This window comes from Schistocerca cancellata, chromosome 11 (assembly GCF_023864275.1).
Source record: "Schistocerca cancellata isolate TAMUIC-IGC-003103 chromosome 11, iqSchCanc2.1, whole genome shotgun sequence".
Lineage (NCBI taxonomy): Eukaryota > Metazoa > Arthropoda > Insecta > Orthoptera > Acrididae > Schistocerca > Schistocerca cancellata.
In genome coordinates this window covers 10582434-11735866 of record NC_064636.1, presented here as the reverse complement: position 1 = coordinate 11735866, position 1153433 = coordinate 10582434, and the positions used below count along the sequence as shown (strand labels likewise).

Below are 1153433 nucleotides of genomic sequence, written 5' to 3'. Positions count from 1 at the left end.
AAAATCTGTGTTAACATTTTCTCTTCAAATGGCCTCATTTTTGTTGTACTTACAGTGATTTTTATAATACTTTTGTTCAATGTTTCTTTTTCCAAGTGTGGAGTGTTTTTATTATCTAATGTAATATTTGTTACATTTTGCAAGTAGATTATGTCCCTGTCAAGGGTTCAGAATGATGAACATATAAATAAAAAGTTCTCCTTCAGCCTGTATCCATATTTGATTTTTGTGATTTGCCATCACCTTGTTTCTTTCTTGTGCTTCATTTGCTTTCTTTAATTTCTTTCTCAGGGTTATAATATTTTTTATACGCATAGTGTATCTACATTTGATTTAATATTGCAGAGAGGGATAAAGTATTTATTCTTCCAGGAAGAACATTAGCTTGTACTCTATACTCTTTCCTAGTTCAGGCTGAAATAGCTCATATACAAAATCTGGTGGTGCTTGACAGGTAGGCCAATGCTTTTTGAGGAATACTTCTGTTCAGACATGGTTAGATGTGAAAGTTGATGTTGTTATTGTTGTTGTTGTGGTCTTCAGTCCTGAGTCTGGTTTGATGCAGCTCTCCATGCTACTCTATCCTGTGCAAGCTTCATCATCTCCCAGCACTTACTGCAACCTACATCCTTCTGAATCTGCTTAGTGTATTCATCTCTTGGTCTCCCTCTACGATTTTTACCCTCCACCCTGCCCTCCAGTGCTAAATTTGTGATCCCCTGATGTCTCAGAACATGACCTACCAACCGGTCCCTTCTTCTAGTCAAGTTGTGCCACAAACTCCTCTTCTCCAAATACTGTTCAATACCTCCTCATCAGTTATGTGATCAACCCACCTAATCTTCAGCATTCTTCTGTAGCATCACATTTCGAAAGCTTCTATTCTCTTCCTGTCCAGACTATTTATCGTCCACATTTCACTTCCATACATGGCTACACTCCATACAAATACTTTCAGAAACGACTTCCTGACACTTAAATCTATACTCAATGTTAACAAATTTCTCTTCTTTAGAAACGCTTTCCTTGCCATTGCCAGTCTACATTTTATATCCTCTCTACTTCGACCATCATCAGTTATTTTGCTCCTCAAATAGCAAAACTCCTTTATTACTTTAAGTGTCTTATTTCCTAATCTAATTCTCTCAGCATCACCTGATTTAATTCAACTACATTCCATTATCCTCGTTTTGCTTCTGTTGATGTTCATCTTATATCCTCTTTTCAAGATACTGTTCATTCCGTTCACCTGCTCTTCCAAGTCATTTGCTGTCTCTGACAGAATTACAGTGTCATAGGTGTGTGAAGGTAATTTCATGGAAATGTCATGCACATTTTGTACTGTAACTGCTATTTGTAATTCTCTTCATACTCTAACAATTTATGTTGAAAACCATGAATATGTGAATGGAAATGCAGTCAGCTGGGGTACATATTGTAGTTACAGTTACTCAGTGCTTTTGATAGTAAAAATATGTACAAATTGACCTTTTGCTGTAATATTTTAATATTTAAACTGATAAAGGTACACTGCCATCCTCTCTAACGTAATTTTAGTTCAGTCTTAGACAACACATGGTGTTACCTACATAGAATGCTCTTGGTAACTTTAAGCCATTCGAAAAGTAAATCAGTGGTTCATAAGAACCCTAAAAAATTGATCCAGTTCAGTAACGCAGGTTTACTTTGAAATTCAAAGATATTTATATAGACGTGTTATTAACAGTTTTTAAGCTAAGGGGGTATAAATGTAAAAATAATAGATTCCTTCATGATATTTTTAAAAACACATTTCAAATATGCTAAGATGTCCTTTCCCACTAAGTTGCTAAATAATAAAAAGGCACTTAGAGTAAATAAGGTCAAGGATGAAAAGGTGTTGAAGATCAAGAGGGAGTGTGATCAATATTATGACTGGTATAGAAGTACAGGTTCTCAAGTATTTAAAGACATGCTCACAGTGAAAAAGAAAAGATTAAGACAGGCCTTAAAGGAAGCTAGGTGTAAAAAAATGAAGATATAATACTAACATCTGAAAATAAGACACATGCAATGTGGAATATCATTAACAGTCAGTGCAACAGGAAAATGACTTCACAGGCTGAAAGCAGTAATCTGAATGCTGCACAGTTAAATACATTCTTCACTGAGAAGGTGCAAGAAGTAATAAAGGTGACTGGCACTTCAAATATAGCCACTGACCATAAATACTACCTGAGAAAGACCACAAAGCCTGACCAAAGCTTTAAACTGGTCAAGGTACAGGATGTTACTAATATACTGAGGAAAATGAAGAACAGTTTTAGTAATGACGTTTATGGTTTAAGTCCAGCCATGTTGAAGTGTGATTCAGTTCAACTGCCAGGATTGATAACACATGTAGTAAATACATGTATTTTGGAGGCTCAGTTCCCAAAGTCACTAAAGTTTGTTAAAGTCACTCCAATACACAAAAAAGGCAGCCTCTCAAGTTGTGATAATTTTAGGCCTGTTTCAATTATACCAATCTTGTCTAAAGTGATAGAAACTATATTAAATAATCAAATAGTAAAATACTTTGAGGAAAGAAAAATCTTCACTGATAGTCAATTTGGATTTAGATCAGGGTTAGGAACTGTTAAATCTGCCATATCACTTTTAACACAGTGTGTGAAGCATCTAGAAAGCAAGCTAGTGGTTCAGAATAAACTCTTTGATTTATCAAAAGCTTTCGACACTGTGTCTCGTGAAATCTTGTTGAACAAACTGCAAGTCTATGGCTTTACAGGAAGTGCTCTGGAATTGATAAAATCTTATCTAAGTAATAGACTGCAGAAGGTGGTTTTTAATGGTGCAGAATCAGATTACTTACCTGTGGGCATGGGTGTCCCACAAGGTTCTGTACTTGACCCAATTCTATTTATTATTTATATAAATTACTTACCGTGTAACATAGTCGGGCCGTCAACTAGGACTTACTTATTTGCAGATGATCTTGCAGTCTGTATAACTGCAGAAACAGCACAGAAGGTGGAATATGAAGCAGACCAGTGCACTGTCAAAGTTGAAAATTGGTGTAAAGCTAATTCCCTTTGTATCAACCGAAAAAAATACAAGACCTGTATGTATCGTGGAATAATAACACTGAACTTGACCAGAGCTCAAATGCTGTTAATTTCCTTGGAATCTCAATTGATTCAAAATTATCCTGGGGTAGCGATATAGAAACAGTGGGAAGCAGCATTAGCAAAGGAATATTTGCTCTAAGGAAGCTGCGTCTTTGTCTGAACGTGCCCATACTTAAAGTGGTTTATTTTGCTTTAATACACAGTCACATTTCCTATGTTACAATACTGTGGGGACATCAAAGCAAGGCAGCTAACGTCTTCAAACTACAAAAGAAGGCAATAAGACTGATATGTAGCTTGGCACCCAGAGCTCACTGTAGGCGAAGCTTTAAAAAATTACAGATGATTACCCTGCTGTCAACATTTATACTACAGTGTGTAATGCATATTAACGAAAACTATCCGAGTTATCAACAGTATGACATGCGACATAATTATAACACAAGAAACAAGCAGGACCTACTTTCTTTCCGATGTAACTATAAAAAAAAACACAAAAGTGCTTCTTATACAAGCCCATAAAATTATTTAATGCCATACCCCAACATATCAAGGATCTTCCAATTCAACAATACAAAAAAAAGTAAAAGAATTTCTTCTTCAGCTCAGCATTTATGAAACTGATGAATTTTTAAGGGAGGCAAAGAATATGGTATGACTACACTTTGTGATCAGTTTTTATATGCTTCTGTATATGAGTAAGTCTGTAATTGACTAAATTCACTATGCAATATCAATTTGTACCAGAAGTTTCTCTGTTTTGTATTTGTGTGAAGGTACCATAATTATTTGTGTAATATTTATGTTGTGTAATATTTATATTGTGTAATATTTTTCTCGTTTTTGTAATTATTTGTGTAACATTTATACTGTGTAATATTGACTTACGTAAAGCCTCAGATGATCTCCAAGGTGTCTAGAACAATAAATAATCAATCAACCAATCAATCAATTAATAGTGCACACATTGTCTTCAAAGTATAACAACACTTTCAGTAGTACCATATAGTAAATACATTCCCTCGAACATTTTCAAATCTTGAGCGTAGATGTTCACTGCTGTTATGGACCGTGCCTCTTTCTGTTAACAAGTAATGGGGAAGATTCATCTTTTGTATTAATACACTGTCTTCACAGTAGAAAACTCCGTGTTACCTTTCAAGCCAAAACCTATTTCTTTTTTCCTTTCTTGGTCCTGCAAATGCAATTTATTTTAAACGAGATGTACTTGCCTTATATACCTCCTGCAGTGACTTCTCTAGCATATGATTTACCTTCATACAGTTTAATGACATATTTATTTGAAAGCCATATTCAAAAATTAATGTAAATTTGGTGACAAATCCATTAGCAAACCTAGAACCATGTTCCCTTATTGGTAGTGACAGAAATGATGTTTATAATTCCTTGTTTTTGGATTTATCTTGATCGCAATGGAAAGGTTGCAGGAACTCGACTTAACCATTCAGTTAATTTTATTCATTTCTGACCCTTTGTCTTTTTTTTTTTTACAGTTCTGTTACTTAGTTTCCAATCCATTTAAATGGCAAAAAAAAGTCAGAAGAGCTAAGAGGATGAGAAATCTTAGAGATAAAACTGCCACTGTTACCACATAAAACGAAAAATAGTGAGTGGTACAGTACAAAATTATCATGACTGTTAAGAACTTTGACCTGATTGACTGTGCAGAGAAGTTTAGATTTATACTTAGGATGCTCACAATAATAAATTCTGCTTTGTTCCACACAATATTTTATTTTAACACATTTTAAACATATTGTGTAGTCTTGTACTTCCGCAATCATTCTCCTAATGCCATAGCAGAATTTGCAGAAAAAGTTTTATGGGATAGACTTGACAAAAAATATAAAGCATGCGTAATCGTATAGGCAAGTTTATCAGTTCTGTTTACTAAGATACCGCGCATATATATTTACAGCAATACTTTATTTCGTATAACAAAGGAGGCATTGGGCGAATTTTCGTAGTACCGAGAAGCAGGAACAAGAAGTAAGCCGATATAGAGATTTAAATTAGTGACTGATTTTTCTACTCACTTGCGAACTAATATTGGTTCCCTCTTGTCCTGTTGACTATTGGATAGGACCAATTTAATGCCAATTACGAAAAAAGGTGTCCAAACTCTATACTGCTTCAAGAACTGCGAAATCTCCTTTCGCTATTAATAAAGGAGAACACGTGAAAAATTATGTTTCATGCTAGCCGCAACAAATGCTGTTTGACTCATTTACTCTAATTTGTTCAGATTCTTTGTTGCAAAACATCCGACTTGTTCCGTATGAAGCAACTTATCAGTTTCAGCAGCGCATTAGACGGTTGAGTGTACTTCTTTAATAGACACGGTAAATGTACAGCGGAAGTCAATGCATTATCAGCTCGCAGTGGACCGAAATTGCGAACTTTGGCTGTACTCTACCTATACAGAGATTTATTCTCTGCAGCTCTCGCCTGCCATCTGTCGGTGGCAATCCATTCTACTCGAGTCCGGCTAGTCTCCATTGCGGGCAACTGCTGCTCTCTCGCGTCACTCCACTACACTACGTGCAGCTGGCCGAGTTAGAATCACACTCTTCTGCCGGGCTTGATTTACAAAGCTGAGCGCAACGAACAAACTGAGGTCGTAGGCGAAAGAAAGGGTACGAAAGCTGATATTCTTGGCATTTCAGCGGAATTTTGCGTCATAATTCGATAGTTCCACTGGATGAGACGCAACGCGGGAAGAATTTTTGCGTGAAGGCCCCTGCTTTGGCTGACGGCATCGTGCTGTTCACATCTAGTCCACCTAAACCTGGAGGATAGTCGAGGTAAGGATCTAAAATAGCAAGATTGAAAGTATGCTTGAAATTCGATACAAAAATCTAAACAAGATGCAACAAGGCGATAGACGCAATTCGCGGCTGTGATGGAGATGTGTTGCAACAAGGATATGTACAGCATCTCTCCACAATTCACACTGTGCACATAACCCACTGTAGGTATCAAATATATTTTAATGAGCATTTCCTAGGCTCGGATTAACATATTTAAACCCTTCCAAAAAAAATTACTTGCTCATTATAATTGAAATCTAAACAAGATGCAACAAGGCGATAGACGCAATTCGCGGCTGTGATGGAGATGTGTTGCAACAAGGATATGTACAGCATCTCTCCACAATTCACACTGTGCACATAACCCACTGTAGGTATCAAATATATTTTAATGAGCATTTCCTAGGCTCGGATTAACATATTTAAACCCTTCCAAAAAAAATTACTTGCTCATTATAATTGAGCGCCACACGTGCAACATTGGAACGTTACCATATGTAAGGAGCACCTTCCCACAAAACTTTACGGGTATGAAGTAGATCCTTTACAGATAATTAAAAGATGTGGGCATTTATTGCTATTCCGTTCCAAAATTAGAAATAACTAAATGATATACCTGCGATAATGTATGTTACTTCCACTATTTTCCTGCTAAACTTGTCAATGTGAAGTAAAATAAGCAGCGTTTGAACACTGCGGTGTTGCTCGGTGTCGCCAATAGATGTCAGTTCAAGACGCTGCAACAGAATTTTTTTTTTCTTTATTGTTATTTTGAAACCTGTATTTCAGGCAGGCCTGCAGCAGCATACAACGCCGCTCTTTGGCCGCAGGGAAACACAAATATACAAATGAAGACTTGTAGAGAAAAAACATGGTGGACACATAAACGGAGACAAACACTTTTTAAAATACAAGGTGCCGTTCACGGGCGTAGAGTCCAAGATAAAATTGTTCAGACACTTGGACACAGGCAGAGACGAAAATTGTCACACGTGAACGTAGGTGCACAAAACGAATAACACTGAACCACTTAAGCACAAAACGACGGCACGCACAGAACACGAGGCGTTGATCTCCGGCGCGCGAATGTTCACTAACCGTGTTCGAGTCCGGGGACCTGCCAAGAGTGGAAGAAGAGGGGGGGGGGGGTTATGAGAGGGAGAGGGGAGAGCAGATACCATGGGCAGGGGAGATAGGGGGAAGGGAGGAAGGGGGAGGGGAAGCCCGTGGGAAGAAGGGTGGAGGGAGGGGACGGGGGAAAAGGAAAGAGAAGGGAGGGTGCCTAAAGGAAAGGACACAGGAAGAGGGGGGGAGGATCAAAATTGATAGGAAGGGTAGATGGAGGGGAGGAGGACATCATCAGGGAGGGGGAGCTGGCGGAAGCCACCTTGGGAGAGGGTGAGAAGGGTGGAGAGATGCAGACCGGGTGGGACGTGGGAATACAGGCACGGCAGCAAGCGAGACAAGCGGGTTTATGAACAAATTGTAAATAGCCTTTCGCTCAATGTATTTTACCCCTGAACCTTTAGAATTTGAAAGAGAGTATTCCAGTCAACATTGTCAAAAGCTTTCTCTAAATCTACAAATGCTAGAAACGTAGGTTTGCCTTTCCTTAATCTTTCTTCTAAGATAAGTTGTAGGATCAGTATTGCCTCACGTGTTCCAACATTTCTACTGAATCCGAACTGATCTTCCCCGAGGTCAGCTTCTACCAGTTTTTCCATTCGTCTGTAAAGAATTCGCGTTATTTTTTTGCAGCTGTGACTTATTAAACTGTTAGTTCGGTAATTTTCACATCTGTCAACACCTGCTTTCTTTGGGATTGGAAATATTATATACTTCTTGAAGTCTGAGGGTATTTTGCCTGTCTCATACATCTTGCTCACCAGATGGTAGAGTTTTGTCAGGACTGGTTCTCCCAAGGCCATCAGTAGTTCCAATGGAATGTTGTCTACTCCCGGGCCCTTGTTTCGACTCAGTTCCTTCAGTGCTCTGTCAAACTCTTCACGCCGTATCGTATCTCCCATTTCATCTTCATCTACATCCTCTTCCATTTCCATAATACTGTCCTCAAGAACATCACCCCTGTATAGACCCTCTATATACTCCTTCCACCTTTCTGCTTTCCCTTCTTTGCTTAGAACTGAGTTTCCATCTGAGCTCCTGATATTCATGCAAGTGCCTCTCTTTTCTCCAAAGGTCTCTTTAATTGTCCTGTAGGCAGTATCTATCTTACCCCTAGTGAGATAAGCCTCTACATCCTTACATTTGTCCTCTAGCCATCCCTGCTTAGCCATTTTGCACTTCCTGTCGATCTCATTTTTGAGACATTTGTATTCCTTTTTGCCTGCTTCATTTAGTGCGTTTTTATATTTTCTCCTTTCATCAATTAAATTCAATATTTCTTCTGTTACCCAAGGAATTCTACTAGCCCTCGTCTTTTTACCTACTTGATCCTCTGCTGCCTTCACTATTTCATCCCTCAAAGCTACCCATTCTTCTTCTACTGTATTTCTTTCCCCCATTCCTGTCAATTGTTTCCTTATGCTCTCCCTGAAACTCTGTACAACCTCTGGTTCTTTCAGTTTATGCAGGTCCCATGTCCTTAAATTTCCACCTTTTTGAAGTTTCTTCAGTTTTAATCTATTGTTCATAACCAATAGATTGTGGTCAGAGTCCAGAGTAGCTTACCCACACTCTTTTTTTTTTATTCATTATTAAACCTACTCCTGCATAACCCCTATTTGATTTTGTATTTATAACCCTGTATTCACCTGACCAAAAGTCTTGTTCCTCCTGCCACTGAACTTCACTAATTCCCACTGTCTAACTTTAACCTATCCATTTCCCTTTTTAAATTTACTACCTACCTGCCCGATTAAGGGATCTGACATTCCACGCTCCGATCCGTAGAACGCCAGTTTTCTTTCTCCTGATAACGATGTCCTACTGAGCAGTCCCCGCCCGGAGACCCGAATGGGGGACTATTTTACCTCCGGAATATTTTACCCAAGAGGACGCCATCATCATTTCACCATACAGTAAAGCTGCATGCCCTCGGGAAAAATTACGGCTGTAGTTTCCCCTTGCTTTCACAGTACCAGCACAGCAAGGCCGTTTTGGTTAGTGTTACAAGGCCAGGTCAGTCAATCATCCAGACTGTTGCCCCTGTAACTACTGAAAAGGAACCACACATTTGTCTGGCCTCTCAACAGATACCCCTCCATTGTGGTTCCACCTACGGTAGGGCTATCTGTATCGTTGAGGCAAACCAGAAGACGGACATAGGATACTTTTTATCCCGTTCGACTGCTATAAAACGTGGTATAATAAAAACCGGACCTGGCATGGAATAACAAAACGCAAGTGACAGCTAAACGTCTATGGTTAAGTATCAGTATATATCATTAATTAAAAATTTAAAGAAATAATTTGTATTTTCTTTGAATTATCATTAACAATGCCGCGACCGAGACGATCGAGTATTTCTCGACAAAGCCGTAATGCAGGAAGGATACAAAACATTGCGAATGAAAGGACTGAAGAGGAACAACAAATTGCCCGTGAAGAGTGTCGCGTTAGTACGGCTCGACTTCGTGCTTCCTCAATCACGAGAGCAAAGTGAGGCAGCCCGTGAAGTGGCTCGGTTGGCAATGCGCAAAATCGTCGAGCGAACAACAGAGATCAACATGCAGATAATTTTCGACCCACAAGAAGAGATTTATCACGTGATGATTTGAATCGAGCAGCATTTAGGTACGATTGCAGCACTGATTACTGCTTGTATCCTTGCATTTGCATTGGGCCGACGGACGATGTGGTTTAAACCTGGAATATCCACGTTTTTCACACAGTCAGTTATATGTGGCACGTTAACGGGTCGGAAGACCATCTGCGTTGTATGTTTTTGCGCCAGATAATAAAACAAAAAATGTCGCGTGTCACAAGGTACCTAATTGAAGAGTGGAAGCTATGCACCAAAAAACAAAGAATAAAGAATCATTAAAATACTTAATTTTTTATATGTATTTCCTAATAAAAAATTGAACTTAACATCCAAAATCCGATTATTTATTGGCTTTAAGGCGGAACAGAGTTTGCTGAGTCAGCTAGTTGTGGTATATTTGGAGACATGTATAGTTGGCCTAATAGATCACAACGGAATGAATATTTATCTATAAATCGCGTATTGAGGTATAACTTGAGCACGATTTGCTCAGATGTCTCGAGGGAAAAATGATAACTTTGTCACATCTCTTCAATAGAACTTGACAGTACCTCCCCACAGGTGTATTTTCACTATTATTTAAGATTAATCATCATCTGTCATAGCAACGAGTTTTGGGGGGAGGGTTGCACGAAGGACAAGACTGACAAGGAGTACGATGACACACTGCCGTAATTGGTAGTGTTACTGTGACTTTTAGATGGCTGGCTTTCTAGTACGCTACCCGACAGGCTGGTCAAAATTAGAGAGCACTTTGTACCAGAGGAGTGGTTGCCAAATCTGTATATATGTGCGGTTCATCCTTCCTGTGCCAGGTCTAATGTGGTACACCACCCTCTGGCGTTTCTTAGAGTTCTAAAAGTGTCAAGTAATTCTGTGTAACCTCACAATCTCCTTCCCTGTCCTGGAGCAAACTTTCAAACCTTAATACACATTTCTCACTGATCGTGTGGGTTTATTGCATTCAATTGGTGTAGCTGACGTTTTTGCCATTATCTACTGTGATGATAAATTTATGTGGAAAATAACTAATCTCTATGACGTTTCTAGCATAGAGAAAGCTTTTGACAATGTTGACTGGAATACTCTCTTTCAAATTCTAAAGGTGGCAGGGGTAAAATACAGGGAGCGAAAGGCTGTTTACAATTTGCACAGAAACCAGATGGCAGTTATAAGAGTCGAGGGGCATGAAAGGGAAGCAACCGTTGGGAAGGGAGTGAGACAGGGTTGTAGCCTGACCCCGATGTTATTTAATCTGTATACTGAGCAAGCAGTAAAGGAAACAAAAGAAAAATTGGTGTAGGTATTAAAGTCCATGGAGAAGAAATAAAAATGTTGAGGTTCGCCGATGACATTGTAATTCTGTCAGAGACAGCAAAGGACTTGGAAGAGCAGTTGAACGGAATGGACAGTGTCTTGAAAGAAGGATATAAGATGAACATCAACAAAAGCAAAACGAGGATAATGGAATGTAGTCGAATTAAGTCGGGTGATGCTGAGGGAATTAGATTGGGAAATGAGACACTTAAAGTAGTAAAGGAGGTTTGCTATTTGGGGAGCAAAATAACTGATGATGGTCGAAGTAGAGAGGATATACAATGTAGAATGGCAATGGCAAGGAAAGCGTTTCCGAAGAAGAGAAAGCGTTTCTGAAGGAGAGAAATTTGTTAACATCGAGTATACATTTAAATGTCAGGAATCTTTTCTGAAAGTATTTGTATGGAGTGTAGCCATCTATGGAAGTGAAACGTGGACGATAAATAGCTTGGACAAGAAGAGAATAGAAGCTTTCGAAGTGTGGTGCTACAGAAGAATGCTGAAGATTAGATGGGTAGATCACATAACTAATGAGGAGGTATTGGATAGAATTGGGGAGAAGAGGAGTTTGTGGCACAACATGACTAGAAGAAGGGATCGGTTGGTAGGACATGTTCTAAGACATGGAGGGATCACCAATTTAGTACTGGAGGGCAGTGTGGAGGGTAAAAATCATAGAGGGAGACCAAGAGATGAATACACTAAGCAGATTCAGAAGGATGTAGGCCGCAGTAAGTACTGGGAGATGAAAAAGCTTGCACAGGATAGAGTAGCATGGAGAGCTGCATCAAACCAGTGTCAGGACTGAAGACCGCAAAAACAACAACATGTTTGCCAGTGCCGCAAAGGAGTGTGCCACGAGGAAGCAGATGCACGAAGCTGCCGAGTATGGAAATGTGGACGATCTGGTTGAGAATGGACATCAACAGCCAGTGTGAAAACGGCAACACCGCACTTCACTGGACGGCAAAGGGTGGCGACGTCTGGACCGTAACTTCCTCCTGGAGTGAGGTGGCGACGTCAGTGCGCGGAACAACTGGCAACGTAGCGGCAGGGTACGGCAGACAGGAGTCCTGCTGTTTTATGGTGTGGACGAGGACGCGTGGGACGGCAGCGGGCAAACGGCCCTGCAGATTGCTGCCACGTGTGGTGAAGTGGCCGTCGTGAACCTGCTGTGGCAGGTGGGGGTGGAACGGTGTGCTGGTGGCTGTGTCAGGACGCTTCTCAAACTTGCCCTGGCATATAATAGGAGGGCAGTCGTAGACATACTGAGCAGGATTAGTCCCATGTAACACGGGCCTGTCCTAACAATTGGAGACTGAAGCAAGTAAAATCTTGGTTTACTGTCGTAATGTAACGGACTACTGAAACTACCGATACCACCGGCTGGCGAGGTGTGCGGTGCCGTCAATCGACTTGAAGGAGCAAGTGAACTTTAACCATGTAAACATAAAGTGAAATATTATTATTTTGTTATGAAACTGTTAAAATACTTTGCATTTTTCATACTAAGTTTTTCATATATGTATACGTGTGATGTGTAAAATATCGATATGCAACCGAGGTTGGCAGTACTGCACAGTTTGTAAGTTCTATGAACAGGAGCTGGTGGTTGGCGGGTGTAGAGACAATGGGCAGTTGGTGCGGAGACATCTTGTAATACTTGTGGTTTGAGAAGGTCAATGATAGAGGGAACGAAATGACGTATTGGAAAAGCTGTAACATTGAAAATTATTGAATATCGTCGTGATCAGCATTTAGAAAATAAAAGTTGGAAGTTTAACTATGTGTCAGTTCTTACATAGCAGAATACACACCCTGGACCTCAAATTGATTTAACAAACAGCGGATGGCGAGACTCGTCACTGGACGACAAGTGTGCAACAGCGACCAACAAAGGTAACAAAATTATATTACTCTAAATTCAAATTGTGATGATACCTATCTTTCTCCATGTCTTCAACCCTGTATGTACACTGTTGTTAGAGTCAACAGCGTGACGGGGACTTGTGGTCGACTAGGCATGCCAGGGAGACCACACAGGTTTAAAATGGTAATTTGTAGCTTAATATACTACTACTGATAATAACTGATATTTGTCCCCCAGAGAAAGAGGTGCATTACACTGTGAAACATGCGTCATTGGATTATTCAAATATTTACCTGCTCTTCCTCCCCCCTTCTTTCTTCTCTTCAAACTCGTCTTCCTTCCGCAGGCAGTAGATCAAATGTTTGACTGGTGCAGGAGTGCAGAGCGTTGTTGAAACTGCTCCAGAGTAGCAGTCATTAACATTCCATCTTCACTATGTTCCAAATACACATCATTTTCAATAAACTTCCAGTGTGGTATACTTTGAAGCCAGTTTCAAGACTCTTTATCCACATACTCTTCCCACAAGTGTCCAGCACTTGTTTTAACATAGCCCGATATTTGTGTGTGCATTTTCATCTCAGCACACACATCCCTATTGTTAGGTGGTGAATTACTGTTGCCCATCAGCTTATACCGGTGCGAGAGACAGCTGGTGAGTACGTGGTCAGGTTACCACCAGTGACGCAGCGTGCACCAGAGTGCGTACTCCACTTACCAGTTAGCGATGTTAACTGATTTCCTGTAAGGAGAAATCTTGTTTGGTAAATCTGTGAGAAGGTATTAACGAGTCTGGGTCTTGCAGATCAAGCAGTGACAGATATTCCTGGTGAAAACAAAAGCTTCCTTTCCAACTGTTCAAAAAATTTTAGCAATGGTAAATAAAGTTTATGCTGTGCGGCATGGAACAAAACAGATGAAAAAATTATTGGTCTTACATTTGTCACAAAAAGGAAAGTGACTTGCCTCGCATATAGTTTGTTGTGAAGGGAAACTAACTATATATCACACACTAAGTTTCAATTTACAATTTCATTTTATCGAGTTCCAAATTGATCAGAAACAATTTGCCCGATTGTCTGATTTACAGGTGGCCTAAAGGAAAACATATTTTACAATCTGTGTAAGGTTCAAATGGCTCTGAGCACTATGGGACTTAACATCTGTGGTCGTCAGTCCCCTAGAACTACTTAAACCTAAGGACATCACACACACATCCATGCCCGAGGCAGGATTCGAACCTGTCACGCGGTTCCAGACTGAAGTGCCTAGAACCGCACGGCCGTACTGGCCGGCTCTGTGTAAGGTTCACAACTAGTTGTTGAGATTGAATGTGAAGTCACTTGGCAACGTTGCGTGTAGCTGTTTGTATTTGTGAACACCGTGGCTATTAATCCGACGGTTAGTTATGAGGATATAGGTACCCACACTTTTGCCAACACTTTCTTACGAGATATGGAGTTGCTGCAAACTTCAGCATATACGACACTAATCTACTGAAATTACGCCAGGTTACTGACAATGTCCCAGGCTGCCTGGTTTGTTGATCTAATTTTGTAACAGTAAATGTAAATACGGCTGACAAAGCATACTGTCGTGGGATATTGTGACTGTCGCTGGAACGTTAATCGACAGATCGGACATAACACATTCTTCAATTGATCTTTATATTCGATATCGAGAGATTAGTAATGGCCAACCACAAACAGTTCAGTTACTGGAAGTTACAGACGTCATGAAAATTATTCTCAAACACCGGACAGAAATAATTGTGAAATGTGAATCAGTTTGCCATCTTGCTTAACATACTAAATACATTTTTACAACTAACATAGAGAAGGTAACATGCAAAATTCCAGAGCTGTTGTAACGATACGATTGTAAGACTGCAAATCGTAGTGCAGAAATCAATGTCCGATTGCTCGTAAGGTTGTGACACGAGCAGGACCTGGCGCTCTAGCAAATCTTCGAAGTGAGTGAATATGAATGTTTGAATTTTTCTGCGAACTGCAGACACTGCAGCATCACATTACGCACTCGAAGACATCCTTAATATCACTGAATCTGACAGGTCTATCGAAGTAAGGACCATATGAATTGAATGCAGTTTTAACACTCATGCAAAACATCTCTTAAATGTGTGTAAGTAGAAAGATGAGTCATCTCACAATCCTCATAATACCGGGTGATCAAAAAGTCAGTATAAAGTAGAAAACTTAATAAATGTGTCAGGGGGAACAGACCTCTCGCCCCTGTCTCAGTAGATGAATGGTTTGTTTAGTGGGATGGGATGCCTCTTCCGTACCCCCTCACTCTTACTGCTTCTCCCCTTCCTCCCCCCTCCTACCACTTCCCTCAGGAGGCAGTCAGTGCTGCCAACCTAGCAGCTGCTAACGAGAGGCAGGCAGGCGTGAGCAGTGGTTCGTTCGGATCCGATTCTCGGGGACTGTCGACACGGTGGCCGGAGGTGGTGGTCACATGTGCGCGCGAGTTCTCCGAGTGATTGTGTATGCGCTCTCGTTTTCCGACGAGGAATACGGCCGGAAATTTAGTTGAGAGTGTGCGGTTGTCCTTACTGCGTGCCTGCCTGCACCTCGGTGATTATCTCCGCAGTGAGTTGCTACCTGTCCCCACCAGTACCGACTCTCAGAGTCTTTGGGCACGCTATCTGTTGCACGGACTGGTCACTGCGGTCTCATTTCGTCGACACGGTGTCGGAGTGAACGGCTGGCCCGACCAGTGGACTTCCGGGACGGGCCAAAACTGCGGGCCATTTCTGTCGGTCATCTCTCACGGATCGGGCCTGCCGATACGAAGCGCGTCATTTCCCACTGACGTGTGAGCCTTGGCCGTCGGATCTAGTCTCGCTGACGTAGTCACGGGTCCGGGTGTGGCGTAGTGGGGCAGATTTTTGTGCTTTACCCGTGGACCTAGGACTGGGGCTCCTCGGTGGGTGAGAGGCCCCACACGATGGATTTCGACTGTCTCACCGCAAGTACATTGTACGGTGCAGTGTTTTATAGCCTTTTTTTAAATTGTAGTATATTTTGCCACCACGAAAGTAGTTTAATATATTAGAAAGTATGAACGATGAGAAAATTGTGGCAGTCGCTGGTGGTTTGTATGCTATGTAGTCAGGTATCTCGAAGAAAGATTACACGAGACCTATAAAGTAAGACATGACACTGTGGTGATAACTGATAATAACAAATATAGTACAACCGACATCTTTTCGGCGAGCACCCTGTACTGTTGATTTACACACCTCTTCCCCACTTCACCCTTCTTTCTAAAGGCCTACATTTTTCTCAGATTATTTTTGAAATCAGTGAAGGCATTTTAAATCTTGTCACGCGACTCCAAGAAAATGCGTATTTTTGTTGCCAAATGTTTTATTGAAATAAAATAAATGGTCTTAATGAAACACACATACCATTTGGGTTGCTTTCTCCATCTAAAAACAGTTCATTACAAAAGATGTTGATATTAGTACTTCAGATTTTTGCTCATACAGGAGAGAAATACAGAACTGCTTACTTTTTTCTCAACTTATGTCTTTAGTTACTCTTGAGATCTTAGAATATGTCAGGGAAAAACACAACAACTTCTCTAGAAATCAGGAAATTTCACTTCGGGAAAGTTGTGGCAACCCTGTATAAATATTTCATTGTTCACATTAATCGACATGTATATGAATCACTGTGAGTGTCGTCACTTAGTACTAGTCTTGAAATGACTTAATATACTGCAATCCACTATGTATCACTCACACATGGATCATGACGATAAGATCAGAAAAATTACTGCGTACACAAAGGCATTGAATCATTCTTCCTGCACTCCATGCATCAATAGAGTGAAGAAACCCAGTAACTGGTACACTGGGGTGTACCCTCTGCAATGCACCTCATGGTGGTTTGCCAAGTATATATGTAGGTGTAGAATTAAATCAAAGAATGCAGAAAGTGTAAATGTAAGTAAAATCAAATTATCTGAAAGTTTTAATTGGCACAACTTTTGCACAGTGGACACCCATCTTTTCACTACATTCCAGACAAATTTTCTGACCTCGGTTGGTGCATTTATATGCCGATTTCCTTTCCTATTACGCACAGTACCTCATACACTTACTCTTTTCCATTCTGTCAGTTGGTATACATACATGTCTTTGGATGATTCCTCTATATTTGAGATTTGGATGGCATCTGTGCCAAAATTCAACTTTTCCTTGTAGTCCAAGCATTCCTCCTTTGAAAATGTTGTGTTGTGTTTTTTCTTGCTCTTACAAAACAGTTCTGAATGTTTTCACTTCAAATTATTTTTGCTATGAAAGGCTGTCCCTGCTAAGAGTAATTTTCTGTGGAACTGGTCCTATCAGAATGAAATTATCACTCTCTGCAGTGGAGAAACTTCGTGTCAGATTAAGTGTGTGCCAGACCGAGACTCGAACTAGAGACCTTTGCCTTTACGTCTGCCAGTACCTCGTCTCCTGCCTTCCAAACTTCACAGAAGCTCTCTCGAGACAAATGCAAGAGTAGTACTCCTGAATCCAGCCAACTGACAAACTGGCTCTGCCGGAAGTTGGGAAGGTAGGAGACGAGCTGCTGGCGGAAGTAAATCTGTGAGGAGCACAGGCCACGAGTTGTCAATTGGCTCAGTCAGTACAGCCCTTTACCACAGAAGGCAAAGGTCGATCGATTGATTTCAATCGATCAATCAATCGACCTTAATTACCTCCGACTTGAGATGCATTAACTCATTTGATACAACTATATTGTCAATACAGGTACCAGTACCCTTACAATGTGGCCTTGTTATTTCAGTGGTTGTAATATAAAGACCAAAAGAATTTAATAAATTATTTACATATGAGTTATAGATAGTGGACAACTGAAACTTCAAATTGAAATCTCCACAGATTAGTATCCTACACTTATATTTACAGACTGTCTCACAAAAAGACACTAACTTGTTAACAAAATCATCTGTTGAATTGCCTCCAGTCTTAGTTCAGTTCCAAGCTACAACTATTAAATTTAAATCTGTTAGCCTAACAGCTGCAATTTCACATAACATTTCTAGAGAGAATGCTTTAACTTTTGCTATTGGTTCATAATCCCTTTTTTTAGAAATATAACACACCCACCATGATTTTTATTAGCTCTACAATATTTGTCAGCTAGGGTGTAGCCCTCAGGGCAGTATAGATCTATTTCATCACGCTTTAGCCAGTGTTCTACGAGGCAGACTACATCTAAGTGATAAGTCTCTATTACATCTTCCACTACTTCCAACGTGTTAGATAAACACTGTACATTCCAGTGAAGGACATTAAAATTGTCTGATCTCTGCCCGAGTCTGTTTACCTTGAGATCTTCCTCCCCTTTCGGCCTACCACTAAAAAATCATTTAGATGGGAGGGAAGCACTGTTTTCCGTTTACTCGCCCTGTTAGTATTTGGTCTCGTTACTGGGATGCTGATTCATCTGCTGGTGGTGGTGGTGGTGGTGGCAGTGGTTCTGCCCTGACTGATGGTGGATTGTCAGCTAATGTTGTGACTATGCCTACTGTTGCTGTTGATGAGGACTGTCTTGCTTCAGTCGACGCTGGTTTTTCTGCCACTGGTGATGGCTGTGCTGAATCAGCTGATGGTGGTGGTTTTGTTTCTGATATTGATAGTGGTCCCGAGTTAGCCCTGGACCGACACCCTGTGTTAATCTGCCAGGAAGTTTCAGGTCACAACAGCCCCTTTTACCAATAAACCGTTTTCTCTGCTAGTATCCCTGTGTTTCGTGGTGACCATCAGCCGCCACAAAATCGGAATTGTCAAAAATGTCATCATTCCAGTGTTCCATTTCACCTACATCGTAACTGATTTGCACCTGAGCTTCAAAATTTGGATAAACTGAAGAAGTCTTATTTGTCTTAAAAAGTCACTCCGTGCTATAGCAAAAAATAAGTTTCTTGCACACAATACAATGCTATAAAATAAGAAAATCCAAAAGAAAACAGCTGAAAGCAAAACGTTAATAGGCACAATATTTCACACTGCCTCCCGAGCAATATACTTTATCACTAAAATTACAAAGTCGAGCTAATTGTTGAATGTTGCTTTACATATGGCACACATTAAAATGAAGACACTGAAAGATTTTCGCTCCTCGCGGTGCAAAGACAGTCGATGTTCGCAACGAGTGACGGGTACGAGAGACCGATGTATCGGTTTGAGGGTTAAGCCAGCTTCGTGTGTAAGAGGAGGAGGCTGATCCTGAGAGCGCGGTGTACAGGTTAGGAAAGGAACTGCAGTGTCATATTTGTAGCCAGTGCTGGCAGTTGTCAAAGCAGAGATACAGCGGGCACGACGTGCCGTCGAGATGTGAAATACGGTGGCACCGGGTAGCAGTTTCTTCACTTGCCAGACTGGCAGGGCAGGTGTGTCCATTTCCTAATGGGAGAATCTGTGCAATCGAGTCTTTTGGGGGGAAACAATTTTTTCCTTCAAGGACTTTACAGACGAATGCAAAAGCTGTTGGAAGCCAACCTCGGGGAAGATCAGTTTGGATTCCGTAGATATGTTGGAACACGTGAGGCAATACTGACCTTACGACTTATCTTAGAAGAAAGATTAAGGAAAGGCAAACCTACGTTTCTAGCATTTGTAAACTTAAAAAAAGCTTTCGATAATGTTGATTGGAATACTCTCTTTCAAATTCTAAAGGTGGCAGGGGCAAACTACAGGGAGCAAAAGGCTATTTACAATTTGTACAGAAAGCAGATAGCAGTCATAAGAGTCTAGGGGTATGAAAGGGAAGCAGTGGTTGGGGAAGGGAGTGACATAGGGTTGTAGCCTCTCCCTGATGTTGTTCAATCTGTATATTGAGCAAGCAGTAAAAGAAACAAAAGAAAAATTCGGAGTATGTATTGAAATCCACGGAGAAGAAATGAAAACTCTGAGGTTCGCCGATGACATTGTAATTCCGTCAGAGACAGCAAAGAACTTGGAAGAGCAGTTGAACGGAGTGGACAGTGTCTTGAAAGGAGGGTATAAGATGATCATCATCAAAAGCAAAACGAGGATAATGAAATTTAGTGGAATTAAATCTGGTGATGCTGAGGGAATTAAGATTAAGAAATTAGTCACTTAAGGTAATAATTGAGTTTTGGTATTTGGGGAGCAAAATAACTGATGATGGTCAAAGTAAAGACGATACAAAATGTAGACTGGCTATCATAAAGAAAACGTTTCTGAAGAAGAGAAATTTGTTAACGTTGAGTATTGATTTAAGTGTCAGGATGTCGTTTCTGAAAGTATTTGTATGAATTGTAGACATGTATGGAAGTGAAACATGGACGATAAATAATTTGGACAAGAAGAGAATAGAAGCTTTTGAAATGTGGTGCTGCAGAAGAATGCTGAAGATTAGATGGGTAGATCACATAACTAATGAGGAGGTATTGAATAGAATTGGGGAGAAGAGGAGTTTGTGGCACAACTTGACAAGGAGAAGGAACCGGTTGGTAGGACATGTTTTGAAGCATCAAGGGCTCACCAATTTAGTACTGGAGGGCAGCGTGGAGGGTAAAAATCGTAGAGGGAGACCAAGAGATGAATATACTAAGCAGATCCAGAAGGATGTAGGTTGCAGTAAGTACTGGGAGATGAAGAAGCTTGCACAGGATTGAGTAGCATGGAGAGCTGCATCAAACCAGTCTCAGGACTGAAGACAACAATAACAACAACAACAACAACAACAACAAGGACTTGAGTATTTATTGGGACAGATACATTTGTGGAAGCTCCACTTGCTTACTAACTGCACACAACATGAATATTATTGAAACGGTGTGTTGTCTGACTCGGGTCATTATGTCTATTGTTTCGAGATTGTTGTCACTTAAGGCTTCATGGGAATGAACGGTTTAAACAGCCGGACAGTATTGACAATTCTACTTCTGTAAGCCACATCGACAGAAGACCGACGACAAACTGCTGATGTTTAAACCTTGTGGATTTATCACAGAGCAGTAACAATGTAGCGGGACTTTGAATTTCGCCGCGCTACACTCGTTCCCTCAGATAAAACATATCCCATCGCAGCGGTACGAGCGTTCGACGGCAGAGAAAATACTAAAATTTTAACTATTTTTTTAATTTTCTACCCGTTTCTCTATTGTATCTTGATAGCCGAAGCTTAAGGCAGACGTGATCTGATGAAGACGTAAAAAAACTTATTATCTAGTCTTGATTTGATTTTAATGTGTAGATATATTGTGGAAGTTATTAAGAAATTTGGAGGATGGAAGTTCAAAGTAAATTAAATTGCATACAGTATCAAGATGGTTTTAATTGGTATAAATTAGTGATTCCTGGACGATTGCAAGCTTTCAGAGCAGACTTTTCACGCAGAAATGAAGGAGATTTTTGAAGACCTGGAGACTGCACGAAAGAAGACAAGTTAACCTGGTAAAGGATGAACTCTTATCTACGGCACTTCCCTCTGTCAGTTACATTTTGTTACTCTCTGTTTCTTTTCATTAATTTTTGTAGTGGAAATTGGTTTAACTTTTGCTCAAAAACGCCACAAGGACCACCCCAACAATAGCTTTTCCGAATCACGAAGTCCGATAGCTTTCCTGTAATACGAAGTCCGATCTGTATTTCTTTCTTTCTTTCCCTTTTTTCACGGTCATTAACGATTTTAAAAAACCCATTTTCACTTACGATTTCTTCCCACATTTTCAACCTTTTTCTTTTCTCTCTCTTCTTAACCACTACAACACACATGAAACAAAGCAGTAGAAATAAAAAATGTTCAAGGTAAGAATAGTCACCACTCATTTAGATATGGCAAAAGAATGTAATTGTTTGATACCTCTACAGCCATGAATTTCTGAATTTAGTAATTTGGCAGGAATTCAGAAAGAGACATGAATGTGGAACAAGTGCCACACATGCATAGCAATAGGTCTTACAAATGGGAGTGACCTTCAGATTAAGCACGAGAAGCACTGCGCCAAATCTCTTTACTATTGTTCGATTGGAGCAATTAGTGACGTTTTTTCATATCTTCAGTTTTGGAAAAGAAGCATTTATTTGGATGTTAAATATGAGTATTTAAACTACATAAATAATGCAATGCTTGTATCTTATAAATCTGTACCTACGTGGATGCTCTGCAAATGACACTTAACTACCTGGCAGTTCTCTGTTACTCCGCTCTCCAACAGTGCACAGAAAAAATTAACGCCTATCTTTCTATGCGAGTTCCGAGTTCACTCATTTTAGTGTGACAGTTTCTTCCTGTGTAGGTTTGCGACAAAATATTTTCGCTTTCGTACAAGAAGAAAGTTGGTGCTTGAAATTTTGTGAGAAGATGCTGCTGCAACAAAGAATGCCTTGTTTTTTCAGAGTCCACCCCAAATCCTGTGTAACGTCTGTGACACACTCCCCTATTTCGTGATAATACAAAACGTGCTGTTCTTCTGTGAACTCTCTCAGTGTACCGCATTAACACTATCAGTACTTTTAGTACCCAATGTAGAAAAGGAAACCAGTTACAGACCAGCATAGAAATAGTCAGAGGATTGTCCATTTTAGTCTTGGCTGCTTTCAGATTATCTCTATGGAGTGTCATTCCCACAAATTAGTGGGTATGCTTTGAATTAGAAGGTATACTACGGTAACTTGTAAATAGTTCTCTCCGTAACCACTCTCCACTGAACTTTTATTTCCATTTCCCTGTCCCACACCATTACTATGCCCTGAGTAATTACCTGTAGGATTCTATCAGATTGCAGAAAAATCTTAAACATCTACATCAGGGTACGGTACACATTTTCTCGCCTGGACTATTAACTGGGTTAATAAAATATATTGGCAGTGTGCAACTGGTTGCCAACAATTGACTCATAACTCTAATAGACACTGTGTGCTGGTCATTCTTTGGTATTACGTACTGGGAGACATCCGTGTATGGAACTGGGAGTTTTCATGTTTTCTATCATCTCAAGAGAGATAGGTCACGAAGAGTTATTAACTGGGCAATAGTCTTTCTGTTGTGTTGATTGAATGGAAATGGATTGTTAAGAGGAAGGGGTCTAGTAAATCCTGAAGTGGCTGGTGAGAGACAAATTGTATCAACTACTTATTTTATTAATGAATAAAGGTTTCAGTTGAAACATTATGGGCTTAGAAGGAATGCTGAATGCTGCAGATGGGCTCGCTACACAGTCAGCACTGTTACTCACCTCTCCTGGAAGAGCTTCCAGCTACAGTGTGAAGGCCCACCATGTAGACTGCAGAGTCTCTCCGTTCGTCGACTAATCTTTGTTCACAAGAGCTCCTACCTCATCTCTCACCTGGACCTTCTGTACAGACTTGAGGAATAAATCGTAAACTATTTCTGAAAATTTAACATCTAAAGTCATTAATAATCAGAGTAACAAGTTTGCACACTTACATCAGTACAAAAAAAAAAAAATACTAAATTCCCATCCTAGTCATTTGTATGATGACAGTGACTTACAACTGCAACACCATTACTGTGTGTCAGTTTTCACGTGAGACATGAAATGACAGTCCTGTATCAGTGATTTCCATTCATGGCTAATAGACATTTTCAGTTTCTTACCTGTTTGTGATACTTTGCTCATAATATTCATTTAAAGGTGGTTGATCAACAAAATGAACGAGTACGTAGTTTCAGCACTTGGCCAACATTGGTCACAAATAGAAGTTATTCGACAACAGTTCTATTATGAAAAATTTAACTTACAAAAGATAGTATAACTGTTACATAAAATGTTGTTAAAACAATATATACTGCTGCAAAAAGGTTTAGATTTGTTCACAATTGCCAAACAGCAAAGTAACAAAGTTGGTAACTACAGAAATGTGCAGTAATTCATACCTTAAACTGCAACTTGACCATTGTCGAATAGAACTTTCTCTACATCTCTCATTATTTAACAGAGGTACTATTGGGGCTCAAGTACATCAATATTACTGGAGACAGAAATGCACTAAAAGCTTTAAAAATCATAAGATTGTGGAAAGCTGCATCAGACATTTTATTATATTTACGAATATTTCAATAATGTACAGTTATTCCTTGTGTCAAGAACTGCATGTGTAATTGTAATGGTTTTAAAGGTATCATAAAACTCCTTGCAAGTTATTATTGGCTTAAATTCGAAATTGTGGAAGGATGGACACTGGACGAGACTTGTCTCACAATTTCTTTAAACGGTCTGACAAAATCTTTAGGAATTGAAAAGTAAATTATAGTTAATGGAAAGGTGTCACTATTTGCTGCTCTGCACACAGGCCAAAACCAACATGCAAGTTAAAATTGGAATATAAAAAATATCACATCTACCCCACAATGCAGATTAGTCTATTGTCTCACATCGAGTTCGGATCATAGGAGCCATACTTACTAGACTCACGTACGGGGTATTTTCCTGTACGACAAGTGCTGACGTTCGGACTGCGGGGAGCCACCGATGCCGCAGGTCGGCTGTGGCCGCTGCGTGGTGCTCGGGCGGCAGTGGCAGGTGACGTATCGGTGGTGGTGGTGGTTGCTCTAGTTTGTTTCATGTATTAGGCAAATTGTCTTCTACTGCACTCAGGGTGGTATGGCTGTCCAACACTTCTTCCAGGGCATTTATAATTTTGAGCGTTTGCTGGGACCTCTGTCTACCCAAGGCAACGGCCTTGCCACAGTGGATACACCGGTTCCTGGGAGATCACCGAAGTTAAGCGCTGTCGGGCGTGGCCGGCACTCGGACGGGTGACCATCCAGCTGCCACGCGCTGTTGCCATTTTTCGGGGTGCACTCAGCTTCGTGATGCCAATTGAGGAGCTACTCGACCGAATAGTAGCGGCTCCAGTCAAAGAAAACCATCGTAACGACCGGGAGAGCGGCGTGCTGACCAGCTGACCACATGCCCCTCCTATCTGCATCTTCGTCTGAGGATGACACAGCGGTCGGGTGGTCCCGATGGGCCACTTGTGGCCTGAAGACGGAGTGCTTTTTTTTTTTTTTTTTGTCTACCCACACGGTGTACGTGTTCCTTCATTTGGGTTGTTTATTCCTGGACAGCCATACGGGTGGGCCGGCACTGCCCGGCGTGTGTCGTCACCACTCGTGCCTCGCTTCTGTAGCCGAGGCTCGGTACTGCTGCAGTGCTGTTAGTGCATTTTCCATCTCCAGTAATATTTAGGGTAATCAGTTTTCTAAGAGAAATCCGGGACACTTGGGTTTATACGTAACTTCAGTACTACAGTTATGTTTACCTTATGTACTTCTTACAAAAATTTAACGTATCGTTTGACTGCGGACAGTCGAGGCGAGCGTGCGGACGTGCTAAATGATATTCGAAAAGCACTGCTAACAAACACTGCATCACTCAATATTAACTTCCCTATGGCTGCAGTTCAATTAGAAGAAATGGTTTAAGTGATCTCCTTTGGTTTTGCTTTTACTTGTTTTGAAGGTCATAAAATGGACGATCAGTAAGTTAGAGATGAGGGTACATAGAACCCACTTTTGTTTTGAGCATCTCTTACTCTATCTTCAGGCATAAGACTAGTTGAATGTGGTAGGCCTATATATTGTGAAAATATACATTTCTATAATGTTCTACTACTAGGAAACTCGTTTTCACAAATGCTCGAGTGAGAAATAATTTATTGCACTCATTTTGTTTCTCTGTTAAAAACCAGGACAATTTTATCCCAAATGATTTTCGTGGGGCAGCAGGATCTGTGGTCAGCCTAATAATATTGGTGTAGTTGGATCTGATTAGCACCTCTGTTAAATAATGAAAAATAGTGCTCAACACTGCTGAAGTTTCAATTAAGTTATGAATTACAGTGTTTTGGCAGTTTCCAATTTTGTGTCATTCCGACTGTTCACAAAACTATATATATATGAAGACAGTAACTGTTCTTGAAAGAACAGATACTGTAGATGACCGTGCAGCTTTTCCCTGGAATAAATGATAACTAACTGAAACCCTCAGCTGCCGACAGGTGTTGTTGATATACCTCGATGTGGACAGCTGAAAATGTGCGCCCCGACCGGGACTCGAACCCGGGATCTCCTGCTTTCTTTCTGTAAATCTGCTGCTGCATCTGTTTCCCAGCTTTCTTCTGCAGTCACGCTATTCATCTGTGTCCTCGGTGGCACAGATAGATAGGAGTGTCTGCCACGTAAGCAGGAGATCCCGGATTTGCGTCCCGGTCGGGGCACACATTTTCAGCTGTCCACATCGAGGTACATCGAAGCCACCTGTCGGCAGCTGAGGGTTTCAGTCATCATTTGTTCACAAAACGATTCAGTGTTTGTCAATTATCTCTTCTTGGTTGTGAACAAGTCTAACCATTTTTGCAACAGTAAACTGTATTAACAGCATTTTATGTAACCATTATACTATGTTTTGTAACTTAATTTTGACACTGCAAATAAAAATTACTTTGTAGAACTGTTGCTAATACAGGCTAGGTGATATTACACACTCATACATTTCATTGGCCAATTAAGTTTAAATCAATACCATGAGAAGAGTTTCACCAACAACAGGGATAAAACAGAAGTGTCAGTTACGAGTAGAAATCATTGAAATCAACACAGTTTTCTAGTGGGACAAGTGACTGACAAAATGTAACAGCGTTACTGTGTATGTCACTGCCAGCACACAGATGACGATGATGGGAATTTTGGATTTGTACGCACTGATGTAAATGCCTACACTGATGTGAATATGTAAGATTATAGGAACCAGTCAAGCAGAATCATACAGGTAACTACTGCCAGCATAATAATGTGTTGAACAGGAACGGAAACGAAAGTTTATTTAACAGGAGTTAGGGAGAGAACTATTTACAAGTGAACTGGTGTCCACCTTGGATGTCATTCAAATCACACACAAAGATCACTTGTATGTGGGAACGGGGCTCCACAGTTGAGGTCTAGAACAGGAAGGACAATCTACTGACCTTTTCTATACTTTACTATATTCAGTGGTTTCTTTCTGTAAATCTGCAGCTGCATCTGTTTCCCAGCTTTCTTCCAAAATTTTTTTAACAGTTGTTCCACATATGGAAATTAATTTAATATTTCATTAACATTGTGGATGTATTCCTATGTGATGTTTAAAATGATTAATTTGCTCCAACATTTTACACTCCTGGAAATGGAAAAAAGAACACATTGACACCGGTGTGTCAGACCCACCATACTTGCTCCGGACACTGCGAGAGGGCTGTACAAGCAATGATCACACGCACGGCACAGCGGACACACCAGGAACCGCGGTGTTGGCCGTCGAATGGCGCTAGCTGCGCAGCATTTGTGCACCGCCGCCGACAGTGTCAGCCAGTTTGCCGTGGCATACGGAGCTCCATCGCAGTCTTTAACACTGGTAGCATGCCGCGACAGCGTGGACGTGAACCGTATGTGCAGTTGACGGACTTTGAGCGAGGGCGTATAGTGGGCATGCGGGAGGCCGGGTGGACGTACCGCCGAATTGCTCAACACGTGGGGCGTGAGGTCTCCACAGTACATCGATGTTGTCGCCAGTGGTCGGCGGAAGGTGCACGTGCCCGTCGACCTGGGACCGGACCGCAGCGATGCACGGATGCACGCCAAGACCGTAGGATCCTACGCAGTGCCGTAGGGGACCGCACCGCCACTTCCCAGCAAATTAGGGACACTGTTGCTCCTGGGGTATCGGCGAGGACCATTCGCAACCGTCTCCATGAAGCTGGGCTACGGTCCCGCACACCGTTAGGCCGTCTTCCGCTCACGCCCCAACATCGTGCAGCCCGCCTCCAGTGGTGTCGCGACAGGCGTGAACGGAGGGACGAATGGAGACGTGTCGTCTTCAGCGATGAGCGTCGCTTCTGCCTCGGTGCCAATGATGGTCGTATGCGTGTTTGGCGTCGTGCAGGTGAGCGCCACAATCAGGACTGCATACGACCGAGGCACACAGGGCCAACACCCGGCATCATGGTGTGGGGAGCGATCTCCTACACTGGCCGTACACCACTGGTGATCGTCGAGGGGACACTGAATAGTGCACGGTACATCCAAACCGTCATCGAACCCATCGTTCTACCATTCCTAGACCGGCAAGGGAACTTGCTGTTCCAACAGGACAATGCACGTCCGCATGTATCCCGTGCCACCCAACGTGCTCTAGAAGGTGTAAGTCAACTACCCTGGCCAGCAAGATCTCCGGATCTGTCCCCCATTGAGCATGTTTGGGACTGGATGAAGCGTCGTCTCACGCAGTCTGCACGTCCAGCACGAACGCTGGTCCAACTGAGGCGCCAGGTGGAAATGGCATGGCAAGCCGTTCCACAGGACTACATCCAGCATCTCTACGATCGTCTCCATGGGAGAATAGCAGCCTGCATTGCTGCGAAAGGTGGATATACACTGTACTAGTGCCGACATTGTGCATGCTCTGTTGCCTGTGTCTATGTGCCTGTGGTTCTGTCAGTGTGATTATGTGATGTATCTGACCCCAGGAACGTGTCAATAAAGTTTCCCCTTCCTGGGACAATGAATTCATGGTGTTCTTATTTCAATTTCCAGGAGTGTATTTTTTGAAGACCAATTACAATCTTACTGGTCGTATGCCGTGGAATGTGTACCAGTTCTAACCGACAAACTAGGTGAGTAGGGAGTGACTTCAAAGAGAAGTCACAGCGTCATTTGTTCCGGGCTTTGGGTCGGCAGTACTAGCTCACACTCAAACCTTATAGAGCATAACAGAGCGACCGGCCATTCACACACTGTTGTTCAGTGTCAGTTATGTGACTGGCTACTGCAGCTTGTTAATGCTGGAACTGCGGTCCACACACGCTCATTCCTTTTCTACATTGAGGCACAGCTGCATTTATTAGCTTATGTGAACACTCAGAACAGTCGACTGGAGTTCTCAATATTCTCGTCAGCTCCACTAAGAGACTCTACGAGATGTGGAAACACGAATGTGACATGCCATTAGTGTGACAGGAGATATTGTTCCAAACACTCTCCACCAAACTTACTTCTGACATATATGACACAGGACAGAAAGGTGGTTGTGGAAAATTATAACTAAAAACAAAGATGATGTAACTTACCAAACGAAAGCGCTGGAATGTTGATAGACACACAAACACAAACATACACACAAAATTCAAGCTTTCGCAACCAACGGTTGCTTCATCAGGAAAGAGGGAAGCAGAGGGAAAGACAAAAGGATGTGGGTTTTAAAGGAGAGGGTAAGGAGTCATTCCAATCCCGGGAGCAGAAAGACTTACCTTTGCTGTGGGGATGTTGTGAAGGTGACATGGTATTTAGAAGGTGGAAAGTGTAACATGAGGCTGAAATGAAAAAAATATATGGGGAGAGATGAAGGTGAACTAGAAAGCAACTGGGCGTTCTGGTGTGAAAAAAAGTCTAAAAAGTGTTGGTTAAAGCTGATCCTGTGGTGAACTTAGGTTGGTAAACAATGATGTGCAGAAAGGTTAGGTGGTTGTGTTGCCTCCAAAACACGTTCCAGGGTGGAGAAATTTGGGAATATTTCGAAAAAAACTGCGTGTAAATGTATTAAAAGGAGTGGTTATGTCGTGGCAGATTATGAAAATGAGGTTAACAATTGTCTGACGAAGAAATAATAACGTTAACAACATTAAAATCTGTGGGAAGCTGCTAAAAAATGGTTGGTGATGTTGGAAAAATGGGAATGGAAATAAAGCGGAAGTTGTTAGAACTAGCCGAAATGGTTGTACAATATCAATGCTTTATATATACTAATGATACAAGAATCAAACAGTACACTGAACTAAAGCCATCTCACAATTTACTTAATTCCAATTCCACTGTTACAGGTGGTCATGTAGAGTCAATGTAATTAAATCCCACATTCCAATATAACTACCAAATGTACGAGCACCAGTCCAACTGCCACTGCTGCTGTTGGTACACCCACACAGCTAACCTGTTTGTCACACTGGACAGCCAACAGCTATTTTATTACCCATCATAAATCATGGGGTTAAAATTTTAGATAGAAATACAGTGAATTCAGAAAACAATTACAATAAAATACCATTTTGTTTATAGGCACATAAATTCGAGAATTCTTACAAGTGTTACAGTGCATGGAATCACTTATTCCCATGAAATCCAACATGAGACATGTTAAGAATACACTGCAAAATTTATTCAGACAACCAACCAAAAAAGTGATTTTTTTTTGTACAGAAATGCAAGTTCACACATCACTGACATGTAGGGCAGCACTAAAAGCTGTTATCCACACATCCAGTTTTCCTAAAAGTTTTGGTGTGATTTAGAGAACACAAAAAAACTAACTTATTCGTTCATTACGTCCTGCAGGTCTCATCAATGAGGATGTATGCATTAACGAAAGATAAGCAACCCTGTCAGATTAGCCTGCACATTGCATTAGCAGTTACGGTGGGAAAAAGGGGTGGTTTGTCGTATGTCTTAAATCCAAATAGTGGTGTACTTCAGCTGCTGTTTGTGCTTGCTACGTATTGTTCTGTCAGCTCTGCCATTCACCTTTACATTTTTCTAAAAATTATGTTTGCCTTTATGATTTGTTCCAGTGGTTCCACTGCCAAATATGAACGTTATAGAGAAAATTAAAGTAGCTTTCTTCACTAACAGACATTAGTTTGCATCTTAAACAATAAAAGTCATAAATTCTGGACTCAGGAATATAAAAAAGCACATGTAAAACCTACAACTGGCAGGAATTTTTGAATTAGATACATTGAACACAACTGTTAACAGACATAACGAATCAGCAACAAAACACAGGACACCCATTTGAAAACTAGGATCTGATGATATTACACAACTTTCAAAAAAACACAATGGATTTAATGAGCAGCTTAAAATTTTTGTGCACCACAGAAAGCAATGAGGAAAATTCTCAATGAGAAACTGAAAAGTCACTCTTTCTTGTTCGTATGATAACTATTTTTTATAAATATATATTTCCACATACATATAGAATAATTTAATGGTTAATTCTGTAGTCATTAGAGCTAAAATACGTTTTTTAACTGACAACTCTGTATAGGCTATGTAATGTAATCAAAAAACACTAACAACTCTGTGGAACCATAGTATCTCTGTAGATTGTTTTGTTCCTAAAACAGTGAAAGTGATAATTTGCACATGAGTGACATTCTGTGTAATGGAGGCAGCACAATACCTCTAGGTAGACAAAAAAATGCGATTTCTAACATTAGCATCCAAAAATACTCAGTCATTATGTAAAAAAAAAAAGCTGTGGACTAACTGTCTCTGGACCAAAAATTGGGCCTTAATATATCCTCACAATAATAGGAGCTGCAACTACACATTGTTTGATGTTTAGGTTACAGAAATTACAATGAAAACATAACTCATTCAATTAACTGAATATATCAAAATTCTTTCTTTTTGACAGTTTCTTCTACTACTTCATTGTTTAAATAATGAAATTAACAGATATAGTTATACAAACAATACTTTTGACAAACCTGGTAATTATTTTGGAAATAAATAAGGGCTGGCTTTGGTAGCATGTTTTCAAATGGAGTCAAATAAATACTTTAGGAATGCCAGTGATTTGTCTTCCAAATGTTTATAACTAGTATAGAATTTATATTTGTTTATAAGTCAACAACATAATCTAAGACAAGGAACAATTACTGATTTCACCCTACAGCAAAAGATATTAAGTAAGACTGGTAGAAATAAATTAGGGAATTGATAACATGTGCAAAACTAAGCACAAAATTAGATCTGGTGCTCTATTTCTTCAGACCGAAGGCCAACCTTTCTCTTTTCCGAAAATGCAGATTCTTCTGATATACTCCTTGATGCAATAATTACCGACAGCTGTATGTATTGTAGAAACTTATTTTATTTTATGAACTTCTATGTGCTACCAGATTCGGCATTATATTGATGCAGTCTTCAGGCCCCACTCGTCGTAGTCGTAAAATCGCTATACACGGAAGGAGCTGTATAACTGGATCTGTGAATCGATTTGTCCTGCAACAGCTCTTGGTGGCCAGGTGACACAGACTGCGTTGCATGGCCACCAAGGTCTGTTGCAGGACAAATCGATTCACAGATCCAATTATACAGCTCCTTCCGTGTATAGCGATTTTACGACTACGACGAGTGGGGCCTGAAGACGGCATCAATATAATGCCGAAACTGGTAGCACATAGAAGTTCATAAAATAAAATAAGTTTCTACAATACACACTGCTGTTGGTAAATTATTTTATCAACAAGTTCACGCCAGCTGTTGTCACACGATCCATAATGGATCAACGAAGATTATTCTGATATATATATCAATAGTAATTAGTCAAAAATGAATTTAAGGAGGCAGATGGGAAAACAAGAGAGGAAGTAACGAGATCCCAGATTGCTTTGTCACATGACCATTGGACACTGAACTGGCACTGTTTGATCATACTTGTAATGTCGGTCATTCCAGTATTACGTAAAAATCATTCTTGGAGTTTGGTGTTTTAATATTGTCCTCTTACAGCATTTGTCACTGCTATTTCAGTACATATCTGTCCTGCTTGGACAGTGCCAATGTTAAATAAATGTTTGATGAATAACAATGTAACAAATCATTGTATACGTGGTGTCCATGATTTAGGCTTATTTATTTTCTTTGGCTCTTAAATAACAAAGTGAAAATCCTTCACACTACCATTGCACAAGGTGTATTGCACATGCTGATTTATTACAACAATAAAAATTTAAATTGTTCATCTTCTAGAATTGAATGGAGTTTTCTATGAAGGTGCATATGGGGAAACTAACACTAACTGCGCAGTTTATTAGCAGTATGAGAAGAAGCTCACAAGTAGAGTGTACTAAAGTGTTGTTTTTGACAGAAAACTCAAATAAAAGTTAAACCATGTTCATTCCAGAAGTGTCAACAAACTTCTAGTCATAAAACAAATAAAGCACTTTCTGCTTTTAGGAGTACAGATAAATCTAAATGAAATTACATTTTTATGATTACAAACTTTTGGAACATAATATAAACAAAAGATGCTTACACAGTTAGGAAAATTTAATAATTTCCAAACATGCCACGAGTAAATGACAATGTGTACTTAGTTGTTACAAAATAAATACATCATTTAATGACAGTGTACACTTAGTTTTTACAAACTGTAGATATCTTTATGAAAAAGCTAAACACATTTTTGAGACATAACAATATTATTCTGATTATTTCATGAAAAATTATATTTGGAAAAATTTTTGTGAAGTAGAATCTTTAGGATAACTAATTTTTATGGCCTAAAATGCTTTAATATATTACTGATACTGTGGAGAAGCGCTGTATTTTCATAACTACTTTAGTATCTTGTATTAATCCATTACACACACCTGTATTTTATACAAGGGGCATTTAGTAAGTAATGCAACACATTTTTTTCCCGGCCAATTGCAGTTGAAAAAGTGCTGACTCTGTTACGGGAAACTGTGGAATATTCCCACTTCAGTCCTCGTAGTTGCACGAAGATCCAATAGGTGGTGGCACTAAACACAGCCTTCAAAATGGCGTCCGTAATGGAGGCGTGCTCCGAGCAGAGTCACTTCTGGTGAAAACCAGAGGATCGCAGCTATTCACGGGCACTCGGGGGAACGTCTACGCACACCCGGCAACGAACAGAGGCACGCGGCGTGTCGCCGGGCGAGGCGCCTGTCGTCATCGTGACGAGGCCGCGGAAACGCCCCGCCTCCCGTGTGCCGGCCAGCCACACGCATCAGTGACTCCTGCAGTGTCGGGACGTGCGGACGTTCATTCGAGGAGATGGACAGACCACTGTCGAACACCTCGGTGCACAACTGGACGTCTTCACTGGCAGTGCCGACACACTCGTCCACCTGTCGGGCTACTCTGAGGAGTGTGCCCAGTGGGTTACTAGCCGTCTAACAGAAGACTGTAAAGAGGAAAGAAGGGCCCTTTGTACAGGACTACAAAGGACCTCCTGTACGGAACTGCTCGTACGTTACAAGGCCAACTGTGACTTTTTTGTCTACTGTCATCACAGGCAGTGAAACACGAGTTCACCACTTTCGACCAGACACGAAACGGCAATTTAGTGGTGCCACACGACCTGTCCTCCAAAGAAAAAGTTCGGAGCAACACCCACAGCCAGTAAAGTTATGGTGACGGCCTTCTAGGAAACTGAAGGCGTTATTCTGTTTGATATCTTCCCTCGTGGCACTACAACCGACTAAGTAGTATATTGCGCTCCTCTCAGGAAATTGAAGGAACAACTTCAGTGTGTCTATTGCCATAAAAAATGCGAACGAACCTCTCTTTCTCAGTAACGATGCGAGGATCCTGCACACCCGAGAGCAACTCTTGAAACTTCAGTGGGCTTCCTCCATCCACCCTACTGCCCGGATCTCTCATCTTTTCACTTCTGTCTTTCTGGCCCGAGGATGCCCTCCACGTGTAACGAAGCAGAGTTGCCCACTGCTATCCTGTTCTGCTTTTACACTCCTTCAGTAACTTAGTTAAGCAATGAACTTTTATTTTTTTCCATTCTGACTACAGATTCTGTGGCCTTCAGCCTTCAGGCACAGAATTCAGAAATAGTTTAAATAAAATTCCCCTAGTAAAATCTATTTTCTCAGTACATTATAATGACTATTCTGAAAGTAATGAGCTATCAGTTTTATTGGAAATGCATCCTATTAAAAGTTATGAACAATGACGTATATTGTGCAATAGATATTATGTAAAATTCGAGTGAGCTAATAGATCGAATTCAGCTATAAGACTGCATCCGAAAGAAAGCCTAAGTTTTACTGATTCCAGCAAAGTGTTTAAATTAACCTAAAGTCTATTAGTTAGTTAGATATTAAGAGTTTCTAGACATAACTGAAAATGGCAAAGTTTCTGACAGTTTGAGGGATGATGATGTATCAGTTATTAAAAGCAATGTCCCACAAAAAGCAAAATAGTGAACAGCGTGAAAAAGTTCAGAATACAAAATTGTGCTTTTGTTTCAGAAATAAAGGGTTAATGGGACCTCCAGACCAGATGAGAGGAAAAACAAATCTCAGCAAACTAAGTAATTACTTGTTTGCATAAAAAAGGCAATATAATACTTTGATAATCTAAAAATAATGAAACTGTACGGTTATGGATCTCCCTGAAGATGCCTTACAGCAAGAAAATGGCGAACCATGTCTGGGAAAAATAATTTGCAGCAAGAAAAGGCAGTTTTATTTACAAAACAAGTAAAAGCAAAATGTTTTGGAGTAGACAAAGTTGATAAGAATGAGATTCTATATATATATATATATATATATATATATATATATATATACACACACACCACATCTGAAGATGACAAACATGTGGTGAGTACAGACATGAACATTTTATGCAATGGAAACAACCCAGAGTTAGATCATCTGAGAGACAACGTAATGGTGACAGCTAAAGACTATACAAAATGGAAACACAAGCCTCCAAGTATTTTTGCAGAAACTTACAAAGCTCCAAATTTTGAAGAATCTGATGTGTGTTCACCAATACAGTACTTCAAAAGATGTGCACCCAGTGATCTGTTCAGTAGCATGGCAGTGTATACCAATACATATGCATTACAACAAGGCAAATCCTCTTTAAAGCAGACTGGAGAAGCCACCTGAAAATAGACAAATTTTACAAAGTCAGGCCAATCTGTACAGCCAATCCAAAAACACTGCAATGAACTTAATAAAGAAGAAAAACTTTCTGTGGATGAAGGAATTATTCATTTTACTGGGAAGTTTTCTGCAAAGCAGTGTCAAGGGCCAACTGAACCCATAGGGAATCTAAAGTCTTCATGCTGTATAGAAACAGTGGAATAGTGCACAATTTTCTTTTGTATCAAAGTGATAGAACTGTACTAAATACTACATGCTATAGAGAATTTGGATTAGCTCATGCTGTTTTAGGACTTTCTGCTCCACTTTTCAAAGGTAAAGGCCATAAATTATACTTTGACAATTCCTTTTCTTCTAATCATCTATTTCAAGTTCTGAATCTCAAGATACCAATCTCAAGGTATCTAGGCACCTAGCACAACAGGCCTGGAAAGAAACTGGCATTTTCAGATGATAAAGAAATAATGAAACGAAATAATGAAACAAACCAGAGGTTTCTATAAAGGAATCACTAGTCCCGATGCCATTACTACTGTAACGGTACTTTGACTACCGCACCTCCGCCAGAGCAAAGATGTGATTTACGATCGCGCATGCGGAAGAGTGCTGCACCAGCGACAGATTTTCATAAGTAATTTTGATCTTTTTCTTTACTTTTGCGTAGGTGCTTGTTTTAACAACTAGTTCATTACTCTCTTGTTATCTTGTCTTCATATGTTTAAGACGTGTATTTTTTGGCACTGATGTTAAAGAATGATTTTAAGTGGAAATTAAAACTGCATTACGAAACGAACACACGGTGTCTTCAAGTTAATTCAGTAGTGATTCGCAATGGTTATCGCCAAATTTATAAATTAATCCAGACAGTGAGAACTACAAGAAATTTTCATCAGATGGAGAACAAGAGGACCGGCGAACAATGAATAAAGGACATCCTACAAGACAATCAAGAAGTATTCCAGATGCAGCCACAAAGACTATATTATAATAGATACTACGTTTCTGATAGAATTATAAGGTAAATTTCAACTTATTTCTGATGCTATTTCCTTACAGTCTCTTTTAGTAGTGCTGCCGACCCGGTCTGCCATTCACGGTAAAATTACAGCACTATCTCAATCAGTAATACGAAGTCCGCCTTATCCGTAACTTATTCCATCAAAATTCAACACCCAATCGGATTTTCTATTTTGTATTTTCACGGCAGAACCCCGAGGAAAGGAAACAACACTATATGTAAGTGGGTAGACAATATGCCAGTTGTACTGTGTTCAAACTTTGTTGGCAGAGGCAGTCTGGCATAACCGCAAATGCCGGAACGAAGATGCAAAACGAAAGACCAGAGAAGGCAGTGAAGAAACGGCAGCCGACAACGCACAGAATCGGACCACACCGTACCAGGCGCACCCCCTACAGCAGCTGCACATAAACGCAGCTCGTGCTAGTGTCACATACGATCGGCCCAAATCTGCAACGTGATTAGTGCTACGCCGTCAGTATCTAGTGTTTCCTCGGACTCTGTGTATACCGAGAACTGTACAGTTTTCACGCCGCCTCTTGCTAGCAACATTTGCTGTAAAGAAAATTAAGTTTTGTCAGTTTGCTTTCTGGAAATAAAACTACTAATGTTATTTGTTAGAAATTGTCATACAGCATTCCGAGGAACGTCGCAGCCCGTAGGCATCCTATTAGCGACGAGTGGGCGAGACCCCACAGGCAGAGTAACTGAAGTTGAGCAATGGGATAAAGGCCGGGCCATAAATATGAGAAAGTCACAAGACCAGAAACAGTGGAAATATATAATCATGTAGGGGGTGGTGTAGATCTGGTTTTTCAAAAGATAATTTATTATAGAGCCTTATCACATCCTGAAAATGCCTTTGAAGATGATTTTTCATGCTGTTAACTTTTCACCATTGTACAAATTTGTTTGGAATGTACAAGATGCAGAAAACTTGCTCATCCCTTAGAAAAAGGAATTGGACTCCTCCTCTTTCGTACCAGGGTAGCAGATGGACTGACACTGTGCCAGGAAAAATGTTTCTGGAAGGACGGGGCTCTGGAAGGGGCAGGGGGGGGGGGGGGTGCCCTGCTGATGAACGATCTGCTTTAGACTTTAGAGACATGCGGAGAAAAAGAGAAGAAATATACCTAGCTGAAGCAATACAGTTTTATTCCACTGACCATTTACCCTTCATTCGATAATTCAATGCAGAAAATATGAAGCACGTTTCTTTCACCAAAATGACAAAGTGCTTTTTGTAGTTTCATAGTAAACCTGTAATTGAAGGGGCTATCTTATTTAATAACTGTAATTTGCAATGATTTTTATTATTTCTTCTGTTTAAAGTGAAATGAAGACTAGCTAATTTGATCCTTAGTGTTAACCTCATTAAGGTGTGACGCAATATACACAACAGTGTTTATTAAATATCTGGAAAAGTAGGCGTCACTTATTTCTTATGGGTAAATCAAAACAGAGGTTTGATATGTTAAGGAATGCCAGAGCAACAGGTTTCTCTCTTGTTGCAGGATGTAATTTTGAGACTATCTGTTGGTAGTGTATGCCTTGGGCCAAAAGTAAAATTCACACATCAACACATCTACGTTTGGCAGTTTATTATCGGGTCCAATGCTTGCCACCGTGTTGAAGCAATAGTGTTCGGTGGCAGGGGTAAAATACAGGGAGAAAAAGGCTATTTACAATTTGTACAGAAAGCAGATGGCAGTTGCAAGAGTCGAGGGACACGAAAGGGAAGCAGTGGTTGGGAAGGGAGTGAGAAAGGGTTGTAGTCTCTCCGCGATGCTATTCAATCTGTATATTAAGCAAGCAGTAAAGGAAACAAAAGAAAAGTTCGGAGTAGGCATTAAAATCCATGGAGAAGAAATAAAAACTTTGAGGTTCAGCGATGCCATTGTAATTCTGTCAGAGACAGGAAAGGACTTGGAAGAGCAGTTGAACAGAATGGACAGTGTCTTGAATGTATAAGATGAACATCAACAAAAGCAAAACGAGGATAATGGAATGTAGTGGAATTAAATCAGGTGATGCTGAGGGAATTGGATTAGGAAATGAGACACTTAAAGTAGTAAAGGAGTTTTGCTATTTGGGGAGCAAAATAACTGATGATGGTGAAGTAGAGATGATATAAAATGTAGACAGGAAATGACAAGGAAAGAGTTTCTGAAGAAGAGAAATTTACTAACAGAGTACCGATTTAAGTATCAGGAAGACATTTCTGAAAGTATTTGTATGGAGTGTAGCCATGTATTGAAGCGAAACGTGGACGATAAATAGCTTGGACAAGAAGAGAATAGAAGCTTTCTAAATGTGGTGCTACAGAAGAATGCTGCAGATTAGATGGGTAGATCACATAACTAATGAGGAGGTACTGAATAGAATTGGGGAGAAGAGGAGTTTGTGTCACAACTTGACAAGAAGAAGGGACTGATTGGTAGGATGTGTTCTGAGGCATCAAGGGATCACCAATTTAGTGCTGGAGGGCAGCGTGGAGGGTAAAAATCGTAGATGGAGACCGAGAGATGAATACACTAAGGAGATTCAGAAGGATGTAGGTTGCAGTAGGTACTGGGAGATGAAGTTTGCACAGGATAGAGTAGCATGGAGAGCTGCATCAAACCAGTCTCAGGACTGAAAAGAACAACAACAACATTGTGGTACGGAAAAGCCCTTCATAGATCCCAATGGAGTTTTTTGTTACAGGTAAGTCTTTTTTCATTCCTTTCCATAATTATGTAGAGTCCATCCAGGATATATTGTCATTTTTATGCATTGTGTATTTTTCTTCGTTTGAAGCCATCCTCTAAGTAGTATGCAAATGTATGAAAAAGTAATAAATGGTAATTTTCATTTCCTTACTGCATATTTGATTTAATTTAATCGATTTCTACCGGAAATTATGTAGTTTTGTGCTCTGAGCCTCAAACAGTTGCCGGAGATGGCAAGATGAGGGCACTCTGTGTAATACCGGCAGCCGGGAGCCCCGTCTTCGGACTCCTGCTGCTGCAGCACAACACAGCAGAATCTGCCAGTGACTGCGACCACATACTGGACACTGAGGTTGCCGTCAGGCACCACCTTCTCCGTCGCGTGTACACGGCCGAGGTCCCGGAGGGCACAGGAAATGGGCAAAAGTACTGGCAGCTGCAGACAAGTGCGAGCTCCCTCTCTTTAAGGAGGCTCGTGAAGGAAAGTCTGTCTCGGGTTTGACCCCGGAGGACGCGGCAGAGTGTGCGGTGCCGTCATCACGGCACTGCTCCTCGCACCTGCCGGTCGCCGCCGTCGAACCGAACTCCCGGAAGCCCGGAGAACGGAAGGCTTGCGACACAGGGTGGCCAACGGCCCACAGCCGGTGGCAGTAATTTCACAGTTGGTTGAAGCAAAAATCACATCAGCATAAAATTCTACTTCCCTATCTCCTTTCAAGTAGCACATCTCTCAAACACTTCTCAAAGTAACGGTTTGTGACAATTTTTGAGTTTTCTTCCATCCATATTTCACTAACGTAAATCTCATATCTGACATGATCCACAATCAGCACTGTCAACATGCATGGATATTGTCTAAGGAAACACTCCATGAGCAATTTTTCTGTTTTGATGATATAGTGAAACTTTAAAAAAGATGTGACTTACCAAACGGGGAAGCGCTGGTAGATAGACAATAAAAAACAAACACACACACACACACACACACACACACACACACACACACACACACACACACACACAAATATCAAGATTCGCAAACTACGGTTTCTTTATCAGGAAAGAGGGAAGGAGAGGGAAAGACTAAAGGATGTGGCTTTTAAGGGAGAGGCTAAGGAGTCATTTCAATCCCAGGAGTGGAAAGACTTACCTTAGGGGGGAAAAAAGGAGAGGTGTGTGTGCGTGAGTGTAGACCTGTCCTTTTTCCCCCTACGGTAAGTCTTTCCGCTCCCGGGATTGGAATGACTCCTTACCCTCTCCCTTAAAACCCACATCCTTTTGTCTTTCCCTCTCCTTCCCTCTTCCCCGATGAAGCAACCAAGGGTTGCGAAAGCTTGAATTGCGCGTGCGCGCGCGTGTGTGTGTGCGCGTGCGCGCGCGCGTGCGCGCGCGCGTGCGCGCGCGCGTATTTATGTGCACGTATCGGCATGCAGTTTTCGGCGAATCATAGCGGACTATGGGGCACATACGTTGGTACATGCACAACAATCAACATTTATATTGACTGAGATAATGAGGCAAGTACATGTTTTTTAAATGGGGCGCTACACATTTTTTGCAATCATTTGAACGCTCTGGAAAAGACACTTAGTGACGTAACGCACGTTACTATTGTCATTCAAAGATGCTGGGAAATATTGTACGATTGAAGGTCGAGGCGGTCGGAAGCGGCTGCAGACTGTAAACACGCCTCGCGCGACCCAGAAAGCGGGCCGCGTCGTACAACTAGTAGGTCGTGCGATGCTGAAGCAGTAGGACGTGCGTCTCCTACCCAGACGCAGTTGCTGCTGGAACATTACGTCCAGATATGTACACAAATCAGGAGAAGTTAGACACGTTACATCTGTATGGCGAATGTCTTACAAATGCTTTCGAAACTGTGCAACAGTACAGGGATACGTATCCCGATAGCCGGTGTCCTACTCGCCAGGCCTCTGCAAGAATGATTAGTACACTAGTGCGAACAGGCAGCTCTAACAGCAAACAAAGGAGTAGGGAGAAGGCGAACCGACAGAGCACGAAGAGGCTGTTCTGGCCACGACGTTTATCGATCCTCATTGCGGCACGAGACGTACTGCCGTGGAATGTGGGGTCAGCCAGGCGAGTGTCATGCGCATTCTGCACTGGCGTAACTTCCACCCGTTAATCACCTTTGACTCCATCGGGCACTCTAAGGACGCGATTTCGAACGTATTATGGAATTTTGTCGGTTCGCTCTGCGACACCTGCGAGATGATAATACGTTCTTCAAACGTGTGCTCTTCACCGACAAAGCGACATTCGCTAATCACGGGAATGTAAATTTACGTAACGTGCACCTACTGGGCAGCTGAGAACCCACATTGGCTGCGTCAGCTACAGCACCAAAGGCCATGGCGCGTCAATGTGTGGTGCAGCATATTAGGAAATTACATCGTAGGACCTTATTTCATTACAGGAGTAAGGAACTGAAATAAGTATGGAGACTTTCTTAGGAACATTCTACCCGTTCTGCTAGAGGAGATGCCACTCGACAAGCGCGCGTGTATGTGGTTCCATTGCGACGGCTGCCCAGCTCACTCCTCACTTGTTGCAAGTCTAATATTAAACGAGACATTACCTGACCGCTGGATTGGACGGAATGCTGAGTACAATGGCCTGCCATGGCCCCCTTTATTTCTTTTTGTGTGGAACACTGAAAGATGTGGTCTACCACGAAGCCCCAACAACGCCAGATGACGTGCGCCGCCGTATCGTCCACTGACCTTTCATCTGTTACCCATTCTCTTGAACATCGATTACAGATGTCTTGCAGTCGAGGGTAAACCATCCGAGTACATGCTTACGGGACACAGTCGCGAACAGGCAAAAAATCGAATCTATGCTCCAATTATTTGGCTACAAAATGCCGTTTGTTTCATACAAATCTGATTATTAGATTCGGAGTTATTAATTTGTTCGTGAAGCACGGTACCTTGCACCAGGTCCATTTTTGCTGCGTCTTGTGCAGTAGTCAGCATTGACTATAGTACAACAATTCATTTATTTTCCACAGATATAAATACTCTTTATTTGGGTTGCAAGAGAGAATTGTTATTCTGATGTTTGCCAGCCTGTCTGCATTGTCGACTATCGTTTGTCAGTTTCTTCATCCCAGTTGTTTACGTTTTGGTGATACAAATGTAATGATTTTGTGAAACGTTCTAACACAATGGATAGAATGAGGAGGTTTGGATATAAGCCTAAGTTTTGTGGAAATAAATATGTAAAAATAAACCGCCAAACTACTAGTTTTGAACAGAGGGCAGAAAATAATATTGAAAGTGAAGTCAATGCGAGAGTCAGTGCTTCAAGCAAGAAGCTTCTAGGTGCTGCCGGTTTTCCAAGTGTGTGACAATGCAATATGTGGTGTGAACAGTGTTTCTGTTGTTACTGAGGCAAACATTCTGATCTCCATGAGGATATTACGTGAACTTATCGAAGAACACACAAATTGTAAAAACTGTGGTGGAAACGTTACTTTGCGCGAAGATGTGGTGAAAACCAAGGGAATTGTTTGTAATTTAGTTTTGACATGTTTGGAATGTAGCTGTACTGCCAATACAATGTCATCCCACGTAACAAGAAGCAGATTGTATGAAAACAATATAACATTAGTGTATGCACTTAGATCTATTGGAAAAGGGCAAAGTGCAGGTGCTGTTCTTTGTGCAGTGATGAACATTCCTGCACCTCCAACAAAGTTTGATGTTTACAACAAGACTATTGGTGCAGTTGTAGCTGAGGTCAGTGAATCTACAATGCTGAAAGCAGCCAAAGAAGCAGTTCAGTTGAATGATACGAAATATGACCTGAGGCAAATTTCTGCTGGTTTTGATGGCAGTTGGCAGAAACGTGGGCATACATCCCTAAATGGCATTGTGTCAGCAACTTCTTTTGATACTGGGAAGGTTCTGGATATTGAAATTATTACTAAGTTCTGTGACATCTGTAGCAAAAATCCCACTATACAACATGTGTGCAGAAAGGTCTATGATAGTTCTAGTGGAGGCACAGAAGTGGCTGGTGTTGCTAACATTTTCAAAAGGTCTGTGCAGTCAAGAGGTATCCTCTATACAGACTATCTTGGGGACAGGGACAGTAAGGCTTATCAGAAAGTGATAGAAGATAAACCTTATGGGCCTAGAGTCAAAATTAATAAACTGGAATGTATATGACATGTACAGAAAAGAATGGGATCACGACTTCTAAAGATATGTAAGGGAAAGAAGTTAGGTGGTAAAGGGGGCCTGACAAAGGCTGAAATAGACAGGATCCAGACTTATTATGGTATGGCCACTAGAAGTAACTGCAACAATGTAGAAGCAATGAGGAGAGCCATATGGGCTGTATTATTTCATAAAATTTCAACAGATGAGGAACCACAACATAACCTGTGCCCACGGGGACCTGACAGCTGGTGCAAATTCGACAACCCAGCTACATCTTCCAGCTGTAAGCACATTCCAGAAAAAATCCTGCTAGATGTGTAACCCATTTTCAGAGACCTTAGCCAACAAGAGCTCTTGAAAAAGAGTCTCCATGGAAAAACTCAAAACCCAAATGAAAGTTTGAATTCTGTCATTTGGACAAGGCTACCAAAAACTGTTTTCGCTAGAAAAGAAACACTAAAATTTGGTGTTCATGATGCAGTGATGTGCTTCAATGCTGGTGTGTCAAAGAAGACTGACGTATTAAGACTCTTGGGAACAAAGGATGGTATCAATACTGAAAGGGGACTGAAAAAGATTGACATGGACCGTATCCGTTATGCTGATATTTCTGCAGGAAGTGCTACCAAGGAGGACAGGATAGCCAGAAGATCAAAGAAAAGAAGATAAAGTTCAAGAGGCTGAGCCACAGTATAGCCCTGGAATGTTTTAAAAGTGTGTGTGTATGACATTGTGCATTACTTTCTTGTATGTAAAACTTTAATACAATTTTTCTCAAAACTACATTTTTTGACCTTCTGGTACACTTTTCTCAAAAACTATGACTGCTACAGACATCAGACTTACAGTATCTCTTGTTAATACAACAATGATTAATTAGATAAAAAAATAGACCAGTAGTGATGAAAAGAACAGGTTTACAAGCTCCAAGGTGTTTAGAAAAGTTAATTTTTTGTCTTATAGAACAAAAAAATGATTACTCATGAAATATATAAAATACATTAACCACGTTTTATGTGATTTGAGAATGATGTTTCAGCTGTACACTGTAAAAGTTTCAAGTCTTTATCTCCATTAGTTACTTCAGAAAGTGTACCTGACGTTTGCTCGTTTTAGCAATGATTCCTTATGGGAGTTCCCTCGCGACTGTGTCCCCTTAAGTAAAGTACAACGCCACGTTTTGTTAAGAACACTACGAACTGTTAAGATTATCAGTACTTACCAATGTATTACTGAACAATATACGTCAATGACCAGTAACATCCTTGAAGTATAAATGTAACGTGTGGACAACGTTTATACCACATAGGTAGTCCTTCTGCCATATTGTTTGGTGGCAGGTGGTCAGCATATGAATGTGAATAAAATGATTCTCTCTAATTATAGTGTCCAATACTATCTGTGGAAACAGTAATTTCACAGCAGACGCTTTGTTACCCCACACTGAGGCATCACCCGGTGAAGAGTTTCCCGTGACGCATCCATCAATAACACGATCAGCGGCGTACTGTGTGTCAGGTGTGACATGTAAGCAGGAGGGGGCGAAGCTTAGATGAAAAACTGCATGACAAAGCGGTTGCTATGTTCACACAATAACTATTCATTTCAGCCAGGGAATGTCCATGCATTTGGCATAGTTCTCATAATCCCTTTTGATATGCAATTAGCTAGCACGTGCCACAGTTAATACAAAACGCGACTTGCCACCCTTGTACCTATGGTGTATCGTGAAGAGGGCAGATGAGGCTTTACCTACGTAGCGTAGGCCGTGCATGCTGCATAGAGCACGGCAACTCGGCCCGCGTGATGCGTGTTTACAGTCTGCGGCCGCTTCTGACCACCTCGATCTTCGATCGTACAATATTTCCCACCGTCTTGTAAGCAACGTTTGAATCACAATAGCAACATGCGTTACATCACTATAAGCGTCTTTTCCAGAGCGTTCGAATGATTGAAAAGAAAATGTATAGCGTCCCATTTAAAAAACCATGTACTTGCCTCATTATCTCTGTCAATATCAACGTTGTGATTATTGTGCACGTACCAACGTATGTGCCCCATAGTCGGCTACGATTCACCGAACACCGCTTGTTGATATGGGCAAACAATCTGCATTAAATGACCACCACAGTGGATTGTAAATCACAAGACTGCCCTAAACACTATGAAATTTGGCACACCCCCAAGAAATAGAAAACACACATGATGGAACAGTGCATGGGATCGAGCAATAGAAGAAAGAATACAAGCTTGGAAAACTTTCAGTAGCAACAAGACTACAGAAAAATGACAGGAATTTGAGAATGCAGAAGAGTTCATCCGAGGCAATACGAAGAGAAAAATGTAGATATGATATAAGCCAGCTTAAAGAAATTAAACACGAATTTATCAAGAAGACCACCAGAAATTTTTACAAAATTTTCAAAGGAAACCTAACAGGGTATCAACCACCCAATCTGCTTTTGCCGGCCCAATGGATCACTGGAAACCATCCCTAAAAAGAACTGTCAAATTTTAGCTAAATATTTTCACTCACTTCTCAACTGCGAGCATCCGACAGAACCACTTGAAGAGGTAAAGGAAATAATCAATTCTTTTAAGAACGACAAGTCTCCAGGGGAAGAAGGAATCGTAGCAGAAGTATGGCAATTAAATGACAATCTCACACAAGCAACCCACAGAATTATATCAAATATTTGGGAAACTGAACACATACCCGCAGAGTGGAAATGTGCATTAATTCACCCTCTCCACAAAGTGCAAAAACCGATCCAAATAATTACAGGGGAATTTCACTGCTCCCTGTAATGTACAAAATTCTTTCAAAGGCCCTGTCAGACTGGAAGAACAAGCGGACCAGTTAATAGGGGAGTATCGGGCAGAGTTTCTCAAAGGTCGATCTCGCATCTAACAGATACGGAACTTAAAAACAATTTTGCAAATGAGAAGACGTAGAGATACTGTGGTAACTTTTGCCGATTTTAAGAAGGCTTACGATTCAATAGACGGACAAACATTATTCTACACTTAAGAGGAGTTCAGGATTGACAGGAAAACAGGGTCAATTATTCAACAGGCATTAACTGATACAACCTCCGAAGTTAAATTCATGGGAGAAACATCAGAAGCATTTCATATCCACACTGGTGTTTACCAAGGAGATGGAATGTCCCCCTTCTATTTAACACAGTTCTGGAAAAAATTGCGAGGACACGGGAAAAAGGATATAAAAGGAAGTCAGCTCGGGATTACGTAAGAGCAGAGAATCGGGGCAAAGTGTCTGGCTTTTGCAGACGATCTTGCCATTCTAATGAATAGACAGGAAGCCAAACTTGCATTGAAAAACTACAAGAAATCTCTCAGAAAACTGAGCTACAAATCTCCTATGAGAAATCACAATATATGGAAAACTAACCTGTAGATAATCTCCCCGTTACTACGCAATACAGGAAAGATGCACAAGTTGCCCACTTGAGATATCTGGGAGAGAGAATCCAACCGTCAGGACTGAACTCAATAGCCAATAAAGATAGAATCTCCAAACTTGAAAAAGCGTATAAGCTCACTCGGAATCACTATAATAAGAAACCTATTCCTGTCAATGCGAAACTAAGGCATTACAACAGAGAAGTCCAACCAGAAGCACCTTATGCTGCAGAAACTACAGTGATTTGTGATCGTACGAAGATCAGAGAGATTGAAAAGCAGGAAAGAAAAATTCTGAGGAAAATATACGGACCATTGTTTTGTGAGGGAATTTGGACAAAGTCACAGAAACAACAACGGTGCGTGGACCCTCACTATTGGGACGCTGTGTTTTCTAATTTGGCAACTGGTGACCACCACTGTCTGGCAAGAAGGGGATGTCTCATTACGACTGAGGACACCGAACAGCAAGGTCACCAGCACCCTCGTTTTAATGATACACTGACGAGCACGGTGAAAATCTACGTAAGAAATGGCAAGTCGCATTCCACTACGAGTACCGATAGGCAATGACGATACGGTGAGATTCGGAAAACCTCGTAATAAAATCGCGGCAAGTGACAGCGGGCAACTAGTTGACACGGAGGATAAGATATCAGTAAAGACACTGTTAAAAAGGAGGCAGATGGTTGTGGCTGGGTGACTACTTATAAATAGTGAGTGACAAGCCCCTCTGCGACACACAAAAATCTCAAATATCTGGGGATGAATTCTGGACACCAGGCGAAAATCTTAAGACACAAACAACTCTCACCTCATCATCAGTTTTAATAGAGGGCACGTCCTGTGGGGGACCCCGATCGACCCTCAGGTCATCGTGTGAAACACAATTAAAATATGTCTTACTGATAGCTGTGACCCCCATCTGTGGTAGACTGAGGGCTCCCTCACATCGTAAGAGGAAGCCACGTGTCAGTGGACAATGTCCCACTATCAGCCGCGTCACAGGTGGAAGGACGTAAACCACGGTGACACTGAAGATTTCACAGAATGTAGTTCACTATTCCTCACTTTCGGCAACCGAGCAGGTCACCAACATGTGGCCTTACCAATCACAAACGAGAGGACAGCCCACAGGCGGAGGGAAGGGGGTGGGGGTTTACACTGGAAGGGAGCAAGCTGCCTCAGCAGCTGCAGCGGCGTGTCCATTTCCCCAAATCGCTACGTCCCGAAAACGGTGTAGCGGGACTTTGATTTTCACCGCGCTACACTCGTTCCCTCAGATATAAATTATACCGTTGCAGCTGTACGAGTGCTCGACGGCACAGAAAATATATAAGAAAATGAAGGTACTAAAATTGTAACCGCTTTCTACCAGCTTTTGTCTCTCGAGAGCAGAAGCTTTACTCACTAATTAGCTAGTCTCGGTCGGATTAAGACGAAAAAACTTATTGATGTGCGGCAAATATTCATATTCCGATTTAATAGATGGTTTTAGTGAATAAACTTAAGTATTTAAATGAAACTGTTTTACTCACATACCTTCACTCACATTAAGTCGTATGCAAATCCCCACTTAAGAATCTATGCCAGATGCCATAGTTCAACTAGAAATTCTGCGCATTAAAGTTAAAGAAGGGGTTCTAAAGACTTTGCTTGCCAAAAATTAGTTTTATGGGTAAGGCAAAGTAACCCCGAACGAGATTTTGAAGGGCGTGTGCTTCCCAGGTCAGATCTAATGTGCAACACTATCCTCTGACATTACTTTCAGTCCTGAAGACATTGTCAAGTAATTCTGTGTAACCTCAACCTCCTTGCTCTCGCTAGAACAAGTTGTCGAGCCTTACACACTGCTCACTGATCAACTGGGTTTATAGTACTCAATTAGTGTAGTTAATGATTTCTGCCACTTTTCACTGTGGAAACAGCTTTCTGTGGAAAGTAATAAATCTCCACACTTGCCACAGTGCCGCAAAGGAGCACACAACCGAGAAGTGGATGCACGAAGCTGCAGAATACGGAAACGTGGCCGAACTGCTCAGACATCCTGGCACAGGGAACGGACGCTAACAGCCAGTGTGGAAACAGCTACACCGCATTTCACAGGACGGCGACGTCATCGTCGTAAACTGCCTGCCGGAGTCGGGTGACGAAGCCAGTGTACGGAACAACCGGTAAGAGACGCCCCTCCTGACAGCGGCAGGATACAGCAGACAGGACGCCGCGACTGTCCCGCCGTTCTACGGTGCAGACGAGGACGCACGGGATGGCAGCGGGCAGACAGCTCTGCCGAGTCGCCGCACGTGGCGGAACGGCCGTCGCGAACCTGCCGTTGCGGGGGGGTGGGGGCAGTCGTAGATATACCGAGTGGGATTCGTCCGGTGTAACACGGACCTGTCCTACCGTTTGGAGACGAAGCAAGTGGAATTCCGAGACACTGTGAAATACGTGTCGTCGAATTATTCAAATCTTCCTCCCTCCTTCTTTCTTCTCCTCATACTGATCTTCCTTCCACAGGTGAGACTTTCTGAACTACTACCGTCAACTGCCTCGAGCTTTCGAAACGGTAGTTTCTTACACTTGGTCTGCCGGTAGTAGATCAAATGTCTGACTGGCACAGGAGTGCCGAGCTCTGTCTAAACTGCTCCGGAGTAGCAATCGTTAACGTTTAAACTTCACTACGTTCCAAATAGACACGATCATTTTCAATAAACTTCCAGTGTGGTATACTTTAAAGCAATTTTCAAGACTCCTACACCACATTCTCTTCCCAGCACTTTGAAATTGGTGTGTGCATTTTCATATCGGCACAGACGTCCCTATTCTGAGGTGTCTTGTTACTGTTGCCCATCAGCGTACACCACAGTGAGAGGCAACTTGTGCAATGTTAACTGATTTCTTGTAAGGAGAAATCTAATTCGGTAAATCTGTGAGAAGGTACTGACAAGTCTGGGTCTCGCAGAGAAAGCAGTGACAGGTGTTCTTGGTGAAAGCAAAAGCTTCCTTTTCAGCTTTCTAAGTAGTTTAGCAGTCTCAAATTTTCGCATTGTGCACCACGGAACAAAACAATTGGAAAAATTATTGGTTTTAGATTTCTCACGAAGAGAAAAGCAACTGTTGCCATACATATAGTGTATGATGTGAAGGGTGACTACTGGAAATAGTAATAAAAGTTCCTCGGGCTTCCAGCTGCGACAAAGCCACGAGCTTTCGGCCGAATACTCCTCTGCCATTGTCAAGTGGTGGATGTCTCAGACTCTGAAAATCTTGCTGCAGGAACCGAACCACTCACGAGTAGTATTCGAGAAAAACAGCTGCAACAACCGCCAGATTGCGCAAGCTACCTTTCTGAAAATGTGTATGCAGAAAGACTACTCTGAGGAGAACTGAGAAGGTCGCGTTCTTGCCGTTCTGTGACTCAATAACAGGAAAGACGAGCCAACTCCTAAAGAGGCATAAAATAGATTCTGTCTTCAGGGCTGCAGCAAAAATCAGACAAATCTTGAGGCCCGTGAAAGATGACGTAGGCCTGAGAATGGCAGGAGCGTATAAAATACCACGTGGGTGTGGACAGTTCTATAACGGACAGACTGTGCGTACCATTGAACGGCACTGTGTAGAACACTTAAGTTGTTTACGTCGACGGTACCCAGACAAATCAGCGGTAGCAGAGCACGCACTATAAAATGGTCATCGTATTGCATTCGACAAGGCACCAATTATCACACGGACTAGAAGTACAGTTCCAGTGAAATTTTCAGCACTTGACGTTGACTACGATGATAAAACCGGTGTAGAAAATCAGGAAAAAGCTAAAATACTCCAAAAAAAAAAAAAAAAAAAAAAAAAAAAAAAAAAAAAAAAAAAAAATTCAAAAATGAACTTCTCGATGCAAAAATGCGCAAAAGGTCTCGTAATGTACACTAATAGTCGCACAGAAGACCTCTCCACATGCTTATGCGTGAGTAACACATTCAAAACATTCAGTGACAGTAAAGCCTGGTGCCAAGTTAAATGTAATGGTCAAAAATATTGGAACAGATGCAAGCCAACAAAAAAAACGTTATCACTTCTTAATTATTGGTGGCGGAAACGATGTATATACAAACGAAAGCAAGACTGCCCTGCAATCTTTCCGTAACATATTGCCGAAATTGTTTAATACAAATGCCGTCATCACAACTGTTCCAGTGCGACATGATCTGCCAATATGGTCCTGTGTAAATGAAGTGAAATTGTACAATCGTGAGCTAAAAAATTGTGCGACAAATTTAACTACGTACAATCGGTAGACTTTAGGGAAATGAACCGTGGTAATTACACAAGCCGTGCCCTGCACCTAAACAGAAAAGGAAGGTTAAGCTACTTTCGCAGTCAAGTGAACTGTTCTACAAACGTAGCAAAGAAAAGGATGCTGTCGCCCTAGAAGCAAGATTTGTCAGAACATCTGCAGCTGATGTTTGCACTGCTTTTGCTGTTGATGTTGGAAATACTACTTCCCTGGACACTGGTGTGATGAACCTATATATATATATATATATATCTCACACACAAAGATGATGTGACTTACCGAACGAAAATGCTGGCAGGTCGATACACACACACAAACAAACACAAACACACACACGAAATTCAAGCTTTTGCAACAAACTGTTGCTTCATCAGGAAAGAGGGAAGGAGAGGGAAAGACGAAAGGATGTGGGTTTTAAGGGAGAGGGTAAGGAGTCATTCCAATCCCGGGAGCTGAAAGACTTACCTTAGGGAGAAAAAAGGACATGTATACACTCGCGCGCACACACACACACATATCGATCCGCACATACACAGACACAAGCAGACTGACATCTCTGCCCAACCTCTTTGCATTTACACACATTATATATTACACGGCAATCACACCAGTGTCCAGGGAAGTAGTATTTCCAACATCAACAGCAAAAGCAGTGCAAACATCAGCTGCAAATCTTCTGACAGCAGAAGTAGCACCTGGATCAATGTTGAGAACCACAGGGAACAGGAAGCCCTCACAAAAGGCCCAAAACTTTTTATTCCCAAAGGTAGGGAAAAACCAGTATAACAAGTAGAACAATAGATTCAAAGAAATTCAATTTAAAAATACTGCATCCAAATGTTTAATGTGCATCCAACAAATCAGAAAATTGGAAGTGTTTTTACCTGCTGAAGTGCCCAACATTTTCATAATGACTGCGCACGGTTTGAAGGAGAATGAACTAAATGTCCTCAGTCTAATGGGATATAAAAATGTAGCATATTACTGCAGAACTGCACACAGAAGTGTGGGAGTAGCAATATATGTAGACAGCAAAGTAGAGGAATTGCGCTCCCTGGAGGATAAACTATACAGAATTTTGCTTTGAGTAAAAATCTCGAGGAAAGGTGCCTTGTAATAGGAATATATCCACCACCTACTTCATGCACTGAAAGATTTTCACTGGAAATTGATATGCTATTGCTTAAAGTCACGAATCAATACACTTATGTAATACTAGCTGGTGACAAATACACAGGGTGAGTCACTAAGTACTGCCACCTAGGATAGCTCCTGAAAGATGATAGCCGAAAAGTTGGTGTGACAAATGTTGCACGGGTCAACGGGGGCAATTATATGATGTCGGTTTTTTGTTGCTAGGTGGGATCACGTCAGATATGAAGGTACACTGTTTTTTTCACCTCTTCAGGGATATTTGCACAAATGTGGCCATTAACCTTATGCTGAATATATTGAAGGAAATGGAGGCCTGTAATGGCCAGTGGTTACATTTGTGGCCATTGTGTTCCCATAAGTTGGTTACCCTGTCTCTAGTTCATTATCTCTGACTGTTACGGAGAGAGACGTGTGGTGACTATCGACTGAGTCACGTGTAATATCTGTTTCGCCAAGCTCTTTGCGGCATTCTGTAGCCGGGCGCGAAAGTTTACACACGTGGACAGAGAATCACGAATGTATCTACTGTATGTGTGTGCCTCTGATAAATAAAATAGTGTTTATTACATGTGGTATAGTGTGCACCATTGAATTCACAGTCTTACAACAGTAAAACCCATACTGGTGACCCCGAATTTTGTGCGCGAGTGCTACAACAAACTTTTGTACCGTCGAGCAGTACACAGTGGATCGCTTGCCGCCCACTACACCACACACGTGCCAACTAAGTTGACCAACGGATGCGTCGGCACAGTTTTCCAACTATCCACGTTGTGTTCGCAATAGTTCGACGCAGTTCCCGCACACACCTACCAGCAGTACTCAACAGGAGAGTGCTCCTGCATTCCCACAGCCACAAATGCCGGTATCAGGTACGAACAATAACTTACCGTTATCTTACGTGATTCGGCAGTCTTGTGCCAGTGTTCCGTAACAACACAACGTTTTTCGCGCACAAAACTGAATTCGAACATTTTACGTCGAGTACGAACTTTCCACGTGTTCCGAGTGCTCGACAGCGGCCGACAATGTGCTCGAACCCCTGTGACTGTGTGATAAGGAATACCACTCAGTCCACGATATGAAGATTGTAGCACTGCATTGATACCGACGGTCATCGCTTTGAACACCTTCTGTAAATGGACGTTCGTACCAACTTTGTGACCTTCATTGATCTCCAAAGACCTTACTGTTCCACACCATTGAATTTGTCTCGAAAGCCACTATCAGAAAATAAGTACCAAACTATAGCATTCCATTTAAAATGGCAAAGTTGACCTTCATATCTATGACAACTCCACCTAGCAACAAAAAACCAACATCATATTATGGCCCCCATTGCCCCAGGCAACTCTTGTCCCACAAACTTTTCAGCTCCTATCATACTTTGAGTTGTTATTGTGGCAACAGTTAGTGACTCACCCTGTAGATATCCTTAAAGTCAGTGGCTACACAAGGAGTTTTCAAGGCATCGTAAGGACAGACACCCTCCAGTTTCATGTGACAAATCCATCAAGGCTTACAGACACATCTGGCACATTAATAGACCATGATCTGTCAAATATACCTACAGACAGGTTATTACTACTGTTGTTGCAGACCATTTTGGACAAACAATTTAACTGCGAGATCACATAAAAACAGAGGAAAAAGGAAGTGGCTGAATTTAGACAAACTAACCTTAGAAATCTGAGCAGGCTAGAATTTTTGCTAGAAGAATAGCGTGGTACGATGTGTACATAGAACAGAGTGCAAAAAAGAGCTGGGAATCTTGAATTACGACACTACATAGGGACAGATTGTCCTAAAATGTACAGAACTACTAGGGTTACACCACACAAAAAAAAATGTTTACTACAAAAATTAAAAAGCAAGAGATGAACTGATTTAACTCTTTGAAACATATCAGAAAGGAAAATGTCAGGTCAGTCTTGAGGCTTACAAGTATAAGAAGGAAGCATACACTGGGATGATAAGAGAAGCAAAGGCAAGCCACAAAAAATCTAAAATACAATCTAACATCTCTAAAACAGTCTGCAAGTACATAAATGGAAACAGAAAAGAATCGGATGCCTTGAAAAATACAAATATAGTTGACAAGAGAAGGGAAATAAGTGACCTATCCACAAATAGTGTGCAATATTTTCAACCAGCACTATATAGCTATACTGGAAAAACTTCTAAAACAAAACATATCAGCATCAAAAAGATTGGGAAGTCCTAAAAATGTGGCTGAGAGTTGATATGTCCTTCCTACAGATGAACCTTGAAAAAATTGTAGCACTAAAAAATAAAAATACAGGACTTGTGGATGGCATTTCAGAAAAAACAGTCACACACTGCTAGATATGTTGCTAAACCTATAGCATTCCTGATACATTTAGTAATGAAGCAACAAGTATTCCCAAAGTGTTTGAAGTAAAGATGTGCCAGTTTTCAAAGGAGGGGATATAAGAGACCGTGGAAACGGTCGGCCAATAACCGTCACACCTGTTTTGTCTAAATGGTAAAAGCAGTGATTACAGATGACAAACTTTGTAACACACATCAGTGAGGCAATGGATCATCAAAAGAAAGTATCTAGTGTCTATTTAGACCGTTCAAAAGCCTTTGATTGTGTCTGCCATTAAACTCCTACAGAATCTGGACTGCTATGGCACAAGAGAGAAAGCTGCTGGAAACAGACAACAGTGTACTGAAATAAAATAAAAATCTGGAAATACAGAGAGAAATGTTTACTCTGATTTTTTGCAGGTAAATTGTGCAGTAGGTCAGGATTCAGTACTACAATCTCTGCTCTATCTTTATATCAATGATATGCCCACTGCTGTAAATAAAGTGATCATGCATGCCAATGACAACTTCACTAGTACGTAGTGACTCCGTGAAGGAGTTGGAAAAAAGAGCCAGTAAAAACTTACAAATGGCAGAAAGGTATTATACAGATACTGACTTATTGGTCAACAGGAAGACGACTATGTTTACAAATTTTGAAACAAACAAAACCAACAGATCAGAGGAATTTACAGAGTGTATTGGGGTGTACACTTAGAATCAGTGGACTGTAACAGTTTTCTGGGTGTAGATGTGGACAAATGTCTCATGTGGAAACCACACTGACAGGATCTGTTCCAAAATAAGTACAAATATATTTGTAATGAAAAAAAAAATTGCTGTACAGTGGACACAGAAACCTTGCTTAATATGTACTATGGACTTTCCTTCCCACACGTATTTTACTGTACCCCAACACGAGGTGATGCAGCAGATGTCCATGAATAAAAAAATCCTAAAGCTTCAAAAGAAAGCCATTACATGCACAGCTAAACTAATGCCTCGAGAATCCTGCAAAAACAAATTTGAGGAATTTAAAATATTAACTGTACCAAGTCTGTACATATATGAGAGAATACTTCTAATGGTAAAGTATACAGCACCTCTAAACAGAGAGACTACCACCTAGTATCAAGAGCATCAAGCAACTAAGCATGTTCAAAAGAAAACTCAAGGGACACCTCATCTCTGGATGCTGGTATAAGGTGAAACAGTACTTGCTGACAAATCAATAGGACAAATGTTATTTGGAATTAATCTCATGTAGTTCGTGAACGAACTAGTTCGAGAGAGCATTCCCACAGGCGAAGTACAAGAAACAGTTCACGGATAACCTAGCTCCTTAGTTCGTTTGCTCTTTTCCGAAGACCGACGGACAACAGCGAGACGGAGAGAAAGCCCGCAGTTGGCTTTAAAAAAAAAATCACGTGCTTAGAAATCAAGAATAAAGTTGGTAGAGTGCAGTTACCTCAGAGGGAGAATCGAGATATTTTAGTGGCTGATCCTACTGCTAGTGACCCTTTGGCGTCTTATTCTAGTAGCAGCAGTAATGAAAATAAAAAAAGACTATATGGGACGAGTATGACCAAGAAATAAGAAAAATCACTAGACCAGATAACCAACTTGCTGCCGGTATTCGCGAACTCTATAAATACCTCAACGAAGAGTATTTAGATCGAAAAGAAGATCCGCTTGAGTGGTGGCACGAGCGTCTTCAGTTACATCCTCATGTACATGCATGTGTGTTAAAGACATTTTGCATAGTAGAGACATTAGTGCCCTGTGAACGCGTTTTTTCTGTTACGGAAAAAATCCTTAATGAACGAATAACATTATCAATGAACAAAGTTTCCAAATTAATGTTTTTACATAATAATATGTACATTTTTGTAATATTTCACTTGAAAATTAGAAGACTGATTATTTAAAGAATGATAATGCAAAGCACAAAATGTATGCTTTAGAATACAATCTCACTCAGTCGGTCATAGTTATTTTTTCTATGTCTAATTGTTCGGTAGCAAATTACAAGTGTTAGTGTTTCTTCTGTTAATGATGAAAGTATTATTGCTTGTGCCATATAGTACTTAACCTGTAGCTAAAGCAGAAATATTTTTGTTGGTTATTTCCAAAACTTTAAAAAAGTCTATTATTTATGAAAGTGTATTTTTATTTTAAAAAAAGCACAGAATTTGAAATAGACACAGGAGTACGACATAGAACTAGACTGTTTAGCATTTGCTGATGACGTGGCACTGATTGCACAAGACATTACCGATGCACAGAAACGGCTAGAATTATTACAAGAAAAGGCAGCTAAAATAGGATTACAAATTTCATTTGAAAAAACAAAATTTCAGACTGACATCAAAGATGCGCCCTCTGATCTCAAAATTGGTAATAACTACATCTCTCGAGTAAAAGAATTTAAATATTTAGGTGAATGGATTGCAGAAAATTGTAATGAAAAGAAATCTGTCAGATCAAGAGTCCAGAAAATGGAGACGGCGTTTCAGTTAACAAAAAACACCTACAACAAAAAGTCTCATGGAACTGCAAAATACGACACTATACAACAGTAATTAGACCCGAAGCTCTCTACGCATTTGAGACACTAAACTTTCAACACAGAATACTAAAAGAGGAATTAGAAGTGAAAGAACGTGCGATAATGAGGAAAATCCTAGGACCAAGAACTAAAGATGGGGTACATTATCCAAAACCCAATGCAGAAATATATAAAAATATCTCCAAAATAACAGACACAAAGCACATGAGAAGAATCCAATTCATGGGGCACTTAGAAAGAATGGACTCAAACAGGTTAATGCACAAAATCCATACATTTTTAAAGAACAAAACTACAAGACCGAACTGGTACAAACAGACGGAAAAAGACCTCAGATATTTAGGGTCTCCAAATCTACATGATAGAAATGAAATCAGAAAAATCACAAACACACAGGGTTTTGAGGAAGAAGAGAGAAAAACCTAACTGACATACATGGTCTACACAACGAAAGCTAGCCCATTCGTTGTTTATGAAGGAATACTGGGCTAAAAGAAAGGCCAACAAATGTTGATTACGCGTGGTCCTAAGTGATCCATCCGCGAAGAAGAAGAAGATTAAAAAAAAAAGCATTTAGCATATTCTGTAAGTAATATTCCTACACTGAACTAATAAATAAATAAATATTTTTTTAAAATTAAAATACTACAAGTGCATTGTACATAAAGTAAAGTGGTTTACTACCCCATTTTACCCATTTGTATAAATAACTAGTTTATTTGCCCTTCCTAAGTCTAATTACTCGACATAAAACTGTGATAATACAGGCATTGGTACCACTGGTCATTATTTAAAAGACCAGCATAACAAATAAAAGAGCGTGTGCAGCAGCGGTACCAAAGCAAGTGAACTGTCTTTCCGGAAATCGAGATGGGAGCTAACGAACTAAAAGAGCGACCTAGTTCGCAACAGAACCGTGAGCTAAACTGAACATTCCCAGTCGCGAACTGTTATGCGCAAGACTAGTTGGAATGTCTAATTTTCCTGAAAGAAGGAAAAAGAAAACTAAGTGTAGTGCTGAAAATACAGAAGAAAACGTGCAGACTAAGACTCAGAATTGCAATAATGTATAAATGTCCTAATTTTTCTATGCAGTGTGTTTAACATAGATGAAGTAAAAGAGTCTTCAGTTCTTCTACACATATTATTATTCGGGACCTGAGGACTGACCTTGTGGCCATAAGACCCATCGAAGGGCAACCTAAGTGTCGGAACCAGGTCAGAGCGCTGGCCACGCTACGCGGATAGGGGAACGCCTCCCGTAATAGGAGGTAGCTGCCGAATGTATGTCAATAGGTAGCTCCAGACCGAGGCCCCGTGGGCTTCTCTGGGGGCCCTCTGTAGTGGAGGGTTGCTGCTGAATATACTGAACAGGCAGTGCCACGCAGGATCTACAGGCCGACCTCGTAGTAAGTCCCCTTTTCTGCCGTCGGGGGGCAAACAAGAGTTGGAACCAGGTCCGGTCTCATATGGTGGGAGACCGTCACGAATATGTTGAATAAGTGACTGTTATGGGGCCCTCTGTAGTGGAGGGTTGCTACCGAATATGCCGAACAGGTGATGCCAGACCAGTCCACGGTTGAAGGGTTGTTGGCCAGGGCCATCGTTAGAGGAGTCGGGCCACGTTCTTTAACGTGGGAATCACTAGTAACAGAGAGCCATTTGGCCACGATGTTACCCTGTCAACTGCATGGCAACGACCCTTAGAACTGTCACGTTTCTACCCGATCCCTAGCTCACACGAGTTAGGTCGTAAAGAGCGAGACTGGCAGATCGTCAATGCAGTAGAGGATCGCATCGGCGACCTCGGCGGAAACCCGTCACGCGCTGCAAGAGGAGTCTCGCTAACACGAGTAGCGTGGTGGTAAAAGACCGTGCGAACAAGCGGTAAACGCTGGGATAGCCGTCTGAGGTGTCGGTTCACGTGGTGGCGTGAACTAGTATCCGAACTCTGTTTGGTAACGGCGATGTCCCTTGGCAGACCACACGGCGTTTACTCACAAAACTGCCGGAAGCTACCCAATCCCGCGCCTCAATAGGTAGAACCCACAGGCAACGGGCACTTTCTGGTGTGCAGGAGATGTGTGGTAGAGGATTGCGCAAGTGACCTCTGACAGTAACTCGTCAATGTGACAAGAGAAATCTTGTTAAAACGAGTACCCCCTTTAAAGGGAGCCATGGGGTAGCTGCTGGGGTAGTCGTCAGAGGTGTCGGTTCACGCGTGAACTAGTATCCAAGTTCTCCTGCGGGAGATACGATGAGCCCCTTGGCAGACCGCACAGCAGTTACCCATAAAACTGCCCGTTTTCTACCTCATCCCTGGTTATCGCCTTTTTCCAGGGCAACGGGCGACTCAGGCAGTATAAGATGTGCGGTAGAGGACCCGAATTTAAATGTCCTCGGCAGTTACTCGTCTAACGTGGCGGGACTAAATGCCAACACGAGTAGTAATTATTATTATTATTATTATTATTATTATTATTATTATTATTATTATTATTAGCAGTATGTCAGAAAACAACAACAATTAGGTTGTAGACTTTCCCTATGTGTGCTAGACTGCTGTGTAAATGAACACAGGCTATCATATATCACTAAACAAAAATATCAGTAAACGTTACTACAGAATTATTTCATGGAACAAATGACAAATTTGCAAGAAATTTGTTTCTTTCTGTATAAATTTGCAACATAACACACCTAAAATCATTGTAAAACTGATCATCAGAAAAAATATAAAAAATGGGAGACCTAATCATTTCTGAGAGTGAAGTGATTATGATCATCATAGTTTTAGCAGTGGTGATGGCTTGCCTTTGTCTTCACTTGCCACTAATACATGGAGTAAAATTTATTGTGGTAGTACAAAGTGTCCCAACTTCAATGTTTATGTTGGTGTAATGGGCAAATTGGAAGATGAAGGTAGCAACATGGCACAGCATAATTTGCTTTCTGTTTTTCGGTTATGATTTGATTGAACATTTAACACTTCAAACTAACTTGCATGCCACCTAAAAAGCCACACGTGTAACCAAAAACAAAGTGTTTTTCTAGCAAATAATATTGTTGTGGGAATAAAATGCCCCCTTAGTTACTGTGACACTTGGTCTTGCTGTAAAGAGTTGAGGGACAACTGTACAAGTTCACTCATGCCCCTAAAAAGTTTTGGAGGGCTACTAACAAACATCCATTTCAACAACGACAACATGACGCCACGAAGAGAGTCTCCAAATTATGGTATACTTTTATAAAGTAAGAGCTACGTTTGACCACATCAAGCAGTTGACGAATGCAAGGCGACATTCAAAGGTAGTATTATTTACAAATAATACGTGCCCGAAAAACCCACCAGAAGCGCATTTACAGTAAGGCTTCAGGCCGATGAATAGTTTGTGATTTTTAAGTGTACACTGCAAAAATAGATAGAGCTGAGGATAATTTAGGGCAAAGAGCTGTACCTGACTTGTGCTAGGGTCTGGAAACGGAAGGTTACCACACGATTTCTGACAACTGCCTTACAAGTTTGCCACTAGCAGAAAGCTAAAACAACATGGGATACACAGTTGTGGTACCTTCATGTGTGACCACAAAGGTTTGGCACAAATGAAGCACGAAGAACTAAGTAGAACGGAATCTAATTGGCCAGTAAGGAATGATGGAATATCCTGTATAACAATGGACGGACAATTTTTTAACTACGATCAATTCTCCAGATGACGTTTCTGTCGTGAACAGAAACGAGACTGACGGCAGCATGAAGCAAATTTCTTATCCTGACACAGCTAACACACATTGTGCAAATACAGGATGCACTGAAAGCTGACACCGTTCTACACAATTGACAGAAAATCGTGAAGGCCGCGATTAATATTTGTTTCTGTATTTTGTCCATTTATCAGTTGCGATGTATACCGGTATGAGATTATGACTAGGAATTTAGAGTTAATGTTTTAACTGGTTAAATAAGTACTAGAAATGTGACAGGTTTACCACGTAATACACCACACCCCGACAGATTCAAACGACAGGTGCCGACAGAAAAGAAAAAGTCAGAAGCGACACACACACACACACACACACACACACACACACACACACACACACACTCTGCAGCAGGGGCCTCTAAAATGTCGTGCAAACTGTGGTATGAAAAAACACTTATGCTTGTCACCTGACAAGACCGCTTTCATTCCTTTCCATAATTAGTTATTTTGAGTCTATCCAGGCTGTGACGTACGTTTTCTACTCACCGTGTATATCTCTAAGATTTGCCACAGTGGTTTCACACGAAGCCAACCTCCAACATTCATTCGAACGTGTAAGAATGTAATAAATTCAAATGTTTATTTCCTTACTCTGTATCTGATTTAATTTAATAAAATTCCACCTGAAATTCAGCAGTTTGATGTTACGTTCCATAAAATGATTTCCAGATACGGCAAGATAAGAGCACCACTTGTCATTAACAGCCCCGTCTTCGCACTCGTGCGGCTGCAGACCGGTGCATCACAATTTGCCAGAGACTGTGACCACATACTGGACACTGAGGTTGTCGTCAGGCACCATCTCCTCCGTGAAGTGTACACGGGCGAGCCGCCGCAGGGGAAGGGGAGTGGGAGTGGGCAAAACTACTGCCAGCTGCAGACAATTGTGAGCTCCCTCTCCACAAGGAGGCTCGTCAAGACTAATCGGTCCTGGGTTCGACACCGGAGGACGTGGCAGACCGTGCAGTGCCGGCCTCACGGCAGGCGTACTCTCGCCTGACGGACACCGCCGTCGAGCCGATCTCCCGGGGCCTCCCCGGACGTCTGGAGAACGGAAGACTGACGAGACGGGGCGGCTAGCTGCCCACAGCCGACGGCACTAGTTTCGCAGTCGGTCGAAGAAAAAGAATCGAGTTTGCATAAAATTCACACTTTCGAAGTAACGGTTTGAGACGACCCTCAAGTTTCCTTCCATCCGTAATGCAGTAATGTAAATCTCACACGGTCCACAATCGGCACCGTCAATACACGTGTATTTTGTCGACAGACACACTCCGTAAATGATTTCTTCTTTGAAGGTATTTTGAAATTTTCATATCCTCGTGCAATATTTTTGAAGTCAGTCTCGTGATTTACAATCTATAGTGCTGATGACTTAATGCAGATATGGGATAGACATGTAGAGAGAGGGACTATCAGTTCCACCGATAAAATCCGAACGTGAAGCATTGTGCTTCCTTCTAGAGACACTAATATTCCTAAACTGGCTGACGTCGCCACTAGGTATATCTCGCGCATGCACTGTTTTTATGTTTGTACAGGGTGGCGCAGGGGAACGGGAAATTTTGAACGTTACAGTTGTCAGCACTGTAGCACCGGCAGATGTTCGAAACTTTGCACAACTGATGTGAACACATTGCCATTTAGTAATCGTGGAGAACTGGACTGGTGCGGAACGTGCAGTAGCTGTGAGGGCGTTTTACAAAAATGGTGATAGTGCGACTGCCGCACAGAGAACATTCTGACAGCATTGCCAGCTCGGACGTCACGGACGCGTCCCATCTGCGCATGCGATTACAACGTGGGTGTGTAATTTTGAAGAAACAGGATCTGCCTTGAAAAGAAACCTCCAGGTGGCATTCCGACGGTACGTACCCCAGAGAACATTGCAGCTGCTAGGGCTGCAATCGAGAGAAGTCCTCGCCGCTCCGTTCGACAGCACGCATCTTCGCTAGGGATTAAGCGATGAAGCTTACGGAGAATACTGCACGAATTAGACTTCCATCCCTATAAGTTTCAGATTGCGCAACATTACACGAACACATGTGGAGTTTAGTAGCCAGATATTGGCTAAAATCAACGAGGACGCGAATTTCCTTGGTAACTTATGGATATCAGACAAAACACATTTCCACCTGAACGGATTCGTGAACAAACAGAATTTTCGTTATCGGGCACAGGACAATCTTTGAGAGTTTCAACAGCGACCACTACATAGCGCCAAGGTCACAATACGGTGTGCTGAATCATGTCATGGTGTTATCGGCCCTTATTTTTTTGAACGTGAGGATGGTAGTGCAGTGACAGTAACATCCGCTCGATATGTTGAAATGCTTCAAACATTCATTACACCGAGACTGTACGAGCTTAATCTTAACGTCGAAAACGTGTGGTTTCAGCAGGACAGAGCCACGTCACCCACTGCTCGACAATCGATGGCAGCAGTTCGTCAATTGTTTGGAAGACGCACTATTTCACGTAACGGTGACATTGCACGGCCTGCGAGATCCCTTCTTCCTGTGGGGATATCTTAAAGGCGAGGTGTACCGTACACGTCCTGCAACAATCCATGAACTGAAGGAGAACATTGAAAATGAAATCACTGCCACTCCCCGAGATTTCCTACACCGCGCATTGCAGAGTTTTCTTAACAGGCTGTTAGAGTGTGAACACCGAATGGGAGCACATCTTTCCGATGTCACCTTTAAAAAGTAAAGAGACACTTTTGGACATTTTGATTGTTAAGACATACTGAATAATGGCATACTGAATACGTTCACTTTCGTTAATAAACTACTAGTTTTATGAATTTATTCATGGAAATGACGTAATTTCCCCCCCCTCCCCCCTGGGGGGGGGGGGGGGGGTGCACCAAAGTGTTATCCACCTTTGCGATTGTGGCCAGTACAATGAACAGCTTTCCCTGGTCTGCAACCAGACAGTGGAACCCGGTACAGTGATGGTGACTTGTCCCGTGTAACACAGTTCTGTCATACGATGCTGCAGATAAAACCCTGGTGCTAGGCCAGCAACATAGATCAGAAAACGCGTGATTGGCATATCAGAGAGTGAACGTCAGACACAAAGCTGAGGAGAGTGTTTTTAGTAGTAGGGGCGAGTTATTTTGCGACTGACCTCAGACGTGATGCGCTATTTTTGACGAGATTCTCCAGTTGGGGGCGGCAGGGGGGGGGGGGGGGGGGGGGGGGGAGCAGTTGCTGTTGGGCCGCAGTGTTCTTTAATTTGGTAACTGCACTGTCAGGTGGGAATGAGATGACTATTTACGACTAAAGGCACCGAACAGCCAGGCCGTCAGTGCTCTCGTGTTAATGATGTACCGACGAGCACAGAGAACAATCTTATTTCAAAAAACAGCAATAAAATGGAAAACCGAGTTGCATTCCCCTTCGAGAACTGTAAGGCAACCACAATAATGTGAGCTGCAGGAAAGCCCGTAATAAAATCCCGACGAGATGCTGCACGACAACTAGATGAAATAGTGGATGAAGTACCAGTAAAGACATCATTAACAAGGAGTCAGGTTTGTGTCGCTAGGTGACTACTTATAAATAATCAGTGACCGAGCCACTCTGAGACACGTTAAAATCTGACATTCTATATTTGGGAAAAATTTCCGGAAATCAGACAAAATCTTGAAACACGAACACTACTCGCCTCATTATCAGTTACAATAGAGGGCAAGTCCTACGGGAGAGCCAGATCGACACTCGTATCGACATATAACACACACTCAAAATACCTCATGCTGATGTCTGTGTCCCACATCTGTGACAAGCTGGGGGCAGTCTTGCATCTTCAAAAGAAGCCACGTGTCAATGTAGAATGTTCCACTACGAGCTGTATAACTGTTACTCCTTCAGACCCTCCCAGGTGGAAGGAAGTAACCCAAGGACACACTGAACGTTTTACAGAACGTAGTTCATTACTCCTCACTTTCAACAACTGAAAGTCCTGCCGACACATGGCCTTCCCGGTCAGAAATGGGGGGACAGCGTACACGGAGGGGGGTTGTTCGACAGTGAGCGAGAGTCTGAATGGAGCGAGCCTCCTCGGCAGCTGCAGCGGCGAGTTCGTTTCCTCGAATCCCTATGTCCGGGAAACTGGCAGGAAATGGTCCCCTCGTCTCGCCTTTAAGGTGAAGGGGAGCATCCAGCACTTCTCGCAGGGTATAACACACTACCAAAATTTCGAAGACTAGCCATTCCGTACCGGCGGTGGCCACGTCGGGGACTAGGCATCGAGTCGTGGCAGAGCACGCAATGCCTCCGAATTGGGTCACGGTCAATTCCACGTGGGACCTGTCAGTTCGAGTCGGGACGTAAACTGCGGCACCTCAGAGTTTTGACCGAGTGCCGTCCACAGAGGGACCGCACCTCAGCAGAGGACAGCACGGAACACCACAGTTGCAAATGTGGCGAGCATTTTAAGCGGCACTGTGGAATTACACGCTACTGCCCGTCTCGAGATCGACAGTCATGTGTCGAATGCAAATTTCTGAGGTTACACACCGAGCTTTCGATCACTACTTTGTCTGTAATTGCGAGTTTACTAGGGGGCACAGTAACTGGAATTTTTATTTTGCATTTTATTGAACCCTACATTTACAGTATTTTAGTCCCCTTCAAAGTATCATCCGTGTGCAACGGTACACTTAGCCCGATGCTTTCGCCACTGCCGGAAACAGTTCTGGAACTCTCGTGGCAGGATACTGTTCGAAGCCGTCAGTGCGTTTTCTTTGACGTCATATACATCACCAATTCAGTTTCCTTTTGGACTTCGCTTCGTCCGTGAAAATAAAAAAAAAGTCAGACAGAGTGAGATTGGGTGAGAGGGTGGACGAGGGACAAGCACCGTGTCACGTTTTGCCACAGACTGTCGGCCTGTCAGAGCTGTGACGGCTGGAGCATTGTCTCGCTGGAGCAACCAGTTCCCATTTTTCCCCAGTTCTGACCATATTCACTGCACACACCTTCGAATCTTCCTAACACATCCTCATAAAAATATCGGCTCACAAACTGTCTGGAACAACACACTCCCTGTAAACAATTCCATTCATATCAAAAACATAGATAAACACTGTTTTCATGTCAGACGGCACTCGACGTGCTTTCTTGGGCCGTGGCAATGTTCGAGTTTTCCACTGGCTCCACACTCGCTTTTACTCCTCGACTCCAGATTGTACCCGTAGTACCGACTCTCATCCGGCAGTTGGACAGTTTTGCATTTCACTCTTCGAACCGTGGCAAACATTAACGTGGTTTTCTGTTCGGTCACCTGCGAGTGAGCGAGGAACAAATTTTGCAGACTCAGTCTCGTGTGCAAATCTTCAGTTAAGATTTACTGGACTGTGCTCCGTGACACTTTTCTTTCCTGAGAAATTTGGTCAATGGTCCTCTGAGAATTGCTAGTTTGATTGATTGTGGCAATCGTTTTCATCATTTCTTGATGTCTAAGTACAACCACAGTGTGGCACTTTTCAGTCGATGTTTTGCGAGATCTGAAATAAGAGAACCACTCTTAGCCCTGCGATTTCTCCAAAGCATCGTCACTAAAGGCTTGCCGAAGCATCCCAATAGTCTCTGCTGCAGTTTTCCCCGACAGGAAACAAAATTTCACGCAGACTCTTTGCTCGTTGTCAACCACGTCATTAAATGCCGAAGGGTGGGAACAGGAACGCAAACAAAGCACAAGAAACAACCTACTAAACTCCTACTGATGCCAGCTTACTGAGCCACGTGGAATACCCCTAACCAACACCACCCAGTACCACAACACGTAACAACAAAGCGTGCACATCCAACTGCAGCATTCCAGGTAGTTTTTGATCCCACCTCAAAGTTTCAGTTTTCATTGTGGTTTATCAGTGTGTAAATTCACAGGTGAACCAGTAACACTGCTATACATTCAGTCATTAAACAGAATTTTAACACCAACAGAGTTGTTAACAGTTTTGACAATCAATTTTTGTACGTGAAGTTAATAGATGGTTTTAGTGAATACATTTACATGTTGAAATGAAAATTTGTTTTACTCAGATATCTTCAATCACATTAAATAATATGCAAATCCCCGCTTAAGGATCTACGCCCGAGGCCACAGTTCAATTTGAAATTCCGCACATTAAAATTACAGGATATGCCTCAAATACGTGGCCTGCCAAAAATTAGTTTTCTGGGTTAGCAAAGGTAACCCTGAACAGGGGATTTTGTAGGGTGCTTCCCAAGTCAGATGTAATGTGGAACACCACCCTCTGACATTACTTTCAGTTCTACAAATGTTGTCAAGTAATTCTGTTTAACCTCAAAATCTCCTTCCCCATACTGGACCAAGTTGTCAAGTCTTACATGCTGCTCACGCAACTGGGTTTTTAGCACGTAATTGGCACGGTTATAAAGACTTTCAGATTTTCCACTGCGGCAACACATTTCCGTGGAAAATAATACGGCAAAGGAGCAAGACATCGAGAAGCAGATTCAAAATGCACAGGGAACGGAGACGCGGCCAAAGTCCTCGAGGTCTCTGCCAGGGGAACAGACGCGAGCAACCGGCGCGAATGCGGCTACACTCCACTGCACTGTACAGTGGAATTCTGCCGCAGTCGGGGGCCGACGTCAACATACAGAACAAATGGCAGCAGGGCGGCCTCCACATAGCGGCAGGATACAGCAGGCAGGGTGCCGCAAAGCTCCTGCCGGTCCCCAGAGTGGACAGAGATGTGACGGACAGCGAGAGGCAGGCAGTTCTGCAGACCGCTGCGGCACGTGGTGAAGCGGCCGCGGTGGGAGTGACGCTGCGGGTGGGAGTGGTCGAGTCCGCGGCTGCCGGTGACTGCTGCTGAAGACCTCTCGAGCTCGCCATAGCCTACAACAGGAAGGTAGTAATTGACACTCTGAGGGGGATTCATGCCATGTAACGCAGGCCTGTGATACGATGCTGTAAGTAAAACAAATAAAAGACTGGTATGCCACACATCAAGTGCCACCAAATTACTGAAATATGTATCCACTCCTCTTCCCCCCCTTCCACACCCACCCTTTCTCCTCCTCATACTGTCTTCCTTTCACACGTGATACTTCCTGAACTACTGCCTTTGACTTTGTTCAAAAATCTCTCGGGCTTTCCGAACAGAAGTTCGTGTTCACACCTCTCGAATATCAGTCATTAACAGTTGAACCTTTAGGTGTTTCTCGGTGGTGTGCACAGACTGGTCTGTTGCATAGCACGAGGTCTAATCTGACTGCAGTTAACGAAGCCAACGAACGTGAATACGGGATATAGTGTGTGGTAACAGGAGTGATCTGTAGCACGTTTCATCACAATAACTGAAACTGCAAAGTAAATTCAGGAAAGCTGTATCGTAACAGACACGTCTGCGACACGTATTCCAATACGTACTAGGTGTACAACTTTGCTTTTGCCGTTTACCGATAGGTGGCGACAATGGGAAGTAGTGGTCGAAAGAAACAGATCGCAGATGTCAGGCAGTTAGCTCGGCCCTCGGTCAACATAACCTCGTTCAAACATTAGTCGATTTGTGTCTGCACCATAAAGTTGTTCTGGATTGAAAATGTCAGTTTACGAGCCTAATTCTAGTCATTTGCGGGAGGTGTTACTGTTTAGTTTCAATATGAAGAGAACTGCAGGTTAGTCTTATTGAACGCTCTCTATTATGTACGGTATAAGTGAAAGAACGTTTCGTGAGTGATTTTAACTTCGCAGACCGGCATAGCGGTGGAAGAGAGAATGTTTTCGAAGATGCAGAATTGGAGACACTGCCGAGTGAACACTCGCGTCAAACTCGGGAAGAATTGGCACAATTAGTGGAAGTGACACAGCGAGCCTATTCAAAACGTCTCGAGGCTATGGGCACGATTCAGAAAGAAGGAACTTGGAGTCCCGTGTGAGCTGAAACCGAGAGAGACTGAATGGTGTTTGTGAACAGTTGCTTCAGAGGCAAAAAACGAAAGGGATTTCTGCATCGCATTGGGACTGGGGACAAACCGAATATTCACAGCTCAAAGATCATGCTCTGCATTTGGTGGGACCAGCTCTGTGTCTTGTACAATGAGGTGTTAAAACCAAGTTAAACAATCACAGGTGCTCGTTATCAAACACAATATGTTTGAGCAGAGTGTTCGAAGACAAACGGCCACAATACAGTGGGAGGTATGATAAAGGGATTTTGCAGTATGGCAACACTCGACCCCACATTGCAAAAGGGTCAAAACGTACTTTGAAACGTTAAAATGGGAAGTCCTACCCCACCCGCCGTATTGTCCTGACATTGCTCCCTCTGACTATCACCTGTTTAGATCAATGGCGCACGGCCTGGCTGACCAACACTTCAGATCTCACAAAGAAGTCACAAATTGGATCAATTCGTGGATCACTTCAAAAGATGAACCATTTTTTCGACGTGGGATTCGTACACTGCCCGGAAGATGGGAGAACGTAGTGGCCAGCGATGGAAAATACTTTGAATGATACGTGTGTAACCAATTTGTTTCATTAAAGCCTCAAATGCCGGGGGAAAAAAATGGCAGAAGCAAAGTTTTACACCTTGTATTACTCACATATGTTGCACATAAATTATGAAAAATGCATCAGGGTACCAATTGAGTTTGTTGCTGTATACAGCGACCTGGAATTTGGCCTCGAGGAAATCTACGGATCACAATGGACAAATTAATGAAATAAAGAACGAAATGAAAAGGGATCCATTCTTACCGTGTCGACCGGCAACGAAGCGTCCAGCGATTCTTCCATTGCAGCAACAAATAGGCTGACGATTAATGTTCACAGGCGTCAACTTCTCCGATTTGGTTTGTGCTGCAGGGAACTGTTCGTAAACAGATATTTGAATCATTAACATCTTAACAGCAAATTGAACATTTTAACACAGATTGATTTCACATTAATTATCATTCACACACAGATTCACACTAATTTACATAGTTGTCTTAACTATGAATTGCCAGTAAACATGTAATCATCACATTTTTTGTTTTCTGTTTTTATTGAGCACAAACAACTGGACATGCTTCTAAGATATAAAATATTGTCAAGCCAAGTACACGCACAGCATTTTCTACGCATCTGCATCCACTGTCACACTAACAGCAGTTCAACACTGAATACATTTTAGTAATATGTATTTAAATCCAAATACAGTCCAATTGCATACATATGATGACAATGAGGCAGCTACCCAAGGGATAAGCAAAAGTCAGTAATTGACAGTGCCACACTACATTCAATCATTCTCTGCTCGGCAGTCTGGAGCAAAGCAGGCATCACCAAAATCTGAAGTGACAAGAAATGTTCAATAATCGCTAGAAAGATCACTGGATCTGTTAATTTTGACAGTGTGAGGCTGATGTGCTTTTCCATCAACACTTGGTATGAAAACTGCCATTAGTTCAAGGTTTTTATATATTGAGATGCAGTGGCACGTTAAACTACTGCAGGCCTAGGGCAGCAAAAATAAACAAGGTCCCCAGTCGGAGTTACAAATTTATGTGCTTGTAGTGTCCACTCTGTACAAAATGAGTCTGATGCTTCAGAAAAGAGTGAAGTATTGATAATGTATGTAGTCAATGCTCTAATGAAGGTCAGTTTTCACTGCCCATCACGTCACCTCACGTCATGTCGCGTCTAAACATTCCACAATGCATTTCAAATGGCGGCGTCCACATTGGCCATCAAATCAGCGTCGAGGTTTCTCAGGAAGAAAGTTTTGATGGCCGACATCACGCATTTATCACACGATCCAGAAACGCATTTCCTTCCGATATACAGTGACATATGGATCTCCTAACTTTGTTTTGTCACACATTTTGTGTTATTTCTATTAGTTATTTTTGTTATTTGGTATAATTTGTTCCATTTTGTTGTTTATTTTGTTAAAATGTTTAATTCTATAATGAATGACAAAAGATTAATTGAAGCAGTGAGGTAGCTTACGAATTGTAGAACACGAGTGTACTTCATTACTTGCTCTATACTACATTTCTAAAGTGGACTTCTATACATACCGCTATATTATTTAATATTTTACAATGAAATGGATGGCAGTATGCATGCAACTTTAAGCGGAAGAGATACTATGGTTAAAACCAGAGTACCGGTATTAAGTGGAATATATCTGGAAGTGGTCAGGCATTTATAATGTTCGATAAAGAAATGGACTGAAACCTTCCGGCATTGCATCTGCAAACCACTGTGAGGTGCATGGCAGAGTGTACATACCACTGTACCAGTATTAGGGTTTCTTCCCATTTCGTTCACATACACAGTGCGAGACGATCGAATGCCTCTGTACCAACAGTAATTATTTTAATCTTATCCTCACGATCCCTATTTGAGCGATACGTAGGGGGGTTGTCGTATATTCCTAGGGTCAGCATTTAAAGCGAGTCCTCGAAACTTTGTTCGTAGACTTTCTCGGGATATTTCACATCGGTCTTCCAGAGTCTCTAAGTTCGGTTCCTTCAGTCTCTGCGACACACTACCACGAATCAGACAAACCTGAAACCATTCGTGCTGGCCTGTACACGTTCAACATACCCTGCTAGTCCTATTTGGTATGGGTCCCACACTCCTGAGCAATATTCTAGAACCAGTCAGACGAGTGATTTGTAAGCAGTCTCACCTGTAGACCGACTGCACTTCCCCAGTACTCTACCAATGAACTGAAGCCCACCACCTGCTTTGCCTACAACTGATCCTATGTGATCTTTCCATTTCATATCCCTACAAAGTGTTAAACCTAGGTATTTGTACGAGTAGGCCGATTCCAGCAGTGATACTCTGATATTATAGTCATAGGGTACTACATTTTTTTCGTTATGTGAACTGCAAAATTTTACATTTCTGAGCATTTAAAGCAAGTTTACAATTTTTGCACCACTTTGAAATCTTCTCAGGATCTTACTGAATAAATCAATATGCAGCTTCTCTTAGATAGTACTTAATTCTAGATAACTGCATCAGCTGAAGAAAGTCTGATTTTACTATTAATATTAACATTGTCTGTACGGTTATTAATATACAACATGAACAGCAGTGGTCCCAACACATTTCCCTGGGGCACACCTGAAGTTACATCTACATCAGATGACAACTCTCCACCCAAGATAACACACTGTGTCCTCCACACGAAAAGGTCCCCAATTCGGTCACAAATTTCACGTGACACCCCTGAGCTGTGGTACCGAATCAAATGCTTTTCACAAGTGGAGAAATACTGCAACTACCCGATTACCTCGATGAAAAGTTTTCAGTACGTCTGCGAGAGAAGTGCGAGTTGGGTTACTCGTGACTGACATTTTCAAGATCCGTGCTGCCTGGCATTGAGGTGGTCACACTGTTCACAATACCTCATAATGTTTGAACTCGGGATACATTCTAAGATTCTACAACAAACCTACGTCAAGGATATTGGACGGTTGTTTTGTGGATCACTTCTACCCTTCTTGTACACGGCTGTGGCCTGCGCTTTTTTCCTAGAACTGGGCAGAGTTCTTTTGTTCGAGAGATCTACAATAGATTATAGTAAGAAGAGGGCTAACTCAGCAGCAAATTCAGTATAGAATCAGAAGGATTCCATAGGGCACTAGAGCTGTCCAATTTTAAGGATTTCAGATTTTTTTCTCAACACCATTAATACTCGCTTCCATTCACCTTTTCTGTGTTATAAGTATTAAATTAGGGTAATTCTCCTGGATTTCCCTTTGTAAAAGAACATTTGAAAATGAAGTTAAGCATTTCAGCTTTTGGTTTGCTAACCTCAATTACAGTCCCTGGCTCTTTTGCTAGGGGCTGGACACAACTTTGGTGTCAGCCTTTACATATGACCAGAATTTCTTTGGGTTTTGTGAAATATCACGCTACAACATTCTGCTGTCAGTCACTGAAGGCATCACACACTGCTCTTAACAGCTGACATTTCATTCGGCATCTCTCTATCTGTAGCCCGACGCTTTGTTTTATGCCTATTACATAGTAAACTCCATTTCTTTAGAAGTTTCTCCACAGTAGCTGTATACTGTGGAGGTTCTCTCTCATTATTAGCTGTTCTACTGGGTACGTATCCATCCAGCACATGGTCAGCTGTTCTTTTAAACTTTACCCGTAGTTCCTGTACACACTCCTGCACTGTGCTGGAAGTTTGAAGTTCTTCAGTGAGATATGACACGACTGATTTTTTATCTAGTTTCTGCTTGTTTTAGTTGTCCTTTTTACTTTGGTACTCACTGTCGCCACAACTGCATCACGCTCACTGATACTAGTTTCGATGCTGACATCTTCAAAGAAGTCAGATCTGCTTGTTGCCAATAGATCCAACACATTTCCATCACGAGCGGTGCCCCTAACTATTTGTTCTAGTAGTTTTCAGTTAAGGCATTTAGTAAATTTTCACAGCTCGTCTTATCGTGCCCACCAGAAACAGAACTAATTTTCCCAATTAACTGTCGGACGATTAAAGTCTCCACCGACGATTACAGTACGATCGGGGAACTCGTACGTGCAAGTGAACCGAAGCTTTCTCTGAAGGTTTCTGTTACATCAGGAGACGAGTCTGGTGGGTGACAGAAGGATAAAAGTATTTTACACCCGCCATCGATACTGCGCCTCGCTGCAACAATATGAAGTTTCAATTTCTATCTCAGTCGATACGACTCTTTTCTACTGCAACAAATACACCACCTCCATTCCCCAACTGCCTATCCTGTCAATATACACTCAAATTTTTCCCGAAAATCTAACCGCCATCAATTTCAGTTTTCAACCAGCTTTCTGTACCTAGTGTTATGCAACCTTCACCGCATTTCACGAGCACTTCAAACTCTGGCACTGTTGCAAATGCTTCGAGAGTTAACCGTTAAGATTTTAATACTCTCACCTGCGGGAGACATTTCTTTCTATCTTACACTGATACTTCCCTGTATCGTACAAGTATCACTGTCTGGACTGGACGGGAGAGCCGTCTAATCTAAAAATCGCACCCCACACACAGTCTGCTACCTGACTACTGCCCTCTGCCGTATAGGGCACACCTGATTCATTTAAGGGGACCCTGCAGTTCTCAGCCCTATAGCACAGGTCCAGGAAGTGACAGCCTAGCTTGTCACACAATCTTCAGAGTCTCCGGTTCAGTCATCCACTCGACTCGGAAACGAGCGGCCACGATCAGTTCTGCGAACAGTGCAGCAAATTGTGAGCTTCGTTAAAACTTATCACGGACCCTCACTACTACGATGCAAAGTTATTCCCGAAAGACACCGTCACGGTGTGGCTGACAGATGTAAAGTAATCTGTAGAGATAATCACGATGTCACTTATCTCGACGCTGCCGAATAGCCACCGTGCACGTGGCTCCGTCGTCTAGGCGACGATCGATTCCTTTGCTGCTCCAGATGAAAAAGGTGTGGGTTTTGACTATTACCAGACCGACCGAAATCACGAAGCAGGAGTCCACTATTTTTGTTTAGAAAATCTCTGATCACAAAAATAAAGTACCACGTGCACTGTGGATACCACATATTTATCGAGAAACACACAAAAACAACAACTATCGACCGCAGCCAAAACGCGAGTGGCCAAAATCACGTTGCTGACCAATGACCTCAGAGTTGTATCGACAAAGAACTTACAATTTCTGTATCGATTATTGATACTACATTTTGAAGTTGCGTGAAATATCAAATAGCATAAAGGATAATTCAGTGACAATAATAATAAGAGTGAGAAAATTGTACATATAAATAATGCAAGTCAAACTTTTAGAAATAATAAAAGTTTTAATTTAAATATACTTCCAAATTTGAATTGATCGCAAGACCTACCTTACGATCATACTAAGTGATCAGTTTTCGAAAACTACTTTAATTATCGTATAATGTCTCACAAAAAAATGGGCTCTATTGGTAAGCTCCATTACAAACTAAGCACAAGTCGGGTCTTCTCAGCTGTCTATTCCAGTCACTGGAATGACCCAAGAATGACCTCAGAGCCCGGACAGGCATTTGTTCTAAAGTGTGGGATAACGTGCAGTCGGTTGGATGCTGTCCCTTCAATGGCTGCTGGAATAGGCTCTTCAGCATACTGAATAACACCCTCGGGCAGACACACTGAGGGCTCCCGGTGTCCTTTCCCGATTCTTGCAGCTATTTCTCCAAGTGGTACCATCATTCGCCGTATGTTCGAACTGCCTACAATTAGTAGACCCCTACACTTTTGCGTTTGCCTCCTCCTGACTCGGATAAAACAGGTTTCCCCACAAACAGGTGAAGTGAGTCCCACAGAGTCAGTTCCAGTTTCAGTGAAAAACTTCAACTCCAACTCGTCGGTTACGGGGATCAGTACGACACCCCGAGTCCTCCCCGGTCCCCTTCCACGTTGTACGGCAGGCCCGGATCTACCACTGACGTGCCACTCACATTTGAGTGCACAAGTAATGGCAGATCCTGTACTTTCTGCAGAGGACACTCGACTTACAGGAGAGGACGGTACTCGAGGTACCTCCGGTACCAGTATAGGAGGTACACAGCTCTCGGCAGCTCTCCCGACGCACCGCTTCGCAGCAACTGCCTATCTTTTGACAATACTCTGGACGATTTCCAGCTGCGTATGAATGTCAGCCAATTAATTCCATGTTGGAGAACAACATTCACAGTGAGGCAGCATTTTGGCTGCAACAATGGCAAAGTATTTTGTGTGTAGTATACCTCAGACTTCTAGAAGAATATAATAATTCCAATCCCAAAGAAAGCAGGTGTCGACAGATGTGCAAATTACCGAACTATCAGTTTAATAAGTCACAGCTGCAAAATACTGAAGCGAATTCTTTACAGACGAATGGAAAAACTGGTAGAAGCCAACCTCGGGGAAGATCAGTTTGGATTCCGTAGAAATATTGGAACACGTGAGGCAATACTGACCCTACGACTTATCTTAGAAGGAAGATTAAGTAAAGGCAAACCTACGTTTCTAGCATTTGTAGACTTAGAGAAAGCTTTTGACAATGTTGTCTGGAATACTCTCTTTCAAATTCTGAAGGTGGCAGGGGTAACATACAGGGAGCGAAAGGCTATTTACAATTTGTACAGAAACCAGATGGCAGTTATGAGAGTCGAGGTGCACGAAAGGGAAGCAGTGGTTGGGAAAGGAGTGAGGCAGGGTTGTAGCCTCTCCCCAATGTTATTCAACCTGTATATTGAGCAAGCAGTAAAGGAAACAAAAATTCGTAGTAGGTATTAAAATCCATGGAGAAGAAATAAAAACTTTCAGGTTCGCCAATGACATTGTAATTCTGTCAGAGACAGCAAAGGACTTTGAAGAGCAGTTGAACGGAATGGACAGTGTCTTGAAAGCAGCATATAAGATAAACATCAACAAAAGCAAAATGAGGATAATGGAAAGTAGTCGAATTGAGTCGGGTTATGCCGAGATAATTAGATTAGGAAATGAGACACTTGAAGTAGTAAAGGAGTTTTGCTATTTGGGGAGCAAAATAACTGATGATAGTCGAAGTAAAGAGGATATAAAATGTAGACTGGCAATGGCAAGGAAAGCGTTTCTGAAGAAGAGAAATTTGTTAACATTGAGTATAGATTTAAATGTCAGGAAGTTGTTTCTGAAAGTATTTGTATGGAGTGTAGCCATGTATGGAAGTGAAACATGGATGATAAATAGTTTGGACAAGAAGAGAATAGAAGCTTTCGAAATGTGGTGCCACAGAAGTATGCTGAGGATTAGATGGATAGATCACATAACTAATGATGAAGTATTGAATAGAATTGGCGAGAAGAGGAGTTTGTGGCACAACTTGACTAGAAGAAGGGATCGGTTGGTTTACATGTTCTGAGGCATCATGGGATCACCAATTTAGTACCAGAGGGCAGCGTGGAGGGTAAAAATCGTAGAGGGAGACCAAGACATGAATACACTAAGCAGATTCAGTAGGATGTAGGTTGCAGTACGTAAAGTGAGATGAAGGTTGCACAGGACAGGGTAGCATGGAGAGCTGCATCAAACCAGTCTCAGGACTGAAGACCACAATAACAACAACTAATGTATCAGAGTCTTGTTTACATACATATTTGTGGCAGGCTTATTTACTGTAAAATAGCGCTCTGGACTGTGTGTGAAACAGTTTTGGAAGCATCAGTGGTCAACATTTACGTGGTTTCACTAGTTCACTGCAATGAAGTTTAACTATTAAAAGCCAAAGACACAATGTAAAGAAAATTTCTAAATCTTGAAGGGAAAGGTATTGAGGACAATATCACTATTGCACAAAAATTTGCACCGAACCAGTAACTAAACTTAACCTTGAACAAATTGTTTCTCACAGGGTGTGATGGCAGGTCACAACAGTCTGTTTTAACAAAAAATTGTGTTTCAACTTTCTAAAATATTTATAAAATGCAGATTCCTCTTCCTCGGGCTCTTTGCAGAGTGAGAAATCCCCCTCTGTACCACGTAATAACATTTTTTGGACCCACTGCACTGTTTCACACTTCTCTCTTCTTTCTCTAATATACAAGCTATCCCTGCAAGCTGAAAACCATTTGAGTCCAACAGATGTCATTTCCATACAAATGTGGTATCCAGCATCCACATATTTATGTAACCGTAATTGAACTGAACTGGCCTGAACAGTAATATACATACTCAAAGATATCGGTCGAAACTTGCAGTGTATATCAGCATTTAGCACAGCAATTATCAGGTAGAGAGCAACAAAATAAGAAAATTACCTTTTATTTTGATGCCTGAAAACAAAGCCTGTAAAATTACAGTAACAGTTTGGTAACCACAGTACAAGACACTAGTTGTTATAAATATTGCTATTGTACGTATGTTTGTGCCTTCATTTTAACAACATTCTCAATTATGTCATTTAAATTCATCTCCTTTCAATTGATAAAATGGCTCGACTGGCTAGTCGTTCTAGATTCATCATTAGTTTCAGAGAAACTGCTCTCGGATGATGCGACAGAGATAAATGATCCAGAAGTATTGCACTGTAAGTGACACACAGAGTAATGATTCGTGGAAGTCCCATCTAATTATAAATTTGAAGGTTTCCTAGGCCATCAATCTAAGAGCAACTTCCACACACTTATCGATTTGTACAGAGATGCCTAAAATCTCTTTATTTCTTTCAGCACATGCTCCTTATCAATCTCTTACATTTCTACCAAATACTCCAGTGCTACAGCCAGAACATCAGCAGCTTCAAGCATAAATTTAGTTTCAATCATTTGGAACAGTTTGGCCATTTTTTCATGGTTAAATAGCATTGCAACATTTTCTTTATAATTCTGTCAATGCATTTAATCGATGATTGACGAACTTCCTGAATTGATAATCCAGCATTTATTTATTTTTATTTACAAGTCAAGTTCCATAGGACCAAATTGAGGAGCAAATCTCCAAGGTCATGGAACATATCAGTACATGAAATTACAACATAAAAGTAATAATACATAAAAATAAAATGTTTCTGAAACCGAAAAAAGTCAATCCGTAAGTTTACGTAAATGCAATCAACAATACAACAAGAATCAGCTTAAGCTTTCAAGGAAAACCTAAACAGAATAGAAGGAGTGACGCATGAGGAAACTTCACGTTTCGACTTGAACGCACGTGGATTACTGCTAAGATTTTTGAATTCTTGTGGTAGCTTATTGAAAATGGGTGCAGCAGTATACTGCACACATTTCCGCACAAGAGTTAAGGAAGTCCAATGCAAATGCAGGTTTTATTTTTGCCGAGTATTAACAGAGTGAAAGCTGCTTATTCTTGGGAATAAGGTAATATTGTTAACAAGAAGAATGGGAAGAGTTACTCCAAAATATAATACCATACGACATAAGCGAATGAAAATAAGCAAAGTAGACTAATTTTCGTGTTGAATGCTCACTTACTTTGGATACCATTTCAATAGTAAAAATGGAAACATTAAGGGGCTCCGGAAAGGCTCAAAATCATGAAAAGTTCAATTTTTACTTTTTTGCGTTTTCTGAATCTGCAGACTATTACCTTTTAATAGATATATAATTTATTCAACTCCGAAGAGTACAACTATTTTTAAATTTTTTTTGAAATGTGTTCTACATGGGCGTGACCCACTGTGGCACTGTTAAACTGCCGTCAAATGGTGTTATTATTAATGTCCGTGTTCATCAGGTACATTTTAGTGATGTGAGAAAGTATGTGTTGTGGCTAACCTGTGATGGTTCAATATATATCGCTGGTGTGATTGTCGATTGTTTCATGTTTATTTACTCTGTCGTTATCTCGAAAATATTCGTAATTAATTCTGTTTCTTGAGTCTCTGTTTTGTTGAAGTATAATAATGAGTAAAAGTAAAGTTATTAGAAATCCTCTGAAGGCTTTTAAGAAAAGGAGAAATGTTGGAAAGCCAAAGGTATGTGTTATTACTGTAAACAATAAAGACGATAACCAAGTGAGTGAACCTAACCTCTCAAGTACACCTGCCCATAGCAGTCAAAGTTGGAAAGAAAATACTTCACAGAAGAAGCTTGGTTCAATGAGTGAAAAATATGAATGTTTTATGGGCGAATCGGATGTGAATGAATTATTTGATATGTCGGTTCTCAAAGGAATTTTTTCAAACTGTGTAAGATGTATTCATTGTAGTGAAGTTGGTCTGGAACTCTCCATAATAAAGCACGTAGGACTTGCTAGTGAAATACAACTGAAATGTGATAAGTGTTCATACATGACCACCTTTTGGAACAGTGTTGCAGTAACTGCAACTGAAGAAAATGGTAGCAAAATCTACGAACACAACAACGAGCGATGCTTGCTTTAGACAAGGAACACCTTCGGGCTGCAGACAGGGCTGTAAAGAGTCTAGAAAAACAAGCAAGAGTAAACAGGAGGAGGAACAAGAGGAAGCTGGAGGAGGAGTTTGCAGAGGATGAAGATAATCCGTCCTATGGACCTGGAATGCACTAAAAAGTTAATCCAATCTTTGTCGCTCGATTCCCAAAACTTTTATTTTCTCATACTAATTACATGTTTTCTAAGGATCTTCCAAACATATTTGTTTCAAACTTTCAGTAAATGTTACACAGTACCTTCTGCATAATTTGACACAGCCTTTTTCCAAAAAACTGTATATTTTTGAATATATAAATAAATTGCAAAAAAATGTTGTGAATTTTCATTACAATTGAAAAAATCATCTTTAATAACTGAACTAAAATTTTGTAAAATCCCTGTGCTAAGTTGTAGCCCATATTCCAATAAATAATCTGTAAAAAGTTCAACTTCCTACTCCAATACTTTGTGAGGAAAGATGTAATTTATAAGCGTTATTTTAACATTGCAAGTATAGGGCGTTCCGGAGCCCCTTAAGTCTTTAAACAAGATCCTGAATGTGGGCTTTCCACAAAAGTTTACTATCTATCTGAACACTCAGAGAAATTTGAACTGTTCAGTTTCACTAATCTTATGTCCATACTGTGAAATTAAAACATCAGAATTTGTTGAATTTTGTGTTAGAAACTGTACAAACTGAGTCTTACTGTGATTTAGCATTAGTTTATTTTCTACAAGCCATGAACTTATGTCATGAACTGCACTATTTGAAACTGAGACAGTGTTGCACACAACATCCCTTACTACCAAGCTAGTGTCCTCAGCAAACAAATATTTTAGTTACCCTTAATATTAAAGGGCACATGATTTACATAAATAAGTAACAGGAGTGGCCCCAACACTGATCCCTGGGGCAAACCGCATTTGACCCTACCCCACTCAGATCCCACATCACAGCCGTTATCAACATTGTGAATAATGACGTTTTGCTGCCTGTTGCTAAAGTAAGAGGTGAACCAATTGTGAGCTACTCCCTTATTCCGTAATGGTCCAACTTCTGGAGCAATATTGTGTGATCAACACAGTCAAATGCCTTTGTTAAATCAAAAAATATGCCTAGCGTCTGAAACCTTTTGTTTAACCCATCCAAAACCTCAGGGAAAAGAGAATATAGCATTTTCAGTTGTTAAAGGACTTCTGAAGCCGAACCATACATTTGATGGCAAACTGTGTGATAAAAAATGATCTATTATCCTTACATACACAGCCTTTTCAATAACTTTAGCAAACACTGATGGCATAGAAATAGGTCCAAAATTTTCTACATTATTCCTTTCTCCCTTTTCATAAAGCGGCTTTACTACTGAGTACGTTAATCGTTCAGGAAACTGACGATTCCTAAAGGAAAAATTACAAATATGGCTAAGTACAGGGCTAACGTGTGCAGCATAGTACTTTAATAGTCTGCTAGGCACTCCATGATAACCAGGAGAGTCCTTAGTCTTCAGTGATTTAATTATTGACTAAATCTCCCCCTTGTCTGTATCACTGATTATTTCTGACAACAACCTCAGAAAGGCATTTGCCAAGAGTATTATACGACTCCCTGCAAAAAATATATTTTTATTTAAATCACCAGCAATGCTTAGAAAATGGTTGTCACATACTGTGCATATATCCGATTTATCAGTAACAGACATTTTTACTACAAACTGACTTTATATCGTCGACCTGCGTGTAGCATCATGATGCTAGTTCACATGGTATTTTTTTATTTACCTTCCCCCTTCCTTGTTTGTCAATGTTAATGCCCATATCATTGCATTTTTTGAAGCAAAAAGTGACAGAACTGTTACCATTTTAAACACGGCTGACGGCACCAAGTGTGTATAAACTTGCAACAAATGATGTTTACAGCAAATTGGTTACATAAAGTTTATTGTAATAAGCAATGGCTGGGTTTCAGTGTCACTACAGGTGTCTTCTTCAGTAGAAATAACATCATCTAACTTTCATTACATTAACATTGTAAGCACATTCTCAAGTAATTTTTTGAAAGTTAACAGCATTGTCTGTAACAGTTCTTTCCATCACTAAAAACTCAATCGGGGTTTTAAATTTGACAAGTCTTTAATCCAAAGTCATTTTTGGGTACTGCACATATTGTCGGACTAAATTTACTTCCTCCAGTGCTGTGCGTCTAAAGTTGATGTAGGTCATAAAGATAAATATCACATGCAGCTGGAAAGAGCAAACTCTGACATCTATTAAGGTTTGCCATAGATGGATCTTTCATACCTTCCAAAGGGCTTACAATTATTTTCACATTTCCTGTTATGACTGACAATAGTATTGAGCACTCCAGCAAATACCAGGCAATTATTTCAAACTGTCCCCTATTTTTTTTTCCCCTTACAAGTAATTCGAATCTATAAGTAGATGACAAAAAGAATGAAATTCTCTACAGTTCCAAAAACAGGAATAGACGCGAATGCACAAACTCCACAGAGATTTAAGAAACAATTGACACAGACTGAACACAGCTTGTGGATTGACTTTTCTGAATTGTTTGTTTCACTTCTCCATGTACATCAGACAGACATGGCATCATGTTAACCTTCATCCATTCACTGCAATATCCAGACCATCTTTTCCCAGGTGTTGTTGAATATATTTTCACATATCCTCTGCAGTCTTTCCCAACATAAATAAAAAGCTAAGATGGGTTCCACAACTTCCACAATCGTGTCTTCTATACTGGCTTAACTGTAATTACAGTAAAGCTGTGTAGATGGTACAGTCATCAAAATGTTTCCTGCAGAATAGCTGCATCCGGCTCATTATCTACATTTACATACATACGCCACAAGACACGGTATGACGTATGACAGAGCTTACCTCGTACCACTACTAATCATTTCCTTTCCTGTTCCACTCATACAAGGGGTGTTCAATAAGTAATGCAACACTTTTTCTCAGTCAATATCGGTTGAAAAGAATTCAGAATTTGTTGAAGGACATCACGGAATTTCAGCCCCTATATTTTCATGAAGTTCCAATAGCTGGCAGCACTACACATAGCCTTCAAAATGTCATCTGTAACGGACTGTTTCCATCTCCGTGACAACACGAGGCCTCACACAAGCCCACGCACCTGAGAGAAACTCTCGAAACTTCATTCGACTGTTCTTCCTCACCCGCCCTACAGTCTGTATCTCTCACCTTCCGACTTCCGTGTGTTTGGTCCGATTGGGGACGCACTTCACGGGAAGCGGTACACGGATGTAGCGAGGCAATGGCTCCGATGTCGACAAGTAGAGTTGTACCGTGCGGGCTTATAGGCCCTTCCAGTAAGGTGACACGAGGTTGTCACACTGAATGGAGATCGTGTTGAATAATAGTGTTTTGCAGCTGAGCAAGTGGGGAATAATAGGGTGTACTAGAATTCTGAATAAAATCAACCTGCTTTCAGAAAAAATATCAGGACACCCCCTCTCCTCCATCCACAAACAGACAACCCAGCCCCCCTCCACTTGTCTGCCACTGATGTAATGTACCAGATAAGGCACAATCCTCAATGACTCGTCTTCTAAGATGGTGTCAACACATTTTGTTTTTTGTACTGTCATGGCAGGGAAAATATGACAGCTGGTTTTGACAGTACTTAACTTCTTTTGCTCCTTTTACCAAAACACAGCAGAGCTTACAACAGTCCATCATGAAACATTTAATTTCTTTATTTACGTTGTTGCAAAACCCCACAACAATTCACTTGTCCCCACCTACCAACATCCCTTAAAAATTTATATTATTTTATTGAAAAATCTGTAGTTATTTAAACATCATGAAGATAAGGAAGTTTTGCATTTTAACTATATGAAAAAATACTCTTCTCTTTGCATGCTATCCTTTGCCAAAATTTTGTTTCTATATCCCAAACCGTTTGTAAGATACAGGTGAGATGTTGTGGCACGATCTGAACCAAGTCCATTTCATACAATCCATTTTGCCGAGATCTCCTCCCAAGTTTAAAGACTAGTTCAATACATTAGCTGCGTTTCGTTTGCAGAAAGTATGCAACACAAAACGCAAATTCATAGCAATCCTTGTTTTCCCATCCAAACTATTCAATTTTTTGCAATAGTTTACTTAATATGAAAACATCACAATAATTCTGGTTTTTAACAAAATGACAGACGTTACTTCATTACGAACCTGCCGAATGAGGTGATTAGACGAGAGAGAATCAATCTGTTTTACTCAATAGTTTGAGAAAGACTCCAAACCTCGACATTCTGTTCCGTCTCACGTTAACTGGCGTTCTCTGTGGCTTCCCGTCTTGCAGGCTGTGGTGGTACTCGCCATGTACGAGGTTTGTCCGGAAAATACGTATAAAAGTTGAATAATAACTATTTTACAATTATTCAGGTATTACAATATGGTCTCCTTCGAAGTGCCCACCCTGAGAGCGATACACTTCTGCCAACGGCGTTTCCACTGTTGATAACATTGCTGAAAGTCTTCAGTTGTGTTGTCGTTCGGTTGCCGTGTCGCTTCCGGCTCGGTGGCTTCCACATTTCCCGAGTGCCACCCCCGAAGCACCATATTGCATTTCGGGAACGTGAAGAAGTCACACGAGGCTAAATCGGGTGAATAAGGTGGGTGGTCTGTCACGGTGATTGAGCTTCGGGCCAAAAACTCACGCACAATGAGCAACGTGTGAGCGGGCGCATTGTCGTGATGAAGGATCCATCTGCCCCCTTTTGCCAACTCCGGTCGAACTCCAGCCACACGAGCTCTGAGACGTGTCATAACTTTGACGTAAAAATGTCCCTTCACTCTCTGGCCGGGAGGGACACATTCCTTGTAAACAATGTCCCTAGAATCAAAGAAAACAATCAACATAGTCCTCACATTGGACCTCGATTTTCGCAACTTTTTTGCTCTCGGTTCTCCAGCTAGTTTCCATTCCTCGCTTTGAGATTTGAGCTCCACATCGAATTCGTAAAATCAGGACTCGTCTCCAGTGATGACTCAGTCGAGGAAGTCCCCTCGTTCCTCTGCTTCCAACCAATCCTCACAGCACTCGACCCTCTTCGCTTTCTGTTCTGGCATCAAGAGCTTCGGTATGATTTTCGCACACAATTTCTTCATTTCAAGTTTTTGTGCCAGGATTTCGTGAACGATTGTTTTGGGGATTGACAGCTCGTCAGCAATCATTCTGACCGTCAATCTATGGTCTTTAAGAACACGAGCCCGAATTCGTTCAACATTTGCATCGGAACTCGATGTCTACGGGCGTCCCGGGCGAGGGCCACCGTTCACTACTTCTCGGCCATCCCGGAACCTTTTTAACCAGTTGTTCACGGTCGGTTCCTTCGGAGACTTGTCTCCGTAAACTTGTTTCAGACACTCAAAAATCTCACAGCCATTCTTGCCTAGCTTTGCAAGAAACTTGATGTTGACGTGCTGTTCCTCAGAGAGAGCTCCAGGCCAACGGCAGGTGAAAAAGGGTGACTGTCACAACAAGCTGCCGCACACACAGAGTGCTCCGACTCGGACTGAGCGTTGATGGGATTGATTACAGCAGTAGTCCCACCTGGTGGTGACTGCAACTTTTAACAAAGACATTCTTGAACTTTTATACGTATTTTCCAGACAAACATCGTAATGTAGTTGAAGCACAGATAGGCCCATCCTCTTCTGGACATGACCTTTATAACAGCAATCCATAGCCTTCCATATAAAAAAAATTACCGATTTTGTTACATCTTTAAGTAATACACATACAAATTTTAACTAGTGTACATTATATATAGAAAATAAAATACTTCCCACGTGAGTTTATAAGTGATACACAAATCATTTTATTCAGAAAATTGCAAATTTTATAAAGAGATAAAAATCTGAAAATGTGGGAACAATTTTTTTTTTTCCATTATACCTCCCCTTAAATGTGCCTGTCTGCAACTTAGTGTGTTATTATGGTAAGTAGCAATCTCTCTTCCGAGACTGTTTATATTTCTACCTGGAATTTCCATTGTTTGATTTCACTTAATATTATTTTTTAAGAACCTCTTCACATCATCTGTAAAATTTAATGAAACAGAATTACGAGGTTCTTGTTGCCTACCTCTGATTTATCTCTAGCACCTGAAGGACCATCTATCGAGATTGGTAATTTTATTGCTTGCTGCCTGGAAAAATTGTGGCAGTAACAATACCCCTAGCGAACCTTCACCGAGGGTTTTGGAGAGAGAAGAAATGACAGTTGTCTAGTGGAACCAGGCTCATTGTCAAAATACCAATCCCAAATGTCATCAAAGCAACAATTCTGAATGGCAAGTCAAAAAGGAAGCGTGCCATTTGATTTCAAAAGACTGGAGCTCCCTATTCATCTTGCATTCGTAATGACCATTGAATCCCAAGTCAGTCGTTTTAGGTACATGTAGGCTTTTCGAACAGTCAATTATATGAAACTTCCTGGCAGATTAAAACTGTGTGCCCGACCGAGACTAACTCGGGACCTTTGCCTTTCGCGAGCAAAGGCAAAGGTCCCGAGTTCGAGTCTCGGTCGGGCACACAGTTTTAATCTGCCAGGAAGTTTCATATCAGCGCACACTCCGCTGCAGAGTGAAGATCTCATTCTGGAGTCAATTATATGTCGCACACTCAAAAGTGTCTGCCAAAAAATTGTTATTGCGAAAGACAAAGACAAAAATGCTCTGTGTTCAAAAGTATACCAACAAACTTCAAATTTAATTACTGCACAAAGAATCCTCGTCTTTCATTATTTTGCACATGCAAATGTGTGTGCTTCACATGTGTGTACATACTCCAAAAGAAAAAGAGCCATCGCAACACATGCTGGGCACAGCTCATGTTGAATAAAATCTGCTACCAGCCACAATCAAAGGTGGGTTATTTAGATCGCAGCCATTTTCAGTCTTACGCCTATCTTTAAGTAATCATACCTTATAGGTTATAAATTCTGTTTTCAAATGTAGTACACATTTTGAATGTGTGAGTTTATGTCTCGTCTGCAGGTAACAACATTTTTAGTGGCATTAATGTGTGGAAATCTGAATATGGCGGTGAAAGTGAATACTTTGGTGAGAAATGCTCAATTGTGATACGGATATTCCATCTAACAGTGAACAATTAACTTTAATCGAACGTCACAACATGAAACTGAATGTACAGTCATTTGAAGATCAGCATACGTACAAAACTGGTCCTGATTTAAATAAACCATCTCAAACAGTGATGACTGATTTTGTGTGTTCCCTTTCCTTATTTGCTGAAACTGCCCAAAGAACATTTATTTTCTTACCAGGTAGCGCACTATTGCTGTTTATAGAAGCCACTTGACACCAATTTCTCTTGATCCCCAGTCAGTTCAACATAAGGACTGATGCTTCGTGATTTGGTACTTTTGCCACTTTGTAATGCACTGTCACCCTTGGGGGTTAACCGAAGCGTCCGATTCCACCTGTCAGCTTTGACCCGTGACAAAGACGATGGCACAGAGTTTAGTTTGTGAGAGTGGCGTGCTTGCATGTGTTTCGTTTTGATATGATTGGTGATGCTCTCTGGTGGTGTGTTTATGTGTTGTGTATTAGGTCATGCTTTTGGTTCAGTGTGTGTGTTTATAGGCAGCGCATTGTTGTGGTCGATGGTTCTCTCTGGTGGTGTGTTTACGGTTAGCGTGTTATGCGGCATATGGGGTTCATTTGCATGGTAGCATTGCATATGTGTGGTATCGGTTGTGACTGTGCTTTCAGCGGAATATTTTTCAGTGAGTGAACAATTTTGGTTTTGTTATGTCGATGTTATTGTAGTTTTGTTAGTCATGTGTGAATTTTTGTAAATCGCTTTGTTTATGTCTTTGCTAGGTGTTGATATGACTGACAAGGTGAACAGTTTTCGGTTGTCGTCGATGATGGGGGACAGTGAATTGTCTCTAATAAAACTTCTTCAGCTATTCGGCCTATTGGCTGAAGTTGTGAAGTGTTCAGTTTCTCGTGAAGAAATCGGGCTTACTAAAGTTCTGGTGTCTCGGCTAAGGGACAGCTATATGTGGAGATGTCTTAGGGATAACAGGTCAAGAGAATTGGTCAATTTTAATTTTCTAAGGTTTTTTTTTTTTTGTAGGATTAAGTGTGGTGGTGGTGAAAGTTGAGACTTATGTTGTGTCAGTAGTTGCTGTTGACCTATATAGGTCAAGGGAAGTGTTTGATTCCAGTGTTTTTAGTTGATTTTGGGAAGGTTGTGGTTGTTTTATTTTACTGTTTTTGTCGTTCAGTTTAGCAGCGTGTGTTTATTTTTAGTTTGCCCCCACCCAAATACCCCCAAGTTCCCTCGCTTGTCCTGTTAGTTTCATTATACTTTTGGAGGAATATGTATTTGATGGTTTTTTGATCTATTTTTGTGTTTGTTGTCATTTTTATGTAATGACGTCATGGTCGCAATATGGGAGTTGCCGTGAATGGTCATTTCCGCCATATTGGTGACGTCATTGGTCAAAGCAGATGGGTGGAATCTGACATTTCTGTACACCAACCCTTGGCACACTAAGTTGTTTGGCTGTGGCAGCCATTAAGTTGCCTGCCTGGACAGGTTCTATAGCTTTTGCCCTTTATTTGCGCCTGTAATTTCTACTGGTTCTCATTCCTGGAAGAAGGTGCTCCAGTTACTGACCACACCAGACATTGGAACCCAAATTCACAAGCATAAAATTCCAATAGGAATTCTTAATGTAATTAATTTTGGTCACATATGTTTTGAACTCAAACCATAAATAAGACCCTGGAGCCAATCACTGTTAGGTGGTATGAAAGACTGGACCATGACAATTATTACCAGTCTTCTATACCTTACCTTAAAATTAACAGAGGGGAATGATGATATTTTTAAAGAGTCTTCTGTTCTTAATATACATTAACGACTTGCCATTCTATATTCACGAAGATGCAAAGCTGGAACTTTTTGCCAATGATAAACTCTAGTTATCACACCCAACAGACAAGAATTAACTGGTGAAATTGTAAATGATGTTTCTCAGAAAATCATTAAGTGGTTCTCTGCAAATGGGCTCTCATTAAACTTTGACAAAACACAATACATACAGTTCCACACAGTAAATGGAATGACACCATTAATAACTCCAGACTTTGATCAGAAATTGGTAGCTAAGGCAGAATATTCAAAATTTCTAGGTGTATGCATTGATGAGGGGTTGAACTGGAAAAAACACATGGGAGATCTGCTGAAATGTTTGAATTCAACTACTTATGCTATCAGGGTCATTGAAAATTTTGGCGATATACATCTCAGTAAATTAGCTTACCACACCTATTTTCATTCTCTGCTTTCGTATGGCGTCATATTCTGGGGTAACTCATCATTGAGTAAAAGAGTGTTCATTGCACAAAAGCGTGTAATGAGAATAATTGCTAGAGCTCATCCGAGATCATCCTGCAGACACTTATTTAAAGAGCTACAGATCTTCACTGTGGCCTCACAATATATATATATATTCACTTATGAAATTTGTTATTAACAATCCGAACGAATTCAAAATTAATAGCAGTGTACATGGCTACAACACTAGGAGAAAGGATGATCTTCACTACTCAAGGTTAAGTCTAACTTTGGCTCAGAAGGGGGTAAATTATGCTGCCACAAAAGTCTTTGCACCTTAAGTCTGACAGATAGCCATATAGCATGTAAAAGGAAATAAGAATTTCTTAATGGCAACTCCTACTCAGTAGATGAATTTTGGATATAGTAAGTGGGTAATTTCCCCAACAGCCACAAAAAATAAATAAATAAAAAGATTAAGTGTCATGTAATATTTTGTGTAATGTAATATCTTGTATTGACACCTTTTATTAATCTGATACGTCCCACATCATTATGAAGTGTCGTATTCATGATCTATGGAACAAGTACCAATCTAATCTAATCACTGATATCTTGTTGTTCAACTGAGGAAGAAAATACCAGTGTTAGCCACGAAGGAAAAAGTAAGCAAGCAGCCAAACACTGGTATTACCAACAGCCAAAAGAAGAACATACCTAACACTGGTATCGTGTACTTCAGTTCATCTACGAATTAAGTATTGCGAAGAAAACTTTAACTCTTCCATTGGTATCCTGTAGGTCAGATGACATTACCTATTGTGGAGGAAACCACAAACACAGTATCTCATTTCCGGTCACATGAATATTAACTGATGGGCAGAAAATGACACTTTACACTGGTATCCTATACAGATCAACTGAAAAATAGGATATTAGTGTTACCCCCAGCAAAAAGAATGACAAACCTGACGTAAGTGTCTTATTTATTACGGCACTGCAGTAAAGTAAATGGTACACAAATTCCTTAAAACAACAAATGAAACACACACACACACATTCTTTCTTCCTTTCTTTTAAGGGTACATTCATTCATTCAAATTTAGAACTTGTCACTTCGTTTCCCAAGCTATGCAATTTACTATTGAATTTAACTGAATTTTATCTGATCCTGTAAGATTACATTGTGTACAGTAAATGTACATGTAATACAGGACGTGTCAAAGTAGTAACATTCATTATCACTTATTTTTCTACCCCTTTAGCTTTTATTACATAATTGATAATGAATAACAAACTTTTTCAATGTGAGAGTAAGTTTCTTCGGAAAGTTGTCAAGTACACTACGTTGCACGTTTTCAGGCAGACTTCTTAGTAGACTGATACCAGAGTACTGGGGTCCTTTTTCTAGCATTGCCAGTCGGTGGGGTATGCTCCGTACTTCATTCTTCCTTCTTGTATTGTGGGTGTGTAAACTAGCATTTGTAATCCAGTCCTCACTACCTTTTGTCATGTGCATTATTGTTTTGTATATATACAATGATGAAGTTAAGATACCTAACTTCTTGAAGCAGTTAGGTCTTTCTACTTAAAATGGTCCTAATTGCTTTTTTTTGTGATGTGAACACTCGTTTTGTCTCTTGTTTGAGTCCCCCCCCCCCCCCCCGTCACTCCATACAGTAAGTATGATTTGAAAAGTCCATGATACACTGTACACAGAAGGTTGTCTTAATACTGTGATGGCTGCATCATTAAGAATATGACAGAGCTCAGTTTCTTACAGACATTATTAATATGTTTTTTTTTTCCCATTTCAGTTCATTATCCACAAGAATACCTAAGAATGTAATAGATTCTAATTCTTCCAGCCTTGTTCCATCAACCTCTAAATCCACGTCTACAGCCTGCTTGTTTTTAAACACTGCATACATAGTCTTTAGATTTATAAGAAGTTCACTTTCCAACAGCCATTGAGCTGTGACATTTGCAGGTATGTATGCTCTGCTCTATGACTCAAAAATAAAATGTCATCTATGAGTTAAATATGACATCAATGGACAAAGCTAATAAGTTTTGCACCATTCTTCAGTTTACATAACATTTTCCTTTGTAAAAAATATTGAAAACTGGTCTCAGAACACCAACAATCACTTCATAGTTTACTCTTCCACTAGAACAAAGCTGTGTTGAGGACCTGCTAACCTACAATTTTGCCACATCGTAAGGCATTAGACTTTCACATCCACGCCACAGAGAATGGTCCTACTGTCTACTACTAATCGAAACTCAGATAAATGTGAAGGGCTGTTTCTTCTACCTTAACACTTTACCATCTCTAAGCCCAACATATCCCTCATTACAGATGGATGGTGAGCCACCTTCCCCCCCCCCCCCTCCCCTTCTTCAAAGTAGCAAATGGAAAGCTGCAGTTCACAAAATGGAAACCAAATAATGTCGCAGCAGTTGAGATGTCAGTTGATAATGTGTAGTATCACTACATTATGAAGACTTGTGCATAATGTGAAGATGGACTGGTAGTGAGGTATGACTGAACAGTGAAGCACCAGCCTTTTACTTCTTAGCAAACAAACCCCTGCACACTAGGGGTGAACCAAATGAGGTCTTGCTGTTTTAAGTGGACTGACCCCTGCATTTGCGTGGGTGGAGGTTCCCATCTCCATCTGACCATGCAGATTTAGGTTTGTGTCATTTCCCTAAATTACCTCCAAGTCAATTTAAGGATTTTTCCTACTATTAGGCTAAGGCCAGTCACCTGCCCCATCCTTGTGAAACTAGACCAGTAAGAATGTAACTGCCTCTCTAACCTATACGGTGTTCTTAAATTGCACTGCTGTACATGTACAACACCCTTGCAACAATAATCCACCAATAAATAAAACAAAGAATGTTCACCATAATGTTGGGTTATGTTAATTATTTTTAGCTACCTTTTCCACAGTGGACCATTTCACAATACACTCGAGGCAGGTGGATTTGTAGAGGAAATAAAGAATTAGGCACACGCAAGCTTAGTTAACAACCAGTTATCAGAATATGAGAAATGTACTAGAGCACAAACTGCATCAGCTTTTTTAGGGACAGCAAAGAGAGAAGCCCATCAATTACAGTGCATACAGAGGTGTTTAAACAGGCATTCTTCCCACAATCACAACTGGAATAGGAAGAAGGCCTGATACCTGGTAAGGTAGGAGGTACCCTCTGCCATGCACCTGTGTATACTAGTGACAAAGAGCTCCACCTTACTGGCAAGTGTCAATGCTGAGACAATACACCGTTTCAAAGAATGTCTTCTAGCAACGACAAAAAGCCATGGTATTTAGATATTTCCAAATGACCAGAAACCTGAGGTTTTCACGACACTTGTCACTTTTCTCTAGCAACAGAAAGTGACTGGAAACAGGAAAATGTGTATGAACTTTGCATAACTAAGAAACATTCTTGTTAATTTCTCAACTAATTTTAAGTCAAACGGATGTATGACAAATACAAACTCTTTGAAGTTATGTACCAAGATGATACTGCCCGTCCTGATAGAATACGCAAGTCCAACTACTGCTATCACATATTTCATCGGAGTGTTGGTAATAATGTACTGGGTCATTCCATGTTAAAGAGACTTTGTGACAAAAAAATTAAAATGACAATATTACAAATATAACCTTAAAAATGCCAAGTTAAAAGTACATTTGTTCATTGCAAAATAATCATGAATATGAAAAAAATAAATTTCTACCTTCACTAAGTGTTTAAAGTGCACTACTCTATGGCACCACAGAGGTATGCTTTATGCTATTTCCAGATGAGTATTAGTTGTGTTATCTATGGCTGATTGTTCTATTGTTGCAAAGAATATTGAAGTCAACATTGTTATAGCTCATAATAATTCGTTTTGTTGAAGTAAGCTAATTGCATTTCTTTATTTTGTTAGTTTTATAACATATATGCAGCTTGTAACACCCGTAACAAAAATGATACAAAAGTTTAATTTGTAATCTAGTAAATTTGTTCTGTACAATACCTTTCTGTAAAAGTGAGGTTATGCACATGTTTTACAATATCATACCATTACATGGCATTTTGAAATCTTATTTAACACTCTTAGAGCTGTTACGGGTATTACTAATTTTCGTTTCGGGTGTTACTTAACACATGCATAACACCCGTAATTTGAATTGGAAGGTTTAATGCCACCTTCATCTTTAGTAGGCCTAGGCCCTACATTTAAATTATAACCAAAGGGCATTATTATGAATGAAAAAGTTTTTAACTATGTTTATTACATATGAAAACAGTTTTAAGCATGAAAACTGAAATTTTTATTCCTCTGCATACATTTTTTAAGCACTACACCTACATTATAAAAGTTAATTAGAGCATTAACCTGACTCAACTGATGCTCTCCTAAAAGGTTAATTAAGCCCAAAATTCTTTACATATAGTTTATGCTTTCCATTCTAACGTTTCCAAGAACAACAATATTTATAACCTCAGTTTTAAATTTTATATAGGGCCAGTAAACTGCTTATTGAGGCAAATTCTAGTCATTTATAAGAGCCTATGTTTAACAATGTACTGTGCTGGGCAGTTCAAAAATAAATATACTTTGTCCAATCTATGTTATTTTGAGAGAGACTTTGGATTGACAGTTGAGTGGAATTTTTTTGCCAGTTCACATGGTAAAGGAGCCATGGATGGCATTGGAGGTGCGCTGAAGAGGAGCATGTGGACATGCTGTTAGATCTAGGAAAATTATTATTAACAACACAATTGAGTTTTATGACTACACTCTGAAGAATTTTTCTAAATTTAAGGTACTATGGGTTGATAAGATAGGAGCATAACATTCCTATTTTGGATGAAAGGTGGAAAAATTTACAAGCGATTCTTCAAATCCAGGGCTGACATCACTTTTGGCCTTATAACACAACTGATTTGCTGGTTTCAAAAACAGCAGAGTCATTAATGACAAGGGTGTCATTATTTCTGACGACGCCAAAGTTAAAACATTACATGCAAAAAGATGCATAAACTTCTATGAAGTGTGCAGTTCTGATGATTCTGATCAGGAGACTGCTTCACTATCTGAATCACAAGACAATATTGGAAGTGCTTGTGAGTTAAGCCTAACTAATAAAATTGAAAAGTCTGATTTAAAATTTGGGTTATTTGTCTTGGTTGACATTGCAAGTGATAAAAAGAAGCCAACCCTATCCAAAAGTCAGTACTGTTACTTGGGAATCTGCCAGAGTGAGGTTGATGAAGAGGAGGATGTGAAAATAATCTTTCTGAAGTCAGTAGGAAAAAGTAAAACACTTTTTAAACTAGATGAAACTGATGTTTGTTTTGTGAAATTCAGTCAAGTACTATCTAAGGTAACACCAGAAATCAAACAACAAGGTAACCGTTCGTACTTTGAGTTCAATTTTGAGTTGGATGTTGCTGAAAAAGATTATTAAATGAAGTTTTTAAACCTATCAATAATAAGAAAACATTTTTGTCATAAATTTATTAGGCCTACAAAATTAGGTTAATGTAAGCAATGACATCTTGGCCTAGTTGTACTATAAAATTGTAACAAAATTTTTTGTGTGATAAATAGCTTTATCCTTCAAATATGTTTTCTTAAGTACATACTTTTATTCCAAATAAACTACAGTACTTCTTTTACTTTGATGCAATTGTAAGAGGTAGATTTATTCCTCAAGAATCAAATCTGATGCATCTATGTAACACCCGTAACATTTAATGTAACATCCGTAACAGAAAAAAATATATATATACTGAGTTATGATGTCCAAAAAAATAAAAATTTATATTTCAAAATAAAATTTGGGGCAATACCTCTTAACAGTTGTTTTACAAGAATAAAAGCTTCATCAAGTTTGCAGAAATTAGAGAGTTCCCTAACTCATAACAGGGGCCAGGTCTACTTTTGGTAACACCCGTAACACTTTTTTGATTAATAACCAGGAGAATAATAAAACAATTCCAGTATCAACATTTGTCACATGAAATATAATGTAAGCCTTAAAAGTTTTCAGTATTAAATTCAATAAATATTATTCCTTACATTATTTTTCCTGATTTTAAGGTGTGTACATGTAACACCCGTAACTATGGAATTGCCCTACTGCAAAATTGTGACTTGATAACTAAATTTGTAAGCCAACGATTATCTTCCTGTGTTGTCACGCAAATATTAAACTAGCAATATGAAATATGCAGTGAACTACTTGATAACCTTAAGGAATTTGCTGATTTGCTCACAGTACTGGTATATAGGCACTAGTCAGTTTTTAATTTACTCGACTAAGTTTTGATGTCATATGTGTGAACAGCATTCAAATATTATGTCAGCTTACTGTTAATACTGTATACAGACAGTTTCTAGGTTTCTCATGCTTTTGTTCCATATATCTCGTCCATTCTGCATCCCTGATGGAACTCATTTTCGCTGGGAGCTAGGGAACACGTTGAAAAAAATAACGAATGAAAAGGGACGCGTTCTCACCTTATAAACAGGAGCGAAATCAACCAGTGGGTCTTCCTTCCCGGCAACACGAGGAAGCGACAAATGGGCTAATAATTAACGTTCACCAATGTTCACTTCCTGGAATAGGGTCGTGTTCACAGGAACTGTTGACATAAGAGGCACTAGAATCTTCATTACCACATACACCAAGTAAACTGAACATTTTAACACAAATTAGTGTGTTATGACAAATCATTCACGATTCTTACCAATTCATGTAACTGCCGTAACTATAAATTGCCAGTAGACAATTAAGTATCACAATTTTGTTTTGAATTTTATCGAGCACATCCGACCACACACGCTTACAAGACGTAAATTATCGTCAAGCGGGTCACAAGCGTAGCACTTCTGGTCTAGTGAAGCAGAGAATATAATCTGTCGGCTTTGACCAATAACGTCAATCGTCATGCATTAGTCAGAGATAGTAATGTCTTCACTTCGAGGCATAGATAATAAAACAGTTCTGTGTCCCGGATAAGCGCTATCATTGTACATTAAAATAATTATTCGTAATGATATTGAGGTAATTTGGAGTATTAGTTTGTTATTGTAGAAAAATTTTTAGTGTCTTATTTTCGTTTATAGGAATGGATTTGTTTGTTTGTGGGTATGGAACTTTCGTTACTGTCTGTCTAGGTGAGCTTCGGTTATTCCTCGATATTTCCGTGTGGTAAGTTCACTTTTCCATTTGCTTCTTTCACTGTATTTCACTATTTTGACATATTTCACTGTTTTATTCCACCAATATGTGTATTTTCGTGTTGTAAAGTACGTAATAGAAATTTCTCAGCTGTCGATCTTCTTTCGTTTCCCAGCACTAGTATCAGTACGACATTTTCGAATGTGTACTTGCTATATTACAGGCTAAACCCCCGGCACAACTAAAATTTCTATCATGTCCTTCACTTCGCATTAACACTGACGACACAACGAAAATTTGTATCCCACCCTTCACTTCGCCTTTAACTGACACTATATATGTCAATTGGCGAGCAAGATACAAATGTTGCGTATAGCTATATAGCTCAAGTAACGAATGGGATACCATTAGCTTCCAAGGCAACAAGGAAACTGTACCCCAAAGTGAAGTACGGGATACAAATTGTACATGTGTCGTCTTCTTGTCTCCGTGTAGTACAATTGAGGTACAGTTGCGAATGTAGCGTACGTCTATTTCCACCGTTTCGTCACCAGTGTACATATATAGAGGTCAACGGAAGTCTGGTATACATATATTACATACGTAGGTCCTTCTGTCATCAGTGGTACTGATATGTACATAAGAAAAGACTGTTAGTAATAGACTAAATAAACAACACATCTACAATTTGTATCCTGTATTCCACTTAGGGTTTACTGAAGAGGAGGATACATCGTTCAAGTGAAGAACAGGACAGTAATGCTGGTGAAAACGAGGAAATCGACTTATGACAAACTCGTATTCTGTACTGTACTTAAGCAACACACTTCGGATGAGCTTTTAATTTGTATCGGGTTTTTCATTTATGGTTAGTGAAGCAGGGGATACATAGTTCAAGTGAACAACAGGACAGCAATGCTAGTTGAAATTAAGAAATCGACATACGCTAAATTTGTATCCCGTACTGCACTTAAGCAATACAGTTCGAAAGAGTTTCGACATACAACTGACGTACATGTAACTTGATGTCTTCTTTGCTAGTAATATATTTCATTCATGTATTTCCATTGTATTTTGCGGAGAAATACTAAGATACAAACACGCGATATCATTAACGTGAAAATACTACTAGCCCTTATATATGTGAAGTACAGTCTTTCTGTCTTGCATTCCTTTGTTTCTGAACATTCTTCTCAGCTCTTTCATCTTTATAATACATGATTTCTGGCCAATTCCGAAGCCATTGGTCAAAGCCGACGGGTTGTATCCCCTGCTAAACTAGACCTGGACTTTTTGTGGGCAAGTTTTAAGAGTTCCGCATTAAATACATTCTACAAGCATGCATTTAAATGCACATTTGGTCCTGTCGCAAACATACGTGTACAAAGATACCGCGGCACAAGAAAAAGAATAATCAAATTTCCACTCTTCTGTTGCCTTGCTAACATTTAATTCATTTCTTTCCATCCCACGGGGACTTGCGACCAAAGATGAATTACCTATGTCTGCGAAAATCCTATCCGTTCGTTTCGACAACAAGCTAATGAGTAACGAATACCTTCATAATATCCTGGTGGGAATGATCTTAACATTCGACAGTGTTACTTACATCGCCAGACTATCGATTAATCGATAGTATATGCGCTATCGGTAGTCTGGTTTAACTATCGTTAGTCCTATCTTTTATAATGTAATTGGCGCCTGAAAAATTGTTGGTTCCAATTACCTCCATGGCGTTTGGAGTGCAGAGGAAATGTAGACTGTATGGTGCTGTTTAATCAACAACAAATACGGTGGCGCCTAAGCCAGTCTAAGTTGTTTATAAGCTATGTTGTTAATGGATTGTTCGCTGTGGGAGAGGGGTTCGTGAAAAAGGGAATTTTAATTTTCTTGTTTGTCTTCCAATGATGACAACTCATGGTCGTGTGTCTCGTACCGATCAGATGCTTATGGCGAAAACTACACAGCTAAATAACACGTAATTGTGAATGTGCGTTATACTGATTTTCATCTTCAAATGTGTGGGCTTACTTACTTGTAAAATGGAATACAAATGTAAATAATGCTGTTGTAATACAACGCAGTTAGTAGAGGAAAATATGACATTTTAAAGATTTTTTAAGTGTTTCTGATTGTAACATGTAATGCATTTTAAAATAAATACAATTATTGTCGTTATCAAGTAAACACACCTGCTACTGCCCTCTTCTGTTTCTGAGTCCTCAATGCACTTACAAGTGTTTTCAGTTGTACATATTAATACGTAAAGTGATGGCTGGACACAAACATTAAAATATACAGCTGTATTTACATGCTATATGCTTTCACAGCATTGTAGGGCGTATTCATAAGTAATTCGGGCGAAATGTGAATGTTTTAGTGGATGTGAGACAAAACTAATCACTTCTTGCCAAGAGTTGACTGAATGTCCATGGCTGTTTTTGCAAAGCTCCAAATCCTGTATATATTTCTTAAGCTCTTGCTCGTTAATGCTGAAACCCCTTGTTTGAAATTTGTGCAGCAGGTGAATAAGCTCACCATTTTTTTTCATTTTTCGTGTTTACATCTTTCTGCAACCTGATGAATAATTTTTCGAACGTCACGAGAAAGAATTCTATCCCTTAAGCTTCTCGCTCTACGAGGTACCATAGGGGGCGACCACAATATGCCAACAATCGCTTCTTCGTCACTCACTTCGTTATTTAAACGCCACACAACATTATTATTGATCATGCAACTATAGTGCCACAACTGTTCAACCTCTGTCGGCAGCAGTGAGACAAAGAGCACAGTAGCGAAGAAGTTTTCCGAATGGTGCCGACATGAAGCGATCAGTACTTTTTGCGTGCCAGCGACAGTCTCTGTTGGTGTTGGCTGAGGAAATTCCGCGCTTTTGTTTATGTAAGAGCTGCGTCTTATTGTTCTGAAAATGAACCGTAAAAATCAATAATCCATGTGGAATTTTTTCAAGAAAGCGAGGGATAACAGTCAGTTTGTAAAGTGTACCATCTGCATTTGAGATAATAAACATGATCAGCGAATAGGACTAATTTAAGAGACCACTAAAAAGAAATCATGGTGAAAACTAGGAACCATGAATTAGCAATAGAAGCGAAAGGGAAGGGATCGAGTTGTGAGCTAGATCAAGTGCAAGAGGTGCAACCAAAAACATCGAAAACCTCTACAACCAATTATTTTAACACAAGACAGTTGTACGATGCCAGTTCAAATGTAAAAAAAAAAGAACTTGGTTCTCTTTATGCACAAATGACTGCTATCTACATTCTGCCATACACAACTTCCGACCATCAATGCTTGAAAAAAATTGTTTGTGCCTTAGACAGCGGATAAAAACCACACTTAAATGTTTACCGATCTCAAAACTATAAGAAGCGATAAAAAATAAATCGGAGTAAGCCCTTACAAAATGTAATTTTTTAGTGTTATAACAGACATGTGGAAAAGCGACACATATAACTCATACTGCCATTGACTTGCCACTCTATAATAAACGAAAAATTAGTTTCACCCATATTAAAAGTGACAAAAACTACAGGCTACACAAGGCATAATCTATGCACATGCAACTAACATTTTTTAAAAACGTTTCCTCCTTTAACTTGTCAATGCCATGCTGAGTTTCGTTTCGTTCTTGTGATCGGTACATGTCGGTATAAGTCAAGTCGGCGTAACTTGTAAGATATTTCTTGGCAGTTTCACCCGTCCCCTTCCCGCCCCCACTACACTCGCCAATCTTGTCGATAGAAATCTGACGTTATCGTGTATTTGTGTTCTGTTTAGACACTGCCAGCTGCAACAGATCATTGAGTAATTGTGTTATAACAGGCTTAGTATATTTTCTTATTCATTACTACAAATAAACAACACATTTGAACATAGATGTCTCTGTAATGCGCTTTCTCAAAATATTGTTACTTCCACGCCCATAGTTTTCTCTTGAGAGTTCGTGCAATAGCAGACTAACAAGTGAGAAATGAATGGTAACCCCAACACGATCTGAAACAAAGTTAATTTAGCATAGAAAAATCAGCTGCAGTGGCATTACAATTACAATGTTGCTGTCTTCTGAGTATATAAACAACTTGCTTTTGTGGCGATTTATGTGGAAGTGTTTCCCTTATGTCAGCGAATTGGAAAGAATTAAAACTTTCGGTGCTTATAAAATGGCATCAAAAATTAACACATATATTTGCCATAAAAGACTTACCATAGCAAGTTGTAAATATAAGCCTTACTAACGAATCGAAACTTACCAGTGGTAATGGTAAACTCTGAGCTATTGAGTAATGGAAGCTGTCGTATCGCCACTGCAGTGAAGCTGACGAAACGCTATCTCTCAGGTTCTGTCAAGTGTATAATTCGAGCAACGCGGGTATATTATAGGAATACATCGGTCTCTCGCTGCACCTTACCATATCCTTCATTAATACCGTGCTCTTTATACCGCTCCGTGTGTTTCCCCCCGACGAAAGGCAAAACACCCAACAAAACTTCTACAAGCTACATGCTTTATGTCAACTGCACTAAGATCACAAGTGCTACCGATCTCTGTGATGTAGTGGCTGTAGCACTGCAGTAGAGTGATGGCCCTTTTGTTTCGTACTGAGTGTCAACTCAACAGAGAAAAAACATGAGTGAAGGAGCCACCCTTGATCTCTTCAACCCAGTTTCAACCTTGTTATTCCAATGTCCAGTTTATACCATAACTGCTGCAGTTCATGAGCAAGCATGCACACCTAAGGTAGCAACATTGCGTAGCTGAACGGTGAACATTTCCCCTCTCACATCCCTATTCCATACGACCACCTTCTTCTTCCTCTTGCTCTTCCTGTTTTCCCCATGCTTCTAAGACTCTGAAGCTCGATGTAACATCGACAAATAATATATTGGCCAAATTTTTATGTGAATTATTTTTTACGTATGAAAGTAATTTTTCAGATAACAAGACGCTAAAGAAAGAAATTTTTTGACAATATTATGCAAAATTTCGGACATACCTGCAGGTTACATTAACATTACATATTTTCAGATCAAATCTTACTAGAATACAATACCCGTGATAAGACAATAGTAGTGGTTACAGACAACACTGCAATTACGAAAAATCTGTCTAAATTTTAAGGATTCGACATTCACCCTGTTTTGCCCACTGCATCAACTTAAATGTAGAGTTCTATGTACTGACTTGGCAGAAAATCCTTACTTCGAAGAGGTAGGAAGATCAAAACAAAATGTCCAGACACTCTGTGACCAAAATGGTACTGAAACAGAGGATGACAGACTAAAGGCCGAAGTACTAAATGTCTTTTTCCAAAGCTGTTTCACAGAGAAATACCGCATCATAGTTCCTTCTCTAGATTGTCCCACAGATGACAAATGGTAGATACCGAAATAGATGACAGAGGGATAGACAAACAATTAAAATCGCTCAAAAGAGGAAAGGCTGCTGGACCTGACGGGATACCAGTTCGATTTTACACATAGTACACCAAGGAACATGCCCCCCTTCTTGCAGCAGTGTACCGTAGGTCACTAGAAGAGCATAGCGTTCCAAAAGATTGGAAAAAGGCAGAGGTCATTCCCATTTCCAAGAAGGGACGTCGAACAGATGTGCAGAACTATAGACCTGTATCTCTAACGTCAATCAGTTGTAGAATTTTGGGACACATATTATGTTCGAGTATAATGACTTTTATGGAGACTAGAAATCTACGCTGTAGCATGGGTTTCGAAAAAAACTATCATGTGAAACCGAGCTCGCGCTATTCGTCCACGAGACTCAGAGATCCATAGACACGGGTTCCCAGGTAGATGCCGTGTTTCTTGATTTCCGCAAGGAGTTTGATATAGTTCCCCACAGACGTTAAATGAACAAAGTAAGAGCGCATGGACTATCAGACCAATTGTGTGATTGGATTGAAGAGTTCCTAGATGACAGAACGCAGCACGTCATTCACAATGGAGAGAAGTCTTCCGAAGTAAGAGTGATTTCCGTTGTGCCGCAGGGGAGTGTTGTAGGACCGTTGCTGTTCACAGTATATGTAAGTGGCCTTGTGGATAACATCGGAAGTTCACTGAGGCTTTTTGCGGATGATGCTGTAGTATATCGAGAGGTTGTAACAATGGAAAATTGTACTGAAATGCAGGAGGATCTGTAATGAATTGAGGCATTGTGCAGGGAAAAGCAATTGAACCTCAGTGTAGCCAAGTGTAATGTGCTGCGAATACATAGAAACAAAGATCCTTCATCATTTAGCTACAATATAGCAGGTCAGCAACTGGAAGCAGTTAATTCCATAAATTATCTGGGAGTAGGCATTAGGAGTGATTTAAAATAGAATGACCATAAAAAATTAATCGTCGGTAAAGCAGATGCCAGACTGAGATTCCTTGGAAGAATCCTAAGGAATTGCCGTCCGAAAACAAAGAAAGTAGGTTACAGTACGCTTGTTCGCCCACTGCTGGAATACTGCTCACCGATGTGGGATCCATACCAGATAGGGTTGATAGAAGAGAGAGAGAAGATCCGACAGAGAGCAGCACACTTCGTTACAGGATCATTCAGTAATAGCGAAAGCGTTACGGAGATGATAGATACACTCCATTGGAAGACTCTGCAAGCGAGACGCTCAGTAACTCGGTACGGGCTTTTTCTGAAGTTTCGAGAACATACATTCACCGAGGAGTCAAGCAGTATATTGCTCCCTCCTATGTGTATCTCGCGAAGAGACCATGAGGATAAAATCAGAGAGATTAGAGCCCACACAGAGGCATATCGACAATCCTTTCCACGAACAATACGAGACTGGAATAGAAGGGAGAGTCGATAGAGCTACTCAAGGTACCCTCCGTCAGGTGGCTTGCGGGGTATGGAGGTAGATGTAGATGTAGATGTAACAGTGAAGATTGTTTCTAAGCAGAAACGTTTTCCAAAATTTTATTGAAAATAAAGGCTATTGTGACTTTCCTTCATAGCTCTAAACTAGCCAGTGACAAACTGTGCAACGTTCAAAAAAGAGCAAACAAAAAAGAAGTGAGACTGATGCAAGAGGTGCTGATTCGATGGAACAGCTCATGCCACATGCTCGAAAGAATTTTGGAAGTACGAAGTGAGCTTGGCATTGTGAACAATGAAAGTTCAAAAGCACTGCCCTCACAGCAGAAAATTACCTAGCTGTACAAAATATAATAGATCTTTTTGAACCTTTTGAAATAGCAGCAACAACAATCTCGGGGGAGTCATACATCACTGCTTCTTTAATTTTACCTCTTATATGAGGTGTCGCTGCAAAATTTTCGGACTTGTAAAGCAACTTGACAAGTAATGAAGGACAAAGTGTTCTGGATTCCTTGATTAGTCAGTGAAAGAGTGAAATCATTTAACACATTGACTGTTAATATGCTGGTGACGTTATTAGACCGTAGGCTTACAAACTTGTTTCAGGACATTTCAAGAGGCAGAGAACGCTGCACAAGTACTTCAGAACGAGTATGCTATCATTGCATCAACTACAAGAATAGTACCTGTAACAGAAGCATCCATGGGCTGTGTTAATACGTCCACTGATACGTCTAACAGTTTGAAAGTGGATGATGTACTTTTTTTTCCAATTAGCAACAGTGTTACGTCGATGTCGCTACACTAGTCAGTGATTTGATAATTGAACTAAATCAGTATTCTGAAAAACGTGTTAGACAAGCGTGCCTGTGTGTTGATGACAAAGCTATCTGAAAAATGTTCTGTGGACATATGTTTCCCAAACTATTCTCTTCAGTGCAGTCTACATGTTGCCAAATTAAAACAGAATATTTGTAGTTCATAAAAGATCAGTGAGGCAATTGTAAAGAATATGGCACAGATGGTCATGTACGGAAGGCTTTGTGCAGCATAATACACTGCCAGAAAAAAAAAATCCGACACTCTCAAGAACTGTGTTCAGACACACAGCGTATAAGATGCGCATACTGAGGGGCTGTAGTGTTACAGATTCTTGATGCTCAGTAGGGCTGTTTGAGGACCCTGGGTTCTGACTCAGCATGCAATAACTGTGTCGAGTTTAGAGGTGAAAAGTGTTTGAAACATTCATTCTGGTGTACAACCGTACCTCACCAAAGAGGGCAGACTCTTGCTGAACAGCTACAGCCAGCAGGAAGATGGATGGACAGATTGCTACACATGTTGGGCACAATGTATTGGTAATGCGTCGCTGCTTTTATCAGTGGGCTGTGGAACATTTCCACGTCTGTAGACCATGTTCTGGACTTTGATTTAGTACAGATGAATGTCAATGTCGACCCATTGTGTGAAGAGTGGTGGCCAGCCGAACATCATGAAGGATCGAAATCAGGGCTCATGTTGCATCTGCTGTCTCGTCAGGGATAATTGGGAACCATCAGCTTGCAGCAGGATTAAGATCACATGCATCTTTGTCCAGGATGCCACAGCCTCCATGACACCACCAACCATGGCTACCAGCACTCTGGTGTCGTTAAAGTGTTGACTGTAGAGTGGAATGGAGCTGTTGTCTTCAGTGATTAGAGAGTAGGTTCTGTCTATATGCAAGCGATGGACATACTTCTGCTGTACACCTGATGAACTGCCTATTCTAGAGTGCAGTCACCTATGACACATACGTCTCATTCCAGAGTTGATGGTAGTGGTGGGAGAGAGGCAATCACTTACGTTAGTGGTCATATCTGGTGTTTCTGCGAGATAAAGTAACCAGTGGCCAATACATTGCACAGGCATAGACCGTTTCTTCGACACGAAGGTGATGCGCTTTTTTAGCAGGATAATGTATGGGTGCTGTGGTGCAATGTGCTCTTCATCATGTGCATCAACTGCCCTCATCTCTAGTCAATTGCAATAACTTACTCATTCTCCAGAGCCTGGAAGAACCATTGCCAGATTACAACAAAAGGCAAAAGATGCTCAGCACAGTTTAAAACAGGACATCGCTTGGCACCTTTATGATAGTTTAGACTCAAGAGTACACGTCTGTGCGTTCACCAGGTAGGGGTACAGTACACCATTTGATCAAAAGTATCTGGGCACCCCCAAAAACATACGATTTTCGTATGAGGTGCAGTGTGCTGACACCTACTGCCAGGTACTCCATATCAGCGACCTCAGTAGTCATTAGACATCATGAGAGAGCAGAATGGGGCTCTGTGTAGAACTCACGGACTTCGAACGTGGTCAGACGATTGGGTGTCACCAGTGTCATATGTCTGTACGTGAGATTTCCACACTCCGAAGCATCCCTAAGTCCTCTGTTTCCAATGTGATAGTGAAGTGGAAACGTGAAGGGACACGTACATCACAAAAGTGTACAGGCAGATCTCGTCTGTTGACTGACAGAGACTGCCAACAGTTGAAGAGGGTCGTGATGTGTAATAGGCAGACACCTATACATACCATCACACAGGAATCCCAAACTACATCAGGATCCACTGCAAGTACTATGACAGTTAAGTAGGAGGTGAGAAAACTTGGATTTCATGGCCGAGCGGCTGCTCATAAGCCACACATCAAATGGGCAAATGCCAAATGACGCCTTGCTTGGTGTAAGGAGCATAAACATTGGACGACTGAACAGTGAAAAAATGTTGAGTGGAGTGACAAATCACGGTACCCAATGGGGCGATCCGATGCCAGGGTGTGGGTATGGCGAATGCCCAGTGAACATCATCTGCCAGCGTGTGTAGTGCCAACAGTAAATTTTGGAGGCGGTGGTGTAGTAGTGTGGTCATGTTTTTCAAAGAGGGGGCTTGCACCCCTTGTTATTTTGCATGGCACTATCACAGCACAGGCATATACTGGTGTTTTAAGCACCTTCTTGCTTCCCACTGTTGAAGATCAATTCTGGGATGGCAATTGCATCTTTCAACACAATAAAACAACTGTTCATAAGCACGACCTGTGACGGAGTGCTTACGTGACAATAACAGCCCTGTAATGGACTGGCCTGCATAGATTCCTGACGTGAATCCTATAGACACTTTTGGGATGTGTTGGAAAGCCGGCTTTGTGCCAGACCTCATCCACCAACATCGATACCTCTCCTCAGTGGAGCAGTCCATGAAGAATGGGCTGCCATTCCCCAAGAAACCTTCCAGCACCTGATTGAACGTATGACTGCGAGAGTAGAAGCTCTCAGCCGGCCGTGGTGGTCTCGCGGTTCTAGGCGCTCAGTCCGGCGCCGCGCAACTGCTACGGTCGCAGGTTCGAATCCTGCCTCGGGCATGGATGTGTGTGATGTCCTTAGGTTAGTTAGGTTTAAGTAGTTCTAAGTTCTAGGGGACTGATGACCACAGATGTTAAGTCCCATAGTGCTCAGAGCCATTTGAACCAAGTAGAAGCTCTCATCAAGGCTAAGAGTGGGCCAACACCATACTGAATTCCAGCATTGCCGATGGAGGGCGCCAGGTGTCCGGATACTTTTGATCACATAGTGTATGTATTGATGCGACTGTTTGGGCACATTTTACTGTGCTATATGTGTATTATTTGGTCAGAAGTTGTTGTCATATACTGGTACAGTGATGAATTATCTATCATCTCACTTATCATTAAAAAGACCTTGTCACTGAGGGTGCCGCAGTCTTGTTCCAGCACTGTACTCTGACAACATACACACTATGTGTTGCTGGCATAAGCTGTCGCCAGCACACCGATCGGCAAAGAGTTTGCAAGAAGACCGATAATAGGCGATGAATGAAGCGCATTTATCAGAAGAGAGGGGAAAAACAGACTCGCCAGCAATGCGCCGCCAAAGTCCTCTCGACCGTCAGTGTTTAGATCGCCGCCGCGCCCAGTCAGTCACAGCCGGTCAACCGAGTCAGTCGGTCACAGTCAGCTCAGTCACTAACCTGGTTCGCGTCTGCCATTTTACATTACCATTTATAGTGGGACTTGTACTTCACCAGCAGTGAGGCTAATGTGGATTATTACAGAAGAGCTTGTACCACAACAACTTGGTTAAAGATAAGTAGCTCCTTCTTCTTACGAATAAAGAACCTTGTTAAAATATGTGTGCAGTTGTGTTATAGAAAGAGGATACCAGCTACCAAACAATATCCTCTCCTTGCTTCCCATGGTACAAGACTCTACAGTGGCAAATATGACACAAAAATATGTAATCATGTAAAACGCGTCTAAACATAAATATACGTAGATACCGCAAGAAAAAGACTTTCTAACTTCTAAGACAAATAAGTATATATTTGTTGTGGATTAAAGACACACCAACAAATTTGTTTTCCAGCCAAAAATCTGCATTTTATCTGCCCTCGTTATACGTTAGGGGAACAATCACTTCACTTAGTGTGATCAGATGACAGGAGACGTAGATATCGGCTGGAAATACGTACAACTGTAAGCAGCAATTCATTAATGTAAAAATTGTGTTGCTTACTATTTTCTGGTCAACCAGTATCGTGTATAAAAGCAAAACTGTGTAGTTCGAGAATAAATCCACTGAAGATTCCTTAAAAGGCGAAACTGTAGTGGAGTATAGGCAAATAAAGATTGCAGCAAGAAAAATACGTTTCCATTTATAAATTGGATATCTCAGTACTATGGCTCCTAATAGAGAAATTATTACACTAGACAGATGAATGTGAAACCAACGATGAGTGTACCTGGTGAAGCAGTCTAAATACTCTTTAATAAGCAACTGAAATCAGTTATGAAAAAAATGTGAAATGTCTATAACATGTGGAAGTAGCTAAAATGGAACTAAATCTTCGAGGCTATATTGTAACTGAAAGTATATTATATATATATATATATAAAGTCGTGATTTAATATTGCAGGGTAAATGCTGTCAGGAGACATGTATTTAAATTTGCATGATGCATCCAATACTCTCACTGGTAAACTGTTTGAATGTGTGGACAATATATTTCGTGTGTGACGGCGCAAAGTGCACTGTGTAAAATAGACCTCTTTGACATTGTCTAACACTCTTTGTGTGTGCTAATATTCTGTTGTGTTCGCTGTTAATTTTGTTTGTTCTTGAATGTGCAAATATAGTTATTAGTAAAATTTCCTTTTTTTCTCCTTAATACTTATTGAGCTGCGCAAATTCCAATAGGTTATGGGCCCAGTGTGCATTTGGAATAAGTATATCAATAAAATGGTAGGGAGAAAGTATTGGAAAAGTTCCAATTTACGTGAAGTGCGAGTTATCCTTACAAGACGATCGCAGTTTTTTTCCGCATTATTTTTCGGTGTTCTTTACGGCAATAAAAAGCAAGTTACCGTTAAGAATGAGTGCGGCACAAATTCCACAGATTGAAAGACTTATAGGTCGCGAAAACTATGCAACCTGGAAGTTCGCAGTAGAAGTGTATTTACGTTTAGACGACCTATGGGACGTGGTAGATGGGACAATGAAATCCACAGATCAGAATTGTTCAAGTAAGGATAGGAAAGCAAAATCAAAATTGATATTACTGATTGATTCGGTGAATTATGTTCACGTTGGAAAAGCTGCTACAATGAAAGAAGTCTGGGACAATTTACGAAGTGCATTCGAGGATGGTGGTCTTACGAGAAAAGTAGGATTATTACGCGAGTTAATTACCACTCGTCTGGACAAATGTAAGAGTGTAGACGAATACGTTAACAAAATAACAACCACGTCGAACCGACTGAGAAACATCAGATTCGAGATCGCTGACGAATGGATAGGAACATTGCTGTTGGCAGTACTGCCCAAAAGGTATGCACCTATGATTATGGGACTTGAAAGCTCGGGTATACAAATCAGAGGCGACAGTGTTAAGGTGAAAATCCTGCAGGACGTAAAGAGTGCTCCAAGCTGTTGTACATTGGAGAAGGAAGGTGCATCTGCTCTCTACTCAAAAAACAAAAAGAAGAAATCGGTGAGGTGCTATAAATGTCAGGAGATGGGACATATTGCGTCTCAGTGCAAAGAAATAGTAAGCCCAAGATCAGACACTCAGCAAAAGAGGTATGTTACTGATAGCCCAGAGAGAAGGTCCAATAACAAAGGTAAGGCACTCTCATGTTTTTATTCTTTTGGTGGGATGAGTAATCGTGATATGGAATGGATTTTAGACTCAGGTGCATCTGTGCATATTGTTAAAGATAAATCACTTCTTTATAACATCAAAGATAAGACTCATATGGGAATATCTACTGTTGATGGCAACAAGCTCCAGTGTTACCTGGCTGGGAAACTAGATCTACATGTAAGTGTAAATGGTGAATCAGATATGGGTACAGCACACAATGTTCATTATATGAAAAATGTGGCAACTAACCTGCTGTCTGTAGGGGAAATTGTCAAGAAAGGAAATACAGTCACTTTTGACATGCAGGGTGCAAGAGTAATCAGTGAAAGTGGTGAAGTTATAGCTACAGCAAGTAACGAAAGGGGTATTTTTAAGTTGGATACCATTGACAGTAAACATAATAATGTTAGTGATTCAGTATATTCAGCAGAAGGTTTTTTATGGCACCGGAGGCTTGGACATCTAAATAGAAAGAGTATGTCTATAATAAAGAATATGGTAAAGGTAATACAGAATTTTAGTGTGTCCAAGGATCCTTGTGAGGCATGTATAAAGGGAAAACAAGCAAGGTTACCCTTCAAGACTAGTAAGAGTAAATCCACAGAAGTCTTACAGTTAATCCACACAGATGTATGTGGCCCAATGGAGTGTGAATCCATAGGTGGGAGTAATTATTTTCTTACGTTTATTGATGATTACTCACGATATACTCATGTTTATTTTCTTAGTTCGAAAGTCCAAGTGAGAGATATCTTTGAGGAATATTGCAATATGGTTGAAAGGTGGATGGGAAAGAAGATCAAGATCATCAGGTCTGATAATGGGAGAGAATATATTAACCAGAAATTGATGAAACTTCTGGCAGAAAAGGGAATCAGGCATCAAACTACCATAAGGTACAGCCCATCTCAAAATGGGGTTGCTGAGAGGGCTAATAGGACCATTGTTGAGAAAGCAAGGAGCATGATGACTGACGCTGAATTATCCAAAGATTTTTGGGCAGAGGCAGTGTCAACAGCTGTATATTTGAACAATAGATCACCTACAAAAGCATTAAAGAATAGAACCCCTAATGAGATATGGATAGGAAAGAAACCTGATCTAAGCAATATAAGGGTTTTTGGGTGTGTTGCAATGGCACATATTCCAAAACAGCTAAGAGGAAAATGAGATCCGAAAACTAAAAAGTATATTTTTGTAGGCTATTGTGAAAATTCAAAGGGCTACCGATTAATGGATCCATTGACTAAAAAGATTGTCACAAGTAGAGATGTAATATTCTTTGAAAATAGAAAGGACTCAAAAGAGAGCAAAACCACTAAGTCAACTGCACCTAGTTCAGAAGGTGAAACCTTGTGTGAGGAAATAGAAAGTGCAAAAGAGGAAGACGACAGCCAAGGACAAATGGATACAATTTATGATGACAACGAGTTAGAGGATGAAAAAAATGAAGAAATCAATGTAAGGCGTTCTTCTCGTGTACCAAAACCGAAGGAATATCCATATTTTGAGATGTATACAGCACAGTCTTTTAATGATGAGCCAAGAACAGCAGAAGAAGCAATGAGTGGCCCAAACTCTCAAGAATGGAAAGAAGCGATGAAGAGAGAATTAGAATCTTTATATCAGAACGAAACCTTTGAATGGGTAGATATGCCAGGAGATAAGAAACCACTACAGGCAAGATGGGTATTCAATCTGAAGAACCCTGAAAGCTCATCACCAAAATACAAAGCAAGACTTGTGGTAAAAGGATATTCACAAAAACAAGGGGTAGATTACGAAGAAACTTTTTCACCTGTAGTCAAGTATGCATCATCGAGATATCTTTTAGCCTTGGCAGTAAAACGAAATTTAATAATTCATCATATGGATGTTAAAACGGCATATTGAAATGGGAAATTGGAGGAGGAGATATATGTCATTCCACCAAGGGAAGCCATAAAAACCAGGTCAGAAAGTAAAAAGATTTGGCGTTTGAGAAAAAGTATTTATGGACTTAAAGTGGACGTTGCTGGAATCGATGTCTACATGAAACTCTAATAAATATGAATATGAAGCAATCCAAGGCAGATCCCAGCATTTACTATAAAGGGAGTAAAGGGAGAAAAGAAGAAATAATAATAATGGCGATATGGGTGGACGATTTCTTTATCCTGACTGAAAGTGAAGGCCAAATGAGAATTTTCAAGAAACAGCTGCAAACCAAGTTTAAGGTGCATGATTTGGGAGAAGTCAAACGTTATTTAGGTATGCAGATTACTAAGGTTGAAGAAAGACAAGAATTGAGCATAAGTCAATCATCATACACGGAAAAAATATTAAAGAAATTTGGCATGAGTGATTGCAAACCCATAAGTACTCCAATGGAAGCAGGAATGAAGTTAAGTGTAAATGAGACTGATGTGGAATGTGACAAGAATGTTCCTTATTTAGAAGCAGTAGGGAGTCTGTTATATTTGTCTCAAACGTCACGACCCGACGTTGCTTTTGCCACCAATGCAGTGAGCAGATATTGCAGAGACCCAAAGGAAAAGCACTGGAAAGATGTAAAGAGGATATTCCGATACCTAAGAGGAACCTCAAACTATGAGTTAAAATACCATAGAGATGATAATGCAAAACTAGAGGCATATAGCGATGCGGACTGGGGGAGTGAATTGGGAGACAGATACTCCACCCCTGGCTGCTGTTTTAAATTAATGGGGGGCCTCACATCATGGTCGTGCCAAAAGCAAAAAACTGTTGCATTGAGCACCGTAGAGGCCGAGTATTTGGCACTATCCTACACCACACAGGAAGCATTACAGCTACGAATATTAATAAGTGAAATAGAACCCAATTTAATTGAGGAACCTACAACCATCTTCTGTGACAATAAGGGAGCCATAAACCTAGCTAAAAATGATGTTACTAGTGCTAGGACAAAGCATATTGATATACGGCACCATTTCATTCGGGACCACATAGAGCGACAGAACATTGTCGTGGACTATCTGTGCACAGAAGACATGTTAGCTGACCTTCTGACCAAACCCTTGGAAAGGGAGAAGTTTGAGAAGATTGTGGGACTATTTGGTTTATCTTGTGGAAGCAACACACAAAATATAAGTTCAAGGAGGAGTGTTTGAATTGTGTGAACAATATATTTCGTGTGTTGCGGCGCGAAGTGCACTGTGTAAAATAGACCTCTTTGTCTTTGTCTAACACTCCTTGTGTGCGCTAATTATTCTGTTGTGTTCGCTGTAAATTTTGTTTGTTTGAATGTGCAAATATAGTTATTAGTAAAATGTCCTTTTTTTCTCCTTAATACTTATTCAGCTGCGCAAATTCCAATAAAAACTAAGAGTTAGACCGCAACACAGAACCAAAGATGTACCTATAAGTTCGACCATACCGGAAAGAAGTTGAAGCAATTCGCGGTGCTGCAGGCACTGCTGTCATTTCGTAGTCATCGATGTTCATTTGTCTTCTGGGACTCGGTTTGACTAGCCGAAAATTAGTTACTGTTTTCCGTTCATTTGTCTGGTGGTTGAGTTCGTCAGTCATTGAAACAGTTGAGTCCTAATTTTTGTAGTCGTACTACAAAGGATTTTTCTCGGATGCGAGAACTTACTTTAGCATTCTGCATGAAATACATTATAGATTCGTCCGCTGCAAGATTATGGTACGTTAACGAGACAGTGTGTTTGCGCTTTGTCGCTCGTAATAGTTACTATAGATGATGTGATGTATGTCAGCTCAAGGAAGTTGTGCGTCTGATAGTAGGATACGGAAAAGGTAATATTGATGCAATTTTTTTTGTAGGTAACAATAGTTATTTTGTTGGCCTTCCTTGCAAACTTGTAATCGGTATCATTAATTTTACAGCCAAGTGGTTTCGAACAGCATGTGGTCTTCAATTTCGCTTAAGCGGAAATGAGGTTGAATATGTGAACTAGGCGGATTTTCGTAAAGATTAAGAATTCATTTATTCATGTACAGAATGAAGTTACCTGTAATGCGTTTACAGTAAGGCATTGCTTTCATAAATAGTTTTGGTTTCATAAGACAGACAATAATAGTAAATGTTATGTAACGGAAGCGTCCGATCCCGCCCGTTTGCTTTGACCCATGACGTCACAAATATGGTGGAAACAAAAACAAACACACACACTTTCCACAAGCAGCCTAATGACACTAACGGGACAAGCGCGGGAAATGGGGTGTTTTGGGTGGGGGGCAAACTAAATATAAACAAATTTAGACGCCTTGCGTATCTACAACGTGTAAGTGAAGAGAGCCATGCATGAATACCCACCCACCTCCCCAGGGGTCGTAACCCCTGCAACCCTTAGAAGATAAAGATGCTTCAGTAGCTGATTAGTGTTTTTTGTCTTAAAAAAAAAAATCTCACGGGATAGAACGAACAGATCAGAAAAGTAAATAAAATAAGATAAAACAGAACTGGAGACAGCCACACTCAAACCAAACTCCGCGCCGTCATGACGTCACACACAACACCCTTACGTCACGGGTCAAAGCCGACGCGTGGGATCGGACGCTTCTGTCGACCCGTGTTATGCATAAAAATATTCGTCAAGCCATATCCAGTGTTTAATATGGGTTTCCTGAATTTGCAATTTACTCTTTTGTAACGAAAAATGTGTTAAATATGGCACGAACAAAAACATTTGGCTAGACTACAGATTAGTCTGTTACTACTAGTATTATTACTACCACGAATATGTCTGGGTGCGGTGTTGCTGGATTGAGGGGGGGGGGGGCAGGATGCGGATGTGGTAGTGTCCCATGTGTGCTAGGTTTTGTTTAAGAATGGTTACTTGTAGTGAGAACTTTGTTGAAATTCGTAGTTATTCAGGTAGTATAAAAATGGTACATATTCTACAGTTAGGCCACAGTCTACTCACATCCCTTTTCGCCTGATATAATCTCACTGTACTAAGATTCACAACTCTTGTGGGAACCAAATGTCCCTGCTATGTTTTGCTACTGATATAGTAACATATGAGGTAACAGATTGGAAAGTGCAAATGTAAGTAGGTCCTATTTGAAGTTGAGCAGGAATTGTAATGTAACAAGAATTGAGGACACATATGTAAAACATTTGGAATTAATCAAAAATGTATTCCCTAATATAGCAGATATTTAGTTAGCAGGATCTGTGTCTCAGAATAAGATTAGTAAATTTCACCCTTTTGTCATTGTTTGATATCCACAGATCAACTGCCATTGCCCCTATTGGTCAATGTAGCTGTTCACTGTAGACCTCGATGTAATGGTGTTGGTAGAAATACTTATTGAAATTGGTTGGTAAATGGCTCATTTGTTGGAGCTGAGACATTGACAGATTGCAGGTGATACCAGCTGCTAGCATTGTGTTGCTGGTATGAGGCTGTCTGCAGTCAGTTTGTTGTTATCTGGGGAAGAGTTATAGTGCGTTTAAAATGAGTTGCGGCTTTTGACAGTTCAGTACAGAGTGAGTGGAGGGAAGCGCATTTGCCAGCATGTGCCGGGCGCATCGACAGGTGACGACAGTATATTGTCAGGCCTTCTCAGTGTGTAACCTGGCAGACTCGCTTCACTTGTGTGAACAGCAAACCGATGGATCTGCGATTTTTCTAAAATTACTTTAAAGAAACTATTCTGTAACAAAAAACTGATTCTCGCATATCTTGTAGTTTAATTCATCGGCTTCATGGTGAACCCCCTATCATTTTGTTGGTGGCATAATTATTGTGATATACCCATAGTAGGTAAACTCCAGAGAGAAATCCTTAGTTTGCAGCGAAAAATAGGTGCCGCAATGAAATTGTTTTTTGTGTGTGTGTTAGGTTGCGTGTTGCTACGTATTAAATGTTGACAATATATTGAATTATTTCTTAAATTTTGAAGGAAAGCTGTCTGGAAATGCAATGTATGTAAAGTACTCAGTCACGAACTCGGGTGTCGGTGGAAAAAAGTAGAATGAAATATTCACAAATTCCTCGCATCTCATAAATAGTTTGAGATATCGAAACAAGATTTTGGCAAATGACAGCACGCAAAGATGAGTGTTTTGCCATATGATTAATATGTGAAACATCCATATCTACCACGATATTAAAGCGACTACAGATTTTTCAGTGATTTACTGTAATTACTTAGGGCCCCCGATAGCTGGTGAACGAGAACTGCTGTGGTTTTTGCAACAGTATAGCTGAAGAGGTTAGTGTTTATTTTTATACTGAGGATGGGCTGTTTCATTAACTATTGACCTGACGTGCACTCAGTTGTTAGTTTAATAATTCACTACCTCAGGATTCTGTCACAATTTCAAATGCATTTGAAAGTTAGTGACATGAATATTTCTACACTCTGGTATGTTTTGACAAAAGAAGCAGATTTTAACAGGGCAAAAAGGGAAGTTACATATTCCTCAAAGCTTGCCCCAGTCCTTCATGGATCAGTGTTCCCTCAACTACCTCCTTGGTATGGCTGACATCTCAAGACCAGTCCTGTTGTGTAACTCTTGCAGTGGCTTTTGTCAGCATTTCAATCTCAGTGAGCGTACACTTCCTGTTGCTCTTTGCCAGTGTTCTTTTCATCTAGGCCCATATACTCTGTCGGATTTAAATGGGCACAATACGGAGGGTGCCCGATTAAACTACGCCCTTAACGTTTAGCCAGTTCGTCGACCTGGTAGTGTGAAGTTTTGACTTACACTGCACTAAAAGTTCCATTAACTTTGCTTTATACATGTTACGTTCAACTTTATCTTGGGCAATATTTCTTTGTACACAGAGCAAAACATCCCTTCCCTCCGCTGCATTGTTGGAGATTTATGCATAACAGCAATGTGGTATGGCATTCTGCCCATTACTATTTTCAAATTCTGAGGAATGTTTTGCAGCACAATGTTTCCTAGCCGGTGAACAGTGACTCACATTCCCAACATGTCCACACCACTGCATTCGTGTGGACATGTTGTGAATGTGGGTCTCCTGAGGAGCGTGCAAGGGATAAGTCCTTGCAGGTGCACTATCCTCTGTGCCCTCAGTGGCTCTGGTGGATAGAGCGTCTGCCATGTAAGCAGAAGATACCGGGTTCGAGTCCCGGTCGGGGCACACATTTTTCAACGTGTCCCCAATGAAATATATCAACGCCTCTTTGCAGCTAGGGTGTCTATTTATTATAATTTAAATACAAAACACTTCTTCAGAATACAGGACTGCACAACATTTCAGTGCCATAAAATAAGACTTAACAAGAGCTGACACTGCTGCATTTACTGTGTGATGCCATGCGGTACTTTTTACTTGTGCTTTGGCAACCGGGGCACTTTACCAGCCGGACTGCTGCCGGCACGGCAGGGAAAGCCGCCTCGCCATTGGTGTTACCTGGAAAACGGCGTCGTGTCCCCCTCTGGTCAGCCAAACGTCAAGCTGCAACTAATTTTAAATGCACTGTAGTCCAGGATATGGTATAACATTCCTTGTCCACCGTTACATCTGCTTTTTAGACGATTTAAATTTTTGGTGATTGTAGTAAATTGTAGGGGGACACCAAGAGATGAATACACTAAGCAGATTCAGAAGGATGTAGGTTGCAGTAGGTACTGGGAGATGAAGAATCTTCCACAGGATAGAGTAGCATGGAGAGCTGCATCAAACCAGTCTCAGGAACTGTCCACCTCCATCCCCTCGCTGCATCAACTGTATGGGTGACCACGCTGCTTCCTCTCGAGATTGCCCCGTTTTTAAGGATGAGAAGCTCATCCAGGAAATAAGGGTGAAGGAAAAGGTGTCGACCTTTGCTGCTCGAAAATTATTCGCCAGTCGCAAGCCCACCGTGCCTCAGACAGGAAAATACAGCACTGTCCTTGCTTCTCCTCGGCCAACAAAGGAGGCGGCCACGCAGACTTGCGACCTCACCTTTAGTACCACGGTCGTCAGATCGGCCAGCGCAAAGATCGCTCGTTCAACCTCACCACTTTCGCCTGCCCACTCTATGGCTCACCCTTCGTCGGGTTCTGCTACATCTCGAGCCCAAAAGTCGGACGCCAAGTCTTCGAAAAAAGAGCATACTCGTGAAGAGTTTTTACGGACCGCAGCTTCACAACCATCGGTTCCTCCTTCCTCTAAACAACATTCTTCCAAGAAGGCTACAAAGAAACCCAGTTCCTCTCCTTCTCCGCCAAGGCGTGCCCCCTCTACAGCACCACCTGGCGGAAATCGCCCTCGGCCATCTTCTGTGTCGCCGAGGCGCACTGCTGGTGGCCGGTCAACCGGCCGATCGCTGGTGGCAGGGACTGCTCCTGACCAACTTATGGATCAGGATCTTCTGCCTTCGGCTGAATGCCATTCCATGCTGTCGGTTGCTAGCTCCGAGCAGTCTTTGAGTTGACAGCAACTTTGGTCACATTCCTCCATTCTCTTTTCACCCCATGTCCATTATCCACTGGAATATCCGCGGCATTCGAGCCAATCGGGATGAATTGTCGGTCCTCTTCCGCTCCTACTCGCCGGTCATCTTCTGTCTTCAGGAAACAAAGCTGCGTCCCCATGACCGCTTTGTTCTCCCTCGTTTTCAGTCTGTCCGATATGATCTCCCCTCTGTTGAAGGCTCTCCAGCCCATGGAGGACTCATGATTCTTCTCCGTGATACTCTCCATTATCACCCAATCCCCTTAAACACTTCCTTCCAAGCTGTCGCCGTCCGTCTTTCACTTTCCGGATACACGTTCTCTCTTTGTACTGTATACATTCCATCGTCCACACCAATGGCACGAGCTGATCTCCTTCATCTTCTTGGTCAGCTTCCACCCCCCTATTTGCTGGTTGGGGACTTCAATGCCCACCACCCGCTTTGGGGATCTCCACACCCTTGTCCACGTGGCTCCGTATTGCTAGACGTCTTCCACCAAGCGGATCTAGTTTGCCTCAACACTGGGGTCCCCACATTTTTGTCTGCCTCCACGACAACCTTATCTCATTTGGACCTTGCGGTCGGTACTGTTCCGCTAGCTCGGCGCTTCGAATGGTTCGCCCTTGATGATACACACTCGAGTGACCACTTTCCATGTGTCCTCAGACTGCAGCCTCAACTGCCATATATGCGCCCGCGACGCTGGAAGTTTGCCCAAGCCGATTGGACACTTTTTTCGTCTCTCGCGACATTCGATGACCGTCGCTTTCCCAGCGTCGACGATGAGGTCACACACATTACCGACGTTATCCTTACAGCTGCGGAACGAAAATACCACGCACCTCCGAATTGCCCCGGCGCCCCCCAGTTCCGTGGTGGAACGAGGCATGCCGTGACGCAATACGTGAGCGGCGACGTGCTCTTCGCATTTTCCGTCACCATCCTACTTTGGCCAACTGTATCCGCTATAAGCAGCTCCGTGCGCGATGCCGTCGCGTCATCCGCGATAGCAAGAAGGCAAGCTGGAAATTCTTTATTAGCTCATTTAACACCTTCACTCCCTCCTCGGAAGTTTGGAGTCGGCTTCGACGGTTCTCAGGCGCGCCTAGTTTCTCCCCGGTTTCTGGGCTCACTGTCGCGCATGATACCTTAGTGGACCCCGTCGCAATTTCTAACTCGTTGGGTCAGCACTTTGCTGAGATTTCGAGCTCTTCAAATTACCCGCCAGCGTTTCTCCCGAAGAAACGTGCAGCGGAAGTGCGACCTCTTGCTTTCTCCTCCCAAAATCACGAAAGCTACAATACTGTTTTCTCCATGCGGGAACTCCAACATGCCCTCTCATCTTCTCGCTCCTCCGCCCCAGGACCGGATGGTATCCATGTCCAAATGTTGCTGCATTTATCCACCCATAGTCTGCGTTACCTCCTTCGCCTTTATAATCGAATTTGGACCGGCAGCACCTTTCTCAGACGGTGGCGGGAAGCTATTGTCGTTCCCGTTCCGAAACCTGGAAAGGACAAACATCTCCCCTCTAGCTATCGCCCCATTTCTCTCACGAGTAGTGTCTGTAAGGTTTTGGAGCGTATGGTGAATTACCGTTTAGCTTGGTGGCTGGAATCCCGCAGCCTTTTAACACCAGCCCAATGCGGATTTCGGAAGCATCGTTCTGCAGTTGACCATCTTGTCGCTCTCTCCACTTATATCATGAACAATTTTCTCCGGCAACGCCAAACGGTAGCAATATTTTTTGATCTGGAGAGAGCATACGATACCTGTTGGAGGACAGGCATCCTCCGCACACTGTTCTCTTGGGGCTTTCGAGGCCGGCTGCCCCTTTTTCTTCGCGAATTTATGGCAGAGCGCACTTTTCGGGTGCGGGTGAACACTACTCTCTCCCGTACTTTCTCCCAAGAAAACGGGGTACCCCAGGGATCCGTGCTGAGTGTTGTACTGTTTGCCATCGCCATAAATCCAATTATGGATTGTCTCCCTCCTGATGTCTCGGGCTCCCTCTTTGTGGACGATTTTGCGATCTACTACAGCTCTCAACGGACCAGCCTTCTTGAACGACGTCTTCAAGGATGTCTCGATCGCCTCCACTCGTGGAGCATCGAAACTGGCTTCCGTTTTTCACCCAGTAAGACCGTTTGTGTCAATTTTTGGCGACGTAAGGAGTTTCTTCCGCCCTCCTTACATCTAGGTCCTGTCAACCTTCCGTTTTCAGACGTCGCTAAATTCTTGGGTCTTATGTTTGACAGAAAACTATGCTGGTCCTCCCACGTTTCCTATCTTTCGGCTCGCTGTCTGCGATCACTTAACACCCTCCGTGTCCTGAATGGTACCTCCTGGGGAGCGGACCGAGTGGTCCTTCTCCGCCTCTATCGCGCCTTAGTGCGCTCGAAATTGGATTACGGAAGCATAGTCTACTCCTCTGCTCGGCCATCTATTCTTCGGCGTCTCGACTCTATCCACCACCGTGGATTATGTTTAGTGTCTGGAGCTTTCTACACTAGCCCTGTGGAAAGCCTTTATGCTGAGACTGCTGAACCTCCGCTGTCCAATCGGCGAGCAGTCCTCCTGAGTCGTTATGCTAGCCGTCTGTCTTCCATGCCTGCTAATCCAGCCCACGACCTTTTTTTCGACGCCTCCTTTGATGTAGGGTATGCAGGCCGCCCCTCCTCCCTACTACCCCCGGGAGTCCGCTTCCGTCAACTGCTCCATTCTCTTTCCTTCCGCTTTCCTAAAACCTTCTTGACAACTTGGGGTACAGCTCCGCCTTGGCTCCGTCCCCGGATCTGCCTGCTCCGTGACCTTTGTCAATTTCCCAAGGATGGTACCCCTACACTTGTTTATCGTCGGGCATTTGCTGCTCTATGTGCACAAATGACGGACGCCACATTTATTTACACCGACGGCTCGAAAACATCGTTAGGTGTAGGGAGTGCCTATATTGTTGGCGACACCCCAAATCGCTTTCGGCTTCCCGACCAGTGTTCGGTTTATACTGCGGAGCTTTACGCTGTTCTCCAGGCTGTCCACTACATCCGCCGCCATCAGCGGATACAGTACGTTATCTGCTCAGATTCTCTCAGCTCTCTCCTCAGTCTCCAAGCTCTTTACCCTGTGCACCCTCTGGTCCACCGGATTCAGGACTGTCTGCACTTGCTTCACCTGAGGGGCGTCTCGGTGGCGTTCCTCTGGCTCCCGGGACACGCTGGTATCTGTGGGAATGAGGCGGCCGATATAGCGGCCAAGGCCGCAGTCTCTCTTCCTCGGCCAGCTATTCAGTCGCTTCCCTTCACCGATCTTCGGAACGATTTCTGTCGCCATGTTGCTCAATTATGGCATGCCCATTGGTCGGCACTTCCCTGTAATAAATTGCGGGAAGTGAAAGCCCTTCCTTGCGCTTGGACCTCTTCCACCCGAACGCGTCGTCGGGAGGAGGTAATTTTAGCTAGACTCCGGATAGGGCATTGTCGTTTTAGCCATCGACATCTTTTAAGCGGCGATCCTCCCCCACTCTGTCCCCACTGCTCTCAGCTGTGGACGGTAAGACACCTTTTAATTGAATGCCCCTATTTTAATCCGTTACGCTCCCGTCTACAGCTATCGCCTGATCTATCGTCAATTTTAGCAGATGACACGCGCTCCGCCGACCGCGTTCTACAGTTTATTAGTGACAGTGCAATGACGTCAGTCATTTGAAGCTTTTTTTGGGGACAATCACCCCCTTTCTGTAGTGTATTTTTCAGCAGTCTTCTATTTTTAGTTTCTCCAATTTTCTGACTTTGTTCCCATTGCTGCTGGTTTTAAATTTCGGTTTTTTACTGTCTTAAGTCACGGGCTGGGCGCTAATGACCATAGAAGTTTTGCGCCCTAAAACCACACAAAAAAAAAAAAAAAAAAAAAGTCTCAGGACTGAAGACAACAACAACAACAACAACAGTAAATTGTGCTATTGGAGATAGGGAACGGGGGTTGGATTTATGGTGATTGTGCCAAAGTGTAGCAGATATGTTGTGAAGTTCTCAAATCGAGAATTATAGTCGAATATGTGATGTGTGTCAGTTCAGCAAGTGTTATCCCATAGGTATGGCAGTCTGTGATGATGTAAAATGTGCTGCATTAACTGCTGGAGCGAGATGTATGTCTTCAGATCCGTAGACTGGTTTGATGCAACTCTCCGTGCTAGTCTGTCCTAACATCCCACGTCCTGTGTCAGCTAACACCAAACAAATGTTTAAATGTAACAAGCTCTTCACCAATATCGTACATCTGAAAAGACGTAAGGCTGCTACTGGCCAGTAATGTAATTTACATACATCGAGGCCTAAGAGAAAGACGGGCTGTGGCGCATACATTTTGCACAGTGCAATTCTCGTTTGTATGTACGTGCCTAGTTAAGAGTTAACAGATGTAGAAATGCAGTTTGTCTGCTGAGTTGAGTGAGCAAGTGAGCTTGGCCCTATCTTGATTTTGTGATGTTGCTGTTTTCTGTTTTTATTTTCTGCAGAGCTTCACTTCAAATGAAAACAATGGTCTTCTGTGACTGAGGTAATTGTGCTTGACTACTAATTTGTTTTGTGGTTTTATTTTATTTCCACCATATTTGCAAATCAAACATTAATCATCTTCCAGAACATTGAAGTTAATTTTGTCTGTTTGCTAAAGAAATTCGGTTTTTATTAATCAGGTAAAATGAACCGTTCTTCAGTGTGAATCTAGAAATAAGAATGTCCACGTCAGGCTGAATGGTTTTTTAGTGTGGTTTATAAAATTGATGCTTTCAGTGTTTTGTGATTTCTGATTTGTTTTTATGGTGCTTTCTAAGACCGTGTAATACTAAACATATGAACACATGTTAGTGTCCATTTGAGGATGAGTAAACAGTTGAATGTGATCAGCAATGCAAAAATATATTTTTTCTTCAAATTTGGTGACAGCTTTAGCAGAATAAATGGTTCTTTTACTGATCTGCTTTCTGTGGAAAACAATGTTTTTCTATGACAAGACATTTCCACACCTATCTGGCACCTTCTCTCTAGGCTTTATGCTATTTCTAGGTTTGTTTTTGTGTTATATTTACAGAATGGTGTTTGTTGGTTATTTATAGATTGGCAGTGGTTTATCACATGACTTAGTATTCTTCTCCTGAAATAAATTTAAATTTCCAGTTGTGCAGTTTCTTGGCTTCGCAGATCCTTACCAATTTTTTTTTATAAATTCTGAAATTGTCCTGAAATAACTTATTGTCTAGTTCTGGTGCATACAAATAATTGTATTTTATTATTTTTGCAACAAATTTGTGATCCTTCTTAGTGTATTTCTTGCATTGATGCTGTGAATATGTAAACCCGATTCAAAATATTACACTGTTGCCAACTGAAATCGTATGGATTGATATTAAACTTACAGTGCATGTCATGACATTATAATTGTGACAATTTATGGTAAATACATCGAAGACAAACCCAAATGTTGGATCCAGAAATAATTTCATTCAGAAATAAGTCAGGAGCCCCAGACACATTTTTTATGAAAGTAATGCTCGAAAATTAGAATGCCGTCTGCTGTGGCAACATAATGAACATCTGGCATGTAAATATCTGCAGACATGGCACTCTTCCATGAATTTAGGATCTTAATTCATTTGTTGATGTGAGCATTTCAAGTAATTAATCTTTAGTGTTACAGCAGCTATTTCACACAAATAATCCACAACTTAGCCAGTGGCTCGTCTCAATTTAATGGCTCACTTTTTTCGCTACAAATTAACTTTATTTATCCACCCAACATCTTTGAAGATTGTGGGATAGGCCTACGTTAGTGGTTTGCGAATATTGCAGATGTGCCCCCCCCTTCCCCTGCACACACACACACACACACACACACACACACACACACACACTCTCTCTCTCTCTCTCTCTCTCTCTCTCTCTCTCTCTCTCTCTCTCTTCTGTGCTGCTGTTCTTGTTCCAGAAGCTGTGAAAGTGTACCTACTGGCCACTGTTCTCTAACATTTTTTTCAGTAATAAAATGGGAAAACATTGAAGTCAAATGAAGTACTTCATAATGGTTCCATGCAAACTGTGACAAAGCTTGTGTTTCGAAGTACAGCCTCCAGGGACCAGTGATAGAAGGAAGTTGGGGTAACAATGTACAACCAAGTTGAAATTTTTGTGGCACAAGAAAAGTTACACCACAAAGTGGGAGTTTCCACTTGCAAGTGCAATATGTCACTAGCTGTCTCAACACTTGTGTTGCATGTGAATCCGGCTTTACTGTCAACAACCCAGGCACTGTAAACAGTGTTATGGGGTGACTGTGTGAAAGCTGCAATATTGGTCCTGTTGCCTACTGATGCATAATTTTTTTTATACATACTAGTATGTGTGTCCACATATTGTTGTTAGATATTTAATGTAATTGTGTCAAACGATTATGAAAATCTGCTGATTGCAGCGGAACTAGTAGCAGTTATTTTTGTTGCTTAGTGCTCAGTTTCTGCCCATTTGAGGACACCAAAAAAAATCTGCTAAGTCACCACATAGAAAAATATTGAGATACTTTGAGGTGTAAATCTTCCGTTATTAGCCACCCACCTCCCTTTTTGGTAGTTCAGCAGAAATAATTAACACAGCGGCAGCCTGGAAGGGAAAAGTAGGCAACTTCATCTGTGAACTAGTGGTCTGCTACACAGAGAAACTCTACGTTTTCTGAATAGTTTTCTGAGAATATTTGAAGGTCTAAACTTCTTTAATGTTTTTCAGCTTTTGGAAGAAAGCACAAAATTATAGTATTTTGTGTGTATGCAAGAGGAATTGTTTTGTGCTCTAATGCTGAAGTGACTTTGTTCAGTAAAACGCACATAGACCCGAAAAGTTCAAGTAATTTTTGTCCTAAATTTTCAGGGATATTAAAATCTAAACACCGCAGTAGTAGAAAAATGACTAACTTTGGAAACAGTGCTTAATTAACCAGTCCTAAAATGAGAATACAGATTCCTCAGCCCCTGCATATCCGTGCTGTGGGGACAGTGAAGACAGCTAATTGCAGCACACACAGTCATTTATACAGCCATTGTTCCCTGGGCACGGGGAGGAGACAAAATTCTGTTAGAACTATTGATAGCCTTGGGAGAGCCAACCATGACCAAACTCTTCCATGTGGTGGGCAAGATGTACGAGACAGACAAAATACCCTCAGACTTCAAGAAAACTATAATAATTCAAATTCTAAAGAAAGCAGGTGCTGAAAGGTGTGAAAAGTAATGAATTATCAGTTTAATAAGTCACAGTTGAAAAATACTAATATGAATTCTTTACAGACAAATGGAAAAACTGGTAGACGCTGACCCTGGGAAGATCAGTTTGGATTCCGTAGAAATGTAGGAACATGTGACGCAATACTGACCCCACAACTTACTGTAGAAGCTAGGTTAAGGGAAGGCAAACCTATGTCTATGGCATTTGCAGACTTAGAGGAAGCTTTTGGCAATGCTGACTGGAATACTCTCTTTAAAATTCTGAAGGTGGCTAGGGTAAAATACAAGGAGCAAAAGGTATGAAAGGGAAGCAGTGGTTGAGAAGGGAGTCAGACAGGCTTGTAGCCTATCCCCAATGTTATTCAATCTGTACATTAGAAAAGCAGTAAAGGAACAAAAAAATTGGAGTAGGAATGAAAATCCAGGGAAAGAAATAAAAACCTTGAGGTTTGCCAATGACATTGTAATTCTGTCAGGGACAGCAAAGGACTTGGAAGAGCAGTCGAACGGAATGGACAGAGGCTTGAAAGCAAAATGAGGATAATGGAATGTAGTTCAATTAAATCAGGTGATGCTGAGGGAATTAGATTAGGAAATGATTTGGGCAGTAAAATAACTGATGTTTGAAGTAGAGAGGATTTAAAATGTTGACTGGTGATAGCAAGAAAAGCGTTTCTGAAGAATCAAAATTTGTTAACGAGTTTAGATCTGTCAGGAAGTGCTCTCTGCAAGTATTTGTATGTACTGTAGCCATGTATGGATGTGAAACATTGACGATAAACAGTTTAGACAAGAAGAGAAAGCAGCTTTCGAAATGTTATGCTACAGAAGAATGTTGAAGATTAGATCACATAACTAATGAGGAGGTACTGAACAGAATTGGGGAGAAGAGGAATTTGTGGCACAAATTGACTAGAAGAAGGGATAAGTTGGTAGAACATTCTGAGGCATCAAGGGATCACCAATTTAGTACTGAAGGGAAGCATGGAGGGTAAAAATTGTAGAGGGAGACAAAGTGACAAATACATTAAGCAGATTGAGAATAATGTAGAATGTAGTAATTACTCAGAGATGGGGAGGCTTGCACGGGATAGAGTAGCATGGAGAGCTGCATCAAACCAATCTTTAGATTGAAGAAAACAATGGGCTATAACAACTGACAGCAGTTTAAATTATGAAAAATATGGCAGTTTAAGGATCTTACTGTATCAATTAATGAAGTATGTGATCTGGTGCATAAAATTCTGGCCTAAAGAAATGACGACAGAGGTTGGAGTTTTATAAGCCCCGAGGCAATGTCTGCAAGTGAAGATGCAGCTATTTCTGAGATAGAATATCTTGTGAATTAATGAGTCTATCAGAATGTGGAAAACATTATTTAGAAGTTGAACCACTAGTCCTTATACCTAATGTTATCGCTGTGCCCAGGAATACGTTAGTTTGTTTTTCTTATGTTACGTATTAGAATTTTCATCTGTTTAACTGAGGTCTCAGTAAAGCTATGACCAGTATTAGAATAAGCACATTGTAAATAATATTTTGAACAATGAATCTAAGAGGTAAATGATTTGATGTTTTGGAGAATCTGAACACCTTGCACATGTATACTATTTAGAGAAAGTACAAAATTTGAGAAATACACAAAGGGGGAAAAACCCAGATATTCTCAGGAGCTGAAGTCATAACAGATGGAATTGTTCCAGCTTGCTAGCCGGCCGCTGTGGCCGAGCAGTTCTAGGCGCTTCAGTCCGAAACCGCGCTGTTGCTACGGTCGCAGGTTCGAATCCTGCCTCGGGCACGGATGTGTGCGATGTCCTAAGGTTAGATAGGTTTAAGTAGTTCTAAGTCTAGGGGACTGATGACCTCAGAAGTTAAGTCCCATAGTGCTCAAAGCCATTTGAACCATTTTTGTGCCAGTTTGCTATCTCTCACTGGCTTTCCTAAGGCTGCCAATAATTCAGAGGGGACATGATCTACTCCTGTGCACTTACTTCATCTTAGGTCTTCCAGTGCTCTGTGAAATTCTTGAAGTATCAAGGTTCCTCCTTCATGCTTACCTACTTCCTCTATCGGGTTAACAGTATTATCTTGTAGTTTTGTCTCCTGACATAAACTGTGTATATATGCCCTGCACTGTCCAGTCTTCCCCTCTTTGACTGGTAATAATTTGCTGTCTGAGCTGTTAATATTTATACAGATGCTTCTATTTTCTCAATTTTGCAATTTTTGGGATCTTCCAGATTTCTGTAGGTGGAATTTATCATTTCCCTAGACAAGCATGTTTCTACACAATTGCATCTGTCCTCTAGCCATTCCTTCTTAGTTGTTTTGCATTTTCTGTCTTTTTTCCCCTTTCATGTGCTCTATTGCTGTGTGTTTTTCCTTTCGTGAATTAAATTCAGTACCCCTATGTTATTCAGTTATCCACTGTGTACCGTAAACACAAACCAGGTAGTCCCTGGTGCAGGGTACTGGCTGTTTGTGGAAGTCATTCCCACTTTCTGCAGGCAATGTTTCTTCACATCTCCCTGTTTGCTACTGGTCTATACAAATACAATTTGTCACGGTCTACTGTAGTACATTGCATCACTTCAGTTACGCGAGTATTGAGAGGTTTTACTGGGTCCAAGGTACAAGTGGGCATTTTATTGACTTTATGTTCACTTTGTTAGAACAAATTATGTGCTTGCTGGTTGAGAATATGGCTCCTTTTATAATATTTGGGATATATCCGTTCAATCTGATAAAAGTTACCTGTAACTGTTAAAATTTCATTCCATTCTGAGTTGTGTTATTCAAGATTGACAGACCGGATGTTAAGTTTTACTACCGACTAGTTTGTGTGAGGCGAGGTACAGTATTCTCCTCTCCAGTACCAGTTAGGAGTACAGCTTTGTAGACATCTCAAGTGTGTTATATAGTTTGTTGTTGAGCTGTGTGTGTTTGACAGGAATCAAAATACTCTACAGGGACTTGTCTAATATGTAATACAATTTACTTGTATTGTGCAGTTATTTGTAATGTAAATTGTATTATAAATGGAATTCATCCACGTGTGGTTTGTGTAATTCACCAAGATGGAAAACCTTCGGAGATGTAACAATAGTGAAAGCATATACGGAGGCCGGTCGTGGGACACCTCCTAATATCGTGTCGGACCTTTTGCCGAGCACAGTGCAGCAACTCGGAAAGTGTTGTCGTTGCAGAATTGTGCACGAACTGACCTCTCGAATAGATTCCATAAATGTCTGATGAAATTCATACTGGACAGTCTGAATGGTCAAATTAGTTTCTCGTATTGTCCAGAACAAAGACGCATTGTCATCCATAAAGATTCCACTGTTTGGGATTATGAACAGGGTTACCACAAGTTCTAGAAATCGGGGAATTTCAAATGTCAGGAAAATCAGTGAAATTTGAGAAGAGGAAAAAAAACATGGGAAAATTTAGTTTTTGTCTCAGTAGATGAAATGATTTGTGTACTGAGATATCGTGCACTGTCACTGCCTGGGTGCCACTTGCCTTCTCCCTCATTCTTACAGCTTCTTCCCTCCTTACAGCTTCTTCCCTCCTTACAGCTTCTTCCCTCCTTACAGCTTCTTCCCTCCTTACAGCTTCTTCCCTCCTTACAGCTTCTTCCCTCCTTACAGCTTCTTCCCTCCTTACAGCTCCTTCCCTCCTTACAGCTCCTTCCCTCCTTACAGCTCCTTCCCTCCTTACAGCTCCTTCCCTCCTTACAGCTCCTTCCCTCCTTACAGCTCCTTCCCTCCTTACAGCTCCTTCCCTCCTTACAGCTCCTTCCCTCCTTACAGCTCCTTCCCTCCTTACAGCTCCTTCCCTCCTTACAGCTCCTTCCCTCCTTACAGCTCCTTCCCTCCTTACAGCTCCTTCCCTCCTTACAGCTCCTTCCCTCCTTACAGCTCCTTCCCTCCTTACAGCTCCTTCCCTCCTTACAGTCTCTTCCCTTTGGCTTGCAATCAGTGATGGCACCACTTGTTGCCACTAGCCTAGCAGCTGCCAATGAGAGGCAGGGAAGTATGAGGAGGGCTTCGTTTCAATCTGATTTTCAGATTGTCGATTCAGTGGCCATGTAAGATGGATGTGTGTGGACGAGTTGTCTGAGTGATTGTCTGAATGTGTGTGCACTCTCGTTTCTGAAAAAGTATATGGTTAAAAATTTAATTGAGAGGGTGTGGTTGTCTTTTCTACGTGACTGTAAGCGGCTCAGCAGTCGTCTTTACGGTGAGTTCCCCCTATCCTCATTAGTACTGATTCTGAGTATTTGTGCAAGTTCTGCTGCACGGGTTAACCACTGCAGTCTCACTTCGACACTGTCTCTGTGACGTGTGAATAGTTGGCCACACGAGTGGACTTTGACAACGGGCCAAAACTGCAGGACGTTTCGGCGGGTATCTCTAACGGATCGGGGCTGCCGCTCTGAAGCCCACCGTTTCCCTGTAATGTGCGAGCCCTGCCTGTCGGATGTGGTCTCACCGAACTACGCACAGGCTGGGTCTGTTCGTGTGTGGCATAATGTGGTGGATTTTCGTGGTTCATCTGTGGACCTAGAACTGCGGTGCTCCTCGGCAGGCCGGAGGCCGTGGGCGATGGAGTTCGGGAATTGAGGCGCTCTCACCCCGAGTGCATTGTACAGTGCAGTGTTTCGTAGATATTTTATTTATTATAGTACATTTTGGCACCTCAAAAGTAGTTTAAATATTAGAAAATATGGATGGTAAGAAAAAGAAAATGTGGCAGTCACTGGAAGTTTGTATGCTATTTACTCATTTATTTCTCGAAAAAATCGCACAATCCCTGTAAAATAATAGACATAACAGTGTGTAATAACTGACAATTGTTGGTTTACACAACTCTTCCCCATGTTATACACTTCTTTAGACACGTGAGGTTCTTTCTGAAATCAGTGAAGGTATTTTAAATCTATTTTGCAATTCCAAGGAAATGCCTATTTTTCTCACCAAATGTATTTCATGTCATTGAAATAAAATAAGTGGTCTTAATGAAACACACACACCATTTGGCTTGCTTTCTGCATCTAAAAGTAGTTCATTACAAAAGATTTTGATGTTAGTACTTAAGATATTTGCAGGAGAAATACAGAAGTCCTTAAACTTTTTGTCAACTTAGGTCTTTACTTACCATTGATATCTCAGAATTTGTCAGGGGTAAAACCCCCCGTGAACCATGGACCTTGCCGTTGGGGGGGAGGCTTGCGTGCCTCAGCGATACAGATGGCCGTACCGTAGGTGCAACCACAACGGAGGGGTGTCTGTTGAGAGGCCAGACAAACGTGTGGTTCCTGAAGAGGGGCAGCAGCCATTTCGGTAGTTGCAAGGGCAACAGTCTGGATGATTGACTGATCTGGCCTTGTAACAATAACCAAAACGGCCTTGCTGTGCTGGTACTGCGAACGGCTGAAAGCAAGGGGAAACTACAGCTGTAATTTTTCCTGAGGACATGCAGCTTTACTGTATGATTAAATGATGATGGCGTCCTCTTGGGTAAAATATTCCAGAGGTAAAATAGTCCCCCATTCGGATCTCCGGGCGGGGAATACTCAAGAGAATGTCGTTATCAGGAGAAAGAAAACTGGCGTTCTACGGATCGGAGCGTGGAGTGTCAGATCACTTAATCGGGCAGGTAGGTTAGAAAATTTAAAAAGGGAAATGGATAGGTTAAAGTTAGATATAGTGGGAATTAGTGAAGTTCGGTGGCAGGAGGAACAAGACTTTTGGTCAGGTGATTACAGGGTTATAAATACAGAATAAAATAGGGGTAATGCAGGAGTAGGTTTAATAATGAATAAAAAAATAGGAGTGCGGGTTAGCTACTACAAACAGCATAGTGAACGCATTATTGTGGCCAAGATAGACACAAAGCCCATGCCTACTACAGTAGTAAAAGTTTATATGCCAACTAGCTCTGCAGATGATGAAGAAATAGATGAAATGTATGACGAGATAAAAGAAATTATTCAGGTAGTGAAGGGAGATGAAAATTTAATAGTCATGGGTGACTGGAATTCGTCAGTAGGAAAAGGGAAAGAAGACAACATAGTAGGTGAATATGGGTTGGGGGGAAGAAATGAAAGAGGAAGGCGCCTTGTAGAATTTTGCACAGAGCATAACTTAATCATAGCTAACACTTGGTTCAAGAATCATAAAAGAAGGTTGTATACCTGAAAGAATCCTGGAGATACTAAAAGGTATCAGATAGATTACATAATGGTAAGACAGAGATTTAGGAACCAGGTTTTAAATTGTAAGACATTTCCAGGGGCAGATGTGGATTCTGACCACAATCTATTGGTTATGACCTGTAGATTAAAACTGAAGAAACTGCAAAAAGGTGGGAATCTAAGGAGATGGGACCTGGATAAACTGAAAGAACCAGAGGTTGTAGAGAGTTTCAGGGAGAGCATAAGGGAACAATTGACGGGAATGGGGGAAAGAAATACAGTAGAAGAAGAATGGGTAGCTCTGAGAGATGAAGTAGTGAAGGCAGCAGACGATCAAATAGGTAAAAAAATGAGGGCTAGTAGAAAACTTGGGTAACAGAAGAAATATTGAATTTAAATGATGAAAGGAGAAAATATAAAAACGCACTAAATGAGGCAGGCAAAAAGGAATACAAATGTCTCAAAAATGAGATCGACAGGAAGTGCAAAATGGCTAAGCAGGGATGGCTAGAGGACAAATGTAAGGATGTAGAGGCTTGTCTCACTAGGGGTAAGATAGATACTGCCTACAGGAAAATTAAAGAGACCTTTGGAGAAAAGAGAGCCACTTGTATGAATATCAAAAGCTCAGATGGAAACCCAGTTCTAAGCAAAGAAGGGAAAGCAGAAAGGTGGAAGGAGTATATAGAGCATCTATACAAGGGCGATGTACTCGAGGACAATATTATGTAAATGGAAGAGGATGTAGATGAAGATGAAATAGGAGGTATGATACTGCGTGAAGTTTGACAGAGCACTGAAAGACCCGAGTCGAAACAAGGCCCCGGGAGTAGACAACATTCCATTGGAACTACTGACGGCCTTGGGAGAGCCAGTCCTGACAAAACTCTACCATCTGGTGAGCAAGATGTATGAGACAGGCGAAATACCCTCAGACTTCAAGAAGAATATAATAATTCCAATCCCAAAGAAAGCAGGTGTTGACAGATGTGAAAATTACCGAACTATCAGTTTAATAAGTCACAGCTGCAAAATACTAACGCGAATTCCTTAGAGACGAATGGAAAAACTGGTAGAAGCGGACCTCGGGGAAGATCAGTTTGGATTCCGTAGAAATGTTGGAACACGTGAAGCAATACTAACCTTACGACTTATCTTGGAAGAAAGATTAAGAAAAGGCAAACCTACGTTTCTAGCATTTGTAGACTTAGAGAAAGCTTTTGACAATGTTGACTGGAATACTCTTTCAAATTCTGAAGGTGGCAGGGGTAAAATACAGGGAGCGAAAGGCTATTTACAATTTGTACAGAAACCAGATGGCAGTTTTAAGAGTCGAGGGACATGAAAGGGAAGCAGTGGTTGGGAAAGGAGTGAGACAGGGTTGTAGCCTCTCCCCGATGTTATTCAATCTGTATATTGAGCAAGCAGTAAAAGAAACAAAAGAAAAATTCGGAGTAGGTATTAAAATTCATGGAGAAGAAGTAAAAACTTTGAGGTTCGCCGATGACATTGTAATTCTGTCAGAGACAGCAAAGGACTTGGAAGAGCAGTTGAACGGAATGGACAGTGTCTTGAAAGGAGGATATAAGATTAACATCAACAAAAGCAAAATGAGGATAATGGAATGTAGTCGAATTAAGTCGGGTGATGCTGAGGGAATTAGATTAGGAAATGAGACACTTAAAGTAGTAATGGCGTTTTGCTATTTGGGGAGAAAAATAACTGATGATGGTCGAAGTAGAGAAGATATAAAATGTAGACTGGCAATGGCAAGGAAAGCGTTTCTGAAGAAGAGAAATTTGTTAACATCGAGTATAGATTTAAGTGTCAGGAAGTCGTTTCTGAAAGTATTTGTATGGAGTGTAGCCATGTATGGAAGTGAAACATGGACGATAACTAGTTTGGACAAGAAGAGAATAGAAGCTTTCGAAATGTGGTGCTACAGAAGAATGCTGAAGATAAGGTGGGTAGATCACGTAACTAATGAGGAGGTATTGAATAGGATTGGGGAGAAGAGAAGTTTGTGGCACAACTTGACCAGAAGAAGGGATCGGTAGGTAGGACATGTTCTGAGGCATCAAGGGATCACCAATTTAGTATTGGAGGGCAGCGTGGAGGGTAAAAATCGTAGAGGGAGACCGAGAGATGAATACACTAAACAGATTCAGAAGGATGTAGGTTGCAGTAGGTACTGGGAGATGAAGAAGCTTGCACAGGATAGAGTAGCATGGAGAGCTGCATCAAACCAGTCTCAGGACTGAAGACCACAACAACAAATGCTAAAACTTGTGTGGAAGTCGGGGAAATATCAGGGAATTTCACTTGTGGCAACTATGAAGTCCACAAATGGCTGCAATGATGTAAGTATCCAAACATAAGTATTTTTAATGATTGGTTCCATCTTATGAAAATACAGCCCACACCACTATGCAGCCACCACCAGGTTGCTCGGGTCCACGGCTTCGTGGGGTGTGTGCCACATTCGAACCCTACAGTCAGCTTTTACCAACAGAAAGCTGGACCCATGTGACGAGGCTAGTCCGCCAGTCTAGGGTCCAACTGATACGGTCACGAGCCCAGCAGAAGTGCTGCAGGCGACGTCACGCTGTCAGCAAAGGAACTCGTGTCGGTTGTCTGCTGCTGTACCCATTAATGCCAAATTTCACAGCACTGTCATAACGGATGTGTTCAGTCATATGTTCTGTATTGGCTCCTGCAGTTATTTCACGCGGTGTAGCTTGTCTGTTACCATTGACAACTGTACGCAAATGCCACTGCTCTCAGTTACTAAGTGAAGTCCGTTGGCTGCTGTGTTGTCTCTGATAGCGGTAATGCCCGAAACTTGATAATCTCGGCACTGTAGATCTCAGAATATGTAATTACTTAACAATATCGAAAATAGAATGTTCCACTTGGCTAGCTCTGACTAGAGAGCCTGTATAGGGAGAGAGTGACCATAGGTGAAGTTGCCCGTGATGGGTTGATTAGCTTTGGCACCATTTTTCTGCCAAACATCTCTCACGCTTCCTACGTTCGCCGTGCTTTTGAGTTGAATTGAAGTCCAGAGGACTTTTGGAAATGATTAAAAGGTATTTGAATTATTGAGAGACTTATGCTCTGTGCATGCATGTTAGATTTAGTTGTATATCGTTTTTAGTACATAATTAGCGTTTGCGTGCATACTAGTAGCATCACAAGCTTTTCTCAAGCCAATATCTGACAGTGCTTGCTGGAAACTGAAAGTTCCTGTAATTGTTGTGCCGTGCTTATTCGACTTTATAGCGTCAAACTTTATTTCGTTCCAGATCAGAACACTAGGCATTATTTTGGTTTCGGTATTATCGCCCGACTGTTGACGCAGGCAAGTTGTAAGCACGTTTTCCGCAGTAGTCGTGGTTGCTGAAACATTATTCGTAGTACATAATTGTAGGTACTCTTGAAGACAGTTTTTAATAGGCCTACTTACTGTGGGGTATAAGGGATAATGTTATATTTGGTCGTTATTACAGTAGCCTACATTTAACATTACCTGATTTTTGTAATCTTTTTCGTTAGTTATCTAAGAGAGGTATTCCGGTTGTTTACTTGTGTCTTGCACTTTTTGCATGTCACAAGTAAACAACTCCTTAAGACTTTCATTCATCTGGCGTAATACAGGTACATTAAATCGTTAGCGTTATGCACTTCCGATACAAAACAAATGCTATACACTATATTTTTTTATTTACGTTACTTTCATTGCTATATGTCTAGTAAACGAATTTTAAAGGAGATAGATGCAAGTAACGAATAATTTTTACACTCACTGTATCAAATTTTCCTGTGCTGTACGTAGTTGGCTACTACGAGTACATTATAGCTGTAAAGAAAGGCATTTAACGAATGATTTCGCCATATTGTCTTGTGCTTTTGATTTGGTGAGTGTGTACTCCAGTACTCCACTACGGGCCATTCAAAAGTCCCGCCTGCAGTTTGGCAGAAAAATGGCCGCCGTATCGTCCGGTTGGCCACTCTCTGCATATACAGGCTCTCTAGCTCTGACTACCCCTCCACATTCAGAGTCTGTCAATTCCCATTGTATACAGTAATGAGACAAGCAAATCATAGAAAGTTGAGTATGTACTGCATTAATAACACTCACTGTTCGCAGTCTTTCTTCTCGCTTTCTCTACCGGTCGGCAGGGTTAAGTACGGATTTGGCACGGTCAAGGGGTGGCTGGATGCCCCCCCTGCCACCACCCCGTACCGCCAGAGACGGAAGTAGTGGACCCCGGCTGTCTGCTTGTAGTGTAAATCGTGAAATAGTGTGAATGTGTTTCAAATGTCTGCGAGTCGTGTAACTGAGGGGGGACGTGGGGACCGGCCCGGTATTCACGTAGGAGGATGTGGAAAACCGCCTAAAAACCACATCCGGGCTGGCCTGCACACCGGCCGTCGTCGTTAATCTGCCGGGCGGATTCGATCCGGGGCCGGCGTGCCTCCCCGAGCCGAGGAAGCAGCGAGTTAGCGCTCTCGGCTATCCTGGCAGGTAACACTCACTGTTCGCAGTATGCCGACTAAATATGAATGAGTGAACCGGACAGAAAGCTGCTACTGCTGTCTGCTCACTTCCGTTAAATAGCAGCCATTCCATGTGCTGTTGGCGGCTTAGTATTTACTTCATTACAATGGTATTCATTGAAGTAAGTATGTACCTGTATCAGTAAACAGTCCTTTCCACAATACGTTGTTACTGGTTGAGAAGGTTTACAGTGAACACTGCTACTTGCCGTGCAGCTAACAGAACTTTCCAGTCCCTCACTCTAGATATTTGGGTAATTTGTGTGAAGAGTGATGAGGCACGTATCTGGTGTTCGTCTGAACCGGTAGGGATTCCAAATTGCTTGCTTTGTGTGTGATGGGAGTGTGTCTGAGGTCTTTCTGCACTGTGAACATTAGAAACAGGCACAGCCTCTGTGGAAATTGTCTTGCACTGTGATTTCGACCATCATTGTTAAGCAGAAAATTACTGTCAGTGGTAACAAACAGCATTACGGAGTAAATGTGATGGGAACAGAGATGTATCTAAGTTTGGAACAGCCTGTACCAAAGTGCTTGGTAAGTTTGTGCAGAATCAAGATCAGTGTAGACCTGCAATGCTGTTACCATAAAATAGACTTGCTTAGCTCACAAGGAATATTGGGGACCCTGTTTCTGATTCTTAATTTCTTGACATATTGATTTACACGAAATACGATAAGTTGTTAATGTAACATTTATTTTCCGTGTCGACCCATTACGAATGGGTGTGAAGAATGCTGTACGAGAGCCAGACAGTTAAGTTTCTGCTCGGTGAACGAGTGTGTTCTATCGCAGGCCGTTCTCAAACAATCTTTTCAAAAGACTTATAGGTGGCTGTCATTACATGATACTATGGCCTGTTAGTTATGCCTACAGTCATACTGGACACACCTTAACATTAGTCCTAGCAACCTCCGCAACATTTTAAATCTGCTACGAACTCCATTACGACTGTCAGAATTGCAATACTTTAGTTGCTCAATGTCATTTTGAGATTAACTGTTGACAGTGCATGCCCTGTGTCAAAAGTAAAACTAATGCATCAACACATCTGCAATTGTCAGTTTATTACTGGGTCCGTTGCTTGCCACCATGTTGAAGTAACAGTGTCTTTTTTGGCCAGTCATTTGAATTTTCACTGTTTTTGGGCGAGCTATTTTCTTTGTGTCAGTTTTATTTGCTTTGCTGTTTTCATTTCTTGTTTAATAACATTCTGAACTGCTTGTGCCTTAAGCTGGAGAATTATACATGTTGAATATGGTATGTACATTTACCTTTCTTGTACAACTGGAGGATTTTTAGATCTGTGGTGACAGTGGACTTTACAGTGGATTGTCATCGAGCTCCAGAATCATCGGGACCTGTGTAATTTGCTTTCTGACTTTAATTTTACTCGTACGAAGAATATCGTATGTGGTGCAGGTAAAATTGAAGTGTAAGAAGTGTAATCGTCGTAAATAAAGTCGGTGGCTGTACCGAGTAGTGTGAAGTGACTGTATCGGAAGTTGGGCAGCTTTTAATGTGTTTTTTTTTTTCTTTTTCCCTTCTAATTTCAGGTGCCCGAGTGTGGCCGAGAGGAAAGGGAACTCGATCGGTGCGGTGCCGGAGCTCCTCGCGTGGGGCACAGGTGCCGATGTGAGGGCTGTGTGCCGGGGGTGGCAGGGTAGAGGCACACAGTGTGATACTGGCTGCCAGAAACCCTGCTGTCACAGCTGTGCTGGTGTGGCACGACACAGCAGAAACTGCCAGTGACTGTGTCCACATACTGGACATAGAGACCACCGCTGTGAACCACCTTGTCCGTTACGTGTCTGTCGTACAACTATTGGCAGCTGCAGACAAATATAACCCCCATCTCCTAAAGGAGCCTCGTAAAGACAGGTTGGTACAGGAACTGACAGTGGAGAAGTTAAGATTGAAACAAACCTTCAGTTTGATAAAGAAATCAGACAGCATAATCCTGGCACATTGGATCAGTGAACACAGCTGTAGGTTAAAAATTTACAGCAAACGGCAGAAATTTTATTTACACCCGATATCGTCTCGGTAAATATGAAATGCCAACTACCTTTAGTGCATCAAAATATTTGAGGGCTTAGAAGTAAAATTAATGAACTACTTATGTGCATTGTTGAATTAGTCATCAAACCCAGTTATTTATTTATTTATTTGTTTTCTGTCCATATAACAATTTTCGGACATTGTCAGGAAAATTTAGATTACATTACACATATACAGTAAAATATTTACATTCTTTCATAACAACATATGGATGAGACACATGTCTGTACACATTATCTTTCAAAAGGGCATGACAAGTAGCTTCTTCTATAGTGTAACACAATTTAGCTAATATTTAAAACAGTACCGTACGCATAATACAATGTATAATTACATTCTTTCATACCACTGATAGATCGGAGACGTGGTCCGTATGCACCGTTTTCCAAGATGGCACTACAACTTAGTCCTCTATAGAGTAACAACACTTCTCTATTAATAATTGCTCCAGTCTACTCTTTAGCATATTTAGATTTACTTTCTTGAGTTCACAGGGTAGTGCATTGTAGAAAATTGCTCCCATTCTGTGTGGGCTGTGGTCAGTTGCCTTTTTATTGCTCACAATTCTATGAAAATTTTCCCTTCCCTGTGTATCATAGTTGTGTACATTACTGTTTCTCATATTAAATTCAGGATTTTGTTTCACGAACATGACTGTCTGCAGTATATACATATAGTACACCGTAAGAATTTTATATTTTCTAAAGATGTCTCTACAAGGCTCTCTGTTCTTTACCTTGGCTACCATTCTTACTTCCTTTTTTGTAATCTAAGAAGTCTGTCTATATGAACTGCTGATGCCCCGCCACATATCTCAATACCATACTGAAGGTGCGGATGAATTAACCCAAAATATATTTGCCTTAAGGTATCATGGTCCAAGAAGGCTGAGACCCGTTTCAGTAGATACATTTCTACTGATTTTCTTGCAAATATTATCTGCATGGTCTTTCCATGATAACTGTTCATCAACAACGATGCCCAAAAATTTATGTGAATTTGCATATGCAAGACCCAATGGGGATGTAAATACAGTATCAGTTATGGCAGCACTATAACTGTGGATGAACTTCATTATTACCGTTTTGTCTTCATTTACAAGAAGCTCTTTTGCTGTAACGTGTGCGGACAGAGTATTGAAACTGATCTCGCTACTGTTAGCTGCAGACTGCATATCACTGCCACAGCTGATGAAGGATATGGCATCGGCATAGCTTACAACCGTGCAATTTTGGGGTTCGAATAAGTTATTTACATATACGAGGACCAGAAAAGGCCCTCGTATGCTTCTTCGAGGCACGCCACATTGAAGTGTCCTGGAGTTTGATTTGGTTGTTGGGAGCTCATCATTATTTTGATAAGTTAGCTTTACACACTTTTTCCTGTCTTTCAAATAGGAGGTAAGTAGTTTCAAGGGTAGTCTTCTCAACCCGTACTCTTCTAGCTTACACAGAAAAATGGTATGATTCACAGTATCAAAGGTTTTACTCATATTTAGGAATTGTTGATACAATCTGCCTCTCTGAACATCGTGTGACCACTGGTATAGATATGTTAAACCTTACAGAATTGAAGTTAGCATCCTACTTCTGTAGACAAAAGATGGAGAAAGGAGGAGTTGCCACATTTGTTAAAAAGTTTTAAATTTAAGAATATTGATGTTAATAAATTTTGCTTAGAGCAGCACTTAGAAGCATGTGCAACAGAGATAGAATTTCATAATATGTCCTTTATAATAGTAGCCTTATACAGAGCACCTTCATGGAATTTCACCCTGTTTGTAAACGGTCTTGAAGATTTATTATCTCATCTAAAATTGAAAAGCAAAGAACTTGTGGTTGCTGGTGATTTTAATATAGGCCTAGGTGTTCTGAAAAACACTGTCAGTGAACAGTTACTGAAATCAGTTACATTGTCATTCAGTTTAATTTCTACTGTACATTTCCCAACTAGGGTATACAAATGTTCTAAGACTGCCATTGATAATATATTTATAGACAATTCTAGCCAACTAAGCCACATTACAAAACCTGTAGTAAATGGGATATCTGACCATGACATACTACATGTAACATTAAATTTTGAAAATTTTCAGGGTAAAACATCTATCAGAACTGAGTACAGAAGGCCAATAAAACAGTCAAAAACTGAGAAATTTAAGAGATTGCTCAAAGAAATTAATTTGATGGATTTTTGCAGCATCCAAGACACAAATGGAAAATACAAAACATTCATTAATAAAGTTAGCACCTTATTTGAAAATTTTCTCCTGAAGGTAACTCAAATTAAGCAGAAGTCTACTGTGGATCACACAAGGGATAAAGATATCATGTGAGACAAAAAGCAAACTCTGATATGTAGGGACACCTTTGATACTAACATTATAGCTTATTACAAAAATTACTGCAAAATACCGAAGGTTATCCCGTAATCTAAACACCTGCATTATGAGAAGAAGATAAATACATCCAGAAAATAAAAACAATATGGGATATAGTTAAGTCAGAGACAGGTAGAACCAGAAATGAGGAGGAACAAATAGCCCAAAAAATAAATGAAACTCTGGTAACAAACGCATGTTGTGTTGCAAACATCTAAACAAGTATTTTGTCTCTGTTACTGATAGCATGGGGTTGTCAGGTTCAGTAAATAATGCAAAGGAATATGACACCAGTGCACACAGGCAATCTCAGTGAAAGGGAATTGACACTTACTTCACCCAAAGAAATAGAATCCATCATAAAGTCTTTGAAATCAGAGCATTCTAGTGGTTATAACAACATATTAACAAAGTTAATAAGAGTGTTCATGTGAGCTTAGTCATATCTTAAGTTATTTGTGTAATCAATCACTTATCACAGGAACATTCCAGAATGGCTTAAATATGGCTCTCCACAAGAAAGTGGACAAAGAAATGCCGTCAACTTACTGACCGATCTCACTTTTGCAAGCTTTTTCAAAGAACTTTGAAAAGGTTATGTTAAAGTGACTACTTAAGCACCTTAGCGAAAATAACACACTGTCAGTCACAGTTTGGGTTTCTTAAGGGTTCTGATATTGAGAAAGCTATTTACACTTACAGCGAAAATGTCCTTAGTTCATTGGACAACAAATTAGAGGCAACTGGCATATTCTGTGACCTGTCAAAGGCGTTTGACTATGTGAATCGTAGCATTCTTTTAAGTAAATTAAAATATTATGGCGTCACTGGTAGTGCTGCAAAGTGGTTTCAGTCATATCTTACTAATAGAAAACAAAGGGCGTCATTACTTCAGCAGTAGGCAATCAGACATCATCTGACTGGTAAGAAATTACATGTGGTGTTCTCCAAGGTTCCATACTAGTCCATTATTGTTTCTTGTGTATATCAATGACCTGCCACCTGTTACATTACCAGATGCCAAGTTTGTCTTATTTGCAGATGATACAAACATTGCAATAAATAGTAAATCAAATATAAATTTAGAAAGGGCAGCTAATCAAATTTTTACTGACATTAATAAGTGGTTCATAGCCAATTCACTGTCATTAAACTTTGAAAAGACCCCCCCCCTTTATGCAGTTAAGAACTTCCAAGAGATTTCCTTCTGGTGTGTGTATAAAATATGACGACATGGGAATAGAAGTTGAGTGTAAAATTCTTGGGATTACAACTTGATAATAAATTCAGTTGAGAGCAACATACTAACAAACTGCTAAAGTGCCTAAACAAGTCTGTGTTTCCCCCCAGGGGGTCCACAACTCTTTTGTGGATACGTGCGTAGCGAGCACGGGACCCCGAACTAATGTGGCCTTCCTTCCTTTCCGGGCTGCATACCTTCCCATTCCGCATCCTTCCCCATCCCTATCTTCGCCCCTCCTCCCCTCACCTCTGGCTCTTTCCTTCTCTTTCTCCCCATCTGGGAGTATGGTTTGTGCCTACGTCCGGAGACGGACGCTCGTAAATGTACTGCATTCCTTGCCTTCCTTGCTTTTATGTCTTCTTCCTTCCTTTATCCTTCTCTGTCTTCTTCCTTCCTTTGTCCTTCTCTTTTCCTTACCTCTTCTCTTTCTCTTTTCTCCGCTGCGGCGTTTGAGACCTCTCTTCCTTCCTTTCCCTTTCTCTTTCTTCCTCCCTGTGCGTGTCTGAAGGCCAACCCACGCCCTTCGTGCGTAGCCGGTGACGGGGTAACGCGTAATTCCCCGCCCCGGGTAGACAGGTAGGACACGTACGTACCCCCTGGTAACGGCCAGGCCCAGGGAGGGGTGATTACCTGAGCTGATACCTTCCGAAAATGCCGATTGGTCCCTCCGTCCGTTTGTCGGGAGGTGTGACCTGAGGTGTGAACAATCACCTAAGGCGGGAGTGCCCTCAGAGAGGGCCCCCACAAGGGAGGAGCGCGCCATCGGAGACGCCGGTAATCATGGGGGATTCTTCCGCAATGGTTTCCTCACCTTCCACTAAGTCTGCTCACAAACGTAAGTATACTGAGTCTCAGCCACAGACGATTCTTCCATCGTTGCCACAGTTCCTTGTTGTTTCTCAGTCTGATGAAGGTCACGACTTCTCCACGGTCAACCCTTTCATTATTCAGAAAAGTGTCGATGCAATTGCAGGTCCTGTAAAGTCTTGTTCCAGATTACGGAATGGCACCCTGTTGTTAGAAACACACAGTGCCCTCCAGGCACAAAAATTGCTGCGTACTTCTCTGCTCCACACCTTCCCCGTCCGGGTGGAACCGCACCGTACCTTGAATTCCTCGCGTGGAGTCGTTTATACACGCTCCCTCGATGGATTGTCTGACGAAGAAATTCAGCACTATCTGTCTGACCAGGGCGTAACGGCAGTTGATAGAGTAATGAAACGGGTTGACACGAACATCATTCCAACCCGCACTGTCTTCTTAACATTTGACACAGTTCAACTCCCATCGAAAATCAAAGCTGGCTATGAGATAATTTCCGTTCGCCCTTACGTCCCAAACCCTACGCGTTGCTATCGATGTCAGCGGTTCAATCACACCAGCCAGTCCTGTTCCAATCCAGCCAAATGTGTTACGTGTGGCAATGATGCACATGAGGGTGCTTGTCCACCTCCATCCCCTCGCTGCATCAACTGTATGGGTGACCACGCTGCTTCCTCTCGAGATTGCCCTGTTTTTAAGGACGAGAAGCTCATCCAGAAAATAAGGGTGAAGGAAAAGGTGTCGACCTTTGCTGCTCGAAAATTATTCGCCAGTCGCAAGCCCACCGTGCCTCAGACAGGAAAATACAGCACTGTCCTTGCTTCTCCTCGGCCAACAAAGGAGGCGGCCACGCAGACTTGCGACCTCACCTTTAGTACCACGGTCGTCAGATCGGCCAGCGCAAAGATCGCTCGTTCAACCTCACCAGTTTCGCCTGCCCACTCTATGGCTCACCCTTCGTCGGGTTCTGCTAAATCTCGAGCCCAAAAGTCGGACGCCAAGTCTTCGAAAAAAGAGCATACTCGTGAAGAGTTTTTACGTACCGCAACTTCACAACCATCGGTTCCTCCTTCATCTAAACAACATTCTTCCAAGAAGGCTACAAAGAAACCCAGTTCCTCTCCTTCTCCGCCAAGGCGTGCCCCCTCTACAGCACCACCTGGCGGAAATCGCCCTCGGCCATCTTCTGTGTCGCCGAGGCGCACTGCTGGTGGCCGGTCAACCGGCCGATCGCTGGTGGCAGGGACTGCTCCTGCCCAACCTATGGATCAGGATCTTCTGCCTTCGGCTGACTGCCATTCCATGCTGTCGGTTGCTAGCTCCGAGCAGTCTTTGAGTTGACAGCAACTTTGGTCACATTCCTCCATTCTCTTTTCACCCCATGTCCATTATCCACTGGAATATCCGCGGCATTCGAGCCAATCGGGATGAATTGTCGGTCCTCTTACGCTCCTACTCGCCGGTCATCTTCTGTCTTCAGGAAACAAAGCTGCGTCCCCATGACCGCTTTGTTCTCCCTCATTTTCAGTCTGTCCGATATGATCTCCCCTCTGTTGAAGGCTCTCCAGCCCATGGAGGACTCATGATTCTTCTCCGTGATACTCTCCATTATCACCCAATCCCCGTAAACACTTCCTTCCAAGCTGTCGCCGTCCGTCTTTCACTTTCCGGATACACGTTCTCTCTTTGTACTGTATACATTCCATCGTCCACACCAATGGCACGAGCTGATCTCCTTCATCTTCTTGGTCAGCTTCCACCCCCCTATTTGCTGGTTGGGGACTTCAATGCCCACCACCCGCTTTGGGGATCTCCACACCCTTGTCCACGTGGCTCCGTATTGCTAGACGTCTTCCACCAAGCGGATCTAGTTTGCCTCAACACTGGGGTCCCCACATTTTTGTCTGCCTCCACGACAACCTTATCTCATTTGGACCTTGCGGTCGGTACTGTTCCGCTAGCTCGGTGCTTCGAATGGTTCGCCCTTGATGATACACACTCGAGTGACCACTTTCCATGTGTCCTCAGACTGCAGCCTCAACTGCCATATATGCGCCCGCGACGCTGGAAGTTTGCCCAAGCCGATTGGACACTTTTTTCGTCTCTCGCGACATTCGATGACCGTCGCTTTCCCAGCGTCGACGATGAGGTCACACACATTACCGACGTTATTCTTACAGCTGCGGAACGTTCAATACCACGCACCTCCGAATTGCCCCGGCGCCCCCCAGTTCCGTGGTGGAACGAGGCATGCCGTGACGCAATACGTGAGCGGCGACGTGCTCTTCGCATTTTCCGTCACCATCCTACTTTGGCCAACTGTATCCGCTATAAGCAGCTCCGTGCGCAATGCCGTCGCGTCATCCGCGATAGCAAGAAGGCAAGCTGGAAATTCTTTATTAGCTCATTTAACACCTTCACTCCCTCCTCGGAAGTTTGGAGTCGGCTTCGACGGTTCTCAGGCGCGCCTAGTTTCTCCCCGGTTTCTGGGCTCACTGTCGCGCATGATACCTTAGTGGACCCCGTCGCAATTTCTAACTCGTTGGGTCAGCACTTTGCTGCGATTTCGAGCTCTTCAAATTACCCGCCAGCGTTTCTCCCGAAGAAACGTGCAGCGGAAGTGCGACCTCTTGCTTTCTCCTCCCAAAATCACGAAAGCTACAATACTGTTTTCTCCATGCGGGAACTCCAACATGCCCTCTCATCTTCTCACTCCTCCGCCCCAGGACCGGATGGTATCCATGTCCAAATGTTGCTGCATTTACCAACCCCTAGTCTGCGTTACCTCCTTCGCCTTTATAATCGAATTTGGACTGACAGTACCTTTCCTAAACGGTGGCGGGAAGCTATTGTCGTTCCCGTTCCGAAACCTGGAAAGGACAAACATCTCCCCTCTAGCTATCGCCCCATTTCTCTCAAGAGTAGTGTCTGTAAGGTTTTGGAGCGTATGGTGAATTACCGTTTAGCTTGGTGGCTGGAATCCCGCAGTCTTTTAACACCAGCCCAATGCGGATTTCGGAAGCATCGTTCTGCAGTTGACCATCTTGTTGCTCTCTCCACTTATATCATGAACAATTTTCTCCGGCAACGCCAAACGGTAGCAATATTTTTTGATCTGGAGAGAGCACACGATACCTGTTGGAGGACAGGCATCCTTCGCACACTGTTCTCTTGGGGCTTTCGAGGCCGGCTGCCCCTTTTTCTTTGCGAATTTATGGCAGAGCGCACTTTTAGGGTGCGGGTGAACACTACTCTCTCCCGTACTTTCTCCCAAGAAAACGGGGTACCCCAGGGATCCGTGCTGAGTGTTGTACTGTTTGCCATCGCCATAAATCCAATTATGGATTGTCTCCTTCCTGATGTCTCGGGCTCCCTCTTTGTGGACGATTTTGCGATCTACTACAGCTCTCAACGGACCAGCCTTCTTGAACGACGTCCTCAAGGATGTCTTGATCACCTCCACTCGTGGAGCATCGAAACCGGCTTCCGTTTCTCACCCAGTAAGACCGTTTGTGTCAATTTTTGGCGACGGAAGGAGTTTCTTCCGCCCTCCTTACATCTAGGTCCTGTCAACCTTCCGTTTTCAGACGTCGCTAAATTCTTGGGTCTTATGTTTGACAGAAAACTGTGCTGGTCCTCCCACGTTTCCTATCTTTCGGCTCGCTGTCTGCGATCGCTTAACACCCTCCGTGTCCTGAATGGTACCTCCTGGGGAGCGGACCGAGTGGTCCTTCTCCGCCTCTATCGCGCCTTAGTGCGCTCAAAATTGGATTACGGAAGCATAGTCTACTCCTCTGCTCGGCCGTCTATTCTTCGGCGTCTCGACTCTATCCACCACTGTGGATTACGTTTAGTGTCTGGAGCTTTTTACACTAGCCCTGTGGAAAGCCTTTATGCTGAGACTGCTGAACCTCCGCTGTCCAATCGGCGAGCAGTCCTCCTGAGTCGTTATGCTAGCCATCTGTCTTCCATGCCTGCTAATCCAGCCCATGACCTTTTTTTCGACGCCTCCTTTGATGTAGGGTATGCAGGCCGCCCCTCCTCCCTACTACCCCCGGGAGTCCGCTTCCGTCAATTGCTCCATTCTCTTTCCTGCCGCTTTCCGAAAACCTTCTTGACAACTTGGGGTACAGCACCGCCTTGGCTCCGTCCCCGGATCTGCCTGCTCCGTGACCTTTGTCAATTTCCCAAGGATGGTACCCCTACACTTGTTTATCGTCGGGCATTTGCTGCTCTATGTGCACAAATGACGGACGCCACATTTATTTACACCGACGGCTCGAAAACATCCTTAGGTGTAGGGAGTGCCTATATTGTTGGCGACACCCCAAATCGCTTTCGACTTCCCGACCAGTGTTCGGTTTATACTGCGGAGCTTTACGCTGTTCTCCAGGCTGTCCACTACATCCGCCGCCATCAGCGGATACAGTACGTTATCTGCTCCGATTCTCTCAGCTCTCTCCTCAGTCTCCAAGCTCTTTACCCTGTGCACCCTCTGGTCCACCGGATTCAGGACTGTCTGCACTTGCTCCACCTGGGGGGCGTCTCGGTGGCGTTCCTCTGGCTCCCGGGACACGCTGGTATCTGTGGGAATGAGGCGGCCGATATGGCGGCCAAGGCTGCAGTCTCTCTTCCTCGGCCAGCTATTCAGTCGCTTCCCTTCACCGATCTACGGAGCGGTTTATGTCGCCAAGTTGCTCATTTATGGCATGCGCATTGGTCAACACTTCCCCGTAATAAATTGCGGGAAGTGAAAGCCCTTCCTTGCGCTTGGACCTCTTCCTCCCGAACGCGTCGTCGGGAGGAGGTAATTTTAGCTAGACTCCGGATAGGGCACTGTCTTTTTAGCCATAGACATCTTTTAAGCGGTGATCCTCCTCCACTCTGTCCCCACTGCTCTCAGCCGTGGACGGTCAGACACCTTTTAATTGAATGCCCCTATTTTAATCCGTTACGCTCCCGTCTACAGCTATCGCCTGATCTAGCGTCGATTTTAGCAGATGACACGCGCTCAGCCGACCACGTTCTCCGGTTTATTAGTGACAGTGAAATGACGTCAGTCATTTGAAGTTTTTTTTTTTGGGGACAACCACCCTCTGTCTGTACTGGATTTTTAAGCATTCTTTCTACTTTTAGTTTCTCCAATTTTATGAGTTTGTTCCCATTGCTGCTGGTTTTCAATTTCGGTTTTTTACTGTCTTAAGTCACGGGCTGGGCGCTAATGACCATAGAAGTTTTGCGCCCTCAAACCACAACAAAAAAAAAAGTCTGTGTTTGCAATGCGAATGATGTCAGACATAGGAGTTATAAATATAAAAAATTGGCATATTTTGCTTATTTTCGCTCCATTATGTCATATGGTATCATATTCTGGGGTAACTCCACAAACAGAGAAAAAATTTTTAGAGTACAGGAGTGTATAATAAGAGTAATTAGTTGTGTAAATACAAGAGCATCATGTTGAAACCTATTCAAAGAATTGGGCATATTAACCACAGCTTCTCAGTATATTTATACCTTAATGAAGTTTGTTGTAAATAATACATCACTTTTTCCAACCAACTGCTCAGTTCACAGCATAAATACTAGGAGTAAGAACAATATACACAAAGATTTAAAATCATTTACTCTTGCCCAGAAAGCAGTCCAGTATTCAGCAACGCGTATTTTCAGTAAGTTACCAGCAACCATAAAGAGTTTAGTTTCAGACAAGGCACCATGTAAACATAATTTAAAAGAACTTTTGGTGGCCAACTCCTCCTATTCTATCCACGAGTTTCTCAACAAGTGCAGTAGACCATTTTAATGAAAATTTACTATACTTTAATGTTGGACAGTGCTTGTTTGTAGTAGTCAAGTAACTACCTACTGTGTGAATGATGGATGTATGGAAAGCAGATGTAAGTCTTAAGTCTGTAAATAGTGGAAGTTTAATTTTAAATCTTGTACATAATCTGACTGTTCTTAACTGAGGCTCACTGAAATGAATAATTTATTTTAATTTTTGACAGTACTTGGTTGTAATGGCCAACAAACTAGCAAATGTCTGAATGATGGATTTGATGAAAGCAGATGTACGTATTAAACTTGCAAATATTAGAAGTTTAAATTTAATTCATGTACATAACTTCACTGTTTATTGACTGAGGATCATTAAAATTAATAAAACTCAAGTTTTTCTAATTGCATTTTTGTAATGTGTTTATCTGACATGTTCCACACCCAGGAGGATTCCCTCTTTTATGGGTCTACGGAATGAACAATTAATGTAATCTGATCTGATCTCGCAGGACTCTCTGGATGCGTGGAGGATGGAAGATTGGTGAGACGGGGTGGCTAGCTGCCCACAGATTGTGGCAGAGGTGTTAGTTAGTGGAAGCAAAAATCAGGTTAGCATAAAGTTCTACTTTCCTATCTCCTTGTAAGTAGCACCTCTCTAATACTTCTGTTAAGTAATTGAGGCTTCCTTCCATCGATATTTTACTAATGTAAATCTCACACGTCTCGCACGATCCATAAATTCCCTCTGTAATGCACCTATTTCTCTGGGGGACAAATATTAATTATTATCAGTAGCAGTATATTAAGCTACAAATTATCATTTTAAACCTGTGTGGTCTCCCTGGCGTGCCTAGTCGACCACAAGTCCCCGTCACGCTGTTCACTCTAACAACAGAGTACATACAGGTTTGAAGACATGGAGAAAGATAGGTATCATCACAATTTGAATTTAGAGTAATATAACTTTGTTACCTTTATTGGTCGGTGTTGCACGTCGTCGTCCAGTGATGAATCTCGCCATCCACTGTTTGTTAAATCAATTTGAGGTCCAGGGTGTGTATTCTGCTGCGTAAGAACTGGCACATAGTTAAACTTCCAACTTTTATTTTATAAATGCTGATCGTGATGATATTCAATAATTTTCAGTGTAACAGCTTTTCCAATACATCATTTCGTTCCCTCTATCCTTGACCTTCTCAAAGCAAGCATATTAAGACGTCTCGACACCAAGTGCCCATTGTCTCTACACCTGTCAACCACCGGCTCCTGTTCACAGAGCTTACAAACTGTGCAGTACTGCCAGCCTCGGTTGTATATCGATATTTTACACATCGCACGTATACATATATGAAAAACATAGTATGAAAAATTAAGAGTTTATAATATAGTTCTGTGGCAATATACCTCATTATTGTCCTCATATTAACAGTTTTGTCACTGGACTCGCATTCGGGAAGACGACGGTTCAATCCCATGTCCGGCCATCCTGATTTAGGTTTTCTGTGGTTTCCCTAAATCACTCCAGGCAAATGCTAGAATGGTTCCTCTAAAAGGGCACGGCCGACTTCCTTCCCCATCCTTCCCTAATCCTATAAGACCGATGACCTCGCTGTCTGGTCTCCTTCCCCAAAAAAAAACAACAGTTTTGTAACAAAATATTATTTCACTTTATGTTTACATAGTTAAAGTTCACTTGCTCCTTCAAGTTGATTGACAGCACCGCACACCTCGCCAGCCGGTCGTATCGGTAGTTTCAGTAGTCCGTTACGTTACACCTCGTGGAGCTCGCCACTCTTTAGCGGGTTCGTGCTTGGTTACCAGTGGGCCCCAGCCTTTGCAGCAACTTTTCCCTTCCGTTCTGCGTGTCTGTCCTCTTGTTGTTCCTTGTCCCCTCCTTTGGGGAACATGTCTGGAGTGTTTACGGGAATGTTCCTCATTGTCCGTACCTGACATAAGCGCAGTCTCACCAATGTTTTTCGTTCCCTTTTCCTTTCTTCGTTCACCTTCTATCCTTCCTCCGCTTCGGTGTTTGAGGCTCCGCTTTTTCTTGTTCATCCCTGTGCACTCGTGAAGTCTGACACGTAACAGGTGATCGCGTAATGCATAATTCCAAACCCTGGGTCGACAGGTGGGGTTCACATGTAGCAGGGTGTATACGACCCGGGAGATCCGGGATGAACCCGGGAAATTTTTCATCCGGGAAAAACCAAGGAATTTTTTGTTGTTTAAGTTTTCAGTTAAATTTTTGTAATTTTGCCTGGTATGAATCTATACTCTAACAAAGGATATTGCTGTATCCCGCTACTGCAGAATAATACTGCAACAGTAAACGTGAATGAGAAAAAAAGGGAAATAAAACATAAATTGCAAAGGAAACGTGCCATATACAACAAAACAGAGTGCTCATACGAGCGTTTGCCAACAGCAAAATGTGTCAAAGGCTTTAGGAAGTCTATGCAATGCTTCATAACAAATTGCCTCCGACGAGGTGACGTCACGACTGTTTACATTAGATTCGTTTTAGCAGTTAAGAGTGGGCTCCGTGCGCACGTGCAGTTGAGTGGCGTGCGAGTAGCACCTTCTCCCGTTTCTGGCTACAGAAATGTGGCTTTCGGCTGTGTAAGCAGTTGCAGCGAGCAGCTAGATGCTACTGGCAAAAATTTTACTGCCGCGCCCAACCTGCCAGATTCACACACGCGCAGTGGGCCCAGCTCTGTGGGAGGGAGAGGGGGGGGGGGTTGACAAATTCATATTGTGGAGGAGAACAACTTGTTTCACAAAGCGCCTAGCATCCAGCGCACGTCTGTCTATCGATTTACTCATTCGATTTTGATGCGCACCCCTGTCGGTTTTTGAATACTCTGTAAGTTGATTTCTGACTGAACCATATGCTGCGTGGGGTAGACGTGCGGTCTCAGGCGATATGTCGAGGTTTGCACGGAAAATGCGTGGTACGAACTCGTAACGACACCTAACCCGAGAATAATTGGGGATAACTAAACTGGTGATTCTGGCAGGCTTAGTGAAGTTCACTGGCGAATAAGTTTTGACAACGGCAGGAATAGTTTCAGAATTAGTGATGACAAGATTGTTTGTTAGAACGAGGGAGGAGAAGAAATGGGGACATCACACAGATTAGGAAAGAATATGGCAATTCCAAATTCGTATAAAAATCCCGTACTACTACTTTTCGATCTCGCGCTCGAGAAACTGGAGCGTATAAATGAAATACGAAACTATTTTTTGCTTGTCGTAGGCGTAACAGGCATTTTATGTCGGTCTTCGTGAATTATATTCTGCCGTGTTATAAAAATGACCATTTGTGCCACAACAGTCTAGTTTGTTTGGTGTGTGTTACAATTTCTGCAGTGTTAGATAGGCCTATTTTGTTTCACGTAGCAGACAGTGACAAAAGAGATGTAATCAGATCGAGAAACCACACGAGTCTCGGGTACTATTTGTATTAACAGGTTACGCAGTATTAGACGACGATATTTTGATTTTTCGTGTAGCAAAGCGTTTGACGAACTTTGAGGTAATAGATTCTGTCGCAGAAAGGAAAGTGCGGTGTGTAAAGCTGTAGCAAGATTAGAGTGAAAAGAAATGCTAGGGGCACCCACACTCCTTTCAGCCTCCACGCACACCTATTCCCATTTGGACCTCTCCTCCTGCACGGCCCAGCTTGCCCGTCATCACGAGTGGTCCATTCGCTCTGACACATACTCGAACAACCGTTTCTCGTGTGCTACCGGTTTGCTGACTCCTACCCCACCTACGTGCACACCCAAATAGCAGCTCCCTGAGGCCAACTGGAGACTTTATTCCTCGCTGGCGATGTTCGACAAACCACATTTCTCCAGTTGTGATGACCAGGTAGAATATTGTGCAAACGTTATCCTTACCGCTGCAGAATGTTCCGTTCCTGACACTTTTTCTTTACTGCTCTGTGTCCCAGTACCTCGGTGGACTGAGGCATGTCGCATTGCAATTTGTGCGCAGAGACGTGCTCTCCCCAATTTTAACCTTTTAAGTGGACATGACGGATATATCCGTCCGTACTCTGCTATTGCACAGTGGGTTCGACAGATATATCGGTCCACTGCGTTCTGTGGCTAGTAGCTAGTGGGCATGACGAGTTATTGGCCTGCCGTTGACACTGTGGTATTAGTTGAGCTTCGTCCACTAGATGGCATCTCTTGTCATGCAACGCAGTGTGTTCTAGGCTAGTTATAACATTGGCCACCCGAGTGCTCATTGAGAAAATGCGTCCTGTGAAGCAGCCACAAAAGCGTGCCTTTTTCGCCTGTGTTTACCGCAGCGTTAGCGAATGATCTTTTGCAATGGTGGAAAGAAGTCGTTTATCAGATTCGGGGATTGAGAAGCTGCTTTTAGAAAGTGATAAGTTCAGTGGCAGTTCTGAAAGTTTTCAAGACACAGATGTTGAGGCTAGTGAAAGTGACTTCAATTCAGAAACATCTGACGATGAGACACTATTGCAGCAGACGGTACGTAGTGAATTTGTGCGTGCTAGTTCAGTTCGTATTCAATATTTGTTCGGTGGTAATAGTGGTACAGTTGTGCCTCTAAAACAAAACGATGTGATGAGTTCTTTTATGTGTTTTGTGGATGATGCTTTGTGCACAATGATAGCTAACAGACGAGCTTGTATGCAGAACAGTTCATAGCTTCTCATCCCAATATAGCAGCATCTCCAGGGTTCACAGTTGGCAGAATACTACACGCGATGAGGTAAAAACATTTATGGGAATGCTTGTACTTCAAGGAACTCTTCACAAACCAGACCACAAAATGTACTTTTCAAAGAGGTAATCAGTTGACACACCTTTCTTCAGGAAAGTGACGAGTTAAAAGTGGTTTCATATTCTATTGAAATTCCTCCACTTTGCTGACAATACCTCATATGATCCACTAGGCAGTATCAGCAGAAAAGTATTCAAAATTCACCCCACTATGGAGCATCTGCGACGTAAATTCAGATCAGTTTACATGCCAGAAAGGAACTTAACCGTTGACGAATCGTTGATGCTCTGGAAAGGACGGCTCGGATGGAAGCAATATATTCCATCAAAGTGTAGCAGATTTGGCATCAAATTGTACGAACTCTGTAAAAGCAGTTCCAGGTATGTATGGGACTTTATTCTTTACAATGGAAAGGACACTAATTGTGGTAGCCACTATCCAGACGAAAAAATAACCTCTCGAATTGTTTTGGAGCTTGCACACGATCTACTCGGGAAAGGCCACTGTATTTATCTCGACAACTGGGACACCAGTACAAATCTGGTGGACAAACTAACCAGCGATAACACCGATGTTGTCGGCACAATGCAGTGAGACAGGAAGGGGTTCCCTGAGTTTGTAAAAAAGGAAAAACTGAAGAAAGGGGAGTATGTAACAGGGTACAAAGGCAAGCAGATGGTAATGAAATGGAAAGACAAGAGACATTGTTATGGTCAGCACGTTCCACAACTATACATTTGTAAATGTAAACTCGAAGAAGGGAATCGTTCAAAAGCCACAAGCTGTCGTTGACTACAACAAGAATATGGGGGGCGTGGATAGGTGCAATTCTCAGTTACAAAGCTACCAGGTGGCCAGAAGCAGGCTGAAAAAATACTATCAGAAGCTTTTCCACCACTTGTCGGACATTGCATGCTACAATGCATACATTCTGTACAAGAAGCACAGTGGCGAACAAAGTAGAATGAGCTTCGCGACTAGTCTCGGTGAACACTATACCGTTTCTTCACCACATCGAGGGACATCAGTAGGACACCCACCTCGAACGCCAAAAGCGACACACCTTACAGCCAGGCATTTTCCAGACCTTCTGCCACCCACAATGAAGAAAAGACCAACAAGGAGGTGTGTGATGTGTACAAGAAAAGGCCTTCGCAGAGAGACTTCATACTGATGCGCAGAATGCGAAGTTTCCTTGTGTGCAGCACCTTGTTTTAAAATGTTTCACACTGAAAATGATATGTAATATTGTGAAAATACAGTTTTGTTAACTTCTGCAATATATTTTATTCATTTCCACCCAATATCAGTTGAAATTCGACAGTGAAAATGCGAAGGAAAACGTGAGAACAGTGCCCAGCACCACCGCAAACGGGTGCGCTGGCGTGTATTACCCACTGTGGAAGAGGCGCGTGTGCACGCGCAAACTACCCACTTGACAGGTTAACTGTCATCCTACGATGGCAAACTGCATTCATTATATACAATTGCACGCACAGTATCGTCGCGTTCTTCAGGATAGCAGAAAAGATGGCAGTGTTTTATTCACTAGTTCTTTTAACATTTCCCCCCCTCCAACCCCCCGCTCCTGTTGTGTAAGCCGACCTCTCTGGGACCGAGATCCATGTCCCAGTTTCTGACGTGACAGTAGCAGACGATGTCATCGTGGACCCTATTGCTATCTCGGACACCTCGGGCCGCCATTTTGCGGAAATTTTGAGCTCTTCCCTCTCGTCACCCTGTCTTTCTCCATCGGAAACGAGCAGAGGCGGCGGCTCGACTGATACCCTTCTCTCCTCAGAATCGAGAGTCTCGAAATGCCGCCTTACTGTGAGAGAGCGAGATAATTCTCCCACTTCGTCCCGATCCTCCGCCCGAGCACCAGACACTGTGAACATTCGGATGTGGGAGCAGCTTTCTCTTGCGGCAAGTACTTTCTGCTCAGTACGTACAACTGCATCTGGGCAGACGGCACGTTTCCCAGGCCCCGGTGTGAAGGCACTATCGTACCCGTACCAGAGCCCGGTGAGGACAGACGCTGCCCTCCTAGCTGCTGCCCCGTTTCTCCCACCAGCTGTATTTGCGAGGTGGCGGAACGTACGGCTCGTGCCCGGCCGGTCCTGTGGCTCGAGTCTCGCAATTTACTGACCTCTCACAGTGTGGATTTTGAGTGCGTCGTTCTGCAGTTGACCGTCTCGTCACTTTGTCCACCCGTGCCGTGAATGGTATTCTGTGCCAATCCGAGACACCGGTTTGGAGAAGGTGTAAGACACCTGCCGGAGCACTGGTATCCTCTGCTCACTCTACAAATCGGGCTTCTGTGCTCGCACGCCTCATTTGCTTCAGCAATTTTTAAGACAGTTTTCGAGGTACGTGTGGGTTTTGCCTTGTCGGACACCTTTATCCGGGAAAATGTTATGCCTCAGGGGTCTGACCCGAGCCTCTTTCCCATTACCCCTGTTGCGAGCTGCCTCCCACTGGGTGTCGGTCGCAGTTCTCCACGGACTTTTCTTCTCGAGCAGCGTCTCGTGCGACATCTCGATTGTCTCGACTCGTGGAGCGTCGATAATGTCTTTCACTTTTCCGCCGACAAACCCGTTCGTATAAATTTCTGGCAGCGCAATTGGTTTCTTCCTCCATCTTTACGTCTCGCACCTGTCGCTCTTCCGTTCGTCGGAACTACGAAATTCCCGGGGCTCGTGCTAGATAGGAAACCTCGCACGTCTTACCTGTCCACCTGCTGTAGCTGGGTCCTCAGTGCCCTACATGGTACTTCCCGAGGAGCGGATCGAACTGCCCTCCTCCATTTGTACAGCTTCCTTGTCAGTTCGGAACGAGACTAAGAATGTCTCATTTGTGCATCTGCACGTCTGTTCATCTTACGTCATCTCGATACAATCCGCCATTGTGGCGTCCGTTTGGCCACTGGCATCTTTTACACTAGCCCAGGTGAGTGTCTGTACGCAGAAGCTGCCAAACTACTGCCATGACTTCCTCCTCGGTAGATACGCGTGCCGTTTGTCTGCCATTCGTAGCGACCTGTCCTTTGCTGCCTTCTTTGGTGACTCCTTTGATCGCCAGTATGGGGCACGTCCCTCTTCCGTTACTGCCTGGAGTTCACTTGTGACTCTTGCTCCGGCAGCTTAACTACACGCTACCCGCAACTTTCCCGGTGGGTGTAAACCCTTCACCACCTCGGCTTCGTGGGGCGGCTCGTGTTCGTTCGCTTCCTAAAGGTACTACTCCGGCCTTGCTCTTTCGCCTCCAGTTTCACGGCCTTTGCGAGTAACTTGTCGATAGTACCTTTGTGTACACTGGTGGCTCTGACTGGTGTCGGGTGTGCCTTCATCATTGGCACAGACGTTTCTCAGTGTCAGTGTCTGAAACACTGCCCTGTATGTACAGCAGAGCTCTTTGCCCTGTTTCGGGCCACGCAGTACATCTAAAGGCGGGCTTTTCGATTGCGTCTTTTGCTCCGACACTCTGCCCTTCGGAGCCTCAGTGTGTTGTACACCGTCTGTCCCTCGTCGTAACGGGTCGGGGAAAGCTGTCGCTCGCTCGGTCCCCACTCTCTCCCCCCCACTCTCTCCCCCCCACTCTCTCCCCCCCACTCTCTCCCCCCCACTCTCTCCCCCCCACTCTCTCCCCCCCACTCTCTCCCCCCCACTCTCTCCCCCCCACTCTCTCCCCCCCACTCTCTCCCCCCCACTCTCTCCCCCCCTCTCTCTCCCCCCCTCTCTCTCACCCCCTCTCCCGCCACCCCCTCTCCCGCCACCCCCTCTCCCGCCACCCCCTCTCCCGCCACCCCCTCTCCCGCCACCCCCTCTCCCGCCACCCCCTCTCCCGCCACCCCCTCTCCCGCCACCCCCTCTCCCGCCACCCCCTCTCCCGCCACCCCCTCTCCCGCCACCCCCTCTCCCGCCACCCCCTCTCCCGCCACCCCCTCTCCCGCCACCCCCTCTCCCGACCCCCCCCTCTCCCGCCACCCCCTCTCCCGACCCCCCCCTCTCCCGACCCCCCCCTCTCCCGACCCCCCCCTCTCCCGACCCCCCCCTCTCCCGACCCCCCCCTCTCCCGACCCCCCCCTCTCCCGACCCCCCCCCCTCTCCCGACCCCCCCCCCCTCTCCCGACCCCCCCCCCTCTCCCGACCCCCCCCCCTCTCCCGACCCCCCCCCCTCTCCCGACCCCCCCCCCCCTCTCCCGACCCCCCCCTCTCCCGCCCCCCCCCCTCTCCCGACCCCCCCCCTCTCCCGACCCCCCCCCCCTCTCCCGACCCCCCCCCTCTCCCGCCCCCCCTCTCCCGCCCCCCCCCCCTCTCCCGCCGCCCCCCCTCTCCCGCCGCCCCCCCTCTCCCGCCGCCCCCCTCTCCCGCCGCCCCCCCCTCTCCCGCCGCCCCCCCCTCTCCCGCCGCCCGCCCCTCTCCCGCCGCCCCCCCCTCTCCCGCCGCCCCCCCCTCTCCCGCCGCCCCCCCCTCTCCCGCCGCCCCCCCCTCTCCCGCGGCCCCCCCTCTCCCGCCCCCCCCATGAACAAATTCATGATGGAAAAGGCAGCTCACTGGTTCCATGGAAATAGGCTGTCATTAAATAAAAATAAAACTGAACACATCCTTTCTTCCCTTAGAGATATTAATGATGGACCTAATGAAATCGGACATTCAGTAAAATTGCTAGGCATTTATCTTGATACCAAATGGTGCTGGAATACTCACACAGAAAAGCTGTGCAGTAGGTTGGCAAGATTTCTATATCTCCTCAGCAAACTGAAGCATTGTGTCAGTAAGGAGTGCATACTTATGGCATACCATGCCTATTTTCATACTCATCTGCATTACGGAATACTTCTTTGGGGAAACTCTGCTGGGGCAAAAGATGTTTTCCTCTGGCAGAAGAAAGCCATTAGATATATTTTTGGTGTGAGCAATTTAACTTCCTGCAGACAGTACTTCATTGAGCACAAAATTCTTACAGTTCACAGTCTATACATACTTAAAGCACTTATGCATGCCAAATAGAAAGCCCACATGTATGAAAGCAGGTCAGATGTGCACTCATATGAAACCAGAAATAGGAACTTATTAGACATTCCTTGGACACGTTTGAGTAAAATCCAAAATAATTTTTTACATGCTGGCAAAACATTTTACAACAGTACATCACATGGAACGAGGGAATTGCATGAGAATAGATTTAAAATGGTGGTAGGGACATGGTTGAAAGAGAGAGCATTCTATAGCATAAGTGAATTCCTACATAATGGAAAAAATAATTCTCTATTATTATAAATGTGATTGTGATCAAAGGAACTGTAATTTGTCATACAACCATACTGACCTTTTGTATAATCATATACCATATGTTAACTTTTGTGTAATCATTTGTACCACAATCTGTATAACTATGTAACTACTGACCTTATGTATAATCATTTGTATAACCATCTGACGATGCCTAGACAACCCAACAGTTGTCTACAGGCAAATAAATAAATAAAAATAAAAAATAGATAAAATAAACTGAAATGTTACATTCTTCTACACTCTCTCTGTCACTCATTGATTGGCACGTACAGTTTCGCCGAGGTTCCTGACACGAATGCTGTCACTAGGTGTTGAAGGCCTCCTTAATGTGGGTCATCTCTAACTTCCATCCGGCCATTTTTAAACCGTGTGAACCATTTGTAACACCGAGTATGGCTTAAGCGCTAATCATTGTAGGCTTCCTGCATTATTTGTTGTGTTTCTGTAAAGGTTTGCTCAAGTTTCAAAATTTAATGCAGGCACAATGCTCTTCTAACTCTGCCATCTCAAAATTCACAAAGAGAGAGACAATGTTCTACTCAATAAAGCACGAAAAAAGAAACTAACCAGGTATACAGCGACAAAACTTCCAACACTTAGGTTTTAAACACAGGCATGTTCAGGGATGCCAATCGCATTTTGCTCCAACAAACCATAGCTGCAAAATTACAAATGTTCTGGAATTTTTGAACAGATCTCGTATTTGCCATGATAGACTGGTTTTCAAAATGTATAAAACTATATCCTTTGAAGAATGCAGCCAGCAAGAAAATAGTTACTAAATCACAAAGGGCTGATTTCATGTTGTAGGCATACAAAAAGATATTTTTCTCATACTGGAAGGCAATTTACATCAAAAATATGTAAAGAATTTTTTGAAGGCTACAACATAAAAGAGAAACTATGAAACAATGTTACAGGAGAAAGCAGGGACTTGACAGGAAAGTAAAAGCCACACGGTTTAAAATTGGAGTTTTAGTTCTAGCAAGGACAGTAAATAGTGAGATTAAAAATTTTTTTTATATTTACATAGGGCCTTTCAAAATTTTTGAATACCCCCCACCCTACTGCTACTGGATCATTTACGTCAAATCAAAGAAACTTTATGGGCTCAGAAATGTAACACAATGGAAACCATACAGGAATTCAGACTAGGCTGATACTATTTACTCACCAATTTGTCTATTCAGACATTATACCAATTTGAAATTGGTTTCAGGCACATATGATAATTACATACACCCTGTAGAGAAAGGAAAAAAGTACTTCCAGGGAGATACACGCTCTTTATGGATTGTGTGTGGCAAGAGCAGGACTCTAGCCATGTGACATTGTCTTCAACATAAACACGGTTTCTGATGTCACATTCCTCTATTCTTTTCTTTATAGCTATACACAAACAGTACACATTGCGTACAAAACTTGCAATATATGATTTACATACACTTATTTTTATCATTGACATACATATTTGAAACTCCTAATATTCATTTTGCACCAAACTATGTCTTCCTGTTGGATGTAAACTGCTGGTATGCTGTTTGTGTCAAGAATGAAAACAATTCCCGATGTATTTCCCTTTAGACATAAGAAAACTTACAATAAATCATTTATACTTACCTATCTGAGTGTCTGGTAAACAGTTTGCAACATCTATTGCTCACATGCTTATATAAATTTTCACTGATCACTTTGTTTATTGTCAGTCAATTTAATACAAGCATGGCTGTACAGATTCAACACTGTGTATTCCTTACATTGTCTGTATGAACCAACACTTGCCACTTTGCTTACTGTTAGTCAATTTATTACACCTGTGGTTAAATGAATTCACTAGCAATTTTCTTATTTTTCACAGGCTTACGAGAACTTACTCAAACAATGAAAAATCCACGATGGAATGTAACAGTATTACAAAAAGGAAAGTTGTTACTCACCATATAGCAGAGATGCTGAGTCGCAGAGAGGAACAACAAAAAAAGAAAACTGTCACAAAGCTTTCGGCCAGTAAGGCCTTTGTCAAAAAACACACACACACACACACACACACACACACACGTGTGTGTGTGTTTGTGTTTGTGTGTTTGTGTTTGTGTGTTTGTGTTTGTGTGTTTGTGTGTTTGTGTGTTTGTGTGTTTGTGTTTGTGTGTTTGTGTTTGTGTGTTTTTTGACAAAGGCCTTACTGGCCGAAAGCTTTGTGACAGTCTCAAGCAACAGAAACCACACTGCCAGCAGCAGCAGCACCAGTGTACGATGGGAATGGCGATGGGGGAGGGAGTAAGGAAGAGGCTAGGGCAGGTGTGATGGTACGTCACATTAATGGACATTTGGAGAAAGGGAAAGGAAGTTTTTGTTATGAGACGTGTGAACTATAAATTTTCAAGACTGTGTACATGTATGCGATGTATAACAAATAATAATGTAAGTTGTTATCAAAACACAAATATTAATTGATGTAATTAACAAAAGAGTTTTCCTGGTATAATCTCTGTGTAACATAAGACATGAAGATCAGAGAAAATGCTTTGATTGAACTAGCTCTCAGTTTTGTTTCGCCTGGCAGTAGGCCACCATTCTAGTGCTGTCTGATAATTGACGTAAGTTGTATCTGTATTTTTGAAAAAATATAATAGAAATTGTTGTTAGAAGTGTGTATTATTGACTTTGTTGTCACCTCTCATGATCACAACCATTAATTATAATTAACAAAGTTTTTACAGAACTTCGTAGTGCAGGGAGCTCATCTGCCCTAGCAGGATTTAGTCGGCCATTACGCTGAAGATTCGTGTTATTAAATGAAAATGCGAGAGACTTCTCAATTTTGATCTTCCATTAATTTCGAAGTTAAAATTAATTTCGGTTACCAAAATTCACAGCTCTGAATGAGTTCAATGTGTTCCATTTTGGCCGCCTAGCGGCAGACAAGATTCTCTCCAGTTTTGCCTTGCAAATAATGAACAAGAAATACTGAAAATCATTACATTCCGGAATATCTCAGTTAATCTTTATGTAATTTGGTACATAAATAACCAGTACCCCTGAGACCCATATTAATAATTACAGTCTGCGTAAAAATGCACATATTTTCTTTTCTAAATAGCAGCGCACATGCAAACTATTTATTAGAAGGCGATGAGTTGTATGCTGTGTTTAAAAAAATATTATGACATATGTACTTCAGGGCAGACGATGTCCGTAAGAGTGTTATTGCGGTGTAAGTTAATTAAGTCTCATGCTAGCCCACAGTATTTAAAGCCAACCCAAACCAAAATCATAAAATACATAATTATAAAAATATATAATTATCCCATGATAAAGTGCACCCAGACACACACACATCCACATATACACTTATACCTTGATACAGGGAGGGGGAGGGATAGTATGGTGGGGTGGTGGATAGTGAAGTGCTGCAGGTTAGACAGAGAACAGGGGAGAGAAGTAAAAGAACTGGATGTGACGGTGGAAGGGGGGATGGGAGAGGACAATGACTGACGAAGGTTGCGGCCAGGAGTATTATGGGAATGTACGATGTATTACAGGGAAAGTTACCACCTGCGAAATTCGGAAAGGCTGGTGTCGGTGGGAAGGATCCGTACGGCACAGACGGTGAAGCAGTCATCGAAACGAAGGATGTCGTGTTTGGCAGCAGGGTGGTCCACTCGTTTCTCGGCCACAGTTTATCGGTGGCCGTTCGTGCGGACAGACAGCTTGTTGGTTGTCGTGCCCACGTAGAATGCAGCACAGTGGTTGCAGCTTAGATTCTAGATCACAGGACTGGTTCCACAGGTAGCCCTGCCTTTAATGGGATAGGTGATGTTTGTGACGGACTGGAGTAGGTGGTGGTGGGAGGATGTATGGGACAGGTCTTGCATCTAGGTCTATTACAGGGGTACGAGCCGCGAGGTAAGGGGTCGAATCCTCAATCCCTCACTTCATTCAGATTCACTGATGACATCTTTGCCATCTGGATCGAGGGTGAGGACGCCCTGTCCGCATTCCTCCCGAACGTCAACAACTTCTGCCCCATCTGCATCACCTGGCCCTAGTCAACCCAGTGCCTCTGTCCACATCAAACCTACTGACCACCAGCAATGCCTCACTTGGACAGCTGCCATCTGTAATAGTATGAAACCAGCAGTGTTCCCAATAAAGGGCTAAACAACAGCTAAAGCAGTTTGAAGAGTTTTCATACAATGTGAATCCCATCAACTCGTAAGAACTTTATTAGTAAAAGAAAAAAGTTTGAAGGTTATTAAATATTAACAAATTTCTTTCAAAATACAGCATTTTGCTACTGCTGCATTGAATAGGTGTGGGGTACTTGACTTGATCATATTGCATATCTGTGCCATGTGCTAACACTGAATAGCATAGAATACTGATACCTTCTGGTTCATAGAAGACACAAGTCATGTATGTATGTATGTATGTATGTTTGAGACTTCATAGAATACCTGCAATGTGCACATTTGTAATGATAGTGACATGCCACTGTACAGGGTGGTTTTGCTAAATGGTGACGAACTGGAGGAAATGATCCCTGAGAGAATATGGAGAAAAAACGTCATATGAACATACGTACATCTACGTACATGCTCTGCAAGCCACCATACAGCGGAATGTATCCTGTACTACTAGTCATTTCCTCTCCTGTTCCACTCGCAAATAGAGCGAGGGAAAAAAGACTGTCTGTATACCTCCGTATGGCTCTAATTTCTTGAATCTTGTCCTTGTGGCACTTATGCAAAATATGTTGGTTTGCAGTAGAATAGTGCTGCTGTCAGCTTCAGATGTCAGTTCTCTAAATTTTCTCAATAGCTTTGCACGAAAAGAATGTCGCCTTCCCACCAGGGATTCCCATTTGAGTTCCCGATGCCTCGTGTTGTTTGAACCTACCGTAACAAATCTAGCAGCCTGCCTTCGAATTCCTTCAGTGTTTTTAATGCCACCTGGTATGGATCCCAAACACTCGAGCAGTACTGAAGAATAGGTTGCACTAGCATCCTTTATGTACTGATGAACTGCACTTCCCAAAATCCTCCCAATAAACTGAAGTTGACCATTCACGGTCCCTACTGCAATACTCACACGGCCATTCCGTTTCATATCACGCTACGGCATTACACCCACATATTTAAATTAATTGACTGTCCCAAATGGGACACTATTAATGCTGTAGCTGAGTGTTGCAGGTTTGTTCCCCATACTCATCCACATTAACATAAATTTTTCTACATTTAGAGCCATCTGCCATCCATCACACCAACTAGAATTTTGTCATAGTCCCCTTACATCTTCCTACAGTCACTCAACTTTTACACCTTACCGTACCCCACAGCATCATCAGCAAATGACCACAGGTCGCTGCCCACCCTGTCATCAATCATTTATGTATATAGAAAATAATAGCAGCCCCATCACACTTTCCTTGGGCACTCCTGATGATACCTTTGCCTCTGACAAACACTCACTGCTGAGGACAACTTGAGGTTGGAAATGCACGGTGTCTGCACTACAAGGTATTTATTAATTAATCATGCCTGTACAGTAACAGTGCAGCACACAACACGCTGTTAGGAGACTACCATTAGACGAGGTGTTTGCAGTGGCCCCCATAGGCCTCTCAGCTTGTGTGAACACAGTGCAGTGGCGAGTGACAAACATTCTCAAATGTGCCCTCTTGCAAACAAATGGCATCACAGGCAGCAAAAGTGCATTGTTCCAGTGTCTGCATGTCTAAAATGGGCTCCACGTACACAACTTCTTTCAGGTAGCCACACCGGTAGAAATTCACAGGCTCGAGATCACGCAGTAGCCACATTACCATTCACACTACAAAAAGCATATCTTCCAGAAGGGGAGAGGGGGGGGTCAGGATTTCCTGTAGGAAAAGCAGATGTGCCTTCTTGCTTGTGAGGCGTTTTGGGGGACGACGACTGGTCACACGAGTCGGACAGTATTATAGTTCAATTCTTTTATCTTGGCGGTTTGTGCATGCCCGCCCAGACGCGGGAGATTGCTGCGTTGCCAGTTGTACGCGCCAAGAGAAGCAGCGCCATAGTATAGTTCGCAGACTTACGTTTAGGGGGGAGCGCGCAGTTTATGAAGTAAAGCCACCACGGCCGCATTAACCCTTTCGCTGCTACACAGATGTGCTCCCCGCATTTTGTCATCACTGCACTGCTCGCCTGTGCTGGCACACGGTGTTCCAACTGCTTTGACACACTTTATCATTCGATTTCACAAAAACTATTTGGCCAAAAAGTTTGATTTTTACACATATTTTTGACTGATACCTTCCCCCCATGAATGACTTAATTTTGTTTCGATGTTCAATGCAGCTATTTTGCAGCATTAGATGTAGTAAACCATTGCACGAAATTTTGAAGAGTTTGCAGAGGTAAAAGTCTATAGCGTATATTTTTCGTATGGTCGATTTTAGTTGCCACTAGAAATTTCAAATAATTACATTCAAACAAATAAAATTCCTGAAGTAAGACACTTCAATATTGTTTTTAAATAAAGAAAATATTAAGTGCCGATCAACGTTTGAACTCAGAACCTTTTTATTAGCAGCCAAATACCTTAACCGTTAGCTAATGCAGCTCGTCGTTCAATAAAACTCAAGGAGGACTTTAAAATATCATGCAAAATACTGACAAACACTGTTGGTACGATTATGAATTACTCTCGTTTCGTCAAAGTACAATAGGAAATAAACAATTACCGCTGTTCTTTATTGCGAAAAAGCGGTTAGTGAGAATGATACAAACACCTTTCCTTGCTATCGCCTGAATTAGGAGGCTTATTGCTTGTTTGGTTTAATTAATTAATAGAATATGAAGCAATTGGTATAAAGAATGCTTTTTCCAAACTTTCTATAAAAGAAAGTTTGCTATCAAGACATTGCTTTTGTTCAGTTACTTTATTTATGACTGAACATTTCCAAGACAGAAGACACTCGTCCGTGCTTTGCACTGCAGTCGAGCTCTGGCAACGTCGACTCTGTTCACTGGCTGACTGTGTTTTGTGACGTCAGATGCGCAGAACGAACCTAAACACGGCCGCCGTCATAAATGATGCGCACTTTAGTACGCTTGTGGGTCACTGATACAAACAGTACATTGCCAGTTGCCTGGTCTACTCTCGTGTATGGTCCACCTTCATGCGGGTGTACCTCACTTGAAGTGCAATTCTGACTGTATCTCCGTAGGACCTTTTTTGCTCATTATTCTCTCAGCAACTATTTCTTGTAGTCTCTTCCCATTCAGCAAAATCATCCTGTATAAATACTAACCTGTAACATACAGCCCAGCCCACACACACTCTCAACCCATATTACTGCAGGGAATTAGCAGGGTTTAAAGAAATGCAGTCTCATTTTTTGTGTGAATTTGTGATCACCGTAGCTATAAACTGTTGAAGTGAAACTTTTTTGTACACGCCTAGTACGACAAGGGTGGGACAGGCAGTGGGCTGCGCCCTTGTCAGGGACTCGTCCGAGGTGACTTAGCGAAGCCACAGAAATCGGGACGGCTGGATGGAGACGGCAGCCTCCACACTGCCAAACACGGGGCCACTCTGTGTAAAACAGTGCCGCCTCTTACAGTTTACGAACTGTGTACTTTACTGTTTGTGAAGACGTTCTTTAATAGCGTGAGAGGCTGGTGCTACACCGTTCATTTATTTCTCACTCCGTCATGGCACACAGTACACTCTTAACACTACACACACTGTCAGCAGATGATGGGATCATAGTGACGATGTTTGGATGCAATTTGGCATTTCCTAGCCTGAAAAACTAAGTCAAGTCAGTAAGTTGTGCCAATTAGAAAACATTCACACAGTTTACGGGTGGCAGTTTAACATACTGCGTTACACAACTCGGAGAGACGTAGTAACTCCTTTTTTAACAGTTCATCTCTAACTTACCAACATAGATATACACGTGTAGACTACTAAACGCTACTGAAAATCACATGTCGGTTACATTTGGACTACATAGCAAGAACTGCACTAGAAGTTACATAAAGAGAGGTAGTGTGTAATGTCTTCTCACTCAGGCTGTTGTTACCATGCCTTTTTATAGACGTGTGTAGTACAGGAAACAGGTCACAAACAGGGAGAGCCAGAAGGTACGTAACCCTAAGTTCGAAAACATAATGTGGTGGGGAAATTGAGCTTCTTATCAGTAGGAATGTTTGTGAAATTTATGTATACAGACAGAGGCAGCGAGTGAAAATTTGTACCGAGCCCGGGAATCGAACCCGGGAGTCCTGCTTACTAGCCAGGCATGTTAGCCACTAAGCCACGTTGGGACAGCAGGCCACAAAACTGCACAGGTCACCCTGGCATGCGCCCCCTCCTCAATCCAAATTCTCACTGCTACTTCAGTCTACTTCAAATTCCCCCTTACACACAAATAGAATTGCCGAGGCTATCCACGTTCTGGAAAAGCTCCTCAGCATCGAATGTAAATGGGTGATCCAGCCTGAACCTGAGATGCAGGTACTTATAAAAGTGATGTGACACAATTTCAGAGACTTTACTGATCTCATGCACCCTAGTAAGGAGCAGACTTGAGTAAAATTCCCAGCCTTGGTCCAAATTTCCACTCACCACTTCGATTTGTATACATAAAATCATACCTGCCAGAGACCAGTGAAGTCTCTGAAATTGCGTCATTTCATTTGTATGTTTATGAGTGTGTGTGTGTGTGTGTGTGTGTGTGTGTGTGTGTGTGTGTGTGTGTTGGCAACAGATAACTTTGGGGATAGATGTACAGCTTGTGGCATCCAAGCAGTTCACCACCCCTTAACAAATATAATAAATGAATCCTTTACATCAATGACATTTCCAGAGCAGTTAAAACAGGCAAGGGTTGTACCTTTGCTTAGGAAAGATAAAGCAGAACACGCAGAAAATTAGTGGCCCATTTCCCTGCTGTCTCCATTCACAAAAAAAACAGAAGCAATTATGAAAGATAGATTAATGAATTACCTGAATAAATACAATCTTTTAAGCGAATCAGTTTGGTTTCTGCAGTAGCAAAAATATGTAGTCTGCCATAGTAGAATTCACAAAAGTTGTACTTGATGCTATTAACAAAGATGAGTTTGTCATAGCCATATTTTTGGATCTTCCTAAGGTATTTGATACAGTCGACCACAAGTTCTATTAAATAAATTAGAAGCATCAGGAGTAAAAGGGGTAGCTAATGACTGGTTTCAATCATACCTAACAAATAGGGTACAAACAGTAGAGATAACATACTTCAAATAGATCTAACCATTTGGTAAAACACTTATCAGAACCAAAATACATTAATCTAGGGTTCTGCAAGATAGCATATTAGGACCAGTACTATTCCTGATATGCATCAATGACTTTCCCAGTAGTATTACTCGTGGCGAAAAAATTCTCTTCGCTGATGACACCAATATTATAGTCACTGAGAAAACGAGAGAACTCCTTGGAGAGAAAGCAAGTGAAACTCTAAAGGAAGTTTACGATTGGTCAATAAGCAATAAAGTGACATTTAACATAAAGAAAACTAATGCCGTGAGTTTGTTTGAAGAGGGGAAAATAACAGTGTTAAATTAAAGGTAGACAGCACCTCTATAAACTGTATAATAAATGCAAACTTCCCAGGAATGAATATTGATTCTCAGTTGAAATGGTGTGAACACACAAAGGTACTTTCAAACAGAATGTCATCAGCATGTTATTTACTTACAATCCTATCATCAGTGTGTAACGCGCAATGTCTTTTAGTTAGATACTATTCGTATGTACACTCAGTTCTTAGCTACGGCATTCTTTTTTGGGGAACAAATGTACAAAATACAAACACAATTTTCAAACTATAGAAAAAGAACCATAAGAATAACAACCAAAAATAGTAGTAAACCTCATTGTAAAGATCTGTTCAAAACACTGGAGATTTTGACTGCTCTGTGTGAATACATTTACCAGTCAGTTGTACACATCAAAAATAACATTGGTAATTACTGCACAAATAGTTCCGTCCATGACCATGGAACAAGAGCTACACTCAACATTTACCAAGAAAAAATAAACATAAAACTCAAAACAGCATTTTCTACCAAGGAATAAAACTGTACAATAAGTTACCAAAAGACATTAAAGAAATTACAAAAATACACTTATTTAAAAAGGCAGCAAAAAGGTATGAGAGTAATCCCAAAAGTAAGGTCTCCTATTTCTGTATAAGTACATAGACCTGTTTATTTCTGCAATGGTTTACATCAGTTTACAGCTAGAACATTTAGCTATTTTTTGACATAATCACCATTTCTGTCACGGCATTTTTTGTAGATGCTGTGGCAGTTTTTGTATGCCCATGTCATACCAGCTCACTGCCATGCTTAACGAGCAATTTAGAACTGGAGAACAGGAATGTTGACCGAGGGCGTACGCATTCTCCGAGACGACGCTCGCCCACACATCGCTCGGCAAACCGTTGCTCTCCTGCAACAGTTTCAGTGGAACATAATCACCCACCAACCCTATAGTCCTGACTTGGCGCCCAGCGACTATCACCTGTCCCCTAGGTTAAAAGAACATTTTGCTGGAAAGCCATTCAGCTCCAATGACAAGGTGAAAAAAGAGGTTCATAACTTCCTGAACAGCATGGCGGCCGGCGAGCTGGTATGACTTTGGCATACAAAAACTGCCAGAGCGTCTACAAAACTGCATTGACAGAAATGGCCATTATGTCGAAAAATAGGTAAATGTTAAAGCTGTAAACTGCTGTAAACCATTGTAGAAATAAAGAGGTCTATATACTTATAAAAGAATAGAACTTACTTTTGGGATTACCCTTGTACCTGTTATGCAATACATTTTATACATTAAAAGATTACTTAGATGAAACAGAGTAGGGGTTTGATAAAAAAAATGTTATACAAATAAATACTGACAATGATTATAAAACATTCCACATAAACCTTCACACTGTGTTTTGATTTCTTCTTTTTTCCTTTTCTAGAAAAACTTATCCCCATGCATAACACAATACTAACAACTCTTCCTCTTTCTGATCTCAACATCTCACATTACAGAGGGATGCTGACTGAGTTTTATATATATATATCTCTTTCTGATCTCAACATCTCACATTACAGAGGGATGCTGACTGAGTTTTATATATATATATATATATATGAAAGATTCCCACGTGGAATGCTTCCCTCTATTATATTCATATATATATATAAGAAAGATGATGAGACTTACCAAACAAAAGTGCTGGCAGGTCGATAGACACACAAAAAAACACAAACATACACACAAAATTCTAGCTTTCGCAACCAAAGGTTGCCTCGTCAGGAAAGAGGGAAGGAGAGGGAAAGACAAAAGGATTTGGGTTTTAAGGGAGAGGGTAAGGAGTCATTCCAATCCCGGGAGCGGAAAGACTTACCTTAGGGGGAAAAAAGGACAGGTATACACACACACACATATCCATCCGCATATACACAGACACAAGCAGACATTTGTAAAGGCAAAGAGTTTGGGCAGAGATGTCAGTCGAGGCGGAAGTACAGAGGCAAAGATGATGTTGAAAGACAGGTGAGGTATGAGCGGCGGCAAATTGAAATTAGAAATTAGCGGAGATTGAGGCCTGGCAGATAGCGAGAAGAGAGGATATGCTGAAGGGCAAGTTCCCATCTCCGGAGTTCTGACAGGTTGGTGTTAGTGGGAAATATCCAGATAACCCGGACGGTGTAACACTGTGCCAAGATGTGCTGGCCGTGCACCGAGGCATGTTTAGCCACAGGGTGATCCTCATTACCAACAAACACTGTCTGCCTGTGTCCATTCATGCAAATGGACAGTTTATTGCTGGTCATTCCCACATAGAACGCTTCACAGTGTCTTTCCTGACGAGGCAACCGTTGGTTGCGAAAGCTTGAATTTTGTGTGTATGTTTGTGTTTGTTTGTGTGTCTATAGCGCTTTTGTTTGGTAAGTCTCATCATCTTTCTTTTTAGATATTTAGTGTGTGTGTGATGAAACAATGTGTGTATAGTGTGTGGCATTACATTACCTAATAAGTTATTTGTAAGGAAAGTATTGTATACCAGGAGTAAATCTGATGATTGTCTCTAACTAGAAGTCTGCAGATGTATGTGTATATGAATTACCTTATTTTAAATTGCGCTAAACTTTTCGATACATTGACATGTCATATATTCTTGTAAAAACAGATCTACAGATGAATAAAACTACTACTACTTCTTTTGATGTCAGTAGAGTTAGCTGTCTGCCAACAAATGTGCAGTTTTCTCCTGCTCGACATATGTTCATTCTTCAAAGTTACTTCAAATTGAAATTTTTCTTAAAACGTCAGGAAGACTTTAGGCTAGTTTTTCTTGAAAGAAGGGTGCCTAACAACTCAGATTTGATGGATAGTTGCAACATTTCAGAAAAATTGGTGTGAATGGATGTGATCGTTCCAGCCGACCTTCAGTGTTGTGTGATGCTTCATTGGAAAATGTCTGTGCAGCACTGGTATGTTCACAAAGAAACTTAGTATGAAAACTGTGTCAGCAAACTGGAATCTCTCTTGGGTGTTTTTTCAGAGCTACAAAGCACCTCAAACACCATCCGTGTGGCATTCAAATTGTGCATGAGCTTTGAGAACCTGATAAGAGGAGAAAGACTACATTACTTCTGTAGTGTCTGCATTTTATTCACAACAATGTTTGGGTACTGTATTGTGTTTTCTACTCTGATGAAGCAATGTTCCATCCAAGTAAACAGCCAGAATGACAGATATTAAAGTTGAGAAAACCATCACTTTCAACATTCACGGAATTTGGAGATTGTTGTGCAATTCCACTCAAAATAATTGTAGACTTTTTTTTTAAAATGGTAACGGCTGGATGTCACAAGTACGTAAACGTTCAGCTCGTAGCACTGGCAGAGGCTGCTGAATGACACTGCCGGCTCCAGCAAGAAGGCGCAACAACGCCACACGGCAGGAATCCTAACTAGCGTGGACTGCATTTTGTGTGTTACCAAAGACAATGATTTCATACAGCTGAATTTTAAAATCCCAAAAGTGGTCATGGTTTGAATAAATAATTATTAGTAAAACTGAAGCAAATATCTCTAAATTTTCAAAAAAGTAATGGTAAATAAAATAAAATGTACGTGAATTTTATGTAGATGACAGCTCTGAGTATATATTAGCATATTCGACAATATAATAGAGGAATTAGCTCCCCCCCCCCCCCCCCCCCTCAGAAACTCAACAGAATAGGAGCAGTGAGCCATAAGGAAATGAAAGTGTAAGGATTACTGCTAAGATTTTTTTCTTAAATTCTTGTGGCAGCTTATTCAAAATGGATGCAGCAGAATACTGCACTCCTTTCTGCTTACGAGTCAAGGAGGTGAGATCCACATTCACTGAATTTCTGCCTAGTATGAACTGAGTGAAGGCTGCTGATTCTTTGGGATATGCTCATATTATTAACAAACAACATTTAATGTTTTATATGTTGAAAGGTCATTGTCAGAATTCTCGGATTCCAAACAAGAGATTCCTAAACCTATACCACATATTGCTCAAATCATCTCTTTCTGAGCCAAAAATACCCTTTGTAAATGGGAAGGCTTACCACACAGTACATTACCATACGTCATAAACAAGTGGGGGGGGGGGGGGGGGTGGGGGGGGGGTGGGGGGGGGTGGCCTTTTGGCCCAAAGCTTACACATCTAGCAGTCTTTTTGTTGTGCCTGGCTGCTACTAAACATCTCCACTAAATGCTGAGTAGCAATCGTCATTATTCCATCCTGGACCTAACATTGCTTGAAAACAGATAATTGGACTAATTTTTGTGTTGGACTATCACTTGCAGATAAATATGCTGATTATAATGGTAAATACAGCAGTGTTCACTTTTTAACAAGGTCCTGAACATGAGCATTCTTTAACAGATAACTATCTATGTGAACACCTAGCTACTTGAACTTTCCAGACTCCCTAATCTTTTACCCATTATGAGTAATGAAAAAGTCAGTTTTAGTTAACTATGTATTAGAAACTATAAAAACTGAGTCTTACTGTGAGTCCCAAAAGGTTCTTTTTTACATAAATGACCTACCACTTGCTATTGATGTTCATTCAGTCTTATTTGCTGATGATACATCAGTTCTAATTGAAAATGAGGTATCTGAAAATATTCCAGAAAAAGCCAAAAATACTTTAGAATAACTTGATTCTTGGTGCTATCAAAATGGACTAAAACTAAATGTAACTAAAACCAAAATGATGCAATTTGAAGCTAAATCAGTAGAAAAGGAGAGAAATAAAGATAACTTGCAATGATCAGGATATCACAGAAGCAAACCACATGAAATTCTTAGGCCTAAATCTTGACAAAAATTTAAATTGGAAGGTACACATAGATTACTTAGCAAATAAACTGAACAACTTACTATTTGCAAGGTGTATTTTCAGGTGCCACAAACATGATTACCAGAAAGATAGTTTATCACTGCTACTTTGAGTCAGTTATTCGTTGTGGCACAATCTTCTGGGGACATTCAGCAAATGTCACTAGGCTCCTAGTATTACAAAAGAAAGTAATTGGAAACATGTGTGTTGCAAAAAAAAAAAAAAAAAAAAAAAAAAAAAAAAAAAAAAAAAAAAAAAAAAAAAAAAACGGGAATCCTGTCGACCACTGTTAAAAAATTTAAAAATGCTATCTATCCCCTCACTTTACATATATGAGATGGTGGTGTTCCTATATAAAAATCAACATACACTAGACACTTTCCTTTTTGACCACAACTACAGCACTCACCACAGAGACAACTCCAAACTTCCAACACATCGTTTAAAACTTTATGCCCAAATGCCAGAGTATATGGGGTTCAAAATTTTCAATAAAATAAAAGGCAGTAATATATTTAAAATGGAGATTGGTTCACTCAAAAGATTGCTCGTTACTCTTCTGGTGGAAAAGTGTTATTATTCTGTCGATGAATTCATTGAGGATGGCTTCACAGTCTGAACACAGGGATTGTGTTACATGTATTATTTTATGTACACATGTAGCTGTAACTTAGAAAAGTAAAATAAAATGTAAACTTGTGACAGTTTGGTTGTCTTGCCTATCTGCGTCTCAACATTTCCACTATATGGTGAGTAACAACTTTCCTTTTCACAGTATTGCTACATTCCATCCTGTATTTTCCATTGTGATTTAGAATCAATTTATTTTGTACTAGTCATGAACTCATATGTGTTGCAATTAATTATCTCATACACTGACTATGTTGCACTCAGCATCCTTCACTACCAAGCTAGTGCCATCAGCAAAGCGATTAGATGGTATAAAGAAACAGCACTGACCCCCAAGGCACACCCTACTTCACTGTACCCTAATCAGACTCCACATCATTACTGTGGAGGAGGACATTTTGCTGTCAGTTCTTAACTGTACGGTGTGCGACAGAGGGTACCGTGTATGACAATAGTCATTTCTTTCTTGTTCCACTTGCAGGTAGAGTAAGGATAAAATGACTCCTTATGAGCCCTAATTTCTCATATCTTATCTTCACGATCCCTATGCGAGATGTACGCTGGTGGCAGCAGGATTGTCCTGCAGTCTGCCTAAAATGCTGGTTCTGTAAACTTTCTCAGTGGTGTTCAATAAAAATGAATGTCTCCAGGGAAATGGCTCTTGAGTTACCAAGCATGCTGATCAAACCTACTGGTGACAAATCTAGCAGATTGTGGCTGACTTGCTTCAATGTTTTTATTCCATTCTGACCTCCTGTGGATCCCAGACACTTGAGCAGTATTCAAGAATAGGTTGCACTAGCATCCTATATGCGGTCTGTAATATTATTGGGTTTCCGATGCTCTGTTTATGGAATATTTGTCATAAAAGAGAACAACTGCCATTGAGCTGTAGTTGGTAAAATGTTATATTTTTGTAACGTGCATCTACACTAAGATGTGTGTCCAGCATAAACTACTTCAAATACACACTATGATCTGCTGGGCACCGATATTTAAATCATTGCCACAGCGCTCAATCCTAATAAGATGTGAAACGTATGAATGATAAAAATTTGTATACATAGTTATGTTTAGTTCTAGAGACTCAATTACCTTTTACTGTTTGGTCGCCGACATGTTAAGAATGCTCTGTAGTATCCCCATGAGTTATATTTTATTTTGAGTACTGAAAAATGTAAATCATTGAACACACACTTCAAAAAACGTGTGACATAATGAAATACTCACGCACGTGCCAGTACATTTAATTTTAAGAACTATTGGACAGACAAGAGAAGACATTGTTGAACATCGTGATGTAAGTTTCATGTTTCTTGAATATTTGTACCTCTTTAAGAATATATTGATGTCATAATGAAATCTTCTTCTTTCTATTCTTTTCTTTAAATAACCTCAGTGGCTTTCCGATGTATGTAAGCTACGTTACAGGTCAGCTCTCTATAGTGGCATCATGATTGTTTTTGGGAGGTGACTAACGTGTTCAACTCCAGACTTGATAAACAATACCAAAAATCCACTTTCGTGCATTCATTTCCTTTTTTAATATTCAGTTAGGTCTCTTAGGTATTTGCATCAGAGATTCAGATTGCGTGAAGGCAATCCGGATTAAATGTCAGGTACAAACCACCTTCGCGTAATTGAGCTTTATTCGTCCTGAACACAATCAAGACCCGACATGACGCAGATCGTCTGCTTTTTCTCTCTCTCCGATCCGTACCAAAATCAGTAAAACAATTGCTGTGAGTATGGAATCTAGTGTAAATTGTATTCTTGAGATTATCAGCAATATATGATATCTCATCATCATCATGTATAAATGCCACACATATATAAAAAATGCTCTTTACTCTAGAGGTCTCCTTTGCAGATGAACTACACTTTCCAGAAATTCTGCCAATAAAACAAAGTTGAACTTCAGCCTAACCTACCATAATCCGCACAGGATTGTTCCATTCCATATTGCTTCAAAATGTTCTGCCAACACGTTTAAACCACTTGACAGTGTCTAGCAGGACTCTAGTAGCACTGTATCCAAACATCACTGGTTTGTTCTTCCCACTCATCCACATTAACTTACATTTTTCTACATTAAGAGCCAGCTGCCGTTCATTGCACCAACTAGAAATTTTGTGTAGGTCATCTCGTATCAATCTAGAGTCACTTATCTTCGACACCTCGTATCCGATGAGAGTCTTGAACAATCTAATTATTCACTCAGTCTCCCCCGTGTCAGTACCACTGAAATGTACTTCAGATAGCAGCCTTGGGAAGCCATTTTCTAACAGAGTTATGTGGTTACCTGTAGAAACTTAAGTTTTTATTTAATTCACGTGCTTTATTCAGAGATTGTTAAACAAGTAAACAAAAAATACTTTTACTGTGTAATTACTTAAGCTGTTTACCAGACACTCCCAATATGACTGACCATTCGGTTTTAATTTTATCCTGAGAACTGGTTATTGTGCCTGCATACTGGTACCACATGCTTTTTGCCTTCCTGATGACATCTTTATGCACCTACAGTACTTCTTGAATTGGACTACTGCATCTCGATTTTTACCGTCACTAGTGTTGTTCTCCATTATATCTTTGTCTCCTCAGTCAGCCACCCAGGTTGCTTGTTAGTGCCTGTACCCTGTTCTAAACGTTCTAATGGAGAGCAAGTTTCAAAGAGTGTGAGATATGTGTTGGAGAAAGCATTATATATATTTTCTGTGTTACCTGCACAATAAACTTGCCACCCTTCATCTTCTTTAATGAGGCATAAAACATGTTCTGTTGCCATTGGATTAACATTTGTAAATAGCTTGTAATTATATGAACCATGAAAGAGTATAAAAATTCCTTTTAGTGTTAAAACTTGTGGATTATGGTCTGAAGCCCTTTTATGAACCGAGTTCCCCTCTAGCAAGGAAGAATTCATGAAAATATTGTCTATAGTTGTCCTTCTGTTGCCCTGCTCTGTGGATGGAAAGAATACATTCTGTATCAAATGTGAATTTAGGAGATCTTCCAACATTCTTTTCCTCGCATAACCACTTACAAAATGAACGCTGAAGTAGCCACATTCATTAATTTTTGGTACTTTCTAGAAGGTGAAACTGGAACTCTCTCTGGCTTAAGCAGAAACATCCTTAAACTACAGCTACAGGATCTATAGAGAACTATAACCAAAAGTGTAGTTTTACTATATTCAACTACTTCTGTGTAATATTCAATGAATTGTTGACTGCAGTGTTTGATACGTCAATAAATTCAAATGGAATACAATTTTTCATGTGCATGGCCTTTCCCCCCATGCTACCAAGTGCTCCTTGAAAAATAGCTAATGAATCCCCTGGTACAGAAAGCCTCTGAATTGAAACTTCCTTGCAGATTAAAACTGTGTGCCGGACTGAGACTCGAACTCGGTACCTTTGCCTTTTGCGGGCAATTGCTCTACCATCTGAGCTACCCGAGCACGACTCACGCCCTGTCCTCACAGCTTTACTTCTGCCAGTACCTCGTCTCCTACCTTCCAAACTTTACAGAAGCTCTCCTGCGAGCCTTGCAGAACTAGCACTCCTGAAAGAAAGGATACTGCGGAGACATGGCGTAGCCACAGCCTTGGGGATGTTTCCAGAATGAGATTTTCACTCTGCAGCGGAGTGTGCGCTGATATGAAACTTCCTGGCAGATTAAAACTGTGTGCCGGACTGAGACTCGAACTCGGTACCTTTGCGTTTCGTGGGCAAGTGCTCTACCATCTGAGCTACCCGAGCACGACTCACGCCCCGTCCTCACAGCTTTACTTCTGCCAGTACCTCGTCTCCTACCTTCCAAACTTTTCAGAAGCTCTCCTGCGAGCCTTGCAGAACTAGCACTCCTGAAAGAAAGGATACTGCGGAGACATGGCGTAGCCACAGCCTTGGGGATGTTTCCAGAATGAGATTTTCACTATGCAGCGGAGTGTGCGCTGATATGAAACTTCCTGGCAGATTAAAATTGTGTGCCGGACCGTGACTCGAACTTGGGACCTTTGCCTTTCGTGGGCAAGTGCTCTACCATCTGAGCTACCCGAGCACGACTCACGCCCCGTCCTCACAGCTTTACTTCTGCCAGTACCTCGTCTTGGCCTGGCACACAGTTTTAATCTGCCAGGAAGTTTCGTATCAGCGCACACTCCGCTGCAGAGTGGAAATCTCATTCTGGGAACGTCCTCCAGGCTGTGGCTAAGCCATGTCTCCGCAATATCCTTTCTTTCAGGAGTGCTAGTTCTGCAAGGTTCGCAGGAGAGCTTGTGCAAAGTTTGGAAGGTAGGAGACAAGGTACTGGCGGAATTAAAGCTGTGAGGATGGGGCGTGAGTCGTGCTCGGGTAGCTCAGTCGGTAGAGCACTTGCCCACGAAAGGCAAAGGTCCCGAGTTCGAGTCTCGGTCTGGCACACAGTTATAATCTGTCAGGAAGTTTCGTATCAGCGCACACTCTGCTGCAGAGTGACAATCTCATTCAGCCTCTGAATTGTCAAATTGTTTAATCAAAGTCATCAAGCAGTTCACTAACTTCACCTCTATTACATCCTATATTTTGACGGAACACGCTAATTTCTTCATTACTTAGATACCCGGCCTTTTTTGAAGGTGGCCCCTTTGCAAGAGTTTTCCCTTAAACAGGGATACCTATAGCTGACTTCAGTCTAAAAAAGGGCAGCTCTAATACAAACTGCTGCAGGAATTGTACGGTGAGTGATCTCCCTCGCCCCATAGTGTCACCTGTAAACTCTGCCCACCCCCACTTGAGGTGCAGGCTGTGCCTTGTGAGGCTCGACCTAAAGGCAGGCTCAGCTGGCTCATATCAAAATAGGAAAAAATAAATTCTAGTGTCTATCTATGCAGCATTTCAGCATAATTTATTTCCAATATCTGCTGGCCAACTTCTATAGCAGTTTGCTACTATAACTTACTTGCAAATCAGCAGTACCAGCAGACTTAATTTTGATGTGACTGTGAAACTGGAAACTTTGATAAGAGCTGTTACTTCTTTTACTGTTATAACGTCACCTACTGTTTGCCACTTTAGATGACCTTTCTTAGACCTACGTAAGTGATACAATAATGCAGTTAAGAAAAGAAGATACTGTTTAACAAGCTTAAGTTCGATAGCCTGGATGGGTGGTATGTATTCCTGTTCACGGATAATAGAAGGTAAAAACTACTTTACATACAGTAAATCTAGCCTTCATAGGGAAGTAGCTGTTATTCTGGTTTGTGGATAACAGAAAGTGTAAATTATTCAACATGCTGTAAAGTAAGACTATATTAGGAACTTTCCTTCTTAGCACTTACCTTTTCAGAAGGGTACTTCACACAACTTCTTCTCTTTTAAAAAAAAAAAAAAAAAAATCTGTTCTCTGGCAGTACTGATGGATATGAGTCTCAAAAGATTTTATTATGTGGTGCTGGTAGTCAACATATTGTTGGAAATATCAACGTCAAGTAAAGACTGAAATGTGCATCATCCACTACAGTCAGGTATAGACTGAACTTTGTACCTCCCGAAAGTCGTACATTTGCACACAGCATTGACCAGCTTTTAACATATGGCACAAAATGGTTGTAATGTAGTATACCAGAGGAATAATGTGATGCAAAATACATTTTGCTTCATAAATTTGGAGAAGTAAATATTAAAATGCTACAATTCCTACTCATGCTAACGTAGTAAGCTGTATTTAGTTGGGGACACGGTTTTTGTGAATTTATTGTACCACCTAAAATACATTGATAAACCATGACTGCTTTCTGTTTATTCATAAATTAAACAACTGTGTTGTAGCTATGTACTTAAATGAGACACTTTGTTTGTGATAGAATCAAATATACTGTAAATACATTCAAAGTTTGTGCATAAGTTTACCAACACAGTGGCCACCGAGAGCCTATTCAGTTTGTGTGCTGTTCACAGCAGACCACTTTGGAGTTTGTGGGGCCTCGGTCTTTATACAGCGGTCTGGACACAAGCAGTGAGTATTCTTTATGGAGTTGACATATGGGGGGCTGCAGCAGAGGACACACATCTAATATTGATAATTTAGACAATAGAAACTCCTGGTGAGTATCAACAATGTAGGAAAAGATAGATTGCTACGTACCGTAAAGAAGATACGTCAAGTTGCAAACAGGTACGATTAAAAGACACTCACGTATAGCTTTCGGCCACAGCCTTCTTCAGTAAACACACACACAAATGTACAGCCAAAAGCTACACTTGAGTGTCTTTTAATCGTGCCTGTCTGCAACTTCACGTGTGTTCTGTATGGTAAGCTCATATTGGCAATTTACTTTGAGAAGATCGTGCAAAACTTTGTTAAGAATACCCACATTTGCTGCAGCACAAGGATAAAGTTTTAAATATTGTACATATTGCTACTGAAGTCTTCCTGTTTTTGCGTTTATGTTTATGAAAGGGCAACACTTATAGGAGATACATTTCCAAGATATTTCTAAAAAAGTGAAGTTCAACTGTAAATTCTCGTGATGGCTGACGGTGTCACGGAGGACATTTTACGTCAGGTCGGTCGAACGGCGAGAATCGTTCGCCGTGATGTAACACCGTCAATCTCGGGCAGTAAAGAATCAAATTCGGGTAGTTCAGTCACTGGCTTCTGTTTTGTCTAGTCGGGACGCTCGTCACCCTGTTTCGCCCTGCGTGTACCGCACGGCTAATCCACCTCAATTTTCTACATACGACAAGTCTGTGGAGGAATGGGACACGTGAGAGAAACTTCTGCAACAACACTTCAAAGCTTTTGGGATTACCGATTCTATTTCACATCGTGCCTCGTTCCTTTTGATGATATGGCCGAGGACAAATCTGGATGTATCGAGTCCTGTGTCAACTTGCCCCTCTGCAGGATCTGTCTTCTTTAACGTTTGACCAAATGTGTGAACATCTTTCAGAATAGTAATGTACCGTATTTACTCGGATCTAAGCTGCACTTTTTTTCCCTGTTTTTGTAATCCAAAAAACCGCCTGCGGCGTAGAATCGAGTGCAAAGCAAGCCGAAGTTCTGAAAAATGTTAGTACGTGCCGCCACAACTAACTTCTGCCATCGAATAAATGTAGCGCTACACAGGCATGCTTTGTAGGCACAAAGATAAATACTGGCGCCAAAACCTCTGCGTCAGTAAATAAATTTTTTAAAAAAGGTGGAAGACGAGCTTTTTTTCTCCGCCCGAGTTTCGACCACTGCATTTTCATACATTATCCAACGAAGTAAATGTAAATTCCATATTGTTCATCTTTGAATGTAGCAGAATTTTGATGTACTACAAAATCCAACTGGCAAGACTGTTCGGGTTGTTTGTCAATATGGCCAACTCTACGTTCTGAATTTTTTCCTACCTGTGAGAAGAGATGGTTGCTGATAGGAACCTGATGAAATGTGAATCACCTGCAGTATTCTCTTCACCATAAGACTAATACGAACATAAACATTTTGCCATGCATTCTTTCGTGTTTGCTGCTATCTCATTTAAATCCTGTCTACCTAATAAACTACAAAACTAGAGTGAGACAACAGCAAAGGAGGAAGAATATAGTATCGTGTCGTGTTTATATTCGTATTATTCTTATGCCTAATAGTGATACAGTCAGGAATGAAGCACGGCAACTGACTAGATTTTTAAATCTAGGATGACTAACTTCTGGGCAGAATTTGATGTACTAAAGAGGCGTCTGCAAAGATTTTCAAACGGAGAAAAATTTTCGCCTAACTCTCGTTCAGAACGTTCTTTCATACACAGTCTATTATTTGGTTCTTGTTGATCATTATCAAAGTAAGCAGCAGTGTAAGTAACAACAAATAGCAGTCTCTTGCCATTGTTTCACTAATGAGACGATTCCTCTCTTTTTTTTATTGTAAGCGGCGGTAGCGCGCACAAAAGCAAGCCGTGCCGCGAGCGGCGACAGGCCGTAAACACGCACTATCAGAATGCGACACACAATGCATGACACTGTACAGTAATGCATTTTCAGCTTAGAGTGACTGACGTAAACACCTATAACAAAGAGAACGGCAATTATCAGATCAAAGCAAAATAAGCAATTGATTCAAACCAGACGAAGCACGTGAAAAAGGAAGGGTACCCGTATAAATACGGACGGAGCGTCTGAGGCATAGCAATGGCTACCTGGTAAAGCTTAACTGCTAAGCTTACGACTCGAAGCAAACTACTGTAACTGTATTGTCTTTCATTCGACCTAAATTGTGTCTCATATTACAATGGACCAACTTTGTTTCGATTTGGATGTGTGGCCTAAAACTTTTCTCTACCCTTGAATTTCGAGTCTCAAATTTCAGGTGCGGCTTAGATTCGAGTAAATAGACACACCCACAGTACTGCATCCCTGGTCGAGTTTTACTGTCGTAGGAAGCAACTGCTTCAATCCTGAACTCCACAGATTGTTATCGTCGCATTTTGTGTCCGGTGTGCAAAATGAGTCGTGCGGTGTTCAAATGGTGAGACGTGCTATCATTTGCTTAGCTCTGGAGTGTGAGGTTTGAGGGTGTACCCTCCAGTGGTGAAAATCCATTCCCGAATTGCTCTTCGACAGTGGGAAGCGAGAAGGTGCTTAAAACATCAGTGTAGGCCTGTGCTGTGATAGCGCCACACAATACGAGGGGTGCACGTCGCCTCCACGGAAAACACGACCACACTGTAGCACCACCGCCTCCGAGTTTTACTGTCGGCACTACAGACGCTGGCAGATGACGTTCACCGGGCATTCGCCGTACTCACACCCTGCTATCTGATCGCCACATTGTGCATCGCGATTCGTCACTCCACACAACATTTTTCCACTGTTCAATCCTCCAATGTTTACGCTCCTTACACCGACCGAGGCATCGTTTGGCATTTACAGGTGTGATGTGTGGCTTAGGAACAACTGCTCGACCTTGAAATCCAAGTTTCCTCACCTCCCGCCTAACGGTCATTGTACTTGCATTGGATTCTGATACAGTTTGTAATTCATGTGTGGCAGTGTGGATAGATGTCTGCCTATTACACATCACGACCTTCTTCAACTGTCGGCGGTCTCTGTACGTGTCCCTTCACGTTTCCACTTTACTACCTGACCACGTTCCAAGTCTGTGAGGTCCACGGAGCGCCCCATTCCGCTCTCTCACGATGTGTAATGACTACTCAGGTCGCTGATATGGAGTACCTGGCAGTAGGCGGCGGCACAGTTCACCTAATATGAAAAACATATTTTTGGCAGTGTCTGGATACTTTTGATCACATAGTGTAGGTAGGCCTAATTACGTGCATCACACAATATTTGTTGTTACACAGGAAACCTAAACCTAATGAAAATTAAACTTGTATAAGGATACATTACCTAAAAGATGTTAGTTATGTCATGTAAAATGAAATTTTTTCAGTTAGTTTGCAGATAAAAGCTGAGTGTTACAATGTTTGTGAATAGCTACAGTACCTAATTCATGGGTCTCTGAGCTTCTTGCACTGTATGTAGTTACGAGTAGCATGTGCTCAGTTCTATTGATATGCAATATATTTTATATATAGCAAAACAAGGATAATGGAATGTAGTCGAATTAAGTCGGGTGATGCTGACGGAATTAGATTAGGAAACGAGACACTTAAAGTAGTAAAGGAGTTTTGCTATTTGGGGACCAAAGTAACTGATGATGGTCGAAGTAGAGAGGATATAAAATGTAGACTGGCAATGGCAAGGAAAGCGTACCTGAGGAAGAGAAATTTGTTAACATCGAGTTTAGATTTAAGTGTCAGGAAGTCGTTTCTGAAAGTATTTGTATGGAGTGTAGCTGTGTATGGAAGTGAAACATGGACGATAAATAGTTTGGACAAGAAGAGAATGGAAGCTTGTGAAATGTGGTGCAACAAAAGAATGCGGAAGATTAGATGGTAGATCACATAACTAATGAGGAGGTATTGAATAGAATTGGAGAGAAGAGAAATTTGTGGCACAACTTGACTAGAAGAAGGGATCGGTTGGTAGGACATGTTCTGAGGCATCAAGGGATCACCAATTTAGTACTGGAGGGCAGCGTGTAGGGTAATAATCGTAGAGGGAGACCAAGAGATGAATACACTGAGCAGATTCAGAAGGATGTAGGTTGCAGTAGGTACTGGGAGATGAAGAAGCTTGCACAGGATAGAGTAGCGTGGAGAGCTGCATCAAACCAGTCTCTGGATTGAAGACCACAACAACAACATATTTTATATTATAATGTATAGTTATAATGTATAGTTTTGAAGTTTTTATATTGCTTAAATAAGGAAGTTTGTAACTAAATTGACTGATAGTACTGTTTCTGTTTACAAGAATCATTTCACTCCAGACCAGTTTGAAACCAACAGAGCTGGTGGACTAGTAAAACGCAAACTAAATGCTGCGCTGACCATTTTTGGTGATCACAAGCCACCGGTGGTACGTAAAGGTCCTGCTGAGAGGAAACCTGTTGGCCTACTAGAAAAACATACTGGAATGAAACTGGAAAATAAGGTTCCCTGCTTCAACAGATTTCTACATGCGGTATGCTGTCACTTGCTGCTGAATTATCACACTTTGAACATCTTGTGTGACTGCTAACAGTTCACATTTATTGTTTTCATCAGTAGGAGACACAGAATTTCCCTTCAGAGCACTATTCTTGCCAACAGTGGACTTACTCGTAACGCAGAAGTTGTCGTAGGATCTAATTTGTCAATTGAGTACAATAAGCAAATACTTTTTAAAAGTTGTTCTAAATATGTAGCTTAGAGTTTCTTCTTTAGAAATTATATATCATACTTTCATTCTAACCATCAGTTGTGTACAGAAGCAGACTGAAACATTTCATTTATAACAGCTGTATATTTTTCAAACTGACATGTCCAGGGTCTGTTGACGGTGGGAACAAAATACTTTGTCACACGGTAATTTAGCGAATGGGACCACATCTCTGAAATCCTCTGCTATACCCTCAGGACAGGACAGATAGTTTAATTTGTGGAAAGGGGCCAAAATGAATGGCTGTCAGTTTGCACTCAAACATAGTACTTTATTCATTTGACAAACATTACAAGAGTAAAGAAAACAATAAAAACAAACCAAGCCAAACATTTATTTTAGAACTTAATTCCTGACTAAATGCACCATTCAATCCCCTCAGGGGAAAGCTAATTTAAAACTAACTGAAGGCCAATAACTTAAAACCCAAAACAGGAATTTGAATTTAAAAGGCAGAAGGCCTTATCTTAAAGCATTTCTTAAAATCAGGCTGAATGCCCAAACAATGTCACGCCTTAAGGGCAAACAACTTTAACTTAAAATGGGCAAGGAGCCGTACGGAAACAAACAACAAGGACAAATAAGAAAAGACAGTACATCGAACAGCACTCGGAAGTTTCCAAGGGCTGGCATGGAATTCAAACACTAACGCTCGCTTAGGTGAGACAGGCAGTCGGCCCAACAATTCTCAATCTGACGGCAACCCAACCGACAGACAGTCAATGGACCAAGTGTTAGGATAACTTACACTCCAGCCGACCAGCACACGACGAGGAGTTCAGTGGAACAACGCAGAAGGTATCGGCGCCCACAACGAATTACACATTCAGCTGTCAAACTACACGCCGTGCTGGACAGCCACTACACGACGAGGAAAATGCACTGCCCGAATTTACGTCTACGGCCAGAGCAGGTAACCGGAACGTTAACGGCCACAATGCAGAAGATTCCGCTAGTGCACTTCCATTCAAAATAATCGAGTTAAGTTAAACTCCACAGAAGGATGGGCTAGAATTTCACCAACTCGAAAACTGTTGCTCACGCATATGGTCCAACAGCCCAGAATGAAATTCAAGCGACACAATGTGAACAGTTGGGGCTGGCTGGTAAATTAAGTAAAGACTCAACTTTCGTGTCCGGGATCGGTGAGCCACGGACCTCGTGGGAGTTGGAGCAGCCCCCCACACTGTGGACGCGGCCAGCGGCCCCGGCCGAACCACGCGCCACGGAGACTTCCTCGATGCTCCACGCCAACCGACCGACTCCCGCACGTGGCCCAGTCAGAAACTGTAAGCGCGGGGCCGAAGATATTACGAGGTTGCGAATAACGGTACACGCTGCTGCTGCCACTTTGCGGAGAGAGGGGATAACACCGCAATCTCAATAACGGCGGGAGACTAATCACAGAATAGCGACCGAGGTTTAATGCAAAGCATAACACGAGCCAGAAACGGCTCAATCTCTTACATACACAGTTCACTTGTATTGGTATCTGATGGAAATAAAAACCAATGTCTTTTCTCATACCTTTCAGCTACATCGTTTCTACTGCTTGCCATTGGACACTGTATATACCGTATTCTAATTTGCAGTTAAACATTATACCTATCTGAGAAAATAGATACTTTGATTTGTTACCACAGCTGTTTAAAGTTTACTTCAAAGCCTGTGGCTTTTCCGTACCATTTATGTTTTTAAAACTCTGTATACAGGGCTTAGGATTTGTTGGCAATATGTGGTACAACAGGTGCTAATACGTCTAATGTTGTGGTTAGGTTTGGTCGTGATTATTTAATCTTTTATTGTAAGTAATATTTGTTTGCACTTAAATATAACTCACACTACTACCCACATTGGTAAGTACCACTGGTCTCACAGCTCTTGTAATTCAAGTATTCGAGCCTCACGTGCTCCACTGCTATTGAAGTGTTGCACGGTGAAGCTGTGTTGCTTACATTCTATTGCAGTCAGATTTCTGTGGTGCCTAGCACAGAGCTTACAGATTTTTGGAAACACTACGGTATTGTTTGCTGGGAATTAAATATAATTGGTCACCTACAATTTCAGTTTAGTATATGGCATTACTTTCCATTACAACGTAGTAAGAGGACACCTGGAATATTACCACTCAGATTTTCATAATTTGCTTCTGTCCTTCGAAACTAAGTTTTGGCACCTTATGAATCTTCAACACATATACCACAGCCTACTGAGAATCAATTACTGGCTACTTAAAAACATAGTATTAAATGCTTTTTATTTTTGAAGATTGCAATATTGCAGATTTATGTTCCAGATGTTGGACAGCCTTCAAATGTGCCCAATGACATCAGTCCTGCAGAGAACTTGGACACAACAGAAGATGAAGTCAGCATCCTGAAGAACCTAGTACAACAGCTTAGGGTTGGAATTGAAGCTTTAATGAGAAAACTCATCCTCTCTCAGAAAAGGGAGAGAGGAGTGTGTTCAGATAAAGACAACCTCCTCGCCAGTGTGCACGGTTTATTTGGTGCAGAACAGTTTGCAGTGTGAACAAAGGGGACACGTAAATGTAACAAATGGTCAGTGGAAACACTGCAGAAAGGGCTAAATATTAGACTAGTTTGTGGTGGTATGGGGTACAAAGTCATGCTGGAAAATAAATTTCCATTTCCTTCAGACAGAACCCTGAGAAGTTCACTACTGAATGTAAAATGTAGACCTGGTGTGCTGGAGGAGCTAATGAGTTCCTTGAAAGTCGAGCTTGCCCTCATGTTACCGGTGGAGAAACATCGTGCTCCCATTCGAATACGATTAAAGCAATGGCTGCTTCATTGGTAATGATATGACACACCTCCATCAAATATTGCCCTTGCAACTACTATAGCTTCTCATGTATTAGTTTTTATGCTGGGTGGTACCACCTCAAGATGGAAACAAATCATAGGTTACCATTGCCTCAGATGTTAGGTCACACAGTGCTTAGAGCCATTTTACCATTACACATGGCCATCTTTTTTCCAGTTCTCATGTCAAAGACATCACAATAAACATTATTAGAGAATCTCGGGCACTCGAACAATGTTCACTGCATCGTGTCAGATACAGCAGGGCAAAATTGAGCTGAGTGGCGAGAATTTGGAATTGTTGTCGAAAGGTTTTCAAAATTAGTTTCTACCAGTATCCTTTTTTTTGAACTGTTGAATTGGAAGATCCCTGATATCTTGTGATATGGCATTAAAAAATTTTTATGGACTTGTAACTATAAAAAAAACACAAAAGTGCTTCTTATACAAGTCCATCAAAATTTTTAATGCCATACCCCAACATATCAGGGATCTTCCAATTCAACAATTAAAAAAAAAAAAAAAAGTAAAAGAATTTCTTCTTGAGCTCAGCATTTATGAAACTGATGAATTTTTAAGGGAGGCAAAGAATAGGGTATGACTACACTTTGTGATCAGTTTTTATGTGCTTCTATACATGAGTAAGTCTGTAATTGGCTAAATTTACTATGCAATATCAATTTGTACCAGAAGTTTCTCTGTTTTGTATTTGTGTGAAGGTACCATAATTATTTGTGTAATATTTATATTGTGTAATATTTTTCTTGTTTTTGTAATTATTTGTGTAACATTTATACTGTGTACTATTGACTTTTGTAATGCCTCAGATGATCTCTGAGGTCTCTACAACAATAAAAATCAATCAATGATAATAGGAAACTAATTTTCCTCGCAGATACACCACAAATTTTGAAAAATATGAGGAACCACTTATTCAATGGGCAATGAGTCTTCCTCTGACGAAATGTTGTCGAGGAACGTGATCTGCCTGGTAGTGAGGTACAAATAAATCGAGTAGAACAGTGGCCTGAGGTGGACAGTGGTTTTAAGTCTTTAACTGGCACCACAACTGCGTGAGATGCGTTTGATTCCATCCATTACGAGAAAATGAAAGTTGGTTCGCCTACTGCCCTAATCAACAGCCAGACTGCAGCAGCCAGTGAGTATGCTGTCAAGACAGAGAAACTGCAGAAAAATACTTTAACCACAGCACGGTTTCTAAAGCACGCTCGTGAGTGGTTGTGCTTCGTAACATACAGAGCTCTAAGTATGATTCCGAGTCGTTCTGATGAACAAACATGCGGTGAGGCTCTCTGTCATCTTAAGGACACTCTGTGTCTATTTCAAAACTTGAAAATTGGGCTGAAGGGTGCCTGGTGTAGTTTTGACAAAAATGGCTCTGAGCACTATGGGACTTAACTTCTGAGGTCATCAGTCACCTAGAACTTAGAACTACATAAACCTAACTAACCTAAGGACATCACACACATCCACGCCCGCGGCAGGATTTGAACCTGCGACCGTAGCGGTCGCGCGGTTCCAGACCCCAGCACCTGGAACCGGTCAGCCACCCCGGCTGGTGTAGTTTTGATACCTGGAGGTATTTTGGAATCGCAGGACACATTCCTGAATGAGAAGAAATTTAAATTTCTGCTGACAAGTAGATTCATGTAAGATGGCTTAGAAAATCTGTTTCGCAATTGTCCGCTACAAACATCCAGTACCAACACCATGAGAATAGAAATCAGCACTGAGGGTTATTACTCTTTCTCAGTTCTTTAATACTGCCACTGATAATTATGAAAATGAAGGCAGTAGTTTGCAGGAAGAACTACTGGGGGAATCTGTAAGTGAAGATGAGGATAAGTGTGCTGAGGAAGTTGGTGAGCCACTTTGTAACATGGTGTGTGGTCACACTGTCAGGCAGGTTATGAAGTGTCACGCACTTTACAAATTTTGCGAGGAGAGTCTAATAGCATCTAAAGAAAATATCTGTAAGCATGTGAACGTGCTTTTACATCTAAAGTCCTTTATAGAGACCTCACTTATTCAGCCATCAAGCGAGGTTTTCAGTATATTTTAAATGGCAGAGATGTATTTTAGAAGCAACGAGAAGAAATTACTCACATGTGAATTGTTGCTCTGTGATGTAGCCACTGCCGTGCCTGCATCAGTGAAGGAGAAAGTAGTTTTCCCAGCCTGCCACAGTGCACAGGAGAAAATAATTCAGTTTCCTGGCAACAAGAATTCATCTGGTGCCAAGGGAGGGAAATAAAAGATATCAGGGTGTAGTGACGCAAGGCAGTAGAAGCAGGCCATGACAAAGTTATTGCAGAAACTGTGATTTCCAAAATCACTTGTTAGTAAATGATTTGAAAAATTGACATTTAAACTTCTTTTGGTTGCCTTATTCTTTTCAAATGGTCTCATTTTTGTTTTAATTACAGTGATTTTTATAAATTGTTGTTCTATGTTTCTTTCCGAGTCTTGAGTGTATAATATTTGCAAGCATTGTACAATATTTGCAATCTCGTATAATATTTGCAAGTAAACTATGTCCCTCTCCAGAGTTCAGAATGATGCATATATAAATAAAAACTTCATCCATCGACCTGTGTGTATTTTACTTCTGTGCTTTGCCACCACCTTTGTTTCTTCTTTGTGCTTCATTTGCGTTCTTCATTTTTTCTCTGGATTTTAATAGCTTTTTATACATACGATGTACCTGCATTTTATATAATATTGTAGAGAGGAAAAACAGCATACACTTTTCCAGGAAGAACATTAGCTTGTACTCTATACCCGTTTCTAGCTCAGAATGAAATAGCACATATGCAATATCTGCTAAAGAATACTTTTTGAAGAATACTTGTTTCCAAACAAGGTAAAATGAAAAGGTCATTTCAAGTAAATGTCACGCACAGTTTGTATTGTAACTTCTATTTTTATTTATCTTCATAATCTAGCAATTTATGTAGAAAACCATGAAAATTGAATGGAAATGCAGTCAACTGGGGTAACTTTGCAGCATTTTAGACCATTTTTTGAAAATACTGCCCACAAAATATGTTACTTGTTGCAACACGTGTTGTAGTTAAAGTTACTGAGTGCTTTTGATAGTAAAAATATAAACAAACTGACCTTTTGCTGTAATATTTTAATATTTATTCTGATAAAGTTACAGTGCCATTCTGGCTAAGTTTAGGTCAGTTGTGGACAACACATTATTTTACTTACATAAAATGCTCGGGTAATATTAAGTCATTCCCAGAGTACATCAGTGGTTAATAAGAAGCCTAAATAAATTGTTCTATTTCAGTAATGCAGGTTTACATTGAAATTTAAAGATATCTATATAGGCCTGTTATTAACAGTTATTAAGCTAATGGGGTATAAATGTAAAATAACACATTCCTTCAGGATGTTTTTAATGACACGTATTACAAATAATAGTGCACACATTGTCTTCAAAGTCGAACAACACTTTCAGTAATACCATGTAGTAAATACATTCCGTCAAACAATTTCAGATATTGAGTGTAGATGTTCACTGCTATTATGGACCATGCCCCTTTCTGTTGACAGGTATTGGGTGAGATTCAGCTTTTCTATTAATACACTGTCTTTACAGTACAACACTCCATCTTAGCTCTCAAGCCAAAACCTATTACTTTTTTACTTTCTTAGTCCTGCAATTGCAACTTATTTTAAATGCGATATACTTGCCTTAAATATCTGCTGCAGTGACTTCTCCAGCTTATGATTTACCTTCATACAGTCTAATCACAAATCATTTATTTGGAAGCTACATTCAAAGATAAATGTAAATATAAGGAACAAATCTATCAGCAAGCCTAGAACCGTGTTCCCTTATTGGTAGTGACAGAAATGATGTTTATAAGTTCCCTGTGATCATGAGCATCAGACTGCTGTTTATATCTAATTCAGCTAATTTCATGCTACTATCAGGAGCATCTCCAGGCTCATTATTTTAATTTCAATGTCTGAAGACTGCAGCTCGAGTTTTTATATATTTTCTTGGTTTTGGGTTTATCTTGGTCCCAATGGGAAAGATTGCAGGAACTCGACTTAACCATTCAGTTAATTTTAGTCATTTCTGGCCTTTTGTCTTCTTTTACATTTCTGTTACTTGTTTTCCAATCCATTTGAACAGCAAAGAAAAGTCGGAAGAGGTAATAGGATGGTTTAATAATAATTTAAAAACAAAATAGAAGTCTTAGAGACAAAACTGCCTCTGCTAGCAGATAAAACAAATATAGTGAGTGGGACCGTACAAAGTTGTAATGACTGGTAAAAAATTTGACCTGATTGACTGTAGATTATTGTTTAAACGTAGATTTAGGAGGCTCACAGCAATAAATTGTACTTTCTTCAACACAATATAAAGTAAAAAAAAAACATTTAAGAAAGATGCAAGTACAACCTTACATTCAGTGAACATTAACGTTACTGGGAGACTATTATTTGTGGTGCAGCGTTGCCGAAGATCTGTAGTATACTAATAAGAGTAGAGTTTACTGTTTCCTACAGCCACTTTTTATCATAGGACTAGTTTTATTTGAACACATTTTAAACATATTGTATTCTCTGATACTTTCGTAATCATTCTCCTAATGCCATGAAGAAAATATTTTGTGTGGCAGGCATGCGTAATATGCAATGCTTTATTTCGTATAACAAAAGAGACATTGGGCGAATTTTCGTACTACGGAGTAGCAGGAACAAGAAGTAAGTTGATATAGAGCTTTAAATTAGCGATTGATTTTACCCTGCACTTGCGACCTAATATTGGTTCCCTTTTGTCCCGACTATTGGATAGGACCAATTTAACGCTAATTACGAAATCAGGTGTTAAAACTCGATACCGGATCACGAACTGCGAAATCTGCATTCGCTATTAATAAAGAATAGCAGGCAAAAAAAGCTGTTATGCTCACCACAACAAATGCTTTTCGACTCATTTAGCTTTAATTTGTTGGTATTTTTTGTTGCAAAATATCCGACATGTTCCGTTTGAAGCCACTGATTAGTTTTAGCACTGCATTTGAGAGCTAAGTGTACTTCTTTAATAAACACGGCTAAATACACTGCAGCAGTCAATTTATCACCAGGCGGCCATACTTTTCCTATACAGATTCAAGCTCTGAGGCTCGCGCCTACCATCTGTCGGTGGCAGTCCGTACTACTCGAGTCCGGCTACTCTGCTGCTCCCTCGCGTCAATCCTGTACACTACGTGCGGCTGGACGGGTTCGAATCTCCGCCATTACACCTCCTGCCGTCTTCTGCTTGCTTGGATTTCCAAAGTATCCATTTTGTTTCCCATTTTTCATTAGAGTTGTCCATTTTACTCTTTACTTTACTATATGATACACTTATTTCAATTCGTTTAAATTTCACAACTCATACACGTATCTTTAGGACTGTTACCAAAAGTACTCTGTGAATAATTTGTCACAGTTTACAATTGTCTTTATTTCTGTTTTCTTTAAGGGATTTCGATTCTGTATAATATGGCCTGCACTCATAATTATATTTCTGTTCATGTATTGTTGTAAAGATGTTATTTGTAGCGTTAATAAATAAATAAATTACAAAAAAAGCGCGACCTTCTGGCTCACAATTTTTGATAGTCGCGATGGCGTTCACGCTAACCTGAAAAAAAAAAAAAAAAAAAATGCTGAGCGCAATGAACAGTCTGACGCCCTAGGCGAACGAAAAAATTGTCATATCAGTAATGGAGAAAGGGAAGACTAATCCCGACCCAGATAGTACCAAAGCAGATTTGTTGGCATTTAATTCGAGAGTTCCATTGGGTAAGACGAAACGTGGGAAGAATTTTTACGTGAGGCACCCTGCTTTGACTGACGTCATTGCGCTGTTTACATGTAGTCCACATAAACCTGAAGTACAGTCGAAGGAAGAATCAAGTTGGGAAGTATACTCGAAATTCGATACGAAAAACTAAGCCAAAAAAGTGTGTAACCGAGCACTGAGATCGACCGAGGAAGTTCCTGCATACACTGCTAAGTACGGGTAGCGAACGGAAAATTGTGAGTACGGCAATTCCACTGCTGTAACTAATGTCACCCCGTGCGCTGCTTTTGATGCACGAGTACCGCCACCACGCTAACGTTTAAATTAAACTAGCAGGCTCCGATATGATCATCAGAGCCATCCAAAAATTCTATACACTAAATTACAGCAACTTGCATGAACTGAAACACATGCGCGCAAGTTACCGTATGTAAAGCACACCTCACCAAGAAACTTTGTGGGTATGAAGTATATTATTCACATATAATAAAAATATGTGGCCGCTTATTGCTATTTTGTTTAGCAAACTACAAATAAGCAAGTGATATACCTGCAAAAATGTATGTTACTTCGAATGTTTTCGTGTTAAACTTGTCGATTGGAAGTAAAATATGTAGCGCTTCAATACTGTAGTGTTGTTCGGTGTTGCCAACAGATGTCAGCCTAAGACGCTGCCTCAGATAATGTGGTGATCCTTTCAGCCCCGTCTCTTATCGCCGTCTACGGTTCGTTATTGGCGGCGTACGGTTTTAGGTTCGTATAAGCAGTTGCCGGCGGTTCCACGCGCATGCGCAGAGCTGAAGTGAAATTTACAGAATGCTATTCCTTGGCTAATTACGGACTGGCAGCACACGTTTCTTTTTACCATTGTAGCTCCTCACATGGCTTTATATTGATACCCATTGCGCGGGGGGGGGGGGGGGGGGGGCAGATCCACTACGCGCTGGTCGTACGGTGCCTTGTGTTCGTTTAATTGTCCCAGTGTGTGGTTTTTTGTGTGCGATATTCTTTTACGGTTTTTATCTCCATTTTACAGTCGCCCCTTTTTTGTCTATCGTCTTCCATGATGTTCCCCCTTTTTTATATCTATGTTCACCATGTTTTCTCCTTTGTTTTTTTAAATGTCTTCTATTGTTTGTTCTATGTCTTTCGGCTCAAGAGCAGCGCATATGACGCTGCGAGCCCACCTCGATGGGGAACTGAGATACAGTGAAGGGGCGGAGGGGGGGGGGGGACATAGCGAAGTCAGGTGAATTTCTGTCATGAAAATGATCTAAAAGTCGGTATTGTGCAGGTTTATTAACACGGCAGTAACTGGAACCGTTTATGACTACTTACAAGTCGTCATTTATCTTCGAAGATATCAATAATACTCTCATACGCCAACGTCTAGCCACCTCCCTGCCAATCTGTCATAAATAACTTATTATCCTTAGATCTGGTATACATGAGCAACTGCCTTATTATATTTTTAATTTTTGCTAGAAATTCGTAATCCTTCTTTCTAGCTTTCTGTAGCGTTGCATAGACATGAACCTGATGGGAACTGCTACATAACAGTACTGCACAGTAAGAATTAAAAAAAAAAAAAGCCTATGTTGAAGTCAGCGTACCCTGAGCAGTAGAGTAGGCGATGAGTAGGAAGAAGAAACCCTTAATGTTCAGACACACAATTAATAGTGTTCCGCTTGACACAGTCCTTTAAATATCTGGGCATAAGGCAGTATGGAACGGAACGAGCGTGTGTGAACTGTAGGTGGGAAGGCGAATCGACGACTTTGGTTGACTGGGAGAATTTTAGGAAAATGTGGTTCATCTGTAAAGGAGACCAGTTCTCGAGTACTGCTCGAGTGTTTGGGATGCGTACGAGGTCAGGTTAAAGGAAGACTTCTAAGCAACTCGGAGGCGGGCTGCTAGATTTGTTACCGATGGGTTTGAACGACGTGCAAATGTTGTGCAGATGCTTCAGGAAAGCAAATAGGACTAACTGGACGGAAGGTGATGTTCCTTTTGAGAGCACCGTTGAGAAAATTTAAGTACCGGCACTTGAGGCTGACTGCCGAAAGATTCTAGTTCTGCCCACATACATTTCCCACAAGGAGCACGAGGATAAGATTAGAGACATTAGGGCTCGTACAGAGGCATATAGAAAGCCGCTTTTCCTTCGTTACATTTGTGTGTGGGACAGGGAAGGACGTGGCTAGTAGTGGTACAGGGTAACCCCCACTACACACTTTACAGTAGCTTTCGGAGTATCTACATAAACGTAGACGTAGAGTCTTTGACAAGGCAATAAAACACGGGAAGTGACGTTGTTCGCAAGAGTTACCACATCCGGTAGAAGGCGTCGTGAGTATTATCTTTGAAGACGAAATTTTTGGCGGGCAGAAAAATCTATGTTTGTTATTGTTCTCGTCGAGATAAGTTGATGCAGCGTTGAACTGTAGTAGTAACACAGCAATAGGCTTTGTACAGTACCGATTTCTAAGAGACGAAAAGCGCAATGCAAAAATTGTCGGAGAGAGAATAAGAAATGGTGTATACATTCACGTTCTGGGAGGCATATACACTACTGGCCATTAAAATTGCTACACCATGAAGAAATGCAGATGATAAACAGGTATTCATTGGACAAATACATTATACTAGAACTGACATGTGATTACATTTTCACGCAATTTGGGTGCACAGATCCTGAGAAATCAGTACCCAGAGCAACCACCTCTGGTCGTAATAACGGCCTCGATACGCCTGGGCATTGAGTCAAACAGAGCTCGGATGGCGTGTACAGGTACAGCTGCCCGTGCAGCTTCAACACGATACCACAGTTTATCGAGAGTAGTGACTGGCGTATTGTGATGAGCCAGTTGCTCGGCCACCATTGACCAGACGTTTTCAGCTGGTGAGAGATCTGGAGAATATGCTGGCCAGGGCAGTAGTTGAACATTTTGTGTATCCAGAAAGGCCCGCGCAGGACCTGCAACATGCGGTCGTGCAGTATCCTGCTGAAATGTAGGGTTTCGCAGGGATCGAATGAAGGGTAGAGCTACGGGTCGTAACACGTCTGAAATGTAACGTCCACTGTTCAAAGTGCCGTCAATGCGAACAAGAGGTTACCGAGACGTGTAACCAATGGCACCCCATACCATCACGCCGGGTGATACGCCAGTATGGCGATGACAAATACGTGCTTCCAATGTGCGTTCACCGCCATGTCGCCAAACACATAGGTGACCATCGTGATGCTGTAAACAGAACCTCGATTCATCCGAAAAAATGACGCTTTGGCATTCGTGCACCCAGGTTCGTTGTCGAGTATACCATTGATGGCGCTCCTGTCTGTGATGCAGCGTCAAGGGTAACCGCAGCCACGGTCTCTGAGCTGATAGTACGTGCTGCTGCAAACGTCGTCGAACTGTTCGTGCAGATGGTTGTTGTCTTGCAAACGTCCCCATCTGTCGACTCAGAGATCGAGACGTGGCTGCACGATTCGTTACAGCCGTGCGGATAAGATGCCTGTCATCTCGACTGCCAGTGATACGAGGCCGTTGGGATCCAGCACGGCGTTCCGTATTACCCTCCTGAACCCACCAATTCCATATTCTGCTAAGAGTCATTGGATCTCGACCGAAGCGAGCAGCAATGTCGCGATAAGATAAACCGCAATCGCGATAGGCTACAATCCGACCTTTATCAAAGTCGGAAACGTGGTGGTACTCATTTCTCCTCCAGGTAAGTGTCTATACGAATGTCTCGAGTGACATTCAGAAAATTCGTATATCAAATCAATGTGTACTAAATTCACTCCTTATTATTAATCACAAGCACAGTTAGGGAGTAAATAGTTTAGGATGTAAGTATAAGAATTTCAGTGTTAGAAGGGACAATTTTTAGATTCTAGCTGCCCTGCTTAAAAAGAAAATGCTGTAGGACAGATTGGGATAAAATTATGCTGTCAGTCTTGTTCGTGGGCCAGTACAGTGAGAAAGATTTATAAGTGCAAAGCAGGCAGTACTGACATTCTTCGGTTGTACCAAAAGACTTACACTCTGAACAAATGTTCCAACAGTAACTGAGCTTCATTCTAGATAATTTGGTGCTGTTTTCTTGCCAATTGGCAGTCATTGCCACCATTTACTATCAGGGGATAACGTAAGGTTATTCGCACTCGGTGAGGTGCTGATGCTACACACATCCGCTTAGGCCCGTGACGTAACCGTGATGTGGTGTGTGATGTCATGGTGAAGTTTGATGTTTTCGACTCTGTTTGTGTTTGTAGATGGTGTATTGTAGCATTTGGTGGCGCTCTCTTGTGCTGGATGTTTGTTAGTGAGTTGTTTGACATTAACTGAATGTTTCGGGTTCCTATTGGAAGAATTTGTGCTGGTTTTCTGGTGGGATACTTTGAATTTACATATTATGGTTGATGGATTCATTTTTATGTTTGGAAATATTAGTGGCATGTGTTGCTTGTGGTCGAAGATTTAATATTAATTTTTCTTTTTCCTCAGTTGTGAATAAGATACAAATATTTGTGAACAGGCCATTGCTGGTTGCAGTGGGAGACGATACAATGGTTGTGATAAAGTTTCTACAGTTACTCGGACACATGGTGGATGGTTTTTATTTTCTTTTTTTTTTTTTCTTTTGTGTGTGGGAGTGTGTGGGGGGGGGGGGTTAAGTACTTCTGTGATTTTTGTTTTATATTCTATGTATAGTATGAGTTTGTTAGTAATGAAATTGGTGATGATGCAACTTTTCATGAATTTTACGGTATTGCCTTTTTAGTGTTTGTTAATTGGGTAACTTCCAAGAACATTTGCCTATCGAAGCCGCAGGGTTCAAACGTTATATATTCAACGCGCGATTCTAAACTGATCACGGGACTGTGATGTCGGGCGTTATGGTAAACTATTTGTGAGATGCCAGGAAAACCCAAACGATTAATGACGGTAGTGAGAGGGATGTCTGGTATTGTAGATGTTTCTTCGGCCAATTGCCTCACGCTGAAAGAATCTAATTCGATACTTATGCAATGTAGAAAATTGTTTGAATTTTTGTCAGAAATGTGACACTGTACCCGTATGTCCGCGAGACACTGGCAGAGCCTACCCTGGTTACGGCAAAAAGGGAACGCTTCCCGTAGCGTACACATCGTATGGACTTTCTCACGACGGCAGCGTTGACGACGAGTGAGGTAAGCCGTTGCCTCTGTAATTACAACTACTTTAGCAACGCTCTTTTGTCGTTGCTGTAGCGACCACTACAGGCATGCTCATAACGCCTGCCACCGCAGTCGCGTCATCGACTTGGAATCGCACGTTCGGTATCTACCGTCTGCACCCTGCGGCTTCGATAGGTAAACATTCTTGGAAATTACTGGTAATTGTTTTGTATTGTTATTAGTAAGTACTGTGGGCACTGATGTGCTCTCGTTCGTTAGGATACATTTCTGATGTTAGTCATGTGAGCTTGGTTTGCGTTGTACTGTGGAGTCTGCTTTAGACAGTGTAAGTGAAAATGTGGATAATGGGCTTTACAATTCGAGTGCGTTGGATGTTTTATCTGTGGCCTTCGTTTTTTTTTTGCTGCCGTATAGATCGAGTGAAATTTTTGTCATTGGGTTTTGGATGTGCTTGCAAGTTGACGATATCTAGAGCTATGCTTGAGCTGTTTGGGTGGAGTGAAATTTGCAACACCATGTTTTAGAGTTTTATGTTGGTTCCTGGTATCAGGGGCTTTGTTGGAGCCATGTAGGTCAAGTGAAACTTGTGGTGTTGAGTTTTTGAATTGTGTGTGGGTTACTGGTATTGTGGTTTTCATTTGAGATATAGAAGTCACGCGAAATTTGCAACACCGATAGTTTTCATTTCTGTGATTTTTTTGTGTTCAATTTTGAGGATTTTGTGTGCTTGATTTTTGGGTCAATATTTGTTTTACAGTGATGTCATTAATCTTACTGTCGTATACTTAGCTTGTGTGTGCCCGAAACTATCTGCTTCATCCGGTTACCCTGTTAGTTTAATTCTGTTGCAGGAGTTAAATACTTCACATGTCACTTATGTTTGTTCACAGGTGTGACGACGTGGCGTCGTGGCCACTATATTGTACGTGCTTGAAGCGGAAGTGTACACCACGTTGGAGACATTACTGGTCAAAACAGGTCGGTAGAGTCATGACTGTGTTATGCCAATCTAGCTTTTATAATAGTTAGAGCAGTAGATCCCTTTATGTAGACTGATTTTGTTCTTCAGATATAGTTTCTGTGTGTTTTGACTAATTGAAAATAATGCTATGTTCCAAGGATCATTGGTCTGTTTCTATCAAAATGGTGTAGATTATTGATTTTACACTCTGTCTTCTTTGTGTTTAAGGCTACATACTAGCTACTTACATATTTACAGCCGGCCCACTGGCTGAAAAGTAATAATACTGAACACATTGACCTATGACTGCTCATGTTACTGTTAAGGAATGTTTACATCTACTTCTAAGTAGCACAAGGAATCATTGTAGCCTTTTATGCCACAAGGTTTTTGTTAAATATCCATCTTCAGAGCAGAAGTTGCCAGAAGAAGCAATTTCAGTTCAGATTTAAAATTGTGTGATGGTTTCCAGCAGCCAGTCGCCTTTCGTTTTATTCTTCAGTTTCTATTCATAATTTTTGTTTATTTATACGTGTCTAGATGGTGTAATGTCCTGGTGGTCGCAGGATGTGCCGTCGGAACTGCTCCCAACATTGCCCGGGGTCCGCCCGCCCGCTAACAGTATTGTCTGTCACGTCTTCCTCGTGTTGCGATCTTCGGGGAGGCCCCTGCCATGCACCCCTCTATTTACCGTGACTGGTTTTGAATTGGCAAGCGATTTATCATCAGATGTTACATATTTATTACGTATATGCAGCATTGTTGTGCCTCATGTAGCTACGGCAAGAGAACGAAACGTGTACTCACTGAATGTGGTGAGAAGTATGTACGGTTCATGTCTGGCCACAGCTGTGAAACTCCAACAATGCTGCAAAAATGAATAAATATGTACCATGTGTTTATAAAGATTCAAAACTGGTCACCGTAAATAAAGGTTGAAAAATAATACAAAAGCAATTTCTGGAGACCTTTATCCATCGCAGTTAAGGTGTCCCACATATATAATGGGTAGGTATTAAAAGTTTTAAAATTTTTTGGCACCAATCAGATTATATTTGTGGGAAAACAATACAAAGCTTTCGTGGCTATTGTTGAACGCTTTCATGAGCCTTTGGCAGATTTAGCGATACAAGATTATTATGTTTTCTTCAAAATTTGGATTAAAACTACTTTGTGGCTGGCAACCAACTGTGGCAGCGCAGGTTTGCTGGTTGTATACATTATTCCACACACTTAGAGCAAACAAGAGCTGCACGTGCAATGCAAATAGAGCAAAACATACATTCAGATTATTTTTATTGTTGTCGTTGTCAGCAGTTGTGGGAAGTACATCAGTGGGGGTGGTGAATAGGGCAACGGTTGGGTGTCCCCTTCTCATGCGTCCTACTGTGCCTCAGAAATCTGCGTGGTGCCCAAAAAGTCAGTCATTGTAGTGGCTTCATAGGTGTCAGGAAAGAACTGCAGTCGGCTGACTGCTAGCCTCTGGCACAATCACACAGTTATTTTAGTCTACGTCTCGTGTGGTTGTGAAAAATCAGTTCAAGCTGAACTGTGATCTGCACTATCAATACAACACAGATATGTAACTTTTGTGTAAACTTTGTATTCTTACCTAGGATTTAACAAAGTTATATACTATGGTGTGAAGATATTTGAGAAGATCCCATCCAATATACAGTAAGTAATTGGTTATCTCAGCCAGTCCTGTGAAATTACATATTTAGGCTACAATTTTCTTGGAAAAATACTTGATTAATGAAGTAAATATTAAGTTTCTGACAAGACAGCCTCCAGCTACCTAATGTAACTGAAGTAGCAGCAGCCTTCTTTCTAACTCACTAGAACACATTTAACTGGCATAAACAGCACTAGTGTTAAGCAATGTTCTGATAGTTTCTTGTTAATATAGTGGATGGCTTAAGCAATATTTGGTTACCTTCTGTTAATGTCTACCTTTCCTTGTTCCATAGCCTAGTATGTTCTCCTTCTTGCTGTTTTGTACAGAATGTCATGAATGAGTGGAAGAAATCACTGTCCTTTTGAAATTGTAATGGTTTATTTATGTGAAACTACATTAGTAAACGTATATATTGTGAAGGTGCTGTTAGAATTCTTAATGCCTTGAAGATGAAGATGCACCTACAAAGTGACTGTCGGTAAGAACTAGTATCTCTATCTGCAGCTCCCCATTTACAATGTGAATACAACATGTGATCAGATTAGCCGATTATATGCTTCACCATTTGACAACTTAATATTTGCTCGAAACATTAAAAAAACAGTTTCAGGGCTTTAGAAACAGACGAAAGACCAGATGACTTATACGCGAATCAATACACAACTAAAAGTGTGTCTATAATTACGATGAGAAAGGTAGGAACGAAATTTCCCAAAGTAAACATACACTCGGATAGCCTTGGGCATCGACTCGAAAAACTCTTACGTTATGGACATGGTACAAACGAATCTAGTTACGTGAAACCACGGGCACCTATGCACGAAATTAGGAAAAAACCGTAAAAGCCGGAACTTCATCAAATAGTGGGAGAGCCAATGATGTATACAAAAATGAATTATCAAGTGCCGTCGAAAACTTACAGGAAACACTGGATACCAATCACAGTAAAACGATGACCATCACTGGAATTCCGCACAGACACGACCTCATAAACGATTAGTGTGTAAATAAAGAAATCAGGAAAGCCAACAAAATGTTCGAGAACATATTCGAAACGTATGAAAACGCTCTATTTCTACCTGTTGACTACCGACAGAGAGGCAGTTTTACAAAACAGCCCTCTTTAATGGAGAGGGAAAGAGACTTCTCAGGTCTAAAATTGTGGATACGTTGATGGTAACAGCAGAACCAAGATTACCATGCCAGCCACAATTAGTAGTACAGCAACCATCATCAACTACAGCAGTGAAACCATCCGAAACTACAGCAAAAAAAAAAAAAAAAAAACTAGCAATATCAGAAACAAAACCACCATCATCAGCTGATACAGCACAGCCCTCACCAGTGGCAGAAAAACCAGCAACGACTGAAGGAGGACAATCCTCATCAGATGTGGCAGGAACTTCAGATGCAGCAACATCATCTCAATCAACAGCACAATCACCATCATTAGAGATAACAACAGAGCCACTATTACAAGTGGTAGCAGCATCAGGACTATCATCACCACATGAACAAGGAACAACAGAAGAACCAACAACATCAACAGAAGAAACAACAGCAGCAGAATCAATAGGAGCCACTCATAACAAGAGAAAAACTTCACCTCCATGCCATCTTAAGGATTTTTAGTAGACACTGGGAGGAAAAAAACATTAAGATAAGTAATCTGTAAAAAGTTGTGTGTGGCCAGTTTAGAGTAGATAATTTTGATGACATCACATCTAGTATAGCAAATAATAATTTTATTATGGATTCGGATATTCGAGGTTTATCAGCTAATCTGGTCAGTAAGCTTTATGACAGAAATATTTCTAGAGAGAAGAATATGGTCTGTAAAGGTTATTTGCTTAAGTGAACATTGGCTTAGAGACGAAAATATAAATTTATTGAACAAACTTACCGTTTATGAAGCAGCAGCTAGCTTCTGTAGAGACAATGGGTATGATGGTTCATGTTTTCTGGTTGATTCATCAGTAAAATACCAAATTAAGCAAAATTTCAATAATTTAAATGAAGAATGCACATTTGAGAGTTGCTGCGCAGAACTTAAGGACTATAATATGCTGATATTCAGCATATATCGTACCCCTGATTAATCAATCTACTGCAGTTTGCAGGTCAAACTTGAAATTTACTCCACAACTCAAAACTGAAAAATTACATTAAAAAAATGGTTGTTTATGCTGATTTTAATATACACTCCTGGAAATGGAAAAAAGAACACATTGACACCGGTGTGTCAGACCCACCATACTTGCTCCGGACACTGCGAGAGGGCTGTACAAGCAATGGTCACACGCACGGCACAGCGGACACACCAGGAACCGCGGTGTTGGCCGTCGAATGGCGCTAGCTGCGCAGCATTTGTGCACCGCCGCCGTCAGTGTCAGCCAGTTTGCCGTGGCATACGGAGCTCCATCGCAGTCTTTAACACTTGTAGCATGCCGCGACAGCGTGGACGTGAACCGTATGTGCAGTTGACGGACTTTGAGCGAGGGCGTATAGTGGGCATGCGGGAGGCCAGGTGGACGTACCGCCGAATTGCTCAACACGTGGGGCGTGAGGTCTCCACAGTACATCGATGTTGTCGCCAGTGGTCGGCGGAAGGTGCCCGTGCCCGTCGACCTGGGACCGGACCGCAGTGACGCACGGATGCACGCCAAGACCGTAGGATCCTACGCAGTGCCGTAGGGGACCGCACCGCCACTTCCCAGCAAATTAGGGACACTGTTGCTCCTGGGGTATCGGCGAGGACCATTCGCAACCGTCTCCATGAAGCTGGGCTACGGTCCCGCACACCGTTAGGCCGTCTTCCGCTCACGCCCCAACATCGTGCAGCCCGCCTCCAGTGGTGTCGCGACAGGCGTGAATGGAGGGACGAATGGAGACGTGTCGTCTTCAGCGATGAGAGTCGCTTCTGCCTTGGTGCCAATGATGGTCGTATGCGTGTTTGGCGCCGTGCAGGTGAGCGCCACAATCAGGACTGCATACGACCGAGGCACACAGGGCCAACACCCGGCATCATGGTGTGGGGAGCGATTTCCTACACTGGCCGTACACCACTGGTGATCGTCGAGGGGACACTGAATAGTGCACGGTACATCCAAACCGTCATCGAACCCATCGTTCTACCATTCCTAGACCGGCAAGGGAACTCGCTGTTCCAACAGGACAATGCACGTCCGCATGTATCCCGTGCCACCCAACGTGCTCTAGAAGGTGTAAGTCAACTACCCTGGGCAGCAAGATCTCCGGATCTGTCCCCCATTGAGCATGTTTGGGACTGGATGAAGCGTCGTCTCACGCAGTCTGCACGTCCAGCACGAACGCTGGTCCAACTGAGGCGCCAGGTGGAAATGGCATGGCAAGCCGTTCCACAGGACTACATCCAGCATCTCTACGATCGTCTCCATGGGAGAATAGCAGCCTGCATTGCTGCGAAAGGTGGATATACACTGTACTAGTGCCGACATTGTGCATGCTCTGTTGCCTGTGTCTATGTGCCTGTGGTTCTGTCAGTGTGATCATGTGATGTATCTGACCCCAGGAATGTGTCAATAAAGTTTCCCCTTCCTGGGACAATGAATGCACGGTGTTCTTATTTCAATTTCCGGGAGTGTAGATGCGGGAAAAAATGAGAAATTTGCGTTTAAGATGAAGGAGCTGATGTCCACACACGGTTTTATTCTAAATTTTGTAGAAATGACAAGGGTAACTGCTTAGTCGGCATCCTGCACAGATAACGTTGCTAGTAGCTGAATCTACAGAGTGACAGAGAAATGTACAGCAAGCTTAGGGACGTCAGACCACAGTGCTCTCCGTTAGTGCCATTAGTCTGTGCTTGTCGAAGCACACAAATAAGAAAATCAGAAATTTTAGAGAAGAAGATATAGGAATGGTCGTCAGCCTCACCTCGTGGCCATTTACCGTCAAGTCCTCAGTAAATGAAAATTTCAATGACTTTCTGGAGGCTTTCTTCATGGAATTCAATGAATGCTTTCCTTCTGTGGCGCCGATAGGTCACTTTGACCACACGAGTTACAAACTTTGGAATATGAACTGCTCTGATGAGCCGCCATGTTTAATTCAGTCTGCCTTTGTACTTCATGCACTGTTCATGTGTATCACTCTTTATGGTAAAATATGTGTGTATATAGAAAACTTGGGAACTGTTTATTACGTATATTACAATCCGTATCCAGTATCCCATATTGGTGACCTCCGCGCCGGTCGTATAGAATCGACAGGTTTCACGTCCGACGCCACGGCTACATCACCGAACATTCTTGACGAAGATTTGGAGGCGCAGCTCTTACGACCAGGCCAACACATCCCTCCGCCGTCAGTTATTTCACAGCTAACGGACAACGGTCTACGATCTTCGACGGGGATAACCTCTGCTTCAGCAACTCCACAGTGACCGAGTGTTATGCAGTTACCTCAGACAATTCAAAGGGACCAAAATTCGCACACGTGCTTTATTCCTCTACGCGCCATGACGTCGGTTACAGTAGAGCCGTGTGCAATGCCGCCATTTGCGCGAAACGCACACACAGTCAACTGTTACCGAGCTACGCCGGCCTCGCCTTCCTCACAAATCAGTGACGGGCACTTTTTATGCATCCAGTTGGCCAGAACAAACCACCGGATCGGCGGCCCAGTTCGGCGGCCACGTGGCTACCGAGTGCAGCCGACACGGCCTCTTCGCCCAGCAACGCTGTACTGCGACACTGCGACCGCCAGTGGGTTTCGGCGGTGTTTCTGGTCCTACCACGAAGGGCGCGCGGCCAGTGTGCGCGGAAAACTCTCGCTGTTGCCACTTTAAGCTTCAGGCCACCTCCCCCCCCCCCCCTTACCTCCATTCACCCACGGGGGGGGGGGGGGCTCGATTCCCATCCACAGTACCACCAGCATCTGCCGTGCCGGCCTTCAGCGTCATTTCCGAATTGGACAACGTCAATGCTATTCCTACAATTTCCACTCCAGTTTATGGGCCCTCATTACGCGCCAGTCGCCCGTTCGCTCCCACGGTACATACCGTGCCTGCCGTGTCGCGTTTTCGGGCGTCTTCGGAGACATTGCAAGCAGCCGTCGTTCCGAACGTGTGCGCCAGTAACATTTCCGCTCCGGTGATGCCGGATCCCGGCACGAACTCTTGTGCAGCGGGACCAGCTGCAGGCCTTCCGAGACACGCCGCAGCCACCTCCGTCTCCAGCTCCAGGCCGCCTCCCCTGTACGAGGCGGATCCTGTTTCACGGATCGCACTGCTGGAGCACCTCTTCGAGCTGCATCGAGTGGCTGATGACAACTCCGAGTTCCTACGTTTGGTCACACACCTTCACGACCACTAGGATTTAATTTGTGAGCTCCTACTTTCGCCTCCACCGCTACTGAAGTACGAGTTCACTGTTGTTGTTGTGGTCGTCAGCCCTGGGGCTGGTTTGATGCAGCTCTCCATGCTACTCTATCCTGCGCAAGCTTCTTCATCTCCCAGTACCTACTGCAACCTACATCCTTCTGAATCTGCTTAGTGTATTCAACTCTTGGTCTCCCCCTACGATTTTTAACCTCCACGCTGCCCTCCGATACTAAATTGGTGGTCCCTTGATGCCTCAGAACATGTCCTACCAACCGATCCCTTCCTCTGGTCAAGTTGTGCCACAAACTTCTCTTCTCCCCAATCCTATTCAATACTTCCTCATTAGTTATGTGATCTACCCATCTAATCTTCAGCATTCTTCTGTAGCACCACATTTCGAAAGCTTCTATTCTCTTCTTGTCTAAACTATTTATCGTTCACGTTTCACTTCCATACATGGCTACACTCCATACAAATACTTTAGATACGGCTTCCTGACACTTAAATCTATATCGATGTTAACAAATTTCTCTTCTTCAGAAACCATTTCCTTGCCATTGCCAGTCTACATTTTATATCCTCTCTACTTCGACCATCATCAGTTATTTTGCTCCCCAAATAGAAAACTCCTTACTACTTTAAGTGTCTCATTTCCTAATCAAATTCCCTCACCATCACCCCACTTAATTCGACTACATTCCATTATCCTCGTTCTGCTTTTGTTGATGTTCATCTTATACCCTCCTTTCAAGATGCTATCCATTCCGTTCAACTGCTCTTCCAAGTTCTTTGCTGTCTCTGACAGAATTACAATGTCATCGGCGAACCTCAAGGTTTTTATTTCTTCTCCCTGGATTTTAATACCTACTCCGAATTTTTCTTTTGTTTCCTTTACTGCTTGCTCAATATACAGATTTTATAACATCGGGGAGAGGCTACAACCCTGTCTCACTCCCTTCCCAACCACTGCTTCCCTTTCATGCCCCGCGACTCTTATAAGTGCCATCTGGTTTCTGTACAAACTGTAAGTAGCCTTTCGCTCCCTGTATTTTACCCCTGCCATCTTCAGAATTTGAAAGAGAGTAATCCAGTCAACATTGTCAAAAGCTTTCTCTAAGTCTACAAATGCTAGAAACGTAGGTTTGCCTTTCCTTAATCTTTCTTCTAAGATTTAAGATCAGTATTGCCTCATGTGTTCCAACATTTCTACGGAATCCAAACTGATCTTCCCCTAGTTCGGCTTCTACCAGTTTTTCCATTCATCTGTAAAGAATTCGCGCTAGTATTTTGCAGCCGTGTCTTATTAAACTGATAGTTCGGTAATTTTCACATCTGTCAACACCTGCTTTCTTTGGGATTGGAATTATTATATTCTTCTTGACGAGTTCGCTAAGAAAACTATACTGGACCGACTTGCCTGCTCGCCACAGGAATTCCGTACGAGGAGCACCTGGGGGACCGCACTCCGTCACAGCTTTGGCGCCGGCTCAGGTTACTCGTCAGTGAGCACACAATGCCAGACCACACTGTGTGGGCGGTACGGTGTGCCAATTTACCTACCGACCCACAGGTACACCTGCCGCCGCACTCTTTCGAGGCTACCGGTTCTCGCCCACGCACCGCCAGATGAGCTGTGTGCGCTCCTGCACCAGAAACACGCAGCTCAGCCCCGTCGCTGTGTGACGCCACACCTCCTGTCTACCGGCCGTCGACAGGCAGGGGCAGGGCCAGGTCCGCTGCCACGCCTTCTACGCCGCCAGGCAGTGCCCGCTTCCTGCCTCCTCTTTCCGAGCAGTCGAGGCTCGCCCACGCTCCGTACGTCCCGGTTTACATCCCAGGACACATCTACGAGGACGAGCCTCCCCCGCTGTCGCAGTCACCGCCACCGCCACATCTGGCTCATCCGTACTGTTGGTACCGCTAGAGTTTTGGGGCTGAGGCCGAGAAGTGCAGGTCACCTTGCCGACACCCAAACGCCGACCGCAGGTACTAAGTGACTCCGAGTCCTGCAGGGAACTTAACAGGCGTCCCCTAACACTGCAGTCGTCACCTCGGCCGAGCGGTCGTTTATACGTGACAGACATTTCGTCGCAGTTTGTCCACCTATTTGGCACTGGCGCTGACGTGTCTATCGTACCTCGATCGTTGGCTCCTACCGACTTTTCACTGATGAAGTCTCTCCTACGAGCTGTCAGCGCATCAATGTTACAAACTGTCAGTTCCTTGAAAGTGATGGTGCAGCTGTCCCCTTCTCTCCATTTCCCGTGAACCTCCTACATCGCCAGCATCGACGAACCAAATCTCGGTATGGATTTTTTTGTCCCATTCCAAGCTCTCCCTGGACGTAGTTCAGTGTTACAACCCCCTCTAACACTCAGATACCATACTCCTCGTACTGTTTGCGCCACAACGTAGGATTTAGTTCGCGAGAGTTGCGCCCTCGCGGGCAAGATTGTGACCTGCGTCAGATTGTGACCTACTTTCAGAACACCACTCAGCGGTCCACCTCTGCCGGGAGAACGACGAGCTGAAGCAACGCATTGCTCACACTAATAAAGAACTTGCTGTGGCCCGCACCTCGCTGTTGAGACTGCAATCCGCAGTTCCTTCACCGGATCGAACTTCACTGCCGAGCATCAATTCGAACACTCGTCAGGTTAGTTCAAAAACATTCGTTGCGTGAGACAATTCACATTCAGTGTTGTTATACGACCAAGGACACTATTTTTTGGCTGAGTTGTTTACGTTTTTTCAAAACCCAAACTGTTTAAAGTATGAAACTAAAGTATTTTGTGGTTCTGCGTGGAATGTTGAATGTTTTGTTATAATATATTCAGTTATCCAGAACTTATTCGCTTACTGTGAACTATTAGACAACAGCTGTATTAGGTATAAATGTAATACCTATTAGTGACACGTGAAAATTTCTGCCGGACTCCCACTTGAACTCTCGTGTCGAGAGGAAATATTCCATCAAGTTCTTTTGACTGCATAACTTCCAGCAATCCGAAAGTGAATGCGATGAAGAAATACTGAATATTCATCTGTCCTGGAAACCTCATCAAAAATTCACTGTGCATACGTTTAGAATAAGGTATAATGAGCCACTTGTAACACATTCAGCCAATGACACACACCTTCTTATATGTCGTGTGTTCAGCGCTTTTTCCTCGATTCTTTTCACACATCACCTCTCCCTCTGAATGCTTTTCCCTTATATTTGAACGCTCACCATTGCGCGATTTGAAAGTTGGTGGTAATATTATTCGGAGAACCCACTCGTATACTGTGGCAAAGATACAATGTCACCAGATCACGTTATACGCTTTTCGTAGGTAAAAAAAGACGGCAACAGGCGTTGGCGTCTGCAAAAGGCTGTTCGGATGGCAGACTCGAGGGACACGAGATGGTCAGTGGCAGAGCGACCCCGTTGGAAGCCGCCCTGACGTGGAGCCACGTGGCTCCAGGACCCAGCCCAAGTGCCAACTGGTGAGGCTGGTGGGCCGATAGCTCTCCACGTCAACCGGGTCTTCACCTGGTTGCAGCACCGGAATAATGGTGCCCTCCCGCCATTGCAATAGAAAGACGCCATCACACCACGTCCAGTTGAAGATGACAAGGAGATGTCGCTTGCAGCCAGGTGAGAGATCCAGAATGAAACTTTCAATCTGCAGCGGACTGTAAGCTGATATGAAACTTCCTGGCAGATTAAAACTGTGTGCCAGACCGAGACTCGAACTCGGGACTTTTGCCTTTCGCGGGCAAGTGCTCTACCGACTGAGCTACTCGAGCACGACTCACTTACCATCCCGTGATTGGAATACAGTCATTTTTTTTTAGCACTGCCATAACATACTCTTCCTGCCCATGTATCTTAAACCAGCCAAAAATCTGCAGTCACTCTTGAAGCACTTAACGATGTCTTCTGCTGTATTTTATGCGCATTCCTCAAACGTGCACAATCAGTATTTGAATAGAAGTATGCTGTCAGCCCTGTTTGTGGGCCAGCACAATGAGAAAGATCTCGTAAGTGCAAAGCCGGCAGTACTGGCCATTTTGGATGAATTTTCGTAATATGGTGTAGCAAGAACAAGAAGTAAGTCGAGACAGAGCTTTAAACTAGCGACTCATTTTTCTCTGCACTTCCTAACCAATATTGGTTCGCTTTCGTCCTGCTGACTATTGGATAGGGCCATTTTAACGCTAATTACTAAAACAGGTGTTCAAACGCGATACCGCAACAAGAACTTCGAAATCTGCTTTCGGTGTTAATAAAAGATAGCAGGGGAAAAAACTGTGTTTCAAGCTCGCCGGACCAAATGCTTTTCGACTCATTTAACTTAAATTAATTGAGATTTTTTGTTGCAAAATATCCGACATCTTCCGTTTGAAACCACTGATCAATTTTAGTAGTGCATTAGACAGTTGAGTGTACTTCTTCAATAGACGCGGTAAATGTACTGCGGAAGTCAATGTATCACCATCGGCGCAGTGTGCCGATAATTGCGACTTCTGGCAAGTTGGCCGTAATCCCCCCAACACAGATATTTATTCTCTGCAGCTCTCGCCTGCTATCTGTCGGTGGCAGTCCGTACTACTCGAGTCCGGCTACTCTGCACTGCAGGCAGATGCTGCTCTCTAGCGTCACTCCGGTACACTGCATGCAAGCTGGCTGGGTTAGAATCTCCCCCACTACACCTCCTGCCGTCGTCTGCTTGCCTGGCTTACTAAAGCTGAGCGCAACGGACAGACTGACGCCATAGACAAAAGAAAAAATTGTCTTCTCACTACTGGAACGAGGGAAGACTAATCCCGACCCAGTTGGTAAGAAAGCAGATATTCATGGCACTTCTCGTCATAATTCGAGAGTTCCATTGTGTGATACGAAACACAGGAAGAACATTTCTTTTCGCTGACGGCATTGTGCTGTTTACATCTAGTCCACGTAAATCTGGAGGATAGTGGAGGTGAGAACCTGAAACAGCAAGTTTGAAAGTATGCTTGAAATTCGATGCAAAGAACTAACATGCAACGAACAAATCGATAAAAGTTACGGGTTGGGCAGAGCAGAAAAATAAACAGGAAAACAAAAGTAAATTGGACTGCTTTACTGTAAACACGATATAGGCTTTCCAAAACTAAACTTTCCTGCTTGTTTCGAAAGGAGAAAGACACAATTTGCAGCTGTAATGAAGATGTGTTGGAAGTAGGATATATTTGTGTGTGGATATACCGTGAATCGCAGATCGATCGACGAAGTTCGTGGCTGCAGTTGAAGGCATGGAAAATTATGGATACAGCAATTCTACTACTATTTCCGACGCCGCTCCGTCCTGTGTTACCATCTGCGATGACTGTCCGCCCCAGTAGCTGAGTGGTCAGCGTGACGGATTGCCGTCCTCCGGGCCCGGGTTCGATTCCCGGCTGGGTCGGAGATTTTCTCCGCTCAGGGACTGGGTGTTGTGTTGTGTTCATCATCATTTCATCCCCATCCGGCGTGCAGGTCGCCCAATGTGGCGCCGAATGTAATAAGACCTGCGCCAAGGCGGCCGGCCCGGCTGGGTCGGAGATTTTCTCCGCTCAGGGACTGGGTGTTGTGTTGTGTTCATCATCATTTCATCCCCATCCGGCGTGCAGGTCGCCCAATGTGGCGCCGAATGTAATAAGACCTGCGCCAAGGCGGCCGGGCCTGCCCCGCGAGGGGCCTCCCGGCCAATGACGCCAAACGCTCATTTCATTTCATTTCATTTCATCTGCGATGACTGAGGGCACACGTACGTTTACTACTAACTGTTCAGGCACGGCTTAAACTATCCGTGCCCCCCAAATATTGATATTAAAACAGCACACTGGCGTCGAAACTTTTCCTAACATGGTAACACATTTAAGGAACACCTTACCAACAATCTTCGTGGGTATGAAGCACATCCTTCACAAATAATCAGAAGATGTGGACGCTTATTGCTATTTCGTTAGCAAACTAGAAATAAGTAACTGATATACCTGTGAAGATGTTTGTTACTTCCCATATTTTCCTGCTAAACTTTGCAATCCGAAGTAAACTTAGCAGCGCTTCGAAAACTGCTGTGTTGCTCCGTGTTGCCAACAGATGTCAGCTCAACACGCCACCTTTGAAAATATGGCGACCCGTTTAACGCCGTCTCTTCTCGCCGTCTAGAGGTCGTCATTGGCCGGAAACGAGTCGTATTGCCGGTGTACGGTTGGGTTCGCTTAAGCAGTCGTATGCGGCCCCACGCGCATGCGCAGAGCTGAGGAGGAACTTACAGAATGCTGTTCTTTGGCAAATAATGGACTGTCAGCACACCGTTTTTTTTTATTGTTGTACCTCCTAGACAGGAGTCTAGCGTAGAGGTGGCAAAAAATAACGTAACTGATAGAAATAACCGGTTACTGAAAAGTAACGGTTACTGCGATAACCGTTCCTCTGATACAGGCAGTTATTTCAATAACTGTCTAATGACAACAGTGCCTCGCGCCATCTGTTGACCGAAGATCGTACTACGCTTTCCCGTCAACTCATCGGAGATCTGGCTAGGAACTACGGAGAGGGTAGACCACTTGGAAGGCGTTCAATAGGCCATGGGAATAACTGTGAGACCGCGCGCCATCTGTTGATAAGAACTGTGTACTATATCGTGCGCCTTCGTTACTTTTAGCACAAACAATTAAATAAGGTTAATGTCCGAGTGGTGGCTGATAGGAGCTGCAGTACAGGCATTAACAAGTACGGTCGTTCCCTTAAGCCACCGCCTCATATGTCAATTTAGCTTGGACGGATTGTATAAAGAGAGGTACCATAAGGAATTCGAGCGACTATGGAAATAACTGTCAGAGATCGGTATTTTCCTGTCTCCACCCTGGCCAGGCTCTACAATGTAGTCCTGTCCACTGGTTACTACCCCGCCCTGTGGAAAACCTCTCGTATCCTCATGTTCCTCAAACCTGGCAAACCGCCGTCCGCCGTCTCCTCCTACCGTCCCATCAGCCTTACCTCGGTCTTCAGCAAGGTCCTGGAATCTATCCTCACCCGCCGCATCCACCAGCATCTCCGCCAGCACCGCCTCCTCCCCGTTACCCAGTGTGGCTTTCGGCCGTCCTTCTCTTCCGACGATCTTCTCCTTCACCTCACTCATCTCCTTTCCGAACAGCTCAATTCCCGTCGCTCCGCCATCTTCCTCTCTCTTGACCTCGAACGCGCCTATGACCGCGTATGGCACTCCGGTCTCCTCTTCAAGCTCCAAACCTTCGCCCTTCCCATTAACTACGTTCGTCTGATCGGTTCCTTTCTCTCCCGCCGTCCTTCCTATGTCACCATCCATAACTCCGATTCCTACACCTTTTTCCCCTCCGCCGGTGTGCCCCAAGGCTCCGTCCTCTCCCCCCTTCTGTACTTGTTGTACACGGCGGACATGCCGCCGCCGCCACCCCCCGTCCACCTTCTCCAGTTTGCCGATGACACCGCCTTCCTTGCCCTTGCCCCCACCCTGCAACGCTCCCAACACCTTCTCCAATCCCCTCTTGACCGGTTCACCGCTTGGTGCAACCAGTGGTTGCTCACGGTCAATCCTTCCAAAACCCAGGCGATCATTGTAGGCAAAACCACCCCTTCCTTCCGCCTCCTTGATTTCTATCTCACCGTTTATGGCCGTCCCATCGCTCTCACCCCCACCCTTAAGTACCTTGGCGTCACCCTCGACCGTCGCCTCTCCTGGACTCCCCATCTCCAGACAATCCAAGCCAAGGCACGTTCCCGACTCCGTCTCCTCAAGCTCCTTTCCGGCCGTACGTGGGGTCTGGACCCCTCCACCATCCTACACACCTATAAGTCCCTCATCCGCCCTATCCTCTGTTACGCCCATCCCGCCTGGATCTCCGCCCCCCCTTCCTTTTATAAATCCCTCCAAATCCTTGAACGCCATGCTCTCCGCCTTGCCTATCGCATCCGTCTCCCCTCCCCCACGCGGATCCTGTATGATCTTATCCCCTTCCCTCACCTCCTCCTCTTCCTCGAAAGGATCCGAATCCTCTACACGTCCCGTAAACTCGATCCTCCCCACCCGCTCGTCTCCCCGATCCTCTCCCACCCCCGCCCGCTGCCGCGCCTGTACTCTCATGTCCCACCCGGTCTCCATCTCTCCACCCTCCTTACCCTCTCCCAAGGTGGCTTCCGCCAGCTCCCCCTCCCTGATGATGCCCTCCTCCCCTCCATTTACCCCTCCTACCAACTTTGATCCTCCCGCCCTCCTCCCGTGCTTGCTCCTCCGGGCACCCTCCCTCCCTTCTCTCCCTTTTTCCCTCCCTCCTCCTTTCCTCTCCCCTTCTCCCCCGGGCCCCCCCTCCCCTGTCCCTCGCCCTCTTGCCCCCGTCTCCCCCGCCGTTGGCATCCTATTCTCCCCTCTCCCCCCACCTCCCCCCTGTTCCGCTCTTGGCAGGTCCCCGGACTCGCACACGCTCCGTGGACTTTCGCGCGCCGGAGATCGCCGCCATCAGTGTCTTGTGTGTGCCGTCGTGTTTCGTGTTCAGTGTTTCCCGTCACGCTCCGTTGTTCACCAGTGCCATCGTCTTCTTCAGTGTCTGTGCGTTGTCTCAACAGTTTGCAGTGTGGTTTATCGTCAAGTGTGAACGGCTCCGTGTTTGTCTCTCTGTGTCTCCTATTTTATCGCCCACCATTTTGTGACTTTTCTGTTTTTCTCCTGTTTTTTGTGCTTCTGTCTCATTTGGCTGAAGAGCGGCGTAGTGTGCTGCTGCCAGCCTGCTTATTGTATAGGCATTAAAATGACAATAAAGTAAAAAAAAAAAAATATTTTCCTGTGGTGTTTCCTCAAGCTCCTTTCCGGCCGAACGTGGGGTCTGGACCCCTCCACCATCCTCCACACCTATAAGTCCCTCATCCGCCCTATCCTCTGTTACGCCCATCCCGCCTGGATCTCCGCCCCCCCTTCCTTTTATAAATCCCTCCAAATCCTTGAACGCCATACTCTCCGCCTTGCCTATCGCATCCGTCTCCCTTCCCCCACGCGGATCCTGTATGACCTTATCCCCTTCCCCCACCTCCTCCTCTTCCTCGAAAGGCTACGAATCCTATACACCTCCCGAATCCTATACACCTCCCGTAAACTCGATCCTCCTCACCCGCTCGTCTCCCCGATCCTCTCCCACCCCCGCCCGCTGCCGCGCCTGTACTCCCACGTCCCACCTGGTCTCCATCTCTCCACCCTCCATACCCTCTCCCAAGGTGGCTTCCGCCAGCTCCCCCTCCCTGATGATGTCCTCCTCCCCTGCATCTACCCCTCCTATCAACTTTGATCCTTCCCCCCCCCTCCTGTGTCCTTTCCTTTAGGCACCCTCCCTCCCTCCCCCCTTTCCCTTCCCTTCTCTTTCCTTTCCCCCTCCCTCCTACCCTCTCTTCCGGGCTTCCCCTCCCCCTTCCTCCCTCCCCCTCTCTCCTTTGCCCGTGGCATCTCTGCTCTCCCCTCTCCCATCTCCCCTTCCTCCTCCTCCACCCCCCTCTTGGCAGGTCCCCGGACTCGTACACGCTCAGTGAACATTCGCGCGCCGGAGACCATCGCCACCAGTGTTCAGTGTGTGTGCATCGTTTTGTGTTTCGTGCAGTTCCGAATCAACTGTTCACATGTGCCGTTGCCGTTCTCCGTGCTTTGTGCGCCATGTTTCCAAGTGTTCGTGTTTTTTTCGTCCAACGTGAACGGCTTCTTGTTTTCTTATATTTTTTGTATCTCCGTTTTTTTGCCCGCCGTTTTTTTTGTATTGTATCTCTCACCTCTTTATCATGTTGTTTGTTCCACTTAAGGCTGAAGAGCGGCGAACCATGCTGCTGCCAGCCCACCTGTATAGGTGTTTAAAATTACAATAAAGGAAAAAAAAAAAAATATTTTCCTGTGGCAGTTATCGTTATTGGCTCACAGTTCTCACTCTCTGGCAGTTATTGCACTACCATTACAAGTAACCTGGAAGTTGGTAACGGAATAACAGTGTGTCTGTGTCCCTGATACAGTGACTCCAGTCTTAGACCCCGGTGATATTACAGAGACGATAGTTACTGGAGCGAACAAATATTTACGTACTTCTTCGGAAATAGCCGCTGGCCATCGCGAATGACAAATAACATGTCAGAAAGTATAACATAATACAGTGGAATATAATAATTATTATCCTCATCATTTGTCAGGAGATTGTCAAAATATGTGAATATATCACAGTAACTGCTAATATTTACAGAATTGGTACACTGACAGAATAAAACACAGTTACATACTTTTAATAAATTTATCGTACACAGAATACCCGATCTTGACTGTTGCAACCAAGTGCTGTCAAAACTGAAATATAGCAGAATTTTTACCTAAGTTGGTCTATCAGTCTCTGTTGCGATATTCATCAACAGAATAGAAGGAGGGGTTAATGGAAGCGTCTGATTCCACCTGTCTGCTTTGACGTAAAGGTGTTGTAGTGTGTGAATGTCGTTACGGCACGGTGTTTATGAGTTGGTTTTGTGTGTGTGTGTGTGTGTGTGTGTGTGTGTGGTGGGGGGGGGGCTGTCGATCTAAGTTGCAGTGCCGGAATTTGCTGGTGGTAATTAATTTTTTTTTTTTCTAGCTGTGATGTTTTGTGTATTTATGAAGTATTGAATGTGATTTAATTTATGTAGGGATGATTGATTTGTGGACTTTTGGGATCGTGGTTTTATTTTTCGCAGTTGTAGGTGTTGGTTTTTTGGCATCAGTAGCTGTGGTGGACCTATATAGGTCACCGGAAATGACCGATTCCCATTTTCATAGTTGTGTGTGTTGATGTTTTAGTATCGTCATCTGAGGTTGACCTATGTAGGTCAAGGGAAATGTCCGATTCCAATTTTCGTACTTTTAGTAGTGGGTATTGGTGTTTTGGTATGGTCACCTATAGTTGACCTATATTGTTCAAGGGAAGTGTCCGATTCCTGCAGATTTTTTTTTTTTTTTTTTGGTGTAGCAGAATGCTGTATTTTTTTTTCTTTTTGTTCTTCATTTTGTGTTTTGGGATCATGGTGTGTTTTTTTTTACTAGCTTGTCCTCACCCTAAAACCCCCAACTTCCCGCAGTTGTCCCATTGGTTTGATTGTATTTTTGGTGAGAAATGTTATTGTATTATTTATATGTATCTTCGTGTTTGTTGCCATGTGTATTTAGTGACGTCATAGACACACTTAAAATAGACATTTCCGGCATATTGATGACGGGTGGAATCAGACCCTTCTGTATCAAATAGTCTTTCAAACACACTGTAAACCGTGCTTTATCTGAAACCAAGTTTTTAATGGTTGCTGACTTGCTGGCAGTTTATTGAAAATGCATGTTCCTGAATACTGGACCCCTTTTGGACCAAGGTAAGTGATTTTAGGTCTTTATGTAGATTGCTGTTCCCATTTCTAGTACTGATATTATGTATTAAGCTATTGGTTGGAAATACTTGTAACAAATTTCATTAAGGAATAAATATACTAGGAAGCAGTGGTTAGAATACAAAGTTCCTTGAACAGGTTCCTACATGATGTTCTTGAATTGATACCACAAACAATTTTTATTACACGCTTTTACATGCGAAAAACTTTTGCTACGTTTGATAAGTTACCACAGAATATGCTCCCTTATTAAATAATAGAATGAAAAAATGTGGTATGCCCTTCCCAACTGAATTTATTATCGAGTTGTAGTCCCAGAAATATAACACTGTCAACCTTTTCGATCTGCATGTCTTCATATGTTATAAACATGCTGTAGCTGGAGAAATCGAGCAGTTTCCAAATTTGACATAAAACTTGGATTAGCGTACTCACACTTTCCCCAGTAGGTCTAGCTTTTACAGCACAAGAGTAAACGAATCTGTCACATTACGTATATTTTTTTTTTTTTGTATTACAAGGCTGTACACTTTATTCTATTATGTGAGCAGCACAAGAAATTAAGCTTCGAATTTAACCTACAGTACTCAGTTTACATATTACTTCATACTTAAAAACGCACGTTGTTAACATTTTACTCAAACAGTGCTTTGGCGAAGTTCCCTGTACTTTCTGTCGCAGCTGCGAAGATAATATTTCTAATAGCGACCGATAACCTACAAACATATAATATGAAACATTAATAATCGTTCTAACATCAACTAAAATGTACCCGGAGTTAATAAGCTAAGGTTATGACACGATTCATACGACATTCCTGCTATTTCACACTACTCGCAGTTGTACTGATAACTGATGGATTCCAACTATGTCGTTATTTAACTGTCGGAGTATTCGGTATTCGCTAGCGAAAAATAACTTGGCAGTTATTAATAACTGTTAAAGATAACGGTTATCAAAGAATAACTGGAACTGTGTTAACGGTTACTCCAGAATAACCGTTTGGCCCACCTCTAGTCTAGCGACAGCGAAACACGGGAAGTGACGTAGTTCACACAAGTTACCACATCCAATTGAAGGCGTTGCGAGTATTATCTTTGTAGAAGAAATTTTTGGTGGGCGGAAAGATCTGTGTTTGTTATTGTTTTCATCGAAGTGGTACATGCTGCATGGAACTGTGGTAGTAACTCAGCAACAGGCTATGTGGTACTGTGATTTCTAAGAGACGAAAAACGTAACGCAAAATTGTTGAAGAGGAAACAGGAAACGTAATATACATTCCCATTCTGGGATCGGTTAAAATGATTTTGGTTAGAATATCGTATTTTCCCATAGAACATAAATGTATAGGATTTATTTGATTCTGTGACGTATGTACTCAAGCTGCACATGTAGGGTTGTACTCATGAACGTTATAAGCGGCAGATTTAGTTTCATAGCCGTGTTGTATGCAGCTTAGGACTGTTGTAGTGGCCGCCGGAAGGCTTCTTCAAAGGCAACTCTCGTTTTAAACTTGTTGAGATGTTAAATAATGGAGTTGATGAACTTTATTTTTAGAGATGAAACTCGCTTTTTAGCAGGAAGAGAAATGCAGCAAAACTGGAGATACTGTGCGAAATTTGCATTTACAAGACAGATGCTGAAACAGCAGGTAAGGATTCATACGAATGTCTCTACTGACATTCAGAAAATTCGTAAATCAAATCAATGTCTAGTAAATTCACTCTTTATTATTAATCATAACTGTCATTTGAGAATAAATGGTTTAGGATGTACGTATTAAAATTTCATTGTTAGAATGGACAATTTTTAGATATTAGCAGTACTGCTTAGGACAGATTGAATAAAAGTATGCTGTAAGCCTTGTTTCATGGGACAGTAGAGTGAGAAAGTTCTCGCAAGTGCAAAGCAGGTACTACTGGCGTTTTTAGCTTATACCAATAACATGCAGACTCTGAACAAATGTCCCAACAGTGATTACGTTTCATTCTTGATAATGTAGTCCTGTTTTCTTGGCAATTGGCAGTCACTGCCTCATCACTATTTCCTACCCGAGGCTAAGTTGAGGTTATTCGCACTAGGTCAGCTGCTGACGCTACACCCATCTGCTTTGACCCGTAATGTCATGGTGAACCTCGATGCTTTTAGTGTCTTTGTAGACTGTGTGTTTTAGTATTTGGTGGCACTATCTTGTGCTGGATGTTTGTTAGTGAGTTGTTCGACATGAATTGAATGTTTCAGGTTGCTATAGAAAGAATTTGTGCTGTATTTCTCGTGAGTTACTTTGAATTTTCACATTTTAGCTGATTGATTCATTTTTATGTTTGGAAATATTAGTGCCGTGAGTTTCTTGTGCTTAGGGATTTAATATTTCCTCTTTTCTTCAGTTGTGAAGAATCAGATATTTATGAGTAGCTCATTGCTTGTTGCAATGGGCGTAGTTGTTTGTGTAAATTGAAATTGGTGGTAATGAAATTTTTCATGAATTTTCGGGATTTCCTTGTTAGTGTTTGGTAATTGTTGGATTGTTATTGGTGTGTATCATGGGTACTGATGTACCATCTTCGATTAGGATACATTTCCGATATTAGTCATGTAAGCTTGGTTTCGTTTGTTAATCTGACAACTTTGGTTTACATGTAGAGTAAGTGAACGTGTGGTTTCTAGGGCTTTGCTTGTGCTATGTGGGTGAAGTGAAATCTGCAACACCATGTTTTAGAGTGGTTGGTTCCTGGTATGCAGGGCTTTGTTAGAGCTATGGAGGTCATGTGAAAATTGTGTTGAGTTTTTGAGTTCTGTTTGGGTTACTAGTGCTGAGGTCTTCATTTGAGATATATAGGTTACGGGAAATTTACAACACCAATAGTTTTCATTTTTGTAAACTTTTTTGTTAAATTTTGAGGATTTTGTGTGCTCGATTTTTGGGCAAATATGAGTTTTGTAGTGATGTCATTATTCTTACTGTCGTATATTTAGTTTGTCCTCTTCATTTGGTTGTCCTGTTAGTTTCATTCCACTGCTAGAGTTAAATACTTCACACATTATTTATGTTTGTTCGCAGGTGTAATGAGTGACGTTGTGATCACCGTATTGTATGTCCTTGAAATAGTGTACACCGTGTTGATGGCATTACTGGTCAAAACAGTCAGGTGGATTAATGACTTACTGCCAATCTACCTTTTATAATTCAGTAGTAGATCACTTCATGTAAACTGATTTTGTTCTTCAGATATAGTTTGTGTGTATTTCAATTAATTAAAAATAATGCTATGTTCCAAGGACCATTGGTCTCTTTCTATCAAAATGGTGTAGATTACATTGGTTTTACATTCTGTGTCTTTTTGTATTTATGGCTACATACTGGCTATTTACAGATTACCAGATAGCCCACTGGCTGAAAAGTAATAATAATGAACATAATGGTCTCTGTCACTGTCCCATTACTGTTACAGAATGTTTACATTTACTGCTAAATAGACAAGCAATCATTTTAGTCTTTTATACTACAAGTTTTTTTTAAATATCCGTCTTTAGAGTAGAAGTTGGCTGAAGAAGCAATTTCAGTTCGGATTTAAATTTGTGTAAAGGCTTACAGCAACGAGTTGCCTTTGGTTTTATTCTTGAGTTTCTATTCACCATGAATGCTGTTGTAACCGCAGGAACAAGCCAAGTCTAAAAAGCAGTACCTTAAAAATAGTACGTAGGGAGAAGTTAAGATTGTAGCGCTGGGACGCCAGGCGTGGCCGAGGGGCCAGCCGAGGCGGCACTCGAACGGCTGGGCAGCTGGGCGCGTTGATAGGAAGTAAACAGCCAGCAAATACAAACGAGGGTCTGTGCAGGGGTGCATGATAAGCATTCAATTAAGACTATCAACAAGAAAGCATTCCTGGCTAGAGAGAGAGGTCTGGGAGTGGAGAGAGAAAGCAAGAGGGCCCTTGGTGGGGTCAGCACTACGTCATGAGGAGCCAATGAAGGGCTCAGGACGCAGTGTGTGACCATATAGGGAGAGGCGTCTCTGCCCCTCCACTCAGCCTCTGAAGAACAATAGCAACAACAATGTTCTAACGAGACCAAATAAGGGTAAGTTGCCTTCGACGCTACGTCATGCCAAGCGCTGGCGGGGTCGGAGGGGAAACGCGAACAAAACCCGAGAGCACGCCGCTCTGGGGGGAGAAGCGAAGCTAAGCTAAGTTGTGTCGGGAGAGTTAGAGAGTGGTAGCGGCAGCCGACTTGGGCTGGGGAACGGGCTGTAGGCAGGCAGCCGGAGATAGTCGCTGGAGTGCGTCAGGGCGTAGCCGCGGGACTCTAACGTAGGGTGTTAGGAAGCTTGGCAGAACTTCTAGTAGGCAGTCGGAACGGTGGAGTCAGTCACTGTCTCTGTGTTAGACTTGGCTTTCCTGTGAGTGCAACCACCGTCAGATAGGGCGAGCTGTACTCATATGGAATAAACCGTAAATTGTTAAAGTTATCACGACTTTAATTTCCACCGCCTTCCTAGCCTTGTGACAACCAGGGATTTCTCCATCTTAGCCAGATCAAAGTCTCCCTCTCACTACGGTCAACCGGCTAAAATCCCATCCACGAACCGTGTCGCTCAATCCCTCGCAATACCCACGCTTGGGACGCGACATAAATAAAAACTTTTGGTGCCAGGTGTGGGGTTATCACAAAGGCGCATAAGCTTCTACCTCCAGAAGACATTAGATTTTGCTACAGCGACTGTGGCAATTGGCAGGAAGTTGTGGCGACTCGCAACTTTCAGCATTAGTAGCACCAGTACGTCAGAGTCCGGAAAGGTAGTCCTCGCGGGTGCAGGGCAACGCAGGACAGCGGCAGCGCGACGCGGAGCGACGAGGCACAGAGGTGCCTAAGCAGCCAGCGTTCGAGTCCGGGGGTCCGGGCCGAGCAGCAGCAGAAGCGGCAGCAGCCGTAGCAGCGGCAACCGAGGAGAGCGACGGGGTCGGCACAGCCCAGCAGAGCGGCGGCCAGCGCATCGCAGCAGCGCGGGACAGCGCGGACACAGAGACAGCGCGGGGCAGCGCGGAACAGCGCGAGCACACGGACAGCGCGGAGCAGCGCGGGACGACGCGGATCAACAAAGCAGACGGCGCACCACAAGAGAAGCGGTAATTGTAAACTGCCTTAAGAATAGTGTATTTTGCTGTGTAAAGTGTTAACTTAGTTAAGATGCCCCTAACTAATGAAGTTGCGTCATCCTCCACTAGTGGTAAGATGTCAGTGAAAGAGGCCCTATGTATTGTGTCGAAAGTGTTCGAAGGGAACAAGAAAGACTTAAGGGAATTTATCGAAAACGTAGATGCAGCTTTTGAATTAGTAAAGCCAGAGGAACACGAAACGTTATTAAAGTTCGTTAAGGCAAAAATAACCGGTGAAGCTAGGTCGAGATTGCAGGTGCGTGAACGCACAGGTACGTGGCAAGAGGTGAAACGCATTTTGGAAGAGAATTATGCCAGTAAGCGTACTATAGACTATTACGCTTGTAAAATTTTCCAAGCCAGACAGGGACAAGGGGAACCAATAGCAATGAGGGCAAGCAGAATTGATGAAATGCAGAGAGACTTTCGAGAAGCAGTAAATAGAGTTACGGCCCGAGAAAACTTGAAAGGTGCAATAGAACTAGTTGACTCCCTAGGAAGAGCGTGTTTTATACAGGGTTTAAGTAATGACAGAATACAGACAATAGTGAGAAGCAGAGGCGATGAAATCACGTTGGCAGCAGCAGTGGAATTGGCACTGCAGGAAGAGAGTGCGATATTGTCTATGAGAGAGCGGGGACTAGCCCCGAGGGTAACGTACACTCGAAATAAGGAAGCTGTAAAAAGCGCGAGAGAAAGTAAAGAGTTGAAATGTTTTAATTGTGGGCTGAGAGGTCACATAGCGAGCAAGTGTAGGAAAAGCAGGCCAGAGCATAGAGTACGAACCATGACAGGTAGAGAATTTACAAATTTTTGCTATGGGTGTGACAAGCCGGGACACACAGACATGGAATGCAGGGTGCGGTTAAGGAAAGTTCACCCGGTAGATGTCAGGGAATTCAGAGGGAATCACAGAGAAACCGATGGAGGGTTACGAGAGTGGAGATGTCCACAGTGTAATTTACCGGGGAACTGCGGAGTTCCGTGTACGAGAGTAAAAGATGTCGCATGTTTTAAGTGTAAGCGGCAGGGCCACTACGCGAAAGATTGCCACGAAGGGCCCTGGCACGCCTGGAGAAAAGGCAGGGTGCCAGTATCGAGTAAAACAGGAAAGGTGGTACAGGGAAACTAAGAGGCGGCAAGGCCGCGCAGTCGGGCCTTGTTGCGATAGGTAAGCCCACAGTGAGGGTAATCGACTGTGCAACAGAAAACGACGTGGTCGTATTGTACTGTGTAGAACTAAAGAAGTATTTAAAGTTATTAATAGACACAGGAGCACAATTGTGTTTGCTAAAGCGGACGAGTATTCCGGTAAAGAGTATGCTTGGGATCAATGAAACAGAAAAGCTTCGGTTAAAGGGTGTGACGAGTGAAGCTGTTAGCACTATAGGCACGGTACAAATAAACTTAAGTATAGACGGATCTGAAAAGGTGAGACAGAAATTTCACGTGTACGGTAGAGGGCTAGACATTCCGTACGACGGATTGATAGGGAGAAATTTCTTGACACAGCATAGAGTCAAGCTGGACTATGCGGGTAAAGTGATAAGACTAAAAGGGCGAGATATACCCTTAGTAGTAGAGGAAGAACCAAAGGGACACGAGAAAGAAGCAGATTCAGAAATAGGAGGGGAGATAGGGCCCCGGGAAGAAAGAATAATGTTGTTGAAAGTGGACGGAAAGGTACCACGGGGAATCGAACGAGAAATGGTCATACCAAGGCAGGAGATTGCACAAGGGGTGCATGTACCTGAGTCCTTAGTAAAAGTGAGAAATGGGAAATGCATAGTAAGTGCATTGAACGTGTCAGAGGACAGAGTTCGATTAGGAAATGTCAGATTAATAGCGGAAGAGTTAGAACGAATAGCGAAAGTACGCGAAGTGAGATGTAGCACTGAGGCAGTAGGTAAGACGGAAAGTCGTGCTAGTGTGTTGCGAAGGCAACTCAGAATGGATCATTTGAACGGCGAAGAAAAGAGCGCTCTAGCAGAGGTCTGCACGGAGTACGGAGATGTATTTCATCTGCCGGGGGACAAATTGTCCTATACTTCTGCAGTGAAACATAGAATACCGATTGCGCCGGAACACGCGGGGAAAGTAGTGAACGCTAGACCGTACAGGATCCCTGAAGCGCAAAAGGAAGTGCTAAAAGAGCAAATAGAACAAATGCTGAAGGATGACATAATTGTCGAAAGCAAGAGCGCATGGAACGCACCGTTACTGTTAGTTCCAAAGAAGTTAGATGCCAGCGGCAAGCAGAAATGGAGAATAGTAGTGGACTACCGACAATTAAATGACATCACGGTAGGCGATGCATTTCCACTGCCGAATATCTCCGATATCCTGGATCAATTAGGGCAAGCCAAGTACTTCTCGACGCTTGATCTTGCAAGCGGGTACCATCAAATATTGACGGACGAGAAGGACAGAGAGAAAACGGCATTCAGCTCAAACTATCAACATTACGAATACAAAAGAATGACGATGGGACTGAAAGGAGCCCCAGGATGTTTCCAAAGACTAATGAACACAGTATTGGCAGGTTTACAAGGTGTTAAATGTTTTGTCTATTTGGATGACATAGTATGTTATGGGAAAAACCTGCAGGAGCATAACGAAAAGCTCCGGGAAATATTTGACAGGTTGCGAGAGCATAACCTGAAGTTGCAACCAGACAAGTGTGAATTTCTGAGGAAGGAGGTAATATTTCTAGGTCATTGTATCACGGACAAGGGAATATCACCGGATATGGCAAAGGTGGAGAAGGTGAAGTTCTTCCCACAGCCGAGAACAACAAAAGAACTAAAAGGGTTTCTGGGATTGATTGGGTACTATCGACGTTTCATTGCCAATTTCAGCAAAATTGCGAAACCTCTCCATGAGCTCCTAAAGAAAGGAGTAGAGTACCAATGGGGAGAACGACAGAAGAATGCGTTCGAGGAACTGAAAGAGAAATTAGTGAATCCTCCGTTACTTCAGTATCCTGACTTTATGAAACCGTTTATAATCACGACGGATGCGAGTAACGCAGCGTTGGGAGCCGTGTTATCGCAAGGGAAAAAGATTGGCGAAGACTTGCCGATTGCATATGCATCCAGAGCACTGAACAAAGCAGAACTGAACTATAGTACAACGGAAAAAGAGTTGTTGGCTATAGTGTACGCGGTAAAGCAGTTTAGGCCATACGTGTATGGGCGAAAATTCACAGTGGTGACAGACCATAAGCCACTAACATGGATTTTCAGTGTGAAGGACCCGAGTTCGAGGCTCCTAAAGTGGAGACTGAAGCTCGAAGAGTACGACTACGAGGTAGTATATAAGCCAGGAAGGCTAAACAGTAATGCGGACGCGTTAAGCCGGATAAGGCAGGAAGAAAAGGAAGAGAGAATTTCAAAGCGAAATGTGGAGGCGGAAAGAACCTCCGTAGCACAAGCAAAGGCGGAACAGAGTTTCGTAAACGTGCGGCAAGCGCAAGTGTCAGGTGAAATAAAGCAGGAAACCAATGGTAGTGAGGAAATTAGCCACGAAGAAAAGGAAAGCATATTAAAGGAGATGCACGATAATCCTTTGGGAGGGCACCAGGGAATGCATAGGACATTCGAGAGGATAAAAGCGTACAAGCAGTGGCGCGGAATGAAGCGAGACATTGAAAATTATATTAGAAAGTGTCCATCATGCCAAAAGAACAAAAATACACAGATGAAAACAAGGATGCCATTAGAAATTACAGACACAGCTGAGACAATATTTGAAAAATGTGCAATGGATATAGTGGGTCCACTAGATGTATCTAGTACAGGGAAAAGATACATGCTAACGTTCCAAGACGATCTGAGTAAATTCACAGTAGCAGTCCCGATTGATAAGCAAGACGCGGAAACTGTAGCAGAAGCATTTGTGGAAAATATAGTACTAAGATATGGGATTCCATCAGTTTTGTTAACAGATCAAGGATCGAATTTTCTGAGTGATGTGTTTAAAAGTGTATGTAAATTGTTGAAGGTAAAACGTATAAATACCACAGCGTACCACCCTGAGTCAAATGGTGCTCTAGAAAGGAGCCATAGAACAATTGTAGAATATCTCAGACATTTTGTAACAGGAGATCAAAGTTCATGGGACAAATGGGTACCGTATGCAATTTTTGTATTCAACACTACACCACACAGCAGCACAGGTTATACACCATTTGAGTTAATGTACGGAAGAAAGGTTAACATACCAGGAGTACTGCAGCAAGAAACACCACAGGTAAGTTACGATTATGATTCGTATGTAAATAAGCTAAGAGCAAGAATGCAGGAAGCCCATAGAGTGGCTAGGGATTCTATTATAAAAAGTAAGGTAATCAGTAAAGGACAGTATGATTTGAAACAGAACCCAAAAGAATTTAATGTAGGGGACAAGGTATTATTACACGACGAATCAGTGAGACGTGGTAGATCTCGGAAACTAGATTCGCAATGGAGAGGTCCATTTGAAGTATTAAAAGTGGAAGGTCCTAACGTAGTCATAAGAGTTAAAAGAAATAAAGAAACAAAAGTACATGCCAACAGGCTGAAACAGTTCTTTTAAATTTCAGGTATGGCACTCAAGTGGCAAGTGATGCAACTCATCATAGTGGTAGCAACATACAACTTCGTTGCATCAGAATACGAAACGAACGATTTTAAAGTGACCTCAATACCAAGCTCATCAGGACTATATTACGATCACGTAGGACAAATAGAGATATACAGTACCACATGGAGAATAGTTACATATGTTAATTTAGATGTAATAACAGAAAGATTCCAAAAAGCCGAGAGGTACGGCAAGGCAGCGGTACAGCGGTGCCGTGACACATTGAAACAATTAAACATTGGATTAATAGAATGTAGGGTATTAGATCAGCAAGTTACACATCCCGTTGAAAAGATTACAGGGCTACAGCAACTCGTACAGCAACTCACAAAACACGAAACCAGAAGAAAGAGAGGAGTATTCAACTTCGTCGGACAGGTAAGTAAAATACTGTTCGGAACATTGGACGAAGCAGACGCAGCATACTATAAGGAAAGAATAGATGCTATGGAAAAGAATTCGGAAGGGTTGCTGAGGTTAACTAAGGAACAGGTGGCAGTGGTAAGGGCCACGTTAGCAGGAGTAAACAGAACAGTGTATACACTAGAATCAAACGAACACATTCTAAGAACAGGCATGCAGAGACTCGAAAGGTTTATGAAAGAATACGTGAAGGAGACAGATATAGGTTTCAAACGAGTAGCAACTTTTGCCACCGTAACGGAACAAGTATTACAATTAGCGGCAGTGTTTGGCCAAATCGAGGAAGAGTATGAGCAAATGATAAATGCCATTGTAAATGCTCAAAAAGGAATACTTCAGCCTCACATAATTAACCCAGTGCAAATTGTGAAGTATCTAAGTTTAATCCGAGACGAATTAAAGGACGTGAAGTTTCCTGTTCCTCTCGCGGAGTCATCAGGCTACCTCTTGTTAAGAATAATTGACTTAGATGTGTTCATTTCCGGTAGCATACTAGGGTATGTAATTAATATCCCCTTAATAGATAATAATAATTTCAATTTGTACAGAGTTCTCCCATTACCAAAGGAGATCCCAAATATGAAAGGAAGGTACATATACATACAGCCAGAAAAAGAATTTCTACTGATAGATGAATCCAAAAGGCAGTACGCGAAACTTTCCGCGGATGATTTAAAATGTAAAGAATTGAGTAAGAGCAGAAGACTGTGCAGACAGTCATTTGCATTGCTATCGACATTCGACCATGAGGAATGCGAAGCCAAATTATTACAACCGGTAAGAGAAATTCCGGAAGATTGTGTGCGAAAAATAGTCGCACTAAATCAGAGCCTTTGGACCCATCTAAACAGTAATGAATGGCTATATGTAGCTCCGAAGGAAGAAGGACTGACAGTATTATGTGGAAAGGAACCCCCGAAGGATTTATTAATGAAAGGGGTAGGGAAGATAAGCTTTTATAGCAAATGTAAAGGGTATGGAACGAGAGTGTTCATACAAACAGATAGAGTAATTCATAGTAACGTAACGAAAAAGGATATAATACCTCAAATTAATTTAGAATTTGACTGTTGTGTAGTAAACGAAGAAAAGAAGAACGTCTCAATGCTAACTTTAGATTTACCATTGGAGCAGGTAGTAACCCAATTAGACGACTTGAAAGTCGCTGGGAAAAGGTTGGACGATGTCCAGCGGATGGCAGAAATGCAGGAGGAAGAACTAAAATACTCCAGATACCTTACCCATTACTCCGTAACTACATACATAGCTATAGCAATAGTCATTGTTATTGTAATAACATGTTGTTGTAGAAATTGTAAATGCTGTAAAGAATGCTTCAAAAGTTTATGGAAGTACTTTGACGATAGTAACTGTTGTGGAAAAGTATGTATAAGAAACACCATAGTAAATCAATATCCAGAGACTAGCTTAAGTAGAAGACAAGCTAATAAAGACACCGAAGAGGTAGTAGTATACGAAAGATGTGGTAAAAACCAAGAAGACTCAGTTCTGTTCAGAAACAGACGATAAGTCAAACCTACAGTTACAATATATTAGAAGTGTCTTATGAAAAAGGTGTAATCAATTTTAGTGTTTTGTCCATGTTTTATGAAACTGTACGTACTTGTAATTACCAATGTTGAATGAAAGTGGTATTTTGCATCAATGTTTAAAAATGTACCTTGATTGTAATTGTATCAATGATTTAAAAGAAAAGAAGAAAAAGTGTATCTTGACAAATGTATGTGTAAAATGTTTGTGTCTCACATGAAATTAAGTGTATATGAAAGAAAAAGAAAACATATGAAGTGTAATATATGTAACAAAAGAAAATGTAAGAAAATAAAATGAGAGAATCTCAATTGACGCTACTCTGAGGAGTAACGCCAATTTCCCTGGCGGGGGAGGTGTTGTAACCGCAGGAACAAGCCAAGTCTAAAAAGCAGTACCTTAAAAATAGTACGTAGGGAGAAGTTAAGATTGTAGCGCTGGGACGCCAGGCGTGGCCGAGGGGCCAGCCGAGGCGGCACTCGAACGGCTGGGCAGCTGGGCGCTTTGATAGGAAGTAAACAGCCAGCAAATACAAACGAGGGTCTGTGCAGGGGTGCATGATAAGCATTCAATTAAGACTATCAACAAGAAAGCATTCCTGGCTAGAGAGAGAGGTCTGGGAGTGGAGAGAGAAAGAAAGAGGGCCCTTGGTGGGGACAGCACTACGTCATGAGGAGCCAATGAAGGGCTCAGGACGCAGTGTGTGACCATATAGGGAGAGGCGTCTCTGCCCCTCCACTCAGCCTCTGAAGAACAATAGCAACAACAATGTTCTAACGAGACCAAATAAGGGTAAGTTGCCTTCGACGCTACGTCATGCCAAGCGCTGGCGGGGTCGGAGGGGAAACGCGAACAAAACCCGAGAGCACACCGCTCTGGGGGGAGAAGCGAAGCTAAGCTAAGTTGTGTCGGGAGAGTTAGAGAGTGGTAGCGGCAGCCGACTTGGGCTGGGGAACGGGCTGTAGGCAGGCAGCCGGAGATAGTCGCTGGAGTGCGTCAGGGCGTAGCCGCGGGACTCTAACGTAGGGTGTTAGGAAGCTTGGCAGAACTTCTAGTAGGCAGTCGGAACGGTGGAGTCAGTCACCGTCTCTGTGTTAGACTTGGCTTTCCTGTGAGTGCAACCACCGTCAGATAGGGCGAGCTGTACTCATATGGAATAAACCGTAAATTGTTAAAGTTATCACGACTTTAATTTCCACCGCCTTCCTAGCCTTGTGACAACCAGGGATTTCTCCATCTTAGCCAGATCAAAGTCTCCCTCTCACTACGGTCAACCGGCTAAAATCCCATCCACGAACCGTGTCGCTCAATCCCTTGCAATACCCACGCTTGGGACGCGACAATGCTTTTAAATTGACAAGCGATTTATCATCAGATGGCACATATTTATTGCATATATGCAGCATTCTCGTGGCTCATGTAGCTATGGCATGAGAACGAAACGCATACGCACCACATTTGGTGGGAAGTATGTACAGTTCATGCCTCCAACAATGCTGCAAACACACAATAAATATGTATGTACTCTCTGATGATAGTGATTCAAAACTGGTCTTGGTAAATAAAGATTGAAAAAATACAAAAGCTGACAGATATCTACTTCTGCATATATACTGTGCTAGCCACCAAGTGGTGTGTGGTGGAGGGCACTATTTGTGCCAAAGTCCACTTGCAAATTGCACGAGGGCAAAAGCACTGTCTCAACATCTTAATATGAGCTCTAATATCCATTAAGTTAGGGTCCCATACAGACGAGTAATATTCTGAGACTGGATGAACTGTAATATTGTAAGCAATTTCATTTTTCGAAGGACTGCATGGGTTCAGGATTCTGCCAGCAAACTGCTATCTGCACTTCGCCTTACCTGTTACTTGTGCAATAGTCACACCCAGACGGATGTTAGACTTAGACACACAAACGCAACGCATGGAGACGTGGCCATTCTCTGGCTGCCAAGCCAAGACCTGGAGCATCTTGCAATGCTGCTCACATTCTGGCCAGAGGCTGGTCAGGTATGTGTGTCTGAGTTGTGTTTACGACACTGCCACCCAACGAAACTGATAAACGAAACTGGTCTTGCGAATTTTTGTGTGGTGGTGGGCAGGGGGACGGGGTGGAGGCAGAGGGGAAGGTTTGCACTGCTCACATGGAAAAATCTATCCTAGTATGTGTTAATTAAGAATTACCAACCTAATCGTGGATCTGCCATTATACATTTATCATTGAGTCAACATAGCGGAATTAAAAAATAATTTGAAAGTGATGAGTGAAATCAAAATATTGTGTGACTGGCTCTGCATGGGATCTGAGCCCTGTCACATTCATCTTTTTTTGTTGTAATAGTTTTGGTTACAGTGATGCAAAACTTCAGAAAGAGTACACGAGACGAAAGCTCCTTGTATAAAGGGCAGTCAAATGAATACAAGACTGATGGAAAAAAGTGGGTTAACTGTTCAGTATTTCAAAAGTAATCACCATGGCCGTGAATACATCTATGCTGCTGTGAGACAAGATGGTCAATCGCTTCACGGAAAAATGTTTGCGGCTGCCTACAGAACCAGGATTGTACCTGTGTGTGCATCTACTGGTGTGATCCAAATGAATGGCCAACACTGCTCCTTTAGGACTTCAAAAATATGGAAAACACATGAGGAGAGATTGGGACTATATGGAGGTTGTGTGAGGCTTCCGAGACAAAACTCTTAGATTAGATTAGTTTCTCGTTCCATAGATCTATGCTCTGAGGATATCCTCGTGGATGTGGAACATGTTAACTTTGTTTTTTATTTTTAAGCTGAAATAACAATACTAATAGTATGAATATATACAATACATCATTTGTTTCTATTAAAAAATTCGTCAATGGAGTAGAAGGAGTTGGCCGCTAGTAAGTCTTTCAGGCTCCTTTTAAATTGATCTTTATTTGTAACTAAATTTTTTATGTTTGCTGGCAAATTATTGAAGATGAGTGTTCCTGAGTAGTGGACCCCTTTTTGAACTAAAGTAAGTGCTTTTAAGTCCTTGTGCAGATCATTTTTGTTCCCGGTATTGTATGTATGAACTGAGCTGTTTGTTGGAAAAAGAGATACATTATTTAGGACAAATTTCATTAAGGAGTAAATATAGTGAGAGGCAGTAGTTAGTATACCCAATTCTTTGAAGAGGTTCTACATGATGTCCGTGAATTTACTCCACAAATAATACATATTGCACGCTTTTGGACTCTGAAAACTTTTGTTTGACTTCAAGAGTTACCCCAAAATATTATACCGTATGACATTGTGGAATGAAAGTAGGCAAAGTATGCAAGCTTTTTCATTTTTATGTCGCCTATGTCTGCTAACACTCGAATTGCAAATACAGATTTGTTAAGGCATTTCTGCAGTTCTGTGGTGTGCTCCTCCCAGCTGAGTTTATTATCAAGTTGTAATCCCAGGAATTTAAAACTGTCAACCTCTTCTATCTGCTCTTCTTCATACTTTATGGATATGCTGGGTGGAAACCTCTTAGAGGTTCTGAATTGCATGTAGTGAGTCTTTTCAAAGTTTAATGTCAATGAGTTGGCTTTAAACCATTTATTAATATCCATGAAAATATCATTAGCAGATCTTTCTAGAACTACACTCGACATACTATTTATTGCAATACTTGTGTCATCTGCAAACAAAACGAACTCTGCTTCTGGCAGTGTAACTGACGAGAGATCATTAATGTACACAAGAAAAAGCAATGGCCCTAAGATGGATCCTTGTGGGACACCACATGTAATTTCTTCACATTCTGATGTTGACAGATGACTTAATTCACTAGGCCCTTGCACTGACACCCTTTGTTTCCTGTTAGCTAGGTATGACTTGAACCATTTTGCAGCACTGCCCATGATACCATAGAATTCTAATTTATTTAAAAGGATGTTGTGGTTCACACAATCAAATGCCTTTGACAAATCACAGAAAATACCTGCTGCTTGTAACTTGTTATTTAATTAATTAAGTACACTTTCGTTGTAGGTGTAAATAGCCTTCTCGATATCAGAAACCTTCAGAAATCCAAACTGGGTTCTTGATAATATGTTATTTGTGGTCAGATGGTTGAGAAGCTGCCTGTACATTACTTTTTCTAAAATTTTTGAGAATGCTGGCAAAAGTGAAATCAGTCTGTAGTTTGATGGTATTTCTTTATCCCCTTCCTTGAATAGAGGCTTAACGTCTGCATATTTTAGCCAGTCAGGAAATGTCCCAGTTATAATTGACTGGTTACGCAAGTAACTTAGAATTGTACTAAACTCACAAGAACATGCCTTAATTAAATTTGTTGATATTTCATCATAACCACTAGAATGCTTTGTTTTCAAAGATTTTATTATGGAAGTTATTTCTTTTGGTGAAGTGAGTGACATATTCATGTAGCTGAAGCTATTTGTAAAGGCTAGTTTCAGATATTCAAGGGTATTATTTACTGATCCTGACAATCCTATTCTATCAGTAACGGATATAAAATACTTGTTAAATAGATTTGCCACACTGTGCCCATCGGTTACTAATGTGTCATCTACCCTTAGTGCTATTTGCTCCTGTTCCTTTCTGGTTCTACCAGTCTCCTCTTTCACTATATCCCATATTGTTTTTATTTTGGTCCCTGACATTGCTATCTTCTTCTCGTAGTGCATTTGCTTAGATGTCTGAATTACTTTTTTTAATATTTTACAGTATTCCTTGTATTTAGCTAAATCATCAGTATTGGAGCTATTCTTGGTCGACAGATACATTTTCGTTTTTGTCTTACAGGAAATCTTTATTCCTTGTGTAATCCATGGTTTTATTATAGACTTCTGTTTACTTTGAGTAACTTTTAGAGGAAAACAGTTTTCAAACATGGTACTGACATTGTTCATGAATGTATTATATTTTTCATTCATGTCATGGGCACTATAAACATCTTTCCAGTTCATATCTTTGAGCAGTTTTCTAAAACACTCAATTTTTGGTTGACTGACTACTCTCCTGTACTCAGACTTAGCAGTCTTTATGATCTGCTCAGAATTTACATCTAAAACAAGGAGCTGCATGTCATGATCTGATAGTCCATTTATTACAGGTTTTATGATATGATTCTGTTCCTTTGATTTGTCTATAAAAATGTTATCAATGACTGTCCTTGAGGATTTTGTGATCCTAGTGGGAAAGTTTACAGTGTGAGATAGATTGAAAGACAACATTACTAACTGCAGTAAATGTTTACTGGAAGATTGTGTTAGAAAATCTGTATTAAAGTCACCAGCAATCAAAATTTCTTTGTTTCTTCCTGTTAAATAACCCAAAAGACCTTCTAGATGATTTATGAATAGACTATAATTTCCTGCAGGTGCTCAGTAAATAGTTACTATTATATAGTTTAAGCAACCTGCCAATAAAACTCCTGCCAGTGTTGTATAGAGTATGCTGTAAAAGTTTCGAAGGGAAACACTTACATGTTCTCCATAAAGCCCCAATTTCTCCCCATGTGATTTCCATATTTTTAGAGTCCTGAAGAAACACATTCATCGCTCTCCCATTGCTTCAGGTAAAGAAGTGCGTGCCTGGTAACTGCATACATTTCATTTTTCCACAAAGGCGTGGCAATTACAGTGGAATAACTGTGTTAACAACTATGGCAGGTACTTCCGTATTAATCAATAGTTTACTTTTTTTTCACCTTTTTCATATTAATTTGACAGCCCTTCTATGCCACTCTCTCTTAAGTTTGCTTTTGTATATCACTTTTTGTAGGTACACTTACTGAATGACAAAAGATATTCATATAGGAATGAGATCTACACAGGTTACATTTGTTGTTAATTGTAAATTATAAGGTGAATCAACAATTAGTTATTTCAAGGCAGGAGATAATTGCTATTGAGATCAGTAATGACGTAGGTATGTAGCAGAATGAATGAGGTCGTAAGAATGAATGATCAGTATGAATGAGTTAATATTTAAATTAATATAAGAAGGTAAGTTACTGTGAAGTAGTTGATGAAGACACATTATTTCAGGAAAATATTATTGGTGTTTTATGAGAATGGAAGTGCCAAATGGCCCCACGTATGTGATATATTAATGTTTGATGAGGAATATGTTTAATGTATAAGAATATACAGGGTGATTCAAAAAGAATACCACAACTTTAGGAATTTAAAACTCTGCAACGACAAAAGGCAGAGCTAAGCACTATCTGTCGGCGAATTAAGGGAGCTATAAAGTTTCATTTAGTTGTACATTTGTTCACTTGAGGCGCTGTTGACTAGGCGTCAGCGTCAGTTGATGATAAGATGGCGACCGCTCAAATGCAAACAGATGAATCTTTCGTTTCAAAGATTGTGTTTAGTGATGAAGCAACTTTCCACACTAACGGGAAAGTCAACCGTCACAATGTCTGTATATGGGGCACTGAGAATCCGCGGGAAACAACTCAGTATGAACGTGACTCGCCTAAGCTGAACGTTTTCTGTGCCATTTCAGCCAATAAAGTTTTTGGTCCCTTTCTCTTCGAAGGTGCTACTGTAACTGGACTTCAGTATCTGGAGATGTTAGAGAATTGGCTGTTCCCTCAGCTCGAACAAGAAGCACAACAATTCATATTTCAGCAGGATGGAGCGCCACCACATTGGCACTTATCTGTCCGTAACTACCTGAACGTCAACTACCCGAGGCAATGGATCGGCCGCCAGGCAGCCCGTGACAGAGCACTTCATCGCTGGCCTCCAAGAAGCCCTGATCTTACCCCCTGCGATTTTTTCTTATGGGGGTATGTTAAGGATATAGTGTTTCGGCCACCTCTCCCAGCCACCATTAATGATTTGAAACGAGAAATAACAGCAGCTATCCAAACTGTTACGCCTGATATGCTACAGAGAGTGTGGAACGAGTTGGAGTATCGGGTTGATATTGCTCGAGTGTCTGGAGGGGGCCATATTGAACATCTCTGAACTTGTTTTTGAGTGAAAAAAAACCTTTTTAAATACTCTTTGTAATGATGTATAACAGAAGGTTATATTATGTTTCTTTCATTAAATACACATTTTTAAAGTTGTGGTATTCTTTTTGAATCACCCTGTATATATTATGATGAATATGTGAGTAAGGAATGAGTGAGAATGTTTTGGTAATATTGTGCTACATAGAGAAGTGAGTAAACAGTATACATCTTTAAGATTACGTAAGAATTTCAGTTTGAAAGAAAGGATTTGTGATGAGTTAGAACACGTGAGTACAAGACGTTAAATGTGAATCTATTTTCAGTGCTCTTGAAAATGAACGAATGCAAGAAAAGCAGAGTGAACATAATGATGATTACAGCTGTTGAAAGAAATGTAATAAGAATGTAACGTGGAAACACATTAGCTTTAATTTATTTCAGAAGTGTAACTTGTTAACCTTTCGTTAAGTTTTGTTAAGCCACTGTGTGGAAGAAAACATTTATAGTTTGTGTTCAGACAGGAGAATGATATTTTAAGGAACTTAAGTTGAGATACAGTTTTTACACAGCCCTCATGTGAATACATTTGTATAAAACATTTTTTTTACGAAAGTGAAATTTAGTGCCATGTTAGCCTTTATTATACTTACACACTACAGAAAACCCTGAGGAAGCAAAAGACAGGAGAGTTATTAAGGCCGTTTTTGCGACTCGTACAACACCTCCACTTAAGCGAACAGATGACAAAATTACACAACATTTGACTTTTCAGGCTATGCAAGGTAAGTGCAAAGGAGAAGCGACCACCCGTGCAGCCGTCGTCGAGCAACGGACACTGAGAAAGAGACATTTTACTGTCAATTATAGTACTATGTTCTTTATTTATGTTTTATAGAAAGAAATGAAATATATACACAACATACATGATGTTTAACCTTCACTAAAGTAGAAGAAAGTTCATGGTTGAACCCTTGAGAGGAAATTTGATATGTTATTATGAGAGAGACAATCTCTGCGAGATATATTTTCAATTTGTATAGACGGTATCCACAAGAAGTGGAGATATCGAGGAAGTACTGAGCAGCTATATGATTTACTCATGCAAGGATTTGTTAGGGTATAATACACTTAGTCATATGAACAGTCAGAACACAAACAGGGAATCTGTCATGATGTTACACTACACAGACTTGACGTAAGGACACTTACATTTACCCATGATTTGGTAAATTGTAAGCACCTCCTTTCACACACCCCTTGAAGGTGATGCAAACGTTATAATGTATTGTGTTCTCTTTTTATGTAGTAGCTGTAGGATTTGGTAGTTTATAGGTTCTTTCTATCTCCATTATATTACCACCTCCTGCAGCTGGGTATTGTTTGTTTATGGAATGTAAGAATATATTGTGTGACAGTAAACTTTCAGGTATGAATAAAAAGACATGGATATTGGTGGCATTACAAGCCTGGTCAACCACTAGCCAAGATATGGAATCAAAAGAAAGAAAGAAATAATAAATGAAGGAAAGCCCGTGCTTTATATGTTAAGTCTGATATCCCTTGGCACGCCCAAACCCGAATTAAAAAAAAATACCCCAATAAAAGAAAGCCAATGGGACTTGGTATAATTTTTGTAGTGTAAATATTTCACATGCATATTCTTGTAAATTTATATGTATTTGTATATGTGTTAAAACTTTGCACATTGTCAGCATATTTTGAAATGGGACCACGAAAATGTAAGCTTTCATAATTAACTATGTAAACATGCTGGGACACAGTGAACTTTGTTAAAATGTAAATATGGCAAAAAGTGTTGCAAACTGTGTTAAACTGTGAACGTTATAAACGACGAATTTTGTGTTATTTGTGAAACTTATGGTGCATAAACCAAATAACTGTTTGTAAACCGATATAAACTGCAATTTACTTCGACGATAATGAGGATTTTCACACTGAAAATGAACGTTTGTTGGCGAGTGTAAACAACGTGATGAAACACCTACCTTTGCGAACATCGACGCCGTTGTTCCTGGCCAGCCTTCAGATGCTTTGGACACAATAAACTCAGCACCTCCGTAGGCGATGTGGAGGCTAAAAACTACATCGACCACATATGCCCCGGGAACAATAGTCATAAAACGCACAAGGACCTGGAGTGTTGTGTCGTAACAGAAGACATAGACAGATTAGATTAGATTAGATTAGATTAGATTAGATTAATCCTAGTTCCATGGATCATGAATACGATATTTCGTAATGATGTGGAACGAGTCGAATTTTCCAATACATGACATAATTAGGTTAATTTAACAACATACTTAAGTTAATATAACAACTTTATTCTTTTGTGTGTTTTTTATTTTTCTTTATTTTTTATTTTTATTTTTTTATTATTATTTTTATTTTTTTTTATTTTTTAATATTTCTTTCTTAATTTATATCTAAAAATTCCTCTATGGTGTAGAAGGAGTTGTCATTCAGAAATTCTTTTAATTTCTTCTTAAATACTTGTTGGTTATCTGTCAGACTTTTGATACTATTTGGTAAGTGACCGAAGACTTTAGTGCCAGTATAATTCACCCCTTTCTGTGCCAAAGTTAGATTTAATCTTGAATAGTGAAGATCATCCTTTCTCCTAGTATTGTAGTTATGCACACTGCTATTACTTTTGAATTGGGTTTGGTTGTTAATCACAAATTTCATAAGAGAGTATATATACTGAGAAGCTACTGTGAATATCCCTAGATCCTTAAATAAATGTCTGCAGGATGATCTTGGGTGGACTCCAGCTATTATTCTGATTACACGCTTTTGTGCAATAAATACTTTATTCCTCAGTGATGAATTACCCCAAAATATGATGCCATATGAAAGCAATGAGTGAAAATAGGCGTAATAAGCTAATTTACTAAGATGTTTATCACCAAAATTTGAAATGACCCTTATTGCATAAGTAGCTGAACTCAAACGTTTCAGCAGATCATCAATGTGTTTCTTCCAGTTTAATCTCTCATCAATGGACATACCTAAAAATTTGGAATATTCTACCTTAGCTATATGCTTCTGATTAAGGTCTATATTTATTAATGGCGTCATACCATTCACTGTACGGAACTGTATGTACTGTGTCTTATCAAAATTCAGTGAGAGTCCGTTTACAAGGAACCACTTAGTAATTTTTTGAAAGACAGTATTGACAATTTCATCAGATAATTCTTGTTTCTCAGGTGTGATGACTATACTTGTATCATCAGCAAAGAGAACTAACTTTGCCTCTTCATGAATATAGAATGGCAAGTAATTAATATATAATAAGAACAATAAAGGACCCAAGACTGACCCTTGTGGAACCCCATTCTTGATAGTTCCCCAGTTTGAGGAATGTGCTGATCTTTGCATGTTACGAGAACTACTTATTTCAACTTTCTGCACTCTTCCAGTTAGGTACGAATTAAACCATTTGTGCACTGTCCCACTCATGCCACAATACTTGAGCTTGTCTAGCAGAATTTCATGATTTACACAATCAAAAGCCTTTGAGAGATCACAAAAAATCCCAATGGGTGGTTTTCGGTTATTCAGATCATTCAAAATTTGACTGGTGAAAGCATATATGGCATTTTCTGTTGAAAAACCTTTCTGGAAACCAAACTGACATTTTGTTAGTACTTCATTTTTACAGATATGTGAAGCTACTCTTGAATACATTACTTTCTCAAAAATTTTGGATAAAGCTGTTAGAAGGGAGATTGGGCGGTAATTGTTGACATCAGATCTATCCCCCTTTTTATGCAAAGGTATAACAATAGCATATTTCAGTCTATCAGGGAAAATGCCCTGTTCCAGAGAGCTATTACACAGGTGGCTGAGAATCTTACTTATCTGTTGAGAACAAGCTTTTAGTATTTTGCTGGAAATGCCATCAATTCCATGTGAGTTTTTGCTTTTAAGCAAGTTTATTATTTTTTTAATTTCAGAGGGAGAAGTGGGTGAGATTTCAATTGTATCAAATTGCATAGGTATGGCCTCTTCCATTAACAGCCTAGCATCTTCTAATGAACACCTGGATCCTACTATATCCACAACATTTAGAAAATGATTAATAAAAATATTTTCAACTTCTGACTTTTTGTTCGTAAAGCTTTCATTCAATTTGATGGTAATACTGTCTTCCTCTGCTCTTGGTTGACCTGTTTCTCTTTTAATAATATTCCAAATTGTTTTAATTTTATTATCAGAGTTGCTGATTTCAGACATGATACACATACTCCTGGATTTTTTAATAACTTTTCTTAATATAACACAGTAGTTTTTATAATTTTTGATAGTTTCTGGGTCACTACTCTTTCTTGCTGTCAGATACATTTCCCTTTTCCGGTTACAAGATATTTTTATACCCTTAGTAAGCCATGGTTTGTTACAAGGTTTCTTACGAGTATATTTAACTATTTTCTTGGGGAAGCAGTTTTCAAATGCATTTACAAAAATGTCATGAAATAAATTATATTTTAAATTGGCATCAGGTTCACGGTACACCTCATCCCAGTCTAACTGCTGTAGGCTTTCCCTGAAATTTGCAATTGTTAAATCGTTGACTGAACGTACTACTTTGGAGGACTGTTTAGTATTGCTGAATGGAGCTATGTCATATATTGTAACTAGCTGTGCACCATGATCAGAAAGACCATTCTCAACAGGCTGAGCATTTATCTGGTTAAACTTATCTTGGTCTACAAAGAAGTTATCTATCAGTGAGCTGCTATCCTTTACCACCCGAGTAGGAAAATCAATAATGGGTGTCAAGTTGAAAGAACCGAGTAATACTTCAAGGTCATTTTTCCTATTACCCTCTTTCAGAGAATCTACATTGAAGTCCCCACAAATAATAATTTGCTTCCCCCTGTCTGACAGATAGCACAACAAGGAGTCCAAATTTTTCAGAAATAGATGAAAATTTCCTGATGGGGACCTATATACAGTTACAATTATAAATGTGCCTTTATTTAATTTAAGCTCACAGGCACATGCTTCTATATGTTTCTCTACACAAAACTTTTTTGTTTCTATACTTTTTGCACAATGATAACTTTTGACATATATGGCAACTCCTCCTTTCTCCATATTTTCTCTCATTACATGTGCAGAGAGCTTATAACCACTTACATTTACCTTATCTATATCAGTAACAATGTGATGCTCAGACAGGCATAGTATATCTATTTCATTCTCAGCTTCTAAATCTTCTAAACAAACCAGAAGCTCATCTACTTTATTCTTTAAACTCCCAATATTTTGATGAAATATACTTACATTATTTTTAATTATACTTTTATGAGACCCTTTCCTTATTCTAACATTTGCAGTACTCTCCTGTCTGAGTTTCTCATTGTGCTTAGGCCTAGTTCCTATACCAGTGGTCACATGGTGTTCAGAGAGGCAGATTATGTCAACTGGGTTGGGTGACTTTAATTCATCAATGCAATTACCTAGGACTGAGATACAACTTGGTGGAGATAAAATTTCTGGTGATTGGTGAAAATTTATAATTGGTAGCTGTGATTGGTGATCTAATGTGCTAGAATTGTGCTGTTTAATTTCTTTCCTAAACTGAAGATTTGTTTCAGTCCTGACCTCTCGTAGAACTTGACATCTTTCTGTCTTACCTATCCTAAAAAAGGTGCTGCTCCAACACCTGTAACCACTGGTATTTTACCATTCATGGCAGTGCCTCCCCCCCTTAAATTTCCTGCTATTACCCCAGCCAGTTTCCCCTTCCCTTTCCTGTTGAGATGTAGGCCGTGCCTGGTTAAATCTTCAGATCACGCACACGCTCAATCTTATGGTGTCTCCGGACTTAACACGCCATTTATGCGGGAATAACAACTTGTAATGAACACTATGTGAGAGCGAATACTGTGCAAGACTGTCATAACACGGCGATTTTGAAACTGCCGCACGCGAAATTCTGTGATGCTATTGCGCATGCGCAAAGACTACGTGCTGCCAGAGATGCATTGGGAAACCAACGCTGGAAGCGCACAAAATGAACTGCACTGGCGAGCAGCTTGCTCAAACACACACTATGTAAATATATGTATATTAATTTTGTAAAAGGGATCCCAACTGTAATAATTGTATGTAGTATATAGATTTAGAAAGCGCGGGCCTTTCCTATGAAAATATGTATATATTGACATTTAGGAATATCTATTATATTGTTTACTAGCCTGCCACGCTAAATGTTTTAGCGTGACAGTCGAGGGGGCGATGTAGCGGGACTTTGAATTTCGCCGCGCTACACTCCTTCCCTTAGATAAAAAATATCCCGTCGCAGCAGTATGAGCGCTCGACCGCAGAGAAAATACTAAAATTGTAACTTTTTTTGTTTTCTATCGGTTTCTTGTTTGTCTCTTGATAGCCGAAGCTTAAGGCAGACGTTAAAAAAAAACTTTTTAGGTAGTCTTGATCTGATTTTTAATTTGTAGACATATTGTGGAAGTTGTTAAGAAATTCGGAGGATGGAAGTAGCAAAGTAAATTAAATTGCATACAGTATCAAGATGATTTTAATTGGTATAAATTAGTGATTCCTGGACGATTGCAAGATTTCGGAGCAGACTTTTCAAGCTGAAATGAAGGAGATTTTTGAAGACCTGGACACCGCACGAAAGAAGACAAGTTAACCTGGTAAAGGATGATCTCTCATCTACGTCACTTCCCCCTGTCAGTTACATTTTGTTATTCTGTTTCTTTTCAATAAGTTTTGTAGTGGAAATTGGTTTAACTTGGTTTAACCACCCCAACTATAGCTTTTCTGTAATACGAAGTGCGATTTGCATTTCATTCTTTCCTTTTTTCACGGTCATTTACGATTTTAAAACCCCCTTTTTATTCACTATTTCTTCCCACATTTTCAACCTTTTCTTTTCTTCTCTTTTTCTTTTTCTATTAACCACTACAGATTATAAGGCTCACATACTTAGAACATGTACCGGTACTGCTAATGAGATTTTAATGCAACATTTTGGTTTACTTGAAAATACATTATGTATTTAAAATGCTTTCTGAGAGATACCAGATGACACTGTGGTTAGTTTATTTGACAGCTACACGATTATATCTGCACAGTTTTACTGTATTATTTTGGAAAGTAACTTTTGTGGTATAGCTACAATGAGACAGCCTTTTTCACAGCACAACAATACGTTACATTATGGTACTTTCTTGATTACGGTATGGTACATAATAACTACGATATCTATACGCAAAGCATTCCACTTTCGTTTATGATGAGGTAAGTACATTGACTTCTGCTGAACTTTGCTTACAGAGGACGATAACTACGACACTTCCACACAATTATCTTAAAGCAAGACGCACATTTAGCGCTACAGGACACGCATTCGAGTGATTAATTTTGTACTTAAAACATTTATTTTTAAAGATTTTTGGATTACAATGATACAAAGAAAGTTTTCCGTGATACATTTCATTCCATTGCTGTAATCTGTACCACCTGAGGGTATCATTACATTAATCCTCAGGGGGGTACACGTTTAGTTTGTGTACCATGTGTTTGGCAAGCATGAGGAGCCCTAGCTAATATGGTATTTGCTTATACAACTTAACACATCTGTACCATATTTCTCTAACACAGAATTACACAGCTAGCTGATTATTTAACAGAGAAACAAACATTTTTTTTACTACGTCAGTGACAGATGTTTACATAATTACATAGTTCGATAACTTCACACTTATGAAATTGTATTTTGTCTGTACTTTGTGAACTGTTCATATATTTTTCGGAACCATTGTGATTCTATGAGAGCTTTGAATGATGTATTTGGTATGAGATCATGATTTTTTAAAGTATGTTTGAGGTAGATTACACTATTGAAATTAGCAGAGAATATGTTTTAGGGTTTGAAATTATTCCAGAAAGCTACGACGTTTTTGAGGCTTGGCTGAGTTTTTATGATATTATTACAATGACAATGTGTATTATGCTGTTGAGGTATGTTTATGATCAATAAGCTGATGCTATATGAGGAATTTGATTATGCTACGTAGTTATTATAATGAAATATTGAAGAAGTGTCGATGAATATGTATATGTGTAATAAGGTAAGGAATAATGAGTAGTGGTTAGGGACTCTGACTTGTGAAAAAGGATGTTGGAAACCAACAATCGTACTTTAAGAGTTATGAAATGTGTGAATGTATTAGAATGCTGACGAAAATTTTTTGCACACTGTTATATTTATAGGATTTTGTGTCTACACATTTGCAAAGCAAATTCTCGACCTGTGAAATTCTTTATATGAGACTGTCACTGTAGTGCAAACTGGTGTTGTAAATATTTCGGTAAGAAAGTTAAGTGACCTTCACGTAATGCGTCGTGGGCACCCAGCTGCGGGACAGTCACCTGGAAAAAAGCCATTAGTGTGTGCCTTTCAGAGGCACAGGTGCAGAAAAAAAAAGAGGCCATTATCCTCGCTATTGACATTCATTTGTAGAAAGCATCGCAAATACGACACGCTCAAACTTGATATTAATTTATGATATTTGCTGAAATGCCTAATGAAATGATGAGAAACATTTTTACATCTATTGTCTTTCTAGTTGAGAGATTGCTCAATTTGTTTAATATCTAGTTTCTAGCTCCACTGTAGCATTGGTTAAAATAAAATTTAATAGATGTACTAACAAATATTTTCTGTCTACAGATCCAGTAAATAATAATTTTATGATATACTTCCAAAAAAAGCACAAAAAGACATTTCCCTTCACAGGAACTGCATACATAATTTTCTTTTCAAGTACTTGGTAATTTATTTCATAGAATAAGTTTTTGTGGTGCACCACTTTAATTACATAGACATTAAGATGTGAATATACATTTCCCTTATCTGCATTGTTGTCTTTAGTGTACTATTTTTTCTGCCTGTGGGTTTGTCATGTTTAGATATAAGTTATTACATTTACTGCTGCTTGCTTTGCCAATTTCCATTTTTTTGTCATTGCTGTTTGTGTTAATTGTTTTGTGCTGCTGCATTGCCTTAGTTTAGCATCAGAGCTCAGTAGATTTAAGTTAGCTTAAGAGGGGGTAGACTATATAAGAAACTAACTGATGAATTGGAAGAAATGCATTGAGAACCTATAAGAAAATGGTTTGGCCAAAAAAGTAGTGTACAGTGGAGAAAAACTATTTTTGAAAGAGGATGTGAACAGAATACAGAAAGCATGCTTGGATAGGATTTTTTTTAGTGGAAACAAATGTTGAAATAAGACGAAAGATCTATGGAATGAAGTTTTGTGTTGGACTGCAATACCAAATGTTACACTGAAAACAAACCCTGCCCTTTCCTCTTGTGTTATTCTGCTATGTGTTCGTGCACCCTTGTGTATTTGTGTTTTTCCTGTCTTTGTGTGTTTAGCTGATGAGAGTTATGTTGTAGAATTTTTCTAATACTATGTTATTTACTTTGTAAAGATATTTAGACATTATTTATCTGTTCTGTTTTGTTACTCGTGTGTGAAGTTGATGTTTTAAAAGTTATTCTGATCTTTTATGTATGTACTTATGTCATAATTCCTGTAACATTGATGTATATGTTAGTTTGATTCTTTTGTAAAGCCTGTATTACTATAAATGTTATCTGTATTGTTATGTTCTTTAATGATGTATTTTCTACCTTTGTTATTGTATTCTTATGTTATAAAATTGTAATTGACACCAGTTCATCAAATTAAGTAACTTGCAAGCATTCATTTCACTGCACACATTTCTGTTGGTCAGAGTATATTAAAAGTATGTGAGAAGTTGGAACTGTTAGTGCTTGCACATGTGTTGATAATTCAGCAAGGGACTGCATTGATAATATTATTACTAACTACATATTTGACAGTGGAAATAAGCACAAATACTGCTTAGACTTGGGTATATCAGATCACTCAGCTCTGTTTATTGAGCTCCCAAAAGCAAATAACCTAAAGCCTCCAGAAGTGTGTATAAGAAGGGATCTCAGTAAAAGTAAAATGGATTTATTCCACAGTAAATTAAGTATAATAAGCTGGCCTGTAGACTAAAATAGTTCAAGCTCGATAAACTATGACAAATTCATAAATTGTTTCTTAGAGGTATTTAATGAATCATTTCCTCGTAGATATAAGCAAAAGAAGGTTAATGGTAAACTCAAATGGATTATAACAGGAATAAAGATCTCTAGTGCCAGAAAGAGAGAGCTCCACAATGAGTTAAAATCAGACAGAAATCCAGATTTTATTATTTATGTCAAACAGTATAAAGCTGTATTTAGGAAAGTTGTAGCGGCAGCTAAAAAAATGGCAAATAATAAATTCATACGAGAACACAGAAATAAGACAAAAGCAGTGTGGTCAGTTGTTCAGTCTGAACTAGGAGCCAAAGTAAAAATTCATGAGATTTTGAAAATTAGACATGAAAATGAAATTATAGTAAACCCTGTTCAGATGTCAAGTTGTTTCAATGAATTCATCCTAAACGTAGAAAGATCGGATGTGGATATGACATTCTATCAGGGCATCACAAATTTGGAAAACAGCCAGAACACATCTTTTAAACAATTTGAAAAAATAACCCAAAGGGATGTGGAAAAGGAAATATTGTCTCTAAGAAACAAAACCTCACATGGGTGGGATGAAATCAAGTATGTGTACGATATTATTTCCCAACCACTGTCAACTATTATAAATCAATCTTATGAACAGGGATGCTTTCCAGAGGTATTGAAATATGGTGGGATCAAACCGCTATTCAAGAAAGGATCGACAGAAGATATGGGGAATTACCACCCTATGTCTCTCTTGCCGGTCTTCTCTAAAGTGTTTGAAAAGATTGCAGCAAAACAAATTAATAACTTTCTTACTGTAAATGATATAATTTTTAAAAACCAGTTCGGATTCCAACAGGGTAAAAGCACTGCGAATGCTATAAATGAGTTTATCCAAAAAATATGCTCCACGTTAGATAAAGGTAGAAAGGTCACAGGTATATTCTGTGATCTGACTAAAGCTTTTGATTCAGTGAACCATGCATTACTCCTCCACAAATTACAGATGTATGGAATCAGAGACACTGCTTTAAAATGGTTTAGCTCTTACCTGTCAGGTAGGAAACAGAGTAATTTTAACTTCAAATGGAACCAATTATTCATCAGACTGGAAAACAGTTCCCCAAGGAGTCCCACAAGGTTCGATATTGGGTCCCTATCTGTTTCTTTTTTACGTAACTGACCTACCACTTGCTATTGATGTTCATTCAGTCTTATTTGCTGATGATTCATCAGTTCTAATTGAAAATGAGGTATCTGAAAATATTCCAGAAAAAGCCAACAGTACTTTAGAAAAACTCGAATCTTGGTTCTATCAAAATGGACTAAAACTAAATGTAACTAAAACCAAAATGATGCAATTTGAAGCTAAATCAGTAGAAAGGAGTGAAATAAAGATAACTTGCAATGATCAGGATATCACAGAAGCAAACCACGTGAAGTTCTTAGGCCTAAATCTTGACAAAAATTTAAATTGGAAGGTACACATAGATTACTTAGCAAATAAACTGAACAACTTAGCATTTGCAATGTGTATTTTGTCAGGCGCCACAAACATGGATACCAGAAAGATAGTTTATCACTGCTACTTTGAGTCAGTTATTCGTTATAGCATAATCTTCTGGGGAAATTCAGCAAATGTCACTAGGCTCCTAGTATTACAAAAGAAAGTAATTAGAAACGTGTGTTGCAAAAAAACGGGAATCCTGTCAACCACTGTTAAAAAATTTAAAAGTACTATCTATCCCCTCACTTTACATATATGAGATGGTGGTGTTCCTATATAGAAATCAACATACACTAGACAATTTCCGTTTTGACCACAACTACAGCACTCGCCACAGAGATAACTTCAAACTTCCAACACATCGTTTAAAACTTTATGCCCAAACGCCAGAGTATATGGGGTTAAAAATTTTCAATAAAATAAAAGGCAGTAATATATTTAAAATGGAGAATGGTTCACTGAAAAGATTGCTCTTTACTCTCCTGGTGGAAAAGTGTTATTATTCTGTCGATGAATTCATTGAGGACAGCTTCACAATCTGAACACACGGATTGTAATACATTTATTATTTTATGTACATGTGTAGCTGTAACTTAGAAATGTAAAATATAATGTAAACTTTTGTATTTCTCTTTTGTATTTTTCTATTGTAAATCTTGACATGTCTCCTGTACATCAAATCAAATGATTTGAAAATTGTATGTAATGAGATGAATAAACCACATAACATAACTGGTTAACAGCATTGCTGGCTCTAAGAACAATTCCAAAAACTTTGTGAGTGCACAAGTGGTGGTTCATGGACTTGCTATATTAACTGCAAGACTCTTCGATGGTGATTGTGCACCTGCACAGTTGCAACAGATGGCTGCTAGCTGTTTCTACAAGGACTACAGTGGGTCTGCATCCGTGATGGCCCACCAATACCATAATCTCTACCAGGAATACAGTGGCTCTGCTCTGTGATGACCTACCCACCAATATTCTTCAAAACTTCGACTGACTCTGCTGTGGGTTTGCTCTGTTGTGGCCCATTACCTATCTGCATGTTAAGAGTCAACACTGTCTTTCCATTGGAAGGACAACAGTACTTCAAGACTGCATGGAAATCCACTACTTCCGTGTGCATTTCCTTTTACTGCTCAGACTTCGAAGAAAAAAAAAAAAAAACACTGCAATTTTACTGTGATGAATGGTCAGGACTGTCTTTATGGACTGTGAGAAAATTTTAGCTTTTGACCAACATTGTATCAATAAGTGTGTGCATTTGATATCTTTGTTAATGTAATTATGAAAATTTTTTTCAAATCTGTATTGGCCAATACCCAAAACAATTTGTAAAATTTATTGTGGGGAGCATGGGGGCTATGTAAGTAGGCTGTTTAGGGTTTTATATTGATAACGCCACATAGCGCTCTGTATGAAAATCACTGTACAGTCTGCGGCTGTGTGGCATTGTTGTAATATTCGCTATTGTAGTGTTGGGCTGTTGGCTGTCAAAGCGCGTAGCGTTGCGCAGTTTGAGGTGAGCCGCCAGCAGTGGTGGATGTGGGGAAGTGAGATGGCGGATTTTTGAGAGCGGGTGATCTGGACGTGTGTCCATCAGAAACAGTACATTTGTAAGAAGGGATGTCATGAACTGCTATATATATATATATATATATATATATATATATTATGACTTTTGAACACTATTAAGGTAAATACATTGTTTGTTCTCTATCAAAATCTTTCATTTGCTAACTATGCCTATCAGTAGTTAGTGCCTTCAGTAGTTTGAATCTTTTATTTAGCTAACAGTATTGGCACTCGCTGTATTGCAGTAGTTTGACTAACAAAGATTTTTGTGAGTATTGATTTGTGAAAGGTATAAGTTAATTTAGTCAGGGGCATTCTCTTGTAGGGATTATTGAAAGTCAGATTGCGTTGTGCTAAAAAATATTGTGTGTCAGTTTAAGCACAGTCATGTATAATTTTTCTAAGGGGACGTTTCAAAGTCTGAGGGTATTTCGCCTGTCTCATACATCTTGCTCACTAAATAGTAGAGTTTTGTCAGGACTGGCTCTCCCAAGGCTGTCATTAGTTCTAATGGGATGTTGTCTACTCCCGGGGCCTTGTTTCGACTTAGATCTTTCGGTGCTCTGTCGAACTCTTCACGCAGTATCATACCTTCCATTTCATCTTTATCTACTTCCTCTTCCATTTCCATAATATTGGCCTCAAGTACATCACCCTTGTATAGACCCTCTATATACTCCTTCCACCTTTCTGCTTTCCCTTATTTGCTTAGAACTGGGTTTCCATCTGAGCTTTTGATATTCATACAAGTGGCTCTCTTTTCTCCGAAGGTCTCTTTAATTTCCCTGTAGGCAGGAATAATTTCTTTACCCCTAGTGAGATAAGCCTCTACATCCTTACATTTGTCCTCTAGCCATCCCTGCTTAGCCATTTTGCACTTCCTGTCGATCTCATTTTTGAGACGTTTGTATTCCTTTTTGCCTGCTTCATTTACTGCATTTTTATATTTTCTCCTTTCATCAATTAAATTCAGTATTTCTTCTGTTACCCAAGGTTTTCTACCAGCCCTCTTGTTTTTACCTACTTGATTCTCTGGTGCCTTCACTACTTGATCCCTCAAAGTTACCCATTCTTCTTCTACTGTATTTCTTTCCACCATTATTTTCAATTGTTCCCTTATGGTCTCCCTGAAACTGTACAACCTCTGGTTTAGTCAGTTTACCCAGGTCCCATCTACTTAAATTACCACCTTTTTGTAGTTTCTTCAGTTTTAATCTACAGTTCATAACCAATAGATTGTGGTCAGAGTCCACATCTGCCCCTGGAAATGTCTTACAATTTAAAACCTAGTTCCTAAATCTCTGTCTTACCATTATGGAATCTATCTGAAACCTGTCAGTAGCTCCAGGATTCTTCCATGTATACAACCTTCTTTTATGATTCTTGAACCAAGTGTTAGCTATGATTAAGCTGTGCTCTGTGCAAAATTCTACCAGGCGGCTTCCTCTTTCATTTCTTAGCCCCAATCCATATTCACCTATTACGTTTCCTTCTCTCCCTTTTCCTACTACCAAATTCCAGTCACCCATGACTATTAAATTTTCGTCTCCCTATACTATCTGAATAATTTCTTTTATCTCATCATACCTTTCGTCAACCTCTTCGTCATCTGTGGAGCTAGTTGGTATATGAACTTTTACTATTGAGTTAGGTGTGGGCTTCGTATCTATCTTGGCCACTACAATGCGCTCACTGTGCTGTTTGTAGTAGCTTACCCGCATTCCTATTCATTATTAAACCGACTCTTGCATTACCCCTATTTGATTTTGTATTTATAACCTTGTATTCACTGACTAGAAGTCTTGTTCCTCCTGCCACCTAACATCACTAATTCCCACTATACCTATCCACTTCCCTTTTTAAATTTTCTAACCGACCTGCCTGATTAAGGGATCTGACATTCCACACTCCGATCCATATCATGCCAGTTTTCTTTCTCCTGATAACAATGTCCTCCTGAGTAGTCCCCTCCCGGAGATCCGAATGGGGGACTACTTTACCTCCGGAATATTTTACCCAAGAGGACGCCATCATCATTTAATCATACAGTAAAGCTGCATGCCCTCGGGAAAAATTACGGCTCTAGTTTCCCCTTGCTTTCAGCCGTTCGCAGTACCAGCACAGCAAGGCCGTTTTGGTTAGTGTTACAAGGCCAGATCAGTCAATCATCCAGACTGTTGCCCCTGTAACTACTGAAAAGGCTGCTGCCCCTCTTCAGGAACCATACGTTTGTCTGGCCTCTCAACAGATACCCCTCCGTTGTTGTTGCACCTACGGTACGGCTATCTGTATCGCTCAGGCATGCAAGCCTCCCCACCAATGGTATGTCCATGGTTCATGGGGGGACCAATTTATTGAAAGTGCATATTTATGTTTTCTTCTGACATTGTATCAATTCTGTTAGTATTAGAAGTTTCAATTCATTTTAAGCTACTTACATATCTTGACAGCTTCCTTACTAAAGATCAGTGAAATGGTTAAACTCTAGTGCTCTAAATATATTTGTGACATCACATTTTCTGACATATTCCACACCTACGATGAACCACTCATTTTTGGGTTTATAGAATGAAAACATGAAGCTAATCTAATGCAAAACAAAACAAAAAAAATTTTGGCCGCACCAGTCCTACATATTATTCCGCAAGTCGACATTCCTTTTCTGCTATTGAGAGCTGTCGTTACAAATGTTTTTAAACCGGCTTCTGACACCTTGTACCGATTTTGCACAAAAAGTTACTATTTGTGGAAAATATTAACACTAAAGAAACTTAACTATGGCACATAAAACAGCAATATGGGTGCCCAATTTCATATCTATGTTATCTTCTTACAGACACCATTTTATTTGTTTTGAAGTACTTATTAACTGGATAATGCATATAGAGCATCGTTATAGATACTAACAGTGGCTACTGTGGAGTCCATCCATTACCTCTGCCTGTCGTAGAAGCCGGCCCTCCTAAACAAATACACTTTCCGAAGCGACAAACACATTTTGTCATTGTCACCTCTGATTGCTATTACAGCCGAACGTGCTCACAGTGAAGGGCAAAGTGCCTTAGTGACATACCAGGTAACAAGTGAACACAATGTTGTTGCCTATACATTTGGCATTTAATTACTTCTTTGTATTTTAGATTCGTATTTCTCATTAAACTTCTCTTCAGCTACAGTTAAATGTAAATATTGAATCGAAAGTGAGACATTACGAGCAACTGATGACAGTGAAATACTGTCGTAAGCAGTAAATTATGTTTCTCCATCTGAACCTGCCGACACTGCTTACATCTGGGTTGGGTCGTTTGAGGGAAGAAACCAAAATTGCGAGGTCATTCGTCTCATCCAATTAGAGAAGGACGGGGAAGGAAGCTGGCCGTGCCATTTCAAAGGCCGTCCCGGCATTTGTCTGGAGCGTTTTACGAAAATCGGGATGGCCGGACGCGGGATCGAACCGTCGTCCTCCCGAATGCGAGTCCAGTGTGCTGACCACTGCGCCACCTCACTCGGCGTTTACATCTGGTCTCACTTTGAAGTTTTTACCCCCCACTCTTCCCTCCATTTCTAAACTGACGATTCTGCGACGTCTCACAGTGTAGCCTATCACCCGATCCTTCCTTTTACCCGAGCTGTGCCACAAATTTATTTGTTCTGCTGTTTGACTCGATACCACCCCATTAATTATTCAACCTAGCCAGCTAATTTTCACCATTCTTCTGTAACGTCACATGTCGAAAGCTTCTATTCTCTTCTCGTCTGAAATATTTACTGTCCACGTTTCACTTCTCTACGAAGCTATACTTCGGGCAAATTCCTCCAAAAGAGACTTGCCAACACTTACTGTTACATTTGATGTTAACAGCAGAAGAGCAGCTCTGCAAGTTCTGGCAGGAATTTTGCTAACATCAACATCAGAACTCCTGGAATCGATGACACCAGCACTGAGCTTTTTTTCCCCTCGGAATTCCTGCTGTTTGGGCGATGACACTTTTCCTGGAATTTCCTCCCCCTCCCCCCCTGTGGCCGATGGCAATACGCATTTATGCGGAAATGATGAGCAGCCCTAGGGCAGTAATGCCGTGCAAACTCGAGACACGACCCCCCCCCCTTCCCCTCCCTCCGACTTCGAGCAGTTTTAATTTTTGTAATTTGATTCTATAAGCTGTCTGTATTTTGAGCACGGAGGAGCTCCCGTGCTCTTCGTTCGACTCTGTGCTCGGGTTATTATTTATCGATCGTACGACGCTGCTCTCCATTCGTGACCTGAGCTCTGTAGTGAACGGATCGAGTGCCATAGTGAGACGCAGAGAGGAAAAAAAAATAATAATGGCGAGGTAAAATACTTTGATAGTGTAGAATAGTGATGTAGTAACGTAGTCTAGCAAAAATGTTAGTTGAGTGGCACAAAATCTGGAAATTGGTAAAAATCGGTAGGGTACACTAAAATGCCGATGTATCGGCCAAATAAAAATTAAACACTTTATGCCGACACGTATATGTGCCTACCGTGTAAATGCAGAAAAAAATGCACGCAATTGAACTATTAGCTGCGCAACGTCAAGCGTAGTTTCTCGCGCAGAACAGCACTCGAGCGAGAGTTAATCGCGTCACGACGTGGCCCGCAATTAAAAATGTCCGAGTTATTTGCCATTCGTACGTTGTCGTTCTCGGCTAACGGCTGTCGGGCTCCACTGCTCTCGGACAATTTGCTCTCCACTCTCGGTCTGTGCTCCGTAATGAGAGGACGAGGAGAGACCACCGCAAGTGTCCGAAGAGAATCGGTCGCATCACGGCCTCGTACATCTGTAGTCACGAGTAGTGTGTTCGGGAAGCGAGTGTGTAACTTCGGCTACAAAGATGACAGTGTGGCAAGTTTTAAGAAGAAGTTTAGATACACATCCACAACAGTTAGAGTCGCTACACGTTTTAAAGCCTGGTGACGACAGCATATGGTACAACTTTCTGAGTGAAGAGTTGCAGGAGGAAAGCAACTTTTGTGATTGTGTGGTGTTCAGTGACGAGGCAACCTTTCACAGAGTGTTACAGTACATACTCGTAATGTTCACATCTGTGGCTGAAAACATCCTCACATACCTGCACAATATCAGACATACTCCAAAATTACTTTTCTGTGGCATGTCCGGACATCGAGTGCACGGACCATTTTTTTTTTAGCACGCAAGTCGTTTACCTGGGTATGTTGCGAGAATGGCTCTTTTCACTAATTGGAAGGTAAGCCTGAAAACATGATTTGGCAATGAGACAGAGCCACTCCCCAGTGGCATCTCTCTGTACAAAAGTGCAAGAACATCAGTGTCCCCAACTGTCGGATCAGTCATAGCAGTTAGTACGACAGAACTCTCGTCCTGCAAGTACCTAACAATTTGCCAGAATCGTGACACAGAATTCGAGAGGCTACTGCTTCCACTACTCCAGAATTTTTAACCAAATTGTAGGAAGAATTGGATTTTAGTTTGGGCACGTTCCGTGTAACTGCAGGTTCACATATCGAACGTCTGGCAGATTAAATGGGTTAGTTTACGTCCAATTTAATGTACGGTTTGTTGTAAATAGTCTTAATTAAACAGTTATAACGTACCACTGAAACTGGGCATTCATTTACGGACTCCCAGAAATGAACAGAAGAGCCAGACCCATTTTGTACTCGCTCCCCATTTCTCAGCAGCACACACCGGTGTTTCTTTCCGTTCCGACGACATCCGAAGTGCGGTAAGAACAACTGCTCAGTCTCCACGATCCCTTCGGGAGCGGTACGGAGTGCACTGTAGAACGTCCTCGGCTTCCTCACTTACCGTAGCGGTTCTCGAAATTTCGTTTCGACTGCGGATTCTCGGTGCGTCGCTACTCGGCACGTGGTGACGGCGGCAGGGCGCATTTACGAGTAGGCTGCCCGACATTATTCTTCTCCTTTTTCAGGTGAAGGCACACACACAAACACAGGTTAGCTCACGTGCGTCCAGCGTCTTCAGAGTGCTGCAGCGTCACACATTCTTGCGTGCTAAATGGCGTGTGTAGACCAGGTAATATGCTAAATAATTTCAGGTTTGGGTTTAAATAAAGAGGCGAAAACATCATTTCAGGTATAGTTTACTTTGAAAACATCAGTATGTAGTAGTGATAACTAGTCGCAACACTTTCTTTCTTACAAATGAAATAACAGTGTCGGCAAATGGTAACATACTTAAGTACGAATGTCATCTGGAAAGCACACTATTGCAAATTAAGTTTCTGTGCAGTCTCGGGAGATTTTCACTTGTCGTCGTAGTTCCAAAACTGTAAACAATTTTTACAAGTGAGTTTTGGCCCCAGCCTGTCAATTCGACATTACAATTGGCAGTATAAATGACATTTTTAATAACAGAATCCCGAAGAGTAATTAATGAATTTTTTAGAACATTAAGGAGCTCTCCGGGACGTAACATTTCCTTCCAAACTCTTTCCTGTACGTATCTGAATCAAATTCCGGAAGGTAAACCAATAATGTGTTTACGCCCCATCACAGTCTGAAATGCGTGTCCTCCGATGCCGGAGGGTGAAAATTTAAAAGCGATCTTCGTTTACAAAAATCTGTATTATTTACAGCTGTAGTCACAACACGTCCGAAATGTTTTCCCCACATCACATCTCGATCTATACACAGCATTATTAGAACAACATACAACAGATGATATATTTAGGATAAAAGTCCATCACTGAGTTATATTTCATCTATATAATACGTATACATATAAAAATGAACGTAAGTGACATTGCCTTCGTAGAAAATTAAAAAAACTAGTACAAAACCAGTAGTCACATTTACCGTATTTGTGCATCATTTTATACATGTAAGTCAGCAGTTTGTTCTACTTATCGATGGCAGGAATTTCTTCTTCTACGATTCGGAAATACATCCAGAGTACTGAAAATTGTCTAGGGACGAGGAGGAGGAGGAGGAGGAGGAAATTTTCTGTGATACAAATTCACATCACTAAGAGAGAGGGTGAGGGAACGGGTACCACGTTTCTCTCGTTCGATGTGTGCGGTACACCTGGGTCCAGAGGAGAAACGCCTACTTAGCTACAATTTTTACACGAAAATATATCACAAAAGTTCCGATACAATCTACGCGTAAAAAGGTGTCATTGATCCGGTACTGTCTGTGTATCGACAGCTACCGATACGAATGGCGAACCTTTTAGACATACATCCCGTGTGTACATACAAAAAGCGGATTCTACGGCAAAATTTAAATTTAAAGTTAGAAGCACCGTCGTTATAAAAAACAGACTAATAAAAAGTCTTGCTCAAGTACGAGGCCTGTACTACTGTTCATACATATACATATATATATATTTTATACAAACAACTGGAGATCATTACGGAAAGTTTCCCTCAACTAGAAGCACCCAAAACAGAGGCACGGGAGACGAGAGTCCGAACGCACCACCGACGTGTAGCGTGACACGATGTTTATGCAGACTACCCATATATGTAGAAAAAAAATGTAGGTGCTCAGTTGGTTATTTCAGTTCGACCTCTCTTACAGGTACGATTGTTTCTCAAATTCTCATTTCACAAAAGCAAACTGCACCAGAGGACGTCAAACGAAACACATTTGAACCGAGTTGTCTGCACAAACCTGCACTCGGAACAAGAGAGTGTTTGCGGTTCTTCAGCAGCACTGAAAGAAGATTCCGAGTCCACGACTCTTAAAGACACTGAGCGAATATTCCAGTTTATTACTATGTGTGTGTGTGTGTGTGTGTGTGTGTGTGTGTGTGAGAGAGAGAGAGAGAGAGAGAGAGAGAGAGAAGTTATGACAGGACACACATGTTAGTGTGCATCATTCACATGAACAGTCCAACTCATTCCACCTACTACTGAAAAACAGTTAACATAAGAATTTTCCACTAGGTAATACTGTTACTACCAGAACGGTTAGTGAGGTCCTCTGAATGATTGCTGGATTTCTTTCATATCTCTGAACAACGTTACAACTTCTTCAGAAAGTCAGTCTCTCTCTCTCTCTCTCTCTCTCTCTCTCTCTCTCTCTCGTTGCTCGCCAGTGCTGCTTCATCCTCGCTCAGTGCCCCCCTCCGTGCGACAAACCCTCCACCACGCGCCGGCCGTGTCTCGTGGCGAGGATGTCCAGTTCCGGTGTGGCGTGGCAGCCTGCACCTCACGCCGGTCTCTCGCTGCAGCAGTACACACCATTCACTTTCTCGGCTCTCGGGGCAGCACTCCGAGATCGTGCGATCTGACCGGGGACGAAATTTATTCCGGCTGACGCGGGGGAACGGAATAACGCGCCTCGGCTCCCTACAGCTGACGTCCGGTGCAACAGAGACCCATCGTCGACGAGAATTACAGACCCGTTCGGCGAGCTATTACGGACAGAGAATTTGGAGCAATCGGGAAATGAAACCTCGACTGTATTCGATGAACACGGACACTGTTTTATTTCGCGAAATAAATCTTCTGTACCTACAACTGAATTCTTTTCTCAGTTATCTATTCAAAAGCAGAAAATATAGTGGCACAATCGTCGGCCTCGTATTTATGTTCGGCAGGCACAGCTCCGAACACACGGAAATGCGACATACGTGGCAGACGGGAAAAGTATCCCACCTTTCGAGAGTGTCTGTTACTTCCTCGTAGACAGACAGTGGGATAGCTCGGTAAGAATGGGTGGGGTCTACGTGTCACGAGTGTCAGATCGTTCTGTCGTAACCCGGTTCGAAGCCGAAGTTTCGGTATAAAATTATCACCGACATTACAATCGTCACCACGTCCGTGCAGTGTTCACTACTCGGCGGTCCCTCGAGGGCTGTACCGTGGCGAGAAGCGTCCGATGATGAGGCCTTTACCCTCAGAACAAATAGATAGAAACAGAAGTGAATTATAACAGAGGAAGATTTATTTCCCGGAATATCGTCGTCAACTGTCGATCGATGAATTTTCTTTCTCAGAAACTCTGAAGCTCATTAAAATACAATTCTGCTGGAAACTAGTATACCCATGTACATTTCTGCACTGCAAAATATTCGCAGTAAAAAGAAAATGTCGGACAAGATACCGTCGACCGTGAGAACCGTTCTCCCCGCACACTAGAGGTGGCCGCCTGCCGATCCGTAGCTGCGGCACAATATTTACAAAAAGTCACTCCGACACCGAGGGCTCGGTCCGACCGCCGTAGGGACGGTCCGACTACAGCTGTCGTGCGGTGGCGGGTCCCTCGGCCACCGTACGTGCGAAAAAACTTTGGCAAACGGTAGTGAGGTTACCGGAAAACCAGAGTGACCGCCCCGTAACTCGACCGTCGACTCGTCCTGTTCGTCATAGTTTCCGAAGACCGCAGGCGTAGAGACGGGCATCCCTCCGAGGCGCACACTTCCCGTGACCCCGGCGCGACCCCGCCGGCCGTCAGATGAGTCCGCAAGGGTGATGGCGGCGGCCGCGGGGACGGCCGGGGGCGCAGCTCTACCGGCCGTGGGGGCGGCGTCAGCGCGAGGGCGGCGGGGGCGGCGGCAGGGGTGCCCGCGCGTGCGGCAGGACCGCCGTTGTCAGCTGCGTCGTCTCCGAGCGCTTCGGGGGCGGCGGAGGTGGCCTCTTCTTGGCAGCGATGGCGGCCGCCACGCTGTTCTGACGGGAGAGCCGCGAGCCCGGAGCTGGACCTGCGGAAGGCGCGTGAAACGTCAGTCACTCCGAACTGCAGCTCTCGTGAAGAACTCTACACGAGCACGCGTACTTCAATCTCGTAACTTGTCATTTTCGGGTTTTGCCGACAATATATAATTCCGAATAGACAATTAGCATTTTTAAATAATGATCTGAGTATTATATTTTTTTCTAGCATAACAAAATTAGCAAAGCTAATATTGTGTGGTACTGGCAAGCTAGTGGCAGGTACTTTATTGTTTTTACATCTGCCTGCAAAACCACAATTTCTCGTACAAAAATAAGGGAACGGTACGACGCAGAGTGTGTACGGTTACAGGGGGTCAGTAACGAGAGGGGACGGTACTGACGATTCTGAACGTAAAACTTTGAGTGAACGTATGCCGTTTTCTTAACCGTATCCGACATTCGGCTGCTCGAATACCACAGGCGTCGGTCACACTACGTACTGTCACCTTTACTGCCTCCCGCGACATCTCACGTACTTGTGGCACGACTGAGCTCCTACGCCTTCTGCACGGCCAGTGACACAGTACGTCACTGAAATGTATCCTGGGAATCTGATTTTGCCACTGTGGAGTCATTTCTAGGCCACCGAGGTCACCCGACCTCACTCCACCGTACTACCGTCTTTGGGGGTCAGTTCGAGAGCTACATCTTTGAGCACAGAGTTCCACAGAGGAGCAACTCCTCGCTCACATTGTACGTGCACGTGTTCGAGTAGAAGACTGTACGAAAGAACTTAGATCGGCAACAGAGCAGTTGCCTACGAGAGTAAACTGCCTACGAGAGCTGCAAAATGCATTGCAGTTGACGGTGGATTTAGTGAGGATATGTAGACAATCAAACAAAAGATTAGATCACAATGTTTTGTTTACTATCACCTACATTTGTCCTGTTCCCCACTGTTTGAACTAGTTTCTTCAGAAACTGTTAGGAACATCCGCCATCTGTGGGCAAGTGCTCTACCGACTGAGCTACCCGAGCACGACTTGCGCCCCGTCCTCACAGCTTCACTTTCGCCAGTACCTCGCCTCCTACGGTCCAAACTTCACAGAAGCTCTCTGGCGAAGCTTGCAGAACTAGCACTCCTGCGAGAAGGGATATTGCGGAGACACATGTTAGCCACAGCCTGGGGGATGTTCCCAAAATGAGATTTTCACTCTGCAACAATACCGTTTCTTCCTGTGGTGCTACTTCTGTAAGGCTCAAAGGAGAGCTTCTGTGAACTTTGGAAGGTAGGAGACGAGGTACTGGCAGAAGTAAAATTGTGAGGACGGGTCGCGGGTCACGCTCGTGTAACTCGGTAGGTAGAGCGTTCGCCCACGAAAGGCGAAGGTCCCGAGTTCGAGTCTCGGTCCGCCACGCAATTTTAATCTGCCGGGAAGTTTCTTATCAGAGCGCACACTGCTGCAGAGTGAAAATTTCATTCGGGACATACGTTCGTATGACTTTTTTCGTTAAGAATCACAAATACTATCAATCGTCCGAGCACATACCTTTCCTCCTGACTCTGTATGTAACGTAAGAAATATACAAGGACATTTGACGAGGCTTAAGCTGAGCAACAAATTTCACAAAAGACCGACAATTTGTGGACTGTATGAAGAACATCACATTTTTGTATCAGAGAAGTTAAATTTGTAGAAGAAGGGATTCACAAATTTAGACAGAAACACTAAATAAACTGTCTGTTAAAATACGTCGAGTGTGATAAATCGAACTGCTATAGCTTTTAACAAAGGAAGAATTATATCGATTGTTGAAAGTTTATAAATAGGTACGCGGCTGTGAACTCGGGTGCTCATTATGGTCTTACTTTTACATATATATTTGTCAAGTGTAGTATTTTGTGTGTTCCACGATGTAATAAGTAATAAATTTTGAAGTTATTTGAGGCACAATTTTTTTTTTTTTGATTTGCGTCTTAAGCAACGCACCAAGTTCCTGGGACGAAAAATCACTCCCTCGACTGAGCTAACTTTCTCATTAGCTTTTCGTGTGCTGCAATACAAATAAATTTAGTGACCTAGATCAGCAATTACTCAAATTTCACTAAAAAAAGCTGAATTTAAAAGTTCAGGATACAACTCTGCATACGTTACACACGGAAGCTCGTTCACGAGACGTGTAACACGATACCGAACACGTAGGAGACAGACACCCCACATCTACTGGAGTTTCACAACTGTTGCAGGTATTACAATGAGACAGCCAGTGCCGAGTAATATTCCAGAACATGAAACACCAAACTACTGCACAACCAGATAATACATACATTTGATATTCATGGTACCTCTCTTCCATATTTTGATAAAATCTTGGCTTTGTGTAGATAATTTTTATTATTTTCCAGTGAATTTTTATTCATTTAAAACTGGAAAATGTTCATTAGCTACACTATTACTGTGCATTGCTTGCACCACTGACTGGCAGCTTTGTGAGAAATGATATTTACTGTAAAATTAACAGGGTACTTGGAGTTATGTGAGTGTATTTTAAAGCCCGAAGTAATGAAAGGTGGGCACACGAGAGAGAGAGCGAGAGCGAGAGAGAGAGAGAGAGGAAGAGAGGAATGTTGATGAATTAGTGTAACATGTTAGTTAACGAATGTGAAGCAATTTATTACAAGGAAACTGGAGTTGTAATTGTGTGTCTATCGTTAATCTAATTACAACTGAAGTCAAGACAAACACACAAAATGAGTACACTGTCAAAGAGTTCTAAATGTCACCATTGCTGCAACCACGAGGGTTTCTCTCCCGCTCTGTGTGGCTCCGTGTTTACACTGAGGTCACTTTGATACACAGTCCATCCTTTTATTACTAAAATGTCTTATATTAGTGTACAGTTTGGTTCTTTTCTCCTGCTACAACAAACAGAACACTTTAACCAGACTGTGTCTTTTTTTGTGTTGTAGAAACCCGAGACAACTCTAACAAATCAAAGAAATCAGGTAAATAGTGAAGTGGTCACTTCTAATGTCACTACTTCTGGTAACGAGGCCTGCCTATTTGCTACAAAAGTAAACCGGTTCACGAGAATTTTTGTTAAAGTAACTAATTTTCTATGTATGTCAGAGTAGTAATACACAGAGTACATCGGAGCACACCCGCGTTTCTCGAGTGCACGACACGTCTCCGGCAGAAGCGGGCACCCACCTGCTCGGTAGTCCACAGCTGTCGGGGGCGGTGCCCCGTCCGGGTGCTGGGGGTGGGGGTGGTGACGGTACGGCGGGCAGTGCTGGCCGTTGACGGCGGGCGGCGCGTGGGCGGGTGACCCGCCGCCCCCCACCAGGTAGACGTTCTCGTAGAGGTTGTACTGGTGGGGCGCACCGCCCCCGCCGCCCCCGTAGTGCTCCTGCACCCAGTCCAGCACACTGTTCTCCCGCCGGACGTCCGGAGGCGGCAGCGGCGGGGGAGGCGCGTCACGGAATCCGAGCACCTCGTGCGGTGTTGTCGACAGGTCCGCCTTGCACTTCTGTGCGACCTGCAGTGGACCGGGAGAAAAGTGTTACACTCTCACATTACGGCACGGTCGCATTACGTTCCCCCGAAGGCATCCGTGGGATTTGTACGTGTCCCCCACTGAAATGTGAGTAAAATCCTTGGCAAAATATTCCTCGTTATTTGATTGTAAGTATTTTAAATGACACAAAGTCATACACACGGCAGGTTTTAATGAAAACGACACTGTCCCTCAACATTATACATTTGTGTGAGGAGCAGAATCACTGACGTATAATACAGGTGCGATGTATATTTGGTATTTGAACCTCTGATAACAAAAATATAACTTATATATAAAATTCTCCTTCTCTTTCTCGTGTTATTAGACATTTGCCTGTTAAGCCATCTCTGTTCAAATTACAGATCTTTCCACCTTTTCTTAGTTCCTCCCAAACACTATCTGTCAACTGGGTAATAATTCGTCATTAATCCTCGAGCAAAATTGTTTTGCCTGTTCTGTTGTGGTTTTGCAACTGCAAGCACGTACCTATTCCTTCACTATTGCTTCAGCTAACACAACGATAACTTGTGTTGTCGTACGTCCGAGTGAGTGGCAGTAATATAAAATAAAATGCGAGTCGGGTGAGACAAAATTTATGATTGGTGCACAATCTCAGTCATCTACGAGATAATTAGTTATCGAGTAAGTGGTTAATTCGGATCCGATGCAATTGCACCGTTATAATCCTTCGAGTGGGCCATTACTGCATATTAACACCTGTCTGTAGCGGCAGACTGATATAATGAAAGTTGATATCATTATTGTTTCATTAAATGGTGCGCCTGCTCGCAATACAAAACGCAGCGCATGCGTCGGGGCACCAATTTTAACACTGTGTCGTCTTTTACTCTTTTGACACAGTCCTTCTGGTCATTCCCATGTTTCTCGGTAAGCTAACTCGAGCTTTGCACTCCCATTTCTCCTCTGGTACCTGCATTCCCCCTCCTATCACAGAGTGTGTACCCTGGTACTCTTCTTAGGAATCGCATCTCTGACCTCCTAAGAAATACTTCCTATTTCCAGATTACTTTTCATTCCTCTGCCAATATCTGTCTCCTCGCCCCCGAAAGCCCCAACTTTCGGTTTCTTTGAAGATATTACTGGATTACATAACTCGGTTGTTGTGGATAAAACACGAGCACCTGTTTGCCATCAATACGAATTGTATCCTCGTCTTCTTCCAAACTTTGCCCGGTCTCAGATTTTCCATTTCCTGTGACAGGAATTTCTGATCCTTGGTACATACCATTTACTCGAAATTCTAATATCAAAAAATAAAAACCCACCCAGTCAGTCAGAGGGTGCCTTGCAGTTAGAAGTGGATTCTGAACCGCAGTGTAACTCAGCATTTTTCACACTGACGTACACTACAGGAAGTGAAAGAAGTGATAAATGACAGATGAAAATCCTAAGATCGAACCCGAGTCCTTAGGATTTTACATCTTCACTACAATAGGGTCTACAGCTGTGACGAGTGGTGCCTTCGGCTGACATTTCTCTATTCGATGTAGAATCGTACAATTTCGGCCTCTGGCCATTTTCTAGAATCCAAAATGGAAGCATTACACATCAGATGCATTAGTATCATTTACAAATTTATGAAAGGAACAAGTCGTAAGCCAAGATACGCTAGGAGAATTATAACTTACTTTACAGTCGATTTTTAACGGTACATTATGCCGTGTACATCTTTTCTCCTACGGCAGCTCGTAATTGTCACAAAATAAATTAGAAAAAGATTTCCTCGTTTTCGAGCAGTCATTGCCAAGCTCTTACATATAAGGTTGACATTTTTAATGTACGTACTTTAGGAAGATTATAATTATTTTAGAGAAATTTCTTAATTGAGCTCTATATGTCTTTGTTCTCAATTATATTTAATTATTGTTTGTGATCTGAGTAAAAATGACTGTATGTAATATCTTTAAAATAACTCGTATATATTTGTTCTACTGTTGTGTGAGCGTGCCATTTTTGGAAAGTCATTACAAAGATCTACATATAAAATCAATAACAGTACTCTAATGAAATAGTACTGACAACCGTGAAAATCGAGTAAAATCTTTCACTACCTTTTTTACGGTTGCGGGATCTTTCGCATTACGCAGAACTGGTAGGCCTAAAAGTTGGCTAGAATTCCCAATTTTGCAGGTCGTTTTGTTCATTTAAAAGCGTAAACTGTCTTTAAGATTGATGCACATTTCAATTTCTTTCTTCCAATCCGTCATTTTACCTTTCTGTAACGTACAAAATATTTGTAGTGATTTGTAAATAACAGGTATTTTGTAGCGGTCATCTCAAGTGTGTAGCAGAGTTGGACGGGCTACTGTGGATTACTGTCACACGTCCTTCAAATCACGCGCCACCTTTCCTCCGCGTTTATCACTCGGCCGGTAAGCCACACTTCACCTTTACACGAAAAGAAAGTTGTCAGTTAAAACACAGCTCCAAGCGGCACACACCTGCCACTTCTTCTTCATGACCCTCTGCAGGTCCTTCAGGAAGTCCTTCGGGGGCGGGGCCAGCTGCTGCGGAGCCGGCAGCGTCGTCAGCCGCGTCGACTCCGACCGGCGGGGCGGCGGCGGCTTGCGGGAGGCGGGGGGCGGCAGGGACCGCGTGCCGTCCGCCCCCGGGCTCTCTGCCGGGATGGCGAACGAGATCTTCTTCCCTGCACAGGTCCGCACTCCGGTCAGTTGGCCGCATTCCGTACAGTGTATCGTCGTTTACACCGGCAGGGATGGTGAGTGGAGTGTGTCCCCCCCCCCATCTCTCACTCACTCACACACACACACACACACACACACACACACACACACACACACACACACACACACACACACACACACAGTGCTCACTTCTGTGACTATTCTAGCGCATCGTAATTAATGGCAAAACGTGACACAGGCCAAAGTAATCCGATGCACAATTCCGTACGGATATGACAAGTTGCTTAGGCCAGTATTACACCATCAAATTTCTTTGGCAAAGATTTGATCAAAGGTGTGATCAAATATTCCGTCAAATATATTTGACAAAGATCTTTGACATAGCGCTAGAAGGGGTATTACACTGTCATCAAATTTTTCGTCAAAGTTCAAGATGGCCGACAACAACTTGTTATTAACCGCAGCACTTGCACATACCGCAATTGCATTGTGTGCACATGCGGAAGAGCAGTGGGGGAAAAAAAGGAACCGTACATACGAGGTTGACAGTCTTAAATTCCTGGGATTACAACTTGATAATAAACTCAGTTGGGAGGAGCACACCACAGAACTGCAGAGACGCCTCAAGAAATCTGTATTTGCAATTCAAGTGTTAGCTGACACAGGTGACATAACAAATGACAAAGCTTGCATACTTTGCCTACTTTCTTTCCATAATGTCATATGATATAATATTTTGGGGTAATCTTCAAGTCAAACAAAAGTTTCCAGAGTCCAAAAGCGTGTAATACGTATTATTTGTGGAGTAAATTCACAGACATCCTGTAGAAACCTTTTCAAAGAATTGGGTATACTAACTACTGTCTCTCACTATATTTACTCCTTAATGAAATTTGTCCTAAATAATGTATCTCTTTTTCCAACAAACAGCTCAGTTCATACATACAATACCAGGAACAAAAATGATCTACACAAGGGCTTAAAAGCACTTACTTTAGTTCAAAAAGCGGTCCACTACTCGGGAACACTGGTCTTCAATAATTTGCCAGCAAACATAAAACAAAGATCAGTTGAAAAGGAGCCTGCAAGACTTACTAGTGGCCAACTCCTTCTACTCCATTGACGAATTTTTTAATAGAAACGAATGATGTATTGTATTTATTCATACTATTAGTAGTGTTATTTCAGCTTTAAAAAAATGACATGTTCCACATCCACGAGGATTCCTCAGCACAGATCTATGGAGCGAAAAATTAATCTAATCTGGGGGAAGTCGTGGGTTTTACGACAACACAATAAAAGCATTCAAAAACTTGTTACGTGAGCTTACAGTGCAAGATGTCAAGTAGTGCATTACATCAATTACTTAAGAATGGATGAGCATACATTTCTGTATGTGCTCAGTGAAGTGTATCCTCGTATCACAAAGCACAATATTCACTTAAGAACTGCTACATCTTCAGAAGACAGGCTCACTCCAGCACTCCGATTCCTTGCTACAGGAGAGTGTTAGGTTAGGTTAGGAGAGTGTTAGGTTAGGTTAGGTCACGTCAGGTCTCCAATCTTCTTAATCTATTTTTGTATTCAGGGTGCCTCACGTTGTAAAGCACCTCATCAGCTTCATACATCTCTATTAATTTTGTAGTTGTCGGCACACACCAATTGTATTTACCGTAAATGTTTATAAAAACACACACTACAGACGACAGAACGCTGCAGCGATGCTAGCGCTCCATGCGGTAACATGTCACACTGCAGTGAACAGAAGACAAGCGACTTCTTTGATCAAATCTACAGCGAGGCCCTAGATTTGATCAAATATTGGACAACATTTGACAAAGTTCCTATTACACCATCAAATATCTTTGACAAAGATATTTGAAAGTGTAATACCGGCCTTACGTGTGTTGCCTAACAATATACACCTTTCTGGACCAAAACAAGTGACTTTAAATCTTTGCAACGATTATCCTGATTTCCAGTGTCGATTACATGAACTTAGACGTCAGTTTGAGAAAAGAGATATACTTTTAAGTGTCAAATTTTATTAAGAAGTAAATATATTTGTAAGTGGTAATTAATGTACCTAGTTCCTTAAACAGAGCTCTGCAGGATATGCTAGAGTTCAGACCACAAATAATTCTCATTACACGTTTCTGGACCCGGAAACTATAGCTCGGCTCAACGAGTAACCCAGAAAATAATCCCGTACGACATCACGGAACGAAAGTAAGCACGGCGTGCCACCTCTTTTATTTTTACGTCACCTGCGACCGACGGCATTCGTGCTGCAAATAGAGATTCGGTTTAGCCACTTCGGCAGTTCTCCTCCACGTCAAATTTATTATCGAGATGTAATCCCGAGAATTTAACAGTCTCAGCTGCTTCTCTCCGTTCGTCGTCATACTTTAGGCACCGAGTGGTGGAAAACGTGTGTGTGTGTGTGTGTGTGTGTGTGTGTGTGTGTGTGAATTACGAAATTAGAATGGGATGTACATACCAAGTTACAGTTCTTTTACTTAAGAGTTCAAAATTGTGTAAATCTGGCACCACTCGGTTCTTCAAAAATTGATATTTTCACCTTTCACTTTATCGTGTGTTTACTGCTTTACTACATTCACATTCGGGCACTGACGGTCGAACCCGCCGGCCGGGTTAGGTCGAGGAGAGAGGGGAGGGGAGGGGAGGGGAAGGGAAAGGAAGGGAAGTGAAGGGAAGGGAGTAGAAGTGGGACGCCGACTCACCGGCAGTGCGCGACCTCTGCTGCGTCTCGGCGAGCGGCACGGGGCTGCGAGGCGTCGCCGGGGGCGGCGTCGGAGGCGGCGGGGACCCGGGCCGCCTGCTCGCCAGCGGAGACCCCGGCTGGCCGCACGGCGCCGCACCCGCCGCCTTCAGCTCCGCCAGGTACGGAGGCGCCGAGTACACCTGCGACACGGGACGGAACCAACTCTGAGGTGGTGAGCAGTACCTTTGGAACTGAGGTGTACGTACATTTTACGTCTGTAATCTCTCTCTTCGGTCTCTCCACCGTGTTAATTTTTCGTAGCCAGTTTTCGAGTCCGATACCTCGTCAGAGCATTTTCCTTCATTTAAAAAATTGAATCTAGTTGCTGGCCGAACATATAGTGCCTCTCAAAAATAAGGACATACGGAACAGCCCACCGTTCACGTCAAGTAAATTTTGAGCCCTTAAGTTATACCAGAATGCAGTCATTCGGTAAATTTCATCAACGTCGCCTTCTCGGGTTATCGACCGAGTCGCAGTGTCGTGTCGTCACGACGAGTTTACGAGTTTCCCGTCTGTCGGGTTCGTCTCCAGTTCGTCCGTCCGTACGTGCCGAACAGTCGACTCCTCTGCAGAGGGCCCGACCGGTGTAGCAGTCGCGGTCTCACGACCGAAGGTGGCAGGTGGGCGGAGGGAGGTCCGGGTGTCAAATCTCAGAGCTGCTAGCCTATTTCGTCTGCGGCCTCTGCCCATTTCACATCGGACTCTCACCGACACATATTTGCCGATGCCACATCCCTCGCATAGCTCGGTCGTGAACTAATGTCCCAGGTGACGGCACCGTGTGCCGTTCGGTCGTCAGACAGGTCGTATAAATACGAGTACGCCACTATCTCGTCAACTCTGACAGTGTTTTCCGACTGAGATCCACACGGTACTCGGCATTAGCAAAAATACCTTCACAGCACCAGGATTCGACGCCCAGAACCCACAGGCAGCCCCACCACCCCTCACCAGAAGTGACGTCCTCCGAAGGCACCCCACCGCCTATCCGTCCAACCCTCGACAGAGGAATCTGCTATCCACCGGCTACAGTAGGAACGTCGTGACGACGTGACACCGGGGCTCGGCAAATCGACTGAGAATATTTTATTTGTGAAAAAAGTTGAAAGTTCATTTAGAGGCAAAATTAATTTAACATTCCAGCCTCCAAGCATCATTTATCACTACCCGAGAAATTTCAAAAATGGGCTCCCGAGTGGTGCCCGTCACCCCGATTTGACCTGAGTCACTTCTGCTCCATAAACATTCTACAGGTGAGATGGCACAAATATTTCCTTATTTAAAAGAACTTTTAATACACTTTGCTGTCATCTTCAGGTCTAAAACAATCTTTCCTTTACAAAATGTGTTCCTTTCAAGTCTGACCTCGTTCCGAGTAGTCGTTCGGATAAAAAGAACAGCACATTATAAATGTTTCGTCATAACAAAAATATTCGAAAAACACCTCTCGCAAATGACTGCGTACGTACATCACTCGTCCGTTCTACTTCTACTCCTACGCGACTCAGATCCCCCGTTTGTGACGGGTACTTACCGGAGGAGGGGCGGCGAGCGGCCCCCGGCGCATCGGCGACGGGCAGTCTGTCGGGGCGGAGACGTCCGAGGGCGGCGCGGGCGTCGGTGCCGGGGGCGGCGGGCGGTAAGGCGGAGGCGGCGGGGGCAGAGAGGCCAGGCTCAGCCGACTGCCCGACAGCTCAGCCGGCTGCGGCGGCGGCGGGGGCGGCAGCGAGTCCAGGCTCAGCGTGCTCTCGAACATGTCCGGCGGGGGCGGCGGCAGCTCCTCCTCCACCTGCCAGCAGCGTAGTAGTAGTACGCGGTGAACGTCAGTGCCAGAGACACGTTCGGAGGCTACGCAGATGTAGCTAGTTAAATTGTAAACTCGAACTGGGTCGGGCAGTCGAACAGTACGTGCGGAACGGTGCGTCCGTCGGGTTCCGACGGTGCCCGACCGTCTCGGAATTGTGCCACGGGGCTTCTACTGTACGAAGGGAAGAGTCGCCGTCCGCTCCGTTCGGCACACCCCGTCTGACAGACCGTGCCGTAATCGAGCCCTGCTCGTACTGTGAACTTTCCGGCACTGACAGGTAACGATAATTTCACTATCGATGCCCGATAACCTAATACCGGTACAAAAATGTTGTGTTCTGTGCACAGCTGATATTTAATGTGATCTGGGTAATTACTTAACACAAAACTATGTAAATCTTTCTTACAATAAATTTTGTTAAATTTGTGTAAAAAATACGTATCAGTTAATCTAACCGATGTCTGTCAGTGACACAATCGATTAAACTCTGTGGCCTACAAATGTAATTGCATATAGAGAGAGGAGTAGTCTTGAGAGGGAGTCTCACAAATCGAGTCCAAATGGACGGACAAGTTTTGTGCAGACACAGTAAGCAGTTAGAATTTCGTAGCTCATTTGAGAGAATAAATATCGTATTATGTGGAAGATGGGTGTTGTATATTTTAGGATTTACAGATTCCTGGTTGAGAAACAAGCACTGGCGAACAAGTTATTATTATTTCATAGTTGAAGTTACTCGACAAACCAAATGGTACTGGAAAATTACACATTTTTCCGTGCAGGAAAATACTGAGACCATTGTACCTCACAGAAGAAGGCAACAAAGCCAGCAAAAGAATCAGCTAAGTAATAAATTTTTGACTTTACCAGTTTCACACGAAAATGACAACAGTCCACACAGTGAGTGGATACACCGTAATGGATAGATATTCAGCCAGCACAGTATGCAACTGGCCGCACTTCTGTTATTTGGTGAGTCATTACTGTTACTCCTCAACTATCTCTATGTAATACTCTTTCATCCCTGTTGAAGTGGTTCTCGAGTATTTCAATTTCTACAGCTCTTCTTCTCATCCTGGTACGGCAATGACAGCGTGTCGATGAGCCACACAGTCTGAACTGAAATTGGCGGATCCCTGGCCCCGGTGCATACCTTCTACTCTCTAACTGTCTGTGTAACATTATTAACAGACGTCAGCTGTGCGTAATAGCAGCTTACAGATGAGGGGCATTTATACTATTAATACACCCACTGTCATTGCAATACTTCATTTTTCTGTCTGTGTACAACGCATTTGAAAGCTACAACTTCGTTTTCAAATACTACAATTTTTGAGACTGCACCTCGTCCATGTCATCACCCGGCAGAAAATGTGTGACATAGCTGTTTTTTTTTCCCCCCTTCATCTTCAGAGAAATGTTTCTGTAACAATATTAATAAACCAGTAAAGCATTACATTCCTTATATCTTAATATGTAAACAAAAATAATGTAATATTTGGTACTTTACTACACCTTTGAACCACAAATTGTGCCAATTTGGTGACTTAATTTAGTCATAAACATTTTAAATCAGTTAAAGCGTAAGTAGGATTGGGCAAGCTTGCTAACCAATAGCAAAGACAATCCACTTATCAGCAAGTGAAAATAAAATTTCATTAATTAAAAATATAAGAGACGGTTTTCTCGTAAAACTGAGAAATACGTACTCCGTTTACTGCCAGGCCGTAAGCTGAAGCACGTACAGAGCCCAAAAAAAATCAGACAATACGGTCCCGGAAAGTGAACTCATAGCTCCAAAACGTGCCAGACTCTATCCCAAGTGCAAAATTTTGTGGCCTAGTGAACAAGTCCCTGACGTCTGCAAACGTAACTCGAGGAGGCTGGAAAATCGGCGAATGTGCGAAACGAACAGACCTCTAGCAATTTCAGAGTACTGTAGAAAAAGCTAACCCAGATGGCAGATCTGCATCGGTAACTGTTCGATTACAGATTTGTTATCTCAACTACCTCAGCATCCGTAACCTCGGACTGCCGACCCAATACGATAAACAAAACAAAATACGAGTTTGGAGGTTTGCTCACGACGTTACCATAATTTTTATTAGCCTGCAACTGCCAGTGCTAAATTTGTGCACTCTAATAATTTAGCAAGGCCAATGAAGTGATGCAATTTCAGTGAGTGGAGAATGGGGAGGGGAGGGGGGGAGGTATTATGGTGACTGGCTTTTGAGGGAGTAAACTTTGTGCTGATACCAGGATCTTTTATCAACCCGGACAGCCTTAACACACACACACACACACACACACACACACACACACACACACACACACACACACAAAAATCAGGGCTCCCTCTAGGACAGTGTGTGCTACGGTGTTATGCGACATAATGGTGGCAGGCAGATGAGCTGTGTGGGTGGCGGAGGCGGGGGAGGAAGCGAGGGCGATGCAAGTGGCAAACACACTTTCAGGAAGACGGCAGTTGGAATCGCCGCCTGGTCCCGGTTCGCTGTAGATTCCCAAATCGCAAGAGGCAAATGCCAGGACAGTTGCTTCGGATACGGCACTACTTGCAGAAAGGTAAGTCATCACCTTCCTTACTCCATTCCGTAAATTGTTTGTGTCGGTCAGATGAAAATGGACCAGCAGAGCAGCCAACACCAGTTGTATTTAAAATGTAACAGAAATTTTCTAATTATGCCCGTCTTATTAGTCCGATTTGCGCACTCGATTCCTCGTTCTGTTAACACACGGGTCTGAGAGGTGTCTGTACAGTGTTACCCGGCCCGGCTATTTAGTCTGTCGTCAGCTGTCGAGAAGGTAATACGTGTTCTGACAGTAGCTGCAACTGTCTATTTAGCTTAAAAATGGATCAGAGGATATGTATTAAATTTTGGTATAAAAATAGAATTAAATACAGAAAAGTCTTAGAAATGTCAAACATTGCTATTGGTGATTCTGCTGCTAGGAATAACACAAGGGTTTATAAATGGCAGAAGCATTTCAGCAAAGGTCGCGAAGAAGTCGAAGGCAGCGACCGCCCGCGATGCCCTGCCACACTGTCGACCTGCGAAATTGTGGAAAAAAAGGAAAGAAATGACTACGAACAGTCACCGAGTCACAGCTGGAGAAATTACAGCTGGTGTTGGCAAAAAAAACTCTCTTACCCAGTGATATTTATGGTGTATGAAGCATGTGACTTAATTTTCTTTTCTTTTTTTTTTCCTCAAAATTGTTGAACTTCACATAAGAACAGCAATGAATGTGAGTTACTCAGAAGTCACTAGATGAAGTGAAAAACAATGCAGAACTGAAACACATCACAAAAGGTGACGAAATGAGGGCTTGCAGATACGTCACAACTGAGGCTCGGTCATCGCAGTGGAATCACCCCGGTTGGTGAGACAAAAATTGAATGACAGGTGCTCTCAGATGTGAAGTTACACTCACTACGTCCTTCGATTTTAACAGTTCAGTGTCCTACGAGATCGAACATTCGATAAGGACTACTACTGGGAAAGTTCGGCGATGTCAGTGAGGAAATAAAAACAGATTTGTGGCAAAACTACGCTGAGCTTTTGCACCACCCTAATGCATTTCATTGCCAGTTCGTGAATTTTTGGCCGAAACAGTACTGCACCGATGCTGCAGCCTATCCCTGTATGACATATTTCTGTTTCCAAAAATGAAGAGGAAAAGAAAAATCTGGAGCACAATGTAACGAAACTAAATTGTAAAATTTCACACACTTCTAATTTTATATAAATTATCATTAATGGCTTAAAAGGTTTCTGACTCTTTATTGATGTAAAATATTACGAAACTGGTTTCCGACGGGGAGTTAATTTTAAAATGTAATTCAATTTTGTGTAGGTTTTGAAAAACCGTACCTTATATGAGCAAAGCAATAAGTTCCAGAAAGAAAGCATTTCATGTAAACTATACTTAATTCACATAAATTATATTTCAACAGACACTCTAAAACACTTCGTACACATAGTTTTTACTGCAGATCATTTTTCTTGGCCCACATCCCTCTTCTTCTACTTACTCAGCCTTTTTTCCTTTCTGAGGACCTTGTAGCATAGCACGTAGTAATCCTGTCATGAAACATTAGTGTGTGAACCACAATAACACTATAAGGAAGTTGCGTGTGGAGGGCATCAGATGAACTGCAAGAGTAAACTATAAGAGTTCTCAGTTTTTGATGTTGTTGAGCAACAGTCATTCAATAACTTTTAAATTAACACACCGCCATTTTACTGTATTGTTGTTTATTTAATTACGACCTACATTCCGGCCTTTTATGCCTTTTCAAGTGATTGAGTTTATGTCATTAACATATTCTGCAGGACGTCAAGCTCAAAATTGTCGATAAATTAAGAAAAATATTTGCTCTCCATGAAATGCCAGATGTAAAATCATCATCTTGTAAAAAGTGGGAGCGTGTGAAATTTAATAAATATATAAATATAACGTGCGCCCACTATTATTTACTGATCTTTTTACAAGATGACGATTTTACACCTGCCATTTCGTGGGGATCGGATATTTTTCTTAATTTGAGCTTGATATGCAAAATGTGTTAATGGAATAAACACAATCACTTAAAATAACATACAAGGCTGAACCAAGGTTGTAATTAAATAAATAACAGTACAGTCCAGTACAGTCAAATAGTGTATCTCGATGAAACTTCCTGGCAGATTAAAACTGTGTGCCCGACCGAGACTCGAACTCGGGACCTTTGCCTTCGCGGGCAAGTGCTCGCGAAGGCAAAGGTCCCGAGTTCGAGTCTCGGTCGGGCACACAGTTTTAATCTGCCAGGAAGTTTCATATCAGCGCACACTCCACTGCAGAGTGAAAATCTCATTCTGGAGTGTATCTCGATGTCTCATCAGTTATCTTCTCCATTCGTCGCTGATTCTTCAGTGACTTTGTTGTTGTTGTTGTTGTCTTCAGTCCTGAGACTGGTTTGATGCACTCTCCACGCTACTCTATCCTGTGCAAGCTTCTTCATCTCCCAGTACCTTCTGAAACCTACATCCTTCTGAATCTGCTTAGTGAATTCATCTCTCTGTCTCTCTCTTAGGTGACATATGAACCGTGAAATCCAGGTTGCTAATATAGATAGTTATTTCTACCGTGAATGATTAATTCAAAGTCTTTTAATTTAAAAGAAGGGATGCTATCTCTTTTTATTGGTGTAATATGAAAGACATATCGCACAGCGACATTTTGCCCATCGAGAGCAACTAACATCACGTTCGAGAAATTTAGCAAATTTAATAGTAATCAGTTTTTCCTCACAGTAAATATTTCGTAGCCACTCTAATCAATTTCCGAGGCACTTTTAATACTAGAAGATTCACTACAGCTGTCAGTACAACACCTAATACTGCCTGTCGTCTGAAGCTTATGGCTTCCGACTTGACACGACGACAGATTACTCCGGGCTGAATACTATAGCGGGCACCTTTGTCAGTGCAAATTACAGTTTGTCAGCACTCGGCTGTTACCGCTGATGTTCGTCAAATCACTCTTATTCAGCATACTATGTTCAAACATTATTGGTTGGTTGGTTGGTTGGTTTGGGGAAGGAGACCAGACAGCGTGGTCATCGGTCTCATCGGATTAGGGAAGGATTGGGAAGGAAGTCGGCCGTGCCCTTTCAGAGGAACCATCCCGGCATTTGCCTGGAGTGATTTAGGGAAATCACGGAAAACCTAAATCAGGATGGCCGGACGCGGGATTGAACCGTCGTCCTCCCGAATGCGAGTCCAGTGTCAAACATTATTATTCCAGCTACTAGAAACACGAAATGGTAGTAAGGCTATGGATTCCAGCAAAGACAGCTTACATTTTCAATGTGATGATCGTTAATTCTGGAGATTTAACTTTATCCAACTTGCCGCCAAAAGAGGACTGTCATTTTAGAAGCACAGATGAGATTAAAAATGTACTGCCGAGAGAGCTAAAAGCTATTTCGAAGATCGCATTCCGAAAATGTTTCTGGAGATACAAAATAGTGCCAGTGTAAGTTTCCGCCATCACAGACGAACGGTCGTAGCAACATACCGTCACAGAAGGACCCGGGTTCGATTCCCCGAACAGACAGATTCTCTCCGGCGGGAGGACTGAATGAGCTACACTCGTGACGTCGACCGAAAACCTGCCGGTCCGAGAGGTGGCGGCTCCGGGAACAGAACGTCGACAGCAGCCGAGAGTGCAGCGTGCCGACCCCTCGCCCCCCTGTACCGCATCCGAGGACAGTACGGCAGTCTGTTGACCATCGCGCAATCTTCGGGGCCCGATCGCGGCTTTCCTCTTTCGTTTCCTTTACTGTCTGCTAGCGTAAGGACATAATGCGAGAGGCAGTCAAACAAAAATCAACACTAGCCACAGTGGGACCGCGGAACGGTAGCCGTCACCACACACACTACATTTGTCGCACCAGAAGATGAGACGATCGGGATTCCCACTTCGTAGAACACGGTCGGCCGCCGACAGATCGGTGCCCGCACCCACTCTCGCACGTCCCCGTCCCACCGAATTTGACGTCCGCCTTCAGGTCGGCAAAGGTGTGAAAATTGTGCTGCAAAGGATCTGGGCTGTACAGAGAAAGTTGCAGTGTTTCCAGACCAAAGTACCCAAGCGGAGCAGCCGCCATCAGATCAGCCGTGTGTGTGTGTGTGTGTGTGTGTGTGTGTGTGGGGGGGGGGGGGGGGGGGGGCGAGTGTTACTGTGCGACAGGACAATTCCGAGTGCGGAGCCACAATCTGTGCACCGGGCTACAAAAACTCGGGAACGGCACCTGACCAAATCGTCCCGTCGCACGATAACTCACGTCTCCACACTGTCGAGTAGACGAAGGCTACACTTGACCGATTCAGCTGGGAAACAGTGCGAGATCGTCTGCACAGCCCAGATCTTTCACTGTGCGATTCTCACATCAGTTTCAGTCAGACGAGGTCATGTAAGAGTGGATGCAGTTGTGGATCTGTTCCCAGCCAACTGCACTATACAGAACACGAATCGATTGTTTCATCTCCCAGTGGGATCTACATCCGAAAACACTTGTGCTAATTAGTTTTGAATTGAACCATTTGTGGCAAGTGTTCAGTTTTCATTTGACTGCCCCTTATATGTAATTATGGCTATTGACTTTGTGGTATAAGGAGGATGTAAATGAAATAATAAAAAAGTACCACTATTTTCTACATATACCTCATACACTCCTGGAAATGGAAAAAAGAACACATTGACACCGGTGTGTCAGACCCACCATACTTGCTCCGGACACTGCGAGAGGGCTGTACAAGCAATGATCACACGCACGGCACAGCGGACACACCAGGAACCGCGGTGTTGGCCGTCGAATGGCACTAGCTGCTCAGCATTTGTGCACCGCCGCCGTCAGTGTCAGCCAGTTTGCCGTGGCATACGGAGCTCCATCGCAGTCTTTAACACTGGTAGCATGCCGCGACAGCGTGGACGTGAACCGTATGTGCAGCTGACGGACTTTGAGCGAGGGCGTATAGTGGGCATGCGGGAGGCCGGGTCGACGTACCGCCGAATTGCTCAACACGTGGGGCGTGAGGTCTCCACAGTACATCGATGTTGTCGCCAGTGGTCGGCGGAAGGTGCACGTGCCCGTCGACCTGGGACCGGACCGCAGCGACGCACGGATGCACGCCAAGACCGTAGGATCCTACGGAGTGCCGTAGGGGACCGCACCGCCACTTCCCAGCAAATTAGGGACACTGTTGCTCCTGGGGTATCGGCGAGGACCATTCGCAACCGTCTCCATGAAGCTGGGCTACGGTCCCGCACACCGTTAGGCCGTCTTCCGCTCACGCCCCAACATCGTGCAGCCCGCCTCCAGTGGTGTCGCGACAGGCGTGAATGGAGGGACGAATGGAGACGTGTCGTCTTCAGCGATGAGAGTCGCTTCTGCCTCGGTGCCAATGATGGTCGTATGCGTGTTTGGCACCGTGCAGGTGAGCGCCACAATCAGGACTGCATACGACCGAGGCACACAGGGCCAACACCCGGCATCATGGTGTGGGGAGCGATCTCCTACACTGGCCGTACACCACTGGTGATCGTCGAGGGGACACTGAATAGTGCACGGTACATCCAAACCGTCATCGAACCCATCGTTCTACCATTCCTAGACCGGCAAGGGAGCTTGCTGTTCCAACAGGACAGTGCACGTCCGCATGTATCCCGTGCCACCCAACGTGCTCTAGAAGGTGTAAGTCAACTACCCTGGCCTGCAAGATCTCCGGATCTGTCCCCCATTGAGCATGTTTGGGACTGGATGAAGCGTCATCTCACGCGGTCTGCACGTCCAGCACGAACGCTGGTCCAACTGAGGCGCCAGGTGGAAATGGCATGGCAAGCCGTTCCACAGGACTACATCCAGCATCTCTACGATCGTCTCCATGGGAGAATAGCAGCCTGCATTGCTGCAAAAGGTGGATGTACACTGTACTAGTGCCGACATTGTGCATGCTCTGTTGCCTGTGTCTATGTGCCTGTGGTTCTGTCAGTGTGATCATGTGATGTATCTGACCCCAGGAATGTGTCAATAAAGTTTCCCCTTCCTGGGACAATGAATTCACGGTGTTCTTATTTCAATTTCCAGGAGTGTATAATATAGTACCACGATTAGTTGAGGTATTCAGTTAAAAACGGTGTCTGGTTAAAAACAAAATAATTTCCACAATGCTTCAAAATATGTCTCCTCGAGTAAAAAGAGTAAGAAACTTTTTATGTCAGTGTGTGGCCAGAAATGCTGAATTTCCAAGGTATTAAAAGTTCGAGTAGTGCGTGCGCACACACACACACACACACACACACACACACACACACACGTGCAGACCTCGACGTGTGTGAAAACCTGTAACTGTTGCGTGCTCGCCTCTGTGGGTCGTTGCCAGTACACCAATCGAGTAATCGCCAGATTGTCGAACTGGAAGTACCAGCCCGAAGTCAATTGAGAACTCGTGCGAACTTTCGACGAGTGTGAAGCGTAACGAATATTTAAAATGAACACCACTGAGGTTAAGTCGTACTTAAAATACTCCGTATTACAGTGTCGACAGTGGCACACGAGCTGCGGGTTCTATTACGATCGTAATATGTGTGTGTGTGTGTGTGTGTGTGTGTGTGTGTGTGTGTGTTGGTCACTAATTACTGAAATGATCGTTCTGGTAATTGTATCGCAATCTGTTTACGGGTCACTGAGCAACGTATCGACTACCTGACTATTCTGTGATTAATATCTGTTTTATTGAAACCGTAAATCGACTCACACTTTAAGCATCGGGAACACTTACTATCCCTTCCGATAATTCTTTGATAATTATTATTAAGTTAATGTCAATAAATCACAGTCAGTGTCAGCCGATCCTTCACGCGACTATAACGTGCGACAGCCTACCGCGTACCTCAAACTTCGCGCCGATATTTCGAAGTCCGCGCGCGAATTGTTTGTAACGAAGTTTGGCCGTGGTTCCCTAGAATATTTTCTAGGAGTATCAGTTCTATGTCCATTCCTAAAAATTACAGAGGACCCGCACTCGATTACGACTCGACCGCGCACTCGAGCAACTCTGAAAGTAACGCCCCTCTCAAAGAGAAAAAATATCACACGTAAAGCACCATTGTGATCTGCTAAGTCAAAACACCTTTATATCCGTTCGTAAACACTCATTACCTATTGATCCCAAAACGTATTGTACATAATTAAATTCTTTACTCCACAAATAACTTATAAAATTTAGAAATTATTTACACGTATACTGCGTCAATCACAACAATAAAATCTCGACTTCACGGGTTACTACCTGTTTTGACTGTGTTGCTCACAAGGTTATCCGACTGTAACGGACATCCCTACAAGATTATTTCTTAAAGATTTTGAAGGCTACACAGACAATTACCCGTCGTGAGAGTAACACTACTGACAACACAGACCCTGGAGTGCACAGACTGATCGTCTTTCCTATAAAGTCGGATACCCGTACCGTAAACAGTTCTCTGCCTACCCTGGTTCAAGTAGCAGAAGTTAAATTATAACCGTCCTGTACTTGTCAGGGTTTCATAATGTTAGGAAAGATGGAGGAGGAGGAAAAGAAAATTTTATACTGCCAACAGGGTCTCGGTACTCTACTCAACAACTGTCGACTTCAGACGTCGATATCTATCAAATCGGTGGTCGTTTTGACGTGACGTGTCAGTACGTTCGTTTGCAAACCCTGTATAATGAAAACTGTGAGCTCATCCACACGACTGCTAAAAGTAATCCGTTTAACTTCGGCTACACGATAAATCGGTCAAATCCGAAGGCCGTAAATTCGACTAAATACCTGGGAATTACAGTTAAGAACAACTGAAACTGGAAAAAACACACAGAAAATGTTGTGGGGGAGGCGTATCGAAGACTGAGTTTTATTGACAACCTGGAGTACTCCTGCACAGTGTGGCATCCTTACCAAATGGGATTAGTAGAGTACATCGAAAGACTTCAAAGAAGGGGAGCACGATTCCTATTACCGAGAACTAGGGGAGAAAGTGTTATCGACACGATACGGGATTTGGGTGGATATCATTAAATCGGAGGCTATTTTTGTTACGGCGGACAGAACCTTCTCACAAAATTTCAATCACCAACTTTCTCCACCGAATGCAAAAATATTTAATCGGTGCCGACGTACGTAGAGAGAAACACTCGACGTAATAAAATAAGGGAAATCGGAGCTCGCACGGAAAGATATACGAGGGCGGTTCAGAAAGTAACCTCCGATTGGTCACAGTGCGGGTTGTGGGGGGAGTAGCGACGCCATCTGTGCGTTCACGCACTCAACAGGTCAGTCGGCATCAAGCCGTGGTCGAGTGAACGTCGTACCTACTAGTTTAGTTTTTGTGGCAGTTTGAAATGTGTGCTGCAATAGAAAACCCCGCCAAATGTGAAGTGCGTGCTGTCATAAGGTTTTTTTACAGCCAAAGGATATTCTGCAGCAGCTATTCATCGTGAGCTTTGTGCCGTGTACGGACCGAGAGTTATGAGTGAAGGACTTGTCCGTGAATGGGTACGTTTATTTAAAAGTGGACGAGAAAACGTTCATGATGAAGAGAGCAGTGGTAGACCGTCATTGGTGACTGACGAACTCGTTCAGACAGTTGATGCAAAAGTTCGTGAAAATCGACGTTTCTCAATGTCGCAGCTGTCTACTGGTTTTCCACAGATTTCTAAGACTCTCTTGTACGAGATAGCGACAGCAAGATTGGGTTACCGTAAGTTCTGTGCACGATGGGTGCCCAAAATTCTTACCGACCACCACAAAACTCAAAGAATGGCCTCTGCATTAGACGTTCTGTCACATTATGAGGACGAAGGAGAACCATTGTTAAACAGAATCGTGACCGGTGACGAAACCTGGATTAAGTACGTGAACCCTGAGACAAAAGAACAATCAAAGATGTGGGCACATTCAAAGTCGCCTACCAAACCGAGAAAAGCCTTGCAAGATTTTTCTGCCAGAAAACTGATGGCAACGGTGTTTTGGGATGCCAAAGGGGTGTTGTTGGTTGAATTCGTGGAACGTGGTACGACCATTAATCAAGACGTGTACTGTGAAACAATAAAAAAGTTATGACGGGCTATACAGAACAAACGCCGTGGTATGCTGACTTCCAGTATCGTTTTTTTGCACGATAACGCCCGTCCTCACTCTGCTCGCAGAACAGCGGCCCTTCTTGAGTCCTTCAAGTGGGACGTTATCAACCGTCCACCTTACAGCCCAGACCTGGCGCCAAGTGCTTATCACCTCTTCATGCATTTGAAGAAATGGCTCGGGTCACAGCGGTTTGATGACGACGAAGAGCTCAAAGATGCGGTCACAGGCTGGCTCCAGGCACAAGCGGGTGATTTTTATGCAGAAGGAATTTCAAAGCTTGTGAAGAGATACGATAAGTGCCTCAATCGCTATGGAGACTATGTAGAAAAATAGTGCAAAGATGTAGTTGTAAGATGTATATATTAAAATATTTTTATTTAACTTGGTGTATTTTTTTAAATCAACCGGAGGTTACTTTCTGAACGGCCCTCGTATAAATGTTCGTTTTTTCCACACACTGTTCCGAGACTGGAAATAATAGAGAAGTATCGCAAAAGTGTTTCGACGATCCCTCTGCCAGGCACTCCAGTGCGATTTGCGTATCCGCAGAGGTGCAGACGTAGCATACGCGTTACACGCGAGATACGCACCGTGCGCAAGTTTCTCTTACCTCCGACTCTGCCGGCACGGGCAGCGGTGGGGGTGGCTCCCTGACGGGGGTAGACGAGCTGGACGAGGAGGCGGAGGCGGAGCTCCGGGCTGACCCGCCCCCGACGCTGTGGTGCCGTTTGAGGGTGCTCGAGTTGCTGCCGCCGTCCACGCCGCCCCCGCCGTCTGGCGTCGACGGCGTCTGGCACGACCGCCGCCTCCGCACCGAACCTGTGAGACGGGCAGTCGAAATTCAGTTTTCTGACTGTGACGAGGTGGCCACTCGACCGGAGCCGAGGGACACGCGGTGCTCAGACAGAGTGGCAGCTACCGAGCTAATCGACAGTCGACGTCCGATTTCTCACCGTCACTGAACACCTGACACTGTCCTCACTCTGGGCTACACGAGTCGCGGTCGGCACTCGGTTGCCGATTACAGGCGACACGGGCGGATTTCAAACAAAAAAGAAAGATTGGGAGAAAAACGAGAACAAATAAAAGAAGTCAACAGGACTACAAATGTTATACGGTACATTTTTAGAAGTACAAGAATAATTGCATTTAAGCTGATTAATTGAATAAAAATAATAATAAAAGTCGTCCGATTAGATTTAAAAATAAAAAAATTTTGCTGCATCTGATGAGATTTGAACTTACAAGCTTCTACTTGTCAAGTTTATACCTTAACCACTTCACTAGGGGAGAATGTTACATTTATAGCTCTGGTGACCCAGTTGTAATGATGAACTGTGGTCTTCAAAAAATTCAGCTTCACACAATGCCGTGTGAAGCTTATCTGATGCGAGCCAATCTCTGTGACTACAATAACTGTACATGTGACAATGAATCGTGTCTTGAGCAGAAGGATCCAGTAGTGTTTGGTCAGTGCTGTGCATGAAACATGTGTACTTCATTAGCTTTCGTGTGTGTGAGAACAAACCGAGACAAGGGACTGGAAGCAAAGTGATCAATTATTGTGGAAGTTCGGCAACAGCAAATGATTTGGGTGAGAGGCTGAGTGCTCAGATTGGAGGAAACCAGCTCTGGTGAGTGAAGTGTCAAGTATCATCTCATTTGAATCTGACTGTAGTGACAACCGTACTGTGTTACGTGTGCCTCTTTTAAGTACGTACCTGTCTTCCATTCTTCCCCCCCCCCCCCCCCCCCCTGCTTCCATTAGTTCTATTATCATGTTTCAAGTTTTTTAGTACAACCACCAGATGGCAAATGAGATGTGACACCATTAGAGTTTTAAATTTTATCTAAGTTATTGTTAAAACAGTGACAGATCAGAAACAGCTGCCAGCCGGTGTGGCCGAGCGGTTCTAGGCGCTCCAGTCCGGAACCGAGCAAGTGCTACGGTCGCAGCTTCGAATCCCGCCTCTGGCACGGGTGTGTGTGATGACCTTATATCTGCGGTGGTTCATTTACAGGGAAGTTTTTCACGATCAATTACTGCAAAACTTAGCATTCGGAAGAAGGTAACAGAGCAGCAATCCAGTTGTGTCACCTCCAATTCTGAGTCTAAGGTGTAACCCCCCAGCAACATTTGTTTGGTACGGAAACCCAATAGTGCACGAATACGAGAAATATTACGTCCGTGCGGCTCGTCACCAGATAAAATCGTGAGTCTCGGTAAGACGATAAAAACTGCCACTCTCGCTCCTATGCGACACTTACGGGAACGGGATACTGTACGCTAACTGGAAATATAAAAATAATGACGTGAAACCCGTCGAGAATTTGTGAAATTAGAACATTGTGCCGGAGCGGGACTCAAACCCGGCACCTCAGCCCCTCGTGGGCGAGTGCTCCGCCGACCGAGCGCGACTTGCGACACGGCCTCACAGTACCTCCTCTCTCCCGTCTTACGTACTTCACACGAGTTCCTCGGCATTCCTTGCAAGACTAGCACTCCTGAAAGAAGGGACACTGCACTGAAATTGGTCAGCTGCAGCTGAGGGGATTTCCAGCCTGCAGGGGCCCGCGACACAGCGCTCGCGAGGCTCCGTCAGCTGTGAAAGGCAAAGATTGCAGGTTCGAGTCCCGGTCCGACATATGGTGTTCGTTCTGGTGCACAGTAAAAACTGGTTATCTGGGAACTTTGGTAAAAATTAAGATGGAAAATTCGTGACTTGCTGTGGTCAGTTAATACAAATTGTCACACAAACATGCTTACCTTTTCTTTTTCTTTTTTTACAATCGTATTGACCAACTAGGATCACGTTGACAACTTCAGTTCCTCTTCTTCCTTTGTTGTTGTTTCCTATTTCTCCAGTATTCCCTCATGTTCTCCCCACGAAGTCTCTTCCTTTCTTCTGTCCACGTTGTTCCCGATTTTTTATTTCTTCTGCTTTGAAAGCTTTCCAAATTTAGTATTTTGTTTTTAAAATGGTTTCTTTCTGCTATTTGTGATTCTTTGACATTGTTTCTTTCAAGATCTTTTCTTACTTCTGTAATCCACGCTACTGTTGATTTCTTCTTCCAGAAATATAGGAGTATTTGTTTTGTTAGTCTATTTCCATCCATTCGGTAGAGATGTCCAAAACAGGTTAATCTTCGTTTGGCCATTACTTCAGATATTTTCTCTATATTTTTGTAGATCTCCTCATTACTTATTTCCAACCATCTGTAGTTTTCATTGCACCCATTATTTTTCTAGTAATCCTTTTTTCCAGTACCTCTAGTTCGTCCATCTTATAGTTCATTGTTAGGCATTCAGATCCGTGTAAACATTCTGGTCGTACCACTGTGGTGTAGTGTTTTAGTTTTGTTTTTCTAGATATACATTTCTTGTTGTAAATATTTTAGGTCAAACCATATGCTCTCCTTCCATTTTGTTAATTCTTACATCTATTGCAGATTTTTCTAGACCATTCTGTTGTATAGTGTCTCCAAGATATTTAAATTTATTTACTCGCTCTATTTTACCTATTTGTGTTTCTATGTATTTTGGTGCTTTTTTATATTTGTCATGAATTTTGTTTTTTCAGCTGAAATTTTGAGACCAGTTCTGTTTGCTAACTTTGGGAATTCAGGGATGACCTTGGATTCCCTACTCTTTACAAACATGGTTACTAATTATTATAATTTGAAAAAAAAAAAATATTATTAAAATTTTTTGTTATAATTACTGCTCAATCTACTTTATCATTATGCTCAGTGAAACTGAGGCAATTTTTAATAAAAGTAAACCGTATTGGCCCAAAAATAAGTCACCACCACATGTAAACCACACCCCTAAATTCAGAGGTGGGGGGAAATAAAAATTAAAGATAAAAAAATTGCACATAAATAAGCTGCACACTGATTGAGAGGAGAAAAATTACCACACATTTATCTGTACATACTTGCAGGGTGCAAGTATTACCACAAACATTTGTCCTAGTATTTGACAGAACACCCTGCAACATCCTCTGTCTTATTAATATCATCGCTATCAGTTCTGGTATTCACTTCGTCACCCTCACTCCTACCACTCTCTTCACTCTCTTCCCACAGTGCATCATCCTCATAGCTGCGCCGCACATTCGACAGGCGGCACCTGTCGAACCCCTCGGAGGTGGACTGACGATTCCGAGGACTGCAGAGCGAGAATCCACTCGCACGTAGCGGTGACCGGTGACTCCTTTAAGGGCACGGTCTACTTCCGGGAGGCAATCTCGATACATTTTTTAGAGGTTGCCCTCAAACGGCACTTTTACAGTCACATCTAGTAGCTCTAGTTGTCAAGTCATTCCTCCAGGTCTTTTGTCCAGCAAGTTTATCTTTTACTTCAGCAGCTAGATGTCCCCCAAAAACATACAAAACTAATATGGCCCTCTTAGCGAGGGCTCCAGACGTGCGATTCCGAATGTCAGACACCGGTTGACCGTCAGTAGCGTCATTATCCGGCCCTTTTCTTCGCAGCCTATCACTGAGCATTTAGTAAATTTTTCTCTGGACACAGTTTTTCTCTTCAGAATGACGTAACGGGGGTAATCTCCTTCCGTCAGCTGTAACAGCTATCGTCACAGTTATCCCCTGCCCCGCCACCCCACCTGTTCCCCTCGAGGAGATACTTTTTGCGCCTTTTACGTCTACTGTCGTATTGCTCGGCACGTTAAAAAATACTTGTGGCTCGTCAGCACCTCCGGTCCGATGAAAAGCGTACGCGTGACACCTTTGCAACCGTGTGACGTAACGCTCGAACTCGATCGGCTTCTCCTCGACATCTGCCGGCTTCCTTCGTGCCAGTGCAGTACTTCGTCCGAGAGCGAGGCCACGTCTCGGCACAAACTGACGACACCGACCGATACTCGCACGAAATTCTCATTGTGGCACGTTCGAGACTTTTGCGACTTCCGAGGCTTTCAGTCGGATAATTTCTCGTCAGATAGGCACCCCATCTTTCCTCTTATCTTGCACGTAGGAAAGAAACTTAGCTTCCAGTTCCAGATACTTGCCACATTACAGTTCCCTTAACAATTTTATCGACGAAACTGTCCCGTTTCATTCTCCTTCTGAAGAGAGACGACATTACACACGTTACGCTCGTCCAGTCCGTACCTTTTTCTGGCCCCTCTTTCGATCACAGTTTCGGCACGGTGCACAATTGTAAATCTGTAGCTCGCACCGTAACTGTGCCGAATTCCTCGGCTCGAAGGTGGTGTTTGCTCTACTCGGTCGTGCGTACTGTCACGAAATGGATTTTCTTAGCAGTATCCAAATGCAACTGAATTATAAACTAACAAAATAATACTGAAAGACCTACACAATGTTAATGTCAATCAAACACTGGTAAAAGTTCGCACTGTCACGTAAAAAAATGCACCGTCACCTATTCGAGATACGGACACTAGTCGCACCGTCGCAAATGAGCTTCACATTTGTACGGCAAATGTTTGTAGGGAGACGAGGCAGCAGGTATAAGCCGCACCCTAACTTTTTGAGGATCAAATTCGGGTAAATAGTGTGCCATATATTCGAGTCGATGCAGTAACTAAATAAGATAGATTGCACGCTCTAAGTGTCCGTATCAAATTTTGTGAGAAACTCAAAAGTAGATAAGGATAATAAAGTTTACAAACGGTAGAAGGTATTACCGACCTGCTCTCTGGACAGTGCCCACGTTGACGTTCACAGAATCCGCCAGGTCGACCGACGGGGAGAAGACGGACGTGGGCGTGGTGGCCGCCGTCGAGGGAGAAGGCGTCGACGGGGTGCAGGCCACTGTCTCGCCCACCTCCTTCAGCTGTCGCGTGATCGACGTCAGCGGCAGCTTCGGGTTCACCGACGGCTTCCGCTTGATCGTGCCCGTCGTCGGGAAGTCGCACTCGAACCTGCGGGCGGAGGCAGGGGGTCAGAACACCGCGGTACCGGCAGGCGGGGATGCCGTGGGGCGTCGGAGTGTCCGACTTGTGATTGCCGAGTATACCTCGGCACAATTCTGTCAATCTGAACGAATTTTGTCGTAATACAGATTTGGTCAATTTTCTTAAAATAATGGAAACAAATTGTTTGCAGTGAATGGATAATTTGCTTAAATGAAGACGATTCATGCATCTCGAGAAAGTTATTTTTTTCTCAGTACTGCTGACGAGGTAACAGTCGATCGTAAGTTTAGAATGCCGATAACTCGGAAATTGGTGGAACTCTAACAAAGGTGATACTGCTAGAAGACTAAAACAGGTAAGCAATTATTCCAGTGCACTCTTTATTTTGCTTAGATTACTTTCTATCTACACATCGATTGCAGTCTTTGATGCAGGGACAAATTTTGGTTACAGATCTGCTGACAGCAAAACTGGGAAGCTAAAGAAGGAGACAGAATTATTCTATATGGGCAGTCTTTGTCTCTGCATAATACAGTGAGAGTCGGCTGCCTGCACTTCAATGGAGTGGGGGGTTAGTGGGAGGGCAGGACGCAGGGAGGGGCGGGGGGGGGGGGGGGGGGGGGGGGGGGGACTGCTTGCACCTAAGATTAAATTTTCCTGCAGATACACATGCACAACATCAGTAATTATTTTCTCTTGTGAAAACATTCCCTTTGAAGTGCCAATGCAACATAACGCACAGCAAAGTTGTCTGCCCTACGTTTATAGCTTTCCGCAACATTTTCCCTCCCTCAGCCCCCTGGAAACAGTCTAATAGTATTGAAACCCAAACATGGCGTATTCACTTATCAATGTTTTCACTCGTCGAGGTCGGTACAGGGTAGTCACCTTTTATCTTTCTCGTGCGAATTTTCCTAACAACTTTCTTATAACAAGGGGACCTCACACACTGGCTCTCTCCAATTTTCTTTGTACTTACAAATTTGGCCGTAAGATTCCGGACGTGAATTTCATAAAGCAGCGCAGCAACACAATTCTAAAAAAGTCAGAGTAAAACTGCCTTCGAAGAGTAGACGTTTGGAGTCCTGCCGTATACGAAATGGCTGAAACTCACTGACGGGACCTGCAGTAGCAGACCGTCGTGTAAACTTTTGTAATTGCGAAGTTGGCATTTCAGGTCTCAGTAGGGGCCACATTTATTACTTTTCTTTCAGTTCTTTATTTATTATCACACTGAAATGCTAAATAACAAACAACGAATGATATTTTTGATAAAAGTAACATTCTTATTTATAATTGCTAACTGCATAACAAGAAATTAAAACTTTGATAAGACACACAAAATGTCTGCAGATTCCATTAATAACATTGAAATGTTTGAACTTAAATGATCTTAACAATCTTCTAATTTTCAAAGTATCCACTTTCCTTTAAAAAAAATCCATAACGGTACTGCTCTAGAAAATTGAAAAGTCTTAGCCCGTAAGGTCCCCTCCGGAAAGTCACTCTACTCGTCCCACACCCCGCCACCACTCCGCTCTCCCCGCTGCCGGACCTACACGCACCCGGCGGCCGCCGTGTTGCCGGACAGCGTGGAGGCGGTGCCGCCGCTGCCGGCCGCACTGCCGCAGCACCCGTCGCTCAGGCAGCCGCTGGAGCTGGAGCCGGTCGAGACGGCGTCCGCCGCCGTGCCCCCGCCCCCGCCGGGCGAGTCCGAGGGCGAGCCCGTGCCCCCGGTCCCGCCGGGCCGCGCGCCGCTGCCCCCGAGCGCGGGCGCGATGGAACTGACGGAGCAGGAGCGCGCCTGCGCCAGCTGGTCCAGGTCGTCCTGCGCCAGCTCGTCCACCAGCGCCCGGTAGTTGTCCATCAGCTGGCGGCCAAACTGAAACAGACACGGCAGTCGTCCGTCAGGTGGCGGCCAAACTGAAACAGACACGGCAGTCGTCCGTCAGGTGGCGGCCAAACTGAAACAGACACGGTAGTCGTCCGTCAGGTGGCGGCCAAACTGAAACAGACACGGTAGTCGTCCATCAGCTGGTGGCCAAACTGAAACAGACACGGCAGTCGTCCGTCAGGTGGCGGCCAAACTGAAACAGACACGGTAGTCGTCCGTCAGGTGGCGGCCAAACTGAAACAGACACGGTAGTCGTCCGTCAGCTGGCGGCCAAACTGAAACAGACACGGTAGTCGTCCGTCAGGTGGCGGCCAAACTGAAACAGACACGGTAGTCGTCCGTCAGCTGGCGGCCAAACTGAAACAGACACGGTAGTCGTCCGTCAGGTGGCGGCCAAACTGAAACAGACACGGCAGTCGCCCTTCAGGCGGCAACCGAACTGAAACAGACACCGTACTTCTCCGTCAGTTGGTGACCGAACTGAAACAAAACACACTAGTTGTCCATCAGCTGGCAGCCAAACAGTTTAACAGACAACAGTTTTCTACTAGCCGGCACACAACCCGAAACAAAACACGGTAATCGTCCGTCAGCTGGCGACCGAACTGAAACGGTCGCCGTAGTCATCCGAACTGAGAGACCGAGGTGTCCGCCACCGAGTGGAGCGACGGCTCTTTTAGGGGCGGCACCTCTGCCTCGCCGCAGTTTCAGCTCTTACGTTACGGATGTTTTAGATTCTAAAACCTGTGTGGGTAATGAACACAAAACAGAGAACTGCAGCCAGCTACTCGCTCGAAATCACCTTTAGACGGGCCACACGGAAATTGCACGCTTATCGCAACAGCGTCGTGCCGACTGCCGTTTCCTTTACGCACACTGTCCGGCTGACGAGGAGGAAGGGCAGAAACCTCAGACAGGTGGGTCCGCCTAAATGTCTTCTCCGCGATAGACCTCTCACTCGGCTGTGAAGTGTGTGCCGTTTTCCCATCCGGCAGATTAAAACTGTGCGCGAGACCGGGCCCGAAACACGGAACCTCACCTAACGAGAGTGACACGATTTACACTCCTTTCGAGGTTTTGCCGCACGTATTACGCTTTAGCAGACCCGAAACTTGATGACGAGGTCTCCAGTTGACGTAGGCGGTAGAAATACGACAAATCTCACCAGATATTCTTCGAGTCTCTGAAGGAGTACGAGTGCTTCCAGATTTGCATCGCTGTAAGTGACTACTGCAGAATGAGAGACACTCAATTTTGTCTTTTCTCCCGTCAGTCTTTACGAGTCGAAAGTGGAAAAGACTCGGCAGTAGTGACACAATTAGTTTGCTCGATCGATCCCGACGTTTCCTTCGTGGACTAGCACTCCGAGAAGAAACGGTGTGTTTAGTTCTGGGTTAGTAAGTAGTGCGATATATTTTGTTCAGTTTCTCATATTTTTCAGTCAATTAGGCAGTCACAGGAGTGAAGTGTATCTTCACTGCAGACTTAATTCCACTCTTCACTGATGAAGGTAACAGACAAATTCACATCTGTGTCACTCTGGGGCAGTCTCTCAGACACACTCTAGTCCAGACACGATCTCGTACTTCTAAAGACATTCCACGAATATACGACGAGTTTCACCACATTTTTGCTGCCCGTTTCAGTCGGAGAACCTGTCATTAAATTCGACACCTGTCGAATCACGGTAATGCAGAAAACTGTAGAAGAATACATTAGAAGCACTGCGACAAAAGGAACACGTTCTCAGTTCGAGTCCCAGTCTGGCACACAGTTTTAATCTGGCAGGAGAGCTCGCCCTGACGACCGTTTCTGACAGAAGTTTTCGATACACTCTAAATCTTCAGATTTTGTAGTGTCCGAGTGTGATTCAGAGGGATCAGAACGGCAGAGGAGGAGGAAACTGTACTAAATCTACCTTTTAAAAGCACAGGAATAAATTGTACAAATTCACGGTGCTGAATAAAGTGAACTGCTGAGAGTGACAAATGACAGCACTTTCTGTCGTGCTACAGAGTCAAACTGGTTTGTGTCCGTGCTCTGAGAAAAGCCCAAACTTTGTGAGCAGACTACCACAATAACGAAAGACGACCGTGCAGTACAAAAGTAACACCGCGACAAACCGCCGGGCGCGGTCCGACAGCTCGTACGTGGCGAAAACCGGACGGTGCGAGCAGGCGCTCACCTTGGCGAGGCGGATGCCGACAACCCACCGGTGCAGCGAGGCCTCGTCCTCGGCACACAGGAACTTGATGTACTTGGCCGACTTGGGCTGCTGCAGGCGCGGGTGCTTGATGGCGAAGCAGAAGTCGGTCGGCGCCTTGTACTTCTTGCGCCAGCCCACGCCGTAGTAGACCTGCAAAGCGAAGGCGGTTTCAGTACACTGGGGAGGCAGCTGGTCGAGTGCTGTCTCTGTGGGCTTTACCGGGAAATGGACGTGACAACTACACTATTGGCCATTAAAACTGCTACACGACAAAGATGACACACTACAGCGAAATTTAACCGACAGGAAAAAGATGCTGTGATATGCTTTTCAGAGCATTCACACAAGATGCTAACATGAGGAAAGTTTCCAACCGATTTCTCATACACAAACAGCAGTTGACCGGCGTTGCCTGGTGAAATGTTGTTGTGATACCTCGTGTAAGGAGGAGGAATCCGTACCTTCACGTTTCTGACTTTGATAAAGGTCGGATTGTAGCCTATCGCGATTGCGGTTTATCATATCGAGACATTGCTGCTCGCGTCGGTCGAGATCCGATGACTGTTAGCAGAATATGGAATCGGTGGGTTGAGCAGGGTAATAAGGAACGCCGTGCTGGATCCCGACGGCCTCTTATCACTACCAGTCGAGATGACAGGCATCTTATCCGCACGGCTGTCACAGATCGTGCAGCCACGTCGCGATCCCTGAGTCAACAGATGGGGATGTTTGCAAGACAACAACCAGCTGCACGAACAGTTCGACGACGTTTGCAGCAGCACGGACTATCAGCTCTGAGACCGTGGCTGCGGTTACCCTTGACGCTGCATCACAGACAGGTGTGCCTGCGACGGTGTACTCGACGGCAAACCTGGGTGCACGAATGGCGAAACTTCATCACGATGGTCACATCCGTGTTTGGCGACATCGCAGTGAATGCACATTGGAAACGTCTATTCGTCATCGCCATACTGGCGTATCACCCGGCATGATGACATGGCGTGCCATCAGTTACACTTCTCGGTCACCTCTCGTTCACATTGACGGCACTTTGAACAGTCGACGTTACATTTCCGGTGTGTTACGACCCGTGGCTATACCCTCCGTTCGATCCCTGCGAAACCCTGCATTTCAGCAGGATAATGCACAACCGCATGTTGCAGGTACTGTACGGGCATTTCTGGATACAGAAAATGTCAAGCTGCTGCCCTGGCCAGCACATTCTCCAGATCTTTCACCAATTGAAAACGTCTGGTCAATGGTGGCCGAGCAACTGGCTCGTCACAATACGCCAGTCACTACTCTCGATGAACTGTGGTATCGTGTTGAAGCTGCACGGGCAGCTGTACCTGTACACGCCCATCCGAGTTCTGTTTGACTCAATGCCCAGGCATATCGAGGCCTTTATTATGGCCAGAGGTGGTTGTTCTGGGTAATGATTTCTCAGGATCTATGCACCCAAATTGCGTGAAAAATGTAATCACATGTCAGTTCTAGCATAATATATTTATCCAATGAATACCCGTTTATCATCTGCACTTCTTCTCGATGTAGCAATTTTAATGGCCAGTAGCGCACTTACGTACACCCCATTTCCGACATTGTTCAAAACAATAAAATTACCATCTCCTGACAGTGAACTTCTCCACAAAATTAAATAAAAAACTGACCTCAAAACTCTGTGTTACTTTTATATATATTTTACTTATTTATTTGTTTGCTTTTCCAGAAATCAATAGCGCCATAAGGACTTGTGTTACATCTGACTGGGTATTCTACACACAGGGTGGTTATAATTAAACTTTCACTACTCGGGTCAAGTTAAACAGGAAACTATTTACCATACGGGTAACCAAATGCACAGGAATGAAGTCCAGATTGTGTGTTTCTCAGTAGTGTCACCGATACGACTCCCCGTCGAGTGTCGGTTCCGTAGCATCTAAACACGAGCGACACAGTTGCAGACGTCGACACAGATCCGGACGAGGTCAGGGGGGCTTTACTCGTGAAACAGTTTTATCCGAAAGATGGCAACCGTGTCGCTACTCTTCGAGAGTATCGAAACGTTTAAGGAATACGGAGCGACTTCTTTCCACACTGGGGTCGAAGAATCCCATTCGGAAGTTCGAATTACCTGGCGATTCGTGAACGGCTCACGAGAGGTGCCGACAGCCAGTCGTACTGCACTCTGTCACAGAAGTTACTGTCGTCACTGCCGAGAATACCGGACGCGGCGTACGATCTTCGAGCGGTGCACGTCCGTGTCACACAAGTCGAGAATTCCGCGGCTCACTGTTCGAGAAGTGCTGCGAGCGACTGCGAAATGGTAGCCGCACAAACTACACAGTACTCGCGGAGTTTTGCAATGTGACGCAGATGTCACATTTCTCGCAAAGGTCTAAATTGGTTTCACGTGACGGACAGTGTGCGTAAAGGAAACGGCAGTCGGCACGACGCTGTTGCGATAAGCGTGCAATTTCCGTGTGGCCCGTCTAGGAACGTTTTTGTAGTGTGACGAAGCACATTTTACACTCACTGTCGCTGTGAACACACCCGAGTATCGCATCTGGAAATTGTCATCGGCAACAAATGTTCACGAAGTCCTCCCGCACGATAAACGAGTCGACCGTGCGGTACGGCTTCGAGGCACGGTTCACGATCACTCCAAATTTTTTTTCTCCTTTTCATTCTTCACGTCAGTTGCCTTTGCGGACACGTAACCAAATTGACACCTACCCACCTAACCCAGATCTCGGGTCGTACTACGAGTCAATTTATCACGAGAACCAGGTATTTTGCTTTCACGTCAGTTGTGTTTGCCAGCACGTAACCAAACTCTTATCTACAGACATAACCTAGACGTCGAGCTTTACTACAGATGGGTGTGCATCACAACCACACTTTCACATTAGTTCGCTTCACCAACTCACGATCGTACTGCCATCTAATAACCTAGTCTAGACCTCAGGCTACATTGCAGATGACTTCCATCACAACCTAGATTATGCCTCTGAGACAAAATTGTTAATACTGTTTGAAACACTTTTAATGGACAAAAGCAGAAACTGAAAAAATATTTTGTTAGTACTATCAAGGTTGACACATTTCCTACGAAGTCATTAACACTATTCGACCATAACCAGAAAGGAAGATCTTGCAAAAACTATGTTTAATTAGCATTTCAGTAGTGCTAATACTTATCAAATGACGAGCTGTCTATTAGCTAGGCACCAACTGGCAGATCCAGTACCACACAGACACACATTACGGACACGAGCTCAATAGCGAGGACAGGCGGTGTCGGTGCGTACGGGTGCTCGAAGCTGAGGTTACGAGCTAACGAGAACTTAACGGTGCGCGGATAGCCCCGTTTAGGCGTTTTGCACTACTCTGTTAACAACTTTTTTATAATTTACCGATTCATTTTTTGAGCGTGTCTTTTTTCTGCAGTTCCACTACACACGAAATAAAATGAGTGTCAAAGACGACTACACCGACATTAAAAAGTTTCAGACCCGAACTCGGAAAAGAAATCGGAGGCCCCCGCGTACCACCTCCGTCAGCTCCCGGCCCCGTCGACCGCACACTCACCTGGTTGACGTCGAAGGAGGCGAGGTGCGCGAGGTCGCGGGCAGAGGACCCGCCCCCGCCGCCGCGCGCCTTCTCCTTAGGCAGGTAGTAGAGGCCGGAGGCGCGCAGCACGAAGTGGTGCCGCTTCCAGCCCTTCTTCGACTCCGACTTGAGGAACAGCGGACCCTCCACCTCCGGCACGCCCGCTCCGCCCGAGAAGAATTCCTGCGCAGAGAAAACGGCCCAGTCACTCGCTCCGTCCGGCCGTCACGCCGAGAGCCACTTCCCGTTCCGGTGCGCCCGACGCACCGTCGCCCGGTACGTACCTCGAGCAGCAGGGTGCGGGAGTGGTCGTCGAAGTCCGACTGCGCGCAGCCGCGCTGCCCGGGCGGCAGCAGGAACAGCTCCGGGCTGGTGAAGAGCGCCACCTTCTCGGGCCGCTCCACGAACAGCAGCTTGTTCTTCGAGTCGCGGGTCCACATCAGCAGGTTCTCCACCAGCAGCTCGTGATCCTCGTAGGCACGCTCTGTCCACAGAGAGGAGCCGACACTCAGAACGCGCCCTCCTCGAATTTCAATTTTTCACTTCGGGACCTACACATCACGCGACAGAGCGAAATGCGACCCCGGCCGTAGCGGGACCTGCCTACCCCGTAGCACGAGCGACTCCGTACGAGTACACCCTTTACGGGTGAGCTCCACCTTCCCACGACTCTGGCGACAGATGGTAGTCGGTCGTACTACGGCCGAGTAAACCCACCAGTTCAGTTCCGTCCCGTTCCGTGCCGGTGTAACCTAATTTTGCGAAATTACGTCCGGAAAGTTAAAGCGAGCAGTATTTATAATGTAGTCCGTTACAGACAGTGAACGAGTTCAGATATATACGACATCGGAGAACAGAAAAGGAAATCCCCACCCCTCTCCATCGCAAAGTGTCGAGACGTCCTCCTCGATCGACGATCGGTACGAGGCACCCGCGTGGCCCCTAAATTGGGACAGACATACGGAGACACTCTGCGTGCCGACGAATTGTTCAAATTTTAGCCCGAATCCCCCTCCTAACTCTCCACGTCGTCTGTACCGTTCTATCCGTCCAGTTTTTTTCTGGCACAGCCTATAACTTACGTACGAGGACTATCCGGTAAGTCAGTTGCGTCAATTTACGAAAAGGATACGAGTGCACTAATAGTTTCTTTATTAAGCTGCACACAACTTCCAGCACCGACATTCAGCTACACAGTGCGAACGAAAACACAGAAATACAGCGAACGAAAATGCGGACGGCTAGCCGAGCCTAAGGGTCGCGCCACACCGTCCAGCCGAGAGTGACAGCCGTGCGACATTCTCGATACGTCGCGAGCGTCAGTTGCGATCGGGAGAGTATCCCACGTAGCCGCGAATGTGTTACGTCAGAGTGAATTCGAATGTGGGCAAATTGTCGGTGCTCGCACGGTGCAGTGCTTTCGCGACCGAGGGAGTCCAGTGTTTTTTGTACTGGAAGGTACCGTGTCAGAGACTTCAGCTGCTCACAGTGAGAGTGGAAAAACTTTTGCTGCAACTCGTGAAGCTACGAAAGAGTGTCGACCGGTCGTGACCGACAGTCACCGGAGAGGACGGTGACAGAAAATGAGACGATGACGTTCGCAGAAGTCACTGCAGTGCCGAACGTCCCGCTCACAAACGACCCCGTCGTCACCGAAACGGCACGGAGGGAGTGCGGCAACCTGGAATTCCAGTGATGCAGAAGATCAAACAGGAAAACGTGGTGTCAAAGTCGTAAAACCCGACTACGGAGCAACAGAAAAATGTCATTCGGTCAGACGGTTCATTTCACACAGTCTACGACTTCGGGTCAAGTTTACGTCACGAGAACGAAATGTGGCTTGGGCCAGTGATGATTCGGCCAGCCGTGCCGCGGTATTCCGAGGTTACTCTGTAAGGTCGAACTACTGCCACCGCCGCCCCGAGCGCGGTCCGTTCCGTGGCACAACGTTTGTCCTCTGACAGTGATGCCGTGTTCTGCGATGACGGCGCCCCGGTTCGTACAGCTCGCATAATCAGAGACCAGTTTTACAAGTACGAGGTCGATCTGTCCTCCCCTGGCCACCGCAGTCTGCGGATCCGAGTACTATTGAGCTGATCTGAGTACTATTGATCGATCTTTAGTGGTCTATATTGGAGGGCTGGGTGTGTGACTGCAGTCTACCTCCACGGTCATTAACCAAACTTGCGACCATTTTGCAGGAAGTAAAGAATGAGATTTCACTGAAAACCACACGTGACCTGTACGTATCCATTCTGGGACAACTGAAAGGTGTTTTGAATGCGAACTGTTTTGCTGCACTAATAGGCATGCTAATGTGTCACATTTTGGTGTTTCTGGTTTTCTGTGCAACCCCCCGCCCCCCTCTCCCCACAATGCCCCACTGTTTTTCGATAACTGCCCATTAGATTAATGCACTCGTCCTATCGAAGAATGAGTTTCTCGAAGCCCTTGTCGTGTAATTCTGCCACCTGTGAACCGAGCAACACTTTGACACTCTCTTCTAACTTGTAGTCACCTCCAAATCACTGTGACATCACTATTTTTTCACCTTCAGAAACAGGTGAAAATCACTGGGTGACAAAGCAGTTCTGTACAGAGAACGATCGATTGGGTCCCAGTCGAAACTGTTCAGCGACGTCCGTGTGCACGGGGCAGTACGTACCGTTGTGTTACCGTACACAAAAATGTGCCAGAATTCGACTCGCAGATCTTTCGCTCTGGACGGTTCCTCTGAACATGTAGTTCACAGTAAATTTCAGACTTCATTGTACCGCCTCTTCCCATAAAATCAGCAAGAAGTATTTCCTTTCTGTCCCAAAAGACATCAGTTACCGGTTTTCACGTGGAAAAAATTTTGCGGCACTTCAGAGGCTGGTGTGTCTGGACGGTAAGGACTGACCCCCCACCCTCCCCACACCTCACAAATGGTCGTTTTCCCGTCCACGTTGCCATTTTCGACCCCCCACTTCACGGCTTGTCACTACGTGACTGTGTAATTCTTCCCCTTCTGCAGAAAAATTAACGTGGTTCGCAATCCCCTACTTTTGCAGACACTGTTCAGAAGCTTTGTGACGCTCTGTGCACAAAATTTGTGATAACTGACCTTATCGGCCACAAATTTGTAGAACTGTTGTCTGCGATATCAGAGAGGAAACTAGCTGACGATTCTGTAATTGTGAAACGCTGAACTGTGCCAGTCGTGTCATTAACCTTCACCTGCAGTAATTATCTCGTTCCACTTTCATCCCCACCAGGGACGTCTGTCCGATCTTTGCAAAACCAATGGCACCATTTCTTTCAGAAGTCGTGATGTTCTCTGTGTGCACTGCACAACGAGCGCCTACAGGTTTCACATTTTTTCGCACGTCGCTCCCGGATGGCGAGATTTTCGAATATGGCAGCCGATCCCATTTACAGTGATGGCGCAGACGACAGCCTGCGGCCTTTCCACAAGTGGGCACCGCAGCTATCCCAAACCACTACGCTAAAAGTATTCTCTCGACGAAAGAGAAGCTACCGACATCGGCCGCAAACGGGTACCGAAATAAATCCGACAGCGACGAGTGAAAATTTGTGCGGAGCCGAGACTCCGACACGAATTTCCCACTTTACGCGACCTATCACCTCCGCAACTTCTGCTATCAGACCGTGCTTCCCGTCCTACCCAAATTCCCGACTTCTCGCAGATTACGTACGTATCCCTCCCGTCTACCGGCCCCGTCGCTCACGGCCTCACCCGATCTGTACTGAAGGTATCACTGTTTACCATACATACATTTACACCCGAAGTATCTTCAACCGAGTCAGTGTAGATGAATCGCGTCAGTTCCCACATCCTGCCTCTAGAAAAATCTTCTCACACTCAAACACAAATTTTACTCTAGTTGCAGACAGATCAAGTACAGAGGGAAGTGATGACATTGGGAAGGGCATACGGCCACCAATTGCCAGCAACATTGCTTCAACCTGCGCAACTGTGCTGACCCGTGAAGTAAACAGGAGAAGAGGAAGAGGAAGAGCCACCAATAAAATCGGGACAAACAACCGTAAATGTCTCATCCTTCCTCATTGACACAATACTGGCTGATGCAAAATTATTATTTGATAGCGAAAAACGTGGACTTACAATGCTCCATTCCCCGTACTCACTCGATCAATTTATTACTGAACTTTTTGTTTCTTTATATCAAACAGGAGGGTATAAGATGAACATCAACAAAAGCAAAACAAGGATAATGGAATGTAGTCGAATTAAGTCAGGTGATGCCGAGGGAATTAGATTAGGAAATGAGATGCTTAAAGTAGTAAAGGAGTTTTGCTATTTGCGGAGCAAAATAACTGATGATGGTCGAAGTAGAGACGATATAAAATGTAGACTGCCAATGGCAAGGAAAGGGTTTCTTAAGAAGAGAGATTTGTTAACATCGAGTATAGATTTAAGTGTCAGGAAGTCGTCTCTGAAAATATTTGTATGGAGTGTAACCATGTACGGAAGTGAAACGTGCGTCCATGTTTAGAGAAGAAGAGAATAGAAGCTTTTGAAATGTGGTGCTACAGAAGAATGCTGAGGATTAGATGGGTAGATCACATAACTAATGAGGAGGTATTGAATAGAATTGGGCAGAAGAGGAGTTTGTGGCACAACTTGACCAGAAGAAGGGATCGGTTGGCAGGACACGTTCTGAGGCATCAAGCGATCACCAATTTAGTACTGGAGGCCAGCGTGGAGGGTAAAAATCGTAGAAGGAGACCAAGAGATGAATACACTAAGCAGATTCAGAAGGATGTAGATTGCAGTAGGTACTGGGAGATGAAGAAGCTTGCACAGGATAGGGTAGCATGGAGAGCTGCATCAAACCACTCTCAGGACTGAAGACAACAACAACAACAACAACAACAACATATCACACAAAAAATACGGCTAGTGCAGTTTTCACCATATTGCAAGAAACTAGTGATCCCTTTCGCTACTGCGGCTCAGTTCTAGAATGTGCCTCGCCGGTCCACCTACCCATGTGCAGCTCAGGCAGGTGCTCGACGACGGCCCAGCCCGGGTCCATGGCGGTGTGGTTCTTGTCGGCGAGCAGCCGCGCCACGTGGCCCGCCGTCATCGACTCGTCCACCAGCAGGCTCTTGGAGCTGCCGTCGCCACCGAACGCCTTGATGAAGAGCTTCTTCACGCTCGCCTCCCGCATCTTCTCCAGTGCGATCTTTATCTTCTCCGCCTTGGCGCGGCTCGCCACGTCCATCTGCGACACCGAATCGGTCAGTACCGCTCCCCACCCGAGATGCGGCTGCCGCGAGAGAGGTCAGAGTGCAGTTTTTTGTTAATAAAATGAAGTGGTCCGACAAAAATTAAGTCGGTCGCTCGACCGTTTTAAATATTTTAATTTTTTGTACGTGATTACCTTATAATTGAGAAGTTCAAAACAGTTTTTTAAAAAAATTTTACCTTTCACATTTACTGACTGGTGGCCATTTTTGTTTGTAAGCGCGTGACAATGTTTCAGTTTAGAGACGTTAGCAAAAATACTAATATCTCTGCACTGGGTTAATTTACAACATTGCAATTGGCATGATTGTTTATAGAAAAGTGTCCTCTACAACATTGTCGATTAGAGAAAATACCCTAATTTCAAAAATAACCAGTCAAAATGACCTCCAAAGTTTGGTATCCAAATTTTCAAAAATCCACTTTTTAGGCCCAAAAATAACAAACAAGGAGTGAGTTATGAGAGTATTTTTTTCCTATAGTTAGATGTCATATAGAGCAAGAACACTTACAAATGTTTCCTTGATTTTTTATGAATTTTTGAAATTTGAAAATTTTGATTTTTTGTAAAGTTTGGTGTTAGTTATCTCAGGTGGGACTGAATATAAAAATATGATTTTTGCAGAGTTTGTACACCTATGTGATAGCAACATACTGTAGAAATTTCGACACTGATATCTGACTGTGAACAAAGATATGAATTTTTGAAAATGAGGAGATAATTCACATTACTCTACAACCGATCTTACGGCAGTTGCCTACTCGTGTGTGATATTGGCGGGATATAATCAATTATTATTGAACTGAGGTACTGAATTATATACAAAAAGTGGAAACATCACTGAAATTAACATTTATATTATTTTTACATAGGCTGCTTAAAAGAAATATTTTCAATTAACATCCTTCGAGATGCGACTGTTCCTAAATCTGGTGGTGAATGTTAAGAACACACATTTCTTCAGACAGCTTCTGCGATATACAATAAGACCCCCCAGTCGCTGTTGTAAGTTCGAGCACTGAAAGTTTCCTTAAAACATTTGTCATTGGTATCCAAACTTTGTCACTAGCAGACTTTCAACCTCTGCAAGCCACCACTGTCCATCAGACACACATGCCACTATGTCATTCAACATTAAAGAAAGAGATTTAAATTTACTGACACAATGATCCTCATAAATTTCGGTTTCTGATATTACACAGCATCGAACTAAGTTTTCTGCAGTGCCAAGGAATTTGTGGAAATGCCTTGTTCCTTTTATTGCTCTACAGTTTTCAAATCTGGTTTGAAGTGTCGTTTTCATACGCAGAACCACTTCTTTCGTTCTCAATCAGAAAATAGGTAACGCCTTTAATGTTATCCTTGAGAAAGACATACGTGTCCTGCATTGTGAGAATTTGGTCTGTGGTTGGTCTTTGTAGGCTGGCTTTACTTCACATTTTGTTGTACCTCCTACTCCACCACACTCCATCACAAGCTGCAAAAAGTGCCATTCGGCCTCCAACCCATAGTATACTTTGTGGCTGCACATATTTGAAAAATTCTTTTTGTTCTTATACTGACTACCACTTCCATCTGAAAAGTATATCAGCTTCTCAACCCTGGGAAAATTTTCTTTTATTTTATTAAAAACTTTTGAAACACATCTACAGCCGAAGTGTTGTGCTCCAAGTAGTCGCTTAGAATGCAAATTGAAGAACTGCAAACTTCATCTTTCTCATTTTTAACGTAGAGAATAAATGGATGCAGTGTTCCCTGGTCAATGACCCAGTGGTACCCTTGTGTTGCAACCTGAATCACAAATGTAAAATTTTCTGCAAAATCAGCTAGCACTATGCATTCAGTTTCATGAAGTTGTGCTTTTTTTGTCCTTCAAATACTTACTTTGGATTTTAGAAACATAGCGGTGACTTTTGAGTCTTTGTAAGTTGTAATTAAAGATTCCAAGTACTCTTCCTGAGATTTAACCACTGTTATCATTTCTTCCCTGTGAGTTGTGACCCACTGTTTGAAGGTAATACTGTCTGGCATTTCCTCATCATATTCGGAAACAATTCGATAACTGTTTCCTTACCAGAGCATTTACTACACAAACTCATCATGCAGTCATTACTGTTAGTGTCACAACCATTAAATCTAGTAACTCGTTGTAGTTAAGATCACCGGGTTTTGCACCCGCAATCATCAGTTTGACATTTTTATGATATAAACAAACACATACGGAGTGTGTCCCTGAGGATCCAGGCAAAATACACCACTTAGGGCGGAGGTCACAAAATTTTAACCTTCCAATTTTGCACTCAGGATGAGAATTTTGGAAAGCTACAAGAAGTTCATTTAAATTTGACAGTACTACTAGTTCTGCTTTGTTACTGTAACTCCATTTATAACAACTCGTTTGCTATCTTCGCAACCTGGGCACATTCTACTGTTTTCGTCATCTTAATAAAACTGCTGGATCTCTTTAATTGCTTCTTCACTTATACCTACTCCTTTCTTCTTTCATAAAACTGGAAGAATGCCTCGCTCTTTCACTAATTTTCGGGTCAGTTTAACCAAACGGTGAGAAACGTTGAATTTGTGAACTATTTTTTTTCTCTTGAGCGCGAGTCAGGGAGTAAACTTAAAATTTTAACTTTTTCCTCTTTAGATATCACTGAACATTTAATTTTTAATTTCTCTATTAAGCTCAAATATTCAATGTCATATGATGCTGGTGGTAGGTTTTCTTCTTCTTTAGAAATAATGTCGGTATCTGTATTATTAAAGCACGATTCCAAGTCTTTTCTAATTTTGTCTCAAATTTGTTGTCCCTATTTTCAATAGTTGCTTTTCTTTTTCTGCTACTTAATTTTATTATTTTCGAAGCAGGAGATACGTCTAACTTAGATCGAGAAAAATCCAATATGTTCACAGCTTCCTCATTAGGAATATAAATGTCATTTACAAGGTTACACGATTCTGGTTCTGGATTCACAACAAATATTTTTGAGTAACAATTTGGGCACAAGGAATTTCCAGGAATCGCATTATGTTTCACTTGGGAAGCTGTTTCACTCTCACAAAACAAGGACAAATGTTCAAGTTTTACTTCCCTCAAACCTTTAGTAATAGGCTTTTTATGAACTTTAAAAGTGGATCACGGCAGTTTCTTCCAAAAATGTGGTTGTACTTCAGAATATATTTCTTCTCACGATACACACCGGTGTTACAGAAGAACGTACTCAAAATTTAAACAAAGTTTGTCTAACTTCATCAAAGTTAGACATTTTCAAGTTTTTTGAAACTGAACTGTAAACTGTTTCGTGGCACACTTCACTTGCTATCTGTCCAACAGAGCACTGTTCATCCATGTTATTGCATTCCAGTTAATCTCTCAAAACTAATTACAAATTACACACAGAACAAAGCACATAACACATTTTACACTCTCGATGAAGTAAGTACATCCACTCTAACAGAGGTTTCAGAACACACTGACTACAACAATGTGGCTTAGGCCTGTCCCACCCCTCAATTAAAGTGACCAAGACTTATACGAATAATTTTAAGAACAGTTATTATTATTATGTTCTTTAAGTTTGTTTTTGGGTTTTCAGAAATACTATGGGAAGAAAGTTTATTTATGTTGCAGATAACGTGGAAGACGTCGCCCGACGATCACCACGGAAGTTCGACGTAGCGGCAAGTGGGCGAGGAATAAAACGAATGCCGCAAACTACCGCGAGCCGAGGAAGAGCCCGGGCCGCGAGGGTGTCCAGCTTCCTATGTCGGCGTCGGACGACGTCAAAGGAAGAGATATTTTCCTTTCTCTTTGTAAACAGATCGATCGAGTTTCGAAAGGTTCGTGTAAAACGTGTAGGCGGGTGACACATTAGGTGGGACCCGGTGCCTGTAATACTTCCACAGTTATTAAAAAGTTGTTAAAATGTAAAACCAATAGTTCATCATCGATATAGATAAAAAGTAGTAAAGATAAAGGAAAGGAAGAGTTGCGGCATCAGAACGAAAAGTGATACATCGCTCAGCAACAAAGAAGGACGAAGACGGCGGGCATTACGTGGTGAAAACAAATCAACTGATAAAATAGGAAGACTGTAATTAAGCATAAAGCCACGTAACACTGTAGATGCCACACCCAGCAATAATGTACTTCTTTATTGACAATTAACCTAAACGTAAATGGGCATTTTTATTACCATAGAACAAAAGTGAAAGCTCCTATTGTATTATTAAAAATAAATGAACTAAATGAATATTTGGAGATAGTGTTAACTAAATGTATGTCACAATTAAATGTTATTACAATGAAACAATAACCGATTTAAATAGGCAACAGCCATAAGATAAGTTGTAGAGAAATGTGAATTATTTCCTCATTTTCAAAAATTCATACCTTTGTTCAGAGTCAGATATCAATGTTGAATTTTTTAGAATTTTTTACAATATGTTGCTCTCATGTAGGTGTACAAACTGTTCAACAATCATATTTTTATATGCAGTCCCACGCGAGATAACTAACCCCAAACTTTAAAAAAAAAAAAAAAAAAAAAATATATATATATATATATATATATATATATATATATATATATATATATATATATATATTGAAAATCTTCAAATTTCAAAAATTCATAAAAAATTAAGGAAACATTTTCAAGTGTTCTTTCTCTATATGAGGCTAGTAGTATATGATATCTAACTATAGGTAAAAAGTAGACACTCATTAATCACTTCTTGTTTGTTGTTTTTGGGCCTAAAAAGTGGATTTTTCAAAATTTGGATACCAAACTTTGGAGCTCATTTTGACTGGTTATTTTTTAATTTAGTGTATTTTGAGTAATAGACAATGTTGTGGAGGACACTTTTCTAAAAGCAATCATGTCAATTGCAATGATGTAACTTAAACCAGTGCAGAGATATTCAAATTTTCGCTAATGTCTGCAGACTGAAAAATTGTCATGTGCCAACAAATAAAAATGGCTGCCATCCACTAAAGGTGCAAGATAAATTATTTTTAAAAACTGTTTTGTACTTCTCAAATATAGGGCATTCACATATAAAACAATTAAAACACTTAAAAATGGTCAACCAAACGTCACTGGACCAAAAGTTACTGTTTTTTGTCACTGATTTTTCAGTTTTGTGTTACCTCTGCCTCATTTCACATACAGTGCTGACCACTAGAAAGAAAGTGCAATTGGGTAACCCTGCTAAGTAAACAAATGCATTACACATACTCTTAAAAAAAGAAAACAAACTGGAACTGTTACAAAGTCAGCTTAAGCACAGTGTCGCACTAGCGCCCCACCTGGCGAGAAACACTGACATCTCTGAGCTTCGTACGTGTCGTAAAGAGTAATGTTTGTTTCTGGTTCTTTTTCTACATAATTTATGGAATCATTTTTGTATCTGTGTGGTCGGAGCTTGAATAAAATGTGGAGTGACACAAATAAAATAAAAGTAAACACTAATGAACAAAATTACATTAGCTGCAATGAACATTTCTGACCTTTTTTTGTCCTTCGATTTTTCCTCGGATTTTCCCTTCGGTGGCTTCCTGCTCCAACTTAACAATAAATAGAGAGCAACACTCCCCCTTTTTTAAACGAGAAAGGACAGGCATATAATTTTTTTTAATATGCTAGTTTTCCTTCACTTATTTTCCACAATATTTCTGTGGCTACCCATTTTTATGATGGGCACACTTCTTGTAGAGTAATAATTTTGCACAGAATCTAATGATTTTCAGTTTCTTACACTTCACTCAATTCTTTCAAAAATGAACAACTTTAGCTGACACAATTACTTCATCTTCAAAAGACCTCCACGGTGAATACTCAAGTGTGTGCAGGTCTGCTACAGTAAAAATTGTGGCACCACTATCTCCCGTGTCACAAAACAGTCTCAGTGCTTTTGAGATTTTAGTACCGTAGGTGCGTGGCAATTTCCTGCATCTATAAAGCATTTTCATTTGAACTGTAGTGAAGACAATTTCACAGTTTCATGTTATTGTGCTGGTAGAAAAAATCTTACTGCAAATCATTGTGACTTATTACCTACTAGCCATTTCATTCTATAGAGAAACCAAAATCTTCACTAAATGCCTCTAGGTTAGAAAAGAATCTCAATCAAACAGTGATGTAATGCAATTTTTGATCCCCCTCTCGAAGTCCGTAAGAAAGCTAAAGGATGGCAAATATAGTACCTTCTTTTAGTTATTGCTGAAATTTATTGGACTAATATACTGGCTTTTGTAAAATAATAATAATAATAATAATAATAATAACAATAATAATAATAATAATAATAATAATCTATTATTATTATTTCCTTCCTTTCTCAGACGTTATGTCTGGTTAAAAATGGAAAGTGACGCGGACCTTGATCAAGCGATATATGTTACATTGCATTTAGGAACTTTCGGGTAATTGAACACATATCAATAATTATAGATTTCTGTAGTTGTATATATACGTTTGGATGTAGCTGTATTGCGTTGATGTACTGGTGGATATTGTGTGGTATGACTCCTGTAGTTGATAGTATAATCGGTATAATGTCAACTTTATCCTGATGCCACGTGTCCTTGACTTCTTCAGCCAGTTGGATGTATTTTTCAATTTTTTCTCCTGCTTTCTTCTGTATATTTGTTGTATTGGGTATGGATATTTCGATTAGTTGTGTTAATTTCTTCTTTTTATTGGTGAGTATGATGTCAGGTTTGATATGTGGTGGTGTTTTATCTGTTATAATGGTTCTGTTCCAGTATAATCAGTATAATTTGTATTCATCATTCTCCAGTACATTTTGTGGTGCATACTTGTATGTGGGAACGTGTTGTTGTATTAGTTTATGTTGTATGGCAGGTTGTTGATGTATTATTTTTGCTACATTGTCATGTCTTCTGGGGTATTCTGTATTTGCTAGTATTGTACATCCGCTTGTGATGTGATCTACTGTTTCTATTTGTTGTTTGCAAAGTCTGCATTTATCTGTTGTGGTATTGGGATCTTTAATAATGTGCTTGCTGTAATATCTGGTGTTTATTGTTTGATCCTGTATTGCAATCATGAATCCTTCCATCTCACTGTATACATTGCCTTGTCTTCGCCATGTGTCAGATGCGTCTCGATCTATGTGTGGCTGTGTTAGAGGATACGGGTGCTTGCCATGTAGTGTTTTCTTTTTCCAACTTACTTTCTTCGTATCTGTTGATGTTATGTGATCTAGAGGTTTGTAGAGGTGGTTATGAAATTGCAGTGGAGTAGCCAATGTATTCATATGAGTGATTGCTTTGTGTATTTTGCTAGTTTCTGCTCGTTCTAGAAAGAATTTTCTTAAATTGTCTACCTGTCCATAATGTAGGTTTTGTATGTCGATAAATCCCCTTCCTCCTTCCTTTCTGCTTAATGTGAATCTTTCTGTTGCTGAATGTATGTGATGTATTCTATATTTGTGGCATTGTGATCGTGTAAGTGTATTGAGTGCTTCTAGGTCTGTGTTACTCCATTTCACTACTCCAAATGAGTAGGTCAATATTGGTATAGCATAGGTATTTATTGCTTTTGTCTTGATTCTTGCTGTCAATTCTGTTTTCGGTATTTTTGTTAGTCTTTGTCTATATTTTTCTTTTAGTTCTTCTTTAATATTTGTATTATCTATTCCTATTTTTTGCCTGTACCCTAGATATTTATAGGCATATGTTTTTTCCATCGCTTCTATGCAGTCGCTGTGGTTATCCAATATGTAATCTTCTTGTTTAGTGTGTTTTCCCTTGACTATGCTATTTTTCTTACATTTGTCTGTTCCAAAAGCCATATTTATGTCATTGCTGAATACTCCTGTTATCTTTAGTAACTGGTTGAGTTGTTGATTTGTTGCTGCCAGTAGTTTTAGATCATCCATGTATAGCAAATGTGTGATTTTGTGTTGGTTATGTTCCAGTAATGTTGTATCCATAATTTGTATTATTTAGCATGTTGGATAGTGGGTTCAGAGCAAGGCAGAACCAGGAAGGACTTAATGAGTCTCCTTGGTATATTCCACGCTTAATCTGTATTGGCTGTGATGTGATATTATTTGAATTTGTTTGGATATTAAGTGTGGTTTTCCAATTTTTCATTACTATATTTAGGAACTGTATCAATTTAGGATCCACTTTGTATATTTCCAATATTTGTAGTAACCATGAGTGGGGTACACTATCAAAAGCTTTTTGGTAATCAATGTATGCATAGTGTAGTGACCTTTGTTTAGTTTTTGCTTGATATGTCACCTCTGCATCTATTATCAGTTGCTCTTTACATCCTCGTGCTCCTTTGCAACAGCCTTTTTGTTCTTAATTTATAATTTTGTTCTGTGTTGTATGTGTCATTAATTTCTGTCACATCATCTGTGTTTTTAGATACATGTTAAATAATTTAGTTAGATGTGAATGTGTTGAGGTGAATTTCTTTAGCCAGAAATTTGCTATTTTATCTTTTCCAGGGGCTTTCCAATTGTGAGTAGAATTAATTGCTTGTGTGACTTCATGTTGCAAAATTATCACTTCAGGCATTTGTGGTATAATCTTGTATGAGTCTGTTTCTGCTTGTGTCCACCGTGCATGCCTGTTATATTTGGTGGATTGTCTATTTTAATGTGTGTGTTATCTATTGTCTGGTAAAAGCTCTTTTGGTTTGTGTTGAATGTTTGGTTTTGTTTCGTTCTATTTTCACTCTTTTTGTATCTTCTAAGTCGTTTGGCCAATGCTTGTAATGTCTGCTTCTTTTCATCTAATTGCTCTATCGCTTCTTCTTGTGAGATTTTACCTAACCTTTTTCATTTTTTGTCTGATATTTCATTTCTTATAAATTGTGTTAGCTGTTCGATGTCTTTTCTCAGTTTTTCTATTCTGATCTGTAGCCTGTGTTGCCATGCTGGTTTTGTGGGTTTCTTCTGTGTCTTGGTTGGTTCTGATCTCTGCCTAGTGTGTGTATTTAGTGTAGTGAGTGCTCCTACATAAATCAGTAGTTGTAATTCTTCCATAGTTGCGTTTTCATTTACTTTGTTGTGTGTGATTGCGTTGATAGTAGTATTTGTTGTTTCGACTTGTGGGTTATTTGGTGGTCTATGCAAGAATGGTCTAATGTCTGTTTTTGTGTCTTTGTATTCTATATATGTCAGCTGAAATTTTTCTTCTATATCTAACATGAGTGTCACTTGGTGTTCTATTTGTGCTTGTTCTGGTGGCTGTCTTAAGATTTTGTTTTCCTCTGATTGTTTAATTGATGCGTGTTGTTTTTTTTTTTTTTTTTTTGTTTGCTCTGGGATGTTTGAGTCCATTACTGTATTTTCTTCTTCTTCTGATTGCACATTATTTTGTTCTAGTATTTGTTGTACTTGTTGTTTGATGTTTTCTAATTCTGACTGGGGTATCCTGTTATTTTTTATTATTACACGGATCTGATCAGCTAGTCGTTGTTCTGTTAAAAATTTTAATTCTGGGTATCTGGTAATAAATGTTGTGTATACTTGTGATCCGTATCCAGTTGTGTTGGTTCCTAGGTTTGTTGCTCGGTAATAACAGAACACGAGGTGTCGATTAACTTCATCTGACCATCTCATCCTCCGTCTTTGTTTTCCTTCTAGGGTGGTTGCAGGAAGCATATCCTGCAAAACAAAAAATCATTTTCCAGTTGGGTAGCAGTGTCGTTACCATTGTGGGCGGGCATAGGGTTGAAGCGTCGTCCCGACCATGACGGCGCTTGTCCGAGGCTTCTTTAGTTCTGTCCTGAACCAACTAATCACAGTAAAAGGGGGGTTAGCCCTATTAGTGGTTTGTTCTTTTTGTCGCCTTTTACGACTGGCAAAACATACCGGAGGCCTATTCTTTTCCCAGGCCTCCACGGGGTGTATTATTATTATTATTATTATTGTTGTTGTTAGGCTTTTTAATGCTCCTTTAATATTCTGTCAAATGTGAAACTTTGAAGTACACTTTCCTGTAACAGTTCGAGATGTGTACACGGAAGTGTTTGACAGGAGTCTACTCAAAAAAACCAAGATGGTACAACACAAAACATAATGGTCTTCTACTAGTGGGTTCCTCAAATTAAATATTAAAATGTTACCATTAAAATACAAAGCTTACTGTCACATGTAAACAAGGCGAGACCCCCTGCTGTACTGTTAAAACATTAATACGTGCGAATAGGAACACTTATCTGCCACAAGAGGCGGCTGCACCGCAGCCACTTCCCGTACCCTCAGTTATCGGCGAGGTACCAGTCACGACAGTCACCGACACCCCCGTATAGCACGCACCGACTACAGTATTACCTAATGTCGTACGTCCCAGTCCTTTCACTTCGAAGCTGTCGAAAATTTGCAAATATAGAAAATGTGAAAATGAACTGCACAAAATTCACAAAGGCCCGAGAGTAAACCTCGCGTATTTAAGTCGGCACACTATACACCGCTTACGCGGAGACAGTCGTCGGACACTGTCCGCCAGGGCGAACACTGCCGGATCGCTACGCACCTCGGTACCGACAGATTACACGACAGAAGAATCGCGACGTACGAAGGTGTGGGCGACTGCCGTACGTATTTTAATGACGACTTACAGTACAGTACCGTCACATTACGTACGTCCTCGTGTTCTGACAACTGTATACTTTTCCTTATTTATCCGAGTTTTAACAGTACCGCACACGCGTCTCGTCACATTTACGAGTGACGTCTCACTCCGTACACACGATAACGGAAGAGCAGTTACATTTAAATAACGTATTTAGATAAACCTCACCTCTCATTTCGTATCGTATTCGTGTTAAAATATTTTCCCAGATGCAGTCAAAATGTCACACCCGACAGTGTACTGACGAATCGAACAGTCCAGGTGGAGCGAGTGTTTCACGTAGTACTGACACGGCAGAGGTGACCCCGAAACGGACACTCCAGTTTCCAGCACGGCGTACCGACTGCCGGGAGCGCGCGACACGAGCGAGCGCCTGCACTCACCTGCGACGTCGGCGAGACGGGCTGCCCCGCCTTCCCGGGGTCGGCGGCTCCGGACGCGCCCACCACCCGCCCGCCGCTGCCGCCGCTGGACGCCGAACTCTCGCTGGAGAGCATCGACACGTTGTCCGAGAAGGCGGAGTCATTGTCGGGGCTGTCCGTCCGCACCACTGCCGACAGAGTGGGAGCGTGACCAAAAATAGATAAAAGAGAGAGTGCAAATATCTTACAACACGGGATGTCTGTTTTAACTCTAAACTACAAAGCATCTCAAAATGGTGCACCGTACGAGAAAAGGGTCGTAGGTGAAACGCCGATATTAGTAACGGGGGCATACGTAAGTGCTCCGAGTGGCTACGTGCCGCGTTGGAGGGGTCCACACCGTATTCTTAAATCGGAAACCCACTTTCGTTGCACGTTCAGATTCTACACCGACAAAATACGTACATTTCACTCGAACCGGTGTTTTGCAATCAGTGTGTGTCTTTTTGCAATTGATAACAGATGTGTTTTGTGTTCTAACGTTTCATATTTGTGTTTGAAATTTACTTCAGTGTCGAAAATTTGACTGTACAATAAAGTACGGTCGGGATCGGTGACATTTCCCTTCCCCTCGGCCGACACCGTCGCCGTGCACGACGTCGGCGAGTATCGGTGGCTGGCAGGCAGGCGTGTCGCTACCGTTTCCCGGACGTTTTACCTCGTTACAGAGGTCGCAGTTTGTACTCTGCCGGTGCGAGTATCACAGCAGTCAGACACGCACACCGAATTCGTTCACCGTCTACATTACCGTACGACCGGCTCATTTTACAGAAATGTCAGTGTCCCGCCGTATCGTTAGTACTGCAGAACCACATTTGGCACATTCGAGTAACCTCTGAATGCAGAGGTTTACATTTCCACCGTAAATGAAACGAACAATCAAACGCATCGATTCTTAATTGGAAAAACCGGAACACTCGATATTTGTGAATTATGACACCACCCACCACGAGAGGGGAAACAGTGGTCCGAGTATACAGTACGTATTTTTTTAAGAAAGAATATGAATATGGAATAAAATGGGCATCTCATTTCAAAATACAAATTTGATGCCACCCGTGCTGGGGGGAGAAGGGGGGGGGGATTAGAAGATATATGTCCCACTACCAATAATACCTGCCTCCCCCCCCCCCCCCCCCTCTCTCTCTCTCTCTCTCTCTCTCTCTCTCTCTCTCTCTCTCTCTCTCTCTCTCTCTCTCTGTGTGTGTGTGTGTGTGTGTGTGTGTGGAATAACACAATAATATGAAAAGAATAGATTACTACTCACCATATAGGGGAGGTCCCGAGTCACAGATAGACAGAACAAGAAAACTATCACATAGGCAAGCTTTCGGTGAAGAAGGCTGTAATGGTACCTTGACTACCGCACCTCCGCCAATAGAAAGATATAATCTACGATCGCGCATGCGGAAGAGCGCTGCGCCAGCGACCGATTTTTATAAATAATTTTGTTCTTCTTTTTACTTTTTGCGTAGGTGTTTGTTTTTAACAACTAACTGATTACTCATTCTCTCTCTGTCTCTCTCTGTCTCTCTCTCTCTCTCTCGTCTTCATACGAAAGACGTGTATTTTCGGCGCTGTGTTAAATATGCTTTTGGGTGGAAATTAAAATTATATTACGAAACGAAGTTGTTTCAATAGTGATTCGAAATGGTTATCCCCGAATTTGTAAATTGATCGTGACAGTGACAAGATAAAGAAATTTTCAACAGACGGAGAACAATGAAGACAGGTCATACTACAAGAAAATTAAGAAGACAGCCACGAAGACTATATTATAATTAATACTACGTTTCTAACAGAATTATAAGGTAAGTTTCAACTAATTTCTGATGCTATTCCCTTACAGTCGCTTTTTGTAGTGTTGCCGACTCGGTCTGCCATGCACGGTCAAATTACAGCACTATCTCAATCAATAATACGAAGTCCGCCTTATCCGTAACTTATTCCACCAAAATTCAAAATTCAATCAGATTTTCTATTTTATATTTTCACGACAGAACCCCGAGGAACGGAAACAATACAAGGCCTTCACCACAATTAAACACCACACACATCCCTCACCCAAATGACCACAGTGTGTGGCTGCCAAGGCCAGACTTGCTGCAGTTGCGTGTGTGTGTGTGTGTGTGTGTGTGTGTGTGTGTAGGGGGGAGGAGGGAGGGGGGGGCAGCGCACATGCCCTTTGTCCCATTCTGACGCAGGCCATCTCGGTCGAAAGCTTACTCGTTTGACAGTCTTTGTGTAGTGCCTCTGTGTGACTTGGCATCCCTGGTATGTGTAGACTAGTAATCCACACCTTTGATAGCAGCACAATTATTTACAGTTTTAAGTTTAATATCTCAACCTATCCGACAGCACACCCAGGGCCGGTCCAACTGGATATACGATGGAAGTGCAGTGCTGTGAGGTGTGCCAATTGGTCTGCATTGTCACTACAACTCTGAGATAGGTCGGCCACTCGTCGTTTGAGGAGAGAATACTAGTGTACTCCACAGTTCGTTCGAATTCTCTTTTCCACCTTCCACCTTTGTCATTACAAATGTCCCGCCGTTTAGATCGATTCCGAAGGTAACGTGGACAAAATACGGGCAGTCGGAGGTCGTCTGCAGCTCGTACAGAAATAAGACCGCAGTCATCGGAGTCGGGCGGCACGGACGAGTGGCCGATGTGGAGACAGGAGTAATCCCCAATTTTATTCGGTCCGTATGCTGAGCAGGTAGTAAAAAAAACGGAGGAGAAGTATAGTAAGGTTATTAAAGTCGAACGAGGAGAAATTAATACACCGGATGTTTGACGACGACACCGAAATTCTGTCAGAGGCGGCAAAGGACTCCGAAGAGTGACCGAACGGAACAGACACAGTCTCGAAAGGAGGTCGTAACGGAAATGTGGGCAGAAGCGAAACGGGGTAACAGAATGTACTCGGAATGAGATTTTCACTCTGCAGCAGAGTGTGCGCCAATACGAAACTTCCTGGCAGATTAAAACTGTGTGCCGGACCGAGACCCGAACTCGGGACCTCTGTCTTTCGGGGCAAGTCCTCTACCGACTGAGCTACCCGAGCACGACTCGCGCCCCGTCCTCACGGCTTTACTTCTGCCAGTACCTCGTCTCCTACCTTCCAAACTGCAAGGTTCGCAGGAGAGCTTCTGTAAAGTTTGGAAGGTAGGAGACGAGATACTGGCAGAAGTAAAGCTGTCAGGACGGGGCGCGAGTCGTGCTCGGGTAGCTCAGTCGGTAGAGGACTTGCCCCGAAAGACAGAGGTCCCGAGTTCGAGTCTCGGTCCGGCACACAGTTTTAATCTGCCAGGAAGTTTCGGAATGTACTCAAATTAAACTAGGTGGCGCTCAGGTCATTCAATTTCGAAAGGAGATACTGAAAGTAGTTGAGGAGTTTCATTATTTGGGGGACAAGATACCCGAAGACGAGTGGAATACTGGAGATATAAAATGCAGGCCGGCAGCAGCGAGAAAAGGAGATGACGACCCGAAGTGTCAGGAAATGTTTTCCGAAGACACTAGTCGGGAGTGTAGCCTCGTACAGAGATAAAGTGTGACAGTAAGCAGTTCAGACGAGAAGATAATAAAAGTTTTGAAATGAGCTACAGAGGATACTGTATATTAGGCGAATAGAACAGGCAACTAATGAGGAGGTACTCGAACTGTGCACAACGGGACGGAAAGGCAGGGGCGACGGGTAAAGACACGTCCGGTCAGTTCGGTAACGGAGGGAAGTGCGAGGAGTATAAATTGTGGAGGGGCACAGAGGGGTGAGGAGGAGTGGAGGCCCGCAGGGGATACTGGCCGCGCCGGCTCTACATTCACTCCCACCGATGCCCTACGCCGCAACACTTACTGAACAACTCGCAAAGCAGTTTCTATTTCTGTCGGTGTCGGCTGTTGCACTTAGCTACATACATAAAAATGTAAACGTACATTTGTACAAAGTAGTAAATCTTCAAAAGTTTTTGGCCGATTGCTCTGAAATTACTATCGCGTTGCACGCAAATACTTGCGTGTTTTTATATCCCTATTTTTTAATGCATACAATACGCAAATAAACATGTAATATATAAAGGGGAAACATTATTACCAAAAATTTCTAAAAGTTAAATTTTCAGAGGATATTCTAGTGCACAATCAGTGGTAGTTTTACATATATTCTCCGTATGGAATAACAAAAAACAAGGCTGTAGGTCAGAAAGAAGGGAGAAGAAGAGGTGGACAGAGAGGTGGGAGGAAACAGGCATTGAAAACAGGAAGGGGAGAGAGGGGGAGGGAGGGAGAGGGGGAGGGAGGGAGAGGGGGAGGGAGGGAGAGGGGGAGAGAGAGGAGGAGAGAGAGAGAGAGAGAGAGAGAGAGAGAGAGAGAGAGAGAGAGAGAGAGAGATTAGCACACACATCCAACTCGCATACATGTCGTGTGAGAAACAAGTGTTGTGTATTTTCTTTCTGAGACACTGAGCCCACAGGAGGGTGCGGACTGGAACAGCCAGTATGAGATACGCAGTCCAGTACGTCCTCACACTCGTGCAACAGAGTTCCCCACCTTCCGGCTCGGCACGACTGCCTGCGGCCGTACACCCCGTGGTCTCGAGTTTGCCGGTACGGTCATCGTGATCCGCGCTACGTACCGCCCTCTGGAGGGCGCTCGTTCCGCGTGCCACAGCTACGGACAGGTCTGACACACTCGGAGCAGACAGTCTCTTATCGAGAGGGGACCGGAGCGGTACGTTCCACTCGCGCCGGATTCGAGTCGCCGCTGACGACAGTTGCGTCACGAGGCAGTCGACATCCTTCCAGATCGCAGAACCGACTGACAGCGGGGTCAGCCGCGCCCCGACGGGAGCACTGCCGAGTGCCGAGCCCCGCACGTTCACTCTCGAGAGATGTTCGGCCGCCAGTTTCCTCACCGAACCGTTCATCGCACACTGCAGTATTCGACAGATCTGCAGGAGGCGAGCTACCGTACTCCGCCGACCGCCGACAAGTTGCCCGCCACTTTACCGCCATACCCCGAGCCGCGCCGGAGCTCCGACGCGAGACGGTGCCGGTACTGCTGCAGTATACAGACAAGTTGCAGCATTACAAAACTGCGGCAAAATGCAGGAACATCTGCAGCGCATAGGCACTCGGTGCAGGGAGTGGCAACTGACCCTTAACGTAGACAAATGTAATTTATTGCGAATACATAGAAAGAAGGATCCTTTATTGTACGATTATATGATAGCGGAACAAACACTGGTAGCAGTCACTTCCGTAAAATATCTGGCAGTATGTGTGCGGAACGATTTGAAGTGGAATGATCATATAAAATTAATGTCGGTAAGGCGGGTACCAGGTTGACATTCATTGGGGAGAGTCCTTAGGAAATGTAGTCCATCGACAAAGGAGGTGGCTTACAAAACACTCGTTCGACCTATACTCGAGTGTGGGATCCGTACCAGGTCGGGTTGACGGAGGAGATAGAGAAGATCCAAAGAAGAGCGGCGCGTTTCGTCACAGGGTTATTTGGTAAGCGTGACAGCATTACGGAGATGTTTAGCAATCTCGAGTGGCAGACTCCGCAAGAGAGGCGCTCTGCATCGCGGTGTAGCTTGCTCGCCAGGTTTCGAGAGGGTGCGTTTCTGGATGAGGTATCGAATATATTGCTTCCCCCTACTTATACCTCCCGAGGAGATCACGCATGTGAAATTAGAGAGATTCGAGCACGCACGGAGGCTTTCCGGCAGTCGTTCTTCCCGCAAACAGTACGCGGCAGGAAACGCAAAGGGAGGTAATGACAGTGGCACGTGAAGTGCCCTCCGCCACACACCGTTCGGTGGCTTGTGGACTATAAATGTAGATGTAGATGTATTTCGAACCGATAACGTCCCACTCGCCTACTGCACTTGTCGCCGTCCGTTCCCTCGCGCGGCTAAACAACTGGACAGTTTCCTTCAGAGTGGAAGTATTTCTCTACATTGGAGCGCGTTCTCAGTTTAAATGCTCACCGTATTAGCAGCTTCGGGACCCTTACAAACAGATCCACGACCTGTTACACAGAACAGATTTTCACTCTGACACACAGTGCGTGCAAGTCGGAAATGTCTCGGCAGGTGAAGCCGGAAGTCATAGCTGCAAAACTGCCGCACCGGCAGGTCCCGCCCACTACAAACGACAGTGCCGGCAAAGTGAGAACTAGTGTGAAGACTGGAAGGTAGGAGAGGAGAGGAGACGAGATGACAGTAGGTACTGCAGAAAGAGATGCGTGTAGGGGGACTTTCAATCTCGCCGCGCTACACTCGTTCCCTCAGAAAGAAATTATACCGTCGCAGCGGTATGACCGCTCGACGGCAGAGGAAATACTAAAATTGTAACTCTTTTTTTTTGTTTTCTATCCGTCTTTTGTCTCTCGAGAGCCGAAGCTTAATTCAGACGTAAAAACTTATTAGCTATTCTCGGTCGGATTAAGACGAAAAAACTCATCGATGTGCAGACGTGTTGTGAAAGTTTGTATGAAATTTGGAAGTTGAAAGCAGCAACGTAAAATATATTGCATTCAACACCGAGATGGTTTTACTTTGTATACTTTGGTAATTCCTGGACAATTAAAATTTATTGCAAGATTTCGGAGCAGCTAAGACTTTTCACCCAGAAATGAAGTAGGGGATTTTTGAAGATCTGGACGCCGCACGAAAGAAGACATGTTAACACGATAAAGGATAAGGTCTTATGTACGCCATTCCCCCTGCTAATCACATTTTGTTATGCTCTGTTCTCTTTCAAATGGAAATTGGTTTGACTTTTGCTCAGAAACGCCACAAGGACCACCCCGACAATAGCTTTTCCGAATCGCGAAGTCCGATAACATTTCTGTAATACGAAGTGCGATTTGCATTTCATTACTTCCCCTTTTCACGGTCATTAACGGTTTTAAAACCACCTTTTTATTCACCATTTCTTCTCACATTTTCAACCTCTTGTTTTCTTCCCTTTTTCTTTTTTATTAAACACTACACGGGCCACGATCCGTACCCGCATACCTCAGTCGGTAAGAGCACACGCCCGCAGAATGCTCAGGTTCCGAGTTCGAGTCTCGGTCTGGCGCGAGATGTCGTGACCGAATATGTGGAGTAATCGATCGTACGTTAGGAGGCAGAAAGAAAGAGTCGGGAGAACCGGTAGGTGACGGTAATGGCGGTTTTTTTTTTTTTTGTTGTTGTTGTTGTTGTTGTTGTTGTTGTTTTTGTTACCGTGTTCGCGGCCGGCGTCGTCGGCCTCCGGCTTGGCCCGGCCGCCCTCGGAGCTGGACCGCGAGTGCGTCATCCGGGGCGGCGGCTGCTGCTGCTGCTGCCGCGCGGGGGCGGGGGCGGGCGCGGGGGCGGGCTGGGGCTCACCTGCAACGTGACGGAGCGCAGGTAGCGGGCAGCGCGCAGCGGGGCGTCGCAGGCACTGCGGGTCACTCGTGAGGCACGCTGCAGCGCGGCTAACGTAACATCACCACAAAAACTGTTGTCTCAAATACGTGTAACATTAACGCTACGCATTATGGTCTACCACTATTTACCGATCTTAATACTTTTAACTACTCTGTGTATGTACACCACTGGCCATTAAGATTGCTAGACCGAGAAGAAACGCAGATAATAAACGGGTATTCATTGCACAAATGTATTATACCGGAACTGACCACAGTTCATCGAGAGTAGTGACTGGCGTATTGTGACGAGCCAGTTGGTCGGCCACCATTGACCACACGTTTTCAATTGGTGAGAGATCTGGAGAATGTGCTGGCCAGGGCAGCAGTCGAACATTTTCTGTGTCCAGAAAGGCCCGTACAGGACCTGCAACGTGCGCTCGAACATTATCCTGCCGTAATGTAGGGTTTCGCAGGGATCGAAACAAGCGTAGAGCCACGGGTCGTAACACATCTGAAATGTTAAGTCCACTGTTCAAAGTGCCGTCAATGCGAACAGGTGGTGACCGAGACGTGTAACTGATGGCACCCCATACCATCACGCCGGATGATACGCCAGAATGGCGATGACGAATACTCGCTTCCAATGTGCTTTCAGCGCTATGTCGCCAAAGACGGGTGCGACCATCGTGATGCTGTAAACAGAAGCTGGATTCGACCGAAAAGATGACGTTCAGATGGTTGTTGTCTTGCAAACGTCCCCATCTGTTGACTCGGGGATCGAGACGTTGCTGCACGATCGGTTACAGCCGTGCGGATAAGATGCATGTGATCTCGACTGCTAGTCATACGAGGCCGTCGGGATCCGGCACGGTGTTCCGTATTACCCTCCTGAACGCACCGATTCCATATTCTGCTAAGAGTCATCGGATCTCGACCGACGCGAGCAGCAATGTCGCGATACGATAAACCGCAATCGCGATAGGCTACAATTCGACCTTTATCAAAATCGGAAACGTGACGGTACGCATTTCTCTTCCTTACACGAGGCATGAGAGAAACGTTTGTCCAGGCAACGCCGGTCAAATGCTGTTTGTGTGAATGCTGTGAAAAGCTAATGATTTGCACTTCAGAATCTTCTTCCTGTCGGTTAAATTTCGCGTCTATAGCAGGTCATCTTCGTGGTGCAGCAATTTTAATGGCCAGTAGTGTATTTGCACGAACTGTTTACACGTAATTCGTAATTATTTACACGAAATCATTTTCTTAACATATACAAGGTGTTCCAAAAGACACTTTACAACTTTGAAAATTCGTATAAATTTATTCGTATTACCTACAGAGGTGACCGTAGTGTCAATTTGTAGGGAAATTCGTCGAGTTTTGTCTCGCGTAGTTCGCTAGTGCCGAATCGCACGGCAAGGGCAGCAGTTGCGTCATAACATGGCTGCCTGTACTGGACCCGAGCGTGCCGGTTGAGTGTTTCGGTTCTAAGAATCGAATTTGGCGACAAGAGTTGAGCGTAATTTCCGTACGGACTACGCTGAACGTCCTCCTGGTAGGTTTACAATTTACGAGTGGCACAAATGTTTTGTAGAAACACGGTGCTCCGTAAGAGACGGGAAACGGTCGGGTCGCCTGTGCACGTCCGACGACGACGACGACGAGCGAGTGAGACAGCGATTTATCGACAGCCCTACGAAATCGATACCACCGATCGATCGCTTCTCGCGAGATGGCGCCACAACCTGGCTGGCCCCCCGCACTTTCTCAGTGACCGCTTTGCAGGCGAGTGCCGCGCCAGCCGGCCGCGCCTGGCACCACTCGCTCTGCGTCCACACCTGACCGAGCGAGCTGGCGCGCGGGAGCACGGCGGTTCCATCCCGCGTCCCACTGTCCAGATTTAGATTTTCCGCGATTTCCGTAAATCGCTCCGGACCGATGCCGGGACGGTTCCATCGACAGAGCGCGGCCCATTTCTTTCCGCACCCCTGCCTTTTCCCCGGTCTGCCGGCGCGCCTGTATTCCCACGCCCCACTCTGCGTACCCTCAGCCGAGGTGGCTTCCACCGACTGCCCCTCGTCCCCTCGTCACGACTTCGGTCCGCCGCTAGCACACCCCCTCCCTGCTGCCTCCGGGCTTCCCCTCCCCCTCCCGTCTCCCTCATCACCCACCTTTTCCCCTTTCGGCAGGTCTCAGGACTCGTACACGTAAAGTCGACATTCGCGCGAAGGAGATCGCCGGCAGTGTTTCGTGTGTGTGTGTGTGTGTGTGTGTGTGTGTGTGTGTGTGTGTGTGTCAGCGATGGATTCGGTGTTTCGTCATTTGTGCTCCTTCGTTCGCGTGTGCCATTTCTGTCGTCCCTCTTAGTGTCCGAGTGCTGAACGTTTTTCTTTGGACGCACCCGTGAACGACTCGACATATTTTAAATTTGCGTGTCCGATGTCGCGCATGCACGGTGCCGTTTAGTTTTTCGATGTCTGCACTCGCATTACCTGCACTATCTGTGGCCGAAGAGCGCCGTAATGTTGCCGCTGACGGCCTACCGTCGTATAAGGTGTGAAAATAACAATACAGAGAAAAAACACCGCACGTCGGATTATCGCACAGGGGGCCGACTCGTCAGACGGTGTCGGGCTGCCACCCCCGGGGAATCACCGGCGCACGCGTGGCCTCCCACACGGACGGCTTCGAGTTACGCGGCGAGAGGTGCCGTACTGGCAGAGACGCGGCGGTGCGCCTCCAGACGTCCAGTGCGACACGGGGACAAAGTAGCCCGGTACCGTTTGTGCGAGGGAAAATACTCGTCGGCACGTGGCACGTGGCTCTAGGAATTGCCCGATACTCTCTCCCAGAGTGAGCCGGCGGCTGTTCGGTCCCGCTGACGTCGGCAGTGCGAGGTGTGGCTGGAGAGTGTGAAGGACCTGTACAGCGGTGCTGCTGTGACGCATCTCCTTCCAGAGAGACCCCTCCCGACTGAACACACCGACTCCGACAGTGTTTCCACTTTCCTGGAAATTTTCTTCCCGGAGTGTGTTAAGGACGCTCTCCGTATTTGCCACGATGTCTCCGATCCAGTCAAATCGCTTCCCTTTCGGTGAAAATTTCAGTTTAGGAAACAGGTACGAGTCCGCAAGGGCCGAATAGCGGGAAGCACACGAGTCCCGAATGTGGAGACGGAGAAGCCACGGCGAGCCAGAGCACTGTCACGGTTGTGACGGTACCTCACATAAATATTGACTTTTTAGCGGTTGTAAATCGTAGTTTACGTATTTTATGAATATAATTAGTATAAAAGATACAGTTAATGTTCTTGAAACAACTGATATGCAGCGATAGCATCTTTATTTAATGTCTATGAAAATAAAAAAGGATCGAAAGAGACGCGATTGTACGGCCGAGGAGGATGGACGTATTTTGTGGGACGCACACTGTTTTGTTTCAGTATACGGAAGGCAGCCATTGTGCGGCTACACATATTTCGTGTGAGTTATTCGTATTCATTGCTAAACTAATATTATTATTACAAAATGAATTTCTTTGTAATAGTTGTCACCTCAAATGCTCGCAGTGGCTAATTACTTTTAATAACCATTTCTTCCGTAATTCTGCCAGAAGCTCATCTTCCGATGCAGCCTCTGGTCGGCCATTACGCGCCGGAGTATTAATTTATTTTTCAGTGTTAACAGTAACTGCGAGAGATTTCGTTATAAGAACCTTTTTAAATTGCAACAGATAATTAATTCACGTTAAAGTTCACGTTTTTAAACTATACAGATTCCACGAGTTGAGTAAGTTTTATCTTGGCCGCTCCACGGCAACAATCGAAATTCTCTCGAGCCTCGCTTTGCAATCAATAAATAGAAATTAACAAAATTACATTCAAGTCAGTTAACGGCAACTATGTTTTAGCCATCACGTTCAAAATCTAAAGTTGGTACATGAATAACTGAGGCCCTTCAGGAACCCGTTTCATACTTACTTATCCAAGTAACTAAAAGTGATATGAAAAGACAATATCCCTGAAAGAAACAAGCATGCTGATAAATTAAAAATAAAAATGTATAAAATATATGTAATTTCCTTTGTACACAACGAATAACTAATGACAACGGGCGCCACACGGTGTAGCAGCCAACGACGCACGCCTTTTCTTCCGCACCTTTTCGCACGAACGCTCGAGGACACATTTGAAGTATTCCTGGTCAATTGTGTGTCCTCCAGGGGTACATTCCTGCTGTCCAATACCGGTAGAATAGGAAAAAAAAATCACCAACACTGTCTCCACCTTCGACCGACTTTGGCGTCCTATCTTCGGTCGTGGCGAACCTGGGGTTTGGGTCTCCCACAGCGAAGACTGCACTTTGCTTTCGTCACCTGTAATTACCCCATTTAACAAATCTGGGTATTTTTAGTCCGCTTAATCAGTTCTCGGCACACTTCGAGTCGGTATTGTCTCCGGTCACTTGACAACATTTTTCGAACGAATTTTGCGGACACTCAACGCGTGTCCACATTTTCGGTTAAAATTGTCTGAACTGCATAGAAGCTTACAAGAAGTTCATCAGCCATCTCCCTAATTGTAAGTCTACGATCAGAGTGCACCGAGTCGCCAACTTTCACAACATTTTCATTCGTTTTTGAGACGGAAGGACTGCCGGGACCGTGGTTCATCTTCAAACGATTCGCGGCCATTTTTAAACCTGTCGAACCGGACCAAAACATTTGACTGCCTCATACAATTGTCTCCGTAAGTTGTTTTTAATAGTTCGTAAGTGTCAGAAGCTGATTTCCCGGCTTTAAAACAAAATTTCACACTAACTCGTTGCCCAGTTTGTGTGTCCATTTTCACGCAGACAGAATCCGCCAACAAGCCCTAACAGAGCCGCACTCCACCAGCTGCCACAACGAATCGAACAAAGGAAACGCAGCTTTCGGTCACGGCGCGTTCGAATGACTCACTGCCCACGCTCCGTGTACCTGCCCGACAAACCAATAAGCACTGCCGGATCCATTCCCACCCACGTCGGTGCGTGTGTGTGTGTGTGTGTGTGTGTGTGTGTGTGTGTGTGTGTGTGTGTGTGTGTGCACCCGGGCCAGAAGCTGTGCCGCGTCGTACCGATACGAGCGTTCGTACAGTTAACATTCGTAAATTTCGCTAGACTTTGTAATCACTCAAATAACATCACATATAGTCTCATTTCTCCATCGACTTCTGGATGCTTCACTTTTCCATGTCACACAGTGTATGTGATGGTAGAAATAAAGAAAATCTCTCACTACTGGCACTCGGTACGTGCTACAACAATCTGCAACAATCTGAAAGTGAAGAGCTTACACGGTTTGGAACTAGGTCTGCTCGAAAGACAATTATACGGCATCCTTATGCAAAAATGTTGTTATACAGTGCACAATTTGTATACAATGATAAATCTATCTTTGTAGAGTAAAGTGATAAACTTGTACACTCATTACGATAAATTATTTTACACTCTGTATGTGTGTCAGTTATATTACTTACATAGAAAAGTCTCCTGTACATTAAATCAATTATTTATGTACGTATGTAATGGCATTCCTGTTGTTACAAGCACTCGGTTTTATCGAATTCTCCAATACTTACAAGGGAACCTCCACATCGCAACCCCTCAGATTTAGTTATACGTTGGCACAGTGGAAAGGCCTTGAAAAACTGAACACAGATCAATCGGGAAAACAGGAAGAAGTTGTGTGGAACTATGAAAAAAATAAGCAAAATATACAAACTGAGTAGCCCATGCGTAAGATAGGCAACATCAAGGATAGTGTGAGCTCAGGAGCGCCGTGGTCCCGTGGTTAGCATGAGCAGCTGCGGAACCAGAGGTCCTCGGTTCAAGTCTTCCCTAGAGTGAAAAGTTTTCACTTTCTTTATTTTCGCAAAGTTACGATCTGTCCGTTCGTTCATTGACGTCTCTGTTCACTGTAATAAGTTTAGTGTCCGTGTTTTGCGACCGCACCGCAAAACCGTGCGATTAGTTGACGAAAGGACGTGCCTCTCCCAATGGCAACCGAAAACATTTGATCGCAAGGTCATAGGTCAACCGATTCCTCCACAGGAAAACACGTCTGATATATTCTACACGACGCTGGTGACGGCATGTGCGTCACATGACAGGAATATGTTGTCGACCCACCTAACTTGTACACTTGGTGAATTAGTAAAAAGATTCTTCTACCTTGCCCGATTTAGGTTTTCTTCTGTATGTCATACTCACTCCCAAAAAAGTGACGAAAACATAAGAGTTTGTCACATAAACTGCAACAAATGATTGCAACAAAACAGTTTTCCCTGTGCTCTGTCAAAACATATGTTTTAAACGTTTTCAAAATTTTCCGTGTGTAGACCGTCAATTCCTGGATATGTCTAAGCAAATCTGAACATGTCCTGCAATTTTGGAGAGCGAAGTTGATTATGTGTTAGTGCCTGAACTTTGATAATTGTCTGAAAATAAGGAACTTAAACTCTTCACTCGAGGGAAGACTTGAACCGAGGACCTCTCTTTCCGCAGCTGCTCACGCCAACCACTGGACCACGGCGCTACTGAGCTCACACTATCCTTGATGTTGCCTATCTTACGCATGGACTACTCAGTTTGTATATTTTGCTTACTTTTTTTTTCATAGTTGCACACAACTTCTCCCTGTTTTCTCGATCGATCTGTGTTCAGTTTTTCGAGGCCTATCCACTGTGCCAAATTATAACTAAATCTGAGGGGTTGCGATGTGGAGGTTCCCTTGTTAGCAGCATACAATAGTAAGGGGGTTAGCACACAGAGTTTAGCAGACAGAGTTTTCCAGACAGTCGGATCGGTGAGGCAGGGAAGGACCTGTAAGGAGGCAGAGTGAAATGGGCCACTCACCGGCGGCCGCGGGCTTGGGCTGCAGGTGCTGCCGCCTGGCGGCGGCGTTCGCACTCAGCGCCTGGTCGCACTGCGTCTCCAGGGCGCACAGCTCGCCCAAGATGGCGTCCAGCTCCGTCTCCTGCGACTCTGCGGGCACCGGACAAAACAAAAACAAAATTGATTCAAATGGCTCTGAGTACGATGCGACTTAACATCTGACGTCATCAGTCGCCTAGAACTTAGAGCTACTTAAACCGAACTAACCTAAGGACAGCACACACATCGATGCCCGAGGCAGGATTCGAACCTGCGACCGTAGCGGTCGCGCGGTTCCAGACTGAAGCGCCTAGAACCGCCTCGGCCACTCCGGCCGGCCAAACAAAACAGAGAGACATTACCGACGAGTCTATAAACACTTCACCACGGGAACCGGAATCTGGAAACCTTGCCGCGTAGCATCTAAATACGAGGTGATCAAAAAGTCAGTATAAATTTGAGAACTAAATAAATCACGGAATAACGTAGATAGAAAGGTACAAATTGACACACATGCTTGGAATGACACGGGGTTTTATTACAACGAAAAAAAAAAAGTTCAAAAAATCTCCGACACATGGCGCTTCATCTGACCAGAATACCAATAATTAGTATATAACGATGTAAGACAAAGCAAAGATGATGTTCTTTACAGTAAATGCTCAATATGTCCAGCATCATTCCTCAACAATAGCTGTAGTCGAGGAATAGTGTTGTGAACAACACTGTAAAGCGTGTCCGGAGTTACGCTGAAGCATTGGCGCCGGATGTTGTCTTTCAGCATCCCTAGAGATGTCGGTCGATCACGATACACATGCGACTTCGGGTAACCCCAAAGCCAATAATCGCACGGACTGAGGTCTGGGGACCTGGGAGGCCGAGCATGACGAAAGTGGCGGCTGAGCACACGATCATCACCAAACGACGCGCGCCAGAGATCTTTTACGCGTCTAGCAATACGGGGTGGAGCGCCATCCTGAATAAACATCGTACGTTCCGGCAGGTGTTTATCAGCCAGGTCGTGGATGATGCGATTCTGTAACATATCGGCGTACCTCTCACCCGTCACGGTATCAGTTACAAATCCAGAATCACGCATTTCCTCGAAGAAAAAAAGCCCGATAACAGTAGATGTGGTAAATCCAACCCATACCGTGACTTTCTCGTAGTGCAATGAAGTTTCCACGACAGTTCTAGGATTTTCGGTAGCCCAAATTCTGCAGTTGCGGGCGTTGACAGACCCTCGGAGCGTGAAATGAGCTTCGTCGGTCCACAACACGTTACTCGACCAATCGTCATCTTCCGCCATCTTTTGAAGCGCCCACACCGCAAATGCCCTCCGCTTCACTGAATCGCCAGGTGACAGTTGACGATGCCGATGGATTTTGTGCGGATAGCATCGGAGGGTACGCCCAAGTGCCAACCGAACAGCAGTGTACGGAATACCGGTGCGACTGCATAGACGAACCCGCCACATTCTCCGTTTCTTCCTGAACTGTCTCAGCAGCATTACGCCTCGTGCTCGGTCGGCCACTACGGGGTCTATCGTCTAAACAACCCCTGGCTTCGAACTTCGAATTCATTCTCGCCACAGCTGCATTTGTCAACGGACCTTTACCCGTCCGAATCCCCTTCCTGTGGCGATAGGATCGTAACGCTGAACTAGCACATTCCCCATTCTGGTAATACAGCTTCACTAAAAGCGCCTTTTCAGGTAACGTCAACATGCTGCGACTGCTGGCGCATCTGATTCTCTCTCTCACTACAGCTCCTTTTATACACGATTGTCATGCGCAGTCACTGACGTTTTGCTGTCCAGCGCCATCTGTCGGACATTTTGTGAACTTTGTTTTTTTTTTTTTTGTTCTAATAAAACCCCATGTCATTGCAAGCACGAGTGTCAATTTTTACCTCTGTATCCACATTACTCCGTGGTTTATTCAGTTTTGAAATTTGATCAGCCGGTACCTTAACGACGAGACCGGAAGAGTGCAGAGTGTCAGCGGCAGAGGAAGAGCTCGACCCCAGCAAGAAGCGAAGGAAGTGCCTGCTGCGGCGTCGGCCTCGTCCTCCGTTCGGCAGTGTCTCCGATCCTCACCCCCTCCACCTCCCACAAAATGTCCAGACCGCTGTGCTAGCCCTCTAGCACACATTTCACAAGTCTCGACTGTCCCTCAGTCGTTTTACCTGGTGGCGCAATGGAAGTCTCCCGATACCGAGACAATAATTATACTCGAAGAGCTCCTTCACACAGTAACTTTTACCTGTCTCTTTGTAACCCTCCCTTCTGCAAAGTTGAGAGACTAAACTACGTCGAACTTAACCTCGACTAAACCGAGTCGAAAAACTCACGTACTAAATGTACAACACAAACTGCACGAGAAATGCACTCCACTAACCACCAAAACCTCTCCACCGTCCTCCACCTATAACAACGCCTCCACTCCACCGCACACTCCTCGTTTACTACGATACCGTAACCTGAACCCTTTACAAACTCGTCCATTTTCACTGCCCTTCCTCCCAGTCGAATGTCCGCACGCCTCGCAAACGCCACACGCGTCAGCTGCGGTGGCGGGACACTGCAGTCGAGATCGGACATCCGGCCGTCGACGTTTACGTTTCCTGTGGGTAACCGAAGTTACTTCAGGCGAAAACCAGGAGGACTCTTCCGAAAGAGCACGCCCAAGTCCAGTCCACAGACTTTCCCGACCCAAACTCGTGCTTCGTACCTGACGACCACAGTGTGGACAGGACGTGCAACAGTAGTCCTCGGTTCTCCTACAGTTCCACCGTTCCCCCCCTCCCCGACCACCGGAGCCGCTTACGAGCCGACACCAACTCGTCCCGGCGACCGACACGCCTCGCTGCGATGCCGACTCGACGGCCTCTCCTCCCAGTGTGCCCTGCACTGGCCATTACCCTGCTAGCCGCAGCCAACCGCCTGCTCCCCATTCTTCCTCGGTCCACAATTCCGAAGTCCCTGCGTGCCGACCACTCTGCAGTGCACGGTCGGTCGGTTTGTGGGGGTCGAAGGGACCAGAGGAGGCCACTGGTCTGCTGCACCACCCTGCTGTCACTACACTACTGGCCATTAAAATTGCTACACTACGAAGATGACGTGCTACAGACGCCAAATTTAACCGACAGGAAGTAGATGCTGTGATACGAAAATGATCAGCTTTTCAGAGCATTCACACGAGGTTGGCGCCGGTGGCGACACCTACAACGTGCTGACATGAGGAAAGTATCCAACCGATTTCTCATACACACACAGCAGTTGACCGGCGTTGCCTGGTGAAACGTTGTCGTGATGCCTCGTGTAAGGAGGAGAAACGCGTGCCATCACGTTTCCGACTTTCATAAACGTCGGATTGTAGCCTATCGCGATTGCGGTTTATCGTATCGCGACATTGCTGCTCGCGTTTCTCGAGATCCAATGACTGTTAGCAGAATATGGAATCGGTGGGTTCAGGAGGGTAATACGGAACGCCGTGCTGGATACCGACGGCCTCGTATCACCAGCAGTCGAGATTACAGGCATCTTATCCGCACGGCTGTAACGGATCGTGCAGCCACGTCTCGATCCCCGAGTCAACAGATGGGGACGCTTGCAAGACAACAACCGTCTGCACGAACAGTTCGACGACGTTTGCAGCAGCACGGACTGTCAGCTCGGAGACCGTGGCTGTGGTTACCCTCGACGCTGCATCACAGACAGGAGCGCCTGCGATGGTGTTCTCGACGACGAACCTGGATGCACGAATGGCGAAACGTCATTTTTCCGGATCAATCCGGGTTCTGTTTACAGCATCACGATGGTCCCACCCGTGTTTGGCGACATCGCGGTGAACGCCCTGGAAGCCTGTATTCTTCATCGCCATACTGGCGTATCACCTGGCGTGATGGTATGGGGTGGCATTGCTTACACGTCTCGGACACCTCTTGTTCGCATTGACCGCACTTTGAACAGTGGACGTTACATTTCAGATGTATTAAGACCCGTGGCTCTACTCTTCATTCGATCCCTGCGAAACCCTACATTTCAGCAGGATAATGCACGACCGCTTGTTGCAGGTCCTGTACGGGCCTTTCTGGATACAGAAAATGTTCGACTGCTGCCCTGGCCAGCACATTCTCCAGATCTATAAACAACTGAAAACGTATGGTCAATGGTGGCCGAGCAACTGGCTCCTCACAATACGCCAGTCACTACTCTCGATGAACTGTGGTATCGTGTTGAAGCTGCACGGGCAGCTGTAGCTGGACACGCCATCCAGGCTCTCTTGTGTCTCAATGCCCAGGCGTATCGAAGCAGTTATTACGGCCAGAGGCGGTTGTTCAGGGTACTGATTTCTCAGAATCTTTGCAGCGAAATTGCGTGAAAATGTAGTCACATGTCAATTCTGGTACAATATATTTGTCCAATGAATACCCGTTTATCATCTGTATTTCTTCTCGGTGTACCAATTTTAATGCCCAGTGGTGTAGATTCCGCCAGCATCGGAACGTGGCACCTGTTTCAGGCCGGCCTGTCTCAACAGCTCAGGTCATCAGCCGGGTCGAAGCTTCTGCCCAATATTTCTAAGGAGACACCGATGCCGGCTGCACAGCACGACAGCGTGTACACTCGTCTCGCAACGACAGCACTTGGTGGCTTCCGACAAACTTGACGTAACAATTCAAACCTTTCCTAAACTTTTCCGTTGTTACACGCTTAATGTCAAATAATAAACATATTAACTGATTTCTACAGTCATCGGATGTGTGAACCTCATTTGTACACAGGAATTCAACTTGTTACAGAATTGCGAGTCGGGAGGGTTACTGATACAATTGATCACGAGACTGAGACACGGATAGACCGTTTAGCCAACTAGTTGCAACAGAAATAAATTCAGACAGTGGCAGCTGCAAATTTAAAAGGCATTCTCCTGCGGCATCTGTTTCCTTGTAATGTGAAGCCAGTGCGGGCAGTTCTGGAGCACTGGTCCGGCATTTACCGAGTACACACACCGCACGTCACACGAATCTGGCGACCCGATTCTGGAACCGTAACAGGAGAGTACAGCCCCTATGAAAAAGGCATCAAAGTTACCCGAGTAACATAAACTGTAACCTATGGAAGAATGCCAATATTCTCGTAAAAATTTCTCGGGTACATATAGACAACCAGTGATGGAGGAAGTTTGTGACTGTCCCGATACCACTGTCGTATCTTATAAAGCGACCCTGAGAATAAGGCACAGAGGCAGGTAGACACTTTTTTTTCTTTCCTTTCATTCCATAAGTATATGGGACACACAAAGAAATTGGCGAGAGGTCCCCTCCACCAGGTACTGTACAGTGGCCTATGAAATACGTACGTACATGTGGGTGCCGTAGCAGCAGCAATTGGAAACGATACTCACCCTCTAGGTTGGCCATGCTGAACCTGTAGCTGTCTATCCTCGGCGTGTTGAGATGCGAGTTGAGGGGCCGCATCGCGCATTGCGCCACGCTGTCCAGGCCCTGCAACGACAGCAACACCGACATCAGAAACACTGTCGACACTGACATAATTAAGCATAACATCAATACCGACATAATTAAGCATAACATCAACACCAACATCATCAACCATACCATCAACACTCACACCATCAACACTTACACCATCAACCACGCCATCAACACTTACACCATCAATCACACCATCAACATGGGCACCATCAACCACGGCGTCATCAACACATACATCATCAACCATACCATCAACACTTACATCAACCACACCATCAACACTGGCACCATCAATCATGGCTTCATCAACCGCACCATCAACTAGTCACCTAGCAACACTAACAGATGCGTAAAGATAAAAGAAAACATTGGTGTGAAAGTGATGTAACTAACTTAAGAAGTCAGGCAAATGATTCAAACTCTAACAGCGTACCACAACAACAACCGAAGCGTGTTAATTATTAGTTCCCGCCGCAAGACGATTTTACACCTACAAACATGACATTCCCGACACCACCGTTGTGTTTATTACACTCGCACTGTCAACTGGGCGCTCTAATTTGTTGCATACACTGCTCAAGTCATTGTCTGTGCCAAGTCAGCACCTGGAAGCTTTTCACCGCGAAGCAGAGGGCTCACGCTGGGTCAGCCCGGCAGCTGTAAGATGACTAAAGGCCTGGCCAGACAGAATGCGGCCTGGCCGTCCGGCCTGTGGCCTTGAACCGCAGCGGGCAGGCCGCACTGTTGAATCGCTCGTTACTGTATGGCGGCGGTCACACAGAGTGCGGCTCTGACGCACCGGCACGCGGCCTACCGCACCGGCCGACGCCGGGTTGTCACAGATTACAGATTCGCCGCAAGCCGGAGCGGCTGCCTGCCACTGTTGGCCCACTCAACTGTTCTGTTGTCAAGACTGGAAGCAGCGGCGTGAGGCGGTTTTTGTCTTGCAGCTCGTAGTGCATGCACACAGAAAGACTTACAGAGGAGGTGAGAGAATACAACTTTTTGTATGATACACGCGATCCTGATTTGGAGGTAGAATACTTTTGTCCTCGATATACTCTTGATAGAAAGCTGAATAGTGTTGTCACTGTGACGTCCATAACTTCCAATATCAACTACTGTAAACTCGGTAGTATGGATCAACAATCGCCAGGAGAACTAGCGAAAAGAACTGTTTGTAACAGAAGAACTGGGATCCACTATCCTTCGGGCATTTTAACCTGATAGCCTTTCCGTCTGTGCTTCCAAGGCAGTTCGGAAACCCCTAGTTCTATAAATCCTTCAGATTTCTTCCACATCTCTGTTGTAGGAGTAGGTAAATACTTGGGCTGTAGAACACTCCATATTGCCTGGCACACTTGTTTCACAATATCTGAGACTGTTGAACGTACTAACCGAAAAGAAAAAGCTATGGTCTGGTGACTGTCGCCTGTAGTCAAGTATCTGGAAAAGATTAAAATCGAGTATGCCGATAGAACGAATAGATAAGTTAACGACCAAAGATATGTTTGTTTAAATTCAATGACAATGTTATGAATACAATGTCTCTAGCGGGACATACGGAACTAGATGTTACTATCGTTTGCTGTATTCGTAAACAATGTAGATAAATTTATCACTCCACTCGTAACTACGTTGTGAGATAGCACTTTCTTCCGCCGAACCTTTCATATGATACAGCAAAACTGAAATGGAATAATTTATATGACTTCTATTTGAAGCACAAAGAGGCCACAAACGATAAAACTTACCTCAAACAAACGGCTTGTCTGTGCCTTGTATCAACTGGCTTTCTCCGGTTCGTTGTGCACTTCTCGGTGCTACCTTTTTATCAGGCGATGCATTTCCTGGAAACATTCTCGCGAAATACGAAAATATTTGAAGAACCTATCTTCGTCAGACTCTAGATCAATACACAGACGATGGTATTCTCCTAAGCTTTCTCTCTTGCTATCAATGTCGTGCACCCAACATCTCTTCTTGGTGCCATTTCGTATCCCTAGTGCAAGCTACTCATTTCTGCAATTAAAAAAAAATGAATTCGCACAATGATAACGTGTCCCGCGTGAAGATTCCAAATCGTCTAACGCAAGACAATCGCGCTACGCATGCAAGCTTCGTAATGGGTTTCGGCCCCTTCCCCAGTGTAACAGCTGACGCATCAAGAGTCGCTGCGGCCGGCCGTTGCCTGTGTGGCGTCCCTGGCCGCTGACGGGTCCGGTCCACCGCTGCGCCGTCCGTCGCAGCGGCAGGCCGGATTCTGTCTGGCCAGGCCTTACCAGTCTGTCGCAACTCGAATTCCGTGACCTGGCAGTGTCATAGGTCGAGGTCAAATGGGCCAGTCGAAAGTGGGAGTCAAGTGGGGCCACAGCTGTTGAAGCTCAGCAGAAATCTCTCTCTCTCTCTCTCTCTCTCTCTCTCTCTCTCTCTCTCTCCCTCTCCCCCCCCCCCCCTCTGCCTCTCTCACTTGCTAGCTGCAGCCCTACACATCGACTGGCGACTGGGCATAAATTTTGAAGGGAGCAATGTGTAAAGAAAACATTTTTTATTTTATTTTATAATCCAGCCTCACGTCATGGCATCGCGATTGCTTCCGAAATCTTAATAGACCGCGATCACAAGATCTGATTACTTGACACATTCATTAACTTGTCAACATCTTAAGTTATATGTTACTACGTAACATACTCTAATCAGCCTATCTGATGAAGACTTACTAATCAAGTCGAAAGAAGTCATGACAACAACTGTGTTTCCTGAAGCGGTAGAGGTGTTCCGGCCTTGACTTTACAATTACACATGAGAAAACAAATGTAACGTAACAACAACAACACCGCTCCAGCGAGTCCTGGAGACAGTGTAAGGTTGGACACGACACCCAGATGAACGTACACGCAGGGCCACGTGCTGCACGCAGTGACAAAGGTTACGTACAGTGAAATGCATAGCCGCGACCTTCTGCAACTGCAAACCTGCAGTGTCTGTACGAAACATAAAACACGTCGCTGCTGATGAGTAAAAAAGGCACCACTATTCAGCTGCAAAATGCGACTAAAACTAATCTACACAACCAAAAATTAATTTTTGTTATGTTCGTCGTCTGTGCGTTACTAAAGAATTCATCCGATTGCGATGAAATTTTGGCCAGTTCTTCGTACTGCCGCGGAGGTTCGTAGCCAAACAAAAAAAGAAAAAAGTACGACATGCAGTTAAGTGGAAATGTCATAAAAGAATGAGACGCCACCGTACGAAAATACAGATTTTTGCATCCGTTAGTTGACAACGAGAGCATTTGGTGTCCTGCAACATACTGTAACCCTTATTTCAAACCTTTACGAATTTTTTTTTCCTCCCTCACAGGCCGCACAAAATCCTGAAATGAAAAAACTTTATCGCCCGCGTTTTCGCTGTTGATGCAGTAAAAGTGCTGAGGTTTTAATTTATTACTCTCGTACTACTATCTCTATTCACAACACGTTTCATAAACGGCATTCACATCTACCGCTGAATGTGCCACCAGCAGAACCGCAGCACTGTACGACACACGATTCAGGAGACATTTCCCCGGTGAAAATGAGACTACAGGGCTAAACCTGCCCGAGACACAAGTGAAATATACATGTAAGTACGTGTAAAGTATGTTAAATATGTGGTGTCACCGCCAGACACCACACTTGCTAGGTGGTAGCCTTTAAATCGGCCGCGGTCCGCTAGTATACGACGGACCCGCGTGTCGCCACTGTCAGTAATATCAGACCGAGCGCCGCCACACGGCAGGTCTAGAGAGACGTCCTAGCACTCGCCCCAGTTGTACAGCCGACTTTGCTAGCGAAGTTACACTGACAAATACGCTCTCATTTGCCGAGACGATAGTTAGCACAGCCTTCAGCTACGTCATTTGCTACGACCTAGCAAGGCGCCATTACCAGTTAAATACTGATGCTGTAAAACATGTACCGTCAAGAGCGACGCTCATCATTTATGGATTAAAGTTAAGTATTCCAGAAGCTACGTACTTTTCTTTATAGCATTCATTACGTATCCTGTTTCAGACCTCACGTCAGCCTGCGTGAGTTTAAGCGCGTGCCTTTCGGCTTCCTCTCATTGTGTCTAGGCTGTCTTGTCTAGACACAACAAAATATTTAACAGGTACGTGCAAGGGCAAAGCCACTGGTAGACAGCTCACCCTAAACCCTTGGAACGATTTCAACCAAATTTGGCAAACATATTAGATACGATTCAGGTTCAAAATGGTTCAAATGGCTCTGAGCACTATGGGACTTAACAGCTGTGGTCATCAGTCCCCTAGAACTTAGAACTACTTAAACCCAACTAACCTAAGGACATCACACACATCCATGCCCGAGGCAGGATTCGAACCTGCGACCGTAGAACTACTTAAACCTAATTAACCTAAGGACATCACACACATTCATGCCCGAGGCAGGATTCGAACCTGCGACCGTATAACTACTTAAACCTAATTAACCTAAGGACATCACACGCATCCATGCCCGAGGCAGGATTCGAACCTGCGACCGTAGCAGTCGCGCGGTTCCGGACTGCGCGCCTAGAACCGCGAGACCACCGCGGCCGGCTACGATTCAGGAAGAAGTTGTAAGAACAACCAGTCTTCTATTGCGGCGCGGGTTATAACGTGGGTGGACAGAGAAACGAGAGGGGAAGTGCGCACAGGGGGGGGGGAGGAGGAGGAGATGGAATTAGAGGGGCAGAGGAGGGGAAAGAGGCAGGGTGAGACGACTAAAACGACTGCAGACTGAGCCAGTTGAGAACGGCTGCACCGAAACTCCTTTTTTTATATTCGTAATAATCCATGTAAGGTGGTTAGGGGAAGCAAATTGGAAGAGTTTCCTGGAAAATTCGGGAAAACCGGAAATCCCTTTTCCTACGGTTTTTGTATGGACTCACGCTTCGCATGATGGATATGCGTAATTCTTCTATTTTTTTTTGTTTTGTGCTTCATGGTTCTGGAAATGTTTTCGCAAAGGGAAGTCGGAAATTTCGATCAAACTGCAAAAACCATAATTTTTGTAAGCACTCTGGATCATACCTGACGAAAGGAAACGGTGTACTTGGTTGATTCCTTTTCTTCCGTTTTGCTCCCGGGATGGATGCTCTATGTTATAAATTTTAAAAGAAGACAAAACTGGAAGAGAAAGGCATTTCAGACTAAATTAAAATAACGTGTGCTTTAACTATTGGTTGTTTCGCGATCTGTCCAACGAATGCAGGTATTTTATTTCTATTCCTATCCACAGAGCTTACGCAGAAGAATTACCCTGTGGTTAAGTTAGTGTAGTGGTTAATAAAAAAGAAAAAGAGAAGAAAAGAAAAGGTTGAAAATGTGGGAAGAAATGGTAAATAAATAGTGGGTTTTAAAATCGTTAATGACCGTGAAAAAGGGAAAGAATGAAATGCAAATCGGACTTCGTATTACAGAAAAGTTATCGCACTTCGTCATTCGGAAAAGCTATTGTTGGGGTGCTCCTTGTGGCGTTTCTGAGCAAAAGTTAAACCAGTTTCCACTACAAAAATTATTTGAAAAGAACAGATAATAACAAAATGTAACTGACAGGGGGAAATGGCGTAGATAAGAGTTCATCCTTTACCGTGTTAACATGTCTTCTCTCGTGCGGCGTCCAGGTCTTCAAAAATCTCCTACTTCATTTCTGCGTGAAAAGTCTGCTCCGAAATCTTGAAATCGTCCAGGAATCACTAATTTATACAAATCAAAATCATCTTGACAGTGAATGCAATTTTACGTTGCTACTTCCATCCTCTGAATTTCATAACAACTTCCACAATATGTCTACACATATCGTCTTAATCAGATCACGTCTGAATTGAGCTTCCGCTCTCGAGAGACAAAAGACTGACAGAAAACAAAAAAAGAGTTACAATTTTAGTATTTTCTCTGCCGTCGAGCGCTCATATCGCTGCGACGGTATAATTTATATCTGTGGGAACGAGTGTAGCGCGGCGAAATTCAAACTCCCGCTACATCAGGAATTTTCATCATCCTTGTTTTCAGTTACAACAGTACGTTAGCTAAAAACGATGACGTGTTGCGGTTTTCGTCTCGTCGTCTAAGGAGCGCATGGTGGGAGATTTGCAGTGTATTGTTTCATTCTGCTTAAAAATTAAATGACACTGGAAGCTGTATTGTGCTTCAGCTGGCCACGTCGCTGCAGGCTAGCTGCACCAGACCAGCTGCCCCAGTTAAATGCGCCGGTATGGCTGTTGTCCCGTATTGCCGCCGAGTCGATGTGCGCCTGACGCACAAAACGCACCCTTATTGTCGTACCTGAGACAGCTTGGCCGCGTCCCCCGTGAAACGGAAATCCAATGACGTTCCAGCAAACACGGAAGAATACATAGTGTAATGTTTACATCACGTTTATTCCTATGATGAACGGATTTTATATAGTGTGCTATTTCTTCACGTCGACATTCTTCAAAAACAGTCGATGAAAACGACGAACGAAAGTCTGAATAACGAGAACTGTGGTTACAGTGAGAGGGGGAAATGTTGACGTAACTGGAGCAAGGCGCTAGCAGCACAAACTGCAACGTTTAGTTGCACGACGACTGCCAGGTCGCTGGCGTTTGCGCGGAAGTCGACCTCAACTGCTGCGGAGAAATCCGATGTGTGACCAAACAGAACGTGGGACCATCGGACGCCACTTCCACACAGTTATTATTGTTAGGCCCGTATTACCCAATCACATTTCTTTGACAAAGAAATATGTTTAAAAAAATGTTCAAATATGTGTGAATTCCTAAGCGACCAAACTGCTGGTGTCATCGGTCCCTAGACTTAAAAACTACTTAAACTAACTTACGCTGAGGACAACTAACACACACCCGTGCCCGAGGCAGGACTCGAACCTCCGGCCGGAGAGCAGCCGCGATGGCGTGACATGGCGCCTCTACTACGTTCAAATATTCGTCAAATTCCTTAGACAAACATCTCTGAGATGGCGCTTCAGAGGGGTATTGTTCTCAAATTTCAAGATGGCGAACGACAACTTGTTATTATGAATTGCAATTGCTAGCAGCAAAGTTGCATTTTGTGTGTATTCGGAAGAAAAGTGACGGAAAAAAAAGTAAACATATTTGGATGAAGCTATAGGTATTACGTCGAGAAAATAGAAGCATTCAGCAAAATTTGTTACGAAAGCCGCAAGTGGAGGACGTCCAGTCATACATAAATTCCTTACGAATGAATGAGGGCTTGTTTCAGTATTCGCTCAGTAAAGTGGCTTCTCATATCACAAAAAAGAATACACTCTTGAGAAATGCTATACGTACACAAGACAGGGAAACTCTGACACTGTGATTTTTTGATACAGGAGACAGCTATTCTAGTTTACAACACAACACTCGAATATCACATTGCACATCAACGAAAATAACTCCAGAAACGTGTGAAGCGATTTATAAAGCACTGATGAGGGAGTATTTGAAGGTAAATAGATGTTTCGTACCCTACAATGGGAATAAGAACTATTTTCATTTTTGAATAATTTAATTAATGGAATTAGTGTTCCAACAATTACAAAATTAAAGTACGAAACAGATGAAGCGTTTTTTAACTTGAGGCATCCGAAGTTCAAAAATAGGCAAAATATAATGGAAAGCTAAAAAAGAATTTTTTATTTTAGAGTCTGACCACATCGCCTATTCCGACTTACTTCCTGGATATTTCCAGATGTACAAGTGGATGGCTGCAGCTATGACTGTGGACAAGAAGTCGCCTGCAGCATGTCCCATCTGCCCCTCAACACACAATTAATAGGATGCAATGTGCCCATTGCTCACCCCGCGCCCTCGTCAAAGCAAGTTCACTAAAACACGGAGTCGATGGAACATACGAACTTTGAAGCCATGTATACAAACACACTACAGACACGTCTATATAATAGCTGTAGCGACGCCAGCGCTCCAAGCGGAGAAGTTACATTTCACATTGCAATGAACAGAAGACGAACGACTTGTCATCAAATCTGCGGCGAGGCTCTTCTACTGCTACCTCTACATGGATACTCCGCAAATCACATTTAAGTGCCTGGCAGAGGGTTCACCAAACCACCTTCACAATTCTCCATTATCCCAATCTCGCACAGCACGAGGAAAGTATTATCACCTACATCTTTCCGTACGAGCTCTGATTTCCCTTATTTTTATCTTGGTGATCGTTCCTCCGTATGTAGTTCGCTGTCAACAAAATATTTTCACATTCGAAGGAGAAAGTTGGTGATTGCAATTTAGTGAGAAGATTCCGTCGCAGCGAAAAACGCCTTTCTTTTAATGATTTCCAGCCCAAATCCTGTATCATATCTGCGACACTCTCTCCCATATTTCGCGATAATACAAAACCTGCTGCCTTTCTTTGGACTTTTTCGATGTACTCCGTCAGTCATATCTGGTAAGGATCCCACATCGCGGAGCAGTATACTAGAAGAGGACGGACAAGCGTAATGCAGGCAGTCTCCTTGGCAGGTCTGTTACATTTTCTAAGTGTCCTGCGAATGAAACGCAGTCTTTGGTTAGCCTTCCCCACAACATTTTCTGTGTGTTCCTTCCAATTTAAGTTGTTCATAATTGTAATACCTAGGTATTAGGTTAGACTGATTTATGGTGTAACCGAAGTTTAACGAGTTCCTTTTAGTACTCATGTGGATGGGATAACACTTTTCTTTATTTAGGGTCAACTGCCACTTTTGGCACCATTCAGATATCTTTTCTAAATCGTTTTGCCGTTTGTTTTCATCTTATGATGACTTTATTTGTGGATAAACGACAGCGTCATCTGCAAACAACCGAAAACGGCTGCTCCGATTGTCTCGCAACTCGTTTATATCAAGGAACAACAGAGGGCCTATAACACTGCCTTGGGGAACGCCAGAAATCACTTCTGTGTTACTCGATGACTTTCCGTCAGTTACTACGAACTGTGACCTCTCTGACAGGAAATCACAAATCCAGTCACACAACTGAGACGATATTCCATAAGCACGCAATTTCACTACGAGCTGCTTGTGTGGTACAGTGTCAAAATCCTTCCAGGAATCCAGGAATACGGAATCGATCTGGAATCACTTGTCAACAGCACTCAGCACTTCATGCGAGTAAAGACCTAGTTGTGTTTCACAAGAACGATGTTTTCTAAGCCTATGTTGACTGCGTCAACAGACCGTGTTCTTCAAGGTAATTCATGATGTTCGAACACAACACGTGTTCCAAAATCCTTCTGCATATCAGATTATTGCTACTACCTTTCTTGAATATTGGTGTGACCTGAACAACTTTCAAGTCTTTGGGTACGGATGTTTCGTCATACAGTCTGGACCAGTAGACTTGCTTTTATTAAGTGATTTAAGTTGCTTGACTGCTCAGAGGATATTTACTTCTACGTTACTGATCTGCTTTGGCAGCACTGTCTTCGATAGCATCTCCATTGCAGAGAAGGCATTGGTTGTTTCTTGCCGCTAACGTACTTCACATGCGACCAGAATCTCTTTGGATTTTCTGCCAGGTTTCGAGACAAAGTTTCGTTGTGGAAATAATTTGATCTTATTTATTTGACGACAGGCGGGATTTGACGAAGTTCCGTACTACACCATCAAATTTGTTTGACAAATATTTGACATATCCACTTTGACAAAGAAATATGATGGTGTAATACCGGCCTCAGCAAAGTGGTCATCGCCAAGCGCGAGCGCGGGCCGTTTTCCTTTCAGTTATTGCTCTAAGGGGGAGGCAGTTGATGTGCAGAATATCTAATAATAAATCAACACTTAAGAATACAATTCTAAAACAAATCGTATTGGTGATGTTGGTATTTTAATTTCTATTGCTCGAATGTTAAATTTTGGTGGTTGAAATTATATTTATTATTATGATTTCATTTCTAATTCTTTTGAGATAAAGCTTATTACTATATTAATTGTTTTGGCAGCTATAACTAAGAGAGCTCAAATTCCTGTTTCTGCTCTAGTTCATTCTTCTACTCTTGTTATTGCTGCGGTTTATTTATTGATTCGTTTTAGACAAATATGAGACACTTATAATTGTGGTTGCTTCTTACTTTTAATTGGTTGTATAACTATATTTATGGCTGCATTAGGTGCTAATTTCAATTTGATTTCTACTTTAAGACAACTTGGTTTAATAATAAGAATTTTGGCTATAGGATAGGTTATCCAAAGCTTGCAGTCTTTCATTTATTGGCTCACGCTTTATTTAAGGCATTATTATTTACGTGTGCAGGTTCAGTAATTCATAATTTAAAGGATTCTCAGGATATTCGTTTTATGCGCTCAATTGTTAATGTTATACCTCTACTTCTGTTGTTTTAATGTTTGTAGTTTATCCTTGTGTGGTATGCCTTTTTTGGCAGGGTTTTATTCAGAGGACTTGATTCTTGAAATGGTTTAAGATGAATTAATTGTTTAATTTTTTCTTTATTTTTTTCTACTGGTTTAACTGCTTCTTATTCTTTTCGTTTATTTTATTATTCAATATCTGGTGATAATTTTTATTCTAGATTTTCTTTAGATGATATTTCATTTGGTATGATTGGTTTATTATTTGTTGAGGTTTTTGGTGGTAGCCTTTTATCTTGATTAATTTTTCCTATTTCTCATATGATTGCTTTACCTTATTATTTAAAGTTTTTGACTAGTACAGTGTGCAGGTGATATTTTTATAGGCAGGTACCTCGATATTTCTTCCGCCGGTAATCGGTACTTTTTTCGATATATGAGAACAAACAATGATATTTTTTAAACGTCGATATATCGTATTCCCGAATTTTTTTTTAAGCTGCCACGTCCAGCTCCCTGTCAGACTAGACCTGTACACAGGAGGAACCAAAATTCGACGCTCCGGCACGATTCCTTGGCGTTCAACACGGACGTCAATGGCACGTGCTGGACAGCACCAAAGTACACGGTTATTACAAATGATTAAAGCGATTTCACAGCTCTACAATAACTTTATTATTTGAGATATTTTCACAATGCTTTGTACACACATACAAAAACTCAAAAAGTTTTTTTAGGCATTCACAAATGTTCGATATGTGCCCCTTTAGTGATTCGGCAGACATCAAGCCGATAATCAAGTTCCTCCCACACTCGGCGCAGCATGTCCCCATCAATGAGTTCGAAAGCATCGTTGATGCGAGCTCGCAGTTCTGGCACGTTTCTTGGTAGAGGAGGTTTAAACACTGAATCTTTCACACAACCCCACAGAAAGAAATCGCATAGGGTTAAATCGGGAGAGCGTGGAGGCCATGACATGAATTGCTGATCGTGATCTCCACCACGACCGATCCATCGGTTTTCCAATCTCCTGTTTAAGAAATGCCGAACATCGCGATGGAAGTGCGGTGGAGCACCATCCTGTTGAAAGAAAAGTCTCCACATTTGGTACCGGGGTTGCGTAGACGAGAGCTTTCAAATGCCCCCATAAATGAAAGTCGAGAGGGTTGAGGTCAGGAGAGCGTGGAGGCCACGGAATTGGTCCGCCTCTACCAATCCGTCGCTCACCGAATCTGTTGTTGAGAAGCGTACGAACACTTCGACTGAAATGTGCAGGAGCTGCATCGCGCATGAACCACATGTTCTGTCGTACTTGTAAAGGCACATGTTCAACATTACGTTCCTTCAATTGGGCCAGCTGGCGGTGAATCGAGGAAGTACAGTACGTACTGAAGAAACTAAAATGAGCTCTAACATGGAAATTAAGCGTTTCCGGACACATGTCCACATTACATCTTTCCTTTATTTGTGTGTGAGGAATGTTTCCTGAAAGTTTGGCCGTACCTTTTTGTAACACCATATATATTGTTATTATTATTATTATTATTATTATTATTAGTAGTAGTAGTAGTAGTGTTTTGCCCTTAAAGAGCGCATTTGGACTAAACTATATGGCCAGCTCCTTTTGCTGCCTTCCTTGCTGCCCAAACTTCCCTCATTCGCTCGCTGTGTTTCCGTTTCCGGTCCTCTGTCCATGCTTCTTGTCGGCTTTGTGTCCTCGGCTTCATCTTGATTGCCTTTTTGGTTGCCCATATTTCTTTCATCTTCTGGCTGTGATCTTGCTTGCGTTCTTCGGTCCATTATATGCCTGTTCGTTTGTCACATTGTATCTCATGTAGTTTACTTTCCTTAATGATGTTTCTGAACTTTATTCTGTCGTTTATTGTGTCTGCTGTTACGTTGAGTTGGTTCAGGTCGTTTTCTACCTCTGCCACCCATTTGTTGTTTCTAGTGGTTACCCAGTCAAAGATCTGTTTGGTCAGCCTGTGTGATGGCATTGTGTATAGGTGTCCATAGAATTGTAGTCTGCGTTTTCTAATCTTTTCTGTGATTGTCTCCGTATGTTTGCACAGTTCCTCTGTAGGTTTCTTGATCCATATTCCATTGTTGTTAGTTGCGCCAAATATTTTCCTAAGTATTGTCCGTTCTACTTTTTCTAATTGTCTGATACGTGTATGCCCTAGGATTAGTGTGGTCTCTGCTGCATGTAGTGCCTCGGGGAGCACCACCGTGTCGTAATGGCGTAATTTGGCTTTTTGTGAGATAGACTTCTTGTTGTAATGATACCACACTACTTTGTATGCCTTGTCCAGTTTAGTCTTTCTTTCTTCGTTTGAGTCTCTGTTATGTCCACTCATTTGTAGTGTTTCACCGAGGTATTTGAAGTTTGCTGTTTTGTAAATCGTGCCATACTTTGTGTTCGGAGATGAGAGTTTCTTTATGCTCATAAACTGTGTCTTTTCGTAAGAGATCTGTAGTCCAGTTTTGGAAACGATTTCGTGCAGTTTTTCAATAGCGTCTTTTGTTTCCTTTATACCTTTCGTGACAATCGCCAAATCGTCTGCAAAAGCCAGGCATTTAATCTGTAGGTTTCCTAAGGTTATCCCCTGTTGTGATGTTTCCCATTCTTTTATGACCTTATCTAACACCAGATTGAAAAGGAGAGGTGAGAGGCCATCGCCTTGTCGGACACCTGTGCGAATTTCAAAGGGCTCTGATAGTTCCCCACAGAACTTTACTTTGGAGGTCGTGTTGGTTAAAGTTTGCTCTATGATAGCCCGTATTTTGTTGTCTACTTTGTATTCTGCTAGAATTTTAAAGAGAGTTTTCCGGTCGATACAGTCGTACGCCTCTTTGAAGTCAACAAAGGTAATGAATGATCAGGTTCTGTTTGTGTTGTAAAATCATTTTCAGGTTCCAAATTTGTTCCGCACAAGACCGTCCTTTACGGAAGCCTGCTTGGTATTCCCCAATCAAGTGGTCGGTCTGGCATTCTAGTCTGTTCAGTAAAGCTTTAGAGAGGATCTTGTATGTGACCGGTAGTAGGGATATTCCTCTGTAGTTGTTCGGGTCAGCCTTGTCACCTTTATTGTGTAGTGGGTGTATCAGGGCAGTTTTCCAGTCGTCAGGAATTTTCATGGTCTTCCAGATGTCTTCCAAGATTCTGTGAATGTCTTTGGTGAGTTCTGGGTCTTGTAACTTCCAGATTTCCGCGACGATGCCATCTTCTCCTGGTGCTCTACGATTCTTGAGTGACTTTATTATTTCTTTAACTTCTTCTGGAGTTGGAGGTTCACTATCTGGATTGTATGTGCTCGTTTCTGTCATCATTTCTTCCATGGGGGGGGGGGGGGGGGTCCGTGTTGAGCAGTTTTTCAAAGTACTTTGCCAGAATGTCACAACTGTTTTTGGTATTGGTTTCTAGGGTACCATCCAGTCTTCTGAAGCACAAGTTGGGTGGTTGATATCCAGTCATTTTCTCTGAACGTTCTGTAGAAGTTTCTTGTATTGTTCTTCATGAAGTCCGATTCGATCTCTGTCAGTCGCCGTTTGTCCTACTGTCGTTTTTCACTGCGAATGATTTTGCTTGATTGCTTCTGTGTTTTCAAGAAGTTCATCCAATTCTCTTGGGATCTGAGGCTACTAAATTTTTTCCATGCACTGATTCGTTGGTCAATAGCTTGGTCACATGTGTGGTTCCACCAACGGTGTTTCCGTGTGCGTGGTGCTTGTGCTAGTTCCGTGGCCTCTCGGATTCTTCCTGAAAGTTGTGTCCAGTCTGTAGTTTTCTCCATTTTAATTTTGTGTAATATTTGTGTCTGGTTTAAAGTAACGTATTCTGGATCTGGTCTAACAATTTTGTTCTTCTGGAGCTTTTTCTTGGGCAAAACACGAATCCTGATCTGTAGTAGGTGGTGGTCTGAGTCGAAGTAGCCTTTACGGGTGTCTATGTTCAAAATTTCTTTTTGTGAGTCTTTCTGCACTATTACGTGGTCGATTTGTAGTTCTTGCTTTCCGCTGGGGAATTTCCATGTGGTAAGTTTTCGTGTTGGTTTCTTGAATTTTGTTGACATAATGGCGAGGTCGTGGCTTTTGCAAAAGTCTATCAGATGTTTCCCGTTTTTGTTGGTGTCCTTGTGTGGAGTATGTTTTCCTGTGATATGTCTGTATATCTTTTCTTTTCGAAGTTTGGCGTTGAAGTCTCCCAGTATTATTTTGACTCCAAGTGCAGGAATTTTTCTCATAGTTTCTTCCATTGTCGTCCAGAAGTCATCAATTTCGTCCGGGTTTTTCCTGTTGTAGTCATCAGTCGGTGCGTGTGCGTTGATTATTGTGTAGGATTTATTGGCTGATTTCACTGTGATGGTGCTGATTCTTTCGTTTGGTGACGAAAAGTCTATTATGCTGTCCGTGATGGACCTGTGTACTGCAAATCCTGTGCCAAAAAGCCTTAGGTTTTTCAGTTGTGTGTGTATAACTTTTGAGCACTATTAAGGTAAATACATCGTTTGTTCTGTGTCAAAATCTTTCATTTGCTAAGTATGCCTACAGTAGTTTAGTGCCTTCAGTAGGTAGAATCTTATTTAGCTCCCAGTATTGGCGTTCGCTGTATTGCAGAAGTTCGAGTAACGACGATTTTTGTGAGGTAAGTGATTCATGAAAGGTATAGGTCATTGTTAGTCAGGGCCATTCTTTTGTAGGGCTTGTTGAAAGTCAGATTGCGTTGCGCTAAAAATATTGTGTGTCGATTCAGTGATGATCACAATAAGTAGAGAGAGAAATGTCTGAGTACGTTCAGTTCTGCTCAGCTGTTTGAAAATCAAATAATGTACAGGTTTATGGGCACAGTAATTCATTCATTTTTCTAAGGGGACGCTTCAGTGTTGTTGTTTAACCACGGCGGCAGCGTCCCAAAAGCTTCCACGCCCGGTCCGAAAGCCGACGAGCGTGTCCTTTTGGACATCAGATAAATCGCTTCGTTTCCGCATTACAGCAGTTTCACAGGTGTCCCTTGTAATATTTGTCGCTTATTCAGCCATCATATTAGGCTCCAGGAAGCTATACCCAGGGCAGTGGAGATGCAAGAAGCGTAGAGGTGACGCAGTTTGGGATGAGGTACCGGTGACAGATGTTAGATTCGATACCATTCCCGTTAGAAAGACCGCCTGCATGATGTTTAGTTTCTATTATTAATTAGACCTTTCATCCGAATTAAATCCCGTTCAACTTCTCTACGAAGTCCTTTGCTGTCTCTGACAGAATTACAATGTCATCGGCGAACCTCAACGTTTTTATTTGTTCTCCAAGGACTTTAATACCTACTCCGAATTTTTCTTTTGTTTCCTTTACTGCTTGCTCCATATACAGACTGAATACCATAGGGGAGAGGCTACAACCCTGTCTCACTCCCTTCCCAACCACTGCTTCCCTTTCATGCCCCTCGACTCTTATTACTGCCATCTGGTTTCTGTACAAATTGTAAATAGCCTTCGCTCCCTGTATTTTACCCCTGCCACCTTCAGAATTTGAAAGAGTATTCCAGTTAACACTGTGAAAAGCTTTCTCTACGTCTGCAAATGCTAGAAATGTAGGTTTGCCTTTCCTTAATCTATTTTCTAAGATAAGTCGTAGGGTTAGTATTGCCTCACGTGTTCCAATATTTCTACGGAATCCAAACTGATCTTCCCCAAGGTCGGCTTCTACTAGTTTTTCCATTCGTCTGTAAAGAATTCGCGTTAGTATTTTGCAGCCGTGACTTATTATACTGATAGTTCGGTAATTTTCACATCTGTCAACACCTGCTTTCTTCGGGATTGGAATTATTATATTCTTCTTGAAGTCTGAGGGTATTTCGCCTGTCTCATACGTCTTGCTCATTGAGATGGTAGAGTTTTGTCAGGACTGGCTCTCCCAAGGCCGTCATTAGTTCTAATGGGATGTTGTCCACTCCCGGGGCCTTGTTTCGACTCAGGTCTTTCAGTGCTCTGTCAAACTCTTCACGCAGTATCGTATCTCCCATTTCATCTACATCTACATCCTCTTCCATTTCCATAATATTGTCCTCAAGTACATCGCCCTTGTTTAGACCCTCTATATACTGCTTCCACCTTTCTGCTTTCCCTTCTTTGCTTAGAACTGGGTTTCTATCTGAGCTCTTGATATTCATACAAGTGGTTCTCCTTTCACCAAAGGTCTCTTTAATTTTCCTGCAGGCAGTATCTAGTGAGATAAGCCTCTACATCCTTACATCTTACGTCAAAGATAGAGGCCAGTAATTGCGTTGATCTGTCCAGCGACTGTTGCTGCCCGTTGCCCCTCGCTGGGTGCCCTTCGTACAGCGCCCTACGGGACCGCCGGGAGGCGTTCGAGCGACGAATGTTGCAGCGCTCGGTGCCCGCGGCTAGAACGCCCTCCGCCACGCACTGCCGGCGCCGACCGCCGCTATTGATCGGCCGGCCGTCGGCGCTGCCAACCCTGCGGCCCGGAAATCCCCCAGCGGCAGCCAGTCCGCGCTGCAGGGAACTCGGCCGCCGGTCTCCCTGCGGTGTCAACATCACCGTGACGTCACCAAAGGAGTCGTCTTTATCGGTCCCTTCCAAAAAGCGGGGCAGGGGAGAGGGGTGACCGCAGAGAGAAGGGGTCACGTGACAAGGGATAGCCGGCCGACACTCTGTATGCCTAGCGTGACAACAGGGTCAAATTTTAGACATTTCCTCCAGCCCGGCCAAACCGAGCAAGTCGGTTGGCTGTTTTGAGCTCGCTAGATGTCGTCCACAGTGGACATACGACGGCGCGTAGAAGCACCGTTTGTTCGTGGGCGGTTCCTGAGGAAACGGCGAAAAACCGTCCTCTTTTTGGGTGACACTACTACCAGTCGCGTGGGGGATGGGGGGTGGGGGTGGAGCCACTTTTATATTTTATATTCCTGACAATTCGTCGAAATTTCTACCGTATGTTCTTAAAACGATGTTGTCGGCCAACCTCGAAACTTTATTTGGTATCACGATTAGTTAGCGACACCCAGAGGTTCAAAATTACCGTACTTGCTGCAGGTAAAATGTGTGTGTAGTATCGAGTCTGAGAAGTAAATGTAGTTTTAACTCGCGACTCGAACCGACGGCCAGGCTTCCGGGGTCATTGCGAGTCTCCTGACGTCACCATCTCCTAGTCGGCATTTTTTCCAACGATACAACTCGGCGAGGCGCTGCCTCTGCCTGACTGGCACTTTCGTGCTGTCACACCTCGCTTGAGTTTACAGCGACAAAAGCTATAGAAAGAATAATTTAAAATTAACAACAGAATTTTAGAGGGGAAAATAGTGTACAAAAAAAAAAGTTCAAATGGCTCTGAGCACTATGGGAGTTGGCATCTGAGGTCGTCAGTCCCCTAGAACTTAGAACTACTTACACCTAACTAACGTAAGGACATCATCACACACATCCGTACCCGAGGCAGGATTCGAACCTGCGACCGTAGCGGTCTCGCGGTTCCGGACTGAAGCGCCTAGAACCGGTTGGCCACCACGGCCGGCAAAATAGTGTAGAATTAAGAGTTCGGTAACTGCAGATCAAAACTACAGTATATCAGCAACTAGTTTAACGTCTAAGTACAGCAAAGTCACGGAAGCTCCGTCACGGAGGAGGCAGTGACGTTAAACTCTCGTGATGAAAAACCTATAAAAAGATCCGATCGTCATTATTGCCGCCTTCTTTCCTCGATTGTTTCGTTAAAGCGCGGGGAACCCGTGTCAGTCAGCGAGACAATTAGACTGGACTTTATCGTGTTAAGGTAGATTAAAAGTGATGTAGTGTACGATCTCTGACTGTCGGTAGGAACGGAGTATTAAGGGGATTTTAGGACTTTAGTGCTAGATTGGAACTTTACGGACATATAGACGACAGAAACTCAAATTATCTGCCGGTACGAGTGAATTCAGAGGTACCGGTATTCAGATAGTGACGTGTGGACTTTGAAAGCGTCGTATGGGGTTAGTTGTGAATCTGGACGTAGAGCGCGTGTATATCGGCATTTGCGGACTATTTAGATTCCTCCAGGCTAGGAACCTTTTAGATAGACCATGATCCATCACCATCTTAATCCTCGAATATAGAGTGAAAGTGAAATACAAGAGTGTTGTACTTAGTTCATTTACCTAGTACTAATTAGTGAAGGTTTTTACGCAACCAAAGCTATTCAGCAGTAAGTCGGCACCGTCTAGCGGAAAGCGTAGGCATTAACTAACACGCTAACTGAAACGAACGTTTACGTCTTTCACGGACTGCTTAATATGAACTTTTGTGACTCTTTGGCGTTCCGACTCCCTCCAAAAGGTGGCGCAGGCTGTCTTAATCGTAGGGTTTTACCCGGGCAAATTACTAAACAAAAGCGATATTTACAAGACTCGCAGTAGTAGCAAAACACGAGGCCCGCACCTCATCGAAGAGTCGTCGCAGTCACGTCGGGAAGTGAAGCCGGGAAACCTACCGGCGATACGTATCTACGAGCAGACGTCGACGTGGAGTACCCAAAAAGGGAACCACGAGAGAGCTGGGGATGCCTCAGTGCCTACGCAGCGTGTTTCAGTGGCAGCGTGCAAAAATGAACAGAACGTAGAGAATGCTCCGTTAAACAATTTGAGGTAGGGAACCAGCGGTCCGAGAAGCCAGCGTAAGTAGATATTTGAAGTAAAATTGTCCAGCAGTCTGCTAGCAGCTTCTTCACAACTAATATGGCACAAGTTTACACGTACTGTGCTCTTTATTTACATGTACGTCCTTTATTTGACGAGGAGGGTCAGCCTGACTACCGCCAAGTCACGGGGCCGGTTTTGTTTACTTTACTCGTCCACAAGGTGGCTCTGTTGTATCGTACTGAAATTGCCCCGTGACAGACTCACTGCTGTTCAGGGAGGTACAGTACAGTACAGTAGGATGGAGCAGTACCGGCACAGTATTTCCTGGTCGCCGTATCGGAAGGGGACGTCCTACTGCACGGCCTGCGAGGTCTAGCGAACTGAATCCCCTCCCACTCGTGTACTGGCCATTAAAACTGCTAAACCAATAAGAAATGCAGATGATCAATGGGTATTCATTGCACAAATATATTATACTAGAACTCACATGTGATTACATTTTCACGCAATTTGGGTGCATAGATCTTGAGAAATCAGTACCCCGAACAACCACCTCTGGCCGTAATAACGGCCTCGATACGCCTGGGCTTTGATCAAACACAGCTCGGATGGCGTGTACAGGTACAGCTGCCCGTGCAGCTTCAACACGATACCACAGTTCATCGAGAGTAGTGACTGGCGTATTGTGAAGAGCCAGTTCTTCGGCCACCATTGACCAGACGTTTTCAGTTGGTGAGAGATCTGGAGAATGTGCTGGCCAGGGCAGCAGTCGAACATTTCTTGTATCCAGAAAGGCCCGTACAGGACCTGCCGAAGTGTAGGGTTACGCAGCGATCGAATGAAGGGTAGAGCCACGGGTCGCAACACATCCGAAATGTAACGTCCACTGTTCAAAGTGCCCTCAATGCGAACAAGAGGTGACAGAGACGTGTAACCAATGGCACTCCATACCATCACGCCAGTATGGCGATGACGAATACACGGTTCCAATGTGCGTTCACCGCGATGTCGCCAAACACGGATGCGACCACCCTGATGCTGTAAACAGCACCTAGATTCATCCGAAACGATGACGTTTTGCCATTCGTGCACCCAGGTTCGTCGTCGAGTACACCATCGCAGGCGCTCCTGTCTGTGATGCAGCGTCAAAGGTAACCGCAGCCACGGTCTCCGAGCTGACAGTCCGTGCTGCTGCAAACGTCGTCGAACTGTTCGTGCAGAAGGTGGTTGTCTTGCAAACGTCCCCATCTGCTGACTCGGGGATCGAGACGTGGTTGCACGATCCGTTACAGCCGTGCAGATAAGATGCCTGTCATCTGGACTGCTAGTGATACGAGGCCGTTGGGATCCAGCACGGCGTTCCGTATTACCCTCCCGTACCGACCGATTCCATATTCTGCTAATCACAACAACGTTTCACCAGGCAACGCCGGTCAACTGCTGTTTGTGTATGAGAAATCGGTTGGAAACTTTCCTCATGTCAGTACGTTGTAGGTGTTGCCACCGGCGCCAACCTTGTGAGAATGCTCTGAAAAGCTAATCATTTGCATATCACAGCATCTGTCGGTTAAATTTCGAATCTGTAGCACGTCGTCTTCGTGGTGTAGTAATTTTAATGGCCAGTAGTGTAGTGGCCACACCTGCAGCTGGCTGTATTCCTCAGGGTGCGTGAGAATGTTGTTCGTCGATGTCATGCTTCCACTGAGGTTGACGGCCGTAAGTTTCAGCACATTTTGAAGGATAGAGTGCAGATGGCTCATTCATTGTGTCAGTGATGGTACTTGCAGTTGTTGTTGTTGTTGTTGTTGGTGGTGGTGGTGGTGGTGGTGGTGACCTTTAGTCCAGGGACTGGTTTGATGCAGCTCTCCATGCTACTCTACCCTGTGCAATCGTCTTCATATTCCACAACTAATGAATCCTGGATCCTACCCTCCACGCTGCCTTCCCTTGATGCCTCAGAACATGTCCTGCCAACCGGTCCCTTCTTCTTGTCAAGTTGTGCCACAAACTCCTCTTCTCCCCAATTCTATTCAATACCTCCTCATTACTTATGCGATTTACCCATCTAATCTTCAGCATTCTTCTGTAGCACCACATTTCGAAAGCTTCTATTCTCTTCTTGTCCAAACTATTTATCGTCCACGTTTCACTTCCATACAGTGCTACACTCCATACAAATACGAGGGTATTTCGGAAAGTAAAGATACGCCGTACGCCAGAGGAACAGAAGAGTTTTGGCGAGCAAGTTGGCAACTCTGGTATCAACTTTGAACCGTTAGCTTTCTCCTCGCGGTCGTTCGGCAGTTGAACGTTGCTTCCGGTTGCAGCAGGTCGTGTTTAAAATGGCTGCGCCGATTCAGAATCCCGCCAAATGCGAAGTGCGCTCCGTCATACGTTTTCTTCAAATGGTTCAAATGGCTCTGAGCACTATGGGACTTAACATCTAACTAACCTAAGGACAGCACACGACACCCAGTCATCACGAGGCAGAGAAAATCACTGACCCCGCCGGGAATCGAACCCGAGAACCCGGGCGCGGGAAGCGAGAGCGCTACCGCACGACCACGAGCTGCCGACACGTTTTCTTCGTGCAAAAGGTCAGCGACCAGCGGATATTCACAAAGAAATTGTTTCCGTTTATGGGAACATTATGAATCGATAAAATGTAACGAAATGGTGTCGTCATTTCTGACGACGAACAAAGAACAGGTCGGCCATCTGTGATCTCTGATGCCGTTGTTCGGAGAACGGAGGAAGCAATTCGTGCGAACAGACGTCTCAGATTGAGAGAATTGCATCACATCGAGGCAATGACACCTCTTTACGACGTTGTGACTGTCAAGTTAGGATAGAGGAAATTGTGCGCGCGCTGGGTTCCAAAACTAAGAACACAAAAAGGAAAGGCTGGGCTTTGCACTCGACTTCCTCACGCGCTGTGCTGAAGCAGGCGACGAGTTCCTCGATCTCACTGTGACAGGTTACGAGACGTGGGTTCATCACCGTGCACCTGAATCAGAGCAACTGTCAATCAAATGGCGCCATTCGGATTCACCAAATGCCGAGAAATGCAAAACGTCGATTTCAGCGAAGAAAATCGTGGCTTCTGTTTTTTGGTACAGACAAGGCATTCTTCTGTCGGAATTTATGCCTCCTGGAACGACAATAAGTGCTGCTGCATACTGCCAGACTTTGAAAACGTCTTCGAAGGGCAACAAGTGGAGTCCTTTCGCTTCACGACAACTCTCGGCCTCACACAGCGCTCGTGACCGAAACACTACTCGAACAATTGACATGCGACGTATTGGACGATCCGCCATACAGCCCGCACCTTGCGCCCAGAGACTCCCGTGTCTTCCGTTACCTGAAGTCACGTCTCGGTGGAAAATCATTCCACGACGACGAGGAGATCAAAGATGAAGTTGAAATGTGGTTCCGACAACAGGCGGCAACCTTCTGTGACTGTGGAATACAAAAGCTTGTGCACCGACGTAACAAATGTTTGGATAACTGGGGTGATTACGTCGAAAAATACAAAGCAATCCAGTTAATAAGATGTAACTGACGTTTTCTACATAAATGTTCTATTAAAGGACTGCGAGCCATTGTATCTCTACTTTTCGAAATGCCCTCGTACTTCAGGAAATACTTTCTGAGACTTAACTCTATACTCGATGTTAACGAACTTGTCTCCTTCGGAAACGCTTTCCTTGTCACTGCCAGTGTACATTATATATCGGTTAACTAATGTAAATAATAACGTACTCGCAAGGCAACCTCCCCATCGCACCCCCCTCAGATTTAGTAATGAGTTGGCACAGTGGATGGGCCTTGAAAAACTGAACACAGATCAAACGAGAAAACAGGAAGAAGTTGTGTGGAACTATGAAAAAAATAAGCAAAATATACAAAGTGAGTGGTCCATGCGTAAGACAGGCAACATCAAGGATATTGTGGCCTCAGGAGCGTCGTGGTCCAGTGGTTAGCGTGACCAGCTGCGGAAAGAAAGGTCCTCGGTTCAAGTCTTCCCTCTAGTGAAGAGTTTAATTTTTTATTTTCAGACAATTATCAAAGTTGAGGCACTCACACATAATCAACTTCGCTCTCCAAAATTCCAGGACATGTTCAGATTTGCTTGGACATATGCAGGGTTTGACGGCCTACACACGGAAAAATTTGAAAACGTTTAAAACATATGTTTTGACAGAGCACAGGGAAAACTGTTTTGTTGCAATCATTTGTTGCAGTTTATGTGACAAACTCTTATGTTTTCATCACTTTTTTGGGAGTGATTATGCCATACAGAAGAAAACCTGAATCGGGCAAGGTAGAAGAATCTTTCTTCTCTTTCGCCAAGTGTACAAGTTAGGTGGGTCGACAACATATTCCTGTCATGTGACGCACATTTCGTCACCAGTGTCGTATAGAATATATCAGACGTGTTTTCCTGTGGAGGAGTCGGTTGACCTATGACCTTGCGATCAAATGTTTTCGGTTGCCATTGGGAGAGGCACGTCCTTTCGTCAACTAATCGCACGGTTTTGCTTTGCGGTCGCAAAACACGGACACTAAACTTATTACAGTGAACAGAGACGTCAATGAACGAAGGGACAGATCGTAACTTTGCGAAAATAAGGAAAGTAAAATTTTCAGTCGAGGGAAGACTTGAACCAAGCACTTCTTGTTCCGCAGATACTCATGCTAAAAACGGGAGCACGACGCTCCTGAGGTCACATTCTCGTTGATGTTGCGTATGTTGCGCATGGACTACTCAATTTGTATATTTTACTAATTTTTTTCATAGTTCCACACAACTGCTTCCTGTTTTCTCGATTGATCTGTGTTCAGTTTTTCAAGGCCTATCCACTGTGCCAACTTATAACTAAATCTGAGGGGGGTGCGATGGGGAGGTTCCCCCGTCAGTAACATTATCTCCTGAAGCTGGGTTCTGCGACCCCAGGTTCCCTACCTCAAACTGCTCAGTCGAGCATCCTCCACGTGCTGTTAACTTTTTGCACGCCCTTACGGCAGCACTGAGTACAGGCTGCGGCGTGAGCACCTCACACGGAGTGGGACGCTGCCGGCACACGGGGGTCACCTGCACCCCGCCGCTCTCTCCGGCCCGTGCTGCTTGGACAGGTGGTGCGCATTTCCACCAGGACAACGCCGCTGCGGTGTGGCCAGACCTCTCGCCCACCGAACACCAACTGGACACGATGAGGGCAGGGCCTGCCAGATGACCGTAATGGAGACTAGAAATATACTCTGTAGGAATCAGCACGGGTTTCGAAAAAGACGGTCGTGTGAAACCCAGCTCGCGCTATTCGTCCACTAGACTCAGAGGGCCATAGACACGGGTTCCCAGGTAGATGCCGTGTTTCTTGACTTCCGCAAGGCGTTCGATACAGTTCCCCACAGTCGTTTAATGGACAAAGTAAGAGCATACGGACTATCAGACACATTGTGTGATTGGATTGGAGAGTACATAGATAACAGAACGCAGCATGTCATTCTCAATGGAGAGAAGTCTTCCGAAGTAAGAGTGATTTCAGGTGTGCCGCAGGGGAGTGTCGCAGGACCGTTGCTATTCACAATATACATAAATGACCTTGTGGATAACATCGGAACTTCACAGACACTTTTAGCAGATGATGCTGTGGTGTACCGAGAGGTTGGAACGATGGAAAATTGTACTGAAATGCAGGAGGATCTGCAGTGAATTGACGCATGGTGCAGGGAATGGCAATTGAATCTCAGTGTAGACAAGTGTAATGTGCTGCGAATACATAGAAAGATAGATCCCTTATCATTTAGGTAGAATATAGCAGGTCAGCAACTGGAGGCAGTTAATTCCATAAATTATCTGGGAGTACGCATTAGGAGTGATTTAAAATGGAATGATCATATAATGTTGATCGTCGGTAAAGCAGATGCCAGACTGAGATTCATTGGAAGAATCCTAAGGAAATGCAATCCGAAAACAAAGGAAGTAGGTTACGGTACGCTTGTTCGCCCACTGCTTGAATACTGCTCAGCAGTGTGGGATCCGTACCAGATAGGGTTGATAGAAGAGATAGACGAGATCCGACGGAGAGCAGCGCGCTTCGTTACAGGATCGTTTAGTAATCGCGAAAGCGTTACGGAGAGGATAGATAAACTCCAGTGGAAGACTCTGCAGGAGAGACGCTCAGTAGCTCGGTACGGGCTTTTGTCGAAGTTTCGAGGACATACCTTCACCGAGGAGTCGAGCAGTATATTGCTCCTTCCTACGTGTATCTCGCGAAGAGACCGTGAGGATAAAATCAGAAAGATTAGAGCCCACACAGGGGCATACCGACATTCCTTCTTTCCACGAACAATACGAGACTGGAATAGAAGGGAGAACCGATAGAGGTACTGAAGGTACCCTCCGCCACACACCGTCAGGTGGCTTGCGGAGTATGGATGTAGATCTACAAATGAAACGCACAATCAAATGAATCCGTCCTTAATTGCAGAAACAGGCACACTCGACATTTGTCGATTACAGCGCCCTCTACCTGCAATGGGAAATAACGGTACGAGTAAGCTGAACGTATTCTTTGCTGATGAATCCGTGGAGGGGGGCGGGGGGGGGGGGGGGGCGGGCGTTGCACTGCAGGCGGTGGCAGACGAACGTCCACTTCACCAACACTGGTTCCCGCGGGGCACGTTCTGTTTGGAACGATGCGTCGTTTTAAAGGTGTCCAGTAGTGTCGAGTTGAATCGAACACCATGTACGACACACACGATCTAAACGACAACTGTTCAGGCCGTACCAGAGTCGCGTACGTCGAGTGTACACAGACGTCGAACAGCCTGCAATCCGCCTATAAACACCACACAGGTTTTGAGCCGTGTCGAGCCCATTTTTCTTTCTTTCTTTTCCCTCGTCCACTAAAATCGGCCTTAGATATTCTCGGACTCAGAAAGCGCATCCCTTTGGTGCGCTGCATGCAACTGCTTCCACCCTGCAGTTCCCCAAACACCCTCTCTAACAGCTCCCTGCACTACGTTGCACAACCGACGTCACACACGATTCTCTGAACACTTCCGCACGCTGAAAATACCCTCCACGCAGATCGAATTTCCCCAGATGATCAATTAGTAACTCATTTGTGAGTGGAAATACGCAGAATAAACAACTTTCACCATTTTCAAAAATGTTCAAATGTGGGTGAAGTCTTATGGGGCGTGACTGCTAAGGTCCCTAAGCTTACACACTACTTAACCTAAATTATCCTAAGGACAAACACACACACCCGTGCCCGAGGGACGACTCAAACCTCTGCCGGGACCAGCCGCACAGTCCATGACTGCAGCGCCCAGACCGCTCGGCTAATCCCGCGCTGTTCTCCATTTTCAAACGTCCTTATCACGATAGCGAAACTTTTCGTCGATATTAGTACGACATTGTAGTTGACGATACTTCAGCGCAACAAGAAGAATGTATAAAGCCACAAATAATGTGAAATAGTAAAAGGAGCTGAAGACGTGACCCAATCAGTCATAAAACCAGATACAATGTAAAATAAAAACCAAGAGAACCGGATACATAACCCATCCGTCGAGAAACACGTAAACCACTTTTACATTATATTTGGTTTTATGACCATGAGGTGGTTTAGGTGTCACACGACGGGTGGGTTATGTATCCAGTTACCTTGGTGTTTATTTCACATTGTACCGGTGATCAAAAAGTCAGTATAAACTTGAAAACTGAATAAATCACGGAACAATGTAGATAGAGAGGTAAAAATTGATACACATGTTTGAAATGACATGGGGTTTTATTAGAGCACAAAAAAAACCAAAGTCTTGCTAGACGCGTGGAAGATCTCTGGCGCGCGTCGTTTGGTGACGATCGTGTGCTCAGCCGCCACTTTCGTCACGCTCGGCCTCCCAGGTCCCCAGACCTCAGTCCGTGCGATTATTGCCTTTGGGGTTACCTGAAGTCGCAAGTGTGTCGTGATCGACCGACATCTCTAGGGATGCCGAAAGACAACATCTGACGCCAATGCTTGACCATAACTCCGGACACGCTTTACAGTGCTCTCCACAACATTATTCCTCGACTACAGCCACTGTTGAGGAATGATGGTGGACATAATGAGCATTTCCTGTAAAGAACATCATCTTTGCTTTGTCTTAGTTTGTTATGCTAATTATTGCTATTCTGATCAGATGAAGCGCCATCTGTCGGACATTTTGTGAACTTTTGTATTTTTCTTGGTTCTAATAAAACCCCGTGTCATTCCGAGCATGTGTGTCAATTTGTACCTTTCTATCTACATTATTCCGTGATTTATTCAGTTTTCAAATTTATACTGACTTTCTGATCACCCAGTATGTGGTTTAATGACTGATGGGTCACGTATCAAGCTATTCTTACACGATACGAAAGGGTGGAGCGCGTCGCTGACATTAAAAACATTTCGTAACCGAGACAGTTTTTGTTCTGGCACACTTTTAAACCGGTCGGTGTAACAGTCCGCCACGATCCAATGGGAATTTTTTTAAGGCTGCAGTCCTGAAGAAACAGCTGAGCAGCAGCAGAAGCTGGTCGCAGACAGGAGAGGAGCCCGCTTCTGAACGCGCCCACCGTCACCGCCTTTCTTCCACTCGGGCGGCTCTCACAGCATCACTTCCACATTACTGCTCAACCGTCCTGCATCCCCACAGACACTCCACGAACCACCGTAAGGTGCATGGCGGACGGTTCTCTGTACCACTCCTTTCCTCTTCCACTCTCGAATAGAGGCGAAGCCCGTTGCGGAACTTTTCTCCCTCGCAGAGCACGCCGCCTTCCCATCTGAAGTCACGAAGCCTCTGAGTGACACGTGCGTGTTTTTCGATCCTGGCGGTAATAACTCTAGCAGCCCCCGCCTCGCAGTTACTTCCACGTCTTCCTCTGATCCGACTCGTTACGGATCCCAAACACCCTATCAGTATTTAAGAAAGGGTCGCAGTAGCGTCCCATACGTGGTCTCCTTTACAGCCGGCCCACACTTCCCCAACAAAATCTCCCACCTTTCGCCTTCGCCACCACGATCCTTACGTGCTCGTTGCATTTCGTACCGCTGTGCAACGTTACGCCCAAATATTTAAACGACGTGACTGCGTCGACCAGCTTTTCCCTGCACTACGCACACACAGAACAACAGCGCCGTATCTCACTTCCCTGGGGCACCCCTGGCGATAACCTCGCCTGTGATGAACACTCGCCGTCGAGGACAACGTAGAGGATTCTGTTACTCAACGAGCCTGCGAACCATTCACGTATTTGTGAACTCTACATCTACATCTACATCTATACTCCGCGAGCCACCTTACGGTGTGTGGCGGAGGGTACTTATTGTACCACTATCTGATCCCCCCTTCCCTGTTCCATTCACGAATTGTGCGTGGGAAGAACGACTGCTTGTAAGTCTCCGTATTTGCTCTAATTTCTCGGATCTTTTCGTTGTGATCATTACGCGAGATATATGTGGGCGGTAGTAATATGTTGCCCATCTCTTCCCGGAATGTGCTCTCTCGTAATTTCGATAATAAACCTCTCCGTATTGCGTAACGCCTTTCTTGAAGTGTCCGCCACTGGAGCTTGTTCAGCATCTCCGTAACGCTCTCGCGCTGACTAAATGTCCCCATGACGAATCGCGCTGCTTTTCGCTGGATCATGTCTATCTCTTCTATTAATCCAACCTGCTAAGGGTCCCATACTGATGAGCAATACTCAAGAATCGGACGAACAAGCGTTTTGTAAGCTACTTCTTTCGTCGATGAGTCACATTTTCTTAGGATTCTTCCTATGAATCTCAACCTGGCGCCTGCCTTTCCCACTATTTGTTTTATGTGATCATTCCACTTCAGATCGCTCCGGATAGTAACTCCCAAGTATTTTACGGTCGTTACCGCTTCCAATGATTTACCACCTATGGCATAATCGTACTGGAATAGATTTCTGCCCCTATGTATGCGCATTATATTACATTTATCTACGTTTAGGGAAAGCTGCCAGCTGTCGCACCATGCATTAATCCTCTGCAGGTCTTCCTGGAGTACGTACGAGTCTTCTGATGTTGCTACTTTCTTGTAGACAACCGTGTCATCTGCAAATAGCCTCACGGAGCTACCGATGTTGTCAACTAAGTCATTTATGTATATTGTAAACAATAAAGGTCCTATCACGCTTCCTTGCGGTACTCCCGAAATTACCTCTACATCTGCAGATTTTGAACCGTTAAGAATGACATGTTGTGTTCTTTCTTCTAGGAAATCCTGAATCCAATCACAAACCTGGTCCGATATTCCGTAAGCTCGTATTTTTTTCACTAAACGTAAGTGCGGAACCGTATCAAATGCCTTCCTGAAGTCCAGGAATACGGCATCAATCTGCTCGCCAGTGTCTACGGCACTGTGAATTTCTTGGGCAAATAGGGCGAGCTGAGTTTCACATGATCTCTGTTTGCGGAATCCATGTTGGTTATGATGAAGGAGATTTGTATTATCTAAGAACGTCATAATACGAGAACACAAAACATGTTCCATTATTCTACAACAGATTGACGTAAGCGAAATAGGCCTATAATTATTCGCATCTGATTTATGACCCTTCTTGAAAATGGGAACGACCTGCGCTTTCTTCCAGTCGCTAGGTACTTTACGTTCTTCCGTACGCTCGTACCTTCGTTTTCAGAAATCTAGAAATACGGAATCTGCATGTTCCCTTCTTTCGTGGTTCACAGTATACCTTGGGAGAAAAGGCCAAGCCGAGTTTCGCACGATCTGTTGTTGTTGTTGTTGTTGTTGTTGTTATCTTCAGTTCTGAGACTGATTTGATGCAGCTCTCCATGCTACCCTATCCTGTGCAAGCTTCTTCATCTCCCAGTACCTACTGCAACCTACATCCTTCTGAATGTTTTCTAAAGTCGTACCGATTCGTGGAAATAAGCCTCTCAGTGTGTAGGAAGTTTATTACACTCTTAGTGACACATTACGACGCAGAAAGATACAATACTTTAACGTCTGCGCCAAAGATTAAATTGAGAGGAATGCAGAATACAATCTCTGTAACGTTCATATTGCATTCTCTTTTGTTTCCTACTCCAAGTAGGAGTTACACACTCTATTGTTGCCTCGTAGTGGACGGACGTAATTGTTATTTATGATTTTGTGCGACGAGCATAGCAAGTCTTATTGTCTTGTGAATAAAAAAATAGTGGAAAGTATCAAAGTTTTGCCAGAATTATTTTAAGTGGCGTACCACTGTATTCCATCGTTTTGACCGTCTTCGTGAAGTAAACCGATGCGAACTAATGAATATACTCACGGTCAACAAAGAGAACAACATCGATGGCGACTAATGAATTGAGTCTACGTTTAAGGTGAGAACATGAATAAATCAACAATGAGACAGAATTCAAAAATATTACTAATCGGAATTGTAAATTATATTACAGGCAAATTTCACGCAGCCCTGAATTTGTCCGCATTCAAGCCCGTCAATACAGTCCGTAAGAAAGCCTTTCAAAAATTCTAAAGTTAAAGTTACATATCCATATTTTTTCTCTTTTCAAAAAATGAATAAATATGTATATCTTTTATTTATTTCGCCACATACTCTAACTGAGAATACGTCCAAGGATTCTGCAGCAAAACCGAAGTTAGGGATATTGGTGTGCTATTTTGCGGATCCGTTGCTGTACGGGTGGCACGTGCGCGCTTTCTTCTGGTCGCCCGAGCCAGCGCGCTGCGCCGGATATTCGCGACAAATGCGAGCTAGGCCAGGGGCCGATGTCGCCGGCTACAGCCGACGTACTTCTTTTCAACTCTTTCGGGTGTTTACCAAATCCGGGGACGCTTATTACTTTACTAAGTCGCCCAGACAGGAGTCTGTCCATTGGTCGAATGACGGTGCGACTGTACGACTCTCCTGCGTGGACGGATTTCCTGAACGCACGCAAAATTTTAATCTTCAGCGTTACTTTCGGTTGTATCCCAATGCGACATCGAGCTGGACAATGAGTGAGTGAACTGGAGCCTTTGACCTGCTTAGCGATTTTGCACAGGACCTTTCCACTAAACACCTAACTACTCCCGTGCGAGCTCCGATTTGTCTAATTTCATTAGGATGATAAATTTCCCTACAGTATGCGGCCGCCAATAAAACCATTTCCGGACTCTGGGACAAAGTTGACGATCGGAATTTCGTGAGAAGATTTCGCAGCAACGGCGAACGCCTTTGCTTCAATGACCGCCGCCCCAACTCGCGCATCGTATGCCCGGTGCTCTCCGCCCCATTTTCCCGATAATACAAAACGAGCTGCCCTTCGTCGAACTTTTTCGACATTACGTCAGTCTGTTTACCGCGTCAAGTGTTCCGCCAATAAAACGCCGTCTTCGGCTCGCCCGCTGCAGAGGCAGGCAGGCAGTCCGCCTCGGCCGTCTCCGGAGCTACTCGGGACCGCTCGGCGGCGGCCGGACTGCAATCTGCAGTGTGCAGCCGCTGCAGCCAAGGTCAGCCGTCGCCATGGAAACTGGGCCTCCGTGACGTCACCGCCGCCAAGGTGAAGGGGGGCGGCCCCAAAATCCATAACAGTCGCATCCACACCTGCCCAACTTGACGCTCTCGGGAGGTGGACTGTCCGCTGACGTGTTACAACAAGGAGAGATGTGTGCCGGTTTAGAAGAAGGAGGGGGGGGGGGGCTTAAACGGTCGTTATTTGTTGGCCAATAATGTTGGATCAATATATTGCGCGACGCCGAGAACGACTATATTTATGCCCGGGACGTATCAAGTACAGCACTGCCTTCGTAGGTAGCACGCCGGCTTTCAAAAATTTTCAAATGTGTGTCAAATCTTCCTGCCAAGGTCATCAGTCCCTAAGCTTACACACTACTTAACCTAAATTATCCTAAGGACAAACACACACACACAGACACACACACCCGTGCCCGAGGGAGGACTCTAACCACGCCGGGACCAGCCGCATGGCCACAACAGTCCAGTTCTAAATTGTCAGTCTCGCCGACACGAATACACAAACCGCACTGGAGTTCCCAGAGTCGAAGGGCACAAAAGGGGAGCGCTAATCGACAGGCGGGGTCGTAGCTTATTCCCAGTGTTATTCGACCCGTACGCCGAGGGAGCAGCGAAGCAAAGACAAAAAATGGTTCAAATGGCTCTGAGCACTATGGGACTTAACTACTGAGGTCATCACTCCCCTAGAACTTAGGACTACTTAAACCTAACTAGCCTAAGGACAGCACACACATCCATGCCCGAGGCAGGATTCGAACCTGCTACCGTAGCGGTCGCGCGGTTCCAGACTGAAGCGCCTAGAACCGCTCGGCCACCAGAGGCCGGCAAACCAAAGACAGATTTGGGAAAGATTACGGAAGGCGATACTGGAAGTAGTACAGGAGTCTCGGTATTTGGTCAGAAAAAATGACACTGTGGCCAGAACAGCAACAAAAGCATTTCTCAAAGAGGTATTTGGGGGGGGGGGGGGGGGAGATTGAATCGGACGAGGTCTGGACAGGACTGGCCTATTCACACTTCCAAATAATTTCGTTTGCGGTTCTGGTGGAATGTCACAATCGCAACTGACGAAAATGAAAATAGTTTTAAAATCAAAATTTGTAAAAAAAATTTTTTTAGAGTTTATTTCGCAATGTAAATACGAAACTGTGCTCTCGGTTGTAAGCGGTGACAGTACGCATGAAAACTTAGCGAACAACAGACGACCCGTGTCAAGTTCTCCTAACTATATTTGTTATGCTGGCATCGTGAATTAAGAACTGTTACGAATGTTCGATTAGAATTATATAACAGTCAGACACAATAGGTGCACCGCTGTGATCTGTCCATACAGAATTCCGTAGAACTATTTACGAGTTTTAACATTTTCGGTTTTGTATTTTTATTACTACTGTACCTTCTGATTTAAGCAATAGTTTAAAAACGGACAACTAAATAAAAAATAAAAAGCAGATGAATTTGAAATTTTACTTGTTGTCATTATGTACCGGTTTGCCCCGAAGTTTGTGAAATGAAATTCTGCGCAGCTTGTACCCCTACACTGTGTACCAGCTTTCGCGCTACCCGATGCGACAGCACTGTGTGTGTGTGTGATCACGACACGCCCCGTTTCGGACTAAACGTGTCAGAAAATCGTCAGTAGAAGGAAGCACTGCTTGAAATCGTGGCGCGACTTGCTGGTAGCCCTGTGGCGCGGCCGCAGCTGTCCGCCTGCCCCCCCTCCCCCCTCGCCGCGCACGAACTTCCGCTTCCGGCCGTAGCACCCACGCTGCAGAGATAAAAAGGCAGCGTTCGGTGGGCTGCTCTTCGCTTCGGGATTTCTCTGGAACAACCGCCGCCATATGCATTATGCAGAGCCGAGAGCCGCTACTATAAAGCATGCAAAGCAGGGGCAGGCGTGCGTGCGTGTGTGTGTGTGTGTGTGTGTGTGTGTGTGTGTGTGTGTGTGTACCCTCTCCTACACACAGGAAACAAGTCCTCTGCGACAAGCACACCTCCGTAACGTCCGCATCCGGAAAATCTTTAAATACGGAACAAGGCTTTATTTTTAAGGGAAAAAAGAGAGACTGCTTTCTGAATGCAGTTTCCCTTTTACCGCGCCATGTCGCCGCAACAGAAGAGAGCGCAAAATAACTAAAATAAATGTGTGTAGACGAAATACAACTTACACTAATACTTGCATTTTAAAGTAAATCGTAGGTTAGGAAGTACAGTTTGCTAAACTTAATGTTTGTCAAATATTTGAACGCCGACGGCCCGGTTTGACTTGTTTGTCTTAAGCAGAAAGTGTTGGACGAGTTTGAGAGAAACTTTGATTTACAGGTATATCGCGTTAGCCGATTACTAATATAGACTGGTTCTACCAACGATGGAAGCAAAATGCGCCAGTATTACAGCAACTTGTCCCCTGATGACTGCTCCTAGCAACTTACTGTTCCCAGTAAAATAACTTACGATGGCCGAAATCGGGGAGGTACAAACTGCAGATTGGCATTTCTGAAAAAGAGGAAACAGTGAAGGTCTACTATAAACTTAGGCGACTGCAAGTCTTCCGTGAAGGGCTCCGTGTCGAGTGTTGCCGTGCACGGAAGTGAAATGTGGGCGACAAGAAGACAACAGAAGCTTCTGAAATGTGGCGTTGCAGAGGAACGATCGAGATTGGACACCTAACTAACCTAAGGACATCACACACATCCATGCCCGAGGCAGGATTCGAACCTGCGACCGGAGCAGTCGCTCGGGTCCAGACTGTAGCGCCTAGAACCGCACGGCCACTCCGGCGGGCTTTGGACACCTACATCTATTAAGTACTGAGCGGGGACTGAATCGAATTCGTGAACACGGAAATTAATGGCTCAACTTGACTAAATAAGAGTTCGGTTGTTGAGAGACATCGTGGGGCATCAAAGAATTGTCAGTTTGTCATCGGTGAAAAGTGTCGGAGGTAAGAATTGTAGGAGGAGACCGACGCTCGACCACGATAAGCAAGAGCAGGTGTATGTAGGGTGCAGAGCTGCATCAAACCAGCCTTCACAGACAGGAGACCACGAGATTCGGTGTCCAGTAAGACAATCTCTGTTTAGCATGAAGGACACGAAATTCACGCGAGCGTAAAGAAACTTCGCTCGAGAGACAATACTTCACTGGTATCCGCACCGAGGCCGACAGATGTCCCCACACCCCTCCCTGTCACGGGGAATCCTCCCCTACAACTCGCAGATCCGTAAACAAAAGACTGCGGGCGCCCGCATGCGCTTTCGGTAGTGGCAACCTTGTAGGCACAAAAAAAAGGAGAGAAAAACAAAGGACAGGCGCGCAATGCCGTAGTTTCGACGAGTGCCGCGTTTCCGGCGTGCTGGAATTAAAAAAAGGAAAGACAACGAGACGGAGAGAAAAAAAAAAAAAAAAAAACAAGCAGCCAAGGGAGTTTGCGCTTAAAGTGTAGCACAAGGTCGAAATAGCTCTCTCTCTCTCTCTCGTTTCCTCCTCTTCTGGAAGCAGTGAGACGAGACAGGTGCAGGAAATTGAAATGGTTACTCGCCGAACAAAAGCCTGTCGCTGGCTGCCTCCGAACAATGGAAGCGCGCCGGAGCCAGAGGAGTACAAGGCTTTATACAGGCGGCGTTTCCGCGCGCGCCTTGGTTCAGGGACACACGCGGCCGTGCGTGCGTGCGTGCGTACACGCGCGATAAAACGGTCAACAGCTGAAAGCGACAAGGTCGCTCGCTCCCAACTCCCACCGCCTCGACGTGTCGCTTTCAGAGTTGAACTGTCCGTCATCGCCGCTCACCCTCTTTTCAACATCATCGTCCTCGCACGCCTCTGTACGGGAAGGGCAACTCTTTCTCATTTCCCTCCCTCCCTCCCTCCTTCCACTTCCCGAAGTATAATTCGCTGTCCAAGTCTAACCTCTTCGAGGATGTTGCCTCGCATTTAATAATAATTCATTTACGTTGTTTAGTACACGCAGGCGATAAGCGATGTTTTCAAACAAAAGCGACGACGCGATTCCTCGACTTCATTTGGTGACGCCAAGCAAACGAGCTCAATGGAAAATTGCGAATGGATCGAAGACCCGTTTGCGGACGGAACTCAACACGTCACAATCGACGGAACACAACCGACGGATGTTAAAAGAAGCGTTCGCAGTATCTCAAGGAATTGTGATAAAGCTATTACTGTTTACAATATATATATAAATGGACTAGTAGAATGCGCCGGAAGCTGTTGAAGCCTGTTCGCTGGTGATGCGGCTATATAGAAACCAGCAACGCCAGGAGACAGTACCGATTTGCAGAACGACATGCAGAGGACTGATGAATGGTGCAGCTTCTGGCAGTTAACCAGAACGTAAATAAATGTAACATATTGCGCACGCAGAGGGAAAAAAAAAATTCACTGCTTAAGAATCTTAAGGAAATTTAATTCATTCGCTCATGAAGTGGCTTAAAAGCACTTGGTCGACCGATTCTTGAATATTGTTCATCAATGTGGGACCCTTATCAGCTAGGAGCTGTAGGAAAGATCCAACAAAGAGCGGTGCGTTTAGCCACGGGACCGTTTGCTCGGCGCGAGGGAATTGCAGACACACTCCACTGGCAGGCGTTACAAGAGAGGCGTAGTGAGTCGAGAAATTATAGAGGCAACGCAGAGGCCTACCGACAATCATTCCTCTCACGCGCCATTCGCGTAGAACAGGGAAGGCGGGGAGAGGAGTGGGGGGGGGGGGATCAGCTAGTGGTACCAGAAGTACTCTCTGCCACACACCGTCAGCTGGCTTGCTGAGTTCTGACGTGGACATACTCCAGTTCCCTCGAAAAACAGCACGAAACGGCAGCTAAGCGTGGACTGGCAGTTTGGTATGAAACAGTAAATGGAAGCTTCTCTTCAACAGCTACGTGTCTTAAGTATTCAAGTTTAAATACCTAGCAAATCATCCAGTCCTGTGGATTAAATCGCGCAGCAAAAAAGACAGAATCATTAAGTGACGATAAACTTTTAGAATTACACGGAATAGGTACAATAAAAAGATCAGTACCTCGTAACACAAAATTAAAGCATTACATAAAAGTAGTCAAATCTGAAGCGTTATTTGCATCAAAGACTGTAGTCTTTGGAGGTACATCATAAACGAAAGACAAAGAAAGAGGGGAGCATATTATTGAGAACATTTTTCGTCCCGTCTGTGTCGACAGAATCTAATGAGACGGAAGTCTAGAGAGGTATTTCAAAACTTGCAGAAAATGTCGCACGCTTTCAGGAAAAGAATTTTACGGTCGCCTTCTCAGAACGAACGATAAAGAGACTGAGCAGAAGGATTCACTCTCAGTGATAGTCAAAAGCAAACGGATACTCTAAACTGGAAAAGATCTGCAGGAAACAGGCATTACAAAGATAACTGTACAGGAGCGAGTTGCATTCAAAACTTCGGTCGACAAGCATCAGTTTAAAACTGAAGCACGTGTCACATCTAAGAGAACGTAAGAACTTCACCGAAATAAGTTCGAGCGCGCTCCATAACAGTTGTCAGCAGCCAGCAAGACATGGAGAGGAACAGGCTCTGCAAAGGCTGGCGCCTGACGGGGGAACAGGCACTGAAACGGCGCATCAACCACCTCAGGCGAACCATCAAGGCTGCCATCGCCGACTTTAAGAATCGACAGTGGGCGGACAAACTGCAGGAGTTCACGCCAGACCCGCAGTTAGATTTTTCACCAAGCGGAAGGCCACGATCCCACCTCTTGAAACGACTGCGGGTCTCGTCTACACGCCAGAGGACAAAGCGAACGTTTCTCGACGCAAATTCGTGCCAGTGGACGACCCAGTTGACATACGTCATGCGACACGGATCCAAAATGAAGTCCAAGCCTACCTTCATGCGCCGGACAGGGAAGAAGATGAAGCCATTCCACCTATCGAAGTCTCTGGCTGCATTCGGGGCCTAAACAACCAAAAGGCACCGGGGCTTGACAAGATTAACGGGAAGATGTTGAAGGAACTGCCACCTCCAGCCTTCATCTACATTGCAGCACTCTTTATCATCATCCTGAGACTGATGATTTTTCCGACTGCCTGCAAAGAAGCTGTGGTCGTGCCAGTCCCAAAGCCGGGGAGAGACCCCGTACCTACAGACCAATCAGCCTCCTCTCTCACCTCAGTAAGGTGTTTGAGAGGCTACTGCTGCGCCGCATCCAGGCCCTCGTGGATCTGCACCGTATGCTGCCCAATGAACAATTCGGATTTCGCAGCCAACATTCGACAACGCAACAACTGCGGGTCGTAGAACAAATCACCCGAGCATTCAACAAAAGGGAATTCTGTGGGGCCATCTTCCTGGATGTTTTCCGCGCTTTCGATAGTGTCTGGCACACAGGACTGGTCCGGAAGCTCCAACATGTACGTTTCCCAAGACCCTATGTCGTCCTGCTTGAGTCCTATCTTCGAGGCCGCAGCTTCCGACTACGGATCAATGACGCCACCTCGACACTCCGACCTGTCGCCGCTGGGGTCCGTTCTCGGGCCGACACTGTACTCGTGGTACACAGCGGACATCCCCAGAACGCCGCGTGTGGAATTGGCCCTCTACGCAGACGATACTGCCGTCTACAGCGGGAGCAGATGGGCCATCATCACGCACCACCGCCCGCGCGATGCCTGCACCAACATAGAGGATTGGTCACGAAAGTGGAGACTCCAATTCAATGCCCAGAAGAGCCAGGCCGTGATTTTCACAAGGAAGCGACCAACCGTGGTTCCAGCGCTCCAGCTGTTTGGAGAAGAGATAGAATGGAAACCAACAGCCACTTATCTGGGGGTCATCCTGGATGCAAGACTCACGTGGCAGCAGCAGGTCACAGCAGTCAGGAGGAAAGTTGAGCAGCGTCTGGGGGCTCTATACCCCCTCCTCAATGACAATTCGACGCTCTCAGGTGAGAATGGCCTCAAGATTTACCGACTATTCATCCGCCCCATTACGGAGTACGCCAGCGTTGTATGGGGAAATGCAGCCACAAGCACTGCAGAACGAGGCCTTCAGAAGAATAATCCACGTCCACTCGCAGTTTCCAACGAGGTTTCTGCGTCACATAACACCTGAACCGGAGATATTACCACGTTTCCAAGAAGCTGCCGCCCGCTTTTAGGCGACGAAGAAAGAAGCCGGAAATCCCCCGATTCGCAACCTAGGAGCCCCTGATGAAGAAAGGGCTGTATATCAACGACGCGTAGCCCTGCTGCATAGATGGAAGCCCCAGCAGGCCTACATGATGCCGCACCAATCATCAAACAGATGACAGATACACCCCACAAATAAAGGTGCCACACCTCCTAACCACATGATTCCTCTCCCGTAACAGACACAGAATAAGTAGGAAATGTCCACAGCTAAACCCTACCTTACAAACAACGGAAGGATAGTAGTTAAGAAGAAGTGGGTAGGACGGAGTCCGCAGAAGTGCCGCAACACGACGTGACATGGACTCGACTGATGTCTGAAGCAGTGCTGGTGGGAACCCACACCGTGAATCCGGAAGAGTATGAGGGGGTGGAGATCTCTCCTGAACAGCACGCTGCGAGGCATCCCAGACGTGCTCAGTAATGTTCATGTGTAGGGAGTCTGGTGGGCAGCACAAGTGTTACGCGGGCCACTCTGCAGCAATTCTGCAAATGTGGGGCGTCGCACTGTCCTGCTGGAATTGGCCAAGTCTGTCGGGACGCGCAATGGATACGAATGGATGCAAACAGAATGATTACATACGTGTCACCTGCCAGAGTCGCATCTATACCACCAAACTGTTCAAAGTCGTCTGAAGACAGAAAGAAAAAACATTGTGAATAGATGAAAGTATACTGGAAGAAACGAAAATAAGGCAGAATGGAAAACTGAAATTGGAACGTGGTTCTCGGATGGACTATTCGCAGTAAAAACAAAAGAAAAAACAAGTGACACCGGAGACTGATAATCGCTGATTTGAATCTCTTTTAGTCATTATTTTTTCGTCGTTTTTCTTACGTTGAGTGCTAATACTTAACGTCATTTATGTCCATAAATTCAGTGACAATTAACACAGGTGTAGCTGTCATTTACATGGTGGTGGATTCAGTACTGTAATGACATATCACAGTCAGAAACACAGTTGTCACAGCAGTTCTTAGTCACTTGCTTAAATTAAAAAAAGATCTTGCATCTCTCTGTATTTTGTATGCTATACTGAAATGTTCGTAGAAGATGCACCTTTTTTAAAAAATTTGCGTGAGGCAGGAATCGAACTAAGGGCTCCCCTACTTGTAGGCAAGTTTCCTACCGGAAAAAGTATTCTACCGCAAAGCTACGTAGTCTTTAAGAAAAGCGACCCCGTTTTATGGCATTAAAGATGGTAGGAAAAATTCGAGGTCGATTTTGTCAAGAATTTTTGGGATTTACGTCGACCTGCTTTAGGTAATTGAATTTCGGGTTCCGAAGTTGACGGAGCATAAATATACTAAAAAGAAAAATATATGAAAATCTGATCACGTGTGGTCTTCTTCTTACGCAGTCAATATTACGTTCGACCAGTAAACCCCAGAATCGAACTGCAAAGCATGAAACAGCTCGAAACGTCTGATTACTTTACAAATGTGCGAGATATCTGAAATTATACTGAAAGTTTCTTGCAGCTCACCAACAAGAGGAACAAACTGGAACTCGTGTGTCTTAACAACCGCAGTATCAAGGGGGGGGAGGCTTAATGCCGACGTTCTGAAAGTATTGTTGTCATGTCACATACTTTACAGTCTAAAATAGTGAAAAAAAGTATGTAGTGTTTTTTAATCATTTATTGTACCAGATTCGGCAGTTCTTTTGTATTTTCGGTAAAACTTAACACAAAAGTCCTAGTAGTGAATGTGACTTTCCACAACAAATCTCATATTCGTATTTCCACGTTCAGGACCCTTCTTATACATGTGTATGCCTTTAAAAAGTATGTCGTCGATCAAACACGACGACAACAAACTACCCCTCCCTCTCGTAGTACGCGTTATGGAAATTTGGGAAATGTGTCGGCATTGCTAGGGCTAAGGAAAAGAAAGCGCACTTACAGGATATCGGCCCCAAAAGTCGATCTCGGACGAAACTTTGGTCCACAATTCTGACAGTAGGCAGTTAGGACGGCTAGTGGTGCAGGGAACCGACGCCACGAACCCCGCAGGGCCCTCCATGAATCCGAACGACTACGATCGGGTGGAGGTCTCCTCTGAACATGCCAGACACGCTGCACAGTGTTCACGTCCAGGGAGCTCGGTGGCCAGCGGGAGTGCTGCTGGGGCCACTCTGCAGCGGATCTGGACGTCTGGGGTGTCGCACTGCCCTGCTGGAATTGCCCGAGTCTCTCGGAATGCACAATGCACACGGATGGACGCAGGTGAACAGTCAAGATACTTATGTATGTGTCACCTGTCAGAGCCGTATCTAGACGTACCAGGGGTCCCACATCAAAATCCGACTGCACACGCCCCACACCGTTACAGAGCCTCCACCAGCCCGAACAGTCCCCTGCTGACGTGCAGGGTCCACGGATTCGTGAGGTTGCCTCCATACCCGTGCGCGTCCATCCGCTCGACACAATTTGAAACGAGACTCGTCCGACCAGGCGACACGTTTCCATCCACCGACAGTCCAGTGTCGGTGTTGGCGGGCCCAGGCGAGGCGTAAAGCTTTGTGTCTAGAAGTCATCGAGGGTACGCGAGTGAACCTTCGGCTCGGAGAGCCCGTACCGATGATGTTTCCACGAACGGTTCGCACGCTGAGACTTGCTGATGGCCCAGCACCGAAGCCTGCAGCAGTTTGCGGAGGAGTCGCACTTCTGTCGCGTTCGACGATTCTCTTCAGTCGTCGTCGGTCCCGTTCTCGCAGGATCTTTTTACAGCCGCACCGACGTAAAAGATTTGATCTTTTACCCGATTCCTGATACTCACGGCACACTCGCGAAATGGTCGTACGGGAAAATCCCCGACTTCATCGCTACTTCTGAGATGCTGTGTGTCTCGTCGCTCGTGCGCCGACTACAACACCACGTCGGAAGTCACTCAAATCCTGATAACCCGCCACTGTAGCAGCAGTAGCCGGTCTGACAGCTGCTCCCAGACAGTTTTCGTCAGCGCCGCCTTCCGCCTCCGCCTCGCCTGCTAGCGGCCTCCGGCGCTCGCTCCAGTCGTCATCGCTTTCCACGGTCACGGCTGACGCTCCTAAGCATCTACACGCAACGCTCAAAAATTCTCGAGAAAATGAACTTCCAAGATTTCCGAGCAACTTAAATTCCCTTAACTTACGGCCATTTTCTCCGTGGGACGCGCTGCTCGTTCGGTAGCGTCGGATTGTCAAAGGATCGCCGATTCGAATCTCGCTGTGCTCCTGTTTCTTCCCCGTTAGTTTTTTCGTTTAATTAGAACATCTACATCATTTAAACGTAATATTGATAAAAGGTTAACTAACATGTAATCATTTGTATCAAAAAAAAAAAATGTACGTCTTCCCATTTGTAACTACACATCACACGCACAGCAATTATAAATTCTTTACATGTTTTATAGAAAAAACCTTGTTTAAATTAAAAATATTACAAATTTATTAACAACCTTTTATAAAATATCCGTAATTGTGAGTTTATATTTGAGTGAAAAGTACAATATTGTGCCCGATATGTAATTACAAACGAGAAACACTGAAAATGGTGATTAGATATGTCTTACTTAGTGTGTATTTGAAGACTTTTTTACTTAAATGGTGTAGGTACTTAAATTCGATGAAAAAATATAGAACTAGGAAAGAAGGCCACAGTGTGATCCGAACCAGTGATCCAATGATCACCCAATAATAATTCTTCAACGGTACCGACTCAACCATACTTACCCGACGTAAAAATCGCCGTAACTTTAGTGAATTACAGAGACGCGGAAAACTTCAAAATTCTCGAGAAAATAGACTTTGATTGTTGGATCGAGCTGTCCTACACAAGCGGCTTGTAGTGCAATTGCGTGCTTATGGAGTATCGTCTCAGTTATGTGACTGGATTTGCGATTTCATGTCAGAGAGGCCACAGTTCGTAGTGCTTTACGGAAAGCCATCGAGTAAAACAGAAGTGATTTGTAGCGTTCCCCAAGGTAGTGTTAAAGGCCCTTTGCTGATCCTTATCTATATAAACGGGAGACAGCCTGAGCAGCTGTCTTAGGGTGTTTGGCGATGGCGTTGTAGTTTACCGACTAGGAAACTCGTCAGAGAATCAAAAAATTTGAAAAATGATTTACATGCTGCGAAAATTGGCAAGTAACGCTAAATAACGACAAGTGTGTGTTCATTCACACGAGTGCTAAAAGTAATACGTTAAACTTCCAAAAAAATGGTTCAAATGTCTCTGAGCACTATGGGACTTAACATCTGTGGTCATCAGTCCCCTACAACTTAGAACTACCTAAACCTAACTAACCTAATGACATCACACATATCCATGCCCGAGGCAGGATTCGAACCTGCGACCGTAGCAGTCGCGCGGTTCCGGACTGCGCGCCTAGAACCGCTAGACCACCGCGGCCGGCGTTAAACTTCCATTCAGTCAAATGTAAAGGCCATAAATTCAGCTAAGTATGTAGGAATTACAATTGCGAACAACTTAAATTGGAAGAAACACACAGAAAATGTTGTGGGGGAGGCTAACCAAAGACTATGTTTTAGTGGCAGGAGACTTGGAAAATGTAACGGATCTGCTAAAGAGAGACTGCCCACACAACGCTTGTCTTTTCTGCTTCGGAATAATGCTGCGCGGTGTGGGATCCTTACCAGACAGGACTGACTGAGTACATCGAGAAAGTTCGAAGGAGCACAGCACGTTTTGTGTTATATCGAGCAACAGGGGAGAGAGTGTTGCTGACACGATACAGGATTTGGGGTGGACACCACTGAAACGAAGGCGGCTCTCGTTGTGGCGGGTATTTACTTGACGCCGACCTACACAGTGAGAATCGATCACCGTAATAAAACAAGGGAAACCAGAGCTCGCACCGAAAGATATAGGTGTTCGTTTTTTCCGCGCGCTGTACGAGATCAGAATAATAGGTAATTAATGGGAAGATTCCCGGCGGGGTCAGGGATTTTCTCTGCCTCGTGATGACTCGGTGTTGTGTGATGTCATTAGGTTAGTTAGGTTTAAGTAGTTCTAAGTTTTAGGGGACTGATGACCATAGATGTTAAGTCTCATAGTGCCCAGAGCCATTTGAACCATTTCGAATTAATGTGAAGGTGGTTCGATAAACCCTCTGCCAGGCACTTAAATGTGATTTGCAGAGTATCGATGTAGATGTAAACCGCTTCGAAGGAGCCATACTTGAGTTCTGAACTATACGTACCCTATTTTTTTTAATTACAAAAGCCGGATTGCAAGAAGTGGTTTATCTGCACTGGAGCCATTCCTCCTCGTATCGAAACACTCTGCCAACACGAGACACATCGCGTGAAACCCAGTTGTCTGCCTGCCTGCCTGCTTGCTTGACAAACCCGTGGACAGGAAACAGCCAGTGTGACAGACGGCCTCGGGTCAACGGAGAGGTGTGGGTAAGTCTCTAGCAGGCTAGTAGTGCCTAGAAGACAGAGCACTGTACGATGTTCAAAATAATATCTGTTTCGATGCGAGCTTCAGCTTTTTTTAGCGTATAGAACCCTCCGCTGCTCACTTCGCAGTCTGAAGCGCAGTAAGTGAACAGAACTGTCTGCCGAAAGCTGTTATGCGCACTACGTCTAGAAACTATTCTAGTTCTACCACTGTTTCGTTGATTCTGTGACCGTCGGTACCGTTTTGTCTGCTGAGTACTTACAACGTCGGTTGCGCACTGGCCACAGCCGGCGGCTCGCCACCTAGTTCGAGCGTCGCAGCCATCGCGCGTCTGCCGGATAGCAGCAAACAAAAATTACGCGGGCACCATCCGGTCTGCCGAACAGACGCGACGACGGCGGGAGAAGCACGGACGGTGTGACGGACGCGATAAGTAGTGGTGTCGAGAGCAGTGTTCTCCAGCCGCGCACGGCTGGAGCTGGAGCGGCGGCGACCTTCCGGGCAGGCAGGCGGCGCCGCGCGCTGCCCTTCCAGCGCTTCCAGCCGCCCCGCCGCTCCTGGAGACCACCGACTGGCCTGGATATCCAGGGCGCGCGGGGCGCCGCGGCGCCGGAGCCACCTGGCGGCCACTTCAGCTAACTAGGCGGCCACAGCCCGGCCGGCTGGCGGAACAATGCCGAGGCGACGCGGCCTCTGTCTGCCATCGCACTATCGATACATCGCGCCCTGCTGTCGACCCATCTCCACCCTTCCCTTTTATTTTTTTTCTCATCTCATTTCGAAGCGCAGCTAGTGCCTCCGATATCAGTGATCCCAAAAGAAACATCGCACCCGGCTTGGCGCAAGTAAGACGGTAGGTAGATAGGGCCTAACGTGGTGAATTTATCAATCTGTAACTTAATATTATGGAAATTGAAGAGGATGTAGATGAAGATGAAATGGGAGATACGATACTGCGTGAAGAGTTTGACAAATCAGTGAAAGACCTGAGTCGAAACAAGGCCCCAGGACTAGACAACATTCCATTAGAACAACTGACGGCCTTGGGAGAGCCAGTCCTGACAAAACTCTACAATCTGGTGAGCAATATGTATGAGATTACCGAACAATCAGTTTAATAAGTCACGGATGCAAAATACTAACGCGAATTCTTTACAGACGAATGGAAAAACTGGTAGAAGCCGACGTCGGGGAAGATCAGTTTGCATTCCGTAGAAATACTGAACACGTGAGGCAATACTAACCTTACGACTTATCTTTAGATTAAGGAAAGGCAAACCAAAGTTTCTAGCATTTGTAGACTTAGAGAAAGCTTTTGACAGCGTTGAGTGGAATACTCTCTTTCAAATTCTAAAGGCGGCAAGGGTAAAATACAGGGAGCGAAAGGCTATTTACAATTTGTACAGAAACCAGGTGGCAGTTATAAGAGTCGAAGGGCACGAAAGGGAAGCAGTGGTTGGGAAGGGAGTGAGACAGGGTTATAGCCTCTCCCCGATGTTATTCAATCTGTATATTGAGCAAGCGGTGAAGGAAACAAAAGAAAAATTCGGAGTAGATATTAAAATCCATGGAGAAGAAATAAAAACTTTGAGGTTCGCCGATGACATTGTAATTCTGAGAGAGACAGCAAAGGACTTGGAAGAGCAGTTGAACGGAATGGATGGTGTCTTGAAGGGAGGATATAAGATGAACATCAACAAAAGCAAAACTAGGATAATGGAATGTAGTCAAGTTAAGTCGGGTGATGCTGAGGGAATTAGATTAGGAAATGAGACACTTAAAGTAGTAAAGGTGTTTTGCTATTTGGGGAGCAAAATAACTGATGATGGTCGAAGTAGAGAGGATATCAAATGTAGACTGGCAATGGCAAGGAAAGCCTTTCTGAAGAAGAGAAATTTGCTAACTTCGAGTATTGATTTAAGTGTCAGGAAGTCGTTTCTGAAAGTATTTGTATGGAGTGTAGCCACGTATGGAAGTGAAACGTGGACGATAAATAGTTTAGACAAGAAGAGAATAGAAGCTTTCGAAATGTGATGCTACAGAAGAATGGTGAAGATTAGATGGGTAGATCACATAACTAATGAGGAAGTATTGAATAGGATTGGGGAGAAGAGGAGTTTGTGGCACAACTTGACTAGTAGGAGGGATCGGTTGGTAGGATATGTTCCGAGACATGGAGGGATCACCAATTTAGTATTGGAGGGCAGCGTGGAGGGTAGAAATCGTAGGGGGAGACCAAGAGATGAATACACTAAGCAGATTCAGAAGGATGTAGGTTGCAAGAGGTATTGGGAGATGAAGAAGCTTGTACAGGATAGAGTAGCATGGAGAGCTGCATCAAACCAGTCTCAGGACTGAAGACCACAACAACAACAACAACATAACTTAAGCGACAAGAGAATCGGATTGAAGAGTTATTAGCGAATGAAAACAGCATTTCATTCTAAACGGATAGAAATCTGGAAGCGTAACAGCAATTTGCGGTTCAACCACAATATCTATACTACAGTACTTTCATGCTGTTATTGATCGAATTTAAAACAATATCGTAATGTACTCGTGAATGTATAGAATCTTATGTTACAGCTGTAAGAGAGTAAGTGAAGTATTACAGTTACGGAATGTGTATACGTCTTAAGGCAACGTAAGTCTCCGCGCAAATTACTCGACTTTTTAATCACCGAGTATTTGCAAATGAGAGCAGTTTCCGAGACATACGGGTAACTTTATAAATAATTTCAAACCTTTACGAAACTTTTTCCTCTCCCCCGATGCTTACAGAAAGATGAAAGTAAAGAAGATTGTCGCTTACTGCATCATCATCGTCAGGGCGTTTGACGTCGTGTGAACACAGATGATGTGTGACAAACATCGTTCTTTCTTGCATCGGAGCGCATATTATCCCAAAACACTGTAACTCAGAGGTAAAGGTACCAGACGTTTGACGCTGTTTATACATGATTGTGGGTGGTTTACTGTTAATTATATGAATGGCCTAGTGCGTAATGGTTTGGGATAGATTTCAGTTGTCTCAGCAATGCGCTTTAATCTTATCTACTGTTGTGAAACCACGGCTCTTTCGAGTATTCTTTAGAAACAAGAAAAAAAAGTAACACTATGTTAAATCTGGCACTACAGTACTATTTTCCGTCAACTTCCTTGGCAACTTTACGTAAACGGCGTTGAACTTGTAAATACTGGTCCTTATAATCACTGCACCACGTGGAAAGAACTCATGGTCGGCAGTCGGAGAAGACAGTGAAGATAATCTCAACATCGAGCTCATTTCCGTTTTTGGCGATCCAGATTGCTTCCACGTCGAGAAAGGCTCGTCTTTACCACCAAACATTTGTTTCATTTCTTTCTTATTCGTTTCGGCGTTTTGCCAACGAGCAACTGAAGTAAGGACGCGACGACCGCGTCCGGCTCTTGTGCGACGCTCTACACTACCATCTTTTGTCTTGACTGCCGAATCTACGAAAGCGTTGATAAAGAATTCGATCGATGGTAAGTACACACTAACAAAAAAGCCGACGCGTCACGAAGTAGTTATGCGAACTAATATTCAGACAGCTACCGACGGACAATACGCAAGTGTAAACTTTGGCTGCCGATGGCTGAATGTGAGACGGCGCAGCGGAATTTGACCGCGCAAAAATTCCAGCAACAAATACAGCACCTGTAAATAACGTTGCACTAAATACAATGATGCTACTTGTAGCCACAGAGAATGAAGTCAATCGAACTGTCCAAATACTAAAAAATAAAAAGTCAGTAGGCCTAGATGAAGTACCAATGTGTGTGCTCAAACAATGCATAGGGATTATACAAGGCTCCTTAACAAATATAATAAAATTATGAAAGACAGATTTAATGAATTACCCGAATAAATACAATCTTTTAAACGAATCACAGTTTGGTTTCCGAAGTGGCAAAAAATACGGAGTCAGCCACAGTAGAATTCACGATGAGGGTGTCACAGGCATATTTTTGGATCTTTCTAAGGCGTCTGATACAGTCGACCACAAGATTCTATTAAATAAATCAGAAGCATTAGGACTATGACTGGTTTCGATCATACCTAACAGATAGGGTACAAAGAGTAGAGATAACACACACTTCAAATAGATCCAAACATTTAGTAAAACACTTATCAGAACGAAAATACATTAATATAGGGGTTCCGCAAGGTAGCATATTAGGACCAATACTGTTCCTGATATACGTCAATTACTTTCCCAGTAGTGTTACTCGTGGTGAAAAAATCCTATTCGCTGATGACAGCAACATGATAGTCACTGAGAAAACAAGAGAACTCCTAAATGAGACTCTCGTGGAAGTTTACGACTGGTCAATATGCAATAAAGTGACATTGAACAGAAACAACACTAATGACATGAATTTCAGTTTGAAGAGGAAAAATGACAATGGTAAATCAAATGTAGATGGCACCTCTACAGACTGTGTAACGAATGCAAAATTTCTAGGAATGAATATTGATTCTCAGTTGAAGTGGTGAGAACTCACAAAGGTACTTGCAAACAGAATGTCGTCAGCACGTTATGCCCCCAGAATCCTATCATCAGTGTGTAACACGGAATGTCTTTTAGTTACATACTATTCATATGTACACTCAATTCTTAGCTATGGCATATTTTTCTGGGGAACAAATGCACAAGATGTGAACACAGTTTTCAAACTCCAGGAAAGAGCCGTAAGAATAATAACCAAAAACGGTAGTCGAGCTCATTGTAAAGATCTGTTCAAGACACTGGGGATTTTAACTGTTCCGCGTGAATACATTTACAAGTCAGTTGTACACGTCAAAAGTAACATTGGTAATTACCGCACGAAGAGCTCTGTCCATGACCTTGGAACAAGAGGTAGACTCAACTTACATTTGCCAAGAAAAAATAAACATAAAACTGAAAGCAGCATTTTCTATCAAGGAATAAAACTGTACAATAAATTACGAAAAGAGATTAAAGAAATTGCCAAAATACACTTATTTAAAAAGGCAGTTAAAAGTACCTGTTATGCAATAGATTTTATACATAGTAGGATTACTTAGATGAAACAGAGCCGGAGCTTTGTAAAATAATGTTATAAAAATGAATAATAATGATGATGATTATTAAACATCCAACACTGCACATAACACCTTCACTTCATATTTTTTCCCTTCTAGAAATACTTGCCCCCAACCTGTGCATAGCACAATACTAACGCCTCTTTACTTTCTGAGCTCAACATCTCATCTCAGTCATTACGGAGGGTCAGTTTTTCAGGATATCAAGTGGGAAGCTGCGGTACAGGAGATGGCCCAGAGATCACCAGTGTGTGCAGTTGAGTGAAGTGTAGTGTGTGCAGTGACTGATAGTGATATTCGAGTGAAAAATGTGGCATTACATTATTAAATAAGTCATTTGTAAAGGAAGTATTGTCTACCGGGAATAAATCTAATGATTGTCTCTAACTAGAAGTCTGTAAATGTATGTGTATACGAATTAGCTTATTTTAAATTGGTCGAAACTTGTAAATACTTTGACATGTCCCGTATCCTTGTAGAAAGAGATCTACGGATGAATAAAGGTGCTGATGCTAGATGTTTGTGGAAGCATTCTCTCCGTTGATTGCTTCGTAGAAGGAATGGAGCATAGAGGCGTCTTGATTCAGGCATACAGCGAGGAACGGTGTGTGTGTGTGTGTGTGTGTGTGTGTGTGTGTGTGTGTGTGTGTGTGTGTGTGTGTGAGCTGCACGAGCCGCTATTGTCACGACAAGGGACGTCATCAATCGTTTACTTCTGAGTAATATGCACGTAGCGTTACACGGCGATTTTAGATTTGTATCGTAAAGCCTTTTCCTACGAAAGTTCGTGTTTGATCTGATTGCATCTCTTGCTTCCCCCCCTCCCCCCCCCCCCCCAGGACGCCAGGAAACAAACTGGCGGTGAAGGCGAGAGAGAAGGTGCAGTTTCGCCCAGTGCGACAGAGTACAATACTCTGACTGGCAAGTATTGGTCTTCTAAGGTGTTGCAAATTGGAGTGCGTACGCCGACGCCGACGCCGACACCAACTTCCCAAATGGTGGGCTGCGCTATTCTGTGTCTAGAAGCGAGACTCTTAACAGATTGCGCAGTCGCCAGGAAGCGTAACGTTACAACCTGCGTGCAACACACGTGCCGTTCACCGGTATTCTGTCGGTGATCTAGGCTGGTACGGCCACGAAACGTATAAACATAGGATTTAATCCTTACTTTCGGGAATGTCACACAGCCTCTCTCGTGTCTGTGTCACACTCGCTAAATCCACCTTATGTCAGACAGCGGCTTCTCCGAACAGCCCGTGTCCGTCCTCCCGAAGTTCCGGAATTATTGCACATCTTCGGGCCTCAGTTCTTTCACGAGCTGTGAATATATTCCCCTCCTTTGGTCGTTTTCGTAGCCAGGGTGGAACCCAAAAACGTCTGGCTTTTCGTTTTCGTCGACGCCCTGCCCTGATCGGGAGATTTCCTGCGACTGCCAGGGCAGTAGCTCCGCAAACAAGTGCTTCCTTCCGTGAGCAAAATGGTGTATAAACGTAAATTTAGATATACATATACCTGCGTAAACGAGTGCCGTGATATAAAACTAACTGCTGAGAGAGTAATTAACAACAGTACTAACCTACATAAGACAACAGCAGTTAGTTTCCTTTAATACACTTACGTATACGGTCACAAAGTTTTTGTTAACAGATTGCCTGTTTCGGCCTATAATGACCATCATCACACCTGCAGCAAAAAAATGGGAAAAATATAAATACACTCGCAGATTTCTACAGTTTAAAAACACTATATAGACGATAATAAAAAGTACTACTGAGAAATATATGCATTTGTGCGCTGTAAGTATGAAGAGGCATACCTGTTTTATAAAAACAAAGTCCTAATGTATTGCAGCCATAGTTGGTCGTGCTCCAATAACTGTTACCACAATAAGAAATCGGCGAGTTCCGGAGGGTAATACGGAACGCCGTGCTGGGTCCCAACGGCCTCGTATCACTAGCAGTCGAGATGACAGGCATCTTATCCGCACAGCTGTAACGGATCGTGCAGCCACATCTCGATCCCAGAGTCAACAGATGGGGACGTTTGCAAGCTGACAACCCTCTGCACCAACAGTTCGACGACGTTTGCAGCAGCACGGACTATCAGCTCGGAGACCGTGGCTGCGGTTACCCCTGACGCTGCATCACAGACAGGAGCGCCTGCGATGCTGTACTAAAACGACGAACCTCGATGCACGAATAGGAAAACGTCATTTTTTCCGATGAATCGAGGTTTTGCTTACAGAATCACGATGGTCGCATACGTGTTTGCAATGAACGCACATTGGAAGCGTGTATTCGTCATCGCCATACTGGCGTATCACCCGGCGTGATGGTATGGAGTGCCATTGGTTACCTCTTGTTCGCACTGACGGCACTTTGAACAGTGGATGTTACATTTCAAATGTGTTGCGACCCGTGGCTCTACCCTTCATTCGATCCCTGCGAAACCCTACATTTCAGCAGGATAATGCACGACCGCATGTTGCAGGTCCTGTACGGGCCTTTCTGGATACAGAAAATGTCCGACTGCTGCCCTGGCCAGCACGTTCGCCAGATCTCTCGCCAACTGAAAACGTCTGGTCAACGGTGACCGAGCAACTGGCTCGTCACAATACGCCAGTCACTACTCCCGATGAACTGCGGTATCGTGTTGAAGCTGCAAGGGCAGTGTGCCTGTACACGCCATCCGAGCTCTGTTTGACTCAATGCCCAGGCGTATCGAGGCCGTTATTACGGCCAGAGGTGCTTGTTCCGGGTACTGGTTTCTCAGGATCTATGCACCCAAACTGCGTGAAAATGTAATCACACGTCCGTTGTAGTATAATATATTTGTCCAATGAATACCCGTTTATCATCTGCATTTCTTTTTGGTGTAGCAATTTTAATGGCCAGTAGTGTATGTTAAGAACACTGAATACTAAGCAACATACTTGTATTACTCGAGTGAGTGTGTCCCAAAATCTGTTACAATAAGACGACAAAAATATCAGACCGTAGCAGGCTGCGAACCTGCGTTCATTGAATCCGTAATCGCACATCTCTAAGGAGAACACCGAGGTGAGGGTATACAACTCAGCGGCGTCATTGTTCGTCTTAGCATCTCCTCGACGTTTTACCCGCTGGCGTTTCGTTAACCGACATTTATTTACACGAAATGCCGCTATGAGCGACGTGTTGGTGGTACATCTCCGACGTGCCGTCGCCTTCGACGGGTATCCCTCGTAACGTGCAGCTCGTAATACGGAAACAGCGAAGCAAGGAAACCCAATATGGCGACTCCGACGCAGCGACGCGACGTACGTCACGTGACCCGTTTCCGATGTCAGCCGAATGCGGTTCTGGTGTTCTCATTTAAGGCGCTCGCTTTCGTCACCGTCAGAGGAACAGAGTTGAGCCGTCGGCACGCGGGCCGTGCATGCAAACTTTGAGCGTTGAGCGTGCCCAGTTTCTGACGTCACGGCGTGGAACAGCACGCTCGGGAGTCTTTCCGAACGTGCAGAGCAATATCTGGCATGTCAGATATTCTGAGTGTTGACCAATGAGATGGCACAACGCCACCTACGTCACACGCACACCGTCTCCCTTCAGTACGGAGCTGTGAGGCGCCATATTGGCGTTCATTTCAAGCCTATGTGTATGTATGCCGTTTCTGAGCACCAGCAAATTGAGAATCACTGGAGAACACGTTGTTAGCTGTGTGATTCGTTCCAATAAAATACTGAGAAACATCATATTCGTGACAAAAGAATTCTTATAGTGTATTATGAGAGTAGGCTATTTGAAGGCAGCGACATACTGAAGATCAAGCCGAAACGCATTGTTCTTGGTACAATGTTATAATTAAATTTGATTTAACATAATTATCTAAGATTTACATTTTTAGTAAGGAGGTAAGAAAGACTTTTTAAGCGAAGGGTAAGACAATATGATCAAGGAACTTCAGCGTATAGTTGGTTTAGCGTAACGGGTAGCGTCTCTGTCCAGTTTTCTGTGTTTTTCAGTGAGAGAATATAACAACAGTGTATTTAAATGAAACCGCACAGCCGGCGCGGTAGCTGAGCGTGTTCGGCCAGAGAGCCGAAAAACTGAGTGGAAGGATCAACCACCGAACTTGAGCAGGGTGTCTTGCGACGTCCGCAACGAGCAAACACAACGATCTAAAAAAAAAAAAAAAGTTTTCAAGGGGGCGATGGTTCGCACCTTAACACTCCCAAATTTTATTCCTAACATTCGCGTTTTTATTGCGTTCTGATACTTTATTATTAGTCTAATATAAGTATAGACTATAATATTTGATGTTATGTAAATACAAGTTCCTCTCTTTTTGAGGGGTGACTTTGTTCGATTGGCTTAATCTACAGGACAGCTTGTGCTACTTGTATAAAGATATTTTGCTCCTTTTTCTTTTACGCTTCGTAATTCACATGTTGCAAAGATTCTGCTACTGGGTAGGAACAGTGATCGAGAAAGACTGAACTTGGGGTTTTATCAAAATGTGCGAATGATGAAATAATGGTTATGTTATGCGGAGAAGTATTCCAAATTTGTACCGCACTGTCTGTAATGGAACTTTTATAAGCGTGTGTCCTTACTGATTGGACACGGTATTTTCCTTTTCGTGGACGATGGAGGGAATGTTCGTTCTAATAGAGCTAACGTGGGAATTTCACGCGCGCCCGTAGAGTAAACAGTGTGATTTGCGAACTAGAAACATCCCTCGACTGCCGCCGGAGTGCGGTGCGATCGCGTATACCACGTCGGGGCCCACGTACCGTGTGAACGAGTCGCATCGTTGCTGAGCGTTCAGCAGCGCGTCGGACTCGGCACGCTCAACGTTCACGTTCGACAGCACGGTCCGCGTGCCGACGGCTTTACAACTACCGAAAGTACTGTCGCACGCAATACTTTTCAGCGACTCTGCCCAAACGTGTACGTACGAAATAAAATGGACATTTTGTGGTCATGGCGAGAGTTCCACTGTAAAGGCACGACACGGCCGCAAAGCAGCGCCGCCCAGAAACGGCTGAGCGCAGGGTGGCGCAGGGCCGCTCGCTCGCTCACCCACCCACACACCCACCCACACAGACAGACAGACAGACGACTCTCGTCTCTGAACTCACCAGCGCCGCGCAGGCGACGTCACTTACCTGAAACAAAGCAAAAGAGAAAACAAATCAGAAACCGAAACGTGGGCTACGAGGCGTTCATCAAAATTACCATCACACATCTACAAAAGTACGGAAATAAAAATAAAAGGAATGCCAAACAGCAGATATGGACAATAAGAAACGCTTGTGTACAGCGGGAAGAGGAGATAGAGAGTTCATATGTTTGTGAATGGTTAACGGTGAACTACATGCTGGACAATATGGAGGGACGATCAGAAAAATGATGGGGGTAATACAATGGTGCTCGGAAAACAAGAAGTAATGGTAAGTTGTATTATATTTCTATTGTCTATTGTCAAACCACAATTTACGTAACATGTTTATATTTTATTAATAGGATTAAGTAGGAATAATTAATATTTGTCACGTTCGAAATAATTGTGGTAGCAGGGAATGTCTGCACCAAAGTACTGTTGGCAAGACAGACCGCAAATTGATATAATTTTAAAAAGGGGGGGGGGGGAGAGAGAGCGTATGGATACATTAAAAGAAAAGAGCGGGAAAGACCGCGCATCGATACATTTTGTAATGGTAGCAGGGATTGTCCGCACCACAAAGCATTGTTGGCGGGAGTGACCGCACTTTGGCGTTCGTAGGAAGTCAGTAGTAATAAGCGAGAAGTGAAGCGAGTCGGTGGCAGGTCTGAAGCGAGAGGTTGAGGGGAGCGGCGTGCCTGCCAGCCACCAGCTGTGGTTTACAGGAGGATTATGAACGGAGGTACAGAGGCATCAGCTAAATATTATCACAAGAGGAACTAATATTATTCAATTATTATTTTTTTTTTTTTTTGAGACACTCAAGACTACTTAAGGTATGTTTGCGCATTGCTAGTTGTAAGATTATTGTAAAAAGTAAGTCCCATCTGAACGTTTGTAAAATCATTTCATTCAGAATATAATTAATTTTTGCCAGAAATATTGCATTACTGATTACAATCCATCCCAAAAACCATCAACCTAAAACTTTGCAAAATTTTATTGTTGTCAAGAAAAAGTTCAACTATGAATTACGTAACTTCAGTCAAATTAAAGAATAACGTCAGCTTTGCTATTAAAGACTAACGTCAGCTTTGGTAATAAATACAGCCACTTACCATGACAGCCCACCAGCAGCTAATGGAGCATAGTAAGACAGAGTAAGTATATTCGTGCTGCAGTTCGATGTAGCAGTCAGATGGCGGCCCAGTAACAGTAAAAAAAGGTAAGGAACAGTTTTGGGTTATTGCAGGTAACGACTGAGGGCCACGACGACGACGCATTCTACCAGGGCCAGCGACGCCATCTGTGCGTTCACGCTCTCAACAGGTCAGTCGGCATCAAGCCGTGGTCGAGTGAACGTCGTACCTGCGCTAGTTTAGTTTTTGTGGCAGTTTGAAATGTGTGCTGCAATAGAAAACCCCGCCAAATGTGAAGTGCGTGCTGTCATAAGGTTTTTTTACAGCCAAAGGATATTCTGCAGCAGCTATTCATCGTGAGCTTTGTGCCGTGTACGGACCGAGAGTTATGAGTGAAGGACTTGTCCGTGAATGGGTACGTTTATTTAAAAGTGGACGAGAAAACGTTCATGATGAAGAGAGCAGTGGTAGACCGTCATTGGTGACTGACGAACTCGTTCAGACAGTTGATGCAAAAGTTCGTGAAAATCGACGTTTCTCAATGTCGGAGTTGTCTACTGGTTTTCCACAGATTTGTAAGACTCTCTTGTACGAGATAGCGACAGCAAGATTGGGTTACCGTAAGTTCTGTGCACGATGGGTGCCCAAAATTCTTACCGACCACCACAAAACTCAAAGAATGCCCTCTGCATTAGACTTTCTGTCACGTTATGAGGACGAAGGAGAACCATTGTTAAACAGAATCGTGACCGGTGACGAAACCTGGATTAAGTACGTGAACCCTGAGACAAAAGAACAATCAAAGAAGTGGGCACATTCAAATTCGCCTACCAAACCGAGAAAAGCCTCGCAAGATTTTTCTGCCAGAAAACTGATGGCAACGGTGTTTTGGGATGCCAAAGGGGTGTTGTTGGTTGAATTCGTGGAACGTGGTACGACCATTAATCGAGACGTGTACTGTGAAACAATAAAAAAGTTACGACGGGCTATACAGAACAAACGCCGTGGTATGCTGACTTCCGGTATCGTTTTTTTGCACGATAACGCCCGTCCTCACTCTGCTCGCAGAACAACGGCCCTTCTTGAGTCCTTCAAGTGGGACGTTATCAACCATCCACCTTACAGCCCAGACCTGGCGCCAAGTGATTATCACCTCTTCACGCATTTGAAGAAATGGCTCGGGTCACAGCGGTTTGATGACGACGAAGAGCTCAAAGATGCGGTCACAGGCTGGCTCCAGGCACAAGCGGGTGATTTTTATGCAGAAGGAATTTCAAAGCTTGTGAAGAGATACGATAAGTGCCTCAATCGCTATGGAGACTATGTAGAAAAATAGTGCAAAGATGTAGTTGTAAGATGTATATATTAAAATATTTTTATTTAACTTGGTTATTTTTTTAAATCAACCGGAGATTACTTTCTGAACGGCCCTCGTATGTTACGTCGAAATAATCAGAAAATAACTTTTAATAAGCAGCATTTAAATTTGTATGCGAAGATGAGAAATAGAATTAATTTCAAAGGGAAGATTTCATTTGTTATTATTAAGCAAGAGACAGAAATCCTAAGGGAAGGTTCCATAGGTTATTGTAGAAGGGAAGGTTGAGTAACAAACAAAAAATAGATATAGAGGAGACGGGAAGGTTTCGAAAGTGCAGGGAAGAATGCCAAAGCGAAGCTCGACCTTCTGTGGGCACTCCTACCAAACGACTGGCTAGCGCATCTGCCTACAGAGCAGGGCACCAGGGTTCGAATCCTGCCGTTGGCACAAAATTTTCTTTCACCGCTCGAGAGTCCATATATAGTGAGCCGTGGCAGGCTCGTGCTATGCGTTGGATTAAACGTCGGTTGCCATTCTGTATTTAGTCTCGCGCGGTTCTTGTGCTGTTATTCTCTTCCCGCGGGCGGCAGCAGCGGTGAGTATCGATACCCGCACCTCGGACTATCTTTCCCCTGGCGCTTACACAATACTGGCCATTAAAGTTGCTACACCACGAAGATGACGTGCTGCAGACGCGAAATTTAACCGACAGGAAGAAGATGCTGTGATATGCAAATGATTAGCTTCTCAGAGCATTCACACAAGGATGGCGCCGGTGGCGACACCTACAACGTGCCGACACGAGGAAATTTTCCAACCGATTTCTCATACACAGACAGCAGTTGACCGGCGTTGCCTGCTGAAACGGTGTTGTGACGCCTCGTGTAAGGAGGAGAAATGCGTACCATCACGTTTCCGACTTCGTTAAAGGTCGGATTGTAGCCTATCGCGATTGCGGTTTATCGTATCGCGACATTACTGCTCGCTTCGGTCGAGATCCAATGACTGTTACCAGAATATGGAATGGGTGGGTTCAGGAGGGTAATACGGAACGCCGTGCTGGATCCCGACGGCCTCGCATCACTAGCAGTCGAGATGACAGGCATCTTATCCGCACGGCTGTAACGGATCGTGCAGCCACGTCTCGATCCCCGAGTCAACAGATGGGGACGTTTGCAAGACAACCACCTTCTGCACGAACAGTTCGACGACGTTTGCAGCAGCACGGACTGTCAGCTCGGAGACCGTGGCTGCGGTTACCCTTGACGCTGCGTCACAGACAGGAGCGCCTGCGATGGTGTACTCGACGACGAACCTGGGTGCACGAATGACAAAACGTCATTTTTTCGGATGAATCCGGGTTCTGTTTACAGCATCACGATCTTCGCATCCGTGTTTGCCGACATCGCGGTGAACGCACATTGGGAGCGTGTATTCGTCATCGCCATACTGGCGTATCACACGGCGTGATGGTATGGGGTGCCATTGGTTACACGTCTCGGTCACGTCTTGTTCGCATTGACGGCGCTTTGAACAGTGGACGTTACATTTCAGATGTGTTACGACCCGTGGCTCTACCCTCCATTCGATCCCTGCGAAACCCTACATTTCAGCAGGATAATGCACGACCGCACATTGCAGGTCCTGAACGGGCCTTTATGGATACAGAAAATGTTCGACTGCTGCCCTGGCCAGCAGATTCTCCACATCTCTCACCAATTGGAAACGTCTCGTCAATGGTGGCCGAGCAACTGGCTCGTCACAATACGCCAGTCACTACTCTCGATGAACTGTGCTATCGTGCTGAAGCTGGAACGGGAAGATGTACCTGTACACGCCATCCGAGCTCTGTTTGACTCAATGCCCAGGCGTATCGAGGCCGTTATTACGGCCAGAGGTGGTTGTTCTGGGTACTGATTTCTCAGGATCTCTGCACCGAAATTGCGTGAAAGTGTGATGACATATCAGTTCTAGTGTAATGTATTTGTCCAATGAATACTCGTTTATCGTGTGCGTTTCTTCTTGGTGTAACAATTTTACTGGCCAGTAGTGTAGTTCCGGCTGTGCGGTGTGGGATTAGTCGGTCCGTCTGCGTGCAGCAGCGAGGCGCGTAGTCTGGACCGGGCGGAGCGACGCCTCGGGGTCGGTCGCAACAAAGTGGCGGTTGAAACTCAACGCCACAAAGAGCCAGGCAGTCGTCTTCACCCGAACACTTCTGCCGCCAGGGCTTACGCCGGCCGAAATCCTGGGAGAACCTATCCTACGGAGTGGGACGGCGAAATAGCCAGGGGTTACCCTAGGCGGCAGCGGCAGGCTGACCTGGAAGCATCACATGCGTGATGTGGAAGGGAGAGCAACGGGACGGCTCCGCGCCCTGTATCCGCCGCTAAACCCGCAGTCGTCACTGCCGCCGCAACACGGCATCACGCTTTACCTGACATTGGTACGCGGCCGTGGTCTGGGGGAAAGCCGCAGATGCTCACACTGTGACTCTGCATCGGATGCAGAACCAACTGCACGAGGATACCGGCATCCTGCCTGTCCGAGACCGGCCGATCCGTGGACTGGGCCGACGACCTCACCACAGGCCAACCACGCGTCGGCCTGGCCTGCTCGGGGATCAAGTTTTACTGATCCCTCAACAGAGTGAGTCTCTCTCTTTTTCAGGTTACACCAGACAGGACCAATCGACAAGAGTGGTAATATGTGTTTCCCTCTGTTACAGCAACCGCAGGAGTGAGAAACTTTTTGTCTAGACTGCACCACCACGAGGCAAGGACAGGCTCGTCATTCCGGCGTGGCCCGGCGCTGTTCCCACTGCTACGAGGTCCGCGGCTCACCCATCCCGGACACCGAAGTCGAGTTTCGACTTCATCTACCAGCGAGGCGCGACTGTTCACGTCGTGTTGTGTCGTTTCGAGTTGGTTGTCGGCTGTTGGGATATTCCCGCGAGCGACAACGTGTGTTTTCAAGTTGGCAAATTATAGCCACCCTCCGCTGGAGTTTAACTGTAGTGGGTTATTTTGAATCGAAGTGCACCGGCGGAATGTTCTGCCTTGTGGCCGCTAACGTTCCGGTCGCCTGCCCTGGCCGTCGACGTAAACTTCAGGCAGTGCAGCTCCCTCATCGTGCTGTCGCTGTCCGGCAGGGTGTGCAGTTGGACAGCTCAGTGTGTAGTTGGTTGTGGGCGCCAGTACCTGCTACGTTGTCCCATTAGACTCCCTGCTGTGTGGCGGTCGGGTGGAGCGCAGATTAGGCTGCGGGCGGCCGTGTCGACTGTCGGTCAGGCGGGCTGTCGTCGCGTCGACAACGGTTGGGCGCGGTCTGCCTGTCTCACCTGAGGCGGCGTTACTCTCTCGAATTCCAGTTCGACCCTCGGAAACTTGTGAGCGCCGTCGCGTGTACTGCCTTTCCTTGTTTGTACTCGTATGGCTTCTAGCCGATTTTCACATAATGGTTGTTTTGCCCATAACGCGTCAGGTGGTTTCGGCCGCCAGCCTAATTTAAGAACTGTCTTACGTAAAGCCTTCGGTATTTTTAAAATTAATGTTATCGAGTGGTAAGTGTTGGGCGTTCGGCCGATTTTGCACTTAAGTTGTTTGCTCTTAAAAGTGTCACATTCTTTGGGCCTTCAACCTAATTAAGGAACTGTTTTGAGATAAGGTTTTGCCTTTTAAATTTCTCATTTTGGTTGAGCTTTAAGTTATTGTCTTTCAGCCGTTTTTAAATTAAAGTGGTCTTGCCCTTAGGGCATGAGATTGTACGGCGCATTCAGCCGCTAATTAAGTTTTAAGACTAAAGCCGTGTTGTTTTTTTTTTAATTTTCCTCGACTCTTGTACTGTTTCATCAAATAAAACGTTGTACGTTCGAGTGCAACTAACAGCCGCTTATTTTGGTGGCCCGTTTCCACAACTTGAACTACCTGTCCTGTCCCAGGGCGTCTCATACACACCTCATCAAACTTACTGTATGCCAAGCGACTGACATAGTGCATTGTGCTAGGAAGCCAAAAAATAAAGAAATACAAACAGAAATCATAAGACAAAACAAAGGAACTCTACCACAGCACACAGAAAAATATGAAACGGGCGAAACACAACAATGTAGCCAATCGGGCAGAAAATAAACCGTGTATTACGGAGACGTAAGAAGCTCCTGTAACGGACCGCATCGCAAGATTCTTCCCGAGACGAAAAATTAACGGCGCCGAAGAAGGCCCTTTGCTGGACGTCTGGGAGCAACTGAAATTTTAGTAGAAAACAAGAGAAAGCCGCAAAATTTACGTACTAAATGGGCAAACCAAATTTACTTTACGCGGATTCTTCGACACCGGCTGTTCGAGCGTGCCACAGTGGCCGCCGGTTCCTCTAGGGAATGCTTGTGCCGAGTTCCAGACTGCAGTGCCATCTCGTGGCCAGCTGCGGCGTTTACCCTCCTCGAAACTTCACAAACAGCTGCGCACCGAGTCGGAGCACTCACTAGCTGCTGGCTGGCTGCCGAGTCGGAGCAGCAGCGGAGCAACGCAGAGGCTCGCGTTAAATGTGCGTGTCTGTCGGCTAGGATTCACAGAATGCGACTCGAATCCTGGCCCGCTCGACGCCAGCTGGCAAAGCGAGGTCACTGTGCACGATTTCTTCGGCCATCAAATGCACGACGGTCGTGGTTCGGCCACTGTGTTCGCCGGATCTGGACCCGGGAGACTTCTGGTGGTTACCCAGATCGAAGTTGGCAAGGAAAGGAAGCCGTTGTGAGTCGATGAAGGACATCCGAGAAAAAACTACTGCAACCAGGACGGTGCACGTCAGGTGCAAAGAACACCAGAGGCACACCGGACTCGGACAGGCAACAAAATCTGCCATAGCGGAGCACTGTCTGGAGCTCGGCCACTCGATGGACTATAACAACACCAAAAACGTGACACAGACGCCAAGATTTTGGGACAGCGTCACGAAGAAGGCCATCGAGATCGAGGTCACAGACAACCTAATAAACCGAGACGGCGGTTACCAGCTAAGCTCTGCGTGGAGTCCGGCTCTGGAGCTTATCAGGGCTCAACGAAATGAACCGACAATCTCCTCAACAAGTAGTGACACCGCAGGAGTAGCGGCAGGCGGGCGCGGACGGGCCTCAGAGGGCTGCCGCAGATGGAGACCGAGTCGAAGGAGCACCGGGGAAGAGGCGACACCTCACAAGCAGCGCCAGGCAAAGGGAGCGCCCAGCGCCCTCTGGGCATAAACACTGGACGAGATCCTCCAACACGGCAGTCTCAGGTAGCACCTGAAGAAGGCAACGAGTTACGTGGCCGAAATATTGGGCCAGAGCGACACAAACATCCGGCACTAGACCCGATTATTCCACATGTCAAGTAAAGAAGTGCTAATTGTGCGCAGTGAAAAAATATAGGGGCGAGTTTTAAATAACTACGGTATACAATCAGACTAACAAATGGACATTTAGTTACACGAAATCGCGGATAACGAGGAGTGGTCATTAATTTGAGTACACCTACAGGGCGGTCAATTCCGGCATAAATCTATTCGCATCTGACGAGGGACGCGGTATTGAGACCTTTTTTTTTTTTTAATTATATCGCGGAGAGCGGGCTCCAATTTATGAAAAGGAGAAAAAACTGTATCATTATCATTGACTGTTGGTGTCAAGCAACCAAAACTGTTCAGCAAAGGGTTTCGGTGAATGAGTGGTGAATGCGAAATAAAACTTTGAAGAAAGTTACGTTAGATAAAACAGAAGAAACAAGACAGTTTGGTCGTATCTGTTATTGGTTCAAATGGCTCTGAGCACTATGGGACTTAACATCTATGGTCATCACTCCCCTGGAACTTAGAACTACTTAAACCTAACTAACCTAAGGACATCACACACATCCGTGCCCGAGGCAGGATTCGGACCTGCGACCGTAGAACTACTTAAACCTAATTAACCTAAGGACATCACACACATCCATGCCCGAGGCAGGATTCGAACCTGCGACCGTAGCGGTCGCGCGGCTCCGGACTGAGCGCCTAGAACCGCTAGACCACCGCGGCCGGCTATCTGTTATTGTTCCATAAACTATAACGTTTCTTATCGTCGTACGAAGCCTTTATAGACGATCGTTATGACAATTTGCTTCGAAGGGATCTCGTTACGAGTTAAGAGGGGTAGTTGGTAGATCTTAACTACTGCAGCTATTCTGGAATCAGGTGCTACCGCGACCGTTGTGTGTTGTCAGTGGCTTAAGGTCATCATATCTCACGCTCTAAGATCGACGCGCCTTTCCACGCGGTATAACGGTACCTCACGGCAACAACGACAACGCCGACGACGAAGGAAGATACGGTAGAGTACCCTCCGCCACGCACCGTGCGGCGGCTTGCCAAGAATGGATACAGACGTAGCTGTTCGACAGCAGCCCGGACCGTAAGAGAGTGGGCGACTCGGCGTGGCGTACATTCGACAATCGTTCGTCACGTTTCCGACGCTGCACGAATATATCGCTTTGTGACCAGTCTGCGTAACTCCTGCTCAGTATCTCGTTTCTTTCGTCTCTCTGCCGACGTGCGCTAATGTCGGTCGCGTTTGTGAGGCACGAGCGCTTGCGACGTGTTTGGGGGAAATTTCGATTGACGGCAGATTTGACGAGATGGGGAGAATTGACAGGTTGCATGCGGTACCTCCCGTAGCACGCAGATGTGTTTGTAGCGGGACTTTGAATTTCGCCGCGCTACACTCGTTCCCTCGGACATAAATTATACCGTCGCAGCGGTAAGAGCACTCGACGGCAGAGAAAATACTGAAATTGTAACTCTTTTTTTCTATCCGTTTCTTTATTGTCTCTAGAGAGCGGAAGCTTCATGCAGACGTGATCTGATTAAGACGAAAAAACTTATTAATGTGTAAACATTGTGGAAGTTGTTATGAAATTCGGAGGATGGAGAGAAGCAACTAAAATAAATTGCATTCAATATCAAGACGGTTTTGGATACATTAAAAAATTCCTGGACAATGAAACTTACTGCAAGATTTCGGAGCAGACTTTTCACGCAGAATTGAAGGAGATTTTTGAAGACCTGGACGCCGCACGAAAGAAGAGGTGTTAACCTGGTAAGGGATGAACTCTTATCTACGCCATTTCCCCTGTCAGTTAAATTTTGTTATTCTCTGTTCTCTTTCAAATAATTTTTGTAGTGGAAATTGGTTTGACTTTTGCTCAAAAACGCCACAAGGACCACCCCAACAATAGCTTTTCCGAATCACGAAGTCCCATAGCTTTTCTGTAATACGAAGTCCGATTTGCATTTCATTCTTTCCCTTTTTCACGGTGATTAACGATTTTAAAACCCCCTTCCTTTTTATTCACCATTTCTTCCCACATTTTCAACCTTTTCTTTTCTTCTCTTCTCTTTTTTCCTTTTTATTAACCACTAAATGTTTCATGTCGTTCGACACGAGAAAGTGTGCAAGTCGAATGCACGTGAAACAGGTGAGCGAAGAGTGATTAGGCGCCGCTGTGAACGAAGCGTAACAGCGCGGCGTCCAGACAGCGGAAAAACACGCGCGTGCGGCGAGGGTGGGGCCGAAGCGTATAAAAAAAAGAAGGCACTTAGGGGAGGGGGTGGGGCGGGGCGGGGTGGAAGCGTGTTGAGGCTTTAGACTGCAATTCAGAGGGCTGGCCTTTGCGAGCCCTTCGGCACGATAACTGGACGCGGCATAATTAAAGAGAAAGAGGGGGCAGCGGCGTGTTTGGACTGGGGGTGGGCATCACAGGTAACGGGCGCACCCCACCCCCGAAACAGGCAGTCCGCCCCCAGCCGAGGGTCACGGCAAAACACCGGGTACAACGTGGCAGAAACGTTGCTGCCACACTACACAGATACGGGGAATAACATTACAACGTACTACACACAGCTACACAGGGACTTGCAAAAAAAAAATCAGGTAAATAATGTTGCTCACGCAGCATATGTTCGCTTTATCGGGCAACAAAAAAATTATTGACTGTGGATGGTATCGTCAGAATGGAAATAATGAAGTCACTGTAAAAAAGGTCATTAATTGTGGCACTTATCTTGAATGGATTCCCACCTAGATTTCGTCGAAGTTGTTATGGCTCATCTTGTTAATTCTAGGGTGATTCCACTTTGTCTGCTGGAAGGTCGAGATCTGTATTTAAGCAATGTTTGAAGACCTAACAAATGCGTTTTTCAGGAAATTCTTAATGATCAAACTATCGCAAATCAGAACAATGCCATGGTAGAAATAATTTTTGACTTGGTGTTCACGATCGACATTTTTATTAAAATTCTTGTAAATTTACATATACTACTTCTTAACTGTCACATCACAAGAAAACAGTTTTGTATCAATGTTCACATATTTAATTTCCACTTTCACGTGACTGTTCTTTTACTAAGCGAAATAACAACTTAACTTCTGGAAAGTGAAACAGAGACTGCTCTGTGCGCATTCGCGCCGAAACGGTTACAAGTATGACAGTCTCACAGAAATGAACACACACAAGAACCATATCACTGTACTACATCGATACAACGGAGTACATATACATTAATAAAACCAAATGTGAATATTGTCACGAAAATACGTCTGTTACTTCCCACAAAAGCAGCACGATGTTAGTGGTATCGAGAACTGGGGTTGGAGCGCCGTAATGGTCACGTAAATAAAGAACCATTACAAGGTCCATTATAGGGTGTGTATTTGTCGCATCGCAGAGAAACTCTGTAGGCACACAGACGTGTTACTGGGGAACCGATTTACGCCACAAAGAAACTAGTCCCAGTTTTGACCGCCAGGTGCAAATCTGGCGCTGTACACTGTTCGTACATCAACGCTGTCATTTGGCAAGCCGTAACACAAGTGAACACTACGGCTACTGAGACTGGAGACCGTACGCCGTTAGTGAAACTGTTCCGTTAAGTTTCGGGTGTGCAGCCGCAAGAAATCTCCTTTTTCTTCTAATATTTCGGCTGTATACCGTCCAGCCATCTTCAGAGCCAGTCTCGAGACTTCCCTTTACACTGTTGTGCCGCGCGACTGCGCATGCGGCCACAGATGCAAATGCGCCGGAGACGTCGGTCGGCGGCAGCATCACTGTGACGACGTCTTTGACAGTTCATTACAGCCAGTGCCGGATTCCACGATTTATCGAGATTGAAACCACTATCTCTATTCATTAAATTCGTCGTCAAGCGAATTTCGATTGCATCCTTCACTATGGAGTCCCAAAAGGATGATGTAGTTGCCAAAATTTCGACGTTGTCATGCAACATACTGTGACCATTATCAATACAGTGCTCTGCCACTGCCGACTTGTTAGGTTGTAGAAGCCGTGTGTACCTCCGGTGTTCTGTACATCTTTGTTGGACAATACGAGTTGTTTGTCCGATGTAAGAAAGGCCACATTCACATGGAATTTTGTAAACTCCAGATTTTCGGAGCAACAAATCATCTTTCACGGAGCCCACGAGTGCAGCTGTCTTGGGTGGAGGACGAAAAATCACTTTCACATTGTGGCTGCCGAGAATCCGTCCATTTTTGACGAGAGGCTACCCACGTATGGCAGGAAGGCCATCGATTTAAAGGTTTCTTCATCTTCTTCTGCTTTCTTTGTGGCCTCTTTCTGTTTGATTTTCAGTGCCCTCTGTGTTTCTCGTGGAGAGTACCCATTGTCTTCAAACTCTCTCTGTAAGTGGGGAAGTTCATCTTGCAGACTGCTTTCGTCAGAAACAATATGCGCTCTGTGGGTCAAAGTTCGGAGAACACTCACTCACTGTCTGGGCAGGATGGTGGCAGCTATTTGCACGTAAATACAGACCGGTGTGCGTCGGCTTCCTATAGACTTCGTGTCCCAAAGTGCCACCCTCTGTGCGCCGAACCAAAACATCCGAGAGTGGAAGGCGTCCCTCCTTTTCAATTTCCATTGTGAACTTTATTTGATCGCGGAGGGAGTTCAGATGTCTTCAGAAGTCTTGCAACTTGTCTTAACCGTGGGGCCAAACTACAAATGTGTCAACAACATAACTCCAGAATATCGCTGGTTTCAAGTCAACAGATTCGAGCGCCTTTTCCTGGAAGTCCTCGATAAATAAACTGGCCACCAGAGGGGATAAGGGACTACCCACGGCGACTCCGTCCGTCTGTTCAAAAATTTCGTTGTTAAATAAGAAATATATGTTTAAATAAAGCTGAAATCTCTTTGTCAAAACTTCTTTCAATCAGTTGTAGAGGTTTTGGAAGGAGAACCTTTGTAAATAAAGCCACCACATCAAAACTAACTAATATATCAGACGGGTTCGTTTTGAATGATTTCACTTTACTAATGAACTCGGCAGAGTTTCTGATGTGCCGAGTACATTTTCCCACAAGAGGCCTGAACAATGACGCCACATGTTCGGCAACGTCATCGGTCGGAGAGCCTACGTTACTCACTACGGGGCGTAGAGGAACACGTTTCCCGTGGACCTTCGGTTGTCCACGAAGTCTAGGAGGTACCGGACCACTCGGTTTCAAGCTCCGAACAACTTGTCGTGGACAGGGAGAATCATTCATTCACAAGCGAAACAGTTTTCTTCGCCACTCGATTAGTGGGATCCCCGCCGATTTTCCGGTACATGCTGTCACTCGATAAATTGTACATTTTATCGTGGTATTCGTGCCGAGACAATGACTACCTGGTGGGAGCACCACCGTCTGAGTATGCAGGCGAAGCTCGCGTACAGCAGCCCCCTTTGCCACAGATATGTTGCTCGTTTGTGGGCGAGCATTCATAACTGCACGGCACGTTTCACGTCTTATTTCCTCTGCCGAATCAGAGGGAAGTGGTCCAACAGCTTCTTCAATGGCGCCGATAAACGAAGGCAATGGCAGAACCTGTGGCGTGGGTGCAAAATTCAGTCCCTTACTCAAAACCGTCATCGCAGCACCGTCCAAATCTGTACCTGTCATATTAATAACAGGACGCCGAATAACAGTTTCTTGCTGCGATGTCGGCTGAATTTTGCAGTGTGTCGGGATGTGTCACTGAATTGATGAACATAAATGACCTAAGTATTAGAACTCAGCGTAAGAAAAACGACGAAAAAATAATGACTAAAAGAGATTCAAATCAGCGATTATCAGTCTCCGGTGTCAATTCTTTTTTCTTTTCTTTTTTTTTTACTGCGAATAGTCCATCCGAGAACCACGTCCAATTTCAGTTTTTCATTCTGTCTTATTTTCGTTTCTTTCAGTATACTTTCATCTATTCACAATGTTTCTTCTTTCTGTCTTCAGACGACTTTGAACCAGTCTTTTTCAGTTATCCTGCCTTGGAATCCTTTTATTTCCAACACTTTTTCCCGAAAGGATTCTCTGTTGTTTGTATCTCCTGTTTTTATATTTATTTCCAGACACTTTTCTATTTCGTTGAGCCACCTTGATGTGGGCTTCTTACCCCACAAATATTTGAAAATGTTATTAGTTAATCTGCTACCTTTTTTCCCATTTTTGTGTATTTCACGCCTCACCGAAATGCTCGTAGAGATTGCAGTTTTGTTCAGAAATCTGCATCTGCCGCGAATCCGAACCCAGGACCCCTAAAGCGCAGACAAGCGTTCTGCAGAGCTACAACGGCCGTCGATAAGTGGGCAAGACGCTCGATTTTCTCGAGAATTTTCCAGAGTTGTATCGATATGCTTCGGGTGATTGCTATTTTAGTTCCGAATTTCATAAACCCGTGGAGTGGGTGTAGTCTGACCATTTCATTCACCAAAAGCTTTGCAGCTGCCTATACGCGAGATGAAACCACGTAATACCGATTTTCATGCGCAACAGTTGGCTAGCCTGTTGTGCTGCAAAGGCATCGGCGTTGTCAACTGTGTCAGGTACGTCGCTCCATCAATTCTCGAAAGAGAGCACTGGTCAGTTTTTGTTCACATGTATATATCTGCCAATATATTAGGATTTCTGAGGCCATGAGCATGATTTCTCTGTTCTGGGGTTATTTTGACCACTGGTCTTTGTCACCCCAAGACTATAGACACACATTTTGTTGATCAGTATTGATGCCAATGACAGCGTGCAAGTATGGAATACAAACGCTGACCATCGGTATATAGTGAAAGGCTCATTTGTAATTGTTAACGTGCTTGCAACTACGAAAAACAAATGTCAGTCATGTAATGCTCAAACTATGGTTCAGGCAGTGATTCAGACACCACATACCTCAAATACCTCCGGAAACATGGTGCGAAGTTTCTTTGGCCACGCGTGTCAGATGTTGACTCGACAAATGCAGAAACTATAACCTTTGTTTTAACTGCACCGGATGTTTTGAAACGAGGATTTAGGTTTACGATAGGTAAAAATGAAGGTAGGCCTATAATGCTGAACTAAATTTGGCGCTATGTGTGTGGTACTATATCCTAAACACCTTTCATTACACTTGAAGATTTCGATGGGCGATCACAATGTTTAATTTATGTAAGGTACCATACCATGCTTTTTTCTTCTTTAATGAGGCTTACAACATGACTCAAGAAAACTTTTAAGTTCATGTATTTATTTCTAGGTAGTAAAATTTGATTGTGTTTTTGAAATATCGACCACAAATGGAATGGTAGTTGACAGTTGTGTCGAAAGTATAGGGCAGTTAATATATCGGTACTAACTTTGACGACCTACAATTTCTTTCCATTACTTCCTCTGCAATTTAGGAAATGTATTGTACTATTTGGGATGTAATGTTCTTATACAAGCCCCTATGTTCACTGCCATAAATATCAGAAGTTAAGAAACAGTCACGGTAATCGCCTTTGAACCTGAAAATCGGTCATAGTATACCCGGTTTGCGGCACAATAAATACAAACATTACAGCAAGTCCACTGCAGTGTGGTGTCCTACAAGGACAAAGAAGAGTCAGTGAATTTAGCTCGGTTTACAAACCATTCCTTCGTCGTCGTCTTCATCTTCCACGTCGCCGTGTCGGAAGGCGCCGCGCGGGTCGCGGTGGTGGGGGTGCGGCTCTGCGCCGCCATTGGCCGTTCCCCCTCCACCCGCACCCCGCCAGCGGCACGCCAGCGCCGCCATGCGGCCGCTCTGCGCACGCGCGCTGCTTCCTCCTCTTCTTAACCGCCGTTTATCGTATCCTCGCCCCTGACGTTCTCCCTTATGTGTCTGCCGCACGCACAATGCGTGCGCGTGCCGGCCGGACGCACGCACTTCGCTCCGCGTCGTCGCCGAGGCTGGCTCACGCGCACTTTGTCATCGCTGTCATCGTCATCGTGACCGCAGCCGCGCCTGTCGCTTGTTTCCGCTGCGACAGCTCCTCGCCTCTGACTCCGTGCCCTGCCGATGTCGAGCAAAGGCAGAAATGCCGCCCGCTGCTCTACCTTCCACCGATAGCCGCCAAGTCTGCGTTACGCCACACCTCTACCTGCCGATGGAAGCAATCCCAGCCTATTACCACAACACCCGTATGCAATGTGTATAATCGATGTTATTTTCTTCGCCTTAGCCTTAAGCGACTACAAACCGATCATTTCATGATCGTGATTCTCTCTCTCTCTCTCTCTCTCGCTCTCTCTCTGACACACACACACACACACACACACGCACGCACACACACACGGCAGAGGGGGACTGCAGGAAGGGAGCGGTGAAGAGAGACAACTTGCGAACAAAGAACCGCATAATTTCCGAAGTTTGTTTGGTAAGTCTGGTAAATTTCCACGAAAGAATGAAACATTTTTCCTGCGTCGTGACGGTTGACTATGGCAAGAATAGTATAAAGAATTTGGACAGCGTTCAGCCGACAGTTTACTGTTGACAACCGTCTGGGCATGTCAGTTTGTGTGTCGACTACGACGGAAATCGGAGAAAAGCCATTTTCGTGTTGTCATTCAACATTTTCATTTGAAGAGTTGGACATGCGCACGGATCAAATCAGAACTGGATGAAGTCACGCGGGCTCTGAACCATCGCTGAAACCATTTACGTTTGCGTTAATGTATTCAAAAGTGGACGGACGAGCACCGAAGACTGAACACGCTCCGACTGTTGAACTGTGGTCACCACAATCGTAACCATTGACAAAATCCGTGATGCGGTAATGCAAGACATCCGAATAAAAAATACAGGAGATTGCCGAGTCTTTAGGCACGTGAACCGAACGAGTGCATAATATCCTGCTCGGACAATCCGCTATTTAGAAGCTGTGTGCGAGGTGGATGTCGCGATTGCCCACAGTCGACCAAAAGCGTGTGCGGCACAACACAATGTCTGGAGATGTTGTTGTTTTTGTTGTTGTGGTCTTCAGTCCAGAGACTGGTTTGATGCAGCTCTCCATGCTACTCTATCCTGTGCAAGCTTCTTCATCTCCCAGTACCTACTGCAACCTACATCCTTCTGAATCTGCTTAGTGTATTCATCTCCTGGTCTCCCTCTACGATCTTTACCCTCCACCCTGCCCTCCAATGCTAAGTTTGTGATCCCTTGATGCCTCACAACATGTCCTACCAACCGATCCCTTCTTCTAGTCAAGTTGTGCCACAAACTCCTCTTCTCCCCAATTCTATTCAATACCTCCTCATTAGTTACGTGATCTACCCACCTTATCTTCAGCATTCTTCTGTAGCACCACATTTCGAAAGCTTCTATTCTCTTCTTGTCTAAACTATTTATCATCCACGTTTCACTTCCATATATGGCTACACTCCATACAAATACTTTCAGAAACGACTTCCTGACACTTAAATCTATACTCGATGCCAACAAATCTCTCTTCATCAGAAACGCTTTCTTTGACATAGCCAGTCTACATTTTATATCCTCTCTACTTCGACCATTGTCAGTTATTTTGCTCCCCAAATACCAAAACTCATTTGCTACTTTAAGTGTCTCATTGCCTAATGTAATTCCATCAGCATCACCCAACTTAATTCGACTACATTCCGTTGTCCTCGTTTTGCTTTTGTTGATGTTCATCTTACATCCTCCCTTCAAGACACTGTCCATTCCGTTCAAATGCTCTTCCAAGTCCTTTGCTGTCTCTGACAGAATTACAATGTCATCGGCGTACCTCAAAGTTTTTATTTTTTTCCCCATAGACTTAATTCCTACTCCAAATTTTTCTTTGGTTCCCCTGACTGCCTGTTCGATGCACAGACTGAGTACCATCGGGGATAGGCTGGGACCCTGTCTTGATTCCCCGCTCCATTGCCGCCTCCCTTTCGTGCCCCTCAACTAGTCCAACTGCCGTCTGCTTTCTGTACAAATTGTAAGTAGCCTTTCGCTCCCTGTATTTTACCCCTGCCACCTTCAGAATTTGAAATAGAGTAATCCAATCAACATCGTGAAAAAGTTTCTCTAGGTCTCCAAATGGTATAAACAGAAGTTTGTCTTTCATTAACCCGTCTTCTAAGTCGCAGGGTCAGTACTGCGTCGCGTGTTCAAGCATTTCTCCGAAATGCAAACTGATCGCCCCCGGGCTTGGCTTGTACCACTTTTCCCGTTGTTCCATTCGTGTCAGTACTTTGCATCCAGTGACCTGATGAGGAGCAGTACGGGAAAATCGTGTCCGGCCACAGGGTGTGTTGTTTCATAAGAAAGAGAAGCACCGGGTAGTAGACGCTTCATGTTGAGAAGAGCCAAGCCGGTGAGAGGAGTGGCGAGCGGGAAAGTAAGGGAAGCGGCGGAAGGGAAGAGGCAGGCGGCACGGCGCACGCACAAGGCGGCGGTTCCTGGAAGCGCGTGCGTGCGTGCGTGCGTATTGGTGGGAGGGAGGGATGGGGCGTGCCGGCTCCTTTGTGCTGTCTGCCGCACGTTTCTATTCCTGGCCTTCCACAGCGCATCTCGCTGTCCAGCCGCCGGCAAGCGCGTGGCAGGGGGCTACTTACTGCGTACTGTCACCACGTACTGTAACCGCAGGGGAACAACGGACTGACTGACAGCTAAGTGACCTCGGGACAGCTACTCTCTGCTACTACTTACGAGACACTACTACTTACATCGGCACGTCGTAGCCGCAGTTTCAGCAGTAATGTGCATACTAGAATGAAATTTTCACTATACAGCGGAGTGTGCGCTGATATGAAACTTCCTGGAAGATTAAAACTGTATGCCGGACCGAGACTCGACATCGGGACCTTTGCCTTTCGCGGGCAAGTGCTCTGCCAACTGAGCTACCCGAGACCAAGTTTGGAAGGTAGGAGAAGAGGTACTGGCGGAGTTGGCAAAAGTGGGCAGGTGGATCCTTCATCACGACAATGCGCCCGCTCACACGTCGCTCGCTGTGCGCGAGTTTTTGGCCCGAAGCTCAGTCACCGTGACTGACGACCCGCCTTAATCACCCGATTTAGCCCCGCGTGACTTCCTCGTGTTCCGGAAATGCAAAATGGCGCTTCGGGGGCGGCACTAGGGAGATGTGGAAGCCACCGAGGCGGAAACGACACGGCAACTGAACATCATCACAACTGAAGACTTTCAGCAATGTTATCGACAGTGGAAACGGCGTTGGCAGACGTGTATCGCGTCTCAGGGCGAGTACTTCAAAGGAGACCATATTGTAATACCCGAATAATTGTAAAATAAAGTTATTATTCAACTTTTATACGTATTTTCCGGACAAACCTCGTGAGTACGCGTCTGTCCCTGGGGACTGTAGCCACCGACTCACGCAGCTTGTTTTACAGCGACACGGTGGCAGCTACCAGCAGGACAACGGAGCGCCTTCCACACCCCTCGCAGTCTTCGTGCACGAGGATCTGGCTAACTGCCCAGACCTCAGTCCAAGGCAGGACCTGCGGGCATACCTCGCCCGGCCTCACCGACCCTCAGCTGACAAACCTGGCGTGGCTGACCACCTGCCGGAACCCCCCCCCCCCCCCACCTCTTCCTGCACTTCTCGCAGCGCTGCTAGGACCCCTGTGTCATCGTTTACGACTTAAACCTCAAGTAATCGGTCAATAAAACTAGCTTTTCCTAATTTGTTTTTCAAAAAAAATTTTAACCTTCCACACAAACAAGGTATTCCAGCAACGTGCTAGGACTCTCAAAGCGTTACGACGGAGCAAAACTTTGGGAACACTTGCTCTGCAAGTGTGAGAATGTTTCCTGCTTCTTTACATACAGTGCGTGTCGGAGGGTACCTCATACCACAACTACCATCTTCTCTTCTTGTTCCACTCCCACACAGTACGAGGAAAAAACGACTGCCTATGCGCCTCTGTACGAGCCCTAATCTCTCTTATCTTTGTGGTCTTTCCGCGAAATTTAAGTTGGCGGCAGTAAAATTGTACTGCAGTCAGCCTCAAATGCTGGTTCTCTAAATTTCCTCAGTAGCGATTCACGAAAAGAACGCCTGCTTTCCTCTAGAGACTCCCACCCGAGTTCCTGAAGCATTTCCGTAATACTCGCGTGATGATCAAACCTACCAGTAACAAACCTAGCAGCCCGCCTCTGAATTGCTTCTACGTCCTCCCTCAATACGACCTGATAGGGATCCCAAACGCTCGAGCACTACTCGAGAATAGGTCGTATTAGTGTTTTATAAGCGGTCTCCTTTACAGAGGAACCACATCTTCCCAAACTTCTACCAATGAACCGAAGACGACTATCCGCCTTCCCCCCAACTGCCATTACATGCTTGTCCCACTTCATATCGCTCTGCAATGTTACGCCCAAACATTTAATCGACGTGACTGTGTCAAGCGCTACACTACTAATGGAGTATTCAAACATTACGGGATTCTTTTTCCTATTCATCTGCATTAATTTATATTTATCTATATTTAGAGTTAGCTGCCATTCTTTACACCAATCACAAATCCTGTCCAAGTCATCTCGTATCCTCCTACAGTCACTCGACGACGACACTTTCCCGAACACCAGAGCATCATCAGCAAACAGCCGCACATAGCTATCCACCCTATCCAAAAGATCATTTATGTAGATAGAAAACAACAGCGGACCGACCGCACTTCCCTGGGACACTCCAGATGATACCCTCACCTCCGATGAACACTGACGTCCGATGAACACTCACCATCGAGGACAACGTACTGGGTTGTACTACTTGTATTACTCAGATAGTCGGATGTGGGGAACCGCCTAAAATCCACACCCACGCTCGTCGTCATTCCCCCGGCGCCGGCGCGCCTCCCCGGATCCCGCAAGGGGTGTTGCAACGAGCGCGGCCAACCGAGCGGGCCGTCCGAGTCCCAACACGTGTTGCCGCAGTTCAGCACGAGTGAGAGAATGTGGTCAGAGGCGACCCTCTGGAGTTCGGGTCTCTCACCCAGCGACTGCGCAGCTGGTACGCGCTGGTGTGTGTGTGTGTGTGTGTGTGTGTGTGTGTCGGCGGTTATCGCGGGGTTAACACGCCCAGATAGCGCAGGAATTTCCTGCTCGCCTCACAGCTGAACACGAATGGCGTCAAAAGCTGCGCCACTGTGCTCTGTGGGACACCTTGCCGTGTGTGGCGGAGGCTACTTCTCGCTCCGCTATCACTTCCTCCCGTCAAGGATCGTTCTCGGTCAGCCTGTTTATCGGTTTCAATTTCCTCGAATTTTATCACCGGTGTCATTTCGCGAGGTATATCTGGGAGGAAGTAATACGTCGTCCGACTCTTCCCGAATTCCAATATTAAAACCTCCCCGCCGCGCGGGATTAGCCGAGCGGTCTGGGCGCTGCAGTCCTGCACCGTGCGGCTGGTCCCGGAGGAGGTTCGAGTCCTCCCTCGGGCATGGGTGTGTGTGTTTGTCCTTAGGATAATTTAGGTTAAGTAGTGTCTGAGTTACGGACTGATGACCTTAGCAGTTAAGTCCCAAAAGATTTCACACACACTTAAACTTTTTTTTTTTTTTTTGACAACCTCCCCGTGACGCACAACGCCTCCCTCGTAACGTCCTCGCGCCCACCACACCGTCCCGTGACGGAACGCACCACTCTTCCTTCTATCAGCCCTCCCACAATGGTGCACAGTACTCGGGAATCGTCCGAACAAGCAGCATGTCAGTCTCAATGGAGAGAAGTCTTCCGAAGTAAGAGTGATTTCAGGTGTGCCGCAAGGGAGTGTCGTAGGACCGCTGCTATTCACATTATACATAAATGACCTTGTGGATGACATCGGAAGTTCACTGAGGCTTTTTGCGGATGATGCTGTGGTATATCGAGACGTTGTAACAATGGAAAATTGTACTGAAAAGCAGGAGGATCTGCAGCGAATTGACGCATGGTGCAGGGAATGGCAATTGAACCTCAATGTAGACAAGTGTAATGTGCTGCGAATACATAGAAAGAAAGATCCCTTATCATTTAGCTACAATATAGCAGGTCAGCAACCGGAAGCAGTTAATTCCGTAAATTATCTGGGAGTACGCATTAGCAGTGATTTAAAACGGAATGATCGTATAAAGTTGATCGTCGATAAAGCAGATGTCAGACTGAGATTCCTTGGAAGAATCCTAAGGAAATGCAATCCGAAAACAAAGGAAGTAGGTTACGGTACGCTTGTTCGCCCACTGCTCGAATACTGCTCAGCAGTGTGGGATCCGTACCAGATAGGGTTGATGGAAAAGAGAGAGAGAAGATCCGACGGAGAGCAGCACGCTTCGTTACAGGATCATTTAGTAATCGCGAAAGCGTTACGGAGATGATAGATAAACTCCAGTGGAAGACTCTGCAGGAGAGACGCTCAGTAGCTCGGTACGGGCTTTTGTCGAAGTTTCGAGAACATACCTTCACCGAGGAGTCGGGCAGTATATTGCTCCCTCCTTCGTATATCTCGCGAAGAGACAGTGAGGGTAAAATCAGAGAGATTAGGGCCCACACAGAGGCATACCGACAATCCTTCTTTCCGGGAACACTACGAGACTGGAAAAGAAGGGAGAACTGATAGAGGTACTCAAGGTACCCTCCGCCACACACCGTCCCCGGAGTATGGATGTAGATGTGAATGTAAGCCACTTCCTTTGTGGGTGAGCTACACGTCCTTAACATTCCTCCTGTGGACGTCAGGTGTGGCAGTCGTTTCCCCACTAACTGTTCTACAAGGTGGCGCCACTTTCACGTCTCTGGTAGCTACTTCACGGCAGATACTGTTTCCGGCAAGTCGTCGTCAGTAGTATAATCGTCGCGTAGCGGACTCATTTTCCTACGTGTGTGCGCAATACGTTACATTTACTTACGTTCACAGCCTGCACAACCCACCGACCGGAAACCGATATACCGGCTTCTGGCGTACCTACATTCCTGTAGACAACCTCCTCATCTGCGAACAGGCTTTAAGAGCTTGCTTTCTGCCACTTGCGTTACGGCTGAGCACTCGCACAATCCCATAAATGACCATTCACACTGCAGCGGTGTGTGCCCTGGCTTAAACCTGCGCTTTTCGGAAAGGTTCCGGGTTCGAGTCTCATTCCGGCACGCAGTTTTCATCTGCGAGAAAGTACTTCGACTCCCACAGTAGCTCTGACCTCCCGAAATACCACTTAGTTTATGAATCACTCATTTCGCTTCTGAATTCTAACCCTAGACAGTTAGACAATTTTGGAAAATACCTATACAATTCCGAAATTGGAAACTTCACGTGGAAGTTGACAGGTAGAATGGGGCATCAGAAAGACTTGCGGGAATGTAACACACACACACACACACACACACACACACACACACACACACACAAAGCATGCAAACTCACGTATATACTGTTATTTTTCCATATTACATATTTCGGTTGGGCTAAAGCCACACAAACGGTTGGTGGTTTCTTAGATACTGAAGATCACTTTTCATTATTTTCGAAACGAGAAGCAAAGTAGAACATCCTCTAAAGCGAGTATAACTTTAAATGCGGACATTTCCAGTCAGGCTCCGCCGCGACCACAATGAATACACGAATTGGAAGTACAACTTTGCTTTTACCACTCACAATAGATTTCACTTTTATTTCCAGTACGCTTTTTCGGGACGGTTAGCCTCGACCACCAAGTGCATTCGTCTCAGTTAATGAGGGTGGCAGTATTGTCCGTCCGAAAAAAAGAAAAACGCTAGTTTAGTTTAAGGCTCAAAGTTTTGCGGATGTGTTTGACTGCAAAAGTGAAAAATAACGTAAATGACTCGCGTTAATCGAACGAGGTGGTTTGTCTTGTTTCACAAAAATTTCTTTCCATACGACGGAGTTATCACGTCGTGCAGAAATGAAAATGTGCTCACAACCCGAAACCCGGGTCGCACCAAAATAAAGTTTTGTGAACCAAAACAAATGAAATGTTTCTTTTATAGAGTATCTTCCTCCATCTGCAATGATACTTAGTCATAATTTACTTATTTTGACTTTTTAACATTCATCATACAGTCTGCAACTCTGCAACCCACTGTGAAGTGTATGGCAGAGGGTACGTCCCACTGTACCAGTTATTAGCGTTTCTTCTAGTTCAATTTACGCACGGACCGCTGAAAGAATGATTGTGCGTGCAGTAAATATCCTAATCTTATCGCACGACCCCTACGGCAGCGATGCGTAGGGGGTTGTAGGGGATTCCCGGAGTCATCACATAAAGAGTCGGTTCTTCAAACAATGTTAAGTAGCGTTTCTCAAGATTGTGCCAGTTCAGTTTCTTCACCATTTCTGCGACACTGTCCCGCGGGCCATACAAACCTGTCACCATTGGTGGTGCCCTTCTCTGTATACGTTCGACATCCCGTGTCAGTCGTACCTGCTACCGGTCCCATACAGTTGAGCAAGTATTCCGCGTTTCACTAAGAACCCACAGACGAATTGCGATACTTGTAATGTAATTGTAAGTACCTGGAGGCGTGATAGCGTCATTTTGTGCCGTGTTTGCATCACACGCAACGTCACTTACTTCCAAGCGTATGTGTCGTAAGAAATGCAGCATATGAGCACTGAAGGTACTCGCACATTCACATTACCAACAGTTAAGCAATGCTATCTATCCTGTGGCGGTTTACTTAGCCGACACAAAGTAGTAATTTCATAAAGCAAGGCAAGACAAATAATTAACAATGACGATAACGCGTCTATAATTTCACGTAAGACGTTCACATACAGTGAGCTTTTCTGTAAAAAAGTTACTCCCAAAGGTGTGCGGTATACAATTCCCACAACTTTTGTTCTGTCTGAGCTCAACATCTCACTCGCCTTTATAGGCACGATGAAAGCCAGATAGGTGAACGCCCGGACGGTTGTTGCTATATGGCCACCGCCAAGTAGCTGTCGCACCTTTGCAGAACCAGGCCCCTATTTGAAGGGCTACGTATGTAAAGGATGCATCACCTACAACTCGCACCGCAAATGTTGCGGAAATGACAAGTGGTACACTGACGTGCGATTTTCGCAGAATGGATTGGTAGCCAGTGGTTCGTATTGTTAACCGACAAACAGATTGTAATAATAGTTAGTGTAGGTTTTGTGCAAACATGCCGTTTTTGAAACGAGACACTGGGTATTGACATTAACAAACAAAAAGTAGGGTGAATGACAATGTGAGTGGTGAAACTTCCTGGCATATTAAAACTGTATGACGGACCGATACTCGAACTCGGAACCTTTGCCTTTCGCGGGCAAGTGCTTTACCAACTGAGCTACCCAAGCACGACTCACGCCCGGTCCTCACATCCCCCAGGCTGTGGCTAAGCCATGTCTCCGCAATATCCTTTCTTTCAGGAGTGCTAAAGTGCGTGACATTTACGATGGCGGCCGAGTTTAGGTTCGTTCTGCGCATCTGACGTCACAAAGCACAGTCGGCCAATGAACAGAGAACGACGTTGCCAGAGCTCGGCTGCAGTGCAAACCACGGACGAGTGTCTTCAGTTTTAGAAACGTTCAGTCATAAATAAAGTAACTGAACAGAAGCAATGTCTTGATAGCAGAATTTCTTTTATAGAAAGTTTGGAAAAAGCATTCTTTATACCAATTGCTTCGTATTCTATTAACTAATTAAACCAGACAAGCAATAAGCCTCCTAATTCAGGCGATAGCAAGGAAAACTGTTTGTATCATTCTCACTAACCGCTTTTTCGCAATAAAGAATTGTTTATTTCCTATTGTACTTCGACGAAACGTGAGTAATTCATACTCAAATCAGCAGTGCTTGTCGGTATTTTGCGTACTATTTTAAAGTCCACCGGAAGTTATATTGAATGATGAGCTGCTTTAGCGTAATGGTTAAAGTGTGTGGCTGCTAAGCGAAAGGTTCTGAGTTCAAACATTGTTCGGTGATTAACATTTTCCTTATTTAAAAACAATATCGAAGTGTCATACTTCATGAATTTTATTCGTTTGCATGTAATTTTTTGAAATTTCTAGTGGCAACTAAAATCGGCTATAGGGAAAATATACGCGATGGACTTTTACCTCTGCAAACTCTTCAAAATTTCGTGCAATGGTTTACTACATCTAATGCTCCACAATAACTGCGTTAAACATGGAAACAAAATTAAGTCATTTATGAGGGGAAGTTATCAGTCAAGAAGATGTGTATAAATCAAACTTTTGGGCCAAATAGTTTTTGTGAAATCGAATGATAAGTGTGTCAAAGCAGTCGGAACACCGTGTGCCAGCACAGGCGAGCAGTGCAGTGATGACAAAATCGCGCACAGCGCGGAATGCACGTCTCTGTAGGAGCGAAACGGTTAATGCGGCCGTGGTGGCAGCAATCTCCCGCGTCTGGGCGGGCATGCGCGGACCACCAAGATAAAAGAATTGAACTATAGTTCTGCAAGGACGATAATGGAATGTAGTCGAATTAAGTGGGGTGATACTGAGGAAATTAGATTAGGAAATGAGACACTTAAAGAAGTAAAGGAGTTTGGTATTTGGGGAGCAAAATAACCGATGATGGTTGAAGTAGAGAGGATATAAAATGTAGACTGGCAATGGCAAGGAAGGCGTTTCTGAAGAAGAGAAATTTGTTAACATCGAGTATAGATTTAAGTGTCAGGAAGTCGTTCCTGAAAGTAATTGTATGGAGTGTAGCCATGTATGGAAGTGAAACGTGGACGATAACTAGTTTCGACAAGAAGAGAATAGAAGCTTTCGAAATTTGGTCCTACAGAAGGATGCTGAAGATTAGATAGGTAGATCACATGACTAATGAGGAGGTATTGAATAGGATTGGGGAGGAGAGGAGTTTGTGGCACAACTTGACTAGAAGAAGGGATCCGTTGGTAGGACATATTCTGAGGCATCAAGGGATCACAAATTTAGTATTGGAGGGCAGCGTCGAGGGTAAAAATCGTAGAGGGAGACCAACAGATGAATACACTAAGGAGATTCAGAAGGATGTAGGTTGCAGTAGGTACTGGGAGATGAAGAAGCTTGCACAGGATAGAGTAGCATGGAGAGCTGCATCGAACCAGTCTCAGGACTGAAGACAACAACAACAACGTCAACAGCCATTGTACCATTTTAGAAAAGTGTATGTTTGCACAAAAAATACACAAAGTGTTCTTACAATCCGTTGATCGGCTAAGAATGCGATCTGCTCACTATGAATCCATTCTGCGAAAACCGCACGCCAACAGCTCGTTGCATTTTCGCCATATTTGCAGTTCCAAGTCTTAGGTGATTCACCGTGAGAGGGATTACGTTATTTTTGTTTTTCAACTGTTATACGAACGCACGTCCATGCCCGTGCGTAAGCGGTGTGCAGCTACTGGCACGCTCCACCTATGCAGTCACAAACGCCTCCACAAAACCAGTGTTCCGGTGTCTCGTCTTTGTGTCGTACTATCGGAAAATATCAAAGTACCTGTCTCGACACGAATGTGTACTACCTTGGAGGTTTGCAACCTCTGAATCGCGCAGTGGAACCCGTTATCGACTACCGCAAACTTTTAGCTTGAGCTCGTGTAAGCGAAGACAGAATAATCCGAAGAGTACAGCAAACCGCGTTAAAAGTTACGCGCAGTGAATTTTTCGTAATCCGTGTAGTTAGCCTGCACCGGCGCCACGTTCGCAACGCCGGTCGCGACCCTCGAGCACGCTGTCGGCTCGGCTCGGCTACCACCTGGATGGGTGACCGTTCGGAGACACGTGCGTGCCGACGCCAGAGCCGTGGTGCCACGCCAAATTTTATTTTCTTTTATTTTTCTTTTCGCGTACCCAAAATCATGTCCGAGACTTGTGCATTGTGGAACATCCGTGTTCTGAATTTATCTCGCAATTTTGTTAACGATGTTACCTTTTCGACTAACGGGTTAACTTTTTCCAGTTAACTCTCACAAAAAAAAAAAGTTAACGGGCTGTCTCGTTCGTATTAACGATGACGAGTCCGTTACTCGCCACACAGGCACCTACTATTTATGACAGAAATGACGCAGCACCGCCGGCGCGGGCATCGTGCTCTGACAAATTCCGGGCACGCGCGTGGGTGGCCGTGTGGGTGGGTGCAGGGGTGTAGACGGCGGAGCGGCAGCCAGAGCAGCGAGGCGCCGGCCCCTCTCCTCACGGGGGAACCTCCCCATCGCACCCCCCTCACATTTAGTTATAAGCTGGCACACTGGATAGGCCTCGAAAAACTGAACACAGATCAGTCGAGAAAACAGGAAGAAGTTGTGTGCAACTATGAAAAAATAAGCAAAATATACGAACTGAGTAGTCCGTGCGTAAGATAAGCAACATGAAGGATTCTGTGAGCTCAGGAGCGCCGTGGTCCCGTGGTTAGCGTGAGCAGCTGCGGAATGAGAGGCCCTCCGTTCAAGCCTTACCTCGAGCCGGCCGCGGTGGCCGATCGGTTCTAGGCGCTTCAGTCCGGCACCGCGCGACTGCTACGGTCGCAGGTTCGAATCCTGCCTCGGGCATGGATGTGTGTGATGTCCTTAGGTTACTTAGGTTTAAGTAGTTCTGAGTTGTAGGGGACTGATGGCCTCAGATGTTAAGTCCCATAGTGCTCAGAGCCATTTGAACCATCTTCCCTCGAGTGAAAAGTTTACTTTCTTCATTTTCGCAAAGTTATGATCTGTCCGTTCGTTCATTGACGTCTTCGTTCACTGTAATAAGTTTAGTGTCCGTGTTTTGCGACCGCACCGCAAAACCGTGCGATTAGCAGACGAAAGGACGTGCCTCTCCAATGGGAACCGAAAAAATATGATCGCAAGGTCATAGGTCAACCGATTCCTCCACAGGAAAACACGTCTCATATATTCTATACGACACTGGTGACGGCTTGTGCGTCACATGACAGGAATATGTTGTCGACCCACCTAACTTGTACACTGGGTGAATGGGTAAAAAGATTCTTCTACCTTGCCCGATTTAGGTTTTCTTGTGGATGTGGTAATCACTCCCAAAAAAGTTATGAAAACGTAAGAGTTTGTCAGATAAACTGCAACAAATGAATGCAACAGTTTCACAGTCGCACAATTTTTCCGTGTGTAGACCGTCAGATTCTGCATATGTCCAAGCAAATCTGAGCATGTCCTTGGAATTTTGGAGAGCGAGGTTGATTATGTGTGAGTTCCTCAACTTTGATAATTGTCTGAAAATAAAAAAATAGACTTTTCACTCGAGGGAAGACTTGGAACCGAGGACCTCTCTTTCCGCAGCTGCTCACGCAAACCACTGGACCACGGCGCTCCTGAGCTCACACTACCCTTTATGATGCCTATCTTACGCATGGAGTACTCAGTTTCTATATTTTGTTTACTTTTTTTCATAGTTGGACACAACTAGTTCCTGTTTTCTCGATTGATCTGTGTTGAGTTTTTCGAGGCCTATCCACTGTGCCAACTTCTAACTACATCTGAGGGGAGTGCAATAGTGAGGTTCCCTTGCGAGTTGGAGTGAAATAGTAGTTTGTGCTACTGGGCTGACTCTGGAAAGTAAAGCGTGGAATAGTGTTCGAGCTCTGCAACTGATGAACATATGTAGCCGGATTTAGGCGATTCCGTTAATTTTGTATACAGAGCGGGGGAGCAAATACTTTTGGACTGGAAAACTGCGCTTGCCTGAAAGAAAATCAACAATTAGGTTTCGGAAGTTCAACAATTTGAAACGAGACGTATCACACGAATGTCACCGTGTACAGTTTGAAGAAACAGTGAAAGCACGGTCCTGCGGGGAAAGCCAAAAAGAAAAATGAAGCTTCGGCATCGAGGTGCAGGCAGCGGAGCCACCTCAGCAGAAGAACGTTGGAGCGAGTCTTTTGACATCGCAGTGTATGTAGGCTGTTTAGGTTTTTATGTTGGTAACGGCACGTAGCGCTCTGTATGAAAATCACAGACTGTGCTGTGTGCAGTCTGTGGCTGGTTTGCATTGTTGTCTGCCACTGCAGTGTTGGGCAGCGGCAGCTGGATGTGAACAGCGCGTAGCGTTGCGCAGTTGGAGGTGAGCCGCCAGCAGTGGCGGATGTGGGGAGAGAGATGGCGGAGTTTTGAGAGCGGATGATCTGGACCTGTTTCCATCAGGAAGAGTAAATTTGTAAGACTGGATGTCATCAACTGATATATATATATTATGACTTTTGAACACTATTAAGGTAAATACATTGTTTGTTCTCTATCAAAATCTTTCATTTGCTAACTATGCCTATCAGTAGTTAGTGTCTTCAGTAGTTAGAATCTTTTATTTACCTGGCAGTATTGGCGCTCGCTGTATTCCAGTAGTTCGAGTAACGAAGATTTTTGTGAGGTAAGTGATTTGTGAAAGGTACAGGTTATTGTTAGTCAGGGCCATTCGTTTCTAGGGATTTTTCAAAGTTGAGTTGCGCTAAAAATATTGTGTGTCAGTTTAGTGATGATCAGAATAAGTGGAGAGAAATGCCCGAGTACGTCCAGTTTTGCTCAGCTGTTTGAAAATCAAATAACGTAAGAGGTTTATCAGCAGAGTAATTCAATAATTTTTCTAAGGGCACGTTTCACCAGCAACTGGCATTTTATTTGAGCTACGGCAAATGTGCCTTATTCACCCGCTCGTTTCACTACACCCACGACGTGAAGTGCACGGTTAACCTTAGCTTCCGACAAATCTGCTGTGGAGCCACGCTTTAACGTTTAACGCAGACGAGTCTCTTTTCTTATTAGCCATTAGCGAAGTTAGCTGTCTGATTAGCGTTCGCCATCTACGGATGCCGGTTAGTCTGTCACAAGCTTTATTCCGCGCTCACATTGGTTTCGCATTCGCCAACTCTCAACCAATCTACGACCCTAGACCTCGGGCTACGGTAGGCATTAATCGGCTACCACGACCACTTACTCGTTCGAGTATATGAGACTACAGTGGGAATCGCTGACGACACCTACCGTCCGTGTGACCCCGAGCCCAAGTACGTAATGAGTGGAAAGGCTGGAGCCTGGCTCACTCACTGCTATCCCAGACAGCTGCGACGGCACAGAGCTCTGCTACGGCGGACACACGCACACGTACACACACCACACTACACTACACTACACTACACTACACTACAGCACGGCAACACAACGGCGCAGCTCGACTGCCCGGACCGCGCCACACTACTGACAGCGGCGATGCGGGGGTGGCCCGCAGCCAGGGAGGGGGAGGGGGGGAGCGGCGCCGGCTGGGGGACGGCCGGCCGCCACAGCCTGCCCCGCAAGTCGCGCCACGGCCGCTTCCGCCTTCACTCCGGCGCGCTGGCGTAGCGGTCCACCGGGCCGCGTCTACACCTCCCACACAGTAAACAGCCTGTACCTTCCGCCGTGTTCTCCCCAACTGTGAGGATTCGGCAGTGTTTACCTTCTGGGAGGTCTACTTATTCACGGAATTTTTCTACAATATTTCTTATAAAATATTCCATATTGCACGTACAAAGTCAACAGTATTTAGTGTCGATCATCGAATTAAGGCTTTCACGGCAGGTGTTGTCATAACTTAACACTTCCGGGCTGAGATGCCCTGGCCGATACGTAAAACTCTCACCTGACTTTTCGCCTTCGACTGCGACTGCGGAAGGCGTCCTCCACATTCTACAGGGTGGCGCACGAAATGTGTTACCATTTTGTTTTCGAATATAAACTTCACTGTCAATACAATCTGAAACGAACATATACTACAATGAAGAGCCGTCCGTGGAGATTTGTTCTAACTCGGCAAGTGCTCAATCTGTCCACCATTTTGTTTCCTAACTTCCTTCAAACGAACACGGAAGTTGGTGATTATCCTACGGCACATGTCTTCCGTAACTCCACTGCAAGCTTGAAGCTGAGCTCCATTACATCACACGGACGTTTCCAGAATTTTTTTCCCTTTAGGTACAAGTCCTCTTAGTCCGGCTCTGGTTAACTTGTTCGTGGAGAACTTTGAACAATGGGCGCTGCAAACAGCTAGAGAAAGACCGTATCGTTATGTAGACGATACATTTGTTATATGGACCCGTGGGGAAGAGCAACTGGATGCCTTCCTGTTACATCTGAATAGTATTATTCCGAGAATTCCATTCACTACGGAAAAGGAAATCGATGGTCACGTGAACTTCTTAGATGTGACTGTAATCAAACGCGAGGGCAGATCATTGGGTCATAAGGTTTATTGGGAAACGGCAGAACCGTAACTGGACTCCATGATGTTTCATTTTCGAAATCTTTTGTGTCGGTTGAGAAAACGCAAAAAAGTACTCTTTCATCAGGATAATGCACAGTCCCACACATCGGTGACGCCAATGGCGAAAGTACACGAATTGGGATTTGAACTGGTCCCTGATCCCACCTGTTCACCAGACTTAGAGCCAATTGACTTCTTCCTGCCCCCAACTTGAAACCTCGGCTTGCTGGGAAGAAATTTTCAACGAGTGAGGAACCGGCAGTTGCGGTCGAGGACGCAAGCTGTTTTACCCAGTGCGACGACGAACAAGCTGCAGGACCGTTGGACCAACTGTATATTCCCCAAAGGAGACTATGCGGAAAAGTAATTCTTGCTTTTTCAACTGACTGGTCAAACCACCGTCGTATGTGGTCCATTAAAGATCGTCAGTAACTAAAAAGTGACGCCACATTTGTGTTTGTTTAGTTTCCTATGGACCCTGGCATCACATTGTTTCTGTCCTCTTATAAAGCACCGATACCTGCTAAAGTAGTTTCTTCTCTGAAAAAATAAATAAATAAACTCACAGTAAACAGCAGACAACATTTCATGCATTACAGAAAGACGTCACATACCTACCCAACGACGTGAAGTTTTTGTTCATTACAGTACCAGGCCAATCTGTGAATGTGGGACGTACGAAACACGTGCGGAACCAAGCACCTACACCATTTAGCGTCTGCGTGTGATGGGTAAACAATGAAGACATGATGGTAAACCGTGGAAGGCAATAAAACCGTTTCCCAATGCAGAAGAAACCGATTCCGCGATTGTTGCTGCACCAGAGCCACAAATGACGACATTCTTCAACACATTCTCTTTTGAAGCAAAAAAGAATTATATTTACAAAAATATTCGTGCATCAGTGTGTGACGTGTAAGGAAGCGACAATCATTAGACTGCATACGAAACCGTTAGGTATCAAGATATGTGCTTTCTATAATACGGATACCAACAGAAATATATATTATGCTTCTCATGCATCAGTGATGACGATGATTTTGGTTTGTGGGGCGCTCAACCGCGTCATCACCAGCGCCCGCACAAATTCCCAGTCTTTTCACTCCCTAGTCTCGCCATTTTCCTGGACGATGAGGAAATGGTAAGCACAACACAAACTACCAGTCGCTGGGCGGAGAAATCCGCGACCCGGCCGGGAATCGAACCCGGGACCCCGTGTTCTCATGCTTCAAATACGTCTTTACATTCTCTTGCATACAGCAGAGTAAGCTGCAATGATACGCATAGCCGAAAGTTTTTCTTCGTGAATAAATTGTAGCTTATGTCCCTGAGTAAGTGAGATTCCGTCATTTTTTTTTTACTTTACATTTATTTTAGGATATTTCATGTCTCGATAATTTACGCCAAAATAGAAATCCATTTTGTTAACTACGTAGAAGTACGAGGGTTGGAACTTCATTAATGGCAATTTACAGCTCGTACAAAATAGATGCGTGCTTCAAAGTTTTACTGACCTTCACAGTAGTCACCGGCATTGTGTGTAACCCGCTGCCAGCCATGTGGAAGTCGTAGGATGCTCTTAGCAGTGCCAGTTGTGTTGACAGTTCGAGCGGCGCGGTCTATTGCCCGACGAATTTGTAGCAGTTCTGAAGCGAATGCCGCGAAGTGTTTCCTTCAGTTTAGAAATCAAGTTGAACTCACGAGGGCTTAAGTCAGGGGAATGCAGTAGGTGGTACAGCACTTAGCTGCCCCATCAGCCAAACAAACCGTTAACAGCTTGCACTGTACGTGCTTGAGCATTGTCCTGGAAAATGATGGTCAGGTCCTGCAGAAAGTGTCATTATTTCTGTCTCTAATCTGGTCGTACGTCGTGTTCCAAAAATAAACAGCATAGAGACAGAAGTAATGACACTTTCTGCTGGAACTGGACATCATTTTCCAGGACAACGCTCAAGCACGTAGAGTGTAAGCTGTTACAGGTTTGTTTGACCGATGGGGCAGCTAAGTGCTATACCACCTACTGCACTCCCCTGATTCGAGCCATCGCGAGTTCAACTCCATTTCTAAACTGAAGGAAACACTTCGCGGCATTCGCTTCAGAACTGCTACAAATTCGTCGGGCATTAGCACATTAGCAGATCTACCGAGCTTTTTGGCATACGATAATTACACCCCCCACTGGAGTAGCTACAGTTTAACTGGAACCACACGTTAGCTCCCGGTCGGCTGAGCTGCCAGTGTGGGATGCCCTCGTCACCGAGGCAGCTGCATTTACTTTCCCCGACGCGACTTGCGGCACGGGCTGTGGGCTCCCTGTGAGTAATCCGCAGACGGCAACAGCTGGCTCAGTCGCCCGCATCTGCGGCTCTGCTCCACTGTGGAGCATATCTGCCGCCCCGATGTGTTTTGCAGACTCCCAGGGGAGTGCAAAAACCCAGCTGTAGGCGAGAGCGAGACAGCGACTGCGCGCAGAAAACACACACACACACACACAGAGGCAGACTCCGCTCCAACTGCTAAGCGGGAGGCACGCGGCAAAAAACAAATGACGGCTGCTAAACATAGCGGCAGCGCCACTGCCGAGAGAGTGCATCATCTCTGACCGACTGACAATCACCGCAGATTTGCACAGCAATCTTCAACCGTCACACGTTAATAATGTTGTCAAACGTGCAATATAGGGCGCGTGATCGGTACAAATACTGACCACCACTATTGACAGTTCCAAAAATTTTGTCAGCAACGTCGACGTTCCCTGACCGTGGGAGGTCGACAACTGACGATCTGACATCAATCGCCATTAGCTTGTCGACAGAGATTCGGGGAGGAGCGACACCGTCTTAGTGCGCACTGTTTGTGTTTTTAGTTCGTCTGCGTGCGAATCATTACTCAGATTCGATTTTTCGTGCGGTTTTTCCAATATAAAATGCTTTTAATATGCCAGTACGGGGCATTGCTCCCTCTACTAATTTGAAAACACGGGTCTAGTTTAGCAGGGGATACAACCCGTCAGCTTTGACCAATGACGTCAGAATTGGCCAGAGAGCATGTACTACAAAGATGAAAGAGCTGAGAAGAATGTTCAGAAACAAAGGAATGCAAGAGAGAAAAACTGTACTTCACATATATAAGGGCCAGAAGTTTTCACGTTAACGATATCGCGTGTTTGTATCTTAGTATTTCTCCGCAAAATACAACGGAAAGAAATGAATCAAATGTATTACCAGGAAAGAATACATCACGTTACATGGATGTCAGTTGCATCTCGAAACTCTTTAGAACTGTATTGCTTAAGTGCAGTATGGGATACAAGTTCAGCGTACGTCGATTTCTTAGTTTCAACTAGCATTGCTGTCCTGTTGTTCACCTGAACTATGTATCCCCTGCTTCACTAAACCGTAAATGAAACACCGGATACAAATTAAAAGCTCACTCTAAGTGTGTTACTTAAGTACAGTACGGAATACGAGTTTGTCGTAAGTCAATTTCTACGTTTTCACTAGCATTACTTTCCAGTTCTTCACTTGAACGATGTGTCCTCCGCTTCAGTAAACCGTACGTGGAACATGGTATACAAATTGTAGATGTGTTGTTTATTTCGTCTGCGCTATTACTAACAGTCCTTTCTTATGTACATATGAGTACTACTGATGACAGAAGGACCTACGTATGTAATATATGTATACCAGACTTCCTTTGACCTCTATATATGTACACTGGTAACGAAAAGGTGGAACTAGACTTAAGTTACATTTGGAACTTGTACCATAACTGAACTACACGGAGAGAAGACGACGACACATGTAGAATTTGTATCCCGTACTTCACTACGGGGTACAGTTTTCTTGTTGCCTTGGACGCTAATAGTATCCCATTCGTTAGTTGAGCTATAATAGCTATGCGCAACATTTGTATCTTGCTCGCCAATTGACATATATAGTGTCGGTGTAAAGGCGAAGTGAAGGACGGGATACAAATTTCAGTTGTGTCAGGGGTTTCGCCTGTGATGTAGCAAGTACACATTCGAAAATGTCGTACTGATGCTAGTGCTGGGAAACGAAAGAAGATCGACAGCTGAGAAATTTCTATTACGAACTTCACAACACGAAAATACACATATTTGTGGAATAAAACAGTGAAATGTGTCAAAATAGTGAAACACAGTGAAAGAAGCAAATGGAAAAGTGAACGTACCACACGGAAAATCGAGGAATAACCGAAGCTCGCCTAGACAGACAGTAACGAAAATTACATACCCACAAACAGAAAAATCCATTCCTATAAACGAAAATAAGACAGTATAAATTGTCCTACAATAACAAACTAATACTCCAAATTACCTCAATATCATTGCGAATAATTTTAATGTACAATGATAGCGCTTATCCGGAACAGAGAACTGTTTTATTATCTATGCCTCGAAGTGAAGACATTATCTATGACGTCATTGGTCAAAGCCGACGGGTTGTATCCCCTGCTTCACTAGACCCGAAAACACGGTAGGACTATTAGCTCGTTGCACCACAAAACAGTGTAGGAAAATGGTAGAAAAAAATGGTTCAAATGGCTCTGAGCACTATGGGACTTGACAGCTATGGTCATCAGTCCCCTAGAACTTAGAACTACTTAAACCTAACTAACCTAAGGACATCACACAACACCCAGCCATCACGAGGCAGAGAAAATCCCTGACCCCGCCGGGAATCGAACCCGGGCGTGGGAAGCGAGAACGCTCCCGCACGACCACGAGCTGCGGACGAAAATGGTAGAACGTACGTCGTATACGGGGTACATTACCTAAAACTTGCATCGCAAATACTGCGGAAATGGGAAGTGTTAGTGAGGTGCTCTTTACACAGAATGAGGGGCTCGTGCAACGAGCCTATCAACAGATTGTAATAGTAATTAGAAAGTGTGTTTTTCATAAAACATGTACTGTTTTAAATGGAACAATGCCTATTCACGGCAATAAAGTAAGAGTAGGGGTAACGTACACCGTCACATGCAGAGAAGAAGCCTAGTCGTGTGGATTGTGAGCAGTAAGGAGGCCGTTGCCGACCGCCGGTCGTGCTCAGCTGCCAGTCTGGTACGGAACGAGCAGGCTGCAGTAATACGTCGGCTGTAGGCAGCGTCTTTCAGCTTTCGCTACAGATCCTGTGCGTCTAACCCACCGATTTGGAAACAGTTCTGAAGAAGACACGCTGTAGTACTGGGTGCACCGGCATTGTGTTAGCAGCACAGGTTGCAGAGGAACTTCACCTAGCGGCCCTGTTAGGAGGCTGCCGTACGTGGCTTCTGCACAATCCTGACACGATTCTCCTACTCAGTTCCGCGGAGCTGTCTACGTGATAGGGAGGCAGCTATCTGACTCGTGCGCATCGGCTCCGACAGCAGCAGGAACAGTGATTTGTCCACTCCCCCCCTTCTGTCGTCACTCGTTTCCCTGTGTTACGCTGTCTAGCTTCACGTACCTGGCTCGAGATGCTGATAAACAATGGCCGACATGTCGACGTCTCTTCGGATACACCGTAAGAGAACTGCTCTCTTGCTGCACTCGCCGTCACACACTGAGTCGCGGTGCGCACAGGGAACACGGCACAGGCCAGTGCCGGCGTGAAAACTTTTTCAAATTGCGATACGCCACAAGGGCCTCGCACTACATTTCTGTAACAAACACCACCCACATTCTAATTTACCCTGCTTTAAGTTCTTAATGTCGGTAGGCAGCGTTCCGCTTCAGAAAGCTGTGTGTTTGCACAAGGAGGACACTTCCTACATATTATTACAATCTGTTCTGCCCTCTCGAGTACCAATCCGTGATGCCAAAACCGCACATCAACTGCACTTGCCGTTTTCGCAATATCTGCGATGCAACTTTTAGCAGGTCACCCTTTGTATGCAATGACTACTAACAGGTGTGCGAAAATACATTGCCACTAAAGTAAGAGCAAGTGATTTAATTACGACCCAGGTCTCGATATTTTGCTAATTGTGCTTCCTTACGTTACAGCAGTGAACTTTAAGCGGAACGAGCGACCTCTCGCCAGGAATGTGAAACTCACTCTTTAATTTCCAGCTGGCGGCGATTGCTTGCCTTCGTCTCTTTTATGTCTTATCGACAGTAACAATTTGCCGCAAGATAATCTATACCCGTGATTCTTTGAAGAACCAAACCCACGTGTATAAAACAGCTTCAAACTTCTGATTGTTTTAGAAACGAGTTGATGTGTCTGACACATGTAAGCGGAAAAAAGTTTAGAAAACATCTGAAATGCAGTGTCACGTTTTCCGCGCAAATGACTTGGCACTAATGCCCTCTTCCACTTCTGCCGATTCCCTTCCATCACCGGTAAGTAAGCACAAAATCTCGCACGGCCCTGTCGGATGGCTCACCCCTACAGACGTCTCCGAAAACACAATCGCTCGGTACAGCAGGTGAAGCGTCCCAGACGCAGAACTCACCCGGCACTGGGACAGCACAAGCACACCACGTGGGTTCAGCGCCGACTTACCTGCAACAGACAAAGGGAAAACGTTTCCTGTCAGACCTAGCTAATACTGCCAAACCTACACATATTCACTTTAGAAATAGAAAAAGCCTCGCTTTAAATGTTCAGAAATGAAAAATTATGCAGTTCAAACAACATCGCATGGAAGTCCGTCAGATGTTACAGCCTGCAGGGATACGAAATGGAACAATCAGCTGATGCAGGTTTCACTACTAAGGCAATAGGAAAATGTAGTCAGTTTACGAAGCACAATGCTTACATACAAATCGTGTGCCCTATCCTAGACTACTACAAAAGAAGTGAGAAGCAGGTAGCAGATGACTGAACGGGATATTCACTGCATAACATTCTGGGCTAATCCCTCCCCCACAATGGAGACAAACTGGCATTAAGATTTTTTCGATTTTTTTGGCTTGCCTTCGATGCCGATCCGTCGTAAAATTTTAAACGCTAGTACACGTTCCATAAACATTTCCGTGAAGCATTAATACGACGGTAATCCCAAAAGTAAGGTGGTCTATTTTTTTATGTATAAGTACATAGACCTGTTTATTTCTACAATGGTTTACATCAGTTTAGAGCTTGAACGTTTAGCTATTTATCGACATAATCACCATTTTTGTAGCTGGTATGACACGGGCATAAAAAAACTGCCACGGCGTCTACAAAAATGCATCGAAAGAAATGGTGATTATCTCGAAAAATAGCCAAATGTTCAAGCTGTAAACTGATGTAAACCATTGAAGAAATAAACAGGTCTATATACTTATAAAAAAATAGGCGACCTTACTTTTGGGATTACGCTCGTACATTAACCTTCGCAATACAGGTTGGGAGGAATACTGTTTCTAGTAAAGTCTTCTACCAGACTCCACGTAAGTTTTAATTGTTGAGTTAAACTTAATCCAAAAATTTATGTCTCCGTAGCAGATGTCACTTTTCCTAGTGAATGACGTATTCAGAATTTCCAGGTTCAGAGCCATACTTACGCATCACCATCTCTTTAAAAAGTATGTTGAGGTTAGAAGCAACCACATTTAAACAAATTTGCATTTTTAATTTTAGGTTCTGGATCCTACTTACACATCAGTAGCTCTTTAAAAAGTGTATTGTTAATATAATTCAACAACAATTAACAAATTTAGTTTTTTAATTTTTTTCGGGTGTTAAGTGCGCTATGAGAACGGTCTCGATATTACTTGGGTTAAGGATGAAAAACGAATTCATTTCTAATGTTTTTCAATCTAATCAATGCTTTACAAAGTATTCGTAATGTTCATATCTGCAATTAAAACTGGATTTTTTCCGTACAGTATTCAATTAGAAATAAGACGACTTACATTTCTAATAAAAATGGCGAATACCTTTTAAGTAATCCATGTCTGATGAATTTTATATTTCAAAGAAGTAGGTATTCGAACTGAGCGACAAAATAAAGGACGAAACGAGACTAGAACCGGCGACTACCCGTCTCGAAAGCTATTGATTATTTTTTCCCAGCGTTATTTATTTTACGCTTCATGGGAATACTATTGTAGAACAGGCATCTACATTTAAAATTTTGAATTTCGCGGGAATCGAACCTGAGACCCGTACATGACACGTCAGCATTCTACCACAACTCCACGCTGCCTGTCCTGTAGAGGCGAACCGTCTTTGCTTTAGAATATTCAAGATGTTCAAAATCGATTTCCTAGAGAAATTTTGCGAGTTGCGTCGTACTGCTTTGAAATGTTGATATCTGACTTCTGATCTTTACGAACCATTAATTGAAAAAAAAAAAGAAGAAAGAAAGAAAGAGATTGCGACGTGGTCTGCTTGTCAGACAGAAAGTGTTCATGTCCAACACCTCTTGTGCAAAGAAGCTTTTTGTCATGGTGAAAAACTACTCCATGTAACACGTCAATGAATGAAAATCACCACCAACGAAAAAGACTTCGCATGTGATAATGTTGTTGATCAAAGTTCATTGTTAAGGGTTAACTCACGAGGTATGATCTGTCGATTGTGGCGACCCTCCAACGTTGCATTATCGCCTTTCTGTGTTTGTTGCTGACACGTGCAGGGAGGGGGGGGGGTATCTCGTGAATACGCACCTCCTTTCTTCAGTGTAGTATACCTACAACAAAATCGCAAGAACGTGTCCGTTTTAACGATGAAATTGTCGGACGGTGGGTGCAAGATGATGTCAGCGATACAGATTAAGAAATGTACGAAAAATATGACCATTTTACAACAGCCAGTGATCACAGTTCTGCTAGCGAAGGGTCATTCAGAAGAACAACTTGAGGACAATGGGGTGCGGACCTTCATGTTTCTCCAATAAATGCGTGTATTCGTGAAAATCAAACGTGTTCTGGGTCGTGATAAGGAAAAATGTAGATACCGGCGCTGAGTGTCAAATTTGCGGACTTTTTCTTGTATCTTTCTTTTTACGTTACAAGTCTCATTGAACTGTTCTAAATGTATAACCTGTCGCGCAAACGATAAAATCGTATAATGTTTCAGGATACGCAGTGAAGCTGCCTTGTAGCTAAGGCATAACGTATTTGGATGCACAAGATAAATAAAAATCTTAAAATGCAACATACAAACCAAGTTTTCTTTTGAACTACTGTAATTTTAATGTAAATAATAATAAAAATTAATAGGTACGCAACTTCAATTAGAAATTTCAAATGACTGGCGCGTAAATGTTAAACATAGGGGTCGCCAAGCGTTGTTTTCTTTTATCATCTGTCAACAGCTCCCTCTAGCACCATGCAAGTCATTCCCTCGTCTCTTCTTAAACGGATGTCCTGCCGCCCTGTCGCTTCTCCTTGTCGGTGTTTTCCATACATTCCGATTCTACGCAGAGCCTTCTCATTCCTTACCTTATCAGTCCAGCTAATTTTCAATATTCGTCTGTAGAACCACATCTTAAATGCTTCGATTCTCTTCTGTTCCCGTTTCCCGACAGTCCGTATCTCGCTACAATACAATGCTGTGCTCCAGACGTACATTTCTTCCTCAAGTTAAGGCCTGTGTTTTGTGTTAGTAGAATTGCACTGGCCAGGAATACCCTTCTTGCCAGCTCTAGTCTGCTTTTGATGCCCTCGCTCCGTCCGTCACTGTTTATTTTGCTGTCTAGGTAGCAGAATTCCTTAATTCTGCCTACTTCGCGGTCACCAATCCTGATGTTCAGTTTCTCGCTCTTCTCATGTCTGCTACTTCCCATTACTTTTGTAATTCTTCGATTTACTCTCAATCCATATTCTGTACTTATTATACTGATCATTCAGTTCAGCAGATCGTGTAATTCCTCTTCACTTTCACTCAGGACAACAATGTCGTCAGCGAATCTTATCATCGACATCCATTCACACTGAATGTCAATCAGACTCCTGAGACTTTCTTTTTTTCTCGTCACTGCTTCTTCCACGTACATATTGGACAACAGGGGCGGAAGGGTACATCCCTGACTTACATCTTTTAAAATCGGAGCACTTGGTTCTCGGTCGTCCACTCTTATTATTCTTTCTCGGCTACCGTATACATTGTACTTTGACCGTCTCTCCCTATAGCTTACCCTTTTTTTCTCAGAATTTCAAACACCTTGTATCATTTTATATACAAGAAAAACTACGGTCTCAAGGCTGATCCTTGTGGGACACCATACGTAATTAGTTCCTAGTTGGACTACAGGAGTCTCTCCTACTGACGCCCCCTGTAGAGAGGACTGCAGCGCTGCCCCATTTGACCGCTCAACACACAGACGCGTTAGTTGGCGCGGTGCGGCAGAAGAGGGCCGAGACAAAACGCTGTCGCGCCGCGGGCAAAGAGCTCCACTCGGCAGAAGCACCACTCACCACCCAGAGGCGCCGATTCGCCGCCGCCGCCGCCCACTCGTCCGCAACGCTCAAGTGTTTTTAATGGGCGCCGTAATTGGCGGGAAACTTGTTGCGCGCGTGGAATGCGAGCAGAGCGGAGGCGAGGAACGGCGTAACTGCTGTGTGTAACTCGCCGGCAGTGTGCATCCCAGCAGCAGTCACTTCGCGCCCGCGCTGTAGATTTTTCGTGAAAACTTCGGGATAAAATCGTAACGAGCTTTTCGTTATAACAGGTAATTTCATTTTCGTTCTCTTTACTGCAATGCTTACACCGAGTGGTGCCATGGTTGCAGAGGGGATAAATCAGAGGTTTAGACTGTTGCTGGCCCAGTTACGGTCATGGAGAAAGGTATTGGTACACTGTTGTTCGTGTAGAACAACTCTTTTTATTAGAACTAATAACCAACGATCGTAACAACAGATGTTATTTGGCAAACAAACATTATACGTTTTTCCTTCCCAGTCAGTACATATAAAAGGATTGACTGAATTAGCCCGATGCAACGAGTGAACAAAAGCTCTGTACCCGCCGGTTTCAGACGGCGGAGAAATAAACATTTGTACACCGCTAGAAAGGTAAACACGGACAAGATTAACGAACCGCTTTCAGTGGCAGGCAGCAGTTCGTGCGTGTTGATTCTGACACGAGGTGGATGCCGTGCAGCCGCGAAATGGGACGCAAACGGAAGGAAACAACTATAAGACGAAAGGCGAATAGTTATCTCCCAGCATGAGAAGCTACAATCACTTTCAGAAACTGCTGATGATATTGGATTAAGGCGGGCAACTGTGCAGGCATAATATCGCGATTTAGAGAAATAAATACGCCTATTAATAGCAAGAGAAGAGGTCGGCCACAGGTGCTAATGCAAAGAGAACGAAATATGTTAATAAGAATGGCCAAAGAGATCCGTTATTTGCGCATGTTAATGATCACTTCGGGAAGGAAATCGCACCGAGGGTTGTTCGCTGCACTATAAGATGTGCAGGTTGAAGAGGTAGGGCACGGCACGTATGAGAAAACCATACATCAGCAAGGCGAACGAGAAATTGAGACTTGAATTTGCTCTGCGACACAGATAAAAGTAAATTTGAAATATTTGTAAACGATGGCTGAATTTTGGTGTGGAGGAGCTGGACCTCAAAACATAGAAAGTACGGTGGTGGAGGACTGGTGTTGGGCAACTTTCATTTGTCGACATACTTGTGTTGCAGCTCGAGTTTAGGCATAGATTTCTGTTTGAGCAGTGATCCCAAGCACAAGCATACGTCGGGGAACTATTGGTCTGTTGCGGTTGTGCAACAATCCCGGTGGTCATAAATCCCAGCACGGATCGCAGACCTTAGTTTACGAAATAACATCTCTGGTTGTGATCTTTACTTGTAATAAATAAAATTATTCTTCATGAACCACGGTGTGTGAATACTTTTTCCCCATAAATGTAAGGGCTTTACCCCTTTTTTTCACTCTCCGACGCTGCTGCAGCTCTTTTCCACGCGAGCTTTGCTCTGACTGTGCGTCTACTGCGATTTCCAGCATATTTAGAATACATGTGAGAGGACCTCTCCTTCTTTGCTCGTTTTCGATCCTGTAGAAATTTTCACTTATATTGCCACGAATAGTTTTATTGTCCGATTTCGGGTCTGAGACACTTCCTCCAAGAAAACTTTTATAATTTAAAACATTTGTCAAATGAAGTCAAAGATTTAATTTATATCTCAAGAAACAAAAGAAGATTCAGCCTTCGCATGTTTTGGGAGGAAGCGTAAGTATCTCTTTGTTGTACGGCTGTGACCGTGATTAATAACGGCATTTGAAGACAAATTTTACTTTCGTCATTACGTTACCGGTCCGGTCGTTCTCTCCTAAGTTTTGATACATTAACCCGTCACTTTCAAAACAATTTTCAGATTAATTTCGGAGACTACGCAAAGGACTGATGTGGTTTTCCGTCCGCCATTGGCGAGATCTGTTAACTTGTTCGTAATTTTGTTTTCACTGTACAGCTGAACCTGCATTTTTACTGAAAAAGTTCAAATACGTATCAAGATTATTACAGCCGTGAAGGATTATCGTGTCGCGATTTGTTTTTCACGTTAACCGCATTCTAAATTACGGCAGACCACATCGTGGGCTTGCACGTTTTCGAAAAGCTATGTTGAACGACCACTAGCGTAAAGATAAAACTTTCATATGCAGCTCGATCAGGAAAGGACAATTATTTTGTTTTATTGGAAGGTGACTCGTGTCCTAGTAGGGTTCCGCACGCTAACAGCCGAAATCAGTGTCCTGGCTTAAGGCGTTTAGTTTAGAACTTTACACAAAGCTAGTTCGTAACAGTCAAGCGCATGTGCCAACGCTGCTAACGATGACGAAACAGCCGCAGGCAAAACAAACAAAGCGCGACAAACACGCTGTATTGCTGCAGTAAACAAAGTCCACACTGTGAATGGCCGGCATGTTGTCGTTAAAACAGCAGAGTTTCAAGTGCACAGCCGAAGAAACCCGCGAGTCGAACGAAACGCCCTCATTCGCAGGCCCAGTGATACAGACACGATCTGTCCGTTGCGGGATAGCTACTGTTTAGGCACTATTAGTAGTTATTAGCGATTCAAATCTGCCGGGATTTTTGTCACACGAGAGAGTTCGACTGACGAGCAAACAGACGCTTTCACGTGAAAAAAAACCTTCTCAATTAATTTAGAGATACCCGTTTTAGTTGTACTAAAGGGAGTATCTCTGAATTATGACGCCCCTCAGTTGTGGATGTTCCTACGTACCAAATCTCGGAAAACGTCCCGCCCCTGCTCACACGAACGATCCCCTCCAGCTTAGATCTAACTTTTCTCCCCCCTTGCTTTGCACACTACACAATTTGTGGAGGGTGTTTTCTTGATGTGATTGAGGGGGGGGGGGGGGGGGACGAACAACAAAACCTGAAAAAACTCGCAAAATATGGAAAGAAATCTAGTGTGTTATAGACTACTAAACAGATCGATTTCCCAGTTTTGCACTGGTAGGTATTAACATAGAAGAACCAACGCTCAGACGGCAATGTAAATAATGGACTTGCAACCTGTGGGTCGGCTGCATAAGCCGGCGGCTGTATCTCCTGATTAATTCTACCAAAGCCTACAACGCTTTATTAGCTTCGCCTGACGTTCACCCCATAACCTCTTTCCGAGACGTTACGTTACGTTACCGATTCCGTGTAACTGCTCTTCCGAGCCCTTTGCTTACAGGATTGTCAATGTCATCACCAAAACTCGATATTTTTGTTTCTTCTCTCTGAACTTCAATTCTCTTTCCAAATTCCTACTCTGTTTTACTGCTTCCTCAATGTGCAGTGTTAAGGGATTTGCCTCATCACCGTAATCGTCGAGCATTATGCCCCAATCGGTTGGTTGTTTAGCAACATGCTTTTTCGCTATAACATACACTCCTGGAAATGGAAAAAAGAACACATTGACACCGGTGTGTCAGACCCACCATACTTGCTCCGGACACTGCGAGAGGGCTGTACAAGCAATGATCACACGCACGGCACAACGGACACACCAGCAACCGCGGTGTTGGCCGTCGAATGGCGCTAGCTGCGCAGCATTTGTGCACCGCCGCCGTCAGTGTCAGCCAGTTTGCCGTGGCATACGGAGCTCCATCGCAGTCTTTAACACTGGTAGCATGCCGCGACAGCGTGGACGTGAACCGTATGTGCAGTTGACGGACTTTGAGCGAGGGCGTATAGTGGGCATGCGGGAGGCCGGGTGGACGTACCGCCGAATTGCTCAACACGTGGGGCGTCAGGTCTCCACAGTACATCGATGTTGTCGCCAGTGGTCGGCGGAAGGTGCACGTGCCCGTCGACCTGGGACCGGACCGCAGCGACGCACGGATGCACGCCAAGACCGTAGGATCCTACGGAGTGCCGTAGGGGACCGCACCGCCACTTCCCAGCAAATTAGGGACACTGTTGCTCCTGGGGTATCGGCGAGGACCATTCGCAACCGTCTCCATGAAGCTGGGCTACGGTCCCGCACACCGTTAGGCCGTCTTCCGCTCACGCCCCAAAGGACAATGCACGTCCGCATGTATCCCGTGCCACCCAACGTGCTCTAGAAGGTGTAAGTCAACTACCCTGGCCAGCAAGATCTCCGGATCTGTCCCCCATTGAGCATGTTTGGGACTGGATGAAGCGTCGTCTCACGCGGTCTGCACGTCCAGCACGAACGCTGGTCCAACTGAGGCGCCAGGTGGAAATGGCATGGCAAGCCGTTCCACAGGACTACATCCAGCATCTCTACGATCGTCTCCATGGGAGAATAGCAGCCTGCATTGCTGCGAAAGGTGGATGTACACTGTACTAGTGCCGACATTGTGCATGCTCTGTTGCCTGTGTCTATGTGCCTGTGGTTCTGTCAGTGTGATCATGTGATGTATCTGACCCCAGGAATGTGTCAATAAAGTTTCCCCTTCCTGGGACAATGAATTCACGGTGTTCTTATTTCAATTTCCAGGAGTGTATATGGAACCAGTTATTAGATATTATTATTAATCGTAGGGCACTTAGACGACGCTTAAGAAATAAAATACGAACACAATTTACGAACTTACAGACGTATTGTTTGTATAATGTGTTACATCTGCTGTAGCGCCCAAGAAGTCGCAGATTACGAATTGTGAGAGCACTCTGTCACGGTGTACGTGACGTCTGTCTGCTGTTTGCAGTGGTTGCCTCGGTCGCCACCCCCGTACTGGCTCGCCGCATCTGCCACGGTTCGTCGGTGGCTCGGAGGAAGCTCTCTGTGCTGTGACGGGGCCTCGTTACGCAACGCTTACGACCGATCTTCGCGGGGATCGGAAGTTGCGGCCCAGCACGTCGCCCCCCCCCCCCCCCAATCCGAGAGGAATGTCCTCGTCGTGCCCCATCACTACGACTGGATGTACAGACCGAAGAATTTGGGGTACGTCTCACTCCCTTCTCTGCTAGGGCTTTCTTCTCACACGTTTCGACGATTCCGACAACCGCAGTTCGCTTTCTGTACAAGTTGTGGCTAATCTTTCACTGGCTCTATTCACGGCTGCCGCCTTCAGAGAGTAGTGCAGCGTCGACGGCAACGGTCCGCCGCAGTGGTGACACCCGCTCCCGTCAGATCGGCGACGTTAAGCGGTGTCGGGGTGGGCTAGCACTCGGGTGGGAGACCGTCCGGTCTGCCGAGTACTCGAGTGAGAGGGAGAGCGGCGTGCAGACCACGTGCAGACCACGTGCCCGTGGCCCGAGGACGACACGGCGGCCGGTCGCTACCGTCGTGCTTCCGCGGGCTGTTCGCACGTTTGCGTTTCTTCAGCCTACGTTCCGAAAAGTGGTAGTGTTACAGAAATGACGCTCGATCTCCTACGCTCCTCGGAAAGACAAACTGGTTTTCTCAGATTTAGATCTCTGTTTGTTTTTCCGTTCTTCCGTAAATAATTTGTGTAGGTATTTTGCAAAGACGTCTCAGTTACGTGCTAATCGCAGCCGCCAGCGACCGGCTTCTTTCTATTCCCAACTACTTCGTTCTTTTCCAAGTCTGTGGGTATTTCGCCTCTCTCGCGTATCTCGCGCAACACGACATACATCTACACTGCGCGAGCCACCTCGCGGTGTGTGGCGGAGAGTACTTTGAGTACGAGGATGACTTTGGCCCTTCACTGTTCCAGTCCAGAATCGTCGTCTCGGACTGTAGTCGGCTGCGCTTCTGCGGAACGCTTTCTCGCTCACTACACTGGTGTCCAAAATTAAAGCACGGAACCGAATTCTTGAAAGCCTGCGTTTGGTTTGCTACAATACAGTATATTCCGATGATAGTGAAGTAGAAACACCAAAATACAGAACGCAAACAACTGCTACATGCGTAACGGCAGAGAAAAATGTTCACCGTTTTTTTTTTTTTTTTCTCCACCGTAACGGATTTTGCACAAACATTCGGACAAGTGGTCAGTGCGCTCAGTATGAGGTGTGACCATACAGACCAGACAAACGCTGTGAATGACGTCACCAGTCTCGTGTCGAGGCAATGACGCCCTTTCTTCCTGCAGAGCGGCTCGCAAATCTGTGAGAATAGTCGATGGACGCTGACGTGAGGCACACCACCTCCCAGACGTTCTCTTTGGGATTCAAGAGCAGACCACGCCATACGAGCGGTATCTTCCGCTTCCGGGAGAAGACGGACCACTGGTGCTCCACGAGGGCGAGTATTATCGACCAGCAAGACGAAGAAGCCCGGGGCCACAGCGCACGTGAGGTCCCCGATCTCGTCGCGATACCGGAAACCAGTTTGACTTTGCCGATTCGTCCGTATAATTTCACGGAGAGGTGTCCGACTGGTCAACACAATCCCTGCCCACACCATCAGGGATCCTCCTCGATACCGGTCTCTTTTCACAATGTTTGGGTCCCGAAATACGCCGAGAACCACTCTGTGAACGTAACATCAGCCCAGGTGGCACGCTGGCGGCTCCGCTCTAGATGTCGCCGCCTTCTGTGGAAGCACACCGCAGCAGGTCTCCGGCAACAGAAGCCAGTGCGGTAGTTTGACTGTTGCGACTCCCGGTTCCCGCCTGCCAGACGTGTTCAGCATCGCCTGCCGCTGCAACAGAGGTAACAAGCGAGGAGCAATATCCGGCTTTCGTCTCAATAAACCTTCAGCCGAGGCCTCTACAGTGTTACAGGAGGCCCACGGAGAGTCTGTTCTTCGCTACTGCACAATTCTGAGGTCGTTTAAAACGTTTGAAGAGACAATCAATTCTAAACGAACGTGGGCCCGGCGCTCCAGTTACTGCTCTTACGGGAGAAAACATCCAACACACTAGCTGGTGCAACTGTGAGAGAGGATCGACGAATTTCCGTAAGTTCACTTTCTGAAGTAGTGACCGTTTCGTCGGATGCCACCGAGGGAGGTGGCGGAGTGGTTAGACACTGGACTCGCATTCGGGAGGACGACGGTTCAATCCCGCGTCCGGCCATCCTGATTTAGGTTTTCCGTGATTTCCCTAAATCGCTCCAGGCAAATGCCGGGATGGTTCCTTTCAAAGGGCACGGCCGACTTCCTTCCCCGTCCTTCCCTAACTCGATGAGACCGATGACCTCGCTGTCTGGTCTCCTTCCCCGAAACAACCAACCAACCGTTGGATGCCACACACACACGTCGGTGACACAAAAATTACACAAGACACGTGTTCGTGCGCGATGGGTTCCGAGACTCTCGATTCCCGAAGAAAAGGACTATGGCGTGCCGGTCTCCATGCACTTAAAGTTGATGCTAGAGGAACATCCGGAGTTACCTTCAAATGTAATCACTGCCTATGAAACTTGGCTACCTCATTTTGATGCCGAGGGCAAACAGGAAAGCTCGGTGTGGAGATCTCCTTCATTAGCAACCCCCCAAACAAAGCAGAAGTGGTTGCTTCTGCTGGGAAAGTTATGCTCCTCTTAAGAAACGTCTCTGTGGCCGGCCGAGGTGGCCGTTCGGTTCTAAGCGGTACAGTCTGGAACAGCGCGACCGCTACGGTCGCAGGTTCGAATCCTGCCTCGGGAATGGATGTGTATGATCTCTTTAGGTTAGTTAGGTTTAAGTAGTTCTAAGTTCTAGGGGACTGATGACGTCAGATGTTAAGTCCCATAGTGGTCAGAGCCATTTGAACAACTTGAACGTCTTCGTGGGAGGCATTATCAATGATACGACAAACAGTGGTGAAGGCTGCGGAGGCGATTTTGAAGGACCTCTCAAAAAATGGCCACCAACATGTATTCGAGGACTGGCAGAGACGCTGGGACAAGCGCATCGCATTCGTGGGAGACTACTTTCAGAAGGACCGTCAAAATTATGACGTTGACTAAAGGTATGGTGTAACAATAAAAATTACCATCGTTCTTTATTGAACAGCCCTCGTATTACGTCTCATATGTCATTTAAGTTACATAATGTGATGAAAAAATGCAGATTACAAAATAAGCCTTAACGGGATTCGAACCGTCGCCTCGACCACGAATTCCTCGAACAGAGCGAACCGCTGAGCCTCAGTGCGTTGTTGACCACCGGCACTACCGCACAGCTACACCAGACCAGCTACACGAGGCGCGCAAAACTTGTGCTGCGGTGTTCTCGGAGCGGCCCGTTACTACTTGCGCGACATGTTTTAGCGGCCTACCAAAGTTCCGAGTAGATACGTCATCCGAAGGTGGCGGCTCCCCCTCGTCAGTTGTGGTTATCCCTTTACAGTCGGTCTGGGCAGCCAGACGACGGCTGGGATGTCCCCGGCGAGTTTCCCTCTCTGTCGTCCACGATGCAAGTGACTCGAGTTCTGCACCTTGTGAGCGCGCTGTCACACTGCCAGCAGGAGTGTCCGCTAGCTTTGATCGGAGAGTGTACGCCGTACCTCCTGGCAGCAGGGACACACTGTGTAGGGCTCCGTGCCGCGACCCTGCCCTGCAGCCCTTTGTCCGGCACGGCCGCTGGTAGGGCGTGGTCGCCCTACACTCGTCTGGAAACAAAACCTGTGTGGCAGGCCCCTAACACAATCTCGTATGTATACGCACACAAGCGTGCGTGTACGTCTTTGTCTGTCTGGATGCAGCGACTGGACTCGGAGCAAATAAAACGTGAAGATTTGTTTTCCTCGGTGGGTGTTTCTGGGCGCTGCCGCAGGTTGTCAAGGGCCCCAGCAGGGCAGCGCAGCGCTAAAGGGCTGACGCCCAGTCGTAAGAACGCGGGGTGGGGGGTGCGGTGGAGTGGACCCCACACACACAACCTCCCTCTAGCAGTACGACTGTCCGTGTTTTTAAAAACATCGGGAACCCCACACATCGATACTGTAGTCGGCCCTCGATGTATCTAAAAGAATTACAGATGTACCTACGGAAAAAATATCGACACACCGGCCAAAAATAATATCGGCTGCACATTGTAAATATGCTACCGGTTTTAGAGCTGTATATCTAAGTACAGATTTACTATTACATATTCTGTATATCAACAAGCTAGAGCCCGCTTGTCCCCCTTACATCAAGAATTTAAAGGGAAAAAAAATGCACTCGAAGCTTCGCGATCGTTGCATCCCTGTTCGTACCGCCTAGCGCCGATTACACCGGCATTTCTCATCACACGTCTCTACCCACTGCGAAGACCGGATTTCTCATTTACATCTTTGTCCGTCACTTTCAGCAACTGTTCTCAAAGAATGCCGATATGAAGAAATAGCACACCAACTGCGTTACAAACTGTTTTCGACGCAAATGGAGTGGTACCTCTCCACATCGGGTATCTCGTCATTCCACTGACACCGCCACCACGCACTGCAATCGGACTAGTACTTTTGTGCCCCCCTATACTTACTTCACACAATCGAAGAAAAAGATAGCACGTGATGAAAAATGATAAAGTGGTAACACTCCTTCACACAGTGAAAGCAAAATTATGGCCAGGAACAATTTCGAATATTTTACGAAAATTCCGAAAAAATATATAAAACAAAAATATCGCACCCGATACAGCCATTTCGGTATCGATATAGCAACCAGTAAAGGGACCAAAAGAAAAACTTGGAGTAGCAATTAAAATCCTTGGAGAAGAAATAAAAACTCTGAGGTTGCCGATGACATTGTAATCCTGCCAGAGACAGCAAAGGACCAGGAAGAGCAGTGAACGGAATCCATAGTGTCTCGAAAGCAGGATATAGGGTGAACATCAACAAAAGAAAAACGAGGATAACGGAATGTAGACCAATTAAATTACGTGGTGCTGAGGGAATTAGATTAGCAAATGAGACACTTAAAATAGTAAATGAGTTTTGCTGTGTGGGGAGCAAAATAACTGACGATGGTCAAAATAGGGAGGGTATAAAATGTAGACTGGCAATGGCAAGGAAAGCATTCGTGAAGAAGAGAACTTTGTTAACACTGAATATTGATTTAAGTGTCAGGAAGTCTTTACTGAAAGTATTTCTATGGGGTGTAGGCCTGTATGGATGTGAAACATGGACGATAAATAGTTTAGACAAAAAGAGAATAGAAGGTTTCCAGATGTGGTGCTACAAAAGAATGCTGAAGATTAGACGGGTAGATCCCCCGAAGTAATGAGCAGGTACTGAGCAGTACTGGGGAGAAGAGGAATTTGTGGCACAACTTGACTGGAAGAAGGGATCGGTTGGCAGGATATGTTGTCAGGCATCAAGGGATCACCAATTTATCACTGGAGGTAAGTGTGGAGGGTAAAAATCGTCGGGGGGTTAGCAAGCGATGAATACACTAACCAGATTCAGAAGGATGTCTGTTGCAGTAGGTACTCGGACATGAAGAAACTTGCACTGTATTGAGTTGCATGGAGAGCTGCATCAAACGTGTCTCTGGACTCGAGACAACAACAACATATCTGCGAAAAGCATATCGCCGACGCATAAAGATACTTTTTAGGGAAAATCGATGTATGGAAATTTGTCAACAGCGTTACTAGCAGGTAAGGAAATGGAACGCATCCTGCGTGTACGGTGTAGCTGCGGAAATATTCGTCGGTCATAGAGACAGCGCTGTTCTATATAGACGGGCGCTAATAACACCACTGTCCTCTCGGGCTCTAGTCGCACGGGGCCGTCGAGGTCGTGCGAGGTGTCTAGTCCGGTCCTCCCGAGACGACCAAGTCGATATTCGGGTCTCTTCTAATCCGCTGTGGACGTGGGAGAGCGGCTAGTCAACTATTTAACAACGAAATTGATCAACACCTGTGCAACTGGACGTTACTTCATTTTGACTACTAGTTCCGGCACTCCAGTATGCCACGTTCAGGCTCCACTTGCATCTTTCAGAAATAAAGGTTACTGCGATATTGGGGCCCCGTGTTTATGGATGTCGGGATTTCTAAGCCCTTTGAACACTCGATTGCTTCAAATTACAGCTGTGCCTTCTGTTTCGATACGGCAGACCCGGGCCACGGCTTCGAGCCGAGTTTCCGCTCTGTACGCTGTGTGCAGCTGGTCCCAGGTCGGAGTCGCAGGCTGGCCTGGTGTGCACAGTGGTGACTCCCTTTTTGCTTTGGCGTGTCGGCGCTGGTGCGGTGTGAACGCGCTGACCTACATCGTAGCGCGGTCCGTGGCGTGTGAGCGAAAGCCGCCAACAGGGCGCTGACGCAACACACCGCAGCAGTGGCGAGGGGGGAACGTAAACACATGCAGCCAGCAGCCGCTAGTCTAGGCTAGGCTAGGCTAGGCGGGCCCAGCACGCGGACCCTACTCCGTGCTTTGCGGTCTACCGTGCCACGCGGCTACGAGGGCTCGCCGCACACCGTCTTTTTGTCAAACTTGACCACGTTTGCCAAATATTTCACCGTGAATCGAGCGGCCCCAGAGATGTGGCTCAATGTTTGGCTACGTTTTTCCTCATAGGGTGCCAGTTCACACCTGTCGTAAACCCAATTTTCAGGCTGAAATAAAATATTTAAAAAAAAAACAACGCAGGCCGATATTGCGGTGAAATTTAAAAATATTGAGTCACTCGCGTTGATTTATAATTTCAACAAGTAGTTTATTTCTATTTTTCCGCGAATAGCCATCAATATACTGACTAAACACTTAAAATGCAGTCTGAGGGGCCGTCAGTAAGTGAAGCTGCGACACTCGACTATAAAATTCGCATGTCGCGATCGCGTCACTACACAGTCCGTCCAGAGCTGCTGTCTGCAGTCGTAAACCACTACCTTGCGCTCGAGCTGATCGTTTTGGAACGTCGCTACGTTCATACTCGTCCCCGACCGTGGCTACCGACCCAATACTCTGTCCCACATGGACGGCACCTGCGGCTCTTAGCGTCGCTCAAACTGCACTCCAAGATGGCCGCCCTATACACCCTCGAAACGACGACCTAACTCAAAGCAATAAACTATGAGGCAATGAAAAATATGGAAATTTTCCGGGCAGGAACAATTTAAAGTCCTTTTTTTTGTATCCGCCACTGTTTTCTTCACAAATAATCCTCTTGTGGCGTGATTTTGCTTTTCCCGAATTTTTGATACTAAACATATACAATCAAATAGAAGTACATACAGTATTACTCACCAACCTGTTTCAACTTTAGAATGCTGTCGCTACTTTCGTCTCTTTAAATTTATTTATTAGCAAAAACACAGTTTCTTTGAGTCGAATCCCATATTGCGACCTCTAATTAAAAATGGTACATATTCTACTAAATCGGCTACCATTGCTGCCGGCCGGAGTGGCCGAGCGGTTCTAGGCGCTTCAGTCTGCAACGCGACGTCTACGGTCGCAGGCTCGAATCCTGCCTCGGGCACGGATGTGTGTGATGTCCTTAGGGTACTTGGGTTTACGTAGTTCTAAGTTCTAGGGGACTGATGACCTCAGACGTCAAGTCCCATAGTGGTTCAAAAATGGTTCAAATGCCTCTGAGCACTATGGGACTTAACATGTGAGGTCATCAGTCCGCTAGAACTTAGAACTACTTAAAGCTAACTAACCTAAGGACATCACACACACCCATGCCCGAGGCAGGATTCGAACCTGCGACCGTAGCAGCAGCGCGACTCCGGACTGGAGCGCCTAGAACCGCACGGCCACCAAGGCCGGCTAGTCCCATAGTGCTCGGAGCCATTTGAGCCTACGATTGCTCGATGCAGCATCCGTAGATACTTTGTTTATATCAATCGGACAAATCATAGTCTAAATATTAGCTTTTGAACTTTCATAAACTTGCAGTTTCTAAGACGACAGAAACTTTTAAACTATTATACATTTTTGTGCCGCGTCTCGATAATTTAGCTTTACATATTTTGCTGTCCACGAATGCCAACTCGCAGCTGCCACTCTCAGTTTTGTTTTATCAAATCTTCTCTGGCGCCGGCCGGTGTGGCCGTGCGGTTAAAGGCGCTTCAGTCTGGAACCGCGTGACCGCTACGGTCGCAGGTTCGAATCCTGCCTCGGGCATGGATGTGTGTGATGTCCTTAGATTAGTGAGGTTTCAGTAGTTCTCAGTTCTAGGGGACTGATGACCACAGATGTTGAGTCCCATAGCGGTCAGAGCCATTTGAACCATTTTTTTCTTCTCTGGCACTAATTTTCCTGCAACCGCCAGGCTTCCGCTCGCGTTTTTCCGAGGCCGCGTAACACCTAGCCACGTATAAACTGGAGAGCGGGCAGCGCTTTTGGTGCGGGGAGGGAGTGGCCGCCGCCGGCCTGCAGGGGCGCCCACAGTGTGTCGCCCTACGCCTGTCTAGCGGTGCAGGCCGGCGTGCAGTGACACACGTCGTTTCTGTTCGTATGATCGTAGTCGCCAGTGTCAGTCAGTTAACTTTGTATACCTACTGGTGGATAATCGTCCAGCACTGCAAGAAAATGTGCAGAATACGAGGAAGATGAGGTATTTGGGGAGAAACGAGCGTTCGATCGTCTCTAATGTTATTACAGCGCGTATTAAAAAGGCGACCCAAAAAGAACTGTTGGCTAATATTATCAGTCCCAATCAAAGGGCTGCAGTTTATGCAGACGTCAGCGTCACGTAATAGGACGCATAAGTAAGGAATGGGAAAGTAAGCCGCACGGTTTACTGGAATCGCCACGAAGGAAAACTAATAATCTTGGGAGGAAACCGATCGTTAGAGACGGTTTCAAAATCACGTAAAACCTTTGATGCTGATGGAACGCTGAATCTCTGTCTCGGTCACTAAAGATATATTGCTTGAAACATGCGCCCAATAGCTATTGCAAACACTGCTGAAATTTCCTTCGAAACATGTAGACCGATTCTGGACTTGTAAGCAGAAAGCTTGACACACGAGGTCCGCTTACATATCAACTTTTATTTTTCGGTAAGAATTTTATTTGTTAGTCTACAGCAATGTTATACTCTTCAAAATTTTCCCCATTACATACTACACACTTATACCAGTGTTTTTTTCCAATTCCCGAAAGGCTTTAGGAACTTCTTCTTCGGGATAGTTTATAGGTCTTCTAACTGTGCATTTTTAATCTCATCGATGCTTGTCAAACTGCTGCCGTTTAAGGCACCCTTTGAAATGTTTGTACCACTTGTATGCCCTCGGTTTACTCATAAGAGGCTCACCAAAAGCAATATTCAACATTTCTAAAAATTTCATACATTTTATTCCATTCTTATAACAAAATTTAATACAGATTCTCTAATCTATTTTTATACAAAACAAATAATCGAATCCTGCCTCGGGCATGGATGTGTGTGGTGTCCTTAGGTTAGTTAGGTTTAAGTAGTTCTAAGTTCTAGGGGACTTGTGACCTCAGATGTTAAGTCCCATAGTGCTCAGAGCCATTTGAACCATTTGAGTTGCACGTATCGAAACGTAGAAAACAGTGGCCAAGTCTATAGTATACCGTGAGGAGGCTTGCCGAGTACCGATGTGAGTGTGTTAGTTGCGTGCAGCAGATGCGACCGCGCTTTTCTGGTAGCGGGTGGCCGCAAAGCGTTCCAGGAGACTGCGCTCCCGTGGCTGGGCGTCCGGCGGACGGAGTTGTGGCGGCGCACTGTGGCGCTGTCGCGGTCCGTTCGTTCCGCGCCGCCTCGGGCGACCCTTCCTCCCCTAGCGGTCCACCATTGTCTCCGCCGGGGCCGGCAGAACGGCGACTTCCGCGGCCATTGTTCAGGCCCGGCCAGTGCTGCAGTGTTTGTGTTCTGCCGTACTGCGGCACGGCCTCGGCGGACCGTCACCTGCTCCCACACACAAACACACCGGCTGCCTCAGCTTGCACGTGCCACGAGCTAGCCTCCTCTCCTTCATTCGATTCCAGCACTCAAACTTCTGAAAGTGTAGCAGCATTTTTCTTTTCTATACTCTACAGCAGGGGTTACCGAGAAAATTTTCTCGGGAACCCCCCACCCCTCATCGAGCATTATTGGTACCTTGTCGTATGACAGTATCGAGTACCTAAAAAAAGCCAAATTGAGAGTCTTTTTATACGTTTTCTACTTTTGGTACTTAGAAAAAGCATTGACATATTCATTATTAAGAAAATATTGACCTTAAAACTCTTTTCAGTTTAGCCATCATTGTTATTGTGAAATTTCTGATTATTGCTCAAAATCTTCGTCTTCAAATCTGGGTGTTTAGTGTAACACACTCCTTAAAAAAATAAAAATTGAGAATGAACTAAAAATGACAGGAAAAGATTTAAACTGAGTGTATTGGTTTTTCAACTGTACTACACTTGAGATTGCATTGAGTAGACATGTGTCAAAAATTAGTAAACACCAATTTCATACGAGGTATTATTTATTTGAAAAAGTACAGTTACAACAGAGTACTCCATCACTATACAGTTCAGTTCTTAATGAGACGAGTTCAATCTGACCTTTGAGTCCATTATTTCTGAAATACTAAGTTGCAAACTTTAAACTTTCACTCTGAAAGCCGACCGCATGTAGAGCCGATTCTTACATTTGTTTTTCATGAAACACATAGAAGAAAATGCTCGCTCACACCGATATGTGGTTGCCTTACCTCCAAGTTTCTTGTACTCCTTGCGCCCTGATGCCCAGAAGTCTGTAGTTTTATCACCGATGAAAATGTTTATCGTCGTACCACAGCTGGACAGATCCACAAGTCGATCTCGCTCATCTTCAGTGAGGCCTCGGATTTTGTCTATTTCTTCACAGCTGAAGGGATTTCGAATCCATCTGTCGTCGGGGTCAGGTTCAGCGAAATACTCTCTAAAAGTGGTGGCTAGGCGTTGTAGACGCTCGGCTACACTGATCTCGATCTGGTCAGAAACTCTCCTCTGATGACTCCGAGAATTGTTTTACAGTAGGAAAGTTAGTGACTCGTTTTCTATCCTTGACGCCCAGATCTGTCACTTTCTGACCACAGCACAAATCTTATCCTCGACTTTGAACATGTCTACATTTTTTTCCTTGTAAACTCGAGTTTAACACATCCAAGTGTTGGACCACATCAGCCAAGTACGCAACTGAGAAGTCAGTGAGAAAGTCCGCCTGCCGCAGAGGTCAGCGTTCGCAGAAGCTCTGCTCGTGCAGGAAGCGGCCACAGCAAAAAATCTGTTATCATACCAAATATAATTAATCTACTTTTTTTTTTTTTTTCTAATAGCACCTTGCGGACCCCCCTGGCATAGCTCGCGGACCACCCGTTCTGAACCACTGCTCTACAGCTTTATCTGCCCCCAAGGTTTCATTTCTATTGCTTCTATGCTACCCCTTCATCTTAACTAAGCCGTGACGTAACGCTGGCGGCTAGAGCTCCTTCGTAACAGGCTGAGTAGTCCGTCATGTTTTCTCTACCTCAGAGGATTCACCTTCCACGTGGTTAACCTATTCACACATCTTTCACAATGTATCTTTTTATACTGCACGTATGAAGTGGACCAAACAGCAATTAGTGTTTAAGGGTATATTTAAAATGCCGTTTTCGTATAACAGAAAAATTGAAATGAACATTACACGGCTGTAGAAACGTAGGCTCGCAACCTGCGTGATCGTTTGTAAATCTTGAATGTAATGAGCTGAGAACTCGGTACCGATGCCTTCAATATCGAGTAAGTGGCGTTTATTTTTTTATTCAGGAGGTACTTTAAGAAATGCCGGGTTTTTATTGTACAGGAGTGGGGGAAAGTAAAGTTTCATCTACCATTTAACCGGTATTCATTCTCTGTACTTCATGACACGTTTGTTGCTCGTCGAGTTGAGTTCAGATCGTAATTCTTTGAAGATTATGTTGCTTGTCCAAGTTCTGTCACAATGATCAGTCCGCCATAAAAATTTAACCGGTATTCATTCTCTGTACTTCATGACACGTTTGTTGCTCGTCGAGTTGAGTTCAGATCGTAATTCTTTGAAGATTATGTTGCTTGTCCAAGTTCCGTCACAATGATCAGTCCGCCATAAAAATTTCTTGTCCTACTGTAACCAAGAAATGAAGGTTAAGTACTATTCAGTTTATGTATCTATGTTTATGATAAGACGTACAAAACCATGAAAAATATTCTTCTCCACTTCTACAATCGCGAAAATATGTATGTTTATGATACCGAGAAAATATGTACGTTTACGATAACAAGATATAAATATTGTTGTTGTGGTCTTCAGTCCTGAGACTGGTTTGATGCAGCTCTCCATGCTACTCTATTCTGTGCAAGCTTCTCCATCTCCCAGTACCTACTGCAGCCTACATCCTTCTGAATCTGCCTACCAGGGAACCTCCCCATCGCACCCCCCTCAGATTTAGTTATAAGTTGGCACAGTGGATAGGCCTTGAAAAACTGAACACAGATCAATCGAGTAAACAGGAAGAAGTTGTGTGGAACTGCGAAAAAATAAGAAAAATATACAAACTGAGTAGTCCATGCGCAAGATAGGCAACAGTAAGGGTAGTGAGAGCTTAGGAACCGCCGTGGTCCCGTGGTTAGCGTGACCAACTGCGGAATGAGAGGCCCTCGTTTCAAGCCTTACCTAGAGTGAAAAGTTTACTTTCTTTATTTTCGTAAAGTTATGATCTGTCCGTTCGCTCACTGACGTCTCTGTTCACTTTAATAAGTTTAGTGTCTGTGTTTTGCGACCGCACCGCAAAACCGTGCGATTAGTAGACGAAAGGACGTGCCTCTCCAATGGGAACCGAAAACATTTGATCGCAAGGTCATAGGTCAACCGATTCCTCCACAGGAAAACACGTCTGATATATTCTATACGACACTGGTCACGGCATGTGCGTCACATGACAGGAATATGTTGTGGACCCACCTAACTTGTGCACTTGGCAAATGGGTAAAAAGATTCTTCTACCTTTCCCGATTTAGGTTTTCTTGTGGATGTGATAATCACTCCCAAAAAGTGATGAAAACATAAGAGTTTGTGACATAAACTGAAAACAAAAAATTAAAATTTCCACTCGAGGGAAGACTTGAACCAAGGACCACAGGACCACGGCGATCCTGAGCTCACCCTGTCCTTGATTTTGCTTATGTTGCGCATGGACTAATAAGTTTGTATATTTTGCTTATTTTTTCATAGTTCCACACAACTTCTTCCTGTTTTCTCGCTTGATCTGTGTTCAGTTTTTCAAGGTCTATCCACTGTGCGAACTTAGAATTAAATCTGAGGGGGGTGCGATGGGGAGGTTCCCTTGTTAGTGTATTCATCTCTTGGTCTCCCTCTACGATTTTTGCCCTCCAATGCTAAATTGGTGATCCCCTGATGCCTCAGAACTTGTCCTACCAACCGGTCCCTTCTTCTGGTCAAGTTGTGCCACAAACTCCTCTTCCCCCCGATTCTATTCAATACCTCCTCATTAGTTATGTGATCTACCCATCTAATCTTCAGCATTCTTCTGTAGCACCACATTTCGAAAGCTTTTATTCTCTTCTTGTCCAAACTATTTATCGTCCACGTTTCACTTCCATACATGGCTACACTCCATACAAATACTTTCAGAAACGACTTCCTGACACCTAAATCTATACTCGATGTTAAAATCCTCTTCTTCAGAAACGCTTTCCTTGCCATTGCCAGTCTACATTTTACATCCTCTCTACTTCATCATCAGCTATTTTGCTCCCCAAATAGCAAAACTCCTTTACTACTTTAAGTGTCTCATTTCCTAATCTAATACCCTCAGCATCACCCGACTTAATTCGACTACATTCCATTATCCTAGTTTTGCTTTTGTTGATGTTCATCTTACACCCTCCTTTCAAGACACTGTTCATTCCGTTCAACTGCTCTTCCAAGTACTTTGCTGTCTCTGACACAATTACAATGTCATCGGCGAACCTCAAAGTATTTGTTTCTTCTCCATGGATTTAAATACCTACTCCGAACTTTTCTTTTGTTTTCTTTACTGCTTGCTCAATATACAGATTGAATAGCATCGGGGAGAGGCTACAACCCTGTCTCACTCCCTTCCCAACCACTGCTTCCCTTTCATGCCCTTCGACTCTTATAACTGCCACCTGGTTTCTGTACAAATTGTGAATAGCCTTTCGCTCCCTCTATTTTACCCCTGCCACCTTCAGAATTTGAAAGACAGTATTACAGTCAACACTGTCAAAAGCTTTCTCTAAGTCTACAAATGCTAGAAACGTAGGTTTGCCTTTCCCTAATCTTTCTTCTAAGATAAGTCGTAAGGTCAGTATTGCCTCACGTGTTCCAACATTTCTACGGAATCCAAACTGATCTTCCCCGAGGTCGGCTTCTACCAATTTTTCAATTCGTCTGTAAAGAATTCGTGTTAGTATTTTGCAGCTGTGACTTATTAAACTGATTGTTCGGTAATTTTCACATCTGTCAACACCTGCTTTCTTTGGGATTGGAATTATTATACTCTTCTTGAAGTCTGAGGGTATTTCGCCTGTCTCATACATTTTGCTCACCAGATGGTAGAGTTGTGTCAGGACTGGCTCTCCCAAGGCCGTCAGTAGTTCCAATGGAATGTTGTCTACTCCGAGGGCCTTGTTTCGACTCAGGTCTTTCAGTGCTCTGTCAAACTCTTCACGCAATATGATATCTCCCATTTCATCTTCATCTACATCCTCTTCCATTTCCGTAATATTGTCCTGAAGTGCATCGCCCTTGTATAGACCCTCTATATACTCCTTCCACCTTTCTGCTTTCCCATCTTTGCTTAGAACTGGGATTCCATCTGAGCTCTTGATATTCATACAAGTGGTTCTATTTTCTCCAAAGGTCTCTTTAATTTTCTTGTAGGCAGTATCTATCTTACCCCTAGTGATATATACTTCTACATCCTTACATTTGTACTCTAGCCATCCCTGCTTAGCCATTTTGCACTTCCTGTCGTTTGTACTCCTTTTTTCCTGCTTCATTTACTGCATTTTTATATTTTCTTCTTTCATCAATTAAATTCAATATAAATACTGCACAGTAATCATTCCGCTTGACTTAGCCAATCGCGAAAATATCTCAGGAATCGAAAAATTCGGAGACGAACTGCTTCAGTTTTCGACTGGGAAGAAAGGCAGAGACACATACTTTTATCATCGTGTATCCGCAATACACAACTGAGCGCCGGGTGGTTGTCCATTGTTTCTCCGCCAGCCCACGGCCCATATCATCCTTCAGCCGGGGTCGCTAGGAAATATCGACACGCCAAAGCGATTCTTGCAATAGTTGGTGCAGTTCACAGCCCACTATATTTACGAGGAATTGTACGATATGTTTAATTAGAAAACTCCACTCTCATCGATACTCGTATGTAAACTATGAATATCCTAGACTTGGAGGAAATCATGGGGACAGTTCAATTCAGGTTATAGGCGTCTTAATGGGGATTGGTTCTTCGGCAGTTACCTTTCCGCCATCACTTTTTAAAAAGAATCTCTGTTAGTACTATTCAAGTGTTGTTAAACGATACTGTACTTGAATATCGCTTTATTCTTCCGACCACTATTAAGAACCATTCGTCATATTTTTTCTAGTAGGAGTTTTCTACTAGGAGTTCATGATGCTGTTATTACATCGCCGCGCGGGATTAGCCGAGCGGTCTGATGCGCTGCAGTCATGGACTGTGCGGCTGGTCCCGGCGGAGGTTCGAGTCCTCCCTCGGGCGTGTGTGTGTGTGTGTGTGTGTGTGTGTGTGTGTGTGTGTCCTTAGGATAATTTAGGTTATGTAGTGTGTAAGCTTAGGGACTGATGACCTTAGCAGTTACGTCCCATAAGATTTCACACACATTTGAACATTATTGTTATTACATTCAATTGCGGTAATATTGGAGAGCGTTGGGTACTGAAAAAGCTGGGAATTAATCCTGGTGAAAATATGATGACTGGGCTGCAACATTTCGATAAAATTAGGATAGCCGATGCAGACAGGTCTGCATCTAATATGGCCAAGAAGCCAAGACAAACATCCAGGAAGGTGAAAAAGAAGCTGGAAGAAATGCTAGAGGCCAAAGAAGGCCGATCATATGCAGGACGACAGTAGTAATTAACTGTAAGTAACAAATTTGAAAAGTTTTTTCTTTAAAGAAAATTTCTCACAAACTAAAATTTTCAGTACATATGTCCCATTATATCAGAAAGTATCACAGATAAATGAATGACGGAGACTGTGCGTAACATAAAACGCCACCTCGGGTACTAGATTCATTAATATTCCCGCATTAGTAAGTTAACAAAAAATATTTTGTGCAGAAAAATAGTTAATATTTTTGTTAATAAATTTTAGAAAGTATTTCTTAAAAACTATAAAACGCATAAAGTAGATTTTGCTATAGTTGACACTATTAGCATCATGTAACATACAGTAAAAGTATTAAGGTTCTGCACCAAATAGTTTTTTTTTTTTCAGAAATGGGTCAAATACGTGCCTAATTGACACGGGTTAGACGGGCAGGGCGTGGTCCCCTTAATGCCCGGCGCCAGCATCCACCAGGGAGTGTTGTACGACAGCCAGAGCCAAGTATCTAGAGCCGTATGCTTTACGTCAGTATCGTGTGTGAAAGTATACTCAGAAAGGGACGTATTACTCACACCCCAGGATAGATTTTTTTTAGGATGTTTATATGAACTTGGCGGCACATCTACATCCATACTCCACAAGCCACCTGACGGTATGTGGCGGAGGGTACCTTGAATACCTCTATCGGTTCTCCCTTCTATTCCAGTCTCGTACTGTTCGTGGAAAGAAGGATTGTCGGTATGCCTCTGTGTGGGCTCTAATCTCTCTGATTTTATCCTCACGGTCTCTTCACGAGATACACGCAGGAGGGAACAATGTACTGCTCGACTGCTCGCTGAAGGTATGTTCTCGAAACTTCGACAAAAGCCCGTACCGAGCTACTGAGCGTGTCTCCTGCAGTCTTCCACTGGAGTTTATCTATCATCTCCGTAACGCTTTCGCGATTACTATCTTTTTTTTTTTTGTCCCACTTAACATTAACAGCTAAGATGCACCCCCGTCGGTAGATTCGTGTCCTCCCTCGCGAGTGGAACCTGCCCCGTCGCGTCCGTGTTTACTACGGGCTGTTCGGCCTCCACAAACCACGCCTCTGACGGAACAGACTTCCCCCTGTCTTCATCTGGACTGCCGCAGCAAGTTGTGGAGCGCCTGCTGCTGCATTTTTCTCGCCTGGCCCAAGTAGCTGACGTTTCTCCGCCACAGACAGCCGCTTCGTGACCGGTTTTCGTGCGATTTCTTCCGATTAAATGTGTTTATAATAGTCTTCACTGCACTAGCACGTCTCCCAGAGGTTACTCCGATTCCTCGAGAAGTGTTTCCTTTCCGCAACAACGTCACGAAGATTTTTCTCCCTCTGTTTTTGCAGTTGTCGTCGTTTTCGAGCCGTGTTATCTGAACACCTGCGGCGCCGCGCCAAACTAGCGACGGAAGACCGAAATTGCGCGACACGGACGTTCGCTGTGCAGTGCCGCAACCCGCTCAGCAGCGGAGGTCAACACGGAGCGCTCTGGGCCAGTTCCCCACCGCGTTACACCACACCACCCGTATTTCAGCCTCAGCTAGAACTGGAATGAAATGTTTGGAAGGTAGGAGACGAGGTACTGGCGGAATAAAAGCTGTGAGGAGGGGGCGTGAGTCGTGCTCGGGTAGCTCAGATGGTAGAACACTTGCCCGCGAAAGGCAAAGGTCCCGAGTTCGAGTCTCGGTCCGGCACACAGTTTTAATCTACCAGGAAGTTTCAGCTAGAAATGTTCTTTTGTAAATGCTGTACTTCGAGACAAGAGTCTGTGGACCATCGACTGACGATTTACCTTCAAAGGCAGCTTTAAATATTCACCCCATTCCACCGAACGTCGATATGCAGCACGATTTTGTAACATACACTCCTGGAAATGGAAAAAAGGACACATTGACACCGGTGTGTCAGACCCACCATACTTGCTCCGGACACTGCGAGAGGGCTGTACAAGCAATGATCACACGCACGGCACAGCGGACACACCAGGAACCGCGGTGTTGGCCGTCGAATGGCGCTAGCTGCGCAGCATTTGTGCACCGCCGCCGTCAGTGTCAGCCAGTTTGCCGTGGCATACGGAGCTCCATCGCAGTCTTTAACACTGGTAGCATGCCGCGACAGCGTGGACGTGAACCGTATGTGCAGTTGACGGACTTTGAGCGAGGGCGTATAGTGGGCATGCGGGAGGCCGGGTGGACGTACCGCCGAATTGCTCAACACGTGGGGCGTGAGGTCTCCACAGTACATCGATGTTGTCGCCAGTGGTCGGCGGAAGGTGCACGTGCCCGTCGACCTGGGACCGGACCGCAGCGACGCACGGATGCACGCCAAGACCGTAGGATCCTACGCAGTGCCGTAGGGGACCGCACCGCCACTTCCCAGCAAATTAGGGACACTGTTGCTCCTGGGGTATCGGCGAGGACCATTCGCAACCGTCTCCATGAAGCTGGGCTACGGTCCCGCACACCGTTAGGCCGTCTTCCGCTCACGCCCCAACATCGTGCAGCCCGCCTCCAGTGGTGTCGCGACAGGCGTGAATGGAGGGACGAATGGAGACGTGTCGTCTTCAGCGATGAGAGTCGCTTCTGCCTCGGTGCCAATGATGGTCGTATGCGTGTTTGGCGCCGTGCAGGTGAGCGCCACAATCAGGACTGCATACGACCGAGGCACACAGGGCCAACACCCGGCATCATGGTGTGGGGAGCGATCTCCTACACTGGCCGTACACCACTGGTGATCGTCGAGGGGACACTGAATAGTGCACGGTACATCCAAACCGTCATCGAACCCATCGTTCTACCATTCCTAGACCGGCAAGGGAACTTGCTGTTCCAACAGGACAATGCACGTCCGCATGTATCCCGTGCCACCCAACGTGCTCTAGAAGGTGTAAGTCAACTACCCTGGCCAGCAAGATCTCCGGATCTGTCCCCCATTGAGCATGTTTGGGACTGGATGAAGCGTCGTCTCACGCGGTCTGCACGTCCAGCACGAACGCTGGTCCAACTGAGGCGCCAGGTGGAAATGGCATGGCAAGCCGTTCCACAGGACTACATCCAGCATCTCTACGATCGTCTCCATGGGAGAATAGCAGCCTGCATTGCTGCGAAAGGTGGATATACACTGTACTAGTGCCGACATTGTGCATGCTCTGTTGCCTGTGTCTATGTGCCTGTGGTTCTGTCAGTGTGATCATGTGATGTATCTGACCCCAGGAATGTGTCAATAAAGTTTCCTCTTCCTGGGACAATGAATTCACGGTGTTCTTATTTCAATTTCCAGGAGTGTATATTGTATTCCAACACTATGAATTACCTCGAAGGGAACGATAGATTGACACACAGTCAAGACGGATTTAGAAAGAAAGCATCGTTCTTGTGAAACAGAACTAGCTCTTTACTCGCACCAAGTATTTACTGCTATTGGCAAGGGATTTCAAATTGATTCCGTATTTCTGGATTTCCGAGCGGCTTTTACACTGTACCACAAAAGCGGCTTGTGGTGAAATTGCGTGCTTATCGAGTATCGTGTCAGTTATGTGACTGGATTTGTAGTTTCCTGTCAGAGAGGTCACAGTTCGTAGCAACGGACGGAAACCCGTCGAGTATACAGGAGTCTGGCGTTCCCCGAGGCAGTGTTATACTCCGTTTGCTGCTTTGCCAAGCAGTAGAAACTCTTGCCGGGCACTGTCTCGCTCAAATGCAATGCCGTTTCGTTTCACAGCACCACACCTTCGGTTATCATCCGCGACACGAAACTACGTCCCGTTGTGTTGCCCTTCATGACGAGGCCCTCTGGGCTCGCCTTTCAGCAAGATAACGGCCGCCCGCACGCGGCGAGAGTTGGTGCTGCTTCTCTTTGAGCTGCCAGACTCTGCCTCCAGTTGAGAACAGGGGGCCCTCCGACGCTCTGTGGAGACAACTGGAGAGAATTTGGCGCGTTGTGCCTCAGGAGGGCATCGAGCGAGTCGACCAATCGGCGGGGCCAGGGGTGGACCAACCCCTTACTGCCTTTACCGATTTGTGAACCACTTGCTCTTATATAAATCGTGCAACTTTTTATGAAAAAGTTATCATTAGTACGTCGGATCGACCGACTTCCGTCCCATTCGGACAATTCTGTCGAGATGTGCCTTTTTTTTCCTAGGACTGTATTTAACACGTTAAGTTGTTTGTAAAGTAATGGGACGTCGGCAGCCCAAATGAGTGGGACCTGAATTCCTTCTTTAACCCTTTCGTGGGCAAAATTGTCGAGCAGTTTTTTTAATGAATGGAGAGTAGATAGTAGTTGTCAGATAGGTATATTTATCATACAGAATATCAAATTTGCTCCAACTGTGAAAGTGAGGTTACACAACAAGGTGGTAAGAATTCTTCCCACTGCCCTTCCTTGGAGTTAAATGACAAAAACAACTCTTTCAATATATGTCATAAAAAATGGTTCAAATGGGTCTGGGCACTATGGGACTTAACATCTGTGGTCATCAGTCCCCTAGAACTTAGAACTACTTGAACCTAACTAACCTAAGGACATCACACACATCCGTGCCCGAGGCAGGATTCGAACCTGCGACCGTAGCAGTCACGCGGTTCCAGACTGAAGCGCCTAGAACCGCACTGCCACTCCGCCCGGCTATATATGTCATATTTATTTGATAAATTTACTTCTCTTGTTACAATGCTTATTCACAATTACTTGCCATGAAATTTTCTGAAACTTGGGTTTCTACAAAGTAGTATTTGACAATATGTACAAACACAGCGAGTGCGCTTTTCCGTAGCTTTGGTACTAGAATCGTGCCACCTCCAGTAGGTTTCTCCTACAATGGGTCGATGCTTCCCTACAGCCACATGACGAAAATCTTCAGGTACTTTACCCCTTTTTGCCAGAAAGAGAGGTTTCGTCCACGCCCTTTTTCGGATGAGAAGCGAGCGATCAATTGTCTGACTAGATGGATCCTGTATGTGAGCTGATCATGGTGTCCACTTTCTCTTTTACTTATTTTCCACAGCATAAAACTGTTCACTGCAGCAACGTCCACCATGAAATGAAATATTCTGTGCTAACATTTTACAGAACGTCTGCCAATAGCATACCTTTCTCGTAATTGATCAAAATTATCGACACCACCCATTATTTTGTTGCCGACCGGAGTTCCAGTTTTACGTTTTCCTTCATAAATTTGGGTAAATCAAAACTATTTAACTGATACTATAGCTTTGAGGAGAAAATCACAGAATGTCACGCAAACAGCACTAAGGCTCCTCTACAGGGCAACACTCGGCTATACAATGGCTCTGCGCGAAGGTAAAGCAAAAACGGCGGGAACTTCCGATTGGAAGTAGTACCCTATACTGTTCACTAGGTGGCAGCACCGTACAGAGGCGGGAGCTGTGAATCCCACGGGACTAGGAGCGGGTTGACTGCAGTGGGAAGCACGTTTCCCAGGCTCACGAAAGGGTGAATGAGTGCAGCTTTTACTGGTTCTACGCTGATTGAGGAACTCGGCTGTGTATTACAGCCCTCTAGGTACCGTGAGGAGCAGGGGAGATAAATTACAGCGCGACACTGGCGTTAAGCTGTCAGCGATAAGCAAATCCAGCTGTAAGAAACTGCAACACGTCCTACAAAGTAAGCTAACCTTTGGCACGTACTTCAAAGCGGCCTCTAAAGTAGAGAAGCACAATGAAGCGGTGTGTGTGTGTGTGTGTGTGTGTGTGTGTGTGTGTACGGGAAGCCAGCTGAAGCCGGCCGGGGAACGCGGACTAATTGGCCAGTTAGCGACAATGAGGGGGGAATCCCCCTCCCGCGCGCGCCGGCTGTTGCGTCATCTCGCACACATCTGATCCTCTAGGCTCTTTTTCTGGTGTCGCCTCTGCTTACAGCCAACACACACACACACACACACACACACACACACACAAAAGCGTAAGATGTGTGGAAAGTATACACAACATTTTTGTACGGTGCGAAAACTGGCAATCGCCCCTAAACAACAAAAATTGTCAGTTCATTCACATCGCTACTAAAAAACAAAGTTAAATTTGTGTCACACAGTGTGTCAGACAAATGAACAGCTGCCCCGTCGTTACAACTACAAGAAAGTGCGTGTTTTCCTCACCATACGCGTCTCGCATTACTGAAGTAGAGGATCATAAACGGTCTGTAATTAAAGATATTTATACTTTCATTTTTCTTGATCTAAAACCAGTTCGTTAACAAATTGTCGGTTTTCATTTACCGTCATCCCTGGTTTGTTTTTCGCCTACACCAGGAAATGCCGCCTGCAGGCACCTACTTCCTTTCTTTGTTTATCAGGCACTGACACTTGCAATCTGAGTTTTCACTACTCTGCATAACTAAGCATTTTTTTTTTTTACATTTATACAGAACACTTATTCCGCACACAACTGTCCATTGTTCATTTGTATACTTCTTACGGTGTGTCGTGCTTCTTTCTCCCGCTAGGCAAAGTGATCGGACGTTTGCGGCTCTTTTATAGGCGGGAGTTCGATTTATTGAAGACGCAGGGGCGGGGGGTGGGGGGTGGGGGTATGGAAGGGATGGTGTTGATAACAGAAGACTTAACGGAATGAAATGCAGCGGAGTGTGCGCTGATACGAAACTTCCTGGGAGGTTAAATCTGTCTGCCGGATCGAGACTCGAACTCGAGACCTGTGCTCTAGCGACTCAGCCAGTACCCGCTCCGCTGCAGAGCGAGAATTCACCGTGGGAACACCGCCCCTGGCTGTAGCTAAGCCTCTTCGCCGGCCGCTGTCGCCGAGCGGTTCTAGGCGCTTCACTCCGGAACCGCGCTGCTGCTACTGTCGCAGGCTCGAATCCTGCCTCGGGCACGGATGTGTGTGACGTTCTTAGGTTAGTTACGTTTAAGTAGTTGTAGCGGGCTGATGACCTCAAGTTAAGTCCCACAGTGCTCAGAGCCGTAAGCCTCTCTTCCCCGGGTGCTAGTCTCAAGTTCCGCAGCAGAGGTTCTGTGTGAGGTAAGGAGACATTTTATTTTCCGATCTCGCAGTTTTACAATTTCGCTTCGCGTCTGCAGACATCGTGTAGCGTTCAGTGGGTAGAGCGGTACTGCACGAAGCACACACTCGGGAGTAGGATGTGTTCCGACGCTCACCGAAGAGACCGGCGGATCCTGCCGACGAGAGGCAATCGAAACGTCTCATCCGGATGTGTGTGTGTGGAAACAACCAGTAACTCCATTACCAAAAGCCTTCTACTACATAGTCAGGCAAGTAGCACGTTTAGCTGCATCACTTGGTATTTCTTTTTAAGGAACTGTTTACGCTTCTCTTGTAAAAGTCGACACAATGGAGTTACGAGGTTTCCGTCGCCGTGACGTCACCAGTGGACGGTGGAGTCTGGCTCTGTGGCTACACCCGTTACGTCACTAGCGAGGAACGCAGGCGAAGCAAGTCATCTCGCTTAGTAAATACTTCCTGACACAAGCAGACGTTAAGGGAAGCCTACCTGCTTACTGTACAGAGTGTATAAACAAGAATCACCCGATTTGGCACATCTACAGGGTGAGAAGTATTTAAACCGACAGACTCTGGGAGGTTGTACGGGACATAGAAACAAATATTTTTGCGTAATGTCATTTTTTCTTATGAGGATTATTTAAACCTGTGGACGCCGTATTACGACCTTCAGTAGTTAAGAGGCCGTATTACGCTCTTCAGTTGTAGGCAACTGCTGTCCACCAGTGTAGCAGTGCACTGTCTCTGTTTACTAATGGAGCGACACACCTGGAGTGAGTACACCGATATGGTCGGTGCGTACTACGTAGCGCACCACAACGGACGAGCTGCACAGCGGGTTTGTCAACAACAACATCCTAATCGCCGTATCCCGCACCGTACGACCTCTGGTGGTGTGTACCGACGTCTGCGTGAGACCGGGCCATTTAGCGGATTACCTGGACAGGGACGCCGTCGCACGGTAAGAACGCTGCAGTTTGAGGAAGCTGTCTTGCAGCGTGTGGAGCGGGATCCTTCAATCAGCACTCGTGCACTTGCACGTAACATGGGGACGAATCAGACGAGTGTAAGAACACTCCTTCGAGAGCAATTGTTACGTTCCTTTCACTTACAGCGTGTCCACAAACTGGAACCAGTTGATTATCCACCGAGAGCACAGTTTTCGCAGTGCTACCTGGAACAGTGTGAAATGCATCCTACATTTCCATCCTCTGTGTTGTTTACCGATGAAGCAACGTTCGGGGGTGATGTAGTCTTCAAGATGCACAATTCGCATGTTTGGAGTGAGGATAACCCACATGCCACAGTTACTAGCGCTCATCGAGTGCGGTTCTTCGTTAACGTGTGGGTCGGTGTTGTTGGGGACTGTTTAACTGGGCCGTATCTGCTACCTAGGCCATTAAACGGCAGGCACTGTTACAGTTTTCTCGCCAGAGCATTGCCAGAATTGCTGGAAGACGTCCCGCTCCCTACAAGACAACGCATGTGGTTCCAACACGACGGGCACCGACGGTTCCCAGAAACGTGGATTGGCAGAGGTGGTCCCGTACCGTGGCCTGTTCGATCCCCAGATATGCCCCCTCTGGACTTTTATGTGTGGGGTGAGACGCGCAACCTTGTTTCTGCAACTCCTGCTGCATCAGAAGAGGATCTGGTTGCCCAGATGGTAGCGGCAGCAGGAATAATTCAGGATACTCCTGGGGTTTTTGCCCGTGGCAGCCAGAACATGATCCGACTGTGTAACCTTTGTTTACGTGTCAATACAGGCATTTTTGAAAATCTAGTGTAATTGAAATTGGGTTGTGTTAATGTGTTGTCTCTTGGTCATAAAAAAAAATGGAAAAGTGTTTGTTGCTTTAATTAATCTGCCGCCAGAGAAATCTTCCTGTATCGGTTTAAATACTCCTCATAGGAAAAAATGACACTAGGGGAAAATATTTGTTTTGATGTCCTCTACAACCTCTCAGAGTTTGTGTGTTTAACTAATTTTCACCCTGTATGTTTTTGAAACTAATGAACATATACAATGATTTTGTTTTTTGATGAACGGGGAACTCAAAAAGTTTTTTTTTTTTCTTCCATAACTTTCCGTACGTGTTCAATATGCCCCGTTGCGATGCGCCGCACTCAGAGTGTCCCCAGAGTGCAGAGGGCGCGCCTCGAGTCACAACTTCCGCGGCTGCCGACTTCATTCGTCGTCGTTGGAGACGCAACCACACAAACGCAGTCTTTTATAAACTAGAATTTATCGCACACAGTCAGCTCCGGTTACCCTGGAGGACAGTAATGTAACGCCGAATCTTTCGGTGCGCTGCGACCGATCCGTCGTTCGGTAATCCTTCGATTTAAAAAGTCCCGCACTTCCAGATGCCAGTGTGGTGGTGCCCCACCCTGTTCGTCAATGGAGTCTTTCGAATCAGTCTCCAACTGTTGGAAGAGAAAGTTCTCCAGTATATCGAGATACGTGCTTCCTGTAACAGAGGTCTCGCCAAAGAAGAATGGACCGTACACCTTTCCCCGTTAAACTGCACAAAACACGTTAAAGTTTGGGCACTCCCCCTCGCGTTGTACAACTTCATCTGGTTGTTCCGTACCACATTACCACATATTCTCTCATTACGACGTTTCACCTTTCCATTTAAATGCAATGTTGCCCCGTCACTGAACGCTAAGCGTGGAAGAAAACTGTCGACCTCCATCTCGCCGAGAACGGAATTACAGAACTCCACACGTTGTTTGTCACCTTCGCGAACAGCTTACAGTAGCTGAATTTTGAACATGTAAATGTCGAGGCAACGTACGACAAACGGACATTGGGGGCCATGTCGAACTGTCGAGCTGCACGGCAAACGCATTTCTGCCGACTCCTTGTGAAACCACACGTGGCGCATGCGTTCCAGGTCTGCGTCACACACACTGCGACGGCCCGGCGATTCTGCCTCGACAAACAAACAAACCTGCTTCTCCGAATTGTTGGTGCCATCGTCTAACGCTCTGTACTACAGGAGGATCCACACCGTACCGTACCTATGCGACGGTCACGCTGGACAGTTGTTACTGACCCGCTCTGTGCAAAACGTGCAACACAAAACGCTTTCTGTTTTTCCGACACAATTTTCATCGGAACTGAAGTGGGCGCACAGTGCTGCTGCCTAGCGGGAGCCACATAAACCTACAGAGTTTGCCCTTTGCAGCGCTACGCCGTTCACGCACATATCTCAAACAACATAAGAGTTACGACTTTTTTTTTTAATCGGGTGATTCACTTTGATACACCCTGTATTACAACGCCAAAACGATCACCTTAATAAATATATGAATAATATTTAAGCTAAGGAAAATGTAGGAATGGCTACGAAGTATGACGAGTGTGAGTTGGAAGTTGAGGTTCCCCGCTACAGTAGCCAGTCCCCGATAAGTTGCATTCGGATGTAGTTCTGCCGTAAGGTCATGCTCACGGGAAATTGTTAGTTTTCAGTTAATTATTATTAACCGCGTCGATGCAGGAGGATCTGCAGCGAATTGACGCATGGTGCAGGGAATGGCAATTGAATCTCAATGTAGACAAGTGTAATGTGCTGCGAATACACAGAAAGATAGATCCCTTATCATTTATGTACAATATAGCAGGTCAGCAACTGGAAGCAGTTAATTCCATAAATTATCTGGAGAACGCATTAGGAGTGATTTAAAATGGAATGATCATAGAAAGTTGATCGTCGGTGAAGCAGATGCCAGACTGAGATTCATTGGAAGAATCCTAACGAAATGCAATCCGAAAACAAAGGAAGTAGGTTACAGTACACTTGTTCGACCACTGCTCGAATACTGCTCACCGGTATGGGATCCGTACCAGACAGGGTTGATAGAAGAGATAGAGAAGATCCAACGGAGAGCAGCGCGTTTCGTTACAGGATCACTCAGTAATCGCCAAAGCGTTACGGAGACGACAGATAAACTCCAGTGGAAGACTCTGCAGGAGAGACGCTCAGTAGCTCGGTACGGGCTTTTGTCAAAGTTTCGAGAACATACCTTCGGCGAGCAGTCGAGCAGTACATTGTTCCCTCCTGCGTGTATCTCGTGAAGAGACCGTGAGGATAAAATCAGAGAGATTAGAGCCCACGCAGAAGGATACCGACAATCCTTCTTTCCACGAACAATACGAGACTGGAAATGAAGGGAGAACCGATAGAGGTACTCAAGGTACCCTCCGCCACACACCGTCAGGTGGCTTGCGGAGTATGGACGTAGATGTAGACGTTGTCAGCTTACGCTATTTAGTAAACAAGTACGTGATAAAGGCATCCCTTTTGAACATTATCCCGAGTAATGCAGTTTCCCGCTTCGTCAGTTAGAACGGCAGGAAGCAGAGGTGCACTTTGCAGAGAACCAGACGTCGCTGGCAAGTGTTCTGCGAGCGATACAGGCATGCAGAGCTTGTCGGCAGAACAGGAAGGAAGAGCCCTACACGACGACTCACTAAGACACTCTGAGGACGGGTTGCCTCAGCCTCCGCAAAACTCGGATGGAGGGGCACAAGCAATCACAGTTACGCATCTTACGTCATCTCTACGACCCACTGGCTATACGGGGGGTTTCCTGTAAGTGCGGTGGGGGTCTTGCAACCTGCCCACGAAAGACCGAGGTCTCGAGTTCGAGCGTCCGTCTCGAGACATGCGTTTTTACCGGATACATCTGAGTCACTGGCCTCCGATTGTAGCTTCAAAGTGGCACTAGCTTCGTCTCTAGGTGCTGGCACCGCATCGTCAACACGGTGACGCAGCCTTTACCGTTAGGGGGGGGGGGGGGCAGACCTCGTCACAGTCTGTCCGCCCACCACACATCCTACTTCCACAAAACTGGATGCGATCGCGAAACTCTACCGCAGCAACGGACAAACGTGCCGGACGAGAAGACATCAGCCAGTCACGCAGCTTCCGGCACGCCTGGGTGAGCAGAGGGCGCTGCGGAGTCGCGCAGCCGGGCCGGCGCCCGCTGGAGGCTCCAGGCTGGAGGCTGCTGGAATGTGACCTCGGCGCCGGCCGGCAAGGGCAAGCGCGCGCACGCACGCCGCAGCCACACACGTGGAGCGCCGGCCAGCCTTTTGCCACGCTCCACGTCCCGTGATGTACAAAATACGTTTAGGCGACGAACCACGCAAAGTGAGCCCGATTAGGAGCGAGCGCAACTTGGGAGGCGCCCTACTCTATTCCTGGTGGTCGGCTGGAGCCCGTATCTGGTGGGTTTTCTCCACCGTAAGGACATCCAATCCCAAACGAAGCAGGTGTTGACACATGTGAAAATTGCCGAACTATCAGTTTAATAAGTCACAGCTGCAAAATACTAACGAGAATTATTTACAGACGAATGGAAAAACTAGTAGAAGCCGACCTCGGGGAAGATCAGTTTGGATTCCGTAGAAATGTTGGAACACGTGAGGCAATACTGACCTTACGACTTATCTTGGAAGAAAGATTAAGAAAAGGCAAACCTACGTTTCTAGCATTTATAGAAAGCTTTTGACAATGTTGACTGGAATACTCTCTTTCAAATTCTAAAGGTGGCAGGGGTAAAATACAGGGAGCGAAAGGCTATTTACAATTTGTACAGAAAGCAGATAGCAGTCATAAGAGTCGAGCGACATGAAAGGGAAGCAGCGGTTGGGTTGTAGCCTCTCCCCGATGTTATTCAATCTGTACATAGAGCAAGCAGTAAAGGAAACAAAAGAAAAATTCGGAGTAGGTATTAAAATCCATGGAGAAGAAACAAATACTTTGAGGTTCGCCGATGACATTGTAATTCTGTGAGAGACAGCAAAGGACCTGGAAGAGCAGTTGAACGGAGTGGACAGTGTCTTGAAAAGAGGATATAAGATGAACATCAACAAAAGCAAAACGAGGATAATGGAATGTAGACGGAATTAAATGGGGTGATGATGAGGGACGTAAATTAGGAAATGAGCCTCTTAAAGTAGTAGATCTGTGTTGCTATTTGGGGAGCAAAATAACTGATGATGGTTGGAGTAGAGATGATATAAAATGTAGACTGGCAATGGCAAGGAAAGGGTTTCGGAAGAAGAGGAATTTGTTAACATCGAGTATAGATTTAAGTGTCAGCAAGTCATTTGTGGAAGTATTTGTATGGAGTGTAGCCATGTATGCAAGTGAAACATGGACGGTAAATAGTTTGGACAAGAAGAGAATAGAAGCTTTCGAAATGCGGTGCTACAGAAGAATGGTGAAGATTAGATGGGTAGATCACATAACTAATGAGGAGGTATTGAATAGAATTGGGGAGAAGAGGAGTACGTGGCACAACTTGACAAAAAGAAGGGACCGGTTGGTAGGACATGTTCTGAGGCATCAAGGCATCACAAATTTAGCACTGGAGGGCAGCGTGGACATTCTGCGAGCGCCTACGAATTTCTGGGAAACTCTGGTTTTCCGGCAAAGGAAACTTGAAGCCCGATCTCTGCTCGGACCGCAGCTCCGCTCCAGACGCCATTTGCGAGGCTACGCACAGCGCCGCCAGCTAGCGGAGCTCCGTGGAACTGTGGCCACTGAAGGGGGAGTGCTCCACGATTCTGTATTCTTTAACCGAAATTTCCCGGGGAAAAATTTGTTCCACTGCTGAATTGAACGCCTCTTCATCACGTAAATGTTAAGCGCTCCCTTTCTGACCACTGAGTTTGTCCGAGTTCCTGCAGTTTCGTAAGCTCATGTCCTTAGTGACTGCAGATGGAATCTTCCTTTTTTGCCTTAAAACGTGTTCGTCGTGCACGTTAAACCTTTTATTTATATACACTGCGGAGAGAACACGATTACCGTGTGGATACGGGAGGAAATGTGCTGACGCAGGAACTTAACGCGTGTCCGTTTCCGTGAACAAACCGTGCGGTCCGAGATCGGAATGACGCCGGCAACTGCCGCAGATCGCGTCAAGCGCCACTTCCCGTGTGATGACTGCGCTCCCTGCCGGAACGTCGGATTCGCCCCTCCGCCTTCAACCTCGGCTGCCGACCTGTGTGGCCGAGCGTTCCTAGGCGCTTCAGTCTGTAACGGCGCGACCGCTACGGTCGCAGGTTCGAATCCTGCCTCGGGCACGGATGTGTGTGATGTCCTTAGGTTAGTTAGGTTTAAGTAGTTCTAAGTTCTAGGGGACTGATGACCTCAGATGGTAAGTCCCATAGTGCTCGGAGCCATTTGAACCATTTTTGAGCCTCGTGCTGCGTGAGGGAGGCTTGAAAGGTCATTTACACGAGCCACACCTTTTGCCCCCAAGCCGCTGCAACACACGGCTATATCGCGGCACGGCGGGTCAGTACAGCTGATGCGGCCAGAAGTTACAGAGGTATTGCCGGCGTGGGCGGGGAATACTTCGCACTGCGGGAGAATATCTCCTACCCCTGCCCGTATCACTCCGCTCCAGTTCCAAACACGCCGTACTACGATGCACTCCGTTGTCTACAAGAATGTACACGACGGCAAACGGGAGAACCACAAATTCCGTTAATGTGACGCGTACATCTGAGAGCAGAGGTACGGAATACCGGATGTCGTGTAAACAAGTATCGATATACCAAAACACTCACTCTCGCTGGAAATGTTTTAGTGGAAGAGCTGAAGTAGTGACCACAATTATTCTATTGCACAAAGGTTGCCGTCACTTCTCAACTTTTTCCAAGACTCGTCAACTGTGTTTCCGCCTTCACGCGCTGCAACTTCCTAACTCTCGACTTATTTTCACTTGCGGTCAACTTTGTCCGTCAGTGTTCACGCCCCGTAACTCTGGTCGTGGTGCGATGCAGTCAGGAAATTCGTAGTTCAGTCCGACCACTGTCAAATGTTAACATACGAGGTGCATTCAAGTTCTAAGGCCTCCGATTTTTTTTCTCCGGACTGGAAAGAGATAGAAACATGCGCATTGTTTTAAAATGAGGCCGCGTTCATTGTCAATACGTCCCAGAGATGGCAGCACCGTACGGCAGATGGAATTTTACCGCCAGCAGCGAGAATGAGAACTGTTTTAAATGCTTAAAATGGCGACGTTTTCCTTACTTGAACAGTGTGCAATCATTCGTTTTCTGAATTTGCGTGGTGTGAAACCAATTGAAATTCATCGACAGCTGAAGGAGACATGTGGTGATGTAGTTACGGATGTGTCGAAAGTGCGTTCGTGGGTGCGACAGTTTAATGAAGGCAGAACATCGTGTGACAACAAACCGAAACAAACTCGGGCTCGCACAAGCCGGTCTGACGACACGATCGAGAAAGCGGAGAGAATTGTTTTGGGGGATCGCCGAATGACTGTCGAACAGATCGCCCTCCAGAGTTGGCATTTCTGTGGGTTCTGTGCACACAATCCTGCACGACGACCTGGAAATGCGAAAAGTGTCATCCAGGTGGGTGGCACGAATGCTGACGGACGACCACACGGCTGCCCGTGTGGCACGTTGCCGAGCAACGACAGCACGAATGGGACTTTCTTTTCGTCGGTTGTGACAATGGATGAGACGTGGATGCCATTTTTCAATCCAGAAACAAAGCGCCAGTCAGCTCAATGGAAGCACACAGATTCGCCGCCACCAAAAAAATTTCGGGTAACCGCCAGTGCTGAAAAAATGATGGTGTCCATGTTCTGGGACAGCGAGGGCGTAATCCTTACCCATTGCGTTCCAAAGGGCACTACGGTAACAGGTGCATCCTACGAAAATGTTTTGAAGAACAAATTCCTTCCTGCACTGCAACAAAAACGTCCGGGAAGGGCTGCGCGTGTGCTGTTTCACCGAGACGACGCACCCGCACATCGAGCTAACGTTACGCAACAGTTTCTTCGTGATAACAACTTTGAAGTGATTCCTCGTGCTCCCTACTCACCTGACCTGGCTCCTAGTGACTTTTGGCTTTTTCCAACAATGAAAGACACTCTCCGTGGCCGCACATTGACCAGCCGTGCTGCTATTGCCTCAGCGATTTTCCACTGGTCATAACAGACTCCTAAAGAAGCCTTCGCCGCTGCCACGGAATCGTGGCGTCAGCGTTGTGAAAAATGTGTACGTCTGCAGGGCGATTACGTCGAGAAGTAACTCCAGTTTCATCGATTTCGGGTGAGTAGTTAATTAGAAAAAAAAATCGGAGGCCTTAAAACTTGAATGCACCTCGTAAATATTTCGGTTTGAAACTACTCCAATGAATTCCTCGACTACTTCCACGAAACACCTCCTGCCGGTGAGAAGTAGGCCCAAGTACTGTGACGGCACCCTGGCTGTTCACGTTGTTTATTAATGACCTCCCGGACAATAGTATCAGCAATCTCGCGCTTTCTGCAGACGGCACAGTTATCTACAGCGAAGTACTGTTTGAAAGATTCTGCATAAATATTCAGCCACATCTAGATAAAACTTCAATAGGTGCAAATATTGCCAACTTGCTTTACGTGTGCAGAAATGTAAAACTGTGCACTTCACGAAACGAAAAACACGTGCTATCTTATGCAGTGGCGGCTGCCGTGTCAGAGCACGTGAACGCTCTGACTTCCGACACCTTGAGGATTCATCGGCTATCTTTCTGTGAATGCTGTTAAACGTAACACAGACAATCTGAGAGACACGGCACGTAAATGTACCGGCTGCTGCTCCTCTAGACTCCGCATGTGCAACTCGCGTGACGTAACTGCCTCACGGCCCAAATACACACGGGCCTGACAACACAACGTGCACTGCTGGCCCTTGCCACCCTGTTCTCTTGGCAAAAAGCTTGCCGGACGATACCTCACACTCCTCACGTACGCTACCTCACTCACTCTATACTATAGTTAACTTGGATCGGATGTCACAATATGTTAAAGCTGTACTAGCAGTAAACCTATTTTGTAGGTTTGTGACATACAGTATATTAAGCTGTCAATTGTATGACCTAGTGAACATCAATCAGAAGAGCCTAATGCACATAACTGCCGGCCAGTGTAGCCGAGCGGTTCTAGGCGCTTCAGTCTGGAACCGCGCGACCGCTACGGTCGCAGGTTCGAATCCTGCCTCGGTCACGGATCACGAATGTGTGTGATGTCCTTAGGTTAGTTCGGTTTTAGTAGTTCAAAGTTCTAGGGGACTGATGACCTCAGTATGTTAAGTCCCTTACGGCTCAGAGCCACATAACTGTCCATTGCGAGACTAGCGTTTAGTCATAGTTCTGAAATCTTGTAGTGAGTCACGTTTATCGGCCCACAATGTACATATGAAACCTCACAGGAAACTGTAACAATGATATTCACTTAAAAGAGGGATCGACAGCAGAGTGCTTTGGTTCAAATGCCTCTGAGCACTATGGGACTTAACTGCTGTGGTCATCAGTCCCCTAGAACTTAGAACTACTTAAACCTAACTAACCTAAGGACATCACACACATCCATGCCCGAGGCAGGATTCGAACCTGCGACCGTAGCGGTCGCGCGGTTGCAGACTGTAGCGCCTAGAACCGCTCGGCCACCCTGGCCGACAATTGTCGATTAGCACTACTGTTATACAACAGTGAATCTAAAAATGTATACTAAAAATGTATACTCACGAGCCGCCACTGATTTCGCGACTATAATATCACTGAGTCACAGTTGAAACCGGCCAACGCATACAAATATCCGTGTGTAACGCTTTGTTGGGACAGGAAAAGAATGATAACACAGGTTCAGTCGTGGGTAAGGCAGATGGTAGACTTCGGTTCACTGGTAGAATATTGGTGAAGTGCAATCTGTCTACAAAGGAGATTACTTACAAATCATTCTTGCGACACATCCTAAAATACTGCTGAAATGTATGGGTGCCTGTACCAGATAGGACTAACAGGGGATACAGAGAAGGGCAGCACCAATGGTCCCAGGTTTGTTTGATCCGTGGGAGAGAGTCACGGAGATATGGAAGAAACTGAACTACCAAACCCTTGAAGACAGGTGTAAACTTTCCCAAGAAAGTCTATTTAAAAAAAAAAATCAACAACCAATTTTAAATGATGCGTAATGATGTTCCGATTTTTTCCACACAGTCCGATCTAACCACTGTGATGAGTGGTGGTGATTATGATGATGATGATGATATGATTTGGGCAACACAAACACCCAGTCCCCGGGCAGAGAAAATCCCCAACGCGGCCGGGAATCGAACCCGGCACCCTGTGGCCCAGAGGCAGCAACACTAGCCACGAGCTGCGGACGAAATGATGGTTGTAAGAATATATTACAACCCCCTACATATCGCTCGCACAGAAACTGTGAGGACAAGATAAGATTAATTGCAAAATACACACACAGAAGAATCTAAACGATCATCCCCCCCCCCCCCCCGCTCCAAATGTGAATGGAACGGGAAAGGCTCTACTAACTAACAGTGGAATGTGAACTCTGCCATGCACTTCAGTATGATTTGCAGAGAACGGATGTAGAATCACCAGGAAGGAATAAAAACTGTAGGGTTACGGCTAATCTGGCTGTATTTAAAATCTCATTTCAGCACTCGGGGACTGGTACATACCCAGCATCAGCCGAGGAGCTGGGAGTTTGGTGAGCGGCTGGCGAACTTAAGAACGGACGATGTGTCTCCCCTTGCTGACTTGTGGGACGCAAGTGCAGGAGAGACCGAAACAACACACCACATATACTGACTGGCGAGGGATGCGATTGGCCTTGGAGGCGTGTTTCGAGGTCACTTTTCTACGATTTTCTTGAGTAACTGTAAAACCGTGGCCTCCAGCGAAAACTTATCCCGGTACAAAATTTAACTACATTACACTTCCTACAAAAAGGTCCTGTCCATTTTTTTCTGTTGGACCAACAGTCTGCGCGTAGCTAGCGACACAATGTAAAAATCTCGGGCGTGGTTTTTTTGAAGGCCAAGAGTAACATGGCGGGTTGCATGAAACAACATCGACAGGCGCACCCTGTATACCGCACACTAACAGCACAAAACTAAACGCAAAGTCTTGAATGCCACAGAGTGATACAGATGCCTCAGAACCGTGGCTTATTCTACTGAATGTCTCACCGGGCAGCTAATAAAAATTAAGTTGCATTCGCCCCTCCCTCGCGTCGAAGTCTCAGTGGCGGCCGGCGAAACGGGTCGCGTTGAGGTTTTTAAGACGACGGTTAACGGAATTGCGGCAGTTTGAAAATGGGTTACATTGAGCGGAAGGTCAACTTCTTGCACACCTCATTTCATACAAATTGTTACACACAAGCCGTTAAAAAGTGTTCGGAATTTTAGGGTCGCTCAAACAGTGTAGCTGTCTCTAATTATTGCAGACATCACTGGAAAAATGACATTTTCAAAACTGAAGTTGATTAAAAACAGAGCTTCGAACTTCCATGTCAGAACACAGGCCCATTGATTTGTTTTTCCCATGTTCCGAAATTGAAATTTCAACATAACTAGGGTTGTATCTCCAGCCGACCGCGGTGGCCGAGCGGTTCTAGGCGCTTCAGTCCGGAACCACGCGGCTGCTACGGTCGCAGGTTCGAATCCTGCTTCGGGCATGGATGTGTGTAATGTCCTTAGGTTAGTTAGGTTTAAGTAGTTCTAAGTCCTATGACCTCAAATGTTAAGTCCCGTAATGTTTAGAGCCAACCAGCCAGCCTATCACCAGTGCACAATACATGAAACCGAACAAAAATTTCGACAGGCAATTGAAGTTCATCAAGAAGAAGCCAAAAACTTTGAGGTTTACCGATGACACTGTAATTCAGTCGCAGGCGACTAAGGACTTTTAAGAGCAACTAAACGGAAGGTATAGTGTCTCGAAAGCAGATTATAAGATGCACATCGACAAAATTAAAACAAGGATGGAGGAATGTAATAAAATCAGGTGATGCAGAGGGAATTGTATTGGGAAAACAGACACTAAAACTAGTAGATGGCTTTTACTGTTTGGGCAGCAAAACAGATAATGGGCGAAGTGAGATACGAAATGAACGCAAATTAGCCCATTGTTTGATAATGAATGTATTTAGCTACTTCCAACCAACTTTAAATTTAATTTCACTGTTTTTTTCTGAATATTTTCTCGCTTACATGTTTGAAATGAACTACCTTACGGTAACGGTCCACCGAAACACAGTCAGCACGGATTCGGAAAACATTGTTCTTGTCAAACACAACTAGCTCTTTATTAGCACTAAGTAACGAGTGCTATGAAGAGGGGATCTCAAATTTATTCCATTTTTCTGAATTTCCAGACGCCTTTTGACACTTTTCCACCAGAAGGTAGTTTTACTCAAATTGTATGCCTAGAGAGTTTCGCTTCAGTTGTGCCACTGGAATCGTGATTTTTTGTCACAAAGGTCACACTCCGAAGTAATTGACGGAAAATCATGGAGTAAAACAGAAGTGATATCCGACGTTCCCTAGGAAGTGCTATTGGCCCTCCGGTGGTCTTAATCTAGTTAGACGATTTGGGAGATAATGTCAACAGTCGTCTAAGATTGTTTGCAGATAAAGTCATTTACCGTCTAGTAAAGTCATCAGAATATCAAAACCAAATGAAAATGACTTGACACTACATCTGAATGGTGGGAAAAGTAGCAATTCACTCTCCATGAAGTTAGTATGATGTCATCCACACGAGTGCAAAAAGAAATCCTTTAAATTTTGATTACAAGATAAATCACGCGAATTTAAAAGCTGTAAATTCGAGTAAATACCGAACAAGTTAAGCTGGAACGATGATATGGATAATATTACGGTGATGTCAAAACGGGAGACTACGTTTTATTGGCAGAACACTTAGATGATGCAACCGGTCTACTAATGAGACTGCCTACACTACGCTTGCCCGCCCTGTCTTGGAGTGTTGCTTTAAAGTGTGGGATCCGCATCGCATAGAATTGACGGAGAAAAATCGACAAAGTTCAAAGAAGGGCAGCGCGTTTCTTACAATTGCGAAATACGGGAGAAAACGTCACGGATATGAAACGCGATTTGGGATGGCAGTCATTAAAACGAGGCATTTTTCATTGCGGAGGGATTTTTCCACGAAATTCAAACTTCTTCATCGGGATGCGAAAATAATTTTTCGGAACCCACCTACACAGGCAGAAATGATCATTAAAATGAAATAAGAGAAATCAGACCTCCTACAGAAAGATTTAAGTGTCTACTTTTCCTACCCGCTGTTGGCGTATGGGGCGGTTGAGAAAACTGTCTGAAAGTGGTTCGAAGAACCCTCTGCCAGGCTTTGAAGTGTGAACTGCATAGCACTCATGTTGATGAAAATTAAATGAAAACACATTGAAACTTTCCTATAAAGTAATAAGATGTGCGAAGCTATTTATTTTACAGGCGAGTTCGATTATTGGTAATCCATAACAATTGAGATCTGAGTGGAAGGGTCAGGCAATAAAAAAAGAATGGGGAGACACTGCTGGCGACTCACCTGCGTGTTCCTGGGCGCCATGACAGGACTCCTGCCGCAGGTCCTGCAGTGTCCCGTGTCCTTATCCTTATCGCGGTCCTCGGCGAAGCCGTCGTCGCAGGAGGGCGCCCTGCGCGGCCGAGAAATGCCGCACAGCATGTTGCGAGTCAGCTCCTTTCACCGCCTGTCTCGCTCGATCGAAGCGACGCCACCACCTGAGTCACTCAACGCCCGCGCGTCACGCGAACGACACACGATTCCCCAGCCGCCATTCCGTTGTCTGTAATGGCTGCCGCTTCACAGTACCAACCACAGAAGCACTTCCGATGTTTTTGCTTTCCCTCTTACTCGTTACGTAACATCGCCGGAGCACTATTGGCACTCTTATTGTCGCTGACCCGCCGACAATCGCACCTCGAGTTGATTTTCTTTCTCGCCGTTCGTTACGAAATGCTGACGGAGCACGTAAATTGTCTGCGAATCGTAGCGTCGCAGTCTCACCGAGAGTCGCACTTCAGGTGTTTCCCGAACTTGTCGAGTAACGTCGTTGGCGCTCGGCAATTGTCACACGAGTTAATACCTGCGAACTCGGCCGGCAGTATCTCGGCAACAAACAACTCGCGGATAGCACGGCGAAGCGAGCTAGCCGACTGTTCTGCTCTTTACGCAGTTGTAGTGTGCAGGAAAAAGGGCAAGATTACGAGATTACTTAAATTTTTCGCAGTGCTACTAGTCAGTGCAGTACAAAGCAGAGTTGTAGTGAGGAATTTTTAACGAATTAGCAAATGTTCGGATTGTTTTGTACCGCACGGCGCTTGTCGAACATCTGCGATGGTACTCACACGGCTATATTTCACACAAAATATGCTTTTTAATGTATCTGTGGCGTCGATATTACTGATGCCAGGCACAGACTGAACTGTTCATTGACGAAAGAGCGAAGCAGGCTAAATTTCACACGCGCCGTTCTATTTTTTTGTGTGTCTCCTTTAGGAAGGGAGGCAGCGAAGGCGAGCTCACGTAATATCTGGACGCGAGCGCGGCCGACTTTCCAGTCGGTGGGAGTAGAACGAAGGCTGGGTAACGGCGTTGCGCAAGTGCCGGTCTGCTGTCGCTCCCCTGCTGGATGGAGCTCCTTTGTCCAGCTGGAGACGGATCGCGTTCGAAACGCGGCGCACCTGCGTCAGCACTGGAGACGGCGCGGCCGGCGGCCGAGATTTTCCTGCCGCCTCCCCCCTCCACTTCCGCTCCTGCCCCTCCCCCTCCCCTTCACCAGCAGCTGCGCGGCCCGGCAGGTGCACCGCCACGCTGCAACCTCTGCCCGCTTCTTCTTCCTTCCTCCGACACACGGCGGCGATCGCGGAAACCGCAGCGAGGACAGATGCGTTCGAGCACGGAGCACACGCACCTCCGACTGACTGCCCGACAAACCGGTCGCGGCGCCAACAATCTCTGCCTGGCCGGCGTGCAGCGCTGGCGTGTGTGTGCGGGGGGGGGGGGGGGGGGGCAGGTGCTGCCAGGTAACTAACCGGCGCCGAGTGGTGGGGGCACGGCAGGGGCCGCAGCTAACGAGGTCATCTCGCCGACGAGGGATGGACTAAACTGCGGCCATACTGTGTCCGTGGCTGCTTTACAATTCTTGAAGGTACTTATGTTCTGTCGTTGCAACTACAAAAATGCGTGATTTTTTTTTCACCAGACGCGTTTCGCTTTATTGACGTAGAGCAGGGGGCTCCAAACGTTCTGGTCTGCGGGCCACATAGATTCCTCCACGAAGTCATAAGGGCCAAGATCTACCTAGTGGGATTAACCCTAGGACGCCTAGGGGGCGGGGGGTCGTTGAACCCACAATTTTCTTATGTCCCCTACTTTTGCCCGAGTAACTTTCACACTACATGTTCCCTTTGAGTTATTGTTTGTTGGCTATTTTATGAAACAGTGTCAATATATTTTATAGAAAATTCCTGCTTTGAAAGAAAAAATAAATAAACTTATTATGGGTCCAACAAACCCTCCCCTCAGGCTTCCGTGCTATAGAAAATTTCCCTTAGTAGGATTTCGTATTTCTCATTTCTACAACAATGCAAGTTAGTTTCTTGTTGGTTGGTATTCTTGTTATTCACAACGATCGGTTTACTTTCAGAGGAAGTGATTGTTGGTGTCAGTCAGCTGTTATTTATCTTGTAAACCTGCAGTGAGCTAGTGCAGTTCCCAACACGTAGGCCTCCAGCAACTTTGGTGTCCTACACAGCAAAAACGAAACCGAGTAAAAAATTACTGATGATGTCAACAATGCACCAAGATAAAGGCACTGTTGGAGGAGAGAAGAATAAAACCGAGATAAATGCATATTATAATTCCACGAAAGGTGGAATTGATACCATTGATCAAATGGTGCGTATGTACACCTGCAAGAGGGGAACAAAGAGATGGTCTTATCTGTATTTTACTCTCTCATCAGCCGGCCGGAGTGGCCGAGTGGTTAAAGGCGCTACAGTCTGGAACCGCACGACCGCTACGGTCGCAGGTTCGAATCCTGCCTCGGGCATGGATGTGTGTGATGTCCTTAGGTTAGTTAGGTTTAAGTAGTTCTAAGTTCTAGGGGACTTATGACCACAGCAGTTGAGTCCCATAGTGCTCAGAGCCATTTGAACCATTTTTGAACTCTCTCATCGACATTTGTGCTAGCAATGCAACCACCATATTCATCCAGCTACATCCGAGATGGAATGAAAAGAAACACGACAAACGGAAACTTTATCTACTGCAAGGTGGGATGGAACTAGTCAAATTGCAGGTAGAAGAAAGAAGTGCCAATGCAAGGGGGTTATCTAACCAAATTGTTTAATCACTAGAGACTATTCTACAAAAGAAAATCGAAGAAGTGACAACAGAAGCCCGTCAGCCTCCTGCAGGGAAAGGTCGGTGCCATATTTGTGTAAGAAAAGCTAAAACAAAGAAGCACAAGTACAAGAATCTAAGTAAACCAAAACAGTATTGCGGACAGTGTCATAAACATGTGTGTAACACATATTCAGAAAAAATTGTGAAGTGTGTCTCTTGCCTCGAAGTTGAGGACTCAGTAGTCTATTGTATACAAACACATCTGTATTTTGTATTGTAATATTTCAATTTTTTATTCACTCAATCCGATATTTATAACAATCAACAACATTTATAAACCGATGCCTTAGTTAAACTACATAAACCAATTTGGAAGTCGTAATTTTTCGTCAGTAAACTTATTTAATATCTGTGGGCTCGCCGAACCCTCCCCTTAGGCATCCAAGTTAGAAAAAAAGGATTCGCCGTCCTAGGGTTAAACAATCCTAGGACTGCACGATCACCGTAATGGACAGATGAAATCGCAAAAGTCTAAGGTTGTTGGAATAGCTAGCACTGAAACGAACTACGATTTTTATTTAATTACATAATTTTGATTGGGGGAAGTACATGACCGAATTTCTGGCATATTTTATTCTGGCGAATTTCACCGACAAAAAAGTATGTCACTGCACATTCTTCACGAAAGCGTCCTGCAAAGTTAACGAAATCTCAAAATCATTGTTAGCAACACTATTACTACAAGACGTAACAGAGGTAGAGTATGTCAACGCATTGCTATTTCAAGCAGCGCAACAATAAGATTAGTTATGTAGTCTTGTAGCGAGTAGCAGAGCCAGAGCGTATATTTGATAGTTCTGTCGCGTGATTGTGTCTATGTTGCGAGTGTCTCACGAGTTTTTTAGTGTTTTATGCGCTCTACTAGTAGGTGCGGGACAATTCAAAATTTGAATTCGAAGAGACAAGGAAAATCTGAAAAGGAAGTTGCTTAAGAAGCATCTGCCATACTGATTGATTACAGAAGACAGTCGCCCAGGTGGCGTCCATTTGAAAGACTTGCACCTGACTCGCATAAATTTATCAGTATCCAACGCAGAAAAACAACGCTGCCCTAGCAGACGGTATTTCCCGATGTAAGAAAAAAATGGTTCAAATGGCTCTGAGCACTATGCAACTTAACTTCTGCGGTCATCAGTCGCCTAAGAACTAATTAAACCTAACTAACCTAAGGACATAACACACATCCGTGCCCGAGGTAGGATTCCAACCTGTGACCGTAGCGGTCGCTCGGCTCCAGACTGTAGCGCCTAAAAAAATGGTTCAAATGGCTCTGAGCACTATGGGACTCAACATCTTAGGTCATAAGTCCCCTAGAACTTAGAACTACTTAAACCTAACTAACCTAAGGACATCACACACACCCATGCCCGAGGCAGGATTCGAACCTGCGACCGTAGCAGTCCCGCGGTTCCGGACTGCAGCGCCAGAACCGCTAGACCACCGCGGCCGGCTGTAGCGCCCAGAACCAGACGGCCACTCCGGCTGGCCCGATGTAAGAGAAATCGAGCAATATCACCCGAAGTACAAATTAACATATTCTTAACGAACTGTTTTTAATCTTAAAGCAAATGACAATGTAAATAACATAATTACAGGTCACTGATGAAGCGTTAGCTCGATAAAGCGAAACGCCTCTGGTGAAAAAAAAAACACGCATTTTTGTAGTTGCAACGCAGGACAACAACAGCCTGAATAATTCCCGATACGTTATTTCTCTTAATGTTACGTTCCAGATTTGTTAGAGTTTTGAAATCACATTTTACGGACTCCGACCTGCATCCCTTCGCACTCAACCTAGCGCTGGAAAAATAGGGCCGGTTGAAGACTGTTCCCTGTATTTTTCCGTATTTGTTTGGTTTCTGTTACAATAAGTGTTTTTTTTATTTTCTGCTATTAACCGGTTACAAAACCGGAAAATCCATTAGCCGTAGCGGCAGTGTTAAAATTTTTAGTTTTTTAATTAACTTTTCAAAAACGAGTAGTGTTTATTTGTTAATTTCCAGTAATGGAATGGGCAGTATCTCGAAAGGAGGACATAAGGTGAACATCGACAAAAGTAAAACGATGATAACGGAATGTAGACGAATTAAATCAGGTGATGGTCAGGGAATTAGATTAGGAAATGAGACACAAAGTAGTAAAGGAGTTTCGCCACTTGGGGAGCAAAATAACTGATGATGGCAAAAGTATAGAGGATATGAAATGTAGGTTGGTAATGGCAAGGAAGGAATTTCTGAAGAGAAATTTGTTAACATCGAGTATAGACTTAAAGAGTCAGGAAGTCGTTTCTGAAAGTGTTCGTATGGTGTGTAACCATGTATGGAAGTGAAACGTGGACGATAAATAGTTTGGACACGAGGAGAATAGAAGCTTTCGAAATGTGGTGCTAGAGACGAATGCTGAACATTAGATGGGTAGATCACGTAACTAATGAGGAGGTATTGAACAGATTTGGGGAGAAGAGAAATTTGTGACACAACTTGACTAGAAGGGACCGGTTGCTAGGGCACGTTCTGAGGCATCAAGGGATCACCAGTTTAGTATTGGAGGGCAGCGTGGAGGGTAAAAATCGTAGAGGGAGAGCAAGAGATGAATACACTAAGCAGATTCAGAAGGATGTAGGTTGCAGTAGGTACTGGGAGATGAAGCAGCTTGCACAGGATAGAGTAGCATGAAGAGCTGCATCAAACCAGTCTCTGGACTGAAGACCACAACAACAACAAGTTGTGAATTGGTTAACTGCGATAAATCGCAGTTACCGGAAAGTAGCATCCACAGAAATCACTGCTGTGAGAAAATCGCAGTTTATCCCATCGCTACTGTCTATGCTGAGGTGCAGTAGTGTTGGCTGTGGGACTTGGTTGTGGAGTGTCGTGGATGGTGGGATGGGGGAGGGGGGTCTGCACAGTGGGGGGAGAGAAGGGTCCGGCGGGAACACATCCCGAGGGAAGCGCACGTTTCCGGTGTGTCTGCCAGGGCTCCATTCACGTGGCAGCTGGGGGCGGGCAGTGTCAGACTCCACCCCTAGGGCTGCTCGGAGGTTCGTTTGAGCAGTTGGCAGAGGGCGCCAGGGAACAGGCCGTACTGCGCGTGACGTAGGCAGCCCGTGCTTGGTGCACGCTTCCCGTCGCCTTTCTGTTTGGTGGGGGATCGCGAGGCCTAGAGATGGGTAGTTCGCAAACGAACGGGTGCAAAGGAACGGTTCAGCAAGATGAACGAAAGGACCGAGGAACGAATTCCAAGGAACGATAGGTCCATAGTTCACTTGGGTCGCGGCGGTCACTTGGGCAGTTCTCGTCCCAGCCTGGGTCGCGTGCTCGCCTCAGTCTCTGCCTCCCTCGGCCTCCCCAGACATTCTTCGCATGACCACCTGTCTCAGTTCCACTGCCGACTGCTCCTAGTCAGTTCAGCATCCAGTTGCTCGTTTCGTTCACTGCGCTCGCCCATTTTACGTGTGTTCCAAACTGTTCTGGCACTCGGTTCTGGCTATTCAGCGTCCACGACCGGTAATCAAAAAGTATTTTGTAGTTACGTAAATTACATAAATATTATGTAATAGGTACGTCTTTTCAGGTGACAAAAGGGCATATCAGCTCACTTCATTATATCGATGAACAGCAAAAGACATTTATAACGAGGCAAGTTTTTTTGTTATTCATATTTTTTTGGTTTCATCGACTTGATTAAGGAGCTAACTTTCAATAATGTGCCTAATTTTTAGTGTAAGAAAATTCATATGAAACGATTTTCGTGTATCTTTCATATACAAAACATTACATTTGGGAAGGCTGTAATTATTTTTAAGTTTGGTTGTTTCCAATTTGATTTACCTGCTAGTTAGGTTTCTTTGAACAAAAAAAAAAAAAAAAAAAAAAATGTGGGTTGTGGGTCATTTTGGCTCACTAGGAAAAGCGGTGGCTCTCCATTTGAAAAGACATAGATTGCCAAAAAATCGTATTTACTTATTATCTCAAAAACATTTGTTCAGAAGGAGCTTTCAAACCAAAAACTTTATTACTGCGAACTTAATTATTATTATTATTATTATTATTGCTGCATTAACTTCAATAATGCAACATAAAAAACTAATTTTTACTAAGCGTGTGACGCAAGTATGAGAAAACCACATTTTATTTTATGCTTCCATAAAGTCTCTACTTCGCCTACGAACTCATAGACAACGTGAAGTATATATAGGGTGTAAACCATCATTGTTTACAACGTAGCATAGCTATGTAGTGCAAGTCGAAACGAAGAATTCTATACAAGGCACTTGTGGCGTATTAAGTTGGGAAACAGCCACCGACAGGTTTACAAGACTACACGTGCTGTAGCCCATGCGCGTCGCGTGAGATTTTCACGTTCTCCTCTCCAGGTCTCTACACATCCTCATCGGTTGTTTCGCAATTGTTGCTTGCATTAGCTTGTTACTTCTTCACTGCCCTAATTATTACATGTTTGTCTGTTTATCTGCTCATAACGGGCAACACATCGTCCGTAATTGGCGAGCAGTCTGTACTCGGGGCCGGTTTTCCGTGCGCCACCCAATACTACACTCCTGGAAATGGAAAAAAGAACACATTGACACCGGTGTGTCAGACCCACCATACTTGCTCCGGACACTGCGAGAGGGCTGTACAAGCAATGATCACACGCACGGCACAGCGGACACACCAGGAACCGCGGTGTTGGCCGTCGAATGGCGCTAGCTGCGCAGCATTTGTGCACCGCCGCCGTCAGTGTCAGCCAGTTTGCCGTGGCATACGGAGCTCCATCGCAGTCTTTAACACTGGTAGCATGCCGCGACAGCGTGGACGTGAACCGTATGTGCAGTTGACGGACTTTGAGCGAGGGCGTATAGTGGGCATGCAGGAGGCCGGGTGGACGTACCGCCGAATTGCTCAACACGTGGGGCGTGAGGTCTCCACAGTACATCGATGTTGTCGCCAGTGGTCGGCGGAAGGTGCACGTGCCCGTCGATCTGGGACCGGACCGCAGCGACGCACGGATGCACGCCAAGACCGTAGGATCCTACGCAGTGCCGTAGGGGACCGCACCGCCACTTCCCAGCAAATTAAGGACACTGTTGCTCCTGGGGTATCGGCGAGGACCATTCGCAACCGTCTCCATGAAGCTGGGCTACGGTCCCGCACACCGTTAGGCCGTCTTCCGCTCACGCCCCAACATCGTGCAGCCCGCCTCCAGTGGTGTCGCGACAGGCGTGAATGGAGGGACGAATGGAGATGTGTCGTCTTCAGCGATGAGAGTCGCTTCTGCCTTGGTGCCAATGATGGTCGTATGCGTGTTTGGCGCCGTGCAGGTGAGCGCCACAATCAGGACTGCATACGACCGAGGCACACAGGGCCAACACCCGGCATCATGGTGTGGGGAGCGATCTCCTACACTGGCCGTACACCACTGGTGATCGTCGAGGGGACACTGAATAGTGCACGGTACATCCAAACCGTCATCGAACCCATCGTTCTACCATTCCTAGACCGGCAAGGGAACTTGCTGTTCCAACAGGACAATGCACGTCCGCATGTATCCGGTGCCACCCAACGTGCTCTAGAAGGTGTAAGTCAACTACCCTGGCCAGCAAGATCTCCGGATCTGTCCCCCATTGAGCATGTTTGGGACTGGATGAAGCGTCGTCTCACGCGGTCTGCACGTCCAGCACGAACGCTGGTCCAACTGAGGCGCCAGGTGGAAATGGCATGGCAAGCCGTTCCACAGGACTACATCCAGCATCTCTACGATCGACTCCATGGGAGAATAGCAGCCTGCATTGCTGCGAAAGGTGGATATACACTGTACTAGTGTCGACATTGTGCATGCTCTGTTGCCTGTGTCTATGTGCCTGTGGTTCTGTCAGTGTGATCATGTGATGTATCTGACCCCAGGAACGTGTCAAAAAAGTTTCCCCTTCCTGGGACAATGAATTCACGGTGTTCTTATTTCAATTTCCAGGAGTGTATTTCCCTGCGATCAGCCACACAAGGCTACGGGTGGCTAAACGGCAGGTTCTGCAGAATCACAGAAATTACTTCTGAAAGTGTGTGAAAATTCTGTAATGAATAAAAACTATACTCCAGGGGGGGGGGGGGGGCAAGTGCCCCCTCTTGGTGCCCTCCATCCTTCAGTCACCTACACTACTAGTTTTCGGTTTCTCATAAGAACCATATACCAAGCGCAAATGAACGGTGAACGAGTAAAACTGAACGGTTGCCAAAAAAGAACCATCAGCAGTGAACTAGTTCCCAAGGATGAACGAGTCTGCGCATCTCTAGTGAGGGCATTTGCAGCCCTACGGCGTGTCGTTCAGAAGACACACGGAGCTGTATGCAGAGCATTTTTTAAATTTTTTTTATCATATCCTACTCGGGTAAGGAACGCAAATGAGGAAACACTTCCTGGCGTAATATACATTTCAAAACTAGACTCCACAGCTCGAAGTACTCTGAAATTTTGCTATGTCGTGACTTTAAGATAGATTTTCTTTTTATTCGTATCTGCAATATTGTTATGTAGCATTTCCAATCATGTTTACGGCACTGCAAAAAGTTAGAAGGAAGGAATTTTCTTGCGAAAACAAACAGTTCCTTGCGTAGCTTACGCCAGAATAAAGGACAATACATTATTTTATGACTATTTCAAATTGTGTAAAAAATTGACAAGGTTGCTTGTGAGGCAAAGGAACTGTGCAACTGACAGTTTGTATAGCGATAAATACAGTGGAAACTCGATTAACCGTCGTCTTCGGGACCGTGGTCGTGACGGTTTGAGCGAATAGACGGACAACAGAAACACTGTACTCCTCCAAAACATAACCTCAATCAATTATTTTATGTACAGACACATATCACTCTCACAGTAATATAATAATATTTCGGAGCGAAAACAACTTAAACACGATTGTAACAGCAAATAAAACTATTTATTATATGATAAATGGTTCAAATGGCTCTGAGCACTATGGGACTCAACATCTGTGGTCATCAGTCCCCTAGAACTTAGAACTACTTAAACCTAACTAACCTAAGGACATCACACGACACCCAGCCATCACGAGGCAGAGAAAATCCCTGACCCCGCCGGGCATTACATGATAAAAACATCCGTACATAATCAAAAACTTGAAGGCAGAAGAAATTGACTAAGTCCTAAAACAACACGTTTACGTTTTCACACATTTTATAAAGTCACTGTATCACAACCACCTGCACTAAATACGGTAGTATAAAATATTAGTCAATAAACCTTATTCAAGTGGAAAACACGTAACACGGCATAGCCCGCTAGATACACTGCGGCAATTACAGTCTTCTCGCCACAACTGGAAACCGATCCAATGGTGATAGTTGACTCACAAGTGAGACAAAGACAAGGAAAGGGGAAGATGTGTTAGCGCATCAGCTGGAGGTCATACTTTATTCTGCGGCGGGCGGGTACATTCACTTCCCACTAAAATAGAGTAAATAAACAAAGCGAACGCGTCACTGCACCTTAGAGCATTCTGTTATTACAGTACCTGTATTATTATGCTGTTACAGCAGTGACGGTTTACAGAAACTGACGGTTTAAAGAGTGGCGGTTAATCGAGTTTTAACTGTAAAAAGCCACGTGCGGAGTTGAAATCATAACACACATTTTACAATTTACCATAGAATGTTGTTGTTGTTGTTGTTGTCTTCAGTCCTGAGACTGCTTTGATGCAGCTCTACATGCAACTCTATCCTGTGCTAGCTGCTTCATCTCCCAGTACCTACTGCAGCCTACATCCTTCTGAATCTGCTTAGTGTATTCATCTCTTGGTCTCCCCCTACGATTTTTACCCTCCACGCTGCCCTCAAATACTAAATTGGTGATCCCTTGATGCCTCAGAACATGTCCTACCAACCGATCCCTTCTTCTGGTCAAGTTGTGCCACAAACTTCTCTTCTCCCCAATCCTATTCAATACTTCCTCATTAGTTATGTGATCTACCCATCTAATCTTCAGCATTCTTCTGTAGCACCACATTTCGGAAGCTTCTATTCTCTTCTTGTCCAAACTATTTATCGTCCACGTTTCACTTCCATACATGGCTACACTCCATACAAATACTTTCAGAAATGACTTCCTGACACTTAAATCTATACTCGATGTTAACAAATTTCTCTTCTTCAGAAACGCTTTCCTTGCCATTGCCAGTCTACATTTTATATCCTCTCTACTTCGACCATCATCAGTTATTTTGATCCCCAAATAGCAAAACTCCTTTACTACTTTAAGTGTCTCATTTCCTAATCTAATACCCTCAGCATCACCCGACTTAATTCGACTACATTCCATTATCCTCGTTTTGCTTTTGTTGATGTTAATCTTATATCCTCCCTTCAAGACACCATCCATTCCGTTCAACTGCTCTTCCAAGTTCTTTGCTGTCTCTGACAGAATTACAATGTCATCGGCGAACCTCAATGTTTTTATTTCTTCTCCGTGGATTTTAATACCTACTCCGAATTTTTCCTTTTGTTTCTTTTACTGCTTGCTCAATATACAGATTGAATAACATCGGGGAGAGGCTACAACCCTGTCTCACTCCCTTCCCAACCGCTGCTTCCCTCTCATGCCCCTCGACTCTTATAACTGCCATCTGGTTTCTGTACAAATTGTAAATAGCCTTTCGCTCCCTGTATTTTACCCCTGCCACCTTTAGAATTTGAAAGAGAGTATTCCAGTCAACATTGTCAAAAGCTTTCTCTAAGTCTACAAATGCTAGAAACGTAGGTTTGCCTTTTCTTAATCTTTCTTCTAAGATAAGTCGTAAGGTCAGTATTGCCTCACGTGTTCCAACATTTCTACGGAATCCAAACTGATCTTCCCCGAGGTCGGCTTCTACTAGTTTTTCCATTCGTCTGTAAAGAATTCGTGTTAGTATTTTGCAGCTGTGGCTTATTAAACTGATTGTTTGGTAATTTTCACATCTGTCAACACCTGCTTTCTTTGGGATTGAAATGATTATATTCTTCTTGAAGTCTGAGGGTATTTCGCCTGTTTCATACATCTTGCTCACCAGATGGTAGAGTTTTGTCAGGACTGGCTCTCCCAAAGCCGTCAGTAGTTCTACTGGAATGTTGTCTACTCCGGGGGCCTTGTTTCGACTCAGGTCTTTCAGTGCTCTGTCAAACTCTTCACGCAGTATCGTATCTCCTATTTCATCTTCATCTACATCCTCTTCCATTTCCATAATATTGTCCTCAAGTACATCACCCTTGTATAGACCCTCTATATACTCCTTCCACATTTCTGCTTTCCCTTCTTTGCTTAGAACTGGGTTTCCATCTGAGTTCTTGATGTTCATACAAGTGGTTCTCTTATCTCCAAAGGTCTCTTTAATTTTCCTGTAGGCAGTATCTATCTTACCTCTAGTGAGATAAGCCTCTATATCCTTACATTTGTCCTCTAGCCATCCCTGCTTAGCCATTCTGCACTTCCTGTCAGTCTCAATTTTGAGACGTTTGTATTCCTTTTTGCCTGCTTCATTTACTGCATTTTTATATTTTCTCCTTTCATCAATTAAATTCAATATTTCTTCTGTTACCCAAGGATTTCTACTAGCCCTCGTCTTTTTACCTACTTGATCCTCTGCTGCCTTCACTACTTCATCCCTCAAAGCTACCCATTCTTCTTCTACTGTATTTCTTTCCCCCATTCCTGTCAATTGTTCCCTGATGCTCTCCCTGAAACTCTGTACAACCTCTGGTTCTTTCAGTTTATCCAGGTCCCATCTCCTTAAATTCCCATCTTTTTGCAGTTTCTTCAGTTTTAATCTACAGGTCATAACCAATAGATTGTGGCCAGAGTCCACATCTGCCCCTGGAAATGTCTTACAATTTAAAACCTGGTTCCTAAATAGAATAGAATAGCATCCCATAAATTTAAGATTTTAAAAACACAAATTAGGAAATAACATCAACCCTAGTGGAAGTACCATACAAGAGTCGTGTGATCGAAAAAGCGTTGTGTTTGACGAGAGGCAGATTTGTAAAATTCTGCTAAAGCTGTGAATGTATTTGAAAGAGAATATTCAAGTTAAAACTACTGACCAAAACATGCCCACTTCGTCAGCTTCAATATTACTTATAATCCGTCTTCATTGGAAAAATGTTTATTCACAAGGCAGGTTTCGGTTGCTCTAGAACCATCTTCAGATGTGCAATTTCGGTCACAGCAGGAACCCGTCCACACTCATAAACCTTCACATGCTGCGTGAATGTGATGCAGCATGCCAAGGTTGCTGAGTGTGGACGGGTTAGTGCTGTAACCGAAATTGCACATCTGAAGATGGTTCTAGAGCGACCGAAACCTGCCATGTGAATAAACATTTTGCCAGTCGAGACGGATTATAATATTGTATAAAAAGTGATTGCGGTATCCCTGCAGACATTATGTCTGTATTTCCTAAATCGTCAGCTTAAAGTGAATATTTACGTATGTTCGTAGCATTATGAGATCTTACTGAAAGAAACAGGACGTCAGAGACCGCTCCAGCAGCGTCGGAATTTCGTAAGGCACACCGCATCGAGTATTGATTTAAGTGTCAGGATGTCGTTTGTGAAACTATTTGTATGGAGTGTAGCCATGTATGGAAGTGAAACACGGACGATAAATAAGCTTCGACAAGAAGAGAATAGAAGCTTTCGAAATGTGGTGCTACAGAAGAATGCTGAAGATTAGATGGGTAGATCACGTAACTAATGAGGAGGTATTGAATAGAATTGGGCAGAAGAGATGTTTGTGGCACAACTTGACTAGAAGAAGGGATCGGTTGGTAGGACATGTTCTGAGGCATCAAGGGATCGCCAATTTAGTACTGGAGGGCAGCGTGGAGGGTAAAAATCGTAGAGGGAGACCGAGAGATGAATACACTAAGCAGATTCAGAAGGATGTAGGCTGCAGTAGGTACTGGGAGATGAAGAAGCTTGCACAGGTTAGAGTAGCATGGAGAGCTGCATCAAACCAGTCTCAGGACTGAAGACCACAACAACAACAACCACAACAACAAAGTGGAATTATCTCGTGCAAACGAACGCATATTCATAAATTACTCGCCTCGCACAAAAAGGTAAACACGACGCTCTTCTACGTTGACCCAACTGATAGTGTGTGAGCACAGTGCAGTCGCATTTGGGGAGGACGACTGTTCAAACGCGCGTACGGCTATCCTGATTTGCGTTTTCCGTCGTTTCCCTAAATCGCTCCAGGCAAATGCCGGGATGGTTCCTTTGAAGGGCACGGCCGTCTTCCTTCCCCTCCCTCCCCTAATGCGACGGGACCGATGACCTCGCCGTTTGGTCCCCTTCCCCCCCTCCTCCCCCCCAAAAAAAAACCAACCAACAATCAGCTGACAGAATGTTCTTATCTTGAGAAGGCAGTTGTCTGTTTTATTTGCTAACAAGATTCTAAAGCCAAGATCGCACGAATATTTAAAACAACCGGTTTCGAGAGACTTTGGCGTCATCTTCAGGTCTCAGAACACGCCTTCAATAACGAGAAGATTTTTTAAGGCCAGAAAATGACAGCAAAGTTTCTCGACACCGTTTGTTTTAAACGTTGAAATGGTCATCGGATGTTGGCATCAGAATGTTTTTGGCAAGTTCACTCGACTGCTGCCTCTAAGTCTGTGACAGCCCTCTTCGTGTGACGTGGCGCCGCGGCGGGAATGTTTGCCGAGGAAAGCGCTCTGAGTAAACGTGAGGCGGTGTCTGCAGAGGTGAGCGCAGAGCAGGAACGCACGAAGAGAAGCAGTGGAGCCCACAGCGAGCAGGAAAGTAGGAAACGTAGCGTATTTACTGTATAACGACACAGCGGCACAACCACCCCTGGAAGCATTCGCACGCACGTAACATGTTGGGCTGCTAATTTGTCCACATGTATGATGCTGTAGCATGTCGAGAGGTTGTAACAATGGAAAATTGTACTTAAATGCAGGAGGATCTGCAGCGAATTGACGCATGGTGCAGGGAATGGCAATTGAATCTCAATGTAGACGAGTGTAATGTGCTGCGATTACATAGAAACAAACATCCCTTATCATTTAGCTACAATATAGCAGGTCAGCAACTGGAAGCAGCTAATACCATAAATTATTTGGGAGTATGCATTAGGAGTGATTTAAAATGGAATGATCGTATAAAGTTGATCGTCAGTAAAGCAGATGCCAGACTGAGATTCATTGGAAGAATCCTAAGGAAATGCAATCGGAAAACAAAGGAAGTAGGTTACAGTACGTTTGTTCGCCCACTGCTTGAATACTGCTCAGCAGTGTGGGATCCGTGCCAGATAGGGTCGATAGAAGAGATAGAGAAGATCCAACGGAGAGCAGCGCGCTTCGTTACAGGATCATTCAGTAATCGCGAAAGCGTTACGGAGATGACAGATAAACTCCAGTAGGAGACTCTGCAGGAGAGACGCTCAATAGCTCGGTACGGGCTTTTGTCGAAGTTTCGAGAACATACCTTCACCGAGGAGTCGAGCAGTATATTGCTCCCTCCTGCGTATATCTCGCGAAGAGACCGTGAGGATAAAATGAGAGAGATTAGAGCCCACACAGAGGCATACCGACAATCTTTCTTTCCACGAACAATACGAGACTGGCGTAGAAGGGAGAACCTATAGAGGTACTCAAGGTACCCTCCGCCACACGCCGTCAGGTGGATTGCGGAGTATGGATGTAGATGTAGATGTAGATTACTGGCAGGCCAACTGCTACGCCGTGGACTGGACCCCTGTACTTGAGACAACCCCGCAAGCGGGCACGTTTTTCCGTTCAGTTTTATTTGTACGCAGGGACGCATTTCGGGCTTTCTCCCATCCTCGACTTGCGTAACACCTCTACGTCTTCCTCAGTGTAACGTCTGTTATGGGACTGCATTCCGAACGCTGCCGCCGCCGTCTTGTACAGTACGACATCCCCTTCATTTGTCCCCTAGTTGTCTTTTTAGCCTTAATTAATACTCATGTGCACGTACTTTTGTTCTCTGCTTTTGCTTAAAGGTAAACACCCGACAGGGAACACGCGGCAGCTGTGTTATGTCGCACACGGCAACAGCGTCAATCAAAATGCGGCCGATGAGAAACGTCATTGTGGCGGAGAGCTCCAGGTGTTAAGGAATTTGTGGGTCCCTAAACTAGAAGTACGTCCTTCGATTAAAGAAAGCTACACACACATGTGGCTAGTTAGCTGCATTTCCTCACGTAATTACGTCTTGCAGCGTGCGAAAGGAGCGATTTAACGTGGAATGAGCACATTTACTTACAAGCGCCCGTATTATGCCGTCCTTTTTTCTCCCTTATACAGGGTGTCCCAGCTATCTTGTCCACCCAAAATATCTCTGGAACAATAACAGCTATTGGAAAACGACTTTCACTGGTATCAATGTAGGGCTGCGGGCCATGAATGAACATATTTGGAAACATTCTAAAACGAAAGCATATCTGTTTTTTAACACAAACTTATGTTTTTTAAAATGGACCTCCTATTTTTTCCTTCAGCAATCCATAGCATGACAAAGCACATACACAATCGCGGTGATTGCATCGAAATATTCCCATTACATCCCGAGATATTGAGACACGAAGCTGACGCTTGAAACACCGACATGCGCTGCTAGCGCACGTCCTGAGGCTCAGGCGTGAACCCCATGCTGCCCGTAATCGCGATGTGATTGACATGCGTAATCACACCTCCATACTTATCAAGATGTCCGAAACGAATAATACGGTCTGCTGCCATCCTGCATTAACGTCGTACATTCCAGCAGGTATTTATCCCATAGGATAGGGGTGATGCGGTTCTGTAACATACCTGTGTACCGCAACGTTAGTCACAAAGTTAACTTCGCTTATCGTTCAAAAAAAAAATGGTTCAAATGGCTCTGAGCACTATGGGACTTAACAGCTATGGTCATCAGTCCCCTAGAACTTAGAACTACTTAAACCTAACTAACCTAAGGACAGCACACAACACCCAGCCATCACGAGGCAGACAAAATCGCTGACCCCGCCAGGAATCGAACCCGGGAACCCGGGCGTGGGAAGCGAGAACGCTAACGCACGACCACGAGATGCGGGTTCGCTTATCGTTAATCCGTTACTAAAAAGGTAATGTCGTTCAAAGTTAAAACTTTACTTTACTGTAGATCTAGCGCAAGTGACAGTTAATCATTCACTCGTAATAGTAAAATTCATGTTGATGGTTTTAGTGAAACGGCAAGTGGACTTAAAGTTTTACCGTTGTTTAGATAAAAATGTTTTGATTTGGGAAGTTCAGGTAGGACATAGAAGATGAATATAAACATGTTTAACCAATTAGTTTTATTGTCACATAATTATCAATGTTGGTGTTGTTGTTGTTGTTGTTGTTGTGGTCTTCAGTCCAGAGACTGGTTTGATGCAGCTCTCCATGCTACTCTATCCTGTGCAAGCTTCTTCATCTCCCAGTACCTACTGCAGCCTACATCCTTCTGAATCTGCATTCATCTCTTGGTCTCCCTCCACGATTTTTACCCTCCACGCTGCCCTCCAATACTAAGTTGGTGATCTCTTGATGCCTGAAAACATGTCCTACCAACCGATCCCTTCTTTTAGTCAAGTTGTGGCACAAACACCTCTTCTCCCCAATTCTATTCAATACCTCCTCATTACTTATGTGATCTATCCATCTAATCCTCAGCATTCTTCTGTAGCACCACATTTCGAAACCTTCTATTCTCTTCTTATCCAAACTATTTATCGTCCATGTTTCACTTCCATACATGGCTACACTCCATACGAATACTTTCAGAAACGACTTCCTCACACTTAAATCTATACTCGATGTTAACAAATTTCTCTTCTTCAAAAACGCTTTCCTTGCCATTGCCAGTCTACGTTTTATATCCTCTCTACTTCGACCATAGTCAGTTATTTTGCTCCCCAAATAGCAAAACTCCTTTAGTACTCCAAGTGTCTCATTTCCTAATCTAATTCCCTCAGCATCACTCGACTTAATCGACTACATTCCATTATCCTCGTTTTGCTTTTGTTGATGTTAATCTTATATCCTCCCTTCAAGACACCATCCATTCCGTTCAACTGCTCTTCCAAGTTCTTTGCTGTCTCTGACAGAATTACAATGTCATCGGCGAACCTCAATGTTTTTATTTCTTCTCCGTGGATTTTAATACCTACTCCGAATTTTTCCTTTTGTTTCTTTTACTGCTTGCTCAATATACAGATTGAATAACATCGGGGAGAGGCTACAACCCTGTCTCACTCCCTTCCCAACCGCTGCTTCCCTCTCATGCCCCTCGACTCTTATAACTGCCATCTGGTTTCTGTACAAATTGTAAATAGCCTTTCGCTCCCTGTATTTTACCCCTGTGTAAATTGTTTGCCCCTACTGAGGCAAAGACCTGCGGGCGCCCCTGAACAGGTGTGCTGTTCTCAGATTCCGCGTAGCGCCCTAGCGGCCGGCGCCGATGTTTTCTGCACGGGCTGTACGCGCCAGGGTCAGGGCGGATGTCTGGAACACGGCTAGTAGCACGCCGGCGCCAGCTGTCGGCGAGACCTGGAAACAGCCCGTCCTGTCCTGTCCTGTCCTGTCCCCTCTCCCGTCTTCTGTTTTCCTGTCGTTCCTCTCCCCCCCCCACCACCACCTCCGCCCCACACACACCTATCTTCCCCCTTATTCGTGGCGGCGAACACACCGGACCGTGGAGTCGGCAGTGCAACAAACTGCCTGCTCTGCTCTGTCGTAACGGGAAACGGCAGCGGCACGCGTACGCCTGAGAAGCCGCAACAGCGGAGCAGCTCCCGGCGAACGGAACACAGCGCGGCGTTCTCCGCGGACAAGAAAATTCAAATAGACACAATTGTGATGCATACAGGGGGGGTTAGCGGCCACAGGGGCGTTGTGGCCGGACTTAATTCCTCAAGGCCGGTTTACACTATCAAATTTCTTTGTCAAAGATCTGATCAAAGGTGTGATCAAATATTCCGTCAAATATATTCGACAAAGATCTTTGACGTAGCGCTAGAATTTTTCGTCAAAGTTGAAGATGGCTGACAACAACTTGTTATGAACCGCAGCACTTGCACGTACCGCAATTGCATTGTGTGCACATGCGGAAAAGAAGTGGGGGGGAAAAACAGGAACCATACATACGAGGTTGACAGTCTTAACTTCCTGGGATTACAACTTGATAATACTCAGTTGGGAGGAGCACACAACTGCAGAAACGCCTCAACAAATCTGTATTTGCAATCCGAGTGTTAGCTGACATAGGCGACATAAAAATGAAAAAGCTTGCATACTTTGCCTACTTTCATTCCATAATGTCATATGGTATAGTATTTTGGGGTAACTCTTCAAGCCAAACAAAAGTTTTCAGAGTCCAAAAGCGTGTAATAACGTATTATTTGTGGAGTAAATCACGGACGTCCCGTAGAAACCTCTTCAAAGAACTGGGTATACTAACTACTGCCTCTCAGTATATTTCCTTCTTAATGAAATTTGTCCTAAATAATATATTTCTTTTTCCAACAAACAGTTCATACGTACAATACCAGGAACAAAAATGATCTACACAAGGGCTTAAAAGCACTTACTTTAGTTCAAAAAGCCGTCCACTACTCGGGAACACTGATCTTCAATAATTTGCCAGCAAACATAAAACAAAGATCAGTTGAAAAGGAGCCTGAAAGACTTACTACTGGCCAACTCCTTCTACTCCATTGACGAAATTTTTAATATAAACAAATGATGTATTGTATTTATTCATACCATTAGTAGTGTTATTTCAGCTTTAAAAAAAATTGACATCTTCCACATCCACGAGGATCTCCTCGGCACGGATCTATGGAACGAAAAACTAATCTAATCTGGGGCAAGCCGTGGGTTTTACGACGACACGATAAAAGCATTCAACAAAACTTGTTACGTGAGCTAACAGTGGAAGACTCCAAGTAGTGCATTACATCAATTACTTAAGAATGGATGAGCATACATTTCTGTATGTGCTCAGTGAAGTGTATCCTCATATCACAGAGCACAATATTCACTTAAGAACTGCTACATCTGCAGAAGAAAGGCTCACTGTAACACTCCGATTCCTTCCTACAGGAGAGGGTTAAGTTAGGTTACGTCACGTCAGGTCTCCAATCTTCTTAATCTATTTTTGTATTCAGGGTGCCTCATGTTGTAAAGCACCTCATCAGCTTCATGGATCTCTATTAATTTTGTAGTTGTCGGCACACACCAATTGTGTTTACCGGCAATGTTTATAAAAACACTACAGACGACAGAACGCTGCACCGATGCTAGCGCTCCATGCGGTAACATGTCACACTGCAGTGAACACAAGACAAGCGACTTCTTTGATCAAATCTACAGCGAAGCCCTAGATTTGATCAAATATTGGACGACATTTGACAAAGTTCCCTATTACACCATCAAATATCTTTGACAAATATAATTGACAAAGAAATTTGATAGTGTAATACCGGCCTAACATCCAGAAGCAACAAAAATAAAGGCAAAGTGCACCTGCTAAAAAAAAGCAGACCGCCATCCTAAGACAAAGTATCCACTACTTCTGAACTATGTAAGTGTACGTCTGGGTTCAAATGGAGACAACAGTATCTGAGGGAACTGAGAAACTTATACGAAACTAGCAAACCCGGCAACTGGATATACACGCCCGCTCTCCGTGTCCGCCTCGTCTTCCCTCCTTCCCCCTGTCTACCTCCCCATCCCCTCTTTCTCCCTCTCTACGTCCATTTCATTCCACAACACTCTGACCATCTACCCTTCCCACCTCTCTCTGGCTTCATGCATCCTATATTATTTTTTATTTTTTGTAAATTAGTGTCCTGTAGCACTATTGTAATCATTTTTTTTTTTTGCAAGACCGAGAGGCACAAAACGAAATCACACATTGCTGCGCACACAATAAAAAAAATGTATGATGAGGAAGAATATACAGTGTGCTCCATTGATAGTGACCGGGCCAAATATCTCACGAAAGAAACGTCAAACGAAAAAACTACAAAGAACAAAACTCGTCTAGCTTCAAGGGGGAAACCAGATGGCGCTATGGTTGGCCCGCTAGATGGCGCTGCCATAGGTCATACGGATATCAACTGCGTTTTATTAAAATAGCAACCCCCATTTTTTTATTACATATTCGTGTAGTACGTAAAGAAATATGAATGTTTTACTTGCACCACTTTTTTTCGCTTTGTGATAGATGGCGCTGTAATAGTCACAAACATATGGTTCACCATTTTCGACGAACACTTGCTAAGAGCTAGGTTTTTTAAAATTAAAATACAGAACGTAGGTACGTTTGAACATTTTATTTCGGTTGTTCCGATGTGATACATGTACCTTTGTGAACTTACCATTTCTGAGAACGCATGCTGTTACAGCGTGATTACCTGTAAATACCACATTACTGCAATAAATGCTCAAAATGATCTCCGTCAACCTCAGTGCATTTGGCAATACGTGTAACGACATTCCTCTCAACAGCGAGCAGTTCGCCTTCCGTAATGTTCGCACATGCATTGACAATGCGCTGACGCATGTTGTCAGGCGTTGTCGGTGGATCACGATAGCATATATCCTTCAACTTTCCCCACAGAAAGAAATCCGGGGACGTCAGATCCGGTGAACGTGCGGGCCACGGTATGGTGCTTCGACGAGCAATCCACCTGTCACGAAATATGCTATTCAGTACCGCTTCAACCGCACGCGACCTATGTACCGGTCACCCATCATGTTGGAAGTACATCGTCATTTCGTCATGCAGTGAAACATGTAGTAACATCGGTAGAACGTTACGTAGGAAATCAGCATACATTGCACCATTTACACTGCCATCGATAAAATGGGGGCCAATTATCCTTCCTCCCATAATGCCGCACTATACATTAACCCGCCAAGGTCGCTGATTTTCCGCTTGCCGCAGCCATCGTGGATTTTCCGTTGCCCAATAGTGCATATTACGCCGGTTTACGTTACCACTGTTGGTGAATGACGCTTCGTCGCTAAATAGAACGCGTGCAAAAAATCTGTCATCGTCCCGTAATTTCCCTTGTGCCCAGTGGCAGAACTGTACACGACGTTCAAAGTCGTCGTCATGCAATTGCTGTTGCATAGAAATATTGTACGGGTGCAATCGATGTTGATGTAGCATTCTCAACACCGACGTTTTTGAGATTCCCGATTCTCGCGCTATTTGTCTGCTACTGATGTGCGGATTAGCCGCGACAGCAGCTGAAACACCTACTTGGGCATTGTCATTTGTTGCAGGTCGTGGTTGACGTTTCACATGTGGCTGAACACTTCCTGTTTCCTTAAATAACGTAACTATCCGGCGAACGGCCCGGATACTTGGATGATGTCGTCCAGGACACCGAGCAGCATACATAGCACACGGCCGTCGGGCACTTTAATCACAATAGTCATAGATCAACACAATATCGACCTTTTCCGCAATTGGTACACGGTCCATTTTAACACGGGTAATGTGTCACGAAGCAAATACCGTCCACACTGGCAGAATGTTACGTGATACCACGTACTTACACGTTTGTGACTATTACAGCGCCATCTATCACAAAGCGAAAAAAGTGGTGCAGCTAAAACATTCACATTTCTTTTAGTTCTACACTAATATGTAATAAAAATGGGGGTTTCTATTAAAAAAAAAAAGAAACGCAGTTGATATCCGTTTGACCTATGGCAGCGGCATCTAGCAGGCCAACCATAGCGCCATCTGGTTTCCCCCTTCAAGCTAGACGAGTATCGTCCTTTGTAATATTTTCGTTTGACGCTTATTTCGTGAGATATTTGGCCCGGTCACGATCAATGGACCACCCTGTATATCGGAGAAACAATCTGTCTGTCTCAGATAAAGGAAACGTAACCTCACTTTTTCACAGCAGAGGACAGCGCTTTATTTTCCTCCTTGGAGTCGATTTAGACAGAAAACCTGTACTACTTGTTTCAGAACTATGTAGCTCATGTCCGTCCGAACGCCTGTAAAAGTTTACTTTAAACTGGTCAGGAAGTTTTAGAAAATTTTGACAACTTTTTCCCTTTACATATATTGATACATTAAAACAATACTGCGGGTGGCTTATGTCCATCTGAATGTTCGTTACAGTATCGTGTAGCAACGTGAAGTAAATTGTTCAACAACTTCTCGAGATTTTTGCGAACAACGCTGCTCCTTTATATAGCATTTATATACTTATATACCACACACATTTTAAAAAAAATATGTAGGCTACGTCCGTACACACTTTTATTAGAGTACATTGTAAAAACTGGAAGCAGATCAATGTAATATGTTTGGAGATTTTTGGTAACAACCTTAAAACCAACAACTTGTTTTCATTAATAACTGTAAATTTTACATACATCATTGTTTACCGCATATACTTCAAAAATTTATCCCCTATGTCTGTCCGAAGTTTATTAAGAGTATCGTTCAAAAATCTGAGGGGTAGTGGTCAAGAACTTTTCGAGTTCTTGGTAGCAACGTTAAACTACGACTTGTCCCTACATGCTTTATCACAGGTTCCACAACCAAACTGTGTCTCGAAATCTGGCAGATATTCTTTGACGAAAGAAGACGAACGAAATATCCCAGACTTGGAAACTAGAGCAGCTCAAGTCGTGAGTCACTTAGGGGTGGATTTTCCAGGTGGGGAGAAGCAGCTTAAATCTGTCGATAAAGGCGGGGCCTCCGGTCCGCACTGTATACCAGTTACGCTCCTTTAGAGTATGCCGAGGTAATAGCCGCAAACGTGGCAATCGTGTACAACCGTTCGCTCTACGAAATACCCGTATCCGAAGACTGGAAACTTGCACAAGTGACACCAATATTCGAGAAGCGAATTTGAGGTAATCATATCGCTGACGCCGATTTGCAGTCGGACTTTGGGACATACATTCGAATATTATGAATTACGCAAAAGTACCTGTTGACACTCCCAGTCGTTACTGATTGGGAAAATATCGTTCGTGTGCAACACAACCGTCTCTTTATTCTCACGAAATAACGAATGCTATCCGGGGAATATCTGAAGCTTAGGCCGTGTGCCTATAGTTCAGTTCTTTTATCTTGCCGGTTCGCGCATGCCCGCCCACACGCGGGATATTGCTGCGTTGCCAGTTGTACGAGCCAAGAGAAGCAGCGCCAAAGTATAGTATAGTATAGTATAGTATAGTACAGTACAGTACAGGTCGTTGACTTACGTTTAGGGGGGAGCGCGCAGTTTATGAAGTAAATCCACCACGGCCGCATTAACCCTTTCGCTGCTACAGAGGCGTGCTCCCCGCATTTTGTCATCACTGCACTGCTCGCCTGTGCAGACACACGGTGTTCCGACTGCTTTGACACACTTTATCATTCGATTTCACAAAAACTATTTGGCCCAAAAATGTGAATTATACACATCTTCTTGACTGATACCTTTCCCCCATAAATGACTTACTGTAATTATGTTTTGATGTTCAACGTACTTATTGTGCAGCATTAAATGTAGTAAACCATTGCACGAAACAATTGGTGTTTTTGTCACAACGGACAGCAAATACTTGCCAAAACATAGATCAGTCGACGAAAACGTTGAAGATGATGTTGCCAAAGCAGCGAAGCAAAGAACTGCGTCAGACAATGGGGTAGCTCGGCAACGTACGACCCGCAATTCTGCTCTAAATGATACTTTTAATATTGTCGCAGAAGAATGTATCTCGATATGGATAGTAAAACAGCGACGGCGGAAGAGAAGATATACAAACAAAACAGATAACATGAATATTGCATGTGTGCCTTTTCATTGTTTTTAATTGCTGTGAAAAGAAATATTGGAGGAAAAAATTAGAAAAACCGAAAACTTATTACGTTTAGAATGAGGAGACAAAGCAGTAGAAATTTCAAAGAATTACATTCAAACGAATAAAATTCATGAAGTAAGACACTTCGATATTGTTTTTAAACAAAGAAAATATTAATCACCGATCAAGGTTTTTGTATCTCATTTTGTTCTATATCGTTTGTTGAGTTTGTTCGTGGCGGACGTCCGATGACGCCTGTTCAGGTTGATCGTCGATTCGTTCTCTCAGTTTTTTTTTTCTTACAGAGCGTAGCTAATCTCTCTGAGTTACCGTGCCGGCATTTTTACGCATCTTCAGATTCGAACTCACAACCTTTTGCTTAGCAGTCAAACACTTTAACCGTTACGCTAACACAGCTCATTCTTCCTCAGAACTCCTGGAGGAGTCTAAAACATCACGCAAAATACCGACTAACACTGTTGGTATGACTATGAATTACGTTTCGTCGAAGTACAATAGGAAATAAACAATCACCGCTGTTCTTCATTGCGAAAAAGTGGTTAGAGAGAATGACAAAGACCTTTCCTTGCTATCGCCTGAATTAGGAGGCTTACTGCTTGTTTGGTTTAATTAATTAATAGAATATGAAGCAATTGGTATAAAGAATGCTTTCTCCAAACTTTCTTGTATAAAAAGTCTGCTATCAAGACATTGCTTTTGTTCAATTACTTTGAACGTTTCTAAAACTGAAGACACTCCTCCGTGCTCTGCACTGCAGTCGAGCTCTGGCGACGTCGTTCTCTGTTCATTGGCTGACTGTGTTTTGTGACGTCAGATGCGCAGAACGAACCTAAACTCGGCCGCCGTCGTAAATGACGCGCACTTTAGTTGCCCAGAACGCTTTGGGCAGCCGGGCCCGCGGTCAGCTACCCCTACCTCTGGGTTTTATGCAACCCCCAACGCTTTCAAAGCCCACGCGCAAGATTTTCAATTCGCCCGCTCGCTACGTGTGAAGTATTAGTCCTCCAGAAGAAAATGAACAGGCCGTTTTTGTAGGAATTCTAAAGTGGTTAAATTTTGTACTGGGATAGATTTTCGATAGACGCTCGGGGCCAGCAGTAAGAACTAGCGAAATGGGTACCGAAGAAGCGAGTGTGGAGGAAAAAGCGCAGGAAACGGAGGGCGGCAATACTGAGCTAAAGTTAAAAAGTCGAGGCGCGAAAGCTTCGCCTTGTGGCTTGCCGACAGAACAGAGAAGAGGAAAGCTGAGTGGTCCAAGTCCGGTCGCAGGTCGGACGACTGTACTTCTTGTTACTTACCGAAACGGCACCCTGGACAGAACTGTCGAGATGAGATGAAATCCGACACTTACCTGCAAAAGACAGAAAAGGCCACGTTTTATACACACGAACACACAATGTCACAATTTATCACAAAACATAAGAAGAGAGAGGGAATCGTGAACCTGTTCTGTGTTTGTCTATACTGTGTGTGAAAGTCACTACACACCTGCATAAACTGCAACACAGAAGCATTACCTCTGGCTTAGTAGCCGTATGTGGGAACGCCGTTATGGTACAGTGTGCGGTTCTGGGGAAATACAACTTTTTTGAACAATTATTCAAAATTCAAAACGAGCAGTACGGCAAACTACAGGGAATCAGACAGTACGACTGGACGAGGAGTTTTCACATCGTGACGCTTCGGATTTACGAGGACAGTGCTGGCAACAGCACGAGTGGCGTTTGAAAACTCCGTGAGGTAAACCTTTTTCATTTTTCGACATTGTCTCATTTTAGACTTATACACTTCGTCCGACGCTATTCTAATTTGTTGATCAACTGGCTCTGAGCACCGTGGGATTTAACTGCTGAGGTCATCAGTCCCCTAGAACTTAGAACTACTTAAACCTAACTAACCTAAGGACATCACACACATCGATGCCCGAGGCAGGATTCGAACCTGCGACCGTAGTGATCGCGCAGCTACAGACTGGAGCGCCTACAACCGCTCGGCCACACCAGCCGGCATTTGTTGATCCCTTGCGAATAATAGGAACTGTCCAAAACTGCCAAATAGCTATTTGTTGCTGCAATCACCTCCTCGTTTGAATAAAATCTTTGTCCCTCCAGCCGTTTCTTCAAATTGAGGAACAAGCAGTAGTTCGAGGGAGCTAAGTCTGGAGAACAGGGGGGGGGGGGGGGATGGGATACGAGTTGGAGCTTTATTTCCATTAATTTTGCGACCACAACTGACGAGGTGTGTGCTGGAGCATTGTCGTGATGGAAAAGGACTTTTTTGCTGTCCGGTCGTTGGCGTTTTTGTTGCAGCTCGGTTTTCAAACGGTCGAATAACGATGAATGACCTAGACCTGTAATAGTTTTACACTTTTGTAGATAGTCGATGAGCATTATTCCTTGCGAATCCCAAAAGACAGTCGCCATAACCTTTCCGGCCAAAGGAATGGTCTTCGCCTTTTTTGATGCAGATTCTCCCTTGGTAACCCATTGTTTAGATTGTTGTTTGTCCTCAGGAGTATAGTAACGTATCCGTGTTTCATCCAGAGTTACGAAACGACGTTTAAAGTGTGGTGTCACCGCCAGACACCACACTTGCTAGGTGGTAGCCTTTAAATCGGCCGCGGTCCGTTAATATACGTCGGACCCGCGTGTCGCCACTGTCAGTGACTGCAGACCGAGCGCCGCCACACGGCAGGTCTAGAGAGACTTCCTAGCACTCGCCCCAGTTGTACAGCCGACTTTGCTAGCGATGGTTCACTGACAAATAACGCTCTCATTTGCCGAGACGATAGTTAACATAGCCTTCAGCTACGTCATTTGCTACGACCTAGCAAGGCGCCATTACCAGTTACCATTGATGCTGCAAAACATGTACCGTCAAGAGCGATGTTCACGAATTATGGATTAAAGTTAAGTATTCGAGAAGCTACGTACCTTTTTGCTAGTCTCTATTCCTTTAACTGTTCCAGACTTCACGCCAGCCTGCGTGAGCTTACACGCGTGCCTTTCTGCTTCCTTCATAGTGGATTGGCTGTCTTGCCAGTCCACAACATAAAGTCCTGCGGATTCTTCCTAAACCGCTGCAAACCAACCTTCCAACACTTCACACGATTCCGTTTCTGGTGAAGCGTGAGCAATCGCGGAACCCAGCTTGCGGATAGCTTTCTGGTGTCCTAATGTTTCTGCAAAATATTATGTACCCGGCCATTCGGGATGCCCACAGCACTAGCAATCTCACGCATCTTGAGTCTTCCGTCATCCATCGCCATATCACGGATTTTGTCGATGATCTCTGGAGTCGTAACCTCCGCAGGGCGTCCAGAACGTTCAGCATCACTTGTGCCCATATGGCCACTGCGAAAACTTTGAGGCCACTTATAAACTGTTCTGATCGAAGGTGCTGAGTCACCGTAATGTTTATCAAGCTTCGTGAGACGTTTTGCCTTTCATAAAGTAATGTTTTATCACCAAACGAAATTCTTTTTCGTCCATCTTTTGACAATCACTCGACTTCCTCGATTCTCACAACTGCCAACCACAAAGAAATAGAGGAATATGGCTGAAACTTGGTGTTTGTTCTTTCCAAAGATGCTGCTAACTAAACATTACCTCGATACGCGCCGGTGGTGCCATCTCTCGGACCTTTCAAACGCCCCTCGTATAGTAGGGTGAGTACAGAATTACACTCGTATGTGATATGCGGGTACGCAGGGTGGGAAATTTAGTTTCCAGGGCTGCCGCCTATGGTACGAACACTGTCTCTAGCCCAGCAGGGCTCCCTTCGTGGAGACAGGTCGAGGCAACGCAGTCACCGTGCGGTCTGGCGTTATCTTGTTGGAAGACGACGTCAGTACTGGTAGACACGCAGCGGTTGCTGCTCCCCAGACCAGCTGCTCTGCACGAGGACGGGTGTGGAGGTTGCGTTCTAGTGTGTGAAACTGAGACTGGTCTGGAAAGTACGAGGGTGGTTTGAAAAGTTCTCAGAACGGAATAGAAAAAAAGCACTTACAACACTGAAACTTTATTTTTCAGTGTAGTCTCCTTGTAGAATAATGTACTCGGTCCAACGACGTTCCACTGCCTTGATCCCATCTCGAAAGCGAGTTTCCTCAGGGCCTCCAAAATAGTTGTCAACTCCAGCTATCAATTCTTCGTTTGAAGAATTTTCAGGTTGGGAAGAGATGGAACTCTGACGCAGCCATATCGGGTGATTAAGGTGGCTGTGGCAACAATCCATACCTTGGTTCGCATAATCTTTCCACGGCGACGGCGCATGTGTGCAGGCGCGCATTGTCTTGATGGAAGATGACTTTCCTCCGTGCTAAACCCGGCCTTTTTTAGCGTATCTTTTGTTGCAATTTGTGGAGGAAGTTAGCATAGTATTCTCCAGTAATTGTTTGCACAGAGGGGATATAATCTACGAACACAATGCTGTTCGCATACCACAACACTGATGCCATCACCTTTCCCGCCAAAGGAACTGTCTTCGCTTTCTTTGGTGGCGGAGAATCAGCATGTATCCAAGTTTCATCTGTGGCCACAAACCGGCGCAAAAAACCGCGTTCGTTTCTTCTAAAACCGGCGAAGCATTGTTCCGATATGCTCATTCTCGTGCATTTTTTATCCATCGTCAAGAGTCGCGGCGCCCACCTTGCAGATAATTTTTGCATTTCTGATTCCTCAGTTAAAATGTAATATACCTTTTCAGATGACATGTGCCAAGGGTGAGCAATTTCAAGCACTTTCACTCGGCGATCCTCCGTGACCATTTTGCGCACTTTTGCGGTGACTTCTGGAGTCGTGACTCACATCATCATCTAGGCTCTCCCGACCAAACTTAAAGTAATTTGTTCACTTGGCAACATTTGAATATGAAGGAGCTGAGTCCCCCAATGTACTCTGGAAATGGGCATAAACATCCGTTGCTTTCGTACTCTTCTTTACGAAGTACTTAATCAGTGCTCGAATCTCTATTTTTTTTTTTTTTTCTCCATCTTCGCAAATCACTGCGCGGGAACTACAACAGAGCCACGTCAACGTCAAAGCGCTCTTCCGAGAGCGGTGACGTGTCACGTGTTTACAGGCAACAGTCCAGTGAATATCACGTGACCAACTCGTTGCGCTAGCGCTGACCTGTCCTGGTGATTCCGGGAACTTTTCAAACCAGCCTCGTGCTTCCACACTATAAGACACCTTCGGCAAAATTTTTGTTACTCCAATATGTGTTACGTGTTTCGACATATGTAACTGTCAAAGGCTACAGGAAATACACTACTGGCCATTAAAATTGCTACACCAAGAAGAAATGCAGATGATAGACGGGTATTCATTGGACAAATATATTATACTAGAACTGACATGTGATTACATTTTCACGCAATTTGGGTGCATAGATCCTGAGAAATCGAAACCCAGAACAACCACCTCTGGCCGTAATAACGGCCTCGATACGCCTGGGCATTGAGTCAGATGGCGTGTACAGGTACAGCTGCCCATGCAGCTTCAACACGATACCACAGTTCATCGAGAGTAGTGACTGGCGTATTGTGACGACCCAGTTGCTCGGCCACCATTGACCAGACGTTTTCAGCTGGTGAGAGATCTGGAGAACGTGCTGGCCAGGGCAACAGTCTAACATTTTCTGTATCCAGAGAGGCCCGTACAGGACCTGCAACGTGAGGTCGTGCGTTATCCTGCTGAAATGCAGGGTTTCGCAGGGCTCGAATGGAGGGTAGAGTCAGTATGGCGATGACGAATACACGCTTCCATTGTGCGTTCAGTGCAAACACGGATGTGACCATCGTGATACTGGAAACAGAACCTGGATTCATCCGGAAAAATGACGTTTTGCCATTCGTGCACCCAGGTTCGTCGTCGAGTACACCATCGCAGGCGCTCCTGTGTGTGACGCAGCGTCAAGGGTAGCCGCAGCCACGGTCTCCGAGCTGATAGTCCGTGCTGCTGCAAACGTCGTCCAACTGTTCGTGCAGATGGTTGCCGTCTTGCAAACGTCCCCATCTGTTGACTCGGGGATCGAGACGTGGCTGCACGATCCGTTACAGCCGTGCGGATAAGATGCCTGTCATCTCGACTGCTAGTGATACGAGGCCGTCGGGATCCAGCACGGCGTTCCGTATTGCCCTCCTGAACGCACCGATTCCATATTCTGCTAACAGTCATTGGATCTCGACCGACGAGAGCAGCAATGTCCCGATACGATAAACCGGAATCGCCATAGGCTACAATCCGACGTGTATCAAAGTCGGAAACGTGATGGTACGCATTTCTCCTTCTTACACGAGGCATCACAACAACGTATCACCAGGCAACGCCGGTCAACTGCTGTTTGTGTATGAGAAATCGGTTGGAAACTTACTTCCTGTCAGCACGTTGTAGGTGTCGCCACCGGCGCCAACCTTGTGTGAATGCTCTGAGAAGCTAATCATTTGCATATCACCGCATATTGCTCCTGTCATTTAAACTTCGCGTCTGCAGCACGTCATCTTCATGGTGTAGCAATTTCAATGGCCAGCAGTGTACCAAGGCAAAAGTAGAATCATTAGAAATGATAGACATGTTACATTTTCGACGTCAAACGCGGCTACGATATGGAGTGTAAAGTAGGCTTCAAAGCCAGGCGGCGCTTCGGTCGTGGTGCAACGGGGCAATTTTTTCTCAACAAAGAATTAAATGGACCAGTTTCACAGCATACCGCATCAATGAAAACTACATAAAATTCACCACATAATTTTACAAAAATTACTCTTAAAGTATCTGTCGTAAAATTCAGTATTATATTGAAGTACACGTGGCAGTTATGTCTTGCTATGTCTCCCATTAAAATGAACTTTTTTTTTTTTAAAAAAAAAGGAACAAATGGATAAGCATTATACAGAGAAGGAATGGCTGAAACAAAACTGCTTCCGAAGAAGCAAAGTTTGAAAACGAGATGCACTACTTTAACCAATTGTACAACAAAACCAATCCATATTACCTAGCGTAAGACTACTGTGCAACTAATAAGTAATAGTAATGGCACAGTCACATTAGTGGAAAGTACGGCAACAGGGTTAAACTTATACATGTTACGTATTTTGAATTTAAAATTTTGTATTTCTGGGTATCCACGGCGTCCAGACGCTTGATAAACTTTAACACGGTCCGCAGTAGGCTGTGGCGCGATGTTTGTGTAATCGTGCGATTTAATAAATGTCGTATTACACCGTACAATGGACCGTGTTTACGTTTATTTTCAGTGCGATGCACTGTGAGCTAATTCTTAAAAGCGAACGTGCAATGGCTGGCGGGCGGTGTAGTTCACATCGGCAGATTTCTGGCCCATTCCGGCTCCACCACCCACCTCTGGAATGTAACAGCAAATGCCTTACACGGGGCTCGATTCAGTTTCACATTCAGTACTACAAATGAGCACCAGGTTTGAACACGAATATACCTGCACTGCACGTTCGCGAAAGCTTGCTGCTTCCGCGTGTCATCTGCATCACTGCGGATGATGGGTATACGATGTGCGAAACGCAGACGTTTCTCTTTAATATAAGCTGTCGGCACGAGATTTGAAGTCGTGCTCCGACGTGCTAGAGACATTCACAAGATTATCGGCAATTGGTGCTCCAATCTTGGCTACAAAAATTCAGTCAAAGAGGAATACGCCTGACATGCAACATCGCGGCGTAATGCGATACGAGAACCTGTTGACCTTCTTGGCCCGTTCAAACAAGGACATTTAAGGTGAGTTAGAACGATAATTTTTTTTTTTTTTCAAATGGTTCAAATGACTCTGAGCACTATTGGACTTAACATCTGAGGTCATCAGTCCCCTACAACTTAGAACTACTTAAACCTAACCAATCTAAGGCCATCACACACATCCATGCCCGAGGCAGGATTCGAAACTGCGATCGTAGCGGTCGCGCGGTTCCGGACTGTAGCGCCTAGAACTGCACGGCCACATCGGCCGGCCAAACGGTCGTAAATCAACAGGGAGTTCCGTGCTCGATTTACTGTCGAAGTAGGATTGTTATAGCAGTGACTAAGCTTGCGCTGCAGAGGTAGCGCCCTATCCCAACAACGTTAAATTTAGTCAATTGGCTTCCCTGTATTTCGGGAACCACTGTAGCCATCGCCATGAATCTTTTACAGGACATTAAACTGTATCTTCTGAAGTACAATAATTGCATTTCAGCCACTGCTTTCGAAAATACAATTTCTTAATTACACAGTTAAAATTGTGTACTTTTTTTTACGTTACCCTAAATAATTTTACTTATACGTAACATTATATTCTCCTTTTAGTTCAGTAGACGCAAGATATGTACGTTATTACTCCCTGAAAGTTTGAATATTCTACTGGAGGTGGCTTGTGCCATTTTGGGAAAAATCCAACAGAAAATGTAAATTTTCAGGAAAGGCTTCTCAAGTTCCAAAAGACTGTAACTCATTTAATATACAGGGTGATCAAAAAGTCAGGATAAATTAGAAAACTGAATAAATCACGGAATCCTTAAGTTAGTTAGGTCTAAGCTCTAGGGGAGTCATTACCTAAGAAGTTAAGCCCCATAGTGCTCAGAGCCATTTGAACCATTTTTTTTAACAAAGTAAGAGCATATGGACTATCAGACCAATTTTGTGATTGGATTGAAGAGTTCCTAGATAACAGGACGCAGTATGCCATTCTCAATGCAGAGAAGTGTTCCGAAGTAAGAGTGATTTCAGGTGTGCCGCAGGGGAGTGTCGTAGGACCGTTGCTATTCACAATACACATAAATGACCTTGTGGATGACATCGGAAGTTCATTGAGGCTTTTTGCGGATGCTGCTAGAGTATATCGAGAGGTTGTAACAATGGAAAATTGTACTGAAATGCAGGAGGATCTGCAGCGAATTGACGCATGGTGCAGGGGATGGCAATCGAATGTCAATGTAGACAAGTGTAATGTGCTGCGAATACATAGAAACAAACATCCCTTATCATTTAGGTACAGTATAGCAGGTCAGCAACTGGAAGCAGTTAATTCCATAAATTATCTGGGAGTAGTCATTAGGAGTGATTTAACATTAATGCAACCCAATAACAAAGGAAGTAGGTTGCAGTACGCTTGTTCGCCCACTGCTCGAATACTGCTCAGCAGTGTGGGATTCGTACCAGATAGTGTCGATAGAAGAGATAGAGAAGATCCAACGGAGAGCAGCGCGCTTCGTTACAGGATCATTTAGTAATCGCGAAAGCGTTACGGAGATGACAGATAAACTCCAGTGGAAGACTCTGCAGGAGAGACGGTCAGTAGCTCGGTACGGGGTTTTGTCGAAGTTTGGAGAACATACCCTCACCGAGGAGTCGAGCAGTATATTGCTCCCTCCTACGTATATCTCGCGAAGAGACCGTGAGGATAAAATCAGAGATTAGAGCCCACACAGAAGCATATTGCCAATCCTTCTTTCCACGAACAATACGAGACTGGAACAGAAGGGAGAAGCGATAGAGGTACTCGAGGTACCCTCCGCCACACACCGTGAGGTGGCTTGCGCAGTACGGATGTAGATGTAGGAGAAGCAGATACGGGGCCCGTGTTGTTGTTTTCAGAGCGCTGTGATGTGCGGGATTACGGCGTTCCGCTTGTTTATAAGGCGTGGCGGGGAGGGGTGGGGGGAGCAGCAGGTGTTGGCAGCGACCCTGCACACACCGCAGGCAGCTGCAGCTGGGGCCGCACCTGGCGCCAGCTGCACGCGTGCCGAGCCACGGCACACCTGCCGCGGGCCGGCAGCTGCAGCTGCCTGTGGTGTGTGCAGGCTGTCTCTGTCACGTGCCGCCCCTGCCACATTAATATGAAGGCCGGCTCACCGCTACACACTCACTGCAGTGACACAGCCGCCGCGCCGGGGTTCTGCTACTGTGGCGACCTCTGTTCCACCCACTCGACTCCCAGCGCGCGCTGTGCCAAATAGTATCACAGCGCAAAAGGGAGAAGAAGAGAGGCGCAGAGAAGCGGGAGGCGAGATAAGAACGACTAAGGACAGAGAAAACAGGCAGAGTGTGTAACGCCGGAAATGAATATCCTCCTATTTCCATCTACTGTACTATAATTTTTTTTCCTTATTTTGTTACCTGAAGATATGACGTTTCTGTGTCTTTGTATATTGTAATTGTTTCACTATTTGTATATACATGCATTTATGTCGATGTGTAATTGGTTTGTTTTGTAAATACTATTTGTATTTTTACGCTGGGTTTTGCCTAGGGAAAACTGCTATCGAACGAATACATCGATAGGTCGTGTGGAGAACCAAAGTGTTTAGGATCTTTGGTAGTGTTAACTCTGCCGCGTGGAGCGCGGGCAGAGCAGAGTCTGGCTGGAGTAGGGCGGTGGAGCAGGTGTGTTGTGTGACGCTCCCGCGAGTTGCCCCGCTTTCGCGGTTTGGCAGCATGTAATTGCGCTCGACTTGCGATGACAGTTTCTGACACGGTGTCGCGGACGGGAAGCATTAGCTGGCGCACACCGATAGCCCGTTTCGCCTGGTGACCGTGTCGAGAAGAAGGCGCGCCGACATCCAGCTTCTGCAACAGCGACGGCCGACAATGAGTGACTGTCGCCACCTCCTCCATCGACGGCTTCAAACCATCAATCAGCCAACAAGGAAGACTGGAAGCACGTAAAGTTTTAGAGCTGTATGGCAGACTTCAGCTTTTAAAACTGTTCGATTCGCATCACTAAATTACAGCAACTTAGCATGAATCTTGGGTTGCTCATTGTCCCAATTGCATTACCATGCAGGGTCCCTTCCTTTTCCGGAAAGAACCCGAGTGTCGTTGAAATTCAAACGCCAGCATTAAAGTAATATCATTCCATTTCACTGCTTTAATTTCAAAATTCGGTTAAAGTATTTATAGCTGGCTACACTATTTAGATTACACAAGCACAAATTAAGAGTGCGAGTTTTGTTACCGTATTTTAGCTTACCTGTGACTGCAGCTCAGCTTGGTACGTACTAAATTTTACTATTGTTCAGAATCATTTAATTCAAGTTCAAACTTAAATCTCTTATTTCTAAATTGCGTAGATTCAAGTAGCTTTTGAAATGATTGTTGAGGTAGCCCAAGACTAACCGTATTTTACTGAATTTCGATGTGCTTCAGAAACAAAGCTCACTATTAACTTCAGTCACTAAATTAACTTTAGATTTTCCGGTTTTATTAATTCGTTTGCTAAATTAAGTCAGAGTGTAGCGAAATTTATTACTTCTGACAAACTTTCAGTTTTCACACTACACGTGTCAACCTTCAGTTGCCACGCTTCTAGTACTAATTACATGTGTAATAACCTTCCTTTTTCAGTTACTATAGTAATTGTCCATAGGACTGGCGACCGTAATTTTCCCCAAATCTCAAGTATCTAATTAACGCTCGTTAATTGTTAACGTAACGGCCGCACATTTACTTTCTTCATTAACTTTACCCCTTTTCAAAATTAATTTCCACCAGTTTCATTAGCACTTTTCCTTTCATTTAGATGTAACCCTTTCCTCCCTCTCTACCGACAGATTAACTTCGGTGACGATTGCTTTTCCCTAATTTCCATTAGGTACACGCGGTTTAATTTTTCACTGTCATTAAGGTCGATAAGTGAGGAGGAGGTTACAAGTGGGAGGGGCAGAGAGAGAGAGAGAGAGAGAGAGAGAGAGAGAGAGAGAGAGAGAGAGAGAGGGGGGGGGGGAGAGTGATGGTTGGAGCAGAAAAGTAGAGAATGAAATAGGAACTGAGAGAAGACTAAGTGCGACAGTGTTCTTTTTTAATTGCTGCCAGAGGCAGTCGACATGAAACTTTTCTGGCTACGATACCGCGTCACGTGGTATAAAAAAAAAAAGTTTCGGCCAAGGTTGCGGCGGCCTCCTTCTGCGTCTACTGGTGACGGTGGCCGAGTTCCGTGGGTTCGCTTTGGAGGGTTTGCTTTTCAGTTCTGAACTGCACGTACTATGACTGCTATCGTCTGTCGGTAAAGTGTAGAGCGAGCGAGCGAGCGAGTCCCCCCTCCGCCTACCCAGCTACGTCACTGGCCGCTTCTACAGGCTGTAGTACAGGACCTGCCGCGGCGCGCCATTTAAATCTGTGGCGACGCCGCGTACACATACGTCCCTGCTGCTGCGTTTACTTTTAGACAAATGCACTAGGACCACAAGCTATGCAAAAAACGATAGCTTCTTCCGAAACACAACGTTATAGAGTAAATAAAATTAACATAAGAACGGGAGTCAGGATTCTACTACAAACATAGAACCGAATGCCCGTTCGTGTTAATGTATGTTCCTCTAGTGCTATTCGTAAAACGAACCCAATATGATGCGATCAGTCTGTAGAATTTAAGGCTTGTTCCTAGTTTGTGTTTTCTTTGAAGTACTGCATTCAAACCGAGCGAGGCGGCGCGGTGGTCAGCGCACTGGACTCGCATTCGGCAGGACGGCGGTTTGATCCCGCGTCCGGCCATCCTGATTTAGGTTTCCCGTGATTTCCCTAAATCGCTCCAGGCAAATGCCGGGACGGTACCTGTGAAAGGGCACGGCCGACTTCCTCCCCCGTCCTCCCCTAATCCGATGCGACCGATGACCTCGCTGCCTGGTCTCCTTCCCCCAAACAACCCGACCCCAACACAACTGCACTGAAACTTAACAATTCTTACAACACGAAGAGTGTTTAAAAAGTAAGGAGAAATTTACAATTTTGTGTGTTGTATTAGTCTGATTTGCAGTAGTTTTGTTGTCACTGTCTTCGTAAACATGCCTCTAAAGCATGTGTTCAATGACATGCATATTCGGTATTTACTCTGTTGTCATCTGTCAGAAAGGTTACGTGTGTTTTGGTAGCATCAAAAATTACTTGTTTCGCATTAAAAGAATTAGAGAATCTATGAATTTTTTAGAAATGGTAAATATTGCTTTTGGTGAGCGCGTTATGAGTAAACCGAGGGCAGACAAGTGGTATAAACATTTCAAAGGAGACCTTACAGGACAGCGGTTCAAGGATGACATTAAAATAGCACAGTTAAGAGACCTATAAACTACACCGAAGAAACAGTTCCTAAAGTGTTTGGGGAATTGGGAAAAACAGTGGCACAAGTACGTAATGGGGAATATTTTGAAGAGGATACATTGCTGTAGATTAACAAAATATCTGAACGCACCTCGTATGTCAAGCTTTTTTGCTTTGAAGTCCAGAATCGGTGTACATCTTTCGAAGGAAATTTCAGCAGTGTTTAGAATAGCTATTGCGAACAAATTTCAAGCAATATGTCTCAGAATCAGGTGAATAGCGACCGAGATAGAGATTTAGTGTTCCATCAGCATCAAAGGTTTTACGTGATTTTGAAACCGTCTCTAACGATCGGTTTCCTCCCAAGATTATTAGTTTTCCTTCGTGGCGATTCCAGTAAACCGTGCGGCTTATCTTCCCATTCCTTACTTATGCGTCCTATCACGTCACGCTGACGTCTGCATAAACTGCAGCCCTTTGATTGGGACTGATAATATTAGGCAACAGTTCCTTTTGGGTCGCCTCTTTAATACGCGCTGTAATAACATTAGAGACTATCAGACGCTCGTTTCTCCCCAAATACCTCATCTTCCTCGTATTCTGCACATTTTCTTGCAATGCTGGACGATTATCCACCAGTAGGTATACAAAGTTAACTGACTGACACTGGCAACTACGATCATACGAACAGAACCGACGTGTGTCACTGCACGCCGACCTGCGCCGCTAGACAGGCGTAGGGCGACACACTGTGGGCGCCCCTGTAGGCCGGGAAAAGGCCACTCCCTCCCCACACCAAAAGCGCTGCCCGCTCTTCAGTTTGACAGGCACACTGCCGCTGCAGACTCGTGTGCAGCAGGCGGACCTCGACCTTCCAGGGCCCCTGGAGCGCCCCACACACAGGGGAGCCGCCGCCTGGAAGCTGACCGCGGCGGGCTCTGCTCTCGGCACTGCTGGATGCGAACTCCCGTTCCGCCGGCCGCTACGGAGTCTGACCCCGGCTGCGGCCACGGTTTCGCCACATTACCGTGGCCCTGTTGGCGGCACGGTTGTAACATTTATTTATGTAAACGGAGGGTAAATTACCTTTCCTTGACGTCTTGGTCAAGAGAGGGGCTGACGGCACCCTAGGTCATGGGGTGTATCGGAAGACAACGCATACCGATCTGTATTTGCACGCAGACAGCTGCCACCACCCTTCACAGAGGAACGGGGTACTTAAAACTCTAGTACATAGGGCGCGCACTATCTCTGACGCAGAGAGTCTACCCCAGGAATTGGAACACCTGAGAACTGTATTTCGAAAAAATGGGTACTCAGAGTGGCAGATTCAACGTGCTCTCCGCCCAACCACTGCAGCACAACCTGTTGAGATGGATGAAGTCACGAGGGAGGAGGTAGGCACTGCATTTATTCCATACACAGGCGCACTCTCGGGGAAAATCGCCCGCATTCTGAAGAAACACCAGGTCGGAACTGTGTTTTGTCCTCCAAATAAAACTCGTGCACTGGTGGGGAGCGCCAAAGATGACCTCGGTTTGAGGAAGGCCGGCGTGTACCAGATTCCGTGTCAATGTGGCAAGTCGTATATTGGTCAGACGATGCGTACCGTCGAGGATCGATGCCTTGAACACCAGAGGCACACTCGACTGATGTATCCGAACAAGTCGGCGGTCGCTGAACATTGTTTGTTGGAAAATCACGCCATGGAGTATGACCGCACGAGGATTCTGGTACAGACGTCGAGATACTGGGACAGCGTTGTTAGAGAGGCCATCGAAATTCGCACCAATGACGACCTCATAAACCGTGACTGTGGCTATAATCTTAGCAAGGCTTGGGAACCAGCGATTGGGTTAATCAAGAGTACATCGAGCAAACGTATAGTTGTGACGACCACGGCGGACAGAGCCATCACTCCGACGTCATCTCAGACGCCGTCGCAATCTGTTCCACCGCGCGACCGTGGCGCGGGGCGCGGACGGCGGAGGGAGCGCGCCGCGGGCGGAGGGTATTTAAATCGGCCGCCGCCGCGACCGAACCCAGTTCCCTCTGAGCAGCCATAGCGTACGGATCTCCGTGCCGGCACGTTCACAGGAGCTCAGTCCGTCAGTTCACCTGATGATGGCGACATGTATGATCGCCGAAATATTGTGCCCGTTGGACACTATAGACCGGCAGCACACCCGTGGATATTTTGATTATCAAATACGCCGGGAGAAACTCAAGAATCATATGTATTTATTGTTCCGTGGGGCCAAATTAAGGAGAAGTCTCCACGGTCATGGAACGAGTCAATACATGAAATTATAACACGACAGTAGAAACAGATAAAATGAAATACAAGAAACGTATTGAGGCGACAATTCGTAAGTTTAAATAAAGAAAATCAACAATGTAACACTGGAATTTGATTAATTTTTCAGCTCTTCCAGGAGCTCCTCGACAGAATAGAAGGAGTGAGCCACGAGGAAGCTCTTCAGTTTAGACTTAAAAGCGTTTGGGCTAGTGCTGAGATTTTTGAGTTCTTGTGGTAGCTTATTGAAAATGGATGCAGCAGAATACTGCACTTCTTTCTGCACAAGAGTCAAGGAAGTGCATTCCACATGTAGATTTGATTTCTGCCTAGTATTAACTGTCTGAAAGCTGCCAACTCTTGGGAATAAGCTAATATTGCTAACAACAAACGACACTAAACAAAGTATATACTTTGAGGGCAATGTCAGAATTCCCAGGCTATTGAATAGGGGTCGACAAGAGGTCCTCGAACTTACACCACACAAACCTCGAACAGCCCGTTTTTGAGCCAAAAATACCCTTTTTGAATCAGGAGAATTACCCCAAAAAAATAATACCATACGACACAAGCATATGAAAATATGCTAAGTAGACTACTTTCCGCGTCCAACTGTCACTTATTTCAGATACTGTTCTAATGGTAAATAAAGCAGCATTTAGTTTCTGAACAAGATCCTGAACATGGGCTTTCCACAACAGCTTACTATCTATCGGAACGCCTAGGAACTTGAACTGTTCCGTCTCGCTTATAATATGCCAATTCTGTCTGATCAAAATATCGGTTCTTGTCGAATTGTGAGTTAGAAACTCAGTCTTACTGTGATTTAGCAACGAATTATTTTCCACAAGCCACTGACTTATTTCATGAACTACATTATTTGATAATGTTTCAGTATTACACACAAGATCCTTCACTATCAAGCTGGTGTCATCAGCAAACAGAAATATTTTTGAATCACCTGTAATACTAGAAGGCATATCATTTATATAAATAAGAAACAGCAGTGGCCCCAGCACCGACCCTTGGGGAACGCCCCACTTAACAGTGCCCCATTGGGACTGAACATCACTACCACTCTCAATATTGCGGAGAATTACCTTCTGCTTTCTGTTCTTAAAGTAAGAGGCGAACCAATTGTAAGCTACTCCCCTTACTCCATAATGGTTCAACTTCTGCTGTAATATTTTGTGGTCGACACAGTCAAAAGCCTTCGTTAAATCAAAGAAAACACCTAGCGTTCGCAACCTTTCATTTAATCCGTCCAAAACCTCACAGAGAAAAGAGAATACAGCATTTTCAGTTGTTAAACCAATTCTAAAACCAAACTGTACATTTGACAGCAAATTATGTGAATTTAAATGCCCCAGTAACCTCAACCTCGTATATACAACCTTCTCGATAACTTTAGCAAACACCGATGGCATAGAAACAGGCTTTCCCGTGTACCGACACACACTCAATGCGTCCCGGAGCGCACGCCTCACGTAAGATGAACCGACAGATGTTATCAAATTAGGAGCCAAAATTTCCGAGGGCACAATCGCACAGTGCCTACACAGGTGACCACACCGCAAGGACACCACACGACAGTCGCATTTTTGTAACCTCTTACACCGATGCCACGTCTCGAGTTCAAAACTTACATACAGTTCTGCCAAAGAAAACTCTGAACGATTCTCGAGAAAACCGACCACTTCCAATACAGCAAAGTAAGGCGGAGTCTTTTTGCGACAACTCGTGTGGTTCTGTGCTACCGTGCTTGCTCGCTGCAGTCGGAACCTGGATTCGATACCAGATAGATTCATATTTTGAAACAGCTGTGCACATTTTACGAGCGAAAAACACAAAAAGACGGAAAAAATTAATTCGTGAGAAATGCCTACCATCACGTTTCCGACTTTGATAAAACTCAGATTGTAGCCTATAGCGATTGCGGTTTATCGTATCGCGCTATTGCTGCTCGCGTCGGTCGAAATCCGATGAATGTTAGCAGAATATGGAATGGATGGGTTCACGAGGGCAATACGGAACGCCGTGCTGGATCCCAACGGCCTCGTATCACTAGCAGTCGAGATGACAGGCATCTTATCCGCACGGCTGTAACGGATCGTGCAGCCACGTCTCGATCCCCGAGTCAACAGATGGGGATGTCTGCAAGACAACAACCATCTGCACCTACAGTTCGACGACGTTTGCAGCAGCACCGACTATCATCTCTGAGACCGTGGCTGCGGTTACCCTTGACGCTGCATCACAGACAGGAGCGCCTGCGATGGTGTACTCGACGACGAACCTGGGTGCACGAATGACAAAACGTCATTTTTTCCAATGAATCCGGGTTCTGTTTACAGCACCGTGATGGTCGTATCCGTGTTTGGCGACGTCGCGGTGAACGCATATTGGAAGCGTGTATTCGTCATCGCCATACTGGCGTATCACCCGGCGTGACGGTGTGGGGTGCCACTGTTTACACGTCTCTGTCACCTCTTGTTCGCATTGACATTACATTTCAGATCTGTTACGACCCGTGGCTCCGCCCTTCATTCGATCCCTGCGGAGCCCTACATTTCAGCAGGATAATGCACGACCACATGTTGCAGGTCCTGTACGGGCCTTTCTGGATACAGAAAATGTTCGACCGCTGCCCTGGCCAGCACACATTCTCCAGATCTCTCACCAATTGAAAACGTCTGGTCAATGGTGGCCGAGCAACTGGCTCGTCACAATACGCCAGTCACTACTCATGTTGAACTGTGGTATCGTGTCGAAGCTGCATGGGCAGCTGTACCTGTACACGCCGTCCCAGCTCTGTTTGACTCAACGCCTAGGCGCATCGAGGCCGTTATTACGGCCAGAGGTGGTTGTTCTGGGTACTGTTTTCTCAGGTTCAATGTACCCAAATTGAGTGAAAATGTAATCGCATGCCAGTTCTAGTATGATATATTTCTCCAATAAATACTCGTCTATCATCTGCATTTCCTCTTGGTGTCACAATTTCAGTGGCCAGTGGTGTATAAGCAATTGTAAAACACAGAACGAGAGGTTACGTCATGATCGCATGGATACGTCTGACAAACCCCATAGAACTGCGAAAAAATGACGAGGCAATAGGTTTAAATTGACCGAATATCCACCGAAATGGGGAGAATCGAGGAAGTGCTTGAGTACCATCTGGTTGGCGCAGAACGAGTTGCACAAGTAAGCTGCAGGGAGAGGAATCCTAGAAAACATCGACACAGAAGCGAAGGGAACCGGGGAAGCAGCCAGTTTTCTTTATACTGTACGTCTACTGAGGTACCTGGAATGCCTGGGCCAGCACGACAGAGCGGATCAGGCCAAAATAAGTTTCTGTCAGTTGCACTCGACATACAAACTTTGTTTATCGACTCAGAATATTACAACAGTGATGCAAAACACTCAAAACTTCAACCGACCTCCTCTGATTGACGCCAGATCGGCTGAAGGCCACACTCAAAACCCGAGACGCTACGCCTAAGCAAGAAATTTAAATACAAGGTTCTTCTGGAGGTTTCACCCAAAAACATTTTATAAATCCTCAATGTAAGCAGCCTGAAGGCCTTACTAATTTAATTTTTTATAGAACTTGGCTGGAGGCCGCATATTAAGCAATCAAAAGGCAGAAGGCCTGGTCTTAAAACATTTCATCCAAAATTCGGCTGAAGACCCCACACAAGAGCTCAACAATCTTATGCCTTAAGGGCACGACAAGAACATTAATTTAAGAGATGTCGATACTCGGCTGAAGGCCACACACATCAACCAAATAACTAAAACCCAAACACGAGGGACGGCTGTCACAAGTTTCCAAGGGTCGGCCTGGGGTTGTAACACTGCGCCCGTTTAGGTGAAACAGGCGGCCTGTCCAGCGACTTCTTAATCTGGAGGCAACCCAACCGACAGACAGCCGACAGACCAATCCACAAAATCAGTTCCGCTCCACGCAACCAGCAAAACGACCACAAGATGTCAATACGACGACACACCCAAAATATCGGCGCCCACGACAGACAGACAACACTTCAGCTGTCGAATTACACACCGCGCTGGACAGCAACAACACGACGAGGAAATTACGTCAACGACCGGTGCAGGTAACCGGAACGTGAACGGCCACAAGGTAGAAGATACCGCTGGTCAGCTTCGATAAGAAGGAATAAACTAAGTTAAACTCCGCAGCAAGACGGCTGGAATCTAAGCTGACTCGAATACACACACGTCGTTGCTCGTGGGAATGTCCCAAAAGAGACAACCACGATCAAACGAAGAAATGTAAACAGCTGAGGCTCGATAGTAGGTTAAGTGAGGACTCAACTTTCATGTCCAAGGTCAGCGGGAGACGAACTTCGTAGCACCCGCTAGCAGCACCCCACACTCCAACTGCGGGTGCACGCCGCCTGCGGCCCTGGCCACAGTACCAAGTACACGTCGGCTGATGAGACGACCGAACCCGAACCCGAACCCAACCTGAACGAACGAAGCCAACGCAACGCAGCCCAACCCGAACGAACGAACCCAACGCAACCCAACCCGAACGAACGAACCCAACGCAACCCAACCCGAACGAACGAACCCGACCCAACCCGAACGAACCCGACCCGACCCGTACGAACCGGACCGAACCCGTACGGACCCGACCCAACCGGACCGGACCGAACCCGTACGAACCGGACCGGACCGACCGAACCCGTACGAACCGACCCCAACCCGAACGAACTGGACCGACCCCAACCCGAACGAACGAACCCAACCCGAACGAACCGGACCCACCAAACCCGAACAAACGAACCGAACCGGACCGAACCCGTACGAACCGGACGGGACCGGACCGAACCCGTACGAACCGGACCGGACCGAAACGTACGAACCTAACCGGACCGGACCGAACCCGTACGAACCGGCCCGAAACCGAACGAACGAACCCAACCCGAACGAACCGGACCGACCAAACCCGAACGAACGATCCCAAACCGACCGAACCCGTACGAACCGGACCGAACCCGCACGAACCGGACCGTACCCGTACCTGTACGAACCGGACCGAACGCGTAGGAACCGGACCGAACCCGTACCCGTACCCGCACGAACAGGACCGAACGCGTACGAACCGGACCGAACGCGTACGAACCGGACCGACCAAACCCGAACGAACGATCCCAAACCGACCGAACCTGCACGAACCGGACCGGACCGTACCCGTACGAACCGGACCGAACGCGTACGAACCGGACCGAACCCGTACCCGTACCCACACGAACCGGACCGAACGCGTACGAACCGGACCGAACCCGTACGAACCGGACCGAACCCGTACGAATCGGACCGAACCCGTACGAACCGGATCGAACCCGTACGAACCGAACCGAACGAACCAACCGAACCGCCAACCAACCGAACGAACGACCAACCAACCAACCAACCGACCGAACGACCGACCGACCAACCAACCGAACAACCTAGCAACCGCTGGTCGCCCCACTCACAATGCGGTCGGCGAGCACTGACTGTCGGCGCCTGACGGCGCTCTTTCCCCCGACTGCACTGCTGGTCCGTCCCGAACTGCCTGCCTGCCTGCCTGCCAGACACAGGACGACCAGGAAGCACTGTCTGTCGCTCCAGAGATGCTACGACAGTGCACTTAGAGGTAGGCGCCGCTGCTGCCGCTCACGGGCAACTACGGCAGTAAGTTGGTGACGCCAGTGAATGGAATAAGGAAACGAGGCGGCACTACCGTAACAGAATGTGACGAACAGTAGGTGGCAGGAACACGAGCCGCAGTACCACAGGCACACGCGAGTTGACTCCTGTAGGCGAACCGTCCGCCTCTAGACTTACGCACATCTGCGTCAAAGGATAACAGAGAGTGGACAGGGTGGCGGACTCGATGCTGGACTGATGATGCACTCTAGCGAGCGAGAAGCTGCTGCAGGTCAATTTCATCGGCCGTTCCGTCAGGATGCGTCAGTCGCGTGACGTAGCCTCCGTTCGAGTCGTATAGAGCCACGTCTTCTGTATGTGATGTAGAGCACTGTCTGCTTGCGATCGTTAACGGCGAAACCTGTCGGACACCAGAGGAGTCCCATCTCGTGTCTAACGAAATGTGACACATTCCTCTAAGCAAACTACGATTTATGCGATGTACTCCATCCCCTGTCGGATCTCGAGTGTAAAAGCGAGACTTCAGTTTCGTAACCAAGTTAGCGATAGGTGCTTGTGGGGCACTGTAATCCTAACGATCCTTTTCTATAGGGCAACGATCCTTTTCTATAGGGCCGATAAATGCGTAGTATAATTTCTGAACCGTGATTGGATGTTTACAGCAGAAACTACGCGTCTCCACAAAGCTATATTGTACCCGTTTTCGTTTTATGGTTCGATAACACAGTTTATCCTAGAGAAACCGGGAAGAAGGATGTATGTCGTGCGCTCGAAATATATTTCACATTGGAATATGAACAGCGCTACATTCCATACGACTGGTAGGTCGGAAACTCGAGCAATCAAACATTATAGCCCGTTTTTAAGTGCGGAACATTGTAGCCTTAGGAGTGTTTACGTTCTCCCTTACCAATACCTTCCACGTATTGATCCTAGACTTGAATAATAATTTCAAATTCATAGCTCCGTTGATTTACGTAATAATGCTTCAAATTCCATCCGTCTGGAGCTCCATCGCACACAAAAATCATGCGTTTCTTGTTCTTTTTAACCATCTGCTATTACATCACGATACTTTCAAATCTGTTAGTGTACATCGATAAGCCCACGTAGAGGATCTCGTTCCAAGATTTAATGCTGCCATTTTTACTATTGGAACGGAATCTGAAGAAAGTGACCGTTCGACGCGAAGATTAGTCTATGTTGCTTATTTTCATTCCCTTATGTGGTGTCGTATTATATTTTGGGCTCTAAAATGGCTCTGAGCACTATGGGACTCAACATCTTAGGTCATAAGTCCCCTAGAACTTAGAACTACTTAAACCTAACTAAACCTAAGGACATCACACACACCCATGCCCGAGGCAGGATTCGAACCTGCGACCATAGCAGTCCCGCGGTTACGGACTGCAGCGCCAGAACCGCTAGACCACCGCGGCCGGCTATATTTTGGGGTAAGTCCTCCCATTCTGAAGGGATATTCATGGCTCTGAAACAGGCGCTTCGGGCAATACGTGGAGCAAGTTCGTGAACCTCTTGTCAGCCCCCTGTTCACTAATCTGGTTATTTTGACAGTCGTCTCTCTCTCTCTGGTTTACAGTCGTTTGTTGTTAACAATATCAGCTTATTCCCAACAATAAGCAGCTTTCACTCAGTCAATACCCGGCAGAAATCCAGCCTGCATTTCTTTCGGACTTCCTTAACTCTTGTGCACAAAGGAGTGCAGTATACTGCTGCATTCATTTTCAGTAAGGTACCACAAGAATTCAAAAATCTTAGCAGTAATACGCCCTTTGAAGTCGAAACATAAGAGTTTCCTCCTGGGTCACTCCTCCTATTCTGTTGAGGAGTTACTCGAAAAATTAAGCTGATTCTTATGTTATATTGTTGATTGCATTTATTTAAACTTATCGCTTGACTTTTGTCGGGTTCATAAACCTTTTATTTTTATCTGTTATTACTTTTACGTTGTATTTTCGTGTACTGGCACGTTGCGTGACCTCGGAGATTTACTGATCTGCTGTTACGGTTGTTGTTGTTGTCGTTGTCTAAGTCCTGAGACTGGTTTGATGCAGCTCTCCATGCTACTCTATCCTGTGCAAGCTTCTTCATCTCCCACTACCTACTGCGGCCTACATCCTTCTGAATCTGCTTAGTGTATTCATCTCTCGGTCTCCCTCTACGATTTTTACCCTCCACGCTGCCCTCCAATACTAAATTGGTGATCCCTCGATGCCTCAGAACATGTCCTACCAACCGGTCCCTTCTTCTTTCCAAGTTGTGCCACAAACTTCTCTTCTCCCCAGTCCTATTCAATACTTCCTCATTAGTTATGTGATCTACCCATCTAATCTTCAGCATTCTTCTGTAGCACCACATTTCGAAAGCTTCTATTCTCTTCTTGTCTAAACTATTTATCGTCCGTTTCACTTCCATACATGGCTACACTCCATACAAATACTTCAAGAAACGACTTCCTCACACTTAAATCTATACTCGATGTTAACAAATTTCTCTTCTACAGAAACGCTTTCCTTGCCATTGCCAGTCTACGTTTTATATCCTCTCTACTTCGACCATCATCAGTTATTTTGCTCCCCAAACAGCAAAACTCTTTTACTACTTTAAGTGTCTCATTTCCTAATCTAATACCCTCGGCATCACCAGACTTAATTCGACTACATTCCATTATCCTCGTTTTGCTTTTGCTGATGTTCATCTTATACCCTCCTTTCAAGACACTGTCCATTCCGTTCAACTGCTCTTCCAAGTCCTTGCTGTCTCTGACAGAATTACAATGTCATCGGCGAACCTCAAAGTTATTATTTCTTCTCCGTGGATTTTAATACCTACTCCGAATTTCTGTTTTGTTTCCTTCACTGCTTGCTCCATATACAGATTGAATAACATCGGGGATACGCTATAACCCTGTCTCACTCCCTTCCCAACCACTGCTTCCCTTTCGTGTCCCTCGACTCTTGTAACTGCCATCTGGTTTCTGTACAAATTGTAAATAGCCTTTCGCTCCCTGTATTTTATCCCTGCCACCTTCAGAATTTGAAAGATAGTATTCCAGTCAACATTGTAAAAAGCTTTCTCTAAGTCTACAAATGGTAGAAACGTAGGTTTGCCTTTTCTTAATCCAGCTTCTAAGATAAGTCGTGGGGTCAGTATTGCCTCACGTCTTCCGATATTTCTACGGAATCCAAAGTGATCTTCCGCGAGGTCGGCTTCTACCAGTTTTTCCATTCGCCTGTAAAGAATTCGCGTTAGTATTTTGCAGCCGTTACTTATTAAACTGATAGTTTGGTAATTTTGACATCTGTCAACACCTGGTTTCTTTGGGATTGGAATTACTATATTCTTCTTTAAGTCTGAGGGAATTTCGCCTGTCTCATACATCTTGCTCGCCAGATGGTAGAGTTTTGTCAGGACTGGCTCTCCCAAGGGCGTCAGTAGTTCCAATGGAATGTTGTCTACTCCCGGGGCCTTGTTTCGACTCCGGTCTTTCAGTGCTCTGTCAAACTGTTCACGCAGTATCGTATCCCCAATTTCATTTTCATCTACATCCTCTTCCATTTCGATAATATTGTCTTACGGATATGGACGTGTATATTAAAAAGTAAATAAAGACTTTCGAGCCTTCGATTTGCTTCTGCTGAACATGTGCTCTGTGCCATGACGGCTGTGCACACAGCCGAAGACATTTCTCCAGAGTGTGTGTATTAACAGCTGTGGCGATTAGTGTTAAGCAATAATAAACAGTTTACGTACTCTCTTCATTTGACTGCCTCTTACATACGGCGTCTAGACTGCAGCGCCGTTCTCTAGTGTCCGGTACCTCGAATGTTTCCGGTCGTATCGACTCAGCTGAGTCGACACTTGTGAGGGATGCGCCACTTCGTGACGGAGGGGATTCCCCCCGCCGACAGGTGAACCTGTGGAGGGTAAACTCTTTGGCAGGAGCCCGCAGGGGGGTTCGGAAGCAGCCGACGATCAACGCCGGGGTCGGCGCAGCCACCGAGTGACGTCACGGCCACAGTGGCCAGCCGGGCCGCCCTCGCACGTGGCTGATCAATACGGCACGCGGCGCGCACGTGTGCACGCGGGGTCCACGGCCTCGCGTCTGACTCACGCCGACACACACACACACACACACACGCACACACACACACACACACACACGCGCGCTCAACGCCCTGGCGACGTCCACACCTCCTCGCCCCTAGGCAGTGAGGCGCACAATCAGTTAGCAGCTCGAAAGCGGACGCAATTTGCTCGCTACTGAAAGACGGGAGGTCCGTACGTGACAGAGCGTCAAAGTCGACGTTCAGCAGACACCAGTACCTGCAACCAGATTCTTTAAAGACTCCAACTCCGGCGTATAAAAAGCTGCAAACACATCTACACGAATACTCAGCAAATCACCTTTAAGTGCCTGGCAGAGGGTTCATCGAACGACACAATTCTGTATTATTCCAATCTCGTATAGCGCGCGGAAAGAATGACACCTATGTCTTTCTGTGCGAGCTCTGACTTCCCTTATTTTATCGTGGTGATCGTTCCTCCCTATTTAGGTCGGTGTCAACAAAATAGTTTCGCATTTGGAGGAGAAAGTTGGTGATTGCAATTTCGTGAGAAGATTCCGTCGCAACGAAAAACGCCTTTCCTTTAATGATTTGCAGCCCAAATCCTGTATCATTTCTGTGACACTCTGTCCCATATTTCGCGATAATACGAAACGTGCTGCCTTTCTTTGAACTTTTTCGATGTAATACGTCAGTCCTATCTGGTAAGGATCCCACACCGCGCAGCAGTATTCTAGAAGAGGACAGACAAGCGTAGTGTAGGCAGTCTCCTTAGTAGGTCTGTTACATTTTCTAAGTGTCCTGCCAACAAAACGCAGTCTTTGGTTAGCCTTCCCCACAACATTTTCTATGCTTACTTTAGAATGAGTCACCGCGTTAAGTGCTTGACGTTAAGCGTGAGAGGCAGAATCCGGGTAGAAAACGTTTCAAATTACGTTCAAAGTTTGTTCGAAGTCGCTTAGTTGTCCGTAGAATGAAGGCTTTGAGTACCGGATGACACAGCTCCTGCTAAACCTTTCGCGATGCGAGGTCCTGCTGCAAGAAACTCTTCAGTTCCTGACGTTTCGTCCGGGACTGCGCCTGTCATCCTCAGAGGCGCTGCTCCGACGAGTCTGGCCGACAGACCGGTCCGACGTCCGACAGCGACACGAATACTGTCGGAGAGGGGGGCGGCGTGGTCAAAATAACTCGTCACGAGCAGAGATAGTGCATGTTAGAGGTAGAACACAACTATCGACAGTCGTCTTGTCAAAGGTGAAACTGCCTGGCCATTGTGGAGAGCTGGTGTCCGTACGTCGCCGAGTTTCATTGCCTCGTCTTCCCTATTAAAATCATCCAGATGCTGACAAATTTGGATAATAATATGCCGTATTAGATAGAATTTCTGATTCGGGGAAATTCACTTCGTCGTTTCCTGACTGGAGAGCACGCTCTGCTACAGCTGATTTCGGACGTCCGACCGGTCAGTCGGCAACACTCACCGGAGGAGCGCCTCTGAGGATGTCCGGCGCGGTCCTGGGCGAAACGTCACGAAGTGAGGGGTTTCTCGGAGCACCACCTCACATCCCACAATGTTCGCTAAATTCTCTCATTGTCGAAGGCTGCATCAGTACGGTCCGGGTAGCTTGCGCTCCGCTTTAAGCAAAACCTAGTCCGTCAGGAATGCACGTCTTTATGGCGTCCTGTCCCCATAACTGTGTGCCGTATAATGATGTACATTCTGAGAAGAAGAAGAACGAACAAAGTCACACTAGTAAAGGAATTACCCAAATGGGACGGAAATCGGCAGAAATGATGTACATAAAGACAAAGACGAACGACTACAAACTCACAAAACTGGATCATTTATTCTTCCCAACTTGAGCGAGGCAGTAACGTGCTGGTCGACATCTGGCAGTTATGCAGGCAGTTACTGCGCTCAACACCTATTGCTGTACGTCCTTTTTTTTGTTATGGTTTTAGGGCGCAGAACTGCTACGGTCATTAGCGCCCGGTCTGTCACTTAGGAAAAGGTAAAAGAACGAAACTGGAAACTGTCTCGAGTGGTGAGCCCCACCTCGAACTGAGTCCCGACAAGGGCGCCCTGCAAATACACCCCTGGAAATTGAAATAAGAACACCGTGAATTCATTGTCCCAGGAAGGGGAAACTTTATTGACACATTCCTGGGGTCAGATACATCACATGATCACACCGACAGAACCACAGGCACATAGACACAGGCAACAGAGCATGCACAATGTCGGCACTAGTACAGTGTATATCCACCTTTCGCAGCAATGCAGGCTGCTATTCTCCCATGGAGACGATCGTAGAGATTCTGGATGTAGTCCTGTGGATCGGCTTGCCATGCCATTTCCACCTGGCGCCTCAGTTGGACCAGCGTTCGTGCTGGACGTGCAGACCGCGTGAGACGACGCTTCATCCAGTCCCAAACATGCTCAATGGGGGACAGATCCGGAGATCTTGCTGGCCAGGGTAGTTGACTTACACCTTCTAGAGCACGTTGGGTGGCACGGGATACATGCGGACGTGCATTGTCCTGTTGAAACAGCAAGTTCCCTTGCCGGTCTAGGAATGGTAGAACGATGGGTTCGATGACGGTTTAGATGTACCGTGCACTATTCAGTGTCCCCTCGACGATCACCAGTGGTGTACGGCCAGTGTAGGAGATCGCTCCCCACACCATGATGCCGGGTGTTGGCCCTGTGTGCCTCGGTCGTATGCAGTCCTGATTGTGGCGCTCACCTGCACGGCGCCAAACACGCATACGACCATCATTGGCACCGAGGCAGAAGCGACTCTCATCGCTGAAGACGACACGTCTCCATTCGTCCCTCCATTCACGCCTGTCGCGACACCACTGGAGGCGGGCTGCACGATGTTGGGGCGTGAGCGGAAGACGGCCTAACGGTGTGCGGGACCGTAGCCCAGCTTCATGGAGACGGTTGCGAATGGTCCTCGCCGATACCCCAGGAGCAACAGTGTCCCTAATTTGCTGGGAAGTGGCGGTGCGGTCCCCTACGGCACTGCGTAGGATCCTACGGTCTCGGCGTGCATCCGTGCGTCGCTGCGGTCCGGTCCCAGGTCGACGGGCACGTGCACCTTCCGCCGACCACTGGCGACAACATCGATGTACTGTGGAGACCTCACGCCCCACGTGTTGAGCAATTCGGCGGTACGTCCACCAGGCCTCCCGCATGCTCACTATACGCCCTCGCTCAAAGTCCGTCAACTGCACATACGGTTCACGTCCACGCTGTCGCGGCATGCTACCAGTGTTAAAGACTGCGATGGAGCTCCGTATGCCACGGCAAACTGGCTGAAACTGACGGCGGCGGTGCACAAATGCTGCGCAGCTAGCGCCATTCGACGGCCAACACCGCGGTTCCTGGTGTGTCCGCTGTGCCGTGCGTGTGATCATTGCTTGTACAGCCCTCTCGCAGTGTCCGGAGCAAGTATGGTGGGTCTGACACACCGGTGTCAATGTGTTTTTTTTCCATTTCCAGGAGTGTATTTCAATTTCAGAGTTTGCGGGTACCGCTATAAAACGTGGTATAACGAAGTGAGGGTTCCTCTCCCCGATGCTATTCAATCTGTATATTGAGCAAGCAGTAAAGGAAACAAAAAGAAACAAAGAAACAAAAACTTTTGAGTTTCGCCGATAGCATTGTAATTCTGTCAGAGACAGCAAAGGACCTGGAAGAGCAGTTGAACGGAATGAACAGTGTCTTGAAAGGAGGGTATAAGATGAACATCAACAAAAGCAAAACTAGGATAATGGAATGTAGTCGAATTAAGTCAGGTGATGCTGAGGGTATTAGATTAGGAAATGAGACACTTAAAGTAGTAAAGGAGTTTTGCTATTTGGGGAGCAAAATAACTGATGATGGTCGAAGTAGAGAGGATGTAAAATGTTGACTGGCAATGGCAAGGAAAGCGTTTCTGAAGAAGAGAAATTTGTTGGCATCGAGTATAGATTTACGTGTCAGGAAGTCCTTTCTGAAAGTATGTGTATGGAGTGTAGCCATGTATGGAAGTGAAACATGGACGATAAATAGTTCAGACAAGAAGTGAATAGAAGCTTTCGAAATGTGCTGCTACAGAGGAATGCTGAAGATTAGATGGGTAGATCACATAACTAATGAGGAGGTACTGAACACATTTGGGGAGAAATTTGTGACACAACTTGACTAGAAGAAGGGATCGGTTCGTAGGACTTGTTCTGAGGCATCGAGGGGTCACCAATTTAGTATTGGAGGGCAGCGTGGAGGGTAAAACTGTACAGGGAGACCAAGAGATGAATACACTAAGCAGATTCAGAAGGATGTAGGTTGCAGTAGGTACTGGGAGATGAAGAAGCTTGCACAGGACAGAGCAGCATGGAGAGCTGCATCAAACCAGTCTCAGGACTGAAGACTACAACAACAACAACAACAAAATCGAATCTGGCATGGAATGACAAAACGCAAATGGCAGCTAAACGTCTACGGTTAAGCAACAATATGTATAATTAATTAAAATTTTAAACAAATAATTTGTATTTTCTTTGAATCACCTTTAAAAATGCCACGACCGACACGATCGAATACTTCTCGACAAAGCCGTAATGCGAAAAGGATACAAAACATTGCGGAGGAAAGGACCGAAGAAGAGGAACAAATTGCCCGTGAAGAGCGCCGCGTTAGTACGGCTCGGGACTTGGTGCTTCTCAATCACGAGAGCAAAGTGAGGCAGCCCGGGAAACGGCTCGGTTGGCAGTGCGAAATCGTCGAGCGAACGACAGAGATCGACGTGTGGATAATTCAGAATGAGACCATTGGTAAAATGCATTCGTTCAAATCTACTGACGGTGTAACAAATGAAGATGAAGCCACCGACTATCGAATTGAATTTTTAAACTCCTCGGATGTGCCTGGCCTACCACCGCACAATTTACGCCTAACGGTCGGCTGCCTAGTAACCGTGCTTCTAAACACAAACCGACCGAAACTGTGCAACGGTACGCGTTTGGTGGTAAGTAAACTGACGAACAATGTTATTTCTGCGTCGTTAATCAAAGGAAAATTCGAAGGTGACGAAGTTCTCACAATCGAGGATCCCAACCGATATACCGTTTGAGTTTAAAAAGACTTCAATTTCCGATCCGCCTTGCATTCACCGTGACCATTAACAAATCACGAGGCAAGTTTCTGGTTTAAATTTGGAATATCCGTGCTTTTCACACGGTTAATTATATGTGGCATGTTCACGGGTCAGAAGAGCGTCTGCATTGTATGTTATTGCGCCTCGTAATAAAACAGAAAATGTCGTGTATCACAAGGTACTTAATTGACAAGTGGAAGCTATGCACAAAAAAACAAATAAAGAATCATTCATCATCATCATCTTGGACAGTTTCCAGCCACTGGCTGGGTCTGTCGGGAACACAAGCCTCTCCATCGTGTTCTGTCTTTCCACCATTCCCCCTCTTCCACCTTCGTCCAGTTCTCTCCTCTTCTCGTCACACATTCCTTCACTCCCTTCACCCATCTATCTCTTGGTCTTCCTCTGGGCCTCTTCCCCTCCAGTTGCAGATCAAACATCCTCTTAGGAATTCTTCCCTCATCCATTCTCTTCATGTGTCCATACCACTGCAGTCTTGATTTTTCTATCCTGTCCTGTACTGGTTCCTCCTTTAGTCTTTCCCTCACATACTCATTTCGCAATCTGTCTCGTCTTGTTACACCCAACCTGCTCCTCTGGAACTTCATTTCGCTAGCCTGTATTCTACTAAAAAGGGAACAAAGAATCATTAAAATACTTATTTTTTAATTCGTATTTCCTAATAAAAAATTAAACCTAACAACCAAAATGTGATTATTTACTGGCTTTATGGCGGAACAGAGTTTGCCGGGTCAGCTAGTCTTTACTACTTTCACGTTTGGTATCTGACTGAAAATCGCACAAGTAACACGCAGCAACGAATTTCCAAAATCTAAGCGGTTCATCCAATGTTGTTCAGTGATGTGTCTTTAGAAAGCTATTAGTGTAAACCTAAATTGGTACGAATTACAGGCATGTAACTTGAATAGTAGACGAGTTATTGGAGGTCAAAATGGCCGATTACTATCGATCGCGTCAGGCCATAAGTGCTCCACAGTTACACGAAGAAACGGTAGCAGCATGCTTATAAACATATTTTTTCATCTATGTCTTTGTTTATATCCGCTATATGCTATTCATGAAGAAATTGGTTAAATATTTACTGAGTTTTAGAAAGCAGAGAAACATTAGGCTACTGGCCCACTTTTGCTTGCTATTCCTTTATTATTATTATTGACTTTTTTTTCTCAGACGTTATGTCTGGTTAAAAATGGAACGTGACGCGGACCTCGGTCAAGCGTGACTTCCTTGTAACTGTACGGTATATGTTATATTGCATTTAGGAACTTTCGGGTAATTGAACAGGTATCAATAATTACAGATTTTTGTAGTTGTATATATAAGTTTGGATGTAGCTGTATTGCATTGATGTACTGGTGGATATTGTGTGGTATGACTCCTGTAGTTGATAGTATAATTGGGATAATGTCGACTTTATCCTGATGCCACATGTCCTTGACTTCCTCAGCCAGTTGGATGTATTTTTCAATTTTTTCTCCTGTTTTCTTCTGTATATTTGTTGTGTTGGGTATGGATATTTCAATTAGTTGTGTTAATTTCTTCTTTTTATTGGCGAGTATGAAGTCAGGTTTGTTATGTGGTGGTGTTTTATCTGTTATAATGGTTCTGTTCCAGTATAATTTGTATTCATCATTCTCCAGTACATTTTGTGGTGCATACTTGTATGTGGGAACGTGTTGTTTTATTAGTTTATGTTTTATGGCAAGTTGTTGATGTATTATTTTTGCTACATTGTCATGTCTTCTGGGGTATTCTGTATTTGCTAGTATTGTACATCCGCTTGTGATGTGATCTGCTGTTTCTATTTGTTGTTTGCAAAATCTGCATTTATCTGTTGTGGTATTGGGATCTTTAATAATATGCTTGCTGTAATACCTGGTGTTTATTGTTTGATCCTGTATTGCGATCATGAATCCTTCCGTCTCACTGTATATATTGCCGTTTCTTAGCCATGTGTTGGATGCGTCTTGATCTATGTGTGGCTGTGTTAGATGATACGGGTGCTTGCCCTGTAGTGTTTTCTTTTTCCAATTTACTTTCTTTGTATCTGTTGATGTTATGTGATCTAGAGGGTTGTAGAAGTGGTTATGAAATTGCAATGGTGTAGCCAATGTATTCATATGAGTGATTGCTTTGTGTATTTTGCTAGTTTCTGCTCGTTCTAGAAAGAATTTTCTTAAATTGTCTACCTGTCCATAATGTAGGTTTTTTATATCTATAAATCCCCTTCCACCTTCCTTTCTGCTTAATGTGAATCTTTCTGTTGCTGAATGTATTTGATGTATTCTATATTTGTGGCATTGTGATCGTGTAAGTGTATTGAGTGCTTCTAGGTCTGTGTTTTAGATCATCCATGTATAGCAAATGTGTGATTTTGTGTGGGTATGTTCCAGTAATATTGTATCCATAATTTGTATTATTTAGCATGTTGGATAGTGGGTGCAGTGCAAGACAGAACCAGAAAGGACTTAATGAGTCTCCTTGGTATATTCCACGCTTAATCTGTATTGGCTGTGATGTGATGTTATCTGAATTTGTTTGGATATTAAGTGTGGTTTTCCAGTTTTTCATTACTGTGTTTAGAAACTGTATCAATTTAGGATCTACTTTGTATATTTCCAAAATCTGTAGTAACCATGAGTGGGGTACACTATCAAAGGCTTTTTGGTAATCAATGTATGCGTAGTGTAGGGACCTTTGTTTAGTTTTAGCTTGATATGTCACCTCTGTATCTATTATCAGTTGCTCTTTACATCCTCGTGCTCCTTTGCAGCAGCCTTTTTGTTCTTCATTTATAATTTTGTTCTGTGTTGTATGTGTCATTAATTTCTGTGTGATGACTGAAGTTAATATTTTGTATATTGTTGGTAGGCATGTTATGGGGCGATATTTAGCTGGGTTTGCTGTGTCTGCTTGATCTTTAGGTTTCAGATAGGTTATTCCATGTGCAAGTTTATCAGGGAATGTGTATGGGTCTGCAATGTAACTGTTAAATAATTTAGTTAGATGTGAATGTGTTGAGGTGAACTACTTTAGCCAGTAATTTGCTATTTTATCATTTCCAGGGGCTTTCCAATTGTGTGTAGAATTAACTGCTCGGGTGACTTCATGTTGCAAAATTATCACTTCAGGCATTTGTGGTATTATCTTGTATGTGTCGGTTTCTGCTTGTATCCACCGTGCATGCCTGTTATGTTGTACCGGGTTTGACCATATGCTGCTCCAGAAGTGTTCCATGTCTGTTATGCTTGGTGGATTGTCTATTTTAATGTGTGTGTTATCCATTGTTTGGTAAAATCTCTTTTGGTTTGTGTTGAATGTTTGGTTTTGTTTCCTTCTATTTTCACTTTTTTGTATCTTCTAAGTCGTTTGGCCAATGCTTGCAATTTCTGCTTTTTTTCATCTAATTGCTCTATTGCTTCTTGTTGTGAGATTTTACCTAACCTTTTTCGTTTTTTGTCTGATATTTCATTTCTTATAAATTGTGTTAGCTGTCCGATGTCTTTTCTCAGTTTTTCTATTCTGATCTGTAACCTGTGTTGCCATGCTGGTTTTGTGCGTTTCTTCTGTGTGTTGGTTTGTTCTGATCTCTGCCTAGTGTGTATATTTAGTGTAGTGAGTGCTCCTATATAAACCAGTAGTTGTAACTCTTCCATAGTTGTGTTTTCATTTATTTTGTTGTGTATGATTGTGTTATTATTATTATTATTATTATTATCATTATTATTATTATTTTCGATTATTCCAATTTAAAGAGAGCGTTTCAACTTTATTTCTTTATGATGATTGTTTATGTTTTTCCTGAGCCCAAATTTTCTTCATGTGTTCACTGTGTTGTTTCTTTCGCTCCGCTGTCCATTTGCATCCTGGTCTCTTCTGTGTTGTGGTGTCAAATTTATGTTTTTTGATGATGTTCCTGAATTCAGTTGTATTTTCTGCATCGTTTACTGCTGTGTGTGCTTGTCTGAGGTCCTGTTCAACTTCTTTTATCCGTTTTGTTTTCCCCCTGCCTGAGTTGATGACTTTAAGAATTCACAGGAGCAAGTAATAGAATAAGACGGGGCTTAGGTAGTAAGCATTTATGCTCCTGTGAACGTGAACGCGCTATGCAGGTCTCTGAGTCACTCGCATCCATCTAGAAAAGCTTGGCGATGTTCGCCTGATGTACTCGACGATGCCCTTTGGCTACACTGTCTAAAGGATCGTTCTAAGAAATACCAAATTAAGATAAACCTGAAGATGCCTAAATAACGCGAAACGCGTAGTTGAAAATAAAAATTTTTTTAAAAATTGCAACCAAGACTGTTTTTAACCAATACTGTTAAGCACTGGTTTGCTATATGCCACATATGGATTGGAAGAATTTCTACAATATAATAAGTAAATATCGCGTTATATTTAACTATAGAAACCGCTGACATTAAGTGGCAGTTTCCCGAGTTTCAAAACGTTTCCTGTCAAACGTAACTCCACATTTTTGCCTGTGCTAATTAGCCTACGTTATAACAGTACTTTTCCTGATTCTTTGAATTGTTGTCATTTTGTGGAGCCACTTCAGCCTGTAACGCCGGAAATGCATATCCTCCTATTTCCATCTATTGTACTATAATTTTTTTTCCTTCTTTTGTTACTTGAAGATATGACATTTCTGACTCTTTATATATTGTAATTGTTTTACTGTTTGTGTATTTTATGTTGTTTGTTTTGTGAATATTATTTGTATTTATACGCTGGGTCTGGCCTAGGGAAAACGATGCTATCGAACGAATACATCGATAGGTCGTGTGGAGAACCAAAGTGTTTAGGATATTTGGTAGGGTTAACTCTGCCGCATGGAGCGCGGGCAGAGGGGGAGTCTGGCTGGGGTGGTGCAGTGGAGCAGGTGTGTTGTGTGACGCTCCCGCGAGTTGCCGCGCTTTCGGGGTTGGGCAGCATGTAATTGCGCTCGACTCGCTATGATAGTTTCTGACACGGTGTCGCGGACGGGAAGCATTAGCTGGCGCACGTCGAGGGCCCGTTTCGCCTGGTGACCGTGTCGAGAAGGAGGCGCGCCGACATCCAGCTTCTGCAACAGCGACGGCCGACAATGAGTGACTGTCGCCACCTCCTCGACCGACGGCTTCAAACCTTCAATCAACCAACAAGGAAGACTGGAAGCACGTAAACTTTTAGAATTGTATGGCAGACCTCAGCTTTTCAAACTGTTGCATCACAAAATTACAGCAACTTCGCATGAACCTTTGTTGCTCATTGTCCCAATTGCATTACCAAGCAGGGTCCCTTTCTTTTCCGGAATGAACCCGAGTGTCGTTGAGATTCAAACGCCAGCATCATTCGATTTCACTGCTTTAATTTCAAAGTTCAGTCAAGGTATTCATAGCTGGCTACAATATTTAGATTACAGAAGCACAAATTAAGAGTGCGAGTTTTGTTACCGTATTTTAGCTTACCTGTGACTGCAGCTCAGCTTGGTACGTACTAAATTTTACTACTGTTAATTGTTCAGAATCATTTAATTCAAGTTCAAAGTTAAATCTCTTATTTCTAAATTGCGTAGATTCAAGTAGGTTTTGAAATGATTGTTGACGTAGTCCAAGACTAACCGTATTTTACTGAATTTCGACGTGCTTCAGAAACAAAGCTCACTATTAATTTCAGTCACTAAATTAAATTTCGATTTTCCGGTTTCGTTAATTCTTTTGCTAAATTAAGTCAGAGTGCAGCGAAATTTATTACTTCTGACAAACTTTACGTTTTCACACAACACGTGTCGACCTTCAGTTGCCACGCTTCTAGTGCTAATTATATGTGTAATAACCTTTCTTTTTCAGTTATTATAGCAGTTGTCCACAGGACTGGCGACCGTAATTTCACCCAAATCTCAAATATCTAATTACCGCTAGTAAACTGTTAACGTAACGGCCGCACATTTACTTTCTTTATTAACTTTACCCCTTTTCAAAATTAATTTCCACCAGTTTCATTAGCATTTTTCCTTTCATTTAGATGTATCCCTTTCCTACCTCTTTAACGACAAATTAACTTCGGTGACGATTGCTTTTCCCAAATTTCCATCAGGTACACGCGGTTTAATTTTTCACTGTCATTGAGGTCGATAAGTGAGGGGGAGGTTACAAGCCAACTGGTCCGAGTTCCCGTGGTCCAGTAACTGCACGCACCGTAACGCTGCTCCCCCCCCCCCCCCTCACAAACTGACAACACGCACGTCTTCATCACTTCCTGGCAGCTCTCGTCATCCCACTCGTTGCTGACGCACGCTTCACGGTGCGTTATCCAGAGTCCCTCCACTGCGTCAGACGTGCACAACGGTACACGTTTGTAGGACACTTCCGTGCAGTGTCCGTGTGACGCAGCGTCTCGCGCGCTATTCTTTCATCTGTCTGTGTTTCCATAACAACGTGGGACCGCGTCTCGTTTCTGACAACTCTCTCTATTTTCGCTTGTTAACCGCCACGCATGCGATAGCATTCGCCATGCAATGTCTTCCAAAAAGCCGCGCGCAAAAACGTTTTTTTTTTTTTTTGGGTGGGGGGGGGGGGGGGGAGGGCTCATACCTCGCGTTCTGCTGGTGACAGAAAGGTAGGGTCTCGTGTGTTGGTCAGCCCTTGCGCTAGGGACCGTTTATACAGGAGGACTGTGCCGGTGTCAGTCAACTTAGGTTAATGGACCAAATCGTCTGGTTCTTTCTGCTACAGACACGCCATAAGTGAGTTATGGAGGTATCATCTACTCCATGGGCGGCTCGCGAGAAAACCCGAAAAAACATTGTTTTCGAATACCAAAACCGACCTGTGGATTCCGGGAAGGGTACACACACAGCAAACGGCTGAAATTTTTTACGAGACTTTCCTAGCATCCAGATTTCCAACAACCTTGCAAATGTACTCGATATCTCTATCCGTTCGGTTCAATGTTACCTCTCTTGTACACGTTAAATCTGGTGCGAGACGAAAACGTAATTTATGAAGTGGCCTAGGACGCAGAAACGTGCTGTAAAGTTGTCGTTACGATCACAGCGCTTGTCGGAACCGCGTGATGTAATACCGAATCACACGCAAAAATTTTGTGCACGTAAAATCCAGTCTGAAGTGCAAAAGTAGTTTTCCGTTATTTCAGTCTGACGTAAGTAAACACCTTCAAAACCTTTCCCAAGAACTTTTGGTTCAAATAGCTCTGACAAGGGAACCTCCCCATCGCACCCCCCTCAGATTTAGTTATAAGTTGGCACAGTGGATAGGCCTTGAAAAACTGAACACAGATCAATCGAGAAAACAGGAAGATCTTGTGTGGAACTATGAAAAACAAATAAGCAAAATATACAAACTGCGTACTCCATGCGTAAGATAGGCATCATAAAGGATAGTGTGGCCTCAGGAGCGCCGTGGTCCAGTGGTTTGCGTGAGCAGCTGCGGAAAGAGAGGTCCTTGGTTCAAGTCTTACCTCGAGTCAAAAGTTTAATTTTTTATTTTCAGACAATTATCAAAGTTGAGGCACTCACACATGATCAACTTCGCTCTCCAAAATTCCAGGACATGTTCAGATTTGCTTGGACATATGCAGAATCTGACGGTCTACACACGGAAAAATTTGAAAACGTTTAAAACGTATGTTTTGACAGAGCACTGGGAAAATTGTGCGACTGTGAAACTGTTGCATTCATTTGTTGCAGTTTGTGTCACAAACTCTTATGTTTTCATAACTTTTTTGGGAGTGATTACCACACCCACAAGAAAATCTAAATCGGGCAAGGTAGAAGAATCTTTTTACCCATTCGCCAAGTGTACAAGTTAGGTGGGTCGACAACATATTCCTGCCATGTGACGCACAAGTCGTCACCAGTGTCGTGTAGAATATATCAGACGTGTTTTCCTGTGGAGGAATCGGTTGACCTATGACCTTGCGATCAAATGTTTTCGGTTGCCATTGGAGAGGCACACGTCATTTCGTCTACTAATCGCACGGTTTTGCTTTGCGGTCGCAAAACACAGACACTAAACTTATTACAACGAACAGAGACGTCACTAAACGAACGGACAGATCATAACTTTGCGAAAATAAAGAAAATATATTTTTTACTCGAGGGGAGACTTGAATCGAGGACCTCTCGGTCCGCAGCTGCTCACGCTAACCACGGGACCACGGCGCTCCTGAGCTCTCACTACCCTTGATGTTGCCTATCTTGCACATGAACTACTCAGCTTTTATAATTTGCTTATTTTTTTTTCATAGTTCCACACAAGATCTTCCTGTTTTCTCGATTGATCTGTGTTCAGTTTTTCAAGGCCTATCCACTGTGCCAACTTATAACTAAATCTGAGAGGGGGAGCGATGGGGAGGTTCCCTTGTGAGCACTATGGGACTCAACATCTGAGGTCACCAGTCCCCTAGAACTCAGGACTACTTAAGCCTAACTAACCTAAGAATATCACACACATCCGTGCCCGAGGCGGGATTCGAACCTGCGACCGTAGCGGTAGCGCGGTTCCAGACTGTAGCGCCTAGAACCGCTCAGCTGCACCGGCTGGCCACTCGAGAACTTGGGCATGCCAAAATTTTTTAAAAACTTTTTGAGCAGATGGAGTATCGCGTAGTTGAAAATACAGTGAAGCTGTCATCCACGAAGAGACATGTCAAATTTATGTGGCGATTAACCTCAAAAGAATAACAGGTGGAAGGCACTAGATGCTAGGCTGACGAGGAAGATTGCATGCACTGATTGGCTGTCGTCTGGTCTAATAGAAATGTGTTGTATCGCTTTTTTATCCGTGTTAATTAACATGTGGCTGTATTGATTGGTTATCCGGAGACCCCACTGCAATGTTCCCCTAGCAGCTGTTTATGTAGAGAGGCGCTCGCTCGTACTGCAGCGCCGGTTTGTGATGTATTCGGCACGGGAGAGAGGCGGTCTAGTCGCGCCCGCTTCCTGGCGACCCCAGGAGTCCGGTTACACGAGGGCAGAGGCTAAACAGCACTTCCCGGGACACGCCAGTAGCGGCGGGGGCGCACTTCTCACGGCTGCTCTCTCTGCTGTGGAGTACCAGGAAGTAGGGGAGAAGGCAGCAGGGGTAGCTAGGGAAGTAGAATGGGGAGACAGAAAAAGTTGAACGAGTACATAGAACAAGTAAAACAGGGAGAGAGAAAAAAACAGAAGTAAAACGAGGAGAGCCGAAAAAGTAGACCAGGGAAAAGCGAGACAAAAAAATAGAAAAAGTAAGGGAAGAAGCAAAAGAGGGAGAGGCAAAAAATCCGGAAGAAATAAAACGAGGGGGTAGAGAGCAAGGAAAGTCAAGCAGATAGAAGTAAATGCTGTACAAACAAGAAAACAGATTAAGTAAAACAAGGAGAGATGACAACTCAGAAGAAATCGTGCAAGCAGAAACAATAATGCTATCAAAAGAGACGTTTTCTTAGACAATGGAGAAAAGAACAGCAATCTATCGCCAAATCCGCCGTTTTATTATAGCAGATCTAGATTTCGACTGTTACATAGTCATCTGCAGCACTAAAAATTGCGAAACAGGAGAATCGGGAACGAATGTAAGATATTTGATAACGTAGCACCACACAGTTACATACCATATAACAAAAGGTGACATCAGTCCGAAGTGTGACGTAGGACAAGCAGGAGTCTGATACGGACTGAAGCCGCTGCTTATGCGAAGAAAATGTGACGTCTGAGACATACTGTGTCCTGTACTGAGCCACCGGTAAATAGTTAAACAATAGCGAAACTACATAAATTAAAAAAAAACACAAATAACGATTAAAAAACCATTACATTCCATCCTGTACTTACTATCATTGAGCGGGCTACACTTACGACACCGACAGTCATTTGTTTCTTGTGGTTTAACTCTCAATTGCTGTTTATACTGTTTCTTTGAATTCGAGCCGCATCCGGTCTACACTTCCACTGTTCATTTGGAAGGACTGGAGACTGTCTCTCAGGAAGGCGTCGAGCGAATTTTTATCTGCCTTCTTAAACAGGTATACTTCGCGTTTATGTTTGCTGGATTTTGAGCCTCGCTACGACAAGCCTGTGTTTATATCGCCTCTGTGGATGATTGTACATTTTCTACGTGTTTTAGGAAGTTTGTTTTATTAGTTCTTCTGAATATTATTCTCGTAGATATGTTGTCAAGTTACAAACTTGTGTTTGTTATTTACGAAAGAGAATACGCGCGGAAAGTTAACATTTTGTAAGTAGACACGCTGGCCTAGTCAGGGAAAAGCTATTGTCAGAGAGTGTAATAAACTGTAAATGCATTATCGCTGGGCGAGCGAGCGCGCCAAAAAACAGCAGCAGTTCGGAGTCGCAAGGAGACAATTGGTGTCGTCGGTTGTGTGGATTCGCCGGTGTGGCTTTGCAAAACTGCGGAGACTAAAACTATGTTTCCGAAGTGCGGAGCAGAGAAAACTGAAATGGTTGTTTTGGCAGATGTTTAATACGGGCAAGCTAATTGTATGCCGTTTATTGGGCACAGTACAAACGCAGCGAGAGTAATTCACATAACATGAAGAGTACTGTCGACGCCCGGTATTGGCTACGATATGGCAAGAAGATCAACCTGTGCCCTGTTTTACCACTAAATGAAGCCGCTCGACAAACCGACGGCATCATAAAGTAAGATCTACATGTTTTATAACTGGAAGTGTAGTAGACAGACCAGCGTGGTTGGAATTTTTTTTAAATAACATTGTTTTCGTGCATATTGTCACGTAAATAATTTTGCTAAGTCGTTATCCGAGTAGTATCCATCCTATCCCTTTGTACGAACCGAGATAATGGGGAAAATGAACTGAAAATGTAACTAATATTAATTTATTACATTATCGAAACAATTTTTCCAACTTTTGGACAATTAAACAATAATGAAATCTTTGGCTGTGGTACGAATAATGTCAGAAATAGAATGATGCAAAAGCCAGTATTAATTCGTTTCCTAAAAATAGAGTAACTTTCGTCAAAAAAAAATTGGTAGTAAAACTTTACGTAACTTGGGCACTGAATTTCACAGTCAAAGCACACTTTGTAATTTATAGCTTGTGGCATAATTTATAACTTTTATTACAAAGAAATGTCAGAGTAACTGCTCGGTAAATGATCGTCCTTACCGACGAGTAAATTAAAACAATCTTTCTGCTCGCTACAGTTACGACAGTCAGAGTTACGGTGAGTAACTTAACGACAGGTTTCCGTCCACAGCCAGGAAACAATGTTACTATAATTGATCTCTGAAAATTAATAGAATATGTCGTATGTGTCTACTATTTGATTATTATCCGACTACCGTGACGTGTGATGTGAAGTACTGGAAAGTGTGCGTTAGGTACTGTTCCTACGTCACGACGCCACTAACTATACTTTCGTAAGATTGCTCAGGACTTTAAAGTTCAGTTTCAATTTAATTATTTTTGTTACGATGAGGAACTCACGACCGTCTGTTATTTTCATTAATGACATGCCTCGAAAACCTTTCTTCCAAATTTTCCACTAAATACTGTTAATTAAGAATTAGCTTACATAATAAAAATGTATAAAGTTAACCGAACTGGAGATTACGAGGGGAGGACAAGGGCTGGGCGACAAGACGGACGAGGCGAGGCGGGAGCCGCCGGATGTGACGCGGCTGCGCGCAGGAAGCTGCGATCACGTGCCGGGGGAAGGCGCGGCCAGCACGTGTGCAGCGCACACCTGGCCGACACACACACACACACACACACACACACACACACACACATTTCCGGCGCGCTGACGGCCACTTCCGGTCTGCGACGGAGGACTAGCGCCGCGCGCACTGCCGGACACACCTCCCCCACTCCTCCCACACTTCCGCGGTGCCGGGTTCGACGCCCGGCGGCGGTGGAGCCACGCCCTGCGGCAGGCCGCAAACACTACGGGCCGGGCTGCAACACGCGAGCGCCGCGCACCGACCACTGGACGCCATCCCTCTGTGCGGACGCTGCTCCACTCACTCACTCACTCACTCATTCATTCATTCATTCGTTCGTTCCCTCGCCGCCCCTCTCTCGGCACTGACAAGCAAAGGACAGTTGCGTATGCCACGCCGCCATCTGGACCTATATTTACATCAGTACTCAGCAGGCCAGCTAACGGTGTGCGCCTGAGGGTACTTCACCAACCGACCCCCCCTTCCACTCGTGAATGTCGCCTGGGAAGAATGACTGTCGGTAAACCTCTGTACTGGCTCCCATCGCTCAAATTTCCTCTGATGCTCGCCATTTGGCGGGACGTATGCGGGGGGATGTAATACACTGAGGGCACGAAAGTCGTGAGATAGCGATAGGGACACACACACACACACTGTAACATTACGAGTCAAGATAGCTGTAACGGAAATTGAATAGCGTAAAGTTATGATTAAAAATACACACCGCGCGATTTAATTGAATAGCGTAAAGTTATCATTAAAAACGCACGCCGCGCGATTTGTGACGATTTGGTTGGTCATAATAGTAGTAACATGCTTTTGAATACAATTAAAATATATCGGCGATACCTGTGTAGTGTTATTGGAAATAATATGTAGTAAATTAATGAGTAAGGTAGCCGATCCTATAAGAAGAGGTGAAATTGGGCATATTAAGGTGTTTTGCTTTATGTCGACTAAGCCAATTATACGGCGTCTTTTTTTTCGTTTACTCTTAGAAAGAAAACAAATAAGTAACAAAGTGCTAATTGTGCGTTGTGAGAAATATAGGGGCGAATTTTAAATAGCTACAGTGTATTATCAGACTAACAAATGGACATTCAGTTAGGCGAAATAGCGGACAGCGAAGTGTGGTCATTAAATTGAGTACACCTACAGGGCGGTCAATTCCGGGATAAGTCTATTCGCATCTCACGAGGGACGCGGTATTGAGACCGGTTTTTTTCTTATTATATCACGGAGAGCGGGCTTCAATTTATAAAAAGGAGAAAAGCTGTATCATTATCATTGACTGTTGGTGTTAAGCAACCAAAACTGTTCATCAAAGGGTTTCGGTGAATGAGTGGTGAATGCGAAATGAAACTGTGAACGAAGTTATGTTAAATAAAGCAGAAGAGACAAGACCGTTTGGTCGTATCTGTTATTATTCCATCAACCGTAACATTTCTTCTCGTTGTACGAAGCCTTTATAGACGATCGTTATGACAATTTGCTTGGAAGGGATCTCGTTACGAGTTAAGTTTTGGGGACGTGGTCAACAGGGGATAGTTCGTAGATCTTATTTACTGCCGCTGTTCTGGAATCAGGTGCTACCGTGACCGTTGTGTGTTGTCAGTGGCTTAAGGTCATCATATCTCATGCTCTAAGATCGACGCGCCTTTCCTCTTGGTATAACGGTGCCTCACGGTAACAACGACAACGCCGACGACGAATGAAGATACGATAGAACACACACAGACACACACACACACACACACACACACACACACAGATGGCGGTAGAACCGCGCACAGGTACGGAAGGGCAGTGCATTGGGGGAGCTCCCATTTGTACTCAGGTGAGCCGTCTGAAAACGTCGCACGATGGGGATTAACAGACTTTGAACGCGAAATGGTAGCTGGAGGCTGACGTACGGGACCTTCCGTTTCGGAAATCGTTAGGAATTCACTATTCTGACATGCACAGTGTCGCGAGTTGCTTCACCTGTCACCAGGGGCAACACAGTGGCCGAAGGGCTTCACGTAACGACCGAGAGCACCGGCGTCTGCGCAGAGTTGTCGGTGCTAACAGACGAGCAACACTGCGTGGAATAACACGAACGTATCCGCCAGGACAAGTGGCGAAATCTGGCGTTAATGGCGCTACGGCAGCAGACGACCTTCGCTTACAGCACGACGTCGCCTGCAGCCCCTCTCCCTGGCTCCTGGTTGTCCCCTACACTACCGGGAAACCCTGGCCTGGCCTGCTGAGACGAGTCAACGGCGCACATAGCCTCTTCTAGCGTCTGCGAGGGCAGTTTATTCTGGATCTCTGTAACCCAAACGGTCCCGTGACGAAACCCGCCAATGTCCGTCGCATTTTCTCTGTCCCTCCTCTCCGTCCTACCTCTTAAGCGTTCTAGACCTCCGAACGAGAGGGCCCAACGGTCGCCGTATAAGCCACTTCCTTGCCGGACCAGTTACAGTCTTCTTCTGTATCTCCATCTTTTCCCACTCTGTGTTCATTCTACTTGCGATCGCTGTGGATAGTTACTGCTAGATATTTTACGGTGGATACTGTTTCCAGCAATTTGTCATCAATAGTGTAGCTATACATTAGTGAATTCGTTTCCCTATGTATGCGAAATATGTTACATTTGTTTACGTCGAGGGCCTGCACCATTCCCCGACCGTCTGCACGTGGACACAGCCTCCTGGCGGCGCTGCTTCCTTACAGACAACCGCCTCATCCGCGAACACTGTCGAACAGCTTGCGGCGATTGCTGCTGCTTCATTCATATTCACTGTAAACAGTAACGGTCCTATCACGCTTCCTCGGGGTTCTCCGGAAAGTAGCTTTGCCTGTCGAGAGATCTTGTTCCGTTACCAGCGACGTGTATGGCTATCTGGAAGGAAGTGTGGAGTCCACTAAACAGCGGTGCTGCACTGTGTCAAATGCCTTCGTCAAGTCGAGGGACACAGAATCGACCTGGGCCGTTGTCTTTTCGAGGAACAGAGCGAGCTGAGTTTATGACACACGAAATTTTCATTCTCCAAAAATTTTCGGCATGGTGACGGCTTTCAACAAAATGACCTAGAATTATGTCTGCAACTACACTTTTCAAATGTACGATATGTTGTGACAACGGAAGTACTTTTATGCCGTGTTCCGCTGTGTCTCTCGTTGTCCCTTGGCGAGTCATTTGAGGGTCGCTGCAGTAAGAACGAACCACGACAGGGAAGTATGTGCGATATTTGTAAAGTAACTTTTTACTGATGGAAAATCGAACGGGAGGGGAATAAGCCAGACGGCAGTTTATACGATAAAATACGGTTCTTCGGTACGCTTCTACGGGGATAGGGCAAGTGGTCGCAGTCGCCTCGACGGAGGAACCGCGCCGGCATTTGTTCGAAATGATTGAGGAGGGCCGGGCAGAGCGAACTGATTCCTCCCGAATACGAGGTCTCTGCTTCACTCAGCTCGTCCCGACAGTAGAGTGCGCTTTTGCCCCCTCTAACTTACACTGAGGAGCCAGGACGTCGTGACGACCGACCTCCTATCGATATAAACTGTCCACGCGATGGCAGAGTCACCTGGCGAGCAATGACTGCCGGTGAAAGTGCTGTCCGTGTGTACCGGGTGATCAACAAGTCAGTATAAATTTGAAAACTGAATAAATCACGGAATAATGTACATAGATGTGTATAAATTGACACGCATGCTTGCAATGACATGGGGTTTTATTAGAACCAAAAAAATACAAAAGTTTAAAAAATGTTCGACACATGGCGCTTCATCTGATCAGAATACCAATAATTAGCATAACAAAGTAAGACAAAGCAAAGATGATGTTCTTTACAAAAAATGCTCATTATCTCCACCATCATTCCTCAACAATAGCTGTAGTCGAGGAATAAGGTTGTGAACAGCACTGTAAAGCACGTCCGGAATGACGGTGAGGCATTGGCGTCGGATGTTGTCTTTCGGCATCCCTAGAGATGTCGGTCGATCACGATACACTTGCGACTTCAGGTAACCCCAAAGCCAATAATCGCACGGACTGAGGTCTGGGGACCTGGGAGGCCGAGCGTGACGGAAGTGGCGGCTGAGCACACGATTATCACCAAACGACGCGCGCCAGAGATCTTCCACGAGTCTAGCAATGCGGGGTGGAGCGCCATCCTGCATAAACGTCGTACGTTCCAGCAGCTGTTTATCAGCCAGGCTGGGGATGATGCGACTCTGTAACATATCGGCGTACCTCTCACCCGTCACGGTAGCAGTTTTGCTGTCCAGCGCCATCTGTCGGACATTGTGAAGTTTTCTTCTTTTTTTAGTTCTAATAAAACCACATGTCATTCCAAGCATGTTTCTTAATTTGTACCTCTCCATCTACATTATTCCGTGGTTTATTAAGTTTTCAAATTTTCGCACGAAGGAATGGCCGCTATCGACAGGGGATCTCAAGTTGATTCCATACTTCTGGATTTCCGGAAAGCTTTTGACACCGTTCCTCACAAGCGAATTCTGATCAAGCTGCGGGCCTACGGGGTATATTCTCAGTTGTGCGACTGGACTCGTGATTTCCTGTCAGGAAGGTCGCAGTTCGTAATAATAGACGGCAAATCGTCGAGTAAATCTGAAGTGATATCAGGTGTTCCCCAGGGAAGCGTCCTGGGACCTCTGCTGCTCCTCATCTATATAAATGACCTGGGTGACAATCTGAGCAGTTCTCTTACGTTGTTCGCAGATGATGCTGTAACTTACCGTCTAGTAAGGTCATCCGAAGACCAGTATCAGTTGCAAAGCGATGTAGAAAAGATTGCTGTAGGGTGTGGCAGGTGGCAGTTGACGCTAAATAACGAAAAGTGTGAGGTGATCCACACGAGTTCCAAAAGAAATCCGTCGGTATTCGGTTACTCGATAAATAGTTCAATTCTCGAGGCTGTCAATTCAACTAAGTACCTGGGTGTTAAAATTAGAACAACTTCAGTTGGAAAGACAACATAAATAACATTGTGGGGAAGGCGAGCCAAAGGTTGCGTTTCATTGGCAGGACACTTGGAAGATGCGACAAGTCCACTAAAGAGACAGCTTACACTACACTCGTTCGTCCTCTGTTACAATATTGCTGCGCGGTGTGGGATCCTTACCAGGTGGGATGGACGGAGGACATCGAAAGGGTGCAAAGAAGGGCAGCTCGTTTTGTATTATCACGTAACAGGGGAGAGAGTGTGGCAGATATGATACGCGACTTGGGATGGAAGTCATTAAAGCAAAGACATTTTTGTCGCGGCGAGATCTAATTACGGAATTTCAGACACCAACTTTGTCTTCCGAATGCGATAATATTTTGTTGAGGCCAACCTACATAGGTAGGAATGATCATCAAAATAAAATAAGAGAAATCAGAGCTCGGACAGAAAGGTTTAGGTGTTCGTTTCTCCCGCGCGCTGTTCGGGAGTGGAATGGTAGAGAGATAGTATAATTGTGGTTCGATGAACCCTCTGCCAAGCAGTTAAATGTGAATTGCGGAGTAATCATGTAGATGTAGACACTGACTTTTTGATCACCCGGTACAATGGGGAAGGAGCGCAGTGTGACTGAGGGCAGACCGAGGGCGGCCCACGAGCTCTCCGGAGGCTGCACGACACAGGAGTGCTGTGGTGGGCGTCTCCACCACGTGCTGACGCCGTGGCTTGGGCGGTCACGCCTCAGTGCAGATGTCGGGCGCCGAAGGCTGGGCAGACTGGTGAAATAAGACAGGCCGCCAACTGTGGCCGAACTCACTTCGTCAGACTTCAGTGATGGGTCTCGGTCTGAACACTCAGTGCGCCGAATACTCCTGACGGTGTGGCTCCACAGCCCACGATCTGCGCACGTGTCGATGTTGACGCCACGACATCGGCAGATACGACCAATGGGCGTGCGATCGTTGGCATTCGACGGTGGAGCAGTGGCAGAGCACTGGACGGTACGACGAATCCCGACACCTCCTCCGTCGTGTCCACGAGGGGGCCGCGAGTCCGTCGTCTTCCAGAGCAACACCCGCACTACGGGACGGAACGAACTTCTGTGCTCTGGGGAACACTCGCGTGGCCGTCCCCGGGTCCAGTGGGGCTCGCGCCAGCCACCGCCACGGCCACGGAGTACCGAACACCCGGCCCTCCATGACGGTCGCGTTTGTCCGCCGCTCGTGGTCTCGCGGTAGCGTTCTCGCTTCCCGAGCACGGGGTCCCGGGTTCGATTCCCGGCGGGGTCAGGGATTTTCACCTGCCTCGAGATGCCTGGGTGTTTGTGTTGTCCTCATCATTTCATCATCATCCAGGAAAGTGGCGAAATTGGACTGAGCAAAGATTGAGTAATTGTACGGGCGCTGATAACCACGCAGTTGAGCGCCCCACAAATCAAACATCATCATCATCATCACGGTCGCGTTTCTCGTCCGCAGTGGCACTTTTCAACAAGACAACGCGCCGTTTCACGAGGCGAGCAGTGTGACGGAGTGGTTCGACGAACACAGTGCCAAGCTCTGACCGATGTGCTGGGCCCCCAACTCGCCAGAGCTGAACCCGACCGACACACCTCGCCTCAAAAAAATGGTTCAAATGGCTCTGAGCACTATAGGACTTAACGTCTGCGATCATCAGTCCCCGAGAACTTAGAACTACTTAATAAGCACATCACACACATCCATGCCCGAGGCAGGATTCGAACCTGCGACCGTAGCGGTCACGCGGTTCCAGACTGAAGCGCCTTTAACGGCACGGCCACAACGGCCGGCACCTCGCCTCACACGTGATTTACACGGGGTACGCGAAGGAACTTGGCCCCCTTCTTGCAGCGCTGTACCGTAGGTCTCTACGAGAGCGTAGCGTTACAGAGGATTGGAAAAGGGCACAGGTCATCCCAGTTTTCAAGAAGGGACGCCGAACAGATGTGCAGAACTATAGATCTTTATCTCTAACGTCGATCAGTTGTACAATTTTGCAACACGTATTCTATTCGAGTATAGACTAGAAATCTACTCTGTAGGAATCGGCACGGGTTTCCAAAAAGACGATCGTGTGAAACCCAGCTCGCGCTATTCGTCCACGACACTCAGAGAGCCATAGACACGGGTTCACAGGTAGATGCCGTGTTTCTTGACTTCCGCAAGGCGTTCGATACAGTTCCCTACACTCGCTTAATGAACAAAGGAAGGGCATATGGACTATCAGACCAATTGTGTGATTGGATTGAAGAGTTGCTACATAACAGAACGCAGCGTGTCATTCTCAATGTAGAGAAGTCTTCCGAAATAAGAGTGATTTCAGGTGTGCCGCAGGAGAGTGTCGTAGGACCGTTGCTATTCACAATAAACATAAATGACCTTGTGGATAACATTGGAAGTTCACTGACGCTTTTTGCGGATGATGCTGTGGTGTATCGAGAGGTCGTAACAATGGGAAATTGTACTGAATGCAGGGGGATCTACAGCGAATTGACGCATGGTACAGGGAATGGCAATTGAATCTGAATGTAGACAAGTGTAATGTGCTGCGAATATACAGAAAGAAAGATCCCTTATCATTTAGCTACAATATAACAGGCCAGCAACTGGAAGCAGTTAATTTCATAAGTTATCTGGCAGTAGGCATTAGGAGTGATTGAGAACGGAATGATCGTATAAAGTTGATCGTCGGTAAAGCAGATGCCAGACTCAGATTCATTGGAAGAATCCTAAGGAAATGCAATCCGAAAACAAAGGAAGTAAGTTACAGTACGCTTGTTCGCCCACTGCTGGAATACTGCTCAGCAGTGTGGGACCCGTACCACATTGGGTCGACAGAAGAGATAGAGAAGATCCAACGGAGAGCAGCGCGCTTCGTTACAGGATCGTCCAGTAATCGCGAAAGCGTTACGGAGATGATAGATAAACTCCAATGGAAGACTGCAGGAGAGACGCTCAGTAGCTCGGTACGGGCTTTTGTTGAAGTTTCGAGAACATATCTTTACCGAAGAGTCGAGCAGTACATTGCTCCGTCCAACGTATATCTCGCGAAGAGACCGTGAGGATAAAATCAGAGAGATTAGAGCCCACACAGAGACATACCGACAATCCTTCTTTCCACGAACAATAGGAGACTGGAATAGAAGGGAGAACCGATAGAGGTACTCAAGGTACCCTCCCCCACACGCCGTCACGTGGTTTGCGGAGTATGGATGTAGATGTAGATGTAGATTGAACGCTCTTATCCGTGCCAAAGGTGGGCATACCGAGTATTAGGTAGGTGGCCATTGTGTTCTGGCTACTCACCGTATACTTCGCATTTCTCACTAGATTCTGAAATATTATGGTCACGTATTTTGGGGAAATTGTGTGTATTTAGGCAACAGAAAAATATTATTAGGCTAATGGAAGGGGCAGACCAAATATCATCACCCACGCAGCTATTTAGGAAAAATAAAATAGCACCACTTATCTTAGAAATTAGATTAAGAAAAGGCAAACATACGTTTCTAGCATTTGTAGACTTAGAGAAAGCTTTTGACAATGTTGACTGGAATACTGTCTTTCACATTCTGAGGGGGGCAGGGGTAAAATACATGGAGCGAAATGCTATTTACAATTTCTACAGAAACCAGATGGCAGTTGTAAGAGTCGTGGGACACGAAATGGAAGCAGTGATTGGGAAGGGAGTGAGACAGGGTTGTAGCCTCTCCCGGATGTTATTCAATCTGTATATTGAGCAAGCAGTAAAGGAAACAAAAACACGGTGTAGCTATTAAAATCGATGGAGAAGAAATAAAAACTTTGAGGTTCGCCAATGACATTTTAATTCTGTCAGAGACAGCAAAGGACTTGGAAGAGCAGTCGAACGGAATGGACAGTGTCTTGAAAGGAGGGTATAAGACAAACATCAACAAAACCAAAACGAGGATAGTGGAATGTAGTCGAATTAAGTCGGGTGATGCTGAGGGAATTAGATTAGGAAATGAGACACTTAAAGCAGTAAAGGAGTTTTGCTATTTGGCGAGCAAAATAAGTGATGATGGTCCAAGTAGAGAGGATATAAAATGTAGACTTGGTAATGGCAAGGAAAGAGTTTTTGAAGAAGAGAAATTTGTTCACATCAAATATAGATTTAAGTGTCAGGAAGTCGTTTCTGAAAGTATTTGTATGGAGTGTGACCAATGTGATGCTACAAAAGAATGCTGTACATGAGATGGGTAAATCACATAACTAATGAGGAGGCATTGAATAGAACTGGGGAGAAGAGAAGTTTGTGGCACAACTTGACTAGAAGAAGGGACCGGTTGGTAGGACATGTTCTGAGGCATCAAGGGATCACCAATTTAGCATTGGAGGGCAGCGTGGAGGGTAAAAATCGTAGAGGGAGACCAAGAGATGAATACATTTAGGAGATTCAGAAGGATGTAGGTTGCAGTAGGTACTGGGAGATGAAGAAGCTTGCACAGGATCGAGAGAGCTGTATCAAACCAGTCTCTGGACTGAAGACCACAACAACAACGACTTCGACGTATCTACTTAGTACAAAATGTAATTCTTGCAAAGGAAAAATTAAACTGTTACAGTCCAGACCTCACCTCTAGTGAACCTGTGCAGAGGCACCACACAAGGCAAGTAATGATTCTAAATGTGCAACAGACAGAAATCGCAGTCTTACTCCACCCCGACATCAGAGTGTAGAAAGCACCACCCGAGGACAGGCATCAACCGTGAAGGCTCACTTCGACAAGCATTGCTTCTACACAGTATCTACAGAAACCACATTTTGCGCAAATTAGGATTGTATCTGCATAGTGTATAAAGTAATAAAATATCGTGTAATATTACTTTTTACTAAAATGATGTGGCACTGATTTGGAAAAAGTGCATTAGTAATTAAGGAATGGTCCAATATCTTTCGTACAGGGTACAGTTGTACATCGCAGGACAAATGAATAAAATAAAAATAAACAAATTTAGATGTTGACTACTTTGCTACATACACTTAAGTTGTCTCGCTGGTTTGGTAAATGTTCTTTGAATGAAGCGCCGCTAATTTATGTCTTGCTGTAGACTGACCACAGCAGTGAACTGGAAGTCAATAATAGACAGCCAACAGCGGCGGAGATAGGCGTTCGCTGATGTAATGATTTTACACAGGTAAGACATTTGGGTACAGCCAAGTAAGTCGTCTTCCTAATTTATAAACACAGTCCCTGGCGACTGACGACATATCTGAGTTTTCTCCATCCACCTTATTAACCTATGCGTACGTGTCTGCGAGACAGTACACATACGTATTTTTACCATATTTATATTTACTACCAGCTAGTTGCACACTAATCTAGTGTAGTACAGCCACTCAAATAGTGTGTGCTCTATCTGCTGCAAATAATCGACGACAGACACATGCAAACAATAAAGGAATAAAAAGCCGAAAACTTAGTATCATACTTTACCATGACAATGCCAGACCTCACACAGCTTATTATTTGCTGGAAGAAAAACATGGAATTGACTTCCCATTATCCGTATTCACGTAATTAACTGCCGAACGATTTGTTTTCATTCCCATAAAACAGTACCTCAAGAAGCTGTTTAGTCCTTGCAAAATCTAGTTCAACAGCTGTCGTCATGCGAGTGGAAAAATATGTTTCGACAATTGGTTGTAACACATGCTGAACTGTGAAAAATTTAAAAGGAAATATTTTGGGAAACTACATAACGATTAGTATTACAAAATGTTTTATTTCATTTTTTGTAAAAACGAAAAAGGCAGACCTGGTATTAAAAACGCAATGCAGACACACACAATCTTCCAGTGAAGCATCTGCGTTGTCGGTTCTCTTTGACGCCCGCCGACAGGCAATTGTTGCAAACGCCTCCGCCTGCCCGTTTTGCCGCCAGACTGCGCTGGTAGCACAATGGCGGCAGGCGGCCATTGTAACTGCAGTTAACGCCGTGCTCGGATCTGCCTGCCTTTCATCTCTCCCCCCCCCCCCCCCCCTCACTCTCTCTCACTCTCACTCTCACTCTCTCTCTCTCTCTCTCTCTCTCTCTCTCTCTCTCTCTCTCTGCAGTTCTTTTACGCGACGTCGCTGTTACAGTGGCGTGCAATCGCTTCCACGCCAAGGAATATCGCTGCTTAATCGCGCTACTAGCAGACGCAAGGACGGGAAACAACGCAAATCTCAGCGCAGGGTGTAGGCAAAACACGCTGGGGGGGAAGCTTCGTGGTCCCACAATGCGGCGCGAGCCAGACACAATGGGCGGGGACGATAATGAAACGGCAAACGATCCGGCGGCAGTAATTCGTTGCGCCGATGCATATTTCATTGCGCAAACGTCGCGGTGTGCTTTCGCTCGCGAAACACCGCCGGGCAAAGGCATTCTCTCGCTTTCGCCCTGAGGCACTCACTCCCTTTCTTCTTCCCCAGCTTTCTTTGATAATGTCGGTCTTCCCCAATAAGCAAACACTGCTGCGTCGAGGGAAAGAATCGAGATACAGCGATACTTCAAACACACGAAGGATGGCCGCTGTCCTTCAATTACGTGGTTATTGGTGCGTACTGTACAAAAACGTTTTGCGTACTGAATTCTTGCACAATGTATTGGCATTTATTTGAATCTATCACAAAATATTCTAACTTCATTTTTGAAAGTGGTAACCGGTACTTTGACTTCGTCTTGATTCCTCCGATCAACGGATTGACGAAATGATCGGCAAATCTTACTCAAAATTATTCGAATACAAATACAAACAACTGTAATACAACAGCCTTCCAAGAACACGCCGCTGATACGACAGTGCTACCAAACTGAAGGATCCATGCAATTCACACACTACTTTATCCTGCGAAAGCCTCTCGTAACTATTTCAACCTACATCCTTCGGAACCTGCTTACTGTATTCATCTCTTGGTCTCCCTGTACAATTTTTACCCCCTCCCAATCCACACACACACACACACACACACACACACACACACACACACACACACTTTTACTTCTCCCTCCAATACTAAGTTGACGATCCCTCGACATCTCAGAAAGTCCTTTTAGTCAGGTTGTGCCGCATACTTCTTTCTTCGCCAATTCTGTTCAGTGTATCTCCAGTAGTTACGTGATCTGCCCCTCTAATCTTCAGCTCCACATTTCCAAACCTGTTCTTTTCTTGCCTAAACTGTTTATCATCCACGTCTGATATGGCCAACACACACGAGAAATGTCTTCACAAAATATTTACCAACAGTCAAATTTCTACTCGACTTTAACAAATTTCTATTCCTCGGAAATGTTTTTCTTGCTACTGCCGTTCTTCTTTTTGTATCCTCTCTAAGGCACTCTCCACCACTGCCCTATCTGACATGTTTCATTTATAGGTATTCCAGCTATTCTTTCTCCTTTCTGTTCCTCTGACTGACTTCAAAAAGTGTTCCACTTGGATATGTGAAAAATCCACAAATATCTAAAGGTCCTTAACCGATTCCATTCAGAATTTTACACGTTTTTCTAATAAGCGTTCGGGCGGACAATTGCTACACATTTTTAAATATATAGTGTACATACACACTACTGACCATTAAAATTGCTACACCAAGAAGAAATGCAGATGATAGACGGGTATTCATTGGACAAATATATTATACTAGAACTGACATGTGATTACATTTACACGCAATTTGGGTGCATAGATCTTGAGAAATCAGTACCCAGAACAACCACCTCTGGCCGTAATAACGGCCTCGATACGCCTGGGCATTGAGTCAAACAGAGCTCGGATGGCGTGTACAGGTACAGCTGCCCATGCAGCTTCAACACGATACCACAGTTCATCAAGAGTAGTGACTGGCGTATTGTGACGAGCCAGTTGCTCGGCCACAATTGACCAGACGTTTTCAGTTGGAGAGAGATCTGGAGAATGTGTGCTGGCCAGGGCAACGTCGAACATTTTCTGTATCTAGAAAAGCCCGTACAGGACTTGCGGACGAGCGTTATCCTGCTGAAATGTAGGGTTTCGCAGGGATCGAATGAAGGGTAGATCCACGGGTCGTAACACATCTCAAGTGTAACGTCCACTGTTCAAAGTGCCATCAATGCGAACAGGGGGTGACCGAGACGTGTAACCAATGGCACCCCATACCATCACGCCGGGTGATACGCCAGTATGGCGACGACGAATACACGCTTCCAATGTGCGTTCACCGCGATGTCGCCAAACACGGGTGCGACCATCGTGAAGCTGTAAACAGAACCTGGATTCATCCGGAAAAATGACGTTTTGCAATTCGTGCACCCAGGTTCGTCGTCGAGTACACCATCGCAGGCGCTCCTGTCTGTGATGCAGCGTCGAGGGTAACCGCAGCCACGGTCTCCGAGCTGACAGTCCGTGCTGCTGCAAACGTCGTCCAACTGTTCGTGCAGATGGTGGTTGTCCTGCAAACGTCCCCTTCTGCTGACTCAGGGATCGAGACGTGGCGGCACGATCCGTTACAGCCGTGCGGATAAGATGCCTGTCATCTCGACTGCTAGTGATACGAGGCCGTTGGGATCCAGCACGGCGTTCCGTATTACCTTCCTGAACCCACCGATTCCATATTCTGCCAAAAGTCGTCGGATCTCGACCGACGCGAGCAGCAATGTAGCGATACGATAAACCGCAATCGCGATAGGCTTCAATCCAACCTTTATCAAAGTCGGAAACGTGATGGTACGCATTTCTCCTCCTTACACGAGGCATCACAAGAAGGTTTCACCAGGCAACGCCGGTCAACTGCTGTTTGTGTATGAGACATCTGTTGGAAACTTTTACTGATGTCAGCACGTTGTAGGTGTCGCCACGGGCGCCAACCTTGTGTGAATGCTCTGAAAAGCTAATCATTTGCCTATCACAGGATCTTCTTCCTGTCTGTTAAATTTCGCGTCTGTAGCACGTCATCTTCGTGGTGTAGCAATTTTAATGGCCAGTAGTGTACTACACAAAGGTGAATCGCTGTCAGCGAAAGTCTCGAAAAGTTCTTCACCAATTTACTACGAATTTTTGCACAATACTTTAGTGAACATTCAGACGGACACGGGCTATATATTTTATCAAATGAGACTGTAGAAGTTTTTTTGTTAGAAACCGACTACGGGAAAAAACTGCGGTATTTTTTCCCTCGCACTCTGTTTTAGCAGAAAATAGCGAAGTTGTGTTTAGGACCTATCGGCTTGAGATTAGAACATAACTACGCGACGTGAATCATCGTACCCGTTTGCAGGTTAAAACTGTGCAATGCAGTGTCATCGAAGCTACTGTCCTCACAGATCTCTCTCTCTCTCTCTCTGTCGATTCATTTCGAACGACTTCAATTCCGAATCAAGCTTTTGTTTGCAATAACAACAAACGAGGCCCACAGTCCGAGAGAGCGGCGAAGGGAGAGAGGCAGAGAGGTGGGAGAGAGAGAGAGAGAGAGAGAGAGAGAGAGAGAGAGAGAGAAGGGAACGGAATCTGAACGTTGATCCCGTTCCCACAGTTATCTAGCAGTTGCGAAGCACTGCCCGGTTTGCTAGTTATTAATGTTGTTAGTATTAATACGTAGGATCAGGAAAATATCGCGAGAACGGTAACGCGAAATTGGCGGTTTTTTATCGAAGTAATGCGAGATCTACTATTTTTACGAAATAACGTGATATATTCTCATTTTCCGCTGGAAAAAATATTACGAAAGTGTGGCCAAAAGCTTACAGCTTACCAATATCCGTAACTGATAGTTATTGAATGGTGAAATGCATGTACCTTTTTCGTTCCTAAAGAGTGAGGTTTTTGTGTAGTCTTGAAGTAACGGTTCATTTCCCGCTTACAGGTAACAGATTGTGATAAGTCGTCGAAGACAGAAACGAAATCTGCCGAAACGTAACACCGAAATCGGCAAACAAATTACAGCCTCACTGGCAAAGAACACAGAATTTCGCAAAAAATTCACCCAATTTGGTAAAAGTAACGCCGGCTCTGCCAAAACAGCAACACCGGCTCTGGTAGAACCGGGTCGACCGAAAACGAGCAACAGCGAGGCGATACGGGCAAAAACGCAACACCGGTGAGGCAAAAACGTAACAAGAGTCGAGCAAAAAGTAGCAGTGAACTGGCGAAAAATATAATTTTTAGAAAGTAAAGCACAATTTGACAAGAAATAATGCAGAAGATGGGAAAAAATAATGTCGACATTGGCAAAACGGACACCGAAATTGATTAAAAATGACAAGTAAAAAGAAAAAAACCGTGGAAATTGGCAAAAAAAAAGACGGCAGGAAAATTAGGCAACAAACAGCACTGAATCGTCATCATCATTTAAGACCGATTAGGGCTTTCAGCGTTCAGTCTGGAGCATAGTCCCCCTTATAAAATTCTTCCTTTGATCCCCCATTCAGTGCAAACATTGGTGCCTCTTCTGACATTAAGCGTATTACTTCAAAACCGTTCTCAACCGAATCCAGGTACCTTCTCCTCGGTCTGCCCCGACTCCTCCTACCCTCTACTGCTGAACCCACGAGTCTCTTGGGTAACCTTGCTTCTCCCATGCGTGTAACATGACCCCACCATCTAAGCCTGTTCGCCCTGACTGCTACATCTGTAGAGTTCATTCCCAGTTTTTCTTTGATTTCCTCATTGTGGACACCCTCCTGCCATTGTTCCCATCTACTAGTACCTGCAATCATCCTAGCTACTTTCATATCCGTAACCTCAACCATATTGATAAGGTACTGACTTCCTTCTTGCAGTAGATCGTAGCTGAGCGCTCACTGCATTAGCTTTGCTACACCAGTTATTTCACTATGTTATGAACTGTCTGAATATGCATCCTAAGTACTTGAAACCGTCCACGTGTTCTAACTTTGTTCCTCCTATTTGGCACTTAATCCGTCTATATCTCTTTCCCAACTGACATTATTTTCGTTTTGGAGATGGTAATCTTCATACCATAGTCCTTACATTTATGATCTAGCTCTGAAATATTACTTTGCAAACTTTCAATCGAATCTGCTATCACAACTAAGTCATCCGCATATGCGAGACTGCTTATTTTGTGTTCACATATCTTAATCTCACCCAGCCAGTCTATTGTTTTCAACATATGATCCATAAATAATATGAACAACAGTGGAGACAGGTTGCAGCCTTGTCTTACCCCTGAAACTACTCCGAACCATGAACTCAATTTACCGTCAACTCTAACTGCTGCCTGACTATCTATGTAAAGACCTTTAATTGCTTGCAAAAGTTTGCCTCCTATTCCATAATCTCGTAGAACAAACATTAGCTTCCTCCTAGGAACCCTGTCATATGCCTTTTCTAGATCTATAAAGCATAGATACACTGAATGTGGCAATAAATAGCACCGAAACTGACGAAGAGGAACACCGAATTTGCCAAATAACATCGAGTCTGGCAAAAAAAGAACATCGAGTTCGGCAAAAAATGACAGCGAAGTTGGCAACAAAATAAAACAATTTTTTGTGTCCCTATTAATACCAATTTAAATTGACAGTGGGCCGCTGTGGCCGAGCGGTTCTAGGCGCTACAGTCCGGAGCTGCGCGAACGCTACGGTCGCAGGACGAATCCTGCCTCGGGCACGGATGTGTGTGATGTCCTTAGGTTAGTTAGGTTTATGCAGTTCTAAGTTCTAGGGGACCGATGACCTCAGATGTTAAGTCCAATAGTGCTCTGAGCCATTTGAACCAGTTTTTAAACTGACAGTGCTGGCGGCTGCGTTTTGTTGGGCCAAAGTTTCGAGATGCGGCGGTACTGTAATCTGCCAGGCCAGCAGCGTCCCGGCGTGGCACGGACTTACAGGGCGCGCCGGTGGCAGATGCCGCTGCTGGAACCTGCTGGAGGCCAGCACCTGCCGCCGTGCTTTCCAGCTCCAGACACACCTGCTCCATGCAAACCTCGAGCGCGGCCGCACCTGCCCGTCTCTCTCTCTCTCTCTCTCTCTCTCTCTCTCTCTCTCTCCCCCCCTCCCTCTCTCTCTCTCTCTCTCTCTCTCTCTCTCTCTCTCTCTCTCTCTCCATCTCTCCTTCGCACAACTCGCCACTTGTCACGTCTCCCACACGCCTTCCGCCTCCCAACATACGCAGTGATCACAGAGTCCGACAACACATGGTAGGAGCAGGTTTTAACGAAGTCATTTCAGACGTAGCACAAGCTCGGATTAGGGGGAAAGAAGAAGAAAGTCGGCCGTGCCCTTGCAAAGGAGCCATCCCGGCGTTTGCCTGAAGCGACTGGCAGTTGTAACGCCCCAGCGACCACCTTAAGGGGCTCCGGAACGCCCTATACTTGCAATGTTAAAATAACGCTTATAAATTACATCTTTCCTCACAAAGTATTTTAGGTAGGAAGTTGAACTTTTTACAGATTATTTATTGGAATATGGGCTACAACTTAACACAGGGATTTTACAAAATTTTAGTTCAGTTATTAAAGATGATTTTTTTCAATTGTAATGAAAATTCACATTTTTTGCAATTTTTTATTTATATATTCAAAAATATACAGTTTTTTGAAAAAAGGCTGTGTTAAATTATGCAGAAGGTACTGTGTAACATTTACTGAAAGTTTGAAACAAATATGTTTGGAAGATCCTTAGAAAACATGTAATTAGTATGAGAAAATAAAAGTTTTGGGAATCGAGCGACAAAGATTGGATTAACTTTTTAGTGCATTCCAGGTCCATAGGTTGGATTATCTTCATCCTCTGCAAACTCCTCCTCCAGCTTCCTCTTGTTCCTCCTCCTGTTTACTCTTGCTTGTATTTCTAGACTCTTTACAGCCCTGTCTGCAGCCCGAAGGCGTTCCTTGTCTAAAGCAAGCATCGCTCGTACCATGTTAGAACCTATCTTCATTCCCATATTTCTAAATACCTTGCACCTTACAATGTTGCCATCATTGAAAGTCGCAACAGCGTCATACACACCAAAGTGAAGTGTTTCTATTCCAACAAATACAGTCTTGGGGATTCTCGACCATATAACACTATTTACACTTTCTTTGGGGTTTTGAGTTTTTCCGTGAATACACTTTTTCAACAGTTCAGGTGCTGCTAAGTCTCTGAAAATAGGTTTTATCACCTCCATCACAGGTTAGCCACAACACATACTTTATCTCACATCATCACTAAAATGTACCTGATGAACACGGACGTTAATAATAACACCATTTGACAGCAGTTTAACAGCGCCACAGTGGGTCACGCCCATGTAGAACACATTTCAAAAAAAAATTAAAAATAGTTGTAGTCTTCGGAATTGAATAAATTATATATCTATTAAAAGGTAATAGTCTGCAGATTCAGAAAACGCAAAAAAGTAAAAATTGAACTTTTCATGGTTCTGAGCCTTTCCGGAGCCCCTTAAAGTCAATTAAGAAAGAACATGAAGTAGGGAAAGTTATCTTGGCAGTTACGACATCTTTGCCGATGAGCTAACACGAAAGAGTTTTGTGAACAGCTCTATTATACACCACTGAGCATATTTGTTGGCGAAAGAGAAAGCAGAAACATTGTATTTCAGCAATGGACAAATATCCGTGTGACAAATGTGAAATTAATATCTCAAAAGTTGAGTCCAATGTAAAGTCATCAGAGATAACTTTTATGTGGAAGAGAGTTGTGGGCGCAACGAAGAAATTCAACGCGCCTACAATGCTCTTCCACAGAAGAAGTCGCTTGCTAGAACTCATCCAGTGCAGACGTACGAGAGCAGTTCTGATCTGAATTATTGAGAGTGCGAATCGTGACGAGATTGTTTTCGTGTTTAGAAGTGTTTGTTGCGTGACGGGATCCACGGCTTAAGAAACTGATTTTATAAACTGAGACAGGAACACATAGACTCATTTAACCGTGCACTACGGGTTAAGTGAAATCTAATAACGGAATTAGTGAACATTGGACTTGACTTTAAATTAGTTGGACCTTAAGGAGAAGTGAACATTCTATGAAAGAATAGACGCAATTAGTCTCGAGTAGGACCCAAGTACACGACATCGTGAAGATAAAACAATTACGCTAAAGTGTTGAGTTGTGGTAATTGCCAAGAAGCTAATAACTCAATCGGACTGACTTAACTAAATTATTCTGTGTGCATGTGGTGCGGAAGTTATAAGTATTTAGTGACAAAATAAGAAGAAACTCTTCGTTACCAGTCAATTACCTGGTGTGGAGTACATCATTAAATAGTTTGATAAATGACTAAATCGACGACTACTCGTGAAAGACTACTTCATTTAAGTGCAAATATTCACGTCATTAGTTGCGAACTTTAAAATATTTTCGTATTACGACGGAATCTTACAATGAGTGAATCAAAGAGTATCTCTGGATCTCGCTGCATACCAGCACAACAATTCTATAGCAACGAGACAACAGCGTAAAAAAAAACTGCTAACTAAAATATTTCCTCGCAGTCAGTGGTGTGTGGGTATGAGAACGAGAGAAGAATTAATAACTACTGCAAATCCGGGCAATTAACAATGCAACATTAATAATGAAAAGTATCAATTATACAAGCCGCATAAGTGGAAACGCTGCGGACTTTTAATTGAGATGCAACCACTACGCGAGGAACGCCTTTTCGGAAGTTTTTCAGGTTTCTTCTTCCCGTTAATCTACGGGGACTGACGTTATATCGCATCGTGTCCGTACTCTGCCGCGACAGCTGTGGCAGTAGCAGCTCTACGGCGTCGACTACGTCAGCACGCGGTTCGAGTCCGGGGGCACGCACCACACAGCTAAGGCCGGTATTACACTATCAAATTTCTTTGTCAAATTTCTTTGTCAAGCCGCGTGCGTCTGCTTTCGTGGCCCGTTGGTAACTGGCTGCAAATAACACCTTCTAGCTGAGATCTTGCAGTCAAATTTAGTCTATGCAGTGGCTAGAACTGCGAAATAAAAGTTACACGAATGGTTATTAACAAGGCTTCTATTCAAACCCCCGTAACTGATATAGACGACAGAGAATTATGTTATACAATAAAGGACATCTCAAATACACAGAAAGCGGTCCTACACTATCCAATTAAAACAAAAACAGAAAATAGCCCAATTAGATGTAGCAAAAGTGACAGCGTTACGAGAATCGTAGCAAAGTCCTCAAACTAAATAGTCACCAAAGATACATGAAAACCAAGTACATTTCGTGATCAAAATACACAAAATATTCAGCAACTCGAAACATGATTTAAAAAATTAACACAAGTGACATTACGAGTAGAAACTCATACCCCGTCTGTCGTCAGTTCCGTAATGCGACTGGAGAAAGAGTATCGGCACCCAGAACCTACAGCCGACACGACCAAATATCACGTCCTACCGCAGCCACCAGATCCCAACCCAAAAGTGCCCTGCCTGTTCAAGAGCCAAACGAAGTTTGACTGCAAAAAACGTCTCCCTCCAGTCGAGTTCCGCCACTGCCTGCTTTCCCATTGGCAGTCGGCTGTCCCCACTAAAAATGTATCATTCTTATGTACTGCTGACACGATTTGATTCCACTTGTCCACCTCCTAGTTTAAACTAACATATTGCAACAAAATTAATTAAAAGAAATGTTATAAACATTTGGTCACACTAAGATCACTCACAATAAACTATAATAAAGATTTGTTCACAAATAAAGCTAGTATTCTTGTGTAATTGGCTCACATTAAATGACTACAAACTGTTTTTAAATATGGTTTAAATGATTATTTATGTCTTCTTGACGGAAGCGTCTTTTGGTTCTCTTTTCAGATGTGGTGTCAGCTAACAAAGGCAATCGAGCACTTCTTAAATTCCCGTGATTTTTTAATAGCACTTTCAACATCTAAATGAAATTACTGGAAAAATAGTAAAAAATGTTCATCAAATTACTACACAAGTATGATAGCGAATGAGGTATTCGTGGTGCTTTCATTTTCTGTGTGATGAAATAATGAGGAGAACACAAACACCCAGTCCCCGGCCGGAGAAAATCCCCAACGCGGCCGGGAATCGAACCCGGGACCCCGTGAGCCACAGGCAACGACGCTAGCCACTGGACCGCGAGCTGCGGACTTGTAAATACTGCTGTGTCATTGAACGCACCTCATTTTTTTGAGATCGCAGATGTATTTGGATTTGCTTTAATGTTTCACTTCGATTTACTGTCGAATTTCGAAGAGCTGTACGAAGCCACCATTCAGCATAGTCGGCCCTGTTATCCCCAGGATAAAATTGTTTCCCAGCAGTGCCACTTGGTGCGCTGTTAGCCAATGGGCAGCTTCTTTCTGTAGCGGGAGAAGCAAGCTAACTGTCGCATTTAACGGTTCTCAAATAATAAATGCAGTATGCACTTGCAAGACAACGATACGCTGAAGGAGGTTTATCAGTCTCGATTTCTTATCATTAAATGTCAATGCTGACGCACCAGCGATAAAAACCCTCGAGACATCCGCCGGCGAACAACAGTGTGCCACATACCAGCGTTCAGAGGGCAGCCGAGCCAAGTGTTCCACCGTGACAAATAACGAGAACAGTGACGAGAAAAAGAAAGGGGAAAACGGCTCGACAAGTAAGCTGTGCACGTTCGCGTCTTGCTCAGTCCCAATTTTTTTTCTTTTTTTGCAGTAGCGTTCTTAAGAGATTATTCGTGTTAATAGAAGTTCGTCTGCAGCGCTCGATGTTACATAAGAATTTCTTCGATTTTGTGACTCCTGTCTGGTTTGAAAGCAAACGACGGATTTGTTGCGGCTGGAACGGCCGGCAGTGCAGTTTTGCAGTCCCTTGTGACACCTCCTGGAAAGCCCTACAAAAATCAAACTAAACCTACACCACACGTGTAAATGTGAAGTGTAAATAAAGTTCAAATCTGAGTGTATTTCTGTCTATAAAAACCGCAGCTAATACGAAAGATAAATATAAATCCTGCAACTCGTTAATGATATTTTTGTGTTAAAATGTTAATAAAAATCTATATTTCAGCATCAAAGAGTAACTATACAATCTAAAGATATTCTTTGCAACCACTGACATCTCACTAAGGTTAAAGAAGACTTCGATGTACGTGTCTTGTGTTACAATACATAGTAAAAAGTGAATTTCTCCTTTTCTTAATCGAAACCTGCCTCTCCCTGTGGAAATATTTAAGTGAAAATAAATTTTTACAGTGAGTTTTGTAGATGATTGCCCATCTAACTTTCTTTTGTCGTGATGGCGCCAGGCGGCCATCGCGTGGAATTTAATTAAAATATTCAACATTGGGCTTGACCCTCAAGTTAACATAATAAATGTTTCCAATATTGATGATAATTTTCGAACATTAATATTTGCAAAGTTCATTTTATCAGATTTTTTTACGGAATTCCATAGATAAATTTAACTCCGGTAGGCAGCAAGGCTTAGGTTTGCTCAACGATATCTTTGAGTTGGCAATTAAATTTATTTCTGTCAAGTAAATGCTTAGCCAAGCTCAAGCCAGTGTGATATAACGGGAATTATTTATCGCGAGTACATATCCTTACGGTACGTAGCCTCTCTCCTCGCAACAATTACATTTTTCGTGCAGTAACAATAATAGTTTCACGCTACTTCCGATTATCTTCGAGCTAGCCGCCTGTATGGGTAACGTAATTAAACCACTGAAAGCAAAACTGTTCCCATTCTTATTAACATTTATGCCTGCGTATGTGTCAGCCTCATTTACGAGTGTACAGAATATACGCGACACCAACAGTCTATCAAATGTCTTTTACCTTTTTACAAACAATGCCGACCGCAATCTACATTACAATCTAAACACTTTAATACATATATACATATCTTATTATTGGCCGTCACAAACATTCGGTCTTTTCCTGAAATGTGGCGACGTCCGAGGGTACGGTTAGGCACGAACCTAATAACGCATCTCAAAACTGATTCCAGAGAAACGAGCTGGAATGAAATTTATATTCCTCGCTTGTCACAACTATTTGGCTGTTCATTTCCGAATGTGTAGCAATTACCGAGGATGTGGTTAGCCAGGAACGTAAAAGAACAGATTAATTTCCTGTCGCAAATGTGTTCACTTGGAACAGCGTCCCTTGTCAGGCCGAAAAGTGTTTCAAAACACTTCTTCCTAATGAGTATCTTTCGCTGGGAAAACTGAGATCGTGCCGGTTTTAGCTCTTTGCGTCGTAGCAAGAGCGAGTATCTCTGGCTGAAAAGATTTAGCTGCTCGGGAAACAGGTACTCGCCTGTTAGGCGGTTTTCCCCAGTCCCGCTAACCCCTCCCACATACCGATTACTTTCCAAGTCACCGATGGAAGAAGACTGTTTATGGCCATACGTATTTAATTGTTCTCATAATAAGAACGACTATTGTCACCAGTTCACGTTGTCGCTTCCGCAGCAGCTCCACCTTAAAACTGAGACCAAAGACTTGCCAACGCAGTTGATTCGTTTCACTTATTCCCATCCAGTGTTAATTATCCTTCTAAGTGGTCACTAGCAATAGTCGGATCCTGTTGCTATCGAATTATTGTGTGTCGCATTGATGATAAAGAATGGCACATTAAATTCGTGAAAAAGCGACAAAATAAATCTTATTGTTGTCCCAACGAAAGGTAATTCTTGAAACGTAATTCAACGTCCTATTTCAAATTACATTGCCTCCATCATCTTTCGGAGAAGGTCATTATCCGACGAGGTATTATAAATTACTGTTCTACCAAAGGAAATTCCAAAAGATTAATTAGCATTACTTTATAATTTTACGTGCTTATGTAACAAGTATCGCCAGTGGTCTAGGTTCGACTAAGCTGTATGTAAAAAAAATGTCACGTTTCTTTAACAGACACACACACACACAGCGTAAAACTGTATCTGAAATTTCAGCCTCAGAAATGGCCTTAGCAAACACTGCACAGTGGACAGGAATTCTACTGAAATAATTCTTTGATTTCTCTTAACTGTCCGGTCTTTAGAGCGAGTCTTTGATATTGTGGCACCGGCGGCAAACGCACGCAAGGTGAGTTTACTCCTATTAGACAACAGTAAACCGAAAAGCGACGCCAACAAATAACGCAATGTACAGTCTGTGCGTTGTCCTGTAAGGGTTCGACACAGCGATCTTTTGTTTTCCACTGCAGACATCATCAGTGAGCTAGCAGTTACGCCATTGTAGCTGCATCAGTCACAGCAAATGAACCATCTGCAACGTTTGAATATTGGCGCCTCTACAATGCGATTTCACGAAGCGTCGTTACTTCCGTGTGTCTTCTGTACCAGAGCACGTGGGGTAGATGTTGGTAGAGAGAGAGGGAAACTTTTCTCGTGTGTGTGTGGTTGTCTACTTCCTTTTTACCTCTATTTACACCTACGTACACACACGATTTTTATTTTTGTGCACATCTATGGTAAGATACCGGCCAAATAACTTAAGTTTCAGTGGCCTCTTCCTATAATTGTTAAAAATCGGTACTTGAGTTTTCCATATTCACGTGGGAATATCACGATGTGTGATTGTCAGTTTGCGTAGTTCCGGCGATGGCTGTTTCCATTGATGCTTACTGTCAACTATTGGGTGTCCGAGTTGTATTTCTGGTAATGAGTCTTGTGTATTATAAAGAAACTCAGTGAAACCTAAAGAGAGTTAACACTGCCGAGTTACTTGTTAATTTTGATTTTGAATTATTAAGAAGTGTTCAGTGTGATAAGTGACTTTCAAACGTTTTACATCTTGCCGTTTCAACAGAGTTCTCGCCCGTATCTTGCCTGAAACTGTACATAGTACAAGAACAGGTTAGGCACGTAAACTCAATTTCAACCCAATGCAACCAATTCCCCAATTTTTGACCTTATTTGGACAGGTGACCACGTTATTTCATCAAACAATTTCAAGGTCTTAATTAAAATTCTCGTTAACTAATCGTAGTCAATGAAGACACACATTTCTTCTAATTTCGATCGCTAGAAGTGTAACTTTCTTCGTAGGCGTTACAATTTTCACGAGAACCCTTTATTCGCATTCTAGCGGTACAACTTTTTTGGGAATCGATACCTCTTCTAAATATTACAGTACATTAGACACTGTTCCGTATCTATGTGGAGGAAATTATTAATGAAAGTTTTGACGGAAGGAGAGGAATTTGTATACGGGGTCGGAGAGGGGAGTGTATAAGATTTGCAGACCACACGGTTGTGATGGCAGAGACTGCAAGAGAGATGGAACAAATGTCAGATGATCTAAACACAAAATCAGAAGAATACGGAATGAAGATTAACAAGAAGAAAACGAAAAGCACGGTAATTGGAGGAAAGGGGAGAAAATGCCGTATGAAGATACGGGGAGAGGAAGTAGGGCAAGTGAATAATTACTTGGGAAGTGTAATGATGGATTACATGTATTGTTCGACAGAAATTAGGAAAAGAATTGCAATGGCAAAAGAAGGATTCGAGAGGAAACAGAAATTACTTTGTGGACTACTAAACAAAAATCTGAGGAAAAGACTTGCCAAATGTTACATTTGGAGCGTCGCACTGTACGGTGCGGAGACCTGAACATTGAGGAAGGAAGATGAGAGAAGATTGGAGGCATTAGAGATGTGGGTACGGAGAAGAATGGAAAAAGTGAAATGGGAAGACCGAGCAAGGAATGAAGAAGTACTAAGAAGAGTTGGAGAAGAAAGAAACGTGCTGAAAGTCGTCAGAAAGTGAAAACGGAACTGAATTGGACATTGTTTGAGGAGGGACTGTTTATTGAAGGAAGGAATAGAAGGAATGGTGGAGGGAAAAAGGGGAAGAGGAAAACCGAGATATCAAATGCTCGACAATATAAAAGGAGACAAATATTCAGAAATTGGCTACGGAGAGGCAAAAGTGGAAGAGGCTTGACCCGTGACAAGAGGCAGAACACCACACTGCTGCCCGACCGCGTCACTGGCTGCATCGCCGACTGCCCGTCTCCCCTAAGCGAACGTGCAGACAGACTTCCGGAAACTTCCGAGCGCCACTGCCTTCTCTTATTGCTGTTTGATTGTGGATTTCAATCGCTCATAGCCGATGGTTTGAATTTGTATGCTTTTAGTTGAATTTTCAATAATGGGCCTTCAGCTGCTTTGAAAATTACTCCTTACTTGTTGAATCTTTGATTGTTTGGGACTTCAGCGTGCGTAAAACAAGGTTTAAACATAAACCTTTGGGGCTTATGCCTACTAAAAATTATTTTAGTTGGTTTGAGTAATCGGCCTTCAGCCGTTTTTAAATTGAAGTTCTTGTGTTTCAAGTATCAGACAGTGTGGGCCCTTCTGCCTTGGCCTTTTTTTTTTAATTAATTTTTCCTGCAGTCTTAAATCGTGGGCCTTCAGCCAAGTTGTAGAACTAACTTATGTGAGGCCCTCTGCCTTATAAATATTGCTTTGAGTCTGAATTTTAAGTTAATGGCTTTCAGCAGTTTTTAATTGTAGGTGTTTGTGCTCTTAAGGCATTGTTGGGACAACTAAATAAGATGACATTGTTTGAGTGTAACCGGCAGCCCCCTTCTGGCCCCTTGACACAATTCCGACTACCTGCAGGCCGGTCTCGACGAGTTCCCTGTGCGCCCCTCGCCACGACACTCGCCGCCTCTCTACCCGCGCACCTCGCGCCGGTCCGCGCTACAGGCGGCTGGCTGGGCAGCGTCAGTCTCCCGCGAGACGAGCACGAGGAGGAAGCCAGCCAGACAGACAGACAGACAGACGGGACGATGTTTCGGACACTTACCGACCCGTCATTTTTCCGACGCGACATTCGGGAGTAAAACAGGGGATCGGTGCAAAAGGTCGCTACGGCAGAACTGCTCTCCGAGCGGAGACTAGATGCGTGCGTGTGGAAAACTCGCCGTACTCACCACACACCATCGGTCTGCCGATGCGGCCAGAGGCTGCGCCGACTTACCTGCAACGAGAAAGAACAGGGGCGACGGTGAGAAAAAGGCGCACAGGTATCGGATTGGTGCGTAAGTTTGTAGCGTTCTTGCATATCTTTAACACAGCAGGTATGTATAACAAAAACTGAACGATCTATTGTTTTACGTAAATTAAAGGGGGAGGAGTGGGAATGGAAACTCAGGGGAAGGTAGTACTGATATCCACTGCATCGGTGTGCGGAATCAGACACACACACACACACACACACACACACACACACACAGTTCCCCCAGTGTCCGCGTGGCGCAGTGCTTAACGCGACTTCCTTGTAAGAGCAGACCAGGGTTCGAATCCCGTCCGGCACACAGTCTTACTCCCCGACGACGATTCCGCGCAAAGTCCCGATGTAGCTGGCGTCATTTGTTCCTCCTCTTTCCTCTCCTTTACATCTACATCTACATCTACACTCCGGAAGCCACCTGACGGTGTGTGGCGGAGGGTACGTTGAGTACCTCTATCGGTTCTCCCTTCTATTCCAGTCTCGTATTGTTCGGGGAAAGAAGGATTGTCGCTATGCCTCTGTGTGGGCTCTAATCTCTCTGATTTTATCCTCACGGTCTCTTCGCGAGATATACGTAGGAGGGAGCAATATACTGCTTGACCCTTCGTTGAAGGTGTGTTCTCGAAACTTCAACAAAAGCCCGTACCGAGCTACTGAGCGTCTCTCCTGCAGAGTCTTCCACTGGAGCCTGTCATCTCCGTAACGCTTTCGCGATTACTAAATGATCCTTAACAAAGCGCGCTGCTCTCCGTTGGATCTTCTCTATCTCTTCTATCGACCCTATCTGGTACGGATCCCACACTGCTGATCAGTACTCAAGCAGTGGGCGAACAAGCGTACTGTAACCTACTTCCTATGTTTTCGGATTGCATTTCCTTAGCATTCTTCCAATGAACCTCAGTCTGGCATCTGCTTTACCGACGATCAACTATATATGACCATTCCATTTTAAAGCACTCCTAATGCGTACTCCCAGATAATTTATAGAATTAACTGCTTCTAGTTGCTGACCTGTTATATTGCAGCTAAATCATAAAGGATCTTTCTTTCTATGTATTCGCAGCACATTACACTTGTCTACATTGAGATTCAATTGCCATTCCGAGCGCCATGGGTCAAATCGCTGCAGATCCTCCTGCATTTCAGTACAATTTTCCATTGTTACAACCTCTCGATACACCACAGCATCATCCGCAAAAAGTCTCAGTGAACTTCCGATGTCATGCACAAGGTCATTTATGTATTTTGTGAATAGCAACGGTCCTACGACACTCCCCTGCGGCACACCTGAAATCACTCTTACTTCGGAAGACTTCTCTCCATTGAGAATGACATGCTGCGTTCTGTTATCCAATCACACAATCACACAATTGGTCTGATAGTCCATATGCTCTTACTTTGTTCATTAAACTACTGTGGGGGAACTGTATCGAACACCAAGCGTAACTCAAGAAACACGGCATCTACCTGGGAACCCGTGTCTATGGCCATCTGAGTCTCGTGGACGAATAGCGCGAGCTGGGTTTCACACGATCGTCTTCTTCGAAACCCGTGCCGATTCCTACAGAGTAGATTTCTAGCCTCCAGGAGAGTCAATATACTCTAACATAATACGTGTTCCAAAATTCTACAAGTGATCGACGTTAGAGATATAGGTCTCTAGTTCTGCACATCTGCTCGACGTCTCTTCTTGAAAACGGGGATGACCTGTGCCCTTTTCCAATCCTTTGGAACGCTACGCTCTTCTAGAGACCTACGGTACACCGCTGCAAGAAGGGGGGCAAGTTCCTTCTCTGTGTAAAATCGAACAGGTATCCCATCAGGTCCAGCGGCCTTTCCTCTTTTGAGCGATTTTAATTGTTTCTCTATACCTCTGTCGTCTACTTCGATACCTATCATTCTGTCATCTGTGCGACAATCTAGAGAAGGAACTACAGTGCAGTGTTCCTCTGTGAAACAGCTTTGGAAAAAGACATCCTTTCTCCCTCCTCGGCGTCCAATTTACATAATACGTATCACAGTTGCGGATGTCGCACTGTCCGCTTTCGAACACGACCAAAAGAACTCACAGCATGCATGTAAATAATACGTTCTGCTTTCCTATCTACAGCGGTCTGCCAATGCGGAGGTAACTTCTCGATTCCGCAACCGTGGTTCTCGGGTGAAGAACTGATCGAGCCACGTTTGGATCGCATTTTCATCCGGAAGCAGAGTTCCTCGAAGGTTGCTCGATAGAGAGCGGAAAAGGTGCAGAATCAGGTGAAGGGCTCCCCGTACAGTGTTCTTTGTGAGTCTAGCAGAACGAGGGCGGCCGTTATCGTGTTGGAGCGCCACTCCACTCCACGCAGTCTGCGAGACGCCTCGGCTGTTCACAACAAGTGCCAGCACTGATGTTTACACGCCGGGGGGAAGCAATTGGGGGTACACCGCACCGTCGCTGAGCCAGCAGATGCTCAACTTCATCTCTCGTGAATGGATGCGTGGCTCTGTACGGGGAAACGGGGTTGTTTTGAAAATGAGCCTTATGCAAAGACAATTACTTTATTTTTATATTTACCCAGACATGTTTCGACCGTTTTGTCTCATTTTCTGTGGGTGAGATTTTTATTTCTGTGAAGTACAATATGAAATCTATAATAATTTAACTGCTGTAGGCCTAAGAATTACAATATGTGCAATTTGCATTCTTTTGTTTAGATACTCACCTCAAAATTACATTGTAAGGTGTCAGGCAAATCCAACACCTTCCATCAAAACCCTGACATGATAGCAAATCCGGCAGTATGTCACATAGCTCCGAATAAATCCTGACATTAAATTAACCAAAGTAATACGATCAACGAGTGAGCAAATGGAATACCACAGACTAACACAAGAACGCCTAAATGCATGTCATACCTTCCCACCGTGAAACAGATGCAGTTCTGAGGGGAGAAACGAGAAGCCGAGAGCAGAACCGTGTAGGCTAGGAGGCCCTACGATAAGGGATGGACACCCACGTCGCCAGCCGACCGCTATGACCACCCCCCACCCATGTTAAAAGATAGAGCCCTCCAGAAGGACAGTATAGATCGCCACACCAGCTGCAAGTTTTAGCGTGACAGTATACATGTCTCTGTTACGTAGCAAACGTTAGAAACATTGCCGCACCACGAAGAGTATAACGTTTCTCATCGGATAGACAGAAGTTCTGTAGGCGGAGCTTAAGGTTAACATTGAGACACTGATTGGTCAGTTGAAAACACAGCCTGATACCTTTTTCTTAAACCAACTTTGGTAAACAGTAGTAAGGAGAAGTTAGAGAGAGTTGCTTCCGAGACGGCGAAGTGTGTGGAGCTGCGCCGCCCGCCGCCCCCTGACGCTGCCTGAACACCGACAAGGTAATGAACACACGCGATGCCGCATAACAGCGCATAAGGCTTCACTCAGAACTGCAGAAGTCTCATCTGTTACATCCCCGTTTTGCGTAATACTAGTGTCGATCGTCAATTAAATCTCATGGTGTTCACATTTGCTATTATAAGTTAAAATCTGAAACGCGATGATTTTTCTGTTATATAATTATTGAGAAGCCACATCGGCCATTGTAATTTACGACAAGTTAAATAAGTAATTGAAGATAATTCAGGGTCACTGTAGACCATTTTGATAGTTTTCTCTTTTATGAAACTTAACTTAAATCTAGATTATAGATGTGATATGGCACAGGTCATCCTTCGATCCATTGTAGAACTTGGAAACCCATTCAGGGAATATTCGTTCACATTTTTGTTGAGCGTAGTTGGTTTTTATCATCCTGTATTAAAATATTTCCTTTTATCAATAGTACAATTTGTAAACAATGTTTTGTGAGTAGAATAAAATTTCCAATGGTAAACTTATCTGCTTTTTCGACGTTATTTTACCAGCTAACTAAAAATAGGAAAGCCTCGAACCCCTTCCACTAAATTTAGTTAGTATTAAGATTCTTTTACAGGGAGTGCAGTGGAGCTGACGCTGAAATCATTAAGTATTTGGTTATATCATCGCTAGTCTCACTGAACTCTTCTGAACTCTACTTGTCGTGTGTGGTCCGGCGTCTCCTTACCAGCAACAGGCCCCAGGTTCAAACTAGTCAATCCCCTAAAAAACACGCTCAGAGCGTCATTGCGCGAAAGTGGTAGGGAGACACGACTTAGAACAAACAGACACCACGCAGAATGTTAGAACATCACTAACTGAACTGTATTATTATGCACCGGTTTCAGTGCTATTATCAGTAAATCGAATAAAGTAATGTTTAATCACCACTCGAAATTCTTTTTCGTCCATTTTTTTTATCGATCACTCGACTTCCTCGATTCACACGAATGCCAAACACAAAGAAATAGACCAACATGGCTGAAACTTGGTGTGCGTTCTTTCCAAAGATCCTACTAACTGAACATGACGTCGGTATGCGCCGGTGGTGCCATCTCTCGGACTTTTGAAACGCCCCACGTATGCCGGTGCCCCACGATCGCTCGCAATCTTTGCAGAATGCACGTCACGCCAGGCCGGGCCAGGCACGGATGTACGGCTCTTGTATGTTGCGGTGGATGGCGCCCTGTCGGACAGAAGTCCCATTTATGCACAGCACTCATGTATGTAAAATTGGGCTATCTATTAAAGAAATGAGCACGTGGTGAAGTGTTGCGAGGATGGTTTGCAGCTGTTCACGAAGAATCCGCAGCACTTTAAGCGTCGTTCCGTCACTGTGGATGAAACATGGATACATTACTGTACTCCTGAGACCAAACAACAATCTAAACAATGGGTTACCGAGGGAGAATCTGCACCAAAGAAGGCGAAGACCATTCCTTCGGCCGGAAAGGTTATGGCAACTGTCTTTTGGGATTCGCAAGGAATAATGCTCATCGACTATCTGGAAAAGGGTAAAACTATTACAGGTGCATATTATTCATCGTCATTGGACCATTTGAAAACAGAGCTGCAAGAAAAACGCCAACGACTGGACAGCAAAAAAGTCCTTTTCCATCACGACAATGCACCAGCACACGCCTCAGCAGTCGTGGTCGCAAAGTTAATGGAAACAGGATTCCAACTCGTTTCACATCCCCCCTATTCTCCATATTTGGCTCCCTCGGATTACTATTTGTTCCCAAATTTGAAGAAATGGCTGGCGGGACAAAGATTTTGTTCAAACGAAGGGGTGACTGCAGCAACTAATAGCTATTTTGCGGACTTGGACAATACCCTACTATTCGGAAGGGTTCCAAAAATTAGAACGGCGTTGGACGAAGTGTATAAGTCTAAAAGGAGACTATGTCTAAAAATAAAAAAGGTTTACCCAAATACGTGAGTAGTTTTTATTTTTTTACGGAACTTTCCAAGGTCCTTCGTATTTCTTGCGCATTTAGGCGTCATTCTGAATCCGGTGGGTTTGGTTGTCTCGCAAGCTGTGACTCGTGTCTGAAGAAACGTCACTTGCTTTACGGATGTACACGACACCAATGATTGAATACGCTTATACTCGAGTCGTCATCTTCATTTATGTCGCTATTTTACAAGAAAACTTACTATTGTGTTGTATCTCTTCCGTAGTTTATTAACCTGATGTTTTCGCTATTTTATTTTTCTAAACTTCCTTGTTCAGTGTTTCGTTTACAAAAACATAATATTCAATACATACATTTTGCATTATAAGATGTGTGGAGTTAAGCACATTGCACCATATGCCGCGTAAAATGACGCACTGTAATAATCTCATAATTAGCACTTTTTTTCTAAAACATATAGCTGTCTATTTATGGTTTTAAGTTACGTGACAATGAACACATGCGGCTAATGTTAGACGAAAATTGGAGCCTGTGTACATTACAGAATATAGCTTACAGTCAAAATGCCTTAGGTGCGCTGAATTCCGCCACTCTCCCCTGCTGTATAGAATTAGGGAGAAAACAAATTTATGTAACTCTAGGGCGAGAATGGAACGCTCAACAGCGTATATCTCGAGGCATAGAGGAATCGTCAGTTTTCTGCTGCAGGGAAGATTCGGCAGTGAAAAAAAAAAACAACTGTAGGTGCAAAGATAGGCCTGACCACACTGACCGAGTTCATGAGAGCTGCAGGGGTCGTTCGGAGAGGAAGAGGCTTCAGCAGGGTGGAGCAACGCACGCAGCTGCAACGGAGCGGTCTTCCGACTGAAGACAACAACAACAACAACAACAACAACCACCTCACTTTGCTTCTCCACCGTTGGCCGCAACATTGCGTGTTAATAAGTACTGGTGATTGCTGAAAACTAATTCCTTCCAATTTTTTTATGTGGAAAATCTTACAACTTGCCAAATAAAACAACGTTATCAACATTCTATATGTGAGACCTTAACTTCTCCCGGCGAATTGACTGTACAAACAACTTTTGGGTTTGCTGCCGGGTGGCGTCGTCGAACACCGCCGATATTTCGACAGGAGCACACCCTGCCATTCTCGAGGCACAAATGCAAGGAAGAAGGAATGTGCAAGGGAATTTAATACCTCGGTTCACAGGGGAGGAACAAGGAAGACACCATACACAGAGCAAGTGTCAACACAAACAAAGGTAACCAACATCAGAAATATCGATAGTTACTATTAATCGACAGGTGAGGTAGCACTAATTCTGTCCCTCTCATCAAAAAACAGAGACAGAGCGGGATTCCCAGCAGCATTTAAACAAAACTCACCGTCTCTGTTAATAAGGTTGCTTGACAGTCTGATTTCAACAGCTTCCTTAATAACACTATCCCAATAGCTGGACGTGCAAGCCAGAATCTCCGCGTTGTTGTATTCCATAGGATGGCCAGTGTCAAGGCAATGTTCTACAATAGCGGATTTGCTAGGCTGTTGTAGGCGTGTGTGACGCTTGTGTTCAATACACCGCTCTTCCACAGTCCAGATCGTCTGACCAATATGTGACGTGCCACACCTGCAAGGAATACGACAGGCCCCAGACTTACGCAAACCGAGATCATCTTTTACGGACGCCAACAGGGCCTTAATCTGAGAAGGTGGTCGAAAAACAGATTTCACATCATATTTCCGCAAAATACGGCCAATCCTGTTGGAAATGCTTCCTGCGTAAGGCAAAAAGGCCGTAGACTTTGGTGCCACTTCGTTGCTATCGTCACTCACCCGTTGTGCAGAAGGCTCATGGTGCAACGCACGTTTTATCTGTCTGGAGCTATAACCATTCTGACGAAAGGCGACTTCGAGATGTGCTAGCTCAGCTGCCAAGCTTTCAGGGGCTGAGATAACGTGGGCCCTGTGAACCAAGGTGCGACGTACTCCTTCACGCTTGCACATTTCTTCTTCCTTGCATTTGTGCCTTGAGAATGGCAGGGTGTGCTCCTGTCGAAATATCGGCGGTGTTCGAAGGCGCCACCCGGCAGCAAACCCAAAAGTTATTTGAACATTCTACATATCTGAGCCTTGTGCCGCCAGACGGCTCCGAATTGCAGCGTGTAACACGGCTGTGTACGTAACTACGTCGGTGCATGAGGAGCAGCGTGCTGTAATCGATTTCCTGACAGCAGAACAGTTTTTCCACAGACGGGGAAACACGACAGGTTCGTACAACTCACGAACGCTGCGACATCTGCAACAGTCCTTTCCAAAACTCTAAGAACACGTTCGAGGACCTCGCTTTGATAGTGGCGCAGCAGTGCAAGCACGGGAGAGGCTGTGGCCGCGGAAACAAACACTCTACATTGACTGTATCGACAAATTGGCCTGTCACTGGGAGAGATGTGTTCGTCGCCAGTGAGACCGCACTGAGAGAAAAAAAATGTAGACCTGAAGAATCCCAATAAATTGCGTTTTATTTAAATAGCTCTAAGAGTCTGCACATACAAAATTCGGAGCGACTACTTTTCAGCACACCTCCACCCTCGCAGCTACGAGGCCTACCCAAGTTTCCCAACACGAAAGGTCGTCCCCTGTTCTCAACTCGCGTATGCAGCCTGCCGCACACACGTGCGTGGCGGGCAGCGTGTGAGCGAGTGTGCAGGCGCTAACAGAGCATCCCCAGCCACGTAGCTCGCCGGCCCACAGTGAGGTGCACGGCGGCGAAAACCCCGGGCGACCGTTTCCACTGTGGCGCTTACTGCCTGTTCCGCTTGTCCAATATTTGTCTCCAGCCAGTCTGAGTACGAACATTTATCATTCGCTTGTACCGAAGTAAGCATCTTGCTTGGAACTAATTTCATAACGGAACAGAAATTGTCGATCATACAGTGAAGGCTTTCACGACCGGATAGTACTGTTGTTGATAATTCTTCCGGGTTATATGGCCGTGGTCCATGGAATTATTCTATTCCCAACGTTTCGTCCAATACTACGTCGGACATCTTCAGAGGTATAGCTGGTGCTACCGACCGACGAATCGGACGTCGGAGATCGGCCTAAATACCGAGGAAAGTGGGCGTGGTCTAGCTCGCACATAGTAGCAGAGAGAAAACTAGCCAAAGATAAAATGTAACTATCGATAATAGTCCGACATGGATAAAAATCACTTATCGATTCTGTAACGCCACTGTCCATACCTCGCTTAATGTTTTAGTAGAAAAGAAGAGGCCTTGAAATTAAGCGAGATATGGACAGTGGCGTTACAGAATCGATAAGTGATTTTTATCCATGTCGGACTATTATCGATAGTTACATTTTATCTTTGGCTAGTTTTCTCTCTGCTACTATGTGCGAGCTAGACCACGCCCACTTTCCTCGGTATTTAGGCCGATCTCCGACGTCCGATTCGTCGGTCGGTAGCACCAGCTATACCTCTGAAGATGTCCGACGTAGTATTGGGCGAAACGTTAGGAATTGAATTCCATGGACCACGGCCATATAACCCGGAAGAATTATCAACAACAGAAATTGTCGACTTTTATGACGTTAACAGGATGTGAAAAAGTTTAGAATGGCTGACTACGTATCTGGGTACGAGTTTACGTGTAATCCACCGTGCTCCTAGGTCAATGACGGATAAACCTTCTGATTCTCTCCTGCAGACTGTAAAGTAACACAAGTCACACCAATATTCAAGAAAGGAAATAGCAGTAAAGCATTGAATATACAGACGCCTATCACTGACCTCAATTTGCACTAGGATTTTGGAGTATATACTGTACTCGAACATTATGAATCGCCTTGAAGAAAATGACTTATTGATACATAACCAACACGGATTCAGAAAATATCGTTCTTGCGCAACGCAGCTAGCTCTTTATTCCCACGAAGTAATGAGTACTGTCGACAAGGGATCTCGGATCGCTTCCATATTGCTAGATTTCCAGAACGCTTTTGATACCGTTCCTCACAAGCGACTGTTAATCAAATTGCGTGCATACGGAGTATCGTCTCTATTGTATGACTTCTCAGAGAGGCCACAGTTCGCAGTGATAGACGGTAAATCATCGAGTAGAACAGAAGTGATATCTGGCGTTCCGCAAGGTAGTGACATAGGCCCTCTGCTGTTCCTGATTTACATAAATGATCTACGTGATAATCTGAGCAGCCCCCTTACATTGTTTGCAGATGACGCTGTAATTTACAAAATGATCTAGAGAGAATTTCTGTATGGTGCGAAAACTAGCATTTGGCACCAAAAAAAAAAGAAAAGTGCGAGGTCATCCACATAGGTACTAAAAGAAATCCGATAAATTTTGGGTATACGATAAATCGCACAAATCTAAGGGCTGTCAAATCGACTAAATACCTGGGAATTACAGTTACGTGCAATTTAGATTGGACAGACCACATAGATAATATTGTGAGGAAGGCGAAACAAAGACTGCGCTTTGTTGGCAGAACACTTAGAATGTGCGACAAACCCACTAAAGAGACAGCCTACATTACAATTGTCCGTCCTCTGCTGGAATATTGCTGCGCCGTGTGGGATCCTTACCAGGTAGGATTGACGGAGGACATCGAAAATGTGCAAAGAAGGGCAGTCCGTTTCGTGATATCGCACAATAGGGGTGAAAGTGTCACTGATACGATACGCGAGTTGGGGTGGCAGCCACTGAAACGAAGGCGGTCTTCTTTGCGGCGAGATCTGTTTACGGAATTTCGATCGCCAACTTTCTCTTCCGAATGCGAAAATATTTTGTTGACACCCACCTACGTAGGGAGAAATGATCATCATAATAAAATAAGAGAAATCAGAGCTCGGAATGAAAGATTTAGGTGTTCCTTTTTCCCACGCGCCATTCGAGAGGGGAATGACAGAGAATTGTGAAGGTGGTTCGATGAACCCTCTGCCAGGCACTTAAGTGTGAATTGCACAGTCACCGTGTAGATGTAGATTGGTAATTATACCTTTTGCTCTCGCGTGCGCATTGAACAAGACTCCAAAGTAATTATTATTAATTTCGTGAAATACTTGGTAAGTAGTTGCAAAATACTAACACGAATTCTTTACAGACGAATGGAGAAACTGGCAGAAGCCGACCTCGGGGAAGATCAGTTCGGATGCAGTAGAAATGTTGGAACACGTGAGGCAATACTGACCCTACTACTTATCTTAGAACAAAGATTAAGGAAAGGCAAACCTACGTTTCTAGCATTTGTAGACTTAGAGAAAGCTTTTGACAATGTTGACTGGAATACACACTTTCAAATTCTGAAGGTGGCAGGGGTAAAATACAGGGAGCGAAAGGCTATGTACAATTCGTACAGAAACCAGATGGCAGTTATAAGAGTCGAGAGACATGAAAGGGAAGCAGTGGTTGGGAAGGGAGTGAGACAGGGTTGTAGCCTCTCCCCGATGCTATTCAATCTGTATATTGAGCGAGCAGTGAAGGAAAAAGAAAAATTCCTAGTAGGCATTAAAATCGATGGAGAACAAATAAAAACTTTGAGGTTCGCCGATGACATTGTAATTCTGTCAGAGACAGCAACGGACTTGGAAGAGCAGTTGAACGGAATGGACAGTGTCTTGAAACGAGGATATAAGATGCACATCAACAAAAGGAAAACGAGAATAATGGAATGTAGTCGAATTAAGTCGGGTGATGCTGAGGGAGTTAGATTAGGGAGTGAGGCAAAGTAGTAAAAGAGTTTTGCTATTTGGGGAGCAAAATAACTGATCATGGTCGAAGTAGAGAAGATATAAAATGTAGACTGGTAATGGCAAGGAAAGCGTTTCTGAAGAAGAGAAATTTGTTAACGTCGAGTATAGATTTAAGTGTCAGGAAGTCATTTCTGAAAGTATTTGCATGGAGTGTAGCCATGTATGGAAGTGAAACATGGACGATAAATAGTTTGGACAGGAAGAGAATAGAAGGTTTCGAAATGTGGTGCTAGAGAAGAATGCTGAAGATTAGATGGGTAGATCAGATAACTAATGAGGAGGTATTGAAGGGAATTGGGGAGAAGAGGAGTTTGTGGCACAACTTGACCAGAAGAAGGGATCGGTTAGTAGGACATGTTCTGAGGTATCATGGGATCACAAATTTAGCATTGGAGGGCAGCGTGGAGGGTAAAAATCGTAGAGGGAGACCAAGAGATGAATACACTAAGCAGATTCAGAAGGCTGTAGGCTGCAGTAGGTACTGGGAGGCGAAGGAGCTTGCACAGGATAGAGTAGCATGGAGAGCTGCATCAAACCAGTCTCAGGACTGAAGACCACAACAACAACAACAACAACAGTGGCGCCACTAAACTGTGCCTCTAGCTGCTGAATTTTATCTGTGCCACAGGTATACATGCAGATTAACGCGTCTTCCCGCTTTATAGTCCGAATCTGCTGATGTAAAAATTGCTTCTAGCGTTCGTGACATCTACATCTACATCCGTATCCCGTAATAGGGAAATGACTGTCAATTGAGTGGAAGGGGCTACGTATCACTGTGCCAGTTACTGGGGCTCCTCCCAGTAGCATTCACTTACAGAAGCGCGGGAACAATGATCGTTTGAATGCCTCTGCGCGCCGTTGCAATTAATCTAATGTAATCTCCTCAGGAGCCCTAACGTGGTTTTAGTGCCAGAGAAAAGAGTAATGAGGCCGAGTTTTTTATCTACCGGAGTGAAGTTTTTATTTTTTTGAAACAGCAACATTGTCCCCTTCAGGGTGGTTCCCCACACCGGCGGACTGGCCGTTCCGAGTGTTAGTAGTGCCTTAAACGTGTCAGTGAGACTCTTCTGAATGTCCACCACTCCTAAAATGACGTCTTTTTAAGAGGTTTTTTAATTTCGGGAAAAGAATGACAACACAGTGACTCAGATCAGGTGACAAGGGAGTCTGTGGGACAACAGGAATGCCTTTTGAGGTCAAACATTCCGCGGTAGTAGTGGCCGTGTGAAATGGGCTGTTGTCACGACGCTGTACGCACTCGTCACCCTTTTCCGGAGCCCTTCGAGGACATCTCTGTGAAACACTCGCTTGACAGTTTCTCTTGGTGGAAGAAACTCTTTATAGACAGTATAGGTACTGTCAGAGAAGGAAATCGGCGTCGTTTTGATCCTCGATTTGCTCACTCCAGGTTTTTGATCTGTGATCTGCTCACTGCAGCCTGTTCGAGTCGGGGAGATGTGCCGGTGCCTGGCACGGCTCACTCTGTCGCTTTGTCTCGGGGTCGTCCTAAAAAATCCAGGACTGTCGCCTCTGATCACACAGGGCCGAACCTTTCGTAGTCACTGGCAATTCTCTCGAGAAGATCGACGGACACTTTTCTTCGATTGCTCTTCTGCTGAGCTGTGAGGTTTTTCGCCACCAGTTTGGCAGAAACCTTTCGCATGTGCAAAACTTCGGTCAAAATTTGATTTACGATGAAGGCGTTTAAGTTTAATAGGTCAGTCATCTTCCTTATCGTTACACTTTGGTCTGATCTCACGAGAGCACGCGTACGTCCGACGCTTCCGTCGGGTTTTCGAACGGAAGGTCTCCCTGGGAGGAGGTTCATCTTCAGCCTCGTGCTCTCGGATAAGGAACGTTCCCCGTACGCCTGTTTCACCTTTTCGAAGACGAGACTCGCAGATTCCCCCAGTTCAGCACAAAAGATGACGATATAACGCTGCTCTGAATTGCGCTGTTCCGTTTCCGTAACACACAACAAATACACGACTTCACTGACGGCGCTCTCGAGAATCAGGCGGTGGCTGTACGGAGGTGCCACTCGGGGTGAGGACCTGGCAGGGGTCGGCACGCCGGTCTGCGCACGCAGGACAACACAGCCTCGCCAGGCCGCTCTGCGCAGTGTCGGCAGCCGCATTACGCTTCACACACACACGTCGTATGTGATTCCTCCACTTCGCGTCGCTACGAAGTGTTGGATACAGATATTTGTACGGGTTCGTTGGTCGGTTGGTTGCTTCGTGGAAGGGGAGCAAATAGTCACCGGTACATCTACATCTACATTTATACTCCGCAAGCCACCCAACGGTGTGTGGCGGAGGGCACTTTACGTGCCACTGTCATTACCTCCCTTTCCTGTTCCAGTCGCGTACGGTTCGCGGGAAGAACGACTGCCGGAAAGCCTCCGTGCGCGCTCGAATCTCTCTGATTTTACATTCGTGATCTCCTCGGGAGGTATAAGTAGGGGGAAGCAATATATATTCGATACCTCATCCAGAAACGCACCCTCTCGAAACCTGGACAGCAAGCTACACCGCGATGCAGAGCGCCTCTCTTGCAGAGTCTGCCACTCGAGTTTGCTAAACATCTCCGTAACGCTATCACGCCTACCAAATAACCCTGTGACGAAACGCGCCGCTCTTCTTTGGATCTTCTCTATCTCCTCCGTCAACCCGATCTGGTACGGATCCCACACTGATGAGCAATACTCGAGTATAGGTCGAACGAGTGTTTTGTAAGCCACCTCTTTTGTTGATGGACTACATTTTCTGAGGACTCTCCCAATGAATCTCAACCCGGTACCCGCCTTACCGACAATCAATTTTATACGATCATTCCACTTCAAATCGTTCCGCACGCATACTCCCAGATATTTTACAGAAGTAACTGCTACCAGTGTTTGTTCCGCTGTCATATAATCGTACAATAAAGGATCCTTCTTTCTATGTATTCGCAATACGTTACGTTTGTCTCTGTTAAGGGTCAGTTGCCACTCGCTGCACCATGTGCATATCCTCTGCAGATCTTCCTGCATTTCGCTGCAATTTTCTAATGCTGCAACTTCTCTGTATACTACACCATCGGATGAGCGACGAAATTCGGCCGTGCCCTTCCACAGGAACCATCCCGGCATTTGCCTGGAGCGCTTTAGCGAAATCACGGAAAACCTACTGTATACGAGGATGTCCGGAAGCGGATCTGACGCCTCGTCATCGTGAATGCGAGCCCGGTGCGCCGACCACTGCGGCAGCCCGCTCCGCTTGTACGAGCTGGCCGGTCCGGTCCCAGCGGTCACCCGCTGACTGACGCCGTGTCACTTCGCCTCCTGGAGTGGTGTTTCACACTCCCGAATCCGCAACAGTCAGCTGACAATTTTTGCAAACTTTCGAAATCTCTCGAGAACTGAGTGGGTACTTGTTTCGACACTGCGTCACATCGTATTTACCTTCGGCATCATCTGCCGCTCTGTGCACCAATTGTTTATGATCTGCATTCCCCGATCCGTTTGCAGAGCCAGGGAGTCCCGTGTCCCAGATCGACACCACGTGTTCCGTTCGCTAAGAGCTCTTCGGTCTTGTCACACAGCTGGTCTCATATTCCGCCCGCTCGTATTTTAGGCGGCCGTGCTATACTGTAGCGGAAAGTCGACCGACACTGCAACTACCCCGCCGCCTCTGGGTCTCGTGAACGAGCAGAGCGACGCTGCGTTTCACACGGAACCCATCTTAGTCGCTACAGAGAAGGCTTTCGGTCTCCGGAAATGTCCTGATATCCGAGCATAAAACATATTCCAAAACACTACAACAGACTGGCGATATATACACTACTGGCCATTAAAATTGCTACACCACCAACATAACGTGCTACAGACGCTAAATTTAACCGACAGGAAGAAGATGCTGTGATATGCAAATGATTAGCTTCTCAGAGCATTCACACAAGGTTGGCGCCGGTGGCGACACCTACAACGTGCTGACACGAGGAAAGTTTTCAAGCGATTTCTCATACACAAACAGCAGTTGACCGGCGTTGCCTGGTGAAACGTTGTTATTATGCCTCGTGTACGGAGGAGAAATGCGTACCATCAGTTTCCGACTTTGATAAAGATCGGATTGTAGCCTATTGCGATTGCGGTTTATCGTATCGGGACATTGCTGCTCGCATCGGTCGAGATCGAATGACTGTTGGCAGAATATGGAATCGGTGGTTTCAGGAGGGTAATATGGAACGCCGTGCTGGATCCCAACGGCCTCGTATCACTAGCAGTCGAGATGACAGGCATCTTATCCGCACGGCTGTAACGGATCGTGCAGCCACGTCTCGATCCCCGAGTCAACAGATGGGGACGTTTGCAAGACGACAACCATCTGCACGAAGAGTTCGACGACGTTTGCAGAAGCACGCACTATCAGCTCGGAGACCGCGGCTGCGGTTACCCTTGGCGCTGCGTCACAGACAGGAGCGCCTGCGATGGTGTTCTCGACGACGAACCAGTTTACAGCATCACGATGGTCGCACACGTGTTTGCAGTCAACGCACATTGGAAGCGTGTATTCGTCATCGCCATACTGGCGTATCACCCGGCGTGATGGTGTGGGGTGCCATTGGTTACACGTCTCGGTCACCTCTTGTTCGCATTGACGGCGCTTTGCACACTGGACGTTACATTTGAAATGTGTTACGACCCGCGGCTCTACCCTTCATTCGATCCCTGCGAAACCCTACATTTCAGCAGGATAATGCACGACCGCATGTTGCAGGTCCTGTACGGGCCTTTGTGGATACAGAAAATGTTCGACTGCTGCCCTGGCCAGCACATTCTCCAGATCTCTCTCCAACTGAAAACGTCTGGTCAATGGTGGCCGAGCAAGTGGCTCGTCACAATACGCCAGTCACTACTCTTGACGAACTGTGGTATCGTGTTGAAGCTGCACGGGCAGCTGTACCTGTACGCGCCATCCGAGCTCTGTTTGACTCAATGCCCAGGCGTATCGAGGCCGTTATTACGGCGAGAGGTGGTTGTTCTGGGTACTGATTTCTCGGGATCTATGCACCCAAATTGCGTGAAAATGTAATCACATGTCAGTTCTAGTATAATATATTTGTCCAATGAATACCCGTTCATCATCTGCATTTCTTCTTGGTATAGCAATTTTAATGGCTATATATATATATATATATATATATATATATATATATACCGATAGCTTTGTGTTCCTGTTCGTCGACCCTTCTTATGAACGGGTATACGAACGCTTTTTTCCAATCACTACGAACGCTTCGCTCCTCAACAGACCTACGGTGCGTCACTGCCAGGACAGGGGGAGAGCGGCTGGGTGGGGGGGGGGGGGGGGGGAGGAATCGAGGCGGGGTATGTCCCTCCGCATACTGTGCGTAGAATGCCGACTCAGGACAGACACACACACAGTCTGTAACTGCAAGACTTGTTTATTTGTGGCGAACCTGTAACGCAATATTCTATCTGTTAATGAGCAGGTAGTGGCAGCATTTTACAGTTTCCGAATCGATCAAAGATAAACTACAGTAAACATCCCTGTACGCTGTTTGGTAGCCAGCCTGAAATTGGGATCGTGAACTCCGAATCGTGTCAGTCGGTTAGAGTAAGATACGAGGGCCGTTTGAAAACTGCGTGAAAAAATAAAAACTACTCACGTGTTTGCGGTAAACCCTTGTTATTTTTCGACATAGTCCCCTTTTACACCTATACACTTCATCCAACGCTGATTTGTTGATACGTTCCGGATAGTAAGAATTATGCATGTCTGCAAAATAGCTATTTGTTGCTGCAATCACCTCCTCGTTTGAATAAAATCTTTGTCCCGCCAGCCATTTCTTCAAATTGGGGAAGAAATAGTAGTCCGAGGGAGCCAAGTCTCTGGAATAGAGGGATGTGAAACGAGTTGGAATCCTATTTGCAATAATTTTGCGACAACAACTTATGAGGTGTGTGCTGGTGCATTGCCGTGATGGAAAAGGACTTTTCTGTGGTCCGATCGCCGGCGTTTCTCTTGCAGCTCGGTTTCCAAACGGTCCAATAACGATGAATAATGTTCACCTGTAATAGTTTTACCATTTTCCTGATGGTCTATGAGCATTATCCCTTGCAAATCCCAAAGGACACTCGCCATAACCTTTCCGGCCGAAGGAGTCGTCTTCGCCTTTTTTTGGTGCAGATTCTCCCTTGGTAACCCATTGCTTAGTGTTTTTTTTTTTTGTCTCAGGAGTATAGTAATGCATCCAAGTTTCATCCACAGTGACGAAACGACGGTTGAAGTCCTGCGGATTCTTCCCGAAAAGCTGCAAACCATCCTTGCAACACTTCACAAGATTCCGTTTCTGGTCAAGCGTGAGCAATCACGGAACCCAGCTTGCGGATAGCTTTCTGGTGTCGTAATGTTTGTGCAAAATATTATGTACCCGGCCATTCGGGATGCCCACAGTACTAGAAATCTCACGCACCTTGACTCTTCTCTCATCCATCACCATATCACGGATTTTGTCGATGATTTCTGAAGTCGTAACCTCCACAGGGCGTCCAGAACGTTCACCATCACTTGTGCCTATATGGCCACTGCGAAAAATTTTAAACCACTTATAAACTGTTCTAATCGTAGGTGCAGAGTCACCGTAATGTTCATTAACCTTCTCTTTAGTGTCAGGAGATGTTTTGCCTTTCATACAGTAATGTTTAATCACCAGACGAAATACTTCTTCGTCAATTTCTTGACATTCACCCGACTTCCTTCATTCACACGAATGGAAAAAACAAAGAAATAGATCAATATGGCTGAAACTTGGTGCGCGTTCTCTCCAAAGATGCTACCAACTAAACGTGACCTCTATACACGCCGCTGGTGCCATCTCTCGGACTTTGCACGGACTTCTCAAACAGCCATTGTAGATGCGGGAGTATATTTCAAAGCGAAAGAAAACAAAAAATCCACGACCTATCCGAAGCTGATAATACTTCCGGTCGTATTCCTATCGTTTGCCTCGCTATCGTGCACACCATTCTCATCCTTTTTCCTCAGAGCACAACTGCTCACGTCGAGTTCAGATAGTGTTGCGTCAGATTTAATTTCGAGAAAGTTCCACCGCCACGAAGGATGCACTACCCAGTTTCCTGGAAAAAGTCTACTAGAAGCGTGTCCCGTGAAACAAGTGCAATAACAAAAAGAGGGAGGAAAACAGCGTGTTGAGCTTGAAACGCCGATTATGTAAATAAATTTGAAACAATACAGGACAAAAGGACGTTAAATTTAGTTAGTATTGTATACGAAAAAATGTAATTATGTGTTATTTAAAGTCCATAGAAGCCATGTCTTCAGACTTCCTTGGCAACTCTGTCTTTGATGTAAGAAGCGAAAGGCTACAGATGTATTTTCTGTACGGCCCGTGTACACAGAGAGGGTGTCCCACTCAAACCTCCCAGAAGAAAAAGAACCACAGTAGATACGACAATGAAAAATGCACCACATTGTAGAGCATCTCAAAGAATTTCTTGATTTATCATCAATACACCTCTACGTGCGAACTATTTGTAGCACGAAGAATATCGAGTCTATATTCAATTTCTTGCCATGTTCGTGACAATGTGCAGATTTTGCGAATGACAAATCCGAAAATTTTGCCTCTTAACCTTTCCTGATAGAAGAAAGGTTGCCTCATCTGAGAATAAATTTGGCGTCAGATGCTGCGGAACTTGCACTTTGTAAGCACACATACGAAGACGCTGGTGAACTTCACGATGCAATGAAGCACTGTCTAAAGCCTGCTGTTACTGATCAAAATAAACTACCTTCACTCCCGTGACTGTTCACAAACCACGTGGTCCCTGGACCACCTTCAGATCCGTTTGACAACATGTTCCAGTATGATGGCGGCGTCGCCACCGAAACCTGTAGTCTAAGGACCAGACGTTTTGTGGTCGTTGATAAAAATGAAAGAAATTTCTTCTTCGCTTCCGCGACCCTGTCGCAGCTTATGAAACTGATGAAAATATTGCCGCTGTTCGAGCAACGTCTGAACAAGATCGAAGAAGATCTTACGAGATTATTCAGCCGACATTGGGCATGTGTGCGAGTCAAATCCGAAACATGTTATATCAACACCTAGACGTAACAGAACTTAGTCGTCGGTGGTTTCCATATAAACCTAGTTCCGATCAGAAACAACAACGCACTGATTGATCGGAACAACTCTGGAAAACCTCCAAATGGTACTTTACATTTGGTTTGTAATATCGTACCAGGTAATGAATCTTGAATTTACTGTTATGGCCCTGAAAAGAAAAGCCAGTCGGCTCAATGAGTTTTTCCCGACAGAGTCTAATCTTAGAAAAGTCCGAATTCGCAGGGCTAGCTAGAATTTTTTTTCCCTTCTTTACGGAACTGCTCATGTTGCTACTACAGCATTAGACGATATATGTACCGTTAGTGTCTGTTAATCACAAAAAATTCTCGAAAAATTTCGTGGAAAAACGGCCAAAAGGAAAAATAATTTACCACCACGACAAAGCAAAACTGTAACTGAATATTTGCATGGCGTATGGATCAGCTCCATGGCCTTTTCACCATACAGACCTGTCCCAGTACTTTGTGTTCCCAAAAAAGATAAAGAAATGAAGGACTGGAGTATTATAATAATCTAGTTTCTTGAAGTTGTTTAGGAAGAGTGGTATGTTTGCTTTAAGGGCTGGTATCATCTAACGCAAAAGTGTACTGATGCTAAAGGGGAATATTTTGGAACGAAATGACGTCAATTTTTTTAAAACTAACCGTATTGCAATTGGTAAAAATTCCCAATTTCACCGTTGTAGCGTTGAGAGATGGAATTACTAAAGTTAGTAGAACAAAATTAATAAAGAAATTCACTTATTGATTGAACAGCTAAATTAATTACTAAAGATGAAAACATAAGGTTTCAAGACAAATCTACACGAAAGTCCAAACCCCTCATCAAAATGGTTCAAATGGCTCTGAGCACTATGGGACTTAACTACTGAGGTCATCAGTCCCCTAGAACTTAGAACTACTTAAACCTAACTAACCTAAGGACATCACACACATCCATGCCCGAGGCAGGATTCGAACCTGCGACCGTAGCGGTCACGCGGTTCCAAACTGACGCGCTTAGGACCGCACGGCCACACAGGCCGACAAACCCCTTATCTCGGAAGAAGAGAGGAAAATAAGACAAGAAAGAATGGAAAAAATACTGGGCCCAAAGAAAAGAACAGCACACAAAGAAATGAGTAATCCAGCGTACCCCAAACAGGGTGAAACGAAAGAACAAGAAACAAATTAAAATTAAGTTGTTAATCAGGTACTTCAACGTCATATTTCTCTCGGATAATAAGTGTCGTAGATAAGGTCTGTACGTAATTTCTCTGTTTCTTTTCAAAATTTAGTGGCCTAAGGGCGCGGCACCCCTTTTTTCCTGTGGGAACACATTAGACGGAACTGTTTCATCGTGCCATTTAACCCAACTACGTGGTAGCACTAAGAAAAATGAAAGTTAAGAGCCACCCATGTGTACATGAAGGAACCGAGGTATCAAATAGCTCACGATGACGACGATCGAACACAATATCTTATCGTATATTGAAAGGACGGCTGATTATCGATAAATCGATTAAAAAAGAGACATACGGAAAAAACGCAGGGGCTGCCAACAATAAAATATAACCTATCAATACAATAGCCGGGACCAGTGCAACAACTGTCGGAGCTGCTGCTCTCGCCATCTAGCGGCGCCCGAGCGGAACTAGGCCGGCGAAGCGCTGCGAGGTTTCGGCGCGCGGCCGCCAGGTGGCTCTGCGCTCCGCTCCGCTGCCGAAGCTCCGCCGGGCAGTCGATGTGCTCCACGCTCCTCCCTGGACAGTTAGCGGCGCGTCGACGTAGCAGAAGACAGGGAGGGAGGGAGAGAGGGAGGGAGTGATGTACGCCACCCCTCCCACAGCCACCCCCACCTGAACCCCCCTCGAATTCGACCTTGACAGTGGCGGGGGTTTTTTACGACCCCGGCGAGGCCGCTCACGTGAACCGCTTCCCTCCCCCTATAATATTTACGTGTCTTCCGTCCGCGGTCGGTGCTCGCCTGCGGCTGCCCGCGCGATGCAGTATTCACAAGACGCGGGGGAGGGGGAGGGGGAGGTGTGGTCTGCCGCACACAGCGCCACGTGCCCCGGCGTGCGTACCAAAACACAGCCACTGTGCGAGCTCACCAAACCGCTGGCAGCCAATGACGGATGTTACCCTCAGATTTCAAACAGAATGTAATAATCCCAATCCCAAAGAAAGCACGTGTTGACAAATGTCAAAATTACCGAACTATCAGTTTAATAAGTCGCGGCTGCAAAATACTAAAGCGAATTCTTTACAGACGAATGGAGAAACTGGTAGAAGCCAACCTCGGGGAAGATCAGTTTGGATTCCGTAGAAATGTTGGAACACGTCAGGCAATACTGACCTTACGACGTATCTTAGAAAATATATGAAGGAAAGGCAAACCTACGTTTCTAGCATTTCTAGACTTGGGGAAAGCCTTTGACAATGTTGACTGGAATACTGTCTTTCAAATTCTGAAGGTGGCAGGGGTAAAATACAGGGAGCGAAAGGCTATTTACAATTTGTACAGAAACCAGATGGCAGTTATGAGTCGAGGGACATGAAAGGGAAGCAGTGGTTGGGAAGGGAGTGAGACAGGGTTTAGACTCTCCCCCATGTTATTCAATCTCTATATTGAGCAAGCAGTAAAGGAAACAAAAGAAAAATTCCGAGTAGATAAAATTCCGAGTAGATATTAAAATCCATGGAGAAGAAATAAAAAGTTAAGAGGTTCGCCGATGACATAGCAATTCTGTCAGAGACGGCAAAGGACTTGGAAGAGCAGTTGAACGAAATGGATAGTGTCTTGAAAGGAGGATATAAGATGAACAACAAAAGCAAAACGAGGGTAATGGAATGTAGTCGAATTAAGTCGGGTGATGCTGAGGGAATTAGATCAGGAAATGAGACACTTAAAGTAGTAAAGGAGTTTTGCTATTTGGGGAGCAAAATAACTGATGATGGTCGAAGTAGAGAGGATATAAAATGTAGACTGGCAATGTCAATGAAGGCGTTTCTGAAGAAGAGAAATTTGTTAACATCGAGTATAGATTTAAGTGTCAGGAAGTCGTTTTTGAAAGTATTTGTATGGAGTGTAGCCATGTATGGAAGTGAAACATGGACGATAAATAGTTTAGACAAGAAGAGAATAGAAGCTTTCGAAATGTGATGCTACAGAAGAATGCTAAAGATTAGATGGGTAGATCACATAACTAATGAGGAGGTATTGAATAGAATTGGGGAGAAGCTTGTGACACAACTTGACTAGAAGAAGGGACCGGTTGGTAGGACATGTCCTGAGGCATCAAGGGATCACCAATTTAAGTATTGGAGGGCAGCGTGGAGGGTAAAAATCGTAGAGGGAGACGAAGAGATGAGTACACTAAGCAGATTCGGAAGGATGTAGGTCGCAGTAGGTACTGGGGTTGGTTGTTGGTTGTTTTGGGGGGACGAGACCAAACTGCGAGGTCATCGGTCTCATCGGATTAGGGAAGGGCGGGGAAGGAAGTCGGCCGTGCCCTTTCAAAGGAACCATCCCGGCATTTGCCTGGAGCGATTTAGGGAAATCACGGAAAACCTAAATCAGGATGGCCGGACGCGGGATTGAACCGTCGTCCTCCCGAATGCGAGTCCAGTGTGCTAACCACTGCGCCACCTCGCTCGGTCAGGTACTGGGGGATGAAGAAGCTTGCACAGGATAGAGTAGCATGGAGAGCTGCATGAAACCAGTCTCAGGACTGAAGACCGCAACAACAACAACAACCACCCTATACAGGGTTTCCGACGAGGAACGGACAAAAGTCGGCTATATACACTCCTGGAAATTGAAATAAGAACACCGTGAATTCATTGTCCCAGGAAGGGGAAACTTTATTGACACATTCCTGGGGTCAGATACATCACATGATCACACTGACAGAACCACAGGCACATAGACACAGGCAACAGAGCATGCACAATGTCGGCACTAGTACAGTGTATATCCACCTTTCGCAGCAATGCAGGCTGCTATTCTCCCATGGAGACGATCGTAGAGATGCTGGAACGGCTTGCCATGCCATTTCCACCTGGCGCCTCAGTTGGACCATCGTTCGTGCTGGACGTGCAGACCGCGTGAGACGACGCTTCATCCAGTCCCAAACATGCTCAATGGGGGACAGATCCGGAGATCTTGCTGGCCAAGGTAGTTGACTTACACCTTCTAGAGCACGTTGGGTGGCACGGGATACATGCGGACGTGCATTGTCCTGTTGGAACAGCAAGTTCCCTTGCCGGTCTAGGAATGGTAGAACGATGGGATCGATGACGGTTTGGATGTACAGTGCACTATTCAGTGTCCCCTCGACGATCACCAGTGGTGTACGGCCAGTGTAGGAGATCGCTCCCCACACCATGATGCCGGGTGTTGGCCCTGTGTGCCTCGGTCGTATGCAGTCCTGATTGTGGCGCTCACCTGCACGGCGCCAAACACGCATACGACCATCATTGGCACCAAGGCAGAAGCGACTCTCATCGCTGAAGACGACACGTCTCCATTCGTCCCTCCATTCACGCCTGTCGCGACACCACTGGAGGCGGGCTGCACGATGTTGGGGCGTGAGCGGAAGACGGCCTAACGGTGTGTGGGACCGTAGCCCAGCTTCGTGGAGACGGTTGCGAATGGTCCTAGCCGATACCCCAGGAGCAACAGTGTCCCTAATTTGCTGGGAAGTGGCGGTGCGGTCCCCTACGGCACTGCGTAGGATCCTACGGTCTTGGCGTGCATCCGTGCGTCGCTACGGTCCGGTCCCAGGTCGACGGGCACGTGCACCTTCCGCCGACCACTGGCGACAACATCGATGTACTGTGGAGACCTCACGCCCCACGCGTTGAGCAATTCGGCGGTACGTCCACCCGGCCTCCCGCATGCCCACTATACGCCCTCGCTCAAAGTCCGTCAACTGCACATACGGTTCACGTCCACGCTGTCGCGGCATGCTACCAGTGTTAAAGACTGCGATGGAGCTCCGTATGCCACGGCAAACTGGCTGACACTGACGGCGGCGGTGCACAAATGCTGCGCAGCTAGCGCCATTCGACGGCCAACACCGCGGTTCCTGGTGTGTCCGCTGTGCCGTGCGTGTGATCATTGCTTGTACAGCCCTCTCGCAGTGTCCGGAGCAAGTATGGTGGGTCTGACACACCGGTGTCAATGTGTTCTTTTTTCCATTTCCAAGAGTGTATCACGAATGACTATTCCCAGGAAAAAACTGAGGTAAACATGGGGTCTAAAATGGGTACCGTAAGACCTATGAGCACTTTTTCATATTCGATACCCTGAGAAAAAAAAAAAAAAAAAGCTATTAGACTGGTGCATAACTTCGTAGCGTTTTTGTTTTGTATGTTGGCATTCCGTTTGCTACAGGTTTCTTTATCGACTGACATTTTTTATTTTTAGTTCACTGTTGGTATTTGCGTATACAAATTGACACTGTTTCATTTGCAGATAGTGAGTGGAGGTGTGGACGTGAGAAAATGGAGTGCCAATTGGAGAAATCGCAACACTTCTGACATATTCCTCGTACAATTTGAAGGCAGCCAGAAACATCTGCGCCGTGTGTGGGGGTATTGACACTGGACAAAGCAGGACAAGGAAATGGTTTTCTCGTTTTGAAGAGGATCGTCTCGACACCAGTGATTCTCTACGTCAAGGAAGGCAGGCAGGCTCTGATGGAGATCGCTTTAATCCGTTAATCCACGACGATGCTCGTGGGTGTACTCGAGAACTGGCGCACGTGACGAACTGTGCGCTCATCCCACTATCGTGCGACATTTGCATCCAATTGGGAAGATTCAAAAATCGCCTGCCATAAGCTAAAACCACAAAAATGAGCCATGTGTACATCTCTGCTTGCTCGTCACCACCGACCATTCCTATCGTGTATCGTTACGAACACCCGCACACGTCGTCAGAAGAATGTCACGCATCTGGTGTACGACGAATTCCTTGCGCGAGGTGTAACAAATGCAAATGTGTGTGAAATATTACGGGACTCGACTGCTAAGGTCATCACTCCCTAACCTTACACACTAATTAACCTAAAATATCCTAAGGACACACACACACACACACACACACACACACACACACACACACACACACACACACACACACACGCCCTAGGGAGGATTCGAACCTCCGCCGAGGTGTAGCCATCAACAACTGAGACATCTTGTAGACGCAGTGCAAGAACAATGACTGGCATGGCTGCGCGAAGCAATCTTACTCCACGACAAAGTCCGGCCGCATTCTGCTGGACTGACAGAAAACACTACGCAGGAGTTAGGCTGGCAACTCACTATACGCCCACTCCGTTCACCTGATGTTGCGCCCTGAGATTTTGACCTTTTCCTCTGTCTACGTGAATACATTCACGGAACTTTCTTCTTTACCGGTCAACAGTGAGTTTCTTACTGGACACGTGCTAGACATCTGACAGCTGTAGCAGATTTGCGTGAATTAAAAAAAAAAGTTTGTACCTAGCTTCGCGGATCGTAACGTGCGAACCAGCCTCAATGCACTTGGTTGGCTAACATACACGCGGATTGTGACGGCTGGTTCAGAATGCGAGTTTCGATTTGACGAACTTGACCGGTACTCCTGCCCGCTTGTTTGACAAACCCGTGTAGGAGGGAGGGACAGCCCGAGTCCTTTCCCCGTCTAAATATACCGTGACGTGCATAATACGTCTGTACGTTTTCCTGTTAGTAAGGGGTGATTCTGAAACGATTTCACAACTTGACTTAAATACAGACTTATATTGAGACGACTTGGCGTGAGGTTAAGGATCCATCAAGTAGCAAAACGCATCGTGTTTCTCTCACTTATTGTTGCAGTACCGAATTCAGCCACTAGGAACGACAAAATGGTATATTATGTAGCTGCAGAAGTGATGCCGGATAGGATGAATAAAAGTGTGGGAAGGTTAGTTTAGGTTAGTGTTTTTTTAACGTCCCGTCGACAACGAGGTCATCAGAGACGGAGCGCAAGCTCGTGTTAGGGAAGGATGGGGAAGGAAATCGGCCGTGCCCTTTCAAAGGAACCATCCCAGCATTTGCGAGTGTGGGAAGGAATTCACTCGACATGCGAAATTTGCTGTACGAGGAATAGCAGACGCATTGAACCGAAGTGGAACTGAATGAACGGGTTGAAACTTTCAGTATTTTGCCGCAAGGTGACACCCCTGCTACCTGTACGAGGCTTGTCGATGCAATTCTGTACTCGAGAGGGGGCGTTTATGAAAAACGCAGAGCAGTTAAGAGATGCACCAAGTCCGCAATTTTAAAGATACGGCACACAAACTTTTTACCGCTACTTACACGAAATTAACGCATTTACAATTTCGGAATTATAATTCTCTAAGTAAAATATAAAATTCGTGCAAAAACGAAGCATTCTGCTCCGTATCCTACCTTAAAATAAAAATTTCAAAATTTGCTCTTTACACAACATTTATTGCGTTTATAGAAATGTGCACAAAATCTCATGGTTGTCACAGATTCTGAGAAAAAAGGTGCATAAATTTAAAAAAAAAATAATTTTCTGGAAACGCAATTTATAGTTCAAAAAATGATTCAAATGGCTCTGAGCGGTATGCGACTTAACTTCTGAGGTCATCAGTCCCCTAGAACTTAGAACTGCTTAAACCTAACTAACCTAAGGACATCACACACATCCATGCGCGAGGGAGGATTCGAACCTGCGACCGTAGCAGTCGCTCGGCTCCAGACTGTAGCGCCTAGAACCGCACGGCCACTCCGGCCGGCAATTTATAGTTCAACAAACTTTTTTTTTCTGGTGTCACCTCTTTAGATGGACCCAGATTTGTACTCGGGGTCCTCTTCGAGGCTCTTCTGCTGATTTCTTTCTGCTGCTTTCTTTCCTGTAGCATTCCTGCTGCCTTCTTTCCTGTAGCAGGCATTCAACTGGCTTTTAAGCTGTAGAGACACTTAGTAAATCTATTCTTAAGACGTCTTCAATCGAATTTCCTATCTTACTGCCCATTCTCTCTCATAACTTCATCCTCCCTACGTTCCCATCGTTACAAACAGGAAGTGCATCATAACCGAACACTTGCTTAAATCTGCGAGAGTAGCACAGGGCGAAACAGGAACTGCTTCTTCTTAAACGAACAGCAGGTTTCTTATTGTTTATAAGATGATCTATATAACCGAAGAGTATATACACTATGTGATCAAAAGTATCCGAACACCGTCAAAAACATGGCTTATTAGTATTAGGTGCATTGCACTGCCACCTACTGGCAGGTACTCCATATCGGCGACCTCAGTAGTCATCGGACATCGTGAGAGAGCAGAATGGGGCGCTCCGCGGAACTCACGGACTTCGAACGTGGTCAGGTGATTGGGTGTCACTTGTGTCGTACGTCTGTACGGGAGATTTCCACACTCCTGAACATCCCTAGGTCAACTGTCTCCGATGTGATGGTGAAGTGGAAACGTGAAGGGACACACGTACAGCACAAAAGCGTACAGGCCGACCTCGTCTGTTGACTGACAGAGACCGCCGACAGTTGAAGAGGGTCGTAATGTGTAATAGGAGGACTTATCTGTCCAGACCGTCACACAGCAATTCCAAACTGCATCAGGGTCCACTGCAAGTACTGTGACAGTTAGGCGGGAGGTGAGAGAACTTGGATTTCACGGTCGAGCGGCTGCTAATAAGCCACAAGTCACGCCGCTAAATGCTAAACGACGCCTCGCTCGGTGTAAGGAGTGTAAACATTGGACGACTGAACAGTGGAAAAACGTTGCGTCGAGTGACGAATCACGGTACACAATGTGGCGATCCGATGGCAGGGTGTGGGTATGGCGAATGCCCGGTGAACGTCATCTGCCAGCGTGTGTGTCGCCAACAGTAAAATTAGGAGGCGCTGGTGCTAAGGTGTGGTCGTGTTTTCCACGGAGAGGGAGTGCACCCCCAGTTATTTTGCGTTGCACTATGACACCACAGGCCTACATTGACGTTTTAAGCACCTTCCTACTTCCCACTGTTCAAGAGCAATTCGGAGATGGCGACTGCATGTTTCAACGCGATCGACCACCTGTTCATAACGCACAGCCTGTGGCGGAGTGGTTACACGGCAACAACATTCCTGTAAAATGGACTGGCCTGCACAGAGTCCTGACCTGAATCCTATAGACACCTTTGGGATGTTTTGGAACGCCGACTTCGTGCCAGGCCTCACCGACCGACATCGATACCTCTCCTCAGTGCAGCACTCCGTGAAAAATGGGCCGCCATTCCCCGAGAAACCTTCCAGCACCTGACTGAACGTACGCCTGCCAGAGTGGATGCTGCCAGAGTGTAATATCGCAGCGTTAACCCATTAGCGCTGTGCGTTGCCATATCGCAACATTTTCAACACTTTTTTAAAAAATCGTTGATTCTACGACATCGACGAAGCGAGAGTGTTGGTAGCACTGGATTCCGTTCCGCAAGACTGTAAAGATCACTACAATGCAACAGTTTTGATAATACATTTAAATTCTGCGGTGTAAGCAGTGTTGGAAGTCGTCGTTTGTTGATTGATGAAGAGTAATGGAGTATAAATTCGAGTAAGTATGTTTCACACAGTAATTTACGATATATAATTTAGTTTTTTAGTACGGTTGTGCTTTAAATAGTCAAATATATATTCTTTTGAGGTTACTGCTTGCTGTGAAATACATTACGTTCATTTAGGCCGTTTGAACGTCGGTGTTGCCATATGGCAACGCTAGGCGCTTGTACTCAGTAAAAGGACGAACGTTCTCTTTTTGTTTTAGAAGAGGTTTCTCGCTTGCTGAGGCGGTGGAGATTCTTTATAGTGGCAATATAGAAGGTGATGTGTTTGTTGAGCCCCCATATTTTGAGACAGCAACAGAGAAGAACGATGGATTACTGTATGTGCGGCGACTGGACAAGTCAGTTGTCACAATGCTCTCTCCTTCATGCGGTGCACAAGAAGTTGACCAAGTCAAGAGATTCTTGCAAGAAAAAAAAAATGATTCCCAGACCAAAACTGGTAGCCAAAGATAATACATATATGGGAGGTATTGATCAGATGGATCAGAATCTAGCATGCTATCGCCTTGCAATAAGAAGCAAGAAATGGTACTGGTGTGTTTTTACATGGATGTTAGATGTCGCTGTACAAAACAGTTGGATTTTATATAATAAAGCAAGAAACGAAACTGTTTCTCAGCTCGATTTCAAGAGAGAAGTAGCAACAGTGTACACGAAAAGACACCAAGCTTCACCAAAAGGAGACGGGAGACCATCTGCGTCGAGGGCACGTTCCGACAGCCGTGTATCAGATTCAATTAGGTTTCATAAGACTGACCACCTCGTCCAGCACACAGAAGGAAAGAAGAAGAAGAAGAAGAAGAAGAAAAGGTGTGCACACAACGACTGTAAATCTGTTGCGAGAACAATGTGTTCAAAGTGTAATGTGGGATTGTGTATCGACTGTTTTATTCCATTTCATGTAAAATAATGCCAAGTTCGAGGTTTGCTTTTTGATTATTAATTGTACTGTGTTATAAAGTATCAATTGTACGATGAAGACTGAATAATAAATTTGCACAAAACTTGTATATGTAATAAGAAATTTCAATAACCTACTTATTTTAGTTGAAGTTGTAATCCATGTAAATCTAGGCAGTGAAAGCGCCTAGCGTTGCCATATGGCAACATCCAATATCTCACTAATGGTAGTAATGACTTTCGTCGAAACAACTCTGTTGTGTAATTTATGCGTTTTACAGACATAAAAACGCAATTTTTTAAAAAATCACGAAAAAATTAATGCCGGCGCTAATGGGTTAATTTGAGCGCAGCAGTTTGTTCTGCTGGCAGGTGAACGTCCCCGGCAAGTGGGCGACACACAGGCATTGCCAATGATACTGGTGTACACTTGTGTGGCCTACCCGTGGCTGTGGCACGATGGTAGCAGGCCTTTGCGTGATGTACTGTGTCTCTGAGGCTGCCCTGCGATAGAGAGAGAGAGAGAGAGAGAGAGAGAGAGAGAGAGAGAGAGAGAGGAGTGTGTGGGGAGAGAGAGAGAGTGGGGGAGATAGAGAGAGTGGGGGAGATAGAGAGAGAGAGTGGGGGAGATAGAGAGAGAGAGTGGGGGAGATAGAGAGAGAGAGTGGGGGAGATAGAGAGAGAGAGTGGGGGAGATAGAGAGAGAGAGTGGGGGAGATAGAGAGAGAGAGTGGGGGAGATAGAGAGAGAGAGTGGGGGAGATAGAGAGAGAGAGTGGGGGAGATAGAGAGAGAGAGTGGGGGAGATAGAGAGAGAGAGTGGGGGAGATAGAGAGAGAGAGAGTGGGGGAGATAGAGAGAGAGAGAGTGGGGGAGATAGAGAGAGAGAGAGTGGGGGAGATAGAGAGAGAGAGTGGGGGAGATAGAGAGAGAGAGTGGGGGAGATAGAGAGAGAGAGTGGGGGAGATAGAGAGAGAGAGTGGGGGAGATAGAGAGAGAGAGAGGAGTGTGTGGGGAGAGAGAGAGAGTGGGGGAGATAGAGAGAGTGGGGGAGATAGAGAGAGAGAGTGGGGGAGATAGAGAGAGAGAGTGGGGGAGATAGAGAGAGAGAGTGGGGGAGATAGAGAGAGAGAGTGGGGGAGATAGAGAGAGAGAGTGGGGGAGATAGAGAGAGTGGGGGAGATAGAGAGAGTGGGGGAGATAGAGAGAGTGGGGGAGATGGAGAGAGAGAGTGGGGGAGATAGAGAGAGAGAGTGGGGGAGATAGAGAGAGAGAGTGGGGGAGATAGAGAGAGAGAGTGGGGGAGATAGAGAGAGAGAGTGGGGGAGATAGAGAGAGAGAGTGGGGGAGATAGAGAGAGAGAGTGGGGGAGATAGAGAGAGAGAGTGGGGGAGATAGAGAGAGAGAGTGGGGGAGATAGAGAGAGAGAGTGGGGGAGATAGAGAGAGAGAGTGGGGGAGATAGAGAGAGAGAGTGGGGGAGATAGAGAGAGAGAGTGGGGGAGATAGAGAGAGAGAGTGGGGGAGATAGAGAGAGAGAGTGGGGGAGATAGAGAGAGAGAGTGGGGGAGATAGAGAGAGAGAGAGGAGTGTGTGGGGAGAGAGAGAGAGTGGGGGAGATAGAGAGAGTGGGGGAGATAGAGAGAGAAAGTGGGGGAGATAGAGAGAGAGAGTGGGGGAGATAGAGAGAGAGAGTGGGGGAGATAGAGAGAGAGAGTGGGGGAGATAGAGAGAGAGAGTGGGGGAGATAGAGAGAGAGAGTGGGGGAGATAGAGAGAGTGGGGGAGATAGAGAGAGTGGGGGAGATAGAGAGAGAGAGTGGGGGAGATAGAGAGAGAGAGTGGGGGAGATAGAGAGAGAGAGTGGGGGAGATAGAGAGAGAGAGTGGGGGAGATAGAGAGAGAGAGTGGGGGAGATAGAGAGAGAGAGTGGGGGAGATAGAGAGAGAGAGTGGGGGAGATAGAGAGAGAGAGTGGGGGAGATAGAGAGAGAGAGTGGGGGAGATAGAGAGAGAGAGTGGGGGAGATAGAGAGAGAGAGTGGGGGAGATAGAGAGAGAGAGAGTGGGGGAGATAGAGAGAGAGAGAGTGGGGGAGATAGAGAGAGAGAGAGTGGGGGAGATAGAGAGAGTGGGGGAGATAGAGAGAGAGAGTGGGGGAGATAGAGAGAGAGAGTGGGGGAGATAGAGAGAGAGAGTGGGGGAGATAGAGAGAGAGAGTGGGGGAGATAGAGAGAGAGAGTGGGGGAGATAGAGAGAGTGGGGGAGATAGAGAGAGTGGGGGAGATAGAGAGAGAGAGTGGGGGAGATAGAGAGAGAGAGTGGGGGAGATAGAGAGAGAGAGTGGGGGAGATAGAGAGAGAGAGTGGGGGAGATAGAGAGAGTGGGGGAGATAGAGAGAGAGAGTGGGGGAGATAGAGAGAGAGAGTGGGGGAGATAGAGAGAGAGAGTGGGGGAGATAGAGAGAGAGAGTGGGGGAGATAGAGAGAGAGAGTGGGGGAGATAGAGAGAGAGAGTGGGGGAGATAGAGAGAGAGAGTGGGGGAGATAGAGAGAGAGAGTGGGGGAGATAGAGAGAGAGAGTGGGGGAGATAGAGAGAGAGAGTGGGGGAGATAGAGAGAGAGAGTGGGGGAGATAGAGAGAGAGAGTGGGGGAGATAGAGAGAGAGAGTGGGGGAGATAGAGAGAGAGAGTGGGGGAGATAGAGAGAGAGAGTGGGGGAGATAGAGAGAGAGAGTGGGGGAGATAGAGAGAGAGAGTGGGGGAGATAGAGAGAGAGAGTGGGGGAGATAGAGAGAGAGAGAGTGGGGGAGATAGAGAGAGAGAGAGTGGGGAGATAGAGAGAGAGAGTGGGGGAGATAGAGAGAGAGAGTGGGGGAGATAGAGAGAGTGGGGGGAGATAGAGAGAGTGGGGGGAGATAGAGAGAGGGGGGATCTCTCTTGTTCGCTCTTCGGTTGCTCAGCGCGCTCGTGTGTTCTCACGCTCTCTAGATTGTAGCACGCGCTCTTTTCGACTCTCGCGAGGGGGCTCGCTAGAGGGGGAGATAGAGAGGGGGAGATAGAGAGTGGGGGAGATAGAGAGAGTGGGGGGAGATAGTGGGGGGAGATAGAGAGAGGGGGGGAGAGACTCGAGAGAGGGGGGAGATAGAGAGAGCGGGGGGAGGAGAGAGAGCGGGGGGGAGATAGAGAGAGGGGATTGTGTCGAGCTCTCGATTGGGCGCGAGCTGGAGGGGAGAGAGATCGAGAGAGGGGGGAGATAGAGAGAGGGGGGAGATAGAGAGAGGGGGGGAGATGCTCACGCTGCGTCTTTGTGTCGGAGATAGAGAGAGGGGGGAGATAGAGAGAGGGGGGATAGAGGGGGAGAGGGAGAGGGGGGGAGAGAGAGGGGGAGTGAGGGGGCGCAGAGAACTCGTCCTTAGACACCGACGTCTTGTGCTACGTCGGACCCAGGCCCGGCTCTCTAAAAAAAAGACCTTTTACTGCTCTATCAGATGCCTTCGCAGTTCCGAATGAGGACTACGATTGGCTGCAGAAGTGTACGACGGCGATGAACATTTGTGCCGGGCCGGGAATCGAACCCGGATATGCCGCTTATCGCGGCACGGCGCACGGCCGGGACCCAGCTTCCAGACGTCGCCGACCGTATATTTCGTAACTGTATACGAACGTAGCACCTGTTCCCGAAACATCAGGTACCACCGATCGAGCGTGCAGCTTCTGCAGAATGAAATTATAATCAGACAGACACCCCAGCTGCAGACAGGCGTCTACGTACATCACTGGGGACACGCAAGCACGTGCGAGGGGTGGATAGCTCCCTGCAGGCGCACTATCCTCTGCGCCCTCGGTGGCTCAGGTGAGCTGGCTGACCTCTAACAGAAAACTGCGTCCAACGACGAACGAACGAATTTAACGAATGTCGTGTGACGTCCGCAACGACCGAGCACAACGATCGACAGGGAACAAAATGCAAATTATACGAATAGACCGCCTGCCACGTACGCAGGTACCGCGTTCGACTCCCACTTGCGGCACACATTTTCAACATGTCCCCAATGATGTATACGAACGCCTGTTTGCAGCTAGGGTATCGATTAAAAATCATCATATATATTTTATATATCATCGTTTCGAAGCTATTTCCCCTTAGTCTAAAATGCCGAATTAACTTTTAAGAGTGTGTTTTGTCCCTTAAAAGTTAAAGTGGGCACAAAAAAAAAAAGAAATAACTACTGCGGTACTTAGCACCCTCTACACGCCCACCAAATATCATGAAGATGGTTTACCGACACCTGGGAATGTAAACGCACTACGCCTGCCACTGCATATCGACCGGACCTGCAGCTCAGGGGGAAAATACGCACTACTGTCTCATTGTTGCCACGTGTACCAGGGGTTAGTAACCGACCCCAAAAAAGCTGCAGCTCCTAGCCGCTGTAGTTACCAGTCTGCAAATGCAGTAGACGCCGATACAACGCTGTCCAGTCCCGGGCAGAGTACAGCAGCCACGGACGCCCCCGGCCACCCCCGCCGCCCCCGACGCCCGGGCAGCCCAGTTCAAGGCCGCCGGGGTGAACGGCCGCAGGAGCGGGGGTGGCCACCCCCACCCCCACTGGGCGCGCCGCCCGCCATCGATCACGGCCACCCCCTGCAGTCTGCCGGCTCCGCACCCCCACCCCAACCCCAAGCCCAACCCCCTGTCCGCTGCATCGTCCTCTTCCCGCCACCTGCTAAACCGTCCACAAGCAAATCGCTCACCGAGTACTTCGAGCCTTTCGCAATAAAATATCGCCCGGCGGTCTTCCCGAGCCGTTCCACTGCGTAGATCGTGTTACACTCTTACAAAATCTCTACTTTTATGAAACTGTAACCTATACGCAGAGATGCTTTGAATGACGATGAGACAAGCGATTTAATGCAAGATGCGCGGGACCGCACGTGTCGAGAAAGAGCCCCAAAAGTGGATGACAAACGTAGGACATCTGACGTCGCCATACGTCGCTACACGTGTAGCGGTTGGGTTTGATGATGATGTTTGGTTTGTGGGGCGCTCAACTGCGTGGTTATCAGCGCCCGTACAATTACCCAATCTTTGCTCAGTCCAATTTCGCCACTTTCCTGGATGATGATGAAATGATGAGGACAACACAAACACCCAGTCATCTCGAGGCAGGTGAAAATCCCTGACCCCGCCGGGAATCGAACCCGGGACCCCGTGCTCGGGAAGCGAGAACGCTACCGCGAGACCACGAGCGGCGGACAGCGGTTGGGTTTGCCGACCGTACAGCCGCCGGCGCAGCGCTGCGCGTCGCTCTGCTCGGCTGCTCTGTTTCCGCACACCTTTCGTAAACGAGATCTGCTGCAAGTGTAGAGGTCACAAAATTATCGCCCTGGCTGTAGCCGAGCAAAACACGTCCTAATTTTGTGTCCCTTTGCTTTTCTCCCTCTTCCTTATTTACACGCTTCATTTAGCAAAGAACTCGTAGGTAATTTGTTGGTAGCGGTGTGATTCGGAACCTTCTTTACTTGCGACGCTGCACTGTGCGTTTCTGCCGTGCTGTACTCTGCAGTTAACCAGCGACGACCGAGAGAGCGGTAAATAAACAAATAACGAAGGTTACCTCCCTCAACGTAAACACGTACTATGGTCTAACGCAATGAGAAAAGGATTTTTCGGAATTCCACCACTAACTGGGTGAAACAGGAGATGAAAGGTTTTCTGAAAATATGTCGCTATTTAGGCAGTTTCCAAAACAACGAAAAATGGTGTTTGGTTCCTCAGTCAGGGGAAAAAAAACTGCTTTAGCATTTTAAGGAATTCAGCTGATAAGGGGATAAAATAGGACATGACGATTCTTACGAAAACATTTCGTTATATTAAAACATTTTTAGACCTAAATCTAGGAAAGGTGGTTATTCACTAGCAAAACAAATAAGTGTTGGGGGGGGGGGAGATTAAAGTTTCTTTGGAAATATCGCAACTGGAGCTGAGAAGGTAGGATTATCAAACATGTCCGACTGGACTGCAGCTAACGGAATCGCTTTTTGGTCAGAAGTACATTCGAGAAAGACCATCTTTCTATGGCCTCAATTAGCGTGGAAAAAAAAAAGGTTCAAATGGCTCTGAGCACTGTGGGACTTAACATGTGAGGTCGTCAGTCCCCTAGAACTTAAAACTACTTAAACCTAACCAACCTAAGGACATCACACACACATCCATGCCCGAGGCAGGATTCGAACCTGCGATCGTAGCGGTCGCGCGGTTCCAGACTGTAGCGCCTAGAACCGCTCGGCCACTCCGGCCGGCAATTAGCATGGAAAGCATGGAAGTTTTTGCTATTTGCGAACAACATAGAAATTCGATTAAACGGAAATGAAAAATATCGCCATCAAAAATGTAAGTAAACGTATTAATATATATTACCTGATCATGCTATTCACATAATGTATTCTTCCACACAGGTTTAATTTTTCGATTCTTAACCCCACCTGCACACTCAGCTAATCTACATAACCTATCAGCTGATGTATAAGTAACTGTATAATGCACCTGATGATGGCAGCATCCTGCCGAAATGCATTGTGCTAATGAAATATTAGTAAAAAGTGACTGCAGCAGTACATAATTATTCCACATAAAGATGTCGGTGCAGGCCGTGCAGTGTACGCGAGCTAAGCGCAGGGCGCGTAAGGTAGTCGAGTATAGTTGCATCTTATTGTTTTCTTTTTAACGCATTGAAAAATCTCGTGCTTCTTTTGGGTCACGTTAGTCGGCGTCGTTGTAATGTCTCAGGCAGGGGCGCTGCAAAACTTGACCAACTGGCCACTGTGTTCTGCTTCAGCAGACTGTGTGTGTGTGTGTGTGTGTGTGTGTGTGTGTGTGTGAGGCACACAGCTGACACACACGCCCTGCATGCAGGCAGTGTTGCGGACGCAAGGATACGGGCCGCGGAAACACTCTGTAGTCTCCCAGGGTTGGTGGCGGATCAGCCGGAGCCGGAAGATGCGGGGGCGGAAATCTGGAGGCAGCCGGCGTAATGAGGATTGACGGGCCGCCCCCAGCTCTCGCCTCCACCCCGCAGGGAGGCGGACGCGGCGTCAGTGGTTAAGGCGGCGAGGGCGGGGCCGCCACTGGCTGGCTGGCTGGCTGGCTGGCTGGTTAACGAGTCATGAGGCGGGCAAAGCGCCGCAGTCGGTGGAGAGGAAACGCAAGTAGCAGGGACAGGTGGAGGAGGTATGAGAGATAGAGAGAGAGATAGAGAGAGAAAGAGAGATAGAAAGAGAGAGAGAGAGAGAGAGAGAGGGGCAAAGAGAGAGAGAGAGAGAGAGGGGCAAAGAGAGAGAGAGAGGGAGGGGCAAAGAGAGGGAGAGAGAGAGAGAGAGAGAGAGAGAGAGAGAGAGAGGCAAAGAGAGAGAGGCAAAGAGAGAGAGAGGCAAAGAGAGAGAGAGGCAAAGAGAGAGAGAGGCAAAGAGAGAGAGAGGCAACGAGAGAGAGAGAGAGGGGCAAAGAGAGAGAGAGAGAGAGAGAGAGAGAGAGAGAGAGAGGTAAAGAGAGAGAGAGGTAAAGAGAGAGAGAGGTAAAGAGAGAGAGAGGCAAAGAGAGAGAGAGGCAAAGAGAGAGAGAGGCAAAGAGAGAGAGAGGCAAAGAGAGAGAGAAAGAAAGAAAGAAAGAGAGAAAGAGGGAGAGGGAGGGGGGGTGAGAATGTGACAACTGAAACATACGCTGAAGCGCCAAAGCAACTGGTACAGGCATGCGTGTACAGATACAGGGATATGTAAACAGAGGACAGCGCTGCGGCCGGCAACGTCGATATGGAGGCAAGTGTCTGCTGCAGTTGTTGGATCAGTTACTGCTGCTACAACGAAAGGTTAACGAGATGTGAGTTTGAACGTGGTGTTGTAGTCTGCGCACGAAAGATGGGACACAGGATCTCAGAGGTAGGGATGAAGTGGGGATTTTCCCGTACGACCGTGTCACGAGTGTACCGTGAATATTAGGAATCGGCTAAAACAGTGGCAGTAGTGCGACCCTTCCGCTAACTGCTGCGTATTTCAGCGCTGGGCCATCAACAGTCGTCGCGCCGACCCACTTTGACTGCGTATGGCGGTACAACATGCAAAGTGTGGTTTTCGTGAGCAATAAAAACGTCGGAAATTACGTTTATATTTATCTCTGTTCCAAATCTCTGTACAGGTTCCGGAACTCTCGGAATCGTGGTGATGCAAAGCGATCCCGTGACGAAACGCGCCGCTCTTCGTTCGAACTTACCCACCTCCTCTCTCAGCCCTACCTGATAGGGATACCAGATGGATGAACAGTACTCGAGAATCGGGCGAATAAGCGCCTTACAAGCCACTTCTTCCGCGGATAAGTTAAATTTCCTTCCGATCCTTCCGATGAATCTGCGTCTGGCGTCTGCTTTCCCACTACCCTTATGTGGTCATTCCACTTAAGGTCGCTCTCGACTGTTAAGCCTTGGTACTTTACGACAGACTCTGTCTCCACACGTGTTCGTCATCAATAGTGTAGCTGTACACTAGTGGATTTCTTTCCATACGACAGCGCAATATGTTACATTTGTTTACGTTCAGGGTCAACTGCCGGAGCCTGCATAATTCATCAGTTCTCTGCAGGTCGTTCTGCAAATTCCTACTATCTTCTCGCGTTACTACTTTGGTATAAACAACTGCATCATCAGCGAATACCCTTAAAGAGCATCCGACGCTTTCTACCAGATCACTTATATAAATGTAGGGTGGTCCATTGATCGTGACCGGGCCAAATATCTCACGAAATAAGCGTCAAACGAAAACACCACAACGAACGAAACTAGTCTAGCTTGAAGGGGGAAACCAGATGGCGCTGCCATAGGTCAAACGGATACCAACTGCGTTTTTTTTATAGCAACCCCCATTTTTTTATTACATACTCGTGTAGTACGTAAAGAAATATGAATGTTTCACTCGGACCACTTTTTTCACTTTGTGATAGACGGCGCTCTAATAGTCACAAACATTTGGCTCACAATTTTAGACGAACAGTTGCTAACAGGTAGGTTTTTTAAATTAAAATACAGAACGTAGGTACGTTTGAACATTTTATTTTGGTTGGTCCGATGTGATACATGTACCTTTGTCAACTTACCATTTCTGAGAACGCATCCTGTTACAGCGTGATTACCTGTAAATACCACATTAATGCAATAAATGCTCAAAATGATTTTCGTCAACCTCGATGCATTTTGCAATACATGTAACGACAATTCTCTCAACAGCGAGTAGTTCGCCTTCCGTAATGTTCGCACATGCATTGACAATGCGCTGACGCATGTTAGGCGTTGTCGGTGGATTACGATAGCAAATATCCTTCACAGAAAGAAATCCGGGGACGTCAGATCCGGTGAACGTGCGGGCCACGGTATGGTGCTTCGACGACCAATCCACCTGTCACGAAATATGCTATTCCAACCGCACGCGAGCTATGTGCCGGACATCCATCATGTTGGAAGCACATCGCCATTCTGTCATGCAGTGAAACAACTTGTAGTAACATCGGTAGAACATTACGTAGGAAATCAGCATACATTGCACCATTTACATTGCCATCGATAAAATGGGGGCCAATTATCCTTCCTCCCATAATGCCGCATCATAAATGAACCCGCAAGGTCGCTGATGTTCCACTTGCCGCAGCCATCGTGGATTTTGCGTTGCCCAGTAGTGCATATTATGCCGGTTTACGTTACCGCTGTTGGTGAATGACGCTTCGTTGCTAAATAGAACGAGTGCAAAAAATCTGTCATCGTCCCGTAATTCTCATGTGCCCAGTGGCAGAACTGCACACGACGTTCAAAGTCATCGCCATGCAATTCCTGGTTCATAGAAACATGGTACGGGTGCAATCGCTATTGATGTAGCATTCTCAACACCGACGTTTTTGAGATTCCAGATTCTCGCTCAATTTGTCCGCTACTAATGTGCGGATTAGCCGCGACAGCAGCTAAAACACCTACTTGGGTATCATCATTTGTTGCATGTCATGGTTGACGTTTCACATGTGGCTGAACACTTCCTGTTTCCTAAAATAACCTATCTATCCGGCAAACGGTCCAGACACTTGGATGATGTCGTCCAGGATACCGAGCAGCACACGCCCGTTGGGCATTTTGATCACAACAGCCGTACATCAACACGATATCGACCTTTTCCGCAATTGGAAAACGGTCCACTTTAACACGGGTAATGTATCACGAAGCAAATACCGTCCGCACTGGCGGAATGTTACGTGATACCACGTACTACCAAGTACTTGTACGTTTGCGACTATTACAGCGCCATGTATCACAAAGCGAAAAAAGTGCTGCAACTAAAACATTCCTATTTATTTAAGTACTACACGAATATTTAATAAAATATGGGGGTTTCTATTTAAGAAAAAAACGCAGTTGACATCCGTTTGACCTGTGGCAGCGCCATCTAGCGGGCCAACCACAGCGCCATGTGGTTTCCGCCTTCAAGCTAGACGAGTTTGGTTCTTTGTAGGTTTTTCGTTTGACGCTTATTTCGTGAGATATTTGGCCCGGTCACTATCAACGGACCATAAACAACAACGGTCCCATCACGTTTCCCTGTGGTTCTCTGGATATTACGTTTACATATGTCGATTTAGTTCAGTTAAGAGCGACGTGTTGACTTCTGTCTGCTAGAAAGTGTCGAATCCAATCGCAGATCTGCTCCGATACAGCGTCAGCTCGTACTTTTTTCATTAAACGGCAGTACAGGACTGTTCAAATGGCTCTGAGCACTTTGGGACTTAACATCTGAGGTCATCAGTCCCGTAGAACTTAGAACCTAAGGACATCAGACAGATCGATGCCCGAGGCAGGATTCGAACCTGTGACCGTAGCAGTCGCGCGGTTCCGGACTGTAGCGCCTAGAACCGCTCGGACACCGCAGCCGACGGGACCGTTCCGAACGCCTCACTGAAATCGAGGAACACGGCGTGAGCAACAGGGAGCGCCGCGTCTCCCAGGATCCCTGTTTACGGAATCCGTGTCGATTATCACAGACGAAATGTTCATTTTCCAAAAAGGTCAATTCTTGAGCACAGAACATGTTCCACAATTTGACAACAGATTGACGTCAACGATATAGGTCTATCGTTGTGTGGATCTGTCTTACGGCCTTTCTTAAAAACGGGAATGACCTGCGCTGTTTTCCATATCGTTAGGTACCTTTCGTCTCTATCTACGATAAACTACTGCTACAAGGGGAGGAAGGTCTTTCGCACAATCTTTATGTAGTCTTATAGGTATCTGATCTGGTCCTGAATCCTTTCCGCTGCTTTTCAGTTCCGCAGTTCTTCAGTATCTGCCATTTCGACGATTGTGTTTCCATCCTCCGCGGTGAAAGAACTTCGGAAGACCGAATCCAGTATTTCGGCCTTCTCTCTGGTATCTTCCGTTTCGGTGAAGGCGTGGTCGCTGTGAGAACGAATAGATGACTTTGGCCCACTTACTGATTTTACATATGACCAAACTCTCAACAAGCAACGTCTACATCTACATGACTACTCTGCTTTCTATTCGAGCTCTGATTTCTCTTATTTTATTTTGATGATCATTCCTACCTACGTAGGTTGGGCTCAACAAAATATTTTCGCATTCGGAAGAGAAAGTTAATGACTGAAGTTGCGTAAATAGATCTCGCGGCGACGAAAAACGTCTTTGCTTTAATGACTTCCATCCCAACTCGCGTATCGTATCTGCCACACTCTCTCCCCTATTACGTGATAATACAGAACGAGCTGCCCTTTTTTTGCACCCTTTCGATATGCTGCGTCAATCCCACCCGGTAAGGATCCCACACCGCGCAGCAATATTCTAACAGAGGACGAACGAGTGTAGTGTAAGCTGTCTCTTTAGTGGACTTGTTGCATCTTCCAAGTGCCCTGCCAATGAAACGCAACCTTTGGCTCGCCTTCCCCACAATATTATCTATGTGGTCTTTCCGACTGAAGTTGTTCGTAATTTCAACACCCAGGTACTTAGTTGAATTGACAGCCTCGAGAATTGTACTATTTATCGAGTAATCGAATTCCGACGGATTTCTTTTGGAACTCGTGTGGATCACCTCACACTTTCCGTTATTCAGCGTCAACTGCCACCTGCCACACCGTACAGCAATCTTTTCTAAATCGCTTTGCAACTGATACTGGTCTTCGGATGACCTTACTAGACGGTAAATTACAGCATCATCTGCGAACAACCCAAGAGAACTGCTGAGATTGTCACCCAGGTCATTAACATCGATCAGGAACAGCAGAGGTCCCAGGACGCTTCCCTGGGGAACACCTGATATCACTTCAGTTTTACTCGACGATTTGCCGTCTATTACTACGAACTGCGACCTTCCTGACAGGAAATCACGAATCCAGTCGCACAACTGAGACGATACCCTGTAGGCCCGCAGCTCGATTAGAAGTCGCTTGGGAGGAACGGTGTCAAAAGCTTTCCGGAAATCCAGAAATACGGAATCAACGGAGTACGAACCAGGCGCAACGCTGACAAAAACTGGTCGAAAAAAAAAAAAAAAACGCCCGGCTACCCTGATGATGTGTGACTGACGCACACACACACGCACGCGCACACACGCACAGAGTTTGCCACAGCGAGCTGTGTGTGTTTCTTATCGCCGCCACCAGGTGCCTCTGGCGGCGCACCCTTCGCTCCTCTCGGCTACAATAACGCCCGCCACACAATGTACGGAACAAAGCGGACTGCTATCGACGCCGGCTGTGTAGGCCTACCCGGGTATACTGCATACCCGCCCACAATGGACGGGAGGGGCATCCCCCGGCCAGGGGAGTTTATTACTATATATATATATATATAAAACAGCAGCGGTGGGGATTTATTTGCCGTCTTCCCCAGCCCCACGTCGACTGGGAACAATCACCCAAATTCCGAACAACACGGCCCGCGCCAGCTCCGGCGGCTCGCATTGTGTCCGGCGTCCAATACTGCCAGCACCTGAGGACGACCACTAACGCTCCGAAACGTCACGCAAGCGGCCGGGTCTACACGTTTCCTGTCATTCTGCTGCATCGCCCGAGGCAAACTTCCTTCACGCAGAAAACCGTCTGTCTGCAAATCGGCACGGATTCAGGGAGCACCGCTCCGGTGAAGCTCAGATCGCCCTTTTATCAAATGCTGTACCGAGAACTGTGGAGCAAGAGCGACAGGCAGAGTCCACGTGTATTCGATTTCCCGAAAGCATCTGGACACGGAGGTAAGAGCGCGCAGAGCAGATTCCCAGCTACGTGAATGGCTGACAGAGTTCCCGAGTAACAGAACCCACCCAGTATCTTTCGAAAAATTATCTGTATTTCATGTACGATTGAACAATTTCGGCCTTAAGCCATTTTCGGGTATCTAAATGATGATGATGGTAAGGACACATTATAAATCAGATTCATTGTAATTTTGATGCGGGAACAACTCGTACTTGTAGATATACTAGGCGCATTGTAACTTACTTTATGGATGATTTTTTGGTAGTAAATTATCCGTGTATGTCGTTGCTCCTATGACTCCATGTTACGCTGTTAATTTTTTTTTGTCTTTGTTGTTATTTTGAAACCTGTGTACAGGCAGGCCAGCAGCAGCACACTACGCCGCTCTTGCGCCTCAGAGAAACACAAAGGATACAAATGAAGACATTTAGAGAAAGAAATACGGTGGGCAGATAAACGGAGACAAACACTTTTTAAAATACATGGAGCCGTTCACGGGCGTAGAGTCCAAGATAAAATTTGTTCAGACACTTGGACACAGGCAGAGACGAAAATTGTCACACGTTAACGTAGGTGCACAAAACGAACAACACTGAACCACTTAGGCACAAAACGACGGCACGCACAGAGCAGGAGGCGATGATCCCCGGCGCGCGAATGTTCACTAACCGTGTACGAGTCCGGGGACCTGCCAAGAGAGGGGGAGGGGGTGGGGGTGGGAGAGGGAGAAGGGAGAGTAGATGCCGCGGGCAGGGGAGATAGGGGTTGCTATTAAAATAAATCCGAGATGTTTTACGTTATTTTGGGAGTACGTTACTTTCGAGCACTTGTTGCAAAGCTCTTTTATATAAGGCCCAGGTTTTAACGTACGTAACACCAGGAAGATTGTAGTGGGTCAGGACCAGGACGTGGGCAGAAAAAGTCAACCGTGTGAGGGACGGCCGTTTACACAGTTTCTTCAGTATCAGCGCCGGAGACATCAACGGGATGCTGTACAGCGCCAGGTCTACACCTGGTGGCCAAATTTGGAACTATTTTTTTTTTCAGGGTAAATAAGTTGCACATTAACGCGTTAGCCTCTCTTCCAACTTTTCCTGCCATACGATACTTAGAGCCTGGACGTCAGTAGTTACACTGTAATTACAACTTTCTGCTATGTCGTTACTCGAGAAGTACCTAAAAACAATGAGTCATCTGCATAAAACACTCGTAATGGATCTACTTGAAATACCTTATTTACGATACTTCATTGAAACTTTACTGCACAAGGTGTGATGATTCTGAGTAAACCCTAAAAAGCAATTCGCCGCCATCTGTTGCGTGCATTACATCGCTCATCACGCAAATGCGCGCCTTTACGTGACAGTAAAGTCACCACAACAATGCAGCAGCCCGCACATCGCAAATATCTTGCTCCTCGAGATGCCACAGTACACGGAAAATCATATTGCGGTGTATTCCTTGAAATGAGTCTTAGGACAATAAATAAATATGTAATTGTTTGAACAAAAATGTGCTTGTAATGTGTGACTACGATTTTAAAAGGAAGTATAAAGTAATTTCTCCTAGTCCCACACAGATAGGACTGAAAATTTGCTACTGTGAATTTTTAGTAGCTATGAAAATTATTCCAAGATTTAAAACAAAAACGTGTGGCACATGCAATACTAACTAGTAGCGAAATGAACTACCAGTCCATCAGTTCTGTACTGCGCACACACACCACGTCTTTCGTTTTAAATCCGAGAAGTATTTCCGTAGTCATTAAAATTTCACGACTGGACATTTTTAGGACTATCTGCATGTGTGAGGAGTCTGTATGGGGGCTAAGAGAAATTATTTTTTCTTGCTAGTCCCGTTTAAAAATGTGATACATTTAATATTCTTTTTGACTGAAAAAATTATTTACTACTTTTTTTAGTCTCTTGTATATGAAATTTTTCAATCGATTTCAAACATTTTGATGACATTTCAAAAGAGAGATGTGGTAAATGTCACGTTCATTGGAATTTTTCTTCACCTGAGTCAACTAATATACCACTTTCTCCTGCATGTAGCCCCCAAAAAGACCGCGAACGTGAAACGAAGAGACGTTCGATGTCTCACGATGGCTTTCCACCAAACGTTCTTCCCGCCAACCATTCGCGACTGGAACAGGAAAAGGAGAAACAGTAGTGAAACATGAAGTACCCTCCGCCACACACCAGATCAAACGAGTCAGTTCATACAGCTGCGTGATTTGGTTCTGAGTTATGTTTAAAGTTTCAGGTCTCGAGTCCATTGGGAAATTAGTTTAAAATCAGTTTAAAATCTGTACCGAAACAGACAGACAGAGAAGAAAGCGATATCCGCCTCTGTGTGCTGACCCCTGCCTGTCCGATCGCACGCCGCCTGCGACGCATTGCGAAACTACCCGCATGACACGGCGGTCGTGCAGGGCAGCCGAGCTGTCTGGCGTTGCCAACCTGTTCGCCACCGCAACCGTACGGACCTACAAGAAAGTAAGTTAACTCTGAGTAACAGTGGTTTCTGCCTGAAACCACCGTGTCCGTTTTCCAGGAAACCACTGACGGTACTGCAAGACAGGGACACCTACTGGTGTCCTGAGGTTCTTCTGCAAATGTAGTGCACTGCAGCAGTGGCTTCCAGCATTCAGGGCAAGATTCGGGACGAGTTTCTGCAACATGGTTCCAGGAGATGGTGGCACGTCGTTTTTTTTATATATAGTGATCATATTGAGGAGATGACTGGTGCTGAAAGCAAGTACATCTAAAGTTACTCTTAAGCAAATCACTGCTTTCGCAATGAAACAACTGGAGCAGTTTTTATGCCACTTTATCAAATTTTGGGGCAGCTCCCGATTGTCGCTTAGGACTATAATTTGTTTTAGACGTTACGAGTTCATGGACGTTTCGAGGTGTGGGATCGTGTCTGGGAAAATTGTGAAATTGCTTTCAAGTACAAGGTGTAACACTGCAACAGGTATAACTACAGGTATTTTTACATGTGGTACCTTAATACAGATGCACACCAGTGTGTCGGTCGGCCGATATTCCTCCGTGTGGAACAGACGTCACAAACACGTCACAGACTTTATGACCTGACTTTTCTTCACGGATGTACTGGTGCCACGAAGTGAACGACGCCTATCAATGTAGGCTGTTTTCCGTTCACGCATCCATACTGCAGCACCTGACATGCTGCCTAGGGGAAAATAAAGAGCTTGCCACACGTACCTGAACGTTCTGACCCATCTAAAATCATACCATACATTAGTCTGCTAAAGACGTAAATACAGAGGCAATGTTGTTCAGTACACCATTCTCGGCCAGAAAAAGAAATATCTGCAATTATACTCGTTACGTGCGATGTTTCTCGTGAAATGTTGGGTTTTTTAATACTGAGTATGTCCCAGTGGTTCCAAAACGAAACCAGAGCTCTGAAACAATTGACTGTTCACTTTTTGCCGATTTGTTCTTGTATTCGTTGCTTACTAAGATAAAAGTCAATTTTGTGAAAATTTTTAATTTTGTTTTTTCATATTGTTGGGAGTAAAAGGGTTAACAAACGATTGGTGAGGTATATTTGAAATTTCAAGTTTAGCTCATCCGGAAGTTGGTTTAACATCACTTGCAAAATTTGTACCAGACGGACAGATAACAAAAGGCACCTAATAAAAACGGGCTACATTCGCGACTGCCAGCAGCAAAAGAAAACCGCGTGATTCCCAGCTAGCAGAGAATCAGTATATCACCAAACACGGTGTTGCAAAAAAATGGCGGCCAAGTCTCCAAACTGGCTTCAAATATGGCGACTACCTGCTCAGTCTACGTTGTTTCCGTAGGTCGCGGTTCTGGAGCGATGTGGATGGTCAGTGGAGAAGAGGCAGGTGCAGCGTGGAGAGGCGCCGCTGAGGAAGTGAGTGAGTCAGCGAAACGTGTGACGCGTCGGGAAGTCAGCTGCTATTTGAGGGGGCGTTGCTCGTGCCTGGGCTGCCTCGCTGTGTTGAAACCGTGGTTCGCACTGCTGCCATACTGATCGTTCACAACGTTCGAATAGTGTTTTCGGTCCCTATTCTCGTAAAATATCTGCTATTTTTACGTAATTAAAGCTTAAAAAAACATTAAATTTCAGAATTTGGTCACGTGATCGAAAAGTCTGTTATTGGCTGAAGCACTGTTGAAATCAGCAGTCGCAGACGTTTTCCACTGCTTTTTCTCCGAACGGTTTAGTTATTTCGTGAAGCAAAACGAATATACAACTTTTCAGTACCAATGGAAATGAATTTTATGAAGACTCGTAGTGGAAACCTTCCAAGCGTCGATGGCCTCTTCGTTCTTCAAAAAACAATCGATATCTCTGTGTTCAGGAAGTAAGAAACGTGAGAACCCGCGTGGCGTAGAGACTGGGACGGCAGAGTGCGTGGGGTGCGGGGGGGGGGGGGGGGGGGGGGGGGAGGGAGGACACACTCAGCAGAATAACTCGCGAAAGTGTCTCAGCACTGTGGGGCTGTCTCGATCTGGGTGTGGATTGTGTGCCCGGACTGTGCCGAAAACGTTTCCCGAGAATACTTCTGAAACATTGTACAGGAGAACCGTTTTCACTCAGAGCGTACTTGTGGTTGTTAACTGTTCTGGTTGCGGACACAAATACTGTTGTTTTCCAGATACCTCAAAAATGGTTCAAATGGCTCTCAGCACTATGAGACTCAACTGCTGTGGTCATAAGTCCCGTAGAACTTAGAACTACTTAAACCTAACTAACCTAAGGACATCACACACATCCATGCCCGAGGCAGGATTCGAACCTGCGACCGTAGCGGTCGTGCGGTTCCAGACTGTAGCGCCTAGAACCGCTCGGCCACTCCGGCCGGCCCAGATACCTCATCCTTCAAATTTCAGATTTTCAGACTGCGTCGTTACACTGGTGGTGAACCGGAGAGAATCACCGTATTCGCCTTCAGTAGCTCTACACATTTCAGTATTTTTCTTCGTCCAGGTAATTAATTTAAACTGCCGGAAAACTGTGGCCACAAAATATGCACTTGACGCAGCAGACGTAAGTGTCTGCTGACGAGCTGCTTACTCAAAGTGCCGCTGTCATTTTGGCATAGTACCCACGATCGTTATACTTCCTCATAGCTTCCAATCAATGTTCACTCCCCTCTCTCTCAAAAGCATGCAGTTTTACAGTCGGCTCGATGCAGTCCATTGGTTTGCAAAGCGCAGTGTGGTTGGACATGGTTAAATGGTTTCTGAGATTCTCGACAGTAGGAGCTGCAACAGGCACGAAACGCGGCTCCCTAATGCCACCCTTGCGATTCATTTCAAACTGAACAGGCGTGAAATGAAGTATATCAATAAAAATATAGAGAACTGGCCATTAAAACCCTTACACCGAGAAGAAATGCAGATGATGAACGGGTGTTCATTGGACAAATATATTATACTAGAACTGACATGTGATTACATTTTCACGCAACTTGGATGCATAGATCCGGAGAAATCAGTACCCAGAACAATCACCTCTGGCCGTAATAACAGCCTCGATACGCCTGGGCATTGAGTCAAACAGAGCTCGGATGGCGTGTACAGGTACAGCTGCCCGTGCAGCTTCAACACGATACCACAGTTCACCGAGAGTAGTGACTGGCGTCTTGTGACGAGCCAGTTGCTCGGCCACCATTGACCAGACGTTTTCAATTGGTGAGAGATCTGGAAAATGTGCTGGCCAGGGCAGCAGTCGAACATTTTCTGTGTCCAGAAAGGCCCGTACACGACCTGCTACGTGCGGTCGTGCATTATCCTGCTGAAATGTAGGGTTTCGCAGGGGTCGAATGGAGGGTAGAGCAACGGGTGGTAACAAATCTCAAATGTAACGTCCACTGTTCAAAGCGCCGTCAGTGCGAACAAGAGGTGACCGAGACGTGTAACCGATGGCACCCCATACCATCACGCCGGGTGATACGCCAGTATCGCGATGACGAATACACGCTTCCAATGTGCGTTCACCGCGATGTCGCCAAACACGGATGCGACTATCGTGATGCTGTAAACAGACCCTAGATTCGTCCGAAAAAATGACGTTTTGCCATTCGTGCACCCAGGTTCGTCGTCGAGTACACCATCGCAGGCGCTCCTGTCTGTGATGCAGCGTCAACGGTAACCGCAGCCACGGTCTCCGAGCTGGCAGTCCGTGCTGCTGCAAACGTCGTCCAACTCTTCGTGCAGACGGTTGTCGTGTTGCAAACGTCCCCATCTGTTGACTCCGGGATCGAGATGTGGCTGCACGATCCGTTACAGCCATGCGGATAAGATGCCTGTCAACTCGACTGCTAGAGATACGAGGCCGTTGGGATCCAGCACGGCGTTCCGTATTACCCTCCTGAACCCACCGATTCCATATTCTGCCGACAGTCATCGGATCTCGACCAACGCGAGCAGCAATGTCGTGATACGATAAACCGCAATCCGACCTTTATCAAAGTCGGAAACGTGATGGTACGCATTTCTCCTCCTTACACGAGGCATCACAACAACGTTTCACCAGGCAACGCCGGTCAACTGCTGTGTGTGTATGAGAAATCGGTTGGAAACTTTCCTCATGTCAGCACGTTGTAGGTGTCGCCACCTGCGCCAACCTTGTGTGAATGCTGTGAAGAGTTAATGATTTGTTTATCACAGCATCTTCTTCCTGTCGGTTAAATTTCGCATCTGTAGGACGTCATGTTCGTGGTGTATCAATTTTAATGGCCAGTAGTGTATATATTAAAATGTAATATGAAGTGGAATTTATGGGTGTTAGATAAATGTATTACGGGCAAATCAAACTTAAAGGGACAGGAGAATGAAGCGGAGAGAAGAGGAAGGGAGGGTAGGGAAAAAAAGCACCGCGTTTGAAGCCCACGGCGCTACAAGCGACAACAACGAGTGTTCAGTCAGGATGGTCCTCACAGAAGCAAACACACTTACTGGACACTGTCTCGTTTGGATCACTGAGAGAGCATTTTAAGCACAATCTCATTTTTGGAACAATAATTTTTTTTTACAATCTTATCATCATCATCATCATCATCATCATCACCACATCATCATCATCATTTAAGACTGATTATGCCTTTCAGCGTTCAGTCTGGAGCATAGCCCCCCTTATACAGTTCCTCCATGATCCCCTATTCAGTGTTAACATTGGTGCCTCTTCTGATGTTAAGCGTGTTACTTCAAAATCATTCTTAACCGAATCCAGGTACCTTCTCCTCGGTCTGCCCCGACTCCTCCTACCCTCTACTGCTGAATCCACGAGTCTCTTGGGTAACCTTGCTTCTCCCATGCGTTTAACATGACCCCACCATCTAAGCCTGTTCGCCCTGACTGCTACATCTGTAGAGTTCATTCCCAGTTTTTCTTTGATTTCCTCATTGTGGACACCCTCCTGCCATTGTTCCCATCTACTAGTACCTGCAATCATCCTAGCTACTTTCATATCCGTAACCTCAACCTTGTCGATAAGGTAACCTGAATCCACCCAGCTTTCGCTCCCATACAGCAAAGTTGGTCGAAAGATTGAACGGTGCACAGATAACTTAGTCTCGGTACTGACTTCCTTCTCGCAGAAGAGAGTAGATCGTAGCTGAGCGCTCACTGCATTAGCTTTGCTACACCTCGCTTCCAGTTCTTTCACTATGTTGCCATCCTGTGAGAGTATGCATCCTAAGTACTTGAAACCGTCCACCTGTTCTAACTTTGTTCCTCCTATTTGGCACTCAATCCGTTTATATTTCTTTCTCACTGACATTACTTTCGTTTTGGAGATGCTAATCTTCATACCATAGTCCTTACATTTCTGATCTACCTCTGAAATATTACTTTGCAAACTTTCATTCGAACCTGCCATCACAACTAAGTCATCCGCATATGCGAGACTGCTTATTTTGTGTTCACATATCTTAATCTCGCCCAGCCAGTCTATTGTTTTCAACGTATGATCCATAAATAATATGAATAACAGTGGAGACAGGTTGCAGCCTTGTCTTACCCCTGAAACTACTCTGAGGCACGAAGTCAATTTACGGTCAAATCTAACTGCTGCCTGACTATCCATCTTTATAGATATATCTTTATAGATATATTTATAGAGACTGTGTTCTCAACATAGCACTTGTAACCCGTTTTCCGAGACGTAAATTCGAAAACGAGACAACGCTGTGCATGACCGTTACGTCAGCAGCAGCCAGTGACGTCACACGTGTCACTTTACTCAAATGCTCCTTTTTTAAAAAAATAATTATTAAATTCACGCGGAAAAATGCATTTTATGAGCACAAAATGACATAATTAACCATTTAGAAGGGTTTTTAACACTCTGACAGTCAAGACAGACGGAGGACAATACGGTATCCCGAATGAGAGATTTTCACTCTGCAGCGGAGTGTGCGCCGATACGAAACTTCGTGGCAGATTAAAACTACCTTCCAAACTTTACAGAAGCTCTCCTGCGAAGCTTGCAGAACTAGCACTCCTGAAAGAAAGGATATTGCGGAGACATGGCTTAGCCACAGCCTGGGGGATGTTTCCAGAATGAGATTTTCACTTTACAGCGGAGCGTGCGCTGATATGAAACTTCCTGGCAGATTAAAACTGTGTGCCGGACCGAGACTCGAACTCGGGACGTTTGCCTTTCGCGGGCGAGTGCTCTACCATCTGAGCTACCCAAGCACGAATCACGCCCTGTACTCGCCAGTACCTCGTCTCCTACTACGGCCACTTTAGTGTCCACAGGCTGGGACGGGCAACCCTGGGAAGTGACAGAAACCCGTGCTGCGGTGTTGGCTACACGCGAGCCGCGCTGCGGAATGCCGCCCCTGGTGACGTCACGCGCCTACTGCCCCTGCTAATATCGCCCGCTCGCCGAGTAGCACACACACACACACACACACACACACACACACACACACAACTCTGGCGCCCCCTCCACTCACCCAGATGAAGCTCCGACCCCCACAAGTCCACCGGCAAATATCTGCGCACAAGTCGAGCGGATGCCGACACACGTCTGCATATAAGTGCCAGTATCTGGGGGCCGTACGTCACACAGACACAAATGAGACTGTAATGAATATGATGATCAATCCTCCTACAACAAAATATTTTCACATTCGGAAGAGATAGTTGGTGACTGAAATTTCGTAAATAGATCTCGCCGCGACGAAAAACGTCTTTGCTTTAATGACTTCCACCCCAACTCGCGTATCATATCTGCCACACTCTCTCCCCTATTACGTGATAATACAAAACGAGCTGCCCTTTTTAGCACCCTTTCGACGTCCTCCGTCAATCCCACCTGGTAAGGATCCCACACCGCGCAGCAATATTCTAACAGACGACGAACGAGTGTAGTGTAAGCTGTCTCTTTAGTGGACTTGTTGCATCTTCCAAGTGTCCTGCCAATGAAACGCAACCTTTGGCTCGCCTTCCCCACAATATTATCTATGTGGTCTTTCCGACTGAAGTTGTTCGTAATTTTTACACCCAGGTACTTAGTTGAATTGACAGCCTCGAGAATTGTACTATTTATCGAGTAATCGAATTCCAACGGATTTCTTTTGGAACTCGTGTGGATCACTTCACACTTTTCGTTATTTAGCGTCAACTGCCACCTGCCACACCGTACAGCAATCTTTTCTAAATCGCTTTGCAACTGATACTGGTCTTCGGATGACCTTACTAGACGGTAAATTACAGCATCATCTGCGAACAACCTAAGAGAACTGCTCACATTGTCACCCAGGTCATTTATATAGATCAGGAACAGCAGAGGTCCCAGGACGCTTCCCTGGGGAACACCTGATATCACTTCAGTTTTACTCGATGATTTGCCGTATATTACTACGAACTGCGACCTTCCTGGCAGGAAATGACGAATCCAGTCGCACAACTGAGACGATACCCCGTAGGGCCGCAGCTCGATTAGAAGTCGCTTGGGAGGAACGGTGTCAAAAGCTTTCCGGAAATCCAGAAATACGGAATCAACTTGAGATCCCCTGTCGATAGCGACCATTACTTCGTGCTAATAAAGAGCTAGCTGCGTTGCACAAGAACGATGTCCTCTGAAACCATGCCGATTACGTATCAATAGATCGTTCCCTTCGAGGTGATTCATAATGTTTGAATACAGTATATACTCCAAAACCCTACTGCAGACGGACGTCAACGATATAGGTCTGTAGTTGGACGGATTACTCCTACTGCCCTTCTTGAACACTGGTGCGAGCTGCGCAATTTTGACAGACGCCTCGCCCAACCACTCCGTGCCTTTGCTCACTGCCAGGTCGCCGTAGACATTTTGGAAGCGCCTACGATTGTCTGCGATGCGCCGGTTTTCCATCAGAAGAAACTCGATGGCAGCTCTCTGCTTCAAAGACTGCTCGTTTTAGAGTCGACGCTTGGCGGACACTTCTTTCTTGTTTTCGTCCACGCTGCCAAATCTGAAAATTGCCTACCCAAAAATGTTAGGAACAACAGTCTCGGTAGATGTGTTGCAAGGTGTGGGAAACATTTTCTATTTGTTTCTGGTAGAGGGATCCTGAATGAAACTCGTTCCTTTATCCTTGTCTGTCATCGTAAAAAGTTTACATCATCGTGGCGGAATGACCCCGTGTACAGAGACAATTACACGGGCTGGCGTCCGTAACTGCGACGCTCTGTAGCGTCATTGGATCAGACTTGGGGAACACGGGTTCGTCTGTAAAACTTTATCTGCAAAGTCGCTTCTGCAACCTCTGAGAGTGTGTAACGTGTATTGTTTAACAGCGGATGTGTGCACGGTGTAATGAAGACATTTTCCATACGAGAATTGACAGCGTATGCCAATTTTGGAAATGGCCTGACGGACGGTTTTTTGCCGTTTCCAGTCACTTTTTCGGAGTGTAAATCCAGACACGAATCCATTGTGTAGTTTTGTACACATTATTTGTTTATTGCAGTTGTCAAATATGTGTGTGATGACAAAAGTAGAGGATAAGAGGTTGTAAGATTCTGACGAATAAGACTCGGGACTGCTGAAGCCTGCTGAGATGGAAGAGGCTGCATGGTTTGGCAGCGCTACAGACAGAGTAGTGAGTAGGAAGTAGTGAGTAGTGAGTAGGGAGTAGGGAGTAGTGAGTAGGGAGTAGTGAGTAGGGAGTAGTGAGTAGGGAGTAGTGGGTACGGAGTAGTGGGTACGGAGTAGTGGGTACGGAGTAGTGGGTACGGAGTAGTGGGTACGGAGTAGTGGGTACGGAGTAGTGGGTACGGAGTAGTGGGTACGGAGTAGTGGGTACGGAGTAGTGGGTACGGAGTAGTGGGTACGGAGTAGTGGGTACGGAGTAGTGGGTACGGAGTAGTGGGTACGGAGTAGTGGGTAGGGAGTAGAGAGTAGAGAGTAGAGAGTAGGGAGTAGAGAGTAGGGAGTAGAGAGTAGGGAGTAGAGAGTAGGGAGTAGAGAGTAGGGAGTAGAGAGTAGGGAGTAGAGAGTAGAGAGTAGACTACTCACCCCAGTGAGAGAGTGGAGCTCGCCCAGCCAGGCGTTGAGCAGCTTCTCGGGGTCGTCCTCGGCGTCGGACTCCATCTCGTTCTCGCTGGTCGAGTTGTAGGAGGAGTCGTGCTGCTGCTGCTGCTGGTGGTAGCCCTCCATGGCCGCCGATCTGCAACACACACACACACTCAGCCTCACACAAACTGCTAGCTGCCAGCTGGAGCAGGGGGTCTCGTTATGTCGCGGTCAGCCCCCACACAAACCCTGCAGAGAGAGAGATGATGATGTTTGGTTTGTGGGGCGCTCAACTGCGTGGTTATCAGCGCCCGTACAATTACCCAACCTTTGCTCAGTCCAATTTCGCCACTTTCCTGGATAATGATGAAATGATGAGGACAACACAAACACCCAGTCATCTCGAGGCAGGTGAAAATCCCTGACCCCGCCGGGAATCGAACCCGGGACCCCGTGCTCGGGAAGCGAGAACGCTACCGCGAGACCACGAGCGGCGAACTGCAGAGAGAGAGAGATTTCGTTTACACACTGGTCGGAGGAGAGAGTGAAGCACCGACACCACACGGTTCTATGTCGGCGCAGCGTCGCAGACACCACCGGCGGCGAGTGTACACCTAACCTGAGTGCCCTGCCCGACACAAACTCGTTCCCTTACACGGTGTCACTACTGCCAGGGCTCTCCAATATTGGCAAGGACCCCGGCATTGCACGTAATGGGACGTCCTTGTACCGTTTGTGATCTTACAGATCTTATAATTAAATCTTTCCCTCAGACATTTAAGTCTCTTTTTATTATCTACAATAACCATCGAATCGCACGAAATGAATTAAAATTTGTGCTGCAGCTGGGACTCCAATTTATTTTTCCCTTACCCAGGTTGGAGTTTGTGTTGGAGAGAGCACTCAGCTTAGGTAGTTCGTGCAGCAATCTTCACCACCGTACTTGCATAGCAAGCAAAAACATCGAGGTTCGAGTCCCGGGCGCAGCACAAATTTTAATTCATTCCGTCCGCTTCCGTGATTATCGTAGATAATAAAGACACTTAAAAGTCTCAGGGAAACATTTCATTACGCTACAAACCGGTTACTGCGAGGGTAGCTGCGAGCCAGACGCCCCGTAGCGTGCATTCCGACGACCCCGGAGCACTGCCGTTTGCGACTCGAGTGGTGTCGAGCGAGAGCTGACTGGAGGTCAGGGTGTACGCCCGTTGCGTTTCCCGACGGAAGCTGGTTCTGCCTGGGGCCAGCGGTCGCCGTGTGCCGGTCAGCAGGAGGCCAGCCGAGGGCCTGCGTGCTGGACACACCTCACACCTCACACCTCACACCGACGCCTGCAGTCGCGGCCCGGGTTGCCACTTCGTAGGACAGCAGAAGCGCCCCCCGTGGTCATGCCACGCACGCCGGCTGCAAACCCCCATGTCGGTCTGCTGATTCCGCCTGTATTGCCACTCACGAACAGCATTGCATGGAGTGTTTTCCAACAGGATAACGCTCGCCCGTACACACCGGTGTTTCAACACTACACGCTCTACAGAGCCTGCTCGATCACCAGACGTGTCCCCAGTGGAGCAGACGTGGTACATCGTGGGACGACGGCTCGAGCGTCATCCACCGACACCACCAACCGTCCCTGTATTGACCGACCGAATGCAAGAGGCACGGAACTGCACCGAACGGCCCTTTACAACACAGTGCACGCACGTTTGCCCGCTCGCGTTCGACGTTCTGGCCGTTACATCTGTTACTGGTGTGCGGGCTGCACTCGGCCCCGCTGAGGCAGAACCGAGGAGCCACTCGACTGAGCCGATCTCGGCAACTGACAGCCGTGTGCTGACCCTCGGTTCTGGCGCTGCAGTCCGGAACCGCGGGACAGCATACGGTCGCAGGTTCGAATCCTGCCGCGGGCATGGGTGTGTGTGATGTCCTTAGGTTAGTTCGGTTTAAGTAGTTCTCAGTTCTAGGGGACTTATGACCTAAGATGTTGAGTCCCATAGTGGTCAGAGCCATTTGAACCATTTTGTGCTGACCCCGCGACCCTCCGTATCCGCATCCGGTGACGCCTGCGTACCCAGGCCGACACGGCGGCCGGTCGGTCCCGTCGGGCCTGTTCGGGAGGACTTTGTTTATTCTGTTTCAGATTGTGAGCGGCTAATCTCGCGCTCACATTAACCTGTGACCTTCCACTGTCGATCACTTACATATGAAGGCCTTGTATCAATAGTGGCGCAAGTCCGTTTTTGTTCACTTTGAGACAGAGAGTCCTGAAGCTAAATGAGCGCTGAACAATCTGCAGCCGAGATACCAGAAGTATTCGAGCATACGGCTTCTTGCTAGATATGAACCTCTCTTTCTGTTTGTTTGGATCATTAATGTCAAAACCGTTACAGGCAGAAAAGTGGAGGTAATGGACTTGTATGACTATTGGAATAAGACCTTCCGTACCAGATTGGGTTGATGGAAGAGGCAGAGAAGATCCAACGGAGAGCAGCGCGCTTCGTTACAGGATCATTTAGTAGTCGCGAAAGCGTTACGGAGATGACAGATAAACTCCAGTGGAAGACTCTGCAGGAGAGACGCTCAGTAGCTCGGTACGGGTTTTCGTTGTTTCGAGAACATACCTTCACCGAGGAGTCAAGCAGTATATTGCTCCCTCCTACGTATATCACGCGAAGAGACCGTGAGGATAAAATCAGAGAGATTAGAGCCCACACAGAGGCATACCGACAATCCTCCTTTCCACGAACAATACGAGACTGGAATAGAAGGGAGAACCGATAGAGGTACTCAAGGTACCCTCCGCCACACACCGTCAGGTGGCTTGCGGAGTATGGATGTAGATGTAGATATGTTGCGTAGACAAATGTATTCCGGAAATTTCGTTAATTATTTCTCGGTGTCGGGATTTTTTGAGTCGATGTTCTTTGCCGCATTGGTCGGTCGTGTCTCAGAAACTTGGACATATGATCGCGGCACACCACACGTGACTTCTTTCGGGCGACATTGCCAAAATGGAGATAGCAATTTTCTGCAGAGGCGACTCGCCGTACACACGTGGGCAGCCGTCCACGTGGCAGGTCACAGCCGGCGCCCGAATGCTGCGGCGGAAGCTGCGTGCCAGCCGGCGTGAATGGCGGGCGGTGCGTGAATGGCCGGACGCGCGCTGCGTCTCTGTGCGTGTGCGTGCGTGTACGCGTGAGCTGACCGGAAGGCGGCGGCGCCGGACCGCCGCGTGACGTCACAGCACAAAGGCGCCGGCTGGAGGAGGCTGGAGAGTTCCAGGCAGCCGCGCCTCCCCCGCAGAGATCGGCGGCCAGTGTCCCGGGCAGCCCTCGTTTGGTCCCGCGGCCGTTTGTACGGCTACGGGGAGATCCGACGTGGCTGCAGCGGGCGGTCGACGTGTAAACATTACACACCACCTGCGGCCCAGGCAAACTTAGCCAATCAGCTGGTGCTTTTCCGTTAAGTGTGGACCTCGGAACGCGTATAAACGCTCCATTTGGTATTGTCGCTTTGTAAATAAAACCGCCTTCTCGTGCTCTAACTTTATCTATCTAAGTTACAATATTTACGTCGATTAGAAGCACAGTGTTCAAAGAAACCGCTATATGGAGTCAGAAAAGAATAACAGTACACGACGAAAGAGAGAAAGAGACACGGTGAACGGCGTGAGGAAGTTCGGAACACAAAATTGTGCTCGTGTCGGAAATAAAGCGGCAGTGCGACCTCCGTGTGAGGAGAGAGGAAACGCACAGCAAACACTAAGTAATTACTTGTTAACATTTCCTCTCCCGTTCTGCGCAGAACCTCCTCGTCCCTTACCTTATCACTCTATCTAGTTTTCAACATTCTTCTGTAGCTATACATCTCGTATGCTTCTGCTCTCGTCTCTTCAGGTTTTCCCAGTCCTCGTTTCACTGCCTTTCAATGCTGTGCTGCGCACGCACGTCCTCAGAAATGTCTTCCACCAACTACTGCCTACAGTTGAAAGCAGCAGACCCCAGTTGGCCAGGACTGCCCTTTTCGCCGCTACTACTGTGCTTTTGACGTCGTCCGTGCTTCGTCGGTGATCTGTTATTCTGGTGCCTAGGCAGCAGAGTCGTCCGACTTTGTCACCACCCACCCCACTGTCCAGTTTCACGCTCCTCTCATTTCCGCTACTTCCCTCTTCCTTCCATTTACTCTCCAGCCGTATTCGGTACTCACTACGCCGTTCGTTCCCTGCAGTGCGTCCCTGTCGTCAGAAACTGCCATCGGCCAACATAGTATCGAAGCTAAATATATTTGTTTCTGTGTTCGCCAGCTGCTGCATTCATTCGAAGGAACAGTTTCGCAACACCCTGTGCACATCGCTCAGTGACGGCTTATCGCGTCAGCTGTTAATGTTCGTGCCTTTCGCTGCCCGCGTTTCACCATTACTGTGGCCAGTCACGAGCGCGCAGGCCGCTGTCCGTGCATTTTCACGTTTGTGGAAAGAAAACTGTCTGATTTTAACGACGCGCCCTTAGCAGAGCGACAAAAGCCTTTATGCCGCCCTGTCGGCGGCGGACGGGGGGAGGGAGCGAGGGAGGACGGGACAGAGCACGTGACGGCCGCGTGTGTGTACCCTCCCCCCATCCACCCCCCCCCCCCCCCCCCCGGCGTCTTTCCAGTCACGCAGGGCTCCGGAAATAGAAGCGTGATGGATGCAGGCAGGCAGGCAGGCAGGCAGCCTGGAGCCGCCGCGGCACGCCTGGAGAATCCTCCAGCACCACGGGCAGCTCCAGTGCTGCACTGTTGTGTGTGTTGTTGTGTCCACACACACACACACACGTACAGGGCCTGCTGTTCCGCGTAGCGCAGACAGTTCCCTTCGCCGTGTCCGCCTAATATGTTGTAATCAAGCCTAATGCCTATTAGCAACCTCCGGATGCCGGTCGGTATCTAACACTCGATGTGTACAAAAGTAACATGTTTGTCTATATATACACTCCCGGAAATTGAAATAAGAACACCGTGAATTCATTGTCCCAGGAAGGGGAAACTTTATTGACACATTCCTGGGGTCAGATACATCACATGATCACACTGACAGAACCACAGGCACATAGACACAGGCAACAGAGCATGCACAATGTCGGCACTAGTACAGTGTATATCCACCTTTCGCAGCAATGCAGGCTGCTATTCTCCCATGGAGACGATCGTAGAGATGCTCGATGTAGTCCTGTGGAACGGCTTGCCATGCCATTTCCACCTGGCGCCTCAGTTGGACCAGCGTTCGTGCTGGACGTGCAGACCGCGTGAGACGACGCTTCATCCAGTTCCAAACATGCTCAATGGGGGACAGATCCGGAGATCTTGCTGGCCAGGGTAGTTGACTTACACCTTCTAGAGCACGTTGGGTGGCACGGGATACATGCGGACGTGCATTGTCCTGTTGGAACAGCAAGTTCCCTTGCCGGTCTAGGAATGGTAGAACGATGGGTTCGATGACGGTTTGGATGTACCGTGCACTATTCAGTGTCCCCTCGACGATCACCAGTGGTGTACGGCCAGTGTAGGAGATCGCTCCCCACCCCGTGATGCCGGGTGTTGGCCCTGTGTGCCTCGGTCGTATGCAGTCCTGATTGTGGCGCTCACCTGCACGGCGCCAAACACGCATACGACCATCATTGGCACCGAGGCAGAAGCGACTCTCATCGCTGAAGACGACACGTCTCCATTCGTCCCTCCATTCACGCCTGTCGCGACACCACTGGAGGCGGGCTGCACGATGTTGGGGCGTGAGCGGAAGACGGCCTAACGGTGTGCGGGACCGTAGCCCAGCTTCATGGAGACGGTTGCGAATGGTCCTCGCCGATACCCCAGGAGCAACAGTGTCCCTAATTTGCTGGGAAGTGGCGGTGCGGTCTCCTACGGCACTGCGTAGGATCTTACGGTCTTGGCGTGCATCCGTGCGTCGCTGCGGTCCGGTCCCAGGTCGACGGGCACGTGCACCTTCCGCCGACCACTGGCGACAACATCGATGTACTGTGGAGACCTCACGCCCCACGTGTTGAGCAATTCGGCGGTACGTCCACCCGGCCTCCCGCATGCCCACTATACGCCTTCGCTCAAAGTCCGTCAACTGCACATACGGTTCACGTCCACGCTGTCGCGGCATGCTACCAGTGTTAAAGACTGCGATGGAGCTCCGTATGCCACGGCAAACTGGCTGACACTGACGGCGGCGGTGCACAAATGCTGCGCAGCTAGCGCCATTCGACGGCCAACACCGCGGTTCCTGGTGTGTCCGCTGTGCCGTGCGTGTGATCATTGCTTGTACAGCCCTCTCGCAGTGTCCGGAGCAAGTATGGTGGGTCTGACACACCGGTGTCAATGTGTTCTTTTTTCCATTTCCAGGAGTGTATTTCCATGTCGGCGAGATACACTGTGCAGTGACATTAGGGTGACCACGTGTGAAAAGCGCGATCGACCAGCTTTTGGAGCGCGCACCACCGCCACATCGCGCAGGTAGGAAGGCGGTGAGGTGGTGGGAGGAAGCAGCGAGGGGTGCAGAGCCGCGACCTGCTCCACTGCTTTCGAATCCCGCCACTTCCGTGGCCAGGGTCTTTCTTTTTTTCGGGGGGGGGGGGGGGGTGTTTAAGGGCGCTCAACTACTGATGTCATTAGCGCCCAGTCACAATTGTTAGAGCACATAGAATCTAGTAAAACTCAAGGGGGGGGGGGGGGCGGGGACACCAGAAAGTTCTTACAAAGACGCAGATAAAATAAGTGAAAGAGTTAGATGTCATTGGACAAGCCAGTCAACGTAATGAAACGAAGAACACGAGCAGCTGCTCGAGCGTCATCAGCTAAAATATCCTGTAAAGTAGATGGCAGACACAGGACAACACGAGATTGACTAAAACGGGGACACGACAATAAAACATGGCGCACTGTTAATGCCTGACCACAAGGGCACTGCGGCGCTGGGTCACCGGAGAGCAGGTAGCGGTGGCTAAACCGGCAATGCCCAATCCGCAACCTGGTCAGGAGGACCTCCTCTCGCCGAGATGGTCGGGAGGAGGTTGTCCGAGCAGTCGGGAGCGGTTTGACTGCCGGGAGCTTGTTTCCTTGGAGGGATGACCAAGCGTCCCACCACAACGACACAAGCCTCTTACAAACAACCCCACTAACGTCAGATGACGGGACACAATGGGAGGCTGGCCGAGGCAGGAGGCCTGCAGCATCTGCAGCCTCATTCCCAGGCACTCCTACATGTCCGGGAACCCACAGGAAGCTGACAGGAGAGCCACCATCAGCGAAAGAATGGAGGGACTGCTGAATCCGTTGAACCAAGGGATGGACCGGATAGGGAGCTCCGAGGCTCTGAAGAGCACTGAGTGAGTCAGAGCAGAGTACATACGATGAATGGCGGTGGCGGCGGGCATACTGAACGGCCTGATGGAGAGCAAAAAGCTCGGCCGTAAAGCTGGAACACTGGTCGAGGAGCCGGTATTTAAAGGTGACGGCCCCGACATGTGACCAGGGTCCCTCCTCTGTGTCTTTCCGCCGTTGTGCCGATGGTTTCGGTACTCAACAGGGCCGAACGGTCTAGTACTCGAATTTGAGTCCCATCTTTATTCAGTATGCGTTTCGGCAGCGATACCGTTCGGGTCTACAGAACCGAAGTGGTGGTGTCGGTTGGCGTCGCGCAAGCCGATCGAAAGCGAGCAGCCGCAGCGCCGCCAACACAAGGCGGCTGCCAGGCGACGCGGGCAAGCTGTTCTCCCGAGTACCGAAAAGATGGCGCGTCTGACCGTATTCTGCAGATTGTCGTAAATGCCGCATTATGTCGTCTTATTCACACTCACATCGTGTTTTGCATTTTACGTTTCGAAAAATGAGTCAGGAATAGTGTGTAGTACCACATTGTACTAATACAGCTATGAAAACAGCCGAAAAATTGATTCTGAGAGTTTCAAAGAATAAGAAGATAAACAGAATGTGGTTATAACTCGCTCCTAGAGATCCAAATGATTAAGTAGCCAACTTGGCTATGTGATGCGTCAGCGATTTGGGTTTTAAAAAGAAAACTGAAAAAACCGCATTTTGAACAGCTCCTGCATTTCGTCGAAGTTTATAACACGCATCTCATGAATGAAAATGTTTCGTATATGGTGCTACAATGTACAAATATTATGGCGGACATGTTTCATCTCTGTATACTGTGGTTGAGGATTCCACCGCATATAAATACTTGTGACAAGCAAGATTATCAAGATGACTGCTGCTAGTTACATTCCCAGTAATTTAAATTGTGCCCTTAGATTCCTGTCCAACCGCATACTCGGAAATCGCTACATCTTCGGAAAAAATGGTGAATTATTTGTGACAAGAAGAAAATATAAAGGTCACTGTCGGTTGTTTCACTCACAGCAACTTCATATTTCGTATTTTAGACACACAGAAATCACGAAATCATTACTGAGGAAGTGCGCTCTTACATGCAAGTAATAACGAATATTGCAGAAAAATCTTAACTTACGCGAATAACCATGTATCAGAACGTATTCGATATGTGAAGAGGAAAAAAAAAAAGAAAAAATTTAATTTGCAGACATCCGTGCGCGTACCCGTGTCCTTACACATCTCATTCCCGCGCGCTAACCACTTGCCTACGCCAAACAACAGCCACCCCGCGCTGAATTCTTGTACTATTGCGGAGTAACGTAGGCTGATTTCGTTGTCAAACGGTGCTGCGTAAGTCATAGATGCGTGATAGTTTAGAAGATTTGCAATATCAGGCTTCACATAATTGCTTTCCATTGTTAGTTGAAAGTTGTAAACACGTTTCGATAATTACTAACTAACCCACTTGTATGAAGAAGTAGTAGTACACAAAGGAACGTCAGTTCACACGCATGTAATATACGTAAGCAGAACCGATGTCTTAATATTTAATGATGTTTAAACTCTTATTTGCATTAAAATAAGACGTATTTTGAGAGAATATTGACCGAAAACCTTTTTTTTATTTAATCATTCACAGTAACAACATAACCATTTTCTAACAAAGGAAAATGTGTCTTATGAATTCACTTTCCAACCGGATGCGTCCTCTGGTGATTCTTTAGTAACACAATCACTAAATACAAAGCTGAAACCGCTAAATGTGTTTAAAGTAACAAAATATAGGTCTACGTAAACCACAGCTCACCAATCGACAGGACCAGACCGAAACCCAGAACCTCTCGGTACAATCGGTGGGAGGACCGTTCGGTAACAGGTCTGAGAAGCTTACTGAATAGGATATTTCGATAAGGAACCGAAATATCGTCACTACCGAGACTAACCTACTGCACCGATCGGTACGAATAGGGCCCCAGGGGGATGCGGCCAACTCGTCCTGGTGTTCTCCGCACCGCGCACGTACACCGCGAGCTGGCCGACACGGCGCGTTGTCGTGCTGGAGAGTGCCGTCCAGCTGCGGCGAAGCAAACTGCGTGCAGGGCTCGACACAGTCCCTGAGGACAGACACACACACACACACACACACTTTCGTTCACGCTTTGTGCCTTGCTGAATAGCGAGGTCACCCAGGCAATACGACGAAGACATTCCCCACCGCACAGCACAACGCTCCGGACCCTTCTGACTGTTGTGGGAAGGTAGCCACCAGCCACCACTGTTGCACGCTGCGGACGCCTGCACGCAGCAACTGTCGCTGACGGCACGCCGTGGGTAACCCTTTCGACTCGTCCTCCTGTGCGGACAGTCGCTCGACAACTCGCCCCCACACACCTCCGCAGCCTTCGCCTTCGCCCGCGCCTGCCATCTGAGTACGGCCCGTGGTCCACCACGGCTGTCTCGCTGCCGGTTACGGATGGCGCCACTCCGGTTCGCAAACAGTTTACAAAGTTAGCCGCCGCGGAGCTGCTTCCACCCTTCGGCAGAAAGCTGGCAGCCGTGCCCTTAGGGACGTCAGGCAGACCGCTCCCTTTCCGCATTACTGCTACTACTGCACTGTTTTCCGCCCCCCCCCCTCCCCCCTCCACTGCTAGTGCTGCCGCCTTCCATGTTGCGACTCGTCGTTGCGCCGTGAAGTCGACCACACGCGGTGCTCACATTAATGTGACGGGTCATACACAATATCTACAAGAACCAAGAGGGAATAATAACAGTTGACGATCAAGAACGAAGTGCTCCTATTAAGAGGGGTGTAAGACAAGGCTGTAGCCTTTCGCCCCTACTCTTCAATCTGTACATCGAGGAAGCAATGATGGACATAAAAGAAAGGTTCAGGAGTGGGATTAAAATACAAGGTGAAAGGATATCAATGATACGATTCGCTGATGACATTGCTATCCTGAGTGAAAGTGAAGAAGAATTAAATGATCTGCTGAACGGAATGAACAGTCTAATGAGTACACAGTATGGTTTGAGAGTAAATCGGAGAAAGACGAAGGTAATGAGAAGTAGTACAAACGAGAACAGCGAGAAACTTAACATCGGGATTGATGGTCACGAAGTCAATGAAGTTAAGGAATCCTGCTGCCTAGGCAGCAAAATAACCCATAATAGGCGGAGCAAGGACATCAAAAGCAGACTCGCTATGGCAAAAAAGGCATTTCTGGCCAAGAGAAGTCTACTGGTATCAAACGTAAGCCTTAATTTGAGGAAGACATTTCTGAGAATGTACGTCTGGAGTACAGCATTGTATGGTAGTGAAACGTGGACTGTGGGAAAACCGGAAGAGAAGAGAATCGAAGCATTTGAGAGGTGGTGCTATACACGAATGTTGAAAATTAGGTGGACTGATAAGGTAAGGAATGAGGAGGTTCTATGCAGAATCGGAGAGGAAAGGAATATGTGGAAAAGACTGATAAGGAGAAGGGACAAGATGACAGGACATCTGCCAAGACATGAGGGAATGACTTGCATGGTACTAGAGGGAGCTGTAGAGGGAAAAAACTGTACAGGAAGACAGAGATTGGAATACGCCAAGCAAATAATTTAGGACGTAGGTTGCAAGTGCTACTCTGAGATGAAGAGGTTAGCACAGGAAAGGAATTCGTGGCGGGCCGCATCAAACCAGTCAGTAGACTCATGGAAAAGAAAAAAAAAAAAAAAAAAAAAAAAAAAAAAATGCAAGCTATGAGGAATACGTGTGGACCCGGAATTGAAACCTCTGGGACTCCGTTTCTGACGTCACCCCAGTTACCGAAACTGCCTACGCTTCTTACACTGCTTACATTATTCACCGTAACTTCTTACATTCTGTTTCTTAAGTGGGCCTACGATTCATAGCAGGTGGCCGTAAAGACAATAACTCCGTGCTCTACACACTCAAACAGCAAACCTGAAGAAGATCTATATCTATAAGGATGATTCACGAACATATGCAAACATTCCAAGGAATAGAAAAGCAACTGGAATCACTCAACAGAGGAAAGTCCACTGGACCTGACGGGATACCAATTCGATTCTACACAGAGTACGCGAAAGAACTTGCCCCCCTTCTAACAGCCGTGTACCGCAAGTCTCTAGAGGAACGGAAGGTTCCAAATGATTGGAAAAGAGCACAGGTAGTCCCAGTCTTCAAGAAGGGTCGTCGAGCAGATGCGCAAAACTATAGACCTATATCTCTGACGTCGATCTGTTGTAGAATTTTAGAACATGTTTTTTGCTCGAATATCATGTCGTTTTTGGAAACTCAGAATCTACTATGTAGGAATCAACATGGATTCCGGAAACAGCGATCGTGTGAGACCCAACTCGCTTTATTTGTACATGAGACCCAGAAAATATTAGATACAGGCTCCCAGGTAGATGCTATTTTTCTTGACTTCCGGAAGGCGTTCGATACAGTTCCGCACTGTCGCCTGATAAACAAAGTAAGAGCCTACGGAATATCAGACCAGCTGTGTGGCTGGATTGAAGAGTTTTTAGCAAACAGAACGCAGCATGTTGTTATCAACGGAGAGACGTCTACAGACGTTAAAGTAACCTCTGGTGTGCCACAGGGGAGTGTTATGGGACCATTGCTTTTCACAATATATATAAATGACCTAGTAGATAGTGTCGGAAGTTCCATGCGGCTTTTCGCGGATGATGCTGTAGTATACAGAGAAGTTGCAGCATTAGAAAATTGTAGCGAAATGCAGGAAGATCTGCAGCGGATAGGCACTTGGTGCAGGGAGTGGCAACTGACCCTTAACATAGACAAATGTAATGTATTGCGAATACATAGAAAGAAGGATCCTTTATTGTATGATTATATGATAGCGGAACAAACACTGGTAGCAGTTACTTCTGTAAAATATCTGGGAGTATGCGTGCGGAACGATTTGAAGTGGAATGATCATATAAAATTAATTGTTGGTAAGGCGGGTACCAGGTTGAGATTCATTGGGAGAGTCCTTAGAAAATGTAGTCCATCAACAAAGGAGGTGGCTTACAAAACACTCGTTCGACCTATACTTGAGTATTGCTCATCAGTGTGGGATCCGTACCAGATCGGGTTGACGGAGGAGATAGAGAAGATTCAAAGAAGAGCGGCGCGTTTCGTCACAGGGTTATTTGGTAACCGTGATAGCGTTACGCAGATGTTTAACAAACTCAAGTGGCGGACTCTGCAAGAGAGGCGCTCTGCTTCGCGGTGTAGCTTGCTCGCCAGGTTTCGAGAGGGTGCGTTTCTGGATGAGGTATCGAATATATTGCTTCCCCCTACTTATACCTCCCGAGGAGATCACGAATGTAAAATTAGAGAGATTAGAGCGCGCACAGAGGCTTTCAGACAGTCGTTCTTCCCGCGAACCATACGCGACTGGAACAGGAAAGGGAGGTAATGACAGTGGCACGTAAAGTGCCCTCCGCCACACACCGTTGGGTGGCTTGCGGAGTATAAATGTAGATGTAGATGTAGATTCTAATGTGTTATTCTACAACAAAAAAGTTCATATAAATATAGGTCTCCAAAGGTTTACTTGCGGAAATACGGCTAATAAGAGATTTTTCCTGAAATTTAGTAATTTCCCTAATGTGAATCCATTGCAAAACTGTACGCGGTTAAAGTAAACCACGATTTCCATTTATTTCGTTGTTATACGTCTGGTGAATCTAATAAAACATGTCCCACACGTGTATCTGCAGTAGTTTTCCAGAACATCCAGAGAAGCAAAGATTATTATACGACTATATATTTGCTTACTTTCCATTACCCGTGTACAAACGTCGATGTCATTGTTGGCAACAGTTAGTGAGTTGTTACAGTCGTTCCCTAACCTTGAAACGAGTTAGTTTCCCGTATTGTTCAGTGACAGAACATAACGACAACAGTGTATTTAAGTGAAACCACATAGTAACTTTTGAATTTCCTCGATTATTTATGACATAGGGATGCCTTCCAAGTTTACGACAGAGGAATACGCCGATATGGCCGGTATTACACTATCAAATATCTTTGTCAAAGCTGATATGTCAAATATTTATGTCTAAGCAGTTTGATGGTGTAATAGGGCACTTTGTCAAATCTCGTCTGTCGTCAAATAAATTTGATCAAATCTAAGGCCTCGCTGCAGATTTGATCATAAAAGTCGATTGATTGTCTTCTGTTCACTGCAATGTGAATTGTTACCACGTGAAGCGCTGGCGTCGCTGCAGTGTTCTGTCATCTGTAGTGTGTTCATAAAAATGGCCGGTAAACACAATTGGTGTGTACCGTCGACTACAAAATTTATAGACGTGTATGAAGCTGATGAGGTGCTTTACAACGTGAGGCGCCCAGAATACAAAAATAGATTAAGACGATTGCAGACCTGACCCAACTATCACCTGTAGCAAGGAATCCAAGTGTTACAGTGAGCCTGTCTTCTGCAGATATAGCAGTTCTTAAATGAGTATTGTGCTTTGTGATACGAACATACACTTCACTGAGCAAGTACTGAAATGTATGCTCATCCATTCTTATGTAATTGATGTACGACTTGACGTCTTCCACTATAAGCTCACGTAAGAAGTTTTGTCGAATGCTTTTATCGTGTCATCGAAAAACCCACGTCATCACCCAGGTAAGTTTCGTTTTTTTCCCCGCTTCTCTTCCGGATGCGCACACAGTGCAATTGTGGTACACGAAACTGCTTGTGGTACAATTTCTTGCCGAAAGCGCTCTCGAGCTTTGACGAAAAATACGATGACAGTGTAATACCCCTTTTTAGCGCCACGTGAAAGATCTTGGCCAAATATATTTGACGGAATATTTCATCTTATCTTTGTCAAAAAAAATTTGATAGTGTAATACCGGCCAATGGTATTTGTTTATGGCGAATGTGACGTTCTGGAAAACTACTGCAGATACACGTCTGAGACATTTTTTATTAGATTCGTGAGATCAATAGAAACGGAAGGTATGGAAATCGTGTTTTACTTTAAACTTTTACAGTTTTGTGACGGCTTCGTGTCAGCCAAGTTGCTACATTTCACGCAGTATCTTTTTTTAGCCGTAACCCGGTAACCGAACATTTGCGGATCTACGTTTATCTGAACTTTTTTCTTTAGTTTCACTTGTAGAATAACATCTTACAATATTTGCATATCTTCGTGAAATCACCCTGTGTACTATCCGCCTTCCCCTACAGCTTACGGCTACCTTCCTCAGTATCCGAACACGTGCAGTACGCGCCTGATCTGATGAATCATCATTCTAATGGGCAGTTACGACCGGCGCTCGGGGGTTGGCGGCAGCGCGACGGCCACGGATCTAAAAATATCCGGGCGAGATCTCCAGGCGCCGCGCGCTGGAGACATTCCAGCAGGGGGCGCCGCCGCCGGCCGGGCATAACGAGGCGCTCTGAGCGGCGGTGAGTGGCGGAGGGAGGCTGTCACTGTGACGTATCGCTGTCGCGGCGGAAGAAGCGGCCGGAGGAATGCGGAGGGAGGGAGGGAGGGAGCGCTGAATGAAGCCGATTGTTGCGGTCGAGCGCTGAATGGCGCCGATTGTGATGTATGGCGCGTGGCGTAGGCCTGCACGGCCGCTTCACGTCACATCACGGCGCTGAAAGGGGGGGGGGGGGCAGAGAAACTCGTCAACTGATCGATCGGCACGTGCTCGCCGTTCCGTCCCCGAAACAAACGAAGGGCTGTCCAACAACAGTGGCACTGCGCATGAAGCACGGAGCGGCAAAGGAACGCTTATACCACGTAGAGACAGCTTCGGAAAATGTTGGTTGGAATATTGTTGTAGCTGTTGTGCTCTTCAGTCCTGAGACTGGTTTGATGCAGCTCTCCATGCTACTCTATCCTGTGCAAGCTTCTTCATCTCCCAGTACCTACTGCAGCCTACATCCTTCTGAATCTGCTTAGTGTATTCATCTCTTGGTCTCCCTCTATGATTTTCACCCTCCACGCTGCCCTCCAATGCTAAATTTGTGATCCCTTGATGCCTCAGAACATGTCCTACCAACCGATCCCTTCTTCTAGTCAAGTTGTGCCACAAACTCCTCTTCTCCCCTATTCAATACCTCATTAGTTATCTGATCTACCCATCTAATCTTCAGCATTCTTCTGTAGCACCACATTTCGAAAGCTTCTATTCTCTTCTTGTCCAAACTATTTATCGTCCGTATTTCACTTCCATACATGGCTACACTCCACACGAATACTTTCAAAAACGACTTCCTGACAAATCTATACTCGATGTTAACAAATTTCTCTTCTTCAGAAACGCTTTCCTTGCCACTGCCAGTCTACATTTTCTATCCTCCCTACTTCCACCATCATGAGTTACTTCGCTCCCCAAATAGCAAAACTCCTTTACTGCTTTAAGTTTCTCATTTCCTAATCTAATTCCCCCCCCCCCCCCCCATCACCCGACTTAATTCGACAACATTCCACTGTCCTCGTTTTGCTTTTGTTGATGTTCATCTTATACCCTCCTTTCAAGACACTGTGCATTCCGTTCAACTGCTCTTCCAAGTCCTTTGCTGTCTCTGAAAGAATTACAATGTCATCGGATTTTAATACCTACTCTGAACATTTGTTTTGTTTCCTTTACTGCTTGCTCAGTATACAGATGGAATAACATCGGGGAGAGGCTACAACCCTGTCTCACTCCCTTCCCAACCTCTGCCTCCCTTTCATGTCTGTCGACTCTTATGACTGCCATCTGGCTTCTGTACAAATTGTTGGAATATACACTCTGAAATTATCAAGGCAGCAGCCACGGAAAGTTTCTTTACAAGTTGTAACTTTGACTAGAGTCACAACAGTCGAAAGGCACGACAGGGAAGCAGTGGCTGAGGAGGGAAAGGATAACTAACAGAAATTTGGAGGAGGAATTAAGCTTCAGCGACAAGAAAGAAGAATGAGGTTTGTCGGGGACACCGTACTTCTGCCGCTCGCACGGAGTGGACGAAGTACAGTGTCGAGTGTGACTGTTCTCGCGTGATGGTGTTTCTCACATTCCATCGGTCCGTCCACAGTGGCGGTGCGTTCCCAAGACTCGCGCGCCGCAGTGCGCTCGTGTGTCGGGCTCTGCTGTCCACAGAGATGGGGGCTGCAGTGTTTCGGTTACACCTCGGCCCAGCTGTCTGACACGCGGGCACACAGTACAGGGGCGAAACTTAAACACCGCACACTTCCGGCAGCCGCGGCGAACCGGGCGTCTTAGAGGACGAACACTGCTGACCCGCGGTTTCTGACGGAACCTTCGAAAAATCTAGGTTTCTGTGTACGCCAAAGTACCAGTTGTGTGGATGGCCCATTGTACAACTTCTGTTCGTGGCGGACACATTATTAATCTGATGTTCTCAGGGAATCTTGAATTTTTTTTTCGATATCATTATCCGTTACCGAGATCCAGAGGTCCACAGTTATCCTAGTTATGCACGTAACATCCGGGCTGAGGCGTGGGTGTAGATTCAACTGGCGTAGTCAGCACGTGCCAATGATTGTAGGGCTCTGAGGCCACCAAACTCTGCTTTAGTCGGCACGTTTTTCCACCGATAAACCTTAACGACGGAGTGTCCCCGTATAATGGTCACTTCACGGCTATACAGATTTGCCCACCGTGGCACCGCAGTGAGAAAAGAAGGGCCGAAAAGGGTCTTAACGTGCCAGAAAATAAAAGGACTGCCAAAACTAATGTAAAGCTGGAAAGACTGCGGGTTCCGTAAAATATTTCTAACGACATTTTTACTCTTTTTAAGCCGCGCATTTTCGACGACTGCGGTCGATGTGCACAGAAACCAGAAAAAAATGTAAAGTATACAATTTCGTGTGAACTCGACATCGGACATTCTTATTTGTTGTTTGTATGTGCTGAAGTGTTCGATTCCCGGCGGGGTCAGGGATTTTCTCTGCCTCGTGATGGCTGGGTGTTGTGTGCTGTCCTTAGGTTAGTTAAGTTCAAGTAGTTCTAAGTTCTAGGGGACTGATGACCATAGAAGTTAAGTCCCATAATTTGAACCATTTTTTTGTGCTGAAGTACATAAACGTGTGGAAGTATATAAATAATTTGCCAGTCTTTTACTGACCTAAAAAAAAAATGGTTCGCCCGCATCTCGTGGTCGTGCGGTAGCGTTCTCGCTTCCCACGCCCGGGTTCCCGGGTTCGATTCCCGGCGGGGTCAGGGATTTTCTCTGCCTCGTGATGGCTGGGTATTGTGTGCTGTCCTTAGGTTAGTTAGGTTTAAGAAGTTCTAAGTTCTAGGGGACTTATGACCACAGCAGTTGAGTCCCATAGTGCTCAGAGCCATTTGAACCATTTTTGAAAAAATGGTTCAAATGGCTCCGAGCACTATGGGACTTAACTTCTAAGGTCATCAGTCCCCTAGAACGTAGAACTACTTAAACCTAACCGACCTAAGGACATCACACACATCTGTGCCCGAGGCAGGATTCGAACCTGCGACCGTAGCGGTCATGCGGTTCCAGACTGAAGCGCCTAGAACCGCACGGCCAGGGAGAAACGATCATCGTGATAAAATAAATGACGAGATCGTACGGAAAGATATAGGTATTCGTCCTGTCCGCATGGTATACGAAATTAGAATAATAGAGAATTGTGAAGGTGGTTCGATGCACCCTCTGCCAGGCACTTAAATGTGACTTGCAGATTATTCGTGTAGATGTAGAAATTAACAAAATAATAGCCTCCATAAAGCAGATACGTTGTGTGAAGTAGATGACGAATTACGCTATCGTCTAGATGACGTTCGTGCTGCTACAGGTGGACACATACAATATTTGCAACAACTGAAACTTAAAGGTTTCGTGAGTATTTTGCAATTTATCCCACGTTTGTAGTAAGTTTTTAACAATACATAGAGAGTTTGTAAACACGCTGTACTTCTTTTAAAGTCGGTGCTAATAAGCATCGCTGTGTTAATTTTTATATCGCGCGAATTAATACGGATGCTGAAACGAAAAACCGACGACGCGATGCGAGAACAGTGGAGGGGGAAACGTAGAGCAGACAAATGAAAGAGCACCAGCGTCCGAGCACGCAGGCGGCGCACACAGGAATGAAGAGGGCAGACGGTCGGCGCCACGGCCAAAAAACAAGCGACTGCCGATCGGGGGGGGGGGGGGGGAGATGTCTGCGCATGCGCCGCTCCGGCAACAAGCGACAGTCGCAGTCCAACAAGCGGCTCGTTTACGGCGCGTTGCGCAACCACGTGGAGGGGCACCCCCCCCCCCCTCCTCGTCCTCGCCGCTGTACTATACCACACTGATGAACGCCGAAGTAAAATAAACTAATGTGTGTTTTCAAAGTGAGCCATACACCTCTTATTCGTATGCCGAAGCTGACCGGTTTCCTCATAAATTACGGGGATATTTGTAACTTATGTAATGCTTCGTAATTCCTGTATGCGAATTTGATATACGTTCTAAATTCCTTGCCCCTCGTGTCCGTGCCCTAGGGACGGCGGTTATCGGTGAAACAACCGGTTTGCGATTATACAGTTTTTTCGATACCAATTTAACCTGACTGTCGAAACTGCACCACATAACCGGTTTCTGAAAAAACGGACTTCCGGTACAATGAAGAACCAGCTGAAGTTGCAAATTTCCCTTTATTCGTTCGATGATTAGTTTCGCGCCGGGACCCATTTTCGAGTCATCCTAACGTCGTCGTAAATGGAATTACCGAAAATGTAAAAACCGTTTCAAAAATATGGCTGGTTCAAATGGCTCTGAGCACTATGGGACTTAACATCTGTGGTCATCAGTCCCCTAGAACTTAGAACTACTTAAACCTAACTAACCTAAGGACATCACACACATCCATGCCCGAGGCAGGATTCGAACCTGCGACCGTAGCAGTCGCGCGGTTCCGGACTGAGCGCCTTAACCGCGAGACCACCGCGGCCGGCTCAAAAATATGGAAACGACAGTTACTGCCCGAAAGTAACCATCGTATTACCCGAAAGTAAACGTCGAGTGAATAAAAAAAAAGTGAAATTTGCAACTTTGGCTCCTTCTTCGTTGCATCGATTGACAGAAGTTGCTGACCTACGATTAATCCGTAATCGATTTTCGTTTTTTTTTTTTATTCCTATTATGCCGGCAATAAACGTAGAAATCGAATAAAGATGAAACAAATTCCGACTCAGTTTCGAGAAACACATGATCAAAATATTAAATGAAATAGAGACATTAAAGTAGTTTAGTCCATCCACGGTTCGTCGTTTGTCTCGAAAAGTGACAGGTGGTTGTATAGTACAAAAAAATCACCAATATTCTCCTACCGATTCTATTTCTCTGAAACTCTGCTCAAGAGATGTGCTGCAGTCGGAGACCACAGTATTTTCGGTGCTAAAGAGTGAAAACTGATGTCGAAAAAATCTGTTCTCGAGTTATTTTGTCCGTTTTCAAGGGCTACGAGCAGATAGAGGCATATTCTGTAGACACAAGCGCACATCCGCTACTTCCTATTTCTGCCGGAAACTGCAAGTGGATTCAAAGTGAGATTTTCACTCTGCAGCGGAGTGTGCGTTGATATGAAACTTCCTGGCAGATTAAAACTGTGTGCCGGACCGAGACTCGAACTCGGGACCAGACAGGACGTCGAAGAAATTCGACGGAGAGCAGCTCGTTTTGAATTGTGGCGAAATAGGGAAAAGAGCGCCACAGGAATGATACGGAATTGAGGTGACAATGACTAAAACAAAGGCGTCTTTCGTTGCGGCAGGAACTTGTCACGAAATGATGATCACTATTTTCCTCCTCAGAGTGCGAAAATATTTTCACCAGCTGCGACGTAGTCGCGTACATCCAGTAGTGTCGAATGTTTTTTATTCCAGTCTTCGATCACAATATCAGTTCTTTAGGCGATGACCGGTTTCAGTCAGTAATGAGCATCCTCAGACGTAAAATAAAATATATACACCTGGAGAGCAGTGAGTCTTTCAACACAATACAGCATTACGTATCACAGTATCCTATCGTACAACCAGGGAAATGTACAGATAAAATACGGTAGAACGTACCTTTTTCTACACCGTATCTTTAAGCGGTAAGGCCGTAATGGCGTCGTCGAATCATATAAATATACTCAGCACAGCATCGTCACATTGATCTAAAATAAGTCCGCACAGTCATTTTTGCAGCTGGCTACTGAAGTACAGTAATTATAGCGTCGCCAGCGAAATAATACGAAAAGACTTAAACAGTGTTTATAAAGAAGAGACATTTAAAAATTGAATAATATACATTTTTATCATGTATCCGTATTATAATAATTTCTCTGTGTAAGTTTCGAGGGCAAAGAAATATAACGTAATGATCTAAAGAGACGACAAGATCCGCTCTTTTGTTGATTTTTAGTCTTCTTCACTTCTCTTGTCTCGGTTGCGTGTGGACGGACATCTTGCGAGTGTTGACAAATGTAAGCATATTTGTACTAATTAAGCAGATAATATACTAGAATGAGATTTTCACTCTGCAGCGGAGTGTGCGCTGATATGAAACTTCCTGGCAGATTAAAACTGTGTGCCCGACCGAGACTCGAACTCGGGACCTTTGCCTTTCGCGGGCAAGTGCTCTACCATCTGAGCTACCGAAGCACGACTCACGCCCGGTAGTCACAGCTTTACTTCTGCCAGTACCTCGTCTCCTACCTTCCAAACTTTACAGAAGCTCTCCTGCGAAACTTGCAGAACTAGCACTCCTGAAAGAAAGGATATAGCGGAGACACGGCTTGGCCACAGCCTGGGGGATGTTTCCAGAATGAGATGTAAAGTTTGGAAGGTAGGAGACGAGATACTGGCAGAAGTAAAGCTGTGAGTACCGGGCGTGAGTCGTGCTTCGGTAGCTCAGATGGTAGAGCACTTGCCCGCGAAAGGCAAAGATCCCGAGTTCGAGTCTCGGTCGGGCACACAGTTTTAATCTGCCAGGAAGTTTCAGATAATATACTGATTTAATATCATTGTTCACTTTTAATTTGTAAGAGGTGATCCCGATTTCATGTCCGCCTTCCTTTGAATTAACCTGCATTCGAGTAATTTACAGTTCAACAATCGCAGCGGCCGATGCAGCCAACGACGCCATTACGTGGCGATATTAACTTGTAAAAAAGTAGCGGAAGCGAAAAAGTCGCCCGCTATTAACATAATATAACATTTTTCTCCACAGCCGCCCGACGTTGCAGAAAATACGTAGCCTTAAGATTCTTATTTTCAGTACGACAGCCTAGAGCCGGAGCCACGACTCCGACTACAATACAATGGTTAACGGAGGTAAGAAAAAAATACTCTCGCGCGTGTGTGGGCCGCAATTGTAATTAATAACTAAAGATCTTTTGCTTTAAAGTGAACTGGCTAACCGAGGAAATCTATATGAAAAGTTTATTTCATTGTTCAACTTACATGTTCATGGTTTAAGATTCAGCGAGTCTAACATTCATTAACGTAACAAATAATTTGAGATTAATATTGTTGAAAAGGGGAACTTCACAAAAGGATTTAACTGAAATTCAAAATAAAATGAAATATCACTTTTATTAAGGCCCACCACGTAAGTCGGCAATAAACAACATAATACAGGGCGTTTCAAAAAGAAAGAGCAGATTTCAAACATTTATTTCTCAAAAACTACAAATGATAGAAACACAATTCAAACGTTTCTTGTCAGAGAAAGGTTCAAAGTTTTTCAATGGTCCGCGCAGAAGTTCCATGCAAATCCGCAGTGGCGCTGGCGTTTGTTTGTAGGAAAATGGCGACGACACCACAGGAACGATCATTTTGTGTGCTGCAATTTGCAAAGTTAGAGTCCATTGTTGGTGTGCAACGTGCATTCCGCCGTCAATTCAACAAACAGCCGCCTCGTCATAAGCAAATTTATGAGTGGCATCACAGATTCGTAGAAGATGGTTGCATCTGCAAGCGAAAAAGCACGGGTCGTCCACGCACATCGGATGAAAATGTCGAGCGTGTCCGTGCAGCTTACGAAAGGAGCCCTAGAAAATCCACGACACGGGCAAGTCACGAACTAAACATGTCTAAAACAACGGTATGGCGCGTTCTGAGTAACCGTCTGCACATGAAGCCGTACAAACTGCACTTATTGCAAGCATTGCGTCCTGACGACCACAACAAAAGGTTCGAATTTTCAACTGCAATTCTACAGGACATGGGAGAGGACAATTTTGCCGAACGATTAATTTTTTCAGATGAATCAACGTTTCACATTTCTGGTAAAGTTAATCGGCATAACGTACGAATTTGGGCGAGTGAAACTCCGAGGGACGTTATTCAACATGAAAGAGACTCACCAAAGGTTAACGTCTTTTGTGCAATTTCGGTAAACAAAGTTTATGGACCTTTCTTTTTCATGGAGAAAACTATCACAGGAACCATTTACCTGGACATGTTAGAAAACTGGCTATTTCCTCAACTTCAGGAAGATTCAAATCACTTCATCTTCATGCAAGATGGCGCCCCACCACACTTCTCTGAACCTGTACGACGGTACCTAAATAACACCATTCCAGGACGGTGGATTGGAAGAGCAGGAGCACAAGATCAATGTCATCGTCTGTGGCCTCCCAGGTCACCAGACCTTACTCCCTGCGATTTTTATTTGTGGGGGTACATAAAGGACTGTGTTTATGTCCCACCTATGCCCGCTACTCTTCAAGAGGTACGACATCGAATTGTTGCGGCCGTGAATTCGGTAACTAAAGACCAGTTGCGTCGTGTGTGGCAAGAAATGAGATACCGGTTTGATATTTGTCGTGTAACAAATGGTGCTCATATTGAGGTACAGTTTTGATATTTGTTGTGTAACATTTGGTACTCATATTGAGTGAAGGACCGTTGGAATTGTGTTTCTATCATTTGTAGTTTTTGAGAAATAAATGTTTGAAATCTGCTCTTTCTTTTTGAAACGCCCTGTATATTAAATTACGACGGTCGACGGACGCGAGATAGCTACCAGAAATACCTTCGCCTACAACGTACATAGATGTCGGTACTGTGGGCTTAGATGTAGTCATCATTTACGTAAGAAACATAATCTGATAAAAACACATTAGGTGCAATAGACGTAGCAGACTTTTAAATATTGATAATCATTATAGAAACCTATTGTGATACAGTAAAATAAGAATACAGTTACCCACATAAAATTATGAAAAGGAAATATATAAGGATAATAGGTATGACACTTTTACGGTGAATTTACGGTCAACAATTAATATACGTATTACGTTGGCTGTAGCAACCTATAACTTGCCTATGAAAGGTAAAACGTCTGCATGACAGCTGAAGGAAAGACAGATGAATGATCAGCGCCCTCTGTTGGGTCGGCCGCCAGGACTTTATGCAGGCGAGCACCCATCGTAAGGACTCAACCACCACAGGGGTTTACATACATCCTGTATGTATCTCCCACATATCTATGTGACGATGCTGTGCTGCGCATGTTTATGTTTTGACGACGTCATTACGGCCTTACCAGTTAAAGACTTGGTGTAGAAAAATGTACGTTTTACCGTATTTTATCTGTACATTTCCCTGGTTGTACGATAGTATATTGTGATACGTAATGCTCTATTGTGTTGAAAGACACGCTGCTAACTAGGTGTTTACATTTTCATGTTTTAAATCTGAGGATGGTCAATACTGACTGAAACCGATCATCGCCAAACGAACTGATATTGTGATCGAAGACTGGAATAAAAAACATTCGAATGTATTTTGTTGGCACCCGTCTGGATAGGGAGGAATGATCGCAATGACGAAATAAGTGAAGTAAGGTCTCACAGAGAGAAAGAGAGAAGTCTTGGCATTTCCCGCGTGCTGCTGAAGGGTGGAACGGCGGAGAAGCAGTCGCAGGCGAAGTCTACGAACCCTCTGCGGCGCAGTTAATTGCGAACGCAGCATGCCATTCTCAGTGGAGAGAAGTCTTCCGCAGTAAGAGTGATTTCAGTTGTGCCCCAGGGGAGTGTTGCAGGACCGTTGCTGTTCGCAATATACGTAAATGACCTTGTGGGTGACATCTGAAGTTCACTGAGGCTTTTTGCAGATGACACTGTGGTATATCGATAGGTTGTAACAATGGAAAATTGAACTGAAATGCAGGAAGATCGGCAGCGAATTGACGCATGGTGCAGGGAATGGCAATTGAATCTCAATGTAGACAAGTGTAAAGTGCTGCGAATACACAGAGAGAAAGATCCTTCATCATTTAGCTACAATATAGGACGTCAGCAACTGCAAGCAGTTAATTCCATAAATTATCTGGGAGTAGGCATTAGCAATGATTTAACACGGAATGACTAAAGTTGATCGTCGGTAAAGCAGATGCGAGACTGATATTCATTGGAAGAATGCTAAGGAAATGCAATCCGAAAACAAAGGAAGTAGGTTACAGTACACTTGTTCGCCCACTGCTCGAATACTGCTCAGCAGTGTGGGATCCGTACCAGACAGGGTCGATAGAAGAGATAGAGAAGATCCAACGGAGAGCAGCGCGCTTCGTTACAGGATCATTTAGTAATCGCGAAAGCGTTACAGAGATGATAGATAAACTCCAGTGGAAGACTCTGCAGGAGAGACGCTCAGTAGCTCGGTACGGGCTTTTGTTGAAGTGTCGAGGACATACCTTCACCGAGGAGTGAAGCAGTATATTGCTCCCTCCTACGTGTATCTCGCGAAAAGACCGTGAGGATAAAATCAGAGAGATTAGAGCCCAGACAGAGGCATACCGACAATCCTCCTTTCCGCGAACAATATTGTTCAGTCCCGAGACTGGTTTGATGGAGCTCTCCATGCTACTCTATCCTGTGCAAGCTTCTTCATCTCCCAGTACCTACTGCAACCTACATCCTTCTGAATCTGCTCTCTTGGTCTCCCTCAACAATTTTTACCCTCCACGCTGACCTCCACTACTAAATTGGTGAGCCCGCCGGAGTGGCCGTGCGGTTCTAGGCGCTACAGTCTGGAGCCGAGCGATCGCTACGGTCGCAGGTTCCAATACTGCCTCGGGCATGGATGTGTTTGATGACCTTAGGTTAGTTAGGTTTAATTAGTTCTAAGTTCTAGGCGACTGATGACCTCAGAAGTTAAGTCGCATAGTGCTCAGAGCGATTTGAACCACTAAATTGGTGACCCCTCGCTGCCTCAGAACATGTCCTACCAGCCGACCCCTTCTTCAAGTTGTGCCACAAACTTCTCTTCTCCCCAATCCTATTCAATACCTCCTCACTAGTTACGTGATCCAGCCATATAATCTTCAGCATTGTTCTGTAGCACCACATTTCGAAAGCTTCTATTCTCTTCTTGTTCGAACTATTTATCGTCCGTTTCACTTCCATACATGGCTACACTCCATACAAATACTTGCAGAAACGACTTCCTGACACTTAAATCTATACTCGATGTTAACAAAATTCTCTTCTTCAGAAACGCTTTCCTTCCCATAGCCAGTCTACATTTTATACCCTCTCTACTTCGACCATCATCAGTTATTTTTCTCCCCAAATAGCGAAACTCCTTTACTATTTTAAGTGTCTCATTTCGTAATCTAATTCCCTCCGCATCACCCCACTTAATTCGACTACATTCCATTATCCTCGTTTTGCTTTTGTTGATGTTGATCTTATATCCTTCTTTCAAGACACACTCCATTCCGTTCAACTGCTCTTACAAGTCCTTTGCTGTCTCTGAAAGAATTACAATGTCATCGGCGAACCTCAAAGTTTTTGTTTGTTCTCCATGGATTTTAATTGCTACTCCGATTTTTGCTTTGTATACAGATTGAATAACATCGGGGAGAGGCTACAACCCTGTCTGACTCCCTTCCCAACCACTGCTTCCCTTTGATGTCCCTCGACTCTTGTAACTGCCATCTGGTTTCTGCACAAATTGTAAATAGCCTTTCGCTCCCTGTATTTTACCCCTGCCACCTTCAGAATTTGAAAGAGAGTATTCCAGTTAACATTGTCAAAAGCTTTCTCTAAGTCTACAAATGCTAGAAACGTAGGTTTGCCTTTCCTTAATGTAGGTTCTAAGATAAGTTGTAGGGTCAGTATTGCCTCACCTGTTCCAACATTTGTACGGAATCCAAACTGATCTTCCCCGAGGTCGGCCTCTACTAGTTTTTCCATTCGTCTGTAAAGAATTCGCGTTGGTATTTTGCAACCGTGAATTATTAAACTGATAGTTCGGTAATTTTCACGTCTGTCAACACCTGGTTTCTTTGGGATAGGAATTATTATATTCTTCTTGAAGTCTGAGGGCATTTCGCCTGTTTCATACATCTTGCTCACCAGATGGTAGAGTTTTGTCAGGACTGTCTCTCCCAAGGCCGTCAGTAGTTCTAATGGAATGTTGTCCACTCCCGGGGCCTTGTTTCTTTCAGTGCTCTGTTGAACTCTTCACGCAGTATCTTATCTCCCATTTCATCTTCATCTACATCCTCTTCCATTTCCATAATATTGTGCTCAAGTACATCGCCCTTGTATAGACCCTCTATATACTCCTTCCACCTTTCTGCTTTCCCTTCTTTGCTTACAACTGGCTTTCCATGAAGGCTCTTGATATTCATACAAGTGGTTCTCTTTTCTCCAAAGGTCTGTTTAATTTTCCTGTAGGCAGTATCTATCTTACCCCTAGTGAGATTAGCCTCTACATCCTTACATTTGTCCTCTAGCCATCCCTGCTTAGTCATTTTGCACTTCCTGTCTAACAATACGAGACTGGAGTAGAAGGGAGAACCGATAGAGCTACTCAAGGTACCCTCCGCCACACGCCTTCACGTATGCCGAGTACGGATGTAGATGTAGAATTGGAGGGAAGTGTAGGTGTTTAGAGTACTGGTGCGGAATGCGAGTCGTCCGACACTTTGTGATCCTACGTGTTCGCAGACTAAAACTGAGCGACGTGCTCGCCACGCAACCGATTCACGCAATTTAGAGCGACTTGAGGTAAGGTTTCCTTCACAACAGCAATGAAGGGGGGTAACGGTCAGATAGAAAGAGGGAGAATAGGAGGTGGACAGGGATGGTGGGAGGGAGGGAGGGAGGGTTGGCGGAAGCGGGCTGCGCGATAGGCCGGCGCTATCTGCGGGGCAACGGCTGCCCGAGGAGGCGCTGAACTGATGGCGGCCAAGCAGAGACAGGCCAGCCAGCCAGAGCGAGGGCGCTATTCGTGAGCTCGTCTCCGTTGTCGCACACTGTCAAAACATCCACCGACAATACCTTGAAGAATCAAAACCAGTATCAGACAAAAGTCTGATTGCTTCACAAATGAGCTCACGTGCCGAGTATTTGACTTCGAGCACGTAACCGGCAGGACGTTGCAGTTCAGCAGAACAGCCCCGTTTGCAACCCGAGTTCTTACACAGGGCGGCAGTTATTGAATTCTATGAAAAAAAAAAAAAAAAAAACGAGGGCTGGTAGAAATGCTTGGGTAACAGAAGATATCTTGAATTTAATTGATGAAAGGAGAAAATATAAAAACGCAGTAAATGAAGCACGCGAAAAGGACTACAAACGTCTCAAAAATGAGATCGACAGGAAGTGCAAAATGGCTAAGCAGAGATGGCTAAAGGACAAATATAAGGATGTAGAGGCTTATCTCACTAGGGGTAAGATAGATACTGCCTACAGGAAAATTAAAGAGACCTTTTCAGAAAAGATAACAACTAGTATGAATATCAAGAGCTCAGATGGAAACCCATTTCTAAGCAAAGAAGAGAAAGCAGAAAGGTGGAAGGAGTATGTAGAGGGTCTACACAAGGGCGATGTACTTGAGGACTATATTATGGAAATGGACGAGGAGGTAGATGAAGATGAAATGGGAGATACGATACTGCGTGAAGAGTTTGACAGAGCACTGAAAGACCTGAGTCGAAACAAGGCCCCGGGAGTAGAAAACATTCCATTAGAACTAATGACAGCCTTGGGAGAGTCAGTCCTGACAAAACTCTACCATCTGGTGAGCAAGATGTATGAGACAGGCGAAATACCCTCAGACTTCAAGAAGAACGTAATAATTCCAATCCCGAAGAAAGCAGGTGTTGACAGATGTGAAAATTACCGAACTATCAGTTTAATAATTCACGGTTGCAAAATACTAACGCGAATTCTTTACAGACGAATGGAAAAACTAGTAGAGGCCGACCTCGGGGAAGATCAGTTTGGATTCCGTACAAATGTTGGAACAGCTGAGGCAATACTGACCCTACAACTTATCTTAGAACCTACATTAAGGAAAGCCAAACCTACGTTTCTAGCATTTGTAGACTTAGAGAAAGCTTTTGACAATGTTAACTGGAATACTCTCTTTCAAATTCTGAAGGTGGCAGGGCTAAAATACGGGGAGCGAAAGGCTATTTACAATTTGTACAGAAACCAGATGGCAGTTATAAGACTCGAGGGGCATGAAAGGGAAGCAGCGGTTGGGAAGGGAGTGAGACACGGTTGTAGCCTCTCCCCGATGTTATTCAATCTCTATATTGAGAAAGCAGGAAAGGAAACAGAAGAAAAATTCGGAGTAGGAATTAAAATCCGTGGAGAAGAAATAAAAACTTTGAGGTTCGCCGATGACATTGCAATTCTGTCAGAGACAGCAAAGAACTTGGAAGAGCAGTTGAACGGAATGGATGGTATCTTGAAGGGAGGATATAAGATGAACATCAACAAAAGCAAAACGAGGATCATGGAATGTAGTCGAATTCAGTCGAGTGATGCTGAGGGAATTAGATTAGGGAATGAGATGCTGAAAGTAGTAAAGGAGTTTTGCTATTTGGGGAGCAAAATAACCGATGGTGGTCGAAGTAGAGAGGATATAAAATGCAGAGTGGCAATGGCAAGGAAAGAGTTTCTGAACAAGAGAAATTTGTTAACATCGAGTATAGATTTGAGTGTCAGGAAGTCGTTTCTGAAAGTATTTGTAGGGAGTGTAGCCCTGTGTGGAAGTGAAACGTGAACGGCAAATAGTTTGGACAAGAAGAGAATAGAAGCTTTCGAAATGTGCGGCTAGAGAAGAATGCTGAAGATTAGATGGGTAAATCACGTAACTAATGACGAGGTATTGAATAGGATTAGGGAGAAGAGAAGTTTGTGGCACAACTTGACTAGAAGAAGGGACCGGTTGGTGGGACATATTCTGAGGCATCAAGGGATCACCAATTTAGTACTGGAGGGCAGCGTGGAGGGTAAAAATCGTAGAGGGAAACCAAGAGGTGATACACTCAACAGATTCAGAAGGATGTAGGTTGCAGTAGGTACTGGGCGATGAAGCTTGCACAGGATAGAGTAGCATGGAGAGCTGTATCGAACCAGTCTCAGGACTGAAGACCACAACTACACAACATGGAAAAAAAAGAAAGAAAAACCACGTAAATTAGTTAGAAACTACAGCATGTAGCAGTCTTACACTTCTGCAGATGACGAGTGAAGTTTTAGTCTCTTCATCACTTTCGAAAGCTTGAGAGGCTTTATGTATTCTCCTCCCGAACAGGCCGTGAAGGGTCAAAGGGTTCCGTCCGGCCGCCGTGTCGTCCTCAGCGCACAGGCGTCACCGGATATAAAACTTTATTTTCCTCTTCTCGTTGTTGGCTCCAGTCTCGTCTACGGAAGGATTCTTGAGGCTGAAATTGTTTAACTCTCTGGCTCCCGCTTGACCTTATAATGTTCGAAGATTTGCCTGTCTTAATCTTGAATTTTATTTTTCGTCAGATCTTTTCAATATGACTCCCGTTTTTACAGTTTCCACTTCTATAACACTACAAATTACACTGTTATTGGCAATCACAAAAGAAAAACGTCCGAAATGCAATGATAATTAAACGGACACCCTAGCTGGAAACAGGCGTTGATGTACTTCGTGGGGGACACGTTGAAAAATCTGTGCCTGTTTGCAGCTAGGGTGTTCATTTAATTATCATTGCATTTCTAGTAAAGCTGCACCGTCATCTATGGTAACTGTTCTTTCGGGAACAGATACTACCGTCATATACAGGGTGAGGCACCTAACGTTACCGCTGGATATATTTCGTAAACCACATCAAATACTGACGAATCGATTCCACAGACCGAAAGTGAAGAGAGGGGCTAGTGTAATTGGTTAATACAAACCATAAAAAAATGCACGGAAGTATGTTTTTTTAACACAAACATACCTTTTTTAAATGGAACCCCGTTAGTTTTGTTAGCACATCTGAACATATAAACAAATACGTAATCAGTGCCGTTTGTTGCATTGTAAAATGTTAATTACATCCGGAGATATTGTAACCTAAAGTTGACGCTTGAGTACCACTCCTCCGCTGTTCGATCGTGTGTATCGGAGAGCACCGAATTTCGTAGCGATCCAAAGGGAACGGTGATGGACCTTAGGTACAGAAGAGACTGGAACAACACATTACGTCCATATGGTAACACATTTTTATTGGTCTTTTTCACTGACGCACATGTACATTACCATGAGGGGTACACAAGTGGTGTCCGTTTTCAATTACGGAGTGGAATAGAGTGTGTCCCGACATGTCAGGCCAATACATGTTCAATGTGGTGGCCACCATTTGCTGCACACAATTGCAATCTCTGGCGTAATGAATGTCGTACACGCCACAGTACATCTGGTGTAATGTCGCCGCAGGCTGCAACAATACGTTGTTTCATATCCTCTGCGGTTGTAGGCACATCACGGTACACATTCTCCTTTAACGTACCCCACAGAAAGAAGTCCAGAGGTGTAAGATCAGGAGAACGGGCTGGCCAATTTATGCGTCCTCCACGTCCTATGAAACGCCCGTCGAACATCCCGTCAAGGGTCAGCCTAGTGTTAATTGCAGAATGTGCAGGTGCACCATCATGCTGATACCACATACGTCGACGCGTTTCCAGTGGGACATTTTCGAGCAACGTTGGCAGATCATTCTGTAGAAACGCGATGTATGTTGCAGCTGTTTGGGCCCCTGATCGTCGGAGGTTTAAAGCGTCAACTTTAGGTCACAATATCTCCGGATGTAATTAACATTTTCCAATGCAACAAACGGCACTGATTCCGTATTTGTTTATATGTTCAGATGTGCTAACAAAAATAACGTGGTTCCATTTAAACAAACATACTTCCGTGCATTTTTGTATGGTTTCTATTAAACAATTACACTAGCCCCTCTCTTCACTTTCGGTCTGTGGAATCGGTTCGTCAGTATTTGATATGGTTTACGAAATATATCCAGCGGTAACGTTAGGTGACTCACCCTGTATAGTTAAAAACGTCCGATTCCATCAGAGGCACGCCAAGATTCTGCGGTACTCACAATATTCCAAAGACTTTACAAAGCAAAAGAGTTTATAAACTTTCTTGACGAACGAAGAATCGTCACGAAGTTGCATAATTAGTTTGTAAACGAGTCCAGAAATAAATTTAATTAATATCGTCAAATTGCGAAATTAATAATAAGAATTTTAAATATGGCAGATGTAACTTCAAATATTTCTGAAAGAAAATTAATTTTAATTGTATAAATGGCGCAAATGGCTCTGAGCACTATGGGACTTGACATCTGAGGTCATCAGTCCCCTAGAACCTAGAACTACTTACACCTAACTAACCTAAGGACATCACACACATTCGTGCCCGAGGCAGGATTCGAACCTGCGACCGTAGGCGCCGCGCGGTTCCAGAGTGCAGCGCATAGAACCGTTCGGCCACCGAGGCCGCGCTTAATGGTGTATACAGAGATTGTAGATATTGATTGTAAGAAAATAATTTCTTTCTATACATTGTAGCCCGAAATATATTGCATCGAACACAAATCGTATGACATTCTTTTAGTTAAGCAGCCGAGATGATGTCCACCTACACACGATGCGAAAATGTGGTATCGGCTAATTCTATAAAAAAGGGTAATGTCAGGCGAGCGTGTCCCATTATAGCGCACACACTTTATTCCACATGTAGACGTCACTGGAGGCATTCGGATTTTGGTTACGACATGTCCGATATGGCCGCCATCGTTGGCGATGACGTGGCGCAGACGAATCGCGAATTTCTGCACGAGCCGCTGACGTGCCGGGACATGGATGCTGTCTCTCATCTCCTGAATGGCTGTCTTCAGCTCAGCAATGGTTTTGGGGTTACTGCTGTACACCGTTTCTAATACAGCCCCCACGAAAATGAGTCGCGTATGTTGAGATCTGGAGAATATGGCGGCCGAGCGAGGCCTCCGGGCGCCCAGTCTGCTCCTCGAGGACACCACACACTCACTCTGCTGCTTCCGTCTCGCACGAACCACACATCTTGCCCAAGTCAGGGTCGCTGTGGATAATGGGGACGAAATCATCTTCCGAAACCTTCACGTAGTTGAGTAATGGCCGTCCCGCCGAGGAATATCGCACATTACGAGGTGCATTCAAGTTCCGAGGCCTCCGATATTTTTTTTTCTCCGGACTGGAAAGAGATAGAAACATGCGCATTGTTTTAAAATGAGGCCGCGTTCATTGTCAATACGTCCCAGAGATGGCAGCACCGTACGGCAGATGGAATTTTACCGCCAGCGGCGAGAATGAGAACTGTTTTAAATGCTTAAAATGGCGACGTTTTCCTTACTTGAACAGCGTGCAATCATTCGCTTTCTGAATTTGCGTGGTGTGAAACCAATTGAAATTCATCGACAGCTGAAGGAGACACGTGGTGACGGAGTTACGGATGTGTCGAAAGTGCGTTCGTGGGTGCGACAGTTTAATGAAGGCAGAACATCGTGTGACGACAAACCGAAACAACCTCGGGCTCGCACGAGCCTGTCTGACGACACGATCGAGAAAGTGGAGAGAACTGTTTTGGGGGATCGCCGAATGACTGTGGAACAGATCGCCTCCAGAGTTCGCATTTCTGTGGGTTCTGTGCACACAATCCTGCACGACGACCTGAAAATGTGAAAAGCGTTTCCAGGTGGGTGCCACGAATGCTGACGGACGACCACACGGCTGCCCGTGAGGCATGTTGCCGAGCAATGTTGACGCGCAACGACAGCAAAAAATGGCTCTGAGAACTATGGGACTCAACTGCTGAGGTCATTAGTCCCCTAGAACTTAGAACTAGTTAAACCTAACTAACCTAACGACATCACAAACATCCATGCTCGAGGCAGGATTCGAACCTGCGACCGTAGCGGTCTTGCGGTTCCAGACTGTAGCGCCTTTAACCGTACGGCCACTTCGGCCGGCTCAACGACAGCACGAATGGGACTTTCTTTTCGTCGGTTGTGACAAAGGATGAGACGTGGATGCCATTTTTCAATCCAGAAACAAAGCGCCAGTCAGCTCAATGGAAGCACACAGATTCACCGCCACCAAAAAAATTTCGGGTAACCGCCAGTGCTGAAAAAATGATGGTGTCCACGTTCTGGGACAGCGAGGGCGTAATCCTTACCCATTGCGTTCCAAAGGGCACTACGGTAACAGGTGCATCCTACGAAAATGTTTTGAAGAACAAATTCCTTCCTGCGCTGCAACGAAAACGTCCGGGAAGGGCTGCGCGTGTGCTGTTTCAGCGAGACAACGCACCCGCACATCGAGCTAACGTTACGCAACAGTTTCTTCGTGATAACAACTTTGAAGTGATTCCTCGTGCTCCCTACTCACCTGACCTGGCTCCTAGTGACTTTTGGCTTTTTCCAACAATGAAAGACACTCTCCGTGGCCGCACATTCACCAGCCGTGCTGCTATTGCCTCGGCGATTTTCCAGTGGTCAAAACAGACTCCTAAAGAAGCCTTCGCCGCTGCCACGGAATCGTGGCGTCAGCGTTGTGAAAAATGTGTACGTATGCAGGGCGATTACGTCGAGAAGTAACGCCAGTTTCATCGATTTCGGGTGAGTAGTTAATTAGAAAAAAAATCGGAGGCCTGAGAACTTGAATGCACCTCGTATTATATGACTGGACACTGCACAGGACACGGCCACATGTTGATCGCGAAATGCGGACTCTCGCTCCCTCCAGATGCGCCAGTTTCGCCTACTGACCGACCCGTCCGAACGAAGCAGAACCAAACCGCACCAGTTCCTATCGCGCCTCACGCCCAACCGTGCAGTTTGAGCGTCCAAACGGAAACCGTTCAGAAGCCTAGACTGTTTTATTTCACACAGTTCAGTAACTGCCACCTTGTAGGTGGCCGACCGTTTTCGGTCCGGCGCAGCGCGAGGCGTGAGTACAGGGGGCAGGCGGCTGGCCGTGTCCGCCGGTCGCGCCTCTCCTCTCAGTCTGCATCCTGGAGCTGGAGTGACGCTCCCGTTTCACTCCCCGCCCTTACATTTGCAGGTGCTGCTCCGTCCGCTGTAAGGATTCGCCACCACTGGTGTTATACATCGTAGACCGGTCCGAATACGTATTTCTGATGTATTGCACGGCTTACGGCATGCGGGTGGTTTAAATTGTAGAGGAAACCCGTTGCAATCCTAGAAAAAAGAAACACTTCCGTTCGAATCGAGACTGCTTTACTCAATTTCAACATTTCACGCCGATCTGTCTTGACGCTGCATTACCAGAACGCTTTCTAAAATTTCAACAATTTGTTTCTCTCTATCTACATTATTCCGTGATTTATTCAGTTTTCACATTTTTACTGACTTTTTGATCATCCGGTATTTTGTCACATTTAAGTATGTCACACAGTCTATAGAATTTTCACATTAACACAGCCGAAATTACATTGTTCCCCAAAATACAAAAATACGATCCCATCAGACATACAGTTACTACTGCCTCACTCAGCGGAAATAACCGTATTCCAAAGGCTTTACAGTTTTTCTTGACACACGAATTTCTATTAATTTCGATTATTATTTCATAAATGAATCCAGAAATAAACATAGTAAACAGTACTAGATTGCGTTGTCAATAATACAAATTTTAAGTGTGCCAAATAATTCGTACGTTGAAATCTATCTGAAAAAAATAATTTTAACTGTACATTGAGATCTACTACTTAACGATTGTTGTTGTTGTTTGGTCTTCAGTCCAGAGACAGGTTTGATGCAGCTCTCCATGCTACTCTATCCTGCGCAAGCTGCTTCATCTCCCAGTACCTACTGCAGCCTACATCCTTCTGCATCTGCTTAGTGTATCCGTCTCTCTGTCTCCCTCTACGACTTTTACCCTCCACACTGCCCTCCAATGCTAAATTTGTGATCCCTTGATGCCTCAGAACATGTCCTACCAACCGGTCCCTTCTTCTTGCCACGTTGTGCCACAAACTCCTCTTCTCCCCAATCATATTCAATAGCTCCTCATTACTTATGTCATCTACCCATATAATCTTCAACATTCTTCTCTAGCACCACATTTCAAAAGCTCATATTCTCTTCTTGTCCAAAGTATTTATCGTCCATGTTTCACTTCCATACATGGCTACACTCCATACAAATACTTTCAGAAATGACTTCCTAACAATTAAATCAATACTCGATGTTAACAAATTTCTCTTCTCCAGAAACGCTTTCCTTGTCATTGCCAGTCTACATTTTATATCGTCTCTACTTCGACCATCATCAGTTATTTTGCTCCCCAAACAGCAAAACTCCTTTACCACTTTAAGTGTCTCATTTCCTAATGTAATTCCCTCAATATCACCCGACTTAATTCGACTACATTCCATTATCCTCGTTTTGCTTTTGTTGATGTTCATCCTATACCCTCCTTTCAAGACACTGTCCATTCCGTTCAATTGCTCTTCCAGGTCCTTTGCTGTCTCTGACGGAATTACAATGTCATCGGCGAACCTCAAAGTTTTTATTTCTTCTCCATGGATTTTAATACCTACTCCGAATTTGTAACGATTGTGACACCGAAAATAAAATAATACCTTTTCATAAATTTTACTTAGAAATATAACATACTGTGCGAAAAATGATATAGTTTTCAGAAAAGCAGCTGAGATAATACTGACCCGTCCAAAAGTCGACACACAATACTGGTATCGACAACTGCTGCCGAGGAAATGTAATGCTAGAGGAGTAGGATGTCCCGTTAGAACATGGACCACTCGTGTTAATGTGGGAGTGCTGGAGCGAAACAAAATCGAATATTCCACAGTGACATCGACAAAGTCGTCTGTCGTCGGGAGAAGCGCGTGTGTGTGTGTGTGTGTGTGTGTGTGTGTCTGTGTGTTTCGCCAGGGTGCCTATGCTCGGAAGTAAGTACAGGGTGTTTCAAAAATGACCGGTATATTTGAAACGGCAATAAAAACTAAACGAGCAGCGATAGAAATACACCGTTTGTTGCAATATGCTTGGGACAACAGTACATTTTCAGGCAGACAAACTTTCGAAATTACAGTAGTTACAATTTTCAACAACAGATGGCGCTGCGGTCTGGGAAACTCTATAGTACGATATTTTCCACATATTCACCATGCGTAGCAATAATATGGCGTAGTCTCTGAATGAAATTACCCGAAACCTTTGACAACGTGTCTGGCGGAATGGCTTCACATGCAGATGAGATGTACTGCTTCAGCTGTTCAATTGTTTCTGGATTCTGGCGGTACACCTGGTCTTTCAAGTGTCCCCACAGAAAGAAGTCACAGGGGTTCATGTCTGGCGAATAGGGAGGCCAATCCACGCCGCCTCCTGTATGTTTCGGATAGCCCAAAGCAATCACACGACCATCGAAATATTCATTCATGAAATTAAAGACGTCGGCCGTGCGATGTGGCCGGGCACCATCTTGCATAAACCACGAGGTGTTCGCAGTGTCGTCTAAGGCAGTTTGTACCGCCACAAATTCACGAAGAATGTCCAGATAGCGTGATGCAGTAATCGTTTCGGATCTGAAAAATGGGCCAATGATTCCTTTGGAAGAAATGGCGGCCCAGACCAGTACTTTTTGAGGATGCAGGGACGATGGGACTGCAACATGGGGCTTTTCGGTTCCCCATATGCGCCAGTTCTGTTTATTGACGAAGCCGTCCAGGTAAAAATAAGCTTCGTCAGTAAACCAAATGCTGCCCACATGCATATCGCCGTCATCAATCCTGTGCACTATATCGTTAGCGAATGTCTCTCGTGCAGCAATGGTAGCGGCGCTGAGGGGTTGCCGCGTTTGAATTTTGTACGGATAGAGGTGTAAACTCTGGCGCACGAGACGATACGTGAACGTCGGCGTCATTTGGACCGCAGCTGCAACACGGCGAACGGAAACCCGAGGCCGCTGTCGGATCACCTGCTGCACTAGCTGCGCGTTGCCCTCTGTAGTTGCCGTACGCGGTCGCCCTACCTTTCCAGCACGTTCATCCGTCACGTTCCCAGTCCGTTGAAATTTTTCAAACAGATCCTTTATTGTATCGCTTTTCGATCCTTTGGTTACATTAAACCTCCGTTGAAAACTTCGTCTTGTTGCAACAACACTGTGTTCTAGGCGGTGGAATTCCAACACCAGAAAAATCCTCTGTTCTAAGGAATAAACCATGTTGTCCACAGCACACTTGCACGTTGTGAACAGCACACGCTTACAGCAGAAAGACGACGTACAGGATGGCGCACCCACAGACTGCGTTGTCTTCTATATCTTTCACATCACTTGCAGCGCCATCTGTTGTTGAAAATTGTAACTACTGTAATTTCGAAAGTTTGTCCGCCTGAAAATGTACTGTTGTGCCAAGCATATTGCAACAAACGGTGTATTTCTATCGCTGCTCGTTTAGTTTTTATTGCCGTTTCAAATATACCGGTCATTTTTGAAACACCCTGTATGTAGGTACGAAGAAAATAGGCAGAATGGTAATAAACTTTGTTTCATTTAAAAAATGATTTTAGGGTTTTGACATATAAAATGCGGAGCCGTTACTTTTGAGGACGCTCCCGCTGCTTTTGGTGTCTCTGCAGTAAAAGTCGGAAGTGTGGAGTTGTGTCAGGCCTGGATGGTGAGCTCTCCTCAGAGTGCGCAGAAGCAGTGTTTGTCCTCGGCTGGGGCTCACACACGGCTCGGGCGGGCTCCGCCTGTTGTAGTCTATCTGCAGCTGGGTCGGACTCCAGACCGGGGCTTATCTTCGCGCCTTTGTGGACGGCGTGACCTGCCGCCGGTCACACACACACGCACACGCACACACACACACACACACACACACACACACACACACACACACACACACACGGCCACAGCACTTCTCCGCTCCATTGTAGTGCAGCGGATTTCTGCCCCACTGGGTCCATTTTTTACGGAGCACAAGTTTTCGCGCCATCTGACTTCCAAAAGGCACCCAAATGGTTCAAATGGCTCTGAGCACTATGGGACTTAACATCGGAGGTCATCAGTGCCCTAGAACTTAGAACTACTTAAACCTAACTAAAAATGCAGTAAATGAAGCAGGCAAAAGGGAATACAAACGTCTTCAAAATGAGCTGGACAGGAATTGCAAAATGGCTAAACAGGGATGGCTAGAGGGCAAATGTAAGGATGTAGAGGCTTATCTCACTAGCGGTAAGATAGATTCTGCCTACTGTTAATTGGTCAGAATCATTTAATTCAAGTTCGAAGTTCAATCTCTTATTTCTAAATTCCGTCGATTCAAGTTGCTTTTGAGATGATTGTTGAGGTAGCGCAAGACCAACCTTGTTTTATTTAATTTCGTACTGCTTTAGAAGCAAAGTTCAGTATTAATTTCAGTCACTACATTAACTTTCAATTTTCCGGTTTTATTAATCCTTTTGCTAAATTAAGTCAGAGTGTAGCGAAATTTATTACTTCTGACAAACATTCAGTTTTCACACAACACGTGTCGACCTTCAGTTGCCACGCTTTTAGTGCTAATTATATGTCTAATAACCTTTCCTTTTCGGTTATTATAGTAGTTGTCCACAGCACTGGCAAGCGTAATTTTCCCCAAATCTCAAGTATCTAATTAACGCCAGTTAATTGTTAACGTAACGACCGCACATTTACTTTCTTCATTAACTTTACCCCTTTTTCAAAATTAATTTCATTTGTATTTTTCCTTTCACTTGGATGTAACCCTTTCCTCCCACTTCGCCGACAGATTACCTTCGGTGACGATTGCTTTTCCCAAATTTCCATTAGGTACACGCGGTTTAATTCTTCACTGTCATTAAGGTCGATAAGTGACGGGGGGAGGTTACACGCTTACTGCAGTCTGTTCTACTGGGCTCACCTGGAGGCAAATAACCGTGTGTACGGTGCCACGAAGGTACTAACGTCGGATATGGTGCAGTGTAAACGAGCTCCTGATAAAAATACGACGGCCGGAAGAGAAAAGCAGTGGTCAGGAAAAAAAAAGAAAAGAAGAAGAAAGGAAGATAAGAAGTCCAGGTTCTCACCGGATGTATCAGCGCATCGTGGCGCGAAACAAGCACAGGTCGACGGCAGCTGAATACTGAACGGAAGGTATGATAGCTCCGTATTCCACGCACCGGTGTGGTACCTGACACATGGACGCGAAAATGACCATAAGTGTGTAACTAAGTGGCAAAACTATCATCAGAGCATAACTGTAATAATGGTGCTTCATCTTTTTGTAAGTACAGATATAATTTCGTCAAATGCTGCCTTACCACTTACAATTGTCCCACTTGCATTTGTGTAGTCACCACCAAATATTTTTTTTTTTTTTTGGTATTTATACAGCGATCTCCAACAGTAGAAAGATGTAAATGAATGTATGAACACCTGAAGATGGGCGCAAGCCCGAAACCGGTCGTGTGACGAATAAACAACCTTTTGTTGAAGTGGTAGCTTTTTTTTTTTTTTTTTTTTTTTAGCCGAACGCTATCGTTTGGAACGCCAAGTTCGCCTCGCACGTTGTGGACGGGAAGTCGACACACACACACACAGCCCTTTTCGTGGAAGTGAGGTCCCTGGCAGCTACAGCTTAGGTAGGCTACCCGGCACCGTCGGGCGGGTGTTGTCAGCCTACTGTACTGACCACCAGAGGCGCTGCGCACGTCTCCTGGAGCAGGGAGGAAGGGAGGGAGGGGGGGGGGGGGCGTTATTTATCACCGGAACAGGAAGCGCGTGTGCCGCGATGTATTTATAGCGCCCATTCACACGCGGGCTCTGTGTGTGTGAGAGACAGAGACAGAGAGAGAGAGAGAGAGAGAGAGAGAGAGAGCGCTCAGTTCTCGGAAAGACACGCTCCTTTCAGCAACAGCTGCCGGCGTAGAGATTTTCAGAACTCCGGACGCCAATTCTATTTCGAAACACTCCCACTGGTTATGAATAATCGACACTCCTTGTCAGGATCTCTCGGCCTTACAAACAAAGGAAAAAAAGAAGAAAGTTCCGCGACTGAAAGTGCAAGATGGTCTCCGAAATTCGCATAAGTAACCATTTGAATAAAAATGAATTATTCATACCCTATGTTTTTAAATCAGAGTGGAACCGCGGGACTGCTACGGTCGCAGGTTCGAATCCCGCCTCGGGCATGGGTGTGTGTGATGTGCTTAGGTTAGTTAGGTCTAAGTAGTTCTAAGGGACTTATGACCTAAGATGTTGAGCCCCATAGTGCTCAGAGCCATTTGAACCATTTAAATGAGAGCAGAAAGTAAGAAATCTGTCTCAGCCCCATATACGCTATGATCAAACGTATCCGGACACCCCCCCCCCCTCCCCCAGAAACATACGTTTTCCACATTAGGTGCACTGTGCTGCCACCTACTGCCAGGTACTCCATATCAGCGACCTCAGTAGCCATCAGACATGGCGAGAGACCAGAATGGGGCGCTGCGCAGAACTCACGGACTTCGAACGTGGTCAGGTGATTGGGTGTCACTTGCGTCGTACGTCTGTACGCGAGATTTCCCCACTCCTAAACATCCCTAGGTCCACTGTTTCCGATGTGACAGTGAAGTGGAAACGTGAAGGGATACGTACAGCACAATGGCGTGCAGGCCGACCTCGTCTGTTGACTGACAGAGACCGCCGACAGTTGAAGAGCGTCGCAATGTGTAATAGGCAGACGTCTGTCCAGACCATCACACAGGAATTCCAAACTGCTTCAGGATCCACTGCAAGTACTATGACAGTTAGGCGGGAGGTGAGAAAACTTGGATTATACGGTCGAGCGGCTGCTAATAAGCCACACATCACGCCGGTAAATGCTAAACGACGCCTCGCTCGGTGTAAGGAGTGTAAACATTGGACGACTGAACAGTGGAAAAACGTTGCGTGGAGTGACGAATCACGGTACACAATGTGGCGATCCGATGGCAGGGTGTGGGTGTGGCGAATGCCCGGTGAACGTCATCTGCCAGCGTGTGCGGCGCCAACAGTAAAATTAGGAGGCGCTGGTGCTAAGGTGTGGTCGTGTTTTCCACGGAGAGGGAGTGCACCCCCAGTTATTTTGCGTTGCACTATGACACCACAGGCCTACATTGATCTTTTAAGCACCTTCCTACTTCCCACTGTTCAAGAGCAATTCGGAGATGGCGACTGCATGTTTCAACGCGATCGACCACCTGTTCATAACGCACAGCCTGTGGCGGAGTGGTTACACGGCAACAACATTCCTGTAAAATGGACTGGCCTGCACAGAGTCCTGACCTAAAACACCTTCTGGGACGTTTTGGGACGCCGACTCCGTGCCAGGCCTCACCGACCGACATCGATACCTCTCCTCAGTGCAGCACTCCGTGAAGAATGGGCTGCCATTCCCCCGAGAAACCTTCCAGCACCTGACTGAACGTATGCCTGCCAGAGTGGAAGCTGTCATCAAGGCTAACGGAGGGAGAACACCATACTGAATTCCAGTATTACCGATGGAGGGCGCCACGAACTTGAGTCATTTTCAGTGAGGTGTCCGGATACTTTTGATCACGTAGTGTATATAGAGTACATTTGTACAGATGGGTGTGCTGTTCTGTCGGACATACAGCAGTCGCGACGGTCCTTCTGCCAGTGCATCTGTAGTTTCACAGAATAAACAAGCAATCGGAACAGTAGAATAAAGAAACACGTGGATCGCACGTGTGGGAATATCAGCAGTCCCGCGCAACACTTTCACGCGTCACACACTAAAGGAAGTGTCGTCGCCATTGGCGTTTGAACGCAGGACCCTCGATAGCACGACGTAGCGGTCTACCACCTTCCGGCGGAAGGTGTCCGTGTGTGTTGGTGACAGCTGCGCCCGTGGTTCTGGTGTTGGCTGCCTTTAACTGCCGTTCACGCGTGTCCTACTGGGGGACAGCAGGCAGCACCAACTTAACTCGCTGTTTTGGTTCTGCTCTGTCCAATTACGACGTTTGGTGTCGATCTGAGCGTCTGACATGCGAGATGCCTCTAATACGTTCCACAACGAAACACTGTCTCGAAATTTGGTAGAAAATCCGAAGAAGTTCTGGTCGTATGTAAAGTACACAAGCGGCAAGACGCAGTCAATACCTTCGCTGCGCAGTGCCGATGGTACTGTTACCGACGACTGTGCCGCTAAAGCGGGGTTATTGAACGCAGTTTTCCGAACTTCCTTCACCAGGGAAGACGAATGGAATATTCCAGAATTTGAAACACGAACAGCTGCTAGCATGAGTTTCTCAGAAGTAGATACCTTAGGGGTTGCGAAGCAACTCAGATCGCTTGATACGGGCAAGTCTTCAGGTCCAGATTGTATACCGATTCGGTTCCTTTCAGATTACGCCGATACAATAGCTCCCTACTCAGCGCTCATATACAACCGCTCGCTCACCGCTAGATCTGTACCTACAGATTGGAAAATTGCGCAGGTCGCACCAGTGTTTAAGAAGCGTAGTACGAGTAATCCGTCCAACTACAGACCTATATCATTGACGTCGGTTTGCAGTAGGGTTCCGGAGCATATACTGTATTCAAACATTATCAATCACCTCGAAGGGAACGATCTATCGATATGTAATCAGCACGGTTCCAGAAAACATCGTTCTTGTGCAACGCAGCTAGCTCTTTATTCGCACGAAGTAATGGCCGCTATCGACAGGGGATCTCAAGTTGATTCCGTATTTCTAGATTTCCGGAAAGATTTTGGCACCGTTCCTTACAAGCGACTTCTAATGAAGGTGCGGGCCTATGGGGTATCGTTTCAGTTGTGCTACTGGATTCGTGATTTCCTGCCAGGAAGGTCGCAGTTCGTAGTAATAGACGGCAAATCGTCGAGTTAAACTGAAGTGATGTCAGGTGTTCCCCAGGGAAGCGTCCTGGGACCTCTGCTGTTCCTGATCAATGTAAATGACCTGGGTGACAATCTGAGCAGTTCTCTTAGGTTGTTCGCAGATGATGCTGTAAATTACCGTCTAGTAAAGTCATCCGAAGACCAGTATCAGTTGCAAAGCGATTTAGAAAAGATTGCTGTACGGTGTGGCAGGTGGCAGTTGACGCTAAATAACGAAAAGTGTGAGGTGATCCACACGAGTTCCAAAAGAAATCCGTCGGAATTCGATTACTCGATAAATAGTACAATTCTCGAGGCTGTCAATTCAACTAAGTACCTGGGTGTTAAAATTACGAACAACTTCAGTCGGAAAGACCACATAGATAATATTGTGGGGAAGGCGAGCCAAAGGTTGCGTTTCATTGGCAGGACACTTGGAAGATGCAACAAGTCCACTAAAGAGACAGCTTACACTACACTCGTTCGTCCTCTGTTAGAATATTGCTGCGCGGTGTGGGATCCTTACCGGGTGGGATGGACGGAGGACATTGAAAGGGTGCAAAAAAGGGCAGCTCGTTTTGTATTATCACGTAACAGGGGAGAGAGTGTGGCAGATATGATACGCGAGTTGGGGTGGAAGTCATTAAGGCAAAGACGTTTTTCGTCGCGGCGAGATCTATTTACGAAATTTCAGTCACCAGCTTTCTCTTCCGAATGCGAAAATATTTTGTTGAGCCCAACCTACATAGGTAGGAATGATCATCAAAATAAAATAAGAGAAATCAGAGATCGAACGCAAAGGTTTAGGTGTTCGTTTTTCCCGCGCGCTGTTCGGGAGTGGAATGGTAGAGAGATAGTATGACTGTGGTTCGATGAACCCTCTGCCAAGCACTTAAATGTGAATTGCAGAGTAATCATGTAGATGTAGATGAAAGGGCCCTGCCATCTGCATGGGACGTTCAATAAGTAATGCATCACATTGGTGGAGACTTCAACCTACCTTCGATTTGTTTATCGAAAATACATGTTTACAGCCGGTGGCCGTCAGAAAATATCTTCCGAAATTGTAAATGCTTTCTCTCAGAATTACTTTGAACATTGGGTCCACAAGCCCAGACGAATTCTAAATGGCTGAGAAAACACACTCGATCGCTTAGCCACAAATAATCCTGATCCAACAGAGAGCGTCATGACGCGTACAGGGATTAGTGAACAGAACGTCATTGTAGCGAGACTCAAAACAGTATCAAGCAAAACCACTAAAAATAAACGCGAAATATATCTATTTAAAACTGCAGATAAAAACTGGCTTGATGCCTTCCTAATAGAGATTCTCTATTCCTTCCAAACTAACTATGTAAGTGTAGACCAGATATGGCTGAAATCAAAGACACAGTATCGACAGCAATAGATAGATTCACACCGCGTAAGTTAATAAGAGACGGGACTGATCTTCCGTGGTACACAAAACGTCAGAACACTGTTGCAGAAGCAACCAAAAAAGCATGCCAAATTCAGAAGAATGAAATGTTGTTGTTGTCTTCAGTCCTGAGACTGCTTTGATGCAGCTCTCCATGCTACTCTATCCTGTGCAAACTTCTTCATCTCCCAGTACTTACTGCAGCCTACATCCTTCTGAATCTCCTTAGTTTATTCGTATCTTGGCTCCCTCTACGATTTTTACCCTCCACGCTGCCCTCCAATACTGAATTGGTGATCCCTCGATGCCTCAGAACATGTCCTACCAAGCGATCCCTTCTTCTAGTCAAGTTGTGCCACAAACTTCTCTTCTCCCTAATCCTATTCAATACCTCCTCACTAGTTATGTGATCTACCCATCTAATCTTCAGCATTCTTCTGTAGCACCACATTTCAAAAGCTTCTATTCTCTTCTTGTCCAAACTAGTTATCGTCCACGTTTCACTTCCATACATGGCTACACTCCATACAAATACTTCCGGAAACGACTTCCTCACACTTAAATCTATACTCGATGTTAACAAATTTCTCTTCTTCAGTAACGCTTTCCTTGCCATTGCCAGTCTACATTTTATATCCTCTCTACATCGACCATCATCAGTTATTTTGCTCCCCAAATAGCAAAACTCCTTTACTAATTTAAGTATCTCAATGTTAATCATTTATATATGTTAGCTAGACAAATGTAGTCGCGAAACTGCGTTACTCTACATTATTTTGTGGTGTCGCGATTTTTTCTGTCAGTGTATTTGAAAGTGTGTTAATTGTATGAATATTATTCCATATAAAGCACGGATGTTCAACGACTGCGGTTGAACTACTGGGGTATGGCTCGCAGGTAGTTCAGTTGACAGGAAAGAAAAGTCATTACTGTGGTACGTTGCCCCCCCCCCCCCCCCTCTGCCGTGGCCCGCTCAATATTAAATTATCGGTGAGCTATCGGTGAGCCGCCTTCCTCCACACACCTGGAATTCTCAGGGAATCTTTCCCCCACCCCCAAGTTTGGGTACCCACCGTGGGACTGTGGCGACATTACTGCCCGTGTCAAAAAATTTCCCTCGGATGGTTTCAGTTTTGTGGGCAAGTGGTGTTAGCGGGGGAGGGAGAGGGGAGGGGGAGGGAGGGAGGGAGGGAGGGAGGGAGAGAGAGTGAGACAGAGGGGGGGGGGGCAGTGTCGGCGACGTGGCGCTTCGGAACGCCGAAGTTGGCAGGCGTGGCCCGTGTTTACACACAGTGGCTGGCTGTGCGTCTCACAGGGACGGCCGCGCAGTTGACGCAACGCCTCAAAAAACCCGCTGAGGCAGAGGGCCGACAAACACACGCACACACACACACACACACACGTTTTCGCGGCTGCTGTGCTGGCGTCACTGCTGCCCGCAAAGAACTCAGTTGAGAGTCATACAGACAGACACACACACACACACACACACACACACACACACACACGAATGCCGGACATTTTCCACACTTGCCCCTTGGCCAGGTAGCGATCCTTCACGTAAGGGACGCCTTTCCTCGTACTACTTCTGTCCGCTTTCAAACCGCCGTCTCCACATCTCACTCGATACAACCAGTACGTAAGGGGCCTTCGACATCTTGGCCAAATACAGAGCTTCCTTTCCGAAATCCAAATATTTATAACTTTTGGGAAACGAAAGCAATGCCGACGATTATCTCAGTATGTAATTACTTCTGCCAAGTATAAATATAGATCCCTCTGTCTGTACGGCAGCTTCCCTTCACGCTTACTGATTATGTTAGAAACAGTCCATCGCCACGGGAGCAACAAGAAAGGAACGATGTAAACAGAATGCGAATATAGGCTAACCATTTCTTTTTGATCACTGCATTTGTGCCTGCTTTAATTACTAGAACTGCATGCCCAAAAGACAACAAGGAAAGAAGAAATGGGTATGTGAATGTCTGAAAAGACGATCGACATACTCCATATTAATTTACTCTCTAAAATCCGATATCCTCTGCGGCGAAACATTAGTTAATAAAGTGTAGCGGAACAATGTTCAAAACGTCACTGAAAATACGTTCACTAAATAGAGATAAGAACAATTTTAAAATGTTAGGAATAAGGAAATGAAGTAATACAGAATGCTATGCTTGTAACGTATGTTGTTGTTCTACATTGTCTAGCTCTGGTATTTACAGCGTCACAGACAAAGCATCCTAGGTTTTGGAGGGAAAAGCCGTAATTGTAATGATCTGCACTACAACAGAAGCAAGAGGCACAACTTAAGGGAAAATAGTGTAATGTGTGTTCCGTGTCACAAGTGACATCGAAGTAGGTAGTTCCTGTGACTTAGTGTGGGCAGAGGTTACATTCGACAACCGGAATAAATTAGTAACTGGCTCCTTTTACCGACCGCCGGTCTCAGATGAAACAGTTGCTGAACAGTTCAAAGAAAACTCGAGTCCCATCACAAATAGGTACCCTACTCATACAGTTATAGTTGGCAGTGACTTCAATCTACCTTCCGTATGTTGACAAAAATACATTTTCAGACCCTATTGTAGATAGAAAACAATTTCCGTAACTGTTCTAAATGCTTTTTTTTAAATTATTTTTAATGATTAGTTCACGAGGCGATTCAAATCGTAAACGGTTACGAAAACACACTCGACCTCTCAGCCACAAATAATCGTGAGCATCACGACGGATACAGGGATCAGTGAACACACAGTCGTAGCGAGGCTCAATTCCTTGAACAAAGAAACTCACCGAAACTAAACGCGAAATATATCTGTTTATAAAAGCAGCTAAAATTTCGCTTGACGTCTTTCTAAGACTACGTAAATGAAGACCATATGTGGCTTAAGTTCAGAGAAATAGTATCAACAGCACCCGAGATATTCGTACCAAATAAATTAGAGACAGAACTGATCCCTCACGGTACACAAAACACGACAGAAAGCTGCTGCAGGAGCACCGAAAAAGGCAAGTACAATTTAGACGAACGCAAAATCTCCAAGATTGGCCAAGTTTTTCTGAGGCTCGAAATTTGGTGCGGATTTCAATGCGTGATGCATTTAATAGTTTCCACAACGAAAGTCTCTCTAGAAATGTGGCGGAAAATCGAAAGAGATCCTGGTCCTATGTTAAGTAAACCAGCGGAAAGGCTCAGTAAGTACCTATACTGCGCGACAGCGATGAGGACGAGGTGGGGGTGGGTGGTGGGGGGTGGGAGGACAACGGACCCAACCGTTCGGAGCAGGTGAAAGCGTAACAAGTGTCCACACACACACACACACACACACACACACACACACACACACTCAGGGGACACCGACTGGACGCGAACCGACAGCTGAGCGTCGCAACAGCGGCCGTAAGGTGCGCGGCGGAGGGTACTCTGTACCGCTACTAACAGCCCCACCCGCGGCCGATTGTCGGTATTTGCACCCTCCACGGTCCCGAGCGACGACTGCGGTAGCCGCTGTGCGCTCCCAGAAGGTCATCATCATCATCATCATCATCATCATCATCATCATCATCATCATCATCATCAGTGTTGTGCCTAAGGGCAGGTTTTCACATGGTAGTCCTCTATGCTGTCCGGTCTTCTGCCATCCTCTTCAGGTCTGCATAATTTCCTCTTCCCCTTATGTCGTCTATCATCTTGTATCTCCTTCTTCCTCTCAGTCTTCTGCCACAAACCAATCCTTCCAAAGCATCTGCTAGCAAGCACTGCCTTCTCAGTCAATGTCCCAACCGGTTCTTTTTCCCCTCTCTTACAACCTTCAGCAGACATCTCTCACCAACCCTTTCCAATACTCTTTTTTCATTACTTACTCTTTCCATCCAGCTTATTCTCTCCATTCTCCTCCACATCCACATCTCAAATGCTTCTAACCTTTTTTCATCCTCTCGTCTCAGCGTCCACGTTTCTGCCCCATACAGCGCCACACTCCAGACGAAACATTCGCCGAGCTTTTTCCTTAGACCTTTATCTAATTTGCCACACAACAATCTCCTCTTTCTGTCGAATGCTTCCTGGTTACATCTCGAGTCTTCAGTTATTGTGCTTCCGAGATATTTAAATGCACTTACTAGGCTAACGGTAGATTGTCCTGTTTTAATATCGGACAGTCCGCGTCTTTCACTGATGACCGTACACTCTCTTTTTGCTGTGTTTATTTGCATCTCTTGTTCCACACGAGCTTCGTTCAGATCTCTCGGCACGTTATTCACTGCCTGCTCACTTTCTGTCACCAAATCTTATACATTATATTCTCTTTCCACCAATACGTATTCCTCTTTTCCCATCTGAGCTTATCGCAATAATCTCTTCGAGGTATACGTCAGACGACAGTGGGGAAAGGCGACGACCTCGTCCGACACCGCTTCCTTCCGACATTTCTTTTCCGATCCTTATCCTTACTTTCTCGTGTAAATATAGACTCTGTATCGGTCGTCTCTCTTTCCGATATACTCCTTTCCTCTTCAAAATATCCGTCGGCGTGTTCCACCGAACTCTGTCAAAAGCCTTTTCCAAATCTATAAAAACGGCAACAAATGGAACAAAAATTCGCCACTCGACGAGCCACGCTCGCGCCGGCCCGAATGCTCTCCGGGCTGCCGCCATCTTTCGTGACGCCGACCATAGCCGCTTCCTCTCTCGTTCCACTCGCAGATGGACAGTGGGACAAACCGGCTGTCTACAGCAGGGATCCCCAAACTACTTTGGACAAGTGACCCCTTTTCCAAAATGAACTGTTGCCTCAGACCCCCATGGCCAAATTACCTACTTTTAAGATCAACCCCCTTATTCATAATGGTCCGCTAAGTTAAGACAGAGATTGGAATACGTCAAGCAAATACTTGAGGACGTAGGTTGCAAGTGCTACTCTGAGATGAAGAGGTTAGCACAGGAAAGGAATTCGTGGCGGGCCGCATCAAACCAGTCAGTAGACTGATGGAAAAAAAAAAACTTGAAACAACTGCTACAGAGTGTTATTTCTCATTCCGAATCAGGTCAATAGAAGAAAACAGAATTAGCAATGCTTTAAGTTAGCAGACAATTATGAATAAGGGGGCCTGTCTTTAGTTTTTTCCTATCATCATCATCATTATTATCATTTAAGACTGATATGCCTTTCAGCGTTCAGTCTGGAGCATAGCCCCCCTTATACAGTTCCTCCGTGATCCCCTATTCAGTGCTAACATTGGTGCCTCTTCTGATGTTAAACCTATTACTTCAAAATCATTCTTAACCGAATCCAGGTACCTTCTCCTCGGTCTGCCCCGACTCCTCCTACCCTCTACTGCTGAACCCACGAGTCTCTCGGGTAACCTTGCTTCTCCCATGCGTGCACCATGACCCCATCATCTAATACTTTTTTAAATATAATTTCCTATCTACTTAAGATTCTTTAAGTACTTAAATTGTAATAATCATTATAAATTAAACGTGATATTTACTGAATTGTATGTCTTTTTATTTTGTTAAATTTTGATGAGAAAATGAAGTCAACTTTACTCACTTAACAAAGTGCAAAGTTTTCCAATTGGTACCTTAGTACCTAGGTATTTTGTATCAATAGGAAAAAACATTTGATGAAGTGGAAAAAATGGTCAATAGATTGCAGTGCAATAAAGCGGCTGGGGTGGATGAAATTAAGTCGGAACTCATCAAGTACAGTGGAATGTCAGGTCTTAAATGGCTACACAGGATAATTGAAATGGCCTGGGAGTCGGGACAGGTTCCATCAGACTGGACAAAAGCAGTAATCACACCAATCTTTAAACATGGAAACAGAAAAGATTGTAACAACTACAGAGGTATCTCTTTAATCGGCGTTGTGGGTAAAATCTTCTCAGGTATTGTTGAAAGGAAAGTGCGAGTATTAGTTGAGGACCAATTGGATGAAAACAGTGTGGGTTTAGGCCTCCTAGAGGTTGTCAGGACCAGATCTTTAGCTTACGGCAAATAATGGAGAAGTGTTATGAGTGGAACAGGGAATTGTATCTATGCTTTATAGAAAAGGCTAGAAAAGGCATATGACCGGGTTCCTAGGAGGAAGTTATTGTCTGTTCTACAAGATTATAGAATAGGAGGCAAACGTTTGCAAGCAATTAAAGGTCTCAGTTAGAGTTGACGGTAAATTGAGTTCACGGTTCAGAGTAGTTTCAGGTGTAAGGCAAGGCTGCAACCTGTCTCCACTGTTGTTCATATTATTTATGGATCATACGTTGAAAACAATAGACTGGCTGGGTGAGATTAAGATATGTGAACACCAAGTAAGCAGTCTTGCATACGCGGATGACTTAGTTGTGATGGCAGATTCGATAGAAAGTTTGCAAAGTAATATTTCAGAGCTAGATCAGAAATGTAAGGACTATGGTATGAAGATTAGCATCTCCAAAACGAAAGTAATGTCAGTGGGAAAGAAATATAAACGGATTGAGTGCCAAATAGGAGGAACAAAGTTAGAACAGGTGGACGGTTTCAAGTACTTAGGATGCATATTCTCACAGGATGGCAACATAGTGAAAGAACTGGAAGCGAGGTGTAGCAAAGCTAATGCAGTGAGCGCTCAGCTACGGTCTACTCTCTTCTGCAAGAAGGAAGTCAGTACCGAGACTAAGTTATCTGTGCACCGTTCAATCTTTCGACCAACTTTGTTGTATGGGAGCGAAAGCTGGGTGGATTCAGGTTACCTTATCGACAAGGTTGAGGTTACGGATATGAAAGTAGCTAGGATGATTGCAGGTACTAATAGATGGGAACAATGGCAGGAGGGTGTCCACAATGAGGAAATCAAAGAAAAACTGGGAATGAACTCTATAGATGTAGCAGTCAGGGTGATGGATGAACATGGTGACTATCTACCAGTCTAGCTACATTCGGTTCAATATTGGTGACTTGCAGCCTTAAATCTCCACGTTCGTTGATTTTCAAACAGTTTCTTTGTTTCGTCAAAATGTTTGTTACCACACTGAAGCTTTTTGAACTATGTATGATTATGGAAAAGCAATAAGGTATTTTTCAGCAATGTTCCACAATGTAGGTTACTGTGTTTCAATGTTCCGTTGCATCCAGAATTTCTGACAGCCTTGGTTGAACTTTTGCTTAAGCTCTTCGTCTGTGCTGATGGTCATCAACTTTTCTTGCATTATCACATTGGCTTCTTCTATGGCTGTGGTATTGTACGGATTTATTATCCATTGAGGAATTTGTAAATTTAAAAGATCCTCAAACTCCTTCAAAACGCAAATGAACTTTCAACCTAAGTGCAAGCTCGTTAAATAGTAAAATATCAGGAACGTGTTTGGACTTGATCATGAGTTCGTTCGTGTTAAATCGCGTAAGCGTCAAACAGAGAGCAAGTCAAAACGCGCCTGAAAGACGTACGCTCGAACTCGTTATCCTGCACAAACTTGTCCACGCAGACTTGCCGAGTTTCTCATCTTGTACGAACTTGAGACTTTACATTACTACAACAATGCTATTTCCTACAAAAATATTAATTATTCTTAGTACACGCAACTCAACATAAACAATACAGTACCTACCTATCTTGAAAGTTTTAAATAAGAACTTGTATTAACTTAATAGGGGTCGATTTTTAGACCACGTCGACCCCCAAAATCAGTTTTCGTTTATGTCGACCCCTAAGAAACCGATATCGTCGCCAAGGGGTCGATATCGACCACTTTGGGAGTCCCTGGTCTACAGGGTCATTCGCGAACAAATGCAAAATTTTAATACGTTATTCTACTAGTGAAACTACAGAAAAAAGTTGATATAAACACAGGTCGGCAAATGTTTAGTTGCCGAGTTACGGCTAGTAAAAGATTTTGCCTGAAATTGTCCGTGCCCGAGGCAGGATTCGAGCCTGCGACTGTAGCAGCAGAGCGGTTCCGGACTGAAGCGCCTAGAGCCGCTCGGCCACAGCGGCCGGCTGTAGGAGGTTGAAGTAAAGCACGATTTCCATTAATTTCGTTGTTATTTCGTCCGGTGAATCTGATGAAACATGTCCCAGATGTGTGTCTGCAGTAGTTTTCCAGAACATCCGGAGAAGCAAAGAAGTAATTTCCTAATTTTTTTAATAAATTATCTACTTGGCCGAATTCGTTTTTTAAATACCAGACAATTGCACAGATTTTTCAACTGAAGTTTTACAGAATTTAATTTTCGAAAAATGATGGTAATAACCTTAAGGGTAGGCCGAAGGCAAGTGGGCTTCAAATATTCGATTTTTAGATTTTAGCGTATTTGAAATGCCTGGTCTTTCCTGCGTGAAACAGTTTTTGTTGTATATAAATACAATTTTTTCGTGAGGCGATTGTTTTCCTGAAGCTCTGTGTAATATGGGAACGGTGACAGCGAGGCTATATATGCAGAACAACCCTATCGTCATAACGTCACAATTTCTAAATCAGAGTGCGCTGGGCATGTCCAGAGGGGAATGAGGTCCACGCTGAGAAGATTATTGAAAGAAGAGTAAGAAACAGTATTGGAAGACTGTAAGGAGATTGGTGGTAAAGGTCGCCTGACAAATGATGAAATAGATTCCAGAATTATTATGACTTGGCCATAAGAAATGTAGGGAATTTAGAGGACACGAACAAAGCTGTATGGGCTATCTTTTTCCATAAGCTTTCCACGGTCTTTGCCCAAATGCCCCTGACACTTGGTTCAAGTACAGGAGAAATGCCAGATATGACCACAAACATTCTTTACTTCCATCAGTGATGAATGAAATTACACCCATATTTAGAGACCTTTATAAGATACCTTGTTGAAGAAATCTCGTCATGGGAAAACTCAAAATTTAAATGAATGTGTGAATTCTGTCATTTGGAACCGGTTACCGAAAACAGTACTTGTTCAGCTTACAACCCTCAAATTTCGTGTTTATGGCGCTGTTTTCTGCTTCAACGATAGCGTAATTAGAAAACTGGATGTTTTGGAATTGTTGGGCATAAAGTCTAGTGGAAGTACAGCAAAATCCTCGGTGCGAATAGATAAAGAGAGAATCTGCAAAGCACATATTGCTAATTTAAAATGCACAAAAGAAGCCGGACAGAAAAGAAGAGGGACCAAGAGAAGAAAAGAAGATCGGTATGATTCAGACGATGCTCAGTATGGTGCGGAAAAATATTTATTAGTGGTAAGTAATTCTCATCCAGAACAATACTAGAATTGGACTGTTAAACTTTAACCCTTAACTACTATGGTCATTCACAGGAACACAATTACTATGGAGGGGTCTCACACACCGCATTTTTCTATTTTATATATCAAACCAGAATTTTGCTGAATATATACAGTTTCTTGACTTCCAGTCATTTATCACACTTCTTGGAGGTGGCTTTTGTAGAAATTCGATTTTTTTAAACATTGCGGTATTTAAAACACTTTGACAATTAAAACAAAGCGACATCTAGAGTATACTTTTATTTTATGAGTTACGAAAATTACAGCAAATAGTTAGCTCTCTACTCACACACAGATTTTCATCAGAGGCATTATATTACAAATTGGCAATATAGAGCTAGGTGGAAAAATCCAACATGACTTACGATAAATTGTGTGCGAAGTCAGCTTTCGGTTTACGACTCACTTTGTAAAGTAGAGCGAATATTTCAGTCCATAAGTCTACGAACGGAGAAACTTTGCCACCATTTTACTTCTAAAATTACAAGTAAAAACTAAATACTTGTTCTCATGTGCCACTGAATCATACTTTAGTCAATTTCCACGTGCAAACACTTCACGCAGACCTTCCTGGAACACTCCAAACAAATCGGAACACCACGCTGTTGACATCAACACCGTGTTTTCCTCTTCAGACGAGGAGGGCAGAAGGTGCACGTTTTTCGATTTCGAATTCTTCTTTCGGTGTCTGAGGCTCATCTTGCAAGTGAAGACGTCCGTCTCACATAACACACGTTGCACAGAAGGTCCAGCATGGAGAAACAGTAGCGTGCAATAAAAACGCGGCACGCAGACACTATGGTACGTATGTGAGACCTCTCGAGGCTACTAACTACGAAACAAAGAGCAGCAACACTGCAAGAATGCTGGCACGTGTAGGTTGACAGCCAATCGGAAGGTACACGGAAGAGTCCATTTGCCTTTGCAGGGGTCTGAGAGAGATCTCGACACAAAAATTAGTAGCGGTCTGAGGGACGGTCGATAGTAGTTAAGGGTTAAATGGGTTTTTCTTAAAACTACTTTTCCTTTTTTACTTTCAGGTGCAATTATTTGATAAACTAATGGGGTTGCAAACATGAAATTTGGTCAGTTTGTGGTGCAGATGGGATAAGTTATTTACAAGTAATTTGAGAACCACAAAACAATCAAACTTTTTTATAATAATTAATGTACAAAGATGAATTTTACTAGTGAAAGAATCATTTTTTCCTTCTTCAAAACCATAAGAGGTATTATGTTCATTTTACTTGTAAATTGAGGCATATATGTTCTATATATGCAGTTTAAAATTTCGTTGTTTTTAGCACTTATAGTTCTTTTGAAAAGTGTACCTATTTAAAGAGTAAAATAGCATTGGCAGAATAGGTATAAAAATTGGCTTTCATCTCCTCTGAACTGGAACTGTACGAATGTTTCAGATAATCTGCTTTTATTAATACCATAGCACACGCGAATTCATGTTAAACCGCGAAAAATAAAGGTCACTGTTAAGGAAGTTGTACAGTGTACATGCGATTTCAGAATACATTCACAATAAATGTTCAAAAACTCTCCACCGAGTTCAATGCATTTAGCTGCACGTGTACGAACAGATTTTGTTAGTCGTTTCAATTTGTCAGGGTTGTTACTACGTGGTTGCACTTAAATACACTGTTGTTACGTTCTTTCACTCAACAATACAGAAAACTAACTCGATTCAAGGTTAGGAATGGACTGAAACAACTTACTGACGGTTGCCAACAATGACAAACGTTTCCACATTCTTAATGGAAAGTAAGCAAATGTACCCGTGTAATAACATTTGCTTCTCTGGGCGTTCTGGAAAACTACTGCAGATACACGTGTGGGACATGTTCTATTAGATTCACCAGACCAACAACAACAAAGTAAATGGAAATCGTCCTTTACTTTGACCACGTCGAGTTCTGAGATGCTTCATATTAGCGAAGTTGCTAATGTTTATATGAACCTTTTTCTTTAGTTTTACTTGTAGAATAATATATTAAAATATTTGCATATCTTCGTGTTACTTCACAACATCCGTATTTGAAGGCATTAGTGCCGACTTGGTAACCCATTATATTTAATACTTTTGGAAAGTACCACACATCAAATATTACGTTTCAGTCTTTGTGTTGTATGAAAAGGGCAATCTATCTCTATACACATTAATTACTGTTCGGAACACTTCGTACATGCAGTATCAAATATTCTATAATGAACATTCTACCAAGCTGCGAGAACAGGTTGACCACCCACAAGAAAAACATTGCCGTATCGTCTGAGTTGGAGAAGACGTGGCGGACGATTCGGCCTATTATATATGAGCTGTGACTCGGCAGCACGGCGTGTGCCGTATGTGGCTGTGTGTAGCCAGTCCACACACACACACACACACACTCTACAGCCGTGTGCTGGCCGGTTATTTATAGCACAGCACAGCGCTGGCTCCAGTTCGGAAGCTCACTCCCCCTACACATCCGTCTCCCTCCCCCCCCCCTCTCCCTCTCTCTCTCTCTCTCTCTCTCTCTCTCTCTCTCTCTCATTTCCAGGGACGGACGGCGACTGCATTGTTGGCGACTCCAAGCGACAGCTGCGGTACGCGCAAGCGCACGCTTTCCGCTCGAACAAAGGGTGTATGTCCTGAAAATTACGTCTCTCGCTTACTTATGCGGAATTTGTCACCCACCGCCAGAGTCAGTTATGACAACTCGCAACGACTGCAGTCGAAGTGCACTGAACAACTCGCTACTGCTCGCGCTTAGCTACGGCATTCACGGCGAGAGCGCTTAGAAGACAGCGAACGTTCATTGGCTGTCGGACCCTTCGACCATAGATACTAGTAGACTGGCCTTGCTGTGCAGAAGCTATGGGGCTGGTGTGACTCCAACATAAACCACGTGACTGTTGGCAAAACGTGGCGGGATTTCAAACCAGCGGTCAGCCATCCTATGTCTGTATCGTATTTTCCCCACATTTCTCAGTTGACTGCCAAACGCTTCCAACAAAAATTCCTTTTTTATTTGCGAAAAATTATGTCAGAACTACATCTGATCTGGATTTGTTCACAGAACCATTTATAAAAATCTAACAAATACATCGAACGCCCCTCTGGTGGGCAGTGGGGCGAAATTACTATAAACTATCAATTAAAGTAAAATGTCGTTAGAATTCTTTTAAACAGTAAGAGTGGGCTCGTGTCAAAACATTAAACACTGGATTCGCCGCGTTTTGTGCTCTAGTCACTTATAAAAGAAAATGGGATATGGGAATTATTTCAACTATAGGTGCCAAAATTAGGAGCATGTCCATTTTAGAGTATCAATTTTAGGTGCACTTAAAGGTTCAGTTCCTACTATTTTTACAAAAGTTTAAACTATCAGTCTAAAAAAAATGATATTTTAGATGAAAGGTGAGACTTTGTAGTTTCAGAAAATAATTTTGGAGCCTACATTTATTTAATAGTATTAGAAGGTAGGGAAAAATTCTCTTCATGTGTCGACTATAGGTGCTCTTACCTTCTTATAATTTCACTTGCATATACAAAAAGGCGCGTATGTGCAGATGGCTTAAAGTTTTTCCGTTTCAGGGTCTGTATCCAAAGCTGCCTTCGGTTTTCATCCTTATAAAACCTATGAGTAGGAACGAGAAACAGCTACACTTACTTCTGTAACCGAATTATCACGGATACTTTCCAAAATGTACTATGAGTCTGACTTTACAGGCATCACTTTAAACACTTCAATTTACGTTATACTCTATTTAAAGTGTAAAAAACATATAAAAGTCACGTTAGCAGATTTCAATAAACGCATCTGCACTGTCATAGACACACTTACGCGTGAAATGTAATGCCATTTCCCCGACAAAACACCGAGTACCGCCATAAGCGCAACACGAAACAACCGTGTTTTGCCAACATTCACGTGACTTCAGCCCAGAGACGTTGGAGCCACGAAAATGACGTCAGGGCCAGTCTCTTATATTTATGGTCGAAGGTCGGACCATACGTGACTCCAACTTTAGTTTCCGGTGATCCGATAACATTATTCCTGACTGGGTGCAAAGCCTTTCCGTACGCCCGCTCCACAGAGACACTGACCCGCATGCGCCGAGCGTTTGTGCTCTGTCCCGTCGCACTCTCTTCGCTGAAAATTAGTTCCAGGTTCCTGTTAACCTTTTAGACGAACTCTATATCTCAAACGTGCGAATATTTAAGGCAACCGAGTGTAATTTCATTCCCTTAAGGGATTTTTCTGCACCAATGTGTTACGTATATAAAGCCTCGGGTATCGAAAGCGAAACAACCTCACTGTCTTCTGTCAAAGTCATTTTCAAAATGAATACATTTCCTCTCTTTCATACAACGATCCGATCACAAGAGCCGATAATTGAGAACCACATACTATGCTCATTACTATAATTCATATCGGCACATTAAGCTGGCTCACTGAAGAGGGGAGCGAGCACAAACTTAAGTAAGTATGCTTCGCTGTTACACGTGTAATGACGAAATTAAGCTGCTTACCAGATTACTAACCAGTGGACACTATGAGCCTGAACCAACTACAATTTTTCTTCCATAATGTTATTTAAAATCCGTCTTGATTGCAAATTTTTTTTTTTATTATTCATATGACCGGTTTCGGTTCATTCAGAACCATCTTCAGATCTGATATTTCAGTTACAGGAGTAGCCCGTCCAAATCCAGCAACTTTCACATGCTACGTCACATGACCGAAACCGGTCATATGAATAATAACAAAAAAAAATTTGCAATCAAGACGGATTTTAGTAACATTATAAAATCTCTGATTGCTTTTATCCCATACGACATTATGTCTGTTTTTGCAAAATTTTTCTTGCAATTCGATAACTTCCGGTATTTCTAATGTCTCCGGATTTACTACATTGTTGGTTGTTAATACTGGTACTAATTACCTGGAAGGTATTGTCAATCAGCAACAAAACTTGTCTCCTTTAATTTACGTCTATGGTCACAATCTGTTCTGTTTAACAGATTACTGGTTTCCGTCTTTGATGACCGTCATCAAGTCTGTATCTGTTAAACAGAAAAGATTGGGACCCTAGATGTAAATTAAAGGAAACTTATTACATATACGGGTCACTGTGTTTTTCGCGACGATGTCGCAGCTTGTTAAACAAAACTTCTGTTACGAAAATCAATGACACAAGCGCATCAATTTTTTTCATCACAAGCATAAATAATCACAATATGTGAAAAAAAAAAACAGGATGCTGGTGAGGTTCAAATGGGCCAAATGGCTCTGAGCGGTTTGGGACTTGACTTCTGAGGTCATCATCAGTCCCCTACAACTTAGACTTCCATGCCCGAAGCAGGACTCGAATCTGCGACCGTAGTGGTCACGCGGTTCCAGACTGAAGCGCCTAGAACCGCTCGGCCACTCCGGCCGGCTGCTGATGACAAAAGTGGTGTGGGGAATAATTATGAACGGCTTCAGTTAACATTTTGTATAACTGGTTCTCCAAAAAGTGCCGGCCACAAATGGGATGCAAAAACGTCTGACTCAATTTCATGCATCGTAATCAATGTGTTTCCGCAGTGCTCAGCACACTGGACTCGCCTTCGGGAGGACGACGGTTCCATCCCGCGTCCGGCTATCCTGATTTAGGTTTTCCGTGATTTCCCTAAATCGCTCCAGGTAAATGCCGGGATGGTTCCTTTCAAAGGGCACGGCCGACTTCCTTCCCCGTCCTTCCCTAATCCAATGAGACGGATGACCTCGCTGTCTGGTGTCCTTCCCCACAAACAACACCAACAATATGTTTCTGGTATGTCTGCAGCTGTCATTCGTTCGCTAAATACGGTAATGAAACACTGCACCAATTAAGTATTTCTTCACGGTTCTTGCACGATACATTTCGAGAATTTCTGATCGTCATCATCAAATATTTACATTAGTATTTTCTTGTTCCGCTGCAGCCGCCTTCTTGTAGAGTTACAAGATACCGCGCCTTCTCCATTACGCAGAAAACCAGACACACGCGAATCATCACTCCTACTCTTTGTGAAATTTTGCAGTCTATCTGTGCGTGTATTTTTCTACACGATGTAAGAGGCGCAATACGGTACGTTAATCTCGAGGAAGTACGGTGCAAGAGAGGCACGAAACGTCACACAAACACCAGCCAAAATGCTTACGCACATATTTTCACTCGACGATGGGAACAAATTCTCGAAATTCGTAATGCTGAGCGTGGAAGAAGAAGAATAAACGACCCCCGTGCACTGTTTCGTCATTTAAATCAGAAACATTTGAGCAACGCGACGTGGGCAGAGGTGTCAGCTAGCGCTACAGGTGGTGAGACAACGAAACACGCGGAATATGCGTTCGAGCAACCGCAAAGGCCTCTCTCTGACGGTCGAAACTATCACGAAGCTGCGCATGCGCAGTAGAGACTGTTCGAAAACTGGTGCATTCGTTCGTGACGGCTTTACTCGAACGAACCTCCTCTGTTGCTGCCCCACCCCTCACCAGACACGCGTACACCAAGGCTGCCCCCACTCCGTGTACTCCGGAAGAGCCAGGCATTCGCGCCAGGCGCCGCGTCTTCCTTATCCTGATCTCTCTCTCTCTCTCTCTCTCTCTCTCCCTCTCTCCCCTCCTCCCCCCCCCCCCCCGCACGCAAAGGCGACACAACTAACCCGAGGCGAAAACACAACACCGGAAGTGTTTTTTCGCTGCCGCATTTAGCCCACTCGTTCCGCCTGAACGCATTTCGCTGCCCCCATTAGATAGCGCACCGCCGCAGTCCCCAGTGTTCGACACGGATTTCCTTCCTATTCGGCCTTCAAACACGTCGGTACAGTACTTCGTCTTCCTCACTGATAAGAGTCGGAATGATAAAAAAAAGAATTACCGCATTTCCACTTAGAAAACCACCTTTGGCATTTACGAACGAGTCCTGCGCATCGAAAAAACTGTTTTGGCGGCCAACTATTGCGTTACTGCCCTACAATCGAAACGATGCTGCATACGTAACTCTTACACTAGTGGCCATTAAAATTGCTACTGCACGAAGATTACGTGCTACAGAACGCGAAATTTAACCGACAGGGAGAAGATTCTGTGATATGCAAATGATTAGCTCTTCAGAGCATTCAGGCTGGCGCCCGTGGCGACACCTACAACGTGCTGACATCAGCAAAGTTTCCAACCGATTTCTCATACACAAACACCAGTTGACCGGCGTTGCCTGGTGAAACGTCGTTGTGATGCCTCGTGTAAGGAGGGGAAATGCGTACCATCACGTTTCCGACTTTGATAAACGTCGGATTGTAGCCTATCGCGATTGCGGTTTGTCGTATCGCGACATTGCTGTTCGCGTCGGTCGAGATCCAATGACTGTTAGCAGAATACGGAATCGGTGGGTTCGGGAGGGTAATACGGAACGCCGTGCTGGATCCCGACGGCCTCGTATCACTAGCAGTCGAGATGACAGGCATCTTATCCGCACGGCTGTCACGGATCGTGCAGCCACGTCTCGATCCCCGAGTCAACAGATGGGGACGTTTGCGAGACAACAACCATCTGCACGAACAGTTCGACGACGTTTGCAGCAGCACGGACTATCAGCTCGGAGACCGTGGCTGCGGTTACCCTCGACGCTGCATCACAGACAGGAGCGCCTGCGATGGTGTACTCGACGACGAACCTGGGTGCACGAATGGCAAAACGTCATTTGTTCGGAGGAATCCAGGTTCTGTTTACAGCATCACAATAGTCGCATCCGTGTTTTTGCGACGTCGCGGTGAACGCACATTGGAAACGTGTATTCGTCATCGCCAGAGTGGCGTATCACCCGGCGTGATGGTATGGGGTGCCATCGGTTACACGTCTCGGTCACCTCTTGTTCGCACTGACGGCACTTTGAACAGTGGACGTTACATTTCAGATGTGTTACCACCCGTGGCTCTACCCTTCACTCGATCCCTGCGAAACCCTACATTTCAGCAGGATAATGCACGACCGCATGTTGCAGGTCCTGTACGGTCCTTTCTGGATACAGAAAATGTTCGACTGCTGCCCTGGCCAGAAAATTCTCCAGATCTCTCACCAATTGAAAACGTCTGGTCAACGGTGGCCGAGCAACTGGCTCGTCACAATACGCCAGTCACTGCTCTCGATGAACTGTGGTATCGTGTTGAAGCTGCACGGGCAGCTGTACCTGTACACGCCATCCGAGCTCTGTTTGACTCAATGCCCAGGCGCATCGAGGCCGTTATTACGGCCAGAGGTGGTTCTTCCGGGTACTGATTTCACAGGATCTATGCACCCAAATTGCTTGAAAATGTAATCACATGTCAGTTCTAGTATAATATATTTGTCCAATGAATAACCGTTTATCGCCTGCATTTCTTCTTGGTGTAGCAATTTTAATGGCCAGTAGTGTATTTGGCTGGCCGTTTCAGGATAAAAAAATTATTATTTGCCAGTTTTCACCTTTAAATATAAAGCATTACTTCTTGGAGGAAAAAAATTCCTTTCTTGTAAAAAGCAAGTGTCCTTTACGTTATCTTTTTTTTTAATAGCGTCTTTGTGGACGAGCGCCAGCTCTGACATTTTTTCCGTTTCTCTCTTTCTCTGAGAGTCTGTCGTAGCGGATAGGCATTCTGTGTTCGTTGTGCTTCAGTTGCAATGTTCGCTGGCTTAAAGTAATTAAATCCGGTATGTCTTTAGAACTTTCGTATTTGTTTTAAATCTAGCTACTGCCAGTGTGGAGAACTAGAGGACTTTCTGCTGTCGTGTAACATCTTAGAGACAGGATGCGGCCAAGTCGGCAGACGATTCTGGAGAGACGAAACAGCCTGACGCGTGTTGCGTTCGGCCGCTAATTTCTCTCTGTTCACAGCAACCAGCGGCTCAGACGTTAAAAGCCGACCGTTTTAACTTGTCTCGCACTCACGTCACCAAAGAGGTGTACGAGCCATTCAGTCAGTGATTCGCCTCCGAAGAACGAACGCTTCTGGCGCGCTGTGCGTACGTCAGAGGACCCCGTTCTACAACAAGACGGCGCGCCATCTTACATCCACGTGCTGTCTTCCCGTTAAACTGTAGGGTAAGAACACCGGTGCAGCGATGTCTTCGACACGACGATGAGGTAAGCTGTGAGGCGGTGACTGAATGATGGCGGTATCTCGCCGAGAGATGAGGTGGTGAAGCCAGCAGAGGATCAAGTAGGTAAAAAGACGAGGGCTACTTGAAATCCTTGTGTAACACAAGAACTATCGAATTTAACTGATGAAAGGAGAAAATATAAAAATGCAGTAAATGAAGCAGGCAGCAAGGAATACAAACGTCCCAAAAATTAGATCGACAAGAAGTACAAAATCGTTAAGCAGGGATGGCTGGAGGACAACTGTAAGGATGTAGAGGCATATATCACTAGGAGTAAGATAGATGCTGCCTACAGGAAAATTAAAGAGACCTTTGGACAAAAGAGAACCACTTGTATGAATATCAAGAGCTCAGATGGAAAGCGAGTACTGAACAAAGAAGGGGAAGCAGAAAGGTGGAAGGAGTATATAGAGGGTCTATACAGGGGCGATCTTCTTGAGGATAATATTATGGAAATGGAAGAGGATGTAGATGAAGATGAAGTGGGAGATACGATACTGCGTGAAGAGTTTGACAGAGCACTAAAATACCTGAGTCGAAACAAGGCCCCGGGAGTAGACAACATTCCATTAGAACTGCTGACGGCCTTGGAAGAGCCAGTCCTTACAAAACTCTACCATCTGGTGAGCAAGATGTATGAGACAGGCGAAATACCCTCAGACTTGAAGAACAATCCCAAAGAAAGCAGGTGTTGACAGATGCGAAAATTACCGAACAATCTGTTTAAAAAGCCACAGTTGCAAAATACTAACACGAATTCTTTACAGACGAATGGAAAAACTGCTAGAAGCCGACCTCGGGGAAGATCAGTTTGGATTCCGTAGGAATATTGGAACACGTGAGGCAACACTGACCCTACGAATTATCTTAGAACAAAGATTAAGGAAAGGTAAACCTACGTTTCTAGCATTTGTAGACTTAGAAAAAGCTTTCGACAATGTTGACTGGAATATTCTCTTTCGAATTCTAAAGGTGGCAGGGGTAAAATCCAGGGAGCGAAAGGCTATTTACAATTTGTACAGAAACCAGATGGGAGTTATAAGAATCGAGAGACATGAAAGGGAAGCAGTGGTTGGGAAGGGAGTGAGACAGGGTTGTAGCCTCTCCCCGATGTTATTCAATCTGTATATTGAGCAAGCAGTAAAGGAAACAAAAGAAAAATTCGGAATAGGTATTGAAATCCATGGAGAAGAAATAAAAACTTTGAGGTTCGCCGATGACATTGTAATTCTGTCAGAGACAGCAAAGGACCTGGAAGAGCAGCTGAACGGAATGGACAGTGTCTTGAAAGGAGGATATTGGATGAACAACAACAAAAGCAAAACGAGGACAATGGAATGTAGTCGAATTAAGTCGGGTGATGCTGAGGGAGTTAGATTAGGAAATGAGACATAGAAGGTAGTAAAGGAGTTTTGCTATTCGGGGAGCAAAATAACTGACGATGGTCGAAGGAGAGAGGATATAAAATGTAGACTGGCAATGGCAAGGAAAGCGCTTCTGAAGAAGAGAAATTTGTTAATATCGAGTATAGAGATTTGTCTGTCAGAAGTCTTTTGTGAAAGTATTTGTATGGACAGTAGGCATGTATGGAAGTGAAAGATGGACGATGAATTGTTTGGACAAGAAGAGAATAGATGCATTTGAAATGTGGTGTTATAGAAGAATGCTGAAAGATTAGATGGGTAGATGACGTAACCAATGACGAGGCACAAAAGAAGATTCGAGAGGAAAGGAATTTATGGCCCAAGTTGATTAAATGAAGAGAGTGGTTGATAGGGCGCATAGTGAGCCATCAAGGGAGCGTCAACTCGTTGCTTCAGGGAGGTATAAGGGTCACATCCGTAACCACTGTACAACCGGCAGCTGATCCGTCGAGAACATACTGCAAGTCGACAACTTGACACAGAAATCTGCGCCGAGTATCTCCATTGGTGGAATAGTAGTGCGGCGGGAATAGAGGGGAATTTTCCGCCGGTTTTCGAGTTGCTGGTTGGAACGTGTAACCACGACCACTGTCGTGGGGGCGGGAATGTTCTGTGTTCAGTTTGTACGAGTGCTCTTGTGGTAGTCGGCTCTCGCCTTTCGGTCGGAGTAGGTTACAAGACTGAGCTCTCGCTGCTCTGGACAGCCTGCCTTCCGTTGGCTGTCTAATATACTTCCATTTACTTGTAACTGTTTGAAGAAGTTGATGAAGTGTCGACTTCAACGTAACTTTCCGAGCACAGTTGGCAATTGAACGTTCTGCGTACAAGTGGCCTATGTTGTCCGTCCTGAGCAGTTTTGGCTAAACTTAACTGTATCGGAGTTACTGTGTGACTTCGCTCATTAAAATCACTCACTGTACCGTCAGTGATTGCGTGGCGAGCCTTCTCCGTCTCCCTCAAAGGTGTATTTGTGTTGATAGGAAGTCTTTAGTCTGGAACAACCAGACCAGGACAATTTCTTTCGGGCTATACTCGCGACATTATCATCACCACGACGGGACGTCGAAGCAACCAGCCATCGCCCTTGGTATGCCAGATCGTGTCCGTGCAGTTAAGAAGACAGCTTGGTAATGTACGTCTGCAGCACCGGCAAAGCAGGCAATTTTGCTAGGTGATAATCAGAGCTCAGCAGAGTGCGCCTGTTCGTCTTTTCTAACTTTGTTCTGTCTTGGGTGTTCATTGTCCGCGTTCTCACTACTGTAGCAGCAATTAATGGTGGGTTGGCTGGGTAGTTCTCTCTTAAGATTTGAGTTGCAAGGAATTGGCTCTACATACCACTTGGTCATAAATATCACAATCTAGTTTATGGACAACATCTTCACAGCATTTATTTGAGTATCCAATTTGATGTACTGTAAATATTTCATGTGTTTTGTTTATTATTTTGAGTTTAGTCATAATAAATCAAACTGTTATTTTGGACAGAACTTTCATTCGGTTAATCGGTAGACCAACCCTTTCATTTCTCACAGTGTTAATGAAACTTTCCTTAATCTAATTAATTTCTATCCAATTAAAGTACTGCAGGTGCCAAACTCTTTTCTACTCCACTTGCAGGGTCGATTACAGTCAGTTCGCGTTTCTTCTTAATCCATGTGCAACAGCAAAAGTCGGAGTTAGAATAGGGGGGGAGGGGCTTAGGGCATCATTTACGTATGAAGATTCTGGAAACATTTAGTGTTAAATACGCTGCTGGCCCCGGCACCTGGTAAGATAAAAGGGAAAACAGTGCGAGGAAAACCAGCGAGACGATGGACGGACCAGATGAAGGGGGGAGCCAACAGTGGGCGAGATGCTGCGAGAAGCAGAAGGTCGCCAACAGTGGGGACAGAATGTCTAGGCAACCGCGCTGGGGTCACCACTTCTAACCTCGAGAGACAGAAAACTGATGATCGTGATGGAGGACGGGGGGGTTTGAGAACTGGAGATGGGAAAACGAGGCATGACTACAGCGAGCAGGTTGAGGTGGACGTGTGTAGAGGCGAAGACGCGCCGGAGAGGTGGAGCACGGAGGGAGGGAGGGAGGGAGGGAGGGAGGGAGGGGTGACGGCTCAGAGGCGCGTGGTGGAGCGCCGACGCCGTCGCTATGGCAACGGCAGAGGCTACCGTCGGCGGACCGGTTCCGGCGCACACAAAGCGCGCTATTAATAGACTCCAGCCGGCTCCAGAGCTCCAGGGAGCGACGCACGCCTCCCGGCCCATCCCGCCGCCGCTCTGTACCGGCGTCGGGTCGCCGAGTTCGCCTCCAGTGTGTGGGCAGACCGAGCGAGAGACTGCTGGAGCTCAGCTGCGGCCTCAGCACTGCAGCGCCCACCTCACACCTCAAACCCTTTGACGAGGTGGTCCTGCCATATCTACACCTACATACGTACTCCGCAGTCCACCATACGGCGCGTGGCGGAGGGTACCTCATATCACAACTAGCATCTTCTCTCCCTGTTCCACTCCCAAACAGTACGAGGGAAAAATGACTGCCTATATGCCTCTGTACGAGCCCTAATCTCTCTTATCTTTGTGGTCTTTCCGCGAAATGTAACTTGTTGTTGTGGTCTTCAGTCCTGAGACTGGTTTGATGCAGCTCTCCGTGCTACTCTATCCTGTGCAAGCTCCCTCATCTCCCAGTACCTACTGCAACCTACATCCTTCTGAATCTGCTTAGTGTATTCATCTCTTGGTCTCCCCCTTCGATTTTTACCCTCCACGCTGCCCTCCAATAAAAAACTGGTGATCCCTTGATGCCTCAGAACATGTCCTACCAACCGGTCCATTCTTCTTGTCAGGTTGTGCCATAAACTCCTCTTCTCCCCAATTCTATTCAATACCTCCTCATTAGTTATGTGATCTACCCATCTAGTCTTCAGCATTCTTCTCTAGCACCACATTTCCAAAGCTTCTATTCTCTTCTTGTCCAAATTATTTACCGTCCATGTTTCACTTCCATACATGGCTACACTCCATACAAATACTTTCAGAAATTACTTCCTGACACTTAAATCTATACTCGATGTTAACAAATTTCTCTTCTTCAGAAACGCTTTCCTTGCCACTGCCAGTCTACATTTTATATCCTCTCTACTTCGACCATCATCAGTTATTTTGCTCCCCAAATAGCAAAACTCCTTTACTACTTTAAGTGTCTCATTTCCTAATCTGATTCCCTCAGCATCACCCGACTCAATTCGACTATATTCCATTATCCTCGTTTTGCTTCTGTTGATGTTCATCTTATATCCTCCCTTCAAGACACCATCCATTCCGTTCAACTGCTCTTCCGAGTCCTTTGCTGCCTCTGACAGAATTGCAATGTCATCGGCGAACCTCAAAGTTTTTATTTCTTCTCCGTGCATTTTAATACCTACACCGAATTTTTCTTTTGTTTCCTTTACTGCTTGCTCAATATACAGATTGAATAACATCGGGGAGAGGCTACAACCCTGTCTCACTCCCTTCCCAACCACTGCTTCCCCTTCATGCCCTTCGACTCTTATAACTGCCATCTGGTTTCTGTACAAATTGTAAATAGTCTTTCGCTCCCTGTATTTTACCCCTGCCACCTTCAGAATTTGAAAGAGTATTCCAGTCAACATTGTGAAAAGCTTTCTCTAAGTCTACAAATGATAGAAACGTAGGTTTGCCTTTCCTTAATCTAGCTTCTAAGGTAAGTCGTAGGGTCAGTATTGCCTCACGTGTTCCAATATTTCTACAGAATCCAAACTGATCTTCCCAGAGGTCGGCTTCTACCAGTTTTTCCATTCGTCTGTAAAGATTTCGCGTTAATATTTCGCATCCGTCGCTTATTAAACTGATTGTTCGGTAATTTTCACATCTGTCAGCGCCTGGTTTCTTTGGGATTGGAATTATTACATTCTTCTTGAAGTCTGAGGGTATTTCGCCCGTCTCATACATCTTGCTCACCAGGTGGTAGAGTTTTGCCAGGACTGGCTGTCCCAAATAATAATAAAATAACCCACTGAAGATGGCACAAAAAGTGCTGAAACATGTCTGGGTAAACACCAAACTCAAAATGTGCTTTGCATGGGGGCGGAATCCTCGTCCTATTTTCATAGCATGTACCGACATAAGAAGAAGAAGAAGAAGAAAAAGAAGAAGTGGTGGAGCAGCAAGGCTTCTGGTGGGGGTGGTGACAGAGACACTCACCCGAGTCTGGTTTGCGGCCCGGGCGTCGCGGCGCTGCACGCTTACCTGCGAAAAGGGAGAAGAAACACATTAGGAATCTGTGGCAGGTGTGTCGCTCGCAGCAACACGCAAAACAGTCAGCACCGGGACGCTGGGAGTCAGATGGCGCGCCTGTCTCGGAACAGAGACACAAGTCCCGGGGGGTGGCGACTGGAGGGGGGAGTGGCTAAGCGCCAAAGTGACGGGCGGCCGACCCGAAGCTCCCGAGTTCGACACCCGGGCCGTGGTAGCCGTCTCACCTGCCGGTCGGCAGACCTCGAAAACCTCTGTAAGTAACGACCCGTCAGTGTGCGAAGCGCTGAGTTGCAACCCTGCTGCAGGGATCTGCCACGCTGGCGAGGTATCTGCGCTCGGTCCCATTTCGTCATCGACGTCTCAAGACTTGTACCTGGTAACCACGGATCGGCGAACTTGTGCGTGAAATGCCGTACGCACGCTACCTGATCAAAAGTGCCCTGTCATCTGCACGGGACGTTCAATAAGTAATGCATCACACTTTTTCTCAAAGCAGGTCTATTTTATTCAGAATTTCAATAAACCGTATCATTCCAGAATGTGATTTTCACTTTGCAGCGGAGCGTGGGCTGTATGAAACTTCCCGGCAGATTAAAACTGAGTGTCGGACCGAGACTCGAACTCGGGACGTTTGTCATTATTTTTTGGTTTCATCGACTTGATTTTGCAGCTAACTTTCAATAATTTGCTCAATTTTTAGTGTAAGAAAATTCATATAAAACGATTTTCGTGTATCTTTCATATACGAAACATTGCATTTAGGAAGGCCCTAATTATATTTAAGTTTGGTTGTTTCCAATTTGCATTACCTGCTAGTTTGGTTTCTTTGGGGGAAAAAAAGTGGGTTCTGGGTCATTTTGGCTCAGTAGGAAAAGCGGTGCCTCTCTATTTGAAAACACACAGATTGCCATAAAATCGTATTTACTTATTATCTCAAAAACATTTGTTCAGAAGGAGCTTTCAAACCAAAACCTTTATTTCTGAGAACTTAATTATTATTATTGCTGCATTAACTCTAATAATGCAACATAAAAACCAAATTTTTACTAAGCGTGTGACGCAAGTATCAGAAAACCACATTTTATTTTATGCTTCCATGAAGTCTCTACTTCGCCTACGAACTCAGAGACAACGTGAGGTATATATAGGGTGTAAACGATTATTCTTTACAACGTAGCATAGCTGTGTAGTGCAAGTCTAAACGAAGAATTTTATACAAGACACTTGTGGTCTATTAAGTTCGTTTACAAGACTACACGAACTATAGCCCATGCGCGTCCCGTGAAATTTTCACGTTCTCTTCTCCAGCTCTCTACACATCCTCATCGATTGTTTCGCCATTGTTGCTTGCATTAGCTTGTTACTTCTTCACTGCCCTAATTATTACATGTTTGTCTGTTTGTTGTATCTGCTCGTAACGGGCAACACATCGTCCGTAACTGGCGAGCAGTCTGTACTGGGGGCCGGTTTTCCGTGCGCCTCCCTGAATTATTCCCCTGCGATCAGCCACACAAGGCTACGGTTGGCTAAACGAGAGGTTCTGCAGAATGACGGAAATTACTTCTGAAAGTGTGTGAAAATTCTGTAATCAATAAAAACTCTGTACTCCAGGGGGGAGGCAAGTGCCCCCCCTTGGTGCCCTCCATCCTTCAGTCACCTACACTACTAGTTTTCAGTTTTTCATAAGAACCATATACCAAGCACAAATGAACGGTGAACGAGTAAAAACGAACGGTTCCCAAAAAAGAACGATCAGCAGTGAACCAGTTCCCGAGGATGAACCAGTTTGCCCATCTCTAGTCTCTAACGCCACTGTCAGCTTGTTATTGTCGAAGGCCGTTGCCGCCACGCTCCACTCTTACTGTCTGCCGATAGTTGCTTTTCACCGAGTGCCAATAAACAGCTGTTAGTTCTCGTCCACGTTTACCAACAGGCGTTGTATTAACCGCGAACTAAGCGCGTTGGTGGGAACGACGAATCGCCCAGTGGCGCGGGAACGCGAGAAATCGCAAATGGATAAAAAGCAACCGTCGATATAATTCTAGACCGTGTAATTACCTCTAATAATGGTTCATTTTATGTGGCACTAAATAACGAAATTTGAGGTCATCCACACGAATGCGAAAAGGAATCTGTTACAGTTCGGTTACATGATGATTCAGTTAAATCTAAAGGCCGTAAATTCGACAAAATATCTGTAAATCACAATTCGAACAACTTAAATTGGAAAGAACACAAAGTGTTGTAGGGGAGCCTAAGCAAAGGTTGCGGTTAGTCGGAAGGACACTTAGAGTAGTAGTTGTTGTGGTCTTCAGTCCTGAGACTGGTTTGATGCAGCTCTCCATGCTACTCTATCCTGTGCAAGCTGCTTCATCTCCCAGTACCTACTGCAACCTACATTCTGCTCAATCTGCTTAGTGTATTCATCTCTTGGTCTCCCTCTACGATTTTTACCCTCCACGCTGCCCTCCAATGCTAAATTGCTGATCGCTTGATGCCTCAGAACATGTCCTACCAACCGATCCCTTCTTCTGGTCAAGTTGTGCCACAAACTCCTCCGCAATTCTATTCAATACCTCCTCATTAGTTATGTGATCAACCCATCTAATCTTCAGCATTCTTCTGTAGCACCACATTTCGAAAGCTTCTATTCTCTTCTTGTCCAAACTATTTATCGTCCACGTTTCACTTCCATACATGGCTACACTCCATACAAATACTTTCAGAAACGACTTCCTGACACTTAAATCTATACTCGATGTTAACAAATTTCTCTTCTTCAGAAACGCTTTCCTTGCCATTGCCGGTCTACATTTTATATCCTCTCTACTCCGACCATCCTCAGTTTGCTCCCCAATAGCAGAAGTCATCTACTACTCTGTCTCACTTCCTAATCTAATTCCCTCAGCATCACCTCATTTAATTCGACTGCATTCCAGTATCCTACAAAGTGAATAACATGGGAGATAGGGTAGAATCCTGTCTCCTTTCTTGACCACTGCTTCGCTTTCATGCCCTCAGCTTTTATAACTGCCGTCTGGTTTCTGTACAAGCTGTAAATAGCCTTTCGCTCCCTGCATTTTACCCCTGCTACCTTGAGAATTTTACACAGAGAATTCCAGTGGACAGTGTCAAAAGGTTTCTGTATGTCTGGAAATGCTCTATAGATGTAGGTTTGCCTTTCCTTAGCCTATCTTGTGTGAGACGTCGTAGGGTCAGTACTGCACTGCTTGTTCCTACATTTCTCCAGAACCCAAACCCATGTTCCCAGAGGTCGACTACGACGAGTTTTTTCCTTTCTTCAGTAAAGAAATCGTGTTAGTATTTCGCAACGACGATTCACCACTGAAGTATCCTGAGGCGTGAGCACCAGATTTCTTTGGGATTGGAGTTCTCCCTTAAGTTAGAGGGTGTTTCGCCTGTGTCGTACATCTCGTACACCACACGGAAGAGTTGTTATAGCTGGTGGCTGTACCGAGGTTTTCAAAAGTATTGAGGAAAGGCCTTAGGTCATTCAGTGCTATGTCAAACGCCTCTCGCATCATCGTATCTCCCTTGTCATGTTCACCTATGTCCTCTTCCATATTGACAAAGCATTGAGAGACTACACTACCGACCATTACAATTGCTACACCAAGAAGAAATGCAGATGATAGACGGATATTCATTGGACAAATATATTATGCTAGAACTGACATGTGATTGCATTTTGACGCAATTTGGGTGCATAGATCCTGAGAAATCAGTACCCAGAACAACCACCTCTGGCCGTAATAACGGCCTCGATACGCCTGGGCATTGAGTCAAACAGAGCTCGGATGGCGTGTGCAGGTACAGCTGCCCGTGCAGCTTCAACACGATACCACAGTTCATCGAGAGTAGTGACTGGCGTATTGTGACGAGCCAGTTGCTCGGCCACCACTGACCAGACGTTTTCAGTTGTTGAGAGATCTGGAGAATGTGCTGGCCAGGGCAGCAGTCGGACATTTTCTGTATCCAGAAAGGCCCGTACAGGACCTGCTACGTGCGGTCGTGCATTATCCTGCTGAAGTGTAGGGTTTCGCAGGGATCGAATGAAGGGTAGAGCCACGGGTCGTAACACATGTGAAATGTAACGTCCACTGTTCAAAGTGCCGTCAGTGCGAACAAGAGGTGACGGAGACGTGTAACCGATGGCACCCCATACCGTCACGCCGGGTGATACGCCAGTATGGCGAGCACGAATACACGCTTCCGATGTGCGTTGACCGCGATGTCGCCAAACACGAATGCGACCATCGTGATGCTATAAACAGAACGTGGAGTCGTCCGATAAAATGACGTTTTGCCATTCGTGCACCCAGGTTCGTCGTCGAGTACACCATCGGAGGCGCTCCTGTCTGTGGTGCAGCGTCGAGGGTAACCGCAGCCACGGTCTCCGAGCTGGCAGTCCGTGCTGCTGCAAACGTGTGCAAACTGTATGTGTAGAAGGTGGTTGTCTTGCAAACGTCCCCATCTGTTGACTGAGGGATCGAGACGTGGCTGCACGATCCGTTACAGCCGAGCGGATAAGATGCCTGTCATCTCGAGTGCTAGTGATACGATGCCGTCGGGATCCAGCACGGCGTTCCGTATTACCCTCCTGAACCAACCGATTCCGTATACTGCTAACAGTCATTGGATCTCGACCGACGGGAGCAGCAATGTCGCGATACGATGAACCGCAATCGCGACAGGCTACAATTCCGCCCTTTATCAAAGTCGGAAACGTGATGGTACGCATTTGTCCTACTTACCCGAGGCATCGCAACAACGTTTCACCAGGCAACGCCGGTCAGCTGCTGTTGGTGTATGAGAAATCGGTTGGAAACTTCGTTGTAGGTGTCGCCACCGACGCCGACCTTGTGTGAATGCTCTGAAAAACTAATCATTTGCATACCACAGCACCTTCTTCCTGTCGGTTAAATTTCGCGTTCTGTAGCATGTAATCTTCGTGGTGTAGCAATTTTAATGGCCAGTAGTGTAGGCAGACTTGTGGAGGAGGGGTTGCGGGGGATCAGTGTTCCATTGGAGCCCGACTCGCTGCGTCCCTGTTCCCAGAGCAAGTGGTCCGACGCTGCCGCGTGAAGCTCGTCTCGCTCGGTCGATGCGACGACGCGCTTCAGCACTCTGGCTGCCGAGGTCGCCGCCACCTGGCCAGCGTGTGTGTCTGCCGCCGCGTGTGTGCGTGGGCCCCTCAGCTGTCGCCGCTGTGTGTGTGTGTGTGTGTGTGTGTGTGTGTGTGTGTGTGTGTGTGTGCGCTGGAGCGGCCGGAGGCGGCGACCCGCCGCTGCACCTCTAAAAATACGCCCCTATCTGCTCCTCAGGAAGCCGGCGGGGGGAGGGGGGGGGGGGGGAGGCCGCTGCGGTGCGATACCAGCCCGGCAGCTCTGCTCTCGCGCCCACTGCGTCTGCTCGACAGTCAAAGGCTTCCTGCTGCTGTGGTCAAGTACCAGGTTGCCCATCTAACGCCTTCCACCACCACCACCACCACCACCACCACCACCACCATCATAATCATCATCACCACCACCAACTCCATCATAATCGTCATCATCATCACCACCACCACCACCATAATCATCATCATCATCACCACCAACTCCATCATTATCGTCACCACTACCACTACCACCACCACCCAACTCCAGTTTTCCTTCCACAACAACTTCCCATTTGTGTCGTCCCTCCTCCAGATCTGCCCTTACAGTCTCTATCCAGCGTTTTCTCGGTTTTCCCCGCGGTCTTCTTCCGACGAGGTTCAGGCTGGAATGCTTTTTGGCAGCTCTTTTGCTGTCGATTCCCACAACGTGCCCATCCCACTGAAGCCAGCATTTCTTCGTGACACACTCAACAGCAAGCTCAACACCACGTACTTTTCTACTCTCCTCATTCCCGATTGTGCCCTTTCCCGTTGTCTGGTTCATTTCTATCGCCCCAATTCTGCCGAGGTCTTTGTATACTAGGTTACGTGTTTCTGAACCGTGTGTTGGGACTAGTTCGAAATGCGTGTGGTACACAGTCGCTTTTGCTTTTTCGTGGCATTTTATCGTCCCAGAGAAGATTTGTTATTCGAGTGTAAAACTTGGATGCTTTCTGTGTCCTGCCGAGTCCTCGCTGCTCAGTGGCGACCTCTTTCGAGGTCGTGCTTCCTAGGTACTCGAAACGGGGAACTGCTTCTACTTTGCCCGCTCCTACCCTGAAGCGCCAAACAAACCGGCACACCTGCCTCACAACGTGTAGCCCCCCCCCCCCCCCCCCCCCCCGCGAACCCGCAGAAGCGCCTCAGCAAGAGGTGCCGCCGACTCGAATAATGTCTGAGGCGGTGCTGGAGGGAGCCGACGCCGCGAATCCTGAAGAGTTACGAGGGGGTGGGCAGCTCTTCCGAACACCGCGCTGCAAGGCTTCCCAGATATATTCTCAAAAATGTTCGTGTTTGGGGAGTCTGGTGGCCAGCGGAAGTGTTTGGACTCAGAAGAGAGCTCCTTGGGCCACTAACTATTCTGGACATATGGGGTGTCGCATTGTCCTGCTGGAATTGCCCGAGTCAGTCGAAATGCAGGTTGGGAGCAGCTGATGAGGCAGGATGGTTACCTACGTGTTGTAAGTAGGCTGTTTATGTTTTCTTATCGGCAACGTTACGTAGCGCTCTGTACGAAAATCACTGGCTGTGCTGTGTGCAGTCTGTGGCTAGTTTGCATTGTTGTCTGCCATTGTAATGTTTGGCAGCGGCAGCTGGATGTGAACAGCGCGTAGCGTTGCGCAGTTGGAGGTGAGCCGCCAGCAGTGGTGGATGTGGGGAGAGAGATGGCGGATTTTTGAGTACAGAATGGATATTATGAACTGCTATGTATATTATGCTTTTTCAACACTATTAAGGTAAATACATTGTTTGTTCTCTATTAAAATCTTTCATTTGCTAACTATGCCTATCAGTAGTTTTGCCTTCCGTAGTTTGAATCTTTTATTTAGCTGGCAGTAGTGGCGCTCGCTGTATTGCAGTAGTTCGAGTAACGAAGATTTTTGTGAGGTAAGTGATTTGTGAAACGTATAGGTAGATGTTAGTCAGGGCCATTCTTTTGTAGGGTTTTTTGAAAGTCAGATTGCGTTGCGCTAAAAATATTGTGTCAGTTTAAGCACAGTCGTGAACAATTGTTCTAAGGGAACGTTTCATAGTGTCGCCTGTCACAGCCGTACCTAGGTGTGTAAGGGGTCCCACATTACTCCCACTGCACGTGCCCCACACCATTACACAGCCTCCACCAGCTCCAACAGCCCTGTGCTAACATGCAGGGCGCACGAATTCGCGAGGTCGTTCCATACTCGTACACATCTATTCGCTCGACAGAATTTGAAACGAGACTCGCCCGGTCAGGCAACACGTTTCCAGTCATCAAAAAATGGTTCAAATGGGTGTGAGCACTATGGGACTTGGCATCTGAGGCCATCACTGTCCTAGACTTAGAACTACTTACACCTGACTAACGTGCGGACATCGAACACAGCAATGCCCGAGGCAGGATTCGAACCTGCGACCGTAGCAGTGGACTGCAGCGCCTAGAACTGCTCGGTCACAGCGGCTGCCTTCCACTCTTCGACAGTCCAATTTCGGTGTTGACGCGCCCAGGCGAGGCGCAGAGCAGCCGTGCAGGCCACACGCCCACACTTGCTGACGGTCCAGCTCTGGAATCTGCAGCTATTTGCGGAAGGGCTGCACTTCCGCCACGTTGAACGATTCTCTTCAGTCGTCGTCGGTCCCCTTGTTGCAGGATGTTTTACCGGTCGCGGCGATGTCGGGGATTTCGCGTTTCACCAGATTCCTGATATTCACGGCACACTCTTGAAATGGTCGCACGGGAAAATCTCCCTCACTTCCTCGGTGATGCCGTATGTCATCGCTGGTGCGCCGACAATAACACCACGATCAAACTTTGATAATCTGCCCTTGCAGCAGTGGTAACCCATCTAACAACTGCGCCACACACTTGTTGCCTTTTACATCTCTCTCTGTATTTGAATACGCATGCCGATACAAGTTTCGCTGGCGCTTCAGTGGAGTAGTAATGTATTTGAGGTTGTTCCTTGCTGTTGATGATCAATTCTACTGTCTTCGATTTACTTATTTTTAGTCCGTAATTTTTTGGGCCTTTTCTTGATTCATCAACTTTCTTCTGTGCTTCAGTTTTCGTCCCTCGCCGTACTATCAGCAAAAAGCAGGGGATTTGGTTCTTTGTCTGTTCTCTTGAGAGATTTTATCATCTTCTACACTACTATTACAAACAGTAATGGTGATAGTGCCTTGTTGGACACCTCTCTCTGTTTCAAACCGTTCCGACGTCCGTTGCCTCTCTGGACACAGTGGTTACGCTCTTAGTACTCCATCTTGACTTTACCAGTTAGGTACGTTGGCGCCTTTAGATCTTCCAAACATTCCCGTATCGTGTCTCGAGGAAAACTGCCACACATGTGTTTTTTCAATGCTCACGAAGACGATCAAAAGAATTCTTCCGTATTCGCAGCACTTTTCTGTCAGCGCTCTTCCTGCCGCGGTCTCTCCTAAATCCATGTTGCTCTTCGTCAAGCAGACGTTCTGCTGTCTTTCTGAGTCTCACTTTAGGGGCGTGACGCCCCCGTTACTTCCACGTTTTCGTCCACTGCCCTTTTTAACCAGAGCCGCGATGACTCCTTTACTCCAAATCTTCTGGGATTAGGGTTTCTTCCCAAATCACTGATGACACACTATATAGCAACTGTAAGCCTAATACCCCGGTTGCCATCATGTCTGATCTGAGATCATCGAAGCCCGTGGACTTTAGATTCCGCATGCCCTATAACGCTGTTTCTACCTCACGCCAAGTTTGTGGGTGTCCACTGATGTGGACTTCATTGATTACTCTGCAGTCGTTCATGGCTGTGTTGTTCCCCATCTCCGTGTAGCAGCATGTTGAAGTACGTTTTCTTTGAAACTTCCTGGCAGATTAAAACTGTGTGCCGGACCGAGACTCGAACTCAGGACCTTTGCCATTCGCGGGCAAGTGCTCTACCGACTGAGCTACCCAAGCACGACTCACGACCGGTACTCACAACTTTACTTCTGCCAGTACCTCGTCTCCTACCTTCCAAACTTTACAGAAGCTCTCCTGCGAACCTTGCCCGCGAAAGGCAAAGGTCCCGAGTTCGAGTCTCGGTCGGGCACACAGTTTTAATCTGCCAGGAAGTTTCTACTTCCTTTGTTTTCGGATTGCATTTCCTTAGGATTCTTCCAATGAATCTCAGTCTGGCATCTGCTTTACCGACGATCAACTTTATATGATCATTCCATTTTAAATCACTCCTAATGCGTACTCGCAGATAATTTATGGAATTAACTGCTTCCAGTTGCTGACCTGCTATATTGTAGCTAAATGATACGGGATCTTTCTTTCTATGTATACGCACCACATTACACTTGTCTACGTTGAGATTCAATTGCCATTTCCTGCACCATGCGTCAATTCGCTGCAGATGCTCCTGCATTTCAGTACAATTTTCCATTGTTACAACCTCTCGATACACCACAGCATCATCTGCAAAAAGTCTCAGTGAACTTCCGATGTCACCCACAAGTTCATTTATGTATATTGCGAATAGCAACGCTCCTACGACACTCCCCTGCGGCACACCACTCGTACTTCGGAAGACTTCTCTCCATTGAGAATGACATGCTGCGTTCTGTTATCCAATCACACAATCACACAATTGGTCTGATAGTCCATATGCTCTTACTTTGTTCATTAAACTACTGTGGGGGAACTGTATCGAACACCAAGCGTAACTCAAGAAACACGGCATCTACCTGGGAACCAGTGCCTATGGCCCTCTGAGTCTCGTGGACGAATAGCGCGAGCTCGGTTTCACACGACCGTCTTTTTCGAAACCCGTGCTGATTCCTACAGAGTAGATTTCTAGTCTCCAGAAAAGTCATTATACTCGAACATAATACGTGTTCCAAAATTCTACAATACGGCGAAATCATTCGTTAAATGCCTTTCTTTACAGCTATGATACACTCACACATATATGTATGCAGATGAGAACTTTTCGATCTGTAAACCATGTACTTGATAACCTTGTAAGTGATATGAAATTGGCAAAATAAAATGCAACATCATGGTTTAATGCCAATGGTCTGCTATTAAATGAGGAAAAGACTCAGAATATGTGGTTCAGTCTATCAAAGACTACAAAAATAGAAAAACAAAAGGCAAAGTTTTTAGGTATTGTACTTGACAACAGTCTGACGTGGAACTGTCGTGTTGATCACATAGTGGTTAGGTTGTCAGGAGTTAACATATTTGTTGAAGAGACTCATGTTTTAAGGTATGAGTTAATACTCTGGGGAAACAGCAGAAAAATAAATGAAATTATGGTGATCCAGAAGAAAGCAATCACAGTAATGGCTAAGGTAGGTAATAGAACACACTGTAAACCATTGTTCATTAAATATAGAATTTTAACAGTAATTAATTTATATATTCTTGACAGTGTTAACTACATACTTGCTGAACTAGCTAATTTAAGTGTAACAAATGAAAGGCATGGCTACTATACAGGAACGTGTACTTCTCTGCTGTTGCCACAAAACAGATTAACTAAAACTAACAATAGTCATAAGTATATGGCAATTAAAATATATGACAAATTGTCTAAAAATGGGTCAATCAAGCCTGACAATTTATTTAAAGACAATGTTCATAACTTCTTGTTAAGTAATCCATTCTATTCAGTAGAAGAATTTTTAGAAATGCCGAATATCAACTTAAATATGTAAAAATTTATTTTGTAAAATTAATAGGTTAAGTGAACTGACTAAGTCTATTGCGTGTAATAATGCTGAATGACTAATAAAGAATCTGAATCTGAATAGTAGCCTACTACGTACAACACAGTGCCTGTAAAAATTATTCGTTACTCGAATTTGTCTCCTTTAAAGATCGTTTACTAGACATATTGCAACGAAAGTAACGTAAATACAAAAAAGTATAGTGTATAGCATTTGTTTTTTATTGGAGGAGCATAAGATTTAACGTACCTGTATTACATCAGAAGAATGAAAGTAGTAAGCAGTTGTTTACTTGTGACGTGCAAAATGTGTGAGACCTATTAGTACTTCTTGTCATGTCTTCAAACTTTTTGCATGTCACAAGTAAACAACTGCTTACGACTTTCTTTCATATGAATACCTCTCGTAGGTAACAAACGAAAAAGATTACAAGAATCAGGTGATGTTAAATGTAGGCTACTGTAATAACGACCAAATATAAGACGAAAACTACCGTATCCCTTCTACCCCACAGTACGTAGGCCTATTAAAAACTGCCTTAGAGAGTGCCTACAATTATTCACTGCGAATAATTTTTCAGCAACCACGACAACTGCAGAAAACGTGCCTACAACCTCCCTGCGTCAACAGTCAGGCAATAATAATGCTGAAACCGAAGTAACGCCTCTATTGGAACAACCAAACGCAGCACAACCTGGCATCGTTTACGAACGTCTGCACAACGAATTACGGATGTCAAAAACAATACTGTACAATTACTGACGTACAAACACGCAGGCCCACCGACTTCATCACAAAACGTTTCATTATTTCGACTCGCATTTAAAATCGCAGACGCTAATTACGTACTAAAAACGATATACAAGTGAATCGAACATGCGTGCACAACGTATAAAGGGTCTCGCAATAATTGGAATACCTTTTAATCGTTTGCAAAAGTCCTCTGAACTTCAATGCAAGTCAAAAGAAAGGCGAACATAGGAAGCGCGAGAGAAGTTCGGCAGGAAAATGGCGCCAGAGCTGATCAACCGATCACGGGCAGCTTCCCCTGCGACCACTCTCTCGCTATACAGGCCGTCTAGGTCTCACGCGCCCTACAATGACGGCTAGCACCACCTGTAGGGAAAGTTCCGGTTTCACACTTCTACACCTGCTACACACCTTGTTTTACGTCAGATTTTTTTTTTTTTTTTTTTTTTTTTTTTGTAATTTTAGACACATTCAGCTTATTGCGATTCGGAGAGTTGGCAACACTGCGCGCGACCCGCGGGTAGCATTCATCTCACGCTAGGTGAGGAGAACCCTACGTCATAATGACGTAACGCAACGTCATCGTGACGTAAATAACCTAAATCGACTGAATGAGTACGTATAGGCCGGCCGCGGTGGCCGTGCGGTTCTAGGCGCTGCAGTCCGGAACCGCGGGACTGCTACGGTCGCAGGTTCGAATCCTGCCTCGGGCATGGATGTGTGTGATGTCCTTAGGTTAGTTAGGTTTAAGTAGTTCTATCTTCTAGGGGACTGATGACCTACGATGTTAAGTCCCATAGTGCTCAGAGCCATTTGAACCATTTAGTACGTATATCGATCTTTGCAGTTTTACCGATAACGTCAAAGCTAAATGTAAATACATGTGTACAAACGAAGTGGCAGGAGTTGTGTGATATGCTCATCCGCTGGATGAATTGTTAAATGTAATCCCAACAATATGCGATGTTGTTGTATATTCCATGAACATAATTAATGTCTGAGCGAAGGAGCCATAACGAAATAAAAAAAAAAAGCTTGTCATTCTTTTTAAATCCGATGAATCGTGAATAAATCGTGTGGCTCTGAGCACTATGGGACTTAACATCTATGGTCATCAGTCCCCTAGAACTTAGAACTACTTAAACCTAACTAACCTAAGGTCATCACACAACACCCAGTCATCACGAGGCAGAGAAAATCCCTGACCCCGCCGGGAATCGAACCCGGGAACCAGGGCGCGGGAAGCGAGAACGCTACCACACGACCACGAGCTGCGGGCGGACATAAATCGTGTGGACAGAAAAGTGAAGTAATTAATTATTAAGCTGCAATCCAAAGAATGTGGGATGTTACTGTGTGTTTCGTGAACGTAACGAATATCTGAATGAAGTAATCATAACCATAACGAAAGTTAAAGAAGTGTCTAGTCATGTTTTCAATCCGATTAATATTGAATAAATCGTGTGGATAAAAACGTGACATAGGAAGAAATTAAAGTGTTTCGTATTTTTATAAAATCCAATGAATTGTACATAATTCATGTGGGCAGAAACGTTAAACTGAGAAATTGAAGTGGTTCTGAGGAGAATTCCGAATGTTGCTAGAAACATTAAACCATCTAGTTGCATTTAATTTTGCCTTCGTGTTGTAAATCAACTAAGAAAGATAGTGAAATCTTTCAGACTATCTTCATGGATCTGCTGGAAAGTTCTCTCATCTCCGTTAGAGCCCAAGTTTACGACGACGACAACCTATCAACAGCGGGCAATAGGACAATGAAAGCACATAAACGAATAATAATGCAGGTTAGACTTGGCCACTCTTTCTACGTTTCGATACAGTGTATCGATACGTGGAACTGTTTCAGTGTTTCGGAACGGCTGTGGTTCACTGTTTCGAAACAGTGGTGTTTCATTCCGCTCTGTGTCGGACGAGATTCGGGCTCGGCACAGGTACTGAAACACAACATACCACTTCGTGAAACACTTTCAAGAGTGTCGAAATCTTTTTGACAAGCAATAGCATGAAGCTTAAGGTATCCGAAAATAATGCTTCGTTTCTAGCTCACTGTCCTATTTCGAAATGGCGTAACATCTGCTTTATAAACATTAACCAAACAATAAAACAACGAATACTATTCACATTCAAAATAATGAATATGTGAAAATCATTCAGTTGAATTACACTTTTTTTATTACGTACGTTTCTGTGGTCATCTACAGTAATCATATTAAGAAACGCAAGCCAACAACATTTTGAATAAAAAAAGGCGTAGAGAAAACAGTTAATAGACATGTACATAAATTTGATGTAGGTATAATTGCAAGCAATCTGTTTGACGTATCACTGATAGTGTAATGGTGAACGGGAAGGGCTGGGAAGCACGGTGAATTTATAGTAACGGTTCGAAACACCTTGCAGCACAAAAATTTTTTGTTATATTTTGGTATTTATTTGGATTATTTGGTATTATCTGTGAGTCTATAGTCACTGGCTATTATCCACAATGATTCCCTTTGTGTGCATGGAAATTAGCAGGATGGGTATGTTGCCCATACTAACGGAATGTGGGAATGCCAGTAGCATATCCGTAGTTTCTGCAGTTTGCTCCCACCTCCAGTTCCGTTCGTGGTGGTCCTTCAGTCTTCAGCTATGGCTGTCCTCAGCCAACTGGAAAGTATGAAAGTCACGCGACACGAAAGCAGTGCATTTGCTGCAGGAAATACGAAACTGCCAAGACGCCCGAGTGATAGTTTCATACTACCTGCGATATGAGTAGCGCTCTCGCACCACATTTGTGTTTATGTGGACATACTTATACAGTAGACATTCAAGATGATAAAATGTGTAGGTTTATTAGATTACAAAACACAAACTGTTTCACTGTTTCGAAACAGGGTATCGAAACATTACATTGTGCTGTTTCACTTGTTTCGAAACAGTTACGTGTTTCAGTTTGCCCATCTCTAATGCAGATTCAAGACGCACACAACAGTGGATATGGCCACGCCACGTTGACGTAGGGCTCTCCCCCACCTAGCGTGGGATGGATGCTACGCGCGGCCCGCACAGCACGAGTACCGCCCGATGTGCGGTGCTCGTTTCAAACGGAGGATGCTAAGTTCACCCAACCTGGATATGATGTGACGTCATTATGACGTAATACGCTTTAGTCGATTAACACACCTATCGACTTCTACGAACGTTCGAGATTCTAAACTGTCGTCAGGTAGTGGTTTGTTTTGACACGTGCGATTCTGATAACAGCTCAGTGTGGCAGCGTATATGTATTTTGCCAAAATAAAAGTAAAAGAGCTGGATATTAATAGAAATATTCCTGACCGTGGCCTTGAAAACGCCACGGACAACACGTTTCGTAAAAAAGTGAAGTCTTCTTATGTCTCGAACAGATTAAATTGTGTGATTGTTGTATTGAATGCTTACGCCGAAAATAATATTTATTTATTATCAACATTTTAGTATGGTTTCATACAATTGGTCTTGTCAGTACATATTAGATTGTAGCAGCATACTCTTGCTGACTTTTTTTTTTTTAATTTATATAGCTGAAAGAGAACTCGTGCAAGTTTGTTAGGTAAGTAATTTATATGTCCATCCCAAGATAGTCTTTTATCAACCATAATTCCAAGTAATTCTACACTCGGACCGCAGAGACAGGTACCTTAGTGTCCAGTAATGACTGATGTGTAGAATGATTGAATTTCGAACTTAAAAAGAAAAATATATGAGGCATTGTTGAAGAAAAATCGTCGGCCGGAGATGAAATACGAGGGGAAGTGGATTTCTCGATGTAATCTTAACCAAAGGTTAGTGTCTAGTACTGATTGACGTATGAAATGATTGAATGCAGTGTCAAAGCATTCCACGGTGGTATGATAAACCAGACGTACTGTTTAATATGTCATGTATACAACCAGAATAGTTTTAGCATGTACCTGGCCATGGCAATGTGGTTTATGTCAGCAGTATAATTTGCTAAGACAAGATTCTGCAAAATACGAATTGCATCACAACATGAGCGGATACCTTAAACTATGCATAAGTCTCGTTACTCTTGCTGGATGCAGCTTGCAGAAGACGGCACCAGTAAAGGTCTCTTACTCGGAGAACCAATGTGTTTGGTCATCATATACTCAGTTCAGCTTTGGAGTCTACTGTTCACAAACGAATGGCGCAGATCGCAGCGCTACCCTGTCACAACCTCTCGAAAGTTCACAAATGTCGAATAGTCGATATACGGTTTCTACCGTTTTCGATGTAGCATGTGTACGTCATAATGACGTCACATCATATCCAAGTCCGGTGAGCTTAGCATCCTCCGTTTCAAACGCCGAGCTCCCCCCGCGCCGCCCCCTGTACTCGGGAAAACGCACAGCTCGGAAAACGAACGGATCATTCCTACCTAGGAGCCGGCAGTTGGAGATATCTCGGGGGACGCCGTGTTCGGCGACCGCCTGTCACACTAAAGACTGCGCACACAGTACGCCGTATTTACACTGCGGCCCGCCCGCCAACTGGACGGCGGCAGAGCACAGTGGAGCACAGTGCGGGGCGGATGTTTGCGGATTATCGGCGACCCAGTTTGAGCTGAGCTGAGCAGAGGCGCCGAGCGACCGGAAGCGATAGCGCGCCGTGACGTCATCGCCTCGGCGATCCGCTCGCGCAGCGACAGTAGCGAGTGCCCACTGCCACACACCTCACACCGGACCGGCAGGGGGCGCGTGGTGTGCAGGTGCGCACATTCTGGCTCTAGGTAAGGCCTCTCTGAAAGCTTAGACGGCGGATACCGGGTGATCAAAAAGTCAGTATGAATTTGAAAACTTAATAAACCACGGAATAATGTAGATACAGAGGTACAAAATTGACACACACGCTTGGAATGACATGAGGTTTCATTACAACCGCCCCATATTGCTAGACGCGTGGAAGATCTCTTGTGCGCGTCGTTTGGTGTTGATCGTGTGCTCAGCCGCCGGTTTCGTCACGCTTGGCCTCCCAGGTCCCCAGACCTCAGTCCGTGCGATTATTGCCTTTGGGGTTACCCGAAGTCGCATGTGTATAGTGATCGACCGACATCTCTAGGGACGCTGGAAGACAACACCCGACGCGAATGCCTCACCGTAACTCCGGACATGCTTTACAGTGCTGTTCACAACATTATTCCTCGACTACAGCTATTGTACAGTGGAAATAAAATGTAGACTGGCAATGGCAAGGAAAGCGTTTCTGAAGAAGAGAAATTTGTTAACATCGAGTATAGATTTAAGTGTCAGGAAGTCATTTCTGAAAGTATTTGTATGGAGTGTAGCCATGTATGGAAGTGAAACATGGACGATAAATAGTTTGGACAAGAAGAGAATAGAAGCTTTCGAAATGTGGTGCTACAGAAGAATGCTGAAGATTAGATGGGTAGATCACATAACGAATGAGGAAGTATTGAGTAGGATTGGGGAGAAGAGAAGTTTGTGGCACAACTTGACCAGAAGAAGGGATCGGTTGGTAGGGCATGTTCTGAGGCATCGAGTGATCACCAATTTAGTATTGGAGGGCGGTGTGGAGGGTAAAAATCGTAGAGGGAGACCAAGAGACGAATACACTAAGCAGATTCAGAAGGATGTAGGGGCAGTAGGTACTGGGAGATGAAGAAGCTTGCACAGGATAGAGTAGCATGGAGAGCTGCATCAAACCAGTCTCAGGACTGAAGACCACAACAACAACAGCTATTGTTGAGGAATGATGGTGGACATATTGAGCATTACCTGTAAAGATCATCATCTTTGCTTTGCTTTACTTTGTTATGCTAATTATTGCTATTCTGATCAGATGAAGCGGCATCTGTCGGGCATTTTTTGAACGTTTCTGTTTTTTTTTGTTCTAATAAAACCCCGTGTCATTCCAAGCATGCGTGTCAATTTGTACCTCTCTATCTACATTACTCCGTGATTTATTCAGCTTTCAAATTTATACTAACTTTTTGATCACCCGGTACATTGAAACCGACCAATGAGGCTTATTTCTCACATTCCTTCCGTCCTATCCACGGAGCTGTCAAAAAGGCCCTTTCACGTACCAACAGAATTTGTCAAACGTAACCTCACTTTCGGAATAGACACCGCTTCGTGTCGGCAAGGATTTTGATGCTAGTAGCAGTGGAGGGACAAAGCATTTATTGCATTTACTTTGACGCTGCGCGTGAAGAAGAAGAAATCGAGACGCTGTTCCACGGAATGGGTGAAGCTCTGCCGAAGCAAATATTATACTCAGAACCCGGCGACTGCGTCAACTTCCTCCGAATAACCAGACGATCTCGTAATTACTCGGACGGTTGGGTTGATTTCGGGGAAAAGACACCAAAGAGCGACGTCATCGGTCTCATCGGATTACGGAAGGACGCGGAAGCAAGTCGGCTGTGCCCTGTCGAAGGAACCATCCCGGCATTTGCCTGGAGCCATTTAGGGAAATCACGGAAAACCTAAATGACGATGGTCCGACGAGGGATTGAACCGTCGTTCTCCCGAATGCGAGTCCAGTGTCTTAACCACTGCGCCACCTCGCTCGCCTAATTACTTGTACTTAATTGCGCTGTCACACTGAAAAAAGAAAAACACGGTTCTGCGAAAATATATTTTCTTCCGCTCCTTTCTCTAAACGACAACGCGGCAATACATACACCGTCCGTCGCAAAACCGGAGAGCCTCCAATTCTTTTTGCTTCACTGCACCCCCGGCTGTATGTTGTGCGTAGAATCCCGATTTTTCTGTTAGGTGTTCCTCCATAACATATGGCTGGAAAAGACGCATCATCTCTACCATTTTCGTAATTGCCAGCGTCCTTTTGCTTTTATATTTGACGATGACTCTACAATTGCGGAAACTCGCATTACAGTGACATAAATTTTAATTGAAACGGTTTCTCAATGAACAGACGCGGCGAAACATCGACCAAGTCAACGTCCGCCATCTTGTCAAATCTGACGTCAATCAAAATTTCTCTCCAACTATTGGTGACCAGGCATTCGGATTAATCCGGACATGTCCTCTTTTTTAGCTCTGTCAGGGGTCCGGGCGGATTTTACACTATCCGGATTTTTACAGTATCCGGCTTTTTTGCTATTGGCACAGCCTTCGTGATAAACACCCTCGGAGGCGGTGTTGGTAGGTGGCACCAGGATCGTCGATGTTATCGTTGATCGACCTATAAGCGAATGCAAATATCGATTATTTAAAATTTTCGTTTCGTATCTTCCCTTGGCTTGCTGTAGTGCACGTGTGATTTGTGAGTGTAATTTTTAACCGAGTGAGTTACGTAAAATATTTGGCTATGGCAAAACGAAAGTGTACATTTTCTGACGTCTTTTCCTGCAAATATCCGGCTTTAAGAAAGGGAGAAATGAATTTGAAGCGGAATGTAAGATATGTGGAGCTGGAACGTACGTCTTAGTGAGTGGCTAATAAACGTAAGAAATAACTCGACAGATTAACTGTCATGGCTGTATTTCATTGTTTCATAGTCATTCAATTTATTTGTATTCGGAAGGTTAAAGTGCTGTTTACATGTCGTCAGCTGCTGCTGCTGCTGCTTGAATTGTAGATGTTGGTAGCGGTGCGTCGAATGAAGGCAGGTGAACGGTCTTACGTTTTTCGCTTTGTAAACAATTCCGTGTTGTTGACATAACAAAACAATTGACGCCACACAGTCACCACAATCAGTGTTTTTAATTTTTTTTTATTGCTCGGTTAACCACCACCTGACCATCAATAACAATTTACTAGTTTTACCGGCAATTCCCGGCAGTCACGTGACTTGTCCAAAGCTGACGTGCGGAATCTTCATCTGCAGTTGACCCGTTTGATGTCTCCTCTTTTTTCTTCCTTTCTCCTCTTTTTGAAGCTGTTTGTCCTTTTTAAACAACTGCATCTGGTCACCCTATCTCCAACACGCCAAACGCGCTCTGTGTTTGACAAAGACGTCAAAAGTAGTCGTACATAGTCAAGTATTGTTGTTGTTATTGTGGTCTTCAGTCCTGAGACTGGTTTGATGCAGCTCTCCATGTTACTCTATCCTGTGCAAGCCTCTTCATCTCCCAGTACCTACTGCAACCTACATCCTTCTGAATCTGCTTAGTATATTCATCTCTCGGTCTCCCTCTACGATTTTTACCCTCCACGCTGCCCTCCAATGCTAAATTTGTGATCCCTTGATGCCTCAAAACATGTCCTACCAACCGGTCCCTTCTTCTAGTCAAGTTGTGCCACAAACTTCTCTTCTCCCCAATCCTATTCAATACCTCCTCATTAGTTACGTGATCTACCCATCTAATCTTCAGCATTCTTCTGTAGCACCACATTTCGAAAGCTTCTATACTCTTCTTGTCCAACTAGTTATCGTCCATGTTTCACTTCCATACATGGCTACACTCCATACAAATACTTTCAGAAACGACTTCCTGACATTTAAATCTATACTCGATGTTAACATATTTCTCTTCTTCAGAAACGCTTTCCTTGCCATTGCCAGTCTACATTTTATATCCTCTCTACTTCGACCATGATCATCAGTTATTTTGCTCACCAAATAGCAAAACTCCTTTACTACTTTAAGTGTCTCATTTGCTAATCTGTGTTGTTGAATTTAGTAGTACTCAATCAGTGATCGCAGTTCAGTGCTAAACAACCACCACCAAAGAACGTTCGACGGTGGTATAAACAGTTTGAAGAAACGGGGTGGCTCTGTAAGGGCAGAAGTCCTGGCCCGTGACGCGTTGCTCAACAAATCCGACGAGCGTTTGAGGGCAGCCCCCGCGTCGTGGTGGCCGACAACTTGCGCTACCGCGCGTGACAGTGTGGCGTCGGCTGCGGCGTCGTTGGCCCTCGAACCGTACCGATTAACACTGGTGCAAGCTCTTCGACATACTGACAAAGTGAAGCGAGTGGGCTTTAGCAATGCTATCCTAGAGGATACGGAACGTGGCGCTGTTACGTCACGGCTGATACTCAGCGACGAGGCAACTTCCCATAGCAGATGAACTGACACACACGCTTCGTACCGCACGACGACACAAGTGGATGGAAACTACTCAAGACTATGGACTTTTAAAGTATCCAGCAGGAAAGCATGGTCGCTGCCTCGAAAAGTAGGAGCCAGCCGTATGACTCGAGTGGAAAACCCCAGAACACCTAACAAAAATGCTTTACGCATTGCTAAAACATCTAAAGGGGTAAATCACCCAGAGACAACAATACGCATTAAACGTGAACAAAAAAACAACAGCCAGTGTTGGACACTAAATATTCGTGCGACATCATCCCCTGAAGAGAGCAATAAAGGGCACAAAACCACGTAAAGTCCCCGTCTCAGAGTTTCTTATCGAGTGTGGCCAATATACGAAAATGTGGGTAGCAAAGTCCCTCACATCACTACTGCGGACAGGAAACGTACTGCAAGAACGTGCCAAGGTAATCGACCTCCTACAGCCAGGTGAACCAGGAAATCTTCCGCGAAACTGCCGGCCCGCAGCACTGCTCAGGACGGTGTACAAACTTCTGGAACGAGTACTACAGGGTGTCCGAAAAGTCTTTCCCTGGTTACATAAATTGATAACTTAGGCTAGAAGTAAGATACAAATATGAAACTGGTGTCTAATTGTTTACAAACTATCAAAGTTTTTTTTCACACATCAGTGAACTTCCACTTCCATTGTTGCCCAATGACAGTACACCTCGATATGACTTCGCGGTCGAAATGCTATCACGTACTGAGGACGATGATGGATATCTCAGCCGAATTGCCTTTTCCGACGAAGCGACGTTTTTTTGTCAGTGGAGTAGTGAATCGCCATTATGTGCGCACATGGGGGTCACAACCCCTGGCGAGGTCACGGAGTGCACCATAGGCAGTCCAAAGGTGAAAGTCTGGTGCGCGCTATTGCACGATCGAATTATCTGGCCATTCTTCTTCGCTGAGGCTACCGTCACACCTGCAGTGTATCTGGACGTGTTGCAACTGTATGCTGTTCCTCGGCTGCTTCAGTATCACCCCGGTGTCTCGTTTCAGCAAGACGGTGCACCGCCTCGTTGGGGTTTGGACGTCCGTGTCTATCTCGATACGACCTTTCCTGGGGAATGGATTGGTCGTGATGGGCCAACGGTTTGACCTCCACGCTCTCCTGACATAACCCCGTTAGACTTCCTTTTATGGGGTTATGTCAAGGACGAGGTCTACCGAACACGTGTACCAGATCTGGAAACCCTGCGGCAACAGATAACCACAGTCGTTCAATCGATCCCTCCAGTGATGGTGGCTAATGTGTGGACGGAAACTGAATATCGCTTAGATGACAGATGCTACGTGCTACCGAGGGTGCTCATGTGCAAGTTTACTGATGTGCGAAAAAAACTTTGATAGTTTGTAAACAATTAGACACCAGTTTCATATTTGTATCTTACTTCTAGCCTGAGTTATCAATTTATGTAACCAGGGAAAGACTTCTCGGACACCCTGTACTTAACAGGGTCGGACACACAATAATTCACGGCCGTCCCAGCGGAGCAAGCCGGCTTTCGTCCCAACCGAAGATGTGCACGAGTCCTGGCCATTACAACACCTACTGAAGCGGGACTCGGAAAGAAACTAAAAACATGTGTGGCCCTCATCGACTTGTCAGCAGCCTATGATACCGTCTGGAGACAAGGCCTACTCTACAAACTGATGAAAATAATTGACAAAGCTTACTGTCAACACGATGGGTGCCAGAGGATTCCAGGTCACCGCGGCAAACAAAGTCCTTCAAAATGGCCTACCTCGAGGCCCAGTACTGCTGACATGCCAGAAACCCAGGAACAGCTCTTACGAGGTGTGGCTACGCTGATGACTGGCCCATCGCAGCTAGTCACACAGTGGAAGAAACCCTGTCATCGCCGGCCGAAGTGGCCGAGGCGGTTAAAGGCGCTGCAGTCTGGACCCGCAAGACCGCTACGGTCGCAGGTTCGAATCCTGCCTCGGGCATGGATGTTTGTGATGTCCTTAGGTTAGTTAGGTTTAACTAGTTCTAAGTTGTAGGGGACTTATGACCTCAGCAGTTGAGTCCCATAGTGCTCAGAGCCATTTGAACAAAATATCGCATCTGTCTGCCCTGGCAGCGCACTTCCGTAAATGGGGGCTTAGGCCCGATGCCACGAAGACAGAAGTAACTTGCCCCCACCTCAATAACGGAGAAGGCGACACAGCTCTGCAAGGATACTTTGACCACTCACGCCTGAACCACAAGGGGCCAGTGTACCTAGGGGCCACGTTAGGCGGAACCTTGTCATTTAGATCACACCTGTCAAAACCAGCTGCCAAGGTGAGAAGGAGAAAGAATCCCATCCGTAAACTCTGCGGAACCACGCGCGCATCAACTCTCGAGGGCGCCCGGTATACTCTGCGGCAGAGTCCTGTGCAACCAGTGTGGCTGAACATTAGCCGTGTCAACGAACTCTACGTCGGACACGGTGCGCATTACGTCAGTGAGGTCTACACCTAACGTACGGCCACCTGTCCCGGGTCGTATACCACTCCCAAAAAATGCGACGAGAAGCGGCCTCGGCCAGGGAATACGAGATCTAAGCAAACGCTGAACTACCGGTACACACCGATACGCCGAGTCTGAGTACCGAGACGCTTCGTTTGGGACACCCTGCTCTCAGTACGACAGCCTCAGCTCTCTGACAACAGAATGGCTCCAAAATGCCGCAACGTCTTGCAACCTAAGGCCTCGTATGACTGAGGCACTTGCTGGGTTCGATCAGCCCCGCAAGATCTGGTCGACCCCGAACCGACCGAGAACTGCGCACGGAAGATCTGCATCTACATCTACACCCATACTCCGCAACCCACGTGACGGCGTGTGGCGGAGGGTACCTTGAGTACCTCTATCGGTTCTCCCTCTATTCCAGTCTCGTATTGTTCGTGGAAAGGAGGATTGTCGGTATGCCTCTGTGTGGTCTCTAATCTCTCTGATTTTATCCTCACGTTCTCTTCGCGAGATATGCGTAGGAGGGAGCAATATACTGCTCGACTCCTCGGTGAAGGTATGTTCTCGAAACTTCGACAAAAGCCCGTACCGAGCTACTGAGCGTCTCTCCTGCAGAGTCTTCCACTGGAGTTTATCTATCATCTCCGTAACGCTTTCGCGATTACTAAATGTGGTGTCACCGCCAGACACCACACTTGCTAGGTGGTAGCTTTTAAATCGGCCGCGGTCCGCTAGTATAAGACGGCCCCACGTGTCGCCACTGTCAGTAATTGCAGACCGAGCGCCGCCACACGGCAGGTCTAGAGACACGTCCTAGCACTCGTCCCAGTTGTACAGCCGACTTTGCTAGCGATGCTACCCTGACAAATACGCTCTCATTTGCCGAGACGATAGTTAGCATAGCCTTCAGCTACGTCAGTTGCTACGACCTAGCAAGGCGCCATTACCAATTGATATTGAGATATTAACAGCATGTACATTCAAGAGCTATGTTCTCCAATTGTGGAATAAAGTTAAGTATTACTTCAACTACGTACTTTACTTGCTACTATACATTCCCTTAACTGTTCCAGTCGTCACGCCAGTCTGCGTGAGCTTTAACGCGTGCCTTTCGGCTACCCGTCACTGTGGATTCGCTGTCTTGCCAGTCCACAACACTAAATGATCCTGTAACGAAGCGCGCTGCTCTCCGTTTGATGTTCTCTTATCTCTTCTATGAACCCTATCTGGTACGGATCCCATACCGGTGAGCAGTGGGCGAACAAGCGTACTGTAACCTACTTCCTTTGTTTTCGGATTGCATTTCCTTAGGATTCTTCCAATGAATCTCAGTCTGGCATCTGCTTTACCGACGATCAACTTTATATGATCATTCCGTTTTAAATCACTCCTAATGCGTACTCCCAGATAATTTACGGAATTAACTGCTTCCAGTTGCTGACCTGCTATATTGCAGCTAAACGATGAGGGATCTTTCTTTCTATGTATTCGCAGCACATTACACTTGCCTACATTGAGATTCAATTGCCATTCCCTCCACTGTGCGTCAATTCGCTGCAGATCCTCCTGCATTTCAGTACAGTTTTCCACTGTTGCAACGTCTCGATATACCACAGCATCATCGGCAAAAAGCCTCAGTGAACTTCCGATGTCATCCACAAGGTGATTTATGTATATTGTGAATAGCAACGGTCCTACGACACTCCCCTGCGGCACACCTGAAATCACTCTTACTTCGGAAGACTTCTCTCCACTAAGAGATGTGCTGAAAATGGCTCTGAGCGCTATGGCACTTAACTTCTGAGGTCCCCTAGAACTTAGTATTACTCAAACCTAACTAACGTAAGGACATCACACACACCCGTGCCCGAGGCAGGATTCGAACCTGCGACCGTAGCGGTCGCGCGGTTCCAGACTGAAGCGCCTAGAACCGCTCGGCCACTCCGGCCGGCGGAGATGTGCCGACTCATTCTCCCAATGGGGACTGCCGTCCCCGCCAGCGCGTGACTGCGTAGGCGGACCATCCTACACGTCAGAGAAGAACACAGTGGGGACTTTGAAGAATTCGCCATGGCATCCTAAAAATCCATTGAATATATACGAGGACTAGATGTTTGTCTGTGAATACGTGTAATCTTGAACGTGATCCAAAACCGGAGTGTACCTAACTTCCATACGCTGAATAAATAAATAAAATTCACGTACTCTCTTCCTCTCTGATTCCGCGCAGAACCTCCTCACTCCATCTGCACCTCAACATTCGTCCCTAGCACCACATCTCAAATGCTCGGGTTTCTTCTGTTCTGGTTTTTCCCGTAGTCTAGGGTGACCAAACGTCCCGGAAAACCAGGATTGTCCCGGTTTTCATCCCGGTGTTCCAGTGTCCCGAAAATTTGTTTCTGGACGCTCAAAAGTCCCGGAATTCAATTTTTAAATACATTTCGTGAAACTTCCCCAAATTTTTGGTATTTCCCTATATTAAAGGAAATACAACACAAGAAATTAATATATTTTAGCTTATTTGTCTAAAACCTCCATTGTCCCATACTAGTAATCAACAGTATCAGTATTGATACACTCAGGCAGTAATTTACTTTGAGCGGTACTTCGGCCAACAAGTAGTGAGTTGTATTGTTGTAACAGAGCTGTGGAACCGTCCGATTGTCGCGCCACTTATCACACACCCATTGTCGGAACAGTGCAGTAGTTGATGTTTTGTCAGACAAATTGCAATAGTTTTTTCTCATATTAGTGGTATTATTGCTGCAGTACTGCGAAACGCAATGCCGAAACGTGCCTGCAAGTTCAGTGACTGTTATTCCGAGGAATGGAATTTCATTAAGAAATGATTGATTACGAAGCAGTGTTCCGTATTTAACTGTTTTAAGTCATGGTGGACGTTCCGACATAGTTGATCACATCAGGTCAAAGAAACACATTAACAGATACAGTGCACAGAGCTGCAGTAAAACTCTACAAAATTATTTTGTGAAACATCAGTCAAGTGAAGAGACGAAAGTTCGAGCAGCCGAACTTACACAAGCCTACCACACGGTAAAACATCACCAAACTTAGATATCTAGTGATTGTACTAATAAGATTAACAGCATCATGTTTGACGATTCTTCCATTGCAAAAAAGTTTAGTTCAGCAAGAACTAAAGTGTAGGCCTTAGAGAAAGGAGTTATTGCTCTCCAGAGTGTAAAGGAAAGCCTTGAATACATCAAAAAGTCTTCTTTCTACGGGATATCCACTGGTGCCAGCAATCATAAGGCCACTAAAATATTTCCGTTTGTTGTTCAGTTTTTCGATACTAATCAGGGAATACAGACCAAACTTTTGAAGGTGAGTTCCCTACCTAAAGAAACATCTCACGAGATTTCAAGATTTTGTATAAATACTATCGAAATCTTTGATCTTGAGAAAAATAAATGTGTGGCATTTTGTGGAGACAGTACCAACACAAACTTTGGTGGTTTAAAAAGACAAGGCAAATGCAACGTATTTACCAAATTAAAGGCAACACTGCATGAAAACATTGATGGCATAGGGTGCCCTGCACATGTTTTACACAATAGCGTGCAGACATCTGCTGGCAGTTTTAGCTGTGACGTTCAAACTACCGTCATGAAGGTATACTCACACTTTTACATATATACTGTTAGAACAGAGAGGCTTAAGGAGTTCTGTGATTATGTGGGAACTGAACATATGAATGTAATGTGTCACTTGAAAACTCGCTGGTTATCACTGTTTCCAACAGTTGAAAGAGTAATCCGCCTGTTTGAACCGTTAACAGATTTTTTCCTAAATGAAGACAAAGCCCCCAAAATATTGGTTCAGTTTTTCAGTAACCCTTTAAGTGAAGCCTACTCCTGAAGTGAGGCAGCAGCCTTTTCAGTAGTTGCAGGGGCAACAGTCTGGATTGACTGATCTGGCCTTGTAACACTAACCAAAACGGCCTTGCTGTTGTGGTACTGCGAACGGCTGAAAGCAAGGGGAAACTACGGCCGTAATTTTTCCCGAGGGCATGCAGCTTTACTGTACGGTTAAATGATGATGGCGTCCTCTTGGGTAAAATATTCCGGAGGTAAAATAGTCCCCCATTCGGATCTCCGGACGGGGACTACTCAGGAGGACATCGTTATCAGGAAAAAGAAAACTGGCGTTCTACGGATCGGAGCGTGGAATGTCAGATCCCTTAATCGGGCAGGTAGATTAGAAAATTTAAAAAGGGAAATGGATAGTTTAAAGTTAGATATAGTGGGAATTAGTGAAGTTCGGTGGCAGGAGGAACAAGACTTTTGGTACAAAATCAAATAGGGGTAATGCAGGAGTAAGTTTAATAATGAATAAAAAATACGGATGGGTAAGCTACTACAAACAGCATAGTGAACGTATTATTCTGGCCAAGATAGAAGCGAAGCCCACGCCTACTACAGTAGTACAAGTTTATATGCCAACTAGCTCTGCAGATGACAAAGAGAGTGGTGAAATGTATGATGAGATATAAGAAATTATTCAGGTAGCGAAGGGAGACGAAAATTTAATATGGGTGACTGGAATTCGAGAGTAGGAAAAGGGAGAGAAGGAAACATAGTAGGTGAATATGGATTGGGAGTAAGAAATGAAATAGGAAGCCGCCTGGTAGAATTTTGCACAGAGCATAACTTAATCATAGTTAACACTTGGTTCAAGGTTTTAAATTGTAAGACATTTCCAGGGACAGATGTGGACTCTGATCACAATCTATTAGTTATGAACTGTAGATTAAAACTGAAGAAATTGCAAAAAGGTGGGAATTTAAGGAGATGGGACCTGGATAAACTGACTAAACCAGAGGTTGTAAAGAGTTTCAAGGAGAGCATATAGGAACAATTGACAGGAATGGGGGAAAGAAATACAGTAGAAGAAGAATGGGTAGCTCTGAGGGATGAAGTGGTGAAGGCAGCAGAGGATAAAGTAGGTAAAAAGACGAGGGCTAATAGAAATCCTTGGGTAACAGAAGAAATACTGAATTTAACTGATGAAAGGAGAAAATATAAAAATGCAGTAAATGAAGCAGGCAAAAAGGAATACAAACGTCTCAAAAATGAGATCGACAGGAAGTGCAAAATGGCTAAGCAGGGATGGCTAGAGGACAAATGTAAGGATGCAGAGGCTTGTCTCACTAGGGGTAAGATAGATAATGCCTACAGGAAAATTAAACAGACCTTTCGAGAAGAGAGAGCCACTTGTATGGATATCAAGAGCTCAGATGGAAACCCAGTTCTAAGCAAAGAAGGGAAAACAGAAAGGTGGAAGGAGTATATAGAGGGTCTATACAAGGGCGATGTGCTTGAGGACAGTATTATGGAAATGGAAGAGGATGTAGATGAAGATAAAATGGGAGATACGATACTGCGTGAAGAGTTTGACAGGGCAATGAAAGACCCGAGTCGAAACAAGGCCCCGGGAGTAGACAACATTCCATTAGAACTACTGACGGCCTTGGCAGAGCCAGTCCTGACGAAACTACCATCTGGTGAGCAAGATGTATGAGACAGGCGAAATACCCTCGACTTCAAGAAGAATATAGTAATTCCAATCCCAAAGAAAGGAGGTGTTGACAGATGTGAAAATTACCTAACTATCAGTTAAGAAACCTGGGTACATGTGGAATGAGGTGTCGATTGGCACCCGGGTGTATGTGTCCCGCTTTCACCGAAAATAATTTGGTCACCCTACAACAGGCGCCCTTTCTTTCTCATGATCAGCATTTGCTTTTTCCTTTTATTTTATCACTAGCCTAGAAATTTTATATTAAATCGTGTGTAAGAGGTTCTCTCTCTGTTCTTAGACCAAAATACGAAAAAGCAAGTATAGCGGCTTTCTTTTCTGGCGTTAATTCAACTGACCTGCCCATCTTCTCACTACAAAGTTTCAACTCGGAATGGCAGAATGAACAATGGTTTCATTGTAAAGCCACACGACAACAACAAAGAGTTGTGTATGGTTGGAAAACATGCGTGAAAGAAGTCAGATTATTGAGGGGAGAATAAGTCAACGAAGTTTAGCAACAATAGGACTGGTATAACCTGAAGCAAACTGCTGCAAAAGACAAAGAGACGAAGTAATTAGTGGTGATGCAGTAAAATATTTCCACCACTGTAGATCTGATGGAGCAAGCCTCGTACACTGCATGTACACCCTACCATCCAACGGACCACGCACCATGGTAACACGTACAACTATTGTCTCGGCAATCGTGTGTCAATTCTTATGCCAAAGTATTTATTGCTCGTTTCTGTCGGCATTGTTATTAAAATGGCACTGATGGCTTTTCTCATTTCCTATAATAACGCAACATTTCAAAGCAATCCAGATTTTACGAATAACTTTTTTTAAAAAAAAAGTTTATTTAAAAAGAAAAAACGTTAGTAGTGCTACTGTGACTATTTCTTATTTCGGTTTTCTCAACCCGTTATTAGTAAAAAATCAAAAATCTGTCATAAGCAAGACTAAAATACCGAAAAACGCCGAATAATCTAAACTAAAATATCTGTAACGGTTTCTCCCGTCCCAGGCGCTCGCTATAGCTGTGTTTAGTGGTGGGCAGGAAATCGCGTATCTGTTAGAAATCACAGTGACTGAGAAGTCACAGATATCACAGTAGCAACTTTACAGAATCTAACTGCGATTTCAGTCACAGTTAGCAGTCGCAAGTGGTATTTCATATTCAAAGACGTGAGCCATCTATTGGTCGAATTTAGCACTGCTTTCTGCGATTTCAGTGACAAGTCGCAACTAAGAGTCGCAAGTAGCAACTAAAAAGCGCGGTTAACAGTGCCATCTGTTGGCCAAAGTTCGTACTACCTCCATCTCTGCGATACGGTATTGAGTCTAACTGCGATTTCCGTGACAAGTCGCAACTAAGAGTCGCAAGTAGCAACTAGAAAGCGCGGTTAACAGTGCCATCTGTTAGCCAAAGTTCGTACTACGTCCTTCTCTGCGATACACTATTGAGTCCAACTGCGATTTCCGTGACAAGTCGCAACTAAGAGTCGCAAGTAGCAACTAAAAAGCGCAGTTAGCACTGCCATCTGTTGAGCAAAGTTCATACTACGCTATTCGCTGCCGAGTCAAACTGCGATTTCTGTGACAAATCGCAACTAAGAGTCGCAAGTAGCAACTAAAAAGCGCAGTTAACATACTTTTCCTAGTGTCATCTGTTGACCGACGTACGTACTTCGTTATGAGAGCCTTGTGCCTCACGAGATCGGTGTGCTGTGTGTGCATATGAAGGGCTTATTTCAATAGTGGTACAAGTCCATTTTTGTTCGTTTTGAGATACAGAGTCGTAAAGTTAAATGAGCGCTGACAAACCTGCATTTGAGATACCAGAAATATTCAAGCATATGGCTTCTTGCTAGAGATGAACCTTTATTTATGTTTGTTTGGATCACTAATTTCAGAAGCATTATAGACAGAAAAGTGGAGGTAATGGACTTGTACCACTATTGAAATAAGCCCTTCATATTATATGACGACATGCACATTCAGCATCAGTTATGGTTGGTCAAATACTGCTGTGACTCTGAATGTATTATATTAATAAGAAGCAACATTGCCTTTTTCTCCTGAAAATATTAAGTAACGTAACAAATGTGTTTGATTCTGCTTCCAATATGACAGTTTTGGTTAATACTCCACATGCCTACAGGACTTTGCAATGTTAACACAGCAGAACTCAGACATCTGTATACGTGTAGAGAAATGAAAACAGTCATATGAATGCCTCACTTTTGTTCCGACACAGTTCAAGACTTGGGAGAAAAGTTTTACACCTGGTGTTCTACATGGCAACTTCACACACAAGAACTTTTTGCCGACACTACTACCACCTACATAAGTAAGCTTTTCTTGTGTTACTTTCAAGTAATGCACTTAAGCTATTCCTGATTTAACTGGAAGATCTGTACTTCCCACTTTCATATCAACAGCCTCAAAATGCATATTGTAGACTTCGGGATAAGTTACAGGTCAGTGTCACACCAAGATTGTGGAGAAAGGGGGGGGGGGGGGCGGCATGTCACTCTCCAACAAGTGTTTACCAATAAGTAAGTGGCGGAAAATTATGGGTATAGGACGGCTTAAACATGTGGAAAATGAGATTTTTATTATTCACTCACTGTATTTGACATTTATTATTCCTTTAAAATTGCACAACAACTTCAATAAAACACAGTTTAATCATTCACACGCTTATTTCTCAATTATTTCACTTTTAAACTGCAAATCCTCTAAGAGCTGTCTTGAATCTTCACGAGTCTCTCTCAAAAACAGCCTTGATGTGGATAGATACGTACAGCAACCAGTAATCAGAGTCAGAACTGTGTCTGCAAAAACACAAGGATTATTAAACAATTTTTGCTGTCATTAATTACTAGCAATATAATTGACAGAGTAGATTGCTAATATTTGCTATAATGAATATCACATTTGCAAGAACGATCTCACTTAAGTAATTAAGTCCATCGAAACGCTTAGAAACTAACCTCTCGTCTGACGAAAACGGTCTAAAGACGCAGTGGCAATTTCTTCAGATCTGTTGACACTGATATTTTGAGTTATCACTTTACTGAGTGACTGAAATGTAGTTCAGGTACCTGTGAACATAACAATATGTTAGAATTCATTTTCTAAATACGAACTATTACGGTACTGTACAGCTACTTACATATTAATTACACTATTAATATTTTCACAGTTGTTTCTTTAATACAAAATTAAAGTCAACGGAAGAAAAAACGTAAAACATACTTGCCAATAACAGGTTTGTTGAGATGCAATTTTCTGTGTTGACAGATGTAACTTTTTCATACGGTGGTAAGTCGCAGAAATCGCAGGAATCACAGAAATCGCAGAAGTAGCAGAAGTCACAGAAATCGCAGAAGTAGCAGAAATCGCAGAAGTAGCAGAAGTCACAGAAATCGCAGAAGTAGCAGAAATCGCGGAAGTAGCAGAAATCGCAGAAATAGCAGTGGCGGAGGGATACACGACCTATGTTCCTTAACTGCGACTCTTAACTGCGACAAATCACAGTTAAGAATAACAGATACTGAAAAGTAGCATTCACAGAAATCACTGATATCGGAAAATCGCAGTTTAGCCCATCACTAGCTGTGTTCGCGAATTGCAGTGGTTGGTTGGGCGCGCTGCCGGCAGGCGGCTCCCGCATCGCCCGACAGGAATGTGCTGCGACAGTCAGCTGTTTCTGCTTGGCGGTTGCTGGCCTGGCCGTTCATTGCATTGCGCAACGCGAGCGGGACAAAGCTCTCTCTCTCTCTCTCTCTCTCTCTCTCTCTCTCTCTCTCTCTGATACGAGACGTTTCTGTGTTCACGGAAAATTACGATATGGATTCTACCAAGTGGTAAACATCCTGAGACGCAGCAAATTGGAATTACTCTATCTATGATTTCGAATCCTGATTGTAAATACATTCTTCATTCTCACAACAGCAACTGGATAGAGTTACTTCGTAATTTGTACGTGCTGCTAGGAGTGTGTAAAATACAGGGAGCGAAAGCTCGTATACAACTTGTACAGAAACCAGCCGTAGGTTAGGGGTCGAGGCAGCGGTTAGTTTCTCCGAAGCGCACCAACCGAACCATAGAACCACTCCCTCCTCCACTCTTCGCCTCCCCCGATAATAACGATAATAAATGTTAAGTCCCATAGTGCTCAGAGCCATTTGAACCATATTGACTTTAAAGAAATACTTAGAGATCATTTGCACATATTCACGGACTGTGTGTTCCCAAACGACGATGCAATTTTTATTAATGGAAATGCGCCAGGTCAGCCACAACTCTTCGCGAGTGGTTTTGAGGAACACTGTGGACAGAATGAGATTTTCACTCTGCAGCGCAGTGTGCGCTGATATGAAACTTCCTGGCAGATTAAAACTGTGTGCCCGACCGAGACTCGAACTCGGGACCTTAGCCTTTCGCGGGCAAGTGCTCTACCAACTGAGCTACCGAAGCACGACTCACGCCCGGTACTCACAGCTTTACTTCTGCCAGTACCTCGTCTCCTACCTTCCAAACTTTACAGAAGCTCTCCTGCGAACCTGTGGACAGTTGCAACGAATGATTTGGCGGCGACTGCGCCGGGCAATGAAGACGTCGCCTCAGTGTACAGTTGCACTGCGATTTAACACACCTCTGCTATTTTAAGTCTCCCGTATCGAGCTGTTACGCTCATTTAAAAAAATAGAGAAATTCCCTGGCAGGTGGTCGTAGGCCGTTCCGAGATAAATCCTAAATTAACCCCTGAGCTGTGAAGGGCTTGGGCAAAAGGCGTAGACATAATAGCGAAGGCAGTGGGAAAGTTAACAGTGAGAGAGAATCGGCGTGGCGTTGTGAACTACAAAACGACGAAACGTGTCGTTTCACTAAGGCTCCTAAACGTGCTCGGGATTATTGAAAACTCGAGTCAGAGCAAAGCTCGCGTCGAAAGGGATCCAAAAAGCCTGAAGAGTCCTGTGCCGAACGACTGCGAGAGTTACGGCAGCGTCGAAGAGGAAATTGAAAAAACGGCACGATGCGAACACGTACTGAAGCTGGCCAGCAGACCCGGAAGGCGCGTTCCCTGTACTCCGCACAAACTACGAGCCTAAGTCAACTGTTATCCGCAGTTTACTGGTATTTTTGTTCATTTTGCTAGTACTGTCGTTTTACGTCGATGACCCACGCTTTGTTTATTTGTTGTTATATCTTTGCAATTTTCACGCTGCTAGGTTAGTTTCGTTATCGCTGTCGTGCTGTTAATCGTGGCTGCTTCGCTGTCTATTCGCACCAGAGAAGAGCGACGTTCAGTGATCCGTGTTTTGTGGTCGGAAGGCGTATCAGGGGCCGAAATTCATCGAGGACTTCCGGTACAGTACGGGAACCGTGTTTTGCACAACGGAGTGTCTACGAATGGATTGCAAAATTCCGAAATGGTCGCACAAGTGTTACGAACGATGAAGGAGCCGGACGACCGTTTACCGCCACAAATGAAGAAAGGATTGAGCGTTCACGTGAGATGATTCTCTTACAGAGACGATTAACTACTGACGAAGTGACACATAGTCTGCAAGTTAGTCAAGGTTGTTGTTGTTGTTGTTGATGTTGTTGTTGTTGTTGTCTTCAGTCCTGAGACTGGTTTAATGCAGCTCTCCATGCTACCCTATCCTGTGCAAGCTGCTTCATCTCCCAGTACCTATAGCAGCGTACATCCTTCTGAATCTGCTTAGTGTATTCATCTCCTGGTCTCCCTCTACGATTTTTACCCTCCACTCTGCCCTCCAATACTAAATTGGTGATCCCTTGATGCCTCAGAACGTGCCCTACCAACCGATCCCTTCTTCTGGTCAAGTTGTGCCACAAACTCCTCTTCTCCCCAATTCTGTTCAATACCTCCTCATTAGTTACGTGATCTACCCATCTAATCTTCAGCATTCTTCTGTAGCACCACATTTCCAAAGCTATTCTCTTCTCGTCCAAAGCATTTATCGTCCGTGTTTCACTTCCACACATGCCTACACTCCATACAAATACTTTCAGAAACGAATTCCTGACACATAAATCTATACCCTATGTTAACAAATTTCTCTTCTTGAGAAACGCTTTCCTTGCCATTGCCAGTCTACATTTTATATCCTCCCTACTTCGACCATCATCAGTTATTTTGCTCCCCAAACAGCAAAACTCCTACTTTAAGTGTCTCATTCCTGATCTAATTCCCTCAGCATCACCCGACTTCATTCCATTACCCTCGTTTTGCTTTTGTTGATGTTCATTTTATATCCTCCTTTCAAGACACTGTCCATTCCGTTCAACTGCTCTTCCAAGTCCTTTGCTGTCTCTGACAGAATTACAATGTCCCGGCGAACCTTAACGTTTTTCTTTCTTCTCCATGGATTTTAATACCTACTCCGAACTTTTCTTTTGTTTCCTTTATTGCTTGATCAATATACACATTGAATAACATCGGGGACAGGCTACAACCCTGTCTCACTCCCTTCCCTACCACTGCTTCCCTTTCGTGCCCCTCGACTCCTGTAACTGCCATCTGGTTTCTGTACAAATTGTAAATAGCCTTTCGCTCCCTGTATTTTAACACTGCCACCTTCAGAATTTGAAAGAGTATTCCAATCAACATGGTCAAAAGCTTTCTCTAAGTCTACAAAAGCTAGAAACGTAGGTTTGCCTTTCCTTAATCTTTCTTCTAAGATACGTCGTAGGGTCAGTATTGCCTCACGTGCTCCAACATTTCTACGGAATCCAAACTGATCTTCCCCGAGGTCGGCTTCTACCAGTTTTTCCATTCGTCTGTACAGAATTCGCGTTAGTATTTTGCAGCTGTGACTTATTATACTGATAGTTCGGTAATTTTTACGTCTGTCAACACCTGCTTTCTTTGGGATTGGAATTATTATAATCTTCTTGAAGTCTGAGGGTATTTCGCCTGTCTCATACATCTTGCTCACCAGAGGGTAGAGTTTTGTCAGGACTGGCTCTTCCAAGGCCGTCAGTAGTTCTAATGGAATGTTGTCTACTCCCGGGTCCTTGTTTCGTCTTTCAGTGCTCTGACAAACTCTTCACGGAGTATCTCATCTCCCATTTTATCTTCATCTACATCCTCTTCCATTTCCATAATATTGTCCTCAAGTACATCGCCCTTGTATAGACCCTCTATATACTCCTTCCACCTTTCTGCTTTCCCTTCTTTGCTTAGAACTGGGTTTCCATCTGAGCTCTTGATATTCATGCAAGTGGTTCTCTTTTCTCCAAAGGTCTCTCTAATTTTCCTGTAGGCAGTATCTACCTTACCCCTCGTGAGATAAGCCGCTACATCCTTACATTTGTCCTGTAGCCATCCCTGCTTAGCCATTTTGCACTTCCTGTCGATATCATTTTTGAGACGTTTGTATTCCCTTTTGCCTGCTTCATTTACTGCATGTTTGTATTTTCTCCTTTCATCAATTAAATTCAATATTTCTTCTGTTACCCAAGGATTTCTACTAGCCCTCGCCTTTTTACCTACTTTATCCTCTGCTGCCTTGACTATTTCATCCCTCAAAGCTACCCATTCTTCTTCTACTGTATTTCTTTCCCCCATTCCTGTCAATTGTTCCCTTATGCTCTCCCTGCAACTCTGTACAACCTCAGGTCTAGTCAGTTTATCCAGGTCCAATCTCGTTAAATTCCCACCTTTTTGCAGTTTCTTCAGTTTTAATCAACAGTTCATAACCAATAGATTGTGGTCAGAGTCCACATCTGCCCCATGGAAGTGTGTTACAATATAAAACCTGGTTCCTAAATTTCTGTCTTACCATTATATAATCTTTCTGATACCTTCTAGTATCTCCAGGATTCTGCCTACGAAATCACCCGCAACAGACTTGGGTTTCACAAAGTTTGTGCAAGGTGGATCCGAAAATAACTCACACAGTTGCATAAACAAACTCGCTCGGACATCTCCAAAAAACATTTGGATCGCTATGCTACCGAAAGGGACAACTTCTTAGACAGCATCACTACTGGTAACGAAACACGGATCTATCATTGCGAGCCGGTGAGTAAACGGCGGAGTACGGAATGGAAACATCCAAATTCGCCGTGCAAGAAAAAGTTCGAGACCCAACGGTCCGCAGGAAAACTGATGCTTACCGGTTTTTGGGCGGCACAAGGTCCAGTACTGCGACATTATGGGGGAAAGGGGCACAACAATAAACAGTGTACGTTACAGTAAATTTATGAGCAGCACTTACGATGCACCAGGAATTCCTTCGTGATTCGTTCATTCCTTCGTTCATTCATACACACACAGAAACTGAATATCGTTCTTCATCATTTTAAAAATAAAAGTGTTACACGAAAAGTCTTTCATTGTACAGTTCTGTTAGGTGCTATAGTTAGCGATAGTTTGGGGACGCGGGTGGGCCGAAACAGATGGTGGGGGGAGGGCGCAGGTACTGTCTGATGTCTCACTGCACTCGGGGCTGATGGTCTGAGGAAGACTAAGGAGTGGCTGTCTTAAGCGCTACGAATACTTGTTGACATTCACCAGCGGGAAAAGACAGAAGCTCTTCTCCTCAAGAGGTGCTCACAGTCGTCAATGTACGGACGCATTTACTGTACACTTCTTTGCTGTTCTGATCCATACCATCACCTCTTAAAAATCTGGAACGCAAACAGCTTTCAGTAGATGATCTCCATTGTCAGAAGTACCACAACGATTTTCGCTTCTAGTTTTCAACTGTTGTTTCCGGACCAGCGCCCCTAACCTCAAACTGATACGTTACTGGTACGGCATGCGAGTAACGCCGAAACGTAGGGCACGCTAATACATTTAAATACTTAGGCTGCAATATTACGTGAGGACCGAACAGTGGACCACAAAAAAACTTTGACCTATGTTGATGGTGTTAGGACAGCAACCAGCCACAAATTTACTTTCAGTTCGTTTATTCAAAGGGTACCGTTACCGGTTTCGATTTAATGATGATTTAAAAAAAACATATTGATGCTTTAAGACTTGGTAACTTTAACAAATCAGCATTTGCAGCCCATATTGCTGAAGAAAACCATTCAGTGGGAAACATTGAGGACAACTTAAAAATTCTGTATCTAGCAGAAAAAGGAGCCACTATGAATATATTAGAAGAATTAGAAATACACACACACCAAAAAAAAAAGCACCCCAGACTATATACTTAACGAACAAACAGAGTTAGCTAACACCCCTTTCCTCAAAAATTTCCAAAAATTACTTTCCAGCCTCCAAAGCAAATAATATTAGTACACCTATTTGCAGATCAAGTAGCAAATTTATGTGTTACTATAATTCTCATGATGCTAAATGTAATTAAATAATATACTATTTTACCTATACAGTTCTGTAAAAAACTTTATAATTATTTTAAAAATATCCGCTCAAAAATTCAATGCCTCTGTACTAGTGTAAAAGGCATTACAGTTGCGTAAACGAATATAGGATCCTTTCCAAACATAGGACATCATCGTGAAATGTTACGATATATCATAGCATCTGTGATAAACATATATTTGTAAGCTCTTTGTGTGTATCAAAACATGTGGTGCGTGGTTGAAATCTTCTCAGTGACAAATATTAAGTGTTCAGTGAGAACAATTTACGTGTGCAACAATAAGAATGCAGTGGGAATGCATTAACATCTGTTGGACGAATGTTATGGAAACAAACACTCCAAACCGACGTTTCACATAAGTCACATGCAACGAAAATCTGTAACGCAACCATCTGTGTGTGGCGTGTTTATAATTATGTATTATTTATATTTTTAGGACAATTAATCTGTAAAAATCGCTGCTCGTGCCATAAGGAAGCGTGTAAACCGTCTGAGGATGAATCACAACGATTCGAAACCGGTAACGGTACCCTTTGAACAAAGGAACTGAAAGTAAATTTGTGGCTGGTTGCTGTCCCAACACCATCAACATTTGTCTTCAAACAACAGCCACCGTCTCCATCATATGACAAAATTGCACAAAGTTAGACCTGTTTGACCCTGAAAGTTTGTAACGCCATCGCGGAAAATCGCCCCGTTCATTACGTAGGCTGTACTGTTTCGCTCGTGGGCGTCATCAACCGCTAGCGGCAAGACGCCATTATTAGTCGTTTACCGTTGCGTTGCGTTGTGTTGTGTGATGTGGCGCTGCACGGCTGGCTAGCGCGGTGAATATACTCCGTTCATCGCAAGAATAGTCGTGACGTAAAGAAACAAACGCGATGATTGGTCAAAAGCCGCAGCGCGCGTGCACTGGTGTTGCTACGCTCTTGGAAGTAGGTCCTACTCGTGTACTAGACATATTATTACTAAGTTACGTTAAAAGAAACTAAGATGTTGAGATGCATTAACAGCCGTCAACGTTCTTCTTAATCACGCTTTAACCACGTAGTTTTCATTTGAAAAATCGTGTACAGCCACAGCCTCTGTACTGTTGTGGTCTGACAGTCGCGCTGCAAAATGGCCGCCGCTGCTCCCTGCTCCGTAGTAAAACACGCGTGTGGGACAGCCGCCAGAGAGTGCCGACGAATACGTTGTTCTTAAAATTCAAATGGCTCCGAGCACTATGCGACTTAACTTCTGAGGTCATCAGTCCCCTAGAACTTCAGAACTACGTAAACCTAACTAACCTGAGGTCATCACACACATCCGTGGCCGAGGCAGGATTCGAACCTGCGACTGCAGCGATCGCGCGGATCCAGACTGAAGCGCCTAGAACCGTTCGGCCACAAAGGCCGGCCATTGCTCTTTATGATTTTCATAAATTTACAGGAAAAAAATCGGCTTTGAAGTTTTCCGTGGGACTGTATTGAATACACCTGAGATACAAATGCTCTTTGGATGTACAGTGGAACGTGTAGGGTAGTACAATTATAATCTGGTGCAGTTCATAGATCGCTGCTTCAACCTTCGCCTTCATCATTTTTTTCATTCAGTTTAAAAATACAATTCCTAATTGTAAAATTCATCATTTTTTATGAATAATGCGTCTTCTTGTTTCTATTTACATACTGCACGCGAAATTCTTGTTTTCATTCAAATATGAATTCTTAATTATCGATATTTTATGAAAGGTTCTTAATAATGGTACCTACAATTAAGAAATTTTAATTTTTAGGACCAAATGGAAAAAAAAAAAAACTCTATTTTGACTGTGACCATTGTTCTGTACCACAGGCGGATCACACGAACCAGAGTGGTGTCGGAGAAACAGGAAAATAATTTTCACAGCTTCGAGCACACCATACAGACGCTGCATTTCCACATTTGCCACTGTACCATTAGAATAAGAACTCAACGGAACTGATCTGGAGCCAAGTTAATCGACATGTCGCCAGAAGTGACGAGAGTGTTCAGCTGCCAGACGCACTAGAACTAACGCACGCAGATTTTTCACACGTCTCTGCCGAACGCTGGCGGGATACACAGTACTGGCCATTAAAATTGCTACACCACAAAGATGACGTGCTCCAGACGCGAAATTTAACCGACGGGATGAAGATGCCGTGATATGCAAAGGATTAGCTTTTCAGAGCATTCACACGAGGTTGGCGCCGGTGGCGACACCTACAACGTGCTGACATGAGGAAAGTTTCCGACCGATTTCTCATACACAAACAGCAGTTCACCAGCGTTGCCTGGTGAAACGTTGTTGTGATGCCTCGTGCGAGGAGGAGAAATGCGTACCATCACGTTTCCAACTTTGATAAAGGTCGGATTGTAGCCTATCGCGATTGCGGTTTATCGTATCGCGACATAGCTGCTCGCGTCGGTAGAGATCCAATGACTTTTAGCAGAATATGGAATCGGTAGGTTCAGGAGGGTAATACGGAACGCCGTGCTGGATCCCAACGGCCTCGTATCACTAGCAGTCGACATGACAGCCATCTTATCCGCATGGCTGTACAGCCACGTCTCGATCTCCGAGTCAACAGATGGGGACGTTTGCGAGACAACAACCATCTGCACGAACAGTTCGACAACGTTTGCAGCAGCACGGACTATCAGTTCGGAGACCGTGGCTGCGGTTACCCTTGACGCTGCATCACAGACAGGAGCGCCTGCGATGGTGTACTCGACGACGATCGTGGGTGCACGAATGGGAAACCGTCATTTTGTCGGATGAATCCAGGTTCTGTTTACAGCATCATGATGGTCGCATCCGTGTTTGGCGACATTGCGGTGAACGCACATTGGAAGCGTGTATTCGTCATCGCCATACTGGCGTATCACCTGGCGTGATGGTATGGGGTGCCATTGGTTACACGTCTCGCTCACCTCTTCTTCGCATTGACGGCGCTTTGAACAATGGACGTTACATTTCAGATGTGTTACGACCCGTGGCTCCGCCCTTCATTCGATCCCTGCGAAACCGTACATTTCAGCAGGATAATGCACGACCGCATGTTGCAGGTCCTGTACGGGTCTTTCTGGATACAGAAAATGTTGGACTGCTGCCCTGGCCAGCACATTCTCCAGATCTCTCACCAACTGAAAACGTCTGGTCAATGGTGGCCGAGCAACTGGCTCGTCACAATACGCCAGTCACTACTCTCGATGAACTGTGGTTATCGTGTTGAAGCTGCACGGGCAGCTGTACCTGTAGTCCTGTACACGCCATCCGAGCTCTGTCTGACTCAATCCCCAGGCGTATCGAGGCCGTTATTACGGCCAGAGGTGGTTGTTCTGGGTACTGATTTCTGAGGATCTATGCATCCAAGTTGCGTGAAAATGTAATCACATGTCAGTTCTAGTATAATATATTTGTCCAACGAATACCCGTTCATCATCTGCATTTCTTCTTGGTATAGCAATTTTAATGGCCAGTAGTGTAGCACGTCACGTCATAAAAGAAGAGGACAAAATGCTGCGCCCGTGTGGCTTCGTGGATTCCGCTGTCGATGGATTCGTTATCAGCGCAGCAGATGACAGTCCCAGAACTGCAATATATTTCTCGGATTCGCATGAGGAAGCAGCTCACAGATTACCAGACAACTGACTGTAATTAACACCTCCAGTGGCTTCAGTATTCAACAGTACGGTGAAATCCCTGCAGTATGCTTTTGCGTCACACACAGTTCGCCCAGAACTACTCTGTGTTTAAGTTGGGAATTTGCATCACTCTTGTCAGACCTGAGTTTCTCCTGGCGTATACAAGTTTCAAACAACTTCCGGGAATTCAGCCAGGTAACACTTTCAGCGATCGCCGATATTTCGGCGGGAGAACACCCGCCATTTTCAGGGCAAACTGCAAGGGACAGGCGGCGTACATGCAAATGTAAAACCTCGGTTCTCGAACTGAAGCAGGAAAGATAACACACACAGAACACTAGTGCCACCAGAGATGACCAAAGTCAGCGATATCGATAGTGAGACTACGAATTCGCAGGTGAGGTAGCATTCACTCTGTCCCTCTGTTTTTTGACAAGGGAGAGAACCGGATTCCAAACAGAGTTTAAACGGAAACCTCCGTCCCTGTTAACGAGGTTTCTCGCTAATTTAATCTCAACTGCCTCCTTAACAACACTGTCCAATAGCTCGACGTACATGCCAATATCTCGGTGTTATTATCAACATGGTGTGACCAGTATCCAAGCAATGTTCGGCAATAGCAGCTCTACTTGGCAGCTGTAATCGTGTGTGCCGTTTTTGCTCAGTACATCGGTCCTCCACGGTCCTGACACTTTGACCAATATATGCCGTGCCGCAGCTACAAGGAATACGATATACACCCGCCTTACGCAGTCCAAGAACTCAAAAGTACTCTAATTTTAGATGGAGGTCGGAAAACACATTTGACATCGTATTTCCGTAAAATACGACCGATCTTGTTGGACGTGTTTCCTACGTAAGGCAGAAAGGCAGCAGACTTAGGTGTCGACTCAGAATTATCGTCAATCACCCAACGTACAGTTGGTCGATAGCGCAACGCACGTTCAATCTGTGTATCACTACAATCGTTTTCACGAAATGTAACTTCAAGAAGGGACATGTCAGCTGGCAAAGTGTCAGCGTCAGAAACGACATGTGCCGTGTGTACCGAGGTACGAAGTACCCCTGCACGCTGAGAACTATTAGCCTGTAAGTACAAGTCGGTGTGAGTACGTTTCCTGTACACTGCATGTCTCAATGATCCATCATCCTTCCTGCTAACCAACACGTCGAGAAACGGAAGGCAACCATCCTCTTCCACCTCCATCGTGAAACGAATGTTCGGGTGGATCGAGTTCAGATGTTCTAGAAGGACATTCAAATTCTCCCTACGATGAGGCCAAACAACGAAGGTATCCAGAATGAGATTTTCACTCTGCAGCGGAGTGTGCGCTGATATGAAACTTCCTGGCAGATTAAAACTGTGTGCCCGACCGTGACTCGAACTCGGGACCTTTGCCTTTCGCGGGCAACTGCTCTACCATCTGAGCTACCGAAGCACGACTCACGCCCGGTCCTCACAGCTTTACTTCTGGCAGTATCTCGTCCCCTACCTTCCAAACTTTACAGAAGCTCTCTTGCGAACCTTGCAGATGGTAGAGCACTTGCCCGCGAAAGGCAAAGGTCCAGAGTTCGAGTCTCGGTCGGGCACACAGTTTTAATCTGCCAGGAAGTTTCAACGAAGGTATCGTCGACGTATCTAAAGAAACAGGCGGGTTTCAAAGGCGCCGACTCCAATGCACGGTCGCTGAAAGTGTTACCTGGATGAATTCCCGGAAGTTATTTGGATGCATCACTCTCGTTTGTAATTAGAATACTACGTTATGTGAGAGCACTGCGTGCTTCCCGTCTGGTCACGCAAGAGGCGCGCGCGGCCGTGCTCGGGTTTTGCCGAACGGTGTTTCATTCTCTTCAAAAATTAGTGACATTCGAAGTTACGTATACTGTTTCTTTGCGTCAAAACTGCGACTCTTCACACGAGTGCAGCTGAGCTGGAACGGACGGCTGCCCACTACTGCCCAAGTTAAACGCGTCCGTAAACATGTTGTCCCGCACCACGGTCCAGTCTGTGTGCGTGTGACGCACAGCACGGAGCGTGTGTGCTTACGACCGTACTTGACTGTACGCTCCACGTGAAGCGAAATCCAATGAGATTCGAGGCGGCGCGGAAGAATACGCGCTGTACTGCTTACATCAGGCTATATTCTTTTGCTGAACGGAGTTTACAGGCGCAGTAGTGTGCAATGGGGCAGCTTCCAGCTTCCGGGCAGGAGTGGGGGGGGGGGGGGGGGGGGGAAAGGAGGGGGGGGGAGGAAAGGGGGGGAGGGAAGGGAGGGTAGGCTGGACAACGTGTGGCCGCGCTCCCAGCTGTCCCCTCCCTCCCTCCCGCCCCCCTTTCCATGACACACACACACACACACACACACACACACACACACACACACAACAGTGCCAGCTGAATGTTTCAGTGCGACACGTCCCCGCCATCTCTGGCCGTGGTACAGTCAGCCACCGATGCTAAAAGCCGCTGCTGGCCTCCTTGGCCTGAACCCACCGGCGTCCGCTGAAGAGCACCACGTACGTACACCATCTACCTCTAGGTACGCACACTCTGCAAGCCACGGCACGGTACATAGCGGAGGCTCCCCTGTACCAATACCAGACATTTCCTATCCTCTTGCACTCTCAAAAAGACCGACGGACAAACGACTACCTGTATCCCTATGGCTACAGGACAAATTTATGTATGTAGAGGCTTATCTCACTAGGGGTAAGATATATACTGCCTACAGGAAAATTAAAGAGACCTTTGGAGAAAAGAGAACCACTTGCATGAATATCAAGAGCTCAGATGGAAACCCAGTTCTAAGCAAAGAAGGGAAAGCAGAAAGGTGGAAGGAGTATATAGAGGGTCTATACAAGGGCGATGTACTTGAGGACAATGTTATGGAAATGGAAGAGGATGTAGATGAAGATGAAATGGCAGATACGATACTGCGTGAAGAGTTTGACAGAGCACTCAAAGACCTGAGTCGAAACAAGGCCCCGGGAGTAGACAGCATCCCATTAGAACTACTGACAGCCTTGGGAGAGCCAGTCCTGACAAAACTCTACAATCTGGTGAGCAAGATGTATGAGACAGACGAAATAACCTCAGACTTCAAGAAGAATATAATAATTCCAATCCCAAAGAAAGCAGGTGTTGACAGATGTGAAAATTACCGAACAATCAGTTTAATAAGTGACGGCTGCAAAATACTAATGCGAATTCTTTACAGACGAATGGAAACACTGGTAGAAGCCGACCTCGGGGAAGATCAGTTTGGATTCCGTAGGAATATGGGGACACGTGAGGCAATACTGACCTTACGTCTTACCTTAGAAGAAAGATAGGCATATCTATCTTTTTACCATTTGTAGACATAGAGAAAGCTTTTGACAATGTTGACTGGAATACTCTCTCTCAAATTCTGAAGGTGGCAGTGTTAAAATACAGGGAGCGAAAGGCTATTTACAATTTGTACAGACACCAGATGGCAGTTGATAAGAGTCCAGGGGCATGAAAGGGAAGCAGTGGTTGCGAAGGGAGTGAGACAGGGTTGTAGCCTCTCCCCGATGTTATTCAATCTGTACATTGGGCAAGCAGTAAAGGAAACAAAAGAAAAGTTCGGAGTAGGTATTAAAATCCATGGAGAAGAAGTAAAACGTTGAGGTTCGCCGATGACATTGCAATTCTGTCAAAGACAGCAAAGGAGTCTTGAAAGCAGGATGCAAGATGAACATCAACAAAAGCAAAACGAGGATAATGGAATGTAGTCGAATTAAGTCGGGTGACGCCGAGGGAATTAGATTAGGAAATGAGGCGCTTCAAGTAGTAAAGGAGTTCGGCTATTTGGGGACCAAAATAACTGATGACGGCCGAAGTAGAGAGGATATAAAATGTAGACTGGCAATAGCAAGGAAAGCGTTTCTGAAGAAAAGAAATTTGTTAACATCGAGTATAGATTTAAGTGTCAGGAAGCCTTTTCTGAGAGAATTTGTATGGAGTGTAGGCATGTATGGAAGTGAAAGGTGGACGATATATAGTTTAGAGAAGAAGAGAATAGAACCTTTCGAAATGCGGTGCTACAGAAGAATGCTGAAGATTAGATGGGTAGATCACATAACTAATGAGGAGGTATTGAATAGCATTGGGGAGAAGAGGAGTTTGTGGCACAACTTGACAAGAAGAAGGGATCGGTTGGTAGGACATGTTCTGAGGCATCGAGGGATCACAAATTTAGCATTGGAGGGCAGCGTGGAGGGTAAAAATCGTAGAGGAAGACCAAGAAATGAATACACTAAGCAGATTCTGAAGGATGTAGGCTGCAGTAGGTACTGGGAGATGAAGAAGCTTGCACAGGATAGGGTAGCATGGAGAGCTGCATCAAACCAGTCTCAGGACTGAAGACCACAACAACAACAACAACAACAACAACTTAGGACTGTGATTTCCTTTGGCCGTCATGAGTGCAGGAAAGTGTCTACACGTGGGCTTCTTTCTAAATAAACGCGAAATTGCTTTGAAATGCCTCACCAAACGGTGGGTGGTTGAAAGCTGTATGCCCTAAAGATTCCAAAGTAAAACCTCTTGCTTAAAACAAATGAGCCTTTAAGTTTTGACAACTATTTCCTGTATTCGTTGCTTACCATGATGATGGCCAATTTTGTGAAAAATTTTAATTTTTTATGTTACTAAGACTCAAAGAGTTGAGGAACGTCTGCGTGAAATGCATGCAGGCCGGAAGTGTTTAAGGCCTTCACACGAATACTTATTTACTTGCAACTTCATCTTTTAGAATTAAAATGTAGCAAAGTCTCTCTTTTCATAGAATGACAGATTGCAGTAATAGTAAACACAAAATTGGTTTCAAATAAAATTTCTTATAACTGAAATGTGGTTTTCCTTAGAGTCATTTTGGGAATTTGTAACATGTCCATGCTGATAATCAGCGAGACATTGCGAGGTAGTACCCACTGTGATTTTAGTTACAAATAAAGCTGAAACATAATGCATTTTTTTTAATACTGCACTGTTGAACGTTTACGTTACCATAACGTTTACTATATGGAAGTCTAGTGAACAACAGGACGCATGAAAATACATATTCACCAAACAGGAGCTTTATACAATAGTATAGTGTAACAGTGTTCCTGTCATCGCCCATTGTACTCAAGTGTAAGGCAAGGGTTGACAGCGAAATATCGAAATATTGATACATCCTAATTACTTATACTATATTTCGTCCAATCGATATATCGCAACATCGATATTTCTGGCGATATAACCGGATATCATTATCATCATCATCATCATCATCATCATCATCATCATCTAATAGAGAAAACTCAGCTCTATCTTCTTTTTAATAGTGAAATACTTGCACGATAAGAACGGTATCTACAGATACTTACTTTGAAGTTATTAGAGAAAGTTTGACTATTGTCAACAGTGTATTTTTATAATCTTTTACTCGAAAGTAAAGTTGGTAGAAATATTTGAATTGCATTTCTCAAGAACACTCTTTCTGTTGTTCGCTGAATAGTTGTCTGTCTGTTCCTTTGATTTTGGAGAGTGAAGACGAAAAAGGGGAGCCTGTCAAAAGTGATTGTGGTTGTCTTTTGTTTTTCTATTTCTTCCTTTGCTCTAGTACGTATAACTATTACTTTTCGTAAGATTTCTCGATTTATGTGGAAAGTAATGTATAATTATATTTGATTTTGCTTGTTTTTTTAGTACTTCATAAACCTTATTCCCCACAGTTTTGAATAACACGTGAAAACATGAGGCTTAAATTTTAAAACTGAAATTTTCGTACCGATACGTTGAAATATCGATTGTATTCTTCCTAAAACCGATGATATCGATACGTATCGTGGCGAAATTCAGTGAAGTCGAATATCGATAATCATCCACGGAAGTGCCAACCCCGTTCACGCGGCAGAACAATGCAATTGCAATGCAACGCGGCGCTCTGCCCGCAATGTCGACCTTGAGGCCCGAGTAGAGCCGAGCGCTTCCGACAATGTCCGAAGGCCGGCCGGCCGGCCGTGTAGCAGCTGTCTCTCTGGCCTTGGCGTCCTTTCCGCGTTGTTGCACCGATGCTTCTTCCGCTTTCGCTCTTCTTTGGCACTTTTCCGGCGTTGCACGAACGCACCGCCGCATTCCCTCAGACTAGGCGACTCACAATATACATCGATGTATCGCAAACTGACGAGTTGCACTGCCCATGCATCGACGTTTTTTTTCATTCGCTGCATTGAGTTATACTACAGTATATCGTGCACACTGCTTAAGGAGGCCCGTCCTGAACGACTTTTTAACGATCTCTTCCCTCTCGCGGTATTACTGGTCTATAAAGCAGAAGCTGTTCGAAATTTGTCCAAACAATGAGCGTTATAAGTCAAAGCATTTCTGAGAAAACCGTTATCTCTATTATAGTGTGATGTTGGCAACGATATTTATAAATGACTAAGAAACAGAACACCGTTTAACTGAGCTACCATTTTCGTTGGTCTCACTGACTGCACAGCTTAGACAAACAGTTGCTCTACAGCCATTTCCTCCTCTGATGCTAATCTGTGAAATGCAGAGTTTGTTTTACTACGGGAAGTATATTTAAACATTTAGATCAATAATCACACCCATCATTGCCATATTTTAGAAATTTCACTAAATAGAGGCAAGGGAAGTAGAGAAGGTTATTCAGATTATATGTGCCAATTTTGGTGATTTTAGCTTGTCATTTAGGAGAAAAATGTACCTGAATGTTAAAAATTGTTTCCGGTCAATCGCAAAATAAGATTTACGAACTATGCATATTGCTGTTGGTCGTACGTTTCTTTATGCTCCTCGCTTTCTCTTCATTCTTTTCTTCATCCTAGCCTCCTCGGAACAGCATTTGCTGCTCTCTTCACTCCCATCAATACGACCTCCAAACCATATTCCTACCTGTCTGGATCTCATTTTTTCAGAACACGAATCTTAGGAATCGCACCAACATTGAAAGTTGTTACACCCATCTTCAACACTGTCCGCCCGACAGACACAGGTTTCGGTATTCGCTCGCCTATGCAGCTGCTGAGGCTTTCGTTGGCATTCTGTCAGACACCGTGGACCTATCCCCTATGAAGATTTGCGTCTGCCTGATCCCTGAACTTAACTGCCTCCGTAACAGGAAGGGACGCATGTGAAAGTATTGTATGCCAGTACACCCAATTTCTGCAGGGTACTGTTGAACCAAATGATGTGTATTATTCGATGTTGCCTTCAACTGGTTGCCTCAGAACGCTAGTTTAGTGTTAAATGTCTTCTTTCGTGGCATTTCTAACGCAGATGACAAACTGCGAAAGAGAACGTGTGCAATAAAAATACTGTAAAACCGCAAGATGAGCTGACAAGGTATATATACAAAACTTTTTTTTCCAAATTTGTAAATACTGTATTAAAACTTTGAACATCGGGCCACGAACGACACTGGCCGCTACCAATATTCCTGAAAAAGACGCGGGCGAAAAAGCGACATTTAAGGTGTTTGCCTCGGGTTCTACGGAGCATACGGATAAGGGGGTCAAGTGTTTTGGGATAGAGCTTTGCCTAGCAACTATTTGCACAGGTATCGGAAGAAAGGGCTTACGTAGCTGTCCTATAGTACCAGGTTCAAAATGGCTCTGAGCACTATGGGACTCAACATCTTAGGTCATAAGTCCACTAGAACTTAGAACTACCTAAACCTAACTAACCTAAGGACATCACACACACCCATGCCCGAGGCAGGATTCGAACCTGCGACCGTAGCAGTCCCGCGGTTCCGGATTGCAGCGCCAGAACCGCTAGACCACCGCGGCCGGCTATAGTACCAGGTCAAAGTTTAAACATTACACATTCCCTCCAGCCCAAGCAAACTGAGCAAATTATTTGTCTCTTTTGCATTACGCGGCTTATAAGAACACCAGTTGTTCACGCGCGGTTCTCCTCAGAAAACACCGAAAAACCGTGGTTTTTGGATGCCAGAAGTAGCAGTTATGGGGATGGCCACTTCTATAATTGCTTTTCACGGCAAATCGTCAGAATTTTTACGATATATATTCTCGGAGAACAAACTATTTTCGATATTATTATTCGTTACCGACATACAGGGTGAGTCAGGAGGAAAGTTGATAGTATTAGTGATTCTGAACAAAAAAAAAACTTCATATGGACGTATGACCTGTTCCGAATGGTTTCCGGAATAGAACACATTTAATATCACTTTTCTATGTACAAAAATGGTCCTATTCATTTTTTCCTCTAGAACTAATGGTTTGTGCGAAGAGAGCGCGAGAATGGTTGAAAAACTCGCTCGACGCGCATGCGCTGTAGCTTACGTAGTCTTTGTAGGCCAATTTGAGGCAGCACGTTGAGACGAACAGTTCTGTACGGGACACTTGTGGTCTATCAAGTCGCGAAACTACCTCAAGGCGCATGCTCTCTTCGCTCAAACCATTAGTTCCAGAGAAATTAATGAATAGGACCTTCTTGTAGGAAATTTAATATACACTCCTGGAAATTGAAATAAGAACGCCGTGAATTCATTGTCCCAGGAAGGGGAAACTTTATTGACACATTCCTGGGGGTCAGATACATCACATTATCACACTGACAGAACCACAGGCACATAGACACAGGCAACAGAGCAAGCACAATGTCGGAACTAGTACAGTGTATATCCACCTTTCGCAGCAATGCAGGCTGCTATTCTCCCATGGAGACGATCGTAGAGATGCTGGATGTAGTCCTGTGGAACAGCTTCCCATGCCATTTCCACCTGGCGCCTCAGTTGGACCAGCGTTCGTGCTGGACGTGCAGACCGCGTGAGACGACGCTTCATCCAGTCCCAAACATGCTCAATGGGGGACATATCCGGAGATCTTGCTGGCCAGGGTAGTTGACTTACACCTTCTAGAGCACGTTGGGTGGCACGGGATACATGCGGACGTGCATTGTCCTGTTGGAACAGCAAGTTCCCTTGCCGGTCTAGGAATGGTAGAACGATGGGTTCGATGACGGTTTGGATGTACCGTGCACTATTCAGTGTCCCCTCGACGATCACCAGTGGTGTACGGCCAGTGTAGGAGATCGCTCCCCACACCATGATGCCGGGTGTTGGCCCTGTGTGCCTCGGTCGTATGCAGTCCTGATTGTGGCGCTCACCTGCACGGCGCCAATCACGCATACGACCAACATTGGCACCGAGGCAGAAGCGACTCTCATCGCTGAAGACGACACGTCTCCATTCGTCCCTCCATTCACGCCTGTCGCGACACCACTGGAGGCGGGCTGCACGATGTTGGTGCGTAAGCGGAAGACGGCCTAACGGTGTGCGGGACCGTACCCCGCTTCATGGAGACGGTTGCGAATGGTCCTCGCCGATACCCCAGGAGCAACAGTGTCCCTAATTTGCTGGAAAGTGGCGGTGCGGTCCCCTACGGCACTGCGTAGGATCCTACGGTCTTGGCGTGCATCCGTGCGTCGCTACGGTCCGGTCCCAGGTCGACGGGCACGTGCACCTTCCGCCGACAACATCGATGTACTGTGGAGACCTCACGCCCCACGCGTTGAGCAATTCGGCGGTACGTCCACCCGGCCTCCCGCATGCCCACTATACGCCCTCGCTCAAAGTCCGTCAACTGCACATACGGTTCACGTCCACGCTGTCGCGGCATGCTACCAGTGTTAAAGACTGCGATGGAGCTCCGTATGCCACGGCAAACTGGCTGACACTGACGGCGGCGGTGCACAAATGCTGCGCAGCTAGCGCCATTCGACGGCCAACACCGCGGTTCCTGGTGTCCGCTGTGCCGTGCGTGTGATCATTGCTTGTACAGCCCTCTCGCAGTGTCCGGAGCAAATATGGTGGGTCTGACACACCGGTGTCAATGTGTTCTTTTTTCCATTTCCAGGAGTGTAGTTTAATTTTGTACTGCCACACGTTTTCGCCGGAGGGTGAGGTTTTCGAGTTAGTCAAGAAACGCGTACAAAGGTGATATTAAATGTGTTCTATATCCGAAACCATTCGGAATAGGGCATACGTCCATATGAAGTTTTTTTTTGTGTTCAGAGTCACTAATATACCTCAAAGCATGCACCTTTCATCCTGACTCACCCTGTGCATGGGTTCTGAGTTACCGTACTTACGCACGTAAAATACGCACGGATGCGTGCGACGTGAATGCGGTTTTTAACTGACATAGTGAACAAATGGTAAAGTTTCTAGGATTACCGGGAAGGTTCTGAAGTAACCAAATTATGTTCTTCGTCAGTATTTCTTTCCACCGCTTTAGAACTGTTCCTGCATAATGGGAACTTCGCGCCAACACAGGCGAAGGGAACGCAGGAAGAACTATACAGAGGGTCTATACAAGGGTGATGTGATTGAGGGCAATGTTACGGAAATGGAAGAGGGCGTAGATGAGGATGAAATGGGAGATACGACACTGCGTGAAAAATTTGACAGAGCACTGAAAGACCTAAGTCGACCCAAGGCCCTGGGAGTAGACAACATTCCTTTCGAGCTACTCATAGCCTTGGTAGAGCCAGCCATGACAAAATTCATCCACCTCTACATACATACTCCGCAATCCACCATACGGTGCGTGGCGGAGGGTACCTCGTACCACAACTAGCATCTTCTCTCCCTGCTCCACTCCCAAACAGAACGAGGGAAAAATGACTGCCTGTATACCTCTGTACGAGCCCTAATCTCTCTTATCTTTGTGGTCTTTCCGCGAAATATAAGTTGGCGGCAGTAAAACTGTACTGCAGTCAGCCTCAAATGCTGGTTCTCTAAATTTCCTCAGTAGCGATTCACGAAAAGAACACCTCCTTTCTTCTAGAGACTCCCACCCGAATTCCTGAAGCATTTCCGTAGCACTCGCGTGATGATCGAACCTACCAGTAACAAATCTAGCAGCCCGCCTCTGAATTGCTTCTATGTCCTCCCTCAATCCCACCTGATAGGGATCCCAAACGCTCGAGCAGTACTCGAGAATAGGTGGTATTAGTGTTTTATAAGCGGTCTCCTTTACAGATGAACCACATCTTCCCAAAATTCTACCAATGAACCGAAGACGACTATCCGCCTTCCCCCCAACTGCCATTACATGCTTGTCCCACTTCATATCGCTCTGCAATGTTACGCCCAAATATTTAATCGACGTGACTGTGTCAAGCGCTACACTACAAACTGAGTATTCAAACATCACGGGATTCTTTCTCCTATTCATCCGCATTAATTTACATTTATGTATATTTAGAGTCAGCTGCCATTCTTTACACCAATCACAAACCCTGTCCAAGTCATCTCGTATCCTCCTACAGTCACTCAACGACGACACCTTCCCGTACACCACAGCATCATCAGCAAACAGCCGCACATTGCTATCCACCCTATCCAAAAGATCGTTTATATAGACAGAAGTCCGCAGCTCGTGGTCGTGCGGTAGCGTTCTCGTTTCCCACGCCCGGGTTCCCGGGTTCGATTCCCGGCGGGGTCAGGGATTTTCTCTGCCTCGTGATGACTGGGTGTTGTGTGATGTCCTTCGGTTAGTTAGGTTTAAGTAGTTCTAAGTTCTAGGGGACTGATGACCATAGCTGTTAAGTCCCATAGTGCTCAGAGCCATTTGAACCATTTTTTTGTAGACAGAAAACAACAGCGGACCTACCACACTTCCCTGGGCCACTCCAGACGATACCCTCACCTCCGATGAACACTCACCGTCGAGGACAACCATCTGGTGAGCAAGATGCATCAGACAGGCGAAATAACCTCAGACTGAAAGAAGAATATAATTATTCCAATCCCAAAGAAAGCGGGCGTTAATAGGTGTGAAAATTACCGAACTATCAGTTTAATGAGTCACGGTTGCAAAATACTAGCACGAATTCTATAGCGACGAGTGGGAAAACTGGTAGAAGGCAACCTCGGAAAAATCAGTTTGGATTCCGTAGAAATATTGGATCACGTCAGGCAATACTGACCCTACGACTTATCTTAGAAGAAAGATTAAGGAAAGTCAAACCTACGTTTCTAGCATTTGTAGACTTAGAGAAAGCTTTTCACAATGTTGACTGGAATACTCTCCTTCAAATTCTGAAGGTGGCAGGGGTCAAATACAGGGAGCGAAAGGCTGTTTACCATCTGTACAGAAACAAGATATCAGTTATGAGTGGAAGTAATTGAGAAGGGAGTGAGACAGGGTTGTAGCCTATCCCCGATCTTATTCAATCTGTATATTGAGCAAGCAGTAGAGGAAACAAAAGAAAAATGTGGAGCAGGAATTGAAATCCATGGAGAAGAAATAGAAACTTTGAGTTTTGTCGATGACATTGTAATTCTGTCAGAGGCAGCAAAGCACCTGAAAGAGCAGCTGAACGGAATGGACAGTGTCTTCAAAGCAGGATATAAAGAGTATCAACAAAAGCAAAACGAGGATAATGGAATATAGTCGAATTAAATAACGGGACGCTGAAGGAATTAGATTAGCAAGTGAGACACTTAGAGCAGTAGGTGAGTTTTGCTATCTGGGGAGTAAAATAACTGATGATGGTCTAAGTACAGAGGATATAAAGATATAAAGTGTAGAGTGGCAGGGTGTGGGAGGGGGGGGGGGACGGCGCGGAGCGGCAACGTACCACAGTAATGACTTTTCTTTCCTGTCAGCTGAGCTACATGCGAGCCATACCCCAGTAGTTCAACCGCAGTCGTTGAACATGGGTGCTTTATATGGAATAATATTCATACAATTAACACACTTTCAAATACACTGACAGAAAAAATCGCGACACCAAAAAGTAATGTAGAGTAACGCAGTTTCGCGACTACATTTGTCTAGCTAACATATATAAGTGATTAACATTGAGACACTTAAAGTAGTAAAGGAGTTTTGCTATTTGGGGAGCAAAATAACTGATGATGGTCGATGTAGAGAGGATATAAAATGTAGACTGGCAATGGCAAGGAAAGCGTTTCTGAAGAAGAGAAATTTGTTAACATCGAGCATAGATTTAAGTGTCAGGAAGTCGTTTCTGAAAGTATTTGTATGGAGTGAAACGTGGACGATGAATAGTAGCTTTCGAAATGTGGTGCTACGGAAGAATGCTGAAGATTAGATGGGTAGATCAGATAACTAATGAGGTATTGAATAGAATTGTGGAGAAGAGGAGTTTGTGGCTGCAACTTGACTAGAAGAAGGGATCGGTTGGTAGGACATGTTCTGAGGCATCAAGGGATCACAAATTTAGCATTGGAGGGCAGCGTGGAGGGGTAAAAATCGTAGGGGGAGACGAAGAGATGAATACACTAAGCAGATTCAGAAGGATGTAGGCTGCAGTAGGTACTGGGAGATGATGAAGCTTGTACACGATAGGGTAGCAAGGAGGGCTGCATCAAACAAGTCTCTCGACTGAAGACCACAACAACAACAACAACTATACGAGACGCTGAAAATCGAATTTTCGTGGCCCCTGGATGCTGCTACAGAGGCCTCCTGTAACTTGTAAAGAACTCCGGGATAGTGGGTCAGTAGCACAGGTAAGAGATGTGTGTGTAAGTATGTCGACATACCTTGGTAACTGTATAATCCTGACACGAAAATCTTTTTTGAGGAAAGGCTTAGGCTTGAAGCAACGCCGTGCGACCTCCGGCTGCGCTCTGCGGGCGCTATCAGCGCCGCCGACGTGGCAGCTGATAGCAGCGGCGGCGGCCGCCTCCGCAGTGCAGGCCGGCTACAGTCCGTGCAGAAAACATCGGCCCGCCCTCACCGGCTCTACGCACCCGCCAGCCTCTTCCAATCCCCACGGCCTGTTCTGCGTCTGCGTCTGGCACCGCACACTGTGTTCCTCTGTACTCACTGCTACAGACGCTGCAGCCAGTGCCTCTGGTGGTCGAAGACGCATCCGCTGGTGTGTAAGAGGAGAATCTGCGTCTACATTTATACTCCGCAAGCCACCCAGCGGTGTGTGGCGGAGGGCACTTTACGTGCCACTGTCATTACCTCCCTTTCCCGTTCCAGTCGCGTACGGTTCGCGGGAAGAACGACTGTCTGAAAGCCTCCGTGCGCGCTCGAATCTCTCTATTTTACGCTCGTGATTTCCTCGGGAGGTATAATTAGGGGGAAGCAATATATTCGATACCTCATCCAGAAACGCACCCTCTCGAAACCTGGACAGCTAGCTACACCGCGATGCAGAGCGCCTCTCTTGCAGAGTCTGCCACTCGAGTTTGCTAAACATCTCCGTAACGCTGTCACGCTCACCAAATAACGCTGTGACGAAACGCGCCCCTCTTCTTTGGATCTTCTCCACCTCCTCTGCCAACCCGACCTGGTACGGATCCCACACTGATGAGCAATACTCGAGTATAGGTCGAACGAGTGTTTTGTAAGCCACCTCCTTTGTTGATGGACTACATTTTCTAAGGGCTCTCCCAATGAATCTCAACCTGGTACCCGCCTTACCGACAATTAATTTTATATGATCATTCCACTTCAAATCGTTCCGCACGCATACTCCCAAATATTTTACAGAAGTAACTGCTACCAGTGTTTGTTCCCCTATCATATAATCGTACAATAAAGGATCCTTCTTTCTATGTATTCGCAATACATTACATTTGTCTATGTTAAGGGTCAGTTGTCACTCCCTGCACCAACTGCCTATCTGCTGCAGATCTTCCTGCATTTCGCTGCAATTTTCTAATGCTGCAACTTCTCTGTATACTACAGCATCATCCTTGTAGGTAGTGTCCGAAGTTCCATGCGGCTTTTCGCGGATGATAATGTACTTATATATATGACATGTCGGGACACACTCTATTCCACTCCGTAATTGAAAACGGAAACCACGTGTGTACGTATACCTCACCCCTCATGGTAATGTACATGTGCGTCGGTGAAAAAGACCAATAAAAAGGTGTTAGCATGTGGACGTAATGTGCTTTCCAGTCTCTTCTGTACCTAAGGTCCATCACCGTTCCCTTTGGATCCCTACGTAATTCGGTGCTCTCCGATACAAACTATCGAACAGCGGAGGAGTGGTACTCAAGCGTCCACTTTAGGTTACAATATCTCCCGATGTAATTAACATTTTACAATGCAATAAACGGCACTGATTACGTATTTGTTTATATGTTCAGATATGCTAACAAAACTAACGTGGTTCCATTTAAAAAAACATACTTCCGCGCATTTTTGTATGGTTTGTATTAAACAATTACACTAGCCCCTCTCCTCACGTTCGGTCTGTGGAGTCGGTTCGTCAGTATTTGATGTGGTTCACGAAATATATCCAGCGGTAACGTTAGGTGACTCTCTCTCTCTTTTTCATATATATATATATATATATATATATATATATATATATATATATATATATATATATTGTGAAAAGCAGTGGTCCCATAACACTCCCCTGTGGCACGTCAGAGGTTACTTTAACGTCTGTGTAGACGTCTCTCCGTTCAGAACAACATGCTGTGTTCTGTTTGCTAAAAACTCTTCAATCCAGCCACATACAGTTGGTCTGATATTCCGTGGGCTCTTACTTTATCGGGCGACAGTGCGGAACTGTATGGAACGCCTTCCGGAAGTAAAGGAAAATGGCATCTACCTGGGAGCCTGTATCTAATATTTTCTGCGTCTCATTAACAAATAAAGCGAGTTGTGTCTCACACGGTCGCTGTTTCCGGAATCCGTGTTGATTCCTACAGAACAGATTCTGGGTTTCCAGAGATGACATGATACGCGAGCAAAAAACATGTTCTAAAATTCTACAACAGATCGACGTCAGAGATATAGGTCTATAGTTTTGTCCATCTGCTCGACGCCCCTTCTTGAAGACTGGGACTACCTGTGCTCTTTTCCAATCATTTGGAACCTTCCGTTCCTCTAGAGACTTTAGGTACACGGCTGTCAGAAGGGGGGCAAGTTCTTTCGCGTACTCTGAGTAGAATCGAATTGGTATCCCGTCAGATCCAGTGGACTTTCCTGTGCTGAGTGATTCCAGTTGCTTTTCTACTCCTTGGACACTTATTTCGAATGATAGCATTGGCACTCGATCCTCACACAATGAATTGAGAACTGATATTCATCGGGCGGAAAAAAAAAAAAAAAACCAGAGACATTGGAGCAAGAAAAAAACTTTGTAACCCTGAAATGGTTCCCGAAAATTATGAACGCTTGTCTAACTAGAATGATGATTCCACAGCTCTGGTGCGTGGTATAAAGTTGTGGCATTGCTTAAGCCAGCTAATAACCCCAGGCACTTGAAACATATGTCGTTTCTGTGCCGCGTATTTAAGTTCTGGAGAGAATGATTTTAAATCGAGTTTTCTAATACCATCTACAAAGAACAGTCTGGTTTCAGACCAGATACGTCATCTACTATCAGATACCCAACGTCACCCAGCATATCGAGGAAGGGTGTAGAGAAAGCAGTTACAGTACCTGCTTTAATCTAATCTCGCGGCTAGTTACTGTGATACAATTCCATAGCCGACTATCGATTACTCAGCAAAGTCGATCACGACCAATAGCAACACACTCCTTGCGCCTAACTTTTACTGGTAATACGTAATTTCAATATTTTTGAATACAGGACATGTTTATAGCAACAGCACTACAATGGTGACTGCTTCCTGATTCCGTAGAAAACATAATCGACCTGAAATTGTATTTTAGGTCTCTACATACTCTGCGAACCATTGAGGTGCGTGGCAGAGGGTGCATGTCACTGTGCCAATTAAGGTTTTTTCCCGTTTCATTCATTCACGTACGGTTCGCGGAAAGAATTGTCTGTGCGTGCAGGAAATATTCTAATCTTACTGAAGTTATCCCCATGTGACCGACACGTAGGGGGGTTTTAGTGTATTCCTAGAGGCATAATTGAAAGCCGGTTCTTGAAACTTTCTCGGGAGACTTTACATCTGTCTTCAGCGGTTTGCTAGTTCAGTTTCTTCCCACGTCCGTGAGGCTCTCCCTTGCATGAAACAAACCTTTGGCCATTCGTGCTGCCCTTCTCTGTATACGATCGATGCCTCCTGTTAGCCCTGTCTGGTACGGGTCCCACACACTTGGTCAGTATTCTAGAACCGGTTGTACGTCATTTATAAGCCATCTCCTTTAGACTGACTGCACTTTGCCCATTGTTCTTCTACCAGTAAACCTGAGTCTCCGACCTGCTTAACCCGCCACTGAATGAAGTGACCGCTCCTTGTCATACCCCTACAAAGGATTACACACAGGTATTTGCACGAATTAATCGACACCAACTGTGACTCACTGAAATTATCTTAGGATACGCCATTTTTCGTTTTGTAAAGTGCAAAATTTTACATTTTTTACCGTTTGAACAAGTTGCCAATCTGCACCAGTTTGAAATCATATCGATATCTGACTGAATACTTGTTCAACTTTTTTCAGACAGTATTTCATTGTAGATAAGTGCATCATCTTCAAAACGCCTGATTTTAGTATTAAAATTGTCTGCGAGGTAATTACAGTACTGGCCATTAAAATTGTTATACTACGAACATTACGTGTGTAACGTCCCCTTTGAACAATTATACAAGACTGTGCTTAATCTGACACACAATATTTTTAGCGCAACGCAATCTGACTATCAAAAATCCCTACAAAAGAATGGCCCAGACAAACATTAAACTATACCTTTCACAAATCACTTACCTCACAAAAATCTTCGTTACTCGAACTACTGCAATACAGCGAGCGCCACTACTGCCAGCTAAATAGAAGATTCAAACTACGGAAGGCACTAACTACTGATAGGCATAGTTAGCAAATGAAAGATTTTAATAGAGAACAAACACTGTATTTACCTTAATAATCATAATATATATAGCAGTTCATAATATCCAGTATAACAAATTTCAAAACTCCGCCATCTCTATCCCCACATCCACCACTGCTGGCGGCTCACCTCCAACTGCGCAACGCTACGCGCTGTTCACATCCAGCTGCCGCTGCCCAACACTACAATGGCAGACGACAATGCAAACTAGCCACAGACTGCACACAGCACAGCCAGTGATTTTCATACCGAGCGCTACGTAACGTTGCCAATATAAGAACCTAAACAGCCTACTTACACGTGCTACAGAGGCGAAATTTAACCGACAGGAAGAAGATGCTGTGGTATGCAAATGATTAGCTTTTCAGACCATTCACACATTGATTGGCGCCGAGGCTTATACAACGTGCTGACACGACGAAAGTTTCCAACCGATTTCTCATACACAAACAGCAGTTGACCGGCGTTGCCTGGTGAAACGTTGTTGTGATGCCTCGTGTAAGGGAGAAAAATGCGTACCATCACGTTTCCGACTTTGATAAAGGGCGGAATTGTAGTCTGTCGCGATTGCGGTACATCGAATCGCGACATTGCTGCTCGCGTCGGTCGAGATCCAATGGCTGTTAGCAGAATATGAAATCGGTGGGTTCGGGAGGGTAATACGGAACGCCGTGCTGGATCCCAACGCCCTCGTATCACTAGCAGTCGAGATGACAGGCATCTTATCCGCACGGCTGTAACGGATCGTGCAGCCACGTCTCCATCCCCGAGTCGACAGATGGGGACGTTTGCAAGTCCACAACCCTCTGCACGAACAGTTGGACGACGTTTGCAGCAGCACGGACTGTCAGCTCGGAGTCCGTGGCTGCGGTTACCCTTGAAGCTGCATCACAGGCAGGAGCGCCTGCGATGGTGTCGTCGACGACGAACCTGGGTGCACGAATGGGGAAACGTCATTTTTTCTGATGAACCCAGGTTCTGTTTACAGCATCACGATGGTCGCATCCGTGTTTGGCGACATGGCGGTAAACGCACAATGGAAGCGTGTATTCGTCATCGCCATACTCGCTCTACCCTTCATTCGATCACGGCGAAACCCTGTATTTCAGCAGGATAATGCACGACCTCACGTTGCAGGTCCTGTACAGGCCTCTCTGGATACAGAAAATGTTCGACTGCTGCCCTAGCCAGCACATTCTCCAGATCTCTCTCAAACTGAAAACGTCTGGTCAATGGTGGCCGAGCAACTGGCTCGTCACAATACTCCAGTCACTACTCTCGATGAACTGTGGTATCGTGTTGAAGCTGCACGGGCAGCTGTACCTGTACACGCCATCCGAGCTCTGTTTGACTCAATGCCCAGGCGTATCGAGGCCGCTATTACGGCCAGAGGTGGTTGTTCTGGGTACTGATTTCTCAGGATCTATGCACCCAAAGTGCGTGAAAATGTCATCACATGTCAGTTCGAGTATAATATATTTGTACAATGAATACCCGTTCATCATCTGCATTTCTTCTTGGTGTAGCAATTTTAATGGCCAGTAGTGTATATATGCACATATTATATGAAGCCAGGTGTCTAGTAAATAATAGTATACCACTCGTTAAGTAATACGACTGAACTGAAGCACTCTTCGATGGTGACGTTACTTTAATATCTGGACAGATGGCAGCACCGCACCCGCTTCCACCGGGGTGAAGACCTCGGGTGAGACGGCAAGTGTGTGTTTACAAGCAAAGCAGACGCTAGTTTTGAGGTACGACAGACAGCTCGTGATTTATCACAACGCGAAAGGTGAATCATGTGGGCAAACTGCTGCGCAGCTAATACGGAAAATGAAGGAGGATCCCACACTCAGTGCAGCCGGCTCATCACGTGAGCTGCTAAACGAGGCTGGCGGGAAAGGGCGCGTCCTCAAACAGATCGAAGAGCCCTCAACGAAAGCGGCTGCAGTGGAAGAGTTGCCGGGAAGAAACAGTACGTGAATGAACAGAACCGGAAAAAGATATTGTACTTTGCCCAGGGAGTTTATTGCGATGGATGAAATACGGTGGAACGACGGCAGTTTTGCCGACGAAAGTAAATTTAACGTGAAACTTCCTGGGAGATTAAAACTGTGTGCCCGACCGAGACTCGAACTCGGGACCTTTGCCTTTCGCGGGCAAGTGGCTCTACCATCTGAGCTACCGAAGCAAGATTCGCAGGAGAGCTTCTGTAAAGTTTGGAAGGTAGGAGTCGAGATACTGGCAGAAGTAAAGCTGTGGGGACCGGGCGTGAGTCGTGCTTCGGTAGCTCATATGGTAGAGCACTTGCCCGCGAAAGGCAAAGGTGCCGAGTTCGAGTCTCGGTCGGGCACACAGTTTTAATCTGCCAGGAAGTTTCGTATCAGCGCACACTCCGCTGCAGAGTGAAAATCTCATTCTGTAAATCTAACGTCTTTGGGTCGGATGGACGAAGCATGGTGTGGCGGAAGAAGAACGAAGAATTCACGGACAACAAATACTGAACCGACTGCAAAGCATGGGGGTGGCAGCGTTCTCGTCTGGGGCTGTGTATCGATATTTGGACCGGGCGAATTGCTATTCGTCGACAGTATTATGGACAAATGTGTCTATTTGAACACATTGAACAATTTGCGGAAAAGTGCTCGAACCGTGGGGATATCGAACACGTTCAAGTTTTACCAGCACAACGACGCGAAGCATAAGGCTGGCGTTGTGCGGGAATATTTGTTGTACAGTTGCCCCAAAGTCCCACAACCCCGCCTCAGTCACCAGATCTTGACCCCATTGAGAAGTGGAGCGACGTATTAGAAAGGCACCAGTATCGTCGATTAAAAGAAGATTGGGACACTCCACATGCGGACTATTTAGAAAAGATCATTCGCAATATGTCGCAGCGTTTGAAAGAAGTGATGAAACAGAATGGCTACCCGACAAGATATTGAAACATTTAATGTTCCACAAAATCTTGTCCTGAAATGGTTAGTTCTGCAAAGTGTCCGAATATTGAGCTAACGCGAATATATAGGACCGAGTTGCATTTAAACAGTATTATAAAAGAACTTACGTACGTTACGTTAGTAAAGTTTATGCTATTACTTACAAGACACATCACGGAATATAATGCTTGGTTATATGTTTGGTTACGAATAAAGTTATGATGCTGCAAGGTTAGCGTATCATAGTGTCCGAATATTACAGTGATTCACTGTATACTTTGGCAACGGCCTTGCCGCACTGGATACACCGGCTCCCGTGAGATCACCGAAGTTAAGCGCTGTTGGGCGTGGCCGGCACTCGGATGGGTGACCATCCAGCCGCCATTTTTCGGGGTGCACTCAGCCCCGTGGTGCCAACTGAGGAGCGACTCGACCGAACAGTAGCGGCTTCGGCCAAGAATACCATCGTAACGACCGGGAGAGCGGTGTGCTGACCCCACGCCCCTCCTATCCGCATTCTCCGTGAGGATGACGCGGCGGTCGGATGGTCCCGGTAGGCCACTCGTGGCCTGAAGACGGAGTACTGTACAGGGTGATTCAAAAAGAATACCACAACTTTAGGAATTTAAAACTCTGCAACGACAAAAGGCAGAGCTAAGCACTATCTGTCGGCGAATTAAGGGAGCTATAAAGTTTCATTTAGTTTTACATTTGTTCGCTTGAGGCGCTGTTGACTAGGCGTCAGCGTCAGTTGATGCTAAGATGGCGACCGCTCAACAGAAAGCTTTTTGTGTTATTGAGTACGGCAGAAGTGAATCGACGACAGTTGTTCAGCGTGCATTTCGAACGACGTATGGTGTTAAACCTCCTGATAGGTGGTGTATTAAACGTTGGTATAAACAGTTTACAGAGAATGGATGTTTGTGCAGCCCGTGACAAAGCACTTCATCACTGGCCTCCAAGAAGCCCTGATCTTACCCCCTGCGATTTTTTCTTACGAGGGTATGTTAAGGATACGGTGTTTCGGCCACCTCTCCCAGCCACCATTGAGGATTTGAAACGAGAAATAACAGCAGCTATCCAAACTCTTACGCCTGATATGCTACAGAGAGTGTGGAACGAGTTGGAGTATCGGGTTGATATTGCTCGAGTGTCTGGAGGGGGCCATATTGAACATCTCTGAACTTGTTTTTGAGTGAAAAAAAAAACCTTCTTAAATACTCTTTGTAATGATGTATAACAGAAGGTTATATTATGTTTCTTTCATTAAATACACATTTTTAAAGTTGTGGTATTCTTTTTGAATCACCCTGTATACTTTATTTGCTACATGTTGCTATGTTTGTATCATCTGAAAACGGAAGAAGCTTGGCATTTGGTTATGTTGACGATGAAAGGTCATTGATATACACAGGAAGTAGAGGACCAAGGATGGCGACGGAAGGTCATTTTAGCCGCGGGCTGATTAGCCGAGCGGTCTAAGGCGCTGCAGTCATGGCGTGTGCGGCTGGTCCCGGCGGAGGTTCGAGTCCTCCCTCGAGCATGGGTGTGTGTGTGTTTGTCCTTAGGATAATTTAGGTTAAGTAGTGTGTAAGCTTAGGGACCGATGACCTTAGCAGTCAAGTCCCATAAGGTATCACACACTTTTTTTTTTAAATGTCATTTTATGAGGAACAGACACGCCATTAATTGTGATACACGCTATGCTTGCGTTGCAGTTTCGTCGAATCGCCCCACCACTGCTGTGTCAGGACGTAAGAAGTGGAGCGGAGCCCCCACCTGAACTACCGTTCTGAGAAGAGACCTCAGAAAAAAAGAAAAACCGCCGTCTGTGTTGCCAAGCGGTGCATTGTGTGCGCGTGCAGTGCGAGATTGCGAGCGAGCGAGCAGGGTCATTACGAAATCATCTCGTCTCCGCAAGGTACTCACAGCACTTGCTTTGGGACTGGGAGGGGGAAGGGGGAGAGAGAGAGAGAGAGAGAGAGAGAGACAGTCAAATGCGGCCACGGAGGGGGCCGTTGCACAACCGTGACGTCAGCCGACGTCAGTTCGCGGTCAACACACGCAAGACAGACCGCGTGACTAAACGTTCCTCGGCAGGGATGGGCCGAAACTGTCACTTCGCGATAACAGTGATTTCTGGGAACGCTACTTTTCGCTACAACAGCTATTTCTAGTCGCGATTCGTCACAGTTTTAAAATCGTATTGCACCGTCTAACTGTACATGTCTTTCGTCGTCCCCTCACTTGCTTCTATGTTTTTGGAGATTGTGCGTCGTCTGGTGCAGCTTAATCAAAGGCTGTTTGAAGTGTGCCATACGCGTTTCACTTCTTTCCTGTGAAGCACCAATGAAACCGAAATTGTAAATCGAATTAGCATCTACGATTCGGAGTGCTGGGTGATTACCGGAGAACGACGAGTAGACCGAAGCTGTAGGCGGGGGGCCTTTCTGAAACGAGCGTCCCGTTTCGAACACACAGCAAATGAGTTCCGCGAAATCAACTCGCTACAAAGATACTATAATTGATGGAATAGAAAGCAGACAAGTATTATGTTTTCGTCACTTAATGAAAATGGGACATGAAAGAATACCCTAAATTATGTGTGACTGTAGATCAACTGTAGACCAAATATTGACCCTGCGTCAAATTTTGGAAAAGAAATGGGAATACAATAAACCAGTTCATAATCTTTTCATAGTTTTTACAAAAGCATATGATTCAGTATTGCAATCAAAATTGTACAGAATTCTTTTGGAACTTGGAATACCAAAGAAGTATGTTAGACTTATAGAAGCGAGTTTGAAAAACGCAAAAGGTAGACTACGCGTGGGGAAATTGGAGTGAGAAGAATTTGCAATAAAGAACGGACTTAAGCAGGGAGATGCCATGTCTCCGCTACTTTTTTAATTTAGCCCTAGAATATATAGTATGAATGGCAGCAGATAATTCGGAGGGTGTGGAGTTGAATGGAAATATTAAGATATTAGGGCATGCAGATGATCTAAACATCATTAGCGATAGGAAAGAATCTGTAACAGCAAATGCGAATGCGTTAATCGAGGCTAGTGAAGACGTAGGTCTAAGGATAAGTGAAGACAAAACTAAATACCTGGTTACTACTGGAATGCCAACAGCAGTAGATCAGGAAATGTTAAGAGTTGGAGACATGCAGTTTGAAAAAGTGAACACATTTAAGTATCTAGGCGTGGACATCACTTGGAGAAATGAGATCGAATCCGAACTGAAGAAGAGTATACGGGCGGCAAATGCGTGCTACTTCTCACTGAATAGATTACTTTCATCACGGATATTGTCTAGGAATTTAAAGATTAGAATATACAAAACTATTGTTCTACCAGTTATGCTGTATGGGTGCGAGACTTGGTCTCTCACTGCGCAAAATGAAAAGCCGTTTCGAGTATTTGAGAACAAAATTTTGAGGAAAATTTTCGGAGCAAAAAGGGATTACATTAGCGGAGAGTGGCGATAAGTGCATAACGAAGAGGTTCACGAACTCTACTCGAGCCCTGACACAATCAGTATTATTAGAGAACGCAGGCTGCGATGGGCGGGTCACGTAGCTCTTATGGATGAGGGCAGGGCAGCGCGCAGAGTACTGGTAGGGCACCTACAGGGAAAACTTCCTGTGGGGAGACCGAGGCGCAGGTGGGAGGACAACGTGAAGGCTGATCTGAGGAGCCTAGGTACTGAAGGTGAATGGAAGGAAGTAGCCCAAGACAGGGACAGATGGCGAAAACACGTTGCTGCGGTAATGGACTCTCGAGTCCGGTATGACCAGTGAGTACGTAAGTAAGTAAGTAGATCGACAAACCCAAGGCGCAGAGGCAAGTTAAATGGATTCAAAGTACAGAAAATTTCTGACTCCAATCCCTCCCCAGCAGGGATTTAACCTCGAAGACAGACAAAATACGTCAGGTTATTACGGAGACAGATTTGGGATGCGGCAGGAACTCTAGGACATTCCCTCCCCCCCCCCCCCCCCCTCCTTCCCCGCCATGTATACACGGCGATTTTAAAAATTTCAAGTGCTACCGTAGTCTACTCATTAAGATGTGTAATTTTACGTTAAAGGCCTCAACACAGTAAGAGAAGTGGTACAGTCAGAAGCTGTGTGGCTCGCTACGGCCAAATTACCCAGACGTTTCTTGTAGTGGCAATTTTCGCAGCAGCCCTATATAAACTGGAGTCGTTTCAAAGAAAATGCCTTTTTTGCATGCTGCATACCGAAATTTTTATTTTTACTTATGCACCCATAAATAATAATTTCTATGTGCAGCATGCAAAAAAGGCATTTTCTTTGAAACGACTCCAGTTTATCCAGACAATGTTCAGCAGCACGAGAGCGGTGAGCGACTTCCAGACAAACACTCCAGCCATTTAGGCGACTTTTTCTCCCTGACAAGTCTCACAAAATGATGAAAAGGAAACAAGTTTACCGATCACAACATTTTTCGCTCTTCACGTACTCCGATTTCAGAATGAGGTATGACGTTCTCATTTGTTGCTTCTTTATTACTAACTGTATTGACAACACCGCTTTGCAGGAAGTACCTACACCGAATGTACGTGCAAAATCACATCGTTCTACGACAGACAGTTCAGGAGCTAAGACGCCATAAACGTCCAGATGCGTGAAAGAAACCACCTTTTCTTTTTCAAATGGAACGCGAATTAGTCAAAGAACACTCATTCAGTGTTTAACTACCAACAAACTTCAGTCGTAAGTTCAGACCTTTCGTAAGCTTTTCCTGACTAACATGCCTAACATCACATATTTAACACATGAACTCATTTGTACGATAATCAGACGTTTGAGCGAGTTTTATACAAGGGAGGTCGACTATGTAAGGACGCGGTTTCTGTGCTCAGGTCAACCGCACACTGCAACACAAGTTACACGTTTTCGCCTCTTAGCGCCGACTACTTGTCAGGACTAATGTTGGCGTTTTCGGTAATGCAACCGACAAAATGTTACGCGGAATGGTTCTGTTAACATTTGCAACTCTTCTTGTGGGGGGGGGGGGGGGGGGGGGGGGTTATCGAGGTCATCAGCGCGCAACTCTTCTTCGTCATATGTTACACGGTAAACACAAGTTGTGTTAGTAATTAGCTGGCTTGAGCAAAGAGAAAATGTCATCCCCTGTCATCCCAACAAACTAGTCTGTAGTAAGTATCGCTTACGTTTGTTCTTCCTTTGGCTTCAAATGTTTGTACCAGTGAAACAAGTGTGAAAAATGTGATATTGAGAATCATAACAAATTATACAGTACAATACAGTGCGAGTTCGTTTTTAGAATACGGATTTGCAACTTCTTTGTTATGTTCATACACACACACACACAAACACACACACACACACAACACACACACACACACCACACACACACACACAAACACACACACACAAACACACAAACACAAACACACAAACACACACACACACACCAAATGAAAACACCAAACAAAACAAAAGACAAAGACACAAGAACAGTTGGCAACAGTACACACCGAGAATACACAATGTTGATCGCGAAACGGCAGTGAAAGTCAAACATGTAATGTGACATATGTGTATAAACAACGCCAGATTCGATTAACTGGAGTATGAACACTAGCAAATACATATTCAGGAACACATATATGTGTGTTAGCAGCGCTCGAAATCTTAAGTAACACGAAAGATACATTCACAATATGGAAGTTGTGCTACAAAAGTTGCTTCTAACCTAAAAAACAAGAAAAAACAAAGGTAATATATCAGCAGATTAAATCTATCGCATAATACGTTTATTGTGTGTATAAAAAGAAACAGGTATTTCAGGCCACTCCCCAAATAAATGCAGCGAAACCCGTATGGCAACAAACAAACCGCCTGCATTTAGTTGCATAAACGGCACCTACCTTCAAGAATTTAAGGCAACTGAAAGAAAATGACGGAAAACAGATAAAAATGACGATGTCACACTATTTGTCTGCCATTCCTCTCTGGAGCAGCGCGCAGGAGAAAGGAACACTTAAATCTGTCGTTGGGGTGTGATCCCTCTTAATTTATTACAATGATCATTTCTCCAAATATAGACAAAGAACGCCTTTGTTTCGACGGCCACCGCCCCAGTTCTTACCACACCTGCGCCTCTCTGTGCCCTATTTGGCGACAGTGACGACGGACAAACGTGGAGTGGTCAGTCTCTTTGGCAGGTCTGTTGCATCTTCTGCCTAAGCGCAGACTTCGGTTTGCCTTTTCCACATTATCTATGTGATCGTTCCAAGTTAGGTTCCTCGTAATTCCTACGTATTTGCTTGAATTACGTACCTTTAAATAGGTGTGATTTATCGTGTAACCGAACTTTAGTGGCTTCCTTTTAGTACTCACGTGGATGACCATCCACTTTTCATTATTTACGTTCAATTCCCACTTTTCGAACCGTACAGATTTCTCTCTACGTCATTTTGCAAATTGGTTTTGATCTTCTGATGACTTTACTAGACGATGCACGACAGCATCATCTGGAAACAACCTAAGAGGGCCGATCACAGTCTCCCCTAAACAGATTTTGTACACCGGCGACAGCAGAGGGTCTCCAACACTTCCGTTTTACTCTCGATAGTTTTTCGTCGATTACTCTGCACTGTGGTCCTTTCTGACAGGAAATCACGAAACCGGTCGCACTACTCCATAGGCGCAGAATTTGCTTGACAGGAACGGTGGAAAACCACAATGCAAAGTTGGAAATATGGAAATGATTTGAAATCCCTGTCGATAAACTCATTATTTCGTGTGAGTAGAACGTCAGTTCTGTTGCACAAGAATAAGATTTTGTGAATTGGCGCTGAATACCGTTTTCTTGGATGTACACTACTGGCCATTAAAATTGCTACACCAAGAACAAATGCAGGCGATAAACGGGTATTCATTGGACAAATATATTAAATAAGAACTGACATGTGATTCCATTTTCACGCAATTTGGGTGCACAGATCCTGAGAAATCAGTGCCCAGAACAACCACCTCTGGCCGTAATAACGGCCTCGATACGCCTGGGCATTGAGTCAAACAGAGCTCGGATGGCGTGTAGAGGTACAGCAGCCCTTGCAGCTTCAACACGATACCACAGTTCATCGAGAGAAGTGACTGGCGTATTGTGACGAGCCAGTTGCTCGGCCGCCATTCACTAGACGTTTTCAATTGGTGAGAGATCTGGAAATGTGCTGGCCAGGGCAGCAGTCGAACATTTTCTGTATCCAGAAAGGCTCGTACAGGAGCTGGTCCTGCATTATCCTGCTGAAATGTAGGGTTTCGCAGGGATCGGATGAAGGGTAGAGCCACGGGTCGTAACACATCTGAAATGTAACGTCCACTGTTCAAAGTGCCGTCAATGCGAACAAGAGGTGACCGAGACGTGTAACCAATGGCACCCCGTACCATCACGCCGGGTGATACGCCAGTATGGCGATGACGAATACACGCTTCCAATATGCGTTCACTGCAAACACGGATGCGACCATCGTGATGCTGTAAACAGAACCTGGATTCATCACAAAAAATGACGTTTCGCCATTCGTGCACCCAGGTTCGTCGTCGAGAACACCGTCGCAGGCGCTCCTGTCTGTGATGCAGCGTCAAGGGTAACCGCAGCCACGGTCTCCGAGCTGATGTCCGTGCTGCTGCAAACGTCGTCCAACTGTTCGTGCAGATGGTTGTTGCCTTGCAAACGTCCCCATCTGTTGACTCGGGGATCGAGACGTGGCTGCACGATCCGTTACAGCCGTGCGGATAAGATGCCTGTCATCTCACTGCTAGTGATACAAGGCCGTCGGGATCCAGCACGGCGTTCCGTATTACCCTCCTGAACCCACCGATTCCATATTCTGCCAACAGTCATTGGATCTCGACCGACGCGAGCAGCAATGTCGCGATACGATAAACCGCAATCGCGATCGGCTACAATCCGCCCTTTATCAAAGTCGGAAACGTGATGGTACGCATTTCTCCTCCTTACACGAGGTATCACAACGACGTTTCACCAGGCATCGCCGGTTAACTATGTATCAGAAATCGGTTGGAAACTTTCCTCATGTCAGCACGTTGTAGGTGTCGCCACCGGCGCCAACCTTGTGTGAATGCTCTGAAAAGCCAATCATTTGCATATCACAGCATCTTCTTCCTGACGGTTAAATTTCGCGTCTGTAGCACGTCAACTTCGTGGTGTAGCAATTTTAATGGCCAGTAGTGTGTTTGATAATGTTCGAACACAGGCCTTTTTCCAGAAGCAGTTGCCACTGGAATTGCTGCCGCGCGGGATTAGCCGAGCAGTCTGAGGCGCTGCAGTCATGTTCTGTGCGGCTGGTCCCGGCGGAGGTTCGAGTCCTCCCTCGGGCATGGGTGTGTGTGTTCGTCCTTAGGATAATTTAGATTAAGCAGTGTGTAAGCTTAGGGACTGATGACCTTAGCAGTTAATTAGCGTAATATTTCACACACACTTGAACTCGTAACTGCTGGCTCCTCTACTTATCTGTCCACATATGTGAGAGACGAGTGTGAAGATTCAAGGTGTACGTCGACAGCGTGAGCCGCGAGGTTCTTACAATGGAACACGACGTCGGTCGACAGGTTTGGCACTCTGGCTGCTACTTTCAGCTGTCACCTGTGACTTCTAGCTGCGACTGAAACCACAGCCAGATACTGGTGGCTCGTTACTGTGGAAACCGCGGGTTCCCAGTCACTTGTGACTTCTGACAGGTCGCCGCGTGACTGATTCACGATCCAATGCGCCGCGACTTGCGAAAGTAAAAATGGGTCGCAGCAGAAACCAAAACGCGGCCCGCGGGCTAATAAAAAAAAAAAACAGCAGACGCGACGCTCCGTCACGGCCTATTCGCGAGCTCTGAGACACGGCGGGAAATTCGCTGACGAAACCGCCTCGCCCGTTCTCTCTACGGTTTAGCGGTGGCGGCGACGGCACCCGAATACAAAAGAACCGACGCGCGCGAAGTACCCGTTTCCCCGCGCCTCTGCTTTCTGCATAATACATTCGAAGCGAGACACCGCGGGCGCCGCGGTGAGGGCTACTTTGTGTCAGTATTACAACACACATACATACATGCATAGTGATCATGTCAAGAGGCGGCAAAGGACCTGGGAGAGCAGTTCAACGGAATGGACTGTGTCTTTAAAGGAGGATATAAGATGAACATCAACCAAAGCAAAACGACGATAATGGAACGTAGTCGAATTAAATCGGGTGATGCTGAGGGAATTAGATTAGGAAATGAGGCACTTAAAGAAGTAGGTGAGTTCTGTTATTTGGGGAGAAAAATAACTGATGATGCTCGAAGTAGAGAGGATATGAAATATAGAATGGCTACTTTTAGAAAACATTTCCTGACAAATCTATACTCGATGTTAACAAATTTCTCTTCTTCAGAAACGATTTCCTTGCCATTGCCAGTCTACATTTTATATCCTCTCTACTTCGATCATCATCAGTTACTTTGCTCCGCAAATAGCCAAACTCACCTACTGCTGTAAGTGTCTGATTTCGTAATCTAATTCCTCAGCATCACCTGATTTAATTCGACTACGTTCCATTATCCTCGTTTTGCTTTTGTTGATGTTACTCTTTATACCCTCCTTACAAGACACTGTTCATTCCATTCAACTGCTCTTCCATGTTCTTTTGTCTCGCAGAATTACAATGTAACCGGCAAATCTCAAGGTTTTTATTTCTTCTCCCTGGATTTCAATTCCTGTTCCAATTTTCTTTTCATTTCCTTTACTGCTTGCTCAATATACAGATTGAATAACATCGGGGAGAGGCTACAACCCTGTCTCACTCCCTTCCCAACCACTGCTTCCCTTTCATGCCCCTCGACTCTTATAACTCCCATCTGGTTTCTGTACAAATTGTAAATAGATTTTCGCTCCCTGTATTTTACCCCTGCCACTTTCAGAAATTGAAAGAGAGTATTCCAGTCAACATTCTCAAAAGCTTTCTCTAAGTCTACAAATGCTAGAAACGTAGGTTTGCCTTTCCTTAATCTTTCTTCTAAGATAAGTCGTAGGGTCAGTATTGCCTCACGTGTTCCAATATTTCTACGGAATCCAAACTGTATCGTCCCCGATGTCGGTTTCAACCAGTTATTCCATTCGTCTGTAAAGAATTCGTGCTAGTATTTTGGAACCGTGACTTATTAAGCTGATATCTTTAAAACTGCAGAAGTTAGTATTTCACAGCGAATAAACATTTACACAATGAACTTCTGGATTAACGAGTTTAAATCGTTTCATGCGATTTCCACAAACTTTCTGACGACAGCATTGCACTATAGCTATAACCCCTGCAAGCTACCGATCTGTATATTTTATTTACTGATTTACGACGTCTTTTATACCCCCTTCATAATGCAAATGTTTGTCATAACATCGTATTTGCCTCAGTTACACAGCAAATGAGTACAGCATAAATATCTCACTATTGTCATACTTGTGTATTTTTTTAATGAACGGTTTACTATTTTGCACTAACTTTATTTAAATACCGATCGCAAGTGCTATAAAAAAAATTCTGCTAATTTAAAATGGGTCAGTTGCACATGTTAGCGGACACGACAATTGAAAAGAGCACGGAAAGATGCTTTGTGTTAAGAAGGCATACGTAATTGTTTAAATGATATTTAGCGATAGCCTCTTGTTATTTATCGTGGGCACAGTTGCGCAATAATGCTATCTTATTTATTTATGAACTAACTATTACTTATATTTATTGTCAGTCCGTGATGTATGTTTATGATATTTATTTATTTATTTAAATATTATTGTGGTAAACTTGAATCAGAGTTTGTATTTTTGACGAGGACGGCCTTCAGCCAATGGGAAAGCACACTGAAGCGGAACACTACGGGAGTCAAGTGGAGACTGCGACTTTTCGGGTGACGAGTTCGAGGGAGCGATTCCCGACACTTTGTGGGGGAGTTCTGGAAGAAGGCGAACCTGTCTGGAGAAACGCGCGCGATTCAGTCGCCCAGGCGAACCGACGGCCGTTGCAATACTCCAATTTGTGAGGGGACTTTACATTTAGATAAGTCTGAATGTGTTCCACAGTGGGCCTCGTAACGTTTTCCACTTGATTTACAGAACTCAGAATACTGGGTACTAAGTCCTCGTATCGTGTATGATAATATTGTGTTCACGAAATGGGCTTAATTTTATCTTTGATGACTTTAGTATGTGAACTTTGCTACCATTTTTGTAACGCTCTCAGCCTAACTTTGCCGCACCTGATAAGGGTATTTTTGTATCTGTACTTTAACTGAATATCATAAGACCACATCCTTTTTGAGATGCTATCTCTTGAATAAGAAGTATTCGACTTATTTCTCTGTCGTCTACATCAATAATAGAGACGTTAGACTAGAACCCTTCTTATTGAGTTATTCATTCATCTTTTTCCATACTTCTTTGTATTTTATTAACTCGCAACTGTAACCAACGCGTGACTGACTGGAGGACTATTCGCGGCGGATCAGCTGCGGGTCATGAAAGCTGCACCCTATGACTACATTGATCTGTTCTCTCCGTACAGAGCCAAGCATCTGAAGTAGGAGTAACCACAGGCAGAGGAGCGGCTGCTCTGCTCGTACGGGGCGCAGTTTAGGCGAGCAACCACCTCTGCGGCAGCCGTTCCAGTACGGTCGCAACTCATACAGGCACTTCACGTTGGTTTGGTGCCAGTCCACTTGGAGCGCTGCACGTATGTCAGTCCGTTATTTCGCTTTAATACTGGCTGACTTTGGTGTTCCGTGTTTCTTTTCGCTTCCTAGTTAACAGAAACAGACATTGTGCTTCTGATTACGGCTTTTCGTGTGTATTGCACTCTTCGAATTACATGTAAAATATGTTTTTCGTATTCTGACTGCATTCTTCTCGCATCCGTAATACTGCGTGGCGTAAATTTTGCATATTAGTGTGTTTCACACGAAATATTCGTTCCAGGTTATCTGTGGACTTTGGTGTCTATATTATTGCTTAAGGATGTGTGTGTGTCAAGTGCTCGATTTAAATCCACTGTAAGTATATTGATCGTGTTCTACGTTCTTTGCTTGCACCCGTTTTTCGCATTTTCTCGCACAAAGTGAGCAGGTTTTGACGGTATTGGAATCCTGCTTTATTACGTCTTGTCACGGAATTAATCCCACGTTGGATGGCTGAGTGCCACGCGGTCAACGCATGCGTTGTTTTGGTGGGTGGAGGTTTCTTCTTTGCAAATGGTGAAAGTGCGACAGTAGTTACGCAAATGTTTTCACAGTTTACTAACGCGTACTACAGACAATACGTTTTAGCAGAAGTCTGTGGCAAAGTCGGTGGCTCCATTGAATGCGAGAGTGCGACAAACGGATGGAAACAATATTAACATGGAATACTGTAAAGATACTTACAGTGCACTTAAATCGAGCAGTTCGCACGCAGATTCGTGAGCAGTAACAAATAGACATGGAGTCCGCAGAACACCTTACTACGGAACCAGCTTATGTTTCGTATGAAACAAAAGCAAATATGGAATCGTTTACGGTAACTACTGTCAGGGATGGAAGTAAAAATTAAGTAGAATACGAGCGACATATTTACACTGCAAATTGAAGAGAGCAATATACACAATAAAGTTGTAATCAGGAAGATAATTTCAATTTAGTTGAATTTTATCCAACATGGCTAAAATAAAATTTCCACTTGATAACAGCCACGCGGTCGAAATTGCAATACTTGGCTTTGGAAATAAATACGTTTTACCGCCAGACTACCACACCCCTGCATAAAGTATAAATGAGAAATACCAGCATCTAGTGCTCATATTTTGCAAAGAAACACTTCAGATGGTCTCCCCGAAGTCGAAGTTCACTGCCAGGCCACTCGGAGCGCCACTGTCGGTCTCTCTTTCCGTATCCTAGGATTTCTGGAGTTTTGGTGTTCTGCAGTTCCACCGCTGAAACTGAATGGATGTTAGAGTATAGAAAGAAGAGGCTGAAACGGGGCATTCAACCAGGGGTGATTCTAGAAGTCAGTCAAGAGGGAGGGGGGGGGGGGGAGCTGGGGGAGTGAAATAATGCTTGGAGAGTTGGAAGTCCTCTACCGACAAATTGGTAAAATTTGGTGTTCCTTAAAATACTTTTGATAACTGTTTTGGAGTTTAGTGCAAAAAATGTGTATTAATAAATAATAAGACGCATATTTTAAGTTAAATGATATTTATTGGTTTCTGTAGTAAGTTATTTGCCACTATTATTCTTTTAATAAAATGTGTTTCAAATACACTGCAACCTATATTGCTACATAATTACTTTTTTATAATTGATTCTTTTGAAGTATTGTCTTAGCTGGTTTCTGAAGTCATTTTATCCAGTGGTAATATGATACCCCTTGCCACCGCCCCTGTATTTAAGTGAACAACGTGTTTGCTGGTACCGGAATAGCGCAGGCGGGGAGCACAGTCGTACCGCAACGAGGCGCACCTCTGAAGCGCGATGGAATGTTCCGGAAAGCCCCGATTCGCTAACGATCGGTAAGCCCTCTCAGCCCAGCTGTTGCCAATTTATTTATGGAGATCTTCGAACAGCGAGCGCTGCAGACTGCCAGTAAAAAGCCTGCTAAATGGTACCGCTATGTTGGTGACACATTTGTAGTGTGGACTCATGGTGGAGAAGAGTTGGATGTCTTCTTGGTGCACCTGAACAGCATTAACCCGAAGATACAGTTTACGATGGCGAAAGAGAGCAATGGTCAACTCAATTTCCTGGATGTGTCGGTAATTAAACGGGTGGATGCGACGCTGGGCCACAAGGTATATACACTCCTGGAAATGGAAAAAAGAACACATTGACACCGGTGTGTCAGACCCACCATACTTGCTCCGGACACTGCGAGAGGGCTGTACAAGCAATGATCACACGCACGGCACAGCGGACACACCAGGAACCGCGGTGTTGGCCGTCGAATGGCGCTAGCTGCGCAGCATTTGTGCACCGCCGCCGTCAGTGTCAGCCAGTTTGCCGTGGCATACGGAGCTCCATCGCAGTCTTTAACACTGGTAGCATGCCGCGACAGAGTGGACGTGAACCGTATGTGCAGTTGACGGACTTTGAGCGAGGGCGTATAGTGGGCATGCGGGAGGCCGGGTGGACGTACCGCCGAATTGCTCAACACGTGGGGCGTGAGGTCTCCACAGTACATCGATGTTGTCGCCAGTGGTCGGCGGAAGGTGCACGTGCCCGTCGACCTGGGACCGGACCGCAGCGACGCACGGATGCGCGCCAAGACCGTAGGATCCTACGCAGTGCCGTAGGGGACCGCACCGCCACTTCCCAGCAAATTAGGGACACTGTTGCTCCTGGGGTATCGGCGAGGACCATTCGCAACCGTCTCCGTGAAGCTGGGCTACGGTCCCGCACACCGTTAGGCCGTCTTCCGCTCACGCCCCAACATCGTGCAGCCCGCCTCCAGTGGTGTCGCGACAGGCGTGAATGGAGGGACGAATGGAGACGTGTCGTCTTCAGCGATGAGAGTCGCTTCTGCCTCTGTGCCAATGATGGTCGTATGCGTGTTTGGCGCCGTGCAGGTGAGCGCCACAATCAGGACTGCATACGACCGAGGCAGACAGGGCCAACACCCGGCATCATGGTGTGGGGAGCGATCTCCTACACTGGCCGTACACCACTGGTGATCGTCGAGGGGACACTGAATAGTGCACGGTACATCCAAACCGTCATCGAACCCATCGTTCTACCATTCCTAGACCGGCAAGGGAACTTGCTGTTCCAACAGGACAATGCACGTCCGCATGTATCCCGTGCCACCCGACGTGCTCTAGAAGGTGTAAGTCAACTACCCTGGCCAGCAAGATCTCCGGATCTGTCCCCCATTGAGCATGTTTGGGACTGGATGAAGCGTCGTCTCACGCGGTCTGCACGTCCAGCACGAACGCTGGTCCAACTGAGGCGCCAGGTGGAAATGGCACGGCAAGCCGTTCCACAGGACTACATCCAGCATCTCTACGATCGTCTCCATAGGAGAATAGCAGCCTGCATTGCTGCGAAAGGTGGATATACACTGTACTAGTGCCGACATTGTGCATGCTCTGTTGCCTGTGTCTATGTGCCTGTGGTTCTGTCAGTGTGATCATGTGATGTATCTGACCCCAGGAATGTGTCAATAAAGTTTCCCCTTCCTGGGACAATGAATTCACGGTGGTGTTATTTCAATTTGCAGGAGTGTAGAAAGAACACTCACACGGATCGATACCTCCACAAGGAATCTAACCGTCATCCTAGGCAAAAAAGAGGTGTCATTAAAGCCTTGGTGGACAGAGCCAACAAAATCTGCGAGCCGGCTTACTTACAAGATGAACTGAATCACCTACGGTCAGCCTTCATCAAAAACGGATGTACAAGTAAGGAAATTGATGGAGCCCTCCATCAAAGAAGAAAAGAAGCCAGAAGTCCAGAGCAACAACGGACACCTACTGGAAAAGTTTTCCTACCGTTTATTAATAAGATTACGGACGGTGTCGGGAAAGTTCTGGCCAAGTATGGGATCGAAACAATCTTCAGACCCACCAAGAAGATTAAGGAACATTTAAGAACTGCAAAAGACGCCCGACACCCCCTACCAACACCTGGGGTATACAAAATTCCGTGCAGTTGTGGACAAGTATATATTGGAAGAACGAAAAGAAGTGTAAACACCCGCTTAGCCGAACACAAAAGAAACTGTCGCTTAGGACAGATCGAAAAATCGGCCGTAGCTGAGCATGTTTTTCGAGATGGGAATCATGAAATTAAATTTAATGAGACAAGCGTTCTAACACGAACATCCCATTATCATACGCGCATGTATAGAGAAGCAATAGAAATTCACAAGCACCACAACAATTTCAACAGAAAAGAGGAAGTTTTAAAGTTGGACAAAATACGGATGTCTACGTTGCGCCCGCAGAATGACAATCTACTACTCTTAATCGAGAATGATGACGCCTTCCAAAGATAGGCATACTGTCGGCATCACGTGACGAATGGTGGTGCCCTCTGTGCGCTCTATAAATGCCAGAGTACCTGCAGCCTCAGTGGCAGTAGCTGGACGACCTCAGAAGATGGCTCCCGCAGATGGAGACGAAACGTCAGGTGGAAATTTTATACATCGACCACGGCCTCTCAGCCCGGAAGTTTCAACTGAAGGATCCGTAAGCTATTCGCCAAATTCCAACGGAAGGGCAGCGTAGCTGACGATCTAGAGGAAAATGTAGATGTGGAATGTCGACGCCTCAGGCGAACTGCTGTTACTCCTGAAAATGGCGCCACCGTTTCTGGAATTAGTCAGCAAAATCCAAGGTAATGGTTTCAAGCGTTGTAGGTAGCAGACGTCGCCTACACACGTGTCAATTAGAAATCCAAAGCCACTAGAGCACGCGTGTACCAGCCGACTTTGCGAACCAGATGTCCACAATGACCGACAGTGAACGGTTCGATATTATTGGCCACTTCTCGTTCGCAGACGATGCTCACTTCCACGTGAATAAACATCTTCATTTGCGTGAGCCAAAACTGCTGTATTCTCGCAAAGTCACTGTTGAGGTGCAGTAAGCAGCAGAGGCGTTAGTCGTGCGAGAAACGGTCAGCGGTGAAGACTACGTTGCAGTCTTGGAACAACTTGTGGCCACACAGATGACGTCGGAGGATCTCTATCACCGCACCCAACAACTGCTTCGCTTTCTACATGAATACTTCAGACATGCTGACTGTGCACAGGTACGGACTGGCCTCAGTATTCGCCGGTCTCACTCCCCGTCGGCCATCCCACCACACTGGGCGAGCCCGCATCGGCGACCTGTGCGGCGTGTTGACACACCACAGGGCAGATTCGACTGTCGGCTTGCGCCACCTGCGTACTCCGACGCGACTGCAAAACCTGCCTGCAGAGGGGGCGGTTTAGATTATGCACGAGCTGCACGGTGTCCAGCGCCATCTGTTAGCTGCTTCTCCAAGTATTCCGCAAGTTTCGCACAGCTTCTGTGGAGAATTCCTACGGCTTTCACAATGAACGTACTGTAACATCCACGAGATAATTTTAGCTACAGTGCGACGAAAGGAAATTATGCATCTAACAGTTATGAACATTATCTATCCGACATATGACAAAACAATGAAATAAAACGACGATAAATATTAATTATTTATATAATATTTTATTATGTAATTGGACATATCGATGTGTATCACACAAAGACAACAATGATTGTAAATTCCTTTTATGATCTGCGTTTGTCTTTCTTTTCTCTTTACCTTTTGTTGGTTGGCTTTTGTAGGTTGCGGACGCAAGACGTATATCAAACTGAGGCCTGTTAAGAAATGGTAATTATTTGTTAATTATTACTTGAGAATAGAGCTCATTATTATTATTATACATATGAGTGAATAATTATTTCTCTCTCAATAAGCATTATCTGTATTAATTATGCCGGCCGTGCGGATCTAGGCGCTACAGCCTGGAACCGCGCGTCCGCTACGGTCGCAGGTTCGAATCCTGCCTCGGGCATGGATGTGTGTAATGTCCTTCGGTTAGTTAGGTTTAAGTAGTTCTAAGTTCTAGGGGACTGATGACCTCAGTAGCTAAGTCCCATAGTGCTCAGAGCCATTTTTTTGTATTAATTATTTCTTTCCGCTGCAAGGAGCGCAGCCATTGATGATAGCGATTTGTATCGCGTTTATATCTGTGTTTCTTACGAAAGCATCAAAGGTTTGCTCGATGAAAATTAGTCTAAATAGTGCAGAATATGAAGGTAAAGTATAATAAGCATTTCAAATACTTATCCTGTTAAAATGAGATTTGCTCTAACAATAGAAAGTCTATCAATTGTCTGCCGCCATCTTAACAATTATCTCAGCGGCAAATTCAAATTACGCAACTCTGCAGACATAAATGTCGAAGGTAATAAAAATGTGTAAAAATAAATGTGCACCTGTGGTTCCGAACTCATTTTAATGAAAATAATTCCGATCAGATTGCTTCTTTAAAACAGTGCTCATAGCACGATCCATATAACAGACTTTTCTTCCTGATATATGGAGCCGAAATTAATGACGCACGAGCTGCGAAGAATATTGTTTCAGGTAACATACGTCAGTGTTGTGCGCGGCTGATATTCGGTGGTTTTAATGACAATTTTGCTGAAGATAACTGTTTCCATCATAAACAATAGTTGTGTAGAATCTGTTGTATGAACTGTGATTTAGTGACACTTTCACAACTTACAGACAACACTTTAACACAACGTTAACTGGGAGTTCTTTAGCAACTTGACCAAATCTTTAGCCGGGAGAAAAAATTATTTAGTAATTACTCACTGTAATGAAATAAGATTATCATTTCCATTTACAAATTAGTTAAATACCAAACCACTGAATAACTCTCCAGATACTCAGTTTTGAAATAAGGGAGCCCTTCGCTGGACACCCAGGATGAATGGTCAGTGTTCAGGAATATGGCAGAGACAAAACAAGTCTGCTGAACATAGCCTCTGAAACGCATACCATAAAAGCTACGGGAGAAGAGATACGCTTCACCATAGCGAACATCATGTTCATAGCTGTTAAGGAATCCATTTTAGAGCCCATGTTCGAATGAGAGTTACTGTGGCAACCCCGAATGCTGACGACCAGTAAAGGCTGCCCACGGCCACCCTCTCTCGCGTGTTCAGATTTGAAACCACGTCCAACTTTTTTTCTCAAATTCACTGTTTTGCTGTCCACGAGTTTGTCAAACAAGCGCGCACGCGTACCTGCCAGGTTAGTCAAATTTATCCTTACTTTTCGAGCAGCTGTCATCCTGTCGATATCTGTGCAGACAAAGCATTTCTCCATTTACTTTAGCACTGTCTGTACACAATATAAGACGAACGCGCTTACGGCCCACATAAATGTACCCATCAAAATCTGCTGAAAGAAATTTTACACTCAGAACATGAAGATTACACAAATTTTCTCCAAATTGACTGTTTGTTAACCTTTTAGTAAGGTATTTCAATTACCTCGCACTAAAATGGAAAGGAGTATACTGGGGTACATTTACATGTGGCGCTCGAATATTGTAATGGTGCTAACGTACACTAAAATGAAACTATTGTATTATAAACGATGTATGTCTCTGACAGGTCTATAAAGGGGATCGCTGACTTTGCACGATTGCCGAGCCAAAGATACTGCTTCTGCTCTGAGATTGTAGTGTGTCGGCGTTGTCGTTGTTACCGTGAGACACCGTTATACCAAGAGGAAAGGCGCGTCGATCTTAGAGCATGAGATATGATGACCTTAAGCCATTGACAACACACAACGGTCACGGTAGCACCTGATTCCAGAATAGCTGCAGTAGTTAAGATCTACGAAAAATCCCCTGTCGAAACTTCCTGGCAGATTAAAACTGTGTGCCCGACCGAGACTCGAACTCGGGACCTTTGCCTTTCGCGGGCAAGTGCTCTACCATCTGAGCTACCGAAGCACGACTCACGCCCGGTCCTCACAGCTTTACTTCTGCCAGTATCTCGTCTCCTACCTTCCAAACTTTACAGAAGTTCTGCAAGGTTCGCCGCGCGAAGCGGAGGTCCGCTACTTCCGCCTGTGCGGCGTGTGCGAGTGTTTGTTTACTTGTGGACAGTCTGCGCGCGGGCTAGTAACAACGATCATGGCGAACAAGTACAGGAAAACTACATTACGATTCACTTTCTGCAAAGACTACGAACAACCAAAGGCTTTAGCAGTCGAACGATTCATTCGAGAGGACGTCAAGATACCGCCAAACGATATTGTCGGAATTCACCTCTCCATCGTTAGTCCCACGGTGTATGTTAAGATGGTAAATGACGCGGCGTGTGAGAGAATTCTACAGGCGACAAAAGCAGGTCTCCGGTTTTGCCATAGTGACGGGAATGTCGGCACGGTAACTGTAGAACATGCTGGTCTGGGTGTACGGACAATACGTGTTTTTGAGCTGCCATTTGAGCTCCCGGCTGACGAAGTTATCGAGGCTTTTAAGCCATACGGCACGGTACATGGTCACACAGCAGAACGCTGGACACAATTCGCCACGTACCCAGTTCTTAACGGAGTGCGACAGATCACTATTGATCCTCAGAAGCATGTACCGTCCTATCTGACAATTGGTGGTTGTCGGGCGGTGGTGATTTACGATGGTCAACCACGTACATGTTCTGGCTGTGGCCAGGAGGGACACCTCAGGTCGAACTGTATGCAACGGCGGATTACGCAACTGCCTTCAGACGTGCGGGAGCCGTCGCCGGCGATGACAGTACTTCCGATCACCTATTCCAAAGCCCTCACTGCGTCCGCTGATGACCGAAAAGACACAGCCCTGGTGGAAGATGGCACTCTCCGAAACCTTGTAGCAGACGTCGGGATGACAGAGGTTGCTGCTCCATCGAGCATACAATCTACGGGGACAACATCCGATGAGACCGAACTCCCACCAAGCACACCGATAGTACATGAAGCAGTTCCAGCCACTACGGATGCTGTACCGTCTGGAACGCACTCTGTGACGACAACATCAGTTTCGACCGAACTCCCTCCAAGTACAACGATGGGACTCGAAACACTTCCTGTTCCTACGGATGCTTTTCTGTCGGGCAGCCGTGATTCCCTTCAATCTGAGGACACGGAAGGAAGATCACGCAAACAACGTTCCCCGAAAAGGAGGAAACGGCGTCGTCGCACGACATCTCCTAGGGATGACTCCCCTTGCCCCGACGACGATGTGCCTGTGGACCAAGACGACACAACAGCCTCTACGAAACAGGATGAGGCAATGGAAACTGTTCGATCAGACCCGCAGCGGTCTGTCACATTGACGGTACCGGGACGTGGTGATGCTGAAGAGGAATCACAACCAATTGGCTCTCCCGAAGCAGATGCTGTGGCAATGGACACGAATATATTACCGCCTGCAAAGATGTGGTATGGCGATATTGAGGAGGCGCCGGACGTCATACAGAGGCAGCCGGCACTCACGAAGACGGCCTAATAATTGCTGAAGGTGAAGGGAGAGGGGCGAGAGAACGTCTTCTAACTCAGCCCCCAGCGCCGATGCAGGGAGATGGTGTTGCGCATCGACAGAGTGGGATTCAACGCCATGCGAACCGTATTGCGACATTAAATATCAATGACGTGCGTTCACCGGCCAAAATACACCTACTGAAGGAAACTATTTGGGCATCTGATGTGGATATTGCTTTGCTGCAGGAAGTCCACATAGCTGCACTCCCATACATCGCAGGCTACCAATCCTATTCGTCACATGGAGATCACAATGGCAGTGGGGTGGCAGTTTACGTGCGAGATGGCTTCCCAGTGGAAAACGTGTGTTGCCTTCCCTCGGCCAGGCGAATGGCTTTCACGACGTTTGGGACACGCACCATCAATCTTTATGCACCGTCGGGAAACAATCGGCGGCGGGAAAGGGCGCGATTTTATGCAGAAGACATTGCCCCACTTTTCCATGGACGTTACGAATGTGTAATAATTGGTGGAGATTTCAACTGTGTTCTCAGCCCGAAAGACCAATGGCCGCAAGCAAACATCAGCCAAGAGTTGCGAATCGTTGTCAACGACCTTGTACTTAGTGACACGTGGGAATTACGACATGGAGATGCACCGGGATACACCTATGTGACAAGTCATTCGGCGAGCAGGTTAGATCGCATTTATATCTCACGCGCTCATGCAAATGATGTCCAGGACGCGGAACGCTGGCCATTGGCATTTTCCGATCACAGCGCTTACATCTGTACGGTGCTTCTTCCCCGTAGAGAGGTGTGGAACAGTAAGGCCCCGTGGAAATTAAACATTCAACATCTACATGATCCTGAATGCCGTCACCGGATCCTTGAGACATGGACGATGTGCGAGCGAAAGGTTGGAAGGTATGCGACGAAGCTTGATTGGTGGCTGACTTGTGCTAAACCGGCGCTTCGCCGTACGTCCATCTCATATAGCAGGGAGATGGCAGAATGGCGCCGCCGTACGACCGACTTTTATTTTGCAGCGCTGCGCGACCTGGACGATGGTCCGCCGGCACAGGACGTCTGGATCGAACGCAAAAGGATAAAAGCTAAACTAGTGGCTTTAGCTCGGAAACATCTTCAGGGAACCATGGTGCGCGCCAGATGTCACGATACGATACTGCACGAGATTCCATCCATGCACCAAGTCGTGAATGAACGAAAGCACCGACGACGCGTTTTGGTACGGGAATTAATTACCCGCGAAGACCGGAGAGTGACGCGTCAAGCGGACATTGTCTCTGCATTCGTCGACCATTACCAACACATCTATCGGGAAGAAGCTGCCCCTGTCGAGGACCTCGAACGTATAGCCACGTACGTCTCCCGTACACTGACGGTGGACGCCGCGGGAACCTTACTGGAAGCCATTAGCTGTGAGGAAGTACGTGATGCGATCGCAAAGGGTGCGTTGAACCGGTCCCCAGGCATTGATGGACTTCCTGCTGAATTTTATCGAGAATTTCGCAACGAAATGGCACCGCGATGGACGGAAATGTACAACGAGCTGTTAAATTCCGATGCGCCTATTCCACCGGCTTTTATGGAAGGCCTCTTGGTGCCAGTACATAAACCGAAGCCAGGAATTACGGTCACACATTATCGCCCCATCACCCTGCTTAATGCCGACTATAAGATCTTTGCACGGTTGCTAGCGTCCCGATGTCGCATGTTAATTCGTAGCGTTCTCTCTCCAGAACAGACGACACCGGGTGGATCGGTGAATGTGCAAACAGCTACTGGCGAATGCCGTGATGTGATAGCGCTGGCGGAGGAGTGCCGGCTTGAAGCGGCGATGGTGGCGGTTGATTTTGACAGTGCTTTTGATAAGGTGCGCCACAACTATCTGTACGCTGTACTGGAACAAATGGGATTTCCAGACCGTTTTACTGGTCTCATTAGAAGGATTTATGGGGGCGCACAATCCTTGGTACAGGTTAATGGGCGTATAGCAGGGCCCATTCAAATTCGACGATCCATTCGCCAGGGCTGCCCCCTTTCGATGCTGCTGTTCGCGATAGCGTTGGAACCATTAATTGGGAGGCTAACAACTTCTCTTTCTGGGATGGAACTACGGGGCTACACCTTCAAATGTCGTGCCTATGCGGACGACCTCCTGCTGCTCGTTCGTTCTGAAGAAGAGGTGAAGACGGTCCTTGAACTGTTGTCGGACCACAGCGTGACGGCGGGTAGTGCAGTGAACATGAACAAATCGGCAGCAATGCCGGTTGGAAGGGGCCTTACGCCAGAAGAAATCAGTCCGTTTCCTTGTGTGCAACGATTCCGCTATCTCGGCATAGACTTTACCTCATCTGTAAAACATACTGCGGCAGTTAACTACCGACGTATTTTACAGACAACACGTACCATGGTCCGACAACATCTCCTACGGCGCCTCGATTCTTTGCAGCGAGTCGAATATCTGAACACTTATGTGGTTTCTCGAATGGTGCATATTTCGAAGATCCTGCCCCTACCACTCACGCTCGGACGTCGACTTCAATCAGCACTAGGCTATTTTGTGATGATTGGATCGCCCCTCAAAGTGCGATACACACCGCTCACGCTCCCTACGGACAAGGGGGGACTCGGACTTACGAATGTTCACTGCCGAGCGACGGCGCTCCTTCTAGCCACGATGTACAAGCAATGGCGTAGCGGGCGTGATTCCCTTACATCCCGCCTACTGGATCTCCTAGTTCCAGCGTCCCTCACACCTCCGGTAGCGGTGGGCAACATTACGCCACATTTTGCGCATGTATCAACATTTATCGTGGAACTTAGTTATGTCAGAGACGAGCTTCCGCACACGAGACCACCATGCGCGAAGGATTTTTATGTTTGGTTGCAACGACGGATAAGTCGTAATGTCATTGAACTCAAACACCCCAAGTTGCATTGGCCGAAGATTTGGAGACATGTGCACCAAAAATTCCTTCCTACCTTCGTTCGGGCACTGTGGTTCTCTGTGGCAAGTTCAACACCAACCAACGACTCCATGCAATTGGACTAGTGGACACTCCACTATGCCCGAAATGTCGCCAAGTGGATGACGACCATCACCGCTTAACTTGTATCGCGGTGGAGGACGTATGGCTCCTAGGAAGACAGATGGTGGCTTGCTACCTCCGTGTGACCCCGCAACATATTACACCTGCTTCCTTCTTACATCCGGAGCGTGACTACTTTCCGGCGACTAAATCACACTCGATCATCTGGGTCAAAGGTTGGACGATCGCGTACCTCTATGGGGATGCTGCCAAGTCGCGACTCGACTTTTGGTATTTCTTGCAGCAAGCCCACAATGAGGTTCATAGATGGTCACACTATGGGAAAACCTTTGCCAGCTATCTTCACGCAGTCTTCCTCGACCCCCCACGCAGTTGGGATGTGCCGGGTGCAGTCGGTGTGCACATTTGACGCTTCTCTCACCGCTCCATATGTAATGCACATACTAAACCATGAAATGATCTACATGTTCCTTTTAACAGAGTGATCTTTATGGAAAATAAATAAATAAATAAATAAAAACAACATCCCTGTAAAAAAAAAAAAAAGGTCGTAGAGCACTTGCCCGCGAAAGGCAAAGGTCCCGAGTTCGAGTCTCGGACGGGCACACAGTTTTAATCTGCCAGGAAGTTTCATATCAGCGCACACTCCGCTGCAGAGTGAAAATCCCATTCTGGAAATATCCCCTGTTGACCAGGTCCCCAAAACTTAACTCGTAACGAGATCCCTTCAAAGCAAATGGTCATAACAATCGTCTATAAAGGCTTCGTACAACGAGAAGAAATGTTACGGTTGATGGAATAATAACAGATACGACCAAACTGTCTTGTCTCTTCTGCTTTATTTAACATAACTTCGTTCACAGTTTCATTTCGCATTCACCACTCATTCACCGAAACCCTTTGATGAACAGTTTTGGTTGCTTAACACCAACAGTCAATGATAATGATACAGCTTTTCTCCTTTTTATAAATTGAAGCCCGCTCTCCGTGATATAATAAGAAAAAAAAAACCGGTCTCAATACCGCGTCCCTCGTGAGATGCGAATAGACTTATCCCGGAACTGACCGCCCTGTAGGTGTACTCAATTTAATGACCACACTTCGCTGTCCGCTATTTCGCGTAACTGAATGTCCATTTGTTAGTCTGATTATACACTGTAGCTATTTAAAATTCGCCCCTATATTTTTCACAACGCACAATTAGCACTTCGTTACTTGTTTTTTTTTTCTAAGAGTAAACGAAAAAAAAGACGCCGTATCATCGGCTTAGTCGACATAAAGCAAAACACCTTAATATGCCCAATTTCACCTCTTCTTATAGGATCGGCTACCTCACTCATTAATTTACTACATATTATTTCCAATAACACTAAACAGGTATCGCCGTTATATTTTAATTGTATTCAAAAGCATGTTACTACTTTTATGACCAACCAAATCGTCACAAATCGCGCGGCGTGCGTTTTTAATGATAACTTTACGCTATTCAATTTCCGTTACAGCTATCTTGACTCGTAATGTTACACTGACTTTGCACGATTGCCGAGCCAAAGATACTGCTTCTGGTCTGAGATTGTAGTGTTGCAGTAAGAGTGCGCTGTCTGTGAGAGAAAGAGGATGAAGTAGGCGGTTTTTGTGGCGTGCTCTGTAAAGCCACCAAGTCTTAGATTATAATGTAGGAATTAAGAGTGCATGTATTATTGGAAACGTAGATGTGCAGGCAGAAGTCTTCTCGCAAGCAAGGTAAAGATGTTAAGTACGAGGGTAAGTCAACTATCCGCAAAGTAGTTATAAAATTTTATTGTAATCAAATAGGAAACTTACAAGAACATCACTTTTCGACATAGTCTCCGTTCGTTTCAACGCACTTGGTTCAAAATGGCTCTGAGCACTATGGGACTTAACTTCTGAGGTCATCAGTCCCCTAGAACTTAGAACTACTTGAACCTAACTAACCTAAGGACATCACACACATCCATGCCCGAGGCAGGATTCGAACCTGCGACCTTAGCGGTCGCGCGGTTCCAGAACGTAGCGCCTAGAACCGTTCGGCCATTCCGGCCGGCAACGCACTTGGTCCATCGTTGCACAAGCCTCCTGGTGGCCTCATAAAAGAAGGTTCTCGGTTGAGCTGCGAACTTCTTTCACTGTTTCGTCCGAGGCACATCGACGGCCCCTTAATGCTTGTTAGTGTGGACCAAACAAGAGAGAAAAGGGGCAAGATCGGGAATATACGGAGGATGATCCAGTACTTCAGATTTGGGTTTCTGGAGCGTTTCAGCAGTGTGGGCAGCAGTATGCGGACGGGCATTGTCGTGCAACAACACGACACCTTCTGACAGCAGTCCTCGGCGTTTGCTTCGAATTGCAGGCTTTAGCCTGGCAGTAAGCATCTCACTTCAGCGTACACTGTTTATTATTTATTTAATAAAATTGCAGCCAAATAGCCATATACAGTTACTTTGCTTAACATTTTACATTTACATTTTACATTTTTGCATATTCATTTATCGATTTCACTCTTTTACTGCACAGTTCTATGTGATATCGTTCACAGGCTTCGTTACACAGTTCACATACACATGTTGCGGTTGGGTCGTGGTAAGTTTTGTTTTTGCAGATTAGATGATGAAAGCCGTGAGTAGAAAGTCTAGTTACGACATGTCGCTGTTCGAAGTTTGGTGCTGTCCATGAGTGGTTCGTCATTGCTTCGGTGCCATAAAACTCCGGCCATATTTTTTCTCGTTTGTCCTCCATGATCTTCAGTTGCTTTCTGGAAGCCCTGGTGTGTGGCATCATATATCGAAGTCTGATGTCTTCAATTAGGAATGTCTCTCTCGCTAGCAGGTACACTAGTCTAGATCTTGTTGTCTTTGAGAGACATATTGCTCTTTTTAGATAGGTCGATTTTACCTTTTCTAGTGTTTTTAGATTTTTTTCTGTCAGGTGGTCCCATATAACCTCCATCCCATAGGCCAGGATTGGCAAGATTTTTGCGTTGAATAATTTCATGGCCGTTTCTAGACTGAGTAGGCGGATGTTTTTGATGTCCTGTACTGCTATTATTGCTTGGGCTGCGCGTTCTGTTGTATGTTTTGTGAAGCATTTGGCTGTTGGTTGCAATGTCACTCCTAGGTATTTAAAGTCTGATGAGATTTTTATTTTTTGTCCTCTGATACTGATTTCCGCATTCTTGGGTGTTTTGCCTCCTTTTCTGAAAATTGCCATTTCTGTCTTTGCTATGTTTATGTGTAGTTTGTGTTCACTGCACGATCTGTCTATTTTCTCAATGATTCTCTGCAGCTTCTGTATATCTGTTGAACCTACGGCTATGTCGTCAGCGTATGCATATATATACACATCTTCTTCATTTTCTCCAATTCGGAGTACACTGTTTATTGTTGTGTCCCTTTCCCCATGTTCCAGTACTGGACCTCGTACGTTCCAAAAAAACCGTGAGCATCAGTTTTCCTGAGGACGCTTGGGTCTTGAACTACTACTTGCACAGCGAATTTGGATGTTTCTATTGCATACCGTTTACTGTCCGGCTCGTAATGGTGGATCCATGTTTCGTCACCCGTAATGACCCCGTCTGAGAAGTTGTCCCCTTCGTTACCGTAGCGATCCAAACGTTTTTTTGAGATGTCCGAGCGCGTTTGTTTATGCAACTGTGTGAGTTGTTTCGGGACCCATCCTGGACAAACTTTATGAAACCCAAGTCCGTCTGGATGATTTCGTAGGCAGAACCGTGACTAATGTGCAGGCCATGTGCCACTTGGTCCACAGTTAATCGTCTAAGAGAATTATTTCATGTGAATGGTTCCTTCATTTGTGGCGGTAAACGGTCGTCCGGTTCGTTCATCGTTCGTAACACTTTTGCGACCATTTCGGAATTTTTCAATCCATTCGTAGACACTCCGTTGTGCAAATCACTGTTCCCGTACTGTACCGGAAGTCTTCGATGAATTTCGGCCCCTGATATGCCTTCCGACCACAAGAAACGGATCACTGAACGTCGCTCTTCTTTGGTGTAAATAGACAGCGGAGCAGCCACGATTAACAGCACGCCAGCGACAACGAAACTAACCTAGCCGCTTTAAAACTGCAAAGATATAAAAAGAAGTAAAGCATGCGTCAGAAACGTAAAACGACAGTACTACCAAAATAAACAAAAATAGCTAAATTGCGGATAAAAATTGACTTACCCTCGTATTTTCTTCTACTTCATGAGAGACCAGAATATATATCGATCCACTGTTGCTGCTGTCGAGGCAATTTTTTTTTTTTTTTTAATGTGCACAGAGACCAAAGTTTCCAGTTTTGAACAGGCCCAGAGGATTCAGCGCGTAAGGGGGCCGTGTGTATTTTGCAGTGACTGTATTTCTTTAATGGTATTGGGAGTTGCATTGCGCAATCAGTTCGTATAAAGTTTTTGCTAACAATAACAAAGAGTAAGCACACCATTCGCACTTGGAACACGCTACACAATAACTCCAGTTTTGTAAGCATTCCTAGTTGAGGCATTCATTCAATGGGGTGTTACAGAGAAAAGTTTTTAAAGAATGTTAACAAATTGCAAAAGAAGACGCAATGTGTGAAAACCTATTCTCGTCTACATGTTCCTGTAATGTAAGTTATTAAAATACCACAGCTTTGGAACAAACATTGTCCGTGGAAGAACAAGATGGCCTCGACTTTTTTGTTGCGTTCTTCTTTGAAGCCGTCTGCAAATGGATGCTAGCAGGCAGATAACATATTCTCAGTCCCTCTGGATGCTGCTGCTAGTGTTTGGTCGAGAAGTCGGTTTAAATGAGAGACGTTACGCGCAGTCTGTACCACCTCCGTCCACGTATTCCTTTAAAATACTGCGAGGCAGCCATGACAAAACTATTCCACCTGGCGTGCTACAAGCCAAGTGGCTCAAATTTGGGATAGACCGTGCACTTTGTGACTCTCCACTGTTTTCGTACGTGACAATGAAGCTGGAAGCAGTGCAGTTTTCAAGTGAAGAGGACCTGCTGAGTGCTTGGCACAACAACAGTTAACTTGGGAGAACTGGTGTAAGGATTGGTATCGGAGGATGGGGTGGTGTATTCAAAGCGGCGGAAATTACTTCGAAAAAATTAAATAAATGAAGCCGTATTGCAAAACTTTCCTAGACTCCTTTGTATGTCATTGTTGCTCACTTCACTCGCAGTAATTAAATTAGATTCCTGCCTAATCACACGCTTTGAAATCACGAAACATTCTGGAAAAAAGTCAAATATTTGTTAGAAGAAAGAATATAAACGTCACAGCTGGCTATTTCACTCGCAACAGCGTCGTCTCTCCGTTTTTTAATCCGAGAAAGTCACGAAATGGAAGCCCTCATTCCTGTTAGCGCACCCTTTTATATGCAGATAACACCGAACGTTGAGTAATGTAATTCTGTTACGTGAATAAGAAAGTCCCAGAGAGAAGCGCGAGTCAGGCTGACTGCAGCGATTGTCTAGTTTCGAAAAGCATCATCATTTGTCTTAGAAGGGCTTTTACAGTTGCTGTGCCCGTAACTAACATTTTATTATGACAGATCGCACCTAGGGTGACGTGTTTGTGATAAATCTTCAATGCGCCTTAGGAGGGGGAAGGACAGATTAGTTGATCGTCTTGCAGAAAATGTAAGGGGGGCCACATGCCCACAAAACAAAATACCTGTGACTACTGGAGTCAGAGGGACACATTTTTTAGATTAGAGTCCGGCTGCAGACAGAGTATTGAAAGAGATTAGAACAGAACAGTTTGTAGCAGTATCCAAAGAAATAAAATTTGGGTGTTTCGTCAGAACATTAGAGGACTGAAAAACAAGATAGATGAGCTTCCTGTATGCCTAGAAAATGGGGTAAATTCTGAAGGTATAGATGTTTTGGGTCTCTCTGAACACCATGTAACCGCAGGGATGGAGAAGTTAAATTTAAGGGATTACAGATTAGCATCTTATTCGTGTAGAGTCAACGTGGAAAAAGGAGTTGCTACTTATATAAAAACTGGACACAAAGTCAAAAATATTGAAACACATAGTTTTTGTGTAGATCAGATTCTTGAGGCATGTCCTCGTGAATTGCTACTGCAATGTACTTCTACAGTAACTGTAACAATCTTGAGGCATTATTAAGCTACCTGTCAGACAAAAAGAAGCAGTTAATGGTTTGTGGTGATTTAATGAAGATTTCTTAAAAGATACCGATAGGAAAAATGAGCTAAAATCTTTGTTTGGTTGTTTCAATCTAGTGTCCGTTGTAAATTTTCTACCTCGTGTGCAGCAGTATAATGGATCACTTATCGATAACATTTTGATTGACAGTGCTCAGGCAGAAACAATTAATGTGTACCCACTCGTCGATGGGCTATCTGATCACGATGCACAGCTAATGGAAACAACACACATAGCACCTTACAGGATTCAGGCACGTTCATACAAGGCAGGGAGACTTAGTAATGCGAACAGCATACAGAGCTTTAAGTGCAGCCTAGAAGAGGTATACAAAGAAAATGATGCTGATGCCAAATTCAATTTATTCCATCATAAATTTATCTCAATATTCGAGAGTTGCTTTCCTGAAACGTTATCCAAAAAAGCCATTACAAAGTCAAGCAAGCCATGGATTACTAAGGGAATTAAGATACCGTGTAAGAGGAAGAGCGAAATATACAGACAGGCCAGAATATGCCAGGATCTGACGTTACTTGCTTACTACAAAAGATACTGTAATATTTTAAGGAAAGTCATTAAGAAGTCGAGAAGCTTGTGTGCTCCGACAGAAATTAATAATGCGGATAATAAGATAAAAACTATATGGAATATCGTCAAACAGGAGACGGGGCAGCCTGACAGTACACAGCATACTATAGCAATAAAGCTACATGGTGATGATGTGAGTGATAGTTCACAAGCTGCAAGTATTTTTAACAATCACTTTCTGAATGTAGCAGCAAAAATTGTGTTAAAGGGTTCAGTTGAAGCAAAAAAAGTTAAAAATGTCGTTCCCAGGACTTTAGGCCTTTAGAAATAGCACCAACACCCCCCACTGAAATTAAGGGAATTATAAATATACTGAAAAACCAGAACTCATGTGGTATTGATGGAGTCTCTAACAGAATTTTGAAGTGTTGTTCTAATTTAATGAGTGGAGTCCTTAGCAATATATGTAATGCTTCGCTGACACACGGAATTTTTCCAGACAGATTGAAATACACCTCTTCATACAAAATGGGACAAGAGTGACTTAAATAATTATAGACCAATCTCATAGCTGACTTCATTTTCTAAAATATTCGAAAAAGTTATGTATTCAAGAGTAGTCTCACATTTAAGTGAAAATAATTTACTCGGCATGTCACAGTTCGGGTTCCGGAAGCGTTACTCGACTGAGAATGCTATCTACACATTTACCCATCAAACAATACAAGCCCTAAATAAATTATCGCCACTTGGTATATTTTGTGACCTCTCCAAGGCATTTGACTGTGTGCATCGTGTCACACTCTTAGAAAAACTCAGGTTTTATGGAATTGAACGCTATACACACAGCTGGTTTGAATCATACTTAATGAACAAAAAGCAAAAGTTGTGTTGAATAGCACAAATAATGTTGGGAGGGTGGTAAATTCTAGCGAATGGAGAGTTATCACAAAGGGAGTCCCACAGGGTTCAATTTTAGGTCCTCTGCTGTTCCTTATTCATGTGAATGACCTCTCACTTAACGTTCAGCAAGCGGAACTAGTACTTTTTGCAGATGACACGAGTGTTATAATAAATCCCATTCTAGAAAAAGCAGCTTAAGATATTGCTAAGGATGTCTTTCAAAGAATTATTAAGTGGTTATCAGAAAATGGACTCTCCCTTAATTTTGAAAAAAAAAAAAAAAAAACCTCAATATATCCAGTTCTGTACACCGAACAGAGTCATACTGACAATTGATATAGCATATGAACAGAGCTCAGTTAACAGGGTAGATTTCTCCAAATGTTTGGGTGTTCACATTGATGACAACTTGAACTGGAAGAAGCGTATTACTGAGCTACTCAAACAACTAAGTTCGGCTTCTTTCGTTCTTCGTATAATCGCTAGCCTTGGTAATAAACAGATCAGCCTCCTAACGTACGTCATGCAGGCACATTTTCAAGCAGTTAGGTATTTTAACTACACCATCAGAGTACATATATTCACTAATGAAATTCGTTACAAATAATCCATCTCAATTCGCGAAGAACAGTGATGTTCATACGTACAACACTAGAGGGAAAAATGACCTTTCCTATCCCTTATTGGAGCTGTCAGCTGCTCAAAAAGGAGTGCATTATTCGGCAACAAAAATCTTTGATCATTTGCCCGACAACAAAGTGTCTGGCAGGTAGCAGATAAAGTTTTAAATCCAGCTTAAAATCATTTCTTTTGGATAACTACTACTACTCCATGGACGAGTTTTTGTTTCAGAAATGGTAAAAAAAAAAAAAATTTGTACCTCTAAATGTAGTTGCATGTGTAGAACTAAAAATTTCAGTAATATTAATATTAGCACTATTCATATGTGTGTGTATATATCTTGTAATCTGACTTATTCCACATCATAATCGATAAAATAATCGGGAAAATTTTCTACGGAACATGACATAACTAAAACCAAAGGACTGAAACAGTATACTGTCATAACAAGCAAGTTACCTAATACGGAAACAATGAAATACAGTGAATCCTCTGAAAATTAACGAACGTGGGATTTCAGGTGACCGATTTCAGACGAACGCCAATCGAAAGCGGTTATGCCTTGCTCACTGTAATCACTCGTTATCGTGTGCTTGTTTTAAAAGCGAGGCAGTACGTGTGCCAACTTTGAAAATATGCAGTTGCCGAATTTCTTTTCGAAATCGTGCCTTAAGTTTGCCCAGTGTGTAACTGCACACACAAAAGCAGTAAGATTACTAATATATCTCATTTCATGTACGCACTTTTTAAAAATATTATCAGTTAGTGATTTTTGCAAATTTGTGTTATACACCAGCACAAACTTTCACGTGTGTACCGTTATGTGAATTAATTATTTTGTGCTAGGTTTTGTAATTTCCTTCCGCACCTTTGTTTTCTCTTCCAAAAACATGGAGTTTTGTTCTATCTGCTTCAATCTGATCGTGGTGTTAACTCTATGGTGTTTTATCTCCTTGGTTGTAACATTATGATCTGTGGGAAGAGGACATGTCAACACAATAAACTGAATCTCTTGTCAAATTTTTTTGTGTAAACAACTACAGATGCCTGTCGAATTTTGAACGTGCCAAGACAATCTAAGACGATTAAATACGATTTTTTGGATTTATCTGATGTAGAAAAAACTATTACGGCGAAACTTTAGAACTGCAGGTATGCCATAAAACATTTATTGCGGTATTGCAATCTGTGCATACAAAATGTTTGAAAACTTTGTATTTCATGTTGTGCTAATAAAACTTTACCTTCCGATGCAGATATTGGTTTGAGAATGAAAGAAAATGTTCGAAACTAGTCACTAATAATAAAGATTATAAATAACTATGTCGGACACTGTATTAATATCTACAGATGTCTAAGATGACTAAGGGTTAGCACCATATATTATTCCTATAGTACGTTTTGGAACACTGAAGATCTTTCTTAAAGATGAGTCACGCCAGAAAATGATTCCATATGGCATTACTGAACGGAAATATGCAAAGGATGTCAACTCAGTGATTTGCTCCTCCAAAAGGTGTGTGGTGATCCTAAGTACAAAGTTGTTTTTGGAATTTCGAAATGTACTGTTTTCCAGTTTAAATTCTCAACAGTATGAACACGTGAAAATTTTTATGTTTCCATCCCACTTATTACATCCTAACCATGTGTTACACTTATCATTAGCGTAGTACCGCTACACATTCAGAACAATATGTTGGCTCACATTGTTAATTTATCATTCACTGATGGAGTGTTCCTCCAAAGACTAAAAATCTCGAAAATGATATCTTTATTGAAGGGTAGTAACAGGCATAAAGTTGAAAATTATAGACATATTTCACTCCTCTCATTATTCACAGGGATTAATAACAAATTGCCAAGGGCTTACACGACCACTGTCTTCAGAACAATAATCAACAACCAGTCTTCTGAACAATAATCAACATGGCTTATGCACAGGTAGATCTACAGAAACAGTGATGGAGGATTATAAAAATCAAACTGTTAGAAAAAACGGTAATGTTGAAGGAGATAATTTAAATCTTTCTTAAGTTTTTGATACTGTTAGTCATGAAATTCTTTTCGATAAGTTGGAGCAACAGGCATAAAAGACGTTGAAAACAAGTGGTTTCAAATCAATTATAGTTACCTAACAGCTCGCAGCTTGTGGAACTCACATCAACTCATTCTAATCATAAAATCTGAAGTAGGTCTACCATAGGGTAGTGCGTTCGCCCCTTCTGTTCCTCAGTTATATATATATATGACGAACACAAGCTGCATCTAAGATCATGCTGTCTGCATATGACAGCGTAATATCGACTGATGTTAAGGAATCTGTGCCTACAACAACTGATTAAGCCTTCGAAGTCCTTACATTCATTACCCAATGCCAACAGGTTGACCCTTAATGTGAAGGAAACAAATTATATTCTATTTGGAAAGATGAATCAAAACCAAGATCTCCAAGTGGTACTAGGCAGAAATAAATTAGAAAGGGTATGATGATCAAAACTTTTAGAAATCTACGGTGATATTTCTGTATGTTTTACTCTGTTATTTCTAAAGTTTTCTCTTCAGAGGGTGCCACAGTGGCTTATGTGGGTTGCTTCCAGTACCATAACTTACGAAACAGTTTTCAGTTGTTAAATTAATAGCACATTAAGTGAAATTTTTACACTAAAGAAAATGGGTGTTCGAATGTTGTCATACAGGTCTACTAAAGCTCACTGCTCCTCTATTTAAAAGGGTAGTGTTTGCTTACTGAATCATCCTTGTACATGTATAAATGTGTGTTAACTGCTAGACTTCGTGACCTTCAAACCAACCACGATTACCACAGCTTTAATACTCGCAACTGTGGGTCACTCCATATAGAAAACGAAAGAATAACTTATCAAAGACATGTTAGCCACCATGGGGTCGTTCTTTGCAATGCACTGCCAACTTACATTAAGACATTGGAAAGGAAAGGGCTTTTAGAGCAGAGTTAAAATCATTTCTTGTTGAGTAGTGTTTCTTGAATGTAAGTGAAATATTACCCTGTGCCCTCACTTATTGTTGAATTCTTTTGCCTGTGTCAGCTGATGTACCATTTATGCTGTGTGTGTCTTTGCAAACGAGTGTTTCTACTGTTTTGTTTTCTACTTCCTCTGTTTCAGACGCAATGCAGTTTCATCTCCTCAGAGAAAGTGCTAGATGGTGTTGGACATTTTGGTGCCAGGTTTTTCATGTATTACACTTTTCAGCAGCGTTACGTAATGTGTTCACCTGTTTTTATTTTTCAGAAGTGTTTTAAATCAAAGTTTCATGTTCTAATTACATCGCTGAATTACTTCTTGTGCATGTTCCAGTCGGTGTCTGTTATTTCCCTTCCAATCACAAGCTGGGCGAGTTGGCTATTCCAGTCATAACGCACAGGACTTGCATTCGTTAGGAGCGGGATTTATTCCCCATGGGGCCATCCTGACTTGGGTTTTCCCAGGCTGCTAAGGTCAATGTTGAGATGATCCCTTTGATTAGGCAATGGGCCTACTTCCCGCACTATCCTCGCTTAATTCTATCGTACTTTTTGTTTATACCTGTAATGTGGTTGACATGCCCGACACTTGCGTACAGAATGGTCTAAGGACGAATCAACAAATAAAAATAAAATCTTGTGCCTTTCTGAAATTGATGGCGAGGCCATTCGCAGAAAAACTGTCAATGATACTTTCAAGAAGATTGTTTACGACTTATTTTGTTGTTGTATGCTATATATGGTTGCGTTGATTAAAGTACTGGTGTCATCCATAAAAAGTATAATTCTGCTTCTTGTGTCAGACAGAAGATATATGACGTTATAGATTTCGCCTGCGCACATCCTCTGTCTGGGTCACTCCAGAATTGGTTGCTTCGCCATATTCTATTACGTTATGCGCCGTCGGCCTGCAAGCTGAAGCCACCCCATTTCCCGAATCGTGCGCAGAAAATTCCAGAGCTGGCAAAAGGGCAAGGGCTCGGCCGCTGGTAATGACCGTGAGCGCGCACAGCCCGCCCTGCCCGCCTTATCGATTGAATAAAATCGCCGCCAGCCACATTTCCAAAGAAGGCAGGGGCGGCGTATCGCTGAACGGGCCATTCCTATTCATTTGCTGCCTGCCTTCGCCGCTGCTACGCACGGACAGCCTCGCGCGGCCATAAAAGAAGCCAAGCGCGTGACGTAAATCATAAAAAAAATAACAGGGAAGCGATACATTACGAGCTTGTTAGGGCTTCATGCGTAGCCCCACCACGGCGCAATTCCTGACACGAGAGAGCCTGCTCCAAAACGTAGAAACAATAGTGGACGAAGACACGCAATAATTCCTCGCGTTTATAACGCTGTGTTTAATCATTTTGCAAATCTATTTTAACTTTGTGGCCAATTTCGACAGAATCTAAAAGAGGGAAGTCGCGAGGCTGATCCTGAAAAAAATAGGTTAGAGGAGGTGTTGGGTAAAGAATAGGGATGTATTAACCTGCGTAACGATAACCAGGTACTCACCGACTGAACTGCTGGAGAGCAGCAAGTCTAGATTAATAACACAGCTTTTACGTAATTTTTTCCTGCGAGAACAATCAGCCGGTTTACGTCGCTGCTCACTCCTCCGATAGCGACTCATTCACACTACAGTTCGCGCGTCTCCCACATCCATTGAGACGCCTACGCATTAGTCAGAAACAGGTCACCTATGCGAAGCAAGCATTTAATTTACGTTACTCACGCCCGGTGTTGTAACGGCGCGCATTAAAAATATTAAAAGTCGCGCACACGCCACCGGCTTGCTGAGGTAGTTTAGGTGATTAGGTCACACACATACACACAGCATTGGCTGCGAGGAAATCAGTGCTAGTAAATGATGGGTCGGGAGAGACAGGAAAAAATTGAGGAAGAACGCAATGCAGTTTCGCGAGCACATCGATACTGCAGCTTATGGCTGCTCTGCCGTGCCTTGCACTTTGTCCCCCGTGTGACTAGCCCGCATAGCTGACTGAATCATCCCGCATTCCCCGAGAAGAAGCCACCACGACTACCCGGCGTATTACATCATCACGAGCACGAAAATCTGTTACTGTCAAGACGAAATCGGGGCCAGCACAGTCACTGTCAGCCAGAGGGGCAGCTCGGCCAGGCCGCAGAGTACTCACCAGGGTAAAAAGATGAAAGGCAAAGACGTGGGCGTGACTGGTCGACAAGCAGCCGCCCGCTGATTTCGGAGTTTCGGGCGAGGATCGCGAACAAACCGCCGGCACTCACTCACTCGCGACGCGATCTGATCTCGCGCACTTCACATCGCCCTGCGGCGCACACACTCTTCTCCCAAACTAATAAGCTGCCTGCCACTGCTATGGCGCCCACGCAATCCGTGCCTTCCGAGAACACTCGCCGTCTCCGTAGTTCTACGCACTTTGGACAGCAAGAGATGCCACACCGTGCGAGCGCCGGCAGCGCCGCTTCGGCGAGAGACAAATGAATAAGTAAAGTTTAGTTGCATTTGTTTGACAGCTGTCACATTACTCGTAACTGTTAATCTAAATTGCTGTATTGTTGGACTACATCTAAACAGGCCGAAGAAGTCAACATTTATCCCTCCATTCCTTAACAAATAACATGTTACATACATTTTTGAAAGACATGTAGTCAAACAGTCCCGACTCTTAACTTGTAGGTTAGGAATATGTTTACTAGTAATACACCGACCTTAGTGAAACTACTTTATTTTCCGCTTTTAATATAACGCCCTCACTCCCAAGGGCTACATAAAATTCTATTTTGATTACATTTGCTTCAGATTATGATCTCCATTTTGTCGCGAAAGGTGAAAAAGTTTCGCGATTGTACTTTAAATAATGAAACAGGCTGTGGGCGTACATTTTATAGCCAAATAAAGGTGATAAATTGAAGCAGATGTAACGTACAGAAAAATAAGTGTAGTTATTCGAAATTTAACGCAATCTTTATTGGCTCCGTAGACAAGAGAGCATTGTATGACTAGGAACATACTACATTCCCCTACGTATAGCTCACGTAGCGACCGTGAGAATAAAATTACAATAATTACTGCACGCACAAAGGCATTAAAACAATCATTCTTACCGCGCTCCGTACGTGAATGGAACAAAGAAACACTAATAACTGGTACAATGGGACGTACCCTCTGCCACGCATCTCATTGTGGTTTACAGAGTATGGATGTAGGAATCAAGTCAAGTTTTTATCACAGAAAATTGTATATATTTTAATAGCTGCCATACATCGAATTAACTACATCAAAAATCTACACTTACACTACATTAAATTACAATTTTGATTACACCATTTATGTTATATGTCATTTCCATATGGTTTCAGAAGTTTTTCACTCACTTTTAACAAAATATTTTGTGGTTTATGTGACTACATCTCCATTTTGTATACTGTATTACATTGAAATTTATCTTACATATGAAATCGTACATATTCTAGAAACAGATTTTTTGAAATAATATTTAAAGCGGTTTTTCAAGTACCATTTTAATTTTTCTCTCATTATTATTTATTTTATGGGCTTCATTGGACCACTCTAGTCAAAAATACAAAGTTGTAAACAAGTTGTTACACAGGGATACAATTTGACTCAACAATAACTTAATATGATATTTAGGTAATATAATTATTAGAGTCTATTCTTATATGAAAGGTGTTTTACTCTTCTGTCTGCCAAATATTTCTTCATTCTTTCAGATATTTTCTTTCTTTCTTCATCTGAGACCACTATTCCTGTACTCCTTTTATTGATTTTCATTTGTAGCCTGGTTTGAGGGTCTTGCAGTATTCTGGTTTTCTCTGTCTTGTTTTTAGGTCATCTACTGTAATTTGGAGTTCTTTCATATCTTCCTTAATTTCTGTGATCCATTTAATGTTGCTCTTGCTATTCCACAATCTTTGTGTTATTCTTTTACTAGTTCTGTTTTCTGGAGTTCTCATCAGATGTCCAAAGAATGAGATTCGTTTCTTCCTGATCGTGCTCATGACTGGTTCTATTTTCTTATATACTGTTTCATTTGATGCTGTTCTCCAGTGTCCATTTATTTTATACTGTTTATTTATACATATCCTAATTATTCTTCTTTCTATTTTTAGTATTCTGTCAATTTCTGCTGTATTAGTTGTTTTGAAGATAGTTTCAGCTACATACATTATTTCTGGTTATGTAACTGTTTTATAGTGTTTTAATTTGGCATCTATAGATAGGCTTTTTTTGTTGTATATAGTTTTGGTAATGTAATTTGCGTAGTTCAGTTCTTTTTATTCTATTCTGCCATGATGGCTTCTCATTTAGATTGTATGTTATTATTTCGCCTAAATATTTAAATTTATCAACAGTTTTGCTTTCCTGTTCTCCTGTTGTAATTTTGTTTACAAGTGGTGGATCAGTTAGCATAATCTCTGTTTTTTCAAATGATATTCTAAGGCCTACTTTCTCTGCTATTTCTTGTAGCGATTTCACTTGTTGCCTGGCTTCTTGAACATTGTTGGCTAGGAGAGCAAGATCATCAGCGAATCCCAAGCAGTTTACACTAATATCATCTTTTGCACTGACAATTCTTATCATCTTTGGATTGTCATTCTCTCATTATGTATTCCAGTGCACAGTTGAACAGTAATGGTGATACGCAGTCACCTTATCTTAAGCCTGTTTTTATGAGGAATGGTTCCAAGATTTCTCCTCTAAACTTCACTTTTGATTTGGTGTTGGTTAGAGTTAGTTGTATTATTTTAATTAGTTTTGGATGGAGTCCTAGATTTCTTAAAATTTTTAATACTGTGGAGACAGTCATATGCCTTCTTAAAATCTACAAATGTTATTGCCAGAGGTTTGTTCTGTTTCTTGTAGTATGCCATAATCAATTTTAAACTAATTATCTGCTTCCTCTCATGTTAAATCAGTGTCCGGAGGTAAAATAGCCCCCCGTTCGGATCTCCGGGGGGGACAACTAGAAAGGAGGCAAAAAACCAAAACGAGAATTGGTACTTGGAATGTCAGAACTCTGCTACAAGCAGGAAAACTAGAAAACCTTAAAAGAGAGATGGAAAAGAATCATATGGACCTCGTAGGAGTTGCTGAGGTAAGATGGAATGGACATGGAGAGTTGCAGTCAGATGAATATGTATTCTACTACTCAGGAGGAGAAGTAAAAGGAATTAATGGAATAGGAATGATTATGACAAAGGAATTGGCTAAATGTGTGGAATATGTAGACTATGCAAATGACCGGGTTATTGGTGTAAGGCTGAAAGGAGCACAAAAAGATTTACTAATTGTCCAGGTGTATATGCCAACTTCAGATCATGATGACCAAATTGTAGAGGAAACGTACAATGTAATAGAGAGAATAATGGACAAAAATAAAAAAATGCTGCAAAATAGTAATGGGGGACTGGAACGCCATTGTGGGAGAAGGGAAAGAGGGAAACATAGTAGGCAGTCATGGTCTTGGAAAGAGAAATGACAGAGGTGAATGGTTAATTGACTTCTGCAAGGAAAGGCAGCTGATAGCGGCAAACACATGGTTCAAGAACCATAAGAGGAGGCTCTACACTTGGAAATCACCAGGGGATAAATACAGAAACCAAATAGATTTTATACTGGTAGAAGAAAGATACAGGAATGGAATCACGAAGGTGCACACATTACCAGGTGCCGATATTAATAGTGACCACAACTTACTTATGGCAGAAATAGAAATAAGAATGAAAAAACTGAAAAAGGCGACAATGGTGAAGAAGTGGGATCTAGAGAAGATAAGGTCCAACAAAGAACAAATTACAGAAATGCTGTCTCGGGACTTTCTAAACACATTACGAGACAAAGAAGCACCTGATAATGCCAACGAGTACTGGAATATGCTGAAAGAAGGAATCAGTAAAGCAGGACAGAAAAATATAGGATATGTAAAAGGGAAAAGGTCAAAAAAACCATGGGTCACACAAGAAATGATTTCCAAGATGGAGGAGAGAAGAAAATTGAAAAACAAAAACACTGAAGATGCAAGAAAGATATACCGAAGGTTAAATAATGAACTGCGAAGAGAAACAGAGCAGGCTAGGAGAAAATGGCTAAAAGAGGAATGTGATGAAATTGAAGAACTGGACAGGAAGGGAAGATACGACTTACTATACAACAGAGTAAAGACTATGACATGGGAACAAAACAGAGCAGGAAGTGCTACTATGGAAATTTTTAGTAAAGACGAAGAGGTAGTGTACAAAGATCGTGACGATGTCCTCCAGAGATGGGAAGAATATATAAAAGAGCTATATGACACAAATAGCAAACCAGAAACTCTGGAACTTGAATCGCACAACAGTGTAAGTGATGAAGAGAAAGGACCGACCATCATAATGGAAGAAGTAAAGTCTGCCATTGCTGCAATGAAAAATGGCAAAGCAGTAGGTACAGATACAATACCGGGAGAAATACTAAAATGCTTGAACCACAATGGAATAAGAGAAATATTGAGGTTATGTAATAAAATATATGACAGTGGTGAATGGCCTGAGGACTTTTTGACGACAGTAATGATTCCATTACCGAAAAAACAAGGAACCAAGAAATGCAGCGAGCACAGGACTATCAGCCTCATTTCACATGCAGCCAAAGTGATGTTAAGAATAATTAATAAAAGACTTGAAAATGTAATGGAGGAGAATCTCGGAGAGGAGCAGTTTGGCTTTAGATGGAATACGGGCACCAGAGATGCAATAGGGCTCCTACGAATCTTGGGAGAAAGGTTTATTGAAAAAGGAAGAGACCTATATATGTGCTTCATCGATTTAGAAAAGGCATTTGACAATGTGGTTTGGGACAAGCTGGCGACTATTATGAGGGAAAAGAGAGTGGACTGGAAAACCAGAAGACTTATAAACTCATTATACCTTAATCAAAAAGTTTCAGTTAAAGTGAGAGGAGAAAGTACAAACTGGATCAGACTAGGGAAAGGAGTAAGACAAGGATGCTGTTTATCACCTACTCTTTTCAACCTGTACTTGGAAAATATGATTGACCAATGCTCATTAGATGACAAAGGAGTAGAAATTGGAGGAAGAAGAGTAGGATGCTTGAGATTTGCTGATGACATGGTCCTTCTAGCCACAGGGGAAAAAGAATTACAGGATTTGGTGGCCACCATTGCAACTAACGGAAAAAAAAATGGAATGAAAATTAACACAAATAAAACAAAAGTATTGGCAATAGGAGGAAATAAGGAAATAAAAATTGTGCTGAATGGAGAAACACTAGAACAAGTGCTAAATTTTAAGTATCTTGGAAGCAGGATAGACACCAACTGGAAGTGCACCACAGAAATTAAAACAAGGATAGCAATGGCAAAAGAGGCGTTTTATAAGAAAAGGAGAATCTTCTGCAGCGGTCTGGACAGAGAACTCAGAAAGAGACTCATAAAATGTCTTGTATGGAGTGTTCTTCTATATGGTGCTGAAACATGGACTATGAGGAAAAAAGACAGAGAAAGGCTGAAGAAAAGAAAAAGAAATTGGATTGGGCATATATTAAGAAAGAATGACGGACTGATAAAAACGGTTTTAGAAGGTTATGTAGAAGGGAAAAGGAAGCGAGGAAGGAAGAGATTCCAGATACTGGATGACATGATGGACGGTACAACATACAGCAGCCTTAAGAAGGAAGCAATGGATCGCAGAAAATGGAGAGGCAAAGGACCTGCTAATATAGCAGATAACTGATGATGATGATCTGCTCCGCACAGCTTCTCCATGGTCTGAAACCTCCCTAATATTCCCCTAACTCCTGTTCTAATTGCTCCTTGATTCTTTCATATAGGATCTTGGATAGAATTTTGTATGTGCAATCTAGGAGAGAGATTCCTCTGTAGTTGTCTGCGTTGCTCTTATCTCCCTTTTTGTGTAGTGGGTGGATGATAGCTGTGGTGCAATGTTCGGGGAATCATTCTGTTACCCAAATTTTTGTTACAGCCATGTGTAAGGAGATCTTGGCTGTGTCACTTGCATATTTCCACATGTCAACAAAAACCTGATCTTCTCCAAATGCCTTATAATTTTTTTGTTCTTTAAGAATTTTTTCTACTTCTTGGGAAGTTGGAGGGTCTAGTTTGTTAGGTTTGGTTTTTATTGGGGTATTTACGTTGATTTGTAAGGGTTCTTTGGGTTACTCGTAATTCAGAAGTCTGTTAAATGCTTTTGCCATGATTTCTGCATTTTCCTTGTTACTGTATGTCATTCTTCCATCTTCATATTTCACTATTAGTGTAGGGGCCTCATATTGTTGTAGTTGTTTCCCAAAGATTTTGTAGTAGTTCCTGGGGTTGGTTTTATGATACTTACCTTCTACAGAGTTTATAATATCTTTATGGAATCCTCTCTTGATTCTTCTAACATTTTGTGTGAATTATTTTCTTTCATTTTTAGGTTGATGGCATTTTTTCACTTTTATGTGTTTGAAACTTTAACCATGCTTGGTGTCTATCTTCATGGAATTTGTCACATTCTGATGTCTACCATGCATGTTTCCTTCGTGGGTTCAATGGAGCTAGATTCTCTGCTTCTTTTTTAAGATTAGGCACTAGTTGTTCTTGATCATCTGTTAATTTGATGGTTTGTGTTATTTGTTGGTATTTATTATTTTTAATTAGCTGATGTGGGTCAAACCTCCTTTTTTTTATTAGGTTTTCCGGTGTTCTTCTTTAACGGAGTGAGTTTGATTTTAATTTTAACTATATAATGGTCTGAGCCTGTGTCTACTCCTCTCGGTACTTTAACATTGTGGATCTCCTTATGAAAATTTTTGACCATACAGACATGGTCTAGCTGCCACTCCCCCATCCTCCAGTCTGGATGTTTCCATGTTTTAAGTTTACTTGGCTTCCTCTTAAAGTATGTTGATTTAGATATAAGGTTGTGTTCTCTGCAGAGTTCTACAAGTCTTTGACCATTTTTGTTCGTAAATTTATGTGGACTCCATTTTCCAATTATATCTTTATATTTCCTTTCTTTTCCCTACTGAGCATTGAAATCTTCCAATAAGATTTTTACATTCTTTTTATTTACTCTGATCACAGTTTGTTCTAGGAGGTCCCAAAATTTATCTATCTCTTCCCTTGTTTTTGTTAGACAATTTTTTTCATTTGTTGGGGCATGAGCATTTCTTACTGTATAGGTTTTATTCATTGTTTTAAAGCTTAGAGTCGCAATTCTTGGTGATACTGCTTGGAAATCCGTTACTGAATCTATTATTTTTATGTTTGCTAAAAACCCTGTTCCAAACTGGGGACATTGTTTCATTGCCCTCAGTTCCGGTTTCCCATCATAAATTCTGTATCCTTGTGATTCGAATGGGTCCTCTGTGGTGTTTCTCATTTCTTGGATCCCTGTTATTAATTTTTTTTGTTTATTTAGTTCATCTGTGAGCTCCTTGAGTTTTTCGGTCTGAAGTAGTGAGTTTATGTTGTGTGTTGCTATATAATTTATTTGCTCATGTTAAATCTTCTTTTTGTGTTTTAGTGTGAATTTTGACGGTTGCAAACGCTCCGATTCGTTGCTGTCTTCTAGTTGACTACCCACCGAATCTGATGTAGCCTTTTCCTGCCTTTTTGATCAGGATGGTGTAATTTTTTTCCCAAAAGACCTTTCCATTTTTGACTTTCGAAGGTTGTCAACCTTAGTTGGAGCAAGCTCCGATTTACAACTACGGTTGTTAACCGCAGGGGATTTTTCTCTCAAATATGAAAGGAATATTTCTAGGGCTTGTGAACCTGGATAGGATGGCTTTGACTTGAATTTCATGGTGATGTGTCTGGGCTCATGGAAGTAGTTCTGTTTCCTTGCGTCACAGTTTTGTTGTTTATTTATGCATGCAGGAATCAACATACAACGATAATGCATTTGTTATCATAATAGCATAAAAGTAAATAGCTCAAAAGTGTATGTACACTCGGAATATGTAAGTAATCGTAATGAGGATAAGACAGGTGGTTGGCCGAGATCTTGATGAAGAAACCATCCTGGCATTTGCCTGAAATGATTTTGGAAATCTGTGCAAAGCATAAATCGGGATTGCTGGACAGAATACATTCCATCCTCACAATTATGAGGTCATTGTGTTAACAACTGCCATGCCTCATTGCGTTAGTCCCCATTGTACAGTGCTCTCTGATCTGCACACAGTTTCACTATTCACCACTGCACTGCACACACGGAAGACATATGCTGGTGACGGCAACTGTGGAACGTGCCACTATGCTCCTGGCACTAATTTTCGTCTGTTCAAAAAACTGACTCTGTGCCTGTCAGCGTGGCACTACTTCTCGTGCAAATATTTAGCTCTTCCCTTCGGTCCACATGAAAGGTTAAAGTGCTCTTAAGGTGTCAGCAGCTCTTCTGCTGGGTGCTGCTGGTGGAAATTAATTTCCATCAGTTGTAGCCAATTGGGTGACAGGGTAGAATAGCCAATGAGAATCGCTAAATCTAATTTCTCATTTCAATGGAAAAAAAGTGTCGGCGAGTTTTGTTTTCGACACGGATTGCGTGGGACTGACAGTTATCGATCTGGCTATTACGGTCGGTTAGCGGTTCTCGTGTGTATTTCTTGCACTGTACATTTCTCGGATTAGGCCTACGGCAGGATTTCTTGGGATATTGTTTCGTGTTCCAGTGTTATACTGTGGCTGTGAGTTGATGATGCCGGCAAAAGTGACCGAAAGAAAACTGCGCACTGTAATGGTCCAGTCAGTAGTGTAGCGCAGTGGTTGTTCTGAAAACTTTGTGGGGTATTTTCGAAAAGTTCAGATTTCTGAGGTTGTCATTATGCAGGTATCTAAGAGTCCTGTTTAAATTTTGTTTGTACGACAACATTTTGCACAATATATTCCATTGTGCTGCTATGTAATTTCGTACACTCCACCTCACGGGCCAGTTGCGGTGGCCGAGCAGTTCTAGGCGCTTAAGTCCGGAACCGCCGACTGCTACGGTCGCAGGTTCGAATCCTGCCTCGGGCGTGGATGTGTGTGATGTCTGTAGATTAGTTAGGTTCAAGTAGTTCTAAGATCTAGGGAACAGAGGATCTCAGATGTTAAGTCCCATAGTGCTCAGAGCCATTTGAACCCCCTCATGACGACTTTTTCCTAACACTACTTCCTCATCGGTTTTGCCATCTCCCCATCATTCGCTGTGCAAACAGTTACCAATTGCAGCACACAGTGTAAAAACTGCTCTCATTCCCGCTCACGTGGAAAGATGAGTGGGATGTTGAACCCGGGACAGTGACGAGACATTACTGTCATGCTCTGTGGATCTTGGCATATGATTTTCTTACAAAAATGTTGCAGTACTATAATGTGACATTAACCCCTTGACCGAGTCCTCCAACTAATCTTCGTTTACGAAGTATACATCACTTTTACAAAGAACATTGTAGTTGCTTTTTTTAAACAGATGTATTTTAGTAATCCTTTTCATCTCGGGCAGTTCATCATATATTTTTATTCTCTGGTAGAAAATGCTATTTTAATTGTTTTGTTGTTTTTTCCTTGGTAAATATAAGTCCAAATTAGGTCTTGCACTACCTGTATGTATAGGACTCTTTGTGAAATTCTTAGTTTCCCTGATATATACAATAGATTATTAGGTGTAATGTGCACATCATATTATTGGATGCACTCTCTCGGTGTGGTAAGGGTACATAGTTTCTTAAACATTTCTTTATGACGAGCCCACTTACAACTTCTAGTTGTTATTCTTAGGGCCCTTTTTTGCTGTTTAAAAATTGTGTCCGTATTTTGTGCCACTGATGCCCAGAAAAAAGTGTCATAGCTACAAACTGAGTATTAATAAGAATCTACCCAGAAAAGAATCCCGTAGCTAAAACTGAATGTTGTAGAAATTGAATGTCACCACCAGACAATTGATGTTACTATATGATGACAAAACCATATGAGCAAAAGATGCTGCTACCATTCTTTTTACCAGTGTCAATGTGTGTTCATTCTGTGTTAATTCATAATCAATATTCATCCCTAAAAATTTTGTTATACAGTCTGTAACTTTGAGAAGTTTAGGCAGGCAGGTGCTAAACAGGTCCAGAACTCACTAGATTCTCACAGCAGTAAAGTCAATAATTATGTTACCATATTTAACCAAAATATTGGTGGATTAAAGAAAAAAGTAGATTCTCACAAATGTAAAGTAAAAAATAATGTTACCATTTTTCACCAAAATATTCCGGGATTGAAGAATAAAGTAGACGGAGCTCCTGGTATGTTTAGATGACATTCAATCTGATAATGTAATAGATATACTATGCCTGTCTGAGCATCACATTGTGTAAATATCAGTGGTTATAAACTAGCTGCACATATGAGAAGAGAGAATAAGGTGGGAGGAGGAGTGGCCATATATGTCAAAAGCTATCACTGTGTAGAAAGCTTAGACACAAAAAAGTTTTGTCTAGAGCAACATATAGAAGCATGTGCCTGTCAACTTAAACTGAAGGAGGGCTCTTTTATAATTGTAACAGTATATAGGTCCCCTTCAGGAAACTTTCATTTATTCCTGGAAAACATGGATGCCTTGTTGTCCTAGCTGTCAGATAGGGGAAAGCAAATTATTATTTGTGGGGACTTCATTGTTGACTCACTGAAAGAGTGTAATAGGAATAATGACCTGGAAGTCTTGCTCGGTTCTTTCAGTTTGACATCTGTCGTTAATTTTCCTACTTGGATAGTAAAGGACAGCAGTACATTGATAGATAACACTTTTATAGCCCAAGATAGGTTTAAAAACATAAATTGTTGTCCTGTTGAGAATGGGCTTTCTGATCATGGTGCTCAGCTAGTTACAGTATATGACACAGCTCCATTCAGTAATTCAAAACTACCCTCCAAAGTTGTGCATTCCATTAATGACTGAGAGAAAATATTCAGCAGTTAGACTGGGATGAGGTGTACAAGGAACCCAATGCTAATTTAAAATATAACATATTTCATGATACACTTGTAAGAGAATTTGAAAACTGTTTCCCCAAGAAAGTAGTTAAATCTAACTATAAGAAACCATGCAAAAAACCTTGGCTTATTAAAGGAATAAAAATATCCTGCTACCAAAAAAGGGAACTGTATCTAACAACAAGAAAGAGTAATGACCCAGAAACAGCCAAATATTATAAAAACTATTGTGCTACATCAAGAAAGGTTATTAAAAAGCCCAGAAGCATGTGCACCATGTCTGAGATTAATACCTCTGACAACAAAGTCAAAACAATTTGGAATATTATTACAAGGGAGACAGGGCAACCAAGAGTACAGGATGACAGCATTACCATCAAAGCGAATGGAAACTTGATAAACAACAAGCCAGAAGTCGAAAACATTTTGAATAAGCATTTTTTAAATGTTGTAGAGATAACAGGATCTAAATGTTCATTCGAAGAGCAAGGCAGTTAATGGAAGAGGTCTTACCCACACAATTTGATACAATTGAAATTCCACCCATCTTTCCTTGTGAAATTAGGAAGATAATAAACTCTCTCAAAAATAAAAACTCACATGGAATTGATGCAATTTCCAGCAGGATAATAAAAGCTTGTTCCCAGGAGATAAGTGGGATTCTTAGCCACATATGTAATAGCTCTCTGAAGCAGGGTATTTTCCCAGATAGACTGAAGTATGCCATTGTTAAACCACTGCATAAAAAAGGGGATACGTCTGATGTCAACAACTACCACCCAATCTCTCTTCTGACTGCCTTATCCAAAATTCTTGAAAAAGTAATGTATTGTAGAGTAGCTTCACATGTTTGTAAAAATAAAGTTTTAACAAAATGTCAGTTTGGTTTCCAGAAAAGTTTATCAACGGAAAATGCTATATATACTTTCACTAAAAATCTGGTACTTTTTGCCGATGATACAAGTATAGCTATCACACCCAACAGACAAGAATTAACTGGTGAAATTGTAAACGATGTTTTTCAGAAAATCATTAAGTGGTTCTCTGCAAATGGGCTCTCATTAAACTTTGACAAAACACAGTATATACAGTTCCACACAGTAAATGGAATGAACCCATTAATAAATATAGACGTCGATCAGAAATCGGTAGCCAAGGTAGAATATTCAAAATTTCTGGGTGTATGCAATGATGAGGGTTTGAACTGGAAAAAACTCACTGAAGATCTGCTGAAACGCTTGAGTTCAGCTACTTACGCTATTAGGGTAATTGCAAATTTTGGCGATATACATCTCAGTAAATTACCTTACCACGCCTATTTTCATTCTCTGCTTTCGTATGGCATCATATTCTGGGGTAAGTCATCATTGAGTAAAAGAGTGTTCATTGCACAAAAGTCAGAATAATTGCTGGAGTTCATCCAAGATCATCCTGCAGACAGTTATTTGAAGAGCTAGAGGTCTTCACTGTAGCCTCACAATATATATATTCACTTATGAAATTTGTTATTAACAATCCGAACGAATTGAAAAGTAATAGCAGTGTACATGGCTACAACACTAGGAGAAAGGATGATCTTCACTACTCTAACTTTGGCTCAGAAGGGGGTAAATTATGCTGCCACAAAAGTCTTTGGTCGCTTACCTAATAGCATCAAAAGTCTGACAGATGGCCGTATAGCATTTAAAAGGAAATTAAAAGACTTTCTTAATGGTAACTCCTTCTACTCATTAGATGAGTTTTTGGATATAGTAAGTGGGTAATTTCCCCAACCCCCACAAAAAAATTAAAAATATTAAGTGTCGTGTAATATTTTGTGTAATGTAATATCTTGTATAGACACCTTTTATTAACCTGACACTTTCCACATCATTACGAAGTGTTGTATTCATGATCTATGGAACAAGTACTAATCTAAGGTAACATGACAGATTTGTGTTCTCTCTTTATGCTTAGTGCATACTGTTTGTTTTCTTTATGTTCACTGTTAATTTATCGCATCATGTCTGAATGTCCTGAGTGTTTGGAACATATCTGAATTTTATCTAGCATACAATACCACAGAAGGAAAGTTGCTGACTCAGCATCTCTGTTATGTTGTGAGTAGCAACTTTCCTTCTGTGGTATTGTTACATTCCATCGTGGGTTTTCCATTGTTTGATTTTATCTAGCACACAAGTTCATGTAAATGTGCACTCAGTAGTGCTGGTATCGTAAGTGCCTCAAATGCTGGCATATGTGATTCTCTTTCTTTGAAGTCGGCTGTCGTACTTCTTCCTCGTTACTGCATTTTGAATAATCCGTTAGCACTTCTCGTGGAGGTGCCTCCCCGCAAAATTATACCGTAGCTTAGTGTAGAAAGCATTAGTGTATATTTTTGTAATATTTGTGTCTCTTAGGTAGCCAAGATTGTACAGGTTTGACCTGAGTTTATGTATGTCCAATTTACATTTTCATCAGTTATTATCCGAAGGAATTTTGTATGTGATTTGTGTTATGCTCCTGTCAATGCAAATGTTGCTTTTTTATTTTATTTGTTTTTTAGTCTGAAATTTAAATCAAGTGTTTTAGCAATGTTGTTATGGAAATTTATTCCAGCAAATGTTTTAATAGCATCATTTATTTCCGACTCGACTTCTGTTTCCCCGATTTCTGTGTCGGTCTCATTTATCACTACAGTTGTGTCTGTATTGCATTCCCCGTTCTACCGAACACATCTGTCTGTACTAATATTTCTGGATCGACACAGTCAGAAGCCTCTGTTAGATCCGTAAATATTTCTACACGTTTATTATTAAGAGTATAAGTGTTTACGATGTTCTCAGTGATATCCACGATTGCACGTATCGCACATTTATCTTCGTGGAAGTAAACCTGGTTCGATAACCCCGTGTGTCGTCAGAAATGTAATGAGTCTGTGTGTAAATTCATTCAGATCTTTTTGGTGTGACTGGTAGAACAGCAGTGGGTCTATAGTATTCTGGTTGCTATTTTTCTCTTCAGTTTTGTGTCAGTTTTTAATTTCTGTAGATGATAATCCATCAGTACACATCATTTTGTTTCTCTCGTGATTTTTATTATCTTTGGTGTTCCTTCTTGTCACTGGATTTAGAGACATAATTTTTCACTGTGGACAAATAAATGATTTTCATGTGTTCCTGTGTGAACAACATTTTTTTTCTTTATTTTTGCCATCATCATGATGATGATGATCATCATCATCATCATCATACAATTCCAGTTCGCCTCCCTTCTGCCCACATATTATCTGCTATCGGGAGCATCGTCCACTGTCCTCCCTCTGGCAGCGAAGACGTCCTCGACCGTGTCCAACTGGTTCTGGGTCTTCCTACTGCACATTTTCGTTCCGTCTCTCTTTCCGAGTTTATTTGGGCCGTTCTCGTAGTCATGAACCTCGTGAAATGTGTGGACCACTTCAATCTGGATGTGGTGATTTAGTCTGAAGGGAACATCTGGATTCCGGCTCGCTTCCTCACCTGCTCCTTCCTCGACTTGTCCGCCTCGGTCTCCCGGACGGCGGGTCTGAGACACTTCATTTGCGACGCTTGGAGTGTCGACGACACTCTCTGTGAGATTGCGTGCCCCGGTGCCGCACGTCGGCATCGCTGCAGTGTAGCTGTCGGACGTCAGCGAGTTTGTTTTCTCTCGTCGTGTCATCCCGTAAGGGGATTCTCACTCGTCGATAGAATTCGGCACCCTCCTGCAGTCTGTCGGTACTCTCCTATTCAATCGAATCCCTGGAGGGGGATTGTACTTCCAAGGTACGGAAAGCTGTGCACCCCTCCGGCAGGTGCTCCCGTAGTTTCACACTCGTCGGACGCCCACCCGTACACTGCCGTCGTCTCGGTATCGCCGACGGGGCGCTGACTGTACTCTGGGTCTGGGATTTCTGCACGCGGAGCCTCGTCCTGGTGTTCTTTTCTGCTTCACCTCAGATCGCGACAGTACCGGTAAAGGCGACTGCGTCGAGTTCACGAAAGCTTTTCTCGGTGTTCTCGATTGTATCACCCGTAACGGTGACTAACGGTAATGGGGCACTGCACCGGCTTGCCGAACTTTGCTCTTCGTCTAAAACACAAATACCGCCTCTGTCTGACTCGTACGATCCTGGTATAGCGTCTGGATTTTCCTTTCCGGTCCTTCAGGTACGTTCTCTTCCCTCGGGCACTCCCAGACGTTCTCCCTTGCAACAGTGTGATACACCTTTTTACAGCTTCCGTACCTCATTCGGTAAAGACCGAACCCTCGTGCGATCACCGTGTGTCCGTCCGTCTGTCTGCCTGTCGGTCTGTCTGTTCGGAAGGATTAATTTCCTCACGAATGAGTAGACGTGTCGAGTCGAATACACGGTGCTGTAGAAAAGTTAAGTGTTTAAGTCAATGCTATCGAGGAAAAAAGTCAGAAAAGTTTTAATTTTTTTATTATATCACACGAAAGAATATTTCTTTTGTCAGTTGTTATCCAACTTCAGAGTGAAAATTAAAACCTCCTAAAAGGTGTCGGAAGTCCCAGGACTCAAACTTGTCAATTTTTTACATCTACAAACACAGTTAATGAGTTGTCTTATTTCCCCAATATCTTTCCAGCACCGTGCGATCGAGTGTCGATCTGTTAGTGCTCTTTTTGTCCTGTAATGTTTCTCCTTATGCAGCCTACTGTGAAAATACGGTCATCGAAGGGATGTACGATATGATGTTGTATCTCTGAAAAGTGTCAAACCGAACCGGGAGTGTAAACTATTTGGGTCTGAGGGCAACATATTGCTAGCAAAAACATCCCCAAAACCTGACACGTCGTATTTTGTGTCGTTATGTCACATTTATAACCACACCGTCTGTTAGTCGCTCGTCATACGATAATTGAGAATTGAAAGTTATCCTCTGTCCTTTACGTTTTCATTCACATACCGGATAATCGTTACGTTACGGGATAAAGCCCCGCATCACCGGATTCGGTTGACCCGAAATGGAGATACAGTGATTGTAGCTTACAGTCATACAACTGACATCATTAAGCAGATTTTGTGGTCACCGAGATGACCGTACGTACTCCGTGCAGGATTTACAGAAATAGTTCCATTTGTTGATGAGGCAGCAAAATTTAGAAATACTTAAAACATAGTAAACTCAGCTTTGAGTCAATAGTAAATCAGCACGTGAACTACAGGAAAACAGTATCAATAAATTCCCATAACAGTCAAAATAACATTTTACATTTTCCTGGCGTCATCACCAGAATTTGACCAATTGTAAATTGAATTGAATTTTATTTGATCCTGTAAGATTACATTGTGTACAGTAAATGTACGTGTAATATAGGGCGTGTCAAAGTATTAACATTCATTATCACTTATTTTTCTACACCTTTAGCTTACATCTTTACATCACTGATAATGAATAACAATATATACAAATTTAATGGCATAAGTATTCTGCAACACTGTAGAACTCTTTTAAATGAGATAGTCTTTAAGTTTCTTCGGAAAGTTGTCAAGTACACTACGTTGCACGTTTTCAGGCAGACTTCATAGTAGTCTGATAACAGAGTATTGGGGTCCTGTTCTAGCATTGCCAGTCAATGGGGTATGCTCCGTACTTCATTCTTCCTTCTTGTATTGTGGGTGTGCAAACTAGCATTTGTAATCCAGTCAAACTACCTTTTGTGATGTGCATTATTGTTTTGTATGTATACAATGATGAAAAAGTTAAGATACCTAACTTCTTGAAGCAGTTTCTGTACGTTTCAGAGGTCTTTCTTCTTAAAATGGTCCTAATTGCTTTTTTTTGTAATGTGAACACTCGTTTTGTCTCTTGTTTGTTTGAGTTTTCCCACACTGTCACTCCATACTGTAAGTACGGTTCGAAAAGTCCACGATACACTGTACACAGAAGGTTCTTGTCTGAATACTGTGATAGCTGCATCATTAAGAATATGACAGAGCTCAGTTTCTTACAGACATTATTAATGTGTTTTTTCCATTTCAGTTCATTATCCACAAGAATACCTAAGAATCTAGCAGATTCTACTTCTTCCAGCCTTGTTCCATCAACCTCTAAATCCATGTCTACAGCCTTTTCCTTGTTTTTAAACACTGCATACATAGTCTTTTTTAGATTTATAACCATTCATTTTCCAACAGCCATTGAGCTGTGACATTTGCAGATACGTATGCTCTTCTCTCAAGCTGTTCCATATTTTGGTCACTATTTAGTATTTTCATGTCATCAGCATACAATATTTTCTTTTCTTCCTCCTCAGCACCTATATCATTAACAAACACATTAAATAATAATGGCCCCATTACCGAACCCTGCAGCACTCCATATTTGATGGGTTTGGTTTCTGGTTGGTATGAGTTTCCTAATGAGACATACTGCTTGCGGTTGCACAAGTATGATTTTATCCATTCATTTGTTTGCCCTCGAATGCCATAGTTGCTTAATTTTTGTATCAGTAGTTCATGGTCAATGGTGTCAAATGCTTTTGAAAGATCCAGAAACATTGCAGAGAGAACCTTTTTCTCATCTAAGGACTGTAAAATGTATTCTGTTAGACTGGTAATTGCTGATTCTGTAGATTTACCCTTTCTGAAACCATGTTGTGAGGGAATGAGAATGTTATGTTTGTCCAAATAGTTAACTAATCTGGTATACATAAGCATCTCTAGGATTTTTGGAAACCTGATATCAGTGAAACTGGTCTGTAGTTGTTGGGATCATCCTTATACTCTTTCTTGTACACTGGCACTATCTTCGTTATCTTCAGTTTTTCTGGAAAAATTGCATCTCTGAAAGAACCGTTTGCTATGTTCAGCAGTGGTGTTATTATCTCCTCAAATACCAGCTTTATTACACGATTTGATATTTCATCACCAGCTGATTTCTTGGACTTCAGTTTCTGCATAGTTTTCCGCAATTCGTCTTCCGTGACTGGTCTTAAGAACATAGTAGTGCATGATATTTTTGGTACCTTAATACCCTTCTGTTTTTGACTATTTCTTTCCAATTTTAAGTTTTCTACTACACTGATATAGTTATTATTCAGTATGTTTGCGATTTCCGTACCGTCTGTGACCACTGTGTTGTCTATTTTAATTGACCTAATACCTCCTTCTTTGTTTGACCCATCTTTTTCCTTTCTTGCAGCATTGATTGCACTCCAAGCTGCCTTTGCCTTGTTTTTTGAGTTTGCTATGGTGGTGTCAATCGCTCTTGCTTTGGCTTCTATTATTGTTTTTCTATACTTCTCTTTTAACATTTTATAGTTTTCAGCTTCGCCCATCCGTGTCACGTCACGAAGCTTCCTTCACTGTTCTAGTATTTCACTGGTAATCCACTGTGTTTGATCTTGCTGCCTGTCTCTTTACTTTGGGAAATGCTACATTACAATGGTACTTAATTGTTGAAATAAATGCATCATATTTTTCATTTACACTCTGGGCCTGTAGGGTTTCATTCCAGGTTTCCTTACTTAACATTGTTCTAAAGATGTTGATATTTTGTTCACTGATGATCCTAAATTCTTTGGTTGTTTGTTTTGGTTCTGATAATGTGTCATTACTTCTGCAAAAGCTGGTTAGTTGTCCATGACGGTCAGATATATCTGTATAAAATACATGTGACTCATAGTTACACAAATTAGTAATTATGTTGTCAATAACTGTCTCATTTTGTGAAGTCACTCTTGTTGGTGCAGTTATTGTTACTTTCATGTTATGCTGTATTAACAGTTCTTCAAAATCGTGTCGTTTCCCATGTCAATGTTGAAGTCTCCACATATAATAAGATTTCTCTTGATATTCATTCTCAATAAGATAGCAATTTTTTTCAGAAAGATGCTAATACTGCCACATGGTGACCTGTACACACAAAACACTCTAAAATCCTCTGTCACTATACCAGTAACTTCAAAATCTTTTTCTCTAGCTATGGCCAATGTAGCAGCTTCACTGTTTACATTCTTTGATAGAGTACCTTTTTAATGTATATACAAACGCCACCACCCTTATATTTAGATCTGCAGAAGTAACTAGCTAGTTTGTAGTCCTTTATTGCAACACTTTCAGTTAGTCCATGTTCACTTGTGCACAATATGTCTGGTCTTACTTCAGTCCGGAGTGCTTCTGCTTCTAATTTTTTGTTACCAAAGTATTGAATATTTTGGTGAAGTACGTTTATGTAATTTTTCTTTTGTCGGTTTACATGTTGTGAGCTGTATTCTGGGGCAAATTCTTTAGTATGGTCTTTTTTTGTACGGTGCTTATATTTTTCTATTCCAGCTGGAGTGTATGATTTTTCACCCCCTTCAGGCCGTATTAGTTTCCCTTGCTTCTAATGATTTTGCAGACATCTGCAAATAGTCTGGTGAATGTTACAGACCCCAAGTTTCTTAGTATTTGGATAGAAAGTGACCCAGCATGGAAATACACAATTCTGAGAAAGGTACAGACTGTTATCTTTAAGGTTCTTAAAAAGATGCACGGACAGTCATTCGCTAACGAGTACCTACACATTTTAATGCGTATCTGGAATACGGCCTGATATTCTGAGGAAAATACCGAGCACCTCTGGGGACTTGCAGAATAGAAGAGATAGCAACTGGGGGCAGCACAAGGAGCAGAGGAACAAAGTCACATAAAACCCTCAGAGTGCAAGTATATTGTGGACACACTAAAATATATTTTAAAAAGTTAATTGGCAATTATGGTACTATGAAAAAAAATTGTAACATACACCAAGAATGCTTTATTGAAGGGAAACTTACACGAAATCCTAGCTAATACAAGTTTGTGCCAGAAAGGCACAGCCACGATGGGAGTAGAATTGTTCATTGAGTTGCCAGGGAGATTATTTAAAGTATGTATTGTTGTTGTTGTGGTCTTCAGTCCTGAGACTGGTTTGATGCAGCTCTCCATGCTACTCTATCCTGTGCAAGCTTCTTCACCTCCCAATACGTACTGCAGCCTACATCCTTCTGAATATGCTTAGTGTATTCATCTCTCCGTCTCCCTCTATGATTTTTACCCTCCATGGTGCCCTCCAATGCTAAATTTATGATCCTTTGATGCCTCAGAACATGTCCTACCAACCGATTCCTTCTTCTAGTCAAGTTGCGCCACAAACTCCACTTCTCCCCAATCCTATTCAAAACCTCATTAGTTATGTGATCTACCCATCTAATCTTCAGCATTCTTCTGTAGAAACACATTTCGAAAGCTTCTATTCTCTTCTTGTCTACACTATTTATCGTCCACGTTTCACTTCTGTACATGGCTACATTCCATACAAATACTTTCAGAAATGACTTCCTGACACTTAAATCTATACGTTAACAAATTTCTCTTCTTCAGAAATGCTTTCCTTGCCATTGCCAGTCTACATTTTGTATCCTCTCTACTTTGACCATCATCAGTTATTTTGATCCCCAAGTAGTAAAACTTCTTTACTACTTTAAGTGTCTCATTTCCTAATCTAATTCCCTCAGTGTCACCCGACTTAATTCGACTACATTCCATTACCCTCATTTTGCTTTTGTTGATGTTCATCTTATATCCTCCTTTCAAGACACTGTCCATTCCGTTCAACTGTTCTTCCAAGTCCTTTGCTGTCTCTGACAGAATTACAATGTTATCGGCAAACCTCAAGGTTTTTATTTCTTCTCCATGGATTTTAATACCTACTCCAAATTTTCCTTTTGTTTCCTTTACTGTTTGCTCAATATACAGATCGAATAACATCGGAGAGAGGCTACAACCCTGTCTCACTCCCTTCCCAACCACTGCTTCCCTTTCGTACCCCTCGACTCTTTATAACTGCCACCTGGTTTCTGTACAAATTGTAAATGGCATTTTGCTCCCTGTATTTTTACCCCTGCCATCTTCAGAATTGGAAAGAGTGTATTCCAGTCAACATTGTCAAAAGCTTTCTCTGAGTCTACAAATGCTAGAAACGTAGGTTTGCCTTTCCTTAATCTTTCTTCTAAGATAAGTCGTAGGGTCAGTATTGCCTCACGTGTTCCAACATTTCTACGGAATCCGAACTGATCTTCCCCGAGGTCAGCTTCTACCAGTTTTTCCATTCGTCTGTAAAGAATTCGTGTTAGTATTTTGCAGCTGTGACTTATTAAACTGATATTTCAGTGATTTTCACATCTGTCAACACCTGCTTTCTTTGGGATTGGAATTATTATATTCTTCTTGAAGTCTGAGGGTATTTCGCCTGTCTCATACATCTTGCTCACCTGATGGTAGAGTTTTGTCAGGACTGGCTCTCCCAAGGCTGTCAGTAGTTCTAATGGAATGTTGTCTACTCCCAGGGCCTTGTTCCGACTCAGATCTTTCAGTGCTCTGTCAAACTCTTCACGCAGTATCGTATCTCCCACTTCATCTTCATCTACCTCCTCTTCCATTTCCATAATATTGTCCTCGAGAACATCACCCCTGTATAGACCCTCTATATACTCCTTCCACCTTTCTGCTTTCCCTTCTTTGCTTATAACTGGGTTTCCATCTGAGCTCTCGATATTCAGACAAGTGGTTCTCTTTCCTCCAAAGGTCTCTTTAATTTTCCTGTAGGCAGTATCTATCTTACCCCTAGTGAGATAAGCCTCTACATCCTTACATTTGTCCTCTAGCCATCCCTGCTTAGCCATTTTGCACTTCCTCTCGATCTCATTTTTGAGACGTCTGTATTCCTTTTTGCCTGCTTCACTTACTGCATTTTTGTATTTTCTCCTTTCATCAATTAAATTCAATATTTCTTCTGTTACCCAAGGATTTCTACTAGCCCTCGTCTTTTTACCTACTTGATCCTCTGCTGCCTTTTCTGTTTCATCCCTCAAAGCTACCCATTCTTCTTCTACTGTATTTCTTTCCCCCATTCCTGTCAATTGTTCCCTTATGCTCTCCCTAAAACTCTGTACAACCTCTGGTTCTTTCAGTTTATCCAGGTCCCATCTCCTTAAATTCCCACCTCTTTGCAGTTTCTTCAGTTTTAATCTACAGTTCATAACCAATAGATTGTGGTCAGAGTCCACATCTGCCCCTGGAAATGTCTTACAATTTAAAACCTCGTTCCTAAATCTCTGTCTTACCATTATGTAATCTGATACATTCCAGTATCTCCAGGATTCTTCCATGTATACAACCTTCTTTTATGATTCTTGAACCACGTGTTAGCTATGATTAAGTTGTGCTCTGTGCAAAATTTCCTTCCTCTTTCATTTCTTAGCCCCAATCCATATTCAGCTACTACGTTTCATTCTCTTCCTTTTCCTACTGTCGAATTCCAGTCACCCATGACTATTAAATTTTCGTCTCCCTTCACTACCTGAATAATTTCTTTTATCTCATCATACATTTCATCAATTTCTTCATCATCTGCAGAGCTAGTTGGCATATAAACTTGTACTACTGTAGTAGGTGTGGGCTTCGTGTCTATCTTGGCCACAATAATGCATTCACTATGCTGTTTGTAGTAGCTAACCCGCACTCCTATTTTTTTATTCATTATTAAACCTACTCCTGCATTACCCCTATTTGATTTTGTATTTATAACCCTGTATTCACCTGACCAGAAGTCTTGTTCATCCTGCCACCTATCCATTTCCCTGCCCGATTAAGGGACCTGATATTCTGACACCGAAGTATAAGCCCACTATTTAAGACACATATTGGTGAAAAAAAAGGGGAGGGGGTTAAAAAAGGACTTGTTAAATGGCCTCATACTGTAAACCAATCACGGAGTGAAACATTACTACAGCTGCTGTTTTCACTCAATTCTTGCCCCCCCCCCCCCCCCCCCCATCCTCCTTTTCTGCACCAGTTTGTTCCATAATTAGCGGGCTTATACTTTGGTGCCTTGTCGTCCCACCTTACGTTTAGCTCGCTCCGTCCCAGCACTACCTGTTTGATACAGCTTCCTATGTGTCAGTTCCTATTTGCACGGGTTCACCATTTGCTAGACATGTCGATTCTGTGATACCTATATTCCCAGGGAAATGGTATTACATTGTCAATTGAGATGCTGGAAAATTTCCCTCAGTTAGTACAGATTCGGGGTTCTCGTCTGTTCCACTGTCTTCGCAGCACCTCTAGGGAACTCGACATCGCAGTCGGCGGGGCCCGTACGTCGACCGGACGCGACTAATGGGGTTAGAGTCTAACATAAAACTTAAGACCGCACACTCTCCCTCGTACTCTTTCTCGCAGCAGCACACAAGAGTCCTACGCACGGTACAGTGGAGCGTGCGAGTCGAGGCAGACCGTCGAAGACAGTGATATTAAATCTGGACAGCCACCAGAGGTCAGTCCAGAAAAGAAGATTGGCAGTTTGTGAAAATAATAACTGGACGAGCCAGTCTTCCTCTAACATACTAAAATTATTGTCCCACGAGCATAGGTAGAAGGCGAGACAAAACAAAAAATCGTAAAACACATGCCACATTCAGGTCATTATCACGTGAAATAGTGGGCAGCTCTGCCAGTAAACCAGCTCGTATCCTCTCGTCATTATATATAATACAATCTGCTAAAATGTGGTGAACTGTGTAATTGGCACATCACGTGCATCACAGGCTGGCAGTCCTTCACGTCCGACGAGGAAGCTGCGTGTCACGGGGTTGCGTCGTATTTGAAGTCACTTTAAACGGATTTCGTCAATTCTAACTGGCCGGAAGGTTGTGCGCCGTGGCCTCACACTTTCCACACTCGAATTTGCCCCTCCCTGCCCCCCCTTAAGTGATGAAGGAGACACCGAGTTATATCTTTTTTTACTTTAATGTGGTATACAAATCAGGTATTCTCGAGGTATTTTAGGAGTATTTTTCACTTAATATGTCGTGTCGTCTGTCGTCGGTTTTGTGTCCGGTTCCGATTTTTGACGATGTGGCAACTAATTCCGATCTCTTATTAGTTACGCAATAGATGGGAACACTGTTGTGTACTCCACAGGTTATATTCTTATGTTTTAATTTGAATGAGGATAGGTTTTCCCAACATTAAAGGTATTTCTCTCCCATAAGAATTAACAAGTGTTTTATGTAAAAAAAATTGATATCAGACAAAAAGAAAAGGATAAAAAAGGAAAAGCTAGATGATTTTGTACATATTCTCCTACCTTTTTTTGGTGGTGTTTGATATTCTGTTAACTGTGTGATGTCAAAATAGTTTTTATGCTAATCCGCGTGTGTAAATATTCTGCTCTGTTGTACTGTATGTGTGGTGGTGGTGGTGGTTAGTGTTTAACGTCCCGTCGACAACGAGGGCATTAGAGACGGAGCGCAACCTCGGGTTAGGGAAGGATTGGGAAGGAAATCGGCCGTGCCCTTTCAAAGGAACCATCCCGGCATTTGCCTGAAACAATTTAGGGAAATCACGGAAAACCTAAATCAGGATGGCCGGAGACGGGATTGAACCGTCGTCCTCCCGAATGAAAGTCCAGTGTGCTAACCACTGCGCCACCTCGCTCGGTTGTGCTGTATGTGTGCAGGTACTTGTCCTAAAGCTGCTAATTGGATTTTGTAGATATTGAGAACATTTATTATTACATTTCACTTTCTATAAAGTAAGCTGTGGTATACCTTATCTCGATGTACACTAAATCTATACCCATTTTAATATGCAGGCGTCTGATGTTGGCACATTGAGCTAGTGAAACGTCTTGTGAAAATAAAAAAAATTCTCAAAATGCCCAACTGCCTGGTGATTTTCCTCGTCCATCACCTTCTGTCCCACATCCGTAACGGATCGTCAGAGAGAGGTGTCTGCGGACTTTCCGACTACTCGTCAGTGGTGCCTCCAGTACCGGACGCCACTCTGTAGTCGTCTGTGGCCACGGACCTGTGGTCGTCACATCGTACAGCACGAGATGTTAAAACAGTAATCGGAGAGTTAAGTGCGAGTGACACAAATGCCACCGATCGTACTTATCGACCGAGTTTGGGCTACCGAGACCAGAGTATTTGTGGCATCGAGGAGCAACTCTGCCTTACGATACCACTCGTGACGACTGTATCAGTTTTGCTCATTACGAGTCGTCAGCATTCTTCAGCTTTTCTGTATCAGCTTAATTTGTTCGAGTATTGTCTCTGCTCTGTGAAGGCCCCGAGAGGAGTTGTCGCATCCACCTCGCTCGCACTTGTATACGGAAATGTCTACGTCGCATTCTCGGTGACCGACAGTGTGTCGAAGTGTTTACGCCTAGCAGCCTGCACTTGTCAATACTTCTGTGCGATACCAAAATTCTCTCTCTCTCTCTCTCTCTCTCTCTCTCTCTCTCTCTCTCTCTCTCCCTCTCTCCCTCCCCCCCCCCCTTTGGTTCCTTTACTGTCTTCGTGCATAAGAGAACATTCGAAGTAGACAGTCCGTCACCACAGCTGAGTGGTAAGTGCAGCAGAACATCAGCTGAATGGCTCGGGTTCGGTTCCCGGCTGGGTCAGATTTTCTCCGCTCGGGGGCCGAGTAACTCTGTCACCGTCGCGTCCTCATGTACGAGCCGGTCGCCAAAGTGGCTCGCACCGAAGGTAGGTCCTAGCCACACACACATTTCAGAAGTAGACAGAAAACAGTACACAGTGTTTATTGAGCTAGCAAAGGCTTACGATACGATTGTTTGGAAATTGTTGTTTAAAGCCACATTCACAATAGGGAAAGACAGGCAACTAATTTCGAGTATACTAAAAGTCAAAGTACTGAACTATTAATGGTAGCAGGACGGAAGCAAGAAATGATACGGAAAGTGAGACAGTGGTACCCCGTATCATCTTACACGGTTATAGACGAAAAAAGAAGAGTAAGAAAGACTGTCATAAGAATAAGCAGTGAGAAACTCGAGGACGTAACCGGAGAGACATAGGAAATCGAGATAGGAATAGCACTGGCAGAGGGTGGCTCCCGAAGTAAGAGTCGTCACCGGCGGAATGAGCACACCAAGAAAACACCTACGACGACCTCTCGTAAGGAGTAACGGTCGTACGAGAAATATAAGAGGAAAAAGAACAACTCACAGTCGTAGGCCGACACGGAGCAAAGTTCGTCGGACATTTCATTAGAGATGATACTCTCTCGTAAAAGATTTTTAAAGGCGAGATTCTAGAGAAAATGACGGATGTAACACCGCAAATGTCCTATCTAAGAAATACGATCGGTGAGACGGGATGCCGTTCGTACACGGAATGAAGAGAACTGCCGAAGGGACGAAGCTGTGTCTGCAGGGACACGGGCCAACCTGTTGGAAGCAGCAGGGCTTTTGTGAAGACTTAGCCGAGGCACGAAATGTTTCCGACGGCAGCAGTTTGAGATTTCGACTAATAAAACCACAACAGCTGCCAGGAATTTATTTATTGACCACTCTATCACAACTAGTTTTGTGACCATTAAGTCACATCTTCAGGTAGAAATCAGGTGAACCTAAGCACACAAAGTTTAGTTCTAATTGTAACTTTAGCTCAACTGCTTCAGCATCCTGCAGTGTCAATTACAGGTGACGATTATGGATTTTAAATTGTGATCACATCTCTCTGAGGGTAAATAATGGAGGGCCCTATCTTCCCGTTCGAAATTGGTGTACGAAACACGCACCCGTGAAACTAGTTGTGATTGAATTATTTCTTAATAATTCTTTGCAGTTGTTGCAGTTTTATTAGTCAAAATGGATTACTGTACCTGTGATTGTCCCACATACTAAGTGACGTGTAAGTTATGATTTATCGATTGTAGTATGTCATCTGTCAAGGTAACCGTAACCAGTTCAGTTGACGGTCCTCTACAAAATTGTTTGCTGCCTTGTATGTTTTCCTGTATTAAGGGGAGATGGTGGCAGAAATAATGAAAAATTTACAAATTATTTTTATTTGCTTATTTGATAGTAAATATAACAGATTATTATCCCAAACTTTTTCCTTGAAATTCGAACTACAAATGGCATAAAAAAATTAAAACCCTAAGCAGCGTAATGTGCCAAGCCCACTTTTCGATGTATCGAATAGAGGAAAAATTTTATTGCAGAATTTGGCCTGTGAACCTAGAAAATATAGCTTTAGAAGGCTGTGATTTTTTTGTATACATAAGAGCAGTGTTGTAAAGAAGGCTGTGGAGCCATTTTCTGGTTCAATCAGTGTGGTATAGAAGGCTGTGGAGTGTTGTAAACAAGTTTTGTTCTGTTGGGTGGAATTTGAGTGACGCTCAATTTAGTGTGCCATTCTTTGTGCAAGGTTGAATCTGTTGGTCCCTTATAACAATGCCTAGGCCTGGTAAAGTATTTAAAAAATATAGTACGTCCCATATTTCCAATATAAAGCGAAAAACTGACATTGAGATTAGGGTCGGGCCTGCAGATGCAAACATTAGCTTGTCTCCAAGTGCATCTAAAATGAAACTTGGGACAGGGATTGTGTCAGAAGAAACAAATCGTGACAGAAATACAGGTTTCAGAATTTTGGATCTGGAAATGGTGGCAGAAGCACTTAGAAAAGCCTGCAAGTGCTCTCTCTGTATGTGGATTTGGCCGATGATGGAAAGAGAGAAGGTTTGGTTTGCACATTGCACATTTTGTGTCAAAACTGTGTTGCTGACAGACCATTCAAGACATCAAAGGTCAGTAATAGAATCTATGAAGCCAATATGAGATTTGCTTATGGAGTAAGATGTATAGGGATTGGAAGAGATGGTGGAAATCTTTTATGTGGTATTATGAACATGCCTGGTCCTCCCTTAAAATTTTCTGCAATGAATAGTGCTCTCCTCAATGCAGTTGCAGAAGTGAAGAGAGCACGAAAATGGCAGTCCTGGAGGCAATTCAAGAAAATTGTGAAGCAACTAATAGCAACGATATAATAGTTTCCTGTGACAGTTCCCGGATGAAGAGGGGGCATACTTCATCGAACGGAGTTTCGACGATCATTAGTGTCGACACTGGAAAAATATTAGACTGGAGGTGATGTCTAAATATTGTTCTGCATGTTCCTCGCACAAGAAATATATTGATGCAGGTAAAGAAACAGGATGGCAAGAAGCCCATAAAGCTGTTTGTAGCAGAAATTATGCAGGCTCCAGTGGTGGTCTACCGTATCTTCATTCGCCGTCGGCGTTGTTGTTGTTACCGTGAGACACCGTTACACCAAGAGGAAAGGCGCGTCGGTCTTAGAGCATGAGATATGATGACCTTAAGCCATTGACAACACACAACGGTCACGGTAGCACCTGATTCCAGAATAGCTGCAATAGTTAAGATCTACGAACTATCCCTTGTTGACCAGGTCCCCAAAACTTAACTCGTAACGAGATCCCTTCAAAGCAAATTGTCATAACGATCGTCTATAAAGGCTTCGTACAACGAGAAGAAATGTTACGGTTGATGGAATAATAACAGATACGACCAAACTGTCTTGTCTCTTCTGCTTTATTTAATACAACTTTGTTCAGTTTCATTTCGCATTCACCACTCACTCACCGAAACCCTTTGATGAACAGTTTTGGTTGCTTAACACCAACAGTCAATGATAATGATACAGCTTTTCTCCTTTTTATAAATTTAAGCCCGCTCTCCGTGATATAATAAGAAAAAAACCGGTCTCAATACCGCGTCCCTCGTGAGATGCGAATAGACTTATCCCGGAATTGACCACCCTGTAGGTGTACTCAATTTAATGACCACACTTCGCTGTCCGCTATTTCGCGTAACTGAATGTCCATTTGTTAGTGTGATTATACACTGTAGCTATTTAAAATTCGCCCCTATATTTTTCACAACGCACCATTAGCACTTCGTTACTTATTTGTTTTTTTTTTTTTTTTTTTAAGAGTAAACGAAAAAAAAGACGCCGTATAATCGGCTTAGTCGACATAAAGCAAAACACCTTAATATGCCCAATTTCACCTCTTCTTATAGGATCAGCTACCTTACTCATTAATTTACTACATATTGTTTCCAATAACACTAAACAGGTATCGACGTTATATTTTAATTGTATTCAAAAGCATGTTACTACTATTATGACCAACCAAATCGTCACAAATCACGCGGCGTGCGTTTTTAATTATAACTTCACGCTATTCAATTAAATCGCGCGTTTTTAATGATAACTTTACGCTATTCAATTTCCGTTACAGCTATCTTGACTCGTAATGTTACAGTGGGATGGAAGCTGCAGGTAAGAAATACATTTTCCATACATCTTTGCAAAAGTTTGGAGCAAGATATGTACAGTATTTAGGAGATGTAGTTGAAAGTCAGCCCTATGCAAAAGATTGCACTATTGACAAACTTGAGTGCTTAGGCGATATTCAGAAAAGGACAGGTGGACTACTCCAAAGACTTGTTGCAGACAAAGGCAAGCTAGTAGAGGATGGGAAGCCACTGGGAGGTAAAAACAGACCAACACAGAATATAATTGACAGCCTACAAGTCTATTATGGTGCTGCAATTAGAAGTAACCTCACAAGCTCGGACAGTACGAGGAAAGCAGTACGGGCCATTCGGTTTCGTTACTTGTCGACAGACACTACACCTCGTCGTGGCCTCTGTTCTAATGAATGGTTCAAATTTTTGAAAGTAAGGAAAGTCTGGAAGCTTATACCCATGAAAATAACCTTCCTTATGAGGTTTCGATGGCCATTAAACCAACTTTTAGAATACTGGCTTCACCAGAACTGCTAGAAAAATGTCTGCATGGGAAAACACAGAACCCAAATGAAAGTTTCAATGCTCTTATTTGGAAAAGATGTCCAAAGACTGTGTTTGTTTACAATTTGGTGGTGAAGATTTCTGCTTTGGAAGCTGCATCGGTGTTTAATGATGGGAATGTGGCAAGACTTCACATCCTCAGCAAGTTGGGCTTTACACCTGGAGTCTTCACTGAGCAGATACTGCAGATCATCAATAAGCAAAGAATCGCGAAGGCGGAGACTTCAGTCCAGAACACACAAAAAATTGCTCGGCAAAGAAGAGAAGCTAAAGGAGCTGATGATGATGATGATGATGATGATATGGAATATGGATATGGGCAGTTTTAGCTAAGGTATGATGGTTTTTTTGACCACATTTCAGCCAAACTTTAAAATGATTTTTCTGCAACTTAAGGTTTTCTGCTTTCAGGAACTACTAGAAGGATTGCAATGAAATTTGGCTCACCTATTCTTCTACTTTGAAGCAATATTTAAGTGGAACAAAATTTTAATCGAGGTATTATACACAGTTTTGTAGTTGATAATATATTGAAAAGTTTGCTTGTAAAAAATGTTCGAATCCAAAATATGACAGAAAATAATAGCATTAATTTACCAACAAGTTACTACACTTAATTGAACACCTATTAGTGTAGATTATTTTACCATTAAAAAATTTGCGAAATTTCCCTCGAAATTATGGAAAGGTGTACCTTAAAATAATAATGCAATAAAAAATTTATAATTATCTCACTGCATTAGATTGTTATTAAAAATTCTGAATTTTTAAAAGAATCATATTAGATCTCTATACATTAAGTGTGCAAAATTTCAATGAGATTGAACAAAAAATGGCAAAGATATGGATTTACAAAAATATCAGTGCAAGGTTGCCACCACCTCCCCTTAAGTGTTTAAAAAGTCTACTGTACATACTTTATTTTTTTTTAAACTACCAACAGCAAAGAGATGCACAAAGAGTTGTTCTTGTGGGGCAAACGCAACTGAAAGGCTGTTTTGTAAAATGCACAACTCTTGTTAGTGTTCCCAGTCAGCTGGCTCAGGAGGGGAACAGTTTTTATGGAATTTATGTCTCTGCACCCTGTGTAACGCCGGTCGAAAGAACAGATGCCGGGGTGTGTATCCTGTAAAGGAAGACACTATCTACCTTCCTTTAAAGAACAAGAGACACCACAGCCTATGTGCAACAGAATAAATACAATATATAATTTTAGATATATTTTTCCCACATGGAATGTTTCCCTCTATTATATCCATAGAATAAATACAATATATGTTTTGCCATCCCCTTTACAACAGTCAACTAGTTTAGGTGTTTGGCCCTTATCAGCAACTTGCTGTCTCCTATAGTGTTGCATTTATTTGGCTGTACACATACATAACCTGAAAAGCATTTTAGATTACCAAATCAATCCGCACTGGAAATTTTAAACAAGACACAAAACTGTATGACACTTCATTTATTACCAGACCTGTGTGTTACACAAATTATTTAAAAATCACTGACAACAAGGATGGAGGCAAATAGCATGCCAGCCAAACAGAGTAACTTTTAAAGAGAAGACAGCACATTCTCCAAACGTGGCAGAGTGCCCGTGACACTTCGGCAGACGACCTCGGACCTGTCGGCGGACTTCCGAGTCGCCGCTTCAGCGTCAGTCCCGCTCCGCGATGGCCGTCAGGTGGACGTCGATCTCCTGCTCTGTCAGAATCCTGGAATGACACGAGTTAATGACAGCGTCGTCGTCTCGATAACTCTGTTAAATTAAAACTGAGGAAAAAGTCTAATGTGTGACACTACACATCTGACAGGCTACTGCCACTGAATGAAACCATTATTCTGGTAACATTTTATAACATCTGTCAATATAATAATGTTTGTAAAAGCAACATTAAGAAGAAGCTTTTGACAATCTCGATTGAAATAATGTCCTCGGAATTAAGTTAACACGAATAAAATACAGGGAACAAAATGGTATTTACAAACTTAACAGCAACTAGTTTGCAGTTGTAAGAGTGAGTACACGATAGGTAAAAACGAATAGTTGAAAGAGGAGTGAAACAAAGTTGTAGCCTATCCACAATGTTACTCAATCTGTACATTGAGCAAGAAGTAAGGGGAACCGAGGAGAAATTTGGAACAGGTATTGAAGTCCAGGGGGGAGAAATACAAAATTGGGCATTTGCAATGACATTTTAAGTCTGTGTCTATTAGAGATGGCGAAGAATTGGAACAGAAATTAGATGGAATGGAATGGATAGTGTCTGCAAAAGGTTTTAAAAGATGAAATTTAGCAAAAGCACAAGGGAAATGGAAAGTAGTCTAATTAAATCGGGCAATGTTGGGGAAATTGCATAAGAGCTGAGACAGTAAAAGTACAAGATCAGTTTTGCTGTTTGGGCAGCAAAACTGGCAGCAGAAGAGAGGATATAAAATACAGACTGGCAATGTGCAACTTGCAAAATTAGGGACAAAGAAAGCTTTCAGTTTTTTAGATTACAATGTGTGTCCCAATAGGAATCTACAAAGCAAGGTTTCTATTCGAGAAGGTGGCAGGAGAGGGGTTGCAGTTTGTTACCTACTTTCTCCCATAGCTCTATATTAATCCCCACTTTTAACATGCATGTTTAATAACTGTAACACTGAAATATATAAAATGTTTCAATATAATAATAGTACATTGTCTGCTTACCATAAGGTAAATAGAATATTTTAATGTCACTTTGCTGAGAGAGCCAAAAGCAATTCCAAAAATCAAGTTCCGGAATTGTTTCAGGGATTTGAAAACGGTCTTAAGCACATAACATCCAATTGAGACTTTTTAGAGCGATAATATCGACGTGGATGAAATTCGTTTCAGAAACAAAAATCCTTGTTCTGTTCTGAACACACCTTATATCCAACAATTTAAATGCTTCTATGAAAAAGTTTTGTGGAGGTTGTGAGCCTCTTGACTCCCCCTGATAAGATTGCACAGTGTAATTTTCTAAATCGTCTATCTTTTTTTTTCCAGTCAGGTGGCAATGCTCACTAGTTATCTAAAGACATTGTGGTCGGTGAAAATGAATCACTTATAGTCTAAGAACACAGTTCCACCACCAAAGCTTATTACAAATACTGGGTAAGCCCTTTAGCGACACTTCTCAAATTGTGTACATGTTCGGTCAGTGAAACGTACACAATTTGTCGAATGATTAAAAAGTTTGCAGAAAGTTTCAGCTGCTGATGTTATGACACTGAGGTGATTGTGTCTGCCCATCTGCTAAAAATATTGTCTCAGTAAGTGAGAAAGTAGCTCCAGGTTCCCCGAATCTCAAACCGTCATCCCTCGCGAGAACTTTTACGAGATTCAACTGACGCAACTTCTAGTGATAACTGTGGTAAGAACTGGGTACAACTGGCTGATGCAAAACCAAAATAAGGACATCAGGTTCGCGAAGAGTCACCTTTCGTGACGAGACCCATTTCCAACTGGACAGTTGCATCGATCACATACAGCTGCCAGATTTGGGCCAACAAACCTCAGGCAACACTCGATACAGATACAGACGGCCACAGTTTGGAGAGGATAATGGGTGTGGGGGGAAAAAGATTGTGAATGGCAGAGGTTATCGCAACACGGTGAGTTTCTTTGCCCCAAACAGAGTGAACGGACCTCGTGAACGAGTGGTCTGAGCAAGGTGGCACCACCTGCGGTACCAGCTGTGCATCACACACTGTCACGGGAGAGATTTCCGGTCAGCGCCACATCGCAACACTGAGGCAACTACCGGCCACCGAGATCTCTTGTCGTGCGACTGTTTCCTGTGGGGGTTACCCGAAGTTACTCGTGTGCTAACACACAAAACATTTCTTGGAATTACGGAACCAAACTGTGTGTTACTGTGGAAATCTGTCCGACAGTGTGCGTAAGTGAAATTAAAATTTTTGGAAAGGAGCAAGTGTTTGTCAACAAAGTTTTAGCAGACATATGTCTGATACTGTTTTTCACACTTAATTGTTTAAAATAGAAATATTTCAGCATTTAATGCTTTTGTGTCATTCACAAGTTCAGTAGTACAATCTTACTGTAGCACCATTAATTTGTTCCGATTTTTGAGAAAATTCAGAGCAATCTTCTTTGAAATTAAAATATATGAATAATTTTTTTATGTTCAAACAAAGATCCATTTTGTTCGTTTTTCCATTTAGTTGACAACACAAATTCTTTCACAATATTTTCAGGTACGCAAAATAATTTGACGATCTGTCAAAATCCCGACGATTTGCAGAATACGGGATAGTGGGAACTGAGTGCGACCGAATGCCGTTTGCTCGCCCTCGCCAACCGGTTGCAGTGAGAGAACGCTAAGTTCTCTGATGCTCTGTTCAGAAGGGTCGGTTACTGGTGTTTATGTAAAGGTTTTCAGCAGGCCCTTCTAACAGAGGGCACCTCGCATAAAGAAAAGACAGGTACGGGATAGCAGCTTAAACGAGTATTCCGATAAAGGATGCTCGGCAAACTTAGTCTCGACGGAATTCTGTGCTCCTCAGTTCGAACATATTTGAAGAAGTAAAATAGCCGAGTTACACCATTAATGATTACTCTGGCTTTAGTCACCTGTGACCTAGGAAAGCGTACTCAAAGACTGTACCTGTGTCATTGTTCCAAACTATTAATTTCCTCGCTGCACAAGAAGAAATGCTCGTATATTTATGTTCGGCTCTAACCAGCCACCTAACAGCACGTCAGCTCGGCCTTCCGACAAATCGGCTCACTGATCGGGAAGGTTGCGCCATTTGGAAACCGTGAAGGTAACGTGAAAAAGTGATGTGCAACATTCTTAAGGCACAATATGGAAAACAATCCCAATGTGTTGATGGAGGACTATGCGGATGAGAAGTTAATTAAAAAGTAACTTATGGATAACTGAAGACTACTGTAGTAGTTCTTGTTCGTAACTGTATTTCAAAATGCTGTACCCAGTTATATTCCAGTCCCACGTAACAAAGCATACGATACTAACAAATGTAGTTGCCGTACAAAATATTGTTCCTCCATATACAAAATTTCTGATCAAGGCCAGATGTAGTATTTACATACATACGTACATACGCATGTGCGGGTGTGCGTTTTGATGGCACTTTTAATATACAGGGTGTGGAAAAACATTTTGACCAAAGTGTAGGGCAGAAAGACAGCATCAAGTGAAGGAATCTGAGTGTAGGAACTACGGATCACAGTTGCATATTTTTGGTGCTATACAAACTTGACTGAAATTGGTGTACGGATGTCTTTCCTCGAAGTGAAAAGTAATTCACAGAAAATGTGTATGCAAACAAAATGTTTGGACTAATTAATGGTGAAGAGAGAAGAAAAACAAAGCCTCACATACACGTCTACTGTACTTAGTTGACATACAATACGCAGTTCTTTACAAATCTAAACAATCACATATCCATGTTTCAGGCTGCATGTCCTATGAAGGTCAAAGTAAACGAAAAATGAGTATGCACTTGTACACAAACTTCCCATAAGTTAACTAACACAGGTATCTCACAGCAAATGTTCAAACCGGCCACCATTATCATCCCACATTAGAATATCGCAAGCCCGGTCTGTAAACATCAAATGTTCACAGAAATGCGGCTGTTGTGCTACTCGTCGTAGGAACCGATCGACAAATCCCAGACGCCCAGGGAAGTCGTCCGGACTCACAACTTTTACCTTTTGTTGCCGGAAAGGATACAGAACGATCTTGTGAACGACACTTCAGGCCCGATACTGGTCCACAGCAACTTCACGTGCAATTCGTCTCTTATTTGTCATCGGATCTTGCTCCGTGTGATTTAACACATTTTCAAACTTTTACTATACGAACACAGCACCTTGCCTGTATCGTGTTTATTAGCTCGTAAAGATCCTGTTGCTCTCTTAAGTTTGTCAACTGTCACAAGTGTATTTTTCCGAGGCGGCTTTTGGTGCGGATAACATTCCCAGAAAATCCCGCGGCCTGCCCTCTTACTGCAACCGGCGGCCCCGTAGCCCGAGTGTGTCTCATTTAGCTCGTTCCGTGCGAAACCGTGAGTCGTACAAATAAAAAGAATACACTTTATACTCTAAATTTCGGAGAGCATTCTCAGGTTTGCACAAATAAAGCGAGTTGGAGAATATACTTCACCCGAGAATGTTCTTAGCACGAGTATATGGGTGGGGGATGTTGCTCAAAACAAAGAACAAATACTGATTTCGTATGAACAAAACTAGAGGAGCTTTCCAAAAGTGGAGAACATTTTCTGTTTTCTGAAATGAGCTCTGTAGCATACTTCAAGCTGATTAAGTTCAGTCAAGGTTAAGTTTCGAGTTGAATGACAGAATTTATGCTGCTCGGAAGGCAAAATGAAATGTACACAGCTCGAAGAAATAGTGAATTGAAGTTTGTAAGGGTTTAATAATAAAAACATTACCTGCCCGGCGAACTTACCAAATGGCTTCATTTTATTCTGCTTTCTGCCCTACACTTTTAGTCAAATTGGGTCTGTGCACCATGTATAAGTATATAATGGATCTTTTTGGTTTAACTGACTGACTTTTATGACACTATTTGAAGGATTATGGTACTGATATTTCACAATATTTTCAGAATATTACTAATGTGATCAATTACGCATTAACTTTGTAGACTCTCACCCACGTACATACACAGAGACAGCAAATGTATTAAATTTTTTTTATAAAAGGTGTTAGCCAGTTCGAGTAAAATTAATTGACGGTCCAGTCTTCAACTCGAGACTACAGGACCGAGTACCGATCGGCACGAATTGAAAAGTCTGCACTTCCCATTACACGACAGGTTTCACAGGCTACAAATGAAAGAAGTACGTACCTGAACTTCGGATTGTCCTTCGACACCACCCCAACTTCAATTTCAGACGGCTTGAAGTCTACCGCCAGCACAGATGACAGGCAAGATATTGCCAACTGTAACACGAGTAAAACAGTGAATTCACACATCAATGTTATCTATAAACTATGCTCATATTCATATTTACTAAATACAAAGTGTTTCAAAAAGAGCTCACTTCCAAATTTTTGTATACTGTAGGAACATTAAGCTGCACAATCCCGAGTTATACAGTCTGACAGAAAATTCGTGCGCACGAAAATAAGTGTGTGTGTGTGTCGATTGGAATTGTACCGTATTTCTTTAATCGCACACTGTCAGGTAGCACCACAGGTATTACAAACAACTTGAACCACCACTGTAACAGATAACAGTTACCCATCTATAGTATTGCGCAGGTCACTGTTTGGTACACATGCCATTTTCCCACAAAAGCCGGTTTTCATTACTGAACAGCATTCTGCCAGCCAATCGTATGCAGGCACACAGGTACTATGTGAGAAATATCCCGGTACCACAGTGCCGAAAAATTCAACGATAACTAGACTAACTTTCCGTTTCCGGGATCAGTTTCAGGCGAGAAGAAAACCGAGACACCATTTTTTTTTTTTTTTTTTTAAAAAAAAGTCAAACTGTGCTCACCTTCGAAACGTCTCTCGAAGCTATCTGTCGAAGCTTATTTTGTACAATAAGCGATTCAGAAGTTGAAATGTCGTGCACACACTGCTGCAAAATGACCTCAGGGCTGAACACTAAAGAAGAGGCACGGAGGAGCTGACAGTGCTCTATGAAGAAAAGCGACTGGTATACTGTTTGTCATTTCGCCCACGTGTTGACAACTGCGCAATTAAACAGAAAATCCACCCGTCTTTTGTGGAAACACTGTGCACTGTCCGGTGTGCCATATTTTACCACTACTGAGTACTCCACGGGCCACCGTACGGTGCTCGGCGGAAGGTACCCGGATACTGTTATTAGTCATTTCCTTTACCGTTCCACTTGCAAAAAAGAACGAGGGAAAAATGTATGTCAATACTTCTCCATACAAGCCATAATTTCTCTCGTATTATCTCCACGGACCTTACATCGGTTGCAGCAGAATAGTTCTGCAGTTGGCCACAAATGCCGGTTCTCTAAATTTCCTCCGTAGAGCATTGCAAAAAGAATGTCTTCCCTCCAGGCATTCCCATTGAATTTTATGAAGGCACCTGCACAATACTTACCTCGAGGTAATAAATGGTGCAGCACGCCACCGAAATGCTCCGACGTATTTCTTTAATCTGAACCCGTCGGGATCCCGATCGCACGAGCGGCACAGAAGAATGGGTCACTTCGTTCTCGTACACGTATTGTGTCGTCTAACAGTGGGCCCAATTTTCTTTGAAATATGGTGAGCTGTGCTGTGGTTAACAGAACACTGGATATTATTAACATCAGTACGAATGTACTCCACAAAATGGACTTAAACGTGGCAGAAATAAGTTCATTCGTGCATTACTAAGTGAGGCAACCATTTTGCACACACGTTGACAATTTGCGAGGGGTTGTGAAATACGTACTCGCTACTTCCCCACATTGGCGACTTCTCTATCACCGGTACTACGCCACTCGACAGCACAAATAAACGAGGCCGACTAGCAATGCCGTACATCAGTGTGAGGATAGAGTACCTCTTCTTGCAAGTGGGTGTGAGTGTTCGAGAGAGAGTGTTTGTGCTGCAGCAACAGAACTGGGCACTTCTGGAAAGTGCAGTGCCAGGGAAGACCATTTGTTAGACCAGCAAATAGTAAGAGATATGTCTCTGTTGCCAGAGAATAAAAAACTGCTAAGAATTCACACAGTGGAGGGCCACGGGTTAATTCTGTCGACACTGGTGGCTTGTTATTGTTAACACTGTAACGGCCAAAAAGTTCATTTAGACTGACTCAGAGCTGATCTAAAGCAAACTTTTATGTTCTGGTAATGGACAAAGGTTGTAAATTTATCTCTCTTTTTCTTCTAATTCTGTCCCAATTCAACAGAAAGGAGTTTCTTTGGGCCAACAAAAAACTGATTTGTTGAGCATACAAGTGATACAGATTTTTTTTTTTTCATAATTGGTGGGGTTTGTTAGAGCCAATGCCAGAAGAGCGACTTTTGTTCGAGTAGGTGACATTTACTACAGGGCAATGACAAGAATTGATTTGTTTGGAATTTTGACACAGCTAGACCTTCGGTAGTCATCACTTAGGATGCATCGTAAAGGAACAGGAATGCTCAGCAAAACATATTTAATTTTACACTGTTAACTAACGTGAAAAAAAAAAAAATTTTTTTGCAGTCTTCGAAAGGAGGAATTACAGCATTCTTTACTGAAATAGCTTGTTTCACTCTTTCTTCTGATAAGGTCATGGTTATCTGGAGTCTATGCCAAAAATAAATAATCCACAGCATTACTCTGCTACATCTACACGATTACTTTGCTATTCACAACAAAGTGCCTGGCACAGGGTTCAATGAACCACCTTCAAGCTGACTGTCTTCCGTTCCACTCTCAAACGGCGCGTGGGAAAAACGAGCACTTAAATTTTTCTTTGCGAGCCCTGATTTCTCTTATTTCATCGTGATGATCATTTCTTCCTATGTGGGTGGGTACCAACAGACTTTTTCCAATCGGAGGAGAAAACTGGTGATTGAAATTTCATGAGAAGATCCCATCGGAACGAAAAACGCATTTTGTTTTAATGGTTGCCACTATCTCCTGTATTTCGCGATAATACAAAACGAGCTGCCCTTCTTTGTACTTTTTTGATGTCATCCGTCAGTCCCAACTGACGTGGATCCCACACTGTACAGCAGTACTTCAGAATAGGGCGGACAAGCATGGTGTAAGCAGTCTCTTTAGTAGACCTGTTGCACTTTCCACCATACAGATATCTTATCTAAATCATTTTGCAAGTTGTTTTGATCATCCGATGACATTACAAGACAGCAAATGACAGCATCATCTGTAAACAATCTAAGACGGCTACTCAGACTGTCTCCTATGTCATTAACATAGATCAGGAACAATAAAGGGCCTATAATACTTCCTTGGGGAATGCCGGATATTACTTCTGTTTTACTCGATGACTTTCTGTCTATTACTACGAACTGTGACCTTTCTGACAGAAAATCCTGAATCCTGTCACACAACTGAGGCAATATTCCAGAGGCACGCAGGTTGGTTAGAAGATGGTTGTGAGTAACGCTGTCTAAAGCCTTCTGGAAATCTAAAAGTATGGAATCCATTTGACCTCCCCTGTCGATAACACTAATTACTTTGCGAGTATAAAGTGCTAGTTGCATTTCGCATGATCAATATTTTCTGAATCCATGCTGAATGTGTGTAAATAAATTGCTTTCTTCCAGGTACTTCGTAATGTTCGAATACAGTATATGTTCGAAAACCCTACTGCAAATCGATGTTGGCGATATGGGCCTGTAATTCAATGGATTACTCCTACTTCCCTTTTTGGGTATTGGTATGACTTGAGCAATTTTCCAGTCTTCAGGTACGGATCTTTCTGTGAGCGAGTGGTTGTATTTTATCAGCATACTCTGAGAGGAACCTGACTGGTGTACAACCTGGCTAGAAGCCTTGCCATTATTAAGTGATTTAAGCGGCTTTGCGAGACCAAGACTATCTACTTCTATGTTTCTCATCTCGGCAGTTGTTCTCGATTGGAATTTAGGAATATTTACTTTGCCTTCTTCAGTGAAAGAGTTTCGGAAAACCGTGTTTAATAAATCTGCTTTAGTGGCGCTGTCATCAGTGATTTCAATGTTGTTATCACACAGTGAAGGTACTGATTGCGTCTTGCCACTGGTGTGCTTTATATATGACCAGAATCTCTCTGGGTTTTCTGCCAGATTTCGAGACAGTTTCATCATGGAAATTATTAAAAGCACGTCGTATTTAAGTACGTGCAATATTTCGAACTTCTGTAAAACTTTGCCAGTCTGGGGGATTTTGCGTTCTTTTAAATTTGGCATGCTTTTTTTGCTGCTCCTGCAACAGCAATCTAACCCATTTTGTGTACCATGGAGGATCCATACCATCACTTATTAATTTATGTAGTATATATATCTCTCAATTGCTGTTGATACTATCTCTTTGAAATCATTCCACAACTTTTCTACAATTACATGACCCTATCAGAAGGAGTGAAGACCGTCTTAAAAAAGACCATAAGAACATTTTATCAGCTTAGTGAAATAGATATGCTTTGCGTTTCTTTTTTACGATTAAGGCATGCAGCCTAGCAGCAACTACCTTGTGCTTTCACAACCATTTACGCTTTGAGTGGGCTCATGAACTAATTGTTCAAAATAATTTCCTGAGAAAGCTTTCAGTACAATTTCAGATGACGTTTTATGTCTGCCGCCTCCTTTAAAAGTATAATTTTTCCAGCGTATCGAGGGTAGATTAAAGTCACCACTGACTATAATTGTGTGGGTGGGGTACCGATTTGATATGAGACAAGTTTTCTTTGAACTTTTCAGCAACTATATCTTCTGAGTCTAGGGGTCGGTAAAACGATCCAATTATTAGTTTAGTCCGACTGTCAGGTATAACCTCTACCCATACTATTTCACACGAACTATCTACTTCAATTCTGCTACAAGGCAGACTACCTCTGACAGCAATAAATACTCCACCACCAACTGTATTTAATATATCCTTTCTGAACACTGTTAGATCATTTGAAAAAATTTCGGCTGAACTTATTTCCGGCTTTAGCAAGATCTCTGTACCTAAAACTATTTGAGCTTCAGTGCTTTCTATTAGGGCTTGGAGCTCTGGTTCTTTCCCAACACAGCTACGACAATTTACAACTACAATACCAATTGTTTCTACAACTACGTTACTGTTTCTTAACTGCCCACTTTTAGACTGACGCCCTTCGTGTGGTTCCCCGAGGCCCTCTAACCTAGAAATCATTCTGCACGATTCCCCCACAGTTGCTAAATGACAAGCCAGTGTATCTGAAGTTAACTTACTTACAGATGGGACTACAAGCATTGTTAACATATGCACAAAATGGCTGCCTCGTTTAGTAATGCATGCAACAATTTGTTTCTGCCATGTCTGATTCCATTTTGGGAGTACATTCGTACTGATTTTAATAATATCCAGTGTTCTATTAAACACAAACAGCTCACCGTACTTTCAAAGAACTTCACTGCTGCACCCATTTTTCGATAAACTACCACAAGAATTCAAAAATCTTAGCAGTATCCCACTCGCTTCCAAACTGAAACTGAAGGGTTTCCTCATTCTATTCTGTTGAGGAGTTCCTTGAAAAATTAAGCTGATTTCTGTTCCATATTGTTGACTGCGTTTACATAAACTTATAGCTTGTCTTTTTTGGGGTTAGTAAACACTGTATTTTATCTTATTACTTTTATGTTTTAATTTCATGTACTGACACGTTACATGATCTTTGAGAGTTTCTCGTCTATTTGGTCCTGCAGAGAACTAGACATGTAAAATAAAAAAAAAAAAAAATAAAGAAACTGCTATTAGCACCTTAATATTTGCTTGATTGTAGTGGGATATTTTTCCAAGGAAAATATGTTTACCTCTGGAAATATTGACTGCTGTTTATAGCACACTAGCTGTTACCTGCACTGCTGCATATCAGTGGCTTTTTATGTGATGTTATGGTGAGTAAGTAAGCTGTTGTACATGCAATATCATTTGTCCTCTTAACGTGACCCTCCTCTCAACTGCACGGCACACAGCTAAATAGCCGAGCAGTGCGAGGGCAGGAGTGCTCGTCTATGCATAGTGCCATCGAAGCAGCTACGCTTTGTACAACGTGTACATTACAGAACCAATTTAACAATTTTTAAAGATGGTTTATATTAACTGGTGTAAAAAAAGAAGTTTAATTCCCTATTTCACCCTATTAGGGATAGACTTTCTTCTTTTTACTAAAATAGTCTGTCGTTCCTCGGGGTTCGAGCTATCTCCATACCAAATCCACCAAAATTTGTTCAGCTGTTTACTCACGAATAGGTAAGAGTTACTTTCATATTTAGTAATATTGTAACGGAAGTATGGATTAAATGAGTTGAGGATTGTATAATAAATGTATTCATTATGTTGAATCGACCCCACAGAACATAACCAATAGAAGCAGTTTTACAAATATGATAAAGTTCAAAAGTCAGCGAGTAAATAGCTTTTTCAAAGAGTAAATATCATTGGTAATTTACATAGTATTTTGGAAATGAAAAAATATATTTTGTAACACACTTTCTGAAGTATCTTATGCTCTTCGTCAGGTTTCAAGCTATCTCCGCACTAAATTTAATCGTAATCTGTTCATCTGTTTAGTCGCAAAAATGCAGCAGACATTTTCACATTTGTAATATTAGTACAGATTACTGCTTGTCATACAGCATTCTCATAAAAACTGCTACTTTCTGTGCCAGCAACAGAACTTCTCTGTCTCTGAATGTAGATATTCAGATAATTTTCAAAAACAATGGCTAATTGGGATGTCTCAGTTTACTTTTGAACTGGCAAGGAATCTCAATTTCTTGCTTTATATTGGACAGGAGCTCACCAAATGTCTTACCGTCAGATTTCAGAACTCCATTCCGAACCCAGGACAAGGAGGCAAGGGCTAAAGAAAATTATTTTTGTGCTTTGCGATTGTGACTATATACCTCATACTTTGGTTCCAACTGATCTAATACCAGCAACAAAAACTATTAAGGAGTAAATGTGTTGGCAAGTGAGTCAAGAGTTCAAAAACTCCTTGAGAAAGCTTCTGCAAGCTGTAGCATTATCTTCTCTACACAATACCCTTACTGCTTGCTTCTGCTGATGAATGAACACTTATTTACTTACTCTATATGCACTACACTATGAGATAATTTGAGAAGGCAGCAAGGGGTGAAAATATGCTGAACAAGCCATCAGCCTCCCTTATCCAGATGGGCTGCAAGGAATTTCACTTGCTATGCTTCAGTCTGTGTATAACCATTTATATCTACTTCTGTCACTAGATGGTGATTAGTGCTCTTTTTTGAATTGCACGATACAAGTCTTTGAGCTGTTAAGACCTGGTATGAACCACCTGTAGGCCTGTGCAGCTATCATCTGAACTGTCTGATAGCTTTGGGATTGGTCACTTAATTACTATGCTTCTAGTAATAATAATACTAATAATACTCTTTCCTCCGTACTGTGGATATAATTTTCTCACTTTTGTACAAAATTAAGGATTCAAAAATAACTGGAGCCGAAGCATACAACCCGATATAGCACCCGCATTAATCAGCCCAAAATGATTGTGGTCAATGTGGAGGAAGTCAGCAGTATTGCAGGCACTGCTGTATCCAATACAGAAATCTGCAAACACTTTGAAGGAGAAGAGTGCGTACGAGGTAAAATCTGTGTCAAAACAGAAGCGTATAACCCAACACCCGTGAGGTACCGGGCACACACGAGATGTGGAACACTGAACGAGGCTCCAAATTCCGACATCGAATAAATTCCTAACAACAAAGTTATTGCAATAAAAACTCAGTGTGGTCCCAAAATTAGACTGCACCCTCAGGTCTTCAGGCTCCTGCCGAATACTGCCTCGGGTTCTCAGAGGAACATACTCTGCTCCGAGATAAAATTCTGTTCACACTTTTGCCATTACATCACTCCTGTCAACCTATCGAACAAAGAAAAGTCCGGGACAGAATAACAATAGGGGAAGGCATCACAGTGGAGGCACAGAGTAACAGTCAGCCACAGTGGAAAAGAGTGCCTACAGAACCACGGCTGCACCTCTCCGTGCAAAGCAAACGCACTGCGACAAATGTCTTTCTTCGGGGCCCACGCAAATGTTGCAGAGACTATTTTGACTGTGCCACAAATGATTTGCTGGGAAGCCCTTACACTCCGTACAGTACAGCTCCCTTTCCGTGGAACTTCCTCTTTTTTTTTTTAGCCCTGAGGGAACACATTTGTGGCCATCAATTTGCTTCGGACAAAGAGGAACACGCCCGGGTACAATCGTGGTTCTGTAGGCAACTGCAAAAATTTTTCCACAAACACACTGACTTTGGTCTCACAGAGGTATAAATGTATAACAGTTAAGGTAACTGCTTCTGAAATAATAAACAGTTTACATTTTTCCATCTTTCTCATTTCCAGTTGACTGCCTCATATTGAAAACACGCACACTTTCATAGCTCGTACACACACGACCACTGTCTCTGGGGTCGGTGGCGGTGGAGGGGTAGTGGGCAGGGAGGAGTAGGGACAGCAGGGTAGCTCAAAATGCAGGTGTGGCCATACTCGGACCCAGACACCCGGAGACAGGGGCCACGTGTGTGCCTCCCCCCCAGCCCCCCTTCTCTCTGCCTCTTATGCAGTGAGTCACATTGCTGTAATGTCTACGTCAGTTATCCGGTACGCACCTGTATGGCCTCGTCGCCGCTGTAGTTGAGCTTCTTCTTGAGCTTCTTCTCCAGGTAGCTGTTGGCCTCTGTCTGCTTGGCACCCACCGTGACGGCGCGGTAGCCGCAGTAGTAACCGGCCGGGTCCGTCTTGAACACGCACGGCCCCTGCTCCTGGTCGTACGCCACGACGATCATACCTGCGACATCACCGCTGCCGATTAGCCGCCGATCTGAGCAAATCTCCTGTCAAAATTTGTACGTAAAAACATTCCACACAAAAATTTAATAACTCATATTACCGAGCCTTTGCACTATAATGCTAGATCTGAACTGAGGTGTTATTTTTCCACTTCCATCTTAAAGTCTGATGTTGTCTGCAGTACTTGTTTATAGCTGATGCACTGTCTTTGCCGGAACGACAGGTAAGCATTCGTAGTTGCTATCTTTTTATCTATCAGGGCTTCCTCGAAAGTAATTCCTCCCAATTTTATTATTCTGTTTTCAATGTCGGCTGAGGTACTACATGTCACGCACTTTACTCGGTCAACTTTCTCACTTTCCCGATGTAAATTGCAACTCTCTGCACTACAGTGCTTTAAATTCTCGTGTGTAGCACATAACTACATACGTGCGTAAGGAACAGCACATTGTGAGTTTCTGACTGCACGAATTTGAAGAGTTCATCCACATACGGAGCACCCTCTCCTTTCGCACGACAATGCCAGACCACACACGCGCACTGCGACATCTCGGGTCGTCTGTCATCTACCGTCCTCCGTACGATACGATACGATATTGCAGTGCCCGTGTTATTCCCAATTAGGATGCAATGTTCCTTTGGACACGAAAAGGTGGCTAAAGGAATGATGCCGATGAGACGTGGAAGTTTGGGTCCGGCAGTGAGCTGTGCTTCGAGAGCCTAACGGACCGGCAACTGCTCACGATAAATGGGAAATCCAGGTTCGAGTCCCAGTCGGGCACAAACTTACACTGTCCTCATTCCATTATACAGACGGTGTTAGTCCGTATTTGTATCTACGATTACACTTCGTGGATCCTCCGTGCTGTCTCGACTTGGCCCCACTGATTTTCACCTATTTCCAAAATTTAAAGAGCACGAGGGGTGACTTATGAAATAAATAACTCTTTCCTACTCATCCCATTCAGGAAGTCTTCCCTGACCAGAGGTTCCGGAAGGCTTTTTCCAAATTCTTCCCCTTTTCTTAAATATTTCCAGTCCATTTCCCTCACTCCTCTTCCTTCCCCTTCAACGCTTCTTCCAGAAGGAGCCACTGGCTCCTAAAGATCGCATACGTGAAACCTTTGCTACGTGTGTGTTCTCCTGCCACTGCTCGGCAAGTAGATTATTTACATTATATCATTATGAATAAAGATGTAGACATTAAGAATAAAGATGTAGACATTAAGAATAAAGATGTAGACATTAAGAATAAAGATGTAGACATTAAGAATAAAGATGTAGACATTAAGAATAAAGATGTAGACATTAAGAATAAAGATGTAGACATTAAGAATAAAGATGTAGACATTAAGAATAAAGATGTAGACATTAAGAATAAAGATGTAGACATTAAGAATAAAGATGTAGACATTAAGAATAAAGATGTAGACATTAAGAATAAAGATGTAGACATTAAGAATAAAGATGTAGACATTAAGAATAAAGATGTAGACATTAAGAATAAAGATGTAGACATTAAGAATAAAGATGTAGACATTAAGAATAAAGATGTAGACATTAAGAATAAAGATGTAGACATTAAGAATAAAGATGTAGACATTAAGAATAAAGATGTAGACATTAAGAATAAAGATGTAGACATTAAGAATAAAGATGTAGACATTAAGAATAAAGATGTAGACATTAAGAATAAAGATGTAGACATTAAGAATAAAGATGTAGACATTAAGAATAAAGATGTAGACATTAAGAATAAAGATGTAGACATTAAGAATAAAGATGTAGACATTAAGAATAAAGATGTAGACATTAAGAATAAAGATGTAGAATGTGAATAAAGTTTGTTTTATTTAAAAAGCTTTAATGGTTTTCACACGAGGAGCCATTACTTTTTCACAATAAGTTAATTTCCCCAAAAATAGAAGCAACATTTTCACGTCCCTAATTACTGGATCTGGGGTATGCACAGCCGATTGTGTACTTCATAACCAAAGAATGATCAAACTTTAATTGAAAAACATTGTCAAAATAAAAACAAGTACAGCTGTGTACTGCATGCTGCAGTCCCTAACCTTTACAAAAGCCGTACAAAAGGGTCTACACAAACTTTAGTTCAAATCAACCGATCACACACTACATCGAACAATTAAAATGTACCTTCTGTGTCAGTCATATTTTTCACATTATTGTGAGTAGACGAAGTATAAATGCCGCTTCTGAGTTTACTGGTATTGCACACGAAACATACGAATAGTAATATACAGGTGATAACTGTCACGATGCGCAGTATTAACAAACATTTTTCGTTTCTCTTCAGCCTGACGACTGGTCCGATGCAGCTCTCTACCCTACAATATCTTGTGCCAGCCTCTTCGTGTCCAAATAAGTACTGCAGTATACGTGCACCTCAACCACATATAAATTTACTCCAATGATTTAAAGTAAATCAATTTAGAATTCACTTCAAGGTCCTCAGATCCCTCCAACTGACAATCTGACTACAAAGGGGGGAGGGGAACACGATTAGAAGGTCACAAAACTTGACACTGTGGAAAATTTCAGCATATCATCAATAAATATAGCTAAACGACAAAAAGGACAATATGAAGTTGTAGAGAAAAATTAAAATATTTAAAGAAATAAAGAACGCAGTACGAGGTGAATAAGCAGTGACGGCAGCCACACCGGCCTGCGGCTGCTGTGCTAAGCTACTCACTGCAGCCGAGGGGCCGCATCTCCGCGTTCTGGGTGTAGACCTGCGAGATGTCGGCGATACGGCGGCACAGCGCGTCCGCCGGGATCTCGTAGCCGTTGACGTGGCGCCAGTTGGCCGCCTCGTAGCGCGCCCGCTGCACCTGCGACTTGCTGTCGGCTGCGAACGGGAAACGGGGGAGGCCGTGTGAGTGCGGAGTATTGGCAGTGTGACCGCAGTCAACTCGTCACGGCGGACCGATTTCGTCTCACATCTTAGAGGTTCACAGTGAACATGTTACATCGATATTTACAAGTTTGCTGAAAAATATATATTTTTAAGCTCCACATGACAATCAATAAAACATTTTCATGTCCTGTTGATTTGTTAAAATTTTATAGACTTGTCTAACTGCGGCTATTTATAAAAATTTCTTAACGGTAGGTGGTTAATGTTTAACGTCCCGTCGACAACGAGGTCATTAGAGATGAAGCGCGGGTTAGGGAAGGATTGGGAAGGAAATCGGCCGTGCCCTTTCAACGGAACCATCCCGGCATTTGCCTGAAACGATTTAGGGAAATCACGGAAAACCTAAATCGGGACGGTTGGAGATGGGATTGAACTGTTTTCTTAATGGAAGGGAAAGTAAAGTATTAATTAAACAATCTGGAAAGGTAACACAAGGAAACCAGTACCTTTATGCAAACTTCAAAACTGTGTTTTATGAGAACACGAATAGTCATTGGATATTAATTCTCTTGAGAAATGATAATACTGAAAGTTGGCTGTAAGCAATGACCTTAATGCCTTAACTGGTTGAACTATCGAAATGTTACTTCTTTAAAATGAGAATCTGATTTTTTAAATTCCTTATAAGTTATTTTCTCTAAAATCCCCATCTGGAACACTCCAATAATTGAATGGGGTATTACCCAGTGACTGTACTTATAGAAGATACAATCATAAAAGGCAATATTTTTCTGTGCAAAATGTGGGAAATTTTTAAGTTAGGCCTATCCATACTCAACGTCAAGGTATCTGACTCTTAAATACTTAAAATGTTTGCTGCTGCTGAGTAAAAGTAAATCAGAATTTATATTTCTCAGTCAAAATAACTGTTTTACATAGCTATGAGTGAGAAAATTTTTGATTTTGTTCAAGCATTTTATAAAATAATGAGGTAGAGAAAATGTAAGCCAACACATTTTTCTGTTAGTTATTTTTCACAAATTTTTACTCTTTTCTATCTCAATCTTACTTATTTACAACAGTCTGTGAATTAGAACTGCCAGCACTGGCTCTGGGTTTGAAATGTAAGACGAAGTGTGTGAACTTTACTGTCCAGGTGTTTCTTTTTAATAATGTGGATGTATATTTCAACTATCCTATAGCAAGTCTGCTGAAAGGAGGTCAACTGTAACAACACCGCACAGCTGAAAACAATTTGTTTTTCATCCTGCTTTTCACTAAACTTTTGTGCCACACCGAATTTGCGTGTGAACAAAGATGATTCAGCAAGAGCTGCACTTGGGAAAAGGAAACTGTACACTGGTAAGCTGATGATGGCCATTTGAAAGCATATGCCTGACCGTGAGATGTTAAGTGAACTGGCTGCTCATGAGAGACCAAGTTATGTCTCCCAACCACTACTTAGTGCCATACACACAAGAATATAGCAATTTTTGCACAATGACTGTGACAGTACAACCGTTAATCGAGAACTGATATTTCTGCAGTAACGTAGCGAAATTTCCAGCAATTGTGAAATGTTTTTAATTTTTCTTTAACATAATCTTGTTTATTTTCACAGTCTCTCTCTTTTGCTACTACTGTATTAGCTCACCGACACGGTGTACAGTAAAAAGTTCAAACCACACACAAAACCGAGCAGAAAGATTCACTTGTAAGTTTAGGCGAGTTTATGACACATGCTTAAATCACACTTGAAGTTACACAGAAAAATATGGAGAATGTTGAAAAATATTTAACACTTTACACACAAAAAATTGCCCACTTTGATTGCACCAAATCCAAATAATGCACAAATCCAAATAATGCACTGCGCAATCTCATAAATTTTATGATGGGGACTTGGGTAAATAATTTGTAAAAGCTCTTAAAAATGTGATTTTTTTAAAGTTCTTATTAATAAAATATTTACGAAATATAAGTTGGCCAGATCAGAACACACAATGTTAATAGAGGGATCAGTTATATGTAGTAATAGAACCAGAAGATTTGCATTATATTTTTTTCTTAAATTTGTAAAGTAAAATGAAAGTGTACAAGTATGTGTCTTCAACACACTGAGAAGGACCTTTAAACCAAAATATCTGCCAGCCCTACAGTACTTTTGATTTATTGTTTGTATTTTTTTTAAGTTCCCTACTGTGTTAAAAGTCATTTACAAAATAAACATTTCCCCGAGGCATGTATAATTTTAAAAAAAATTAGGAGAAAATTGAAATATTTTGTTTCTTAACATGTATGGTATTCAAGTTATTTTTCTAGAGAATTTCATGGTGATTAATTCACATACACTGTACAGTTTGAGATGAAATTGCCCAGTAAAATACCAAGATTTTGGCTGAACAAAATGTGGCAATGTCTTCCCACAGGTTAAAACCGTGCCATACTAAGATTCAAACCCAGCCACCACATTTTGCGGGAAATATTCTTTCCTAATGAACTACCGAGACAGTATTCCCGTCTACCTCAGCTTTTAAAAAAGTTCTGCTTCTAAGGGGAAGGGTTCATTCATTTGCTCACACATTGTATTCTTGTAATGCAGCAGAGACCCCAGGGATGTGGGATGAACTGATGTATACGTTAGGCAGAACCAACCACTATTTCCTCCTCCAGTAAAATATGGCGCAAAACTTCAGTGGTAATTCTCAGTGAACTACCTGGCATCTACTTTTATTCTCCTAACAAAGCATAAGGTGACACTGAAAAAATTGCACCACTGGAGGAATACTAAACCTAATAATTCTGCCTTGTTTATATCAAGAAGCCCACAAACAGCTGTACCTCGAACCAATTTTGTTAAGATACAACCAGTTTTGTGGCTTATACCTACTCGAAGTGCATATCTGAACGAGAAATAAACAAAGTTAGTGATCAAACTGTACACACAAAAGTTACAGCGGAACTATTTATGAAAAGGGATAAGGATGTAAGTGTATTTACAACAATTAAAACTAGCAGAGAATGCAGAAGGCCCACCCTTCGAAGGTAAAACCGTAATATTTGTGGGACGGATAGTCAATGAATAAATGCCACATAACAAGGGTGCACCTACAACCGAAACGCGGACGAGAGATGCCGGTCCGAAAGCGAGAATGCCGAGGCAAGAAAAAGAAGGCTTACAAAGCACATCAGCGAAACAGACTTGCTGGTAAGCCTCCTGCCAGTACCCTTACATCCTTACCCCTTTTCATAAACAATTCTGCTATTACTTTTACGTATAGGGGTTCAATCGCTATCATATTTTTTGTCGTTCAGATATGCACTCGATGTGGCTATAAGCCGTGAAACTTGTTATGTCTCAACAAAACTGGCTGAAGATATTTCTGTTTGTGGAGTTGTTATAAAATGTACTACCACAGCTGCAGATTCACCGACCACAGAGCTGTTTGCAGTAAATTACATCAGTTACTGACCTCCTCAATTTGGAACCGGCCGGATAGCCCGGCACACGAAATCACCCAGTCCCAGGCCGAGGGTAGGCACACCGGCTACACGGTCGATCGACCCGGCAAACTGACGACGGGGGGCCACCGGACGAGCCGGCCCGGACGTTTCCTCACGTCCGACTAGGCGGATAGCGGGCCGGCACAAACGTCCCACCTCAGTTGCAAGTTACACAAACATTTAGAAAACTTAACACTGACACGAGACTGACTCTAGACACAGAGATACGTGGTACACAAATTCCGTACCGTGGCGACGGTAGTACCAGAAAGGTCATCTGGCCAGCTACTATCACCAACTTCACCGAACTCCACGTAATAGTGCCGATAGAAATGCGAAATGGCAAGACAGAAGAATGCGAAGTTATTTAATTTGGCTCGTGAGAGAATACTTTTAGGTAGTGCCACAAAATGATCCTCCTCCCAGAGGTGTACAGTAGAATGGCAGCAGTTCAGTCCTCCAGTGCGGGACGAGTTGCCAGTAGCCGAGTGAGAAAGCCATTCACTGTGGCTGAAACACCACCAGTAGCCGAGTGAGAAAGCCATTCACTGTGGCTAAAACACTACAGACTGCACTACAGTGCACAACCCCACAGCCACCACAGCACAGCTACAGACTGCAAACACGTACAACGATCTCACCCGAGGACCACTGTAACGTCACATTAACTCACGTTAACTTCCCAATACACGAGGAGTAATGCGAATTATTATATTCGTATCTAGAGTACCTGCTGTACTGTTTGTGCTCTTTAGGCAAATGACGTTTCCCACTCTGTATTTATGACAAGGAAAGACGATTGTGACAAAACAGCGAAGTAGTATTAGATAACGGAATAAGTTGTGAAACACGTACCGTGCACAGTCTTTTTGTTTGACGTCTGTGCAGAGTTTGAGTAATCCGCAAGACTTGACAGTGGCTAAACTGCTTTCACCCGCTACAGGCGGGGTCTTTCACGTTTCGACGTAGTGGCTCGCCTGCGTTTCCACTGTAGACGAGAACACATCCTCTCCGAGAATGAAAATGGCAACGAACCGAGGTAGTTCTAAAATGAAATGTCACTGCTTGTCAAACCTTTGAGGTGAATGTTAAAATTTAATTTATATTGCATCTGCTCCAAGTTACAAAGTAATTGTGAACTGTACACCCATTGAAACAAATACGAAGCAGGCAATGACGAAATGACAACATTATTGTGCATTTAAAATAGGCATATTTTTCCTTATACCAATAACAGCTGCAAAGGAGAAGAGTTCGAGTCGTTCCAGGGTCAAGCACAATTCTACGAACCTACTGCTTTGCAGGACCTCCGCATTAAGAAGACTTGACAGTGACCGAGTTACATTAAAGGTAAATTAACACACATCATTTCAGGTGAAATATCAAATGTAAGTGCTCAGACTCACCTACTAACACATAAGAAGGTGGGCAAAATAACACTTCACTGCCTCTGTACTGGGCAACACAAATGTAAGAGAAAGAATTTGCAGAATGTTACAAGTAGTGGGATGTATCCACAGAAACAGTTTTTTCAGAAGAATGAAAAATGAAAGCAGCACAACTGTAGATCGTGAGTGGTGCAAATTTAAGATTACTCGGCAAAACTTATACAACAGGGCTACGTAAGTAGAGACAGTCGGAAACTCACCGATCATTCCCGTCATCACGCAGCCGATGCTCTCTGACAGCTTGAATATGTGCGTCACTGTCGATGCGTCAATCAGCTTGTCCTGAAACCAAACACTATTGACAAGATCGCAGAAGTGTTTCATACTTAGTAACTAAGGCCAATGTGGAGTACTACACAGCAACTATTGCAAGGGAAGTGAGATAAATCTTCACTCTTCTCGCCCCACCAATGACCGACAGACTGCTGCCCAGCCGTGAGGTCCGTACATATATGACACACAAGTGTGGCGTGAGAGATCACCCTTCACCTTATCACCCACAACTGTGAATGAAGGCCTGATCATTTGGAATTATTTTAATCCAATAAACAATGACCATCAGACTAAATGCTCGCCTCAGCGACAATTGCCACCCACAAATCACCACTGCCTACTGACAGAAACAAATTACTGTACATTTGTGGCACTGCGCAAAACTAAAAACTATTTTGTTTTGAATTTTGGCAAATGTGAGTTTCATCATTTGACAATTGAATTTACAAAGCACGCATCTAACACAAAATACTTCCAATGTTGCAGAGTTTACTCCGGAAGAAAATAAAGCGTTTACTGATGCACAGACAGAATTATACTTTCTATTGATTGTGCAGGAAAACCCCTATGCTTAATATTGGTGTTCAAAAAGATTATCATCTCTAACGCCGTTACGATAGAAAGCATTCAGTAAAATCTGGAAGTTTTGTGAGCGATTTATGGAAAAATAAAATTAAAGCACTCGAGTCGGTAAAGAACCGACAAAATATTTTAGTGTTCAGGTTAAAAGTATCGAGTCGTGTGTACGTCAGCGTTTAAGGGTAGCCCGACTACACGGGAAGTGTGACCGAACATTTATTGACAGCAAACTAATAAAACAATATGCTTTAGGTTGAGGTTTGTCCAGGTATTTTTTTTAAAAAACACAGATATTTGTCTAGCTGCCAGAATGTGGTCCCAGCATATAGAGTATTTGGGCAATGATAGATGCGAGCAGCTTCATGAGAAGGTGAGATTATCTGAATCTGCCTGTTTAGTTATCGATGAAAGTGATAAAGTTTCAAATACTGTGCGGCAAGTAATATTCGTTTGTGGAAAACTGATCACAATTTTATTGTTTTTGAGGAGCTTTTACAGCTACGCATTTTGAAATAACTCCAGGGGAAGATTTATTTTGCCACTTAGAAAAAAGCCGTTAGTATCAACGTAATTATTACGGTTAAAATTGGTAAGTGTGTCAACTGATGGAGGCAGAAAGACGAGTCAACGAAGGAAGGGGCTTCGAATAGAATTTAAAGCAAATTGAAAGAATTGGGATGTCCCACTTTCTACCATTGCACTCTCCAGCAAGAAGTGTTATTCTGAAAAGTTCTCACACAAAACGAAGTGACGGACTTCACGATATCCACTATAAACTTCGTCAGAAGGATAGGATCAAGAAATCACCTGTTTCGAGAGTTTCATTCAGATACTGAAGCAGATCACAGAGATGTTCTCTATTATTCTGAAGTGAGATGGTCATGTAAATGTGCATAACTGAAAAGATTTTTTTGACCTCAGGAAAGAAATTGACAAAACTGAGCTGTTAATAAACATTGGATTTTTGACAGACTTTACTAGATACGCTGAATACGAGGCTTCAAGACAAAAACAAATTAATGTCAGTAACACACAGATGTCAAGGCATTGCAAACAAAAACAAAATATTTTCATAAGAAATATTGAGAAAAATTGGGACCATTTTTCACCCTATAAGAAGCTATGTAGGAAATTGGAGAAATGATAAAATGAAATGCATTTCAATGCAGCTATAAAATTAGTTCAACAAGAGATTTTTGTGACTCCTAGGTGGTTTCTGGCAGACTGAGGATTTTTGCAAACCCACTTTCATGCAATACTGAGAACACACGGAGTAACTTGCAAATGTGACTGAAAAATCAGTCTACGGACACACTAAAAGCTCTTTCTATGAAATTAATGATCTTGTTAAAATTTGGGGAAGTTAACAATCTAATTTTTAAGAACTGAAAATGTCTGCTCAGCAATTAATCAAAATTTTTGGTAGCACATTACAAAAATAAAATAAATGTTGTCATCTCACAGATTAGCATTAGAGTACCATTCTGCGAATTTCTACAGCAAAATGAAAGCAAAGATTTCACAGAGAGCTTGTCAAATACAGATACAGCCTCAATCGTGAAATTTGATTCGACTCCCAGGTAAAATTATTTCAAGTTCATTTAATTTGCCCATCCCCCCCCCCCCCCCCAGTTTCTGTTTCTTATTAAGAAACAGACAAAATGTAAAAGTAAATATTTGCATTTTTAGTGTCACTGATGCACACTGGGTGATTTTTTCCTTTGTGTTCAAACCCTAGGGATCAACCAGTGACAGGATATGGAACAAAAAAGTTCTAATGAACTTAAGTCCGGAAATGCACGGTTGCCAGGAGACCATTTATTCAATCCTGCTTAGTTACAAAGACTGCGGTCTAGTACACACTGTACTGTGCAGGAACAGTTACAGCATGCACGGTTTCCTCCTAGCGAGTGGTACAATTCTTCATACGTCACGCCCTAGTGCCCTCTCCTGCCTCACTAATTGGTAATGTTGTGTCAGATTCACTCCTCTTGCTGACTCACCTTTCAGTGGATGTGATACAGTGTCACAAGCAACGGTTCCATATCCGAATCTAAAGCTTGCCGACATTTACTTACAGAAAGGCAAATGGCAACAGGCGGCAAAAAGCGAGGTTATATCGGGAGATCTATCCCCGCCAAAAACAACTGCACCGTTCGATGTTTGCAACAGTGTTTCGCCATTTGTCTGAGACAGTGTTTCAGGAAGTAGGAAATTGGGAAGGATGTACCCAAAATGTTCGGACACCAGACTAAGGAAAATACAATTAACACTACGGAAGGCGACTGCCGTGTCAGTACCGAGCAGTTGGCCTGGCAATACGGGGTAACACAGATGACCGTGTGGAACATTCTCCGTGACAATTGTTACTACCCTGATCACTTACAATGTATGCGAGACTAAATAACGACAGATTTTCCACATTGCGAGCAGTTTTGTCATTTCTTCACCAGAAACTATGACTCTGGGATTTGTGTCATCCCTCCTATTTATACACGGGGCCACCTTTACACGGAGTGGTATCTTCAACTTTAATAACAGTCACCTGTCAGGTAGCACGCAGAACCCCCACAGTACGGTGACAGCGAATCGTCAGCACCGGTGCAGCCGGAATGTGTGGGTCGGGACAACTGGCGACCGTATTCTGGGGACCACTATTCCTCCCGCGTGGCCTAACAGACTGGAACTACTAGCACTTCTTGCAGGTGACTTTACCTTCCCTACCGGAAGAGGTGCCACTGGCGATTCGAAGGTCTGTGTGGCTGCCAAATGACGGTACTCCGGCCCACTTCGTCATTAGCATCAGGACGCATCTCAATTTTGTCTTCCTCGGTCCACGGATCGGACGAGGGGGTCCGGTCGCGTAGCCTGCTCGATCACTGGATCTCGAACCGTGTGATTTCTGGTTACGGGGCCACTTCGCAAATATCGTGTATGCAGAGCCCATTCCAGATGTGGAGACACTGGAACAGCGTATTCATTCTGCCTCTGACAATGTTCGGGTGCAGCCCGGCCAGTGTATGAACGTACGAGACAGAACGTGCCACGGTGCGTACACGTGTGCATTAAGGTACGTGGAAATCAGTTTCAACACAAAATATAACTGTGGCTGCACGGTACAGTATGTATTAGACTTCAGTCTCTCTAACACTGTATGATTGCATACATGGTATCTAGCAGGGAAACCATGCATTTCTGGATATAAGTTCATTAGACCTTTTGTGTTCCGTATCCTCTCATCAATCAGTCCCTCGAGTTTGTACACAGTGGGGGGAAAAAAAAATATATATATAATAATAATAATAATAATAATAATAATAATAATAATCACCCTGTATGTCTATAACAAACGAGTTCACTATGCTGTATTTTGTACTTTATCCCTAGTCTGACAATTCTCAAATGTCTAGGACTGGTGTTAAGTATGACAAGGAAAGTGAAAAATTCACCCCATACAAAAGCATTACACAGCAGACAATCCGTATACTCTTCACAGTCTCTTGATGAGTAGATTTTTTTATCCATCCAACTATATTTTAAAAAATTGGATTGTTTTTGTTGTTCACAACAAGAGTTACACAAACCAACGGTGCTGTTGTTGGCAACATTTCTACAGAAACAAAGAGATTGCCTAGATAGTGTGTAAATGCTTATAGTCACGCTACAATATTAATAAATGGAAAATGAACTGCGGATCTTAAGGTATATTTGCAAAATACAGTCTCATAAGATGTACAGTCCACACAACTGTTAATGGAAAATGTGATGAATTCTGTAACAGTTCCCAAGAAAAGCTTTCCAAAATGAGTTTCATACACTTTTAGCCCCCTCCCCTCCTCTCACTTCCATATCTAGATTATCAAATAGAACGAAATTGCCAGATAATCATACATCAGCAATAGACATTTGCTTATCTACGTAAATCAAGTCCGCAGTTTGTGGTCTCACGGTAGCATTCTCTCTTCCAGAGCACTGGGTCCCAGGTTCGATTCCTGGCGGGGTCAGGGATTTTCACCTGCCTCGAGAGGACTGTGTGTTGTGTCGAAGTCATCGTCATCATCCATCCCTATTATGATCGGCAGAAGGCAATGGCAAACCACAGTCATTAGGACCTTGCCTAGTACCGTGAAGAGGCAAGGGACTTTATCATGTAGACAAAATAGCAGCCATTAACAAAGGGTGCTCATTGAACTACAACCGTGAAGAATATTCAGGGTGTTTTCTTCATTTTGACTAGTAACAGGGATGATATATTAATATGTGGTGTTTCATTACTAATAACCGAAGGTTTACGCAAACAGGTGCAGGAGTCGTCTGTGGATGAAAAACTGAAGAGGTAGTGTTATTTTTAATTACATTGAGTAAAATTTTTGCTGCTCCTGCTTCTGTTACTTGAAATATTTCCTTCACAGTGTTTACGTCTCTTACCACAATTGCAATATCGCCTGCTAGTGTTAACATAACTGCATATCGACAGTACTCTGCATCACACTACGCAGCACCCTGTTAAACAAGGCTGCAGAGACATTGTCCCAATGTCTCACAACAGCTGTTACACAAGAGCTTATAGTCGTTTTATTATTCGCCTTTCTGTCCTTCAGTGCTTACTAATCATCCTTATTTGTCACAGAGGCGATTCATTTAGTGCTTTATACAATTCTAGTCGCAAAACCATGAAACGCTTTTTACAATAACAGCTGGTCTGTAATGCTCTATTCAATCAAAAACCTCATCGATATGCTCTGAGGGTGTTTTCAGGGCAAATTTTTATCCTTTTTATTGTTCCATGGAACCAAATTTAGGAGAAGTCTCCATGCTCATGGAACTAGTCAATACATGAAATTATAACAAGATAGTAGAAACAGATAAAATGAAATATAAGAAACATATTCAGGCAACAAGTCTTAAGTTTAAGTAAATAAAATCAACAATGTAACACTCGAATTTGCTTAATAATTCAGCTCTTCCAGGAGCTCCTCGACAGAATAGAAGGAGTGAGCCATGAGGAAACTCTTCAGTTTAGACTTCAAAGCGTTTGGGCTACTGCGAAGATTTTTGAGTTCTTGTGGTAGCTTATTGAAAATGGATGCAGCAGAATACTGCACTCCTTTCTGCACAAGAGTCAAGGAAGTGCATTCCACATGCAGATTTGATTTCTGCCTAGTATTAACCGAGTGAAAGCTGCTAACTCTTGGGAATACGCTAATATTACTAACAACATATGTGGTGCTGCATTATGAATAACCAAAGGTTTACGAAAACAGGAGCAGCTGTCATCTGTGGATGAAAAACTGCAGAGGTAGTGTTATTTTTAATTATATTGAGTAAAATTTCAACACATTTGTAAATACCTTTTGGCTGTAGCTGGTGATTGAAATTTTGTGAAAGATCTCACCACAACGAAAAATACCTTTGTTTTAATAAATGCCACCCCGACACACCTGTCATATCTGTGACACTCTCTCCCTTATTTAGTGATAACACAAAACGAGCTGCCCTTTTTTGGACTCTTTAAATGTCGTCCACTTATCTTATCCAGCAATACTCCAGCTCTGAACAGACAAATGTAGTGCATGTTCTACATGCCCTGCCAATAAAATGCAGTGTTTAGTTTGCTTTTCACGTATCATTATCTACGCGATCATTCCAATTTTAAGCCGATCGTAATTTTAATTCCTAGGCATTTAGCTGAAATGACAGTCTTCAGAGTGTGAGATTTATCGAGTAACCGAAATTTAGCAGATTCCTTTATACCCAACAGACATGACTATTTTGATAACTTCCTTCGGGAACAACACATATTGAAATTATAGCATTAATCCTCAATAAGTTTGTGAACAACTGCCGGATTTTTTTGTACATTATTTTGTCACGCAACTGGCCCAGGTCACCACAATAACTTATCACAGTGGGCTTCTGGAAGATTAATTTCTGAAGCACAGATTGGATACTGGTCACCTATTATCTAAACAAACATGGGGAAGGGCAGGGAAGGAGATTGAGCTGCCCAATGTTATCAGAGCTAGGGTCATTAACTGATACCACTGAACTGATTTGCGTGACCCCCCCTCATTATACAGGACACTGCACATTAAGTTATACCAGCAGGTCATCAGTATCACATCTAGCATACTCTGAAATTTTTAACTGTCTTGTTCTCAAACTCACATACGACTATGTAAAGCATCCAGTTATGTGCCCACCTACATCTCACAGATAGCATTCCACCGTTTGTTTTGTTTGTCAGATCTCAGTTTTCTATATTAATGCTCAGGTTAGGTGCCTCTGAAGGGCAAGGGGTCCCAACTGCTCTGTGCAGGTGCTGGCACTGGATGCCAAGTGTACGTAGCATTAAAAATTGGGAGAGGATTTCAGAGGACAAATGGAATATTTCTTTAAGCAACAAGGCAGCTGCTTCACTAAGCCAGCTATGAAGTGTCCAGCAAGCTGTAGCCTCACCACATGCCCTTCCTGACGGAGGTTGTTCGCTTGCAGTTTCTCTCTCGGAGAGTTGTATCGATAGCTAATGCAAATACACAATAGCTACCTTCTTATCTCTCCTTCTGACGTATTTAAAAAAATTCACTCAAAATATATTAACATTTAGCATGCAAACACAAACACTAGCCTATACAAATACAATCATAAGATTCAATATACAATAGCGAACTTGCAAATACAAGTCAGAAAATATGTACAGGGTACAATCATTTCCTGAACTGAACAAAGGGCAAAGCAGTCTGACAATACCATTACAGAAAATATCTTCTCGCAATAGCCCGATACGTTTCATCTGCACTGCAGAAACCATTAATTGGAAAAGCGAGATTGGGGAGTCAAAGCCCAAACTTTGGAATCTCATAAAAGTGCAATTCCTTAGTCACTGAAGGCCTAATTTTGTGGAAAGTCTTCTAAAATGGGCAACTTTTGCTTACAAAATTGTTAAGATTTTACGGCCACTTATCGAGATGCCTGCTGGCTTCCGGCTCAGGTTCTTCGGCCAATGTTTGATGATTTTTCTGATATTTCTCCAGCACGAGTGGCTGGTATTGTCAGAGCTTCACCCTCCATTACTGGTGGTGGACTCTCACAGATTATACGTACCTCGTGCACCAATGTCCGAGGGCTTCTCCACAGTCATTTTTGGCGTGGTTTCTCTATTGCTACCTGCAACTGGTGTTTGCTGCAGCACAGGAATCCTGAATCAGTTCACCTTGAGGCTTTTTCTTTCTCACTGAAGCTACTCTCATGCTTGGGTATTTTTATAACTTCTCTGAACTAGAGGGTGTGACAGCTCTTCTGTTTTGGTGAATTTGACTATGTGGTCAGCCTCGCACAGTGGGACTGATTTCTCCACCTGCCCCAACCGGCAATGCCTTACGGTTTGTAATACTGGTATTGATCGATCGTCCAGCCATTCAATCATAAACTTTTCCACATGTACACGGTATGGGGTATATTCCCAACGTCGCAAGTGGGTCACTTTTCTCCTTTGCCGATGCGAGACACTGTTTGGTCTTTTGTCAGTTTACAAAGAGCCTTTGTGCCATGTTTGTGCAATGTATGACTATTTCTGTCTGTAACTCTGTGAAAGTATGGCACAAAGGCCTTACCCGACATTTGTTTTTCCGATGTGACACTCTGCTAAGTGTCTGAATCTGTTACACTTCTTATATAACTGGTGGAGTACTCGTTGCTCCTCAGAATGCTGTGCAGGGGTAGCATCTCACATCTGAGATGCTGCAGTTCACATATTCATCTTTGCTTGCATTAAGAGCATATTAAGATCACTAGACTCGTACACTAACTGGTCAGTACTTGCATATGTCAGTGGTGGAAGTTCAACAGCTGACACCCTTGCATTTTTTGTTTTTCAGGTATGATAGATTAGCCTACATAAAATGCATCAAAACACACTGTTATCTGTCCATTATTTAATATGTTTTCAGAATTTACTTTGCAGTTTTAGTTTTGTAATGAAAAGTGTGTCAAATATCACAAAGTGATTTAAATACACAGCAAATATAAATAATAGGCTACAGTACTGGCAAATATGCCCTGATGCATCCACCTCATACTTACCAGCTTTACAGATTATAGACCCACCTGTGTTTAAAACAATAATTATTACTGAGGAATATCGTGAGTGTAGCACACAATACTTCCTATGGCTATCTTAAAATGTCATAAGCTCATGTAAAATTTAAGCACCGAAAAAATCAAACAATTTTACGGTCTTTTAATCAATTAAGGATTTGCTTACAGTAACTTAAAATATACTATGCATATTATAATAGTGTATCAGTACTTATTTAATGATCTGGAGACCTGTAATTCAGTTTTAATTGCTTCCTGGAAAGTTTAGAAAATTGTGCTTGTGTTACTCTTATAGGGGACGATATGGCACAGTACAAAACGATTAACTTACGAAAAATATGTAATGAACTTACAGGAACTTTCTTCTGCGTGGCAACAACTGCAGTGTCTACTCCCTTCAGGCCCACCGACGTTAGCCCTCCTTGGCTTATAGCTTTGAATGCATATTCTGCGAAACGAAATTGGGCGTTTATACCGAACAATTCACTCTACGTAAGTATAAGGCAATAAACAGCAGCAGCATTTAACGCAAAAACATAGTAGTAATTTTGTGATGTATCTCCTTTTAACTGTACAAAATTTTTAATTTACTCATCACTGCACTATATATATATATATATTTAAAAGACACATTACAGCATTCAGTAGTATTACCAGATAGACATTACTACTTCACTCTCAAATTAAACCGAACCTATAATTTAGCTTTCATGACTATGCACAAACACTACCCAGTCGTAATGCGTAACGGACCAGTAATAGACATGTAACAATCTCGTAAAAATAAGAAACAATACATAACAACAACCAGTCCCATACATGAATACCTAAGGTAAAGAAGTACAAAATCTATGCACCCTTAACCTAAAAGTTCTTCCATTGTGTCAAGTCATTGAGAAACCACTTCTTTTCAGACTTAAAAGTAGAACATGGCAGAAATCCACTATTACAAATAACGAAGCAGATATTCTTAAATTTAGCTGTAGGACTCACCAACTTGATATAATCTCCCTTCTGGAGAAAATATAGTAATATGTCTATCGAACCCGGCACTACTACCTCGCGCCATAGTTACTTACTACTTAGTACTCAACAGCAGTTGACGACCAATGACGAGTTCGTGAAAGCTAGCGAAATGAGGGATGCTCAACTACCGGACTTACCGATAGGTGGCTCTACCAGCGTCCAGCTGATGACTGTCGTCTGTATTGACCGCCATATTCGAATTTGGCAAGAAGTTTCTCTCGGTCTGTACGGTGTATAAGGAATTAAGTATTATCGAAATGGTGATTTCTTGTTCCGCTTTCAATTGTACGAAGCGATGGAGTAAGGAAAGTGACTTACCATTTCACAGGTAATAGGACTACCGATACAATACGATAAAAATACAGACTTAGTGCGTTTGCTAATTCGATGTTTTTGAACAGGTTTCTTCTAAAGCACCCAGAGCTGCTAAAGAAGTGTATTACTTCCGTGAAGCGGAAAGGTTTTAATCCTACGTCTTGCAGTTCTCTTTGCGGAAACCATTTGCGACAAGATGGTTACATAGTGAGCCCTGGAACGTGGAGGAAACGTTTCAAACCCTAAGCAGTGCCATCAGTTTTTGACTTTCCGACTCATTTGATGCCACCAAATAAATAGCCACGATGACATGTTGTTAGGATTTTGAGTGACAACGAATGCTTCTCCATTTGAGGTAGCTAATTAATTTCGTTGCTATGTGTGTGCTTTTTACTTTTGTGAATTTATTTCGTACGAACACAAATGGGCTACATAGGTCTAAGCAATGTTGTAATACAGGTCCATATTTTTGTTTTTAGCGTTCTGTCATAGAATCTGTGCTCGATTTGCCCGCTGCAGAACCTACTGATTGCGTGGAGAATGTTGTCAATGAGAATTCTTCCGTGGAAAGCATGTCCCAATTATCCAATGCAGAAGCTGCGAATTGTGTCAAAAACGTTAGTATAAGGATGTTTTCACACGCCCTAAGTTTTCTTATAATATTTTTTCATCAGGCCTTGAGTTATTTCAATCATATATAACGAAATTATTTCTTTGTTTCAAAGTACAGTTGGTTCTTCAGTAATTGATTGTGGTATACTGTCGAAAGTAGAAATGGAAGACAAATGTATACCAGTTCAAATGTGCCATGAGAAAGTTGCTCTTGGGTAACAGTGTCACTGTAATGAATGAGAATTGCTCAAATTTTAATGTGTGTTGTTTGCCACCTGTTTATGATTTTCATGCAAGAAAGCATGTAGTAGAAAGTGATGAAAGTGCTGCAGAAAATGAAATAGAGAAGTGGTGTGCACTTCTTGATGATAAGATTAAGTTCTCATTTTACAAGCAAAACATAGTCTATTATACTGCAGGGTATGTGTCATTGCTGTTGTCAAGGCAGATCACATGCAAAGACTGCCTTCACATACTGAAGCCACCAATAGTTAAATCTGCATTAGAATGTGATGCTCTCTATGCTTTTCCCAATATGGCCAGTAAAAATGCATTTGTAAATTTTGTTAACCAGGGAGAACTGGTTAAAACAAGTGGCTGCGTATACTCTGTTGTAGAATACTCAGATAAACTGTTTCAGATGTTTGTGATTGCTGGGGATATGCGACGGAAATATATACAGGCCAAGATTTTGCATTCTGTTAAAAATAATTTTGTAGATTACCCATTTCCTGCTCTTGGTCATGATTACCATTATGAAATTGGGATTGAGGACTTACATCAGACTCAACTTGTTTGTAAGATTGCATCCCTGTAGTCCTGCATACGCTTAAAAACATATGGAAAAAAAAATGTCTGCTGAGAAAATTTTAAACAACAAATCAAGTATAAGGCAGAAGTTAAATAAACTCATATTGTTTAATCATGTATAGTGCTCAAATTGGAAAAGATTATGTAATGGAACATTCCATGCAGATGGGTGTGACATTTTGACAGCTTTTTTAAAACTACTTTGTCCATAGATTTGTTGTTGTGTAATGATGAACTTCAAAGGACGAATCACATTGAAGTAAAATTAACTCTTTACATCCTGTGTAGATATTGGAACAAAATTCTAATTGTTTATTATATAAGCTTATTTTAAGATGTTTGGTGTTACAAAATATGCACTTGCATTAAAAACAGGTGATTTGTGTGAAATTAATGGAAAAAAAGTTCTGAGACTTATTTGACAGTTGGCTTTCAGTGTGAGAAAATATGTCCCTCAATAACAATGTTAACTTGAATTTTTCACTTTAAGAAAACAGTTTAATCACAGGATGGGTGTGATCTAATGAAGTATGCAGTGGCCCTATGTTTCAAACAGTAATGTTTGTGGATACTCTGCAACATAAGAGCAATAAAATTGTTACTCTGTCAATTCTTGTTTTAATACTTCCTAGAATGAACACAATGTTCCAATTGATCGTAAGCATTCTTTTTACTTTAGAACCATTCTAGAATAAGGGAGCCTGAGTCAGGCGAAACCTAATTCTCTGAATTTTGTCTTTATTTTGCTAGGCGGTCTTTCTATTATATTTTCCTGTGTTGGAGGGGGGGGGGGGGAAGAGAATGCAAATAATCATATAGAATTATCTTTCTAGCACTACAAAGAACAGAATACAGTGATTGGAGTTGCACTTGGCAATTTAGGAAATTTCAGTACTTGTCACATGCCTAATTTTCATCATTTACCTTAATTATACGGTTGCACTTTTTGCTGATTTGAACTGTGTACTAAATGTTAAAAATATTTTGTTGTTCATAGTAATAAAAGCATTTCATTTTGTTAGTTCATATGTCCCACATGGAACTGAAGTTATGACGACAAAGGAAGGAATTAACATTAAGGAATCTTACTTCACAGAAATTATGTAACAATGGTTACACTTTTTGCTAGTTAACGTTAACATAAACCATTTTGTTTTCCATTAAGAGTGAAAGAAGTTGCACGAGTCACGTGTAGAACAAAGTTACCCATAGGGAACTAAAGTATTTTACGTTTGAGTTATTGCAGACCCAAAGTATTGTGATCTTCATATTTCTATTTAAAAAAGTTTCTAACTCAAATTCACAGACATTTTGGAATCTGTACATACATGTGTGTAGCAAGGTACTTTTCATGTGCCATGTGGAACCTTTAATTTTCTGGTTTAAATATAGTTTATTTCATGAATTACCTTTAATACCAGCACTGTCTGAATGCATTATTTACCATTTAGAAGAAGAAATATTAGTGTACAGAATAACAAACCTCATGAAAAATGCGAGAGATTGTTCTGTACAGAACTTGGAATGGCTCTTTATCAATAGCAGGTAAAAAAGAAGGCTTCTATTAAATGTTCAAAGAAACCAGTCAGCACCTCTTAATTCACCATACAGGTGATACAGTAATAAAACAATTTACTTTTTCAGAATTTCTGGTAAGTATTAAAAGTGTGAAGACCTATTCAATTAGTATTTGCTTTACCAATAACCTGTAGTACAAGCACATGTAGAAGCAGGTAATTATGGGAGTAAAGAGTTATGTTAAAATTAAAGATACTGACTGGTATTACTTGCTCACAGAACATTGTAGTTGCTGTACAGTTAATGCTGTAAGTGGTGTACACAATGTGATTCCTGGAGGACAGAATATTCTGTTATCCTATGGGAGTGCACTGGTACCACACCTATTGAAAGTAAGTTTTGCTGTGGAATAGTTGTATCAGATGTCTGTACCAGAAAACAAATCTCCACTGTGACACCCTTATGTTCTTGGTATGCTATTAGCTATTTATTACAGGAATACTCTAAACATGGAGGAGGGAGGGAGAGAGAGAGAGAATGTTACTCTTTCCAGATACTGTTCTATTTCTTCAAACCAATTCTGAATTCCTCAAGTTATTACATATTATTTACTGTACATTGTCCAGCAATACTTCTGTTGTTACTGGATAGTTTGTAATTTGGCACTACCTTTGTGCCACTGGTATTGGCCAGTGTACTTTTGCAGATAAGAAACTCGGCTGGACTAGAATGTCCTGTCAGTATAGAACAAATTCAGACAATATGGAACTTTTTACACTAAATTTGCAATATAATGACACCCTTGTCTCACACAGATTGTAGCAGCCATTGGGGTGCCTGTCTGGCCGGCTTCTGCAGCTTTCAGTTTCAGGTTTGGTTTTTGCTTGGGCCCTATACTGACAACCAAAAGACTGGAACCAAGATTCAAAGAAATAAAATTCCATGGTTATAATTCATAGTGTAATTAATTTTGCACACTGACATGTTTTGAATTCAATTTTAAAATAAAACCATGGTACCAGTCATTGTTTGGGTGTCAGACTGGAAAATTACAGTTATAAGACACCCCAACCATAAAATTAACAGCTGTGATCGATGTTATTTTCAGCAAGTTCCTTCACTTCCTACATCATCATGGATCAGTCCAATATAATATTAGTACTAGACTTAACTTCCAAATGATACAAGTCATGCATTTAAGAGGAGGTTTAACGTTGGCCTTTGTGTTTGTCTCATTTAAATCTATTTCTTGTCTCGTATCAAAGACTGAAGCACTGTCAAAAACTGGTGCTTCTACCTTATTACTCAGTTAAAATACACCATGCACGTACAGCCGTTAATAAAATCATGGCATTTAAATTTCTGATCAAAGAGAGAGCCAAATTCGTAAGTGCATGTTGCAATTACAGTGTCAGCATATATGCAGATCGGTAATGCATCACTTCAGATAAAGAAAAATAATAAATTTTTCCGTTTATACGTAAGTAATACTTTAACAGTTCAGTTGTAATTTCTGTTGTCAGTAAAGATACCCCTAAACAACCGCAAACGATGTCAACTTTTTTTTTTTTTTGAAGAGACGTCTTTACTGTTTTACACACTTGATTTTCCGAATTATACCTGTAGTTAAAAGCTTTGGCACGTAAGGTAATTCGTTGACCTCCATTGAATCTTAAATAGTGTTTTAAAACGGGGAAATAAGTAAAGCACTCATAAAATTAATATTAAACGATTTATAGGTCAGCTTGTCAAACTTCCAAAACACACTCGAAATTAGGAATTTCGTAGCAGAACTGTCACTGTTTTTTCTCGCTAGATTAGAGACACTTCATTATGTTGATGTGTAGATATCTAGAACATCCAATATAAAAGACTTATGAGGGCGCAGAACAAAAAACATTTTCATCCGTGTTTTGACACTTGGTTTTTTGCCAAATTCAGATATGGCGCACACCAGTGATCTCTGGCGGACACTCAATGATACGAACTTTGGCCGGTACGCGCTAGAGCCATCTACCGGTAGTTCCGGTAGTTGAGCATCCCTCATTTCGCTAGCTTTAGACGCCTGTATTTTACACTACCAAAGATATTACACACACTAACAAATTTCCAACATCCTTGACTTATCTCAATTTCTCGAATTATCACTTTGAAAGAACATAATTAGCATAAAATATCCACAATAACATTTTTAAATGTACACTTCTAGTGGATATCATCTCAAACCACAATAAAAAATGAGTAATGAAATATACTGATACTCTTTGCCCATTGCTGACAAGCCTAGTCATCAATACAGCGACATCGCATAAGTTTTTAAAGGAACTTCCAGGCTTCTGACTTTCTGCAATGTAAGTTCTGTGCGCGTTCAAAACAAAACCGTTGTACTTGGTGATAAGAGTAATTTTACGTTTATGGCATGGAAACAACAAAAAATCGTTAACGATCTTCCGAATCAACTTGCCACAGATAGAATTTTAGCACAAGTCGAAAATAATAATACACGAAAAAGAGACGTATTAGAAGCGTAAAGTGTATGGTATACACTATACTGTGTGGAATGCACACCCGTTGAAGTTCTATGATTAACAGAACTGTGCAAGAACGAAGCACTATCACTCTCCCCATTTAAATAGCAAAGAGTGGAATCTGAACAAATAAAAGTTATTATAGACATAAACAGAATATTCCGCAGCAATAAAGCACGGTATAGAACAGAATGGTCGGTATGCACTTAATGTCACACGTTGAAAGACAAGTTTTCCACGTCAGTAAATGTACAACATGACAGTTACTTGTTATTGTGTGTCAAATGCAATATGCATGGACGAGGTTTGTAACGCAGAAGAATTTCAGTGGAAGTTTCCTCAGTGGATATTGTGGGAGGCAGTAAGATGTCTCTTTTGAAGAAGATAAAAAAACAACATACATTTGGTAAGCTCCTTTGGTAGTTTTCCAATTTGTAAATCCATTTGCAACTACTCAAAAAGTGTCAAAAATTTGGGAATATAAGCAGAAGATGACGCGAAAACGACAGGAAAAGTTTTGCAAGATATAAGTATAAACTCTACCCTTTTCTATCACGACAACGCCACAATTTCTAAATCAGGAGAATCAATGGGCCGAAACAAGAATCAGATATGCAAGAGCAAAGCATGAGATTATTTTTGTTGCAAACCTGTATCCAAGTAAAGTCACTGCTGTTGGTCACAGTTAATGAAGCTCTATTAAGTCTGTTTGTATAGAGTTAATTTAAATATATAATAGCGTCTTTGATTCCGCTACTGTAGAAATCCCACGGTTTTCATGCAAAGAACATGTCGTGCCATGTTTGGAGAGCATTTTCACCTGGAAAGGAATTTTGTTTATTTATTTATTTAGATCCAACATCAACTGATTACAAAAACTCTTTTTGTAACAACTGTAGGGGCACCACCGTTTAGAATAGAGGAAGTTAGTTTTGTCCAATATTCTGAGCACAAGGTACAGCCAGGTGCGGGCCAGATTGCACACCAACAGTTGCGAAGTAGAATAGAGGCCACAGGGCTGGCAAATTGGTGAAAGAGAATACATAACGGTTTTGCATGTCGGAAGTCACAGGCAGAAGGGGCCCACTGGCCAACCTAGCGTGTTATGCGTACGTGACACGAAGCGGCGCGTATGGAAAAACAGAGGCGCACAGCCGCGCATAAATAGGTATGGGTTTCTAACGAGATTCGTTCAAGTGTGGCAGCTCTCCTGGACGGTGGGGCGTGTCACACCACCACCACCAACATGCAGCAGCAGATGGGGCACCAGCATTCCAGTTCACTGCTGATCGCTGGTTCGACCCTCTGAGGCCGACTCGGGGTCCGTAGCCAGCCAGCAGCGGGCCACTCCACGGCTCGCTACCACTGGCAGTCGTCCTGGCTTCCAACGAACGCCAGAGGCATGCGAGGCGAGGGCTGCAGATTCGGATACCGGATCACGGGCGCTTTTTGTCACCACGATCTCAGCCACGCCGGTGAGAAGGCCGCAGCTGGCCGCCTGCGGCTCTCACTGAGCGACGCATACCGCCGATACGTGCACACTGAGTGGGAGTATGCTGACAACATCCTGCACCAGATCAAACAGATTTTGTTACTTCGTAGTAATCCGGCTGCAACGAATTTTTCCTTTTTATATACAGTTTCTCTGTTTGCCATAGGTTCGACTACTCATAACATCTCTGTTAAAGAATTATAATCAGCTGCCTTCTTATCCCCATCACTTTGACATTACAGAACTAAACTCCAAGCATTACCCACCAGATATCTCAAAGTAGTATCTAAACTATCGCCGCCTGTGACTGTCATTCTAATTGACACATTTGGCTTCTTTACTTTATGTGGTATGAACATTAATAATTTGTTGTTAGATTCAAAGCTCATCCAAAAATAGTTTATGGCATCTTTCATGTCTGCGGTGATAATTTTAGTCAGAAAACAAGCATGCGACACATCGCACTTTTTTGGTCATTCTAGGACCCACTTTCTCTTTTTCCTTGTTTTCTGTTATTTATGAGCTATAGCTACTATAATTAGACCACATATTTTCGTTGGGTGTTAGACGTCTTCACCTTGTGGCATCGCATGGTCAATACACTATATTTTGAGAGAGCCTCAATATGTCAGAAGTTTGACAACCTAATGTTCTCAGTTTATACAGAATGTGTGCAAACTCCTTTGGGTCGATTCACACTTGATGGGCAAGCACGAAACGCCAAAACATTCCATAACATGTCTCAAATGGCAGAGTTTGCACAGGCTGTCAATTGAACTGAACCCAACATCTGGGTTACACAGCAAGCAAGTTTTGACGTTGACAGTGGTGTCGGAAGGGTGTTATCTGGTAACAACCGACAATAACCTGTTTTCACCGCTCCCACCAGGTAAGACACCTGTACATGATCAAGCAATTTGTCAGACTTCACAATTTGGTAGTGTAATGGTTTGTTTGCTGTGTTTGTCAAACATAGAATCTGTTTGACACATTAGGGGAGACATTTTGATTGCTGGCAGATTTGACAGGATGTAGAATGTTGTCTGTGTCGATGTTTCGCCAGCTATGTATAGTGAAAAAGAGTCTTTCTCAGAGTGAGTTTCCACAATTGTGGGGAAAACAAAGAAGCTCTGGTAGTTACCAAGCTGGTGGAAGTGTTGCATCTTTCACAGCATTATATAACATACAAAGACGTGAAAGGAAAAAAAAAACAGTATTCTGCAGTGGCAGTGCCATAAATAAAAAAATAAAAAATCTGTTCCCTCCTTGTGGTATTTAAGTTAATTTGCCATCAGATTTATAATTTCACCCAATTCCTTGTTTTCTTTTACATACATAGCGCTCTTAAGTCAATGCAAAAATGCCATATCTACCTTTACAGTCATTCCCACTGGTGTCAAAATACTTCGCAAGAGCTGCTTCAAAAGTAAGGTAAAATTTCAAGAACTTTGTTGGTAACTGCACGGTTTTTGTGAAAAGCCCATCAATTGGAAATAGTGAATTTGACAAACACATTTTATTATTTCATGCTCATTAGTCCAATAACTCATTGGCGATAGCTGCAATCTCATTTCTTAAGTAACTCACGACACATCTCCACCCACAGCAATCTTCAGCTCTTCTCCTCGTGGTCTTCTGCCTTCGATTTTGCTTTGCAAGGTGGTCTTCCGTAAATCATCACCGTCTCTTGTCAAAATGTCTTCAAGGAACTGGAAGTATATTTGATTCTGGTAGATAAAATTCTTTTGATGCTGTGTTCTGCTACGAAGAAAACATTGGTTACGCTTTTGTCTGTGTTACATAATGCACCTTTCGCCAACATAAAACCTGGAAGGTGTCAATTTGGCTCTCATTACTACCTTTTATGTTCCTGGTCTGAGATGTATAACATCATTTAGAGGAGCCTTCACAGTAATTCACAGATCCAAGGAGAAAAGGAGGGCAGTTCATGGAGTCATAAAAAAAATTGTGTGTTTCCAAAAATTAATCTTCAAGTTCCTGAACAAATTTTCTGATAAACATAGCACGAAAACAATCTAAAATGGCAACAAGTTCTAGGGAAGTATAAGCTGTACTTACCACAAGTTACTTTTCAGTTGATTCCCTGAGGCCTGCTTCCATAGCCAAAAGTTGATTGACCATATGCGGTTCAAAATACTGATAACAAGTCTTGATCGGCCATTTGGATCGCGTTCGTGCAACCATTGCCAAAATTTGCTTGACCATTTGGCATTCTAACAACTATGAACAAAACTTGGTCTCCATTTTGAATCGCATTCGTACTTATATGGACGAAAGTTGTTTGACCATTAGGCGCTCGAACTACAATGAACAAAACTGAACCGACCGTACTACCATGCACAAAATTAGCAGGAAGATGCGGCGTTCCACTCACTATGCACAGAACTTTGATCGACCATATGGAGTGGAGTTCATACTACCATGGACAAAACATGATTGTCTGCACAGCGTTCGAAGTATCATTCATAAACGTTGCACGACCATCCAGCGACCGAACCACAGTCTAACATAACAGTAGCGACACTAACTGCTGCAAAAGATGTTACCGTCTGACAGATGGAGCGACACTAGCTCTCCAAGCGGCGAGTAAGGAGAACGTCAGACGCGTCGTAAGTATAATGTTCGTTTTGGATCATTTCCTACGTAATTTACGAAATATTTGAGTTATTTTCTTGCCTCTAAGGGTTTGTGTAGTGCCAGAAGGCTTATGTATTTCTACAAAAGATTCTAAAATAAGCGCAAGTATGGAAAAAAACCGTGACTCGAGTGGCAAGCTAAAACACATTCGTGAAGAAACACTTGTGACGTTACAGAGAACTGCAGCTTACCACGTTGATATCAAAAGAATATAAACACACAGATTCACACGTAAGAAGTACAGACATGTACCTCTACATGCAAAAGCGATCGACAGCTCATTTATCGTTCTGTAGACCTACTGTGTGTAGCGGGACTTTGAATTTCCCCGCGCTACACTCGTTCCCTCAGATAAAAAATATCCCGGCGCAGCGGTATGAGCGCTCGACGGCAGAGAAACTACTAAAATTGTAACATTTTTTTGTTTTCTATTCGTTTCTTATTTGTCTCTTGATAGCCAAAGCGGAAGGCAGACGTGATCTGATGAAGACGTTAAAAAAACTTATTAGCTAGTCTTGATCTGATTTTAATGTGTAGACATGTTGTGGAAGTTGTTAAGAAATTCGGAGGATGGAAGTAGCAAAGTAAATTAAATTGCATACAGTATCAAGATGATTTTCATTGGTATAAATGAGTGATTCCTGGACTATTGCAAGATTTCAGAGCAGACTTTTCACGCAGAAATGAAGGAGATTTTTGAAGACCTGGATGCCGCCCGAAAGAAGACAAATTAACCTGGTAAAGGATGATCCTTCATCTACGCCACTTCCCCCTGTCAGTTACATTTTGTTATTCTCTGTTTCTTTTCAGTAAGTTTTGTAGTGGAAATTGGTTTAACTTTTGCTCAAAAACGCCACAAGGACCACCCCAACTATAGCTTTTCTGTAATACGAAGTCCGATTTGCATTTCTTTCTTTCCTTTTTTCACGGTCATTTACGATTTTAAAACCCCCTTTTATTCACCATTTCTTCCCACATTTTCAACCTTTTGTCTTTTTCTTTTATTCTCTCTCTTTTTTTTTATTAACCACTACATGTGTTTGTCATTGTCATCGCCTGTTGCCACAAGTATGATCTTCATCTTTATATTATTCTAAGTGGGACAAGCAACTGCCAAATAGTGGGAGAAATGTGTTGGAAACATTATAATGAGCTGATTACATTACATTTCACGCAAAACCAAATATTTGAATAATTTTCAAACAATCTGTCAGTGAACAAGGTGCTAACAAATTAATGTCATCACACGAAGGAAGCAAGGAAAATTTAGAGACTAACAACATAAGTGAGTGAAATACATAACCAAACATTACGCTTTTTTAAGGCACGAATAACTGCTTTTAATCTAACCACTTCATCGTCAAAGCAGGTATGTGTTGACGATTCACAAGAATCTGGCACTGATACCTGGAGAGTTGAACTGGCTGCTTCTGTGTCACAGGACTGTTTTACAGCTTTGGATGGATTGTCGAATCATCGTCAGTTGAGGTGGCTTATTTGGGATGTCAAACAGTGTGGGTACTGCATTGCAGACGACTTTATTATTGTCTGCGTTCATGAACTGGTTTTGTTCGAAATGTAACGAGCAAAATCTGATATTAGTATGCGGCTAAACTGTGTCTTTTTTCATAAGGTCTTCTCGTCTGCTATTAACTAGCCATTTTCTGCTCCTAAAACGAAACATTAATACGTATGTAGTTTGCAAGTGAGTCCTGACGATACAGTTTAGTAACATGATGGTATATACCTCTCAGGACCCATAGGGAACTTAAAAAGAGACAGCTGTGGTGTTTTTTTCCTGTTGTTGCTGCAATCTATTGCGCTGCAAACGCTCCTGCTTGTGAAAACAATTGTAGAAATAAAAATAAACAACCACTATTAGCGTTCACGATCGCGCCGAACTCAGTTTAAGTTACTGACCGCTTGGGGCACTGCTGGCGCGATAGACAACAAAAACGAGGCGAAGTGTCGGGACTGTTGTCCGAACTACCTTGAACAAAACTTGATCGACCATACTGATTGTGTTCGCAGTACCATGGCCAAAATTTGCCTGACCATTTGGCATTCCAACTACCATGAACAGAACTTGGTTGACCATATTATCGACGTCCGCACTACCATGGCCAAAAGTTGCTTGAACATACACCATGAAACTGAACACACCCTATGGTGTTCGTAATACCATGAACAGTAGTCGCATGACCATCAATCATCCCTACTAACATGGACAAATTTCACTGACCATGTGGAGACGTTCGAAGTACCATGCACACAAGTAGCACCACCATGCAGCGTTCGAGTTCTTACAAAACTTCGTCCAATCATATTGGTAGAACGGACAGAACTTGACTGACCACCTGGAGTTCGTACTACCCGGTACAAATGTAGCACGACCATACGGCGTTCCAGCTACCGTGTTGGGAAGTTGGACGAATATATTGATGGCTTTCGCAGTACCATCACCTACCATACAGCGTTCGTACTGCCATGGCCGAAAGTTGCTTGACCATGCACCATTCGAACTACAACGGATAAATATTTTATGAGCAGGCGGCGTTAGATATACCGTTGACCCCATGTATGGCGTCCATGCTACCATGGACAAAAGATTTCTGCTCACCACACGGCTTTACTATCGTAAATGCAAATTCTTTTTCGATTGTCATAATGATAACACTTTTGTTGGTCGTGGGCGATGCTGTTTCTGCAAATTACCTACAACACACAGTTAGGAAACCCACTCACGTGAAAATATATTGGATCCAACAGCAACACATTACCTGATGTCTTTGAGAATATCCCCATTGAAACTGATATGTGACCATGATGCGGTTGTGGTAACATTGATTACCAAAGTACAAAGGGCAGCTAAAAACAAGCAGAAAATGATATATCTTCAGTAAACCAGATTTTTAAAAAATCGGTAGTGTCACACCTCAACGAGTGACTTCAAACGTCCAGACAGGGCAAGAGCACATAGTGGAACTTGGGCTCAAGTTTAAAAGAAGTAGAAGTAACTCCAGGTGTGTCCCAGAGAAGTGTGTTGGTATATTGTATATCAATGATCTTGCAGACAACTTTAATAGTAACCTAAGACTTTTTGCAGATGATACAGTTATCTGTAACAAACTACTATCTGCAAGAAGGTGCATAAATATTCAGGCAGATCTCGATCACGAAAATAGGACTAACAGGAGATATTGAAAGTATAGAGACAAGGGCGGCACGAATGGTGACAGGTTTTTTTGATCCGTGGGAGGGTGTCAGAGAGAGATACTGAAGGAAATGAACTGAATGACTCTCGAAGACAGACATCTAAACTATCCCAAAAGAGCCTACTAACAAAATTTCCAGAATCAGCTTCAAATCACGACTCTAGGAATGTACTAAAGCCCCCTATGTACCAATCGTATAGGGATTGTGAGAATAAGATAAAAATAATTACTGAACTCAAGAATATGTGCAAACAATCATTCTTCCTGTGCTCCATATGTGAATGGGAAGAGCCCTAATAACCAGTACAATTGAATGTACCCTCTGGCATTCACCCCACGGTAGTTTGCAGAGATATAGATGTAGAACTTCGGTTTCCAGTACGGTCAACTGTGTTTTGATACAGTATCTATTAAGACGCCGACTGCCGGATGCGTCGTGGTGGAAGTTTGCCCCGCCAGGCTAGGCGGGACCCGAGGCCCTGCCGTGGTGGTCGACGTGTCGATACTTACTGACCACAGCTGCGCACACTGCAGGAGTAGGCGCACACTGCGTTGGCTCCAGGGCGAAGGGCTTCCAACTTCAGATCACATCACATCACTCACACGTGAGGGTCATTAAGTCGCAGCAGCTGTGGTATATCGTGCAAACGTGTGGCAACTCGATAATAGCAGTAAATACATTTGAAAGGCTGTGGCAGACGTCACCGAAATCGACTGCCAGACTGGGACCACAGCCGAGGATGGCTCGGTACTGGCGTCTGAAACGTTCGGTGCGAGGTTGGCCGCGCTACGAGATGGATCCTCCCCCCACCGAAATTATTAGGCAGACCTCGGTCCACACTGCTTCGACCTCATTCCGCGACTGGGGAGACCACTGCGTGGGAGGCGCTTTGCAAACAGCACAGATATCCTCACGGCATTTCGATGACAGGTCACGGCATACACTGACAGAAATGCCAGTGCCATTCGTCGCTTCCACATTGTTGGCAATGCTGTGCGTATTCACTGAGGAACTATTCTGAAGCACGGTATTTCATTTTGATTAATATTTGTTTCATTTGTACTCGTGCACAATAAATTTACACAGAGTTCCAACGTGTGTGTTTTGTTACAACTTCTGCCGTGACCTCCTGTGCTGGAACCTTATTTTATGTCAGCACCGAGATACGAACAGCTGTACCGGTTCAATGCAAGACGTGGAATTATCACGGTGCTGTGACTTGTGGAACAACTCCTGTATGTACACACGTATGTACAGAAAGTGAAGAAATTTTAAACAATATTCTTAAAAGCATTACTGACTGATTTTCTGCAAAATGTCTCACCTTCAATTTTTAAAAAAGAAATAAGATATTCAGTTCTGCACACCTAGTGGTACTACACTGATGGCAAGTGTAACACATAGTGAGGATATAATAGATAAAGTGAAAACTTTGATGTTCTTAGGTGTCCATATTGATGAGAATTTAAACTGGAAAAAGCACATTTTGGAACTCCTAAAACAACTTAGTTCAACTAATTTGCACTTAGAATCATTGAACACTTTCGGGAGACACAATTCAGTAAGTTGACATATTCTGGACATTTTCATTTTCATTCAATAACTTACATATGGAATAGGTATATTCATTGCTCGAAAACACGTTTTTAGAGTAATATGTGAAGCTCACTCACAATTGTCTTGTAGACATCTGCTTAATGATGTTTGGCATGCTGAATACTGCTTCTCAGTACATGTATTCCCTCACGAAATTTGTTGTAAATAATCCACTACAGTATGATGCACATACAAGACCAGAAGAAAAAATGACATTCATTACACCACATTAAAACTCTCTTAACCACCAAAAGGTGTGGGAAAAACTTTGGTAACTCATCCAGTATTATGTAATGTCGGACAGATAGCAAAGTAAAATTTGAAAACGATCTGAAAAAGTTTGTTTGACCATCCCTCCTAATCAGTAGCAGAACTAATACTGTGTTGTGTAAAAGGTGGTGGGTAGGAATTACTAACTCGCTTCCATGTATTTAAAAATATAAAACGAAATAAAGAAGCCTCTAAATGTTCAGAAAATGCCATATTTACGCACACCGAGGAGCCTACACGTAAAGGGTCACACCCGTGCAACTGCACGGCGTGTGGAGTTTTGCCAGTTCTGGTTATCCCTCACAGCGAGAAAATTAGTTGCTGGCGTATTCTGTGTGAAAATGAGTTGAACACATATTATTATTGTTACTACAGAAATAGGTACTGCAGTGAATAGCGTCGATAAAAATCGAGGAAAACGTGGTACTCGAGTTAAGGAATACAGCTAATACAGCAATCGCACTGCTCTGATCAAACAGCAGCGAGACAGTTACTCGGATGACTATCGAAACTATTTAAGAACGGACATTGGAACATTTGATACATTACTAGATACTGTCGAGATCTACTGCAGTCAAATGTAACACTACTGGCTTCGTTGTATTCTGCGTCACCACCATTGTCATTGTCGCCACCAGCAAAACAGTGAATGAAACCTTCACCCACACCCCACAGAAACATCCGCATTAGAACAATTCACACTTGACTGCTCTCGATCTGTGCTAAATAGAAGCAAATCTTAGTACTGAAGTCTTGTCACATAACTACTACTTGTCAACAGTCAATGACTTAAATCAAAATTTTATTTGCATAGGTGAATTTGCAAAACTACATCTTTTGTGTCAGAAACTGACATTTTGAGGGATCTGTGGCTGTATTACAAAACATTTTATAAAAAACTACCAATAAAAAATTCGAAGGCATTTTGTTCAACATATCTTATACAAATAAAATGTATTGAACAAAAAGTCTTTAAATTAATAGTTTGTAGCTTTTTTCCGTAACATATTAAATATGTAGAACTACTAAAGCTGGTGTTCTGAAACCAATGCATCACGTGTGGAGCTACAGGAAACAAAGATGAAATTGAATCAATTATCAGATCACTAAAGATTAAAGACTCCTACAGACTCAGTGGAATTTCTAGTCGGATTGTAAAGACAAGTGCACCATAAACTAGTTTTTGCACTCAAATCGTGTGTGCGATGTACCTTCACGTGTGACCAATTTTCTAACAGACTGAGACCCTTGTTATTGGAACCACTTTATAACAAAAGGCTGAAATGGACAACACACAATTACCGAACAGTTTCTTTACTACCAGCGTTTTTAAAAGCGCAATGTGAAGAAGTGCAGTATATCAGTACACACAATTTGCTGTCACGCTCGGTTCGGTTCGAGGAAGGAACTATCCACAAAAACACACTATCTATTCTCTAGTGTCAGAGGCCCTAGCGGGGCTCTCCAGTACACCGAGGAGAGTTTTCGACAAAAGCTTCCGACTGTGTGGACCGTACGGCACTTTTACGCAAGTCGGAACACTACGCAACAGGGGGAAAAGTTTCGTAACGGTTCACTTCGTATACGACAAGCAGGAAGTGGAAGGTCATCCTCCGATGTCGACAAATGGGTATACATCAACGATTTGGCCCTAAACGTGACAGACGACACTACTGTTCTCTTCGAGGAGGACAAATGTAGAACCGAGTGTACAAACTGCTACTCACGTAGTCTTCCCGTATCACTTTTTGCGAGCACTGTCGCTCGTCATACGCTCCGATAAAGTCCATCACTAAGAGTACGGTGTGGCAGAAGGAAGCCACCACGACTGCACCGCTTACCGTAGCTCACCGCCGGGGAGCTCCGGAGGGAGAACACGCGACGGCAGCCCGCGCGAGCACACCGGATGCCACGTCACCTGACATTCCCGTACGGGGCACGTCCGGCCCGACGTGTAACTGCGCACGCGGCCGCCCGACGAGGTCGTGTCGACACGGACACTGACGCACGTGGAACTGTGCCTGGCATCTGGAAATGGACACTTACGGGTGTCAGTCCGAAAGACGGGAGCTCTAAAGCCTCCTGCCGACTAATTTTCCCGTGTTACGGGTCCGGGACTCCCGACCGGAGTGTGTAACCTGCCTGCCTCCTTCCGACACGCACAGCCGAGATGCGAACGTCACTACGGGGGAGCCCGGGCCGATCGGGACCGAACGAATACCGTGTCGCCCTTAAACCGGTCGCACCATTTCGGTGCAGTACGGAGTGGTGCAGGTCGCCCTACTGCTCTCCCGGCCGTCGCCCACTTTGCAGATCTCCGAGTGGCCGTTTCGCATTCGAATAGCTACTCGATCCGTATCGGTGAGCCGAGTCGACCCCATTCCGTCCCACCCGCAGATTAAAGTTTAAATTAGATTAGATTAGATTTACTTTCATTCCAATTGATCCGTAGTGAGGAGGTCCTCCAGGATGTGGAACATGTCAGAAAAACAACAATACATGACAAATATTTACAACTAAAACAAATAAGCTAATGTACCATTCCACAGGTCCCAAGTGGAATGATCGTCATTTTTTAATGAACACTAAGAGTCATTTTACAAATACTAATGCACTGAATTTAAAATAAAAAAGTTTTTTATTTATTTATAAGGTAATAAACATGTAATACAACTACTGTAATACTTATTTACAATGAACACATTACTGCACTGAAATGGTGCAGAAGTTAGATTATACTTACACACAACCACACACACACACACACACACACACACACACACACACACACACACACACAGACACACAAATTTTCAGTGAACACATTACTGCACTGAAATTGTGCAGAAGTTATGTTGTACTTATATACAAATCAGTTGGTTTTACTAAGAAATTCATCAATGGAGTAGAAGGAGTTGGCCACCAATAAATCCTTTAGGCTTCTCTTAAACTGAATTTCATTGGTTGTTAAGCTTTTTATGGCTGCTGGCAAGTTATTGGAAATGTGTGTTCCTGAATAATGCACACCTTTTTGTACAAGACTAAGTGACTTTAAATCCTTGTGAAGATTATTCTTATTTCTAGTATTGATTCCATGAATTGAGCTGTTGGTTTGAAAAAGTGATATATTTTTAATGACAAATTTCATTAAGGAATAAATATATTGGGAAGCTGTAGTTAGTATCCCTAGTTCCCTAAACAGGCTTCTGCAGGATGTTCTTGAGTTCACACCACATATAATTCTTACTGCACGTTTTTGTGCCCGGAAAACTTTAGCTTGGCTTGATGAATTACCCCAAAAAATAATCCCATATGACATTATGGAATGAAAGTAAGCATAGTATGCCAGCTTTTTCATTTTTATATCCCCTATGTCTGACAAAATTCCCATTGCAAACAGAGATTTGTTAAGACGCTTCAGCAGTTCTGTGGTGTGCTCCTCCCAGTTGAATTTATTATCAAGCTGTAATCCCAAGAATTTAACACTGTCCACTTCTTCTATCTTCTTGTCATCGTATGTTGGGCATATACTCTTGGGACACCCCTTACAAGTTCTGAACTGCATGTAGTGTGTTTTTTCAAAGTTTAGTGACAAACAATTGGCTAGGAACCAGTGATTAATGTCCACAAATATTTTATTGGCTGATCTTTCTAAGACTACACTTGATTTGCTATTTATTGCAATGTTTGTATCATCGGCAAACAAAACAAACTTGGCATCTGGTAATGTTACTGATGAAAGGTCATTGATATACACAAGGAAAAGTAAGGGCCCCAAGATGGAACCTTGTGGGACCCCACATGTAATTAGTTCCCAGTTGGATGATGCCTGATAGCTTGATACATGTCTCTTTCCTAATAACACCTTTTGTTTCCTGCCAGAGATATAAGATTTGAACCATTTTGCAGCATTTCCTGTTACACTATAATATTCTAGTTTACTTAAAAGGATATTGTGATTTACACAGTCAAATGCCTTTGACAGATCACAAAATATACCAGTTGCCTGCAATTTTTTGTCTAATGAATTAAGCACATTTTCACTGTAAGTGAAGATAGCCTTCTCAATATCAGAACCTTTTAGAAATCCAAACTGTGACTTTGACAGTATGTTATTTGAGATAAGATGGTTATAAAGACGACTGTACATTACTTTTTCGAAAATTTTTGAGAATGCTGGCAACAGTGAAATTGGACGTAAATTTGATGCTATTTCTTTATCTCCCTTCTTAAACAGTGGCTTAACTTCAGCATATTTCAGCCATTCAGGAAATATTCCACTGATAAACGACTGGTTACACAGATAGCTTAATATGTTACTTAGCTCAGAATCACATTCTTTAATTAACTTTGTTGATATTTCATCATACCCACTAGATGTTTTTGATTTTAAAGATTTTATGATGGACATTATTTCTGTTGGGGTAGTGAGGGTCAAATTCATATTATGGAAGTTACTTGAAATGTCTGGTCTAAGGTAATCCATAGCAGCATCTACCGAACCTGACAACCCCATCTTTTCAGTAACAGTTATAAAATGTTGGTTAAAAAGTTCTGCAACACTATACACATCTGTCACCAATGAATCATTTACTCTTAATGCTATTTGTTCCTCTTCATGTCTGGTTCTACCGGTCTCCTCCTTCACTATATCCCATATTGTCTTTATTTTGTTATCTGATATCACTATCTTTTCCTTGTAATATATTTGCTTTGACATCCGTATTACAGTCTTTAATATTTTGCAGTATTTCTTATAATGCGCTATAGCATCAACATTGGAAATGTTTCGGATTGACAGATACAGTTTTCTTTTTGTTTTACAAGATACCCCTATTCCTCGAGTAATCCATGGCTTCTTTGTAGACTTTGCTCTAACCTTGGTAAGTTTTGGGGGAAAGCAGTGTTCAAATAAGGTAAGCACTTTATTAGCAAAAATGTTATATTTTTCATTCATGCCATGAGCACTGTAAACATCAGTCCAGTGAATGTCTCTGAGGAGTGTCCTAAAATAATCAATTTTTGGCTTACTGATTACCCTCTTGAGCTCAGATTTAACAGATTTTATATCCTGTTCAGTATTAACATTTAACAGAAGCAACTGCATGTCATGGTCTGAGAGGCCATTGACTATTGGTTTTGTAATATAATTTTGTTCATTGGACTTTTCTATAAAGATATTATCAATGGCTGTTTGTGAGCAAGTGGCTATCCTAGTGGGGAACTTTACTGTGGGAATTAAGTTGAATGATAGTGTTACTAACTCAAATAAGTTCTTATTGGGAGAGTCTTTAAGGAAATCTACATTGAAATCACCAGCAACCACTATTTCCTTGTTTTTGGTTGTTAAATGGGCCAGTACAGCTTCAAGGTGGTTTACAAACAGATTAAAGTTACCTGCAGGTGCTCGATACACACTTAATATTATGAAAGATTTTTTGTGAAAATCTAATTCTGTTGCACATGCTTCCATATGCTGTTCTAGGCAAAATTTATGAATGTCTATGTTCTTAAATTCATGACAGTTCCTGATGAATGTGGCAACTCCTACTTTCTCCATTACAAAAGTATTCAGGGGAAGAAGAGAATACAGAAATATAAATCACTCGGGAACAGAATACTGTATTTAATTGATTACAAGAAGCACTTTTATCTTAAAAAACTGCCACCAAAATTCAGGTGTGTCTTTAACTTAATATAAAATTATTCAGCGATCGATTCAAAATTCCTGCAAGTCTTAAAAATGGCCACCAATTCGATGCCACAGGCCACCTATCTCTATCTGGCAACACTATTTAACCTGCAGCAGCGGAGCACCGTTGCGACGAACCTGAGCTGCAGGGATTTACGAAATCGTTAACACCGTTTCCCTCCGAGTGCACTGTCACGAACCCAGAATGCTGCCTAGCCTACGACAGGTCACTGCAGTCTACGGTGGCAGCGAACTTTAACTGAAAATGATTCGTGTAATAGGTAACAGTACAGTATTTTTGTCAGTAGCTAGTTTGTGCGATGCAGGCAATAAATTGAAAGTAATAGCACACGCAGAACAACACGGAGACAGAGCAGCCGAGCGGCATTTCGGCCCTCCGCCGACGGAAAAGAAACCGTTCGTGATTGGCGGGCCGGTAAAGGAGAACCGATAAGAAATGAGGAAGACTAAATGTGCAAACACAGGACTGAATGCAAAATGGCCAAAACTAGAATACGACATTCTGAAACGGATTCGAGGACGCCATCAACATGACATTAATATTAATATAAAAATAATTCAAATACACGGCTGCAAGTTAGCGCTACAGGGGAACTTGACAGACTTTCGGGGTGGAGTTGGTTTGTGCTAAAGGTTTATCGAGCATCCCACAGACGAAAACCACAATATCTAAGAAAATGCCACAGAAGTACAAATAGAAAATATTATCTTTAGGTCACTTTATTAGTCAACATTGGAAAAAGAAGCGTGTAAGTAAGTCAAACAGAGAATACGGATGAAACTCCTCTGACATTTGATGTGCCTACTAAAAGAACTGCTGCCACGAAATGTGCTCAAACTGCAACTATAGAAACAGGTGGACACGAAAAAATGCACTACACTGTTGTCCTTTCACGTCGAGCTTACGGTACTAAACTTAGTCCGATGATAATTTCCAAGTGCAAAACAATGCCAGGTGGTCGTGTCCACGTACACGTCACAGACCGGGCGGACGAGGTTGGCACGAAATTGTGGATTGACAGTGTGGGAGAGAAGGAAAGGTGCTTTATCAAAGCAGAGTTGTCTCCTTGCGCTAGATCTGTTTAATAGTCATTTGGAAACTTCTGTGAAAGAGAAACTGAGACAAGGAAATACAGAGCTTTGCTGTCATTCTGGGAGGACTTAAATTCACAACTGCAATCTCTGGATATCTCGATAAATAAACCATTTGAAGTGTACGTGAGAGGGGAATGGAAGAAATAGACGACGGATGAAACCTGATACGAATTCGTGGTGAAGGCAGCTTTAAAACGATCTAGAATCAGGTAAGTGTGTCAGTGCATATAACAAAAAAATGGCTCTGAGCACTATGGGACTCAACATCTTAGGTCATAAGTCCCCTAGAACTTAGAACTACTTAAACCTAACTAACCTAAGGACGTCACACACACCCATGCCCGAGGCAGGATTCGAACCTGCGACCGTAGCAGTCCCGCGGTTCCGGACTGCAGCGCCAGAACCGCTAGACCACCGCGGCCGGCTGCATATAACAGTCATCATATACAGTCAGAGAAGACATTACTGTTAAATCTTTCACGAAGTGCAGCATTAGTAACAACTCGATGGCAGTGAAGACCATGTTATATACAAAGAGGACAACGATGACGACAAAGAGGAAGAAGAAAGTTCAGATGACGATTTTCAATGATTTTAAAAGTCAGTTTGGTTTTATAAACTAGGAATTTTTTGTCTGGCTTTGAAATCTAGTAATAAAAATGGTAAACATGTTATTTAAAAAAAAATGGTTAAAATTGAGGTGCATTTTATAGCCTGTAGCACCTTGTAGACAGTAAAGTAATGTAAATAGGGAGCGCAGGGCAGCCGAGATGAAACAGTTACAGGAAATATATGAAGAAATTAAAAAAGATGTGCTGGTCAGAATGACTGACTCTGCTTATAGAAAAGTGAAAGCAACATCTGCTGGTAACTTTAAGACTGCAATAGGAATTCCACTGTTAACCACAGAACAGAGAGCAGGTAGGTGGAAAAGTACACTCGAGGCCTCTGAGAGGAAGGACTTGTCCGAGAACACGACTCGCGAAGAAATTTAGGACACAAGGGATCCAGCACTGGAGTCAATCTAGATCAAATAAGGCAGAAGAGATACACAATTCAATCACAATTCCTAAAATTATTGGCGAAATTGGCAACCGATTGACTATTCAAGTCGGTGTGTAGAGAATACGAGACTGGCAATGTACAGTTGTATTTTGGAAAAATGTCACGCACACAATTCCAAAGATAACACAGTCTGATAAGTGCGAGAACTATCGTGCAATCAGCTTAACGAATCAGGCATCTGCGCGGCTGGTAAGTCTAATATATAAAAGAACGGAAAAGAAAATTGAGGGTGTTTTAGATGACAATCAGTTCGGCTAAAGGAAAGGTAAACACACCAGAGAGTTGGTTCTGATGTCTTTGGTAATGGAAGCAAGACCAAAGAAAAATCGACACACATTCACACGATTTGTCAATCTAGAAAAAAATGTGATGAAGTAAAATGAAGCACAATATTCGAAATGAGAAAAATAATAGTAAGCTACAGAAAGACAGGTAAGATACAGTACGTACGAGAGCCGTGAAGGAATACTAAGACCGAATGACCGAGGACAAAGAGTTTGCATTAAAAATGGTCCAAGACAGGAATGTAGTCCATCACCCCCGCTATTTCATCTATACATCAAACAAGCAATGATGGAAATCAAAGAAGGATTCAAGGGCGGGATTAAAATTCAGGGTGAAAGGAATCACCGATAAGATTCACTTGTGACATTACTATCCTCAGCAAAAGTGGAGAAGAATTACAGAATAGCTGAATGAAATAAACAGTCTAATGGGTACGGAGTCTGGACTGAGAGTACACCAGAAAAAGACCAAAGCAATGAGAAACAGCAGAAATGAGAATAGCGAGACACTTAACACCGACATCGGTTATCGGGAAGCAGACTACGTTAAGGAGCACTGACAAAAAGGGCATTCCTGGCCACGATAAATCTTCCAGTATCAAACGTAGGTCTCCATTTGAGGAAGAAATGGACACTCAGAACACAGCACGTTCGGTAGTGAATCGTAGACAGTGGGTGAAGCGGAACGGAGGCAAATCAAAGTATTTCAGATGTGGTGCTACACAATAACGTCAAACGTAGGGACGACGAGGTGCCCCGCACAACCGCAGGGGGAAGGAATGTGTGGAAAACACTGACGAGAAGAAGGGACAGGACGACAGGACACGTGTTGAGACTTCAGGGTACTAGGAGGAGCTGTAGAGGGCAGAAACTGCAGAGGTTGTCGAGGAAGACGGAGATTGGAATACGTCCGGCAAATAATTGAGGACGCGGGTTGCACGCGCAACTCTGTGATGGGAGGTTGGCACAGGAGAGGCATTTCTGGTGGGAAACTTCAAATCACGCAGACGACTGGTAAATGAAGATAAATTCCACAAATAAACTTAAAAATAATCGACATCTGTGTATCGTTAATGAGTTAAGTTACAAAAACAGGGTTTTTGTCACATGTGCCCATTACTATTCTTCTACAAGGAAGAAGTTACATGAGGTGGGGAAACGAGTCTGCTGCCCCGTGCGTCGACCGGTACGCGAGGCTACGTCACCCCGTGATTTTGTAAGTAATAATGCCGGTGTACGTGATGGACCGGGGGGAAAACTCGCATACTGCAATAGCGTATAAGCAATCGGGTAAGTCTCGCACGAGTGGAAAACAGAGCGAGAGGATCGAAGTTATCGGCAGAAAGGATCATAGTTCCTTCGGACTACGTTTTTTTGTCGTCGCTGTCGTCGTCAGTTTCTCAGAGGTATTCCTTACGGGCTCTGCCCGACACTGGGGTCGGTCCAGTCGCGCCCGACACCACCCACGACAGCAGCGGAGACCCGTCCACACTGTACGCTGCTCTAAGGAATACCGAAGACCCCAACGTCTGACGGCATCGAGACTTCTTTGTGCGTTCGTTTTAAGAGCTCGTCAGTAAAATTGCAGTGAGAGTGAGTTGTCGTATAGAGAGTGAAATTTAAATAGTGTTTTATCCACAAATTGTTGAGTTACTTATAATTACTGTAACGAATAACTCAGGAGATTCTGTCAGGAGTCTCAAGTTTTGCCGAATCAGAAGAGTTCGACACACGTAGGCTCTCGTGAGTGAGGTGGCCGAGTTGACGCAATTAGCTTCGGTCACTCGATTGCGACAGCCTGTACCGCACTAACACAGCGGAGGAAGTTAAAAATATGTAAAACGTGGGTTCCAGGCACCAAATTATTACATTATAAATGTGCAAATGATTTTCACTCTTCACATCCGCATATAGTAGTTCCGTTGCTCGGAGCTTGCTAATATAGTGCCAATATGCCACACAGTAGAAGTCAAATTGCAATTGCACTACATCATTCCAACAACAGTGAAGAAACATGATGTTTACCACAACTGTTGTAATTAACCACCTGACACAGCAGACACAGTATTTAGGAGGGCAACACCACATTTACAAATTACTTGTATAATGGGTAAAGGTAATAGTACAGTATTTTTGTTAGTAGCTAGTTTGTGCAATGTGGGCAATAAATTAAAGTAATAGCACATGCAGAACAACACGGAGACAGAGCAGCCGTCCATGGCATGTTTTCAATTATTCTGTCTTGAGAAAAAATAACATGGGCTGTGAAGCCAGCCAACTATTCTCTCTCTCTCTCTCTCTCTCTCTCTCTCTCTCTCTCTCTCACTGTGTGCAAAAACCATGTGCACTTGACAATTTTACCTCACTAATAAATGTTTGTTTTAGGATTGACAAATCCATGTTGTATCTCGTATCTTCATCTTCCTAATGAAAATTTTGTTTTTTCTGCCACCTTGAGAGTTCAACAATGTTTGAATTTAAAATGCAATCTTTTCTCAAGTCCAGTCTTACTCTCCAGTAGCCCTAATTTTTCAGTTTCCAAAACATATACTCGTTGTTGTTGTTGTTGTGGTCTTCAGTCCTGAGACTGGTTTGATGCAGCTCGCCATGCTACTCTATCCTGTGCAAGCTTCTTCATCTCCCAGTACCTACTGCAACCTACATCCTTCTGAATCTGCTTAGTGTATTCATCTCTTGGTCTCCCCCTATGATTTTTACCCTCCACACTGCCCTCCAATACTAAATTGGTGATCCCTTGATGCCTCAGAACATGTCCTACCAACCGATCCCTTCTTCTGGTCAAGTTGTGCCACAAACTTCTCTTCTCCCCAATCCTATTCAATACTTCACCATTAGTTATGTGATCTACCCATCTAATCTTCAGCATTCTTCTGTAGCACCACATTTCAAAAGCTTCTATTCTCTTCTTGTCCAAACTATTTACCGTCCACGTTTCACTTCCATACATGGCTACACTCCATACAAATACTTTCAGAAATGACTTCCTGACACTTTTATCTATACTCGATGTTAACAAATTTCTCTTCTTCAGAAACGCTTTCCTTGCCATTGCCAGTCTACATTTTATATCCTCTCTACTTCGTCCATCATCAGTTATTTTGCTCCCCAAATAGCAAAACTCCTTTACTACTTTAAGTGTCTCATTTCCTAATCTAATACCCTCAGCATCACCCGACTTAATTCGACTACATTTCATTATCCTCGTTTTGCTTTTGTTGATGTTCATCTTATACCCTCCTTTCAAGACACTGTCCATTCCGTTCAACTGCTCTTCCAAGTCCTTTGCTGTCTCTGACAGAATTACAATGTCATCGGCGAACCTCAAAGTTTTTATTTCTTCTCCATGGATTTTAATACCTACTCCGAATTTTTCTTTTGTTTCCTTTACTGCTTGCTCAATATAGAGATTGAATAACATCGGGGAGAGGCTACAACCCTGTCTTACTCCCTTCCCAACCACTGCTTCCCTTTCATGTCCCTCAACTCTTATAACTGCCATCTGGTTTCTGTACAAGTTGTAAATAGCCTTTCGCTCCCTGTATTTTATCCCTGCCACCTTCAGAATTTGAAAGAGAGTATTCCAGTCAACATTATCAAAAGCTTTCTCTAAGTCTACAAATGCTAGAAACGTAGGTTTGCCTTTCCTTAATCTTTCTTCTAAGATAAGTCGTAAGGTCAGTATTGCCTCACGTGTTCCAGTATTTCTACGGAATCCAAACTGATCTTCCCCGAGGTCGGCTTCTACTAGTTTTTCCATTCGTCTGTAAAGAATTCGTGTTAGTACTTTGCAGCTGTGGCTTATTAAACTGATTGTTCGGTAATTTTCACATCTGTCAACACCTGCTTTCTTTGGGATTGGAATTATTATATTCTTCTTGAAGTCTGAGGGTATTTCGCCTGTTTCATACATCTCGCTCACCAGGTGGTAGAGTTTTGTCAGGACTGGCTCTCCCAAGGCCGTCAGTAGTTCCAATGGAATGTTGTCTACTCCGGGGGAACATATACTCACCTTATGCAAACATATTAGTTTATGACACATTTCAGTTAGAAAATTTGGGCTTCTGCAAGTTTCTTGGTGTGTTTTAATAATTACTGGTGATAAAAGTTGAGGGTAACACAGTTTGGAGAAATGGTGCGAGATTCCCTCCCTCCGTCTCTCTAACCGACGAAGGGCAATCGCTACCTTGAGTGAGCATTTTGATGTTACAGTGTTTGTTTTGGACAGCATATTGAGCAAGAAACTTTCCATTCCTTTTGCACATATCACAAGAGTGAAAGTGAACTGCGAGGCAAGGGTGACGGGCACCCGCATACCTGCGTGTGGAGGCAACTGCAGGTCGGGGCATTTATTCCGTGGAGACGCCGCCCTCCTCCTGAGATTTGCCACAGAACCTCGGTGTGCCCAACACACTCTCTGAGGGAAGCTCAGAGGGCGTACGGAGTGAAAATGACAAACACTAATACGTACCGAAGTCTTATGCCGTAACACGGAACGCAGATAACGAAGGTGAAATACGTGCGCAATCGAGAAATGGCACGTGAATTTATTTTGTCGGGACAGGCGTCTGATATTCCAGTTGGAACAGACCCGGCAGCACTGAGAAAGGAGTGTCGCTTCCTCGAGAGATGGCGACGCTGTCGAGTCTCACAGTCAATACAGATAAGTAATGTCAACTACAGAAACTTTTATGTAGTCCACCTCTCTAAGACACCCGAACAATGGTAGGCGTGAAACTGGCTGGCAGATTAAAACTGTGTGCCGGACCGAGACTCGAACACGGGACCTTTGCCTTTCGCGGGCGAGTGCTCTACCGACTGAGCTACCCGAGCACGACTCACGCCCCGTCCTCCCAGCTTTACTTCTGCCGGTACCTCGTCTCCTACCTTCGAAACTTTAAAAAAGCTCTCCTGCGAACCTTGCAGTTTGAAAGGTAGGAGACGAGGTACTGGCAGAAGTGAAGCCGGGAGGACGGGGCGCGAGTCGTGCTCGGGTAGCTCAGTCGGTAGAGCACTCGCCCGCGAAAGGCAGAGGTCCCGTGTTTGAGTCTCGGTCCGGCAAACAGTTGTAATCTCCAGGAAGTTTCGTATCGGCGCACACTCCACTGCAGAGTGAAAATCTCATTCTGGAAATGGTAGGCGTGTTACATTCCAAAGTCCACACTCAAATTTATGCTACGGAATTCAGAACCTGCGTTTATGATACTTAAAGCATATACAGCTAATAGTTAAAGTAACTCCATTGCCAAAACTGTACACGTATTCTCGGCCATTCCTGTCTTTTCTGTTGTTATTGAATATGTAATGTAAAGTGATTGCCACACTGTAAAATAGTGTTGTAGAACACGATACATAAAACTAATCAGTACACATATATTTCGTATTCGTGAATTCTTTCTTCAGTCTTTGCACTGGATTTACACCGGTAATTCTCAATTTTAATTTAAAAATGCTAAATGCTCTACAATACATTAAATAATGAAAACTGGTGCAAAATGGGAAAAGCTATTCTATTGAATCCAAACAAGGATACACTGTAAGAAGCTGGTTGGAGATTTTTACAACTAGGAAGGAGGCAGATGCTGTCAAGTTGGTCGGTGTCAGAAATAACGGTTGGGTTGTTTGGGGGAGGAGACCAGACAGCGAGGTCATCGGTCTCGTCAGATCAGGGAAGGACGGGGAAGGAAGTCGGCCGTGCCCTTTCGAAGGCATTTGCCTGGAGCGATTTAGGAAATCACAGAAAACCTAAATCAGGATGGCCAGACGCGGGATTGAACCGTCGTCCTCCCGAATGTGAGTCCAGAAATAACGGTGTCTGTGGTGATCTCTATAACTTTGTCACTTGCCTGAAGCAAATAAAAGATACGTTGGAAGAAAGTATCGGTGTCCTGTCAACCCAACACGAAAACCAAGTACAATTTACGAATGTTCAAACTTTTATTATTCATCGAACATCAATTACCTCACAACTGGCAGGTGGTGATGTATTCTGGTTAACTGGCCAAGTAAATTATCAGCAAAAATACTTTGCACAAAAATAACAAAATTGTGTAACATGTCGAAGTTGTGGCGAAACAAGTGCTGTATCATTGGTGAAATACAGAGGCGAGCGAGTGTGTCGGGACTTACCCCAGTTCACTGCTAGTAGTGCAATGTCACCACAACGCGTCTGTGTGAAGCACAGAAGTATTGCACCGTAATTTAAGAACGGCATTACAAGTTAAAGTTGCTTTTCCAAACTTTGTTAGCAAGTGCTTTAGTTTATTAGTTAGTGAAATATCAAATCTCAAAATGATCACATTAACATTTTATCCTAAATACAAGGTCCGGCAGAAAAACCTCCCCTTTAAGGAAAGCTAATAAAAACAAAACCAAATAAGGTATTTATACTAAATAAAAGTACATATTATGCCATTTTAGAAAATACTCTTATGGTCTTACTTTTTAAATAAAACATGCCTTAAATGGATTCCTGCACAGTCGACACACTGATTGAGTCTATCCCTGAAGTTATTCATTACTCTTTGAGTCATTTCAGGTGGAATAGCTTCAACCTCTTGTGTAATTGCTTCTTTCAGGGCTCGTAAAGATTGTGGACGTTGTTCATAAACTTTTGCTTTCAAATAGCCCCAAAGAAAGAAATCACAGGGCGTTAAGTCCGGCGATCGTGGGGGCCAGCCAATGTCTCCACGCAACAAGATCACATGTCCAGGAAACATTTCCTTCACCAATGCCAGTGACTGCCGCGCTGTGTGGGCTGTAGCACCATCTTGCTGGAACCACACGTTCTCTATTTCACCAAAAAGCTCCCTTAGTTGCGGTTGGAGAAAGTCGCGAAGCATGGCACAATGGCGTTCACTGTTGACGGTTAAATTCCTGTCATTTTCTTCGAAAAAGTAAGGACCGATCACTCCGGAATTGTAAACAGCACACCATACTGTTACTTTAGGGCTATGAAGTGGTCGTTGATGAAGTTCTTGGGGATTGTGTTCACACCAGTACCTGCAATTTTGGCTGTTCACTGTTCCGGCAAGGTGAAAGTGTGCTTCATCAGAAAAAAATCACAATATCGTTGGGACGAATGTTCCGAAGAAGGTCTTGGCACAAACTTACACGGACACCACAGTCTCGTTGACTCAGTTCCTGCGTAGTTACAAGTTTGTAAGGATGCATTTTAAGATCTCGATGCAAGATTCTTCTCACACTTCAATCAGATATCCGTAATGCTGCCGCATGCTTTTTAGCGGATCGTCGAGGAGATTGTTTAACTGAAGCTCTAACTGCATCAACATTTCCGGGGCCTGTTGCAGTCCGTGGTCGTCCAGGTGGTTTCCTTTTTAATGCGGAACCTGTCTCACGAAAGTTAGCAACCCAAGAATAAATTGTTTTCTTATCGGGAACAGGGTCCCATCGTCCGAGCGCAAAGCGAACGCGAAAAGCACGTTGAGTATTAACAGGCGATTCGCCATTTTGAATAAAATCTTCCACTACGAAGGCACGATGTTCACCAGACCACGCCATGGCGTACACTGAAAACGGCACGTAGGCAGCTACGTAACGACCGCCCCCCACCACTCTGCTCCTTCTACTGTCCGCTGCACGTTACTTTGTAATCGGGGAGTTTTTTATGCCGGACCCTGTACATTGTTTTAAGGAAAAAAGTAAGTGGCGCTAAATAATAAAGTTAGAAACCCAAAAATTGTTCACTATGAGCAGATGTACGTCAAAATTAACTGGTGCAAGTCTCAATGTGATTAATCCAATATTTTGGTCAGAATCTGTGTTTTTAAGAAAAACGGAAAGCGCTAAGTATTGGACTTAGAAATATGAAAATTTGTATGAAGCTTCACTTCAACACAAAAACATTAATTACGTAACCCCATTAAGCGTTCTCTAACAGTTTTTGAGTAATTTGCAGAAAACTAAATTTGGAACTGTTGTTGTTGTTGTTGTCATCGTCTTCAGTCCAGAGACTGGTTTGATGCAGTTCTCCCTGCTACTCTATCCTGTGCAAGCTTCTTCATCTCCCAGTACCTACTTCTACCTACATCCTTCCCAATCTGCTTTGTGTATTCAATCCTTGGTCTCCCTTTATGATTTCTACGCTCCACGCAGCCCTCCAATACTAAATTGGTGATCCCTCGATGCCTCAGAACATGTCCTACCAACCAATCCCTTCTTATAGTCAAGTTGTGCCACAAATTTCTCTTTTCCCCAAGTCTATTAAATACCTCCTCATTAGTTATGTGATCTACCCATCTAATCTTCAGCATTCTTCTGTAGCACCACATTTCAAAAGCTTCTATTCTCTTCTTGTCCAAACTATTTACCGTCCACGTTTCACTTCCATACATGGCTACACTCCATACAAATTGGAACTAAAACATCCTTATTTGTAGTAGATTGAGTATCTGTTATATTAATGCTAGAAAGTTTTGTTTACAGCACATCATGGAACCTATTAATTATAGAGCTTTAACAAGTTCCAAGGTCTGGATGTAAATAATAAAAAGTACAAGGTCTGTTAAAGTTGTAGTTCAGAGGTCAGGTTCCACTGTCAGTTCCGTTCTGAAAATTCTAGACGGCAAAGTTTAAATGCAGGCAAGCTAAAAATTTTCTGTGATTTTAACCAACTTACCTACATGCATACAAAAATTACAAAAATTCAAAATTAATACAAAACCGTCTTGTAAAATATTATAGGTCTGAGGAAGTGGCCATTTGGAGGCTACTACCGTGGGCACAGAGTGGATAACGTCAGGTGTTCGCTCAGCCCTCCGCTGCGCCACATATATAAACACAGTCCGGGAGGCAAGACTGGGCTCTACTTCGCACCCAGCCTCTGTACGGTCTGTGTCAGTCAAGCACTGGAGTGCACGTTGCCTAGGATGACATTACAGGCTCTTACTAAACGCACACTTTCAGTAATAATAGAAAGTGAACTTACGAGGACTGTACACCGTCCCGGATCTCTCAGATTTCACTGAAGTAACTGTCAGTGTGCCGCCCTAAAGGTTAACAAACCCACACGGCCGGTGGTCATACTTATTTTCCACTTTTGTGGCGAGCAATTACTTTGATTAGCAGAAGTCAGGGCGAAAGACAATTTAATAGAAACTTACAGTAGAGGTCGCATCTAAACTGCTCGTAGTGCTGTTTAGGATAGAGAGATTTACTGTCAGTATGAACATAATGAATGTTACAATGTTGTGCATGTGAAACATTACCAAATTTATGTATCAATTAGAAATCAGAATCTTCATTTATAATCACAGTCCCGATCCCGCTGAGCAAATAGAGAAGAGAAACATTTCTTTCAGTGGGCCGGACAAGAATGTGGACTCGCAGACTGGAAACTACGGCCAGTACGTTCTCCGTCACTTCCTGGTCGATCGCAGAAATAGTTTCCAGGCTCTCGTAAAAGTTATTAACCCGTCGCCCCACAAAGTGGATATCATAGCAGAATCACTTCGTATTTTAACATTCTGTAAAAAACCTGCACACACAAGTGGTTGAGCATACTAAGAGTTCAATCAAATGTATCCAACTACAAAGCTCGCCTTCAGTGAAGTCACACCAAGTCAACCACCTGTATAACGGCAAACGAGCAGTAGTTTAATAAAGTCAGACTCCTCGCAGTCTTTGCAAATTGATAACCTTACGAAACGTATTATCAGTGAGCCAATTATAGTCAGCGTACATAGTGACAAATACGAAGCACACGAAAATTACCTCCAGTCTATTTAACAGCGATGTGAAGCACTCGGCAGTCGTCCGCTGGATGTCACAGGAGACAAAGGTCAGTAACCTCACGAATCAATTTCAAATTTTTCTCTGTTCTGAAGGTGGTGAATGTGTTTGTACGTTAAAAGTGAGAAGTGAATAATGCTGTTATACTATATGTTTACACTCTTCTCATATACTTTCCATTAAACTTTGTCACAATAACTCTGCAGTTTTGCTGTCAAATGCAATGCTTATTGACAAACATTAATTGTAGTAGTGCACATATTATCCTAAATGAAACTCTCGACATTTTAAGTAACCGAGATAAGCGGGAACTCGTGCAGACACTGCACACAATTCCGAGCGGCCCCTCCGTGGCGTAGGGGTCGCTTTCAGAAAGGGGAGCAGCTTTCCACACACAATCCTTCACTCCTCACGCCGACACACGTCAGCCGTGCCCGCAGACAAAATGCAGCTGCGAGCGAGCCGAGAGCTCGGGTCACGACGTGCGGGCCGCGCGGCCAGACCCCTCGATGGCGCGCAGCGGCCGCGCCACGTCAAAACGTGCGGCAGCGTCCTCCGCGGGCCCGAAGATGTCCGCGACGGCGCGCGCTGCGGGCCGCGGGGGACCCTCGCCCGCCGGCGTCCAACTGCGGTCCGCCTCGAGCCTGAACGAACCGCGGAACTCGTGCCCCGCCGGCGGGCCCTTCGGACCCCACTCCTGGAAGGAGACGTCGGAAGTCAGGAGGTGCGACCGCACGGACGGTGACGGGACAGGAAAGTCACGATTCCTCTAGCATATTCGGCAGAGACCCGTATCTACCGTCTACGTCCGTCGTCACAGCTGTAGCCCTCCCCCTTTCCACATATTTAGAGCACATTCACTAATTGTCACAGGAAGATAATTTGTAGTATATATCACTCGAATTTTGAGGCTTCACTGGTCGATTAAGAAGCACTCTGATATCAATACTTTTTCATCACGCAGTTTCGTATCACACACCACTAAAGAACTGTTCGAGAACAGGGAAATTTTATTCAGATTATTTACACTGGACAAACTACAGGCAGCGATTCAAACGTTAAACCGAGAGCAGGCACTGCAGTTACCGTGCACTACTGACACACCGGTCCACTTCCTCGCACGCTCACCCGAATGAACGAGCTCTCCCGTGTTATGTTACGACTGTAGACCTCGAGCTACTATCTAACACAGTCTACTGTGAAGTACACGACAGAGGGTTTTTCCCCTCGTACCTGTCGTGTAGCTACAACGGTGACTCGTACAGACACGTGTCGTGTACGTGTGAAAAAAGTGAAAATTATACCGGAAACAGCAGTATGTGCACAGATAGTAACAATGAAATCAGAAAGTTAAATGACTGTATAAGTAGTCTTCAATTAACAATTAACATCCTAGTGAGTGATATGAAAAATCTTACAACTGGAAAGTCTGAGCAGTCACAAAAATCACGTACACTTCCGGGTGATAGCCAAACTGCTCCAAAAGTGAATACGAAAAAATTAACACACAAAAAGTGTCGTGAACCGTCACTGCTACGAAAATCGCATACATTTCTGGATGACAATCAAACTCTTCCAAATAAGTGGACTGCAACTACTACTGAAACGAGTGTTCGCGATAAATTAGAAAGTGTGAAGCGTGACGGCAACGAAGTTTGTAAATAGTGCAGTGGTGTAACAAACTAAAAAAATAGTGAGACGCGGTTACAACAGAACCCAGAATCCGCCGCAGTGTTCTTTTCTCGACAGACAGCCACAGCAGAAATTTGGCGAGTATTTTACGAGCCGATCACAGAGACTTCCGAATGATGCGAGTAGTAAAACCGGGTGCAAGTATGAAAAATGTTACCGATGTTGACTTGCAGGAAAAAAGGAAAGATGAAAATCAACATGTTGTGTGCATAGCTGGTGCCAACAACGTCACAAGAAACTAGGCACTAAATTGCTTACCGTGCCTGGAAAAGTTCTCAGAAGCTAAAAAATCTCAATACACAACGATTACAATGCTACCTCACAGGCGTGACATAATATACTATTTATTTAATTGGATCAATAAAAAATCTACTCACCGAGTGGAGGCCAAACACACACGTAAGACGGTCATAACTGGCAAGCTTTCGGCGCCAGTGGCTCCTCCTTCACGCAGAAGGGTTGAAGGGGAAGGACTGGAGAGTCCGAGAAAGGGGCAGAGTTCGGAGAAGTAATCCAGAACCGCAGGTCAGCGAGGATGTACCGTACGGGAGGACATCCCGTACGGTGACTTTCCTTTTCCTTCACCCCTCTTCCTTCCCCTTCAATCCTTCTGCCTGAAGATGTAGCCACTGGCTCTGAAAGCTTGCCAATTACAACTGTCTTATGTGTGTGTTCTGCCACCACTTGGTGAGTAGATTTTTATCGATCCAATTAAATAATTTTGTCAATAATTGGTTGTTTTCATTGTTAATATACGATTTATATGCCAACAAGGAGATACGAAAAACAAACATTGGAATTAAACAGATGTGTGCTTCATTAGGAAAATGTAGAATGGATATGGGTAAAATGGACAAATGATACATACAGAGCTCAGGACGCGCCTAAATTTTGAACGCAAAGAACTTATGTGAGAAAGTAAGGAAAATTATTGCAGAGAAAGACGATGTAAAAAAAATTATCAATCACAAAGGAAATAGGGATTTTTTAGAGTACAATGAGCAAATTAACCCTTACGTACCAGAATGTTCAGTATATAATGAACAAAATAGATCACTTGGTGACATACCTAAATGAATCAAAACCTCTCATTTCTTCATACCAAGAAATTACGTTGCAAGGAAGAGGAAGCATATGGATACAGGCTAAGAAATTATGAACTCAAAAACTTGTACTGTAGAAAGACACACAAAGGTGGAGCAGTGGGCATTTGTAGCAGAAATTGTGTATCACGTGAAAATGTCAAATGGATTGACGAACAGCATAAAGAAATGGCGCTCGAGGTTGTGGCAATAAATTTAAAACTAGGGAACAGCAGCCTGATTATAGCAGCTCTCTATAGGTCACCTGGAAGCAGTATTGGAGAATTTTTCAACTGTCTGGGAAACCTGCTGTAGAAGACATCAGTGTATGGAAAACGTGCTGTTTGTCGGAGACAACTACATAGACTCTTGAAATAATAGGATTAATAATTTGTGTTACGTTGACTTCAGTGTTACAACTAGTACCACAAACTCAGAACCTACAGGAATTACTGTAGAAACACAGACAGACATGCAGTGACCACATTCTCAAAAACATAACAAAGGACATCATAAACATAACCACTGTAGAAAACAACATATCAGACCGCAGACCCCTTACTATGAAAATTTATGTAGGGAATGTAGATATGACAAAGTGATACATTTATGTTTAAAAGAAAATTTAATTATACTTAAGAGGGCATTAGGCAATGAAATATGGGAAGCAGTTTACAATGTCACAAATCTGAATGAATGATAAATGGAAAAATTCCATAAACTATTCAATAAAACTTTAAATGAAACATGTACTTTGGTAAAACAACTGAACAAAGCTGTTAATCACAAACTGTGAATTTCCCTCCTGAAATCACTGGACAGAGAGGACATGAAGGACTGTTTGGCACTCTTTAGAGATACTAAATTATAATACTATTTAACGAAATACAAACTGCCCAGAAAAAAATAGATTCTTTGACTAACCTTAAAGCTCATAAATATGCGCATCAAATAAACAACTTAACTTGTGTTAGCAAAACGGGCTGGAAAACATTGTATAAAAATGTGGGAAACAGCAGTCTCACGAACACACCAGCAAAGCGTCTAAAGACAATAAAGACTTAACAAATGATCCAAAAGAAGTGTGCAAGAAATTCATATGGACGTTTAATACAATTAACACAAATGAAACATGTGACTGGGCACCCAATTTAAACGACACAAATACTAGCCGATCTTTTTTCATCCGTGACATTACTGAGAGGGACCTCCTAGCAGTCACTTCAAAACTTCAAACTAAAATGTCTTGCAGCTGGGATGACATTTCACCCAAGCTGCTGAAGGAATGCAGAGGAGAATTAGTGAAGCTACTGACACACCTAATAAATATCTCCCTCTGCCACGGAGAATTCCCCGCTCTTTTGAAACTCACTGAAATTGTGTCGGTGTACGAGACGGTAATAAAAACTGACACGAAAAACTATAGGCCAATATAATTAACTTCAGAGCTCGAGAAATTACTAGAGACAGTAATATTAAATCAAACGGAGGCATATTTCATCAAACACAATCTACTTAACAGTCTACAACGTGGTTTTACAAAGGGAGGATCTACTGTAACAGCAGTCCCAATTTTTATACGTGAAATATTAGAGAAGCTAGATGAAGGAGGCTTGGTAACAGGCATATTCCTGGACATGACTGAAGCTCTTGGTACAGTGAATCATACAATTCTATTGCATAAATTAGAAGCCCTCCCCCAGTGAACCATGGACCTTGCAGTCGGTGGGGAGGCTCGCATGCCTCAGCGATACAGACAGCCGTACCGTAGGTGCAACCACAACGGAGGGGTATCTGTTGAGAGGCCAGACAAACGTTTGATTCCTGAGAGGGGCAGCAGCCTTTTCAGTAGTTGCAGGGGGCACAGTCTGGATCATTGACTGAACTGGCCTTGTAACCATAACCAAAACGGCCTTGCTGTGCTGGTACTGCGAACGGCTGAAAGCAAAGGGAAACTACAGCCGTAATTTTTCCCGAGGGCACGCAGCTTTACTGTATGGTTAAATGATGATGGCATCCTCTTCGGTAAAATATTCCGGAGCTAAAATAGTCCCCCAGTCGGATCTCCGGGTGGGGACTACTCGGGAGGATGTCGTTATCGGGAGAAAGAAAACTGGCGTTCTACGGATCGGAGCGTGGAATGTCAGATCCCTTAATCGGGCAGGTAGGTTAGAAAATTTAAAAAGGGAAATGGATAGGTTAAAATTAGATATAGTGGGAATTAGTGAAGTTCGGTGGCAGGAGGAACTAGACATTTGGTCAGGTAAATATAGGGTTATAAACACAAAATCAAATAGGAGTAATGCAGGAGTAGGTTTAATAATGAATAAAAAAAATAGGAGTGTGGGTAAGCTACTACAAACAGCATAGTGAACGTATTATTGTGGCCAAGATAGACACGAAGCCCACGCCTACTACAGTAGTACAAGTTTATATGCCAACTAGCTCTGCAGATGATGAAGAAATTGAAGAAATGTATGAGGAAATAAAAGAAATTATTCAGGTAGTGAAGGGAGACGAAAATTTAACAGTCATGGGTGACATTCGGTAGTAGGAAAAGGGAGAGAAGGAAACGTAGTAGGTGAATATGGATTGGGGCTGAGAAATGAAAGAGGAAGCCACCTGGTAGAATTTTACACAGAGCATAACTTAAACATAGCTAACACGTGGTTCAAGAATCATAAAAGAAGGCTGTACACATGGAAGAAGTCTGGAGATACTAACAGGTTTCAGATAGATTATATAATGGTAAGACAGGGTTTAGGAATCAGGTTTTAAATTGTATACATTTCCAGGAGCAGATGTGGACTCTGACCACAATCTATTGGTTATGAACTGTAGATTAAAACTGAAGAAGCTGCAAAAAGGTGGGAACTTAGGGAGATGGGACCTGGATAAACTGAAAGAACCAGAGGTTGTACAGAGTTACAGGGAGAGTATAAGGGAAAAACTGACAGGAATGAGGGGAAGAAATACAGTAGAAGACGAATGGGTAGCTCTGAGGGATGAAGTAGTGAAGGCAGCAGAGGATCAAGTAGGTAAAAAGATGAGGGCTAATAGAAATCCTTGGGTAACAGAAGAAATATTGAATTTAATTGATGAAAGGAGAAAATGAAGCAGGCAAAAAGGAATACAAACGTCTCAAAAATGAGATCGACAGGAAGTGCAAAATGGCTAAGCAGGGATGGCTAGAGGACGAATGTAAGGATGTAGAGGCTTATCTCACTAAGGGTAAGATAGATACTGCCTACAGGAAAATTAAAGAGACCTTTGGAGAAAAGAGAACCACTTGTATGAATATCAAGAGCTCAGATGGAAACCCAGTTCTAAGTGAAGAAGGGAAAGCAGAAAGGTGGAAGGAGTATATAGATGGTCTATACAAGGGCGATGTAGGCCTACTTGAGGACAATATTATGGAAATGGAAGAGAATTTAGATGGAGATGAAATGGGAGATATGATACTGTATGAAAAGTTTGACAGAGCACTGAAAGATCCAAGTCAAAACAAGGCCCCTGGAGTAGACAACATTCCATTTGAACTACTGATGGCCTCGGGAGAGCCAGTCATGAAAAACTCTACCATCTGGTGAGCACGATGTATGAGACAGGCGAAATACCCTCAGACTTCAAGAAGAATATAATAATTCCAATCCCAAAGAAAGCAGGTGTTGACAGATGTGAAAATTACCGAACTATCACTTGTAATAAGTCACAGCTCCAAAATACTAACTCAAATTCTTTACAGACGAGTGGAAAAACTGGTAGAAGCTGACCTCAAGGATGATCAATTTGGATTCTGTAGAAATGTTGGAAAAGTGAGGCAAATCTGACCTTACGACTCACCTTAGAAGAAAGATTAAGGAAAGGCAAACCTATTTTCCTAGCATTTGTAGACTTAGAGAAAGCTTTTGACAATGTTGACTGGAATACTCTTTTTTCAAATTCTGAAGGTGGCAGGGGTAAAATACAGAGAGCAAAAGCCTATTTCCAATTTGTACAGAAACCAGGTGGCAGTTATAAGAGTCGAGGGGTAGGAAAGGGAAGCAGTGGTTGGGAAGGGAGTGAGACAGGGTTGTAGCCTATCCCCGATGTTATTCAATCTGTATATTGAACAAGCAGTAAAGGAAACAAAAGAAAAATTCGGAGTAGGTATTAAAATCCATGGAAAAGAAATAAAAACTTTGAGGTTCGCCAACGACATTGTAATTCTGTCAGACAGCAAAGAACCTAGAAGAGCAGTTGAACGGAATGGACAGTGTTTTGAAAGGAGGATATAAGATGAACATCAACAAAAGCAAAACGAGGATAATGGAATGTAGTTGAATTAAATAACTTTATGCTGAAGGAATTCGATTAGCAAGTGAGACACTTAGAGCAGTAGGTGAGTTTTGCTATTTGGGGAGTAAAATAACTGATGATGGGCGAAGTAGAGAGGAAATAAAATGTAGACAGGCAATGGCAAGGAAAGTGTTTCTGAAGAAGAGAACATCAAATGTTGATTTAAGTGTCAGGAAGTCGTTTCTGAAAGTATTTGTATGGAGTGTAGCCATGTATGAAAGTGAAACATGGACGATAAATAGTTAAGACAGGAAGAGAATAGAAGCTTTCGAAATGTGGTGCTTCAGAAAAATGCTGAAGATTAGATGCGTAGTTCACATACCTAATGAGGAGATATTCAATAGAATTGGCGAGAAGACAAATTTGTGGCACAACTTGACTAGAAGAAGGGACTAGTAGGACATGTTCTGAGGCATTAAGGGATCACCAATTTAGTACTGGAGGGCAGCGTGGAGGGTAAAAATCGTAGAGGGAGACCAAGAGATGAATACACTAAGCAGATTCAGAAGGAGGTAGGTTGCAGTAGGAGATGAAGAAGCTTGCACAGGATAGAGTAGCATGGAGAGCTGCATCAAACCAGTCTCAGGACTGAAGACAACAACAACAACAACAACAACAACAACAACAACAAAATTAGAAGCTTACAGGTTGAGAGAGGCAGCCTTACAACTACTAACCTCCTATTTGAAGGACAGGGAACAATGTGTCAAACTAAGTTATAAAAGGAACGAACATTTGGCAACAACGGAATCAACCCATAAGATACTTCAATGCGGTGTGCCCCAAGGAAGTATATTGAGATCTTTTTTGCTTCTGTTGTATATTAACAATCTAACTGAATCCTAAAACTATAAGATTGTAAGCTATGCCGACGGCACATCTCGTCAGGTGGGGCCACGGTATGGAAACTACTACAAACAGTAGTGCAATCAATTCTAATTTTCTGTCAAGTTACCTTAAGCTACCTGAATAAAAAGAAGAAATACAAGTTTTTGGGTATAATTTGATAAGGAGCACATATCACAGGAAGAACATATAGATTATATTTGCAATAAAATCATTGGAAGTGCGTATCTACTGAAAAGGGTCTCAGCGCTCGTGGACCACGACAGCTCGAAACAAATACACAACCCACTCCACACCTCCGGTACGGTATCGAGACAGCGAGTGGGCCACCAGCTGCCTATGCAGACAGGCTCTTCAGGCTGCAGTAAGAGTGGTAACTAAGGTAAACAGGAGAGAGCCAGGTAGAGGAAGCTTCAGAAAGTACAAAATACTAAGCATCTACTCTATGTACATCCTGTAGGCAATAATGTTTGTGAAACAAAATCTAGAGTATCACGTAACAAACAGTAATGTATGTAGGCAAAATTTAAAAAAAAAGGGTTGCAGACTGTAGTCGACATACGACAGGAACAATCTTTTATAATAGACTACCATCTGACATCGAGACAGCTAATTTCAACATCATAAAGAATAAACTTAAGCATTTATTAATAGAGAAAAGCTGTTATGTAGTAGACGATTTCAAACAGTAATATCCCTTTCTAAAACAGTGTATACAACGTAAGGTTCCCCCCCCCCCCCCCCCCCCCCATGAGAAAATGATATTTCTGATCTTCACTACTCGTATCAATGTGTGCACTTATATATATTAACTAAATGTTTGTATTCACAATCTGAAATCTATGACAATGCCCGAAAATTGATTGTTATTAGGGCAGCAAATAAACAAATAAAAAGAAATAAATTAGGGTTTCTTCCCAGTCCATTCGCACAGGGAGAACCTGAAGAGTGACTGCTCAAATGCCCCCGCCCGTGCGAGCTCCGATCGGTCCGATCGCTCCTTTCCCGTCCTCTCGGGAGCGATACGTGGGGGACTGCAGTACCTTCTGAAGTTCTGCTCCCTATACCGGTCTCTGAACAATAACGCTCCATTTTTGGGAGCTGAAGATTCCACTTTTACGCACAACATTTTGCCGACCTATCCCGCGGTCTCGGGGTGCGGCCGTCCGCGCCGCTACACTTCCTGGCGGTCTCGACCGACCGAGCTGATCGATGTCGGTATCGCGATGCCGTACGTACTCACGTTCGAGTACCGGTTCCCGCCACGTTTCGGATATCTCGATAGAGAGATTGCCGGACTCCGAACCTCCTTACCGTTTTATTAGGTTTTTTGACAACTCTTATTTCGGTAGACCCATTACTCGGAATCTCCGAGAAACTTGGCGTCCGCACAGTGGAAATCGTCTCGTCTCGTTTCATTTCATTCCACAAACACAATCGAAGCCGTGCTAGGTGACAACCGATATGCTCGGTTGTGAGACGAGTAAGTCTCAAAACTGGTGAGGTGGTACAGAATCTTAATTGGAAAATAGAAATTTATGGCACAACCTGACTACAACAAAGTGTCAGTAGGTAAGAGACACACTGAGGCATCGAGGATCTGTCAGTCTGGCAATGGAGGGGTGTGTGGGTGGCTAAAAGCTGTAGCGGGTGAGCGAGGTTTGGCTACAGTAAGCAGGAGGCAGCAGTTATGCAGAGGTGGAGAGGTCTGCACAGGACGTACCAGTGTGGAGAGCAGCAACGAACCGGTCCGAAGACTGCAACAACAACAATCAAACAATGGAAAATCCACGATGAAATGTTACAATATTATGAAAAGAAAAGATGCCACTCACCATATAGTGCAGGAGTTGAGTCACAGATAGGCACAACAAAAAAGACTGTCACAAAGCTTTCGGCCAGTAAGGCCTTCTTCAAAAATAGACAAAAAACACACACACACACACACACACACACACACACACACACACACACACACACACACACACACACACCTGAGACTGCAGTCTATTTTTGCTGAAGGCCCTACTGCCTGAAACCTTTATTTGGGACAGTCTTTTTGTTGTGCCTATTTGCAACTCAGCATCTCCATTAATATGGTGAGTGGCAACTTCTCTTTTTACAACGAGAACAGCGTATTCTTACCTTCCTGCACCCTTCAGACTGACTTACACGGCCGCTTATAGTGTGGAGTCCCCACACTTTAACAAAGAGTCCGAACTGCAGAGCAACCCAATGTGTTTCCTAGTAATATACATTGTCAGGGCTGAAAGAAGTTGAATGTCTCAGGTAAAAATCCTATCTAAATTGAGAACCAGCTTATATATGGTGATTTTTTCCACCGTGTACAAACTCTAGGGACCGATCGACGAGATCGTACGGAACGAGAAAGGTCTGATGCACTTGTGTCTGGAAATGCACGGTTTCCGTGCTAGAGACCATTTATTCAATCGTACGTTGTTACAGAGACTGCACTTTAATACACACTGTACCGTGCAGCCACAGTTACAGAACGTGCCGAAACGGTTTCCGTGTGCCTCGGCGCATGCGCGTTCTGTCTCACGTGTTCGCATCGGCCAGGCTGCATCCGAACAGGGGAAAGGCGGTACAAATATGCTTCTGTACTGCTTTCACATCTGGAATCGGCTCTGCATAAACGTTACTTTTGAGGTGGCCACACACAACCAGAAATCACACGGGCCGAGATCCGGCGAACGAACGGGCCGCGCAACTGGACTCTCTTGTCCGACCGGTCAACCGGGGAAGACACTACCGAGATGCGTCCGGACACTGGCGGCGAACTGGGTCGGAGTGCCACCGAGTAGCGGCCACGTAACTTTTCAAATTATCAATGGCACTACCTTCTAGCAGGGGAGGAGAAGTCACTCACAAGAAACAGAGAGAGTTTCGGCCTGTAAGGTGACGTGGAAAGAAGACCGTTCCCGACACGTGGTCGCCAATCGTCACAGCCCACACATTCCGGCTGCACCGGTGCCGACGATTCGCTGTCACCGCACCGTGGGTGTTCTGCATACAGTGCCACTGGTGACTGTTACAAAAGCCGAAGATACCGTTCTGTGTAAAGGTGGTCCCATCTGTGAATAGTGTGGACGACACAAATCCCAGAACCGTGGTGGCCCAGTAAAGAAACTGATGACAAAACTGCTCCCCATACGGAAAGCCTGTCGCAAGTAGGCCCTGCACACACTGTAGTTGATAAGGGCAGCGACACACTCGTCAGGTTTACCCTGTACTGGTGGTCCAACTGCCCAGTACTGACACGGCAGTCACCTGCCGCAGTGTCAATCACATTTTCCTCCGAGTCTGGATGTCGAACATTTCTGGTACGCCCTTCACAATTCCCTGCTTCCTGACGTGACCTCGTCTCAGACAATGGGCAAAACAATGTTGCAAACACTGAATGCTGTACTCTAACAGTCCGAGGGTGTACTGCCGGTACACAGTGTCAGACGGGCACAATATTTCGGCGATCAGACGTGTCGCGACCGTCAGGTGCGCTGACAAACTGAGCTCCCGAGGGCGGGCGGCCGTCCTAAATCCCCTTCCCCCCCAAGAGGCGTTCTCTCCGCAGCCGCGCGCCGGCGGTCGCCGAGAGGCTGGCGTCTGCGTCTGTGGTGGCGTCAGTGTAACTGCCTCGTCCGCCCCGGTCGCTCGTTCGTTTTCTTTGCCGAGCCTCTTTCTAATTAGACTCGGTGTCGGTTCCCGTGCCTCGCTGAGGTTATAGCCGCAATCTCTGTTGACGAGTCCGCCCCGGTACAAATTTCGATAGCCTCTCTGATGACGCCGTCCCGGTATTTAGATGTCTGTGCCGAGACCCTGGTATGTCGGTAGCCCATTTCGTGATTTTCAGACAAACGGTGCTCCGCAACTGCCAACTCTTCGGGGTACACGAGTCGAGTGTGCCTCCGATGTTCTCGCCGACGATCTTCGATGGTGCGCACTCTCTGACCGACTTAAGTCTCGCACATTTACGGGGAATCTGGTATATGCCGGCCTTCCGCAAACCGAGATCGTCTTTGACACTTCCCAATAATGCCCGTTTTTTATTGGGCGGGCAAAAGACAGTTCCTACTCGGTGTTTCCTCAATATGCGTCCTATTTTCCCGGATAGTGCACCAGTATACGGTTTATAGGCAGTGGCTATCTCTTCCTCTGTGACTTCGTCCGTCTCCATACGCTGTACTGTAGAGGTGGGGCAGAGAGCACGTCCGATCTGCCATTCCGAGTACCCGTTTTTCCTAAATACAGTTTTGAGGTGTTCCAACTCGTGGGGCAGACTATCTGCGTCCGAGATGGTGCGAGCCCTGTGCACCAGTGTTTTTAACTCCCCATTCCTCTGTGAAGGGTGGTGGCAGATATTTGCACGCAAATACAGGTCGGTGTGTGTTTTCTTCCTGTATACCCCACGGCCCAGGGTGCCATCCGCTCTTCTTTTGACAGTGACGTCCAGGAATGATAAACTTCCTTTTGCTTCGGTCTCCGTAGTGAATTTGATGTTCGGATGGACGGACTTCAGGAGTGTAAGGAAGTCTAGGAGCTTGTCCCTACCACGGGGCCATATCACGAACTTGTCATCAACGTAACGTAGAAAAGAAGTAGGTTTCAATTTGGATGACGCCAAAACTTCCTCCTCGAAATATCTGTACAAAAATTTGTGACCACAGGCGAATGTGGGCTCCCCATTGTGACTCCTCCTGTTTGCTCATAGTGTTCTCCATTAAACAGAAAATACGTGGAGGTCAGAACGTGCCTGAAAATGTCGGTCATCTTCTCATCAAATTTCTGTGCAACGAGCTCAACTGACTCTCAAAGAGGCACCCTGGTGGATAACGAGACAACGTCAAAACTCACCAGGATATCTGAGTCTTTCAGCTCGAAGTTGTCGAGACATTTTACGAAATCCATAGAATTCCGAACGTGACGAGGGCATTTACCCACGTAAGGGCTCAGTAGTTCTGCAGGTATTTGGCAGGCAAATATGTAGGTGCCCTACTGTTGCTGACAATTGGGCGTAACGGCACCCCTTCTTTGTGGACTTTAAGAGAGTCCGTAAAGTCTCGGTGGTACAGGTCCTCGGGGTGTTAGTTTCTCGGCGACACCCTCCGGTACATCCGCGTCCTCGAGAAGAGCCCTAGTCTCGTTCTCCACCTTCTTTGTGGAGTCGGTGTCGATCTTCCTGTAAGAGTCGTCACTTAGCAGGCTCTGCATCTTCTCAATCTAGTCCTTACGGGAAAGGCCAACTGTAGCATTGCCTTTGTCAGCTGGTAAGACGACAATCTGAGGTCTCGAATGGCTGCCCTCTCCCTGCTGGTAATATTCCACTACCGGTTCAGTTCTCGTCAGAGCACGGCAGGTTTTCCGGTGCACTTCTTCAGCTGCTTCAGGTGGCAGTCGCGCAGCAACCTGTTCAACTGCACTGACGATTTCCGTTACTGGTGTGAACCTAGGTGTGGGTGCAAAATTAAGTCCCTTCTCCCAAACAGAGACTGCATCACCAGTCAGCTCAATGTCCGTGAGATTGACGGCCGTCTGCATGGGGCCTCCGGCAACGGTTTGTCAGAGAGACGACAAAATTTAGATATCTGGCACCCGAGGCCTCCTTATGTGCTGCATCGGCGGTCACCCAGGTAACACCATCAATCCAGTCCAGGTCCCAGAATTAAAATGATTGGGAAGTTGCAGATGTAGTTTAAGTAGTTCCTGGGAGTTGTGCTCGAGAAATTCGACAAGCTGCACCACCAAAGAAACCGTTTGCCGAGTGCTCTCGCCTTTCTGAATAGATGTCGTGCCGATCAGGTTGTGCCAAACTTTGCTAAGGTCACGCACGACATCGACTCTGCAGCAGCTAAGAGAATTAAGAAGCGTGCTAGCCTCGCCTCGGTTTGTGAGAGGCTGTACTTTATCTGCCGCAGCCCTGCGTACCGTGTGTTTCTTGTGAGTAAAGTCACAATGAACTTGAGGTATTGTGTAGTTTTATGCACTTATTCATTTGGAATTGCCATTCACAGAGTGTGATAGTGAGATGGTATTGCTGTCAAGTTGCTTCTTCAATGCAACTGAAGTCCAGTTTTCCCAATCCAAAAATCAAGGCAATATGCACAGTGTCCCGAAAATCTTTTAAAGTTGTAGAAACAACAAATAGGCAGGAAATTATACAGTACAGTAAGTTTCAGGTTTTTTTCCACCAATAACAGTATATAGAAAAGCCAACAGAGAAGCCTGACAAGATGACAAGAAGAAAAACATAGAAAATTCAAAAGAATATTACAAAGCCTCAAAAGTAAGAGCAAGAAATATGGTAATAGCTCTCTAAACCACACAAAACATTTACAGCAAAAGATGCTTTCCTATACGTAACAGAATTAATCATTCCAAATATGCGAGACAGTTCAGTGTGTGCACATATGTCAGTATATTATCCCCTGCGAAGGAATAACAGTCAAAGGAGAGGTTCATCTTACACTAAACACTAGGTCCTATTTACAAGAATGGGATCTACATAACCGAAATCCAAACAACAGATATATTCTAAAATGATGTAACATGCAAACAATTTTGTGGCCACATTTGAAGAATACATGACTAAACCTGATAAGTGTATCTTCAACATTTTCAACTAAACAGAAAACAAAAATATTCTGGCAAATTCATATAAAAAAGATACAGAGAAAATGGGCATCTCATCACAAGATGGAGAGGGGGTGGGGGGAATGGACTAAAGTTTATTCATCACATTCGGCCACAAAGAAGCACTGCCTATACTTGATTGTATGACGGCATTATAACCTACGGGAAAATTTGCAGGTTTCCGGGATGACAACCGGTGCCGAGTGGTCAAACGAACGCCTTACTAGACACAGCAGGCCGATGAAAAACATTGGGCATAAAAACAAAAGAGACAACAGTAAAGGAAAATGTGGGGCCCATGCAAGAAAATGAAACTCCTCAGAGAAATGAAGAATGTGCACAACTTAAATTGGAATGATCACATAGATAATGTTGTTAAGAAGACAAACCGTACACACTGCGTTTTATTGGCAGCACACTTAGGATATGCAGAAATCCACTAAAGAGGGTGTGCCCACTATACTTGTCTGTCCTCTTTAGAGTACTGTTGCAGGGTATAGGATCCGTACCAGATAGGACTGACAGATGACAAGAAGGTTCTACGAATGACAGATCAATTTGTATTATCGCAAAGGGGAGAAAGTGCCACAGATACAATATGTGAATGGGGGGTGGGGGGTGGCAATCATTAAAACAACGGCTTCTTTTGTTGCGGCAGGATCTTCTCAAAAAATTTCAATCACCAACTACCTCCTCCAAATGTGAAAATGCTCACCTACATACGGAGAAACGATCACCGTAAAATAAGAGAAATCAAAGCTGGCACAGAAATATTTAAGTATTCATTTTTCCCTACAAGCTGTTTGACAGTGGAACATAGAGGAAAAGTCTGAAAGTGGTTCGACGAACCCTCCGCAGGGCACTTAAGTGCGAACTGTGGTGTTAACGTGCAGACGTAGAAGAGATTGTTTACGCACTGCTCACAAGATAAACCCTAAAATATAGCTCGAGTGTGTCAAACCCGTAGCAAATAAGACTACCGGGGGATACCGGACACACGCAAAGACAGGCGGCTCGAACAGTCACAGGTTCGTCCGACGCTCGACAGTACGTCACGGTAATGTCGAAAAATCAGTAAAGGCAGACGTGAGATAGTTACCAGTTAAACAACAAGAGCCCAGACACAAAGTTCTGAGAACCAGTGTTAACTGAAGACTAGCAGTATATTACACGACACTCTGTACCACTCTAACTGACTAAAGTACACACAGAGGTGTTTAAGCAGTCATTCTTCAACACACTGTACGCAAATGGAACAGGAAGAAATACTGAAAGAATACATCGACGAACGAGTGAGTAAACGAATGAATGACGACCAGACACTATCGGCCGGGAGACCTGTCCGATGCGGTTTGGCCGACTTTCTACGTGCAGTCTCTCTGGGGCCTTTCACACATTTGTGACGGAGATGAGGAGAAACGATTAGAACGATACAAACACCCAATCTCCGAGCCAAAAAAAATCTCTCCGACGCGGCCGGGAACCGCACCCGTGGCACGCCGACCTAGAGGCGGCGGCACCGACCACCGGAGCGGGAGCCGCGGAGGGGCAGAAACGCTACCGAGTGGCAACGTTCGGGACCCACTGTTTCACAGACCTGTGGCGCCAGCATGGAGAGGTACTCCTGTCCCGAGGGCCGGCGGTAGAGGTGGTAGACGGAGCCGGGCGCCTTGCGGAAGTTGCAGGCCGCGTGGTGCAGGCGGTGCGACTGCGCCGCCTCCGACAGCACGCGCTCCGCCTGCCGCCGCAGCACCGACACCTGCGACAGACGGCCGGCGGTGGAGTGCCGAAGATGGCTGACGGAAAGGTAAAGGTAAAGGCCCTCACAGTGGAACTGGTCAGTGGGCCATTTTTTAACGTACCGGAGTACTCGATACGATAAAAGAATTGCTAAATCCCATTAAAAAAAAATTATATGAACAAACAATACAGTGATATGCTACAATTATTCAGTTATAAAAATTATAATGAATTGTTCTTAATTAAAATACCAAAGAGTTGCTTTCTAAATTTTGAAGATACATTTAGAATAAATAATAATTATTACTGTCATTATTGTTCTTTCTGTAATTTATTCCACGTAATAGTTTAAAAGAATCTGTCAGGCCAATAATCGTACACAAACTATCCAGATGTAAAAAAAATCTCAGCACTTTGTAGGATTACTGAACAGCAAGCTGTTTTATTTTTCCTCGAGTTAACAGGTTACTATAGTCCGATTAAAATTACTCGAGAACTGACACCCGTCATTTGGCGCTAAAGTGTTGCCACGTCAGCCGTCACTCGGGTAAGGGTGACACGCGTACGCGGCACGTCACTCCACAGGTGCCGAAGTGTCAGTGTCCGAAGCAGTTGCCGTCGGGTTTGGCGGCAGCACGAGACGCTCTGTTCACAGCCGCAGCTGATTTTAAGTGACCGATGACTGGACTGCAGCAAACGACACGTTCTGTAACCGTGAATTTAAACTCGTGTCCCAAACTAACCACAACCTCGTGAACTGCAACATATCCGAGAAAACAGCAGTCGACAACCTGCACAGAACTATTTATCACATTCCCTTTGTTCACGGCGATTAATACCGATCTCTACAAACAAACTCTAGACGTAAAAATTTGCTTCAGCATTAAAAACTAACTGTAACTTCTCACTTTCACGAGTTACGTGAAGCTCTCCTCTCGACGGCTACACGAGCTGACACGATACTGACTGATAACCAGTACCGGTTGGCACTCTGTTCCACGTTATTGACACCACAAGCAGATAACAAAAAAAAAAAAAACGAATGATAGGAAGAAACAGTAAGAGCAAATAAAAAAGACAATATAATGTTAAAATGATGTGAAAAAGATTAATAATAAAAATTAAATTTAAGCCAATTAATTGAAAATATAACAATAATCAGAGCTTTAACAAACAAACAAAAATTATGACACCTGACAAGATCTGAACCCAAGACCTTCTGCACATCCAGATTCTACTTTAACCACTGCGCTACGGCACTGTTTCACATTATGGTGGTTTATTTATTCCTCTGCACAACCAGTTGCAACTATCATTTGCTACCTTCAAATAGTTCAGCCTCGTGCAATGTTTTAGTCCGATCTCTGTGGTAGTAATAACTGAATATGTGGCGCCAAACTGCATCTTGTGCAAAATGATCCAGTAATATTTGGCTAGTGCTGTGCATGAAACATACATATTTTGTTATTACTGTTTTGTGTGCTTTACTTTTGGAGCAGTTATCATATCTGACAAAATATGAAATAAAAGAGTCAGGCCTAGGATTTGGGGTTGAAACACATCAAGGGAAAAAAGCCAGACATGGAATTAGAAGTGAACTGACCATTTGTTGCAGCAGTTTGGCAATGCCGAACATCTTGGGCGTGGCGTGTGCTCTGACTGGAGGAAGGCGGCTCTGATGTGTGAAGTGTCAACTATCAAGTAATTTTAACCAGACTATAGTAGGAAGTTGGTAACGGTTGTCAGTGCGTACAGTGAACTGTAGTAACGTGAAGACTCATTTGTAATATTATACAGAAATGTAAAATGAAGAAAATAAAAGATTGGATGGAAGAAACTGGAAGGAACAGTGTTGGAATCTAAAGTATCAAACCAAATCCTACTTCCTAGATGTGAAGTTTATTTTTATTGAAAGCCATGTTTTTCAGCCAGCTATGTTTTTGACAGGGATTTACAAGAAGCAGGTAAGTAAACTACGTTTTACTATTATTCGATCTTCCTTCTCACTTACAAAGCATGCACTACACTAGTGTCGAGACAACTACAAAAGTGCATTCTATTACATATTTTTGTAGCAGTAGAGGGGAAGGTTATAATTTACTAGAGGCCATTGTTGATAAAACTGAGACAGCAAAACGGATGAAAAATGTTATAATAAAGTCTAAGTACGAATCACTGCCAAGAAAACAAAATTTATCACCAAAATAAGCAAATGCACCACTTTTAACATCCTCTGTCGAGACAGAGGTGTGGTAGTGGTTGCGAGTCTTAACAGATACCTCACATTACTGTATTAATCCACATTATATTCTTCTCCCTGTCTAACTAAACATTTTCAGAGATCAGGCTCCCATCTTCAGGTTCAGTGCAACAGAACTACATTAACAGTTTTCCCCAAAGGCGGAAGTCCGTTCTCTCAAAATGCGAAGTTCGACAAGGAGAGCACGTAGAGTACCCAAAATGACACTTACAATAAAAAGTGTGTACCGAGAATTGTGAAAATAATGCATTACGACATTCTAGTGCAATCAAATTCCTTCTACAGGCAAATGCACAGCGCTGAATTATACGATGTTCAGTCTATAAATAACTGGAAAAGATTTATAAAAAATACAAAACTCTGGCCAAGTTTGCACTCCTCTGTTATTTTTTGACGGAGTCAGAGACGTGCTCAGTACGGCTGCCTCACGAACGGGACGACGGGAACCCGCGAAGCGAGACGGCGACATCCTCGACAGGGAGCAGTCGAGTGTCACTCAGTTTCCGTCAGCCAAAGGGTCGAAAACAATCTAAATTCTTTGGCAGACGGCAGTGCAGTACAGTGAAAGAGGTTCGAGTCTAACACGACTGTACGAGTAGACAGATAAGTTCAAACCGGCCGTAACAAGTGTCAAATATTCGCCACGCCTCGGACGCACCGCGTGGTCTCGAAGAACGACACCGCCGGAGCTGACGAGTTTGTGCGGGAAAGCGGGTATATTACAGTGGGTGACGTTGCCGCAATGACAAACGTAAGTGTCAGATCGGCCCACCGTACTGTTCGAGAAAGTGTGTGTGAGGTGGGTTCCAAAATTATCTGACATCAGAAATGAAAGAAAGGCATACGGACATGTGCAGAGAGACCTGAAGTTTGTCTGCCACCTGCCCGCATCCAATATAGAACGTCCTTCCAAAACTCGGTCAAAATCGGTGACCCCACGAGAGTCCCTCCCCCCGTAGGGAAGTGCGGGGGTCAGTGGTCAGTGACTGCAGAGGGAGACCGAGGCTCAGCTCGCACAGGACAGGTTAGCGTGGAGAGTCTCCCCAAACTGTTCTCCAGACCAGAGAACCCGAGTGATAACAGTTTCAAACACCGGTTGTCAAATGGACACGGTATCTCAAACACAGAGCGGGGAGGGGGGGGGGGGGGGGGGGGGCGAGTAGGCCGGTGCCGGGTGAGGCGGAGAGCACCGGCAGGGAATCGCGTCTTATCGCCACGTCGCGCACGACCGGCGCCAGTCGGACCCCAGGTCACGGGCGCGGGTACCACTACACTACATAAATAACTTCCCAGTTTGTCAACATTTACCTGGAGGCGTTACATGTGCTGTGGGAGGGCTTGCACGTAACCAAAATGACGACCTATAAATCTGTACAGCTGTGAAGCGAGCGACACAGTGGGCTCCTTTCTCACTCTCGTATCACACGTTAACGCACTACCCACCCTCGCCACATTTTTAATACTACTAGCGAACCCGGCATACGCAAAATACGTACGGGAATTAGAAGTACGTCATAATCTGGGGGAAATCCCTGGAATTGTGTCAGGACACAAATTCCAGCTCCTCATTATGACCTTGCTTACTTTGAAGCTGTGAAAATAAATCATCATAAAACATACAGAAAATTAATGAAAAAGACTCCTCTGTTTTCATTTTCAATGTTTTTAAGTTTTTTTTTTTTTTAAATTTTTATACACAATACAACTACAAGACTTAGGAATATACAATTTTTGTTTTGCTGGATAGAGTGAGATAAAAATTACGAAACGGTTCTCCGAATTACCGATCTGCGAAAGGGGAATATGCGACTGACCGTAGAAAAAAAACACTCACTGTAAATCAATTCTGACATTTGAACATCTGTTACTGTAAATCGAACGTCGATCGGGAACTGTAGTCCCTTAAACTGAATGAGGTAACTGGCAAGTGATGTACGAGAGAGAACTCTCCAGTTGCTGGCTCTTTCTGGTTAGTACCTTTAATGGCATTACTTTGCATAGTTTTAATCTGTGAACTACTTGCACTACAAGGTTTTGGACGATCCAGATTTATTAATGTACAGATTTCCTGCTTGTTGTTGTTGTTGATTTCCTGCTTGTTGTTGTTGTTGTTGTCTTCAGTCCTGAGACTGGTTGGTGCAGCTCTCCATGCTACTCTATCCTCTGCACGCTTCTTCATCTCCCAGTACCTACTGCAACCTACATCCTTCTGAATCTGTTTAGTGTATTCATATCTTGGTCTCCCTCTACGATTTTTACCCTCCGCGCTGCCCTCCAATACTAAATTGGTGATCCCTTGATGCCTCAGAACATGTCCTACCAACCGATCCCTTCTTCTGGTCAAGTTGTGCCACAAACTTCTCTTCTCCCCAATCCTATTCAATACCTACTCATTAGTTAAGTGATCTACCCATCTAATCTTCAGCATTCTTCTGTAGCACCACATTTCAAAGGCTTCTATTCTCTTCTTGTCCAAACTATTTATCGTCCATGTTTCACTTCCATACATGGCTACACTCCATACAAATACTTTCAGAAACGATTTCCTGAGATTTAAATCTATACTCGATGTTAACAAAGTTCTCTTCTTCAGAAACGCTTTCCTTGCCATTGCCAGTCTATATTTTATATCCTCTCCACTTCGACCATCATCAGTTACTTTGCTCCCCAAATAGCAAAACTCATTTACTACTTTAAGCTTCTCATTTCCTAATCTAATTCCCTCAGCATCGCCCGATTTAATTCGACTACATTCCATTATCCTCGTTTTGCTTTTGTTGGTGTTCATCTTATATCCTCCCTTATATCCTTCCTGCTTAAACAGAAATACAATTGCACACTTTCACAGCACAGCCAAGCATTTTCTTTCTTGTAGTCAGTTTTAACAGAAAGCCCGAACAATGTCGTTTTGACAAATATTCGAGGGGCTCCGGGTAAAAAAAAAATAACACCCCGTCGCCACGGGCAGGTTTCAGGGTAGTACGCAATTCTGCAACTAGGCCTGTACAGTACAACCTATTGCCAGTTCAGTGACGTGTCTTGTCAACCCGCTCGTCCTCAGTGATCGTTTTTGTTAGTGTCGTTTTCTCCTTTTTGTAAGATGGCAAGTTTAAGTGAATGACGTGCAGCAATGACTTTTTTCCTACTTGGTAAAAATGCTGCCGAAACTGTTTTAATGTCGTAAACATCTCACCGAGCTGACGGTATGGGAAAAACTCACGTGTACGAGTGGTTCACTCGATTTAAAAATGGGAACGTGTCGACCGATGGTGAACCTCATTCTGGGCGTCCGTCAACTGCCCAAATTGAAAACCCATCAATCGAACCTTTTATTTGGAAGTTTTAAGACAACTGCGCAGCAGTGTTCGTCAAAAAACACCCGATTTGTGGCAGACAGGAGGCTGGTTCTTCCACTACGGGAACGCACCTGCACACACAGCCATCTCTGTTAGACAGTTTTTGGCTAAAAATGGCACAGTTCTGCTGTCTTCTGCACCTTATTCGTCCGATCTGCCTCCGTGTGTGACTTTTTCTTATTTTCGTGCACGCAAAGGACACCGATTTGACAACATTGCAAAAGTCGAGAAAAAAACAAGGGAGAGGCTGTCAGCCATTTCTAAACATGACTGCAAAAATTGTTTCAAACAGAAGAAGTACCAGAGGGCCAAACGTGTTAGTTGTAATAGAGTGTTTTGATGGGTATGAGGTTTTGTAATCAATTTGAAAATATATATCTTTTAAAAATTATTCCTTTTTTTGAGTAACCCCTCACATAGGCTATGTCTGTCCAAATGTTAAGAAGAGTATTGCATATGTGAAATAAAACAGTCAAGAACTTTTGAAAATTTTTGCTACCAATGTTTCCTCTTTATAAGTGCAGAGAACAACATGATGATAGTCTACAACTTAAGCTACTCAGAAATTGTGAGAGTGTTAACATAGCAGCTTTTCATATTCTGAAGGAAACAACAGTTCCCTCCTCAGAGCACAGAATGAGGGGAGAGGCGAGGTAGCCCAATACCTCGCCTCCTCGACAAGAAGGAACCGACACCTCCGAAGCCTCTCTATACTTTTATTTCCCCCTTTCGGCGTGTCTATTGACAATCGCGGCATTTCACCTTCGGAAGGTAAGTGGATTAATTCGGTGTCAATTTAATACGCCACTCAACCCGACCCACTCAGATTTCCTCCAATTTTGATGCATCCGATAATGAAGATAAAAGATGGAAAACTACCAATTTGCAGATGTGCGTGAAGAAAGCTACAAGTCCCCAAAGTTCAGAAATTGTATGAAATTTACATACATCTATCTCAACATCCGAGCAGCTATGCATCTGGTTTTTTCTGGAACAGGAGACAATAGCTGTCACAATTATTCTAAAAAGTTTGTGAAAATTTCTTGCTGTGAACATCCAGTCCAGAGAGACCTTTTATTTCAATCACTTGTTAGCTTGTTTCTTGAGTGTGGATTGTTTACTCAAACTGCAGTGTTCATGCGCTGTGAAGTAGTATTGAGTAGTTGTTTGCAAAAAAACTACCACGCAAGATTACAGAAGAATGAGGAATGTTGACGAGTGGATGGTAAACGAGAGTCCTCGTGTATTCCTAGGTGGAAAAATTTACAACAATGAGAAAGCAAATATCACAAGACCCACTAGCTCCTGCAGGTGTTGCCTTGGCTGTGCTAAGTACTTCCAGAGATTATGATAACTGGAGACGAAGTACCATTGGATCTGACACCCGATTCTTTAAATATTAGTCCTCAGTTTTTAGGTGAATCTCCTGTGGAAAAGAAATTATAGGTTTTAGGATGAGAAAAAGTACCCGAAGCAAGAATTTAAATAATGCTGTCTCAGTATTGGAGCATACTTATTTTGCACAAATGGAAAAAAGAAGACTGTAAAAGAAATGGAGAAAGAGAAATTGTTACCTGACTGAAAGACAAGTTCCACACTACAGTACCTACAAGTGACTAAACACAATTTTGAAAGTACTTCCGCAGAGTTGGAGTTAAGGAAAACCGTGCAAGCATTTTCCACTTCAGATTACATGGTGCAAAGAGAAAACAGTTAGTAGCAGAACATGGTATATCAATGACACCCTGCCTGTGTCTGTGTATGTGCGGATGGAGATGCGTGTTTGTGCGAGTGTATACCTGTCCTTTTTTTCCCCCTAAGGTAAGCGTTTCCGCTCCCGGGATTGGAATGACTCCTTACCCTCTCCCTTAAAACCCACATCCTTTTGTCTTTCCCTCTCCTTCCCTCTTTCCTGACAAATCAAAGCTTGTGTGTGTGTGTGTGTGTGTGTGTGTGTGTGTATTTTTCCCACGTGGAATGTTTCCCTCTATTATATACACCAGATCCATAGCTAGGTAAGACCTCTTGTGAGAACATTGAGCTGTATGATTTTTTTCTGTGATCATATGGGGGCCATGCCATGTTAGAAAGACAAAGATACAGACCCAGATGTAAATGTTGGATTATTTGCTGGGCAGGAAGAGTCAGTGATCGCTATGTGGAAAGAAATGCTGTTAACACACATACACGGATCTGTTGCCATTTTGTACAACAGTAACTGGCGGGTTGCACACATCCGACGAAAGAAGCAGACAAAGCACGTATCGTATCAGCTTCTCGCATCCACACAGACCGTCCCCGTCATTTGTGTTTCCTGCCATTCCGGACACTCGTGTTATCAGAAGATGTGGTGTTCTCGTGAGATTGGATCCGACAACACCTAGTGGAAGGACATACTCTCTCCTTGCACCATATCTGATGAACAGTGACAATTTAATTATTGGAGACTTGTGAAACAAGATGCAACCACTTTTTATTGTTTTTTCATTGAAGCTACACTGTAAATGGTTCATAATACCACTACAATTATATAAACCATATTTTGCACAACTGCTTATGAAATGTAATTTTTAATTATTTTTAGTTCATATTTATGTGCTTCCTTTTCTATTTTGACAGTGTATCGATGTCGACAAAATAAATTTTTGATCACGATGTCTCTGACGTACTCTCTCGATGTTTACCAAGTTTTTATTAGCATACTGGGGCAACACAATACCAGGTGGCTATAATTAAACTTTCCCTATATATTGCATTGTAACAATACAAACTCGGCAGCACTAATGTCCAGAGTACGGGGTGCACGATTTCCAGGCGTCACTGCGCCACCGCCCAGTTCCGACTAGGGCCGACGGGTGCCGTGATCGGTCACCGTTACCTGTAGTCCCACAGACCCGACCGGTCTCAGTGGACTCGTCGACGTGTCGACACGAGCTCAGACTGAAGGAGCGGGGCACTGTCCACCGAGCAGTATTATCGAAACGACAGTAAGGCCGCACCTCCACTTCGAGAATATCACCAGCCGAAAGGATTACGGAAGGGTCCTCTTTCTCCACCCGCCTCGTGGAGCACGACGAAGTTCGAACCGACCTGAGAATTAGGTGTCGCCCTGGGAAGAGGCCGACGACCCGTCGCACCACAGGCGGTTCAGAAAATCGCCGTCGCTACGACAGACGACACTGCGGGCATTTTCCGACCGTCGGGCAGTGCGCGTGCCGTGCCGCGACAGTCAAAAATCCCGCGGGCCACCGTACAGAAGGTGCCGCGAACCGTTCTCGAACGGTATCCGTACGAGATCCGTACCGTACGCCAGCTCGCACCACAGGAAGCACAACAGTGTGTCGAGTCTGCTCTCCACTTTCTCGCGAGGAACGAAGTCGACGAGGACTGCCCCCGAACAGTCACTTCGTCACTGTGCACGAAGTTATTCCGTACAGCGAACGTATCGCCGTACGGTGTGACTTCGCGGCTACGTTCGTCACCGGCCCTCTCTTTTTCGAACGGGACGGTGCTCGAGGATCGAAGGTGTTACTGCGATACGCTTCACCGGTGTGTCGTACCCACCCTCCGGGAGGGAGACGCGTCAAACTCTACAGTTTTTGTGCGAGACGGGGGCCTGCCGCACATCACTCGTGCAGTTCGCCCGCTTCTCCGAAACGCGTTCGGAAAGGATCGAATTGTCATCCGGTCGTTTTCAAATGCTCGGCCAGAACGATCACCTTATCTCAGTCCCCGTGATTTCAGGTCGTGGGGCTACCCGAAGGACGGGATTTGTCTGGGGAGCGTTCACACACGTGCCGATCTGAAGTGCAGTGTATCGAGAGAGGTAGCCGGCATACCTACAGAAGTGCTTCGTTCTACTGTGCAAAATGCAATCCTGCTCTTCCACACTCTTCTGCACGCTGATGGATGCCATACTGAGCCCCTTCTGTAGCAGTAATGGTACTGGCATGTAATGGTGTAGTGTACTGTAGCAGCACATTAAAAGCGTGTCAAGTGAATTCCTTCTGCATTATCTCTCTTCTCCATGTCCTTGACATTAATGCTACTAAGTCTGATACTCTTACAGTAATTAGTTTCGTTTTATGACATGTTAAATTGGTAAATTTTAATTATAACCACATGGTATATTAAAATAAATAAATAAAATATTATTATTATTATTATTATTATTATTTAAGGTGGGGTGTTATGATATATTCAAGATCAAAGGTTGAGGCCAATGACCTCAAATGTAAAAATTCTTAGAAACCCACATTCTTTCATATCAGTGTAAAGCGCTACTCATTAGGTATTCAATTACACAAGTTTCACTGCTGTCTCTGGATTAGAACCGTGATTATAGAAATTTATGTAGGGATAGATGCATGTAGATATCACGAAATTCTCAAATTTTGCATTCCTGCAACTTTCTTCACAATTGTCATATGCCTCCGTAAACTGGTAGTTTTCCATCTCTTATCTGGATCACTGGATACACCAAATCTGAAACAAATCTGAGATGGTCTGGTTGAAAAGTTACTTTCTGTGTCGACACCAAATTACCCGAGTACTTCTCAGTCAGTCAAAGGCCACAGGCTGGCCGCTGTGCTGTACTGAAGCTAGTAATAGAGATTCAGTTCGTATAGTCAAAAAGTTTTTTGCTCCTACAATATAATATTTGTATTACTTTTCAGACGCATTCCACATTTTTTAAAAAACAAAAGGCACCTTCAGTATCTTTTTTTTCAGTTACTTGTCTCTCCTGCCAAAATCTGTGACTCCTCTTGTGGGATCACAGCTCAGGATGTGCATTGCCCCTTATAATAGGCACACACTTGTCTTGAGACCTTCCAGTTTTCTCGTTTCTGCACTTTGTTTGTCATTAGATACAAAATGTGAAACACTTCATATCCGACCCAGCAATAGCTTCAAATCTTTAAGTATGACAAAAATCGTCAGTTATATCACACTAAAGACCCAAAATTGATCGACAGTGACACTTTTCTCATTATGTAGCTAATGAAAAAAAAAAGTGTGAAAACAAAAAAAAAAAATTAAAAGAGCTAAATGCAGCTGTGTGCCTAATTTTCACAAGTGGAGTGCGCCCTCTGGCCTCTGATCCGGACAAGAGGAAATACAGATTCCCACAGGACAGGCAACTGAATAAAAAAATCCACTGAAAATGCCTTTAACAAAAATAGTGGAGTGCTTCTACGGTGTAAATAAATAATATGCAATAGAGACGAAAAGGTGACTGAATTTATAAAACAACTGGTTATTTACCTGCTGCTGAAAATACTCCACACCACCAAACTTGGCATTAATAAAGATTAATAAATCTGAATTCACGAGAAAACCACTTTAGAGACAAAAATTTTGGAAGGAGGTGTCCCTATTTATGAAAAAAAATTGTTTACTTTGCAAAAGCTACGGGTCCTTTTCTATTTCCTACAGCAGTACGACAATTTTTATCACCACCTTCAAAACTCTCTTACTGCCGTTAAATACAAAACTGGTAGCTCAGATTGTAGCAAGTAAGTTTAGTTCTCCTGCTGCTTTAGGAACTTCTTGTCTGAGCACTGACATCAAAGTTCTATAAGCACGTAGAAAATAGAAGAACACATTCAAGGTAGCTTTCCGAGACGAAGCAAAGAGTGAGCGATTTAAATTCAAATTCCCAGAGTGTCCGAGAGGTACAAACGACTCACTGTAAGCTGTGAGTGGGAGTTGTCTAAGACCGAATAGTTACAAAACTTTACTACTCGAAAATACACTCCTGGAAATGGAAAAAAGAACACATTGACACCGGTGTGTCAGACCCACCATACTTGCTCCGGACACTGCGAGAGGGCTGTACAAGCAATGATCACACGCACGGCACAGCGGACACACCAGGAACCGCGGTGTTGGCCGTCGAATGGCGCTAGCTGCGCAGCATTTGTGCACCGCCGCCGTCAGTGTCAGCCAGTTTGCCGTGGCGTACGGAGCTCCATCGCAGTCTTTAACACTGGTAGCATGCCGCGACAGCGTGGACGTGAACCGTATGTGCAGTTGACGGACTTTGAGCGAGGGCGTATAGTGGGCATGCGGGAGGCCGGGTGGACGTACCGCCGAATTGCTCAACACGTGGGGTGTGAGGTCTCCACAGTACACCGATGTTGTCGCCAGTGGTCGGCGGAAGGTGCACGTGCCCGTCGCCCTGGGACCGGACCGCAGCGACGCACGGATGCACGTCAAGACCGTAGGATCCTACGCAGTGCCGTAGGGGACCGCACCGCCACTTCCCAGCAAATTAGGGACACTGTTGCTCCTGGGGTATCGGCGAGGACCATTCGCAACCGTCTCCATGAAGCTGGGCTACGGTCCCGCACACCGTTAGGCCGTCTTCCGCTCACGCCCCAACATCGTGCAGCCCGCCTCCAGTGGTGTCGCGACAGGCGTGAATGGAGGGACGAATGGAGACGTGTCGTCTTCAGCGATGAGAGTCGCTTCTGCCTCGGTACCAATGATGGTCATATGCGTGTTTGGCGCCGTGCAGGTGAGCGCCACAATCAGGACTGCATACGACCGAGGCACACAGGGCCAACACCCGGCATCATGGTGTGGGGAGCGATCTCCTACACTGGCCGTACACCACTGGTGATCGTCGAGGGGACACTGAATAGTGCACGGTACATCCAAACCGTCATCGAACCCATCGTTCTACCATTCCTAGACCGGCAAGGGAACTTGCTGTTCCAACAGGACAATGCACGTCCGCATGTATCCCGTGCCACCCAACGTGCTCTAGAAGGTGTAAGTCAACTACCCTGGCCAGCAAGATCTCCGGATCTGTCCCCCATTGAGCATGTTTGGGACTGGATGAAGCGTCGTCTCACGCGGTCTGCACGTCCAGCACGAACGCTGGTCCAACTGAGCCGTTCCACAGGACTACATCCAGCATCTCTACGATCGTCTCCATGGGAGAATAGCAGCCTGCATTGCTGCGAAAGGTGGATATATACTGTACTAGTGCCGACATTGTGCATGCTCTGTTGCCTGTGTCTATGTGCCTGTGGTTCTGTCAGTGTGATCATGTGATGTATCTGACCCCAGGAATGTGTCAATAAAGTTTCCCCTTCCTGGGACAATGAATTCACGGTGTTCTTATTTCAATTTCCAGGAGTGTATATGCCTTTCTGAGAAAGTTTCTGCCTTTTAGATCCATCTGTTCCAAGAAAAAAGAACAAAAATTTATAATATTTTGGAATTAAGTTCAATAATACACACATGATGCTGAGGGTATTAGATTAGGAAATGAGACACTTAAAGTAGTAAAGGAGTTTTGCTATTTGGGGAGCAAAATAACTGATGATGGTTGAAGTAGAGAGGATATAAAATGTAGACTGGCAATGGCAAGGAAAGCGTTTCTGAAGAAGAGAAATTTGTTAACATCGGGTATAGATTTAAGTGTCAGGAAGTCATTTCTGAAAGTATTTGTATGGAGTGTAGCCATGTATGGAAGTGAAACATGGACGGTAAATAGTTTGGACAAGAAGAGAATAGAAGCTTTTGAAATGTGGTGCTACAGAAGAATGCTGAAGATTAGATGGGTAGATCACATAACTAATGGTGAAGTATTGAATAGGATTGGGGAGAAGAGAAGTTTGTGGCACAACTTGACCAGAAGAAGGGATCGGTTGGTAGGACATGTTCTGAGGCATCAAGGGATCACCAATTTAGTATTGGAGGGCAGTGTGGAGGGTAAAAATCATAGGGGGAGACCAAGAGATGAATACACTAAGCAGATTCAGAAGGATGTAGGTTGCAGTAGGTACTGGGAGATGAAGAAGCTTGCACAGGATAGAGTAGCATGGAGAGCTGCATCAAACCAGTCTCAGGACTGAAGACCACAACAACAACAACAATACACACGTGTACTGTGCACCTGTTTATTATATAACGCCATTCCAAAAGTTCGTGAAAGCCATTCAACACCACCTACACAAAATTTTGATTTAAAGAATAGCTGCACAATTGATGACACAGAGGAATTATTTTACACCATCCTATTTTCCCACAATCTGTGTTCGCCTTAGTCCATTACGCACACAGTAACAGTAACTTTTGGAAAAGGGTTCTGTTTCTTTACAGGAATACATTTTGTGTGTGTGTGTGTGTGTGTGTGTGTGTGTGTGTGTGTGAGAGGGAGAGAGAATATTAAGCCAACCAAAGAGAAGAGAAAGCGGTACCTGCTCTGCTATCAGCCGCAGCTGTGCCCCGGCTGTCGACTGCACAAACTCATCTGCCTGCACACATCAAAAGGAAAGTGTGTCATCACAAGTTATACTGGAAAACAACAACAACAACAACAACAAACTGACTCACTCTCTCACTCTCACTCTCACTCTCACTCTCTCTCTACAGAAAGTATAAAACACATCACAACACATACAGGACTACTATAAATGATTGATTCGTTTCCAGAGTTCTATATTTTCCGAAGTGTTACATGTACAAATACGATTGATGTGCAAATAGAACCATAAACTCACCAAGTTTGCATTCTGCCTGCCACATGGTATTACGAGTGCAGTACCTCGACAAAATGGCGACAGAGCGAGAATAGAGTTTTTGCGTGCCGGAGTAGTCGAGATGTTTATCTCTTACGACAGCGCCGTGTGCATTCACGAGGAATTACGCAAAAGGTACACCGCGCGGACAGGTCACCGTGCGTCTGTATCGAGAATTTGAGGGCACCGGTCGTCTCCGTAAACAGAAAAGGACCGGCCGACCGAGTGTGCCGGTGGCGACGATGGCGGAGAGGGCGAGAAAAAGTTTCGCACACAGTCCATAAGAAGTGACGATCCGTGCGAGCCGAGAACTTAAATCCTGCGGCGAGCTCTAAAGGAGATTTTGCGACGGTAGTTACAATTCGAACCGTACGTGCACCTCTCGCGACAATTAAAACCGGAAGATTGTGATCTGTGCCTCCAATTTTGAATCGCCATTCGGGAAGCACTCGACGACAGACATTTTGCCCCTGTGCCGATATTTGACAAAGGTTATAGCCGCAATGTGAGAGTGTGGAGCACTGAAAATCCTCACAAAATTGTGGCACACGAACGAGATTCGACGGACATTAATGTTTTGTGTCGAGTTTAACAGACGAATCTGTGCGGGACACTTCTTCCGAGAGAAGTGTGCGACAGGTGACTCTCACCTCGAGATACTGCAGCCGGGGTCGTTTCCCCACCCGACTATCGAGGGTTTCACCTTCCGGCACGACGGGGCACCCGCTCGCCGGAGCACCCGTGTCGGTCGCTACCCGAACGACGGACTCTCGCACTGCCGGAGTCGGCACGGCAGTGGAGATGAGGCGTCTCCGTTCCCTCGGCCCCCCGGGTCGCTCGACCCGACGCCTCGTGGCTTTTCCCTTCGGGGCTACACTGAGGACCGTGTTTATTTGTGTGTCCTCCTGCCCCTTTCCCCCCCACTACCGGGAACACCGGGACAGCTCAGAGTGCACCGACACTTCCGTGACGACCGCCGACAGGATACTGCCGCACAGAATGTCTCGAACCTTTTGGGTCAAATTGATAGTGGGTCCTCAACCAGTTATATTGAGATAGGGAACCTGCGGTCAAAAATGAATATTTATCGTGTTACGGGCACAAGTGTTGTACACGGCGTAACGACAGTGTAGCCGACAGTAATTGTCGGAAGCGGCGGCCACCAGTTTCGGTGCCCCTATCGCGACGGTGAGCGCAGTTCTGACGCACTCTCGTCCCAGGCGTCTACCGTACGCTAGAACGGGCGCGTGCGATCGACGGCCCACGTCCCCGACTACAAAACGGACGTACCGTACACGACTCGGCTCGTAGCACGTGCGCCACGTGACGACCTCGAACGTCACACCGGCAGATTAACTTACGCCGCGCGCACACCACTACTCCGACATCGGTCGTGCGTCGCATCACGTAGGTCGTCACGTGTCCACAGTGAGACGTGTTACCGTGTACTGTGCACGACACGTGTTCGGACGTCGAACGTTACGCGTCACGAGAGTCGGCAGACGCGCACCTGACGTACGGTGTGGTAGAACGCGGTGCCCGTGAAACTCGCACACTGAAGCACTCGGTTTGGAGAGTGGTGGTGGAACAGGTATTATACACCCTTACTGTCAAAGAATTTGTACGACCACTGGGACCGACAGATTTTGAACCCCGCATTCACTTCTGGAGTTCGTCAGTAGGAAAAGGGAGAGAAGGAAACATAGTAGGTGAATATGGATTGGGGGGAAGGAATGAAAGAGGAAGCCCCCTTGTAGAATTTTGCACAGAGCATAACTTAATCATAGCCAACACTTGGTTCAAGAATCATAAAAGAAAGTTGTATACCTGGAAGAATCCTGGAGATACTAGTAGGTATCAGATAGATTATATAATGGTAAGACAGAGATTTAGGAACCAGGTTTTAAATTGTAAGACATTTCCTGGGGCAGATGTGGATTCTGACCACAATCTATTGGTTATGAACTGCAGATTGAAACTGAAAAAACTGCAAAAAGGTGGGAATTTAAGGAGATGGGACCTGGATAAACTGAAAGAACCAGAGGTTGTACAGAGTTTCAGGGAGAGCATAAGGGAACAATTGACAGGAATGGGGGAAAGAAATACAGTAGAAGAAGAATGGGTAGCTCTGAGGGATGAAGTAGTGAAGGCAGCAGAGGATCAAGTAGGTAAAAAGACGCGGGCTAATAGAAATCCTTGGGTAACAGAAGAAATATTGAATTTAATTGATAAAAGGAGAAAATACAAAAATGCAGTAAATGAAGCAGGCAAAAAGGAATACAGACGTCTCAAAAATGATATCGACAGGAAATGCAAAATGGCTAAGCAGGGATGGCTAGAGGACAAATGTAAGGATGTAGAGGCTTGTCTCACTAGCGGTAAGATACATACTGCCTACAGGAAAATTAAAGAGACCTTTGGAGAGAAGAGAACCACTTGTATGAATATCAAGAGCTCAGATGGCAACCCAGTTCTAAGCAAAGAAGGGAAGGCAGAAAGGTGGAAGGAGTATATAGAGGGTTTATACAAGGGCGATGTACTTGAGGACAATATTATGGAAATGGAAGAGGATGTAGATGAAGATGAAATGGGAGATACGATATTGCGTGAAGAGTCTGACACAGCACTGAAAGACCTGAGTCGAAACAAGGCCGCCGGAATAGACAACATTCCATTGGAACTACTGACGGCCTTGGGAGAGCCAGTCCTGACAAAACTCTACCATCTGGTGAGCAAGATGTATGAGACAGGCGAAATACCCTCAGACTTCAAGAAGAATATAATAATTCCAATCCCAAAGAAAGCAGGTGTTGACAGATGTGAAAATTACAGAACTATCAGTTTAATAAGTCACAGCTGCAAAATACTAACGCGAATTCTTTACAGACGAATGGAAAAACTGGTAGAAGCCGACCTCGGGGAAGATCAGTTTGGATTCCGTAGAAAGGTTGGAACACGTGAGGCAATACTGACCTTACGACTTATCTTAGAAGAAAGATTAAGAAAAGGCAAACCTACGTTTCTAGCATTTGTAGACTTAGAGAAAGCTTTTGACAATGTTAACTGGAATACTCTCTTTCAAATTCTGAAGGTGGCAGGGGTAAAATACAGGGAGCGAAAGGCTATTTACAGTTTGTACAGAAACCAGATGGCAGTTATAAGAGCCGAGGGGCATGAAAGGGAAGCAGTGGTTGGGAAAGGAGTAAGACAGGGTTGTAGCCTGTCCCCGATGTTATTCAATCTGTATATTGAGCAAGCAGTAAAGGAAACAAAATAAAAATTCGGAGTAGGTATTAAAATTCATGGAGAAGAAGTAAAAACTTTGAGGTTCGCCGATGACATTGTAATTCTGTCAGAGACAGCAAAGGACTTGGAAGAGCAGTTGAACGGAATGGACAGTGTCTTGAAAGGAGGATATAAGATGAACATCAACAAAAGCAAAACGAGGATAATGGAATGTAGTCAAATTAAGTCGGGTGATGCTGAGGGAATTAGATTAGGAAATGAGACACTTAGGGAAGTAGTAAAGGAGTTTTGCTATTTGGGGAGCAAAGTAACTGATGATGGTCGAAGTGGAGAGGATATAAAATGTAGACTGGCAATGGCAAGGAAAGCGTTTCTCAAGAAGAGGTATTTGTTAACATCGAGTATAGATTTAAGTGTCAGGAAGTCGTTTCTGAAAGTATTTGTATGGAGTGTAGCCATGTATGGAAGTGAAACATGGACGATAACTAGTTTGGACAAGAAGAGAATAGAAACTTTCGAAATGTGGTGCTACAGAAGAATGCTGAAGATAAGGTGGGTAGATCACGTAACTAATGAGGAGGTATTGAATAGGATTGGGGAGAAGAGAAGTTTGTGGCACAACTTGACTAGAAGAAGGGATCGGTCGGTAGGACATGTTTTGAGGCATCAAGGGATCACAAATTTAGCATTGGAGGGCAGTGTGGAGGGTAAAAATCGTAGAGGGAGACCAAGAGATGAATACACTAAGCAGATTCAGAAGGATGTAGGTTGCAGTAGATACTGGGAGATGAAGAAGCTTGCACAGGATAGAGTAGCATGGAGAGCTGCATCAAACCAGTCTCAGGACTGAAGGTCACAACAACAACAAACATTCACTTCTGCCAGTAGATTATCCACCGCGGTGCCTCAATGCCACACACTGTACAGTACGTATCGTTCGTGGATGCACCCACGTTCACCCGCGTCTGTGTTTTCGACAGCCACATCTGGAGTGAGGACAATCCGTCACACCACTCACATCGGTGGACACTACTCTGTCAACTTGTGAGCCGGCACTGTCCGAGCTCACTTGTATAACCTCATTTGCCGATTTCCCGTTCGACATTGGCCACAGTTCTCGGCGACCGTACCCCTCCTAGTCCGAAAAAGGTAGCAGTTTCGAGACGATGGTGCGCTGGCCGACTTCGATGTCGACGTCTGCGACCACCCAGACGACACGTACCCCCACCACCGTATCGGACGCGGCGGTCCCGTCTCGAGGTCAGTGCGATCGCCGGATTTCTAACCTCTGGACATTTTTCTCCGGCATTACGTCAAGACGTCGGTGTACCGAAACCCCGTAGAAATGGACAGAGACCCGCTCGCTACTGTCCGAGCTGCCCGTCTTCCGGTACAGACACCGGGGACCCGCGAGAGAGTGTGGCAGAACTCCACACGCCGCTGCAGTGCATGCATCGAGACTGGCGGTCGTCACTTTGAACAAGTCTACGAGCTACACTGTCGTTCCACGGTGTACGCCGTGTAGGTCTGTAACACAATAAATATACATTTCCGACCAGTGGTTCCCTACGCCAATACAGTCGGTTGTGGACCCAACGTCACCTGCTTCAATCTGACCCAAAAGGCTTTGAGGCATCCCATATAAGGTCGGAACAAACTCTACCGCCACTCGGGCGTGTGTCACGTGTCCCGAGGGGCACTCACAGAACACCTGTACAGCATAAAAAGCTGACTGTGAGTTTACGCCTCTATTGACACGTCAATCATATTTGTATGTGTTATACTTTCCAAAATATAGAGCTTTGAGGACAAATGAATCATTTGTAGTAGTCCTATATTTTACAAGACTTAATTATGTTCAGAAAGCTTAACTAGAATTATTGTATATATTGGTGTAGCCACTTAGAGGATTAACCACACCTGAAGATGGCAATCAAATGCTGAAACCAATGACACGAACATCACAGTTTTTAAGTGACCTTATTACGTAAACATTGTAATGGTACTTTGACTTCCGCGCCTCCGCCAATACAAAGATATAATTTACGATCGCGCACGCAGAAGAGCGCTACGCCAGTGACCGATTTTTATAAATAATTTTGTTCTTCTTTTTACTTTTGTGTAGGTGTTTGTTTCTAACAACTAATTGATTACACTCTCTCTCTCTTGTCTTCATACGAAAGACGTGTATTTTTCGGCACTGTGTTGAATGTTGCCGACCCGGTCTGCCACGCACGGTCAAATTGCAGCACGATCTCAATCAGTAATACGAAGTCCGCCCTATTCATCCAAAATTCAAAACCCAATCAGATTTTCTATTTTCTATTTTCACGGCAGAACCCCGAGGAAAGGAAACACTACAACGTTTAAAACGTCACACACTTCTCTTCTCAAAATATTTAGCCCACACATTGCAATTCAAAACAATTGGTAAAAATCATATGATATTATCTCTTGATTGATATTCACATATTAAAGTTAACTAACTCCAGTAACTACAGCACAGACTTACACCAAGAACACGCAATACATACAACAGTTTAACTACAGTCGGCTTGCAGTATTATATTCATAAATTATTTCACACACAAGTCTGCAGTATACAGATAAAAGAAGCTAAACATTCCCATTGTTTACACGTATGCTCCTGTACACCGTTAAATTCCTTTTTAAGTAAATAATGATCAATAGGTTCCTGGAACGTCATCTCTGAAATTTTCAGGCAGACACTTAACCCCTCGTGCACCCGAGAACCGAGGAGCTTCTCTGACAGCTCCCAGTCCGTGTGGTGTGCTTCTCAGCTGCTCTTTGCTTCTTCTGTCCTGTGAAAGGACATCAGCATTTTTCTAATAACCTATCGCCTTTCATTAATGAAACTATCACTGTGTGTGTGTGTGTTATTGCTTGTGGTGCTGGCAGGAGTTAACATTGCCATTCTTCAGTTTACAAACAAAGCAGTAACACACGTACTCTTAACAGTGACAGCAGTCGCAATGCTGCTAAGGTGATTACACAGAGACCTGTACGGAGGCTGGCCGGCAGAGACAGACTGATTTTTTCCTGTGGCTTCAGTGTCCGTGTGTGACGTAAAGAGTGGCTGATAGAAAAAAAAATGTATTCTGTCATTTACTTGTCATTAAATTGAAGAATTAGCCTCAAGGTTGGCTATATTACCTAAGGACAAATGAAGAAATGTATCTCTGCCTTTCTGGCACTATTAATTCTCAAATGACAAACAAGATACAGGTACAGGAGAATCTGGAACAGTACACTAAAGATTGGCAGCGACACTGCCACTTCTCGCAGTGGGAAAGAGTTACCGAGACTTCAAATATTCAGCTGTCTACTCACCACGACAACCGATTCAGGCAATTCCTCAAACCTGCCATCCTGTACAGGAGATACTGGAACCTAAATAATATCGTAGCACACATTTATACACTATGTAATTGAATCTTCAACTTAACACGTATCTTCTCCTTTATTCCTTTTTGTCCTAAAATCTGTTCCGAAAGCTTTACATTTTCTCGACAACGTGTCTGTCGGCATCGGGATCGACAGTTCGGACTTCGGACGCCACCTCGAGCTGCACGATACTCGATACGCGGTCGGTTCGCGTACGCTCGAGTAAACTCTCAGACCGGATCGCGATCCTTCGAGTAACTTACCGAACGGAGCCATGTCACACCCTCGGCAACGACAGACTTTTCGAACGGCGCACGTGCTGTCATCCTCGACACACAGACGAAACGAGATGTCGCCTCACATGGCAGCTCAAATCCGTGATGCACAGGGCTGTCCAAAAATGTAGTCCATCAACGAAGGAGGTGGCTTACAAAACACTCGTTCGACCTATACTCGAGTATTGCTCATCAGTGTGGGATCTGTACGAGTTCGGGTTGACGGAGGAGATACAGAAGATCCAAAGAAGAGTGGCGCGTTTCGTCACAGTGTTATTTGGTAACCGTGATAGCGTTACGGAGATGTTTAGCAAACTCCAATGGCAGACTCTGCAAGAGAGGCGCTCTGCATCGCGGTGTAGCTCGCTTGCCAGGTTTCGAGAGGGTTCGTTTCTGGATGAGGTATCGGATATATTGCTTCCCCCTACTTATACCCCCCGAGGAGATCACGAATGTAAAATTAGAGAGATTCGAGCGCGCACGGAGGCTTTCAGACAGTCGTTCTTCCCGCGAACCGTACGCGACTGGAACAGAAAAGGGAGGTAATAACAGTGGCACGTAAAGTGCCCTCCGCCACACACCATTGGGTGGCTTGCGGAGTATAAATGTAGATGTAGATGTAGAACTGGGAACCACAAGGTGCCGACTGCACAGGGGCAATGTACACTGTAGGCAACTGGCGCCACCACACAGACAGTGTATCGAAAAGTGAACCGACAACTAACTCTGATCCGCTACGTTTGACCCGGGACAGAGGAAGAGTACAGGCACAAACCTTCCTCTCACTCGCAAGTTCAATCTCGACAGCTTCTTTGATAGCTGTATCGCAGTAATGAAGTGCGTGACAGCAGCTCTGCATTCTGTCAGGTGACCGGTACTGAGGAAATGTTGCAGAACAGCCGATCACTCACCTGCCATAAATATGTGTGTAACGCTTACACTCTATACGGTGCCAAATGTCTGTCTGATGTACCACTTCTCACAGCTGCACAGTATACAGTAGACATCCACCTTATGCGGAGATAATCCTTTCGGATCCCAAAAGGGCCTCACACTTAGACACTGGTAGGAAAACTCAGTTCTGTCGGAACACAGTCCGAAGTGCATTTTTCGACCAGTTTACACGTTGTAACATTCCAGGCTTATGGTTATCACCCCTGCATTATGTATTACTAGATCAGTACTCATATCGCTAGCTATAATTAAATTGAATTACTTTTCGATAATAGGAAAAAGGCTTTTAGAACAATAATAGCAATACCAAACAATAGTAGTTACCATACCCTTTGTGCCATAATCAATCAAAATCAGATTCAGGAAATTAATATATGGAAAATGTTTAGATAAAAGAATAATATATTTCGTTCTCGACATCTGTAAATGGTAGGAATTAGATCTCGACCCTAATTAACAGAATATACATAATTGATCATTTAGCACTGTTAGCATGCTTATTTCTGGAATTTCAATATTAATGTGATTTTTATGTGTTTAGAAAATGTCTTGAACTTTTTCTAGCAAAGTAGCGACTAATATAGAGTGTTTGATAATGGTGTTAAACTATCTCATATTATAAATTATGTTTTGCGATATTGTAACCAGTAGTACATTGCAGGAAGAGTATAAACACTCTGTCTCGAGTATTGTTAGGCTCGATGAGTGTTGGACCCACAAGAGGACAGATCTGTGCGTACAGTTCAGACAAGTTTTTGGCACACAATTCAGGTTTTGGATTTACAATAGAGCAACTCGTGTGTTGAACACTGTCTAAAACAGTACATTAGAACAGTGCAGTGACAGATTATTTCAGAATATTAAAGAGTTTGATTTAATATCACAAAAGGCAGAATGGTATGTGACTTTATATTCTTACTTTCTTGAGTATTAGTGTTGAACAATGCAATGGACCTCACACATGCATTTCTATCAAATTACTGCATCGGAGCAATATAATATCGCCAGCGTAGTATGTTCGTCCATCGGTTAGTTGTAGTAGTAACAACGAGGCTTATTACACCGAAGATTTGATTGTGAGCTCATAAGATACAGGTTTTGAAGTGAATAAATCTATGTACTTACTTTACTTCAGTTGTGGCCTACATCACTCTAGTGAAATCCATTATGGTATCCTGTATTTATTGAACAAGCATATTTTACCTCGTGTATGCAGTTGTCGAGGACACCGAAGGCAAGATATTCACAGGTATTTAAACCATTTTTAATTATTCATTAACCGGTGGGACGTTACAATGTACCTTTCGTATAAGAAGTGACAAGAGCCATACTACACAGAACTGACACCGGCAGTACTGACTGCTGGGTGTAACTACTGGCAACAATTTTTTTATAGACGGCGAGGAATGGTGGTCATTTTGGCCCTATTCAAACAAAAACCCACAAACCAATTTGTAAGTCCAAACTATAATTTCATCTTCACACATTCCCTTGTAACACTGTCCAAACAGTTTTAAGTGGAGGCTAAAATATCCAAGCTTCAATATTCTACATGCAGTATCAAGACCCCATTCGGCAACTGCAAACGTCTCTGCAGTTTTAAGCACATCTAACAATTACGTTCTACAAGACGACGTATGCCAGATCACAACCAAAACTGCTGTGACAAACAACCCCCCCCCCCCCCCCCCCCCCCCCTTATACACCCAGGTTGTCTTTCATGTGCCCTAAAAGGACTGTGACCTCAGGTGGGGGACTGATGACGTTATTAAATGCCTTCTCTGAGAATAACCTACAACAGAGTTCAGAAAGCCACTCAATGAGAGATATACATTGCAGCTCATGCTGACAAATGGACCTAACCACCTTGGCAAATCATATAATGGAACTCTTGTCAGTGACTGAAGCAGACAAGAGATTACTGCACAACTGGTGCAAGACAAAGCATTCAGTTACAGATAGGGAGATGCGGAATTAAATACATCCGGTTGTGGAAAGCGCAACGTGTAGAACGTACCGCAACAACCGCAGCAGGCTATTACAGAAAGAAGTTTCACAAAACCCAAAGAAATTCCGGTCAAATTTAAAGACATTTAGTAGCACCAAAGTTAGTGCCCAGTCCCTGGCATATGAGACAGAAACTGAAATTGAGGGTAGCAAAGTAAAAGCAGGAATGATAAATTCTGTTTTCTAAGGTCCCTTCAGAAAGGAAAACAGAAGAATTGCTACAATTTTATTCTCGTACCACTGAAAAGGTGAGTGACAATGTCAGTGGCATTGACAAACACTTAATATGTTTAAAATCGAACATGATTGCAGGGCCCAATGGAATGCCTGTCAGATTCTATACCCCATTTGTAGCCGAGTTAGCGACTATCTCAACTGTAAGCTGTCACGTATCCCTCAAAAAGAGGGCCGAGCTCAGTGATTGGAAGAAAGCATTCGTCACACCTAACTGCAGTAAGGGTGACGGAAGTGATCCCCAAAAATACATCTACGTGATTACTCTGCTATTCACAATAAAGTGCCTGGCAGAGGGTTCAATAAACCACCTTCGAGCTGTCTCTCTACCGTTCCACTCTCGAACGGCTGCGGGAAAAACAAGTGCCTAAATTTTTCTGTGCAAGTCCCGATTTCTCTTATTTTAACGTGATGATAATTTCTCCCTATGTAGGTGGGTACCGACAGAATGTTTTCGCAATCGGAGGAGAAAACCGGTGATTGAAATTTCATGAGAAGATCCTGTTGTAATGAAAAATGCCTTTGTTTTAATGAGTGCCTCTCCAATTCACATATCGTGTCTGTGACACTATCTCCCCTATTTCGCGATAATATGAAATGAGGTGCCCTTCTTTGTACTTTTTCGATGTCATCCGTCAGTCCCACCTGATGCGGACCCCACAACACACAGCAGTACTCCAGAATAGGGCGTACAAGTGTGGTGTAAGCAGTCTCTTTGGTAGACCTGTTGCACCTTCCAAGTGTTCTGCCAATGAATCACAGTCTTTGGTTTGCTCTACCCACAACATTATCTATGTGACTGTTCCAATTTAGGTTATTTGTAATTGTAATCCCTAAGAATTTAGTTGAATTTACAGCCGTCAGATTTGTGTGACTTATCGCATAATCGAAATCTAGCTTTCTTTTAGTGCTCATCTGAATAAGTTCACACTTTTCTTTATTAAGGGTCAATTGACACTCTTCGTACCATACAGATATCTTATCTAAATCATTTTGCAAGTCGTTTTGGTCATCTGATGACTGTACAAGACGGTAAATGACAGCATCAACTGCAAACAGTCTAAGACGGCTACTCAGATTGTCTCCTATGTCGTTTATATAGACCAGGAACAATAGTGGGCCTGTAACACTTCCTTGGGGAATGCCGGATATTACTTGTGTTTTACTCGATGACTTTCTGTCTATTACTACGAACTGTGACCTTTCTGACAGGAAATCACGAGTCCAGTCGCACAACTGAGGTGTTACTCCGTAGGCACGCAGTTTGGTTAGAAGACGCTTGTGAGGAATGGTGTCGACAGCCTTCTGGAAATTTAAACATATGGAATCAATTTGACATCCACTGTCGATAGCACTCATTACTTCATGAGTATAAAGAGATAGTTGTGTTCCACAAGAACAATACTTTCTGAAGCCATGCTGACTGTGTGTCAATAAGTCATTTTCTTCGAGGTACTTCATAATGTTTGAATACAGTATATGTTCCAAAACCCTACTGCAAATCGATGTTAATGATATGGGACTGTAAATCAATGGATTACTCCTACTTCCCTTTTTGGGTATTGGTGTGACTTGAGCAATTTTGCAGTCTTTAGGTACGGATCTTTCTGTGAGCGAGCGGTTGTATATAGTTGCTAAATATGGAGCTACTGTATCAGCATACTCTGAGAGGAACCTGACTGGTATTTTCAAGAAGGGTCATAAATCAGATGCGAATAATTATAGGCCTATTTCGCTTACGTCAATCTGTTGTAGAATAATGGAACATGTTTTGTGTTCTCGTATTATGACGTTCTTAGATAATACAAATCTCCTTCATCATAACCAACATGGATTCCGCAAACAGAGATCATGTGAAACTCAGCTCGCCCTATTTGCCCAAGAAATTCACAGTGCCGTAGGCACTGGCGAGCAGATTGATGCCGTATTCCTGGACTTCAGGAAGGCATTTGATACGGTTCCGCACTTACGTTTAGTGAAAAAAATACGAGCTTACGGAATATCGGACCAGGTTTGTGATTGGATTCAGGATTTCCTAGAAGAAAGAACACAACATGTCATTCTTAACGGTTCAAAATCTGCAGATGTAGAGGTAATTTCGGGAGTACCGCAAGGAAGCGTGATAGGACCTTTATTGTTTACAATATACATAAATGACTTAGTTGACAACATCGGTAGCTCCGTGAGGCTATTTGCAGATGACACGGTTGTCTACAAGAAAGTAGCAACATCAGAAGACTCGTACGTACTCCAGGAAGACCTGCAGAGGATTAATGCATGGTGCGACAGCTGGCAGCTTTCCCTAAACGTAGATAAATGTAATATAATGCGCATACATAGGGGCAGAAATCCATTCCAGTACGATTATGCCATAGGTGGTAAATCATTGGAAGCGGTAACGACCGTAAAATACTTAGGAGTTACTATCCGGAGCGATCTGAAGTGGAATGATCACATAAAACAAATAGTGGGAAAAGCAGGCGCCAGGTTGAGATTCATAGGAAGAATTCTAAGAAAATGTGACTCATCGACGAAAGAAGTAGCTTACAAAACGCTTGTTCGTCCGATTCTTGAGTATTGCTCATCAGTAGGGGACCCTTACCAGGTTGGATTAATAGAAGAGATAGACATGATCCAGCGAAAAGCAGCGCGATTCGTCATGGGGACATTTAGTCAGCGCGAGAGCGTTACGGAGATGCTGAACAAGCTCCAGTGGCGGACACTTCAAGAAAGGCGTTACGCAATACGGAGAGGTTTATTATCGAAATTACGAGAGAGCACATTCCGGGAAGAGATGGGCAACATATTACTACCGCCCACATATATCTCGCGTAATGATCACAACGAAAAGATCCGAGAAATTAGAGCAAATACGGAGACTTACAAGCAGTCGTTCTTCCCACGCACAATTCGTGAATGGAACAGGGAAGGGGGGATCAGATAGTGGTACAATAAGTACCCTCCGCCACACACCGTAAGGTGGCTCGCGGAGTATAGATGTAGATGTAGATGTAGATGTATACAATCTGGACCAGAGGCCTTGGCTTTATTAAATGATTTTAGTTGCTTTGTTATGCAGAGGATACCTACTTCTACGTTTCTCATCTTGGTAGTTGTTCTTGATTGGAATTCAGGAATATGTACTTCATCTTGTTTTGTGAAGGAGTTTCAGAAAGCCGTGTTTAATAACTCTGCTTTAGTGGCACTGTCATCAATGACTTCAATGTTATCGTGTAGTGAAGGTATTGATTGCGTCTTGCCACTGGTGTGCTTTATATATAACCAGAATCTCTTTGGGTTTTCTGGCAGATTTCGAGACAATTTCGGTGCGGAAATTATTGAAAGCATCTCGAATTGAAGTACGTGCCATATTTCGATCTTCTGCAGAACTTTGTCAGTCTTGGGGATTTTGAGTCCTTTTAAATTTGGCATGCTTTTTTCACTGCTTCAGCAGCAGCGATCTGACCAATTTTGTGCACCATGGGGGATCAGTACAATCACTTATTAATTTATGTAGTATACATCTCTCAATTGCTATTGATACTATCTCTGAAATCATTCCACAACTTTTCTGCGCTTACATGATCAGATAGGAAGGAATGAAGACTGTCTCTTAAAAAGACATTAAGAGCATTTTTATCAGCTTTTTTAAATAGATATAATTCACATTTCTTTTTGATGGTTGTAGGTGTTACAGTATTCAGCATGGCAGCAACTGCTTTGTGTTAGCTAATCCCTGTATTTGCCACGACACTCACTACTTGTTCATGATTATTTGTTGCTAAGAGGTCAAGTACGCTTTCACAACCATTTACGCTGCGAGTGGGCTCATGAGCTAATTGTTCAAAATAATTTTCTGACAAAGCATTCAATACAATTTCAGGTGACGATTTATGTCTGGCACAGGCTTTAAACGTATAATTTTTCCAGCATATCGAGGGCAGATTGAAGTCACTACTAACTATAATTGTATGAGTGGGGTATCTGTTTGATATGAGAAAGTTTTCTCTGAACTGTTCAGCAACTATATCTTCTGAGTCGGGGGTTGGTAAAACGATCCAATTAATAGTTTAGTCCAATTGTTAGGTATAACCTCTACCCATACTATTTTGCAGAAACTATCTACTTCAATTTCACTACAAGAGAAAATACTTCTGACAGCAATAAATACTCCACCAGCAACTGTATTTGATCTGTCCATTCTGAACACTGTTAGACCATTTGAAAAAATTTCAGCTTAACTTACTTCCAGTTTTAACCACCTTTCTGTACCTGTAACTATTTGAGCTTCAGTGCTTTCTGATAGGGCTTGGAGCTCTGGATCTTTCCTAACACAGCTACGACAATTTACAACTACAATACCGATAGTTTCTACAACTACCCCACTGTGTTTTACCTGCCCCCCCCCCCCCCTAGACCGGATGCGATTTCTGTGGTTCCCCGAGACCCTCTAACCTAAAAAACCACCCAGTCCCTTCCACACAGCCCCCGCTACCTGTGTAGCTGCCTCCTGTGTGTAGTGGACTCCTGACCTCTCAAGCGGAACCCAGAAACCCACCACCCAATGGCGCAAGTCAAGGAATCTGCAGCCTACACAGTTACAGAACTGAATGAGCGTCTGATTCAGACCCTCCACTCGGCTCTGCACCACAGGACAACAGTCTCTTCTATCGACGTTGCTCCAGATGGTGAGCTCTGCCTTAATCTCGGAAGCAAGACTGGCAGTCTTTGCCATGTCCAGTAGCCGCCCAAAACCAGAGAGAATCTCCTCCGATCCAAAGTGACACACATCATTGGTACCGACACGGGCTACCATCTACAGTTGGTTGCACCCTGTACTCTTCATGGCATCTGGAAGCAGCCTTTCCACATCCGGAATGACTCCCCCAAGTATACACATGGAGTGCACAATGGCTTCCTTCCCCTCCTCGGCAGCCATGTTCCTAAGGGGCCCCATTACGCACCTAACGTTGGAGCTACCAACTGCCAGAAAATTTACCCTCTGTGAATCCCCAGACCTCGAGGGCCGAGAAGCTTGCCGGTTGGTTGGTTTGTTTGGGGGAGGGGACCAAACAGCGAGGTCATCGGTCTCATCGGATTAGGGAAAGATGGGGAAGGAGGTCGCCCGTGCCCTTCCAAAGTAACCATCCCGGCATTTGACTAGAGTGATTTAGGGAAATCACGGAAAACCTAAATCAGGATGGCCGGACGCGGGATTGAACCGTCGTCCTCCCGAGAAGCTTCCTCTGGAACAGGATGGACGACCGCATCTGGCTCAGAGATATCGTCAGCCACAGATAACACCCAAAACCTGTTCGTCAAACTAAACGGGAAGGTCCTACGATCGGCCCCTCGGAAAGCTTTTTGCTGTCTGCCAGACTTTGGAATGATCTCCCAGTCGACCACAGGTGAGGGGTTGACCTCAGTGCAGGCAGTACCTGGAGTGGCCACAGCAGTGGACCGATCGGGGACACGTGGTACATCCCTTGAATTCCCACGTCCACCCCCCCCCCCACCCCCCACAGTGATGTCCCTCAACTGCAGCCTCAAACTGTGTGACAGAAGCCAACACAGCCTGGAGCTGTGAGTGAAGGAGCGCCAACTCGGCTCGCATCTGTACACAGCAATCACAGTTCCTATCCATTACTGAAGTCGCTGCTGTTTGAAACTCGTAAAAATATGTAACAAACAAATGGTGTACTCACCTTATTAGCAGCAGAAACATGAGGTGCTCTGTCTGACGTTGTAATTAATCTAATTTTTTCCTCACAATCTCTTTGTGAGCGATACATAGGGGGTTTTAGTATATTTGTGGATTACTTACTTAAAGTCATTTCTCGAAACTTTGTAAGTAGATAATTTACATCTATCTTCAAAAGTCTAGCCATTTACTTTTTTCAACATTTCTGTGATGCTCTGCTGTCGGTCAAACAAATCCGTGCAAATGTTTGTGCTGCCCTTCTCTGCATATGTTCCATGTCCACTGTCAGCTCTATTTGCTACGGGTCCCTGCACACTTGAGCAATATTGTAGGAAGTATCACACCAGGATTTTCTACTCCTTTGTAGACTGATTAGATTTCCCCAGTATCCTACCAATGAACTGAAACTGCCATCTGCCTTACCTATGACGGAACTTATGTGAGCATTCCAAGTATTATGGCCAGGTATTTGTTGAGCTGACTGACTCCAGTTCTATCAGGGCTGATGTGAAGTAGTAAGAGGTAAGTGCCCATTTTTACATAATATAGAGGTTGTATCAGTGCTGTAATAGATGCTATAAAAAACACGGAAGTAACAGGTTCAGTGGTGGCTTCTTTCTTCAATGACGTGTTTGATTTATATATCACAATATTAAAGTTTTTGCATTGTGTTATGGGATAAAATGCATGACTCCATACCTATGTACGGCATGATCTCCTTAACCTGAACTAATTTGATGATGTATAAATCAAAATGTGTCATTAAGAAAGTTGTCACCACACAGGCTGTGACTTCCACTTGTTGCTCCATATTTATCAATTATACAGGGTGTTACAAAAAGGTACGGCTAAACTTTCAGGAAACATTCCCCACACACAAATAAAGAAACAATGTTATGTGGACATGTGTCCGGAAACGCTTAATTTTCATGTTAAAGCTCATTTTAGTTCCGTCCACCTACGCTCAATGGAGCACGTTATCATGATTTCATACGGGATATTCTACCTGTGCTGCTAGAACATGTGCCTTTACAAGTACAACACACCATGTGGTTCATGCACGATGGAGCTCCTGCACATTTCAGTCCACAGATTCGTACGCTTCTCAACAACAGATTCGGTGACCGATGGATTGGTAGAGGCGGACCAATTCCATGGCCTCCACGCTCTCCTGACCTCAACCCTCTTGACTTTCATTTACGGGGGCATTTGAAAGCTCTCGTCTACGCAACCCCGGTACCAAATGTAGAGACTCTTCGTGCTCGTATTGTGGATGGCTGTGATACAATACGCCTTTCTCCATGGATGCATCAGCGCATCAGGGATTCCATGCGACGGAGGGTGGATGCACGTATCCTCGCTAACGGAGGACATTTTGAACATTTCCTGTAACAAAGTGTTTGAAGTCATACTGGTACGTTCTGTTGCTGTGTGTTTCCATTCCACGATTAATGTGATTTGAAGAGAAGTAATAAAATGAGCTCCAACATGGAAAGTAAGCGTTTCCGGACCCATGTCCACATAACATATTTTCTTTCTTTGTGTGTGAGGAATGTTTCCTGAAAGTTTGGCCGTACCTTTTTGTAACACCCTGTATACAACCGCTCGCTCACAGAAAGATCTGTACCTAAAGACTGGAAAATTGCTCAAGTCATACCAATGCCCAAAAAGGGAAGTAGGAATAATCTGTTGAATTACAGGGCCATATCACTAATGTCGATTTGCAGTGTTGTTTTGGAACAGTATGAAGTACCTCGAAGAAAAAGTTTTATTGACAGTCAGCACGGATTCAGAAAATATCGTTCTTGTTAAACACAACTCATGAAGTAATGAGTGCTATCAACAGGGGATTTCACACTGACTCCATATTTTTAGACTTCCAGAAGGCTTTAGACACCATTCCTCACAAGCGACTTCTAACCAAACTGCGTGCCTATGGAATATCGCCTCAGATGTGCGACTAGAATTGTGGTTTCCTTTCAGAAAGGTCACAGTTCGCAGTAATAGATGAAAAGTCATTGAGTAAAACAGAAGTAGTATCTGGTGTTGCCAAGGAAGTGTTGTAGGCCCTCTATTGTTCCTTTTTTTTTTTTTTTTTTTTTTGTGGTTTTAGGGCGCAAAACTTCTATGGTCATTAGCGCCCAGCCCGTGACTTAAGAAAGTAAAAAACCGAAATTGAAAACCAGCAGCAATGGGAACAAACTCATAAAATTGGAGAAACTAAAAGTAGAAAGAATGCTTAAAAATCCACTACAGACAGGGGGTGATTGTCCCCAAAAAAAAAAAAAAAAACTTCAAATGACTGACGTCATTTCACTGTCACTAATAAACTGCAGAACGCGGTCGGCTGAGCGCGTGTCATCTGCTAAAATCGACGATAGATCAGGCGATAGCTGTAGACGGGAGCGTAACGGATTAAAATAGGGGCATTCAATTAAAAGGTGTCTGACCGTCCACGGCTGAGAGCAGTGGGGACAGAGTGGAGGAGGATCACCGCTTAAAAGATGTCTATGGCTAAAAAGACAGTGCCCTATCCGGAGTCTAGCTAAAATTACCTCCTCCCGATGACGCGTTCGGGAGGAAGAGGTCCAAGCGCAAGGAAGGGCTTTCACTTCCCGCAATTTATTACGGGGAAGTGTTGACCAATGCGCATGCCATAAATGAGCAACTTGGCGACATAAACCGCTCCGTAGATCGGTGAAGGGAAGCGACTGAATAGCTGGCCGAGGAAGAGAGACTGCAGCCTTGGCCGCCATATCGGCCGCCTCATTCCCACAGATACCAGCGTGTCCCGGGAGCCAGAGGAACGCCACCGAGACGCCCCCCAGGTGGAGCAAGCGCAGACAGTCCTGAATCTGGTGGACCAGAGGGTGCACAGGGTAAAGAGCTTGGAGACTGAGGAGAGAGCTGAGAGAATCGGAGCAGATAACGTACTGTATCCGCTGATGGCGGCGGATGTAGTGGACAGCCTGGAGAACAGCGTAAAGCTCCGCAGTATAAACCGAAACTGGTCGGGAAGTCGAAAGCGATTTGGGGTGTCGCCAACAATATAGGCACTCCCTACACCTAAGGATGTTTTCGAGCCGTCGGTGTAAATAAATGTGGCGTCCGTCATTTGTGCACATAAAGCAGCAAATGCCCGACGATAAACAAGTGTAGGGGTACCATCCTTGGGAAATTGACAAAGGTCACGGAGCAGGCAGATCCGGGGACGGAGCCAAGGCGGTGCTGTACCCCAAGTTGTCAAGAAGGTTTTCGGAAAGCGGCAGGAAAGAGAATCGAGCAATTGACGGAAGCGGACTCCCGGGGGTAGTAGGGAGGAGGAGCGGCCTGCATACCCTACATCAAAGGAGGCGTCGAAAAAAAGGTCATGGGCTGGATTAGCAGGCATGGAAGACAGATGGCTAGCATAACGACTCAGGAGGACTGCTCGCCGATTGGACAGCGGAGGTTCAGCAGTCTCAGCATAAAGGCTTTCCACAGGGCTAGTGTAAAAAGCTCCAGACACTAAACGTAATCCACGGTGGTGGATAGAGTCGAGACGTCGAAGAATAGACGGCTGAGCAGAGGAGTAGACTATGCTTCCGTAATCCAATTTTGAGCGCACTAAGGCGCGATAGAGGCGGAGAAGGACCACTCGGTCCGCTCCCCAGGAGGTACCATTCAGGACACGGAGGGTGTTTAGCGATCGCAGACAGCGAGCCGAAAGATAGGAAACGTGGGAGGACCAGCACAGTTTTCTGTCAAACATAAGACCCAAGAATTTAGCGACGTCTGAAAACGGAAGATTGACAGGACCTAGATGTAAGGAGGGCGGAAGAAACTCCTTCCGTCGCCAAAAATTGACACAAACGGTCTTACTGGGTGAGAAACGGAAGCCGGTTTCGATGCTCCACGAGTGGAGGCGATCAAGACATCCTTGAAGACGTCGTTCAAGAAGGCTGGTCCGTTGAGAGCTGTAGTAGATCACAAAATCGTCCACAAAGAGGGAGCCCGAGACATCAGGAAGGAGACAATCCATAATTGGATTTATGGCGATGGCAAACAGTACAACACTCAGCACGGATCCCTGGGGTACCCCGTTTTCTTGGGAGAAAGTACGGGAGAGAGTAGTGTTCACCCGCACCCTAAAAGTGCGCTCTGCCATAAATTCGCGAAGAAAAAGGGGCAGCCGGCCTCGAAAGCCCCAAGAGAACAGTGTGCGAAGGATGCCTGTCCTCCAACAGGTATCGTATGCTCTCTCCAGATCAAAAAATATTGCTACCGTTTGGCGTTTCCGGAGAAAATTGTTCATGATATAAGTGGAGAGAGCAACAAGATGGTCAACTGCAGAACGATGCTTCCGAAATCCGCATTGGGCTGGTGTTAAAAGACTGCGGGATTCCAGCCACCAAGCTAAACGGTAATTCACCATACGCTCCAAAACCTTACAGACACTACTCGTGAGAGAAATGGGGCGATAGCTAGAGGGGAGATGTTTGTCCTTTCCAGGTTTCGGAACGGGAACGACAATAGCTTCCCGCCACCGTTTAGGAAAGGTACTGTCGGTCCAAATTCGGTTATAAAGGCGAAGGAGGTAACGCAGACTAGGCGTTGGTAAATGCAGCAACATTTGGACATGGATACCATCCGGTCCTGGGGCGGAGGAGCGAGAAGATGAGAGGGCATGTTGGAGTTCCCGCATGGAGAAAACAGTATTGTAGCTTTCGTGATTTTGGGAGGAGAAAGCAAGAGGTTGCACTTCCGCTGCACGTTTCTTCGGGAGAAACGCTGGCGGGTAATTTGAAGAGCTCGAAATCTCAGCAAAGTGCTGACCCAACGAGTTAGAAATTGCGACGGGGTCCACTAAGGTATCATGCGCGACAGTGAGCCCAGAAACCGGGGAGAAACTAGGCGCGCCTGAGAACCGTCGAAGCCGACTCCAAACTTCCGAGGAGGGAGTGAAGGTGTTAAATGAGCTAATAAAGAATTTCCAGCTTGCCTTCTTGCTATCGCGGATGACGCGACGGCATCGCGCACGGAGCTGCTTATAGCGGATACAGTTGGCCAAAGTAGGATGGTGACGGAAAATGCGAAGAGCACGTCGCCGCTCACGTAGTGCGTCACGGCATGCCTCGTTCCACCAAGGAACTGGGGGGCGCCGGGGCAATTCGGAGGTGCGTGGTATTGAACGTTCCGCAGCTGTAAGGATAACGTCGGTAATGTGTGTGACCTCATCGTCGACGCTGGGAAAGCGACGGTCATCGAATGTCGCGAGAGACGAAAAATGTGTCCAATCGGCTTGGGCAAACTTCCAGCGTCGCGGGCGCATATATGGCAGTTGAGGCTGCAGTCTGAGGACACATGGAAAGTGGTCACTCGAGTGTGTATCATCAAGGGCGAACCATTCGAAGCGCCGAGCGAGCGGAACAGTACCGACCGCGAGGTCCAAATGAGATAAGGTTGTCGTGGAGGCAGACAAAAATGTGGGGACCCCAGTGTTGAGGCAAACTAGATCCGCTTGGTGGAAGACGTCTAGCAATACGGAGCCACGTGGACAAGGGTGTGGAGATCCCCAAAGCGGGTGGTGGGCATTGAAGTCCCCAACCAGTAAATAGGGGGGTGGAAGCTGACCAAGAAGATGAAGGAGATCAGCTCGTGCCATTGGTGTGGACGATGGAATGTATACAGTACAAAGAGAGAACGTGTATCCGGAAAGTGAAAGACGGACGGCGACAGCTTGGAAGGAAGTGTTTAAGGGGATTGGGTGATAATGGAGAGTATCATGGAGAAGAATCATGAGTCCTCCATGGGCTGGAGAGCCTTCAACAGAGGGGAGATCATATCGGACAGACTGAAAATGAGGGAGAACAAAGCGGTCATGGGGACGCAGCTTTGTTTCCTGAAGACAGAAGATGACCGGCGAGTAGGAGCGTAAGAGGACCGACAATTCATCCCGATTGGCGCGAATGCCGCGGATATTCCAGTGGATAATGGACATGGGGTGAAAAGAAAATGGAGGAATGTGACCAAAGTTGCTGTCAACTCAAAGACTGCTCGGAGCTAGCAACCGACAGCATGGAATGGCATTCAGCCGAAGGCAGAAGATCCTGATCCATAGGTTGGGCAGGAGCAGTCCCTGCCTCCAGCGATCGGCCGGTTGACCGGCCACCAGCAGTGCTCCTCGGCGACACAGAAGACGGCCGAGGGCGATTTCCGCCAGGTGGTGCTGTAGAGGGGGCACGCCTTGGCGGAGAAGGAGAGGAACTGGGTTTCTTTGTAGGCTTCTTGGAAGAATGTTGTTTAGATGAAGGAGGAACCGATGGTTGTGAAGTTGCGGTACGTAAAAACTCTTCACGAGTATGCTCTTTTTTCGAAGACTTGGCGTCCGACTTTTGGGCTCGAGATGTAGCAGAACCCGACGAAGGGTGAGCCATAGAGTGGGCAGGCGAAAGTGGTGAGGTTGAACGAGCGATCTTTGCGCTGGCCGATCTGACGACCGTGGTACTAAAGGTGAGGTCGCAAGTCTGCGTGGCCGCCTCCTTTGTTGGCCGAGGAGAAGCAAGGACAGTGCTGTATTTTCCTGTCTGAGGCACGGTGGGCTTGCGACTGGCGAATAATTTTCGAGCAGCAAAGGTCGACACCTTTTCCTTCACCCTTATTTCCTGGATGAGCTTCTCGTCCTTAAAAACGGGGCAATCTCGAGAGGAAGCAGCGTGGTCACCCATACAGTTGATGCAGCGAGGGGATGGAGGTGGACAAGCACCCTCATGGGCATCCTTGCCACACGTAACACATTTGGCTGGATTGGAACAGGACTGGCTGGTGTGATTGAACCGCTGACATCGATAGCAACGCGTAGGGTTTGGGACGTAAGGGCGAACGGAAATTATCTCATAGCCTGCTTTGATTTTCGATGGGAGTTGAACTGTGTCAAATGTCAAGAAGACAGTGCGGGTTGGAATGATGTTCGTGTCAACCCGTTTCATTACTCTATGAACTGCCGTTACGCCCTGGTCGGACAGATAGTGCTGAATTTCTTCGTCAGACAATCCATCGAGGGAGCGTGTATAAACGACTCCACGCGAGGAATTCAAGGTACGGTGCGGTTCCACCCGGACAGGGAAGGTGTGGAGCAGAGAAGTACGCAGCAATTTTTGTGCCTGGAGGGCACTGTGTGTTTCTAACAACAGGGTGCCATTTCGTAATCTGGAACAAGACTTTACAGGACCTGCTATTGCGTCGACTCCTTTCTGAATAATGAAAGGGTTGACCGTGGAGAAGTCGTGACCTTCATCAGACCGAGAAACAACAAGGAACTGTGGCAACGATGGAAGACTCGTCTGTGGCTGAGACTCAGTATACTTACGTTTGTGAGCAGACTTAGTGGAAGGTGAGGAAACCATTGCGGAAGAATCCCCCATGATTACCGGCGTCTCCGATGGCGCGCTCCTCCCTTGTGGGGGCCCTCTCTGAGGGCACTCCCGCCTTAGGTGATTGTTCACACCTCAGGTCACACCTCCCGACAAACGGACGGAGGGACCAATCGGCATTTTCGGAAGGTATCAGCTCGGGTAATCACCCCTCCCTGGGCCTGGCCGTTACCAGGGGGTACGTACGTGTCCTACCTGTCTACCCGGGGCGGGGAATTACGCGTTACCCCGTCACCGGCTACGCACGAAGGGCGTGGGTCGGCCTTCAGACACGCACAGGGAGGAAGAAAGAGAAAGGGAAAGGAAGGAAGAGAGGTCTCAAACGCCGCAGCGGAGAAAAGAGAAAGAGAAGAGGTAACGAAAAGAGAAGGACAAAGGAAGGAAGAAGACAGAGAAGGACAAAGGAAGGAAGAAGACATAAAAGAAAGGAAGGCAAAGAATGCAGTACATTTACGAGCGTCCGTCTCCGGACGTAGGCACAAACCATACTCCCAGATGGGGAGAAAGGGAAGGAAAGAGCCAGAGGTGAGGGGAGGAGGGGCGAAGATAGGGATGGGGAAGGATGTGGAAAGGGAAGGTATGCAGCCCGGAAAGGAAGGAAGGCCACATTAGCTCGGGGTCCCGTGCTCGCTACGCACGTATCCACAAAAGAGTTGTGGACCCCCTGGGGGGCTCTATTGTTCCTGATCTATATTAACAACACAGGAAAAAAATCTGAGAAGCCGACTAAAATTGTTTGGAGATGATGCTGTCATTTACCATCTTGTAAGGTCGCCTGATGACCAAAATGAATTGCAAAATGATTTAGATAAGATATCTGTATGGTGCGAAAAGTGTGAAGTTATTCACAAGAGTACTAAAAGAAATATGATAAATTTTGATTACACGATACATCACACAAATCTGAAGGCTGTAAATTTAACTAAATACTAAGGGATTTCAATTACAAACAACCTAAACTGGAACCATCACATAGATAATGTTGTGGGTAGAGCAAACCAAAGACTGCGATTCATTGGCAGAACACTTAGAAGGTGCAACAGGTCTACTAAAGAGACTGCTTACACCACGCTTGTCCGCCCTACTCTGGAGTATTGCAGTGTGGTGTGGGATCTGTATCAAGTGGGTCTGACAGATGACATCGAAAAAGTTCAGAGAAGGGCAACTCGTTTTGTATTATTGCGAAATAGGGGAGATAGTGTCACAGACATGATACGTGATTTGGAGTGGCAATAATTAAAACAAAGTCGTTTTTCGTTGCTACGGGATCTTCTCGTGAAATTTCAATCACCAGTTTTCTCCTCTGATTGCGAAAACATTCTGTTGGCTCCCACCTACATAGGGAGAAATTATCATCATGATAAAATAAGAGAAATAAGGGCTCGCACAGAAAAATTTAAGTGCTCGTTTTTTCCCTCTTGCCGTTCGAGAGTGGAACGGTAGTGAGACAGCTTGAAGGTGGTTCATTGAACCGTCTGCTAGGCATTTCATTGTGAATAGCAGAGTAATCACGTAGATGTAAACGTAGACACAGAGGTATGTAAACACTCACTCGTTCCATGCTCCGTATGTGAATGCGCCTGGAAAAAAGCCCTTATAACTGGTAGAATGGGACGAACTCTCTGCTGTGCATTTCAAAGTGTGTTGTAGAGTATGGGTGCAGATGTACATAAAACTGGAGGTACTTTATTAAGTGCAAAGTTCAACTATCACAGTCGGGAGAGAAGTCAATGACAAGCAACTAAGAGCTTCTGTTGCGTACAACCACAGTAGTGGCATAATACAAATAGGACTTATTCAAAACTTAACCTCTGCAAAACAACAGTTCATTGACACTTCCTTCCACAACTGCATTTACTTAAAATATGATAAAAACCAACAGTAGCTGATAATCACAAACTGTGTGTGAACTTACTGTTTTTTTTTCTCTCCTTTTTTTTTATGGCTGGGCAGTAACACAGATTTTAATGAACATTTCTTTCAAAAATTTTTACTTTTGGACAAGTCCAATTTGGATTAGGGCAGTACTGTGGCTGTACACTTATGAAGCTGCGGTTTGCTTGTCTGCGACTTCCCCACATTATTACTCAGGTACCTGCTCCCAGCTGTGGGAGTTGAACTCTGCACTCACATTTGTACATTAGTTTTCCACACACTGTCATCTGATGCTTTTCTCACTCGTTACCTTCTCGTGTTTGTCAGATCTCGAGAAGTTCAGGACTGAACACAATTAATCACCACCTATAGAAAATTCTACCAATATTCAAATAACGTGGAATAAAATTGTTTGAATAACAAGGCTTTTCATCTGCAGTTAAGGGCAAAATATTTTTGCCAGAATATTACTAGCGAGGAAAGATGGCTTAGTCAGTACCGATGGGATACTACCGAGTTCTGTAGTGTAACAATGACTCCCTCAAAATCATTGTTGTGGTGACAATCTGACCTGTAGTATAGATCGAGTTTCAGGCGAGGCTGTAATGTAGCAGTTCAGTTGTGAGCCAGAGCCAAAGAGCACGAATCCAAAATAAAGGTACTGGTAAGTGCACGAGCTGTGTTCACCTCCTACTAAACGCACTTTTCATTATAAACAATGACAGATGCTGCACAAATAAATAGAAATGAAACACGCATGGCACAATGCAAACAGCCTTACTTTTAGTTGCATCAGACAAACCACATATCAAGGAATACAGAGGCAAGTGAAGAGCGACAGTAAAAATAAAAAATGACGAAATAATATGAACTGCAAAGAAAATACAGGAAATATTATTTGATAGATAAACCTGTGGCAAACAAAGGAAAAACCAGGATAGACTAACAAAAATATTATGAAAAGGATAGATTGCCATTCAGCATATAGTGAACTTACACACACACACACACACACACACACACACACACACACACACACGACCACTTTCCTCAGCTGCCGAGGCCATAAATCTACACTAAGTACTTTGGCGCATACTATGTTTATCGATATATCGACAATGATATACCCGAGACGTAGCAGTGACTGTGGGTGGCAAATGGCAACATAGATTAACTGAAGCATACGACACTGCTATGTCAACTAACTGCCACCACATTCAGATCTAACAAAGACCTCTGATTACACTACACATCAGTATTAAAAACAACCTACATCGCAGAAACTATTACGGATGCAAAAGAAAAATGGTCAGTATTCTGCTTTCTTTCAGTCTGCAAAAACAAATCGTCACACACCACCTCGTCATTATACAACAGGACAAAGCCGACATCTGGTATCGTTAGATTCAGTTGACCTGGCATCACCCATGAATCTGCACTCTATGATTGGCATGTGGTGTGTCAAAAGACCCAAACTGTGAATTTGTATTTTTTACATAGGCTACACTAATACAGTGTATTTACCAGAAGATACAGTACATCAAGTTCCAAATTTCATAACTTTATCTTATTCTGTTAATTTTTGCTATAAATAAAACTATTTTTCAATTAGTAATGTGAAAACACTTAGAATACACATTAGATGAAAAGTGAATTATAAAATAACATTTTAATGAAAACTTCAATGTTTTGCTTATATCTGTGCACTAGAATGGGGGGTGTGTGTGTGTGTGTGTTTGTTCTATAGTTAGTTATGGAACTACCTTCTGGCAAAACTAGTGTGCAAAGAATATTTAAGATAGAAAAGAAGGCATTACAAATTATAATAAGAAGTCAGCAGAGGCCTCACTGCGGTAATAGCTTACAACTGTGAGAATTCTGACAGCCCCACGTAAATGCATTTTGCAGTTGGTCAGGTACATAAAGAAGACTCCCATCAGTACCACACGGAAATACGGAAACGTCCGATCCCGCCTGTCTGCTTTGACCCATGACGTCACAAATATGGCGGAAACAAAAACAAACACACACACTTTCCACAAGAAGCCTATTGACACTAACGGGACAAGTGCGGGAAATGGTGTGTTTTGGGTGGGGGGGGGGGGGGGGGGCAAACTAAATATAAACAAATTTAGACGCCTTGCATAGCTACAACGTGTAAGTGAAGACAGCCATGCATGAATACCCACCCACCTCCCCAGGGGTCGTAACCCCTGCAACCCATAGAAGATAAAGATGCTTCAGTAGCTTTTTAAAAAGAAAATCTCACGGGATAGAACGAACAGATCAGAAAGATAAATAAACTAAAACAGAAATTGGAGGAAACAGATAATTAAAATAAGTAATAAGCGTTTTTAAATTTAATAAAAAAAAAATCTCACGAGATAGAGCGAACAGATCAGAAAAGTAAATAAAATAAGATAAAACAGAACTGGAGACAGCCACACTCAAACCAAACTCCGCGCCGTCATGACGTCACACACGAAAACACCATTACGTCACGGGTCAAAGCCGACGCGTGGGATCGGACACTTCTGTCGACCCATACCACACAATCGAGTCTACATAGGAATCTGAGAGCCGACCCTGTCAGCATTTCTACCTCACCAGACACAGTGGGAGTCCAAGGCACTGTACATTGGAATTAAATTATACAACTGATTACCACAACAGATTAAAGACAAAAGATATACACGCATTCAGGACAGATCTGAAACATTATTTAGCTAAAATATAGTTGTTATACTGCCAAGGATAATTCTATCCAAAATGACAGCAGACAGATTACTTTTCATTACTGGTGATTCACTGTCAATCATATGAAACACGGGTGCACGGTTCTGCCATCCCAGATTTCCCCCACAGGCCCTTTATAAAGTTTTACCTACATACCTATTCATACAATTGTACTTCATCCACAAAACGCATACTGTCTATGGCTGGATCGACAAATAGGCTATACATTTACTCAATGCCAGTCAAACAAGAGTTCTCACTGCTGGGATTAACTCACTCCCACATCATGGAGGGAGGAGACCAAACAGCGAGGTCATCAGCCCCATCAGATTAGGAAACGATGGGGAAAGAAATTGGCCGTGACCTTTCAAAGGAACCATACTGGCATTTACCCGAAGTGATTTAGGGAAACCACGAAAAATCTAAATCGAGATGGCCAGACGTGGGTTTGAACCATGGTCGTCCTGTGCCACCTCACTCAGTCACATCATGTTCTGTCAATCCCTTCATGAAAGCCAAACGAGTCAAATTATACACGAACAGGCAGCAGCAACCATTGCTTGATACACCTGTATGAAGTAAAATGATAAATTATGACCAGTACAAATCCACTGGAACAGATGACTATGTCATTGCTTCTAGATTACCTTACACATTCGTGAGCAAAAAAATCATCTTTGAATAAACCAACGCTCCTTTAATACCAAATCAGCTGTTTCTACCTAACAGTTCAGACAAAACATTTACGCGTGCAGACCACTATCAGCTGACTATGTTACGATCTACCTAAAACAAATGTTCGTTACATGGAACCGACAGTCCCGTGCACAAGTACTGATCTGCGTGGCAGCACTAAATAAGAGTTACAAACTTAATTTTGCAAAATTTTTAGTGAAAACATAGGAATGTACCCAAATAGTTTCGAAACACGCAGTGGTTCAGTTCTGTTATCACAGTTGTAGCATCTAATCAATCGGATAACCGTGGTGCCATTTGTGCTAAAACATGTTGGTATCCATTAACCTGAGGACGTACAGTTTCGGTAGTTACATGACACGCGATATGAGCACGGATTATTTCCAGAGTCTCGTTTCTTAACTACGCAGTGAATCCCACATTTCGGCCTACATACCATTTCAATCTCCTGCGCCAGTTCGATGAGGCTGGCTCGATCGGTTCTGCCTACGGCGGTGGGGTTGACCAGCTGCAGACCCATCGGCTGGGGATTCCTTTCCACAAGGGAAACTAAGAACAGAGTCGGTAAATCAAAATCTTTCGAATAAAGGTTTGAACAGCAGACAAAAGTATTAACCGCTTACCTTTCGACGATATGAAGGCATCTGCGTCCATTGCTATATTACGCCGCTTCATACGAACACCAATATGTTACGTAACAGCTTCGAATCAATTTCAGTATCAGCACGACTCTGCAGACAAAAATACTCTCAAGTTTTCCTTGAACAAATCACGTCATTACGACACAGGCAAAACAAAAACAAAGTACAAACGCTACGAAGCTCTTTGCACGAAGAACCCACAACAACAGATTCACACAGTGATCTCTGGATTCACATATCGGAATGACAAAACCATGGAGGTAAAAATAAGAGGAGTTGTCATGACGTCACAAACTTGAAGCCCATGGGCCTGACAATCTTAATTCACTTCTTTTCCTTCGCAATTTAACGAATCTTTCACTTTGTTGACATGACAGCTTGTTTATTCCATGCCTGCATACATCTAAGGGACACCAAAGGAAACTAGGTAAATTTTTTGCAAACTGGAACATTTAAAATTTGCATTTGACTTGAAAATACAACGAATACAAATCGGTGCCTGTAAACTATCAATCATTGCTTTTGGAGTTCTGGCTTTATCAATTATCGACACAAACACAATGAAAGTGAGTAGAAATGGATTACGAAAGCACGCTTTTCATAGCACATATTTCTCTTCTCGGTTATTCGAAGTGTATAGCAAAAATGAATTACTGTACTGAGGCCCGAAGCGTCATATTTTCGTGTCGTATTACTGTATCGAATACGCATTTAAGACCAGAAAAACGTTTGAAGTTGCGTTCCTTATGCTTCGTTGTTCACTAAACCAGTGTAAAATTTACTATATAAAACGAATATCGCGTGTACACGACAGAAATAACGAACAAGAAGCAATTGTAAACACTCGTCTGCTAATGTTTTGGGGGATCCAAGATGGCGGCAGGCCCCGCCCACTGGCTTCAAAACAGCGTACAGCGTAAGTCTGTAGCGCCATCTCCCCTTATTCTACCTCCATGGACAAAACCGTAGAGTAAATTCTATGGACAAAACCAAGGATATTTAGGGGCCCTCACACGTTCAACAATATAGTGAAACTGTCAATGCATTCACCATCGTACGGCGCGTATTGACGTACTGCCAGTACCAGAAGTATTAATTAGCAGTATTGATGGATTTCAAAACATTCTGAATATTGTCAATATATACTGAACATGTGAGGTCAAATATTGACGGTTTGACAATGTTCGCCATTCGGATGTTGACAAAGCTTCGTAAACAAGTCACGTGGCGTTAGTGTGCACTATTTATTTTGTCAACTCTGTGTTGTGTGCATTACAACTCAGATCCAGTTATTCAGGAGATCTCTATCGCAAAGAACTTTTAGGTCTATCTAAGAATAATCATTTTATATGCCACTTTAGGATGGTTAATAGAGGATTATCTATGACATTGCTTACTTCATTAATTTGAAAATATAGTATAGACCGTTGTGTTGCAAAGCAATTTTGAAAAACACTCCCATTTGGAAAAATACGTCATATATATGCAATGCACCATGGACCTTGGGGAGGCTTGCGTGCCTCAGCGATACAGATAGCCGTACCGTGGGTGCAACCACAACGGAGGGGTATCTGTTGAGAGCCCAGACAAACGTGTGGTTCCTGAAGAGGGGCAGCAGCCTTTTCAGTAGTTGCAGGGGCAATAGTCTGGATGATTGACTGAGTTGGCTTTGTAACACTAACCAAAACGGCCTTGCTGTGCTGGTACTGCGAATGGCTGAAAGCAAGGGGAAACTACAGCCGTAATTTTTCCCGAGGGCATGCAGCTTTACTGTACGATTAAATGATGATGGCGTCCTCTTGCGTAAAATATTCTGGAGGTAAAATAGTCCCCCATTCAGATCTCCGGGCGGGGACTACTCAAGAGGACGTCGTTATCGGGAGAAAGAAAACTGGCGTTCTACGGATCGAAGCGTGGAATGTCAGATCCCTTAATCGGGCAGATAGGTTAGAAAATTTAAAAAGGGAAATAGATAGGTTAAAGTTAGATATAGTGGGAATTAGTGAAGTTCAGTGGCAGGAGAAACAAGATTTTTGGTCAGGAGAATACAGGGTTATAAATACAAATTCAAATACGGGTAATGCAGGAGTAGGTTTAATAATGAATAAAAAAATAGGAGTGTGGGTAAGCTACTACAAACAGCATAGTGAACGCATTATTGTGGCCAAGATAGACACGAAGCCCACACCTACTACAGTAGTACAAGTTTATATACCAACTAGCTCTGCAGATGACGAAGAAATTGAAGAAATGTGTGAGGAGATAAAAGAAATCATTCAGATAGTGAAGGGAGACGAAAATTTAATAGTTATGGGTGACTGGAATTCGAGAGTAGGATAAGGAAGAGAAGGAAACGTAGTAAGTGAATGTGGGTTGGGGCTAAGAAATGAAAGAGGAACCCGCCTGGAAGAATTTTGCACAGAGCATAACTTAACCATAGCTAACACTTGGTTCAAGAATGATGAAAGAAGGTTGTATAAATGGAAGAAGCCTGGAGATACCGACAGGTTTCAGATAGATTATATAGAGGGTCTATACAAGGGCAGTGTACTTCAGAACAATATTATGGAAATGGAAGAGGATGTAGATGAAGATGAAAAGGGGAGATACGATACTGCGTGAAGAGTTTGACAGAGCACTGAAAGACCTGAATCGAAACAAGGCCCCCAGATTATACAACATTCCATTAGAACTACTGACAGCATTAGGAGAGCCAGTCCTGACAAAACTCTACCATCTTGTGAGCAAGATGTATGAGACAGGCGAAATACCATCAGACTTCAAGAAGAACATAATAATTCCAATCCCAAAGAAAGCAGGTGTGACAGATGTGAAAATTACCGAAAGATCAGTTTAATAAGTCACAGCTCCAAAATACTAACGCGAATTCTTTACAAACGAATGGGAAAAACTGGTAGAAGCTGACCTCGGGAATTCGGTAGAAATATTGGAACACGTGTGGTAATACTGACCCTATGATTTATCTTAGAAGATAGATTAAGGAAAGCCAAAACTACGTTTCTAGCATTTGTAGATTTAGAGAAAGCTTTTGACAATGTTGACTGGAACACTCTCTTTCAAATTTTGAAGGTGGCAGGGGTAAAATACAGGGGTGCGAAAGGCTATTTACAATTTGTACAGGAAGCAGATGGCAGTTATAAGAGTCGAGGGACATGAAAGGGAAGCAGTGTTTGGGAAGGGAGTGAGACAGGGTTGTAGCCTCTCCCCAATGTTATTCAATCCGTATATTGAGCAAGCAGTAAAGGAAACAAAAGAAAAATTCGTAGTAGGTATTAAAATCTATGGAGAAGAAATAAAAAACTTTGAGGTTCACCGATGACATTGTAATTCTGTCAGAGACAGCAAAGGACTTGGAAGAGCAGTTGAATGGAATGGACAGTGTCTTGAAAGGAGGATATAAAATATAAATCAACAAATGCTAAACGAGGATAATGGAATGTAGTCGAATTAAGTTGAGTGATGCTGAGGATATAAAATATAAATCAACAAATGCTAAACGAGGATAATGGAATGTAGTCGAATTAAGTTGAGTGATGCTGAGGGATTTGGATTAGGAAATTAGACACTTAAAGCAGTAAAGCAGTTTTGCTATTTGGGGAGCAAAATAGCTGATGATGGTCGAAGTAGAGACGATATAAAATGTAGGCTGGCAATGGCAAGGAAAGCGTTTCTGAAGAAGAGAAATTTGTTAACATTGAGCATAGATTTAAGTGTCAGGAAGTCGTTTCTGAAAGTATTTGTATGGAGTGTAGCCATGTATGGAAGTGAAACATGGACGATAAATAGTCTGGACAAGAAGAGAATAGAAGCTTTCGAAATGTGATGCTACAGAAGAATGCTGAAGATTACATGGGTAAATGACATAACTATTGAGGAGGTATTGAGTAGAATTAGGGAGAAGAGGAGCTTGTGGCACAACTTGACTAGAAGAAGGGACCGGTTGGTAGGACATGTTCCGAGGCATCAAGGGATCACCAATTTAGTATTGGAGGGCAGCGTGGAGGGAGCGTAGAGGGAGACAAAAAGATGAATATACTAAGCAGATTCAGAAGGATGTAGGTTGCAGAAGGTGCTGGGCGATGAAGAAGCTTGCACAGGATGGAGTAGCATGGAGAGCTGCATCAAACCAGTCTGAGGGCTGAAGACCACAAGAACAACAACATCTGCAAAGACAAGTAAGATGTCAGTGAATTGCACTAAATTATCACAAAGTGAAAAAAAACTTCTATGTTAATTGACTGAACGGGTGGGTCTACTGCACACTGGTAGAGCCATGTGTGGCGTCATTGTGATGTTTAGCGCAGTGTGGAAGATGACAGAGACCGCATGTTGACTTTTGTGATCGCCCCAGTCGCCGTTTATTTACGTATTTATTTAGCCATCTGTGGACATTTTAAAATGCATAGATGTTGTCAGTTTGTGTACATTCATATAGTTATAAAGTTTGTTGTTACATGTAGTTAAACATTCTGACATATAAGTTATTTACAATCATTTTTGCTCCTTAACAAAACGTCACATATAATTAAATATTGTGAAACAAAAGTTATTTATAGTCATTTTGTACTAAGGAATTCACTTTAGTGTAAAAGCAGTGTTCCAGCAAAAACAATTTATAATTCTTCCTAAAGGAGTATATGTTATCTGTTTCTTTTATTTTCTGCAGCAGTTTATTATACAGTTTTATGTTTATTCTTCCTGTCTAGGTGAAGACAGTGACTTGTTCTTGTACTACAGTTATGAAAACTGCTAGTTGTGCTGTAATTTTCTATACTTTTCTTGATATACACTAGAGTTTAGAATATAAATTCACAAGGAACAGTTAGAATTTCTAACATTTTGAAAAGTTCTCTTCAGTAGGCCTGCTTACTGCTTTTCGTTATAATTCTTACTGCTCTCTATTGCATTTTAAATACTGTTTGTAAATTCTGAGCACTGTTTCCACAGAAAATAATACCGTAACTGATTACTGAATGAACATAACTAAAGGTTCTCAAACATTCATTACTGCATGCGGATACATGGACTGTATGTGCATACCATGTTGTGGATATCTTTTTCGAGAATTTCATAGCATGTTCATCCACTTCATTTGGCTGTCAATGTGCAACCCTAAGAATTTTGTTGTAGGTGCATCACCTATGGAGATGTTATCCAGCTTTAAATTTAAGGGACTCTATTTTTTGTTCATTCTAAAGCATCTTGTATTTGTTTTCTTTATGTTGAGAGTTACTTTGTTTTCCTGAGACCATTTGTGAACATCCCTCAGCACTTCAGTAGAATTTTCCAGTATTTATGCTGGTGTCTTACTGACGATTTCTATGTTGCTGTCATGTTCTCTCCATGGCTGATATGTTGTGGGAAATCATTTATATACACCAGAAACACTTCCTTGAGAGACACCCATATTTATATATTGTAGATCTGATGTAAGTTTGTCAATGTACTTTGATCCACTTGAGACATGTGTGATCTCTACTGACTGTACTGCGTTTTCTAGATATGAACGAAACCGTTTGAGAACCACTCTCCTTACTCCTAGTGCCTCTAGTCTATGCGACAGCTTCTGGTAGTCAACTATGCTCAAATGCCTTAGACAGGTCTAGAAAAAGGCCAGTTACATAGCTGTTCTCGTCTAGTGCTTCTAAAACTGTTTTTGTAAATTGTACTATTGCAGATTCTGTACCTCTACCAGGACTGAAACCATGCTGGTCATTGCAGAGGAGGTTGAATTTACTTAGATAGCTTGTAAGCCTGTTTTTAATTATTGTTTCTATTACTCTGGAAAAGCATGACAATAGGGCTATTGGTCTGTAGTTCTCAAAGTTTTCTATGCCACCTTTTATTGTGAACTGGTAAGATTTTGGCATGCTTCAGATAGTCAGGGAAGCAACCAGTTTTGAAAGATTCATTTATGATTTCTGTTATTGGAGCTTTGATACCAGTTACACAATTTTTCAGCACACACATCTAAACCTGCCGAGTTTTTGGTTCTTTAATTGCCTTACAACATTGCATACTTCCTCCTCAGTAGTTGGAAGCAATACCATTGAGTTTGCTATATGCTTCTGTGTTGGTTGATTAGCATTTTTTGGAAAATTTTTCTGTAACTTCATTGCAATGCTGCTAAAGTAGGTATTCACATAATATACTAATTCTTTCGGGTTACTTTCTAAGTTTTCCTTGTTCTTGATTTGTGTGTTTGTATCTCTCTGCATCACAGTTCCTGTTTCTTGTTTCACTACAGCCCATGGAGCTTTACTTTTATTATTGGCTAAATTTATGAACCTATCGTTGGCTGATTTTTTTGCAATGTTTGATTGTCTTCCTGTAGATCCTTTTGTAGTTTTTGAAGTAGTGCAAAAAAGTGGACCACTATTGTCCTTTTTAATGGAGTTTAGGTATTTACAAGTTTGAGCACATTTTCTAATTCCTTTAGTAATCCATTTATTGTTGGTGAGTGTTCCATTAGGAATTAATACATTGGGGAATGTTTCTTCAAATTTTAATTTAAACTCAAACATAAAATTGGAGAAATTGCTATTCACTTTAGTTTCTGTACATACTCCTTCCCAACTTTCATGTGTTAACTTTAAGAAAAACTCTTGCAAAGCTGATGGAGAGTAGACTCTTTTATATACATGCAGTTTTCATTCTTTTTTTTTTACACAAGCTTTTACTTTTATAATCTGACGTAGATGGTAGCCATTTTTGCAGGCGAATTAAAGGAGCAGCTTATTATATCCTCAACTGGTACATTCACTGCAATTTTGGGAGCTATTAATTTGTTTATTTTCTTTAAAATGTGAACCTGTAAACTTTTAGAAACGATCAAGCAACGATCTGTCTGCACAAATGTGTTGTGTTCACATGACACAGGTTCCGATCTACTGCTCACTGGCCATCCGTTAGTGCAGAAAAGAAATTTTGGTGGCAAAGCAACTGGACTCTTGGACAGTAACCTCAAAGGTTATTTCATTTATTCAGAAATGAAGGAGCTTCTATAACGATCTGTGTTGCAAATAAAATAAAATAAAACTAAAAGATGCAGACAAAAAGTCAGAAACAGAAAGACTAATGAAAATGGTCTACAAAAAATTTACTTCACGAGTAGCAGGGCGAACTTGACAACAGCTGCAATTATTTGAGGATGGATTTAGGAACGTACTACAATTATCTTTTGATGCCCATAGCTCCTAGTATAAGATGAAAAAAGCTTGCATGAGGAGAGCAATTTCTCACCGTGATCAGATCATGGTGAAGTTAAGTTTCCCAGGCATTGAACGAAATTGTACCATACACATGTGAGTTGTTCGCTCCATGCTGACCTGAAGGCAAGAAAAGTACTGAATTTGTACCTCAATTCTAAGTTACAGATAATAATTTTACATTTCTGGACATGTCTGAGATACAGTGTACTCTTATAAGCTATATAAGTGCCCAATCAGCAATCATTCAGTTTTTTTGTAAGTCTATATTTTCAATTCTCAGCAACTTTTGAACTAGAATATAAAATTCCACATTCCATTCCAAACGCTAAATAGTTCACCTTTAAATGACTCTTGGTATGAACTATGTATTATGTTAGAAAGTTATAGAAGTGTTATAATAACTATGACCGTGAAGGTATTGTTCCAACACCTCCCAATACCAACTTATCACAGTATTCTGACTTCACTATGCTTTAGAGCAAATATGAAGATGCACATCAAGTAGGACCTTCTTTTTTCTGTGACACTGTTACAGTTCACATTAGATGATGACATGGGAGAGTACAGAGTGGAAGTACACTAAGAAACCCCTGCACCAGATCGAACAGATTTCGTTACTTTTCTTAGCTCTTTGTGATAATCCAGTTGCAAAGAATTTTTCTTTTTTATGTACCATTTCTCTGTTTGTCATAGGGTTAACCACTCATAATTTTTCTGTCAAAGAACTTTAAGCAGCTGCCATGTTATCCCCATCACTTTATCCCCTACTTTTAATTTTCAACAAACATATATGACCCATATACAATTCAGTAAGTTCGGCAGTAAACTATCTAACTAACTAATGTGTAGCTACCATTTTAAAAATGCACTGTGTACACACAGACGATAAATACCTGACTGGACAAACAAATGACTCAAACATGTTTTAGCGATAGATTTGTGGCGACCTCGTGTCCACACATTCCAGCTTGCCTGTGCAGATGTGATCTGAATCCACTGATTTGAACAATTTAGTTCAAACCTCTAACTACAACTGCCAGGCTTGCACACATTTCATTTCTGTGTAAATGATGTTTGATGTGCACAAAAATTTGTGAAGACAGGTTGTTCCATGTGGATGGGTCTGAAGAGGTTGGCAGAATACATGCCAGGGGCACCACATAACAACAAAACGTAAACAAAAGTGTTAATTACAGGAGTATATCATCACAAGACAAATATAATTCTTTCACAAATTTCAGTAACAACTTTGGTAGTTGTGATTGTTGACATTACAGCACTAAACTCTGAGCAAACTTACCCAACAGAAATCTCAAAGTTGTACCTAAACTATCGCCGCCTGTAAATGTCATTCACATTGACACATTTGGCCTCTTTACTCCATGTTGTACCAACGTTAATAATTCGTTCTATGATTCAAGACTCATCCAAAAATAGTGATAAATTTAGTCAGAAAATAAGCACCCGACACGCTACACCTTTTTCTGTCATTCTAGGATTCACTTTCTCTTTTTCATAGTTTTCTGTAATTTACGACTTATAGCTAATATAACTAGAGCACGCATTTTCGTTGGTAGTTCGACATCTTCACCTTGTGGAATTGTGTTGCCGACGGACGATATTTTGTGAGAGAGTCTCGATGTATAGAAAGTCTGACAACCTAACTTTGATAATTTATATAGAACGTATGCAAGCTCCTTTGGGTCGATTCACGCTTCACAGGCCAGCATGAAACGCCAAAACAATCCACAGCGCGTCTCAAATGGCGGAGATCACACAGGCTGCCAAAGGAACTGAGACAAATGTCCAGGTTGCACAGGAAGCGAGTTTGGACATTGATGGTGGTGTTGGCAACAGTGTTGCCGTTTCGTAATAAACAACACTAACCTGATATCGCCGCTCCCACCAATTAAGACCCCCTGTAAATGATCAAGCAATTTGTCAAACTCCGCTATTTGCTGTGTTTGTCAAACATAGATCCTGTTTGACATGTTAAGGGAGAAATTTTGATTGATGGCGGATTTGACAGGTTGTAGGACGTTGTTTGTGTTGATGTTTCGCCAGGTATGCATAGCGGAAAAGAGTTTTTCTCACAGTACTGCGAGTTTCCACAATTGCAAAGAAAACAAACAGACTCTGGTAATTACCAAGCTGGTAGAGGCGTTGCATATTTCACAGCGATATGTAACTCAGGAAGAGGTAAGAGGGGAAAAAAATGGTTCAAATGGCTCTGTGCACTATGGGACTTAACTTCTGAGGTCATCAGTCCCCTAGAACTTAGAACTACTTAAACCTAACTAACCTAAGGACATCACACACACCCATGTACGAGGCAGGTTCTGAACCTGTGACCGTAGCAGTAGCGCCTATAAACGCTCGGCCACCCCGGTCAGCAGTTAAAAGGAAAAACCAATGTTGTACGCACAACATACAAGTGGCAGTGCTGTAAATAAAAAATCCGGTTCTCTTGCAGATGATGTTTATGTTCCCATGTTCTTGTATTTAAATTAATTTTCATTAGGTTTATAATTTCACTCATTCCCTTGACCAGCATTGTGCTTCCTTTTTCCTTTTTTCTTCTTCTTTTATACACAATGCTCTTAAGTCAATGCAAAAATGTTTTATCTCATACTATAGTCTGCTCATCATAAGAATAAACCTAATGTAAACATCAAGCCACGTATCTTTCCACGTTTACTTGAATGTCATTGGATTTCGTTTCACATGCAGTGGAAGCCAAGTTGTGATCAGTACACTCAGTACGACCATAAGGACCAGTTTTATGTGGGACAACAGCTTTACCAGGGCGTAAACTTGGACAGCACTGGCCAGCCAGTGGCCCGAGTAACCTGCAATGATGTGAGCAGCTGCAGTTCAGATGTAAAAAGAGATGAGCAGAGAAACAACATAGCCTCGAATGTCATTTAATTTTGAAAGGGAACCTCAGTACTACCACACACTTTTAGGAGACCAGACAGGAAGCATAAAATGCTCTCTTTCTCACCTAACATAGTATTCTAATTGTCAACAAAAGTGATGAAAGTTCCCAACTTATACACAGGGTAATTTTCTGAGCGAGCTATGTGTGATGCAGAGCACATTGAAGTGATTTCACAGTACTGTAGAATACTGAATCCATTCAAAGTATTAATTACACTCAGTTGTCTTGGTAATCTCTCAGTTCCTTCGGTATCCCAATCCCAGAAATACATTTCAGTTCTAGAATTGTCATCTGCTATGCTGATAATAAATCGATCAACACCAGAATTCATGAAGTCACCCAGGCGCCACATCATCTCCTCTTCTTTCATGACGTGACCTTCTGTATCCCACCAGCATTCGGAAGTGACACGTGAAAAAGCTGTGTGCGTTAGTTCCAGTATGTCTGGCAGCTTAACAGTCTTGTGCTTTCCCTGGCTCAATCCCTTAACTTGGCTCCATGTCAGTTCTGCTGGGTTCTTATTGTAATAATGCAGTGGCAAATGTAAAATTGCAGCATTTGCATGGTGTGCTCAATGCTGTGAAAATGATTATGTTTCCTGTTTCTATGACACTTATCACTGTGGTTCATGTGAGTCTATATCTTTGGTATAAAACAGTGGACATATTCCAAATAAAGGGTATTTGGTTTTTCATTTTTGCCTAAAAAATGAAATTGTTATATTTTATTATTTTAAGCAACACTCTTTCATAAAATATCGATAATTAAGCATTTATATTTGAAATGAAAGCAGGAATTCCACATGCAATATGTAATTGGAAACAAGGAGACATGTATTATTCATAAAAATGATGATGAATTTAATAATTACGAGATGTAGATATTTAAAATTGAACAAAAAAAAGATTACTTAAGGTGAGATATGAACCAGCGAAATCATGGATTGCCCTAGGTTCTCAATATTCAACACTACCAAGTCCACTGTTCAGACATTGCGTGTTTGTATCACAACTGTAGAAAATACAGTCACTTGGAAAATTTCAAAGCCGATTTTGTTCTGTAAATTTATGAAAAACATCAAAAACAACCTATTTCTCACCTCCGCTTTCGTGTTCCACAGGCGTGTCTCACTACTGAGTGGGATTCAATCTCAGCCATTTTCATACTGAAACTTCCTGGCAAATTCAACCTGTGTGCGGGACCTGGCAGAATTGAAGCTGTGAGGACAGGTCGTGAGTCGTACTTCGGTAGCTCAGACGGTAGAGCACTATCCCGCAAAAGGCAAAGGTCCCGAGATCGAGTCTCGGTCTGGCACACAGTTTTAATTTGACAGGAAGTTTCATATCAGCGCACACTCTGCTGCAGAGTGAAAATCTCATTCTGGCATTTTCATACTGTGCATTAACAGCGCTACAATCAGAGAACAGTAGTACAGAGACTGTTACTGTACACGAGTTTTGAAATAAAAACTACATATCTGAAGTGTGATTAAGAAAATCGTTGATGGCTGTTAATACACTAAAATATCTTAAAGTAACTTAGTAATAATATATCTAATACATTTGCAGGACCTACCTCCAAGAGTGTAACAAAAACAGTGTATGTATGCTATGGCTTCTCACCAATCGTCGCGTTTGTGTTTGTTTACATCAGGTTTATTCTTATGATTAACCAAGTATAGTGTCAAAATACTTCGAAACAACAGCTTCAAAAGTGAGGTTAAATTTAAAAAAACTTTGTTGGTGCATATGCGCGCTTTTTTGAGAAACCCGTTAATAGGAAATAGTGACTTTAACAAACAAATTTTATTATTTCATCATTAATTTGATAACTAATTGGTGACAGCTGTGATCTCATTTCTTCATAAATTTCTTAAATAGCTGACTACACTTCTCCGCCCATAGCAGTCTTCAGCTCTTTTCAATATAAAGGGAAGAGTGATCTTGACTAGACCCAACCACCAATTTGCTGCTCTTCCTTGTGGTCTTCTGCCTTCGATTTTACTTTGCAAGATTGTCCCCTTTACTTCTCAAAATGCCATTGAGGGACTGGAAGTATACTTGACTGGTTCATGAAGATAAACTTCTTGTGATGCTGTGTTCTGCTATAATGAAAGCATTGGTTATGGTTTCTGTCTTTGTTACATATTGAATCTTTGACCAACATAAAACCTGAAATTTTGCTCACATTACTATTTTTTATGGTCCATGTCTCAGAGATGTATAAGATTATTTAGACAAGCCTTCACAGTCTTTCACAGAATAAGAAGACAATGAAGGCAGTTCATGGGGATACGACAGGCAAAAATAAAAAATAAAATTGGCACTGAAAACACTTATGTTTGTCCAAAGCTTAACATACAACTTTCAGAAATAATTTTCTGATTTACTTAGCATGAAAACAATCTAAAAACGAAAATAAAATCGAAAAATATATAAGCTGTACTTAATACACATTACTTTTCATTTGCTTCTGTGAGGCCTCTACCATTGCCAAAGTTGATCGACCATATGAAGGGCTTCTTTCAATAGTGGTACAAGCCCATTACCTCCACTTTTGTGCCTATAATGCTTCTGAAATTAATGATCCAAACAAACAGGAATGAATGTTCATGTCTAGCAAGAAGCCATATGCTTGAATATTTCTGGTATCTCAACTGCAGATTTTTCAGCGCATATTTAACTTTAGGACTCATCTCAGAATGAACAAAAATAGACTTTTACCACTATTGAAATAAGCCCTTCATATGGGGTTCAATACTACAGATAACAAATCTTGATCAACCATTTGGATGGCGTTCGTACTATCTTAGCCAAAATTTGTTTGATCATTTGGCATTCCAACTACCATGATCAAAACATGGTAGTCCATTTGAACAGCATTCAATCTACCATACACAAAAATGTCTGACCATTCACTATTCAAACTACTGTGGAAAAAACTGAACCAACTATGCAGCATTCATAATACCATGCACAAATGTTGCACGACCATTCAGCGTTTGTAGTACCAGGGTCAAAAATAATTCGACTGTGTGGATGCCATTAGTACTACCACGCACAAAATTTGCAGGAAGATGCGGTGTTCCAGTCACCGTGTACAGAACTTTGACAAACCGTATGTGGTGGACTTCGTACTACAATGGATGAAACAGGTTTGACCACCTGCCATTCGAATTATCATCCATAAATGCTGCCTGACCATTCATCATTCAAACTAAGTTGAACAAAACTTTGTCGGCCATATTGATGGTGTTTGCATTACCATGGCCAAAATTTGCTTGATCATTTGTCATTCCTACTACCGTGAAGATAACTTGGTTGACCATATTAATGACCTTTGGACTATCATGGGCAAAAATCGAATGACCATACAACATTCTATCAGGGATAAAACTGAACGCAGTCTCTGGCATTCGTAATACCATAGACCAAAGTTGCTCGACCATTCAGTGTTCCAACTACCATGAAACAAAACTTGGTTGACCATATTAATGACAGTCGTAATACCATGGCCAAAAATTGCATGACCATACAGTGTTCTAACTATCATGGATAAAACTGAACGCACCCTCTGGCGTTCGCAATACCATGGACGAAAGTCGCACGTTCGTTCAGTGTTACAACTACTGTGGAAAAAACTATGTTGATTATATTAATGACATTTCTACTACCATGGCCCAAAAACTGCATGACCATGCAACATTCTAACTATCATGGATAAAACTAAAGGCACCCCCTAGCGTTCGTAATACCATGGAGAAAAGTTGCTCGACCATTCAGCGTTCCAACCACCGTGAAACAAAACTTAGTTGACCATATTAATGACGTTAGTACTACCATGACCAAAAATAGCTTGACCATACACCATTCTAACTAACACGGATAGAACTTAAAGCCTAGTTTACTCGACGACACTTGGTTGCAGGCAACTGCGCTGCCGGCCACTGCACATGCGCGCCACGCGTTTGCGGAACTCGTCGGTGATACTAAACAGTTTCGGCGTGTTCCAACTTTCGCGACGCTGGTTGCATGGGTTTTAAGGTTTTGTGTGTTTGTCGAGTGTAGACAAACTGGAATATGAAGTGGGGAACGGAGAATAATGTTCGCCTTTTGGATATCTATGCTTTGCACAGGTGTTTGTGGGATTTCAGTGATGCTGATTACAAAAGTAAGCAACATATTGCTGCTCCTGAGACCGTCACGTGCGATCGGATAGTTTTACTGAATCTGAGCTGCAGGGCAAAATTTATTGAATTAGGAGCACATATACAACTGAATTAAGAAAAATACAGGCAAATGTAATTTTAGCTGTAGAAATGCTCTTGTCTACAAGGCTAAAATCCCATCATTCGATTTGGCCGACTATTTATTTTAAGAAGGAGGGAAGACTACACAATTCAAGAAGCTACATTCTTTATTCAGTATTGGTTCAAAATGGTTCAAATCGCTCTGAGCACTATGGGACTTAACATCTATGGTCATCAGTCCCCTAGAACTTAGAACTACTTAAACCTAATTAACCTAAAGACATCACACAACACCCAGTCATCACGAGGCAGAGAAAATCCCCGACTCCACCGGGAATCGAACCCGGGAACCTGGTATTCAGTATTCATCTATTTAAAACGTCACAGCAGTGCTCCCCATTCACATATGTTTGAATTTTAAAATATTGCTACTGTACAGATCTATCGTCAAGAGAGTAGTTTTCAAACCATTCTTTTCTTTATGCGGCCTGCTTCGAATAATTACTGCTGTTAATGTTAGTAATTATTACTGTTAATAATTACTGGTGTTAATGAAAAAACGTCACCACCAACTAAAGTGCATCTTATAGCGTGCCGAGCGTCCTCGATTGTAATGCATGCAATGTGATACGTAATTTCAGTTCTGGTGACAGTGCGTCATGCATTACAATATCTGTATTCCTTATCGTGTAAGTAATTCTATTTAGTAGAAACATTAACAGTTCTGGTGACATTCTAAGATAATTAAAAGAACTACTTGGATCTTCCACTACAAATTATTTCAGCAAGAATTCCGAACAAGCGAGCTAACGGCTTTCCCTCGTCCAGTCACGAATAGAAACACGTTTCTTTGTTTTTCTGATGCAGCGATTCCACGCAAGAAGCTTTAACTCTGTCACAACTCGTGCGACGTGCAGCCGCCAGAATTTTCATTTCAGACACGATTCAGGAACCCACAAAACGACGAAACTGAAATGTGTACTGGTTTCGCCATGTCTACAGTCAAATATGAAACCATTTGAATGCAACTAATTCTACGCAATGAGTGGCGAAACCCAATGTAGTAGTGTAAACTAGGGTTAACACATTCTACGGCGTTTGTAAATACCGTGGACATAAGTTGCACGACCATTAAGAGTCCGTCATACCGTGGCATATTTCACCGACCATATGAATGGCGTTCGTAGTTTCATGCAGCGTTCGAGTTGCCATGTACAAGACTTCAGCCGACCATATTGGTCGGATGGGCAATACTTGACTGACCACCTGGCGTTCTTACTACCATGCACAAACGTTGCACGACCATAAGGCGTTCCAACTACTGTGAATAAAATTTGGATGTTCGTACTACCAAGACCTTATCATAACTAAAATCTCTTTTTCGACTGTCATAATGATATTTCGACTTATTACATGGTGTTTCACAATTATAAAGGTTTTATTGACAACAACGTTCGGTAAAGGATACGAATTGGAGCCTAGCTCCTTGCATTTTTCGTAGTTTATATGTACTACGGGCCATTAAAATTTTTACACCAAGTAGAAATGCAGACGATAAAAGGGTATTCATTGGACAAATATATTATACTAGAACTGACATGTGATTACATTTTCACCCAATTTGGGTGCACAGATCCTGAGAAATCAGTGCCCAGAACAACCACCTCTGGCCGTAATAACGGCCTCGATACGCCTGGGCATTGAGTCAAACAGAGCTCGGGTGGCGTGTACAGGTACAGCTACCCATGCAGCTTCAACACTATACCACAGTTCATCGAGAGTAGTGACTGGCGTATTGTGACAAGCCAGTTGCTTGGCCACCTTTGACCAGACGTTTTCAGTTGGTGAGAGATCTGCAGCAGTCGAACATTTTCTGTATCCAGAAAGGCCCGTACAGGACCTGCAACATGCGGTCGTGCATTATCCTGCTGAAATGTAGGGTTACGCAGGGATCGAATGAAGGGTAGAGCCACGGGTCATAACACATCTCAAATGTAACGTCCACTGTTCAAAGTGCCATCAATGCGAACAAGAGGTGACCGAGACGTGTAACCGATGGCACCCCATACCATCACGCCGGGTGGTACGCCAGTATGGCAATGATGAATACACGCTTCCAATGTGCGTTCACCGCGATGTCGCCAAACACGTATGCGACCATCACGATGCTGTAAACAGAACCTGGATTCATCCTTAAAAATGACGTTTTGCCATTCGTGCACCCAGGTTCGTCGTCGAGTACACCATCGGAGGCGCTCCTGTCTGTGACGCAGCGTCAAGGGTAACCGCAGCCACGGTCTCCGATCTGATAGTCCGTGCTGCTGCAAACGTTGTATAACTGTTCGTGCAGACGGTTGTTGTCTTGCAAACATCCCTATCTGTGGACTCAGGGATCGAGACATGGCTGCACAATCCATTACAGCCGTGCGGATAAGATGTCTGTCATCTCGACTGCTAGTGATACGAGGCCGTCGGGATCCAGCACGGCGTTCCGTATTACCCACCTGAACCCACCGATTCCGTATTCTGCTAACAGTCATTGGATCTCGACCGACGCGACCAGCAATGTCGCGATACGATAAACCGCAATCGCGATAGGCTACAATCCGACCTTTATCAAAGTCGGAAACGTGATGGTACGCATTTCTCCTTCTTACACGAGGCATCACAACAACATTTCACCAGGCAACGCCGGTCAAGTGCTGTTTGTGTATGAGAAATCGGTTGGAAACTTTCCGCATGTCAGCACGTTGTAGGTTGCGCCACCGGCGCCAACCTTGTGTGAATGCTCTGAAAGTTAATCATTTGCGTATCACAGCATCTTCTTCTCGTCGGTTAAATTTCGCGTCTGTAGCACGTCATCTTCGTGGTGTAGCAGTTTTAATGGGCAGTAGTGTAATATTCGTCAAAATACTCTTCAAAGAGTTGTACGTTACTAATGTGCGTTCTGTGAATTTACCATCACGTTTTAGTTTTAAAGACAGAAAGTGCGTGGAAATGGTGTAGTGCCACTACAAATGAAAGAGAGAGAATGTGTGCCGGTGCGCTGCGGGAACCACTGGTAGCTGGCAAGTGACTGGTGGTGTCACTGTGTGATGGCGCGTTAGTGACACTCTCAGGGCAGCGGCAGCGGTAATGCACGGATCACTCCGTATGTAGGATTCAGTCGCGTCGCCGGTACAAGTAGCTGTAAGATCTGCAGTAGACCGGCAGTCCCAGTAGGGAGCGGCGGAGCGAGGAGATGACAGGGATCCTCCAGCTTGCAGTCCCGGGTTCGTGTCTCTGCCGCGCCACAGATCTGGCCCTTTTCCACCACCGCGGTGCGCGCTCGTCCACACTGCAGTCTGTAGCCGCCTGGGGGTAGGGGTGACGACTGCTGCACAGCTGCAGTTTCGTTTTGCTAGAGCAAAATGTTTCTCAGTTGCTGACATAATTTTTCTACTTGTGCGTGAATTTATTTACAGCAATGTACGCTCGAGCTATATAAGGCCCGTATCGTCATTAGACGAATAACTTACACCACTCCTATTAGGTGGATGTATAGTGAGGCATCCGGTTTGTTGGGTTGGGTTGTTTGGGGAAGGAGACCAGACAGCGAGGTCATCGGTCTCATCGGATTGGGGAAGGAAGTCGGCCGTGCCCTTTCAGAGGAACCATCCCGGCATTTGCCCGCAGCGATTTAGGAAATCACGGAAAACCTAAATCAGGATGGCCGGACGCGGGGTTGAACCGTCGTCGTCCTGAATGCGAGTCCAGTGTCTGAGACGCATCTTGTGTCTGTCACGTTACTTTCTGTCTCTGGATAAACTGAGCGGCATTCACAGTTTTTGCAACATAATTATCAGCCTAATTAGGCTCGCCGTACATCTGGGACTAGCCTGGACCATCCACAGTTTGAGAATCTTACGACTGGCGAGCGCGTTTTCTTAATTCTTACCTGTACGTTCGACACTGCATCTCGAAACATTCTCTTAGGACCGTGCCTCTATTGGCAGACCTCAGAGCGAGTTCTGTCGTCACTGAGAAGATGTGGCTGTCGGTTCTGCCACAACTTTCCACTTACTGTCAGTCGTTTGACAACGCAGCGTGGGAAATGTGCTTGTGACGTTTGCGTGTGTGAAGCAACTCCTCCACACGCGTTTGATGATTTTATCTCTATTCCTTTTTTGTCTTTATTTGAAATGAAGTGTTTAATTTCACAGTATTGGCTAGTTTCAACTGTTTGCTGCATTTCAAGTGCATGTATGGCATTATGCCATAATAAAGAACCAAACGTGAATAGAGTAATGGTACTCGAAGAAAATCTACATATGAAAGTGGAATTTACGCCAAATTATGCATTTTAGTATGGTTCACGAAATTCCGACGCTCTTGAAGTATCCTATTTTGTCTTGTTTCTTTTATGACATAATGTAAGGTCTTTTGATGTTTTACACGTACGGGCTTCCTGCATCACCGTAGCTGCACAAGCACCGTGACGCCTGTTACCTGGCGCTCTCTTGCAACTGCTGAAACGAACCTATTTCTAACAGGTCGCGGGAAAATATTGCGAACGGTGGTTTGAAAAGCGTTACATTCGAAGCAGATTTCCTTTTACACAAGACGAACTGCGTGCGAGATGTACGATGAATTTCTTAAATTACAAAGCGCTTGACTCTCATTTAAAAATCGACTCTCTGAGGACGACCATTTAGAAGAATTGAGCCCAGAAGATCAGACATTTACGTATTTATTAAAAATTTTACCGGCACATTTGTGTGTTGTATCTTAAAGTGTAACACCCGCAAAAAAGATCAACATTATATGTGGAAGCTTAGCATCTCTTCCAGCTTATTAATCTTAGAGACCAATATTATCTGTGAATGATATGTATATTAATTTAAACCATTCACTTTTCTTATTTGTGTGTTCGCGCTACTTGAGAGTGATTTTGCTATTGGCTGACTACATCACGTGCCCTGTGCTGTCATCAGCTGGCGAGATCACGTGACACGAGCCACCACTGGCTTACAAAAGCGCATCGAAATCTCGATTTCCATGCTTCGGAAAGTGATGTGAGGTGTTTGGTGGAATTCAAATTTATACCTTTGTAATACGAAAATAAGCAGCCTACGTGTTGCTGCACATCGAAGGTCTTTAAAAACGCGTTTTCCCCCCCTGAGTTTCGTTTTGTAACGTGTCGGGAAATTCAACGTCGGTATATAAAACCGTGAACATTAGTCTGCAGCTCGTGGTCTTGCGGTAGCGTTCTCGCTTCCGGAGCACGGGGACCCGGGTTCGATTCCCGACGGTGTCAGGGATTTTCTCTGCCTCGTGATGGCTGGGTGTTGTGTGTTCTTCATCATCTTTTCATCATCATTGACTCGCAAGTCGCCGAAGTGGCGTCAACTAAAAAGAACTTGCAATACGGGGGCTAACTTCCCCGCATGGGGCCTCCCGGCCAACAATGCCATATGATCATTTCATTTCACCATAAACATTCAAAGGACTGATGAGTTTTACAGTGTCGAGGAAGAGTATAATGTCACTTAACACGGAAAAAGTGTATTTTCACCTGCGAGAAAGTGTATTTTTAACCGGGAAATCCGGGAATTTTTTTTCCTTGTCCACGTATACACCCTGGTATGTTTAATGTTAACCTGCAACAGGAATATGTATTACGTTCTCACTGCAAAAAATGCACTGGAGAATTTTCTGCTACACATAACGGAAAGGGTGGTACTAAAAGCCAAGAAAAAACAGTTATATATGGTGTGCTATTAACGCACCTGCTTCACCAAACGTAAGAGATACACTCAAAGCCACAGGTGGGAATAACAGTGATTTGAACTGTTCTGCTACAGAAGCTGCATTTTCATACCTCACTGCTAGACATGAACACCGTTTCAGAAAAAGCACTGTCTAGTGAAAAATACAACAGAATTAATAAAGCATTAAACAACAAAGCAACATATGTTTATTTGGACTCTAAACATCACTGTCATCCATTAATACCTTCTAATCTTGAAGGCTGTTAACATTAAATTCACGTGACTTTAATCAACTTTAATTCACATTATCATTAATCAAGCCATTATCAATAAGCACATAGCAGAAAATTTAAGGTTGTCTTTCACATGCAAGATACAAAAATAATTTGTTTTCACTGTTCTGAACAAGTTACTTGCAATATGTTTCACATTTATCTGTCATCCCTTTCAGATAACACAATGACTTCAATGACACTGTTTAAATAGTTTCAACACGTGCACTTTACCCTGTGGCTTCTCCAATTCACGATGTTGTCTCCTAAACCACGGTGTCGATAGACTGTCGATCGTGTAAACAAATGGCACAGTACGCATAAACTTGTACGCGTCTTAGTTATAAATAAGCTGGAAAACAGTAATGCTGGACAGAGCGGTAGCCGAGTTCACTTCCGTATCTACTTAAGCTGGCGTCTCTGAGCAAAGGTTCGCTACTGCAAATTGTTCATTGGAGCATTCTCTATGTCCTGTTACATTTGTGCACAATGTTACAGAAACATCCTGTATAGCTAAATGCTGGATATTTACAGGTTTCTTTAATGGCTAAATACGTCTACTCAAAAAACCCTCTAAGGCACAGAAGTTGCTTTAGACCATCATCTTTAATCTACATTTGAAAACACTTCTGTCACCTGTCAGACATTCTATTTCCATGGATAGTTTGTCAAAGACTTTTATAGCTATGTACACTCCTGGAAATTGAAATAAGAACACCGTGAATTCATAGTCCCAGGAAGGGGAAACTTTATTGACACATTCCTGGGGTCAGATACATCACATGATCACACTGACAGAACCACAGGCACATAGACACAAGCAACAGAGCATGCACAATGTCGGCACTAGTACAGTGTATATCCACCTTTCGCAGCAATGCAGGCTGCTATTCTCCCATGGAGACGATCGTAGAGATGCTGGATGTAGTCCTGTGGAACGGCTTGCCATGCCATTTCCACCTGGCGCCTCAGTTGGACCAGCGTTCGTGCTGGACGTGCAGATCACGTGAGACGACGCTTCATCCAGTCCCAAACATGCTCAATGGGGGACAGATCCGGAGATCTTGCTGGCCAGGGTAGTTGACTTACACCTTCTAGAGCACGTTGGGTGGCACGGGATACATGCGGACGTGCATTGTCCTGTTGGAACAGCAAGTTCCCTTGCCGGTCTAGGAATGGTAGAACGATGGGTTCGATGACGGTTTGGATGTACCGTGCACTATTCAGTGTCCCCTCGACGATCACCAGTGGTGTACGGCCAGTGTAGGAGATCACTCCCCACACCGTGATGCCGGGTGTTGGCCCTGTGTGCCTCGGTCGTATGCAGTCCTGATTGTGGCGCTCACCTGCACGGCGCCAAACACGCATACGACCATCATTGGCACCGAGGCAGAAGCGACTCTCATCGCTGAAGACGACACGTCTCCATTCGTCCCTCCATTCACGCCTGTCGCGACACCACTGGAGGCGGGCTGCACGATGTTGGGGCGTGAGCGGAAGACGGCCTAACGGTGTGCGGGACCGTAGCCCAGCTTCATGGAGACGGTTGCGAATGGTCCTCGCCGATACCCCAGGAGCAACAGTGTCCCTAATTTGCTGGGAAGTGGCGGTGCGGTCCCCTACGGCACTGCGTAGGATCCTACGGTCTCGGCGTGCATCCGTGCGTCGCTGCGGTCCGGTCCCAGGTCGACGGGCACGTGCACCTTCCGCCGACCACTGGCGACAACATCGATGTACTGTGGAGACCTCACGCCCCACGTGTTGAGCAATTCAGCGGTACGTCCACCCGGCCTCCCGCATGCCCACTATACGCCCTCGCTCAAAGTCCGTCAACTGCACATACGGTTCACGTCCACGCTGTCGCGGCATGCTACCAATGTTAAAGACTGCGATGGAGCTCCGTATGCCACGGCAAACTGGCTGACACTGACGGCGGCGGTGCACAAATGCTGCGCAGCTAGCACCATTCGATGGCCAACACCGCGGTTCCTGGTGTGTCCGCTGTGCCGTGCGTGTGATCATTGCTTGTACAGCACTCTCGCAGTGTCCGGAGCAAGTATGGTGGGTCTGACACACCGGTGTCAATGTGTTCTTTTTTCCATTTCCAGGAGTGTATTTCAGCCCTGTCCGTGCCAAATTTCGCGCCATTAAAGAGAAATGCAGATCATTTTTACATCTTGTGATGCTCTTGAGAATATCTGTGTTACTCTCAAACTTAGGATTGTTAATAAATTTTATAAGGGAATAAACATACTGTGAAGCCGTGGTTAACAGTCCAAAGTGCTTAAAGAGATACCTGAAAAATGTACATATGTGCACCTCACACATAATTCTAATTAATTTCTTTTGTGCAGTGAATACTCTTTGCGACAGCGAGGAGTTTCTTACCCTGAATATTATCCCAAAAGACATCAGTGAATGCAAATATGCAAAGTACGTTACCTTACTGATTTCTATATCCCCAGAATTTGCAATTATTCTTACGATAAAACTAGCTAAAGGTCAAGTTTTAGCAAGTTTTCTATACGGTTTTCCAGTTCAAGTTTTAGTTGATATTAATATGTGAGATCTTAGAACTTCCTGCCCTGTCCATTACTTCTTCTTGCTCTACTATGTTAGAAGGAGAGGGTATGTTATTGACAGAGAAAAACCAAGTGAACCGTGTGTTATCAAACTTTAAAGCCAGCCCATTTGTGCATTATCTACATCTACATACATAGTCCACGGTTTTTTGTGTACCACAACAAGTCGTTTCCTTTCCTACTCCACTCAGTGACGGAAACTGACTGCTATATGCCTTTGTACGAGCACTAATTTCTCGTACCTTATCTTCACGGTCCTTAAGTGAAATATACGTTGGCGGCAGTAGGACTGTCCTGCAGTCAGCTTCAAATGTCCGTTCTCTAAACTTTGTCAGTAGTGTTCTTCGAAACGAATGTCTTCTTCGCTCCAGGAATTCCCACTCGATCTCCTGAAGCCTTTCTGTAACACGCCGATCGAACCTGCCGGTAACAAACCTGGCAGCTCGCCTAGGAACTGCTTCGATATCTTCTTTTAATCCGACCCAGTGAGGATCCCAAACACCTGAGCAGTACTCGAGAATAGGTCACACTAGCATCCTATTTGCGGCCTCCTTTACAGACGAACCACACTTTCCTAAAATTCTCCCAATAAACTGAAGTCGACTGTTGCCTCCCCTACCATATGCTTTTAACAATCAAATTCTGAATGATCTGAATAACCGAACACCACCCACGGGGATTTTTTGTGATCTCTCAAAGGCTTTTGATTGTGTAAATCATGAAATTCTGCTAGACAAGCTCAAGTATTGTGGCATGAGTGGGACAGTGCACAAATGGTTTAATTCGTACCTAACTGGAAGAGTGCAGGAAGTTGAAATAAGTAGTTCTCATAATATGCAAAGATCAGCACATTCCTCAAACTGGGGAACTATCAAGAATGGGGTTCCACAAGGGTCAGTCTTGGGTCCTTTGTTGTTCTTAATATATATTAATGACTTGCCATTCTGTATTCATGAAGAGGCAAAGTTAGTTCTCTTTGCTGATGATACAAGTATAGTAATCACACCTGACAAACAAGAATTAACTGATGAAATTGTCAATACTGTCTTTCAGAAAATTACTAAGTGGTTCCTTGTAAACGGACTCTCACTGAATTTTGATAAGACACAGTACATACAGTTCCGTACAGTGAATGGTATGACGCCATTAATAAATATAGACCTTAATCAGAAGCATATAGCTAAGGTAGAATATTCCAAATTTTTAGGTGTGTCCATTGATGAGAGATTAAATTGGAAGAAACACATTGATGATCTGCTGAAACGTTTGAGTTCAGCTACTTATGCAATAAGGGTCATTGCAAATTTTGGTGATAAACATCTTAGTAAATTAGCTTACTACGTCTATTTTCACTCGTTGCTTTCATATGGCATCATATTTTGGGGTAATTCATCACTGAGGAATAAAGTATTTATTGCACAAAAGCGTGTAATCAGAATAATAGCTGGAGTCCACCCAAGATCATCCTGCCGACATTTATTTAAGGATCTAGGGATATTCACAGTAGCTTCTCAGTATATATACTCTCTTACGAAATTTGTTATTAACAACAAAACCGAATTCAAAAGTAATAGCAGTGTGCATGACTACAATATTAGGAGAAAGGATGATCTTCACTATTCAAGATTAAATCTAACTTTGGCACAGAAAGGGGTCAATTATACTGGCACTAAAGTCTTTGGTCACTTACCAAATAGTATCAAAAGTCTGACAGATAACCAACAAGTATTTAAGAAGAAATTAAAAGAATTTCTGAATGACAACTCCTTCTACTCCATAGAGGAATTTTTAGATATAAATTTAAAAAAATTTAAAAAATAAAAATAAATAAAAATAAAAAACACAAAAAATGAAAAAGTTGTTATATTAACTTAAGTATGTTGTTAAATTAACTTAATTATGTCATATATTGGAAAATTTGACTCGTTCCACATCATTACGAAATATCGTATTCACGATCCATGGAACTAGTATTAATCTAATCTAATCTAATCTACCACAATCCTCACACGCTCATTCCATTTCTTATCTCTTCGCAACGTTACACCCAGACATTTAAACAATGTGACCGTGTAAGGCAGGACACTACTAATGCTGTGTCCGAACATTACGGGTTTGTTTTTCCTACTTCACCGCATTAACTTACATTTTTCTACATTAAGAGCAAGCTGCTATTCATCACACCAACTAGAAATTATGTCTAGATCATCTCGTATCAGTCTCTGATCTTCAACACCTCCCCGTACACCACAGCACCGTCAGCAAACAACTACTGACTGCTGGCCACCCTGTCTGCCAGATTACACATGTGTATAGAAAATAACAGAAGCCCTATTAAACTTCCCTGGGGCATTCCCGACGTTACCCTCGCCATCGAGGACAACATTCTGTGTTCCATTACTCGAGACGTCTTCGATTCACTCACGTCTCTGGGAGCCTATTCCGTATGCGAGTACCTCCGTTAAGAGTACGCGGTGGGGTACAGTGTCGAAAGCTTTTCAGAAATCTAGAAATACGGAATCTGCCCGTTACCCTTCATTCGTAGCTTTTGACAGTCGGCCCTTACCTCCCGACGTCTGCCAGTTACAGTTTGTGGTGGGACTTTGAATTTCGCCGCGCTACACTCGTTCCCTCAGATATAAATTATACCGTTGCAGCTGTATGAGCGCTCGACGGCAGAGAAAATATATAAGAAATTGAAGGTACTAAAATTGTAACTCTTTTGTCCCTTGAGAGCGGAAGCTTAACTTACTTATTAGCTAGTCTTGGTCGGATGAAGACGAAACAACTTATTGATGTGCAGACGTATTGTGGAAGTTGGTATGAAATGCGGAGGATGGAAGTAGCAAAGTAAAATAAATTGCATTCAGTATCAAGATGATTTTGATTTGTATACATCAGCAATTCCTGGACACTGAAATTTATTACAAAATTTCGGAGCAGCTACGACTTTTCACGCAGAAATGAATCAGGAGATTTTTGGAGAACAAGACCTGGGCTCTACACGAGAGAAGACGTGTTAACATGGTAAAGGATGAACTCTTATCTACGCCATTTCCCCCTGTTAATCACATTTTGCTATTCTCTGTTCTCTTTCAAATAATTTTCTTAGTGGAAATTTGTTTGACTTTTGCTCAGAAACGCCACAAGGACCACCCCAACAATAGCTTTTTCGAATCACGAAGTCCGATAACTTTTCTGTAATACGAAGTCCGATTTGCATTTCATTCTTCCCTTTGTCACGGCCATTAACGATTTTAAAAGCCATTTTCATTCACCATTTCTTCCCACATTTTCAAACTTTTCATTTCTTCTCTCTTTTTATTTTTTATTAACCACTATAACTGGCTCCCGCGACACAACGCAATTTTCGGATGTGTCGTTAATGAGCAAATTTGAAATTTTAATTTGTATTTTTTCCCAACAGAGAATAACCAAAAATCCTGAAGTTTAAATGGTAACTAAAAGAACAAATGTATTGTACCTAAGCAAATGATTATACAATATTGTAAAGAATTTTTATAACTAATTCTATCTGTTTTTCTTTGCATGGCATATATTGATGCAAAACTGTTATTTTGAGACCTTTTGGTCATTATCCAATGGAGATGTATTAAGAAAATCCATATTTTGACGAATACGATTTACGCTGAAGTGATTGACCAGCCGCTGCAGGACAGAAAATTTAATGATGAGTTACACTATTATATTTCATTCAAACATTCAATAGCCAACTGCAGAATCCATTTCCATTTTCTTCTAGATTTTTCCAAAATTATCTATCTCTATTGTAGTTTGTGGTAATTATAGTACTGTTGTAGCTGCATATGAAGATCGTGAATTTGACGGCCAAACAATCATTTGTTACGAAAATTTTGTCCGCCCTGCTGCGTCTTTCTCAACCATTGTTGCTATAGAGCTATCATTTACATTGACGAGAAAATATTTCAACCTAAATTTAAGTCTAATCTTTATCAATCAGACTTACATTATTCCCTTTTTGACTTACGATTATACATCCTATTACAATGGAACGCGGTAAGGTCGAGATAGTTTCGGCAGATGAGTTAAGTGAACTAGATTCATCGTTCAACCAACAAGAAAGTTCGCGTTTCCCTCCATGGACGAGTTCACAGATCAATGCAATGATTTTGCCTCAAACTCGCAACATTTGTGATAATACACAGATAGCGACTTTAAATGACGAAATGTGGAATGGACGCGAGACTAGACCGTCAGCGCCATTGTTAACTTAATCAACGTCATAACCGAATATGAAACAAATTCAGCAATGTGACACAAATCGGACACAGGAGACTGACAAACTGGACCGACTATTAGAGTTATTTGCAGACATGAAACGTGACGTTATTCAGAAAATTGCCGTATTAAACCGTACTATGACCGAAAATTTTGAGCGAACGACGAAACGGATGACAGAATTAAATACCACCACTCAACAGCTCAGCCAGCGATTTGAGACATTGTCCGACCGAGTCACTAAACAGGAAGAAACTTTGGTTACATTCACACATGAAACAAAAAACAATATCACCCGATGTGAGAATCAGTTAACTCAAATAGTTAATGTGCAGCAGGAAGTGAACACCCGTGTGGAAGAGTTAGCTCAGGCCCACACTTCAGCTAGCTCCACCCAAGAAAAGCTGACTGAAGAAGTGGGAAATATTACCCAACAACTCACAATGGCAGTTCTCGAACAAACCCACCTCAAAGAAAAGATAGAAAAATTAGAAGACCGAGCGGACCTCGCGTCACTAAACAACGACACCAACATGGCCGAAAGAATCGTACATGAATGTAAATTGTGTGACGACTATCTGGACAAAACACTTTAAACAATTACACAGGACATACTTTCAAAAACAAAGTTACATGTTAAAGACGAGACAAAACACACAGAAGACGAAGTGACAGAATCACGAGACAATGTTGTGCCGTGTTTGGCGATTGATGCAAACGCATCGACAGGGAACGACAGAACAGCTAAAACCGTGGCTAATGACACAGACGGAACACCTATTGTGGAATCACCCATTTCTAATCAAAATTACAATGTGCCGCTTTCTTTTCCACCAAACGAGCAATATTACGGTACAACACCTAGAGTGGCAAGTGACACAAACCACGTCAATACAGGTATGTCAACCAGCATGGCCGATGACACGTTTGTAAGGCATGGGTATTTCCAGACATTTTCCAGTGAGGACAAGCACAAAGTCCACCCTATTGTGTTTATTAGATCATTTGACGGTGTTTTTCCACGTAGTTGGTCAGAAGTCGATAAAATCAGATACGTCACCAATCTCATGAGAGGACGAGCAGCCAAGTGGGGTGCCGCTATGAAACGGCGGTGCCTTACGTTTGAACAGTTCGAACAAGCCTTCTCGGACGAATTCTGGTCCGAGAATGAGCAACAGAGTCTAAGGAGAGAAGTGTGCAACCCCGAGACCTATGACCCTAAAAAAGAGACATTAAGACAATATTTTGAGGGGTACCTAGACAAGACACTGTACTGGTCCAAACCAGCCGACTTGCCAGCGATTATTGACACTTTAAAGAGCCACTTACCCTTTCCATACCGAGACAGATTAATAGGAGTACCGGAGAATGACGTTAAGACTTTCTTAAACTTAATTTTACTCATATTAGTAACCAAAATCAGCACCAAGCCCAAAGGAACCGTAGTGACGGTGGTTGGTGGAACCATCCGTCCGCGCCGCGACACAATACGATGCCTGCGCGCGAAACATATTCAAATGGAAACGTGTATGACAGTAGGAACAACCGCAGAAAATGAAAATCACAGACAGTACAACAACAACAGCAATAGGAGACGTGAGAATAACCAGTACAACCAGGGCTACTTTGACAGGAACATGACATATAACAGACATAATTACCACCACAACAACAACAATCACCGACGGAATATGTGTAACACACAAAATTCACTCCTGACAAATCATAACCCTCCACGGAATCCGCCCCCGTTCCCCAGTACAGTTATGCACTCCCCGCCACGAAGTAGCAATAACAATTGCGGCGCGCCATCAACTGACGCGTGGGCGCCAACCGGCCGGAATGTAAACATAGTGGAGCTGGTCAATGAACCCGGCCAAACACAGCAGACGACGGAAAACAGTCGACGACCGAGCTAAGCGCTGGTGCTTCGGTCGTGAGGTATTGTAAGAGCGCAACGGCTGAGACGGTTTGTTTCCTCAGGTACGATGACAAAATGACAGCAGAACAGGAATCAACAAACCTATCAGGTTGATGACCTTGTCATTTATGCGTTCACATCACAAGTCTGCAAAATTAAAACAACTGGACAGGAAATGGCAGCTATTATATTCGGGTCCTTTCAGAATAGCAAGCATACCTCACCCAGGTTGTTACTCCCTAGAATACCCATTATCTCACAAGCCGAGGGGGCTGCATCCCCACAGACATTTGAAACCCTTTGTGCACTAAAACAACATAATATAATGACAACTAAGTTGAACATGAGCAAGTCGCTGTGAAAACGAGATTGTAAACATTTGTATTGAATACACGAACAGTAAGTTATACAGCCTGAGAACACAAACGTTAATTTATGGAAATGATATATTGCAGTTACACTTGTACACATAATTATGAGGAGAATGTAAACCCAGGTAAGTACACTTACTGAATGAGAAAATATATTCATATAGGAATGTGATCTACACAGGTTACATTTGTTGTTAATTGTAAATTATAAGCTGAATAAACAACTAGTTAGTTATTTCAAGGCACTCTAATGACAGGAGATAATAGCTATTGAGATCAGTAATGACGTAGGTATGTAGCAGGATGAATGAGGATGTAAGAGTGAATGATCAGTATGAATGAGTTAATATTTAACTTAATATAAGAAGGTAAGTTACTGTGAAGTTGATGGAGACAGATTATTTGAGGAAAATATTATTGGAGTTTTATGAGAATGGAAGTGCCAAATGGCCCCACGTATGTGATATATTAATGTGTGATGAGGAATATGTTTAATGTATAAGGAAATATATGTACATATATAATGATGAATATGTGAGTAAGGAATGAGTGAGAATGTTTTGATAATATTTGTGCTACATAGAGAAGTGAGTAAACAGTCTACATCTTTAAGATTACTTAAGAATTTCAGTTTGAAAGAAAACATTTGTGATGCGTTAGAACACGTGAGTACAAGACGTTAAATGTGAATCTATTTTCAGTGCCCTTGAAAATGAACGAATGCAAGAAAAGCAGAGTGAAGATAATGATGATTACAGCTGTTGAAAGAAGTGTAATAAGAATGTTACTTGGAAACTCATTAGCTTTAATTTATTTCAGAAGTGTAACTTAGTAACCTTTCGTTAAGTTTTGTTAAGCCACTGTGTGGAAGAAAACATTTATAGTTCGCGTTCAGACAGGAGAATGATATTTTAAGGAACTTAAGTTGAGATACAGTTTTTACACAGCCCTCATGTGAATACATTTGTATAAAACATTTTTTTTACGAAAGTGAAATTTAGTGCCATGTTAGCCTTTATTATACTTACACACTACAGAAAACCCTGAGGAAGCAAAAAGAGTTATTGAGGCCGTTTTGCGAGTCGTACAACACCTCCACTTAAGCGAACAGATGACAAAATTACATCTACTTTGAAGACAACATTTGACTTTTCATGTTATGCAAGGTAAGTGCAAAGGAGCAGTGACCACCCGTGCAACCAACGTTGAGCAACGGACGCTGAGAAAGAGATATTTTACTGTCAGTTATAATACTATGTTCTTTATTTATGTTTTATAGAAAGAAATGATACATATATATACACACAACATACCTAATGTTTAACCTTCAATAAACTAGAAGGAAGTTCATGGTTGAACTCGTGAGAGGAAATTTGATACGTTATTATATAATACACATTATGAGAGAGACAATCTCTGTGAGATATATTTTCCATTTGTATAGACGGTATCCACAAGAAGTGGAGATATGAAGGAAGTGCTGAGCAGCGATTTACTCATGCAAAGATTTGTTAATGTATAATACACTTAGTCATATGAACAGTCAGAACACAAACAGAGAATCTGTCATGATGTTACACTATACAGACATGACGTAAGGACACTTACATTTACCCATGATTTGGTAAACTGTAAGCACCTCCTTTCACACACCCGTTGAAGGTGATGCAAATGTTATAATGTATTGTGTTCTGTTTTTATGTAGTAGCTGTAGGATTTGGTAGTTTATAGTTTCTTCCAGTCTATCTTTCTCCATTATCCTACCACCTCCTGCAGCTGGGTATTGTTTGTTTATGGAATGTAAGAATATATTGTGTGACAGTAAACTTTCAGGTATGAATAAAAAGAATTGATGGCATTACAAGCTTGGTCATCCACTAGCCAGATATGTAATCAAAAGAAAGAAATGAATAATAATTGAAGGAAAGCCTGTGCTTTAAATATAAAGTCTGATATCCCTTGGCATGCCCAAACCTGAATAGAGAAACTTAAAATGACCATAAACCCCAATAAAAGAAAGCCAATGGGACTTAGTATAATTTTTTTACTGTAAATATTTCACATGCATATTCTTGTAAATTTATATGTATTTGTATAGGTGTTAAAAAACTTTGCATATTGTTAACATATTTTGAAATGTGACCAACAAGAGTAAGCTTTCATAATTAACGATGTAAACATGCTGGGACACAGTGAACTTTGTTAAAATGTAAATATGGCAAAAAGTGTTGCAAACTGTGAACGTTATAAACGACGAATTTTGTGTTATTTGTGGAACTTATGGTGCCTAAACCAAATAACTGTTTGGAAACTGATATAAACTGCAATTTACTTCGATGATAATGAGCTGCAAATGAACGTTTGTTGGCGAGTGTAAACAACATGATGAAACACCTACCTTTGCGAACAGACGCCGCTGTTCCTGGGCGGCCTTCAGATGCTTTGGAGACAGTAAACACAGCAGCTGTCGTAGGCGATGTGGAGGCTAAAAACTACATCGACCATATATGCCCCGGGAACAATAGTCATGAAAACGCACAAGGACCTGGAGTGTTGTGTCATAACAGAAGACATGGACGTTGCTTCAGATCACGAACACAATCACAATATGCAATCTTATGGTGTCACCGGACTTAACACGCCATTTATGCTGGAATAACAACTTGTAATGAACACTATGTGAAAGTGAATACTGTGCAAGACTGTCATAAAGGCGATTTTGAAACTGCCGCACGCGAAATTCAGTGATGCTAATGCGCATGCACAAAGACTACGTGCTGCCAGAGATGCATTGGGAAACCAACGCTGGAAGTGCACAACATTAACTGCGCTGGCAAGCAGCTTGTTCAAACAAACTTTATGTAAATATATGTATATTAATTTTGTAAAAATGATCAAAACTGTGACAATTGTATTTAGTATATAGGTTTAGAAAGTAAGTATTGACAAAGATTATCCCCTATGAATGCACTTGGCCTTTCCTATGAAAATATGTATGTATTGACATCTAGCTGTATCTATTATATTGTTTGCTAGCCTGCCACGCTAAATGTTTTAGCATAACAGTCGAGGGGGCGATGTAGCGGGACTTTGAATTTCGCCGCACTACACTCGTTCCCTCAGATATAAATTATACCGTCGCAGATGTATGAGCACTTGACGGCAGAGAAAATATACAAGAAAATGAAGGTACTAAAATTGTAACTCTTTTGTCTCTTGAGAGCGGAAGACGAAAAAACTTATTGATATGCAGATGTATTGTGAAAGTTTGTATGAAATTTGGAGGGTGGAAGCAGCAACATAAAATACATTGCATTTAATATCAAGACAATTTTGATTTGTATACATTAGTATATCCTGGACAGTGAAATTTATTGCAAAATTTCGGAGCAGCTAAGACTTTTCACGCAGAAATGAAGCAGGAGATTTTTGGAGAACAAGACCTGGATGCCGCACGAGAGAAGACGTGTTAACATGGTAAAGGATGAACTCTTATCTACGCCATTTCCCCCGGTTAATCACATTTTGTTATTCTCTGTTCTCTATCAAATAATTTTCTTAGTGGAAATTGGTTTGACTTTTGCTCAGAAGTGCCAAAAGGACCACCCCAACAATAGCTTTTGCAAATCACGAGGTCCGATAACTTTTCTGTAATACGAAGTCCGATTTGCATTTCATTCTTCCCTTTGTCACAGTCATTAATGATTTTAAAACCCCTTTTCATTCACCATTTCTTCCCACATTTTCAACCTTTTATTTTTTTCTCTTTTCCTTTCTTATTAACCGCTACAAGTTTCTGTGCCTTTCTGTGACGCTCTCCTGCGAGTCAGACGAGCCCGTGATCGTCCGCAGTGCCTTACTTCGAATACGCTCCGAATTCCCCGTTAGTCACGTGTCCCACAGACTTGAGCATTATTTGAAGTAGAACTGGGAGGATTTGCAAGCGAGTCTCCTTTGTAAGAATTCAGTAATTACAGCTGTTACTCACTGTATTATAATCGTAGGATACTACCGTCCAGTAGTTTGTGAAGCACAGTATTTCACATTTCTGTACATCTTAACCAGTTGTCAGCTGACCACTTTGAAGTTGTCAGATAGTACTTAATTACACATAACAGCAAAAAGTTTTACATTACTGTTAATATTGTCTGTCAGGTGACCAGCAAGGGTTCAATCACGTTTCCCAGGGGCACCTCGTAATTTGGCACACACGAGAACCACAAAATTCAAATGGCTCTGATCGCTATGGGACTTAACTTCGTTGGTCATCAGTCCCCGAGAACTTAGAACTACTTAAACCTAACTAATCTAAGGACATCACACACATCCATGCCCGAGGCAGGATTCGAACCTGCGACCGTAGCGGTCACGCAGATCTGGACCGAAGCGCCTAGAACCGCACGGCCGGCTCGAGAACCACACATTCGGTACCTAGCAATATGACAATATTTTGGTTTAACTGCACATTATGGTACCGATCTCACGTATTGTATCTACTCACTGTGAGTACTACTTAACTTTGTTTATTTATGTGTTTAGTACATAACTAATTCTGACTGACTCGTTAACTCGCAACTGAGTAATTTTCAATTACACAGTCAATACGATCACTAAATCGTGTGACTGAAACATGTTTTCTGCTGTTGATGTGTAAAGAATGTCAGCTCACAGTTCTCTGCAGTAAAAGTCTTTGGCTTTATAAAACACATATTAAGTAATACCAAACTGTGTTCATATTGTACATCTCGCTATAATTATATAGCAACTTAAATGTTAATTGGAAACGTGGTTGTCAAATTTAACTTACTGGAATTTTAAGTGTTAGTGTTTGTGAAGTTATCATTGGAACCAGAACTTTGCAACATACCGGTACTTTTATTGTACTCAGATACATCAAATCTCCGAAGTTTCACATATAATGAGACACAGGAAAAGCCACACTGTCACAGTTCTCTGCAAATTTCATACAAACTTTCGTACGAGGAGCGTTCAAAAGGAAACGAGCCGGAGTCCAGAATGCCCACCCTGGTGACAGGAGGGTAATATTGTGGCGTGTGTAATGAGGTGCGGTTCCAACCAGAGCTCGGAAGTCCACAGCCCGTCGCTAGAGGGCACGCGTGTGATTCACGTGATTATAGAGAGCTAGCAGCTGCATCCGTCGATCGTCCGACGCTGCCAGTCGTATTGCAAACGGCGACACGGATGCACCGACAGAAGTGTCGTCTGTTTTCTGACAGCGGAAGGAGTAAGAGGAACGGACATTTGTCGACAAATGTCACAAATGTATAGTGAACACTGCACGTCCCTCACAATCGTCGAGGCGTGGCACTTCGGGGAAGGACAGGTACCGTTATCCGACGACGCACGGTCTGGAGCGCCACACTGCATTACCGACGACACCGTCTAGCTAGAGGATGCACTCGTCCCCCGGGACCGCTGGGTGACAGTGAAAGCCGTAGCTGCCGCTATCGGATTGAGAGTCGGAAGTATTCGCACCGTCGTGAAGGAACGACTGCACGTGCGCAAAGTGTGTGCCCGACGGGAGCACCAAAGTCTCCGACCGCACCGAGCAGCGTGTCGAACGGCCCACTGTGCTCGGGAAGGGAATGCGTTCCTGGCACGAGTGGTGGCTGGAGACGAGTCACGTGTCATCATTTCGAACTGAAATCAAAACGACAAAGCGTCCGGACTCACCACCACCAGAAAAAAGCCAACGCCACCCTCACGAGTGCAGGAAAGGTTAGGCCGACGTTCTTCTTTGACCGAGATGGCCCCCCTCCGATTCACTTCCTGCAGCGTAGAACAACAGTGAATGCCCAGCATTACTCGTAAACCTCGACCACCCTTCACCGAGTGATCGAATCGAAACGCGCAGGCAGTCTCACCCGTAGGGTCGTTCCGCTCCACGACACTGCGAGCCTACACAGTCGCGGCACACCTGCAGAAATTCAACACCTGTCAGCGAGGCTCCGTTTGAGATAACGTGCCGCATCGTCACTCCCGAAAAATCCTCAATCCGGTCGCAAATTTTGTTCGGTACCCCGTCCGTTCGTAGTTTTGTAAATAAATATTGGCCTCGGTAGATACGACCAGTTGTGATACTTCAAGAGAGTTTGCCTTAAACTGTGGAGACTTTCCCAACAGGTTAAATGAACACCAAAAATATACACTTTGTGGCACAATTTTTATTACATTTGTTTATAAAATGGAAGTAATTTGTAATAGAATATTCTCACTAAAGGACAAATTTGCTGTCCATATGTACAACTTAAAAAAAAGATTATTTCACATCTCATATCAGAACATTGTTCAATGAATATTTACACCTAGTACCAAAGGACACAAAAATGACAAAAAAAGGAAACATTTTAAAACCTAGAAGAAAGTTCAAAGAACACACGTTCATCACAATTACATTTACCTAACTTTTCTAAAACAGACCATCAAACACACATTAGGCATAAGATCGAGAGATAAAAAAAGGTCACTAGCTACCACTTGACGGTAATAGTATACACTCCACCGTCGACACAGTTAGCACGGAGAAATTCAGACTCGACACACGTGAAGGGCACTGAGAGAGACAGTGGGGGACATACGTACGTACGTACGTGTCTCGTATGAGGAGGGCACACACAAACGTACTTCAATTGTACAATGCTATGCAGTTACTGTAACTGTAAAAAATAGCCGTACTGGCTTTAAAAATAATTTATTACATTGTTTAGAGGTTTGTTAACATTTGCTGTCACATAAGAAAAATTGAGGCTATCTGACAGTTTCTAAAACTCCCATTAGAACTGCACGGTACAGAGGTCATCCAGTATTACAGGAGCGGGTGTCGCGTCAATTTTGAGATCGCAATTTCTACTCGCACCTATACTATCTCTGTCCACAAAGGTTTAGTTTCACCTAATTTTAACACGACAGGCTATTAAAATTTCAATCTCTGTTTACACGAAATTGAGTATCTAATACCACACGATTCAGTCAAACTGATTCCCGTACAAGGAGCAGACTACAGAGGAGTTCACTTCCAAAAATTCTGCAGTCTTACAATAGTGGTGTACAAATTTATTCGACAAGTATCACAAATGTTTGAAATACTGTCTTCCCTTATTTAATAAGTGTGCATCAAAACTTATTGACTGGAGACTAAAATTTTGCTAAGACTGCATCAATAATACAGCTGATTTCAAATGAGAGAAATTCGGATTACTGTAACAACTGGTTCACCCTTTTCTCTACTAATATTCTCTTCCTTTACCTGCATCACACTTACTTGCTTCACCTATACAGTGCCCGTACTCTCTCTCTCTCTCTCGTCCATTTTGTAGAACATTCTGCTGTAACACTCACTTCTATACTGCTTCTGCCTATCTTATTGAGCATTTATTATATATTGTCCGACTTTTGTGTACAAACTAATGGTCACATATTTAGTTATATTCCGTCAAATGTGCCTCTCATTTTGTACAAAATCATCAGTACGGCATCTGCACAGGTATTAAATACGGAACAGTGAACATTTATCGAGTCAGTAAAGTAACTGTCATACCGTGAACAGTTGGGTTTGCGGGTAAAAGCTGAGGATACAATTATCTGACAGATCTGGAAAAGAAAGTGACACCCGTCGACAGCCCACGCCTCGAAGTAATAGAATATGTTTCACAGAGACTGCGGTAACTGCATAAGTATTTCAGTGCCCGACATTTCAGAACGAGCGGAATACATTGCAGAACCGATCGGAACAATTCTCCCTATTTTCCGGCAGAACAGCAAAAATCTACAGCCCCCACAAAAAGTTTATGTTAGGATGCAAAATGCTGTTCTGCTTTTTTCCCCCAAAATACCCTGTTCCAATTATTAGCTCCCATAAGTTCATCTGCGGTATTGGAATGTCTTCGGAGCACATAACGTTTTTGTGTGTCTTTCATAGGGTTTCTAGAAATTTGTAATCAATTACACTGTGTTCTAGATGCTACAGTGTGCAAACCCAAAATGCATCTTTTCAATGACAGTTTCCTGTCACAGGTTTGGATTACTAACAGACAGTGTGTGAAGGCCACGAGCTCCACACACAATTTTATTTTTGTTCCGAAGAGTACAGAGCGGTCCTAGTTCTGCTCAAAATACCCCCCTCGCCACAACTGGAGCGACACACCTGCCCCTTATTTACTGGACGACCTCCACTTCTTTAAAGCAGTCTTCTGCCAGGTAAAGAGAATGACAGGTGGAAACGAGAATAAAGGGGAACAGGGGCAGCAGATTTTGGCTTCTCACACGACAGAAGAAAAGCGGCACTCGAATTGTGACAGAGAGGAATCCTACGTCGGGCCGCGACACTACACGTTACACCAGAACGTGTCGTACGGGCGGAGTCGAGATCTGACACTACACTGCCCCCCTACTTCACACATTCACACGACAGTACAATTACAATTAGACCGAGAAACGACATTACGGAACGCGTACGGCGACACGGTGCGCCATTCATCCGGCAGTTACTTCTGCGAGGTACGGCGTACTGTCCTATCGCGTGTAGTCCTGAAATAAGAAAGTGGAGGGCGAGCAAAAATCTGACATTTCCGTATTACGAGAGGGACGCGAGACAGACTGACGACTGTCGACAAAAATGCTTCCGCCCACCACAATTAAATGTGAGTGTACGATAAAAAGACGCAGACCTATACCGAGGCCAAACTGAAAAAAATTACCATTTGTGGAGACGTAATTTTCAGGCAGAAAGCGGAACGAAATCTGTCAAAGAGTAAACAATAAGTTCTGCACTTTTAATAGAGTGTACGGTAAAAAGACGCAGACCTATACCAAGGCCAAACTGAAAAAAATTACCATTTGTGGAGACGTAATTTTCAGGCAGAAAGCGGAACGAAATCTGTCAAAGAGTAAACAATAAGTTCTGCACTTTTAATAGAGTGTACGGTAAAAAGACGCAGACCTATACCAAGGCCAAACTGAAAAAAATTCCATTTGTGGAGACGTAATTTTCAGGCAGAAAGCGGAACGAAATCTGTCAAAGAGTAAACAATAAGTTCTGCACTTTTAATAGAGAAAAGTAAACCCGTACATCGGTAAGCCTGTCGAGAGTCTGCGACCGGTAGCTCCGGGCCGCAGAGGATGAAACCGACTCGCAAATCCTTTTCTGTAAGGTAAATGCAGATAACACCACAGGAACCGGCAGTGGCTGCAAATGGCAGTGAAAGGGCAGCTCCAGCCGGCTAGCTAACTACCTGTCTGGCCAGTCACTTCAGCTCACTCGAGGCCGACTTTTCGAAGAGTTCTTCCCAATCGATGTCACCGAGCCACCAGTTTTGTGGGGAGTTTGGGAACGGATTGGCACGGCACATCTCGCAAGTTACGGAAGTTTTCCCGAAGAGGGGATACTCTGGCACCGGTCAGGCACCTACTCGTGGTGACGACACTTCTCTCTGTGACATACCGACTGCGAACTGCCTCCGAATCGAATTGTCGCAGACGGTCGCAGTGTGGGACCGTGCTCGTTCCTGCACCGAAATGCCAAAAGTGTGAATTCCGAATCCGTACTGTGGAGTAAGGTGAGCACACTTCACAGGCGATACTGCCAGCACGAGAGTGCCGGTCGGAGATGAAACTCGTGCCTCGGGACAGAAATGTCACGGGTTCCACACGTCAGTTTTATTTTCGACCCCTGCTCCTTCGCCGACTTCACTACCTGTTAAGCGTACGCATTTTATTCCACAGTCGAGCTCCTCAGCTCGCAGTTTCGGCATGCCGGCGAACACTTGGACATCCGTAACTCGGTCACCGATTCGCCCCGATTAAAAAGACTGCAAACAAATGTGGTGTACCGCCGTGCCGTATTTTCCTCCGAGTAATGTATTTAGTATTTTTAATGACTTAGAAATTTACAGCACCGCTTTCGTGCCCGTTTCGGTCACTGTAAAATCGCACTCGTGCAGACTTCCCGATTCTCGTCCCTTCTGGCGCGTGCGACCTCGAACTTTGCTTCGGCAGAGTGAGGTATTGCAGTTTCTACAACCGGAAAATCTCATTACGGTGAGGATTTCTGTTCCCAGTTTACACCCTCAAGAGAAGTAATACTGGCTCAAAATCGGAGGCAGGACAAACTACTCCTATATTGTAATTTGAGAAATACACTTCGCACAATGTCACCTTTAACCCGAAGCTACCGGCGGCGAGCTATCGCACGAATTGCCAAATAACAGCCACTGCCCGTTTACCGCACCCGACCTACGCACGGACGACACGACGTGCCTCGGCCACTTCCGAGAGGTTCGCGTTTCGGACCGTTCTACCCCACGTTCGAAGTCGAGGCTCTACAGGCATTCCCTAAAATGGACGATAGCTAAATAATCGTCAGTTTTACATTTTTTTAAAATAATCCCTGAAGTTTTCTGCCAACAAACACACCCGACTGTCGGCAAGATCCGCGAAGTCGGACCGTTCTACTCGACATTACTTAACACTACTATTCGGGAGACCGAGACGACGGACACGGATTCGTACACCTAATACTTCCGCGTAGAGTGAGGCACGCGGCGCAATACAAATACGTCATTTATCCCTGAGGTTTTAAATCGTTTATCCTCCTCTCTTCTCCTCCTCGAAGAGACTCGCCTTAACAGTACGTCCGATTACACGGTACGGCAAATACTGGAAATATACAGACACGGCAATCTCTCATTAGAAACGCACGTAGGCTCTCAAAACAGTACCACGAGGGCACAAAAGAGTTACATTAGATTAATGTACTAATGGCCTTTTCCTGGACCCAGTAAAGGATCAATTAGAGAAAAAAAAATACTTCTGAGTGAATTACCAAATAACAGACAGTCCGCAGCGGGGAGAGTGTCGAGCGGAAGAGGCGAGAATCACACTCGGTACGAGGAATACACGGCACGCAGTGCTTCACTCTGCCACACTGTGGTGAGGAGAGGACCTGGGGAACAGGAGGATAGGACCGGGTGGGATTTCTACCCTCGGGTCACTGCAGCGTGCCAGAGCTTCAGCCGAACACACAGTCGAGTTCCTCGCTTTCGATCGTATACACTCGCACTGACGTAACACGTTAACCTACTGCGAGTAATTGCTCGTTCCCGTGCCGATCTTTCCCTTTGCGACGTTTCGAGATTTGGCTACACCGTATTTTCTGCGAGTTCGTAAATATTTTCTGAAGTCGCTCAGAATGACGTGGCACAGTAAGAGATGCGAAGGTAAGATCGGACCGGGACCTGCGGTGTTCGGTGCCCGCGATCGATTTCTCACGTGCTCCGCAACTGACGACTCTTAACGCTCCCTCGGCACTAACTCCCGAATCGAGTGCCCTGTCGCAACACTGAGCTCGAGTCCTTTCTCTTGTCGAGTGTAGCGCACTGTTTCCTTCGCACCCTCTACTACAGTACCACTATTTCACTCGGATACCTCGGCTGTGCCCGATGCGCAGTCACCTCTGGCATTCCGTTTTATCGAATCCATTTTTCGACGCACGGCGACCCGCCGTCGACGTTCCCGAGCGGTGGATTAATGAGGAAATCTCGAACGGTTGGCAGCTGTGTGTGATAAGGTGACGAGTATCACCCAGGTGTGAAGTCATGTCGAAGTTCCGTTTTCACCTTGGAACAAACTAACGACGCTAGGATGTGACTATTGTACAGGAAACACTAATCTGTGTGCATCCCATACTCGACGTTTCCCTAAAAACGATATATCGGGCCTTCGCTATTTCATTTATTTACTTCTTTGCACCGAATTTTTCGTATCCGAAGAAGAAATGTGTCATCCTACATTAAAAGAAGGAATAGTGAAGCTAGTTTGCCAGGTAAGTGCAAAAGGCAAAAGCTATGAGGAACTCTATACGAAAGACACACAAATTACTTTTTTCTTTATAGTTGGATATTTTTGTGCAGTAGGGAAATTTGGATAACAAGAGCAAAGGACTATAGTACAGTCCAGGCAGTGGAAATTACATTACTGTAGAGAAGCTCAAGACTTCACAAAACTTCAATCCATCAGAAGCGAACGAAGACACTCAAAAGCGGCAGCCCTCTCAAAAGAGGCAGTCCCAGAAAAATTTACGCATGCTCTCAAATATTGCTGACAGGGGTCACAATCAAAAAGAAGAAGAAGAAGAAGAAGCAAAGGGCAAATGAGGACCCGAGCTGAGGTGCACAAGGTGGTAACACTGCAAAATATCCTACCAGTGTACAAGTAAAAACGATAAAAAGAAAGAATGTCTAGAATATTTTTTTTTTTTTACAACCGACACATGACTAGTTAGCAGATTGGAAACACATTAGTCGGTATAACATTCCTGATTTAAGCAACATCATTGCGCAATAAACGTGATACGTGCAGCAGAACACTGCTAGATGATGGAAAATGCATAGGCTGTTTCTCAAAAATAATATGTTTAAAATGAAGCCCAATTCCGGGATATTTTCGCTCCTCGTACAACTTTTACATTTTTATCTACGAATCTTTCACTTCTATATAATAAAAGGAAACTAGCTCATATTTTATAATAAAAGAAAAGACTTCATACCTTTCGCAGCCATAATGAAAGCAACACTTAACTCTTCGTGATAGGCACATACAAAGTGTCCGTTCTTTAGTACAGATGAAACACCTTACGGTAACGAGTCTATTTCACGACACCCGACAAATCCGATAAACATTTCACTTACTTCAGAAATGCGTGCCCGACAAACCGGCCTCCAAATTAGGAGCCGGTCCGAATGGGATGTCAGAATTAGGAGTGAATGGGCAGAGTGAGAATTCCACTTACGTCCGTGACACTCTTCTACTTTTCTCAAATCCCCGCAGAATAAAAAACTACCCAAATGCAAAAGTTGGGCCCAGGAAAAGGAGAAAGCAGACCTCAGTCATTAGAAAAAGTACGAGGAACAGAAACAGAAAGGATACATATCGTAGTGAAAAAAATTACAGTGAGAATAACGTATCCGGACGTGACGAGGAAATTTCTGACACGATCCACGTTTAAGCTTTCCTCTTTACACATTACAGAAGAATGCCGTCTACAAAAACGGGCTAGCAGAACTATACTACGGCACTAAAGATAAGAAATGTTTGCACGTCATCTTCACTAGTTTGCTACCAGAGCAAAACATTGTACTGAATATTTAGCGAGAGGTGCCGAAGTGAGCCGGCAGCGACGGCGGTGGCAGTGTGGGCGGCGAGTGCGCACCGTCCCCGGTCACCAGTGCCCCGGGGGCGGGGACCGCGGCCCCGGCAGCGGCGGCGGTGACGGCAGCAGCAGTGCGCCCCACACGCGCTTCTCCGCCCCCGGCTGCGCCGCCCACCGCTCGGACTATGGGGGCAGCGGGTGGTGGAGATCGGGGAGGCTACCCCCGCTGTCGCGCCGCATCATCTGAAACGAGAAGAGAGGGCCGGTGAGCCGCGTGCTCGAGGGCCGGAGAACGCGTGCGGGGGCCGCGACTTGCCGACGGGAGTCTCCGGCGGTAGTAACGCCGATTAATAGGCCGATCTACGCATTTCGTACAGCTGAGAGGGTACGGGATTCGACAGAACTAAATATTTTGGAAATTTAATATCGAGTGAAAGGGACGACAATGTGCAAGTAGTCCGAGAAGCACTCTTATTTACACACGGATATTATTTTTAGTACGTTCCGATGCTCATTATGTGTTTTACTATCCTGTCAGAGATATGCCTCGGGTGACACGAGGCAGACGGGGTAGGTCGGCTGAAATCCTGATGCCACGGCAGGTGCCGCACGGAGTGCATTTCTGTTTACAGGATGTATATGCGGACAAGGGGGGGCAAAAAATTCCCGGATCTTCAGGTTAAAAATACATTTTCTCCCGGGTGAAAATACACTTTTTCTGTGTGACAGTACACTTTCCCTTGGAACTGTAAAACTTATCCTTTGAATGGATACGGTTTTATACAGCAGCATAGAATGTCCCGGCACTTTAGAAAATGGAACTCGGGGAAAAAACACGTTTTGGAAAGATCTTTGACATGCAGCAACAGGTACACTGCATATTTTTGTATTACGAAAGTATAAATTCTGATTCCACCAACAGGAAAAGTCAATGGTTTAAATAAATGTACATAGTGTTGCTACAAGAGAAGTAAAACTTTCGCATATAATATTTGTCTCAAAGATTAATAAGCTACAAGAGAAGCTAGGTTTCACATACAATGCTGATGTGTTAAGCGCATGTTACAATTTAAGATACATCACACAAATACGCCAGTAAAATTTTTAATTCCGACGTAAATCAAAGAGTTGATTTTTAAACAAGAATAAATGCTCTGCAATTTAAGAGATTCATCCTGCATTCTCACACGTAGTTCATCTTGCGTAAAAGGAAATTTACTTTGAAAATGAAGCTTTTCGAACAACAATTCGCATTATTTTCCCGCGACCTGTTAGAAATAGATTAATTTCAGCAGTTGCCAGAGAGCGCCAGATAAGAGGTGTCACCGTGCTTGCGCAGCTACGTGTAAAACATTAAAAGATCTTAAACTACGTCAGAAAAGAAACAAGACATCAGAGGATACTCCAAGAGTGTTGGAATTTCGTGAATCATACTAAAATGCATAGTTCGCCTTAAAGCGCACATTCGTATGTCCAGACTGCCAATGACGTAGGCCTCGACCTGATATTAAGCTTTTTGGTTTGGTTTTCGGGACGTAAATTTTCTTGGAGTACCAGTACTGTATTAGCTCATATTGGTTCTTCATTATGGCATAATGTCGTACATGCTAGATGATGAAAACGTGCACTTGAAATGCAGCGAATAGTTGAAAGTAGCCAATAGTGTGGAATTAAACACTTCGTTTCAAATAAATTGACTGCCTCAGCAGGAAAGCTTAATAAAAGCAAAATTTCTTTAGCAAACCAACGAAAATAACTTCATTGTTCTGCAAGGCAATTAATGCTTTACTGTGAGAAAGGTGGAAATAAACCAAAATCTGAAATGAGTAACACATTTTAACCTACCGTAATTATATGAATGTATTTTAATTCACTTGATAGCTCCCAGCCACAGAAATCCATCTTGTTTTCATTTGACGTGAGAGAAGTAAACAAAGAGGAAACAGAAAAATCACTAAATGTAAACACGGGTCACGTGCAGACTACCCACTTCCCGACTATAACTCAAACTGCTATGTGCACCAGAACATCAAAAACTGTTCAAAAATAAGTTCATTTTGTAGCGCACATCTCTCTGAAGGGTCTGATACATAAAACATATATCTTCGAGGAAATGTAAGACGCGTTATTTGGTCCTAAGTGTGCAGTGCAGTGCCATGTCTCTTCAAACAACTATCTTATACCGCACGTTGTCGTATTATTTTGCTCTGTGGAACTCAAACGTGTGTATTTTGTGATGGATGCCATCAAACTATTTCAGGACAGTGGAAATTAAAATGTTCTGTAGTGCCTCTCCTGCTCCCAGTCATACGGTTTGACCCCTCGCAATTAATACTGGATAGGATTATTTATAACCAGGAGAACAAGATCTCAGAAAGGTACCAGTTAGTTGAATGTAGTCAATTACAGTCATTGGAAAAGCAATGGACAAGGTACAGGGACACAGTACTAGAAGTGGCTAAAGAATGTCTTTGAACAGTAGTCTGTAAAGGTAGGATGAAGCAAAGCTTGGTGGAATGACACAGTCAAGGTAGCCTGTAAAAGGAAAAAGAAGGCGTATCAAAAATGGCTACATACTAGAACTCAGGTAGAGAAAGTTATGTTGAAGAAAGAAACAAAGCCAAACAGATAATTGCAGCATCCAAGAAGGAAATCGTGGGAAGACTTTGGAAACAGGTTGGAGACTATGGGTCAAGCTGCTGGAAAACCATTCTGGAGTGTAATTATCAGTCTTCGAAAGGGAGGTAAGAAGGAAATGACAAGTATTTTGGACAGGTCAGGAAAACTGCTGGTGAATCCTGTGGATGCCCTGGGCAGATGGAGGGAATATTTTGAAGAGTTGCACAATGTAGGTGAAAATGCGATCAGTAATGTTTCAGATTTCGAGGTAGAATGGGATAGGAATGATGATGGAAATAGGATCACATTTGAGGAAGTGGAGAAAATGGTCAATAGATTGCAGTGCAATAAACCAGCTGGGGTGGATGAAATTAAGTCGGAACTCGTCAAATACAGCGGAATGTCAGGTCTTAAATGGCTACACAGGATAATTGAAATGGCCTGGGAGTCGGGACAGGTTCCATCAGACTGGACAAAAGCAGTAATCACACCAATCTTTAAACATGGAAACAGAAAAGCTTGTAACAACTACAGAGGTATCTCTTTAATCAGCGTTGTGGGTAAAATTTTCTCAGGTATTGTTGAAAGGAAAGTGCGAGTATTAGTTGAGGGGAAACTGGATGAAAATCAGTGTGGGTTTAGGCCTCTTAGAGGTTGTCAGGACCAGATCTTTAGCTTACGGCAAATAATGGAGAAGTGTTACGAGTGGAACAGGTAACTGTATCTATGCTTTATAGATCTAGAAAAGGCATATGACCGGGTTCCTAGGAGGAAGTTATTGTCTGTTCTACGAGATTATGGAATAGGAGGCAAACTTCTGCAAGAAATTAAAGGTCTTTACATATATAGTCAGGCAGCAGTTAGAGTTGACGGTAAATTGAGTTCATGGTTCACAGTAGTTTCAGGGGTAAGACAAGGCTGCAACCTGTCTCTACTGTTGTTCATATTATTTATGGATCATACGTTGAAAACAATAGACTGGCTGGGTGAGATTAAGATATGTGAACACAAAATAAGCAGTCTTGCATATGCGGATGACTTAGTTGTGATGGCAGATTCGATTGAAAGTTTGCAAAGTAATATTTCAGAGGTAGATCAGAAATGTAAGGACTATGGTATGAAGATTAGCATCTCCAAAACGAAAGTAATGTCAGTGGGAAAGAGATATAAACGGATTGAGTGCCAAATAGGCGGAACAAAGTTAGAACAGGTGGACGGTTTCAAGTACTTAGGATGCATATTCTCACAGGATGGCAACATAGTGAAAGAACTGAAAGCGAGGTGTAGCAAAGCTAATGCAGTGAGCGCTCTGCTACGATCTACTCTCTTCTGCAAGAAGGAAGTCAGTACCAAGACTAAGTTACCTTATCAATAAGGTTGAGGTTACGGATATGAAAGTAGCGAGGATGATTGTAGGTACTAGTAGATGGGAACAATGGCAGGAGGGTGTTCACAATGAGGAAATCAAAGAAAAACTGGGAATGAACTCTATAGATGTAGCAGTCAGGGCAAACAGGCTTAGATGGTGGGCTCATGTTACACGCATGGGAGAAGCAAGGTTACCCGAGAGACTCATGGGTTCAGTGGTAGAGGGTAGGAGGAGTCAGGGCAGACCGAGGAGAAGGTACCTGGATTCGGTTAAGAATGATTTTGAAGTAATAGGCTTAACATCAGAAGAGGCAGCAATGTTAGCACTGAATAGGGGATCATGGAGGAATTTTATAAGGGGGACTATGCTCCAGACTGAATGCTGAAAGACATAATCAGTCTTAAATGATGATGATGATGATGATGATGATGATGATGGTGACGAGGAGGAGGAGGAGGAGGAGGAGGAGGAGAAGAACAAGAACTCTTCAGAAAATCTGGAGTCTTTATTGCCTATTAGCTAATAACTTGTTCTTGTGAGTGACACAAAATTAAATATAGGATACCTAAAACCAGTAAAGACAAGAGACAGGCAAGAAGACAATACACACTTCTTCAATCCATAGGCCCTAGCGATTTTTCTCTCTAATCTTGCTACAGTTTTACATGGCGTGCTTTCCTTTCTGTGAAAGAACTATTACCTTATCGAAGTTCGTCAAACGTTTTGCTACGCGAAAAATAGAAATGTCATTGTCTAATACTGAAAAAGCTGTTAATACAAATAGTACCCAAGACTGGTGTGGTTTCTCGATCTGATTAAGTCTATTTTGTCACTGTGTGCCGAACAAAACAAAATAGGCCTTTCTAACATTGCAGCAATTGTAACACACACCAAATAAGCGAGACTGTTTTGGCAATAATAATCATTTTTATAATCCAACAGAATATAATTCACGAAGTACCAATACGAAATACCTATCTGGCTTACTACAAGCAAAGAGCTATATTCTTCCGTAATTTGTGTAATACCCCCATTACTTCTCCTTCCTCGTTGTAACAAACAGTCCCGTCATCACTAATTCTGTAACTATCCCTACCACTGTCAAAACTCATTCTCCAGTTAACTTTACTAACCCTGCCATAATCACCGGTTTAATTATTCAGCAATTATTCTCCGGTTAGGTGTTATTACGTGTTCGTACAATGCGTTTTCCGCACTACTCCCAGAATGGAGCTAGCCGGGGCCTACAACTGGCCCTGTCTAGTGTAGCGATCTGGCCAAAAATTTTCTGTCAAAATTTCACTTTCTCGGATACACCGACAAGATAATACGTAATCTTTCTTACCTGTTAGTCATTTATTTCCACTCTGTTAGTCCGAATCTACAGATTTCGCCAGTAATTATAACAACGCCAAACATTTGCAAACCGAATCCACCACATAAACAAGCAGCAGGTGGCATTCACCACTTTGGCTTTATTCCGCTCAGCACAGCTCGTATAGCCTCGTCCCGTTTTGTCTGTAGGAAAGTTTTTGTCTAGCTGTGCCAAGGATTCCCTAGCACGGACATCACATACACTCTGCACGCATTCAAAAATCAACTTATAATTCATTCAGAAACCAATTTAGAATGTGTTCAAAATCCAGCAGGGGTGCGTTTCAAAACCGTACGAATAATCGATAGATCGACTTGCGCCGGATGCTAGGTGCTTTGTGAAACGAGGTTTTTTCCCCTCACGAATATGAATTTGCCCCCTCCCCCTGAAACTGCTGCCCGGTTCAGATACCCCGGTTTGCTCTCACCCCCCACTAGGTCCGGGCCTGCTGCGCACACGTGAATCTGGCAGCTCGGGTGTGCCGGTAAAATTTTTCAGGGTACCGTGTGGCCGGTTGCTACTACTGCCGCTTACACAGCCAACAGCCATATTTCTGTAGCCAGAAGTGGTAGGAGGTACTACTCGTACGTGAGTCTACTGTGTGTGTGTGCAAAAGCCCGCTCGTAACCGATTAAACGAGTCTAATGCAAACAGTTGTGACGTCACCCTCATCGGAGGCAATTGGTTGTTACGAAGTATCGCACAGTCTTCCGAAAGCCTTCGACACATTTTGCTGTCGGCAGACACTCGTACGAGCACTGTGTTATTTTATATGGCTCATTTCCTTTGCAATTTAAGTTTTATTTTCGTTTTTTCTCTCTTTCGTGTTTTAATGCTGCAGTATTATTCTGTAGTAGCGGGACACAATAATATACTTTTTTTATCCGCTCTAAAACACTCAAAAGAAAATGAGAAAACTCTACCGTCGAAAACTCTACCGTCGACGACAACAGCGAGTGCCGGTCAGAGACCAGGGTACCGTCAGTGCTGCTCCGGGGAAGTGCGATACGACCACTCCCGTTCTCTACACACACAAATAACCTGACGGACGTGCGAGCGGCAATCTGCAACCGTTCTCCAGTGACACCGCGTGTAGTGTACCGACAGTGCAGTCGTCGAGTCACTGTCCGAGGATACGGGACGACTCGGGCAGAATTTCTATTTGGTGCGATAAATGGCAGGGTGCTCGAAGTCACGAACTTTACCGAGGTGGTATCCAATTTACGAAATTGTAAAGTTGTCATATTCTTTTGGGACATAATCTTGAAAGTTAGGAGCCCGTATCAGCAATCTCATCCGTTCGAGCTACACGCCCCACTCACTATCAGACTAGTACGTGTGGCAGCCACGCTCCCAGTGCCAGCTCCGCAAGTGTGGCGGCCCGGCCGCCGCTCCCGTTTTGTCCTTCGGCAGACTTTCGCTCGCAGATTTAGCCCCGAGAGACCGCACGGTCGACACGGGACGTGTGGCCAACTCGCAACTGCCGACCGAGGTCCGTGCGGGAAATCCGATAACGGGTGTCACCGTTCTCTTTCTCAAATTGTGCAGGTGTATGCCATTTCCTCAGTAAATAAATGGACCTTCACATTATTTTCCGAGATTCGAGATTACTTCTTTGTCGCGCGAGAATTGTACCCGTAAGTGATACTCTTCGAGTCGAACGGCACAGACGAGAACGGTGTCTACGACACGGGGAAGCCCGGTGCTAAATGTGCAGTTAATGCTAAACGAATTTGCACAAGAATGTAACTGACCAGATTCGATAAAAAACTGAAACCAGTTTAAGCCGAAGTGTTAAAAACTCACATCGCCTGCGTGTCCTAAATATGTGCGGTGCCCACGTTTGCTCTGCATTTCCGATCGTTCGGTTTCCGGTGTCTACAAATGACATCAGTCGTTTCGGTGTATTTAGCTGCAGTACACGGTATTTACGTAAGAGTTGCCAGACCTGTCACTCTCTAAAACAAATGCTGACTGCGTGCACGTGTACCTACACGGGGTAACTTTGCTAAACAGGGAAAGACTTCAGGAAACAGTCCTTAACCCTTTCGCTGGTACCGGCGCACTCTCTGCATTCCCTGTTGCTCACCAAATACAGCTACTTGAGCTGGGAGGTGCCATTGTGGCTGCTACAAAATACTTATTATCTAACTTGTTTAAGAAAAACTATTAGGTGGAAAAATTTGATTTTTTTCACTTCTTACAGTCCATATTTTTGCTCGATACGAGACTGAATCTCTTTTTGTCGTACACCAGAATTACTGTGCTGCACCAAAATTAAGAAAACATTGCGCGAATTTTTAAAGATTTTGCACATGTAAAAATGCACTTGTAAACTTTGCCTGTAGTCGATTTTAGTTTGTGTAATGCAGTGTACGAAATGTGAATAAGATATCATTCACTAAGAATTGCAAATCGTACGGTCATAACAATCGTCATACTTAGTAAACGGTCGAAGATACCAAAACACAATTTCTTGCAAACGACAGCACAGAAAGATGCACACGCATTGCACGATAAATACTCTTAACTTTTTTATCCACCAAGATATCGGTGTAAGTTGTCTATGGCAGTGAGAAGCTGGTGGAACGTGACACACAAATGAGTCAGCAGCACCTCAGGAAACCACGGGGGCCACGATCCTCGGCATCTGCAGAGTGGTGGAAGACGGAGAGTTAACTCGTCCGCAGTATTCAGAGGGTTATGAGGTTGAGGTGTAAAAGAGGACTTACGGACATACGGGGTGTCCCGGAAGAAATGGTCAATATTCAGGGACATAAAATGATCATTTCGGAGTTGAAAAGTCCGTGAGCTTTATAACGCACACCGTAAGAGATACAAGCACGACTTCATTTTTGATACTTTTTTAAACAAAACTCTTCTACTGCAAAATCTTTGCTTCCCGTATTTTGGAAGCACACTTCAGGAGCTTTGAGTCTTTGTTCATCAGAAGATGTGTGTTTCACAGTAGCGAGATGGCCAAGTCCGCAGAGCTCTTAAAGGTATGTGCTTTAGAGGCTTTAGAGCTCACGTTCATTGAACTTTTTTCTCTTGTTTTGGCGCATAATACCCTTTCCCAATACACAGAAAGCGAAGAGCGTGCAGCAGAACTGATTTGTTTCACAATATCAAGTGTGCCGGTAGCTCTTTAACGGGCGCATTCTCTCAGCTTCGTTTAGTAGACCTTTTTGCTCAGAATGCTCGTTCCTCTCATACCCGCAAATACGGAGCATTCCTCTCGGGACACCCCGTACGGTCAGTTCGTCTCGCAGAGCTCGTTCGGGACTGTAAGCGCTTTTCGAGTCGTTAAAGCCTCCGACGACGCCTCCGGTGACAGAAAACGAAAGGTCAGGCAGAGAAGTAGGCCTCGGATCGCGGCATTACACCCGCGAAACAAATGTCGGCAATAACGCAAATATCGACCGCAAAAGCTCACGATTGACGGTCGTAATGTTTTTCCTCCTCAGTGTCGGCAAGCCTCCGGTGGTTCCGAGCAGATGCCACCATTCACTGTCCCGAATCTCCGAATTCCTAATTTTGAAATTGCATAAGCGAGTTGTACATTCTCTGTAACTGTAATGGCAATAAATATAAAAATGTAACCCACTGTAATGTACCGGATGCCAGTTTGAGAAGAGTCGGCTATCACAAATAGCTGGCAGAAGTACACGAGCGTCTTTGACGTGACATCTAATCGAACCGTTTGAATGATTTAATTCCAGTTACGAATCTGAATTAATGAATAAAACTACATCAGTTGTTTACAAATAAAACTGCATCAACTGATTACAGTTTTCAACCTAACGTATGCCAGGATAAAATTAGTTACTAAAATTTGATGCAGTCAAAAATTGTGACACAGATAAGAAGTGAGTCGTCAGCAGCGCTTTACCGGTTTCGACAGTTCGAACTTCACCTCCAGAAGTGAAATAAGCTCCAATCACCGGTAAGCCGACACCAAAATAAGAATCGGACAGTAGCGTCCTCCGCTACACAGAGCGACACGATACGCGTGACGAGTCGCGAACGGAGAACTGCCAGCTGACGACACACTTTTTTCTCTGTCGACACATTCAGCAACTGCTGAACTACAGCCAGAAACAGAAGCAGTTATAAATTGTTAAGTAACATTTCACAAATTGATTCCGTCGATAAAGTCGGTGCGAGCTCAGAGATTACATAATTTCTGTGGTAACTGATATAATTAGGAAATTTTTCAGTTTTAATAGCTGCTAACTTTCGCGTCACAGGTTGTTCTAATAATAGAATCCTATTTATATCTTCAGCTTATTAACGAAAAAACATTCGGGAATTCAAAAGTAACAGGAAGAATAATTTTATCATTTAAGATGTAGTGTAACATTGGAATGAGTCATTATATACACTCCAGTAAAATACACAACAAAATAACAAGACTCAGGGCAGTGGAGCACGTGCACCTGTCACAACAATGCACCAGTAAGCCGATAGCCGCACTCGAGTGTGGACGCGGGGCAGAGCGACTGCCCGCTGCAGCGTCGCGGCACCAGTCCCACCGGTGCGCCGCTCCGTGTCCGTCGTGTGCCGGAGTACTACACGTTCGCAGTACGTGCCGGGAGACACTGAAGACTCGCACCGTTCAGAAGTCGTCACCTGTACTGTCCCAAAAAATGAGAGGTCCTGTAACGGTGCTCACCTGGGAGGCGGCAGAGGCGGGGCTGGAGGTGGGCGGCGGGGGCGGCGCCGGCTGGTAGGCCGCGTACTGCGGGGGCGCCGCCTGGTGGACGCTCGCCCTGCCGACAGAACGCACACGTGAGCACGCCGGATCTGCTGCACTGCGAGCGATGTCGCCGTCACGGAATGTGGTACACCGAGTACGGCCTCTTACTTCGACCGACGATAAATAGTGTCACCACGGTAAGTAAGTTTTGCTTAATATTACACGACTTTGGTGTTTTTGCACCGGCGGAGAGGCCTTCCGGTGCGGCTCGCAGACGCCGGACCGACTTACTGCCGATCCGATAGCCGTTCCCCGCGAGCGATCTCGTCCGGTCGTGTCGAGACGCCGTTGCCGACTGTCGTAAAAAGGTAAATTGAAAAAATACGGGCAACACTGTAAATGCTTCACACCTGTTCGTGTTTAGCCGTGTTTGGTTTCACACCTTTGTGAATTAATGTAATATGTGGCAGCAGTGTGTACACTGAACTACAATAAATCTTTGAGAACTGTTGAAAATTAATCTGTTATTACGTGATGAACCATTAGCTGAAAATTTTTATTTAAAAAATAATTCAACTGCAGCAGTGGAAAGAACAATCCTGAAGTAATTAAGAGGTCAGAGATGAAATTGCAGCCCAAATAAGGTGACAAAATGTTTCTCTAAAGTAATCTCCAGTTTTCTGACGTTAGGACGTCCGGTGGACACAAAAAAACATTTTCACACGTAGCGAGATACGGAGATCTACGAGCTGTGCACTACTGAAAGCACGACGTCAATTATCAGTTCCCGATAAGGATAGAAAAAAAAAAAAAAAACAGTTAAAAATTAAAAGAATAAGTTAAAACTAGAGTTTCCCCTAGCATACGCTGTGTTCAAATAACTTACTGCAATGCAGCTTTGACAACTGCCGATATTTCGACGAGAGGCGAACCTGTACCGAGTAGTGCGAGGGAATTTAAATCCACCGTTTTCAGAGAAACTCTGGAAAGGTTAAACTTCTCTCACATACTGTAAACTTACTTTTGCCTCGAAAATGGCAGTGTGTGCTCCTGCCGAAATATCGGCAGTTGTCGATAATGTCACCCGGCTGCACTCCCTAAGTTATCGGAACGAGAATAGTTTAATTCATTTTAATAACCAATCTGAGTCACAGAGACTGCTGCAAGTTGCTGTGTGGCAATTGTGGAGTATCACCAGTTAGCAAAGCAATACTATCAGTAACTGCAACAATCTTACAAGACTTTGATGAAATCTTTTAATAGCAAAAAATCGGGAGCTATTGTGTTCCCTAATCTACAAAAACTTTGTCAATACACGAAATGTCAATGCACGTTTTCACAGTTGTGAGTAAAGACAACAGTCAGCCGTATAATCGAATGACGACAATGAAAATTTGTGCCGGAGCGGCAGTCGATTTGATAGGTCACCTCACTGTCGGGATATCCGAGGACGACACACAGCTGGGCTCAAACTTCCATATGTCGTCGACAGTGTCTCAGCTACCTGCACTAGTACATCCGTTAAATATATTTACGTACAAGCGAGACATTTTAACTGAAAGTCACTCGCCCAGCATCCGTGGGCAAGTACGATACTGCAGAACCTGAATCGTTTAGAAGTACAACGTATCGACATCTCGACAACACGGGCACTGCAATATCTTACCGTCAATGCGTGACAGCATTCTATATATACGTTTGGAAAAATAATGCTGTGCCGAGCCAGTATTATTTATTAATCTTACGGCAATACACACACAAAGGTTGCAAAATTAGTACATGTCGATATTTAAACACAGCTCTCCAGCATAAAATGACACAAATGACAACTATATAGGGATATCGAGAACTTTCATTTATTTTCACACACTCCTGAGTGACAGAATAGGGGCAAGCAAATTAGGCAGAAAATTTACGTAGAGGATGCAGCATTAAACGTATTTCCCTAGTCGGACCGAAAGGATGAAGGCATTCTACAAAATGAACACATACAGTGTACATAGCAACCCGACCCCTCGCCTCGGGCCTACGACCTACCGATCAGAATTGCTCGGAACGCTTCGCACTTCAGCTCCAGTCTGCAGTGAACTGCCGTTCCCCCTCAGCGAGCGGATTTCTGCGGGCCGCTCGCGAAACTACGGCAGACGCGTTCGACGTCTGTGTCGGACACTCGGGGACGGCCCAGAGATTTGTCTTTACACGAACAACTCGTATCTCGGAACTGTTCGTGCCACTGTCTAATGCTCTGTGAGAATGCACAGCGTATCTAGTACAAAAGGCACGCCGAACAGTTATTACTGACCTGCACTGCACAAAATGTAGAACACAAAATGCCTCCTGTCGTCCTGACACCATTTTTACTGGAACTGAAGTGGGTGCTGCCTAGCCGGAACCGTGGAAAACTCGAGAGTTTTCTCTCTCAGACAGTACAACGTTCACGCACATATCTCAATTGACATAATAGTTACAATTTTTTTTACAACTAGTCGATTCTTTTTGACGCACTCCCTATTGTCAACTGTGCTAATATATTCTCAATAGCTTGTCGTCTGCATAGGACTTGTGTAAATTTTACACTGGCGGGAAAAGAAATATGACACTAAGTACTGCGTTCAGTGGCACCGGGGTATAATATAGGCTCACAGAGGGGCCGCAGTGTCAGTGACGGCGACCGTACGGCACTAGAGAGAGCAGTCTGTGCGCCGTCTGTTTTGACACTGCAGGCAGTAACTGTGCAGAGTTTGGAGGTGAACACTGTTTGCAGCATTCACTCTACGGCACAATCGTACCCTGACGACGACTACGTACTCCTGTCGTACAATTTCGGCCGTTCAAATGAGGTCACACTGTGGGCCCGCTTTAAGTCGGACAGGCGTACTGACAGACTACCGCAAGCGTCGGGCACAATTTATTGGCAGTGTGCCACAGCTTTTGTTAGTTTTCTGTGGAATATTTCCACGCCCGTAAACCAGATTACGTACATCCGCGCAGCACGGAGGCACGTCGAGACGTGCGAGCGGGCACGAGACCGGGGCACGTGCCGCACCTGCAGTGTCACCGGGGTCCGCCGCGAACGGTCCGCTCGCAGCGGGACCGAAATCGTTTACGCTTCCGACCGAGCTACCACCGAGCACGACCGTTCCGGAGTCGCGAAAGTGTCGACCGTCGATCGGAACGGCACTCCGTCGTCTTCGGTGACGGGAGTAGGTTCCCTCGTACAGATCGCACCCGGCGAGTTGCCTATTTCGGTGTCCGTTCGCCCGCGACACGCGGGCACCGTCCCGTCAGTTACGACTCGCGGTCACACTCGGTGTTTCTGCAGAGTGAAGTAGTGGTGCGCGCTGTATCGCACTGCACACTATCCCCGTGCGGCGGCCATTTCTTTGGCAGGAAGGTGGTGTACTTTTCCAGCAGGACGGTGCACGCCGACATACGGCTGCTGCGACACGACTCGCTACTCTCCGGGTCTGTCGTCGACCGAAAACGTACGGGGCGGGACGGAGCGGGAACTGACTCGTCTTCCGGGGCCCGTGAGACCCGTTGCCGAACTGGGACAGAATGGGGCACTGTGTTCGTGGCGGTCTATTGCCGGATACCCTTCGGCACCTTTACCGTCGTTCGCATTTGAGAGTAAGTGCCCACGTTGCCACTGGAGGGGGCTAAACTGCAAACCGACGCAACTGTTTGAGCACTATTTACTGTGACGTGTGTTTAATTCGGACTGAATTTATCGTATAACGCTTCGGTGACGAACTGTCTATCACATCCCTCGTCAATAAAATTGCCTCGTCCTCGAGAGTGTCCGCAGCTCGTAGCCGTTCGGTAGCGTTCTCGCTTCCTACGCCCAGGTTCCCGGGTTCGATTCCCGGCGGGGTCAGGGATTTTCTCTGCCTCGTGATGACTGGGTGTCGTGTGATGTCCTTAGGTTAGTTAGGCTTAAGTAGTTCTAAGTTCTAGGGGACTGATGACCACAGATGTTAAGTCCCATAGTGCTCAGAGCCATTTTTTGTCCTCGAGAGTGTCGCATTTTTTTTCTGGAAATGTATCCATTATTAATTTTTGTTGTGTAATTTCTCGTACCGATTCGTAACATGAATGTGAAGGTTGGCTCCTCAATTTGGTGCTATGGAGCTAGACTAAAAAATAAAAATAATATATAAACCCCCGTAACAAAGTTTGTGTTCGTAGGTTTGACCTACAGATAATTTCAATCCCTATCAAACATTAATGAAATGTTAATAACTCCCAATCTACTGCTCACGAGAGCACTAAACTTCAGCTCTCGTGATGTTTAGACACTTGGAACACATATTTGAAATCAAAATAATAGGTTTTCATAGGAGGAAATTTCAATACGGAAAATATTTTAAGAACGGTGGGGTCGCAAATAACTGCTCGCTGCGGTAGAGAGAGTGTCTCGAACCGCCTACGAGGCGACGGACACTCGCGCTGTCTCGGCAGCCGAGTGGTGTCACGCAGCTGGCCTCCGTACGGCGGTGCCGTGCACGGAACGGCAGTGCGACGCTGACTGCACTTTTGTACCCTCAGTTATACGACATTTATTCAAAGCGTACTGTGGCCTAATCCACATTCTGTCAAAGTAAATCACCGGCCGCTTTAATTCTGACACTTTACACTAGGTACTCTTCGGTCACGCGTGACAATTTATTTGCTGCGACACCTTTTAAAGCCGAAACCGACAGATAAAACAGTTACTCTCACAATTTTCTCAGTACTGCACTGTACAGTATAACCCGAACACTGTGACCACTTCTGTCCCCGTGGTGTCACGTAAACAACTCAGTGCACCTCTGCGAGTCTCCTCAGTATCGAGAGCTCACTACCGCACGCCACTGACGTAACAGTTGTTCTCGTACCTTGTAATTTATTCTGCATCTTTAATAACAGAATGAGAGCACACGTAACCACGGGATGAGACTTTAGTTTTCTCAAACATTATTCCGCGTTTATTTTGCGATACAGTGCTCGGCGACAGCAGACTTTTGCTATTCGTTCTTTCCCTTTTTTCACGGTCATTAACGATTTTAAAACCCCCTTTTTATTCACCATTTGTTCCCACATTTACAACGTTTTCTTTTCTTTTCTTTTTCTTTTTTATTAACCACTACACCGTGTCGACGGAGGCAAATGTCGAAGGACGCAGTATCGGATTCGGTCGTGACTGGAAGCAGCGTACGAGTCTCCGACAATGTTGATTCCAGCTCCCACAGGAGAGAGGATAGTTGTAGGAGTCAAAACTGTCGGATCTAAAGTTTAACACGCCCTCTCTACAGTCGCACGGTAGCGGGCAAAGTCGGATCCAGTACAACATTGCCGGCAGTCGTAGCAAAATGCACTGCCTTCGTCCGAGCGACGACTCCGGACACTGTCTAAAGACACCCTCGTTTCAGAACTGCCGCTTTTTGTAAACGAATGCGTCTACCGGAAATTCTCCGCAAAGCTTCCGACACTTTCGTACGATAAGTGGAACAGTTGACGGAGTCCGGGAAAGCTCACCACAACCTTCTCCCGCTCTCTTCAGTTGTACGTCGAGCGTCGGTCCCCGCAGCTCTAAAGGCTGCGAGGTTATTCGCTGTCGAGTGGCATTTAAACTGTCCGAGAGCTGCACTCCCGCCCGTACTGCAGTACGGCACTCGTCAGTCTACCGAGGTACGGGCCACCACCTGACACGATCCCGAGACTTCGTGAGGGGTAAGTCGGCAGCACTACAGATCGCGTCCGTTACGTGGTCCACCCGTTCCCGGACGCGGTCCCAGTGTTCGAACAGAGCCAGCTGGCCGAACGGCGTACGGTCAGCCCTGCCGACTGTCCGATTCGGTGGTTCCCGTTTGAGCGATCCACCTCGCAGTAGGTGGATCCACAGTGGGAAGTGGTCACTAGAATGTAGGTCGTGAGCCGCTTCCTATCGGGCCGAGTCTGCGAGAACGGGAGGGCAGAAAGAGGTCTACGGCTGGGGAAGAGAGAGTAGCAGCTGAGAAGTGAATAGGACTGCTCGTATTCGGGATAGCAAAGGTCCCGAGTTCTAGTCTCGGTCCGGGATACATTTTTAATCTGCCAGGAAGTTTCGTATCACTCCACTGCAGAGTGAAAATCTCATTCTGGAAACATCCTCCAGGCTGTGACTAAGCCGTGTCTCCGCAATATCCTTTCTTTCAGGAGTGCCAGTACTGCGAGGTTTGCAGGAGAGCTTCTGTAAAGTTTGGAAGGTAGGAGACGAGGTACTGGCAGAAGTAAAGCTGTGAGGACGAGTCGCGAGTCGCGCTCGGGTAGCTCAGACGGTAGAGCACTTGCCCGCAAAAGACAAAGGTCCCGAGTTCGAGTCTCGGTCCGGCACACAGTTTTAATCTGCCGGGAAGTTTCATATTGGTGCACACTCCGCTGCAGAGTGAAAATCCTATCCTGGAAATCTTTGCTACAGTTCGAGGTGTCGTGCAGTTCACTTTCGATTGCGTACTCCTCGAGGCATTTAGCACTTTCTGGACGTTCTCCATTTGTCACGGATTTGTAGCGACTAGATACGTTTTCAAACACAGGACAGAACACGTGACAGATTTTAATGCACTGGTGATGCCCTCTAAACCTTTATGTAAGTAGAAAAGATAAACTTTCTTAAAACTGCCTTTTTTTGTTCAACTGTAAGAAACACGTGGCAACCGGCACACGTTTTGTTCCTAGAGACTGAAGGACTCTGTGCATTCCCCAAGCCTAAAGGAGGGCAACACTAGCCCGCTCGTTCGATCGGTGGCCCACCCTTTTCGTTACGAGGAGGGAGAGATAATTTTGAAGCTCGCATCCCGGTGCCACGAGCCAGTAGGGAAACTAGAGTCCACCTCGACAGAGCACCACTCGACCAGGTAAGCCTCGGACAACTGAGGTGCGGCGAGTGTCGCTCGCTGGCGACCGCTCCGCCTCGACAGCCACGCGCCTCGTCAGTGCGCGGCACACCGCGAGATCGAGCGGCATTTTATTGAGGTTTTTACCGTCCCCGCGATCCGGGCGGTCAAACCGCGATTCCCGTTCTCTGTGAAATATGACGTACCGGTACCGCACCACGAAGTGTACCCGGAGTTTACAGTCACCGAGGACTGGTGGCACTTACCAGTCCCCAGCTCTGGAACCCCGGGGTCGCCGACTCCGTGCCCAATAAACAATTGCCGAGACCCCGAGTGCCACATTACAGTCGGGTCGGTGGCCGAGCACTAGAAGCTCGACGGCCCGGGTATCGATATCTCTTATGTAGAGAGTTAAGATTAACATATGTAATCGAAATATTGACGGTACTGAGACGTACTTACTGATGTAACAAAATTAGCACTGTTCAAATACGAGCTAAAATTCCTATCGCGACTGAATCTACCTAAACTACCTGAATCTAGGTGATCTACCTAATACAATGATGCTAATAAATAGCAGAGCAATTTAATGTTCATCGAATCTCAATAAAATCTATTATTGACCACAAATCGTAAATAACGTCCAGAGATACAAAAACACAGAAGCGACATTGAAATTCGAGATAACATTTTGTATTGTAAAATTAATGTGTCACTGGAAAACTCAGGTAACAGATAATCCAGAACAACTTTCACTTTCCATCAAAGTTGCTGGATTGACGGTTGTCTGAAATAAGTAAGAAATAACTTGCTCAGTAAATAACATCTTCAAAACAACTGATTCATCTCGATGTTAACACCAAAACTTCAGGTACGTTTTTATTTCAAGTCATTTAACACCACTGAAAAAATCACAACTTTAAGAAAACAAGATTAAAATCAAAATACACAAAAGGTATTCACATCTGCAAGTACGGGCAACCGTCAGCTGCGTAACGGAATGCGTACACGTCCGAAGGAACGGGCACTGTGTCACTTGTGAAGGAACGTCGCATCGTATTTCTGAAAGACACGGCCACTGCAATATCGTATTTATTCCGCCGACACCGGACGAGGGACTTTCAGTTAAAATGTTTCCCCTGTATGGAAATATACACAACGGATGTACGACTGCACACCGGAGACACACACAGTCGACAACAGGTGGAAGTTTGAAGTCTGGCTGTGGAGCGTGCCCAGGCGGCCGAACGGTAAAGTAACCTCTCGTGATAAGTGGGAAATCCAAACCGCGTCCGGATCTGGCACAAATTTTGATTGTCGTAAATCCAGCTGACAGTTGTCCGTATTCGGAATTGTGAATACGTTCCGTGTATCTCGTTACGGCTGTAGCTGCCACAGTGCCAGCTCCTTCAACACGTGTGCACATCTGAAGGACACTGCGTTATACTTACGAACAACACAGGTACTGCAGTATCGTGAAATCGTAATGCTGTCGAGCTTGTTCAAAATTTCACTCTCTAGTCAAGTTACACGTACTGTTAACAAATGAAATCGTAAAAACATTTCCGTAACTAAGCACTGATATAACATCATTAAATTTATGTGCAATACTAGTGAAACATTTGCAATGTATTCACTGGATGGCTAGTAACCTACCAGTAAATATAGACCTAGAGGATGCACAAGAACACAGTGGAAAATGGGAGTGAGAATATCTGTGGGAAGGAGAGGTGTGACCTGGCAGCAAGTGGAGGAAGAAAAGTGGTGGGAGGACTGAGCCAGACGGGGAGGACTCGTCAGCACCCAGACCCGGCAGTAGCTGGAGCGGGATCCGGATATAGAGAGATAGTAAATAATGGAGTATTTTCCAGCACAGAAGATCTTTTCATTTATTTGGGAGACGTCAGAGGAAATTTATACCAAAATTCTACTTATAATTTCCAACTTGGAAAACAAATTGCACTCCTACAAGATGGAGTACAACAACATAATGAAAGCAAGTAAAAGAACTTTCGTCCTTAACTCACTCAGCTAACCCAGCAGAAACAGAGTTCGTGGTGCCGATCACACGACCTAAGAGAACACGCACGAGTTCCAGCCTAGAAAGTTCGAGTTGTAACAGTACTTTGACTATCGCGCCTCCGCCAATACAACGATATGATTTACGATCGCGCATCCAGAAGAGTGCTGTGCCAGCGACCGATTTCTACAAATAATTTTCATCTTTTTTTTTTTTTTTACTTTTGTGTAGGTGTTTGTTTTTAACAACTAATTAATTACTCTCTTTCTTTTGTCTTCATACGAAAGACGTGTATTTTTCGGCGCTGTGTTAAATATGCTTTTAAGTGGAAATTAAAACTAGATTACGAAACGAAGTTATTTCAATAGTGATTCGAAATGGTTATAGTCAAATTTATAAATTAATCCTGACAGTGACAACTAAAAGAAATTTTCAACAGACAGAGAACAATGAAAACAGGTTATACTACAAAAATTTAAAAAGACACCCACGAAGACTATATTATAATTAATACTACGTTTCTAACAGACTTATAAGGTAAATTTCAACTAATTTCTGATGCTATTTCCTTACAGTCACTTTTTGTAGTGTTGCCGACCCGTTCTGCCATGCACGGTCAAATTACAGCACTATCTCAATCAATAATACGAAGTCCGCCTTATCCATAACTTATTCCATCAAAATTCAAAACCCAATCACATTTTCTATTTTATATTTTCACGGCAGAACCCCGAGGAAAGGAAACACTACAACTGGTGACCGTGACAGGACTTACAATCTCCGGATTTGATATAAGCGCATTTATTATAAATTTTGGTCATTTTATCTAATTTTAATCACTTAATAAAATCAGAAAATGAATTTGGACCAATTCTCATTCATTTCAATTGCACTGTTACGTGCATGAAATTTACAACAATATTGTTTGCCCTGTTATTAATTTGTGTTAATTTTCATTTTCATGCTGAGGAAATTAATTTGTTAAAATAATTTGCACGGACGCGAAAGAAAAAATTTGGATTGAAAACTGTATATATGATGCTAAATTTGCACTATAAGACTGGAAAAAAAAGATAAGTACAGAAATTTACATTTTTTCCACTTTCAAGCAGCTATCTGTAATTCCTTTATTCCAATCCATTTATTTCGAAATTATTTTTCCAAATTGTAGTTAAAATTGATTTACTATTATTGCAAATGGTAAGTGAACAGCATATTCACAGTCATTTATTTGTGAGAGGGAAATTTCAGTACCAGTTTAATAATTCAATTTCTAATTAGAAATCATACAGAAATATCCATTTCCATAAGAGAAATTACAGATTTCAACATATCATATTTAAATTTTTTTTTTTTTTGCCATTAGAAAATTTTATTTGCAATTAATTACGAAAATTGCAAGATGGACACTAGATGCATAGAAATTGTTTCCGCAGATGAGCTTAGTGAAAGTGACACATTGCAAAACATGTCCGACAGTCAAATGAATATTGAACTTAATTGTGAGGATGTTCAAGACATAACTTTACCAGATTGATTAAGACAACAACCCCTATATTTAAACAGATATACAGGCGAATGGAGAGTGAGTACTACGCGACAAAACGCGACATTGACAACGTCAACTTCAGAACCAGACATCAATCAGACACGAAAAAATGACGAAACTAAGACACAGGACTCTGACATGCTCAACCAGATTCTGAAGTCACTTGGTGACCAAAACAGAAAATTTGACACTGTAGACAAAAGATTTGACACTGTAGACAAAAGATTTGACACTGTAGACAAAAGATTTGACACTTTAGACAAAAGATTTGACACTTTAGACAAAAGATTTGACACTTTAGACAAAAGATTTGACACTTTAGACAAGTAAAATAACAATTTAAAAAATGACATTGGGAAATCTGACACTAAATTCGATGAACTGACACGGGACATAAAGTAAAATTTTGAAAAACAATCGAGACAAATTGCCGACTTGACAGAAACCACCAGTAGTCTTGGAAGGAAATTTACTGACTTATCAGACAAGGTTATGAGACAAGAAAAGGTATTTGTGGAATTCAGTGACGAGACAAAAACTGACTTACAACGATGTAATGAGAAATTGTTAACAGTAGTTTTTGAACAACAGAAAACCAGTACCCAAGTTGACGAATTACGACAGTCACACAATTCAGTAAAAACAAACCAAGAACTCTTAGACCTGACGATTACAGACCTTTCAGACAGATTAAATGATGTAACATTGGAGCAGAAAACAGACTTTACGTCAATACTTTGAACGCTACCTAGACAAAACATTATATTGGACAAAACCAGCAGATTTACCAGACGTAATTAGAACACTTAAAAGCCACTTACCATTTCCTTACCGTGATAAATTAATACGAGTGTCCGAGGACAACATAAAGAATTTTTTCAGTTATGTTGATGAGATAGATGTTGTTTACAGAGATGAGATCAGGAATTTCAATCAATTGTATCCGATCCATCCAAGCAATTCGCGTACGCACAACAACAGAAATGATAGAGGCTATTGGAATCCGCCTCCGATACCACAACAAAACACTCAAAGAAACAATTCGCACTACACTGGGACAAATCCATTCAATATTAGGAGAAACAATTCGCAGCATTGGCAAGGAAGCGGTAATTATTACTATAATGGTTATCCGAACAGTAATTACAATAAGAACAATAACAGTTATATTCAAAATAACAACAAAAGAAGAAGGAACCGAAATCATAGAGATCAAAGAAGAGAGGATAACAGGTACCATCCAGGATATTTTCAGTGAAATAACATACAACAACATCCAAACATGTATTGCAGGAATAACAGTAATGACAATACCAGTTACAGTCATGGATGAAATAAAGTATGGGGAAATCACAATGGACCACCGCCACGACACATGCAATACAGCAACCCTCAATTCCTACCTAACAGAACTCCCAATGCGACGCGAGTTAATGTCACCAACCAAACAGCTGACACTTGGGTTACACGCGACAGAAATGTAAATATTATTGAGTTGAGCAATGACCCCAACCCGCAGCAACAACCGAATTTGCCGGAAAACGAACGACGACCGACCTAAGCGCTCGAGTTACGGTCGATAGGGAGCAGAGCGCAACGGAACCGACGATTTGTTTTCTCCGATACGATGACAGTAAGAAAATAGAAAAAGAATTATATAAGGATGTAGATTGTAATAGTACCAGTAAAACAAAGAAGATTATTCAGGCTATAACACGAGTTATGATTGGTAGTTATGAAGTGGAAGTAATGTTAGATACAGGAGCAGCAGCAAGTGTCATTTCAATGTCCTTATATAATGAACTCAAACAAATAATGAACATACAAACATTGCCAGTACAGAATTGTCACATTATAAGTGCCACCGGTAACAAATCAAAGAATGTGAAATTTCAAGCACTAATTAACTTCACATTTTCAAATATACCACTCAATTACAGTTTTCTGGCAGTAGACAAATTAGTTATGCATTGCATATTAGGAATTGACTTTTTGAATGAATATCAAGCAATCATAGATTTAGGAAAAGGGAAATGTCATTTAACCGTAAACCAACAACAACTGACAATAGAGTTAACACAGGGTAAAAACCTAAACAGTAAACAAGGTAAGTTTGAACAGTCACATTTTGTGTATCCACCAGCAACAAACATATGTGATTTAACTTTTAATGAAGCTGTATCTCAGGGAATTAAACCTAATGATTTATAAGAGAAATGCACAGAATCTGAATATCTGACGAAGGAACAACTTGAATTACTTGAAGTTTTGCAGCAATTTGCTGAGGTATTTGTGGAGAAACCTGGAATTATTAGAGGCTATACTTATGAGATGGATGTTAAACCACACAAAACATACTGTAGAACATATTACAATATTCCTTGGTCAAAGAAACCCGCAGTTTTGAAAGAGACTGAAGGAATGCAAGCTTGGAGTATCATTGAAAGGTCACATTCACCATATTGCAGTCCGATCCTAGCAGTTAATAAAGAGAATGGTAGTGTAAGGTTAGTGCTGGATGCACGAGAAATTAACAAAGCTATAATCCCAATCAACACACGACCTATAAATTTGGAAGAACAACTTTTAAAATTTCATAATGTACAGTATTTAACCAAAATTGACCTCCGCTCATTGTTTTAGCAGGTGAACCTCCATAAAAACAGCTGTAAATACACTGCATTTCTATGTGAGGGAAGTAGTTATCAATTCTGTGTTCTCCCCTTTGGTCTAAGAGTGAGTGCTGGAGTATTTATTGAAGCCTTAGATGCTGTTCTTGGAGCACAATTGTTATCACAAATCACAGTTTATGTTGACGACATTGTCATTGCCACAACTACTTGGGAAGAACATGTTAATCTTTTGAAGCAACTTCTGACTAAATTTTCTGACGCAGGTGTCACTATCAATTTATCAAAGACGAAATTAGGGAGGAGAGAAATCAAATTCCTTGGTCACATCATATCAACTGAAGGCATTTATCCAGACTCAAGAAAAATTGATGCAATAAAGAATTTTCCATCCCCACAGAATCGTAAACAACTCAAAGCCTTTCTTGGTCTATCTTCATTCTTCAGGAAATTTGTACCCTACCACCTTCTTAACAGTCCACATCTTCTATCTTTACTCAAAAGAAATAATATTTGGAAATGGACAGAGTTCTGTCAGACAGATTTTGATGCGATTAAGAATGCTTTAGTAAATGCAGAGTTGTTATGTCATCCTGACATGACGTCAGACTTTTGCCTAGTAACAGACGCAAGTTCCTATGGGCTCGGAGCATTTTTATTCCAAATTCATGTAGAAAATGAACAAACAGTCATCAAACCTATAAGTTTTGCTAGCCGCACGCTCACTGAATGCGAGAATTCATATTCAGTGACCGAGCGCGAAACACTTGCCATAGTATGGGCATTTCGCAAGTTTCGCTACTTTCTATGGGGAAAACGTACTAAGCTTTATACTGATCATCAAGCTCTTTCTTTCCTGCTATCGAGCAAGTTATTACATTCACGTCTTGCACGCTGGTGTGCATCACTACAAGAATATGATTTTGATATCATATACATAAAAGGAGAATCCAACATTATAGCCGATGCTCTATCTAGTTTGCCACAAGGCCTAAAAGAATTTTCAGATGTGACAGAACAAACATCAGATTTCAAAATTTTACTCATGTATGACGGAACATTTGCACCTTACCACAAAAACATGTGCAGGAAGTTAGCCATATTGCAGAACAATGATCCCAGGTGGCTCCAGATAAAGAATAAATTACGTGCAGGAACAGACCCACATCTTGAAAAATATTGCACATTACACAAAGAAGTATTATTTTACCGACGAAACCCTGAATCACAGCATTGGTGTGTTTGCTTACCTGAAGCTCATGTTGATGATTTTATTTTATTTACACACAGATCTTGGGGACACTATGGTGTAACTAAATGTACAGATAAGATTATACAATATTGCTATTTTCCAAATTTAAGGCGAAGAGTATTGAGGAATATTAGGAAATGCATCATATGTCAGAAAGCTAACTATTCTAATCGCACAAGCATGAATGAATTGCATCCAATCATACCTAAGAGGCCATTACAGCTAATTTCTTTAGATATTGCGAGACCCTATCCACAAGCACGTGGAAGAATGAAATACATCCTTGCTGTGTTAGATGTTTTCACAAAGTATTTAAAATTATATGCTTTACGTTCAGTTTCTACCACTGCTATTACCAGACGTCTATTAACAGATTATTTTGTAAGAATAGGAAAACCTGAAGTTATGATCACGGATAAAGCAGCATATTTTACCAGTTTAAAATGGAAGACATTTATTGAAGAACAGAATGTTAAACATATTTTAATTTCAAGATTTCACGCAGCAGGTAACCCGGTAGAAAGAACATTTCGAGAATTTGGACAGTTTACGAGAACACACACACACCAGAAAAGCACACAAAATGGGTAGAATACCTAGCACCATTTGAACAAATAGTGAATAATTTACCTCACATTTCTACTGGATACACACCAACCGAATTAATTATGGATAAAACAGAAAGAAATGAATGGGCAGACTCTCCACCTAAATTTACAACAAGAACAAATCCTGTTAGTTTAGAGGAAAAGGTAAGACAAACTTACACAGCATTATGTAACAAAGCTAAGGATAGAAAGCAGAAATATGACAGAGGTGTCAGGAAAGCACAAATATTTCAAGTTGATGAGTTAGTTTTACTAAGAACACACCCTAAACCCACAAAACTGAAACATTTAAACAGGAAATGGCAGATCTTATTCTCTGGACCATACCGAATTGCAAATATTCCACACCCTGGCTGTTATTCATTAGAATATCCATTAACACATAAACCCAGAGGTCTACATCCACACAGACATTTGAAAAAAATACATACAGTAAAATGTTAGCTAATGAGAAGAAGATAATTAATATGATATACAGTTATGATGAGCCTACATTTAAGTTATACATATACTTACAATCTAACGAATGCAGTAAGTCTAGAAAGCAATGTGAACCATCCAATAGCTAATAAGATATTTGGTTATAAGAGGAGTTGCTATTGAGGCATATACACATTAGAGGGGGCAGAGAACTGAACAGAATTATTTTCTTTAGGAGGCATGTGATTATAGTAATGTTGATACGAGTGATGTGAGTGACTGAATGAGATGAGTGAATGTAATTTTAGTTTAATAAGAGGATAAATAGCAATATGGACAGAGGTAAATGGAATATAAGATGAGAAAAGGGTTGTTGTTGTGGTCTTCAGTCCTGAGACTGGTTTGATGCAACTCTCCATGCTACTCTATCCTGTGCAAGCTTCTTCATCTCCCAGTACCTACTGCAACCTACATCCTTCTGAATCTGCTTAGTGTATTCATCTCTTGTTCTCCCTCTACGACTTTTACCATCCACGCTGCCCTCCAGCACTAAATTGGTGATCCCTTGACGCCTCAGAACATGTTCTACCAACCGATCCCTTCTTCTAGTCAAGTTGTGCCACAAACTCCTCTTCTCCCCAATCCTATTCAATACCTCCTCATTACTTATGTGATTTACCCATCTAATCTTCAGCATTCTTTTGTAGCACCACATTTCAAAAGCTTCTATTCTCTTCCTGTCCAAACTATTTATTGTCCACGTTTCACTTCCATACATGGCTACACTCCATACAAATACTTTCAGAAACGACTTCCTGACACTTAAATCAATACTCCATATTAACAAATTTCTCTTCTTCAGAAACACTTTCCTTGCCATTGCCAGTCTACATTTTATATCCTCTCTGCTTCGACCATCATCAGTTATTTTGCTCCACAAATAGCAAAACTCCTTTACTACTTTAAGTGTCTCATTTCCTAATCTAATTCCCTCAGCATCACCCGATTTAATTCGACTACATTCCATTATCCTCATTTTGCTTTTGTTGATGTTCATCTTATATCCTCCTTTCAAGACACTATCCATTCCATTCAACTGCTCTTCCAAGTCCTTTGCTGTCTCTGACAGAATTACAAATTCATTGGTGTACCTCAAAGTTTTTATTTCTTCTCCATGGATTTTAATACCTACTTTGAATTTTTTTCTTGTTTCCTTCACTGCTTGTTCAATATACAGATTGAATAACTTCGGGGATAGGCTACAATCCTGTCTCACTCCCTTCCCAACCACTGCTTCCCTTTCGTGTCCCTCGACTCTTATAACTGCCATCTGGTTTCTGTACAAATTGTAAATAACCTTTCGCTCCCTGTATTTAAACCCTGCCACCTTCAGAATTTGAAAGAACGTATTCCAGTCAACATTGTCAAAAGCTTTCTCCAAGTCTACAAATGCTAGAAATGTAGGTTTGCCTTTCCTTAATCTAGCTTCTAAGATAAGTCGTAGAGTCAGTATTGCCTCACCTGTTCCAATATTTCTACGGAATCCAAACTGATCTTCCCCGAGGTCGGGTTCTACCAGTTTTTCCATTCGTCTGTAAAGAATCCGCGTTAGTATTTTGCAGCCGTGACTTATTAAACTGATAGTTCGGTAATTTTCACATTTGTCAACACCTGCTTTCTTTGGGATTGGAATTATTATATTCTTCTTGAAGTCTGAGGGTATTTTGCCTGTTTCATGCATCTTGCTCACCAGATGGTAGAGTTTTGTCAGGACTGGCTCTCCCAAGGCTGTCAGTAGTTTTAATGGAATGTTATCTACTCCCGGGGCCTTGTTTCGACTCAGGTCTTTCAGTGCTCTGCCAAACTCTCCACACACTATTATATCTCCCATTTCATCTTCATATACATCCTCTTCCATTTCCATAATGTTGTCCTCAAGTACATCGCCCTTGTATAAACCCTCTATATACTCCCTTCCACCTTTCTGCTTTCCCTCCTTTGCTTAGAACTGGGTTTCCATCTGAGCTTTTGATATTTATACAAGTGGTTCTCTTTTCTCCAAAAGTCTCTTTAATTTGCCTGTAGGCTGTATCTATCTTACCCCTCGTGAGATAAGCCTCTACATTCTTACATTTGTCCTCTAACCATGCCTGCTTAGCTGTTTTGCACTTCCTGTCGATCTCATTTTTGAGACGTTTGTATTTCTTTTTGCCTGCTTCATTTACTGCATTTTTATATTTTCTCCTTTCATCAATTAAATTCAGTTTCTTCTGCCACCCAAGGATTTCTACTAGCCCTCGTCTTTTTACCTATTTTATCCTCTGCTGCCTTCACTACTTCATCCTTCAAAGTTACCCATTCTTCTTCTACTGTATTTCTTTCCCCCATTCCTGTTAATTGCTCCCTTATGCTCTCCCTGAAACTCTGTACAACCTCTGGTTTAGTCAGTTTATCCAGGTCCCACCTCCTTATATTCCCACCTTTTTGCAGTTTCTTCAATTTTAATCTACAGGTCATAACCAATAAATTGTCAGAATCCACATCTGCCCCTGGAAATGTCTTACAATTTAAAACCTGGTTCCTAAAACTCTGTCTTACCATTATATAATCTATCTGAAACCTTTCAGTATCTCCAGGCTTCTTCCATGTATACAACCTTCTATCATGATTCTTGAACCAAGTGTTAGCTATGATTAAGTTGTGCTCTGTGCAAAATTCTACCAGGCGGCTTCCTTTTTCATTTCTTACCCCCAATCCATATTCACCTACTACGTTTCCTTCTCTCCCTTTTCCAGTCACTCATGACTATTAAATTTTCGTCTCCCTTCACAATCTGAATAATTTCTTTTATTTCATCATACATTTCTTCAATTGCTTCATCATCTGCAGAGCTAGTTGGCATATAAACTTGTACTACTGTAGTAGGCGTGGGCTTCATATCTATCTTGGCCACAATAATGCATTCACTATGCTGTTTGTAGTAGTTTACCCGCATTCCTATTTTCCTATTCATTATTAAACCTACTCCTGCATTACCCCTATTTGATTTTGTGTTTATAACCCTGTAGTCACCTGACCAGAAGTCTTGTTCCTCCTTCCACTGAACTTCACGAATTCCCACTATATCTAACTTTAATCCATCCATTTCCCTTTTAAATTTTCTAACCTACCTGCCTGATTAAGGGATCTGACATTCCACGCTCCGATCCGTGGAACGCCAGTTTTCTTTCTCCTGATAATGACATCCTCTCGAGTAGTCCCCGCCCGGAGATCCGAATGGGGGACTATTTTACCTCCGGAATATTTTACCCAAGAGGACGCCATCATCATTTAACCATACAGTAAAACTGCATGCCCTCGGGAAAAATTACGGCCATAGTTTCCCCTTGCTTTCAGCCGTTCGCAGTACCAACACAGCAAGCCCGTTTTGGTTAGTGTTACAAAGCCAAATCAGTCAATCATCCAGACTGTTGCCCCTGCAACTACTGAAAAGGCTGCTGCCCCTCTTCAGGAACCACACGTTTGTCTGGCCTCTCAACAGATGCCCCTGATGCACGCAAGCCTCCCCATTAACGGCAAGGTCCATGGTTCATGGAGGGAGGCGGGGGTATTACTATTATTATTATTATTGTTGAAGTAAAAAAGTAAGTGCTGATGAATAAGAGGAAAATATATATATATATATATATATATATATATATATAGTTATAATAGAAGGAAACATTCCACGAAGGAAAAATATACCTAAAAACAAAGATGATGTGACTTACCAAATGAAAGTGCTGGCAGGTCGACAGACACACAAACGAACACAAACATACACACAAAATTCAAGCTTTCGCAACAAACTGTTGCCTCATCAGGAAAGAGGGAAGGAGAGGGAAAGACGAAAGGATGTGGGTTTTAAGGGAGAGGGTAAGGAGTCATTCCAGTCCCGGGAGCGGAAAGACTTACCTTAGGGGGAAAAAAGGACGGGTACACACTTGCACACACACACATATCCATCCACACATATACAGACACAAGCAGACATATTTTCAGCTTGTGTCTGTATATGTGTGGATGGATATGTGTGTGTGTGCGAGTGTGTACCCGTCCTTTTTTCCCCCTAAGGTAAGTCTTTCCGCTCCCGGGACTGGAATGACTCCTTACCCTCTCCCTTAAAACCCACATCCTTTCGTCTTTCCCTCTCCTTCCCTCTTTCCTGATGAGGCAACAGTTTGTTGCGAAAGCTTGAATTTTGTGTGTATGTTTGTGTTCGTTTGTGTGTCTGTCGACCTGCCAGCACTTTCATTTGGTAAGTCACATCATCTTTGTTTTTAGGTATATATATATATATATATATATATATATATATATATATATATATATATATATATATAAATAAAAAGAAAGATGATGAGACTTACCAAACAAAAGCGCTGGCAGGTCGATACACACAAACATACACACAAAATTCTAGCTTTCGCAACAAATGGTTGCCTCGTCAGGAAAGAGGGAAGGAGAAGGAAAGACAAAAGGATATGGGTTTTAAGGGAGAGGGTAAGGAGTCATTCCAATCCCTGGAGCGGAAAGACTTACCTTAGGGGGAAAAAAGGACAGGTATACACTCGCACACACACACACACACACACACACACACACACACACACACACACACACACACACACACATATATCCATCCGCATATACACAGACACAAGCAGACATTTGTAAAGGCAAAGAGTTTGGGCAGAGATGTCAGTCGGGACGGAAGTACAGAGGCAAAGATGATGTTGAAAGACAGGTGAGGTATGAGCGGCGGCAGATTGAAATTAGAAATTAGCGGAGATTGAGGCCTGGCGAATAGCGAGAAGAGAGGATATGCTGAAGGGCAAGTTCCCATCTCCGGAGTTCTGACAGGTTGGTGTTAATGGGAAGTATCCAGATAACCCGGACGGTGTAACACTGTGCCAAGATGTGCTGGCCGTGCACCAAGGCATGTTTAGCCACAGGGTGATCCTCATTACCAACAAATACTGTCTGCCTGTGTCCATTCATGCGAATGGACAGTTTGTTGCTTGTCATTCCCACATAGAACGCTTCACAGTGTAGGCAGGTCAGTTGGTAAATCACGTGGGTGCTTTCACACGTGGCTCTGCCTTTGATCGTGTACACCTTCCGGGTTACAGGACTGGAATAGGTGGTGGTGGGAGGGTGCATGGGACAGGTTTTACACCGGGGGCGGTTACAGGGGTAGGAGCCAGAGGGTAGGGAAGGTGGTTTGGGGATTTCATAGGGATGAACTAAGAGGTTACGAAGGTTAGGTGGACGGCGGAAAGACACTCTTGGTGGACTGGGGAGGATTTCATGAAGGATGGATCTCATTTCAGGGCAGGATTTGAGGAAGTCATATCCCTGCTGGAGAGCCACATTCAGAATCTGATCCAGTCCCGGAAAGTATCCTGTCACAAGTGGGGCACTTTTGGGGTTCTTCTGTGGAAGGATCAAAGGCAGAGCCACGTGTGAAAGCACCCACGTGATTTACCAACTGACCTGCCTACACTGTGAAGCGTTCTATGTGGGAATGACCAGCAACAAACTGTCCATTCGCATGAATGGACACAGGCAGACAGTGTTTGTTGGTAATGAGGATCACCCTGTGGCTAAACATGCCTTGATGCACGGCCAGCACATCTTGGCACAGTGTTACACCGTCCGGGTTATCTGGATACTTCCCACTAACACCAACCTGTCAGAACTCCGGAGATGGGAACTTGCCCTTCAGCATATCGTCTCTTCTCGCTATCCGCCAGGCCTCAATCTCCGCTAATTTCTAATTTCAATCTGCCGCCGCTCATACCTCACCTGTCTTTCAACATCATCTTTGCCTCTGTACTTCCGTCCCGACTGACATCTCTGCCCAAACTCTTTGCCTTTACAAATGTCTGCTTGTGTCTGTGTATACGCGGATGGATATGTGTGTGTGTGTGTGCGAGTGTATACCTGTCCTTTTTTCCCCCTAAGGTAAGTCTTTCCGCTCCCGGGATTGGAATGACTCCTTACCCTCTCCCTTAAAACCCATATCCTTTTGTCTTTCCTTCTCCTCCCCTCTTTCCTGACGAGGCAACCGTTGGTTGCGAAAAGCTAGAATTTTGTGTGTCTATATATATATATATATAGTTATAATAGAAGGAAACATTCCACGAAGGAAAAATATATCTAAAAACAAAGTAGATGTGACTTACCAAATGAAAGTGCTGGCAGGTCGACAGACACACATACGAACACAAACATACACACAAAATTCAAGCTTTCGCAACAAACTGTTGCCTCATCAGGAAAGAGGGAAGGAGAGGGAAAGACGAAAGGATGTGGGTTTTAAGGGAGAGGGTAAGGAGTCATTCCAGTCCCGGGAGCGGAAAGACTTACCTTAGGGGGAAAAAAGGACGGGTATACACTCGCACACACACACATATCCATCCACACATATACAGACACAAGCAGACATATTTAAAGACAAAGAGTTTGGGCAGAGATGTCAGTCGAGGCAGAAGTGCTGAGGCAAAGACGTTGTTGAATGACAGGTGAGGTATGAGTGGCGGCAACTTGAAATTAGCGGAGATTGAGGCCTGGTGGATAACGGGAAGAGAGGATATATTGAAGAGCAAGTTCCCATCTCCGGAGTTCGGATAGGTTGGTGTTAGTAGGAAGTATCCAGATAACCCGGACGGTGTAACACTGCGCCAAGATGTGCTGGTCGTGCACCAAGGCATGTTTAGCCACAGGGTGATCCTCATTACCAACAAACACTGTCTGCCTGTGTCCATTCATGCGAATGGACAGTTTGTTGCTGGTCATTCCCACATAGAACGCATCACAGTGCAGGCAGGTCAGTTGGTAGATCACGTGGGTGCTTTCACACGTGGCTCTGCCTTTGATTGTGTACACCTTCCGGGTTACAGGACTGGAGTAGGTGGTGGTGGGAGGGTGCATGGGACAGGTTTTACACCGGGGGCGGTTACAAGGGTAGGAGCCAGAGGGTAGGGAAGGTGGTTTGGGGATTTCATAGGGATGAACTAAGAGGTTACGAAGGTTAGGTGGACGGCGGAAAGACACTCTTGGTGGAGTGGGGAGGATTTCATGAAGGATGGATCTCATTTCAGGGCAGGATTTGAGGAAGTCGTATCCCTGCTGGAGAGCCACATTCAGAATCTGATCCAGTCCCGGAAAGTATCCTGTCACAAGTGGGGCACTTTTGTGGTTCTTCTGTGGGAGGTTATGGGTTTGAGAGGATGAGGAAGTGGCTCTGGTTATTTGCTTCTGTACCAGGTCGGGAGGGTAGTTGCGGGATGCGAAAGCTGTTGTCAGGTTGTTGGTGTAATGCTTCAGGGATTCCGGACTGGAGCAGATTCGTTTGCCACGAAGACCTAGGCTGTAGGGAAGGGACCGTTTGATGTGGAATGGGTGGCAGCTGTCGTAATGGAGGTACTGTTGCTTGTTGGTGGGTTTGATGTGGACGGACGTGTGAAGCTGGCCATTGGACAGGTGAAGGTCAACATCAAGGAAAGTGGCATGGGATTTGGAGTAGGACCAGGTGAATCTGATGGAACCAAAGGAGTTGAGGTTGGAGAGGAAATTCTGGAGTTCTTCTTCACTGTGAGTCCAGATCATGAAGATGTCATCAATAAATCTGTACCAAACTTTGGGTTGGCAGGCCTGGGTAACCAAGAAGGCTTCCTCTAAGCGACCCATGAATAGGTTGGCGTACGAGGGGGCCATCCTGGTACCCATGGCTGTTCCCTTTAATTGTTGGTATGTCTGGTTTTCAAAAGTGAAGAAGTTGTGGGTCAGGATGAAGCTGGCTAAGGTGATGAGGAAAGAGGTTTTAGGTAGGGTGGCAGGTGATCGGCGTGAAAGGAAGTGCTCCATCGCAGCGAGGCCCTGGACGTGCGGGATATTTGTGTATAAGGAAGTGGCATCAATGGTTACAAGGATGGTTTCTGAGGGTAACGGATTGGGTAAGGATTCCAGGCGTTCCAGAAAGTGGTTGGTGTCTTTGATGAAGGATGGGAGACTGCATGTAATGGGTTGAAGGTGTTGGTCTACGTAGGCAGAGATACGTTCTGTGGGGGCTTGGTAACCAGCTACAATGGGGCGGCCGGGATGATTGGGTTTGTGAATTTTATATATATATATATATATATATATATATATATATATATATATATATATATATATATATATATATATATATATAAAAAATGATGAGACTTACCAAACAAAAGCGCTGGCAGGTCGATAGACACACAAACAAACACAAACATACACACAAAATTCTAGCTTTCGCAACCAACAACCAACGGTTGCCTCGTCAGGAAAGAGGGAAGGAGAAGGAAAGACAAAAGGATATGGGTTTTAAGGGAGAGGGTAAGGAGTCATTCCAATCCCGGGAGCGGAAAGACGTACCTTAGGGGGAAAAAGGACAGGTATACACTCGCACACACACACATATCCATCCGCATATACACAGACACAAGCAGACAAATGTCTGCTTGTGTCTGTGTATATGCGGATGGATATGTGACTTACCAAATGAAAGTGCTGGCAGGTCGACAGACCATTCCTTCGTGGAATGTTTCCTTCTATTATAACCATATATATATATATATATATATATGAGAATGTTATGAGTAATTGAGAATATGTGGAGAGGAGAGAAACTAGATTTGAACGTTATATCACATGTATTCAAGGAATACAGAATGAAAGTAGTGGAAGCAGAACTATTTACTGAAAGATTGGTATGCCTGAGATAATAACTTATGTGATGTCTTATATATTCTTGTAACTACAGGTGAAAGTATAGATATATATGGAAAGAATTATTTACAGCAGCCACTGTTGAAAATATACCCGAAGATTTAAATCTATAACACTTAAACACTAATCTAATGGAAACTTGTAATGAAATTTTTGGAGTTATGTAGGCTTGACACTTCAGATTGGAAGAATTATTTAAGAGAACATATTTAGCAGTCAGCTCATGGCATAATTAAAGCTCATCTACTGTACTGAACAAATGCACCGTTAAATAGAAAGGAGAATAAGGAGAAAACAAAATGTCAGTCCTCTGTTGCGGCTCACACTCTCATCTCTCCCTTTTTTTTAAAAAAAATAATTAAATATTATACATGTTGATGAAATATTTGACATTATATAATCTGTGATTATCTGACAGTATGGAGACACATGCACACATATTTATTTATAAATAGAATTTTACAGGTACCACAAGGTGGGTATAGAGAGGATATACAGCATGGAACGCAGCAGCAATTATCTGACAAAAACTAAGAAGATTTATTTATTTATTAAGTAAAACATTTATTTATATTGCTTGATACTCATGAAAGGAACATGATTGACTTGAACTATATAATAAAGGGAAACATTCCACGTGGGAAAAATATATCTAAAAACAAAGATGATGTGACTTACCAAACGCAAGTGCTGGCACGTCGATAGACACACAAACAAACACAAACATACACACAAAATTCAAGCTTTCGCAACCAACGGTTGCTTCGTCAGGAAAGAGGGAAGGAGAGGGAAAGACGAAAGGATTTGGGTTTTAAGGGAGAGGGTAAGGAGTCATTCCAATCCTGGGAGCGGAAAGACTTACCTTAGGGGGAAAAAAGGACAGGTATACACTCGCACACACACACACACATATCCATCCGCACATACACAGACACAAGCAGACATTTGTAAAGGCAAAGAGTTTGGGCAGAGATGTCAGTCGAGGCGGAAGTACAGAGGCAAAGATGTTGTTGAAAGACAGGTGAGGTATGAGCGGTGGCAACTTGAAATTAGCGGAGGTTGACGCCTGGCGGATAACGAGGGTATACTGAAGGGCAAGTTCCCATCTCCGGAGTTCTGACAGGTTGGTGTTAGTGGGAAGTATCCAGATAACCCGGACGGTGTAACACTGTGCCAAGATGTAGAGAAGATATAACATGTAGACTGGCAATGGCAAGGAAAGCGTTTCTGAAGAAGAGAAATTTGTTAACATCGAGTATAGCTTTAAGTGTCAGGAAGTCATTTCTGAAAGTATTTGTATGGAGTGTAGCCATGTATGGAAGTGAAACATGGACGATACATAGTTTGGACAAGAAGAGAATAGAAGCTTTTGAAATGTGGTGCTCCAGAAGAATGCTGAAGATTAGATGAGTAGATCACATAACTAATGAGGAGGTATTGAACAGGATTGGGGAGAAGAGAAGCTTGTGGCACAACTTGACTAGAAGAAGGGATCGGTTGGTACGACATGTTCTGAGGCATCAAGGTGTCACAAATTTAGTATTGGAAGGCAGCGTGGAGGGTAAAAATCGTAGAGGGAGACCAAGAGATGAACACACTTAGCAGATTCAGAAGGATGTAGGTTGCAGTAGGTACTGGGAGATGAAGAAGCTTGCACAGGATAGAGTAGCATGGAGAGCTGCATCAAACTAGTCTCAGGACTGAAGATCACATCCCTTTCTAGTGCAGATTTTTCTGTATGAAGGTTGATTTTTTTTGGGAGGGGTAAGTACATTTTTAATTTTTTGTTTGTTTCAAAAAGTATGTCATGTGTGTTTATTTTGTGTAGTGGCTTGTAATTTAGTTGTATATGAAAATTAATGTTAATGAAACTGCATACGGATTTGTGGATTGCTTTTTTCAGTTTGGTAGCTAAGAATGTTTATTTACACTTGTCAGTTATTGTGGAGTTTGCTCTACTGACACAGGTGAAGTGATGTTTTCGGGACCAGTTTTTGCAATGAGTTACAGCTTCCTAGCACCATAGATTTTCTTCTAGTAATGGGGGTCAGCTGAAGTTTCTGATAACAAAATTTGTCAGTGAGATTTGGTTTTCTAGGTTAGTGACTTTTGTAACAGCATTGTTGTAGGTCAACCATCTGTTAGTACAGTACGGTTGAGTTAACCTAATAAGTAAATCGAAGGTGACAATATTGCATCTCATTGTTATTTTCGTGGCCTTTATGTAACGATTTTTGCATATCTTTTTGTTTGGGTATTGTATGAAGCTAGGAAAATTAATTGTTTTCTTTCTTCCCAACCAAAAGCCCTAATTCTCATGTGCAACCCTTTAGTTGCACTTCTCCAAATCGTTGGGATTAACATTTTTTTGTCGAATTTGTGATGTTACAGCTATCGTATCGGATATAGGAGATATGCCCGTGTCCGTCATCTCGGTGAAGTGACAGGTCAAAGCAGACAGTCGGTAACAGATTTTTCAGTATTTCCATTGGTAGGACCCCACAGATTCATAAGACTAGGAACACGATGATATACACTGTCAGCTGTGCAACTCGTGGACAGACACCGTTACCTGATATTTTTATTACACAGACACCCACACACCTTCACACGGTTAGTAACATGAGCTTTTTGTGACATTTTTAGGGTCAGCTTTGGTGACAATACGCCCTTATTAAACAGGGACACAAAAGCAACAGAGAGCCTACCTGACGCTGGGCGAGGGGTTCCGGTGCGGCTGGGGCTGCGGCTGCGGGTACGGCTCCGGCGGCAGACCGTTCTCCACGATGCCCGGGTGCGCAGGCGGCGGCCCCGGCGAGGGACCGGGGGCGGGCGACGGCCCGGCGTGCGCGTGCTGGTGGTGGTGCGAGTGCTGCGGCGCCAGGTAGCTGTTGTTGTGGCGAGGCGCCACCGCGGGCGTCGCCCCCACCGCCCCGCCGTGCTGCGGGTGCACGTTGTTCACTGCGGACAGAGAGAGCGGCGGTACAGCGCGAGCCGCCACGTCGCGGAGCGCGACTGCCGCCTCCGGGAGACGGTAAACTGGGTACTTCCGTAAACGCGCCCAGTACTGCGCGACTCGCATTTATCCTCGCGTTTACGGTGCTCTAGTAACTTCCGGGGATGCGGCCGGGGGAGGTAGTCGACGACAGCCGATAATTCGAGAGGGGCACACCCTGTCATTTTCGAGGCACAATTGTAAAGAGTACGGACCGTGCGAGCGAATTTAGAGCCCCGCCGGGACGGACCGTTCATAGGGACCCTACTCGAACCGACCCTTATCTACGGGCCGATAGCCGTCACCGTCCGGATAGACGTCGAGTGGTACTACGTACTTCGGTACGCGAGAGCCAGTTAATTTCGGAGCTTGGGAGTTTGTCAGCCGTCTTGGTCCGACTCGAGTTCACCTCCGGCCAGAATGGATACAGTCGACGACAGATCTGACGCGCGTCGCACTGTCGACCGATCGCGTACCGGGAGAGTGACGGGGATACCGAGTCGGTGACGAATTCTACAGACTTTTTGCCTTACGGAGGAAGCATCTCTGACGAGAGGAGTCAAATTTTGCAGAAATACAATGAGAAATGTTTTTCCGACCTACACCTTTTAGATTCCTCCGAAGACAATCTAGATTCGTGTAAGGCGGGTGTCTACCGTATCCCTCGCAGTCGCGACACGTCACGTACCGGCCGGACTATCGGGAACGGGGAGGACCGGCGTACCGAGCCTAAGTGTCACGTACACCCACGACAGCCGAGCAGACGGACTGTCGGAGATCACTCTCTCGGCAAACTGTCATCCTACAGAAAAGAACGACACGGAGACTCTGGCACGCACTTCGAGCTAACGAGATAGTGTATCTAAGAATGCAGTAGAGATTAAATTAGCAAGTAAACCAGTAAACAGAGATGGAGGATTCTGTCTAAATTCTGTACGGAACACTTACTCGCTGCAGTTTCGCCTAAAAAATTACAGGGTGCATATCTGTCGAAATATCGGGATTTGTCGACAGTCACACGGCCGCATTCCCGTAAGTTATTCGAGCGAATAACACTTCACGATACGGGCCCACTCCTCTCGAGTGGGACCAGAGAGGGGTAGGTCAGAGCAGATTAAAAAGGAAGGGCAGGACCCTCAAAGCTGAGGACGAGAGGAGAGGATGAGGGTGCACGGGGTAAAATTTACGAGTGTGTGCCGAAAAGTAATGCCTCCAAACTCTCTTGCGAAAACTCTTAACGGTATTTAAATAATACAACTATCTTTATTAACATTCCGTATCTCCATTCTTCACGTCTACATATTTATTTCTCGACACAGTCACACCGACGACGAACTCATTTCCTAACAGTGAGAGACCAGTCTGTCGCCGTACGACGTTTCTCTCTGTCGAAGGAGACGCAATCTCACCTCGGCTCGCACGACTTCGTTGCTACCGAAGTGGAGTCCCCGGAGGAGTTCTTTAAGTTTTGCAGACAGACGACAGGACGTTAGACGACAGTGACCCCGAGGTGTCGGATCCGTGCAGAGTCTGTGTGCGGCCCGGCACTGTCGTACCGAAGGAGAGAGTGCTCCGTGTGAGGACGAAGTTTACTGCAGTCGGAGACATCACACCACACACCACAAATCGGACCCGACCGGTGTTACGGGTTCGCAACTCGTGTCAGTGGGGTGGGAGAGTCGACCGAATAATATGCGGCACGACCGATACCGACGACAGAAAAAAATTTCGGAGGCATTTCTTTTGAGCGTGCCTTCGTAGTACACTGGTAAGCACTGAGCCTGCTTCCACCCGGAGGAGATGAGGGCAGGCTGAAAAGTACAAGTAGGTTACAGGAAGGGAATAGTGCAGTTAAAAACTACAAGAAAGGGAGGTGGAAGTAAAAATACAATTGAGAAATAATAAATAAAAAATGTATAAAAAGAAAATGAAAGGAAAGAATATCTGTAGATATTAGGTAACAGAAGTAATACAGAAGTATACAATTGCGTGCAAAAAATTAGAGAGAAAATTACAAAAAGGAGGATAGTGTTCTACGGACCCAGCCGAGTTCCCGAGCAGTTTGAAAAATTATAAGCCGACCCGAAGTGGCTCGGCGAAGTTTTCGGGTGGAGTAACGTTTGAGTCGAAGAGGGCGAGTCACGTCTTCGGAGTCCGGGGGAGCCGGTACGTGGTGGGAGGGCACGGCGACAAATGAAAGGGTAGTTAAATAAAGTGCGGGTTAACACGGATGCTAAACGTCTGCACGTATATACCTCGTAAGGGTGCAAAACCTGGGCACCGACGTTCTTAATGAGCAGTGTCGGCTGGCTGTCATTCCGATCCCGAGTCGTTCACCAGTTTCCACGTATACGTGATCTGTACACTCGCACGTACCACATATTTCGGCACAAATTTAAGATATATATAACCGGTGCTTCCACCAGATCTAGTCTAGTTCAGAAATGGACAGTACCTTTCCCAGATCTACCCGAGCTGTAACCTAAACCCCACATTCACTGTCGGGAGCACGCCCAGTGGCCGATACCGTCACGCCTGGTCTGTTTGGGAGAGAAGCTCGTCGGCACCGTCACACGTGTATGGCAGCTATTAAATGTACGAGAAGTTCCGCAACCGTCAAAATGTTCTCTACTGCTAATGCTTGAGGCCTCACTCCGCCCGGCTAGGTAAAAGTCTCCCCGGGTTACCAGCTGTCACCTTTTTCCGACTCGTCTGCCTCTTGATACCGGATCAAACTCCCCTACTCCTCCGCATACAGACTCGCTGCTCCTCTGTCGAGTGCCGACTAGGGTACGATGTACACCCCCACCGTCAATCGCAATCGCCCGTGACTGTGTCGCGTACCGTGTCAGAGCTCCGACTATCTCTAACCGACTTTCCAAAGTGAAGAGTACACTCCACACCCTCATCCGCAGAGATATTCTGCCACCTCTACGACTGGCGCAATGTCCTCATATGTCACTGCGGGTGTGACTCCTTCTGTACATCTGTCCGTCCCCTCCTATTTCAGCTCACTACGAGATCCGTTCAGGTTCTAAGGTACCGTCTTTTTTTCTTTTTTACAAATTATTCGAAACTAGTGTCATTTCTCGGTGCCGTCAAACACACTTTATACAGTATTGGTGCCACAATTCTGCAGTTGCTACAAACGTGCCTTTAGTTACGAACCCATTTTCGCCACCGGAAGACTGCCAACGAGACAGTGGCACAACTCGAGGACGTACTGCCGCAAACTTCGGTCCTGCCAGCAGGAGGAGCCGGAAGTTGCTACACACCAGGTGGACTATACGAGGAACACGAGAAACCACTCGACAATCATTTTTTTCGAAGGAATTCCCAGACAGCATTCACTCGACGTGCCGCCGTACCGTTTGGACAAAAGAGCAAACGAGCAGCTTCTTTCGGCTGTTTTGCTCGCTATTTTTCTAAAAACTTTTCCTGTGAAATATTTCAGTATCTCGAAATGTGTCCCAGGTGCAGAAAAAAAATTGAATCCACAGACAAGTGCGAGTGACAGTGACGCTTTTTCCAAGAGTGTACCGACAGTCCCCACCCAGCCCCAAACTGTGGACACCACCGACCCGGTAGTCGCAGTGACGACAGTCCCTGCGGTCGACCGACGCGGCCCGTCGACACGGTCTCAGTACGCCGTGACTGTGGACTGCCGAAACTGAGAGGAAACTGCAGCCGTCACTTTTTCCGAGGACGTGGAGCTCTGCCGTACAGATTACTGATGACGGTATCCTCGAGGCTATAATATTTCCGAAGTCTGACGGGCCCCCTGTCGGACCTCCGGACGGGGACTACTCGAGAGGATGTTGTCACCGGGAAAATGAAACTAGCATTCTCGACGTGAGAGCTCTCGATGTTATACCCGTCTGGGGGTACGTAGTTCGGACAATAGTCCGCAGTCGGATACGGTGGAAATCGACGAGTCTGCCAGCTCTGCGACCGCGAGTAGCGTGTGTCCTCACCCTGCGCCGGCGGCTGCGAGGCGAGCGGGATGGCGAGGCGGGCGTTGACGGCCAGCAGGTGGTCGCGGCGCTGCAGCAGCGAGCTCACGTGCTCCTCCAGGCGCAGGTTCTCGGCGCGCAGCTGGTGCAGACACGACAGCAGGCTGGCGACTGCAACACCCCACAACACTCCCCGTCACATCTCCATGTAATCGGGTGCCGGAGGTTACGTCGCACAGAATTTCGTGCCGTCGCTGAAGAAACGGTACGGCCCGACCCACTTTATTCTTTTACAGTTACGTGTTATTCGTGTCCTTTTCTTTACACTAAACCAGTTCTCGTATCTGAAACTACCTTACCATTTTGCAAGGTAGAATAATGTAAAATGAAGGGGATACGACGAAATGACAAACTGCAATAGCAGATTTAAAAAACGAAATGGACAAAACCGAGAAACTATAAATACGTGCGACGGAATAGCTGACCGGTCCTCCTTAATACTGCCTACAGAAGCACACGAAAGGAACTCCGAGTTCGTTCCTCAGTTTGGAGGGAGGGATTCGAAGTGGTAAGTTAGAGACACTAGGGGATGACAGGGAAGGACAGGGAGGAAAACTGTCCCCGTTTCCTTCCCGAATAACGAGCTGACCGTTCGCAAAGCTAGGACAGTTTCCAGTCTTTTAATGTGCATTTAGTGCCGGTACTAGAGATTTTACCTCCTGTCAGTACATACTGGCCAACTGTTTTGTCTCGTAACTTCTACTTTGAAGAGACACCTGCGCTCCTCACCAGTACGAGGCATGTACCTGTGTGATTCTGCACCCGAATGAAGTCCACAGTGTGAACTGTAAAAATGCTTCACTAAATAAGTGACTGCTTCAGAAAACTGTTTTATTTTTACTGAACTGTCAGTCGCAGTCCTCACGGTGCCGTCCTTTAAGGAACGGAATACACTAAAAAAGATGTGCCGCGAAGGAATTGTCTGAATCGGACGGAAATCGGTATATGTGATGTACACGTGTAGACGAATACGTGATACAGTTTCAGAAACACTGGACGATTTACTGAAGAGAAAGAACTTCGCAAATTGAGCTAGTCAATAATGCATTCAGCCTGGTCCTTATGCAAGCAGATATACGGTTTGGCATTAATTAACTGAGAAGCCAGATGTCCTCCTGGGGGTTATCGTGACAAATGCTGTTCAACTGGCATTTTAGAACATCAAAACTCTCAGCCAGTCGGAGAATGCTGCCCTCGATGCGTCAGACATTCTCGAACGGGGAGAGACCCGGCGACCTCGATGGCCGGTCTGGGCTTTGGCAAGTGGGAAGGCGAGCAGCCTTCGTACATTTTGTCTGCCCCAGTGTTTCAGTGTTAAATAATGAAATACTGCAACAGTTACATATCTCTTCACGCTTACAAAAATATTGAAGAACAGCACGTACGCACGCATTACACGTAAGACTGACGTTAATATTTGCACTCCACAACGAGAATAAATTCTCGAGAAGCACCATGCTGAGCAGGAAAAAATATGTGACTGGTAGAGAGCTATCATTGTTAAATAGAGACTGACCCAACAGCAGGCTTCCTGAAAACATCGATTATGATTAATAAAATTAAATAAAACAATTCTACTTCACAGACAGTTTTGTGTTCCAGTTACATCAGCTTGTAAACGTATTAGAAATTCAGATAGTCGTTATGGGATTACAAACAATATGCTGACGAATATTTTGATGCCTATTCTATACACACATCATACGTAAACTATGAAATTGCAAGAGGGGATAATATAAGGAACCTTTACTGCTCAAAAAGCCCACATTTTACATTCTCTGCCATATAACACCATTTTTCTGACGTCCCTAGAATAGCGTAAAAGCGAGTTTTCACTGTATACAGACGCCAATTACAAGACACCTGCCTACGAGCGCGATCCGAGAGTAGCAAACCGGTGACCGGTAGTCGTACGTGCAGACGACACGAAACACCCGACCTGCTATAGGGTAAGGGCAAACCTGCAAAGAGTGCGGCCCGTACAATGCAAAAAGGGAAGAGACACAGTAACGTATGACTCGGTAAGGCTTTCCTGTGGAAAAGGTTTTGTTCATTTGACAACTGTTGTCAGTGTTTTTTAAAATTAGGAAAACATTTCAAGCTCTTGAAGTGTATCAAAACTGCTTCCCTCAGGAACTTAATAACAGATATCCAGATGTCGATCTGTGTGTCCTACTTCGTATCTGCACTATTTAAAATGAAAACCGAGAAATACTTCATTTAAGTGCCACAACCTATATTACAATCTGTGACAGGCTTTTCCCACAGTCAGTTGTAAACCCCGAATATTTTGATCCCGTATAACTGCGATTTGCAAGGCACCGAGCTCACACTACTGTGCAGCCAACCGTGTTCTTCAGTTCCACCGAGAGGAGCACGGGTACACTCACACGACGAGTGACCGTTCTGCCTACTCGGTCGTACTTTGACGAGTTACTACGTTACATTTTCGACCGCACGTAGTCGAGTAGATATTGTAATACAGTTTCCCCGTGTTTTAAAATCCCGCTCTTTCTTTCTCTTTCAAAAAAGATTGTTCGACAGTGACCCTCGTAATGACAGATTCGAATACAGACGAAGTGAGAAGCAGTCCATATGCTGCACAATAGTTACACAAAAATAAACTATATACTTCTATCTCCAGAAACTAAATCAAAAGGTAAACGAGTCTGAACTCGCAGCTGATACGGGATGCACACACAGAGCACCATCACGAGTGATTTACTCGCTACACAAATTGACTATTCTGTGTCGGTAAGAAACAATTTCACTCTTCAAATTAAGCTTTCTTCCACTCTACTTAACTTACAGAAATATATCACGATGCAACTCTTCGAGTGTGAAAACAGTGTTTATCTGAAAAAATGTTACACTGGCCACATTCCGAAGAATTAAAAATATTAATTGGTTCCACTCGATGAAAAAATAGTCAAAGACATTAATTTTCAGAGATTCTAACAATGATTATGGAACAAAGAATATAAATAATATATATTTAGAATATATTAGACTAAGTAAGTTCCAAAATAGGTCGAAATAAACTCGCATAAAGCTCTACAATGAACTGTTTCTATCAGTGAAAGACGTGCTGTACAATTGCTTCGGGTGCTACATAAGGGGCCAGATGCATTTATGAGGTAGAAGAGTTCTATAACAGGGAGGTAAACTAAAATTAACATTTAATTTTTAATGCAAAATACAACTGCAACGTCTACTGATTTTTAATCTGAAATCTTATCGACCTGTATTACATTCACGACGAGTGGTCAACTACTCACTGTCGAAGTGCTGGGCCTGCTCCATGAGGAACTGGCTGCCCTGCTCCCACTGCCGCTCCAGCAGCTGGTCCAGGCTCTGCGGCACCGTGCCCGGAGCTGCCGACGACGACGCCCCGCCGCCGCCGCCTCCCGGCTGCCCGTTCGCCGCCGCCGCCGCCGACGACCGCGCCTGCGTCGGACAGACGTAGTGCCGCCGTCATTCTCGTCGTCGAACTCCGTGCACACGTCGAGGGGATCGGTTCGCAAATTCTATTTCCCGCCCATCTCGCGTCCTCGGAGGTCACGTAGTAGTACACGACCGACTTCGGAATTGCCGTACCGAGACCTCACGCGCGTGTGTCGGTGAAATGCCTACTTACAGTTACGCGAGTGGCTTGAAGACTTATCGTGTAATACGACCGAGTCCAGTCGTCGTCAGATGTAGGGGTAACTTTGGGCGTGCCCTGGGGAGGTGTGTCGGGACCCTCGCTGTAAATGTCGTATATTAATGGCCTCGCAGACAATATTAATACTGAAATCAGACTTTTTGCAGACGATGCAGTTATCTGCAGTGATGTACTGTCTGATAGAAGCCCTTTAGTGGCACCACCAAATTGACACCAGCCCCGTGACTGGCAGTACCGTGTAATACTGCTCAATCGTCAATTCAACGAGAAGCGGCATCTGTAAGAGAGTTCCGAATGTGTGGTACTAGCCACAACTCTCTTTTGCAGAGCTAGCTACAGAACGTACCCGACAGCAGACTTAAACCCGAGAAACCACCCTCGCCAACAAGAGACGTGCCTCCTCTGTACGGTAGGAGTTGTAAACAGAGAGAGCTTTGGCAGAAACTTCCCCCAGAAAATTCTCGCCTTATTACCGATACTACGAAATGGGTAAACAGTTTCAGTCTTCCGAGGAAACCGTCGGGGGTCCGAGAACGTCCCATCGTGCGACTACCGGGTCATTGTGCAAACTACAGAGCACTAGACCGAGGAGAGATTATTATGAAAATTTCCTGGTGGACTCGACGGGCTGCGTTTAGTGAACAAGATCAGGGGACTAGTTAAAACACCTAGATATTCAGTTGTAAAATATACGACTGTGTGGTTTTTATAATATGTTTGCTTCTGTACTACATATTTAATAAGAGTTTATATAAAAATGTAAAATCATGAGATAAACCAAATTAATAATAATAGTATGTAGTGTCTTCTTTTGGACATGTCCAAAACAGCAAACACCATTCTGATCCGGCAGTCATTACAAATTAAGAGATACAAAGAAATTACAGATATCGGCTGCACGTGGGCACCGATTGGAATCGACGGGTAAAGCTGAAAATTTGTGTCGGAGAACAATTCGAACCCGGGCCTCCCGCTTTTTGGGCGGACGCCCTTACCTGAACGCCGTACAGAATCGGTGGTCATCGCAATTGCACGGACTACGCTAGCACGCCTCCCGTCAGACCCAAATTCTCAACTGAAACAGTGTCTGCCCTTTTGGACGTGTCCGAAAGAACAGACACCTTATATATGCATAATTAAGACGAGACTGCCAACGATCTCTTCAGTGCAGACGCACACCGGGCTTAAACTCTTGCGAGGATCGGCGAAATGCCGTGGGTAATAAATATAATGGGCAAGGGGTACTACTTTAGTAGCGAGCGGATAAGTCGAGAATTTGGATGTGACAGGAGGTGTACTAGAGTAGTACGTGTAGTTGCGACGACAGCTGTGTGGCCAGAGCATCTGCCTTTTAAGCAGGAGACCCAGGTTTGAATTACGGTGTGGCACTAATTTTCAACGTTTCACACCGATTTCGACGGATGCCCACTTGAAGACATCAATTTCACAATATACTTAAGTATTTACAAGAGAGTAACACAATCTATGAAACCAAAAGGCTTTAAAGGATCACAGAAAATATTAACTGGCAGTACATTATTGCGATGTAATATTTGGCAAGCGAATGCACAAATACCATTCTCAGTTGAGTAACCCTTCTGAAATTCGAACTGTGACACACTAAGTAAATAGTCTACTTGAACGCAGAACCCGATGCAGGTATTTTCATTCGTACAGTGTTAACTTTCTACTAGCATTTTAGAGCACCTCTGGCCGCCGTCTATTTCCGCAGAATGACCGGCACGCGGCCACCGACAGAAAAAGGCGGGGCGGGGCGGGGCGAGTACTCACCGAAGCGATGACCCTCGAGTGCAGTGGCGGCCCCACCAGCGACGAGTTGCTCGAGTCGGCCGGCGCGTACGCGTTGCCGTGCGCCTCCAGCTCCGCCGACAGCGTGTCCGACATCTTCTGCGCCATCGTCGAAGCGGGGTTCAGCTGGTTGCCCAGCATGTGCGGCGCCGACACGCCGTTCTGGAAACTGTTACCGGTACGAGTCGTCAGGGTCAGACGTCTACTCGAAACCTCGGTGTCACGATGAGCCGAAATGCGAGACTCGGCTGTACATTTGGCGAATCTCCGGTTCGAGAGTGGAAATGGAAAACGTTCCGCTGCCATTTCTCGGTACTCCACAGCGCGCCCCTGGGCCCGTTCCGAGTGTCAAATCGGGGAGAAAGTGTTTCGAACATTCACCACTAGACGGTGCGTGGTGTCTACACGGAGCAGTGCTTCCCGAAGGAATTCCGAGTGCCGCACATCGAGATCTCCCGCTTTTAGCCCGGGAGGTGAAACTTGAGTGTTCGCCGGTGGGCCCAGTTTTTTCCGCTTCGACAGAGATTTTGCGATCGTAGAGAAACGTAAGTGAGGCCTCTCGTCTGTGAGATTTACACGAGATTGTTTGCCCAGATACAGCTGTAAACTGGAAGTGTGTAATACCAGTGCCTACAACAGACCTATGAAAGTTGCTGCTGAAACATTGCTGTCAATGTAGGTGCACAAGATCTGCAAATGCAGTACGATCAAATTGACTCGTACTCATATCTGAAGTAGCTAAATAAAAAGCTGTACTCTGAAACACGAGGACGGAAAAATGTCAACATATTCGACACAGGAACAGACACGGCAGACGTCTACCGCGCCGTGTCTCATCTGGGGACCGGTTGCGTTTGTCAGTTATAAAACGAGAAGACCCGTCGATGGTGCTGCCATTTCTACTTAAACGGCACAGGTAGCTTTACAGTAAACTTTGCAACATACGATACCAATAGTGGAGTTGTGTACGAAACAGAGGTCAATAGTGAGACTTTTTTGTTCAATTTACTTATGTTATTCTCTTGCAAAAAGTTTAAAAGAAATGAGGTGTGCTTTTTGTTCATTACAGTTGTACTAGAAGGTGCATTTCAAATGGTCTCACGAAGTAAGTGAAATAAGAGCAGAAAACAAAATACGTTTCCTAGTCTTCAAAGAAATCACTACTCACAACAAATTCCCAAAATCAGTTGTAAAGTTGTCAGAAAATGTTTCTCACAGAATCGCTGTGAACACCGAGATCCCGTGCCGTAGGATATCCGCGAGGACCGCACGCTCGACTTTCGCAGTCAGTGCGAGGTCGCCACTCTTTGACAACTTCCTTATTCTCCACATTTGGTGGCGGCAGACCCCTTTTTGTTTCCTGCCTCAAACTGCCACCACACGTGACTGCAGTGCTTCTAGGGATTCTGTGGGGAGCATTTCCTGAAAAGTTCCGACAGCTTCGCAACCGATATTGGGAGCATGTTGTAGCTAATGGTGGTTACTTTTGACAGCGAAGTATTTTGTTTGTACCTCTCGATTCCTTTATTTTCTGAGACCTCTAACTAGACTCTTCTGATGCACCTTGTAATTAAAATATTGCTGCTTTATTTCTGTACTTGTATTAGTAAAATTAATGTAAAGCCTCTGCGTTAATGGCATTCTTATTGACGTTTAGAACCAGTCAGTTCTCTAGTGCGGCACTTAGAATGTTCTTAACGAATTATTTATTCTCTCATTTGTCTCATTATTTTTGCAGTGACGAGGTGGGCGACAGACTCGGAATTCTGGGGTATCAGAATAGTTTCTCACTTTTTGGACAGATATTCACGGTGTTTTTTTTTTTTTTTATTCGAGATTTAGCACTCAGAACCCTTTCTATTTCCACTCTTCAACTGTACCCACAGGAGTGTCGATTACACAGAGGAGCAAACTATAGTCAGGTAATACAATTTGTCAAATGTTTAAAACTTTTAGTTTCCAGTGTATTACAGAAACGTATGTTTATTCTTTATAGCAGAGGTACAAATGACGTGACCACAAAAGAAGAATAAATAAGCCCTCCTAAGACACAGAAAAGCCATTCAAGTAAGCAGGGCACAATCGTCAGTTGTACGAGTGTAAATTAGAAGACAGATCACAGAAGGCCTTTGAGACTTGTGTATGCACACTGTATCGTTAGTGGGAATAATTGAATTGTTATCTATCTTCTGCAGCTGCACCATACAGGTCCCGAGGAACATTCTCCTTCCTGCCTCTCACGTTAAGTGGTGGCAGGTTTGTTCAGAAGTCGCTTAACTTTGCATCAAATATAAGTTACTGCCACTGTGACACATTACTCGTTTCACACTCTAGCAAAACGCTAGGTACCAGTAAGCCAGGTATTACAAAGTTTCGAAGACCAGTATGTGCCGAACCCCTTCGTATTGCTACAGTAACAATTAAATACACAGAAAGAGTTTCATTACAGGACAGACAGAGGATTTAACCAGTCATTCTTACCAAACTCTAAATCCAAAGGAAATTTTAATTTTTATTAATTTTAATTAAATTAAATTTTAATACGTAATGCAACAGGATATACAACAGGACGTACTCTCAACTGCGGTTCACACAATACAGATGTCGAGTCTCGTGACAACCCTGTCACATCGAGTTTATGTGCGACTTTTGACTGAGATAGAGCGAACGCAATTATTTCGTTTACAATGTTTAATGGCAAAAGGTCACATATTCCTACAGGAGGCATACAGGTCAAAACGAGAAGAAAAGTTCCTGTAATTATACGTCTGGAAAAGTATATCGACTGAGATACGGGCAATTGAGGATGTGCAATACACAGCCCGAATTTTATTTGCAGACGAGGCAGGATTTCCACGAGACGGCACAGTAAATTACCACTATACGCACGTGTGGGCAGACATAAATCCTCGTGCTGTCAATCGCAGTCGAGACGTCGCAAAAGCTTCGGTATCGACGTAGGGGACGAAATGTCAGCGAAGTACTTCACCGAACAGATCGACAGGCACCAATTTCTGCACAACAAATTACCACCGCTACCGGGGAAAATCACTCTCGCAGGAGGACGACAGCGGATCACGCACGACAGTGTGTCACCCCATCTGTGAGGGAATATCTCACCGCTCCGTTCCACGAGTGACGGATCGATCGAGGTGATCCGGTAGCACGGCCTTCCCATTTGCCAGACTCGAATCTGTCAGATTTCTGGATACGGGGACGTTTAAAGGCACCAGTGTACGCACGACCCGTCGACAGATACCTTACGGGAGTGTGTGACCGGTGCGATCTGAACAGACTCGGACGTATTCCGAAGAGTTCGCGATTCACGGAAAGCGAGGGCCAGTGGACGTGCGGTACTGCCTGTAGCGCCTCCTGCCTCCTCCTGTGTAAGACCGGTGGGAACGAGAGGACATAACGGCACATATCTCGACATGTATGAGTTTGCAGACATATCGTTGTAGACTAATACTACCTCCTTTAAGAATAGGTGAAAAGTCTCTTTTAAACCGCCTGTATATTCTATGTTGTTGTTGTTGTCTTCAGTCCAGAGACTGGTTTGATGCAGCTCTCCATGCTATTCTATCCTGTGCAAGCTTCTTCACCTCCCAGTACCTACTGCAACCTACGTCCTTCTGAATCTGCTTAGTGTATTCCTCTCTTGGTCTCCCTCTACGATTTTACCCACCACGCTGCCCTCCAATGCTAAATTGGTGATCCCTTGATGCCTCAGAACATGTCCTACCAACCAATCCCTTCTAGTCAAGTTGTGCCACAAACTCCTCTTCTCCCCAATTCTATTCAATACCTCCTCATTAGTTACGTGATCTACCCATCTAATCTTCACCATTCTTCTGTAGCACCACATTTCAAAAGCTTCTATTCTCTTCTAGTCTAAATTATTTATTGTTCATGTTTCACTTCCATACATGGCTGCACTCCATACAAATACTTTCAGAAATGACTTGCTGACACTTAAATCTATACTCTATGTTAACACATTTCTCTTCTTCAGAAACACTTCACCCAACTTATTTTGACTACATTCCATTATCCTCATTTTGCTTTTGTTGATGTTCATCATATATCCCCCTTCCAAGACACTGTCCATTCCATTCAACTGCTCTTCCTAGTCCTTTCCTGGCTCTGACAGAATTACAAAGTCATTGGCGAACCTCAAAGTTTTTATTTCTTCTCCATGGATTTTAGTTCCTACTCCGAATTTTTCTTTTGTTTCCTTTACTGCTTGCTCAATATACAGATTGAATAACATCGGGGACAGGCTACAGCCCTGTCTCACTCCTTTCCCAACCACTGCTTCCCTTTCATGCCCCTCGACTCTTATAACTGCTATCTGGTTTCTGTACAAATTGTAAAATGCCTTTCGCTCCCTGTATTTTACCCCTGCCACCTTTAGAATTTGAAAGAGAGAGTATTCTAGTTAACATTGTGAAAAGCTTTCTCTAAGTCTATAAATGCTAGAAACGTAGGTTTGCCTTTCCTTAATCTATTTTCTAAGATAAGTCGTAGGGTCAGTACTGCCTCGCGTGTTATAAAATTTCTGCGGAATCCAAACTGATCTTCCCCGAGTTCGGCTTCTACCAGTTTTTCCACTCGTCTGTAAAGTATTCATGTTAGTATTTTGCAGCATTGACTTATTAAACTGATTGTTCGGTAATTTTCACATATGTCAACACCTGCCTTCTTTGGGATTGGAATAATTATATTCTTCTTGAAGTATTTCACCTGTCTCATACATCTTGCTCACCAGATGGTAGTTTTGTCAGGACTGGCTCTCCCAAGGCTGTCAGTAGTTGTAATGGAATGTTGTCTAGTCCGGGGGCCTATTCTACAGACCACTACAAAGAGCACGGAAGGGGTCGGTTGCCACTGCACAACTTATTGAGGTTTCCTTCCAATCTATTCACAGGAAGGAGGACTGCCTAACGTTCGCCGTAACGAATCTCATCTCACGTTCGCAATCTCTTTGGAAGTGATACACCCAGAGCTAAAGTACATTTCTAATTTCCCTTCAGCTTTGAAACTTCTTAAGCCGGCTTCTGCGGGACAGTCTGCACGTATCACTGAATGTCCTCCGATTCGGGTGAAGCCCTCTCTCAAGTGCCAGATGCACTCGGCACCGTTCGTGTCGTCCCCCTCCGAATAAGTTCGACATCCCCCGACGGTCCTACTCGGTACAGGTTCCACACATTCGGGTAGTAATTTTCCGAGCTACCTCGTCCGTTCGGCACGGCGATTCCTCCCCGCCTGTCGGGTTTTGACTTCGGCTAATAATATTTTTATTCCCTTTCTCTAATTTTTTGTCATATTTTCAATACTGTTATGCAAGTAATATGTGGCGCACATTCTGATATTCCAAAAATACGATTCAGCTTTCCCGCCATTTACATTTATTGTTCAGATATTCATTTTACGTATGCCAATTCTAAGAGTATTGCTAGTAGCTATTTTTGCTATAAATCGCTTTAACTAAAAGTTACAGCTAAATGAAGTTAGCACTTTAGTTCAATATGTGCAAAACTTTGTGACACAATCACCTTAATCCTGTATAGTGTCACACTATTTGAAAACTAACAGTTCCACCGTCCCTTAAATGCATTTTAAATTACCTAAAACTAGTTACCTTTAAAATAATTAAACTTTTAAGTTTGTACGAAGCCTAATTTTCTGGTACAGATTATGTCGTAACCAATGTTACAGTGCAAATCTGAACTACTTACCTTTGTTACCTTAATTTTTCAGTCAATATCACATACAGTACAAATTCGTTAACTAACTAATAATTTCGCATAATTTAACCTAATTTGCAATACATATAAATGACGAGATTCACATCCTGTAAAAATGTTAGTGTCCACATATTTTTCTAAATTTCTCATCATCTACATGTTATATCAGTCAAAACAACACTAGCTTTTGTAGTTCATCTAAAATATTAACATCCAAGCTCTCTTATTTTTAAAGCATAATCTACTTTACGAAATAAGATTTCTCAAGCCTGCCCGTAAGCACACGGATATCACTCAAAATTGGGAGTTTGCAATCTGAAAGATTACAAGTAAGGCCTGCATCCGGCGCACTCTGAGTGCACACGGTCGTACACATTCTTTAAGTAAAATACACTAACGGACAACTGTGTAGCTTTTTAATACTGACATTTAATAACTTTCGAGCAACTGCAATAATTCAATTGAACTGTGTGTGATCAATAGGAAGTGCGGAATGCTACTGTTGTCAGAATTAGTGATTGCCGGACACAGTGTTTCTCCTAATGGTCAAATTAAATGAATTACTGATGTGTAACGCAATATCATAAATGTGAACTGTGGTATTTTTATGTAAATATGAGCTTTGTTTTGTGCCACAATGGAACAAATAACTTCACCACTGTAATTGTAAATGCCAGTCTGTTTTTGTGTGCTAAGGTATTTTCATAGTTGACAAGCTGGTCACCATTGTTAACAATCAAACTTAACAAAGAATAAGTGTGGGTGTCAGTGCAAACTGAACGAGGTGTTGTGTACATCCCACACTCATTCAGACAATAACAGAAATGTACTCAAATTGAATCTAAGAAGTAGATTAGAAAATGAGACACTAGAAGTAGAATAATTTTACAACTCGGCAGCTAAATAAGATGTGACAGGTACAAAACGCATACTACCATTAGCGAGGAAAGCTCTTCTCGAGAAGGTAATCTGTTACTGTTAAATATACATTTGAGAGTTAGGAAGTCTCTTTTTGAAGGAATCGGTGTGGAATATAGTGTTGTACATAACTGAAATACGGACTGTAAGCAGTTGAAACAATAACAGAATAAAACCATTTGAAATGAGGACTACAGAACAACTCAATAAAGCTAAGAAAAAAATTTACAGCACAACATCACTAAAAGAAGGGGTTGGGCAATGAACAACGGTCAATTTGGCAACGAAATTCAGTCTCGTGGGGAGTGACAATTCTAAGGGAGAGACCGAGCCTCGACTGGGTACGAGTGGACTTAGGTCTGAGTAGTTGTGCAGAGCTGAAGAAACACTCAAAGAATACTTTAGATGGGAGAGTGCACGGAATCACTCTTTAGACCGAGTACCGTAAAAAGGCAGAAATAACCGCACGCCCCGCACTCCGGAGGCAGCGGCTCCTCCCCTCCCGCAGGCAGCAGCAGTGTCCTACTCACGGCTTGACGTCCCGCTCGTCCTTCTCCCGGCGGGCACGACCGATGCCGGCGACGGGAAGGGCCGCCTTGGCGGCAGCGGCGGCGGCGGCGGCGGCACTGCCGACGGTGCAGGACCTGCGCGACGACGACGAGGCGGCGGGCGCCGACTGCGCGCTTTCCGACCCGGGGCTGCTCGGCGGGGACTCCTTGACGGGCAGAGGGGGAGGGGTGGGATCGCCGCCCCCGCGCCGGCTCTTGGTGACGGGGGCCACCGTGGGGGCGGACGGGAGACTGCTGCTCCCGCCCATCCCGCGGCGCGGTTTCCCGCTGCGATTTACGGCGACCGGTGCCGCCGACTTCGTGTCGACCGGCGGGGTCGAGGCGGACGTCCCCGGCTTCTCCGTCGACTGCGACCTGCACGGGAGGCACGTACTTCGTTACACGTGCTCTACTGTGACGAGGTATCGATAGGGACAGGAAAAAATAGGTTTATTTGATGGGCAAGTTCAAGTTCAGTGTTAGCTTTTACCAAATTTGGTATAAATTTTTGCGAAATTGGGTGTTAATTATTGCAGAGTTTGGTGCTATTTTTTGTCACATTAACCTCCATTTTTTTGCCAAATTCTCAGTTGTTTTGTTTGGTCTATTTCTGAGATACTTTTTCCTTTTCCGTGTTATTTTTCTCCGGTTTTAGTGCTTTTTTCCAATTTCAGTGTCATTTTTTTTGCAGATTTCCGTGTCATTGTTTGCCGAATTATGAGTTATTTTTTGCCAAATTCTGACTTTCTTTAATGTGTCAAATTTGATGCCTTTTTTTTTTCTAATTCAGTGCTACTTTTTCCCTAACTCAGCATTATTCTATGCCAAATTTTGTGTTATTTTTTGTTGAATTTGGTGTTACTTCTTGCCAGATTTAATGTGTTTTATGACCAAGGTCGGTTAATTTTGTCAATTTTGGTGATTTTTTTCTCAGTTTCATTGCCACCTTTTTTTTTTTTTGGGGGGGGGGGGCTGTTACTTCAGATGTCACATCATCATACTTCGTTAGGCGGGCAATGAACTGTCATTTTAAGATTATACACGAACCTCAGCCTTGAGAGGAACAAGAAGAGAAAATGCACCTTTAGTGTTCAATAACTACCGGTTACGAATATTGTTTAATTGTCATCATCAGTTTTATAACATTTTTGTATGGGAAAAATGACATATTTAACGATATTGCGTAAAAATCACTTATTTCGTGATATTTCACTAAAAACTATCAATTTCGCATTATCTTTTTCATGAAATTTTTCTGTCCCTAAGTATCGGAGGGATTATATGCGAGACAATTGCGCAGCAATACAGTTTACATAATTTCAAATAGGCCACAGTGGCTATTCTTGATGTGACCTCAAACTTAATAATACAATATTGAATGATATATTGTCGTGAGAGATGCTATCACGGTGTAATTTTTAAAATTTTACTGTAGCAGTCTCGCACCAGAGCAAGTTGGTACCATCGTATCTGTCCTCATCCGATTGTCGATATTATTCTAATTTGTTTTTCTTTCTTTATTTGATCTCGTTTTACAAATGGCACATACATAACAGTTTCACACATTAGCTACTTTCCATTTGAGCAGGAATTCATAAAATATGATTGTTAACATTGTAATTTCCTGATTACAATAGTCTAATTTGTTTATCTTGAAATAATTTTTATAAAGAGATACCAAGAATTTATATTTTGTAAAGAAGACATGTAGTTAAAATTTTAGTGAGCAAACAGTTGTTTGTTTATAAAGTGATGTAGCTCAGTGAAAAGCACTCATTCTTCTCTTCTCAGTAAATATCCTACTTTTTACAAAAATGTCTGAGCCCCACGCGTGGCTCATGTTCCCGCCATCATGTATTTTACACCCTGTTTTTAACGTACTTCCACCTCACTACATTAATTTAACTTACTACTGTCAATGGGTTGCTGCTTTGCCCGACCGTGAGCGGCGTTAGCAGCGTCTATCGATATATCCCCTCTCGTAGTATCTTTGCTCGACTGCTATTACTTCCCGGTTGTTGTCTGCCGTAAGGAGTTCGGGTCTGCCAGTCAGATGGAATGCGTCTGGTGCACAGTCTGGACCTGCCAGTCGGGGAGACGCAATGCGGCACCAGTGCAGTCGGGTCGGAGCAGCAATGAGGTCTGCGTCGACACGGCTCAACCGACCGTTCCTGCCACCCGTCACTCGAGCCGGGTCACGGTCTCGACGGGTCTTTGGTCAGTCGCCCTACCGGACGACGCGTTTTGGCTCACCGATCGTTCACGAGTCGGCTGTGTGTGTGTGTGTGTGTGTGTGTGTGTGTGTGTGTGCACATCGACTCCCTTATTGTCTTCGTGCGTGCTTAGCTACTGTCGGGTATCGTTCAGGTCTTCGTGCAAGTGTTTGTCAGATTCCAATGACGACCATTTTAGGTGTTGTCGGCATTCCGAGTGAGTCGGTCGGTTGCTGTGGACCGTGGAAGCTATCTCCGCGCGGTGCAGTCGGCTGAGTCTGCAGGCAGGCAGTCCCTGTGCAGTGTCGGAGCGTGTGTGGAGCTGTCCGGTCGCTACGAGCTTCGTGGTGCTCTGACTCGGGATGTCAAAGTCGAGTAGTGGTTTCATGTACCCGAGCCACGTCCATTTGCGTTACGTGGTTCGTTATTGGGGAGGTTTCCCTGTGAGCGACACTGAGTGTTTGTATTGCTGGAATTTAGTCGCCATGTGGTGGAACTAACTATATCGGCTGACTACAATTCAAGTGCACCGGCAGAATTTTCCACCTTGTGGCCGTTAGTGTTCCAGTTACCTGCCCCGGTCACTAACATAATTTCAGGCAGTGTCCTTTCCTCACCTGATGTCGTTGTCCGACACTGTGGGTAGTTCGACAGCTTAATACGTATACATATTTGATTGTGGATAATAGTGCCCATATCATTTTGCATTTGAATTCTCACGTACCGATTGGTGGCAAGTCACTCGTCTGTCGGCCGGTCCGTGGCTGTCACTCGGTCGTGTTCCGATGGATCACCGACGTGAACGAGGGCAGACCGACCCCCTGGAGGCTTCCGAGTGCTGTTGTCTCTACTGTCTTTCTCAGCGGTGTTTAATTGTCTGTTTACAATCTATCAGAGCTAATGATAAAAGAAAAATTCTTGGTTGTACTGTGTTTTATGGATGTAAGTTTGAATTCCGACACGTAGATATTTGCTAAAAGGTTATTGCCATTGTGTTGTCTTTCTTTTAGTCCGGTTTCATCTACTAAAAACTTAAGGTTTATGGTTAAAATTTTTATAAAAATTTTGTAAAACTAATTGTGGTCCTTCAAACTTGGAACCTTATTCTTAAAATTACCTTCCAAGATTAAACATTGTGGCTTATGACCTTATTCTTAAAATTACCTTTCAAGAATAAACATTGCGAGCTTCTGCCTTTGAAAGGTTATGGTAATTTATTTTAAAATCTTGAAAATTTTTTTGTGGGCCTTCAGCCATCTTGTTTATGTTTGTCTAACCACCATTGCCTTGAAGCTTTCAACCCCATACATTTTAATGATTTTATATTCAATTTTAACTGCATTTTTATCTTGTTGATTTTTTTAGATTTCTTGTTTGGAGGCCTTGAGCCATGAAAGAATTGCATTTTGAAACTCGTAGCCGACTAAGTGCGCTTTGGTTGTAAATGTGTTGTTAAATTACAGTAAATTACAATTTTAAGGAGAAACTGACCCCAACCTTATTTGGCCCTTTCCACAATCCTAATCACTTGTTCTGCCCAGTGGCTTTAGCAGGCGTACCAATGTCCTATTTCAAAAATTATTGTAATCAACATTCTTGTGTTCCAGAACCTTCTAATCTTAAATAACGGTTACTACCAAAAGTAAGTGCCACAGTTCTGTAACCATTATTTTTCTGATTCCAAAAATGTCTACTTTCATTAGAACTTGTTATTTTACTTATCATTCAATTTAAAAAATTTCACTCATTTACTGAGAAGAGAAGAATGAGTGCTTTTCACTGAGCTATATCACTTTATAAATAAACAACTATGAACCCTGTGATCCCCGCAGAAGCAGAACATTTTTACACGAAGTTTTTATAATTTTCTCAATTTTTTCTTTATCCAAAGCACAGTTAAACAGACTTACTTATTTCCTAATTATACTTTTATTTTCACTAATTTTGGCTCTTTCAGGTTAATATTAAAAACATAATAATTCATTCTGCTTTTTACTATTATGCTTATCTGTAAGTAGAAGTGCAGAACAATGCTTCTATCAATCGGAGGCGAGCACCAAATTTATGAACAACGCAGTCAGTCGGAGGATATACTTTGTTACACGGACAAGACATAGTTGGTACCAAGTTAACGTGTGTATTACAATTATTTGGCAGCAACCTGTAATAATCTTAAAATGTACGCAGCCACGACTCCGAACGAATATCTGCACGTCAGAAACTCGACTCGACGTAACGTAGATGGGTTCCACTAACCGGTTTCGGATACGTGTAAAGTGGCTCTGTACGCACGTAGTACGTTCCGCGTGTCACCTGTAACATGTACGCGACACCAATGTGCCACCTCGCTCAGTGCACGTGGGTGGTTGTGGTCGGAAATTACTCTCGTGTACACAACCCCGAGAATGTTTATAGAACAAAGTTTGGAACATTCGATAATTTGGGACACTCGACATTATTGTATCTAGACCTGAAATGTTTATTACGCTGTAAAAAATGCCCACAATGTATTTCACAATCTGGTGCATTCCGGAAAGTTTAACACTCTGACTGACAATCTCGCCACCTGTCGGGACGTGACGATGTCGATAGCTGCCAGTCCCGTCACTCGACGGGAAGCGATTTCTCACAATTTGTAACAGGGAATCGTGTAAATTGACGGGCACAGTCACTCTCTGTCGTGTTGCGAGTGCCGGCTGATAAGATTTCTGAAATGTACGTAGCTTCTAAACTGACTGGTAGATCGAGTACGTTGTGCAAAACCGAGCTGCCAGAGGACAGAAACTGTCTGTTCGGTAGGTACAGAAACGACAGACACGGCTGACGAAATTTTGCACAAATAAGAGCCAGATTTAGTTCGTGACGACAGTGTGAAATGGGACACTGACAGTTCCCGTGACGATTCTGACTTTGTGCGAGAAGAATTGTGTCAAACTTTGATCGAGTATTTCCCAATCTAATTTTGTAAACTTTTGTCAAAACAATTGTTTACATTCATTTGTGAGAGTTTTTTTATTTTCTAAACTACGGAACATTTGTTCTCTGTCACGCATTCGGAAAATAAAGTGTAAAATTGCTTTCTGCAAAGAGTTCGGTCGAACAAATGTCTAATGTTTCCGCAACTAGTAAAATGGGAGAACACAATAAAGCAGACCGTAACTCCTGTATCTCAGAGCCACAGTAGACCGAGACGGTCTACAAAGTGAGCAGAGTCGCTTACGTAGAATACTCGGCGAGTATATATTTCAGGTGGAGACGTGTTGCCCGAACACCCAAACGTACACCTCTAACCGACACTGCCGAGGGTGGCCGAGAAATTTTGCGGAGGAGTGCCCCACCCACCTCTGCCTCTTGGCCGGGTGGTGGTGGGCCGGCTGCGGCTCTTCCACCATGACGAGCGTTGACGTCTGCTGCGGCGACGGCGTGTGGCGCGGAGGCGGTGGCGACGGCTGCGGCGGTTGGATGTGGTGCGCAGAGTGCGCCATCGACTGCTGCAGCTGCTGGAACAGCGTCGGCTGCGGCGCGGGCGGACCCTGCGGCGGAGGCGTCGGGTTCGACGACGTCGCCGCGGCGTCCGCCACGGGCGGAGGTGCGGGTGCGGTGGAGGCCGCGGAGACGGGGGCGGCCGCGGGCACGGCCGCACTGGCGGCCGACAGCGGCACCGACACCACGATGCCCTGGTGGGGGCTCGACACACCACCTGCAACTCGAGTACGCCGGAGGTCGTTCCTATAATCTCTCGGAATGCGGTCTAAAAGGTGCGGGGGTCGTGCGTGCACTCGACACCGATCCAAAAAATGTAGTAGGCCGACTGCCGTATCGATTCTAAAAACTTAATTTTAGACAACAGTTTATCAGTAATTTTTATAGTCTCCACAGAGTCGCAATGTGCCACATTTCTGCGTGTGTGACGCCCGACTGTGACGAGTGGCGAGCGGTGGGGTGGGGTGCATCTGCCGACTGTCGAGAGAGGCCGCCGAATGTACGGTACTTCAGTGTTTTCTTGTAATAGGAGTTACCAGACTGAGACGGACTGGTTGTCTCGGGTGTATGTCAGACAATTTATTCTGTTAAAGTAGAGGAATGTTACAAGTAAGTACTAATGTTTTATCAGGTGTGAAGGGTCGGCACAGAAGCAACTGCAGAGAAGTGAAAACTGATTTGGAATATGTGGTCGTAATGTAATACGAATAGGGGAGAGATAGCGACAGAGATAGAGAAGTCTAACGCAATTAGTGGTCGAGAGGATTAAAAAGGATTGCTCCTTTACTTTGGAATCTCGAAAGCAGTTACTGCTCGTCCGACACGATGTCACCATCGTACAGCTGGGGGCACACGTCAGCACAGAAATTGTGCCGTAACGACGGGAAGGGGGATTCGATACACGTGCTGTCACTGACACTGGGTACGTGCAAGTTGAATCTCACACACACTGACATGTGGACATTGTTTGTACAAGTATTGCTATTACTATTACTATTTTCTGGGATATCTTCCACCACAGCTGCACAACGGAAAATGATTACTCGATAACAGGAACACAGTTTTCAAACTAGAGAAAAAGTGCTACGACTATAACAAACCGGAAAACCAGGTTACGCTGAAACATAATGCCTCCAAATTCTTTACACTGTTCTCAATATTGTTTAAGGTATTACACGTCACACATATTACTTTTTCAAGTTTCCCCCTTCTCTGACCCGAGTTGCAAACTAGACGACTCCAAATTATAGTGACTAACATTTCGGTGTGTATCGAAACTCTATCTGCCCGCGTGAAACAGCGTGCCGTAATCGAGTATCTAACTGCCAAAAATGTCCCTACAAGTGAAATGCACAGAACGACGGAAGTCACGTACAGTGATATTATATCGACACCGGTAACGTGCAACAACGGGTCGTCCATGCTCGTAACGAAGCAGAGGACGACACTAACCTCGACACGTGTGACAGCGATCAGAGTCGGCAACTGCTTACGGAGACGGACAGGACTCGTCAGAATCGGGTCGGTGAACTCGTCAGAGAAAACTGTCCGACCCAGAAACGGCTCCCAGGCGAGTGTGAGGGAACGTACAGCCCCCACGGCAGCACAGCAGTACAGACACCTGGCCACACGGGGGGTGCCTCGCCGAGGCTCATTCCCGACACGAAATGGAGGAGTTACGAGTGAGAGGCTGACAGTTTCCTCGGCAACACTGTGACAGGTGGTGAAAGCCGGGTTCATCGTTTCGTTGCAAAATGATTCCAAAACTCTAAGAACACCTTCACGAACTTCACTTCGGTAGTGTCAGAGTGGTGCCGGCAGAGGTGAGGTCGCGAGACGGTACCGATGAACCGGTCTCTCGGCGCAAGAAATGTCCTCGTCACTGGGGTGACTCGTTAAAGAACAAATACGCGGACTGAGATTTCAGCCACCACAGCACACGAGTACTACCTAGCACGGCGAGCCGGACGGTGGGAGTGCCGTCACATTTACGCTCGCGAGAAAGCGAGGCGACGACGGTAGTGCACGGCCCCACAACCCCGAAAGCCGAGCACCGCCACGCGCCGTACGTCTGCACGGCAATTCCACATGCGGCACGGTAATTGAATAGTGACTGACACTCCCGTTTGCTGGCTCACAATATATCTGTTCGATCAAATGTAGAATACTGCTCGACAGCCCGGCACACTTACAGCGTTGGTTCGAATATCTTATATATAATAGAGGGAAACGTTCCACGTGGGAAAAATATATCTAAAAACAAAGATGCTGTAACTTACCAAACGAAAGCGTTGGTATGTTGATAGAGACAATAACAAACAGACACACATATTTCAAGCTTTTGCAACCCACAGTTGCTTCATCAGGAAAGAGGGAAGCAGAGGGAAAGACGAAAGGTTGTGGGTTGCGGATGGGTGTGTGTGTGTGTGTGTGTGTGTGTGTGTGTGTGTGTGTGTGTGTGTGCACGCGAGTGTATACCTGTCCTTTTTTCCCCCTAAGGTAAGTCTTTCCGCTCCTGGGATTGGAATGACTCCTTACCCTCTCCCTTAAAACCCACATCCTTTCGTCTTTCCCTCTCCTTCCCTCTTTCCTGACGAAGCAACCGTTGGTTGCAAAAGCTTTAATTTTGTGTGTGTGTGTGTGTGTCAACATACCAACGCTTCCGTTTGGTAAGGGCACACACTGTATACGCACGAACGTGCCGAGTTCATAACACGTCCCGCGACACTTCTCACGGCCAGTTCCGGACAACCGACGTTCAGAACGTATCAGCAACACGAAACCGGTGTTTAACGGCAGTGTAGGTTCGGGTCAAAGGAAGACTGTTCCCGGCTGAGACCACCGAACGCCGTTATGCAGCCCTAGTGTCTGTTTCTGCTCTGTCTGTAGTGTCCCGTATCGTCTTTCTGTGCATCCTTTTACAAAATGGAGGGCACGAGAAATGAGATTTACAAACTGGTCGCACTCTGGAAGGCAGAGTAGTGCCCTGGAATGTTCGAAGTCAAAGAATATTAAACATAAGCACAACTCCCTACAAAGAACTGCTGCACTGCTCGGCCCCAAAGTAGTGATACAGATAGAGAAATTAACTTTCTCATTTCTCAATGCTTCAGCAACGACGGGATTCGTTATAAGAGTTTGAAAAAAATCTGCCACCGGTAAGTTATGTGGGCTGCCGCCATAGGAAATGGCAGTGACGAAAAAAGTGTGCGACGCTTTCTCCGAGGCACAAACGGACATACCCAGAAGACAGCTGTTGGCAGTAAATGTGGGAGTGGCAGGAGAACCGTCAACAGCAGATCCACTGCCCCATTCACTGCAAATGTGAGTGCCGCTGAAGCCGAAAATGACAATTTGGGTTAATTTTAATGTGAAAATAAAAATAAATATAAATTCAATTAAGTAATTGTTTCAGTGATTAACATAATTGGATTATAGCTTACATAACCCTTCAATCCTTCAAAGAAAGTTTCAGAAACTGTAGGAAATAAGGTCAGCTTTGAAATGCGGAATAAATACGCGAGGCTTTGATGGGGATCTCCGGTTGTCAAAAAAAAGTAATAATAATAATAATAATAATAATAATAATAACAATAATAATAATAATTTAGAATAACAGCAAGTCTTTGCTTTACAGAATTTATTTACTGAAATTTGTCTTTCTTTGAATCAACTGGCCCTGTAATATCCATTAGAATTTCAAAATCTGACGGCGACATCCTCGTGAAGTTACAAAAAACGTAACGGTCTCTCAAACTCTGCTCTAACGTCACGTCATTCGCACCGCATCTTCTACAGCAATTTTTTGTCCACTACACTATTTTCTTCATCTGTTCATTTCATCAAGTATCATTAATTCTTCACCGTCACTTTTCATAGCGTACATCTCAATGCGAAAACAGAATGGTAAACGATTTCGACACAAATGTTTACATTCCTACCGACGTAGTAAACACAGGTATTGTTATACTTGGACTGCAGTCACAGTGGCACCGACAATAGGTCTCCAGAAGTTCGCTCCGTGATGTCGGCCGACAGTTCGCTCGCAGTGTCCGACCTCCTCTGTCAGTCTGTGGTGTGATCGGAGTGGTGAGAAGCTCTTCTGTTCCTATTCCGACCGATATCTGGTTCCCACAGAATGTGACGTGTACTGTACATACTTTCCTCGGTTACTGGAATAACCACATAAGTAATACGAGTGTACGAGAAAGAGGGAGAAATATTCTACTGCATACTCGAGATGAATAGGAGTCACAATGAAACTGAGATTACGAACTTTTTGTCCAGCTTTACACAAATTCAACAAAAAACACATATCTTAATGAACCTTCAATGACTGTCATTCAGCTTATGTGCTAAAGACGAATATAAATTTTAGAGTATGATAATCAAAACACCTAAAGCACTGAACACATACGCCACATTTGAAAACCGACTCGTAACACAGAATCACCACGGTACTGGCTCAAGAGCACCAGTAAGCACTAATAATAATTTGTAGACAGCTAATGTCTGCCTACCGTCACCCAAAAAAGATCCACAACAGTAACATTAAGCATCAAAATAGACATACGCCACCCTTCTAGCTTGAACACACAAGTTTTTGAGCTTATAAACTAGGCCTAAAAGTTTGGATACAAATTTTGCCAAACTGCAGATGACATGCTGCTTCAAGTAAAGATATGAGGCTGGAATAGCTTCACAGCCACAGAACGTGCTTACATTTCCCAATAGAGTAGTGATCTCAGATGGCAGACTGGGAGAGACGTCTGTGTCATTACGTTCCTCATCGTCGGGATGCCATAAACTTTTCCTTTCCTGTACTAAACTTTAAAATTTCTCAAGATCCACATTTCACATGTGGAAATCTCTAGGATTTCATTTGGGGTGGGGGGTGGGGGACGGGGGAAGAAAAGAAAGAAAGAAGAAGGCGAGGAAGAAGAAAAAGAAGAAATCTGATTTTAATTCCGCTGACCACTGTCCGAAGTCTGTACTTTTGAACACGGAGACCGGTCGCACTGAGACTCCGCACATACTGATGTACCGACTTGAAAACACCAGATGTCTTCAGCCAATGTTGGTTGTCGGAGGAGTCCACCACTGACGGTACCGAAGTGCAGCATTATCTCCATTTTATACAGTAAGGTTGACAGACAATGCGTAATAGTGCAAATAAGCACTATTAATTAATACAATTGATTCTTCTGTGATTGCAGTTCGATATTTTTTAACTTTTGTTTTTTGCGAGTGAGCACCGAAGCCGGCTCAGGTCGTCTGCTGCGTCCAGCACCGGCTACCGTATACAACAAACTGAGACGTAAGGCAACGGCCTCAGGTAGGGGGAACTCGGGACCGCTTTATTTTCAGCAATGGTCTAACGATTTTCAGATATGAAATATGTCATTCATATTTTTCTATAGTTACACAATGCATTAGGACTCTGCTGAAGTTATGTATTGTTGAAAGTTGATCCGACACATAATGACAATTTTACACGCTTCCGGATTATGCTACGAAAATTAGTCTTCCTACAAGTGTCACGACAAAGTTCAAAATATGACCTGTTTTTATTTCTGCTTCATTAAATCAATATAATACAGTTTGTAACAGATGCCTTATACATTAAATTAATTTACAAACTTGCATTAAGTGATGCTTACTATTTGGCATATTTCAGAAAAATAGTACTTTATTTTCATAATCACATAAACATCTTTTATTTCTATTACCTTTCTAGAAGTTTTTAGTTCACAAAAAGTATAAATTCATTCAAATCTGTCTTTATTGTGAAATGCAGGAATGATCTCGTAATTAATTAGACTTGCAAAATGTTCCAAGGGGGACACTATACATTGCACTCGCCACGTGGGCCACCGAAGTTTAGAGGATGAGCCCCAGGACACCACACTGACACCGTTCTTCATTTTAACGATAATTATTGTGAATTTTTTTTCTCGCTCCAGTGGGAGACCTCTGAACGAAAGTAATAGAGCCCCATTAATTGGCTCTGTTCCGCAGCATATAACAAAGACGAAAACAATATTAGTCCGAAGAAGAACAATTCAAAAAGGCAGCAACACCCTCAGTACGGTGTCGTCACACATTTACTCACCGGGGCCCCCCGCCGTGGCGATGACGTTGGGCGACCGCACCACGACAGACGGAGGCTGCGCCCCCGGCGGGACCGCGCCCCCGCCGCCCACCGTCACGTTGGCGCCGACCTCCAGCTTCACCTTCCGTCCGCCGACCACGTCCGGCACCGCCTCCCCGGGAAGGATCGGCCCCACCCCTACGTCCGGGGGCGGAGTCGGCGTCGACGCGGCGGGGCTCTCCGAGGCGGCAGTCGGCGTCCGCCGGCCGCCCGTCTTCCTCTTCTTCCCCGTGGGGCCGTCCGTCTCGTACCTGCGACAGAGGCGAAACAGTTCGGAGGTGTGCGGTGGCAAGTTTACTGCCAGAAAAGAGGTAAAGAGACGTACGGTACGGTGCCGGGACGGGAGCTGACGGCACCTGACCCATAGAGAGACAGACGCCCGAGCGACACACCGGGGCTTCGGGTCACTGCAGAGCCACGCGCGGAAGACTTTGTAACGTGTAGCAGGAAGTGACGTAACGGTGCTTGTATTATAAGTGAAAAGTAAGAGGCACTATAACTGCGGACCACACAGTAAAGGGCTATTACAATTAAACTTTCGATACTCGAGCCAGAGCAGACAAAAAACTATTTACGGTACGGGTACCCAACTTTATAGGAAGGACGTTCAGACGTGTGCTGCAGGATGTGTCGTCAGGAGTGTCAGTGCGACGACTCACCCTCGGACACTGCTACTGCTGCGGGAACGTAGGGTCGAAGCGGGAACGTCACTGTGCATTACAGTCGCAGACAGTCGATGTGGGCCCAGGCGGGGTGAGTAGGGCTTTACTCGAACATTTATTTTACCTTCGGAAGTTGGAATTAACTGGTGATTTGGGAATTGTTCCTGGGAGAGACCGACTTCCAACGGAGCCACAAATCATTTGAGATGTTACTGTAGCCACGGCCGAGAATGACGGACATACCGTGTGACCTAAAGAGCTCGTCACAACAGCTGAACATTCTGCGGTCCACCGTTCCAAAAACGCTGTGAACAATCGTGAAACGACACCTGTGCAAACGATACAGAGGTGGTCGTCACACTCTAGTGACATTTGTAACCGGAAGGTAAACACGGTACGCAATTTACAAGTGTTACTTTCCTGTGTTGAAGCAAAAATATGTTTATTTCAACGGTTTATTCATTATTACTCTTACAAAAGTTTTCACCAAGTTTCAACGGCCTACGATCAACTGACAAGTAGTGAAAATTTAATCCTAACCACCCTGCATTTGGAGCATAGTATATTGTAGTCTGTCCTCAGAGTCCAAACTCTGAAGACGCAAACGAAAATCTACTGGCTTATTATTTCCTACGAACAGAGATGTTAATTCTTACGACTGTAACACGGTGTTTTGAGAACGATAAAAGAAATTCTGTTAGTGCGCAGCTAGCTCAAATATTGGGCACAGGTTCCGGAAGAGCATAACAGAATGGTCAAAATCCAGCTAAATTGAAGCCGGTGCTCGACGCTAATAATTCCTGACAGCTGAGAGCAGAATGGCCGCTCACAGTACTCGCAGCGAGGGACTGACGCCACCACGAGTGTGGGAGGCGCCCGCCGACGAACCTCGGGGATCGAGAGGCCGACACGTGACGCTGTGTCTAAAAGTAAAGTCACTGTTCACCGTTAACTTATTTTGGTATTTGGACATATTCACCATACAGCTAGGTACGTATTCCGAGATTTCGTAACCCAAATGTATTACGACATTCCTTTTTCTTTCGAATAAATATATTACATTCACACAAAAATTTATCTAAGACTTCATATTCTGTCATATTTTTTGTTTACAGCAAATAATTGACACCAGTTCCTAGTTTCTCGGCAGGTTTTACTAAAAGGGTCAGTAAATCTTTTTGGTGACTGTCACAAAACTGGGTGGGGGGGGAAACGGCGCACCACGAAGGAATTACCCAAACGGGACGGAAATCGGCAGATGTGAATACACGTACAGACAGACGATTACACTCTCAGAAAAATTGGACAATTTATTCACAAGAAAGAGTTTCACAAACTGAGCAAGTCAATAACACATCGGACCACCTCTCGTTCTTACGCAAGAAGTTATTCGGGAATCGGCACCGATTGCCGAGGTAGGGTTCGGAACACAGAGACGAGCAGCAGAAACCCTCGCCGCACGCAGGTGGGCACTATCTCGCCGAAACGATCGACCGGGTTTGCTCGCCACAAAGGAGGTCAAAATGAGGTGTAGTATGTCATTAATGTGCTGCTGTGCTGGAAGGGAGCAGCAGATGACAACAAAACGGGTCCTGCTACATAGAGAAATGGCGTCCCAGATGTCGGGCCGTACGGCGGGTGACGGTCACATTAGCATCTCGCCGCTGTCCGGGGAATCGCCGGGTATGTCTTTGGCCCGAAAACTTACTGACTGGAAGAGAACAGTCTCCGGTGACGAGTCGAGCTTCAAAGTGAACACGACGACCGACAGAGAAACGTCTGGAGGTGCCCGAGACGGCAGTGCGATACCGCTACGACTGTTGCCATTCGTAACGCCTGACAGCCGGGAGTGGTGGCCAGGAGTGGTATTTCTTTACGTGGCGGGACACCTACGGTTGTCGTCTGTGGTACTCTTTCGGCACAGTAGTACGTCGATGATATTCTACCCCCGTTTTGTTCCACTTCACAGCACGCAATCCCGAGCTCTCATTTCGGCAACATAATGCCTGTCCGCACACGACGACTTTCTACTGCTCTTTTCAGCTGAAGGTTTGTTATTAATTTAAATATAAAGGTCCTAGTCATACAGACAGCTGCATCTTACTGCAGTTACGATAACTCTGTATCATTGATTCCTCGGTATTCGTGTTAATGCCAATCAAGATTTCTTATCTTTTTTTGAAAAAAGCTGTAAACTGCCTGTATTATACGTAATATACAAACAGAAATAACATATCAGATCACTTGAAGTTTGTTCTTGTAGTAATTTATTTATTTAGTTTATTTTGAGCTCTCATGTTATCACTAGTATGATTAAAATATTTGCCCTTACATCGAGTTTAATACCAAAAGACCAAATTACATCTCTGTGCAAACTAGGCCTATGCCTTATCTTCCTGTCAAGATCTTTATTACAAGCAACATTTGCAAAGCGCATTGCCGGAAAAGTCTCGCCATCAAAGTGTAAATTAATATAATTTGTGTGGAAATGTGTGTAGTGATATAACAACTGGAGTTCAAAATGGAGACAGACAGATGGACACTAACCAAAAAAAGCCACCTATACTGACGCAGTAAGTAAAGAAAGAAATTTACACCCGTATCGACAGATTACGGCGATACATTAAAGTGTGTTCCATTGTTTTGTCAGAGCCAGCACCCAGCATTTTGCTAGCAGTAATGATGTAACACTTCCCGAAACTGTCTGAAGACGAACCTGAGAAGCTATGAAAACTGGTTCACGGAATAAAACGTAATTACTCAAAAAAGTGACGTGTTGCAGTTTTGTATAACGTATTTACATTCAACATACAGTCCCAGTTCTAAACTAACCATAACGGATAAGCATAATTTTCTACTGCTCATCTCTGTGCTCGGCAAACCCTACCTCGGCCGGCAAGGTCCCCAGATCCCTCCCCAATAGAGAGAGTACATTCGGAGCATTACAGGCACGATACTCCGTCAGCTCAGATTTTAACGATCTAGTATACAGACTGAACAGAATTTGGCACAATATCCCTCAGGAGGACACCCGACGACTGCGACAGTCAATGCTGAGCCGAGTAACTGCTCGCGTAAGGACCGGAGGTGGGCCGGTGTACTATTCACGTGCTCAATTTGTGAAAGTCTTTCTCTCGAGTAACTCATTCAACTTTTCTGAAAGTTAATTATTCATCTGTCTGTGCACGTACATTAAGTCTACTGACTCCATCCTTTACCAATGATTTCTTCGAGGTACATATTTTTTTTTTCTTTCTTTCTTGAAAGGTATTTAACGAAGTTTTGCACAATTTAAGAAGTAATCACAAAATGTTTATTTTTTTATGGCCAAGCAACGGAAACTCAATGAAGGAATAAAAACAATGTTGGAGCAGACAGTCTGCAGCTTACTGTAAAGAAGATACATTAAGTTGTAGTCGGGCACAATTAAAAAACACTTTTTTATGTTACAAGTCAGAAACAAGTGGAGGTCAGACTGACACAGTTTCAAATGCTGGGGCAGGAGCAGTCACCGAGTTAGTCAGAGGACGTATTCGGCCGACTGCCAATGACCGCAAAAAGTTACGACCCGAACTCAGTCACAGAATTTTTTTTTTAACATACGACAAAGCGCGCTCGGCACACGCACCCACTGGCGACGAGCCCCGGTGCGTACTTCAGCCCGTCCTTCGAGTCCCCTCCCACGACGAGCAGCTCCGCCGCGGGTCCCGCCACCGCCAGGGGGCTCGAGCCGTCGGCAGCGCGCCCGCTGTTTGCCTTGGTCACGCCGCCCGGCACGGTGGGGGGTGCCGCGGGCTTCACTCCGCCTGCCGCCGCCGCGCCGACCGCTCCGCCAGAGGACGGGCCGCCGGAAGTGATGCCGGATGCCGTCTTCCGCTTCGTCCCGGTCGCTGTGGAGAAGAAGCACTAGGGTTTAAAAATTGCCTTGGCGAATATTGTCTATAAATTCTCCTTCACAGTAAATGAGACTGACTAAACGTAAAAAACATGCACTCTCCCACCCCCTACCCCTCTCTCTTATATACATATAAATAAAAAACAAAGATGCTGTAACTTACCAAACAAGAAAGCGCTGTTATGTTGATAGACACAATAAAAAACACACAAACACACACACAAATTCCAAGCTTTCACAACCAAAAGTTGCTTTATCAGGAAAGAGTGAAGGAGAAGGAAAGACAAAAGGATGTGGATTTTAATGGAGAGGGTAAGGAGTCATTCCAATCCCGGGAGCGGAAACCGCCGTCTACCTAACCTTCGTAACCTCTTGGTTCGTCCCTATGAAATCCCCAAACCACCTTCCCTACCCTCTGGTTCCTACCCTTGTAACTGCCCCCGGTGTGAAACCTGTCCCATGCACCCTCCCACCACCACCTACTCCAGTCCTGTAACCCGGAAGGTGTACACGATCAAAGGCAGAGCCAGGTGTGAAAGCACCCACTTCATTTACCAACTGACCTGCCTACACTGTGAAGCTTTCTATGTGGGAATGACCAGCAACAAACTGTCCATTCGTACGAACGGACACAGGCAGACAGTGTTTGTCGGTAATGAGGATCACCCTGTGGCTAAACATGCCTCTGTGCACGGCCAGCACATCTCGGCACAGTGTTACCCCGTCCGGGTTATCTGGATACTTCCCACTAACGCCAACCTGTCAGAACTCCGGAGATGGGAACTTGCCCATCAGTATATCCTCTCTTCTTGTTACCCGCCAGGCCTCAACCTCCGCTAATTTCAAGTTGCCGCCACTCATACCTCACCTGTCATTCAACAACATTAATGCCTCTGTACTTCTGCCTCGACTGACATCTCTGCCCAAACTCTTTGCCTTTACAAATGTCTGCCTGTGTCTGTATATGTGCGGATGGATAGGTATGTGTGTGCGCGCGAGGGTATATCTGTCCCTTTTTCCCCCTGAGGTAAGTCTTTCTGCTCCCCGGGATTGGAATGACTCCTAACCCCCTCCCTTTAAACCCATATCCTTTTGTCTTCGCATCTCTTTCCCTCTTTCCTTATGAAGCAACCATGGGTGGCGAAAGCTTGAAATTTGGGTGTGTGTTTGTGTTTGGTAGTGTCTCTATCAACATACCAACACTTTCGTTTGGTAAGTGTGTGTGTGTGTGCGTGTGTGTGTGTGTGTGTGTGTGTAAAAAAATTGAAAGCTTCACAGGTCACATGGAGTTTGTGAGGCCACCTCCTTTCCAGTAATTTTTATTCTGGTTTTCGTTTATTCCGACATTTGTCAACGAAGTCAGAGATTAATGTTTGTCACATAATTACATGATACACTGGTGCATTTATGTAATTTTATACTGTTCTAAATTTGTCCATAACATAGTAACAGTACCGTAAGTTTCTGTGAGATAATGCTGTGCTACGAAAATTAACTGTCCTTTGGATTGTGCTCTGCAGTAACCTAGATACAAAATGAAAAACATAATCTGGTTTTTATTTGTTCTTTCATATCATTTGTAACTAATACCATGGAGACCCATTACTTTCCATACTTATTTTACTTAATGTTAAAGAAAGCTTTGTTGCTCATTGTATTATTTATACTCCGAAGTCACAGAAATAACTTATGTTGTAAAAGTTAAATAAAAACAAACCTTGTAATGTAGCATACTTTGGAAATAACTGAATATTTTTCATAATTCTAGAATATCTTTGCTCCTATCATATATCAGGGAATTTTGCAGTCATAAAAAATGTAATTTAACTTACATTTGTCAGAATTTCATAAATCAAAAATTGTGCAACCTACTAATTTGAAGCACTGAAATTTCTAGAACATTCTGGAAACAATACTGCTTTATACAGGATGATCCAAAAGTCAGTTAACATTTGAATATGCACTAATGCACGGAATAAGAGAGGCCGAGAGGTAAAAATTTACACACACGCCTGAAATGACATAATATTTTATCGAAATAAATTAAAAAAAGAGTGCAAAGCTGACCCACATACCACTGGACAACAACACATTAGTGATGCCGCACGAGAATCACGTGTAAAATGAGCTGTTGCGAGAGAGGGAGTCAGACACATCAGCAATCGTAGCGTGACAAGAAAGTCGGTGCGGTGTGATTTTACCACATCCATCGTGATCGGACCCTTCCTGTTTGAGGAAATACAGAGTGCTGCTATTTAAACTGTCAGTGGGACGGGTACACGGTATGTCAGTAAGTTAGACAATTGCACCATCCCCAGCCTGGCTGATAAACAGCTGCCAGAAGATATGACTTTTATATGGGATGGCGCTCTTCCCAATATTGTTGTGCACACAGAACGTCTCTCGCGCACATTGTTCGGTGAGAACCGTGTGCCAAACTGCCACTTTTGTCACGCTCGGCCTCCCGGATCACAATCTGAATGATTACTGGTTGCGGGGTTACACGAAGCCTTAAGGCTACCGCAATCGTCCGACCTCATTAGGGACACTAAGAGGTAAAGTCTGATGGCCACTTCTCAATGCACCTACTGATATGCTGTGCACTGCTGTTCACAACACTGTCCCTTGACAACAGGAACAGTTGACGAATGACGGCTGGTGTCTTGAGCATTTCTTATAAAGAACATAATCTTTGATAAAGATCAATTGTTATGCCAATCTCCCCCCCCCCCCCCCCCTGCATACAGACTACTGCTACTTCTCATTCTTCTTCGTTCTTAGTGAGAGTCAATCAGCCGTGGTACGTAAGAACTTGTACTACACATACAGAATGTCTTTTTTTTCCCCCTCCCCCCCCAAAAAGTGTTACACAAATGGCTCTCTGTTGCGTAAAAACGGTATGTTGTGATTCTGTAATCAAACCTTCAGGTAATCAAAAGGGTGATAGAAATCATTGGCATAAAAATTTCGTTAAACTTCAATTAAGTGATTCAGTATTTTCAACAAAAAAGCCTGGATGAACCTTAAGATGATGAATATTATTATCTAACAATGGAAAACCCAGGATGGAGCAACAACAATGTTCTGAAAAGGACAGATTGCTACTCACCGTATACAGGATACGTTCAGTCGCGACAAAAAGACTGCTGAACAAATAAGCTTTCAGCCGAGAGGCCTCCTCCTGAAATAGGTACTCACTGGGAGTGCACAGGTGAAGTTTTAGCAGTCTAGCCACAAAGGGGTCCTCACATCTCCCTGTCTGCTGCAAATGAGGTACCCACTACACTTGTCGCTAACTGTATACAAAAAGGACTGGGTTCTAATTGTGCAGAGGAACCGTTTGGCTTTGCAAATGGATACACTACAATACGGTACAACACAATGTAGTGTGCTCTAAATCAGACTGGGTCAACTCGAACTCAATGGACAAAATTCTGAAGATCGTTCAGGAATATTTCCCCGAGTGATTTGGCAAAACGAAAATGTAGTCTCCATCACATTTACCTTTCTATCTGTGTCACACTGCACAACAGCGGAAATGTCATTTCTGTGTGTGTGTGTGTGTGGTGTGTGTGTGTGTGTGTGTGTGTGTGTGTGTCTTTTTTGCGTGTATGTTTGGATACAAACTTGCCTCGCTCACACGGTCTTCACCCTGAAGTTTGACCTCGCTGCTGCTCATTTCTGTCTTAGACTGCAGTGTCAGTTGTACAATACTGGGCAGCAGGGACATGCCTGCCAGTTACAACTAATCTGTGCACAGGGGCGTCTGTTTTAGAGCAGACTGCGACGTATATTTCGATTAAGAAAATCTGCGATTCCGTCCATTTTTCCGAAAACGGCAAATCTGACATTCAAAAAGAGAGCCTTCAGGACTGATACGTTGTTTGGAAAACCTGGTCAACATTTCTTTCTTTCTCACATTTTCTGTAATATTCTGGAAATCCATTTTTAATAAATTAATTATAGTATAAAATTCCAATCAATTCTTTCATCAGTAATTGACAGATACTTCAGCATTTTGCATTGTTTTATTGTGAAAACAATTTCAAAATTACCTTCAACAACACGTCATTTTATTTTGATAAATTGAGTTCGCGTCTCTAACATCGTTTTCTCGGTAGAATATTAACTGGGGCTCCCCGCGAAATCAAATCGCCAGTGCTCGACATTGGAAACCTGCGATGGCCCCGTTCAGTTTCTCGAGTGTCTCCGCTCGGTATTCGCACGAGTCGCTCTCGGCTCGTTTTCGTGTAAGACGGAGTGAAGTATTATTTTGTGAACCGATTAGTTTAAACACTGTAAATAAAAGAAATGTCAATTTTCATAATCGGGAAAGGAAATACAGTATCTTCAATTACAAAATCTGCAATTATTTAATAGTAATACTCTGTAACAAATTTCAGTACATTTTAAAATGAGAAGTTAAATTGTCAGAAACTGAAATAGGCAATACACTATGACACTTTATTATCTACAAATTAATACCTTCGCTAAAACATTTCGGACCTGGACCTCCCGAAGAATCAAACTACACAAATATTTTCAGACGATGAGCTGAGAGTATTTTTCATTGTTCTCCAGTCTGTGCAACAACCATCATTAGAACAGCTATTCTGCAGCCCTATTTTCCCTTAGATTTTGTTCTGCATTCATAAATCAGACATGCTACAGAAAAACAAATGCGAGAGTTTAGTTTTCACCTCCACTAGATATTCTCGCTAATTCGACTGTGGGGACAGTGCTGTCACACAGTGAAGAGTCGGCCGAGATGCACCTCACGTGTGGCTGCACCGAGTGTGACGGAACGGCAGCACGACAATACCACACCGAGCTCTTCCCAGACTCGCGGCAGCCGTACGATATTACTTTTGTGTTCTAGATTTTCATTATTATTTTATTAAATACTTTTCTACTGTTACGTGTGCAGCCTCACAGAATCAGAGGTAACTCGGATTAACGAAGTCAATTATCTTTAACTCTGTAACAAGTCGTCAGAGACCAAGTGGTGACCGTACGGAAACGCTCGGGAAATGACACCGATAACTTTATAAATTTTGTCTCGGAAGTGCGGGTTAGCCCCGCAGAGTGGAGACGTTGACTCGTTTCGCCACCTCCTCCAGGCTCGAACAGTATGTGCCCGCATACTGAAGGTACTCTGTAAAAGGTCGTTTCCGAGTGTCACCGGGTCTTCCTCTACTCCCGTGTCCGTCCACCAGTTCCCACGACATTGCGGATTTGCAGATTCTTCCTCTTTTCGTACGCAGTGCACGCCCCACGAGCTCCGGTCTCCTTTCGGCAACGATTTTGTGGGGGGGAGGGGTCACGAAGAATGTTATCGATTCTTAAACTGAGAAAGGGTAGGAAGAATAGATGCCCGAGCTGCTGGTGACACTGTACTGTCCCCCTCTAGAAAAGATGAAAGAAGTCAATTTTAACTACATTACTGTCACGTATAACCGACACACGAGAAAAAATTACTACAAACTGAGAAAGAAGAAACAGCCAAACGATAGGTTTTCGTAATTAGTGTGCCGGTGTGCTATCACGCACAAACCGTTACTACTTATATTCGTCGCCGTGACGGCACAGCCCGCAGCAAGGGAAGCAATACATTAGTGAGAAAGTCCAGGTAGTGTGTCCCAGTTAACCTCCGTGCTAGCACGTACGGCCCTATTAATCTGTCGCCGTGTACACCTGCCCCTACACCGATCGAGAATTGGTACCGGTGCCCTCTTTCCCAAATTGCTCGGGGACTCTGATCTGCCCGTACACGCCGGTTACGGAAATTCACGACACCGTATCTCGTTAACCCCGCCTCGTCAGTAAACATAATCTCGGTAAGGGAACGGCGGTTCTGCGGCACACTTCTGCGACGGCCACCGCCAAAACTGCAGCCCGCCACGACCGTCCCGTGGCCTCGGGACCCGAATGCGCCGCGGGTACGGCGACTCGCACCCGGATAAGAGAGTGAGACGCGCCTCCTGCCGCCGCTACTCGCCGCACGCCGGCGGGTTTCTCCTACCGAACACGGCACGCGGTCCTCCGTGTCGGGCGTGCGGGGCCCGCTACCGTCAGTGTTCTGAGGTGTGAGGGTTCCCGCGTCCCTCGGATGCCGGAAAAGTCTGCCGAACAGCTTATCGAAGGGCACTCTGCACTGAAATAGAAATGTCGTGGGGCTAGGGCCTCCTGTCGGGTAGACCGTTCACCCGCTGACACGTTTTGGTGTAGAGGTCACGGGCTCGCACGCTATGTCAGTTTGCTAAACTGTAGCAGTATACTACGTGCACCTTTCGACTTGTCGAGTAGTGAGGTTCCACCACTGCAAGTGGTGGAAGAGAGTAAATGCAAATGTACTACACCGTCCCTACGTACAAACGGTGCAATAACAGTAAACGCGTAAGTGAAATCTTGTTCGGAATAAGGTAAAACGACGTGACACGTACCCAGAATTTACAGAACTGTACAATAAGGCACGCAAATGTGACAAAAAATAACGTAGTTCGCGACACGACTCGAACCACACGACTGACGGCAGACCACCTGATGGTAGGAACAGTACTGCGAGTAATACTCTGCCGACACATCTGACGGAGTGCCGGTGCGACATCTGCACTAGTATCTGCAGCCGAGCGTAGTGAAGCCCTTCCCGTAAACAGTGATTACCTGAGAAAGTACGTTTCTCCGGACCCACATTTATCGAACATATTTTTCTCGTTTCGCAAGTGCTATCACCTCTCGACGTATTCGACATTCTTTTTTTAACACCCGGTATAAATGTTACGCGAGAGCAACAAAATACGGAAGAATTCTCTAAAAAACAATTTCGCCATTTTGTAGCTCGACGACTGTAGCGATCTCTCGCAGCCCTCGACCTTCTGCAGTGGTAGCTGGTGGCACAGCACAGTAGGTCCACAGCACTGAGAAACTACGGGAACGCAAACAGTCGAGGTAAAAGTTCACGAGCAGCAGACGAAACGTAACGTGTCATCTGGGATCAGAAAAGCCGTAAGAAGCCGTCTCTATTTACTGTTACATTTCGATCTGTTGACCCAGGTGAACAGATGCTGAAATAAACCTGAAATCTACAATATGTTTCCGTTGCAATTTCATCAAAAAGTCTGATGTTGATCAATAAATTTCACACAATCAAAACTAAAAAGCAGAAGATAATTATTTAAATAAAAATCAAATTTTAACACACTACATTTCTAAATCTAACTGTAAAGTACAAAATAATTTCTCCCAGCCTCAAGCAGATTCCTAATCCCTGTAAAGGTAATCCTGAAATTTTGTGATTGTGAATATTTCATAGCTATGAAAATACTTGTAAGACTGAAAATGGAAAATTTTTGGTGCATGCAACACACAACTGATGTACAAATAGTTCATCTCCTTCCTATTATCTACTACATATGCTCGACATCTTTTTCTGTTTTAAATCTTAAAAGTATTTTCATAACACACGTATTTGAGTGGAGTCCGCCTTTAGCAAAACACTATTTTGTTTTTTGTCCCACACGTTTCACTGCAGTTGCAGCTCCACGAGTGGGTTTTTTACTATTATCGCTTCGTACCACACGGTGTGGTTTGCCTGGCGTATTACGATCTTACAGTGACTGTTTTTCTTTACAGTTTCTCACCTGCAAAGTCAGTGTGACAGTGACAACTCAATTCATAGAACTTGACAATGAAGAAGGTGACGAAAAAAGAAACCTTGCAGGTGACAAACTGTAAAGAAAAACAGTCCCCGTAAAAACGTAAAACAGCAGGAAAACCACACCGTGTTGCAAGAATCCGTAATAATAAAAAACCCACTGATGATGCTGCAACTGCAGTGAAACATGTCTGGGACAAAAAACAAAATTGTGTTTTGCTAAAGGCGGACCCCATTCAAAAACGTATGTTATTGTTAAAGAAAACATAGAAAAAAGAGCTTCAACATCAAGATAAGTATTTTCATATTTATTAAAAATTCACAATCAAAAATTTTCAAGACTTTAAGGGGGTTAGGTATAGGGCTAGGAGAAACAATTTTATACTTTCTAGCCTGTCTTAAAAATGTGTTGTATTAAAAACTAATTTTTACTTAAATAATTCTTCACACTCAGCCACAATTTACTGCTTGCGAATGACAATGTCCTATGTGCGGCTCAGTTTTGTAGAAATGTTAACGGAATGTGGATTTGGTCATATCCTTTGTATCGTTATTTTACTTTTTGTGATCTGTGCATATATATACACAAAAAAACTACACACACGACACAGCACGGAGTTTCACAAACACGAAGACAAGCAGTAGAAACTCTCGCCTCGGGTGGACAGACATTATCTTGTCGAAATGTGAGACCGGCGCAGTTGGCCACGGAGGGCGGGGCGTAGATTAACGTCGATACACCGCCGTGCTTTAAGAGTGCCGTGGATGACCACCGAAGCAGTCCCGCCGTCAAATGAAACGGCACCCCACTCCCGGCTGTCAGACCGTACGCCCGGTGACAGTCGCCGGTATCTTACCGCCGGCCGGGGCATCTCCGGACACGTCTTCGACGGTCGTGAGGGCTCAGTTTGAAGTGGGACTCTTCACCGAAGATAATTCTGTTCCGGGCGACGAGATTAGAGGCGCCGATCATCGAAGACCCGTCTGGAGATGAGCTGACGGCAGTGAGATACTGATCTGTCACCACCGTAGGCCGTGACAACCGCGAGTTGTGCCGCAGGTGACGACTGGAGGGCTCCTCCCGGCAAAAGAAACGGCACCGCCGTCACTCCCAGTTGTTGTACTGTACGATGGGTGACAGACTGGTATCCGACTGTCGTCAGCTCGTATCCGGATATGCCTCTGTCGGTCGATGCCTCTAATCTCGTAAACTGGAGCAGAATTATCTTCGGTGGGGAGTCCCGCTTCGAACTGGGTCCCCGTGATCTGGCCGCGACGTGTCTCTAGACACATCCTGACAGTGGCAGTATACCGACCCGAATGTCACGTGGCGTACGGCCCGACAACTGGGGGTGACAGTCTGGGGTGTCCTTTTTTCCGTAGCAGGAACTATTCGGTCGTCATCCGTGGCACCCTTACGGCACGTTAACAGTGTTCTACACTCCGTGTCGTTCCTCATTACGGTAAGCCGTGCCGGTCTCACATCTCGGCAAGATAACGTCCGCCCACACACGGCGAGAGTTTCTACCGATAGCCTTCGTGCTCGCTGAACCCCGTATCGGCCGGTGAGGTCACCAGATCTCTCTCCTGTCGAGAATATTTGGAGTATTACAGGGAGGGCCCTGCAACGAGCTCACAAGTTTGACATGCCGACTGGACAGAATTTCACACGATATACCTCAGGAAGACGTCCGAGAACTCTCTATTGGTCAATGCCGAGCTGAATAACTACCCGCTTAATGGCCAGAGGTGGACCAATGTGTTACTGCTCCGCTCAATTTCTGAAACTCTTTCTTTCAAATAAATCATCCAATTTTTCTGAAATTGTGATCATTTGCTTGTCTGTACATGTAAGTCCCTTCTACTGAAATCCACCCCACGCCGGTGTCTTTTTTTGTTGTCGAGTGTTTAACTACAATTGTTACGTAACTTTGCAAATATTTAGCACACTCGACACGAGGAGTGGAAGACGTGACATCACGCCAGACCGTAACGGAAACGAGAAGGGGGCAGGTGGGACACACAGCCGGGAGGATGGGAAGTTAGACACGGTCGCAGTCACTCCGTTCCACTGCGGCAAATACCTAAAAATTTTCGATGCGAGATACGTCACACGTGGTGATCTAAAAGTTTTATGCCCGCACTTTAGACAACGTGTAACACATTTAAATGAGACTCTCAGAGCGCCTGCAGCACACTCGAACCTCACCCGAGTGGGACTTCGTGCAAAGAAAAAAGGCCCACAAATTGTAAAGTGGCGGCACACAGTACGAGGGTAGGAGAGTTGCGTGCCGACCTTTGGCCGAGGTGTCGATGACGAGCTCCTTCTCCGGCGACGAGCTGGGAGACACTCCGGCAGCCGGGATCGGCTTGTAGGGGGGAATGGTCTTCACGTTGCCACCTTTCTTCTGTAAAAAGACACGCACAGCACTGAAAAATACCGTAAGGGTTTAGTCACTCAGTTACACGTTACGAACATGTTTTTCACAATTTTTGTCCCTATGTTGCAGAAAGAGTTAGTTTATAAGCTACATTCACACAATTTGTTTTGGACTATAGCTACACACGTGAGATGCACAAGTAACTGAACAGCATACTGACCTCAATTTAACAAGAATTATCATATTGGTCTTTAATACTATTCATATAACTAGACTTTAAGAGAAAGGGTAAAACTAATAAGCTGCTCAATTGCAGTCCTCAGCTGGCGAAAGAGTTGTCGTCCACATTTTCCTCTAGTGTTTCGGCAGATTTTTGCAATTTTCTTCTCGCAATGTGTAGTCGCCGTCAGCTCGACAAATACTTTAATGCGATGACCGGTGTTGACGCAAAGTGTCAGTTTCTTTCCTGTTGCAGACTTAATGTTTTTAACACGGAAGAGTGGACTTTTATGTAGCCATTTGATAAGAGTGGCCTCAAATTACTCTAGTCTGATATTCGGTTTAGATACACGTATTAACAGGGGCTCACCCCGCCTCACATGTCACCCAGGATCTCACTGTCCACTTCCGAATCTACGTTTACATACGTACTCCGAAGGCCACTGCACAGTGTGTTCCGGAGGATACTTCGTACCGCTACCAGTCATTTCCTTTCCCGTTCCACTCACAAATAAAACGACCGTCTAAATACCTCCGTACGAGCCCTAAAGTCTCTTACCTCTGCAGTCCTCGCGCGAAATATACGTCACTGCCGGCAGAATCGTTCTGCAGTACTCCGAATGTAGGTTTTCTAAATTTTCTCGACTGTGTCCGACAAAAAGAACGTCGTCCTCCTTCGGGGGATTCCCACTAGAGTTCACGTAGCATTTCCGTAATACTCGTGCATTTATCAGACCGACCGATAACGAGCTTAGCGACCCACTTCTAAATCACTTCGACACCAGCCTTTAAACTGACACAGTGGGTGTCCCGAACACTGGAGCAGTACTGGAGAAGGAGTTGCACTAATGCCTTATACGTGGTCTCCTTTACAGAGGTACCACACTTCCCAAAATTTTCTAAGGATAAACCGAACCAGTCCGTTTACCTTCCCTATTGCTGTCCTTACATTCACAGTCCATTCACTCTGCAAAGTTATACTTAGATATTTAATTGACACGACTGTCAAGCAGTGTGCCATATTCGAACATTATGTTTTACTTTTTTCCTACTCCTCTGCATTAACTTACATTATTCTACATTTAGAGCCCGCTCTCATTCGTCAGACCGACTAGAAATTTTGTTTGAGCCATCTCGTGTCATCCGGCAGCCACTGTTGACGATTACGTACCAGTTTCTGTTCCGTAAGAAGTCTCGTCCCACTCGCGTATCTGGGAACACTTTTGGAAATTTAGGATTGCGGAATCTGCCCATTCCCCCCCCCTACGATGTTCGCAGGTTATCAAATGAGAAAAGGGCGGGTCGTGTTTTGCACGAGCGACGCTCTCTAAATCTGTGCCAATTTGCCGACAGAAGGTTTTCTATCTCGAGGAAATATATTATATTCGAAATGAGAATATGTTTGATAATTCTGTAGGACTCCAGTATTAAGGATATCGGACTGTAATATTGTGGGTCTCTTCTTTTACGCTCTTTATACGTACGAGTCAGTTGCACCTCTTTCCAGTTACTCGGGACTCTCACAACAAATGATAGTTATATACGAGGCCGATGCTGCAGAGTGTTCTCTGTAAAATCTAACTGGGATTCTATCTGACTCTGGTGACTTACTTGTTTTCAACTCATTCGGTCGCTTCCCTACACACACACCGGTGACACCCATTTCAACATCCTCAATGTGAGAGTCCGTGCGACAGTCGAACAACAGTACGTTCCTAACATTCCCCTTGCGTAAATGATTTCTTAAACGTGAAATTTAGAATTCCAGCTTTCCTTTTGGTGTCTTCTATCACTTCTCTCTCTCTCTCTCTCTCTCTCTCTCTCTCTCTCTCTCTCTCTCTCTCTCTCTCTCCCGTCTCATCACCACCTTCCTCTCCTCTTCTCCCCTCCCTCCCCCGTAACCCTCTCTGTATCTCTTATGCGCTCTATCCCCCGAATGTTCACCATCCTGTGCAGCTGCCGAGTTACTGTGTCACGAGAGCTGCCTCACACTACCCTGTTACCCCCTCCTTACCTCACGCATTCTTCCCTAACCGCATCCCCAACTCCATCTACCCACATTATGTCTTTCTGTACTAAATATTCGACCACCGTTAGCACGGGCACGGGTGTGTACGTTTGGGAGTCTGTGTCCGTGTGTGAACGTGAGTACTATAAAAAGAGCGTGAGCTCCGTAGTTATAGCTAACCGTTTTCTGTTACTTGTTTCCGAACACTGTAGGTAAGTGGTTGCCTTCCTCTATTTTACAAAAAAAATTATTATGTTAAAGTGAGAAAGTGAGTAAATGTCTCATCAACCTGAAGGTTGTTTCAACACCAGACAGTGTTCTACCTAATAGGCACAACCCTCCACAGGGTGTTCTAGTTGTGAAACTAGTTGAAAAGGTGAAAAGTGTTTGCAGCAGTGACTGTATAAGTCTTTGGTGCAGGTGGGAACAGTCACCATGGCACATCCCGTTCTCTCGCAATCACCACCCCCCCATCTCTACCTCTCGTGTGCTCTACCCCCTGCACTCCTTTCGTTTTGACGTGCAGCCTCCGATCTCTCTCTCTGAAGACCACCACCACCACGCTACCCTGCTACCCCTCCTCGCCTCCTGTGTCCTTCCCTACCCTCTCCCAAGTGTGTCTACCTGTGTTACTGCCGTCGATAATCGGCAGTGTCACCACGAGTCTGCACTTTCGGGTGCCCGCGCGGTCACGTGTACAAACGTGCGTACTTTTGGTAGAGAAAGAGCGAGAGCTCCGAAGCTAGTGCGAATACCGTTTTCTGTCGCAAGTTTCTATACGCCGTACATCAGTTGGCTATAGGCGAGTGGCTCCCTTTCCCTTATCTTATGTATTGTCCGTTTAGGAGTTTTCATTGTTGTTATACTTAAACACTGTACAGTTATCGGGAGCCCGAATTTATCAATCACTATGCAAAGTTCACAGTGAGTAAGTAATAAGCATCTGAAAGTACAATTTTTTCTCGGTCATTGCCACTTGTAGACTTCTCGAAACTTCATCGACTACCTAACAGATCAAAACGAAAATTTCTGTTCCGACACTGACAATGTTGAATGTTTATGGAAAAAGATCAAGGCAATCGTAAAATGCGTTTAAGACAGGTACGTGCCGAGTGTAACTGTGAGGGACGGGAAAAAAACCACCGTGGTTCGACAACAAAGTTAGGAAACTACTGCGAAAGAAAAAAAGAGCTCCACTCCACAAGTGTAAACGCAGCCAAAACCTCTCAGACAAACAGAAGCTAAACGATGTCAAAGTTAGCGTAAGGAGGGCTATGCGTGAAGCGTTCAGTGAATTCGAAAGTAAAATTGTATGTACCGACTTGACAGAAAATCCTAGCAAGTTCTGGTCTTACGTTAAATCAGTAAATGGCTCGAAACAGCATATCCAGACACTCCGGGATGATGATGGCATTGAAACAGAGGATGACACGGGTAAAGCTGAAATACTAAACACCTTTTTCCAAAGCTGTTTCACAGAGGAAGACCGCACTGCAGTTCCTTCTCTAAATCCTCGCACAAACGAAAAAATGGTTGACATCGAAATAAGTGACCAAAGAATAGAAATGCAACTGGAATCACTCGACAGAGGAAAGTCCACTAGACCTGACGGGATACCAATTCGATTCTACACAGAGTACGCGAAAGAACTTGCCCCCCTTCTAACAGCCGTGTACCGCAAGTCTCTAGAGGGACGGAAGGTTCCCAACGATTGGAAAAGAGCACAGGTAGTCCCAGTCTTCAAGAAGGGTCGTCGAGCAGATGTGCAAAACTATAGACCTATATCTCTGACGTCGATCTGTTGTAGAATTTTAGAACATGTTTTTTGTTCGCGTATCATGTCGTTTTTGGAAACCCAGAATCTACTCTGTAGGAATTAACACGGATTCCGGAAACAGCGATCGTGTGAGACCGAACTCGCTTTATTTGTTCATGAGACTCAGAAAATATTAGATACAGGCTCCCAGGTAGATGCTATTTTCCTTGACTTCCGGAAGGCGTTCGATACAGTTCCGCACTGTCGCCTGATAAACAAAGTAAGAGCCTACGGAATATCAGACCAGCTGTGTGACTGTATTGAAGAGTTTTTAGCAAACAGAACACAGCATGTTGTTATCAATGGAGAGAAGTCTACAGACGTTAAAGTAATCTCTGGCGTGCCACAGCGGAGTGTTATGGGACCACTGCTTTTCACAATATATATAAATGACCTAGAAGATAGCGTCAAAGTTCCATGCGGCTTTTTGCGGATGATGCTGTAGTATACAGAGAAGTTGCCGCATTAGAAAATTGTAGCGAAATGCAGGAAGATCTGCAGTGGATAGGCAATTGGCACAGGGAGTGGCAACTGACCCTTAACATAGACAAATGTAATGTATTGTGAATACATAGAAAGAAGGATCCTTTATTGTACGATTATATGATAGCGGAACCAACACTGGTAGCAGTTACTTCTGTAAAATATCTGGGAGTATGCGTGCGGAATGATTTGAAGTGGAATGATCATATAAAATTAATTGTCGGTAAGGCGGGTACCAGGTTGAGATTCATTGGGAGAGTCCTTAGAAAATGTAGTCCATCAACAAAGGAGGTGGCTTACAAAACACTCGTTCGACCTATACTCGAGTATTGCTCATCAGTGTGGGATCCGTACCAGGTCGGGTTGACGGTGGAGATAGAGAAGATCCAAAGAAGAGCGGCGCGTTTCGTCACTGGGTTATTTGGTAAGGGTGATAACGTTACGGAGGTGTTTAGCAAACTCGAGTGGCAGATTCTGCAAGAGAGGCGCTGTGCATCACCATGTAGCTTGCTGTCCAGGTTTCGAGAGGGTGCATTTCTGGATGAGGTATTGAATATATTGCTTCCCCCTACTTATACCTCCCGAGGAGATCACGAATGTAAAATTAGAGAGATTCGAGTGCGCACGGAGGCTTTCAGACAGTCATTCTTCCTGCGAACCGTACGCGACTGGAACAGGAAAGGGAGGTAATGACAGTGGCACGTAAAAGTGCCCTCCGCCACAAACCGTTGGGTGGCTTGCGGAGTATAAATGTAGATGTTGAAGTGTAGCTCACTCACCTATGTTAAAATAGTGAGGCTGCCACATTTTAAGACGCTGGTCGTCACACTAAACTGTGAGGTAATAAACGAAAAACAATTCTGTAATGTCTTGTATTTAGTACATCATTTAATAACAGCTGAACACAATCAATAAACACGGGAAGAAGAATATAGGAAAAGTTTGACGAGGCAGAGGCGTACAAAAGACGTCGGTAATTTGGGACACTACATCCCTCACTCGACAGCTGTGGTGACGAGGAGGGTGTCTGGCCGCGGAGTTAAATGTCGCAGGTCTGCAAGGAAAAAGCTGCACAGGATTTTTATACACTTTCTCATAGATTTCAACTTAGTAAAAAAAAAAAAAAAAAACACACCAAAAAAATTGCACCAGGCAATTATTTATATATTTAGCATAACATTCCTAATAACTAAATTTTAAGCTATTTATTTTTATTTTAAAAAATAACGTTTTAACCATGTAATGGTGGGCTTTTTTAAAGCAAAAAAAATTGTTAAGGGTCGAAGAGAGTAGTGTTAGAGGGAGACGTGTAAAGTAATTTCTGTGTTACGAGGAATGCCACACGATCCTGTCGAAACAGGTTAAACTTGTCTACAGTGGGCAGTACGTGTTTCGGCATGTCATCTGTGGTACTAGGAATAAACATAAAGAACCTGCTGTTATATCAGATCGTGTTTCAACAACCTAAAAATGTTCAGTTAGTCACTGGCCATTGAACACCTCACTCAGTTTATACTCAGCACTCGAAAGCTACTGTGCTCGTGTTTTTATTTCTGGAGTACGGCTCACAAAGGCCAGATAATTTCTCCCGCATGCTACTGTTATGTTTCTGGTGAATAAACAGTGAAAAGTCAACAAAGAGACTTAAAGTGAGTTTGTCAAGAAAGTTTACTTTGCAAATTTCAAATTGAAACTTGCAGATCAGGACAAGGGAGTCTTATTTGGTCCCCTCTTTTTGAAAGCAATGGCAGACAAGGAAAAAGAAGAGTGGAGCTCTTTCGAGAATGTAGAGCACAAATTTCTGGGAAATACCGAGGGTTCCGACTACAAAAACACTGTACGACGCACGTCGGCAGTGTACGAAGCTCGAGGATGTGAGGTGAGCTAATATTTCATTTCTTACACTCCCGTACTGACTATTTTCCAGAAAAATGGGAATCTACAGTGTAGCACAGAGTGGAAGATCGCACCGGGATGTCCGCAAAATACGGAGAGACAGTACCGAGAAAGATGTAACATCAATACATTAGCAGACTACTGCTAGCTGCTCAATTAAGAAACCAAAGAAGGAATTCTGAAACGATTTCATAAAAGCACCAATGAGACAAAGAAAAGACTGCACGAGAAAAAAAAAGTAGGAAATTGCGTACAAATCAGAAACAATTTTTCATTATTAGAAAATATAATATGCCGAGTCCACTGTAGAGGTTCATAAACACTAGCCCGCATAAACACTAGCCCGAACAACAGGCCTTTACAAATGTCTGCTTGTGTCTGTGTATATAAGTCTTTATAATTAAAAGTAGTTGTAATTTTTCGAGACAGTTTACGTGATGGGATATTGTGGAAGCTGTTTTCAGAATCTGTGACCTTCAGACCGTACAATTCGTGCAAAATATCCCGTGCAGTTTTTTTCCTCCAGACCTGTATAATGGAATAAAATTTTCCATACCTGCAACAGAACAGCCACTGCCAGATGGAATAAAGGCTAAGGAAAAAGAGGAGGAGCAAGACAGAAGGCAGAGCTGCGAGTGTACGCACCAGCTTGGAGTAGTGGTGCTGGCAGTAGCCGCAGTACTTGACGTTGTCCAGGTAGTTGCCCGCCTCCTCGCAGAGCAGCCCCAGCGCCTGCGCGCACGTAACGTGGAACTGCTGCTTGCAGCCCGACCGGTTGCACTGCATGCACGCGCCCACGGTCGCGCGCCCGCCGTTGCCGCCGGGCCCCCGCCTTGCCCTGCTCCTCGCAGATGTAGCACACCTGCCGACAGGGGCGCGGGCCGCCGTCAGCGGGGCACTCGCACGCGCGTTAGCGGGGGAGGGAGGGGGGTGTGTGGTGGGGGGGAGGTAGCAACCCCGCAAGTGGGGCGCCGGCACGGGTCGCGGTGGGATGTCCGAGGAGGACGTCGGTGACACACTCTCGACAGAATCGTCGATGAATTTGCTGTGGGAAGTTTTGGGAATATTGTGGAAAATCTAAATCTGGACGGGAATCAATTTAGAGGAACGAGTCGGCACGTAGTTTACAGAATGTCGACTAGAAAATTTTTAAATGAAAGAAAGTGGAGTATCGATATAACAAAAGAAAATGTTTTACAACATCTGTACTACAGCTATAAGATATGCCACTGTTGTTTTTTTAATATTTCTTTAACTACAGTGGATTTCGGGAAATGCCTCGTCCTCTGGCAATACTACACGCGACTGAGCTATTCTCGGTATATATATCGTGAAGCGGAATTCCACCGACAAACTTTTGGAGGTGATAGTATGGATTAAAAATGGGAAAAGAAGTCTCTAAAATGCGTATGTTAAGAGCTGTGAGCACTTGTTCATCTCTGATGCTGTAAAATATGTCTCTCATTGCACCCTCTTTCATTTTCGTATTTTGGGTCTTACGGACCAAAACAAGAAAAAACTTCCCGTAAACGTGGGCTCCAAAATGTATACCTTAACAGCTGTGACCACTTGTTCAGTAGAAGAAAAGTGTTTCAAAGTCGGTGACAGACACACAAATAAACACAAACATACACACAAAATTCAAGCTTTCGCAACCAACGGTTGCTTCATCAGGAAAGAGTGAAAGACGAAAGGATCTGGGTTTTAAGAGAGAGGGTAAGGAGTCATTCCAATCCCTGGAGCAGAAAGTCTTACCTTAGGGGGAAAAAAGGACAGGTATACATTCACACACACACACACACACACACACATATCCATCAGCACATACACAGACAAAAGCAGACATATGTAAAGGCAAAGAGTTTGGGCAGAGATGTCAGTCGAGGCAGAAGTACAGAGGCAAAGATGTTGTCGAATGTCAGGTGAGGTACGAGCGGCGACAACTTGAAATTAGCAGAGGTTGAGGCCTGGTGGGTAACGGGAAGAGAGGATATACTGATGGGCAAGTTCCCATCTCCGGAGTTCTGACAGGTTGGTGTCAGTGGGAAGTATCCAGATGACCCGGACGGTGTGACACTGTGCCGAGATGTGCTGGCCGTGCACCGAGGCATGTTTAGCCACAGGGTGATCCTCATTACCAACAAACACTGTCTGCCTGTGTCCATTCGTGCGAATGGACAGTTTGTTGCTGGTCATTCCCACATAGAAAGCTTCACAGTGTAAGCAGGTCAGTTGGTAAATCAAGTGGGTGCTTTCACATCTGGCTCTGCCTTTGATCGTGTACACCTTCCGGGTTACAGGACTGGAGTAGGTAGTGGTGGGAGGGTGCACGGGACAGGTTTTACACCGGGAGCGGTTACAAGGGTAGGAGCCAGAGGGTAGGGAAGGTGGTTTGGGGATTTCATAGAGATGAACTAAGGGGTTACGAAAGTTAGGTGGACGGCGGAAAGACACTCTTGGTGGAGTGGGGAGGATTTCGTGAAGGATGGATCTCATTTCCGGGCAGGATTTGAGGAAGTCATATCCCTGCTGGAGAGCCACATTCAGAGTCTGATCCAGTCCCAGAAAGTATCCTGACACAAGTGGGCCACTTTCGGGGTACTTCGGTGGGATGTTCTGGGTTTGAGGGGAAGAGGAAGTGGCTCTGGTTATTTGCTTCTGTACCACCTTCTAATACCATGTCACCCTCACAACATCCCCACAACGACCCCATTACGTTTTATTTACATTCCCTCCACAAACATGCCTTCGCCCTAGCCAGATTACGCTCCCATATTTTATTTTCTCAGGCTTGTCTGGCATTTGGCATTACCCCCAAAGGCCTCACTCTTAAAGTTCCCATCTCTGGCTGTAACTCTTCTTTCCATCAGTCCCTATACCAGTTCCAAACTGAACAATCCATTGCTCTCACCCACCTAATCCTTCATGTACACATCAACTCAGCCAATGAACACACCCGTCAACTCCTATCCTTAATAAAAGTCCTTAATCTTTCCTCTCCCACATCCACACCAGCTGTTCAGAGCATCCTCCTACAGGCCAACCGCAAATTAGAACAGCATGCTACCTTCCACCTCAAAAAACTATCCAATCTCCTGGTTTCCCACCTCCAGAAAGGCAACTCACTCACCCTTCACAACCTTTCCAGCAAACCTCAACCTCCTCTCATTGCACAAACACAGATCCAGTCTCTCCCATCTACTCAATCTCCCACTTCCAGCTCCACTCCCCCCAAAACCTCAAAATTCCAATCAACACAATCTGGAACCACAACATCCTAATTCAGTAGTTAACCTTTCCTCCAAACCTCTCTCCCAATCCGAAACCTCTGTCTTATCCAAAGGCCTCACCTTCAGCCCCACTCCCAGATTCAACCAAACAGCCCTCGTCAAAGATTTACTGTCCTACACTTGTACTCTCTGCTGGAAATATCACTTTGCCACGAAGAAAAATGATCCTAATCCTACTCCTAATGATCCAACTCCCCAAGACACTATCCAAATTGAACCCTGCCTGGAACAGTTCCGTCCTCCGTCACAGCGGGACCCACCTCCTCTTCCTCAAAATCACCCTCTCCAAACCTTCCAGGAATTTCTGATTTCCAGCCTTGCCTCTCAATCCTTCTTGAAAAACCTTAATCCGACTCACAACATCACCACAGCTAAAGCCCAGGCTATCCGCGATCTGAAAGCTGATCAATCCATCGTCATTCTTCCGGCTGACAAGGGTTCCATGACCGTTGTACTTGATCGTCGGGAGTATGTGGCTGAGGGACTGCGTCAACTTTCAGACAACACTACATACAAAGTTTGCCAAAGTAATCCCATTCCTGATGTCCAGGTGGAGCTTCAAGGAATCCTCAGAACCTTAGGCCCCCTACAAAACCTTTCACCTGACTCCATCAACCTCCTGACCCCACCGACACCCTGCACCCCTACCTTCTACCTTCTTCCTAAAATTCACAAACCCAATCATCCCGGCCACCCCATTGTAGCTGGTTACCAAGCCCCCACAGAACGTGTGTCTGCCTACGTAGATCAACACCTTCAACCCATTACATGCAGTCTCCCATCCTTCATCAAAGACACCATCCACCTTCTCGAATGCCTGGAATCCTTACCCAATCTGTTACCCCTGGAAACCATCCTTGTAACCATTGATGCCACTTCCTTATGCACAAATATTCCGCACGTCCAGGGCCTCACTGCGATGGAGCACTTCCTTTCATGGCGATCACCTGCCATCCTACCTAAAACCTCTTTCCTCATCACCTTAGCCAGCTTCATCCTGACCCACAACTTCTTTACTTTCAAAGGCCAGACATACCAACAATTAAAGGGAACAGCCACGGGTACCAGGATGGCCCCCTCGTACGCCAACCTATTCATGGGTCGCTTAGAGGAAGCCTTCTTGGTTACCCAGGCCTGCCAACCCAAAGTTTGGTACAGATTTATTGATGACATCTTCATGATCTGGACCCACAGTGAAGAAGAACTCCAGAATTTCCTCTCCAACCTCAACTCCTTTGGTTGCATCACATTCACCTGGTCCTACTCCAAATCCCGTGCCACTTTCCTCGACGTTGACCTCCATCTGTCCAATGGCCAGCTTCATACGTCCGTCCACATCAAACCCACCAACAAGCAACAGTACCTCCATTATGACAGCTGCCACCCATTCCACATCAAACGGTCCCTTCCCTACAGCCTAGGTCTTCGTGGCAAACGAATCTGCTCCAGTCCGGAATCCCTGAACCATTACACCAACAACCTGAAAACAGCTTTCGCATCCCGTAACTACCCTCCCGACCTGGTACAGAAGCAAATACCCAGAGCCACTTCCTCATCTCCTCAAACCCAGAACCTCCCACCGAAGTACCCCAAAAGTGCCCCACTTGTGACAGGATACTTTCTGGGACTGGATCAGACTCTGAATGTGGTTCTCCAGCAGGGATACGACTTCCTCAAATCCTGCCCGGAAATGAGATCCATCCTTCACGAAATCTTCCCCACTCCACCAATAGTGTCTTTCCGCCGTCCACCTAACCTTCGTAACCTCTTAGTTCATCCCTATGAAATCCCCAAACCACCTTCCCTACCCTCTGGCTCCTACCCTTGTAACCGCTCCTGGTGTAAAACCTGTCCCGTGGACCCTCCCACCACCACCTACTCCAGTCCTGTAACCCGGAAGGCGTACACGATCAAAGGCAGAGCCACGTGTGAAAGCACCCACGTGATTTACCAACTGACCTGCCTACACTGTGAAGCGTTCTATGTGGGAATGACCAGCAACAAACTGTCCATTCGCATGAACGGACACAATCAGACAGTGTTTGTCGGTAATGAGGATCACCCTGTGGCTAAACATGCCTTGGTGTACAGCCAGCACATCTCGGCACAGTGTTACACCGTCCGGGTCATCTGGATACTTCCCACTGACACCAACCTATCAGAACTCTGGAGATGGGAACTTGCCCTTCAGCAAATCCTCTCTTCCCGTTACCCACCAGGCCTCAACCTCTGCTAATTTCAAGTTGCCGCCGCTCGTACCTCACCTGTCATTCGACAACATCTTTGCCTCTGTACTTCTGCCTCGACTGACATCTCTGCCCAAACTCTTTGCCTTTACAAATGTCTGCTTGTGTCTATGTATACGCGGATGGATATGTGTGTGTGTGTGTGCGAGTGTATACCTGTCCTTCCCCCCCCCCCCCCCCCCCCCCCCCCCCAAGGTAAGTCTTTCCGCTCCCGGGATTGGAATGACTCCTTACCCTCTCCCTTAAAACCCAGATCCTTTCATCTTACCTTCTTTCCTGATGAAGCAACCATTGGTTGCGAAAGCTTGAATTTTGTGTGGATGTTTGTGTGTCTATCGACGTGCCAGCGCTTTCGTTTGGTAAGTCACATCATCTTTGTTTTTATATCTAAAAACAAGGATGATGTGACTTACCAAATGAAAGTGCTGGCAGGTCGACAGACACACAAACGAACACAAACATACACACAAAATTCAAGCTTTCGCAACAAACTGTTGCCTCATCAGGAAAGAGGGAAGGAGAGGGAAAGACGAAAGGATGTGGGTTTTAAGGGAGAGGGTAAGGAGTCATTCCAGTCCCGGGAGCGGAAAGACTTACCTTAGGGGGAAAAAAGGACGGGTACACACTCGCACACACACACATATCCATCCACACATATACAGACACAAGCTGAAAATATGTCTGCTTGTGTCTGTATATGTGTGGATGGATATGTGTGTGTGTGCGAGTGTGTACCCGTCCTTTTTTCCCCCTAAGGTAAGTCTTTCCGCTCCCGGGACTGGAATGACTCCTTACCCTCTCCCTTAAAACCCACATCCTTTCGTCTTTCCCTCTCCTTCCCTCTTTCCTGATGAGGCAACAGTTTGTTGCGAAAGCTTGAATTTTGTGTGTATGTTTGTGTTCGTTTGTGTGTCTGTCGACCTGCCAGCACTTTCATTTGGTAAGTCACATCATCTTTGTTTTTAGATATATTTTTCCTTCGTGGAATGTTTCCTTCTATTATAACCATCTTTGTTTTTAGATATATATGAACAATTTTTAGTTGTGTTATGATTTTTGCTTACATTATACATTCTCAATTGTTATTTTTCAAATAAGATCTCTTTTTCTTTATGGAAAGAAAAAGAGATAAAATACCGATATGTGTGTCAAAGATAAGGTTTGTTAATTGACTTATATTATACGTAAAATTTAGGATAGTCTTTTGTTCTGAATTATCTACGCCATTAAGAATTTGGTCGAAGTTGTCCACCTTTTTTCCCCCCTCCGAAGGTCGTTTTCCATCTTTTACGCATTATTCAGATTGTTTGCTGTAAGTCTATAAATTTCTATTTCCTCTAAGATATTGGAGTGTCTTCCTTTTTTGCCTCCAAGAAGAACAGAAACATAAGTGGTAAGATGAACTGTAGATAATTCAGAACATAAAGAGAATCCTAAATTGTACATACGATATAAATAAATTATCATCGAAGAGACAACAAACCTTATCTCTGACACATAAATCACACTTGTAGCAACCACGTACAAATATCACAAAACTTAAGTTGATCATATCTGAAATACAAAATTTAATATGTCTTATTTTATGCATGTATGTGCGTGTGCATGAATAAACACACAGACACACACACGCACTGATAAAGACTGGAATGTACGTTAAGTACGGCCCGAGAATGAGCCATCGCTCGAAACTGATAACAGCAGATAAAATACAAAAAAGTTGCTCTGTTGGATATTATTACAATAGGATGCACTTCGTAAAATTTGTTGAGGTCAACATATACTGCAGCACAAAGAGCAAGAATTGTACTTCATATACAGATAAAAAGGCGGGGTATTATTTGATATATCTGACTAATTTCATCCCTCAGACACAAGTGTCCTCCGATATCTGTCACCACGTGGCAACACGGCTGAGTCTGAGTTGCACTACACTGTGTCAACAGTGGCCTAAGTGGTGCTCTTTTAAAACACTAATGTTTTCCCACAGGGGAGACGAATATCGGAGAACTCCTCCAATCACACGAGTGAAAGTAATCCAGTATTGCACATAACACACAGCTCGTACATTAAGCAAAAATAAAGTACCGCAACCGGTGACGGCATACTGCTTTCACCCTTCACGAGACAGACAGAGGCTCACCTTGTTGAATCTCTCCGGGGGCACGAGCTGCAAGATGATGGGCTCCATCGTCGTCACGTTCCCGAAGCGCACTTCGGGGATGTACAGCGCGCACACCACGTGCGCCCAACCATTGTTGTCCGTCCGCTTCAGCGCACCGTCCCGGCTCGGGCACAGCTCACACCTCTGCGCAGACGTCGCGAGTTCAGGCGGGCACACTCTGGGGTCCAGACTTCACAATAAAACTGTTTTGCCCATTAAGCGCCCGCAGGACTCGAGGTAACACTGAGGAAAGGGAGAGGAAGTAGATGGAAATGTGATACTGTAGGACGAATCTGACAGAGCACCGAAAGACCTGAGCCGAAATGAAGTCACCGGAGTAGACGACACTCTGTAACTACCCAGATCCTCGGGAGAGTTAGGCGTGACAAAACTACTCAATGCCGTTACCGAACTGTCGATTTAATAAGTCAGTGTTGCAAAATGCTGAGGGCAGTTAGTTACAGGAGAATGGGAAAATGTGTAGAAGATGACCTGGGGGAAGGCCACCTCGGGTTCACAGGAATACTGCCCCGGTGACCTCTTGTGAAGCATTTGTAGATTTAGGGAAGGTTTTTGACAGTGCTTACTGGAGTACACCCTTTGAAATTCTAAAGTTAGCAGTAGTAAAGTACAGGGTGCGTAAGATCATATATAACTTGCACAAGAAGCAAACTGGAGCTGTAAGAATCTAACGAAACGAAAGAGAAGCAGTGGACGAGACGGAGTCGTTCACGTAGCGTACTCCATTTTTATTTGACTTGTACATTGGGGAAAAGGAATTAAATCGGACAGATACAAAATAAAAAGTTTGGGATTAGTAGACTAGTCTGTAATTCTGAGACATAGCGAAGGACTTGTGAGACCTGTCAAATGCGACGTGTAGTGTATCGAAGGGAGGTTATACAAAAGTAAAACAGAGGCAATCGTGTACAAGTGAATTACATCGAGGAAAAACATTACATTAACTTTGAGGACATTGGACCCACATAATGTGTAGTTAAAATGTTTTATCCTTATCTGCATTTGGAATTGTACCCCATATGTGCTTACTGTACAACTGGGTAACAACAGATTTCTTGTAGCCACTGGCAACAGCAATTTATTGCAATATGTTTAACTCTCTCTCTTTCACCTAGTCATTTAGCCAGAGTCTATTAAGTCGTGTAATCGCAGAGCGAAAAAAGGCCACTTTATGCTGAATACAGTCACTGGAATCTTTCCCAAACATGACATCAGATTGTGCCACTTTATGAAAGATAGAAGCCTACACTTTCTCCACGTCTAAATAAAAAAAAATATTATAAGCACCACTTTAAGGAACATAGAGCTGAGCTAATAAGACAGCATTCTTCCAGTATTTAAAGAGACAAAAGTGATCTACAAAGTGGTGCTGCATCGTGTGTGCAAGGGTTTACGTCTCCACTCTTTATGAGCGTCACTCCAAAAGAACTGCACTCTCTTTTTTAAAAAAATCCATCTTTTATTCTACATGTTTGAAAGTTTTACAGTGTGTAGATACATCCTTTAGGACCAATATTTTCATTTCTCCACATAATTTCCATCCCTCTCAACTGCCTTACGCCATCTCGGAACCGACGCCTGTATACCCATATGGTAAAATTTTGGACCAACCTGTTGGAGCCACTGTTTGGCACCATGCACAAGGGAGTTACCATCTTCAAACCTCGTTCCACAAAGAGAGTCTTTCCGTTTCCCAAAGAGATGATAGTGACACGGGAGCCAGGTCAGGACTGTATGGCGGGTTTTTCAGTGTTGTCCATCCGAATTTTGTTTTGGCTGCCATGGTTTTTTGACTGACATGCAGCCGTGCAATTTTTAATGCCGACACTTTCAGTATTCTGCAAACACTTCCTTCCCCTATCCCAACGTAGCGTGACAATTCGTTCATTGTGATGCATCTGTCAGCAGTCACCAATTTGTTAACTCTCTACACACTGTCTGGAGTGTGTGCAGTACGAGGCCTGCCGCTGCGAGGACAATCCTCAATATCGTTGTGCCCGCTTTCATCACGTAACCTTTTCGCCACCAACTGTATTTTTACAAAATTAGTGTGCATTTCTTTTGAAGTGATCCCTGTACAAGACTTGGAGATTTTATGGGAGACCTAAAGGAACCTGATAAGGCATCGAATGAGCACGCTGAGTTTCACATCGACCATTATTTTGCACTGTTTAAAAATGAGGAATAGTGCTTCATCGGGCTCTTCTCATTCTAAAATACTTTAGAGTGATTAACTTTTGAGTGTTAATGGTTTTGTTACACTCTGTCATTATTCACTTCCATCTTGATCATTACTTGACCTTATGTCCTATATGCAACACCTTCTTTGTTCCAACCTCCCTTCCCCTAGTCAATTTTATTTTTGTGCAGCTATGCAGCAGCAGTATTCTCTTAACGGTTTGGAAGAACGTTTATTGGAATATTGAACTCAGTGGATCTGAGAGTACTCAGAACAGAAATTACGTAGTGAGTAACTCATGTGACCAGGAAGAATCTTTGCTTCTTGGAGGTGATATCTTATCTTGCACGGAATGGTATATTCTAATGGTCAATGATACCACTCTTTTAAATCACATTAAACCTTTCACTCTACTAATCACAGTAAACCTTTTACATTCTGATCATTCAACCCCCCCCCCTTCCTCTTACCACTCTTTCTGGACAGTTCTCCTATATTCATATTCCATTATGTCAATCTAATTGTAAATCCCTCCCCAAGAACCATGGACCTTGCTGTTGGTGGGGAGGCTTGCGTGCCTCAGCGATACAGATAGCTGTACCGTAGGTGCAACCACAACGGAAGGGTATCTGTTGAGAGGCCAGACAAACATGTGGTTCCTGAAGAGGGGCAGCAGCCTTTTCAGTAGTTGCAGTAGCAACAGTCTGGATGATTGACTAATCTGGCCTTGTAACACTAACCAAAACAGCCTTGCTGTGCTGGTACTGTGAACGGCTGAAAGCAAGGGGAAATTACGACCGTAATTTTTCCCGAGGGCATGCAGCTTTACTGCATGATTAAATGATGATGGCGTCCTCTTGGGTAAAATATTCCGGAGGTAAAATAGTCCCCCATTCGGATCTCCGGGCGGGGACTACTCAGGAGGACGTCGTTATCAGGAGAAAGACAACTGGCGTTCTACGGATCGGAGCGTGGAATGTCAGAGCCCTTAATCGGGCAGGTAGGTTAGAAAATTTAAAAAGGGAAATGGATAGGTTAAAGTTAGTTATAGTGGGAATTAGTGAAGTTCGGTGGCAGGAGGAACAAGACTTTTGGTCACGTGATTACAGGGTTATAAATACAAAATCAAATAGGGGTAATGCAGGAGTGGGTTTAATAATGAACAAAAAAATAGGAGTGCGGGTAAGCTACTATAAACAGCATAGTGAACGCATTATTGTGGCCAAGATAGACACGAAGCCCACGCCTACTACAGTAGTACAAGTTTATATGCCAACTAGCTCTGCAGATGATGAAGAAATTGAAGAAATGTATGAGGAAATAAAATAAATTATTCAGGTAGTGAAGGGACACGAAAATTTAACAGTCATGGGTGACATTCGGTAGTAGGAAAAGGGAGAGAAGGAAACGTAGTAGGTGAATATGGATTGGGGCTGAGAAATGAAAGAGGAAGCCACCTGGTAGAATTTTACACAGAGCATAACTTAAACATAGCTAACACGTGGTTCAAGAATCATGAAAGGAGGCTGTATACATGGAAGAAGCCTGGAGATACTGACAGGTTTCAGATAGATTATATAATGGTAAGACAGAGATTTAGGAACCAGGTTTTAAATTGTAGGACATTTCCAGGGGCAGATGTGGACTCTGATCACAATCTATTGGTTGTGAACTGTAGATTAAAACTGAAGAATCTGCAAAAAGGTGGGAATTTAAGGAGATGGGACCTGGATAAACTGACTAAACCAGAGGTTGTCCAGAGTTTCAGGGAGAGCATAAGGGAACAATTGACAGGAATGGGGGAAAGAAATACAGTAGAAGAAGAAGAATGGGTAGCTCTGAGGGATGAAGTAGTGAAGGCAGCAGAGGATCAAGTAGGTAAAAAGACGAGGGCTAGTAGAAATCGTTGGGTAACAGAGGAAATATTGAATTTAATTGATGAAATGAGAAAATATAGAAATGCAGTAAATGAAGCACTTCTACGTCAACAGGAAGTACCCTTCAGGCTCCGACGAGTGAGTTTGCAATTATCAAAATATGTATTTGCTGGGTGTATACTGTGTTCTATGTGTCACTACACTTTAAATGTTTCTGTAGTGTATTCTCTGGGGCAGAATTTTGGGGTCAACCCAGTATTTGCTTAAATGAGCGAGGAAGACTGTACAGTGGCTGGTTTCAGCCCGCAATCTTTGATACGCAAAGGATTCGATCCAGAAGTGGCTCACTTCCCATCTCATAAGTTGGCACACCGTCTGTTACACTATATGGACAGTTATTAAGATAATGTACATAGTTTGTCTACAAACTAAAAACTAATTTTGACAACAATAGGTCACTCACAACTTGCAGTGTGATCCTTGTGAAAAACACAAGAAACTGAGTTTTAATTAGATTTGAACAAAAGTAGCAATGATAGCTCACTGCACCACTGGTACAGAAAAATTTAAACAAAGTGTTGTAGTTTTACTGCACCTTTTCATAAAACAAAGAAGATGGGCTCTTGTGTGTGAGTGAAATGTTTGTAGACTTTTAACAGCTACAACAAATGAATAGTTAAAAAGCTGTACTTATACAACAGTCAACGTATCTTTTGAAAACTCATCTTTGCAGATCACTGTCACTATATTAATGTTTGTCCTATGGAGGTATAATCATCTTATTTGAGAAAAAACAATGTATTGTTTTTGTTCCCTTCTTCTTCCTGTTTTAGCAGCAGGACAATACAGATGTAAGTGTGTCTACTGCAAGTTTTTTGCCAATAATAAATGGTTCACTATCATAGTGCATTTTTATCTGTGAAATGCTCTACCTTTCAGCTCTCCTGATTTCAGAGTATGTAGCACACGATTTTAGGCCATTTAATTTAAGTCTGAAGTGACTCGTTCGGTGAGGCAGCGATCGAGTGCCGTAACCACTGAAGCTGCACCATTACACAAAGCCCTTCATACGCATACGAACGATCTGCAAGTTCGTTCATCACCGAGTGTGCTGTCAGCCGACAGTGACTGTTTTGGTCTGGATTTCATGCCCCCCCCCCCCCCCCCCCCCTCTGGCTGTACATTCAATGAGCTAGACTTTATAACAGTGTCAGTAAAAATGGCAATAATTGTGCCTCTGCACGATTTACCGCCTTTGAAGTGGATTCCGCATCTTCAAAACTTTATGATACAGGCCTATAAAAATTCTCATCTATTTATAAAGGGTGGCCGGAAATGCCTGTTACGAACTTCTGAACCCACATCTGGAAATGTACCGTTTCTGTGTTATAGCATTCGAAAACATATTTGCTCGGCAGGTACACGCAACACGGTAATCGAGGTGAGGAACGGTTGTGTCTGATTGGCCAATGTCATCTGTTCTCTATCCTACCTCTCTGACCCGGTTCGAGACTCATTCACGTGTCTGTGAGTGTGAGAACAACAAGGTCGAGCACACGTTTGCAGCATACACTGACACGATCCTCGCAAATGTCGAAGCTCGAGGTGGTGGAGCAGCCGCGCGTCGCCTTTACCGAGATCACTCTCCACGACATCTGACTCCACCGCATACCCTTTTCACTACAATTATGTGACGGCTTTAAAAAATGGTATCTTCACTTTCGGCAGGTGCAACTGTGGTGCTCGGACGAGATGCCGCGTACCCGAATCGGAAGAGGCCGTACTGCATCACCTTGATGAGTACAGGAGCAATTTCTTTGGCTATTAATGAGTGGAATTGTAAAACAAGTGATCTACTGGGTCACCCTTAATCAATTAATTGCAAAAACGGTTGCATTACACACAAGTTTTCAAATCGTTGTAGCACAGAAACAGTACGGGTTTCCAATTCAAATTATTATGTACTCACTCCTCTCTACAAGTCAATTTTGGGGAACAGCATTACGTGGAAGACTGACTAAATGAAATGTGAAGTTAACATATGGGAGCTGGCTGTTGGCAAGAGATCTGCTAGGAGAAGGAGATTTTCAGATAGTTTTACTATTGGTGTTTGTAATAGATCCGACCAACTGTCAGAGTCTAGTGGAGAGGAATCTGTAGTAGCTGTAGATGTAGGAAGTATGCAGCAGACCTCAGCAGTTACGGTGGCTAGGACAGTTGCAAAGTCTAAGAGAAAGAAGAAGGTTCTGCTGTTAAGTAGTCCTCATGGCAGAGGTGTAGGTCAGCAGTTGCAGGAAGTGCTGGGGAGTGAGTACCAGGTCACCAGCATTGTGAAGCCTAATGCAGGGTTGGCTCGGGTGACTGTTAACATAGGGGGGTTATGTAGGGATTTTACAAAAGAGGATCAGGTAGTGGTTGTGGGTGGGGCTGGTAATAGTATTGATAGGGCTGGGGAGTATAACATAGATGGTGACCTGGAAAAGATAGCCACTCAGACTGGCAACACGAATGTGCATTTCGTGGAACTGTTTCAGCGTCAAGATCGGCCTCATCTTAATACAGCCGTCAGGCGTAATAACGTGAGACTCGGGGGTTCGCTGATGACAGAAGGCACGAGTCACATTTCAGTGGTGTCGGTGGAGTCTATCGGCAGGACGGGTTTCACTAGACACGACCTGCACCTCGACAGGTATGGAAAGGGGAGGTTGGTAAAGCTTACAGGTGACAGCAGAGGTGGGGGTGGTGGGATCACTCGTGGGAAAATTCCGGTAGTTGTGGGTGTTAGAGCTGTACCTTTTTTAGATTGAAGTCAGCTGACAGGTATTCCTGCTTAAGGGAAGTCTCTCTAACAAAGAAACCACTTTCGACAAAGCTTAGGTATCCAATTAATGAGGGAATTAGTATATTTCATCAAAACATACAAGGCATTAGAGATAAAGTTAGTGAATTACTTATAGATATTGACTCTGAAATTATTGGTATATCTGAACACTTCTTAAATAAGGAGACAATTCAGAGGCTTCCTTTACCAGGATACAGGTTGGCTGGCAGCTTTTCTAGGAGCTCTTTGCGGTGTGGGGGAGTAGCCGTGTATGTGAAAAACGGTATCCCATTTGAGTCAATTGATGTTTCAAAGTACTGCACTGAAAAGGTGTTTGAATGTTGTACAGGTGTGGTTAAATTTAGAGGAGCTAAACTTCTTACTGTTTTTATTTATAGATCCCCAGACTTCGATTTCACAACATTTTTGCTAAAGCTAGAGGAGGTTCTTGGTTCACTTTATAGGAAATACAGAAAGTTAGTTATATGTGGTGACTTCAATATAAAGTGTATAAGTGATTGTGCAAGGAAAAGGATGCTGGTAGACCACCTTAATTCATATAATCTTATGCAAACCGTATTCTTTCCAACGAGAGTGCAAGGGAACAGTAGAACAACCGTAGACAATATTTTTGTTCATTCGTCATTACTAGAAGGGCATTCTGTTAGCAGAATGGTGAATGGCCTTTCAGATCATGATGCACAAATTTTAAGTGTAAAAGATTTTTGTGCTGCAACGCAGGTTAAATATAGTCATCAGCTGTTTAGGAAAGCTGATCCAGTTGTTGTAGAGACCTTTGTAAACATTATCGAGGAACAAGAGTGGCAAGATGTTTACAGCGCCAATACAGTAGGCGATAAATATAATGCTTTTCTCAAGACTTTTCTCGTGCTCTTTGAAAGTTGCTTTCCGTTAGAACGTTCAAAACAGGGTACTAGCACAAACAGGCAGCCTGGGTGGTTTGACTAGAGGGATAAGAATATCCTGTACAACAAAGTGGCAATTATATCAAAACGTTAGAAATAGTCAAAATCTAAATGCAGCAGCCCATTACAAACAGTATTGTAAGGTGCTTAAAAAAGTTATTAGGAAGGCAAAAAGTATGTGGTATGCAGATAGAATAGCCAAGTCTCAGGATAAAATTAAAACCGTATGGTCAGTCGTAAAGGAAGTGGCTGGTCTGCAGAGACAGGTCAAGGATATAGAATCAGTGCGTAGTGGGAATGTCCGTGTTACTGATAAGTCGCTTATATGTACAGTATTTAATAATCACTTTCTGAATATTGCAGGTGAACTAAATAGAAACCTAGTCCCAACAGGGAATCATATAGCGCTCTTAGAAAAAAGTATTCCGAGACTGTTACCTGAAATGCTCTTCCATGATACTGACAAGAGGGAGATTGAATTAATAATTAAATCACTAAAGACCAAGAACTCTCATGGATGTGACGGGGTATCTAGCAGAATACTGAAGTATTGTTCAATGTATGTTAGCCCAGTATTTAGCCATATCTGTAACTTTTCCTTTAGGAGTGGTCAGTTTCCTGACCGATTAAAGTACTCGGTAGTGAAGCCACTTTATAAAAAGGAAGACATTAATAATGTTGACAATTTTAGACCTATTTCAATGCCATCGGTGTTTGCTAAAGTTATCGAGAGGGTTGTATATACAAGGTTACTGCAGCATTTAAATTCACATAATTTGCTGTCAAATGTACAGTTTGGTTTTAGAAATGGCTTAACAACTGAAAATGCTACAGACTCTTTTCTCTGTGAGGTTTTGGACGGATTAAATAAAAGGTTGCGAACGTTAGGTGTTTTCTTTGATTTAACGAAGGCTTTCGACTGTGTTGACCACAAAATATTACTGCAGAGGTTGGAACATTATGGAGTAAGGGGAGTAGCTTACAATTGGTTCGCCTCTTACTTTAAGAACAGAAAGCAGAAGGTAATTCTTCGCAATATTGAGAGTGGTAATGATGTTCAGTCCCAATGGGGCACTGTTAAATGGGGCGTTCCCCAAGGATCGGTGCTGGGGGCACTGCTGTTTCTTATTTATATAAATGATATGCCTTCTAGTATTACAGGTGATTCAAAAATATTTCTGTTTGCAAATGACACCAGCTTGGTAGTGAAGGATCTTGTGTGTAATATTGAAACATTATCAAATAATGTAGTTCATGAAATAAGTTCGTGGCTTGTGGAAAATAATTTGATGCTAAATCACAGTAAGACTCAGTTTTTACAGTTTCTAACTCGCAATTCAATGAGAACTGATATTTTAATCAGACAGAATGGGCATGTTATAAGCGAGACGGAACAGTTCAAGTTCCTAGGCGTACAGATAGATAGTAAGCTGTTGTGGAAAGCCCATGTTCAGGATCTTGTTCAGAAACTAAATAAGTGACATTTCAACATGAAAAGTAGTCTACTTCGCATATTTTCATACCGTTATGTCATATGGTATTATTTTTTGGGGTAATTCTTCTGATTCAAAAAGGGTATTTTTGGCTCAAAAACGGGCTGTTCGAGCTATGTGTGGTGTAAGTTCTAGAACCTCTTGTCGACCCCTATTCAATAGTCTGGGAATTCTGACATTGCCCTCACAGTATATATTTTCTTTAATGTCGTTTGCTGTTAGCAATATTAGCTTATTCCCAAGAGTTAGCAGCTTTCACTCAATTAATACTAGGCAGAAATCAAATCTGCATGTGGAATGCACTTCCTTGACTCTTGTGCAGAAAGGAGTGCAGTATTCTGCTGCATCCATTTTCAATAAGCTACCACAAGAACTCAAAAATCTTAGCAGTAGCCCAAACGCTTTTAAGTCTAAACTAAAGAGTTTCCTCATGGCTCACTCCTTCTATTCTGTCGAGGAGCTCCTGGAAGAGCTAAAAAATTAAGCAAATTCCAGTGTTACATTCTTGATTTTCTTTATTTAAACTAATGACGTGTCGCCTGAATATGTTTCTTATATTTCATTTTATCTGTTTCTACAATCGTGTTATAATTTCATGTATTGACTCGTTCCATGACCATGGAGACTTCTCCTTAATGTGGTTCTACGGAACAATAAATAAATAAATAAACATAAATGATATGTAAGAGGGGAGATTTTATGTGAGGGAGAATATTAACTAGTAATATTGAGGAATAGTAATATTGAGGACAAGTCGGTAGTAAGGTGCTATTCAAGTTTAAAGAGGCTCAAATGGGTCAAGCTGGATAATCGAGGGTGAACGATGAGAACCAATAATTACTCTGTGTGACATTTCAGCTAAATCTTTGTGGGGAATAATCCATAATGACACCACCCAGAGTTAACGCCGTGCAGTATTGTAAAAGCAGTGACCAGAGTGTGACTGCAAACTGAACCGTGAGGGGTTGAATGCTCGCATTATGGTGATTACAATTACGTGTTGTCCGACTGAGTTCCTGCATGTAAACTGTGGACTGCTACCTATCAAATTAAAGTCAACAGTCAAATAGTCCAGCAACAGGGTACTTTTTGCTAGCAAAAAATGAGGCACAAGATTTTATTTCACCTATTACTCAGAAACTATAGACCCTGTTGAAAATTTTACAATTACCAAAATGAAAGAGCATTAAATTTGGCATCAAAATGACCTATTTAAATGTCAAAATTTATCATGTTAATGATGGTTGAGCTCGATGTCTGTGGAATGAATAACCTGAAGAAATACAATGACTAGACACTTTCTGTCATTTGTCCTTTAATTCGTTGCCCCTTTTTCCAACATAAAGAAACACACGAGCTCACCACGTGGCAAAGGCACTCGTTTCAATGAATCTAAAAGTGTTTTTGCTGCGCACATACACGCACGAAAGGAACAAATTTCAGAAACAAAGACACCTGCAGCATTTAAAATGCAATCAACAAAAACATTTTCCTGACAAAGACATAAAATGAATTAAGTCCACTAGAGATAGACGAAAGCCCGAAACGTGTCTCGGCAAAACAAAGCGTACAAAAAGTGACTGTTTGCTGTACTACTTCAGCTAACTGTGTACTGCGATTCAACAGAGCGAGGGCACGGGTCAGGGTACACAAACAGAGCACTTAATCTTCCTCGTTCACCTGTGTGCGAGTTCTCCCGCCTCCCCTACACTACTAAATAAATGTCTGACCACGTTCGTGTCCGATGACGCCTCTCAAAATACGAGTCACGGCGATGATGCACGCTTACAGTGAATCGTATCTGACACTTTTATTCCTGGGACTCACTGTAGACCAAATTACATGAGGGCGTGCTGAAAAGTAACGTCCCTAAATTTTTTAATGTAAGAAGTCTTAAAGGTTTTAAAATAAAACAACTTTTGTTAACGAGCTACATCTTTATTCATCACGTCTAACTATTCGTTCTCAACACAGTCTCCCTAACGAGGAACGCATCTCTCCCGACGAGAGACCGGGTTGTCGATGCTGTAGCTGCAGAAAGTCCGAGTCTGTCGACGGAGCCACGACCTCACCTCTGCTCACACCACTTTATGAATATCAAAGTAAAGTCCTCAAAGCATTTCTTTAACTTTTGAAATCAAATAAAAATCAGACGGAGTTCAGTCGGGACCGTACGGAGGACGCTCGATAACGGCGAACCTACGGCATCGGGCAGTCGCAAGTGTCGCGGTGCTCGCGTGCGGTCCGGCACTGTCGTGTCAGTCGACACGTGGACGAACTAGTGGGATCTGAAGCTCTTCCGACACATTTCTTGTGCACGGACACAGCTGCATCATATGCCGTCACATTGTTCTGTATAACTGAGATCTCTAGTGCCACAGGGTCATACTTCAGTGTTCACGAAGTGGGAAAGTCAACAGAGAAATACACAGGACGTTTAATACCTATACCGATATTAAAAACAGAACACAAAATTTGGAGGCACTACTTTTCAGCAGGTCCTCGAAGGTGTACCCTTGCCGTGTGCTCCCCTGCAGCTACCGGAACAACAAGTTTTATGCGGTAATATAAGCACTGCCCCAGGAGCCACTAGCAGAGCGTGGAATCTCAAAGAGTTTGTGGTACGGGCAGGAGGGTTAAGTATTATGAGCCTTATATTATTGAAAACATACTCTAAATGTATCAATAAAAAATCTAGTCAACACACGGCAGCAGTGGAACACACACACAAAAGGGTTTGCAATTTGAGCTTCTCGTGGACATTAAGGAAGTTGCTATATAAAAAAGAGCTTTTTTATGAATAATAATTAGAAGTTAATTTGTCACAGATGAGAATAAGTGTATCAGTTGTAATACATCATGAATACAGTTGCAAAATGAACAAAACCAAGTTTGGTCCTTTTCATTAACCAATGCTGAGTAGAAAAGTTAATTCTTTCAAAATCTAGGTGACACTGTCAAGAAAGAAGAGATACAACATTGTGGCTATAAAAGAAGTCTGAAGAATTTTCCTCGTGCACGAAATAAAATCACTGCCCTAGGGCGCCGTAAGAAAATACGAGAAACTGTAGACACCTTTAAGGAAATACGTGTATACCAGAAACTGACTCAAGAATCAATTGTAACAAATTTTGTAACGTACACCTAACATTTGGCCTCAACAGTCAGAAACTGTGGTCGTGAATGCGAGTTGTTTGTGTATTTTGTCTAATTCCGATTAACGCTTATTTGGCTGAGAGCTCTGACAGTCTTTTTGTTGTGCCTATCTGTGACTCGGCGTCTCCACTATGTGGTGAGTAGCAACTCTCCTTTTTATAACACTGTCATAATAATTTTGTAACAAACGTCTAACTTTGCGAGGTCAGTCACAACACTGTCATATCACCGCCATTATCACTATACAGTTGAGCGACTGCGCGCAGAGCTGATTCTAGGGCTAAGGCTGCGGCTGCCACTGCCGCTCTCCGGCATACTCACCACTCTTGCTGACCTCTCCTGACTCTCACACTTCCGGCAAAACCACGGTCCAGTCGGTACAGTCACTATCCCGTAACAAGCTGCAAAACACGAGAGGGCAGACGAGATTAGTGCCGGGCTCCTGTAGATTTACAGTAATTGACACAAAATAAAGGTGCACGTACACAAACTGCAATCGTATTTATTTATTTAGTTTATAGTGAACAGATTGTATATTGAACTCCCATTACAATTACAGAACTGTACAAGAGAGGGTTGTCTGGTGTATCTGGATTTACTGCAGTGGGAATCACGTTATTGTGCAAAATACTGAGTAAAAGATAACGTTCGGCCACAAATTGAGAATTTACTTGGGCCACGAAGCACAACATACATCAGCATAGGTCAACTGTTGCATCAGTGTGGGAAACCTAGTAAAACAAACCGTTCAATGCATCAATGCGCAAATTCGGCGTTAGGGCAGTGTCCAATTCTGCCTGTCAACTTAGACCTGTTACATCATTAATAAGATGGAATTACAACTTCCAGTGTATATTAAATGACAATGATGTCACTACACAAACACACTGACAAATATGAACAAAAACATAAAATGACAAACAAAGTCTCACTCCAACAATAAAATGAAACTAATGGGACAAAAATGGGAAATAAGGGGGTTTAGGGTGAGGACAAGCTAAAATATGGAACAATACAAAACACTGCACCATCCGAAAACAAAAATAAATAAAAAATTACAAAACTTCAACTTACAACACAATGCTACACCTACAAAAGCAACAAGAGTCATACATTTCACGCAACCTATACAGCTCAAATGAAGCCCACGGTACCAAAAAACCGACCCCGAGAAGTCACACACAGTAACAAGCAATAACCTACTCATAAATTGCTCTCATACACATTACTGACAAAAGATAAACACTATTAAATTTCTGCCCCTAACAAACACACGGCATCAACAGAACCGATCACTAATCTGCCACCCGTAACAGGGAAAATCAAAAGTAAATAACTAGCGAACCAGAACAAGCTCTTCCAACGACAACCTCACACACTCAGCTAATAATAGCAAATGAATCACTAAAATATTTAACAAACAACGACACGGCATCTACAAGTGCGAATCAACTCAAAAACACCATGCCATAGTGACGTCACACGCCACACCACCATTACATCAAGGGTCGAAGCAGAAGGGTAAATCTGATGCTTCTGATGACCCACAAATTCTTGACTACCTTTCATTTATTTGCGACGATTACTGCATGCTAAAAACTGAATTAATATTTTGAAATTAAAATATTGTCTTAAAAATTTTAACCACAGACAAAATTAACAGGAGCGCTATGTAAAATTGCTAATCGTCTATCATCAGCAATAAATTACTCTCGAACACCAACACAGAAAATCTCTGCAGTGAGCTGGCAAGGGTCATGTGAATGGAGTGCTCATGCTTATGGCATACAGTGCCCTTTTCCATACACACATCACAGAATATTTCTTTAGCAGAACTCCCTCGGCCAAAATAAACCTGCCTCTGGCAGAAGAGAGCCATTAAACATATTTTTGGTTCAAATAACTTCTTGCAGACAATATTTTTGTTGCACACAAAATACTTATTTTTTTTAAAGTCCTTAGTCTATACACACCCAAAGTATTTACACATAGCAAATAGCATGTCTGTGTGTCTGAAAGCAGATTGCGCGCGCACTCATGTGAAACCAGAAACAGGAAATTACTAGACACTCTTCAGACTTGATTAAGCAAAATAAAAAATAATGTTGTACAAGGGAGCAACATATTTTTCAACAACATACCATACGACACAAGGGAATTGCATGCAAATTTAAAATGGTTGTAGAAACATGGCTAAGAAGACGCATTCTACGACATCAATGACTTAATGAAATAAATTATCTTTTTTTTTTATAAATGTGACTGCGAACAAAACAAATTGTACCACTTATGTTACATACAATCTAATTTGTAGCCTAGCCTATGCAATCTGATAAAACAAAACTAATTATGTACAAGATAAGCAATGTCGGTGTAATAATGGTTATATATGTCAACCATTTGTGTAAATATAATTTAAATTGCTGATTTTTAAGTAAATGTCATGGAAAACTGGTATTTCCGAATCAAAATAATTACTTTACAACATTATACGTGAGTGGGAAAACAATTCATAATTCCGTACGAAAGTATTTTATAACAATAAAGATATATATACAATATTCATACCCACTTTTCTTTTTATGAAATTATTACTGTCTTCTCCCATGATTTTACATCTTCATGACTTTCCATATTAATTTCCATCTGTAAGATAAAAAGGACAACATGCCTATGTCTTTCACGGGGACATACAAATATCTTCTGGCCACCAAAGCCAGAAAGAAAGATATTCTACACCACTTTCCTTCTAACAACATATTATTTAGGAAAGAAATTGCCTACAATGTAACGATCAATATTGCACTGTTGAAATGAGTTGTTCTCTCTCTCTCTCTCTCTCTCTTTCTCCTCCATCCCCCCCCCCCCCCCGACCCCCAATTGAACCTGTATAGCAGAGCTGAATTTGCACACAGACAAGGATGATCACCCAAGAGCAGTACTTGAGAAATTGGAACTGTACACTTATCTTTCGATGATGTCGATTCGAAAGTTTTTGGATTGGGGTTTTTGAGTAGGCTAAATACTTTGTAACAATTCATTAAATGCGATTTTTAAAATTTTTTTGTAATTAATATTCACACAATACAGATAACCAGGGCAAAGAAGATACTCTTTATAATTACATCAGTAATATCTGGTAATATGACAAAAAATATAGTGTTCTGTGACTTTCCAAATCAGGGAAAAAATTTAAGTGGAAAAATGAACTTAAATTTTGTATTTTTGTCTTAAATTTGTAAGTTAAAGGGAGCCCATAAGTGTGCGGGTGTCAACTAAATTTCAACATACGAAGAGGAGCTTTCACGCAAAACACCTGCCTGGTCACCAGTATTTTTGGTTTATTAGTTAATTTTTTTGTTCCTTACTATTTTAAGAGCTATTTATAAAATAAATATTTTCCAAAGGGCCAAACCATTTATAAAAATTAAGATAAAACAAAAATACTTTATTTCTTAACAGGTATGATATAGACATCCAATATATATTTTTTCCAGAGAAATTCAGTCCACAAGTTGACATGACCTGTACAATCTGAGATGAAATCATCCTCCTGCTTCATCTACCATTGAGCTACTTCACTTTGTGAGACAAATTTTACATAAAGATCAAAATGAAAAAAAAAAGAAAAAGATACAAATCAAAATAATTAAGCTGAAGAGAGAACGCATTCCACCACAAACTGAAAAGAAGGGGAAGAAATGAATTGGTACCATACATTGTGCATTTTAAGTTGGTTGTAGAATATTAATTTCCATCTGTAAGATAAAAAGGACAACATTCCTATGTCTTTCACAGGGACATACAAATATCTTCTGCCCACCAAAGCCAGAAAGAAAGATATTCTACACCACTTTCCTTTTAACAACATATTATTTAGGAAAGACCCTAAGAAAGACTGCAAACATGAAACAGTTGAATAAGTGTAGATTACATTGACTCAAACAAGAGATACCAATGAAAGATCAACAAACTAAACATTTAACTGAAGTTGCAATAGCACTGCAATTAAATATAGCAACTGAACAAGAGTATAATGGTGTAGCCTAAAATAATTATTATTTGAGCAACTAGTAACACTGCAAAGGCAGCAGTATACACCCAAAAAAAGGTCACACATTCTGGCAGCATTAACATAAATACAGTACCAATCACATAACATAAATATGTGCACCTGAATTTTCATAACAGACCATTCTTCAGAAATAGGTAAGTGAAGACACAGACACTTATCAGACATTATCTCCATAACCTTTACTGCATTAGGCCTTTCTTTTTCTCTGTAGTTGCATTTTAATGCACACCTCGAAATTACACCAATTAATTAATAATGAAATTACATATCGGAGTAGAGCAAATTCTCCTTACCTATTTAAATTCCTTCCTCAGGCATACAATCTCTTAATTAACACTTTTCTTGGTCTCATGATCCCAAATTAAGTGAGAAATATCCAATATATGATGTTAAATTGTTAGCAAATTACATAGGCCTACATGTTAAATCTAACGATTTTTCTCAAAGGCACTAATGAAGCAGTTGGTTATGATACCTATGCTCAATTTTGTCCAGTAATAGCGCAACAAATATTTTTGTTTCCAGCAGTCTTACATGTTTTCTTTCTAAAAGTGCTACAGTACCTCACGGCACTACATTTTTTGTTTCATGTAGGTAATAAATGTGTCATCCTCAACTATTCACAGTTCTTAGAAAACTATTCAACTAACGTTGATGAGTCCTTTCTATAGGCCCTGAAATTATTCTTTGTTATGTAGGTTAGGTAATGCTATGAAGAAGAAAAAAAATCCAGCAAAGCAGAGTTTCTCAAGAGAGATTCTTGGAATGATGCTACTGTAAGGCATAGGCCTTATAATTCCACTGCAGGCCCCTTCAACAGCAAAATCTGGACAAGAAAGTACTCTAAAATATTCGTCATAGCACGAACTTCTGTAAATATCCTGCAGTTTTTTTCACTTCATCCCTCATTAACACAGACAGTAGTTCCACGACATTATGTAGTTAATAACTGACTTAACTGCTTTTGACACAAAATGCATCAGAGTTAGTAGCACGAAGCAAATTCAAAAAACAAAGGATAATAAATGGATAAATCCGAACACTGTTTGTTTACACTCTCATGTGGACAGCGTTGAGGTTATGTTAGCGCATATGTCCTCCGCACAAGCACAGCGTATACAAAGGTATTTACGCGACTAAAACTCACCCTGATGTACCGCCACAGTGCATCCTTGACCATCACAGTAGACGAGTGGGTTTTCAGCCCACCCTCTCTCATCTGAACAAACACAGCACCCCCCTACCATCTCCTTCATGCTTGTCTGGTCTGCACCTTGCTGTGTTAGCCCATTGTCTCGTCCGCCCTTCTTTTTCCGCCGTCCTCCAGCGCCCTTGCCCTTTCGTGTCTCATTTTGACCCCGCGTCTTGGATGTGCCTTCGTCGAACAAAAGGCTCGTTTCGAAAAGTCACCTCATCCCGGGGCCTTCTTGTATAACCCGGTCTCGAGGGGAGTCCGAGCCAGATGCCACGCTTGCTGAGCTCTCCTATCCGCGTAAGAGTTGTACAATTTGTAAATTATTAATTCCCTTTTAGCTACAGCAGAAAACGGAAAAGTATGAAATAAACAGTAAGAGTGATGTGAGCTTCCAACCGTGGTGAACAGGTCAATTCTGGCCTTCTCTGTAGTACCGTTGCGACAGACGTCTCGTCTTCAACGGTGTTTACTAACGGAATCCTCCCTCACTAATCAGTTCACGTAAATATTGACGAATTCACCATTTTACGCTCCACACTTTCGCCTTTCCAAACACAATAAGAATTGTACGCGAGCAAAACACTATCGCGCATGCGCGTTGGCGGGATAGTTACTCGATCAAAGATGCGCTGCCGACTTTCTCTTTTATACCGACCTCCATAGAAAGCTAAGTAGCCCCGTAATACTTCTATTTTTCTTCAACAAGTGTATCAGATCAATGTCTACAGTACCAAATACCACCTACCATATATAAGAACAAGTCAGTCAGTCATAAAACTAAATTTTGTTCACACTTAGACTTACCGGCGTGGTCTTCTGTAGCGAAGCATTATCTTTGATTGATGAGCTTTGGGACGCTAACATAGAAGACAACGATAGTAAAACGTAGGTATAAGTTTTGAGCAAAAAATTGGAAGTCGTTTTTCATTCAACAGTCTATCTTGTCGACACTGGTGAGGAAACTACATACTTTAACTAGTGTGTCATGGCAGTGGCTATAATGTTTCAGTAAATATTTCGTTTCCGAGGCTACATACTCCCTAAAATTTTAGACGCAGCAGAATGATAAACATACTATTCCGTACAAAATACAAAGCATTCGTTGAAATATCAGATTTTCAAAAGGCTTTGCAACCACGTCTGTAGTTTTCAGTTAAGTTCATTGTGTTTTTAATTGAAACAATTGCTCATTTACCGTCTCATATATTACAACATTCGTAAAATTGTACTTACGAGTGAAACGTTATCACACGAACATAATAGTTTAAATGCAGTAAATTTCAATATATCATGCTCCCTTTTAGTTTAATCCCGAGGAAGATCATTATTAAATATGAAGCATCATCTGTGCTTTGCAAAGGAAGTTTTTACTTTGACGTGTTGTGAAAGCTGCACGTGTTTACTGCAATACCGGTATCTTACAAAGAGTGAAAGTTTAGCTCTGAACTAAGTTTTTAGACGTAGACAAACTATCACTGAAAAGTAGTAGGCAATTTGAAATAAGTCTTTCATGGTCAGTATTTGTGAAATTTAAATGTATTAAATATATAATAATATAATGTATTGGAAATGTATGTGTCAGAAATACAACTTATATCTTTGGGGTGTGGTGCCCACTGCTAATAGATTCATGATGATGACTTGGAATCCTTGGGGGTCAATCCTTAATACATACCCACACAAGGTAGAAGTTACAGATGCTTGAAGTAGAAATAAAGGAGACTTGAGTGCTATGTTCTTTCTGTTATATCTGATAGTTATTGTTCCATAAGTCACATTTATGGTTAACATTAGGAGAATTTTTATGTTGCTTTGTGCTGGTCACTTACAGGCTCTTTTCTGTAAAAATGACTATTTCCATTCAAGAATTCCTCTTATGGTATGAGAGCTGTAGTTGAGGAGAAACATCTTTAATCTACATTTCAAAACATATATTTCATTGCAGGTTAATGCATATCTTTTTCCTTTTAGTGTTGCTGTTGGAATTATCTATGTTAATCGCACTCACACATGGCGTTTTGATGGTAAATTCTGTGAGGGGAAAAATTGTATAGTGAGATTAGTCCAGTAGTCCCAGATGCTTAAAGAGATGTGTATGAGATGTTTGTCTGTGTGCCCCACACACATTTCAAATTACTTTCTTTTCTGCAATGAATACTTTTTGCATAAGCAAGGAGTTCCCCAGAATATTATCCCATAAGACAACAGTCCCCCCCATGAACCATGGACCTTGCCGTTGGTGGGGAGGCTTGCGTGCCTCAGCGATACAGATGGCCGTACCGTAGGTGCAACCACAACGGAGGGGTATCTGTTGAGAGGCCAGACAAACATGTGGTTCCTGAAGAGGGGCAGCAGCCTTTTCAGTAGTTGCAGGGGCAACAGTCTGGATGATTGACTGATCTGGCCTTGTAACATGAACCAAAACGGCCTTGCTGTGCTGGTACTGCGAACGGCTGAAAGCAAGGGGAAACTACAGCCGTAATTTTTCCCGAGGACATGCAGCTCTACTGTATGATTAAATGATGATGGCGTCCTCTTGGGTAAAATATTCCGGAGGTAAAATAGTCCCCCATTCGGATCTCCGGGCGGGGACTACTCAAGAGGACATCGTTATAAGGAGAAAGAAAACTGGCGTTCTACGGATCGGAGCGAGGAATGTCAGATCACTTAATCGGGCAGGTAGGTTAGAAAATTTAAAAAGGGAGATGGATAGGTTAAAGTTAGATATAGTGGGAATTAGTGAAGTTCGGTGGCAGGAGGAACAAGACTTTTGGTCAGGTGATTACAGGGTTATAAATACAAAATCAAATAGGGGTAATGCAGGAGTAGGTTTAATAATGAATAAAAAAATAGGAGTGCGGGTTAGCTACTACAAACAGCATAGTGAACGCATTATTGTGGCCAAGATAGATATGAAGCCCACACCTACTACAGTAGTACAAGTTTATATGTCAACTAGCTCTGCAGATGACGAAGAAATTGAAGAAATGTATGATGAAATAAAAGAAATTATTCAGATAGTGAAGGGAGACGAAAATTTAATAGTCACGGGTGACTGGAAATCGTCAGTAGGAAAAGGGAGAGAAGGAAACATAGTAGGTGAATATGGATTGGGGGGAAGGAATGAAAGAGGAAGCAGTCTTGTAGAATTTTGCACAGAGCATAACTTAATCATAGCTAACACTTGGTTCAAGAATCATGAAAGGAGGCTGTATACATGGAAGAAGCCTGGAGATACTGACACGTTTCAGATAGATTATATAATGGTAAGACAGAGATTTAGGAACCAGGTTTTAAATTGTAAGACATTTCCAGGGGCAGATATGGATTCTGACCACAATCTATTGGTTACGAACTGCAGATTGAAACTGAAGAAACTGCAAAAAGGTGGGAATTTAAGGAGATGGGACCTGGATAAACTGAAAGAACCAGAGGTTGTAGAGAGTTTCAGGGAGAGCATTAGGGAACAATTGACAGGAATGGGGGAAAGAAATACAGTAGAAGAAGAATGGGTAGCCTTGAGGGATGAAGTGGTGAAGGCAGCAGATGATCTAGTAGGTAAAAAGACGCGGGCTAATAGAATTCCTTGGGTAACAGAAGAAAAATTGAATTTAATTGATGAAAGGAGAAAATATAAAAATGCAGTAAATGAAGCAGGCAAAAAGGAATATAAACGTCTCAAAAATGAAATCGACAGGAAGTGCAAAATGGCTAAGCAGGGATGGCTAGAGGACAAATGTAAGGATGTAGAGGCTTATCTCACTAGGGGTAAGATAGATACTGCCTACAGGAAAATTAAAGAGACCCTTGGAGAGAAAAGAACCACTTGTATGAATATCAAGAGCTCAGATGGCAACCCAGTTCTAAGCAAAGAAGGGAAAGCAGAAAGGTGGAAGGAGTATATAGAGGGTTTATACAAGGGCGATGTACTTGAGGACAATACTATGGAAATGGAAGAGGATGTAGATGAAGATGAAATGGGAGATAAGATACTGCGTGAAGAGTTTGACAGAGCACTGAAAGACCTGAATCAAAACAAGGCCCCAGGAGGAGACAACATTCCATTAGAACTACTGATGGCCTCAGGAGAGCCAGTCATGACAAAACTCTACCATCTGGTGAGCACGATGTATGAGACAGGCGAAATACTCTCAGACTTTAAGAAGAATATAATAATTCCAATCCCAAAGAAAGCAGGTGTTGACAGATGTGAAAGTTACTGAACTATCAGTTTAATAAGTCACAGCTGCAAAATACTAACGCGAATCCTTTACAGACGAATGGAAAAACTGGTAGAAGCCGACCTCGGGGAAGATCAGTTTGGATTCCGTAGAAATGTTGGAACACGTGAGGCAATACTGACCTTACGACTTATCTTGGAAGAAAGATTAAGAAAAGGCAAACCTACGTTTCTAGCATTTGTAGACTTAGAGAAAGCTTTTGACAATGTTGACTGGAATACTCTCTTTCAAATTCTGAAGGTGGCAGGGGTAAAATACAGGGAGCAAAAGGCTATTTACAATTTGTACAGAAACCAGATGGCAGTTGTAAGAGTCGAGGGGCATGAAAGGGACGCAGTGGTTGGGAAAGAAGTGAGACAGGGTTGTAGTCTCTCCCCGATGTTATTCAATCTGTATATTGAGCAAGCAGTAAAGGAAACAAAAGAAAAATTCGGAGTAGGTATTAAAATTCATGGAGAAGAAGTAAAAACTTTGAGGTTCGCCTATGACATTGTAATTCTGTCAGAGACAGCAAAGGACTTGGAAGAGCAGTTGAACGGAATGGACAGTGTCTTGAAAGGAGTATATAAGATGAACATCAACAAAAGCAAAAAGAGGATAATGGAATGTAGTCAAATTAAGTCGGGTGGTGCTGAAGGAATTAGATTAGGAAATGAGACACTTAAAGTAGTAAAGGAGTTTTGCTATTTAGGGAGTAAAATAACTGATGATGGGCGAAGTAGAGAGGATATAAAATGTAGACTGGCAATGGCAAGGAAAGCGTTTCTCAAGAAGAGGAATTTGTTAACATCGAGTATAGATTTAAGTGTCAGGAAGTCGTTTCTGAAAGTATTTGTATGGAGTGTAGCCATGTATGGAAGTGAGACATGGACGATAACTAGTTTGGCCAAGAAGAGAATAGAAGCTTTCGAAATGTGTTGCTACAGAAGAATGCTGAAGATAAGGTGGGTAGATCACGTAACTAATGAGGAGGTATTGAATAGGATTGGGGAGAAGAGAAGTTTGTGGCACAACTTGACTAGAAGAAGGGATCGGTTGGTAGGACATGTTTTGAGGCATCAAGGGATCACAAATTTAGCATTGGAGGGCAGTGTGGAGGGTAAAAATCGTAGAGGGAGACCAAGAGATGAATACACTAAGCAGATTCAGAAGGATGTAGGTTGCAGTAGATACTGGGAGATGAAGAAGCTTGCACAGGATAGAGTAGCATGGAGAGCTGCATCAAACCAGTCTCAGGACTGAAGACCACAACAACAAGACAACAGTGAATAAAAATATGCAAAATATGTTAACTCACTTCCTAAAGTTATTCTTATGCCAGAATTATCCAGACTTAAATGTTTTAACAGTGTTATGGCTTTTTTTTTTTTTTTCATCAGTATTCACACATAAGAAGTTGAAACTTTCTTCTCAGTTTATTATTTCTTGTTTGTATGTTATTTGATTATTAGGAACTGGGACATTTTGGCCAAAGCAAACCTGGAATGGCTGTTTTTTTCCAATGTTTAAAGCTACCCCATTTGTGCGAAACCAGTCATTATTTTTATGTTAAATACTTCCTGACTTGTTCCACACTCTCAAGAATCATCTCATGTTTGGGATGGAATGAAAACTGAATCTATTCTAATTAACTTTCAGAAGAACATTATTTAGGTTACTGTTTCTTTATAATTGCTTGCTTTTTCAGCTTCAGAACAATGCTTGTATCATCTGCAAACAGCGCTAATTCTGTCTTCTGATTCCAATAAAATGCTAGCTCATTAACATGAACAGAGAACAGTAAGGGCCCAATAATCGAACACAGTGGGACCCCGATTGTAATTTCTACCCGTGCGGACAATGTATCGTTCCTCTTTGTATTACACTAATGGTCTAGGCCAAGTTCCTGCAGTCTGTTTCTTAAATAACTACTTATTCCGTAAGAACTTAATTTCTATAAGAGACTGTCGCAATCGCCCAGCTCTATAGTAGAGTGGTGGCTCATTGGCTTGTATGCGGAGTACCCAGGTTCAATTCCTGGTACTGTTTGGGATTTTTCCTCGGCGGTGGTGGTGGTGGTGGTGGTGGTGGTGGTGGTGGAGGAGGAGGGGGAGGGGGTGGGGGAGACCAGGGGTGCATTCGTAATTGTGCTGTCAGCTGAGAAACTACTCAAGTGAGGTGTGGTGACTCAAAATGTCTGCCAAACTGGCAATGGCCAGGAGAGTGATGTGGTAGCCGCGTTGCCCGTCCAAATGGTGTCTTCGGCAGGGGATGACACTGCAGTCCATACCGAATGATGCGGCAAAGCCTTAGCGTTTTAATTTTGTGATTGACACAATAGAGTTCCATTACTAAGTTACAGAAGGTCCAGACTGGTGATATTTTATTCTGTATCCATAGGGTCTGTAATAGAACAGTCCTTTTGAAATCCAGCCTATGAGTCATTACATATCCCATTATTACTCAGGTGGGTTGCAATATTCTTTTACATTAGCTAATCAGAAATTTTGAAAAATAATGTAAGGAATGAGACTGGCTAATATTTACTGACATCTGTGGAGTCACATTTTTCTGTAGAGGTGCTTAACAGTGGCATATTTTGATATGTCTGAGAAGAAGACCTGAACTATTATCACGTTCCACATATGACTGAGAACATAGCAGATTAGAGAGATACGAGCTTTTAGTGTCTTGGAGATTTCGTCAACTTCGTATGGACTTTTACTTTGTAGGTTCACGATTATTGTCCTTGATCCAGATGTGGACGTGTGACTGATTGTCATTTACTGAATCTCAACTTTATCGATTCTCCAGTGTAGGCCAACTATTTTGCTTTCACCTCTGAAACAATTTTTGACATACTTTTTTAAAGAATCTGTTGAATATCTCCTACTTTTCGACACTTACATTGCTACTACTCTCTATAGTAGAAATACTGTCATCTTCTAAGACCTGTTCCCTTGACTTTTAACAGTATTCCGTGTCGATTTGATTATGTTGTCTGATCTACAATTTTCTGGGACGATGTAATGTAGCAGTTGGATTGGGTGTACTTAATTCGATGGAGATTTAATGTTGTTCTACTTGTTATTTTATCTGTAAATTACTTGGAGCACTGTCTGAGTAAGAATGACCTGCCTTCCATAGGGGTGGAGATGCCTTCCACAGGAGTGGAGATAGGGTGAAAATGGGGTGACGTGTGAGCATAACACCGAAAGGTCACCGAGTGAGGTGGCGCATTGGTTAGCACACTGGACTCGCATTCGGGAGGACGACCGTTCAATCCCGCGTCCCGTACTCCCGATTTAGGTTTTCCGTCGATTTCCCCAAATCGCTCCAGGCAAATGCCGGGATGGTTCCTCTGAAAGGGGATGGCCGACTTCCTTCCCTAATCCGATGACCTCGGACTTTGGTCTCTTCGCCTAAACAAACCGACCCCACTGAAGGGTCTACAGCAGATTCGACCTAATTTTTGTATTCGTTACTTACTATTGTTATGAAAGTACCGTGGACAGTTTACATGTGCCTGCGTGCTTAGAGGTGGGGGTGTGGATGAGAAGCCACAATATATAAACATATTCAATAAGATTGATATTAGTATTGAATCAATAGTTTGAGGGTAACAGTGTTTCAGCCCAGGTGTGTTTCAGCAATACCTCCGTAGTACCCCAACGACTGAGGGTGTGGTAAGAAGGGGTGACATAAAAGCATAAGTAGGAGATGCCTGAAGAAATTTCAAGAAAATTTGGTATATACAAAACGGAGTTCCATACCATAATCAGTAAAATTGAAATCCTTATAAGATTGCTTTGGTGTCTGTCTGCCTCCTGCCTGTGTGTCTGTTAAGAACCCTTTTTTTTTTTTCAGGAATGGTAAGCGTGTCAAATTGAAATTTATGGCAGATACTAATATTCACGGTTCCTCGGTGGTGCCAAAAATTAAAGCTCTTAAGTCAATACAATTAAGAGATATGGCCATTTGTGTTACATATTTTGATATTAGCAAACACACTCGTCGAAACCTGTAGGGTATGCCCCATTGACCTAGAACAATGAAATTTGGCAAGAACTGAGGATTCGCAGTACAAGTAAACAAAAACATCGAAAAATTGTTAAACTGTAATTATATAACAGAATATATCTTTTTGCTTTTAGAGCTTACATTGCATTCATCATCCATCAAAAGCTTATGAGGAACATATTACTGCATGTAATCGTAAGATGTAGGTTGTATTATTTTTGAAAGTAAATAAAAAATATTTTATTAAATTTTCTATTTCTAAATGTATAAGCTGAAGTCCACATCTCTTTGTAGAGATTTTAATATAGTATTGGAATTCCTGGGAGTAATATCTTGCCATTATCAATATAGATAACATCTCGATTCCAGGAGGGAGGAGGATTAACTGTCAGTGTACGCAATTAAGTTTTTACGGAATCCTTACCACGTAAATCCTACTTGCACGTGGCCAGTTTTTATAATAAAAGTAGTGTGGGCGTAAGATAACTCTGCTACTCGCAGGGATTAGGATGTGGATGAGAGGGGAGGGTTAAATGTAAAACTGTTGAAAATGATGTAACATCCTCCCTGGGTACTGCGGAGTAAAAGAGCAAAGAGTGAGACGTGTGCGCAATGTGTGTGACATACACAAATACGTATGAAACTGGTGGTAAAAAGCTAGCTGAGGTATGTAGTAACAAACTCGGCCAAGTCACTAAAGGCGTTCTTTTCTGAATGAAAAACCTCTATAGACAAAACAGTGATTGGACACAAATGTTTTTCTTTCATAGTTGCAGCATTAATGGTGTATTAGAGTTCTACGGAGGGACACAGATTCATAATGAACCCTGTTTTTTTTTCTTTTTTAAGTTTTGACTTGACAATTTTTGTTAATATATATGTTGTTGTTGTTGTTGTTGTTGTTGTTGTGGTCTTCAGTACTGAGACTGGTTTGATGCAGCTCTCCATGCTACTCTATCCTGTGCAAGCTCCTTCATCTCCCAGTACCTACTGTAACCTACATCCTTCTGAATCTGCTTAGTGTATTCATCTCTTGGTCTCCCTCTACGATTTTTACCCTCCACGCTGCCCTCCAATGCTAAATTTGTGATCCCTCGATGCCTCAGAATATGTCCTACCAACCGATCCCTTCTTCTGGTCAAGTTGTGCCACAAACTTCTCTTCTCCCCAATCCTATTCAATACCTCCTCATTAGTTATGCGATCTACCCATCTAATCTTCAGCATTCTTCTGGAGCACCACATTTCAAAAGCTTCTATTCTCTTCTTGTCCAAACTATGTATCGTCCATGTTTCACTTCCATACATGGCTACACTCCATACAAATACTTTCAGAAATGACTTCCTGACACTTAAATCTATACTCGATGTTAACAAATTTCTCTTCTTCAGAAACGCTTTCCTTGCCATTGCCAATCTACAGTTTATATCCTCTCTACTTCAACCATCATCAGTTATTTTGCTCCCCAAATAGCAAAACTCCTGTACTACTTTAAGTGTCTCATTTCCTAATCTAATTGCCTCAGCACCACTCGACTTAATTTGACTACATTCCATTATCCTCGTTTTGCTTATGTTGATGTTCATCTTATATCCTCCTTTCAAGACACTGTCCATTCCGTTCAACTGCTCATCCTAGTCCTTTGCTGCCTCTGACAGAATTATGATGTCATCGGCGAACCTCAAAGTTTTTATTTCTTCTCTATGGATTTTAATACCTACTCCAAATTTTTCTTTTGTTTACTTCACTGCTTGCTCAATATACAGATTGAATAACATCGGGGAGAGACTACAACCCTGTCTCACTCCCTTCCCAACCACTGCTTCCCTTTCATGTCCCTCGACTCTTACAACTGTCATCTGGTTTCTGTACAAATTGTAAATAGCCTTTTGCTCCCTGTATTTTACTCCTGCCACCTTCAGAATTTGAAAGAGAGTATTCCAGTCAACATTGTCAAAAGCTTTCTCTAAGTCTATAAATGCTAGAAACGTAGGTTTGCTCTTCCTTAATCTAGCTTCTAAGATAAGTCGTAGGGTCTGTATTGCCTCATGTGTTCCAACATTTCTACGGAATCCAAACTGATCTTCCCCGAGGTCGGCTTCTACTAGTTTTTCCATTCGTCTGTAAAGAATTCGCGTTAGTATTTTGCAGCTGTGACTTATTAAACTGATAGTTCGCTAATTTTCACATCTGTCAACACCTGCTTTCTTTGGGATTGGAATTATTATATTCTTCTTGAAGTCTGAGGGTATTTCACCTGTTTCATACATCTTGCTCACCAGATGGTAGAGTTTTGTCAGGACTGGCTCTCCCAAGGCCGTCAGTAGTTCCAATGGAATATTGTCTACTCTGGGGGCCTTGTTTCAACTCGGGTCTTTCAGTGCTCTGTCAAACTCTTCACGCAGTATCATATCTCCCATTTCATCTTCATCTACATCCTCTTCCATTTCCATAATATTGTCCTCAAGTAAATCGTCCTTGTATAGACCCTCTATATACTCCTTTCACATTTCTGCTTTCCCTTCTTTGCTTAGAACTGGGTTTCCATCTGAGCTCTTGATATTCATACAAATGGTTCTCTTTTCTCCAAAGGTCTCTTTAATTTTCCTGTAGGCAGTGTCCTTCTTACCCCTAGTGAGATAAGCCTCTACATCCTTACATATGTCCTCTAGCCATGCCTGCTTAGCCATTTTGCACTTCCTGTCAATCTCATTTTTCAGACATCTGTATTCCTTTTTGCCTGCTTCATTTACTGCATTTTTATATTTTCTCCTTTCATCAATTAAATTCAATATTTCTTCTGTTACCCAAGGACTTCTACTAGCCCTCGTCTTTTTACCTACTTTATCCTCTGCTGCCATCACTACTTCATCCCTCAAAGCTACCCATTCTTCTTCTACTGTTTTTCTTCCCCCAATTCCTGTCAATTGTTCCCTTGTGCTCTCCCTGAAACTCTCTACAACCTCTGGTTCTTTCAGTTTATCCAGGTCCCATCTCCTTAAATTCCCACCTTTTTGCAGTTTCTTCAGTTTTAATCTACAGTTCACAACCAATAGATTGTGATCAGAGTCCACATCTGCCCCTGGAAATGTCTTACAATATAAAACCTGATTCCTAAATCTCTGTCTTACCATTATATAATCTATCTGAAACGTGTCAGTATCTCCAGGCTTCTTCCATGTATACAACCTTCTTTTATGATTCTTGAACCAAGTGTTAGCTATGATTAAATTGTGCTCTGTGCAAAATTCTACGAGATGGCTTCCTCTTTCATTTTTTAGCTCCAGTCCATATTCACCTACTACGTTTCCTTCTCTCCCTTTTCCTACTACCGAAATCAGTCACCCGTGACTATTAAATTTTCGTCACCCTTCACTATGTGAATTATTTCTTTTATTTCATCATACATTTCTTCAATTTCTTCGTCATCCGGAGAGCTAGTTGGCGTATAAACTTGTACTGCTGTAGTAGGTGTAGGCTTCGTATCTATCTTGGCCACAATAATGCGTTCACTATGCTGTTTGTAGTAGCTTACCCGCACTCCTATTTTTTTGTTCTTTATTAAACCCACTCCTGCATTACCCCTATTTGATTTTGTTTTTATAACCCTGTATTCACCTGACCAGAAGTCTTGTTCCTCCTGCCACCGAACTTCACTAATTCCCACTATATCTGACTTTAACCTATCCATTTCCCTTTTTAAATTTTCTAACCTACCTGCCCGATTAAGGGATCTGACATTCCACACTCCGATCCGTAGAACACGAGTTTTCTTTCTCATGATAACGACATCCTCATGAGTAGCCCCCGCCCGGAGATTCGAATGGGGGACTATTTTACCTCCGGAATATTTTACCCAAGAGGACGCCATCATCATTTAATCATACAGTAAATTGCATGCCCTCAGGAAAAATTACAGCCGTAGTTTCCCCTTGCTTTCAGCCGTTCGCAGTACCAGCACAGCAAGGCCGTTTTGGTTATTGTTACAAGGCCAGATCAGTCAATCATCCAGACTGTTGCCCCTGCAACTACTGAAAAGGCTGCTGCCCCTCTTCAGGAACCACACGTTTGTCTGGCCTCTCAACAGATACCCCTCCATTGTGGTTGCACCTACGGTATGGCTATATGTATCGCTGAGGCACGCAAGCCTCCCCACCAACGACAAGGTCCATGGTTCATGGGGGGATGGTTAATATATATATTAGAGGGAAACATTCCACGTGGGATAAATATATCTAAAAACAAAGATGATGTAACTTACCAATCGAAAGCGTTGGTACGTTGATAGACACACAAACACACACACTAAATTCAAGCTTTCGCAACCCACGGTTGCTTCATCAGGACTGGGGGAAGGAGAGAGAAAGACGAAAAGATGGGGGTTTTAAGGGAGAGGGTAAGGAGTCATTCCAATCCCGGGAGCGGAAAGACTTATCTTAGGGGGGGAAAAAGGACAGGTATACAGTCGCACAAACACTCATATCCATCTGCACATATACAGACACAAGCAGACATTTCATGATATGAATACGATTGAACCCAACAATTACATATACAGGGTGTTAGAAAAAGTTACGGCCAAACTTTCAGGAAACATTCCTCACACACAAATAAAGAAAATATGTTATACGGACATGTGTCTGGAAATGCTTAATTTCCATGTTAGAGCTCATTTTAGTTCTTCCACCTACGCTCAATGGAGCACGTTATCACGATTTCATACGGGATACTCTACCTGTGCTGCTATAACATGTGCCTTTACAAGTACGACACAACATGTGGTTCACGCACGTTGGAGCTCCTGCACATTTCAGTCGAAGTGTTGGTACACCTCTCAACAACAGATTCGCTGACCGATGGATTTGTAGAGGCGGACCAATTCCATGGCCTCCACGCTCTCCTCTCCTCAACCCTCTTGACTTTCATTTATGGGGGCATTTGAAAGATCTTGTCTACGCAACCCCGGTACCAAATGTAGAGACTCTTCGTGCTCGTATTGTGGACGGCTGTGATACAATACGCTATTCTCCAGGGCTGCATCAGCGCATCAGGGATTCCGTGCGACGGAGGGTGGATGCACGTATCCTCGCTAACGGAGGACATTTTGAACATTTCCTGTAACAAAGTGTTTGAAGTCATGCTGGTACGTTCTGTTGCTGTGTGTTTCCATTCCATGATTAATGTGATTTGAAGAGAAGTAATAAAATGAGCTCTAACATGTAAAATAAGTGTTTCTGGGCACATGTCCACATAACGTATTTTCTTTCTTTGTGTGTGAGGAATGTTCTCCGAAAGTTTGGCCGTACCTTTTTGTAACACCCTGTCCTCTCTCTCTCTCTCTGTCTGTCTCTGTCTAAATTCCAAAATCTTCAGAAAAGTAATAAATAAAGTGACATTGCAATTACTTTCCTTTATATTTAAAAAAAAAAAAGCATTTCATCATAAATTGGATGATGGCATAGGGTCTCTCTCCATTCCATTCCATTCACATGTGGGAAGAATGATTGTTTGATGCCTTTGTGCATGCTGTAATTATTATAATCTTGTTCTTATTGTACATATGAGAGTGATATGTAGGAAGTTGTAGTATATTCCTAGAGCTTTCATTTAAAGCTGGTTCTTGAAACTTTGTTAGGAGACATTCTCAGGTTAGTTTATGCCTATCTTCGAGAATGCCAGTTCAGTTTCTTCAGCATCTGTGTAACTCTCTCCCACGGGTCAAACAAACCTGTGACCATTTATGTTGCCTTCTCTGCATACGTTCAATATCCACTGCTTGGTACAGTCCCACACACTTGAGCAGTATTCTAGAATGTCATGTGAGTGATTTAAAGCAGTCTCCTTTGTAGACTGATTGCACTTCTCCAGTATTCCATCAATAAACCAAAGTCTACCACCTGCTTTACCCATAACTGAGCCTATGTGATAATTTCACTTCACATCCCTGCAAAGTGTTACACCCAGGTACGTGTGTGAGTTGGCCAATTCCTGATATTGTAGACATAGGATACTACGTTCTTTCATTTTTCTTTGTTACCATCAATTTCAGTTCCTGTCTCATTTCCGAGTGACTGGAAACTAACTTTGTCACCGAGAACCTTTATATACAACCAGAATTTCTTTGAGTTTTCTAAAAGATCACTTGACAATATTCTGATATGGTAATCATTGAAGGCATTACAAATTGCTCTCTTGACAGCCAAATGTGTTTCATTCAGCATCTCTGCATTTATAGCTGTGTGCTTTGTTTTACACCTATTGTGCAGTACTCTCTGTTTCTGTAAAAGTTTCTTTACAGTGGCTGTACACCATGGGGGTTCCCTTACATTATGGACTGTTTTTCTGCATACATATCTGTCCTGTACATGGTCATATATTCTTTTAAACTTGAGCTAGAGTTCCTCTACATCTTCCTGACATGTGCTGAAAGTTTCAAATTTCTCATAGAGGTACAAAACTATTGATTTTTTATCTAGTTTACTGAACATGTGTACCTTTCTGCACGTTTTAGTTGTCCTTTGGACTTTCATAATTATTGTTGCCACAACCACATCATGTTCACAGATACCAGTTTTGATGTGGACTTCCTCAGAGAGGTCAGGTCTATTTGTTGCCATTAGATCCAATATATTTCCATTGTGAGTGAGGTTTTAACTATCTGTTCTAGAGAAGGCATTTAATAATGTTTCACATCATGTTTTGTGGTAAGAAGTCTGAGGATACAGACAAATGAAACATTATAAGTTTAGAGAATATACATTACAAACAGCTAGAGTTTGCTATACGCTCTGACTCAAAGATTGTTGCTGGACAGAGCCGATTACAAATTGACTGCTCGCACAACTCGGAGCATTCTGTTGCACGACCGAGAATTTGGTGCATGACGAAGAAAAGGCTGATTTTGATGCCTATTCTTGCTTCACCTCATAGTGATATACTTCTACTTTAAACTGACTATGGAAATTCATTTTCGTCAATTTTTGGACTTCGCTGTTTAGGCGCTAGACATCTTTGTGGTATTATATGTGTCAGCTTAATTCAGCAGTAGAAGATAATTAGAATGTAATAGGTGTATAATTAGTTAAAAGCCTGGTTAATTCCAAAACTTAAGTAATAATATTTTTTTGAACTTCCCATCATGGGTCATTGCAGACCCTGCTCACATATCTTTTCAACTGACACCAGGAGCACAATGAATCCCGTGCCTCTCTCTGTATGTTTGCATTCCTATCTCTCGGCATCCCTCAGTATTTTCACCCGGTCTACGTTATTTATGTCCGTACTCTGCAGACGGAGTGCACGGCTGAGGATATTTCTCAGTCCCACACTTTATGCTTTCTTCCCATTCTGTTCGTATACAGAACACGGTAAGAATGATTATTTAAAATCTAGTGTAATGTTTTCTTTGAGATCCCTACTGGAATGATATGCACCCGGCTATAGTCGTAAGTAGGATTTCGTGGGTCAGTTTGTATCCATCTCAGAATTTCTGCCAAGTCCAGTATTCCCGCACCTCTGTGGTGCCGTCCTGTCAGTCGGATGATCCGGTGACTGTCCGTGCTGTCCTACTTGCTGTAAGTTCAGAGTCCCCTCATTAGTCAGAATCGGTATGGGTCTGTGATACACGAGAGCAATACTCTCGGCAAAATTGGGGGGAGGGGGGAGACAAGTTTGCAAATGTGCATTTATTTCTGAAACACAAACTGGCCTCTTTTGTTGATCAAATTAGGAGTTTGTACTTTCTTCACAATTATTGATATGTCTTCTCAAGACTTGTCTTCACTTACTGGCCAAATACAGCTTGTAGTTGAGTAATACTTGGTTAGTTTCCTCCTCGTATTCCTTCACTTTTGCCAAATAGTCTTCCTTCCTCCTGGATCTTCCCACTGCAGTACAAAATCTCCTGGCTCAGTGGTACTGTTTTCTTTGCTGGATGAGGACTTTTCCACCACCAAACTGTAATGAACTTCACAAAGGGATGAATTGGTTATAGATTTTTCCAGTGACTATCCAGAAATGACGCTGATGACTGAACTACTCCTGCACTTGTGAAAAGAAGCGTTACACCTTTTTAATTCTGTTTTGCACATATACGTAATTTGTATGGCAAGTTTACTGTCTACTGAAGTGATTTTGCCATTTGCCAAACGATTCTTTTCGTAGTTCCTCCAACACCGTCAACCTGCCTCTTTGCCGAGGGAAGTGGCAGCAAATTCCAGTCGGAGCAGAAATGTCAAATTCGGACTGAAAACGTGGAAGATATGGAAGTGTAAAGTGATTCTTGAACTGTGAAGCACAACCGTGGGAAAAATTTTGATATGCTGAAAATTCGACTGTTTCTTCTTCAGATCCTGAACGAGGATTTTTAAGAGTGCCCATATCGGACATATTGTCACTTATAATGGCATAATTAGCAATAATATGATAATTTAACCAAACGCCAGCAGTGAAAATAGTAAACTTGTGCTGATCCCAGTGAACACTTTCAATTTCATCTCGGCTCACAGTGGTGTAGTGTTGCGCAAAATCTGTCCGAACGAGTGCGTCACAATTTACAAATGTTCTCTTTACACCTTCAGAGTGCCGAGTCTGTTTTCTTTCCACATAACAGTGAAGTTTTGAGTGCTGGGAACTGCAGGCGTATCTTTTTTCACACAGGCAGATATAAATCCAGTTTCCATTACAGTTTGGGGTGTCCGTCAAAACCTTCCGTTGGGTACATTGTATTTCATTACGAATTGTTTCTTCATCACCGAAGATATGTGCAATGTTGCAGTTGCCTATTTTCAGCCTGTCTGACATACAGTCAAAGTTTTCAGGATCTCACACACAGAGGGCTATCAATTATAGTATTCTACGTGGAAATACTCCTGTTTAGCTGCATATTAGTGTGGTATCTACGTGCACATGTTACGGAACATAGAGGAAACAGGAAATACAAATGGTGGGCAAAGCTCAGAAAACTTGGATTTTTCAATCACACAGTCAGAATACTACTCTTTAGCCTTTAGCAGTAATCATCATATATTCATATGTTTTTGAACCACTCCTTTCTTCCCAGTTTGGGTGTTCTTTATGGTAACTTTGTCCTTTTTATCTGGTTCTGTTCTGCCAATGTCATCACAAAGATAAAACTGTATTGCATTAGCTTTCATTTCATTCAGACATTTACATCCCTTTTTTTTAATTTATGGCACAGATTCAGATTACTCACAAATTCTGGTACCTTGTCAACAAACAGTTTTTCTACCACTGTTTTAATTTCCTTGGGGTGTTGGCAAACTTGTCATTGCCTTATCAGCTGCTTTCCCTAGTGACGTGCTACAGTACTGCTTTAAGAACACTTTCTAGAAATCCTTTGCCTGTCTTGCCGAATGATTTTAGCTTTTCTCTGTGCTGCTTCTGTCTTATCCTATCCCACTCGCACTCGAATTTTAACTTCGTTCCACCATTTGATTCGTTCCACCATTTGAAATGCTCGTTTTTCTTTCGTCCTTCGTAGTTTAAACCTTCTGACACTTTTGATTGATATTCTGAATACTTGACTGCATTCTGTTTGAGTTATTGTATAAACACGTGTGATCTTTCTAGACATCTAGGAGGCAAACAAAGAAATAACTGTTTAATTTATTTGATGTATGACATTGAATCAAAAATGTTGATATAATGCAGTAAAGTTGTGCCACACACCGTCACAGTTTTAGGTACGAGAGAGTTGTGCTGTAAAGAAACGGTGTTGCAGATCTTGGCATAACCTCACTTCCAAAAGGTTTCAAAAAGGAAAGTGATCAGGGCAGTCAACCCACAAGCTGCAATTTCCCTTTGCCGGGTATTTCTACAATGATGAAATCGAAATAACTATAGAAAAAAAATAATGAAGTATTTCTTTTTTTTTTTTAAATAAATTGTTTAGTTGTGAGAAGGAATCTTCCACTGTAGAAAAGTTATTATTACAAATACTTTGAACTACTTCAGTCCTTTGGTATAAAGGGTCCTTTCACAGGGAATGCTCCTAATGCGACGTTTGACTGGTACCGTGATATTAGGTGGCAAAACGGTCTGATCGGGAGCTAAGATCTGCCATTATTTAACCGCTTTCACCATACTTTGCCACTGTCGTCGACATCTTTCAATTGTAATTCTTTTCTCGAAGTACTGCAGCTACTGCTGGAAGTTGAGAGTGCAAATCCAACTTTCAAAATAAATTTGACAATTCTCGTTAACGATGTCTCGTTTGTCGTATTCTCAATTACAGTAACTGTGCATTACAAAGTTGTTACATTTTGCGGAACGTCGCAAAAACGTTGACTGATATGGACAAAGTCCAAAAATTTTCTGCCTTCATTAACAGATATCGATTAACTGTAGCTATATAACAAGTTTTCTCTCGACCCCACAATGTCACGGGCTCTGGTGGTGCAGTGGTTAGCACACTGGACTCGCATTCGGGAGGACGACAGTTCAAACCCGCGTCCGGCCATCCCGATTTAGCTTTACCGTGGTTTCCCTAAATCACTCCAGGCAAATGCGAGGATGATTCCTTTGGAAGGGCACGGCCAACTTCCTTCACCATCCTTCCCTAATTTGACGAGACCGATGACCTCGCCGTTTGGTCTCTTCCGCCAAACAATCCGATCCAGTCCAATCGAAACTAGACTACGGGTGTTTCTTTTATGTATATGCGCGTCTGTCCGTCTTAAGCCGTTTGGATAGACTGTACCGTGGTGGCACCTGTTTGGCCACCGGTGCCTTTTACACTAACCCGGTCGAGTCCGTATGCCGAAGCTGCCAAACTACCACTGTCGTACCGCCGTGACTTTCTCCTCGGCAGGTACGCGTGCCATTTGTCTGCCGTGCCCGGCCACCCGTCCTACGTCTCCTCCTTTGACGACTCCTTCGATCGCCGTAATGGGGCATGTCCCTCTTCTCTGTTACCTCGTGGAGTTCACTTTTGACTCTTTCTCTGGCAGCTTAACTTCGCGCTCCCTGCCACTTTCCCAGTGGGTGCGAACCCTTCACCACCTCGGCTCCGTGCAGCGACTCGTGTTCACTTTAGCCTTCGTTTGCTTACTAAAGACACTACTCCGGCCTAACTCTATCCCCAAAAGTTTCACAACCTACGCACGGAACTTCGCTGTAGTACTTTTGTGTACAGTGACGGCTCTCGGACGGAGTGCGGAGTTAAATGCGGCTCAGTCATTGGCGCTGACAATTTTCGGTATCGGCTTCCGGAACACTGCTCAGTATTTACGGCAGACGCGTATCTCTAAGTCCCTGTTTTTAGCTGTCTTTCCCTCCATTGATTGTGCTTAATGTGTAGTGGTCTTAACTCTTTTCCATGTTCTGTGGTTCTGACGCGGGTTCTTATGATCCTAGTTGATTTTACGCCCTAAATAAATTAAAAAAAAAAAAAAAAAAAAATGAAAGTCCAGGATGGAATGCAGTAATTTTATGAAAAGGAAAGTTGCTACTCACCTTATAGCATAGATGCTGAGTCGCAGATAGGCACAACAAAAAGACTGTCAACAGTAGACACTGTGTGTGTGTGTGTGTCTACTGTTGAGTCTTTTTGTTGTGCCTGTCTGCGACTCAGCAGCAACTTTCCTTTTCAGAAAACAAACGAACAGTTTGGTAGAGGCAAAACAGAAGTGTGAAAGGGGCAAAGGACAAGTTTGCTTGGTACGTGCAATTCAGATTACGGAGCGTGCCGCGTCAGAGTCGCTTCAAGCTGCTGGCCGTGACTCTGTGTGGTACACAATCCGACACATCCGTTGCCATTAAAGAATGATATCGTGCACAACACACGGGACAATTTGAAGAAGTGTCCTCGCCGAGCACTGGAGTGACTTTCAGACGAAAATGGAGCTGAGCGAATAGTGCCGTCTCCGTCAGGGACAAAATGGTGTTTGGGAGGCTTTTGTCAAGTAACTCTTATACCAGGATTCAGTTTTCTTTCGTGCTGATTTTGACAGCACGGTTTACTGATGATGGCACCGATGCTTAGAAAGTGGTGGTGACCGTGAGGAAAACTAAAATGGACCAGTGAATTAGTAACTTTGTGTACCTCTTTGATTTCTCAATAAGCCTTTTGTTACAGAGGAATTATTACCTTTTTGGACCGTCATTGTATTTTAGTTTTTGTTTCGATTGAGCACTGTTCCTATATTATATCGGGTTCGAGAGATTACCTAGTCTGTATTTGAAATTTGAAAAAAGCTGTACGTGTGTACAATAAAGAGAATTTTCGTGACAGCAGGTGATCACTTGAACACAAAGCTACACGTGTCACAGGTGACTCTGTGTGCAGCCGAGTCGGTGCCGCCAGACGAGGCCGTCGTTGTAGGTTTTGTGTGTCATTTTGTACTGAGTGATAGTTCCCGTAATGGGTCAGTTTGCCTGAAGAAAAGATAAATTGCTACTCTATATTTTCTTACATTGTAGACTTCTTAAAAAGTTATTGTAACTCTCTCCTTACTGACTTTTTTTGTCAGAGGTACCGGTACGGGGCACTTGTGCATACCGTCACAAATTGATCACTGTGCAGACTGTATAACTGAAATTTCCCGAGATTTCTTTTGGCGTCGAATAAAATTAGTACGCCGCTCTCGCAGTTTGTGCCGAAGGGGAATGCCAAAAATTCCCGGGGGCTCAGAAATGTGTGCCAGACTCAGGCTCTCAATCCGGAACCTCTGCGTCTCTGTCAGGGCTCCCATATTTTGGAGAGCTTCCGTGGAGTTTGGAAAGTGCGCTGTGTGGTCAAAAGTCTCCAGACACCTACTATATGACATTAACGTAGGGTGCCAGCTGGAACAGCCGGGGACACTTTCAGTGAGGAGCTGTCCAGATGTCTGTGGCAGTACGACAACCGGAGGTGACGATGGTGGACAGTGGGATACGTGAATATTCACAGTACATTACCACTCACTGTGCAGCTTCGTAGCAAACATTGCTGCTTGACCTGTGGCTGACAGAACTTTTCAGTTCCCAAATCAAAAACTGTTGATAATGAAAATGTTTTTTTTTTTATTTTCTTCTGAACTGGTAGAGTTATCAATTGCTTGTTTTCTGTTAGATGGCAGCTTATTGAATACCTTCCCATCAAAGCACACAACTTTATTCTGAAGTCTGGACGAGAGGGCAATGTCTACGAGAAAATTGTTTTTGTGTGTATTCACTATTTTGCTGACAAAAGTAGTGTGCATCACAACGTAGCTGAAACTAGTTTGTATCGTCACCAATGTACACTGTTAAATAGTAAATGTATTGGGGGAAATGAGGGTAAGAACTTAGACAGCCTTAAAAAGCCTTCTGGGTAATCTGCTTTACGGACTATTTTACTGCTCTCCTCTGCTGAACGAGCTCTTTATTTACTTTTTCTGCGCTGCCCTATAAGACAAGACGACAAAGAGTGGAGATATGCAGAATAAGCCAATATTCTTTCACGTTCGAGTTGGCGTCAGCAGGGCGGGAGGTGCTTCTAACGTGCCGAACTGAGTGTCTCGCTTAGTGTATCCGCGTGTTGACTCCATTTTAGCTTCTTATGCAGCTTGCACTAAGGAATTTTACACACTGTGCTGCACTAACTGTGTGACCATTACTGTACACTTCAGTCCCTAGCGGGTTTTATCGGTGGTGTGAAACTGAAATATGTGAGTGCTTGAGATATTATTAAGGCACGTGCTGCTTGCTGCGGATGCTTTAGACGCCTATTTGTCTCACCTCAGACACTCGGCTGTAAATGATATTGAGGCTAGCATGTAAATTTTTACTGCGGCAGTTTCGTTGGTCTGTCTTGTTAAGAGTGTGGTCGAATAGGTAAGGTAATAAATGATCGTACAGTATTGATGACCGTCAGACACCACTTAATATAGGTAGTCGTGGGTGTTTAAATAACCCACTCGAATGAATGCCACCAGCAATGGAGAATGATGGACTGTCACGCTTCGAAATACGGTTTTGAGATGCTGTCGACAGATACGTGATTGGCAATGAAGTGTGAAGTACGATAATGTTTTGCATTCGAAGAAAATGACCGCTCCTGTAACCTGCCAGTAATTACAGGACATTTACTGAGTCTGTGAAATGTCACGAAAACAGTCCTGGTTGTAGTGCCAGGAATTTCATAAGGACAAAACAGAAATGTGAAAGGGGCAAAGGTCGACGCAACTGAACATCTCGGTAGACGGAAACGTGCCGCATCGGAAGATCGATTCTGGCCGATCGTTACATCGGCATGTGCTGTGCGGCAGATGAACTGTACACCTGCTTTGTCGGTGTAAAGGACTTTGTACCGGAATCGTCGAACTGCTGGAAGAAGTCTCCTCACAAGGCACTGCGGCAGCTTTTGGGCAAGAATAGAGCTGAGTGAATGGTGTTGTCTCGCCGTCACTTAATGCGGTATTGGGTGGAAGCCATTACATTTCTGCACCGTATCGTTACAAAGGGTCAGATCACTTTTGGTAGCTGTTGTTAAATAATTCCTACACCTTGGTTCACATTTCTTTCATATTGGTTTGGCAGATTTTTGCCAATGGCACAAATGCCTAGAAAACCGTGGCATCTGCATGGAAATGTAATATGTACCAGTGCCTTAGTAACTTTGTGTACACTGTGTGATCAAAAGTATCCGGACACCTAGCTGAAAATGACTTAAAAGTTTGTGGTGCCATCCATCGGTAATGCTGGAATTCAGTATGGTGTTGGTCCACCCTTATCCTCGATGACAGCTTCCACTATCGCAGGCATACGTTCAGTCAGGTGCTGGAAGGTTTCTCGGGGAGTGGGAGCCCATTCTTCACGGTGTGCTGCACTGAGGAGAAGCATCGATGTCTGTCGGTGAGGCCTGGCACGAAGTCGGTGTTCCAAAACATCCCAAAGGTGTTCAATAGGATTCAGGTCAGGACTCTGTGCACGCCAGTCCATTACAGGGATGTTACTGTCGTGTAACCACTCCACCACAGGCGGTACGTTACGAAAGGGTGCTCGATCATGTTGAAAGATGCAGTCGCCATCCCCGAGTTGCTCTTCAACAGTGGGAACCAAGAAGGTGCTTAAAACATCAGTGTAGTAGGCCTGTGCTGTGATAGTGCCACGCAAAACAATAAGGCGTGGAAGCCCCCTCCATCAAAAACACGACCACAACATAACACCACCTCCTCCGAATTTTACTGTTGGCACTACACATGCTGGCAGATGACGTTCACCGGGCATTTGCCGTACCCACACCCTGCCATGGTACCGCCACGATGTGTACCGTGATTCGTCACTCCACACAACGTGTTTTGACTGTTCAATCGTCCAATGTTTTATGCTCCTTACACCTAGCAAGGCGTCGTTTGGCATTTACCGGCGTGATGTGTGGCTCGTGAGCATCCGCTCAACAGTGAAATCCAAGTTTTCTCACTTCCCGCCAAACTGTCGTGGTACTTGCAGTGGATCCTGATGCATTTTGAAATTCCTGTGTGATGGTCTGGATGGATGTCTGCCTATTACACATTACGACCCTCTTCAACTGTCGGTGGTCTCTTGTCAGTCAACAGACGAAGTCGGCCTGTACGCTTTTGTGCTGTACGTGTCCGTTCACGTTTCCACTTCACTGTCACATCGGAAACAGTGGACCTAGGGATGTTTAGAAGTGTGGAAATCTCGTATACAGGCGTATGACACAAGTGACACCCAATCACCTGACCACGTTCGAAGTCCGTAAGTTGCGCGGAGCACCCCATTCTGTTGTCTCACGATGTCGGTTGATTACTGAGGTTGGTGATATGGAGCACCTGGCAGTAGGTGGCAGCATAATGCACCTAATACGAAAAAGTATGTTTTTGGAAGTGTCCAGATAGTTTTGATCACGTAGTGTATCCGTTTGACGTCCTATGTCGCAGAGGAATAGTTACCTCACTTTTTGAACCACCCTTGTATTTTAGCTTTTGTCTCTGTTGACCATTAATCCAATATGATCTTAGCACTTAGGGGGCAGGAGTGTTTGGGGCTACACAATGTTTGAGGTGTCGAGTGGTTGTGCCATAAAGTGTAACAGAGCTGATTCATCTGTATTGCAGCACACCACAGTTTTCACATTTAGCTGTTATTTAATTTAATTATAGAGTAAGAACATTTTTTTGTGGCGGCAGGTAGAAAATATAAAGCACAAAGCTGTGTGTGTTGTTACAGGTTCCTCTGTGGCCGGAGCGAAGCAGCGGGCAGACCTCACTGTCGGACGAGGACGTCGCCTACAGGTTTGTGCGTACTGAGTGATAATTCCTGTAATGGGTCTATTTGCTCCAATAAAGTTTTAGGGTCAATCCATACGAAGTGGTCCAGTGATGGTTGCTTGACCATTTTTAAATATTTTCATTTTTTATATGTGATTGCCCTGTATTTGGAAAGTTCAAAACAGGTTTTTAAAATAATGTATCTTGCACCTTTACTGGATGGTGGCCATTTTTATTTATAGGCGTGCTACGATTTTTTGGTCTGGAGACATTAGCGAAAATTTGAATACCTCTGTGCTGGGTTAAGTTACAACAGTGCAGTTGACATGACATGACATTGTCTATTACAGAAAAATACCCTAAATTCAAAAATAACCAGTCAAAATGAGCTCCAAAGTTTGGTATCCAAATTTTCAAAAAAACACTTTTTAGGCTCAAAAATAACAAACAAGGAGTGATATATGAGAGTGTATTTTTTTTCCTGTAGTTAGATATCATACAATACTAGCCTCGTATAGAGCAAGAACACTATCAAATGTTTCCTTAATTTTTTATGAACTTTTGAAATTTGAGAATTTTCATTTTTTGTAAAGTTTGGGGTTAGTTATCTCAGGTGGGACTGCATATGAAAATATGATTTTTGCACAGTTTGTACACCTATATGATAGCAATGTTCTGTAAAAATTTCAACATTGATATCTGATGGTGAACAAAGATATTAATCTTTGAAAATGAGGAGATAATTCACATTACTCTACAACTGATCTTATGGCTGTTGCCTATTTAAATGGTTTATTGTTTCATTGTAATAAAATTTAATTGTGACATATATTTAGTTAACACTGTCACCCAATATTCATTTAGTTTGTTTACTTTTAATAATGCAATATTAAACAATAGGAGCTTTGGCTTTTGTTCTATGGTAATAAAAATGCCCATTTACATTTAGGTTTATTGTCATTAAAGAAGTAGATTATTGCTGGATGTGGCATTGTTGTAGGCAGTCTGTTCTGAAACCTTTGTTGGAGTGGATGTACTTACTTCATCGAGAGTGTAAAATGTGTTGTGTGCTTTGTTCTCTGTGTGATTTGTAATTAAATTTGAGAGATTAACTGGAATGCAATAACATGGATGAACAGTGCTCTGTTGGACAGAAGTGTGTCACAAAACAGTTTACGGTTCAGTTTAATAAAACTTGAAGATGTCAGTGACTTTGATGAAGTTGGACAAACTTGCTTTAAATTTCGAGTAAGTTCTTCTGTAACATCGGTGTGTGAGTATCATGAGAAGAAATATATTCTGAAGCAAAACAACGTTTTTGGAAGAAAGTACTGTGATCCACTTAGTCAGTAAAAAGCCTATTACTAACGGTTTGAGGGAAATAAAATGTGAACATTTGTCCTTGTTTTGTGAGAGTGAAACAGCTTCCCAAGTGAAACATAATGCGATTCCTGGGAATTCCTTGTGCCCAAATTGTTACTCCAAAATATTTGTTGTGAATCCAGAACCTGAATCATGTAACCTTGTTAATGACATTTATATTCCTAATGAGGAAGCTGTTAGCATATTGGATTTTCTTGATCTAAGTTAGACACACCTCCTGCTTCGAAAATAATAAATTTAAGTAGCATAAAAAGAAAAGCAGCTATTGGAAATAAGGTACAACAAATTTGAGACAAAATTAGGAAAAAAGACTTGGAATCGTGCTTTAATAATACAGATACCAACATTATTTCTGTTGTTGTTGTTGTTGTCTCCAGTCCTGAGCCCCCCTGCGGGTTCGGGGGTTAGAATAGGCCCGCGGTATTCCTGCCTGTCGTAAGAGGCGACTAAAAGGAGTCTCACATGTTTCGGTCTTATGTGATGGTCCCCTCTCGGGTTTAACCTCCATCTTTCTAAATTATTCCGAAGAGCGAGCCAATTGGGGAAGGGCGCCTTACATGGTGCACTGTATCCGTCGTGCATTGAGACCTTTAGCCGGATTTTTCGTCGTTGCAATGGTGTCCCGCTCGTTTTCCATCTCTTGGGTGAGGATACGTCCCTGGGTGCGATTCCCACGCTGCACTCTGCAGTGTTTCTTTTACCTGCGACGACGACCTTGGACAGTTTTGCACCTAAGATCCAGCACGGTAGCCAGTCCGTTGTGGTGGGGCCGCCATGTACCCTCTTGGTTGTAGCCCCCTGACAACACAGGGATCGCTCTACTGATGCCTGCGCCGTTAACTCCCCACGTATGCCAAGGAGTAGATGCCCGTCTCCCTGGGGCATCAGGACTCCCGGCAATGGCCATCCTGCCAAGTGGCTATTGCTGCGGCTGGGTGGCGCCCGTGGGGAGGGCCCTCGGTCGGAGTAGGTGGCATCAGGGCGGATGACCCGCAATGAAGCGTGGTACATCATCTCTCGCTGGTGGGCCTCCACCAGCAGTCTCTAAGCGATTGAGGTCTAACCTCAACGGCAGGAAATACGAACCACGATCATTTCCCTCCCTGGCCACTCCATGGGAGAAACGTATGGCAAAAGAAGGCAGTGGAGAATATTCACCCCGGTTCCTTGTGTGTACGCGAGTTGATGGGGAATCGTTTATGTCAACCAAGCCCCAGTTTTTTGTGGAGCATTTAGAGGACAAGTTCGGGGAGGTGGAGGGCTTGTCCAAGATGCGCTGTGGTTCTGTGCTCATCAAAACGGCATCCTCTGCCCAGTCACGGAGGTTGCTCAATTGTGACAAGTTGGGGGATGTTTCAGTTAACATCACGCCGCATAAGAGTCTCAACATGGTCCAGGGTATTATATTCCGCAGGGATCTTCTTCTGCAGTCCGACGATGAATTACGCGCCAACCTCGAACGACGAGGTGTTCACTTCGTCCGGCGCGTCCATCGGGGTCCGAGGGATAATCAGGTAGCCACCGGTGCCTTCATCTTGGCCTTTGAGGGTGATGTCTTACCCGAAAAGGTTAAGGTGATGGTTTACCGTTGTGATGTGAAGCCATATATCCCTCCTCCAATGCGGTGTTTTAAATGCTGGAAGTTCGGGCACATTTCATCTCGCTGTACTTCCAGCATCACGTGTCGGGATTGTGGACGTCCTTCGCATCCTGATACTCCATGTGCCCCGCCTCCTATCTGTGTTAACTGCGGAGAACACCATTCCCCCTGCTCGCCGGACTGTAGGATCTTCCAGAAAGAAAGGAAGATAATGGAATATAAGACCCTGGACCGCCTGACCTACACCGAGGCAAGGCGGAAATATGAGCGGCTACATCCTGTGCCCGTGGTGTCTACCTATGCCGCTGCTGCAACATCAGTTCGATCTCAGCTCTGTCAGAGTTCACCGGCCCCCTTGGTTGTGGGGGGCACTTCACTCCCTGTTGCTCCTGCTCCAACTACTTCAGGAGCAACACCACCCCAACCACCGGGGACATCTGTTCCCCATTCACAGCCGGAGAAGCGTGAGCCTTCTTCGGCTCCACTCGCCCGGAAGGGGTCCCTTGGGGCCCTCCCATCCCAGGCTTTGCCCAGTGCCAAAGCGGACACCCGCAAGTTTGTCAAACAACCACCGGTCGCTGGTCGTAGGGCGTCACGGTCGTCTTCAGTCCCTGAGACTGACCCAGTGAGGCCCTCCCAGCCAGAACCACCTAAGGCACAGCGCGCAAAGCAGTCGAAGAAAAAGGCTCCCAAGCATCCTGAAATTGCGGTGGCACCTGTCCCACCGCAACCTTCTCCCTCTGCGTCCGAAGATGAAGTGGAGATTCTGGCGTCCGCTGAGGACATGGATCTCGCCAGTCCCTCGGACGCAATAGATGACGTTTGTACAGGTGGTGACTCAGTAGCAGCAGGGGCCCCGGAGGCGTAATCTGCCTCCCCAGTCCCTTCACGCCTTTCCCATCCGTGGCCAATACCATCCTCCAGTGGAACTGCAGCGGTTTCTTCCACCATCTAGCTGAGCTCCGCCACCTTATCAGCCTTCATCCTTTCCTTTGCATTGCTCTGCAGGAAACTTGGTTTCCAGCAATGCGAACCCCCGCCCTCCATGGCTATCGGGGTTATTATAAGAACCGGGCGGCTTATGAAAGGGTGTCTGGAGGCGTCTGCATATATGTCCTTCACACTCTGCACAGCGAGTCTGTCCCTCTCCAAACGCCTTTAGAGGCTGTCGCTGTTCGGGTGTGGACGCCACAGGCTGTTACCGTTTGCAGTCTTTACCTTCCACCGGATGGTGAGGTCTCGCAGCATGTCCTGGCTGCACTGGTAGCCCAATTGCCGCCACCTTTCTTGTTATTGGGCGACTTCAACGCCCATAACCCTCTGTGGGGTGGGTCAGTGGCAACAGGTCGAGGCGCCATCATTGAGCATTTATTGTTGCAGCTCGATCTCTCGCTGTTAAATGATGGTGCCTTCACACACTTCAGTGTGGCGCATGGCACCTACTCCGCCATTGACCTTTCCATCTGTAGCCATAGCCTCTTACCGTCTGTCCGATGGAGTGTGCATGACGACCTGTGTGGTAGTGACCACTTTCCGCTCTTTTTGTCACTACCACAGTGTCACTCTTCTGGGCGCCCTAGCAGATGGGCTATGAATAAGGCTGACTGGGACTTGTTCTCCTCCACTGCCGCTATTGAGCCTCTCTCTACTGATGACATTGATGCGGTGGTTCAATCGGTCACCACCAGCATCGTTACTGCCGCCGAATCTGCCATTCCCCGTTCTTCTGGGTCCCCTCGGCGTAAGGCTGTGCCTTGGTGGTCGCCTGAGATCGCTGATGCGATTAAAGATCGCCGGCGGGCGCTCCAGCGTCACAAGCGACATCCCTCCATGGACCACCTTATCGCCTTCAAACGGCTGCGTGCGCGGGCCTGCCTCCTTATCCGCCAAGGCAAGAAGGAGTGCTGGGAGCGGTATGTGACCACCATTGGCCTCCATGTCACTCCTTCGCAGGTCTGGGCCAAGATTCGACGCGTCTACGGCTATCGGACCCCTGCCAGCGTCCCTGCGCTCTCACTGAATGGAGCAGTTTGTACTGACTCTGATGTCATTGCCAATCACTTAGCAGAGCATTTTGCTATGAGTTCCGCTTCTGCGAATTACCCCCAGGCCTTCCGCTCCATTAAAGAGCGGATGGAACGTCGGAGCCTTTCGTTTCGCGCCAACCACCCAGAATCTTACAATGCTCCATTCAGTGAGTGGGAATTTCGCAGTGCCCTAGCTGCTTGCCCTGATACCGCTCCTGGGCCAGATGGCATCCACTGTCAGATGCTGAAACACCTTTCAGTGGACTGCCAGCGGCGCCTTCTTGTTCTTTACAACCGTCTCTGGGTCGAGGGGGAGTTTCCGTCGCAATGGCGGGAAGGCGTTGTCATCCCCGTTTTGAAACCTGTAAAGACCCCTCTGGAGGTGGACAGCTACCGTTCCATTAGCCTCACCAACGTTCTTTGCAAGTTGCTTGAACGGATGGTGAGCCGGCGCTGGAGTCTCGGGGCCTTCTGGCTCCGTCTCAGGGTGGGTTCCGTAAAGGCCGCTCCGCCACCGACAATCTGGTGAGCCTGGAGTCGGCCATCCGTACTGCTTTTGCCCGCCGTCAGCACCTGGTCGCTGTCTTTTTCGACATGCGGAAGGCGTACGATACGACATGGCGTCATCACATCCTTTCTACGCTTCATGGATGGGGTCTTCGGGGTCCTCTGCCGATTTTTATCCACAATTTTCTGTCGTGTCGTACCTTCCGCGTGCAAGTCGCGGCCTCGTATAGTTCCTCCCACGTCCAGGAGAACGGTGTGCCACAGGGTTCTGTTTTAAGTGTCTTTCTGTTTTTAATAGCCATTAACGGGCTTGCTGCGGCTGTGGGAAATTCTGTCTCCGCTTCCCTGTATGCTGACGACTTCTGCCTTTACTACAGCTCTACTGGCATTGCAGCTGTTGAACGTCAGCTACAGGGCGCTATCTGTAAGGCGCAGTCTTGGGCTGTAGCGCATGGGTTTCAGTTTTCGGCAGCCAAGACCCGCGTTATGCATTTCTGCCGGCGCCGAACAGTCCATCCTGAGCCGCGGCTTTATCTTGCCGATGAACTCCTTGCTGTGGTGGAGCCCCACAGGTTTTTGGGGGTGGTTTTCGATGCCCGGTTGACTTGGCTGCCTCATATCCGGCAGCTTAAACAGACGTGTTGGCGGCATCTCAATGCTCTGCGATGTTTGAGCCACACCCGCTGGGGCGCCGACCGATCTACCCTGTTGCGGCTCTACCAGGCGTTAATCCAATCCCGTCTGGATTATGGGAGCCTGGCTTATGGCTCAGCGTCCCCATCTGCGTTACGGGTGCTGGACCCAATTCTCCACAGCGGGATACGCCTTGCCACTGGTGCTTTCCGCACCAGCCCTGTGGACAGCGTACTAGTGGAGGCAGGTGTACCTCCACTGCGGTTCCGGCGCCAACGTTTGCTGGCCGCTTATGCTGCCCATGTTCTAAGCTCGCCCGGGCATCCAAACTATCGTCTCCTGTTCCCGCGATCTGTCGTCCGTCTGCCAGAACGTCGGCCCCGGTCTGGTTGTACAATAGCGGTCCGCGTCAAAGAGCTTCTCTCTGGGCTTCAGGTTTTCACTGTTCCCCCTCCTTTCCGGGCTACTTTGCATACACCCCCATGGTGTGTTCGTCGCCCTTGCCTTTGGCTTGACTTGGCACAGGGCCCGAAGGACTCAGTCCCTCCAGAGGCCTTCCGCCGCCGCTTTTATTCCATCCTGGCCACGTATCAGGGCTCTGGCATTGTTTACACCGACGGTTCGATGGTTGCTGGTCGTGTCGGGTATGCGCTAACTCTAGGGGACCATTCCGAACAACGGTCCTTGGCGGCTGGCTGCAGCGTTTACACTGCTGAGCTAGTCGCCATCTTTCGAGCCCTCGAGTATATCCGCTCCTGCTCAGGTGAGTCCTTCGTTATCTGTAGCGATTCCCTGAGCGGTTTACGAACTCTCGACCAGTGTTTTCCTCATTCTTGTCTGGTGATGGCTATCCATGAGTCTCTGCATACTCTTGCCCGTTGCGGCCGCTCTGTGGTCTTTGTGTGGACCCCCGGTCATGTCGGTATCCCGGGTAACGAACATGTTGACCGCCTGGCGAAAGAGGCCACCAGTAAGCCATCTCTGGACGTTGGCCTCCCAGAGACTGATTTGCGGGCAGTCTTCCGCCGCAAAATCATGGCGCTATGGGATGATGAATGGCGCGAACTGACAACGCGCAATAAACTCCGTGATGTCAAGGAGAAGACGGTTGTGTGGCGGTCATCCCTGCGAGCCACTCGCAGGGACTCAGTAGTTCTTTGCCGGCTCCGCATTGGCCACTCCCGGCTGACACACAGTTATTTACTGCGCCGGGAGGACCCTCCTCTATGTCGATGTGGGTCAGCTTTGACAGTGGCCCACATTTTGATGGCCTGCCCCCTTTTAGCTGTGGTCAGGCAGACATTTGCGCTGCCTGATACGCTCCCTGCCCTTCTAACAGACGACTCCACTATGGCTGACTTAGTTTTACGTTTTATTCGGGCAGGGGGATTTTATCATTTAATCTGAGTGTTTCTGTTTTATTTTATTGTTTTGTGCTGATTCTGGCATTTGGCCTATGATTTTAAACTGATTTTTTGATGTGTTTCTAAGTGGTTGGCTTTTCCTTCTTTATTTCTATGGTCAGCCATCCACTGTCACACTCTGTGTGGTTTTAGTTCGTTTTGTCTTGTCCTTGTCTCCGTTTCTTTTGTTCTGTATCGTCTGTGTCTATTCTGTTCCTCGTTTTTATTCTCTGTGGATGTTCTTTGTCTTTGGAAAAAGGGACCGATGACCGTAGCAGTCTGGTCCCTTTCATCCCCCAAACCAACCAACCAACCAATACGCTCTTTCAAATTCTGAAGGTGGCAGGGGTAAAATACAGGAAGCGAAAGGCTATTTACAATTTGTACAGAAACCAGATGGCAGTTATAAGAGTCGAGGGGCATGAAAGGGAAGCAGTGGTTGGGAAGGGAATGAGACAGGGTTGTAGTCTCTCCCCGATGTTATTCAATCTGTATATTGAGCAAGCAGTGAAGGAAACAAAAGAAAAATTCGGAGTAGGTATTAAAATCCATGGAGAAGAAATAAAAACTTTGAGGTTCGCCGATGACATTGTAATTCTGTCAGAGACAGCAAAGGACTTTTAAGAGCAGTTGAACGGAATGGATAGTGTCTTGAAAGGAGGGTATAAGATAAACAAGCAAAACGAGGATAATTGAATGTAGTCAAATTAAGTCGGTTGATGCTGAGAGAATTAGATCAGGAAATGATACACTTAAAGTAGTAAAGGAATTTTGCTATTTGGGGAGCAAAATAACTGATGATGGTCGAAGTAGAGAGGATATAAAATGTAGACAGGCAATGGCAAGGAAAGAGTTTCTGAAGAAGAGAAATTTATTAACATCGAGCATAGATTTAAGTGTCAGGAAAGTATTTGTATGGAGTGTAGCCATGTATGGAAGTGAAACGTGAATGATACATAGTTTGGACATGAAGAGAATAGAAGCTTTCGAAATGTGGTGCTACAGAAGAATGCTGAAGATTAGATGGTTATATAATTAGTGAGGAGATATTGAATAGAACTGGAGAGAAGAGAAAATTGTGGCACAACTTGACTAGAAGAAGGGATCGGTTGGTAGGACATGTTCTGAGGCATTGAGGGATCACCAATTTAGTATTGGAGGGCAGCGTGGAGGATAAAAATCGTAGGGGGAGACCAAGAGATGAATACACTAAGCAGATTCAGAAGGATGTAGGTTGCAGTAGGTACTGGGAGATCAAGAAGCTTGCACAGGATAGAGTAGCATGGAGAGCTGCATCAAACCAGTCTCACGACTGAAGACCACCACCACAACAACAACAACAACAACAACAAACACCTATTTTCTGATCGAGAATGAAAGAAGTGGTTCTGAATATGAAAACAAAAATAGATTCTCATTAATCACACCTTGTTTGTTATTTTTGGGCCTAAAAAGTGGAATTTTGAAAATTTGGATACTAACCTTTGGAAGTAATTTTGACTGGTCATTTTTGAATTTAGGGTATTTTGTGTAATAGACAATGTTGTAGAGGACACTTTTCTAAAAATAATCGTGTCAATTGAAATGTTGTAACTTAACCCAGTGCAGAGATATTGATATTTTTGGTAACATCTCTACGCTGAAACATCGTTGCGGCTTACAAATGAAAATGGTTTCCCGTCAGTAAAGGCGAAAGGTAAATTTTTTTAATAATTGCTTCAAATTTCTCAATTATAGGGTAATCACATATGTTGTTATTGTGGTCCACAGTCCAGAGTCTGGTTTGATGCAGATCTCCATGCTATTCTATCCTGTGCAAGCTTCTTCATCTCCCAGTACCTACTGCAACCTACCTGAATCTGCTTAGTGTATTCGTCTCTTGGTCTCCCTCTACGATTTTTACCCTCAACGCTGCCCTCCAATACTAAATTGGTGATCTCTTGATGCCTCAGAACATGTCCTACCAACCGATCCCTTCTTCTAGTCAAGTTGTGCCACAAATTTCTCTTCTCTCCAGTTCTATTCAATGCCTCCTCACTAATTATATACCCATCTAATCTTCAGCATTCTTCTGTAGCACCACATTTCGAAAGCTTCTATTCTCTTCATGTCCAAACTATGTATCGTCCACATTTCACTTCCATACATGGCTACACTCCATACAAATACTTTCAGAAACGACTTCCTGACACTTAAATCTATACTGGATGTTAACAAATTTCTCTTCTTCAGAAATGCTTTATTCGCCATTGCCAGTCTACATTTTATATCCTCTCGACTTCGACCATCATCAGCTATTTTGGTCCCCAAATAGCAAAACTTATTTACTACTTTAAGTGTCTCATTTCCTAATCTAATTCCCGCAGCATCGCCCGATTTAATTCTACTACAATATTTAAAAATGGTCGAGCAACTAACTTAATTTTTATTGGACCACTTCATTTGGATTGACCCTTTTAAAGTAAATTTCCAAAGCTAGATTTGTGGACAGACTGTAACTGAAATTGCCTTCAGTTTGTTTTGCTGTCAACAGAGCAAATTAACAGTGTGTCCGTACCGACGAGGGAATGCCAAAACTTCCCGGCAGGTCAAAACTGCCTGCCGGACTGGGACTCAAATCTGGAACCTTGCATTTGCTTGCAGTGTTTCAGTACACGGGAAACCTTCTGTAGGATCGGAACGTAGAGAAGTATCCAGGCAGGTATTTATAGACATTCGTACAGGGTGTGCAGCAACTCCCCCCCCCCCCCCCCCCCCCCTCCCTCGAGCTTTAGAGCACCTTAATAATACTTTTGATTAAGTTCTTAATGCCTGCAAAGGAATGGCAACCCAATCTTCATCGTCAAAACCTGAAACCGTGGAAGGTAGTGATAACCGGTGCCAGGGTCCGGATCAAAGTCGACGTTCAGATTCCGAATGTTTTCCGGTGAGTTCGCGTCGGGGACACTGGGCCGATTGCTCTGTTTTGGGAAGGTTGTTTTTCACAGACCACTTCCCTGCAGACGATGCCTTACGACAGGGTGCACTGTCATGCCAGTAGAAACAATTTCATCTCCGACTGTTCCTGTGCTGTACGTAGTACACAGTGCTGTATAATGTGTTTGTATCCCTTTGCATTTAGCGTTGTCTTAAGCCCAGTCATGGGACCACACTCTGTGAAAAATGTCCTCGTACCGTAACACCGCCACCACCTTCGTATTTCACTGCTGCCACCACACACTGTGGCAGCAAACGTTCTCCAGGCGTTTGCCGTACCCGATCCCTTCCGTCGGACTGCCTCGTAGTATAGTGTGACTGATTAGTCAGAATAACTTCTTCCCACTGAGCAGTGGCATTGCCCTTTATAACACCTCCAACTTTAACGAAGGTGAGGCACACAGCAGTCAGTCACAATCTCATTAGGGGTTTTTTATGCTCGCAAATCTAGGTTTCAGCTATAAATAGCCATCTTCAGTGCTACTGGATCAAAATTACTTTACTGTACATAGAATAATAAGTAAACACCGTGTTATTCAATAGCAGCTATTTTTGAACAAGAGTGGATAACTGAACACGGTGTTTGCTTATTGTGTGACATACGGTAACTTAATTTTAATCCTGTGTTATTTTTTCTTTCACGTTAGCACTGAAGATAGCTATTTATATCCAAAATCTAGATTTGCGAGCATAATAAAAACTAAAGGGATTGCGACTGACTGCCGTACGCCCGTCCTTCCTTAAAATCTACGGTCACCGTGCACGTCGGTTTCCGATCGAATCGGAGTCGGTGGACCGGAGACTTTGCCGACGACAGAAACGAGAGGCTCGACTGTCGTACCTCGTTCTTTTTAATTCCCCACACACAGTTATTGTGCCAGTCGGACTGCTCGTAGCACCCGGGAATTTGCCAGTGATTCCTTCTGCCAATATCGCGCAATTTTTCGCGATCGTCTTCCACTGCACTAGATGGTCCCCCTCCGTCCTTACACTAGGTGTCGGTTTAGCTCGGGTCGTTATTTCACATTTCCAGTCGCGTCACCGACAGTCGACTGGGGTGGTTTCAGAGCGCTTCGAATGTCCCCCGGTGGACTCGTTACTCGGCTGACGTCGGGTGACTGCTCGGAGTTAGAAGTTAGTGAGCTCTCCTGACTAGCCCGTTCTGCTGTTACTGTTTCTCTGTCGGTGACGCAGTATTCCCCACCCCCGTTTATACGAAAAGTCTTCTCCTGAGACACCTAGTAGTGTATTCCACATCAGATAAGAATGTTCGGATATTTTTCGTCACACAGTGACCGGCAGACGTGAAGCCGCAAACGTGAAGCCGCAACGGAAGGTCGCGAATCGACTCGTGACTGGGCGGCCGAACTTCCCCGGGTGTGGACTCCCGGCTGTCGGTGCTGTACAGTCATTTTTTGTGCCCGGGTAGCTAGTCGGGCGAGAATGCTGCTCACAAAAGGTCAGGTTCCGGGTTCGAATGACAGTGTCGCACACAGTTTCGGGCCGCTAGCAAATTTCAAATCGGGAAGTGTTCTAGAGGGGAGTGGGGAGGGGCAGGGCGGCACTGTTTTTTTCAATTCGGATAAATTGCAGGTTCTGCTAAGACCGAGTAAAAGATGTTATCCTATTTGCGAAATTTTCATATCTAATGGGTCAGTGGAAGAAAGTGATAACCCACGAGAGAGTATCGAGTCGGTACGTGCTGTATGCTCGGTTAAATCCAGAGACGACAATATAAATACGAAAAAGATTAAACAGCTTATGTAGTAGAGAGTATGTAGTACTGCTAGTACATACGAAACTTCTCGTTACTGGCGTGTATTGCTTTCCGAATAACTGCAGATTTTTATTTACGGATATGGAGACAACTGGATGAAGAGGAAAAGAAATTTTATGAATTTAGGTTAGAGTTGCACATGCAGCACTGAAAACAGCTTTTGTCAGAGCACTCCTCTTGAAAAAACTCTGACAGAAATGCGGGGAACTAGTGGCCTCAGTCCTAATTCTGCGTTCCACACCAAACATTTTGGCACGCAAACAGACTCGCACTCTTTGGCACCCGACATTTCGCCCAGTCTCTCTTTGTCTCCCCCTCACTGCCGTTGTCTGTATACTCCCTCCCGCTGTCCCTTTTTATTTTAATTTTATTTTTTTATTTTTATTTCTATGGTCGGCCAACCACCGTGTCACACTCTGTGTGATTTTAGTTCGTTTTGTCTTGTCTTTGTCTAAGTTTCTCTTGTTCTGTGTCGTCTGTGATCTATTCTGTTAATCGTTTTTATTCTCTGTGGGTGTTCTTAGTATTTGGAAAAAGGGACCGATGACCGTAGCAGTCTGGTGCCTTTAATCCCCACAAACCAACCAACCCGCAGTCCATCTTGTCCCCCACCAGCACTTTCTCCGCTCTTCCTCTCCCACTCTCACTGCCTTCGTCCCTTTCTCTCGCTGTTCCTTAACACTGCCTCACAACTCTGCCAATTTCACTGTCTCTCTGTCCCGCTGTCTCTTTCCTTTCTCGCTTACAGTCTGCTGTGTAAAATTGAATATTTTTAGACTACATTTGCAGTTTATCAAAAAATATGGTGTTTGGCTTGCAAGTACAAAGAATTTTGTGTGACAAAATATTTTTGTTGTTTGGTGTTTGCACTGCCAGGTGGCACTATCGACTAATTTCCGGGTCGAGGTAACCCGTTTACGCGTGAAGTGTCTGTCGTAAGAAGGCGGCGTGTGAGAAACTTTTATCGGTGACCTCGTAACGCTCGTGATGACCCCAGAACACTCGCCACGTGTACACTACGTAAGTTAAACTACATTTACGCATAACTACGGAAACTTTTAACCTCTAGATCTCGCAAATGGATACTGGTATAAAAGAAGTTCTGAAGTTCCCTGAGAACGTATGGTAAAAATGCGACTATTTGCCACAAATAGAAATTATAGGTATGGCCGTCACCAGGATTAGTAATTTTGGTACCCGAGAATCGGGACCCACCCACGAACAAATGGTGCTTTTTGAAAGTCGTTTGAGGCCCGTCCTAGATCGTACGTAACGGAAAATAAAGAAAGATTTGCTCGATTTGCCTGTGTCGGACATTTTAATGTTTAAATTTTGACGCTGCACTGTAGGGTACCTACTGTATGCCAGTTCTTCGACACGTGTACGAACGGTCATTAGGCCGAGGGCTGTCCGAAACACTCGACCCCTTATCTCCCCGTTCGGTGGAACCCGACGTAGGACTCCCTGAAAAATCGTGTTTTCACTCGCGGCTTTTCGGAATGTGTCGGTACTGTGCACTGTCGTGCAGAGATCGATTTGAATTACTATCTGTCAAATACTTCACTCGTTTCGTGGCCCCGGATTCCGGACACAGGTTGCGTATCTTACAACTTCCGGGGGCAATGAAAACCTGATTTTCAATATTTCGTACAGTTACTGACCAGATGTAAAAAATTGTATGTGCTGTCATAATCTGCTCATTAAGAAGTGTAGCCTTACATTAAAGGTTCAACTAAATAAGACAAGGTTTACAGCTACATTCTGTGCATATTTTTAGACGCAGCATAATTCGTGACACACGAATTATTCAAAATGTGTTCTTCCGTTGTTTGGGAATGAGAGCACTTACTGACTTCGACAAACTTTACACTCCGTTTCAAACCGTACGATACGTTTTGTTGCTGACCCCCTACTCCCACAGAAAATAATGAAATAGAAAAAGTTTATTACTCACTAAACGTGTTCTGTTTGTGCGATAAAACTTCATCAGACGTGACATTTTAATTCATTACTTCTCTTCTGTTAACTGATTTGCAATGCATTTTGCGTATAATATGCACGTAAACCACTGAATCTGCCTGCAAATTATATCGGTGCACGAGACGTGGTTCAGGTGGTGTGACATCGTAAGTTGCGAGATGTGTTACAAAATGGCTTTTGCGTATCCGCACTGTATTAGTCGAGTGTTCGATAATAAGAGCAGTTAGTGACTTGCACCGAATTTAAACGTGACTTCAAACCTTTTTTAAACTGATTCCCTCTTGCACGCTTAATGTCAGATACGTAACACGTGAACCCGTCTGCACAGTAATTAGAAGTTGCGAGCCATTTTATACACGGGAGCTCAGCTTTTTGGAGAGTTGGGGCCCTGAGGTTTTCTGGTTTAATGTAAACTGATCAGCACAAGGTCCTGTAGTTCTTTTTTTAACATACAGGAAACTCTTGTGACCGATATTGTAGTGTGTGCGTGCGTGTTTGAAAACCGTTCAGGAATTGCGAGTGCTTGGTTACGGAGTCGGAGCAAAGGACTCCTCTGCCGAACTGCTGCTGTCGAGAGGAGCGGGAGATGGAGTGGGGGCTGGGGGGCGCGGGAGAGGCGTGGGTGTGCGTGGCCAGTCTCGGGGGAGGTCGCGACTGATGTGTCCAGTGTAGATCGACAACTTAACAGTGTGTGCCACTTAGTACGGGTCGGACGTTCCTAGCGGGAAAGAGAACTGATAAATTTTAAACATTATACGCTTTAATTACATATGGCGAACACATAGGATTGTAGCTTCAAAATTTTCCTTAAAACTGGTTGTGAAATAGAGCCTCGGGAAGTTAGAAGTTGGTGGAAAATTCGGAACGCAATACACTATATGATCAAAATTATATGCACTGCTATTAGTGGATAGATATGTCTGCTGTATCGACCCTTCGCCTTGAACCGTGCTGTAGACACTTTTGGTAAGGTGTCAGTGTCTGTGTCTCAGAGAAACTGGAGACGGTACCGATTCCAGGCTCTGGGGTCTGGAGCCGAGTAGGCACTGTGACTCGCCCCGAAGGTGTACGTCGGGACTCGGGTCGTGCCGGTCCATTTCGTAAATGTTTATTGTATTCGAAGAAAATGTTTATTTTATTTGAAGAATCGATTTGCAGACTATGTTTTGTGTCACTTCCTGGCAGATTCGGACTGTGTGCCGGACTGGGCCTCGAACTCGGGACCTCTGCCTTTCGCGGGCAAGTGCTCTACCCTCCGAGCTTCCCGAGCACGACTCACGACCCGTCCTCACAGCTTCAGTTCTGCCAGTACCTCGCCTCTAGTTCTGCAAGGTTCGCAGGAGAGCTTCTGTCAAGTTTGAAAGGTAGGATGAGATGTACTGGCAGAACTGAAGTGGTGGGGGCGGGTTATCGGTCGTGCTCGGGTAGCTCGGTCGGTAGAGAACGTTCCCGGAAAAGGCAAAAGTCCCGTGTTGTAGTCTCGTTTCGGCACACAGTTTTAATGTGCCAGGAAGTTTCACATCGGCGCACACTCCGCTGCAGAGTGAACATTTCATTGCGGTGTTTTGTGACGCGCTGCGCTGTCGTGCCGCTACACTGAATCACTGCCTACAAACTTTTCCTCCACCGTACACACTACACGGCACTGTAAAGTGTGTTCGTATCCTTCCACGTTTACTTTAGCGCGACGGGGACCGTGCCGTAGTCGGGGAAAAAGCGCTCGCTTACCGTGAGACCACCACCTCCGTACTTCTCTCTCGGCACTACACGTAACGGCAGGTAACTTTCTCACCGATCGCGAACCTTCCCGTCGGACTGCCTCGGCGTATGGCACGATCGAACACTTGAAATCTCTCGTTTGGAGTCGCTCTGTACACGGCCCCGAGCACCACTCGGCACTGGCTACAGACAGGTGCGGCTTACGAGGGGCTGCTGGGTCGCGCCGTACCCCACCGTGTACGGTCATTGTGCCAGTTCTACTGCTCCTGACAGTTTTACGACCACCCTCCGCAGTGTTAGAAGGTCACCGTCTCTGTGCACGAAGACTGCACCGTCTCAGTTTAGAAGACGCTCCTTCGCACTTCCACCTCGCGGTCGGATTGCAGAATGTCGTCTTCGGCAGCTGTAGGAGGATCGGAATGTCTCCGACAGATTCGTTACTCGGGTGACACGCGACGACCGATAGCCGAGCTGTCGTAACTCGGTAACGACGTATATTACTAAGGGATCCACAGTTTTGGGGATTGCTAGGCCCTTTGGCAGAAAAGTGACGTCTTTGATAAAAGCCAGTGTTCCCCCTTTTACAGTGGTGTTTCTACATAAATTCTTCAAAAAGAAAAGGATTTATGTAACTTGAATGCGGCTACTGTCAGCTGTCTGTGTACAGGGACAACCAGAATCTGTTTAATAAAAAAATCAGGATTATGCGGAATTAGCATTGCTTAGTGACAATGAGAACAATTAACACAGAATTCATCTCCCCTAGTCCAAATATTGTGATAAATCGTGAAAGTTGTGTACTTTGTTTTTAAGTATTCAGGGATTTTCATTTTCCTGCTCTTTTTGCACTGGCAACTTGTTATAGACTGTTGCTAGAGAATATAAAATTCCGTTCTGAACCGAAAAGAGGTACGCACAATCTACACAGAAATTCTCTACTTTGTATACTGATATTGTGAACTGCTGAATTGACCCGTATCCGCTATTGTTATTAACGACAAATACCATTAATGACTGTAGTACACACCGAATTCCTCAGATTGTGGCATTCTCGGAAGCTAGTGCCGAACCCTCTGTCAGTCCGCCGCACGTACCCGGTGGGACAATTGTCGCCACAGGTGCGGTACGTGTCAGAAGGGTCTTACTTTTTAAGAGCTACCTTTTCTCTGTATACGAGTCTCCGGTCAAGATTCTGTTTAATAAAGAACACTTGCTTTATCTCTTTTGTCCTTAGCTTTTTGCCTACTTTCCTTGAAATTGTGCCAAATTTGTAAGAATCCCTAGGTCCCCTAACAGGTTTCCTTAAGATGTTCAGTTAACAACTTTCCACAATATTTTTATTGCACGCTTCTGCCAAACGAACACTTTTTACGCCACAGCTGCAGTGTCCGAGTAGATTACGTCAGAGGACGGGACCGACAACGAGTACCGTGCGCATTACCATTTCCCCCCACCATTCGTGTTTTGAAAATGTCTCGTAGGTGCCCACTGTTGTTACATTGCCAGTAGGACAGTCTCTGATGTAAATTGTTCGTGGCATATTTGAACATCTGTGTAGGAATGTTTCTGATTCCCACACAATTGTTTGTAGATGTGTAGTGTACACCCTGTGTTTTGGGAACAGTCAAAGGAAGCAGTCACAGGCCGATAAGTCTGGAGCTCTGGGAGGCCGCAGGACGTCACCACACGGTGTGGTGCACTGCTGTCATTGAAATTTGGGCACAGTGAAATGCGGCACCGTCTTACCGAAAGAAGTACTCCCGTGCAGGAAACAGTTTGAGTTCGGGCACGAGGAATGTGTGGACTGCGGCAGTGTACTGCCGAGAGGTGACTCCGGTCGTCCGTTTCTGTTCGTCTCTGTTTCTCCTCAAAAAGGAAAGGCCGATTGTGCCCATTAAAAAGACAGTGCACCGTGACCTGACTTTCCGGGTGCGTAAGGGGTGTCGCCGGAGTTTCTGACGATTATCGTCACACCGGTAACTGCAGTTTTGTCTGTCGGCGTAACCGCCGAGACAAAAATTTGCTCAGTCACTCGTCTCTGGCAAATTTGAGAAGCCTTCGTTGTCCCTAATGTTAGTCGACTGTTCGATGTATAGCCATTTGCATTTCTTAATCACTTTCGTTTGAGTGCCACAAATCCTGCGTCACGTACAGTTTTGACTTCAAATTATTCCGTAAAATTCTGTGAAAACTGCAACTGGACATTCCTGCTACTGCTGCAGTTTGTCACAGAACGCATCGTACTGTCGGTTACAGCATTTTGCCCCGCCACCTCTCTCTGCCTTGCTGGAAATTTGAGCTCAAATGCACTTCCTGTCACTTCAGAGTTTCTCGACAGTAACCTGCGGCTCGTGCTAACAGTAGTACGGCTTCCGTCAGGGACTGAACGACAGTGAGACTCCCGTCTAGCAGCGACGACACGATCACCGTTATTGTAAAACCAGATAGTTGTACACGGAGAGAAGGTAGCTGGTGAAAAGTAGGACCCTACTGGTGCACCTCACACCTGTTGCGACAATGGTCCCACCGGGTGTGCGCGGCAGGCTGCAGAGGGTTTGGCATTACTTTCTGAGAACATCAGAATCTGAGGAATTCAGTGTGTACTACTGTAGGTAACCATTTCACAATTCTACCACTCTGTAACAGGTTTAGAAGTCTGACACAGAAAAGTAGAGTAGCAAACCTGAAACATTCTGGAAGAGATTTAAATTACACGGAGTCTAAAGCTGTACGCCCGATGCACACTCTACCGCCGGGTGGCGTCGAGACATTGCAGTACACTACCTAACTGCGATAGCCTCCAGAGGACGCGATGTCGTAGTTTTTCGACTGTTCGGCTATCGATCCTGAGCTTGTCGTTATATGCTCTCGTATCTGGTCTATTTGGTTTTAACAATTTTTTTTTATGTAGCAGTATTTTATTGTCTGTACGGTTGTGCCGCGTAACGGGAGTCTCGACCGTTTGCACGATATTTGGATATGCGCGTAAATGTTAGTAACTTCCTGTCCCGCGGTGCCCTCTGTGACACGCACGCGCCTGTCGATTACCGGGGCCGTCGGACCGGACAGTCGCTGTCCGCCCCGGTACGGAGTGAGTGTTCTTAACTGTGGGCTTTCGACATTTCTACATGGGGCTTGTTACTTTTTTTGTTTTCTTACTTCACTCTCTTCATTACAGGTAAATTTTCATTTAACGTGTCAGTTTTTCAGCTAGTCAAATATTGCAGTGCCCGTGTCCAGAATTACATGTAACGTTCCTTCCGACGTGCGTGCTCGTCCGAAGGAACGGGCTCTGTGTCGGCTGCGGTCTTTATTACATGTGTGTAATGAAATGTGTCCGCAGTTGTGACTACGGACAGTGGAATGACGACAGTGAAAATATGTGCCAGACAGGGACTCGAATCCGCATTTCCCACTTACTGTGAGCAGCCACCTTACCGTTAAGCTGTCCGAGCACGCTTTACGGCCAGACTCGAAAGTTCCGCGTTTCGTCCGCCGTGTGTCTACAGCCTGGACTCTTACGTCGCTTGCAGTTGGCTTCAACGAGAAAGTATTTGCAGCTAATTTCTCAGGTCATCTCGTGGACATTTTGCGAGTGTGTGTGGGAGGAAATATGTGCCCTACCCCAGTAGGAATGTACTTTCTCTCGGGTTTTCAGCAGTAAACCTACCCCCGTCACAGAACACCTCTCTTTCGGCACCTGCCGTCGGCGTCTGTCGATCGTCTCCCTAGATCCCTCTCTCTCTGACCAAATGACCCCTCGACACGATGCGGTGTCCTTCGTCGGATCTCCTTCTCTCTCCTCTGAATCCGTCCCAGACTAATAAGCAGTACTCGGAAACTGATCTCGACGAGTGTTTCGTAAGCTACTTCATTCGTGCACTATTTAAGTTTCCTTAAGATGCCCCAATGCATCTCAGCCTCGCACGTGCCTTTATGCGTAGCGGCAACGGCAGCTCTTATCAGCTGTGTGAATTGGTTTTATTTAGTCGAATGTGGTTTCAGAGATACAGACCGCCATCTGCAACACTAGTAGTGCGGTCGAGCTTTTGACGGGCACCGTCGCCGTACCTCCAGAAAAAGGAGCGGAGACCGCTGACGTCTGCCAAACTTGGAGATTTGCGGTGCGTCTGAGATACGGTAACGATACTGAGCGAAAGCTCGATCGTACTACGCCGAAGTGGCAAAAGTCTCGGGATACCTCCGACACTGCGCCGGACCTCCGTTTGCCCGGCACAGTGCGACAACTCGGCGTGCCGCAGACTCGTCAAATTGTCGGGAGTCCCCTACAGAAATACAGAGCTGTGCTGCCCCTTTAGCTGTCTACTGTGAAGGTGTTGCCGGCGCAGGGTTTTGTGTACGAACTGACCTTCGATCGTGCCCCGTAAATGTTCGACGGGATTCGTGTCGGCAATCTGGCTGGCCAGATCGTTTGCCGAATGGCCCGGGCCGTTCTTCGAACCCGACTCGATCTATCGTGGCCCGGTGACGTGGCTCGTCGTCATCTGTAAAATTTGCGTCATTGTTTGACAACGGGATGTCCGTAACCACTTCCAGTCAGTGATCGGTTCTGTCGGACCGGAGGACCCAGTCCGGTCCGTATAAACACAGTGCACACCGCTACGGAGTCATCACCGGGTCGCACAGTGTCTTTTTGACAGCTCCAATCCACAAGTTCGCCGTTCTGTGCGCCACGCGAACCCTACCTTAGACTCTTGCTGACTGAAATTGAGACTCGTCTGACCGGGCGACAGTCTGGGGTCCGACAGGTACGGTCACGAGCCCGGGAGTGGCACTGCAGGCGGTGTCGTGTCGTCAGCGAGGGCACGCGCACACTTTGTCTGCTACCGTAGCCCATAACGCCACCCTGTCCTAACGGATACATTCGTCGTGTGTCCCAGACTGATTTCTGTGGTTATTTCATGCAGTGTTACTTTTCTGTTAGCCCTGAAGCTGTACACAACTGCTGTCGGTCGTGGAGTGGAGGCCCTCAGTCACTGTGTTCTCGGTGGTGAGAGGTGTTGCCAGGAATTTGGTATTCTCGGCACAGTAGTGACACTGTGGTCCTCGGAATATGCCGTTCCCAAATGATTTCGGACACGGAATGTCCCACGCTTTCCAAATCCGTGTACTGTTGTTGTTGTTGTTGTGGTCTTCAGTCCTGAGACTGGTTTGATGCAGCTCTCCATGCTACTCTATCCTGTGCAAGCTTCTTCATCTCCCAGTACCTACTGCAACCTACATCCTTCTGAATCTGCTTAGTGTATTCATCTCTTGGTCTCCCCTTATGATTTTTACCCTCCACGCTGCCCTCCAATACTAAATTGGTGATCCCTTGATGCCTCAGAACATGTCCTACCAACGTATCCCTTCTTCTGGTCAAGTTGTGCCACAAACTTCTCTTCTCCCCAATCCTATTCAATACCTCCTCATTAGTTACGTGATCTACCCATCTAATCTTCAGCATTCTTCTGTAGCACCACATTTCAAAAGCTTCTATTCTCTTCTTGTCCAAACTATTTACCGTCCATGTTTCACTTCCATACATGGCTACACTCCATACAAATACTTTCAGAAATGACTTCCTGACACTTAAATCTATACTCGAAGTTAACAAGTTTCTCTTCTTCAGAAACGCTTTCCTTGCCATTGCCAGTCTACATTTTATATCCTCTCTACTTAGACCATCACCAGTTATTTTGCTCCCCATATAGCAAAACTCCTTTACTACTTTAAGTGTATCATTTCCTAATCTAATACCCTCAGCATCACCCGACTTAATTCGACTACATTCCATTATCCTCGTTTTGCTTTTGTTGATGTTCATCTTATATCCACCCTTCAAGACACCATTCATTCCGTTCAACTGCTCTTCCAAGTCCTTTGCTGTCTCTGACAGAATTACAATGTCATCGGCGAACCTCAAAGTTTTTATTTCTTCTCCATGGATTTTAATACCTACTCCAAATTTTTCTTTTGTTTCCTTTACTGCTTGCTCAATATACAGATTGAATAACATCGGGGAGAGGCTACAACCCTGTCTTACTCCCTTCCCAACCACTGCTTCCCTTTCATGTCCCTCAACTCTTATAACTGCCATCTGGTTTCTGTACAAGTTGTAAATAGCCTTTCGCTCCCTGTATTTTACCCCTGCCACCTTTAGAATTTGAAAGAGAGTATTCCAGTCAACATTATCAAAAGCTTTCTCTAAGTCTACAAATGCTAGAAACGTAGGTTTGCCTTTCCTTAATCTTTCTTCTAAGATAAGTCGTAAGGTCAGTATTGCCTACTATTCCACGTTAAAAGTCTGTTAATCCCTGTCGTGTGACCGTAATCGTGTCAGAAATCTTTCCACACGAATCACCTGAGCACGAATGACGGCTCCACAAATGCACCGGCCCTTTTATAGTTCCTACTGCCCTCTGTGTATGCGCACATCACTGTCCCGTGATTTTGTCACCTCAGTGTATGTTGCAGAGGGGCCCAAAACTAGTCGATTGGATTGGCAAAAACAGTTGCAATGAAATAAAAATAATACACACAGCTGATGGAGTTGTTATTGCTACACGCAAATTAAAATAAATGTTGTCCCATTATCCATTAAAACTTGGATTTTCACGTATTGCATCTGCCTTTCCTACTACGTTTTATGAGATCATTCCGTGAAGGTTGCACTGGATTGTACCTCATCTTTATTTATAAAAGATGATGTATCTGTGTCTTGGGTGGGGATCTGTGGTGTGCACATCTCTTTGTTGTTCCTGTGCAATGATTTGTAAAGATGAAAAAATGATTAACTACTGTAATGATTAAATACTGTGTAAGAAGAATATGGAAGCAAAGGAAATTCGTGCCGATTTTAAGAACGTACTGGGAACTCTAGAGTCTTCGTATTTTGTTGTTTGCAATCGAACAAATAAGTTTAAATTTGGACTCGACAGCTCAGATGACCATTTGGGCAGTGGTCAGCTGGGTGAGCCACTCGCCCAGAAATCGTTGTGAATGTGCATAAAGTAGTCACGGAGGCTGGCAGAGTGAAAGGGTGAGGTACTGTTGAGGCTGTACAGATACTGCCGAATGGGCACCGTGGATTTTAACAGTGGAATTGAATACGATAATATTATCTGCTAGACTGCTGCCGCTGCTCTCAATTCGAGATCAGAAACGCGTCAGAATGGAAGTATCCGAACCATGTTTAACCGATTTTCAGCTCAATTGGCAAGTTTTCCACCAGTTTGTGACTGCAAGTCAAACTTCGGTCCACTGCCGTACACGAGAGACGAGACAGGAGTCACAGCAACAGAGACGCGTCGACTCGTCACCGTCAAAAAAAGCAAAAGCTATACAGTCGGCCAGCAAAATTCGTGGTGTCAGCTTTCTGGGGTGTGAGGGGAATTCTGCTGATAGATTATCTTCCCACTAATTAAACAATTATAGATTTCTTCCCACTAGTCAAACAATTACAGGTCACTACTACACTAACCTTCTATACAGACTACAGAGAAAGAGAGACAAAAAAGGCTAGGTATTGTGAGGGAGAAAGTCGTTTTTGTCAATATGTCGTGTGCCGACACACTCGTGTCATAGTCATGGCAAAAATATGTGAACTGAGATACGGAATACCCGCCTTATTCGGCCGAGTTGCCTCCGTCGGACTTCCGCCTCTTCGGAGAGCTCAAAATTTTCCTCAGTGGGTGGAGAATCTTTTCAAATAAGGAACTGACTGCCAAAGCTGACGGATATTTTGCAGGTACAGAGAAAACTAACTTTAGAGATGGGATCGAGGCGTGAGAACGTTGCCGGGCCGAGTTTGTTAGTGTACTGGGAAAGTTTCACTGAGGCAAGATGTTTCTTTCTATTCCGTTACAAGAACTTTTCAAATTACCCTCCTGTTATACATTTAAGGTCAACTGCAGTTCACTGCAGTGTGCAGGCACTGCTGCCTTCTTAGCCGACGGCGTCATCTCCAAATAGCCTCGTGGAGCTTCCAAAATTTTCTAGTAGATCATTTATTTGTATGTACTGTAAACAGTAACAGCCCTATTACACTTTGACGGCCTACTTCTAGAATTACCTTTAAATCTGTCGATTAAGAGTGACGTGTTCAGAATCGGTCAAAAATTTGTTCCCCCCCCCCCCCCCCCCCCCCCCCCCCCCCCCCCCCTCCTCCCCAACTGGACGGCAGTGCGGGATGGTGCCTAAATGTCTTCCCAAAGTCGAGGAACTTGATACCGACCTGAGCGCCATTGTATGGAGCGCTGCAGATCTCATCGAGGACCAGAGGGAGCTGAGTTTCACAAGATCTCTGTCTGCAGAATTCGTGTTTTTATGGAGGAGATTTCTGTTCTCTAAAAATTAGGACTGGGCAAAGTATACATTTGAATGGGCTCGAGTTTTCCCAATGTACCGCAGCATTCGATATAGTGTCAAGCTCGTTGGAACAGTCGTGTGAAATTTGACTAGCGTGGCTCAAGTGTGAGGGATGTACGATGTAATCTCCCCCCTCCTTTCTAATTGCAGGTATTGTCCACATTAGTCTTTTATGAAGATTTGATAGGAGCAACTTATCTTTTCACCTAGAGTTGACTCCAGCTCTTGTCTAGGGGTATGATTCTTGAAGCTGAAATTCTCACGTTTTAGGTCCTCGTGGTTGATTTGTTCTAAATAAATTTGAAGATTGTTGTTGCAGAATTTTGGTTGTTACGTTTATATATATTGTCACATTTTAGTATATCATACACTCTTTTGATTTTTCACATTAACAAACCCGAAATTACATTGTTCGTACAAAATACAAAAACATGTCCGATCACATCAGAGGTATTACTCACTCGGCAGAAATAACAGTATTCCAAAGGGTTTACAATTTTTCCTGACAAATGAATTTCTATTAGTTTCAATTATTATTTCATACATGAATCCAGTACTAAATTGCGTAATTAATAGTAGAAATTTTAAGTGTGCGAAATAATTCGTAATTTCAGATGTTTCTAAAATAATAATAATAATAATAATAATAATAATAATAATAATAATTTAACTGTACATTCAGAACTAGTACTTATTGATCAGAACATCCAAAATGAAGTAATTCCTTTTCATAAAATTTAGCTTGCTATACAACATACTGTGTATAAAATTATATAAAGTTTTCAGAAAAGCAGCTGAGGCAATATTGACCTGTCCAAAATTCGAAGAATAATACTGGTATCGACAACTACTGTTAGGGAAAAGTAATGCTAGAGAAGGATGTCCCAGTACGACGAGAGACTGTTGTGTTTGAACAAATTTACAAGTTCTCATAAAGCGCCGGTATGAATTGGATATATTAACATATATGCTGATTTTGATGTAAAGGTAACATAGACACAAAATGTCCTCCAAAAATATTGCTTGACTGAAACTAGTATAATAATTTCTTCGTTTACAACAGAACATAATGTTTTACCAAGTGAGTTGCTAATAAGTAATTCAGTCCCATTTCATATATTAGAATAACAATTAAAAACGTCAATACATTTTAATCAACCTGAAAACAAGGTGGTAACATTCAGACGAATCGACGAAGAAAATTAGTCAACAGTCAAATGCCAAACAAACGAAACGTATTGCAACAAAGTGGCTAATTTTATGGCACGGCAGCAAGACCCGTCGTGGTAACATTACCGTTAGACATTACAAGGTAGTGGGATGAACAAAAGCTCCAGAACTGGACAGAATCTTGTTTGCAATCTTTTATTTATTTATTAGCTGCCATTGTTACACACAATCTGCACTCCATAAGATATTTTAGCACTCATTTCGTAGTAATTTTTGTTATTAAAATCCACAGCGCATTTTAAATGCCAAGACTGGTTGTTACGATAATACTGACAAAAGTCACTAGATCGCAGGTCGATCGAAAGATCGAACGGTACCTCAGATTTCCCAAACTGTGACGTAAACTGTTCGAACAGTTAGTCGTGTTGGAACACGGCCCTACCAAAAATACCCTAATATGTTACCATAACGTGTATCGTATTTCTACAAGAGACTGGTGTGAGCAATATAGGCGTACATCCTGCAACCCTTCTTGAAAACGGGAACGACCTGCACTTTTTCCCACGTGCTAGGTACCTTGTGTTACTGTACTGACATGAGATAAATTACTCGCAGAAGCGTGGCGAGTTCTTTTGCGTAATTTGTGTACGCCATTACAGCTCTTTCAGCATTCCCAGGTGCCTTTGCACAACCAAGCAGCTTTAATCATCTTTCTATTCTGCAGTCACTTGTCATTGTCTGCCATTTTGGCATTTGTGTGACAATTGAAAGAGACTATATTATGATTTTCCACATTAAAACAGTTTCACAAGACCAAATTCAGTATTTTGCCCTTCTTTGTCATCTTCCATTTCGGTTCCAGTACAGTAACTGAGTGACAGAATCGACAGTTTTGATCTGCTTCCTGTTTTTACATAATACTGAAACTTCTACAGGTCGGAAGTCAGATTTGTTGACAAAACTTTTACTTTCAAAGCCATTGTTCTGCTTTGGCTCATTTTACTCATTTAAATGTTTGTTTGTAAGCTAGGCTTCGACTTTGCATAAACCTGTTTGACAGTGTCGAACGTTTTCATAGCAAGTTTCTAACGGAGTTTCTGTCCGTCACGACCTCACTCGGAACATACTCGTCTAGGGGATATTGATCAATGCTTTTGAATTTTATCAATTTGTGCTCCACATCTTCATCCTCACAGCCGAATATTTGATGTCTGCAACTCAGATAATATTCAATTTTTACCCCATTACTCTCACTAAGCAAAAATATTTTTCTATCTTTCTTAACATTCTTCGACAGCACGGAGATCACCGATGTCTCCTGTTCGTTATCCTATTTGAAAAATGCACTTCTGTCTGTAGCTGAGAGATCAAGGACATTACACGCAGTTCGTTTCTGTAATTATCTGCTCGAACAAATTTTTAGTTCACACTTTTGCAGTAAGACCGCCTCCGTAGCTGAATCGTCTGTAGCTCGGAAGGACCGGAGTTAGATTGCCGGTACCTCCTCAGATTTTTTCTCGGTAGGCACGTTTGGTACGGGTCCCACCTAGCCACTGTGAGGCTAGGTGAGGAGCTACACAGATAAAGAAGCAGCGGGATTTGTCTACCGGCAGGAAGCGCCGACGCGCCGACCGTATGTCCCACTGTGCTAGATCGCTCCTCGTACTCCCCGGTAAGCAGCAGGCGGGCGTTCGGAACAAACCCAAGGCCCAATCTGCAGGTGATGTTTACATTACTTTACACTTTCGGAATAATGTCGTGCGAATCCCTGTCTCTGACACTATATTGCATTCCACGACTCGCCCATTAGTAGTGGGCAAGCTGTAGTGCCCCCTGTTACGATAACACGATCGTGAAACTTGTTCACGTTATTCTGCAAGTTCTCTCTTAAGTGCTCCCCCACTTGTGACATAGGTAGTCTATATAAGCATCAGAGTATCGTGTCTGACCCAGATTACCATATTATTGGTCAAATGTTTGCGTGTAATGAAATGGTGACACCCTATACATTATGCAGTGGGTTGCTCTGTGAGTCTGAATTTTCTTAGGCTAATGAAGAGTAGGAAATGTCAAATAGACTAGTGTGAGGTGCAGGTTTGCTTAATAATAAAAACAATATATTTATATAAATTGTTCGAGAGAGATCAGGACAATCGAGAAATAATTAATTGGTAATTTGAGGGACAGGGAAACACTTCACAAACAGCTATCCATTTAAATGGAGTGTCAAAAAGTCCTCACTTCGGCCGAGGCAGGCCTAACAGTATCACATAAAAAGTTGCATTGGTACGATATGTAACTATCGTTGTGGCCTCTTTTGAACCGAGCACTAAATTTTGAACATTTCAGGAACAGTTTTCTTAACTAAGCTCAAAAATTAAAATGAAAAAAAAAATAAAAACCCCAATCAAATGTTTAGTGAAATGGTATGTCTAAAACTAAGAAATATAATAAATTAGAGAAACATTTGACACACCTTTGAACAGTGCTCGAAATCTTGTAGAGCAAATGATATGTCAACTGAAATACACATTGTTTTTCCCGATATTTCGAGCATTCTCCATCAAAGAATTCGAGATAGCAAAATTGTTGACCTTTTTTTAATACCTTCGGGTACAGACGACAGAAATCTGTCAAGGTCTGACGGCGACACGGTGAGCGGTCTTCATAATATATCGGGCAAATACCCTCTAGCATTCTTCAGCGTTATAAGTTAAACATCGAACTCTTGCTACGTGTGATTTTGAGCACGATTCTGGTGTGCGTCGGACATTTCTCTAGTCTATATTATTTTTTACTTCGACAGATCGATCCACAAAATATGTGACTGTAGTTTATTTATTTGTTGATTTTTTTCCACATTAACTTCGCCACGTCGCCCTCAGGAGCCGTAGGACGTAGCGTCTCGGCGTAGTGTCGGCCGAGCGGAGCATGGAGACGGAGGCTGGGGGGCGGCGGCCGCCGGTAGTTCGGCCGCCGCGGGGCCGTCGGCGGGCAGCTCCGGCGCGCGGGTGCCGACGTCGATGCCGCCATTCGACGCGCCGCCGGCGGGCGGGCCGGCGCGGAACCCGCCGCCGGGCCCCGAGGAGGCGGGGGCGGGGGCGGCGCCGCACGCGCGGACGCGGCTGCACGACATCGTCAAGGAGCTGGACCCGAACGAGCGGCTGTCGGACGAGGTGGAGGACGTGCTGCTCGAGCTGGCGGACGACTTCGTCGAGGCGACGGTGCGGGCGGCCTGCCTGTCGGCGCGCCACCGCCGCTCCGCCGTCGTGGAGGCCCGCGACGTGCAGCTGCACCTGGAGCGCCACTGGAACATGTGGCTGCCGGGGTTCGGCACCGAGGAGCTGCAGCCGTACGCTCCGGCTGCCGAGGGGGAGGCCCACCGCCGCCGCATGGAGCTCGTGCGCGAGGCCGCCGGCAAGTGACTGTCGACAGTGTACAGGGAGGGAGCTGGCTTTCGCTTCATTTTTTTACCGCTGTGGAAGTAGTGACACTGAGAACGGCAGAGTGGTGTCTGGTGCAGTACTGCAGTTCGGAGTGTAATGTGCCCCCTACCCCCTCCTTCCACTGCGAGAGGACAAAACTTTCTAAACTAAAAGAAATTGAGTCACGTATGTACACAGTGTCGCCTATTAGTGAAAGGAGCCCACTCTCGTGCGATATCGGACACGACTATTTGCTTCGAATTCTTCGGTTGAGAAAACGGTAAACTTTTCACGAGACGTAACAGCTAGCTGCTACTCGAGTCGGCGAGGAGAAATTCGGAGTGCTGCCGGTAGGTGTGTGGAAAAGCGGAGGAAACAACTCTCTAGTTCTCGGAACTTCGACACTGTGGGCAGAGATAGATTTCCAGTTAACGTAAAGAAGATAAGTTGAGTTCCGGACAGATACGATTAAAAGGCACTCGCGTAAAACTTTCGGCCGCGGCCTCGGTCGGCAAAAGAGGAACGCGGACCGTTCGTAACGCGGGCCGTTCGTAACGCGGACCGTTCGTAACGCGGGCGAGCGCACCTAGTGCACGTGTGACCACAAAGTCTGGCAGCTCTGACCGAGGTATCGGAGCCGGCAGCCGCGCGTGCGCAAGGTTAACCGGCTTGTGCGTACGGACGGTGTACGTCCGTCTTCTGCCGACCGAGGGAGTGGCCGAAAGCTCTGTGTGAGTGTATTTTAATTGCGACTTGACGTGGCTTCTTTACAGTAAATAGCACTCTGTCTTTTCCTACACTGTCAATATTCCTCCCCGGAGTTTAGCTCTGGGAACTGTTCGATAATTCGTCACGGGGTATCGGTTTCGGAATTAGGACGACGGAGGCCTACGGGGCAGTCGGGGGTGGAGGAGCCGGCCGGCCCCGGAGGGGTCGGCGTGCTCCACTGGACGGCGTCAGCAGTTCCCGCTCTGCCTTCCCTGGCAGACCTCCCGCCACCTGGCAGCGGGAGGATCCTTCTTATCCTGCCCTTCCCTCAGGTAAACTTTCCCGGTCCGTTCTCCTTCGTCCTCTGAGGAAGTACATAACAGTTTAAGAGCGGTACGTAACATTGTCGTTTACACTCGTTACACGTTTCGGTCACCAGTAATTGGAATTTCACCGCCACGAGTTAACTGCCGGTCACCCGTACCGTCTTTCAGGGGCCGTACGAGTGTACGGTTTAGCTACTAGCTGTAACTTCCTTTCGAGTGGGGGACCTCGGTGACGTCACAAAATTTTACCAGTTCCTGTGCCGTTAGCGTGTAGAGAAATCGGAGACTGGAAGTTTTGTGCGCACTCTTAACCTCTTTTGTGTGTGGGACAAGTTTTGTTCTCTCCCCTGGAATGGCAGAAACATTTATCAGTGGTAGCTTTTGTCATATATTTATTGTTCTGTGTAATTTTTGTGTGTGTTCGTAAGATGTGCACGACTTGTAATTACTTAACGGGCATACTGTTTTAAAACACTGAAAAACATTTGGAGGACAGTTTCAGTAAAATATGTTTGACATTCTGCTCAAATACAAATAATAAGGTAATAATTGTTGTCAGTGTGTTGTGTTATATTTCTGAACTTTCATATTTCTTCCGAAGTTAAAAATTTTAAAACTAGTTATGAGATGCAGCAGTTGCTACCTAATTGAAATACAGTGTTTCCACAAAGTGTCTGACAACTTTAGACTTTAATAGTGTGGAAGTTATACTAGAAGGTAAGAATGTAGAAAACTCGTAAAATTTTGTTTTGTCATTTGTACACGTCATCTGCATCTCTACTGTCTCAAACATTCGTTCAGTATCGAATTTCTCTCCGGAAACACACCAGAAACGTGTCAGATCGCACTGCAAATGCACGTCCCGAGTCCTCGGAGTCCGAACCTCGGTACGGCAGACCCAGTCCTGTCGGGCGATTTGCGGTGACCGCAGAGTCGGGCCGTTCGGAAACTTTCCACCTGCAAATTGGAAGGTGTTTAGGGAC

At 43.9% G+C, this 1153433-nt stretch overlaps 5 protein-coding genes and 2 long non-coding RNA genes across 14 annotated transcripts; 2 read left to right on the top strand and 5 right to left on the bottom strand.

The window, feature by feature from the left end:
* Positions 1-69786: 69786 nt before the first annotated feature.
* On the bottom strand, positions 69787-96213 carry LOC126108469 (uncharacterized). Its single transcript, XR_007523530.1, has 3 exons — positions 96044-96213; positions 95814-95938; positions 69787-69899 (listed from the first exon to the last, which is right to left on the bottom strand). It is a non-coding gene; the product is annotated as an uncharacterized LOC126108469 (long non-coding RNA).
* Positions 96214-112992: 16779 nt separating this feature from the next.
* Positions 112993-160368, top strand: LOC126108468 (uncharacterized). Its single transcript, XR_007523529.1, has 4 exons — positions 112993-113209; positions 137528-137852; positions 148768-148866; positions 160175-160368. It is a non-coding gene; the product is annotated as an uncharacterized LOC126108468 (long non-coding RNA).
* Positions 160369-255420: 95052 nt separating this feature from the next.
* LOC126108945 (abnormal cell migration protein 10) lies at positions 255421-787822 on the bottom strand. 6 transcript variants are annotated; one of them, XM_049914327.1, is made up of 17 exons: positions 787579-787822; positions 618519-618669; positions 331140-331239; positions 325711-325839; positions 311372-311538; positions 300100-300337; positions 295370-295569; positions 295065-295268; positions 291453-291623; positions 288939-289255; positions 287147-287379; positions 282081-282289; positions 269508-269762; positions 267930-268110; positions 264982-265187; positions 262171-262498; positions 255421-259005 (listed from the first exon to the last, which is right to left on the bottom strand). In XM_049914327.1, the coding sequence occupies exons 2-17, from the start codon at positions 618657-618659 to the stop codon at positions 258833-258835; spliced, it is 3252 nt and encodes a 1083-aa protein (XP_049770284.1). In that variant the 5' UTR covers positions 618660-618669; positions 787579-787822; the 3' UTR covers positions 255421-258832. The 6 variants fall into 6 exon arrangements, with proteins under 6 accessions (XP_049770284.1, XP_049770283.1, XP_049770282.1 ...); XM_049914326.1 differs by lacking the exons at positions 618519-618669; positions 787579-787822 and adding exons at positions 400990-401479; positions 416367-416506; XM_049914325.1 differs by lacking the exons at positions 618519-618669; positions 787579-787822 and adding exons at positions 400990-401479; positions 416371-416506.
* Positions 787823-818553: 30731 nt separating this feature from the next.
* On the bottom strand, positions 818554-850540 carry LOC126108700 (proteasome subunit alpha type-6-like). Its single transcript, XM_049914017.1, has 7 exons — positions 850404-850540; positions 849764-849858; positions 840662-840743; positions 835345-835500; positions 832445-832623; positions 823976-824070; positions 818554-818821 (listed from the first exon to the last, which is right to left on the bottom strand). The coding sequence occupies exons 1-7, from the start codon at positions 850477-850479 to the stop codon at positions 818764-818766; spliced, it is 741 nt and encodes a 246-aa protein (XP_049769974.1). The 5' UTR covers positions 850480-850540; the 3' UTR covers positions 818554-818763.
* An 8739-nt stretch (positions 850541-859279) lies between these two features.
* LOC126108723 (uncharacterized protein C1orf50 homolog) lies at positions 859280-943240 on the bottom strand. 2 transcript variants are annotated; one of them, XM_049914055.1, is made up of 5 exons: positions 943037-943240; positions 942850-942962; positions 913552-913608; positions 899580-899741; positions 859280-859420 (listed from the first exon to the last, which is right to left on the bottom strand). In XM_049914055.1, exons 1-5 carry the CDS (start codon positions 943086-943088, stop codon positions 859295-859297), a joined length of 510 nt encoding a protein of 169 aa, XP_049770012.1. In that variant the 5' UTR covers positions 943089-943240; the 3' UTR covers positions 859280-859294. The 2 variants fall into 2 exon arrangements, with proteins under 2 accessions (XP_049770012.1, XP_049770011.1); XM_049914054.1 differs by lacking the exon at positions 859280-859420 and adding an exon at positions 880484-884073.
* Positions 943241-985903: 42663 nt separating this feature from the next.
* Positions 985904-1098661, bottom strand: LOC126108818 (zinc finger protein zfp-1-like). Its single transcript, XM_049914182.1, is given in 17 exon segments — positions 985904-986040; positions 995836-995932; positions 1022703-1022955; positions 1026964-1027113; positions 1030281-1030529; positions 1032454-1032644; positions 1039671-1039774; positions 1039823-1040063; positions 1045244-1045712; positions 1051497-1051786; positions 1055826-1056087; positions 1066043-1066154; positions 1073195-1073380; positions 1073382-1073411; positions 1080229-1080393; positions 1093044-1093123; positions 1097945-1098661. Coding segments are annotated over 17 exon segments (3048 nt in total). The 5' UTR covers positions 1098054-1098661; the 3' UTR covers positions 985904-985980.
* A 2-nt stretch (positions 1098662-1098663) lies between these two features.
* Positions 1098664-1152999, top strand: LOC126108724 (transcription initiation factor TFIID subunit 12-like). Of its 2 annotated transcripts, none has more exons than XM_049914056.1 (3): positions 1098664-1098877; positions 1122406-1122470; positions 1150877-1152999. In XM_049914056.1, the coding sequence occupies exon 3, from the start codon at positions 1151015-1151017 to the stop codon at positions 1151414-1151416; it is 402 nt and encodes a 133-aa protein (XP_049770013.1). In that variant the 5' UTR covers positions 1098664-1098877; positions 1122406-1122470; positions 1150877-1151014; the 3' UTR covers positions 1151417-1152999. The 2 variants fall into 2 exon arrangements, with proteins under 2 accessions (XP_049770013.1, XP_049770014.1); XM_049914057.1 differs by having other exon boundaries at positions 1098664-1098945.
* Positions 1153000-1153433: the final 434 nt, after the last annotated feature.

What these genes read in the sequence shown, in the direction of transcription:
- LOC126108945 (XM_049914326.1), bottom strand. Translation starts at nt 401,133, where the DNA reads ATGGCGGCGCTGGCGTGCCGCTGGCGGGGTGCGGGTGGAGGGGGAACG. An exon ending in CCCGCACCCTGCTGCTCGAG is followed by an intron (nt 295,269 to 295,369) that starts GTACGTACCGGG and finishes TTCTCTGCGCAG; the next exon opens with GAATTCTTCTCGGGCGGAGC. An exon ending in GGGCACTGTCCAGAGAGCAG is followed by an intron (nt 282,290 to 287,146) that starts GTCGGTAATACC and finishes CCCGTCTCACAG; the next exon opens with GTTCGGTGCGGAGGCGGCGG.
- LOC126108700 (XM_049914017.1), bottom strand. Translation starts at nt 850,479, where the DNA reads ATGGCGCGAGGTAGTAGTGCCGGGTTCGATAGACATATTACTATATTT. An exon ending in AGGGAGATTATATCAAGTTG is followed by an intron (nt 849,859 to 850,403) that starts GTGAGTCCTACA and finishes TTCGTTTCGCAG; the next exon opens with AATATGCATTCAAAGCTATA. An exon ending in CCACGCAGAAGAAAGTTCCT is followed by an intron (nt 840,744 to 849,763) that starts GTAAGTTCATTA and finishes GTTTGGTTTCAG; the next exon opens with GACAAGCTGATTGACGCATC.
- LOC126108723 (XM_049914054.1), bottom strand. Translation starts at nt 943,088, where the DNA reads ATGAAGCGGCGTAATATAGCAATGGACGCAGATGCCTTCATATCGTCG. An exon ending in TGCCTTCATATCGTCGAAAG is followed by an intron (nt 942,963 to 943,036) that starts GTAAGCGGTTAA and finishes CTCTGTTCTTAG; the next exon opens with TTTCCCTTGTGGAAAGGAAT. An exon ending in TGGCGCAGGAGATTGAAATG is followed by an intron (nt 913,609 to 942,849) that starts GTATGTAGGCCG and finishes TGATGTGTGCAG; the next exon opens with GCAGATGAGTTTGTGCAGTC.
- LOC126108724 (XM_049914056.1), top strand. Translation starts at nt 1,151,015, where the DNA reads ATGCCGCCATTCGACGCGCCGCCGGCGGGCGGGCCGGCGCGGAACCCG.